Source organism: Ammospiza nelsoni, chromosome 20 (genome assembly GCF_027579445.1).
Source record: "Ammospiza nelsoni isolate bAmmNel1 chromosome 20, bAmmNel1.pri, whole genome shotgun sequence".
In the NCBI taxonomy this organism is placed as follows: Eukaryota; Metazoa; Chordata; class Aves; order Passeriformes; family Passerellidae; genus Ammospiza; species Ammospiza nelsoni.
This window is the reverse complement of record NC_080652.1, coordinates 6079793-7167349: the sequence shown is the minus strand read 5'-3', so window position 1 is coordinate 7167349 and position 1087557 is coordinate 6079793. Positions and strand designations below refer to the sequence as shown.

Sequence of the window (1087557 nt, the reverse complement as noted above, 5' to 3'; positions counted from 1 at the left end):
CTGGAGTGAGGCTGAGCTCAGCGTCTGGGGGTGACCTTGGTGGGGACATCAACGCCTCCAGCTGTAGAAGCTTTTTCCAACCCCTGGGCTCCCCAGATGAAGAGGGGTTTGTTCCCCACGTGGAGGAGTCGGGTCCATGTGGGTCCCTTTCAGCTCAGGATGTTCAGGCTGAGGGCTGGGTTTGTTCAGCCTGGTGAATACCTCAGAGCCCCTTCCTGTGCCTAAAGGGGCTCCAGGAGAGCTGGAGAGGGACTTTGGACAAGGTCATGAAGGGACAGGACAGGCAGGAATGGCTTCACACTGACTGGGGGCAGGGTTTAGATTAGTTATCAGGAAGAAATTCTTCGCTCTGAGGGTGGTGAGGCCCTCGCACAGCTTGCCCAAAGAAGCTGGAAGTGTTCAAGGCCAGGATGGATGGGGCTCTGAGCAGTCTGGTTTAGTGGAAGGTCTCCCTGCCTGGAAAGAGGGTTGGACTAAATGATCTTTAAGGTCCCTTCCAACCCAAACCCTTCTGTGATTCTACCATTCTCTCACACCAGGGCTCCACTGAGCCTTCGCTCATTCTCTGCAATGTGTACATAGAGGGATGAAGTTCAATCACTTCAAAAGCCCCACAGATTCAATCCACAGCAGGTTTGTGGTGCAGCCAGGAAACCATGCAAGTGTTAAAAGCAGCAGCACCCAGCTTTTCCCCACCTCAAACCCGTGCAGGGCTTTGTGCCTCCACAACAGCTCGGTGCCTGTGTGCACTCATTAGCTGTGCTGATGCACACGATAAATACACTTTTCTTCCTGCCTGTGTTGCAATGAGGGCCCTGCTGGAGCTGCCTGAGCATGCCTGGACTCCCGTGGCAGCAGCCAAAGAGATCTGTGCCTGGATACAGCGAAACCTGTCCGTGGGGCTGTGGAGAGCCCAACACAACACACACGGGCTGTTTGCAGAGGACACAGAGGAGCACAGCTGACACAGCACTGCTCTTTGCACCTTTATTGTTTTTAACCAGCCAAACGTTGCCTGACACTCACTTCTCCAGGGATACATTCCCCAAGTGGATGTTTCTAAAATGCCTCATCCTCCATTACCCAGCCTCACACAAACGAGCTCATTAAGGCAGAAGAGGACAAAAACACCATCACCATGTCCCAGCAGCAGCACAGCCTGGGGATGAGTTGGAGGGATGGCACTGAGCACAGGGGACTGGCAGCACGTGGCAGCCAGAGCTCTGTGAGGTTCTGTTTCCCCTCCAGCATCCCTCCCAGTTGCTCCCAGCATTTGCATAGCTTTTAGGCACAAAGGCCTGCCTACAACTCCAACAGGCCTCAGCAGATTGCTGCAAAACCATCCTGTGCAGCCCCTTCTTTGCTGCCCATCAGCGAAACTGCAGTTTTTGCAGTATTTCTCTTCAGCTGTGCTCCCTGGGCTGTAACCACATCGCAGCAGGGGTGTCCTTTGTGTGCAGAGCATGACCTGTCAGTGCCCAGCTGGGGCTCCAGCGAGGTCCCAAACCTTCCCTGCACAGCACAGGCTCTGCTGCTGCAAAACTGATGTTGAAAGGATTTAATTCTATTTTAAAAACTCTACCCTGCCTCCATCACACAAAACACTGAGAGCTCAAATCACACAGATGAGAGGAGAAAAGTAATCGGAAACTATGCAAGCCAGTCACTTTCACTTCCCAATTATTAGCTTTAACCCTATTACTGTTTAAATAACAACCCTAGTGACATTTTCCAGAATGAAGTGACATTTCTGAAGGCAGAAAAACACAGCCCAAGCCTGGAAAAACTCCTGGGGCCGACAGGATTGAAATCTGAACAGCGGCTGGGACACAAAACAATTGTGCCCAGCTGAGTGTGGTCAGTGTGCCCAGGAAGGAGCTGGGTTGTTTGCTCAGAGGAAAATCCACCACAGGCCAGTCCTTGAGAGGAGTTTTGCTTTATAAATCCCCCTGGCTTTCTCTTCCAAGACAGACCTCAGGCTTTGCTCACATCTCCCACCACCAGCAGCTGCAGGACAAGCTCAGAGGCAGCCCTGACCCGGGCTGGCTTTTTGATTAAGCAGTGTGTGCTTGCAGGGCTTCCGCTGTCTGATCCTCACTGCAGCCATGGAAATGAGCATTCCCTGGGCAATGTTTGCTGTTACTGCCGTGGTCAGAGTGGGTTCCTGCTCCAAGGGAAGCTTTACCCCTCCTGCCATGCCAGCAGGCTGGGATGGATCCGATGCTGCACGCTCTGACTGTAAAAGCTGGGAGCTGTGTGGGCTGCACAGCCCAGTGTGTGTCTGCAGAAAGCTTTTCCTTGCTTGGGTATCTGCTTGAAAGTGTTTAATAAAACCCCGGAGTTCTTTTTGCCCAGGACACAGCAAGTCTGTCAGGCTCAGCCACGCAGCAGTTTGTTCCACGTGGGCTCACCAGGCTGCGCACATTTAATCAGCATCCTCAGACGCCATCACGGGGGTTCTCCCCAGCTCATCCTTCCTGATTTAATTGCCAGGATTGCAGCTGCCTCGTGGGAATAGCACTGCATGCAAGCAGCGAGGTGCAGACTGTCCCGATCTCGTGTGCTCACTCTGTGCTTCATCACAGATGGTCTTTTCTTTCCCCCTTCATCCTCCTCACTGATGTGCTCAGACCTAAAAAATCATTGGTGTCACACAGCCCGAGCAAAGCACCCACTGAACCCCACCTTGGCACGGCTGGAGCTGTTTGTGGGGTGGGAAGCTGGGGATGAGGTGGCACCCAGCATGTCATGTTTGCACTCTTGGACGTGCTTTGGCGCAGGAGCTGCCCCAGGAAAGGGAGAAGAGAGGCAGGGGATGGACCCCGGTTAGCCCATCCCATCCCCTTCCTCGCTCCTCCCCTTCCCAGGGCTGGACGAGGCGCCTCGCAGGGTCCGCTCAAGCTTCTCCAAAGCGCTTTTTCCTTCTGCATCACGAAACCCACACACCCACCCACCCATCCATCACAGCTGTCTGTGTGGCCAGTGTCACCCCCAGCCCTGGCAGCTTGTGAACATCCCCCTTCCACATCCACCCACCCAAAAACAGATCGAGAAGATGCTCCCAAACACAACAGACCACATGAGCGAGGAATCTGTGACTGGAGACACCAGCCTGGCAGTGAACTCACGGAGCAGAGCACACACAGCCTGTAGTTTGTGCTTTTTTTGTGGAAAAGCCAAGTTTTGCTCAGAGTTTTCTTGTGCCAAAGCAGGAGTGGGTCAGCAGGGGAGTGGTGAAGCATCAGAGCCTGGAATAGGGAAGGAACATACACACAGAGGAGATTAATTATATCAACTACAAAAATAGTTGCTATTTTAAGGTTAATGCTTGAGTGATCTGACTCAGTCAGAAAAAGAGCCAAAGGAATTATTGGCATCAGTGCTGGCTGCTCCCCCAGACAAGCCATGGTCACCGCTGGCACAGAGAGCCACCAAAATAGCTGCTTTTCCAGAGGGTTTGAACACAAAAATGCCATTAGAGTGAGTTCAACATCCTGGTGCAACAACCACGAGCACAGGAATGCATCGGCTCCTGCTGGGGACACCCTCGGCTTCCCAGGCATCACCCGCATCTCGGGTTACAACCATTTCACATCCGGATGATCTCAAGGCTGTGAGCAGCGTTCCACGGGACTCCACAGCTTCCAGCTCACCAACCAGGGTGTTCCTGAAGCTGTTTTGTGCTTGACAAGATGCGACTGAGCTGCTCTTGCTTCGCCCCTGGTACCACTGCAGGTCACAGCAAGCACCCAGTGCTGGCATTTACCAGCTGCTTTGATAGCTGAGCTATATATGACTAAATAAGAAAGCCCTCAAAAATCAAGATTTATAACCCAAAACACTCCAAGATTCAGGCTACAGCATCTAATGGCTATTACAGCCATAAATTAATTTCTACGGCACAGCATTTTAATGCCAATACTTCACATGGCTGCAGAGAAACGCGACAGACACAAAACACTCCAGGTTTTTGGGGAAAGTGGCAGCAGGAATGGTGCCCTGCAGGCTCTTGCCCCAGGAAATGGAAGTGTAGATGTTGAAATGATGGCCAAATGCAGCGGAAGGTCTGGAAATCAAACTGTGCCAGGGCTGCACGTACAGCTGTCGCTCGAGACTGACACGCAGCCGGCACGCTCAGCGTTACAATTTGCTACGCTATTAATTTCTATGTTAAATTCTAGTTTATTTTTTAAAGCCTGTATTCTCTTCACAGCCTCTGGGGCTGTAATTGTTATGGTAATGTAGGAACCCGGGAAGGGTGGCTGTGGTGAACTCATCAGCTGTTCGTGCAGTTCGAAGCCCTGGGCTGAGACAAAGCCAAGCAGGAGGAGGTTTTGTGGATCTTCCTTCGTGGCACATCACAAATCCCGGCTGGCAAATGGGAAATCACCCTTGTTCTGCTCCTGCCGTCCTCGTCCTGCAGAGCTCAGCCCAGCCACCTTGAGCCAAGGCTTGCTTCCAGACAGACTGAAAATAAAAAAGGCTCCTTGTAAGGACAAGCGAGGAGTGCTGTGCACTTTGTCTGGGGGAGATAAGATCACAGTCACAGAGGCAGCAGTAGCATTTTGCAGCAAAGACTCCACTGGCACCCTCAGGGCTGGAAAAGGGGCTGGAGGAGCTGTTCTCCACATTGCTCTCCACCCACTGCAGGTGACTTGAGCACTGCTCACCAGCTCTGCTGCCAAGCTTCAGCAGGGGGCTTCAAAAACAAACCCCACATCTGTGACAGAAGCGTCCTTAAATCTGAAAGAGGTTTGGAGCAGAACAGAGCTTTTAGAAAATATACATATTTATAAGAACCTTCAAAATAAAGGGAAGTCACGTGGCTTCCAGCTCTTCTGTGATCCTGCCCAGATGTTTGCTCCAAAGGCAGCTCCGTGTCTGTTCCATGCTGAGCTCTGAGCCTGCAGAGGGCACAGGGAATGGTGTGGTGGTGGCTTCACCACCACAAACCAGACAGAAATCAGCCTCTTGAGTACTCATGAATCCTACACTGGCTCATCTGCCCCTCAGTGCCCAGGATCTGTCTGCTGGGGCAGCCGATGCTGACCTGCTCTGGTTTCAACACAAGACACAAGTCTCTTGAGCAAGCTTTGTAAGCAAACTGTGAAGTCAGCAGTGATGTCTGCCCACCCAAATCCTACCCTGCAATCGTTAAAACCAAACCAAACCAAACCAAACCACAACAATCCCCAAAAACGTTCAAACATACAAAAAAAAAAAAATCAATCTGATCAACTTGTACCTATTCTTCAAATTTTGTTGCTGTTTAAGAGTTTGAATTGTTGCCTCCCATAAGGCTGCTCTGATTCATGGAAACACTCAGGCATTGTGTGCTTGGTAAATCCCAGCAGATCTCTCCACTCAAGATTTTGCAGCAACAGTTAAAACCCTGACTGCCTCAGAATACAGATCAGGGCACACACCAACCAGCTTCATTTCAATGTGTTCCTCCTATGGAGCAGCCAGGCTCACTCAAGGCATCTGTGAGGTTTAACAGTAAAACTAAAATGACCCCCCAAACCAGGAATTATGCATGCAATATATTTCCCACTGAGATAAGCAAATGGAAATTGGCTGAGCCAGGCATTTCATCCAGCTCACAGCTGACAAGGGGTCATTCCCTGCAGTGTATTTAGCAATGATTTGTCCAGCCTAGTGTTGATTATCTAAAACAACACAGAACTGCCTCCATTTCTCCAGGGAGATTGTTTGCAGCCAAACTCACTGGCAAAAGGCTTCTCCTAACATCTTGTTTTCCTCCACAGCCCAGCCTTCAGCCACACTAATTCCAAACCCATTTCTGTGGGTTATCCCCATGCAGCCATTTTGTACTGAGCTACATCTTCTTGGCTTTCTTTAATCATCACTTAGTCAGGCTTACAGCTTTAATTCTTGTCATCTTCTGCCATTGCCCAATTCCTTCCTCTCAGTCACTGCAGCTGTTCTTTGTAGCCCCTCCAATTTGGCTACTGCCTCCTGGTACGAGATCTAGCCCAGCATGAACAAGTTTGGCTTCTCCCAGGAGAGGCAGATCAATACCTTCACAGCTGGGCTGGGTGGAGGATTCCTTCCAGCTCCACAGAGCTCCTGCAGAAAAAAGATCTGAGCAGTTCAGGGAAGCAGCAGCTGGAGCAATGACAGGGACTCTTCCACACCTGCAGGTAAGCAGTGGGTGCAATCTCAGGGAGGAGCTGGTGATGGGATATTGGGGGATATTGTGACACCTTACCCAAAAGACTCAGCATTGAAGGTATACAGATCTGCACCCCAGAGCAACGTCCTCAGGGACTAAACACCCCAAATTTATTGCTACACTTACAGGTGATCCATGTTTTAACTGCTCCTCTCATCAAGGATGCTCTTGCCAAGCTCAGCACAATCATCCCAAGAGGGAGCAGTAAAAGGAATTTCACACTGCCTCTTCCATTTCAATCCTCACCTATTCCACCTGCCACCCTGTAACAACCTCACCTCACATGCCTGTTTATTTTTTTTTTTCAGGAATACAAGAGCCATCTCAGGTATTGTGCCTCAGCCTCCCCACAGAAAATATCCCACAGTGGAGAAGAGCCACAACAAAGCAGTGTCACCCCCAATTACCATTTTCCAGGGATGAGAGGAGACAAAAGGAATGGATGATTTGCACTTTTTACTCCTTAAGACAGAAGAAAGCCTTTGTCTCCTTACCAAGGGCCCCAATATCAGTATCAGCTGTGCCAATAACAAGCTGTGTTATTACCTCTGCTGTACAAAGCAATTTGGTTTTTATTGACCACTCACTATACAGGGCACTACAACACTCTCCCCTCATTAGAGCCTGTCAGTCAGAAGGCAAAGGAAGGCAAAAGCAGATTTAAGGAGAAGGCAGCTCTTTGCAGTCATGAAGATAACCTTGCTTGAGCAAAAGCATTGGCAGCAGGCAGCCAGGAGTGCAATGAGGAGCTGCAAATGATCAGACAGCTGGGAATGTCAGACACTGCAAGAAAAACCTCAGTGCAGGTAGAACAATTTACCTCCCCTGGGCAGGAAAACACCTACAAAATTACATCCAAACACACAACACTGAGGAAAGTTTTGTTAGCTGTGGTTTTGTTTCTTCTGCTCCCTGTTAAGTCTGCCAGATGACCTTTGCTTGCAATAGACTTCAAATACTGGGAGCTCTTCTTTGTGTCTCCTTGGAGAAAATGGTCAGGAATCAATTTTTCCACTGATAATTTCATTTGGTCTCCTTCTCAAGTGAGTGTTCCCACAGTTCAGCCCCACCTTACCCACTCCACCCTTAACATTTCACCTTTCCTTATGGCTGAGTGCAGGCAGCTCTGGGGATGAGTCTCAGCTGCTGTCAGGGAATGCCAAGGGGGAATGGGAATGTTTTAAGGCCAAATACACAACAGACAGAATATGCAGCTGGAGAATTTGGAGAAACCTGCATTAAAGAGGTTTAGGCCACTCCAGTGCAACAACAGCTACCACCTGCATCAGGAGTATTTGTTCTAACCTACAGTGAGGCATTAAGAAATCCAAATTCTAAGCACTTTTTATATTTTGCTCTCTGGTAAAACACTCACCCAGAGGCTTGAGGCAGTGTAGAAGTGGCTGCTTGGGAGGTGCAGGGTAGAGAAGAGAGGCTGCTTCAGGCATTACCCCTCGGTGGAAGGATGAGAACCACAGGCTGAACTGGAAAAAACATCTTGAAGACTGGAATTTGGTGCTGAAGGATGTATGCCTTTGAGGGATGGGGGATTATCAGGAAGAACACTTCACAGCAATGCTGTGCCCTCCTCATCCCTGCCAACCCAACCAGTCTGCAGAATTGAATGCAAGGTTAGATCCCAACACCTCAGGATGAGCACAACTACAGAGTCCCAAATCTCCATCAGTCTAACTTAAAGAAGATCAAGGACTTGCTCCTCTGAGATAGTGTGGCCAGATCCACCAGAGACATGACTTTAAAAGTAACCCTCTATCCTTAATTTGTATCTGGACACCAAGGTTGAGAGCATCAGCTCCATCTGCCCTCACCTGGCAGCTGACAGCAGAGAACACACAGACCACAGGGCTGGGGAGCAGCAACAAGCCCAGATGCTCCTGAATTCCTGCCTGCCCCAGACTGCAGGAGACACAGGGCTGGGAGAAACACTTGTTCAAGAGTCAGTCCACAAACACTGCCTAAGTTCAGCTTGCAAAAGTAAAAGAGCAGCTGAGCACACACAAACACAGCTCCAGTACCTGGAGCTCAAGAAAAGGCACCTCAGTGAACCTCACTGGGTCACTGACAGGAAAACTTTCCCTTCAACAGAAGTTTTTCCACATAAGTTTTGTGATTTGGCCCTGAATCCATGATGCAGATGTTGATGGCTGGAAACAGAAGTTGAGCAGAGGGAAATGCAGACTTTGGGAACAATGGGTCAGCTTGGCTGCTGGCAGTTCAGAAGGAGAAAATGAGATGCATTAAAAACTTCTTTCTGGTCAATCTTTATTTTACACATTTGCATCACAGCAGGGAAACCAAGTTACACAGACTGTCCTGACTTGTCTCTACCTTGCTTCTCTTCAAATACTGTTTGCTGTTCTTTTAATAAAGTTTAAAAAAATACTGAAAAAAAGCCATTTTTACATCTGAACAGGAACTGAAGAATAGGATATTTACAGGTCACCAAAACCCCAAGAACTGGACCTTGCTGTACACAGAAAAGTCTTTTTTAGTTCTTCTGGAGGTCATTTACTGAATGAATTCAAAGCTACATTGTACAGGGTGCCCTAAAGCTGCTTAATGACACAAGATGATCTAGAATTAATTATTAATAGTTCCTAAAGGGCAAGGGAGGCTATTTAGACCCATACCCTGTTGTAAGAGAGCAGGTACCAGCTCCACTGGCTGCAGGATGAAGTGCTTCTGATGATGTGGAGGTCAGACTCTACTTCAGTACACAGAGAGCAGAACATTGAGTGAAATCCCACAGGGAAATATTTATTTAGAATTGTCCTTTCTAGAGGATTGCTGCAGTGAAAACATAAATGGGTTCTTGAGCCAGTCAGCCTAAAAGGAGTGACTCTTTTCTCAGCCACTTTCTTCCTACACCACTCAACACCTGAGTATTGATGTTTTCCTACATCCTGTTCCAGCCACTTGGGAGCACAGATCATGTGCAGCTCTCACTGGATCACTGCTATATCCAGGCAAGACACAACAAAGGGAAAATGCACAGCTTCCCAGTATTGCTAAGGAAAAGTGATTTATCAGCCCAAAAGTATTGTATCCAGCAGCTACAAAAAAGAAGCCAAATTAATTCAATTTAAAACAACGTTCTACAGCACATCAGCCCCAGGGAACACAAAGAAACATTGGTCAAGTGTCTCTGGGCAGCACCACCTCAGCTTTCATGAAACATTGAGGCTACTGGCACTACACACAGGGTCACAGTTTCAGTGTGAGTCCCACTATGTTCAAACCTCACTGCACCTCCCACTGCTGCACACCAGAGCTGCTCTCTTTGTACACAGGTGAAAAATGGGGATGTGCTCTAGGAGTGAAGCAGAAATCATCACACAGGAGCTGTAAAACATCTTCTTTAAAGTGACAGCAATCTGTTAGCTAGCCTGACAGGTCAAATTGAAGGAGACAAATCAAGTAAGCTAAAGGTTTCCTTCCCTCTCCTTAGTAGCTAAAGAACTCCAGTTCTCAGAGCTCAACAGAACCTACAGTACCCAGTATTTGCTTCAAATTGGGCAGTTTTCAAACAAACAACAAAATCCCCTCCCTTCTCATCAATTTGATTGTCAGTGGCTCAACTGCTTTTCTCTAAGAGGAACACACAGTAAGGAAAACAGACTTAACACAAAAAAATCTTCTACAGGACTTGCACCAGATGTGCACACTGGAGTGATCAGGACATGGCCTTTCAGGGCCAGAAGGAATGCTACAGTGCTCAAGGACACATGGTGGATGCACACTCGTGCCAGAGAGAGTCCACTCAGCTCAGAAAAAATACATCTTCCACACTATGAGCTCCAGACAAAATGCTGCAATGCAGCAAATTTTTACAACATGCTCTCCCAGGGCATGCCAGCATGGAAATCCAGGAACAGGGCACTGAGCTGGGGGGAAACACTGAACAATGCAATGCACACATCACAACAGACAACATGAAAGAGCATCTTATTAGGACAGCATGTGGCTTCTTCAACTCCAACTGCTCCACTCCAGCAGGCAGCAGCTCTGTTCCACATGACCCCATTATGTCTTGCTTTCTTTTAGTATGTCTCTTGATGAACTATCAAGGAAAACATTTTCCAGCCCGAAGAATGCAAGAGGCTGGCAGTGGCACTGCAAGGAGGCTTCCTCTGGAAGACAGCCTGCTGAGCAGGAAGGAGGAGAGCAGCAGTGCCATGTGCATGTCAGCATCCACGGGGATTTACTGGGGTATAACCTGCATTGCAAGTGAAGACTGAACCAATCTCATTTTTGTCTGCAGAGGGGACTGAGTGCTGGGCTGGGAAAGCTTTCACACCATTTATTCCCATTGCAGCAGAGCTGCTGTTCCAGGACTCCTGTCACTCTCTGCTGGGTACTGCTGGTGATTGCTCCAGCTCCTCACTTCAGTAAAAGCAGCGACAGGGAAGTAAAGCTGCACATTCCTAAACGATCTGTAATCCACAACAGCTCCTCTCTTCCCTCCCTGAGAGAGGCAGAGCTTCCTGGCAGATGAGCAGCCCTCAGCAAGTGAAAGGCAAGCACTGATTATCCTGCCTGGGGAGCTCTGAGCTGCTGCACTCCCCTGGCCCTGGAGCCATGCAATGCCAGCCATGCAGCTCTGGGTTTGCCTGGGAAGGGGAGGGAATAGTCCTGCCTTTGGTGCTTTGCAGTGCAGCACTTGCTGTGCTGGAGAGAAGCACAACTGCAGCCATCTCCTCCAATCTCCAACTTCCCATCCATCAAGACACACTTTCCGTCCTGATCTAAGGAATTGCACCAGAAAAAATGCATTTTGGAAATGGCCACAATAAGAATCTTTTGTGTTTTTGACTTGTCCATGACTGATTTTCCTTCCTAATGCTCAGGTCTGACCGTTTCCTGCTGCTTGGTATCCTGTGTAAAACACCAGCAGAAGGTGGTTGTGGAGCTGACTGCTGAAGCTCAGGGCTGAACTTGGAAAAAGCTCTTGTAAAAAAATGTAATTTCAGAATACTGCTGTGGCCTTTCCTGCCAAGACAAAAAGAAATGACCCATTTTTCTGGCCTTTGACTGGTGAGCCAGAGACTTGGCAGATAAACCTACACCATATGCAACTTTAGTAAAAAAAAGTGCATATTAAAAAAACAAAAGAAACCTGAGACTAAGGTAACAGCACTTGCCAAATTGTCAGCTCCCCTGATGCTGAGGTATGGAACAGGCAGCTGTCTGGAAGCAGCTCAGCATTCCCTGGGATCACAGCACAGCCCTCGTGGTTCTGGGTGAAATGGCACACCTCTGACAATTGCACATCTCGTTCACAAAAGGATTAACAGGCTCTAGAATGGCCTTGTCCAGATGCACTTTGTTCCTGACAGCACATCCTCATCCCTTACATACCTCAGTGCCAACACACTTCAAGTCTTCAGAGCTTCTCTGAACAAGCTTTACAGCCTGTTTGAGCAGTCCTTTGGATGCAGGACAAGGGACAGAGGAACTGCAGAGGATGAGTTTTCCAGATATTGCATTTAAATGTAAGGAGCTGGCACTGCCTGTGTTTGTTGATGGTCCAATTTCTCACACTTCAGGCTAAATATGTAGATTTCTTCCTCCAGAAGGCCTAAAGGCCTATAGGTCACCAAACAGCCTTTCCTTGGTACAGGATCTCTTCTCACTAAAACTCTCACTGCAAGGCAATGACAGCAAAGTGGAACCATCACTGCTGTGATTACTGTGAAGTTACAGCTGAGAAGGAAATCAGAGGAGGATTCTGCAGCCAGAGACAAATGCTCTTCTTCTTGTGCTTTATCTGAAGAGAAAGCAGCTCCAGGTATCAAAGCAGGTAGATTTGTTTCTACCACCTCCATGGTGCATGGAACCAACACCTGGGAAAAGAAGTGGCAGTGGGGGAAAGGGATGCTGCTCCTCAACCAGCAAGGCTTGCTACAGACAGCTCATCAAGAGCTCCACAATCCCTGCTCAGGAGTGAGGAAGTGGTTCAAGATTCTGGAGGAAATCCTCCTCAGCTTGAAGAATAAAATAAACTTTAGGCTAACAGTCCTCTCATCAGGTGTGCCCAGAAATGTAGTCCCTCCACAAAACCAAATTCCTGAATGAGTCTGTAAGCAATGCTGGCACATCCAGAGCTCTGCTGATGCCTCTCCTGACACCCTGGCAGAAGCTCTTGGCTCCACAGCACCACATGGCAAAATGTCCCTGCATGAATATTAAGGCTTCAGTGGGTCAGTGACTTAGAGCTGATTTATTTTTGTTAAAGCTAATCCTTATTCCACCAATGAGCCACTTCCATCCTCTCCCAAATGAGCACCCATTTTCACTACTACAGCTCTGGACACCAACTGCCCCACTGACAACCCCAGGGACTACAGAAAAAACACATGAGGCATTTTGGAATGTGTCTGTAAAGACTCCACGCCAAGTCTGCAGCTAACAGTCAAGGATTCCATATTCCTCTGCATCAAGGTTCTGGTCATAATCTTTTCCTCTCCTGCCAAAAAAAAAAAAAAAATAGGACTAGGAGTTACTGGTTTTGGTGGCAATACTACTTTGACCAGTTCAGCTCACCCAAAACAGCAGTGTTATTAATCCTACACAGCCAGAGAGGTACAAGTAGCCATCCAGAGAGGCCCAGTAACTCAGGGTAACTGTGAACCAGAGATTTATGTTGCAGTAAAATGGCTAGACAGATTTCCACTGGAGAGTCTGACACTGTTTATACTGTGCCAGAAAGGAGTGACTTTTGAAATACCTTGAAAATATTTTATGAAGCTCTGGGTCACAGCTTGAAAGTAAACATTTAGGCAGACCTCTAAAAAGCAACGATCAATCTTACACCTCTTGTGTACTTCTTGTCAGGTGGGGGTGAGTCAAGAGCAACTCCATGGACAGTGGACAATGTACATAAACACTTATTGCACTATGGGCTTAGTGCTTTAATGGAGAACAGTCACTCATTTCCTGTATAGCAACACATCTGAAAACCTGACACATTCAGGTGGACACCTGCAGGGATAAGACAAGAAGACACTTATCACCTTCCACACTTGCATGAGCAGTGGCAGAAGTCATCTGATCCAATACCCTTCAATCTCTCAAATAACTGCAGTTGTTCCCATCCATTTGTTTTGCAATGTTCCATCCAAGCCAAAAGGAGAGTTTATAAAAAGAAAAAAAAATACTTACATGTCTTTATCTTCTTTTCCCACCTTCTGACAGGCTTTGCAAGTCCCAGCATTCATGTTACAAAGCAAGTGTGTGTGTGTGTGCATATATATGAGCATTATATAAAATATATTCTTTACATACACACTGAAGATCCCTCTTCACATTAGTATTACACATTCTGAGGAACACAACAATTCAGAATAAAGAACCGATCCAGAAAGGGGGAAAAAAAGCTACCCAAAATCCCTAGGAAAGCTTCAGGCTCCTTGCAGGTACCAGGAGATCTCATTTTCTTATGATCAAAGGAATAGTTATATTTCTGCACTGCTTTGCTCTCCCTAGACACACCCCACTCTGCAGTTTCAGTGGTGGGGAGTGCAAGTTGCTCCCTTTCCACTGAGAGTAATATTAATAAATTAAAAAAGTTTCTCTGAAAGTGCTGCCTTAGTCCAGTCCATCATGCTGTGCTCTCCCATTCGCCCTGAGGCTCTGCTGAACCATTCACCACTTTCTTGACTTTCTTCATGCCCTCCATTACTCCTGAAGTTGTCACCCTAAAAGAGAAGGGAGAAGCATCAGACATCAGACCTTGAACTGTAAAATCCATTTCAGCAACAGCTCACACCCATCAGACAACACTTCTCACATCTCTTTACCCACACTGAGCAGTTCCCATGTTTGATCTCTTGTACCACCCTGACACAGCACAGCCACTGCCCTTGAGCACCTCAAGGCCCTTCCCATCTAACACTAAACTAAAGCAGCAAGTAATACTGTCTCATACTTCAAAAAAGGTAACAGGGGTGGTAAAACAGTTAAACCAGGTGTTTATTTGCTAAATTTGAGCAGTTCACTTAAAAACCCCATTTACTATGCAGCTGACCACCCTTACTTCTGTGACTTTCTTCTGCATTTTAATAGGTACAACATATGACACAAACACACAGTGGATAGTGCCCCAGATGAACCTTGTTAGCTTAATGCACACCAGCTCCTCTTAATAGCAAAATGAGCAGCCACAAAACAGAAAGGAGAAGTTATCCCTTTATACCACCATCCAAGCCTGGATTTGTCATGGCAATGTGACCATTGAACTACAAAGCCTCACAATACACTCAATATGAGGCAGGCTGAGCTGTTTATGCAGGCAGAGCAGCACCATTCCTCTTGGAACTGCCCTGGCTCTCCAACAGCTCTTCAGCTTTTCTCTGCTGCTCCACCAAACAGGCAATTTGGATGCACAACGCATTTCCTTTATTCTTTTGCACAGTGTGATTCTCATTCCATACAGGTATTTTTTTCCCCCACAAACGTGCTACAAAGGTTATTTTGGATGCTGAAGGTAAGAGTGCCAATAGCTCAATGCATTCCCAAGGGATGCCTGGAAGGACACACAGACCTGTCCTGTTCAAAGCTGCCCCTGTTGGTCTGTGAGCACTTTCACCTGCTGTTTACCCTGTCACAGTGCTTTATTTGATCAGAGCTGCTAACAACATCTCCACAGCATCTCCAAGAGGAGAAGTCATCTTCAGATAACACTCCTCTTCCCTTAGCTCCATGTTGGATCCCAGCTTCTGTTCATGTACTGTAAAAATAATTCACTCAGCCTGCTGTGTTCAGGGACATTCCAGCAGTGGCCATACTGGGATCATCACTGGTTCTCACTTTAGAGTGGGCCTAGATGAGCTTGGACTTAATAGGAAAGGGTCACAAGAGTACAGATCAAATAACTTTTATCCCTACTAAAGTAAAAAAAGGCAAGTACAGAGAAAAGTAAGCAGGTTGCTTAAAGAAGAAAGATGGAATTACTACACAATAAACATTTCCTAGAAGAGATCAAACTAATCATTACAGAGGCATGCAGATCTTTTAAGTTCTCCTTGTTGCCAAAGGTTTCCTTCCCACAGTCAGATAGGAAAAAATCTGGAGAAACATAAGCTAGACAAAACCAAAGTAGATGGATAACTAATTGGAAAAATATGCATTGAGATTTACTTAATGGTTTCCTGTCAAAAATGTAAGAACATTGAGTGTGGTTCCAGAGAGGCCTGTCCTGGGTTCACTTCTACTCAGTATTTTCAGTAATTGCCTGGGTAATGGAATAGAGAACTTGCTTATTAAATCTGCACAAGACACTAAGAGTTACATACTGGAGAACAAGACTAGAATGCAGAAATATTCTGGCAAATCAAAGTAATAGTCTGAAAAGCACAGAAGGATGCAGCAAGACAGCTACCAAATTTACTCTTCAGAAATAATCAACTTCATAATTACAGAATGAGGAGCTAAGTATCCATTCCTCAGGGAGGAGCTGAAGATTGCCATGAACTACAAAGCAGAAATGAGCTCCTCACACAGCAATGCAGCAGCAGAGACACTGGGATATACAAAGAGGTGTTTCACACATGCATGGCCCCAAAGCAGTCCCAACACTCGACTCCCAGCTGGGAAGATCCCACCTGGCACACAGCCCAGATTCCAGCACTGCACTCCAATGCCATCAGAGAGCCCCTGCACACCAAGGTGGTGACAGAAGTAATGCAAGGTTACAGCCAGGAGGGAACGATCCACTTCCCATGTTTATGGGACAGGTACACACTGAAGGTGCAGGCAGATCAAATCACATCCTTTGCTACCAGAGAGGCCATTTACTGCATCCCCCCTCAGTAACAGCAAATAGCTGGGAGAGATTTCTGTGTGGATTCTCCAAGACTGAAGGTTAAATCCCATCTGAAGAGCTGAAGAGACTGTTCTGGTCTCATGCCAAGTGCATGAAGAAGTAGCTCTCAAGTCCCTCCTTTTCTCAGACTGTTCAGGCACAACAGGCAATTCCTCTCACTCTCAAAATCAGCCCAGTCATCACCTTTTAGTGCCCAATAAAATAAGGGTAGCAGCACTAAGACCAAGCACACTGAAATCCTCATTGTCCTCAGCACTTCAGCTCTGACCTGCAATACAGCAGGGAAATGTTCCTCACCTGCAGTCTGCTGAACTGCATTTCCAGCCCACAAATCAGCAGCAGTTAAAATGCAACAAATCCTTCTCAGTGAAGCATCCCTCTCCAGAGAGCATTTCTGTGCCTGCCAGAGGGATATCTGTCACAAATGAGGCAGAGAAGGAGTTCCCCAAGCACTCCATCACACAGTGCTATGTGCTGCAGAGATTTCAGGGTTTATTTTTCTCCTGCATTGTATCCAAGGTATCAGGGAATGGCTAAACATTCAGAACATCTCCATCTCTCCACAGTGGTGGATTTCAACTGTCTTTTCTCCTGTTTATTGGTTTTATAGTCCAACAAGAAACACTGCAATACTGGCAGCAGCCAGCCCTTACAAGCTATTGCAAACTGGGGTGAAAACTGATCAGCCATAGAACAAAAAAGCTGATCTCTGCAAGGAAAAGATGTGTTAGGTGAGGAAAATCACTGCAAATGGAGAGCACCCTGCCATGAAGCACAACCTGAGAGAAAGCAGAGAAAAACAACCAAGCAGGTCATCAAATCTCAGCACAAGCTGCCTCATGACACACAGAGAAACTCCAGATCCCAAGGCATAAGCAAAGATCGGTGTTACCACAACAGTTCCCTGTGTTGAGGCTGTTTTGGGTGTTAAGGAGAAGCAAAGTCTCCACACACTGAGTAAGATAGATTTACCAACTTGAGAACAAAACCATTAATGGTTTCTTCTCCTGCAATTCCTCCTCCAGTGGAAATATCTTAACCTCCCCTGCATGCATGAACATCATTCTCAACCAAGACCTGTTAAAGAGCATTTTGATATCCAGCAGCTAAAGTCAGCTGAGTTAATGACATTTTTAAAAAAAAGAAAAGCAAACCAAAAAATTCTTCCTTTCCTCTTCCTCACCCCACCTCATCCACTGTACTGTTCATATTTTTGTGTTCATGCCCCAGAAATGGCATTAGGACTGGAAGCCTGACAGCTCCTTCTGCCAAGTGTGGCTGCACCTTTTCAAGCAGGGAACTTGAATGTAACAAACTGTCAGCAATGAGCCCACGTACTGACAGAGCTCAGGAGGCTGCCCAGCACAGAATACACAGAAAGCCACTTTGCTGATGATGAATGGCTATTGAACCTGCTTGAAAAAGGACAGACAGCTCCTTAGCTCAGCTTTAGTCACACTCTCCTCCCTGTCAGGGCAACTTCTGTGGAGCCTGGAACAACTGAAGAGATTCCAGCAAAGTCAGTGGATCCTTTCCCCAAGCCAGAGTTATCTTTGCTATTCTTGATTTGTATTCTATTCCTGAGAGTTACAAGGACTTTCAAAGAGAGGATTTGTGCCTTGTGTTGCTTCTGTGCAGACACTTAATTTGCAGATTTTTCTTGAAACTTTCCAGATTTCCAACATCCTTAACAATATTTGCATTTACTTCCAGACTGAGATTTGTATCATTTGCAATGCATGGAAACAGACCCAAACTAGAGAGCTGCACTTAAAATGTCTTAATGTTTTTCATGGAAGACAAGCAAGCCTGGAAAAGAGGTTTCATAACCTCACAGCTTTCCCCTCTGTTGGTTCATAGAAATGTTGAGTCTAAAGGAACTGAATGCTTCTGTTTTAGAGAACCTGATTTTAAACAAAAACCCTCTGGAAAAGGAAAATAACAATATAACTGACATAGCAGAACACCATGAAGTTTGCAGGGGTTTAGTTTCTGCCATAGCCTGTAAAGACAAGTAGGTATTTATCACATGAAAGACAAAACACTCATGCAGTGGTTAGTCAGGACACTGACAGATACTTAGTCACCTGCTTAAATAAATCCAAGTATCTTTTCCCCCCCACAGAAAAAACATTTAATATTTATGAACACAAAAATAGGACCAGCAAGACCAAATCAATGAGAAATTCCATACACATCCATTGCAGTGCTTCACCTGTCTCAGAATGTGTATAAACTCTGTTTTTCAAATATCTACAAATGTAACCTTCCTGATGGAGCTGGGGAGGGGAGAACCAGGCACAGATTATACCCTGCCAAGTGCCCAAATGGAAAAAAACTTCTGGTGAATCAGATCAGAAAATTTAAGCAAGGCTAAGGGGAACAACCCACGAGGCACAACAATGGAAACTCCCAAAGCAAAGAGCAAAATGCCTTACTAGGAAAAGACTCACAAGGAATTCTAACTCTGATGAGATGTAAATCACTGAATTACTTCATTAAACTTCCTCCAGCTCATTTTTGGCAGATTCTCCTAAATTTAGCAACTTCTCAATTGACTAAAATAACTGTATTTGACAGGTGTCCTATTATTAGTCCTAGCAAAACCCCCACAAGCAAAAATTCATTAAGCACGTAATACAAAGTTGAAATTCGCTCTAACAGGCAAAAAGGGAAAAAGCTTGTTTTGGTACAATCACAAATCCTGCCAGTTCACACAGTGACTTCCTGATGTGAATGCTTTTTTACCAAACAGCTTCCAAACTGAGACCAGTTTCTTACATAAACCATTGAAACACATGTAAGTGATAGTGATTTTAAGGTCACTACCCACTAGCTGGATTCCACTTGCAAAAATGACAGATTTTCTAGACCCAAAGCAAAAATAGCTAAGCATTTAAAAAGATCTTTGTTACTAGCCATATTTCTGAGAAGTTAAACTCCTTACATGACATTTCAGTCTGGATTCTATGATTCAAACCTCTTTGTAGCAATTTTCAAATACGATTAATTTCTTTTTCAGCTAACTATGACAGCAAACACATTTGGACTTCTTTTGCCTCTGTAATAGAAACAGTGTTGATTTATTTCACCCAGGTAAAGGAGATTTACCAAACTGGAAAAACTCTTAGAAAAAGGCTTCTGAGCCTGTACATGAATTGCAATTATGCATCAAACCTATAACTACCAAAGGATTAGGTTAGCTCTGCTCCTATTAAGGCAGCAGACTCCAGGGTATGTAAAACTGTATCCAACACTCCTGGCAGGCAGAATTTCTTAGGGCATTTTTAATTACACATTCAAAAATGCCACTCAATTTTTTAAGTCCTTAGAAAACCACTGCAATGAAAATGACAGGGACTTAGCCTGAGCCCTGCTGTATAATTTTTCCAGGCTAGCTCAGGTCCTGAAGCATTTCTGGTGCCTCATGGTTTCACAGCAGGGAATAAACCAGGGAAGATATTGATAAAAATCCATCTCCTTGGCTCAGTGTTGCTTAAAATAAATTTCTGCAAAGCTATATGATGAACACCAAGGCAGAAAGGACTTTACACCCTGTTTATCTATTTTTATTATATTATTTTTATATATTTATTATTATTTATGTTCTGCAGATTGGTGGTGTTCACTTGGGTTTTTTTTAAATATAAAGCATTAATGATGAACTGCAAAACTCATTCATGCTCTATATCTAAATTAAAATTAAAAGCTTTCTTACTTCACATTTTCATGGGCACCTTTTTGTCCCATGAAAAGCTTTACCAGCTTTTTCCACACTACTGCAATATCCAGGTCAGAGGCTCCTGTGCACACCACAAATCTCTTTGCACACAACAATATAAACATCTCCTCTTTAAACATGGGCAGATCCTCATCTTTGCCACAGAAGGATTTAGAGAGATTCAAGTAAACTGGTTTTAAATACTACTTTTCTCAAATCAAATGAAGGGGAGAGGGGTTCTTACACAGCTTCCATCTCCAAGTCATCCTCATCATCCTGAGAGAGCTGTAGGTAAGGGTTGTCTGATGCAGGACGGAACTTGTACCCAGTGAGGACAAAGAACACCAGAGTGGCCATTTCATCCAGCAGCTGCAAGGGAAAACATGAGATTCAGATAGAGGTTCAGTCCTGCAATGCTCTGTGGTCATGAAACATTGCTCCTCATTCATAAGGTTCAAGGTTTAATGGCCAAGAGGCCTGGGCCACAGCAGAAATAAAATAATTCCTGTCTGGTTGTCATTAATCCCAGGCTAAAGGCTGTCAAATCCTTTGTTCTTTCAGTTTTCCCTGTCACTTTAAATAGAGTTACAGTTCTATCCAGGTCTCCAGAGCTTTAAAAGAACTATGGCAAGACTTGGCTTTTTAAATGGTGGGGGAAGGAATCATCCCTACGTTGCTTAGTTTTTTCAACACTTAATGTATTCCAAGGACTCCCTGCACAGTCACTTGGATTATGAGTTAAGAAACCAAGTACTTAGAAGTCCATAGGCAAAAGAAGCCTGAAGATGGAAGAGCAAAAGTCCATTTCCCTGGCTCCCTCAGGCTTCAATTATATAGAGCAAACCTGACTAATTTTTTCTCCTTTGTATGTTCTTGATTAATTTCCTTCAGACATTTTTAAATTGAAAGACTGAAAATCAATAATGCAATTACTTTCAGACATCTCATGTATAATCCAGCAGCCTTGCTGGACAAACATAAAACCAAGAATATATTCTTTCACCTTTAGCACATCAGTGATAAAATCAAGAGGAGGCAGGGTACTGCCCTGTGCTTTGAGATGTTTTAGTACAACATGAGGAACATTTTATGGAATTTTGTTGCACAGTTATATTTAAAGAAAAATAGAGAAAAACATCAAGAAATGGATGTATTTTCCTTTGCTGGCAAATACCTGGTACAGCCATTTCCACTGGAATGGAACAGCAATCTTTATGAGAATTGCAATGATCCGTGTGAAGTAAATGTAACACACAATCTGGGAAGGAAAAGGAGAAAGCATGAGAACAATAGCACCATCCTTACAGAACCTTCTTACCCCAGAGAAACAGCTCAAGCAATTCCCAGACAGCTCATTATGTCAGACCAGCATTATTATTCCCCTCAATAAACATGGAAGATACAGGCTGAGGGTTCTACTGCTTGAACATCCAATAACTCAAACTATTGGTAACATACTCAAGTTACAGCACGAAATTCTTTAAGTATTACAATTTCATAGAATTTCAAGAATCACAACTGTAATTTATTACTCTTGCCACTTAGGAGAGCCTGAAATGAGGCCGTTGGAAATCATTAAGAAGCCTGTGTTCTCCTGGGACACGTACTCATGGCTCCCACTGACTTAATCAGGAACTGCACACATGCATCTCCAGGCACCATTTGGTCCCAAGTTTAATTTTTAGCAAGTTTACAGTATGTTATTCAAGCCCATCAATTCAACTGGCAGCTCAAGCTGTCTCCAGAGGAAATCAGGAAGCATTACAAATAGCTGGAATTTAAAGAGAGACAGAAGGATACAACCATTAGGAGAAAACAGGAAGCTGCTTTTAGGATTGTAAGCCAGTTGACCAAAATGCCAAAGCACAACAGTGCCAAGAGCCTCTACCACATGCACCAGCTGCAGTAGTTTCCAATAAGAATTCCATCAAAAGCTTTGAACAGCTTCCAAGTTCCCCGCAGGCATGTGTGCAGGTGTTTCACTTACCATGACATAGTAATGTCTGAAGAGCTTCAGCTTTGCTAGGTTAATGGCAGCTATCAAGAGAACACAAAAGTCCATCAGAAAATTGTGAACATGAGACAATTTCTTTTGATGCCTGTCTGCAGGGTAGGCAAGTGGCCAAAAGCAGGACTCAGGTAATCCCAGGCTAGAAGGATTTTACTGAGGAGTGCCAGCCTGGCATGTCCACATACAGGATAACTCCCAGGCTGGGGTGAATTCACTCTTAAAAAGGGAACTGAGGTTGCTTTTGCACTAAATTTTATATGCACACACTCTGCATTAGAGAACCCTCCTCTACCTCTGTACAGCCAACTACATATTGTCACTCCCTCCTGCCAAAAGGGCCATTCCACTTGACACTGCTCCCTGAAAATTCCTGTCTTTTCTAGAGCCCTCCCTGACCTGCTCCATGCCTATAGCTGAGCTGAGCAACTTGCAGGCAATCACAGCTCTGGGAACCACTGCACCTTGCTGAACAGCAGCCCAAGCACCTGAAAACCTAACCAAGCTCCTCTATCATGGCTCAGGCACAACTCACAAGCTCAGGAAATCATCCTGAGCAGTTCCCCAAATGTGCCAGCCCAGGCCTCAGGGTGAACCTGCATTATTGCACACATCACATCAGCTGGAGAGCACAGAGAGCATGTGAACCAGCTGAGGTCAACAACAGATGGAGCAGCTGTCAGCTCTGCTCTGAGAGTCAGCTTTTAGATGTGCAGCAGGATTACAAACACAGGCCACTGATGCTTTTGTGACAACATGAGAGGCAAAGAGTCCAAGATCTGTTGACAGCATCCAGAGATGCAGTTCAGAGCCAATGAACATGAGCTGCCAGTTAAAAAATACTGCCCCATATTTACTGGTATTCCCTCCAAGCCCTCACAATGTATTTATCAGGTGTGGAAGTGCAATACATGGAGCTGAAGTTCACCTGCACCCCCTCACAGAACTCACCCACTGCAATGATTTATAAAAGGCTGCATATATTTGCATGTAAGGTCTTCCAGGTTCACAAGACAGCAAAATACAGTACTTCAAATGAGAGAGAGGAGAGCTAATAGTTCCCTAAGAAATGCTTCACCTCCTCTGATGAAAACAAAGCAGCTTTTCTTATGCAAAGGAAGTGTCAAATGCACCACTGCAAATAAATTCCTGTAGGTTCCCACTACAAAAACTACAGTGAAGACAGCCAGCATTCTGTTAAAAAACTCCTTTTATAATCTAAAGATCAAGAGTCCCTTTCCAGTTCACCTGTAGTGTTCCTGGGGTACCACTGAATGCTACAGACACCTCAAGCCAGATACAAACCCTCCTCCAGCAGACACACTCTAAGAGCAGCAACCTGACCAACACAAGGCATGAAATGACTGATGATCTGAAGTTAAAAGCTTTTCCTAATAGACTTGGTGAAAGATGAAAGCATGTAAATATGATAAGTGCACTGAATTGTGAAACAGGAAAGCAATATTGTCCTATTTAAAGAAGAGCTGCATTAAGTGTGACCATGAAGATCTTGTGATTTCCCACACACTGGTTTGCACACAGAAGGATCTATTTTGATCCCAACATGTCCAACTTCAAGAACTGCCACCAGTTGGTGCATTGACAGGCCAGGAGAATTACCAGGCTTTGTAGATGAAGGAACACCAACTCAACAGCTGTGATTCAAACTGCCAGGCTATCAGTGCTTTACAGTCAACACCAGTGAGCTGGGGAGTCATTTCTGCTGGATTCATGCACTGCATAGGAGGAAAGGACAGCAAAGCAAAGATCTGACTGCCAGATGAAGTGTCAGAATTCCACCTCTCCCAGACAGAGATGGAGCTCAGCTCAACAGCTATTCATCATGAAAATCAATAGCAGAGTCATAAATTGGTATATTCACATATCCAGAATGTCTGAGCATGGGAAGGAAGGGCAAGGAGAGGAAAAAAAAGACAGCTACCATCAAGGAGAAAGGCTAAGGAGGCACCTGTGGAAGCTGACTTGCTCTCCTGAACTGCAGCAATATTTCTCTCCACTATCAGATACGTAAGTCAGCATTAATGCATGTCTACAAAACTCTGCCAGTTTTTTTTTAAAACAACTCAAAGTTACAGGACACACTGTTCTGGAGAAAAATCTAAAATCATCATTGCTTGGCATCAGCAGCTTGTGAATTGCTTCTTTACAGGCTGAATGTGCTCCAAGCAGTATTATTTGAGTCTTGCTATCATGGACACTCCAAGATTTCTGTTCACCTCAGCCTGGCAGCCCAGACAGCAACAGCAGCATTTACAAGGAGCAAGGCTCAGCCAGCAGCTGTCACTTACAACTTGAATCACTTGCAACCCAAACCTGTAAGGCTGTGATAACACAGCAGCAATCTCAGCATGCAGTAAAAGTTGGGTAAATTTATATTTTGAGTAGGATAACCATTCTGCAAAGGACTGTACTTAACTGCAGAGAGGGAGAAAAAAATTTAAAGAGACCTTCCACCAAAGGTTTTAGAAATGAATTCATGCTTTTTCAAACAGTAATTAGAAAGATAAAAGCCATATTCCACAGAAGATTTATAGCATCTATACCTTGCTTCACTCAGTTTTCCCTCTCTATCACCATCTACTTTAACAGCTTGTGCCTGCAATAGCCTGATCTGCATCAATCAAAACAGAGCACACCCAGTGTTTTGATAAGCAGTCTCTTTTTGAGATTGTCCCCATGCTAATTTCCAATGTTGAGACTGTCTAGAAGACAGAAAAAGAAGCTGGACCATCCACTTGCACATCACACAATAGCTTTTTGATGAACAAATCCAACCTTTTCAGGATATGTATGTAATAACAATCACAGGACTGCAGCTGAGGGTGCAGGGAGCTTGAGCCCAGACAATACAATCCATAAAGAAAAACCATAATGCAGCCTGTGAACGTGCTCAAGGTACAGCTGAGAGTATTTCTTCAATGCTTTGCTTGCCCTACTCACGCTGATGCATTTGAGATGTGATTTGTGCCATTATCAAACTGTAAATGGAAGCTTTCTGTTCTCCCCCAATGATGCAGCACATGTAGATCTAACCCTTGAAAAATCAGCTCTGAGATGACAGCCTGAGCTCTCTGCTTAAAAGCATTCCTGTACTAGAAAGAAGAGGTCAGACAGATACAGCAAGGCTCAGTGTCACACAGAAGGTGGCACAGACTTGTTAATCTTGAATGTCCTGAACCACATCAGCCATTTGGCACAAAACTGCTCCACCAGGGTCAGATGAAAGTCCAAAGCACAGGATAAGCACAGAGCTGCCACATCAACCCTGGACAGCTCTCTGGGGCACCTGGAAGTGGTGCTGAGCCCAGGCAAGCACAGGCTGCTCTGCACCACACAGGACCAGGCTCTTTGTTCACAGCATTTTCATGGCACAGCAGCAGGAAAACACTGAATACTGCAAATGGTTTTTCCTGACATGGGGGCAAGCACAAAAGCATTAATCATCATTTGCCCACTGCACAGAGCACAGGGAATGAATGATGCCTGGGAGCAACAGGCTGCCATGTATTTCCCTAATTCTGCTGCCAACTCTAACTGCAGTGCTCCAGGAAAACAGCAACCCATGATCCAAGTGTGCTGTGTCACATCTCTCATCACAAACACACAGGTAAGAGCACAATAAACTGCTTTCCAACCCCATTCCTCCCTCAAACAACACAGGATGTGATCACAAGAGTGTGCTATGAGACCTTTTGGTCCAGTGACCAAAAACTGGGAGTTTCAAACAAAAATGATGTATAAATTATATATATACTCCCTCTCTTTTCTCAAGATGCCTGTAAACAAGGTGGTGGCAGTTGAGCAGCTTTGCAGGCTGAGCAATTCTAGGTCAGTTTGCAAGGCTGACTTCCTTAAATCTGCAAGACATTTGCAATGCAGATCTACAAATGGACAGAGAGCAAAGGCTCCCACCTGAAGGAAGATATAGTGACAGATCAAAGGTGTAGCTAAGCACTTGCTTAAGTCTGAAGGTGGCGATTTCAAAAGGGGAGGAAAAGAGATTCTAAAAATGGGATGTTTACGCCCACTGCTGTGCAAGATAAGAAGCCTGTGTAGGTCAGATATACTGCTTTAAAGATTACCTTCAAGGGAAAAAAGCAAACAACCAGGCAGCTCAAACTCAGCCATAGCACTGTGCCCTGCCTACTCTTCACTAGCAATCCACAGCATCTGGGTATGTAAGGTCTCCCTGGATAATTATGGCTTTAGACTCATTTCTCCAGCTTTCCCACTTTGTTTTTCTTTTAAAATATCTAATCTAGTTTAAATTACTATTAGCTAGTGACTCCAAATCAGTGCCACTTATAACAAGCTTTTTTATTAATTGTATGTTGCTAAAACAAAGGCCTATGACAAGCCCAGACTAAAAGTCTGGTAAATCCAAATCTGCTTCATTCCTAATCCAGTCACACTCCAGTCATGGCTGCCACTTGACCCACGGCACTGCTACTTAATAAATAGGTGGAGAAGCAGCTGGGAGAGAGCAGGACAAACAGTCAGGCAACACCACCAGGATACTGAGCCATGAAGTCCTGGAGTTGTTAGTCCTAACAGATGCAAGGAAGAAAAAATAATTTTCCTTAGGTTCTTTGTCACCGGTAAGGATATCACCGGAAGACTCGGGAAAAACAGGAATTGAAACAGGAAAAACAGCCAGGAAAAACAGCAATTGAATGTGTAGCATGTAATTCCCCAATTCCTATAAGTTAATGAAGTCTGTGTGAGAGAAGAGGGAGAGCAGCCCTTGACTAGGCAATAAATCCCAGCAGGCAGAGGCAGCCCAGCTAGCAGTGTCTGCACACAACCCAGTCAACTCTAACCATGGGACACTTAAATTGCATCATGAGAAAATCCAGTAACTTTTACTACTTCAGGAAAAAACTGCCTTTAACTGCAGGGGGAAAAAATGCTTGTAATTTAATAGTAAGCATTGATTCTATTTTTTATTCCCATGAGAAGCTGAGACATCAAGCAGCCCCTCTGAAGAACAGGGCCTCCAAAGGAAGCTTACAGAGCATGCGCTTCTAGTGAAGAGAATTCATTGATAAGCCTAACATGAATGATTTCACTTTTTTACAGTGCAACCAAATCACTTTTGGTTTTCTCAACCAGCCACACTAGCAGCATGACAGCACTAGATAACATTCTGCTGCTGGCATCACTTTGCCGTTCACTTGCTCCCCGTGGAGCCCCTAAATAGTCCAACCAGATTGTGCTTCACAAGTGAGTCCCAGCACTGCAGCCACAATCTGCTCTCAGCCTGAGCAATGTTTGCCCTGAAAATCTATTCCTTAGCTGTTCTTTTATTATCAGTGTAGCATAACAGAGTTGCTAAGTCCCCCAGTATAAGCAGTTACTGAACTTGCAGGCTCTGCACAACCAGAGGGCAACACCAGTATGTAAAGCTGGGAACAGCAGAGGTGAGATTCAGGATAAAGAGCATCATCACCCATGGAGAACAACACAAAACACAGGACTAACCCAGACCTTAAGTGTTACTGTGCATAGCACTGACTGGCTGTAAAGACACAGCCAGTTCCTCTCCAATTAATTAATTAAATTTTTTTCCTTCCACATTTTTTACACACCACAGTGCATCCTATAGAACTGCCTGGATTTACTCAGATCTGGATTTCACCTGGTATGAGGTGGATAGGCTGTGCCTACACACTGAACATCCCTGCTATGGCCACCTCACTTCTCTCCTTCTCAGCATGTCTGAAGTTTATCAAACTCCACAGCACCACCTTGTGATAACAACCATGGTAGGTACAGGGCATCACATGGGGCCACACAGACCTGAAGGGTTTCTGTCTTAATTACAAGCATTAATTCCTGTGTGCTCACCACCAGGACACAGATCCATGGTCACTCAGCTAAGAACCAGGCCTGACATGTGTGAAGTCCTTGGTTCAGCAGACAGGCTGCTTCAAGGAAATCTGAACTTATCAAAGGTAAGAGCATAAATACTCCAGAACATATGCTCAGTGGGCAAGGTAAAACAAATCCACCAGTAAATCACTGAATCCAAGTGAGTGCACTGATAAGAAAGCTACCAATAACATTTATATTATTTTGATAACTGACCTTTTTAACATTTCTTTCTATTAGAAATTAGCAATTTTCCACCATTAGGTTTGGGGTAGGTAACTTGTAGGGCTGTTGTTTTTTAACAGCTTGGAACATCAAGAAAGCATGCTAGGGTGATCAAAAGTATTGTTTCAATTTAACAGATGGCAGAAAATGAACTAATCTGTAAGTTCAGTACCCAGCCTTACATTTCACCTACAATCAGTGAAGTGCAGAAGTGTCTGTGAAAGCCAAGGAAAAGGCTGGAAGAGTATCCAGACCTGGCTACAGAATTCCAGAAAGGAGAGCCAAGAGCTGAAGGATGGGACTGAAGTTAAAAGGCTGTTGCCAACAAATGACTTTCTACATATGAAACTTTGGAGAGTAAACCACAGAATGACAGAAGATGGAAAAGGCTGCCTGCTTCCAAGGAAGCCAGTGCTGTGCTCCACAGCTTGTATCCAAGGACCTAATCCAGAAGAAATGAGCAGATAAGGCAGGAAAAGTACATTCCACTGCAGCCATGTTTGGCCTTTCCATCCATCAGCTCCTTTTCAGTGCTACAATAAACATAACTCCACTTTCCCCAGGCAGCCCTTGGAGCTGCTGCACAAACATGGCCAAGTCAGGGACTGTGCTATATTGAATGCCAAGTTATGTTTTGTTTCATAATGAAGTTTATTTCCCTCTATTCTGTAAGGAATACATTTCTGCAGAAATTGAAATAAGTGGGTCTATTTGGGCTAATAGTCAGCAATTCTGGAATTCATTTCTAGTTCTGTTTCTGAACACTCAAGTGAGGAAAAAATGGCAAATCTGTCAAGGTGATTTGCTCTAGATGTCATGTCTAGCTTGAGCACTGAGGGCTGTGCAAGGAGCAGAGAATGGGTTATACATTGTAGTTCTGATAATTAATGCAATACAGGAAAAAGATAATTTTCCAAAAGTTATTCCCCTGAGCCCACTGAGGCAAAGCAGAGGGGCACTAATACAGTGTAGATGTACAGCCTTAGCTTGGTTTTTACATCAGCATCAAGTGTTTGAAATTCTGGCATTATAACATGTAGCATAAAAGAGGAGAAAGAATACAGATTACTTGCCTTTCCCATCTGTTGCTGAAGCCTCTTGCAAATGTCTTATTGACCTAAAAATAAAGAATAGATGAATGATAAGTTTTACACTCCCTCTTCACAGCAGTTCTCTAGATCACTGATAAGTTTTGTTAGCTCTTTATGGCTGGAGTATGATCTTAATTAACTGTGCTTAGCACTGCACACCCCTCATGCCCCCAGCTCAGGCAGTCAGCTCAAGTACCTCCATTTCCTTGGGATTAAGAAAGCAGATTGCTAAAACCTACTTCAGCCTACAGAAGGCTTTGTGGGAGGGAGGGAGCAGAGTGAGAAACTGGGGCATTTTCCAGCATAATGCTTTCCACTTGTACAATTAAGCTGAGCTACTCTTCAAAGTACTGCCAAGCATTTGGCATCTTACTGCTCTTTTAAGGTCTTTTCATTTAAATAGTTGATTACAGCTTACATATCTACATAGGCAACTTATGTAACAGAAACTACCCTGCAGGAATGTAAATTCAGGGGCCAAGTCTTAGTCACCTTGCTCACATGAGTCATCCCACCAGCTGCAGTGACACTATCCAGAGGAAAAAGGAGCAGGATTTTATGTCAGGGGCTTCACTGCCAGCTTATGTTGGCACCATGGCAATGCAGGAACACTGGTTGCACACCATAAACAGTCACAAGACAGCTCACATTTATTTTTCAGATACAATTCCTTTATGGAAATAAGTTTTGTACCAACACCTCACTAGGTTAGGCATACAGATCCCAGCATTAGGTAACAAGAACTGTGACTGCAGAAGTCACCTTTATCACAGGAGATTGAGTCTCTCAGCTTTTATTTACCACTGCCAAATGCTCCTCAACCTCAGAGCTGAAACATTTTGACTGGAGCAAGGGGAAGGACACGTGGGTAGAGCAAATTTCCTGGAAGAGATCCCCCAGCCTTGGCAGAAGGCCACCAGGAGTGTGCAGGGGAAGAGAAGGGCTGAAACCCACCTTCACAAGCAAAGCTGGAGTTTATTTCCATCTACTGAGCCACACCTCTGAAAAACTCAAAAGTTACACTCTAGAGTGATGCCATGCTATCAGACATTTATATAATCTGCATTTCAGAAAAAAATAATGGAGACACTGGAGAAAAAGAGGAATATTCTGTGCTTACTAACCAAGGAGCCAGAAGCTCCTTGACATCCTCCTTTAAACCCAGCTGTTTATCCAATTAAGACAAAATGCATTTAGAAGATAAATGTTCTCGCTAACTGGCAAGCAGCAACAATAGTGTTTATCTGAATTATCTGTGTTTTGGTTGAGTTTTATATAACCAACATTATTCCCTGCCAAGTAGAGTGGAAGGAAGGGCGGGGAGATGCTCCCTGTGGGATTATTTCTTATAAACAGTCAAATAAACATGCAGCTTCTGCTTGAAGGCAGCCCTGATCTTAGACAGCCCTTCTGTTTTGAAATTTAGCAGTCAAGTATCTAATCTCAGTCAATGAAGTCAAATCCCATTTTTTTCAATTTAGAGAGTCAACACTTCTGCAAAATTCCAAGTCTCAAAAGCACCTACAGCCTGCACAGTGTTGGCCACATTTAAACTGTCACCCACCTTCCCTTATCCCCACTCCAACATCCCCAAAAGGAGCATCTTCCACAGCACTAGACTGAAATGTTAAGGCTGATATAAAAGTTAACAGAATGCCTGACTCCACAGGACCACAGAGCTCTCTTGCTTTGGAAGAGCTGTCAATGGTCTTTAGTTCACATGTTTCCCACATCCAGCAACTCACCATACCACTGGGAACAGGATGGCTCCACAGCACAGCAAGTCCACCAAGAAAAGGATTTCTTTCCACAGTCCATACTCAGTTGTCCCCTCCTCTGTTGACTCTATGATAATGTAGGCCACGTTTGCCAGCACCTACACAACAAGACAAGGTTCTGGTTTAGAAACTGCCCAAGGAGCCACTACAGGTGGCAGGCAATTCAGCAAAAGCCCAGCCAGTACCATCAGTAATTTTTCTGCAGCTTTACATCTAAAAGTCACATGTTCAGCAGCATCTTCATAAATTTTACAGAAATGAAACTGATGAGAACTTATTCCTGCTGACATTCAGAAATGTTCTTTTGTTACATACTGTGCCTTATCTACTGCGTCAGTTGAGATAAGAAGGAGCAAAATTTACTTTTGATACACAGATATAGGACTGTGTGGCACACACAGCCAATAGTGAAAATACATAATGCTAAATCAAGCCAGTAATTCAGACTGGTCATTGACCATCTTTTGTACTCCCCACCTGAGCTCTGTAAGAGCCTCAATCACTAATTATATACACTTCTGCTAAGGGCTTGCATCTGGAAAGGCAGAAAATCTCTTCTACATAAAACAACAAACAAAAGTGCTGTTCTCCTATGTACTTCAGTTCCTTAAGTAGGAGACCAGCACTGAGCACTCTGAACAATGGCCATGTTTCCCTCAGACCCATCAGACCTACAAGTCTTGTTTTTCCCAATTTTTATTTCATTAAGACATTCAGCAAACATTTCAGCAGTGACAACTATAATTCATTTCCTCTATTTATTCAGCACTGTTTTCCAGCCCAGGTTTTGTCCCACTCCTTAGAGCCAGTTTTCATTTGCTGAAACTCTTTGATCACTATTATCTCATGCTCAATATGGGAGAAAAATTGGGAGAAATACAGTAACTTCTGGACTAGGAAATAGCCAATAGGCTCATACAAGCAAGAACTACATGGTACTGTGTGAAGCTTTCACAGCCTTTTCCAGTTTGCACAAGCAGCTGTCCCACAAGACAGGAAGTATGAGTACAGCTCAGTCCTCACCTGAAGTGGGATGACAATCATGAAAATTTTTTTGTCTTTATCTGACAGGATGTGTTTAATGAAAGCCCAGCCTGTGCCAATGAGGGCAATAGTGATGAACAGAAGAGCTCCCTTCAGTCTGGAAGAGAAACAGACACTGCAGTGAGAGACTATTTTATTTTATCATACCTCCTCTTCTGCCCAGGTTTCTCCCACTGCCAATAAAGCCACAAACCCAAACAAATGCTTCCCTATCCATAATTTTGGCATGCACTTATCCATCCCACAATCTGGAAGCAGATGTACTTGCTACAACTCTGTATCACAGAGCAATATTAGACTTCATTCACAATATATGCAATCTTTTCCTGGGGGAGTCATCCATTCACCATTGTGAGCAGCAGCAAATACTGACAGCTGTATCCACTTACCATTCACACCAGGAGCAAATGAGATACTTGAATATTAGTGTGAACAAAGAAAAGTAAAGCATTTGTTATCCTTTTATCCTGTACTCCTCCACCCACAGAAGTGCCAATTCTCTGCAGCTGCCCTCTGTAAGTGGAGCTTTCCCCTTCACACAGGGCTGATTGCTGAGCCTTTGGTACTGTGGTCTGCATGAGAACAAAGATTTCCCACTTTCTACAGGAGGGAGAAGCCCCAGTAGCAATTTGAATCTATCACATCAATCTTGTGACATACTTACAGGTGAGTGATGTAATAAACAACAGCCCAGCCCTCGATGGGGAATCCCTGAGAAGAGATGTAGTGATAGTCGATCTGGAAACAGAAAACACAGCACTGTACAAGCTGCTTTTGACACCCCACTCTCTAAAAACAGGTCTGCTCCACATCCACTGCCACTCTCACTTTCCAGTCAGCGTGTACAGACCCAGCTCTGTCACACTCAGAGAGCACTTCCTCCCAACACATTCTACTTTTGTTTAGCAACAATGAGATCATTTCCATTTGCTCTATTTCCCAAGTGCCAGTGGATGTATCTTGTACAATCTACATCCTTCCCACACAACTCCCCTGCTTAACTACAGTGAAACAACTGTAGTTGAAACCTATTTTTTCATTCATTTTTTCAGGTTCAGTTGCTTTAGGTGACTAAAGGCTTGCTAGTTTCATTTTCACTGGAAGCCAGATTCACTTCATTAGACTCCAAAAATATTTGTAGCAGGTATAACACCGTGGGCATGAACATGGCTGGCACAAACACTGAAGGATTAAATGCTTGCCATTACTTTGTTCATGAGATATATTTCCAGTAGAAAGTCAATACAATTCAACAGAGACATTATCTATGGAAAGTCTTAGAGCTGATAAGGTGAGGTCTGTTGTCATACACCATAATACTTCCTTGCCTTTGAATTTTACAAACAGGGTTTTCATTTATTAATATTTACTGCAAGCCCTGGAGCTGAAGCAGCAGCACAGCCCAAGCTCTCAGACCCACTGCAGATGGCCAAAACATTAAAATTTGTGAAATTCACTCAAACCCCCAACCCTTGCTTCTTCAACACTTCAGGCCATGATCTCAATTGCATTTAAAGTTATAATTTGCTGATAAAAACAACACTTCCACTAAAGAGCTGCTGCAGTTCAGCTGTAATGCTTCAGTATTAAGACCAGTTGTTCCTCCCACTGTGCTCTCTCCAAAGCAGATTTCCCTAACAGCATGTCCTGGATTCCATGTTTCTCCTTCCTAGCTGAACAAATTCAGGCAGAGATGCTGCACGCACCGCGTGGAAGACCAAGGACAATGATTTGGTGAAAGGAAGGGCTGCCATGAGCCAGTGGATCTTAAAGACATCATTTCTAGGAAGGAAAGAAAAAGAAGGAAGAGCATTACTTAAGAGCCAGCAGTAAACATTTCATATTTTTTTAAAACCTGTAAGTGTCAAGCAGTTGCTTCCAGGCTGAGCTGACCATCAGTGCAAAAAAATTCCCCTTAATGTTGCAGTCCAAGTTTCTGCCACATCCTGAGCAATATTTCAACCTCATGTTCTAAACCCCTGATTTTTACTGCTTGGGATAACTGAAATTATTAACTAATAAGAATATACCACATATATAAATATAATATCCCACATATATATAAATATATATCTCTTAACTGTTAGAAAATTTGCTAAACATAATTCAAACCACAATGAAGATATTTATGGCTCTCTACTGCCATAATTTACCATTTCCCAAATGAAGTAAAGTGATGAAATTTTTCTCACTATTTATTTTCAAAGTCTTCTCCTTTTAACATCAGCTACAGCAATTTCCTGTCTATTTTTGCCACAATATGTACACTACCTGAAGAACTTTCAACATAAGATTTGGGAATTTTAGAATGACAGTCTGCAACAACAGTACTGACTGAAACAGTTTTCAAATATAAACTATTTGTATTAAGCATACAAACCTGAGCCAGATTTGGAGTTTGAGGTGATCAAATCTGACTGTGAATTGGGCATTACAAGAAGAGGAATGAAAAATAAAAACCACACAAGGTTGGCCCCTACTTGTCAGAGACCCCGAACCTACCTGCGTTTCCGAAGTATGTGGATCCATACAGTCCCAGACAGGAAAAAGAAGAGAGCCATGGAAATGTAAAGTTTTGGCAGTGGGATTTCACCTGCTGAGAGGTAGCTTTCAGGATTCTTTTCCGTAACATCTATCTGAATATTAAAGGTGCGTTACGTGTGCAGTTGGAAAAAAATATCATTTTGTTAAAGCATTGAGTTAACAATTACATTCTGCAATCAAATTCACTCATTTAACATGAGCTTTTCTGAAGGGCTTTCTTATGAGTCTCAGAGAAAAAAAACCTATTCTTCATCATTAAGAATCTCAAAACATTTTGCAAAACTATTCCCACCAGAATAATCTCCTTGGAAAATAATGCTTTGGTTATGAAACATAATTCAGAAAGGTAATTTTACCAAAGAATAAGTTGTTCTCTCTAGCAAACGTCACAAATTGTCCACCTTTGACTCAGAAACAATATCTACAATGGGCTGCCACCCTATTTTCCTGTGACTGAGAAAACAGAAGTACTATTTAGCATTCTATTTATACCCCTGAGTGGCTTAGTCATATGTACTAGGACTTCAATAAAATCATGCATTGAGTCTGGTCTGAAGCACTGAAGCTCTCCTGCATTTCTAAGTACACCCCAGCAGACCAATCATCCACATTTTGTTCTCTTTCCAATTTCCTCAGTGGGTCAAAGTGACCCACACAGCAATTTATGAAAGCTGGTCTTCTAAACCTGTAACTTCTGAAGCAGCTCTGAAGTAGTCTGAGTCAAATTAGGGCTGCTAAGTTTTATCACGTCCATGTTCCCTTGCAATAGCATTGACACAAACACATAAAAAGCAGTTCAGGGATTGATGTGGCTGAGGTACCTCAGTCAGTGAGAGGATTCACATCAGACCAGCTCATTACACACCAGCATGAGCACAGCAAAGGGAAAAAAGAGAAAGCTCTGATAGCAACCAAAACCACATAGGAACAAACCCCTGTACATCAAAAGAGATGAGGCATTTGCTAGAACATATTGCCTTTAGGATGTGTATCTAACACCATAAAAACACATCTTTAATTAGGCCAGAAAAAGCAAAAACACTGAATTCAAATACCAACAATTTACATTGCAGCAACAGCCTTAATATCTGCAATCATGTAAAGAGAAAAGTGACTTTTGAGTGCAGCAAAACACAAGCAGCTGATGCAGCTCCCATCTCATTACAGCATCAGGTCACAACTCTGTAGACTGAACCCAGCCCACATTCAGCCTTCAGATTTTCAGGCATTTCTGCAAAAACAGTATTTTAATTATTTTTACAGTAGTCACTTCTTTCAGAAATGCCACTGCAGAGACTGGCACACAATTCTGAATCACTTCCCACCCCATATGTGCACTCATGTGCAGCGTGTGCTTGGTTACAAGCTGGAGCTGGATGTTGTAGTCTAAGCTAACAAGTTAATTATCCTTTAGAAGCCATACTCACATCAAGACTAAACAGCTGCTGATCATTAGCTGGCCCTTTCTCACGAACACACTTATGGAAATACAGGCTGTAGAGACCTTCTTGTTTGTCCGAGCTGATGTTAAAATAGAACTGAAAATAAGGAATAGAGAAGTCAGCATTCTTCTCATTCACAACAGGGTTGCCCTGGTAGGAAGTCATCTCTACTGAAGCATGAAAAGTCAGTCATTTGAGGTCAGCTGGTTCCCTTGAGCATACAGACTGTTCTGAGGATAGCAGCACATCTGGAAGTTGCAACAGAACTCCAGATGCAAAATCATTGCACCTGTCTAGGACTATGCACTCTGGTAATCCAAGCCTGTTAAAGTGTCAGTGCTTAACTCAGTTCAGCACAGAGAAAGGATATCCACAAATATAATATATTTGACATGGCAAAGCATAAATTTTTTATTATACCCACCCTGCAGCTTTTCTGTTCCTCCCCCAGCTATGCAAATTGTGATAGCTCTGGAAATGAGATCTGTGTCAGATAACAGAATTTCAAATGTGTTTGTAGTAACCAACCATCACAAGTGAACCAGGGTGCTCAAACAAAGCATTAATCTGGCTTCATACACAGGATCTTCCCTTGAGTCATCAGTCAGGTCACAGCTATTTGTTATCAGCAATCTGCACTACTATCACAGTAAACTTTCATATGCTGAGCCTCATAGACTATGATATTTAGAACAGCATCACAACAAAGCCAATTTAAAAGCAGCTCCCACAACTTATAAAGAAAGATTTCCATCACTGATGCTTAGCTCAGTAAATTTTCAGGCAAACTCCTGCTATCAGAGAGACATCTATATCCTAGACTTCCACTTTTCCAAAGCAGGACAGTGAAGGAACTGAGTTTAGACACTGGCAGACACCCTACCTGAAATGAAAAAATTCCTTGGACATGGCGTACAGGATGTTGTTGTTCTATCATGTCCTGGGAAAAGGGAAAGAGACCTTTAGATTTTCTTAAGCAGGTAACTAAAACATTTGGCTACATCAAGCAGACAATAAAATTTGCATTCTGTATATTTACAGTGGAGGCTGAGAGCAATAGCAAATACTCTCCACCTTTCTGCTATGATTCTACTGGAATATCCCCCCAGGGTCTTTGTGAAAGAGAACTCCAGATAGTTTCTTACCTTGGAGGATGTTGTACTTCGTTTGGACTCCTTATCTAGAGATAAAAGTATTAATGGTACATTCAGTGTTTGCATTTAGACACCCTCAGAAACCACCACGTTGTCAATACCTCGCTCACACCTTCCCACACTTGTCTGCGTGGCAGTTTCCCAGCTAATTAATCATTGACAGAAATGCTGCCCCAGTCTCTCCTTACTCTCAGAGGACTCTTCCCACAGCCAGCATTCATTCTGAATGCATCCTCACATGCCAGGATATGATTCCCTATTCTTACACCTTCTACAAAAATCTACCCCAGAAATCTTTCCAACCTCTTTAGGTGACCAGAGGCAGGTGACCTAAAGCCACAAGCCACAGCTCTGACTTTTTATGTTATGACTGAGTACTGTTCACCTCACTGACAAATCTCAATCTGAGCATTAATACATGGCCTGACAAACATATGGAAATCCTAATTTCCATATGAGGAAGGAATAAATTCACAGCTTTCCACTAAGCTCCCAGTAAAAACACAAACAAAAACCCCACAAAAGCATAGGTGACCTGCTGGGTCAGCATTTCCCCTGAACTTGAGCTGACAGGAGCCTTCAGTAGAGCAGCATGTCAAGTTCACAGTTTGACCCTACTCCTACAAGAAGCTTTTCAAACATTAGGTCATCCCTTCCTACCAGGAAGCAAAAGTTCAAGACTTGAGCTTTGCTTTTGGCTCCCACACCTCAGTGCACTGTCCACACTTTTTACACCAGAGAAAGCAAAACTTTAGCTGTCAGATCCATTCTCTCAGTGCCATCCACCCTTGGTTCTTGACTTGTTACAACAGCTGTCCAAGCTTTTGAATGGTATCAAAGCTGGGGAATGTGAGGCCAAGACAGACAGACTACTCCAGATCAGACTGCTCAGCAATCTAAACTCTGCCAGGAAGGGATAACATGAGCTAATCCCATTAGAGCTGAGATTATAAAATTATTTTGTCTGCTGGTCTGGAAGCCAGACAAAGGCTTGTGCCTCCTAGAAAGATTAGTGGGACAATTACTCCTCCCTCCCCATAGTTTCTAAGTGATAGGAGTTCAACTCTTTAGACAGACACAGACTCATAGAAATGTTGGCTGGAAAGGACTCCTGAAGACAAATCCAGCTTTTGACTCAAAGCACACCTGGTGTCAGCTGCATCATGTTGGCCCTGGTTTTCCTTTGTCAAGCATTTAAAACCACAAAATATGGAGATTGGATTGCACAAATGATCTGCTACAATACTCGAATACCTATTTAGGAAAGAAATCTTATTTATTTTACTTATTTTCTGTCTTAAGATCCCATCTGAGACATCCAAGACTTAATAAAGAGAAACTGACATCATGTGCCACTACTAAAAATTGCTTGAAATTTTCCTCCTAATCTTTCTTCAGCTTTAGTTGGTGGCCATAAAATTCCCCCTTTAGCCTTCTTTTTACCAGACAAAAGCCAAGCAAGTTGTGAACCCCTCCTCAGAGGCACTGAAGGTCTCCAACACTCATTGTCTCTGATGGATCAACAGGAGTGGTGAACACAAATCACTGAGCAGGAGACTCCAGCCCCACAGGCAGCTCTGTGCACAGGTTACACAGGATGTACATGAAGTTCTTGCCCCAGGGGACCCCAGAATGTGACCACAACTCAGTGCTGGATGCACAGCAGTGAGAGCATGCACAGGTCAGGTTTAGATGGCTTACCTTCATTACCTGTATTTTCACTGGTCTTTTGAGGACTTCTATCAGAATCACTGCTCAGTTCAGAAGTTTTTAGCAGCTTGGTATTTAAGGCAGTACCATTTTCCTCAGATACAAATACAATTTTAGGTAACAAAGAAGCAGCTTTTGAAGAGAACTGTACTTTCACACTAAAGAAACAAAGAGATTTTATTACAAAATTAAAGTAAACCAATGTTTTTAAAGAGGTTGTCACAGCCATATACCCAAGAACCAGATCATGACTCACAGCAGAACTGATCAGTGTGGGAAAAGTCACACTCTACCTCTACATGAAATACAAGAGCAGATGAAGAAAATTAAGTTTCTTCAGCTTTGGTAAGCAGAGTCTCACTAGAAATTATGTTACCACACATGAGCTCTTGCAAAGGGAAGCAATACAGACTTGAAGGTACTTCCATAATAGAAGATAATTCAAGACAAACAAAATTTCACATTGAGTGCAAAAGTGACTCAAGAAATCAAAGCTCATTAAGCTCATTCAGGACAATTAAGGTAGGCTGTTTTTGCCTGCTGTCCTTTTACCCCTCCAATATACAGGAAGAATTCTTGGACCATTTTATACTGCAGATGTTTTACTTTTACACTCACCTCCTCTCAACTGTCATGTAACCCCTTAAAAAAAAAACAACCTACATGCACAGATTCTTTCCAAGCCCCTAAAAAAAATCTCAAGTGTGACATTATCCTCAACTGAAGAAGTAACTTTAAAATGTCTTTTACATTCTTTACTCACACTTCATGTTGGATGTCCAGAAGTAAAATTACAACAGAGACATCTGGCTCTGGAGTCTTGTTCAAGATACAATAATCCACTTCTTCATCCTGATAAGATGAACACAACAACACCTCTGGACATGTTCTCCTCCAGGTAGAGATTATCATTCCTAGTCCAGCAAATTGTAAATCCATCCTGCCCATGTCTAAAGCCCACCCCCCCCCAATTCTTTTTTTAATTTTTATTTCTTCCAGCCATCCCCAGAGTCTGGTAGATATGAGATCTTAGAAAAGCAAGCTCACTTCCCTTCTTCTTACCAGGTAAGTGGAGAAACCATCATTCCTTGTTCGGTCCAAGCTGAACCCCACCTAGGAGACAAGTGAGAAGAATCTGTCAAATGGAAGCCAAACCACTACTGAAAGAGTCATAAATATTGCTTTCTAAACAAGTTAATCTACATTTAAGGTGGAATTCAAGTATTTTCTCATCACCAATACATTCAAATGTAACAAACTCATCCATATCCACCAAGAACAAATAAACCATGATTCAAACCCAAACTAAATCTGGAGTATATTCTGTCTCTGAACATTTTAACTTATTTCAGTATTATTCCCCACATTTTTGCTTGACAAAAAGATTTAATACTTTTATAATGAAGAAGTGAAACTGTGCAGCAGAGGAAGAACTCAGGTATGTCATCCAATCTCTTTTAAAACCCCTAATATAATGTGCTGTATAACATGTAATATTAGAGTTCTGTTAAAAATAAGACTGTCACTGTTCTGGAACCTACTGAAACAATGACCACAAGCTGAATTGCAATGCAACATGATACAGTGTGAAAAAACTCATCAGAAGACTGTTAGGAAATTGATGTTCAATGTAAGTTATGGATGTGTGCATTGAGTTCAGCAGACATCCAACAAGTTAAAGGTTCATCCTTACAGCAGAAAGGAGAGTGCTCAGGGATAAATCTCAATACACAGATCCTCATCATTGGCTCATGCTGGGAAGCAAAGCCAACAGCATCAAGAGTTTGGATTTGACAGCTCAGACAAGTGGAGGGCAATTTCACAGGAGGAACTCACTAATAAACTGTCCTTCTCATCAGGGCCTGGTTCTGGATTCAGGGAAAGGTTGCTGACATTCACACTCATGAAACCATCCTTGAAGAAACCAAAGGTATTCAGGTGCACTTTCTGCCTCACATCATCCTGTTAGAAAGGAAAGCAAGTTTACAAACACATGCAGAGTCATCTGCTGCAGCAAAGGGGAAGCAGGGGGAGTGCTTGACACTTGAATATTCATGCAAAATATCTAATTATGTAAACAGCACATTTCTTTAAGATACCTTCAGATGTAATCAACTATTTCACTGGAACGGACCAACTTTTAAAATAACCTGAACAGCAAGAACTTTTAACAGACATATTTCTGCTTACTGACTTGCTATGCTACTAGGAAATATTCAAGTAAAATTCTGGCATCACTGATTAAACAGCACACAGCAAAATCCCCCAGTGTGACTGCAGACACATCAAGTCAGCTATTGTTTAAATTGTGGCTGCTGTCATTGCCACAGACTGAAGAGGAAATAGACTTTGGGGATCTTGCCTAACCAAGAGCTGGGGTTTGGCCAAGTGTTTAGCAAGTGCATTGTCACCACCTCAGATCATCTGTGTTGGGCAGGGTCAGTGTTTGGACAGGCAAACATTAATACACTGGAAAACTATGTGTGAAAATTAAGTTTTATATATAGTCCCACCCCTCCAAATGATTTTTGGCATAAAATAAATAAAAAGAGAATAAATACCAAACCCAGAATATTTGGGTAGGTTTCTCTAGCAGGAAAAATTGAATCCCTTCCTCTGCTCCCAGTTTAGCTGCAGAATAATTTCCTCCCTCTCAGTCTGACAAGGAAACCATAGCAATTGATCTCTTCTCATGCCCTGCTCAGCTTATAAAGCTTCAAGTACAGTGAGCTTTAATTTTGTTTTTTACATAAGGAGGCCACGAAGGACCTCAGATGAAAAGCAGCTGACGTCACACACAGCTGCCACATCAGATGACAAAAGGTCACATCCAACGTCCACAGCTGGTCCCTCAAACCTACTGGGTCATTTAGTGGAAGAAAAGCAGAAACAAGGCAACAGAAATAAAAAAAAAATTTAAAATGGAATCTAAAACATTTGAAATCAAAAAGCAAATTTAAAATGGAATCTAAAACATTTGCAATCAAAAATTTAAAATGGAATCTAAAACACTTGACAAGTTGGCAATAAAAAACAATTAAAATATGTTTCTTCCTCCTGTTTCTTCTAGGAAAAGATAATCAGATTGCAGAATTGTGTAAAAAGAGAAGTCAGCTGCTGAAGGCACACTGTTCTGGAGACAGGCCTGGAAGCCTGAGCTCTGAACTGTACAAGTACAAGAAGTTCTTTCTCTCTCTGCCCCAGTATTGATTTTGACGCCTCTGCACAAAACGTTCCTGCCTGGTAAACATCCCTCGGTGGAACAGCAGGACACATCCTGCCACAGCTAACCTGGAATCCAGCTCTAATCAGATCACCCTAATAGAATCAAGTTCACCTGGCAAATAACCAGATGGTTCCCTTGATGCTCAGAAGAGGAAAGCAAAGTTAAGTGCCCCAGGGCTTGCAGCAGATTTTGTGTTTAACAGAGTTTGGAGCTCTGTTGTCTGAGCGTTCTGGGCCATGGAAGGTGCTGGAAACAGGAGCCCCCCTGGTTCCTCTAACACTGCACTCCATGAACCTCCCAGCCAGGACAGAAAATTCATCCTGGCTCTTCACAGGGCACATCAGATGTATTTAACCCCAAATGGACAGAGGAGAATTCGGGTGACTCTGAGGGGGACACGGTTTTGTACCTTGAAATGTGCCCAGAGGCAGCTGCTCAACCCAGAGCACTTGCAAGAGCTCCTCAGCTCAGCTGAAGTGATTTACTCTGTAATTTACTGATATGCTCCCCACCACCAGCAGATCATTAATGTACAACACACAGCACTTTCCTCCCTGGCTTTATCTCAGCTTTGAGTGCTTAGAGTTTACAGATTTAGTTCACAAATCCTTCAGCTTTACATGATCCCACACACACACTCTGTCACCAGTTGCCACCAAGCAACAGCAAGAGCATCAATTGCTCCACATATTGACAGCCTAAAGACTTTGGCTCACTAATGGGGTTGGAAGAACCCAGCTTTTATTTATAATAACTCAACTACTCACTTTAGAAATATTTAAGTTTACAACAAAGGTGTGAAGCCATACAAGTGAATACTTCAGCATCCAAGTTGTTAATATACACATTAATTTAATTGACATAGGATGCATCTAAAATGAGAAGAGATGATCTGGGACTCATCACTAACAGTTTACAGTCAAACCAATACCCAAAGTTCTCAAGCTTGTTTCCATAAAAATCTCCCCAGTTCTTTCACTCCTGTAGGATAAAAAGTAATGCTGCAATATCTGAATAAGGTTACAGGGAAGTGGAATCCACGATTCTGTAGCTCAGAATGTGCAGAAAAATATTTTCCACCATTTTACCCTAAACCTAATTGAGATTACATTGTCAGTGCAGTGAAAGTTCCACCAGAGACTGGTGAGCCTTACCTGGAAAGAATCTTATTATTGCTGTGAGACTAACAGGAAAGCTTGTAATTTGTGTAAGACTGAGTGAATTATTGTGAAAGGTATTTTCAGCCTGAGCTATTGAAGTCTGAAACTTATCAACATTGAAAGGCCACAGGTATTTACAAGCAACCATTGAAAACCAGCATCTTCTCTATAATTCCATGTCTGGAAAAGGCTTTGCTTTTGGCCAAGAGAAACATTTCAACTGCAGCTACTTATGGAATCTTCTGAAAATTGTTTCTGTTGGTCTTCTATAACTTCCAATTTTTGTAGGTTTTATTTTGTTTTTTTTTTTTGTTTTTTTTTTTTTTGTTTTTTTTTTTTTTTTGTAGGAGGTAGGTTTTGTTACTTGAGGTGTTTTGGGTTTTTTAACATATCTCATTAAACTAATGAAGCTGATAACAATTGCTGCTAAGGAGCTTCTCCGGCAAGGTCAGTCTAACAGCAAAATCCAAGCAAATAATTTCTCTACTGCAAAAAAAACCCTATTTTGTACACTTTTATAAAGATAAAATGTTATTTTTAGAACTGGAAACTGCTCAGATTGTGGCTTGTTTTCTGACAACAAGAAAGCTTCACATAGGCACAGTAATTACAAAGATCCAAGAATGAAGCTATTCTGAATTAAGGAATAACAGCTTGTTTGAGGAAATTTAATATCAAACACTCCCACAGAACCGTGGCCTTTAGCTTGGCTCAGTGTCAATGCACACTTGCAAGCAAAGCAGGAGCCACCGGCAAGAACAGCAGACAGGAGATTTCATTGTGAAAGGACTCAGTTGTTGGAGCTGGTGTTTGCACAGAGGCTGTAAAGCCGGGGATGAAGGAGGAAGGGAGAGACCGCCCTGACAATAAAGCTCAACTGCTATGACAATTAAGCTGTTTGTAAAGCAGGTGGGCAGGGGCATTAACTCACTGCTGCTTCTCACAGCAAGTTTGTGCTGCAACTTGCACAGAACACCTGCAAACCAAACCCATTCCCCACTCTGAGAGGAAAAAAACCCAACAGGATTCAGTAATTGATCCAGGCAGTCCCCAATAGGGACTAAAGGCCATGAGAACACTTGCTTGAGGCAAGTTGGGAAGTTTTCTACTAAAAGTTAGAGAATCCTCCCAGGAGAAATCCTTCAGTGCTCAACTGTTTGTCACAAATCCCTCAAAACAATAACAAAACCAGCACAAGCCTCCTCACTGACTGCTGCAGGAGCAAGTTTACTTCTCCTGCAGTACAACAATATTCATGTGGCTGCACCTTAAACAACTACACAGGCTGGAGAATTCCCCACAAGTAAGACATGAACACCTCCAACAATCATTGTATCCCAAAGGCTGCAAAGTCCTGGATTCTCCCTGAACTCCAAAAGCAAAGCAGGACCCGTCATTTACCACTTTATGATCCCTTCCAATGTTTCTACTGGCAGAATACTGCATGCTGTTGACAACCAAAACAAAATTGAAATGCTGAGGATTGAGAGAGCTTTCCATGAGCTCTACAGAAGCGTTAAGGGGCATCACTGCAGTGCAGAACCCATCTGTCCCACAGCCCATCTGTCCCACAGCCGGGCAGGGGCTCAGGCGCAGCACAGCAGGCAGAGCACACCTTCACCCTGACCTCCAGCACTCCTCATCAACCCTGAGCAACCAATTCTTCTCAATCATAGGCACAGCCGAACACATCACGCTTCACAGCACTCCCCGCAGTCCATGGAAACAAAACGCAAAGCTGCCAACACCAATTTCCTCAGCCTCTACCAATGGCTCGCTTAGGGCACAGCAGCTGTAGCCAAACGCCCTTCGCAGCGACCAAGGCACTGCAGGAAAGGAAACTCAACCAAAATCCACCTTCAGAAAGCTCTCCCTCAGCCCACGTTGGGCTCTCTCTTATCACACGGGTTTTAACAAAAGGGGAAGCAGCTGCACCCTCACACTGCTGCGGCTCTGGCCCCTCACGCTTTACCCGCGACCCAAACAGGCGGCCAGAAACAGCGGGACGGGACTTGGGGGACGCGGGAGGAAAACGGCAAAAGCAGAGCACGGCGGGGCCCGGGCAGGCTGAGGCGCAGGGGGAGAGCTCAGAGAGAAGCGAAGAGAAAGAAGGTTCGGGGCACGCAGCAGAACGGAGAGAGAGACGTGGGGAGAGCAATCCCGGCCTGCGGGAGATGCGCGGGGCCGGGCCGGCCTCACCGCTCCCCTCAGGGCACCCGGGGGCCGAGCCAGCGGGGCCGGGGGCGGCGCAGACCTTACTTTGAGGGTGAGGTGGTGGACGCGGGCGCGGGCCGGGCCCGCGCGGAGCAGCAGCAGCAGCAGCAGCCCCAGCACGGCCCCAGCGCCGCGGGCCGCCATCTTTGTTCCAGCGTCAGCGTCCCCCGCGCGCCACTTCCGGGTCAGGCGAGTCACGTGTCGGGCGGGGCGCGTCACGTGACCGCGGTGGGCGGGGCCGGCTCCTGTCAGGGAGTCATGGAGGGGTTGGGGCTGGGGGGCGCTGAGGGCTCGGGCAGTGCCACCCTGTGCCCGGGCAGGGACACCTCCCGCTGCTCCAGGGGGCCCCAAAAACCCCCCAAACCCGGCCCGGAACGCTTCCCGGGGAGCAGCCTCGCCTTCCCTGAGCGATCTGAGCTAAAGCCTCACCGCCCTCCCAGGGAGGAATTTCCTCCCGATATTCAGCCTGAATTTTCCCTCTTTTCGGTTTGAACCCATTTTCCCTTGCCTTGTCACTATAATTCCTACCGAAGAATCCCTCTCCGGCTTCTGTAGCCCCTTCAAATCCTGCCAGGCGCTGTGAGGTCTCCCCACAGCCTTCCCCAGGCTGAGCACCCCCATCTCCCTCAGCCTTTCCCCACGGGGACGGCGCTTCCCGCCCTTTTCTCTCCCCCTGAGGCTCTGCTGGGTTTTCCCTGCCCACAGGCTGCTCCCCACGGTGCCCCCCAGGCCGGACCAGCCCCTCAACGAGGGCCACGGCAGCCCCCAGGCCCTGGGCTGGTCCCTCCCCAGCCCTGGCACCCCCTTGGCACAGGGGTCCCCCCTGGGTGTGGGGTCCCCCCACGGCCGTGGGGCTCAGAGGGGCACAGTGGCCAAAAAGAACCCCCTGAGCCTCCCTCAGATCAGCCTCTGTGGGGTGACAGCAAAATAAAAAACCCCAAAAAAGAGTGAAGCTCTCCCTACCTCAGCCCTGCAGCATCGTCCACAGGGAGCTGTGGGATGGTTGTTTACAGGGAGGGGTGAAGTGCTTGTTTCCAGCTCAGCCGTGGATCTACCAGCAAGTTCCAGCTTCTTCCTGGGAGCTATGGCAACAGCAGACGTCTGAACATCAGGTAGTCCAAACAACAGGAAAATTGCTTTTCTATTTAAAGCCAGGGTTAAAGTATTGATTTTGAATATAGCCAGAAAAATATGTGACAAACAAAGGGATTTTTGCTGCTTTACAGGATTAGTTTTGCACCTATTTCAAATATTTTGCACCTATTTAAACTAGTGGCTGTAGTCACATTTACAAATAAAATAAAATGTATATTGGGCCTGGTTTCCATGACTTGTTGCTCAAAACCAAAATAACAGAAGAAGCAAAGTGAACATGAATAGGGGCAATTAAAATGGCTTTTTGGTTGGCACATTGGTAAAGAAAAAAAAAATTGGAAGACTATGGAATGGGAATCCATCAATGTCAATAAATCTAATTTTTCAGTGAGGAGCCTTGTGCTTTCAGCTCCTAAAACTCAGATATTCTGATTTTCCCTTTCAGTGTGTGGAGTAACAGCTGTACAAGTTCTGATAAATAACTGGACTGGACCAGGCAAGTGAGGGTGAAAAGGGAGAGAAAAATCAATGGCTTTAACCTTTATTTTATCAAGATTTTATAGTATATCCCATCTTTATTTAGAGAGATGATTCAGATATTCCTGTACATTTTTTTCCTCACAATTTCACTTCCTCCATGTATATTCTTAGGTGAAAAAACAAACAGAGAAATCTCACCGAGAGCCAAAGAAACCTGGACTGGTACCAGGAAATATCTGGAAGCATGAAAAAAAAATAAAAAAAATCTGTTTTTCTAGTAATGTTCTTTCTCTGGGCAGTACTTTTGTGTGCCACTAGATGTCCTGGCAGCATCAGCCCTTGCACTGCAACACAGCTTGAAAAAAACCCACGGACCTGCAAACATCGCATCATTTATTCTAGGAAACTCCGGTTAGAGATTTTCTTGGAATTTGGCCGGGGGTGGGGAAGCTGCGGGGGTTTTTTTTTCGGTTTTTTGATTTATTTTTTTTTTTAAGATTGTAAATTTTATAATCCCTGTGCACAGACCACCTCGGAAAACTGGGGAGTTTTGACTCCTGAGAAACAGCTGCTTGCAACCACAGCTGCAGCTGATAACAAATATCAGGAGCATTTTGTGCCGATAACAAATATCAGGAGCACTTTGACTGCTTGAGTGGTCAAAAATTCCCCAATAATTCTGAGATTTGGTTCACCTGCAGAGCCTTTTTTAGTCTGAGAATGCTTCCTTTAGGAGCTCCCTTCAGAACCAGAATCATCCTTAGCCTGATGATGATTCCTAGCAATCAGGGATTTTTATGCAACAGAATGGAAATTTTCTGAAGATTTTTTTTTTCAATATTTCTTTGCCAGCTGTTAGAATATTGTGGTACCTGTAAGTTCCCCAATTACCTATACAAAAAGAACAAAAAATAGAATTTATAACATGTTTATTTTCTTTGGCTATACATTTTTTCTAAGAACTTGTATGTTAAAAGATGTCTGTATTTAAATTTATATCTCCATCAAAATACAAAGCAGCTTCTGACTGTCATTAATAAGCTGTAACAATAATTTTCATTGTGGTGTTGATTTGTTTCATTGTAGCTTTCACCCAAGATCACTTTGCTGTAAGTCTGCTTTCCTCAGTACATGCACTTATTATTAGCCTGGATATCTTTTTCTTTACTCCTTAATTCTAATTAAGCATATAATTTGAACTCATCACAGAATGTTTGGGGTTTTTTTAAGGGTATCATGGAGAATTGATGACGTTGGATGGAAGGTATCAGCAGTGTCAGAAAATCACGATGGAGGAGCAGCCTGCAGGCACAGCTCAGCACAGAATGAGCCAGATTGCCATTTCATGGCAAATTTCTGTTTTGTGAGCCAAGGTACAGGTGTGGAGAGGGGAGGTGAGCAAGATAACCCAGAGCAGGGCAGGAACCACTCGGGATCTTTCCCTGGGAAAAGAGAGAAGAGCAGGCTCGGGGCTCAGGGCTGGAGGCAGCCAAAATGCAGGGGAGCTGCTGGGTTCACAGCAACGACACAGGGACAAGGCTGAGCTGGGGAGTCCATCTGCACTTTGGGTGATGGGCACCAAGGTCACTCATGGCCTCATGATGGCTGGACAGGTCCACAGGACAAGGCAGTGTAAGGTGAGGTCAGATGTGAGCCAGGCTCCATAGCAACAGGATCTACAGCCAGGCACAGCCTGGGCTGCGACTGACACCCCCTAGAACACCGGGCAAAACAACTGGGCTTTCAGGCCAGAGCTTAAATGCAGTGCTGAGGGTGTTGGCAGAGGCCCCAGGTGAGGCTGGCCAGGGCCATCAGGGTTTATCAGGTGTTTATCAAGTTTTGATAAGGCCCCTCTGGGCTCTGATGGGGCATTAATAAGGAAATATTTCACAGAAAGAGTGGTCAGATAGTGGAATCATTTACCCAGTGAGGTGGTGGAGTCATCATCCCTTGAAGAATTCAAAAAAGACTGGATGTGGCACTTGCTGCCATGATCTAGTTGAACAGTTAGAACATCGACTGGACTTGATGATCTTATAGGTCTCTTCCAGTCTTGAACTTCTGTGATTCTGTGATTAAAGAGCACCGCGGTCCCCTGTTGTGTCTGAGTGGTCTGAGCAGTGTTGTAACAGCGGAGAGGAAACAGCTGTGATGATGATGATGGCCTCTAGGAAAGGAGTGTCCCCTTCCTTTCCTGGTGCTGTTTCGGTCCCAGTGTATGAGAGGTTACAAGCGACACCCACGTTCCTTATCTCGGACATGAATAATTCGGGTAGAATTGTAAAATCAAAGGGAAGCAGCTGTAAGGGTGGTAACTCTGGGGGGAAAGGTACATCCTTTTCCCGCTGTGTCCTGGAAGCTGGAAGTGCTTGTCCACAGCTCTGAGAGTTGTGATTTTTCTTGCTTTGCATAAGTAAACAAACACAGAGTAAAGAGGTTTCGGTTGAACTGCACTTTAGGGATTTATTGTATCTACTTTACATGGTTTCTCAATCGTTTAGCAGCCAATCTGGCTGTTTTCAAGGGGGATTGGGGCTTCCTAAACAAAGTCCTGGCTTTCTAAAAATGGAATTGCTTCTAGCTGGGTTTTGGAGCTGAATCTGGGAGTGTTCTGAATCATAACAACAGGGGAGATAAACAGAGAATTTACAGGAATAGCCCATATCTGGATAGCAGATCTGCATGGTCTTGTTCTCAGCTTGGTTGAGGGAAAATTCCTCCCCAGCTTCTGTTGCTCAGATATGGATTGTGCAAACTCAGTGGAGAAGTGCTACATAATCTAACTTCTAAGTGTCATTTGGAGTTATTTTTTGGGACTGGAACCCACTGGGCTTTCCAGCATCGACTTTGGCATAAAGGGCTCTTAATGCTCCTGTCACTGCTAATTACATTATTAATTAGGGACCAGCCAAGCTGCAGGCCCTCTTGTTTTGGGTACTGCACAACTGAAAGTAATAATTTAAGTGGCAATCTCTGCCTTGGAGAGTCTCAGGCTAAACAACAAAAGCAGTCAAAAATAGGGGAAAAACCTGTTCTTGAAACATCTAGAGCTCATTTTTTAAACTTTTTAAAGTTTTTGTCTTGAGTCTCTGTCCACAGAAATTTTGAGAACTTGTAGTAGTTTTTGGCGTGGTTTATTCTAATGTACCATCAAAATACAAAACTCGTATTTCTGGCCTTTATCTCCCTGGAACTGGTGGAGCATTTCTATCTCTCAGTGTGGACAGGTTTCCCTGCCCATGCTGGTGTAACAGGTTTGCCCTGTTCCCCTCCCAGCTCTTTGTGCAAAAGGAAATTCCACACAAACTTAGCTCAGATGATACCAGTGCTGCTTTCTGTTTCTGTACCTTCCTTTTCTGCAAGTATTTCTATGTTAAGCTCTCAAAAAGTGGTGATGGAGGAGTGCTGTCTGGTTTTGCAATGTGTCCTGGGTGGATGTAGGGCTAAAGATGGTGTCTGGGAGCCTGTGGAAGCACAGCCCTTGGAAGGCTGTGGTTGTGCTTCAGGCAGCAGGGCAGGCTTGGATATTCAAATATGTTGGCAGTAGAAGGAAGAACTATTCTAAAATGAGCTGAACAGGGTGTCTCTTGGTTGTTGTGAAGCCAGCCCTTTAAAGTAATAACTTTTAATGATGAACAAAAGCACTGCCTGTTGTGTCTCTTCAAAGGCAGCTGTGTGAGGAGCTGCACTCTCATGTTCAAATCAATGGAACTCGGACAAAAATAAATGCAATTCTGTTATTAACATTTGTCTTCATTGTTGTTCAAAATGTTGGAATTGCTTAATGTGTTTTTCTTCCTCGTGTAGGGGACAGCCAAGCATCAGTGGAAGAAGTGCATTAATGTAGGGGAGATAATGCTTCTTGTAGCAGCTGGTCAATTTTTATCTTCTCACATCAAAAGCATCCCCACCCTTTATGAGCAGAAGCCTTTTACCTCAGGTGAATTAATATGCTTCCCTTTTTCATCCCCCCATGAAAATCTCTCATGAATAGATACAGCAATAAATAGATTGGCCTAAAGCTCTTTTTACATTTGTTGTAGCTGAAAAGCAGAAATGCAAAATGAGATTAAGTAACACAGCTCAAATAATTGACAGAGGAACACAAAATAAATATTTTTCTGGCAAGGAAATGAGCCATTTTCTGCAAGACCTGTGTAATTGCTACAATAACCCACATTTATGCAAAGGCAGATAATTTGGTTATTTTCCTGCTTGCTTGCTGAGCATTTTGGTGACAGATGGTGGATTTAATATTCTTGGATTTGGGTTATTTTGGGGGTGAGGGGTGTATATACTGCTTAGCTGAGTTAGAAGTCAGCCCTTGCAGTGAGTTCCCAGAATTAATTCAGTTGGAAAAGACCTGTGAGGTCATGGAGTCCAACCTGTGACCAATCCCCACCCTGTCAGCCAGACCATGGCATTGAGTGCCACACCCAGTTTTTTCTTGAACACCTCCAGGGATGGTGACTCCACCACCTGCCTGGGCAGCCCATGACAATATTTAATCACCCTTTCTATGAAGAAATTCCTCCTGATGTCCACACATGACACAGCTTCAAGGGTTCTGGGTTCTAAGGCTGTGGGTTTTCTTCCTTTCTAGGGCCCTCTCCTCATTTACAAATGACCAAAACTGGAACATTTGCTTCAAAACCAGCCTCACTTGCCTTGGGTAAGAGGCAGAGAAGGGCACCTGAGGGTGGGTGGGGCTGGAATCACCACCTGTGCACTTGGCACAGGTGAGGCACTGGAAATATTGCATTCAGTTTTGGGTCCCTCACTTGAAAAAGGACACTGAGGTCCTGGACAATATCCAGCAAAAGGACTTCTAAAACTTGTGTAAGTTTTAGAAAGCACAGAATGTTACCATAGTTAGGGTTGGAAGGAATATCTAAGGGCCATCCAGTCCAACCCCCTGCAGTAAGAAGGAACCTCTTCAACCATACCAAATTGCTCACAGCCTGTCCGACCTGGCCTTGAACATTTCCAGGGATGGAGCATCCACCACTTCTCTGAGCAACCTGTGCCAGTGCTGGCGATTCTGTGAGCAGGGCGGGGAGAGCCTCAACTCCCTGCGTGTGACACCCATTCCTTAGTGACCCCCTCTTTCAACTGACCCTGCTCCTCCATTGATAGAGATTCCCCATTGACCCCACTCCTCCACTGATGCCAATTTCCCAGTGACCCCCGTTCCTCCATTGATGCCCATTCCCCAGAGACCCGCGTTCCTCATTGATCCACTGCCCATTGACGCCTGTTCCCCATTAAGCCCCGCTCCTCCATTGAGCCCCGTTCCCCAGCCACCACTGATCTCCAGCGATCCCCTCTCCCGCATTGCTGTCATTCCCCAGTGATCCCCGTTCCCCATTGACCCCCTTTTCCCCCACTGGTCCCCGGTTCCCTGTGGATCCCCTTTCCTTACGGCCCCGTTCCCCACTGATCCTCCTCTTTCTCATGGTCCCGGTCCCCGCCGATCCCCCTTTTCGCCATTGTTCCCTTTTTCCCCTCCGATCCCCTTTCCCCGTTGATCCCCACAGATCCCCTTTTCCCCTCCGATCTCCTTTTCCCCACAGATCCCCGTTTTCCCCTCCGATCCCCCTTTCCCCATTGATACCCATTTTCCCCACAGATCCCCCCTATTCCCCTCCAATCCCCTTTCTCCGTTGATCCCCATTGATCCCCCTTTTCCCCACAGATCCCCGTTTTCCCCTCCGATCCCCTTTCCCCACATCTCCGCTCCCCTCGAGCCCGGGCTGCGCATGCGCTCTGCCGGCAGGGCCGTCCCCCCCCGTGCCAGCAGCGGCGACGGCTCCGCGCCTGCGCAGCCCGGAGCTGTCAGTCGCCCCCCCCGCCCCGCGCCGCCCGGGCCATTTTGCGGCGCGATGAGGCGGGAGCGGCGGTGAGCAGCGCCCGTCCCGCCCGCTCCGCTCGCACCGCCGGGCACGGCCCTTCCCGGGGCGAGCAGGCACAGCCAGGGCATAGTGACACCGGAGCGCCCCCCGCCCGCCCCTCAGCGCCGGCGGAGCCATGAGCTGGGGCACGGAGCTGTGGGTGAGTGCGGGCGCGGGGGGAGCGGGGCTGCGGGAGCCGCACCGGGGCATAACGGTCCGTGCCCGGGGCCGGTGAGCGGAGCCGGGTGCGCTCCGCGCCGCCGCCTCGGCGCAGCTCAGCCCGGGGGTCCTCCCCGCTCCGGAAAGTTTCATGTACAGCTTCTGCAGGGAAATCCCAGCGGAGGTTCAGGAGTTTGATTTAATTTCGCTGAAGGAATTATTTTTTTTAAAAAGCTCCATAGCACGAGAGCAGCGGCGGCGGCTGGGGAGCGGAGCTGGGCTCGCAGCGGAGCGTGGGGTGGGTTTTGTGTGTGGCTGCTGCGGGAGGCTCCGAGGTGGATCTATGGACAGGGGGTCCGGTTTCAGGAGAGGGAGCTGCAGGGAAGAAAAGCCAGATGATAAAATTTCCTGTCGCTGCTGTTAAGGGGCTTCACTCCACGCTGGAGCTGAAGGACGGAGATTTTTACGAGAAGAGTTTTGTGTTGTGTGTAAATAAAGCAGGTTTTAATGGTGCAGAGGGTTTCAATGTTCAAAGCTCCTTGATGCTTTTGAGGAGAGCCTGGAAAGTATAAATGCATTTGGTTGACGGTGGAACGTTAATGAAAAATATCGGACTGTTAAAAGGAAAGAGAAGTGGGCAATAGCGATGTGAAAGGGTCCCTTGCTAATGAGAAGAAATAAGGGAAGGGAGATGAAAGAGGTCTGGGAAGGCAGAAGAGCTGTTCCACATATTCAATCACAAAGAGGACACGGTGCAGCCATGTTTGATGGTGGAGCATGGAGCAAACCTGCTGGCTCTGGCAGGGCTGGTACCCGCGGACAGGAGGAGCGGCTCCTCCCCGAGCGGTGGGACAAGGAACATCTTGGGACAGATCCGTGCCCGGGAGGAGGGGGATGGAAAGGGTGTTTTGAATGAAGAAGTCAAGAATAAGTGGCAGAGGGTCATCTGGATTGTAAAGCACTGCAGGATTCCCTCCTGTAGTCATGTGTTTGTGGCGCGAGTTGAGATGCAGACACATCTGAGCTTTTGAGCTGCCTCTTGTAGAAATGGTTATTTTAGATGTGCTAATTGCTGCCCTTTCTGGGTGCATTCCTGGCCCGCTCTGGCAGGCAGCTCAGCATCCCCTTTTGCTGTGACATCGGAGTGATGTTTTAGCCAGACCTGGTTGGACTTATGCAGTAAATTAGGGAGCAATTGCTGACTGGGAGAGGTTGTTTTGGTGTGGTTTTATATGGCATAGAAAGAAAGGTGATAAATGCTGGTGAAATAGTGTAGTGATGCTATATTGATTCATCAGTGTATGAACAGCTCTGCTGCATGGGAATGTTTCTGGGAGAACCTGCGGTTGCCTCCTTTTTCTGCATCTTGGATGCTTTGGGAGGAGACTGAAGAGTTAGCATGGAATTAAAGTAAAAGGCAGCATGATGTGACAATTTTTATACTGGAAATAAGCTCTGAATTCCCAAAAAATGAACTTTTTTTTTTTTTTTAACTCCTAAGACTGCAAGCAATACTGAGGTTCCTGAACCAGGATGGTAGTAGAGAGTAGTGCCTATAAATAGTTCTTCTTTTATGTAATATTTGTAGGGGTGTGTGCAGCCATTTACGTCTTCTGCAACAGTTACAAATTGCTTTTGTAACAACTTTTAATCCGATAATTTTGTTTCTGAAATTGTCTTCAGCAGCAGCAAAGTATCATTTTCTCATGTCCTCAGTGTAGCACTGTGAGAAATGTAGTAGGTTACTGAGGAAAGGGGTTGGATCAAGAGAATGAATGATTCTGGATAGAAATTTGGCAGGAGTTGTTCCCTTTTAATTTGGGCAGAGCTCTGAAATCACGTCGGTTTCCAGTGCTCTGGGTATTTAGGCCAAAACTGATTTCTTACTCTGTGTTCTCTCTTTCACTGGGAAGGAAACCACACAGGCAACCTGTATTTAATATATGCCACTTTCTTTTGTTGATCATGGCATTTCTTTTTTAAACAAAATTAAATTTCCATTTACTTTAGAACTCAGTTGTCTTTTTTTTTTTTTAATGGTTTTTCAGGAGCAGGTGTGGTAAGCAGCAAATGCCTGTTCTACATGTGACTCATATGTGGTTTGAAGGCCTGAAAGTTGAGGCAAAAGCAAATGTTTTTAACTGTACTTCAGAAATTTGCTAGAAAAATCAGCAATGTTTGATCAGGCTTGACTTGCACCCTGTATTACTGATCTACCAGGCTGAACGCATGTTCATGATTCACCCTTTAAATTTAGCAAAGAAGTAAAATCAGCTTGCTTTTTAGAGCTCATAGAATGGTAATGTGATTGGAGTTATGTAGAATTTCTGTTCATTCCTTGGGGGAGAAAAAGCCTGGTTGCAGAAAGCCTCATACTTCAGAAGCACTAAAATCCCTTTGGCAAGGTGTGAGTTATTCCCAAACCAGGCTTTAGCCTCGTGCTCTGATGTGAGTGCCTCCTGTGCCTTTGGCTTGCAAATCCTATTGTTGAGTTCCTTCTGCTATTTCACTTGATTCTGGACTTTGGGTAACATCTCAACATTGTCCCTGTGAGTGTAAAAGAATCCATAACAAGTGAATTATCAGATGTCGTAATGCAGCGTTTCTGTCCTGTATAGGGTGGGGTTCTGGGGATAATGAGCTCGTTTGGGGCCTCCCAGCAATTCTGTGGTGCAGAACAAAACCTGGAGGTCTCTTGTAACCCTGCCTGCAGCTTCTGCCCACCCAAGCCCTGCAGAATCCTTCCTGTTGTACTCCAACCATTCATGGGCTGAGGAGGGGGCAGTGGGTTAAGGGCAAAGTGCAGGCACTGCACCAAAACATTTTTGTTTTTCACCTCAGTTCAAGGGTGCATTGAGGGCTGACAGGTAGGGGTGTAGCACATATTTATTTCATGTCTGATTCTTGAAACTGGCAGTGTTTTCTAAATACTTGAGTGGAAGTGATAAGTAAAGGTTATGTAGGGGTGCACACACCCACCTTGTTGTACCTTCAGTGCTGTGCTTTGGGGACAACAGGCTGGAAAAGCACACTGGGATCTCCTTCACCTTTTCCCTCTCTTGGCTAATGGGAAAGAACATGGAGCATGGCACCCACAGCTCCTCTGAAGGGCACTTTGGTGGGCAAAATCATAAGTGTGTGTCACACTTCCCACCAGTGTCCTTCTGTGTGGTATGAAGCCCTTGAAACAAGTGGGATTACATTGCAGACTGAGCTGAAACCGACCTCAGCACTTTGGTGCTTGTCTTCAGGTTAGAAAAGGCTCTGGCTGGTGTATTGAATGGAATGAACTTTCTTGAGTATGACATTTGGTACAGGATGTAGTTTGGGGGAGTTTTGTGTAAATTTGTGGTTAGGTAGCCCAGGAAAATTCTGCCTTTTCAGAACACTGTCACAGCACATCAGGTTCAGGTTGCCAAGTGATTGAATGTGGAAAGTTTTATCTTTTTGTTATGAATGTTTCAGAAGTGCAGATACTGTGGGTTTGTCGCTGTGGGGATTTTTTCCACATTCAGTGTAAAATTAAAAAAAAAAAAAGCCTGGGGAGGGAGGTGATTTAATCAAGTTTTTCCTTGACCTTTGTGAAAGCTGGGTGGCTGCTAACAGCTGTCACTGTCCTTTCAGCCCGGGAGAAGGTGGATATTCAGTATTTGCACGCCTCTTAATTTGCTGCTGGAATGCAAGGGGCTCTCTTGGCCAACTCCTGAGGAAGTGATACTTTGGGGACCACACCTTTTGTTTATTGGGTGTTCCAGGATGCTTTACTATGAAAACACATGGTTTGTGCATATGGGGGTTTGTTTTGTCTTTTAGAGTTCATTCCACATAGGTGCAACTCAGAGAACTCGAAGGCCCCCTTGCTATTTGTAACTGCTAAATCGTTTCCTCTTAGTTATGCCTCTGTTTCAGCAGCAGAATTTGTGTTTAAACAGCTGTAATCTTGCATTTCTGCAATTTGCTTGAATGCAGCATTGTTCTTCAATAGTGTTTGCAATGGATGGGTGTTGCACGGCGGGGTGACTCACATTTGGGAACCATCTGGGTACCTGGGTGATTTTGACCTTGGTGGCATTGCAAGGGCCTGTAATGGGCTCAGTATTCACACGTGATCTCCAATGAAAACTCTGTTTTCTCCTGCTTGTAAGAGCATCTGCAGGGCTGGATCTGGGTTTGATTATTGCTCTTTGAGCCAATCCAGTTTTATTGTATGCAGCCCTGTAGCTGATTGCAGACAATAGGAATTGCGTGTCATCCCACCCATCCCATTCTCACACCTCCTACCGCCCTCACCCCCCAAGCTCTTTGGGGTTGGGTGTTAAGTGTTGTTTTCCAAGACTTAAAAGAAAAGGAGAAGGTGTCTGATGGGAAAAGGACACAAGTAATTAGTCTTTCATGATAAGTCATGGGTTAACGCTGATTAGCTGAGAGTTTCCATTATGGGCCAAACCTTCACAGGTGGGTGGGTGAATGTTTGCTGCTTAGACAATCCTCCCCTGTGGCGATGGCAAATGCCCTTCTGAAACGTCTATTTTATTCTAAATTTGCTGTGAAACTTACTTGTTGACATTCAACAAGTCAACTCCCAGAGGCAGAGCTGGGTATCCCTGACCCTTTTTTGTGTCAGTTTCATAGAAACTTGGTTCCTGAGCAGTAACATGTTAGCTTTTGTATATTTCAATGAGTCTGGAATTTCACTCACAAAAATAGACGATAAAAGCACCCTAAGAGCAAATACTGTGAAAGGCTGAGGTCACTAATGAATGCATCATATTTATAATTTTTGCTTGATTATTCTAAAGCTCTTAGTAAAAGTTGTACACAGAGTGCTGGAGATGGGCACTTCAAAGCAAAACGCGCTTTTTATTAGTTAAGTAGTATTAGTTTAGTATTCTGCATAGTTATTTGGACAGTTTTGAGGTAGCAAAATTGTCTGACATAAAACAGCGAGTGAAATACGGGATATTAAAGTGGTCAGCCTGTGTATGCAGATTAGTGAGTGAGAAATAGTTTATAGGAGCTGAGTCATTACAGAATATCTGCATTCTGCAGCTCTCACCTTCCTTCGTGTGCGTGCCCAGCTCAGGGGGGGATTCGGGGCTGCTGCAGCCTCTGTGCTCGTTTATTGTAAAGTTGGTGCCATCAAAGTCCTTTCCATGAGCTTAAAAAGAGACTTTAGGGTGATGTTTTGCTCGCAGGGTGGGAGGTTTTTGGGGCTGTGTGAGAAGTCCCTGCTGCACCCTTGGCACCTGCAGGAGTGCAAAGATTCCCTGTGGGTACCTGGAGAGCTGCTGGGACTCTCATGTGTGAATGTCTGAGTAATTTAGTTTACAATTCTGACTTGCTTTAAGAAAGAGGATTTTTATAATATTGTCAAACCACCTATTCTCGTATTTCCTACCTATTCATTAACGGGTGGGAGATTTACGGTCTTTCAGCGTGAGTCAAGACTTGCAGAATTCAGTGTTTTCCCTTGCAGCCTTATTGTGGCTGCTCGAGATCCCCCGCTTCCTTGAGCCATATGGGGAAGGCAGTCAAACACGAGCCGGTGTTTTTCTGGTCTCTTTGCAGCTCATTAGTGTTACTCATGTTGTGAAACATTCTTTTACGGCAGATTTTCAAAAGCTGTAAAACACTCTTTTAAAGCTGAATTTCAAAAGCTGAGTTCCACATAAAGAGTAGGAGCCATTGTTGCATGGTGATACCTTAACTTAATAACCTGCTTTACATTATTGCCTTTGATTGCTGGACAGGTAACCTGCTAATGAATTTTTGGAAATTCACTTTCATCCTGTTTGAAATACTGCTGCTGAGGTTGGTTATACATTGAATCCAGTCCAGCTGTCAAAATCCAATGGTTTGTTGAGTTTCCTTAGTGTTCATGTAAATATTTTTAAATAACTTCCCCCTTCAGTACGATTGTACACTTTAGATGAAACTTCTTCCTTTCACACCTAGAAACTCTGCTTTTATATTTTTTTTTTCCTGAAAACTGTAACCTGGTTAAATTGGTAAAACACTGTTGTCTCTTGGTGTATTGCAGTCTTTGCCATTCTCTTCAGTCAACGACTTTGGCTCTAAAATAATGAAAAAGTGGTGTATATCTATCTATATATATAGTATGTATGTAGAGGATATGATACTTTTACTCTTTCTTCTCAAGCAGGTGTGGTGGGGTGGTTTGGATCCCTTTGGAATTTAACATGACCACTCTTTGGAGACAAACTCATTAACCTGGTCAATAATTTCTTTTGGCTCAGTTTATTAAGAATGGCTTGTTGGCATAATTAAATAATATATTTCTTCTTGCATCTAAAAATAGAAAAAATTGCAGAAGGGCTTCTAGATGAACTCTTCTGTAAGTAAAGTTCAAGAATGAAATACTGTTTGCCTGGTGTCCATTGCTGATCACTGAAGCAGATCATGTTGTAAACCATGGAAAGAAGCAGTTGTGTTGAATGTTGTCCTTAATTTATATGAGGAAGAGTCAGCCTAATTGGCAAAACAATCAAAAGAACAACAGCAATCTCCCAGCTGCCCTCAGAAACCTTGTAAAGCAATAAAACTTGAAAAGGAGTCACTTGGGAATTAATGTCTGGTTTAGAGGGATGGCCCCCAATGTGCTACCAAATCACTCAGATAGTTCTTAATCCTGAGGCAATCCCAGAGTGGATTTTTCTTCTTGTGTAGCTGAAATAATATAGATTTCTTCCATTAAATGTGTCACTTGGCCATCTCTTGTTCAGTGTTTTTCAAAGTGCTTCTGTTTGGTACCTGAAGTGTTTTTATAAATTCAAACCTTCAGTTCTGCCCCTGCAGTGGGGCTGCTGTAAGTGCTGCTGGTGCCATCCATTCCCTGAAGGGGAAGGGTAGTTTGTAGTGTTTAGATTTACTCCTCTGGGAATAGCAGGTACAATTTCTCTCATAAATTATTCATTTTATAGTTCAAAAATTAATTTCAATGCTCTGAGTCTGTGGATGTGCAGATAAAGGAGTGCTACCCATGTGACAGGAGAAGGATTCTGGGCATATTCCTTATTCCCAGCTGCATTCCTGGAGATTTTTCTCCAATTAACACCAAGAATTTGCTTATTTGGTGCCTTGGACAGTTTTCTCTGCCTCAGACTCTATTCTAGACTGAGCTGGCAGCCCTTCTTATTAGGAATATATTTAACATTTTTTGTTAAAATAATCTATTTTCTGCTGCTTAAATTTTTTCCCTGTTAGGGTGCTCAGGCTCTTTCTGTGCCTGCCTCTTGCTTTTTGGTTTCAGAGCAGTTGGGATCATTGGGTTGTTCCCAAGGCCAGTGTATTGCACATGCTGAGCACGACACCTCTCTGGTTTTTAGAAAGCTGTAACATTCCCATTCATTGGAGCAAGGTTTGAGATTTGGCAGACAGAAGCTGTTGAACAGGGATATTCCTGCTGCTGTTGTTGAGAAAATATTCCTCAATCAGACAAACCTGTAAGTCCTTGGAAAAACACCACATTGCCTGTACTCAGTGCAGATGTTACTGACCAGATTTTCCTGGGTGCTGGCTTCGTTTTGGCCTTGGAGGGATTTTTGTGGGGCAAGATGAGGTCACCCAGAGAATAATTGAAGAAGGCTCAGTCTCCTTGCAGGAGAGCAGCCAGACTTGCCCTGCCATGGCTGCTGAAGGGCGGGGTGGAGCTGGGCAGCTCCTTGGTTGGCACCCAGAGGGAGAAGGTGGCAGAACAGATCTGATGGTAGAGCAGGGAGAGGGGGATGGAAAGCATGGCTGCACCAAGTCAGGGTAAAGATCCCTCTGACCACTCTGATTGATTCTTTGTTAATAGCAGCAAACCGGTTCCTCTGTCCTCGTGGACTGGTTCTTGTTACACTCACTGAGGGTGGGTGAGGTGTGTGGGCACAGGAAAGCACCTGGTTCAGGAGGCTGAGTGTGGAGAGGGACTGGAGATCATGGCAGGATCTGGTTACAGACAGTTGGGTCTGCTCGTCTAGGAACTGTTCCTGTGATGGAAGTGCCAGGGATGATGGATGGAGAGGGTCATTTGAGGAGAGATAATTCAAATTGGCAGTTCTGACAGTGAGGAAGGGAGGACTGGTAGAATGAAGGAAGCAGCAGAAATGAGCTCAGGAGAAGCAAATGAATTTAAACAAAGAAAACAAGGAACCAGTCAGTAACAAGGAACCAGCTTGGATAAAAGCACATGGAGAGAGCAGGGCTGGGCTCTGGGCAGGGTGGGTGGGATTGTGCCTTGCTCTCAGGATGTGCAATGGGATTAGTGCATTAGCAATGGCAAGTCAAGAGTTTGATGGGATCAGGAGAAAGTACAGTGGGTGCACAAGGGGAAGGAATAAGCAAGGAGCAAAGGATGAAGATTAGATAAGAAGTAAAACAGAAGAGTAGTGCAGAGACCTAGCAGTCCTCTTCTGGCTTTGTAGCATTGCTATTTTATGTGGCTTTATCCATGTTGTGTTTAAGTGGAGTTGATGTACTGGTTAGAATGTATACATTGATTTCTGTGGTTGCATCTTTACTCCCTGTGGAAGAGTATTTGACAACATCCCCAAATAAAAGCTTTATCCAGATTTGTGTGCACTGCTGTTTTTCACTCACTCATTCTGTGCAGAAAGCCTGAAGGAATTTTTTGGCAAATAAGTTCAAAATTTGTTTAGATAATGTTTTTCACTTTGTGTTATACTCTCTGAGGCAGAGAGAAATGCTTTAGCACTTTCATCTTGTATTTACAAAAAGGAAAAAAATGACTGGCATGGAGCAGGGAGTGAATGAAAGTGTGTTTTCTCAAACAAAAGGTAAATGGGGAAGAGAAATATTTTTGCTCTCTTGAGAGCTGTTGATCTGTCAAATGTGGGTCTTACAGGAGTGGCAGTCATTAAGAGTGTGTAACTCAGGTTTTGCTGTAGTAAAAGAAAAACTGGCAGTGGATGAACAGGGAGAGCTGTGATAGAGCACTACAGAAATATTTTTTCACCCATCCTGGCTGTCTCTCCCAAGTATAACAGTCTGAGATCTTTTTGCTCATGTGTAGTCACTGGAAAAGCCTAAAAATAAAGGGTGAGAGGAAAGGGTTCTGTGCTGGTCAAGAGCCTTTATTTCCTTACAAGTCTTTGGAGCTGTGAAACATCTGGGTTTCACACAGGATGCTTTTGGCATGTGTAACTTAACATTCAAAAGCTGAAAAACTGCACAGCTCTACCTCAGGTTTTGGTGTGCAAAACAACTCCTAAGCAAATGTTTCAGTGATAGAAATATTGGTTAGGGGTTCCTTTTCTCAAGGATACCACCATGAGCTGATCTCAGAGGTTCCATCCTCCCAAGGCACTGCCAGCCCCAGGCTCAGGGCACCCATCACAGATTGTGGCTGCCTGCTTTACCTGAAACCCAGAATTGCCCCAGCCAAGCCTTTAGGTAGTGAGAATGCATCTCACATGACATGTGTGACTGTGCCTGTCTAAATCAGTGCCCTGGGGATTTACAGCCTTATTTTTGGCAGGGGGGCTAGCTGGGTTCCAGCTCTATTTAAAGATAAAATCAAGTGTCTCTGGCTGTGTGGATGCATGTGTCACTCTGGGATGCATTGGAGCAGCCCAGGAGACCACCCTGAAGGGGGAGTAGGATTTTGCATCCATTCCTGATATGGGTGAGCATCTCCCCACCTTCTCCTCCCCTGGATAACTGTTGGGCTGGTTTTATTTCTGCATTGTGGTTCCTATTCTGATTCTTGTCTGCATCATCCTTAGTCCTGTATTAAGAATAAAATTGCTGAAAGCTCCTTTTCCAGAGGTTCAGTGTGATTGACACGAAACAATCTTGAAATGGGAAAGCTGTAATTGTTGGCAAACTACAATTTCAGCTAGAAAATGTGCTGGTTTGAAACACATGCACCTAATTTAGGCGTCCTTGGAGACTGGGTCTGCATAGTTGTCACTCTTGGAAAATACTTAGTCTTGGACAGAAAGGTATCACAGTGCCAACATTTAATGGTCCAGAGAGCGTGTTGAATTGTTCCACTAACAAAAACCTTTGCTGAGCTAAACAACACAAATATAAATATTTCACTTGGCTATTAGCAGTATTGAAGTACTGGATGGTTGGGAACAGCATGACAGAATGGTGTGCTCCATTCACACAGAGGTCAGAAGACATTCTACATGATATTTATGGGTTTCATGTACACACTTAGGGACATTTGGATTGACTTGAATCTGCTGGTGGCTTGGTGTAGCCTTCAGTGGTTTGCTTGTGGGTTAATCTCTGGGAACAGAAATAAATTGAATAGTGACAGAGGAATCAAAAGTCGGAATCCACACTAGGAGAGTTGAACAAATGAAAAATGTCAAAATAATGGAATTTCAGACCCCCCTTTTTAGAGTTAGAATGCAAGAATGAAGTGTTTGGGGGTTTTATTCATTGTACATTGACACGTGGTGTTTGGGAGGTGCTGGTCAGTGGAGCACCATTGGTTTCCCTCTGGGGACAAGGCATCCATCCAACCTTCCTGGCAGGGGGTGGGATTGATTCTTTAATCAGAACAGCAACAATCCATCCTGAAGCTTCCTCAAGGTATTAGGGCTGAATTAAACAGTCTGGGACTGGTGGGTAAGCCCTAATGCACTTCAAGAAGCTTTTGTGGACAGGAGAATTTTGAAAATAATCAGAAGATGAACCCAAAAGTAACAGAAAAAAGCTACAGGCACAAACCACCCTTCAAAAGGGGACCATAATACATTTTCTTTGCGTGGTACAATTCTTAATGCTCAGATTCTCTTATGGAAGAAAAGATGCATGAACTATAGAGCTCTATTCATGGCACTGCATTTAGAACTTGTTTTCTCTCCTTTGTGTATGTGTTCCATAGCTGTTCCAAAAATAGATATGGTTACAAATACCAAATTAGTAGAATTAGGCATCTTAAAGCCAGGAAATACACCATTTTTGAAACAATAATCACTACAGAGGAAATGTGGGATCTTATGCATATTGTGTTATGCCTTTATTTGACAAAGTGTTAACATTGTTTCCTTGTGCGCATTTACAGAGTCCATAATCTGTGTGAATTTTGTAAGGATTAAAATGTCGTGGTTGCATTCAGCTTAATTTGGAATTTTACTTTTCTTTAACTTGGAGGAGCAATGAAACATGGTCCCTGAGCTTTAGTTGGTGTAGTAAGTGCTCACAAACAAGAACTAACTACAAAGTGCCATAGCCTTGTTAGATGTGCTCACTGATCATTTTGGATGTCATTTATGTACAAAAGCACTCAAAAAATAAAAGTGAGGAGCCCACATGACAACTGTTCTGTCTTGGTCCATCTCACTCTGCAGACCAAGCCAGGTAAGCAGTAATTTTGTTTTTCCAGAATGTTGGAATCCTTTTCAAGTATATCCATAAGGCCTGAGGACTTGATGAATTGGAGTGTTTTAGGGTGGCTCTTTGTTAGAGAATTTGTCTGAATTCTGGATGTCCTCGATGGGAACTGGCAGGTGCTGTCATTTTGAGCCCCTGGCTTCAGAGATGCTCTGCCCATGTCTCTCTCATAACATAAACTTCCCTGGTCCTGGTGGTTCTTGCCCCACCAGTTTGGGCCATGAATTAGCAGCCAAAAATTTGGAGAGGTGAATTTGAACTTCAGGCTTTGTGAAAAACAAACCCTTTATTTTCCCTTCCTTGTCTGGAAGCAGTTTTGACTCAACTTTGGGCCAGAGTTGTAGCTTCCAAAATCTATTTTAAGTGGAAGGTATTGTCATTGGAACAGCTGTAGAGCACTGAGTGACCTCGTTGTCCTCACTGTGGGAGGGGATGTTCTTGTCAATTTGTGAGAAATTTTCTTTCTTTCCCTGCCTTCTTTGTAGGTAGGTAAACACATTTGTTTTCCTCTTCCTCTCTAAATCAGTCTGGTTCAGAGGCCAAACTTGCTTTCCCTGCTTGGCAGATAAAGCATCTCTTAGATTCAAGTCAGTATCCTCTTTCATATTTTTTAGATGATTCAACTGCTCATCAAGCAACTGCTCTATCCCTGTGTTATAAAATGGTTGGGGAGTCATGGGACGTTCAGGGAACTGAGCCCAGGAGCTGCAGTTGCTGTGTGAAGATCAGTAGCTCAGGCCCATGGAAGTCAAAGGTTGGACAGGAGGTTCCTGTTTGTTCTTTTAACAAAAGCATTTCTTGTGTGTTGGAGCTCTTTAATCCAACAGGCAGAGCTGCAGCCTTATAATGGATGAGATCTGAAAAAAACAAAGGGTAGATATGAGGAAGAGGGAAAGGAGAAGAAGAGGAAGGCTGAGATGTTGTGCAGATGCCTCACACCTCAGTCTTGACCTCTGCTAAAGAGAAACTTTACTTTCCTAATGTTGTGCAGCAGGGCAGGTTCTTTTGTTTTAATATCCCATGATTTTCCCATGTCCCCCCCATGCATCTTCCCATGAGTAGATTATTTATTCTCCAAACCAGTTTGTTTTGCCTTTCTTGCATTACTCATAAGATTTATCTTATCATCTTGTACTTTAGAATTTGCAACATTTGTTTCCAAAGTTGCTGCCTAAAGAGCAGTGTGATAACCTCTCACAGACTTGAGTGTCACAAGTGTCACATTTAGCCAGGGTCCTGTAGGTCAGCTGAATACACCAAGCAGAAAATAACTTATTTTGGGAGACCCAGAGCACTGGAGAGAGACTTGGTGATGGTGACTTAGCAAGATAATAAAATAGCAAGATATTTGCAAATTTTAAAAAAGTATTTTGAGGCGATGAGCTTTCATTTGCTCTGATGAGCTGTAATAGCCAAAGCTAGGTGTTTCTTCCACAAAAATAAGGACTTGTCCTTTAATATATTCTGCTTTTGAGTAAATGGCTAGTACTGTCTCATTTCAGTAATAAATTATTTGCAAATCCATCCAGCAAGACTTTTGAGGAATGCCTCAGTGTCATTTTTAAAATGTCAATCCTTGTAATGCTTGGGTTCTGCTTTTATTTAGTAAGTGCAGTGATTAAAGTACTGTATTGTTCCAGACCCCCCTTGTTTTGTTTTGTTGTTTTTTTCATTTAAATATTTGTTTGTTTCATGAACTTGGATTTGTTGGAAATATTTTTTGCTGAAGTTCCCACCCCCTTGTGCTGGGTAAGCATTGTGCAATCCAGGCACTGACAGTCCCAGTCTTGCAAATTATATGACATGAAGTAAAGACAAGAAAGATTGGAAGGATGGAGCACAAGACACTCAAGGACATGGAAATCCTCAGGCTCTCCCATCTCATGGCTCCTCTTGTCTGGGGTAAAATACGGCAAATTCTCTTGTGCTCATGTTTGTTATGGAAGTTCTTCTGTATTGTCAAATTGTAATTATTGAACAGTTACTGTAGTCTGGGACAAACAATAAAATAGATATCCTCTATTTATTTTAGGTATCTTTTGATATTGAAAATCAATATAGCAAGCTGATAGTACAATATATTTTAGGTATTGCAGTGTTCCCTGGATGTTATAAGTGTGTGTGTCTGACAGCCACATTTCAAAGAGTTTTTTCAATGTACTAATTAATTCTCTTCAAATAAATAGTCATGCAAAAAATGAAATACAACATCAATATTTAATGGCATCTGCTTAAAACCCTCCCAATCTAGACTTTTGAAGTTGTGTGGGGGTGATATTCACATATCCCTGATAAAGGGAGGATGGAATGTGTGTGTTTTCTTTTCATTTGAGGAATGAATTACTCCTTAAAAATGTGATTGTGAGGTGCCCTACATGGCCCTGTGCAAAAATAATGTAGGAATCAGCTTCATGTGGAGTCTGTGGAGACTGTTGCACTGGGAATCCTGTGGCTGTTACCAGAAAGGGAGATTCTGTTTCCTGGAGGAGTGACCTGGTCTCCACCTTGCAGGCCTGTCCAGTTGCAGCAAGTTTGCAGAAGTTGCACTGAAAATGAGCTGCAGTTCTTCTCTTGCTGCAGGAAACAGTGAGCCCAAGTGCCCAACATCTTACTGTGCACATCACATTGTTTCATGTTCCTCTGCTGAGCAGCACAGCAATGAGCTGACCTAAATTCATGGTTCTCTGGTGAGATGTCAGTCTGCTCTTAAGCTGTTTGCAGCACTTTTATCTGGGAGCTGGCTGTGTTTGATGTTAGTGCTGTGTTATCAGCTGCTGATGTTAAATGGAGAATCATTCTTCTTGTGAAGAAGTGAATTTGTGACAGATTTGTGAGCAATTTGTGGGCACTGTTTATGCCAGAGTTGGGGAATCCATTATTTGTGGAAATGACGAGCATTTGTTGGACTTCCTCCCACAATAATTTCAGAAAAGAGCAGCACTGTGCTTGCCATCCTCTTTTAATGCTTCATGGTTTGTTACTGCTGTGATAGGAAAACACAAGGAGCAGGTTGTAATGTAAGCATTCCTTGTGTTTATTTGTTGGTGGTGCTGTGATAGCCTTCCACTTGATCTTCCGGGAATGGGAGAAGAGTGGAAATCAGGGTGACATATCTGTAGTTTTACTCACAAAGTTCCACCCCATTTGCTCTGTGAGCAGCATATTTTGCCATTACAGAGTCCTAATACACCAATTAAGAAATATTCCTGTAACACACACTGTGCTGTCACACTGACCCAAACTTAACCAGCAGCTCTCCACGACAAAGATTTTAATAACATTTAACCATGGTTTGTGTTAGTCCTTTGACTAAGCACATCATGATGGATGTGGTGTGGTGGTCTTGGTTTTGTTTGCCCTCAAGACACAAGAATGCTTTTTATTGCTGTCCCAGTAACCAGTGCAAAGTCCAGCAAGCAGCTTTACACTGGAAGAACTGTAGCACCCTTTCAGGAAATATCTGCGGTGCCTCAGATTTTTTCAGCCTGCTCACACATTCAGAACCCCGGACAAGCAGCTTAAGATCTGAATGAGATTGTTCACCAAACGAGTTGGTGCAGCATATTAATTTGCTGCTGCTTCTAAATGCCTGCAGTGTTACAAGAGCTTGCAATGGCACTAAAATACCAGGAGCTTTGTTGGCTCTAAACTCCTTAGAAGAGAGTTTTAAATTCTTGTCTGCTTGCCGTAGCCTTACCAGCTTTATAAAGAATTTGGAGATCTGTACTTCAGAATGGTTCTGCATCCTGGCCTTGGGAAAGTTAGTAAGAGCTTTTCCTGGTAGTATTAATTGTCTTGGAGCTTCATTGTGCTCTAGGTTTTACTCTATAGCTGATTATATGAGCCTTCTATTAGTGCCTTTATCCAGATGCTATTGGATATGTTTATTGCATGGTTTTATGCATAGGATTTATGGTGCAAAAATATTTGCCTTTGCAGTTAGGTAAATGTCCTGGGGTGACTTTATGGTGCTTGTAACATAATGTGGTTTTAATGAGGCTGGAGGCAGCCTCAACCTCATTTTATGTGTATTTTAAGTTACTATTTAAATGCCAGAGTAGAACTGATATGACATTAAACTTTTTTTTTTTTTTTTTGTCTTTGGTGAGACAACACACTCCTCCTCAAAACCAATATTCTGCCTGGCAGCTGGAACTGTTGTCAACAACTGCTACAATTTAAAACTTTAGAAGTCAATTTTCAAGGTCTTGAAGTAGATTATTTTATTTAGAGGCTGAACCAAATACTTTAGTGAAAGCTAAAAAATCCAGTGTTCCACGCTGTCCCTTGTTCCTCTGTTCCTGGATTTAGGCAAACATGTACTTCTAGAAGATGGGGTGAGCAGAGGCAAGTGGTCAGACTGGTGTGACCCAAGTGTGGTTTTTAATCTTGGCTCCAACAGGCACTGCTCTAAATTGGGTAGTGATTTTCTTCACAACTTTGTCTGAAAACTGTATTAATAGGAGGCTATTTACTTATGGTATTGTAAATATATTTATTTCTTCAAGTGCAGTGAAAGCTTGAAATCTGTATCATGGTGTCATCATTGTTACAGCATGAGTTATAAAATATTCACATGTGGTTTTGGAACCTAAGGAAATGAGATTGTTGTCACAAGAAAACTGGATTACCCCTTTTGCTCAGCCAGACTGGCCTGTCCAGCTTAGTGCAGAATCTCCTTGCTGAGGGAAGCAGTCCTTACTTAAAGGATCAAAGGATCTTGCTCTTCTAGCTCAGGATGGCAAAATGTCATTTATTCCTAATGCTTAGGTTTCCAAGCCATATTGGTCAAAAGAAACTGTAATTGTTGATTTATTATCATAAAATATTCTGTTTTTCTTTGAGAGGCCGGAGGCTGTGTAGGGAGCCAGACCAAAAGGTTTGGACAGTGTGTAGCTGCCCTACTTTCTAGAAACTGTAATTTCAGGTTGTCTTGGCTGGCACAGCATGGTCAGCAGAGTGAACTTGAGCTTTGTGTGCTGGGGCTGGGAGTGTGGCTGTGCTGCAGCATCCCTGTGGCACAGGCAGCAAACCACACTGTGCTGCGGCTCCCCACGGGGCTCTGATTTCTGAGAGCTGGGCCCAGCTCTGGAGCTCTTGGGGTGAAGGCAGCACTCAGCACAACGAGGCTGCTGTTAGACAGGGGAATCTTTGCTGCTGCTGCAGCTTGCTTTGAATGCTTTCTGCTCAGGTGCTGAAAATGGATGGGTGATAGAGACAATTGTGCTACGAACTCTGGTTCTGCACGTTTCATCAGTGTCATTTATGGGGCAGGGAACTCTTGATTTCTTGCATTTTACAAGGCTGGGTGACACGTGGTCTCTTTATTCTTGTGTGAATGTTTATTTAGTGTGATGGAGTTAAATTTACCTCTTTCTCTTTAGATTCTTGCAATTGTCATATGTACTGTGGAGAATGTCAAGCATCCCTGAGTGAGCAGCCAGAATGACTCTGTCACAATCCTGGCTGCATTGTGCTGCTCTATTGACTCTGCAAACCTGAAATGTGTGTGGGAGAACTTTCTCTTGTAGTCTAGCATGTAATTTAATTGATGTTTGTTTGGTAATTTGCCTCAGATTAAATTATTCATTGTCACCGCTGAACAAATGCTTTGTATGCTTCTGGTGGGTCAGCATTTTGCACAATGTTTCTCCCTTCTTATTCCACCTACTTTGATGCATTCATTTCGTTTTGCTGCAGTCTTAGAACTGAGAGCAACTTCTGTTGGGAGAAGGGGGAGACCCAGTGGACTTTGAGAGGCTTTGTGCAGTGATTATTTGGTTAAGGGAAATGCGATTACTTTTCCTCAGATTTAAACTTTGATGTAACACAAACTCACACTGCAGTTAATGGGAGCTGTTACCTGAGGAGAAGCTTCATAGAAATGTCACAGAAGTGAGCATGTGAGAATAGGAAGATATGCTCTCTTCCTCCAAAGGATAAGAGACTGAAGTAATTGAAGAATTATTATTAATAGCAATTCATGCTTTGATGCACAGGTGGATGTTTCTGATCTTAGCAAGATGTGTCAGTGGTAGAGTTGCCACATTAGTTTTGGTCTGACCATATTTTAGCTCGGTAATTCTGTGGCTGTACAGGTGCTGTTGTCTTTTGTAGAGGAGGAGTAGCATGGCAAGGATCAACATAAAGTCTGAATATTTTATGCAACTGGGATAAGACTGAAACAATGTTTTTGTCAAAATTGAGACAAATGGCCTGACTCTAGGACATTGCAGAGTGCAGATGCAGCTGGGGTTAAGCTCCTACCTGAATGTTTATCAGTGAAAAACTGAGAGGAGAAAGGTATTGGGTAAAAGAAAAATATGTGACAGGATGTTAGAGGTCTGTCTTGGTTTCCATTTTAACAGCTACATGAAGGGCCAGGTTTTATTGTAATAAAACTTTGTGAGAAACCCCAATAGATGGATTTAAGGCACAGAATCTCTACAGCTTTCTTTTGGCTCTTTGCTTATATTTCTGGCCTAGTTCCAGAATTTATCCATTTTTTGCCAGTGTAGCTTGACTCCATTCCACAGAGTGGAGTGTATGAATAGATAATTCTGAATTATGAGTGCACTTTGAACCGAATATATTTGTTAGCATATTTTGTAGTGACCAACTTTGTTGTTTGCAGACATTTTAAATGTTATACACTCTGACATTGTTGTTCTATCCATTGCATTAGATTTCTGAGTTGCATATATCTCTGATAATCTTCCTGTTCTGGAAACTTCACTATTTCTTGGATCAAAGTGGAAGCACCTAATCTAATTTCTGGGTTAAAAATGGAATGCAATGGCAGATAGAAATACTTCAGGCACAGCAGTAATCTTATTTGGTCTTGAGTGTGAAGTGGTTCTTGAAAAATCTGGGATTGTATTTGTCATGTCATGTCATGGTATTTAAGGTATTAAATGCTTTCTGAACCCCATCTACAAAGAAGTTTTTCAGCAGTTTGTTCCATTTAATTTGGAAATGAGAGGAGGGAACAGTCAGTTCACATCTTCACTTTTCTTTTGAACTTTAGGGAATGGTTTGGAACACCATGAAGTGGGAGAGGTTATTTTTTTAACCCTGGTTATTGCCATTGCTCCAGTGATTCTGGGACTCAGCCTCAAGCTAAGCTGAATTAGTGATTTTTACAGCATTTTTCTTTTATGAGTGTCTGCATAAACATCCTGGAAGCACACGGTGCCTGCACTGGGGTTTGGTCAGTTCTGGCTTCACAGCCAGGGGAGGAGGTGGCAAGGAGTAAAGGCTGTTGTGTTTAGTGAATAAATACATCTTTGCATTAACCTGTGCAGCAAAGAGCTTTGCTCACGTGCTCAGTTCTACACCCACAGAGGATTTATTTAGTGGAGATTAGAAGTTTTGCTGTTGAGAATACCAGGCATACCTGACAAGACCTTTGCTAGTTTTTTTAACTGTTGTCTTTGGAGCTAATTTTGATAGAGGGAGAACAAGGACTCTTATTTGCAAGGTGTAACAATGTCACTGGTTGTTTTTAATTGGTGATATTAAAAAAAATCAAATTAATCCCCCAAAATCCCTTTCCTAAACTCCAACTGTGTGCTCAGAGCTGAATCATATTCAAAAAGGTTTGATACTAATTAATAAATTTAGACTTTGAGGATGCATAAAACAACTTGGGTATCCTACATGATGAAACCAGTATGGCATTGGTTTGTGGTGAAGTTGGGCAAAAAGCTAATTTACAAAAAAACATTCCCACAAACTGCTACAGTTTGAAGTATTGTTCTTGTGGATAAGATTCTGCTGCTGTGATGCAGTATGGTTTTGGGTAAGAGGGCAGAATTGTCTTTTTTGTGTGTGTTCTTTTAAATGGATCAGCAGGCCTGTTTGGCTTTCTATTGTAGTTACCCACACCATGCAATAAGCAGGAACACTTTATGGCTCATTTTTAATAATCAGTACACAGCTGCCCAAAGGGGAAACCATGGGCAAGAGCTCTTGTTGATCTTTGTTTTAACAGCTGGTATTATTAAGGGAGAGCTTCACAGACTGGGAGAAAAAAAAAAGAGGATGAAAATCAGTCAACAGTTAATCCAAGATGTGGCCAGACAGAAAAAGATTTACTGGGAATTAGCTCTAAAATTGCATTTGTTCAAATAATTCCAGAAGAAACGAATGGGTGTGTATTAAATGGGGGAAGTGGGATGGTGCTGGGGAACAGTGAAAAGTTGCAACATTTGTCAACTGAAAACCCTTCCTGGAACAACAGCAGCAGTATATTTAGCATTGTTACCATGCTGCAACTCCTGGGGGAGGCAGCTCGGATCTGGAGCTCTGCTGCAGCTCATGATTTATCCCCTCCTAGCAGCAGAGCCCCACAAACCAGGAGGATCTGCTCATTTTCAAAGTTCTTGTTTATAATGCACGGAACAGCGAATCCCTGTGGGTCCTTGCAGCTTTCAGGCTGCAGCTCTGGATTCTGTCAGCAAAAACCAAATCTTTATCCCATTCCTGTTCCCCCAGGATGAGCAAAAGGAGGAGGCTAGCATTGCTTTGTTTTGTTTCCTTGTTTTTAGTTTCTATTTTTTTTCTTTAATGAGATTTGTGGGTTTAATTAATTCTAATGGTAGAGATGCATCATCTCTGTGGTCCCAGTAGATTTTAGCAGTTATGAGCCTTTGCTTAGCTAATGAGTCTGGATTTTGCTGTTTATCCTCATACCTAGTACAAATAAGTTCACTTAAATCAGCTGAATTGAACAAATAAGTTCACTTAAATCACTTGAATTGCATTAGAATCACCAAAAGAAGTAGCATGTGCATGTTTGTCTCCAATTTAAATAACTGAACAAGTGCATGAAAAGGTTGAAATGCACTCAGTCCTTCAATAAAAATTGTCCAACCTAACATCTGGCACTAGTTGAAGTTTCTCTCTTATTATCTTGCTCTTTAAGAGCTTTCTTACATCCTGGGTTGTAATTTGCACATTATAATGTATTTTGAAACAAAACTGTGTCTTGTTCTGGGGTTTCTTGAGTGTGTTTTATAAGCAGAATTGTAGGTTTGAGAAGTGTTCCTTTCTGAATGGGTGGCTCGTGACAGATGGTTCTCATTGTGGCAAAGTCATGCAGTGCCTCAAACCTCAAAGTGTATAAATTTATTTGAAGGAAATGAATTGCTGCTGCATCATGGCCATCTATGAAAAGTGTCCTTGGTCATTGAAATGGTGTTTTTTGAGCTTTGCCTTATTCAAAGAGAGCTATAAAATTCATTTTCAAGAGCACAAGAGCATGAAACTGTGACACCTCTAAGAAGCACATTTCCTTTTTCAAGAGATGTGACATTATCTTTAGAAGGATCTCCCACTGATAACAGCACGTGATGCCTCAGTATGGCCTTTTCAGGTACCTGTTTGAATAAAACCAAAATAGCACCTACTGCTCCATGATGGATGTACATCTGTCCAAGCAGTCTAGGACATGTAACCTACATAATTTGTTATCAAAAACTCCTTTGTTCCAAGAAAATGAAGGGTACTCTTATTTGTCCCTCACTAACCACTATTTGGCTCAGTTGCTGTTTCTCTTCATCACCTGTTGCTCATCACCTCTGTCCTGCTGCAACTGAACTGATCACATCCTCCTGCCTTCTCCCTCCCCAGAATTAATCACTCCTCTCTGTTATCTTACCTCTTGCAGCATCTTTGAGCTGCTGCAGTAGCAGCAACCACATCCTCTCTCAGATGGTGGATCCCCTCTCACCTTCCTTCCTGCCTGCTGTGTTAGCACAGTTACTTGCCCTGTTGCTATGGAGGAACTGCAAGTTCTGCTTTACCACATCCTCTACAGGATACCAAGGCGTAGGGGGAGGAGGAGGAGGCTTGCTTTGGCCCCAGGATGGGGAGGATGATGGAGGGTTTGGGGCAGAGTAAGAAGGGGTAAGAGCAGCCCTTGGGGGCAAGACCAGGAGGTTTCTTGTAGGATCACCCGCTCCTGGAGCTCCACTGCTTCTGTGGTCTGTGACTCAGAACCTTCTGGCTGCTGCAAAAGGAGCAGTTTCACTTCACAGTTGAAGCTGTCAGCAGAGAGAAGGAGACACTGAGAGTGTGTGTCTGTGTGTGAATGCCTTGGCAGTGGATGACACTGGTTGTACTCACCCCGGGAGCTTCTCCCCGCGAGCCACGTGCTGGGTTTTGCAGGGCTTCCATGAGAGGTGTTTGTTAAAGTGGGTCACCATGGCTGTACTCCCAGTGACCTCTCCAGCAGGCAGAGCTGGCCTCTTGCTGACCTGCTGCTGCTCACAGAGCCACTCTCCCTCCCAGCCCTGCTTGGGGAGCTTGGTGTTGGCTTTGCTGCTTTCACTGTGGGCTCTGTGACCCAGTGCTGTGTGTTGGGCACCTTCTCTACAGGCAGGCTGAACCTTCACCAGCACCAAGCTCACCCCTTTCATTAGTGGGGATGTTCCTGTGCAGCTCTGCTGTAGGTGGATCTTTTAGGGAGATGTTGCAATCAAACTGGTTCCCTGTCAGCCCTGATGATCTGGTTGTGCTCCCAGGACTGGCCATGCCTCAGAGCAGCTGGAATATTCATGGTGCTCTCCAGGTGCTGGTCTTTGTGCCAGCTGCTCATGGTTTTTCTCAGAAGTGTTTCTTATTTGAATTAAGTCAGGTTTTTATCCAGGTAGGGTTAAGGTATGGCCAAAACCTGCCTGTGGGACAGCTCCCTGGATTAATTAGCAGGAGGGGTCACTCTTGAGTTTGTGGAAGGTGGTTTTTGGGGTGGGGATGAGTGTGGTTGGTCTCAGAAGCAATTACAAGGCTGTGCAAAGGGCCTTGCTATTATACTGGGACAATGTTATTTTCTACCCAAATTAAACCTGCCATAAGTATTAGAACTTATTTTGCTTTCCAGCTTCAGCAAAATGCTGAAGGAGGTTAAGCATTGCAAGACTGAAATATGGCCCAGAAACTTCTTTATTCATAATATCTATTGAAACAGGCAACACAGTAGAGGTGAGTTTATCTAGCAACATAAAATGTATTTCAACATAAAACATAGTTTGTTTCCACTCTTGCTTTCTGTCAATTCCCCTTCACACAGGTTTGAAATACATTCAGTTTCCTAATGATGCCGCAAAGAATCTTACGTTTCTTTTTGTGTTCTCCTAGCTAGATAAAGTTACCAGGTGAATGGAAGTGATAGCATGGTTAACCTTGAGGGCTTTATGGAAAAATGTGTTTAGGGGGTGGCAATGAAGGGAAGATGGAGATGGGCAAGTAAGATGGCTTTTTTCTCTGGTCTATTTATTATTCAGCTCAAGCAGAACTCCTGGTGAAAAGGTTGGGAGGAATTTATTTAATACTTGAAGGATAAAATAAAATTAGGCATGTGTGGCTGAAGAGGTGATCTGCATGACAAATGCACATGCTCATAAATAGCTTTGTTAGCAAGAACCGGATGTGTGGGGGAATGGAAGGCTCAGAAAAGAACCAGTGAAGCCTCAGCACCGTGTGAGTGTGAGCCTGGCAGAGATGGTGTCCCTGCCCCATCCCTCTCTGCTCCACAGTGCTGTGACTGTTCCCTGTCTCTGCTGCAGGAAGGGAAAGGTTGGTGTCCTGTGTTCCATATATAATCAGGATATTTGTTTAGTGTCATTAACTGAGGGTTTCACTGACTTGCTGACAAGTTTTGTGTGGGAAGTTGATTCTCATCAGTAGTGGCTGAGTCAACAGATGCTGAATTGCTTTGGTATTTTCTACTCATCTCTGTTTTCTGGAAGGCTCTTGCAGTGCTAGCCTGTATTTTATGCATTTTCTTTCATTATTAATTTGCCTGGAGACTGTTAACATTTGCATATAGCTTTATTGTAGGTCTCTGAGGATCTGTGATCTGAATTCCCCTGCATTCTGCCAGCACTGGAGTGCCATATGGGACTCAGCCGAGCCTGTGAAGGGCTCATCCTCTCGTTAATTATTTTTATAATTTGAAGTTGTTAAACCATGGAATCCAAAAAAGTAATTTAAAAATTGAACACTGTAATGTATTCTTGATCTCCACTTTAATTCCTTTTTGCCTATGAAAGTGAATGAGAGTGTTTAAAAAAAAAGATATGGGAGGAGAAGGTATGATCAGAGGTAAAAATTAGCTATTAATTCCCCTATTACTATTTTTGTTATTAATGAAAGTAAACAAATAATCTTGTGAGGAAACAGAATCAAACTCACTGGGGAATGAGATAGTAGAAAGTCTTTAAATATTCTGAATATTCAAGAATCCTGAGTCTTTTATTGCATTGCTGCATGAGAATTACAGGAGGCATATGCTAAAAATAAAGGCCTTTCATTTGCTATTAGAATCTGACTTTTCATCATAGTCTTTCTTCATTATTTGTCTCCATGTTAGCATTCTTAATTTCACAGTTCTGCACTGTCACCCCTGACAGCAGCAGAAAGGGTGACAGTGACAGTTTAGCCTGATACTGGTACAGGAAATGCTGCCAGCTCAATCTACTCTGGGCAGGTTTGACAGGAAGATTTAAATTGCAGAATTAATTGGTAAATTCTCCTAGAATCTAATGTTTTGTTCACACTTGAAACCGAGTAGAGACCCCAGTCCTTCTGGCCTGGCTGTGTGTTGGAGCTGGGCAGGGTGAGTCTGTCTGGCTGCAGCTCAAGAGGAAAGTGAGGGCTTCCCCTTTATTTCAGTGTTAAGGCTGGAGAAGCCCCTTGGTGGAGTGAAGGTCCATCCTTGAATCTGAATGCCATGTGTTGAACTATTTTGCAATAGATGGAAACCTTCTAGAAAGAGGAAGGAATATCTCACTGAGCTGATCTTCAAAGACCTCATGAACAACACTTTATTGCTCAATAATTGGTTGTACTCCATGTTATATGGCCAAGAAATGGGAAGAAGGTTTTTCTTTTGCCTTTTTTTTTTTCCCTTAATGGTCAACTTTCCTCTTCCCAAAATACTTCACATAGCTGGGGAATGTGACTTCAGGAGGGCAGTTGAGAAGTGAAGGGGATTTGACAGCCTAAAGTAACCATTCAAATGAAGCAAAGCAAATGGGCAGCACTATTTCCATTTTAAGCATTGTCAGGGTAACAAGCACGCAACTGAATTTCAGAAAGAATGCATGCATGGGAGGTTATTTGGGCAGTGGTAAAAGCACCAGGAGAGAATTAATGGGAACAGAAATGAAGTTAGAAAATGAATTTAGAAAACACACTTTGCCTTGGGGTTAAAATAGTCAAAGGATTCTGGGTACTTGGATGTCAAATTCCTGTTCAAGTTAATAACTAAAGTTCTACTTCCCTCTTTGAGCTTCAGTTTTTGTGGGCATGCTCAAGAATATGTTAAGCTCTGAACAGTTTTTTTAAAGCATCAGGAGCTCTGCTTTCCCACCTGAGTCAGGTGGATCAGCTCCTCTGTTCCAGCTCCTCCATCACCTGGGGAAGTTTTTAGTGGCACATGTTGCTGGCTTTGGGAAGCAGGTGGAATCTGATGAAGGGGGTAAGTTACAGTTCCACAAGATGTTTAATTACATGCATATTGTGATGGGCAATTAGAAGTTTATTCTTTTTTTAGTAAGCTGATACCACAATAAGCACAGGCACTTGAATCTGGGAGAATGTGAGATTTGGCAGGTTGGAAGGACATAGTAACACGAAGGCTGTGGTGGGAGCCTACTGTGACAGACAGCTGACTGTCAGTGCAGGATTTCTGCTCACAAAATGTTCTTAGGTGTGAACCAGTCTCTGAGGCAGAGGAAAGTAGTGAATTCTTCCAGAAAATGTTTTGGTGGTTCTTTTTCTGAGAAAACAGGTGTGGTGTGACCTTTTGTTTCTCCCTCACTGTGGCCATGTGGGAGCATTCTTACTGAACATTGCATCATATTTCTTGCCTTGTTTTCTTGAATGCTAAAGCCCTGTGGAGTTTATTGTTTCCTAATGTTCTCCCTGACTGGAAGGGTGAGGATGCTGCAAAAATGAACAGAGGAGAGTCTGTGTATTGAAACTGAGAGCTGAAACAGCAGCTCCTGGGGCACCTGAGCCCTCCTGCAGCTGATGACTGACCCTGCAGAGTGGCACAGCTCACCTGCTAAACCATCTCTGCCAGGTGAAATCTTTGTGCTGAAAATCATGTGTTGTTCTCATTAGACTCCAGAATAATTGATGGGGGTTTTTAACTCTAGTTCCCTATTGATAATGCATTTTTGTAATGAACTTTAAGGAAAGCAAATCAATTTCCAAAAAGTGTTTTCAATATTGATTATTTGAAGGCATGATGTTGTTAACTGCTCTCAAAAATCTCTTCTTCAGAAGTTCCTATTTTGCATTGTTTACATGTGTCCCTGGACTTTGGGATTCCATGAATTGAAGGGTATGCTGGACACGTTTTCTGTTCCCTGTCATCCCTTGATTCATTAACTCAGAGCCTTTGCCTACCTTCAGTGTCCTTCCAGATGCAGGGAGCAAGGAGGACAATCTGTGTGGTGTCCCTCTGGCTGCACTGCCCTTCCTTTGCAATCCCATGCTCAGCCAGTGATGGTGTTGCCAATTTTACTGACTTTTTTTCATCCTCAAGGCACTCAGCAAAGGGAAGGGACAATGGAATGCGTGACCCCAGTGTAACACGGTGCTGTGGGGCGTTGGCTGCTGAGTGAAATGGCACTTGGGCCAGCACTGTTCCATGCCCAGAAAAGAACAGAAACTCTTCTCTTTAGCAAATTTGCAGAGTTAAACTTCCCCTTGTCTCACTCTTGATAGTAGAGGTCAGTGCTTTACTTTTGAGGGGGTTCTGCCTGGAGCTTGGCACAGGGCAAGTGCCTCATCTCACTTTATAAATAGAAATTCAGCATCTTCCCCTGGTTGATCTGTCTGACAGCTGCACCACCGTGTGCTCCTCTTACACTGCTCCTCAGGGAGTTTTATTTCCAATATTATTTATTTCCAGCTTGGCCTAGTGAGGCCTTAGGAGCAGTCCAGCAGGTCTCTCTGTGGGATGCCAGCCCATTTCTGGGTTTTATTCCAACTCTGATCTAGATGATGCTCTGAGAATTGATGCAGGGTGGGAGTTTTGGGTAAGCCACCACCAGGGTTGCCTTTTCAGGGTGAACCTGCTCTGTCTTGAAATCTGGATTACCTTGAAGGGCAGGATCCCCTTGAAAGGCATTCTTTCCTCTGGGAAACCTTGACCTTTCCTCTTTGGATGGGGTCACAATAGGATAATAAGTTAGTTTATCAGATCAGATTTGTACCAAGAAAGGTGGTTAAATTTGCTTACAGGGATTACAGGGTGAATTTCCCTGCCTGAGATTTCCCTTCTCTAAATCAGGAGTGTGTGAATCCACGTAAACTTGTGACTAATGGACTTCCCCATGGGGTATTTATTTTATATGCATGTGTTTATGTTAAATAATGTAAATTGTGGAAGAGCAGGGTGTGGGAGAGCTAGAGGACCTCTTTATCAGAAACCTTAAAAAGGCTATGTTTGCATTACTCTCCTGATTCCTGCATAATCCCAGAGGTGGAGTGGCTGTATATTTGAAGCAGAGCAGGAGGTGCTTCTCTGTGCTGGCATCAGACTCCAGGCTGAGCTGAGCCCCCTGGCAGGAGGAGGATCATTGTTATCCCTGATTTTGCCTTCTCTCCTGCTCTGAAACTGCCTGAAATTGAGATTTGTATATAGGCAAACATGTACATTTTCAGTCTGTGTATTCCCTTTCTGCAGAATGCACACATCCTCTTGCTGAGTGACTGATGCTACACTGGTTCAAGGGTGATTTATATGGCTGGAAGTAAGGATTTTATTTTGTGTAGTTTGATTTTTTTTTTTTAACTCCAGTTGTTCTTACACACTTTCTTGTAGTTTCTGGAACACAGTCCTGAAGCACTTAAGGTTCTTTACTGGTTTTGTAACTTTGTACTATTACTTTTGCTGTTCTGCCTCCAGTGCCTCTTTAATTGACTAAAACTGACATAACTTAAATTGAAACCTAGTCTGGTTTGGCTGACTTGGTTTGAAATAGTGCCTGATGCTAAAGCAGAGCAAGAACACAATGCACAAGCCCTGTGTGTCCCATTCCATGAGTTTTACCTGCTGATTTAACTCCCTTCTTCATGGTGTTTTGCAGATTTTGTCTTCTTAACATGGTTCCTATTTCTCCCCTTCATACTACAGTTAAGCAGCTTTATTAGCAGGTTTATTTTCTTTATCAGCTCCTGTGTCCATGACTGTTCAAGGCTGGCAGAGTCCCTCCTGCCACCAGTGTAACTCTGTCACAGCCTGATGTGCTACAGAGCAGAAAGTGGTGTTTGATAAAAGCAACATATTCACAAACCAGGCTTTGTTGTAGCTTTCAGTGATTTTTCTGCTCTGTGTCTAAATGGAGTGGGCTTGTCTGGCTTTTGTATCTCAGTGATAACTCTGCACACTGAGCCACAGTGCCAAATATTTTCATTTAGAGAAGCATCACTTGTGTCAGAACCTTTGGTAGTGGCAGCTTAGCATCCCACCCAAATCTAGTGCTGTGGGTTGTTTTTTGGAAAACATGGTCAATCTAATTTGTAGCTTGTACAAACTTACTCTCTATTGTCCTTATAAACCATAATGGAACCTGATGCCAAATAAATTAGGCTGATATTAAAGCCCTTGTTTATTTTCCAGTGTATGTCTGTCAGAATAAGTATTCAATGTATTACAGTTTAAAAGTTATATTTCAAGTATTGTAGAAACAATTTCTGCAAAGCTGTGTGGAATGGATTGTGGAATTTGAGTGCTGTTGAAATAACCAAATTTTGAAAAATAAGGTGATTAAAATTGAAATCTGCAGATAGCAATAAACTGGCTTGGATAATAAATTTGGATTTAGAGTTGCTTAATTTCTCTTGGCATTTGCAAATCCCAGACTAACTTGTGGAATGTTCTTGATTTCATTGAAAACATGTGTGACTGTTTTTGAGGGCAACGATATCTGAAGAACAAAGCAGTATCTGTATCTAAATGGAGGTGGACAAGAAAACTTTCAGAAAACATAGTTTGTCATTTTAGGGGGCATTGTGTTGTCTGTTTTAGAGCAAACAGTCTACAAAGGAATTGAGGTCTGCTCTGTAAAAAGATTAACTGTTCTGAATAACATTTTAAATTCATAGCACTGGCAAAGCTGGAGTTTAAATCTACAATTTTCATATGAAAATCAGAATTACCAATCAGGAGCAGATCCCAAATTCATGGAACTTTTATTAGTCCTTCTGAGTAAAACAAAATACTGTCATGAGTATCTATTTCTTATCCTACATTTAAGTATTTCTATTAGAAGAGGGTATTTAATAGAATTGCTAGTATTTCTGGAATGAAACTGATTCAGAAATGAGTAATGAAGAGTGTTGCTGAATTGGGCTCGTGGTAAAATACAGATTTCTGTTGTTAAAAACCTGTCTCACTATAAAAGTATCTAAGTGGTAATGGAAAATATTAACAACTCTTTCTGTGTGGTGATACTCCCTTTGTAAATTAATTTTAAGTTGTCTCTGTGTTCAATGAGACTAAACTATTTTTTTTTTATTCATTGCAGGACCAGTTTGACAACTTAGAAAAACACACTCAGTGGGGTATTGATGTTCTGGAAAAGTACATCAAGTTTGTAAAAGAAAGAACAGAGATTGAACTCAGCTATGCAAAGCAGCTTAGGTAAGTTGATATGTAAAATTCTGGACTTTGAGTTGCATCTCTTCAGAGCCTGTAATCAACTCTAAGTTTGCTGTGTCAGTGGTGATTTTGTTTATAATAATGGTTTTAGAAAATAGCTTTAATTTAGAGGTTGGAAAGTAAAAGTTAATTTAAGATCCTGTTGTATTATATCTGCTAGTAATCAGATGTTTTGCAAAAAGAGAGGGTATTGAGGTGGCTGAGCAGCACACTAGGGCTTACTCACAGTTTGTGCATGATTAATGGCTCAGGCTCTGAGCACAGCACTGTCATGTTTTCCATGAAATTGGGGCTGCTGTGCAAAAATGCTGAAGGGTTTGAGAATTCAATGGAATAATGATCATTTGTTAGGAGAAGTTTAGGTTTCCTTTTACTAAAACAGGCCTTTTTTTTGAATGTGCATGGGGAGGAATTACAGGTCAAAGTCAGGCCCAGCCCTTGGTAATTTTTTCTATGTAGTTAAGAAGGTTACAGCCTGAGATTTGAATTATAGTTTTATGATCTTTTGAGGTGTCTCCTGATATCTGTCTCTCAGAGCTGAGATTTTTGTGAATTAATCTCAAATAATCACTGCTGGGTACTTTCTACATGTCCATGTCTGGTTTGATTGTAGTCAGAGATAAGAATGTGTGAACCAGACACAGAAAAATCTTCCTTGAGGTCAGGTCCCAGGGAAGAGGTGCTAAGAACCCTCCCACAGGAGTGGATATCACCTTGCTTTTCCCAGTGAGGTAGAAAAAACTGAGAATTGATCAGGGGTGAGAAGGGAGCAAAGCACACAGGGGGTCCTGCTGAACAACATTTTTGGCAGCCACTTGTGCCCAGTGCTAAACTGGAGGTGCTGGTGTTAACTGGGAGGGGGAGAGCAGGAATAATTATTCCTAATTCCCCCAGTAAACTCACCTTTTATTTGCATGGTGATAATAAATCTTGAGAACTCTTTCCATTATTACTGGCTTTTAAGAGAACTCTTTCCATTATTACTGGCTTTTAAAGAGATGGGATCTGAGGTTTCAGTTTATCTGTGTATTTAACATAGTATCAATTAAAAAAAAAAAATCACCCAGAATTTGCTTATGTTTGAGTGGGCTGGAGATGCACAGTGGCCTGTGATTCATGAGGAGCTGGTTGTAGATAAATCCCTGCCCTGATGGTTGTGTGCTCTCCCAGGGGAATGCCAGGAGGCTTCCCCAGGGTTTCTGCCTCAGACAAGCAGGAAATAGAAAATGACTCGTGCAGGAACAAATTGCTCACATCCTATGGAGAGGAGCAGAGGGTGAATTACAGAGGCAAAATGAGCTGGAACAAAGAGAGTGTGACTGGGCTGGGAAAGCCCAGCAGAGTATCTGGGTGAGCTGGCCTGTCCTAGGAACAGTCCTGCACTAGACTCACTGGGGTATTCAGGATGACAAATTCCAGGTATAAAGAGCTTAATTAATCACATAAACACCCAAACAACATATAAATGAAAGTGAAATATTGTTTTACTTGTGACCATGTAGGAACTATGAATTGCTGAGCTTTATTTCTTATTCTGGTCTAGACTTCCCAAAAAACATGGTCTATTTTTTTCCTGCCTCTCTGTATTTTTATGGTTTGAGGACAACTACATCTGTCCCCAAGGAGCTCTTAAACACAGGGTTGCTTGCAGACATCTAAGAAGTTAAAAGTACAAAAGAAAAAAAACCAAAAAATGTAGACCTGTCAAGTGTTGAGGTAAAGCAGTGCTGTACATTAAAAAAGAGAAATAAATCATGCATCTGCTTTTATTTAATAAGTGTCCTTAAGCCTGGTGCAAACCTTTTTTGTACCACATCAATTTGGTGTAAAAGGGCTGCATCACATCACTGCATGTCATAACATGCAGAAAATGTTATTAAAAAGAGACAGGTTAACTCCAGGTACTCCTGTGGATGTAACTCAGTTTTGTTTGTAGTGTAAGTAAAGCTGCTGAAATTTATTTCCTTCTGCACAACTTGTATTTTCTGTTCCATCCTTGGGTTACCTAACTAGCGATTTCTCCTCTCTAACTATCTACATCTCAGCCTGGTCATCTATTGAAGTTAAATTTTCTTCTATTTAAAAACATTTCTTCTTCTTTATAATTCTGCAGATGTGTATTTAATATTTTAGGTTAGGCTTACATATCATTTACAATTAGCCTGGTTTGGGAGTCCAGATCTGACTTGGTTATTTTCTTTGTTTCACATTGTATTTATTGAATCATTAAGCTAGGCTGGAATGTAGGAACTATGGTAGAATCTTATTTTAGGTATTTTAACTTCCATGGGACCCTGATGCGCTGGATGCTGTGCTCCCAGTGCTGAGATGCTGTGTCCTTGTCATTCCCTTACAGCACATGCACTCAGAGCATCACAAAGGGTGTCAAAACCCTTGCCTAATGTGGTGATGGATAGATGGCCTCAAGGAAAATGTGTTGGAAAAAATGCTTCAGGTGTCAGGATAATCTGAGAATCAGAACCCCTGATGTCTGACATCTTTCTCTCACATTTGTCACCCAAGTTCAAATATGGGAGCAGAGAAACAAGCTGGAAAGGCAGAAAAAATGATGCAGAGTGAAAAGCAAATAGAAACACTCGTGGAGATAGGTGCTCAGAGTGGCAGAGAATCTTTCCAGAGATGGTTTTATTATGTGTTAGCTCCCTCTGTAATCATTGTTGGCACTGAAGGTGTCACTGTCACTGCACCAGGACATGCTGAGCTCCAGCAGTACTTCTGCATTCACTGGCACTTGTGGGGATTTTGTGTACCTGGTTAAACCTACATCTGATTTAGAAAACAGCAAAAAATAATTAGAGAACTTCAATAAATAGACTCAATTTGTGTGTTGTGTAAATTGCACAGAAGATAATGAAGTGTTTAACCCAGATGCTAATCCTTGGTAAGTGGTTTTTGTCTGTGAAAGCAGACTGTGGGTTTTTTTCCCCCCTCAGCTCTGTAGCATTTCTGCACCTTTAAAGATTCACAGGAAGCCAGTTGCTGTGTGTGTCAGAATTAATTGGGCAGCGTGACAGTGCAGGGAGATGGAGTTTTGACTGTGTGAAAATGCCTTATTACTGTAGCCTTCTGTGCTTTTTTCTTGTGGTTTTTCCTTTTCCCTTCAAGCTGGTACATGGAAGGAGGCATTCCCATGGCATCTAAAGGGTGCTGTAAAATTTATTTTCATCATGCAGAACAGTTTGCAGAACCCTTCCCATTCTGGTGTTTGATGGAAGCCGCAGAACTAGACAAGTTAATTTTTTCAGAGCATATTCTTGTAGAGAAGGCACAGACTGAGAGGGAGATACTCATTTGGATCCCTTCCAGTCAGGATAGTTAAATTTTGAGGAACACATGTTTGCCTGTGCAAATCTGCCAGCGTTCTGGCTACTCCTCTGTTGGGGCAGATGCTCCTTAATTCCTCAAGGAGAACAAAAGGAATAAGAAATGTGAGATGGGAGGCCCTGCTGTCCCCAAGTCAGCAGTAAAACCAGCATCAGCAGGGAATGGGTTACACCTCTGAAAAAGCAGTTTCATTACAACTTGCATTCTGGGATTTCTCCAAAGCGTTTGGCATGGATAAGTTGATAAAACTCAGTCCTCCTTTGGACAGTGCTTCCATCAATACTCCCTGTGTGCTGCTCTTCATCACTGAAACAACCTTGTAAAACTAAACCAAATGGCTTCCCTTCCACAGCAGGGTGAGAGGCTGCCAGAGAGAACAGAGTCATGGGGCTCAGTTCAGGACACAGGAGCACTGAAAAGCCCTTAAAACTGCTCAGCTCTGTGCTGTGCTGCAGTGCAGTGTGCATCCTGGTGCTGATAGGGCCAGGTGGCAGCACACCTTCCCAAATTCCCTGGATTTGCTGCTGATGAGAGGCTTGTGGGACAATAAAAAGCATACAATGTCAGATGTGCTCACAGCAAGCTTCAGGTTTCTTATTTAAGATACAATCACTCCAAGAGCATATTGGTGTTTTAAAATTAAATCAGTAGTTGGCTGGGGGATAATGAGATGCAATCATCTGTGCTAATTAGGATAATCAAATGTCACACTTCCACCAGCATTAGTTGATAATCACAAAATGAACCCCCTCTTGCTATCTCAGTGCAGCTTCCCACAGCTTTGTGAAGGGTTTTTTTTTGCCTTCTAATCATCCTGCTAAATGCAGGCAAACCTGCCTGGCCAAGAGTGTCATCTGCTGCTTCAGATCTGCCTTACCTGAGGTGACTTTTACTCTAAAAGAACCTCTCCTCTAAATCAGGTGAAGGAGATCTGTGCATCAGCAGAACCAGAACCCACGTGTATCAGCTTCATGACCTTAACTTAGCAACTTCTTGGGTTCAGAATCTGCTGCTTTGCTGTAGTTAGAGACTGGAGCAGAGTGCAGCCCATTCTTAGCGTGTTAGTACAGCACAATCAAAGCCTGATTATAGTCATGCTCCAGGAGAGGTGTCTGCTCACTGCAGATAAAAACTGCAGCCTCACAGAATGTGTGTGCAGCTCCATCAGTAAGCTTCAAAGGATATTTTAAAATTTTATTTTATGTCTCTATATTTTCAATTTTAGGAATCTTTCAAAGAAATACCAACCCAAGAAGAACTCCAAAGAGGAGGAGGAATACAGGTATGTTCACCATTCCCTGCTGGGTGAGCACACATTGATGGAGGAATGGGAAAGTTTGGGTCATCACCTAGGATTTGGCTTGTAAACCCAAGGTTTTAATGTCAAGTGTAAGAATATAGACATCACAGATGCACAAACAGGCTTGTGGGGTAGATAGTAAGGAGTGGATTTGCCCTGTAACTACTCAGTTCCCTATGTTGCAGTTTCTGGATGCCTGGGTTGGGGTTTTGGTTTCATTTGTTTTTTTAATGTGCCTTAAAACCTTCAAGCCAGACTGATCCTGCTTCTCTGAAGTGAACAACCAAATTCATATCTGCTTTCAGCAGGAGCAGAAGCAGTTGTTAATTTTAGCATGAAACTCAAGCACTCTGTGTAAGTATTAAATGACTCAAACAGGCTGACAACACAGATTAGTAACTTACAAAAGGAGTAATGTTCTAACAGCACAGTGGCTCCTGCAGAGCAGGGTGGAGGATCAGGGTTGTACTCCCAGTGTCCTGGGGCTGGCTGCTGTTGAAGGATGGGCACAGCCTCACCTGTCTGGTTGTGACTCCCCTGCTCAGACCTGTCCCCATGGCAGGGGATTGATGCTGTGCTCACAGGCAGAGCAACAAGGTCCGGGAGATGAGACCCCACCGGTCCCTAAGGACCCTCCTGCCCTTAAGGAGAATGAAGATATGTTTTAAGGAGAATTTTCTAGAAGATGAGCTTCCCACCAGGCTCTAAATCAGAGAACCTTTCCCCTTAGAGCACTGTGAGCCCGGAGTTTCTCAACATCAGGGTTTTGTAATGCAGCTCTGAAGGAAGGCATGGCAGGGGCTGACCCTCAGCCTGGTGCTCCACGAGGCTGCTCTGCCTCTGGAGAGCCCAGCAGCAGCCTCAAACCCCTGACCTTGAAATTTGACATGTTTCAAAAGAGTTTGGATATGGCTCCAATTGGATGATTATATTAATACAGATTTTTTGGGTCAGCCCCCCAAGCTGCTCTACACAGCTACTCCAGTGGTTTGTGTAAGAGAGATAACAGGCTCTTTGCTTGCTTTTAAATTTATTTTTAGGAACATTGTTTGGGAATCAGTTATTTATGCCATTGTTTCCCGAGATATTGATATTTACACAAGGAAGATTATGTTACCAGCACAGTGGCTGTTCTTGTCTCTACACAAGATTAGGAATAAATCTGCCTTTGGATAGCTCCACCATAAATGGGTATTTTGAGTTTACTACAATGGGTTTTGGCACATCCTTCATTGCTGAAAAAGGATATTGGAGTTGAATGATTCTATGTGATGTGGCACAGAAGATCCTGAGCATCCTTTGCCCTTTATAAATACAGTGTTCACCTCAGTGTGGTTACTTCATGTCTCAAAACAATATCTGGGGATTTGCCATGTGACCTTTGGGTGCCTCAGATGGTGCTTGGAGACAACCTGGCTGAAAATCAGCTTTTTCAAGCTCGTTGTCAGTCTCTAGTTCTGTGCCTTTTAGATCTTGGGATATTTTTGCAACTGGGATTTCTCTCATTTCACATCTTGACTGTGAATGTTTCTGCTTGTAATGTTTTTTAGTCCCTTTATAGTTTCTCCTGTTTTTATTTTCATATGATGTCTTTTTCATCCCTACTTGTACTGCTCTATTCTATTTCCCCTAAATATCTCCATCTTTGCTTTGATTTTTCACCTTTAGGTGATGTTACCAGCACAGGCCACTACTATTTTAGAATTAGAATAAAAAATAACAACAACAATAGTTTTTCTAGTATGTAGTAGTGTCTTGCTGCTGGCTTCCAGCTGCCCACACAGCCAGCTGGGGTATTTAAATGCAGCTCTGTTGGCACTGGGTTGAATATACCAGTGACATAATCTGCTGCTTCAAAATTTGTGTGCACAGATGTTTCTTCCTTTCAATAATACATGGAATGCTGTATGGGAGGTTATTTGATATGAAAAAATAAACCTTGTGATGGAAGGTACTAAAAAATATGGGTTGACAATGAACAGCTGGTTAGTAAACTCTATTTATTTGAAAACTTTATAAACTATAGCTGATTTAAATCAAATTTACACTATGAAAAACTTTCTTTTCTAGGCTATGCTGGCCAAAATTTTGCTTGCTTAGACAGGATTTTTCCAGGTAGGATATACTGATGACTCTGTGCACTGAATTGTAGGAATTGAGACAGTACAACTAGAAATGTTTGGTGAGTAGAGATTAGAAAACTGAAGCCCCAGAGCTGTGCTGATAAAGAACCTGGCACTCTAAAGTGGTGATATTTTAAGAGCCAGTGTCAAACTGTCTAAATTGAGATAGACTTATCAGAGAACTGTCAGTGTGCGGGACAGGCTTCCTTTGGAGCAATTCCTTCAGTGAATCTGTGCTAATTCACTGCAATGCTAAGTGCTTAAGGAGGATCCCAGCTCCCTTTGCAGTGTGTCTGTCAGAAAATAAAGAGCCTAAAAATGCATTTCTGTCCTTTGCAGGTACACATCAACCAGAGCCTTCCTAGCCACTTTAAATGAGATGAATGACTATGCTGGGCAGCATGAGGTGATCTCAGAGAACATGACCTCTCTGATCACTGCCGAGTTAACGCGCTACGTGCAGGAGCTGAAACAGGAGAGGAAATCGGTAACCCATCCTTCTTTATTTATTATTCACTAGGAATTGCTATTTAAGACAGCTAATTAGTGGTAGTGGAGCTCAATGTTAAGTGAGATTTATTTGTAGTTAATAAACATGAGCTGTGCTAATGAACCAAGCATTAAAGAATTGGGTTATGTGCCCTGGCCAAGTCGCTGAACCGTTTGAATCAAATGTTATAAAATCAGACAGGAATGCCTGCAGGAGAATCCCTCCTAAATAAGGTCAGAGACCCATCTGTGCTTAAGGCTCTGCTAGCCAAAAGCTTGCTTGGGGCAGAGTCCAGCAGCACTGTGTAAAGCCTGAAATAAACAGAAGAACTGCAGTGCTGAGATGATTGAGAGAATTATTTGGATTTTGATTCATATTTTTTGTGCTTCTCAGCCAGATCTGGCAAAGGAGACTCTTTAAAAAAAATTTTAATATTAAATAGGGGGTTTGTCTTGTTTGGTGAAGATAAGGAATGTGGTTTTCAACCTGTTGTCCTTCAAGACTGGTGGAATTAATAGATTTATGTTAGTGCTCTATTGCAGCTGGTACTTTAGGGACCTGTGTGCCTGCTGCAGTGAATGTTCAAAGCTGATTAATTTGCACATCACCAGCTCTGTAAAATGCAGAGTTGAGATGTGATTTCCTTCCTTGCTTTGAATCCTTTTATGTCCTGGATGTGTGAGCATAGAAGAAGGATTCTAAGCACTACAAATACTCACAGAACAGGTATAAAATGACTAAGCAAAGTGCAAAGGGAGCATCAGAGCATTATATTTCATTTCCAAGCTGTTGGTCTATTTTGGAAAGTGCAAAAATACTCCTGCAGAACTTATGCATTTATAAATAGTCCCACTAAACACTAAGCATGTGCTGAGGTGCTGTGTGGGAGCAGAGCCCTGGAAATCACCACCTTTTTCTAAGTATAGCATTAGAATGATAATTCTGTCAGCAGAGGAAAAGAATATATAGACATAGCTTTAATCTGCAAAATGGTGTGTAATCTTCAGTGTGGAAGGATGTTTTACATATAACTGATGGGAATGTTTTCTCAGCCCCTCTTATATGTGACCTTATATCCAGCATGGATCTGTGCAGAAGGAGGAAAAAAGGGGAAAAAAGCAGCATTCTAGTGTGGCATTTTTCTGTCAGCTCTTGTTTTTTGCCTGGTTTCTCAATTACATGGGTATGAATTGATTGGAATATCTAGATGTTCTAGGTACTATGGAAGTGGGCTTGCAATATTTCTTGTAAAGAATTTGAGTAGTAACTATTGGCTTTTTGTTTTGTTTGTAAACTTTTCTAGTAATTATGGCTCATATAAGTAAGGGGTGAATGACAGGAAAATTAGTGTAATATTGGCCTAGTGATAAGAACAGGGGAACAGCAAAAAGCAAGTGAGTGTATTTACCTGCTGTTGCTGATAATTACTGGCCTTTAACAGAAAACAGTTGTCAGAGTTGTTTTGTTCTTGCAACATAAATCAAGCTTATAGGAATTAGGAATCCTTGTCTAGTTCCTGTAGATTTCTCATTCAGGAGAAAACTGTGTTGAAAAGGAAACTGTTCCCACCCTCAGGCATTTTTCATGCACAGCCTCTCACTTCATCCTGTAACAGCATTGATCCTGCTGAGATCTGCAGGAGGGGAGGGTGGATGTTGTGTAAATATTACAGAGAGCTGCAGCTTAGGCAAAACCTTTTATGATATCAATTAATGAATGACTTGGTATTTCCAGAAATTTTGTTGGCAGGGTTCTCGTGCTCACTGTTTGTTCTTCCATCAACTGCTGTGCTCCAGGTCCAAAGAATCATTTGGATGAGCCACTCCTGGGGCTGGGTCCATGTGTAGGAGTTGGGAGACCCACATTCTTCTCCACTGAGTCTTGAATTAAGTCATTCAGGTGTCCAAATACACCTGAATGTAAAATGGTAAAATTTCCAGTGATTTCAGCATGGCTGTGGTAGATAAGCACCTTTACTCTTTTGGTCTTACTTTTCTACTTGGAAGATGGAAATTATACACAGAGGTGTCGTAAGTAAATGTGTGAAAGATGAGCTCAAGTCCAGCAGAAAGGGGTCAGGCAATAGGAATGGGGTTGGAAGGGACCTGAGAGCTCATCCCATTCTCCCCTGCCATGGGCAGGGATAACTGGTCCAGCCTGCACCAAACCCTGACCTTGAACACTTGCAGGGGTGGGGCAGCCCCAGCTTCTCTGGGGCCTCAGCACCCTCACAGGGCAGAATTTTTTCAAATATCTCTAAATACAGCTTCTGTTTCCAAAGGAAACCCCTTTGATACCCAGGAGTGTTTGCTGGAGCTGTGAGCAGTGAGTGTGGCTGATGATCTTTGAACACATGGGGGCTTGTGCCTGCCTGCCTGCTCTGCTTTCATGCTCATTTAGCTCTATTGATTCCAGTGGAATTACACCAGCAGATGATTGGGGTCACACAGTAATAAATAATTTCTTGGGTTTTGCTTGGCCTGGAAGTGGTGCAGAACTGATACTGTGTCATGCCTTACATGGGTTTTACGCTGGGTAAAATTCATCTGGCATGCAAATTGTACATATGTTGGGTTTGTTTGGCTCTCTGAAAGGTGTGCTTGATGGCTGCCTATGTAATGTTTTTTCTATAAAAGATGCTTGCTAGTGGTAAAATAAGGAAAGAAGCAACTGATCAAAACCAGGCAGGACAATTGTGCAGGTTGGACAGGTGGGATGATGTGCAAGGTGCAGTTGTTCAAAAGAGAGATACCTCCTTCTTCCTGTGATCTGATTTAGAACTTGGGAGAGTTCTGGGTTACCTTTACACTTTTTCAGATCCTGTGCTTTGTTGCATGATGGCTTTTGAACTTTAGAAAGTGGTTACAAAAATCAGGCCAAGGCTCCTGTGTGAAACTTAAATATCTTTAGGAGTTAAGGTGAATCAATGACTTTATAATTTTACGCTTTATCATTTCACACATTCCTCTTCCATAAGATTGCTCTCAGTGCTGTCACGGTACCAAATGAGTTGTTTTGCCCTCACAGTCACTAAGTCAGGTACACACCCTGCCTGATTTTCACACTGTGAGAGGGAGAACTCCTTGTGTTGTTTCAGTTCTTCCCAGCTGCCCAGTGAAGTGAAACTCTTTATAGTGCAGTTCCTCACTTGAACTTCTTCTTGTACTCTCTTGATCTTACTGTGTCCATGCTCTCTCAGGAGACATTCTCTTCCTCAGAGTCCTTGTTAGCTGGTTACAAGCTCAAATTTCAGTTCTGTGTTGTGTGAAGGGCATGTCCCATCCATAGTCCCCTTGAGGCTGTTGAGGTTAGATGCCTGTGACTGAATTGCTGTTGGAAGATGTCATCAAGTCACACAAATGAGGTGGGAATCACCTCTGAGTATTTCAGGGAAAGAACTTGCTTCTGCAGTCATGCTTCATGTCACCCCAATGTCACCAAGGCCTGACTTTGGGGTGGCTCTCAAAAGTGTCAAGTTTGACCTCGATGATCTCGAAGGTCTCATCCAACCTTGTGATTCTGTGACCTGCAGTATTACAAAATTGGCTCTTAATCTTGTCCATCTTTGACAAAAGAGAAGGTGGTGATCCTGTCATGTCAAGATGAGTGTTTGGACTTCACAAGCACTGACATGTAATACACTTCTAGGCTGGAAATGTACTGATCCAACCATTGAGAATTTCTGTTTGTTGGCTTATTTTTTTCCCTTAACACTTCACAGGACATAGTTGATTTATACATCCAACTATGGCTGAGGAATCCGTCCAATTCTGTAATCTGGATAGAAATTCAAGAATTATTTCCTGAGCCCATTCTGATTTAGATCTCTGGTCACAAACTAGGTCTGACTCTCAGCCTCCTCTGGCAGCAGCTGCTCTGTGTGGCCACTGCTCATGGCAGCTTTGCTAAAAATGTATTTGGGAGTCATGAACCATCTCTCTGATTACTGCTGCTGCTCTCACCTCTGCCTCCACCTCCCCCTGGGGCTGCTCTGGCTCCATACAATCAAGCATGAAAGTCAGATAGAAGCCAAGGGCTTTGCTGCAGTCTGAACTGGTGCAGCACTGGGATTCTGTGGTTGGGAGAGAATTTACCTGATGTCAATACATTCCATTTTGTGTGGGGATAGAAGGGGAACAGGGAATGAATGAATCCTTATGGGTACCATGGGGGCAAAACAGGTCTGGTCCTTTCTGGTGGACCCTCCTTGTGTGCATTCATCCAGGGGGTGCCTCTCAGAGGACTTTCTGTTTCTTGTAGGTTCTCAGGTGTTGATGAAAAGTAAATAATTGGAGGAATTCTGTCACGTTCACTCATTCTGAATAGTACCCTGTTCTGCAAAGAGTCCTGTGGTTTTTCCAGAGGATTCCTCCAGTGTGGAGCAGCATGAGGCAGGGTGGCAGCACACAGCCCTGTCAGGGGCACAATGGATTTTCCCATGTTGCATTTGGGATGTGCCTCAAGCTCTGTGTGTGTTTGGAGCACAGCTGTGCTTTGTGCTGCAGGGGCACAGAGAGACTTTGCTGCCTTCCAGAAGTCACAAACCAACGGCCAAGTGAGGGGTGGGGAAAGGAAAAGAGTGACAGTGAAAGGAAGTGATTTGCCAAACTTCAGATTGATGTAATTCAAACCAAGCTTTCCCCAACTCTTGTCTTGCAACCAACTCACTTCCAGCTCATTGCCCTGTGAATGAAGGTCTTAATTTTAATCTAAAGTTATTTATGGGAATTTGCTGTGCTTGATAAATACACTGCACAACAGTCCTACTCTAAATATTCATCCTCTTTCTTGTGAGGTATTTCTGCTGTATTTGGTTAAGTTAAATTGTACCAGTACAGTGTTACGTGGTAATTATTAAAGAGAAAATTAAGAATGCAGAAATATATTTAGGAAAGATCACAATAAATTCTGTGTTCTGATGGACTGTTTGGTTTTCACCAAATTATGGATAGTAAATACAATGAAGCTGTGTTGGCTATTGCTGTGTTGTCATGGAATGGTGCTGTGAAGGGGAAAAGCAAGTGCTTATTATGGAAATTTAAATAGCATTTTTGTGTGGGAAACTAATACCAATATCCCATGCAACTGAAAGGTATAACGTGACCTTTGGATTTAGCAGGATTCAAAGTTGAGACCACTGAACTTCATATGCTGCTCTTCCCAGTTTTGAATGGGTACACTGAACTATGAAATGATAGCCCAAATAAATAAATTGGCTTCTGTTTACCACATGAAAGAATCAGATTGGGAAAACAAAATCTGTTTACTAACAAATGTAGTTCCATTTTCTGTGAATTGGCCTGAATGCTGCTCTGCACAGCAAGAGCCTTTAGAGGGACAAGATGAGAGATGCCTCCTATGAGCAGTAACATTTCCTGCTCAGTGCATGACTGAGAGATGCCTGAGGCTGAGGGGGTTGAGCACTGGCCATGGATGCATTTTCCCCTTTGTGTTCTGCCTGTACAGCCACAGAGATTGGCCTGAAAAGAAAGAGCAACAATAAAGCCAGATGAGTAGTGCATATGTTAATTGTGGAGAGTGGGGTTCATCCAAGCCTGTGGTACATGTGGGCATGTTCAGCTGGCATTTTTGCTGACATTTAATATTTTATATTTCTGATGCAGGTCTTGGTACTTCAGTGTAGGTGAATGTGTGCATGAAGGGTCTATGAAAACAGCTAAAAGTATTTCCTTGCATATTAAGGCATTAGCTTGTACATCTTCTAGTTTTTGTTGACAGGAATGTCACAGACCATTTGAAATGACACCTTTTAACTGTGGATCAGTGGAAGGAGAGCTTGGTGACAATGCTGGGAATGAGAAAAGATGGAAGCTAGAGCAGCTTGTTCCTCTAATTTCATTGAAGGATATAAAAGCACAAACAACTTTTCACACCATAGTTTTAGTAGTAGTGATGAATCTCCATTTGAAAAGCCCTAGGTTTGCTTTTGAGGAGCACTTGGGCTCTGGTGAGCTTTTAAAGACAAGATTAGTCCCTAGGGCTGGGTTGGAGGAGGGTACATGATCTCCAAACAGCCTGTGCTCACTGGTTCCAGGGCCTGCTGGCCTTGCTGCCCTGAGGGCAGATGGTTGAGCAGGACCTCTCCAGGAGCTGGCCAGAGCAGCAGAGATCCTGAGAATCCTTAGCTCTGCTGCCATGGAGCTGCACTGGCAGCTGCAGCACTGTCTCTGTGCCTGAGAAGAAGTTCTGAGCTACAATTCCCAATGTAAGGACTTTATCTGTCACATGTAGTATGAAAATGACAAGTTACCATAAATATTACTGCCACAGTGTCTCTTAGGTTTGTGCCAATCACCAGGGAGTCACAGAATGGTTTGGTTTGGAAGGAACCTTAAAGATTATTTCATTCCAACTCCCTGCCCAGGGCAGGGACACCTTCCACTGGTCCAGGTTGCTCCAAACCCCATCCATAATTCTGTTGTTACAGCTCAGTGACAACAGGGGCAGCTACTTCAGGTTGTCAGGTGCAGCTGATCTGGAATTTGAAGCTTTGCTCCATAGTGCTTGTCAAATGGAATTTCTTTGGAATACAGCACTCCAGGAGCAGATACTTGCATCAAATTAAGTACAGATATTTCTATAACTTGTCCCAGACTCAACCAAGTTGATAAATACATGTTAAAAATAATGTCCCTGCGGATATTGCAAAGGAGAACAGTGTTATGCCCCAATATTAAGTAGCTGATGAATGTATTAAAATGGTCATGAATTTCATGTCAACATTCACAGAACTCTCTTATGCTCCTCTTTCTACAACTGAGAGAGATAAGACCTCAAGAACATATTGCTATTTTTGGAAACAAAGATTTCTTTGGAGGAGACTGTTTCCTGTCTTTGCAGCCAGAAAAAGAAAAACATTTGACAAGGATTTTTGCAAATATTGCTGAAAAAATTGAGGAAAAAATAGTGTTGTCTTATTTCCGTCTCTGGTGTGCGTTAATCACCAGCCATTATTTTAGAAATCACTTGTAACAAAAATGGAGATAAGAGTTTGAATTGGAGGATGGAGTACTGTATTTTTATTTATTATCAGTGTGAGCTGGGAGTACTTGTTACAAAAGCCAAAGGTAACTATTTTGTTAGTCTGTTTTATTATCTCACATGTACATAGAAGAGAATAAAGCACCCTTGCCTTAGATATATTTTTAGACAATTCTTGTAAAGGATGTTGTCAAATGAACCATATGCTATGCATATAAATTAAGACTGTTTTTATGATTATTTCTAATACAAACATCCTATAGATGTACAAGTCTTTAGTTTAACCATATAATCAACTCCTGTTTGCTTAAGAAAAACAAGGCTGTGTTATTACAGCCTTTTGTAAAAGGTTTCACAGGATCAGTTTAGACAGAGCCTAAGCAGCCCTGTTGTCATGCTGGGAATTTACATGTTTCAGGCAATTATTTAATTGAAAATTGCCCAGGAACTCCTCAGCAAAAGCACTGGAATGTGTTGTCCTTCATTAGATGCTTTTAGCAACATCTTTTCTCCTGCTTCTCTCAAAAGGTCAGGGGGAAAAAAAAAAAGATAAGATGCATCTTCTAACAAGCTGTTGTTGTCTGCTGGGTGAGCTCTGGGGCTGTGTAAACCCTCGTGCATACCAAGGAAGTTTTGCAAAAATATCCTGCTGCTCCTAATTGTGGCAGTGCTGGCAGGAACAGGCTCTGCATTGTGGGACCCTCGCTCGCTGCTCCCGGCGTTTTGATCAACACGGGTGAAATCTGAGCCCAACAAAAGTCAATGAGAGGTTTGTCTTTGATTGCACAGCAGCCAGGGTTGCTCCCCAGCTGTTCCAGACACAGGCAGCATCCTAATGAGGAGAGCACACCGATCCCTGTGGCTGCATTTGCAAAGGGAAAAGCTCTTTCCTCGAGCTGTGAGCTTTTTGAATATAACAAAAGCTTTTAAAACGTTGAGTTAATTCACAGTCCTCACATGAGCGAGTTAATACTCTGGCAAAAGTATCTCAAGTCTTAACAACTGAATTTTAGAATTCCAGGAAGAATTTCTTAATGGAAAGGGTTGGATTGGGCTGTCCAGGGAGGTGGTGGAGTCACCATCCTTGGAAATGTTCAAGGAAATTCTGCATGTGGCACTTGGGTGTCGTTAAAATTATGATGGTTGGTCATGAGTTGAGGTCAAACTTGGAGATCTTTTCTGAACTCATCTGTGAACTCTCCTGAGATCACCTAAACCCTTCATTGTTGTATTAATCCTGTGAGCTGGAATGGATGGAGTTCTCCAGTGAAAACGTGGCCATTGTGGATTGTTCAGGGCACCCTGGGGCACAATGGGCTTTAACACAGGGAAAAAGGACAGTTGTGGTCATGGATGGTTTGAGTTTGGGCAGTGCTGCTGTGCTTTAAGCCATTTAGTTGGTTTAATAGTTCAATAAAATATTGCTTAGGGAAATCTTAAAGTTGACACAGTGTTTGCTAGCCAAAGAGTGCAAAGTATAGGCTTCAAGGTGATTTAGGGGGGTTGACTTAATGAACACTAATAACCCCAAACTTTTCACTTTACTGTGTTTCTAATGTGTTTTTAGAATTCTGTGGATATGGGTGAAAAGTCTGGAGTAAATCATGGCATGTGAGCCACCTACACTGCTGCTAATGTCTCACTGACACACTTGAGGTGTGATTTATTAATTGAATATCTCACTCATATTCTGATTTTTTTTTAACAGCCTGATTGGGGCCATCAATTTGGACATCCAGTTTGGGAGGGGAAAAAAGAAATACTGTATCAATTACTCCAAATTTCTCATTCTGTGCTGCTGAAATGCCTGTGAGTGGTAGTATGCCACAGGATTTTCTAAATAGTTTTTCATGTTTCCATTTGCTAAATGTTAGGTGTAGAACAACCAATTATTTAATTTGTTCAAAGAAATTTATTTAAATTAGAACTTGTACTTGAAACCTTATCAAGGAACAGTTGAGCTTGGAGTTATTTTTGCTGGGGTTTTGGAGGGGAGGAGGTGAAGGTAGAGGACATTTGCTGTTTAAGAGGATTGTAAAGGAAATGAGTTTGCAGAAGTTGAAGATAGTGCATGGTTTGAGGAAACTGGAGGCTTCCTGTATGACTTTAGGCAGATCACTTGACCGTGGTGCCTTGACTTTTCTAACCCATAAAATTGGGCCAGTGAAGAAATATAGATAGTTGGAAGGTCCCACTTAGGTGCTGTATTTAAAAATGAATTTTTGGAAGGCAGGAATTACCATTGGAAGGCAAAGATTTGCAAAACCAGAAGTGCCTTAGCTCACAACAAGGGACAGCACAGCAAGAATTAGGGGTTATATAAGTATATTTAGAAATTGATTGAACTAAAAAAAAGCAGTATTTCCTGAACTCTTCAAGATGTAATGCACCTGTATTTATCACCATTTAATATTTCACTATTTAATCATCTTCAACAATGCTCATTTTACATTTCAGCATTCCAATTGTGCAGCAGAGTTTTTATAAAAAAAATAAAGTATCAAAATGCAGCAAAATCTGAACTGGATGCAGTCTCACTGCTTCTTGCATGTACTTCCAGAAGCTTGTGCAGCTTATTTTACAGAGATGACAAATTTGGAAGTAACAGGGATGGCTTGTTAAAATGACATTATTCAACTACAATGGTTTAAAAATACACATCCTGTTATCTGATGGGCTTTTGTTTCCAAGTTCATCCTTCAGCTCCTCTCTGCAATTGTTTCCTGTTAAACAAACCTGGCATGTTGTTTTCCTGAGGTTTATGGGTCATTGACAGTATTGGGTTTCACACAGTCCAGCTGCTCCCAAATCAGGTCCATCCTACCCCAGCAAAGTGGGGAGCACAGAAATGGGGGCTGGTGGAAGCAATGAATCCATCAGAGTCATTTTATTCCCAGCTTCACTGTTAAGGCTTCCATGAATTTCATGCTCATTAGCAAAACGTTGAAAAATGTAGTGATAAATTACAGTTGTTCCTTGGGACTGTTTTTGTTGCTCCTTGGGACTGTTTTCCTAAACTCTGATGACAAAAGGAGGAGCCCCTGGCAGGGAAGAGGCAGCATCTGTCACACATGGAGTTGAAAGGACTTGGGGATCTACAAAGGGAACTGAAATCAGCTTGGAGCCTTTCCCTGCCACCCAGCAGTTCCACAGTGATGTCAGGGGTTTTTAATGTCACAGTGTGGTGAGGCAGTGTTTGGAGAAGGTCTCTGCTGTCCCAGCAGTGCCAGGCTGTCACTGCTCCCCTTCCATGGCCCAGTGGCCACACGTGCTCCCTGCTCAGAGGGCAGGAGCAGAGCTGGAGCTGAGCATGGCACGGGCCAGGATGGAAAACATTTCTGCCACTGGGCCTCTCTTGTCTGCTTTAAGAATTTTCCTGTGGAGATAAGCACCATGCAGACATATCCAGCTGTAGAATGTCCCTGTGCTCAGTTCCAGGTGGGCATCCCTCCTCAGCACACAGTGTTTGGGACTGCCAGGGCAGCCCTGGTGCTGTTCTGTTCTTGCAGACATCTTGAACATTACTGTGATTTTTAAAGCTAAATGAGCCTATTTGACATGGCATGATAGAGAATTGCAGTTTTGGGGCTTTTTGCTGTCATGTCTGATGGAGGCAGAATGGCAGCTCTGAAATGTCCCTCATTCCCCTAACACAGGAAAATACCAATTGTGGTAGTGGAAGATGCAGGAGACCAAGGAGCTGCCAATTGTAAAGTGCTTGCAGGCAGATTTTTCTAACTGTGGCATTTTCTAGCAGGTTAATGATCTGGAGTGTGAGCTTTTTTTAACCCAACAAACCATAGGTATCACATTCCTTAAGATTTATGTAAAATCTGATTGCACTTGGGCGTGAGAGCACATAAATTCTAGTGGCATTATCTGGCAATATCTGACCTTTATTTTTCAAGTTTACTTTGTGACACCATTCCTGTATTTGACTAAAACTAATTACCAGTAAATAATACAAAAGAAAGGCCTCTCTCTTCCTGTTTCACTTTGCTTCATTATTTATTTTCCAGGGTGGTGTATGGAGGGGAATAACCTGTTGTAGCAGTCAGCTGGGTCTGCATTCACATTCCTGCCCAGAGCTGGGTCACTCATTTATAGAATGATCTGGAATGAATTGCTTATCTTGAGGGAAAGCCAGGCATATATATGGAGGAACAGCTTGCCCAGAAAAGCTGTGGCTGCCCCATCCCTGGAAGTGCCCAAGGCCAGGTTGGACAGGGCTTGGAGCAGCCTGGGACCGTGCAAGGTGTCCCTGCCATGGCAAGGGGTTGGAACAAAGTGTTCTTTGAGGTCCCTCCCCACCCAAACCATTTTGTGATTCTGCAGAGGGATAAACTAATACAGATTAGATTCTTTGATAAAGAACATTGTGTAAAGAACTGTTACTTAAACCAACTGCAATTTAGATCCACAAAGCACATCAGGAGAGGAGTTCCTTGTTCAGCTGACATCTCCATTTAAAACTTGAGTTACACCTCACTCTGAGCACACACTCACCCCCAGTGTGTGGGAGAGGAGGGATTCTGGAGGGACCAAAAACCTCTTGAGAGGCAGGAGCAGCTGGCTCTGACACACAGTTAGTAACTAGGAAGAAGAGAGGTTTTTTTGTTGAGTCTGAATGAAAATCAGGACAAACATCAGTTGTTAGAATGTGCCAATCAAGTGCATCTTGGTAAATTCATGTAGAGAGAAATTTTAATTTAGAGCCAGTGTTCAGTCTGTCACCAAAGAAATACTCATCAGATAAAAGTGCTTCAGATCCCATGATATGGGAAACCAATAATTATGAGATACAGTGAACAATACAAGGTAGAATTGCTAAAGGGATTAATTAGCTTTAGTCGAACTAACCACTATAATTGATGCAAATATCCATCTGCAGCCTGCTGAGACATTAGATAGTCATCACACACCTGCTCAATTCACCAGCCTTGCAGAACACAGCTGTCAGAATGATTTCTGGTTGGGCTTTTTCTTGAGCATACTTGACTGTTTGTTCTTTTGTTGTTCAAAATGTTTTCTTTTCTTTTTCTAAACAGCACTTCCATGATGGCAGAAAGGCACAACAACACATTGAAACTTGCTGGAAACAACTTGAAGCAGTAAGTGGCAAATTCCTCAGATGTGACATTCAAGTAATTTATATATTGTTTTCAAAAAGATGGTTCCAAATGTTTTATTTGGAAAACAAAAGGTATATGGGTAAAAGTTGTAGAAATGGGATTTTTAAAACTCTGCTGCCTTAAATACACTCACAGTCCTCAAAAAATCTGTTTTAACAGAACATTTGGCTTCTGTGGGTTCTTTGTCTATCACGAGCAGCATTTCATTTGATATGACTTGAAAAGTGTGCTAAGCATTGCTGAAACTGCTGAGTCCCTAAGGGTCCTGCTCAGATATTCCACTGCCAGTTGAACAGCTTCATAATGTGTGAATAAATTGAACAGGAGCATCTCTTGGGTCAGGTGCTGCTTCCCAAAAGTAAATATACATTGGAATTGTCATTCATGTGACGAATGAAAAGTGAGGCTGAAGTACAGGAGAGGATAGAAAAGGGGTTATCAATTACCAAAAATCCTAGTGGCAAATTTGTAAATCTTAGTTACTCCCCATGCATTTACAAAAATGAAAGGGTTAAGTGTTGGAAGAGAGTTATTCCATTTACTAGAGTGGAAGTGATGCTAAAAAGGAAAAATACTGAAATATGAACAGCCTGAATAATGGAACCAAAAATGTGCCTCTGGTAACTCCCTTTTGTGAAGTTCATAAATATGGAAATGTATTCCAGTGTAAACAAGAGAGCCCTAAAATCCTGCAGTTGCTACAACAGATTGTTTTAGTGGCAGGCATGAATTTCAGGCAGATTTTGGGATCTTTTTCTTCCCATAACGAAGGTTTCTGGTTTTTCTTGTCAGAGTAAAAGGAGATTTGAACGTGACTGCAAAGAAGCTGACCGAGCACAGCAGTATTTTGAGAAAATGGATGCTGACATCAATGTGACAAAAGCAGATGTTGAAAAGGTGAGCTGGAGGGTGGAGTCTGTTTGTAAACATGGATGTGATAGGTTTATTGCCTCAATCCTCCTGCTAGGATAAACCCTGTGAGGCTTAATGCCTTACTTGAGTCAGTCTGCTGGTTAATTAAAACCTGGGAGATCTCTGCAGACACCTTTATTTATATAAAAACTCTAAACAGACAGAGTCAGGTTTTTTTAGTGGGTGGTATCTCAGTTTAACAGAGCTGATGTGGCTCTAAAGGAGTTTATGCAAGCTCAGTTTTGACTAACACCCCAGGTTCTGTGACAGCCAGGCTTGTGAGGGCTCCCTGAGGGCTGATTGCAGTTTCCACACATTTTCATTCCCTCTGTGATCCAGGTAGAACCAAATTTCCTCCCCTTGCAGCAGCACTTCAAAGATTTCCCAATGTCATTGGGTGCAATGAGGTATTACCAGACTTGTTTTTCATAGTTGTAGGTTTAGACAGGACAGCTTTCCATGTGATGCAGGATCCTGGAATCCATGCTTGTCACAGATGGCACAAGGCTTTTATTTTCATTTCTCAGTTGCTGGCTGGTTGCAGAATTATTTGTGGCTTTTTTACAGTGATCCCCACTCAGTGAAGCTTTTGAACTAATGCTTAATTTTAAACATCCAGTCCTGTTTCAGCACATCTGTCTGGAAATACTTTCTCTCTTTAGTTGGATTCAAAATTGGATGTGTGAAAGGATGCTTAAAGTTTAAATTTTACAGGTCCAAGTCCAATACCTCTAACTTAAGGAAGCAATGAAGAGGAAGAAAATGTTTTAAATAGCTTCTGTTTTTGGAGTTACAAATTTGCTCAGAAGATGCACTAATGTAGATCAGAAACACCACATTACAATGTGTAAGGACAGTTTTGTCCTCCTTGAGTTTGAGTCAGACAGGCACAAAATAGCCAGAACATTTGAAAATGTTTATTTTTCAAAGGAAAAAAATAAAAAGAAAAGGCAACCAAAAGAGAAAGGGAAAAGTAAAAGCTGAAGCTTAAAATATGCCAAATGTTTTGTTGCAGGGACAGGAAAGGAAAGTGAATTATAGGTAAGAAATCTTTCTAGTCTGAGGTCTCCTTGTAAAATGTAGGTTTTGCTTCTCAAGAGGTCTGCTTCTTTCTATTTGAAGTTACTGCAGTCCTGTGAAGATATGAAATATAAATTTCCCTTTACATCTGTGGGATCTCATGTTTCTGCTGTGCTGAGCATCAGGACACTGTGTGGCACAGAGCACCAAGGATGCTCTTGGAAATGAGGACAGTAAATCATAAACAAGCCCAGAAAATTTCCCCCAAGTGCTATTGCATATCAAAGGACAAAATACCTCTGTGGTCTTGTAATTTGCTTGGCTCTTAGTTGCAAATTCACCATGTAGATTTGATCCTTTGTTGCCTCCTGGATTTGCCAAGGCACTTGACAGATGAATGCATGTACAGATTGTTAAAGATGTAGCACCACATGTGGGTTTTTCTAACAGAGAGGGATCATCTCTGCTTTATCTCTATAAAGTGATTTTAGAATACTTCTTTCATAGATAAAATTAGGGCTTGCCCTAGATTTTTTTTTTCCAAAGCTGAGGTCATGTCAAAGGGATACAAAGACATGACTTACTGTTTGAAATAGAGGACTGAAACTCCTTATTTCTACATCCCTTTCCAAGGCTGCCCTTTTCTGGTCAGAGTAAAAGGTGGCATATTGGTGATTTATCAATCTGAGAGTGTTGGGTAAATTCTGGGAAGCAATTTCCTACCCTGGTGCTCTTTGCCTGTCAAGTGAAGCAGAGAGGCTTCCCTTTTAAATTCCTCCAGATTTTTATTGTGTGAATTTGTAAATTATTTATTGCAAAATGTGGCTCAGTGGTATCTTGAAAGAAAAATCTGTTAGTTATGCATGTTGGCAGCTCTCAGGAGAAGGCATTACTCCACTTTCCAGGCAGTCAACAGAGTAGATGGGAGAAGGAAAAGGTTATCAAAATGAGTGGAATGTGAAATAATATTACTGAACAGAGAGAACAGTGTTTTCCAAGTGCATGTGTTAAACTGGGTTCATCCATGTCAGGCTGTGAATAATGCCCTTTCTTTGCTCCCCCCTGCCCGTGTGACTGGGAGGCTCTTGCATAACTCCCAGTGCAGAATGGGATATTGTTCCACAGCCCTGCTGCTCTCCCTGCCTCTCTCCAGGGGATGCAGGAGCTGCTCAGCTCCAAATGAAGCAATAGGATGACTTCAGCCTCCTCCTACTGCAGCACTTCTGTTTTCTCTTGCTCCTTACGGCTTGGCTGCTGCACTCCTACCCCCAAAAGCTCCCAGAAATCCACCTGGCCAGGAGAATGGGCAGTCTGGCTGTGTCAGAGCTCTTCTCCTTGGCAGAACAAGGTGCTCCTTAGGCACTGGGGCTGCTTGCCCTCATTTCTTTGGCTTGAGATTGACACCTTGGCTGCCTCAGCTTGTACCTGCCAACGTGGAGCTATTTTTTGCATCACACACGATAGAGTGGATGGCATTAATGAAATTAAAATTCTACAGTGATCACAATGACACATACAGTCAGAAGAGAATACAGCTGCAATTTCCTAATGCTAAGCTGTATGAGGTTCTGAAATGCTCACGTCTCTTCATCTTTCAAGTCTTTGTAGCCTTTGACAACTGCAGCAGGAAATTCTGTGCCAGAGCTGCCATCTACCAGCACTTTGCCCAAAGCATTACAAATTGGAAGCATTAAGGAACCAGCACTTTCCTCCTTATTTCTCCAACACTGCTGGCAAAGAGCCTAAAAGCAGGGCTGTATGTGGAGCTTGGGCATCATGTATCAAGGTCCACATTCCCTCTGTAGGACCAGGTATGTGGAGGGCACAGCCCTTCTCTGCCCCTTCTATGGCCAGCATGGGCTCCATCATTGCCAGGCAGCAGCGTGGTAGCTGGTTTTGGTGGGAGGAGTGTTTGGCTTTGTTTCCTCTCAGCTCCTTTTTTGGCAGTAGGAACATGGAGCAGAAGCTGTGCTCAGTCTCTGCCATGATCACAGTGTGCAGGAATAGAGGGAGAGTGGAGCAGGGCACCTGAGCTCCCTTCCCTGTTTGCACTGAGCCTCTAAACCCCCAGCACCCAAAACACCCAGAGATGTTTGTTTGTGTCAACACAAAATGCAGAGTAGCCAAGTCAGGGCAGGAAGCTCACAGTCTGTGAAAATATCCTTATAAACTAAATAAATGCTGCAACATGCTGATGCTGCTTCCAGGAAGCCTTGTAGGTATCACTGAAAGCTTTATTTCACTTGGATCACAGTGGGTTGTGTGCTTTAAAGCACTTCTCTTTCAAAAACCACAGAGGAGCTGCTTCAATTTTTTGCCCATTTGGGGAAATGGTCTCTGTCGCCAGCACGGAGCCACTGTACATATAAGGCAGAGCTCTATTGTTTCTGCCTTCTCCTCAGAGCTGCAATCACTAAAAAGCTGACATCTTTATGGGATAATGTGGTACCCAGTGGTGCCTTTGTAGACTTCTTGTAATAAAATTAAAAAATCAGCCTTTTTTTCTAAGGGTTTATTTTCCAGGTAGGCATTTCAGAGTCTGATTTTAAAGAGGAAGTAGCTGAGAGCAGCCATGGGAAGGATTTGCCTCTTGATTTGCTCAGCAGTTGTGGTGAGGAGAGTGGTTTGAAGTACTTGGTGTCAGGCAGGATCTGTCCCTTGGCTAAAGATAAACACAGTCAAGTGTTGACCTTAGGCAATAATCTGAGATACTGAGGAATTTTAGGTGTATTTTCCTTTGGTTTTGAAGTGGAGGAACTGAGGGAAATGGGAGTGATCTCCAGTTTACTGAAATCTCTCAGATTTCCCCTATGTTCTGCAACTTTCAGATTATGTCTTCAATATCCAAGATGCTTTGGAGACCCAGAATAGCTTTACATTTGCATAAAGCCTTAAAATAGAATATCACCATGATAGTAGCTTTCTAGTCTGTAAATATAACTGTGGGGAGATACTGAGAATTCATGTTTGAGGTTTCATTTTCTCTTTTCTCATACCACATTACCTGAGTGCTGAATTTCTGCACAAAGCACAGAGTCTGTCCCCCTCCTTACCCACAGGAGACACACTTAGCATGGCTTGGAGTAGCTGAACCATGAGCAAAGTCTGACAGAACTTAGGTGTAGAAAGCCTGCTAATTGGGACCTGGGATTAGCTGATATTCCTTGTGCTCAGCAGTGCTCTCAGGTGGGAACTGCAGCTCCAGCCATGCTCTGGGACACAGACCCCTGCACTGGGAGCTTACACATCCTTGCAATGAGGGGTGTAGGAAGTTATTCTGGGCTCTGGAGGTATCTCAGGTGGATGTTTCAGCAGTCAGGTCACAGTGAAGGCAGATGCAGTCACTGACACCCCCCAGACTAACCTGGAGGAACCCCAGCTCGGGGCTCTGCTGTTGCCACATCCCCCTGAGGTTTGGTCAGCAAAGTCTGTCAGGAGTGAACTTCATCCTAACCCAGGTTGTGGGTGTCTGCCTTCTGCAGATACTGTAGCTATTTAACTAGGCCTGAATTTCCAGGAGATGCAAACTCGTCTGCTCTGTGATGGTGGGACTTGGATCCCTTCCCTCTCCTGTCTGTATCAAGGCACTCCATGAGTGCACCAGCACTGTAGGAAATGCAGTGCCATGCAAAGGTGGTGCTGCAAGGTGGAGAGGACTGACAGTGCTTGTGTTATTAATATTGCACTGAATGGTCCCAGAGGCTTTGCTTTTCCCATTCTCTGCTGTGAATTTGAAGAGATACAGCAGCAGCAGCAAGGTGAAATATGCAGGTGAGGTGAGCCAGGCTCAGTCCTGAGCATGGTGCAGGCCTTCCTGTGCAATTCTTGTTGGAGAGTTTGACACTGCAGAAGATTTTCCCTGTGTGGTGGTGAGTTTTTTGTGTGTTGAGTAGGCAGCCGCTTCTTTTTTGCTCCACAAATAGAACTGGCTAAATTTCTGTGTCTTTGCTCGTGATGTGTGTCAGATTTCTCATCAATTCAAATGCTGGGTAATGTGATTTAATGTTATTTCTCTTGGTTATGCAGACCCCAGTCTCCTTCCTGAACTGCTTCCTTCCTAAAGGATGATGCAGTTTGTGAACTCAGGGAGTCCCTCAGGAGAGCAATTTGCATTTCTGGAAGAGTAAGCCTTGTTTACAACCTGCCATCCCAGCCTCTCCATGCAGAGCAGCTGTTTCACTTTTGGAATCATGACTAATTTAAGAGGGTCGATTTCTACTCAATAGAGAGTTAATGACTCCAGCAGGAGTGTCTGGGGAACTTCATAAATCTCTGTATGTACCCTATACATCCCCTGTGCTTGGTGATAAGAGATCAAAGAGCAGATCATGAGCCACTTTTAGTGTAAGGCAAGGAAATCCAACTGAACTTAAATTTCCTTTTAGCAGTGCTCTTACGTGGCAATTTGAGTGAGTTTTGTCACAATACAACTCTTTTGGGAGGTGATTGCTGAAGAGAGGGAGAAGGAGTGTGAAGGGGAGGTTTAAGAATATCTTCTGAATTGAACAACTGCAGTTTGAATCACCAGTGCAATAGAACTGGTGTTCTAAGCTAATGCAAAGCAATTATTTCATGCTGTACAGTTGGAAAGCTTCTTTATAGTCATTCTTTTTTTCTGTCAAAACATTGGAATAAATCTTTTCACCTGCGTGAGAAGGCCTCAGAATTTAGCTAATTTCGTTTGTAAGCTGTTCAGTTTCAGTGAATCATAGAATACCAGGTTGGAAGGGAATTGAAGGATTGTCTGGCCCAGTGTTCCTTGGCAAAAGCACAGTCTAGACAAGATGGCCCCAAACCCTTTTCAGCTGAATTGTGCCCCGTGTTGGGGATTCCACCATTTCCTTGGGGAGATGATTCCAATGGCTCATTGTTCTCACTGTGAACAATTGTCCCTGGTGTCCATTTGGGGTCTCCCCAGGGGTGACTTGTTCCCATTGCCCTTTGTCTTTTCCCTGTGACTCCCTGTACAGTCTCCATGCTCCCTGTATGACCCTTCAGACCCTGGCACACAGGGACAGGTACCCTAAGCCTTCCTTCTCCAGACTGACCTAACCCAGATCTCTCAGCCTTTCCTCACAGGACAGCTTCCCTGTGCTGGATCCTCTCTGTGGCCTTTCTGGACCTTCTCCAGTCTGTCCAGGTGTTCTTTTTGTATAGTGGAACCTCTGGACACAATATTCCAGCTGTGCCCTGACAAATGCTGAGAGGAGGGGGACAAGGGCTTTATCTCTGCTGGGAAAGCTCTTGTTGCTGCAGCTCAGCATCACCCTGGTCACTCACACTAATTCACCTCCCTGAGAGACAAAGCTGTGTGTTTTACCCATAAAGTTGATCTTCAAGGCTAAGAATTTGTCCTGGTAACTTTTTCAACCCTGTCTGTCCCTTCTGTGTTGGCTGTGTTTGTAAATTCTTTCTTGGAGAGAGAGGAGTAGAACCGTGCCCAGTATTCCAAGTATGAGCTAAGCAATCTATTACCCAGGCCTGAAATTTCCATTATTTATATTCAAGAAATAATTTCCATTATTTATATTCAATACCCAGATTTATACATGGCAGAGTTTAATTGCTTATGTAGTACAACTAAACAGACCTCCAGAAATCATTTAAACATTGTGGGCCAGTGCTCCAAATACATCTTTTCTTGTTACCTCCTCCATCAAACCCACATAACCTTCCATCCACAGAGATTATCCTTCTTTTATAATGAATTAGACTTGCTGGGTGTTTGCAGGGATTCACAGTTCAGTCATCCAGAGAGTTTGGTTATTTAGTATTCATGACATGAGAATGGCAGTGCAAGGAGAGAAACTTTTGGGTCTGAGGCACAGTTATTCCCCAGGGCCTTGGAGCAGTGTGCTGAGAGGGGCTGCTGTGCTGTTCTTCTTAATTAATTTAATCCATCTCTGTTGTTAAAACTTTAACAGGACTGGGTTGTTTGGGGATATCTTTTGTTAGTGTGAGTTCCTGAATTCTGGCAGAATTGTGTGCACTGAGACTGCTCTAGATAACAATTCCTGAGATGTGGTGAGGAAGATTTTCCATCCTCTGTCAGTGGTTTGCTCATTTGTATATTATATTCAGCCAAAGGATTTCAGGGACCCACAGAGTCTCAGATTTTTCCTCCACCTCTTCAAATGCTAAAAGAAAGGATTTTTCTTTTTGTTTCTTTCCCTGCTGTTATTTTGCACCCCCCATTCTGCCTTTTTTTTTTTTCTTTCGGGAAATCAAATTCCAAATCCTTTCTCTTCTTGCCAGTTTAGAGAGACCCAACTGGTTATTGCAAAATAGTGAAGAGTGGAGCTTGATTTGGAGGCTCTGTAAATCCAAGCCTGGAGCCTTGGCCCTGTTTTGGAGTCTGTGGCAGGATGCCCCCTGTCAATAATGACCCTGCCCACACTGCCAGTGCTGCTCTTGGTGCCCAGGTCACAGGAGGGAGGGCCAGAGCCTGGAGCTGAAAATCTGGGAGCAATAGAAAGCATTCCAGAAATTGGGGAAGTGTTTCTGAGTCTGCCTTTATCATTAAGGGATTTTAAAGGGATTGGGTAGTTGAGGGGAGGGGGCAGGGTGGTTTTTTTTTGTGTGTTTGCAATTTAGTCTGATCTTGGATTTGCCAAAGCCAGATCTGTTTTGGCAGGCAGTGGCCTGGCAGTGACGCATCTCACATGCTGTCTGAGTTTGAAAGAAAAGAGGGGGTGCAGAATGGGAGAAAAGAAAGAAGAAACAAAGTGACACCAAAGTTTTGACTGGAAACTCTGCCATTCTGGACAAGAGCAACTGCTGAGGAGTTGAGCTGTTCCACTTAGTGTGGACCAGCTGAATAACAGCCAAAGTTTTTTTCTGCCCTTTTCAGTTATTCGTATCACTCCCACCATAACAGCCCTGAGGAGCTGCATTTTTTGTCTGTGTAAACCCAGAAAGAAGACAGTGTGTCTATTGACCCTTCTGCTGTTTCTGGAATGTGTCTCAGAAAATTGTTCTCAGCAAAATATCCTCATTCTTTTCTGTATTGGAGGCCAAAATGGCAGAAAATATACTTGGTTTTTAAAAATTTCTCCTACACTTCATCAGAAGTTGCATTTCCTATCAAAGGAGGTTTGGGGAAGAAGGTAAATGGAACAATATAAATGAAATATTTAATTCTATAAGAGCCTTCCTGTAAAGTGTAGCAGTTTGCAAAAGTCTTTTTACACTTTCAGTGTTAACAGTGCCCATCATAAAGTGTCCATATTGCCTTTCTCTGTTCAATTTTCCTGTTCAAAGGCATAAAATATTAGGACTGATTTAATTCACACCAATATACAAAGCTTTAGTAGTGCTGCATGTTTGCAAGTATTATGGATAAATTCCCTCATCCGTCATTCTTTGATCTCATTCTGCTGTGCACTGATTGCTGAAGTTGCATCTTATTGATGAACTCATGGGTTTCAAGTAGGTGATAAGAAGACTCACACTAAATATATCTCTCTAACATGAGTTATTTCAAAGGTTTGCAGGGTTAACTTTCTTCTAATTTCTTATTTTAAAAGGCAAAAAAATACCCCCATAAATAAAGTCAGATTTCAGTGCATCAGTGTCCTACCCTGGCGTCTCCTTTCTGGCATCTGAGCTCCTGGTAGAGTCATTTATCTGAACTGAACTAACTCATTGTTATTTTGGGAGTCTGGTTTCTGCAACTCAGTTGTTTAGAAGGAAATCTGCGGGAAATGGAGTTAAAATCATCTTGAGAGAACAATGTTTGTGCTCTTCCACTATCTTAAGAAATAGATGCCACAGTGTGTGGTGACAGCTCATATGGCCTTTGAATTTAGTGTTTTTCTCCTAAGGTGGGTGTGCTGCTAAGGCCTGATTTTTTTAAAGAATATTTTTAAAATACTGAAGACAGCCACAGAAATCAGCGCTTTGCAAGTTAATACTGCTTGCAGTTAGCTACTGTGCTGCATTCTTACCCATCAAGCAGCAAGGCTGTCTAAAGAAAGGGAAAAAGATTGTGTTTGATTCTATTTAATGGCATCTCTGCATAGATTCTGAGAGAGAAGCTCACCTGTAATAAACCTCCCCTGCTGCAGGTGAGCTGTTACTGCTTCAGTCTGTCAGAGCTGTTCTCCTTTCCCTGGAGTGTTCTCTCAGGGCTGCAGCAACACTCCCTGCTCTGGCTGCTCAGCTCTGGCTGCAGGTGCAGGAAAACCCAAAGTTTACCTGTCTGCTCCCTGCAAGGCTGCAGGTGCTGTTGTGCATTTTGGGGAGCACTTTTCTGGATGAGACCAGCACTGACATTTGTGACCTTTTGCTTTTGGTGCTGCCATATGAGCTCAGACAAGAGCTGCCTTAACAAACCCAGACTTTGGGGGAGGAACAATGCCTGTATGCACTGTGCAGCTTTATTTTGGGGCAAAAAACTGTTACAAATCTATGTTTGGGTAGGAGAGGTCTGAAATCTGTGCATCTTTTGCAGTGCCAGACATTTGGAAGCAGAGCACTGCTGTTCTCCCCACAAGCCTCTCAGGTGTACATACCCCTTTTGCTTTTCTGCAGTGCTGAAAGGTGACCTCATTCTTTTTCCCTTTGAAGAGGGGAGTTTTTGCTGCATTCAGAGCCCCTGGCTCTGACATCCCTTACAACTGAGCAATCTGTCAGCCTGGAGAGGTGGATTGTGTTTCACATATGGGACTGGAAAGTAGCTCTTGTTCACTCATCCCTGCCCAGTTAAAGGAGAGAATGTGAGGACTGAAAGCTGCATCCCAGTATTGTTCTGTATCTGAAGTCACTGTCTGGTTTTCCAGACCCCAATTATTCCAAAGCCTTTCCTCCTGGAAATACTGTTCAGAGCAAATCTTTTAGCATTAACTCTAAGAAGCCCCAAAAAAGCTTTCTCTGAAGCTGTTTGTATGCTCAAGTGAGCAGCAAAGAAGCAAAACTTCATTTTCTGTAAAGCCCAGCTATAAATTACTCCTGAAATAGCTCCCGTGACTCTCTGCAGTTCTGGGCTACTGCATCCATTACTCTGAATGTGAAACTTAACATCATTGACTTGTTTTTATCTTTCTGTGCTTCAACAGAGTGCAGGAGTCTCACTAGAAGGTACAATTCTGTTAATGCTGGAAGTGATGATGTTAGAGGAAGTGACATACTGAAATGAAGTAATAAAAAATTCAAATTTAAAAAAAATCGATTATTTTCAGATCCAAATACCTCATTGGAAAGATATTTAAACAGTTTGAAGCTTGCCAAATGCATTAAATGGCCAAGAGAAACAAAGCATCACTAGGGCTCTCATACAAAAAGTTCTGGTTTTGGAATGCACCCAATTTTATTTACTCATCTGCTGCCCCCTCTTATTTGGGGCCAGTTAAGATAATTTTGGAAACTGAGTGTCTACTCTTGTATACATTTAGCTCAGAGTTACTTTTTCATATCCAGCCAATGAGTTTGAAAATGAACTCTGATGGCTTTAATGCTTGCTGGGTCTGCCTGGAAATGTGTAATAATGGATTTCTTGTTTTTCTGCTTCAACAATAGAGTCAAGGGACAAATTCCTGAGCTGCATTATTTAAAATTATTTTTAAAAAAAGAAAGGGAGAGACAGCTGTATGAGTGGGAGTGGGGCTGGTGTAAAGTCAGCTCAGACAATGGGCTCCTCTTAGGTAGATGAGGAGAATGGGCCTCACAAATGGATATTGATCTGCAGCAGCTGGGATGTGAGGAAGGGGTTGGGAGATGAGTGTGAACCACTCTTACAGCTGCTGCCTTTCCATGGCTGACTTTGTTTTCCTGGTAAATTTGTATTTGTGGCACAAGGACATATTGTTTTCCACTTGTATTTAATGTAGCTGCATGTGAGCATGTGGATGGTAAAGTTTAATAAACTTTATAGCACTTGGGCAGGGAAATGATTGATGTGGCTTTGTGGAATTTGATTGCAGGATGTGAATTTTCTGGAATTAGGCACTCATCCTTTGGACAGTTAAAACTCCTGGGAACAGGCAAAGTTGAATATATGTCTTTTATTGGATTCACTTATTTGGTTATAGTCACATTCTTCTCCATTTGATGCTGCTGTTTCATCTCCTGTGATGCACTTAGTGCCCAGTATCTCCTCATCCTGCTTGAATTATTTCTGGAGAAAGAATGTGAAGGGGATCTGAGAAATTCCTACTACTGACTGCAGAAGTAATATCTGAATTGATGTGAAATAAATTATTAGGTGAGATGTACAAACCTGACAAATGTGGAGGAAGGCTACTTCTTTACAAACTGAGATTTGAAACCTCCTGGCAGAATTTGTTGATTACAAAAACGTTCCATGATTTGGAATTCCATGGATTTCTTGTCAGGAAACTATTGTCTGCTTGGAACAGTTCAAGGAATAACCCTGTTCTGAACTGGTTTTAATGGGAGCCCACTTAAAATATGCTAAAATTCATTGTTGTGTTGTGTCCCCATAAATGTGTTTTTTAAAGCAGCACTTCTCTGCCTTGTCTGAAGGAATTATTCAGAAATTCAGCAGCAGAGCTCCAGCAGGGAAGGGGAGCTTCAGTATGGGGAAGACATAGGGAATTTTGGAAGAGAAGAGAAGGAAGAGCTGCTGTGTGAAGGCCAAAGGCAGGGAAGGAAAAGGCATCTAAAGCAAACAGATGGGAGAGGCAGTAAGGGAAGAATATTGGGCAGTGAAACAGATAACAGAAGGCCTTGGGAACAGAACTGTAAGGGGAGGAATCTGAAAACATAGAAGGGTCATTTGGGGACAGATTATTCTAGGGAAAGAAGTGAGATTAATTGCCCAGTGCTCTGCTGTGTTGGGTAGCAAAGCAAATCATCTGTGTGGGTAAAAATAGGAAGGGAGGCATCTCAGCTGCTGCTCAGGCTCCTCTTTCCTTGTGTGCTTCATGCCAGGGCTGTGTGAGGAGTGGAGAAAGGGCTCTGCAGGGCACACAGTTAAGAGGTTTTGTCATTATTATGTTGGCTGAAATGAGACAAAACTCTTGGGTTTTTTCCCAGTTCCCTTTCCCCAGAAAACCCTGCTCACCAACAGGGAAGCAGCTCATTAGAGGGAAGCATCAGGTGCCACCCAGCAGGGCACAAGAGGAGCAAGAAATGAGTCCATGAATGTGCTGGGAAGGTGCCTGTCCTGTGGGCAGGTGGAGGGACCAACTTCTGTTTGGTGTTTGATGTGCAGTTCAACCAGAGGTTGTTCATGGAAAGGAAAATGGTGCTTGAAGTAGCACATTGGAACCCCAGAAAGGAGCAGCAGCACTGTCCACAGTGCAGCTTGAATGTTTCACACAAGAGGAGCCAACCAAAAGCTGCTGTTCTCATAATGTTCCTGGATAGTAAGATGAGGAGTACCAGCATGCAATTGCTTTCCATGTAGCCTAAATTATAAATTTCTTTTGGTATTTCCTCAGGCAAGACAGCAAGCCCAGCTAAGACATCAGATGGCAGAAGACAGCAAAGCTGAATATTCTTCCACCCTACAGAAGTTCAACAGTGAGCAGCATGAACATTACTACACACACATACCAAACATCTTCCAGGTAAAGAAGGGCACTGGCAGGGCTCTAGAGTAGCCCATAATCCTGTGACAAGAATATATTGCTCATCACCTCAATTCTATGACCCTGACTTTTAATTTTTGGTGATTTTTTTTGGTCATTCTTAGCAAATTTTACATACAATCTGCCACCCTGAGAGATGGTAGGATAAATTATCCCTTTTTCTCAAATTAGATATGAAGGAATCAATAGCACACAAGGAAGGTGACGTTGAGGTGTCGTGACAGATGAGGACAGCCTTTGGAATCCTCACAATCTGGCTCTGTTCAGCTCCTGTGTCTGTGCAGCTGGGGATGAGGGAGAGCATCACTGGCATTGTTGGGGCAGGAGGCAGCTGGGCATTGTTGCATCTGTGAAGTCCAGCAGCCCTTTAAAACCTGTGTTCAAACCAGGCTGCACAGATGGTTAAATGTGAACCACAAGAATTCTGCAGCAGTGAGTTCAAAGGGTTTTAAGGAAGCCACTGATTGTGTCTTAGGGTGCCTAAGGACAGGCTGCAGAGGAAGAATAAAAAAGCCATCAGATTCATTCTGAGTGAAGTTCTGAGTTTGTGCTTGAATGAGTGAATTGAGGTTAATGTAGTAGAACAGAACTTCTAAATGACTGTTCCCTTGTAATGGGTCATGAGCATCAGAAGTGGAAAATGCAACCTTTTCAAGGGAGGACATGTCACATGCTTGTCACCAGATGAGCAGGAGCTGATATTTGCGTGGCAAACACGCACTTCCCACCCACTGCTGAAACTTGTGGGCTAAATGGCCACCTCCTCTTCTGCCTCATGGTATTTCAAACCAATGCCTTGAGATAAGCTGTTCCTGGAATTCAGCAAAGGCTGGAGCTGAGGAGGAGCACTCTGATCTCAAGTCCTGCAGATGTGCCCTCTTCCCTGCAGTGCACAGTGAGCTGCAGGGTTTGCTTTAAATATTGAAATAAGTTATTTTGTAAAGAATTGGTGTTGCTTGTGGGTCAGTCAAGGCAAAGGGGATTTTTGGCTGCTCCTGCAGCCCAGTGAAACAGGCTGCTGCTGTTTATGTCCTTCTGTATCCTGCTAATGGAATTATGCCACGTTCAGTTTCCCTCCCTGGTAAAGGAGAGGCCCCTGGAAGAGATGCTGGAGATCCTGAACTGAATCCAGTGAGCAGTCAGGAGCTGTGCTGTGAACAACACAGGATGTTTTTATTGTGCATTAATACATCAATACATGATGTACTGTGAACAAAACGTGATGTACAGCACTCCCTAAACACCAGAAATTGCCTTCTATGGAAAAGAAGGGCAGACATCAAGATCTTTGTTTGGTTGGATTCTGCGGTGGAATGAAAATGAGATTTTCCTGAACATGCACAGAAAATGAAGAAATTTGTTGCAGAAATTCTTTTAAAAGCCTTAGGAACCATCCTTACAAAAGTCTAAAGCTGGAGTTTGACAAATCAGCATTTTTGAACATAAAAAGTTAATTGAAAAATTTTCAGTAAAAGAGACTACTTTAAGAATGACATTTTGATGTGTGAGGGAACAGGATCACTTGGTGCCTTCCTGAGAGCAGCTGTCCTAGTTTGTTCTTAAAAATATATTTAATCCTTAAGTTTTAAAGTAGTTGATGTAAGCTGGAGAGGAAAATTGGGTGAAACTCTGAAGTTAATCTTGATGTTTGACCTGAATGAAATGTACTATTTTAGAAAATACAAGAGATGGAGGAAAGAAGAATCGTGAGGATAGGGGAATCCATGAAAACCTTTGCAGAAGTTGACCGCCAAGTGATCCCCATCATTGGGAAGTGTCTGGATGAGATAACAAAGGCTGCAGAATCAGTGGATCACAAGAATGTAAGTGTTGCATTGGTGGTTTTCATGTTTAATATTGGTCTCAAATTCATGGAGACTGAAATCCTGGGCCCAGGCTCAGCACAAGAGCTTTGCAGTCACGGAATTAAACCAAAGAACAGCTTCTTGTCCCAAGCTGCTTTGTCTGAGGCAGGATGTGCTCAGATTATTCCCCAAATCTACTTAATGTCCAGAAATGCCTTTCCTGCAATACTTTTTAATTTTTTGTTTTTTATTAAGAAATAGGCTCTCATTTTATTAGGATAATTACTTTTTGAAATATTGCATTTTAAAAGCGGGCATCAGCATGTGTTGTTGGACATAATGTCAGATACTTAATCACCAATTCTTATAAAGGTGGTTTCTATGTCTCATAAACAGAAAACTGTTTCAGAAATGCCCTAATTCCAGTTAGCTTTGTAATAATGAAAGTATTTGAAGTATTGGCTACAGGAACTATCACAAAATCTTTCTCTAAAATATTTCTTTGCAGGTTTGAGGTTTGCTGGCAATCTATAAATGAGCAAATCTTGATGTCTGACTATAATTTTCCTTTGCAGGATGCAAAGAAACGTCTCTGATGGAAAAGATAAAAGATTGCAGTTGAGCTTCCTGATGTACAGTGACCACAAGGCCAAATGTGTTTTCTGTTTTGTTTGCAGAGTGATCTGCTCCCTTCCTACATGAGGCCTCTGTTCTTCCAGCCTTTCACATTAGTGCTTCAAATGCTGACAGCAAGTGTCTTTCTGCCTGTTTGAATTTCCCATACATGTTTTTCACTGGAATCTTTTCTGAGCTGTTCAGTGCCTGGAGCCATGAACTGGCAGCATAACCCTGAGGCTGAAGTTTTGAAATTAATCCTCTGCTCTCTGTTCAGCAATTGATCTCACAGAGAGCAGCATAGGAAACTCAGGGATCTGAAATTCACTCTCTGAGTGGGAAAAGGGGGAATTGGGGCAGCAATTCCTATATTAGAACAACATGCCCTGCGTGAGGTCCAGGTTTTGGTGCTGCATGGTGAAATCATGCTGGGGAGATTGATATCTCAGACTACACTCTGCCCAAGTCTTCTTAGCAAAACACACATAAAATTAAACTGGGTGTTGGAATCAGGGTGAATTTTATATTCTCTTGCTCCCAAATAAGTCCATAATGGCTCATACACAAGTATGACATGGGAAATAAAGACTTTGGGCATTAATAACTGAATTTACCAGGATCTCCTGTAAACACTGTGCTGACAAAAATGTATTTTACCACAATAGTTCTACCTGAGCAGCTGCAGAGGGTTTAGTGTGTCCTATCTGGAAACAATTATGTTCATAAAGAGTTCTTTCTCCTTAACTACCATCAAGGATTTTTTCATCTCTGGAGCAGTAGTTTCTAACTATGTTGATTACAATGAGAGTGCTGAATTGGGTATTAAACATGCAACTGTGTAAATAGGATTGCTTTATTCCCTCACTGTACTGCATAGAATTCCTGTTAATGCCAACAGAAACTGCCTGGACTTAGCAGGGAATACTGCTTTGCTGTTACTGTGTTTCTAAGTCAGTTTTAAATATTTTTTTCCATTTCCCTTTTCTAACCACTTGAACAACACAAAGGTCGTGTTGCAAGTGTGAGCTGTGGTGGCTGCCAGGTGAACCTGTGCAGAACCTGATTCAGAGGGTGCTAACAGCAGATAAAATGAATTTGTTATGGGCTTGGAGTTCCTGTTATGACATTATCTCTGTGATATATGGAGCATGCTGGTTATTTTTAGCTCCATTGTAGTGGAATGATGTTTTGAATAAATGGAAGGAAAACTGTAAAATTCAGAATGGAAGAAGGGAAAAGCTCCATGCATAGGATAAAATACCAGTGGAATATTTAATATAACATCTCTGAGAATCAGAGAATGGTTTAGGTGGGAAAAGCCCAACAAGTTCCATCCCCTTCCACACCTTCCACTCTTCCAGGCTGCTCCAAGCCTTGTCCAGCCTGGCCTGGAACACTTCCAAGGATGGGGCATCCACAGACTCCAGGCTCTTGTAGTCTCTCCATCTTTCCTGTAGGCTCCCCTTAGGTACTGGAAGGCAGCAGCTGAGTCACCACAAAGCCTCCTCTTTTCCAGGCTGAACAATCCCAATTCTCTCAGCTTTTCCCACTCTTTTCCCCTCTTCTCTAATCCTTCTTCATCTCACTTTCATGTCTACCATTAAAAATATCTTCAGGTTTAGATCTCAGGGAGTTTAAATGTCAAACAAGGAAGGGGTAATGGAAAGTGTTGTTCTACCTCCCTGAAACTCATGCAGGAATTTCATGGTGCCATCTGATAGATTGTGAGGATCTTAAATCCATGTGGATCTTCACAATCCCATGAAGACTTCTGCAAAGCTTTTCCTGTATCTGTGTTTTGCTCAATGGAGCCTGGCCTCTGGATATATTTACATCCCAGCAGATTTCTCCTGAGCAGCATTTTACCTAGAGCCATTACAGAACCTGTGAAATGCCTTCAAAGCAACAAGTTCTTTTTATGTAACAGGGCAGTGATGCTCTTCTCTAGAGAATAATCAGGTATTTGTGTGCCAAGGCACAGCATCTCTAGAGATCTTGGAATACAGCTGTTAGAGTATTACATAATCTCTCTTCCCAAGAAAACAAGTAGATAAGAAGTCTATTAGGATTTTTTTTCCTGAGTCCATTAGATTTAAATGCATTTGGCAAGCTGAGGTCTGAATTTGATCTTATGTATAATTAATTTTGTTTGTAGACTTGAGTAGGAAGAATGCTATGGATTAGTTTGGCTTTGATTTGTTTGGGTTTTTTTTTCTTTTCCCTCTGTCCAAAACAAAAGAGCAAAGCCATTATACACAATCTACAGCCAGTTTGTGGCTGACTTAGATCCCTCCTAGCAGTGCCAAAAGGGAATTTGGCTTCAGTGGCTCCCACACCAGGGCACAGGGCTGCTGGTGTGACCTTGGACTGCTCAGATGTTGGGCAAAGCTCATAAAACATTTACAGCCATTTGCTGTCACTAAATTCACAACCAACTTGTTGACTTGTGGCAGAGAGGTCACACAAGAGCTCTGCTTTATTGGAGTCTTTATTGGGATTTTCCTCTGATTTGCTAACAGCTGTATTCCCAGCAAATCTGTACATTAAATCTTTGTTGTGAGTCACTTACTGAAGTGTGATTTGCTTTTCTAGTCAGTAAAGTTCATGAGCTTTTACCCCTTTTCAGCAGAAGGTGGAGAGACTTGCATTGATCCTGGGCTCTGGAAGGGCATTGATTCCCAGCAATGAGCCTGGTCACTCCCAGGGCTGGTCCCACACACACAAACCTTCCTGTTCTGCCTTAAAGTGCCACCAATTTGATGCCAAGCCTCCCCTGAGATGTTCACACCTGTCTGTCTGTCCCATTCCAGGATTCCCAGATGGTAATAGAAGCCTTCAAATCAGGGTTTGAGCCTCCAGGAGACGTCGACTTTGAGGATTTCACACAGCCCATGAAGAGAACAGTGTCTGAATCCAGCCTTTCCAACTCCAGAGGGGATGGGAAGTCAGAACCCAAGTTTGGCAGCAAATCCAAGGGCAAGTTATGGCCATTCATCAAGAAAAATAAGGTACTGATTTGCAAGTTTGAGCTTGGTGCTAGTATGTGTTCTGTCAATAACCTGTGTCTTGTCTAGTGATCTTGGCAAGTGTAGTTTTTTTAAACAGAATTTTAGATTCAGAAAGTTAATAACTGATGTCTTAATATGGTGTTTTGTTGTAGTCTTTGGTTACTTAAGTTTCTTTATAACTTTAATTATTTTTTTCTTGTATAATTTTGTTAATTCTGTTGCAGTTTTAAAATTAATTTAACTTAAGTTGTCACGTCTCTGCCATGGTCCATTTCTGTTCCTAACTCAGAGAAGGAGTTGTAAACCACTTACCTAGTGCCATGTGTGTCAACTAACCTTGTTTCCTGTGGGAAGCTTCAGTGTGGCATTACTGTTTTGACACTCCTCAAACTCTCCTTGGCTTTCCATTTGCGTGGTCTTTCCAGTCTGTGCACTGGGGTCAGCAGGTGGGTGGCTGGGAGCAGGGAATTGCTGGGATTCACTCTGAAGCACAACTAATGGAGCAGAACTAACCGGGCAGTTGACTGTTTAAAAGACCATATTAACTTATGTACCCATTAAACCTTTTTCATCCCACTGTCATACTTTACACTGCATGGCAGCATTTATCTGGGGTTACCAGGACGTGTCAGGGGGACTGGACTCAATCAGGTTTCAGTAACACTGATGGAAGCCCAGAATAGCTTTGTATTTTAGACCCCACTCTTGCTCTGACCCTTTACCAAACCACTTAAATTTGAGTTTTAAAGGGGTTCTCAAGTTTCCTTGTAGTGCTGTTGTGGGAGAGGACTCGCTGTCTGGTGCTTACATCAGTGTAGCCAGAATGAAAACACAACCAGGACTGACTCCTGAGCAAATTCATAGAATGATCTGTACAAGTGAAGTGTGATGCACGTTGCTGAGGTATGATTTGGAAGCAGGAAGGAATGTGGTTTGTTGTTTTCCAGATAATAGAAACGCTACTGGGCACTAAGGTACCTTCCTTATCTGATCCATTTAAATTCAGGTATTTGAAAGCTCTATCCATATGCATTATTGCAGCTGTCCACAGAGCAGAACAGGGCAATTTATGGGGATAGTGCTGCATGGAAGAGTCTGCATGAGCTTCCTTCAAAATATTTTTGTGTTACTCTTCTGTTGCATCACTTACTAATACTTTCATTTATCACAACTCTTCATTTAACACGACTCTTAACTACTGCTTCCTCCCCTCTTTTAAACCATGGCCTTTAATATTTAATTATTTAATTGTTTTTTTCTCTGGATTTCAAATATTGGTTTTGATGCTTATTTTCGTTTTGTGTTTTATCTTTTTATTTTGGTTTTTATTCTGTCACTTCTCCATCTCTTATACGTAGCTTATGTCCCTTTTAACATCCCCCCATCAGCCCCCTCCTCCTCCCCCTGCCTCTGCCTCACCCTCTGCTGTTCCCAACGGCCCCCAGTCTCCCAAGCAGCAAAAGGAACCCCTCTCCCATCGCTTCAACGAGTTCATGACCTCCAAACCCAAAATCCACTGCTTCAGGAGCCTAAAGCGTGGGGTAAGTTCTCCTCTGGATACCTCTCTCTCTCTTTTTTTCTCTCTCTCTCTTTTCTTTCTTGCGCTTTTATTGCACGTTCTGTTATGTAAAAACTTTTGTTTTGTGAACGGTTCCATTGTGTTTTAGCACAACATGCAGACAAATCCAAGGGTTCCTAACATATCAAGCCATTTGTAGTCAAAACCCCCACAATGAAACCACAAAAAGTGCAGTTCCTGGTGGAAATGCCAAATCTGGGTGTCTTGGGGAGGAGGAGCTGAACATCAACTTCTTAGATGAGCATTTTTCAAAGTCCTTAGTTTTTCTCTCTGCAGGGTGCGTTCAGCTCAATGTCTGTGTTAAAAGAGTAAATTAGGAGGGATTCTAGGAGATGATAGCTGTGATTTCAGTTGGTGAAAGCTCAGTCTGGAATGATGTGACATTGTCACTGGAGCAGTGGGAACTTTGTTCCAGTCACTCATCCCGTGGTTCAGGTGCTGCAGTGTTAGTTTGTGTAGGAACTCTGAGTATTGACATAAAAACTGGTGAGAGGAGGAAGGTGAACTGATTCTGGGTGGTAACAAAGCTTTTCCATGGTCCATGTGTGCTTTAAACCAGGGCTGCCAGGTCAGGGGAGACTGGGACACAATTCCCAGCACCACAATGCACAGTTTAAACTCACATTCTGTGTGCAAAAGCTTTACTGGTGCAGCATGCAAACTCCAAATGACAGGAGAGGTTCTGAGGGAGCAGGAGTTGGGATTCCCCTGCCAGCAGCTGCAGTGCAATGTGTTTAAACTGGTTAAAACATTGTGTGGTGGAAAGATGCTGAAAGCCTCCAGGGCTGATTTGGGGGTTCACCTGGGTTTAGGTCACACTGGACCCACATTTTGTGACACATCACCACTATTCCAAGCTCAGTGTCCCTGTCTCCTTTGCTGCTGATAAACCTCAGGCCATATTTCCTTCTTTTCCAGGTCAGCTGCTGTTCCTGTTGCTGACAGCAGCTGTGGTTATATTCATAAACCAATGCTGAAGGGTTTGTGTGGAATTAAATCCTCTCATTGGTGGTCTTCATAAGCAGTAAACAAAATGTCAGGTCCCTGAGATAAAATTTGCCATTTTTCAAACAAAAATAAGACTTTATCTTCCATACATAGCACAATTTCTACTGAAAATTTGCTGGTACAGCATGGCTTTGCCTCCTAGATGAAACCCTCAGAATTATTTTCTCCTCTAAGAATTACAGGAAGGAGACAAAAGTGTTCAGTATTTTTAATGTTTTTCAGAGCAGACAGTAACAGTGAGGAAGTGACTACTTTAAAAAGCCCAAATGCTGCTCCAGGCACTCATTTAGGTCTGAGGATTGGAGCTGTATAAAAGCAGAGATGATTTCCATGGGGAACTTCAGTGGCTGGTTACAAAGAACTGAGAGCAGTGCTGTAAACAATGCACTGTCTCATCTGGTTACAGACAGAACATCACAAATAGAGATGTTTTAAACAGTTTCAGTTCTTTGCTACCAAATTGCCATTTAATGGGACACTCAGAACACAAAAAATCCCATTTCTTCCCATCCCTGTTTCACTGGGGAAGTGGGAAGTTTCTAAGCTGTCCAAAGGCAGGTTCTGAACGTTTCCCTCCTCACCTCAGTTGCAGTTTGGCTCAGAATCTTCTCTCTGTGGTTTTTCCAGGTGGAGGCAGAGTTTCAGTTCTGCTCGTGCAGCAGCAGAGCTGAGGGTGTGCTGGGTGGTGGCACCACTCCAGGAGTGGCACCTGGAGCCCTCCTTGTCCTGGGCACTGCTGGGTCACTCTGGGGTGAGGGCACTGCTGCAGGTCAGGGGGTGTGTGGCAATCTAATGCTCCACAGTGGCATTCAGAGAACAGAATGTTGAAATGAGTATTTCCTGCTTAAAAATACTGGTTTGCAGTTCCATGGGCACTTCACCAGTTTGTATTTCAAATGTATGAATCCCTACTGACTGATTGCTTGGCCATATAAGCAACTATAACTAATTGCTTATCACAGTTCCTGAAGGAAGGCCATTATTTTATATTTGAACTATCTAAGAAATCTAAGCACACCTTAAGAATTCTGCATGCCATATTGTTTTAAGCCCTTTGTGTGAAAGGCAAAGTAATGAGAACAATGACCCATAGTCTTCTCTGGAATCCCTCAAATTTCTGCTGACACATTCATTGAGAATGTGCAAGGAAGGCCTATTGCTAAATCTCCATTTAAACCTTTCACTGTGTTCTTTTGCTATTTCATTTCCTTCCCCTCTCAGCTACCAGGATGTTTGTGTGTAAATACTTTTCCTGCCTGACTCATCCTGAGGATTTGGAGTCCAGTGTTCATACCATCATCTCTCATCCCAGAGGGATGAACTCCGGCCCCTTGGATCATTTAGAGATATGGAGGAGGAGGAGAGGCTGAAAACCTCTGGCAACTTGCTCTGCCTCATTTGGACACTTGTCAAATTCACATTTTAGAGCTCCTTGGTGATTTGTATTTGACAAATGGTCAGACTAAGAGATCATCAAAGCGCCTTATGACCTTCAAAAATAAAATCATTCTGACCAGGCAAAAAGAAAATCAAGAACCACCCACAAATCCTTTAAATTTATCAGGTGAAAAAGAACATTTGATCTGTACATCAGGGAAGCAGCTTTTTGGAAGGTCATGCAGGGACCAGCAGGGCAGCACAGTGTAACAGGAGTTGGAACTCTGGATCATTTCATTTGCTATGAATTGTCTCTGCACTGCTGGGTTTGTTCCTTGGCAGAATTCCACTCCAGGCACCTTCAGTGAAGGTGCCCACAAGGCTCTTTAAGTCTTATTTTAGAGTATTCAGCCAAATTGCCAAGCAGGTGCTCCCTGGATTTCTTGCTAACCTGAGCTCTCAGATCCTACAAAGCCAGGGAAAAAAAGTTTACTTCAGAAAAAATGGGATCACACTCCTTTTTTGCACTGTCTTTGGAAGAGGAAAAGAAAAGTAACTCTTTGACATGAGCAAGTCCTGAGACCGTAGCAGGATAAATTCCAGCAGCAGGAATTGCACATTGTAATTGATCCTTGAAACACAACACAGGAATGGATTCCATGCAACTCCTCCATGAAATCTGGGAAATCACAATGTGGTCTGGAGAGGGGAGAGTGTTTTAGCAATTTCCTTTTAAAATTTTGGTTTAGCATCTTAGGTTGCATTTGGCAAAATCACTGGTGACTGTTAAAACACATTATATAATTAACTATGATATGTTCTGTGCCCAGTCTGGTTTTAATTTTGCTTCCAAACCAAACATCCAATGAATCTTGTTTTCATGGAAGGAAACAGATGCCTGAACAATTCACAACAGATGCAAGGTTAATGTGGAGGCACCAATACCAGTATCAGTGGTCACTGCCAATATGAAATCCTAGTCTGTTAAAAAAAAATTAAATATTTAGGTGCTGACTCTTGTCAGTGTCTATGGTTTTCTAATCACATTTTTGAATTTCCCTCAAAGCTTTTTTCTTCTAATGCCAGCAGCAGAAATGTCCATTATAGAGAATACCATAAAACTGTTAGAGCACTTATTGTGGATCAGAGCTAGGAGAAGGAGAAAACTGTCATACATTTTTTGTGTTTTTTCTAATAGTTGCTTTAAAAGACACCATAAAATTAGTGTAGCACTTCAAATCAACTGCATCTCTTTAGGGAAGTTAAAGCCAGAAGAGCACAAAGAAAGAGGAACCCATTACATAACTTATAATTTCATTTATGCTTGCTCTGCTTTTTCTAATTCCATTTTGAGGACAAAGGAAACTCAGTATTCTGCTGGTTGGTATTAATTTTGTGTTCTTTAATTTTATTGCTGCAGCAGCAGTAACATCAGCACCATTTTTTAAAAGAGCAATCCTCCAAACTAACAACATCCAGGGGTAGAACTTACACCTTTGAATGACTCCAAGTGCTGGACTTGGCTCCCCTCCCTCTCCGCAGGGCCTGGGAAGGGGCTGAGCAGGGAGGATGGTCTGGGAGCTGGGGCAGACATTGCTGCCAGCATCCCGGTTCCATAAAGCACACGGAGGAAATTTTGTGGTTTCCTTTCTAGTGGAAGTTGTTGACTTCATTACAATGTGATTTTATTTCCATTGCACCCGTTGCTGTGTCCCTCCCCGCCCGTCCCCTCTGACACTCTGTGCACTCCTGTCCCTCGACACCCAGCTCTGAATCTGCCCCACTGATCAGTACTTTGGTGTTCTGTGAGCATGCAGAGGCAGCCAGCAAACCACCCCTTCTGCAGCCTGCTCTGCTCCCTGCCCTGGGAACACTTGTTCCAAAGTCTCTCTCTGTGCCAGCTCGGGGACTTTGTGGCGGGTGGGGTCATTAAAGCCGTAGTTTGTTCTAGCACTGAGAGAGATGCCTTCTGACCTTGGTATTTAAACAAGCATTTAAAAATACCACATTTTCTGATCTCTCTGAGCATGCTGAACTCTTAATATCCACCTGGCTCCCCGGAGGCTCCCACTCTGCCCTTTGAGGGTGGTCAAACACCAAGCTGCCTTTTGCTGTAGAAGCAGTGAACGCAGAGGTGCCGCGCTCATCCCCGGTGTAACCAATGTGTGTTTTCTCTTGCTGACTCACCAGCAGACACAGTCTTTGTATATTCACAAAGAACTCATGAAGAGGACTTTAGGGACACCCACGTGTGCCGTTGAGGCTAGGGAATATGTTGTAAGTCTGAGTATGGTGTGATCAGCCCATACTGTTGCTACACAGTCGCTAACCCCACTTACAACGCCGGCCCCAGTGTGCTGTGGGAATGTGCTTTGGCAAAGAGCCGAGGAAAATTTGGTGGGAGGCAAGTGGCAGCTTAAAGTGTGATGTGCAGGAAAGATAATGTCTGCTAGTCCTGGAAATGCTGAAATTGGCACAATTGAAATAGCTGGACCTGTGAAATTGAAAGTGTTGCAAACAGGTTCTGCACATTTATTTTAAATTGTTTAATGAATGCAGTCTTGAGCATCACGAGCCCTGAGGGACAGGAATTCTGTGCCTTGGTTGTGAAGCATTCCCTAGAGCCTTTGGAAGCTTCTGTGAGCTGTCTATAATGATGATAGTTCATGGAATCAAGATATGTGACCTCTAAATCTGCTATTTGGACAAAGCAGAGCATGGGGAGATTGTTACAGGGCCACTAAAAAAAAAAAAAAAAGAAAATAAAATTACCTCTTGGTTGTATGTATGGAAGTCCACTGATTTATTTCAACCCTGTTTTCTGTAAGTGAGGTTAGTGGCCGTGACTGTCCAATAACACATGGACCTGCTGGCTTTCATGCTCTCATGTGTTATTGAAGCTTGTGGCTCTTAGACTCTTCATTATTTTCCCTGCAAGACTAAGCTAGGCTTGGTTTAAATTGACAGCTTGAAACACATTTGCTCATTTCAAGGAAATGTAACTTACTTGATCATTCGGGGGGAGAACGCCGTTGTTCTCCCAGGAGCTGTGAGCAAGTTTCTAGCTGTGAAAAGCCAATAGAATGGGCAAAAGTAGTTATGTAGTGTTTAATGCAGATTTATTTTCAATCTGCTTATATTTGTTTATAGAAATTGAATCACTGTCACGTAAAATTACCGATAAATTTCAGAAATGGAAAACTGAACATGACTTATTTCAGCATTTCATTGTTTCCAGCCTATGAACTGCTTTATTTATACTGGTTATAACAATCCCTGATGTACTATTTGGAAATGCTATTAATAAGTTCTCTATTTTTGTCATACTTAACAGCAAAAGAATTGGGCATACAGTGTCTATAATCCCTTTCAAATTTGCTGAATTTGCAGCAAAAGAATAGCCTTGATGCAGATGATTCTCCGCAGTATTTAGTGCCTTTAGAGTGAGTAGTGTTTAGCCACTAGAGCATGTAGCATACATTTGTGCCTTTTTACAGTGCTTCATAGGTAAATATTTATTCTGCACCATGAGTCTTGTCTGTATCTATGTACAAGAATCTCATTTTGTGCTGATCATGTCTATGCTAAAGTTCACAGGAGTGCTAAAGCAATGATGCAAACACAAGCTGCCTACGCTGAATTTCTTCAGACCATTCTTTCTCCTTCTATGATTGCTCTCTCCAATGGATTGGTTTTGTTTGCTTTATTTTTTTAATGGCCTGTTTAGCTCAGAGGGTGAATTTCTTCATGGCACTGTGATTATTATCATGTGTTTGTTCCCTAATGGACTGGACTGCAGAGGGAAGTGTCACTGCTGCCTTGTCACTGAAGGGTCAGCTCACATGCAGCATTTCAGTTATTTCAAGATCATTTATTTGCCTTGAATGGCTGGCATGTGTTGCTGTAAAAATCCTGGTAACTAATGTAAATTGTTATTTTGGGGGGAAAAAGTAAGTGTATTTTTAAAATCGGCTGCCCACAAGAGGTGTGGAGCCTTTATTTTAAATCCCATCCTAATGAACTGTGTTTTTGCTAGAAATGAAGCATCTGTTTGAGAACATATTGCCAGGAGCTGTTGGTAGTGACAGAGAACTTGAATGGAAAGAGGTTCCTAAGTCTGGCAGCACAAATCCTTGCCTGGAGAGAGGCATTTTCCAGCTTTTACCTTCCAGCTGTTGCTAACACGGAGTGTGTGCTTTTATGCACCTCAAGTTTGTTGGGTAGCTGGAGCATTTCACAACTGCCCCAAGAGCTGGCAGGCAGCTCAGTGCCCCTTGCTGGAGGAGGAGGAGGAGGCTGGGTGGAGTTTGGATTCTCTTTTCTGTCTGGCTTTAGATCCTGAGCAGCAGCTCCCTTGTGCTTGGCACAGAACTGAGCACTGTCAGCCCCTCTATCTCTTGGCAATCTCTGAGCTGCAGCTGCTCTGTCATTTTGCAATGATGGAAGAGGCTTTGGGAATTTTGGTGGTTGAGTGCCCAGGCACAGTTGTTCACCTGGGAGTTCCTGGGGCACCTGCCCAGAGCTGTGTGCAGGTGAGGCAGGGCAGGCTCTGCTCCATGGGCACACTCTGCTTTCAGTCCTGCTTCCCCAGAGTAACTAAAAGATAATATTTGGGCTCTGTCCCAGGAAATGTGGTAACATCTGAAGAATTAGATCATGTATATCATTTAAGGAGGTTGAATAATGTCTTACCATGCTGTCATAGAACCAATTTGGTGTCAGGAGAATAGATGTTTTTTTTCTTCCTCCTTGGGCCTGACCTCGTCCGACTATGGCCAGAGTACGTTTGAGTCTGAGTATTTATTTCTGAATTGTCCAAGAATGTGAAATGGCTTTCTGTGCCTGCCTGGGCAGCACTCTGCAGTCCTCAGGGACAGTCCAGGGGTGTTGTCCTTTGGCTGTAGCCAAGAACCAGGCATTCCCTGGGGGTCCATGGTGCTGGGTGCTGCTGGAGCCATTCCTCTCCTCTCCTCTCCTCTCCTCTCCTCTCCTCTCCTCTCCTCTCCTCTCCTCTCCTCTCCTCTCCTCTCCTCTCCTCTCCTCTCCTCTCCTCTCCTCTCCTCTCCTCTCCTCTCCTCTCCTCTCCTCTCCTCTCCTCTCCTCTCCTCTCCTCTCCTCTCCTCGGTTTGGCTCAGGGCTGACCCCCCCAGAGCCCTTCAATCAAGGGGCTGATGCATTTCAGCACATTTTTGATCTAAAGTGACACCCATGCATTTGCCAGCTGTGAGTTTTTCCCACCTCAGTGCTGGGATGGGAACTCCCAGTGTTGTTGGTGTAGCTGTTGTCAGTCAGTCCAGGTCTGATCTCACCTGTGCCCAGGTCCTGCACTTCCCATTTCTGGCCAGGTCATGGCAGCTGCCCAAGCCCATCTTGTGAACTTTTGCACAGATCTGTTAGTGTGACCCATTTTGCCTTCCAACAGCAAGGGGATTGTGTCATTTTATTGTAACATCAACCTCAAAAAGTTCCTCTTCTACTGATGCATTGTTGTTTTTTCTCTCTCTCCCCCCACCCTGTATCTCTCCAATTTTACATGAAGCTTTCTCTCAAGCTGGTAAGCACATTTACAGCATGCCTGTCCTGTGTTTTAATCACAATTTACTGTGTGTTTAATGTGCACTGTGCCACATGTGACATGCCACTGAAATTAACTGTTAAATTTGTTTCTTCTTTGTGTTTGCTTTTTTTGACATTTATCAGATAAATCTGAATACACAGGTCTGGAGTCTAATAGAGGTGATCAGAATTCAGTCTTCTAATGAGCTGCTAAAAAATTAACTCTAATATATAGATTAGTTTTCACTTTTATAATCTAGGGCTATGAAAATGTAGAACAACAGTACTGAACAATTCTACTACTGTATAAGTATACATTAAAACATTAAAAGAAGGGGAAAAAATTAAAATAAAGGTGTCTGTGCTTACTGGACTTTTTCCAGAGAGCCATGCATGTCTTTCTGTATAAAGTAGCTGCAAAGTTTGCTTTCCATGTCCAGTATTACTGGAAATCTGCATCATTATCACCTACATTTTACAGCCCTATGTAGTTCTTCAGAATAACCAATAATGACATTAATTAAAGTTCTGTAAACCTTAACCTTAACAAGGTTAACTCAATCTGATTTGACTTTGCAAATTGAGAGATACGAGTCTGTGTGAATCTTACATTCCATCTTGGATGCAGCTGGGAAGGTTACTTGAACTATGGTAAGATAAAGATGTCACAGAGCTGGAAAGGGAAGGGGTGAACAGAGCTGGTAAAGCACATTACTGCAGAACTCCATGCACAAGGTACTGTTGTGCTTGAGACACTCCACACCTTGCTGTGTCCCACAGCTTGGCCACATTCCTTTGGCCCTGGAGAGCCCCTCAGCAGCAGAATGTGCCTGGTTTGCTGCCTCACCTTGTGCAAACACACGAGGCAGTGATGGCATCTGAGGACCTCAGAGGCACCTAAGCTGTGTCAGCTTCCAGGTTCTCTTATTCCTCACCAGTTTGTGCCCTTGGGTGCTCTTTCCCTTCCCTGTGAGGGTGGGCAGGCCCTGGCACAGGGTGCCCAGAGCAGCTGTGGCTGCCCCTGGATCCCTGGCAGTGCCCAAGGCCAGGCTGGGCAGGGCTGGAGCAGCCTGGGATAGTGCAAGGTGTCCCTGCCCATGACAGGGAGTTGGAACAAGATGAGCCTAAAGGTCTCCTCCAACACAAATTATTCTGGGATTCTACTCTTATCTTGTGCTTGAACACATCACTGGGGGCCTCTTCTGCTCATGGCAGCTCATCCAGCTCATCATGGGCCACCAGAGCTGGGCCTGGAGCATCCCTGGCAGTTTTGGGTCCTGCTGATGCTCTGGCAGCACAGTGACTTTCTTGGGCTCCTTTAGCAAGGTTGCTTCTCTCTGAAGACCTGTGGTGGGTCTGAGGAATGATGGGGGTGCCTGGAATATGTGCAAACCTCCTTTTGGCTGTTGCCAAGCCACTGTCCTGGGAGTCCACTGCATTTATAGCAGATTTCCACTCATTTTCTTGGTCACAGTGCAAGTGTGCTGTGTAGCTGAGTTAAGCCTTTGCATGTAGGAATAAATCCTCCAAAAATGGCTGACATGGCCTTTCCCTGGGAATTGCAGAAACTGGAAAGATGTGCAGGGAGGGCTGAGATCCATTTTCCCCTCAGATGGAGAAAAGCAGCTTTTTAAAATCTCCTCTTGGATCCTCACTATGCAAGAGCCAAAACTGGGGCTGAGAAAGCTCCTGTTCTCACATGTAGCTTCAGTGCAGAAACTCTTGAAGACTCTGTTTTCACAGTCCTTCATCTTGGGACAATTTGAATCCTAACTCAATCTCTTTCTGCAAGGACACCTTGTGAGCAGCACACCAGAAATAGCACAGCTTTCCCCTCACCTCACTGCTGCAGCATTTCTAAAAACGTAGGCAATGCCCACAGCTTGAGAGGTAGCCCAGGTGTGTTTGTGCTTGAGAGCATGAAATGTGCCCAGCATGTGCAAAAACGGCTCTTGACTCTCCTTTTTGGAGCAGGGGCTCCAGGTTCTGATGGGAAATTCCTGAGCACAGCCTAAAGCTGGAGTGAGGTCACCTCCCAGCCTTGGGGGGCAGCTCCATCAACTCCTGCCTTGGTCTGAAGCATTGTGAGCCAGGCTGCTGGATTTAGTCCAGCTTAGAACTCTTCAATCAGCTTGAAGAATCAAAAATGAGATACCAAAATGATGCTTTTCCAAATTTCACTCTGTTGCATTGTACTAATGTACAGCTGGGGATATTTTCAAGCCTGTCTCTTCTGCTTAGAAATGAGGAGGATATGTCAGAATGTTATCTAGATTTTCCTGTAAGTGCTTGTTTGTTTACAAAGCTGCCTCCAGATGCTTTGCCTTAAAAAGATGTGTGTGGCTTTAGTGTGGATTATCCATAAAATAGATGGCATCACTCTCATATCTGTTGTGATGTGGGAGTTGCTGTCAAGCAAAATCTAAATGTTAAAGAATAAATTAAAATAGATCTCTCCTCTACCAGGCACATCAAGTAATGTAAGCACTGGTAGGACTCCGTGTGGGGAAAGTTTCAGAATCAGCATAACTTTCTTAGTAATTTGTCTTAAATTTGCTTTCTCATTGTCTCACAAACGGAGTTTTAAGTATTATTGCAGAGATGATCAAGGCTTCACTAGAAGCACATGCCATCTTTGGCTGACAGTCACTACAGCAGCAGTTTCCTCAGGCCTGCTCTGTGACTTTGGGATGGAGGAGAAGGTGACCTGTGTGTGGCTGTCCTCCAGCCCTCTGACACTCCACACTTTGGTTTTGAACAGCAGCTGCAGGACAAAGTCACAGAGTCCCAGCACATTCAGTACAGAGCCAAGGTCTAGTGAGCAGCTTGTGTGGCAGTGACTCCTCTAAATCCCTCTCCTCAGAGAGAAATTTGGAGTTTTAGCAGACTGATGGCCTAGCCCTGCTCACAGGCTCTCAGTGGTCCATCAGCTCTGAATTTGGTTACTCAGCTTTGTGGTTTTATCCTTCTATCTCCCATATTCCCCCTTAGAAATGGGACAGGGAATGAGCAGAAGCCAAAACGAGCAAAACCTGCCCAAATTCAGGCTCATGCACAAGAACCTCACTCCTTTATGGTGCAACTAATCAGTATTAATGTGTTCAGTATAGCCCACCCAATCTGCCTCCATTGCCTTCTGGCAAGACAAAAATAGGTGTTACTGTGAAGAAAAGAGTGTGGATGTATTTTATGTGTCATCTATCTGCTATATCAAATGGAGGCAATCAAGAGGAGACATAGCAGAAGGCAGAAAAGGGGTTTTCAAGCAGAATCACACAAAGGTAACCACTGTGGTCTTCACTTTTTTTTTTTTTTTCCCTTGGTTATAATTACAAACTGATTCCATGGCTTTGATATAACTTCTGGTTTTTATGTGAGTACAAGTGAGAGAGGAAAAACTGAGAGACTTTGGCGTGGAATGTGGACCCTGGAAAGTAAGCAGCATGTTTTTTAAATTGCAGAGTCCAGTGGGGAATGCTTCTGTTAGCTTGGTGTGTTCAGGAGAGCCCTGACATAAATGAGCTGTGTTGGACCAGCAGTCAGTCAGCAGTGCACAGGAGAAGTACAACTGTGGCATGGGAATAAAAGCCGGGAACTGTTTTTATAGGAATGCTGTTTGTAGCTGAGTGAAAGAAGGCAGGAAGGATCAGCTTTCCATGAGAAGGGAACACTGTTAAAAAAAAATTGATGATAAAATTGTAGATAAAAATAATTTCTCATCTTTGCTGTTGAATTCTGGAATTCTTCAGCTGATCTTCCATTAGCCACTGTTAGGGAAGCAGGATGTTCCTGGGATCATTTTGAGGGCATCCAGATTCCTCACCATTCAGGGACTGATAACACACTCCAAACAAGAACAATGCTTCAGGCCACTGTGATTTTGCACAGGTTTTTGTGAGCTGCTTTCAAAATGCAATCCCAAGGGATTCTTTCAGACTCTGATTATTAATTTTTTTCCTTATTCCCCCACCCTCCATTCCACTCTGTGCAGGGAGCAGGCCCAGAAGACTTCAGCAATCTCCCACCTGAGCAAAGAAGGAAGAAGCTTCAGCAGAAGGTCGATGAACTGAACAGGGACATTCAGAAAGAGATGGATTCAAGGTGAGTCAAACCCCTGCAATGAAAAGTGAAATTGCACTGAGCAGAGCCCCTGTGTGTGATGGATGTGGGTACATCCCAACAGGAGAGGCTCTTTTGACATGATGGCATCATGGCCTGATCTGTAGCTCAGATTTCAGCAGCAAGATAATGACTCCTGTGCTTCTGTGAATGCTTTTTCTACAAGGCTGCATTTATCATTCTGGCTGAGAATAAGGCTATTTTAGCTACACACTTTTAATTGACTCTGGCAGCCTGTATTTGTGCTTTGTGTTTGTTCACATTCTGTAGTTGCATTAAAGATTCAGCGTGTTTTGTTTGTGAGACACAGAACTTTTCTTCCCTGGAGGATTTCAAGACTGGTCTCTTCCTAAATACTGCTTTGCATTTGTACACATGTGCCTACATTTCGTGTCAGCTTGCTTTCAAGAACCTATTTATTTTGCCTACTAACCCAGAATTTCTCCTTTATATTTTCTGTCATGGATAAGAAAAGAAAATTGCACATGGTTATATGATTTCTTATTGCTTTGGTTTTTTCTTCTGTGGTAACTTAGGTTTTTCTTTCTGTTCTGTATTGATTCTGAGGTAACCCAACACTAAAATCAGATATGGAATTGCAGCAGAGTGAAGTTTAAATGAAGACAGTTTATGATGGAGAAAAATAGCACCAGCAGTTAAATAAGAGTTAAACAAACAGTAATAATTGTGAGTCATATGTTTGCAACATTGTCCCTTAGGGCTTCAGGCACAGAGCAGTCCCACTTCCTTGCCACCCACTCTTTTTCCCAGTTCCACACACACAAGGCAAAGGCACAGGATTCCAATTGTCAAGAGTTTGGTGGGAAACTCTAAAGCATAAAGAGTGTTAACTTGAGCCCTGGGACTCTCATTAACCTCTCTCCCACCAGCTAATGCCTAGAGAAAATCTGAATAGTTGTGCTAAAACCAGCCACAATTCCATTTTCAGCTCTGAAATGTCCATCAGCAGCTGAGAGGAGCTGCCTTGGGACTCGGCCGGACATGGGGTCACATTTTGTAGCCTCAAGTCCATCTGTCTGTCCCTGTGCTGTGGCAAACACAAACCATCTGCAGCCAGCTTCCTTTTAAGCAGTGTGAAACAAATAAATATCTTTCAGATTATTTGGGTTGCTAAAGACAAGCTGCAACAAGCAGGGTGAGAATTTCTTGTTTGCCCTCCATTTGTGTTATTGATACATCTTTGTTCCACTTTCTCAACTGGAGGTCAGCCCATGATGGATGATAATGATTCAACTGTTTGTCCATGCCCTGAAAACTGGGAAGATATTAGTCTAGGAAGTTGGAGCTGTCATAGATTGCAATGGTTGTGAGATTTATTGTTATTATTTTGCCCAGGGGAGCAAGTAGGTACTGTTGTAGTACATAAAAATCCGTGTCAGGCTAAAAATCAATATCAAATATCTTCCCATGTTGCAGGTAACTCACTGTTTTTTATCTCTGACAATGTAAATTCTCTTCTGGCAAATCATTTTACTGTTTTTTTTTCAATGGCTGGTTCTATACAGGGCAAAAACCCCATCTGGGTGTTCTCAGTTCCCTTTGTAACAGCTTAGGTTGAACCTCAGAGTGAAGAACAGACAGTTTACTAAAGGCATTTATCCCCAGCTGCACTAAATGTGTTTGGTTTTTGTTGTGCCCCTCAGAGATGCCTTAACAAAGATGAAAGACGTGTACATCAAGAACCCCCAGATGGGAGACGCAGCGAGCGTGGACCACAGATTGGCAGAGCTGGGGCAGAACATTGAAAAGCTGCGGTTAGAAGTGCAGAAATTCGAGGTATGAGAAGAAGACATTTCAGTAAAAAGCAGCTCAGCAAATGCTCAGGTCTGAGCAGGACCTTCCTGGCTTTTCCAGATGTGTTGATGCACTTTGGTGTGTGAGGGCAAGGGCTGTGTGAGCACTTGCATTAATTGGGGTCTTTGAGCTGATTTGTGTAACACAAACATGAACATCTCCTGTGGCAGTCAGCCCACGGTTAAATTTGCCACAGGAAACAAATTGTGCTAAGTGGAGGTGAAGAAAAAATGTGGTGCTCTCTGGACTGCCCAGAGGGCTTCAGATGCTTATTTAATTAATTAAATAGATTGAAGCACCATGTTACAGATGTCTGTGGAAAATCAGAGTGACATAAATGCAAAGCACCATTTAGAGACTAACAGCAAGACGGAAGCCATCAGATGAAATATGTTTTGAGGAATAGTCTGCCATCAACAGGAAGCTGCTTAGTGATATAAAATCTCCAGAACAGAAGGGGAGTGTTTGGAATATATGAAGCCCATTATAGTTACATGAGAAGGATTAGACAGCTGAGAAAAGACTTCACTTTCTACATTATGCTTTGAACATAAACAGATACAGCCCATTAATTTCAGATATGGTTTTACTATCCATTGCTTTCCTCCCCGTTTGAAATCAGTGCCTCTTTCATTCTCCCCAGCTTTTGTTCTTGTGCATTCAGCAGTTGCTGAGTTTCTGGTGTCACTCAGACTGCTCTAAGCAGCCACACATCATTTTACATGGTTGTGACTGGAGCAGCATCATCTCCTGCTGGCTGTTACCTGCTTCTCTCTCAGGGTGTTTCCAGGACCCAGTGCCAAAAAAAAAGTTACCTTTTCAATAAGTGTGTTTTTCAGCAAGACAATCCAGAATTTGAACAACATAAAGGAAAACATGAACATGCTTACAAACCAGTCTCTGCTCTGTAGCCTGGGTGTCAGGGTGAGCTCTGTCTGTCTGTCTGGCAGGGCTGGCTGGCGGAGGTGGAGGGGCGGCTGCCGGCGCGGAGCGAGCAGCCCCGGCGCCAGAGCGGGGTCTACGAGGCACAGAACGCATCGGGAGTGAACAGCTGTGCCCAGGACAGGGAGAGGTACAGTATCTGAACGGGCTGGGGCTCAGCAGAGCCTCTGCAGGCACAGCCAGGGCTCTGCAGCCTCAAATTGCTGCTTTCTATGATGAGCTGTGTGACAGCCCCCTCGCTCACTGCTGTGAGCCACTGCGTTTTTACAGCTTTTAATGGTAAAAATGAGGGTTCTCACTTATCTTAGCCAGCTCCAAGCAAGCTCTGGAGTCACTGAGCTGCTCCAGCTGGAGTTGCTCCCCTTGCCCCATGCCTGGAGACCGAGTGGCTCTCTCTGCTGTTGAGGTTGGTTGCTATAGTTGCTGTGTTTTTCCTCTCTTGAGCAGCCCCGATGGCAGTTACACAGAAGAGCAAAGCCAGGAGACTGAGATGAAAGTACCTGCAACAGACTTTGATGATGAGTTTGATGATGAAGAACCACTACCCACCATAGGAACGTGTAAAGCTCTCTATACATTTGAAGGTATCACTCAAACTTTACCCTCATTTCTCTGACTGTGGCCGTGCTCATAGGGGTCCGAGGAAGAGGGAAGAGATGAAGATCTGACTCCGTGTTTCAGAAGGCTGGATTTATTATTTTATGATATATATTAAAACTATACTAAAAGAATAGAAGAAAGGCTTTTATCAGAAGGCTGGCTAAGAATAGAAAAAGAAGGAATGATAACAAAGGCTTGTGGCTCGGACAGAGCCTGAGTCAGCTGACTGTGATTGGCCATTAATTAGAAACAACCACATGACACCAATCCCAGATGCACCTGTTGCATTCCACAGCAGCAGATAACCATTGTTTACATTTTGTTCCTGAGGCCTCCCAGCTTCTCAGGAGAAAAAATCCTAAGGAAAGGTTTCTTCAGAAAATATCATGGCTACACTCTGACTGGGCTTTTTCAAGTTTATATACCAAGGGCAAGTGGGAAACCTTCATTAAACCTTAAATAGCCAAAGGACAAGTGAGGATCAGGTGTGATTATTTAGAAAGGCACCAAGACAGGGATTTTTCTCCTGTTGCACAGGAGCTCTACAAGAGAAAAAACCAAATCTCTGCTGTCAGGGTCACATTTCTGGTTCTTTATGTACACACTGCTGCATCCTGAATCACAAGCTCCTGTTCTGGCTGCCAGTGATGCACCAAAAGCTGTGTCCACCCATGGTCTGAGTTACTGATTCCTGCTGTGCAGCACAGCCTGAAGTGCCTGTTGCTGTGTGTTTCAGGTCAGAATGAAGGAACAATCTCAGTAGCAGAAGGAGAGATGCTCTATGTCATAGAAGAAGACAAAGGGGACGGGTGGACGCGGATCCGAAGGAACGAAGATGAGGAGGGCTATGTCCCCACGTCCTATGTTGAAGTCTATTTGGACAAAAATGCCAAAGGTGCTATGACCTATATTTAATGCTATTATTATTGTTTTATTTGCTTTCACAGAGATAAACCAAGCCTGAAGCTGCTCTGTGTTGCAGATAGAGCCTTTTAAGAGTCTGTACAATGCCACCAAGTGCATTATTCCGTATGTGGACTAATTATGGCTTGTTGTACTGCAAAATGTGCTTTTCTTGCTCAGAGAGGGGTAGTGTGGGGGACTCCTGAAAGCAGAGGGGAAATGCAGCCTTGCCTGGACAGTGTTTGCTCAACTGTCACTGCCATTGCATGCCCAGCTTAGTGCAGGAAGCACAAAGCCCTTTGGGATCCTTCAGGCTCCCCTCAGATACCCAGGGGCATCTCAGACTGTTTGTCCCAAAGTCACTCGGTGGAACTTTATGGAGGGAATATTTAGACTGCTGGTTTGTGTCTGTGTGGGAGCTTTTCAGAGCCTGTTGTGTTCTGGGGACCCTTTGGTTTGAAAACTGGTGGTAATTTAGTTTAGTGTGTGTGGAAGGGGAAGGAGAGATCTTGCCAAACCCCTCCACACAGCACTCTGTGGTCCCTGATAAATGGGTAAAACATTGAGAAAGCTCCTCTGTTCTTTCCCACCTTGCTACATTTCAGATGTATTTGCTGTTGCAGATGACCAGAACTAATGGTTTAATCTTTTGCTTACTTGACATCAATGGAGACATTCAGAGTTTGGACTCTGTAAGCTGCTGTTTATTGCTTTTAATTCCTCCCAAATATTTTGTGTAAGGAAGCAGTGCTGCAGGGCAGACCTGGCTGGAGTAAATGCCACTGCTGAACACCTGGTAATGGGATACACTGAGAAATCAAAAGATTTTAGCCCTGTTTCAAATCAGGATGTGAGAATTCCATTGTGTTAAATAATTTGTGTTTATTCAGCCACCTAATCCTTCAGATTATTGTGTTTCCTAGACTTGAGAGTTCTTGATGTGAAACAAGTGGCTTCATCCAAGTCAAAAGCAAACTGAACCATTTTCTTTGGGGTTTATGGGCAGCAGGAAGAGAGGACTAGGACTGTACCTATAAACCAGCACTGAAACCTGAGCAGTTCAGAGTTGGGTTGGGTGTTAATTGGTGCAGTGCCTTGTCTGGGCCTTGTTTTATTTTGCCATAATACAGTAGTTTTATGTTCCTGTTGGCAAATACATGCTCAGTTAAGATGCAAAAGAGTGCAAAAAGTTTAGCCCCCTCTGTTGGTTTTTATTAACCTTTGAAAGATGGATCATCCATTCCCCTCTATATCCAGATCAAGGCTGAGGGATTGGAAATATGGAAACACAGACTGGTTTGGGTTGGAAGGGACCCTCTCATTCCAACCCTCTCCATCAGATTAAAAACACAAACTGTGCCAGGGTGAAGGCTGATACAGCTGCAGCCATGTCTGTAGCCACAATGGAGGTTTTTCAGATCATTTAAAGCTTTTCCATTAATTTTGCTGGATTTCAGGAACAAAATCAAACAGATCTGTGAATATCTAATGCATGGGAACAACAATGTTTACCTCTTTTATTTCTCAAGTCTCTGGTTTCAAAGAAAAGCTAAAAGAGAATGCTTCAAAGAATGCAGCATAAAGATTTGGAGGAAATGCTGCTGTGTTTAAAAGGTGAACTTTGCTGCAAGCTGCAAATTGATTTTTAAGGTATTGGTAGAAGTGACTTGATTCAGTCCGTGAAATAGAAGCGATGACATTCTTGAAGATAACATTGTAAATACTAAAGCTTTGCAAACTGTAGTAATCCTTTCCTGTTTTTGGAAGGAAGGTTGAGCAGCTGGCACCACGAAAGGCTGGTGGCAGAAGGGTGGGAGCTCAGAGCAGCCCCTGTGGCTGTCCCAGCCAGCAGAGCCATCCCAGCCCTGGCCCAGCCTTTCCTGCCTGGCCAGGCTGTGTCTGTGCCATGGGCAGCCCAGTGCCACTCTCAGTGCTGGTGAGAAGCTGCTTTTCCACTCAGCTGGAGCCTGTGTTGTCAGGGCTGTGCTGCAGAGCTGAGCAGGACAGGTAAGTTGTGTGCTGCAGGTGCCCTCCTGATCACAGTCTGAGAGGAGCCAAGCTGGGTCTGTGCCCTGCGTGTCCCTGTGTGAGGGCTCCTGGTGACATTTACAGGGATACCTCTGCTCAGAGGGTGTTGGCAAACCTGTCACAAAAAGAACAGTAATGCCTATCTTGTTTTGCCTTTTTTTTTTTTTTTTTCCAGATGTGCACAAACCACTTCAGAAAATCTCTGAGTAGGTTTGCATAGGCCTGTCCACCCTTTATTCTCCTGGTTTGCTGCTACGGTTGTTTTAAGAGCTCTGTTTGAGAAGGTTTTCTTTAGAAGAGATGAATGCACATGTCACATCTCCATCACTGAAAGACTTTGTTAGGTACCAGGCTGGCTCTGAAATGAAGGTGCTGCCCTGACTGTGTCCGTTTAGTGCAAACAGCACCGTTGTCCTTCTGAATAGAAAGGAGAGCTGCAGGCTCTGCTCCCCTGGGATTCCTGCAGGAGGCTGCTCTGTGCACACCTGGGTGTAGCATCTTGCAGGGCTTTTCTGTACCTGTCTGGTGCTGAGAACTCAAACACAGGAGCTGGTTGGGCCTTTGAGCTCGAGACTGACCCCCCCCGTGTCACTGACCATGGTACCTCATCATCTGCTTGGCAACAAAACCCTTTCACTGAGGGATCTTGTGAAATCCTGTGACACAAAAAGCCCTGCATGGAGTGCCCAGCTCTGTGCAAACCCTGCACTGTGCTGTTCCTTCCAGCCACAGCCTGGCTGTTTGTGTGGGTGACATGCAGGAGTGGAGGTTGAACTTCTTGATAAAATCTATTTTGGAGCTGTGGGCTGATGAGCATTTTGGCTCCTGTTCCCCCTCACCTCTGATGATATCAGTTTGCCCAGATTATGGGCAGCTCTGGCATTCCCAGTGCTGCAGCTCTGCTCTTTGCTGTAACCATCATGCAGAGCTTTGACTTATATAAGTAAATAGGTAAAAGTTAACCATGCTGATGCACTTTTTATCTAGGATATATCTGATTATTTAATGCTTGCCAAATTATTTAGGAATTGGTAATTATAAACTGGACTGTGGCTTTTAAAAATCCTTTTGTTAAATATGTGCCCTTAGTTCTCCCAGTATATATAAAAAATTGTATATAACATAACTTAAAGACTAAAGTTACTTGAATTTGAATTGTTTTTATCCTTTTATATGTGTATAAATATAAATGGTTTTATAGGCTGTTCTTCTGCTTAACCCAGCTGTTTTGGTAACTGCTCAGTCCCTCTGATGTTGATAAGTGTTTTTGGTTACTCAGCTGCCTGCACCTGGACTTGCACAGGAGCTGCTGTTGTGTGTTAAGGTTTGTTCAATCTGGCCAGTGTGGTTGTCTTGTTTCTATTCTTATTTTTTAAAGAATCATCATCTGTCAGGAATCTCTTTATAGCTTGATGTACCATGGTGTCTTCTTCTAATAAACATTATATTTTCTCATTCCTGTGAGGTTTTGGTTTTTGAGTTTTTTTAATGACAGTAACTAGTAGATGGCAATGATTAGTGGCAAAAAATAGTGGCTCCTAAGGAACAGCAAATAGCCCAGACCTGCTTCTCATTCTAAGCACAAATGCAATTCTTCTCAAGAAAAAATATTTTATTGTGGCTCTTTGGAAACTTCTTTGTGCTGTCATTTGGAAGGATTTGATGGAAGTGGGTGCAAAGGGGGTGAGAAGGTTCCCCCTGGTTTCTCAAATGCAGAGGAAGTTTGGACTCATCCCGTATTCCCTTGGATACAGCAGTTTGGGCCAAATCACGTCCTGGATTGTGGCTTCACTTGGCCAGAGGCAAAACTTGTCCTCAGCCCCCATTCTGTGGGAACAGGCATGGCCAGAGGAGGCTTGGGCTGCTTCACTGACCTGCATTTTCCTGGCTTCTCTTGAGAGGGAAAGGCCTCTGCAGCCTGTGGTGGAAAGAAAAGCTCTGGATCCCTCTGCAAATTCTTTAATTTAATTTCCTGTTGTTGTTCAGTGTCACTGATGGTCTCTGGAGCTGTCACTTGAACAGATGCAGTGCTGCTTTGCTGACAGAAAATGGAAAAGCTGTTTGTTTTGTCAGTGGCATGAAGCAGGTGCTGGCAGGGTCCTGCCCCTGTGCTTTCCTCCCAGAGCACAGCAGAATCCCAGGGATGCTCATCCCAGGCTGCAGGGAAGGGCTGAGGGTGCAGAGTTTCTGAGCCAGGAGCCTTCCCAAGCCCTGTAACCCAGTAGATGCTTCATTGCTTTATTCCTTTAACCTCCTGCAGGCAGAGCTGCTCTTAAAGGGACCTCATTTCCCCCAGCCTCTTTCTAATCCAGTCTCTTTCTTTTTGTCTTTCTTATGTTTTAGATTCCTAAAGGTGTTTGTGCTGGTGCAAGAACCTCGGGGCGAGCTTGTCACAGAAGGAGAAACAAAATGGTCTGTTTACCCTGCAGGCAGTAAAAACACACCCATGGAAAGCCAGACTCCCACTCTTGTCTGGAGTTCCCACTTGAAAAATTCAGGCCTAAATTCCATCCCAGTACCATTCAGATGCTTGCTCTTTCCCATGGCATGCTACTTGTGGCTCGGATTTCCTTATCAGCCTCTCCCACTCTTCTGCCAGCCTGGCACAGCCCCTCTGTCAAACATAACACACACTTCTCCCAGCCCAGTCCCTCTACTTCTGTCACAGATCTGCTGGCTGTCCTTGGACAGCCAGAGAGTCCCAAGCATGTTCTGGTCTGTCTTCTGTCCCCTTGTCCCTCAGTCCATCTGGATGTGCACACTGCTCCATCAGCATTTCACATGGTGCCTTCAGTGCCAGACCTGCAGGTTCCTCTCAGCAGAGCCTGGGAAGGAGGTGGAAACCTCCCTGGGACAGTGTCACAGCAGCTGGACTGGGCTCTCAGTCTGTCACTATTAAATCTGATCCACAATGCATCATTCAACACTCTGCCTTCCCCAGAAGGTCACTAATACTTGTCAGCCTTTATTTCTCTTTTTCCAAATCCAGGCTGATGCTCATTCCAGGTATTAAACCCCTCTGACCCTGCTGTTTCCTGAAACCCTTCAAGCTCACGTATGTACTTGTTTTCCTGCTTGTTCTGTCTGCCCCCTCCTGTGTCCCTGCTGTTCCTCACACACACACAGACACACACAGACACAGACAGTGGCATTTTGGTTGGCAGCCCTTGCTGCTGCTGCTCACAGCCCAGTTTGGCTCTGGTTTCAGCCTGCATGCTCGCCCTGTTGCCTTGCCTGCGCCCACCTTCCTCAGGGTCACGTTATTTTGTGGCTCATGGTTTAATCTCTCTGCAGTTTTCTTTTGGTTGGTTTGTTTTTCAGCATTTCAGACCTGCCTTCTCTTTTTTGCATGACCTCCTGTGCGTTCTCATCAGTTCATGTTGGAATAACAGAGTTTTTTTAGATAAATAAAAGAGGAAAGAAAAAAAAAAAAAGAAACTGCACTGTTTCCTTCTCCCATCTTGTCATGGACTGGACCTGGACCCAGCAGCCAGACAGGAATTGTGACCAGCCTGTTCTCATATGGTTTGGTTTGGAGCAGAAGTAGGATAAGTGATTCTGCACTTTATCATGTCATACAGTGGTAAGAGAGCTACAATATCTCCAAAAATCACATGATCTGGACCTCAGCTGCCTAAAAAAGGGTTAATTCCCTCTCTAAACTTCTACAGACTTCCATATTCTAACTTGGTTTCCCCTGAATTGTTACCATTGCTTGGGTTTTGCAGTCATGGACATGTTTGAGCCCTGCAAGAATCAGTTGCCACTAAATAGCTCCTGAGGGCCAAATTAATTCTTGGATCCACATCTTGTTTGGGGGAATCTTCTGGCTGCAGTCCAACTCCAGCATATTCTGTACAATCCCCACAAGTAGAGAAACATGACATGGAAGCCACTATGGACAGTGACCCCAAAATGAAACCTCTCAGGGTTTGTTTGCAGGCAGGTGAGTGTTGTTCTGCTGCCTGCTGGGCTGTCCTGCAGGGTCAGCACATCAAAACACAGCCCAGAATCTCAGAGTCTCTGTGTTGGGGATGAAGGGATTTTTGAGCTGGGTTATGTGTGGTGTTCATAGTTCTGTCCCTTTCTCTCCATTTAAGATGCCAACTTTTGTTTTTACCAAGTCCCTCGGTGCTACAGTACGTCCTGTAGCTGCTGTGTGATAGTGCTTAAGAGTTGCCAGCATGAACCAGCAGAAGGTTTGTGATTTAAACCCAACCCAAATGTGCTGAGCACAGGCAGCACCAATGCAGGGGCTGTTCTGCAGCACTGGAGGGTCACAACCCATAAATCACTGCCTTATCACTGCTGCTGCTGTGCTCACTGAGCTTTCAGATCAAGAGCAGGATGGGATCCCCTGGTTGGCACCTGTGGCTTTGTGGTCTCCACCTGCCAGGGGATCTAAAGGGTTGAACAATTAACAGGTGTGCAAAAGTATCCTTAAAATATTTTTAGCTGCAGTATTTTTATTCTCGTGTCCAATGCACTGTTGAATCAGCAGCTAAGAATTCACTTTCACCTATTGTTGTGCCATCTATGTAAAAATTAGATCAAAGTTTGCTTTTCTATATTTAATCTGGGTGGACAGTATATTATTGTCAGCCTCTGTGGAACATTGGAACAATTGCAATGTCTGTGTTTCAAAATTGTGCTGTAGAAGGAGCATTAGCTTTAGCTGATTGATTGATTCCTGAAGTTTTATTAAAAGACCATGTATGGAGTTTTTATAAACTTGGCAAGTAGTTCCCAAAAGCCTGGATCTTAAAACTTATTTAAGAAATAGTCACAGTCATATCTCATAGTCTGCACATGTTTATTCTGCTGCTGTTATTCAGGGTAATGAATAATTTTTGTAGAATTTACCTTTGGCAAACGCTGAAGAACTAAATATGTGACTGGTTTATAAAAACTCTGCTTGGATTTACTAATCTTGCCCAGCAGCGTGGACTGTACATCTTATGAAATTTCATGATGCCCAGCAAAAGTCTCTAATGCCCTTTCTTAACACCTGTAAATAGAGAAGAAACATATTTACTGATACTCAAGGTTGTGTTTAATGCTGAGTATTTTTCAGAATTTCATTTAGTTTGATGCATATTGTTCTTTGGTTGTTTTCCTGCCTGAAATGACAGAAGCCCTAAAAGAAGCCAAATTCTATTTTAACATGATGATGTTGAGCACTTTTTTATTTGTATATGTGTGTGTATGTGTGTTTGAGCACTGATCTCGAGATCTTGGTGGCATCTCAGTGTTGTGACTTCATTGCCAATGTAAAAGGTTCTGGTGTTGCCCATTCATTTCTGGAGACAGAATTCAATCAAATAAAGTGCTTCCATTTGAAAGCGAATATTGACCTTGTAGCAATGAAACAAAGTCATCTGCATATTTAAATAAACATTTAATTCCAGAAATACAGTTTCACTGGACCCTTTTGATCAGCCAGACAGGAATTAAAATGGATTTGTTGCTTTTCTTTCCCAACAGAAAGGTTGGTGCCTCTTTGCTGTGGCTCTTGGGGCTGTTGAGGTGCAGCCATTGCTCTCCAGGAGCTGCTGCTTCCCTGATGTGTCCAGTGGGGAGCAGGAATTTGAATTTGCCTGTGGCTGCTGCTTCAGCACAGAGGAATTCAGGCTAAAACTCCCCAGGGCTGCTCTCTTACTCCTCATTATTCTTCCTGACTGTGGGGTGGATTTGGGTTTTGCTTCCAGCTGTAAAATGTACATGGATCAGGTGGCTCAACACATTCCAGTGTGGTGCTGGTGTGATGTTCTCTCCTCAGAAAAGTGAGGACGCGTTTTCACTTGTGCTACCTGTTGGCTTTGGTTTTGTTTTTTTTTATTTTGTATTATTTCCTACTGGAATTTTCAGGAGTAATAATTTGGCTCTTCTGTAGTCTGTCCTACAGAGCTGGGTCCCATCAGGTCACTTTAAGGTTTGATTTTATCAAACTTTGACCTTTCCAGCTGGCATTGAAGAGAGAAGGAAGTGGTTGGGTTGTTTGTTTGTTGTTTTTTTTAACTTAGTCATGTGAGGAGAAAGGAGAATGGGCTGTTGTGGCTGGAGCTGGTGTTGGGAAGGGCAGGTGCTTTGTGCTTTTTCAGTAGGAGCCTATGAGAACTGGAAACCTGGGGGAAAGATTTCATCTAAAGAGAGAGTTGTACCATGGAATGCCTGTGGTGAATGCTCTGGTTTAGCTGGAAGCCTTGGCAGATGTTTTTGGTGCTGATTGGTTTTATTTTAAAACTCAGGCTGCTGAAACCCTGGTAGGGAATGGTTTGGGCAGGGATGTGTGGATGTGCATGTGTGTCCAACACAGCAATGCCTCCCTTCAGCAGATAATCCCAAAACCAGGCACATTTCTGGGACTCTGGCTGAGATGTACAATTCCATTCAGGTGTGCAGGGTCGTGAATAATGTGTGTGTGTCTCTAGCTGAGAGAAATGCCCCCAGCTCCTGGCCAGCTTCTCCATCACCCCTTGGTCCAGGTCACTGCAGAGAGCCCATCCAAGAGCCAAGATTTGCAGTTTTCCCACTCAGTAGGTGACACCTGGTGGTCCTTTCATCTGACAAATAATCTAGAGATTATTTTTGTTTAATACAGTCAAGCTGCTACATTTCTTCAGCAGGGTTTCAGTTGTTCTTTGCCAGCACTAATTACCATCCCTGTCAGCTCAGGACAGATCAGGGCTGCTTGTGACAGGCTCTTGGTCTTTGCTTTTGGGCAATAATGAATAGGAGGGGGTGTTCCTCTGGCTCTCACTTGGATTTATCTTTCACAGAATCAGCACTGCTGATTTAAAATAGAAAAGGCACAACCAAAGGGGTGGGGGAGAGCTGGGGGTGTAGAGCTGAGCAAAAAGGGGGAAGAAAATGAAATAAGGTTTTTGTGTGGAGTGTTTGTGTCACAGTTACAGCAGAGCAATGGCTCTGCTCCCAGGAACAGGGACACAGGAACTGAGCTGAGGGCAGGGAGCAGAAAATCTGACACTGAGGTTTGCTCCATCAGTCCCCACTGCATGAACAGTTCTTTCTGCTCCTCTTTTTTGCAATTAGCAAAGGAACCTGATAAAAAAGGGGGAAATGATTTGCAAAGTGAACTGATAAGAGATCAGCATTGGCTGTCTGAGGTGTGCTCAGAAGTGCCACAGTGGAGCTGGAGGAAAGCCAGGCTGCAGTTGGAGCTCGGGTGAAATCAGGATGCAGAACAAACCCTCCAGTCCTTGACCAGGCAGAGCAAACCCAGAGCAGCCTGGAGCTGTTCGTGCACCCTGAGGGCAGCTCTTGGTGTCTCTGGGAAGGTTTGGAGCTGTTCAGTTGCTCAGGTGAGAGATTTGTTTGGAAGATCCAAGTTTGGACAGCTGACTCCAAGCTGCTCAAGAACAAACTGCATGTTCTTATTACCCAGCTCCAGCTGAGGCTGCATCACTCACTTGGGCAGGGAATTCCTGCTGCTCCAGCCCCTGGGGCTGCTTCAGCAACTGTAAATTCCCAGTGCCAGAGCCTGGTGTTCCCTGGGAACAGCTGCTGACTGTGTTACCAAGGGAGGGGAATGGACCTGCAGGGGTATTTGGCCACAAAACAGTGACAGGAAACTCTTGGAGAATCCTGGAACAGCTCAATGAAACTTCAACTCCTTCCCTTGCAAGTTCCAGGATAATAGTATTGTCCATGAGCTGCACATCCAGGCTTTCTGAGGCACTCTCAGGTGCAATGGGGTTAATGAAAGGTGGAGGGAGGTCTGAAGGGGTACAGGATGGTTTAGTGGCCTCAGGCTCATCTTGCTGAAGGATCCGTCCCTACACAGCCTCTGCTCAGTAGGAAGTTTGGATTTTATTTCACATTTAATTTTTTTAAAATTTTTCTTCCTTCCCCACCCAGCTCCCTGAGCTGTCAGCCCCTCTCACCAGGCAAGGCAGGCCTTGTTGGATGCACATGAATTTATTGTACCACTTTGAGCACAAGGTCTAACACTGAAGCACAGGAGTGTCATTACAGTCTGTACAGCACCCTCTGAACACAGAACACAGACATGCAGCCCTGCAGGCTCTGCAGCACAGCAGGGCTGCTGCACTGGGGAATAAAGACAGCTTGGAACAATGAGAATCTCAACAGTGGCTCATTCTCTGACCTCCCCTGGGGCCTGGCTGGGTCTAAACAAGCATCCCATGAACAGAACTGTCAAATTAACATGCTGAATCAATTATAGACAGTTTTTAGAGAAGTTGTTATGCAACAAATGCTTTATCTAAAACAAAATGAAAAACAAAAAAGAAAAAAGAACCATGAAGGCCACATTTTTCTTCTCAAATTCTCCTGTCCTACCCCCTTCTATCTCTAAGTCAAGGAGCAGCCTTTCCCTCCCTCCCACGTTTCCTGAGGAGCTCAGGAGGTCCCAGCTCCACTCAGGCTCCACTCAGGCCAGGCTTGGTGCTGTGGCATCACCCCACCATGAACAGTTTGGCTCCTCAGGCCCAGCTCTGCTCCATTAAACTGCTCTCAAAGCCTTGCAAAGATTCAACTCCTGCCTTGCTGCAAAATTAACAAAAAGGATGTTAAGAATGGCCCTGCTGAGAAAAGTGAAGTTTGGCCTTTTTTGCCCTCATTTCTGTCTTTGCTGCATTGGTGGCAGCAGATTTGGGAGCAAATGGATTCAGTGAGCCACTGCACACACAAAGGACATCTGGAATGAGCTCAGCACACAGGTGGGGCTTGTTTGCACAAAGGGCTCGTTCCTAAAAAGCTGCTTCACCATTCTGGGCCCCTCCCCAGCCCCAGGTGCTCCCTCTGGAGTGAACAAAGGGGCCCCTCCTCAGCTTCACCCCCTCAGGGAGTCAGACACAGGCTCAGGGCAGGGTCAGCCTGAGGAGGCTTTGGGAAGGAGGAGCCTTCCAGCCTTGTTGTCCAAAAATGTGCTGAACATAGGAGAGCAGACACAAGGAGAAAATAAAAATCTGCAGGACCATGAAGGTGTGGGTTTGTGAGTGAAAGGAGAAGGGAAGAGCTTCTTTCCAAATTTCTTAGTTGACTGCAACTGAATTTGCAAGAATTCAATAAAGAGCAAAACTAGGAAGTTGTGACAGCACCACCAGCACAAAACCACAAGAGACTCTGTGGCTTTACTCAGACTCAAACCAGGTTTCTCTACTTGCACCACTGCCTGCTGGAAACATAAATAATGTCTCATTATCTTTACACGTTTGAATTAAAAAGAGAAGTGCCAAAAGCAAAACCTGCAAAGGAGCAGAGCTCAGTGCACTGGGGCCAAGCTGGGAGTGCTGGTTTGGTGTAAGCAGAGGGATCAGCTCAGGACAAGCCTGTGACCGTGGCTGCAGCCAGAGGGGAGGTGCAGCTCTGTGCCAGCCTCTCCCAGCACCACCCCGTGCTCAGAGCCACACGAGAGGAGGAGGAGGAGGAGGAGGAGGAGGAAGCCTGCCTGCCCCGGGAGTGCTGGGGGAGCTGCACACACCTCGAGTCCCAGCCCAGGGAGGATTTGGACCCCGCAGGACTCCCAGCCTCCATCCCCCACAGCGGTACCTGTGCCGGCCCTGCCCTCTGCCCCCTCTGCACACATCACACTGCTCGAGTCTCTGCCTCAATCTTCTGCTCCCCGTGGAGGTTCTCCAGCTCCTGCACCTGGGCCACGTTCTGTCTGATGGCGATCTCGGGCCCGCCCCCGTACAGGGTGCTTAAATAAACCCAGGTCTCCTCGGAGATCTGCCCGTAGTCAGCACCTGCAGGGGAAGCAGCAATCAGCGGGCGCACAGCAGGGAAAGGTCAGGGCCCCACCACGCCAGGATTTCCCCATGAACAGCTCCCCCCAAAGGCCCAGCCCAGGAGCAGGAGGAGACACCCGGGGTCTCTGCACACAGCCCCTGCAGTGCCCCCTCCTGCTGGAAGCACCAGGGTGTTCTCCATCAATCCATGGCCACAAGCACCACATCTCCACATCCTTTACATCCCTCCTCTTCCAAACCCTGCCTTTCCTATATAGAAATTGTTCCTAATATTCAATCTAAACCTTGCCAGGCACAACCTGAGCCTGTTTTAACTTTGGGAGCTGGACCACAGCAGATGCTGAGAGAAGACCACATCAAAAGCAACACAAGATCAAAGCTCCAGCACAAAGGGGAGTGGTGGAAGGGGCCTGGGGAGCAGCCAGGCAGGAGCTGGGGGTCTGCAGAACCAGTCAGCAGCAATCTGGGCATGCAGGAGCTGCCTGGCTCACTCAGAGAAGGGGCAGGGCAGAGTTGTCATCCTCTGCAACACCATCTTGCTCTGTGATTTCATTAAGCACAGCCAGACCCAGTGGAACAGTCTCCTTTACCTTTTAGCAGCACCTCAGGCAGCAAGCACCAGCCTTACCCTGCTTGACTTGCACGTGGCCACCTGGTTTTGTGAGGGCAATCTTGGTGTTGTCAATTGGTCCAGGGGGCTCTGTAGGAGAACAAACATGTCAAAAACCAGCTGATTTCCTTGCTGCCTCCAGATTCAGATGCTTTCCTAACTTCTCTAGGTCATTTTTGTCCTGCCCGGGAGACCTGCAGGCAGCCACAGTGGCTGGTGCCTGAACCTTGCCCAGCCAGGGGCAGTGCTCAGCCAAGACCCAGCAAATGGAGTCATTTCCATTCCCCCTGTGCCCCTGACAGACCCCCAGTGTCTGATCCTTACCATTGTCCTTGCCCTTGACAAAGGCCTCCCACTCCCGGAACCACTGCATGCTGATACAGTAGATGACACTTGGAGACTCCTCTGCCTGGAAAGCCTTGTTCAGCTGGGACAGCAGCAACAGAGAAACAGAAAGGATTCAGCCACTCCTGAGATCTTGGGGAGCCCTTCCATTATCTGTAAGGCCAGTTCTCCAGAAGAACCCCATGGAATTCCCTCCTCACCCCCTGTTCTGCTCACAGAGCAGGCACGAGACAAGGATGGTCTCACACTCTCTGTCTGCACAGCATTGCCCCTCTGCACTGGGGAAGCCCAGGCCAGGCTCCTGGCTGTGCTGCAGATCACATTCTGCAGAACAGGCATTTTCCAGGCCTGCACTCCCCAGCCCTGCCCTCTGCCTTGCTCCAGGTGCTTCCCAAGCCAACCTTGATGAAGGTGTCGATTTCGATCCTCCTGCGCTTGGCCAGGGCTTCGATCTCCACTTGGCAAATGGAGCACACGTACAGATGGTTCACAGCAGGGCCACCCCCAAACCTGGGCACAGGAGAGGCAGGGCAATGGAGAACTGCAGCAGAGTGGAAACTCTTCCCAGCCCTGCATCCTACTGACAGGGATTTTTATACCATTTTTGGTGAGGAAGGTGCATCTGCAGCTGAGGGCACAGAGCTGCCTTTACTCAGCCATATTTTCCTCTTCTGGCTTATCTCTTGTTATCTTTTTGGGACAGGCACTGATACAGCTCATCCTGGCTTAGATCAGGACACTCTACAAATACTGGGAGAGAGAATGGAATGGCCATATTCACCTGTTGTAGAGATATTCCCACACATTCTGGGGCAGAATCACAACCAGGTCATCAATGTAATGGTATTTATTAGGAGGGATCCCTGTGGAGGAAAGGCAAGAGGAAGAATTAATCAGGGATCTCATTACTGCTGTGTACAACAGACACAGATAAGAAGGCAGATTTTCCATTCTGAGAACTCTGATTCCAGAATCTGCATTCTTTGCTAATGGAAGACAGTCAGAAGTTCATTAACTGTGGAGGTTTCTCAATCCACAGCCCTAATTTCTAATCAAGTGCTTCATTTCCAATTTAGAAGAGAGATTTACACTGAGGGCTCCCCAGCATGGCTGATGAAACAGCAGCAGAGTCAGTCAGATGTGCTATCAGCTCCCTTCTCCAAACAAACCCCGAGGGGCAGCCCTGCTGACAGGGTAACACAGATAAACCCTGCCCTATCTGCTTTCTACAGGTTTGTTTTTAAACACAGAACTGAAAACTGTTGTTTCCCAGCACTAAACATCCCCCCAGGCCTCCAACCAGCAGCACAAAGGGTAATTGTCTCATCCCTCCCTGAGCAGGCTGGAGTTTCTGCCAAAGAGATTCCCACTGCAGCTTCCCCGAATCAGGATAGCAGCTGGAGCTTTTTCCTGCATTTGGAAGCACCAGAGGTGCTGCTCCCAGGCCCAGCAGCCTTACCTCCATGGGAGCACAGAAAGGTGTGGTTGGTGATGGGCCCAGGCTCAGCAAAGGTGTTGAATTTATTGAGCCACTCTCGAGAGATGTAGAACTGGAGCAAACTGTGCTCCTTCATGCTGGCCAGGGACACGACCTTCTGACGCTCTCTCACAGCCTCCTCACTGCTTTTCCTGGAGCAGGGAGGGGAGAACTCCATGTGGGAAATTCATTTGCAGGTGCTCTGTGCCCAGGAAGGGGCTGAGGGCACAGCTCACCTGTAGAACAGCACGTAGGCTTCTGCATTCTGCACCACGGTCTCGTGCACCTCGGTGACGTACTGGTCATCGAACTCGTACCACTGGCCATTGATCACGTTCTGGCAGTAGGCAATGTAGTGCCCACCTGCAACAGAGCACGGCACTGCTGGGATCTGCACTGCAGACAGAAGGCAGGCCTGGGATAATGGCAGCAGCACAAACAGGATTAGCTGCTGGCACAGAGCAGAGAGAGAGAAAAAAAGAAAAGGATAATTCCTGTTCAGGCAAGCTTTGCTGGAGCAGCAGAGCCTGGCACTGTCACCCTGATTTGCCTTCCTTGGAAGAGCCTCTCAGCAAGACTGAACAGTGGGAAAGGGTTTGAGCCAAGCCTGTGGGGAGGCTGAAAGAGCTGCAGGGGATCTGTCAGGAGCTGCTCAGTTCACTTTCCAAAGGGCAGAGGCTGAGAATGGAGGGGGTCTCAGGAGGCGCTGGCTACTCCTGACCACCCTCCTGCCCCACTCCCACCCTGCTCCTCTCCCAGACAGGGACTCACTGCCAGCCGTGCCGTGGTGACAGATGACAGACAGGAGGTCGTAGGTGGTGATTTGGGACACACACTCCTTGGCCAGGAAGGGTCTCAGGTCCAGCCCCTCCAGGGGGAAGGAGACGTGGCTGTTGATCTTGAAGGAATACATCACCTCGTGCCGGAACCGCTTCAGGTGGATGCAAAGGATCTAAAGGACCAAGGGACAGAGGACACCAAAGGGCAGTTTTGCCATGGCAGCTCTGGGAGCACAGCACATCTCTGTGTGTCTGATCCTTGCAGGAGTTCTTTGCCTGTTTCTCATGAATCCTGCTGGCTCATCAGCTTAGACTGAGAAAGCCTCTTCTGACCTAAATAGAGATTTGATATTTTTGCCACCAAAAACCCTGCTGATTTTATTCTACCTCTGGCCTCCTGACCTCCTCAGTGGCTGCTAGAAGAGAATTAGGAAACAAGGTGCCTTTACCCACCTCTGGGAGGCGCAGGACTTTGCAGTACTTTACTCCATTCCGCAGCCTGAGGGAGGAAAAGAAACGAGCTGTGAGGACTCTCTAGAGCAAAGGCATAGCTGGGTCTTGCTCCGTTTGGAATCCAAGACAAATCCTGAATTCCAGCAGAATTGTCCAGGCAGAGGACACAGCAAAATATCTGACAGCAGTACAGAGAAATAAAACTCCAGACATGGAGCACAAAACAGATAATGCCAACTTACTTCTTGCACCGTTCACAGCTGTACATGTTGTCCCCTGTAGAGAGAGAACAGCCATTATGCAGCTGCTCAGAGCACACAAGGCTGACACAGCTACCTTTCCAGACAGTGCAGAGAAAGCAGATTAAGAGCCTTTTGGGCAGGCCAGGGATGAGAAAAGATCAAAACAACTTCTGTCAATAAGTGTGGGCAAGAAAGGGATGCAGCCAATTAGCAGGAAGGATGAGAAAGTGAAGAAACTGAGGAGCCACAGCACTCAACCAACCCACAGCTCTGCCTGCTCCTCACTGAGGACACTCTCACCCAGATTTCCCACCCCTGAGCAGGTAGAAAAGTTCCCTCCTGCTCAGAGATGCTGAGCTGCAAACTTTTGGCATTGCCAGTCTCTAATGACACACAAGACAGGATTTCTAGGAGATTTAATCTGCCTTTGAAATGCTTCAGGAATGCTCCTCCATGCTGTCAGACCCCACAGAAAAAAACTCACCCTTCAACTCATCTGCTGCAAAAAAGGCAGCAAGGCAATCCTCCAGGGTCACCACGGGACCCCAAAACCAGCTAGGGATACAGGACACCACAAATCTGCAGAGGAAAGGGATTAAGAGTTATAAACAAAACAGCTGAATGCTTTGGCACACAAAACCCCAAGTGGATGATAAATTTCCTTCTAGCTGTAGGTCCTAAGCTCATCCCACATCCCAGAGGAGCAGGGAAAACACAGCTGCTCTTAGCTGATGTTCCTACTCAAACTGGAAATTATTTGGAAAACTACACCAGGAACTAATTTGCTCTGGAGGGCAGTTCTGAGGCAGCAGTGAGGGGTGATCAGCTTCACAAGAGCTCTCAAGGTGTGTGACAGATCCAGAGGAGCAGTGACAACTGCTCCCCATGAAAAGGCTCAAAGTCCTGTGAGGTGCCACACACTCCAAGGAAAGGCTCCAGGTGACATCCCAGTGTTAACAGCACTGGTTAGGGACAGCTGCTTCCAGCACTGCAGGGCAAAGCCCAGAGAACAGAGGTGCTGCAGAGGGAACACACCTGCGGATGTACTCCATGATGAAAGCAATCCAGCCCTGTGAGGCATAGCTGTCCCCACATGCTCCTGTCTTGGCTGGCACATTTTGGTAGATGGCAGAGTGCAGCTTGGCCAAGTCCTCCTTCCCTGGGATTGGGAGTGACAGGTCCTGGAACGTCTCCACTGTTGTAGAAACCTGGAAATACCCAAGAGGAACAGGTCAGGGTTTCCCATGTGCGTAATGGAGCTGGCACCTGACCTTCATCACCTTTTATCACTGCTTGGATTTAGTCTAGGCTAGAAACCTTATCTGGCAGCAGGAGCAACTCAGTGTGGCTAATTATTCTTCCCTGCTGTCAGCACTGACTTCTGTCATGGGCTTTGTAGCACTGGACTCAGTTTCCTGATGTGAATGTGATACTGCTGGGTCAACTCAATAACACAGATCAGCAAACACAGAAACACATCTCCTTGGCATGGCAGATTCTCACCCCTCCCCTGCCACCACCTATGGCCACATTAGCTGCATCCTACAGGGTTTCAAAGAGCAGCACCATTCCCCAGAGAGAGATCTACAAGCCCAAAGCCTGTGCTGGTGACTGGGAGGCCCAGGACACTCACTCTGTCACAGGTGAGGCACTGCACCAGGCTGAGGATGGAGCCGTCGAAGATGTCGGAAATCACACTGCGGTACCGGAGCTCCTTCTTCTTTTTGCCAGAGGCCTGCATCTGGGCTGGAGAACAGGGAATGGCCCTCTCAGTCTCCGCAGAGTCACACAACCATGAAAGAACACAGGACAAGCATTGTCCTCATGTTCAGATCCCATCCCAGGGACATGGTGAGGCAAAGTGTGAAGAGACATGAAGGACTCTGCTGCTGTATGTGGTACAAGCGAGAGGAAGCCAACTGAGCCAACACCAGTTGGCTCTCAGGAGGCAGAAATTGTTGTACTGGAACTCCTCTTTCCAGCCTTTTACATGTTTAGAAGCCCAGCCCTGCCACAGACAGTCCCTGGTTTTCTGAGGTCTTGTGACACCTTGCTCCAAGCTTTGCATTTCACTTCCTCTCCCCCTCTGCCTCTGCACTTTGTCCATTTTTTTCCTCTCTGACATTTACCACGTGTTCCCCAAGTGTCTCACACTGGAGAGGACTCTCCACAGCAGGGACTGGCCAAATGCAAGGTTTTGTATAACAACAAACCCCATCCCCACACACACGTGCAGGCAGACAGAGTGGTTTTCATGCAGCCAGAACATCTGCAGCTGTGCTGACCTCAGCCAAAGGGATGAATAAAGAATGTCCTCATGCAGCAGCTGGAGGGACAGTGGTACAAGCACAAGCCATTGTGTTTGCAGACTGTGCAGCACTGAGGGATTTTGATTTGCAATTTGCTCTGGGATGAAGGGACCAGTTTGATAACAACACAAGCCAGGCTCTATTCTGCAGCCTGACAGGCTCCCAGCACTGCAGGGACATCTGCAGCCCTAATTCCATTCCTGTGAGCCCAAGATGTCCAAGAGGCAGGAAGTTCTGTCAGTAACAGCATCTTACAGCTCTCTGGCCTACATGCCATGAAATTCAAGTCTGGCAAACAAATGTTTATATATTTCCACACTCCCCTAAAGGGACAGAGCCTGTGCCTGGGATTTGAGAGCCATTTTATTAATGACAAACACAGTACACAGATGCAGACATGGATCATTTCAGGCTCCACACTAGAACATCACTGTGCCCAGAGCTTGACTTTATCTGCAGGTTTACTGCAGTCTTTGCCAAACACTATTTTAGAACACCCTGACGTCCAGGGGAACCAGCACTTAGAATCCGTCATGATTCTTGATTAACAGATGTTTCTCTTCCCTCCTCTACATGCTCCCCCCTTTGCATCCCAGCAATCCCTCTTTGCCCTACCTTTCTTGAGTATGTAGGAAGGTCCAAGCCTGGCAGGACTGGAGCGGGGAGGAGAGCTGGACAGCTTGGAGTGCATCTCATGATGGACTGGGCTGCAGGGGCGCGAGGAGCAGCGTACATAGGCATCATTGTCAGGTTCTGTTTGGGAAAAGGGCACTGCTGAAAACCCCAGCTATGAAAGGCAACTCCACTGCAGTCTGTGTCAGTCTAGCTCTGTGTTCCAGCACAGAATCTTTCTCAAAGGCACAGTGCAGTGTCCATTAACTGTGCTGCTTGCACAGGCTGGCAGACACAGCTCCCTCAGCCACAGGAGAGAGTGCATACGGAGCTGTACCTAACAGCTAATAATTACATACTAAAAATCCCCAGAAAACAACCTGCCATTTTTTCACACTTATGACTAATTAGATTTTGCAGCTTGCTCCTGTAGCCCTAAACCACACAGACAGCATTGCTGCCTTCAGTGCCAGCTGGCAGAGTAAGACTCTTACATAAAGAAGCGTTGAAAGATCGGATATGTTCAGCTTGAGGTGACTCCACACTGCTGCTCTCTTCTTTTCCCTGAGACACAGAAATGCTCACACTGCCTCTCCCTTTTCTCTCCCCAAAGTCCACAGTCCAACATTAGCAAATACCTTCTGCCATGCCTTTTCCACAGTTAGTATTTCCTTAGGCCAGTGTATCAAATAAAGAGATGCACACATACCCAACCTTTTTTTCTTAAAAGGCATCAATACAGTGCAGGCTTGGCAGAGGCAACTCTCACTGCTGTGCCTTTACTCAGCTCACAGCCTAGCTAAGCACCTCTCTGGCTCACTAAGTACACTTCCTTACAGAAGCAATTGTGCACAAAGGCAGGGACTGAGGAAAACCTTGGATGCAAAATCTTTTGAAACACAGAGAAGGAACAATCACACTATGTGTTTGCCACTGCACTACACCACAGTGCCTGTGGAGGATGGTAACACATCTTCCTGGAAATATCCCAACAGAAAGAGGGGTATACCTGGTGTCCTACATGGGCTGGCAGGGCAGGGAGCTGGCAGCATCTCAGGTGAGGCTCTGCCATCCACTGGCATCATTGTAGTATCAACATCTGCATCCTCATCCACCTGCTCCGAGTTGCTGCGCCGATGGCCGCACGAGAACTTCCTGTCCTTCATCCTCTCTTTCTCTGAGATCCCTCTCCCTGCTTCATCCTGGATCAGCAGCTCTGTCTCTGCCAGGGAGCTGCTGCCCATGCTCCCTGAGGTCCGACTCTGGCCCTCTCCCTCACCCCTGTCACTGCTGGAGTCACAGGAGAGGAACTCGTCCTCTGAAGGGCTTCGGTCGCCCTCGCGCTTCTCCTCCTGCTCGCTGCTGTCCAGGTCCCTCGACTCTGCCACGATGGGTTCCTTCAGCTCCTCGTGGAGCTGATCCATCAGGCAGCGCAGGAACTCCTGTGTGTCCTGAAAACCAGGATTCCATGTCAGTACCCAGCCAGAAATGGAGCAAAAGGGGAGATGGGTCCATGCACAGCTGATTCCAAGAGTGCCCACAAAGCTGAGCCTGCTCTGCAGCACACAGACCCAGCTGAACAGGCCATGCACCAAAGGGCCTGACTGTTACAGAAATGCTTTAACTCCTACACAATTAAAGGCCTAATTTTTTATCTGAATACCTTCAGCTGAAAGACTTTGAAAAGATAGAGAGCAGCTGTAGAAGGCAAATCAGGAGCACATTTATCAGGGTTTGCCACAGATAATAGGGGAAAAGCAAGGAGAAACCTGATGAAAACAGCAGGCCCTGGAGGACAGCCTCTTTCCCACAAACACATCTTAGGAACATTGACTTCTGCTCATGGCAAGCCACCTCTTAGGGCAGATTAAAATCTTTAATAAACAGGGAGAGGAACCAGAAACTCAAAGCTGTACAGTCTAGCTGCAAGCTCCTACATTCATAATACATGGTAAAAGAGCTGATACTTTGGCTTCAAAGGAGCTGCTGGAAAGCAAGCTGGTATTTTGACAACTGCAGAAAGTTAATTATGACCTTTCAGTTGTTTTATGAAGTTTGGCTTTTAGCCTGCCCTGCCTACCTTTCAAATTTATCTCTTCAGATCAGAGTTTTCCAATCCAACGTATTTCACGTCAAAGACAAATAGAGAAGTTCTTTCATTAATCATTATTTTTATTCTTTGTTTTGATTTCTTGTCACTATCACAGTTTTGATGCACTGTCACTTCTCTAGTAAATTTTCTAATCATAGTGTGTTGTTTACATTTTGTCATAAAGAACAAACAGAAGAGCTACACTGATAAAGACTTCAAAAGAAAAAAAAGGATACTACCTTTAAATAAGACTTAGTTTTGCTGTAATTCCCCAGAAAAAGAATATAGAACATTCATATCTTTGAATTTTTAGTGCAGATTTATCCAGGTTCTTCAGCTCTGACATGAATAAATAATACCAAACTCCCATAGAGCAGATATCAGCAGATCTCAAAGCTATTTATAAAGGATTTGACCACCATCATTTCAGAGGTGAGTAAGCTGACACAAGGAAATGAACTGATTTGGTACCAACAGGCCAGAGGAAAGCCTGGAAAAGAATCCAGGTCTCCTAAATGCTCTTTAAGATCACTGATATTGACAAAGAAAGGCCATGACTCCCAAGCTCTTCCTTCTAAACACCAGCACCACCACTGCAAGAATGAAATTCTCTGGTTTTGAGATAATGACATGGGTTTTTTTCAGCCCCCACCTGCTGTGCATAGCCTCGGAACATGGGATTGACAAGCTTGATTCCATGGGAGAGACTGCTTGGAACAACATAACTCGGGCTGCTCAGACATGGAAAAAGAAAAAAGAAAGAGTCAGTTTGCATATTGGGCTTGGGGCCAGTTTGTCAAACAGGCCATAACAGAGGGTGTGGTGTGTAGTTAAAGAGGCCAAAAGATAATTATGCACCTGCAAAGCCTGAGCAGAGATTTCTGCATGATCTGGGTGACAAACACACCAAGAGACAGAAACACCTTGCAGCCATTTCAGTCTGTCTTTCCAGAGACCCTTCCCCAAAACACATTTCACTTCCAGCTCTATCACATTTTGAGTGTGGGAAGTGACTCTTTCCAGAGCAGAGTTTAGCAATTAGTGACTTTGTTTGATTTTCCAGCACCATATTTGTTTCAAAATCTGGGCAGGCTGATCACCCAGTAAATGAGATCAATTCAGTCAATGTTAGAATGACATGATATTGCTTCAAAGCCTGCAGCCTCCTCCTCTACAAAGACACAGTTCACCTTGCTCCATATCTTACTTATTCCTTGTTAATAATGAACTTGAGGCAAACATGCAATGCCATTTAAATTCCTGTTTTGCTGGGGTTTATTTATTGCACAGAGCAGACATCTTCAGATTTAAACAGAGCTACATCATTTTGCACTGTCCTTTGAACAAGTCTAGAATTTGAACCAATAGCAAACCAAAATGTCACCTGCATTTTCCACTCTATTTAGTAAAAATCTCTGAATCACTTTTTTCATCCAAATTTTTTCATCAATTTCTCTGCTAATCAAGAGCAGTGCAATTAAGTGCTGGCCACTGAAGTCCATAGCCTCAAGTATTCCCTTACTCCATCATTTTTTATTCATTGCCAACAGTGACATTATATTTTTAAAAACTCTTCCTTTTAAAAAATTGTAATATTAAGAATTAATTATTTTCACTGACATCTATGTGCCCATTTCATCACTAGCAGCAGGAGATGGGATCTCCTGGATCCTAGGAAATTCTCACATCCCCATCCACACAGGGGGTTAAATCACTGCCTCAGACAATGCCCTTGTCCCTGAGGATCAGATTTCCTCTCTGCCATGCCAGAGCTCAGAACTAACACACCTCTGAAAGCTGGCCAGGGTAGATCAGGGGTCACCACTCACCGTTTCTTGTGCCAAACCTCAGACACCAGCTTCTGGTAACTTTTGCACAGGGCAGGTTTCTTATCCGTACGGACCAGTCCACCACATTCCAGGAAAAACTGTGTCAGAGGTGGGCTACAAGAGAAGGAAAAGGAGAAAAATTCAGCTCACAGAAATTTTTACTCTGCTGCTATTTATTTATCAAAACTTCATGCAGACCTTATCAAAAGCATGCTTTAAATACTGATTTTAAACCAAGGGAAGAAGTGATTCCAGATGCAGATGTGATCCTCACTTGGATCAAATGAAAAAGGCTGATCTGAACCTGCTCTCAGTACAGAAAAGGTCCTGGAATTGAGTTTCAGCAGGATGGCTAGAGAATATTTTAGGATATAGGTTATTGGAATGATATCAGTGGGAATGATAATAAAGAGATATGACATGGTTTTCTCTGGGATAAATAATTTCTGTTGCAACAGAAATGATGAAATTTTACTTCAAGCATTCATCTAAACATGAGTCTTGTACATAGCCACAAGCTGGCTGGTTCCTCAATTTCCTACTGTAACACTTCTGTTGCCCTAAAAAAACACTATTTTTTTCTGTCCCCAGACTGGCTGATCTCTCTTTGCAAGACTCATGAAGGTTTCAGATCAGAGGTGACACTTTTGGTATTTAGTGAAGTCAGTTATGACAACACTGAAAGCCCTAATGCCTACCAGTTTGAGAGAGCCTGAAGTGCTGCATTCATGTAGCAGGAGTTCCCAAGATTTTTCATTCCAGTAAGGCCTAAAGCACAAACAAGAGAGGGATGAATCACTTTCAAGATGTGCTGCTTTCTATATTCCTCCCCAAGGAGAGGGAATCCAGCCCTTTCTAGGCAGTCTCCACATTCTGCTGCCAGGAACCCTCTCAGTGCAGTTCCTACAGACTGCAGAGCTGCCCTGCCAGCTCTTTCATCAGCTCAATGCAAAGTTACCTCTTGGTTTCAAATCATCATCCTCTGATTCAGATTCGCCTTCATCAGCCACTGCAATGGGAACAGCTTTCAGAGGGTGAGCAGGCAAAGGAGAATCCTAGATTAAAGACAGAGAAATAACTATCAGTCACAGGCCTGCTCTGAAAGATGAGCTGTGAGAGATATTATCTCACATATAAATCAAGTCAGCCTCCAAGAAAAGCAGAAGGAGAAGGAAGAACAGGCTGCACTGTCTAGCCTTCTCTCTGAGGCAGCAGGGAGTGGAAATAGTGCCATTACTGCTCCCAGTATACGTGATAAAAAACATCAGGAATGAGCAGCAGTGTCACAAGTACATGGTGTTTCTGGTCTGACAGCTGAAATTTCTATGGGCCATGCATTGGAAATGAAAATGTGACAGACAGGTTCTTCTCACATGCAGATACCCCATTGGAAATGTTAAAAATAAAGTCAGAATGGATATTCAAGTCATAGAATTATAGCATCATAAATTATTTGGGTTGGAAGGGACCATAAAGCTCATCTAGTTCCCACCCCTAAATCATGTGTCTTTTTGCTGGGACACCCTGTAATTCAGGGCTAGTGTCCCCTGGCTACAGGCAGCCACTGTCAGTGAAGGTGTCCCCACCACAGCAAAGACTGCACCATGGCAGGAACCACTTGGATAATTTTACACCAGGCAAACAAAACCTGGCCAGGCTCCCAGCCCTGCCTCTGTGCCCCAGACCCACCTGCTCAGGGAACTTGCTGGGGGGTGAGGGGGGCTGGGCCAGGCGCTGCTCCAGGAACACTTCCCTCTCACAGGCATAGCACCACACACGGAACGTGGTCAGGTTCACTGTCAGGTTGTGCTTCTTGGCCTGCAAATCAAAATGAAACAACAGATCTCCTCTGGCAGCTGGCCTGAGCTGGAGTACAGGACTACCAGGGCATGGAACAGGGAAAATTTAATTCTATTTAAATGTAGGGAACAGAGAAAAGCTCACCTGTGCATGAAGTGTGCTGTGGTCAGCAAAGGACTCCCCACAACCAACATAAGGACAGCCAATCTAGAGAGGGAAAAAAGCCAAAGCACAATGGGCACATCATGTCAGACTCTTTAGAAAACAGTCTGTAACTCCAGTCCCAGCAGCAGCAACTTCAGAATTATCTTCTTGGTTTTCTAGCCTGTTTTTTATTCAGGGCCCAAAACAAGATGGAAATTTAGAATTGATGGAAATTTAGAAGTGATTTGAGAAAGAAAACCTGGAACCAGGTTTACACCCAGGCAAAGTCTCTGTTCCAAGGCCACTGCTCCAATAGGGATCTCACCTGAGCAGCCCAAGTCTGGGCATTCCAGTGTAAAAATAAACAGTCCCTGCCTGCCCCAGTGTCCCATGGATTCCCTCCCTCCTCACTTCCAAGGTGTCACCTGCAGCCTCTCCACAGGTGCCAGCAGAGGCAACACCCAGACAACAACCAGCACTGAGGAATTTATTATCTCCTACTGGGAATAGCAAGGACAGTCCCCTAAAGGGAGTGAACAGTTACATCTTGTCAGATTGTGACAGTGTTACCCTTTCAATGTTACTGGAGAGTTTCCTCTTTGGAATCCATCAAAAACCAGTGCACAGTTCTACTGTGAGCCCCTTTTTTGCTCCCCACTATTTTTTCAGTACAAATGCTATTTGAGTGAGGCCCCACTACACCATGCACACAAACAAGCCATTGTTACCTGAAGACAAGCCCAGAGGTTTGGTCCCACAGCTCCACAGGACTGGCAAGTTCCCTGTGTATTGATGATAAAAGAAGGCTTGTTGTTTGGTTTGGTTTTTAAGTAACCAAGTCCTTAAAGAATGAGAAACTTCTCTATAAAACAGCCAACCTTCAGCTCATAGTATTTCATCCCTTTCACCACACTTCCAATCAAATACACAAATGCACCACTTTAGCTAAGTGACACATTCAAGCAGGATAAAATGATGGTGAGAAATTTGTGGGGTGATTTATGGGACATGTGGGTACATCAGTGGGGGAAGGAGAGTTTCCCTCTGGAGATAGGCAGGGTTTTCTTCAAAAGCAAACATGCAAATCCATGCACAACAGCTAAAAGGGAAAGAACTGAGAGCCACAGCCCTGTACCTTGGATTTGAGCAGCAGATCATCCGTGGTCACCTCTCCTATGGAATCCAGGTGGGGACAGATGTCCCTTGTGTCCCCCATTTTCACCAACACTCATGTGAGGAGGGTTTCCTAGGACAAAAAGGATGGCTCCTTTCACTTCAGGTCAGACTGTAAGAAGATACCTGGGCATGTTTTGCATATTAGAGTTCCATATCTATCTTTAAGGTTCAGAGATTGGAACAAATCTGGCACAGTCTGGCCCCACTGCTGAGTGGCTGCACTGTGTTATTGTAGGGAAGGAGCAAAGCCATGGGGAGGAGAGAGAAACAAGTAAAGCTAATAATCCATATCATGGAATGTGCCTTCAGAAATGCTGGGAGGTGCTCAGCACACAGGCACAGCTTCAGCTGCAAAGATACAAATCTAATTAGCTCATTTGCATGAAACCCTGATGAAAAGTGAAAGGTGCTGCAGCCCATGACCAGCCCTCAGCCTGTGGTGTCTGGGAGCTTCATGCACCCAACTGTGCTGATCTGAATCTAACATTTCCTTGTTACACTTCTTCATCAAACATTAAAAATATGATTAGTTCTAAATGAAGCTGGGCAAGAGGGAAATAGACTTAAATGAACTGTAACACCGATAAGCAGGCTCCAGTCTCTGAGGAATTTACCATTTCATGGGCAGATTTTTAACAGTATGAGCCACAGAACTCAAAGTCTGTACAAAACATAACAAAACACTGTTCCACCCAGCTCATACATCCAAGCACCACAAGAACAGATGATTTCATAGCTTATGAACACAATAAACACTTTTATGGTGGTCCATGGATATATAAAAGATTTCAAATATGTCTCAGTAATATGCAGCTATAAAAAAATGAAGAGAGTTTGTGCTTTTTAAGCATAGTTTAAATAACCTTGCTCATGGCTGTTAAAAAAGTAGAAAAGAAGATAAGTGATATTAATAGCACAGACAAGGATCCAAAATATTACAGTTGGCTGGAAATGAAGCAGATGTGAAGAGCCCACATCATTGCAACAAAGAAGTGGAAAAATCTGATGAACTCAATGTTAATGACTCCAGCAGCCACATGGCTGCTACACTCTGCTTTTTTTCACATTTTGAGGATATTTGAAACAATTCCCAGTGTTATCTGGTCTGAATCACTGACAGGAGGGAGAAAAGAAAAGAAAGATTATAAATGAGTAGGCCATATCAGTAACACGTATCTTGGGAGTGGAAAGCTTGCCTAGCACCTTGTCTTGGCAGAAGATAAACCTCAAGGCTAATTTTACTCTGTTTTCTCAGCACTCTTTAGAACTCAGTAAACTGATGGGAGGAGCAAAGGGAGGAGAAATCATATGTGTATGGTGGAAAACACCACAGGGGTGCTGACCTGGATCTCAGTAACTCCTGAAGAAAAGCTTAACAAACAACAGAGCAATTTCATGCAGTTTCACAGAGAAGGAAGGTAGCACCGTGTAACAGATATTGATTGAAAATACAAATAACAAGAGCACAGCAGCTTTGACTAACACATAAAACTGGGACATTTCAGGCTCTGAGTTCCTTCACCAGAACAGACCCCTTTCCCCAAATGCATCAGCTAGTCCAATTAAAAAAGAAAAATCAATGCTACATTTGCTATTTCAGCATCCTTGATTTCTTATCTCTCTCCCAGGTGTTCCCCAGAAAATTTAATGAACAAAATACTGTTTTAAAATTAATTCCAGGCCTCATCTTCACCAGCTTAAACTAACTGGGAACTGGTTTTGAAGCACTATGTTAAGCACAGTCTTTTGGATTTGGATGGTTTCAGTGCATTCTGTGGGACCACTCCTCTCCTCAAAATCAAAACCAGGTCTTTAGACTGGGGTGCTGATCTTCCCACACAGTGCTTCCCTGTCTGAACAATGCAGGGAAAACCTCATTTTTGCCTCTCAGCCCTGACCACACACACCAGAATAAGGTTTGTGACTGTTCAGAAGGAAATATTCAACTTCTGCCTTCCCACGACTCTGCCCTAAGAGCTACAGCTGGCACACACAGCTCTAATTCTGCTCAGGAAATCAGGAATTTCATAAAAGCACTGCCAGAGAGCTGAACCGTGCTTGTCAAAATGTTCTGTGTGTGATGGGAAAAGGAGTTACCCTACAACAAGTCCTTCAGCCTGCCTTTCTCAGGCACCGCTGAGGGAGGACAGTACACGAACATGTCAGAACAGCTCCTCCGTAACTGCAACCTACTTTCAGTCTTCAGCTGCTGCCAAACCCAGCCTCTCTGCCTGCCTTCCACAGGAACACATTTCTAGGTTTTTGTTGGTTGTTTTTTTTTTTTTCTTAAAACAACTGTGTGGTTTCGTACCAAAGCTAGAGCCAGCTGTCAAGAGTTTCACATCCGTGCAGGCTGACATTCTTCGGAGCAACTGCACAAATAAAAGAAATCTTTGCATTGTTCAGCTACAAAACAACTACCAGGTCTGGTCTTGCATAACCTACCAAGGAAAGAAGTATCTGCAGTTGTGCTCCGAGACATTTTCTACTTGAGATACTGAAGAAAGAAATATTTACCGAACTGCCCTAGTGACAAGGCAGGAGCAGAAAGCAGGTGCTGCTGGCTCACAGCTGCATCAGCTATGGGAAAACCAGGAGGTTTCTGTGCACCACGCAAAGGAGAGCAGGTCCGAACACTGATTTATTGTGGGAGGTCACAACATGACTCACCTAGAGATTTAGCTCTCAGACAAAAACCACCTGCAGGAAATCCCCCCTTGCCCGCTATGTCACTCCTCAAACACAGCGGACCCCCACAATCCAAGTCCCCTCCTGACAGACGCTACAGCTGCCGGACACGAGCGAGGCTGACCAGAAACAGCCCAAAGCAGCACGGTCCCGCTCCCGGGGCCGGCAGCCGCCCCTGGGGGTGCAGGGCCGCCCCCAGGCCGGGGCACGGCAGGATCGGGGCCGGAGCCCCCGCGGTCGCTGCTGCTGCATCATCCCCGGCGCGGCCCGGCCGCCCTCCCCCCGCACGGCCCCGCCGCCCCGGCCGCGGCCCTCGCTCACCTGCGGGATGCCCGGGGCGTTGCCACCCCCGCCCCAGGCCGGGCCGCCGGGAAGGGCCGCGGGCCCCGAGCGGAGCGGGAAAGCGGCGGAGGAGCGGCGGGCGCCGCGCAGGCCGGGGGAGGAGCGGGGGCCGGGCCCGGCGGGGCGGGGCGGGGAGGGACCGAGCGGGGGAGGCGGTGGCGGCGCCGACCCCGCGGGGTCCCAGGGTCGGGCCCAAGGCCGAGGGCTCCCCAAGGAGTCGGGGCTCTGCCCCAGAGCCGCTGCTAGAGGGGCGAGCCCCGGCTCGTTCGGCCGGGGACCCAACAGTGCGGCTCAGTGCCTGGGCCAGCGGGGAGCAGCCGGGTGATGGAGCCGCGTCCCGCCCCGAGGGCTGGGCTGCAAACCCGGGTGTGGGACCCACGCTCCCCACGGCGCCTTCTCCTCACGGCGGCCCGGACAGGCACCGGCCACCGGCGGCGGCTGCGCTGCCGGGACTGCGAGAAACGGAACGAGCCTCGTGACTTACACGAGGTGTTCCCAGAAATGACCCTGCGTGGCCCGGGGTGAGGGGGGTGGTACGAGGGCTCCCGGCCCGGTCCGGGCGGGCTCGGAGCGCTCTGGGCCCCGCTGGCGGCTCCTGCCCGGCCGAGGTGCGGGCACAGGGGCGGTGCCGCCCGGCCTCGTCGCGGGGCTGTGGCGTCATCGCGGCGCGGCAGCGGCGGGGACGCGGCCGTGTGGGGACTGTGGCGCGGCAGCCGCAGCGATGCCGGGCCAGAAATCCTTCCGGCGGCGCAGGGAGGACGAGGACGAGGAGGAGGAGGACGAGCAGCTCGCCGAGGAGGTCAGGTGGGTCGGGCGCCGGCGGGGAACCGGGCCGGGCCCAGCGGAAACCGCAACTGCGCCCGGCCCTGCGGCGGTCGAGGGGCAGGACGGGACCCAGGTCTGCTGTAGCCCAGCAATGCGGTGTCCGGGTGTCACGACATCGTGTCATGACATATCGTCAGCTACGGCTGTGCTGGGGGCGGTGACGTCGCGTCATAGTGCTATGTTGAACCGCTGTGTTGTGGCGTGACGTCACAGCGTGCGTCACAGCCTTACGTGACCCCAGGAGTTACGGATTCCTCTCAGTTTAGGGAGAAACTCTTGAGATTTCAATTCGCCGTCAACCTTCTTCATTGTCACTCATGTTTGGATGTGTTTTGGCTCGTCCTTCCGAAACTGGCTTCTTCTTCAAGCCTTTCTGTGTTTGGTGCTGCCTTTCTAAGGCATCAGAAAGGAACAAATCCACCAAGTGTCTTGTTTTTCGATTTTTTTCTGGCTGCATGGGATTGCTTAAATAAATAGAAAATACCTATTTAACTTGAAACCCAAAAAGTGGATGCTGATGTGCAGAGGTTTAGGGCAAAGTTCAATAGAAAATTCTATGTTAACTACAGAAAATAAAATTAATTAATTAAAACCAAAGCATCAAGTACTAAGTCAAATGTGTTTTTTCCTTTAGGTTAAAACTTGAGGAAGCCAAAGAAGTTCAGAGCCTCAGAAAGCGGCCCAATGGGGTGAGGTAAGGGATGGCACTGGGGAGGGGAAGTTGTGTTTTGTGCGGGTGTGATGTGACAGCCAATTTCTCTCTTGCCATCTGCCTCCTTCCAGTACAAACCATTATGTCAGACACTGCCAAAATTATGTTCCTGACAGAGAAGTTTCTCTGTTAAAGCCTGAGGATGGAAAAGACAGGGAGACCTAGAGAGGGATAAAGCAATGCAGTATTGTGTTTCCTTCTGCTGAATTTTATATTCTTTCTTTATCTGCCTGACCAGTGCTGTGGCTCTGCTGGTGGGAGAGAAGCTGCAAGAAGAAGCCACACTTGTGGTAAGTGCTGGACAGCTCCATCCCCTCGGGGCTCAGATGTGATGGTGTGAGAACAGTGTCAGTCCAGCCTGGGGCAGGACTGGTGTCACAGCTCAGTCCCTGAATGTTTCCTGTGGTTTTATCCAGATTTTGAAGACTAGCATTCAACTAGAGGGAAGCTTCAGGGGTTTTTGTTATTCCTTGTTTTACAGGATGACCCATTTAAGATAAAATCTGGGGGAATGGTGGACATGAAGAAGCTGAAAGAAAGAGGCAAGGACAGGTAAGTGCATGTGAGCTCTGAAAATCTCTCCCAGGACTAGTATTTAATGACAACTGGTAATTAATTAACCAGAGCTTGTGTCACTTTGAAGTTTCATATTATGCAGTCTGACCACTTACTTTTTCTCTAACTTGTTAAATTACTTTTAAAAAACCCACCACACACACTACTGCCAAAAAAACCAAACAGCCAACAAAAAAATCCACCAAAACCTGTTAACATTGTGGTTTCCACTTAGGATTAATGAAGAGGAAGATCTGAACTTGGGAACTTCCTTCTCAGCAGAAACCAACAGGCGGGATGAAGATGCTGACATGTGAGTCGTGCTGTGTTGTGTCTCTGCTGCTGAATCAGGCTGGGTGGCCCCTCACCATTTATTTTTTTATGTTGTGGGTTCTGAGTAGTCCCAGGACATCTTCCCAGTTCTCACTGAAAGTTTCCCTTGCCCTTTCACTTCCCACCTCCTGGAGTTGAGAAGGCTTTTCCATGGGCAGAGCTAGGAGGTGCCAACCAGCCAGCTTGGCACTAAATCCCATGGGAGCCCTCTCTGCTGGCTGTTAAAGACCTTGGAGGATCTGGTTATTTCTTGGACAGTTCTTGCTGCTAATATTAACTGAGTGCTTTTGGAGAGATGATTCTTTCCTCTCTCCCAGCTGTCAGGACAGGGATGCAGCAGTGCTGGAGCGGAGTACAGGAACAGAATTAAATGCCCTGTCCCCTGTGTGCTGCTGTTCAGGATGAAGTACATTGAGACTGAGCTGAAGAAGAGAAAGGGGATTGTGGAGAACGAGGAGCAGAAGGTGAAGCTGAAGAATGCTGAGGACTCCCTGTATGAGCTGCCAGAGAACATCCGTGTCTCCTCTGCCAAGAAGACTGAGGAGATGTTGTCCAACCAGATGCTGAGTGGCATTCCTGAAGTGGACCTGGGGATTGAGTAAGTGTGCTTACACATCTGTGGCTGCTGGCAGGGCTGCCAGGATCAGCAGCTGTTGGCTGGCAGAGCAGCACTGTGCCTGGATTGCACATCCCCAGTTTGGGGTGGGTGGGATTGAGCCTTGTTCTGGTTTGGTCCTGCACAGCCCCAGGGCTTGGTGCAGCTCCATCCTGGGACTTCTGGGAAAAGGCTCTTCTGTGACCTGACCCCAGCAGCTTTCTGCAGGACCCCTTTGTGTCCTGCACTGAAATGATGCACAAGATAGAAGCTTCCATTTTGCCTTTGAAACAAAGTGTTTCTATGGCACCTCCTCTCTCAAAAACTGCATCAGATGCCAACAGCAGTGCTATTGCTGTCCTCAAATTCCGTGCACATAGCACTTCTGGGCCTGCTACCCTTTCTAACTATGAGTTTGTTGGGTTTTTTCCTTCTAGTGCAAAAATAAAAAACATCATCTCAACTGAAGAGGCCAAGGCCAAGCTCCTGGCAGAGCAGCAGAACAAAAAAAAAGACAGCGAAACTTCCTTTGTTCCCACCAACATGGCTGTTAATTATGTCCAGCACAACAGATGTAAGTCTTGAGTGTCCTTCCTGACCCAGTTGTGACAGAGAAATTATGTATCAGTGTGTCAGGATTGCTTTTCCTGGGATGCTCAGATAGGTCCTGTCTGGCCTGTTTTTTTTCCTTCTGCCCATCAGCAAGGAGAGGGATGTATTTCTCATGGCTGGGCTTTCTGAACTCCCAGCTGACACTGCCTCATAAATTTCAAGTTATTTTCTTTAAGCTGTGCTTAGTGTGCTGGAAATGATGGTGTGTGATGGAGAGACTCCAGTTTTGCAAGCTGCCAGAGCAGACAGGGTGGCCAAGCAAATACAGACCTTATTGGACAGGAGATGGGAATTAATTTCTGTGTGACGCTCTGATGCTGCAGACACCTAAAGGAAAGGCAGCTTGCTGTGTCCTTCCATGCTTACAGGGGTGATGGGAATCAGGTTGGTGTGTTCTGATGGAAGTGAAGAGTGTTTGGGCCACTTGAAAGAGTGCTATTGAAATTTGCTCTGCCCCATCTTGCCTAGTTAACCATAGAAACCAATTCCCAGAAGGGTGGTTCTGAGTTTCTGTTCTTTCTGGTAAAGATGACTTATAACACAGGCCATAGAAATGTATCCTTGTGGGTAAGAGTGCTCCAGATAATATTCCTTACCTGATGTTTCCTTTCCTGCAGTTTATCATGAGGAGCTGAATGCTCCAGTGCGAAGGAACAAGGAGGAACCAAAGCCGCGCCCGCTGAGGGTGGGGGACACAGAGAGGCCGGAGCCTGAGAGTAAGTTCCACACCTGAATAGGTGTAGGGAGACACTGAAACTCTTCAGGGGTCCTCAGAGACCCTGAGTGTGAGTTCCACACCTGAATGGTTGTAAGGAGACACTTCTTCTAGATTGTTCTCTACAGAGAACAATCTGGCTCTGCTTTCCTCTTCTTCTCTGAGTGCCCTGGGGTAGTGTGAGTAGAGCAATCCAAGTCCAGGTGCTGCTGCACCTCTAGATCACACCTGAAATCTGGATGATGTCTGTAGAGACAGACATCCATCCTCCAGCTCAGGGGTGGAGTGGTGAAGGTCACAACTGGAGTGGTACCAAAGCTACCTGACAAAAGTTTGGTGGGATAGCAAAGGGTGTAAGGCAGTAACCTCACATAGTGAGGGACTGTCTAAGGGAGGTGGCAGAGTCCCTGTGAAAGGACAGGGATATGAAATTGTCTTCTCTTTCTTTTGAAGGGTCTCCTCCAAATCGCAAACGTCCCCTCAATGAAAAAGCCACGGATGATTATCACTATGAGAAGTTCAAGAAGATGAACAGGCGATACTGATGAATGTGAAGCCTCTGGAGCTGTTCCTATTTTCCACCAATAAAGGATTTTGTGTCAGGGACCTGCGATGGATGTTGGGAAGAGTCACTACCTTCAGATGCTGATGAAGCTCTTCCTGTGTGATCTTGTAGTGAATCAGTTTGCAGGTGATTGTGAACTCTTTGATTGGTGTAACTTTGTATATAAATATGTTCTTATAAATGAAGTTTTTTTAATGGAAAATGAGCTTTTGTGGTTGGCAATTTTTAGTGAGGAAACAAAGTGGCTTTTATAGATGTTTCTTTTCACCATCTTAATACTAAAACAAAGAGAACCTTTAAAAGCAGCAATGTTGTTTGCTTTGTAAATGTGAAGCTCTTGGGAGCTTGTCTTCTTGTCCACATGACTTCCCTGAAGTGCAGTGTGGGTACTTGTAGTGAAGATTTGTAACTTGAAAATAGTAAAGGTGTTTTTTAAGTTATTGTAGCATTTTTTCTTCTGGAATTCATACTGATAGGTTTTTCCTGGTTTGTGGATTTTGGTGGTGGTGATGGCCAAATTGTCCCATCGCTCAAAAGTGACAACTCCAGGATGGGAAGGGACAACCTCAGATTTCACTTTTTCTCAGAAAAGGGGAAGAATTTCCAGGCCAGGGGCAAGTTTTCCCCTGTGCACATCAGTGGAAGATCGTTTGAACAGGTAGCTTTAAGCTGAGACAGGGAAGATTTGATTTGGATTCGATATTAGAAAAAAAATTTTTCACTGTTTGGGTAGTCAGGCTTTGGATTAGGCTACGCAGGGAGGTGGTGGAGCACCATTCCTGGAGGCGTTGGGATGTGGCACTGAGTGGTGTGGGTTTTAGTGGTTTGGGGGTTACAGTGGCAGTGCTGTATGGACAGTTGGACACGATGATGTTAAAGGTCTCTTCTAACCATGATGATTCTTGGATCCCTCTATTCTAACACCCGGCTACAGAATGTAATATTTAATAACTGCACTGCCCTCTATTCTAACACCTGGCCACAGAATGTAATATTTAATAACTGCACTGCCCTCCGGCAGCGGCGGGTGCCCCCCCCCCCAACATGGCGGCGGCACCTCAGCCCCTCAGCGCTGGCCGCGCCCGTTCCCGCCCCAACATGGCGGCCGCCCCTCAGCGCCGGCCCCGCCTCTCCCCGCACCCGCCATGGCGGCGGCGGAAGCGGCGCCGAGGGGCGGAAGCGGCTGCCGGGCGGCGGGGCCGGGCGGGCAATGAAGCTGCGGCGGGGCGCGCTGCGGGCGGCCCTGGCGCTGGTGCTGCTGCCGCTCCTCACGCCGGCCGGTGCCGTGGAGCCCATCAGCGTGGGACTCGCCATCGCGGGCGCCGCCGCCTCGGCCCTCACCGGCTTCATCTCCTACCCGCGGCTCTACTGCTACTTCAGGGAGTGCTGCCTGCAGCGGCACGAGCCGCGCGCCGCCGCCGGTGCGGGACCGGGATGGGCTGAGGGGAGGTGGCGGGGAGGGCGCCGGGGCAGCGGCGGGAGCCGGGCACAGCCCGCGGGGCCTTCCCGTGAGCCGCCGCTCCAGCCCGGCCCTTTGGCCCCTGCCCGGGGCTGGCGGCCGCCACCGCGGGCCGGGTGAGCCCGCGCCCCGCCGCTCACAGTGTGGTCTCTCCATGCAGCTCTGCAGCACAATTTGGACAAGAAGCTGTTCGGGCAGCACTTGGTGAGCAAGGTGGTTGTAAAAGCCGTCAGGGGTTTCTTGAACAATACCAACGCCAAAAAGCCTCTGGCGCTTTCCTTGCACGGGTGGACTGGAACAGGCAAAAACTTTGTCAGTAAGATCGTCGCTGAAAGCATTTATAAAAAGGGTCTGCAGAGTAAATATGTCCATCAGTTCGTGGCAACTTTACACTTTCCTCACGCTCACAGCATCAATCTCTACAAGGTAAGAATGAGCTGTGCTGCAATGAGTTATAAATGTCACAGCATGATCAGTACATCAGACCTAGATGTTATTTTATATAGTAACATGTATACTGTGCTAGTTTTGTGATCTTCTGTACAGAACTGTGTAACTAACATCCATTAGGATGCAATCTTCTGTACAGAACTGTACTAACATCCTTCAGGATTGGATTTCCTGTGAATGTGAAGTTTTTTGCATGTGTTTTGAGTCTCTCATTAGGGAAGAGTGATATGGTTTAATTTTCATTCCGCACTTTGTTTAGAGTTGGGACTGACTTAAGGATAAACGCGATTTCTAGTTAGGTTATGTGTTGGTGGGCACCGCAAAAAAACCAAATGTTCATGACTCTGGGAAACAACCCAGTGACCCCCAGGTTTGTCAGGCACCATGGCAAGCTCACACTGGCTCTCTGAGGCATCATTGTCTATGCTACTGCACACTTAGTAGATTATTTCATTTTCTATGGATCCATTTCCAAGCTGTAAAACAAAATGACAAAATACTCTGCTGTCAGAAAGGTACAGGTAAATGTACTTGGAATTGTCAGTTCTGTAGGCAGGGAGATGCATCCGAGCTACTGCTCCATGCTGTTTTATGGTTTTTTTTTTGTTCTTTGTTCACTGCACAGTTTGAATGAGTACCACTGTCTTGTAGTACTGCATGTTGATATTCAGTTCGTATTGTTAAAAATAGGAACAGGATGGTCTACAAGCCTGATTTCTAAATGGAGGAAATAGAAACTTTCTCTTTTACAACTTCTTTCCCCCCTTCTTTTAACTGAGCCATTTTGAAATACAATGATGTTTTTCTGCATTTGTCGTGAGGTGAATACACTTGGGAAATTTGCTGCCTGAGGCAGTAGGAGGAAGTGTTGCTGCTTATCCCCAATACACCTGCAGTTCAGGGACAGAGCAGAATAAATTAAAAAGTGATGAATCACTGAAAATAGTCAGAACAGTTATTTCTCATTCATCCACCAGCACATCAACCCTTTTCCCCCCAGTTAATGCATTATTGATGTAATACTCAAGGTGAAAATGCAATGCTTAAGTGAGAGACTCTTTCAATGCAATAAAGCATTGGCCTTTCTGGACAACAGTGTTTTAAGAAGGACTTGTAATTATCTTCATTTAACTTCTGATTGATTAAAACAGAGTTAAATTTTGTTTCTCATTCTGCCAGTGATGGTGAGTGCAATTTCTCACTGCTGCTGGGTAGCAAATTTAAAATTGCTTATATTAAGGTTGTTTAGACCACAGTGCTGCCAAAAGTCATCATCTGACTTGTCAGAGCTTGGCTTTGTGTGGCTGTTCCTTGGTGGGACCCATTTTTTGTTCTACTGTGCACTTTCATTTTTGCTTTTCATATGAATATCTAGGAGAATTTCTGCTTCTCCTATGCTGTTTCTTGGTCTCTTAAAATTTTTCAGAACCAGCACGAGATTTTGTTGAGGTTTCATTTACATGTAACCATGTTTTAGTCAGGAAGCCAAACCTATTAAAATGACACCACTGAAACTACTCCTTCAGGATAAGGTTCCATAAACAGAAAATGCTATTTTTTTTTTCTGTCTTTTCAACACAAACTCAGCATCTTTCACTTTTATGGCTCTCAGGACCAGCTGCAGTCATGGATTCGGGGAAATGTGAGCGTCTGTCCCCGCTCACTCTTCATTTTTGATGAAATGGACAAAATGCACGCAGGGCTCATTGACTCCATCAAGCCCTTCCTGGACTACTATGAGCTGCTGGATGGGGTGTCCTACAGACAAGCCATCTTCATCTTCCTCAGGTAAACAGTGGCTTCTCAGGGTGGCTGTTCTCCCCACTCCATGCTTTTACTTCATAACTTCAACTTTTAATACCACCCCCTACTGCAATCTCTGTTTTCTCTTTACTTAGCAATGCAGGAGCTGAAAAGATAACAGAGGTAGCACTAGATTTCTGGAGGAATGGGAGGACAAGGGAAGACATCCAGCTCACAGATATCCAAAATGCACTCTCTGTGTCTGTCTTCAACAACAAAAATAGTGAGTAAAGCTGGGATTGCTTTTGAGGTGCTGAAAGTTACACAAAAGGGGTGGGCTGCATTTAGCTGCATTTTTACAAGCTATGGTTTCTTCTTGATGTGGCCTCCAGTTTTTGGCTTGTGAGGAGCAAAAATGCAGTTTTGGGGCCTGCAGTTGGCTCCCAGGATGGGTGAAGATTCAGGAGCTCATTGTGCACCTTGGCCACCAGCCTGTTTGCTGCACATTTTGGGGGAAGTGCTTCACAGGTTTCCTCACACAGAACTTCTGGTGAAAAAAGGTTTTAACATAATTATGCTCTGAAATTAGCATTGGAAGCAAACTCACTGTACTTCTTCAAAAGTTTAGATACAAGCTCCAAAAAAAGGAATAAGAAATCTGGTGTGGGAGAGCTGATAAGAGAGAGAAAATCTGTCCTTCTGTAGGTGAGAGAGGGAGAGGTATGAGACCAGCACCTGGAGAGCAAGGCTGAAGCACAAAAATTCATTCATTCAACCTAAAGGAGCACATTTATGTGTCTGTCCAAAATTTTATGCACAGAGTAACATGAGAGGGGGCCTGTGTATTATAGTACCTAAAATCCTGGGAGAATTCTTAGCTGTGATCTGCCCCTTGCTCCCACTGAACCCATGGTAGTGTTTAACTGGAGAAATACTAACAAACCTCTTTCCCTTCCCAGGTGGATTTTGGCACAGCACCTTGATTGACAGAAATCTCATTGACTACTTCATTCCTTTCCTGCCTCTGGAGTACAAACATGTGAAAATGTGTGTCAGGGTTGAGATTGAGTCTCGTGGCTACGCTGTGGATGAAGACATTGTGAGCAGGATAGCTGAAGAAATGACCTACTTCCCCAGAGAGGAGAGAATCTATTCAGATAAAGGATGTAAAACTGTGGATGCAAAGCTGGATTATTATTATGACTTCTGATGCTTTATTGCTACAACCTGCAAAGAAGCAAATTTAACTTAATCACAAAGTGGGGGACCTGAGACATTTCGTTTTTAAGTACTTTTTAAAGAAAGGAACACTATTTTTTAACTGGTGTGTAAATAAGCAGCAGTGCCTCTGCATTTTTGTCACCATCACAGCTCCTGAGTGCTTCAGCCCTGTGCTGTGAAGGTAAGAAGGAACTGCTTTGGGAATTCCTGGATCTGCCAGGGCTCAAGACACTTGAATCATGTGGTGATCATCAGAGCCATCAGCAGATTCCTGACAGGTATAGAAGGACTGAGACTATAATCTAATTTTAATTTGATTTTGCTCTGATGTGGATGATCTCTAGACAATATGGAGAATTTTAATCAAAGTTCCTGTGTCTCTGAAAGCCTTCATTGGTCCTGTGTGGGAATATGCATTAAAAATAGAACATGTGTCTTTCTGCCTTCAACAGCTTGGGCCCAGTAAAGATTAGGGGGGATTCTGGAATTTAAAAATCTGGGCGTACAGTGCCATTGTCTTTTTCAAAACTGATGTGTAATTTAGTCTCCTGTGTGTCAAACCAAGAATATAAATTTGCTGTGAATAGTGCTCAGAGAGTAGATTTAATATCACAAGGAAGTGAGTTAAAGTCCATAAATACCACAGTGGTGTACTTAGTTCCTATTTTAGGTCACTCTTTATGTTGCCCACAGCAGGCTCTCCCAGGAGTGATCTCAGGAGGGAGAGCTGTGCTCTGGGAGTGGTGAGTCAGCTTCATGGAAAAGCTGCAACGTCATGGGAAATGTGTACAGATTAAATTTTACACCATGGAAATTGAAAAGGGATTTCTCTTCTTCACTTAGATGTTGAATTCAGGGGTCAGCTTGCAGGGGTTTCTCTTTTTCATCTTCTCACCATACTGTGTGCCTTTGAGGCAGGGATGGAGGCAGATCTAAAGGCATTTGAAAAAATAATAACCCATAAAATGTGTTTACTGAAGTTACTGTGAAGGGTGTCAGACTTGTTTATGAGTGTGAGCACTGCAGAGGCTTTTTACATTCCAGTTGCTGTTCAAAATAAACTTTTCTCATCAGAAATGTATTTCTTAGCTACCTTCTGGTGTTCTTTGCATTCAGTGATTTGACACTGATTTTGTACAAATGTATTCCATGTTGAGGAGGAGCACCCTGCATTCCTGGCTGTTCCAGCTGTGCTTGAGTACAGGATCTGCTTCTGCAGTTCAAAGGGCAGAGATGGGAGGTGTGACTGTGCTATCTGGTGAAACAAATCAAGCTTGGAATGGAAACTGCACTTCTGGACTGTTTATAATAATTACAGCCACGTGGCTTTTGTAGAGGCAGACTTCCTAGATGCAGGTGTGCTCAATAAGGATGAACTTGTCTTGTAGGGACCAGTTAAAACCCTGCTGCTCACCTCCTCCTCCTCCTCCCACTGTGCTACCACTGCCTGAACACTGCAGGCTCTGTTTGAAGCCACCCACATTTTCAGTGGCAGCATCTTGGAGTTTTCTCTGCAAGGGGGGAAAAAAAGGGGCCAATGAGGCTCCAGCTGTCCTTGCTCTGAAGGTGTGTGATATACAAATTATCAATCCTGCTATTTGTCAGCAAATGAGTGCTTTGAATGCAAGTATCTATTTGTTTCTTTGACTTCCTGATTATAGCAAATAACTGGCTAATGGGAAAAAGCAGATGTAATGATGATAAATTGCACTGTGGTCTGCTACCAAGAGAATCAGTACAACCAAGCTGTGTTGTGGCTAAGATAGTTCTGGAACTATCTTGGTTCTGCTTTGTGGGCCAGTGCAGCATCAATATGAGTATTTGATAGGCATTGCTAGCCAGTGTTTCTCACAGCCCTGAATTGCCCAGGGTAGATGGAAGCTTCCTCTGGAGAGCAGGAATGATGTGGAAAGGGTGGAGGCTGCCTCTGTTTCATCTCCTGTTCTGCAGACCTGGCCAGGAGCAGCTCCATTGGGTAAAAGACAGAGCTGTACCTGAAATCACTCCCAGATTTGATCCTTCTGATCCTGTTGTTATTTCTTCCCTGTATGGTTTCAGAGCTAAGGTTCTCACTCTTTCTTGCTATGGACTGGGTAACTTTGGCCATTATTCTATTTATTGGGCCATTAAATGCTCAATCAGACAAACTTAAAGGAGAGTGGCATGGGGGAGAGGTCTGCTGCCCAGAGGAACAGTCCATTGGCCAGGTTAGAGTTGCTGAGCAGGCCCAAGAGTGAATTCTGTTCTTGCCAGAGTCCAGGACAAGCAGCTGCTGCTTTAGTTCATCTTTCTGCAGGGAGCATTCTGAGATCTCACACTGCTGATAGAATCAGAGGCTGTGGTTTAAATCCACTGAACTGGGAAGTGCTGCTGGCCTGGCCCCAGAGCCTGGGGTGCCAGGGAGGACAAGCAGCAGAACTGTCCCAGGAGGGTGATGCCCAAGTGAGCAGCAGAGCCTGGGCTTCCCAGGGAGCTCCCTGCCATTCCCTGGTGCATCCTCAGAGCACAACACGAGTCACAACTGCCCCTTCAGTGAGGGCTGAGCTGCTGCCAACAGCTGCCCCACACCTACAAAGGAAATGGAACAGTGCAGCTTTCTAGTACTTTCCTATATCTGAAAATGATTAACCAAGAGAGAAGAAGTAACTTAGGATTTATTCCAACTGCAGTACAGTAGTATTTAGTGTTTTGAAATAGCACAAATATTTTCTTTTTGGAGTAAGTGAAACTGGATGCAGCATATACAAGTAGGAATAAATCAGTTAGTAGGGAAAACATCACACTGAAAAGTGACAGTCCAATGTCCCAAGGTTAATGGCTTGCTAGTGTTTGGCTCTGGAGATTGCATCACTGTGAGCAGTTTGCCAACGTTTGACAAACTCCAGTGGGGCAGTAAAAGGCAATCAACACTTTAAATTTAGAGCTTAACATGAGTGCTAAACTCTCTGTTGTAATTTGAATTAACATAATTGTAATGAGACCATAATTAGCATTACCTCTTAAAAGAAGTTTAAGAACAAGTGAGGGAATAGACGATGCAGCATAAAAACAGCCCCCTCCCTTGTACCAATTTAAAACCACAGTACAACCAGCAAAGTGAAAGGCACTTCTGTCTTGCATTACCACATTTGATACACAAGCCATGGGAGACTAAGAGTTAAAGCTTGCAACAGCGTTTAAACCCAGCCTCCCCACTGGGTGAAGGTTAAATTGATCTTTCCCAGCTTCTTAACTCATCACTCACCCTTTCACACAGGCATTCTTTTATAAAACTAACTAGTGAGGTATAGGCTTGTTGCTGTTGTTTACATTTTAGCATAAAAATACACCATTAAAATAATTTCTTCCATTCAAGTGTCTTCCAAGCAGCATTATCCACACCTTGACCAGTAGGTGCAGTGGAGAAGGACTACTACAGACCTCACAGATTTCAGGTCCAGGAGCCCACACAGATTAATCTGACAAACTGCAACAAATGAATTCCCATGATTGATTTTTCTGCTTAAGTACAAAAGACTGGCCTAGTATGTTGTAACAGATCTTTCAGATGGGTCCCTCAGTTTAGGAAGACCTGGAGTCACAAATTTACTTAGCCCCTTTAAAGAATACTTAAACAATTTATTTTTCTCCAAATAAAAGTGGGGCAAGCTCTTACTTCCTCCTCCCCTGCTCTCTCTCTATTATTTAGTAACACATTTCTAGGAGCTCAGAATGACTTCCCCTATTGCTGTACTAGGAGATGGAGGATGTGCCCAGCTGAGGCACAGGAAGATTTCTACCATGTCATCTTCTTACTGCAATGCACCAAGGAGTTCACCCCTGCAGACATGATCACAGTTCAGAACACAGCACACATCCCTCAGTTCCACTGGGAATGTGAACAGGACCATGTACATGGAACAAATTACAATTATCTGGAAAAATTCATCTGTTTTCCTTTGTTCCAATCTAGTTTTTATGGTGAAAGAGGAATTAAATACTTCATAATCCCAGCACTGGAAGAATAAAGTAGGAGAGGCTGTATCCAGTGCTGTGTGTCACACTAGAAATTCTCTAGAGACTAAAAGAAAACTAAAGGGGGCAACAGTGGGATAGCAGCCAGTTCAGAGATGAACAGGCTGGATGGGACTATGAGTGACCTGAATCATGGAAAGTGTCCCTGCCCATGGCAGAGGATGTCACTAGATGATCTATAAGTCCCAATTCCATGTAAAGCTAAAAAAAAAACCCCACAAAAAAAAAAAAAAAAAAAAAAAAAAAGCCCATACAGCTCACTCTGGTATTTTCACCATACTCCCTGCAACAGTAAAAAATGTAAGTGCAAATACACAGATTTCCAAAAGCTCCAAAAGTGCTGTGGAGACTCAGAGTGGAAATCAAGCCCTGGTGTTCGTATCTCTCATCACAAAGTCTTCATGAATATCCAGCTTGGCCTGTACAGTCTTGCAGCCTTTGTCAGAGTAGATCCTCTGCTCCTTGGGGAAATAGGTCATCTCATCTGCCACCTCCTGAACAATCTTCTCATCCACAGCATAGCCACGGGCTGCCATTTCAGCCCTCACACACATCTTCACGTGCCTTTGCTCCAGGGGCAGGAAAGGGACAAAGTAATCAATCAGGTTCCTGTCAATGATGCTGCTGTGCCACAGCCCACCTGGATAAATTGGGGGGGGAAAGAAAATCATAAGGAGTTTTTCTAAACTTGATCCTGCATATGACAGGATCCACAGGCCAGGCTGGATTCACAGAGCAGTTTGTCTCAGCCACTGAGGAATGAATTTCCATTTTTGGGGCAAAGTGACTTACTATTCTTGTTGTTGAAGACTCCTACAGAGAGCAAGGGCTCCAGGTCTTTCAGCTGAATATCTTCCCTGCGCTTTCCACTCGCCCAGAAGTCAAGAGCTGCTTTGTTAATTAAATCACCACCTGCATTGCTGATCAGAAAAGAAAAATGTAGAGATGAAAAAGAGACACAAGTAAACCAGAATTTATTTTGCAGCATGTCACATATATTGCTAATCTCCTTGATATCAAACAAATCATCAAAAAGAATCCTGTAAGCCAAAATTCAGGGAAAGTCTCCAGTTCTTTAAGTAGCCATCAGTGTGTGGTGGGTTGCCCCCAGCCAGCAGCCAAGCACTTACACAGCCACCCCTGCCTCAGTGGGATGGAAGGAGAAAATAGGAAGAACAAAAGTCTGAAGATTTGTGGGTCAAGATAAAGGTAGTTTAATAGGAGGAGAAAAAAAAAAACCCAAGGAGGACTAAGGAAATCACTTACCACCCCCATAGTCAGACAAACACCCAGGCAAATGCTGAAGAACCATCACTTTAAAGATGAAACCCCTGAGAATGGCATGCCACAGTATTAAATATCCTCCTGGGCACTTCAGGTCAGCTGTCCCAGCTGTCCCCTCCCATCCTCCTGCCCACCCCAGCCTGCTGTGGGAAAAGCCTTGAAGCTTTGCAAACATCATCCAGAAACGGGCAAAACATTGGTGTGCTATCAACACTCAAAGCCACAAATCCCAAACAGCACCAGATCAGCTGCTCTGAAGATACTGAACTCCATGCCAGCAAGGTCCAGTACTTGGTACACCCATCCCAAAATGTGAACTCTCTCATGTCCTGTGCTCTGGGCCAGCTTCATGAGCTCAGCACACTGCTGTGGCCATGCACAGCATCAGACCTGCTCCACTACAGACACAAGTTCAGACTGTTCCCCACTGCCTTTGCACAGAGAATCTTCCCTCCAGAGCATTTTTTTGCTCTTCTTTGAATGAGGTGCCCAAGAAGCATAATTACCATCATAAATAAACATTCAGTATCTCTAAATGACAGACATCACTGCCACAGACCTGAGGAAGATGAAGATGGCTTTCCTGTAAGACACCCCATCAACCTCCTCATAATAGTCTAAGAAGGGCTTGATGGAATCAATGACACCTGGATGCATTTTGTCCATCTCATCAAAAATGAAGACAGAGGAGGGACAGGCACTGACATTGCCTCGAATCCAGTTCTGCAGCTGTTCCTGGAACAAGAGGTTGAAAGCCACTGAAAAACAAGGACTTTACTGGATGTACTGCAAAGTTCTTGTATATGACAGATTCTGGGGATACACTATCAAATTTCAGTACCCCACACTCCCCTGGCTGGTGAATGAAAGAGGAAAAAAGCAAGAAAATGGTATCACCCAACACATGCAGACCAATGTCCAGCCAGAGCTAGAGCAACAACCACCTTGGAAACCAACCCTCCCCCATTTTTTCCTTCTTCAACCCCCATTTCTATGGCTGAGCATGACAGCATGTGGAATGGAATATCCTTTGGGCCAGCGAGGGTCAGCTGTCCAGGCTGTGCCCCCTCCCCATCTCTTGCCCACCTCAGCCAGCTCGATATGAGTGGGAAAGACTAGCAAGCTTTGAAGCTGTGCGAGCACTACTGTAACTGCCAAAACACCACGGTGTTCTCAACATTATCAACACTGTTTCAGACATAAATGCAAAACACGGCCCCGCGGGGGCTGTGGAGAAGGTGCCTTCCATCCCGGACAGCCAGGATAATGCAGCTGGAAGGACAAATTCTCCTGCAGCGAGCACGGGAATCAGCAGCAGATGGCATCAGTGAGAAGACAGCGCTAGGAAATGCAAACTATCTCGGGTTTGATTTCCCGGCCTTTTACTTTATGCATGAACTTCTCCTTCTATCCCTTCTAAGCATCAACTTTGAAATTCCCAGCTGCACACCTCCAGCTGTCAGGAATATGAATCAGAATATTCTGAGTTAGAAGGGACCCACAAGGATCATCGAGTCCAACTTTTAAATGAATGGCCCGTACAGGGATCGAACTGACAACCTCGGCATTATCAGCATCACGCTGAGCTCATCCCAGAGGGAACCAGCGGGAGATGTGCAGGACACCCCCGCAGGGGCTCAGGCACCCACTGCGGTAACCGGGCCACCTCCTGCCCTGCTCACCTTGTACAGCTTGACCTGGTCGTGGTGGGGGAAGTGCAGGGTGGCCAGGAAGAGATGCACGAACTTGCTGCGCAGGCCGGCGGGGTGCACCTGCTCCGCCAGGATCTGGCTCAGGTAATTCTTGCCGGTGCCGGCCCAGCCGTGCAGCGACAGCATCAGCGGCTTCTTGGGGCTGGGGTTGTTGCTGAAGCCCAGCACCGCCTTCAGCACCACGTCCTTGGCCAGGTGCTGCCCGAAGAGCCTGTTGTCCAGCTGCGCCTTCAGCGCTGCGGGGAGAGGGACAGCTCAGCACCGCCGGTCACCGCGCACGCCCCGGGCCGCGCTGCCCAGTGACCGGCCCGAGCTCGGGTAGGCAGCCCGGCCGCCCCCCGCTCCCGCCGTACCGGTGGCGTTGAGGCGCTGCTCGGCGCGGGGGCAGCACTCCACGTAGCTGCAGTAGAACCTGGGGTGCGACAGGTAGCCGGTGAGCGCCGAGGCCACGCCGATGGCCAGGCCCACGCTGAGCGGCTCCAGCGCCGCCAGCCCCGGCAGCAGCACCCACAGCAGCGGCACCGAGCGCGCCATGGCGGCCCCGAGCGCGCGCGCCGCGCCCGCCGCGCCTGCGCGCCCGCGCGGCCCCGCCCCGTGAGGGGCCGCCGCCATCTTTGTGCCGGGCAGGGATCCCGGGGCACGGCGCGTCACCCGCGGCCGGCCCCGCCGGGAAATTAAACACCAATATCGGCTCTTTGCTAGCGGGGGAGTGTTATTTAGTCTGGCTAGGCCGGCCAAATTGCAGCCCCCACACAGACACAAAGTTTTTTTACTCATTTATACTGTTTTAACAAGCAACAGAATTATTACTCACCAGTTCTAAATTACATCAATTTCTTCAATTAGTTACTATTCTACCCTCTATTGCTTATTGATTTCTCGCTTCTTTTGCTAATTACTCTATAATTTTAGTCTTTTTTGTATCTTTTTCCTCTACTAGGGACTTTACAATGAGTCTTGGCTAGTCTCCGACAAAATGTCCTTGTGGTCCATAATTTCTACATTTCAGGTGTTCACCCTCAACAATACATGTTTCTCTCTCAGGCTTTGTTCATTGAGGTATATCAGAGTTAGTTTACCAAAATGTAAAGTTTCAGTATTTTCCCAAGCTGTGTTGCCTACTTGTCAATGTGTGTCATTGGCAGCACCGGGAAGAGCCTGATCCACCTTCGTGGATATTTAGATATTTATACACATTAATGAGGTCTATCAATGGCATTTGCCACCCTGATGGTGCCATAAACCAGCACAGCCCATTTCTGCTAATATTAACCATGAAATCAGCAAGGAAAATGCTCCAGTACTGCTCAGAGAAGCAAGACACACAATTTCTCGTGGGATAAGGAATATTACGTTAGTCCGCCCTGTAGAATATAGAGATATGTTGGGTCTCTGCCTTGTAGAGCCGCTGTGGGTGGTGTCCCTTATCTTCCACAAGCCCACCAAAAGAAGCTCTCACCACCCTGTGAAGGAACACCAGCTTGCCCTCCCCACTGCCTTACCTTTGAAATTCACAGTGGCGTTCCTTTTGCAGCACTCCTGGAAGCGGCACTTGAGCCAGGAGTCGGAGGACAGGAGGTGCCAAGCCATGAGAGCGCCTCCCGCAACCACCGAAGCGCTGAGAGGATCAAAAGCCGGCGACAGAGTGGGCGCAAGAACAAAAATCACAGCAGCCTTCAGCAGCTTCATGGTGGGAGCTGCCAGCCAGCCTGGCTCAGCAGGAAAAGAAACCAAAAGAGAAACTGCAGAAAAAACTTCCTGGAGCGGGGAGCCTGGAGCTGCTGAAGGGGCTGGAAGCCAAGTCTCCTGTAAGCTGGAGGTGTTAATGAGTTAACAGACTTATCACGCTGCTCCAGGAGAACTCAAAGTGTTGTGAACAGAGCACTGCATAGGCACAGTGAGAGTTTCACCAGGACAATCCCGGCTCTGATGGGAGGAGGACTGGAACCTCTCAGCATCTTAACCAAGGTGCTAATTGGGCCGGTGATTAACGGAGAACACAGAGATGCTTGTTTTGGGCTTAATTGCGAGTGGTTGTTGCACACACAACGTTACACAGCCGGAGGATTTCCGTAGCAACGCTTAGGGCTCTGCAATTCGTAGCGCTGAACGTGTCAGAAAGGTGCTGTGTAGAACCAAGTCCTCAGAGCAGATTTCTTTTTGTCCTGACAACTTCACTATCTCCTCACCACCACAAAAAAAAAAAAAAAAAAAAAAACAAACAAAACAAAAAAAACACCCCACAAAAAGCCCCCACAACCACACACACACAAATAAAACAACCCACAAAAAAACCCACCAAAAAAAAAAAAAAAAACACACAAAAAAAGGAAAAGGGTTTTTTTTCTCAGTACTTTTTTTCCCATAAAAAAAATTGTGAAACGCGCTTTTCAGCAATTCCCATTTTGTTTTTAAAATCTCATTGGAGAAACACTGAGCAGCGCTATTTAGTATTCAAAATAACCTGCTCAGGATTTGATGACTGTCTTGACCAGGGCTCCCAGTGCTGCCGACTGCCGAGCAGCCGGGAAGCGCCGGTGATGGAGAATCCAGGCTGCCAGCTGCCATCGAGCCTTGAGGGGAGCACAGCTCACAGCCTCGGCTCCCCATTCCAAGGCTGAAATGGGGTTTCATTCCTGGGTTTGCCCAGCCGTCTGTCCTCCAAGCCCCGGGGCGTGCTGGTTTTCCAGAGCTTTCCTGCTGCTGTTTCCACTTGGACACCCAGAGAGCCCAGAGGCAATAACAGGCAGTGGGATGTGCAGGATTCCATGTCACCTGGGCTCTCTTGGAGACAAATAAGTTTTATAAAAGTGGTTTAATACCGCTGAAAATGCTGGGAGTTCTCCAGACACCGCTTTCCTCTGCATCTGTCCGTGCTGAACGCTAGATGGGGCGTCAGACACAGGGTTTGGTCCCTGCAGAGAACTGAGTCATGTTGGAGGAAAACAGAGAAGCGTGGACGCCCATCTGCAGAGCTGACGGCTTGTGTTGTGAAACGTGATTTCTTGGGATACACAGTGACCCGGCCCGCGGCTGCTGAGGGATCGCAGAGAGCCAGAGCTGCGAGAGCCATTCCAGCAAAACAGCCAAAGTCATCCTGCAAAGGAAGGTGGAGGGTTTGGATAAAGGAATCAGGCTGCTCAGCTGGGATCTGCAGATTCTCCTCTGTCCATCTGATTACAGTGGACAGGTTGCCTTTTATTTATTTTATTACAGTGGACAGGTTGCCTTTTATTTATTTTATTACAGTGTGAGCTGGTTGCCTTGCTCACCTCTCAGGCTTCAGCAGGTATTTCACCATTCCCCTGTAGAATCAGCGTGGTCCAGCAAACACAGATGTGGACCATCACCCCTGAATCCCTCTGGTATAAAGGGTAGTGTCACGTTGTCTTGCAAAGGGTGAATCAGTTTCATAGCAGACCTTTCTGACTGATGTATGAAGGGGATGAAATGTCCTGAGCAAATTTTTCACGGTGCTCTTGTGTGTTTTCCCAAGGTCTCAACAGCTCAGAGGAGACTGCATCTCCCAAAATATAGATGGGAAATACAAAGTAATATGTTAGAAACAGCACAGAGAAGGAGAATTACCTCATCTGCAAAAAGAAGGAGTAGCATGAAATATATCTATAGATCTTCTCCTTTCCATGTGGGAGGGAGGTGGCATATATTTCCTATACAACAATAGGACGTATGCTGCATAACAGGTACCAGATGGGTGTTTAAATAATCTTCAGCTGCTGCATGTCATGCTGTTATCTCATTATCCATTACAAGTTAAATGGGTTCAAGCTGGGCCTGGACATGGATGAGAAGTCTAATAGTGGTGATGAGGCTGACATTGATGGCAATTTCCTTGAACAGCAGTCTGGAAGCTCCAAGTGGAGCACAGACCCTGCACCACACAGTCCACAGTGCAGTGTTTTGTGCCTGTTGTGTTGAACACGTTGTTCCTCAACACCCTCCTGTGCCCTGGGCACAGAACTGGCATCCTGTCATGCCCTGATGTTGCCCTCCTGACCAGCACAGGGATGGGGTGGTTGGCCAGCAGTGGATCATGTTGAACCAGCTGCCACAAGCTGGAAGTACTGAAAATCTGCAGCAGAGAAGAACTTTAGGTAGGTGTTCAGTGTGCAATAGGCTTGGGGTGTCTGTGATTTGGGGTGTCTGTGATTTGGAATGTTGATCAGCAGTGAAAGTGGTGTGGTGAAAAGGAGAGGGCGTGGAAAAAGGGAGGATGTTGCAGAGAGTATAGGAAGAAGAATGGTAGGAATTTGGGGATCCTACCCAAATTACCCACTGCAAACACCAACATAGGGTGTTTGCACCCCAAATTACCCACTGCAAACACCAATATAGGGTGTTTGTAGTAGATACTTTGGGGAGCCAAAGCTGTTATGGTAGAGGAAGCAATGGAGAGGCGGTATCTATGTTGCAAAGCAAGAGATAAGGGATGCAGAGATGGGGTGCTCAAGGCCAAGGGTGAGGAGAGAGAAAAGTCTCAGATGAGATTTTTGCCTGGCCTGAGCCTGCTTCTGGTGTGGTGGAATTTCCTGCCACCTGCAATTTGATTGGTTTAAAGGCAGCATTTGCAGGACTTTGGGCTGGCTCACTTTGAGCTCTGTGGCAGAGAGCTCAGAGAATCTGGGGTCTGGCTGGTGAGCAGGGCTCTCAGGGCAGCACCACAAGGCAGCAGAACCTCCCAGCTGGCTGGTGAGCCAAGGAAAATGCCTCCAGCCAGGGGACACAGTGCTGGGAATCAGGGCTGCAGCCCCATCTTCAGTTCATGCAGTGCAAGGGTTTTCCAGGTAAGAATTTCAAGATCTATGAATCAATGCTTTTCCCAGAAAAAGTCTGTGTTTTTGTTGGAGGATGTGTAAGGTCCTCAATATTTCCAAATGCTTTGTTTGTGAAAGAGGTTTGGAAATGTGCTCTTTTACATGAGTCGCTGGGCTGGCAAGAGGTTCCTGTGGAAGGTTTCTAACTGAAGAAGGAGAGCTAGGAGACTCATTTTTCCCTATATTCATTTTTACATAATCTCTTCCTGCCTTCTGACTCTGGCTAGATGCTCTCTAACAGCCTGAGTTTTTCTGAGGGGACTTTCCTTTATTTTTATCCTTTTTCTACCACACCACACACCCCCCTACGCCCCGTATGTGTGGTTTTGCTTTGTTTTCTTTCTCTGCTTTAATTTCAGTATCATCTTCCAAGTGCTGCTTATCCTAAACACAGAGATGAGGCAGTGACAGGAAAGGGCTGCCACTCTGACGTACATTGGGATCTTTAAAGAGTGGGACTGTGGTGGGCTTTATCCAAATACAGAGCCTGGCTAAGCTCTGAGCACTACACTAATGCTGTGGAAAGGCTCTTGAGTCATGGAATATGTTCCCTGACCTTTCTGTAATGTGACAGAAGTAATAACACAAAATACCAACATCTACATTAATGTTAAGCAGACATTGTCTAATCCTAGAAACACCCAGGGAGTCAAGAGCCTGTCATCCTTCTCTTGCAGGTAGGAAAATTGAGGTTTGCAGATGATGAAAGTTTTTTTTTTTTTCAACATGGTAGTTCATAGCAAAGGGTTTAACAATTCCACTTTGTCACTGAAATATTTACTCAAGAGCTTGAGCCATGATTCAACTTGGACAGGCTTCAAAATCCTTATCTGGGGCACAAAATCACAGAGTCCTTTGAGTCAGTGTGTGGTGCTGTGCTGTGTGAAGAGGGACAGTCCAACAGAGAAAGATTTGGATGAGTTTGGCATCTGAGTGAAACAGAACATTATATACTTGTGCAGTAAATCTGCCCTTGGGAAATAATTCACCTGATCACATCTGAACACTTGTGAAATTCTGAGATTCATCTGAACACTTGTGAAATTCTGAGGTACCAGGAGGGTTGGATTTTGTCCTGGTTGCCGTCTCTGAAAAATTCCATTGAGAGGTTCTTCCCTACAACAAGAAAAAATGTTTCCTGTCTGGATGCCCAATGTCAAAGCCCTTTTCCCTGAGCCCAGGCTGCAGTCAGAGGGCAGAATCTCATCGAGCTGTCCCAGCAGGGTGAACAAGCAGAGCTGGGATGCTGGGGATGCTCAGGTGCTTCAGGCAGAGCTGTCCCTAGTCTGCACCAGCACAGCTCCTCCCCAGAGCAGCTGGGACCGAGCAGGGCTTGGCAGTGCTGCCACAGCTCTGCAGAGGGAGAAAAATGGGATTTTTAATATGTAGGTGGAGCTACACAGGTCGTGTTACCTGGTAGGGATGGGAGGGAAGGTGTTTGTGTTTCAGCTGTGCTCTATTGTAGGTGAAGGAAGCTGCTGTCTCACGTTTCTTGCCTACCGTGGGAACTTGCTGGAAGTTGAATGTTCTGTAGATAAGCACAAGGTGACAATGCTGACAGGACACTTCTCTGCTCTTTATGGAGTGAGTCCTGGTGCTGGAACCTGCTTGATCTTTCGCACATATCAGCTCCACCAAGCAGGGATGGATGGAGATGGTCTTTCTCAGAACAAGCACATGGAATTATTAAAGTGCCTGGCAGCCAAAATAGCTCTGTTCCCACAGGCCACTGTGTGTTCCAGAGGCAGGAGGGATGGAGGGAGGCAGCCATTGGGCTTTGGAACCAGAGGTTTATTATGTTCATATGAAAAGGAGTTGCCAGGAATGCTACAGGCTTTGAAGAGAAGAGTTTTTAAATCTGTACTTGAGCAATCTAAAGAAGTGTCCACTTCTCAAATGGACTTTTACATCCTGGGCACACTCCAGTCTTATATTTTGGTGCTAGGAATAAAGTTAAGGAATAGCTTGGAGAAAATTGCTATTAAGAGTTAAATTACTGGTTAACTACTCTTAACTACCAGAGCTGTGAGACACTGGGGCTCAGGTGGGTGTTTTATGGGCTGCTTTGGGTCTCTGCTGTTGCAGGACAAGAGGACCCAGCAGCTCAGGGCCTGGTTCACCCTCCCTGGAAAAGCCATGTGGATGTGGCACTTCTGGGAAGTGGTTTAGTGGTGAACACCAAGGAGGTTAGGGATTGGATTTGATGATCCTAGAGGTTTTTTCCAACCTGAATGGTCCTGTGATTCCACGATAAAGGCGCCACCCAAAGCCAGGTGCAGATAAGCAGCAGTGTCCACTGGACCATGCAAATCCACCTGGGCTGGCAGCTGAGAGAGGCACCCTCAGGGCAGGAGCTCAGGAAAGCAGAGAGGGTGTGGAGGTGCTTTACCATTAGCAGCTTTGCCTTTTCACCCCTTCTGGCCTCTGGGCTCTGATTCCGTGCAAGGTCCAGATGAATAATGTATGAAATGGTAGAGATAGACCCAGTGGATGGGCTATCAATGAGGGCAGTTAGGCTCTGTTTTGACTTGTAGAGTAAACATTCCTGGCGTAGACATCCTCTGTGGTTTAGTGATTAGATCTGGGAGCTGCATTTGGGGTCAAGTCAAGGTGCTCTCACCCAGCTCCTGCAACATTGGCTTGGCCACATCATCTGTTCCTAATGCTCTGCTTGTCTCCCCATGACACGAACAAGAGGGGAAGGAGAGCCCATAAAAAGATGATGATAATAATCATCATTATCACCATCACCATCATCTCAATTCAGATTTTGTTTCATTTTGGAACTTATTGTCCAAGGATGTGGTTTAGTTTGAATGGTGAGCACAGTGAACTTGGCATGTAAACATAGAACATTCCCATTATTTATGACAACACATCCACAAGAAAGAGAATTAAACCTCATGCTGTAGGTGCTGGTAAGATGGGGACTCTGTGAGAGTTAAACTTCACCTGCCTTGATCCTGCCTTTGGTTTTTAACCTTGCTTTTAAAATTGAGCCCAGAATTTGAAATTGGAGAGTGTTCCTGCTTGGCTTGGCTCCAGGCATTTCTGGTTTTGTTCTCCAGGCTGGCTTGGAGCAGAGTAGGTCTCGTGTGAGCCTGTTTGCCTGTGTAGCAATAGTTCTCACTGAAAGAACAAGAAATAATAGAGAAACTTTAGCCCATATTCTATCTTAAATAGAATTATGTTGTAGATAATAATTTAGGAATAAAAACGGTGTGAAAGAGATGAAACTTCAGCTGCATGGAATAAGCAAACACTAAGTTCATATGGTGTGGGAGGATTCCTCAGGAAGAGTAGGGCATGAGTAATGCTGTGCCCTCACCCCAGTCATGGGCTCTGATGTGGTGAGTGGCTTGTACCCTCACCCAAAGCACAAAGGTGGTGCTGTTATTATGCAGACAGCCCCATCCAATGGTTTTGGACCCTTAGGCGAAAGAGGATTTAAAACGTTTTGGGTTGGACCCAATTCTGGTTGGACCAGAATCAGAGGCTTTGGTTTGGGGTTTAGCACAGGTAACACCCTGCTCCTACACCCATCTCCTGAGAGGAGCCACAAACACAGGTCACTAAAATTAGTCTTGCAAGGCAGCTGCCCTGACTGGTGCCTCTGCTTTCCCTGCTCTGACTTCAGCTCATGCCCAAGATCTCTGTCTGGTTTTAATTAGCTCAATTAGCAGTTGACACTGGGGACCAAGTAGGTGCATCAGGAGAAAGTGAATAAAACAAATAGCAAAAGTGAATAAAACAAATAGCTTCCCCATTTGTTCAGCGAGGCTGGGTGTGGGCCCCTTGAAGTGCTGGGGAGGTGGTGGAGCAGGGTCTCCTGAGCAAGAAGGGGTTTGATGATTTCTGTGGAGACTAGTGAGGCTTCCTGGAAATTCCACCAGGTCTGTCCTTCCCTGTGGTTTGGGCTCAGAATGTCATTGATGACCTGTAACTTATGCCTCAAATCTTACTCTGAATGACCTGTAAAGTATCATCTCCATACAGATTCCTCAGTGTTAAATAAAGGTCAAATCTGAAACTGTTAGGTTCTTTTTCCAGGAGAAATTTTATCAAACAGGAAGAAAAATGTACTCCGCTAAAATAAAATGTTCCCTGCAGGACTCTGGTTTCCAGCTATTGTTAAAATGTGTGGTTGAGGGCTGGGAACCCTGTGGCCAACAGGGAGCTGGAATGAGTTGAAAAGAGGAGAAGGATGTGCTCTGCAAAGAACAATGTTAGGTCCACACCAACAGCACAGAAAAAAAGGAGATTGGCTGCAGGATTCAGAGAGGCCCCAAGGAACAGGGATGAGCAGCCAGATCTGATGCTGATAGCTGTGAAGTGGCCCAGGGCTGTCTTCTATACAACATTGCTGGAATTCCTACAGTTTGGGAGTAGCCCCTCTGGAGTGCTAAATAACTTGGTGTGGAGTCATCCTAGACCCCTCAGTGAGGACTTGTGGCATTTAAAAGAAAAATGAGTTTTTAGGAGGTTGAAGGATGTTTGAAGTGCAGGGGGTAAAGGAGTTGGCAGTCATGTGCTGGTCATCTGCTTGCCTCAGCATAGAGGGAAATATGAAAGTATGACTGGGATAATCAAAAGCATGGAGAAATCTCCTTTGAAGAGAGATGAAAGCAAATGGGACTGAAGTAAAGCTGAGTAAGAGGTGCTTTCACAGACATGTTTCAAAGGAGGAGAATGCTGGGCAAAGCTGAGCAAGAACTGCTATTCTTCTTAATTCCCCTACATGTCTGTCTGTGACATGAACAAGAGGGGAAGAAGATCCCATAAAAATATTATTATTAGTTTTATTATCATCATCATCTTAATTTAAATCATGTTTCATTATGGAACTTCATTGTCTCGAGTAATTCAATTTTAACAGTTTGGATGGTGACTTGATGCATGTAATTACCAACATTAACTTCATGTATGACAACAAATTTACAAGAAAGAGAATTAAACCTTGTGATTCAGAGCTTAAGTTAATCTCCGACTTCTGAAGATGGGATGAATCAGGGTGAACGGGACCAGAGAGCCTCAACCCACTGCTGTCTCTCACAGGGACAAGTCCTACCTTGAAACCCCAGTCCCAGAGCTGAAACAGCCCTGCAAGGGCCTCACTCGTGGTGAAGAGCAGCAGCTCCTTCCACCACTGAGCATTCACACAACTTCCCTGGCTGCAATTAAGGTGCAGCACAGCTCCTTGCCCCTTCCTGATGCCCACCTCTCCTTGTGGGGCAGCTCCAGCCCCACTGATGTAGCATCCCAAAGCCTCCTGTCCCTACAGCCTTCCCACAGCTGGGATCCATCTTCTCTCCTGCTGATGGGGGGAACTCCTTGTTCCTTCTTGCCCGAGTCAGTGGTGCCATTAACAGAATGTGCTGTGCTAGAGAGATGCATTCTGCTGCTTTGTAAAACACTGCAAAAAGCACATATTCCCCCATGGAGGGCTCCAGGGTTGCATCAACACAGGGTGGGGCAGATTTCTGGGAACATTGTGAGGGTGTGGGCTGTAAATCAGGAGAGCAATCAGCACGTGGGACCTGGGCTGGCTCTCAGACTCCTGCCAATGCATCATTCAGGCTGAGAAGACAACTTAGGATGGTTAGTCCAAGCATCACTGCCTGCAGAGCAGAGTGGAGAGGTTTTTCTACTTCTTTGCATCATTCAACCCAAATTCTGCTCTGGATAAAGTCAGGGTCACACAGCCTGGGTCGTGTTGTGTTGTGCCAGTGCTGCCACTGCAGCGAGCAAGAGGGCAGCTGAGACAACAGCACAATGAAAACCTTGCAGCAAGGGGGCTGTAAATAACACAGCTGAATTGCTCCCTGCTTTCCAGGCTGATTGTGGGCAGGGTGTTCTCAGCATTGCTAGTGAGGGGTGTTTATTAACAACATCAGAATTGAAACCAGGTGAAAGACCACCTTTTGGCCTAAAATCAAGCCCAAAAGACGTGTTGTTCATGACTCTGTGCAGGAAAAAGGGAAAGTTTTAGGATGTGTCTGGACCAATGACACAGACTTGACTCATAAAACCTCAAATTACTGAGCAGCTCTGAGCTCTGCCTGAGTCAGACCTTGTGGGAAGGATGTCCTGATCTGCTCTAGGAACCTCAGTTGTCCCCCAGGACGTTACAAAGTGCCACTTACAAGATTGTGATGTGTGCTAAAGAGATCTAGACAATGTGACCCACACAGGAGGGTGGGAGGAAATGCTGCTGTTTAATTTGGGGGTGATGAAGGGGACACAGAGAACTCAGGGGTTTGAAAATAAGCTCTGTGTTTTGGAAAGCTTTGTGGTGGGTGAAGCTCTATGGCAAAGGCTGAGCTGATTTCACCAGGATGGAGTAGCCACTCAGCTTGGGCCAGGGACAGGCAATGATGTGCTGACCTTTCCATTCCCTCTTGTCCTGTGAGAACTTGAAAATGCCTATCTGGTGAAAACAGGGCTTAAAAGACTTTAAAATTAACAAGCTCAGCCTGTTCTTCCTGGGTTGCAAGGCAGGGTTAACAGCCCAGGAAACAAAAGATTTGTTTTCTACCTTTCACCTTGAAGCTGCTCATTGCTGTTGAATGTCAGGTCTGGAAATAAGGCTGGAATAAGGGCCACAGTTGCTCCCTCTCCCAGCCCTGTTAGTGAGCCAGGGCTCTTGATGCTGTGATTGCCATGCCTTGATTCCCATCTCTCCATAACAGCATGTGGAGGCTGGATTATGCAGCCTCCTTTACCTTTGCTCTCGTTTCAGAGCACCCCAGCAGGGAATCTGTATCTATGCTGTAGTTTTGCAAATTCCTGAAGTCTAGGAAATGTTCCCAAATTCTGACATTTTTGGCAGTAATTTGTTCCTCTACTCTCCCAGTCTGGCAGGGAAACTCCCTGTTTTTGGGCAGTAACACAAGTGGTTTTTGCCTGTTGTTTACATCTGATGGGATCTGATTCTTGGGAAGCAAAACACATCACGAGATGCTGAGGTGTGGCTGAGTGAGAGAGAGAGAGAGGCACAGCTTGCCTACTCCCCAAGCCCTGAGCCCATCTCCCACCTTCACCTGGTCTCAGCAGTGGCAGGTGCAGCTCTGCCTAAAGCCAGCACCTAAACCAGCTGGGACAGAGGGGGAGAGCAGGAGAGAGGAGGAATAATTCCCTCAGCCCCTCTCCCAGCAGGGTTTCATCCTTGCAGGCATAGAGCAGAACAGCCAAGGAATTCTTTCCTGAGAGAAAGCCCAGGCATGAATCCATGTGAGGCTCAGAACATGAGAGAATAATCTGCTTGCACACACCCACAGCCTGATGGCCTCTCTTCAGCATCTCCGGTGTCACAGCAGCAGAGGGGACAGTGACTGCTCTGCAGCCAGGGTGGGTGTGACAGCTTAGGGGACAGGAGGGCAGCAGCCCAGGAAGGGATGGTGGATGGGGCCGGAGGAGAAGGCAGGAGGACATGTCGCTGCCTCTGACTTGGCCCTGGGCTTGTTCCCTGCCTGAGGAACAGCAGCTTCCTCTGCTCTGCCTGGAGCTCTGAGCCACCACAGCCTGCCCCTTCCCTGGGCCTCTCCTTTCTCCTGCTGCAGGCATCTGCTCTTCTGTGTGTGAAGGACAACTGGGGAGAGGCTGATCTCACATCCCTCATGCCTGAGGCCTCTCAGATAGCTGCAGCCAGTACTGTCAACTTCAAAATGCAAACCAGACAAAATCTGCCTGAGTTTGCTGAAGGCTGAAGCATCCCAGTTATTTCCTGAGATGCTGGTTTTCCTCTGCCCGGTTTTTGGTAGCTGGGGGGGGGTCACAGAGGTGGCTTCTGTGAGAAGGTGCTAGAAGCTTCCCCTGATGGGAAGGACTGCTGCTCATGAGTTTGGACCCACACTGGAGAAGTTCTCTGTGAACTGTCTCCTGTGTGGAGGACTCCACAGTCTCGCAGGGGAACAACTTCTCTCCCTGAGCAGCAGAAGAAAATCTCAGTGATGAAATGGCCAAAACTCCCATGTCCTGTCTCCCTGCACTGTCGGTTGGAAGAAGAGAGGAGTTGGGGAAGAAAAGGTCTTTTTAAGGGTTTATTTCACTTCTCGTCATCCTCCTCTGATTTTGTTAGGAATAAATTCACTTTGTACCTCTAAGCTGAACCTGTTTTGCCCTTGGAGTTTTTCTCCCAGTCTTTATTTCAGCTCATGAACTCTTTGTTAATTTTCTCGCTCCTCTGCCCAGCTGTGGCAGGGGAGGGCAAGCGAGTGACTTTCGTGGGTGCCTGGAGTTTGGCCAGTGCCAAACCACAGCAGATGATAATACTGGGGGCCAGAGGTGCTGATGGTTCCTCTGCTTACTGACTTTGCAGTGTCTTCTGTGTCCTGCTTGCTGAAACAAGCATGAGGAGCCCTGGAGTCTGGGGATAGGGAGCTGCAGGTGAAGCAAGAGGATTTCACAGCTCCACGGAAGGTGCGTCATGGTGGTGGGAGCTTTCGTGCAGACTGGGGAGGGAAGGCAGGTGGAGCACCCTTCTCACTAATAAACAGCTAAAGCACTCATGCCTTTACTTGAAAAGTCATCGTGTTTGATGAGCCAGCACAGCACAGCCTCCCTTGCCAGCTGGGTTTCCCAGGATGGGCGCAGGGGTGTGCAGGCTCCAAGGCTTTGTGCTGGGAGCAGCAGGAGGAAATGGCAGGGCAGGAGGGCACCAGTGTCCAGGGTGGCATTGGAGCAAGCTGGGAATGGAGCTCAGCTCCTGGGCTGAGCTGTGTGCTCAGAGCAAGCTAAATCCCAGCTGGGCTCTGCACATTCTCCACCAGCAGGCTGGAGAAGTGCCACCCACCTGCCCATCTCCTCCAGCCTGGAGCAGCCCCCTCAGGCTCTCTGCTGTGGGATGTAATTGCTCCTTAGGGAAAATTCTGGGGCTGTAATTGCTCAAAGTACCTCTGGGATCAGGGTGGAGCCCAGGCTGTGCCACCCCAGCGGACGTGCCAGTGCTCCACTGAACCAATCCTCTCTCTCTTTTGCTGCCACTGGAAATTCCCCAGAGGAGCAAGAGTGGAAAAATGTAGTCACAATACTCCAGTGTAATTCACTTGGTCAAATAAATAACCTGTGTAGGAATTGAGAGTAATTTTTATTTCATAATCTTGCCAAAGCAGAATCACTTTTACAGGCTTCTATTTTTAAGTACTTTTCTCGAGCATTTCCCATTAATTTTTCATTCCTTCTGCTTCCTACAGTTCAGTTCCTCCTCCAGCAAAATGCTGCATTTTTTCCCTACAGCTCTTGAGGTCAGTCTAACCTGACAACCTAATCTTTCTAAGCCTCACACTTATTTTTATTAATAATTTCTCAGAAAAAAAAAAAAAAAAAATCAGTGTTTTTGGCTAGTGGTGTTGGGTTTAGGTAGATCTTGTCCTGGGTTGAGACCTCTCATGCTCAAGTTTTTAAGGCATGACTTGCAGTTTAAAGACATACTGCTGTTAGGACCTGGCCTTGTTGAGGCAAGGGCTCTGTCCTGGCAGGATGTGATCTGTGGAGGAGGATCAGACCATGAATATTAACAGCATGGATTAATGGGATGGGTGAACACGCTTCCGGCAGCTGCCTTGCCTTGGGTCTCAAAAGCCAGGAAGGTGAAGGGTGGATGTGTTCTACCCAGCATGAGAGCCCTGAACCTGGTAACCTGAAAAGGAGCTGGGATCCCAGGAGCATTGCACCTGCCTTTGCAGGCATCTGCTGCTCCTCTTCCCCATCAATAACCCTCCTCTCTGGGGTTCCACTCTGTGTAACACTGAAAGGGGTTTGAAATCCATAGACACACAGAAAGGGGTTTGAAATCCATAGACACACAGAAAGGGGTTTGAAATCCATAAACACACAGAAAGGGGTTTGAAATCCATAGACACACAGAAAAATACCTTCTTCTAAATTAACACATCCACACCTGAGTTTGCCCTGAGGGATTATCCCTAAACAAGGTGTGCTTCCTGATCTCTCTGTTCAATGTAAATTTGTGCCAGTTGCTGGTGCAAATTGTCCAGGGCTCCCTGCCAGTGTTTGAACAATGCCAAGGAGGAGAATTCTGGCTGGCTGGCTGGCAGGAGGAGTCCTGGCTTGTCTGCAGGTGCATATTCCTGCTGCTCAGCGAGCTGCTGGCTGCCTTGGGAGGGGAAGAAGGTGCATGAAGGAAAAAGGTCCCACTGCTGAAGGCCCCGTGGACTGGATCATCAGCTGGTAAAAACTGGAGCTGCTGGATGGAGGGTGTGATGTGCTGGGGAAGGGTCTGGCTGCCTGCCCTCTCTCTCCCAGGCTCCTGGGAGAAAGGGCTGCTGGAGAATGTCTCATCCATGCTGTGGGGCTGGTCTGGCCCTGCATAACCCCAGACCTTGGGCACTGAGGTCTTCTCTGCTGTGGGTAGATCCCTATCAGCTGTGGAGAGGAGGGATGGGAGGAGCAGTTTTTAGGGATGTGGCTTTGCCACTGCCTGCTCACACTTGGCATTGTGGTGTTTATAGTGCCCTGCTGAGCTCCAGGGGTGCATGGTGGGTTTGGGTGCAGGACACTGGTGAGCACCCCAGCTCTGAGCACAGAACCTGGATCCACATGGCTGCTGCATGTCCTGGTGTCCCCACTCCCACCCCAGGGGAGCAGCCTGCCAGAGGCTGCAGAGCTCCACACTGGGCTCTGCCAGGACTTGTTCTGCAGCCTCCCCAGTGCCAGGGTGGTGGTGACCAACTGCAAGTACCTCCCTCCTAAAACCAATGCTTGTGGTTTTCAAAGGCTTCCTGCACTGCTAAAAACATAACTCTAAGGCCCCATGCCAGGTGCATCAATAATCTGTGAACTATAGGTCTGGTCACGTTCAGAAGAGCCAGCTGGGTTCAGGAATAGCACAATTTATTGAATGTCACAGATATGGTTGTTTTGGATTGCCCATGACAAATGCCTGAACTGCAGAGTGGCTTTGTAGAGCCCTAACAATACAATGGCAATCACAATCTTAATTTCCCAGGTTAACACTCTGAGGACACAAGACTTGCCAAAAGATGACCCTTGTAGGGTGGGAGAGGACAAATCTCTTAAACTATTCCTGGAATTTCAAGTAAAATTCTTGTCTGCCAGCTAGACATTTAACTGGCCAGCTTTTACATCTTATTATCCACTGTAGTGCAAAGTGCTCTGACAGTGATCAAATCTTCTGTTATTTGTGGGTTTATTGTACAGAATATTTATTGGTAGGAGGTTTTGGTTTTTCAGAACTTTTCTGGGTATTGGGTAGAAAAACTAGACCACATGGCCTGCACTTCACATTCACCCCCATGCCATGGCAACACAAATCACCGGAGCTACATCCAGTTCCTATGCTTGCACTGCAGGTCCCATTGCACATCCAGCTTTGCCTTTTCTTCAGTGCTTTGTGCTTCCATGCACACACTCAGATGTCGTGAAGCTGAGCCAGAGCATTGCATGGAGCAGTGGAGTGTCTTCGGGTTTGCAGCACCAGGGCAGAATGGCCATGAGGGACATTCAGAGGCAAATGCAGAGAATTTTCTATTTTCCTGTTTTGTTTGGGTTTTTTTTTTTCCTGTGTTAAAGAAATGAACACCAAATCCAGCCCTTCCACTCTAATAAACTTGGAGAGCTCCTGTCAGCCCCCACGCCTCTGTCTCCCTGAGGTTTGCTGCTGCTAGCACTGGGGGAGAAGGAGTTAACTTTGCATTAAATAGCAGCCCGGCTGCCTGCAGAGGCTCCAATCCCACTCTTTATTCCACAATATTTCATGGCTGATGAACAGCCAGCTCCAAATTCACGTTGCACTTTTTAAACCAAGGACAAAACTCCATCTGGCTGCCTTGGTTCAGAACGAGCTGCCTTTGGGTTGGGCGGGCAGTTTTCGCTTTGTGCAATTTCAGGGCTTTGCAGACCAGGACATTCCTGGCTGGGTTCCAGGCTGGTCATTCCAGGGGCGATCCCTCCTGGGAGGGACAGTCAGCTCTGTCCGCTGTCCATCCCTCTGTGCAGGTGGATCTGTGGGCAAGGCTTGGCTGCCTCTGCCCTGGGAGTGAGCCCAGCTCGGCAGTGCAGGGCTGCCGGCTGCTGGGGCGGGCGCTGAGCTCGTTCCCAGCTCCTCCTGCCACGGAGGGATCCGCAGAGCTCCGCTCTGGGGTGAGCAGCGCCCGCCTGGGACAGGGATGCTCCGGCGGCTGCGTCCGGGGCACCGCGGGGAGCGGGGCTGGATTGGGGACGTGGAGATGGGGATGGATTGGGGAGGTCGGAGATGGGGATGGTTCGTGCTGGGGCTGGTTTGGAGAGGTCAGAACTGGGGCTGGATTGGGGAGGTTGAGCTGGGATGGTTCGGGGAGGTTGAGCTGGGGCTGGATTGGGGAGGTTGAGCTGGGGCTGGATTGGGGAGGTCAGAACTGGGGCTGGATTGGGGAGGTGGAGATGGGGATGGTTCGTGCTGGGGCTGGTTTGGGGAGGTCGCGGCTGGGGATGGTTTGGAGAGGTGGAGCTGGGGCTGCTTTGGAAAGGTCGGAGCTGGGGATGGTTTGGAGAGGTGGAGCTGGGGCTGCTTTGGAGAGGTCGCAGCTCTGTGCCAGGTCCCTCTCCAGGGCTCTGTCTCCTGCCCGGGGAGCCCATCTGCAAGGAGCTGCTGATAGCAAGGTGTGAGCAGCAGAGAATCCTGCTCCGTGTGCTGGCTGGGGGTTCCTCGCTGTCCCGGCAGCCTGGCTGGAGGGTTTCTCTGGAAAATGAAGGATTTGTGTTGTGTTTAAACGTAGCTGTTCCTGCCTCTCCCCTGCGAGGCTCTGTCGCAGCCCAAGATCTCCCCTGGCTTTGGGTGCTGAAGCAACCCAGCAGCAAGTTCTCCTCCCAAAATGATGGAAAATAAAGTGTTCCTGTCGTTCACGTTCTACAGCACGATTCTGATTTTAAAAATGTATGTCGTTGCCATCATTACTGGCCAAGTGAGACTCAGAAAGAAGGTAAGATCCAGTTTCGTTTTCCTTCTCCTCCCTTTCTGGCTCTTTGCTTGGGTTTCTGTGTTTTACTTTCCTCTTTTATTCCTCTAAAGTTCAGCAAAATTTTCCTGAAGCAAGCTGAGTTTTCTTTGACTTCAGTTGAAAGCAAAACTTTCAACTGCAGCAGATAAATATCTCACATCTCTTTGACCCTTTCTGTTTGTTTCTACCATCTGTAGCTAGATGTTTATGATTTTGGAAACCTAATCTAAATAATAATCAGATCTAAAATGCCAAGCAGGTGAGATGCTTCTAGAAAGAGTCTGTTTACAGTTGATTTGCAGGGTCTGGAAAAAAAAGGAGAAGGGAAAAAACAAAGTTTAAGAAGAAATCATTGCAATGGTCTTTTTTCTTGTGGTGTAGCAGAAAGTTTTTGGGCTTTTGGAGGCTGACTGGTTAAGGGAATGCTCCAGGAGAGCAGCAAGTCATGGGCAATAAAATAGCTGGAGGAGATGATTCTTGGTCGGGGAGGAAAATACAGGGAGGACCAGCTGCTGTCAGGAGTTGGGGCCAACTGGACTTTTACTACCCCAGCTCCTGATAAAACCCAGCTTTCTGTAAAATCTGTTTTAAAGTACTTGAGGAGTTTCTGACTGCATCAGTGGAGAGGGAGGGAGACATTTCTGGTCTCAGATAGAACACAAATACCCTGTGCTGTGGCATCATTGTGACTGATGAATTGTCTTCTCCCCTTGTGATTCTAAATGATGCTCCAGCCCTGGGACAGTTTGGGCTTGTACTATAATTTTTAAAAGCACCAGGGCCCTTTCCAGGCTGTAAAATGAAGCTGTCAGATGTAGCCAGGCCCCTGAGGAACAGCTTCTGAACGTAGGTGAGGAGCTCATACAGATAATTTTCATTTTTAACTTTATTAGTGTAGGATCCCATTTTCCTGTGGGAAAGCCACACAGTGTCACTGCCAAAAAGCCAGCCAGGAAATGTTCTCTAATCTGCCAGTCCTGGTTATCTTTTGGAGGCTGCATTGTGTCTGCAAGCTCTCTGCCAGCAGCAATCTCACTGGCTGGAAAATCTCCTCTAAATGGATTTCATGGGAAGAAGTGGATGGGGGTGAGGTGGGAGCTCCCTTGAAACCCTCATTTGGGACCTGCTCAGCTGGCAGCACTGGGATTTTTGGACAAGAAAAACTCCTGAGGAGGTGCAGGACAGTATGCATGGAAGTGCAGTGACCTCTGTTTTTATAAAGAGCAGTAACAAATTTGGGCACGTAAAATCCCCTCAGGACTTCAAAATTAGGGGCAAATCTTCTGCCTGTGGGGTTCCTGAAGGCTGTGAGCAGGTGGGGACTGTCTCTGGCTGTCTCTTCCAGGCATTTGCAAACCCAGAGGACGCCCTGCGCAATGGGGGGCTGCAGTTCTACCGCCAGGACCCTGACGTGGAGCGGTGCCGCAGGTGAGCGGGGCCAGCGTTCCCAGTGCCTGCATTCCCCCTGGTGCCACCATTCCCTCTGGTGCCACCATTCCCCCTGGTGCCACCATTCCCCCTGGTGACAGCGTTCCCAGTGCCTGCATTCCCCCTGGTGCCACCATTCCCTCTGGTGACAGCGTTCCCAGTGCCTGCATTCCCCCTGGTGCCACCATTCCCCCTGGTGCCACCATTCCCTCTGGTGACAGCGTTCCCCCTGGTGCCACCATTCCCTCTGGTGACAGCGTTCCCAATGCCTGCATTCCCCCTGGTGCCACCATTCCCTCTGGTGCCACCATTCCCCCTGGTGCCACCATTCCCCCTGGTGACAGCGTTCCCAGTGCCTGCATTCCCCCTGGTGCCACCATTCCCCCTGGTGCCACCATTCCCCCTGGTGCCACCATTCCCTCTGGTGACAGCGTTCCCCCTGGTGCCACCATTCCCTCTGGTGACAGCGTTCCCCCTGGTGCCACCATTCCCTCTGGTGACAGCGTTCCCAGTGCCTGCATTCCCCCTGGTGCCACCATTCCCTCTGGTGCCACCATTCCCCCTGGTGCCACCATTCCCTCTGGTGACAGCGTTCCCAGTGCCTGCATTCCCCCTGGTGCCACCATTCCCTCTGGTGCCACCATTCCCCCTGGTGCCACCATTCCCTCTGGTGACAGCGTTCCCAGTGCCTGCATTCCCCCTGGTGCCACCATTCCCCCTGGTGCCACCATTCCCTCTGGTGACAGCGTTCCCCCTGGTGCCACCATTCCCTCTGGTGACAGCGTTCCCAATGCCTGCATTCCCCCTGGTGCCACCATTCCCTCTGGTGTCCGCATTCCCAGTGCCACCATTCCCTCTGCGCCAGCTGCTGGCAAACAAGAAGTGGGAGGTTAAAGGACTCACTAATTGAGTAATTTTCTAGATGGTCAGACTGCCTCAAGCTCTGCTGTGGGACCCTGCTCACGAGAGCAGTTTAATCTTTAGCATGGTGTGCACTGGAGCGAGGGCAAGAGAAGGATCTGGGTTTGCATTCAGCATCCAACTCTGATTAGCTCTTTTCTAGGTGCTCAAAGTCCCACAGATTCCCAATGTCTCACCCCATATCCACACTCAAAGGCTCTTTGTGTCCTGCCCTGACAGGACCCCAGATCCCTGCACAGCTTGGCAGCAGAGTGACTGGTCCCTGTCACTTTTTGGGGATTTGGGAAAAGGCTGAACAGGATTACAATAACTTTTGCCTCTCTGATTGGGCAAACTCTGAATGTTACCCCTCTTCTGTGAGAATCACAAAACATCCAGTGCCACCCCCACTTGCTGGGCTGCCAGGGGGAGGAGGAGGATGGAAAATGAGCTGTTTCCTTCCTAGCAAAAATAAAATAATAGCAGAAATAATAATCATAATCTTCTTTTGATTATTCAGGATAAACAAACTGCCATAAAAATAAATAACTGGAGCTGCAGCAAAAATCTGGGGCAGCCTGGGATCAGACTTGGGCAGCTGGAGCTCTCAGAGCCCATCCTTGCTGATGGATTTGCAACCCTGGAGGAGACACATTCAATCCAAGGTGTTTCCCCAGAGCAAGGGCAATGTCAGCTTCTCATCTCAGACTGTGCCTGGAGGGGAGCAGAGCCAGGGGTCTGTGCAGGGCAGGACAGTGCAGGGCAGGACGTTTACCCTGTGCCTCTGAAAGGGGCCCTGGCTGCCTCACAGCTCTCTCCTTTCTCCTCCTCCTTCTTCCATTTGTCCTCCCAGCCCTGCTGAACCCCCAGGTCCTTGTTCAGAGGATGGTGTCTGTGGAGAGGAGAGGCACAACCTCACTCATGGCCTGACCAGATCCTGTCTCATTAGCACTGTGGGTGCTGGCAGTGATGCTGTGACACCCAGGCAGGTGCTTGTTCAGCTGGAGCACAGGGCTTGGCTCCATCAGTGCTGATGTGTCACCACATGGCCACAGCATCCCCTCCAGCCCCTTGGGCCACTCCTCCCCAGTCCCCCATTCATGGAGAGAGGTGAAGCCACAGCCCCTCCATGCTATGATTTCTCCACTGCAGAAGCTGTGCTCTGGATCTCCTTTTGTTGCGTAGCGTGGCCACATCTGGGGCCATGCCGTGCTGGCACCACACCAGTTTTGAGCTCTTTGCAGCTTCCCAGGGTCTGTGTTTTGCTCTGTTTATTTGAAAGCTCCAACCCTGGAGCTGTCATCTGCTGTGCCAAAGGCGTCCCAGTCACGGAGAGAAAGTTTCAGGAGCTCAGCATCCCAAGGGAGAGACACAGGGTGTGAAATTCTCCTGTGTGTAGGGGAGAACTGACACTTCTGGGGGCTCCATCGAATGGGGGAAGAGGCCCAGCAGCACCTAGGGATGGGAAGAAGAAATGAGAGAAAACAGGGAAACAACCTCATCTTGCTTTTCAGGGCCCACCGCAACGACATGGAGAACATCTTTCCCTTCCTCTTCCTCGGAGCCATCTACTCCCTGCTGGATCCCAGTCCCACGGTGGCCAGGATCCACTTCCTCATCTTCTGTGTGGGAAGGATCGTGCACACCATTGCCTACCTGCTGCAGCTGAGGGCTCCCACCCGCTCCGTGGCCTATGGCGTGGCCCAGCTGCCCTGCTTCTCCATGGCCCTGCAGATCCTGCTGGCCACCACCCCACACTGGTAACAGCCAGGGAGGGCCAGCACCCAAACCCCCTCATCCTGACTCTGCTGGGCCCCACGGGGAGGGAGAGAGTGAGAGAGAGTGAGAGTGTGTGTGTGTGAGATGTCAGCAGGGAGGTCACCTGCACCCTGAGGATGTTCAGTGCAGCCTTGATGCCATCAGGATTTGTCAGAGGAGGCACCAGAGAGCAGGGACATGCAGGAAGGGAGGTTTCTCTCTCTCCTGCTGAGGATGAGAGGTGGAAAGCACATGGACTACTCCTTGAGGAATGGGGTCATTGAAGGGAAGGTTTTCTGAGTTTGGAACTGTGACTGTGACCTTTTCCTCCTGGTCATGGATATCCCATGAATCAGACAGGGATCCCACAAAGTCTCACAAAGGGATCCCATGAATCATGAGGGTCCCACAAAGTCTCTTAGTCAGCAGATGTGCTTGGTAGCAGAGGTTATAAAGCAGCCTCCCTTCTCCTGCCCAGCCACGTGCATCTCTGGGAATGTCAGTCCCTAAGCATTTAGTCCCTTAGGTTCCCTCTCCACCAAGGAGCACAGGAGGCTGGTGCCTTCCAGGCAGGCTGACAGGGAAGTCAGCACCCCAGGGGTGATGTTGTGAAGCCATTGGAGCATTCAGTGCTCCCAGTGCCACCTCGTGTCACACCACAGCCCACAGCTCCCTGCCAGGAGCCCCACTGCAGCAGGACCTGGAGCTCCTGGCAGCTCCCAGCCAGCACAGCTGAGGCTTTTCCATCTCAGCCTCACCACAGCAGGATGCAGAGTGACATGCCTGGAGAAGCCAGCAGGAATCCTTTACCCTGGACACACAGACTGAACACATTTGCTGGACACAAAGTTCTGGGGCTTCTGGAATGTCTGAAATGCTGGCACAGAACAGGGGCTTTGCAGACAGGGTTTTCTCCCAAAGGGCAGTCTAGTCCACATGCCACTAATACCTGAAAATGCCCCAGAGCATCAGACTGAGTTTCTCCCCCCGTTTGTAGCCTTTCTCTTGCCGTTGCTATTTTGGAAATGTGCCCTGATTGCCTTGGGGGAGTTTTCTTTCAGCTGTTTCCTGCTGTCCACTGCTGCCATTCACAGCCTGGAGCAGCTGGTGTTTGCAGAAAGCTCTGGAAATGAGCAGAGGAGCTTTGAAAGGAGCATTGCTGCTCTGCAGGGTCACCCAGAAATGTTGGGGAGGAGAGGCTGGGACCAGGTACAGGCATGGTGACAAGGGCCCATGGGCTGCTCTGCCACACAGCTGTCCCAGGTGCCAGCAGCAGCAGAAATGGAGCATCCCTCTGGAGGAGGAGGAGGAGGAGGAAACCTCTGCTGTTCAGTGCCTCCTCCCTCCTCTGAGGGCAGCACAGAGTCTGAATAGCACAGGGGAAAGCCAGAATGAGTAGAAAATAAATTCCCCTCCCACCTGTCCCATGCACTAAGGCTGAAATTCCCCTCCCACCTGTCCTGTGCACTGAATCTGTTCCCTTGACTCTGCTCTGCTCAGAGATCTCTTGCTGAGCCCTCACTGAGCACTGGGGACACACGTGCCCAGACTGGGGACACACCTGCTCACACTGATGCTCAGCCTTTGCTCAGCTCAGGTAAAGGTTTCTGTACCAGTAACTCCACCCCAGAGCAGCTGTGGCCTCAGGCTGAGCTGTGTGGTGAAGGTTGGGGTGGAATTCTTTGCTCTCCCACTGCGAGGAAGGTGGGCAGGATTGCAGATTCAGCACTTCACTCTTGGACACTTCTCCTCCCCACAGATGTCTGGGTGACACAGACCCCTCTTAACAAATCTTTTCTGCCTCACGTGGTGCACAAGGTCTTGCACTGCTGTATGTTTCTCTGCTGCTGCACATGCATCCTGGTGGCAGGAAGCAAATATTCCCAATAAAAACAAATCATTGTGCTCTGATACATCCTTCCTTGGGGAGCAGCAGATGCAGCTGGGCAGCAGCTGGGTCCAGCCCCAGCAGGATGGATCTCAGCAGGATGTTAAACCCCACTGCAGAGCCTGGAGTGTCCTGGGACTTCTAGAGACATCCCTGTCCTCTGCACTCACCTGCCCTGCAGAGGAACTTCTTTTCCAGGTGTGCATTATTTAAGCTGATCCTTTAAATCCAGCAGAGCTGGGAATTACAAGCAGCTCTGCTCATTTTTCCTTCCCTGAGTAGAAAATTGTTACAAATCTTGGTGTTCACCCAAAAATCCTAGAGGGCTGGAGAAGCTCAGGTAAGAGGTAGTTGCTCTTCCTTCTGTTCTTAGGACTCATAAAGGAGCTGCTTGTGTTTTCCAAGATAAATAGCCCCCCTTTTTTTTTGCACTAGGTTGCTGGGAAACAAATGCTTCATTTCCCTGATTTTCCCGTATTTTCTAAAGTTGGTGGTGATTGGGAGGTGCTGCCCACTGGGTTGCTGGGAAACAAATGCTTCATTTCTCTGGTTTTCCCCTATTTTTTTAAAGTTGTTGATGGTTGGGAGGTGCTGCCCTGTCAGTGTCTGTGTTAGTTTCATAAAATGGCTCCACTTGGTTGTTTTCTTACCATGTTTGTTTTCAAATGAGAAAGGCAGTGGTTTTATAAAATGGACTCTCTCCAGTACATGTTGCTGAGGTTGGAGATGTGGCTGGGATGGAGATTTTGGCACAGGAAGGAAGAAGGGAGGCTCCAGAACCCCCTTCCAACCCCAGATCTGCCAGCTGCTTTAGCCTGCTCTCAGCTGCCTGTCCAGGGCCTGAGGCTGATGCCCTGCTCAGGGAACCTGAGGTTACGTGCAAAGCTCTGCTTTCTCCTTTTTCATTAAAAAAAAAATAAACTCTGCTTACTGGCTGCAGGGAAAAGCTTGGGAATGTGAACTCTCCTGGCTCAAAAGAAAAACAAACACAAAAAGCCTGCAAGGCAAACTTAAGAGAGGCCCAAGAATTGCACTTATTTTGAAGTGTTGTGGAAGTTTGGGGGGAAGCAAAACCAAGCTGGGCTCAGTTGCTGGAGCAGCACCAGTCCCATCAGGGCTCTCCTGGGACCAGGTGGTCAGAGCCTCTGGCTCTCCCCTGGACACTGCCAATGATTGCTGCATGTGAGAGGCATCCCTGCCTTTTCCCAATTAATATCTATAGCCCAGAGCTCTCAAATTCCTGTCTGGCATCAGTGTAGGCAAAAGATGTGCCCAGTGTCCCCTGCTGCTCCAGGAGAGCAAGGACAGTGGCTGCATCCACCAGTCTCTGCGTTTTGGGGTGTGCTTTGTATGTCCAACAACTTGTTTTTTTCACACCTGGCTCAAACAGGAAACAGCAACGCTGTGAAACCCACCTGATACTGCAGAACAACAAAACTGGTGCTTAAATGGGTGCAAATTGAGAAAGGAGAAATTTCAGACATTAGGAAGAATTTTTGTACCATTAGGGTGGTGGGACACTGGTACAGGCTGCCCACGGAGGCTGTGGATGCCAGGTTGGATGAGACCTTGAGCAGCTTTGGTCTAATTCCGTCTGTGGGTTGGGAGTAGGTGATCTTTAGGGTCCATTAAGGTGATCTTTAAGGTCCTTTAAGGTGATCTTTGAGGTCCATTCCGCCCCTTTCTGTGGTTCAATGTGTGGATGTGATTCACACCCAGTACGTGTCTTCCCTCACGGTGTCTGGAGCTGCGAGAAGAGCAAGTGGAGACCCGGCACAGGCTGCTTTCCCTCCCACACTTTTCCAGGTGCTTCAAGCCCCAGGATCCGTCCCACCCCTGAGCACAGCACACACCTCTCCCGTACCTGCCTGCACCTCTCCCGGGTCTCTCTTCATCCTCACCGTTCCCTGGTGGGATCTGGACCAAGATTCCTCCTTGGGCAGACCTTTAACACAGATCACTCTTCCTTTGCTGCCCTCCCAACTTCCCCATTCCCTCTAGCAGGTGGGATTTGATACACAAACCCCCTTGTTCCTCTTGAGGAACTGAGATTCCTGCGACTTGTGGAGAGAACGAGAGGAGCCAACTCTACCAGCACGAGCACTCAGAAGTCTCCTGGAGAAGAGAGCAGCGGGGAATGGCCGTTCTCTGGCGCACGAGGATGAAGTTGGCACCGGGAAAATTTTTTCCAGAGGGCGTTTTTTAACAGGGCTTGTGGGGCTGAGCCCTGCTTGAGACGGGGGGCTCGGGACCCGACCGGGTGCGGTGCAGAGCGGGGGGCTCGGGATGCGGCCGGGGGAGGTTCGGGATGCGGTTTGGTGCGGGATCGGGATGCGGCCGGGTTTGGTGCGGAGCGGGGCAGCACGGAGGGCTCGGGATGCTGTCGGGTGCGGAGCAGCGCTGCGGGGCTCGGGATCCGGCCAGGTGCGGTGCGGAGCGGTGCAGGGAGCTCGGGATCCGGCCGAGTGGGGCTCGGGATCCGCCGGGAGCGGGGCGGGGGCTCGGGATGCAGTCGGGTTTGTTGCGGTGCGGGGCAGCGCGGGGGGCTCGGGATGATGCCGGGTTTGGTGCGGGGCAGCGCGGAGGGCTCGGGATGATGCTGGGTTTGGTGCGGTGCGGGGCTCTGGATGATGCTGGGTTTGGTGCGGTGCGGGGCTCGGGATGATGCTGGGTTTGGTGCGGTGCGGGGCTCTGGATGATGCCGGGTTTGGCGTGGTGCGGGGCTCGGGATGATGCCGGCTTTGGTGCGGTGCGGGGCTCGGGATGATGCCGGCTTTGGTGCGGTGCGGGGCTCGGGATGATGCCGGGTTTGGTGCGGTGCGGGGCTCGGGATGATGCCGGGTTTGGCGTGGTGCGGGGCTCGGGATGATGCCGGGTTTGGCGTGGTGCGGGGCTCGGGATGATGCCGGCTTTGGTGCGGTGCGGGGCTCGCCCCGGGCTCCGCGGGCCGCGCTGCGCTGCGCGGGGCTGCAGCTCCCTCGTGTGGCTGCGGGACCCTGCGGGGGACACGGGGACCCTGCCCGGGCACCGCACCCGCCGATCCTCCGCCCTGCCCTCCGTCTGCTGGGGTGCGCATGGAGGGGTTTGGGATGGATGGATGGATGGATGGATGGATGGATGGATGGATGGATGGATGGATGGATGGTGTCATTCCTTGGGGAACGGGCTGATGTCTGCTCCAGTGCACATCAGCCTCTCCAAAGCAGGCAGATGTGATGCCAGCTCCTGGGAGATCCTCCTATCACTGCACACTTGCTCTTTGGGAGTCACCTGTTTGAAAACAGTGGTTTGAGGAAGGAAACAGTTTGTAAATATCCTTGCAAACGTTCCCTGCTCCTGAAGTGGTGGTGTATGGATGCAATGCTGTGCATCTCCATGCAATAGTTCTTCCTTACACATGGTAACTTTTCCTGGGCTTTGTGACACCAGCTACCAAAGGAACCTTTGCTTCTCCCTTCTAATTATAAAGCATTACACCCCTGTGCACAGCTACCCTCCAGCTTCTCTGCTGCCTTAGGGTGCTTCCCTGTGGGGTTGGAAAGAAGCAGCAGCGAGCAAAATATCTGCTGCAGGGAGGAAATGCTCCTTCCCTATGGAATGTGGAGTTTGGGGTGAGCATCGCAGCCCCCAGGACAGGAGCACTGCTCCAAAGGGCAGGAGGGGCTCTGCTGCTGGGAGGTGACACGGTGCTGTCACAGGAACGTGTGTTCCTGCAGTTTGTGGATGGTGTCGCAACCATCCTCAGACCTTCCCGTTGCCACCAGAGGGAGAAGGGCTCAGCAGCACAAGGATGAAGGGAAAGGAGGATGCTGTAACCACGATTTGTCTGTAATTCATTCTGGATGAGCCAGGCGGGTGTCCCCGTGAGCTGGAAAATGTGAGCTCTGTTTTGTCTTGCTGCTGCAGCAGCCGATGCTGATGACAACACAAAATTGTTCTCATTAAAATATTCTAGGGGCAAACTTCAACTTTTCATCAGTCAGCAAGTCATGCACAAGTGCCAGGCTGTGGGGTCAGAAACAAGGAAAGGGGATCCAGAAAGATCCTCCCATCACCTGAGACCCAGCCTTTTGGAATCACCTGGTTGAAAACCAACTGCTTTGAGAAAGGAAACAGTTTGCAAATGTCCTTGCAACCTTCCCCCACTCCCAAAGTTGCAGTGCATGGATGGAGAGCAGCTCTCCTGACAAAATTAATCTTGGTGATAGATGTGCCCTTCCAGGAAGGAAAAATGCCCCTGTCCTGGAAGGGGAGAGGTTGCACAACACCTTGGAGCTCCTCATTGACAGCATCTCGCTCCTCCATGGAGTGCAGACCCTGCCAGGTGAGCTGCAGCTCTCTATGCTCTGTCTCCTGATTTGAGGCCCCTCAGGTGCCCATCAGCTCCTGGGAGCTGGCTGACCATGGCTTGGGACCTTCTGCTCCAGTTGCAGATGAACTGAGGCTGGGACAGTTCAGGCAGGAAATAAGTGACATATTTCCAGCAGTCAACAGTGATGAGTCACTGGAGGAATCTGCCCTGGGATCTGTAAGTTCATCACTTCCAAGGGTCTCTTGACTCAGGGCTGGATGCTTTCCAAAGGGATGCTCTGCACTGGCCATGTGCTGAGGACATGAGGATGCTGCTTGGGTGATGTTCTTTACGCAGGAGCTTGGACAATTGGCCTTAACGATCTACAAGCCACTTGCTGAATGGATAAATAAGTGGTTACAAAGCAGCAGCAGAGCAGTTTGGCAGGGATGGTCAAGTGTGGGACCATGGTGAGCCTGGGGCGATGCCCAATGTGGGGACTTGATGATGTGGGATGAGCCTTGTTCCCCTCTAGGGAAAGCTGGAATTGTTTAGGGGTCCTTCCTCCCTCAGCCTTGGATCCACGTGTCCCAATGACCACTGGTGATGGGAGGGACAACGGCTGGTGATGGGAGGGAGCTGATCCCGTGGCTCTCATGGAGCTGATCCCGTGGCTCTCATGGAGCTGATCCCGTGGCTCTCATGGAGCTGAGCCTGTGGCTCTCATGGAGCTGATCCCGTGGCTCTCATGGAGCTGATCCCGTGGCTCTCATGGAGCTGATCCCATGGCTCTCATGGAGCTGATCCTGTGGCTCCCATGGAGCTGAGCCTGTGGCTCTCATGGAGCTGAACCTGTGGCTCTCATGGAGCTGATCCCGTGGCTCTCATGGAGCTGATCCTGTGGCTCCCATGGAGCTGAGCCTGTGGCTCTCATGGAGCTGAACCTGTGGCTCTCATGGAGCTGATCCCATGGCTCTCATGGAGCTGATCCTGTGGCTCTCATGGAGCTGATCCTGTGGCTCTCATGGAGCTGATCCTGTGGCTCTCATGGAGCTGATACCGTGGCTCTCATGGAGCTGATCCTGTGGCTCTCATGGAGCTGATCCTGTGGCTCTCATGGAGCTGAGCCTGTGGCTCCCATGGAGCTGATCCCATGGCTCTCATGGAGCTGATCCTGTGGCTCTCATGGAGCTGAGCCTGTGGCTCTCATGGAGCTGAGCCTGTGGCTCTCATGGAGCTGAGCCACTCTGGGTGCAGGGGACAGGGCTGTGGTCCCCTGGCTGTGTGGGGGAATTGGGGATGGCCTGGGAGGGAGAAGGTGACAGAGACATCCTGAAAGTGACACCATGTGGGCTGGCCTGCATGGAGGCTGCTGTGGTGAAGGCAAATAAAGGAAACAAGGGGAACCCAGGTGTCCCTTCTCCTCCCAGCTCCTGAAGTCAGCAGGGCAGCAGATTTCCGCACAGGCAGTTGAGTCCCCGCCACGTTGCACCAACACACAGCCACCATTAACTTTCTCTCCCTCTCTGAACTCACCAGAGCATTGATCTCCACAGTATCTTGGGGCAATGGATTTCAGGCTTTATTTGAGCAGTGAGGACACTTTCTGCCTTGCTCTCTGATCCTTTCCTAGCAATTCCTGCCACTTGACTCGCTGCCTTTCAGTCTGAGCATGTGCTGGGCAGTTTCCCTGGGCACATCTTCACCCCTCTCCACTTTGCATTAAATCCATTAAATCTGCTGCCTGATAGCTCAGCACTGTGAGCTTCTGGAGCCCTGTTTAACTTTGGCTGCCTCAACTATTTGGTATCACCTTTGCCTGACCACAGATTCCTCTTGCTTTGGGTGCTCAGTGCCTGCTCTGCACCTGTGGGCTCCCTGGAAAGTGCTCTACAATCTGATGGTTTATTTCTACCCTTTGGTTTCGTTCAGCCCAATTTCTGTGCAGAATCTGACCCTCCTTGCTGCCTCTTAATTCAATTTCTGCCCAGACTGCTTGTCCAGGCCAGGTGGGGAAACCACAGAGGCTGGTGATGGAAGACTCAGGTCCCTATCACATGCACTGACACGTCTCTACTCAGTAAAATATTTATTCCTCCATTATTTCACAAGAGTTGTTTTTACAAAAACCTTACAAAAATTTCCAAAACACAGACATGCAGAAGAAAAAAAAAAACCAAATCCACCATGGATCTTGTTACAAGTAATTGAAATGTACAAATAGAAAGGGCGAGAGAGAGCTTAGATTACAATAATCCCTCAGTCCTGCTACCCCTCCATGGGTGCAATTTGTATCTCTTCTTGGTGAGTTCAGCATTGACTGACAAGCTGTGATAAGCTGCCAAAAGCACAGCAAAGGAGGGGCCCTAAGATTAGGAGCAAATGTTTTCAAATATATATATACATATAGATATTTAGTGAAGAAATATTTATTCCCTGCTTTTTTTAGGTTTACAGAAACAGCATCTGCAAACTATTAAATGGATTTATTTTCATTAATGTTCTCAAAGAGGCAGCGACATTTATATCCCTGTGGTTTCATCTTGTGTAAGTGAAAAAAGAGCCCTGTGCTTTCCATGGGAATGGGACCCCCCTGGCCCCCTCCTCCTGCCCCAGTGGTGTTTCTCAGGGTGGATGGTTTCATCCACAGTGGATCCCTCTTCCCCCTGGCTTGGCAGGTCCCTGTGCAGTGTGGGGAGCTGGCATGGCACATGGGAGGGATACCAGCCCTGGAAATACAGATGGGGGCAGAGGGTGGGTGTTTAGGGTGGCACTGGAGGACGTGGGCAGGGTCAGGCAGGCTGTGCCCTGTCCCTGCCTGCCAGGCTTGAGGAGGAGAATGAAGCTGTTCCCAACTGTGGAGCAGAGAAGGCAGGGGCTGGAGGCAGGATGGAGGGGCTGGTTCACCCCCAGGCACAGGAGAGGGTTCTCCCATCAGGTGACTCCCCCCATGGTGGCATTGTCTGGGGTGCAGCTGATGGCCCTGGTGTCACAGCCACTGGGTCCCACATGCAGCTGCAGTGACACCCCAGTGGGAATGGGAGAGGATGCTCCATTCTGGGGACTCAGGTGGGCACTTTGCAGCTGTGGCACTTTCAGCCTCGGTGTCACCAGCCAGAGGATGTTTACCTGGAGGAGGCACCTCAGCAATTGCTGTATTTGTGCTCAGATCCATTGCTGCAGCCCCAAACCAACCCCTTCTAGGGAAGCAGGGCTGTGTCTTCTCTGCCCAGGCCAATCCTCTGAGCTGGTGGTGTCCCCATGCTTGGCTGGTGGCTCTTTCCAGTGGCTGAGGAAAGGGTGCTGTGGTTTCCTGTGGACTTTGTCCACAGGGACACCCCACGCCTCCAGCACCCCAGCTGTGGAACGGGGAAGGTGGAGGCTGCATCTCCACAGCTCAGCCCCAAGGCTCGGGGCCAGGCTGCCCACCCCGCGTCCATCCCCTGCACGCCCCACCTTGGAACCTCATTAGGCTGCACAGCAGGGTGGGATGAGGGGGGAAACCATTTCCTCTCTGCAAAACCAAGAAAGGCTCCCCCCATGGAGCCGCCGGCCCCGGAGCCCCCAGCACATCTGCGGAGCTGCCGACGGGGAGGCTGTGCCTCCGGAAGGCGAAGCCTTCGTTGGCACGAAGCGCTGGGAGCCGCCTACTCAGCTGAAACCCAACAGCTTTTTCCAATTTTCTCATTCCCTGGGACTGTTCAATGACCTGGGGCTCCGCAGAATCGCTGGCAAATCCACCGAGGCAGGGCAGCGGTGCCTGCTTGGGGATTGGCGATGCATCCCCGGCTCACGGGAGAGCTCACAGGCTCCAGGAGGGTCTGTTGAGGTGCTGCAGCTCTGTTTGCCCCTCTAGGAAGGGGCAGAGCCCGATGCCACCAGCATAGGCAGCTCATAAATGCAGGAAGCACAGTGCAGAGGGCTGGCCATGGCATGGGCGAGCCATCAGCTTCCCAAAGCCCCAAACTTTGGGAAGTCCCAAACCCCACACTGTGGCCGGGGTTGCACAAAGAAATGAACACATGGATCGGCTTTGGCACATGCAGTTGAGCGCCACAAGTCACAGCCTGGTGGAAAGGGGGGCCCGTGATCCTCCCACAGTGTCCCTGCGGGAGGAGAAGACCCAATAACTCTTTGGCTCTCTGGGCAAGATACCCAAATTGGTCAAATCCAATAGTCCAAGATCCTTCCATGTTTGGAAGCAAATTCTTGTTCCCTTGGCAAGTCTGTTTGTCCTCGAAGAGCGTGTGGGGGGTATGTGTGTATATATAGCCGTTATTATAAGGGTGTGCGGAAAAGCAAGTTTCTAACCAAGTTCGCTCCATATGTGGCTATAATTATGTGCCACTTCGGCCTGGGACTGACTCTACCTTCAGAAGGGAAGGGAAGAGGAGAGAAGACGCTGAGACATTGGATGAGTGGCACGTGTGTTGGGCGGGATTTGTCCTGGGCCTGGCACGGGAGCTCCACGCTGTGTCCTGGAGGAGGCCACGGGATGGGCTTTGCCCTGCTCAGTTCACGGTGGGCACCTGGTTCTGGTGGAGGCTGAACTCCTTGGCCTTGAGGCGCAGGCTGGCGATGCTGTTGGCCATGTTCACCCCCTGGGCGGGCGCTGCGGTCCCGCTGGAGCTGTAGGAGGGCACAGTGCTGTGGGAGGGAGCAGGGAGCAATGAGGAATGGCCCATGGAGAAGACCCCATGCCCTCTGTGGTCCTGCTGGCTTCCCAGGCCAGGCTGGCTGCTCCCTGTTGGAGATCTCTCACAAGAACAGCCAAGGTTCAGCGTTTTTATGGACTTGGAAGGATGTGGGAACCCCTCAAACTATGCACCAGGAGGCCCTGCTTTGTGCTTTTGGATGTGATGGCTGAACATGAACAGCTGGGAACCAGAAGGGACCCATGCCACCTCCTGTGCCGAGATGTGGGAAGGGTCAGCACGAGGCCAAGCAAATCCCTTGCGAGGACCAGGGCGCCTGCTCCAGCCCCAAAATGCAAGGAGGCAGAGAAGCTGCTCAGCGTTGGGCAATGGATGCTCAGACAGCTTAAATGATCTCAAAGCCAAGTCAGACAAGCTCCTTTCGGCCTCATAAAACTCCCCAGATCCCCAGCAGTGGCACGGGGCTGCATTCCTGGGGCAGTGGGGCTGTCTCCAGGCAGCCTTGCCCTGTGGCCACCCCAGCTCCTCCAGAGCCTCCACCTACCTGTACGGGGAGGTGCTGGTCCACGAGAGATACTCAGGGGTCAGTGCAGTGGGTCGTGGTGCCATGGGCTGCTCGATGGCTGCCTCCTGGCTGTAGGATTTGAGCAGGGATGCCGATCTGTTGGCCAGCATCGCCCTCTCGTTACGGCGGAACTTGGCCCTCCGGTTCTGAAACCACACCTGTGATGGGGAAAGGTGGAAAGGTGGAAAGGTGGAAAGGTGGTCAGAGGGGACCCAGTGCACTCAGGGATGTTCCAACCATCTGTCCTGTGGGTCATGGTGATGTGCAGGATGAAACAAGGGAGGGGACAGTCCCTGCTCCTGCCTGGGGCGAGGCAGAGGTGCTGTTTTCTCCCACACAAACCTGTGCTCACCTGGACTCTGGCCTCGCTGAGGTTGACCCTTCTGGCCAGCTCCTCCCTCACGAAGGCGTCGGGGTAGTGCGTCCTCTCAAAGACCCTCTCCAGAGCCTGCAGCTGGCTGCTGTTGAAGGTGGTGCGGTTCCTCCGCTGCTTCTTCTTCCTCTTGGCTGCCCCGCAGCTTGGGCTCAGGCTCTCACCTGTGGGGAAAGAGCAGAAGCCACATGAGAGCCAGACCCAGTGAGACCCCCTGACCCAGCCAAGCCCAAGCCCTCCTGGGGATCTGCAGTGTCCTGCTCTGGGCCAGCCTTGCTCCCTCCAGGGTGGGGATATGTGCAACCCTGTGATGTCCATGATAATCAAAACATGTTTTGGGACCTGCTGGAGCTTAGGGTTAACCCCACAATTCATCAAGGCCTGTGGTGGTTTCACATCTGGCTAAACCATGATTTTGAATACCAGTCTCAGTGTATTCTGGGGCTGCACTTGATCCAATGTGGAGCTCAGCTCTCACTAAGGCTTCAAGTCAAGCTTTCATGAACGGTGATGAAAATCCAGCACCAAAACACCCCCAAGGTGTGGCTCTCAGCTCCCACCTCCAGCACCCCCAAGGCCCCAGCTGTGGCACGTCCCCAAGGTGACACAGGAGCCAAAGCATCTGCTCTTGCAGCCCTGCTCCTCAGAGCTCGGGGCGAGCGGCACCGCGTCTCGCAGGGCTCAGCCTCCGCAGTGTTTATTTCTGGCTTTGCTGCCTCATGGAAACATAAAGCTGAGGGTGTAGTCTGGTTTCTCAGTATTGATCTTGGGCTGTCAGCCAGGCTGAGATTAATCTCCTCTTTGTCACTAATATCATAAGGTTTGGGCAATTTTCGTGAAGCCTTTTTCCGAGACACCCAGTCAGCTCCTGCAAAGGCTTCGTGGGGAGCACGACTCGCTGTCGTTCTCCCTGGTGGAGGTACTGGTTAATGGCTCTTTCTGTTCATAAAGCATCTGGATCCAATCTGTACCTACTGGTGGGAAAGCATTCTGGAATTATTTGAAATGTTAATAATTTTATGACATTCTGATTCATGGCGGGGGTATGCCGGGGCTTTCTGCTCTGTATCGTTGCAGAGGCCAGGGTGGCAGAACTCACCACTCCCTGAGTACGCTCACAAATTAAATACTTGCTAATAATATTAATTGTGATACTTATTTAATAAGACCAGCATTTTCAGATAATGCTTGAGCAACAAACAAAATCTACTGGAAAGGGTATTAACTCTGCTGTTTCAAGACACCATCAAGCTGTTGAGCTGGAGGAAACTTCCAAGATCTTTAAGGCCAGAAAAACCTTCTTACACCTTAACTCTGAATAATTCAAGCCATGAAACGTCCAACAGCAAGTTTTTCATCAAGTCCCTAAGACTCCTATATTCCCAACTACACCATTCTCCCAAGGGCTCTCTGCAGCCACTGCCATTTCTCTGGGTCATTAATTGTGCTGTAGGTGCAACTTGGCCTTGGTTGACCATCAACAATCTGTGACCTTGTATTTTGGACATGGCCTTCTTGGTTGGGTGAAGACACGATGGACAGTGCCTGAAATATGTGTGGGTTTGAGACCCTTTCCCCAGCCTCGACACCATGGGCTGCCCTTCACCACCAATCGTGTCTCACAAATAAAATTCTCAGAATTCCCTCCAGCACTTCCTCCTGCAGCTTCAAATGTTCTGCCAGTCTCTGCTTTCCAGTTGCCCCTTTTAGTTAAACTCCTTTTTTGGTCCTGTTTTCCTCCAGCGAGCTAACGAGCCGCTGGATTAAAATACATGAAGTCCAGCCATGGTTGTCCCTGAGTTTTCTGGGAGCTTGGGACTGAAATGGGAACCATCAGGCTGGGAAAGAGCTGCAGGATGTAACAGGGTGAGAGGTTTCCTTGTGGGTTTATGACCATGCCACAGGGCTTCTGGGGAAATGGTACATCAGGGTTTGGTTCAAAATAGTCACAAGGGCACCCACTGCCCCTCACCAAACTGAGAGTGATTTCAACAGAACCCTGGGAAATGTATAAATAAAATTTATAAACCCCCTTTGGCTTCATCCTCAATTTAAACCCGGCTACAGGACTTTTCCGTAGTGTTGATTTCCCTTGCCCACTCTAATTTGGCTGTAAGAAAGGAGAGGAGGAGGAGGAAAGTTTTTTGAAATTAGCTCTCAATCCAGTTCTGTAGGATCTGGCCACATTTCTGGCTGGTCTTTATCCCCCAAACCCACAGAAGGAAGAGCTGAACAGCCACAGGAGACAAGTGGTGCTGAGTGCTTCCCATACGGGGCTGGCAGTAATGCTGGGGTCGAGGTTTAGGATGGAGTTGGATCAGGATGTGTCCGAGCACCAGCAGCTCCTGGGTTTTTGGAGACCTGCAAACCCTGGGCTGGTTTGGGGGCATTTTGTTCAGCCCCTATTGCTGCTTTTAATGGAGGGACCTTCCACACCTTTTGCAGGGCATCTCTCCATGGCAGAGGCAGCTCCACACATGGAGTTCCTGCCTGGATCCTCTGCTCTGCCCAGGGATGAGCCTTGGTAATGGATCAGCATCTTTTCCTCATTAGCTCAGGCATTGCAGGCCTGTGGGACCAGGCAGATCCACCCTAATTGCTGGTGGTGAGTGTCTGACAGGTTTACAGGTTTACAGGTTTAGGCTGGATCTCCTCCATCAGAGATGCTTTAATAACCCCAAATCAGCTTCCCAAAAATGAGCATGGCTCAATTCTCTGTGGCATCAGAGGAGGAATGGGAAGGGGGGTGAGTTGGATCCTCTGAAGACACCCTGTCCTCTCACTGCCATCAGGGGCACTTGGATTTAACCAGGCCTGCTGACACCTTGATGGAGGAATTGGAAACCAGTTCCCAGCCCAATGGGCTCCCAGGAATAAGAGTTTGTAATTGCACAAAGTTAAAACCAGCTTCCCACCATCACTGTTCTGTGCCAAAGCAGTGCTTGGGGAGGCTGTGGAGAAAGCCAAACCCTTGCCTTTGTCAAGCATAATTTGGGGGTTCATTTGGGCTGAAGGGACCAGTTTGGTTGGCCAGCCCTGAGGTCAGAGGGGCTCCTGAGCCTCCCCCCCAGCCCCTTCCCTATATTTATCTTCCACTGATTACAATTTCCGCTGAAAGGAAAAGAAATGCAGGGAAAGGGGGAAAACGGGGGGATAACGTTACTGAGTAACGAAAGATGACATGAGGGGGAGGATGGGGAGAGGGAGGCACAGGGGGCTTTGCACAGAGCAGGATGGGCCCAGTGTGCATCACAAATAAGCCTTAAATTGCCTCAAACTGTTAGGAAAGACAAGAGACTTTTCACCTGTGATGTGAATGAGTTTTGGGGTGCTGGATGTGGCTGGGTCACCTCCAGCCTCCTCTCTGGGCTGTCCTGCCTCAGGCAGTGCTGCCTGAGAGCTGCAGACAGCCTGGGGACAGCTCTGTGCCCCACAGACGCCATGGGGTGATGGGAGCCACCCCAAAACCCTGTGGGAGCACCAATGCTGCCAAGCCTGGACTGTGCCACAAGGAGAACTTGGGAGCAAAGGCAGCACCAGCCCTGGGTCAGAGCTGTGCTGGTTCAGCTGGACACCAACCAAGCCCCTTCTCCCTCTCTTGCCTTTGCCATCTGTGCTTCCATTAGTTTCCCACAGGAGGGACTTGGTGGGCCTCAGCCTTGGTGCTGGGCTTGCCCTCAAACTCCCACAGCACTGTAAAGAGGTGATTTTCACTGGATTTCCACCAAGGCTTTGGGTTTGACTAAGAGCTCCATTAGTGCACAGTAAATGGGCTCAGAGCAGCTGTGATCCAGATCAACCAGCACCCACAGCCCGAGCAGCTCTGCCCGACCCCAGAAACACAGGCAGGGATCCTCCTTTGGGATGTCTCTCAGGGATGGGCTGTACTGCCAGCCATGCTCAGTCTCCCCTCTGGACACCCAGTTTGGGGGATTTATTTCCAAAATACTCATCCAGAGCGAGGTGTTTGCCCAGCAGCACCCCTGCTGCCCCAGCCTGTCTCTTCCCCAGGGATGCTGCAAACTCCACTCCCCATCAGCACCACCACATCTGGGACAAGTTTTCCTGACTCCAACTCCACCACTTGGCTTTGGGGTACAAACACCCCCATTTTTCAGGTCAGAAGGCAGCAAGTTCAACCCCCTCATGCAAAAAAGCCCAGGCTACATCTCCTCCAACGTGTTTCATTTTCCACTGCACCGCAGCCCCCACAGCCCTGAAACGTTTTCTGTCATTAAATTATTTCACACGTTCCATTTATTTGGAGCAGTTTGCCAAAGACTCTTTAAGCTTTAAATTTTTCACACCCCCCCAAGCCAAAATGATCAAATCTGCTGTACCATTTACTTCCCTACTACGCCTGGAATGGCATTTTTTTCCTCCTTTTTTTCTTCTCGGGTATAATTTAAGGGTTGAAATAGCCTGGAGGGAATTAGCTGTAAATTCTTCCTAAGACAAATAAATTCAGCCCTCTAAGTTTCTACGTTTTTCAAACTGTTGAGAGACATTTTGGGTTTGTTTTACTTGAAATAATGATCGTGGCATATCTGACCCTCAGGCTGCGGCCGGCTCTAGCCAAATAAATAGCTTTTATTAATTAAGGTTTATCCTTAACAAATAAAACCCCAATTTGATCTCGGCCGGCTGAATTAGCAAAAATAAACAACGGGTTCTCTGGGCACTTGATGTGGATTTAACAAATTAACGCTGGGCCTTCATCAGGGAAGCTGCAGGGTGGTGGAGGTCTTTTACAGCCAAGAAATCCTTTGGAAAAACAATGTCTTTCGTTTCTCCCATGGTCTCTCTCGGTAAACATGTGCACTCCCTTCATCCCCTCGCACTCAGGGGAGCGAGGAGAGCTCCGGCCACGACGTCTGCCAGAGCCTCATGTGCAATTGTTTAACTTCTCCTCTAAATCATGGGGAGGGAGCGCTTCCCCTCAGGCTGCAGAGAGCTGGGGTTTGGGAACTGCCCCTCCGTGGGGTGTGCCCTCTCCAGCTCTGCTCTGCTCCACAGCATTCGCTGAGACACCCGAAGCCAAGGTGGGATTTGGGGGTGCATGGGCTGCCAGGTGTAGGGGACCCCTCTTTCCAGCAGCCAATTCCAACTCTACCCTGCCTTGGGATGCAGTTGAGAACAGCCTGGGAGCCCAGAGGGGTTTTAACGTGGCTTTTCAGGGAGGAGGGACAGCAGGAGGGATGCTCCACAGGCCAAGGGGAAGCTGAGCACTTGTCCCTGCTCATGGGCACAGGAAGGACAGGGCTTGTGGCAGTAGGGATGGTGGGAGATGCCTACACCACAACAGCTCTTTCATCTCCCCAAATCACCTGGGAAAGCTTGGGGGGCTGAGGAGCAGCCAGGAACCTGCCCCTGCACATGTGCTGAGTCACCCAGGTATGGCTCCTTTCCTGCAGCCACCCATGAGCCCAGCCTGGTGCGCAGGAGCAGCACAGCACCAGCCTGGGGGCAAAACCACATCGGTGAAACTCCCATGTTCTGCATAGTTTCACCCCATGTTCTGCATAGTTTCACCCCATGTTCTGCATAGTTTCACCCCAGTACCCAGGGGAGAAGTTTTTGGGGCCACCAACCCCTGCCCTCAGGATGCCAGCCCCAGCTTTACTTGGCACGATGCTGTGAGGTCCAAACCCATCCTGGGAACAGCCATGGATACGGGGAACAAGGGCTGTCAGCCCCTCCCCAGGCTCCCACCTCCTCATCCTCAGCCTCCCTGTCCCCCTCCAGCCCAGCCCAGCCTCACAAAGACCCCAGAAATGCTGAATTCTCTGGGGGGAGGTTGAAGCTGGGGGGGTCCAAATGTGCTGAGTCCGAAGGAAACTTCCCCGGCTCAAGTGGCGAACATGAAAAATTTAAGAGAGGGGCAAGTCCCAGCTACTGGAGAAACATTACAGCGAAATGTTTCCGAGGATGTTTCACCTCATTAATTGTGAAAAAACTGAAACGCTGACACGTTTTTACAGGCTGCCAGTTTTGCTGGGGGAAAAGTGTCTCTGCTAAAAAGGAGCAGCAAAAGCCTGGACCAAGAAAGAGGCCAAGGCTGTCCCGGGGGGGCCTTAGCCTGTGCTCACTGACAGGCAGCAGCAGCCCGTTTTATGGTTATAGAGCTGCCTCTGCACCAGCCAGAAACCACCCAGCACCACAGCTTTCCACCCCCAGCTACACAGACACACCATTTTTGGGAAGATCCTACCCAGCAGTGCTGCAGCCCCAGGGATGCTCCATGCACAGCCTGCACCCCCAGAGCTCAGGAGGTTTTCCCCTTGCACCCCTGAATGGTGTGTGGTGTCTGAGCACCCATCACAGCACATCCAGAACAAGCCAGGACGGTCCTGGCTGAGCCAGCAGCATCCCTGCATCCCAGAGGGGATGTGTCCAGCCTGGGGATGTGTCCAGCCCGTGCTGGTAACCCAGTGGTGGCACTGAATCCTTTTTCAGCTCATTATTAGTGCAGCAAAAGCATTGGGAACATGATGCTTAGAAGGATGCTGGGAAAAGAAATATTATGAAAAGGGAGATCCCCATGTCACGAGACACTGCTTCCCTCAGGGATGGCTCCAGCCCAGAATGAGGCACCAAATTCACTGCTGGGAGCTGTGAGTGGGTTCAGAGCTGGCTCTGGTGCCAGGGCAGCCAAGCTGCAAAACGCAGGTGCACATGAGGGGGAAGAGATCAGGAAGCAACAGTGAGGAAGGAGAAGGAAGATGAAAAGAAGGAATAAGGGAAGCAGATGCTGGAGACTCCAGGTGAGGAACCAACCAGCCAAGTCTTGTGCTGTGATTTAGAGAGGATGCCCTGGAAGTTGAAAGCTGCTGAAATCCACAGGGCTGCAGGCAAAGCCTGAGTGCTCAGGAGTCCCTGAACATTCCCAGCACCTCCCACCACGACAGAGGCTCCTGCACAGCCCAGCACGGGCTCACCCAGCTGAGGCCAGGCCCCAGGAATGGCGTTTTGGCACGGCCAGCTCCTGCGTCAGCGGAAGCATTTAATGAATTAATTGCAGCCACATTCCCTGAAGGAGGAGGCAGGGCTGGTGGGATGCTGTCAGGCCTCAGGAAGGGGCTGGGGAACATCTTTGGCCACAAAGCTTTGGTGGGAGTAAGAGTAGGCTGAGCAGCACAAGAAATTCCTGGACTTAGGAATAGTCCAGAATCTGGGAGAGCCGGTGCCACCACCTATCCTTTACCTGGGCTGGGAACTGCCTGTGACAGAGTTTGGGGAAGGTGACAGGGACACATCACCGGCTCGGGGTGCAGCCCAGCAGCCCACAGAGCCTGGCACCCCCAGCACCCCCTGACAGCCCCAGGAACAGCTCCAGGAACAGCCCCAAGAGCTGCGACAGCGCCGTGCCCAGCGCGGCTCCGGCTGTGCTTCCCCACCCGCCGGCTCCTGCACCCCGGGACCTGGAGCAGGGCCATTGTGGGGCCGTTTTGGGGCCGTTTTGGGGCCATTGAGGCCCGCAGGGCTCAGACTGCCTGGCTGTGCCCCGGCGGTGGCACCGGCCCAGGGCAGCCAGCCCCGAGTGCCAGCGCATCCCTGGGCTCGGGGCTCTACAAGGGAAATAAATGTTCCCTCCCAGGGCTGTGGGGACCCAGCCTGGCTCGGGGCTTTCGGGAGCTGCCAGCAGCATCCCGGGGTTCACAGGAGCCCGACACAATGGGCTGTCCCGGCTCCAGAGCCACCGCTGCCTCCATTGTGTCAGCGCTGCGAGGGGAGGGAGCTGCGGGGCAGCTGAGCTGGGGCAAAGCTGCTCCACAACGAGTGCCCAAATTCCCCTCGAGGGATGTCACAGTGAGGGGGAAAGGCTCCTGGAATGTCCACTGTCTGCATGGATTTGCTGGGTACAGTGGCTTTGAGAGGGCAGGATCTGGCAGGGTCTGGCATCTTCTCTGCTCATGGCAGGGGAAGGTGAAGCTCAAAGGGGTTCACACCCCTCTGGGGTCCCTCTTTTCTTAATTGGGGCTGGAGTCACACAGAGCCTCCAAAAACTCATCCACAGTGGTGCCAGTCTGGGTGTCCCCTGGAAATGCCAGAGAGGGAGAGGGGAGGCAGGACAGGAATCGGGATGGGCGCTCCTGCCTTCCTGCAGGGATGCTCCGAGAGGCTGTGTCAGACCAAAGGGCTCCTCAGGAGATGTTTGTGGCTGCAGGGCTGGGGGGAGCAGGAGCCAAAGCCCTCCCAGCACAGCCAAGTGGTGGGTTTGACCGATCCCAGCCAAGTTCCGAGCAGCACCGACCAACGGGGGAGCAGGAATTTCCATTTTGTTCTCCTGTGAATTTGCCAGCCCCCACGGTGGAGGCCCAGGCACCAACAAAAGGCTCTGGCTCTCCCCCAGGCAGCACCAGCCAGGAGCCTTCCCGGCAAGCAGACATTCATTGCTTTCATCTGCCAGCCAGGAGCCCTTCCTGGGGTGGGATGAGAGCAGTGCTGGGGCTCTCCTGCTCCTCACACCCCTGGGATGCTCCTGGGGACGCTCCCCTTCGGGGGTGCAGCCTCCCCACTTTGCCGTGGTGGCTCAGAAATGTGTGAATCTGTGGCTCAGGGAAACAGCCAGCCCAGAGCCTGTGGCCAAAATGATGGGATTTGGGTCAGCCCCAGGCACACAGAGAGGGGTCTGGGCAGAGGGAGCAGCCTCGGTGGCTCCCCACAGGCTCTGGAGAGAGGGACAGAGGGACAGAGCCACGGTGGCTCCCCACAGGCTCTGGAGAGAGGGATGGTGGCACAGATTCTGGACCCTGCTGCCCTTCATCAGAGCTGGGCACAGCAGATGCTGCTTCCCTTCCCATCCTGCAGACCCTCCAGGCACCATTTGGTGCATCCACCATGCAGCCACAGAGGTGCCAGCATCGCTCACATGTTAACAAGTTACCTGGTTTCCCAGCAGGGCACAGACGTGTAATTAATTAACACTAATGAGACTTGTGCAAGCACTGGCCTAGGATAGCATTGCCTTGCAAAGCACCACCAAAATCCTGGATTTAACAGCAAAGTGAGTTTTCCTGGGGGCTGGGAAGGGGATGGGGAGTGCCTCAGGCCATCACGGTGTTGAGAGCTCCCTGGGACTTTTGCTCAGTGTTTGAAAAATAAAACTAAATCAGCCGGGGCTGCATAGCAGGAACGTTGTGTGCAGGGCTGGCTCCCAGCCAGGGACCCCTGGCATGGTGATCCCAACCTTCCTCTCCTCCCCAGCCCCCCCAAAAAGGTGGTTTTTTGAAATTTAATAGGCAAAAAGCCCAAGCAAGGCAGCCCCAGTGGCATCTGGCACTGAAACCCAACACCAGCCCCACGAGGTTCAAGCAGAGACCCCCTTGCATCAGGGTCACTGCCAAGGGGGGAAGGAGGCAGGAAGGGACAGGGGGAATGATGGCAATTCCCATGCTGTCCCCTCCTGCTGCCCACTGCCACTGCCCCAATCCCTTTTCCTTTTTTGGGGCCAAAAGGGGTGTTTGTCACACCCAGGCCAGCACTGAGCACCCATTGGATCAGTGAGCAGCAGCACCTGCTGAGAGCCACCAGCTGTGGCACCAATGTGTCTGGCTGGGTGTGGGGTGGGTGTGAGCCCCCCTGGGAGCCCATCCCAGCCCCTGGGAGCCCATCCCAGCCCTGGGAGCCCATCCCAGCCCCGGGAGCCCATCCCAGCCCTGCTCCAGGGTCCCTGCACGCACAGACGTCCCTGCAGCCCCTGCCAGCAGCAGCACCGCTGTCCTCGGGTCTGGTTTGCATTTGAGGTCGGTGGCCTCTCGCCAAATTTATTGTAAAACATTCATTTTAATAAGTGGCTCGTATCTTTTGGGGGTTTTTTTTGTTTTTTTTTTTAACCCGGCCTGGTTAACTGTTTCCAGGTTACAGCAGAACCTTGCACGGTGAGGATGGCAGGGATGGCAGGGATGGGGACAGTGGGGACAGGATCACAGTCAGGACACATGGGGATGACAAGATGTAGACAGGAATCAGGATCCTGCTCCTACAAAGGTCAGCAGAGCTGGAATCCCACCCTCATCCCTCCAAGCCTTCATCCCCTCCAGCTCCCCATGGAGACCCTCCTGCCACCCTGGGCGCCCTGACACTCTCATACAGAACTAAAACTTACAGCCCAAGGGGTAACTGGGTCGTGTCAAACATGCTGAAGGCTTCCAGAAGTGAACACTGCCTGGTAGTTTAGTTTCAACATTTGTTTTAAGTTTTATAAACCTCTAATACTAATAGAAATGCTTGAGTGTCTTTTAATTTAAATGAAAACAGTTTTTTTGTAAATTTAAAAATTCCCCTGAGGTATTTACAACCCCCAAATTACAGCCATGTGGCCAGCCCAGATGAGAAAGTGAATTTGGTGAGGAAGAAGCGTGGCAGCTGCCCCAGCCCAGCCCTGGAGTGGCTTTCCCCTTGTCACCTGGGTCCCCTGCACAGACTCTGCTTCACTCCAGGGACATGGGATCCATGGGTTCACCAGCCCCACGAGCTGTCAGCCACAGCTGTCCCCAGCAGGATGGCATCTGTCTGTCTTCCCTGCCGTCCTTCTGTCCTTCCATTTTTGGCTCTGGGGACAGGAGCTGCCCATGACCATCCTGTGCCCTGCTCAGCTGTGCTGCTGCAGGACCAGGCCCTTTGCACCCCAGTGCTGTGCCTGGGGTCCCCCGTGTGCTCCCCTGCACCATCACTGCCACTGCCACCCCCAGGGCACCCTGACAGTCCTGGCAGTGTCCTGTGGGCATCCTGGGGTGCAACACAACCCCCACACTTGGCAATGCCCTGCAGGACCTGGGGTACAGCGTGATTCCCCTGAATGGCTCAGTGCCACATGCCACCCCCTGCAATGGCCTGAACAGCTTGGGGTGCTGTGGAACCCCAGCACAGACACATGTACAGTTTGGGGTGCCAACATCACCACACACCCCTGGCATTGCCCTGAACAGTTTGGGGTGCCAACATCACCACACACCCCTGGCATTTCCCTGAACAGTTTGGGGTGCAGCACAATCCCCACCCCAGCCATGCCCTGCATGACCTGGCACAATGCTGACCCCCTGCCCATCGTGGGGTGCAGAGCAGCCCCTCCAAACACCCACTGCAGTGTCCTGAGCAGCCCCAGGCTCGCACAGATCCCCCTGGATGCCCTGCCTAGCCTGGGGTGCCGTTCCCATCCCTGGGTGCCGTTCCCATCCCGGGGTTCCATTCCCATCCCAGGGTTCCATTCCCATCCCTGGGTGCCGTTCCCATCCCAGGGTTCCATTCGCATTCCTGGGTGCCATTCCCATCCTGGCGATTCCATTCCCATCCCTGGGTGCCATTCCCATCCCGGGGGTGCCATTCCCATCCCGAGGGTGCCGTTCCCTTCCTGGGGGTGCCATTCCCATCCCTGGGTGCCATTCCCATCCCTGGGTGCCATTCCCATCCCGGGGTGCCGTTCCCATCCCTGGGTGCCGTTCCCATCCTGGCGGTTCCATTCGCATTCCTGGGTGCCGTTCCCATCCCGGGCTCGCCCAGCCCCCCGGGGCCCCCGGTTCCGGTGCCAGCGCTGCCCCGGGCGGGCTGCGGAGCCCGCGGGAGCCCCGGGCGGTGCCCCCTCCCCACATGTGCCCCGCTGCCATGTGCTCCCCGCCGCTCCCCCGGCTCCCCTGCCATGTGCACTCCAGTTTCCTTGCGTGTGAAGCCTGCAGCCTCTCGGATTCAGTGGCTGGAAAGGATGGCGCCTCTCCACATCTGGTTCAATGCGCGAGCCTGGCGCCTGGCTTAGCCACAGTCTCCATTCAGAGACACACAGACTTTAATAGACTCATACAATTCTTCCTGATCTATCACTGCAGCCGCAGCTGAAAAGCTGCTTTATTATATGCGCTCAAAGGGGGATGAGGAGGGAAGGGGAGGGGGCCGGCGGCTGGCGCTGCCGCTCTCTGAAGGCTCCCAGGGACCTGAGCTGTCCCCCCAGCCCTGCCCAGCCTCCCAGGGGCTGCTTTCCCCCCAAACCCGCGGCACCGCAGCCTCATTATCCCTCCTGCTCAATTAACACCCTCCGAGCTGCCGCTCGCACCCGCACCGCGCACGGCCGGGGCTGCAGGGACGAGGTGGCAAAGAGGACCCCAATGTCCCCAGGATGTCCCCAGGATGTCCCCAGGATGGCTTCACAACCCCACAAGCTGCAGCAATTCCCCCAATTCCTGCAATATCAGCAATATCCCGCAGTTCCCCCCGTGAGGAGCTGCCCCGGGATGTCCCCGCGGGTCCCGGTACCGGGGCCGGCTCTGCCGGGACACCGAAGGCACGGAGGGGCTGCCGAGGGATGCTGAGCACGGACACGGCGTTTGTCAGCCGTGGGAAGGCTGGAAAACACCGCCCGCGGTCATGCGTCCCTCGGGCAAAGGCAAACATCGGGAATGCCTCGAGGGCGAGGGGAGGAATTTCTGTGTTAGTTCTCGGAAATTTAGAAAAACAAGCAGTTTGCTAGTTTTGGGGCAGTCCTGGTCAACAGGCATCGGAAAAACGCCTTGAAACCTCAAATCAGCCCTTTCTCCCCAAAACTTTGCTGTTCCCATCCTGCCTGACCATTCTGGGCATCACCAAGGCTGGGCAGGGGGTGCTGCCTCTGCCCACCACACTCCCACTCTGCTCCAAATTGCTTTTTCCAGCCAGGAAAAGCCTGATCTGCATTAAGCCTGGTCTAAATCCCTGCTCAGCCCAGCCATAACCCACTGCCCAGCATTTTAAAGGATGCTCTGCCCCAGCTCCCTGGCTCAGGGATTCCATCCTGGAACGACAACTCCATCCAGCTTCTGCTCGTGCTGCAGGGAGGGAATGGGATGCCAGCCCCGTGGGGACACCAACCCCGAAGCACCCAGACCCCATCCTGCTTCAAACTCATCCCCTCAGCTCAAGGATTTCTCAGCTTTGGGGAGAGAATTCCCCCAGGCTGGAGAAACCAGCCCTGGGTGAGGGGGATCAGCCCCACTGCCTGACACACAGCCTCAGAGCCCCAAATCATTTCATCAGCCTCCCAGCTACACACACACGCCCAGGCTCTCTTAAAATGCTGATTCGTTGAAATTCACCCATCTTGGCTGCACAGAGTCGAAATTTCATATTTTTCCTGTGAATCAGCCCCATTCCCTGAAATAACAGCCCAGAAGAGAGGGGAAATAGTGTTACACTGAGCTGTTGCTGCTCGAGCGAGACACAACAGCCCGGGGGGAGGACAGGCAAGGTGTCCCTGCACCCCAGCACCCTCCTGGGCTGGGCATGGCTGTGCCAGGGGTGTCTGAGCTGCTGCTGGGGACTAAAGCTCATCAGTGGGTGCTGCCAGGGCTGCCAGGGCAGTGGGGCAAAGCTTTGTGTCCCCACAGCATGCAGGACCCCTCCAGTGTCCCCACAGCATGCAGGACCCCTCCAGTGTCCCCTCTGGACACTGCCAGGCCGTGACTGTCCCCACTGGAAAGGGTTTCAGCAGGAGCATCCCCCACAGCAATGCCTGCCAAATCCCAGCTCGCTGGGGGTGCTGAGCACAGAAACATCCCAGCAATGAGGAGTCGGGGAGAAATGTGATTTTCCTGGCCCAGCCAAGGCTGCTCCAGCTCTTGGGCTCCCCCAGCCAGAGGGTTCCCATCTCCCCAGGTCCTGAGTTTGGGATTTTTCCCTTTTACCCTCTAGCACAGGACATGTGGGGAGCCCCCAGAGCCCTGCAGGGCTGCAGGAACGTGCTGGGATGTGTTTGCTGTGCCCTGGGGAGGGCTCAGCGTGGGCAGGGCAATTCCTGTGGCCCCTCTGCAGCCCAGAGCCCCCTGAGCTGGGGCAAGCCTAGAGCACAGGCGGGAGTGCTCAGCTCATCCTGGGGCAAATCTTCCCTAAATCAGAGCCCTGGTGTCAGTAAGAGCCTGAGAGCAGCCAGGGCACAGGGAAGAGCAGGATGGTGACCCAGTGTCACCATGGGAGGAGCAGGAGGGGGTGTGGATGTCACTGGGGTGGTGGGTGTGTGTCACCCTGCAGGGCTGGGGCACAGGGAAGCACAGAGGGTGGAATCAGGGTGAACCCCAGGCCAGGAGCTCTGTGAGACCTGGGGTCTCTCCCAGCTGTGCCCCCAGCCCTGCCTGTGCCTGGCAGTGAATTTTGCTGCTCTGGCTGGTTCTGCAGGGTGCTGACCCCATTCAGCCCCTTGTCCTATGCCTGTGCCATGGGAAAGCAGCACTCCCACCCCACAGCAGTTTCTGGGTAGATGAGACCTGAGGAATCCCTTTCCTCTTGTCCAGGGCAGGGACCATGTGCAGGACAAGAACCACAGTCAGGGAGGGGAAGCCTGGCTGCAGAGCAGTGCAGGGCTGTCCCCTGTCCCCTGCATCAGCCTGGGGTGTACAGCATAGATCCTTCCCCACAGCCCCTTTTCCCTGGCTGGGATACGCTGGGCTCCCTGTGAGTGGATGGAAACCTCTGGGTGAGCTGGGACCTGTCAGGGTCTCCATCCATCCACCATCCATCCCTCATCCATCCATCCCTCATCCATCCATCCATCCATCATCCATCCATCCATCCATCCATCCATCCATCCATCCATCCATCCACCCATCATCCATCCATCCATCCCTCATCCATCCATCCATCCATCCATCCATCCATCCATCATCCATCCATCCATCCATCCATCCATCCATCCATCCATCCATCATCCATCCATCCATCCATCCCTCATCCATCCATCCATCCATCCATCCATCCATCCATCCATCATCCATCCATCCATCCATCCATCCATCCATCCATCCATCCATCCAATCCATCCATCCCTCATCCATCCATCCAATCCATCCAATCCATCCATCCCTCATCCATCCATCCCTCATCCATCCATCCATCCATCCATCCATCCATCCATCCATCCAATCCATCCATCCAATCCATCCATCCCTCATCCATCCATCCAATCCATCCAATCCATCCATCCCTCATCCATCCATCCCTCATCCATCCATCATCCATCATCCATCCATCCCTCACCCATCCATCCAATCCATCCATCCATCCATCCATCATCCATCCATCCCTCATCCATCCATCCATCCATCCATCCATCCATCCATCCATCCATCCCTCATCCATCCATCCCTCATCCATCCATCCATCCATCATCCATCCATCCATCCATCCATCCATCCATCCATCCCTCATCCATCCATCCATCCATCCATCCATCCATCCATCCCTCATTCATCCATCCCTCATCCATCCATCCATCCATCCATCCATCCATCCATCCCTCATTCATCCATCCATCATCCATCCATCCATCCATCCATCCATCCATCCATCCATCCATCCATCCCTCATCCATCCATCCCTCATCCATCATCCATCATCCATCCATCCCTCATCCATCCATCCATCCATCCATCCATCCATCCATCCATCCATCATCCATCCATCCATCCATCCATCCATCCATCCATCCCTCATCCATCCATCCCTCATCCATCCATCCATCCATCCATCCATCCATCCATCCATCCCTCATCCATCCATCCCTCATCCATCCATCCATCCATCCATCCATCCATCCATCCATCCATCCATCCATCCAGTATCCCAACCCCATCCCATGTGCCATGGCCAGCACGGTGGTGCCACCCTGAGCAGCAGGGACCTCTCTTGGAGCTGAGCCACATCCATCAGACAATTCCCAAAGCCTCCTCCCCGCCACAAGGGCTGTGTTGGGGTCCCTACACACTCCTGTCCCTGGTGTGGCATTCAGAAACCAGGGAAAGCCTCCCAGCAAAGCCTCCCAGCCTGGAGGGTGCCCAGCAGTTTGGGGCTGTGGAAAGCAGGTGGGTGCTGGAGAGAGAGGTCTGGTGGGTCTGGGGTTAGGGGGGCTCAGCTGTGTCCCTGTGCCCATGGCCCAGCTCACTGAGCACAGGGGATCAGCCAGGGGTCAATGGCACTGGGTTTAGCTGTGCCTGAGCCACCTCTGTGCACAGACGTCCCAAAAGGCACATCCCAAAGGCACAGATCCCCAAAGGCACAGATCCCCAAAGGCACATCCCCAAGGGCACATTCCCAAAGGCACAGATCCCCAAAGACACATTCCCAAAGGCACAGATCCCCAAAGGCACAGATCCCCAAAGGCACATCCCCAAAGGCACAGATCCCCAAAGGCACAGATCCCCAAAGGCACATCTCCAAAGGCACAGATCCCCAAAGGCACAGATTCCCAAAGGCACATTCCCAAAGGCACAGATCCCCAAAGGCACATTCCCAAAGGCACAGATCCCCAAAGGCACAGATCCCCAAAGGCACATCTCCAAAGGCACAGATCCCCAAAGGCACGTCCCAAAGGCGCAATCCCGAAAGCACAGCCCCAAAGGCACAGATCCCCAAGGTACATCCTGGCCCTGGGGTTACAGAGCTGCCTCCTGCCAGCCCAGCCACAGAGGCCAAGGTGTCCCCAAGCTGTGCCCACGGCTGATGGGGTCAAGCAGCATTTAGGAAGGCAGAGCAGCACAGCCAAACCTCATCCTGTGAGCCAGGGCCAGCACAGTCCTGGGACTGGGACACCACAGGGACATCAGGCTCTGCCTCAAGGAAGGCGCCCAGGCCCTGGGAGGAGTTTGGGGCTACCTGGGGCAATCAGCCACCACTTTAACTCCAGCACCAAGTCCCCTTTCCCCTCTGATACCAGGTCCCTGTCCCTCCCTGCCTCTCTCTCCCTTTCCAGCTGCTCTGGTTTAAATAATTAAAGCCAATTTGTTCTAACAGCATCTTAATGCCCTCTGCCCCTTTGGGTGCTGCTTCTCCTCTCCCCTCCTGCATCCCTGTTCTGCCCAGCATCCTCACAGCCCAGAACAGGCCAGAGCGTCCCAGGGGATGAGGAAGGGGCTCCAGGCACTGTTCTGAAAATGGGATGTCCAGGGGCCACCACACCTCCCCATCCCACTGCCAGGTCCCAGGGGCTGTAGCCAAATAAATGGCCAATGCATGCCAAAAAATCCCCTTGGAGGGGCCACAGCTCATCTGTGACAGAAGTGACTCTTTCTGAGCGTTCAGCCCCAAAGCGGTGCCGGAGCCAGTGCACGACTCCCTCTCCCATCCCCAGGCGGCACCAAAAGTGAGTTCATTGTTTGAAAAGCCATCAGTCAAGGCTTGCTGGCTAAAATTACCCTCCTGCTTTATCATCTTGAGAACATTAAGGGCTGTTGTTAACAGATGTTTCGCGTTACACATTATTTGTTAGTCTAATGAAAGGAGGTGAACAAGCTTTCAAGACCTCAGAAGTTGTGCCGAAGGTTTTCCATGGGAGGCTGTTGCACCACTCCAGGGGAGAATGAAGATGAAGATGAGGGTGTGAATGAGCTCTCACCACCCCGTTGACTTTTCCTTGCTCTTGCCTGGCTTGTGGGATTTCTGATTTTTGGGTGTCACGGGAGCAATGTGTTGCACAGATATTTGTATTCACCGTCGCAGGAGGATGCTCTGGGTACACTCAGTGGCCAAGGCAGGGGCTGAGCAGCCCAGAGGGAGCTGGGCCTGGATTTGGTCCCCAAAAGCCTCCAAAGTGCCAGGGGAAGGGATGCCAGCCCTGCAAGGGGCTCCTGGAGGGGAGCTGTGCCAAGGGCCCCGGACACGGGGCTGCCTCCAGGGCTGAATCCCCTTCTGCAGAGAATAAATCCCTGCCCTGAGCTTCTCTGGGAATGGAACCCTCTCACTGCAGCTTCCCTGGGGAAGGAGAGGGGGTTTGGGGGGTCTCAGCCTGCTGGGCACAGCCTGGGGCTGCCTGAAGCATCCTTGTCCCAGCTCTGCCAGTGCAGCCCCCAGGGAGCCCTGCCTGGTGCAGGGTCCCACAGCTTCACAGCAGCTCCAGGGGTCCCACAGCCTCACAGCAGCTCCAAGGGTCCCACAGCCTTACAGCAGCTCCAGGGGTCCCACAGCTTCACAGCAGCTCCAGGGGTCCCACAGCCTCACAGCACCTTCAGGGGTCCCACAGCCTCACAGCACCTTCAGGGGTCCCACAGCTTCAGCTCCAGGGGTCCCACAGCCTCACAGCAGCTTCAGGGGTCCCACAGCCTTACAGCAGTTCCAGGGGTCCCACAGAGGGTTCAGGGCTGCTCTTCCTCCACCCCAGCAGCACAAAGCCCCCGAGGGCTCCTGGCTGGAGCTCAGAGTCACATCCTGCAGAGATGCAGGGGCACTTGTGTTCATAACAAACCCACTGCCAGCAGCTGTGGGGCTCCAAACCCGCCTCTGGCAGGAAAACCCCACGATGGTGAAGAGGAAGAGGAGAGCAAACGCCAAGGGGCTGTTTTATTTCAGGATGCCAATAGAAGATAAGGTTACCAGCAGAAGTTCCTTTGCTGTCATGGCAGATCTGGAGCAAAAGGCTGATGCTCTCAAAGGCAGGTCATCCGCCTGGCATTTCAGGTCTCTCCATCTCAATTTAGGCGATTGCATCCCAGTTAAGGCAGTGGCAGCAGGTAAGGGTCTCAAAGTTCCAGCTTTGCGTGCACACAGGGTTTTGTCTCTGTCTCCTTGTTCTCTTCTTGCCCATTGCTCTCAACTCCTGGGTATTTTTTGACATCAGAGCTGCTGCTCAGCCTTGTCAGAGCATCCCAGGTGCTGATGGTGCCTCCATCCATGCCAGCTTGCCAGAACAGGTGCTAACGGGAAATATCCCACATGGGCCAGCACTGCTGGGCTCTGCAAACCCTTTGGGGTGAAGAACAGGTTTGTGGTGACCGTGCAGCCTCTCTCTCTGTTTTTGGCATCACGCTGGGTCCACGCTGGATTCTCTGGGTGCATCAGGAGCCCAGCAGGGCAGTTGTGTCCCTGCTGCTTTGCAAACAGCCCTGTGAGACTGCTGAGGGCTGGGTTTCCCCAAGCTGTGAATATCCCATTAGTGTCCCCCTACAGCCCCACAGGCAGGAGAAACCCTCCCCACAGCCCCACAGCACTGCCGAAAGTACACACGAAACCCAAGGGAAAGGGAGGGAGGAAAATAACACTGAAAACACCAGATACCGTCCCAAAAAGCAGCGCCCAGCCCTCAGCAGTGTGATCAGAGGCAGGCTGGGGGCTCAGCGGGGCTGCTCCATGGAGGGAGGAGGTTGTGCAGGGAATGAGGGCTGGAGAAAGATGCTCCAGACCCGCACGCAGTGTAGGAGCTACGGGAGGGACACCGGGGGGATTGAAGGGACCGAGCCCCTTCAGCAGCACAGGTTCCCGATGGGCTGAGCCCTCGGCAGGGCTGTCAGCACCCAGGGCTATGGGAAACAAGCCTGGGGTAGCACAGCCCAGCCGGGACAGTTCTGGGGAGTGTCACCCGGGCTCTGGGCATGGGGGCTCTGCCTCCCCAGTGTCACCGCTGTGTCCCGAGGGACACCCGGCCTCGGGGGGCTCCGGGGGCCGTCGGCTGCCCCGGCACTGAGGCTTTGCCACAGGAATGGGGCGAACCCTGCTCACCCCGTCCCAGGAGCGGAGCGGGGATGCGCGGGAGCGGCGCGGAGGGAGAGATGCGAGCGGGATTGTCCCGTTAGAAACGCGCCTCCGGCCGGGACCCAGCGCCATGAAACGGCGGCTCTGTCCCCTCACGTCTCCCGGCTCGGTCCCGCTCTCCTGTCCCAGCCCCGGCTCTGTCCCCGCTGATGCCGGGGTCGCGCAGCTGCCGGGACGGGACCGGTCCCTGCTGTGTCCCGGTCCCCGCAGTGGCCCGGAAACCGAGACCGGGAGCCCCGGGGGACGTGGGGACCCCGCAGGCCGCGCAGCCCCGGCTCGGAGCGACTTCCCGGGAGCGCCCCGGACCCGACACCTCCGGTGCCGGCCAGGAGGCGGCCGGTGCGGGCTCCCTGTGTCCCCTGTCCCGGGTTCGGGGTCCCTCTCTCACGGTGCGGGGTCCCTGTGTCCCCTGTCCCGGGTTCGGGGTCCCTGTGCCCTTGCGGGGTCCCTGTGTCCCCTCTGCCCGGGTGCGGGTGCCTCTCCCGCAGCCCTCGGGGGGTCCCCACCTCTTCGCTTGCCTCCCACCCCTCTGGGGGGGACACCGACCCCCTTTGTCCGGGGTGCCCGGACAGGGGGACACGGCGGGGACCCCCCATCCCCAGGCTGCCCACCCCGGCCCGGCGGGACTCACCGTCCTGGGGCGCTGCCTCGCTGCCGCTGCTGCCTCCCGACGGCTCCGGGATGGCCTTGGCGCCACCGGCGGGCGGGGGACCGGCCGCGGGGGTCCCGTTCATACCGGCCGCCACCTCCTCCAGGTCCAGGAGGTGGCTCACGCTGAAGTTTTTCCGGCTCTGAGCGTTTTCGGGCGGCTCCGGGCCGCGCACGGCGCCGGGGGCGAACGGCTTGTCCATGGCAAAGGCTGGCGCCGAGTCCATGGCTCCCACCCCCAGCCCGCAGCCCAGCCCGAGGTGCCGGGCCGCTCCCCAGCCCCCTTCCCCTTCCCCACCCACCCCCCCGCCAAAAAAAAAAAAAAGGAGAAAAAAAAAAAAAAAGGAGAAAAAATTAAAATAATTATAATTTTTTTTTTTTTTTTAAATAAGGGGGGGAAAAAAATCACGGCTGCCCTGAGTCCGGCTCCCTCCCCAGCCCCTGTTCCGCCTTGTGCTGACGTCTGGGGAAAAAACCACGCTCCCAGCCCAAACTTTCTTCCCCTGCTCTTTGCTCTGGAGCTGTTCAAACAAACGCCCCTGCTCTGATGCTCTGAGCCGAGCGGGGCGGCCCCTCAACCCCCCCGGCCCTGCGAGCTGCCCCCCTGCCAGGGACCGAGCCCCGCCGGCACCGAGCGCGGAAAGGGGGCACAGAGGGGGGCACAGAGGGGGGCACAGAGGGAGCACAGAGGGGGGCACAGAGGGGGGCACAGAGGGAGCACAGAGGGGGCACAGAGGGGGGCACAGAGGGGGCACAGAGGGGGCAGAGCCGCTTCCCCCCCTCCTTCTCTCCCCCCCTTATCCCATCCGCATCACCCCCCCAGCCCTGTTTAAGTGCTTCTATCAACAAGTGTAAGTGGCTGCGCTCCGTGGGGAGGGATGGGGCGGGCTGGCAGAGGGGCTGCAGGGAGAGGTGACCCGCAGGTTAGCGGGGGACACGGCCCCCCTCCACCTCCAGCCGCCCCCCTCCTCCGGTCCCCATCAACCCCGCAGCAAGGTCACCTCCCCTGGGAAAAGCCTGGCTCTCTCGCCTTAATGAGATAATTACGTCCTGCACCACAGTTAAAAACTCATAGGCTGCTTCCCTTGGGGTTAGAAAGAAACCTCCCTAATGAAAACCAGCCACCGGGAAAAAGGAGTTTTTCCTCTTTAAAATTATATATATTTATATATATATATGTATGCATGCACTCAGATATGCAGGGCGGAGGCAGCGGGAGGGAGGGAGGAGAGGGGCAGACCCAGGGCTGGTTGTTGATGTCCGGAGAGCGCCGGGCTCGGGGCGATGAGCACAAATCGAAGAGGTTAAACTTAATGTTTTCCTTCCCCTCCATTCCAGCCGCTCTCCTGCCCCGCCGCTGCGGGGACATTTGGACGGGGCTGCGCTGGGTTCCACGCGAAACCTCCGAGCGGGATGGGGCGGCTCTGAGCTCACAAACATCCCTGCTCCAGCCCGGCCGAGGGAGGCAAACCCCTGGCTGAGTTATTTTAACATTTGTCGAAAGCTTTCCTTGCGCTCCCTTCCCCTGCAGTCGGATTTTTAAGGCGGCCGGCGCTGCCAAATCTGATTTTCCTGACGGGGCAGCGCCTCCGCAGAGCTCTCCAGCCCGCAAGGGGCGCAGCTGAAGGCAGATTTTGGCTCTCTCCGGCTCTGCAGGGGGCTCCTCCAGTGTGCAAACAAGCCAGCCCAACCTCCCTTCCCCCTTTTTGTTGTGGTCGGGTCATTTTGTTGGTTCTGTCGGTCCGGTTTGTGGCCCTAAGGGCGATCCGGGAGCCAGCCGCGGTGTCGGGTTCTGTCCCCTCCTGGGCTGTGTAAATCTCGGGCTGCTGTCACACTGTCACACTGTCACAGTGTCACACTGCCCCTGCTCCTGTTTCCCTGAGGGATGCTCCCAAGCATGGGAGTTTTGGCTCTCCGAGGTGTCCCCTGTCCCCCCGTGCCCACCGCACTTCACCGCGTGTGTATTTTAGAACACAAATAAATTGCCAGCATCCTCCTGGCTGCTCCCTGCTCTCAGGGAGGGCATGGCTGCATCACCCCTGGCACCACCACACTCTGGTGCCACCCTTCCCTCGCTCCGTCCTGCTTTTCTCCACCATGACCGCAGGCACAGACCCTCCCCAGGATGGGGATGACCCCACATGCAGGAAAATCTGCCCCAGGATCAGCCCTGGCAGTGACCCTTCAGCAGTGGGCGCTGGCTGTGCCAGGGCAGTGGGGACCCCCATCCTCGGGGTGCCCCAGTCCCCTCTCTCGGCTCCAGGGCTGGGAAATAATCACAGCTTGCTGGGATTATTTTGGGGGTGGCTGCTCCTGGCCCATGCAGGGGCAAGGGCAGGATGGGGCTGCCACAAGGAGCAGCCCCATCCCCGTTTATAACCCTCTTCCTCCTCCTCCTCCTCCTTGTTTAGGGCCAGACCTTATTCTTGAACTGTCTGGCTTTTCCAGGGCAGACAGCTTTCCCTCAGTCCGTGGCATTAAATAATTAAATGGGGGAATAATCGTCGGTGAAACCCCCTTGGGTTCGCACTTCCTCGGGCCCTGTGATTACTGATATTTTTTTGGTTGAAATATGACCTTTTTTATGATCAAAGGGGATCAGAGTTCCAAAGGAAAGTTAAAAAAAAAAAAAAAAAAAAAGAAAAAAAAAGGAGGGCAAGCATTTTCTTTTTTTCCCAGTCCTAGCGGTCTGGTAAAGTTTCTTTAGACATGCAAAGATTTACACACCTTTCTGCAGGGTGCCTTAAATTACCCTCCAACTCTTTACACATTTCCATGAGCAGAGCAAGAACAGTAAGTCATTGAGAAATTAACTGGCCTTTCAGTAATATCCCCTGTCGGCCTTTCAGAAGGAGAATGTCTAATGACTTTTTTGAAGTAGAGGTCAGGGTTTGCTTTTTTTAAATAAAACAATCTGTATTAATGCAATTTCCTTTTTAGCTGTAGGATTTGCCCTTTTTTTTTTCTCCTCAGCATCGTTTTTTTAACACCACCAGCCACACGAGGCATCCCAAGCAAGACCTGGTTGTTTGAAACACACACCCCTGGTGTTTCCTAACCTGCTTGTGCAAGCTCTTCAAATTTATTTTTTTGGTAAAAATTGTGTTTTAAAATGGAATTCGAAGCTGGCAAGGTGATTCTTGGGCAAAACGTGGGTGGTGCAGGGACAAAGCTGAGCAGGTTTGCTTTAGCTGGCACCAGCAGCTGGGTTTTGCTGAGCTGGGTGTGAGCTCTGAGTCTCCTCAGTGGTTGGTAGCCCTTGGGATGGATGAGTTTCTGTTTGCCAGTCCTTCATCTTCCTCTCAAAAGAAAAATATTTTAAATATTATATTTTTTTGGTAATCTCACTTTGTGTTTTCCTTGGGGTTTCCTGATATTTCTCTCACGCTGTGCCCACACTTTGTGCCTCCCTGGTGCTCAGCATGGCCTGGAGCTGGATGTGCTCTGCCAGCCCAGCCCCTGCTCACCCCAAATCCATGGGCTGGGGCAGTGCAGCCTCCTTGGAGCACTGCCTGGGATGGGATGGGATGGAGCTGCTCCTTGTGGCACCCAGCTGTTCCCTCCTAACATTCCCAAAATCCTGCCCTGTGGCAGAGAGGCTGGGCTGGCTCATCCACAGCTGAAGGATTTTCTGGCTGTGGAATTGCACCTCGGCTGCACTGGAGGATGCTCAGAGGGGACTGTGGGGGATGGAGGGGGCTTGGCAGTGCCTGGCCAGGACCAGAAGTGAGCTCTGGGTATGGGTGGGTGGGTGCCAGGCCCCGTGTCCTGCCCGGGCTGGGGAGCAGAGCACCCCCTGCACCCCCAGGGCATCAGGGCAGTGCCACCCTGTCACAGGGCAGACAGCCTGGGGCAGTTGCTGGAGGAGTCCCCCTGCCCAGCCCTGCCCTTCCCAGCAGGAATGGTATTTCTGGATTTACTGAGCAGCTCCTCTTTCTCCCTCCATCCCTGCCAGATCCCAAAAGTACAGCATGGCCTGTGCTGGCTCCTCTCCTCCTCCTCCTCTCCCCTGCAGCCCTCACAACTCCCCCCGCTGCCTCCCAGCTCCCTGTCTCTGTGGTGGCATTATAAAACACCCCAGCCAGCCCCTTGGTGAGGATTTTTCTCCCAGCTTTCTCATTCCCTCTCTTTCTGCCTCTCTTCTGCTCTTTCTTTCTCTCCCTCTCTTTCTTTCCCTGCCAGGAATCCCAGTCAGTCCCAGATGAACCAATACTCAGTGGCTCTGCTATTTCCCTTTTATTCCCCCCCTCCTTCAACAGCGAGATGGGAAAAGAGTGAACTAAAAAAAAAAAAAAAAAAAAAAAAAAAAAGAGAAAGAAAGAAAGAAAAAAATCAAAGCGGCACATATTGGATCCAGATGTGCTTACAGCCCTTTCCAGCAATTTAATTAAATTCCCCCAGACAGCCAGGAGGATTTCTTAATGATCAAATTTCCCTGGCTTTCCTCCTAAAATGCCCCTCTTTCTTCGGCTGGCTGTTGCTGTGTCTCCCTGATGGATGGATGGCCAACTCTGCATTCTTCTGAGCCCGCCCCGCCAGGGCCACGGGGAGGAAGGGGCAGAGCCCGGGGCTCTTACCCCAGCCAGGAATTCAAATACCCCATCCTGGTGCTGTTACCCCAGCCAGGAATTCAAATACCCCAGCCTGGTGCTGTTATTGCAGTCAGACACCCAAATACCCCATGCTGGTGCTGTTACCCCAGCCAGGCACCCCAACACCCCTCCAGCAATGACCCTGCTTGCAAAACCTCTGCTCCCAGGAAATGTGGGGCTGGGGACCCCTCCCTGGGGTCTGTGTCCTGTGCTGTGCTCATGGCAGGGGAGGAATCCCACCTGCATGGCAAGGGAAAGGCTCAGCCCGTGGCTCTCCTGGTTTGTCACCTTCCAGGGCAGGTTTGGAGCCAGGTTTGGTCCCACCAAAGCCTCCTTTCAAGCTGAGGGTGACCAGGGCAGGGGCAAAGCCTCTGAGGGGCTCCTGAAAAGGCACATAAGGGCTGGCACGGCCCTTTGGGGCAGCCCAGTGTCCCCTCTCATCCTCAGGGACAGCATGGCTGGGGTCAGAGATGGCACTGGGGTGACCCTGCCTGGGCAGCCCTCCTTTCCCAGCCAAGAGCAGGAAAGCAGCAGTGGTTTCTCCCCAGAATGGTGCCTGTGGAAGGCTGGACCTGCAGGGTCCCCAACAGTGCCACACAGACAAAGATGGGGTTTGTGTCTGCTGCTGCCACTGCAATTGTGGGGGCTCCAGGGTTTTCTTGGACTATGGAGGGTTTGGACTTCACTGGGAACACAGAGGGCCCAGGGTCTGGCTTTACCTGGGACTGGAGTGAGGGTCTCAGCTGCCCAGCCCACCCAAAGGGGGGTCCCTGCAGCCCCACTGCTCAGGTTTGAAGCCAGCTGAGCCCTCTATGCACAGGGACAAATCCCCACTGTCCCTCACTCTTCCTTGCTGCTCACCCCCTGCCCAGGGCTGGACGGGGTCATTCCCACCCCTACTCAGGCAAACACGGGGATGGCACCCCCAAACCCACACAGAGGGGTGCAGGCCAGCTGCCCATCGAGGTGCCACTGCCCAGCACCAAGTCCTGGTGGCACCAGGGCCACCAGCCACCCTGCAAAGAGCCCTGAAGGTGGGCTCGGGGTCCAGGGGCTGCAAGCACCGGGGTCCCCCATGCTGGCGCCCCAATTTGTGTGGGGAAAGGAAGGGTGGGAAACGTGGGGACCGTGACAGAATGTCACAAAAATGCCCAGCCGGCGCGGCCTCCTCGCCCCCTCTGCCCCGGGGCCACGGCTGCCTGCTGGAATCTGGAAGCGCTCCACCGGAATAAAATAAATACGTAAATAGGAAACCCAAGGCGGCTTCAGTTATTGCCGCTCTCCAGAGCTCCCCGCGCTGGCAGATCCCGCCAGAATAATAATAAAAATAATGATGATTATGATAATAGCACCAATAAATCCCGGGCTAATGTTTCCCCTGGTAGCTCTTCCAGCAGGGGAGGGTCCGGGCAGCGGCACCGGAGTCACCCCGAGCCCCGGGGAGGCGGCAGCCGCTGGGTGCCAGCTCCCGGCAAAGCCACCCGGCATGGGCGGGACGGGGGACATTGGGGAAAAGGGGGACACCCGGGGGAGGGGACACCAGGGGATGGGGGACACATGGAGGGGACACATGGTGGGAGGGGACAGTCGGGGCAGGGAGGGACACCTGGGAGGGGGGAGGACACCGGGGCAGGGGCTACTCAGGTGTGACACCCGTGAGAGAGGGGACACCCCGGGGGGACAGAGGGGGGACAGAGGGGGGGACACCGGGGGGCTTCCCCCCTCCCGCGCGCGGCCACGTGCTGCCCCCTGCTGGCCGCGCCCGCTAAGGCCACGCCCCATAGAGGCCTCGCCCATAGAGGCCACGCCCACACGCTGTGCCGCTTTATGAGGCCGTGCATTCGGTGAGACCACGCCCCGTTAGACCACGCCCCATATGGCCACACCCTCGCATCGAGACCACACCCACCGATTCGGCCACGCCTCGTTTGACCGCACCCCCATGTTGAGACCACACCCCCCCCGCGAGGCCCCGCCCCCGGCGGGTCGCGGTTCCCGTTCCGGTTCCGGTGGCAGTGCCCGGGCAGGTGAGGGGCGGCGGGGCCGGGGCTGAGCCGTGAGGGGAGGGCGGTGCCGGGGCCTCCCTGCCCTGCCCGCGCTGCTCGGGGCCGCCGGGCGGGCTTGCACTGCAGTTTGTGAGTGTTTAATTGTGAAAACGAACCGAGATTTATGGACTCGTTTGGGGTTTTTTTTTCCCCCCCGCTATAGCCTGATCTGCCGCCTCAGAGAAAGGTGTGATGAGCTTGTTTAGTGCACCTAAAAATGTATGGATGCAGCCCACTCAACCTGCCAGGAGTGGTGCATGTCGTCATTTATTTATTTATTTACACCTACATGCTCATAATAACAAAAATACTCCGACTTTAAAGCATTGTAAAACGAACAGAAAAACCAAATTAGCTTTATTTTTCATTAGCTTTTTTTTAATTGCACTGTTTAACTTAAGTAAAGAACGATAAGGAAATGAAGATGTATGTTTTGGAGATCTTTAGGCAGGGTTATTCGTTATCTCGTTATTCCTCCCGCTGGGGTCTGGGGGCTCCTCTTTCCTCCCGTGGGTGTGGGGAGATTTAGAGGGGTCTGTGGGCTCGGTGTCCCTGGGGTGGCTCCAGAAGAAGTGTCCCATAGAAGCCAGGCAGGGCTTTGCTGCTGCCAGACCCCGGGGCACTGGAGCATCTCCCCAGCCTGTGGGGGCTCCTGGCACTGCCCAGGCAGGCAGGGCACACAAAAAAGGAGGCTCCTGGCCCCGGGGCTTTGTGCCCATCCTGGCCGTGCCCAGATAACCACAGTGTGCAGCTCTGTGTGCAGGAGATAATTTGGAGACGCCAGATCGGTGTGTGGGAGGAGATCCCTGCACTGGGTTGGGCTGCCTTTATGTAAGGAGGGGGAGGCTGTGTTTTTTCCTACGTTCAGACCTGCTGAAAGCCTTGTTTGTTTTGAAAGGAGGGAGAAGCCCCTCAGGAGGACAGCGGTGCCGTGCTGCGGGCCCCCGGGAGGGGGTGCACGGGCAGAGCACGATGCCTTTCCTGCACGGCTTCCGCAGGATCGTCCTGGAGTACCAGCCCCTGGTGGATGAGCTCCTGGGGCTGCTGGCCACGCCTGACACCGAAGGGCAGAGCTCCCTGGAGAGGTAACACAGGGGGCTGAACACCCCGGGGTGTTTTGGGGGGTGGTTGGAGCTCAGGGAGGTTGGGCAGCATTGGCTTGGACAGCCCGCAGTGGGGAGCAGCTCATCCCACAGACCCTCCTTTGGCTGCTGTTCTTTGGGAATGTGGAGGTGGAGCAAGGCAAACACAGGAGCTATGGGAGCCCCCCAGGAAAGGCCTTTTCTGCCTGACCCCTGGCAACAAAGCCTGAACTGAGGCCCTGAGGGTGCTGTGTAACCCACAGCCCACGGGTCAGAGACACTGGGTACAGGACCAGAGGGAAGACCAGGGATTTTCCTTCTTCCCTGGTGCCAACTTTGACCTTTGCACACCTGAGCTATGTTCACTGAGTAACTGCTGGGTTTTTGTGTGTCTCAAGCCCTGCCTGTCTGGACAGTGACAAGAGCCAGCTCTCAGCTGTGAGAAGAGTCCTGGAGAGGGAGACCCACTCCCCATTTTATCAGGAAGGTGTGAGCTATGCCCTGCTGAAGGTCACCGAGCTGGGGCTCGTCCCAGCTGCAGAAATCCTCCTGGAATTTGGTGCTGACCTCAGCTTTGAAGGTGAGGCTGGTGGGAAGGGGAGCTGGGCCAGGAGGAACCAGCAGATGAGAAGCTGCCCTGGGAGGGGGGGATAGCTGGGGCAGAAAGAGGGGGTGCTGCCAGCTCAGACACTCCTGCTCCTTGCTGGAGCAGTGTGGATGTGCCTTGGATGGACTGAGGGACACCAGGGACTGGGGGGCTTTTGGCAGGATGGAGCCATTGGAGCAGCAGGACCAGGGTCCAGGCATCACTGTGCTCCCAGGGCCCTCCCCAGCTGTCCCCTTCCACTCTTGGCAGGCTCTGGGGCCGTTTTGTTCTCTCTGACTGTTTTTCTCCTCAGACCCAGTGACGTACTACACGCCCCTGCACATGGCGGTGCTGCGCAACCAGCCGGACGCGGTGGAGCTCCTGGTGCAGCACGGCGCCGACATCAACCGCAGGGACCGGGTACGGCCCCGCTCCCGGCTGAGCCCCAGCCTGAGCTGCTCTGCTGTGAGGGAGGGACAGCCCTCCTGCCCCCCTCCTCCCTGTGCTGCTCCCCTTGGCACATCCCTGTGCCCGCCGTCCCTGCTCTGCTGCTGAGGCAGGTCAGGTTGAGCTGAGCCCCTGCCTTGGAGCAGTGTGGGAGGAGGCTGGAGAGACTCTTACTGTAGCCAAGATAAAACTCCCTGCAGACACTCACAGTCTTCAGTATGTGCCAGTGCTTTTTAACAGTTTTTATCTGTTGTGCAGATCCATGAGAGCAGTCCCCTGGACCTGGCCAGCGAGGAGCCTGAGCGGTTGCCGTGCCTGCGGCGGCTGCTGCAGCTGGGGGCCGACGTCAACGCTGCTGACAAGAATGGTCTGTGCTCCCCACCCAGCTCCCCCAGCTGAGGGTGGGCAGGGCACAGGGCTGGGGACATTTGCTGCTGCACCTGCTCCCTGCTCTCAGTCGGGTTTGGGAGTTGGGAGGAAGCTGGCAGAACCTCTCTGCACTCGGTGTTTCCTCCTGGTGTGCTGGCTGTGTGAAAAGGGCTGAACCCAGCTCTGTGCAGTGCAGGGGAGGTGGGGTGGGGCTGTGCCTCTGTTGTCCTGTGCTGCCCACTTGCTCTAAAACTCACTCTGCCATGCCACATCTACCCACTGAGACCACCACCAGCCCTGCACGTGTGGCCTGTGACTGTGCCCACAGCTGGGCACCATCATGGGGACAGTGGAAGCCTCTGCCAGAAGAAGGGTTGTCACTCCCTGCATTTGGCTGTCTGGTGGGTGGGTTGGATTGTTTCCCTTCCTGCCTTTTGGGGTGTCACCCTGTTGTCCTATGTCTGACTGATTGCTCCATTGCAGGGAAGACAGCACTGCTCCATGCCCTGGCCAGCAGTGACAGTGGCCAGATCCACAACACCGACAGCATCCGTCTCCTGCTGGAAGGAGGTAAAGATAACCTCCTCCCCTTTCTGGGCTGGCTGATTCTTTGTGCAGCACCAGGCACTGCCCTCCTGACTCCTTTTTAGAGTCAGAGTAAAGCCCAGGGGTGCTGGAGCTGGTGCTGGCCTGGCCTCACGCTCTGCAGTGTCAGTTACCCTCTCTGTCCCCTCCTGCAGGCGCAGATGTCAGGGCTGCCACCAAGGATGGCGACACTGTCTTCACCTATGTCATCTACCTGCTGGGAGAGATGGCGTACAGCTACACCGAGGAGGAGGCCGAGGACATCGAGCGCTTCTGCTTCCGCGTCACGCAGCTGCTGCTGGCCCACGGTGCCAACCCCAGCCAGTGCCCAGCCTCAGAGTCCCTCACACACTTCTGCTTGAAAAGCTTCAACGACTACTTCCCCCTGCTGCGCTTCTTGCTGGAGTCAGGTGCTGCCTACAACTGCTCCCTGCACGGTCCCTCGTGCTGGTCCGGCTTCCACATCGCCTTTGAGCACCTCTGCTGGCACCTCAGCCGCTTCGACGATGAAACCTATTCCTCAGACCTCATGCAGAAGGGTCAGACTCTGCTGGAGCTCATGATGGCCAGTTCACAAGCCATCCAGCTGCCCAGCAATTTTGAGGTCAACACCAGCAGCTGTAGGTTCCACGGGGAGAAGGTCCAGACTCTGTTCTGCTCTCTGAAGCAGCTGGAGCGCTCGCCGCAGGCACTGAAACACCTGTGCAGGGTGTTCATCCGGCAGCGCCTCAAACCGTGGCCTGTGGGTGACAAAATCAAAGCTCTGCCTCTCCCAGACAGGCTCAAGTGGTACCTGCTCATCGACCACGCTGCTGCTGGCCACGAGGACCTGTGAGCCTGGCAGTGCCTCTGTCTGCTCCCTCCACAGCCCTGCTGTGCCTGCAGCCACCACAGCTCTGCTCTGACACAGTTTTCTCTGCAGCGAGAGGTGCTGTCCATGGAGTCCCTCTCTGTGGCATTCTGGGGGTGTTTTTCTGGGCACAACATCACACCTGGGTTTGGGAAGGTCTCGTTGCTCTGGGGCACGTCATGGGGAGGCAGGCAGAGCTTCTGGCCATGGGAGAGCTGGATACTGGGGCTGGTTTGGAGGGAGATTGAGCAAAGGCTTGGGGCTGTGACTGGACAGGCACCCTGTCCCCTCTCCCAGCCCTGCCATGCGTGGGTGATGCAGTGCCTTAGGTGTCCAGTGGAGCTGAGAGATGCCTCAGGGTGCTGGGAGAAGGAAGAGGTGTTCTGGCTTTCCTGCCTCTGGTCCTGGTGGTGGAAGCAGATCTGGGATCATCCTGTGGGTGTGGATGCCTTCCTTGCTCAGTGTGGGCTTCTGACACTGGGGATGGGAGTGAAATGGGGCTGACTGAGCTTCTGCACCCCATCCTGGCACAGAGAAACATCCATCAAGGACATCTCAGAGTTACTGGGCTGCAAAACACACAAAGGGATGTTTCCTAACATCCCTGTGCAAGGATGAGGAACAGGCAGTCAGCAGCTGAGTGCCTTGTGCCTCCCTCCCCATTCCTTGGCTCTTTCCTTTGGTGACCACTCCCAGGTTCTTACTCTCCAGTGCCTCCTTCCCAGAAGGAATTGCTGCACCTGGAGGGCTCATGTTCCAGCCCTGCCACAGCTGCCTGGCTCCCCTTTCCAGGCACCTGCTTCCTTGTGACATGCCAAAGGCTGGCCACAGAGCTGAGCCCCTCACAGTTTTGTTGGTTTGTACTGTTTTTCATGGGGGATGGATGCAGTAGATGAAGAGGAAAAATCTGTTCTGGTTAAAGACAGTTTGTATCAGGTGGATCTGGGATTCACTGGCATTTGGAACTGGAACTGGGTGTCCTGATGAACTGGTGCTTAAAAACCCCAGTAATGTGATCAAATTCTGCCCTGGTGTCTGGAATGGGAACTGAACTATTAAACGAGGCCTTCTATAATAACAACAGGGGCTTGGTTTTCCTTAGGAGAGGTGGGGGGAAGGACAGGAATGGGGGGATGGCTGGAAAGTGGAGCTGCAGCCAACTCTGCACCTGGGCTCACCCTTGGCACAATGCTGTGCCAGTGTTGGCCACCTTGGGCCAGAAGCCAGACTTGGTAAATGAAGGGAACGTGGCCAAAGAGGAGATGGGGATGTTCAAAGCTAGGTGATGGTGTGGGGTGCTGGGGGAGCACAGTGTCACAGCAATGGAGCTGGAGGTGACAAGCTGGATGGGTCTGGGAGCAGCTCACACCACCCCAGTGCACTCCCAGGGTTGCAGGGCTTTGTCTGGGATACTCCTGTCCCTGCAGGAGGATGTGGGGACTCAGGGTCACACACACCTCCCTCCCTTTTTCCTGCCCAGGTAGGAGACCTGCTCAGGGGTTTAAAGGTGAGGCCCCCTCAAAGCCCCAGAACCTGGTGTTGCCTCCCCACACCACCACAGGGACACAGCTGAGGCTTCTCCCCTTTGCCTTACCCAGCTCATTGCTGAGCAGCAGGAGAGGATCAAACACCCATGCAAGGAACGGAGCCCAGTGCATGCCAAAGGTGCCTCAAGCTCCCGTTCATGAGCAGGGGCCCTGTGCACTGCAGTCAGCAACCTGCAGCTGCCCATGGGTCACCTCACACACTGGAGACCGTCCTGCTCCTGACCAGAGCCCCCAAGGGTGGCACAGAGCCAACATGCACCCGACAGACCTCACGTGCAGAAGTGCAACAGCAGGAAAATGTATTTGGCAAACACCTCTTTTCACAAACAGCAGCAACTTGGAAGACAAAGTCGTCCTTGTCACCGGCCCCTGGAAGGGCAGTCACGACACGGGAGAGACCTCCTCCCGCTGCCCTCATCTCATGGCAAAGGTGTACACGTGGTAGATCTCATCAGGAAAGTTCTCCTGGCGCTCCTCAGCCAGGAGGTGCAGCCCAGCTCTGCGGATGATCTTATGGACCACGTCCAGGTCCCTGCAGACACTGCTGTCCACATCGTCCATGATCACACCCTCCTGGGCCATGTTGTCCTTGATGACCACGATGCCGTTGGGCCGCAGGCCGGCACGGCAGCGCTTCAGGAAGTCGGAGAGGTGGTTGTCAGTGAGATGTCCTGGAGGGGCAGCACAGGGGTTAGAGGGTGACCAAGGGGAGGAAACACAGAAGCTGCATTTGGGATCCCTCCAGAACCAAATACTTGAGACATCTGCAGGGAAAGCTTTAGTAGGGTGTCCAACTTGTGTCTCACTACTCAACTCCATCCAACCCACACCTCTGCTCTGGCCTCTGAGGGCTTGGGGGAAAAAGTACAGGGCCCCTCCATGGGCTGGGAGACAGGTGCCCACCCCAGGCCCCCACCCATCCAGGCAGACCTCAGGCTGCTCTCCCCAGTGCATAGGACACCTGTCCCCTTAAGAGAACGGGACAGGCTGGAAAGGCCCCACAAGCAGTGACTCTCACCGATGACCCACTGGATCCAGATGACATCGTAGGAGTTTGGCTCAGGGCTGAAGTCCTGGAGGCCACAGCAGAAGTAGTTGCGCACCCGCCTGCCCTCCTCGCCCAGGTAGCTCTTGGCCTTGGTGAGGAAGTCCTCTGTCACATCCACCATGTCCACTGTCTTGAAGAGGGGCAGCAGCAGCCGCTTGGTGATCCGGCCGATGCCAGCCCCGCAGTCCAGAGCTCGGGTTGTCCCTGTCCGGTTGGGGCCATCCTGCAAGAGCCACCGTGAGGGGTGAGCCCCACTGCGAGGCAGCCACCGAGGAGAAACGGGACAGCCACACAGAGGGTCCCATGGGGCAATTCAGGGGGAAGAGCCCAGCTCCACGCTGGGAGAAGGGTTTTAGGAACACGACAAACTGTGCCACCTACCCGCAGAAACCTCTGCAGGAACTTCCTGGAGCTGTTGATGTCGATGCTGGAGATGTGGCCGTAGCCCCCCAGCATGCCATCCACCGTGGCGGGCACATCCTTCCAGTACTTCTCTGCCTTGGAGTAAAACTCAAACTCGTTCTCCACCACCTCGCTGGTCATGCTGGCCGAGGGCCCACACAGGACTCACTGCTCCCCTGGCATGGGAGAACCCAAACCAGCGACGAGTGAGTCAGCTCTGCCAGCACCCCACACGTGTTTATTACCCCTTCCCCCTCCCCAGGGCTACTGCAAACTACAAAAACCTTCAGCTGAGAGCAAGAAGGAACAAAGATCTAAATCCTGGTATTTTCTGGAGATCAATAAGCCCAAAACCGCTCCCTGAGCAGATGCCTCAGCCAGAACAGGCATGGCAGAGCCCTGCTCAGCAATACATGCAATTATACAATTATATTTTAAGGCTGACCCATCCTTTTCACCTGTTCTGCCTCTCCTTTCCCTGTCTTAACATTTTACAGATTCCATGTTTATGTGGGGCGACAACCCCATCAGTCACCTCCAATTACACCTCGAGTTGCTAAAAGTTATCCTGAGCACCTACCTGAGGACTGTAAATCTGAGCCATGACCATAAGTTAGATATTTGCAATATAATAAAGTCAAGGTATAATCAGCAATACAAGCTATAAATCCCCCCCCAGGCATCTCATAATTCAAACCACTATGGATTTGATTAACTGCGCTGGGGATTAGAAACTAGATTTAAGGTGGCCAAAGGGTAAATTCAAGGACTTCAAACACCTTTACAAAATAAAGAAATATACAGAGTTCATGGCTTGAATTTGCTGGCAAATACCCCATTAGACACAAAACCTTTTGCAGCTTAGACAGGTTTGGTGGCCCCACATGGCCTCAAACAGCCTAGGGACAGGAAAGAGGGACATGGCATGCCAACTTACAGGTCACTGGTGGAAATCCAGTTTGGCTCAGTGGTGCCAGGAGCTGGTCTACGCTGTGGTCTAGGAGCAGAGAAGATGAGATTTAAGTGCCAAATCACCCCTCTAGTCCTGTGAGTGTGACCATGGCCCCAGGAAATCACAGGTAAGAGTCACCCCAGCCCCACAGACACACTCCCAGGGAGCCTGAGGGACAGGAGCTGCTGCTGCCCCTTAGCTCAGAGGCTGAGCCACGAGTGCATGGAGGGTTCTCCTTCAGTGCTCCTGTCTGAGCTCCAATTTGAGCAGTGCCCCTGTCTGATCTCACGGGCTGGGACTCAGGCTCACCCTCCCGGCAGTGACCCCATTCCTTGGCCTGGGTTTGGCTTGGTGAGTCCCCGGTGACTCATTTTTCAGGGTGTCACAGCCCACCAGGAGAGGCAGAGAGCACCCAGGCCCCCTAACCCGAACCTAAACCTGAACCCGAGCCCTGAAACGCGGCCGGGGCCCGCGGAAGCGCGGGCAGGTGGAGGCCGGGACTCGCCCCATGGACGCCGCAGCCGTGGGGGGGGGAAGGTCACACGGCGTGGAGGGGTCACCCCGAGCCCCGGGGCCGCGGGCAGGCCGGGAGCGGCAGGGCCGGGCAGGGGCCGGGGGTCCCCAGGCCGAGGGGTTGTGGCTGTCCCGCCATGGGGGTCCCGTCCCGGCTCGGGGGGTTACAGCAGCCCCGTGCGGTGCGAGGGGGCGGTTCCCCGCTGCAAGGCCCGGCCCGGCCCTTTCGCCTCCCGCCCACCGGGGCCGGGCCCCCCCCCGCGCTCCGGGCCCGCGGCGCTGCGGACCCCGCGGGCCGCCGGCTGCAGCCCTACCCCGGCTCCGGCCCGGGCAGCTCCGCCGGCCCCTCCCGGCTCCCCCCGCGGCCGCAGCCCGTGGAGAGGCGTGCCGGGGGTGCCGGGGGTGCCGGGGGTGCCGGGGGTGCCGGTGCCGCCCTCTCGCCGCTCCCTCGGGCCGCGACCCTCGGACCCCCCCGTTACCTCCGGCGGCGGCCGCGCGCTGCCCCCCCACGGCACGGCCGGCCGCGGGGACCAACCAAGCGGCGGCGTGGCGGTGACGTCACAGTGACGTAACGGACGGAACCTGCCCTGCTCTCCCGCTGCTGCCCGCGCGGAGGCGCTTCGGGCCAGGGGTGCTCAGTGGTGGGACGGACCGGGACGGACCGGGACGGACTGGGACGGTCTGGGACGGACTGGAACAGGCGGGGGAGGACTGGGGCGGACCGGGCAGCCCAAGGGGAGCCCGCTGGTACCCCGCGGTTCTTGAGGGGCAGGTTACCACGGGAGCCCGGCCGGCTGGCACTGGGGTGACGGGACCCAGGGTCACTAGAACAAGTAGCCGCGGAGGTGTCCTGGTCCGGGCTGCCCGCGTGTCCCCGTCCCGGCTCCTGCTCCTGCCCCCGTCCTGTCCCGCCGTTGTCCTTGTCCCGGTCCTTGTCCCGGTCCCGTCCCGTTCCCTCCCGCCGTGCCCCGTCCTGGCCGCCAGGGGGCGCTGTTGTCCCGCCGTTGCGCCGCGGGAACTTCGGAGCGTCCTGAGGGGGAGCGGGACCCGCTCGGGCCCCGGCGCCGAACACCGGCACCGACAGAGCCCGGCACCGACACACCCGGTACCGACTGACACCCCGGCACCGACACAGCCGGTACCGACAGAACCCAGCACTGGCAAAACCCGGTACCGACACTGCCCGGTACCGACTGACACCCCCAGCACTGGCCCCTCACGCCCCGTCCCGTACCCCTGCCCGGTTCGGGCTCTGACCCCTCCGCTCTGGTGTCCCCAGCTCCCGGTGCCCTCCCCTGCCCGCTCCTGCCGGGCCAGCACGGGGCGCTCAGGGCTGAGGGCTCAGCACAGCTGTGTCCCCCCTCAGCACAGCTCACACCTTCCCCTTTGGGGTCTCACCCCACCCCAACAGGACGGGGGTAACGGGGCCTGGGGGTGCCCAGGGAAGAGGATTGCTGTGGGGACAGTGACAGTGACAAGGCTGGGCTGGCTACAGTTGTGTCTGTGGGGAATGGAGGCTGGTGTGGATTCTCTGCTGTCTAATAGGACCTGAGTCCTTCCCTCATCTTCCCCAGAAACCGAATTTCACAAAACCTGTAGGGACAAAATCTGCTTGAAGGCACCCAAAGCTGTCAGAGGGCAGTGGCCAGAGGGGCAGAGCTGCATGGGCACAGGGGGAGCAGGGCCATTCCCTGCACCTGCCTCTCCCAAAATGTCCTATTTCCCCAAACAAGGTTTTGCTGTCCCCAAAACAGAGCTGCTCAGCCCATGGCCATCCAGAAATGCATGGCACAACCAGCATATGGCCTTAGGGATAGAGCCCCTTGCCATGAGACATATGCAGAAATAAAGTCCCCACCTTTGGGCAAGCAAACACCAGCCTGGGACGGTTTTTGGGCCCCCAGGTCCCCTGAGTCCCTGTGAAAGGACCTGAGTGTGCTGGGGACAGCAGTGACCTGAGCTGGGGCTCAGTGCTGACACCAGGAGTGTGTGTTTAGTCAACTGCAGAGCAGGGCACACAGTAGGAGCATCTCTGTGCACAAAAACACTGCTTTTTGCAGTTTGTTCTCCATGTTTTAAACAAACAAGGCTCTTCGTCACCAGGAAGGGGACACAGCACAGGGTGGTGGCACCTTGCTGACACTCATGGGAGTGAGTGTCCCCATCCACAGGCACCTGAATGACCCAAACCCAGCAGTTTTCCCCTCACCAGAGCTGCCAGCAGCCAGTTGTCACCTGTGTTCTCAAGCAGGCAATGGGCACCTGCATCCCATCCATGCCAAGTGCCTTCCATGGTGCCTGCAGGATTTGCTGCCTCTTCTTCCCCAACAAAAGGCACTTTTATCCTTTATTTCACTGAGCTGCACTGGGGCTCCTGAAGGCTCTTTCCATTAAGGCCCAGCCACCTCCTCCATCCTTCCCTATTGCCAAAACTCTTCATGATGGCAGGAAGGGAATGGTGCTCCCATCCCCTCCAGGGGCTGGGGCTCTGCTTTGGCCCCTCAGCTTGCAATGAAACCTGCAGGAGTTGCCTTAGCTCAGGGGCAGGTCTTGTTTGCAAATGTTTCCTTTGATTTTATATTATTATTGTTATTAATTTCATTGAGATAACAGAGTGTGGCTGAAAATCAAGAGGAAAACTAAACTGAGTGTCCCTAAGTTTGCCATGTTTCTGAGCCCAGCTGGGGATGAGGGTGCCAGCACTGAGTCCCACTCTCTACTGGAGACAGCTCCAAGCTTGGGGCCAGTTTGTGCAAAGCCAAATCTGCAAAAAGAGTGGCAGCAGCAGCAGCAGCAGCCCCAGCTCCAGCCCCGCCGCAGAGCCGCCCGTGCCTTCCTGGGCTCAGCTGCCTCCCCGTGGCCACTGCTGCTGGGAAATGCTTCTCCTCTGACGGGTTTCAGTCTTGTCACTCAGTGATTCCTTGTGTGAGGAGACAGAAAACACCCCCAGACCCCTCTCTCCAGCCCATTTGTTTCCCTGCACACCCTCCCTCCTGCTCCCACTCGCTCGCCACCTTCCAAGGCAATCATGGTGCTGCGATTGCTCTTCAGGAGTATTTTTTTTTCTTTTCCCCAGGTGCCTAATCACCCTTATTACCCTTTTCTGATTAATTAATTCTAATTAATTTTGCACTATCATTTTTGAGAAGAGGTGACCAGGACGGCACATGTTGTTGCAGGTGATTTGCAAGGCAGGTCCTGCAGTGCCGGCACAGCCCTTCCCTCAGCGCTGTTTAACCCGGGTCCAGGTGGGCACCTCCTGCCCCTTTTGCTGCCATTAATGGCAATTAACAGAGCACTGAAACCTCCGAGGGAGGAGGGAAGAGCCCTGAGGGACTTTCCTGGGAACCACAGGGGATGTTCCCATCTCCTGTACTCTGCCTCAGCAGCAGGGTTCAACCCTGGCCAAACATGGTTCAAGCCATGTCCACATTTGCCCAGCTCCTTCAGCCAGCTCTGTGTGCCATGGCCAAGGCTTGGGAAGTCAGAATAAATTAGGTCAGGGCTTCTCCATGCTCTGCCAAGAGCCACCAAGGCGCTCAGGAGCACAGCAGAGACACGGGTCCCTTTGTCACCTCTCATCTTCCAGCACTGATGCCAGGCCTTATCCAGGTACCAGCAGAGAATTCACCTGGCTTGTCCAAGGACCTTTGTAGCCAAAAGCTGACATGGTTTGGGAGCTTCTGTCCTTAAACACAGATGCTTTGGGGACAGAGGTCGTTGTTCCTTTAGTGTTTGTTCCAGAAGCAGCTCCTGATCTTCACCTCATCCCAAGTGCCCAGCAAAGAGAGGGGAGGGACATGGGCTGGGGGGCTGCAGCCACACTCTGCCCTTGTCAGAGATCCCCAAGTCCCTGTCACCTGCCACTGGTCACTGTCCCCAAACAGTCTGGAGCTCATCAGGCACTTCTGCTGGCCAGGTGTCCACCCAGCACAGCTCAGGGCCAGGACTGTCCATCCAACCTCACTCCCTTGGCTGCTGGCTCCTGTCAGGAGGCTGCAGCACCACCACCAACACTGCTGAATCCCCCAGCAGCCCAAAATATAAACCCCGTATTTATTATATAGTAGTGTATATATATATATATATATATATATATATATATATAACTCTATATTTATTATATAATAGTATATATTTATATAGATTATATATATAAACCCCATATTTATTATATGTAGTATAATAGATGTGATAGACTATAAACTGCAGCTAGTAGATAATGTGTATAGTGAATATATATAAATACTATGTATATAAATACCATATATATATAAATACTGTGTATATAAATACCATATATATATAGATACAATACATATCTATATATAAATACAATGTGTGCATAATATTGTGAATATAACTGTGTACATATGTGTATATATACATATATATAGTGTAAATGGACCATTTATTCCTACATATATAATATATACAGCATACCATATACATAATTCATATATACACACGGGTATTTGTATACCAGATAGGCAGATAGATATAGGTATAAACATATATATAGGTGCACAGATATATAGATGTACAGATATACATATGTACATACATAATACAAAAACCATTTCAATGTGTTTGTGTGGTGGACAGGTTTTGGTGAGGGAAAAGAGAAAGAGGGAGTGTGTATGTCCTGGTTCCCTGGCCAGTGCAGGGCAGTGAAGAGGAAGAGGAGGGAGACACAGAAGAAAGGTACAGCAGGGAGGAAAAGAGAGAGAATACAAACTGCTCCAAGTTACAAACGCTCCCCTCTTTGATTAATTGTACTTTCTGTTTGATAAATGTTACTCATGAGTATAAAATATGCAAAGCACTTAGCAAGTTCACACTGTTTAAAGAACTCAACTAACTAAATTAAAATTCGATGATGGAACAGAGCTGCTGAGGAGCAGCGTGGCAGCGCTGTCTGGGGAGCCAGCCCTGGGCCACGGCCACGCCATCCTGCCGTGCATCCCTCCCTGGAAACCCAGCCACAGCCTCATCCAGCCCCAGGGACATGGGAGAGTTGGGTGAGGCCATGGGTGGGGATGGCTTGTGTGGTCCCCAGGGCCCTGGTTGGGTCCCTGTGGGCTGGTGAGGGGCTGGGAGGATTCCAGAGCATCCTCAGCCCCAGCCCTGGCATTGGGGATGTTTGCTGGCTTGGGTGAGGCAGGGCTAAATTGCTTTAATTTTTAAGATCTAACCATTGCATCCAAGAAACATGCTCCAGTGACACAGTTGCTCTAGTCTACCACCCAAACCCCAGACCAAGGGTTTTCTGGCACTGCTGAGCCCCAGTGCAGCCCCAAATAGTCCCACCCTCACCCTGAACCACCCCCGGTGAGTGACACCTCCCTGCCCACTCTCAGTGCTGTATCCTTCCAGCCCATTGTAAAAAAACAGCTCAGCCCCTCTTGGCTTTCCCAAAATGGCAGCTGAGCCCCCTCAGGTGACAGGGAGAGCTTGGGAAGGCTGAGGGATCCAGTCCCTCTATGGCAGTCCTGCCAGGCTCTATCTCTGCTGGGGGATGCAGCGAGCACTCTGGGGGGGATGAGGTGCCCTGGGAGGATGCAGTGTGGGCACTGAGCAATGTTCCTGGCTCCTAGTGCATGGTATATTTGTACTGGCCACACTGCCCAGCTCTCTGCCTTGCCATCCTGGCTGAGCAGGGCTCACTGGAGGCAGCTGGGCTTCCAAAGCAGCAGCAGCTGTGTCAGGCAGGTAGCGGCTCCCTCCTGCCTGCAGTTGAGAGGAGAAAGAAAGAGGAAAACCTGGCCTGGATCTGGCCTGACTGAGCTCTTCCCTCTGATTCAAAAGCCCCACTGGAGAGGTTTAACTCGCTGGAAACCCACGGGACCCCAAGCCCCCATCACTCTCTCACAGCACCTCACTGGAAACCTAAAAACATCCTAAAACAGCCTTAACAGTGATGGAGCTGCTTCAAGTTCATAATTTCTGTGATGCCAACAAAACCAGACAGAATGCTGGTGCTGGTGGGAAAAACCCTTCAAGTCTTTGTGCCATGGGGTATTTCTTCACCTCCTCATTCTCCTGCCAGCCCTCCAGCCAAGCCCAGCTCTCAGGGCAAGAAGATGCAGGAGGAAATGAGCAGGACTGAGGGATTTGACCAGGGGAAAGAGAATCCTTTTCACCAAAGACTGAAGTCTTCACTAGGTGAAAGAATCCCTCTGCAAGGCATGACCCTGCACCTCCGACGGGCAGAGCCTGAAATAACCCGCACTTTGCAAAACTTGCTGGGCGATTTGGGCACGCAGGGATGAGCTGGTGTGGCACCACAAGGCGCTGCTGCGGAGCCAGCCCCGATCCCATCCCCAAACCCAGCCCCGAGCCCCGGAGCCCCCGGCACATCCCATTGCGGCACGGCCGATGCCGCTCTCGGTGCGAAGGAGCCGGCTCAGCTTATCCTTGCAGTTTGAGCAATGATTTCGCCCCCGTGAACCCACCCGGCTGTAAATCCTGGCACAGACAAGCCCCAAACATTCATTTTTGAGGCAACGCAGTTTGTGTCATCTCGGCATTAGCATTTGCACTCTTATTAATTAATACTTGTTAAACCAGGACTAAAAATAAAGCTCTCGGCTCCCCGTCTCAGCTCACGCCTCCTTGCCCTCGCCCGGCTGGGCTGCGGCGGGCTCAGCACCCAGCTGCTCCTGCTCCAGAGCCAGGGCTGGAGGAAAAGGACTGTGGTGAAGCAGGAATCCTGCTAAAGGAAAAATCACCCTTTCTGCACCACCTCGGTGGGACAAGCCAGCCTTCCCACCACGGCTGTGGGATTGGGGGAGTGACAGGGACAGCAGCACGCACAGCATTTAACTTTTTTGTTTTTCCATTCCAGCTTCTGAATTTGTTTTTCTTTTGCTGCCCTTTTTCTTCCTGGGCTGTGCCAGCTGGGTTGCATTTCCCATTCAGAGCTGATTTCATTTCCCAGGCAGGACATCCCGGGAGGGCTCGTGTTCAGGAAGGAAATGGTTCATCGTGGTGGGCACAGGTGAGCTCAATGCCTGCACACAGCCAGGTGCTGTCACTGCTGCCTTCAGAGCATCCAAAAGTTCCTTTTTCCTGCCTGGGACTGGTAGTGCCCATCAGCATCCCTCTGGATGCAAAGCAAGGGGCTGCCCATGTGGGTTAGTGCTGCTGCTGGGGCACCTGTGGAGGAAAAAAGGGCCTGAAATGGGGGTTGGAAAAGCTTTTAGGGAACCCCAGGGGTGAAACCCAGCTGGGTTTGGGCACAGGTCATGGTGCTCCCCACCACAATCCAGTCAATATTGAACCCATCAAGCTCCAGTTTCCTCTGTTCCCAATTTCCCAAGCTCTTGGGCCCCTTCAGAGCTCATCTGAGCAAAGAAAGCAAACTCAGATCAAACACCTTCCTGTATAGATTCTATAGATTGCACACGCATCTACACAGACCTGTGGAGCACTCAGAGCCAAGGCTGGATGGATGAGGCTGTGCCAAGCACAGGGAAGGCAGCCTGGCCTGCAATATTTAATAACATTAATGATAATAACAGTAATAATAGTAATAATAACAACAGTCATTTGTTAGTTAACCGTTATTAATGAAAAGCAAGCCTGCAAATTGTCACTCCAGGAAAGCCCCAGGTTACCAATCTGCTTGACTTAAATCACCAAACCCTGTAACTCTTGGCCATTCCTCTGCCTTGGGTGTTCTTCCCAAAGCCCCTTGGCTTTAATCTGCAGAGCAGAGCTGGAGTTCAGGATGCCATCCTCCTTTGCTGTGCTGTGACAGCAGCCAGGTGTGGATTTGGGGGATTCCAGGTGTGGGTGTGGGAGATTCCAGGAGTGGATGTGGGGGATTCCAGGAGTGGATGTGGGAGATTCCAGGAGTGGATGTGGGGGATTCCAGGAGTGGATGTGGGAGATTCCAGGAGTGGATGTGGGGGATTCCAGGAATGGATTTGGGGGATTCCAGGTGTGGGTGTGGGGGATTCCAGGAGTGGATTTAGGGGGATTCCAGGTGTGGATTTGGGGGATTCCAGGTGTGGGTGTGGGGGATTCCAGGTGTGGATTTGGGGGATTCCAGGTGTGGGTGTGGGGGATTCCAGGTGTGGATGTGGGGGATTCCAGGAGTGGATTTAGGGGGTGGAGGGGCTCTCCCAGGCCAGGCTGCTGGAAGGAGAAGCTGATGGCCAGGCTGGGTACCAGGGCTGGCAGCAGGAGCAGCACTTGGGGATGCAGCACAGCTCACACGCGTTGGGAGTGAATGTTAATGGTGCCGAGCTCCTGGAGAAATGATCAAATTCTTTGAATAAAGCGGGTAGGAGAGGAAGGGGAGGGGGAGGAAGGGAAAATAACTCCACAGATTAATCCTGCTGATGAAAATTAAAATTGGGCATTGCTGAGCCAACCCCAAAATGAGCAGCTTTGGAGCCACAGCTCAAGCTCAGCCTGGGCTGGGTCTGCCTGAGCCCCCAGACCCCCAATGGGTTCAGCCAGGGGCTCCCTGTGTGGCCTTGGGACAGGATCAGGTCCCAGGGCTGTGAAGGGATGTGCAAACCCTGCTGTGAGCATCCCCCTTCCAACAGTGTTCATCTTCATCCCTGGTGCCTTCACTTCACCCAGAGGGCAAGTGAGCACCCAGAATTGTGAGGTTCATTTCAATAGCAATTTTTTTTAAAATAAAATGTTGTGAGCTTTTAATTAATTTGCATTAACTACCTTGAGCCTTTAAAGACTTGGTTTTGTCCACCGTGATCTCTGGTGAGGCTGGTTCCAAAGGTTCTCCTGCACAAAAAGAAGGCAGAGACTCAGCAGTGATCACAGGACTTGGGGAGTTGCTGCTTTGAAAGAAAATAAGTTAAAAGTTTGGGAGTGGACCATGGCATGAGCTGCAGGATACAACCCTGCCAGGAGCAGCTTCCTCCTGCCCTGCTCCTCCTGGAGCTGGAAAACCTCCTGTGGAGCCCAGGAAGTCCCGTGGGAGGGAAGTGACTCCAGCACTCCCAGGGTGGCTCCGGGGGCACAAAGGGACTTTCCTTGGCTTGAATCACCACAGGCACATTGGCTGGAGCTGCAGAGGGCACAGGGCTCTGAGCTGGGGGGCACAGAGAAGCTTCAGAGCTCTGTGCTGGGGCTGGGGCTGCAGCAATGCCAGGGGGACACCCATGGGTGGGACTCCCCTCATGTCCTGCTCAGCTGCTCCCCCTTTCCCTGCTGCCTGCTCCGTGCTGCCAGCCAGCCCCTCTCCCTGGCTGTGATTTCATTTTGATCTCGGGCTGCCTCCCTCCCTCCCTCCCTCCATCCCTCCTCCCTCGCTGGCTGCTGCCAAGTCCGCAGGTTCCCGCTGTGACCTTGAGCTGCTTTCTGGAGCCGCTCGTGGCTTTCTTAAAGGAGCCAGGGGGTCTCCCACCACCTCCCTCCTGCTGGCCCAAACTCCAGCCCAGCCATGCACTGCCCCCCCTGGGCTTGGGGGGAACAGGGAGTGAGAGCAGGAGCCCCCCCAAGGACACAAAAATTGGGAGAGGGTGGGCGTAGCCAATTCTGTGGCTGCAGAGTCAGAGGTTGGCCACACTCACCACCAACTCCTGTGCATTCTCTGAGGTCAAACAGCCACTGGGAAGGGGGTTCCTGGCCACCAGTCCCAGCTCTGTGCACGGAGTGGAGGGGACAAACTCGTCCATCTCACCTTCCTCCATGAAACAGGCTCAAATAACCCACTAGGCATCCCCTGAGACTGCAACAAAATCCCCTCCACCCATACTGTACCATTAAAGACATTGTGGGTTCATAGTGATGCTTTCCCTACTCATCTCCCCAGCCCTATTCTGCCCCAACCCTTTAGGTGATCCAGCCCCCAGCTGAGTGTGGTCCCCATAGAGAGTGGTGGCACGGCAGGTGTGGGGGTGCTTGGGCTGGGGGTGCACACCTACCCATCTCTCAGAAAAGGAGGGTCTGTGGCCCTCCCTGGCTGTGCTGTGGCCCTTGAAGCCCCACAGGCTCCAGCTGTAGCAGGGAGAGCTTGAAAGTGAAGGTGCCAGCTCCTCTCCAAGCCACGGGGCAGATGGAGCTGTGGAGAGATGCTCCTGCATTCCTCACTGCCCCACGTGTGTCTGTGCCAGCACAGAGTGACCCAGGGGGAAGCTGCTGCTGCACCCAGCAGTGGGTGAGCACAGAAACCCCAAATCCCAATGAGCATCCCCCTGCCCCTGGAGCCTCAGCAGGACAGAAACCCCTCAAGATGCCTCACTCCAACTCCTAAAGCCACATCAAACCCACCCAGGGAAATAATTCTCCAGGTTAAACCCCATGTGGGATGTGGCATGGCCCATTGGGACTCTCAGCTCTTGGGATGAGCCTGAGAAGCCAAAAAGCCCCTCAAAGTGCAAACATCCCTGGTGTGGATGTGCACATGGAGACTCTCCTCATGCCACAGAGTTTTAAGCTGTGATTGAGCTAAGCTGGACAGGTTGAGATTTCAGCCTTGCTTGCCCAGTCCAGGCCATACTAAAAGCTCCATCAGCCAGAGAGGACCCCAATCAATAGGAGCCTTCAAGGCAAGTCATAAAACTTTGAAATTATGCAGGCAGCTCTTGGTGCTCCACAGCAAAGGCAGTCTTTAATTCATGGGGATGCTCCTGGGGAACCAGTGAGAGGGCTCTTAAATAAGGGGAGAGAACAGGGGGCTGCACTGCTGCCACCCTCATGGGGTGCACAAGGTTTGGATGGGCTCAGAAGATGCTGCAGTGACAAACCCACAGCTGAGCCTTCCTCCCTGCCCTGCCCAAGCACCTCACACACAACCCGCTGGAGGTGCTGCAGAAACCCAGAGGCGCCTGCAGACCCCACCTTGGAGCATCTCTGAGTCCCAGGGAGATACTGAGCATGCAGCACCCCTGACTCCACCTCACAGGGATTGTGGGGCTCCATGGTCCTGGGAACCCCAAAACCACACACTGGCAACCAGCAACACCTTCTGCCTTGGACATGGAGCTCATGGTGGCTCACAACAGCATGGGCAGGAGCAGGCAGGGATGTTTTCAGCACCCTCTGTTATAGATATAGAGGGAAACTGAGGCACTGCAGGGTTGCAGAAGCAGAAGGGATAAAGGATAGTTACAGGAGAAACTCAGTAAGGTCCTTGACCTGGAACAAACCAATCACTCAGGGAATAAAAACCCAGGGAAAAAAAAAGACCATAAAATGTAGGAGTCACATTTGGACCACAAAAAGGCACCAACAGGCCACCAAAAGTCACAACACAGCAGCCAAAGCATCCCTGGGAGCCCCTTATCCCACAAGGAGAGGAGAAATCTCACCTCTGCCACCTTCAGCCAAGCTGCCGGGGCCGGTGCTGTGCACAGGGAGCCGGGTCCAGCCCGGGGGTGGCAGGACCGAAGTGCTCCGGGCTGCTGAGGCAGCACAGGAGGCTCAGCCCTTGTCCCCAGCGTGTGGGGCCAGCTCGGGAAAGCCCAGGCTCACATCCCACCCAGCGAGGGGATGGGGACACAGCCCCAGCTCAGGCAGCGCCACAGCAGGAGGAGGGAACGGAGTGGGATCGGGAAGGAGAGAAGGGAGGAGAGGGAAAAAAAGGAGAAAAATGAGTTTTCCTGCTGCCCCAGCGGTGTGGCGATTGATCGGGTGCAGGCTGGTGTGGAGCGGTGCTGAGAGCCTCATTCCCCACCGCCGGCTCACAATTATTGGAAAAAACCCGGCGCTGCTGCTGCAGTGAAATTAGTTATTGATCTCTTGTCTGGGTGACAAGCGCGGGGCCGGGGCTGCTCTCCCACCGCCCAGCCCAGCCCAGCCCAGCCCCGGGCGGGACCGGAGCTCCCCGGGCTCCCCCGGCTCCAAAGCCGCTCCCCAAGGAGGGTTTGCCCACCCCACTGCATGCAAGGGAGGTGTCAGGGGGACAGAAAGGACAGAAAGGATGGGATCCCCAGCGCTGACAGCCCCCGGCCATGCAGAGCTTCGCCCCCGCGCCCGCCACCATCTCCTGTCCCCCCGGGATTGGGGTCAGGCTGTCCTGAGCCCTTTTCCATTTCCCGATAACCTGGCTATCGCCGAGGGAGATAAGGCAGAGGGAAATCAGGCAGCCAGAGCGCTTTTGTTGTCTGGGAAGGCTCAGCACATCTCTGGCTGCAGCTGGAGCAGGGACTGGGCTGGGGCAAACCCTGCCTGCTCTTCCCAGGGGAACTTTCAACGTTTCAATAACAAAAATCGGGCATTCATTTTCTTTTTTGTAATTCCTGGCGGGAGGCAGGAACAACAGGGGACATTTCAAACAATCCTGTTTTCTTCCAAACTTAGTCACCGGAGAAACGCTTTGCCCCGGGGCAAATCAGGAGTTTGATTTCCAGAGGATTGGTTTGGAGTCTCACCTTTGCTCGGAGTTCATCAAGGTGTTTCTTGTCACTGGCAGGGACGGGATTGAGGCTGGCTCTCGAGTCTCCTTCAGGGTTGTTTGAGTGTTCACAGGATTTTTTCCCATCAACATTTTGCCCCAAAAAGCAGCTCCCTGAAGTGATCCCTCCCTGAGGTAATTAAAGTGGCTTTTGGGATGTAAATGAAAAGCCAGGTGATGGGTTCCTGAGGGCCAGAGGTCACTGTAAAACCCACATAATCTTAACTTGGGCTTCTGTAGGGTTGCTGTGATGGGGATGCAGCCGGTGACCCTCTGCTGGAAGGTGCCACGGGTGGTGGCTCTGAGCTGGCATCTGGGGGTGCCCACAGGGACCTGGTGGCACTGGCCATGCACAGAGCCTGCAGCGTGTGCTGGTGGCAGGATGGACACAGTGGGGACAGGATGGACCAGGACCTGTCCCATGAGTAGCTCCCAGGGATGAGCAGACAGTGCCAGAGATGTGACAGGCAACGGGGACAACGGCTGGAGGCCACTAAGGGACACCAGGATGGCTCATGGGCTGTCCCCAAGCCCTGTGGCAGCGGGCACAGGCAGCTCTCACCTCCCTCCTGCCTCTCAACATCCCAAGCAGGCAAGACCCTGTCTGCATGTGTGTCCCTGGGGAGGCTGAGGGATCCTGGCCCCTTTCCCAGCCCCAGACAAAAGCCTGGGAACAAAAGCCCGCGGGATGCGGGAGGCATCTCCCGGCCGGGGGGTATTTGTTTAGCCCGGGGGGAGGTGAAGAGGGGAGAGGAAACTGCATTTCAAAGCGTTTCACCCTTTGTAAACCCTTCACAGCCCCCCCAGTGCCCTCTGCATGGCCCTGGTATCCCTGTGAGAGGACACCTCCACGTCTCTGCTGGGAAGGGAATAAGAAAGATGTGGAAAGTAAAAGAAAAAAAAAAAAAAAAAGGAAATGCAGCCAGGAGGAGGGAGCAGATCATCGCTGCGGGAGCATTTCTGTGGCTCAGCCCCTCTCGGGGTGGGGAAGTTGGAGCCCCAGCTCCAGGGACTGACTGCTGGGCTGAGAGTGAGCTTGAGAATTCATCTGCTTCTCCCCAGTTGTCTTCATTTTGACAATCACACTGTTGGGTTTTTGGGGTGGGGATTATGCTGGGGATGGATCAAAGCCTGCACCCGGCCCCTCCCCAATCTACCAAGGGAACACAGCCCCTTCCCAATCTACCAAGAGATCTGAGCCCCGGGCACACAGATCTCCTGGGAGGTTGGCAGAAGCCACCAGCTCAAGCCCATCCCTGCCCAGGCTTCTCCAAGAGGGTGCCACCAACTCAGGGAGGGCTCTGGCCACCGACAGCCATTCTCAGGCTGCTTTTGCAGGTCCCCTCTCCCTATCCATCACCCAGAGCTGGACATCCCTGCACTCACAAACCCTCAGCACCTCCAGCCCTGGCTGTGACACCAGCCTGTGCCACAGGCACACATCAGGTCTCAGGTTTCCTGGGGCTGTTTCTGTGTTTCACCACCCTAAAAACACCCATTTCCTCTGGGATGTGCAGCAGAAACAGCCTCTGGCATCTTCTCCTGAGAAGCAGCTTCCCATTTGCAGCCGGGCACTGTCCCAGTGAGTTCCTGTCACTGCACAGGAAAGGCACCGTGCGAGGCCCCAAACCTCCCAAAGCCCAGCAAAGGTGGGATGTGGATCCCAGGCACTCCTGCCACCCCCAGAGCTCAGCATTCCGTAGAGATGAAGTGGAGAGAGGTGCAGACAGCGGGGCTGACCACATCCAGGGCTCTCCGGGCTCCTCTCCCCTCGGACGCGCGGGCGGACGCCGAGCCCATGCCGGCAGCGGCGCTGGGCAGATGGAAAGACCAAATGATGGCTTTGCAGGGGGCCTGGGATTTGTTTGAGCCATCTCTGTCTCAGTGAGTGACTTCGAATAACGGATACACTTGAGAAAATCGCCATCTGCTCCCGGACAATTCGCAACCAGAGGAAAAGGTGAAATAAATTCAGCGACTGTATTATCCGCCCGTCCGCGGCTCCGACAGCAGGGTCAGGCTTTGTGCAGCGTCCTGAAAGTGATTTGGGAATGAGAGGATGGTTTGGGATGAGCAAAGAGCAGACAAGCAGAAAAGGATGGAAGTGTTGAGGCCCCAGGATGTTGTGCCCACAGCAGGGCTCTCCTGGCATCCTGGGTTTGGTGAATTTGGCAGGAAGACAAAATCTCACCAGATCTTTTTTTTTTTTTCCATCTCTGAATTTTGAGTGCCTCCTGCTTCCAGCTGGGCTGGAAATACCACAAAAACAGATGCTACAATGCAGCAGATTTTGTGTTTCAAACACTGGAAGAAATCAGACATGAAAAATAAATGCAGGGGGTTGCAGTGGCTGGGCTGGTGATGAGGCTGAGGGCACTTGGAGAGCCCTTGAACCCACAGCCCAGCCCATGCCAGCTCAACTGCTCCAAAAATCAAACCTTTCATCCTCAGCAAAGCAAACCCACTTCCAGGAGCAGATAAAAATGCCCCCTGCATCTCTGCTTGGCCATGCTGTGAGCCCAGAACCCACACAATGCTGAGACTGGTGTTTTTCATGCAATTAGGAGGGGATGAATCTTTGCCCCAAAGTCACAGCACTGTGCAGCAGATCCTGTCTGAAGGGATCCCTGGTGCTTCCAGCAGAACCTCACTGGGGGAGAAAAACACTCAGTGTTTGATCTTGCAGGGGCAGGAGGAACTGGGCAAGAACAGGGGTAGATGAGACCATTTTTGATGCCCTTTTACTCCTGGAAAGCCCAAAGTGAGGGTGCTCAACACTAACACTGCCCTGCATTGTGCCCGCACCAAAAGGAGCCTGTTGCACAGGTGATGATGGGATTTCTTCTGCCTTTTCCTCTCACTGGACTTTACCTGGGCATGAAGGTGTGTTTGGCACCTGGGGAACACCACCCAAACTGGTCCCACCAGCCACTGCCTTGGCCAGTGCAACCACCTCAACCCAGGCCAGCCCTCCCCAGTGGATTGGATGGGACAGCCTGGCTCCCCCCAGCCAGCCAGCCCCTGTTCCCAGGGAAGGGATCCTGCCCTGCACATCCCAGACACCACGCTGGGCCCGTGGGGCTGCCACAAGCCAGGGATAAACCTTCCTGAGGGGCAGGGGCTGCCAGTGCTAATGTGGGTGTGCTGGTGTGTGGGTGCAGACAGAGCCCCCCCCGATGTGTTTGCTGCCAGCACAAGAGATAAAACTCTCATTTATTTGGAGAGGCAGGAGGCGGGTGCCTCTGAGAGAGAAAAATGACTGTGACCCAGCCCAGACACCTGACTGGGTGTGACAGGGAGCCCCTGGCTGGGTGGGTCACTGGGGACCCTGTGCAAGGTCCTGGGGAGCACTGCAGCCACACAGGGTCCCATCCGCAGGCACAGCACCCCTGGTGCTCGGTGTGTGCTTCAGCTCGGGCTGGCTGCGCCTGTCACGGCCGTCGCCTCCTCACGGGGGCCACCGGGACAGGTCCCCACCGGCATCCCTAAAGGTTTCCTGCCAAGAGCCACGGGCAGCTCCTGCTCGGCACCGGGAGGGAAAGAGAGTGCCTGGGGGCAGGAGTCCAGCTGGCACCCTGAGAGGGTGAGGATGGAGAGGAAGAGGAGGATGAGGAGAGGGAGGAAGCAGAGGATGAGGATGGAAAGGAAGTGGAGGATGAGGATGAAGAGGAAGCGGAGGATGAGGAAGGAGAGGAAGTGAAGGATGAGGATGGAGAGGAAGAGGGGGATGAGGATGAAGAGGAAGCGGAGGATGAGGAAGGAGAGGAAGCAGAGGATGAGGATGAAGAGGAAGCGGAGGATGAGGAAGGAGAGGAAGTGAAGGATGAGGATGAAGAGGAAGAGGGGGATGAGGAAAGGGAGGAAGCAGAGGATGAGGAAAGGGAGGAAGCAGAGGATGAGGATAGAAAGGAAGCAGAGGATGAGGATGGAGAGGAAGCAGAAGATGAGGATGAAGAGGAAGCAGAGGATGGAAAGGAAACAGAGGATGAGGAAGAGGAGGATGAGGATGGAAAGGAAGCAGAGGGTGAGGATGAGGATGAGGATGAGGATGAGGATGAGGATGAGGATGAGGATGAGGATGAGGATGAGGATGAGGATGAGGATGAGGATGAGGACGGGGAGGCAGGCAGGGTGGCACGGCAGACCGTGTAGCCGGGCGGCAGCGAGCGGGAGCGGGCAGGCGAGGCAGCGGGACCGCGGGAGAGGGAGCAGCACTGCGCTGGCCAGGCTGCGCTCCGCTGTCAGCCGGCTCTGATTAACGGGCTGCCTTCCAGCTCCGCGCCGGCTGCGTTCCTGGCAGCAGCGCAGCCCCCCGGCTTCCTGCCGTAGGAGTGGCTCGCTGAAAGGTTACATTTGCACAATGTGCCGCTGGAAAAGCGGTGCCAGAGGTTGCAGGCGGGGGAGCCGGGCGAGCGGGCGAGCAGGCAGCTCCGCTCTGCCTGTGTAATGGAAAAAACCCTCTGGGGACGGGCAGGAAAATATCAACTTACGCTCCCCCAGCACTGCAAAGCTGGGCCCGGCCGGCCGGGGATGGGGGAAGGAGAGCAGGGGATGGGGAGATGGGGTGAGCACCCCCAGGGCATCAAAGCTGCTCCGGATCTGCCCCAAGGAGGGGCAGAACAGGGCTCTGCCCATGCCCTGGGCTGTGGGGCACAGAACCTTCCTTGGGATGCTCCCAGAAAGCCTTTGCACTTGCCACCATCAGGATCTCTGTCCCTGCTGCTTGGTGGGGAAAGCTGAGGCTGCTGAGGGGAAATGTTCGGATCTGGCAAGGAAGGATTTCCTCCGGTGGAGGCTCGGGCCGCGCTGCTGTGATTTATGGGGCTTGGCACAGCCACGGCTGCATCCACACACACACACACACATGCACATGTCTCATCCCCAGCTTTCCCAGCCCTTCTGCCTCATAACTTTTGGTCTGGGAATATTATTTTGGTGTCTGGGAAGTCCAGCTCAGATTGCTGAGCCCACCATAGCTGTGTCTGCTCTAGAGCATACCCTAAAACCTCTGCTCACCTCCTCCATCATCCCTCTTGCACCAAAACAAATTCTCCTGAGCAGCTCAGCGCCCTCCAGGGCAAAGCCCTTCATCCCTCCCTGCACAAGACTTCCTTTCACCTTCTCATTTCTTCATTGCATCTCAATTTGGCCACCTTTTTGCACCACAGAGGAGAGGTGAGAGCAACAGGGGCAGCACCCAGCCTCACCCCAGGGTGCTGCAGCCAGCTCGCTCTGCCTTGCAGGAGCCGACATTTCCCTTTCTGTCTCCCTTGTTTCCTTGGTTTCAAGCTTTTTCTTCCTCATTGAGCCCCTAATTAAAAAAAAAAAAAAAAAAAAAAACAACTCTGGAGGAATCCCAAATTCAGGGCCCTCAGAGCGGGGCTGCAGCTGCCCCTGCAGGCTCTCCCTGCCTGGGTGTGGGATCCATGGCCGTGCCCTGGCTCCTCGGGTTTTGTCCCAAAGCTTTTAAAGCCCCAAACTCCAAACCCCACCAGGTGGCCTTGCATTAACAGCATGGCCCAGCTGGGTCCCCACCATGGTGTCAGTCCTCCCCCTCTGCTGTCCCCGGCTTCCCTCTGAGTTTTCATTAGGATTTGGAGATAAGCTCCCAAATAAAGGCAGTGTTTTTAACCACTCTGCCTTATCAGCCAGCATCCAACAGCATTCCCCATCCAAGCCAGGCTTGGGAGACCCTCTAGGGGAAAAGGAACCCCAAACATGCAGGCCTCTCCTTCTCCAGCCCCACATCCAGCACTGTGCCTCTCTGGAGGGCACCAGGGGCTTTGGGAAACTATTTCTAGTGCTGGCCCCTGCTCAGGGACAGAAGTATTAATGCAACCACATGCATGAATACAACCCAAGGACCAATTCAGCACACCTGGATTTTATTCCTGGCTGTGCCACTGGCCCAGGGATGACCTTCAGTGAGTTGTTTCCCTTCCCCGTGCCCGCCTTCCCTTCCCTGTTTCTGCTTCTCTCCCTCTCTCAGACCTTCCTAAGCCCGGTATTGCTCTGCCCCAGCCCAAGGAGACTCCATACAACTTCCCCCACAGAAAGGTGAGCAAATGGCAGCAGCTCTGAGCATCCCTGGGTCCTACATCCTCCAAGGGCTCAGCAGAGACCCCCCTCACTGAGCCTCCTCCCTGCTGGGCCATCCCATTGCTCATTTTTCAGAGTGTGTGCAAAGGCCTGGATATAGGAACCAGCTGCCAGAGCTTCCAGCCCCCAGACACTGCCCTGGGGAAAATCAGAGCCTCACAGGAGCCTGGCCCTGGGGTGTCCCCTGAGATGAGGCTGAAGATGGGTCTCACTGTCTTCCTCTTAGTACTGGGGACTGCTGTGGGGGAGAAGTCCTCCAAGGAGAAGCACAGGGGAGTAACGCCAGTGATGGCAACAAACTCCCTCCCTTTTAGCACTGCTAAAGGCGGCAAACCAACCCCAACACCCCAGATAAACCCTACTGTGGTTGCCCAAAGAGCCACCACACCATAGAGGATCCCCATTAGGGCTCTGCCCCATTAGAGAGCCATTAATGGCAGCAGGAGCACTTCCACTTGGCTGGCATGGAGGAACACAAATATGGACCAATATTGGAGGAACATTCCTCCAATATGGAGGAACACCAATATGGACCCTCACTGGCAGGGTTTTGGTGCACTGGAGGCAGAGAATCCCATGGGATGTGGGCAGGAGATGCATCAGATCCTGGGCACAGCATCCTGCTCTCACCACAGCCCTGCTGGGCTCCCTCCCTGCACAGCAGAGGGTGTTGGGCTTGGGAGAGCAGCATGGGGGGCACACAGCCCTCCCATCCTGGGGAGGAGGCTGAAGGTGCAGTCTGGTGATGGCAGCACCACCTCCACAGCACATCCAGCCCTGGGAGCAGGACAGGAACCTGGGACTGAAAATGGCAGGGGAAAATAAATCCTGTAGTGAATGCCTCCAGTGCAGAGGGATCCCAGAACCCTCCCCTGCAGGCCCCGGTGCCAGAGCATGCAAAGAATCCCAAAGCCAAAGCTCTGCCAAGAGCCTGAGCTCCCTGGGGAATTGAGCCTGGCCACAGCTCTCAGCATGGTGGCTCCTGGGGACAGGGGTGTCACCCTGGCAGTGCTGAGAGCTCTCACCTCCATCCTGCACACGCTGCCTTTCACGAGTCAGAGTCATCTCCAGGATGAGGCTGTTTCCTGCCCTTTTCCCAAACAAGGTCTCCAACCATCCCAAAACCCCTTCAGTCCACAGAGCCCTCGCTTGCAGACAGCAGAGATCTGTTGGATTGCATGGGGCTGGCGTTCTTCCTCCTTTCCAGCTGTTCAATTGCATTATGGACAGTTAAAAATACATCACATACTTTCCTAATGTGACTTTTCCGTGGTAAGCAGCAGCACAGCTGGAGGTGAGGTGCTGGAGGTCACAGGGGAGCTGCTCACTTGTGTCCATGGATGGGCAAATTTAGGTCCCACAGAAGGGGATTGTGTGGCCCTGGGGCAGATTTGACCCAATTTGTTCAGTGTCTCTTGCCTCAGTTTCCCCAGTTATGGTCTGTTCTCTGCAATAAGATCTCACACAAACTAAAACTTGACAGGGTTTGTTGGGCTTTATAGAAAATGGGTCTTCTGCACAGGATCAGAGATTAATAGAAATTATCTGTTTTGAGCTGGAAATGACCTGTTAATACATTGTAACTGGAACTGACTGGAACTGACCCCATGGGATCCATGGAAATGCCAGAGGGATGTGACCTGACCAGAGCCCACAGTGGGCACAGGGCAGTGCCAGGGCAGCTGAGCTCAGCCTGAGGCACAGCATTGCTGTGAGCCCTGTGTGAGCTGGATCAACCTCCAGCAGCACAGCAAGCTCTGCTGAGGTCTGGAGTGAGTGGGAAAAACGCTTTGGCTTTCTAGAGCACTCGAAGGAAGAACCTGTGTCCCCAAGGATGGGCTCCCGTGCAGCCAGAGACACCTGTGCTGTGGGGAAAGCAAAAAGAGAGCAAAAGAAATCCCCTTGGATCCAGGTCCAGCCCCCTGTGCCCTGACCAGGCCTCATCTGACCCAGCCCAGCTCTCACAGCACCCCCTCAATGGCACAGCCCCAGAGGGGAGCCCAGCACCCCAAAACAGCAGAGACACCCTGGACCCCAGCAAGGGGCTGGGATGGGGAACAGAACCTGCGAGAGGGGGAGGAAAGAGTTAAACCCCGGCGCTGCCAGCCCTCCCTCCCGCTTCTCTGCTAACTTTGGGAGGAAGGGAATAGCATAAAGGTAAGAGTGGAGGAAGGAGAGAGGAGACAGATGAGAGAAGGAGCGAGGGAGAGGGGGAGCGGGAGAGAGGAACAGACGGCAGAGAGGGAGAGCGTGGGGGGGAAGATGCTGACGCTTCTCCTCCATCTCGGCGAGAAGCAGATAGAGGGGAACAAGGGGGGGAAAAAAAAGGAAGGCAAAGACCAAGGGAACATGGGAGAGGGAGAAGGAAGGAGCCGGAGCGAGGGAGCATGTGTGAAAGTCGCAGTGAGAGAAGGGGCCTCTTTGATTCCCCGTGCCTCATACCAGACAGTGTCTAGACTGCAGCAATTATTGTCAGCTCAGAACACCCAGGCATTGCCATTTCAGCTGAAAGGGAGCTTAACAAAGAGCGAGGGAGAAAAAAAATACCCTGCCGGCGGTTAGCTGGGCTCCCTCCAGCACAAGGGGCTCTCGGAGGCTCCTCCATCGCCCCCCGGCAGCCCCAGCCCCAGGTGCCCTCACAGCGGCGGCTCCGGAGGAGGCCAGGGCTGCAAACAACCCCTGAGCCAGCCCTGGCCTTTGGCTGCTTTGGGGAGCAGCTGTTGGGCCCAGGTCTCCCAGGGTACAGGGCTGGGGGCATGGCAGGGTGGGGAGGGTCCCCTGGGAGGGAGGTCGGGGTGTCCCATGGAGGGGAAGCTCCCCAGCATTTGGCCGTGAGTGCCCATTTGGCCGTGAGTGCCATGGAGCTGCTCCCCAGACCAACAGCTGATGGTCAGATGGACACCTCAGCTCACCCCAGAGTCCAGGGCATGCACGCACCTTCTCCAAGAAACAGGGATGTGAATCTCAGAGCTGAGCACCCCAGTGTGCGCTGCTCCTGCAGCTCCTTTGGGTCTCAGGAAATCATGGGAGGTCATTCCTGTAAATCCACAGGAATAAAAATCATCCCTCCTGTCCTCCCCTCCATCCTGCCTCCCCACCCAGTGCTAAAGGAGTTACCCTTTCCCCTCTGGAGCCCTTTGCCATCTGAGGGGTTTTTGTGCTGTCTGCAGCTCTGGGATGTGGCTGAGGCTCCCAGGAGGGAATTAACACCCAGAACTGGCTGTGAGTCAGGAATTCCTGCCTCCTGCTGGAAACACCCCCCACGAGCCCCCCCAGCCCTGTGGTGACAGCCAGCTCCAAATACCTCAGAGGGGAAGAGGTGAGAAGGAGAATGTGAGTGCCTCGTCTCAAACACTTCCATGGGTCTGGGGGTGGTGATGATCCCACTCAGCTGCCCACGGGGCTGCCCTGCAGGTGAGCCCCTTTGGAAGCATCCCCAGCTCCAGGGCTGTGCCACCCATCTCCTAAATTTGGGTGCACCCAGCAGCATGGCCAAGTGACCTTCTCCGCTGCTGGATGGCACCAGGGACTGTCCCTGCAGAGGCTCTTGGCCTGTCTGCTGGGAAAGGCAGCTGATCCCTCCAGATACTGGAGCAGCTCTGGTTTAATTAGCACTTTTAATGCTTGGGAAGGAGGCTCGAGGGAATACCCAGCAGGTTGGACATGATTTCCTCACTAGCAATCCAGCCTGGCAACAGGGAAGCTCCCCAGCTTCAGCCCGCTCAGCTGGGATGGGGTGACTTTGCCCTGGGGTCCAAACCATGGGAAATATCCTTGCTGAGCTCCACTTGGGTCCCTCAGAGCAGGGACACCTTTGTCAGAAGGCATTTTTGTAGCAAACCTCAGCATTCAGCATGCTCTGTGGGTTGTACTGTGAGCAATGCCTGACCCCAAACCAGCCCAACTCAGCTGTTTGTCCTTGTCCCTCTGCCTTTGAGGAACAATATTCATTTTCTGGCCAGGTCTGGTCATGTCTGCTAAATCAAGGACTTTTTCTCCCTTGGGTACAGGGCACTGATGTTGCTGTGTGGATAAAATCAGCCTTGTTCAGGGTCTGGCTGCTGTGGAAGAGCAGAGGAGGTGACAGCACAGGTCCCACAAAGGGCCAGGGTGGCAGAACCTGCCTGGGGAGGGACTCATCCCTTTGTTCCCTGGCTGGCCATGGGGTGTGTGTGTAGATGATGCCATTTTCCATTGCAGGGGTCCCAGGGTCAGAGGAGGGGAATGCCAGCTCTGCCCATTGCTCATGTCCCATCTCAGTGGTGTCCCCAGCTCCCTCATGGGCTTCTGCATCTCAGGATGGGGTGTCCAGCTCCTGCAAAGCTCCACAGCCAGGGCTGGTAATGCTCCAGCCATGGAGGACACTGAGATTCCAGCACATGTGGAGGCTGCAGTGAAACAAATGTGTGATATGAACAGTGGCAGGTCTTCCCCTTGTGAGCCTGGGCTTTGTTTGACCTTCACAAGGAGATTTTGGCCAGCCCACCCTGACCCAGACCTGTGACTGACTTATAGGCTTGTTTTCCCAAAGACCTGAGTGGGCACAGCCATGAAATGCACCAGGACTGCCACCAGGCTGCCACTGAGGCCTCTGTGCCCATCTCTGATGCCAGACTGAAACCAAGGAAGGGCATGCAAGAAAGGCCTTGCCTTCTCCTCCATGCCACTTGCAGCGTTCCTCCCTCGGGCAGCCTGAGCCTTTGGAGCAAAGGGAGCCCCAGCTCCCCACAGAGCCCTGCAAGGCTCAGCCCTGCAGGGTCCCACAGCAGCCCATGTGTCCCACAGCAGTCCCCTGAGTGTCCCCAGAGTGTCCCCAGCTCTCTGAAACGTGCCGTGCTGAGCTGTGCCGTGTTGTGCTGTGCTGTGCTGTGCTGAGCTGTCCTGAGCTGAGCTGTGCTGAGCTGAGCTGTGCCGTGCCGTGCTGAGCTGTGCTGTGCTGTGCCGTGCTGAGCTGAGCTGTGCTGAGCTGAGCTGTGCTGAGCTGAGCTGTGCCGTGCCGTGCCGTGCTGAGCTGTGCCGTGCTGAGCTGAGCTGTGCTGTGCTGTGCCGTGCTGAGCTGAGCTGTGCTGTGCTGAGCTGAGCTGTGCCGTGCTGAGCTGTGCTGTGCTGAGCTGTGCCGTGCTGAGCTGTGCTGTGCTGAGCTGAGCTGTGCTGTGCTGAGCTGTGCCGTGCTGAGCTGTGCTGTGCTGAGCTGTGCTGTGCTGAGCTGTGCTGTGCTGTGCTGAGCTGTGCTGTGCTGTGCTGTGCTGAGCTGTGCTGTGCTGTGCCGTGCCGTGCTGAGCTGTGCTGTGCTGTGCTGTGCCGTGCCGTGCTGAGCTGTGCTGTGCTGTGCTGTGCTGTGCTGAGCTGTGCTGTGCTGTGCCGTGCCGTGCTGAGCTGTGCTGTGCTGAGCTGTGCTGTGCTGAGCTGTGCTATGCTGGGCTGTGCTGTGCTGTGCTGTGCTGAGCTGTGCTGTGCTGTGCTGAGCTGTGCCGTGCTGAGCTGTGCTGTGCTGAGCTGTGCTGAGCTGTGCTGTGCTGTGCTGTGCTGAGCTGTGCTGTGCTGTGCCGTGCCGTGCTGAGCTGTGCTGTGCTGAGCTGTGCTGGGCTGTGCTGTGCTGTGCTGTGCTGTGCTGTGCTGAGCTGAGCTGTGCTGGGCTGTGCTGTGCTGTGCTGTGCTGTGCTGAGCTGAGCTGAGCTGAGCTGTGCTGTGCTGTGCTGTGCTGTGCTGTGCTGAGCTGTGCTGTGCTGAGCTGTGCTGTTCCATGCCGTGCTGTGCTCTGTGTGTGTGTGTGTGTGTGAGGCGATCCGGCCCCATCCTGCTCCGGGGCAGCGCCGGTGCCGGCAGAGGCCGGAGGGGAAGGCCCGGGGCAGCCGGAGCTCTCTGCCCGCAGCAGGGACAGCACCAGCCGGGCCCGGCACGGCTCTGCACCCTGTCCTGTCCTGTCCTGTCCTGAGCACCGCGCCAGGCCCGGGGCCGTGGGGATGCACACGGGCAGCCCTGGCACCCCTGTGCCACACCACGACCCTCGCTCACCTCCCCGCTCTCCATCCCTCCCCTCTGCAGAGCTGCCTGCAAATGCCAACTGCCTGTTTTCCAGTTCCTCCAGATTTACCCCCTCCTCCTCCTCCTCCTTCCCCCCCCCCCCCCCCTCCCCTTCCTTCCTTTCTTCTTCCTGGGTTAAAAATAATCAAGTTTCTGGGAAGCAGCAGCCCTGCTGCGCCTGCCTCCCTGCACTCGCGCCCCGGAGAATAGCTCGGCTCGGCTCGCTCCGGCCCCTCCTCGCTGCTCTCTCCTTCCTCCTCCCCACCCCCTACAGGGATCTGACTAATATGCTTGGGCTCTGCTTGCCAGCTCAGCTGGAAAGGAATTTAACCATTGCGTGCCCTGCAGGGGAGGAGTGGAGAGCCCGGACCCGGGAACCCCATCACCCGGGACCCCTGGTCTGGGTCCCTGCCCGGCCGTGTCCCTTGAGGGCTGCCCAGAGGATGATGGAGGGGAAGGGATGCACGGTGAGTGGTGCTCTCAGCCCCAAACTTACAGGGATGCAATAACTTACAGGGGTGCCTTCCTGTAGGCAAAATGTGGCACCATGGTCCCCGTGGCTTGGCCCGTGGGAGCTCCTGGCGCAGCCACAGGTGCTCCCTGGGCATCCACAGCCCTGCCTGCGACCTGCCAGGGGCCTCGGAGCTGGGTGAGGGTGGCAGCGATGCTCACAGCTCACAGAGGGACCGGCAGCTCCAGCCCCGCAGCTGTGAGGTCTGCAGGGATTGATGCCCGGGCTCAGGGATCCCTGCTCAGCCCTGCTGCAGTGCAGCTCTGCCAGGAGCTGGCAGCCCTTTGCCGACGGCTGGGACTCAGCTTCTCCTTCAGCTCAGGGAGCAGGGAGCAGGAGAAAAGGCAGGGTCACACCTGGGTGAAAGCCACGCAGGGGGAAAGCTCCTCCGAGGCTCAATCCCCTCCACTCTCCCCCCTTGCCAGCCAGGCTTTCCTGAAATCCAAGCAGGTTTCCCAGCACAGCTGTGGGACACAGGGCGCTGCTTTACAGCAGGGCAAGCACAGCAGAAAGCCTTGACCAAGGTTATCCCAGTGAGTTTGTGGCAGAGCTCAGAACTGACCCCCCCCTCCGCCTCCCCGAGGCTCCAGCTTGCTGGTGTATTGCAGCATCTCCCTGCTCGGCCAAAACCTCCCCTTGAAATCTCCTGGCCACTGCAGAAGGACTCCAAGGCCAGAAATCCCCAGCTCAGCAGCCCTGCGGAGCCAGGAGCAGCGGCTGGGCCGGCGCTCACCCCCCGGCCGGGCTGGCTCGGCCCCGCCGCTCCCGTGCCAGGGCACAGAGCGTCCCCCAGGAGGACACGGCCCTTCCCGGAGCCGCTCCGGGAGAGCTGGAACTGCAGCCCCGCCGCAGATGGGGCTGGGAAGGAGGACAGGGCGCTGGGCACAAGGCAGGACCCGGTGAGAGCGGGAAGGCTCTGCCGGAGCATCACCCCCGAGCTGCTGGGATGGTCCAGCGTTGCAAAAGGGATCTGAAAGAAGAAGATGTCTTCTCTCCAAATGCTCTCTTAAATGGCAGTTCTGCTGTAAAACAGGGGAGGATGGAGCTCAGTGTTTGTTTTCTCTGCAGGGCCCAAGCACGGCTCAGGCCGGGACTGTGAGCCAGGCTGGCTCAGCCCTGCAGGAGCAGGATCTGCAGCCCCAGCTCTGCTCTCCCAAACGGCCCTGCACAGCCAGAGCTCGGTGCAGGGCTCAGGGCAGGACACAGGAGGGGAATAAGCCTCCAGTTCATTTCCAACTCAGCTGCCTGCCCTGGCACTGGGGCTGGAGGCAGCAGGATGGGTGTGTGGGGCACCTGTGAGCCCTCACTCTGCACCAGGGGATGCGTGGCCAGAGCCCTTGTGGCCGCACACAGCCAACAGTCAGGGCATGAAAGACGTGATGGCAGGACACAGCCAGGAGCCAGGGCATGGCCAGGCCCTGACCATCCCATGGTGAGCAAAACCACTCCCATTCCAAATCCTCTGGTGCCTCGGGAGCTCCCTCCAGCACTGCCTGTCCCACAAGCCCTGCAGCAACCTCAGCAGCCAGGAAACGCTGGCAGGAGTGAAAGGGATTGAGAAATTGCAGGCAGCAGGATGAGACATGAGCCAGCACAAGCAGGATGTGACTCGGGGGTGACTGGGACTGCTGGGGGTGTCACCAGGAATCAGAACCTGGGGCCCATCCTGTGCCCTCCCTCCCATGCTCCTCACAGCTGAGCCCAAGCCCACCTCTGTTCCCCACACCAGGTCCCATTTGTGTTTCACCACCTAAATCCTCTGTTAACACCATGGTTATATCTTCTCCCTCTCTCCACCCCAGGTTTTGCACTCCCAGCCTGCCCAAGGCTGTTGCCCAGGGCTGTCCCTGTCCCCACAGTGCCCCAGCCCCTTCACCCCATCTGCAGGGCACCCCTGATATTTCCCGAGGTTTTTCAGCACAGCTGGATGGCAGCAGTGGCAGGTTTGGGGGGTGAAGGGGAGCTCAGACACTGGCTGGACTTTCCCCTTGTCCTGCCTCAAACCACCTGTCGTAGCACTGCAGGAAAGGAGAGACGAGATGATGAAGGAGGAGAAGCAGAGAAGAAAAAAACTACACAGGAAAAATATTTTTTCCCCTACTAAACACCCAAAGCTTTGTTTATCCACCAGCCTCTCAAGCTGAGGGTGGCTGATCCAAGGTGGCCCCTTCCATGGGTACTCTTCCCTGTAGCTCCCATCTCCTACTCCTTCACCTGCCATGGTCCCTGGTGGGCTCATCCCCACATTTCATAGCTCCAACATGGCTAAGGAAAGCCAACTTAGCTGGCATTCCTGCAAAATTACCTGTTCTTCCAGCCAAGGAGTTCAGCTCAATTCCCAACCCCTACCTGCATCCAGGCTCACCAGCCTTCCCTTCACATGGGAGATTATTTACCTTGGGTGAGGAAAAACAGAGCAAAAGGGGACAGATCCAGCTGTTAAATCCAGCAAAGCCCAAAGCTGCTTCTGCTTCAGCTGCTTCCCTGCTATGGGGGAGGACAGCAGGGAGATGTCAGCCTGCCATGGGCAGAGCAAGGACACCCAGGACATCCAAGGACACCCAGGCCCCTGGTAGATAAGGTCATCCCACATTCTTACAGAAAAACACCATGGAAAAGACCCTATGGCACCAACAGCTCCATTTTGTTTTGGACAACAAAATCTCAAGGGGTCCAAGGTGTTGCAGCTCTTCTTTTCCATCTCTCCCACAGGTAGGGCACAAGGAAATGTTCCCAGGGGAGAGAAAATTCCAAAGCTTGGGATGGAGAGATGGCACTGCAGGAGTGCAGTAAAGCCTGGAGGCCAGGATATCCTCCTGGGACACACCTCTGGACTCAGGAGGGTGCAGGACAAACCAACATCACAGCAATGCCCTGAAACTCAGTTTCTTTATGGGTAGCACAGTGTCTCTGAGGTGGGGCAAACCCTTTATCCTCCATCCATGATCCAGGAGTGTCCCCATTGTCCTTCCATGGCAGGGAGGCACCAGCTGGGAGGCTGTGATGGGGACTTGCTCTGTGCTCTACTCTGCTGGTCACTCTCATCTTTCTAGGAGCTGAGGGGGATTTTCTTTGTTTGGTTTTGAGGGAATAGTAAACTCACAAACAATTGGAAGATTCAAAAAGGCTGAATCATCCTGAAACTCAGGGTGAAATTGAAAAATTCTTTGGAATAAAAAAAAGAAATACCAGTGCCAGGCAGAGGAGATGCCTTTGAAGATGTGAACCACCTTCTTCCATCAGTCACCTGATGATCTGTTGTATTCAGAAGATTCAAGAATTTTCTTGATTTCTTCATTAAAAAAACCAATTTTTTTTCAATTCAGAAAATTGTCTCAATGTAAAAGAAGAGATCTAAGTAAATTAGGCAAATCCCAAACAAAACAGAACAAAACAAAAACATTTCAGACTAAACCAAACATTCTGGCTTTACCTAAAACAATTGCTTGCACAGGGATGGGGTATTTTGTAGTTTCTTTTCTTTTTCGTTTTACCAGAAATTGCCTACTAAATCCTTGTTTTGGCTTGGCATGGTCCAATTCCCACACCCAAAACATTCCATTTGGTCACCAAGCAACACTTTCCATTCATTTTTCCAGAACATGGTTCTCCACCAATGGACCAGACCCACTGCAGTAGCTCCCTTCTCTAAGAAAGATGAATCCTTTGGTTCTGCTTCCTCACAGACCTCAGAGCCTGCCCTGTGCACCCTTCCCAGGGCCCTCAAGGAACCCCTCTGGAGCAGGGAACAGAATCTCCTCTCAGGAGATCTTGTTTCCAACCCAGCCCAACCCGATTTAACTCAACCCAACCCTACCCTTCCCATCCTTCTCGTTGCCACCACCCATGTCCCCAGTCCTCCAACCCCACCACCCAGACTAGGTGGCATCATATCCTACTTAAACTCACCACACAGCCCCAAGAAGAGGGATTTACTACCCAAAAAAAAAAAAAAAAAACCCAAAACAACAAAACACACACACACAAAAAGGCAGTTTTCCCTAAGGATGCAGTGGAGCAGGTTGGGAGGGGGGTGTTAGGCAGAGTGCAGGGCTGCATTTCCACCCTCACACCTGGCTGCAGAGGCAAGCGGCAGCAGGGCTGCGCATTCCAACCCCAGGCAGAGAGAGGTGAAACCCCAAGAAAGTAGCAAACAAGTCGAGGCGTAAATACAGCACGAATCCACGGCACTTCAGCGTGGTTCGTTATCTCCGCTTAGACTGGAGTCGGTGGAGCCGGGTTTGAGAAGAGCAGAAATATCAGCAATTAAAGATATGTCGTGTCAAAAAACCTCTAAACTGATTAAAGTTGAAGGCTCCGTTTTCTTCTTTTCATCAGAGAACGGAATCAAAACCTGCCTGGAAAGACGCGCTCCCCCCGTTCCCAGCGCTCCGAAGGCAGCGCCTGCATCCGTCCTGCTGTGTCCCTGCATTTTAATTACCACCTTATTAATATTCATGAGGCTAGGCACTCAAGGGGGATTGCAGTCTGTCATTCTCTCTCTCTTTCTCTCTCTCTTCCCCCCCCACCTCTCTCGGCTGAGTCGGTGGGGTTTTTTTCCCTTCCCCTTCCCAACAGTTGGCGCGCTGCGGATCCGGGTGCGCGCAGCCCCGAAGGCGCCGGGCGTGGGGAGGCCCCTGTGCGGGCCGGTGGCGGGGCTGGGAACGCGGGTGGCTGCGGGATTGCCCCTGCCACAGCCCTGGCAGCCGGGGGTAAAAGTGCCCCCGCCGGGGGAGTGATGCTGGCACACGAGGGAGATGTGTCTCACACACACACACACACACACACACAGAGCTCCTGGTAGCAGCATCGCTTCTGAGGGCTGGGGTGATGCTGTAGGACCTCCAAGAGAAGAATGGGGCTGTGCAGAATGGCACCAGGTGAACACAGCTGCCCTCAGCCCCCGCAGCACCAGCTCTCCCTGGGGACTGAGCACCCTGCATCCCCAGTTCACCCTGCAGCCCAGCTCACCCTGCAGCCCAGCTCACCCTGCAGCCCAGCTCACCCTGCACCCCAGCTCACCCTATACTCCAGCTCACCCTGTACCCCAGCTTACCCAGCACCCCAGTTCACCCTGCATCCCAGCTCACTCTGTACCCCAGTTCATCCTGCACCCCAGCTCATCCTGCACCCCAGCTCATCCTGCACCCCAGTTCACCCTGCAGCCCAGCTCACCCTATACCCCAGCTCACTCTGTACCCCAGTTCACCCTGTATCCCAGCTCACCCTGCAGCCCAGTTCACCCTGCAGCCCAGATCATCCTGCACCCCAGTTCATCCTGCATCCCCAATTCACCCTGCACCCCAGCTCTCCCTGCTCCTGCAAAAGCACCCATTGCTGCAGCAGGTGAGAGCACCATGGCACAGCCATGTGTCCTTGATGGAGCCACTGCTTTGGCCATCAAGGTGAAGTGGGACCTAAGCAGTCCTGCATGCATCCAGCAAGGGGCTGCCCCCCCAGATGTGCCCCAGCTGCTGGTGCAGGTTTATGGCTGGGCAAATTGGACCCCAATTGTTTTCTCAGGTCCAAGGAGCTGAGGAGAGGGGCAGAAAGCCTGGGTTAAGGGCACACAGAGAGAATGGAGCTGGAGGTAAATCGATTTCTCATTCCTAAATTGAGCAATGTGGGGTTTGCACTCTCCTTGCTGCCATGCAGCGTTTAACCCTTTCTGCCTCCGGTACTGAAAACAGAGGCCACGTGGGCAGCAGAAAACTGTCCTGGCTTTGCAAACCCTGCTCCTCCTTATCCTCTCAGGTCACTGTCCCAGTCCCTGCCCAGGAGATGATGCAGGTGCCCCCATCACCTCACACCATTCAAAGCCATTGGCAAAGGGACACATGGGGCTGCTCCATCCCAACAGCCACCAGCTGCAGGCTGGAGCCCACCTCCCCTTTTCAGTCCCACCTTCCCCCAGTACCCTCCTCTTCCATCTAACCCTAATCTTAACCCTAAGGACACCCTTTGAGTACCTGAAGCCTCTTTGGGGATGCACCCTGTATCCCTCAGTGCTGCCTCCCCATCACCAACCACCTGCAAGCAACCTGTCGAGAGACACTCCAACTCGGCGGCTCCCCAACGCCCCACTTGCTCAGCTCCACAAATATTTGAATTAAGGTCCCCTGGGGAGCCACAGTCACAGAGTAACTGATTTCTCCTCCTTCATTATATCTCTGTGTAATTTACCGAGGGACGGCGGCGTGTGCCTCTGTTCGAGCGAATTCCCAGCAGGACTCCCAAGAGCTCACAAATCAGGAAAAGGCAAGGCATTAGAATATGAAAGGTGAGGATGGTCTCCCCACCAAGACTCATCTTGCTCTTCCTCAGCTCTCTCAGCTCCACCAGCCCTGAATTGTGTTTTATTTCTGCCTGCTGCCCCTTGTACAAGAAGGGAGGTCATGGGTCCATGGTGCCATGTTGTCAGCTCTGTTCCTGACTTCTGATCCTTTCTGGGCAAGAAGAAAGGAGAAAGGGTCTCCTCTCTCATGGAAACATCTCAAGAAATGTCAGGAAAGCTGATGCAGCAAAGGTTTCCAAGTGAAATTGTGTCCCTTGGCCCTAAAATCTGATTTCCTTTCACCTGGACAAGTAGCCCATGCCTCAGTTTCCACATCTACGAAAAAAAGTAGTCACTCCCTCCACTAACTGGTTTAAGGCTCCCAGCACTCAGATGTTGAAGGTCTATAAAAGGCATGAATCCATCTGTGTTGCATCTCTAGCAAGGAGGAGCAGGGGGACAATTTTGCCAGTTCTAAAGTTACCAGAAGGAGCTTGAAGAGTCACCAAGAAAAAAGAGAAGGAGAAAAATGAGGAATTTGGACCAAGGATGCACAACTGAGCTACTTTGCTTTGTTTTCTTGTGAAACACAACATGTGAGGAGGTTGGTCTTGGTTGGACCCACCTCAGTGTGAAGACAACCCAGGTGATCCATGTCCAGCCCCCAGGTCTCAGTCCCGTGCCGAGGTGCCAGGGCAGGAGCAGCTCACCCTGAGAGTGGGAGGATGTCACTCCTGGTGGCTCAGGGAGGGTGGTGGGACCTTTTGGAGGTCTTTGCACCATCTGTGGGCTGGGTGGGAGTTGTGTCTCTCCAAATCCCCTGATCAGTGCCAGGGATGTGACACTGGAGTAAAGCGCTGGACTGGCTCGGACGCAGCGAGTTCTCTGTTCCAGCAATGCTGCAAACAGCGGAGGGCAACATTTTGCTTCCTGCAAACCCAGAGAAAGAAGAATTTTTTTGTGAAGAGCTGCAGCTCAGAGGCAACCTGTAATGGAGATTTCAGAAAACTGGGTGTTCCCCCTTCCACCTCCTCTGCAAAGACAAAGACTTGGCAGATGGTGGTGGTGCTCACAGGGCTTGTGCTGGGCTTTTTTTGGGAGCTGGGTATTCAAACCCTCACTCTCATTCTTCACTTTAGAGGTGTGAGTGATATAAAATCTGCCCATCCCAAAATCAGCCCGTCCCTGGGCTATCTCAACTTCTCAGAGCTCTTCCCACAAGCTGAGTTAAAGACCTGGGGCTGCTCAGCCTGTAACAAAGAGCTCTTTTCTCCCCAGCCTTCACCAGTTGTTGGAGTTAAATAGGCTGCGCTGAAACCAAACCAAACAAAGCCCCTGCAAAGCAGCTCCAAATCCCCGTCCCCTGGCCAGCACTCAGGATTTCCCCCGGAGCGCAGGCACAGCACTCCTCGGTGTGCCACGGCTCCCTCCCCACTCCAGAAGGTGGGCTGAAGCAGCAAGGCTTTCCCCCTCCTGTGCCTCTTGCTGCTGGACACCCACGGGAGGTGATCAGGGGGTCTCAGAGTGGAAAACATGCCATGGAGCTGCTGCAGCCTCTGCTGCCATCCCCCTGCTCCAGGGAATTGGCTCCAGACTCTGGTTACGCTGCTGCCAGCGCTGTGACCCCCCCAAAGCAGCACAGGAGGAGCCTCATGGGCACCACATGCTGTGGGCAGCCCGATGGGACCTTTCCAAACACGCTGCCTCACCCACCCCCTCACAGCCCCTATGGGGCAACTTCGCCCCTTCCCATTTTGTGGGGCCAGGTCCCTGTCCTTGGGCACCCCCTCCCATTTTGTGGGGCCAGGTCCCTGTGCTTGGGCACCCCCAGCGCTGCAGCGCCCAATCCACGGGGCCGCTGCCTTCCCTGAGCGGGGATGCGATGGCAGACGGGGCTCCCCATCGAGGCAGGGGGAGGTTTTGGCCACGGCAGCCGCTGGAGGGGCTGCTGGCGCCTGCGTCCCGGGGGTGCAGGGTGCGGGGGTTCGGGGCGCTCTGCGCAGGCAGCTCCGTGATCAAAGCGCGGCCCGGGGCCGGGGGGAGGCGGGCGGCGAGAGATGAAACGGAGCAAAGTTGCCCGGGTTCGGACGCGGGAGTTGGAAAGGATTCGACGGCAGCTTGGAAAAGGAGGAGAAGAGGGCCGGGAGCAGCAGCGTTCAGCAGAAAGGAATGTCCTGATGGGACGGCAGCCTGAACGCCGGCCAGGAACCCCCCCCTTCCCAAGGCTGTTTAAAAGCCCCGGACCTCTCCGAGCCCTTTAATTGGAGCTTTAAAAAACTTCCTTGTTCCTTGACGCGGCGAGGTTTGCGTTTCATGCCCAAAATGACTCAATTCCCCCTCTCCCCTCCATGAAAAAAAAAAAAAAAAAATCTCTTTTGAAACGTTTGCTCGAAGCCAGCTCCATCCCCTCCCCGAAAGCCTCGGTAGCCCCCAGCCCTCACCCCACCAGCCTCTTGTGTGTATTCTTGTTCTCCCCTAATAATCCACATCCCAGCTGCCTCACTCTGCCTTCGCCCTCCTCCTCCCTGCCTCTCTCGCTCCCTCTTTCTCTCTCCTCCCCCCTTCCTCCCCCTTTCCATAACTCAAAAGCTTGTCAGGCTGGTTCCAGACTGCTGGCGCCAGGCTTCACTCCAGGAAAAAAATAAAGCAAAAGAGAAAGGCATGCAAGGCAAAACAGCCCCGCCACATGAACACACATCAAACCAGCCCTTTATCTCCCCGGAATGCTCTCCCCGCTGCAGAGCTCCCTACCCCGGCCCAACAGCCGCGCTCCCCAGCCCCGTAACCCTCCTGCAGCAGCGCCAGGCTGCGAGCGCACACGCCCTGCCAGAGACAGCCAAGGAGCAAATACAAGATCTATTATTTATCAGTCTTATCAATTATTTAGAGCCTCGGTGCAGGGAAGGGGTGGGGAGAGGAAGCCATGGAAGAGGCAGTTCTTACCCTGGTAGTTCAGGTGAGGGGGTTCTGCATGGTCCCACCTCCCCACTGGTGCTGGGATGTCCCCAGGACAATCCCTGGCATCCCACCCCACTGACATGGGGTGGTTTTTATCTCTGACCCATCCTGCCTTCAGCAGAGCTTCCCCTCACAGCAAGCCCTGATATCCAGCTCCAGGAGCATCCCAGTTCCAGAGCCACTGGTGCCTGAGTGGCCACCCAGAGGGTGAGGGTTCACACATAGGGACCTTGGACCCGACTCCTTATCCAAAGCTCCCAAAAATGCAAATTTTAGCACCAATGCACATTTTCTCAGGCACTTCCAACAGCACTCTCCTGGTTTGCCAGTGCATGTCTCCTCTCCTGCAGTCTGGAGGATGCACCACTGCTCATCACCACTCCCAGACTGCAGAGGTGGCTGGTGCAGGGCTCTGGAGCCTCAAGTCATCCTCACATCCAGCCAACCCTGCTGGAGCTGGTTTGGCTCAGGGCAGGAAAGGAATGTGTCCAGGGCTCTCCTCCTCACATGGAGGTCTCAGGTCAGTCTTGACCCCAAAAGGTCACAACCAACATTCCAAACCCCAAACCCAGCCCTTGCTGCAGACGGAAAATCCCACCAGTCTACACAGCCCCTCCAGCTCTGTTTTCACTCGGATTTCGAAGCAAGCTCCAGCCCACCGTCTTTGTGAGGATGTTTGTGAAGGGTCCCAGCCACCAGGCAGGTGACAGGGGTGGCACTGTGCCCATGGGCACGGGTTCATCCATGGGCCACTGCCGCGAGGCAGATGGCTACCGCAGCCTCCCCGCGAGGTAGCCGCCTTCCCACGGCAGATCTCACCAAAGTAGCTACAGTGGGAACGTGTGATGAGGTGGGTGTGCTAAGAAGATTTTTTTTGGCAGACTTCAGGATGACTTTATTGCTCACAAGTTCTCGAGTCATGGCTGAGTAACACGCTCATCGCATGTCTGAAATGAAAAAAAACAAAAAACCCTTACCCCAGCACAAAATAAATAGCCTGGACAAAGCGCGTTTGCTTTGCTGCCCTTCCCTGCTCCAGGGGTTCCAAGGCTCCCTCATGGGAGAAGCTGCTCTCTGCGAGCCCAATATTTCCCTCTGAGTTTGGGAAAAGAGGCTCCTATGGACACAAGCATCAGTCTTGAGAGCTCCTCATCAGGTCCCCCTCCAAGTGATGGGTTGTGTATTCAAGGCAGAGGAGCAGCATCCACTCTGGCAGGATCTCTGTGACATGATTTTAATTTGGGTGGCTGAATTAGCCCAGACTTTTTCATTGGAAGGTGTGACCTCAGCCTGTTTTGGTCTCAAGTGTTTTTTTCTAAAGCCCAAGAGTTGTTCCCTGTCACCCAAGCCATGTGAAGGCTCCTGGGTTGGGTGAGGAGAGACCAGAGACCCTCAGATCACCAGGGAGGATAAATTTCTGCAATGCGGATGCTGCTTTGGATGTTCCTGGGTGCCAAGAGGGTGCAGAGAGCTGTGTTGTCTAAGGATAGAAGCATCCCCACCTCCAGTGCCTTCAGCTCTGAGAAACCAGTAGCTACTTTTGAAAAGCAGCCAATGTACTTCCAGCCTGGAAGGAAAACTACTGTCCTCTGCTTCAACCGAGTCAATGGGGGCTGATCAAATTCCTGTGGCAACTCAGTGATCAAAAGGTATCAGATGCCTGCCTAAGCCCACAGGTGCAAAGAAAGTGCTCTCCTCTTCTTGAGGTAGGGAAATTAATGTGAAGAGTGATGAAGTGACTTCCCCAAGGTCACCTGGGAAATGCTGCTGGAGAGCCCAGAACAGAACTTGGGTTTCTGCTGTCCATCTCTTAAGTCCTCACATCCACCCTGACCATTCCTGGGACAATCCCAGCCTTCCCACAGCCCCACAGACCCCCAAAGCCTTCTGTTCATCCCTCCACTGGAGGGAAAAGAAGGTCAGAAGCATGAACCCCTCCAGATGTTGGCTTTTGGGGGCCCTCCAGCCCCAAAGGAAGAGTTCAAGTGGGATGGAAAAATCTTCCCCTTGAGTAAAGAAAGAGTAGGGTTCTGCTTTCTGCCATTTATTATCCCAGTTCTCCCACCCTAAAGACTAAGAACAGATGAGAACTAGTTGGAAGAAGGGGGAAAAAACAAAATTAATTTCATTCCATTGTAACAGGTTCAAAAGGGATGTTTAAAAAAATTTCTACTATTTTGGAAAAAAAAACCAGAAAAAACAGAAAAAAAACAGAACAGTCTTTATAATTGCTGTGCCTCCTCCTGAAAAAGCATATCGAGGAGAAAAATGAGGGCTTAGGGAAAGGAGAAATTTCACTGAAGATTGAGGGGAGAAGAGCAGAAGGACAGGAGGAACCCTTCATTTAGAAATGTCACAGTCAGTTTCACGAAGAAGAAAAAAAAATTCCATTATGTTGAGTATTTTTCACAAAAAAAAAAAAAAAAAAAAAACAACCAACAACTTTGTGTGTGTTTGTTTTTTAAAGGCTGGGGGTTTTTTCCAGCTAAAAATAAAACTCCACATATTAAAAAAAAAAGAAAAAAAAAAAAGAAAAGTCATCCGACCCTGGACAAACCCGAGAGCGCTGGAAGGGGACAGCAGCTACCCTGGGACGGTTTGTGCCACTTCTCGACAGGCGGTGACACCTCTGGCACCTCCGGCTGCCGCTCCGGGAAGGTTGGCAGGACCGGACCGGCCCCACCGGCCCTGAGCGCACCCAGCGAGCCGGGCGGGTCCGCAGCGAGCCGGGGCTGGTGGTCACCAGAGCAGGGCTGTGTCCTGCTGCCAGCTCCTGACACTGGGGATGTGGAGCCCAGGAGCATCCCTGGCTGCCGGTGGCCGCGCTCCGGAGCTGCCCCAATGGGTGCATTTGAGGCAATTCCCGGTGGATGCTTCCAAGACCCCCGGTGTGCTGGGAGCCAGACCTGACCCAGCCCATGGCCCCAGCCCATCCTGGGGGAAAGCCGGCAAGGGGACACTGCTGGGGCAGAGCACACGGCTGTCACGGCTGGGCCCAGCTGTATCCTTTTCCCATTTCCCTTCCATGCGTGCGGCCGCGCTCCCCTCCCTGCTGAGGTCAGCTCCGGCTATTCTCTCCTCTGCTTCCCCTGCTCTTGCCATGCACTTCCCGTCTCCCTTTGAAATTTCACCTTCGCTGCGTCATTCCCCTGGGCCGTTTTGGGGCTCGGGTTCACGTGGATGTGCTGCTCCCCGCTGCTGTTAGAGGGGCTGAGCCTCGTTCTTTGGGACCCCTTGTGCTGGGGAGCACACAAAGGAACCCAGCTCGCACAGAGCCGTGTTCAGCTGAACAAGCACGAGCCCAAATGCTGAGCTTGCACCAACAGCCTCGAGCAGCACAAGAGTCAGAAGGGAAAACGCCATGAAAAATAACGAGGAGCTGGGAGGAAACAAAGGCTGGGCAAAACAGGGAGTGTTTCCAGCAGATGGAGATGGCCAAATCCGGCGGTCTGCTAGCTGTGCTCAGCTTAAAGCTGAGCAGGGCCTGGCCCTGACCCAGGACAGGCAGAGGAGCTGTCTCATGTCACAGCCACCCACTGCCCCAATGCCACCGAATCGAGGGAAGATGCAGGCAGATCTCTCCCGGGCGTTACAGATGGGACACCCGAGCACCCACGGGGAGCAGCGTTCTGCCACTACATGAGAGAAACCTCCAGCATGGTTTGGGAGCGAGCAGCTTCCTCGTGCTCCCACAAAGCCCCAGGGAATTCAATGCCAAAGAGAGAGAGAGAGCAGCTGGGCTCGTCCCCAGGCGGAGCGGCTGCCGTGCTCGCACGCGCCCCATTTTGGCCAACCGTCCTTTCCATGGAGGAGCCACAAATGTTGAACAAAAGCTGTCCCTGCCGGCCCCCAGCACTGCCTGCCGCGCTCCCCGCGTGGCACTGGGCCAAACCCCTGAACAAAGGAGGGCTGGGAGCAGAGCACACATTAACTCCGTGCTGGATTTCCCTTGACAGACCCCAGCGAGGAGCATCGCCCACCCCGCTGTGGCTGGCAGCGCTGGCAGCACGTGGCACTCGCCCATCAGGGCAGCTGCACTGACGGGGTCACTCGGAGCTGCCTGCCCCCCTGGCATCCCCAGGACACCGCTCCAGCTATTTTCCAGCAACAGCCGACGTCTGCCGGCGACCTCCTGGCCACGGGCTGCAGCCAAGCCGTGTCAGCGAGACGAGACACAGCACAGAGGGGCTGCTCCCTGCAGTTGGAGGGAGGAGGTGGAGAGAATCTCATGACATGAGAGCCTGGAAGAAAGGCCTGACCCCAGGTTATAGATTTTTGCCTCCTTCCGTGGCAATCACTGATAAATGCTCACAAGTACATTTCTTTGGAGGAGCACACACTCACTGAGAGAGCTGAGGGAAGGGCTGCACGCCTTCCCCTCTGTGCTCCCCTTTCCTGCTCCTGCCAGCCCAGGTCACATCCCACCCCACTTCAGGGATTCTCTGCAGGCAGGGAACACATCCTGCTCTGCAGGTGCTTCCCCGTGAAGAGCAGTGCTGCAGGGCTATGGGTGAAACTGCAAACGCTTTCTTTGCCAAATGGCTTTAAAGCTTCCCCATCCCCTTGGATTGCATCACCTCTGTCACTAGAATGTTCCCCAGCTCTCCCCTCTTATGTCCTTTCCGTGCAGGAAGCTCTCATACAGTCATGGATGTGCTCCAAATTGTCATAGACAGTGCTGATTACTTGAAGCCTTAATTGGATATCATCCATAAAGGGAAAAACCCTCCACTCTTTACTCTTCTTCCAGCTCATGGATGCTCAGGATAAGGTTGATGCTTTCAGAGGGTTACACAACCATCTCTAGCTGGGATCTTGGCAGTCCTTCAGGAGATAGGAGAGGTTTGAGGCAAAAAATCTGTAGAAGAAAATGTGAACCTGGCAGCCTTGTAACCCAAACCATGTCCTGGATGGTTATGATCTCCTGGCCCAGTGCAAGGAGCAGCAAGAAACAGGCACCATTTTGTGTTTTCAAGCTCAGAAATAGTGTTTGAGTGAGTCACAGGGAGTTTTGGCCCTCTCCTGGAGGCTTCAGATTCATTCACTCTTCCTTTCTTTTGTTATTTTCAATAATCTGAAATATTAGTGAGCTGGGCCGAATCTGCAGGCTTTACTCACCACCTCCAAAGGACTGAAACACAGCAAAACACCATGGCAAACCCCAAACATTTAGAGCTCCTGAAGATTTTCAGACACTAGAAAAATCAGAGAAGAACCTTTAAAATAATGAGATTTGCAAGGGAAAAAAAAAAAAAAAAGTAGAGAAGAAGAAAAAAGGAAAAAAGAAAGAAGGCCAGTTGCCTTGCTTTTATTTCCCTGTTGGCTTTCAAGCCTGTAGGCCACTCTGACATCACTCTGCTAAGCTCCACTCTTACATGAGGTAAGAAGCCCTGAAACCAGCACCCCCCTGCCCGTGCTCTGCAATCACACAGATCCACAAACATGGAGGAGAGAAGGAAATGCTGGCATCCAAGGGAAATCCCAAGAGGTTTGGAGGACCATTGATGGGACCAAGAGGAGCATCAGTGGATGAGGCAGAGTGAGAGGTGTCCTTGAAAGCCCCTCTGCACCCCCAGGGTGATGGAGAGCTGGGGACAGGGTTTGGGGCAGGGCAGGGAACGTCGCTGGCTCACATGGCTGGCTCACTCCTGGCAGTAAGGACAGTCCCAGGAAAGGGAAAAGACTTCCAGCACATCTCAGCAATTTCTCTCCACTCCCAAAGGAAGCGTGTTTATTGGAAGCCATTTTCTGCATAAATAGCCCTTTCCTGCTGTTTCCCACAAAGTCAGACTAAAATAATTTCCTAGGCTTGAGGACGCCAGCCCACAGCTTTCTAGATGGATGCACAGAGCTCAACCTTGAGTAAGACACCAAAGACATTTCCAAAATCCTGCCCAGAGTCCACAGCAGAGGTTTTACATCCCCTCCCCAGCAGCACTTGCACCAAATTCCAGCTGCCCCCCACATCACCCCACTTTCCTTTGGGTATCTCAAAGCCCCTGCAGCCTCCAGCCCACTCACGCTCCACGCACATCCCAGATGGAAGCAAGACCCCAAATCACTGCTCAGCACACAAAGAGCAAGGAGCAGCTTGCCCAAATAGCCAGGGAGTGCACACTGGGAAATAAACTGGTCTTCAGCCCCTGAGGGACTGGTGTGCAGAGGGAATAGCAGGGATAGAGACAGTCCAGTGTCAAGGCTCTCTCACCCCACACAATTTAGAGCTGATGTTTTCTCCAGGGCAGGGAGCTGGTGACTGGAACAGATTCACACACAGGGGTCCCCTAAAGGGCCCATGCAGCAGCACTCTGGGGGCTGTGGGGGAGAGCTGAGGTGCTGCAGTGCCCAGGGCAGGGACTGGGGTGGGGTCCCCTCCATCCTCCGTGGTCCTGCAGCACAGCACAGGATCCCACAGACAGCTGCAGGGCTCTGTGCCTGTGCTGCCACTGGCTCTGCCACCAACCCTCCCTGGCCCCACTGCCCAGGCTGGGCTTGGCTGGGACAGGCTGAGCCAGCCCTGCAGGGCCCCCAGCAAAACACCAAACGCCCCTGGGAGATCCTGACCACAGCGATGGAAACCACCGTGAGCATGGCCCGAGCGTTGCTCTGCACTCCAAGGCCAAGCAGCCCATGGATGCTGCGTGCCAGGCTGCTGCCCTCAAGTTTGGGCAGGGAGGAAGGAAGGGACATTTGGAAAGGCTCTGTCTGAAGCTGCTTGGGGACTGAAGGCAGAGGAACTGGAATTGGGCAGGACACAGTTAACGCCTGGTTCCTCATGAAGGATCAGGAGGAACTTGGCTTCATATTTCATGTGTGGGATGTTGCAAGAGGACAAGGAGCCCTGAACCCCAGCGGCATGCGTTCCCCGGGAGGAACCCACGACGTGCCCCTCTCCATGGCCGTTCCACCGAGGGCAGGACCCTCCCTCTCGGCCAGGGACGGTGCCACCATGCCAGGAGACACCAAGGCTGTACCGACCCCACGGTGGCCATCGAGATGCCGGCAAAGAACGTGGGGTGGCCGAGCTCGGTCGGGGCTGCGCTGGAAGGGCCCCACGCGTGGCGTGGAGCGGGGCTCGCAGCTCCGGGCACATACAAAGGCTGGGCTCCCCCAGCCCGGCTGATGCTCGACCTCTCCGTTGTCCTCGCTGCACGCCTGTCCCAGTTCCAGCAGCCGGTTGCTACAGCAACTGAGCTCTGACTAATCATTTGCGCAATGACCTTTTTTCCCCCCAGAGAGAGGGAGGGAGGGAGATGGAGAGGAGGGAGGGAGGGGAGGAGAGGCAAAGCGAGCGGAGGTTAGCAAGAAAAAGCAGCCAGAGAGAATGTGGGGTTTTTTTAGATGATGCAAGATTTTTTTTGGGGGGGGGGAATTAGGGGGAGAAGGGCGGCAGGAAGGGGAGAGGAAAGCAGGTGTTGAATGGATCCCCCATTCCCGGCTCTGTGCTCCAGAAAGGGTGGATGGATGGGGGCAAAGTCGGCTGCCAGCGGGCAAAGAACCTCACTGGCATCTCTTCCCTGGGCGCGGGGGTGGGGGGACTCCAGCCGGGGCTGACATTGCAGCCCTCCTCCTCCTCCTCCTCCTCCTCCTCCTCCTCCTCCCCACCCCACACCGGCCCTGGCCTCTGCTGAAGGGCCAGAAGTCAAGAATTTGGCTCTGCCTCACCAGCGAGTGCCTGCAAAGGGCTGGCTGGCCCCAGGTCAGCTGGGATGGAGCACCCCAAGCGCAGAGCCTGAATGGTGGGTGGTGGTTGGGGAACCAGGGCTGAACGGAGCTAAAAACTCCCGTGTCAGCGTTACACCAGCAGGGAACAGGGCTGGACTCTGCTGAGCCAGGAGAACCAGCCAGGGAGGAAACCTGAGCCCAGCTCCAGGGGCTCTGAGGGTGTTACTGGGAGGGCTTCACTCCCACCTCTATTGCCTTGAGCTGAACAAGCCCAGAGTCAGGTCTGGCTCCAGCTCCAAAAGAGAGTAAATAATGCAAAAGCTCTTTCTGCAGAGCTCCAAGAAGAACATGTGAGGTCACATCTTCCTGAGCTGGTAGGAGAAAACAGTTTGGAGGTTGTGCATTGTTCCTCACACCAGAGGAGAAGAGAATAGAAGCTGGTGAAACCAAAAAAGCAGTGGCAAGGTCCTCCTCACCAAGGGGTGGATGGTTGTGCCCCAAGTTTTCACAGCAAAAGGATTTGGTCTGTATCCCAGTGGGATCAGAAACAGTCACATCTGACTTTGACCAGCTGCAAAGTGCTAAGCCAGAGGAGATGAACAACAGTGACCAAGAGCAGTGTCACAGGAAAATGGGTTGGCAATTGGAAAGAATGGGAAGTTTGAAGAAAAATTAGTTTTGTGGACAGAAATTCCACAACACATCCTGACAAACTGCAGTTCTGTTGTGAGAACTGGAGAAGGAGGACGTGGTATGAATAATGAGCAAACCAAAGAATGAGTTATATCCTGAATGGTGCTGGGAACACACTCTGCACACACAACTCCTGCTGGCACAGGACAGGGAGCTCTCATTAGGAAAGACAAAATCTCAAAGTGGTTCTATGGTTCTACATCTGTGCCCTGTAAAGTTGGACCCTTTCCTTAAAGCAGATCAGATGAAATCCTAGCTCCAAACCTCCAAAAGGTCCTGGAGCCAATCCTCCTCTCTCAGCTTATGCTTCCCTCTGCCCATCAAAACAATGCAATGGACAAGACAGGCATTCCCAGACAGTTTGTACACCTAAAAATGTAAAGCAAGATTCACAAAATCACCTGTGGCTTAAGGCCAGGTTGTGAGGAACACTCTACACTCAGTGAGCACCCAACATATTTCCCTTATCAGCATGACTTGGCACGTACAGAAATTCCCACTGTGGCATCTGATCCCAAACTTGGAGAAACCAACAGGAGGGTTGATACTGAGCCCATTGCAGTGCTTGCACAACATGGGGCACTGCAGGCAGCCCAGCTTGGGGCTAAGAAGACCAAAGCCATGTCAAGCTCAGTGTAAAAAATGCTCCTGAATAGCAAGAGATATCAACTCAGGCTTGGCCACGGTCACAGGGCTTGCAGATCCAGCCTGAGCCCACGCCGGGTCCAATCCCCCTTGTAGGTGAACCTGGGGCTGCACTGAGCCTCAAACAACACGTGTAGAAATAAAACTCCTTTCCACCTCTTTTCAGTTAAATCACTCTGCAGTTTGCAGAGCTCCACCAAGGACAATTATTTCCAGCATGTGCCGTGCATGAATGCTGTGAGCAAGGCAGAGCTGGAGTTTCATCATAACCCAGCTTTGTGTGCAGAGCAAAGAAGGAGGGGAAAAAATAGAGGGGGAAAAAAACCAACATCGACAAAAAAGGAACTTGGAACTGGAGGCCCCCCCGGCCTCACCCTGATCCCGAGGAGGCTCTGCTCTGCTCTTGCTCAACCCAGCTCCGAGAATGAGGAAGCGGAGGAGACGGGCGGGGGAGGCGGTCAAGCTGCAGACAAACAGCCCCAGAGCCGGGCAGCCTGAAAGCTCCGGGAGCAAGAGGGCACTGGAGCCAAGGGCAGGCTGTGCCCCGAGCCCTGTGCCCCTCCAGGCTGTGCCCCGAGCCCTGTGCCCCTCCAGGCTGGGCCCTTTGTGCCCTGTGCCCCTCCAGGCTGGGCCCTTTGTGCCCTCTCTCCAGGGGATGCTCGGGATGTTTCTGAGCCCAGGTCTAAAAGGAGATGTTGTCCAGCACGGAGCTGTGCCAAGCCCTGCTGTGCTGCCAGCCCTGATCTTGCACACCCCAGCTGTGGCTGGTGACAGCCGAGCCCCCACTGGCCACACTGCCCTGCCCAGGGGCTCTGCGTGCCCGGGGATGGCAGAGCCGAGCTGTGCTGTGCCATGCTGTGCCATGCTGTGCCATGCTGTGCTGTGCCATGCTGTGCTGTGCCGTGCTGTGCCATGCTGTGCCATGCTGTGCCGTGCTGTGCCATGCTGTGCCATGCTGTGCCGTGCTGTGCCGTGCCATGCTGTGCCATGCTGTGCCATGCTGTGCCGTGCTGTGCCATGCTGTGCCGTGCTGTGCCGTGCTGTGCCGTGCTGTGCTGTGCTGTGCCATGCTGTGCCATGCTGTGCCCTGCTGTGCCATGCTGTGCCGTGCTGTGCTGTGCTGTGCTGTGCCATGCTGTGCCATGCTGTGCCGTGCTGTGCTGTGCTGTGCTGTGCCATGCTGTGCCATGCTGTGCCATGCTGTGCTGAGCTGTGCCGTGCTGTGCCATGCTGTGCCGTGCTGTGCTGTGCCATGCTGTGCCGTGCTGTGCCATGCTGTGCCATGCCGTGCTGTGCCATGCTGGGCCGTGCTGTGCCATGCTGTGCCATGCCGTGCTGTGCCATGCTGGGCCGTGCTGTGCCATGCTGTGCCATGCTGTGCTGTGCCATGCTGTGCCGTGCTGTGCCATGCTGTGCCGTGCTGTGCCATGCTGGTCACAGCCACCCTCCCTCCCCTGCCCAGCCAGAGGCAGCTCTCAGCCCAGCATTCGCCTCCGCTCTCTGCGGTACCAGAACCGCAGCACCGCGCTCGCTGCAAACAGGATTCTGCATCAAAAACTAAACCCCAGCCAAGTGTGAGATGTTCCAGACAGCTCCACATGCCTGGGGCTGGTTCACAACATCCCAGTACCCTGCACCTCTGCTCCTGGAACTTAGCTCCCCTCTCTCCCTCTGCCAATGGCCGCTCTCACCTGCCCTGTGCTGGTCTCTCTTTCTCCTTGTGCCCAGCTGGAGGGAGCCCATGGTCTGCACAGCCCCACTGGTGGCAGACCAAGACCCCAACATGATGTTGTCCTGCTGATCTGCCCTTCTCCCCCAGGAGGCTGGAAAGGAGCTTTTTGATCTCACCCATCTCACAGCAAAGCACAATGTGGCAGAGACACAAAGGGATGGGTCCAAAGCCAAGGAGGACACAGCAACAGGCAGAGGAGCTGGTGAGGTTCACCTGTTTAAATTTTTTTTTATGACAAGCAGTATTATCTGTACCCCAGAAGTGCTGTAATTGATCAGGATGACCCCACACTTCCCAAATCTCTCTGGATCCACCAGCAAATGAGAACCAAAACACCAAGAGTCACTACCTCGTTTGGCCAGTTCCTGGCTGCCCACAGGGATGGAGCTATTTTGGGGTCATCACATCCCCCTGAACATGTATTATTCCAGTGTCCACATTCCCAGCATCCTGAGGTGAGAGGAGGCTGTGGCAGGAGGGAAATGAGGTACCTTTCTCAAGGTAAGAAGAGACATTTCTGGGGTTCATGGAACCCATCCCAAAGGATTTGTTGTTTCCCGGAACAAATGTCAAATTCTACTGGATCTCAGATGGAACAGCCCTTTAGGAGTGTCAGAGAAGTACCAAAACCTAGAGATGGACAGACAGACAGGAGAGGGGAAATCCAGCAAACTCTGGGAAAAACTGAGGTGGTTTTCCCTTCTACAAGGCTATTATATGTTGAGACCTGGGGTCAGGAAATCTTTACCCCCTTCCCATGCCAGGCAGCACCAGAGCCTGCCAGAGATGCTGTGGGAAGAAGGACAAGGGCCAGGCCCCACACAATAGTGAGTGAAAATTCTGTAAGTTTACTGCAGCTTGCATTAGGTCACCCACCACTGAGTCACCTGTGGGGCCCAGCTGGGAGTGAGCCCCTCAGAGCAGCAGCACTGGGTTTAAAGAAATAAATACAATTCTGCTGAAAGGGGAGAAGAAAAAAGAAAACAAGAGGAATAAAGGATGTGCCTCTCCAGCGCCTCCTCCCCTCCCATAAACCTGTGTGCTATGCAAATATATGCAAATGAGACATGGAAGCAGGGATGAAATTGGCTCTCTAAACCAGCATGGTTTTTGACTGGGGAGTGTTGGAGGCAGCTTCCTGGGAAGTTGAGGCAGAAATAGCTGCACCATGAGAGGGACAAGTAATGACAACTGGAGGGGATGTGTCCCCAAATGCCTTTGGCCATGGGATCAGCTGCCACAGAACCAGCAAAATGCAGCACCAAACACCCCCCTTCAACAGCTGGGCTGGGGAGGGAAATGAGAAGTTGCTTTTCCCCTGTTTGTGATTCCACTCATGATTCCTGCGAAGGGATGGCAAAAAGCACTGCAGTGCATGGAAGCCCAAGCAGCTCAGTCCAGACCAGGGGACAGCCACCACAGGCAGCCCAGGGTGATGCTCCCCGGGGTGGGCACTTCCTCCAGAGACTGCTTAAGGAGTGACATCTTTCTTACATGAAGAATGGGATCGTACAAATTCCAGCTCGTTTGTTCCAGGCAATTTATCCACCCAAGTATTGCCTTGTTCAGTAACATTTTCTCAAGGGGTTTCTGCAGAGAAGCAGGTAAAATCCAGAAAGTCTGAAGGCTTCGGGGTGTAAACAGCATTTGCCTGAGCAATGCTGCTCACATTGATAGTCAATGCCTGAGTGTTTTTTTGCTGAGAAACAGGAGGGATTTTTGTGTTAAACATTCTCTGCTTAAGAACAGACCTGGCTGCAGCAGGAGCCCCTTTCCTGCCTCCTGACCCAGCACAAGATTTTTACAGAAATAGCCCAGATGCTCTGAGCTCAATGGAAAGTTTAGGGTGGACTGCCAACCTCCCAGACAGCCCTGGACCACAGCAGCCCTGCTGCAGGGAGCCAGCAATCTCCACCAGCATCACTGGGACATGGCTGAAAAGCTTTCCTGCAACTGCAGGGCTTCCCAAACCCACTCCAGCCATGGAGATGGGGGAAGGACAGGGGAGCTGAGACACCATTATTAGTGCACTATGAGACCAAAGGTGCAACACAAGGGTCTGTTTTATATCTCACAGTGGGTTCTGGAGAAGTAGGGTGCCTGCAAAAGGCACTGGGAAGGATTCAAGGGCTCTGCTTTGAGCCCATCCAAGATGACCTTCCCCTGCAATTGCCTCTCCAGTGCCTCCACCATCATTTGCAACCCCAGCTTCCCCCCAGGAAAGTCACAGCGCTGCATTCAAGACAGCTCCCACAGCTCTGCATCTTAATTTGCTTTTCATTTTGCTTTATCTGTCTCATTAAAGGCAATTCCAGCAACTCCAGCGCCAGGCTCTGGCATGGGGGGCGCTTCTGTTCCCACTGCTGGCTCGAGCACCTGTCAGCAGTGACAGCCCAGGGGTGCCACCCTGTCATTGAGTGGCACTGAGCGTGGAGCAGAGGCACCTTCCATCCATCCCCTCACTGCTCTGCTCTCACTGTGGGTGTTGAGGGGTGTTCCTGCACCCCAGAACTACCCCCTGACAGATATTATGGCTTCAGCATCACACATTCTCTGGGCAGGGCTCATTACCTGTGTGCCTGGGGACCTTGCATCACACACCAGCCACTTATGGACATTGTCCATAAACCTGGTAGCCCTTCCTGTGTTGCTTTACCTGACCTGGTCTATGACACAGTGACAAGCTTGAGCATCTTTCTTGTTGGTGAGGAAATAACAATGCATTTCAGCTCTTCCTTGTGTTTTTCTATCCTTCCATCTGCCCTTTTTACCAGTTTTCCCTGAGCTGCCCTGGCACTGGGGCTCCAGAACTGTCAGTGCACACAGTCTCTCTGACCACAGTGGTGTTACACAAACCCTCAGAGTACACAAGAGTCCCTGAGGATGGTGTTCTGTGACTCTATCAGAAATACAGCCTTAACCCACCTCCCTGAAGAGAGTTTCCATGAAAGCACCATGGGGTGGCAAGTCCTGGAGATACCTGGCAAGGGGAAAAAGCTGCTGCTCACCCACCTCTTCCCAGTCCCTTTCCCAACTCCTGCTTCCATGTAAGGGCTGCAAATTTCTCCCCATGCTCACCCTGCAAAAAACACTGTGAACCTGAAGAATAAAAAGGTGCAGACTAGCTGGGATTTCAAATTCTGTGATTAAGGATGGAGGCAATTTCTCCCTCCCTGGGCTGATAGAGCAGGCAGCAGATGAAGACAGCTTTTGAGCGTGCTGCCAGCAGCTGCGATAGGCGCCTGTGCCGTCACCAGGCACAGAGATTATTCTCTGGATCTCCGGGGCTGTTTATCAGGAACACTTGCTGCTGCAGCCGCTAAACCAGCTTAAATACCAAAATTAAATAATAATTAAAAATAAACCCAAAATCTTTTCTGTAACCTCACAAAGAGAGGGATTGGGGAAGGGGAAGTAAAAGCCAGGGTCTTGATAAAATAGCCATAGGCATAGGCAAAACAGGCACTGCAGCTGGCACAGTGGGGATGGCCAACCCTGGCTGGAGGGATAGAGCAGCAAAAGTCGCTGTCAGGAGAGCCCAGAACCTGCCTGGAGCAGGCAGCTGCCAGCCTCAGCCAGAGGGCACATCACTGGGAAGCCAGGGTGAAGCTGTCAGTGCCAATGCCAGCACATTTCCCTGGCTCTGCCTTGAGTTCCATGGGATGGGGAGCACACAAGGAGCAGCAGCTTCACACCATGGCCAGGGCAGGCAGCTCTGGTACCCAAGGAAGGGTGTGCTCCCTCCCCATGCTCAGCCAGGGAGGGAGTGGCACGTGTCAGGGATAATAAATTGCATGAGAGTCTGGATCCGGGAACTGCATGGAAAGAAAAGGCATGAGGTCTGATTTCCTTGGGCATTCAGAGCCTTTGAAGATCAGAAAGCAGCTAAGTGCAAGGCAGGCTTTCAAGCTGCCAGTGTGGGTTAGTGGTGGGCCTGGGACTCCCCAGGGAGCAGGAGCTGTAGAATCCCAGCTGCCAGGTCAGATCCTGCCTCCCAGCCACAGGAAGGTAAATGGCAACAGCTCTATTGACACCACAGGAACATTCTCCTCACTGGCAGATGGGTGTGAGCTGGGGAGCACCAAGCTGCTTGCCCAGGGCTGGCTGGGTGCTCACTGGATTTGGATCATCCCAGCACATCCACCTGCTGCAATCCCTTTCCCTGACTCCTGTTTAGACAGCCCACTGTGCTGGGGATGGTCCCATCCCTGGTACCAGAAGATGCCCAGGAGAGACCTCCAGGGCCAGAGGGGTCTCTACCCCACTTTGGAGACAGAGTTGGATCATCCAAACCTACCACTCCCCTGGAATTCAGGAAAAGCAAGACCCCTCATGGAATTTCTGGCAGTCAGGGAGTGTCCCAGCCACGTGCATGAAAGGTTAAGACCACTTTCCAATTAGAGAGGCAGGAGCCATTGCAATAAAGCTCTTCTGAGGGGATATTAATCAGGGCATCTTCCTCTTGTGGAAATGCAAATCAGCAGAATGGAAACGGGAGTGATTAGAGCCAGAGAAGAACACAGACACATCGATCCCAGCTCCATGAGCAGCAGGGCCAGGAGGGCACAGGAGAGCTCCCCCAGGCTCCCACATCAGAACTCAGGTGGAGGAAGGGGGGACCCAGGGGCTCCACCTGGGAATATTCAGCATCAGGGAATATTCAGCATCAGGGAATATTCAGCATCAGGTTTTCAGGTCACCACTGGTGCCAAGGCCACAGGAATGGCACCAGTCATAATAAACCATCCCCCAGCTGGCTGCAGGGTCCATCCTCATGCACCCACCCAGGAGTGAGGATGGAGTGGGCACTCAGCTGGGACCTGGCAGGAGAGATGGAGAAGACACCAGCAAACGCAGCAGCATCAGCTAAAGGATGTAGAAGGGAAAAAGAGATGATGAAGAGCAAAAGGTGATGCAGAAAGGGGCCAAAGCGTGGGCCAAGGTGGAGGGGGGCACACAGGAGCTCCCAGCCCCTGGCCAGGGCCGCTGTGCTCCGAGTCCGGAGATGGCTCCGCTCCTCACGGCAGGAGGCATTAGATCCAGCTGAGCTGCTCCAACGCAGCCTGCATGCAAATCAGCTGGACAGGCAGAGAGGAGAAAAACAAGGGGATGAGATAAGAGGATAGAGAGAGAAGCAAGGGGAGGAGGAGGAGGAAGGAGAAAAGGGGAGGAAAGAGAGGAGCAGGTGTGGAGAGAAAGAGAAGCAAAGAGAGGGGAAAGGGAGAAAGGGAGAGGGAGGAGGAGGAGGAGGGGAAGCAGAGAGCAGGAGGAGGGCAGGGGGCTGGGTGGGGGGCTGTTGGTAACTGGTCACACATTCAGGGACAGCCACAAGCAGGGGAGCACAGGATGAACAGGCTGGAGGTGCCACAACGTGACCCAGTCTGGACCAGGACAGCCCCAGACTCGGGCACCCTTCTCCTGTCCCTTGGCTTCCAAACCCTGCAGCAGGTCTGGGACCCTGCTGGGGTCTGGGATAAAGCAGCACCACACTGAAATTTTCCAGCCATGAGGGAGGTGCCTACACAAGTGGCTGGCTGGCATCCTCTAGTCCCTCACCTGCAAGCACAATGCCTTCAAATCAGCTGTACATTTATGATTGAAGAGTTGGTGGGTATCAATCCACAGGTGACTGCATCTGGGGGATGAAATGACACGGACATGTCACTCCTTTAAGTCAGCAAGGTCTTGCAAAGCACAGTGAGGGATCCCTGATAAATAATACCTGGCCCTGCCTCTTTCAGACAGGAAACTCAAAGGCTAAATATTATTACAGAACCCTCAGGCTTTGGATCAGCAGCCTCTGAGTTCTCGTGACTGGGCAGGACACAAGGATCCCCTGACATCAACATGCACTAAGCAACCAGAGCTGATGCAAATACCATCTGCTACAATCATGACATCACTTTAATTACACAATGGATGAGGATGTCGCCACATACGGACTCCTGACATCACCAGCAGAGCTGGAAAAAGATCTGGTGCAGGATGATTAAAACAAAAAAAAAATTAGTGCAAAGGAGGAAGATCTCAGCCTGGAAAAGCAGCAGCCAGAGAGGCACACTTGTGGCCTCAAGAGGGTGAACCAAGATTGATTGCTTGCTGCGTCTCCCAATAAAAGAATTAGGAGATATCCAATAACATTAAGAGGCAGCAGGTTCAAAAGAAACGAGAGGAGACGGTTCCCTACACGGTGCATGGTTAAGCAGTGAAGTCCTTGCCACAGCTCTCTGGGGATGATTAAAACTTACGTGTTTACAAAAATCAACTAGACAAATTCATGGGAAATCCATTGAGGGGTATTAGAGATGAAATGCCACTTCAGCCTGGGGAGTCCCTGAGCTGCCACGTGCTCAGGGCTGGAGATGCTCAAGAGATTCATAGGTCCTGGTCATTGTGGGGACAGCAGGAGCAGGGACAGCCCTGCACAGCTCCTTATGCTGCAGATGGCAGGTGACATCTCCAAGGCAGCACGCTGCTGTCCACAGGCTCTGTGTCACACTCTGGGCGATGTCCAGGTCCCATCAGCTGGGTGCATTTACAGCCCAGTCTTGGGGATTCTGAACAAAGTCCCTAAGAGCGGGACCACGCAGTGCCACTATTGCTGCCACTGGTTTAACACACTTGGAGCCACCCTTAACCTCACCCAGCCAGCGCTGGGCTGCACTCACATCTCTTCACTAAACATCATTTCCCAGGTTCCATCCCCCCGGGAGCCCGGCTGGAGGCAAGGGCCATCCCTTGGGAGTGGGGCTGGAGGCAAGGGCCCGGCTGGAGCAAGGGCCATCCCTTGGGACCCGGCTGGAGCAGGGGCCATCCCTCGGGAGCCCGGCTGGATTCAGGGGCCATCCCTCGGGACCCGGCTGGAGCAGGGGCCATCCCTTGGGACCCGGCTGGAGCAGGGGCCATCCCTTGGGACCCGGCTGGAGCAGGGGCCATCCCTTGGGACCCGGCTGGATTCAGGGGCCATCCCTCGGGAGCCCGGCTGGATTCAGGGGCCATCCCTCGGGAGCCTGGCCGCGCACCTCCCTGCGCTCAGCATCCCTTCCCCGCACGCCAAATGCGGGCACGTAGCGATCCCAATTAAACCCAACTGCCTCGCACAGGGGCCTGGCAGCGCTGTATTTATCAGCCTGCCTGGAAGGGGCTTGTGCAAGCTGTCCCCCCGGCTGACGGATTAGACGGCAGACAATTAGGTTTCAGACACACACACACACACACGCACGCACGCAAGCAGAGCACACGCAGGCACACAAATCCTTTCTCCCCATCCATCTGCAAGGCCGAGGCGGCCGAGCCCAGCTGCGCTGCCGGCCGGTGCTGCTGGAGCTGCGTGCAGCTGAATAAGAACGAGCCCCCGTGCCTCGGCTTTCAGCGCCCGCTCGCGAAATGAGCGAGAGGTCCCCGAAGAGATGACACAATTGCAATGGAAATTATTAACCCTTGGCGGGGCGGTCTCGCCGCCTCCTCAGAGCCGCAGCCAGCCCGGCGGCAAACTCCCACTCTGGGTTTCAAGGACAAAGCCGGAGCGAGTTGGTGGTCAGCTGACACCGCAGGGGACCAGCAGCCTCCTGCGTTTGTGCTCCGAGGCGAGCTGGGCTTTTCTGGATTATTTCACATGCATCCCTTTGCTGCTGGGAAAATCCCAGCTCCTGGAAGTGGGGATGATGCCTCAACACGAGCATCACTTCTGCAAACATCCCACCAAAACATCCCCTCTTTACCAGGAACTATGGCTGATATGTGCAGATTCAAGGTGCAGCACAAGGCAGTGGTGCTCCTCAGATTGTTCTTTCCAAGGGCTACTGAGAGCAATAATTCAGTGTTTCAAAATTAATTGAAACGTGAAATGGCTAAGATAGAAATGGCACAAGCCCGGCTGGCTTCTAAAGGCAAAGCCTGCACGTCCTCTCTGGGAGAGGATTTCTGATGGAATCAACAAAACTATGGATAAAGGGAAATCACTAGATATAATTTATTTGGATTGTCCTAAAGCCTTTGAAAAAAATCCCACATGAGACACTATTAAGGAAACCAAGCATTACTGGGGAAGATGTAAAATATTGCTGGGGAGCAGGAAGCAGTAAAGTGGCACAAACCCGTGCAGGAGGGGATGCTCGTGCCATGCCAGGATGGAGGAAGATGGAGCATGGCTGTGCTCTGAGCCCAGCTCCTGCCAGCATCAGGAGCCAGGAACCAACAGCTCCAGGAAAGGAGCGCTGTGGATGCTCAGGGGACACCAAAACCCTCACAGGGCAGCCCACAAAGCCTCTCACTCCTCACAGTCTGTCCCAGGCTGTTTGTCCTCCCATGGGGCAGGGGTATGGGAACATGAGCAGCCTCACCCTCCATTCTCCCCCACACCTGCTTGAGGGACAGTAGGTGGAACAGGACACCAAAAAGGACCACATCAGCCCCTGGCCTCACTCCTCACACTCACAGCCCTTCACCTCCCCAGGTCTTTTCAGGATGTCTTTCAACCATCCATGTGGAGAGGAGAAAGTGCCAGGAGAGCAAACTCCCATCCCTGCTAGGAGTGGGACATGCTGGGAGAGGGAGGATCCTCTTGGAACACCACACTCAGCTGTGCAAAGAGCTTTCTAGAAACACCACTGTATTTTATTTTTTCCTGTAGTTACTTTTTGAAGAAAGGGAGATTGAATGAGAAGAGCCCTTTTTGGTCCTTGGTACCCATCTCACCCTGGTAGAGGATGCAGCCATCTCCAAGACAACTGATGCTGAGGTAGAAACATTACAAAGGTAACTCAGCACATCCCTCAAACCAATTCCAGCAATTTTTTAGGTATGTTTTCACAAGATACAGACATAAGCCCCCAGTGTTACAAGATGCATCATCCACTAAAGTTAGGAGAAGCTCTCCAGATGCACTGGGGAATGTCTAGATGTTTGCCAAGGAAGATTACTGCTCTCCCTGAGCTCTGGTTATTATTGGCAGCATAACAGTGGAGACATGAGGATGGACCTGACCTCACAGAGCAGATCATAGAGGAATTTAGGACAGCCTGGAGGCTGCCACGTTTGTCACCTGTGAGCAGCTGGGTCACAAAACTGGCTCTGCCCCACACGTGAGCTGCTCCATCTCCAGACCCAGCAGCTTTTTCACCCGCTCCAGCAGGGCTGGCCCAGAGCCTCATCCCCTCCTTCACCAGAAACCAGTTCCTCACCTTCAGCCTTAACTTACTTGTGGGCATTTTCTAGTCATTTGGTCATGAGCCAACAATACCTGTCAGTGAAACAGCTCCTCTCCTGCCCTGGTGCTCCGTGGCCTCTCATCTGCTGGATTTGCAAAGTTGAGTGTGCAGAGTCTCAGGAGATGGGCCATTCACCACTTCTCCTTGGGGATTTTGCCATCATTTCAAGTATCAATCCATAAATCATCCCTCCAGGTTTATCAAGGACCTACATGTTTCCCTCTGCAGCACTAAGAGGGACCTGAGGAGAATTTTCTGACAACTGCACTGCATTTTCCTTTCCTCTGTTCATCCCATTACCCATAGTTATATCCCTTAGACCACTCTAAATAATTACTCAGCTGTGTGTTTATGACCTTCAGATATTTGTCCATCTCTGGTTTAAGTGAACTTTTAGTCAAGCTATGCTTAATATTTAGACTGCACAGAGAAGTGCTCATGTTCAAAACACATCCAGGGTGTGGTGGGGAACTCAACAGAAAGGGTTGATGATGCACTATCAATGGCCACAGTTCTGGGGCCATTTCCCAGTTCCTGGCAGCTTTCTGCTTCTTCAGTGTGATGTATTCCCACTAAAACCCCAACACCTGGAAACCTCTCCATGCATGCTTTCTGCCCCTGTGCTTAGGGAAAGGGAGTGCAGGGACAGTTTAGAGGGGGTGGCTCACACAGAGATCTCCAGATAAAGCTGCTCACACACCTCCTCTGGGAGGAAGAGCTGGGGTGTCTGCAGAACAACCCTGGGAGTTACAGGGAAGGGAGGAACAAACCTTGCAAGAGCAGCCAGCCTCCAAAATAACAGCTGATGAGGCCAGGAGGATCCAACACTTCCCTCTGTGCCAGGAACATCACTGACACCAGCAGGAATTCCTGCTCCCCTCTGGCCTCCCAGGGATGAGAGCCTGAGTGAGGTGAGGGTCAGGGCCACAGAGAGTGACAGCAAAACTGGCCTCAGTAATGGAGATTTACTGCTCCAGCCCCATTAGCTGGGCCATCTGCATCCCAAGCACCAGCACAAGTTATTAGAGACCCCAGAGTGATGTGGCACAGGCACAAAAGCAGGGAGAAGTATAAGAAACTGCAATGGCTTCTCCCCATGTGGGAAGAAGGTGGGAGCTCCAGGAAGGTTTCTGCTGGAGCAGAACCCCAGCAAGGGGAGGGAGAAAGGGAAAGGCAAACTAAGCTCAGGGATAGCCACACAAACACACCAGTGGTGCACAGAGTGCATCCGCACCCACAGCTCTGCGCGGGTGCTCGCACCCAGGCACAGCCCTGCAGCTGCTGCAGGGGCAAGAAAAGAGAGAGGTGGAGGGAGGAGGAGGAAGAAGCAGGATGAGCTCCTCATCTGCAGCACTGCCAGCTTCAGGCATCCATCATTGCCAAGCCCCAAACAAAATTATGAGGAGGGTCTATAGGAGTTTGTGTCCAAAGAGTGCTCAGCTGGCTGGTTATGGTGTATCTTCTGCTTTTTGATGCTTTATAAGGTCATATTTATCTTTATTGCTTTTTGCTGTGGCCCCAGGAGGTGGAAACATTTCTATTTTACTGAAAAGTAAGATGTCCTCATGGCCACCAGAATGTGTAACCTTAACTTTAAAGTCAGTATTTGTGATAAAGCAAAGAGCCTGGGTTGGTGTCTCCGTTTTGTGGGGCAAATCCCCCAGGGCTTGGCACAACAACACTTTCTTTTCTTCTACCCAGTCTGGGTTTCTGTTCCTTTTCAGTGAGCCAGGTTCAATGGTTAGACCCAATATACACCATGCAAGAGGCCCCAGGCTGACTCAGAGAGGGGAAATGACTCGCTGTGGTTATGAAGCATCACTTTCCCAGAGAGGAAAACAATCCAGCACATGAAACAAAACCTCTGTCCACCCTTAAAACTGGGCATCACCTGTCACACAACAGACAACCCAAGATCTGAGAAACAAAACTTGGCTTGCATGGGCAAAGTGTATTTCCCTTAGACCTGTGTGAGTCCCTGGGCTCTCCAGGTACCATCCCAGACCTCCACCAACAGCCTGGCCCTAACCCTGCAACCATTTTGGTGCTCTGTGTGTGACCCAGCTGCCTCCAAAGCCCCAACTTTGGACCCATTTTGGTGCTCTGTGTGTGACCCAGCTGCCTTCCAACCCTAACCCTGCACCCATTTTGGTGTTGTGTGTGACCCAGCTGCCTTCCAACCCTAACCCTGCACCCATTTTGGTGCTGTGTGTGACCTGGTTGCCCCCAAAGCCCCAAACCTGCACCCATTTTGGTGCTCTGTGTGTGACCCAGCTGCCTCCAAAACCCTAACTTTGGATCCATTTTGGTGCTCTGTGTGTGACCTGGTTGCCCCCAAAGCCCCAACCCTGGACCCATTTTGGTGCTCTGTGTGTGACCTGGCTGCCTCCAACCTTCTGCCCCAAAGGGAATAGACCTGACCACACTCAGCCCTACAGAAGAGGACCCTTCACACCTTCCCTGCAGCCCCCACCCCAGCACTGCAGAGAAAGAACCCCCCCAGTCCCCCCCGATGGCTCTTCGGAGAGGGGCTGGGGCAGATCAGTGTGAGGGGAGGGAAGCAAAAAGGGAAAGGAAGGAGGACAGAAATAGGGCCGGGGATGGAGGAGGCTGCCGGGCCGGGCTCCCGCAGGTCTCAGCCCGGCTCGGGCTATTTTCTGCCTTTTCCTTTTCCTCACCGCCGCGTCGCCATGGCAACCCCATCAGCTGAGCGGCTCCGCTCCCGACTCCGCTTCCCGCTCCGTGGGGATTTTTGGGTTGGGTTTTTTTTTCCCTCCCCTTCTCCTCATCTTGATTTCCTGCTCGAGCCCCAGCCAAGGGGGACTCTCAGCCAGTGGTGACCAGAGACTTCCAAGGGGTTTGCTCATAAGGTGTCCCCTGTACCGGCAGGACCGGGCTGTGCCGCCCCTCCCAGCCCCAGGCAGGGTCGGGTGCCCACCAGTGAGGCACAGGACAGGCTTTGGGAGCAGAGCCCTGTGCCAAGGGGGGTCCCCCACACCTCTCACTTCTGCTATCCTGCCCTGGGAAACATTTTCCCCTTCAGCAGCTCCAGCCCCAGTGCCCTCAGACATCTCCCATTGCAAGGAGCGGGTGTTGATGTTTTTGGCAGCCATCCCATAGGAATGGGACGTCCCAGTGCTGCCCTGGGACATGGACATCACCCAGGGAAACCTGGAAGAAGCCCTGTGGTGGACTCACTGCTGGGGAAAAGTTAAACACTGTCTGGTATAACTCCTGCCACCAGGACACTTCAGTCCCCCAGAGGTCACTTCCAGCCCTGTTTTCTGGGCCTCAAAATGGCCAAATGTCTCATTAAAAGAGCAGCAGAGCCAGAACTTTGGGTAAATCCTCGGGTTTAGAATTAAACAGAGGAAGAGAAATGTAGCAAAGCCAAAATTGGTGACAGAGGATGCAGAGAGGTCGGAAGAGGAGGGAATAGGAGGAAGGAATAAAAAGGCTTTCCTGCCCTCCATTCAGACAGCGTGTCCAGGTGTGACAGCAGCCCTTGACAAGGAAGAGGGGTTTTCAGAACATCCCCTGACATCAGATACCTTCTTGTAGTTACCAGCACTGCTCCCCTTCTGTCTTTGAAATCCCCAGCCTTAAATACAAAGGCAAATCTCTGCCTCCCTGAAAGCCTGAGTTTGAGGAGACCAGATTCATCTCCAAAGCATGCTCTCCTCTTTCTTGCCTAGCACTGGGCTGGCACATCCCCAGAGCCCCATGAGCTCATCCTGCCTGGCCAGCTCCCCTTCAGCACAGAGGAGTCCCTTTGGGGTGTTTTGCATTGGTTTTGGTGCCTTCAGAATAGCTGTGGTTGGAAATCAGAGGCTGGGTTAATCTGACCCTGTCATACATATCAGATGTGCAGCAGAAACAGCCCTCCAGTGAGCATTATCATGACATTTGGGGAGGGTGGGGATTTTTCCCCCCTTCTTCTCTGTTTTATAGCAGACATCTGCAGCAGGAGAAGAGGGATAGAGGAGAGAGGGATGAGAAGAAACAGCAATTCCTCTAACAGCCAAATCCCCATGACTCAAAGCCCCCCATCGCCCCCAAATCCCAACTTGCTCTGAGTGAGGCCAAAACCCCTCTGGAGAGGAGCAGCCCAGTGGGGCTCTGGAGAGCTCAGCACAGCCCCTGGCACCAATATCCCTGCACACATCCCTGCCAGACTCTGGGTCTCTTTAAATGCAGAATCTCACTGACTTCACTGAAGGTGCAATTTTGCAGCCACTTGCTGGGGAAGCAGAGTTTCTTTCCATGTGGTTTAAGTCAATTAGGAGCAGGTTGAAGCTGAAGTGAATTAAGGCATTCAGCTCCAAACAGGAGCGTGTGCCTGGAGGAAAAGGGAGGGGAAGGCAGCTCTGCACCACTTTTAGCTAATCCAGTGCAACTCAACCAGTATAAATCCAAGGACAAGGCAGCATCCTTCACTCCTCCTCCTCCTCCCTGTTCTCACTTTTTCTCCCCGCTCCTTGTTTTCCTCATCCTTCCCCCATCCCCTCACTTAAGAATTCTCCTCCTGCTGTTCATCTCTTCCCCACTTTCTCAGCTCCTCCCGGTGCCCACATGCAGGGGGGGCAGGGAAGGAGATCAAACTCCTGGCAGCACCGAGGCACCGGCCACGCCGAGAGCCCCAGACAGCCCCGGAGCAGGGAGGAGTGGGATGGGGAAAAGCTGGGCGGGTTTGGGGATAAGCAGAGGAACTGCCTGCAGCCTGGGAAGCTCAGGATATCAGGCAGCAGGGAAGAGTCTGGTTTACAGCACCATGAGCACCTGGAGTCACACACAGAGCTGTCTGTATCCAGCCCCTTCCAAGACACAGGGCAGGGAGAGCTGTGTGCCCAAGGGACTGCTCTGATAGCCAGGGAATGAGGGAGCAGCTCAGCTGGTCAAGGAAAGTGCCCCATGGCAGCCATCACCCTTTGAGTCTTTGTTGGCATCCTCAAGGACATCAGCCAACAGTTTAGAGACCAACTCTTGGGGTGTTTGGAATTGTGTAAGGACACTATTAATGCATGAAGGTGCATTAACATGGGTGCCATAGGATGTTTTTAAAGTTTAAAAGCTCCTAAAGTACTAACTTCCTCTATCCTCATCACCACTCCCCCCTCCTTAATCTCCCAGCTTAACATCCGGAAATAAAACCAGCAATGTTTGAATTCCTTTAGACCTCATCCAGCTACTCAGGTGTCACAGCCCCTGGAAGAAGGCAGAGAGGAAGGCACTCCTGGCCCCACATTGCAATGACAGAGGACAGTAACCCTGTGCACACCAGGAAACAGCTCCAGCTGCTGTTACAGCTTCCCTCAGCAAGAGGAAGAGCCCAGAGAGGGTGAAGCAGCTCCAAACCTGAGCTGCTGTACTGGGCTTTCAGTGATGTTGAGTATCTGCCTCTGTCCCCTGCAGCATCAGTGGGGCTCCCCAGGAGCCTGGGGGAGAGAAGGAGAAGTTGACAACCCAACCTCACAGAGCTGCTCAGGGGCTGTTTTGGAGATGCCAAAGCTCTGGCTGCTCCCAAGGACACACACAGCACAAACAGGCTGCACAAAGGAAATGCCACTGGAGCAAAGCCCCACGCACCCTGCTCTGCACCACAGAGCTGCAAAATCCTCATCCCTGGGTGCTCCCTGCAAAGGGCAAAGGCAGCAGATATTTCCAGCACTCCCTGCTGCAGGTCGAGCTGGCAGCACTGTGCAGTTTGTCTCTGTGGCTCTCGGTATTGGCTGCTGGCAGCCAGGGAGAGAGGAACTGGGGGGAGAGCAGAGGAATCACAGTGAGGGACAGTTAATTAGAAAAGCTGCCAAACAAACAAACAAACTTTGGGATGTCCCTGCACACCTTATCAATGCAAATGAAGCAGGCGGAGCCAGGGGGATATCGGAGGCTCCCCATTGGATCTGTCCCCAGATAAGCAGGCGACAAGGCTGGCCCCCGGTGCTCCTGGAGCCCTCTGATCCCTCACTGCAGCCTTGCAGCCTCCACCAGCCCCGGCTGGCACAAAGATGCGGGAGCTGCTCAATGCTGAACCTGCTGCACTTGCAAACAATGCAGCTACAGGAGGAAATGTGGTGAGGGCAGGCTGGTGTGAAGGAGCTGTGACCCATCACAAACATCTGTCCCCTCTCTGCTTCCCTGCAGCCCCCTCAGCACCCATGCACACCGAGCTCCTGGGGACACACAGCCTGGAGCGCTGCTGTGATCTCCTCAGGCATTAAAAGCCTTAAAAACACCAAATCACTAGTTACTACCTAAATACAGATTTTCCTCAACAATCTCTAGTTAAGCACCCTAAAGAAGCCCTTCCCAAGAAGGAGAAGCAGGAGGAATCCCTACATAGGATCTGTTCTCTCTTCCAGGAGACATCAGGGTTGGCATGGACATCCCAAGTCCTGGGTGCAGGAAGCTCCAGGCAGGAAGATGTGAGGCAGGCATGTGCTAAGGGATAGAGAGAAAGGCTGGACACGTGGGACAGGAAGCCAGATCCCATTCCCATTCTATCCACAACTTCCCCCATGACCTTGGACAAATTCCAGGGGCACCAGATTTTCAGACAAGTTCTGTTCCCTTCAAACCCACACTTATGTGGGCAGAGCCTGGCATGGCAGGTCACTGAGAGGGCTGGAAAGCCAAAATCCATTCAGCACTGTGGCTCCTCACCCTTCCAAAGGGCATCACCAATGCTGCCTTTTCTGCCACCCCACTTCCAGCTGATTTTTCACATGTACTGGGGGGGCAAAAATATACTTCAAATTTGTGCAGCTCTCCAGGAGTTAGAAAATGTCCTGGGGGTGGGGGGAAAGGTGTCCAGAAAGAGAAGAAGCAATAAAGAAAACCCTCCTTAAAGAAACCAAACCAAAGTGTTAGGAGCTTGTATGGGGCCAGGATGGGGGGTGAATCCATGGGTCTTGTTCTCTTGGGGGAGATCAGACACACTGTTTAAGCACAGTACAAACCTTCTGTGTTGAAGCAAGTCCCTCACAAGAGGCTTTGATTTCTCCCCAATGCTCTGGGGTGCCAGAAGCCCAAAGCAGCCCCAACAGGAGCAACATTTGTGCTGTTTGGAAAAGGGAAATTGGAAAAAGCAGCAGCAGACAGAGCACTAGCTCTGCCAAACCCCAGCATGCTGGACAGGGCTGGCCTTTGCTCTGTGCTTTGCTGTCCCCAGGAGTCATGTAGCTGTCACCCAGCACAGCTTTTTGGGGACCCTTTGGGGCAGGGCAGCAGGGGCGAGGCAGAACCGGATCCTGCAGGATCAGCTCTGGCCACTCCAGCTCTGACAGCAGCAGCAAGGAGGAATGGAAAAATACAGAAAGGAGTTGAATAGAGCTGCCTTGTAAAGGGGCTCAAACCACGCTTTGGACCCTATTCCCCACCCTTGGTCCCTTGTCCTGACAGCTGCACAGTGTCTCCGTGGGGAGAGAGCAGATTCAAGCTCCAAACTTTAAAAAAAAAAAAGGAAAAATAAAAAAAAAAGAGAGAGAGGGAGCGAGCAAGCGAGAGAGTGTCTGACTACAGCCCTAAGGGCTGTCACAACAGATAAAACCTCAGCCAGGATTCGCAGTTTGAGCTCCTGCACGCTAATGCACAGCAGAGCTAAAAATACCGACGTGTGGAAAAGCAGAGGCTGCTGTTGCTGCCTCCCGAGCTGATGGCAGGCTCCAGCTTCCCAGGCAGCCCAGAGCAGCCAGATGCACGGCCTCAGAGGGGGAATGCAGCCCCAGAGAGGGGCAGGGGCACCCGGGGGGCTCCCCCAGCACCCGGCTGCAGGGCGGGCTCTGCCCATGCAGTGCCCGGCCGAGCCATCGCGGAGAAAGATCTGGGTTAGGTTTGTGCTGATGTGAAGTAAAATATCTGGGCCACGAGCTCTGTGCTCTGCAGGCAGAGGGATGGCAGTGCAGGGATGGAGCAGCCTTGGGGAGAGCAGCTGACGCCAGAGAGAGGGAAGGATGGAGCCTGTGATGAGGAGGAGGATGCAGAGAGGCTTCAGGAGATGACAAAGAGGCGGGACAGCTCCAGAGCCCCAGCTCTGGGGCTGCAAAATAAGCAGCCCAGTGCTAATCTCCAGAGTCGGCCTCGTGTGAGATGGGAACGAGCTCGTGGCTCTGTTGTCACACTCTGTCCCAATTTTTGCAGCCATCTTTGCCCTGTCGGAGGCCCAGGAATGGGAACATGCTTCACCATGCACTTAAATTCAAGCACGCACCAAAAGTGGAGCTGAAGGATGAGCTCAAGGGTTCTCACCTCATCAGCTGCCCTCACCAAGGTCAGTTCTCTGAACTGGGGCTGGCTCAGAGCCCCCACCCAAACCTGGGGAAGGCACCTGGCTGTCCCCAAGCTGTCACATCTCCTCCTGTAAATGCAAAGCCCACTGCTCCTGGGACAGCCATCCTCCAAAGTGCTGATGAACACCAGGTATGGAGCAGACACCACTCTCCCTGCATCAGCTCTGTGTGGTCCCCATCCCATCCAGTGGAGCAGCTGCCTGCCCAAAGGCCCTGGCACTGCTGCCCAGGGAGGGCGTGGTGTAATTTTGGAAACCATCAGGACAGTGGGGACTCAGATAGTCTCCCTGAGCTCCAGGGCAGAATTCTTCTCTCATGTTCTGTGCATGCCCTGCTCGGTCCCATGAGTGGGACAGACATGACCATCTCAGGGTCACTTCACCCCAAGACCTGGAGCCCAAACTTGACCTCAGAGCACCAGAGAGAGTCTCCAGAGCCCTGGCTAACACAGCCTGCACTGACTTCCTTGTAGGAATCAAATCCTCCCCAAAATCAGGGGGGAGCATTGATCAGCACCTGCTCCAGCCCTCCTGCACTGCTGGCACACCTGCAGAGTTCACAGCCCAATCACCCTACACATCACCCAGTTCCTTTTCTACTCACAGCCACATTCAGGACACCAGTGCAAAGTCTCTGTGGATCTGTCTCAAGCTGCATTATCAGCACATTTAGTATTTTCATCGTGCTTAGGACATGGTCCCCTACAAAAGGCCAATTTATTTTGAAAGCAAACCCTGCCTTGGGGATTGCTCTTTCCAGCAGGCAGAGAGTCCTGCTAAACCCAACAGCACCAACCATGCCCTGTACTGGGGCACACACCCAGAGAAGGAACTGCCCCATCTCCAAAAACCCAAATTTCTCATTGTCTGGATGGGTTATTTTCACCACACCAGTGCAAGCCATGATAGCAAATTGGTTGTTGAATAATAACTATTATTTAGATTAATTAATTGATGTTTCCACAGTGTGTTGAGGAATTAAAAAGAGGGGGAGGCAAAGGAGGGAGCAAATCAACAAGAAAAAAGAGTTACCTAAGGCCAGGGAATGAGCGCCATGCAGGAAGAGAGCAGCAGGTTGTTACAGTAATTATAATGTCAGTATTTATGGATGAGGCCAAGAGGGTCCCCCCAAGCACTGACTGCAGCTGGGTCTGTCTGTATCCAGCCCCACTCGCACAGGATGGGGCAGGAACACTCCCTCCCTGATCCCAGCACAACCCATCCAGGCTCAGCATCAGCCACTCCTCTCTAAGTCGTTTTGCAGCGTGAGAAACTCCTAAAACAAAATAATCTGGCTTTGCCCCCACCCCCCATCCAGCTTCCAAATCAAGTAGACACTTGCCAAGCAGCCAGCCCAGCCCCACACTTCTAGTGTTTCAAGGGTGCTTCCAGCCCTCTTTTTTTGCTGCACACAAGCACATTCTTATTATCTCTACAGTGGATATATAAACCTTACACATCACCATCCAGCTATAACCCAGTGCTGGCAAATATCACAGCACCATCACAAGGTGTTGCACAACCTTTTGACTTCCAGAAAGCCCCTGCTCCCAGAGCCATGAAGTTATAGAAGAAAAATTTAAAGAAGAAAAAACCAAACCTCTTCTTTCATTAAACAGGAAAATCCTCAGCCCTCATGGTTAGAGGCAAAGACTTGAAAATATGAGTTCTGAAAATACAGCTCCTAACCACACAGGGAAGGGAAAACACATAGAAATCAGAATTTTTCACACAAGTTTTATAGCAGATTTCTGATCTGGGGGCAACAACTGGCATTACAATCACGCTCCTTATGTGCTTACATTTGAGCACACAAAGAGGAGAGTTCCCAACAGAGCAGCACTGACAACCAGGAGCACTTCTCCAAAAAGAGTCAGCTCCAGCAAAAATCCAGATGTCCATGGAGATATCCATGACCCAGACACAATCCTTCTAACAAGGAGCCCCATGGCCAAGGGATGTCAGACATGCAGACCCCCTAACAAAGACTGCAGCCCCACCTATGACTCTCAAAAATCCCCAGTTCCTCATCCCTTTGGCCCAGAAGGTCAGTGGTACCCACCAACCCTCCTGCTGACCCATCAGGCAGCTTCATCATCAAGCTGTTCACTGAAAACCCTCCAGAGGCAGCTGCACCAGCTGGGGTCTCTTGAGATGGTCTCACAATTTTAGCCCTTTTGAGGAACCATTTTGCAAAACAGAGGTAAAGAAGTGTTGAAATTCCACCTGGAGACACAGAGCTGCCCAGCCCAGGGCCTGGCAGCAGGTGCTCCATATCCAACATCCTGCCTGAGGTGTGGAAATCCCAGAGCCATTTCAGAGGGGGCTGCTGCCCCTGGGGTGAAGAACCAGGCATTCCCACAATTCAGAAACCCCAAACTCCTAAAGATGCTCCCCTTGAACACCCCTGTCCCGAATCCATCAGGCCTCTTTGCCAGCTCTGGCCTCTTGAAATTCTGCACACTAATAAAATCCTAACTAATTTACATCCAAGATGGGGAGTGAGTGGCAGCTGTTGCTATAGAAACCCTCTCCCGAGCCCTGGCTCCTGCTTGCTGCTCCAAGCTGAGAGCCTGGAAGCCAGCTTGGAGCCCAGTCCTGGTGCCACTGGGGCATCCAATGGAAGCCAGGTTGGAGCCCAGTCCTGGTGCTACTGGTGCCTCCCATGGGAGCCAGCTTGGAGCCCAGTCCTGCTGCCACTGGGGCATCCCATCGGAGCCAGCTTGGAGCCCAGTCCTGCTGCCACTGGTGCATCCCATGGAAGCCTGGAACCCAGTCCTGGTGCATCCCATAGTGTCCAGGCAGCCCCACTGCTGCTGTCCCAGGTCCCACAGCAGCAGGGAGGACACGGTGCCCACCACAGCCACCAGCCAGCCCCTGGTGTCCTGTCATCCCCCAGGCTCTGCATTTCCCACCCTCCAGCACTGAAGGGTCTTCTGTGCCTGCCACCCTTCCTGAAAGCCCTTAACCAGCAGCTCTTGGAGCCAAGGGCTTTGTGACAAACCCTGCTCTCACTTGGGGAAAGGAAGATAAAGATGAAAACAAAGCAGAATTGCTCCCTGAGCTGCCAGACTTTGGGAAAATGCTGGAAAATCCAAGTTGAGGATCCCAGCAACAGAAGGAAAACTTGTTATGTGTTTAACACTTAATGTAGATCTGTTTTTTCTTATGTTGGACTGATAATTATTCAGTGCATGACCTCTGGAGGGGTAAATGCTTTGGGTAGATAACAGCACCTTACACAAAACCCTCCCTCAGCTCTGAGCAGGCTGTGCCTCAGGTCTTTGCTTTACAGAAGGAGCTCAGCTTACAGCATGAAACCTGCACTGATCACCAGGGGAGCACCAACAGCTTTGCTGACCACATCTCCATGGTGAAGCCTCCAGGACTGAGCATCTTCAGCAGAAAAGCAGAGGACATCATCTCCCTGAGGAAGGGAAGGAGGCAGCTCCCCTTTCAGAAGAGAGGATCCAGAGTGACTGTCCCAGCTCCCTCACACCAGAGGCAGGCAGGCACAGCACCATGGGTGCTGCACACTGAGCTCTGCTCACAGCCCCTGCATGCAGAGCAGCACTGGGGACACTCAGTGTGTGCTCCATGGGCTGATCCTGCTCTCAGCCACCCCCTGCACAGCTGCACAGAATCCTGCACTGACACACCAGGGAGGGTGGAGGAGTGGTGAGCTCTCACATCATGGACACCTGCTGTGGGGTGAAGGAGCCTCCTCCCCTTGGATGGGTTCCTCAGGGGTTCCTGGGGCCAGGATCCAGCCCACAGCACAGATGCTCCTGGGCCAGCCCCTTTTCTCCCTTGGTTGAGATGTCAAGGATGAATGAAGGTTGCTCTGAGGAGACATCTCCCTTGTCCCCTGGGTTTGTGCTGTGACACATGGACACTGTGACCAGGATTGGGGTGGTGGAAGCTCCCGGCCCAGCACCCTGTCCCAGGGACAGCCATCCCTGGCATACCTCAGGAGTTATTTATTCCTCCCTCCAGCCCTCAGCTGCCTGCTCTGTCACACAGGGAAAAACTGACTCAGACCTTCCCAAGATAAGGGACCACATCTGCAGCCCAGCTCCCCAGGAATGCAATCAAAATAGCGACCGGCAGCCTGGCGGGGGAACGAGGGGGGGCAGCATTTTTGCTGTCGACTCCGACCCCCTGATGGACTGTTGCCATGGAAAGCCGGCAGCCAGCAGCCCCAGCTGGGGTCTGCTGAAGGATTTTTCCTGCTTGGCCTGAGGCTAGGGCAAGGGGAAGAGGGGAAGAGCTTGCATCTGGCTGTGACAGCCCTGCCCTGCTAGCAGGTGTGGAGCTCACCTCCCTCTTGGCTGGAGCATCCCAAGATGGTTTGTGATCTAGCATGGCTCAGATGCTGCTGGGCAGTGTTTGAATCCTGGTGCAGGAGCACAGATAACAAACCCAATAAATCCAGCTCAGCATTCATGACAGAGGGACCAGGGAAGGGATAGAGAGATGGTAACCTCAGACAGGACTGCCATCCTCTGGGTTGGTGAGGTCACTGGGGCACCCATCCAGCTCCTCTCCCCTTCAGCCTGTTTCCAATCCCTCATTTTTGCATGAAGAATTAGGACAGTAATTTCTCTCCTGCAGAGAGAAACAATACAGGAGCTGAAGCCGACCCCTTGCAGGCTGCCTGAGCAGGCTGACGTTTGGGGAAGATTTGTACAACTTTCTTACTGTGAAAAAACCCCCACAGCTGGAGGTTGCACAGAGCTGGGCTTTGCATGGTGGTTCCTTGTCCCGGTGCACTGAGATGAGGTGGAAAAGGCCACAGCCTGAAGCTGCTTATTTACACCAGAGCCTGGATCAGGCACTGCAGAATCTGCTGCCAGCAGCAAGCACCCAGAGGAGCTGCCACCCCTCCCTCCCGCTGCCTCGCCGGGAGCTGGCAGGAGGGGACGGACAGCTGCTTCTCCATAATCATCTCTCCACCACTGACAACATGCTGGAGCTCATTTTCAGAAGACACCTTGGGAAGAAGAATGCATTTACAACAGCAGAAGCACCAGGAAGAGCATCTCCTTCCAGAAAGCCAAAGATGCAGCAAAATAAAATGTCGCTTCTTGTTAACCCTCGCCTGTACCTGAGCGAGCAGGACAAAAGTTGCTGGTCAAATCCTACCCACATTCACAGCCCTGGAGCTGAGTGCATTGGCTCAGTGGCTCTTTGGATACCTTGGTGACTGAAAATCCTGAAGGAGGGACCATGCCCGGGTTTGAAGCCAAGATTTGCTTTCCCAGATACCTGCTGAGATCATGGTCCCAGCAATCACCATTCCTGGCACCTCTCAGCTGTCCAGCACATGTGTGGCATGAACGGCATCCAGGATGGGGGATGAGGTGCAAAAACCAACAGCTAGCAATCCCAGCCCAGCTCTAGTTTTAAAAAGCTTCCCTGGCCCGGGAGGGGAAAGGAGAGCTGGGGAAGGTGAATGGAAAGGGAGGTGGAACGCCACCTGCGTATCGATCTGACGATATGAAATGGGTTTTTCTTCTGGTTCCTGAGCTGGAGACAGGAACCTATTGAATGCAAACCTCAGCTCTCCCGCTGCCCTGGTTTCAGCCACTCCAGGCTGCTGTTTAATTAGATGAGCATTAGCAGAAAGGCAGCTGGGCAGCTGGGAGGGGCCGGCTTTCCACACCCCACGGTCACCCACCCGATGTGAGCGTGCTGCTGTCAAAGGCACCACTCACTTCTACCTGCCCAGGCTCCCCCAGCAGCCAGGCTGAGCCAGCCAGGAGCCTGCCCCAGACACACCAGGGAGCAGACCTGGCTGATCCCAGAGCCATTGGGACCCCAGCTGCCCCCAAACAACGCAGTCATTAACCCTTTCCCCCTAAATTTCCAGCAGTCCTGCACAAAGCCCAGCAATGGGACAGGGTTTCCTCTTGCATCAGCCGCACGTTCAGCTCAGTAATGACCTGGGAGCCAAGGAGGCTGGAGTGTGGAGCAGGCTGTATCCTATCTGGGAGAAATTACAACAAAGTCGTGAAGGATTTGCAGCTATTTTCACACTCCTTTTCCCAGATTAACACATGGATCCACTTTCTGTTCAGCAGTCTGAGAGCGTATTGTTTTGTCTCTGTCGCAACCTCACACTCCCACATCCCAGAGCTTCCCAGCGCCCCACTGATGGCTATGGGATATCAACAGCAATGGAGGAGCTCACTTTAATTAGTGTGCACTTCTTAATTGGGCTTCAAGCTCCTCAGCAAGTCGGATTGTATTTTATCTTCATTGTACAGACCTGGGAGCAAGGAGACAGCAGGAAGACCAAGGAATATGACCAAGGGTAGTCAGCAGGATGGGCAGCAGAGCACTGGAGAGATGCTGAGTTCCCCCACCCCCATTATCTGCATTGAACCCAGCAGTGACAGTGCCTGGTGACAGCTCACCAAAGCCCTCTGTTTGCAAGGAATAACAGGAAGATCCCATACCCAACTGCATTAATCAGTCTCTCTCCCTTGCTATCGGTGGAGCAATGCAGATTCAAGAAAACTGGGTTAGATCCACATTTATATTAGGATTCAGCACTCACAGGTTAAGAGAAGTTTCCCCTACTATCTGACTGATGCCAAATCCCACCAGGGAAAAGACCCTGATCAGATGGGGCTTTATGTCAAGGTTTTACCAGGGACATGGGACAAGCTCTTATTGCCTGTTGTAAAATAAACTGTGCCATAGTGCCAGGATGCAGCTGTTTCAGCTGCTTTCAGCAGAAGACATTATCAGTGGTACAGATAAACCCAGTTCTGCCTTACCTGCAGCCCCTCCACAGCAGTGTCAGCACTCAGCTCACTGCTATCAGCACATCTGTAACACATCCATGCTGGAGCAGCCTCATGCCTGCTGCTTTGGAGAGAGAAAGCCAAAGTTTTGCATTGTCCTTCTCCAGTGGAGCTCTGGTCTGGCTGGTCAGAACTGGCTGTGGTGGGAGCAGGAGCTCTCAGCTTTGCTTTCTCACCCTGCTTTTCTGTCCCCATCTCTTTCTGTGCACACTCATTCCCAGACCAGCAAGGAAACACAAGGAGAATTAAATGGCTCTGAGCTCCCAGGTCAAAAGTGGCACAACATGGGGCAAGAACCCCATGGTTAATGCATGTCCCCCTTGCTCTCTTACTGTTCCTCATCACCCTCGAGACAATGATTTCATGCTGCATCTGCCCAGTGAGAGATGTTGGATGGAGATGCACAACCCACCACAGGAAGATGCTGTGTCCCAGCTCTAGCCCAGCAAGCTTCAACCAGTCATGTGTTGTTCACCCCTAGGTCTGAAATCCCTTCATCTAGCTCAGGAAATGCATTGACCAAAACCTGTGGAAAACAAGGGGAAATTGGGAGTAAGGAGCTTAAAAGTCAGTGGAAATTGGCAATGCTGAACCTATCAGTTCTGGGATGTGCTAGAATGTCTGGTGCTGGCTCTGGGATTGATATCCCACCATACTGATGGAAACGCGAGCTCAGGTCCTCCCTTAGGACAAATCCAAAGGAAAAATTTTCCCTGCTGTGTCACAAGACTCAAGGCAACAGCCCCCATGCTTCGACTGCTGAACCCCACCGGTGCACATACGAGCACTGGGAACCTCTCACAAGAAAAGCAGCGAGCACATCCCACTGAGCAGAGATGGAGCTCCAGCAGGAGCTGCAGGCAGGCTGTGCCAACACCTCCATGCAACCAGGCAACAGTCCACAAGCAGAGAGAAGAAGGAGAGCTTCAGCACCGCGTCCCCCTCCGGCTCCCAGCGTGACTCACACCGGTTGCCATGAAGAAGTCAACATTTGCATGCAGCCACCCCACGGTGGAATGAGAAGCTCCCTCAGCTATTTGCTGGCTCTCTGGGGGAGGGCAGCAAGCATGGAACCTCAGGGGCCAGCGTGGTACCAGATGGCAAACTCTGGCATTTCCACAGGCATCTCCAGGCTGCTACCAACACGGTCCGTATGTGCAGCACAGCCCAGACGATGCTCCGTGCAAATGAGATGTTCAAAACAGAGAAGTGAGTTGGGCACCCGGTTCCTATCAGATTTAGTTCTCCTTCAGCTTCTCTAAACTCGCAGCCCCAGAGCTCCCCACCCTCACTAAGCTCTGCATGGAATTAGCTCGGCACAGAGCGGTGGATTCCGGCTCCCGAGCTGTTCACACCCACTCGACACACCCTGCTCGGCTCAGAGCCGGCCCAGCCCCAAGCTCTGGCAGCCCCAAAACCCAACACATCCACAGGCACCTTCTCCCAGCATGGATGCACCCACGGATGTGCTCTGCAGAGCGGGGTGGCTGCTCCTGCAGGCGTGTGAAAAGGCCCAGCCTGCGAGAGAGGGGGTAATTATATGCCAGAGGAGCAGCTGATTCAAACCCTTCCTGACCCCAGGCTGAAGAGTTCTCCTGATCGATCAAGAAGATGCTCTTTCATTTTCCTCAAGCGTTTCGCTGATGGATGGAAAAATCAATGCCCCATAGAGGAGTCTGGAGGGGGGTGGAGCAAGGGGAAGAAAGGGAGAGAAAGGGAATGAGGAATGGAAAGGAGGAGAGGGGAGAGAGGAGAGCGCTGTGGGAAGCAGGGGCTGCTGGAAGGGGTGGTGGGAAGGCAGATGGGCTGGCAGCACCTATGGCTATCACCTGCACCTGAGGTTTGGGATCTCCTCCCCACATGGAGGACCATGGGCATTGCAAAGCTTCCCCCAGCTGCACACCATGGAGCCAGGGCACTGCCAAGAGCCTCCGTCAGACTGGTGCCTCTCCACGCCATCACTGCTCCTGCAGCACTGATGAAGGGCCCAAATCTGAGCCATGGGGTCCCCCCTGCAGCAACATTGCTGGTTTCCATGGAAACACCTCCCAGATACCCATATGGAGACAGCCCTGGTACCCACAGTCAGAAGAAACCCTCAAAGTCCACAAGCCTTTTTCCCAAAATTCCCCATTACTTTGTTTTTCCTTGAAATTGCCGGCTGAGATCCAGTAGCTCTGACTCACCATGTGGGTGCAGTTCAAGCACCATCTTTGGGTCCCATCCTGCCCACACAGCTCTGCAGGGTGCCCCAGGCTGGGACAGGATCCCTAGAGCCTCTGTGCCACCAGATCCTGCAATTCCACCAGAGATGCTGCCAAAAAGGACTTTATCCCTTGGGGGCAAATCTTTGCTAAAGATCAAGCTAAGATCTGCTCAGCTCCTCAGTTTAGGAGTGCTGTGGTTTTCAGAGAGGGGGTCAAGCCCCTTCGTTCATACTTGCCAACACCAGTCACTGGAAAAGACACCCACAAATCTCCCCTTGGATCAGGAGAAAGCCAGGCCACACCACTGGACACAGATGAGGTAGCAGCTTGCCTTAAACAGTTGGGGTTTTCCAGTGTTTTCTTCCCCATATCCTATTAATAATTAACACAACTGCAATGAGACCAGCTTTTAAGAGGCTTCACTGCCATGGGCTGTGTTACAGTCCCTCTTTCAGGAGCAAAGGTTTGTCTGTTACCACTGGAAACAAGGAAGGCTCCAGTCTCAGCCAGGGATGCTGTCCTCACGGGAACCTGATTCCGTGTCCCCAGTGGGCTGAGCGGATCCATCACGCTGCCAGAGCCAAGGCAGCCCATCCTCTGCTCCTTCCCAAAATTCCACCCTGTGTCAGAGACACCTCACTTTTGAGACCATTTTGAGCTTTCCACATTCTTTTCAAGGCTGACCTGGTGTGTGCTCAGGAGGAGAAGCTAATACTCTCCCTCCAGATGGGATATGGAGGTCAAAGGACAGAGTTTGGGGGCTGTGGGTGGTCTCTGCCTGCTGATGAAGAACCCCACCCCGTGGCACCTCCAAAACAGCAGGTGAGCAAAGCCAGAGCAGCACAATTTAGGCCACTCTGGGGGTGCATTCCAGGATCTCCCTTTCTGAAGAGTTCTCGGCTGCCCAGATGACCATGCTGTGACAGGCTAGGGACAAAACCCCAGCCTATCCAGGAAGGAAGGACAAGCTTTCAAGCAGTCCCCAACACCCAGGATTTGGTTCCAGTGATCCCCATGCCTCCTGCTTGGGAGAGAAACAAACAGAAAAGAAGGGATGTGATAAAAGCAGCCGCCCTGGGCCCAGGCAGCCCTGTCTCCAGCAGTGTCCCACCCCCAGCCCAGGCTGGGCCCCACTGGCCCCACGCAGAGCAGAGCAGAGCAGAGCAGAGCAGAGCAGAGCAGAGCAGAGCGGCCACACCAGCCCAGCTGGTTGGGGGAGGCAGAGCAGGGCCTGCAGCAGCCCTGGCAATAAACAGCTTCCACATGCTCCTGCTGAGCTGAGCCCTCAGCCCCGACATACCAGCACACTTATTCATCCCTGTGGAGGGGCTGAGGCAGCACCATGGGCTGCAGCCCCTCCTGGGATGGGGATCCTGTGACCCCCCTCTGGTTCCTGGGGGTGTGGGTAGTCCGAGGTGCCCATCCCACAGCTGTGCCACAGCTCCAGGGGTGCTGCAGAACCCCCAGGCCAGCAAATGCCCAGTGTAAGTGTTGGCTCCAGTGCTGGCAAACCCCCTCCAATCTCACTTTAATTGGATCCCCAGTTTTCCTCATCCCTCACTGTCTGCACTTCTCCAGACCATCATGCCATGCTTCTCCTTCACTGAGGACCAGTTCAAACCCATGCCAGCCACAGCAACACAGTCCTGACCCTCCCTTGTCCTCAGTCCTCTCAAATTAGGGGTTGGGAAAGTGTTTCACCCCTATCCATGAGGCAGAGGGGGATCAGTGCTCTGCAGAGCCTGGGGATGTGAGGATGTTTGGGACACAGCACCCAGCAAGATCCCAGTGAGGATGTTTGGGACACAGCACCCAACAAGATCCCAGTGCTGTTCCATCAGGCTGGGGCTGTCCCATCCCACAGCCTCTGGGGATGATAAACCCCTTTAGAGGCAGAGAGCAGGCAGGGCTCCAGCTCGCTGGCACCCCGGTGGGTTTATGAGGAGATTTTTAGCAGCACCAGGAACAGTCCCCGGATTAGAGCTCCAGGCTTCAAAAGGAGCTGCCGAGCGCGAGAGCCGAGGGCTGGAGTCGCTGCGGCTGAAAAGGGAATGCTGCACATTATAAATAGCTGCTCACTGGCAGCACATCTGTTTCAGACAGCGGCTCGGGAAGGCTGTGCGTGTTCTGGTTTGGCTATTTTGGGGGAAAGAGATTTGAAACTCACTCATTATTATTGTTCACCCAAGAGATGCCTGTTTCTCCTTTGCCTTTTCAAAGTGGAAAGCAAAATGAGGTGAGTTTCAAAGCACACAGTGGCTGAGGTTCTCTGGGAACTGCAGCTGGGAGATGGTACAAGCACCCCAGTGACACTCAATGGGTAGTGCCACAAAACAAGACTGACCATGGGACAAGGAGAGCACAGCTCTTGTCACTGCTAAGCCACCTTTCAGCCTTGGGAGCTGCAGGGTGGGAAGGAGACAGGAAGCAATGGGGCCAAGGGTGGGTGTTGAGGTGAGGCTGTGAGTGACACTCCCCAAAACAGTGTGGGCTCACCTGCACCCACCAAAATGGGACTGCCTCGTGGCCCTGTTGATGCCACCATGTGCCCCCACAGCTCTGGTCCATCTCTGCACCAGAATTGATGCCGGACCTGCTTTAGGATCAACAACAGTGCAGAGGAGCAAGGTCCCGTGTCAGGATGAAGGCCACGACCCCAAGATTGGCCTGGAACCATCAGGGCAGGGGACAAAGCGATATCCCAAGCCCGGCTGCCCCATCCCTCAGAGGCTGACACCCCACAGGAGCCCACAGCAGAGATGTGGGGCGCTGCTGAAGCCGGCACGCCTGGGGGCGAGCAGGGGAGGACGAGAAGCGTCCGAAGGGCGGCGGGGTTGGAGCAGCCCCGCGGTGCCCAGCCCGGCCCGGGCGCTCCCGTGGAGCCCAGCAACGGCTCATTAATCACTCGGCACCGCGGCGGGATGGAGGCCCTGCCTGCCGCCGCCAATCCCCGCGCCGTTACCACAGAAACAACCCTCACCCTGCACAGGCTTCAAAGGGTTTTGTGCGTGTGCCTGTGTGCGCTGCTCCGGCTCCCCCCTCCCCTTGTTGTTTTTTGTGTGCGTGTACGCAAGAAAGAGTTGGGTTTTTTTCCTCTTTCCCGGGAAGGGTTTGGCACCAGGGCTCAGATCATGTGAAAAGCAAGGGCAGGATAGACAGACAGACAGACAGACAGACAGATGAAGCAGGAGGACCAGCCATGATAGCCCAAAGGCTGGGGGGGGGGGGGGGGGTCTTCTGAAAGGAGAAGGGTTGGGGGGCATGGAGGCAGCTGTGGTGCTAACGAGTCAAAAATAAATATTTATATGGATAGAGTTTTAAAACCCTATTTTGCATCGTTATAATAAATTATTCATCTGCCTGTTTCTCCCTGCCCGCCTCTCATGGTAGGGAGCTGTGAAAGGGGATGGAGGATGCTGCAGGGTGAGTGAAGGGGGTCAGGGCTGACCAGGACCCTGGACCCCTCCAGCACCCCAGGGAGAGGAGGCTGGGAGGCTTGGGGAGGGAAGCAGGGACAGCACAGATGTGGCTGGACCCCAACACAATCATGGCAATGCCAGATGGGGAAGGGTGAGGAGAGGTGGGTGTCGGGAGCAGGCAGCTGAAGGTGCCCAGGGGACTGCACAACCTCCCAGCCAGCAGCGTCAGGAACAACGTGGCTGCTCATGTGCTTGCTTCGGATGGAGCCCTCTGTGAGTTTTGGGCTCCCTAATTTTTACTTTGGCAAAGAGAGCAATTTGGCTGGTGCCCTGCAGTGTCCTGCTGAGGAGGTGGGGATGGGGAGCTGTGCAAGGAGTCCTGCTTCCCTGACTCCCCCAAATCCCCTGCTTCCTGCATGTCCTGGTGTCCCACTGAGGGTGGGCACACACCTGCTGGCAGTGCTGCAGCTCCCACCCCTCGTGTCCCCCCTCTCACAGTCAGCCCAAGAGCTGAGCCAAAGGGAGCCCCACACCAGCAGCTGAGACAGCGCTTCCAGAGCCATCAGTGCCCTCCCATCTCCACCCAAGCACTGGCAGTGCCAAACACATCCCTCTGCAGAGCTGGCACCAGCTTCCCCCCATGGAGGGCCTTGAGCAGCACCTCTGAGCTGCCCCCTTGACCCTTCTGGCTGTACCCAATTGTTTATTTTGTTCACTTTTGCACATCCCAGTGCTCTGATGGCAGCTGCCATTGCCTCCACCAGTGTATGGGGTTTGAAAGAGCCACCAAGCACCAAGGAAAGGTTTGGGGAGGAGAACCTTGCCCTGACTATTTCCAGGCTTGCTGCAATTGCATTTGCCAGAACTGCTTCAACAGAGACTAAAAGCAAGGATAGAGAAAGGCATGAGCCTGGTTGAGCAAGCCATGAAAAGCCCATTGCCTAGCTGGAGGCTTCTAGCACATGGAAGGGAAGGTAAGAGGGCTGAAGAGGATGAAAAATTATCTTCTCCTTCACCCCACTATCCCTTAACTCCCAGTCTCTCCTGACACCTACTCATCTCACCTGCCCTTCCAATGACTCCCCAGCAGCCTCCTCTGGTGCTACACCCCCAGGATATCTGAACATGAAACCTAAATCTCTCTTGTACTACAGTTTAAGCCCATAATTTCTTGTCCTAGCCACCGTAGGACATGGAGAATCGTTTATTCCTGTCCTGTTTGCAGCAGCCACTGACATATTTTTGAAGGCTGTTATCACATTTCACCTTCAGTCTTAGACCTTTTCATGAAAGATGGAACAGAAACACGAGTTTGTGACGGGGAGGAAGGACAGAATAACAAAGAGGTTTTTCTGGATCACACATAGAAACCAGGAAAGGCAGGGAGCCAAGGAATGAGCAAGGAGAAGCCTGTAACACCCTGAAGGATCTTCAGTGCCACCAGCCAAGCCCAGAACACAAAGGAAGACGCTGGAGACAGCAGGGAGGAAAAGTGAGGGGATACCTGGACAAATACCTGGACAAAATGGGCCTGGGATTCCCATCCAGGGCATTGTGGCAGTGCCCAAAAACGGTGTTGGACTTGGGCTGCAAGCAGGAGAGGAGCCAGCTTGATTTATTTCTGATGGTACCAGTATGAATGGCAGGTAATGTGCCAGCTTGGCCCTAAGATGCAAGGAGGAAAAGAGACATGAACAACAGACACACAACAGTGTGTTCCAATATGCTTATCGTGCCTTTGCACGGCTGCACGTGTCAAAAGTACTTACGAGAAGGAGATAATCTAATTTGATAAGGGAGAGGGTAGAGGAATGACACTGTGGGCACAGATATCAGGAGCAGGAAACAAAGGAGAGACTTCAGCAGGCAGCTGCTACAGACCCCCAGGACTGGAGGAGAGAAAGAAAGAACAAAAAGATTCCTGAACCAACTATCAAAGAGCTCACAAACACAGGATATTTGTACTCAGGGGGCACTTTAACCACCCAGACATCTGTTGGGCGACACACACATCAAAACATAGTCAGAATGGTTCCTTCGTTATGTAGAGGACAATTTACAGATGAAGGAAGTAGAAAGGCTCCACGAATCTACTCGCCAATAAAAAGGCACTGTTCAAAAAGCAACCTTAATAAGTTTGGAGCCTGTGATGACAAGCACAAACCCACCAGAGTGAGGGCACAGCAGCACAAGACACTTCACAGCAGCCATGCTGAACTGAGGGACAGGCAGGAGCATGGGCAGGAGCTGTGCTTGTGCCCTACAAGAGCATGGCTGTTGATAAGGGACAGGACAAACTTCCCAAATGTGATGGGAAGAAAAGAAGCAGAAAGAGCAGCCCTTTGTGTCAGAGACAGCCCTGAATGCAGGCTGTGGACCCAGTGAGCAGGGGAGGCTGTGATCCCACCTGGGCTGGCTGTTCCCAGATTCTCAGGGAGGTAAAGGCAGGAGCAGGCAGCTTGTGCAGCTCGTCTCTAAACAGCAAGAATTGCCATTCCTTGTTGCATGAAGAAAACCCATTCCTGCCCACCACCACAGGAGCTGAGCACCTCCAAACACCAGGATGCCTCTTGAACATTGTCCCTTGGTCCCTCTAACCGTGACAAAAGCAAAGACAAGATCTGAGTCCCACGAGCCACAGCTCCAGCACAAGGTCAGTGTGCTGCTGTGGTTCCCCCACAGAGGGACTTTTCCGTGCTACTGCATGGAAAGGAGTTTCACAACATCGAGCTCAACAGACACAGAACACTCTTACACAACTTGGAGATGCAAAAGTCCACAGATCTGACAAGTCCCATGGCAGCATGAGGGGGCTTCCCAGCACGCAAGGCACTTTGGCTTCTAGAAACAAAAGTAACTTTGTCTATGAACTCCTGGAAGAGGTTGAAAAAGATCTGGCTTCAGCCTAATTATCCATGCTCCATGGAGAGAGCCGGGCTTGTGGAGGGCACAGGCAGCAGGAGACTGCCCAGGGTCCCCCTGCCCTGGGGTAATGGCCCCCAGCTCTGGGCAGCCTTCCTGCTCTGTATCCCCAAGCAGACATGGCAGCTTGGAAAGGCTTTGGCACTCCATAGTGTGCTTCAAAACTAACCAGGTTTTAAAGGTATTTTGTGTCTAAAGATTAAAACAGTGAAGGACTTGAAGTGCCTAAAATACACCTGAAAATCTGGCTCTTTGACCCAACTTAAAGTTTCACCGCAGGGGTTGGGAAGCTGCGTGAGCCTCCATTTCCCCTCCAGAGTCATCTGGGAAATGAAGGGATGTTTCAGACCCTGCTTCCCACACCAAGAGCAAGGACCTCCTCAGCCTTCACAGTTACCTCCAAGCAGATGCAAAACTGGAGATCTGCAACTTCAAATGGCCTAATTATAAAAAAAAAATTATTATCAATGGGGACAGGAAAAGCTCCCCACTTCTTTCCATGTTTCCAAAGTTGCTTTCCACATTTTGGCCTTAGTTGGAGTGCAGTGTCCTGTTTCACTTATAAAAATGTAGCTCCTGGTATACAAGTGTCCAGGGTTCACAGGTGCTGGTTTTGAAATGCTTTGGAAAAATACCGCTATTAAAATAGGAAGGAAAACAAAGTAGCAGCAGCCATATACTACTGCTCTTGTAGGGAACTACCCTGGACATCTTGTTTCTTATTTATTAAAATAAAAAAAATAAGCAACCCAACATTGCTTTCCAGGCCTGAAACACTGATTCAGTTATGACATGTGTCTATTTATCAGGAGAAAAGCTGAATATTTCCACTATCACAAGATTATTGCCAGTGCTTAGATTTTTTTCCCTAACCTCCAGCTAAAATCCTTTGAAAATGGAATGGCATACAAAATACGCTGCCTGACTCTCAGAGTTGGAGCCCACCCCCCCTTTCTCCCAATAAACAATTTTGCATATATTTAAACCTCCTTTCTCTGATTTCCCAACTCCTCCACCCTCCCCAGCAAAGAAATTACAAAAATCCGTCATTTCTCTCTTTTCCCCTTGCACCTCCATCTATCAGCGTTTCAAAGGCAGTCTCCTCGAATGCCGAGCAGAGCAGGAGATGGGCAGCAGTAATGGGAATGTGCTCCTGACTGTGCAAACCCACACAGAGAGTGAGGACAGGAGAGACTGCATTTGCATACATATTAAACGAGAGCAGTAAAAAATGCAGACGTGCAAACCATTTGGACATGGCTCGGCTCGGCGATGCGCCCTGCAAGGGAATCAATCTTGTGCGTTCTTAAAGGGAAAAACCTGTTACGGAGAGAAAAGCAAAGCCCAGAGACGTCCGCCCGCAAACACTTGTCAAGGTTTCAGGACAACCTGACCTTCACAGCCGTGCAAAGGCTGTTGTGAAGGAGGGTGAGGTCCCAGAGATGTCCAGCTGCTGCCCCTGCCATGGTTCCAGCCAGGCAGCCTGGTGCCTTTGGTCCTCTTCCCAGCATCGCCAATGGGAGGAGAGCTGGTGAGACCCCCAATGCCAGCCGTGCTTGCACTTGAGCTGAAGCAAGATGTTCTGACAGGAATCAAGCTCTCAGGTGAGGGCAGCACAGAAACATCCCTGAAACAGCCTGAATTGGCTCCATGGAAGAAGTAAGTGATGCCTGAATTTGCTGAAGTCCAACCTCTGCATCCCAGTACCTTTCTTGACTGAACAATGAAATCCCTCTTTAGATCTGGACGATCCTAGATATGGGGAGCTCCAGAAAGCAAGGCCAAGCTCCAGGCCAAGGCCAACCTGGAGGGCATGACTCCCCAAAATGGCTCTGGTAAAAAGTTTTGAGTATCTCTTTGCTGGATCCATGGATTTTCATCTGCTGCTGGACTGACCCACAGGAGTCGCAACACAGCACGGCACACATGAGCTTCTCCCGTGGTCAGGTTCTACCTTGCCCTGGAATGACCCAACCCAACCTCACCTTCACTTGTCCCAATGCCCTGGTTAAGGATGTTCCCAAGATAGGATGTTACACCCAAGACAACAAGTAAGTACAGTGGAGCTTACGCAGTAGATCATTCTAAAGTGTCTGCAAGGATACGGATCTAACGAGGCAAATCACGCAGGCAAACCTACTGATTTCAAAGTCTGCAGGTTCAGATGCATAAAAAGTGCAAAATCAGTAACTTTTATATTGCCACTCAAGGAACCACAAAGATAAAAGCAATATTCTGGGAGTGAAGATGCCATGAATATTTCTCATCTGCACTTATAAGGGATATTTGGGACCAACGGCTTGATTCTGCGTTAGCCTTGTTCAAATGAGATAATTTACATTCCCAGCCAGCTGAAAACAGGCTGTCAAGGTATTTACTTGTGTCAGGTTTCACTTCCCAGCCACAGCACTAAAACCCACTAGGTACACATGAGGAGCAGAGGTCCAGGACCAGGAATGGCAAGGGGGGTCCAGTGGGGACACCCTGACATGGTGCAAGCTCACAAAGTGTGAATGTTCTGCAGGGAATCATGCCACGGTGTGTCAGCAGCTGCTGCTTTGCATCACATTCTCTCAACTTCTCCCTGCAAGGGTCCCTCCTGGAAAACCAGGAACTTGCAAAGTTCAGCTGTCCATCCCTGAAGATCCCGAGACTGCAGACAGACAACTGGACATACCTGCCCACCACTGTCCTGCAGGGTTTGGCCCCTCTGCTCCTGTGGGAAAGGCTGTCTGGAGCCTGCCTTCTCCTCCCTTGTCCAGCTATCCCCAGCTATGGCCAGATCTAATCTAACCACCTGCTTCTTTGTGGCTGACTCACCCTCATCTGCCTTTGCACCTACAGCCCAAAGGACACGCAGGGGAACACGCTGCCAGATCTTCCTCGTGAACCTCCAGAAACATCCCTTTTGCCAGGTCCAGCAAACCCAGGATAGCAAAGCAGTGCTCAGCTTATCTTCTGCTCCCTACCACCCTCCAGCTCCTCTAAACCAGGCACTTTTGGGGTGGGAAGGCAAACAAAACAAGCTTCCCAGTAGCCTCTCCAGTGTGGATTCTCTGGTGTCTCATAAGGGTTGAGTTCCCATGCAGCTACCGAGCGCTCAGCTCTCTCTTTACCCACCCACCCATTTTCACAAGGCTTGTGGGAGCCACACAAGAGCTCTTTCCTTCAGCCAAATGTAATTGGAACTCGTCGCTGGGTAAAAAACAGGGGGAGGCGGGAACAAATGGAGAGAGAGAGAAAAGGAGAGACACGTATGCACACATGCACAGGCTGGATCACAGAGGGCCTATTCCCTTAAAGAAAGGGGAAAAAAAGAAAGAGGAAAAAAAAATAAAACAAAACAAAGTAAGACTACAATGGCAATGTGCACCAGCTGAGCTGTTGACTTGCTTGTGTGCTGCACAGTCCCACCCCTCCGCCTCAGCTGCTGGGGATTTACAGGCACAAACAATCTGGGAAGGGCTGGTTCATCTGTACATGGGGGTTTCTACAGCTCCCTGCACAACACCAGCTCCCCCCTCAACAGCAAGGCACAATTTGGAAACATTTTGGGCTGTTAACTATATTTGGATTGAATTTCTTTTTTTTTTTTTTTTCAATAGAAATGGCCCTGTGAAAGGGCAGTGGGTGAGAATCTCACAGAGGGAACTTGGGGATTTCCACCCAGAAACTGTCCCCCTGCCTTGCCAGAGAAACATGAAGGCAAAAGAAAGTGGTGTTTGACAAAACAACAGAAAAACAACTTATTGAATAGCTGTCACTAGACAAGTATAAATATATTAGTGATTGTGTCAATATTAAGCTGATATCAAAGGTGATTAATTTGATAATTGCCTGTGCAGAGGAAAAAATAAACCACAATCAAGTATATTGCCACTGGCATCTGAAACACCTCCTTTGGTTAAATCAATTTCCTTTTTAACTTAATTTGAGTTAATAGGAAAGTTATGGTGTAACCATAACCCAGAATCACACTCCCCCTTTTATTCCTTTTTTGACTGACCTTATTTTCACGTTGGCCCGAGAGCCTGGAGGAACCAAGGGCTTTATTTGTCAGTTTGGAAAAGTTAAGAGATAGTAGAGAAATGAAAATTGTTTTGCTGAAAAACTTGTCCACAAAACCTCCCCAGTGACACTGAGTGCCACCTCCCACGTGTGCCAGGTCCTCCCGCAGGACACGCATCCCAGCAGTAGTCAGTGATGTCAAACTCACCCCGCAAATGGCCCCAAATGACATTTTTAGAGAGGCTCTGTTATCTGAGACTACAAAATTAGCACCATATAACAGCCTTGGTCTGCAGGACTGTTCCTGCCAATGTCAATGGCGGTGCTGTAGAAGATCAAAGGCAAAGCACAGTTCTTCAGCAACAGAAACACTTTGGCTGGTGGGAGAACATGGGAGGAGCACGGCAAAGCCAGCAGCAATCCCTTCCCTGGGCAGAAGAAGCCCCAGTGAATCCCAGAAAGCAAAAAATCATTTTTGCCATTTGCTTAAATCAGGCAACTCATGCACAATTCTTCAGGAATATTCAAGAGATTTATCTAGAAAATCAGCACTGAAAGCATTGACCTTCTGCCAAAGAGTTAACAGCCCTGAGAGCGAAGCGGAGGCCTCACTCTTGCTGCGAGATTTCTCCCAGTGACACCACGTTCCCACTTGGAGACAAGTTTCTTTGTTTGCTTTTCCCCAGTTATATAAGGGACATAAATTTTTCTTGCAGAGAGAACTCCAGGCAATCTGCATCTCCCTCAAAGTCTGCATCTCCCTCCAAGGCTTCTCACTATGTTTCGGCTTGAACACCGCTGCTGTTGCTGCAGTTTTCCAGCTCCTGCCTGTGTCTGCACTAAACCCTCTCCCCTGCCCCAGGAAGCAAGAGCCTGCGGGAAACTCAGCTCCCCATCAGGTGTAATCCCACAGCATCAGCCAAAGCACCTTGCCACCCTCCCATTCCCTGCCTGTGGCATCGTAAAGGTGAAAACATGAGCACAGGCAAGCTACGAAACCTTGGGCCAGCATAAAGACATGTCCAGGGACAAGAGAGTCTCCGTGGAGCCCAGACTGCTGCCTTGCAGCTCGACTCCTTTCCAACTGGAATGCTCCAGCCCCTGGCTTTGCTCTCCCAGCAGGTCCCTCATCCCCAGCCCCATCACTCAGCGCTGCAGCAGCGAGCCAGGGGAGGCTGTGCCGGGAATTTCGCAGCGCCGGGGCGAGGGCTGGGTGCTCGGGGCCGGCCAGCGCCGCATTGCACACATACCAGCAAACCTCAGCCCGGCAGCCCCGGAAGGGCAACAGGCAGCCAGCAGCAGCTCCCAGGCCAGCGAGGAAGCCTTAACCCCTTCCCTGCTGTGGCCGAGAGGCTTCTCAAGAGTCCAGAGGCAGTGGAGAGAGGAATCCACTCTGAGATCAAGCAGCACCACTCCCTTCCTAAAAAAACACTCTAAAAAATCCCTGGGAATGCAGCCTTCCTCTTCCCCTTCCCGTGGCCTGATGGAGGGGCAGGGGACCATCCTGAGCCCTGGCCAAAAGCCGTCAGAGCTCCCAGCAGCCAGCACAGCCCCAGGCACCGCACAGCCAGATGTCCCCTGCCATTCACAGCCCCATGTCCTGGATGATGGAGGGTCCTGTGGGGGACCCAGGGACAGCCACAGCCTGGCAAGGCTTACTGTGCACCCCAGAGAAGGGGAATGTTGAGTCCTTCCATCCACACCATTTAAAATCATGGTGCTGAGGAGAGTTTCTCATCAATACCACCAGGGGAGAATCTCTCGGGGTGAGGTTTGGCGCCAAGGTCTGTCAGTGTGAATTCCCCATGATCCAGAGGCAGGATTTGGCACATGGCTGCTGGCACCCATCAAGAGCCAGAGACAACCTTGAGTGCCCAGAGGAAGCCCAGTGGTTGTGCCTCTCCCCAGCCCCTTTCTCAGCCTGGTTCCTCTTGATCTCCTGATCTCTTGGTCCCCCAGAGAGATCTGGTCTCTGCCCTCCCACACAAGCGGGTCCCTGAGAGCCAGGGCAGGAGAAGGTGGCACAGCAGCTCCAGAGCTGGTACCAGCACATCTCACCTCTGAAAAAACTGCAACCAGGTGTTACATCAACCCATGTGAATGGGCTAAAAAATGCCTGTGCCACCCCACTTGGAAATCAGCTTGGTCTGAGCAGTCTCCAGACAACTGCAACAGCTTAAAAGTCCCATTTATGGATCCAACACAACAGCAAATGCTTTTCCTTTTTTTTTTTTTTTTTTTTTCTTTTTTGGAGTAAGTAGAAAAACCAGACAAAGCCCTTTCCAGCACAGGTAGGATCTCTGAAACCCGGGGCTGAGCCCGTGGCTTTAGCAGGCAGAGAGAACAGAGGCTCAGGGGCAGGGGGTGTCAGCCAGCCCCAGCCCAGGCTGCCTTCCCAGAGGAGATCGGATCTCCCACACCGATACTCAGCCCTGCTCGGCTCCCTCCAGCTCCAGCCCCATCAGATCAGGCCCAACAGGATTAACCACATATCACAGAGCCAACAAAAGGCAGATTTACCTTCTAAAAAGAAACACACACACACACACACCAAAGTCCATGTTAAAGGAATTGCCTTGGTTCAAAAGCTGCTTCCAAATTTAGGTTTCCTAAAATTAAAATTTCATATTTTTAATAGAATAGAATTAGAGTCTTCATGATACATTAATAATCAAAGGCCCACAGAAATGTTTCCATAAACGAAGTTTTCCAATTCCAAAGGAAACCATTTGTTTAAAAGAAGCAAGTGTTCCCCTGCAGAGCTGGAACTTCAGTAATTGCAGCATGATGATAGAAAATGGGGCTGGATAGCAAAAATAACTTAAAACTATTCTAAACAACCATGACGCTGAGTCATCTGTTTCAAAGTCCAAATGAAGCTACCCCAGTGACAGGGCCCACAGAAAATGCTAAGGTGCATAGTTAAAAGGGGAGGGGAGAAACAAAAACAAACAGTAAAAATAGTACAAATTCCTTCAGATACTACTTGTGACAAAAGATGAAAGCTGGGATTTTCACCCTCTTTTGAGCATCTCAATTGCACTGAAGCTCAGGGTTTCATCACACCAGGCATCCTCAACACAACAGTACCATGGATGTACAACCAACACCAAATACTGAAGCTCAGTGTTCCTCTACACCAACTTAAGGAAAAATAAAAGCACTCTCTCCTCAGCTGGTGTCAGCCAGTGTAACCCCATGAAGAACAGGGGAAGGAAAGACCAAACCCTGATCTCTCAATCTTTTGTACTCCAGCCTCACTTGTATACACTGCTATCACATTACACAGTGTGTAAGTTGCTGTATGAATGGCAAGGTGCCACTGGCATAAACACATTCATATCTGGAGAAAGGATCAGTTTGCATGTCAGGATATTCATTAAAAATGAGTTTGTAAGCACTTCCCCTCATTCTTTTGATTCATTTCCACAAAAACAAAAATGTATCATTGCGTCAAAGCTGCAAGGACGCCCAACACAAGGCTGGACCAAGCACTTGGTGCTTCAGACCAAGTCAGCTGTGCTTCCACAGCACTCCAGCTTTCCCAGGCTCATCCAGGTGTGGGTTTACATCACTGGTATTTGATCCTGGTAACCAGCTTGATCTAATGATGTGTAGAGCATGTGCTCACTCCAAGAGAGACAGAGCTTGGCAGATCTGGTCTTATCCAACACACCAAGTCCTTTATGCCCTGCTACCAAGACTAATTTAAAGCTATTTTCAGGTAGATATGGGCACACCAGACCACAGGGTTTGCCCACACCAAGTTTGCAACATGGCATTCAGCTGGAATTCACCTCAAAGCAGCACGCTGTGCAAGGTGGTGCTTCCAGAGCTGCATCATGAGCAGTGCATCCCTCTGTGTGTGAGCAGCCACAGGCAAAGCAGAGCAGAGCAGGAGCCTCCTCCAGTGTCCCCCCATGCCCTGGGGCACTTGTCTTGTGGCTGAGACTCCAAGGACAATTCAATCCCCTCAGGATTTCACAAACAATCGACAAAAGCAGGAACCCAGGAAGGAGGTGACAAAACGATGGTAAAGCCTGTGGGAACAGAGGGACAAGTGACAGGGACAAACCTTTCCCCATGCACGCTCAACAAAGGCCTGCAGGAAAGCTGGTGGTCATCCCCACTGTCAGCACCTCCCTCTCCAACTGTTTCAGGCTTCCCTTCTCCTCCTGCAAAAGATCCAACTGCCTTAAATTCTGCCTTGTGCTGCTGAAAAGAGGGAGGGCTCTTGCTTGCTGCTTACTGATGAGGAACCAACATCAAAATAAAAAGAGCATGGATCGAAGGCAGTCTGAGAGAAGGAGAGGGGAGACGCCATAGCTTTTATCAGGCCAGCTGACAGAGCCAGAAAAACAACAGCCTGGATTTTGGGCACAACTGGCTTTCTTTAAGGTCTCTCTATGTTGTAGGCAGGAGAAGCCTGTAGTTTAAACAGGGTGTTCCAGTTTTTTCTTTTTTTTTCCTTGGCTGCACCCTGAGTTAAAAACACCACTGGCTGAAGGGCTGGAAAAAAGCAAGGAGTTCAAACAGAAAGGCATCGAGGAGGGGGATTTCCGAAAAGGTGGGGAAGAAACCATCAAAGCAAGATTTCCAAGGAGGTTGGCATTCTTTGGGAAGGGAAAGTTTTCCAAGATCTGACTCCAGGACCACTTCAAGACAATGATATTCTCTGTGTGTGAAGCTGCCTCGGTCTCCACTCCTCAAACACGGATCCAGGGAGGCAGGAGACAGATGGATTACAGAACTAAGCACAATGGGAGATCTGATCCCCATGTCCCTTTTACACCACACTCTCATTGTGAAGAAGTCATAAAGCAAATCATCTCCTGAGCTAATATATGACTATTTTAACTCTTATCTTTTCTCAGCAAGAAAGGGACTCAACACGTGGAGAGGCAAACTTTGCACCTTGATCACCACAATTTGATTCTCCACCTCCCAACAGGCAGGCAGGAAGACTGTGGGCTTCATCCCAGGTCATTGATGGAGCATGGAAGAACCTTCCACATCTGATGTTGCAGCATCCTCCAGGCTTTGTGCAGTCTCCAGCAGGGCTGCCTTTGGGGTCTAATGTCTGGCTGGGGAGATGAAGATCTCTTCTTTTGATGAAAGAGCAAAAGAGGATGAGTTGTTCCCTAATGATAAGTAGGGTGTAGATTTGCCCAGACTGTGCTCCCTCTCGTGCCTAAAGTACATCCTAGGATGTCTCCAATTCTCAGGTCTGGCAGTCTCCAAGGTGCTTGTCCTCTGGCTGCCCCATGAAATGAGGCAGCACTTATCTGTCTTTTGCAGATGGGTCACTAGAGGCAGAGAGACAAAGCCCCAGCTCCCCTCTACATAAACTCCTCAAGGCACCAGGTTTGAGGATTTCATGGTGTTCAGGCACCTGAACCTGGGCCCAGTGTCACAGAGAGCAAAGAACCAACTACAAAATCCCAGAATCAGGGTCAGAAGCCCTGACTACTGTCCACCTTTGCCACATGCTGGCCAGCTGCAATTGCTCTCCTAGGTTTCATCCCAGCCTTCATGCTCTGGACTGCCTCAGAGAAGCCTCTGTGCTGCTGACAGAACAAAATTCAGCCTTTGATGCCATTGGCACTTCCTCCATTAGTTGCTTTGAAGATTAGGGCCAGAGCCTTAAACTGGATTCTGAAGCTGATGGGGAGCCAGTGGGGCAGCTTGAGCTCCTGGTGGCCCAGCCCTTTGGGGAGGTGAGTGGTGATGCCCTGCACCACCTGGTCCCACCATGCTGATTCTGCTTTCAGCTTCTGCTGCGCTGCACAGCTTGAGCCAAGCCATGGCTTCAACACAGCAGACAAGATTGTCCCCATGCTGGAGGGAAGAAGGCAGGGATTTTGGAAACAAGCATTGCCTGGCCAGCATGGCTAGCAAAGAGGCTGGAAAAATTGGGATTCTCCAAACCACACCCACGGTTCATGGCAGCATAGTGACAACAGAAAGCAAAATGTCACTGCAGACTTCAGAGCCTCATGTTTTCCAGCCTGCTCGCCCTCCATCCTCAGCTGAACTAAGCTGCTCATACCTGCATCCCACAGCAGCAGCAACTCTAGTGATTGTGCCAGTTGGGCATAAGAAATGTGCCCATGGCATCTCCATCTCCCCTCCTGGTGGGGAGTCCCTCTCTTCCCATCACACAGAGCTGCCTGACCAGTGGATGATGGGCAACAGCAAGAGGGGAAGCAGGCAATGAGTAAACCAAGAGCATCAGGAACATCAACAGGAGCCCAGAGTGGGAGCACACAGTTTTGTTTAGGCATGATTTTGTTCCTCTGTGTTTTTCACTGGAACAGTTCTTATGCACAAAGGAACCATCTTTGCTGTAATCTGTTCAATTTCAGCACTAAATAGTGCCTGCAGAGTTCTGCACACAGAGCTCAAGCTCTAGACACTCAGCAAAACATCCATCCCCAACCACATCCCCTCCTTGGCCCTCCATGGAGCAGCACACCTGGATTTCACCCACACCCACCACCCAACAGCATCCCCCAGGATGGGGGGGGTCCCTTTGCCCAAATTCCTTCAATATCTGTGGAGACTGGCAACTCAAATGGTGCAAAGAAAGGAGGAATAAGGATCATAAAAAGCCACAGCTCCTCTCCCCAGTCAAGTTGAATCCCCAAGTGAGGAAGGAGATCCACACACACTGAACTTGCTTCCAAAGCATCTCCCTCCTCCAGGAGCCAGGGCACAGGGGCAGCAAGACACTGAGTGCCGTGAAGTGACACACATCGAAGGAACATGTGGCTCAGTCACAGCAACTCTATTAATTTAAGTTAATTTCCTGCAGTTCTGTCTTAGTTTTCCAGCAGATTCAGGACTTAAAGGTTAAAGCATAACCTTGTCTCAGTAGCTTGCTATTCGCTCCATGCAAATGTCTACCTACAGCCTGGTAATTACATGCATTTCCACAGAGCCAATCCGCCGTCAGCCTGACAGATACTGATCTTCCCGTTTTATTTTTAGCTCTGTGCTTCCCCCTCTAGATGCAAAAAAAAATTCTGTTTGTTCCATCTTTTGCTGCAGCCTCTTTTTTCCCTGGCTCACCAGCCAGCTCCCGGCTCAGCCAGGCTAGAGCAGGGAGCAGCACGGGGCTGCAGGCTGGGCAGGCACTGGGCTCCTGCTGGGTGTCCTGCACAGGTCCCCACCACGGTGACAGTGGGCGGCCACCCCCTTTGGGGTCAACCTGGGAATTCGTCACCTGCAGCAGCAAGGGCTGTTTGAAAGGAAACTGAAGTGAGACATAAGCAGGGGACCTGGACACTTTTTCCTGGGGACATCTCCAGGCCTCACACATCCAACCGAGAGAAAAGGGGTCAAATCTGGCAAAATTCAGCCCACGTGCCTGTGGCTCTGCAAGTACAGGATTTATCACCTTGCAGAGGTGGGTGGCTTCCCCCATTAGCCACCCCATTGGGGCCACCCAGAAGGAGGAGGCAATGCCAGGAGGGCAGACACTTGAGGCAGGTCACCCACACAAAGACAAAGCTCAGTGGACATTTCCTACCCCTAAAACGGGCACACATGAGACTAAATGTATCTGGTGCCACTGAGGCCAGTGTGCTGCTCTCCTTCATGAGTGGGTCTGTGACTCTGGGGAGGAGGCAAGGTGTGCAAACCATTAAAATCAGTGTCCTCTGGAATTTTAACTCTATGAGGCAGCCCCCCACCAAAGGCTGATTGTAAACCATGAGACTTGGAAGAAAAGGGCATCATGTGGTTCTTTTTTGCCTTTTCTTTTGGAAGGAGTCTGGGAATGGGGGTGGATTGGGCTTTCAGGGTGAGGTCTGCATGCGTCTCTCCCACCCTCTCTCTCTCTCAAATACATAATATAGATTTAAACCAGAACAGATTTGCACAAACTTTAGTCATGTGAAGGGTGGGGAAAGGCACTGAGCATCAGAAGTGAGAGGAGGAGGGCACTGGCATTGGTACTCCAGCACACAGGGCAAACCCACCATGGCCAGCCTGACTCTGGGCCTCAGGATGCAGCTCAGGGACATTAGGGGGTGAAAAGGGTCTGCACAGAGAAGAGAAAGAAAACCTGCATGCAGGGAAGCCACATTAAAAATGTATTAGGAGTCTTTCTAGATTAAATAGCTGAAGTGAAGGAGAAAAGAGGAGCAGGAATGGGATAAAGTAGAAGGAAGGGCCAACCTGTATGAGCTTCCAGTAAAAGGCAGCACAGCTGGAGCTGACGCATCTCCCCAACACTATGGACATTTGTCCAGTGCTCATCCCTGCATTGGCTACCTCAGCCACATGGGAATCAGAATTATGACTCCTACCTGCAGAGAAAGGATTGCTTGTCTTGTTATTCTTCCAAGGATCCTCCTTGTCCCAACGTCATTAAAAATAATAATCAAGAAATTATCCCTACATGGTTTTACATTTCCAAGGGAATCTCTTCAAACCTCATCAGCAGTTCCCCTCTTTTGAATTTGGTAACAAATGAAGCCCACAACGCTGGGAAGCTGTTTATTCAACATTTTTCAGACATTTTCAACAGGAGTTTTGGGGCAGTTAGAGGGAGCGGGGCTTTTATAGATATTTGGGCAACACTGTCCCATCTTTCCCCTCCCACAGCTCCAAACATGAAGGTCAATCTAACACAACCAGGGCATCAGGAGCCATCCCAGCAAAGCAGGGAGTGGGGAGGGAAAGGTCCTTCACCCATTACAGAACGATAGCCAAGGAACAGAGATTTTGTTATTCAGCCCACAAGCTAGGAATCAAACTCAGATTCCAAAATCCTATCTTTCTGCACCAAAATAAACAAATAAACCAACTAGCCAACCTGCCTCCCATCGAGGAGGAGCTGGGGAACTCCAAGGGAGCTTTCCCACCCTCTGCACAGCTGCAAGCCCTGGCTGAGCTCTGCAAGAACCAATTCCTCTAAAAACAACAAGTTTAGCCAAAGGAATTCAGGGCAAGCAAAGAGAAAGAGGCTGAAGCAAACCTATCCCTTTACCATATTCCTGCAAAACACCTTTAAATCTGTGATCTTTGCATAACTGTATTTAAAACAACTCAAACCTGGCACTGCCAGCCTGTTGTTGGAGAGTCACTCTTGCTGCTGGCTCCTTCACTGGGATTTGTAGCTGTTATTCAGTCTCCATTTTCCTTTGTGTCATTCAGTCCTACTGCTCCCACCTCCAGTTGAAATTTGAAAGGCTGGGTACCTCCAAATCACTTTCTTTGCATTTACACGTTTCTTTTCTAGACAACAGTGACAGTCTCTGTCATACATCTTTTCACCAAGGACTGCACCCAGGGCTGCAGTTGATCTCTTGCATCTTGGACATCCCTGCAAAGCAGCCAGCAGAATCCAAGGCTTTAACTCCTATAACCTTTCCTCCTGCACTTACCCATCAGGCTCCATGTCATCGCAGTACTTTACTCCAAATCCCTTCCCACTGGGTTTGCGCTCAACTGTCATTGCAGTGCCCAGACTTGAGCACTGGAAAAGTGCTGTGAGCACAAGCAAGAGAGCAGGAACCAGGGTAGTGTCTCCAGGGCTGTCTGACACGTGGCCTCAGCATCTGTTGCCCCAAAAATATCAAATGGCAGATCTTGCCCTTACACAAGATGCACACAACAGAAGGTTTCAGCCTTTCTGTGACCACAACTGGCTTAAGAGATGAGTCCCCAACAACACCATTTACACCAGTGCTCTCCATTCCTCTGGTGACACTTATTCCAAGTCTTGCAGTTCTTCAGCTGCTCTGCAAGAAGCTCTTTTCCTCTCGGTCTCTGTTGCAATTACATCCACTTGGCATTTTCCTTGTGGCATGGCTATTTCTGCCCTCTTACAGCAAATCTTCCCAGGCTTTCTCTGTAGTTCTTTCCTCTTTGACTTCACTGACTTTGTGCATCTAATGAAAATGTGGGGGAGGGATGTGAACAGTGACATTGACCATCCTGAAAAAAAGCCCATGATGGAGAATGGGACCCTTGGATGGGTGCTGGGTGCTCCCACCATTCAGCCTACCCCTGTTCACCCACATTTCATTTACAGGAACTCATGGCAGCTTTCATTCCATGGCCATTCCAGTGAGGCACCCAGAGGCACTGGGCAGAACTGGAATATTGTGTATATAAGTTCCCTTGGGCTGCTCTGACCCCCAGCAAGCACTTACATGTGCCCTGCCATGCTTCACACAGTCCTGCCACCTCCAACAGCTCAGACAACACAGGACCAAATTTTTAACTTCAGGAGCATTGTTAAGAGTGTGAAAACAGCACTTCTGCCTCCATGCCAGCCCTGCTCTTCCCACCATGTGCACAGATGGAAATTGCCCAGCTCAGCCTATTTTCCTACCTCACCCCCCTTTGCCCCAGGCTCTCCCATCCCACCCCACCCCATCCTACATCTCTGCTGTGTCCCAGGTGAGACACAAGCCCCCATCCCACAGCAGGGACATCTCTGACCTGCTGGCACAACATCCCAGTGACAGCTACCTGGAGTCATTGCAGCCTTTCCTCTGATTTCAACAGCTGCTGGCATCATTCCACTATTCCTCATGGTCTCTCTATTTCCTCATGGGCTACTCTTCTATTTGGGAGCCCATGATTGTATCTGACAAGGTCTCCTAATTGTCTCCACTGATTTTACCAGAGACTGATTTTAAAAGCAGCTCAGTAACTTAGTCACTTCAATATCATTGCTGGATTCAGCTCCCTCATTTATTAATGGGCCTACTTTTGCTCTTTTTCCCCTGATATTGTTGCAAAATCCCTTTTTATTTCTCTTAACCCCTTTGGCTAACATTAACAAGCAACAACTCAGTAATATTTGATATTATATGTGTATAAATAAAAGCAGGAAAATATCTTATTCACTGCTGTTATAGCTACTAAAGCAGGCCTAGGGCTCTGGAATAGCAACTTTACTGCATACGTTAAATATCTCCATTACTCTATTAATGCCCAGTGTTGCAATTTTATTGGTTGGTTTGGGTTATTTACCTTATAAAGTAACATGGGCATCACAAACCATGAAAAGAGGGTAGTTAGCACCTTCTTATTAAGTCTGCATCTCCACAAGCCAAGTGAACACAAGACCACAAAAACAAAACCCCGTGTGCTACATGTTCTTCCTTCCATGAGAGGGGGAGAAGGGAGACCAGCAGTTATCCAGGCACCAACTCCATTGCATGGTGTTCCTCAGGAGGAAGTTGGACAGACAACTTGCAAACAGCAATCCCATTCTGCTTTTCTGGGCACGGTGACACAGCCAGCAAGCGTGAGGCACTCTTCATCCAGCTCAAAAGAGGTTTTGGGGTACCCCATCTTCACAGCCCAAATGCACAGGTGACAGGAAAGAAAGGGAATAAAAAACCAAACAATACCAAAAAGCAAAAAAACAATTTCCAAGTGGGAATTTTAATGTTTTGTATTTTCACTGATTTCTCAAACACAATTAAAATAATGCCTTAAACTGTCTATAAAATTGTAATAACCAGAACCACTTAGAAAAGTGCCCAAAACCTCCACTTCCTAAAGTCTTTGAAAGAATTAAAATAATCTAGATAAGTTCTAGATAAGTCAACTCAGCCCTGATGGGATGCCACCTTCCCTTTGCAGGCTGCACTTTTATTTCCCTGCCTTTAAATTGCTGCTTCAAATTCTCCACAACTTGAACGCTCAGAGACTGGCTCCAGTTCCCTGCAGAGAGATGACCACTGGAACACAAGAGATGTCCCAAAATCTCAGTGTTGAAGTGAAGGAGGAAACACCAAGAGCCAAAACCAGGCACATGTGGTTTAACATCTGCCTCGGTTTCCCCTTACTCCAGCCAGCTCATCCCCAAGGAGAGAAAGGAACAAGCAGGTGGCTGGTGTGAAATGTCTTTCCCCAGACAAAACCCTTCCTGGGGGCTGAGAATGTGGCAATGTGAGGGGAAAGGATGCTCAGATCCCTGCCAGGCAGGGAAGGATCCAGGTGACACAGCCACAGGATGAAATCCTGCCCAGCTCCACAGCATTGGGTGACTGGAGGTAAGCTGAGGTCACTCCCAGCAGGGCTGAGGTGATGGGTGACAATGACACCCCTAACTTCACCCCTGCAAACCCTTCCCACCCACTTTTTGCACAAAACAAGGAGAGTCCAGAGTTTCCCATCATCCTCTGCCTCTCTTCTTTAAGAGCAAAAATTCCCAGCGGCACCTCTATTTAAACACAGCCCAGCCCAAGCAGGATGCCCCGGGTGGGATTTCTGTGGGGGGCTGTGGTTTGGGGAGCAGCAGGGAGGCAGCAGCACCTGCTGCCAGCCAGCCCCGAGCCTGCCCGCAGAGCACAGCGGAGCAGAGGGAGGGAGGGAGGGCAGGCTCCCCTTGCAAAGTCTGTCCTGTGCTGTCTAATAACACAAGGTGTCATTGTATACCCAAATCAGTGCCTGGAGCTTTATTTATAACAACTGAAACACAAAACCCAGCAGGCCAGAAACGGCAAAGGGAGCGAGAGACCAAGGAGGGCAGGGACGCAGCCGGGCGAAATCTCCCTATTTAGCAGGATTTGCCTTGAGATTTTCAAGTCGGATTGAGGCTGGGGGGGGACTCGGGAGGAGGAAAAAGATGAAAGGGAGGGAAGAGGGAGCTGGCAGAGCGGCGATGCCTCCCTGGTTGCGGGGCTGTCTCCCTGCACCGAGCGATGGGAGTGCTTTGCTCGCAGCCCCCCGGAGCCAGCAAAGGGAGGTGGGGGGAGGCTCCAGCTCCCCTGGGACTCTCTGGCTTCCACAGCAACTCTTTTTAAAGGTTATTTGTGGCTCTTTAGCCACTTCTCATCCCAGGAAGAGCTTTGCAGCTCAACGGCTGGCCCCGGTGAACTCGCTCCTGCACTGGAATAGGCTGTACCTGGGAATTTGGCAGGAGCCATCCCAAAGGGACTCGCCCAGCCCGGCAGGCAGCAGTCCCGGCGCGCTCCCTCAGGTGTGGCTCCTGTCAGACCCAATGCCAGCGGCTCGCACGGCCCCGCAGCTGCGAGGGGCTGCGCACCCCGAACTCTTGCTGAACTCAGTGGGAGCTGGGGCAGCTCAGCAGCGAAAGGTCCCAGCCCGGCACTTACAGCATCGGGAGATGCGCTCTCCTCGGGTGGGTCCAGATGTTATCACCACCGCTGCCACCCCCGGCAGCTCGTTCATCTGCTCCCTTGTGCCGGAGGCTCCCGCTGCCGGCGCAGCGCCGCTCGAGCAGCTCTCGCACTCTCCTGCGAGGCTCCTGGGCAAAGGCTGGCAGCGCTGCCTAAAACCCCTTTCCCCAGCAGCTGGAAGGGAGCCGCTGCCAGACTTTGTGCTGGGGTGGGAGCATTCATGTCCCATTCTTCTGACACACCGTGGAGGTGGTAAGCAGCAGCAGAAGGGAAATAATAAACAGCTGGAGGGGATGAAGGGGGAGGTAACGTCTTAAGGAGCTGCAGCTAGGGATGCCGTTTGGTGCTCACCTCCCCTGCAGACAGATATTTAAATCTCCAGGTGCAAAAGCCACTGAAAGTTCAGCCTGAGTCAGAGCTCCAAAATTTGACCCACTAACAAGCAACAGAATGGGCCCCTTAGAGCCAAATTCTGAGTCTGTCTTGCACTGAGGCCACTTCGGTCCAGCTTTGCTGAAGATAGTGGGAGCCAAATCATGTTCCCTGCAAACAAACTAGAGCCAAGCTAGGAAAGCAAATTCATAATCCGTAAAGGAAACTGCTCCCATTATCTTGACCAGGACTTTAAAATCTCCCCTTCCTCCCACTCTGTCCCAGTATTGGTCTCAGATGTTTTCCAACTCTTCATTTGAAGAGGGAAAACAAAACAACAGCAAACCCACAAGGCACAGGGGGAAGAGGGTTTCATGTTCCTTTGCTAGCGAGCGCTCGCCCAGCTGCACCCGCCGCCCTCAGCCCCCAAAGCCTACCTGCAGAATTACATTTGCAAAACTGTTGCCCAGGAAATGTGCAACTAAAATCTGTGAAATAAGCATGCCTGGAATCAGACGTTCCCAGTGTAGTTAAACGACCGTGCCTTGAAATCTGCCTCCGCGTTTAGCCACGCTGCCATGTACAGAGCTACAAAACAAAACGCCTGGCTTGTTTCACATCCCAGCCTCACCACTGGGACTCTTGTTCCCTGCAAATAGGGAGCCCAAACTCCTTCCCCCATGGGTTTTAGGAGAGTGGCAGCAGGACAAACTGTGAGATTGGGGCCCTACCCTCATGTACAAAATCAGTGCAAAGGCTCGAGCGCAGGGCATTGCCTGTGCAATGAACTGTAGGTGCTCAGGAAATAAAAGCCCAGCAGAGGAAATAGAGAACCAAGGCACTGGGGTTCCCCGTCCCTTCTACCACACATGTCCCTTCACAGGGCAGAGCTGGTGGGAACACAACTCCACATGCCTTGTTACAGCACAATGAAAACAAGAGCTTTAGTGGGGAGCAGCAAGGGAATGTCCAGCCAGCTCTGTCCTGGGGAGGATGGAGCCTTCAGGGCAAAGAAACCATGCCAGTCCCCCATGGAGCATCAAGGAAGAGAAACCCAGGTCCCCCCAGCCCACACAAGGACTACAGACACTGTCACTCGTTATTCCAGAGGATGGCTCAGAAAACTTGAGCCCTGCTGGAAATTTCTGACAGGTTATTTCACAAGGGTTTGTCCTATGCAGTAGGAGGGCAGGATTTTATTTTTTCAAGATTTTCATAGATGGGAAAACATCTCTCCTTCCCCTCTCTGGGCTCACCATTCCAGTCTCACATCCCAACAGAGAACACAAACATTCTGCTTGCTTCTTTTCCCAGCAGCAAATAAATTTTCAGACCATTTTTCTTTCCTAGGGAGACTGAGCTGCATAGGCAGGTGGGCAGCAGAAAGGCAGGTCTCCACACAAAACCATGGCTCCACTGCAGTTCCCAACCCCTCACTTGGAGTCCTCAGCACTGGGGGAAGAACTCAGGGTCAGGAGACCCGTCTGAGCTCAGCTGCTTGCCAGGTTTCACACAGTACCTACACCTGAGAGGAGACACCACGTGATCAGAGGGTGTTGGCTCCCCAAGACAATTAGGTTATGTTCGAACCACGACCTCGAGGAATCAGATTAATTACAGTGATGTCGAGCATGACTTTGTCTACAGGGACAAGTCATGTTTGACATTGCTGCCAGCTGGTTACAGGTCTGGAGGATGAGCAAAACTGGAACAGTCCCTCCCTGGGCTGGTTCATTGGCACACGTTCAGTGACAGGGCAGGTTTTGGGGAGAACAGCCTGTGTGAAAACCTCAGCAAGCAAAAGTCCTCACCAAAGCATTCCCACATGGGCTGAGAGGTCACACAGCACTGTAATACTGACACACACCATGGGAAGGGTAGGCCTGGTAGTAACCTGGGATCTTCCAGCAAGCAATGGCCACCAATGGCCAAAATCTATGGTTATATGGAGCATCTAAACAGAAAATTACTTAAATTGTTGTTTTAACACACAGAACAGTTCTCCTGGTGGAAAGGCAACTGGCCTTGCCCACGAAACAGCACTTCAGCATTCTTCAGCCTGATCCATGGCTTAGCTGATGTTGTTTCTCACCTGATGATGTGTCCTGGCCAAGGGACACATCACATTTCACAGTCAGGCCAGAGTCACAGGTGGGCCTAAAGACTGGAACACGGTCTCCCCAAAGGGTCAGCATCTCCCCAGCCACCCTGCCTCTACCACCCTCACTCTGGGCTGCCCGCAGTCAAGGCTCTGCCTCAAGAACTCTAAAATAGTACAAAAAAACCCCAAACCCAGGCTGATCTTTAAGGCTAAAAAAGGTTAAAGCAAAAGGGAACAGGGGGAGGTGGGGAAGGAATCTGAGGTTGCATCATCTGGAAATACCCGAGTGCTTTGGAGATGTATGTACATGTTCAGCTTCCTACCATTTCTCTAGGAACCTACTTGGGAACAGCAAAGTGACACCAAAAGGATCACAATGACATTTGCCTGAAGCAGATAAAAACAGCCTTGAATTTAACCCAAATGAGCCCATGTGCAAAATACTGTATTGGAACTGGGCACTTTGAGGTTTGAAATTCCAGGCAGACAAGTGGGGCGAGAGAGGTTTGAAATATAAATCAATCAAGAACTTTTGCCCTTTGCCTGGGCTGAAAACCAATACAGAGACATTCTCCGTTGTATTTCAAACATTTCTCAGAACCTGGAACCAAAACTGAGTTTCATTTCCTTCAACAGAATTCACCATGGCTCCTTCATGACACGGAAAGGAGATTGGAGGGAAATTCTTACTTTCAGTAAAGCTTTTGTTCTTTCAGAATACCAGGCTACTTTCTAAGCAGCTTTCCTGAAGATGGATAGCTTGCGCCCAGTTCCAAGAGATTGTTCCAAAGCCACCCAGGGAGGTGCACTGAAACCCAAGGAAAGCGCATGGACAGCACTGCAGGTGTGATCCCATTCAGAGAGCATGATGCCCTCCAGGGAGTCCAGTTTCAACATCAAGCCAAGACACACCTCCAACAGGGACCTAGTCTGGGTCCAGCTCAGCTGAGGAGACACAAACCATCCAATGTTCTGGGCTAGGAGTGAATCTTACCTATCCCCTGACAGGAACGAGTCTGGGTGCAGCTCAGCTGAGGAGACACAAACCATCCAACCTGCTGGGCTAGGAGTGAACCTTACCTATCTCACCCAAAACACCCTGCTCACTGCCCAGCTCTGCCTTCCATCCCCTGCTCCCACATGGACCTGGTTCTCCAGGGGCTCCCTCCTGCAAGGAGCAAGGCAGGAGGAGGGAAAATATGAAAACTATGGGCCTGGTGTTCCATTTCCAGAGGCCACCGTGAGCCACCGATCCAGACTGGGAGTGGCCCGGCTCGACGCCTGCAGCCACAGGAAGAGGATCCTCAGCGGGGCCGTTCCCTCTCCCCGGAGCATCCCCCGGCCCCTCTCCCACGCATTCCCTGGCGAGCTGCCCGGCCCCGCTCCTGCCTGCCTGCACAGAGTGGTTAACGCAGCAGGAGGGCCAGGTGGCTCAGGTGTGCGTGCCAAGCAGCTCCCGGCTCACCTGCAGAGACTTGTCGAGGGGGAGACGCATCTGCCCTTTCTTGTCTGGCTTCAGTCTGCCTGGGGAAAAGGGAGAAAAGGGACTGGGGAAGGGTAAACACGGCTTAAGCAGCTGCAAGTCCCAGCAACCAAAGGGCTCAGCAGGTGATTCAGAGAACTGGGGGCCTGCAGACACCCTGTTCTCTGTCTCTCACCGATATCTCTGGTGGTGGCAGCAGCCTGGGAATTGCTGGCAGGAATGTGCTGGCTGCCAGGGCTGCAGAGTCCATCCAGCAAAGTCAGGACAGGGAGGCCGAGCTACAGGGTCTGGGGTAAATTGCTGCTTCTTGCTCTGCTTCACCACCTCCCAAAGGACCCAAGAGAAGCAAGAGAGCACGGGCAGGTCCTATAGCAGAGTATCCAGTACTGCTGCAGACACTATGATGAACCCTTGGGAACACCTATGGAGTTGTCCCTGTGGAAACACCCAAGTCAGAGCTGACCCCTTCGGCATCCAGCCCAGGCTTTGCACAGGCTCAGACAGAAAGGCTCAGGATATTGGGTATTGTTCCTCATCCAGAGAAGAAGGAGCCTTTTCACCTACAACCACCTCACTGAGGAAACATCCCCAACCTTGCCTGGGACCCAGGAATCTGCCCTATCAGTCCAGAATATTCTGCCTGGGTAAATCATTGTCAGCCCAGCAAGGAGCCCCAGTGTAGGTCAGGAACGTGAGTGGTGATGTGGGCACGTGGAGGAGGTGAGGGGAAAGGGCTGGACAGTTTTGAGGGCAGTGGCTCCCTTGAAACTAGGCCACAGCTCAGAAGAAGTCATGTAACATCTCCCCAGGCACTGCTGCCTCTCCCCTTTGCAAGGAGCTGGACTGGCCCTGTATGAGGAGGAGACTTGCCACCCCTGCAGTCTGAAGAGCCACTGGCCCTACTCACAAGGTGGGCAAGGCCAGACAGTGTGTTCTGCGGACAGCAGAAATCCCCAGTGCAAATCCAGGAGAGCCATTCAACTCATATTCCATCCTTTCTCCACCCACAAGACACCCTGGTGCACAAGGCAGGGTGCAGTTGCCTGGCATTACAGGCATCTTTTTTCAGCTTGCCAGACTTGGAAACAGCCAGAACTCTGCAAATCCTTCCCCTGCCTGCCTCCCCTCTCCTCTCTGACTCAGGGACAGCCATAACCCATTGCAACCCCTTCCCTGAGAGAGCAGCAGTGCTGGGAGCTGCCCCGGGGAGATGGGAGAGCCAGTCTGACTGGCTCAGGGCTCACCGAGAGCTCCCTGGGCGAGCAGCCTTCCTCCTCTGGGAAACACAGGGAGACCTGTGCTCCCAGTTACCTCACAAGCAGGTCAGGGCGAGAGCCCTTCATTGCCCAAGCCTTTGGTTTAATTATTTTCATTCCTGTCCCCACACCCTGCCCATAAGAGCAGGGATGGAGATGCCTATTAGAGCACGCGTGTTTCGGAGGCGCTGCCCTGTCTGACGGCTGTTCCGAGCAGGCAAAGTGGCCAAGCCAGAAAGAAAAGGTTTTGCAAGTGCAGCCTGTGAGGCTGAACCCAATTTGGTGGGCCCAATGAGTATTTGGGGCAGGCTAGATGAAATGATGGGGCAAGGGCAGGACCTGATTGCTGATGTAAACACACAACCAGGTTTGCAGCCTTGCACACCAGTGCTCACATCCATCAGCAGGACACCAGGGTGGCCACAGCAGCAAGGCTGCCAAAAAACTCCCAATTATTCCCAAGTGCCATCAACACCACATGTGGTGAGGGCTAAACATGCCTTGAACTTTTAGCCTAACCAACAGAAGAGGAATATATAGACACAGGGAGGAAACTTGTGTGTGTAGGAAGGAAAATATCAAGATAAAAAACCCTTAAAGAATTAAATAAGATGAAAGAAGGGCTGGGAGAAAACAAATATGGGTAGAATAGTCGGGCTCTGGCAGCAGTTAAAACTTCCATGTGTTTAGATTCCCGAATCGATGGTTAGAGATGCTACAACAAATGTCACCTTCATGCGAGCACCAGAACTGCAATTTTCTCATCATCCTTTTTATTTTTTTCCCTCCCCCTCTCTGTGTTGGAGCCTGTTTGGAGGACAGCCTGTTGGGGGCAACCCCTATACCCAGCAGGCACAGGGTTTTTTCCTGGGCTCCCTCTCCCCTCCTCTTTGTCGCTCCTGCACGCTCCCTGTCAAGTTTCTGGCTGATCCAGAGGGAGACGTCGGTCCTGCCAGCTCCAGCATCCAACTGCTCTTCCCGGGCCCGGGAGCTGCAGTAACCATAGAAACTGCATCCAACGCGCAGGCTCCGCTGGGGGGGCCGATAGGATGCTCAGACACATGCACAGACAGGTAGGGACCAGCCAAGGCTTCACCAAACCACCTCCAAACGATGCCCAGGTCAGGGAGAGGGGCGAGGCGGAGGGAGGATGAGGTTTTTCTCCCTGAAGCCCCGCCGGGGGGCTCGGAGCAGGGTCGGGAGGGGTTTGGTCCCCGGGCTGAGGCGGCTGCAGAGCTGACGGTGCATTTTACGGCGCGCGGGGAGATCGGTGAGGTAATTGGGAGGATTCTGTTGCAAAGCTTTGTCTTGCTCTGCCCTGCATTTTATCTGCAGACTGGATGGGTACCCAGGGCTCCCGCTGGCCCGAGAAGTAATCAGTCATTAATCCTTCGGTCCTTTTTGCACCGTGAATATAAACAGGCCAAATCCTATCCCCGGCTGTGCTGCAGAGAGGCTTTATGTTGATGGCTCTGGCAGCAACACACATGCCTCCAAGGGCAAGATTTGGACCAGCACAGTTAGTTAATGAGCTGATCCAAACATTGCATTAATTTTACACCCTTCCCGACGCAGATATAACCCCTGCTTTTAGCAGCACAACTCAAAGTGGGCTCGAGCCACAAGCACCCCTTCAGCCACCTCACGTGGAGTCCTTAAATCCATGCACGGCTCCAAAGAGGCGCGATTTTCGGAGTCACTGGGCACAGCAGATGCTCAGTGTCTATCAGAGCCAGACAGAATCCATTTCAGTCTCACGAAAGCAGATCCGAGGGGGTCTGGTGAAGGAGGATGGGGAAGCAATGTCTGCAGACACCCATGTGCACCCTGTGGGACAGAAGGTGGCTGTGGCAGCCTGGGACTATCAACCTGGGACTATCAACCAGGATGGCAGATGGAGATGGCAACCATAAAATGGGGACAGGGCAGTGGCTTCACCAGATGTTGACATCTCATCCCTCTCACTGACTACAATCTATGGCTTTTGGGAGCACCACAACCTCACCATGAGGCTTTTCTTCTCTCTGCCCCTTGGCTCCATATCCCAGCCATCATGGCAGTCATGACCATCTTGCTCTTGCACCAGGACAGAAGTGCCTGGCTTGCAAGAAAGCATAAGCACCTACGGGAAGATGTGGGGTGGGGACAAAAATACCGTCAGTCCTGCCTTTTTAACACCAAAAAACAAATAAAAATAAGGTCACACAACTGCCAGGCTCCCTCCTTCCTTCCCCCTCTCCCAGCCATAAATACTCCACAAAATCCCCACATGCAAACAAGCTGTGGCCTCCAGACAAAGAGGCCCAGCCTCTGAATGGCCACCAGGTGCCTATTTTGGGCTGTAGCTCGGCTGGAGAGGAACAAGCGGGCTCAGCTGTCCTCCCTGTCCGCAGCCCACAGCCGGGCCAGCCAGGCCTCACCCCCAGCTCCAGCCCCTCAATGGCCCCATTGTTCAGGGCTGGGAGCTCAGCTGCGATGGCCAGGGCAGCCTGTCTGGCTCCCTGACATCCGGCAGGGGACAGGGCCCGTGATGGGCCAGGGCCCTCCAACACGGCCAGGGGGGATGTCAGCCCCTGCCTGAGGAGCCCCACAGCCCCCCCCAAAGGGGAGGGAGAAGGGGTTGTGTCCTGGCAAGGCACAGATGAGTTGGGGTCCCTTCCCTCACAAGGGCTCTCAGGGTGAGACACGTCTCCCATTTCCTTGCATAGCTTTTGGAGGCTTTTTTGGGAGAAGAAGAGGGAATTGTGATATAATGAGACACATAGAAATCAAGCTTTCCTCTCCCACCCCAGAGGCATGGCTTGAATCTCCCCACTTTTCTGGCCAGTTCCCCTCATCCTACTCCCCCGTGCCAAACTGGGGGTGAAAATCCCACAGGCAGCTCTCATCTCCAAAACAGGCCAAGGGATCACAGGGCAGGCACACACACACACAAACCATTGGAGCAGGGGCTGGCGTCAGGGCAGACACACTTGAGCAGATCCCAGATCTGCAGGAGATAGCGGTGCTCACGGAGCCTCCCCGCAGCTCGGCACCCTGCCAGCCTGGCTCTGCCCAAAATCAGAGCCCTCAGGCTACAGTGTGGAGTGGCTCCAGCACCCTCCGCCCAACCCTTCGAGGACTCCGCTTGACAAACAGACACCTCCACCAGGAGCTGAAATTTTCCAAAAGGAAGGATTGTGTCGACGTTTCTTTTAAAACTCCCAGCAGTTTCCTCCTGAAAGATGCAAGCAAAGGGCTGAAATAAAACCGTGAAGGCAGCATCCTCAGCAAGCTCCAAACGCCACACAAGGAAAAATGCTAGAGACAACAGAAGCCCAAAAAGCAGCCCAAGGCATTTCTACACCCATGTTCTTTCTGGGCCAGAAGGGGTGAAAATGCCTTGGGAGCAGCAGTGGGACATTGCTTTTAACACCCACATGCCACACAAGGGACTGTGTCCTCCACTGTGTCACATCACAGTGTGTCACTCTGTCCCTGTTGCAGAATCCCACCCAGGGCCAGCCATACAATTTAACCACAGGAGCCAGGAGGATCCTTTATCAATACCTGCACAGCCCAAAGGGTCACCCACATCCAAGACATCCCCATGAACCTCCTGAGGCAGCTCCATGGAGCAGCACCATCACGTACTGGTTGAACTGGCAGGCGATGCCTATCGATACACGACGTGCCTTCTCTCTGCACAGCTCATTTCTCTCTCCTGAATGAGAAAAGCTTTCCTGGCAGCACCGGTAGCCCACGCTCAAGAACAGCTTGCTGCCTGTGCTTGGAGCAGTGAAGTCGCAGAGCAGCCCAGCACAGGCCAGCCCAGCATTGCTGACTGCTTCAGACAGCACTCCTGGTGTTTAAAGAGCTCTGTCCTGGTGCAAGGCTGGGCAGATCTGAGCAGGGACAGTAAAGCAAAGGGTGGTTGGGATTCTCCCTCAAAAACATCCCCTCATGGGGGTAGGGAGATCCAGTCTGTGCTGATTTATTGCAGGAGATACAATTTAAACCAAATCCCTCTCACAGTAATTCTACAGCTTTTCAAATGAAGTATCTGCAACTCTCATGCTGTCCACATGGACTGTCTCAAAGGATCCCAGAGGAAGAATGTAGGCAAACAGTGCCCAAGATCAGCTACAGCTGACACCTGGCTCCCCAAAACAAGAGAGAAAGGCAGTAGGTGACTCTTCTTCACAGCATGTCCCCAGACCAGACTTGGAGAAGACAACCCATCTCCATGGCACCATGAAGGCTGCACAGTCCTCTCCCTCCCACCATGCTCTTCGTGCAACATCAGACGTCTTTTCACATCCAAACTCCCCTTTGTAAGAGTCACAGTGAGGGATTAAAAGAAAAAGCAAAGCAAAAAATCTAACTGGACCATGTATTTCACAGGCTTTCCTTGTACAATTTCTCTCACATTGGCCTGATACCGCCTTGTGCCACACAGGCCCTTCAGCATCTTTCATGAAGGTCATTTAGCAATTGTTTTTTTCCCCTGTATTGATCTCTCTGCCAGTAACCCACCTCTCAGCTCCCAAAAGAAGATCTAGCAAAACAGCCAGAAGCTGCTGAAGACCTGGAAGAGCCCTTCAATGGGTCTTGCAAATTCCTGAGATGCTTCTGTTAAAGAAGTGTTGTAGGCTGTGTTTCCCCAAGCCCTGCTGGAGACAAAGGCAGCAGAGCACACTCCTGCCAAAACTCCTCTGCTTGCCCCTTTCCCTGTAAATGCCCTCTCAGGCCATCCCAGAAGGGTTTCACTTGCTGTTGCTGTATCCAAGCATTCAGGAAACAGAGCTTTAGTGGCAGAGAGCAGGATGATGCTATTTATGTATCTTCTTCAAGTAGGATTGCCCAAATAGCCTGGAAGCAGCATCACCTCCAGCAGCCAGTTGGACCCAGCGATAACCCCATGCCAGATCTCTGCTCTGACAGCTCCAGAAGATGATTCACCAAAGAGATATTCAAGCTGGGATCTCCCCATCCGGAGGGAATACCCAGTGATCTGATCTCTCACACACTATATTTTACTCAGCATTTAACATTGGCAAAACACTTGATAGGACCCAGAGGGATTTCTGCATCTGCTGATCCGCTGCCTCTTCTCTGCGTTCCTCTCCAAGTTTTCATTGTTGCCTTGAATTTGACTTCAAGTCTGTTTCTTTTATGGTGTGACGCTGATACAATCACAACATATCTTCTCAGAACTTTTAAACCTACTGACCCACTTCCAGCCAAGTCTGTCAGGGCAGGTGCAGACCTCAGAGATAACATTCCTGCAGCCACAGAGAGCAGTCGTGGGATGGGCTGGGGCTCAAACTCAGCTTAGACATCACATAACACACACACAGAGTGGGACACTACAGGGTTTTTTCCCCCAAACACAGGGAAACAAAACAGGCTTCAGAATTAGACCTTGTGATTTTCAGGCTTCAGAATCAGACCTTGTGATTTAAAACCTAACTGCTAGACAAAGCCAGAGGGATTTAAAACCTAACTGCCATCCAAAGACTTTCATCCACAAGGCCAGAAGTGAGGTGAGACCCCAGGATTCAGGTGACAGTGGAGGGGCTGTTTCTGAGCTGGCCACATTGCAGCAGCCACCCCTCTCCCAGCAGAGCAGCTGTGCACAGGTGGCAGAGATGATGCTGCAATCACTGTAGACACATACCCCACACCCAGAGTACCTCACCCCTGTCCTGTTCCCCACCACACACCTCCCCAGGACCCACCAAATGAAAAACAACCAAGAACCCCAGTAAAGGAGCCACAGGTGCAGCACAGGAGAGATCAGGGATGTTGCAAACATCTCATGTTCCTGCAAGAGCAGGGCACAATTCCCTGAGCATCCTGGGAAAGGATCATAGCCCCTGCTACAGAGCAGGTTTCCTGCCAGCATAGGCAGATTCAGCATGAAAAAGCTCAAGTCTCAGGACAACCACCCCACAAATTGGCATCCTGGAGATTTAACATCCCTGAGGAGCACTGTATTGGGTTGGCATGGTGAGGGGTGGCTTCCCTGAGAAGCTGCTGGAAGCTTCACCTTCCTCCAACAAAGCCTGTGCCAGACAGCTCCTAGACATGCCCACAAAGCAGCACCTCTGGGATAACACAGCAAAAATGGGGGGGAAAATCCAGCAAAACACCCTGAGCAACTGCTGCCAAAGAGAAGAATGAGAATATGTGAGAAAAACAGCTTTGCAGACCCCAAGGTCAGTGAAGAAGCAGGAGGAGATGCTCCAGACACCAGAGCTGAGATTCCCCTGAATCCTGTGGTACAGACCATGGTGAGGCAGCTGTGCCTCTGCAACTCATGAAGGTCCATGGGGGTTCAGAGATGCACCTGCAGCCCATAGGGAGCCCCATGCCAGAGCAGGGGGATGCCTGAAGGAGGCTGTGAGCCCATGGGAAGTCCATACTAGAGCAGGCTCCTGGCAGGATTTGCTGCTCCATAGAGAGAGGAGCCCATGTGGGAACAGATTTGATAGCAGGACTTGTGACCCCAAGGAAGGGACCCACAATGCAGGGGGAAGACTTGTCCCAGGGGGAAGACTTGCATTGGAGGAGTTCATGGAGAGCTCTCCTCACACCTGAGCAGGGGAAGAGTGTAAGGAGTCTTCCCTGTGAGGAGGAAACAGGCAGAGACAGCTTGTGATGCACTGACTGCAGTTCCCTTTTCCTGTCCCCTTATACTGCTGGGGGAAAGAGGTAAATTATTTGGGAGTGAAGTTAAGCCCAGGGAAAAGGGAGGGGTAGGGGCAAAGGGTTTTAAGATTTAGTTTTTATTTCTCATTATCCTACTCTGATTTGATTGGTGATAAATTAAACTAATTTCCCTAAGTCAAGTCTGTTTTACCCATGACAGTAAATGGTGAGTGATGTCTCCCTGCCCTTATTTCACCCCATGAGCCCAAAGTTGTATTTTCTCCACCCTGCCCAACTGAGGATGGCAGTGAGAGTGGCTTTGGTGCACACCTGGCAGCCAGTCAGGGTCAACCCACCACAATCAGCATCCTGTTACATCCTGCCTCTTCCTGTGCCCAATCTCATCACTTACAGCAGAAAAGGTTCCATGTGCATGCTTGATACACCAAGGACTGTGTAAATAAATCCTTTCTTGCAGGAAGCATGCAGAAGCCTGGAAATGTGGGCTTAACAATGCAAGATCACCCCAAATTTCTCTCCCTCTTTATCTTCTGCAGCCATTATCCTGCATGCCAGCCCTGCATTAACTCCCACACAGCCCCGTGCTGGATCTCTGGAGGGACGATGCCTGACCCATATCCCACCCCAGGTACCGTCTTTGCCACCAGTCCCTTACTGGACACCCTGTTCATTAGGGATGGGCTATGAGGCCACAGCTCACAGCCTTGTCCAGCTGGCTGCCCAATTTACTCTGCCTGCCCCAACTCAGGGACAGAATCTATGTCAGACGATCTGAAGTTATTATCTGATTAGCCTGTTTGATATTGCAGTGCCTGATTCAATCCCCATTGAAATCAAAGGCCCCTTGATCTCAACAGGCACTAAATCAAGCCCTGGCTCCCTCCAGCAGAACACAACCATCCTGTCTTCCCTGGTTACTCCAGAAGCCCAGGCCACTGCTGCATAATTAGAGGGCACGATGCTGGGTTTAACCCAGTGCACCAACATGGCTTTTCTTATCAGCTGTGAATTTCCCCTTGCTTTGGACTTCGTTCCAGAGGAGTTAAGTGCTATTAAAAGCTTCTGTAACCATAGAATCATAGAATCATCTAGGTTGGAAAAGACCTGTAAGATCATCAAGTCCAACCATTAACCACTCACATCTGAGGATCTCCAAGCACTGCAGAGACACCAGCCAGTTATGTTAGCAGCTCTCCTAGGAGAGTTTGAGCAGCTTTTAATACAAGGCAGAAATGGAAGCACTGGGAGATTAAATTGGTTCTATCCCTGAATGTCCCTGGGCTCAGTTACCATCTTACTTTCAGAGCAGAAGCAAGTCAGAAGGAACTACCCCAAGTCACAGGGCTCTAAAGAGAGCAGGAACCTGGCCCATTGCACACAAGCTGCAATTTGAGATGCTATTTATTTTTCTTTTGCTCATTCAGTAGCAGAGCTGCCCGTGTTAGCAGCCACGTCAGTTCTTGGCTCCACAGGGCCCAGTTAAAAGACAAAGCAGCAAAGGGAAGAGGAAAGTGGAAAGTGCTCCATACTGTAAACAAGCCAGGGATCATTTCTGGGGAGCTGGCACGTGTCCCTGATATATTCTGGAGCAAAAGGGGACACAAGGTCCCAGCCTTGCCACCCTCTGGAGACATGTTCCTCAGTTCAGCCTTTTGCAAAACAAATGTGAGGCAGCAGGAAGACATACACCTGTATCTGGCTCCATGTCAATGAGCCTTGGAGTCTGTCTGATCCCAGAAACCCCAAAAGGTGGCAAAAGAGTAGGAAAAGGAGACTCAGAGCTCATCTCCAACAACATTATCTTGTCCCCATCTTCTAACATGTCCTAGAACAGGGGCTGTAACAGCTCAGGAATGAATGCTCCCGCCTCCAGCACAAGAGATTCACCATGTGCTGCTCCAGCAACAGCCAAGACAGTAAAAAATGTTACACGAACAAGGAGAGAGGGATGGGGCTGAGCAGCAAGCAGGATACACCCTTCCTCACTAGAACAATCACTTCCTGTTCCACTCTGCCAAGAGCAGGAAAATCCCTTCCATAAATAAAACAAACAAACAAATAAAATAAAATCCTGAGTTTGGGGAAAAGGAGAAAAATCCAGTGCTAAACCAAAACAGCACGTTTCTGGCCCTGCCAGTTGGCAGCAGGGCTAAGCAGCAGGAGCAGCAAGCAGTGGAGTTCACAGCAATGAGCACTGGGAGCTGTGGGGAGGGTGGTTTATAGGCCAAAAAGTGGCTTTATAAAAATGGATCTTTAAATATTTGGTCTGACATTTCTTGAGTCCCATCTGCTGTGGTGGTTAAAGGCTCACAGCCCTCACATGTGTCCAGATCCTGCAGCAATTTGGGGAGAGGGACAGCACTAATTCCCAGCCCAGATCTCCAAGCACAACGCTGACATTTCCATGCAAACCCAGCCCCTTCCTACCTGAGCTGTAGAAGAAACAGATGTGGAAAACAATAACTCCTTTCCCACCTCTCAAAGGGAAATGATAACACCAAGTTGGCCAAAATCCTCAGATCTGCTCATTTTGGTGATGATGGAAACATCACTTTCTAAACCAGCTAGTCCAGAATAAAGAGTCGGGGGTGGCAAATTGAGCAGGCACCATCATAAGAGGCAACTCTGCTGTCTGTCCTAGGGGTCTGCAGCCTGGACACAGACTCTCCAGACCATCTCTGGCCACTCCTGGCCCTGGACCAGCCTGAACACCAAAGAGCAGCAGGGAAAAGTGGTTCTCACATAGCAGATCTGGCACAACCAGCATCTCAACCAACTTTCTATATGGCTAAAAAAAAAACATGACTCCTTAGCAAAGGCTTTTGGCTGGGTTTTCAACCCCCATTCTTCATCCCTTTCTGTGTTCATGAACTCTGCTCCTCCCAGTCCAGAGACCTTCCCAGTGCTTTTAGAAAAGCAGCAGCTGCCAGCATTAGAGAGTCCTAGGATGTCTTTTCTCACTCCTGCATGGAATTTTGGGGTGACCAAAGGCATTCTTTCACAGTGCCCCACAGCTCTTCCCGTCCAAGGACGGCATTCAGGGCTGGGAGCAGGTGCCTGATCAAGCCCTTGTGGGGTTTCAGCCTGGACAGAAGTGTTGCTTCAATGCCTGGAGCAGGCAGGCAGTGCAGGCAGGACATCACAGTGACCTCCCAGGAACAGCTCAGCACCACTCAGGGAGCAAAGGAATGTGATTCAGGCAAAATTTCTTGCTCAGAATTGGCCTGAGCCTGCCCACGTCCAGCTTCTTTTGTAAGCTGAAATCACAGGGTTCCTGGAGCTCCTTCACTCTAGGAGAGCAAGCAGCTGCAGCAAGCTGGATTCCTGACCACACTGCTGTAGGACCTTCATTTCCCAACAACTGCCTGTGTCAGGCTGAGAAATGCTGGATGAGCTTCCCCGCACAGCCCCCAGCCCCACCTGCACTGACCTGCAGTGCCCACCCCAGCACCAAACACACTCCTTCACTTATGAAGAGCCTGAAGGTGCACCCACAGCAGCATTCAGGCTGCTTCATTTTCTGTTCTCCTCCTCCCCTGGCTCTTTGCTGAGGCACGAGAGCCTTTTCTGCACCCCGCGCTGCTGAGCAGCCTCCACCTCCCCAGCTCCACGAGCCTTTCCTCTCCCTGCCTTTGCACTGCATCTGCTGAGCAGCTCAGAAGCAGCCTGCATGAAAGGTACTGACAAAATAAAGTTGGATTGTACTGCATTATTGAAAAAGTGACCTCCAGTGGTCAATAAAGCCTTTGCCCACCGTTTCCAGGCAGCGGTGCCTGTTGTCAGGCTCTGCCGCGGTTCAGCAGGACGGCGGCTCCTCTCTCCCGGTCCCGGCTCCCACGGGTGCCTCGTTAAAACTCCGACTCTGCACTTTGGTAACGAGGAGCTCAAAGCACTTTAATGCACGGATGCAATCATGAATGCAAACAGGCTGCAGGCAAGAGAGCAGTGTAAGAGCAGGCTGTTCCCCAGCCCTGCAGCGAGTGGCTTTAGGCGAACGCACAGGGGCTGATAAGGGAAGTTGGCAGAAGGCACAGTTCTAGGATGAGGCATTTCTCGGTTTTGCTGCAAACCCTCAGCCACACTCTGTGGGGAGAGGGTTTCAAGGGACTCAATTCCCTGTGTCTCAGCAGTGCTGAGCTCAGCACCTGAAGCAGGAGGAGGCTGATGGACCTCATGCAGGTGGCACACAGGTTCCCCTCCAAGATGCCCTCTGCTGTGCTGCAGCATTCCCACTCCTTTCACATTTGATTTTTATGAACAACTGCACAAACAGCTTCCTCCCTCCCTCCCCTACCCCAGCTACAGAAGGCAGCAGGGTCCTGGCACATTTATTTTAACCTTTTGGTGGAATGGTTACCTCCCTCCTCACTGTGTGGTTCACAGACCCAGAATTGAGAGAAGGGAATTGCTGTTCCCCTTAGAAGCACCCTAGCTCTCTCCTCTGGCTCTGCTCACATGGTTCTTGCAGCCAGCAACTGGTACATGGCATCCCTTCCATGAGGGCAGGAGCAAGCAGCTCCAGCTGAAATAGTGATTTCAGTGCTCTCTCCAGACTTTGGCATCTGGCATGGCTGTGGAGCCAAGGGCAAGACACCTTCAGGCACAGCCAGGCAGTTGTTCTGTTGTGAGCACATTGCAAATCCCTTGAGGAGAAGTGGACCATGACATTTGGTGGGCTAAAAATGTTAGTCTGCAACAAGAGGGGATGGGCCAGGAAGAAGGGAAGAAGATGGGACCCAAGCCTTTGGAATGGCAGTACAGCCAAGCCCCTCTCCTCTGGCCGTGGATGTGTGGGCTCACCTCATCAAGTAGAGACCTCATACAAAGCTTGGCATGGTCCTGACACCATTGTCACAGGCAATGCCCCTGCTATTTGCCCTCCTGAGGCATAGAATACATCAGCAGCTCCTTGCAGGAGCTGAAAGTATTACAAATGAAATGTCTCTGAGCTTAACCATATGGGGCAGTCACAGAAAGGGTGGCTGTTCTGAGCTGCTGTGAGCTCCCACTGGGACATGTCACACCAACTGGTCACAAACCCCCTCTGCCACTTGCTGTTGGCATGGGGTCATCCCTGGTGAAAGCAGCTCTGGCACCCCTCCCACCCCACAGGAAGAGGTAAAGGTGTTGGGAACTGGAATTTCACTTGTCTTTTTACACAGTGCTGAAGTACAAGCTGAAGTACCAACTCTCACTTTACACAGGTGCAGGCATTGCTCAGGGCTCCAGTGAGGTCCAGCAGATCCTCCAGGACCCATATGGTCACACTCAGGCTCACAAAACATTCATTTCTCTCCAGAGAGATGAGCACACACCATGTGAGTCAAGCCTGGGTTTTGGGATGCCAAAGGCAGCCACATTCAACCTCCTAAAGCTTTGACTTCAAACCAAAAGCTGAGGCATACAGCTGGGTGGAGATGCAGGATGGGGTGGGATCCTGATGCTGCTTTTGCAGGTCTCATTTGGAGCTGCACCAGCACAACCTTCCATAAATGGCATCATACCCAACCTTTGTCCACAGCTCCATCCCTGGCAGATCAAGTCTATCAGGTGAATCTCTGCCCAAGTCACAGCTTTGCAGCTTCAGGCTTTAGAAGTTTTAAATAATAATAAGTCGTAGCCTTGCATCTCAGATCAAGCTCCCTTTTGGATCATCCAAGCCCCAGCTGGGAGTGTTAAACCAGACAGGCAGGACCAGAAAACATTCCCATCCTACCTCTGCAAAGAGGAGCCTCCACTCCACACCCTTCCAGTCTGCCCCTGGGGTATCTGTCTGACAGGTGGAGCAAGGCCTTTGTTGTTTAAGGCAGCCTAATCCTGCAGCCCTTCCATCAGTGGGGCCAGATCCCAGCTCTCTTGATTCCCCCAAAGCTGGACAGACCCTTCTTGATTCCTCCAAGCTTGGGATGCAGCTGGGAAGGGAGGGTGGCTGCAAGGGCCAAGAGAGGGGACACAGGTCAGGGCCATCACACACTGCCAGGATGCAATAGCTCTTTCCTTCCTTCTGCTTCCCTCCTGCCTCTGCAAACCTCTCTCGGCATCACAGGGAGAGCGAGGCTCAACCCAACACAGGGCTGCAGCAGGGCTGTACCTGCACATGCTGGTGAGTCAGAGCTGGCCAGATAGACATGCACCAAGCCCTCCCCCACAGCCCCTTCAGCTCCAGCCTCCTTGACATGCCCTCACCAGCAGTTTAAAGAGGGTTTCCCCCCTCCACCCCCTTTTTCTTTTCTGCTCTTTTTTGTCTTCAGTTCTCCTGGTGGGTGGGGAAAATCCCGGGTGTCAAACTTCAAAAGGGAAGCCTGAGTTCACATTGCATTCAGGTCCAATGCGCTGCCTCACCACAGGCTGCTGCCCGCGCCCACACCCGGGGCTGGCACAGGATGGACCACGCTGCTGCCTCCCCTCCCGAGCAGAGGGGATGTCTGTTTGCTGTCCATGGCTGCTGCACCAGCTGAGGCAGAGGGGAGAGGAGGGTTTGGATGTGGAGCACTGCTTGGGGGGGTCACAGGGCTGGGACTCAGCCCCCTGCCAACAAGCCCACCCTAAAAAGCAGCGTTCTTGGAATTCATCTCTGTAGGAAGGACACCTTACCTTCTCCCTGCTCAGCACCACACCCCTGACAGCAGCTTTGTGGCCCATGAGATATCTTGGTGGCACAGAACAGCCCTAGGACTCCTCACAGCAAATATTTTGCTTGAATTTCACTCTTGGTCCAGTTGATTTTTGCCAAAGGCCGTGCCCACTGACAGACTAGCCAGACCAAAGAAGAAACAGATCACAGACCAGCAGCACAGGGGCAGAAGATGTGCTCCATGTTGCACAGGAGGCACAAGGAGGCAGCCTGTGCTCTGCAAGGGCTTGGGCAGGGATGAAGGCTGGACAAAGCCTCCCACTCCAAACCTGCTGTGCTGTGCAGAGCTCAGGTGCTCTTTGCACCCTGCACATCCAACTTGGGGCAACAGAGCCACCAGCCTCAGCCTTGTGTTGGTCCCACACACAGCAGCCCTGGTCCACACAAGCCAGCACCTCTGCATCTCCTGCTTTCCAGATTGCCAGAGCAGGGCAGTTTGGACCTGGTGCTTTCATAACAAACCTATTTTCTTTCCTTCAGTCACCTGCAACAAAGGAAACCAGGCACACAGACAGTCAAAGGAGATGTAGCATCTCTTTGATTTTCTATTGTATTCCTGAATAGTAAGTTAAAGCCTATTCACAGTTGATTTGGTTCTGTTTTCGGTAGCATGAGGCCTCAGCTCATGGGGAGATGAGCTCTCCCACAGAAGAGCTGCCAGGAGCCAGTCTTGCAGAGTTAGGAGCCAGGCTCTCAGGTCCTGAGAAGTGAGTCAGAAACCCAACACACAGCAGAAAAGGAGGATGCTCAGTGCACAAGAGCCCAGACCTGTCTGCTTACACCACGAGCCCCAGTCAGGGATTGGAAACAGCTTCACTCCCTGCCAGGAGCAGAGAGAAACGTCAGAGCAGCATTTTATTGGAAGGGGATGAGCAGGAGCGTGGGAGGCTGTGTGGATGCTCCCTCCCCAGAGAAAAGGACACAGTTTTCAGTGAGAAAAAGCTGTGCCATTGAGGATGGGAAGCACTGGACAGGGAGTGCTGCAGCCTCTGCTGGTGCCCAGGATACATCAGGGCAGCTCTGACACCCAGGTTGACCAGCAGAATCCCTGGCAGCCCAGCTCTGCCAGCCACCACCTCACAAGTGCACACACCATGGTTTCAGTCCCAGTCTCCTCAGCATTGTTTGGATGCAGTGTCCTCAGCCATGGCACCAGCACTGCCTGGGGAGGGCTCTTACCCCACCTCCTCTCTGGGCACACAAGCTCCCAAGCACCTGTATGGCGCACAGGACCAAATCCTGGAGTAAACAGGACACCAGCCTACTAAAAGCCTTGAATAATGATTTCTGTACACAGTGCCAGCAATGCAGTTGGGGACACACATCCACTGTGGATACCTACTCTCAAAACACCTCCTGCAGGCTCAGTTCCACCAAGATGTTCACCTCCAGCAAGGTGCTCATCTCCACCAGCCTACAGAGACAGCTGGGCACAGAGAAACAAGCAGCCTCACTTTCCCACACAGCCCAGGCTGCCCAGAAAACATTCAACCTGTGTCTAACATGTGAAAAACATTTATTTGAGTGCATTTTTTCTCCATCCCCCTCCAGGTAAGCAGGGACCTCTGAAAATCCCCCCCATGCAGATGTGGAGAGGATGCTTTGAGCAGTACCCTGTTGCAGTGGAACAAAGCCCTGCTGGGACAAACCTTGATTTTAAGAAAGTGCTGAAGTTGGACAGGGCATAAGAGAAGGAACAGCCTTGCAAGTGAGGCCTTCCCAAGGAGACAGAGGGCAGGAGGTCCCCAGCATCTCCCCAGGGCTGACCCCACAAACCCTTCAGCCCCCACAGTGCCCTTCTGAAGGGGCTTTCCCTGCAGGACACTGGCAGGAGGCCAGGAGCTGAGGGAAGGGGGATGCTGTTCCTCCAGCCTGTGAGCCAAGAGGGATGCACGTGATGAGGTGTTGGCTTGGATTTCCAAGCCCTGAGAGAGCACCAGCTGCTCCTGCCCATCCCTTTCCTCCCAAAGAAGCCCACAGATCAGGTTTCTGGGCTGCCACATCCAGGTGAGTCCCCATAGACCTGGCCAATGCCCCCTTCTCTCAGCCATTCCACAGAGATGCCAGATGAGCCCTTCAGCAGGGGACTACTGGAGCATCCCTGCCAGCTCCAGCTGACACGTGGGCAAGGGAAGACTGCTCCTCACCTCCCACCAGCCTGGAGGATGCAAGAGGTGTGCTGGGCAGGGACTCACCCCAGCAGAAACCAGATCTGGGCCGCTCCAGAACCAAAAATAACCTGCCAGCTGCCCAGGAAGAGAGGAGAGCCAAGCGCACACAGATCACGCACATGTCAGCAGGGGAGTCATCTGCAGCCATCTTCAGGGATAACAGAGGGGAGCATGGGGTTGGTGCAATTCAATGCAGAACAGCAGCCCTGAACAGCCCCCAGGCTTTTCTGGGGCAGCAAAGCAAGCAGACAGCCAATACCCCCAGGGTCCTGTCCTCCATCTGGGGAAGAGCTGCCATGCCTGGGTCCTAGGAGCTGCAGAGAGCCCCAGTGCAGCTGTGCCAAGGAGGGGAGACCCCTGCTCAGCCCCTCCTGTCCTCCCCAAGAGGCAGCAGCAGCAGCCAGAGCAGCTGGGAGCCCAGAGAACTTGCAAACTCGTCCTGGCTAGGAGGGTGTTCTCCCACCTCCCATCACTCCAGCAGCAGTCATCCAGAAAGGCTCTCCCACCTGAGCGGGGGTGAGCAGTGCTTGGAGAGGGCTGGAGAAGCTGGAAAGAGAATCTGAATGTGCAAAACAGAGCAAGGAGGAGCATCCCATGCCAGTCTCCTGCCAGAGGCCCTTGGTACAGACACACCTTCTGTTTTTGAGGAGCAGCCAGAGCTCTGATCCTCACAGCTATTAGGGAAGAGGGGAAGATAGAGCCTTTTGTCCCTTGGCTTAGCTGAGATGGGACAGAGAATCCAGAGGTGCCTTTGAGATGAAGGAAGGCAGTCAGACTTCATAAACAACAGCCCTCTGAGCAGACCCAGTTTTTTGGGTCTGTTTTTGCTATTCCCATTATTACACACAAATCACCATTTGCTATTTTACATGTTTTTCCTACTCCCATTATTACACACCAATCACTACCAGAGCTGAGGAACAGGGTTAGGCTGAAGTAGAAAAGCAGCAGATAACTTTTCTCCATCAACCCATACTTCAAGGAGTAGTTTTTCCCCTGGTCATTTCCAAATCTTCTATTTTTCTTACTTCTTCCTGCCCCCAAGGCACTCACAACTTGATGTTTCTGAACCTGTCACCTCAGAGTGATTCAACACCTACCTCCAAAGCCCAGCAAGGAGCAGAAGGAACAGAAATTCCCAGTGCAAATCACCTAACACCTCAACTTGCTCAGCCTCCTGAAGGCACCAGCACTGCTCATCTCCAAGCACTGTTGCCAAAGCCCAGGGGAGGGCATTCCCAGGGCACACCTCATGGAAAAGCTCTATAAAATGGGGCCAAGCCCTCAGCAGGTACAAGTTGACCTCATGGGGAATGCAGGAATGTTTCCAAGCAGATTTGGGAGGGAAGCTGGCATGAATAACACAAAGGTGCAGTGCTGCAGGATGCCAGTGTTTGCATTCATGCCACCTCCCAGGGCTGTGCACGGGATCAAGGCTGCTCCCACTTTTTCCGAGCCAGCCCCTCTGGGCAGGAGGAGACAAGCATGAGCTCCAAGCTCCTGGAGCTGCAGTCTTCCCTTCTCCAGTGGTGGGAGAAGAAAACAACATCAAACAAGTTTTGGGCTGTCACTCCCTGGCACCTTGGCAGTGCTGCCCATGCCAGCACAGCCCTCTCCCACCTCCTTCCCATCACTGTGGCTGGAGAGGGAGAACAAGTGGCTCTGATTCCCAGCCTGGGGGTAACAGTGGCTGGGGAAGGATGAAGCCAGTTCCTCTCCATTTCCCAGCTCTGGGGCACTGCACCAGCCAGCAGGGAACATCTCCTTCCTGCTCTCCCAGCTCCTTGTGCAACAAGGACTGGGGTGAAACCCCTGCACAGGGCTGCCACTTCCACGGGAAAAGCTCATCTGGGCAGGGTGGAAGAGGAAGCCCTGGCACCTCACAGCTTCATTGTCACCTCCCTGGAATTGTTTGTGCAGAGCTGCTCTGTCCAGATCTTCCTGCCTCTTGCTTGAAGGAGGAAGGCACCAGCCCATCTCCCATACCCAGACTTTGTTGGCTCTGCTTCATCAAGAGAACTTCCATCTCTCTGGTAGCCATCACTAAGTCTTCTAGACCAGAGGGTTTAGCACCCAGCACTGCCCACTCTGCCCTACCAATCTTCCTGCTCTGGAGAAAACCCTTTAACTCTTCTTTCCAGTCTGGGTGGCCAAAACACTAACCAGGGTGTTTTAAGATCTCCCTGTCCTTACCCTCAGCATGCCAAAGTGCTAACTCAGACACACAAAGAAAGCAGGAGCTCCACACTGGTGATCTGCACCATCTAAAAGCCTTTTATTTCATTTTGCTTGCTCTCTCATTTTAAGCTAGCCGCCAATACCTTGGGAAACACAGGCTAGAGAGACTTAGGATTTATTTTTGAGAGCTTAACATCCATTATGCTCTTAAAAAATTTATGCCCTTAAGCATCTCCACAGTGGCTGCTGAACACCCATTAAAAAAATTTCATCCATTGCTTAAGCCTGACAAGTCTCACCTTCAAGAGATACCCGTAAAGACCTGACAAGACAACTCGGCTTGAGCCCTGGGCTCTTAAGACCTGACCATACCACAAACAGCCCTGGGAAAGACATTATCCCCCAAGAGAGCAAGGCACCAGAGGTGAGGTTTATATCCCAGAGCAACCACGATGCGCTGACTTTGCCGCAGACGACCGTGGCAGGACAGCTTGATGTGTCAGTTGGAAATGCAATTAACTTCGATGTGCAAAGGGATAAGGGAAGAACTGAGGTTCCTATGGATGCAGTTGCTTGGTTTTTAATTCCTCTAGCAACGCCAGCCCAGCGATGTTATCCACGTTTCGTTCCTACCCTTGCCAGAGTCAAAGTTCCCTTCAGCCTTGGGGATGCCTGTGCACATGGGAAAGTGTCACAGTGTAAAAAGTGCCACTGCACCCAGGAGCTGTTTGCAAACAGCTTCACCTCCAAGACCCCCAGTCCACGGTTCTTGCTGCCTCCTCCAGCAGCTGCATTTCACCCTTTGGGGCATCTGCTCCAACGTCAGACAGGAAGGGTCCAGGCTCAGCCTTAGTCTGAGCATGACTGTGTCAGAAGCAATCAGGTCAGGGGGTGTGGAGGGGTGCACACCTCAGCAGCCTCAGAGCAGGGCTCCTTACAGGCACCTGCTGCAAAACAACCATCACAATGTGTTAGGCAGCTGTAAGGCTGCTGGTATGAGGCTCCCACATGGCAGGCAAGGGAGGAAAAGCAAAAAAGAATAAGCAACAAAGCTAAGACAGGCCTGTAGGAGAGCTTTCCTGTGCCCTTCTCCACCAGAGATCCTCAGCAGGTCTCTGTGGAGCCCATAATTTCCCCCAAATGCTGTATCAGGGTTCACACAGCCCTGGAGGCAGGTTCCCTGCTGGGCCAGGCACAGCACACACATGTACAGGAGGTGTTTGGCGGCACTGCAGCACCAAGGAGGACAGGGAGTGAGGGACTGGACCAGGTTCAGCCCAGTATAGAGCACCCAGCACCTCACCCAGCCCCTGAACAGACTCTGGAGAGCAGCCAGGCACAGCATGAGGTGTTAGACTGAGCCCCTACCGTTCTCCCTGCATCCCATAGGATCCTCATTGTTCACAGTTCACTATAAAGCTTGCACTGGTGCTTCCATAGACTGCTGTGAACTGGCACCACCAGCAAGGGCAGAACCCTTTATGGCTCCTTGTCTCAGCATCCCTGAGGCAACAGGCTGGCTGCATCCACAGCACAGCAGCACCATGGGCTCCCTGCATCCCAGGCTCCTTGAGGGATGCAGCAGCCAGCAGCTCACCACAGGCAGCCTCTCCCACTCCACTGTTTCCTTTTGCACAGAAAAGGATGTGATACAGACTGCTGCAGCCCAGAAGGTCTTTCTGCTGCCCTCAGTGTGTCCAAGAGGTCACAGCTGCATGGGTTGTGCTCCAGCACCCAACCACATGAGTCTCTGCACACAGGTCAGCCAGGGCCAGGCACAGCAGAGCTCTCCAGATAGAAGCTCTGATAGGCTTCTGCCCTTCTGCTCCCATCATGTCACTCATGCACCAGGAGCTATCTGCACCTCAGGGAAGAGTTCCTCTGCTCTGGGTATGAATTTCACCCAGACAACTGCAAAACCAAACAAGACCAGCAGCTCTGCCCACTGCCAGCCATGCCAGACCAGGCACCAGGCTGGAAGCATTTTGGACACTATCCTGAACTCATAGCACACACCAGTTAGAGCCCAGTTCCAGGCAGCAGCAGTGTTCCCAATGCTCTTTCCAACACCCACACTCATGAAGGAAGAAGGATCAAGTACAGCCCCTGAGCAGGCAAACGCCCAGGCTGTGAGGAGGCTGAGCTGCACCCAGAAGCCCAGGAGCAAAAGGCTCAGCCAAGAACCCTGGGATCATCTCTGCCACCCAAGCCCTCTCCTTGCCTTCATGCTGGTGACAACCCACGTGTGAACCCCAGTGTGTGACCTGGGAAGCAAAGGCAGGCCCAGAGCATCACCAGGCCCCAACCAGCTCAGCTGGCAGCTCCCTGCAGCACCACAGCCCCCCCACACCAGCTGCCTTTGGGTGGTTATTCCTGCTTTTCCAGTCAGCAAGGCTCCCGTGCTGTGCTCCACCGGCCTCTCTCAGCACGTTCACCTCGAGAGAGGTTTCATCCCCCTCTGCCGAGGCTCAGGGGGGCACGGAGGCAATGAGCACCGGCACAGGGAAGCAGGGACAAAGCAGCTGAAAGCAGCCAGTGCCAAGCTGCGTCTGCCCAGCTTCACTGGGGCAGATGTTTCACAGGAATCCCCACCACCATCCCAGGACGGGGTCACCCACCCAGCTGTGGCTCCCAGCACACACCCCAGCAGCCCCGGCTGCCCCCCAGCAGGCGGGAGCTGCTTGGGGCTGGATGCTCCGCAGCCATCTCCCTCCAGGTTTGCACAAGCTGTCTAGAGGTAGCTGCTGGCGAGGGGCCAGGCGAGCCGCGGTGGCTTTGATGTGGGTGTCTGCTGGGCACATGCCAGGGCCAGGCCAGGGCGTTTAGCTGGAGGCACCGGGTGCTAGACTGAATTATGCCGGAGGGAGGAAGAAATCTCCAGGTCACGGCTGTGCCACAGCGGCATGAGAAATCTGCCGCGCTGCCCACGTTGTCGCTACTCCACTCTTCCCTCCAGAGCTCTTTATCTGCGGCGACCATGAGCGGGGATGTCTCCCCTGCAAGGAAACAGATTTTCCGTGCCATGAAGAGCGCTGGGGGGTTCGGCACTCTCACCCCGGCAGCTCCGGACTCCCGGACGGAGGGTGCCGGGAGGAGGATGCTGCGGCGGGGATGCAGGAGCAGAGCGGTGCAGCGCAGCAGCCCCACGGCGGGCGGGCCCGGCTGGCGATGCCCAGCGCCGAAGGAGTTACTGAGAGCGGGAGATGTCGTTAATAAGGGAGGCCACGCGAGTGATTTTTATCTTTAAAAAGCCCACAGCCCGGGTTGCGCGGCTCCGCTAGGGAGCTCGCTCGGGCACAGCCACTGCTCCTTTAAGGTATATAACAACAAAGTGGGTGAACACGCTGGCTCCTCCCCGAGCCGGCACATTCCCTCCGGGTCCCCCCGCCCCAGCCACGAGTGGCAGCGGGGACCCCCACGCCAGGCCCCGGACTACCAGTCCCGGCACGCCCCGGGGGTTTGCTCCCTGCCGGGGATTGTAGTTCTGCCGCCGTCTGTCCGTCCGTCCGCGGGGCACCGTGAGGCCGGAGGGGCTCCGCTCGGGAGAGGCTGGAGCTTCCATGACAGACGAGCAGCCATTAACCCTTTCGGAGCCCCCACTCCTGGAGTCGATTTCAGCGGGGAAGGGGATCCCCATTGGGACCCCACCACGCTTGTGGCCAAAGTGCCATTGAGCACCCCAGCGTTCATTCCCCAGGTGAGCCACAGCTCCAACTTTACTGCAGTTTTTACCCCAGCAGATTTGGCAGATTTTACCCTCCCTACAGATTCGGCTCGGTTTGGTTGCCCTCAATGCCGAGCCCCGGGCCGGTGGTGTCACTGGAGATGAGCAGTGCCCAGCACAGCAGTCACCCAAGGGTCCCCTGCACCAGACACTGCGGTAAGGCAGGCCCTGCCCTACTCTGATGAGTATCTAGAAACCACGGGGCAGGGGAGATGGGAGGGGAAACGGGCAGGATTAGCCCCAGATCTCAGGTGCCCATCTCCACCCTCCCAGAACCTGCAGCAGGTGATGCCCAGGCTCCTCCGAGCTGCTGCTCCCATCGCCAGCAGGGAGCACGATTACAAATCCCACTCGGTGCCCAGCAAGTCCCGTCCTGCTCCACCCAGGACAGACGGGAACAGGATTTGCAGGTAAGAGCCCTCATTCATGCTGGTGTTGGAGACAGACTTCCCAGTCTGGGTGAGGACTGTGCTCCAGCACAGCCTCATTTACAGCTGCAGCTCGGGGTCAGACCAAGTCCAGGGATCAACTCTTGGCTGCACAACAATAAAGGCTGCAGGATATCTGACCTGGCAATTAAAACAAGGTCTCTATCAGATACCACAGCCCAGCAAACAGCACTGGTTGCCCAGGGCGCCTCATGGCTCCAAGGAGTGATGCTTTGGGGCAGCAGCAGCAGAACCCCAAGCAGCTTCAGAGGGAATCCCCTGTGTGGCTTTCTCTCCCACAGAGTCAGAGGAGCTCTTAGGATTCCACATGACCCAGGAGAAGGGTGAGCACCCCCTCTATCAGGGAGATTTAATGAGCTCCTTGGCTGGCAGGACTCAAGGGAGCACCCAGTCCAAGGTGTGAAATGCTCACAGGAAGGAGTAGACCCCAACTTCATCCCCTCTTCCCAAAAGGGCAGCTCCTGAGCTTGCCACATACCATTATCTTGCAGCTTTAGCATCCTGCAATGGTTTTGCAGGAAATCAATGGCCTCCAAATGCCAGAAACAAGGAGACAAGGCACCAACAGCAACCAGCACAGCTGGACAGGTCTGTTAGAGACATGGGGAAGTGCCTGTGCCAGGAGCTTTACAATGCTGCCCCTGGAGAGCATCACACAAGCAGCTCTGGGCATGTGTGAGCCACACAAATCACACCAAGACCAACCAGGACACTGCAGCCTCTCCATGAACACCCACAGCTCTGCTTACACCATCAGCAGCTCATTCCCCTCCTCAGCTCTAGCAAGGAACAGATCTGCTGCTACAGTTTGACCTGTGGGCACAGCAAGCCATCAGTGGGCTAAAATACATCAGCACAGACAGAAACCCCCTTCTCCTTTGTGTCACATCACACAGCCAGCATTTTCCCCCTTGCAGCAGGGTAAGCAGAGCCCATTCAGAAGAGGATGAGCAGTAGGATCCTGGCAGCAACAACCTCCTCAATTCCACCCTTCCAGGATAAGTCAAAAGAAGAATTATACAATTCCCATCCAAGAGACCTCCCAACGCTCCAGTAGGCACCAGGAGAGTTTGTAAGCACCACGTGGGACACAGGTGCTTGGTCACACAGCAGCAAAAGGCCATGAAGCAATGGCAGGGAAGCTTGCAGAAGCACCCATACCCTGCACAGTGGTTCCCAGGAACACAAGAAATGAGCTGGTGAATTTAGGTAGGAGTAGACCAAATCAAAATACTGAGCATGTCATCATGCCCAGTGCCACGGTGGTGCTTGGGAGGCATTATACAGCTCCCCACCTAAAAGCATGGAGAAAAGATAATTAAATGGATGCTTTTTCAGTATGGTTTCAATCCCCTTTTCTCCAGGATTTTATACAAAGTATTTGACTGTGATACCAAAGCTGAGAGAAAGAGCTAACAGCTACAACAGCGAGGTGACAGCCCTACCCACAGCCTGCTCAATCAATACAGATGGATGCACCTCTCCAAGGGCTGCTGGCTTTGGGGGCTGACATGCCCCATTCCCCACAGGCTGCAGCAGAACCTGTGGGTCTGCCCTACAAGTCCCCCCAAGATGGGGAGCAGCCTGGGGAGCCAGGCAACCTTAAGCTTGCCCAGCACAGAGGAGAAAGTGGCAGAAGCCAGCCCTGCTCCAAGAGCTCAGCCTGAAAACCTTGTTCTGGCTTGTTTTCCCACTAGCTTTGGGTGCCTGACTTGTAATAAGTAAGCCTGAAAAGCAGGCTCCTTTTCAGACATGCCAGGCACTTGCAGCTCCAGCTCATAGACGCATCTCCAGGGAGTCAAGTTCCAGGTGCACCCAAAAAAAGTCATGTTTCAGCCAATACCCAAAGGCCTCTGTTTCCTTGTCTGAGAAAAGCTGGGCAGTGCCCAGGCCCAGGACTCCGAGGCTCAAGGGGAAATTGCTTTATAGAAGCCAGTCTAATTGCACTGAAATTATGAGATCAAGCAGTAAATTCACGTCTGTGTTCGTTGCTCTGGGTGGCAAAGCTGCACTGGCAAGTGCCTGATCTCCAATCGCTGCAAATTCACGTTTCATTGGAAAGGGAAGGAGGGGGTTAATGAAGGAGAGCATTGCCAGTTGGAAGTGCTACCTAAAAAGGGTTTCTCCTACTAGCTGAAGCAAAATGGTTTCTCTTGCCAGCTTGTTTACTCTGCAGCTGAGAGCAGCGGACCGCCAGGTTTTGCTGCTGGATCCTGCTGCAGGATCGACGGCTGTGAAACCAGCCCTGGCACCAGGACATCAGCCAGGCTGGCCCAGGTGTGCTGCAGCTGCACCATCCCCAGCCCAGAGCAGCCCCACAGAGCCCACATCACAGGCACTCCCCAGGACCAGCATCATCCACACCAGAAAATGTGCAGCTCGGTGCTTCAGAGAGCAAATCCTGGGCCCATCCTTTTCTCCTTTGGGGCAATAATGGTCCTCACCATGTAAAGGCCAGGTAAAAGCTGGAAATACATTTAATGGTTATACATGAACTGTCCATTGCATCAGTAGGGTCCTTAGGGGCCTTGCCCATGGAAAGGGCACCCAAACCCCAACACCAGGGAATAGGGATGCTGGACAGGACACACAGGTTTTCCCGAGAAAGGCAAGCACCAAACCCATCCTGCCCCACCTTGCTGCTTCAGAGCCGGAAAATGGACAGGACTCGTTATCCTCTTTAGAAAAGCAGAGCTTGCAATCGTGTGCCAAGACAGGTATCAGCCAGATTCCTGTCTCTGGGAGATTTTGGAGTCCACAGGCCAAACTGAAGCAGCGTGGCTCTTGCAGTGCGCAGCCCGTCCCAGCTCCAGGATTAAAGCCACCATGTCTGCAAACAAAACATTGGCACCTGCCAGGAGAGCCAGCTGGGGAGGAGAGCCAGCCTGCAGCTGCTGCTGCCCTGCCGGCCACAGCACGGTGCCCAGCAGCCAGCGCCAGGATCAGGCCCACGTTTTACAGCCTTTATATTAATTACTCAGAGTCTAAATAAGATTAAAGTTTTAATTCCGTCTTCATCTCCTAGAGGCTCCTGCTGTGTGCTCTCGGGTTTTCCTGGTGCCACGAAGCTTCTCAGGCAGTTACAGCAGAGGGCACTTCTCTGACAGCCAGAGACAGCAGCAGCTCCTGCATCCAGGGCTGCCCCGCGGTGCCCGGCCAGCCCTGGGGATGCACAACCCTCTGCACCTCCAAAAACCCAGCACTGCTGCAAGCAGGGCTCTATAAAACCTCACTCTTCACTGAAATCCACAACTCGAGGCCACTCTGTGATTAAAAAGCAGAGGGACAGCGCTGGGCAGTGTCCTGAGGGCACACTAAGTCGTAGGTGGGAAGGTGAGCAGGAGCTGGAGGCAGAGGGTATCTGCCAGGGCAGTGCTTGTGCCTGGCCCCATCTGCACTGCCCAAGCCACCCCATCACAGTTGGCCAATGGGCAATTCAAGCTCTTAGCCTGGACCACCTAGGCTGGAGTTTTACAGCTGGAGATGGGCCAGAGAGCAGCAAATGCCATCTGAGCAGGAGAGGAAATCACTGCCTGCGCTGGCTGGGTGGAGGATATGGCACAGGTTGGCAGCAGTAGCGCTTGCTGCCCTGGTTCCCCAGTGCCCATGAGGACAGAGAAAATGCTGCAGAGCTGCAGCTGCGGCTCAGTCCACAAGCACCAACCCCAACAGCCCACGATGGCAGAGCCTTTGATCACCCTGAGCAGCAGCAAGACCTGGCCCAAGCCACCAAAGCACCCAAAGCTCAGCACTGACCTGTGCAATGTGTCCAAACCTAATCCTGCTGCACTCTGTACTATCTGCACAGACCAGCTCCAGTTATCACCCCCTGAACCTCCAGCTGCTGTGCTGCCACAGCCCTGGAAAAGCCAACTTGCAGCCAGGGAGAATTGCAAGGAAGAGAGCCTGGTGGAGGAGAGCATGGACACAGCAAACCCTCCATCTCCAACACTGCCTGTACCTACTGCCTTGAGCTGCAGCCACCCCCTTGGACAGGTTGTGATCACTTTTTATGCTGTCAACAAGGAACAAGAGCATCTTACGAGCTTAAGAATGCACAGAGTATCATTCACCCCAGTTTGCCTGGCTGAAGGCACATTGTGGAGAAGGGTGCTCTATGAGCATGCAGGACTTAGCCAGCTGCTCCTGAGGGAGCAGTGAGCTGCCCTAGCTCAGCTGCTGCCCCAACAACCCTTCCACAGGAACAAAATCCTCTGTGGTGCTGGGTCTGCTCCCATTCCCTTCAGTGGAGGACATGGTCAAGCTGAGCCAGCAGAATACAGCCAGGCCAGGAAACAAGAAAAGCCCTCCAAGCATCCCTCTCAAAGCCCCCCATGGAGCCCAGGTTTTGCACAGTGAGCTGATGACCCCGGTGATCACCTTGTGTCACTGCCCCTGTGGTTTGGAGTTTGGGCTGCACTACAGGAACAAGGGCTTCAGAGGTTTTCTTTCCAATGGGCTCCCCACCACACGCAGACACGAGGCTGCCCATAGCCACTGCTAAGATATGTATGCCAGGGTGACCCCAAGACAGGCATCCAGCCTGGAGGACCTCTGCAGCCAGTGGAGAAACCCCCCCATCTCTCCCTTGCCTTCTGCTCTCTACAGAAGATGCCGTTTCAGTCGCAGCTTGCGTTCCCCCGGCGCTGCAGTCCCTTCCTGGCTATCCCATCTCAGAGCCCTTTCTCCCACCCAGACACTGCAGATTCCTGCCTTGAGCCCCCAGCTCTTACCTGGAGGACAAGGGCTGCTGCTCTAGGCTGTCTCCAGCTGCGGTGGGTGCTGCTGCTCCCCGGGCGCGCTGGTTGGGTCTCTCGGTCACTGGGGCTTTTAAACAACAAACGTGGGGACACCCCTGAGTGTCTGCATGCCCTAAACCCACCGTGAGCCCCTGCAGTCTCCAACCCCCGGGGACCAGCCCGGACCCCTCCCCTCACACCCCTCTGTGAGGAAGGGCAGGGGCCGCGCTGCCCTGCAGAGCCAGCGCTGCCGTGCACCCCGGGGCGGGACGGAAAGCCTTAATTAGCCCGTAGTTAACCCGAGCGCTCTCACTTTGGGGGAAAACCAGGTGTGATTGGGGCACTTGGTGAGGAGTGACTGATGCACGGTCCTGCCCCCACGGCGGGGCAAAGCCCTGACTCCCCTCCACAGGCGGGGTGATGCCGGGAGCTCCGCAGGCACAAGAGCCGTCCCCGCCGGGGGCTGTCGGGGCGCAGGGGTGTCCGGCAGCCCTGGGGTGCGGCCAGCACCTGAACCGGCAATTCTGGGCTTAGGACAGCCCAGAGCGGAGCGGGGCATCCCACCGCACCCGCGGGGATGGATTCCCAGTCGGTGTCGGTACCACCGAGGGTCCTGCTGAGGATACGCGGTGCCTCAGGGCTGTCACAGGGCGGGACGGGGCGGGGCGTACTGCGCCCCCGCCCCCGCGGCCGCTCGGGACCGCCCACCGGGGCGGGCACCGCCCCCCGCTCACCTGTGCGAGGGGAGCGGCGCGGGGAGGCCCCGCCCTGGCTCCGCCGCCGCTCGGGCGGGACTCCCGGTGGCCTCAGCGTCCTTCACGGTCTCGGCCGAGCCCCCGCCGCCCTCACGGGCCGCGCCGCGCCTTACACCATTTGAACGGCGCGAGGCGCCCGCCTCGCTCCTATTGGCCGCGATGCCCGCCCGTCAAGCCGCCCTCCGCTTTTCCATTGGTAGCGCCGGCCGCGTGGGGCGGGGCGCGGGGGCCGGCGCAGCGGTATAAAAGGCGGGGGCCGGGCGGGCGGGCGTTCAGTGTCTCTGCGCGACAGGTACGGGAGGGCGCGGGGGGGGCCGCGTGCGGGTGGGCGGGGCGGGCGGGAGCGCGCGGAGGGGCGGGCGGGGGGCGGTGCCGCGCGGGAGGGCGGGGCGGGGGCGCGCGCGGCGCTGGTGGCGCTGCCCGCCCGCGCCGTCCGTGCTCGGAGCGCGGCGGCGGCGGCAGCAGCGGGAGCCCCCGGCGATGCCCGCGCTGCTCCCGCCGCTGGCCGCCCCCTGAAGACACCCCTCTCTATTTGCCCCCCTTCTCCAGCGACCTCAGGCTCTTTCCCCCCTTTTCCCCTTCCCCCCCTCCCCTTTATTCCCTCCCCCCCGCCTCTTTATCCTCCTTCCTTGCGACCCTCCGCACCCGCCCGGCTGCCGTGTGGATGCGGGCCGGGGTGCCTGGCTGCGCGGGCGGCGAGAGCCGATGCTGAGGGGCCGGAGGAGGATGGAGTGCACCCTCGATGCGCAGAGTTTGATCAGTATTTCCCTGCGGAAGATCCACAGCTCCCGCACGCAGCGAGGCGGCATCAAGCTCCACAAGAACCTGCTCGTCTCCTATGTGCTCCGCAACGCCCGGCAGCTCTACCTGAGCGAGCGCTACGCCGAGCTCTACCGCCGCCAGCAGCACTACCCCGACGGCGCCCCGCTCCTCGCCATGCCCGCCTGCCCGCCGCCCGCCGCCGCCGCCCCGCCGGAGCTGGCGGCGCTCCCGCTGCCCGCCGACACGCAGGACCGCGAGGCGCGGAGCTGCGGGGCTGCGCGGGGCGGCGCGGAGCTGCTGGAGGTGCCGGTGTGCGCCGTGCCCCCGGAGATGCAGCGAGCGCCCTGCAGAGACTCGTCCCCGGGCTTCTACCGGGCCGCCGGCAGCGCCGGTCCCGGCGGCGGGGGCAGCAGCGCGGCCCCGGGGCTGCTCTACGCCGCCGGCTGTGACTTCGGGAGCGGCGGGGCCCCGCACTGTAGCAGCCGCACCACGGTGCTGGATTTGGACACTCACGTCGTGACCACGGTGGAGAACGGGTACTTGCACCAGGACTGCTGCTCGCAGTGCCCCTGCTGCTGCCAGCCGGCACCGGGGCTCGCCTCCCCGCCGCCCGCGCCCGGCACCAAGCGCAAGTATTACCCGGGGCAGGAGGAGGAAGAGGAGGGGGTGGAGGAAGGGGAGCCGGGGGGAGGCGGGGTGGCGGGCGGCCCCCCCTTCGCCCCGTGCACCAAACGCGCCCGCTTCGAGGAGTACAGCGCCGAGCACCCCCAGGACTCTTCCAACATCTCCAACTTGATCTCCATCTTCGGCTCCGGTTTCACGGGGCTGGTGAGCCGGCAGCAGGCGGACTCGGAGCAGCCCCTCAACGGGCAGCTGTGCAGCAAGCAGGCGCTGGCGAGCCTGGGAGCCTGGACTCGGGCCATCGTCGCGTTTTAGAGAGAAGTGGGGGAGCAGAAGGGGTGCGGGGGGGGCTGTTGACAAAACGGGGGTGCGATCCGAGGGACGGCGGCTCCGGAGGGGGGACCCTGAAACAAAGGCAGGGAGGGGGGTTGGGGCGAGGGGAGGGGGGTGCCGAGGGGTGCGCAGGGGAGGCGGGGGGGGCAGAGCCGCGCTAGTGTTTTATAAATTGTACAATAAAGAAAAAAAAAATCTAAGATCTTGGGACTTTATTTTTGCAGAGATGAGAGAGAAAAAAAAAACAACAACAAAAACAAGCAAACAAACGAAAACAAAACAAACAAACAACAAAAAAAAACAACAACGAGGCACCTATTTAAATAATCCTCTTTGTGTCCGCTCGGGCTCTCTTCGCGGCGGGCTTCCTGGGGCCGGTGCTGGCGGCCGGTAGCGCCACGTGAGAGCCGGGACCGGCCCCGGGACCCCGCGGCGGGAGCGCCCCCGGCCCCGCTCCCCGCCCCGGGCCGCCCCGCGGGTCCCGCCGCCCCCGGCTCGCTGCGCTTCAGGGTGCGGACAGGGGGAAAGCCGCCGCTGCTGCTGCCCCGTCGCTTTTGTGCGTTTCTTTATGTATTTAAAAGAACAAAAAAAAAAAAAGAAAGGCAGAAATGAAAACATTTCAACTTTCCTCCCAGAAGAAACGTGTGCGATGTGACTTCTTCCCACCGCTTGTGCCAGGGGAGCGCTGGAGGGTTCTGAGAGCTGAATGTGGGAAGGGTGGGAAGGGGAAAAGCAGGAGCCGGGGGTCCCTCCGGGCTGCGCCCCGCCACACCGGGGAGGGGGAGCCACCCCCGGCAGCCCGGAGCCTCCGCCTGGGTGTGCGCTTGTGATGCCGCAGGTACCCGTGTAACACGACTCACGTCTCCAATGTGTGTGCCGGGTCTGACCCCTTTTTTATTTTTTTTCTTTTCTCCCCTCTCTTTTTTTTTTTTTTTTTTTTTTTTTTTTTTGTTCCTTAAGTTTAACTATTCTGGTTTCAGCCTTCCCAATCATAAAACCAGCAGTGTTTGGTCTTGTGAAGAGATTGTCTCCTGTAGAGTCTCTTGATTTTTTTTTTTTTACATTATTTTTTTAAAGAAAAACCTTTTGTTGTAAAAAGGTGGGTTTTCTGGTCGTCGTCCCCTCCTCTTTCTTTTGCCCACTCCCAACTTCACGGTATCAGCACTGTGTGTAACTGAGGATGCTTTGCAAAACGGTCTGTTGGGGTCTTCTTTTTTTTTTTCCTGCTCCTTTTTCTTTGTTTGTAAGCCTGTATTTTTGTGCATATGGAATTGTATATCACCGGGTAAAACTGTTCAGATTTGTTTAAATTTATAATCTTAATAAAAAGTCGATTATAAAGTTGCTGTTGCCTTGCTTTCCTTCACCCCGCAGCCCGCTGAAGCCCCTCTCTCCTGAGCCACTGCTTCCCCTCTGCACCGGGGAGCCTTTACGGGAACTCCGACTCCCCTCACCGTGTACCCCCCCCGGAAAAACCCCTTTGTCTCCTCCCCAGATTCACCCTCTCCCCACACACACACACCCGCAGCCCCCCCGGCTGCCAGGATGCAACAAAAGCCCCCCTTGGGTCAGGCTGTGCCGCGCAGAGCGGGTCCCAGGTGGGGACGGGGCCGGAGCTGGGGTCCCATCCCCGGGACCCCCCGAGCCGCACCTGGGCAGCGCCGCCGCCTCCGCGCCCCCCGACGCGCTCGGGAAGTTTTTTTGAGTTGGAGTTTGTTATCCCCGCGCGGGGCCGCTGGGTGGTGCGGGAGGGTTTTCCTTTTTTTCCCCCTTTTTGTGCATGTGTTTTTCTCCTCCCCTCCTTTACCCCACAGGAACGAGCCGGGGCCGCTCCGCACCCCTCCAACACCCCCCGGCCACCTCAGGAGGGGAGAATTATCATTTTTTAACCTGTGCACAACGCGCAGTTTCTGGCGTGCAGCTCAAACCCAGCAGATAGAACCATCCCTCTGCCCCTTCACCCCAACATCCCCAGGTTGGATTTGGAGCCCCGCAAATCAACACATGGACAAAATCCCCCTTTACAGCCCCGCGCATCACCGCGGGAGCGCAACCTTCCCTTCTCCGGGGCCGGGAGACAGAAACCATGGGGTTGCGGGGCGCGGAGGGGTTGCGGGGATTGCGGACTGAAACCATGGGGTTGCGGGGGTCGCGGCCGCAGAGGATCCGGAGCGCGGAGCCCGCAGAACGCGGAGCCCTCAGAACGCGGAGCCCCCCGAACGCGGAGCCCCCGGCCCGGCTGCGCCCCCGCTCCGCGCCCGCAGCGCCCCCTGGCGCCCGCCGCGGGACCTGCAGCGCCGCGCGGGGCCGGGGGAGCGCGGAGGGAGGGGAAGGAGGAGGGGGCGGCCCCGACCCCCCCCGAGCCGAGAGGAAGGGGCAGGAGCGGCCGCGTTGTCCCCAAACGCCGGGGCTGCTGCCCCCGGACAGCCCTGTCCCGCTCAGGACACCGCAGGGCTGAGCGCCGCTCCCCTGCCCGGCTCATCCTCCAGCGTCCCCTCAAAAAAAATCACAATTGAAAATGTAAGCCCCGTAACCCCCTACCCAGGCGCAGAGGCACTGCGGGAGCACTGCTGAACGCACCAGCGCTCGCTCTGGGAAACCAGAGCTGGATGCTTTGACAAGAGAAAATTCACCCACGGGGCCATGGAGAAAAGTCCCCTTCCTGCTCCGGACCCTGGGGGCCTCCCCCGGCCCCTTCCCGCTTCCTTGCCCCCGGAGTGGAGGCTCCCCGGCAGTGGGATCCGGAGAAGCAGCAGCTCCTGCACCCATAGCTGCTGCACGCAGTATTTGGGGGAAGTTTTAAAACCCAGGTGCTGCTGCGGATGCCCGCAGGTAACTTTAACCCAAATCCCTTTCCTAGAGCCCCTGCAGCCCGGCCAGCCAGGGTCAGAGCTCGCTTTAGTCCAGCAGCCTCATGCACACACACATCACCCTCCCAAACCGCTCCCCATCTCCCAGACCTCGGGGTTTCAGTGATAAAGGGACCACCAGCAGGACGAGCACCCGTTCCTGCAGGGTCCACCACCCCAGGCGCGCCCATCCCTCCAAATCCCCCCTCTCCCGGGGGGAGCCAGCTCTCGCCCGCCTTCACAGTGGAAGTTTCTGGGGCTTCAGTCAAGGTTCCAAAGGCTGGAATTGGCAAAGACGCCTCCGCACCGGCGGTACACACACGGGGAGGGGGAGTCGGGGTGCATATGCCACAGGGACACTCAAAAATCCCTGTTACTGAGGAGCGAGGAGATCCCACAGCTCCGCGGAGCCGCGAAGACTCACACGCTCTCGGTGGCGCAGTTATTTATTTATTTTAAACGCTGGTACATGACATTTTTCTTCTTACGAAGGCGGCAGCAGCAGAAAGCCCATCACAGCCTCTCCTGAAAGCAGAGCCTGGAAACCAGAGTCTCATCTGCATATTCATAAGTACCTGATAAATTAATCATGATGGCAGAAGCATTCAGGCTAGAAGGGAGGTGACAGGGGAAGGTTGCACCCCCCAGCACAAGCCCATCCTCACTCTCGCACACGCTCCTCGTCTTCCAGGCACAAAATGTTTTGATCCCTTCACAAGTCGGCTGAACCCCCTGGGTGCTGCGGGAAGGGGCTGCGCCCCCCAACACGCGGTGGGCACCCACCACAAAGCCCCCGGCCCCGGTGAGAGATGCAGAACACACGGGCTGGAGCAGGGCGGAGCACCCAAAATCTGAGGGAGCTCAGCTGCCACCGCTGCAGCCCCAGCCCAGAGCTCTGCCTCGTGTCACCGCCTGTCCCCAGCGTGCCCAGCACTGCCTGACCTGAGCTGATGCTCAAGGGTTTGACCCTAAAGATCCTCCCATGTCCTCTGTCCCCTCAGCGCTCTCCCGGCTGGCAGCCCCGGGGCGGGAATGGGGCACAGAGGGGTCCCCTGGAAGGGACGGGAGGGGTGAGGCTGGCACGGAACCGCAGCAGTGGGAGATGGGCAGAGCCAGGGGAGCCCTGCCCCGTGCCAAGGCGGCGGGAGCCGGCTCCGTGCGCTCACCGCTCCCTCTGCCAGCTGCGAGACGCGGGTGGCTCTCCCTTCCCAGCGCAAAATGCTCTCCACAAGCAGCAGACCCTCTGCTGGTGTCCTCGGTGTCACCAGGCTGAACCCCCTTGTCTGGGGAAGTGTCACCCGCGCCCTGCCCGGGGCAGGGACGCTGCCTCGGTAACAGAGGCAGAAATTCAACCCGGGGCTGGAGCAGAGCCCGAGCCCAGCCCGCTTTTCCCGCGGGCAGGAAGGGCAGGAAGCACCGGGAGCTGCTGTGGAACCCAGCGGGGTCCAGATCTCCCTCATTTCCCTGACAGAAGTGGCTGCGGGGCTGGGCTGGGCTCACCAAGAGCAGGGGGTCAGCACAAACCCAGCACCCGCCGGTCTCGGGGCTCTGCCCGCACCCCCAACACCCCCCTGGAGCTTGGGGGGCTCAGATCTGGCATTAGGGAGTCACAGATCCAGCCCAGTGCCAAAGCCAGCGGCTCAGCCCAGATGTCACTGCACATCCAGCAGCTCTGTCCAGGGATGGACACAGTGACGCAGAACTGACCCTCCCCTCTCCCCGCCCAGCTCACCCCCAGCTCCCAGGGGGACATTTGGCACCACCTGAGGAAAGCCCACCCTCACACCATGAGCCAAGCAGCAATTCCCAGGTGCTGCCCCACAGCTGGAGCAGCTCCGTGTCCTCCTACACCAAGAACAAGCCCACATCCAGCCCATCCTCAGGAGAGCAACCTTGTGCTCTGCAGAACCCAGGCAGGATCTATCTGTCCTTCCTTCCATCTGTTGATTTTGAGTCAGATCCCTCCCATCTTATCTCCCCAGCTCAAACACAAATGAGCAGAAGAATATTTTGGGTTCTGCACATGTTAGCAGATGTTTGCAGGAGTCCCCTGCAGAGAGAGCAGCAGGAGAGCAATGGGGACCCAGCAACGTGGTCGAGAGGCCGCTGCCTGTTTAATGTGGTGGGTTTGGTCTGGGCCTGGGTAATTAGCACCTGAGCAGTAATTATTCACACTCGGCCTTTCTATATCCTGCTTATAGATTCGATGATTAATGTTGCTCCTTGAGTTAAGCCTGTCCTGGATTTACCAGCACGCAGTGGGAAAGTTAGGAGGAGGCTGTTGTGTGGCAGAAGCTGCTGTCCCTCACACAGAACAGCAAAAACAGCACAATAGAAAAATTAGAGTAAAAAGCACTTTTCACATGAGCAGCAGCCACTAAGCACAGAGCAGCCATCTCAGCAACACTCTGCCACCACCATCGACGCACGAGGAGCTCGGTTGTGCAGCAGGAGAAGCAAAAAACCTCCCTCAGCATTCAAAAGACACTGATGCCAAATGATTCAGGGGGTTACTGGCACCCCAGAGACACAAGCTGGCGAGATCTGCAGCAAAGTTGGGGTGCCCAGACCCCCTCAGCCACCTTTCCATCAGAGAAACACAATGAGGGGTCTGCAGAGCAGGACCTGCTGCCCCCACAAGCTGGGAAGGGGAAAAACCAGCTGCTAACTTCACCCTGGGACTCGCACAGCTCAGCCAAGCAAAATCCATAACCCACAAGGTGGGCTCACCTGCTCTCCTGAGCACTGGCTGCCCTGGGGTCACTGCTGGTCCTGGCTGAGGGGGCTGTGGGGCCAGTGGCAGCTCTGGTCACCTGCAGAGGGACCCGGGGCTGCTCTGCAGCGCTGCTGACCCCGACCCTTGGGGGCTGAGGGCTCCTCCAGCTGCTCCTCAGGGCAAAGACATCTCCAGCAGAGTTACTCTGGGATTTCCATGCCAGGCAGGCAGGAGCTCCATCCAAGATCTCAGCCGATGCCAAGCAGAACACGGAGGTTGGCATGGAGAGAAGGAGAGGGCAGAGCCCAGGCAGAGCTGCCCTGGCTCCTTCTCCTCAGGGAAAACACTCCATGTCTTACAGATAAAGGAGCAGAGAGGAGAAGCCCCCAGCAAAGCCTGCTGTTATCCTCACTCCCCACTCCATGATGGGTCCAGCTGAGCAGAATCACCTGTCCCACACCTGCAAGGAATGAGAGCATTAACCCCATCTGTGCTTCTGTCCAGAGGAGCGGAAAGGGTTTTCCCAGGGAAACCTTCACATCCATGGTGTTGCTGTGGCCCATTCCTGCTCCCTGCAATCCTCCTCCTTTTCCTGGGACTGAAGCTGACCTGGCTGGTAGGTTCCCCCATCAGGCTGGATCCATGTGTTTTCCCCCCACACCTGCTGTCCCAAGCTCATGAGGGTTCCTGTGTGCCAGAGCACAGCCTCTGCACCATGCCCTGCTCCCACCTTTCCCACATGGGAACCTCCAGCAGCCACTTCATGGCCCCACTGGGCTCTGCCCCGCACACAGGAGCAGCTTTGGGGCCACCCCACCTGCCTCAGGTCCCTGATTATTCCCACATTTCCATTCTGGCAGCTCGATTTCTCATAAAGAACCCCCAAAGCAGTGCTTTCTCCCTCTTTTCCTCACCAAAATGAGACTTTTGCATTGAAATGTGCGAAGCTGCATTTTTTTTTCCCTCCCTTTTTCCCCAGGTTTTGCAACATGAAAGTGGATGTTGATGTGAATGGAATTTAGAAATTGGAGAGACTGGAAAGTTCTGTGCTGGGAGATGACTGTTTGCTCACAAAATCTCCCTTTTTCCAAGCCCCCCGATGAAATCCTGCACGATTATTTTTGTCTCCTCCTCGCCCAGCCCGCCCGGTGCCCCGCGCTGCTCCTGCTTTTGTTTCTCCTCTTCTCCCTGGTGAGGATGAACAAAACACCAACCATTGCCCATGCCCACTCCTCCTCCTCCTCCTCCTCCTCCTCTGGCGGTGCTGCCCGCCTGGCAGGGAGTGCTCAGGATCGGGAGATTTTCCTGTGAGCAGAGAGCCGGGGCTGCTCTGCACAGCTCAGGGCTTGCCAGCAACTCACCCTTGTTTGCTTTGGTGCTGGAGAGCAAACACAGCCCAGAATACGTGTGAAGGAACAGGCTGCACCTCAGCAGTGAGGGTGTGAGGCAAGGGAGAGCTCTGCAGGCAGCTTCCAGCTGGGCTGGGCTGGGATGGGGGGATGACCCTGCACAGGGATAAAGCAGTACCCTGGGTGTCTGGGGAACGGTCAGGACCACAGGAAAACCCTCATATCCAGGCTCTGGACTGGGTTAGGATGGGGGATGACCCTGCACAGGGTAGAGCATCACTCAGGGTGTGCTCAGAGCCAGGGGAGAACCCCCATACCCAGGCTCTGGACTCAGATTGGGATGGGGGATGACCCTACACAAGGGTAGAGCAGCACCCAGAGTGTCTGGGGAACGCTAAGAACCACAGGAAAACCCTGATATCCAGGCTCTGGACTCAGATTGGGATGGGGGATGACCCTACACAAGGGTAGAGCAGCACCCAGAGTGTCTGGGGAACGCTAAGAACCACAGGAAAACCCTGATATCCAGGCTCTGGACTCAGATTGGGATGGGGGATGACCCTACACAAGGGTAGAGCAGCACCCACAGTGTCTGGGGAACGCTCAGAACCACAGGAAAACCCTCATATCCAGGCTCTGGACTGGGCTGGGATGGGGGATGACCCTGCACAGGGATAGAGCAGCACCCAGGGTGTCTGGGGAACGGTCAGGACCACAGGAGAACCCTCATATCCAGGCTCTGGACTCAGATTGGGATGGGGGATGACCCTGCACAGGGATAGAGCAGCACCCAGGGTGTGCTCAGAGCCAGGGGAGAACCCCCCTTTCCAGGCTCTGTGGCTGCTCTCTTCCATCTCCCATCTCCCCCCAGTGTGTCCCCACAGCACCAGGAGCATCCTGGCTGTCCCACTCCCACTCCCAAGGCAAGGACAAGGCTGAAAAGGCCCAGGAGCCAGGACATGGAAGCCCAGGCTCTGTGGTGCTGTGCCCTTGGCTCAGTCACACGAGAGATGAGGGGCAGGACTGAGCCTCCAGTCTGTTTTCCCCCCTGGAGTTACCACTGGATTAACTCAGCCTGAGGTTGTTCTAGGAGCACTCACATCCAGAGCTCCTTCAACTCAGCCCACTGGTACCTGCAGGGTCAGGCAGCACCTCTGGCTTATTGTGGGCTCAGGATCTGTTGACTTGGGAAAATCCTCAGGTTTTGGAGCACATCTATTAAAACAAGCAGTGCTGTGGCCATCCAGGCTCTTCCTGTCCTGCCCACAGATCATGGAGACCTTGTGCTTCAAGCCAGCAGGAGGAGAAGGGGAGGAAAGTGCCAGCCAGGGAGGATCAGCAATTCCTGTCCTGATCCTGTGTGATCTCCTGTCTCTGTCCCATGCTCCTCACCACAACAGGCAGCAACCAGAGCACCCAGATGTGTTTGGAATAGGCAGGATAAGAGGTGCAACCAAACACTGACAGATAGAAACCCTGCAAGAGGGAGGAAATCTGGTCCTTCTGACCCCAGTTTCAAATTTTCCTTGTTTTTGGTACCTCAGGTTGCAGTAAATAGGACAGCACCACCAGGCTGGGTGGAGAGGACACACAATGAGCTGCTGCAAGCCAAGTCATGGTCAGCTCCCTGGATTTCATCTTGCTGATGTATTTATGTCACCCCATGCCCAGATGCACTGGGTTTGTACAGCAGGGTGGTACAGGATGGTACAGCAGTGTCCTCAGGTAAGGTTGCAGGGGGCTCCAGGCAGAGCAGGCAACTGAACACAGATCCTGAATCCATCCCAACCAGTGACAGCTCTCTCATGTATATGAAATTTATGTTTGACTCTCTCCCCAGGGATTCATCCCCCATCTTTCCCCTTTAATTATAAAAATTAGTAGGTTTGAGGTATATTTTGAGGGTTTTTCTTTTCCTGTGTTGACAAAGTGCAATACTTGATGACTCTAACCCCAAATTCTCTGTGACACAGATACCCTACCAATTATAAAATACTTCCAAGCTCGCTCCATAAACCCCTTTGCTGTTGCTATTAGTATGCATTAACATTTTATTGGTGTTACAGGATGAAACATCCAGTCTTGCAGCTCCAGTGGGCTTGGGGATTTCCAGCATCCTGCAATATGTATCCGTGCAGAGGAAATTAAAATGTGGATGGATCAGCAAGATACAGTCAAATCCTCTACAGTAATTTGGAGAAGACTAAACTCTGGTGCTAGTGGAGCATATTCCAAGCTATCTAATAGAGAGTTGATGATCTCTGTAACAGCCTTTTTGTAAGTTTTATTCTTGCCTACAAGGGAATTTTTTTCAAAGGGAGTATGTAATACCTAAACTAATATTTTTAAAGGTATATGCTGTAAACATGGAAAAGTAAGGCCCTTTGCAGAGCAGTCACTTCCAGTGATCAGCAAGTACTTGATAAAAGAATTTACTCTCATATCTTACAATCTAGCTGGAATTTCTACCCACACCAGTCATTTCTCTATAGTTTGTATCAACATAGGACACATAAACTTTTAGGAATATTGTCAAGCTTTGCTCTTTTAGCCATAATACAATACAGATATCCTTTAGCAGCATCAGCACTTGAAACCTGCAGTGTTATGTCTACCCAACAGCTGCTGGAGCGTGGTGCTGGTGTCCAGCATCCCATACTTCACCATCTCAAAGAAAAGCCCAATTTTCACACATAAAACTGGGAGTAATTCACGTCCAAGTGGAAAATCTGGGTAGTTGACGTGTGCAGTGCAGTCAGCTTGGGTTTATCTCTCCCAGGTGCCTTCAAACACAGGAGAAGCAATAAAGATCCTCTGCCTTCTCTCCTTCCTCCATTCATAGGGTCAGGAAAACCTTAATCTGCTTTCTAAAAGGAAGGGAAATGTGCTCAGGAGGATTTAACCCCACACCTCGGTGCCCATGGGTCAGGATGCTGCAGTGCCACTCCTACAGGACCCCCTCCTGGGGATTCTTTGTTTCCATGGGTGTGCCTGTATCCAGCATTAAGGAGCCCAAATTCTAATGAGGGATTTTGATGTTATTTATTATCCATGTTACAATTGCAACTGGGAACATGGGGGGGGGACTCGTTCCAATTTTAGTGACAACTGCATTAATGCCCTGCACAGAGCCGGCCCATGTAGACATTCCCAAGCCCAGGCTTTTTATAGCAAGCAGAAGCAACCACTCCACCCCCTGAAAGGCCTTTTCCAACCTCCAAAACCTGCTTACAGCCTTGTGCTCCTCACAACAAGCCTATCTCCAAGCTGATGATGCCCGTCACGGTTCAGCCCTCGCTGAATCTGATGTGGAGACAGCCCCTTTTTCAATTTGGCTCGTCCTAGTTTGAAGTTTGGCACAATTTCACAAGGCCCTGTGTGTCCCCAGGATGTTCAAGGAGTTTTCTCCAATGTCAATGGCAAGAGTGCTCATCCACCGAAGGGGAAGCAAAGTTAAACGATGAAGATGTCTCCTCTTGGATGTTAGAGCATGAAATGACCTCCAAAAGCCCTGTTAAATTCTACCTCTGAGCCAGGGGAGTCCTTGTTGAAGCAGCAAGAAGATTCTTTGAGCTTCTCAACTGTACAAGCTTTCCACCAGCACGATGGCAGCAGCAGAGTTCAGGTAACTTTAGCAGTTATCATTAACAATCATTTTCACCTTCTCCAACCCATTTCTGCCTCCTTCCCTCTCTCAGGAAGCCAGTGCAGCCACAGGGACACTTGTGTGGTTCAGCACCAGGTCCTTGGGGTACAAAATGCATCTTCATCTTGGCAAGGGCCCACTCAGATTCTGCAGGTCCTGCTGTGGAGGCTGCTTTGTTTATCCACTCACAGGATCCCAGCACGGCACAGTGGAACTGAGCCACGCACCAGTGACAAGTTAATACAGCAGCAATGACATCAACAACTTCTATTTTTCATTCTGTTACTTCTAATTTTTATTCTGTTATTTCTATCTCCACATAAGGCTGCTTCTCTCAACTCTTACTTCACCACTGGCTGCCATAAGAGATCGCTTCTAAAGGAGGGCTGTGAAGGAAGAGACAGGGCAAGGCTGGCGGCGATTCACGAAACGCACCCCGTGCAAGGCAACAGCTGCTAAACAGCAACACGAACTGGCCTACGTTTGGCAACCCCAAAGATCCAGCTCTGAAAACTGAATTTAAAAAAAAATGGCTTGGTCAGTGGGCTGAGGGGGAAGATGGCCAGAAACCCACGCTATGTCTGCTTCCCCTTCCCTGCGCGTCATGTTCACCGAGGGACGCGCTCAAGACGAATTCAAGAGCCTTCAAAGACAACATTTGTGATCCAAGATGACATTTCTGCTCACCAGCCACCCCTCCACACTGCTGCCACTTTTAGCTCACACAGTTGGCCTGTGTTGATGGAGAAGATGTAACCCAGAGACAAGGAAAGGAGCATTTGCTAAGCACAGCTACGCTACCTTCCACCGCTTGTGAGAAAGTCTAGGTTTAATTTAATCCAGGTCTATTATAAGTCCAACAAAGCTGCTGAACTACACTGATGCTGGAAGTCCTGAGTCAGCTCCTACAACAGGACAGGAAAAACATCTGAAGGAAAAGGTTCCAGCTCTCACCCTGCCTTAGCAACAAGGCTCAAACATCCTTTGGTTTTAAGAGTCTCTGATCTTCAAGAGATTTGCTGGCCTGGGATCAGGCTTTGCACATCACCTACCTGCCAAACTTCAGATGGGATGGGGGTGGACACAGCAAAAAAGTTAATAAATAAACCACACAATACAACAGAAAGACACCTTGGAAGGACACAAAGACAGACCAGGTGCACTTGATCATGCAGTTAAATAAAGAATCAATTTTAGTGCAAGCACGAGGTCAACCACCGACACAGCAAGTGCCTCCACAGGGCCTCTTCCCTGTGCTGAAGGCTCCAGCCATTGGCTTCACTGGCTCTGCTCCCAAAGCAGGAGCAAACCCAGCCTGAGAGAGACCAACACAGTCACCAGTGCAAAACACAGAAACTTTAATTAAACCTACAACACAGGGGGAGGTGGGAAGTGCTGCTTTGGACACGGAGCAGCCCTGGTGCTGCCACGTGCGTGGGCAGAGGAGCTGAGCCCATGGGGGATGTCACTGGAGCAGCAGGGAGGCAAAGCAAGTGGCTGCCACGTGACAGGGGCACATCCCAAGCGGGCTGAGAGGACTCAAACGAGAATTAGCTGCTTGACATCCCAAAACCCCCAGCAGGACAGATGTGCAGACTCGGGCAAGCAACAAACACAAAGCCGTGCGTGAGCCTCCTCCCACCGCCTCCGCGGGTCCCCAGCCCAGGGACACTGTCCCAGGGAGCAATGCTGCAGCTGCAGGGGAAGGAAGCACCTCTCCACCCTTTTTTGGTGCTGTATTCCACATCCTGGAGTGCCTCCCATGTATCCATATCAAAATTTCCACCCATCCTTTTGCATGAGAGCCGCATTTCCACAAGACAACCTAGAGAGATGTTTTCCTGACCCTCAGGCAGAGAAAACCAGGGGCTTTTTGCCCTGCCATGGCTGGCCAGATGCTGCACAGTTATTCAAAGTATGGGGACACCTGCCAAAAGACACAGCAATGTGAGGGGACACAGGTGGAGACACCATGAGTCTCTGCTCCACTGAAGATGGACTCATCAAGTCCCAGCAAGCACACAGATCTCCAGCAACATTCCAGGAGTGGATCCATTTGAAAAGCAAAGATAAAACACATCCCATTTAGGAGTAAAACAAGACTTAACCCCAGTCTTCCATTTTCATTTAAAATAGAAGTTTATAGTTGTTTCAGGCAGGTCAAAAGCTCCTTGTCCCCCACCCCCTGCCCAGGGCCAAGCCAGGAGCAGACAGGACAGCAACAGTGCCAGAAAGCTCTGCTTCAGCTCTGTGGACATTTCACCACCTCTTAACTTAAGACTCTTTTTTACTCTCCTTCCCCTGAGTGCCTGCAAGAACCTTTACAAGAGGGAGTGAGTAGGTCTGTTAAAAATAATGAAAAAATAATAATAAAAAAGAAAAAGATCACAACCACGTTTCCTCGTCCCAGCCCAGCAGTAAAGCAGTGCAGCAGCAAAAGCTGAGCAGCCTGGCTGGGGGCAGCCCCTTCATGGTCTGCAGGAATGCCAGAGGAAGGATTCCTGCTGCTCCTGATCCCCAGCAAACCCAACCCAGACCTCTGTCCCTGCCACACCCAGCCTGGAGCCCCAAGAAGAAACAACCCCACTGCAGCTGCAAAGCTGTGCACCAGCTTGGTCACGACCTGTGGACAGACAGCTCATCTCAAAAACAGCACCAGCCCTTTCTGCCCTCCAGTGATGCTGCTGGTGGGATCCACACCACCTGTCTTACACACACTGCTGCTGGTGGCACTGCAAGTGTGGCTCCCCTGCCTGAGGTCCAGCACAGCAACACCAGCAGGGAAGGACAAAGGGAAAGAGCTTTTTCCAGGTATAACCTGCTGTCCTGGGCTATTTATGCTTTTGTTTCCAGCATGAGTATGTGAATGCATGAGAAGCTGCATGCTGTCCCCTCATGCTGCCTGTGCTCCAGGGATGTCCCCCTCAAAGAGCTGCTTCATGGGGAAATCCCTTTGCCACGGGGGTGCCACTACAATTTATCACCAAGCAGGAGCAACCACGGTCACCTTGTGCCACTGAGGCCAGCCCAGCCCCAGAGCAGCAAAGCAGGGGATTGTAGAGGGCAGGTTGGACCCAGTTATGGATGTGTGTGAATGTGTCAGGGTTTGTGCCAGTTCAGAGGGGGCCTGAGCAGTGTCTTTGCATAGCTGTTCCCACAGAGCTGGGTCCCTCCAGGACCTTGTCTCCAGCTCCAGAGCCAGCTCAGATGCCCACAGCCAGGAGGTTCCCAGCTTCACCCAAGAGAAGAGGTGCTAGTGAGAAAGGAAGGCCTCTTGCAGAAGAGGTGGAGGGAGGGCGCTCTCCTTACCCAGAAAAAGGGAGAGATGGTATCCTGGGCTTCCACAACCCACAGACACTCCCTATAACTCCCTTTTCCCACTTCAGACCTCCAGTGCAGGCAGAGCTGGCTGATACAGACACGCACAGGCTCACACCTCACCCCACGCAGCTGTTTCCCAAAGTAAACAGCAACAGGAAACTCCAATGAAATTCAAAAGGGAAATTGCAGTTACCACTGCCCAACACATACACACATGCCTTCCTCCCCTCCACACCCCTTTCTCTTGGGAAGCCAAGCAGAGGCCTTTTCTGCAGGGCAGCCCCTGCTCAAGCCCATCCCCATTCCCGGCAGGGACACAGCGGAGCAGCGCGGCCCCGGCTCGGCCGCTGGCGAGATGTCCCCAGGGTGAGGACGTGCAGGAGGAGCTGCTCCAGGTCCCATCCCTGTGCTTTGGATCTGTGGTTGCCGATGAGGATGTGCAGGAATGGATGGGCTGGGTGGTGAGGAGGGGTGAGGGGAGGAGGAAGAGCGCCGTGCTGTGCCTCCGCTGCCTCGGCTCCTCCTGCGGTCTCCTTAAGATGTCACAGGCTGGATGGGGAGCAGGCTGCCAAACTTAAAGTGCTGGATCACAGGAAACTTCTCCAGGCACTGCAGCAGGAGAGATAAAGAGAGGTGAATTCACGAGACGTTTCCACCTTACACACATAGCCTGAGCCACATCCTGCCCGCAGGGTCAGGGCTCGGGGCCACTCAGCTCAGACAAAGGCAGAGGATCAGCCCCATGTTTTCCCCCACACATTCCAGTCAGGCTTCTCAGGCCAGTAGCACTTCATAATCCCATCCCCTTCCCTTCAGCAGGAGTAATTTTCTTACTGAAATTCAGTATGGGGAGGCCTGGAGCATGAGCAGAAGCAGCACGTCTATGTCAGCAGCTTTCTCCCTCAGCATTCTCCTTGCCCGAACTGATGTCTTTAAAGAGTTTCACCCTACAAACACTGAGAACTGCAGAATCCCCTGGGGCAGAGAGACCCTCCCCTCCAGGCCAGTGCCAACACTCTGGGTTTGAGGCACCATTCTGCAGCTGCAAGGCACTGCCCAAACTGCATTCCAGACTTTCAGGTCTTTGATGGACAAGCACCAGTGATTTTGCAGCCATAGTTTAAGATATGATCCTATTTCTAACAACCCCTCACCCCTGAAATTCCCACCTCCCATTGAAGAGTAATGGATCACAGGTCAGTCACACAGACCCACTACAAAGCAGATCAGCTCAGAGCTGCTTCCTGCAGCTACACCAGGGCCCTGCACAGGGTGAGCAGGGCTGCAAGGGCACAGCCCCTTCCACTCAGCAGCCAACAGCAGGAAGGTCATGGATTGTGGTCAATAACGTCAGAGTTTGCCAGCACTTGTCTGGCAGAGCCACTCAGAGCTCTTGTTTTTGAGTCACTGCAGACTCAGACTGCCCAAACCTCATGGAGGGCTCAGAGCAGGCTCCACTCCATCACACAGAGCTCAGCAGAGTGTGTTCAGCCATGATGTGGGTACAACTCTCCATCGGAAGGAATCTTGTGCTCTCCACGGGGCCAAACTGGACTTGCTGCAGTTCTCTGGGGCTGGAGAGGAAACTGTGCTGCAGACAGCTCTCACCCCAAGGCAGGACTCAGGCACAGGCACCCTGCCCTCGTGCTGTCATCATGAGCAAGCAGGAGGATCAGTGCCCAGAAGCCCAGGCCTACAGCAACCCCTTTGGAGCCAGAGGTCAGGCAAATGGTTCCAAGCACCAGCACAGTGGAGCCAAACAAGTTTGGAGGTGGTGAAAGTACAGCATGGCTGCATCCATCCAGGGGAATAAGAGCCAGGCAGAAAACCACAACTCTCCGTGGCAAGGAGAAGAAAGTCCTGTGAGCATCAGGCCATGTCACCTTCAAAGCTTCCTAATGCTCAGAGCTGCTGCTGTCTCTCCACACAACCACTTAGAGAAACTCTCAGAGGAAGCAGGGCTGGGTAACACGGGCATGAGGGAAGAGTAGAGAGAAATGAACACTGGAGATGCTGACAGCTCCAAATGTCAGCCCAATTAGCTCCAAGGAGTCCCATGGAAGACCAGACTGGTTTGGGCTCCAGATGAAGAGACTTTACCACCAGTGGGAAGAAGGGGTGTCCATTCCATGTAACACATCACCAGTACAAGAAGAGACAAGCAAGAAATTTCTCCTCCTCTTTTCAGGACTAGCACAAGTTTACTGAATTATCAGCTGTACAGGGCCTTCCTTGCATCAGCTGTGGATGAAACTGTACCAAATTCAACTGTACCCTGCTCAATTTCAGGCTTATTTCTTCTTGCCACCATCTTGAGCCCACTGAAGGTCTGCTTGGGACTCAACTGGGGAGTAGATTCATGCACCAAGTCCAACCTTTAAAGATGGAACTGGGACTAGATTAGTTACAATGGAAAGTATTTCCTGACTGACTGCAGAGGAGGAAAGGTCAGGAGACTCAAAAGCAGGCTCAGGGGAAAAACATCAAGGCTGCTGCTTTAACCACACTCTATTCTGTCAACTTCTTCACTTGCCTTTGATGGAGAGAATAAGAAAAGCCCATGGACTTTCAAGCAAACACCTTCACCCATTATATTATAAATAGACACATTTGGGATTTCATAAACACACAGAGTTGAAGACACATTGTCTTCAGTCTACTGCTCATCTGCCCTGGGGTGCCTGGATCCAGACCACAGCTCCTGGACACACAGACACACCTGAGCTCTGTGGCAGCTGTTTAAAGCCATCCCACAGAGGAGACAGAGAAGAGATAAAGCCTTTGGAGTGTTTTTTAGATGAGCTAGGTCTGGGGGCTGCCCCACTCCCACCAAGTGGGGTTTCTCCTGGTCTGTTTCCAGCAAGTGACCCCCTCCTCTGCTGCTGCCCCCACTCAGTCCCAGTCCTGGCCAGCACCATCCAGCACCCAGCACTTCTCAGGCACCCCAGGTGTGTTACAGAGCTGGAGCCTCCAGCTGAGTGTCTGATTTCACCTGATCCAATTGCAATGGGTGATCAGAGGGGCAGGGAGAAGGGAGGGGAAAACAAATAAAACCTGAAATCTTGCTCTCATTTTGCCAGTTAGACAAAGCAGCACCACAACCCCAAACCTTCCCTCTCTTTGCCATCACATGCCCCAGGCTCTGCCACAGAAGCTGCCTGCCTTGAGCTGGACAAAGACCCATGTCAGTACTTGAGGGGTGCTGCTGACTTCTCTTCTGCTAATGCTGGCAGTGGCTAACTGCAGAGAGACTGCACTGGTGGAGGCTGCACAGAGAGCAGAAATACACCAGGAGCCAGCAGAAAAGAGACAAGGTCTCCAGCAGTGACTTTGTGCCTGGCCTGAGACACCCAGATGGATTCAGTTTGCAAAGGATGAAGGTTAAGTGACTCCCAACCTTGTGTCACTCCCAGAAAATCAGTCTAAGAGATGCTCCAGTTGCAAATGTTGGTGTAACCTTCAGGGCCAGGCACACCACCACTGAAAGCTCTGTCCAGCCATGCTGCCATGTCCACATCCACACCCCTGTCATCCCCCAAGCCAGGGAGGAACTGACTGAGCCAACAGCAGGGTAGATAACACCCCAGAACAGATTACATCTAAAGATATATCTATTGATATACCTATTATAGATATAGATAGAACCCTAAGGACCCCTGAGCAGGAGTGTCCCCTCTCCTCTGCCTATCCAGGTGAACACAACTTCCATGCCATGGCAAGAGAGGACAACATTGCACAAGGATCATGTTTTTAGGATTAGTCCTTTAAGGCCTACAAACATTATCTGAGGAAAAAAAACTAAATTTAAAGCTCTTTAGTTGACTCAACATTTTTTACACTTTAGCCTAAATTAGTACCATTACCCTTCCTAGCAGCTTTTGCATTTTCCCCTTGACACAGCTACATTTCAGATATTTCCTGAAACCTACCAGTACTGGATCCAGCATTTTCACACAGAAAGTCACCTGCTAATCAAAACAGACTAAGGCCTTGAGAAAAGACCATGTCTTGGGTGAACAAAGAAGAATCTCCCAGTCCTCTCTCCAGCCAGGGGACAGGTAGATCTGCCAGCACATGTTGGCTCCAAGACATCAGTGAATGTGTGCACTGCACAGTGAGTTCCTCCAGCCACATACAGGTGGGAGCAACCACGGCACAGGGCATGTGGGGCACCAGGCAGGAGCACATGAACATCCCAGGCAATGTGGGATGCCAGGGGAGCATCCAGCTTGTGAAAGAACTGATTCAAAGGAAAGGAAGGACCACAGCAAGGCTGTTGAGGCAGCAGCAGACCACACTGAAGCTCTAAGTCTTAGGACACTCCTGTTTCACTTTAAAGGCATTCACAGTGCTGTGGTCTCCCCTTCAGCTCTCACAGCTTAGGCTCCAGCTCAGGGTTTTCCAGCAGGCAGTGTCTCTGGCCCCTGTGTTGGAGCTGCAGCCCAGGGACAGCCCCCTCTCTGAGCAGCCAGGCAGGGCTCGGCCCCAGCCCCACTTCTCCTCTTTGGAGGCTGGGAGGAAAACTGAGCTGGGGGCGGAAGGAGCCAGCGGGGCTGGGAGTGACACCTCACAGATTAGAGAGGTATGTGGCCTGGAACCTAAACACAGGATGTGCAGCAGAGGAAGGGCTGGGGGAGGGAGCAGCCTCAGGCACAGTTAACCCCTTGGTGCGCTGGGCCTGAGCACAGCTCTGTGTCCCAGCTCCCAACAGGAGCATGGCTGACACCAGCAGCACTGCAGGGTGTGGGATTAATTCCTGCAGGCACCACCAGTCCCCGCCCACCCGGTGCCACCAGGGAGTTCCACCATCCCTGCTCTTCCAGTGCTTTAGTGCAGCCAGTGAGTCCTGCAGAGCCAACACATTCCCTCTGGAGGTTCCTGTCCTGCTTCCTCCAGCCCAGGGTTAGCTTGAGCAGGAAGGAAGATAAGGGAGAGCCAAAACTGCCCAGTTCTGCAGGTCAGGGTTCACCAGGAAAGCCTGGGGCAATGCCAGCAGAGCTGGTGGGCGGAGGGTGGCCAAACCAGAGAGGTGGCTGTGGTCTCACTGGGCTGGCACATGGCATGGATGAGGCTTGTAGAAAGGGTAAATCAGTAGGAAGCATTCAGCCTGCTCTGGGGCTCCTGAAACATGGGATGGCAATTTAAAATAAGTGTCTTCTAGCTGGTAAAATGGTGGACCAGAAGAACAAGCAGGTCAAGATGTTAGCCCTTATTTGGAAATCTGCACTTGCACTATGGTCAGACAAGACAAGGCAAAAGTCATGTTTGCAAGGAATGGCCACTTTGGGATTGGTTTTGGGGCAAACACGAGGCAGGAGCTTCCTTCAAGCCAGCAGCACCTGAACAGCCAAGGGCTCCCAAGCCACAGTCAGCAAGGAGTAGCAAATGGCTGTGATGGGGTCCCCACACCTGGAGCAGCACAGGAGCTGACCCAGGGTGCTGTGGGAGAGCAGGTGTGTGGCTCAGCAGCCTCCCCCTGCCCACAGCACTCACCTCTGCCTTGTACATGCGGATGAGGCCCTGGTTGACCTTGGACCAGGAGGGCACGGCGCTGATGTTCCAGAGCTGGTTGGAGTGCTCGGCAAAGGGGCCTGTCTTCATCTGAAAGAGACCCAAGCACAGGGCTGAGGGAGCTGGGCCAGCCAGGAAGCTCGAGCACCACAGTGACTCATGCTCACACTCTCTCCAAGCAAACATTCCCACCAAGCCCAGTGACCCACGCGGCAGCCACCTCACTGCGTCCTCCCTCCCTCCCTCCCGCTGTGGCCACATCACATGGAGCCCTGGCAATCCAGCTCCCCTCCTTCCCTGATAAAATTAAACCTTTTCCTGCCACGCTTTCCTAATCAGACCTCCTTCTGCACACCTCCCTTTCAATGACTGTATTAAAAAAGCCCCACATAAGTCCCGTTCTTCCCCCTAGCAGAGCTTGGCTCAACGCTGTTCCTATTCTACCCAGAAACCTCCCAGTGCAGCACTGCTGGGCTTTCCAAGAAAATGACTCATTCCCCATTCAGATCAACAACAAGCAGCAGCGACAGCCATCGCTGCCTTCCCTGAATACAGAGGGCAGTGCAGGTTGGCAGCAGCTCTGTGTCCACAGCCCACTCCACACCTGCCTCTAGCTGAGGAGGGCTCTAGGGGAAGCAGGAGCAGAGGGGACATGCTCTCCAAACTAGCTCCAGAGCTGTGAGCTGCTGGCTTGCAGCAGATGCTTTACATTTTTTTTTCTTTTTTTTTATACTCCGCTGTTTCTCCTCCCAGGGCGAGGGGTTTGGAGGAGGGAGGGCAGGAGGGAAGCTGCAATCAGGGGCAGTTGCATGTAGATTCCCTGGGTGGTTGCCTCTCCTTCTCCTCCATGAACAAAAACAGACCCTCAGGGAGAGAAAGAAACACAACACGGCCACTCTGACTGAGGGAAGTTCCCATGACATCAGAAACCACAAGGCCGAAGCTCACGCTAGAGAGGAGCGTGGGGAGAGAGGAATCTCTTGGACTCTCATTCCCGACTTGGGGCTCGAACAGCTAACCCCTTCCCGCTGTGCACGCACAGGCCTGGACAGAGGGTGGGAAAAGCGCCTCCAAAACAACCTCTCTGCTCACTGAAAAAGCAAGCAGGGCCAATCAATGTGCTTTGGGAAAATGCTGCTGCCTTTCTGCAATGCCTGTGTGACACCAGCCTGCAGCAGAGGAAGAAAGAAAGAAAGAGAGGGAGAGAGTGGGAGGACCCTGAACCTCCCTGTTTGGAGGGTGATGTGCTTCAAACCCGCTGGCCTTGGGGATGGAGCAGCAGGGGGAGCGGGTCTGCAGCTCTGCCTGGTGCTGGGAGAGCAGGGGTGCATCTCCACTTCCCCTCAGAGGTTCCTGTGAGCTGGGGGATGACAGCTGAGCCACTCCCTGTCCCCTCAGCCACACGCTTCCCTCGTGGGCACGAGATGAAACGTGCACACACACAAAGCACAGCGTTACCCAGGGCCAGGATTCTGCACCCAAAGCAGCGGCTGCCAGGGAGCTCTGAGCCATCAGAGCCTCCCCTCCCCACACAGGAGCTTTGGCTGCCTGGGTTTTGACTCCAAACCTTCCTTCCCCTGGTGTCACTGCCCTTCACAGGGGCACAGCTGGCATCAGCCACCACCACTGTGCTCTTCTCCCCTTCCCAAGGCAGGGAGAGAAGGAGGCAGGCACAGCTGGCCAGTCCCAGCTCATGCCCACTGTGGCCCTCCTCACCCAGACACCCAGCAAGGTGGCTTGGCCATGGTTTCAAGCTGGGGCGGGAAAAATAAGAGGGATGAGAAGGGGAACAACAAAAAAAATCTTCTCCTTCCAGCCACAAAGGGCGAAGAGGGAGAGCTGGGGGGAGAGCGAGAGGCGGCGAGCGCTGCAGTCCCGCAGTGACCCCAGGGGAACAGAGTGAGTCAGAGCAGCCATATTGAGCAGGAAATTACTCACAGACGTGGCGTTCCTGCCTCTCGGTTCCCAAGAGAATCGGCCTTTTGTAAATGGTTCCTCTGTCAGTGCAGGGGGGAGGGGGACGGCTGAGGCCGTGCTTTCCTGTCAGCTCCTTCCCTTCCAGCAGAAACCTGAGCCCTCCCTTCCCAAATTTAGAAGCCAGATTGAAGCTGAAATTCCTGCTGCCTGCCCTGAGCTCTCAGAGGAGCATCTGGGCAAGTGCACTGATCCCCTACAACAGCTGGGGTGTGCCCAGCTCCCCTCCCTGCACACCCACAGGCAGCCCTACATCACTGTCCTCTACAGCCCCTGTGTGGCGGGCACCACAGGGATGCTCCCAAACCCTCCTCATCCTCACGCTTTCAGGTACCACACACACCCACCCCTTTGGCAGGCAAAGGCAGCAGCAGGGGAACAAGTCAAGTCCCAGCCAGCTCTGCAAACCTCACCCTGTTCCAGAACCATGTGTTAAGGTCCAAACCCACCCTGCAGATTTCCCAACATCAGGTCAGCTCATGCAAAATTCAGTGCCGTGCCTGGGCACTCCTCTAAGAAGGATGCCGTGGTGGGTTCAGCCTGGACATCATCTTGCTGCTGCTTTAAAAGCCTGAGGTTTAAAAACACACCTGACAAACACCACAACAGCATATATTCATATTCCTGAAACATCACCTGGGGGCTGAGAACAGTACCTGCTCAAGAGAATATTCTCTCAGTTGACAGAAAACAACCTTCCTCAGTTGTAGTCTGAAACAAAACCTGCTCTCATGTCGGCAAGACCCACTATGGGAACTGCTGTGGTGTTTGTTACATGTTTAACACCTTTAAAGGAGAACTGTTTCCAGCTTACAAGCTCAGAAGAAAATAATATTATTCATTTATTGAAGTCTTTAATCCCTTCTATCTTTTTCCCCTGCTATTTTGTTTTGTTGTTGATTTTGGAGAGAAAACATTTGGAGGGCACTGAGGCTGCCTCGCCCCCCCTAGTGGCAGTCACGGCCTTCCCGGGAGCTTGGGAGGCAAAAAACCCAAGATTTAAAAGGAAAATCTTCATAAAAATGAAGCAGTAACCCGCACGGAGATGCACTGAATATTCCATGGATTTGGTGATGCAGGTTGCTGCTGTCCCTTTTAGCCCGCGGCAGGAGGGCCAAGAGGGCTCCCTGCCACCAGGTGGCACTGGGGATCTCGGAAAAAACACTGAATTCCATGATTCACAACAAATGTGCAGAAAAGGAGCTCAATTCCCTTATTTGAAAAGCCTACTAAAAAGCTGACTTTCTGCAGGCAGAAGCAGAGTGACCTGAAGCAGCAGGACTGTGCTGGGTATTTTAAACATCACCTGTCAGCTGGGCACTGCAGAATCTTCTACACACGTTTCAAGAGATGGATGTTTTTTAACAGGTCAGTGCATTGCCTGGATATCACAGAGGCCTAAACTAAAATAAATCTTTGACCATCTTGGCTCCTGGTTTCCTGTCCTCATCTTGATCTCTTCCACCAGCACCTCTTTATTACCCATGGTATGATTTATCTTGGCATTAAGGGTTAAACCCTGTGAGGTGCTGAGTACCAACAAACCCTACCAGATTTAGCAGGACTTGACACAACACCTCCTGGGGTTTGGGCCAAAGGCTCTTATAAAGATTTCCTACATGAAAGGCTAAGTTCATATTCTGTAACCTCCTTTCCCATCTAATCACTAAATTAGAGAGGCAGAGAAGGGGGAAAGTGAACAGAACAAAAGGGAAGAACTGCACTCTGTCCTTCAAAATTAATCCCATCAACTTCCTCCTGCCAGAGACAAGAAATCCCTCACCACAACAGAGAGGGTAGCTCCTGCTCTCCCTGTCCAGACTGTGCAGTGAGGGAACTGGGAGAAACACAGCCAAATCCTGCACTGATGCTGCAGGCAGCAAGCCATGAGCTCCCTCACTGAGAAACAGCCCAGGGCTGCCAACGAGCAGAGCATCACCCACCCCTCTCCAAAGGGCCCTGCAGTGCCTGAGCAGAAACAGCCCTGAGAGTGCTGCCAGCTGGGGAATCTCTGCACCACCTCTGCTCTAGGTCAGCTGCAAATAAGGGGAATTTCATGGGCAACTCTTTTAGCAGAATCTGGAGGAGACAGAGCAGCACAGAGGTTTGGGAGCCTGCCCTAAGGCTGCCAGGCAGCACGCAAGGGCTGAAGGGAAGGGAGGTTATCTTGGCAAGCCCAGACATTTTGCAGCTTCCCCTTCATCTTCCTAGTGTATCTACAGGAATCAGTCTTCTCCATATAAGCTCCCACTGACTGATCCAAGTGATGATCCAAAGTTATTTGTTTGCACTTGCTACAGCTCCCTTCAACTACAATCCACAGCCCATCCAGCTTAATTACACTTTCTTCTCAACATCCCTGTCTCAGCTCATTCAAGGAGAACACCTCTGCCATGCAACAATGGTTCATCTGCACAGTTCCATGAGAGCAAACAAACAGGCAAAGGAGGAAGAACAAAACACTGCCAGAGCCAAGTATCTAATGTCAAGAGAATGTCCCTGTGGGACAAACCTTCCATTCCTCACCTCTGTAATGAAGAGGATGCACTCCAGGAACATGAAGTCCTTATGGTTTTCATTTACCACTTTCTCATCAACAAAGTGCCGAGGCTCCAGGCTGGGATGGTCTAAAAAAAGAGACAACAGGAAGTAACCTGCATGGTAATCCCCCGAGACCAAGTTCAACCTGGTGGTGTGCTGCCCCTCACCCAGAAGCACAACCCTTTCTTTAAAAGGCAGCACAGAGTTGCTCCCTTCTATCTCATCTCCCACTCCAGTGCCTCTGCAGGGACAAAACTCCACAGAGCAGAAACTGCATTTTTTAGCACCAAAACCAAGATTCTCCTTTTAAAAAGCTTCATTGCAGTCATTGCAATAAAGACAGAAGTACTACACAAGGAAGCTTTCCATCTCCCAACCAGCTTTAATTGGATAGCTGAGGTAAAAAAAAAAAAAAATCCAAGCCCGAAACTCTCCTGCTGTATTATACACAAGTCTGACATATTTGAATTTAAAAGTCAGCCCCAAGTCCCATCATCTTTACAACCTAGACAAATTGGGCAGAGGGTAACCCAGGACACAAGAAGATTTTCATTAGTACCTATCAGCTGGGAACTGCCCCATATGAAAGGCAGGAACTGGAAGTCATCCAAGCCCCACACACCCTGGCTGCCAGCAGGTTCCATCCTGTAGGTTTTCTGCAGTTTTCGCATCACTTCCAGGTACCTGAGACCAAAGAGAACAGGAAGGGTTAAGGCAGGGCCTTTGAGTTTTGTGAGGACAAGAAAAACCAGTTGAGGAAAGGACACAATTTATCACTTGTAAGCAGGACCCCCACACACAGCACAGTTCACAATATATATTCAGCTTTTGCCATAGAATGCAGCTTGATGGTACCTAACACCAAATGCACAGAGAAATCCAGTGGCAGGGGTTTGTTTTATCTGCAAAGTCTTATGATTGTGCAGATCCTTCCTCATCCCCACTGTTATTTGAAAACATTGACACTTCACATCCCTTCACCAACTTCCGAAAGAGCACAGAGTTTTCTACCTTACAGCAATCACTACTTCCACTTTTCAGGTGGAAAATTAAAGTTGGAAATACTATAGAAGGAAATTGTTTCCATGCCACCAAACAGTGATACAGCTGGGATTAGATCTCTGGACTCCAAACACCCATTCCACCAGTTTCATCACTACCAACTCTACTTCCTGAGCTGGAAACACATCTAGAGGAGCAGTGGAGGCCTGCCAGTTGCATAGATTTTTTATTTTTGATGCCTAAAGAGATGTTAGATCCTCTGATCAGATATTCCTGTCTATCACAAAGCACAGCCTCACCCACAGAGTTCAGTAACTTGTGCTCCACTGAAGTAACTTTCCAGAAGGACACTCTGCCTCTGAAGACAAGGGGCCATCACCTCTTTTTGAGACAGTTATAATGGGTCAGTGTACAGTCCATTAAAATGTACATCTGCTCCTAATTTTGTCTAAAATTGTCTTCAGCTTTCCCATTCTACCCTTCCCCCCAAACAGCCCAATACTCCAGCCCAGCTCCTCCCATTACCTCACCTGTTAAACACTTTGAAGACAATGGCCATCTGGTCATCCACTCTGAGCACACCGATTTTGCAGAGGCAGCACAGAAAGGCTGCAAATGCAGCTTCGTGCCCTGGAGTTAAAAGACAAGAAGAGACATGACACAGGTGTCTCTGGCCTCCAGGACAACCTTTCTGTGGGCACCACAACAGCTCTGCACCAATCACAGCAGTCACAGTCCCCTCTCAACCCTGTTGTCACTGTTAATGCCATGAGCTGACAATATTTCATCTCCCTGCAGCACCCACCCAAATTATACCTTCCAGACATTCATAAGGTGATCATTAACTTAGAGAAAAGAAGTTCTTAAGGGAAAACAGCTCCAACTGGGCATGCTGGGAGCAAGGCAGGGACTTTCCCAGGAGCTTGGCACAGCAAGGGAAGTGGAGCACTGCAGAGTCATCTGCTTGGAGGATGCAACAGAACCTCACATCTGCAAGCAAACAGATTTCCTCCTGCTACAAAAATATCTCAGTGTTGGAAGGATGCAGATCCCACAACACTGCCAGGAACAGTCTGTCCCAGAAGGAACTGGGATCTCAGGCTAAGCCTCTGCAGCTTGGCCCTCCAGCTAACAGCAAGGAAAAGAAACAACCAGCAAACCCAGAAATGCCTTTTAGTGGGAAGGGCCATGGAAGAAGGGAGAGTACAAGATGAGCAGTTCCACACTATGGACAGGTGCAGTTCCCAGTGTAGGAACAAAATGCACCCATGGTCTGGACACTGTGAGCTGGGACACGGGCCCCTGGCTTGGGACACACGGCTTTGGAGGAGAGGCTGAATTTCCTTCTCTGAGCTGACCAAACCCCATCCAGCCTTTCCAAGGACAACATCTCCCCCTGGTGCCAGTGAGCCGCAGCCAGCACTGCACAGCCTCCAATCCTTCAGCCTTTACCCACAGCCTCCTCTTCTTCTCCCTGCCCAAGTCCAAAGCCACGTTTCCTTGCACTCATCCTGCTCTCCTGCCCTTTGGTGAGCACACAGCTATCCTCCAGAGAGGAGCAGAGCATGCAGACAATTCTGTATTTAGTTCTCACTGAAGCCTGTGTGGTTACTTCACCAGCAATTCAGTATCTCCTCATCTGCTTCTAACTTCAGATTTCAAAGTCCCTCTGTAAGCAGTGATTCCCTTCTAGGGACCATCAGACCATTAAGATGTCCCTCTAGGGACACCTCCTACTGAACATGAACATGGTTCTCACTCTAGTTCCAATTCAAGCTAGTATATTTTATCCCTTCAAACTGTCTGCTGCAGGACTGCTGCATGCAGTGAAGCATGTCCTACAGCTCATCCCAGAACAGCCTGGTTCCCATCTCCTTGGATGAGATGTGAAAGGGTGGCACAGCTCCAGCTCTCAGTCACAGCCCACACGGGGCAGAGGGGTGAGGAGGCCCTAAAAAGAAGGTGTTCATTTCAAGCTGGCCCTAAAAATAGTGGCAATAATGTATTTAAATAAATACAACACCCAATTCCAAAGGTCCCTTCCTGACAATCCCAGCCCTGGCCAGGGTGCAAGCCCAGGTACCTGTGCCATAGTCAATGCGGGTGGAGTTCCCCACGGATTCCTTCAGGTACACGGCCACTTCTGGGGCAGCATCAGCCAAATGCTTGGGAATCACTGCTGACACCAACTTTTCTGCCTCCTGAAAGACACAAAAGACTCCCCTGGATGAGCACAGATCTGTCACAGCTCCCAGGAACAAGGCACCCTGTGCTCAGATGCTGTCACAGCATGAGAGCTGCAATGGTGCTCTGCAATGCCTGGAGGTAGCATGAGGGAGGAACAAATTCTCCTGTTGGAGGAGTCATCTCCAGAGATGGAACAAGTCAGGGAGAGCTTGTCCTGAGACCTATTCAGGCCACACACATTCTGTAGGACAGAAAAGCCTCATCACCCAAGCACATTGAACCAGTTACCCAGTGAGCCATCTCCAGGACAAAAGCACCACTAGAGCAGCAGAGCAGCTGCAAGGCCACTGCTGTTGGGACTGGGGCTGTGCCGCCTCCAGAGCTTGGTGCAGGGCAAGTGCTCTGAGCTGAAGGAATTCAAGCAGTTTTCCTTGATCTTTCTCTCATTTTATGACACAGTGGGCAATTACAAAGCAAAGGAATTCCTTGGGTTTGGACAGCCCTTGTGACTCACCCAGAACTTGGAGACCCAGCCAAGAGCATTTACATGGCCCATATGCTCTCACAGGAGGAAAAAACAGCACCAAGTCTATGGTAAGTGATGTGTATCAAGGGGTGGATCCTTCAAGGCTTATCTGAGCAATCCCTCTGTGAGCTGCTTGGCTGCCACACAGTGATAGAGCCATCCTCCCACCCTGCTGGGCACACTGCCCTCTCTGGGAGCTGCAGGTAACACCACACAGCACAGACGTGCTCACCTGGTCCAGTTTGGCGTACCAGGTCCTGAAGGCTTTGTTCCCAAAGCGAGAAGGTTGATCAACGGGCGGGGTTTCATCGATCCATCTGTCGAGGGTGTTCAGCAGAGCCACCAGCTTTTCAATGGGCTACAGAGAGCAAGAGGGTGAGGGGTCACAGGGACATAAAACAGAGCAGCCCCATAGTCTGTGACATCTCTCCCCTTGATGGGAGTCATTAAAGCCCACACCAAGGTACCCAAGAGAGGAACGTGGAAATGGGCTGCACCAATCCTCCTCAAAATGCAGAGGGGACAGAAAAACCATTTTTCCCTGCAGGGGAGCAGTCCAGTACAAAACCCAGCCTGAGGCTGACTCCTCATTCACCCACACAGTCTTCCATGAGCTGTAACAGCACTGTGCTGCAAAATCTCTTGGAGAAGAGCTGCAGAACAAGACTCAGAGGCAGGGAAGGGACCTTCAGCACAGTAACTCAGGCTCAACATCTGAAGAGTCCTGCATTCCCCATAGGATAAAGAACAGCACATATACAGTGCCATGCATCCTCACCACTGGCTGATGATATGATTTAAAGGCCCTTCTCAAGGCTCTAATAATTGTCCTGAAGTCTCTTAGGAGCCAGGATTAGCAGCTGATGTTGTTAAACCACGACACATTTGTACAGCAAGTCAACCTTGTCAGCACGAATCCTGTTGCCTCAAATTCCTACCACCAGGCAGCTCCAGCCCAGGGACACCCACTGCATGTGGCAAATACAACCTACCCAGGGGAGGAGGCAGCCTGGTTAGCCCACCAGTGCTCCCATCAGAAAAGGAATGAGAAGCTCTCAGAGAAATGTCTCAATTCAAACACAAAGCTGAAGGGAAGACAGCAACAACAGCAAGACCACAGCCATGTTTCTCACAACCAGTGCTGGAAGTGAGGGACCCATGTGGAAGGAAAAGAGGTGCAGCAGATGGCACAGCACAATGCCTCCAGCTGTGCTGTCAGACCAGAGCTGGCCAATGCACACCATCTCCCTGCCTGGCCCAAATGGCTGGAGAACAGCTACACTCCCCATACCAAGAGGCAACACCACAGGCAGCACTTTTAACAGCTCCAGACAGTTTCAGCAGGCTCTGCTGACAACTGGTCAAGCCTGCCAGAGGCTCTGGGATTCTCCCTGCCTGACTCCAAGCAGCTGGAGAGCCATCAGCCGCCACAGCAGCTGGCCAGGCCCCGGGCAATGTAGGCTCCTCTGTCTCGAGAGGGGATTCCTCCTTCAAGGGGACAAAGAGGACAGCAGGAGCGCGGCTGCTTTGACTTTGCTGGAGGCATCGACCGTGTGAAGCTGCCTGGTCTCCTGGGTTGTGGTTCAATTCTTCACGCTGCTGTCGGGAGGACAAGGAAACAGCAGAGCCCAGCAAGTTTGCAGCCCTTGAAGTGCCACTCAGAGGGGGTGGGCAGAGCCAGGCATGGCAGAGCTGTGCTGCCACTGAACCAGCTGCAGGTCACTCCTGGGGGGAAGGGTCTTGTGGCAGACACAGCCCTCCACAGACAGTGACTCCTGAGGTGCCACCCCAAGGACATGGTGGGATCCTCCCACCCCAGGACTTCAATATTTGGCCACTGAGCCAGACCAGAGACTGGGACAAGACCTGAGCACACTGAGAACACGAAAAAGGGACAAGACAGCCTAAAGCTCTGGGTGCCCCTGAAGGCACTAACAGACCAGTGCCCCACATTCATGTGGACCAAAGCCCCCTCTGCATCAGCTCCCTGCTCCCAAAACACTGTAGGAATCAAACACATTCCCCCTGCACTGGGCCATGTTTGGACTCAGCCCTACTCCTTCCTGGCTATTGCATTCCCCTCCAATTAAGCAGCAGCATCCCCAGCACTGGGTTGCATTAAATAATTAAATCGTGCTGGTGATTTATCCGCCGGCACCAGCAGCTCATTATGAGCAGCCACCGTATTTCAAACCCCTCCACGAGCACTCGGTGCTGCCTGGATAAATGGCTGCCATGGACCAGCTCCCTCCCTGGGGAGCAGAGAGCCCAACCTCCCCTTCCCCACTCGCTGCCTTTAAAGGGATTAAAAGCCCAGCCCCACTGAACACGGGAGAGCAGGACCCAGCTGCTGGCTCAGCCACATCAATAAATAATTAAAGAGCTGTGGCTCATTTTGGGCTCAAGGCCCTTTGAAAAGGGGGTAACTAAAAGAAGCAGCTTCCCATTGTCCAGCAGAGGAAGCCTGTACATCCAGGGCTGACCCCTGTGGGGAGAAAGGAGCTTATGGGAACACAGCCATCAGCACCACTGCAGCCTGTTTTACCTGGCTGGGTTTTTAAGCTCTATTTTTGCTTTACCTTTTCAGTGATCAAAGCAAGGGCAGCCTCCCCCCTGCTCTCCTTGCTCTTCTCGTTGTGCTGATTTTGCATCTCCTTGACCCTGAGTCTGCCACCGGTCCCAAAGGCAAACCACAGGGCTTCCTACAGAGCATAGACCTGTCAGCAGCTCTCAAGAGCAGGGGCCAGGCAGACAGAGGTGCTGAGGAGGCATCACGGCAGCCAAAGCTGCCTGTGGCGACCAACTCTCCCCCTCTGGGCTCCTCAGGCCCTGTCAGAATGGGGAGCTGATAAAATCAGAGCCTTTGCTGTTCCCCCACTTCCTTCCTGGAAGCAGAGCAAGCCACAAGACCGACCAGTTTCCCCAAGTGCATTGGGCTGTTTGACAGGAAGATCTGCTCCTTGCATGGCAAAAATTAACCTCGTCCTCCTCACTGCACTGCACCTCTGATCCAAGGCTGCAGCCCCAGCAAGCTGCTGATGGATCCCCACATGGAAAGCACTCCCTCCAGGAGGGGAAGGCAGGTCACAGCCTATCACTCACACAACCTTGTGCCAGACACAGTGTCTGTGCCAGAGCCTGCTATCAGCGCCTGTCAGATGCCTGCAGCAAACCCTGGACAGCTCCACACAATGTGTCAGTAGGAGCAGAGCAAGCTCAGCAAGTCTCCAAGGGGCCTCAGCCCCCACAGGATCCAGCAGAAAGGTTGGTATCAACACACACTCTTTGGAAACCACTAAGCTGCCTCTTTCAAAGCAGAGCACACCATACTTCCGTTTTTTATTCCATGGCAAAGCAGTAGCAGTAAGTCACAGAGTGGATATGCATTCAGCAGGAAGGATTTCAGGAGGTCATTTGCCAAAGGAAGGTGTCCCTGGCATTTGATCAGGGAGGAAGATGGGATGGCACAAAAGCACATTGGTAGCAGGTACAGCAAAAGAGAAGAAAGCTGAGCAGAGATGCAAGAAGAGGCCACGAGGGGCTGAGCCTTTAAAAGCACAGATAAGCAGTTTGATCTACAAAGGAGCCTGTGTGAACAAGCAACCTCATCAACAAGACAACCCTGGGAATGCTCCACCTGTGCCTCAAGTCTCAGGCTCCTGCTCTCCTCAGTGTGCAGGGAATGAGATTTGCTCCCTGCCACTTCCCAAGCAGCTGGGATTGTGTCTCTTGTTTGTTACTTGGACTGGGACCATGGATGGAAAACATTCACTCCAAGAGGGCTCTTCTGCAGACACAGCCCTGGGACAGCTTTTCCTGACAGCTCAAAGGGCTTGTGAAGAGGGTTGGGTTTTCCCCCCCTCTCTTTGTTTTGTTCATTTTTAATGCTTTGTTTCCCTAGAAGTGCTCTGTGAATGGTCGGGAACAAGCTAGATCATGACAAAGACAAAACTCAAAGGTGAAATGCAAACAGCAGAAAGCAAGAGCAGCATTTGACAGCAGTTTCTACTTAATTGAAGGAATAAAAGAGGGGCACAAAGCCTGTTAGGGAGAGACTCATTATCCCTGATCCCCTCCATGAACTACAGGGGAGTTTCTCATTCACACTGGCTTCTGGAAGGGAAGGCTGGACTCAACACAGTACTTCAAACATGCAGACTGGATTAAACACCACCATCAGCTGCCTTCCCACACCAGAAAGAAGCTATAAACACAGGGCCCAGTCTGCTCCCATTTTGCTTAGATCTCTATGCATCGCTCTCAGCTTTCTTGCACAGCCCTGATCAATAAAAATGTCTCCAAGAATCTCCTCATTGCAGCACAGACCAAGGGAGGGGATTCAGTGTGCAGCAAGGAAGCAAAGCTGGTGGCCAATGTGTGCTCTGGGGATTGGCAGCACCCAGAGAGCCCTCAGGGCAGCAGTGACACCATTGAGGGTGCCTGCCCTTTCCCTGTGGCCCTGAGAAGGTGAACAGCCATTAAAATTGGCTCTGGCAGCAGGCAGGGACAAGTGACAGCCACTTTCATGCAAAGGGAAACCAGGTGCTTTCTGCTTAACACCTTGGAAGGGGAGATCCTGCCCCACAGGTTAAACCTCCCAGCCCAGCCCAGCAGCCCTGAGAGCTCTGCAGACCCCAGGACCTTTAGCAGGACCCTGGGCAAGGCAGGTGACACACCTTGAGGTCACAGCTGTCCAACCAGAGCTTGCACAACTCAGCTACAGCCTGGGCTGAGGACATGGGTGCAATTAACACAGTCTGAGCAGGGACAGGGAGATAAGTGGTTTGAGAAGAAGTTTTTGCCCATGGGTTTTTGTACAGAAAAACCACTTGGGGGGCAGGAATGGCACAGACATCCCAGCCTTTTGCCTGCACCCAGGAGAGACTATCACATCTTCAAAGCATCACCTCTGCTTCTGCCCACTTGCTCAATTTCCCATCCACCAAGCACATCCAGAGTCTCTGCATCCTGAGGGGAGGATGGCACCCTGATATTTGCATCCCCAACCACAGCCCAACCATATTCAATCTCCATTGGCTCCCAGATAAGTTACTAATTCATTCCTCATCCAGGAAACACTCACTGTAAAGCCAAAAAAAAAAAAAAAAGTGAAAAAAGGCAGGAAAAAAGTAACAAGGGGATCCAAACTCTTGTCCTACCTCTGAAATTTTGTATTCACAGGTCAGCTTCTTGCCCCTGACACCTTCATTCAGAGTGAGGATGAAGCCCATGTAGTCTGCATATGCCTGTGAAAACAGCAAGAGGGCAGAGCTTTAGGGAGAGCCCAAGGTCTGTCAGAGCACAAAGCACAGCACAGGAGCATCCTGCACCCCAAGGGAACCTCTCCCAACACACAGCACTGCCTCCTTGGAGACACCCGGGGGTGCAGGGCTTGCTGTGAAATTGCTGCTCTTTTTGGCAGCCCCAGAAGCAGTAGGCAGGTGGTGACTGCAACACTGCAAAAATTACAGGAAGGAGAATCCTAAAAATTCTCACACTGACCCCAAAATCATTCCCTCAGTTCTCATCAGGTCAAATTCAAACTCCTCAGTTCTGCAGAGTCTCAGCTGTGCCCAGGCATTGTGTTCTGCTCCTCCCAGACCTGTGCTTTACCTTCCCTTTGCCCCTAAACTCTTGCTCTGTGCTCACTAAAGGGAATTGGGAGACAGCCCAGGCTCCTCATTCCCTCTCTCTTTAGATTTGCTGCTTTGGAAGCACCATCTCCAGTGCAGCTCAGCAGCACTGCCACTTCTCCCTCCCTGCCTCAGAATCCTGTCCAGGACCAAGTCCTTAAACCCAGGAGACTGAAACTGGAAGCTGCACCCAGAGGTTTGTCTGACACCTGGCCATAACCTCAGTTTCCCTCAAGACATCTCTCATCAGTCATCAAGCAAGAATTTGCCCCTAAGAGGTGGGACAAGTCTGGGCCAACACCTCAATCCCTCAAAGGCAGAGAGGGCAGAACCTGCTTGTTCCACCAGCTCCACACAGGCTGTAAACAAAAATTATCCAGGAAATTGAAGGGCTCAGCTCCAGAGTCCTTTCCAGAGCAGCACAGTGGGAAGGAACCAACCCAGGCTGGTGCTACCAGGGCCAGGCAGCAGAGCCATGTTTAAGGTGAGCTCAAACAGGGCTGGGTAAATCCAGTTTGGTTATAAAGCACAGGCCAGGAAGGATGAAAGTCACCAGCTTCTCATCCAGCTTGCTGGGAGGAAGCAGTAATCACTACTGCCAAGTAATTTTCCTACAAACAAGCACCAACTCTTCTTTAAAACACAAATTCAATTATTGCCCATTCCCTGCCCAAGCCTCCTTTACTTCCAGACCAAACCTGGCTGCCACCAAAAGATCAGCAGCATTTTCCAGCACTCCCTGTCCCCAGAGCCATACCTGAGATCGTTTCCACTTGGCCATGTCAGAAACCACATTTATCTCCTTTTTGGGGACCATGAAGCATTGCTGGACAGGAGGAGCCACCTCCTCAGAGGTGCCTGGGAGATACAAAAAAAGACATAAAACAGAGGCACTGGGGAAGGAGAAATCCTCTATTTTTCTTACTTAGAAATGAGCTTTATTTCTCAGGAGATATAAAGCACACAAATCCGTCCCAGCTGGGCTGTAATCTCTCCAAGTCCTCCTCACCAACATCCTCCTAAGGACACTGCAAGCCTTCAGACAGAAGCATTATGTCTGTTTTCATTGTTAAAGATGCATTTCCCATTCACAGAGAGACTAGTGCAGGAGATAAAAGCAACATCCAGCCAGTTTAATTATTTCTGTCTAGTGCAGCCAAGCCTCAGGTCATGCTGAAGCACTGAGCTCTCCTACAAACTAACTCTGCCTTGTTTCTAAGTGTTAAGCCTGACCTTCATTCCTCTAAAAGGATAATTCCTGCATGGACAAGCTGGAGCACTGCAATAAATGCAGCCCAGAGCCACAGCTCTGGTCCAGGCAGCACCAGGACTTGGGGGATGATGGGCACAGCCTCTTCCAGGTGGAATCTGTGAAGATTGCTTCATTTCAAAGCCTAGGATGTAATATTTAATGCAAATAGGAGTTGCTAATGAATTAGAGGGGATCTTTTCCCCAGTATCCAAGCCCAGGGCCCATCCTGCAGAACCAGAAAAGTTCCCAGAGATTTAAAGTAATTTGTAGTATGCTTCTGTAAGTGCAACTTTTAATAGGAAGAGGCAGTGCAGAGAGCACTGTCAAAGAACCCGGGCACTAATGTCAATTTATGAATTCTGTCAGAGTCACTCAGATCACCTTTTTAAACCCAGAAAATCTGCAGGCATTTATGCAGCACCAGCTGTCCTGACACACTCCTGCAACTGCTGTCCCCAACCCAGCCAGTTCAGGCACTGTCTCCCTAACAAACCACCAAACTCCAACTCCTTAAAATATCATCAGCTGCATTTACATAGAAAACACCACCCAGAACCATCAGCAGCCTTTTCCACAATGCTCTCTAGCAGGCAGATCTGATTAAAAGGGATCCAAAGTCCCAGGAAGCACACAGAGTCCACTGTAGATTTGTCATACAACCTTTGACAGTCATTGGACTTCTCTGTCTTTCATATTCCCCATGCACAGAACAAATTCAGCCTCATCTCCTGCCCTGAATGTTGCAATGTTTGGTTCATTCCTGCAGAAGTTACAGCAAAACTTCCAGGTAGGAGGACGAGAGGAACAACATGTGATGAATTTAAATTAAAGACACGTGTGTCTCTCTTCTGAAAATTCAGCACACAACTCACAGCGACTGGCACCACAGCAATGGAGCTCTGCTTTTAAGAGTTTATAACATGAAAACAATGAAAACCTCCCAAGCAGTGAAGTGAAAAGGCAAACATTGATGTGCCCATCAGCACAGGTGACACATAAATCCCAGGCCAGTGTTCTGATCTGGATGTTTGCCACTAACAGAACTGCTTTCATCTCTTTGTGTTTGTTTCTCGGCCATCACTGCTTCTGACCCACACTTTGTGCAATTCCTCTTGGTGAGGAGACCAGGAATACTCAAGAAAGGAAACAGTGAGGCTGCAGGGATTACAGTATTCTGGGATGAATACATAGGAGTCTAAGCCTCCTGGTATGATGGAGCACAGCTTTATGACGAGCAGCAGGCTGGGCAGACGAGGCACTGCCAGGCTCGTGTCGCGGTGTGAGGAGCGGGAGTCAAAGAGAACCAGCCACAAATCCGGGCTGGGGTCACAGGGATCCCCGATCCAGAGCCTCAGTGCCGACCACCAATCTCGCCCTGGGGTGGTGCCAAGACTCGGGGCCCCAGGTCCTTCACAACCTCAGTAAATTGCCCCCTTCCTCCCCCTCCCCGGGCCGGGCGCTGCTGCCGCCGCCCCCCGCAACCCGGGCCCGGCGCCCTCGGCCCGGCACCCCCGGAGCGTGGGCCCTGTACCGGCGCTCCGCGGCTCCGAGCACGGCCCTGAGAGGCACCGAGCGCAGCCCACAGTCCGCAGGTCCCCAGAACCCCCCGGCCGCCGCTCACCTGCCCGCCGCTCGCTCTCTGCCATCTTCCCGCAGCCCGGCCCCGCCGCCCCTCACCTCCCACCTCCGCGCACGCCGAAGCCGCCGGCGGCCATCTTTGAGCAGGGCACGCCGCCCGGCCCTGCCGTTCCCGGGGCTGTCACACCGTGGAGCGGCCGCTACCGGCCACCGTCGTGCTCACGCCGCCATGTTTGTGTAGGGCGCGGCCCTCTCTGCCCATACCGGGGAGGGACGGGTGTGCGCCGAGGGCAGCGGAGGGGCGAGAGGCAGGACCCTCCTCACCATCTCCCGGAGAAGGCAGCGGAGAGAGGGTCCGCAGCACGGCTCCACCGCCGGCCGCGGCGCTCCTTCTGCTCAGAGCATCACTCTGCCTTTCCCAAAGATGGCACCGCGGGATTCGCCCCACTCCAAGATGGCGGCGGGGCGGCCCCGCCCCGGGGCGGTGGAGCGGCGGCGGCGGCCGGGGTGTCCTTGCGGCGGGCCCGGGGCCAGGGGCGCGGGGCCATGCTCGCCTTGGTGGCCAAGGCTGCGGTAAGAGCGACACCGGGAGGGGCGGCTCCGCCAGGACCGGCCGGAGACGGGGCGCGAGGTGGCGGTCAAGGGTCGGGCAGAGTGGGCGGGCGGCCAGCCCGGGGCCGTGCGGGGCCTTTAGCCGGGGCAGCGCCGACGGTCGCTCCCGGCGGTGCCGCTGTCGGGTCCGGCCCCACGCCGGCCCGGAGCACAAGCCCGGGTCCCGGTCAGGGCCGTCCTCGTGTGCGCTCGGTGCCACCTCCCCTGGGAGCGGGGCAGGGACCCTGCCGGTGTCAGTCCCCCAGGCCCGCCGGTTTCTTCCCGCTGGTTTCTTCCTGTCCGGGACGGAGATGACAGTGCCAGAATTGTCAGGGCTGGAAGGGATGGATCTCTGGAGATCACCCTCTCCCACCCCCCACCAACGCACGGTCACCTGGGGCCGGTGACACAAGAACGTGTCCAGGTGTGTCTCCAGAGAGGGAGACTCCACACCGTCCCTGGGCAGGCACTAGGGCGCAGTGCTCTGCCATCCTCAATGTAAAAAAGTTATTCCTCGTGTTGAGGGCAGACTTCTTGTGTTTTAGTTTATGGCCATTGCTTCCTCTCCTGTCACTGTGCACCACTGAAGGGAGTCTGGCACCACCCACTTGACGCCCACCTTGATGATATTTATATGGATTGTTGAGATTCCCTGTCAGCCTCCTCTTCTTCAGATTAAACAGGATGAACTCACAGTCTGGCACTCTCCTCATACGAGAGATACTCAAGTTCCTTAATTATCTTTATGTCCTCCTCTGGTCGCTTCCCACCAGTGCCTTGCCTTGTACTGGGGTGTCCACTTGGGGCTGGCAGCAGGAAGGTGGCTGCTGGACAGGGACGGGCCAGGGAAGCCCCGGCAGATGGCATTGGTGGCTCCCAGCGTGCCCATCCTGCTGCACACAGGGCAGAGCTGTCAGACCCCTGCCAGGCTTGGGAGCTGCTCTTTGCAGTCCCTTTTGGGTCCTGACAGGAGGAGACAGAGCAGAACAGCTACAGTGTGGATCCACTCACAGTTACTGAGGGACCTGGCGGGGCACCCAGTTGTCTCTGAGCTTAAGGGGCACTCCAGATTATGATTTAAAAATAAAAGACAAACCTCAGACATCCTGGTACTCAATTCTGTGGCTGTGCTAAGAATCAGCTATGAAGTTGCTTCTGCCCCCCAGCAGGTGGATTTCCTTTCCCACCAGCTTTGCAGGCTCTGGAAAAGGTTCTTTGCTGTGTTGGAAGGTGGCTCAGCAGCGATACCAGCCCACAGAATGGCCCTGTCTGCACACCCTGCTCCACTGGTGTTCGTTTTCCTGCTGCTTGTGGTCAGGATTGGGCTGTTCCCTCTGTTTGCTGCCAGCTGCCCCCTCAGCTCTGATCATTGTTCCTTCTTCTACCAAATTCTTGAGTTTAACCCCAAACCAAACAAGCAGGGGACAGAAAAGAGGGAAGATAACAAATGCATTTCCACATTTTAACATACAGTGGCTTCCATGGGTTTGTTTTGGGATTTTCATTGTTACCCCATGGAAAATCTGCAGCTGTTTGTTTGGGATCATCATGTTCTATTCAAGCCATGCAGACTGTGCTTTCTGCCCCTCAGGTCATTAGAGACACGAAGGAGGGGCTGATATTCCTTGTGACTGCATGGCAATTTCATTGCCCTGCTATGGAGATACTTTTCGGTTGTTTTTTGGTTTTTTTAAGAGTTGACAACCCAGAACTCCCCAAATCTCTGCTTGCAATAATGACCATACATGCATAGGGAGTGAGGGCAGTCAGGGTACTGCTCATGGTGCCACCTCCAGGACATAAACTGGGGTCTCCCCTGCCTGGTGCCACCTCCAGGACATAAACTGGGGTCTCTCCAATAGCCACAGTAGTTTCTTGGTCCAGGCAAAGGCTGAAGGAACAACACCCCCACTCCTGCCCTAGCTGGAGCCCAGAGTTTGGTCAGAGAGAGGCTCTAGCCAGCAGGTATTGATCAGTGCCAGGAGGGGCACCTTCAGGGCAGTTGTCGCAATCCGGTGATCCGATAATTGCTGTCCCCTGCCGGGGCTGTGCCAGCCCCGGAGCCCTCTGGTCGCAGCAGTCATGTGGCAGTTGGCTAATGAGGTGACGCCCTGCACGGGCAGCACATTGTCAGGTGGAAGAGGAGACCCACACAGGCCCAGGGAGAGCTTTGCGGTCTGTTCTGTCCCACTGGCCATGGATAGGAAGCAGAAGCAAGCAGAGAAGGTACAGTATGCCCAAGCTGCTGTGATCAATACCTTTCATTTCCTCCCGATCCCACTCTTCTTTCATGCTTCAGTTTCATCCTCCTGTTGTTTTTCTCATTCCTCCTGCAAACCTCAGTCTCACAGCTCTTCTCAGGTCCCTCAAAGACCCAGCTGCCCAAAAGCAGGGCAGTTTCTGGGGGGCTTTGTCACCTTGTAGATTAGCTCTTTCTTGTCTGTGCTTAACTGCTGGGAGGAGGTGTGGGGACAGCTATTTTCTTACTGTTTTGGAAGTCAAAGGGAGTGTTCTCAGTGGCTTTGCATTCTCAGTACACTGACAATGCAAAGTCCAGAGTCCTGCAGGAGTGTCTGATTCAGTAGATCCATGGGAGAGGGAGGTGCAGAGGGAACTGGAAACCTTGAGAATACTATTGAAACATCTTCAAGCTGAAGAATGTGCAACACTGCTCATCCAGAAGGATGTTGTTACTCTTTTTGGGGAAAACTGGTGAGTTGATTTCCTGGGGAGCACTTGGGTTTGCTGTGTTATAATTTTCCAGCCAGGGAAGTAGTTGATGCTTTTTTTCCCACATGACCCAGTTGGATCACAGGAGTCTTTTGGCATCACCCACAGTTTCCTGAATAGACAGAGAAGAAGCATTTTAATCCTACCCCAAACTTAGCTAAATTCTGCCTCCTCAAAGCCAAGAGGGTAGTTTGGTTTGGCACAAGGGTTCTGCGTTTTTAGCCTCATGCTTTTGTAAGAAATAATGAAAGTTTCTGATAGTGTATAAGATGATTATTTTTTTCACAACTTTCTTCCCACTTACCATGGGATGGAAGGGTTTAACTTTGTCATCACATGGAGACTCTCAGCTGGAAGGTGTCCACAGAGTGGGGAGATGTGTCATTATCCCAGCAGCATTTTCTCTGAGGAGCTGAGAATAGGTATCTTGGAGATGAAGTTTCTCTTTCACAGCTTTCCTGGATGTCCTGCACCCTTCTCCAGCACACAGCCATGCTCTGCTCCCAGGCTGGGACACCCACGTGCCCACAGAGAGGCTGGGATGGAGACTCCTACATCCAGGTTCTTTGCTCCCTCGGGGAAAGTTCTGTCTCGACATTTGCTCTGTGCTTTGCAGGCCAGGCCCTGTGGCCTGCTGAAGCAGACAGCTCTAAACAAGATCGTGGGCAGATTCCAGCTGCACCAGGAGGCGCTGCCCCCCCTGCCCGTGCCCCCCCTGCAGCAGACCCTGGACCGGTACCTGCTGGCCCTGCAGCCCATCATCAGCCCCGAGGAGCTGAGCCACACGCAGCAGCTCGTGGCCGAGTTCCGCAAGCCGGGAGGCGTCGGCGAGAGGCTGCAGAAAGGCCTGGAGAGGAGAGCCAAGAAAACAGAGAACTGGGTAGGTCAGGGCTCTGGGCCCAGCTCTGGTTATGGAGGGTGGAGGGCTGATGTGCATCTCTTCCCTATCCTGGCTGCATCCCCTGGTACCTGTGTTTTAATGGCATCACCTTCCTGACCAGTGTGCTGCTGGTCTCCTCAAGCTGTGCAAACTCCTTACCAGGGCTTGGGTGAGCAGAGAGATTATGGCAGGACAGGGAGTCACTGGCCCTGCCTCTGGCTGCTGAAGGCTTGAACCTGTCAGCATCACACAGCTGCCTCAGGAAGTTGAAGGAGACCCTGTGCTCAAGCCCTGCACCAAAAGCCACCCATGCCTTGCTCAAATCCTCCTTTCCCCTTCCACCTGCATAGTACAAACCCCTTTGTTTGCAAAGTGTGGGACAGAACTGGGGGCAAGATGCTGAGACCCATCAGCCAGAATTGGGTTGGACAGCAGCAGCAGCAGCTCTCTGCATGTTTTCTTTTTCCATCCCAGCTCTCAGACTGGTGGCTGAAGACAGCTTACCTGGAATATCGCTTGCCAGTCGTGGTCCACTCCAGCCCAGGTGTGGTTTTACCTAAGCAGGATTTTCTGGATCGACAAGGTCAGCTCAGGTAAAATCCTTTTCTACCTTCCCTTAGGTTATTGCTGGCATGAGCTTTCTGTGCTCAACAGGGATGAGGGTATTAAGGCAGATTGGGAATGAGTAATGTGGTCCCCAGGACTGAGCTGTCTTTGCTGTAAGGACAAGGCTGCCAGGCTGTAAGCAAACTCCTGGTTGCACCAGTCTAAATATTTCATCAGGGGAGAAAACCAAAGAGTCTAGTGGTTCAGGTATTAAACAGGGACTAAGAAATTACATTTAGGTCTTTGCTCAAGCACAGATCTTCACTGCAAAATGGTCCCATCACTGGCTGAAGACATTGTGAGGATGTACTGGAGGCACTGTGATTGTGTGTGCAGTTAAAGGAGGCACAAAAAATAGCCCAGGCATGTAAGGGAGATCACCCAGAAATGCCTGTGGAGTTTGCTAGTTTATAGGGATGGAGGAGCCTCACAGGGACTGTCCTCTGTTGTGATTCATAGTTTGGGAAACCACAGTGACCAGCCTTCCCACTCCAAGCTTTTCCTTGCAATCAGACCGTGCCATGCCCTCTTTTTCTCATGGGCTCCCTTTAATTTTTAACCACCACTAGCAGTGTGTTTTGAATCCATCTGCAAAAACAAAACTTCAGCACTGACCTTTACACAGGTACCTTTGCCACAGTTACCAGTCAGCACTGCCCTGGCAGATCAAAAGTACCAGCCAGGGGATCAGTGAGGCTGGGAACAAATCCTCCCTCCCACCCCTCGATACACCTGAGCACAGGATTAGCCTCACAACAGTGCAAGAGTACACAAATGTCTTGAAAGCTCTCTGTCATATTATTCACTCAAGTTTTCCAAATAATCTGGAGAGCTGCAAGTGCCCAGCCAGTGGAATTCAGCAGCTGCATAAGAAGGTGGGCTCCTGTGTAAAATACAGTTTAAATGTGTGTTTGGGTAGTTTGTGGCTGCACAAAGAAGTTTGAAAGTGCAGCTTGAAACTAAAGCTTCCAAAAGCAAAAGGCAAATTTGGGAAGTGGTGATTTTTTTACTCCTTAACCTGGCAAAACTGCTGGCTGAAAACAAGTCAACCAACTTCTCCCATCTCCTCGAGCCCAAACTCTGCTTCCAGGCTGTTAATTCTCTGGAAAGGAACACAGACTCTAACTTGTGTTTCCCTCATGTTTTGCAGTAAGGCTGAGGAATTTTAATTGAAAACTACTTTGCAGAATGCCTAATTTCACAGAACCCTTAGGTTCTTGGAGTTGTGTCCTTTGATCTTTCCTTTCCTCAGAATGGGCAGGCTGAGCCAATCTAAAGGATACTGCCTGCAAATGCCAAATGTTGGCACCACATCACTCAGCCAACAACACGACCCCCTGTCCCAGTGACCTCGTGCCTCCTTCCTGCAGGGACAGGTGGGAGCTCCCATGTCAGAGAAGGCCAATCTGGCCAAGAGAAGGTCACTTCTAGCTAAGCAGCTTGATGTGGCATGCAACAGCCCTGCTGGGAGCTGGCATTGGCACTGTTTACATTGATCCTGGTAAACACAACCCCTCAGTGTCCTCATGCAGCACATCTGCTTTGTTTCCAAGCCCTCAGTGCCAGAGGAAGGTTCTCCAGAGTTATGTTAGCAGCAGGATGTTCACTGGGGTAGGAACTCAGTCAGTGTTGTCTTAGATGCAGGGACAAACAGCTGCATCTTGGCTTGACACTCCAAGGTGGCCCCTAGCCAGGGAAGGGCACAAATCCTTGGTGCTGTTTTAATGCTGAGAATCAAAACTCAGATATGATAAAACTGTAACACATCAGTAGCAAACACTGCTGTTAGAGGGTCATTAATGCATGACTGAATCCTTCTTTCTTGAAAGCTGTCCAGAGTTCCTTGGCTGTGTAGTAAGACACATAAAAAAAGAAAGTCCCACACAGTAGGACTATCCAGCAATCTCAAACCACAGCCCAGAGTGGCTGTGTCAGTGAACCAGAGATGGGCACAACAGGGGCTTGGCAGAAAGGCTGAGCTTCCTGAGGAGCAGAGAACAGCTCTGCTAATCCTCCTCAGCTCATCCCTCAGCCCCAGACACATCTGTGCCTGATCTCAGCTTGTTACATTTGGTATTTTTCCAGGTTTGCTGCCAAGCTGATCGAGGGTATCCTGGATTTCAAGGTCATGATTGACAAGTGAGTAACTGACCCTCCTGAGAGCTCACACCTTCTTTAATGTCATGGAGAGGCTGAGCCTCGTCCATAAATCTCCCACACAGAAAGGCAGGAGATGACAGCACAGATTTGGAAAGAGATACTGTAATCCCCAGTCCCCTCCAATGGAAAAAAGCAAACTTACTCTTCTGTCTTCAGGTTCTTTGTTTACCTCAGTGCTTTCATTGGCATGGGAACATGCTTGGAGGGAGCGAGCACGACTGACAGTCCTACAGAGCTTTGCACTTCTGTTTGCTCACAGGACAAGCTACAGCTCAGGCAGCAGGAATTTGAGTCTCTAACACTGGGTTCCTGGTGCCTCTCACGTCCCAAATAGATGGAATGAGCTATAGAGAAATTTGTTCCTCCCTTACCCTTTTTCTTTTGGTCACCAGCAAATCTCTGCTGGACACACCTTATTTAAAGTCCAAAAATATGTTTACCAACACCAACAGTCAGACAAAGTTCAGGATGGTTGGAATATGACTGCAGAAATGAGTGATTGAGCCCCTGCCTAGTCCATGAATCACATCAGATACTCGTCACACAGAGGTACAGCCATGGAGTAGGTCCAGAGACCTGATTCTCTGGTGTCACAGAAAGGACACAGTTTTTTCCCCTTCCCAAATGAAAGGACAGCAAACAGACATTTTTTGTAGCCTGTACTAAGAAAGCTGCTGGGAATGGGGAAGGACAGCCCCTTTTTTATGCCACCAATACCTTTAGGTGTTGTCAGAGGTAGGGAGGGAGTGCAGCTGCAAGGGAGAGCCTGTGACCTGTGTAGGGAGCACAGGCCTGCTCACACTGATCTGTTCCCTCTCTCCTTCCTCCTTACCTTGCTGTGTGTCCAGTGAGACCCTCCCAGTGGAGTACATGGGTGGGAAGCCCCTCTGTATGAACCAGTACTACCAGATCCTCTCATCCTGCCGCATTCCCGGGCCCAAGCGGGATTCCATTGTCAACTATGCCAAAGGCAAAAAGCAGTCCAGACACATCACAGTCGTTCACAACTTCCAGGTAAGGCAACTGCTGGGCTCTCAAGGTTTGTTGAGCTGCAGGTGTCCCTTTTGCTAGCTGTTATACAGAGGAAAGGGAATAACAAAGTCTCTGCCCACAAGGTTTTTCTCACCAGGGATTTGTTCCTGCTCCCTTTATCCCCTTTGGCCAGCAGCAGAATTGGCACGTGTAAGCAGCAGACTAGAGGCAGAAAAATACTGTCTTCCTCTGTTTCTTTTCCCTGTAATTCCTGTCTCTCAAAGCCCAGAGACCATGTCTGCAACTGGAAACTGAAAGTGAAAATTGGATAACAAATCCTCCCACTGCAGCTTAGTCTCAGAAACAGGAATTCCTCCTTGGTCCTTGTAACCACGGCTTCATAAAACCAGGACTGTATTTATGCCCTGCAAAGGAAGCTGGACTTGGGTCTCTCGATTCTGAGCATCCTTCAAAAGTCTTGCAAGCTGAGTTCTTCAGCTAGGCCTTACCTTCTCAAAGTAGCTGTTGCCAGTTTCTAGGGCTGGACAATTATCTTCTCTCACTGTCTGTATCTGTCCTTGTCCACTCTTCTCACCTTCAGTTCTTTGAGCTGGATGTTTACCACAGTGATGGATCTCCCCTTACTGCTGATCAGCTTTTCATTCAGCTGGAGAAGATTTGGAACACCTCCCTCCAAACAAACAAAGAACCTATTGGGATCCTCACCACCAACCACCGAAACAGCTGGGCAAAAGCCTACAACAACCTCCTGAAAGGTCTGTAGAGCCCCTAACACACATGTGCTAAAAAACACTGCAAATCCTTGAACAACAAACCTCCCCACTGTGCATTGTTCAGTTCTTTCTTTTGGAAGCTTGTTTTGGACAGATAACATGAGCTCTCCACCTTAAAGAAGCAATTGTTGCAATCTGTTGTAATTTTTGGGTTGGGAGGTACAGATTCAAAGTTTAGTGAAATCCCAGAGTTTGTGACCTTGCAAATGGGTAGGATGTAAGAAAAGTGAAAAAAGGAGGGCGAATGCAGCATGTTCGCACCTGCAACAATGCCGCTGGCTGCAATTTTAATAGCTGTGTACACCCCCACTGAGGTACGGCGGGAACCCAACACCGTGTCCTTCAAACCCATCCTTTCAAATGTCTCTCCCTCCAATGACACAGCTCCCACTTACTCGCAGTCATTTCTCTCCCAGATAAGACCAACAAGGAGTCCGTGCGTGCGATTGAGAAGAGCATCTGCACCGTGTGCCTGGACGCCCCCATGCCCCGGGTGTCCGAGGACATCTACAAGAGCCGCGTGGCCGCGCAGATGCTGCACGGCGGCGGCAGCCGCTTGAACAGCGGCAACCGATGGTTCGACAAAACCCTGCAGGTAGGAACTGATGCTCTAAAGGCACTGAAGAGGTGGCTCTGGAGGTGTTTCCTGAGACTATAAAAGTCTAAAAAATCCAAGGAACTTTTTGCAGCAAAGGTCCTCATGTCAAGAGAGTAGGAGAACAAGGGAGATGAGGAGTGGTGGCTGACGGTGTGAGATGCTGTGGTTCCCCCTGCAGTCACCAGCATTTGTTGCTGCCTCAGGGACTTGTTTCTTTTCTGCCTCTGCCCACGTTTATTCAGTGCAGCAGGTCTTTGTGTTCCTTATAAATCAATTTTCTGCCTGCGGTCAACAATGCCTCATCTGCTCAGAGGCAGCCCAAACGATGGGAGGTCTGTTCCTTGGATCTCCTCCAGGCTTGTCACTTTTCCTGGTTCTGCCAGGAGCTGCCCAATGGCATTTTGTTTAGTTTCTTGAAACATGCACTGCCATCTCACAGCATCCCTCTGATCTCTTCTCCATTCAGTCTTGTCAAGATCCTTCAACAGCAGCTGCTGTTGGAGCTTTTCCTTCATTAGTTGGTATATCCTGGCTTGCAGATTGTAGCAATGATGCTTTAGAGGACTCCTCTCATACCTGCTGAACTCTTCAGTGTTTTCAGCTGTTTTGTTCTTATTTGGAACTCTTCACTAAGGGGATAAAGTTTAGATGTTCCAGCTGATTGAAAAGTAAGGGTAAGCCAGCATGTGGCAATGTTATTCCTGTCCTGTGGGTGCATCTCAGCAAACCAGAGCCACTGAACCTTTCTGTATGGCCAAAGCACTGAGCACACCATTATGTCAAGCACACCCTTATCCAGGGAATTTTGCAGAACTGTAACAGTGCTCCCAGATCTTCTGCACCTGCTGAAAGAATTCCACTGCTGTGCTGCTAAACGAGACCTCTCAGTGTGCAAGGACAGGCTCTGATACAGACAGGGAGACACCGAGATCTCTCAGGGTATCTTCTGCCTCACACATTGCCTGTCTTCAACACTGTCCTCTCATGCTTCTGTCCCAGTTCATCGTTGCTGAAGATGGCTCCTGTGGTCTCGTATATGAGCACGCTCCCTCCGAAGGCCCACCCATCGTTGCTCTTCTGGACCACATCGTGGAGTTCACGTGAGTCCTGGCCCTGCTTCTCCTCAGCATTGGAGATCCCTTATTGGCACTGTGAGGGGTCTGTCAGGCTGTGACCAGTGTCACAAGGTGTCAGTAGGGTAGGCCTCCTGTGCATTTCTATCCAGGCTGTGGTCTCATGCTAAAGCTCTGGTCAAACAGAACCATTTCTCTGTGCAGGAAGAAACCTGAGACGGGCAAATCTCCTACAGTTCATCTGCCAATGCCCAAAAAGCTGCGGTTTAACATCACCCCAGAAATCAAGAATGACATTGAGAATGCAAAGCAAAACCTCAACATGTGAGTATGGAGAAGTGGGTGGGTGACTGAGGGAGTAATTCTTGTCCCCATTTGGAGCCTGTCAGTGGTTTAAATGAGGCTTTGCCCACTGCAGCCAGGTAGTTTTCCCAGGGACTTCTGGGCTCAACAGCATTCAGCTGAGCTGAAAAGCACTGCCAGGAATAAGGTCAGAGGTGCTAGAAAAGGGTTATTTCTGATTCATCCCATTTGCTAAGAAAGAGCAAGGCTTTACTGGATCCAGTCAAGAATACTGGAGTATAAAAACACACATGGCCATCTAACCTGATGGAGATTTTCTGCAGTGGCCAAAAATTCTTACCTCTGTGGTGCTGCCCAAAGAGATCTATGTGTGCTGGAGCTCTCTGTCCCTGCACAGGTGAGATCCAGATGGCCTGTTCCCTTTGAGCCTTGAGAAAGCAAATCCATTCCACAACAATGGACAGTTCCTCTTTCTTTCCTTGTAGAATGGTAGAAGATCTGGATATCAAAGTCATGGTCTTTCATCAATTTGGGAAAGGATTTCCCAAGTCAGAGAAGATAAGCCCTGATGCTTTTATCCAGCTGGCCTTGCAGCTGGCATACTACAGGTAAGACCACCCAGAGGTCATTCCTCAAACCTCCTTACTGACAGACTCAAACTTGTGAGCTTGCTAAAGCTGTCACAGACCAGGCTCTGCCAGGGCAGACTCACTGCTGTGCCTTTCTCCTCGCTGTCCCAGGATGTACGGCCGCGCCTGTGCCACGTACGAGAGCGCGTCGCTGCGGATGTTCCGCCTGGGCCGCACCGACACCATCCGCTCCGCCTCCGTGGACTCCCTCAAGTTTGTGCAGTCCATGGACAGCCCTGACAAATCGGTGAGGATCTCAGAGAAGTGGAGTTAGAGGAATCCAGAAAAGAGAAAAGCTGTTTATTTGGCTAACCCTATGTCAGCTGGTTTCAGCTAAGAAGGGCTGCACCCTTCTTAGGGTTTGAGCCAAACCATAGCTTGCAGTATCTTTACACATCAGGGGTTTGATTTGACTTCTCTATCATATGTACTGAAAGTCTGGGAAACATCATGTGGTCATTTCTGAACCCACCAAAAAGTCCTTTGTAAGGCTGTTCAGCTACTCAAACTAAGTTCTGCTACCGATGGATGAACTCTATTCAGAATGAAGTAACGCTGCCAAACAAAATGATGCAAAAATTAAATCTAGCAAATATAAATGAGTTTCATACAGACACACAAAGCAGAAATGTCCTCCATCCTAGAGAACAGCCAAAATAAGGTTCTCCATTCTGCAGAAAAACTTAAACAGATTTGTGTGTTCTCAGGACCAGGAGAAAGCAGACCTGCTGAGGAAAGCCACACAGGCCCACAGGGAATACACAGACATGGTGAGTGTCCTCTATACAGACAGGCTTGGGCTTTACCCAGCAAATGAGAGCTCTGAGGAAAGACAAGACCTGAACATCTTTTGCTCCTGACACAGCAGTGTGGCCATCAGGGTTGCAAAGGTCTGATGTGACATTGCTCTAAAGCCACAGACTAAATCCTCTCTAGCTGGTGTGTTAAGTGTCCCTTGTGACTGGCCTAAAGGAGAGAATTAGATATTACAATAGCTTTATTTCTTACCATCATTGTTGCTGATAAACACTGAAGTTGCACAAGGAGTCCTTAAACCAGAGAGAGTCCATGGGCAGGAACTGTAAGGTTGTTTGCACTGGTGTGTTCAATTTCACAGTCCTTACAAACAAGATTATTTGTCTTAAATGCAACATCTAGTTTCCTTCTAACTTTAGAGACTTTTTAGAAGTGTTCTTTTCTTTAACCCAAAGAAATAGTTTTGCTCAGGCCTGGCTTTCATGTGTCCATCCTTGCTTCCCCCCAGGCCATACGGGGCAATGCCATAGACCGGCACCTCCTGGGGCTGAAGCTCCAGGCAATCGAGGACCTGGTGAGCATTCCTGAGCTCTTCATGGACACAGCCTATGCTGTTGCAATGCACTTCAACCTCTCAACCAGCCAGGTACAACTCATCTGAGCCAAAAGTTCTCTCTGTTCCTTTTCATGCCTTCCTTCTCTGTGTTTCTCTTCAGTTCCTTTTTGTTAGAAACTCATCTACATTGGGTGAGAAATTTCTAAGCTGGCTGTCGATCCCACAAAGCTACAGATCTGATCTTACACTTTCCACAGTCCCTCACAGACATGTAAAACACTAACATAACCAAAGCCAAGACCACTAAGAGTGGTTGGTGTCTAAATCCAAGTGATCAGTGAAGTCAGCAGCCAGAGCAGCTTTGTGTTAAGTGCTGTGCTCTGATTTTTACTGAATAATTCTACTTGTGACTTACTGTAAACTTACCCTGGGGAGAAGCACTCTTGTGTAAATGCAGAAGAAAACACTTTGCTGCTAAATAGTGGGATCCAGCACATGTGGTGGGAGGTGAGGGTGACCAAAGGCCCTTCTAGAGCAGTTTAATGAGATGAGTTTCCTCTGTTGACAGAGCTGTTTCCATTTGATGGTTTCATTTTTCTCTGACTGGTCAGAAGGTTTTAATCACATTGTCTCCACAGGTCCCAGCCAAGACAGATTGTGTGATGTGTTTTGGTCCCGTGGTTCCAGATGGCTATGGAGTGTGTTACAACCCCATGGAGGAACACATCAACTTTGCAATTTCAGCCTTCAATAGCTGTGCTGACACAAACGCCGCCCGCATGGCACACTACCTTGAGAAAGCACTGCTGGACATGAGGATCTTGCTCCAGGCTGCTCCCAAATCCAAACTGTAAGAGGGAAACCCCCAGTTAAATGGGCTATCCCTGATGCACTGAAGCTCCCAGTTCCTCAGAAAACAATTCAGAAAACAGCAAAGATATCTACCATTTGTTTTCAGCAAGATGTTACAGAATAGTCACCCACAGATGTCACTCTGTAGTGAGAGGAAACACTGCCTCAAACCAAAGTAGAACTGAGAGGCTTCTCCCATCAATGCAAAGTGCACCTTCCTGTCCTCAAAGAGGACACAAATATGATTTTTATGAAAACTACTGTAAGGGAGTACAGAAAGCACAGTCCTTGCCAGTGTCTAAATCCATTTGGTGAGGAAGATAGTTCTTGTCCATGAGAAGCAGGGAATGATTATTGTATGATAGAACTACTGTAAGACCAAGTCTTTTTCCTGGTTTCATCTTCTGAAGAGCATCTTCCAGTCTTGACTGAAGATTTTTCTACTGCTCCAGCAAAGCCTCATAATTGAACTTCAGCAAGGGGAGAAGGAAGTTCAGCCAGAGCAGATCCAGTCTCATTACAGTACACTGCACTACTTATCCCAGGCACTCCAACCAGTACAGGCTCTACAGGAATGTTCCCTTCCCCTTGTTCAGGACACTGGGATCTCCTTCGTCTTACACTGACCCTCTTAACAACAGGACATGACTTGATACAAACTAAGGTGATTTTTACTGTTTCAGGTTATTTTTGTTGTTGTTCTTGCTCTGGGCTTTTTGTTAAACTTCCTGCCATGGTCCTACCATTGATCATCCAGCTCAGCCTTAAGCTTTTTCCCCATAAAGCTTCTACAAAACTCTCCTCATGTAAGTTTTGCCAGCTTTGGCTTTAGGTACCTTCACATCTGCAGAGATGAGAAGGAATTTCCTAGACATTTAGCTTGACACTTGCTCCATTGTACCTTTCTTTGGAGCTGAGGAAAAGAAAAAGATGCTGACTCTTTATGAACAAGCCACATGCCTGATGTCCCTCAGGACACACACATTAACCCAATGTGGTTTTACACCCTGCTTTCAGAAACAGCCTTTTTGTGCACAATGTTATGCCTGAGCTGTGGACAAATAAGGATGTTTCTGATCAGGAACTCCAACACATATTTCCATTCCTGGCCCACAGAGGTGAAATCTGTTAAAGGGCAAAGGAAAAACAGCTGCAGAAACCCTTCTTTCAGTAACAAGGCAGAAAATCTTGAAATACAGGAAGAAAGCTGTAGGTTTTTTTCTGCACTGTTCCTGCACAGCACCTTTTCTGCCACTCTGGGGAGTTATTTCTTACTGAAATACTACTCCAATTTGTGTCAGCTTTATTCTGTGAGAATGATCTCATGTGATACTGTTTTTATGTTCAGTTGACAAACTTGAGACAGTAGAAGATTATACATAAACATTAACATACAATGGTAGCATAGGAACTACTTCCAACCCATCTGTCAGAACCCAAGCTCCTGACTACACTTTTATTTAGTAAAACCATATGGTAATAAAGAATTCTAGTGCTCTTTCTGCAGTAGGAATTCTGTATTTAAATTGCACACCCTTCAAGATGTGTCTGCTGGGATGTCACCATAAATAAGAAGCATTAGGAGTGTGATGGCCTGTTTTGTTAACAGGGAAATAATTGCAAGGGACATGATCCAAGTGCCTTGATGAACATATATGAACAAATTTGCACTAAACCTTTTTAAAGTAAAAGAAGAAAAAATTATTCTAATTTGTTTCTCAAAATATACATGCCAATGCTCTTGGCATTTTTTTTCCTGAAAGGATGTTATTCAAAGCTTCTGTCTTATACCTAATAACATACCTTAAAAGAGGAAAATTTAATTGAAACTCACCTGCACAGCCAGTGATTGTATTGAACTTGATTGAACTGCCACTTTCACATCATCTACATGGATTTAGTTGATCTTTTAGAAGAATCTTGAATGGAGTGAGACAGCCTGAAAGCATGAATAGGAGCACTACAGGCCTGCAAGCAGAAATCCCTGCTCTGGTGACTCCTCTGTATCAATCAGACTGAAAACTGCAAGAGTATAACTCAGTATTTTCAAACTCTAAGTGATTGTGTAAATACTACAGACAAGAACAAACCTTACTGGAATAACATCTGGATTCATGGAGCCTTTTACATGGAAAAAAAATATTCATTTTGCCAAAGTAATCCTCCCCCCATACTGAATCAGCCTCTGTTACCAGGGGAAGAATTATTTTTCCATGTCTGCAATGCCTTCAAGCACAAGTAGCACCACTGAAGTATTTGGGACTGGCCTTTTTCCACTTCTGTCTCAAAGGGGAAGGCTCTCAAAGCAAAGTGCCTATTAAAGACTAAGCATAAGCATGTGCTGCTGAAGATTGTACCTCAGAAGATTGGATTGATCTATTCTGGAACTAAATCTGGACATCCCACTAGCTTCAGCAGAGTACAGCTGCAGGGAGCAGACAAAGAGATAAAAGATTCATAAACCACCTAATGCATCCTTACTAAAACACAGAGCTGAAACTCAGATGAATGAGGTTGATTTTTAAAGTGCTTGAAAGGACACTAAAATCACGACAAGGTTTTTCCTTTAAAAAGTCTTTTCTTATTGTACAAGTTCTAAAATGTGATGTCCTTCTGGTTTGTATCTTCAAGATTTTTTCATTGTTGACTTACTGAATACTCTTCTCCCTGTTTCTGATTGTTTTATCAAGAGATGCCCATTGTCTTAAAGGCACATTAAGTAGAAGAAACTAAAGCTCCAGAAAATTGATTGATTTGGAACAAATTATTTCAGAAACTCATAAACTGAAAATATTCAGATAACTCTTGGGGTGAGTGCAATTTTTGACACAGCCTGGTAGTGTTGCATGTTTTGCTGGTTAGCTGTGTTAAATACTGTTGGGTAGTGGGATCCATGTCTTGCAAAGTTTGGAAATGTTTGTTGAATAAACTGGGACACAATAAACAGATAAATGCTACAAAAAGGCTTAAATCTCCTTAAACACTGCAGAAGTTACATAACTGCCCTTAATGGGACAATGATTGTGTGGGGACAGCAAGAACAGTGAACCACAGCATTCTGTCACCTTCCTTTTATTGTCATATCTCCATCCAGCCCCCTTGAGTACAGGGGAGGAAGAGAAAGCATCTGCTTGCAAAGCCACATATTCCAAAGAAAACATTCAATTTCAGAAAACTAGTGGCAGGAGATTTCATACAAGTGTAGGATAATAAGGCAGAGCTCAAATCTTTTTCCTACACAGCACCATTTAGTTAAGAAAATCCATGGAATCACTAAGGAATTTCTACCATATATCAAGTATTGCAAAGATTTCTGAAAAGGTACAGCAAAAGTAGGCAGAAGATGCAATTACAAACAACTTAGAGAGAACAGAGGAGAGTTTATTACAGTGTCTTACAAGAGCTCTTCTTCCTCTCCCTCACTCCTAAGAATTACTGTAGGAAGCTTGGGTTTGAAGGCAACATGAAGTGGAACAGCTTTTTACACTGCACTGCTCTCCATGAGGAGATGAACCCTCTTCCCTATGCTCAATAGGTGTTTCCATTTATTTATTTTTTCCAGCAGTCTGTTGTAACAGCTCGAGAGGCTGGGGAAGTGCTAAGCCACTCCTGAAACAATCCACTCCTTCAGCAACCTTGGAAGAGAGGTGTGATCTCTGTTCTGGCTTTGTCAGTGCACTTACAAAAGATATAAAGAGAAAACTAATGGTTTTGCAAGACATAAGTACCAGTTTTCAAACTGAAACATATGGTACCACCATGTCATGGGACCTGCCTGATGTCCTGTCTCATGCCAACAGAGCTGGTCTAAGGCAGATCAAATGTCCTTGTGAAAGCTGCAAGATGCCTCTTGATTATGATGCACCTTCAAAGCACATCCAGTGCTTCAGATGTTACAGGATTGCTTATGTTATGCTAAACAGTTCTTAAAAAAATTTTATATATATATATATATACTTGCTGTACCAACTGAAAACAGTTAATTTACTACCCGTAGCTATTTAAACACAGAAATTTAAACAGCCTTCATTCCTGATCTCCTGAATCAGGATCACTTTCTACAGTTTACACTCTGAGTGTCCAACAGCAGCTCCACACAAACACACAAACTCCTATAGCAACAGGCACAGATGAAAACTGAAAAAAAAAAAAAAATAACCAGGATGAACAGAAAAAAAAAATCTGACTTCAAGCAGCTTCATAATGCAGGAGTCTGATTAAAGTGGAGATAGTAAAACAAGCAGCAAGACTGAGATGTGACAGTCATTTTACCTCTGCTCATGACTGCATCGAAGGCACACCGATGACCTTTGAGCCAGTTCAGAAGCTGTCCTTTATCTGTGAAAGTTCAAGTCAATTGTGCTTTGAATAAATACTTCTCTGTAGTTACACTTGAACTGCTGCATTATATACTAGAAATACAGAAAGTGTCCATGCACAGCCCTGAAGCACTGTGAGAATAGCCCTTGGCAGGTCACTGATGGCTCACAGGGGTCGTAGGCATCACCAGCACACAGAGATGGCAGGCACACTCCCACAGAGACACAGCACCCAGAGCGCCACAACCGCCATGGAAGAAGGATGGAGAGCAAAACTTGCTGGTAGGAGTTCAGCATTCAAGGTTACAGCTGCAGAACCCCAACCAAGCCACTGTGATGGAGCCTCTGCTAGGATAAATTCCCTACTTGGAGTTCATGGATGGAGTCTAATAGGGCTCTTCAAGGAATAATTCAGAGAGCAGCTGAGCTAGTTATTAGTCATTTGCCTTGTTCTTTTGTGGTTGTCACTATGTTCATTCATAAAAATCCCTCCCTTAAGCTTTAACAGAAAAAAAATCCAGTGCTTAAGACAGAGACCAGCAACTGAATTTTGTAAGGCTTTGGGCTGACTCTCACTGGAGCACAGCACTGCTTATAACCAATGGGCTTCCCAGTGCCCTCGGCACACTCAGTACAACAAAAGCTGTACAGATCACAGCAACCCTGAGATAATAAAAGTATAAAGGAAGAGATGGATTAATGTGAGATAGGTATGATAATCTTGCCACCTGGAAGAGATTCTGAAAAGGACACTCTTGCTAATTACACAACAGGAGCAGCAGTGGAAAAAAAATAAGAGTCAGTATATTTGTGTTTTTCCTTTGTTTTACACACACACTCCCCTTAACTGGTATCCGTGCAGGACTCCCTGCAGAACTGTCACTAGTGTTAAAAATCAGATCTTTATAGTCTGTCTTTTTGTCTGTACAAAGTACAGTTGGAATTGATTTTGATCTCCCAAACTGACTGCAGAAAGGAAAGTCTTCCTCTTCCTTCTGTCTCGGTCACCCCTTCTAGATCCCCTCCCTCCTAAGAACCATGTAAGAATGAGAAGCCCTAATTAAACATGACCAACTTGAGATTATAGTTTTGTCATCTTCTTCCAAAAAAAAAAGTAAAAAAAAAAGCAAAACACACAATCAACGCCTCACCCACCCCATAAACAATAGTTCCATTTAAAAAAATAAATAAATAGTGTGTATATTTCATGCTGAAAAAAAAAGTCACAGAAAGGATTCATTTTTGGTTTTCCCTCCCCCGAACACGACACCAGGCATTTTCTCCCCCCTCCCCTGACGTAGACACGATGGTACATCCAACCATGTGCATCTGTGTTCAAAATGAGTTTCTACTCCTGCACGGTCCCACATGCATCAGGGAGCATCCAGCTTAGCTGCTAAAGCAGAGCAAAGGCTTTCAGGTTTTGGGTATGGTCCCTGCCTGTTCCTTTGGTCCGTCTGTAAAAAGGCTCCTTGCTGCTCCCAGGTCTCTGCTCTTGTCTGTCCATTACAGCGCCCTGGTCCCGGTCACTGCAGCTTCGTACCCAGCTTGCGCTGTCTGTTCCTGCAAGGCAGCACAGGCACAGTGACACAGCTGTCACAGACATATTTTATGAAAAATCCTTTCATTAGGATCTTTTCTCCTGAGAAGCTTCGGCTTCATGTTTTGCTGCTTTGGAATGTGATCTGGAGAATTGTTTACCCAGCATGTGAAATTGTTTTACTTGATGACCAATGACAGCCACCTGTGTCGAGGCTGTGAGCAGTCACAAGATTTTATTATCATTCCTTTCAATCCTCGTGAAATCCTTTCTTCTATTCTTTTAGTATAGTTTTAGCATATAATTTTCTTTTAATGTAATATATATAAAAAAAAATAAATCAGCCTTCTGAAACATGGAGTCAAGATTCCCATCTCTTCCCTCATTCTGGTACCCCTGTGAACACCACCACACCCAGCCCATCCCAGGGGGCTGCAACAAGCCAGAGGCAAACACAGGAGGATTAAAGTATGCCTCTGCTTAGCTCCACACAAAACTGAAGTGCCCCTGCCTTACCCACCAAGCTGATCATTCCTTCCCACTCTCCACACTCCCAGAACACCCACCCATCTTCAGTGTAAACAAGATCACATGGGGATGCAAGATTATAAACAACTGCTTGCAAAAACCTTAAGCCAGGGAGCTGAAATGCTGCTTAAATGAGATTAAATTCTTGAATCACACCCTCTCCAGACTCACCTTTCAGATGCAGTCGTTAACCCACAACTTGGTATTTCCTTACTTTGAGCTATTCCACCCACAGCAGCCCAAAATTATCAGCTACATATCGGAAATTTAATTAATAACTGCATCGGAAAGGTCAGAGCAGCAACAGCTCCTCCACTCCCACCAGAACTTACCTTGCTTCTGCTCTTGTGACTGTGTATTCAAACCACAGGATGTTAGGAATGAGGCTGGTATCTCGGATTAAAAAGAACTCTGAAATTGGCCTGAAAAAGGACAATGTGGTAGAAAGGGGGAAATAATTAGACTTTCTTCACTGGAATTTTGATTTTAAAAAAAAAACACAAAAAAAACCCCCAAAACCTGCTCTACTTAACAGTACTATTCTATCACTTCAGGCTTTGTTACATGTTAAAAAAAACATTTTTTTCTTTCCTTATGCAATATTCCCAGACTATATTACATGTAAATAACTCTGCAATTTGACTGGGTCATTAGACATTCATTAAGAAAGGTCTGCTGTTCATCTTGCAAAGCTCCTCCAGCATGCTGCCACACCTCACAGCTTTAGTAGGGATTTACAAAATGTAGCAATTGATTAAATTCCCTCTTCCCCACCCTTACCAAGGACATATGATCCTTTGTATAGATGCATGCACAAGAAAACATGGAGGAACAAAGTAGGTTACACAACAGCCAGTATGCAAAACTGGGACAGAGCCCAGGAATTCTCATTTCTAACATCCACAACAAACCTCCACAGAATAAAGAGCCTTACCATGCAGCTATCCTCGGGAAGAGGGGAGTTAGGATCTCCTGTGTAAAGGCAAACCAGGCTATGGCCATGATGCTTCCTGCCACACCTCCATATAGGACTTGGCTCCAGGTGTGGTAAAGCAAATAAACCCTGCAGTGGAAGAAAAGAGTCACCAGACAGGCTTTAAAACAAAAGGAGCCCAAAATCACGAGTTGAGGTGTCACTGGACCAACAGACATGGGTGCAAGTTATCCTCCAGATGTTAAAAGTGGGTGTCTTTTTTCAGTAAAAAGCTGGCAAAAATAGTAGAGGGAAAAACTGGGGAAAATTCTTCCCTGCTACAGCAGTTTCAGCTTGGAGCACTTCTAGTTTGAGCTTAGCTCAGTAACCCTCCACACTTTTCTTCATCCATCTTGCATCAGCTGAAGAACTAATACTGTTAGTTCCAAAAGAGACTTTTCCAAAGGCAGTAACAGGACAAGTCTCCTCCAGGCCACCAAAGCTGGGGCTTAAAGGCTTTTAAGAACATGGACAGCATTTTTTTTGTGATTTTGGTTCTCTCCAATGTGACACAGAGGCTGCATGACCAATGTGCTCACTGTGACTGCAGCCACTCAGAGCTGCACTGTTGGCCTATTATATGTGTGCACAAGCTACATTCAAAATTCTTTTTGCTCACATATCATTATGATCATCTTATCTGACCTTCTGTCTAGCATAGGTCACTTGATTTCCTCTAATTTTATTTTAATTAGACCATATACCTCTGACAAATTTGTCCTGTCAGGCTTTTAAAATAATTAGTAATAAGTAATCAGCTGTAGCATACAGTCAACTGTGCCAACAGGTAATTACTTTCCTGTGGAAAATGTGACCCTATTTCTAGCTTGAATTTGTTTTTCCAATTACTGGAGCTCACTTTACATTTAATCCACTAAAGAGAAAAAAAAAATCATTATCACAGTTCCATTTTCTTTATCCATCTTAACTAAATCTTGCAAGCTAATAGCTATAAATGTTTTGATTAAGTAATGATCAAGCAAAACAGTGGGATTGATCATCTGTAGTGATCCACATGGTGTGCCCAGATGGGGCAATGCCTCCACACTCAGTGCTGGAAAGAGGGCAAGGCAGTGAGGCTGGATGGAGCATGGCACTGGAGCCCATGAGGAATTGGCACAAACTCAGCTGATTTGGGGTTTTGTAAACACTTGTGAAGCACCACACACGTAGCACTTTTGTTTATTGGGTCTCATGGCAACACTTGTACAAAGCTGCAGTGCAGAATGAGGTGGGAAAGGCAGGATGAGGAATGCCAGGGCTGCTGTGTGAGAGCAGAAGAGAAACAGCTGCTCCATACCTACTATATGAGACTAGCAAAGCCACTGTGACGAGGCAGATGGACAGCACGTGTCGCCAGAGCAAATCCAGAAACCTCGCGTTGTTTGTTTGGTGCATTCTGAAAGAGAAGGAGAGCCATGAGCACAGGGCAGGGAGCTCAGCACTCCTCCCTCCCCCTGAAACCCTAGGAAAGCTTCACTCCACTGGGGTCATGGGCAGCTCAATCCCATCCCAGCAGCAATCTGTGCCGCTGGCAGCAGTTAAAGAGCAGCCAAGAAGCCACAGGTGCTTCTCTCCAGCTGTGAGCAGGGATTGCTGTGATGGAGGGCAGGATGCTCACACTGATGTGAGAGGCACATGCAACAGGGAGCCAAGAGAGTCCCTCCATCACCCACAGAGCCAGGAGGAACTGTGAGCTTTGTCCTCCTCCATCCAGAGCCATGCCCCAGCAAGAATTCCATTGAACCACAGGCAAATCCAGTACTTGGTAAGGGAAGTCAACTAAAAAGTCAGGCAGCTGGTATTATCCAAAAGATTATAGATAACCTCACTGAAACTGAGACAAACTGAGAAAGCAGCTCTTCATTTCTCCTCCTTTTCCCCCACCTCCTCCCTCACACTGAGGCACCATCACAGCTTAGAGAAAGAAACTCCAGCCCTACATGCAGATTGAGTCATTCAAGCTCCAATCCCACCCGAGCCACAATAAATTGTGCAGGTCCTCAGATTTAATTCCATTATCCCACTCAAGTGGCACCCAGCAAGGGAGCCACCCATTTCAGGTTTTGTAACATTAACAGCCAGAACCTGACCCGGAATTTTTACCTTAAATAAAGGAACAGAAAAGAATAGACAGAGAAAAACCACATGAATTGGGAGTGGCTGGACGGCATCCCATATTTTGTGGTCACTGTAGAATGGGCTTCTGGGAAGAGAAAGAAAAAAAGATGGTCAAGGTATGGTCAGCAGCTGGAACACTCCAGATGTGAAGCCAGCCCATGCTGCTGGAGCATGCACAAAGTTCATAGGATATGTCCCTGCTCAGGAGGCTCTGTCAGCTTTTTACAGCCAAACACCCACAGCCAACGTGAGGCAAAGGGGGAAAACCCCTGTAACTCCCCCCAGTGAGCATTCCACCCCAAACTCCCCTGACACACCACACTCCTGGTGCACACCCTACCTTCGCACGGCCGAGGCTCCCGGATTACATTTTTTATTAACCAGTTCACTGCCTCGTTGAACACCAGCCCTCCCAAGAAAGAGATCTGTGAAGGCAAGACAGCTGTGTCATCCCCTCCAAGAGATCCTTCTACTTACCAGGCTCTCTCTGTTGACAAAACCCCAAACATTATGCTTCTAATTTTCTTTTTTGACTACTAGAGTTAAAACCAATGGCTTCCAAATTCTACACCTGAGAAGAAAAGCATTTATTTTCATCTCACTTTCCATTTGGCAACATATTGTGTACATGCAGCTTTTCAGCAGCTGATACACAGAAAGACAAAAATGGCACAGCAGGGCACTTCTGCCAGCACCAGTGAGTGCAGAAAGTGACCTTTTTAATAGGGCAGGTTTTGGGAACTTTGGCTTTTCCCAATGACCAACAGGGGGAGTGCAGACACTGTTATTTCGGTAAATAGTTTAAAACAAAGGTGACTTTTTAGGCTTTCTGGCTTTTCCTTCTATGAATACTTTCATCTTGAAGCTGCTGTCTTCAGTCCAAGATGAAGTCACATTCTGAGCTAAGCCAGACCTGGTAGCATTTATTTTTGCTCTTCAACTTCACAGTTCATACACCTCCACTAAATTAGTCCTGCTGCTGTGATCAAATTCCCAGCTGGTGATGACACTGCCTCCTTAGCACTCAGTTCCATTCCACATGATGAAGCAATTTTTCACTCCTCATCCTGAGCCACAGATCAGGCTGCTGCAAGCAGCCAGTGTCCCTCTCTAGCCCAGTGGTGACTTCGCACATGAAGAATTGACAATCAACCTCAACACCAAGCAAATCCCTTTATTGAGAAACCTATAAATCTGTGCAATAGTTACTCTGGCTTCTTTTCTCTTTTGGGCCAACACAAAACCTTTGAGTTGTCAAAACTGTGCAGCTGCCTTCCCTAGTTAAGAGTTCCCTATTCCCAAGTCCCTTGGGCCACTGGTTCCCATGACACTGCGGCCCTACATTCAAAATCCTTTCAGTGGCCCCTGTTTTAGATGTTTACTGAGGACAAATGCTACAAGAGGTTTGTATGTCCTAGAGGGAGTTTATCCATTCCCAACTACCTGGCAGAGCAGATAAAAAGTATTTTAAGAATTTTCTGCCCCTGGTATTCAACTCACATTTGAAAAACAGCCCTTAAAGACAGATCCACTCCCTTGGAAAGCTTTAGGTTTTATTTTTATCCCCTTTTCTGCCTCAGTAGTTCAAAGCAAGTGCATCCCCCTGAGTTACACACACCATTTCCTGCATATGCTGCCCAGTGCTATGATCCTACTGGATTTTGGGAGTGTTCCCACTCTGCAACAGCATTCTGTACTTCCTCAGACATCTCCCTCGATGGTTCTGGACAGATAATGTCCAAAACACACCCGAGTAACAGAGAAGTCAGAAAAGGCTGAGCAGCCTTTTAACCTGCCACGGGTGCTAAGTGTCTCCTGCTGTTCCCTGACAGGAAGATGGCTTTCCTCAGCTTGCTCCTTTTAGAGAGAAAAAGAAGTGTGAATACAGGAGCCCCAGGTGACAAAGGAAAAGACTTTTGTCATAAGGAGAGGCTGGGAAGGGAAAGAAGGACTCACCGTGTGAAGCTCTCTCTTGAATATGATGAGTGTTACAAAGCCAACAATAATGAATATTGGACCAAGACTCAAATAAGCTAAAAGCTGGCCAGAGAAATCACCTGGGGAAACAAACAAGAGAAACCAATCAGTGTGAATTTCACAGGTACCCACCTGCCACCACAACATGGGTCAGTCATGCCCTGCATCACAGAGCAGAGGGGCAGACTCAGCAGTGCAGCCAGTCCCTGTGTTCCAGAATGACAGGGAGACAGCAGTGCTTCCATGCAGGTTCAAAATCAAGGGTGAAAGGAGCCTGGAATCATTCAGCAGAGATTTACACCCAGTTTACAACAACAACCATGGGTGTGGGCCCAGAGCCACTTTAATCCAACATGAGCACAGGCTGCTGCATCTTTCCCTTCCCCTCATTCCTATTTCTTCTCTGAGCCAGAAAAAGTCCCCAAACAAATCCTTTCCCACTCCCTCACTAAAATGGGTTAGTTTTCAACTGGATCAGCTTCCTAATCTGTCTCACCATGTGTCTGCATGAACACCAGCATTAGCAAAATGGGAAGGAAATAAACAGCTAAACATAGCAGGAGATGTCAGGGAAATAAAGGAGACTCTGCCTTTTTAACCAGTACCCCACTGGTACCACACAGAGGGGGATTTGGGCCTACAACCCAAATAATTAAAAGTCTAGTTATCCCCCAGGGAGAGTCAGGGAGCTGCAATGGGACCTCACAGACGTCATAAGGTCCCTCAAAACCTTTATTCTGAGTTACAAAAGCCACAGAAGTGGGCAGCAGCAGTAAGGAGCAGCTGTGCTTTTGGATCCCAGTTTCTCCTGCCTCTCTTCCCCAAAAAGGGACACACAGAGAAGTATTTGGAGAAAAGATGTCAGCACAAATTCCGAGGACACAAGAAATTATCAGAGCAATTTTGCTCCAAATCAGCAATTTGTATAAGCAGAGTGAGAACTGTCTGCCAGAGAATCTTTAAATACAGAAGTCACCACAAACTTGGTGTATGAACCCAGAGAGCAGCAGAGGAGATGGGTACTTTGAGTATTGCTTCTCACAGACCAGATCCTCTCCATCCCATCACAAAAGGCTCAGCCCCCACAGAAATTTGTCCTTCTTCCCTCCTCTCAAAAGGAAACAGGATGCCTCTGCAAGTCTGAGCATTGGACTCATTCCTAGATCAATTCCACTGCAAGGCTCCCCAGCCCACACAGCCACATTTCAAAGCAGCACTTGGTGAAAAGGACTTTAACCTCAGCCTCTGAGTGCTGGAACTGATAAAAAAAGAAGTTATTGCCCCTCCACAACAAAGTTCATGCTGCTGATGTTATTGCCACATAGTTGTGGTTACATCAGGTACAGTGCATGGAAGCCTCTGGAATTCCAGCTCTGGGGTAAATTTGGGCACCAGCAACATCATCAGCAAGGATTCCTAGCAGGAGTTAGGTGAAAGGAGGAGGATTTGGAGGACAAAACCCTCAGGCATGCTGGGTTTCCACTGAAGTGAGGTTCTGCTTTAGTTTTAACCTGAAAAGCGTTGGGAGACGCTGAATTTGAAACTTTTCTTGCTCCATATGGCAGGTTTGTCTTGCATCAGGTGCATTCCAAATGCTCCCAAAGCAATGGATTATGGTAACACAAAGGGGATGTAAGTGACATTACCAGTTACTTGGCAATAAACAATCAAGCCCCTTATGGTTTTACATAAATCACAAACTCTCAACAAAATGAGTTCTGTCATCAATGATGAGGGAATTCATGAGAGAAGCCACCTTGTCAAGAGACAATTAAACTACCCTGAAAACCTTAGGAATACTTTCCAAAAGTCTCAATTCCAGCATTGCCAAATAAAGAGAACTCATCATCAAGAGATCTCCATGTTTCAGATCACTCACTCTGTTAATCCACAATACATAAAGGCTTAACACCTCCACATTAAAAGCCATAATTTTGTCAATAGAAATAAAACCAGATTATTTATCTTCTCAGAGGGTTCTATTTCTTGTGCAGATGGTGGAAAGGTACTTAAACAAGTAGTCTTTTAATTTAAATAGGATCAGTAGCAGCGAACTCAAAATCCTCTGTTATGTTACATGATAACATTCCCAATAAATCAAATCACCCAGACCTCACAGGCACAAAAACCTCACCTGAGAGGGGAACCAGACACCACCACTCCCAGATGTGCCTACAGGCACCAAGTCCTTCACTCCATCTGAACACAAAACCTCCTCAAATATTTCAGCAGTCCATTTAGAGCAGATAACACTAATAGCACTTCATGTTCTTGTGCCTAATGGCAATTAAACACAGCCACATTCTGAAGCCACTTTTTGTAGAGGAAGCAAATAAACAGCTGGGCACTGAAGGCAGAAACAGAGTCACATTCTGAAGCCACTTTTTGTAAAGGAGGCAAACAAACAGCTGGGCACTGAAGGCAGAAACACAGCCACATTCTGAAGCCACTTTTTGTAAAGGAGGCAAACAGACAGCTGGGCACTGAAGGCAGCACTGGAGCTGCCCCAGGAACACACGAATGCCATCACAAACGGCCCCACAGGATCAGCAGCTCCAGGCAGAGCTTCAGAGAGTAACCCAGCTCGGAAAGGACTGGAAATCCCCAGTGGAGGAGGCAAAGTGAGCTCTGAGAGAAAGGCCAGCGCTGCTCGGCGCTCCGGGGGCCTTGGAGCGTGATTGCTTCTGTCACTCCTGTCTCCTCTCACGCTCCAGCGCGCTCCCAGACTTATTCCCAGCGAAAGGAGACGTGCAGGAGAGCCACAGTTTGAAGTCCAGTCAGATCTAGCAAGCAGCACCCCTGTCATTTTATATAAAAAAATAATTTTCCTTTAATTTTATAAACTTGGGAATTTTAAAGCAGTTCCTCCAAGGAGAAGGAACAGAGACAAAATCTCTGCAGAAATGCAAAAGGAGAATCTACTTAATACAGATCTCGGGTTTCATTTAGTTTTAAATTCTGCTTTTTTACAGTCCAGCTTTCCCTGGACATTATTTGGAGCTCAAAAGGCAAAAATAAAGGATGCAACTACCCCATTTTTGGGCAGCCAAGAGATAAGGACGTGCAGCACTATACATAGCTCAGACACACGCTATTTTTTCAGCCTTCATTCAGCATCTACTTCTGCTCCAATTCAACATTTTACCCAGCATCCTGTCAGTAGAAATAGCTGAGCTTCACCACATCTACTTAACCTGTATAGGATGTAAAAATGTGAATCAACAGCCCCCAACCACATCCTACCACAAGAACTGAGCTTTGCCACCACCACTTCCTATTGAAGGATCTATTTGTGGCACTGCCACTGGTTGTGTGTTCTTGCCTAAGAGCATATGTGCAAGTTGCACAGACAACATGCAGTGTGTGTGTCTCACTAAATCACTAAATATTCATGATATAAAAGAGTAATTTCCTCTGCTTGTGCATATCCCCATAACACGAGCTGGGGGACAGCAATATCTACAGGAGGCTTTAAATTATGGCATAAAATCAGACATAACTTCTGCAGGGAGATTAAACATAAACCCTGCATTCAAGCAGCCAAACAAGAGTGGGATCTGCTTCTTCCAGGAGATAGTGCTCAGCTCTGGAATGAGCCCTGACTTGTGAGCCTGCACAGAAGCATAGGAGGGTTATCAGAACAAACATTCCTATAGGAGCTGCATGTGCTGATACTGAACAGCAACAAGAACTGCTGAGCCAAAGCAGACACAGCACCTTTGAACCTCTTTACCCACTGCATACCTGCCTCTCCAACTCTGCCTGGCTGTAGGAAACATCCTGGAGAGAATGGGAAAATTCTGTCATTCTGCAGAGAAAAGGTTTGGCACATCAGGTTTCTCTCCTTAAAGAATTTGTCCAGTGTGAGAAGGTCCAGAAAGTCCCAGAGCTCTAAGAATCCCAGCTGCACTGAAGAGAGGAAGTTTTCTTTCTTTTCTCCAAATAATAATAAAAAAACCCCAAACAAACCAGGAACTCAATGTTTCTCCAGTGAAACTCACCCTACAGGCAGGAAGTCCCTGAAGATGAGTTTTAAGTCTGCAGCACAAAGTCATCCCATGCAAAGCAATGCATACGGGAAAAAACAACCCTAATTATACCCATGACATGACAGGATTGAGTTCAGTTGTTATCAAACAAAAACCCTCAAACTCAGAGTGTGCCAATACCTTCAGAGTAGCACCCAGTGCTCTGCAGCAGTCAAAAAGGCAAGGAGAACATTTTTAAGAGCACGACAGAAGTTACTGTTACAGCACTACAAAAATTTATTATGCAATTGTGGTGTCACCAGCTGAAAAGGGAGAGTACACACAGAAAAGGCAAATAGAATGGGGACAAAGATAAGCATGCAACAGCAGCCACTCAGAAAGCATCAAATAAATCAGATTTTCAGCTGAAAAAGGAAAACAGATGATACAACAGTTCTATAAAGTCATGAATTATGTGGAGAAATTGACAGCAAACAATCACTGCCTCTCACTGCACATGAGAGAGTGTTTGATGAAATTACTGAGAAGTGGACTTAACAGAAAAGAAACAACAACCACATTAAGCTACAAAGCTCAGTGCCAAAGATATAGTGAGATCCAAAGCAGAAATGGATTCAAAGAACAATTAGAGATACAGCTTTTATCCATCCATCAAAGGGCTTCACAGCCCTGATGCAATCACCAGCTCATTACTGGAAGGACACAGGGAAGAAGGATTATTCCTGCCTACCTGCCAGCAACCTGACACTATGCCAGATCATCCCTTGGTCTCACCAAAACAGAGCTGGTAATATGAAAAGCTCCAGGATAAAAGAAATTCTGCAAGCAGGATGATATTTTTACAGGCTGTCCTCTGCAGCAGCATGCTCTAGCACACGCAGGCAGCACTGCCATGGCTGATTTTTTTCTCCCTATGTTTAATCCTAACATTCCCTATGGGTAGTATTTCAGTCAGGTCTCCAAGACTGCATTCCTGAGACCAGTCTGCAGTTGATTACCACAGCATTCATTTGCTGTTTCTCATTTGTTTTGCTCAAAGTGGACATCACAGAAAGCCCTGGAGAGCTGTGCAGCCACACAAGCAACTCAGGATGGGTTTGATGTATCACTACTGATAAGGAAACATTAGATCAGAACAGGGAGCACCTTTCTGGAGACACCTCTCCCCTTCACAATTAGAAGCAGGAGCCCAAATGCAGGCTTCATCTGCCAGGCAGAAATCAGCAGTGACAGCTTTTTACCCAGGGAGCAGGACCATCACCCAGGCAGATGAAAGCTGGGGCTCTGCACTGGGAATCTTTAAAGATGTGAGATTTTCAGAGGCAGTTGCCACAGCAGCTCAGCAGCCTCTGGGATCAGCCAAGAGCCAAAGCTGTTTGCCACAGAGCAGTGCATGACATGCCAAGACAGCTTAATAATTGATGTTGGTAAAAGCAGGATCCATTTCTCGTTCCGACCCTCTCAGCAGCACGAGGCTGCATTAACTCCACTGTGCTGAGCCTGCTGCCAACACCACTCCTTTATAAATATACATTAGCCAGGCACTTCATGGACCTGCTGTTCAGATGTGCCCAGGCTGAATGTAAACAGCTTTCTAAAGAAAGTTAGGAGCACTTTCCCCAAATCCAGGTAAAAGCTTCAGATCTATGCTTTACTGCAAGTCATTATTTTAGACCAAAATGTTGTTTGCCTTGCCTTAGTAAAGCCTTTGACACAGCTTTCCACAGCATTCTCCTGGAGAACATCCACAGCTTGGACAGGTGCTCTGTTTTGCAGGTAAAAAACCTGTCCAGGCCCAGACTGGTGGGGAAATGGAGCTAAATGCAGCTGGGGCTGGGCTCAGTTCTGAGGCAGGTTCTGTTTCATATGTTTATTCATGAACTGGCCAAGGAGACCAGGTGCCCACTGATGACACCAAATCTCCCTGTGCTGAACCCTGCTAAGGCCCTGCCTCAAATCCTGGGGGCAGCTTTGTGCCCCCCACAACAAGAAAGGCACTGAGGGGCTGAAGCATGTCCAGAGGGGAAAATGGAGCTGGGGAGGGATCTGGAGCACCAGGAGCAGCTGAGGGAGATGGGGAGGCTCAGCCTGGGGGGACCTTCTGGCTCTGCACAACTCCCTGACAGCTGAGGGACAGGCATCAGGCTCTGCTCCCAGGGAACAGGAGAAGAGGAAACAGCCAGAGCTGCACCAGGGAAGGTCTAACTTGGATTTCAGGAACAGCTTCTTCACAGAAAGTGTTGTCCAGCCCTGGCAGAGCTGCCCAGGAAATGGTGGGCTCCTCATGCCTGCAGGGATTTCAGAGCTGTGTAAATGTGGCACTTGAGGATGGGGTTTAGTGGTGGCCTTGGCAGTGCTGGAGGACAGCTGGACTCGGTGATCTCAGGGGCTTCTCCAACTTAAATGATTCTATGAAAATAGATTAACAAACTTTTATACCCCCAGCTGTTTTATTGTTTCAGTCCTTTGTCTCCACTTTATAGGCTTTCATAAACACACTTTATCCAAGATAAACACAGTGCCCATCCCCTCCAAACACAACCCTAAGCTAGGTGATGATTTACCCCTCCACACAATCATCTCCTCCCTCTGCCTGTCTAAGAGCTCTCAACACAGAGAGAAAATATTCAGGTTATGTCACATTGTTCAAGATCTGACAGATAACCCTTGTGCAGGGATTTCCACCACCTTCATTTCCCAAACCAATCCAACAAATGGAGCACAGGACGCTCTGTGTATACTGCCAGGTTCAGATAAGGAGATAAGATTCAAAGATGAACATATCAGTACTACTGGCAAGATTATTTCCCATCTCTCCCAAACTGACACATTAATATATTTGAAAAGGGGGATGGCAGAGGAGCTGACAGTGTGGAGGAAAATGCAAGACCAAAAAGGAAATGCCAGTATTTCACATAAAGCATCACAGAAAACCATCAAACAGCCATAAGAGGGAGGGCCAAGAAATAATGTATCTCCAGCGCCAGATATTTTTTCAGTGTTGTCACATTTCAAGTCTCCTAGCTAAATGGGCACTTTCAACCCAGAAGATCCCTAAGCACTTTAAAAGCTTTAGGAATTGCACTGCTGAGAGGAGCTTTCATCAGGAACTAAAATCCAGCTACTGAAACAGGACATACAGCAACACTCCATGGCAAGTTGGGAACTGGAAATATTGAGAACAACGTTTAAACAAGATTTGGATTCTGAGCAAATGATTAATGCTGTAACTCTGACAGTTCATTTTTCTATTATCTCTGATTATAACAAGCACCCAAACCCAAACAAGCAAAGCACAAAGCACCCACAGGAGCTCCAAAGGCCCACAGCTACTGATGGGACACGGTTCAGGCATTTGCCAGCTGAACACAGACCCGTTTGCTCTCGCACATCAGAACTCATTCCAGCTGGTGTGAGAGGCTTTGTGGGTCACACCTGTCCCAGCTGGAACAGCCCACCCTGCACTCAGGAACCCACTGTTCCTCAACCAGGACACAAACCCACCTTGGCCAGAGCTGAGACACAAAACCTCCTGTGCCCAGAGCGCTCGGGGCATTTCCCTCAGCGCTGACTGACCAAAGTGCCCCCAGGAAAAGCCCCAGATCCACGGGGACAGGGACACGCTGTCACCCTCACGCTGCCCCGGCAGCCGAGCCCACCCAGGGCACACGGCCCCCGTGGGACATCCCCGCTCCCTGAGGGGGCACCAGGGCCCCCAGAGCCCCCTGGCACGGTGACACACCGAGCCAGACCCGCAGCGCCCGGAGCACGGAGGTGACACCGACACCGGCAGCTGCTGAGGCGGCACCGAGAGCAGCACACCGTGGGTGGGACCCTCGCCTCGAAGCCAGGGGTACCGCACATGGCCAGAGGGCTGCAGAGGCGGCGAGGCGGCGGTGTGGAGCGGGCAGGGCGGCAGTGGACGGCCAGGCGGCTCCGGGATCCCCGGGACGGAGCCGCCCCCCCCGAGCCCACTCCCGGTCCCCTTCCCCGTCCCCCCCTCCCGCAGCCCCCCAGCCCGGAGCCCCCACCGCGCATGCGCATCGCCGCTCCCGCCGTGGCTCCCAATCTGGCAGAGCGCCTCGCCGCCCCCAACGCGCACGCGCGCCCTGCCGCCTCAGCGCTGCTACTCAATGGCTCACTATTTGGCAGCCGCCAGCGCGGCCCGCGGCGGCGCCGCGGGGCGGCGGGAAGGGGCCCGCCGCGCCCGGAGGTGCGGTGGGGAGGCCCGGCGGCGGCGAAACGGAGCGTTACCTGCGGGATACTCGACGTGAGTGAGGGAGACCGGCCGCCACGGCGCGGGCAGCGAGCACTCCCCGACTGCGGCCATCTTACCCGGATACCGGGCCGGGCCGCTACGGCCAATCGGGACGCTCTTGAGGGGCGGTGCGACCAATGGGCGGGGGCGCGGGGAGCGGCGGGCCAATGGCGGCGCGCGGCAGGTGAGGCGCCGGGCAGCCTAGCACCGCCCAATTAAACATCCAGCCCGGGGAGCGCCTCGGCCAATCGGCTGGCGGCACCGCGGCCCGGCAGTGGGCGGGCACAGGGAGCGGCGCAGCCAGTCGGAGGAAAGGCGGGCTGCATGGCGTTTCGTCATTGGCCAGCGCTGCCGTGCGGATGGGCCAATCAGCAGCTCGCCCTGGCGCTAGTTCTCAGCCAATCAGCGTTGGCGGTGGCGCCGCGGGCGCGGGGCGCTGAGGCGGGGGCTCGGCGGGAAAATGGCCGGGCTGGGCCCCCTCAGAGCCTGGAGAGAACGGCCCGGGCTGCCCTCACATCCCTGCGACCCTTCCCAGGCTCCCCCTCACACCTCGGCGGGAACAACCCGGGCTCCCCTCACATCCCTGCGCCCGGCGCCACCCGCCTCAGGCTCCCCTCACACCTCGGCGGGTACAGTCGGGCTCCCCTCACACCCCGCGGGTTCCCGCTCTGGTGCCGCCCGGGCTGCCCTCACAGCCCTCTGCAGCCCCCACAGTTGCAGTTAAAAAAAAAAAAAAAAAAAAAAACAAACCAAGAAACAAACAAACAAAAAAAAAAAAAAAAATCTACTGAAAATGGAAAAAAAAATTAAATGAAAATGGTTAATTTCAGAAGGGTATTACTACATTCAGCTCTACATCACAGCATCTACATCACTGCCCTACCCCGGGCACATTTCTATTTGCCCCACACAGAAGTGATTGGTAATGTCCAAGCGCCGTTGAAAGAGAATATTTGGATTTTTTTATATAACACCTAGGAAAGGAACCACAGGTGTAAAGAACAACCCCCTCCTATGTGGGTGTGCACACGTGAAAATAAAACCCTGAAGTAATGTCATTGAATCTCAGAATGGTTTGTTTGATAAGGCACCTTAAGGCCCATCTCATTTCACCCCTTCCACTAGCCCAGGTGGCTCCAAGCCCTGTCCAACCTGGCTTTACTCACAGGGAACAATTTCTTCCTAAGTCCTGGCAGAAAATCCTTTAAAGATTCTGCAAAGGCCAGGCAAACACCTGGTCCAGGTGATACTTTCATTTTCCCCCCCAAATACCTTAACTACTGAAATCACTTTGAAGACCAAGCCAAAAGAAGTGTTCCCATATGTGACCCCAGAAATAAGACTTACCTGGGGAGCCTCAGGAAAAGCAGAACATGGAGCAGCATTGGACAGAAAAGCTTTCAGAAGGCAAATCCACCTTCAGACCAAATAGCCAAGTTAATTCAATATAAAAAAAATTATATATATAGAAAAATAAATATGCAAGAGGCCCAAAAGAAGTGATCCACAAAGGCATGGGGTTGCCTTTAATTTGTGTCAGGGAAGCACATGGACCAGGATTTCTAGCCCGTTAATTAAGATTTTTAAAAGGGTAGAAAACTCCTTTTCCTGCAGTTGTAATATACCCTCTTCAATTATGATTATGTCCCATTAATTTCAACAAGCTCTTCATAGCTGACATTCTCCCTGGCATTTCAAGAAGCAAAATAGTATTAAAGTCTTATTATTTGGCAAGAAAGAGAAAATATTTACTGCAGGAGCTCAGTTCATTGCAGAAGACTGCTATGAGGGAGCATGAGTGATTTACTCCTTTCATTATTCAAGTTAAATAAATCTCCTCCTTTCCAAGCTATTGAATGTAGAGTTATGCTGGCAGAGTGGATTACATTTGATCTATGTACCATGACAAGTACTGAAAATTGTGGGCTTCATTGCTATATTCACCCACTCCTTCCTGAACAGGAGAAAAAAGTGTCAATACACGGAGCAGCCTTTGCTCTGTGCCTCACACAAGAAAGCACAAAGCTGCTCTGGAGCTGTAATGAGTGTGGAGTCTGACTCCATGGAAACTGAGATAAACTCCTTTTAACTCTCTCAACTAATGATCAGGGTGTGGCGTGAGACAAAAATTTTCCTATCCATGAACATTTTATTTGCATATATCCGAGTTCATGACAGGCTTGCATTCATGCTAATAGAGACACGTTTTTACTTTTTTATTTTTAAGCGTAGGGATGAAATTTTAATCACTGTGGAAGAATCAGTCAATCTGATTCAGTCTGGTTTCTTTATCGTTTGAAAATGAAAGTATTTAAATCCACTGTAGTTGTTTCAGGAGAGCAAGAAGATGATTTTCTTGCCTTGCTCAGCAGATAAGCAGCTCTGATACCAACCCACAGGCTGTAGTCTGGGTTTCACAGAGTTTGGGAAGCTGGCAAATGCTGCAGGAACTTGGACAATGTTTAAGAGGTTCGGCTCCTCATTGGGATTTCTGTTATCTCTTCATCACAGCCTACTCACACCACACCCCAACACAGCCAAACCACCACAGAAAAATCTGAAAAATGAAACCCCACAGTTTTCCAACCACAGCTCAAAGTACAAGGAGTTTTGTTTATTTTATAGCCCTCTTCATCTGTGGACTTTTCAGCAGAGCCAGGAAGATTCCCCATGCAATCAAACCCTTTAACTTGACACTTAAACCTTTCAAGTTCCTCATTTTAGCCCTAGGAACAGCAAGATGTTTGATACCATCACTAGCAGCAGAGGTGCCACCACAACTGTCACCTAAATAAGAAACCAAAGACTGAGTTTCTAGCATGTTTCTCCAGGAAATTTAGGAACAAAAACCACAATCATGAAGGAAAGTTTTATTTTACTTGTAATGCCCACATCCTAAGATTAAAGATATTTTTAAAAAATTAGCTGCAAAGAAAAAGATAAAAGCAAAACAAGATCAGATTTTTACACCTTTAGGAAATCAAGAAAAAAATAGGCACAAGTTTACATTCATTAGTTTCAGATATGGCAAAGGAATGTTCTACTAAAGAGGGATAAATAAAATCCTGCCTTCCCACTTCCCTGTATGAGACAACACAAGTCATGCTCTTCAAAGCCACACTGATCTTGTAGATACAAGGCAGATTTTTCCTCATAATTTTTTTATTAATGTGCTTTAAAGACCATAAAGACCCTCCTAGAGCCATCTGGCATAGTCTCTACATACACACTAAAGTACCAAGGATGTACTTTAACCTCTGGTGAAGCTTGTTACAACCTCCACATAAAAAATGAAAGTCATGCATATTTTAAATTCTGTTTAAGCATCAGACACTATTGAGGGATTTTATTTCATTGCTGCTAAGCCACTTTAAATCCCCATCAGTGTTAAAATCTTGCAAGTGTCAGCCCAGGATGATTTAACCCCTTGAGAATAAGAGTTCATCATGAAAAAAGGTGAACATCTTATCTCAAGGGGTTCTACCCCAATACAGAGCTGCTGCTAATACTGAAGAATTTCTGTTGCTAAACACAATTTGCTGGGGAAGGGTTTTCTAGGGATCTCAGGAAGACAGAGGGCAGGCAGGTGTTCCATCACACCCTTTAACTCTACCCTGCAATACAGGTGAATAGGAGAGTCAGCTTTTGGGCTGGGCCCTGCTCTGGGTGGGATCAGTGGAAGGACTTGAACACAGCAGTGACACCACTGCTCAGGCCAGGGAAAGCTTCTTCCACAGGGACAGCTCCTGTCAACCTCCTGATCCCTGAAGTTCCCTCCAGAGGCTGCAGACCCCTTTCTGCTTTTCCTCTTGAGCTACACTGGGACTGGGGATGGACAAAAAGCAGCGATGAAGTGAGGGGGAGGTGTAGAGAAGTTTAACATCCATCCCAGTAAAGATAAAACCAGTTTGTCTCAGCAAACATCCTTGGCTGCTGCAGGATCAAGTCACTGCTGGTGGGAGAAGGCGGAGAACTCGACCTTCAAGAAGCTGAGGATGTTCCTGAGGCAGATTCCTCTTTACTTCACTGGGAGGGATGTGTAACCTACTTGCAATAAGGGCTAAGGAAAAGCATCAAGCTGTAATAAAACAGTCTTTCTTCATTTGATTGATAAGGAATTTACAATTTCTCAGCTTAAAAAGCCAGAATGCAAGTTAGTGTTTGCTTCAGGGGGACCCTGTTTCAGTATCCTCTCCCACCAGGATGCAAAAGCCCAAAGTCAGCAGCCAGTGTTTTTGTGTGTACACAAAACAGGCAGGCTGCCCAAGAACTGAGGACAAAGACACTCAAAATAGTAAATAAATACACATAAAACAACTCTAAAAACAAAACAAAATTTAACAGCACTGATTGTTTAGAATTACAGTCCATCTCATTATATTAATCTTCACATTTTAGCATCTTTTTAACCACTATACAAAAGCTGCTGAAATGACTTTCTTCTAAACCAGCCATACAGGAGCACAAAGCACTATCAACATTATTTTTTTGGCAAAGTAACTTGCTTTCAGAATATATCACACTTTTGAATCACAGCTTACATGTAGCAGGTGTGTCATGCTAATACAACATTCTCCATTTCTTTTCTTCCTGCACACTACCAGGAGCAAGACACCTCAGAGACCCTTCCTAGTTTCAACTGCTGTCTCTTAAAGCCTTCTTATAACAGCTTATTCCACGCAGCCTCACTTGGGGCAGCTGCTCCTAATTTCTGCCTCAGCATTGTCCTGTTTATTGCATTAATCTGGTTTCCAGGACAAGCCACATCAGTCTGATGTGCTTACAGAGCACCAGATGTTACTGTGCTCTACACGCACCCCCTGCAAACAACTCAGGAGCATTTCAAGGAATCACAGAACTACAGAAGGGTCAGGTTGGAAGGAACCACAGTGGGTCATCTGGTCCCACCTCCCTGCTCAGGGAGGGTGTACCTAAAACACATGGCACAGCACATTTATCTGCTCCTTTTACATCCTCCTGTTTACTTTTTTTCTCTGTTTATTCCCTTCCTGCTTTTACCAGCAGAATCCACATTAGATATCTGAAGAGGAAGAAAAGCATTTGTATTCTCCAAGCCCACACACTGACTTTCCACTCATATGGAAATTCCAGATTCTTACATATTTTTTCCACTTGCAAAAATACATCCGGGTAAGCCCAGTGTCTTTTACCCAGAACAGGCACAAGGGGCAACTAATCAGTCTGGAACAAAAACAGTGATGCTCATGTTTTTGTGCAAGTCCTGAAGACCTCCTCATTCCCAGGGTTGGATTTGGACCTGTATGTGGACTAAAATAGAAGAAGGCACAGGCTGGATCTCTACTTTTATCTGTGGCATTGTACTCACAGAGGACTCAGCAAATCATTGCAAATCTCAGTCCTGCAAGCCTCAAGTCAACAGCGTGAAGCTGAGTCAGGAGAGGTTTAGGTTGGGTATCAGGAAAAGGTTTTCTACCCAGAGGGTGGATGGGCACTGAACAGGCTCCCCAGGGAAGCAGTCACAGCACCAAGCCTGACAGAGTTCCAGAAGTCTGGGCAGCTCCTTCAGCCCATGGTGGGAATGTACAGAGACAGAAGTTGGGCTCAATCCTGATGTGTCCCTTCCAACTCAGCATATTCTATTATTCTGTGATTTTAATGATTCACTAAGTCCAGCACGCTCCACTGCTGCTGTCCTACACCAGTATTCAGCTCAGCTCACATCCCAAAGCAGCCACATTCCAGGAGCTGGCTGGGCAGTCAGGATCACAGCATTTTAGAAGCACTACCTTACACACATACATCTGATCATCACCCAAAACTACGCTGTATTTCTTAGAACTGACAGACTGTAGAGTCATTTCCTCTCTAGAAGCTTGATCCCAGCTCTCCAACTATCCACACACATAACCTCACATCCAGCATCTACACCTCTCACTACCCTGTGCACAACAGCAATAGGCACCACTTTATTACCCCTTCCCCCTGCTTGTACACACCCCACACCTCCTACCCAGCAAAAGCTGCTGCTGGCTCATTCTGAAATCCAGCAAGGCACTTTGATGGGTGTCAAAGACTTTGTGCAAGCACAGGCAAGATGCAAATCCTCCCCCCTCCTCACACTAACCTGCCTTAGGGGCAAACATAAACCTCAGCAACCTCCTAAGCAAGGATGACCAGGACAGAGCTCGTCATCTGGTCTCCAAAGAGCAGCAGTACCAAGGGAACAGACCAGTTTCCCCAGAGCTTCAGACTCCTTACAAAAGTCTGCATTTTACTTCAGTGCTTTACAGAACTATTTCTTCCTCCCCAGGAAAGAAATCTTTGCTAGTCACATTGCATATGTTATCACACTTATGGTACAAATCAGCAGTAATTAGTGTCTGTAGGAACACAGCAAAGAACAGTGATAAAAATCCCAAAGCAAGCAAAGCCTCCTTGAGAAGCTAATGGTCAAGTGGAGAATTTACCAACAATATTCCTGTTCCCACACACAATCGTAAACGCCAGGGATTCACCTCCCAGAAAACACAAAGGCAAAACAGGTACATCCATTGCCCTATTCAGGAGAACTGGGCAAAAATCTGGGCTCGGGCAGTTCAGGACACAATGTATATATGAAACATTGAAAGTAATAATAATGACAGGAAGGTGGAACAAAGAAGAAACTCAAACCATAACTTGGCAAGTGGTCCTGGATCCATCCCAGCAAACACTACTGGCTACAGAAAGCAGAAGGTTCCACCAGATTGCTGTGTGCTCACATAGTCTTGCTGCCACCGCTGCACTTTGCAGGTAGTTTTATCCATGTCTGGGAGGAAAAGGTCCTTGTACAAAAGTGTTTTCCTGCAGTGACATCAAATGAGCTCGTCCTTGAGCGGCTCGGATTCCGTGGGGAGCACGCCGTTCATCTCCGGGGCGCTCTCGGTGCCCAGATATCCCAGGAGGATCTCGCTGCGCCGCCGCGACAGCTGCAGGATGTCCTCTGCCAGCAGCTGCACCGTGGTGTACCTCACGTTGTCAAAGTCAAACATGTCCTTCAGGTACTGCACGATCTGGTGCTGCAAGAAAAGGAAGGTTACGGTCAGGCCTCCTTCACCTGCCACCAAGAGCACACAGCAGCAGCTTTTGCTGGGTAGGAGGTGTGGGGGTGTCTCCTGCTTGAAGCCAGCAGACAGGAGTCCCACACAGATGAGGCACACAAAAAACACCTCACCTTGAAGAAACTGCAGACTTCAGATAGCTGCTGCTTGGGCCCCAGAAAACCAAAGGCTAGAACAGGACTGACATGCTCCGATACGGAGTAGAAATGAGAGATAAAGCCATCTGGTACCTGTCACAGGGAAGGACAGAATTAGTTGGTCTTCATTCTCAGACAGAATTAGCAGCTTCTTCCATATCAGCCACCAACTTCCCTGCCAGAAAGCTTCAGTATCTGAAGTTAAGAGCTATTTGGAACATCTCTTCCTGCAAAACTACATTTATCTTTCAGATCCCTTGAAGGATGCCTAGAGCTTTTTATCTTCATGTTTCTAAATTGCTATTTCAAGAGGAAAATGAACAGAAGAAAATTAAAAGCAATCACCAGCCAGCCTTTATAGCCTCTATTTATAATTTGCTGACCAGGCCAGGAAAGGACATGCAAATATCCAAGGCAGAGCTACTGCATGACAGCACCAGTAGAGCTTCCAATTCTCTAATTTCTTTCTGTGCCATCTCAGGAGCCAAACCCTGTCACACCAGCTGGCTGTGGGATTGAGCTGAAAAATTGCCAGAGGCCACAGACCCTGTGGCAAAACCAGGGTTGTGAAGTTGTGGCTTCCTGTTCCCCTGCTCCATAAACTCATCTACTGTGATACTTTAGGAAGTCACAGACTTAAGTGAAACTCATCAAGTAATGGCTAATTAGCATCAGCACTGGGAAGTGGAGCAGTGCAGGAGTGGAACCTTCCTTTTGCTGCCAGCAAGGAAAGCACAATTCAGGCGCAGTCCCTTGTTGCTTGGGGTCTGTGGCCATTCCTACAGTATTGTGAGCAGGGAGAGGGAATTCCAGACAGGCAACACTGTTGTTTGAATCCTCACATTAAGAAAAAGGGAGAATACACTCAGACTGATTCAATAAGATACTGGCATAGCACTGGAGCAGTGACTGCAGGACCCCAGGGCTCTACAGCACCACAAAGAACCTGACTCTGTTCAGTCTTCTACCACCTAAGATTTCACACTTTGTCAAGATCTATGTGTTCTCTTTTCAGCCCCAAATACATTAGATTCTTTCCCTTTTCATTAAATTTGCTTACCATCAGAAGCCTCCTTTTTGCTTTCAGAACTGACCAGCAAGCAGTTGCTAGAGCCTACAATTAACAGAGAGAGCCCATTAGTTACTCGGGTTATTTAAAAAAACCCAAAGTTTACCAACACATTGTCATCAAAACATCAAAGCAGTCACTCTTTTGTGTCAAAACCTTTTAAAATGAGAAAATTAAAGCAAACTGGAAGCAGATTTAGCCACTTCAGATCCATTCCAGAGAAGCCTAAGGGTTTTTGAAGATTGTTAATATGATCTGACATAGTTGCCCAACAGCTCACAATCCTCTGTAAGCAGACAGCTGTTACAAAGTGCCATTTTACTCTCAATCTATCAAACTAATCAGTCTTAAAATACAGCTGGGGGGCAGAACTAAAGGAAAGCTTTGCAATTTGAGCTTCAGTGTATGCTGAGGTATTGCCAGAATGAATGGCCACATGCTAAAACCCATATATTTTCCCCTACATTGTGCCCCTTTTATTCTCATTCATAAAAATAGGTGCTGTCATCTTTTAACATCTCCATGGCATCACTGATAAAAATCCCCTAGAGCCATAAGTCTGGTTGCCAGCCAGATGCTCTCAAAATAAGGGAAGCTTTCTTGTAAACAATTTCTATGCACAAGAAGGCTGTTGTTTAGAACTTTAGGAAAGCGTGGCAATTATAAAGAGAGAATTCAGCTCAGCTGGGAAAGATGAGGTTGTGCTCTTTCCTGCCCTTGGCACTGGTCTCACACTCAGAGCAGCCCTCCCTGCCTCACTCACCGTCTCCTTGAAGCTGTCGGACAGCCAGCGGTTGCGCAGCACAGCCAGCACCGAGGAGGGAGGGTTCTCCAGATCCTCAAAAGCATCCATGAGGATGAAGTCCAGCACAATGTCAAAGAAGCTCATGCACACCACCTGTCAGGGAGCAGAACAGTCTATAAGGGGAACAGGTTTTAAAAAGAGAGATGGGATCTTTTGGTTTCGAGCAAGAAGATGTAAAAAGCTGAAGTCAATGTAATCATATTTTAACAGCAGGTCTTTCACACCTGGGCCATTCCTACATATGCACTGTAATATAATCACAGTGGTTTGGCTTGTAAGGGACTTAAAAACCATCCAGTTCAACCCCCTGCCATGGGCAGAGACATCTTTCACTAAACCAGGTTCCTCAAGCCCCATCCAGCTTGCCCTTGAGCACTTTCAGGGATGAGAATTCCACAATCTGTCTGGGCAAGGATTATCTTCTATCTCCTCTACAGCTCTGTAAAGACAATGTTTTTACCAACCCCTCTTCCCTCCAGCTCCTGCTGAGTGGTTGGCCAGGTCTCCTGCTTCAAGGCATAACGCAGCATCTCCTCGTAGCTTTCCAGGAAAGCTTTGGGATTCTGGAAGAGCAGCAAAACAAACCAGTTTAACTATTTGGACCTGAGCTGACATCAACATCACAGTAATCATCAGCATGCAGATGAAGTTCTCTTCTTCAACACACTGGAAAAGCTCTGGGTTGGGATGGGAGAACAAGTATCCCAGTGCTCAAGACACAGTTTAGTGTTACACAAACTTCCTACCTTTTCAGCTTTTGTCATCAGTCCTATCATCATCTGCTTCCCAACCTCCCCAAAAAACAGCTGATTGCTTTCATCCTCCAGCAGCTCCTGCAAAGGGAACACAGATGTCTCTTGTGAGCACCTACAAACCCTCAAATTGTAAGCTGAGAAAAAAAAAAACCCAAAGGGCAAGACATGAAGCAGTGCAATGCTGCACACAGCAGTGTTGTTAACCTTTAACAAGCTGAAACTTAGGAAACAAAACTGCACAGCCATGTGCCATGGAAACCTGGGAGCCATTCTCACCTGGAATGCCTGCCTGACACAATGCAGCTTTGCCAGGAAATCCTGGTCACTGTAGCAGCCAAGGAGCTCCGTCCTAGAGGGAAAGGGGAAGAATTGTGTGAATTCCAGTTCTGATGTTGGTGTTCCTACAACTATGGTCCCCTACAAACAAAAAACTAAATTCCCAGTCTGTGCACAGGAGGAAGGAACAGTCACATTCCCTTTATCCAGCTCCCTGGAGGAACAGAGCAGCTCTGCCAGGCTGGCACAGGACTATGCCAGCCTCCCAGAACAGTCACACCTCCTATCACTGATTTCCTGGGACAATTACTCTTTCTTAACTTGTGAATCCCTAAAATCTGGGGTTAATTCCCTGGGAAGGCTGAACCAGCAGGAAGGATGCTGTGATTTTATGATCCCAATGAGGTATCCTGGTTATGGGGCTGCTCAAAGGCAGATGATGTGTTCACAGAGCCCCAGGGGACACCAGGTCCCACAGCTCCAGCTGGCTCTTCACCTCAGCGTCCGGCACACCACCTTCCCTTCTTTCACCAACTGCAGAGCCTCTTCATATGCTGCCACTGGCTTGGAGAGGTGGAATGGCATTTGCTCAAAGGGGAGAGAGTCAAAGAGCTGTAGAGGTAACAAGAGATATGGGAAGAACAAAATGAGCTCATTAAATATTTGCAAACACGCAAGCGAGTGCACACAAGCAAGGTGGGCCTTCTTCAGAGAATCTTCAGCTAGCAGAGTTTGTCAGTGACAACAGTTTCATGCAAAGATATTTCACTTTTCACTAAAAGTTAGCTCTGACACTGCTCAATATTCCATAAAATTTACACCACCAAGCCATCTTACATGGACAACAGCACTTTCCTAGCTGTTACTGCATGTTTTCTGTAGCAGATAAGAAGACAACATGGAAGTGCTGGTTGGAAAAGCCTGCCTAATCCCCCTCATTAAAACCTTTTCCTAACATCCATCATGAACCTCCCACCCTGAGGCATTGTTGCTCTGTGTTTGATCATCTCTCCCAAGACATGTCTGGCTGTGCTGCCTTTGTGCCTTCCCTCCAAGCCACCGGGCTGTGACACACAGGTGACACTTCAGTCACCTCTGCTGCAGAGAAGAAGGAATCCTCTGAAGTGGAGCTGTCCTCATCATCCGACCGCAGCCGCAAGGACCCATCCGCCAGTGGAAGCATCAAAGTCTTCTCTGGAGGAGAGAAAGAAACCACATGGAGTTCATGGACCAACATCCCTCTTAGCTCCTGTGCTCTCTTCCACTCCCACTTTGTCACTTTTCTGGCTTATAGAAAAGACATAAAACCAGGCAGGACATTGGCATTTTACTGCAGCCCTACCCAGATCCAGCAGCACGCTGTCTGACGGAAGAGAGGAGCCAAACTCCTCCTGGAGGTGGTAGGCTCGGTGCAAGAGGGACTCCAGCTTCTCAGCAAACTCCCTTTTCTGGGACTCCTCCTGGAACACACAGAAATGCCACCCTTAGTTAGCCAGCTGGGCACAGACAGACTGCACAGCACAAATACGGGAGGAAATTTTCAATAAAAATGGGATTTGCAGTCTGCAGATTAAATGATTAAAAATAAAAAGAGAGAGGAGTCATTAATCCTACAATGCAGCTAATAATGCATGGGGAGGGAAGCTTCTACACAGCCTACTCAAACCCTCTGGCTTTTGAGCTTCATAATTTTGTTTTCCTGTTAAAAAGGGAAGAAAGAACTAAAAACCTTTAACCTGCCACCCCAAAAAACAGGTATTTTATTAAGTTGGACACCATTTAAATCTCCTGCCTTTTGACTTTAGCCTAACTTCCAGGAGAAATCACTTCAGGAAACCTGTGTTGAATATAACAGGATATCCAGAACTGGATAACAGAATATTCAGATTAAGGTGCTGGGCATAAGCAAAGTTTGCTATAAACAACAGGAAGATGAAAAAAAAAAAAAAGGTGTGGGGAAAATAAGACTTAAATATCATCTTGCCTTCATGCCCCTATGTTTGCATGAGTATCTCACCCAGAAGACAGGAGCATTAGCAAGAAGCACAGAATCTATTTTCATAATGAATCAACTGGTTTTAAGGCAGTTTTAGAAACACTACAGGGCCATTCAAGGAGAGCCAACAACAACAGAATCCAGATTTGCCTTGGATAAATATGATCCAGCACAAAAGACAAATGTCCCACATACTTACTACACCAGACTCTGTTTACAAAAGGCTGGGAACACTTTTTTTTTTTCCAGTGAGAACTCCTGGAGAGTTCAGAGTTCAGCCTCTTTCACAGTCCTGAGTTACAGCAGGTTTTTTTTAGCTTTGTGGCTGTCACTGAGCCATTCTAGTTTAGATCTCCTTTAACACAGGTCTTCCATGTGCAGTTCACAAGTCCCAGACAGCAAGGGGTGTCCTAAAATCCTGATTTCTCCAGCTGCAGAGGCTGAGTGAGGTACACATCTCCAAATTCCCACTGCTTTCCTCATCCACACACACAGAGCTGGGCTCTGCTCTCCACCCAGCTCCCACAAGTGGCAGTGACCATCAAGATCTGCATTTTAAATGCATTAAAAAGTTACAGAGACAACACTGCCAGCCAGAGCAGAGCTGCATTCATCACAGCCTTTTCTCAGCACAGGCTGTGCCACGGGAGGACACGTGTGACAGTGAGTGACACAAGGCTGGAAGGTGGATGGAAGCGCTGGGGAATGAGGGGGCGAGACGTATTAAAAAGAGAAAGAAATTAAAAACACCCACTCCCATTGCATAAGGAAGCTGCAGATACAGACAGCTCTTAAACAGAGTCTGGCCTGACTCTGCCCTTAATTTGCTCTCCTTTTAACCTCCCACTGTTTACTGCTTCCAGCACCCATTCAGCATGTGGGGACCTACCTCTGAAATGTTCTCAGACATGCTCTCCTGCTGTTTGCTGCTGTCCCAGGGCACAGGGGTGCTGCTACAAGCACTGTCCCTCTGCCTGATGCTCAGTGCCTGTTCCCATTTCTGCAGGGCCTCCTCAAACAGCTCCATGCCTGGAAACCCAACCAAACACTGGCTGTGAGAGTCCTGGGGCACTCAGGAACAAAGAGATACAGGATGAGTCTTTGCTCACTTGGACAACACAGCAAAGATGGAAATCCCAAAATAAAGAATAAACATATTCTATTTATTTCCTGTTTAAATGTGGTTTACTTTGGATTAGGAGGAGAACATCCCCAAACTGGTCAAAGCATCATCCATGTTACTGCCAAAATGTTGTTCTCTGCACAAGATGAGCCTGTTGCTCAAGAACAGTATTTTGGAAGCAAATTATTCACTGACAAAAATGTTTTGTTTTTTGTAAGAGAAGATGGGATTTTTATTTGAGCTTAAGCTGAGAATGGAAGGGATCTTTCTGTTAGATCTCTACATTGAGCTGCTGATGTTCTGTGTCAATTCTCACCCCCTTCTTGCTCTCACAGTGATTCACAACCCCCCCAGAGCAATGTTACCCTTGTGCCTGCTTACCTTGAACATAGAGGCTTTCTGCACTGGAGTCACCAATGGCCCCAGCATCTCCCATGGCCTGGGCCTCCCACATCCCTGGGGGAACTGGACTTGAGGAGTTGACTGCTACCATCTGCAGGAGGGGAACAGAGAGCAGCAAATGCCTTCTGAATTCTCTTAAGGTTAGAGATGCCAAGATCAAATCAACACCACCAGCTTCGTAAAAAGGCATTTTATTCCCCCTTGTGCTCCCCTCTATTGATGAGCACTGAAAGGAGAGATCTGATGGAGGAAACAGCCCAGGAAAGTTCCAGAGCAATGGCTACAAAGCCTCAGGATTTTGACGAAAAGCTCACATCAGCTCCAGCTGCCTGTACAAAAAACACTGGAGGTGGCAAGGAAGCAAGCACAGTCCAAGCAAAAGAAAGAGTTTCCCAGAAAAAATACAGCTGAGGATTCCCCAGAGGGCAAAGGGAATCCTCACTCTCCTCTTTGTAACCAGACCCTCTCCTGGGAGGGCTGAGCTTACAACCCACACAGCAGTGTCAGTTCAGCTTTGTCCAATTTCCCACAAGGCATCAATGTCTTCTAAAGTCTGACCCAATAAAGTGCTGAATTCATCACTATCAGTGACCAGGGTTTTCCTGTGGTTTACAAAAGGATGTCCAAACATGAGCCTGGTACTCAAAAAAAGCTACAATAATCAGCTGACAGCTGAATTCCTGTCCTGCCTCCATTGATCAATCCCTGTGGAGTGTTAATAAATCACCTTGAGATCCTGAACTGCAAATCATCAGTTCACTGCTGCCAATTTACTTACTGGATGGCAAAGAGAAGCAAATGAGAGCTCAGGCAAAACCTGCAGCTGTGCAAAGGATGAGCTGTTTTTTTTCCACCAAGTAATATAAAAACTGTAAGTACAGGGTCAGCTCATCTGTACAGAAACAGATGCCTCTCTGTGGGGATACCCCCACCCAGGCACCAGCAGTGGAAAAAGGCATTTAATTATGGATTGCTTTTTATTTAAAGAACTTCAGTGATACAAAACCTGGGCAGCATCTGTGTGAATTGAGAAGCCACGGGGGAATCGCATGGATGTGAGTGCCTGTGGAGTGAGGGGAAAGAGCTGGACAGAGCCTGGTGCTCACGGGCACATCCCATCACATTCCATCTCCCCAGGGAACGCTGTGCCCGCCCAGCGCCGAGCCGGCACTGCCGCCTGCTGGAGACACACTGCGGCCAGCACGGATTCTGCCAGCCCCTGCTGCTCCAGCTCTACCAAAAACAGCAACAGCAGCATGTGCTGAGGAGTGCTGGCGCCCAACAGCTCCTTCCAAAGGGGTGATTTTTCCCCTCTCCCTGCCCCAGCATTGCCAAGCAGCCTCTGAGCCAGGATGATGACAAAGGAGGGCTTTGCAGAAACTCACAGAAGTTCATCTGTGTCCCCCCTGCTCCAACAGAACGTTAGCTCTGAGCAATGGGATGTGGAACAGGTCTTGAAGACACAGTCTCACAAAAGGTGGATATAAGCACTGGTGGCTTCTCCTGCCTGGTTAAGCCTGAATTACCTGTACTCATAGGCTGCTCCTTTGGCTTTGGAGGAGGCAGAATGACTGGGCTGTGTTCTCACCCTGTGCTGTTTCCTGAACAGAGCGATCAGATTTTGGTGGCTAATTTGGTTTTTAGAAGAAAGCAAGCTGTGAGCAGCCCCAGCACAGGAGGAAGGGGCTGCTGGGCCACCCAAAGCCCCACCACAGAGGGAAGCAAACGAGTTCCCCATTGCTGTGAGACCCAGAAACAACCCAGCCCAACTCCCTGAGAGGGTCACACAGAGCTCCAAGGGTTCATGGCCATGTCCCACAGGGAAAATCCCTTCTGAGACTCCTCCTTGGCCAAAGAACTGGCCAAGGAACCCTGGAGCTCCTGGCCACAAAAACTCCAGACACTCAGTGCAAGGTTAACACCAGAACCTGCCCTACAATTATCTGGAGCAATCTGTTCTCCCCAAAGGGCCAGCACAAGCCCAAGCACTTGGTGATCTCCAGACAAGTCTGTGCACTGCCATGTCCCAGCCCTGCTGAGCAGGTCCTTACCGAGGCCAGGCTGTGGGAGGAACTGGAATGTTTGCTGGGCTCGATGGAGGAAATCCCGCTGAGCGTGTCGTTGCTCTTGCTGCCAGGGCTCTGCACTCTCCTGCTGGAGTATCCTGCAGTTGGGAAGGTCACACAGAAACAGGGTTTTAGGCCCAGGTGACTGCAGAAGGGAATAGGGAGGGGAACATCACCTTGTCCAGTATAACTGTGAATGGCAAGGCAGTATCCAATACCTAGAATAAGCCACAGATCTCCTTTTGGCTTTGCTTTGCTCTGAGACTGGAGTCAGTGGGGATCTGAGGCTGAGGAATGTATTCACTGCTTATGGACAGCAAGGGGCAAGTGGAAACAATCAAGCAAAAACTCCTCCAGCTTCCCTCAGGACAGGCAGAACATGCACACTGCTCCCTTGATGTTCACGTTTCACCAAACAAATCCCTAAATCCCTAAAGTGCTTTGTGAGGGCCTGGGTCAGTCTTACCCCTAAAATCAGTACAAGTGGTGAGGTGGTGCCCAAGGTCTGGGAGTCACCACAGAGCTGGATGGACACTCCCAACTGCCCAGCCTGGCTCAGGCCACCCTGCCCTCCCCTCAGCTGAGCATTGACACCACGAGATCAATGCAGAACCAGGTCACTGCGTGCCCAGGTCGTTATTATTGGGGCAGCCTGGTAATGGAAAGGGGATGGGAACTACAAACCTCAGGGAAAACATCAGGACACCTTTTGTTCCCAAGACTGTGAGCTCAGTCTCTCCTATTGCTCCCCAAACCCCGAGCTCATGGCACTGCTTTTCAGAATTCCCACTTCATTCCACAATGGAGCACTACACAAATGGTTTTGCTGTGCCCTCCCCACACCTCCCCATCGCTCCCTGTACCACTTCTCTGGAGATTTCCCCTTTTTGTGAGGCCAACCTTTCTTCACAGAGGAGACCCTCCTGGTTGGCAGGATGGGCACTGTGATCCCTCCTGGTTTAAAGCCACACTTGTCCGGAGCAATTTGCTTCTTTCGGCGGCGGCGCCGCTTGAGCTGATGAGCTGCCAGGGCCAAGGCCACGGTGCCCAGGGCTGTGGCAAACAGGACCTTGCGCAGGCCTGGAGAGAGCCGCAGCTGGGAGAACACAGACTTTAAACACAAAAGAAATGGAAGAGCAACGATGAAAAGTCAATTCACTGCCCTTTTTAAAAAAAAATAAATTTAAAACAGTGTTAAACATTAAAAACTTTGGCTTTACCCGCTCACACATAAAACACGCCCTCTGCTACACAACTAAGACACAGCAGCAGAGAGACTGTGGAGCATCATTTTGACAGGAGCTGGAGAACTTGGTTTTGATCCTCATTGCCCAAACACCCTGCAAAATCTGCACACAGCCTGGGACAGATGCAATCCAGGTTACCCAAATTCAGTTCTGAAAGCCTGGTGTGAAGCTGAGCTTCACTGCTCTGCGTGCTGCATCACTACAAGCGGGGAACATATTACCCTTCTTTAAAAGACAAGTCTTTTTTTAGAGCCTTTGATGAAGAGAAAGATTGAACCTGGTTGTTCTCCCAGGGAGGGATGTGGGAAGTGCTTTTCTCTCCTCTCCAAACCCACTCAGAACTCTCTTCCACCACCCCAAACTCCCCCTGCAATTCCTCTAATCCCACAAACTGCCCAGGTCCCACTGTGCCTCCATCTCACCCAGATGTGTGAGAGCCAGCCCAAGGAATGTGACAGGAAAACCCTTCCTGCTCCTCATACCTGCCCAAAGGTCGTGTAAACGAACACGGGGATCTCAGCCACGGTCATTGCCAAGGCCTGCATGATGGACATTCCCTCTGTCCTTCTGAATGCCATGGCTGCACCAGGATCTGGGCACCTTCGGGAGTCACAATGGAAAAGGGCACTTGTGGATGCTGTGTGAGCTGCTCACAAAAGAATCCAACTTTTCTCTGACATCTGGCTCAGAGTCCTGGGGCTGGCCTTCATCCAACAATCCTCCTCCTGCGGGAAGAGGGGGAAAATCAGGTGAGTGAGGGGAGCACCCGCCCTGTTCCTTCCTGCACTTTACAAAACACATTCCAAGTCACTTGGAGCAGCTAATCCAAAATACCTTCTCATCATCAGCAGCAATTCCTTTGTTTGTCCTACCAGACACAGGGACAGATTCCCAAACTGCTCTACAGCAGCAGCACCCTGGGATTTGACAGCTCCCGGAGATTTCTACACACACCAGACCTGGCTGCACATGGTTGGAGGGATTTTGTTTGCAGTCCCCATATGACAAAAGCCCCAATTATCCCGAACAACCCTACACACATTTTCGTTGCCAAAACTCTGCTTTCACACACATTCCTGTGCATCACAGAGAGCCACCAACCAAAGGGGGTTTGCCCAGGAGGTTTCACCGCTGCCAGCGGGGCTGGGCAGGAAGGATGTGCTCGGGTCAAGGACAGAGCGACAGAAGGCGCTGATGTGTGACCCCAGAGGCGGTGACAGAGCCCAGAGCCCTGCCCTGCTGACACCGTGCCGGTGACAGAGCCCAAAGCCCTGCCCTGCTGACACCGTCCCAGTGACGGAGCCCAAAGCCCTGCCCTGCTGACACCGTCCCAGTGACGGAGCCCAAAGCCCTGCCCTGCTGACACCGTCCCGGTGACGGAGCCCAAAGCCCTGCCCTGCTGACACCGTCCCAGTGACAGAGCCCAGAGCCCTGCCCTGCTGACACCCTGCCCGCAGCCACGGCCCCGAGCACCCTACGGAATGTTCTCCGGGCAGCGGGAGCCCGCAGGGAGCGGACACCGGACACGGGCTCTGCCCACAAGGTTAAACACAACGTCCCGGCCACAGCAGGGATGGGAAGAGCAAAGTGCGAGGGATTTTGGGCACAGAAAGCAGCCTGGGGTTCCCATACCGGCACAGGGAGCGCAGGCAGCGCGGTCCCAAGGCAGCCCCTCTGTCCGGGCATCTCCGCCCAGCCCTGCCCGCCGTGGGCACGGGGCGCTGGGGGTTCAACCCTCCGGCCCGGCGGGAGCGTCCCACGGGAGCCCCGCACCTGCACTGCAGCACGCTGGGCCCTGCAGAAAGGGCTCCCGCACCCCCGCAGCATCCCCCGCATCCCCGAGCATCCCACCCGCGCCCTCGGGTGCCTCGCACCGCTGCTGCATCCTCGGCCCCCCGCATTCATTCACCCCGGGGGCATCTCCGCCTCCCCCGCACCCAGAGAGCCCGCACCGTCCGCGCTTCCCACCCCCATGACCGGCTTCACCCGGGGGTCCCCAGCTCGGCGCTTCCCTCTGTTTCCCCCCCCACTACCGATGGTGCGGCCCGGCGGGCCCGGTCCCCGCGAGCGGGCGCGGGCGGCACCACTCACCGTGGCGGGGGGGGCGCGCGGCCCCGCTCGGCGCCCTCTCCCCGCGCCGCGCGCCATGGCCGCGGAAGGGCAGCGTCTCCTTCCCCCGCGCCGCAGCCCACCCCGCGCAGGGCGGGGCCAAGCGGAGGTACCGCCCCCGCGTCATTTCAGCCAATCAGAGCGGAGAGCCGCCTGCCGCCCCGCCAATCGGAACGCGCCCGGCTCGGGGATGCGGCGACGATCGCGGCGGAGCGGGAAGGGAAGGGGCGGGGAGCGCGGCGCGAGTTCCTATTGGCCGACACTGACAGCTCCCTCCGTCGCCGCTGCTGCGCTTAAAGGGGCCACGCCCACGCCCCCGCCCGCCAAGGCGCTGCCGGGGCTCACGGACCCTGTAAGAAGCCATAGCCCTTTTAAGAGGCGCGGAGCGGGCGTCACCCGATTCTATAAAAGGCGGCGGCGCGGCGGGCGCGGTGACAGCGGGGGCGCGGCGCGGCCGGGGCGGCTTTGGGGCCGCCATGGAGTTCAACGTGAAGAAGCTGGCGTCGGACGCGGGAGTCTTCTTCTCCCGCGCCATGCAGGTGAGGCGGGGCGGGGCGGCACCGCCCGGAGGCCGCGGGCCAGGGGAGCCGCGGGTCTAGGCCCTGGCGGTGGCAGGGGGGCTTTGCTCGGGCCCGGGGAGGCTGGAGAGGAAGATCGGAGCTGGGCGGGCCCGTCTGTGTGAGCCGGAGCACCGCCTTCAGGGGCATCCCCTCAGGAGCATCGCCCCGGCCGTGGCTCGAGGGTGCCGGGGAAGGTCCGGGGGAGAGCCCCGGGGATGGCCCTCGGAATGGGGAGGGGATGCGGGGCACAGTCGTGCCTGGCGTTATTGGCCTTAAGGGAACAAAGCTGTGTGGTCCGGCCTGACGCTGCTTTGTCCGAGCCCAGACCCGCCGGGAAGGGGTGCGGGGATCTGGAAGAGCTGCCCAGGGGGGACGTGGAGTCTCCCACTCTGGAGACGTTCCAAAGCCACCTGGACGCGCTCCTGTGTCAGGTGATGCTGCCCTGGCAGGGGGCTCGGATGGGATGTTCTCCAGGGGTCCCTTCCAACGCCAGTCATTGTGGGATCCTGTGGGACGGTTCCTGTCGCTGCAGGTGCCTGCACCTGGTCTGTGCTTCAGCCCCTGGGGAGGAGCAGGAGGTGCCAGCCCTGGGAAAACACTGGGACCATGAAGGGATGGGAAGGAACTGCTGGGAGCCAGCGGGTCGGGCCTCACGGGGCTGGTGAGGCACCGGGACCATGCAAGGAAATGGCAGGAGCTAAGTCGGGGGTTAGGTTGGAATTAGGAAAAGGTTCTTCCCCAGAGGGTGCTGGGGCACTGAACAGGCTCCCTGGGGAAGGGTCACAGTGTCAGGGCCTGTAGAGCTCCAGGAGCCCTTGGACAACACTCTCAGGCACAGCCGGGGTTCTTGGGGCTACTTCTGTGCTGGGCCAGGATCCCTGTGGGATCCCTTCAGTGGTCCCTGTGGGTTCTTCCAACGCAAAATATTCTGGTATTCACAAACTTGAGATTAGGAGTTTCTGGGGATGCAGTAACCCTCCTCAGAGCTGTGAAGAAATTTGGGTATACATGAGCAGCAGACATGCAGCAGGTGGTGAAATTGAGCTCCTGAGTGTATTCATTTCTTGGGCATAATGGGTGAAAAACTGCTCTTGTTTGGCCAGGAGAGGGGAGAGGCAGGTCAGAACTGGTTGGGATCCTGTTTGGAAGGTGAGGTCCAGCTGGTGGCTCTGGGACTGGGCTTCTTGCTCTGCCCATTGTGTGGGGGTGGTAAACAAAGAGAGCAGAACTGCCTCACTCCAGACCTTCTGTGCAGTGGAGTAATTCTGGCTCTGTCCAGGACTGGTCTCCTGTAAGCAGATATCACCTCCTGCAGCCATGCCAGTGAGTCATATGTTATGAAGAAGGGAGATATTAACTACAGGTGCAAAATAAGGAGCAGATGGAAAACCTAAAGATGCTGTTCTCATGCAAATGACCTTGGATGCAGAAGAAATGCTGGAGAGAAATCTTGTTTAGAAGCCTTATTGTAAGTCTCTGATAAGTGTTTTTTAGCTCCAAGGCGTAGGAAGGAGACAGGCCTGGGAACAGTGTCTGCACACAGTGATTCCAGAGCAAGGAGGCGTTCAGAAATCGTGGCTGCTGCCTGCTACACCTACTCCACTGTCTTGTACATGAATATTCATATGCCTAATTACAGTAGTAATTTCTTGAAACCAAATGAGCGCTGGCACTTGTGGACAGCGAGCAGGTGTGTATGGAGGGGGAGCTGGAAGGAAGGAGATCTCTGAGGCTGAAAGCCACCTCATGAGGGGTCACTGCTGGGGCAATTCAGCCTTTTTGGGTGCCCACGGAGCCCTGGTGTGGGTGAGCCCTGCCCCATCTCTCCCAGAGCCAGCACTGACAGCTGAGCTCTGCTGTGGGCAGTAAGGGCTGGCTTTGTAGCCCTCTTTAGCACTGCAGATCTTCTAGGATGGGGATAAACTGCCTAGAAAAAGCTGTTTTCTGTAGTGTTTGGAGATGCTTTCTGCAGCTCCAGGCATTTAACAAAGTGATGTTTTACTGGAACTGCAGCAGCTGGGAGATAAATGGACTGGCCATTATGTGCTGTTCCACTCAGACAGCATTTGCTCCTGCTGTCTGGCAGAGCTGTCTGACCAACACAGGAGCTTCACTTGGACTGGAATTAGGGCTCAGCCAGGGGGAAAGGAGACAGGGCATGGTCAGCACAACACCTCTGGGCTGGCTCAGGGCAGGAGCTGGTTTGAAATCTGTCAAATACATCCCAATGTACATGCTGGAAGAATGATCTTGGACTAGGCTCCTCATGACAAAACCCAATCAAAACAGCTCAAACCCACTGCTTCCTTTACCTGGCTCTTCTTGTTCATGCTCCAGTCACAGGGCTCCTCCAGAAAAGCAAAGCAGACAGGAAAATTGGGGTAGGAAAGCAGTGGACAGCTCTGCTACCCTGGGAGTGGGGAATGAGCTTCTAGGCTGGGGCTGCAAGGGTACAGAGCTTGTGTAGGGTTCAGCATTCAGCTGGGGATGGCCTCTGTTACCACTTGCACCAGTTGCAGCCAGATCTGCACTCTCTGAGGGGATGCAGCACCTGCAGACAGACTCCTAACAGGTCACTCTTCACTTGAAGAAGGGCCTCTGCCTTTGCTCAGCTGCACCTTCCAGTTATCATAAGTGGGTCTAATCCCAAACCTTGGCCAGTGGAAGCTGTGTGGCCACACATTGGATTTCTCTGTTCTAGATAGGCTGCAAGCCAGGCTCTTTCAGGGAGCTCTGGAAATAACTGTGGGGATCTGTCTTTTGTCAGTTCTGATGTGAGCAGGCTCTGGGTGAAATGCCCAAGGGTGAATGCAGCTTTTGGGTGCTTATCCTGCCCTAATGTCATTACTGAAACAGCTGGAGGCTGACTTACTCATCTTGAAGCCCCTGCAGACAGACAGACAGACTCCCCCAGCTCCCTGAACTCTGGTGATAAAATAGACTTTTATAATTTGTAGATGAAATAAACCCTCTGCTTGCCAACCTTATTGGTGCTCACACTTTAGAATTGGAGAGAGCAGAAGGTGACCCAAGGAAAGGACAAAGTCTTGGTGGGGACACAGCCAGGACAGCTGACCCAGGCTGCCCAAAGGGATATTCCACACCATGGGACACTGCTCAGCAGTACAGCCTGAGAGAGAGGAGGAGGTGGGACATGATTACAGAGCACATTTGTCCTTTGGAGTAACCTGGACATGGACTGAGGCCCAGCTTCCCAGGCAGTGCTCACACATCACTTCAGATGGGAAGAAGACAAGAACATCTTTTGGTTTCCTTTGCTTCCACACACAACTTTTTCTTCATTATCTGCCTTAATCTCGAACTCTGAGGTTTTTCCATTTTATTTTCAACTCCCCTGTTGTGCTGAGGAGGGAGATGATAGAGAGGCTTGGTGGCACCTCACGTCCAGCCAAGGTCACCCACCACCGCAGTGTTTTTCCTCTCCTGACTGCCTGCTCATGAGTTAACCAAGCTGTGCCTGTTAATGGCTTCCTTCTGTCCTCTAGCACAGTTTCACTTGGCTCCCAGCCTGGCTTTCCTGCCTCCTGGTGACCAAACACTTGGAGCAGACTCTCTATCTGGTCCAGAGTTGCTGAAAATTAAGTAGTTCTAAGATTCTGAGTGGCTGTAGCTTCTTTCCTACTGCAACCCTGTGCAAAGAGGGAGCCAGATTTGCTGAGCTGACTGTGTTGTGCTTTTAATCACCAAAAGAGTAAATTTTTCTGTGTTTTGGGCATTTTGAGCTATTTGGAGGCTTTGAAAAACCCAACAATCTAAATCTACTGGCAGCTACAGGAAACTATGCCTGGTTTAAGTCTCTTGGCCCTGGTTTGATCTTTGTAATTTAAAGTAGAAAGTCATAGGTAACATCCAGCTGGATAAAATGGGGACCCTGCAAGTGGTACAAGGGCCTGAGCTCTGCCCCCAGATCCTCTGCAAGGGGGCTGCAGCCACCCTGTCAGAGATACAGCATGGGTTTTTATTATACTGGGATTTTATTCCTCTTTTAAGGAAATGAAGGTGCTGGTGCTTTCAGCATGGGCTATTTGAAAGCCACCTCTGTCCTTTAGACAGACCCAGCCTGTCTGATCTGTACCTGCAGTGCAGAGGGGCCCCTCCAGCTCAGCACTACTTGCTGACCCTCCTGACACCCCAGACTTGTGTCTGCCAACTCTTTTGGGGAAGGGGCTTTTCCCAAGCTGCGAATGCTTAGGGCAGCTGCCCTTACTGCAGTGCAGCACATCCATGCTCCTGTTGGGCCTGTGCCCCAAGTGCTGCTTTCCTGCTGGGTCACCCTGTTTGTCCACCTGATAAAGCATCTCTTGTTCCTGCTGGCCAGCCAAGCCTCCCAGAGGAAACCCAACCTTTGGCTGAATTATTGATGTCCTGGAATGCAGCACAGCTCTGCTCTTCCTGGAGAGTGAGAGTGGCACTGACAAAAGGCTGCCCTGCATTATTAAGCAGCTGCTCTGGGTCAGCTGCAGGGATGTTTCCTGCAGGGGAGCAGCCTCAGCACGGCCACCTGGCTCATGATCCCAGGATGCAGAGCTGGGAATTGGTTCAGGGTGTTGACCCAGTCCTCAGGTTCTAGAAAACAAATGGGAGTAGTTCTGCCACGGCAGGATGGAGGAGCTGGAGGTTCTTCTCAGCACCGCAATTGCCTGTGCTCTGCCAGCCCTGCCCCTCTCCCCAGGGATCTGTAACAGGCCAAGCCTGTAAATCAACTTGATAAAACCCAGTATCACTGCCATTTTTGGCAATCTGTTGTAAAAGACAGCAGTGCATCTAGTCTGGGAGCAGCAAGATATAAAATACTCAAAGTCTGTCTTTTTCCAGTCAGGAGGCTTGAGAGTATGATCAGTTCATTTCTCCTGCATCTCTTGGTGTCACAGTGAAATATTTTTAATCAAATTTCTGTGTTATGAAAACAGATTCTCAAGAATAGAAATCCTTTACAGGGGAGTTCTGCCTGAAGTGCTTGAGTAGCCAAATTTCATAAACTGCTGTTCTTCTACCCTCCTTTTCACTGGGCAGCCAGGTAAGAAGGGAGCAGCAGCTGAGATCTGTTGCACCCAAAATCTCAGATTTCCACTTGCAGCAGACAAAAACACAAACCAGCTCCTAGGTCAGTGTAATTTACCTGTAATCTCCTGAGCTGGCTGTGCCTCCAGAAGCTTCATCTGATCCCATGGCAGGCTGCTCCTGCAGCAGGTGGTCCTGCTCTCCCTGCACCTCATGGCACATCCCCACCACTGCTGTGAAGTCAGGTGGGTTCTCTGATAGGTCTAAAAAGTCACATTAGAGATCAAACTGAGCTGGATCAGGGACTCTGTGCACAGGGGGGAGGAGGAGGAGGTAGCACTGGGCAGGGACAGCACCCTGGGGTCACTGCAGTGAGGCACCACCCCCCCAAGGCTGTGCCTGGGCTGGGTTCAGCACATCCAGCTCCTGGATCAGGGGGACACTGAGGGAGTGTCAGTGGAGCCACAGCCTCCTGTGCCTTGCACCCACTCCATGCCCTCCTTTCCAACCCTGAAAGAAGCCTCAATAAGAGATTTTGTGGCCTGACCTTTTGGAACCAGGGGCTGTGGCTGAGATTCCTGCCCACCCTCCCCTTCTGGCATTGCCAGGCATCCCCAGCCTTGCTGCCCTCAGCCTTGTTGCAAGACAAACAGCTTCAGTGCCTGACTTGAGATAAGAGTTGAGTTTCTGATTTCTGGCAAATGCTGAGCTGTGACCCCTGCACTGGGTTACACAAAACAGCCCCAGAGGACAGTGATGCCAAGATGTCACTTGCTAATAGAGCACAGGACCCCAGAGCTGGAGTGTTCAGGACAGGGGCAGCAGCACTGTGGAGATGCTGGAGTGATCTGGCACTGCAGCAATGCTGTAAGAAGCTGACTCAATTCAGCTGAATAGAAATTGGGTTTAGGTTTGACAGCTCCAGGGCAGATGCTGGTGCAGGATAAGCCCAAACTGTAGGAAAAAGAGCTGGACTTGAAAGTGAGATGAGGTCTCAAAATGCTGTCTGGGAAAGGGGGGGTGGGGTGGGAGAGACTTACCTTTGCATCAAAGAGTCTTGTTTAGGAAAGATCTTTAACAGATGACTCAAGAATTGGTGCCAGATACCTGGGAAGTCCCAGTTTGCTGCATGGCAGTGACTCAGCCCAGCCTGGCAGAGTCTGAAAACAGCCCTGGGCTCCCAGACAGAGGAAAGCAGCCTTAGCCACTGAGAGCCATGTGTGACCCCCAAAGGAATCACAGACCAAACAACACAAACACCCTCTCACACCGAATCTGCTTTTACCCAGGGGACCATGGCAAGACCTAGGTGAAATTACATGGCAGTAACCAGGGGCTGCTGGTGCAGAGAGCAGGGACAGGATCCCTGTCCCTGCAGCTGAGGACCTGTCCCTGCAGCTGGGGCTCTGTCACCTCCCACATCTGACAGAGCTCTCCAGTGGCTGGTGCCAAACAGGTCGCTGTGTAAACATACCTGGAGGCTTTGTATATCTCAGCCATCTGGTAACAGGACTCCAAGGGCTGTTTGCCCCTGCTCTGGGCTCTCCTTATCTCACTTGGTTCCCAGCATTGGGCTGGGTGAGGAAGGAAAGAGCTGGCCAGGAAGCCTTTCAGAAGGGCAGCAACCCCAGGTCAAGACCCCATGGAAGGGACATCTCAGCCCACCTAGAGCTGAGCTGTGGAGGAGGGAAGCAGAGAGGAGAGGGTATCAGTGGTAGATGAGACAGGAGCTGCATTTCATCCCAGAGCTTTAGCCAGGCTGTGATCTTTGGCATCTGCCTGGGCCAATATTGCACAGCACCATGTCCTGGTGACTCAGCAATGGCATCAGAGAGCAGTAACAAGGGTTAAGGGACAGCTGGAGCCTCTGTTGGACCCCAACTGGCACAGCTGTCCAAAGGGTCTTTTGGCGTGATCCAACAAGATGCTGGTTCTGTCAAGAGCAGGGATTTGTGCTTCAAAATACACTGAAATTGGCCAACTTCACTGAAAAGGGCAAGTGGGAAATGGGATGGGATGAGAGGGAATGGGCTCTTCTCTCAGAAATCCCTCAAGGAAACAATGGAGGATGTCCAGGCCATCTGAGGCTGCATCTGACAAACCTGGTCAGGTGCCACTGCCCAGTATGAAAACACTGGAGACTTTCACCACCTAACTCTCCCTACTGCTAATTTTAGACTTAAAAGGAATTGCAGAGTGAGGGATTGTCCATTGCCAGTATGAATCTGAGTGCTGAGAAGAGCTGGACAGTGTTGTATTTCAATTCCCTGCTCCAGACTGTGTCCCAGAAGAAGAGGCACTTGCAGAAAGTGGTTTTACCTAAATCCTGAGTTTGAGTCTCCTGATTTCAGATGGTGGTGGCATTCCTGATCCCTTGGGTTTGCAGGACACAGAGCTGGTCAGTAGGAGATGAAGGGATTTAGCACCTTCCCTCATGTGAAGGATGTCTGTTGCTCTCCTGCATGAAGCAGTGGAAGCCATGTGCATATTTAAACAGATCCCTCACAACTGGAGTATTTCTGTACTAGATCTTATTAAAAGTTACTTATTCTGGAATACCTCTCAGACCTGGAGTCTATTTTTAGCCCAATGCTTGTTCTACTCTTGGGCAAAAATTTGCCCTCTTCCCCTGAAAGATGCCTGGGAGAAAAGAATGATACCTTGAAGGGTTTTTAGCTCTATTCTAAGGTAAATACACAAGACAAAAGCAGCTTCAATGTCCCTATTAGCTCTCCAACACACTGTAAATCTGCTTTGGAAGAACAGACCTAATGACTGCCTTCTTCCTGCAGTTTACTGAAGAAAAGCTGGGCCAGGCTGAGAAGACTGAGCTTGATGCCCACTTTGAAAACCTCCTGGCCAGGGCAGACTGCACAAAGAACTGGACAGAGAAGATCTTGCGTCAGACTGAAGTTCTGCTGCAGCCAAACCCCAGTAAGTCCAGCTTCTCCTAAGGCTTGAGGGACAAATGTCACTGAAAGACATGGCCTCTGGCAGGGTTTGTGGGGTTTGGGAGAAATGTGTCCTTGCAGGGCCTGTCCTTCTTCCCTGAGCAGCTGAGAGCACCTCACAGCCTGGCAGGGACCCCTGCTCCTGGCACTGCTGTCCAGTGCATCCCCGAGGACTGCATGGGCTGGGCTATCATCATTGCCAGTTCAGGGACCCTCTTTCAGCCTCCCTGCTGTCCCCACTCCAGGTGCCAGAGTGGAAGAGTTCCTGTATGAGAAGCTGGACAGGAAGGTGCCTTCCCGGGTCACCAACGGGGAGCTGCTGGCACAGTACATGACAGAGGCAGCCAATGACTTTGGGCCAGGGACACCTTATGGTAAGTCAGCCTGGCTAATGGAGAAGTCCTGGGAATCCATCCCTGTTTTGCATTGAGATGTTTGCAGCAGGCCCTTCCTGACCCCACAGAGCATCTTCCTGCTCTTAAATCCTCACAGCACACAGCCTTCACTTCCAGCTGTCCTTGCCCCTGCCATGAGCTTTGTTCCTGCTCTCCAAATCAATAGCTGTTCAATAGTGAGTCCTGTTACAGCCAGAGCAGCTGTGGGTGCATCTATAGCAAACACTGCCTAATCAACTCATGTTTTCTGCTCTGGTGCTTTTTAATTTGCTGCTCTGTTCCTGTGCCTCTGTTTTACGAGGCAGAGAAGGATCGGTCTGCGCAAGCAGGTAGGGCAGTAAAATCCATCAGTGGCATGAGTGCCTCAGGTAGATAAGGTCAGAGCTGCCCTGGGAGCAGTGAAAAGATGCCTCAGGCCAGCAGCAGAGTGGGTAGGGCTGGAGCTGGGCTGGGACAGGCACGGTCAGCTTGCCCAGGCCAGGTACAGCTGTGCCTGTGTCCCCCAGCACGGCAGTGTGGAAGCTCTGGGTGAGCTGGCTGAAGCCAACACGTGTTAATTGGTTTCTCTGGAGCTGAAGGTTCCTGTTGTTGCAGGAAAGACTTTGATTAAAGTTGGAGAGACTCAGAGGCGCTTGGGTGCAGCAGAACGGGAATTCATCCGCTCTGCCTCCATCAGCTTCCTGACCCCGCTGCGCAACTTCCTGGAGGGGGACTGGAGAACCATCTCTGTGAGTGTGCCACCAGGGCAGGGCAAGCTTGGCACAGCCCTGGAGACAGGGAGGGCAGGGGGAGAGGGAAACAGTGCTAAGAGAACCCCTTTTCTTTCCCTGATAAAGGATGACTCCATAGCTCTCCCCTTAAACAATGCTAGGATGAGGAAGTACCAGCCCTAGATCTGCTCAGGTTCCCCCTCTGACAGGGAAGGGTTGCCAGCTGATGTGCATGAAAAAGTAACTCATTTCCCCACTCCTGCAGCTTGTGGGCACCACCCATCACAGGCTGCCCTGCTTGCAGGAGGTTATCCTGTATCCCTGGCAACCAGCCCCAAAACTCTTGCTAAGGAGATGAGCATAGCAACTGGTGCTTTCTCCTTGGCATGTTTTAATAAAGAAATAGATTTGATTCCTAGGTGATAGCACACCCCCTCCTCAATCCTGCTTCTGAGCCATCTCCTGTCCCTTGCAGAAAGAGAGGAGGATCCTGCAGAACCGACGCCTGGACCTGGATGCCTGCAAAGCCAGGTTGAAGAAGGCCAAAGCTGCCGAGGCAAAAGCAGCGGTAACTCCTCCCCTCATTTCCCTCCCCGCAGTGTAACTCCTCCCCTCATTTCCCTCCCCGTCCTTCTGGCCCCAGGGCTTGGCTCACATGGTCAAAAATTAGGTTACTCTCCTGTGTCCTGTCTCTGGCAGGCATGGGTGGGGGAATTAATTCCTCATGTGGGGTGGAAGGGAGCTGGAGCAGGAGCCATGTGTCTGTTTGAGACAGTTCTGAGCTTCTGGAGTCTGGAAACTTGCACTTGACCCAGGCTCCTGCCTCCTGACTGATCAGGGTTGCTGGATGAGTTGTGCTAGTAACTGAAAGGCTGCATCTTCTGAGGACTTGCTGATTTTCACAGGGGATGTTGAACCAAGGCAAGAGAGAGCTGAGCTGGGAGGTGCACAAGGGAAAGGCTGCTGGAGCTCTGCAGCAGTGCCAGCCGGTCAGACCAGTCAGGATTCTGCCAGCTCCCAGGCAGGAGTGCTGTGGGAGCCTGTAAGGGGTGGCCAGGGTCAGACTGGCTGCAAGGTCTGTCCCTGAGCCTCTCTACTCACTCTGTTCATGGTGCTCTAGTTACAACTTGTCTTGCCCTCTGGCTTTGGGGAATTCATCCCACTGGGCACTGATGGGTTCCCTGGAGGGCCTGGTTGGAGCATCCTGTAGAGCTCTGGCTGCTGGCACAAGGACCTGCCAAGTTCTGCTCTTGCCTTGGGACCAGGAGCTCAATTGGCAAAGGTGTGCAAGTCAGAATCAGGCTGTCCTTGTCAGTCAGACCTGGGATGCACTGGGATACCAGCCCTGCTATGAGCCTGTTTCTAACCATCTCTCAGCTGGGCCTCTCTCCCTGGGTAGCAGTTCCCAGGTGTTTTCCCTTTCCTCCAGCTCCAGTTACATCCATGGCAGATGGGGAAGCTGTGCTAAGCTCAGCAGCCCTGACAGAGTGCTCAGACCTACACAGGACAGCTGTGAACAGAAGTAGTAGCTGCCCTTGTAAAAAAGCCTCCTCTAATCAGTCAGGTCTCCCAGATCCTCTGAAAGTAACTCCAGGAATCCCCCATTCCCCTTCTGGAGGGGACAGTGCCCCCAGTCTCAGGGGAAACTGGTGGCCATTGCTTTATCTTTATGGTCAGAGCAGGAATTCAGATGCCTCCTGTGCTTCCTCCCTTTCCACCCTCCTTACCTTGCTCCCTACAGCAGATGATCCCAAGGCCTCTCACCTGCACACACTCTCCTGCTTTAGGGACTCCCCTGTAGCTGGAAAAGAAAAACTTTGTTTCCCACTGGAGCTTTTGGGGTGTCCCAGGCAGGTGCAGAGCCAGTCCAGGCTTTCAGGGTGTCCTCCCCAAGGTGAAACACTGAGCACAGCAGCAGAGCACATCCAGCTGCTGCTCTGGGGACCCATCTGTCACCCTAAAGGGGAAGTCCCTGGGCTCTGGGTGCCTCCCTGACTGCTGGATGTCAAGTTGGAAGTTCCCAGCAGTGGGGAGAGCTGCTCCCTGTGCTCTAAACACCTCACCTGGATCACAGCATTCCCTGTAACCTGCCTGGAGTCCTGTGTCACAGCTCCCCATGCAAGCTGAAGTATCCCAGCTCTCCCAGCTCACCTCTCTCTTGCTGCTCTTTCCCCTCTGTAGTGCAAATTCGTGTTCCCACAGCTTCTGTCTCCTGATGCCCCTGGAGCTGCTGCCCAGACCTGTGAGCTGATGTGGAGCACCTGGGCTTGTGCATTTCCCACAGACTCTGTGCTTTGTCCTCCTGTTGATGCTGTTTTGTTTACTAACCTTTTTGTTTTGTTTCTTTGTGATTTGCTCAGTGTGAGGGAGATGTGAGTATTGACTGTGCTAACAGTGCTGTGATTTTTTTTTTCCTTTAACACCTCTCATTGTCTCTTTCCCATTTTTAAAAAGAAAATTCATCTCTCCTTGGTCCCTTTGGGACTGGCCCTGGAGCATGTTCTGAGCGTGATCAGGGCTGTGGCTGCCTGGGGAAGGTGCTCCAGAAGGGTGGGAGTGTCAGAGACTGCCTGCAGCCCCTCTGGAGCATCCCTTGGGTCCATCCACGTTGCTGCAAGCAGTGCTCAAGAGAGGCAGGGGCTCCCCAGAAAACCCCCTGGGGTTGGGTGGCCAGTCCCTCTCTGGAAGGGCAGCCCAGAGACAATGACAGGCAGGATGATCTGGTTGTGCTGCTGTTCTGCCCCTTTTCCCCATTACCAGAGTGGAAGGGGGAGGGAGGTGGGTCCCTTTTGATCACTGCTTGCAAATTCAACTTCTCCATGCACAGAAGTACAAGAGAAGCTTGCCTCCTTCATCCCATGTGCTGTGACTAGTTTTGGGACTCCCTGGAGACCAGGGAATGGGAGGAGAGGTTTCTTCAGTTGCTCTTGATCTTCAAAAACCAAAAAGCATAAGCAGCTATTTCTCTGAACCATCCTTTCTCCCCACAGGGAGGAGTCCAGCCTGCTTGCTATGCTGGCCTCAAACCTCACTGGTGCATTTTTCTGCCTGTATTCAGGTTTAACTTGCAATAGGAATTGCTCCTCCTTATTCCTTCCTCCAGCCATCCCTAAAACTCCTAAATGGTATGAAAAAGAAATATGGTTGGGACTGCCTGACTGCTCTTCCACACACTGGTCACTCATTCCAGCTGGCTGCTTGGGCCCAGCAAAGTGGGTCAGTGTGTATAAGTGGATCTGGGTGAGAGCAGAGAGATTAACCTGGGAGAGGGCCTGAGGGGATTAACAGCAGAGCTGGGATGCAGCAGGACTGTGCCAGCCCTGCACAGCAGCCTGTGTGCGGTAGGGCTGGCCAGGAGGATTCCTGGTGGTGTTGGTTTGTCTCTTTAGGTAGTGCTGCCATCCCAGGAGCAGGCCTGGTCTCACCTGAATAAAAGCACCACGTTCTGTGGTGGGTAGTGAGCCCAGAACTGGGGGGATGGACTGGATCCATTGCACTTCCAGGGAGGAAACCTCCAGAGTGCTCAAGTCTTGGTGCCCCAGGGCAGAAGTTCAGCTATGGAGAAGGGGGTTGGGTTTGGAGGTTTCCTGACCCCTGGGATGAAAACTCCTGCACTGCCTTTGGCTTGGCTAAGCCATGTGCCTTCCTGGAACCTGCAGATCTGGCTCTGTTAGGAGGAAACGTGGCTTGGAGAGAGTGAGAGCAGTGGAAGGCACTGTGGCAGGGATGCTCCAGTGCTGGCAAACTTTCCTGCTTTAAGGGCAAGGCCCTGTACAGTGGCTGTGGACAGGAAACAAGGGGAAGGGAGGTCGTGCCCACAGGACTGAGTTAATGCAACAATTCCCTGCTGGCTGCAAGGGGATGGGAATGCCTTTGGGATGGTGCTGTATGAGCTGACAGCTGTAAATACAGAGTTCCCAACAGCAGGAGTGTCTGCTGTCCAAGCACCAGCTGTGGCTGCACAAGCCAGGAGACCTCCTCTCACCAGAGTCTGAGCAAAGCTCCCAGCACAGGCAGGAAAAAAGCCACAGGTCTCTTGTTCCAGCCATCACCCAGTGACTGCTGTTGGCTCCTTGGTGCCTTGTACATGACCCTCTATTCCCCCCCAGGCTGTGCCTGACTTTCAGGAAACCAGACCTCGTAATTACGTGCTCTCCGCCAGCGCATCAGCGGTAAGATCACTGGGTACTGCTCCTCCTGGATCCTGCCTCTCCAGCCTCCTCCTGCCCCTCTCTCTACCTGACTTAGGCCTAGTGCTCTGCTGTTTTCAACATTTTAATGTGACATGGGCTGCCCAGGCTCTGACTCGGCCTCCAGGATTCACATCACCCCTCTGGGGGTGCCTGCTCAGGGTCTGGCCCTTTGCAGCTGGGTTTGCTTTCCAAACCAGCTCCCCTGCCAGCCCTCCTCCACATTTCCAGTGGGGATCTTCTGATGGTTGTTATTGCTAGGGGAGCAATTGAGAGGAACAACCCCCAAGAGTGGCCTTTCTGGATGGTTCCAGCTGTACACTGGCAGTATCACACAAGTGACTGCCTGACCTGCACTGTGGTGTCAGAGTCAGAGGCTTTGAAGCTGGTCAAGAGAAGCAAAGGTGGAGGAATCTCTCTGCCACCAATGTCAATAACAGTGCAGGTTTGTCTGTTCTGCAAACAGAGGTCATTTTTTACAGTTTCAGTGTGTTGGCAGCTGTTGCACAGCCAGATGTGCCTGGGGTGGGTGAGCAGCCCACTGTGTCTCCACTCTTACACTGAGTGGATGTTGGCCAAGCAATTGACTTCCCATGCTGTGTTCATGGCTCCCCATTGCACAATGTCACATTTCTCGTTAAAATGTTGAAAACTGATCATCTTGCTTCCTAACCAGCATTCAGAACAACACTGATGCCTGCTAACAGAATAATCTGGGAGTGGGATCTGCTGATATGAAAAAGGACAGCCCAGCCTTCTCAGAAACAAAAAGCACAATGGAAACAAGCTGGATTTGGTTAATGGGAAACCCATCCCACTTGGAGCCAGAGGTGTGACTGAGCTGACAGCATCAGTGTTAGTTCCTAGGGGGATCTGTCCTGACCTTCTTGGAGAGCGATGCTGGGATCAGAAACAGCTTTGCACAACACTAGAAAACAATTCCATCAGTCCAGGCTCAGTGAGGAGAGTCCTGCAGAAGAAGCTGAAGCTGGTGGTGCTGCAGTTCTCCTGTCTCCTCGTGCAGCTCAGAGCCAGCCTGTGGCTCTGCCTCTTCCATTGGGAAGTCTGTTCCAAGGGACTGCAGGGAAGCTCTGGGACACCCAGAGGAGAGAAGCTGGGCTTTCCCTGCCTCTGAGCAGAGCAGGGCTAAAGCACAGCTGAAGACAAGCATTTGTACAGTGTGCATTGGCATCTCATGGAGTCCAGCCCTCACCAGAAATTACCTTGGTCTGTTCCTGCTCTATTGCAGAGCTGCTCTGGGGAGCAGGTGCCACATACAGGAACTTTACAGAACAGATTTTGTGAGGTTTTCTAGGTAACAAGTGTCTACCGTGGGACATCTGTGCCTAGCTCAGTGCTGCCTCATCAGGCTGTGCTGGTGCTGGTGGCACTGGGCAGTGAGAGCAGGGCTCTGGGAGAGCAGCCAGCACTGACCCAAGGGGTTTCATTGCACAGCAGGGCCTCCTACCAGGAGTGCCTGTGGGAAATGTGCTGGCCTGACCAGAGTCAGGCCTTGTGGCTTCCAAAAGTCTTCCAGAGGCTGCAGTTGGTGGGTGAAGGGCCATCTGAAGTCCAGCTGCACTGGCAGGGGTGACATGAATTACACTTTGCATCTCTAATTAGCAGCACACAGGCTGAGCCCAGGCTGCTCCCTGGCTCTGTACAGGCAGGGCTGCTTGGCTGCAAGCTCTCAAATCCCAGCATTCATCCCAAAGGGTCAGGCACTGCAGCAAGGTAGGAGCTCTTCATCCTGTTGCTCTGCTTTTCTTCCAGGCCAGAGTCCTTGTGCTACTTCTTAGTGTGCACTGAGAGTGCAGAGCAGTGGCTGCTGCTCACCTGCTCCTTTCTGGAGGGAGGGGTTGGTTGTGCCCAAGGGAACAGCTTTGTCTTACAGGTGAGCAAACAGGTCAGCTCTCTCCTGGACCCCACATGCCCTCAGCTGGGCTCTGATTTGGATTCTAAATTTACTTTGTTGGTTTTTGGAGAGGTGGATAACGTGGTGCTTTGATTTTTTTTCCCCCTTCCACGACAGGAGGGCTCAGATGGAATGAAATCCAAGAAAAAAAAAAGCACCTCCCTTGTTTTGTATGAGTTGGAGGCTGAGGAGCCATTTCTCCTCTCTCCCACACTGACCTTTTGTTTTTGTGTAAGAAGGTGTACATGAGCTGTGTAAGCCTGAATATCCCTTTCTCTCAGCCCCTGCCATGTGCTGTACTCCTAGGAATGACTCCAAGAAAAACAAATTGAGTGCCTTAAAGAGGGTTCCTCTGGCTTGAGCTGAGGTGCAGGAAGACAACAGCAGATCATGGCCTTTTCTGCCCTCTGAGCTGCCCAAAGAGGAGCCACAGTGAGTCTTAGCCCAGGGGTAGATCTGGGCAAAGCTGGGCTGTCCCAGAGCACCACAGGGTTGGATCTGGATGTGGCACAGCAAAGGCAACAGAGGAGAAACAAATCTGGCCACAAATTCACCTGAGGGCTGATGGTGAGCAAAGCTCAGCTGGGAGAGCCCGGGCCAAGCAGAGCCTGCTCTCCCTCTGAGCCCCCAGAGCAAATCCAGCTGTGCCTGGTGCCCTTCCCAGGCCTGCAGAGCTGACACTGGGGGGTGAAGCTGAGCTCCACAGGGCTCATTCCCCTGGCCCTGCTGGTGTGGGTGCTGCAGGCTGCTGTGCTCCTGCATCCAGGGGAATTTCACATTGCCAGGACTGTTGGCTGATGAGGAAAGGCCAAGCCAAGGACCTCTGGGAAGGATCAATGTGTTTTTCTGTTTTTCTGGCTCCTCTCTCTCCCTTTGCCATTGCTGTGTGTGATTTCTGTTCATTGTTTCGTGTCCTGAAGCCAGATCCCACCAGCAGCTGGAGGTGTGCAGTGTTCTGCTCCTCAGGTGGGCCCCTGAGGATGAGGAGAGCAGGGAGGAGCTGTGTGATGTTTTGCCTGGCTCAGAGGCAGCTGAAGGAGCTGTGTGATGTTTTGCCTGGCTCAGAGGCAGCATCCAGCCCCTGCTTCCTCCTTGCTGTGCCTGAGCAGGCTGTTGGCACTGCAGGCTGGATGGGTTTATCCCATTTCTCTGCACTGTGGGTGAGGAACATTTGCCTCTATGTGGCCTGGGCTCAGAAAGCTCACTTGCCTCTCCACAACCCTAAAAAAGGGCTGTCCCCCAACAGCAGCCTCTGCAGCTCCAGCACGGTGAGCCTGCTGTGCAGAGGACTCTGCTGTCAATCCCTTTTCCCTTGGAGCCCAGGGGATGCAGTGGCTGTAGCAGCCCTGGCAGGGACTTGCCCTCCCATTGTGGAACTGAGCTCCAGGGTGCAGGGATGAGGGGAAGGGGCATGGATCTGGCAGCTGCTGTGGGTGAAGGGCTGGCTTGTCCTGGAGCTGGCCTGCTGTGCCCATGGAGGGTCCCTGCTGTTGGTGTCAGTGCCCAGTGCCTCACGACGTCTCCAACACTGATCTCCTCTCCTGTTGCTCTGTGGCCCCCACAGCTCTGGAGCGACGAGGTGGAAAAGGTGAGTACCCAGCTGGGATTGTGCTCAAACCTTCTGGGGGTGTTCTGAGGACAGGGCTAATGTGGAACCCTGCCTGTTCCCTGGCAGGGAGGGTCGGGGGCTGCTGCTGCTGTTGTGTGCCCCAGCCCTGATCCCTCTGGGTGGTTCAGTGCAATGACAGCAGCTGGGGATGAGCCATGGGCCCCTTGGCTGTCCCTGGTGGGAGACACTTCCCTGTGTGGTGAAAGGAGGCTCAGAGCCCTGCACTGTGTGACAGGAGCGGAGGTGGTGGCTGAGGTGTGACCAGCTCTGCTCCTGTGGCCAAGGCTCTGATCCTCCATGTGCCTCTGGCCTGACCCACCCAGCTGGCTCCTCACAGAGCTGCAGCAAGGACAGAGCACATCCACAGCTGCTGCAGGGAGCAGCTTGGTCAGGGCAGAGGTTTGAAGCCTCATGGAGTTGATTCTCTGTGGATGAGCTGCACTTACCTTCTGATCCATGGAGGCTCTGGAAGGGAAGTGTGACTTGTCCATGAGGATGGATGGAGGGTAAGACCAAGATGAACTCTGTGTGGAGCCCCAGCACAACCTGGAGCTTCCAGAGACACCTGGGCTCCTGTTCTTTCCCACCTCAAACACCCCCAGCAGGCATTGCTGTGAAGCTGAAGTGCAGGATGGCAGAGGTTCTGTGTGCTGTGCATGACAGCAGCTTGTTGCTGTTACTCCAAAGGCATCTGCAGAATGGACTGGCTGTTCCTGACCCAGCTCTTCCTCTTCTTTAAATCCTTCAGTCCCTCAACCAAACAAGCTGGCTACAGCCAGCTATGAGCATGCAAGGATCTCTTCCTCTGTCCTCTCTTTGGGTTATTCTGCTTGGATAGACTGAAGTGTGTAAGTAAATGTTGCAGTTCTCCTTTATTGGAGAAGCACAAGACTGGAAGAGGCCTCCCAGGTCACCATCCAGCTCTGGTTTTATAGGAAACTACATCCAGCAACTGCTCAGAGCTGGCAGGGAGAGGCAGATCCCAGGCAGCACCAAATGGAGCTGGGTCTGCCTGGCACAAGTTTAAATAGCTCTGAATGCTGGAGCCTCAGCTCACAGGAGCAAGAATCACTTGGTGTTTTGAAGGCATTGCACTGTTGTTTTCTGTTGCATTCCCCCTTCTCCTTTAAATAATCCCTTTCATACAGAGGATGCAAGAAAATAGATCAGTTGAGTTGTAGCTTAAAATAGACAAATCTGATTATACGACAGTCAAAGCATTTCTTTGTTGTAGCCTGGCCCTACACTGGTAGTGCTGCTACCCCCAGCAGCACCTCCAGCTTGTCCTGCTGGGAATGCTGTGTCTCCTCTGGGGTCACCAGGGATGTGGCCTCTGCTCTGAGACTGTCAGCCTGGCTGGATCAGCCCTCTGGGCTCAGTTCCAGACGTGCCAGTCCTGTGCCACAATGGTCAGGGCATTCCCAAAGCAGCAAAAGGAGCCCCTGCACCAAGGCAGCTCTGATGGCTGCACATTCCTGGAGGGGGGAAAGGATTCTCTTCCCTGTGAGCTGGAGCTGAGTGGGTGTCACTCTTCTGTGACAGCCCTGCACAGCAGCCTGTGTGACAGTCCCAGCTCATCCCAAGAGCACACCACAGCCCTGGTGTTAAGGAATAACACCAGAGAACATGTGGGGATGCTTGTCACCCCTTTCATCAGCAGGAGGGGAGAGCCAGCACCAGAGCACTTGGCTGCTCCAGCACTTCTGAATCTCCTTGCCAGGATCCACCTGGGTGTTCTGGTACTGCAGAACTGCCCCAGTGTGAATGCTCTGTTTGGTGGGGAGAGATGGGTCTCCATGTCAGTCTGTCTCTGAATCCCCAGAGCTGCTGTGGAGCTGCCTGCTATTCACCAGTGTTTAATTCCTCCTAGCTCAGAATCAGTAACTAGCCCCAAAGGAGACCCTTGGGTAGAAGTTGGATGGGGATGTTCATCTCCATTGCAGATTTAATTAGCAGCAGCAGTTTGGTAATGCTGCCTGGCCTCAGTCTTTGTTTTGTGGTGATAAAAACAAAACCACTGCACTTCCAGAGAGAACCCTGGGGAGGCTGTGACATTCCTGTGCCTGCAGGTGCAGAAACAGGGGATTAAAGGGACCAGAGCTGGCATGGAACTGACTTCCCACATAGCTCAGGATTAACAAAGCCTCCCCTTCTTCATGTTCTAGTCTTGTGGGAGTAGGAGCTTCCTTGCTTGATGCATCAGTTTTGAGCTGCCATTCCATCACCTGCAGTGGTCCAGTGCAGGGTTAAGAAGGAACCAGGCTGAGATGCAGCCAGAGGTCTCTGGGATCCCAACCCAGGCTCTCCTGTGCCTGCTGCTCAGTGTCACAGGGGGATCCTGCTGCCAGGGGGTGTGGAGGGGCTGCAGAGGCAGCTCAGGGCTCTGCCTTGTGCTGCCTCACCCTGTGCTGTTTGCAGGCGGAGCACGAGCTCAGGCTCACCCAGACCGAGTTCGACCGGCAGGCGGAGGTGACCCGGCTGCTGCTGGAGGGCATCAGCAGCACCCACGTGAGTCCTCCTGGGCTGCCAGGGACCACAGGGGCTCTGGGCTCCTGGATGTGCAATAGAGGTGGTGAATTGGGGGTACCTCAGGGGAGCAGTAGCTGCAGCAGAGGGTTTCTGTGCCTGGCAGCCAAACTCAGCCAAGCTGATGGTTCCTTTTCCCTGCAGGTGAATCATCTTCGCTGTCTCCATGAGTTTGTGGAGTCTCAGACCAACTACTATGCTCAGTGTTACCAGTTCATGCTGGATCTACAGAAGCAGCTGGGCAGGTAAGACAAGAGACTGCTTTTACTTCTCTGAGGGTTATTGATCTCCTTACCCCCAGCTCAGGGCTCTTTCTCCCTCTCATCATAATGTTGGGCAGAAGTTATGAAGTGCCATCACAGCTCTGACAGAGTTTCTGAGTTTACAGTGGTGGCGGTGGAGCATTTGGAACAAGCTTTTCCACTGGATTTTTACTTTCCTCCCAAAGCATGATGGCCATGGGAGTTTGAACATTTTTCCTCTAAATTAGTTAAATCACACAGGACTCAAATTCTTGTTGCCAAGCAATGAGCCTGAGCATGCTCTGCTGCAGCAGTAACAAACCCCAGATTCCACATTCAGTGCTGCTGGCTGCACATCCCGTGGGGTGGGCTGGGATGTTCTGTCTGGTCCTGTCACACCAGCACAGGCCTGACCCAGGAGGGGATGTGTTCTCTACGTGCTCACTCACACTCCTGTTCCATTCTTTTTCCATGCCTGCAGCTCCAAAGGAGAAATGTAAGTATGATACTGGCCAGGATGAGCTCTGAGGGCTCTCCTCCCCTCAGTGACTCTGGAATCTCTGTGTGAGCACTGCCAAGGCCAGAGCTGTACCCTCTTAGATAATTGAGCCTGAGCTCCATCACTGTGTCAGTCTAGAGAGCCTGCAAAGCCTGGGAGCCTCCAGCTGTGTTATCCAGTTCAACAGCATCAGTGCCCATCCCTTTCCAGAAGAATTAGCAGGCAGAACAGGTAACAGACTGTGTGAGAGCAGGGCAAGGACACAGCACAATGGACCCAGTCAATCAGAGGCCAGAGCAGCACCTGCCCAGCCCCATCTGCAGAGCCACACATCAGTCTGGAACTCTGCAAGTGCTGAAACAGAGCACTGGAGTCACAATGGGCAGACAAATGTCACCTGCTGCAGCCTCAGCACCTGAGAACTGAGGGTGTTTCCCCATGTGAAGGGCAGTGTGAGTGTGTTACAGCTGCCTCTGTAGGCTGCAACTCTTGAGCATCATCTCTGCAGAGCAGCTGCTGAAAGGAAGAGCTGATTGTGTTTCCTCAGGCTGGAGCCTCTCTGAACTGGGCTCTTTTCTCCCCTGTCAGATTTTCAGGTACGTTCGTGGGCAACGCAGAATCCGCATCTCCTGCAGCTGCTGCCTCTCCTCCTGTTGCTGCTGCCACCCTCCCTGCTGTGCCTACAATCCCAGTGGTGCCCACAATTGTTGGGGTGCCCAACACCGTGGCAGAGGGTGTGCTGAACCCCAATGAAGTCAAACCTCCTGCCAGTGGGACACGCAGGGCCAGAGTCCTCTACGACTACGAAGCAGCCGACAGCACCGAGCTGGCACTTCTTGCAGATGAGGTTGGTGCCTTTCCTGAGTGTTGGGTTTGGCTACAGCTACCCAGCAGCCCATGGTGTGCCCAACAAGGACTTTGGTTCCTTTTCCTGCCCCTAAAACCTGCTTTATTAAGTCTTTTCCTGGATAGCAGTATCTGCTGAGTTGCAGTGAGCTTGTGCTCACAACCATTTACTATTTAACATCACCCAAATAAGCCCCCCTGTTAAAACCCAACTGTACCCAAAATAAAATACTCCAATACTTAATATCTTCACTGTGACCCTCAAATAAAGCTGCCTTATCCAGAGCCATGGGATAAGCTGTTGGCTGGAGGCCTGCTCTAATCATGTTGAGAAAAAAAGAAAAATCAGCAAGTTGGAAACTCTTCTGTTCTGTAAACTGAACTTCCATATTCAGAAGGGATGACATAGCAACATGTAAAGTACCTTGAGTCACTTTGGAGAATGAAAAAGCAACAGGGACATCACTGGGCAGTTTTCCATAGATCTTGTGTTAAAGCTGCAGATAGCTCCAGGGAAAGGGCACAGATGGCTGCTAAATGAACTTCAGGAATTATTGTTCTTTCAGTCCTCATCTGACTGAACTTCTTGGCTCTGTCTGCAGAGTAAGGTCCTGTCTAATGTGCTGTCTTCTATCCCCAGATGATCACTGTGTACAGCCTGCCAGGCATGGATCCAGACTGGCTCATAGGGGAGAGAGGGAATCAGAAAGGGAAAGTTCCTGTCACTTACTTGGAACTGTTAAGTTAAATGTTAAGGAAGAAGAATGTACAAGCAGAATGCACCCCTCATCTGGCACTTCCAACGTGGATTTCCTCATCCGAGACCATTGCTCTCTTCAGGGTCGACACTCCATTGCTCATACAGGAATTGGGGGAAAGAAGTGGGAACACTGTTCTGGTGAGGTTTTGGGAAAGGGCTGATGGCACCCAAGACTGAATTGGTTACTACCAGTGCAGCCTGCTTTGAGGTTAGTCCTGATGGCACAAGATTCCTTGATTTCGTTTTCCCTTCCCTGCCCTAGTCCTGTTCCTCCCTGTGTCAGGTGTGGTTGGTGCCTCTCTGCCCTTCCTCCCTTCTCCAGTAGAATTCCCCAAGTCCAGCCATTGAGCATTCCAGCAGGGAAGTGTCCCACACACCCCCCCCGACCCGTCCTGGCACACCAGGCAAGGAGGCTGCAGTGAAATTTAGGAGCCTGTTAAGCCCACCCACCCTGCTCTCCCCTGGGAGCCCAGCAACGCACAGCTGGCCAGAGCCACAGTCACTGTCCTGGGGCTGGAGGCTCCCACCTGCCCCTGTCCCCTGAAGCTGGAAGATTTCTTTATGAAGATCAACCTGCTACTGTAGGGCCTAACCCCAAACCTCTGTGCAAGGGACCATGCATCTTGCTTGCATTTCCTCTGGGAAATTGCTCTTGGACTGCAAAGTTTACAAGCCTTTTTACAAGCTTTGCTCCCTGTGTTATTGTCCAGGCTTTTCTTTCAGTGTGTCTGTCCAGGCATGTTTTAGCCTGACTTTATTTCCACCCTGAATCACTGATTTAATGAATGTTTCCCCTCCCATGTCAGCAGTGAACGGACTTGGTGCATCCTAGTGCAGAAAGGGACAGTCCCAGCTGCTGTGACCCCCAACAAGGAGCAGTTTTTGGCCACACACACTCCAGATCCCAGCTTAGCTCAGGTGTGTGTGTGCCTGCTCACTCTGGAATGAACTCCTAGCTAGAGCTCACCTAAAGGACTTCCACTTGATGTGTCACAAGTTTTCCACTCAAGCTGGATGGAAGAGAAACTCACCTGCACCAAACTCTGTTCACACCCTTCCCCAGGTATGTCAGAACTAACTTTGCTTGTTTATTGATCTTTTGCACTTTCCCCAAAGGTTTTGTGACCATTCTAATGTAACAGGGCACTGAGCACCTGTGTTTGTGGGGCTCATGGGTTTCAGCACTTATTTGCCAATAAACAAAACTGCCTGACCTCCTGCCTCAGCATCTTCTGTTGGCTCAGGGCTGCCCTTGCTCCTGTAAGCAGGGACACAAAGGAGCAGCTCAGGTGAAAGCAGAGCCCTCCTGCTGCCCCAGGCTTGGAAGTTGGGGCTAAAAGCAAAACAAAGCTGCTTCCTGTCCCACCTGACACTCCCAACACTCTGTCACAGCCTTGTGGTTCCTCTCCCAGCTGTCACATCTCAGTTGTACTACAGCTTCAGGGGCTCTGAGAAACAACAGCTCCTCCTGCACTTGAAGCAAAAATAGAGCAGCAGGATGACTTCAGCTGCTGAGAGACCCAAGTGCTATTCTAGATCTAACAGACTTTTTGAGTTGTTATGGAAACTAGATCTGCTGCTAATCTAAAATCCTAAAGTCTTGTCCCCAACACCCAGCTTGGAAGGAACTCCTGGGAAAAGCAGCTGTTGAAGTGCAGCAACAAAGCTTGGCTGTTCTAGTTAAAGAGAACAGGGGAAATCAAACGATGTTGCTGTTCTAGTTAGTTTTAAAACTGCCAGGACTACCAATCTCATACTCCTGATCTATTAGAGATCTACTCCTGCCTATTTCCCTTCCAGCATGTATATTTTCCCTCAGGCCAGTGACATCCCTGTTCCTCTGTTATTCCTGTCCTTGCTACATTAAAGCAGCAGCAGCTTAATGAAGCAGAAAATGGTCTCTTCCCTCAGAGCAGCCAGAGGGAATTCTCTTCCTGGCACCAGCACTCTGTTCCCTCTGCAGTAGGAAGAAAAGCACATGGAACATCTATTGCTGCTCCTGACTCTGCACAAGTAGGAAGAAAAGCACATGGAACATCTATTGCTGCTCCTGACTCTGCACAAGTAGGAAGAAAAGCACATGGAACATCTATTGCTGCTCCTGACTCTGCACAGGCAGGTGACAATTGTGACAATTGTGCTGCTTCCCTGCAGATGTCAGGGGACATCCTTGGCTGGATCCCTGTGGGCCTGAGGGACAGTGGCAGCTAAGACTGAAATGCTGCTGCAGCTCTCAAACACACACAACCAACAGCACCCACTGCTTCTGCTGTCTGGCACCAAGGGCTCCTGCCAAGCACCACCAACTCACTCTGGTGCTTGAATAAACATCTAGAAGAATCCATTCTTTTTGAACACCAATACAGTGATGAGCACACTGTAACTTCCAAAACCAAAAGGAAGGAAGGAATGAATGAATGAAAAAGGAAAGATCCTGACCACAGCTGTCAAGTAACAGCCTCTGCTCTAACTGAACTTGCTTAGATGGACCAGATTTCAGCTTTGCTCCCCCTCCCCTTGGCAGCCCTCATCCATTCTGTCTCTGCAGAGCTGTTCACCTTCAGCTCTCCCTGGTCACACCCAGCTCCCATGGCACAAAGTGTTCCTGGTTACAGGCTGCCCCATCAAAACACCACTGGGTTTGGGACTGTCACACCACCCCACAAGCCCCTCTCCCTTCTACTTTAAGACTTTACTTCCAGCCAGTTCAAATCTCTCCAAAGCCCTCAGGGCATGCAACACCAGATCAAAGAAATGTGCCAGGATATTGCCAGCACTTAAGCTTATAAGGTAAAAAAGCCCAAACAACCTCAAAGCAAGATAATCCCATTTTTTAGCTCTAGTCTCTTTAAAACTATTGAAATTAAAAAAGTTCTGGCTGGTAAAGCAATCAAGTGTCTATTTAGGAAAGAACTGGTAGGTTATTAGCTCACAGCTACACTGAAATTTGATTTCTTAGCTTAGATAAGTCTGTCTAGATTTCAGGCTGTATTTTAAGCACTAATCACTGATTTTCTCTTACTGTCATTACTACACACTGAGCTCAGAACCTCAAAGAGTTTGTTGATCTAGAGCTACACCACATGCTGCACCTTCAGTGTGCAGGGGAATCATCCCTGAGGAGTATTTCATAGTGCTGCTCCTTTCAAACCTCCCACGAGCTCCCCAACAGGAGAGTAAGAGAAAGGGAGTGGGTGTGGGGAACCCAGGGAATCAGTCTCTAATTACAATCATTTCAGACAGCCTCTGGCTTGCCACTTAGAAGTCACAACACTAGCTGGGATTTCAAAGAATTACCACTGCAGAATACAGACACTGCAGAACTGGTGCTGCTGTGTCCAACACAAACCCATGAACACAACTGCTGTCTATAAAGGTTTTAATATCAGTATAAATAGGGCACAGTTACAAAAAACTGCAAGACTGGAGCAATGGAATTTTGACGTAAAAACCTTAAGTGAGGCCTTGCTCTTCAGAAACACACACAACACACAGACTGCAGGGTGCAGGGAAGGCGTGAGCACACATACACCATCGTGCCTGGAACCATTCAGTACAAAAATAGCAGTAGAAAGATGGTCTCTGAATTGCTGGCTGATCCCTTGGGTGTGCCTTAGCTGGACTCCACACAGGAGATGCAGGCTGCACCTTGTGTTAGGAGCAGAGTTAATGCCCAGCAGAAAGCATCTCCTCTCTCCACCCAGCCACAGCTTCCCCAGCTGAGGTACAAGCTATAAAAATAAAGGTTTTGACTGTTCAGTGCTTGTACCCAGCCAGGATGCTCTGGCAGACCGGGTGAGCAGAATGTGCACGTGGGCTGGTCATGGGGAGCCAGCTGGGCTCTCCTTACATTCACTCTGCTCCTGGGTGGCAAGAGTTCCATGGGATCTCTCTGCTCAGGTGACACCACTGCCCACACCTGGCCTCCCTCCCTTCCCAGTCCTCATTACGGCTCTGCCAAAGGTGACGCCTTCTGTGGTGGATGGGAATTGTTCCGCTGCAGGTCCTGACAAGGGAGGCAGGGCCAGGACGGGATCTATCTCTGCACGTGCCGGACAAAGGCCTGCACCAGCTGGAACAAGGGCTCCTGCCCCTCTGGACCCAGCTTGGAGGCAGACTTTCCCTGGGGAGAGGGAAGGACCCCGCTGGCAGGGGAAGAGGGACCTCCCCTGCGGAAGTACCGGGACAGGCTGGAGAGCAGCGTACTCTGCAAGCAAAGAGAGCAGCAAGTCAGCTCCTTCCACCGCAGCCCCACAGCAATGTGGCACCATGAGCAGCCCGAGGCTGTTCAGTGCTGCTGGGGAATGGCAGCACAGACCCACTGAGCAGGGAGGGGACAGCACAAGGCGCTCACCAGCTCCGAGCTGAGCTCCTGCTTCATGCGCTGCTTGTCCCGCGGGTGCACGGCCGGGTCCCGCAGGTACCGCACGGCCTGCGAGATCAGCAGGTAGAAACAGTTCTCCATTGTAAACATCAGCAGAGACCTGAGCACAGAAACACACATCAGCAGCAGCCAAAAGGGTCAGCACACTCTGGTTTCCAGGTCAAATAGTTAAGGGATGTACAAAGATACACAAATGCTTCTAAACTTCAGTTCTGATCTGAGGAGCTGGGACTGCTGCTTGGCTGTAACTACACCAAGTGACCGGAAACTTACTTGAGGGTTTTGGTTCCCTCTTGCATATTCAGCCCTGCAGCCTGAGGGAAAGGTTCTTTCTTCTTATCCATCTTTAAGGGAAAAAAAGACAGGTATTAGAGACAGGAGATAGGAAAGAACTGCTCATGCTCTTCAGAGTCTCAGCTGAAGGAGCACTCTGGGATCACTGCAGCTGCTGTGCTCCCAGACACAGGAAGGGCCAGTACCTCTCCCAGCATGTTCAGGGCCACGTTGACTGTGGCAAGGAGAGTCCCAAAGGAAGGTGCAACGTCCGAGTCAAAGGCCGGTGTGGTGAAACTCAAGACAAAGAGCACACTGTACTCAGCAAGGTCCAGAGACTGTGGAGAAACAGAGAAGTGAGACCCAGGAGGCCATGAGGATGGTGTTGCCATAGGAACAGGAATACCTAGTCCCTTCTCACACTTTTTATATGGAAAAATAGAAGCACTGTGATAATTTCCCAAGTCTCAGGTGTGCAGCTGGAGCAATAAAGTGTCCTGCACAGCACTGCACAATCAGACTCCACAGCTCTCCTCTCACAGCTGCCATCACTGGCACACCAAAGTACTGGCTGCTCCCAGGGGCCCAGGAGGACATTCCCTACCCAACACTTAGCAGGACACTGCCAGAATCAAGGATTAAACCTTCCCTTTCTGAACCTGGAGAACAGGCACTGGATCACACCACCATGGGAGGGTGACAAGAGGATTTTTCCTGTAGAATGATATACTGAAGGTACAACCCAACTGGGTTATTGTCTGCTCCAGTAAGGTCACACACACAGCCTTGTGCAGATCACACAAAAGCTCAGCCAAGTCTTCCCACTGTGCAGTGCCTGATTCCCAAAGCAAATTCCTTCTCTCCTGCCTTCCTGCTCCGTGCAGAGCAGCAGACAGGTGGGGTCACTGCATCAAGCAAGGCACACACATCCAGAATATCCCTGGAAATGCTGGGAACTCCCCTTTGGAGCACCCACCTGGTCAAGGAGGATCTGGCAGACATCAGGGGTGAAGTGGCGCAGGGCAGCCAGGGATTTGCTGAGGATTTTGAGGAGGCTGTACTGCACTGTGAGCAGGGCCTTCTGCTCTGCTGCCTCTGACTCGGGGCTGGGGGGCTTGGAGGAGGCCTGGGGGTTGCGCTGCACGCGGGGAGTGACGCTGGATGGGAGGGAGTCGCCGTTTTTTGTCTGCGGAGAAAGCAAAGAGAAAGCCTTGGATACAGATGGGATTATTTCGCACTAAGATAAATGTTTGGAGAAAAAAAAAATGCTGTGAACAAAGAGAATGAGGAAATAAGGCACCCAAAGTCTGTCACTTGCTGGGAATGTTCAGTTGGTGTGGGCTGGGGAGACACTGCATTGCAGGGAGGCAGCTGCAGAGGCTGTTTGGATTCCACACTCAGGAAAAAGAATGATCAACACACCAAGCCTGAGCCATGCTGAAGGAACTCTGCAGCAGCAATGCATCATCTCCACCTCGTGCATCTGAAGATGTCCCAAGAACAAGAACTATCTCCCTTTAACAAATTAAATCAAATTAAGGACACCAGGTCAACAGTGGCTTAACTAATGGGACTCCAGAGTCCTACAGCAATGCAGTCTCTTTGTAACAGCAGGCTACTCAGCACAGGCTGCTGGTTATCTAGGACTGGCTTTACACAGTCCAAAGGTTTTCAGAGTCCAGACTAATCTCAGCACTTTTTTTTTTTTTTGGCTGTGAAAAATGCAAATTCTAACTACAGATGGGTGTCAATAACCACCATGAAGTATATCAATAATCCATTCAACATCCAAGACTCTTTATAATGATTAATGTCCCCTTCTAACAGGGAGCATGGTGAAGTTTGGTGTAGGATCCTCACCTGCAGGTAGTGCTGGAGCATTTTACGGCTGTGCAGGAGGGAGGTACAGGCCTGGCACAGGTAACACAGATTCACCTGAAAGAAATAAAGTCAGGGAGAAATCTCAAACCCTGTCTATTCACTGCCACTGCTGGAAGCTAGAAAATCCAAACATAGCACTGTGATCATAAAGGATCCACACAGTTTCTTAATTTCCCAGTATTTTCTTGAAATCACCTGGCACTAAGAACTGAAATTAAGTCATCGAATTCCCCAATTTACTTTACCAAGCTACCACTTCTTTCTTTCCCAACAGTTATATTTCCTTACTTGAGACCAGGTACTGACAAAATGGGCAGTTAAATAACCTCAGCTGTAATTCCCATTAAAGGAGTGGTAATAACAAAGTGATATTGTGCCATTCAGACAACCAAATCCCTGCACTCCAAGACAATGTATTATCCTGATTCCTACCTGCATGTCTCTCATAAGCTGTGGCAGGTGGAAATGCCACTCCTTTGTGAAATTTGAGAGCTGAAGAATGAAGCCAACAGTGTGATCAGCCTCTTCCAGACAGGCCAAGCTCTGCACAGTCCGTACTGCATTCAGGCACTGGGAAGGAGAGAGAAGTAAATCAGGGCCACGGCAGATAAGGGGCAGATGGGGTAACATCCCATCCTCCTCTCACAGACATTCCACTGTAACCCTGCCCAAGGCAGCAGTGACTTTTCAGTGCATTTGCCCTTTCTGACTCATCTCCACTGCTGTTGGAACAGAGGAGCCAAGTGAAGCACAGGGGCAGTTTGTGACACACCTGAAGGATCCTCTCCTGATGGACACCCACAAAGTCCAGAGCTTCTGTCAGGAAGTTGTATCTGAGTGTTTTGAGCAGACGTTCCATGAGGGACATGGAGAGCCGATAGACCCCGGGCCAGGAGGGGGCATCCAGGGACTTCCGGGATGAGGCAGAAGTCTGAACAAATCACACACAAAAACAAGTGACTACTTCCCCTCCACACCATTCTGGCAGCCTCCAGCCACAGCCTGAGAGGGCATGGGAAGCTCTCTGGGTGCATCCCCAGCTGGAGTGAAGGAGGCAGCACCCACCTGGATGGCTCCATTGGTGCTGAGCTGGTACACGCTCAGGAGGGGCAGGCAGACGCTCTGGGTGACACCAGCTCCAGCCATTGCTGCTGCTCCCTGCAAGAACAGACTGCAGTTGGAATCTGTGCCTCTGCTCTCTGAGACTGAAGAGACTTGTGCTGCAGCAGATATTTCAGTTCTTTGCACTGTCACCACCCTTTTACAGAACTTTCATCTGCACACACCTCTGTGTTGTTAAAAGTTCAACATCAAGAAAAGGGAAATCAAACCTGCATAACTGTACTCAAAATTCCATTTATCACCTGCTCTGGTATGTACATAATCCTTGCAAAGGGGCTTGGAACAATCTTATTTTCACTTAAAGCCCCATATAAGTTGAATTTGAAATAGATAAGTAACACTTTATTAAAACTAATGAAGAAGCAGGTTCCAACACTCAATGCTGGTTTAATGAGGAGTATTTGCATTGCAGAATCCATTCAGTGAAAGTGCTTGCTCTAAATGACAGGTCTGGCTGGCTCAGCTTTTCCCAGACATCCCACTATGGATGCAAGGCACACTAAGCAGGTGTACATACAGGACCTGCTGCTTGCCAATCTCCAAAAAATATCCCTTTATCTACAGCTCATCATTCAGCTGCATCACAGACAGGATAATGAGATAAAAAATGAGACAGACTTTTCCTATTTAAAGTGTACAGCCATGCACTCTCACTTCTCTGCATCTCTCACCTGCTGAGTCCTTGCTAAGGTCAGCAGCAGATGTAACGAGGCCTCTGTGAAGTGAAGGTTTTGTTTAACTCTCAGGCTGATCTCCAGTGCAGCAAAGATGGTGGGAAGCACAGGGACTTTCCTAGTAATCTGCAACCAGTAATCTCCATCTTCATCCACCTCACAAAGCTCCTTAGCCAGATGCAAACCCAGAACACACACCTGCAGTGACAAGGAAAGGTAGGTAGGTACAGGGCTGTACCAAGAAAAATCTCAAAAGCATTTACTACCACCACCTAAAGTTCAATCATTCTCAGAATCACAGATGAAGGCTCCTGGTATCCCTCACATTATACTCTGTACACCTCTTGGCTGTATCAGCACTCATGACAATGTTTTTAGTGCACACCTGAAGAAGAGGCAGCAACAGCCAACTTCCCAGACTGATGTGAGCCAAGAAAATTCTGATATAGAAACTGCTGAAACTTCCTCTGAAGGCAGCAGGCTACAAAGGAAAGCTGTTCCAAGTACCATGAAAGGCTTGTCTAGAGAGAAGAGACAAGCCTGCAGAGCAGATGAGCAGCCCTTTACCCCATCTCGCTGGTCCTTGTGCTTCACGCGGGACGCGTCGTCGGTCTCCATGCTGTCCTTGTCGTCCGCGGCATCGCCCACGCTCAGGCTGTGCCGGGTCTGGTCCAAGAGAGCAATGACCTCATCCTGGAGAGTCTCACACACACTCAGCACCAGCTGGGGGTACTGGGGGATGTCATTCACTGTGACACACACAACACACACCAGTTAACAGACAGGCCTTGTACTCGGCTTTCCAGTTTAACTGGTAACATCACTGAGCCACATTTCCTGGAATTAGCATTGATTCTGTTCTCATTTCAAAACCTACAAAACAATGAGAGCAGCTGTGACTGAGTTAGATGTCTACATCTAGGAGGACATATTAAGGGATTATATTCATCTCAGTAACAAAACCATGTAGATTTTGTCATACAAAGTCATATAAACTCATGACATGTCAAAACACAAATCAAGCACTACTATGGACAGATTATTCCACCACAGCAATTCCCACCCACTGCTCCAGACTGCAATCAGCCTATGCAGACTGGGTGCAGTCCATGGTCTCTGAATCCATATAAATACTACATTCTTATCAAAACCACTATAATAAATTGCCCCACCTTTTACCACCATGATTAGAAACTCAAATTCAACAGCAAAGAAAACAATTAAAATTGTTTTCTTTAAACCAATCCTCCACTTACTACTTATTTTTCAAAAAGTAGTTTGCAGAGCCAAAGCAATGGGACAAGGAACACAGACAAGTAACCTGACACACTTTTAATCACAGCTGCCTTTGTATGTGTTGCACAGAGAAATACTGCCCAGATTTCACTGAGGGTCTTCAAGTGCCACTGCACTGCCAGAGGCCCCACAAGCGACAATGACCAGACTGGTTTCTGTGGTTTGTAACAAACCACAAAAATGTACTCTTTCTTGTGTTTGGGTCTTTTGTTATCTCTAACTAGGAATCCATGGCAGAATCTAAGCTCTACAGTCACCCTGAGAGAGCCTGACTTACACATCCACTGAGCTATCTCCAAAAACACACAGGAACTAAACTGATCAAACAGAGGTTATTGTCAGGGAAAGAAAAGAGAAGGGAAGACATGGACAGAGTGAATGAATGATAAACCTCACCTCTTTCCAAAACTAGCTAAAGAAGGGAAGAAAAGAGGAGAGAAGTCCCCCAGGCTGGTGACTACATTCAGCACCCTGCACTATTACCAGCACCACGTGTTTATCTTGCACATGCTGGGGGTAAGGAGTGTTCAGCCCTGGCACCTCAACACCTGCACATGCACCACCTCACCTTTCATCTCCTTCATTTGCAGAACAGTGATAAGAGCTGAGAACACTTTGGCTTTGGTTTTCTCCATCATCTGCTGATCTGCCTGTAGTACTCCCTCCAGAATCTGCGTCAAGGAGTTTATGATTTTATCCACAGAACTCAACTCGCTGACAACAAAAAGGGAGAGCTCTTCAGATTAGACAAGATCCCTCAATAAATATACTGGCTTGAATGAGCTGTGTGGATCATAAGTTATATGACCCCTAAAAACATAAGCAGTTCTTGAAAGTAAAGTTTAAGTCACCATCTGGATCTCACTAAAGACATTCCACAGAATGAGAGAATGTTTTTTCCCTTCATTGTGAGAATGAGAGTGAGAAAGCAGGACTAACTATCACAAAAGCTCTTTTGCTACTTCTCACCAGCAAGCAGGAAACCAAATTAATTGTATTGCTACCACAGATTTCTCACAATTTCAGCAACAACCAAGAGACATTTGACATGCCAAAAGAGAATTCCATGATAAGGCTTCAGTTTTCTCCCCAGATCACTAAGGGATTCTCACTAGAGCAAAACACTTCAACATAATCCCCCAAATTTTTATTTAAACATGACCTCCAAAGTTTTTATTTCTAGCAGTGACTAAAAAATACCCAAACAAAATACCTACCTTTTCCACTGCTTGAGCAGGATCAGAAGAAGGGTACACAGCATAGACCCCAGCTGCAGACAGGGCACTGACATGGGAACCTGGAGCTAAGGAGAAGTACAGGAAGAGTTACAGCTCGAACAGTCACAGATAGAAAGAAACACTTCAGAAATGCTCAGCCCAAGCACCAGCACCAAATGACCAGGTTTGTTCTTCAGCAGAACTGAGGGGACCAGAGCCAGGACCCTCACAGAGTCATTTAGTAATGACAAGAATGACACATACAAAATAAAGATTTAAGCAGCTCATCAGTTCATAGAGAGAGAGACTCTGTTTCAGCCCATTTTCACAGGATCTAAAAAACCTAAGATTACAAGCATCTGTAGGAATAGTGCAAAGAAGATAAGCAATTAGGAAATGAAAGAACCAATAGGAAATGACACCTACCAAAACCCTGGTGCCATTTAGCACATCCAGAAACAACTCCTGATGAACTGCAGGATCAGTCAGATGCATGATATCAGCCTAAATCAACAAAGATAAAGATCAATCAGCACAACAAAAGGTGCTAAAATCAGTCTACTGTTTTGTTACTTTAAGAATCCATCAATATTATAACTGCTGAGTTTTACAGAAATCACTTCAGTCCTACATTACCATTGACAAGAAGCTGGTAATGACTAATTGCTTAATGGTGCATCCCTGCTGCACTCGACACAGGAAAAGCTTGTCAAGGTTGCAAAATTACTTAGAAACCCTCTAAAAATTATTTACTACCTCCTTCCTTGAGAGGGCAATATGCTCATTATGATCAAACAGCAAAACACCACCCACTCTAACCTCTTGCACCATGCTCACACCAACCTGTACTGTGCTCACACACACAACAAAACTGAAAGAAAAAACAGTGAATTCTGCTCAGCTGGCTCTAGGAAGCTGCTGACATTGTACTGCTCAAAATATTCATTTCAGCCTCTCATGCAGGGTAGGAGGCAGCCCTTACATGGCTTGTGGAGATGATGAGCAGCATCCTCCAGGCTGAGATGAGCATTTGGTACTCGGTGACGGAGGCACAGCTGCTGCCCTCGGTCTCTGCCACGTGCTGGGCCAGGGACCTCACGTACTGGGACCAGTAGGCAAAGCGCTTCTTGCTGGAGAAATTCTTCAGAGTGTCTTTCAGGGACTGGTCCAGTGAGCCCCTGGCCAAACCAAGAGGAGAAGTTATCCTCAGTTATTCTTGGGTCAGAAAATATACTTCTGAGATTCAGGAAAGTCAAGGACACAGCTTGCAAGTGAATGTTATTCCACATATTTGACCTGTGCAGGGAATCTCACTTTTTGCATCAAATATGAAGGATAAACATGATCCTTGAAGAAAATCTATCATTTTTTTAAAACAAATTTTAGTTAATCCTGACTTTTCAATATATGAAACAGATGTTACTTTCAGGAAAGAAAATCAAGTGGGAGAAAACTACTAAATGTGATTCAACCACTACAGGTTTATTCAGTTTAGTTGACAATTAGTTTTAATAAATACTGTATATTCTTATTTCAGGATACAAGGAAAATACTGATACATTCCCACCTAAAGGCTGCAGAAGAATTGTAATGTCTTTCTGCAATTAGTGATTGCAAGAATCTCCAATGTTTGTCATGTGCTCATGAATCACCCCCAGATTTTCACAGGATTACAAATGCTTTGCCCACATAGGGCCACATGGTGTATCAAGAGTTAACACACACAGTTTATGTGACTAACAAGCACAGGGATCAAGGAGAGACTACCAAAGACTCACTTGACAACATAATAGATCTCCAAGCAGATGATTTTCATTATTAAGGCACAGGTATCCAAGACACTGAGCTATGAAGAAAAAAAAAAGGAAAAAAAAAATCAAAATCTGAGTTCTACAGGGTAACTGAAATTATCCCTACCCATCCACTTGGGATTGGCTGATACTCCAGTTCTGCAGGAGACTTATTTCTCCCACAATAGCAATACTTATGCCATTTTAACCACAGACTGGTGACAATAGGGACAGAATACTGTGCTCAGAGTTTGAACTCTTCAGTGAGAGCACAGGGCTTTCAGAATGAAGGAAATAACTCGCACAGAAAGGAAGAACAAGAACCTAATCAATTCCTCCATGATACCAGTCAGCCTGAGCGCAAATTATGGATAGACTTCAGACACACACCTTCTACAGTGAGTGTCACCACAGCTGCCACACAGCTATTTTTGTTTCATATGTGAATAAATAGCAGAGAATTTCAAAAGGCAGCTCATGGCTGCCCAGTCTCTGAAAAGCCAGACAGCATTCACTTCATCTTCTGCCTGTATTTAACCCACTTGGTCACAGCTCCCTTTAGGAAGCTGGAAGCAGAGGGAATGGCCACACACATCACTTAGAACCTCTTCTGAGGAGTACATAAATCCATTTTGTTTAGATGTAACTCACCTCTGATGATTCAGAAGGCGGAGGAAGGGTCCCAAAGAGAGGATTAGTTAAATTTTCCCAGAACTTTGGCCTAAAAGACATAAACAAAAGTATTATCAGTTATCTCCCTCATGCCACGTGCCTAGCAGCATTTTGAGTGTACCAAACTTTGCAGAAAATATGCTTTGATAAATACAAGTTTATTTAGCTTTGTATAAAAGAAGCAGAAATATATTTGATTCTGACACACTGGGGCTTCTCATCTTCCACACTCAAAGCCCACACAATGCGTACCCTCACCACACCCTAAGATGCAAATGTCCCTGAAAAGTCTGATAAACCACAGAAACAGTGTTCTGGAAAAGAGGAAGGGAAATGCCTTGACAACTCACTTTGTCCTCAGCACGAGCATGGCGCTGTCACGACGGTCCTGCCACAGCGCGTGCAGGAAGGCGATGGCGGCGCGGTGCAGGAGGGGAGGGCACCAGTACCTCTCCTGCTGCTTGGAGTCAATCAGCTCCAACACCACTTGGAGGCAGCTCCACTCCCCCAAGCTGAATTCCTAAAGCAAAAGGAAACAAGAGGCTATAATGCTGGAGAACTATATTGTCCACTGTACACAAATCTTTATCTTTCTCACTGCCAGAGTGTCATGAAAGTTTTAAGGTTGCTTAAAGAACAGCACATGCAGTGAAGAGAGCAGCTCACAGGCACCCTTGGTCTTTGTTGATGCTCTGTTGCTAACTCAGTATCCGCCTTGAAATACTGGGGAAAGTTTCTCTTTGGTTTATAGGAAAAAGCAAAACTGGGATAACACCACACGCATTAAACACAAGCACAACCTGCATTTATCTTTACATTAAGCACATCGGGTTACAAAAAAAATGCCAGTGAGTCCTTGGGCAAGTATCTGCTATTGTACCTTTGACCCATCACTGCCATCCTTCACTTCCAAGTTGAGGAACAGCTCAATGAGGCCAGGCTGTGTCTCCACTGCCACTGTGAGGAACTCCAAGATCATGACCTTGATGCGCATGTCCTCGATCTTGCTCTGCAGGTGGGTGAGGAAGGCGTCGCGGATGGCAGCGGCGTCACTGCCCAGGCAGGCATACACAGACATGGGAGCAACCTGCCCATGGGAACAAGCACCAGAGGGAAAAATAAACATGCTGAACACAATGCTTAATGCTTAAAAGGTGATTGTATTTAAACTCAAAAATACTTAATATTGGATCTATGAATCTATCAAAGTAAGTTGTCATTAGGCAGGAAGAAATGTGACAAGTGATCCAAACTTTCCTCTTGAGCAATTCTACTCTATCCTCACCTATTTCTCAAAGGTTACAAAAGAAATAAAAAAGATAAAGAAAAAAACTGTTTTGGGATTGTATTTCTTGAAATAAATGAGCCAATATTTGGATTTATATGCTTTCAGAAAGCTACAAATATTCTCATGTTTAGCAGACAAAAAGATTAAGTGTAGAAGGCTTCATAAGTCTAAAGTCTATTTTTACCAAGTCCAGAAGTCTAAAAGTTGAAAGGTCCCAATAAAAACTTAAATAGGATGCTCTTCTCAGTAAGATGGTACAATTCCAGGTAGGAAGGTCTAGGAATTGTGTTTAAGAGTGTGACTAGAGAAAGTTGCTCAAAAATTAGGAAGAGAACAACTGGAGGTGCAAATACTTTGCAGAAAAAACCCCACTAATGGGATGCCTCCCAGTGAGTGCTGAGTGACTCCTGAAACAGCAGATCACATTAAAAAACTAAAGGATCTTTTAGATGATTTTTCATGTGCATTAACTTACAGATGTCAGTCCACCCTGCTTCAACTGACTTGCACTAAGCTCCCTGATACAAAAAAAGCCTGAGGAGATTATTTGAAAAAATTTCAGTGGTGGAATCAGTCACAAGGGGAGAAGCAAAGGAGCACTGATGTGTCTTATCTTACTGTAGCCAGTCGTTTGAGCAGCTGGATGGCCAGGCGTGGAAGTGCAGGGTCGTGCTTGTGGTAGATATATTTGGCCAAGACAGCAATAAGGTTGTTCCCATGAGCACCTGGAGAGAACACAAATAAAATGAAAGAGAAGAAACAACAAGATGTAACTATTTACCAAATGATTTCCACAGCAGAAGATGAGAACTAAGTTGGTCTCCCAAAAGAACATGGCATGGGTCTAGCCAGAGGCATTAACAGCAACTGATTTAGTATATTCTGTAATTACAATAACCTCATTACAAAGCAGCAAACAATAAGCCATGTTTGAATAATCCTTTAAAAGCTGTCCCAGAGGGGAAGAATGCCTTAGAGGAGGGAGAAGAGGCATCCTTGCATGGGTAGGAACCACTTTATGTAACCTGGAAACCTTAACCAGTGTTTGTGATGAGACACACAGTGCCATTTGCAGATGCCCCAGGCAGCACCCACCATGCTGAGTGAGTGCCTGCTCCAGGGGTGACACCACGCTGGACGGGGGCTTCAGCCGGATGACGTTGTTGGTAACGGAGAATGCCAACTTCACTGTCTGGATCAGCAGCTGCCCTTGGCCTTGGGACTCATCACTATGTCCAAAGAGAAACCAAAGTAAGGAACTGCGCTCACAACCAACATTTATTATTTTATAACATTCACAGAGGAAACTCCATCAGAGTTACAAGACATTTTCACTCAGAACCAGCACACAGAAAGCTGCCCAAACAGGCACACCCCACTCACCTGCTGGACTGGGAGGCCATGACCATGTCAATGGTGTCCACACCAATGCCCATGATGTTAATGACAGCTTGCCCTGCCTCTGTGTTGGCCAGGCTGAAGATGCACAAGGACTGCAGGCTGGGGGCATTGCTGTGACACAAACACAGGACAGTGTCAGCAGGAGCACTTGAGGCATTTTGCCACATTGCATTTAGAAAACTACCACAAAGTAACCTCATTTCTACACCCCCACTGACCCTTCCTTTACTCTCCCTTCTACTTTCACCAGAGTACACCAAACAGGAAAGTGGATGACACTCTGTCCCAAGAAATCTATGCCCTCGTTTCTTTTTTCTACCAGAAGTTCTAGAAACCAACATGATTTGCTCTGTCCCTAATCTTTTGCTACCCTTCCTGTACTCAGAAATGCAGCAAAGAGCTGAAACTAGAACTACACAGCTATGCCAGCTCCCTCCTAGTCATTTGAATTCAAAAACTGAAACAAGATGACAGTGATTCCTGCACTGTAAACCAGGCTAGTGCAGGTGTGAGACCTCTCACCTGTCTTACCTGCTGCGAGGATCCATTTCAGGACATAAGTTCAGAATAGCATGGATCAGCTGCAGAATTAGGCACCCTAAAACAGAGATGAAATGGACTACTCAAGTTTTTGAAAACATTTGCCTCATTCCTTGTATTTTCCAACAAATCACAGCACCTAACAATATCAGGAGTTGTACAATGCAAATCCCAAATAGCTGCTAGAAAAAGAAGGCAGGTGATCCCTTTTATTCCTTTCCCCTTCTCCCCCGCTTTTAATATCTTTACCAATTTTCTCTCTCACTCCATGAGAGTTGTATCTCCATTTGTGGTAATTTGGTAACATTTCCTTCAGAACAAACACAATGCAGGGCACCAGGCCTTGGCTCTGGGTGCTACCAAGTTGTCCCTAGGAGAAACAGAAATGTTATTTAACCAGGAGGGGAACGAGGACACTTATGGAGGAAGATATTTCTTATTGTCTTTGAAGTGTGAGAAAACCATGGAACATAGATTTACAAGCAATTTCTAGTCTTTTGTAGTCATTTGAGACAAGTCAAAATGGTTTTTTTTCTAAAAATCACATCACAGAAAGCACAAACAGCAGTGCAGAAGGGAGAGTTAAGCAAATATTACTTAGAAAGCCCTGCTGCAAAGAGACTGATCTCAGACATGGCTGAGATCACTTTCACTTCTCAATCATAACAGCCCAGAGCACTCGAGCAGGACTCACCCGGACAAGAGTTGTTACCAGGTTCAGGAAGGAGATGGTAACACTGTACTCGCCTTGGGGCTGCTCCATGCTCATCAAAAGGTTTCCATAGCCCCCAGCATTCATTCCCTCTGCACTGTGAAATGAGCAAGAGAGGTCATCACATGAAGAGCAGGATTCTGACATGAGTGAGAGATGTCAGGTGCAGAGATTGCACACTGGCAAAAAGTTCTTATTGCATGTTATGAATTGGATAGGCAAAAAAAAAAATGGAGTGGGGAACAGGAATACCTGATCATGTGATTCATACTGGACAATGGGTTGGCAACAAATGGCAAAAACCCTGTGTGGTGAAGGTCAGTCCAAACCTGCAAGAGAAAAGGCACAGATACTCCCTCTGATTTACATATAAATGTACTAGTTCTCACCAGCAGGTCCTTTCCTCACCTTGGCTGGCATCCGAGAAGCCAGGACTGTCAAGCAATTGACACAAGAAGCAATAACATCCACAGGGGGAGAGATTACAGTTGTTAGCCTGCAAAAGAGAAACAGCATGCATGAAAAAAAGCACTGCCACCTGTGGTCTAGTCTGTTTTTTAATCAAAAAGCTTCTTTCTCTCTCACTGAAGTACACATATATAAAATTTAAGTAGATAAATACAGACACCAGAGTCAGCACTTTCAGTCTAGACTTGCCACCTCCCCCTCACACCTGAGTCAGATCAATTTACTGCCAGAGCAAGGCTGGCAAGACAGCAGGTTGTCACAGCAAACAATAATTATACAGCTGAACATCAATTCCCAGGCAGTTAACTCTGTGAGGAGCTAATAATTACAACTGTTTTAAAACCTGTGAGTTACTGCTCTAATGCTATGTTTTATCCCTGTTTCATGTAAATATAGCTACTAATCAAAATTACCTTTAAAGGGATAAAATTGCACACCTTTCAGGAAAGAAGTAGAAGAGGGGGCATTTCTGCTGTATCAAAACATTAACCTATGTGTAACCAGAACAGTTTTGAGAGCTGAACACCAGTCTTGGGGAATTCAAGCACTGACACACATCCTGTAAAGCTCTTGGCAAAATAAGTAATCAGCTATCATTCAGGTCACTCTGTCTGCTTAGGAACCTCTGCTGTCAGGGACTCACCTCTGAAGGAGCATGTAGATTCGTGATGTGATTGGCAGAAGACAATCTGCTATTGATACATCAGTGCTGATGACTTTATGAACCAGATCGATTATGGGCTTGACCCTCTGGCAATGCTGAATCACATCTGGATAAAGAAAACCAAACATTAGAATACAAAATTGTACTTCAGCAGTAATCAAGCCTGGAACAATGCACATATCTCTTACCACATATCTGCATTATTCAAAACCATCCCTCTCTCATATTAAAAAAGATTTGTTTATCTATCTCAACTTTTCCCTCATCTAAAGTGTATCTCATTACACTACATGCTCTTGGCTTTTTGCAGTGAATTTTACAGAATAATCATCATCAGGTTTCTGAATAATATTCCATGCTCCTCCAAATGCACTCAGAGCTGTTCAGTCCTACTACTAACCTCAAATTTCACCAATTAATAATTATTTATTCTCTTTCACACTCCCAGTCTGTCTCACCTGCTGTTGACACAACATGGAGCAGCATCTCAATCTCACAGGTGAACAGAGTCCAGCTGCTGTAGGAATACTCCCAGCGTACCAAATAAGCCCGATCATCCAGCATCACTTGGCCCACTGTTCCCTGAGGTATCCGTAGATTTGTCTGACCTAGTCCTAAAGATTGAAGAAGCAGGTGAAACAAAGTCACAAATTGACCCATGAGTTAGAAGCCAGGTAAAGAAAGAGCTGAGTTCCCCAAAGGATTTCAGTAAGAAAAGGTGAGTGCAGTTTCCTTACCAAGAGGATAGAGGAGCTTTGGAGCCTGTCTCCGCCACAGTGTGCCATCCTCATGGGAGATCACATCTGGAGGTTTGTGCTTGTACAGCTCAATATAGAAGGACATTTTATCCAGGAAACTGTATACCTGCATCAGAGAGAGCTTCAACAACACAGCCAAAGAGCCAGAGCTCCTTAAAAATTTATCAACCAGGTCATTTCCAGTATCAAGCAAGTTTATTTGAGGTGTACAACAATATCCTTCTAATACATCAACCCTACCAAAAAATTATTACACAACCCTCATGTTCAGACAAGTCTCATCTAATCAATCAGATAAGTAACACCCAAAAATTAGCATCTTAATCTTCAGCCATTAAAGCTGAAAAGATTTCTAAAAGCCAGAAAACAGCATCCTGCAACAGCACACAACTCTGAAGGAGCCATGTCCACTGTTCTTAGACAAAAGCCTATGTCTGTTATCTAAGACTGCAACTGAGATAAGCACATGTAATGGAAAGAAAGAATCACAGAGTATGTCATCCCTGACTCAAAATAAATCATCTCCCAAACACCAAGAGAGATCCTGTACCTTTTTTGCAGTAGATTTATCGGACACAAGGGCTTGGAGCAGCTGAAGGAGAGGAGTGAGAAGATGGGGGAACATCCCACAAACACTGTCCAGGATAATACCCAGACCTGCAGTAGGTTCCTGGTGGTGGAAACAGAGAACAAATGTCTTATTACTAAAAAGAAAAGCTAAAAGGGTCTCAGTATAGCACAAGGTTACAGTTCTATTTTAAGCTGTACATATAACATTAATCATGCACAAAAGTATCACTCCAGTGACTGGAGATCACACTTGCACAGACTAAAGCATGAGGCAGTCTGCAAGAAGTAAGACTGTAAGGCATTACATATCATCCTAATTCTGACAACAAAAAATAAGCACAATGCTTTTGCCAGCAGTTAGTTCAATCCTTGCAGCCCCAGCCCTGCTATCAACTATCACCTATATTAAAACTTGTTCCAGTATCCTTTTCAAGTGTAAAGCCAAGGCTGTACCTAAAAAGCAGGAAAGGGCAAAAGTAAATCAAAGATAGATGCAAATGAACATTTGCTCCTCAGGCCCTCCTAGAAACCAACTCACCAAATACAACCAGCCTGTTCCTTTCCTAAAAGGGAACCTTTTATCAGGTCATAGTTATAAACAAGGTAGGTCAAACAAGCAGCAAACACACTCACTGTCTTCCAGAAGAGCTGAGGAATGCTGGAAGCTGCCAGAACTTCACATGCAGCATCAATTATATCCTACAAAGGAAGACAGGATGGAAAAAATCAAAGCTACTTCACACAGGAGGATTTTGTTCCAACCAGGTTCTGCCACATTTTTGGAATTTAAATTTCCACCAAGATGTAATTACTTCCAGGATCCAAAACACACCCAAGACTCCCACCCCAGACCGCAACCTAAAGCCATGCTCCTCATAATGAATGAACTGGCCACAGCAAACACATCCACAATATCTGCAGAGGGCTGTAAAATGTCCAGTCTAACTCAGAATGGAGTTTGTATTATTTCCATTGTTTTGGGAATAACAGATCACCAATTAGCTTCACATCCATAGGACTTCAAATGCATGATGTGCACTTTCATTACTAATCTGCCAGTCTGTAGAGGTGTTTACCACATTTGTATGGTGTAAATGCAGAAGGAAAACCAGCAAATCACTCATTTGGGTCTCCCTAAGCCACATAAAGCTTTCAAATTTGCTTAAAGCAAATTTGCATAACAGATTTGCATAAAGTATGCATTTTTGCATAAAGCTATTCAAATTTGCAGTCTGAAATGCAGGATTACAATTTAATAGGCAATTAGCATCAGTTATGACAGGTAATTCTAAATTATGTAACAACTGCAAAGGCTCTTGGATGCTTACTTGCTGATTGCCCAACGTATGCAATTCCAGTGATGTCAGGACAAAGGAAAGAAGCCCATAAATACACATACAGGCTGTGCTGGCAGTACACTGCAACGACAGAATAAACATGGCTGTTATGGGAAAAATATGAATTACAAACATGGTGTAACTCTGCTTTACACACCAAGTAACTGACTTTTTATGTATCCTTGCAAAACAGGGAGCAGTCATTAGTTAAGCTCCATATTAACACAAAATATTTCACTGACAGTAGAAGTCTTGCCATTACCATTATCACTAGAAATGCCTTGCAGGCATCAAAATAAAAAAAAAATGAAAAAGGCACTCAACACTTCTAGGAATCAAAAGGATTTGCTTTCACAGGCTTCTATCTACAAAGCAGTTTATCCTACTACACCATGTTTTCTACTGAAGTCCTATACATAGAATAGTGCAGAGTTAAATCATCCAATACTCAAGATCCACAATGGTAAATACACATATAAAGGCAAATCAAGAACTTTGATTAACTGGAGTCTATTCTGCTCAAGCGAGATGTAGTTCCTTGCTTAACAAAGCTTTACTTAGTTCTCTGGACATAACAATCTGTTTTGTTCCAACTCAATTTCTGATCCTCACTGAAAGAAGACTAAGATGATAGAACATGCTTTACTGCACGTTTGAAAAGAACTCTGGTTCAGTCTCTGCTTCCCATCACAGCTGTACATCAGGAGCAGTCAGACCCTCAAAAGCTTATATGCACAATTGAAGAAACTCACATTCTTGCCCCCACTGCTGAGGGATCTCAGCAGCTTTGTCAGATACTGGAAGACATTCAGCTGGATAGCAGTGCTGCCCATCTTCCTGATGATGTTTGTGGACTCATCTGGGTTTATGGTGTGACGGAGCAGAGCCCAGGCCAAAAGCACTGGAGCATGATGTGAGACATCCCCTAACTGCAGCAGCTGATTGTCCATCTCCTGCACAGAGACAAAGCAAAAGCAAAATAACTGAGATCTGAAAATAATTCATACTCAACAAGCACATAGCTTACTGCGGCCTTCTCATGGTATGTGGATGCCAGTTTCTACACTTGGCCAACAAGCACAAGGACCAGAAGTTTACAGACACAGTCTAGATAATCACAATAAGTTCTGTATTGTTAGGCTTGAGGAGGGGTTGGTTACTCTGCCAGTGTTTTACCTGGTGGATGTGCTGATTGTTGGCCAACTTGTGCTCCTCTGTCCTGTCATCCAAAGCACGCTCATGGAGGGAGTCAATTTCCATGCCTTCCACCAGAATAAGAGCACTAAAGTAGCTACAAGCAGCAGCAGAATAAAAACAAATAGGTCAGTAACTTCATTTGAGCATTTAGGTGAGGTTTTATTTTAAACTATAAGAGGTCAAAAAGCTTTAGTTTGCTTTGTTCATCTTTCTTCGAAGCAATAAGAAATTACAATAAATGAATGGCACATAATCCAAATTTTGTCTTGAAATGCTGGTACAGGAAAAAATACAATCTTCAGAACTACCTTTTCTGGTTGAACAGACAAAAAAGGGTCACTGAAATTTGAAGACAGCTTTTCCACCTTTAAAACTCTCTGCCATCAGGAGGTATGGCAGGATTCTCATTCCCCCTTCTGAGTCATGGCCCACACAGAACAACAGACATTAATTATAAATGCATTTTTTTCCTGAGAAAAACAATTGTTTTGCTCTGTACCCACATCACAAATACACACAGCACTTACCCAATACGATCCACGAGGTGATCCATACTCTCATCTACTAAATGTCTGTTGGTTTGTCTTGTGCCAAATCCCTGCTCCTTGAACATCTTTGCAAAGGCCAGGAGCTCCTCAGGTGCCATTTCAAAGTATGCATAGTAGAGGAAGATGACTTCCAGGAGCATGGACTGCTCCCGAAGGCACTGCACGAACCACCGGGAAACCTGACGTTCTGTCTGCATGAAGGAAAGTTCCACCATCACATGTCAAACTCACAGAGCAGCCAAAGCAGTCAGAAACTGAGAAGTGTGGAGGCATTTCAACAGCTGGTGCAGCCAGCAACACTGTCAATGGCAATGAAAGCCACTCTAGGTCCAGAGAGATCATGAACAACTACACATAAATGGCTCTGCTGGCTCTCCACAGATTTATTACAAGGAACAGTAAGTTTAATGAAACTGTTTCTGAGCATAAGTATGTTCTGTTACAAAGAAAACAAATTTTATGTTTCTTGGACCAGAAGAAATGTCCTGATGAACTGCATTTGTACAGATATATTTTCCAATACACTACATATAAGAAACAACTTTATAAGCTTGAGAAATGATAGTAAGAAACAAAATACCATCAGATTTCCATGTGTTTCCCAGGTAGGAGCCTCTGCTTTGTAGAGTGCTTCAAACTGCTTGCGGTAATTGGGAACGAGCTCCTTGTCCAACTTTTCAACGCACTGGAAGTACTGTGCCTAAAAGAAACAAGTCCATCAACTTCTCACATGCATGTGGGGCTTTTTGCACAAGCAAGGAATTACCCCACAGCTCCCATATTTAGCCTGTTTCAATGGCATCACGTCCTGCACTCACTGTGTAAGGGTGTCTCTCGTCCTGGAAGTAGATGAGCAGGTGGAGGACGCAGCGCAGGATGCAGATCCTCTCCTCATAGTAGTAATCAGCGAGCTGTGAATGTAAAGTGCCACCAATACCAACCTGGCACAGTGCCCAAGTCCCTGCCACCTCCCTCTCCCAACCACTGCCAAGGCCTTCACCACAGGAATACAGAGTTATTACAGATGGAATTTCAACCGAGCAGTTCTGAATTTGGGGAAAATAACCAAGACTTAAAAAACGTTACAGAACTCAATCAAGCATTGCCATAACGACAGGTCTATAATTACACTGTTAAATGAGCAAACTTGGAAATTTTTACCCCTATTACCCTCTGTCAGAAATGATCATCAATCTTGTCATGACACACAAATCTGCAAGCTTTGGAAAATATGGCAGTGTACATCTACCCAGCTCAATTCCCTAATATCAAGCCTAAAACTGCATTTCTGTAGCAATTACTAACCCTCTTCAAGTCTACATGCACATCCCTCAATTCAGAAGCACCTTCTAAATAAAAGTCATCCTTTATTTAAGGAATACTTAAATTACTTCAAGATTTTCCACAAAAAAAGTAGGTTTGCTGCCAACAGATTTTTTCCCCAGAAAATACAAATGGAAATTACTAACCTTCAGCATCAGAGCCTGACTCTGCCTTTCATCCTGAAGAACTGTCTGTAAAAAAAATATGACAAAAAAATAGCTACTGGAGAAATACCTACTGACAAAATATATGTTCACAAAATTACAAAAACAAATTAAAGACAAATTTTCTTTCATTTGGAAAGACAGATTCCAAAAGCACAAAGCCAAAACACTCATTTTTAACTATGTATTTATTTTTCAGCTCCACTCTCATTCACAAATCTGTAGCTTTCCTATATTTCTGTGACAGAGAGAGGAGCTGAGTTCCTGCAGAGATCCAAGAAGAGATAAGCCTGGATGCAGCTCCAGGAGAAGAAAAGCTACAAAGCCATTTCCCAATCAAAACTAGGATTCACATGTGACCATTTGCATCAAAAAACAACTGTTATTAAGGAAAGATGTGGAGTCAATAGAACATAAATGGGAGCTATGGACCTTCAAGGAGTCTCTTGTTCCTCTGTAATCCTCTTGAAGATAAGATTGTAACAACTGCACACTCTGCTCTTCATCCAGACCCTGAACAAAAGAAAGATAAATGATCTGAAATTAATAAAAGGCAGCTGAATTCATTAAAGATTAAGATTCTCTCCAAATACTCAGGCAGCTCTTATCTTCAAAACAAATAATATACCAAAAGAATATTTTTGCACCAGGCAGATGCTTTAATCAGCACTTCTTTTAAATCCAAATACCAGCTTTAATGTCACTGAACTGCAGTTTAACTTCAGCTAAAGGAGCATCAGCCATTTAAATAAAGGTACCACCAGCCACCAAACTTTAAACTTCTGACTTAAAGAAACAGAACCTTGCAGGTAAATTGAGAGGATTGCCAAATAAGGCAACTGATGTAAGGGACATCAGTTTTTTAGCTGAGCAGTTTTCCTGGAAGAATCCAGCTCAGACCCACAGCAGGTGGCTGCTGCTGAAAAGGACCAAGAAAACCACAGCATCTCAAAGTCACTCATCACTTTGGAAGCTTGACCTAGAGCCTCAACATGGACTTCAACATCCTTTAGGTTACTTTGAACTGAAAGGACCTTAAGTTTCTCTCTGCTCAACATCACAAAGGTTACTTCAGTGTCAGAATCCTGTAACAATGCATTCCAGGGATAAAAAATAATCCAAGAGCAGCTTCACTCACCAAAAACTTGCTGACTCTCAGACCCAACTCTTTTAGTGGAGCAGCAACATCTTTATCAGCTTTAATTTTTTCTGCTGAAGTTGTACTAAAGTGAAAAGAAATTTTAGTCATTAAAAAGGCAGCAATCTCAAGGAAAAAAATTAAATAGGCACAATTTCAAAGTTCTCCACTCTATCAGTTTAAACTGAACATTTGCTTTTTCCCCAGTGACCTTTCAATATTTCATACAAAATTCTGTAACCTTTCTTTACTTGCCAGGAAACTCCACATTAGAGATTCATGTCTAAAATCAGGCACTGACTGTACCTTGGTGGTTTGTAGTATGACAGTCCCTCTAACAGCCTCTGCCAGTGCTTGTTCAACTCTGCAGCAATCTGGGCCTAAAACAGAACCAAACATCACTGAACAGACTCCTCAAAGTGCAGTACCACATATTAGAGCTGTTAAACTTCAACAAAGCAAAGAAATTCCAGCAGCACAAAGAGGCAGGAACAACACAAGGCAGGTGTCTGTGGGTCAGAATAATTCCAGATGCAGAACTGAACAGGGCACTGCCCATTCCTAGGGAGGTGGGGAAAAGGGAGGCAATGGACTGGGTTTAGAAACATTTGGATTCCCAAATTCTGGGCAAATTCTTGAAAGCACAGGCTCCAGCCCTCAAAATAAGGCAGCAGTTGTACCACACATGAACACCCCAGGGCAATCCAGGCAGCAGCACTTGTGCCCACTCCAGAAAAGGAAGCACCTTTTCCATACACCCTTCCAGGCACTTCATGCAGCAGCTGCAAACAAGCAGTGGAAGAATAAACAAGTAGCAGAGGTATGGGAACAAAAATCACACTGAGAAAGAAGGAAGAGCAGCAGAAAATATTTTCACTAATATTCAAAGAGATGAACAAAGGATGTGTTTGGCCATGGAGCCCAGGAAGCGATGGTCAAAGCTGCTCTGCAGGGAATGAACTTACTGGTTCTCTTAAAGCTGATCTGCCCAGCAGAATTGTCCATAATTCTCTGCTGCTCCTGCAAACACAAGGAAAAGGTGGAGAGTATTTTAATGATTAATGTTATTCCAGCCTTCCATTTAGCTTACACTTTTCAAACCTGCAATTAACTTGCAGCAAATGACACTGCAGTGTGAGAAAAGTGATTTAAGGAAGATTAGCTTTTAGCTAATGAGCTTCAGATGTCCTAGAAAAACCAAGGGAAAACCCAGAGAGGGTGACAACTGACACAGCAAGACCTGTGAATTCACATCAAAGTTTCACATTGATATCAGGTTACCAGCTCAATTTGATTTTGCTATCTGAACATTTCAGGCTCCTAAGAAAATGAAAGCATAAAGCAATATTCTATTGTTACATTCAATGCTCTCCTTCAAACAAAGTTTTCCATCAGTTTCATCCTCCACTCTAAGCAGAGCATAAAATTGTATGAAGTGAAAAGCTGCACCATCTTTACACAGGCACCAGAATATTTACACTCAGCTTCTCATTTCTTCATGAGAACTCTGCAGAAAAGCCAACCTGCACTACAAAAATTTACAGATCACACCCTGACCCTGGCATATGCATTCAAAAAGTCTCCCTACAACAGCCCAGAGAAAAGATATTTGCCAAAAAGAGTATTTAATTTAGAAAAACTATGATTTGCTAGCAACACATGACAAATGAGGATTTAAACACCCCAACTCCCCACACAAAGACTGTCTACACAAGAACACTCATTGCCTTATTTTTAGAATAACATTATTAAAATAACTCACTGTGGCAGTGAAAGTCATCTGTGACTTCTGCCATGTGGTGACACTTAATGACAACACCTGTTATTTGCAGCACACCCATCAGTATAATTTCTCCCTGCTCATTCCTGACTGGTTGTGTGCATTTCTCTGCCATGAACCTCTCCAGCCACACAGAGCACCCAAAGGCCCAGAATTTTACCAAGAATTGAACAGCAATGTGAAAGAAGCTATTGAATCAATCCCAGGTTCGGTGATCATGTCAGATCAGTGCCTTTATTTGTCGTGCACAGTTTCTTTCACTTATTGTCAAATCCCTAGCAACGCCAGCCCACCTACTTCTCACTCCTTCACAACCCCCTCTGGGAATAAAACAGACCGTGGTTTGTTGTCCCCTCATCAATAAGGCTCCAAGACAGCTAAGGAAGGAAAGCTCTCTGTACAGGACGACGAGTAACAGTGGTGTCACTAATTTAATAAAAATTAGACACTAGGGAAACTCCAGAACATAAAGCGTTGTAATAAATGACAAAAAACGTGCTCTGGAGATACGAAACCACCGAACTAAGATGATCACTGAACACGGGATTCATTAAAGCCCTTCCGTTACACATTTCCACGTGTGGATTTGACTCGCACGTCCCAGGAGCCGCGCGGGAGGCGCAGCCGGCCCTGGCGCGCCCCTCGCCTCAGGGAAGGGCCGAGCGCCCGTCGGGCACCCCCGCGAAGGGAGCGCGGACCGATCCCCGGCCCCGCCAAAGCAACGGCTCCAGGGAGCGCTGCCAGCCCTGATCCCGCACGGCAGAACTGAAGAACCACAAAATGCCGGCAGTCTCTCCCCGCTGCGCTCCTTGAGCCGGGGCTCCCTGAGGCTTCCACAGAGACCCTGAGGCTCCCCCAGCCCGGGGGGCGGGGCCTCACCGCGCGCGCGAGGCGGGGGCGGGGCCAGCCCGGCGCGCGCCTAGCCGCAGTTAAAACCTCCCGGCCCCGCGCTGCGCCCCCTCCCCGCCGGCCCCTCTCGGCTCCCGGTCCCGCGGAGCTGGGTCCGCCCGCAGCGAGAGCCGGGGGCTCCCCCACGCTGCCCCCGCGTTCCCTCCGCCCCAGTGGCCCCGGCCCCGCACCTCGCGCTCAGCCCGCCCGCCGCCATCTTCGCTCCGTTGTCACGTGACCCAGGGGCTGCCTCCTTCCACCACGCCGGTGTCACGTGGTGCCGTCGAAGCCACGCCCCCGATACGCCCTCACATCTTGGTCATGTGACAGGCGGCGCGGCAAGATGGCGGCGTCCTGCGAGGTGGGTGCGCGTTGGGCTCCGGGGCGGGGCCGCAGCTTCGCGCCGGAACCGGGAATCGCCCGGGAGCGCCTCCGGCACCGCCCGCGGCAGATGGCGTTCCCAGTAGCGGAGGCTGCGCTATGGGTGTCGCGGCTGAGGGGGACAGGAGGCGGCGGCGAGCAGCGTAGAAGGACAGGGCGCGGGCAGCCCGCGGGTTGAGGGGCGTCCACAGCGCTGCGAGGGCTTGGGGAGGAGAGGGAGCAGGCAGGGGCTCTAGCGAGGCCAGGGCTGCCGGATGTTTGGCAGCACGTCAGTGGGAAGCTTCCCTGCCCTGAGCAGCCGGGATGCGGAGCCCGAGCCGGGCAGCAAACGCTCGGTGCGGGTCCCGTTCGCTGCTGAGAGCGGCGGGGCCGAGGAGCCCCACATTACCCGAAAGGAGGTGCGGAGGAGGGGATTGCGGCAGGCACAAGATAACGTAATAACTCAGCAGTGAAATACATCGCGTTGCAGATTGTCAGGTGTAAACACTCCTGCAGCACCGCCTCAGGCAGGGTGAAATTCTGCCAGCCTGGCAGGGAAGTGGCCGTGCCACTGATAGCGGAGCTGCGGGGCAATCCTAAGGTGGCCAGACTGAGTAGGAGAACTCGGTCCCTGCTTGGCAGGCGGCATTTACTCTGCTTTTTCTCAAATAAGCCTTAGGCTTCCCCCTCGCCAGTTCTCAGAAACAGCAGGGAGTTGGAGGCAGATATTGCCCAGACCAGTTCTGTTTATTGACTGTATGATTAATTCTTCTTCTGTTTAAAAATTAATTGCAATGACAAAAGATTACATTTGGCCTGAAGGAGCTGTGTAGCAACAGTGCATGTAATGAAGTTGTTTGGCAATCAAGTATTTCAGGCTATATGAATAAGGATGCCAAAAGGCAATCTATCAATAATTAAGTTTTCAGTAGAAAGTCATAAATATCTAAACACTGCAGACACACTGTCTAAGGATGTTTGACAGTAAAAACTGTAATAGTTCCTCAGTAATATTGCTGTTACTTTGTCAGCTTTATAATCTGGTGTCAACATTCAACTGGCTGAAAACCCAAAAGAGAACCTTAAATAAACTTCTGGCCTTCCATGAGGGAGCTGGATTGGCAATGAGACTCGAGGAGCAGAATTTAGTAAGACTTTGCTGCTAATCAGCTTAAGGGTGGGCCAGAAAAGATTAAGTCCCTGTTTCACAGCTGGATCAACCATAATATTTCCAACAGAAATAAAGAACCCGAGACCTTCAAAAACCCCAGAAGAGGTGCCAGTGTAATGGCAGAGGTTTACATATGGCTGATTATGAAATTCTGTATCCATAGAGAAATGAAGGTTACCAGAAAGCAATAAATGCTGGTGGGAATTGCACAATGTTGTCAATGCCCACAATTCTGTGAAGAAGATGAGATTTAACCTAACGAAGTAAATGTGCGTGTTGCTGATTATCTCAACCGCTTATCTTCCAGTCCAAAAGTTTAAAGGAAAGTTTGGTTTGCAGGGCAGCTGTCAGTGAGCTGTGAGCCATCACTCAGAGAAGGTGAAGTGCATGATCCACTCACCTAAGTTTTGGTTTTTTTTAATCATCTACGTTTTGACATTAGCAATTGGCACACAACTATCAGTTTAAATTGACTTTAAGAACCAAACAGCTGTGTGTGGTGGTGTTTGCAGGGGTCCCAGGATGAAGGCAGAGACAAGAATCTTGACTCCATATTTCAGAAGGCTGATTTATTATTTTATGATACATATTATATACTAAAACTCTACTAAAAGAATAGAAGGAAGGATTTCATCAGAAAGCAAGCAAGGGATAAAAAGGAAAGGAATGATAATAAAATCTTCTGAGTGACCAGAGTGTCCAAGACAGCTGGACTGTGATTAAAAACAACCACGAGACCAATCAAACATGCACCTGTTGCATTCCACAGCAGCAGATAATTATTATATAATATATAATAACATATTATAATATCATCAAATAATTATAATAGATATTATAACATATAATTATATCATCATTATATATAGATTATATTAAAATTATATAAATGTAATTGTAATATTATATATAGTATATAATATGTTATAGAATATCTATTATTAAATATAATTATATAATTATGATATAAATTGTATAAAATATATAAATTATGACAATGTCATATACTATATATAATATAGTATTATATTATATTATATATTTATTATTATATTTATATTATACATTTATATAATAATATAATTATTATATATAATGATTATATATTATATAATAATATATAATTTCGTTTCTGAGGCCTCTCAGCTTCTCAGGACAAAAAGGATCCTAGCAAAAGGATTTTTCATAAAATATGTCTGTGACAGCTGTGCAAACACTTCAGGTGTCCAAGTAGTTGCTTTAATTACTTATTTTGTTGGTTTTTTTTCATAGCAATTGCAGTAGCACAGAAGGGGATTCTTTCTAAGGAATTCTTCCTAATGGACAACTGAGCTCATCGGGCCTGCTGAGATTCTGCAAGCTGAGGCAGGCTGGGCTGGCACCATGCAGGACAAGGCCGTGCTGGTGGAGTCCCTGCTGGTGTTCGGGGCGGTGCTGTCGGTGCACGCCGTGGTCTGGGACCGCTTCTCGTGGTGCGCCCTGGCCCTGGCCCTGCAGGCCTTCTATGCCCAGTTCAAGTGGGACCGGCTGCTGCAGCAGGGGGGGGCCGTGTTCCAGTTCCGAGGGGCGGCCAACAGCGGCCTCCTGCCCGCCAGCATGGTCATCCCCCTGCTGGGGGTGGTGATGAAGGAGAGGTGCAGGGCCGCCGGCATCGTGTACTTCGAGCGCTTCGGCGTCGTGGTGGCCTCCACGGGAATGCTGCTGGCGCTCTTCCTGTCCGTCCTGGCGGTGGGCATCACCAAACCCGTGCCAACCAACACCTGCATCCTGACTGGTGTTGCTGGCAGCGTCATTATCTACACCATGAAACATTCCTTGACTGTCTCAGAGGTGATAGAGGTTCTGGAAGTGCTGCTCATTTTTGTCTACCTCAGTATGATCTTGCTGTACTTGTTGCCTCGGTGTTTCACTCCCGGGGAAGCGCTGCTGGTTCTTGGAGGTGTGAGTTTTGTTCTCAATCAGCTCATTAAACGCTCACTAAATGTAGTTGAGGGTAGAGGGGATCCCATTGACTTCTTCCTCCTGGTAGCAGTTGTTGGAGTTGTTCTTCTGGGTCTTTTTTTCACTGTGCTCTTCACCTTCATGGATTCGGGCACGTGGATCTCCTCCATGTTTTTCCACATGATGACAGCAGTGTTAGGCTTGGGGGTCATCATGCCTTGGCTGTACCGACTGATCCAGAGGAACCCTTTGTTCTGGCTGCTCCAGTTTCTGTTTCAGACACAGACAAGACTTTACCTCCTTGTGTATTGGACTTGCTTGGCTGCCTCAGCATGTGGGGTGGTTTTCTACCAGAACGCCAAGAGATCATCTGAATCTAAAAAACACCAGGCCTCAACCATAACCAGGAAATATTTCCACTTCATTGTTGTAGCCACTTATGTTCCTGGCCTCATTTATGACCGCCAGCTCCTCTACGTTGCTGCAGTGCTGTGTCTGGCGGTGTTTGTCTTCTTAGAGTACGTGCGCTACTTCAGGATCAAACCTTTTGGACAAACCCTGAGGCATTTGCTCTCTCTCTTCTTGGATGAAAGAGACAGTGGACCTCTAATCTTGACTCATATTTATCTCCTCCTTGGCATGTCCCTCCCAGTGTGGTTGTTTCCCAGATCTTGTGCTCCTAAAGGCACCTTGCCTGGGGCAGGAGCGCTGGTCCCCTACTCTGGGGTGTTGGCAGTGGGGGTAGGAGACACCATTGCCTCTGTTTTTGGCAGTACAATGGGGGAAATCAAATGGCCAGGAACAAAGAAGACCTTTGAAGGGACAATGACAGCTATTTTTGCCCAGATCATTGCTGTGGCTCTCATTCTGATCTTTGACAGCAGTGTGAATCTCAACTCCAGCTATGCCTGGATTCTGGCATCTGTGAGTTTGGTTTCTCTTTTGGAAGCTTACACTACTCAGATTGATAATCTGCTGTTGCCTCTCTACCTCCAGATCATGCTCATGGCATAGAAGCACTTCCAGGCACAGTTTTCTCCCTTCCTAGAGAAAGGTACTAGAAAATGCACTTTAATGGAAGCTCAAAGATGATGTTTTGGTACAGCAGAGAAAATTGCTGACAACAGAAATGAAAAAGACTTATTTAAAATAAAGGTTTTGATTTAGTCTTGTTTTTACCCATGGAAAATAGACAGATTATGTTCTAACAGCCACAAACATGACTGATAAAAACAGCACTTGTGTTTAATAATCCAGTTTAAGTTTCTTCTGGGTACCCAAGGGAAGCAGAGGAAGAAGAGGTAAGTCAATTAGAGAGGACAAAATAAACAAGCAGGTCTCTCTGATGTTACTACCTCTGTACTGTACCTTGTTTTCTGTACTGAGTCCTGTGTCTTGTATTTGATGTGTGAACTCTCATTTCTGTATAAGCACAATGTAAAGCATGTTTGATAACAAGGGGGGGCACAGGAATCAGGTACAAGTGTCCAGTTATATCCAGTCCTCATCAGCAAGAGCCAAAACCACACCATGATGCACAAAGACAACTCCAAAACCAGCACCTGCCACAGCTGAGTTATCCAGGTTGAAGGTTTGGGGATGTCAGACACTGCTCATTCCAGACCACACTAATAAGAACAGTGAATCTTTAGCCCTGAAGTTTGCTTCAGCAAGAAAAATGTTTTATCTTTCTCAAGATTTAATCTCCAAATTAATTAGGAATTGATATGGGGGGAGGGGGGAAATTAAGCAAAGTCACAGCTACAACTAATTACACCTTAATCCTGAAAGCAGAAAATCTGTTGAAGTCAATAAAATTTTCTACTATTACACTTTTCTACTTTTCCATTTTTTCTGCCAGATGTTTAATCAAATAATGTATAAAATACTTCTATCAACAAATTGACTAAAGCTACTGAATTTCATCCATTTAATTAGAATCATAGCTACTATTTTGTGGCCAAAAAACACCCCACTTCATTTCTATGTATGAAATCTTTCTGTATCAACATTCTCTTCTCACTGGTTTGCCCTGTGTATATAGAACAAAACCCAAGTGTCCTTCCTGTCTCCAGGGATGTGTCCAAGCAGGAGTTTGTCATCCCAGGCTTCTAGTTTGCATCATGAAGTTCACTTCTGACCCTTTTTTAATTCACTTTTGGGAACAGTCTGGGGGAAGTCCAAGGTACCTTTCATAACATTGTCCTGCAGGCCTGTAGCTCTCTGAGATGTTGGGAGGGAGCATAAGACATGGGGAGGAGTGAAACCAGTGCCTGAGTCAGCAGAATTGGCTCCAGAATCCAACATTCTGTGTCCCTGCAACAAGCCAGGACTGGAATAGCTGAGAAGCAGCTTTGCCCAATTCATCCTCCTGCCTGGGAAGGGCTCCTGGGATTTGGTGCTGCTTTTCCTGAGGGTGCCAGAGCTGGTTACTAACACAGTAAATTGTCAGATACTCTGTAGGAAACTCAACTCAGTAACTGCTGGGGCTGTTTCCTTCACATTTAACAGGAAATCCTGCCAATCAATCCAGATTTTATTTTATTTATGCTTTTGAAGTAGATGGTTTTGCAGACTGCAGGTAGTGGTGCAAGTCAGGACAAATTATCCCTCCTCAGCAGAATTCTAAATTATTAACTCCTCTCATGGAAAGACACAAACAAAACTTGAGTTGCTTCTGTCACAAGCCACAGTCTTCACCACTGATGTCATAAATTGCACCAGAGGTAGAGAAATTTACTTTCCTCCACCCTGCTTCCAACTTTCAAACAAACTGTAGGAAAGGTAGTTCTGAATGCAGAAACTTTGCATTCAGTGTTCCTGCTGTTGCCATGACCCAGCTCCCCAATTTCCTTTTGAAAGGGATGAGTCAATAAGAATTGGGTCCACTCTACCCTCAGCAGCCTTAGGGTTTCTCTGGTATAATTCCTGCACTGGTGACACTGGGCTCCTGGCTCAGGGTTGCCACTGCACCAGTGCTGGTGAAATCACACCTACACAGCTTCTGTTCAGTTCAGGTACAGACTGGGATGTAGCTTGCATGTCCAAACATTCCTTGCTATAAGTTGGTTTGGGTTTGGTGAGGTTTTGGGGATAGAGATTATTTTTGTGCATATTGAGAGTTCAGCTGCTCACCAGACAATTTAGCACTGTCCCCGTCTCTTGGAAGAAGGAGACACTGCATCTTTCTCAAAGAAAAGATGATGGAGATGAAAAGAAGAATTTCTATCTTTTTATTTAAGTGTAAAGAGTTTGATTGAGGTTCTTTGTTTCCATCATTTCAACATGAATCTTTAAAAATTGTTGTATTTTTAATCACACTCAGAGATAAAACACTTAGCTACTCTCTGCCAGGATAATTTAGAAGACTGACTATAAAAAGCAGACCTCTTGCTTCATTTCACCCACAACAAAATTGTTTTAAATCATTGCTATTCCAACAATAAGACATAACTAGGGCTGAAAATCAAACTTCTCCCCACAACATGTTCACCTGCATTGCTGGAGTCAACCAGCCAAGAAATGCACTTAAGCTCTTAAACACAAGAAAACACTGAGTATCTGCAAGGAGAAATACTTGGTAAGTGGTCCCAGTCAAGGTGCAATGGTCTTAACTGGTTTGTTCTCAAGACTGAAGGTATTTCCTTACCAAAAGAACTGGGTGACCACTCTCACACTGGCAGGGCTCCTGCTGCAGTAGAAGCTTCTGTCTGTGCAGTTTTGGGATGTGATAATGGTCCTGGTTTTGAGGAGGAGGATAAATTTACATTGAGAGCTGATCTAGTGAAGGTTGTTTTTACAGAGACCGTGAATGAACAATCAGGAATATTGAATCAGCTATTGACTCCACAAGCCAGTCACTAACTTCAAGTGTAGAGAGATGGAAAAGGCAGTTCAGGAGTTGGCTGGAGCCTAGGGAGCAAAGAAGAGGAAAAAGCACAACTTCAGAGGCTATTCCAGTTCTGCAGGTACGAAATCAACACCAGCTGAGGCACAAACTGTACAGGCAAGACCCCCAACAGTTATCCAACTATTGCACTGGAAAGGCTTCAGTTTCCTCAGCCACTGGTGAGGATCACAACCTTACCAGTTCTCCTTGCTCCAGGTGGTGCCCTTGGCTTCCATCACGTGGAAGGTGAACACGTGGCGAGAGGACTCCGAGCTGTTGAGTTCACTCTTATGGACAACCTCCCCATGGATGAGGATGAGCCCACCTGTGGGGAACAATCACCTGGACTGCTGTTTTCCAAAAGATGAGCTCTGGCTTGCCAGTGGGAGGGAATATGATTCAAATATGATTTCAGCTCCCCTGTGTTTTGTTGAGCTGTGAATTTGGGGCTGTTTGTACCTTTCCTTATGGGCAGAGGTAGGAACTGTTTGTCATCATAGGCTGGCTCTGAGCCTACAAACTCCACACACGTTGAGGCACCTGAAGCTGCACGGACCATCCTCCTGCTAATCCCATCTGCAAATCCACAGAAAAGGCAAACACACAAAAATGAAACACCTGGCTACATTCTGCACAACAAAGGAACAATATCAGTGATTTCTCTTGGCAATGATAGGAACTTTTTTATTACTATAGTCACACTTTCCTTAGTAATTTGGGTGGGGTCTTTTTCATTAATTAGAGATTTAGGATTTTTTTTTTTGTGGCAGAAACAGAGAAAACAACTGCCTTTTATTTGCCTTTTTGGCCCCTTCTGTGCATTGCAACAGACCCTTAGGAACACAAATAGTCACACACTTATGCAAAACCAACCTTTGGTCCATTTGTGCTTTCTATAGGATCATAAACCATGGTATGAGTACAGCTGACCCCAGGATTTGAGGAATTAATACCTTAAAATCTGAAGAGCATTATGATTACACTCACTGAGTGAATGTTTGGGTGAGCAGAAGTTTAAAGCTGCCCTGTGTGCTCTAAAAGAGGGGAAAAGCAGAACTGTGCTGGTGACCAGCAGTGGTCAGGCACATGCTCTTACTGGTGTGAGAGCCAGGGATGAACCACAAGCAGCCATTCTCCTGTGTGGCATCTTCCAGGGCAATCCAGAACCCCAGGATCCTGCCCAGGGGCTCAGTGTGCAGGAAGGTGGCATCCTGGTGTGGTGTCACTGCAAAAAGAGACTGTCATTGGGGTCTTTAATGGGATTCAGTTCCTCTAGAAGGACTTCAGGGTTGCATCTTCTGACTCAGAGCCCTCCCCTGCCCACCCATCTATCACACACATTAAATCTTACATAAAAATCCCACCTTTTAGACTGCTGCAAATGTAAAAACAGCTCTTTGTTCAAGCTGCATATGATGTAGAAACTTTTCAGAAAAAAATGTGGATTTCAAAGATTATTTTAAGAAGGGTTAGATTGCCAAACTCAGGTTTAAGTTTGATCCTGAGCCTTTTACCTGATAATATTCCTTTCCTAAAGGAGCATTATCTGCAGTGTGATATAGAGATAACACAAATCTCACCTTCACCACCAATGCCAGGTTGCTGCAAAGAAAAAAAAAAAAAAGTGATGTGTGAAGAATTTCACAGCTTCCCACTTAACAGGGTCTTATTTCTTGAGCGACAAGACAACTTGAATTACTGTACCTTGAAGATATACATGCTCTGCACAACTACTGGTCTCTCAAGGCCTAGTTTTCTTCCCAGTTCCTGCAAGAAAATTTTCCAAGATTTATGTTCTCTGCGCACTATTTAGCATTATTCTTTGGAGATATTTAAATTTCCTTTCACTGACAAAATTACTCCCCCTGGGAGTGTAGAAAACAAAAAATTAACTACTCTGCAATTTATTTTTTTTTTTCCTCAAGGCATTCTAGGAAGCAATAACAGCTCACCTGCACCTTGGGGGAGTGGGTGATTTGCTTGAAGACAGGATCATAAGCATGTAAAGCTAAGGGGAAAGAAAAAGCTCAGACAAGAATTCAGAAAGAGAAGGGAACAGCTCTCAGTGAGGAGCTGCAGACACCACAGCCAAGGAGGATAAATTGCAGCCAGAAACTTTGATCCCTCCCAAGATGAATAAATGTGATTTATCACACCTAAGGTGATAGGACACTTACAGGTCATACAATCATCATTACAGAACATAAATATAATCATTCCCTGGCCACAAACTGCACACACATAAAAGCCAGTGTACAACACAGTGAACAAAATGGAATATTATGTGATTCAATATAATATTACACAAGTGACAACCATTACACACGACCCTGAGGCATATGAATGAATTCATCCTTTAAAAACACACCTCTTAAGACCTACCAGAAAAGCGAAGTACTGCAAAAAGGAGCTAGAGCTCATCTTTGCTGCCCTTCAGAGAGCCCAAGCCTGCAGGGCAGAGTGTTTGCTGCAGACTCTTGCTGCAACCCAGCTCTGACAAATCCACAAAGCAAAGACTCAGAGTTGTGCCTCCAGCTCATCCTGATCAGATTTGCCATGAGGACACATGCTCAGGTCCAGCAGGAGCTGCTCTCAGGCAAGGGATGAGACTTGACCAAAATGAGTAATTACAGGAAATAATACTACAGTAGGTTTTTGAATTGTGAAGTTGCTGGGTCAGCAGGAACCTACAGTTGTTTTCACTTCCCCTGAGGAAAAGCTGAAGTGAGACTGAATGGCAGCAAGCCTGGGAAGAGGAGAGGGTTTTTTCTGAGAAAACCAAAGAAAAAGAACTCTTAGCACTGAATTTCCAACTGTAGTGAAGCTTAGTCTGAGCAAAGTTCATGTTTGCAGGCACAGGGAATCATGCTCTCATTTTCCATGTATTGCTGGAAAACAAAAGGGATCAAAATGCTAATCCAGAAACTGGGAGAGAATAAATAGGTCAAACAGACCAGTAAGGGTAAAGAAAAGGTGTTGGTGACACCACAGGAGGGAAGGCAGCTTCAATATCAGCAACCCAGCATGGCACAGGTCATAGGAGAGAGTTTGGTCTGTACTGAATGTCACCAGTCTCAGGTGGTAAATTTTTAGAACAAATCTGTTACATAAATGAGCCAAGGGCTGAAGTCCAAACTTTCTCATGTCAGTGACTCTGAGCTATTCATCACTGAAAAACCTCTGAGAAGGGGTTTTTGAAAAGGACTGGAACAGAAGATCCAGTCCTCTGAGATCAGAGAGCAAGGGGCAGCATGGAGAGAACTGCAGAGACAGTTTTGTACAGTGAGTAGGTCTGGAGAAATCCTCATTTCTGAAAACCACATCTCTTCAGTCCATCCCTCTCCAAACTCATCCTTTAAACATACCATGGCCAATCTTGCTGACAGACTTCTCCTTTGGAATTAGAAAGTTACCTACAAAACAAAACCATAATTTAACGTTGTCTAAAAATCAGGAATCATTCCTTGACCTGGAAACTGGCCCCTGATCCCTCACTCAGCCTTTTCCCATCCCCTCTGTGTAGCTAACTCATTGCAGGGCTTACCTTTCTCATCCAAAACACCTTTCTCAAAGAAGAATCTAATCTTGTCTCCACTGGTTAGGAAATAATCTGAGCTGCCCTGCAGGGATAAGAGCCCAGTAAAGACAGCACCCTTGTAAAAACATAAATGAACTTTCAATCAAAGCATTAACACTCACCTGCATCTTTTTCCCACCAAGGTGCAGCATAAAAAAAACACAGTGAAAAATCACTCAGAAAAAGGCTTTCCACAAAACTGCATGTCTTTGAGAGGCTAACCCCACTTTTCTTTTGCTAGCTGCCCGGACAATACCCAGTTTTCTGTCTGCAGAACATGTACAAAGTGATCTGTGAGAGCTGCTTGTGGCTACCGGGGGTTGAAAGCACAGCAGAGCCACACATTGATAAGACTCTTGATAAGACCCCTGCAAACATTTGCAGAAAGCTGGAGAGCAAATTCCTCTCCCGGTGTTGTGTTCAGTTAGAAGGAAGAGTCATGTTCCCCCAGAGAGAGCCCTGCTGAGCATTTTGCCTTTTCCCAGCCCGTGTCGGTACCTGCTCCCGGAGCTGCTCCTCCTCCCGGGTGGAGAAGGCGGTGCGGCAGTGAGGGGGCACCTCCATCTCCTCCACGAGTCCCTGGATCTGCCTCCTCATGCTGTCACACTCCTCTGCGCTGAAAAACTGCTCCAGGACAAGGAAACCATCCTTGTGGAACTGGAAGAGAAGGGGTGACTGCTCTTCCCCAGAGTCCTCGGGGGAAGCAGCACAAAGCAAGGGAAAGCAGTTCTGGCCCTTTAGAGGGTGAAAAGCATCCCAGCTCCAGCTCTGCTGCAAGGCAGCATGTTCTTAATTTTTAATTTCAGTAGGGGTTTCTCTTGCAAACGATTAATTAAGAGGCTGGAATTCCAAACAGTTAAGAACAATCTATTTCAATCTCTCAGTCTACACAAAACAGAGATCTCATCACTAGAGGAGCCTTTTGTGGCTCAAGGATATCTTATCTAATGCCTGTAACCAGCAGCTGTTAAACTATCAGGCCCACTAACACAAACAGGGCAGTCATGCCTGTGTGCCAAATCAGAATGAGATTCCTTTACAAGCTGGAAAGCTTTGTTCTCTCTAAGGAAAAAAAAAAAAAATCCCTGGGTGATTTCTCACAGTTCACTACACAATACAAAATGAACTCTGCTGGCAGAGAACTCTGTTTCTTTATATAGAATACCCTGGAGATTATCCTTTGCCAGGAAGATTTCGAGTTCAGGGATGAGAGCTGAGCAACACAGACAGAAGGGGCACAGGAGAAATCCTTCCAAGAGCTCTGTGGGACAAGCTGCCCCCAGAAGAATCTGTAGCCACGACACTCACGCACTAAAATTAATGTAATAGAAGCTGAGGAGAATATAAAGTGTTTGCAAAGCAGATTTTGGCTAGACCTGCTGCCAGGTTAGCCAGCAGTGACTGTCTCACACACTGCCTGCACTCTGGGCACGCTCCCTGTGGGATCTCAGCACCTCAGGATGGAGGTGCAGAGAGGCCAAGACCACCCTTGGGGGGCTCGGGAGTCCTGGAATGTTACCAGAAGTGTCTGGTGGCTGGACTTTGATCCGACACAGGAGACGACGCCTGTATGAGGACTGGGAAGGTTTCACTGGGTGAATTGTGAAGGGATAAGCTAGTTAAAGTGTAAAACACAGGGTTTAGGATTTTGGTACAGGGGGGTCTAAAGAAGTAAGATGGAGGAATTGGGGTGTGTCCTGTTCTTCTTCTTCTTCTTCTTGGCCTCCATCTTCTGTGGTGATGGTGGCACTTGGGGATTGGTTATTACTAGAAGTGCACCGGTTAATAAGGGTAGAAGGTATTGGAGAAAAATGATAAATATTGTACACGTAACTTTGGGTATAAAGATAAGTGACCGCCCGGGGGCTTGGGGAGTGTGCCCATGGCTGACTTGCTGTGCAGACCTCTGTCGGGCTGAAAGAAAATCTTTTAGATAAACAATTAATAAACACCAAGACCGAGACAAGATCAGAAGTCTCTCCTCATCCTTTGAAGCGCCGGGCTCTTCAAGGCCATCCCTGGGCCTTTCCAGGCCACCTAAACAGCTCACAGAAAACTTACAAGCCTAAACAGCCGAGAAACCGAGCAAGTAGCATCCCTGAGCTATCACCAGGACATAAATCAGCAAAGAGAAGAGAAACACAGAAAACTAACAGCTCCCTCCCTGCAGAGCAGCTCCTTACCTGCTGGATCTGCTGCTGGCTCACGGATGCCATGGGGCAGGAGCTCCCAGATCCAGCACCACGGTGCCACCCGGGCTCTGCAGCGCTGACTCCCCGCCTCTCCACGTGATCCTTGTCCAGCATGTGATAAAAGCCAGCACTGGGCAGTTGGACTCTTGCACAGCTCAAGGATTTTTGTCCCTGTTGCCAGTTCTTTGCTCCTGGCAGGGATATTCAGGAGTTCACAGTGTTGCTTTGGCTCTTGGTGATAACAAAGCACAAAAAATTTTTCTATTCAAGTGTAATCACAGACTTGATGAATATCTGAGCTCCAAGGAGGAATCACTTTTAATTAATAACCCAGATTTAAAAATAGGGCAGTTAAACTGGTAATCACAGGAGTAAGTAAGATAAGGGGGTTTAAATAAGATTCAAGTGTGAAGAAAAGATCAAGATGTCTTAGAACAAATTTAAAGGACGGATTCAAGGTCTTACAGAACCCTTTTTGCTTAGTCAGTGAGTCCTGCCAGCACTTCAGCATATCCCCTGAAAGGGCTCCACAGCCCAGGAGGTGACAAACAGACTAAAATGTGGTAAAGAGCTTTCACTGAGGGTTTGGTAAAACCCATAGAAAGTACTTCTATTTTCATTCACGGCTGCTTTTGGTAATTTACACACTCACTTGCTCTGTTCACGGTCCTGCAGCTCCAGAAGTCCATGTAATATTTACAACTAAGTAAAGCCAAATCCTCCCAAAGTTCAAACCAGAGAGCAAAAATGCAAAAAGTGGGTCTGAAAGGCAAAGAGGGAGGAACAGCTGCCAGCCCAGCGGTGGCGCTCCCAGCCAACACATCCCTGCCACCGGGAATCCCTGGGGAAGGTTTTTGTCTCTAGAAGAAAACGTGTTTGGCTCCTACAGGAAACCCCGAAAACACCCTCGGAGCAGCACTTCACAAAAATAACACCGTGGGGGCGTGTTCTTGCATCACACAGCCAGCCAAAGGAAAACCCAGCAAAAGGAAGGAATGCAAAATGCTCACAGCAAAGTGTTTACATCCTAGCAGCTGAAAATCCATTTAAAGAGAAGTTGCTTAAAAAAAGGTTTTCTGTTCTGTAAGGGAATTGCGGATAAAATCCCTCCGTACCTTACTAAAACTCTCTCTTTTTTTTTTTAATAAAGAGGAAATTAGGGGTTTAACTTTTTTTTCAGGCTTTTCCTTGTACACAGGAGCATATGAATTCAGGAAGATTTCGAGTTCAGGGATGAGAGTTGAGCAACATAGACAGAAGGGGCACAAGAGAAATCCCTCCAAGAGGGAGGGATTTTAGTTTAAAAAGCTTTTAGTTAAAAAAGCTAAATTCTACCAAAGACTTTAATCATTGGACTACAAACCTGGAGAGAGGGGAAAAAAAAAAGAAAAAAAGTCAGTCTCCAGTGCTGCAAAGCTCAAGAAAATATTCCAGTATTTCCTCTTAACTCTCTCACCAAGAGATGGAGTGGAAAAGTTGTTAAAGAAGATGCCTGATCAGTGGGGAAAAAAAACAGCTGTAGGCTGTTGCCTGCAAGGTGATTGTGTGACCCACCTCACCCCTCCCCAGGAGGCAGCAATCCTGCAGGAACACTCCTGGAAACACTCCCAGGCCACTCCCCAGTCCCTCTCCTCCGTCACTGTGGTGTCACGTCCTCCTCATTCCCACACAGGGTGGTTTTCACCAGCAGCTCATCACGTCACCCTCTCCACTCCCCTCCTTACACACACACCAGGACTCCAGAGGCTGTTTTGGTTCATGCCACAGCAGCAAACCACAGTTTTCCTGTTCCATGGAGTGTTTTGAGCAATATAAACAGCAGATCACAGCAAACACTGCAGCAGCTACCAGGAGATAAAACCCATCCTGGTTCCAGGAGCTCTCAATATCTGTCCTTAAGAGTCCTCCTGTTCCAGCCATGCCCCTATTTTGAGGCTCAGAAAGACCTTTCTAGCAAGAGAAAAACCACTCTGGCCACACAATGCCCAAAAAAAGTCAAAGAGAAGGATGCCACCATTGTAAAGCCTTCTCTCCCCATAATTTTACACAGAAAGGTTGACAGTACTCAGACAAAACTGGGAAATGGCTCCTTTTCCTTCCCTTCCTCCCCCTACAAGAGCTCTTTTTGCAGACTCAACACTTTCTCCTGCCAGCTCTGCAAAAATTCTGGCAAGCTCCATTGGAGGCTGCCAAAGCCCAGCCCATGTCTGTAGGAAAGGTGCAGATCAAGTGTTTCAGATGCCTTTTGGACTGGCACAATTATTACCCCAATAAGGGCTCCTGTTGAAGCCAAGCCAGCTCAAGCAGCTCAGCACTCACACCAAAACTGCTGCTGTGGAGCTGTCAGGGTTTTCAAGGAGGAAAATTTTCCACTGGACCACCTCACCTCTCCTGAAGTCTCTGATCAGCAACAAGTGAGAGAATATTTAATGAGAAACAAGGAGCAAAGGAAGCATGATTTCCTCAGCCCCTCAAAGACCAGGTAAGTCCTCCAAAAGGTAAACCAGCCAAAAGGAGCTGAGGTCCAGGTAAGCCTTAGATAACAAGGGACACTTTGTCCTCTCCTTTCTTGGGGTTCAGTCTTGCATTTCATTAAAACTCATCAATAAGCAGCATTAGGAACTCCCACTTACCTGTTTCAAAGCCTGCTTATGTTCTCTGTGAAGTGGGGCCAATGTCACTGTGGTCAAGTAGTCACAGACAAAGGAAGTGAGGGAAGGCAAAACTCAAGAGAAACACCTTTCTACACAATAAAAGAGCTGCACAGACACTCAAATTTTCTTTGCAAGTCACAGGCTGATTCTCTGTAACACTTCATGAATTGGGAAAGACATCTATCAGCATTTCCCGTTAAGGAGCCCATGGGGAAGGCAGGAACTGAAATAATTTACCAGTCTGAAGACAATTCCTATGGCAACAGCCTTAAATTCAGAAACTGTTCTGGACACTTGTAAAGTGATAGTGAAATCTGTGACACAGCCCCAGCTTGGCACGGAGCAATACCTCTTTTTTATACAACTACTTAATTCATAGAGGATTGTCATAATCCACTAGGACTTTTGTAATGAGCCAAAGAACCCAATAATCCTACACAATAGCTGCAATTATTAACATCTGTCTTTTGAAAAGTGACATCATGGAAGGCTGAATGCCTTCATAGACAGGAAACACCAAAGAACAGAGACATAGAAAGAAAATGCAAATTAAAACTTTTATTCTGGTGAAGTGTCCAGTTGTACAAGTCTTTGAGAGCTAGCAAGAGCAGCCTTCAGTGCTCACGGGGAAGGTGCTGTTGTTCAGCTGCCCAAACAATCCCACATACAAAGTGAATGTCATGATTCTGAAATGTTACACCAAGTTTCGGGTCCCAGATGCCAAACCACAGCCCTGCTTGTGCATTTACACAATGGGAGTGAACCATGTTTAAGCCATGAGTAGTGACTTATTGAAATGGACACATGTGTCAGCTGTAAAGATGACTCAGGCTCAGTAGCCCCCTTCTCATTAAACCTCCTCCAGAAAAACTCTTCCATTGTCAAATAAAATTCCTTTAAAGGAAATGGAGGAAGGGATGGAAAATTCCAGGGATCCTAAATTAAGCCTTTATGTGAACTCACACAAAGCTGACCTTTGCCTTTGGGGTCCAGCAATTCAAGTGCTGCTACTTTGGAAACTGGATTTAGGATATGAGATTTCTGGAGAATTTCATACTCCCAAAGCAGTTTAATATTAACCCATAGCTGGAGGGAAAAGGGTCCAAATTAAACTTTAATAATCCTGCCCCATTCCAGTTGTGCTTTGTACACTGTTAGAATGAGGTAGGACAGAAAATTCATTCACTTTTGGCACATGCTTGGGAAAATTACATTATCCACTGTGGCCAATCAGTAGGGTTAAGATGGCAGAAAAACATTAAAAGTGAAGTTTAAGCAATAATTTCCTAGTCAGCATCCCCATAGCCTTACCTTAGGTGACCTTCAGAGCAGATGACTCTGCTTACAGTATGACAGAATTGTCTGGCAGTGAGAAATCACCCCACAAGTTAGGAAATCCCTCCAGGGTTGAAAGAAAAAGAATCCAAGGGATGAGTTGGCTTCAGGCAGGCACTGCTACAAACACACTCCAGGGAGAGCAAGTGCCTCTGGGGAGATGTTCCATTCACAGATCTATAGAGAAGGCACAGCTATTGATGAGGGGGAAAAAAGTTACTCCTCCCCTGGAGGAGGACTGAAAAAACATTTAAAAATCCAAGGAACTCAAACCATGCGAGTTCCATTCTAAAGCAGGAAAAGAGGTAAGGAAAGGAAACAATGTCACAGCCTAAGAATCAATAAAATTTGAAACTTTTTTTCCAGACAACTCATCCTCTGTAAAGGATGTTATTGTTCTCAAAATTCCTGGAATCAATTGTTTAAAAGGAAAAAAAAAAAAAAGAAGAGGACTTCATGTGGATCAGCAACAGAAAGCCACTTAATACTATTTGCAGTAATGAACACCAAGAACTTTAATTAAAATGGAGTGAGCTAAATAGAGTGTATAAATGGTAATAAGAAAAAATAAAAAATGAGGTAGGCTATTAAAAAGAAGTGACAATTAATATGAAAGAACAGCACATCATGAAAGATACCTGTAACAGCTATTTAACCACTCAGACTGACAGAGTAAAATACTTCCAGCTGCTAAATTAACTGGGGATCAAATAACAAAATCAGAAAGCAATCTGAAACACAGAACAGCTTCAGCTAACATTCCAGTGCACAGTGTCAGGGTACAGCACAATTTTACACATTTAATAGGTTTTGTATTCCTTGCCTTTCAGCTGGTTCAAAATAATGAATTGCAACTTATCACTTTTTGGGTATTTAGCAGGAAAGGTAAAGTGCATGTCACTGACCTTCAATCCTAAAATGGGATGAGCATCCTTGGGATCTCCAACAACTTGTTCAGCTCAGAAGTGCTATTAAGGAAACAGGTGGGTTTAATTCAAGTTGCTGTCTGGCTTAGCAGCTAATAAATAATCTGGTTTGCAACTGTTTTGAACAGCTTGTCAGGAGAACAAGACACTGACCAGGGCAGTGACTGTTTGCTTAAACTCAATGCTTTTTGTGAATGCACTGATCTGTCTCAGAAATAAACCCCCTAAGCTTCAGTCTGATGGAAACTTGAAGGAAAATACAGAATATTCATGGATTGAATACTTGGAAGCGAGGATGGATTGTTGATGTAAGGACATCCCTCACAGAATGAGCAATCCAGAAAAGTTTGGGAAGTGACTCGCTCTGCTGTGGGTTGAGTTTTGCAGCAGTCCTCAGTGATAAACATGTACAGGACTCATGGTTTAGATCCTATCCTTGGAAGTTTTAAAGCTTTTTCCATCTCACCATACAAGACATACTCTGGAAGACCAAGCAGCACATATCAGACATTGAATAATGCATATTGCTGTCTTTCAGAGTGACAATGTATTTGTGTCACTCTGTGTGTCCAGTACAAAACATTATCAGACTGCTCATCCCCATTCTGCCACACAGGGAGCTCTCAAGCCCTAACAGCCATAACCAGAGTTAAGCTTGGACTATTGCAAAAGCAGCACAAAGCTGGCATTTTCATGCATGATCAATTACCAGCTTGTCTTACAATTGCTTTGCACACCTCAGGCCCAGGGCAGTCTCTGTTCAGGAAGCAGCAGGAGCACAGCACTGGAGCTGGAGGCAGTCCCTCCCTTCTGGCAGAACAGCCTGTTGTTCACCCATCCTGCTGGGACTCAGAGCTGTTCAGGAGCATTGCAAGCTTCTAGAAGCACTGCAGCATACTGTCAGGAGCTGTTTATAGAAACTCTAATCCAGCTGTGCAAAGTTGAGGTTGTATAACTTAAACCACACCTGGAATCAAAAGTCAAAGCACTCATCTCCAGTCTAGGCATCCTGGAGAAATCTCACTGCTCCTGTGAGCCAGGTGAAACTCCCAGGGGTGCTTTGCCCTTTCAGCCCTTCCTGCTCTAAAACACATGAGTAATAAAACAGTCACCCAGTGGCCTTGAATAGCAAACAGAGTCCATATCTCCATTCAGGGGCTGTTATTCTCTAGTGCTATCTTTTAGCACAGACTAAGGAAAAAAGCACCCACCATTCCTAGCATCCAAACAGCCCCCACATCCACCACAGGGAACTGACTGGAAAACAGCATTTCTGTAGCTAAGCCTGAAGCCATTCCTGCTTTACTCAGGAAACAAAGCAAACCTAACAATTTCTGTCCTTTCTGTGATCCAGAATGCTTGGACAAATACAAATACAATCCAATCAACATCAGTCCTTCCCCATCCTTTCAGCTGTGGCCCCAGCTCTAACACAATTTCAAGACACTAACCCTATTAGAAGCCAGAAAAGCTTTTACAGTACCTTGCCTCCCAGATGGAGATTTAATTATATTATCCCCTGGACTGTTTAGATGTTTCATAATGAATGCACTAAGGGAAGCAAGATTTACATTTTTCTTAAAAGCAGTTTTATAAACCGATCTCCTGATTTTAATGTAGCTTTATTTAAGCATCTGAACATCAATAAATCCAGAGTCCAGTTAACATTGTTCATGGTTTCAGCATATTTAGTATATATTTCATATCTTACATCTGATGAAGAGAGCCACACTGTGCCTTATTGCCCCAGCATCCACGGGATCACCATAAGCCAGGTGATAAGCCAGGGCACTCCTGGCAGATTGTCAGATTGGAGCTGGATGGAGCTTCCCCCTCTGTACACATGGGAGGCCTCCAAACTTCTCATCCCCCAGCTTGCAGCACTGCACCTTGGAGCCAACCTGATGCAGAATGTTACAAGCAGGACCTGTAGGTCCAGGTGCCTCCTCTTCCTTCTGATGGAAAAATGAAAACCTTTGTGTCCTGGAGGCATCTTAACCACCCCACCTTAAGGACAAGATAATCAGTAACTGTTACACATTATCTACCTCTGCCAGCCCAGAAGGTTGAGGGGTTTTTTTTGACAAATACCACCAAACAGGTTGAACTTGTTTCAGTAAAGGCTGCTCTGTTTCAGGAAGTCAGAAGAGCTCAGTCCACAGAGGATTCTCATTTTCCTCAACACTGAGGGAATGAAAAGGGAAGGAACAAACAAGAGGACAAGATTTCTTTCCCAGCACCAGGTTCAATCAGCATTAGCCTCCTATTTAGGTCAAGAGGTGTAACAGGAACTGACAGCTGTTAAAGTGAGGGGAACAACAGAAGAGAACAATCACGAAGCTCTCTAGACTGCATCCATGAAAAACACTGGCAGAGCACTCAACAACTTAATTTAACAACTTAATTTTGGGGGAAGGCAGAATGGGGGACAAGAGGTGCAGAGGAAGCCCAAATTTCCTCTCCAGCCCCATGAGAGCCCCTGACACACTGGCCAGTTGTACATTTCTACTTGATATGCAACAAAATAAAAGCAATTAAAAAGTAACTTGGAACTAAAAAGCCAGAAGCAATTCAATGCTTCAGAGAGTAGATTAGACAGTCCAACTGCTTTTTATCCAGATCTCTCACCTGCACTATAACCATCCATTTCAGAACAGGCTAAAGCTCTGGAACTGTGTCAGTGCCTCCAGGACATCAGCTGGAGAAGGACCCTGTGATCTACTCACCCAAGAAAGTGACTTGAAACCATTACAGTAGTGCAATCTTAAAGGTTTGGTTCCTTCTCCAGGGGCAGAGGAGAAGGTGGGGAGTGTGCAAAGGGGAAAGAAAATTAGTAAAAAAAAAAAAATTCTGCCTTCAAGCAGCTGCGAGATGTTTATCTCCCAAATCCTAATGCCAGCATCTAGATAAAATCAGCTGTCTGTGTCCTATCCCACCCCAGTCTGGGGGCTCACTGACTGAATCTGAGTCCAGCTGTCACAGAGATGGAGGTTCAAGAGGTTTCCTTGTCTCTTGATCTTTGCTTGCAGGACACTCGACTCCCTCAGCCCCTGACACATACAAGCCCTATTAGGAGCAATGCAGCAATCCCCATATTCATTTTCTCCTCCATTCAAAGGTCATTTCTTCTCTCCAGCACCATCCACCTCACCCCAATTCCTGTTCAGAAGAACAGCAACACCTCTAATTCCCCCTGGGCCCTGCTCAGAGGCCAATTAATCTGTCTTGATCCTCATCCTGATCCCAAGCCTCCCCCATCCTGCATCTGAGGCAAGAAGCTGACTCATTCAGAGTCATGTTTGTCAAGTACTCCTTGGCCAGTTTGATAGTGATTGGAGTGGAGAAAGGGGAGCATCTGGGTCAAAGGGGACTGAAATGGCCTTTTGCTTCCTTCTAGTTGATCAGAGGCTTTCCCCTTTTCTCAGGGGCTCAAGCTTGCTCTTTGTCTGCCCTCCAGAGGCGCTCTTTGACTTCCAAGGGCAGGGTGTTGAACAGGTCCTCCTCCACCACGAGCCCACTGCGTTTGAGCAGCGGGCACTCCCCCAGCTCCACGGGCAAGCACTCCAGGCGGTTCCCGCGCAGCTCGATCTGCGACAGGTTGGTCAGCTCTCCCACGCGCGACGGCAGCGACTGCAGCACGTTGTTGCCCAGGTTCAAGGTTCTCAGCTTCCTGCACTGGAACAGCTCTGGTGGGAGACTCTCAATCTGAAACAAAAGAAACCAATCATAGGCAAAGTCACCAACGGATACAGGTGACCAACAAGCCAACACGAAGCTCCAAGATTTACAAAGTCATTTTCAATCATCCACTCCTCCCTTGAGTGAGTTCTTGCTTTCTGAGCTTCCTGCTTTGGGTGCTCCCAGTGCTATGATTGTACGGATTCCTCTTTCAGACACTGCACTAGTTACAAGAGATCACCAATGATGGTGGCTAAAGCAGATGTTGTCTCCAGGATTAGAGGACCAGAAACTTGCTCACAGCTGGGCTACACTGTGAATGCTTTCATCTGTACTGGCTTCTTTCCATCCCAAATCCTTAATTCTGTCACTGGATCTTCGTTCCTTTGCTTTAAGACGCCGTTCTACATTGACATTACACTGAACAAAGACTGGATTTAATCAGGACTACTAGTTGTGCCTGTGTAATATCTGTCACTTTACAGCCCAACCTCCTGGCCCTGAGAACCAGGAATCTTCTTCCATCATTTCCATAGGGCTACAAAATGTTGCAAAGACTTTCTAGGCTCCAAGTCGCAGGGATTTTTTACAGTGCCAAAAATAAAACAACAACTAAGTCAGCAGCTGTTAGCTTTCCCAGCACCACCTTCAGGTAACCACAAATCACTAATTTAGTAAGCCTTATTTCTAGCAAATCCTTGTGATAGTCCTGTCTTCCCAAAGAATTTCTTTCTATGGCTAAGGTTTAGCAAACACTAGGCTAGAAACTAAATGCAGCAACTCAGGATCCTCCCCTTAATACAAAGTCTCAGCTTGGAGGCTATAGTTTGCCTTTAAAAGCAAACATGACTCCTCTAAACTCAAATTATGTAGCATATCATTTGTGCTAAATTAGCCTGTAATCCATTCTGAACGAGGAGCAACCTAAGAAAAAGCCAAGATGAAATGAGACCAATTAGAGACAATTCAATGCAGTCATTGTTACTGGTACTGGAGTGTTTTGCAAACAGCAACATATGATCACAGACTCTTGAAAATAATAGAGTTATTTGAGGGACAAGTATTGGTTTAGGAAGGAAGCAATGTGTTAGAACAGCCTGCTTTCCAGGACAGGACAGCAGTGCCAGCCAACTCCAGAAGTCTCTATTTACTAACACTGCTGAACTAGGAGAGGAAAGTGCCAGTCTACCAATCCTTGTGTTTCTTGCTGTCATCATTTACTGGGAGTAACCAGGCTGTCAGTAATTCTGGCTTCCCCAGGTACCTAGCACAGGTTGGCTGTTCCATGGGGTCCTCACCACCTTTTGTTTCTGAACCCACTGGAGCAAAGGCTGCTCCAGCTTTCCTGTTTCATGTTTTTTTGGGGTTTTTTTCCAGAGAGAAATGGGCGGTGCCACACTGTGCTGCAGGAAATGGAACTGCCTCTAACTCCACTCATCCAAGAAATGCTCCACCCCAAAACTGCAGAGGACACTGCAGATTAACCCTTGGGAAGCTGTGCTAGGAAGGCTGCCAGAAGGCAAATGGTGCAGAAGTATCTGAGTTCTAAACAGTAACGTACCACAAAGTTTACCACAGCTTCAGCCACCCACATAAACAGATGCATAATCCTCCAGTGCCAGGAAACCCCAGTGAGCAGATGTTCAGCTGGAGCTGCTGAATGACTGCTCCTTGTCTGCCCTTTGCAGAGGCACAAACTTTCAGACACTAACCTCAACTTATGGCTGGAGTTTTAGGAACCCTCTCTAATATTGAAATACACTAGAAATTAAATCCTTGATTTGAGAGCACTTCTGTGAAAAGCCAAAGCTGTTCTGTGTCTCTCACAAGCAATCTGGCAGTGTTCAGCCAGCAACAGATCTTGCCAATAGTGGGAAGGATCTTGATACATGACAGTGAAAACTAGGACTGCTCCAGACAATCCTGCTTGGTCCCAGAAGAAACCAGAAGCAATTAATTATCTGTCTATTTGTACTTGTGTTAGAGGCTCTTTCAACTTAAGATGATAATAAACTCAAAGGGAAAAAGTCTCCCAGGAATTTGCAGACAGAATGAATGAAAGCTTCAGCTTTGTCACATATGGTAAATGAAGTCTCCTTAGTCTTAAAAAAAGAAACAAAGAACTAGATATGGGTATAGTTTGCTTTAAGCAAATAAATACCCTCCAACAAAAGCCAAGAAACATCTTATGGTAATCAGGCAGCAGAGCACACTTGGCCATCCTCTCTTATCTGCTCTGCACTTAGACTGAAACAAAAAGAACATGTTTACAAGACCAAACTACAGAGCACTCTCTGCAAATGCAAACTACTCTAAGGAAAGCTGTAGGCCAGATGTGCATTCCCTACATGGCTGCTCCCACAGTGTATGTACATGTCTGAAGTAGGCAGGTTTAAACACATAGTTTTAGATTAAGACTACAGTTCCTCAGATGTCCATTTTAAGCCCAAAATCAATGTCAATCTAGAGACTACATGCTTCCAACTGCAGAGAAACAACTGACCTCCAGGGTTTCTAAACAGCCTCTAACTGGCACTTGGAAGCAGCCTCACTGTTGAGAGAAGAAATGCAACAGGACAAGGACTCTTGGAAGACAGGCTTGCCCTGGAGCTATCTGCAATGTTTGGCCTTAGATAAACCCCTCAGAGAGCTACAAAAGCAGTGCCAGTTGTATCCACAGACCATTGTAGCATGTTTAATCACACAGATAACAGAAGTGCCAGCACTATTTCCTCACACAGCAGCTTAGCTCTTTGCTCACTTACCCTGTTGGCTGTCACAGCCAGATTCTGCAGGTTTTGAAGAAGTCCAACATCTGGTGGTATGAAAGTTAAGTTGTTGTGGCTGAGATCCAAGTACCGAAGCTTTCGGCAATAGAAGAGCTGGGTAGGGATCTTTTCTATCTTGTTACGGTTCAGGTAAAGGCGTTCCAGGTTGGTCAGGTTGCCTATCTGCATGGGGATGTAGGCAATGTGGTTATACCACAGTTTAAGGCAAGTGAGACGATGCAAGTGCTGGAAGCTGATGATTTCCTCAATAGTCTTTAGGTTGTTGTCCTTCAGGTCTATTTCCTGCAGATTGTGGAGGCTAAAGATAGAGTGAGGAATGCGCTCCAAGTCACACCGGATCAGCTCGAGCTCTGTCAGGTTGACCATCTTCTTAAGGCTGTTGAGGACAATGAGCTTGGTGCCCTCATTGTTGATGGAAAGCTTCTGAAGATGGACACCAACATCTGTCACCACCTGTGGCAGTTTGGTGAGGTTACTCTTCATTCTCAACACCTTCAGCCTCTTCAGCTCCCTCAGTCCATCTATGACAATGTACCGGTTGTTTTCAGCGCTCAAATTCCCTGTCAGGTGAAGCTCCTCTAGTGTCTTCAGGCTATAAATCCAAAGAGGAATCTCCTTAATGTCTGTGAACTTGATGTGGAGAGATTTCAAATTTTCCCTCAAGAAGGCAAGGGCTGGGGCCTCAATTTTGGCAGCTGTGTGGTAGAGCCACAGTTCCTTAAGGCTGGTGAGCTGAGCAATGCTGGGGGGAATAGTGACATCAGGGATAAGCTCCAGCTTCAAGACCTCCAACTCGATGAGGTCAAAGACTGTGTCAGGAATGCCACTCAACATGAAAAGATGCAATTCCAGCTTATCCTGAGAGTTTTTGGTGATCCTCTGGCGTAGTTTCTCCAAAGTCCACTCATTGTTGAGGTTCAGCTGCCGCAATTTGTTCTCACTCACCTCTGACAGAAAGACAGCAAAGCGCTTGGAGTAGAGGGGGTCGTACTGATCGATCAGATGGAGCATAAAAGCAAAGTCATTTTTCACATCAGGAATGTCACTGTAACTGCTCTCCTCCCGGATGGACTCAAAGGAGTATTTCTTGAGTGACCGCCTCAACATCCACCACAGTGTGTACATGCAGATCAAACCATAGAAAATCACCAGACTGATGTAGAAAGAAGCCAAGATCTTGAAGAGAGTGGCCAAAGGATGAGCACAGCGGTACATCCTGTAGCCAGTCAAGCTCTCAATGTCCACTTTACAGTCTACATCAAACGTTATGTTGTTGACATAGTACACTGTATAGCAAATTATCAGAATGAACTTGATTACTTTTATTATGGTCTGTCTCATGTACAGGCGATAAACTATGTCTCCCTCTTCCACATGAGTACGGAACTTTTTCACTTTCTCAAAGAGTGCTTTGGCTTGCTCACCTTCCTTTTTGTCCAAGACACCAGTCTCAGACCTGTCCACAATCCCTTGCTCAATTCGAGACTTTGTTCTCTGCAGCATGGGAACAGTGGCTTCCACATCCTCACTGACCGTGGAGGATTTCTTGTCCATGGAGCCATTCATTTTTCCAAATGCTGGTTTGGTATCACTCTCTTCCACCACTGTCTCAGACAATGCTCTCGTTGTCCATGGAGAGTCAAAACACTTAAGCAAAATAGACACAAAATGCTCCAGCTTGGAGCTGGTCCTTGGGAACTTGAACCAGAAGTTGCTACAAGCCAGAAAGATGAGGGTATGTAGCAGCACCAGATAAGGAAAATACTTGGCAAACCAGTGCAGACGGTTCTCATAACACACCGCATCCACATAGTTGTACTGGTGCCGGTCCAGATCGTATCGGATCCCTGTAGGCCCCGAATCAGCAGAGGAAACAAGACTGGTGTTGTAGTAGGGACGCTCCGGGGCTGCCACTGTCCATCCCCTGACAGAGTCATTGCAAGAGTCTTTGGTAACCCATTTACAGGGCAAACAGATCATTTTGTCCTGGGTGACCTGCAGCGTCCCTCCGAACACGGCGATCATCAGCATCACGATGGAGATGTAGTCCGTGAACACGTCCCACCACGGCTTCAGGATGCGATAGGCTGGCTGGGTGTCAGCGAAGTAGCGCAGCTCGGTGACTGGAATCATGATTCACCTGGAAGCAAACCAGAAACAGCTTAGAGAGTTTTGTCTTGCTCTTCAAGAGGGCATGAGAAAACACACGTTAAGTGCTGGCATAGCAAAACTGGGATTAGCTGAGATGCAATTTCAAGTAACTGTGAGACAAATGAATGAGGCTGCCTGTGAGTCATTTGCTATAGCCCAGGCGGTGACATTTGTTCAGCCTTCCCTGACAGACAAATTGTCACAAAACCTCAGAACTGGTATTTATTGTTAGCAGTCTGTGGGGTAAGACACTCAAAGAAAGCTCACAGGGCAGACTTAACTCCCTTGACCAGACCAGTACTTGGAAATTTACTGTTTTATCCAGGGATTTTATTTCAGGGACGAAGGAATTTGCCAGCACTGTTAGAAGTGATAAAATCTACACACAGACCATATTTATAATTGGTTTGTTACTGCTCTACATAAAATTCTGCATATGGCAGAAGGGACAAGGAAAAATATCTACATACAACACAGTTATGTTTCCTAGAACCACTTCATTGATGCAACTCCTTATGACATTCATAAAACAAGCTGGAAAAGAGAAAAAACATTGCTCAAAATCATGACTTTTCCAATTAAGTAATTTTGGCTTCCTTCCTTTATGTTAATTCTCCAAGGAAAGATTAGCTACTTGCCTTCTGAGAAATTCAGTACTGAAATGCTGTAGCAGCTGGGTTTTTGCCTTCCTTCAGAAACAGAGGAAGGGGGAAAAATACTTCGAAGAATTTGCTTCTCTGATCAACCTAGAGTTCATCCCAGCAGGGATTTAAGTGTCACAAAGGAAATCAAAAGGTTCTGGGAAGCACAGGCCTGATGGCAGTGCTTATTCTGTCCTTCAGACTTGCAGATGAAACTTTGAGCAGGCTCTTCAACAAGCCCCAAAGCCTGACTGATCCATGGATAATGGAGCTCACAAAATTCCCCTATTTGACAGGTAACTCAGAAGGACATAGAGCCACTGTAACTCATTCTAATGACAGTGGAAAAGCAGTAACACCACAGCATCCTTCTAGCAGAGTTCAGGAGCAAGAAGACAAGCATTAGTCTTTCAGTCATTTTCAAACTCACACAATTCAAGTATAAAGGAGAAAAAAAATTTCAAGCACGCTATCCCAAGCCATAAGATTTCATTTGTACAGACAGTCCAACGAGTCCTGGAGGGCCAAAAGCTCAATATCACTGACTGGGACAAAGCCTCCTGTGACAAGGCAGGGGTGCCCACACTGCTTGCTTTGGTAGAACTCGAGTTTTTATTTAAAATTAACTTCCATCACTGAACTGTAAAGAAAGCCATTCCTAATGTGAACTCAGAAAGCACCACATTCCCTAGAGACACTAAATACAGAACTCTATTATTTGGTTTGCTGTTTACAACAATAAGTGGTCAAATGACAGCTTTGGCTCAGCGCTGCTTGGGAAAGTTTCAAGCAATTACAGGTGGTAGACTGATAGATGAAAACTGTTCCTGAAGTAAAATTTTTCCTTCTGCCCATCCAGGTCCAACACTACATTAGTCCATCACAAAAGCCATACTGGGGAAATTCCACTTCCTTTTGGGGGTAATTTTGAGAGGAAAAAGTGGTATTACCTGTTCTACAAATTCAGTAAAACAAGGAACAGCAAATCTATTAATGATCAACCAGCAAAATCACAAACAAGGGATGAAAACAGTGATGTAGAGCACTGTCAGAGGAAAAAAATGTCCTGTAGAACCCCAGAGAAGTGGCTGACACACCTCTGCAGAAGGAACTGCACTAAACAGGGCAGGGGAATTGTGCATCCACAGGGGAGGGAGCAGCCAAAGCTGAACCTCTTCTGGACAGCACCTGAGCAGCCAGAGGAGACTGACAAGGCCTTGAAAGCCTCCCTCCCAGCCCTGTGACTGCCTTGCTGCAAGCCCTAGGCAAAGCATTTCAGCTTCCTCCTTGGAATACATCTGCCCCAGGGAGAGGAGAGCCCACGTGCAAGGTACGTTTAGGAAAAGCTGTCTGTGAGTACTACAGAAATAATAACTGCAGGATAAAGCAGAAACTCTCTCTACACACCAGAACACCTGAAATGAATCCAGCAGTTAAACAGCTATTCATGAAAGAACCTACTCCTTCTACTCCATATCAAGGGGAAAAATATGTTTATCTCTTTCCTCTTGCCTTGATACTACTTGTCCTCAAAGGTCCTTCCTGCTTCCTCCCTCTTGGTAGACAAACTTGTAGGAAATATCAGACCCTCCACAGAAGGATTATGTAACTGGGATGATCTCTTCTGGAACTGGGGTCTCATGATATTCGCAAACATGTGGGTTTACTCAATTTGTTCAATCCAGAAAATGCCTAATTCTTTCCAACAAGAAATGAACCTTTTACTCACTTTGATTTGTAGCTCAGGATATGTAGGAAGGAAACCAAAAAGAAATTAGCACAGCTGGCTCCCTAGTTCTGCTTACCAGTCACATGGGGTAGGAAATCCCCCTTTACACCGTGCACTTACAAGACACCTAAAAAAAATCATGAGCATCCCTTGAAACCTATTACAGTTCAGTGTCAGCAATTAACAGGGTGGAGCAGGAAATCTCCTGCCTTCCAGGAACAATGACAGGGGCACTAGGGGAAGAAAAGAACATTGACAGAAAATTCCCACTTCTGGCAGCAGTGGAGACCCCATTCATTCCAGTCCCAAAGAGGAACAATAAAACTAGGGGCCACCTTTGCAGGAGCTGGAATTTACTGTCTCATCTAACCTTATTCCCAGTATCTGCAATGAAAGGGAAAACTCCCCAGCAAAAACGTGAAAAAGTAGGTGGGGAAAGTCACATCCCTCCTCACCAGATTCCCTGTGCATGCAATTCAATTCTAACTCCTGATGGTTCTACATCAGGAGATCATCTTGTCATCAAATGTCATCTTTACTTTGTGAACTCCATCCTGTAATGATTTTAGAGCACGATTCTTGCTGCAATATTCTCCATGCTGGGTTAGAGCAGTTTTGCTGCTGGGGTGGATGACAACAGCAGACTAAAGGTCAAATTCTCAGGGCTCATCTCTGTCACTCGAGTCTCCCATGCACAGAAGGATTCTTCCCACAAGGACTGGGATTTCCACCACTGTACAGGGAGAAAACACACAGGTAGCTGGAACACCAACTCCCCCAACATGGGCAGTAGAACAGAGGGATTTACATGGAGGGCATTACTCTGGCATAGGACTGGGAACAATTCTTGCATGAAGAGAGCTGGCCAGAAATAAAGTTACCTCCCTTGTGACCAAGAGCAAACAAAGATCTCCAGGACCAGAACACAGGAGATTTCAAGCTTCTGCTCTTTTTAAGAGTTGGATTCCAGGATGGTACCTCAGCAGCAAAATATTCACTGTGAAGAAGCTTTATTTGCCAAGTCACTTCCAGCACATAGCCTCACCAAGGGCTGAGCACAGAACACCTGAACTGAGTGAATGAGTTCATGGACAAAAACAGCTACAGAAAAGGAAGTTCAGTGTCAGGGCAGTGTTGGTGAAGAAGGGTCCAAGCTCTTTCACATATACTTCAAATGGCAGAACCTCCGCTTGGAGCTCAGGAACAGGCAAATGTGCAAGTTTCCTCTGCCACAGGAAGTCATCAATACTGAGATTCTGAGAGAGTGCTTAAGGATAAGTTGATTTTACTAAACTTGCATAAGCTGATACATGAAAACTTCTGTCCAAACTCCTCTCAACTTACCAGCCACATCTACCACATAGTCCCTGAGCAGTCCCCCCACCCCTGCCCCCTCAGAAATGACTTTACATTGGAGGGTTTCAGCTACATCAAGCAACACTACTTTGAGCTTCTCCATATCCAATAAAGAACCACTTCAGGTCATTTGAGAGCAGCAACATCTGAGATTGTTCAGTAAAAGATCTGTATGTTAAAGCCCCATTGTTATATAACAGGCTCAATACAGCCAAGATAAATATGCTCCTGGAAATAGTTACACATTCCATGTTTGGCTACTACAAACCTCTTCAGGGCCTGCAAATTCACCTGGATCCAGATTTGCATCCCAGCAGGGACCATCCCTGCCTCAGCCTGCTGGGCACAAACCTACAGCCTCCCCACTAATGCTGAACAGGCTGTCCCAAGTGAAGGAACAGCAGCTCCAGACTTACATAACCAGCCTGCCAAACCTACCCAGCCTCCAGCCAACCATAAGCATCACCAAGTACTAATCCTATGTTTTACCAAACACACCTGGAGGAGAAAGATAATCACTCATGTTGGAATAACAGGGACATTCTGAACAAACCACACCTACACAGTAAAACCAGTCAGAAACAAGATTAAATGCATCTAGCTGACAGACATCATAAAAGCAGCAAGTACCTTCTTAAAGGCTGACAGAGCTGAGAGCATGAATGCTTCCCACAAACCACATGAATTAACAGAGTAACTATTCTCTGATTTTGATAATTCCTCTATCCAAAAACATTTAATTCCAAAAACTGAAGATTGACCTATTGTCAACAGACACCTAGCTGAACAGTACTTCAAATTCCTGCCTGCAGCTGCTGGCCAGCACATCCAGCTCAGGACAGAGGGAACAGAAACAACATCACTGTTCTGTTTCACTGGCCAGTTTGTCAGCTTGACTCATCATCGCTGAATACTTGATCCAGCCTCCTCTTTCCTCCTTTCTGTTACTAACAAAGCTATTGGCCAGAAAACACTTATATGCACAACCTCAAGACACATAGAAGACTGCACAAACAGCCCTGATTTTAAGAAAATCCTCACATTTAGTCTCACAACACAGTTCTGGGTAAGTAGATGTGGATGAATTTTTATGTTGAATCTGGCAACCCTTTGGTTTCGTCTTACACATATTTTAATTATCAGTTGATTTCATTTTAAATTGTGGACTGCAAAGCACAAGTCAAACCCTGCTGACAGAATTTCTTACCTCTCAGAAGCCCAGAGAAAGAGGGAATTGTTCAGGTGCTGACAGCATCAGAGGTAGATAGAGGAAATAAAAACCGTGATGCTTTCAAGACTACAGGCCTGATTATTAACGCGCTACAACACGTTACAGTAAGTTTTCAACAGAGCAGAGCTTCCCTCCTCAGCAAGCTGCCACCTGAAATCCTAAAGAAGGGCATGACACAGAGCTCTTTGTTCAAAAACCAGGAAATGCAAGAGCTTACTGTGTAGAAATGGGACTGGGAATTTATGTTTCTCCTCCCCCATGTTTACTAGGTGCAGAATTAAGAAGGGGGGAAAAAAGGGACGCTGAAAACAGAGCTGCTTTCAGGCACCCCTCAGAAAACCTTCCAAGCTCAAGAACAGACACATGATCAACTGGAAAAGCCCAAGACAAGAGATGGAACAACTGCAGTTGTTTTGTCCTTTGCTGCTTAGAACAAAACAGCAGTGAAGCCAGACACCAAAGCCCAGATAACCATTATTCCTGTATCAGGCCCCTTCTGCTTTAAAAAGACAAAACCCTCCTGTGGGACAAAACATCTTCTGAGGCAGAGAAATGAACATGATCACCAGATGATCTTTGGGGTCCTTTCCAACCCAAACCACTCTATGACTCCATGTCAAGTTAAAAGGGTCATTTATCATTTTGACAGGGTGGAACAGGCAATGAACCCAACACTGCAAGCAGGCTAAGGTGGTTTTCACAACGTTCAGCCCCACCCAAGCCACATGACATAGCACAATGAAGTGAATCCACTGCATCACATTGTCTTTATTGAAGTTAAAAAGAATAATCCACCTACATTTGGAGTAGTATTTTATCACCTTCACACCTAGCCATTAATTGACTCTGTCAGATGCAAGACTGTCAGTCTCAAGCTTAGTGCAACAGCTCCTGTTTACCATCACACAGCCACACGTGTCCTGACAAGCACAGGGAAGAACAGCTGCACCACCAGAACAATCCATGCTAGATTCAGCTTGGCCTGCCACATTTTCTGCCTCCTGACAGTGTTTTCCCCCAGCTGCACAGAACTGAGCACAGTCTGTAGTTCCCAGCATCACTGACACTTGGGGCAGGGACTGTGTGCTGGTGTTGTAAATTTAAGTCCATCAGATGACTTGCAACACTGATGTAAACCAGAGCAAAATGGCTGTGTCAGCTTATAAATTATGAATGTACATGGCCACAGGCTTCCTATCCAAAATTAATTTTCTCTTTGCCATAACAAAAATGCTTCAAGGACAGGGCATTGAACCTGTCTTGGAAAAGCACAACTGGCTGCCTCCAACAGGACACAATGAAGCAGTCCCTTGTGCTGCCTGATAAAGTGATTGAATTAATTCTGCTAGTAACTACTCAAGGAAACCAGACCAGCTCCAAGCAGCTCACCAGATGCAGGAGGGGCTCTTCAGCACTGAACTCCAGCACTGAGAGCTCGAGGAACCAGCTGCTCTCAGTTCTCTGTGGGAAGGGTAGACAGAGCAGAGCTTTGGCATAACTAACAGCAGATAAGAAGTCAACAATAAATTCCAAGTGAGTAAAAGCAAGGATAACTTAATTCATTGATGACAGACTGTCACAAGATGCACAAATCCATGGGTGTTACCACAGCTATTTTCAAGCTCCAAGAGATGAGCCAGTCAGGATGAAAGACAATACAGACCAGAGCAATGCAAGACAATTAAGACATCAACTATCAGCACACCAATATGTTGTCCCAGTCTGAGCAAAGAGGAGCAAGTACCTCTTCATACATTCCCTACAGGGCTTGCCCTCAGGACTACCAGCTCCAAAACTGTGACTTCCAGCTCAGAACATTTTCTGACTGTATTAGTTAATAAAAAACAGACCACCTCACCCTGCATCATCAAGGCCTGATAAAACCAAAACTCTAAAAGAGAATCTGTTAACTAGACCAGCACACATCTTTACTGTGCACAGAAGTAGGCTGAAGCTACAGGAGCAGCAGTCATTAGAGGAGCTTTGTGAATTGCCAAGGTAATTTTATAGCACATGTTAACAATGTTTGATACACAAGGTGAGGGCAGCACTGTTACTTCAGCAAGGGGGTCAGGACTGAATTCACCTTTCAGTTTCAAAAGCAGTTTCACAGCAGTAGGAAGGGCAGAGATAACCCAGCTATAGGAACTGGATTTCAAGCTGCAATACAAGACATGCACCACATCAACAGTTTAAGAAAAAAGCTGCTTGGAAGCATTCAAGAGACATTCTCCAAAGCATGTAGACTGCTGAATGTCTCTTCAGTATTAATGTGCAAAGCCTAAACTGAGGCTGGGTTTGAAAACACTTGTAAAAATTCATAAAGGGAGACTCACCACATGGCAACTGAAGACTGAATTTTAACTGTCACCAAAACAATAGATGTGCACAGCCCCCCTCACTTTAATGAGCCCCACACAGAAATCCTAACAAACCCTTCTCCAGCACCACTCACCAGACAGTGCCCCTCTATTTTCTCAGATACCAGTTAAGCTCAGTTAAATACAAAAACACTTGCTTCTGAAGTACTCTACTGAACAAAAACCTTCTTTACCATTTGGAAAAAGCACATGAAGGCTTCTAAAAAGCCTGCTCTAATCAAACAGCAATAATTTGATACATGTGACCTCCACTGCTTGTTTATTTTTTTTTTAATAGCACAAGGGACCCCCAAACCACAGACCATCTCTCCTGACTGCCTGCAGCAGCTACTATAATGTAACCAGCTTCAGAAAGTCATCACTGGAAGGCTTCAGGCACTCACATCTCAAGCATGGCAACATTAGCTTTTAACACATGGCTTCTGGCATGCTTTAAGGAAATATTTATGCATGTTGTCTGACCTACAAGAATTAAAAGAGTTTTCAAATACCATGACAAAGTTAAAAAAAGAAAAGGGTCAGTGAACTGCCAGAACACCAGATGAGCCTGAGGGGTTTCTTCTGTTCTGAAATGAACACAGTGCACATCCCTGCTCAGAACACAGCCAAGCTGGACAGAATTCCCCATCCTGAAGATGGGCACAGAACTCTGCAATGCCTTTAATCACTGTCCCAGTGCAGAACCAAGGAGGCTGGGAGATTCCTGCACCTGGTTTCTGTCATTGCCCAACTGACACCCACACAGGTGACAGGTGAGTGCGCTGGGAAAAGCTGCCTGGAGACGCCTCTACAGGAGGACAAACATCAGCCCACGGGAAATGGAAGGGCACCCACCAAACCAACAGCTCCTCCTACTTCTCAGCTGCATTCCTTCCAGGCAGCAGTCACCAAAACATTTACCGGGCAGCCTCTGTATTTATTATTAAGTGCAGTAACAAGTCAGGGTTTATGTGGCCAGGATTTAGTTTTATGGGTGACTATATAATGTTATATTCTACTTTTTACAAGGCTCGGTTCCTTTGTCATCTCCAAGCTAAGGGCACCCAGAATTTAATTAACACCACCACAATTAAATACCACCACTCCACCTTCCCTCAATATCAATTATCTCATGCACTGTGCTTTGCATCTATGTTTAAGCAAGGTCTTTTTTTTTTTTTTTTGGCTTGACCACTCAGAGTTGGCCCAGAGCCCTCACCTTGCAGCAGGGTTCTGCTATCTGCACGTCAGTTCTCTGTGCTGGAAGTGGCTGATATTCCTACTTGCTGGATCCCGAGCGAGTGCTGAACCGCTGCACTCCCCACAAGCCATGGGAACAGTTTCCCTGAAATGAAACACAGATTATCAGCAAAAAAGAGGGGGATCGAGATCACAGAGGGACATGTAAAAGCTCGCAAACAGTATCTAAGAAGCAACAATCAACTCAGAGGGTCACTGGGAGCCAGAAAGGGACATGCTGATACCTGGAAATATGGCAAGAACACTAGGAGCCAAGTAAAACTCAGCAGGAAGGAATTTCCAGCATCTGTGATTCTAACAGAAGTTACCAAAAAGCAGGTGTTGCAGACCAAGCCAAAAGAGATGCTGAATGCTATTATCACAACTAAGGCTACACAAGTAGAGGCAGAATAACAAATCATTGTCAGATGGGGAAAGAGATGACTTTACTGCCTAATTTCTAGTCTGAAAAGCCTGATCCACTTTAAATGTAACTATCAGGTATCAGAAAACACAGACCACACTCCTAACCACTCCAGATCCAAGCAACTGCCCCTTTCACTCACAACACGGCTCTTCTTGAAGTGGAAGCAGTTTAGCACCATCAACAAAAATTACAACAGGGATGGGGTTTTTTTCCGTGCTTCCTGCATGTCAGCACGGGGCATGGGAAAACAGGCAAGGGAGCAGATCCTTAGAGGGATCTCTCCAGCATCCAGCCTCCCAGCCATGTAGGAGAGGGCTGCAGAACATCGGAGAGCGTTGTGTTAACAGGGAGAAAGGAGAAACAACAGACATCAGTGGGAGAAAGTCCAGCCGCATAATACTGAAGATATCCTAGGGTTCATTCCTCTTGATCCCCAAGTTACCATTCGGACTGACAGATTTTGAAGCAACACCCTGCAAACCAAAGCTATTGCATTTTAGCCGTACCACAGTGCCGCAAAGGCAGCACCGGGAGGACTCTCTGACCTTCTCCCCGCTCCAGGCAATGGGTACCAGCCTCAACCCCGCACACCTCGGCACCAGCCCCCGCCACTCCACCGCGGCTTTCCGGACACATAAAAACACATATTCTGGGAGATATAAATAAACCCCACCGCCCTTCCGTCCGCAGGTAACGAACAGCGGCGTCCTCCCCTCGCTGGGGGGACACTGCGCACAGCCCGGCCCTGCCTCACCCCACAGACGGGGCGAGGACCCCCCTGCCCCGGGCGCTGTGAGAGCAGGGACGGCGGCACACGGAGGCTCCGAACCGCTGCCCAATTACTCAGCAAATCCTTCCTGCTCGCCGCTTCCGAGCCCACTCAGCCGCGCCCCCCCCGACCCGGCGTCTCACCCCATCCCCTCCGGGACATCACCCCACAGGGGGACGCGTCCCCACAGCTCGCCCGTGGCGTGAGGGGAGCGCGGCACACCCACCTGCCCGCCGCGGCCGTGCCGGGAACGCACCGCACCCACCTGCCCGCGGCGCCCACCCTCCCTTACGCCGCTCCGGCGCCTTTTGTCCGCCCTGCCCGCAGCGGCCCCGCCCCGGATCTGACCTCACCCGGCCGGCGCTGCCACCATCGCCTCGTCCCGCCGCCATCTTGGGGGTGGGCATGGCGACAGGGGTGCGGCGCCATCTTTGTGCAGGGCGCGCCCCACAGGGGAGTGAGGGCGGGAAGAGCGGGGGGGAGTGAGGGCGGCGGCGCCATCTTGGTGCCGGGCAGCGCTTAAAATGGAGCCAGTCTTAAAGGAACAGAAAGGATTCAGCTGCTGAAAAGTTTGTGGTGCCTGAAAAAAGTGATTCACTGGTAGTTATTTTTTACTTGTCTGACGTAATGGAGAACACTGTGCAGCACAATTTCTTTTTAAATGAATAAAGGACGGTTCAAAGGCATTAGTTGTAATTTTATTGGTGTACAGCAGGCAGTTCTGAGTGGTTAAGTGCAGCCAATTTTAACTTGTCTACACCAGTGATGTGTGGAACAATAAAGTGCATCTGTGGCTTTCTAGGAATATTATAAGTCTTAGCAACTTCCTGTACCCACAGGCACAAGACCTATACCAGAGGAGCTGGGATCCCAGTGCCAGCACATAGGGCATTAAACTCTTATCAGCCCAGTGCAATAGCTAATTTTTTTTTTAACTCAACGCTAGTTAAGAATTGTTCATGTCCCAATGCATTTGTTAAATTAAAATTACCTGAAGAAAACTAAGGTCTTAACTTTCTTTGAGTTTCATAGTAAAAAGTACAAGGTCAGATGTGTCCTTTACATCACTCACCTCATCCTGAAATTTCTGCTGAATTTCAAGAGGGCATTAAGGTGAAGTTTCATTATACTGTTTGACCAATATAATGTCGGAATCCTGATAGAGAAGTTGGGGGTTTCTGTCGATCCCTTTTCCTCCCTACTCCTCCCTGCTCACATCGTTTTCCTTGCAGGACCTTCTGTCATCATATCCACCCTGAATCAGTTCAACTCATGGACCTGACAGAAAACTGGCCACTTTTCTGCCAAATTGGCTTTTTTCTAATATGTCTAATCAAACTAGTTCAGTTCAAGGGTAAACAACAATCAGGGAAGGTACAAGGCTAGTGGAGGACAGGGCAAAGAAAGCACAGGAAAAAATGCCACTGAGCCATTCGAAAGCTCCAGGTCTGATGTGAACATTCTACAGAAACAAATTTTCCTTCTATCTGTTTGTTTCAGTGTTTGATTTAAACAGAAATCTAGACAGCTGAGTTTTCCTCTCCCTGCAGACATTCCCTCCTGCTTAATCACCTCAGGGATGCCTGAGGGGTGTCGCGTTGGGATTGGGAACCTTTGGCACAGCGGATGCAGCCGCTTCCTTTCCCCATGGCTCATTTTTTCCTGCTGTGAAACGGCGACAGAAAGTATTCAGGAGACTTACACGACCTGACTCACGGGTGCAGGTCAAGCCTTGTCACTAAAGGAAGAGGGAAGAGAAGGCAGTTTTTCTCAACACCTCACTGCAGCAGCTATCAGCCCTCAAGCACTGAGGGAGAGCTCGGCTACCACCCACAGCCCAGGCCCGGGCAGTGCTGCAGGATCGTGGCAGGAGGACCTTACACTTATCCTTTCCCTTCTCGAATAATATTAAGCCTGCAGGACGAAGTTTTTGAGAGGATTTTGACTTAGAAATTCATTTTCCAAAATGACAAAAGGCTTCACCCAAAGGGAAATTCCCAGCCATTGCCACGCTGAAGTATTTACATACCACAAAAAAATATGCCACTATGGTTATCCCAGCATGAGCTTCCTGCTGAACACAAGCTGGGATATTTCCCCAGGGAGCCGAACCCCTCAGAGCGCAGAGCCCTCAGAACGCTTTTCCCCGCCAGGCCTGCAGCTCCACTCCCGCCTTCCTGCGGCCTCAGCGGCTCCTCCCAGGAAGTCCCAGCGGCAGATGAAGCCTTAGGAGCAGAGGAGAAGGCAGAATGTGTGCCAGGGCAGCCTCGGCGGCTGTGCCAGCCTTTGCCGCCTAAAGCAGTGCGGCCCAGCTCGATGTAAGTTGTTTTTTGTCCCCGCTGTCCCTCTGGCAGCTGCTTTGTCCCTCAGTGTCAGCTCCTGCTGGCGCTGCTGCGGCTGCTGCTCTAGCCCTGCACTCGCCTTGGTGCTGTGCTCCTCCTGGGGCACATCCAGGGTCAGCCGTGTCCCCAAAGCCTCCCGGGTGCTCCCCTGAGCTGCCAAGGGGGGGATCGAGGAGCACCGGGATGGAGGAGGCGGCTGGGACCCGCGGGCTGGAGGTGGTGAGTGACCAGTCCCCGAGGTGACCTTCCCGGCTGTCACCTCCCGAATCCTCTGCTCAGCCCAGTGCACCCTCCCAGAGTCAGCGGTGGTGACCCGGGTGCTGCCCTCAGTCCAGCGCACAGCTCTTACACAGCTCTGTGTTTGCTGCTATCTGATAAAGCCTTTTTTACAGCCGCACTTTGATTCTGTCCCCTGAAGGGTAGGTCTCCTCATTCCAGGACTCCTTTGCTTTGCACCCCAAAGCAGTGTCCCCCCACATCTCAGTGTCATGCAAGCACAAGGTGGAGATTTTACAGTCATAAGCAATATGATGCTCTGGCTTCCAATTTTTCCATAAACTGTGCTATTTTTTTCCCACTTGGCAAACAGACGTGAAACCCCACTGGTCTCAGCTGGCATCTGCTTCACACTTTTTTTTAGAAATAACAAAAAATGCAGACACTGGGGACTCACATCCTGCATGTAAGGATGGAAAGTGCCCGTATTGAGAGCTTACCTGTAGGCTGGTCAGCTTAAAATCTGTTTTAATTAATTTTTTGGCAGATGAGTAAATTAATTCATGGCTGATCATAATAAAGGTGCATACATCCTCCAGCCTCATTGCTTTTATCTCAAGTACCTAACAAAACATTCACTTATTTTAGCTTAAATATTGCATATTTAAGTAATGCTGTAGGATAGTCGAAGAAACCTGAGGTGAAGGAACAGGCTGCATTTTACACACAGAAATCAATTTGTTTGGGGCCTTGAAGGAAAGATATTCACCAAAATCACTTTAGAGATAGAAGGTGTTTTTTTCCTGTTAATTAGAATAAAACTTGTGACTAAACCAGAGCTGCAGCAGCTGCGAGGCCAGAGATACTCTGATGGGTCAGGAAGGTGAAAGTGTTGCAAGGGAGGAAGGGCAGAGGCGAGAGTTACCTGGGCTCAGTGACACTGGATGGGAGGATGCCCTCTCACTGTGTCCCTACCACTCCCATTGGTGCAGAGGAGAACAGGGGAAGCCTGGACTGGAAGAGAGGAGGCAGAAGTCATGGTTGCCCTTGTGATCCTGATCCTGTGTGTCACAGGCACAAAGTACAGCCCCAGCACTGGGGACATTGCAGTGATGACACAAAGCAGCTCGCTTTGCCTTTTCCTCTCTGTGGCAGAACAACCTCTGCTTTGGGTCTGGGCCTGTCTGATCCCAGGCACAGGTGTGCTTTAACCCTGTGCAGCAATTGTCTCAGCCCTGTCCTTTGTCTGGGAATTGCAGGTGTGTGCCTGCAGGAGTGAGAGAGCCAGAGCTGTGGCATGCTCAGGAGAGCGGGACCGTCCCTGCGCCACTTCTTGCTGGAGAGGAACATCAGTGCTGGACACAGCTCGTGCTCCAGAGAGGTATGGAATGCCCAGTGGCATGTTCCTGCCTGGCAGCCTGCCCAGGGCAGCTCAGAGCAGACAGAGCACATTGGGAAAAGCCACTCTGGTGCAATTTCCTCTGTATCTGCTTATTTCCAGGGAGCATTTAAAGGATCCTCATAAGTAAGGGGATATCCTTCATAGAGGAGTTCTGGGGTTGCTTCTTCTGATGGTCTCTACCTCAGAGAGCCTCTTGGCTTGCAAAGTACTTGGAAAATATCAGCATCCCACTCAGAGATCTCAACATGCAGAGCAAGGCAGTCACACACAGCAGAGAGTCAGTGGTGGAAGATCATGGATGCCAAGTCTTCTGCACTGGCACCCAGCTCTCCTGTGTGGCTGCCAGGCAAACTGCCCCTTCTGTCTGGGGACAGAACAGGCTGAAACAGATTTAAGGGCTGCATGGTCCTGAGCCTGTGTTGCTCTCTGTGGCAGCATCACACACAGGCTGGGATAGGATGGGATGGAGGGGATATCAGGAAAAAAGCATTTGTTATTTCTGGTCCTAAAGCAAACAAGGCCTTTCCTCAGAACTGGGAATTTCAAGGCTTAAGGCACCTTCTTCCCTCTGATCCCCATCACACTTGGCCATCTTTTAAGTTCTCTGACCTGTGGCCTTCAGCAGCCCCACTTTGCAAGAACAGCATTGGAGCTGTTAATATTTTACCTCTAGCTATCTTTTACTTCCCAAGCCATAAATTCTTCTGCTCCCACCCAAATCAATCTCAGGCACCAGTTCTTGTGACTGTAACAGCCACGAGCTTGTGCAGAAGGAGCAGAGCTGAGGGAGAGGAGAGGAGAGGAGAGGAGAGGAGAGGAGAGGAGAGGAGAGGAGAGGAGAGGAGAGGAGAGGAGAGGAGAGGAGAGGAGAGGAGAGGAGAGGAGAGGAGAGGAGAGGAGAGGAGAGGAGAGGAGATGCCATGGATTCAATGACTTCTTGTCATTGGCTGCCTGCCTGGTACCAGGGTGGAGCAGAGTCCACCTGGTGCCCTCTGAAACACAGAGCTCCTCAGCTGGGTGTTTGCAAAGATCTCCAGTAAGGGCTGAAGCTGTATAAAAATCCAAGGACCTCAGCACAAAATATCCTTGGGGCACAGCCCAAATTCTGGAGCAGTGCTGGAAACAGCAGAGGGGAGCAGGTAAGTCCTGTGCAGCTGAGTGTTGGGAGGAGGCTAACCCAGTGTCCCCCTCACTGTCCTGGCATGGCAGAGCACAAACCCCTGCACATCCCCTCACCTCAGCTGCTTTCACATGCCTTCCTTGTGCCAGTCCAAATGTATTTTATTTGCTGTGGTGACAATGGCTTTCTGGACTCATTGCTTCAGGGCTGCCCTCCTCCTGCCCCCACACTGGCTCTTTCTGGTGCACTGAGCATCATTTGTCTCCAGTTTCCAGCCCCTTCCTTGTCTGGTGCCTTTTCCCTGCACTGCTGAGTTACTAAATTCTGTCTCTGCTGCTTTTCATCATCCTCATGATGAATTCCCCATAAAGCACATCTAACTTTCTCCCAGTGTGCTTATCCATCTGGAAGGAGGGTTTTGCTTTCAGTGCTTCCTGCTGTCTTTCTTTCCACTCCCCTGAGCCATGATGTACATGGAAATTTCAAACCAGCCACAGCTTGGTACCTCAGTGTGTCTGTACCTCACTGACCTCTGTGCTCTGCTCTCTCTTGCCTGTACCTAGTTACTGCTTGGGTTTGACATGAACTTTAAATAGAAAACTACACATTTTGTAGGATTTAGAGCAAGCCCCCTCACCAAGCACTTCATCAGGACAGAAGAGTATCTACTTCTGCTATTTCACAGAGCAGCGTGGAATAAAATAGTTTGTTCTTCTAGGAAAAGGGGATATTTCATGGCTTGTAGAGTAAGGAGGTCCTTCCATGAAGATGGAGAGGTTGTGGAAGGTAAAAGCCTGAGGTCTGGGGTCCTTGGCCTGGCTGTTGCAGCCTGGATGAGCTTGACCCCATGACTAATCCAAACAGGGAATGAGGTTTAAGGCATTGCCACCTCCCCAGTGAGTGTACAAAAGCTTCTCTTGTTCATCTATTTTCCCAATTCTTGTTGAAACTTGTAAGTGAAAGCAGAAACCACTGCAACAGTTATTACTGCTCCAAGATCAGTCAGGAGCAGCCCATGAAGCAATACTAAGGGCACACCTTCTGGTGGGAAAAAACTTCCCTGGAGAGGCCACAGCCCCTTTGTGGCCTCATTTAAAAGCTTCAAACTCACTTTATTTTTCACTCTCTGCAGGCAAAAATGTCAAGGCCAGTGCAAGCTCGGAGGCTGGAGGGAATAGATAAAAATATCTGGTGAGTTAAAAGAATATCTGGTTTACCCAGGTGGTAGATGTGGTTTTAAGCATCCTAAAACCATATTGAAACCACAGCAGCCACCCAGCACAGAGCAGAAGTTTCCCTCAGCTGCTTTGCACGTGTTCAGGAAGCACATGAGAGCAAGTTTGTCCCAGAAGACTTTACCATGAGTCAGTGCTGTACCTGCAGCTCTCACTTCAGCATGTATCAGGTTTTTTGCACCACTGGGCAGGCAGAAGCACTGCCCTCCCTCTGACCCATCCACCCAAACCTGAGCCAAGTGTTTGCTGCACACTGGCTGCAGCCTGGCACCTGCTCCAAGCTCACCCTGGGGCACCACAAGCAGAGAGGCAGGGCAAGGGCTGCTGAAAATGCCATTCCCATCCTGCCAGGCACAATGTGGCATTGGGAAAGTTGTGTGCTGGAAGAAGAGATTCAAATGGTCCTTCCCCAAGGCCCTGCTGTGTCTGGGCTCGAGCTACAAACTGCCAGTGAGCTGGCTCTTGTTTGGTTTGAGATGAGCAGCGAGTTCAGCCCACCTTGCCCTCTGCAGAGGCCTTCACAATGTCTAGGTGCTAAATATTGCAGAGCTGGTATGAGCTTGAAAATCTCCAAATCCCCTCCTGGTCAGTCCAGTGTGATCTGAAACACCACAGGCTTTCAGCTGTGACCACACACTGACCCCAGGAGCTGTTTGCTGGGAGAATGAATTAAAACAGTTCCCCCAGTGCAACAGTTCATCATCCTTGGTTTAATTGCAGCAGGTCTGAAGTGACCTGTGCTGGGTCCTGCCTGCCTGTGAGCAGCAGGATGGCTCTGCAGGAGGGACACCAACCCCACTCCTTCCTAAGGGATGCTGTGAGCAGACCCAGTGCCAGCACACTGCTCCCACCCTCTGAAAGTGCTTTTGTTTCCCTTCTCTCCAGGGTGGAGTTTGTAAAACTGGCTACCACCTACTCCAAGGTGAACCTGGGCCAAGGCTTCCCTGACTTCCCTGCACCAGAATTTCTGAGAGAGGCATTGATGAGAGCCCTCAGCGGGGGGAACCACATGCTGCACCAGTACACCCGTGCCTTTGTGAGTGACACATCTCCCTGCCAGCACCACCCCCTCAGTCCCCACCAGCCCTGGCTGCTTCAGAGCTCACCAGGCAGCAATAAAGACAAAAAACACGAGGCAAAACACACATCCAGCCTTGATCCATACCCACCGTTCCCAGTAGCTCCCTGCTTTACTGGGATGTTTGAAGCAGCCAGGCTGGAAGATCTCACAGGGCTCTTGGCTTCCCAGTCCCCTTCCAAGGGTTCATCCTTGGTTTAGGAATCTTCTGCAACCCAATTCCCACCCTCCTCTCACCCTACAGGGCCACCCACCTCTGGTGAAGGTCCTGGCCCAGTTTTTCGAGAAGCTGCTTGGACGAGAGCTGGATCCTATGACCAATGTGATGGTGACTGTGGGGGCATACCAGGCCCTGTTCTGCTGCTTCCAGGCTTTAGTGGATGAAGGTGATGAGGTAACCCAAGATAAGGGCTTGTAGCACTGGCAGCCTTCCCCCAGGCTGGTTTTCATTGTCCTTTTCCAAAGCAAAACCAGTTTTATTATCCCCATTCTGCCATACTTGAGCTTCCAAAGGAAGAAATTACTTGCTACAGGGCACTGTCTCATTTCTGCATAAAGCAAAATAACCCTTTTTGTCCTGAGTGGTGGTGTCCTTCCTGACACTCCCCAGAGGCAATGCAGGTTCTCCATTACAGTAGCAATTAGGGATTAAAATATCCTGTCCCTCCCATTGCTCTCTGCACTCCTCAGGGAAGGTCTGAGCAGGACCAGGAGGATGCTGACATGTCCCTTTCTTCCAGGTGATAATCATTGAACCATTCTTTGACTGCTATGAGCCAATGGTGAAAATGGCTGGTGGGACACCTGTGTTTGTGCCTCTGAGACCGGTGAGTGGCTGGAGAAGGGAAGAGTCACAGCAGTCAGCAAAGAGGTGAGTGGTAAACAAGGTGCAGAGGTAGCAAAGCAAACCACGATTGCCATGTTCTCTCTAGAATCCTCCAAAAGATGGAAAATTGATGTCTAGTGCAGACTGGCAGCTGGACCCAGCTGAACTGGCTTCTAAATTCAGTGAACGGACAAAAGCCATCGTCCTGAACTCGCCCAACAACCCTCTGGGCAAGGTAACACTGCTGCCCCTGCTGGGCCCTGGAGGCTGCTGGGGTGCCTCAGCCTGCCCTGCACACAGGGGATGTGGGTGCTGTGGGAGCACCACATGCTGTGCTCAGTCTCCTGGTGGTTTAAAGCCTTGTCTTAAGGCTTAAAGACAACTGTTAGATCACTGCAGCAGCTCCTGCCCCTCCCTGGCATGGGAGATGGGGCCAGGAGGACACTCAACAACCTGCAGGGACAGGCAGGAGCTTCTGCTGTGCCTCTGCTGCAGGTGTTCAGCCGCGGGGAGCTGGGGCTGATTGCAGAGCTGTGTGTGAAGCACGACGTGCTGTGCATCAGCGACGAGGTGTACGAGTGGCTGGTCTACGACGGGAAGCAGCACATCCGCATCGGTACGGGGCAGGGCCGGGCTGGGCAGGGCCGGGCTGGGCTGGGCGGGGCCGCAGGGCCAGGAATGGGCACTGCACTCGGCCCCTGGAAATCCCAGGAGCTGCCTGCATGCACAGCTCTACTAGGCATGAATCTCCCACTGGAAGGATTTTGCTGCACTTCAGTCTCCAAACCAGGCCCTAAACAGAAGCTCTGACTTCAGAGCCAGAGGGGAGATCTAGAACAAAAAGCTGCTTGGCTCCAGTGAAACTGATTTTTTCCCATGCTTTGTAAAGCCACAGTTTTCTGAATGTCTCTAGTTCCCAGGAAATCCATTTCAACACAGTTTCAGCCTGTTCTTCCAGTTGGAGTAACATGCCATCACCTCGATGCAGGGTGATGGTGCTTGGCATCTCTGAGAGCCCCTGGGGCTGGGTACATGCCTGTGAAAATGCTTAATTAAAAGGAGTTGCTCTTGAGAAACCTGGCTGCCTGTTTGGGATGTGCTTTGAGGCTCATCCAGGTGAAAGAGGTGCAGTGAACACTAAAGATCACCGTGGATTATGGTGACAGAGGGCTCAGCCCAGAGGAGCATGCTGAGCTCTGCCATTCTCTCCTTCCATTGCCAGCCAGCCTGCAGGGGATGTGGGAGCGCACGGTGATCATCGGCAGTGCTGGGAAGACCTTCAGTGCCACAGGATGGAAGGTGAATATCCCATGTGGCACCTCCTTGTGTCCCCATCCCTGTCCCTTTGCCACAGCACAGCACTGGGGACACTGCCCACGCTCAGCTTTGAGCCTCAGGGTCAAAGTACCAGAGGCGCTCCATGAAATTTCTGTCTGTAACATACAATGAAACCAGCACAGGCACAGAAAGGGGAGCCTGAGCAGGCAGCCAGACTCACCATCTGCCTCCTCCTCTCCTGGCTGCAGGTGGGCTGGGTTGTGGGCCCTGACAGGCTGCTGCAGCACCTCCGTACTGTGCACCAGAACTCCGTGTACCACTGTGCCACCATTGCCCAGGTAAGGCAGCTCCCTGAGCCTGGCCCTGCAATGCCCAAGCCCTCGGAGCAGGGGTAAGAGATGGTCTCTTGCCCACAGCTGACCTGAAAGGCACACACAAGTGATTTGTGGTGCTCTAGAGAGGCTCCTTCCTTTCTCCCTAATGTTGTTCAGTGTCTGGGAGAAAGGGGAGAGTCCAGCCTGCCTGGGTTATATTCCTTATCTTGCATTGACAAATCTAAGCGGCAGTTCAGAGGGGCTGGAGGCAGAGAGCTCCCTAATCACCTGTGAATTGCAGGAACTTCAGTTCCCAAGGAAGCCCTGACCATCTTCCATTGGGCACTGGCTCCTCTCTCCTTACAGGAGGCCGTGGCTCAGGGTTTCCAGAGGGAACTCACGCTCTATGGAAAACCAGAGAGCTACTTTGTCCAGCTGCCCAAGGAGCTGCAGCAGAAGAGAGACTGGCTGGTTCAGAGCCTGGATGGGGTGGGCATGAAACCCATCATCCCAGAGGGCACCTACTACCTGGTGGCAGACATCTCCCCGTTCAGTGAGTCACCTGCAGTCCTGCCCAGGTGGGCTGGGTGTGGGGCATGGTGCTGCTGGCAGGGACAGGAACCTGCATAAACCATCATCAAAGCAGGGTTGGGCTGCACGTTCCTCATCCCAGCTGCAAGGACGTGGGCTTGGGGATCAGCTGAGGCACCTGGCAGCTGCCCCAGCCTCTGTCCTGCTGTGCTTCTCCTGCAGAATCTGATGTCCCCGATGTCCCCAACTCAGATGAGCCCTACGACTCCAGATTTGCAAAGTGGATGGTCAAGAACAAGGTAAAAGGGTCTGGCCCTTCCTGCTGCCTTTACCCTGGGTGGGCTTGTGCCCCCCCAAGCTCAGGGCTGGGGCACAGCCCCAGAGCAGCACCCTCAGCTCTGTGTGCTCCCTCTGCCCAGGGCCTTGCTGCCATCCCGCTCTCCGCTTTCTACAGCGAGGCCCACAAGAACAACTACAGCAATTTCATCCGGTTCTGCTTTGCAAAGGTGAGATGTGGACAGCACTGAGGAAGGCAAGGTTGGGAGCAATAATCAGGGCTGGTTTAATGAGAGAAATGCCAAGAGGAAATGCAGGATGGCTCGGGCATTGGAGCCCCACCATGACATCCCAGCTGGAGCAACCTCTCCTGCAGACACATGAGCTGAGCTGGGGGCAGCAGATGTGCCAGGGCCATCCTAAACTTGGTCCTATCAGCATCCTACATTTCTTGGCCAAGGAAGGGACTCTCTAGGTGCTCCTTTAGCTGTGCCTGTCTCATACTGAACCTGCAATGCTCCAGAATGAGAACAGGATTTTTGTATCAACAATGGCTGCAGTGAGGGGGAATAGGATTTGGCTGGGAGCCACTGACCAAAGCTGTGGTATTTTTTAGGAGGAAGCTACACTGAAGGCAGCAAGTGACATATTGCAAAAATGGAAACAGGAGAAAACCAGCTCCTGAATACACTGAGAGAGCCAGGCTCTCCTTGGTCCTCATCTGCCCCTACTGCTGTTCTTCTTCACTTGTCTACAAACTTTGGTATGTTCTTACTTCAGTGCTTTCAACAACATTTTCTGACAGACAAATGGTTAAGTTTTTCCAGGCCCAGGGCCTGGGGGACATTTTCAGTCACTGTGAAATGATTTCAAGAAGTGAGACTTTGTGTGCACTGACAGCATTTGACATTTCTTACATGTGGAAACTTTGCTAATCAGTTCTGGGATGCATCCAGCAACACACAGGGTGGGGATAGCTCCTGGGCTCTGTCTCATCATCAAATTCTGAAAAAGTGTTTCAGGACTTACCTTTAAGGCTGTGCTGGAGGGTTAGTGTGGCTTGTCTTGCTTCACATCCCCACTCAGGGCAGCATTTCCACCAGCACCCATGTTCCCACAGGATTAGACAGCATTACCAGCCAGCAGTAGAGTGACTCCTATGATCCTGATGATTACAAACCCAGTGAAATGACATTTCCCATCATAAACTATTTTCCCACTATTTTTTTCTTTGCATCTCTGGGGAAAATGACCACACAATGGTTTCTCTCAGGAAACAGGCTTTCACCAGTAGCCTGGCTATTGTCAAACCTTCCAAATTACTCCTGGCACTTTCTCAGGGCTGGGCAGCATCGTCCAGGCTGCAGAGCAAAACCTTTTCTGGCCTTTGACAAGTGCACACAGGGGAGGATGAGCCCAATGGCCTTGGCTGCTCCTACTGCTGGTGGCCACCACAACCTCCCACCCAGTGAGCTGGTCGGGTACCATGAGCAATTCTGGAGGGGAAATTCTTGCACCAGTGTCGATTTCAGCCTGGGTAAGAGTGTAAAACATCATCATCAACCACCTGGGAGTTGTGTGCAGCAGACTGTGCAATGAGTGTTTGTAGCAGTTAAATTATTAAAGTGGAATTACTGCAGTCATGGAAGAGTGTCTCTGTAATGACTGCAGGGCTCTCCTTGAGAGCTGCCTCATCTGTGCTGGCTCCTGTGATGGTGGCTGCTTGTCCCCCTCACGCTGGTGGGGAGAGCTCTGCAGGATTTCTGTATTGGGCTGCAGCTGGTGATGCCAATCCCCTTGGAGCAGAGCTGCACGGAACAGCAGGAGGGAGGGAGAGAGGGAAGGAGGCAAAGAGCCACCTGCCCTTCCTGGTGTCCCCTCTCACCTGTGTGTGTGAGGGTGCTGCTGATGCACCCATGTAAGTACCAAACATGGGGAGAGTCACAGTCGCTGAAACAGAGAAAGAACCGTGCAATTAGATTGTTGATGTGAAGATTAATTACAACACCTCCACATGCCTGGGCTCTTACCTAGGCCATGACACAACCTGCAAAGGGCAGGGTGCATCCACATATGGTCTAGAACACACGCAGGGCTCGTGCAGAGACTCGCAGACGCGAGCACACAGATTTTACGCACACTCCCACGTGGGAATTGTGATATTCCTCAGCGCCCGGGGCTGTGCCTGGGGTCACCCATCCTCCCGCGGAACGCGCCCGACCCTGCTTAGCTCCGCCGCCGCGCGGGCCGCTCAAACACCAACCACGTGGTTTCTGGCTCCTCCCCTCCATGGGCGGAGCCTGCGTCCTCTGGCCAATCAGCAGCGCGGGGCGTGGCCGGCAGCGCGGGGAAGATGGCGGACACGGAGAGCGGCGTGGGGAAGCGGCCCCGGGGCGCGCAGGTGGGCGCTGAGGGGGGCCCGGGTCCAGCCCGCACCCTGAGGGGAGCCCGGGGCGTTCCCCGGGTCCGTCTCTGAGGGGAGCCCGGCGGTAACGCCTGCTGTCCCCCGTAGGTTGAGGACAGGAAGGTGGACTGGCGGCGCTGGAAGCAGGAGAGTAAGGAAGGCCGGGTATCGCGGGGGCTGGGGCCGCTCGGAGCGGTCACGGCGCGGTGTTTAACGCCAGGCGCTGTTCTCCGTCCCAGGGAAAGCAGAGACGAAGAAATGGAAGGAGATTAAACTATTGAAGAAACTGGACAAACAGCGGATGCGAGAGCTGGCAGAACAAGAAGCCCAGGCGCAGGAGGAGCAGAAGGAAGACAGAGGTGGTGCTGCTGTGACCCAATGGGGAGACCTGGGTGGAAGGTGCTAGAAAACCTGGCTGTTAAAAGGCAGTCGGTGTTAGCTATCGATAGGAAGGGTGTTACTTCACAGATCCCATGTGGATCAGTCCACATGCCCAAACAGGCACAAACACTGTGCAGCAACCACTGCAGCAGAGATCCTTCTGAAGAGAAAACCAGTGATTAATCTAAGGAACAGAAGCTGCTTTTCCCCCAGCCCAGCCAAAGCAGCAGATACGATGCTCTCTCATGTCTCTGCTCCGCAGGGCGGCCGCACACGCTGAGCGTGGCCCTGCCCGGCTCCATCCTGAACAACGCGCAGTCCCCGGCGCTGCGCTCGTACCTGGCCGGGCAGATCGCCCGCGCCTGCGCCATCTTCTGCGTGGACGAGATCGTGGTGTTTGACGAGCACGGAGAGGACGTCAAGTAAGGCACACACTGAAGGAGAGCATGTTAGATTAGGTTTCAGGATAGAGTTCCTCCCTGTGAGGGTGGTGAGGGCCTGGCACAGCTGTCCCAGAGAAGCTGTGGTTGCACTGTCCCTGGAGGTGTCCAAGGCCAGCTTGGATGGGGCTTGGAGCAAACTGGGATAATTGAAGGTATCCCTGCTCATAAAGGATCATCTTGTTCTACCTCCTGTCAAGTTCCCTTCCAACCCAGGCCATTCTGTGATTCTCTGAAGGAGGAGCCATCTTGCTCTGCATGATGTTCCTTCACTCTTCTCTTAAGCTGAGGCCTGGAAGGAACTGCATCTACCTCTCCCCAGTGGCAGGATTACAGGGACCACTATACCCCAGGGGAAAAGATATTGACTGACCTGCCCTACCACATCAGATCATTTATCCCAACATGTGGTTGACAAAGCAACAGGAGGCCGAGTTCTCCTGTACCCTTAAACCTTGCTGTGGAGGGACAGGACATCTGTCAATACATCTTCCTGATATCCTGCCACATCACATTTATACATAAAGATCAAAATACAAAACTGGAAAAGGTACTTGGCTTGGAGAGAGCTCCAAGGATGATTTGTTAAAAGATTGTCTCTGGAGCAGCCCTATTACAAGGGTTAGAGGGGAGGGATGTGCTCCTGTTGTCAGGTTAAGCAGCAAGGCTTGGTCTTCTGGAGACCTGACCAATCTCATGCTGAGTTAACAAGCTGCTTGCTTTCACTTTCAGGAGCGTGGAGGGGGATTTTGAAGGAATTGGGAAGAAAGGCAAGGCTTGTGTCCAGCTGGCTCGGATCCTGCAGTACTTGGAGTGCCCTCAGTAAGTTTGCTTTTCTCTTTTCTCTTGCTTTGAGTCAGAACAGGGCCAGAATTGAGATCCAGATGCCATAAACATACCTTTTCACATTTCACCTTTCTCTGGCGACAGGTACTTGAGGAAATCCTTCTTTCCAAAACACGAGGACCTGCAGTTTGCAGGTAAATGCAGTTGTGTCTCTCCTTCCTGAGCTCTGGCTCCTTGTGTGTGGGACAGCCAGGACTTTTCCCCATTCAGCACTGGACCTGAGAGGGAAGGAGCAGGGCAGCACCTGCCCCTACAGCTGTGTTTCCCCCAGCACCTCTTTGCTCTGTGCTGTTCCAGGGCTGCTCAACCCCCTGGACAGCCCCCACCACATGCGGATGGACGAGGACTCGGAGTACCGGGAGGGCGTCGTGCTGGACCGGCCCACCAAGCCAGGCAGAGGCTCCTTTGTGAACTGTGGCATGAGGAAGGTGTGTCTATTACCCAGAGATACAAAACAGCTTCCCTTGTCTCTCTGGCAGGTTTGCAGCAGGCAGGGTGGGCGCTGCTGGGTTTCTGAAGGCTGCAGTTGGCTGGGGGGGGGTTTAGGGCTGTTGGTGTCTTGTTCCTTCTGACTTGATAATGTTTGTGGCTTCCCAAGCCCCAGCAGGCCCCAGGTATTCCAGCAGATCATTGCTTTACTGCTGCAGCTGAACCTTTGAGTAGCAAAATAAACTTCAGACTGATGAGAAAGGCCCTGAGCCACACACAGAGCTCCTCATCTCAGCTCCATGCCAGAATAGACACCCGCTTCCTCAAAGGATTCCCTTCCTTCCTTCCCCACCTTCCCCAGTCCTTCCAGAATGTCTGGTGCTGATGGTGGCTGTCACTGCAGGAGGTGCAGATTGACAAACAGCTGAACCCTGGTCTGCGAGTCACCGTGCGCCTGAAGGAGCCCCAGAATCCAGGTAATCCATGGCTCCAGGAGCAGCTGTAAACTTCAGTCCTGCAGGAGCTGGTCCTTCTGTATGACAGGTTTGAAGGTACCCAACAATTCTGCATGTTCCCTTCACTCCATACACAAATTTAATAACACCCTTACCATGCCTGCCTCAATAACTGGAAAGAACTGTCAGCTCTTCTTCTCAGCAGTAAACAGCCCAAACACACTCACAGGCTTTCCAGAGCTCACCAAATTTCCAGAATACTTTTTCACATCGTGGAAAAAGAGAGGATGATGGCTGTGGCTGATCAAATCTCACCAGATCAGAGGCTGTTAAACCTCTTTGCTTTCTTTCAGAGGCCAAAGTGAGGAAAGGCACCGTGGTGTCCTCACAGCACCCCCGGGCAGTTTCAGGCTTGTACTGGGGCTACAGCGTCCGCCTGGCCTCCTGCCTGAGTGAGTATCCGGAGATTCCCTGCCTGGGCTTCCACACCAGTCCCAGGCCTACTGGCTGCACACATCTTTCCTAGAAATCTTGTCCAAAGGAGACTTGCACGTTACATGTGCAGCCAGCAGCAATGTGGCAGTCAGATTTTAGGGCTGAAACAAGACATGAACCACCCAGTCACCCTCCAGGACTGTGCCCTGTAACTTCCACTCACCATTGCTCCAATGACAAGAGATGAGTTGATGCCCCTCTCTATTTCCATGATAACTACATCCCACTCATTCACATCAGAGCCAGCAATCAAATTTCAGTTCAAGAGCCCTGGAAAATTATTTTTGTATCTTCTGGTTGATGGGACCTTGTAGGAAGACTGTAAGCTGTTAGGGGGTGGTTCCTGGCACCTGTCTGGAGCTTTGAGTGTGAAAAGGATGTGGGAGACTCTTGCAGCAAGGGAATTATGTGAGAAAGAGGAGTCATTCTGTCTCCAGCTGCACTTTAGGCACTGAAAGCAACTCTTGCTGCCACCACTCAACCATGGAGTGTTCTAGCCTGTCCAGAAGGCACATGGGTGAGGACATGGCAGCAGTAATCCCAAACTCTGTTTTCCAGGTGCTGTCTTTTCCGAGTGCCCATTCAAGGAAGGTTATGATCTCTCCATTGGCACCTCAGAGCGGGGCAGCTCCGTGGACCAGGTCACTCTGCCCTCCTTCAGGTTTGTCCTGCCTGCTTGGACCCACTCAGAACTCCCAGTGAGGCTGGTGAAGGCAGCAGAGCAGGGGAAATACCTCAGAACAAGGCCAATTCTTTTCCTCTTTCTCTGCAGTTGGTAGCAGGGACTGTCACATTGGCCAGATGCTGTGTGGCTCTGGTGGGGAGGCAGCTGCAGTGGGTACCATCAGCAACAGCCACAGCTCCCTGCTTCAGCAGCACACAGGAGCCTGGATGCAGACTTGGACAGTCTGTCCTCTCACCCTGTCCTTGTGCTCTCCCCAGGCATGCCCTTGTTGTGTTTGGGGGCCTTGAGGGCTTGGAAGCTGGGGTTGATGTGGACCCAAACCTGGAGGTCACCGACCCAAGTGTCTTGTTTGACTTCTACCTGAACACGTGTCCCAGCCAAGGCAGCAGAACCATCCGGACTGAGGTAGGGCTGGGGGTGCTGGGTGTGCCCAGGGCAGTGCCACATGGCCCAGCTGTGCTCTGACTGCCCTGGCTCTGCTGTAGGAGGCACTGCTGATCTCTCTGTCTGCGCTGAGACCACACATTGAGGAGGCTGTGAAGACACCCAAAGGCACCTGAGGGAAGGGAAACCGCTGACCTTGCCCTTGGGGAGGCAGCTCTTCAAATGTGGGGTGCTGGGCTGGTCACTCCAGGAGCCTGGAGGGACCGAGGCACAGTGTGACTGGAGCTGGCAGTGCTGCCCAGCTGTGCAGACCCAGGGCTGGTCCAGCATTGGAGCTGTAACACCTCAGCCCTGGAAGGGCAAAGGTGACCAAGATCAAAGAGAGACTCCTTTGAATACAGTGGTCTTATGGGTGAGACAATGGTCTCACCCATAAGCTTTTGCAGGCTCATGTTAAAGCCACAGGTTTTATATATATATATATATATATATATATATATATATATATATATATATATATATATATATATATATATATATATATCACCCAGTCCACCAGTCCAACTGCCCTTTTTTCTTTAGATGGACTCCCTCTAGAAGTTCTCCTGTCTCCTATTGGTGCTGGTTTATTGCAGTGCCCTGCCCCTGTTGCCTCATTGGTTCCCCAGTTGGCTGCCCCTCCTCTACACCATTTATACTCAGTTCCCATTGGCCCTTGACCCACGATCCATCCCTTTCCCCCCTTATAAACCCCCGTGTCCTCAGCCCCCTTTGCTTTCTGTCCCTGGACTCTCAACATTGCAATAAACTGTGTTTGCAGCTCTGTCTCTCACCTTGTTCATCAGCAGTTTAAGCAAGCTCTGGGCTGTGAGAGTGCGGGTGGCTCACAGAGCCTGGTTCTGGACACACCACAGCACCCAGCCAGGCATTCACTGCTCTGGGAGCCCAGGTCTGTGCCCTGCTGCCTGTGTGGTCCAGCCAAGGGCTGGCTGCTGTTTCCCAGCAGCTGGCACAAGCCTGGCAGCAGACTTGGTCTCAGCAACTCTGACACCAGGGTGGGAATAAAGCTGTATGGAACATCAGTTGCTGTGAAATCCAGGTGTGTGCCTGGATTCCAGGCAGTGCCTCTGCAGTGATGTGGCCTTCAGACTGAAACAAAGTCAGAACTTATGCCAAGAAGCTGTTCCTGCCTCAGCCTGATTTCCCCCAGCCCCCCTTCAAGGCTTCATCTTTCCCAAGAGCAGGAAGGGCTGCAGCTTCAATTGAGCCTCAGCACTAAAACACATCATCTCATTACAGTCTGCCTCTGTCTGTGATGCCTTAAGCTCTCCCTACAGTGAGCTCAGACAGGAAAGCAGCTGGAAAAGTTGGCTCCATCCTCCCCTCCTCCTGCTGAGATATTCAGAGCTTTGGTGAGAGCAGATAAGAAACAATATCATGGGTGTTCAAAACTTTACTGCTAAAACCATCTTCTGAAAGAAAACAATTGTACAGTTCTTTGGCCTCAGGAAGGCAGGAACTCCTGCTCTCCTCCCTTGGCACTCACCTTGCTTCTCTGCTAAACAGTAACAGCTGACTTCCCTTTCTGCCTGAGTGAGCCTCACACAACTCCAAGGCAGCAGTGGATTAGGAACAAATCCTAGAGAGCAACTTTAGTGTCAGGTGCCCCTGCAGGACCACTCTGGAGCCCTGCTGTGTGTCTGTGTTTCAGTCAGACACAAGGGGAACAGTGGAGAGAAGCACAGGTTTGAATCTGAATTCCCACATTTACAACTGCATAAGGAATTCTGCAGGTGATTGCCAGTCCCTTGCCAGGGGTTACCTGTATCTGTTCTAGTCAGGGGTCACTGCTTTCCAGCTGTGATGGCTTTCAAGTTACTTGTTCTCCTGAGGATGTTTGGGACAAAGAGAAGCCCTGAGGCTCTCTCAATGCTCTCGATGGGAACCAGGAACCGTTCCAGGGGGATTTTATCATCCACAGGGCTGTTGGGCATCACGTAGGAGCGCAACTCAATCTCCCCACTCTCCTTTTCCAAGATGAGCACCTTGAAGAAATGGGTGGGGACAGCCACGTTGTTCTTCCCGATCACCTGGTACTTCACGTACATCTTCCCATCAGCCTCCATCCTGCACCAACAGCAACATCCCAGGTTAGCTCTGGTTTGGTGTCACTCCATCCCCTCAATCCTCCAACATCCCTGAGTAAAACCCCACCCACAGCAGGCAGCAGCTCTGCCTCTGCCACAGGGCTGTAAAACAGGGCTGGGGCAGAGGCCATGTGACATGGTGAGGGTGAGCTGAGCATTGGGGCCGCTCCCAAATCCCCTCCCTGCTGGTTTTAACAGACTTTCCAAGCTACTTCCTGCTGCTGAAGAGATCTCAACATGAGACAGCTGCTCTTTGGTGCTACGTGGAGATCTCTGAAAATAAAGTTAAGTGGAGAAGCAGCCCATGACATTGAACCTGAAAGCTTTATTCTGCAGGGATGGGGTCTGCAGTTTAATCTGGTAATCAGCTAATCTACTAAATTGTTAAGGACTGCAAAAACTAGCTGGTTATACTGCAGCTCAGCAATCCCACTTGACTCATGAAATAATCATCTGGATGGGAAATACATAAACTAATCCTAAGAAGGTACCTTTCTATAGAACCTCTGTGCACAGGTGGTCTAACCTACTGAGGGCCCTTAGTAGATCCCTCCTGGTCCCGCAGCCTGTTTTCCTTTGCCAGCACAATACATCTTTTTGGTGCCAGTCCAGCTCAGCTTGTGTTTACCTGGGCAGGAAGAGGGGTCCTGTGCAGACGTAGACATTCCTGTTGTTTTTTGCCAAGCTCCTGCAGTACTTCTCAAGGTTATTCCAGGCATTCTGGTTTAAATGAGGATTCTAGAAACACAACCAGTAGTCAGTTACTGTTTAGAGTAACACATCTCACAGAGCCCCCAAGCACCAGATCTCGGCTATCACCTCTGCTTTGGGAGCAGTGATGGCCTGGTTTGCACACCCAGGACAGGCCCATTGCCGAAGGCTGCAAGTTTTAGCAAGCGTGCATCTAATTGTTTAATTCTGCTCCTGAGAGGAGCTGCACTGAACGGGCTTGAGAGGCACACACAGGCAGGTACATTTGCAGGATCCCCGCTGTTAAATCTATCAGTAAATCGGCACCTCCGAGTGCCTCTGGCCCCTCTCTGCCTGAACTGCAGCAGGCACGAACGCAGCGGCTCTCCCGGGGCTTCCCGCAGGGAGCAGCGCCTGCCCTGAGCGCGGGCCGTACCTGCGGGGCGATGTTGCTCAGGTAGAACGTGTCCCTCATGGCCTTCTGGCTCCACCGGTGGTTGGCGGCGGCCGCCAGGTGCCCGCGGTCGAAGCCGCTGCCGCGGTAGTCGGCGTTGGTGGCGCGGTGATATTCGTGCACCGAGTCGTCCTCCTGGAAGTCGCAGGCGGCGCGGTCGGAAGCGCCGCTGAGCGTGTCCCGGTTGAGCTGCTCGATGACCCAGAGCGCGCTGCGGCTCCGCGGGTCGTAGCACAGCACGTAGGACTCGCGGCTCCGCAGCTGCGCCAGCCCGGGCAGCCCGTACTTGCTCAGCTCGGTGCGCACCGAGCCCGGCGGCGCGGGCAGGCTGGCCGCCGCCACGGCGGGCAGCACGGGCAGGCGGGCCAGCAGCCCCTCGGCCGCATCGCCCCGCTCCCGGTGCTCCCGGCGCTCCCAGCGGGCGAGGGCCGCCCCCAGCCCCGCGCCCACCGCCAGCGGCAGCACCCACCGGGCCCGCAGCATGGCCGCTACCCCGCGCGGCCGGCCCCGCCTTAAACGGGCCGCGGCCCAGCCCAGGGCGGCCGCGCTGTGCCGGCGGCATCGCCGCTTTAAGGGGGAGCGCGCACCGCGATCCCGGGGCCGCTGTCCTGAGGAACGGCCCCGGACCCGCAGAGCGGCCGGGGACACCGGGGACACGGACACAACGATACCGCGGACACCGGCACACGGACACCGGGGACACCGCGGACATGGGCACACGGACACCGGGGACAAGGACCCAGAGCGCTCGCAGGAGCGGTGGCACCCGTGCCGCGTTTTCCTGGGGAAGGCAAAGCAAACCCACGGCGGAAAGGAGAAGGCGCAGGAGGAGCCGGGCTGGCCCCCCAGGGCTCTCTGTCACACCTGCGGCCCCAGTCCGAGTCACACCGACAGGAGAGGTTTGCACAGACATCCGTTTAGTTAAAGGAAACCTTACAAAAATAGTGTTTGAAAAAAAGAAGCGTAAAAGAAGGAGTTTTAGAGTGATGAAATGTTCACTACACCATTCTCTGGCAGTTCTTCAAAATAAAGTGGAAAAACATAAGTGTTATCTGTTCCTTTCTTTGGGGAAAGGGCATTTTAGAAGATTGCTACAAACAGCTAAAACAAAGTCACTGACATTCCCTAAGGAAAATCAGCCTCTGATTCCCAAACACCCCAGACTCCCCCAAAACAACTTCTGGCCTCCATTCTGTTCAATGCCAAAGTGTGAATAATTTAGGTGGAGTCACAAAATTCAAACTCAGAATCAGTCTCCGGAGTGACCACCACCAGCAGCCTGATCTACCTCAATGGCAAAGCCACCAAGTTCCACAAAGCTTCAACTCCAGTGAGGTGCAGGTAGAACAGACCTCTCCTTCCCAGGGAAAACTCATCTCTTCCACATCCAGGAGTGTCCTGGTTTCCCTCCCAGCTGAAGGTGATCTCCTTTTCCCCTGTCTGGCAGTAGTCCTGCCTGTGAGGAACACATGGTAGGATCTATTTAAACATTCTCTGTTCAAGTCCCTGTGAGATAATGGGTCCCCAAGGCACCCCAGACTAACACCTCCCACCCCAAAGATCAGCTCTTTCAGCAGGTCAGGACTGTAAGAAACCAGAAGCAGAAACATCTCAAGGCTGGAACAGGTGTTACTTGACCACACAAGTAAGGAAACACCAGTTAAGTATTGTCTCACTTCAAAAACAACAAAAATAAATCACCAAAAACCTCTGAGGAATGAAGCCAAGGGCAACGTGAGGAGATTTAAAAGCTGCTAAAAGGTTAAGACTTTCTTTTGTCCCCTCAGAAAATCTGCTTTTGCTCTTAAAGAAAGGAGAAAGTCTTGGAATAAAGAAATAGATGTCCCAAGACAATGAAAAGTACCACTCCTTTCAACAGCAGGACAGAAGTTCTACCACACAGGAAGGAAATAAGCAGAATATAAAACAGCTTTTTATGTATGGAACAGCCTGTCTGGACGTTTCAAAGTTGTTGCAAGCTCTCCCCACAGAACTCAATAGGTTTGGCAGCCATAGTTTGGATAAGGCTACAGAATTTATCCCAGAGATCCTTTCCAGCAGCCAAATCTCCCATTGCATCCCTTTAAACCACTGCAAACTCCTTCCAAAAGCCCTCACTGTCACTCTCTGAAGCAAGGTGACAGAACAGAGCCCTTGGACACTGAGGAAGGGAGAAAGCAGCACCACACCTGTGCTGCCACCCCCCCCCCGTGCCCTCCCCAGTGGGATGTCACCCCCAGGGCCCAAAACGATGCTGAAAACATGCACAAGTTAATTTCCAAGTCATACTTTCATCCTGATTTGCCTGCTGCCTCCTCAGGGTACTTTAAGGAGACTTCCAGCTGCTCAGAGCAGGAACACTCATGGATGGTCCCTGGTGCCAGTAAGAAATTCCAGCATAAGGAAACCCTGCAGGTCTCAGGGGAACCCAGAAAGAACAGCCCAGCAAAGGATTCAGGGAGATGAGAGCAGAGTTTGTGCATGGAATGGGAAAGCTGCAGTATTTACAGCAGTTCTGAGGCAGAAGTGTTTGGAGCAGGTACAACTCTGCCTCCTAAGAGTGGGGCCCTGTGGTTTTACATTTGTACAGAACCTCCCAGGTGGCTCTTTGACCACACCAGGTCTGGTCAAAAGCTTCCCTAGGGTAGGTACCCAAGAGCTGTAAGACCACCTGGAACAGCTCAGAACATCCATCCAGTGGCCAGAGCAGCCAGGATGCTTCACCACACTGCTGTCCTGGTCTATCTGTCCCATTATAACTGGAGGAAAACCATACCCTCAAGAAAAGATTGCAGCACAGAGGGATACTGTTGCCACAGGTATTAATTACAGATTGCCTTAAACCTTAAATTGCTCTCGCACCACAGCAGCAACACATGGCTGCACAAGTGGTACTTGAGCATCTTCTCAAGAGGCAGAGAGTGCTTGAGATTGCCAATAAGAACATGGGAACGTGCACCAACCTGTCCTCCCATCTCCCCACACACCTTGGTGAGAATGACAGCAGCCTGTGAAGGCTTTCAGTGAAGGAAATAACACCAGGAAAAAAAGCTGAAGGCTGCCAGCATCCCTCCTGCTAGGGCAAGTCTAGGCCAGCAGCAGCTTAACCAGATCTTACAAAGACTGACTGACCTTTAACAAATCAACACCCATAAATACCAAAGACTGCAGTGTCCAACAGCAGAGGTGAGCCAGCACAGCACAGAAAGAAAGGGAAAAGCACGTTGGATTAGTGTTCACTCAAGAGCTTCTGCACCACACAAGCACCTGGGTGCTGGCAGCTTCTCTCTCTGAGGATCAGGTTTCTGCTCAGCTCAGCACTGTGCAGGGCAGCAGTTCTCCCTGTGGTTTGTCTCAGTCCCTGTTCATCTGAGCCACTGGAACATATCTGAAGTGCAGCAGTTTCCCTCTCAGGAGGAACAAGTGTCCAGCTCAGGGCTGTGACTCCAGCAGGACCAGCACAGAACAGTGGATCAGCCCCAGCAGCCAGCTCATGACAGATGTCTCTGTGCCTGCTGGATTGTGCTAGAGAAGGACTCTTACTGCAGATCAGAACTGTCTCTTCCTGGCAAGGAGTACTGTGAGACAGTAGCAAGGTTACTGTGACCAGACCTTAAAGGGAGTAGTATTATTTAAGCCACTGAGGCAGAAAACTCCAGTTGTGTGCCTGTATAAATCCCTAAATAAGCTGTCTTCATTGCACATGATTAGGTGTCCATTTCTTGTGTTTCAGAATCCTGATTGTAGCTGGATATGCTCCAGTTCAGAGCAGCATGAGGCCTCCCTGCTCTAAGGCTGTGTGTAGTAAGGCTTGACTTGGAACTACACTTCAGAGGGGGGTTAAAACCACCACAATGTTGCTTTCAAGGACACCTCGTTGATAAGGCAGTTCTGGATTCAGGCAGTTTGAGTGCACAAAGCCACCAGCTGTCACTGTGTCCTCCCACCTCAGCTTCCCAAGTCTCTTTCCCAGTCAAAGGAGTGCAAACTGCCAGGTGACCTTCACCAAAGTGATGCAATCTTCTTCTTCTTCACACGCCTCAGCGATGGCCAAGTGCAGACACGAGAGAGGAGAATCCAGAATCCACTTGAATGGCAGAATGTGTGACTTCACTGGAATACATTCTATTCACAGGAGGAAGATCCTTCTATCCTCACCCACCAAAATTCACTGGACTTAAGTCTGTCCTTTCCCCATCAGAAGTTACTCCATGTGTTACTTCCACAATACAGGAGTCCATCCCTTCAGGGATATGCAGACAGAAGGTTTCTTTCTCCCCAAACTCAAAGTCATTAAAAAAAGATACAAAGAACTGCTTTTGGCAGCAAAGAGGCATTTGACATGTGGAAAAATCTGGAGTGCAGGACCCAAGTAGATAGGGAAGTAATCAGTCCTTGACCTAATAAATAGAGTAGAAGTCTTCAAGGTGGCCAGTAGTTCTAACAAAACCTGAAGTCTTGCAGAGACCAGTAGGAGCTTTAGTGCACCACACTGCAAGGGGCCATCTCCCAGGATCCACTGCCACACAGTTCTCTGACACCTTTTGTTAGGCCCATGGACTATTTGGAATCTTGAAGTTCCTTTGCCTTCTTCAAAATCAGATGAACATCAGAGATGGGATAATCCTATGACAAAGGAGCAAAAGTATTTCAGTGACTTCCCAGCATTCTTGATGCAGATTGTTTTATTTAAGCAAGGCAAACCTTGACAACAAAGTTCTTGGCCTATTATAACATACAGCCATGTTCAGTTACTCCTTTAACAGCTACAGTTTCCTGTTTTGTAACTGATCAAACTTCAACACCCTTCCAGAAGGTTTGTTGTTGTTTTTTTTCACTTTGTCCTCCAAGGGCACAGTAACCTGGCCTGACACAGGGCTCTGTCTCATGCCAGAGAGCCTTATCAAAGCCAGTATCTGGCACAGCCCAAAGCAGGAACTGGCAGAACATGAGATATCCAACTGTGCAGTGCAGGCATTTCCAACCTAAGGCTTTCAGAGATCTCAGAACTGAACAAAACCCTCTGGCCAAAAAATTTAGCAATGTTACATAAGATTTCACATCTTTGCTTGAAATTATTAATTTTTTTTTTTTTTTTTTTGCAAACCAAAGGAACATTAGAAACCTCCAATCTATGATAACTTCACTGTAGGGTAGAAAGGGTGCATATGCTAAAGACTCCCACTGATCCCTGCAGATTTTCCTGCAAGCAAACATCACAAATGTGGTTCTTGTCTTGAACCAGGCATACTCTCCCACCCTCTCACATACTGTCACCATCTCTCACAGCACTATTTTAAGACTTTTCCAATTGCTCTCTGCACCCACTCTAGTTCATTCTTACCTGTAGCAGCCTCATGTTCAGAGTGAAGTCTCCTTCCAGCAGCTGATCCCGGATGAGTCTGAAAGACGGAAATTATTCCAGCTAGTTCTGACTCTTTACAAAAAAACTTTAAACCCGACAACCTCTTCACCAGCTGCCCTAAGACATGCCTAGAGAGGACTCCTGGATCCATGGAAGAGAAGAGGAGGAAGGCAGTGTGTGTGTACTTACGTCAGCATGGCACAGCAGACGAGCAGCAGGAAGTCGAAGCGCTTGTCGTCAGCGAAGAGCGAGTCCCAGATGCGGATGACATCTGGCAGCAGGAACTCTTGGGACAAGAGCAACGTCAGCCAGCGGAAGGCAAAGAACTGGGGTTTGATGTTCTGTTCTTGCTGTCAGACAGGCACCAGGCAAACAATGAGTACGTGCTCCCGGTCAGCTCCCTACAGGCAAGAGATCACCCCATGTTTCCAGCCCTGTCTCCTCCCCAGTGCTGCTCTAAGCTCCCAGCTCATCCTGCAGCAGCAGGAAAACCTCTGCATCCTTTGGAGACTCCCCCATTCAACCGTGACTGGGAGATTTTCAGTGCAGCCACACTCCACACCTCCAGCCAAGCCAGAAAATGCTCCTCTATCCACAACATGGAGTAAAGGAAGCTTTTCTCCCTAAAGGCTCTATTTGTGTTCTGTTAAACCTGCCAAGTAATTTTAAAGTTCCCATTTCAACAGTATTTTATCTGCAAAGCTGCAGCCCTCCCCCGCTAGCACAGGCACTGTTTGTCAGGATTTCCTCTCCTTTCCAGAACCCTTGTATTTATGAAAAGGTTTACTATTCACAAAGATAAACAAAAATGGAACAGAGTTCACACTGATGGTCAGTAAAATATGCTGTAAGCACCTTTAGCCTGAAGTTTTCCTGTTTTCTGATGTTAAATCCAACATAGCCTAAGTTTAACCAAGGTCAAACAAGCTCAGGATTCTGCTGATATTCTTAAGGACCAGCTGCTGCATGGCCAAGACCATTTCCTGCCAGCCAAACATTAAGTAGTTTTTCTCCCCACTGGAACTGCTACCAGCCAACACTGTGGGCTGTGTCACAGTGCTGACAAACCATCTTCTGGATTATAGAAGAAACTTTTCTAGATGGAAAAAAACCTCGTTGTAATTTGGTCAAGGTTGCAGTAACAAGAATAGCTTTCCCTTCCAAAGTCTCCTTACACTTTCACACCAAATGGACTATAAGACTGGAGATGTTTGTAATGAAAGCTGCCTTCTATGTGTTCTACAAAACTCACACAAACTCAAAGGAGCTGGGAACAGTATAATTTAGCCAGTGGGATCATCCAGCTCACTGGAATTCACTTCTCCTTTGGAATGCGCTTCATGGAGTTTAAGTCAGTGCTGTCAGGGCAGCACTGGAAATAGAAGTGTGTGTGTGCAGCGTGGGGGATGTTTTTTGTTTTGTTCTTAAAAGCAGAAACAATTTCTGTAGCCTGGAATGCTGAAGAGCTCTACAGCAAAACTCATGTTTTGATGTCTACAAGAGAGTAAAAACTCCAGCTCCAGCTATGCAGGTGACCAAGGATCATGGCCAAGTCCCTTCAGACTCCCAGCTGGCAGCTGTGCAACAACCACAGTTTGCTTTCAGAGGCAGGCAGGGGAGGAAGCCTTGCTGTGTCAGCTCACTCCAAGAGGCTATTTCAGCTCTCAGGTAAGAGTCTCTCTGCCCTACAGCAAAGCCCTTCCTGCACTCTGTGTTCCACTCAAGCAGTTTAACAAAACTGACATTCATGTGCACTGTTAATCCACTCCTCACATCCCACCCAAGACCCAGAGAAACACCTGGCTCCTCACCAGTTTCAAATACAGCTCCACATCTTTTTCTTTCAGGGTGGAGTACACCTTCTCCATTTTGTAGGTAATACCACACTGAGAATCATCCAGGCTCTTAATGAAGTTGTCCCGAATTTCAGCCATTAGATTGGTAAAGCAGAAAAATGTGTCTGCTTCAGCATGTTCTGGGAAAAGAAAAGAACAACATGGGAGAATAGAGGAAGCCTCACTGAGAGAGGTACAGAGCTATAAAATTGTCCTTGTTCCATATCTGGTTGCTGTATTGAATCTGAGGTGTAGATCCCACCAGATCTTGGCTTGCTTGGTCTGGGTCAAAACTAGACAACCTTTTTTTAGGTTTTTTTCTAAACTAGAAACAGCTACAGAGGCACTGCAGATACTAACCCTGTGTCCAACACAAGGTCTTTGTGACATGAGGTCACAAAACAGTTATCTATACACAAGAACATAATCTGCCACCAGCACACACCCTCAGAGCTCCTGTGAAGCAGAAGCAACAGGCAAAGTCCTCCCTTTCCTTAGTTTTCCTTACCATCTATATACAGTACAAGGAAACAAGAGCTTCAAAGGGGATTTTGAGTTTAATAAACAAACAAAAATTGCTCAAAAATGCTTACTTCCCATGTCCTTGCTACTCCCAGCCCATTCAGCTCCCACCAATTCCCCAAAACTCCTCATGCCATGCAGAGAAGTCACAGTACCACAGCCACTGCTGAGCAGTCAAAAGGCTTCCTCACCTTTCCATTCACTGTTAGGGTCTGTAGCAAAGGTGTAGTAAAGAGGCCCCACGATTTCATTCATGCCCTGGACATAGGCTATCCCAGGGTTCAGCTTGGCATAGATGAACAGGATCCTCTCCACCACTTCCCAGTGAGCTTCGCAGCCATTGGGCAGAACCTCGTACTCGCTCAGAGAGCTGGGGGTGCTTTTCAGAGGGGAGCTCACCTGGAAAACAAGGCTCAGTCAGGACAACCAAGTGGCACAGATTCCTTAGCACATGTGCCAAGCTTGGCTTTTAACACACATAGGCCCCCCAAAAGATCTGGGCTGTTTATACCACATAAACCGAGCAGCCCTGGGAGCACACACGCAGAGAAGTCCTAGTGCTGGCTGTCCCTGAAGAACAAAGTCTGTACAGCAAGGTACAGTTCCTTCTGAATCATTGCACCACATGATCTCACACAGTAAAAACCACAGCAGTTCCACTTCTTTGTCAGTAGTATGAGGGAACGGTATTGAGAGTTGTGGGAGAAACCACCTTCCCAACAGCACATGTACTGTAACACTCATGAAAGGGGAAAGAGACTACACATTTTAACAGCTACTCTGCTCCTCTCCTAATTCCAGGTCTGAGATCCAGTTCTGGAGGACTATGGAAATTTGTAATAAATTCATAGTAAATTAACCCTTTAGTGTTTGTTGCCATACAGGAATGCATGTCAGGCATAAAATAACTTGTGACTCCAAATTCTACCAGAAGTCAGGTAAAAATAACCTTTAAAATAAATACACCTATAATTCCCTACAGTCTATCAAGCACTTCAACTGATTCCACCATGTCCAGCCCCCAGAATGCTCAGTATCTGCTGGGGTGTTTCCTTAATTCCACTGCACGAGCAGAAAGAGAAACAGAGAACAGCCCAAGCATCGCCCTTCCCCTTCCCAACCTTGCCCTGTGACAAGGACTGCCCCCACCCAGAGCTCACATTTGTCACCCCACTGCGGTTCCGTGCCACCGTCTGCGACTTGAGCGTGGTTTGCTCCACGCGCCGGCGCAGCGTCTCAAACTCGTTCTGGGGGTCCAGGATCAGCAGGCAGGGATAGTCCGTGGGGCGCTGGAAAAACGCCATGTCAGGGTACAGCCTCCTAGGAGGGACACAGCAGGAAATCAGGGACAAGAAGGAAGTTTGTGCCCCATGTTGAGTGGGAGGTTGGTTTAATATTAAACTTCCTTTTCAAAGTACAATTTGTTGGTCAAACCGCCCGGGTTCAGAACCGGAGTGGTTGTGCCTCACACACCTGACATCTTTGTCTATCTGGAGCAGCACTTCATTATCCTTGAAGTAGGTGTTCCATCGACTGTCTGGGCTTGGGTTGAGAGGCTGAAGAGAGAAACAACAGAAACAGAATAAGCATGTTTCACACATATCAATATCCTCAGTAAACATACAGTGATTTAACACTTCTGCTGTCACTATGCCATCAGCACAATTTGAGCACATCAGGGTCATTTTTTCTCTCACATTTTGGATCCTTTTCACTCATCTCTTCAAGAATTTGTTCCAAATCAGTTCTTTTTTTCCCCTCTGTTAACAAGATTCCTGACTGCAGCTCCAAACCTGTACCATGGAGATGGTATTTAGACTTGGGGTAAGAGTTATCCACCCACCCAGCACTTGGATGTTGTGGTTCTCTCCACACCAAGATCCACACAAAGTTAACAACTAACCAAGGAAAAAAACAACAAGCTACATTCCAAGGGATTCAGAGATCACTGTGACCTGGCTGTGTGGTTTTACAGACATGCCAGTTTTACACCACCAAGGCTCCAGAGATCACAGTGGGGCAGGTGACTGCAGGGGAATGAACCCTCAGAATGGTCATGGGAGCAGCTGTATCATTTTACAGTCTCTTCTGATCAGTTACTTCACTCACTCCTCCCACACACACACTCCTAACAGCACTTTCAGAGAAGGAGAAAGCCAAGGCATGCAGGAAACAGTCTGTTAAAAAAAAACCAACCCAGCAGCATTATCAGAAATAATCAACTCTCCTGCCTTCCACACCACAGCCCAGCCTGACTCTCCTGCTTCTTTCCTATCCTCTGCTCTGAATTCATTCATGGACCCAAATTCCCAGGGGAGCATCTCGTGGCTCCAGGAACCTCTTGTGAGCCTCTCCCTTTCCCTAGGAGACCCATGGCCTGGGCAGGAGGAGAGGAGTGCACGGCTGGAAACAGCTCTCCACAGAGCTACAGCTGCTTTGCCAGTAACTCACACTCAAGACAAGCACAACAAAAGTGCCAGGCTGGCACCTGGGAACCCACAAAAGTGCCAGGCTGGCACCTGGGAACCATCTCTCCCCCTGGCAGGGCAGAAAAGTTGGGAACAGAGCCAGGAGCAGCTCAGGGGGGCCAGAAACTCCCCAAGGAATTTTCTGCAGCACAAAGGCTTAACAACACTTACATGATCCTCTAAGGTCACATCTTCCCTGGAAACACCCAGGTTGGCCTTGGCAATCCCAGGCTGGATAATCATTTCTTTCAGGAACTGGGAATACAGATCCCTTAAAGAAGAAAAGAGGAATTTGCAATGAGGAAGATAAGGTCAAGGTGAGCACACAGAGTTCAAACAGATGTTTCTGCCCCACCCTGCTCAGCCAGAAGGCATCTGATTTTCTCTGCAGTGTAACTGAAGGGGTCAGTCCACCAGGCAGCAGAAAGAACAGCACATTACACTCAAGAACAATTTGTTTTATGAAAGTACTTAATTATTTAAAGCCTATTCTTCTTCTCTGCAGATATCTTTGAAAATAAAGGGACAAGTACCAACAGCCTCACCTCTGTTTCTTCAGCAAAGAGCTCCATAAGGCTTTCTCTAAAGGGAGGTAGTTCAGGAGTATCTGCACAGGAAACAGGTGAACAGGAATTAGTATTCAATGAGCTGTTACACCTGCAAAATGAGCAAAGCAAACCCAGGGGCTCAAACTGGCTCTTGGAAAATACTGGGATTTCTCTCCAGAAAGCCAAGTAGTTTGCTAGGCAACAGTCAGGAATATTTAGGGACTGGCTTTCCACACAGAACTATTTGTAGGACTGATCAATAGCTAACCTGACCGAAATGCAGTGCTTGCTTATAACTGAGGTTGCTCACATGCAAAGTGCTGATCTCCACAAATTACTGCTGACTTCTAGTGGTTTTTAAACTCTGGATTTATTGTTTGTTTACAACTTCAACCGCCAAAAAAGCAGTATGTGTACTTAATCAACCCAAAGCATCGCTCTCAAGAAAGAAAAGCACCCCAAGTAAAACCCACCTTCCAGCACAGGCAGCGCAGCCCACCATCAAAGGGAATTCCTGTGGAACACCAGGCAGAGAAACAACCACGTTAGCCCATCTCTCACCGCGGGATGCTGATGTCACCTCACAACCAGGCCTGGCAACACTTTTCCTTCCCGAGGGGCACGAAGCTCCCCCAGGGACGCTGCTGGGGCTGTGCACGGGGTGATCTCCCAGGGGACAGCCCGGAACAGGCGGCACCAGCCCGGGGCAAGGAGCCCCCTCCCCAGCCCGGGGCAGGGCCGTGCCCGGAGCCCCCTCCCCAGCCCAGGGCACCACCGTGTCCGGAGCCCCCTCCCCAGCCCGGGCCGGTCCCCGCGGCACTCACCGCTGAAGCACAGCTCGCGGAGCTTGCTCAGAGCCACCGTGGGTTCGCCGAGCACCTCCTGGAAGTCCGCGATCCTGAGGGGAGCGAAGCCGCGGGCGTCATCAGGGTTAATACAGGCAACCCGCGACCTCCCAGAGCCCCCAACCCCTCAGAGCCGCCGATTCTCGAGAGCCCCTTGCCCGCGCAGCGCAGGCCCGGCAGGGTGGGGAGGGGAAGAACCCCCGTCCCCACACAGAGCCCGACACCGACCTGCTCTGGTGCAGCCGCGACATGGCGGCCCCAGCGCCCCTTCCCCGCGCGCCGCATAAACGCTCCGGCTGGAAACGCTGCCCGGGGAGGGGGATGCGGGACGGGCCCCGCCCTGCGGGGGCGTGGCGGAGCCGCCCGCTCCACACGGACCCTTCCCTGCGCTAAGCCCCGCCCCGCGCGCCCCAGGGCGCCTTTCCTGAGCGCCTGGCCCCGCCCCCTCCGCGCAAAGCTCCGCCCCGCTCCGCCCATAGCGCCCAGTCCCGCCCCCGCTCCGTTGCGTTCACCGTCCGGTAAGCTCCGCCCCTGTCCGGTAAGCGCCGCCCCCTGCACGACTCGGGGCGTTCTCGGAGCCCCGCGGGCCGGTCCCTGCTCTGTCCCGGCTCCCCGCGGTCCCCCGGCCTGCTCGACACGGTGTGGGTCCCTCCCCAGGCACCAAGAGCCAGGAGAGCCCCCGCGGGCTGGAGCAGCCGCTCCCCCAAGCGCTGAGGACACTCGCGGGGTGGTCGCGCTCTCCCGGGCACGTTGCGGCCCACGCCAATGGCAACCGTGTGCGGGGCTCGCGGGAATGGCCCCGCTCAGTGAGGAGGCGCGGCGGGACCCTGGCTCTGCGGCGGCGGCAGGCGCGGCCCCTGAGCGAGGGAGAACCCGAGCTGCGCCGGCCCGTCCCGGGGAGGCCCTGCCGGGACGCCGCGGCCGAGCTCTGCCCTGCGCGGTGACGTCAGCGCCTCCGCCGCGTGGCGTCACGGCACTGTGACGTCACTGAACGTCCCCGTCCCCGCCGGGTCCCCGCTGACCGAGCGTTCCGGCGGGGCCGGTGTTTCCGGGGAAGGACTCGCTGGCGCTTCCGGCGCGGGCGGAGGAAGTGACGGCGGGTTTGTTGACAGCGGAGGCTGCGGCGGGGGGAGCGGGCCCGAGCAGGACGCGGACCCCGGCCCGCCCCGGGGAGCCGGGACCAGCCGGGACCAGTCCCCCATGGCGCCAGGTGAGTACCGGTGCCCCCCTCCCCAGCCCGACCCGGGCAACAGGCCTGCCCGCCCGGGCGGGGGGAGGAACCGCCGCCCCCGGCAGTGCCGGACGGTGCCCCCGGCGCAGCCCCCATCCCCTCCCCGGGGCTGCCGGGAGCAGCCGGGCCCCGCCGGGCAGCGCTCCGGCCCGCGGCAGCAGCTCCGGCGCTGCACGCCGGGGTGACCTCTGAGTGCCTCGGGGACGAGGGAGGGCTCGGGGTCGGGGCCAGCGCTGCCCGCGGGGTTCACAGAGACCATCGCGGGCTGATGGAGCCCCAGCGCCCAGAGAGCCATGACAGGCACTCCGGGTAGGATTCTTGGGCAGGTGACATATGGAATGAAAATCCGTGATGTAATTTAATTCAGTGAGCTGAAGGAACATCTTTACTGCAGGCAGGTAAAGATCAACGCATTCCCCGGCAAGTGAGAGCCGTCTCATTTAGGATGTCAGCCTTGCTGCCTGACAAGTTTGGGAGTTGCAGGCTTTGCTGGGACAGAGGAGAGTTCCATCTTCTCCTCCTTCACTTTCCCTAGTGTCAGAAGGGATGGCGTTTCCCCACAGAGGCAGCAATGACCCATCAATTAATGAATCACAGTGATTTACAGCTGCAGGATGCCAGCTAAAGTGACAGTGCAGTTTCCCTTCAGAGCATAACCTGTGCCAAACTCTGCATTTACATTACATTTGTAATTCTGAAGTCGCTGTAATCAGCTCATGTCAGTGCATATTGTTTGCCCTCTCCTTGGATGAGTCCCTGATGCTGGAACAGTCAGCTTTGCCAATCATTTTTGTAGCAACAGCGTAAACGTTGTGTGGTTGGCGTGGAGCCACGGTGAGTCAGGCTTGGCTTGGCTCCGGGCACTGCCTGGAGAGAGGCTGCGAGAGATGATGGGTCTGAAGTCCAAGGGAGAGGAAATTGGCACTGGCAGCCCCAGGAGAGTCCCCAGCCTCACATACCAGTGCAGCAGGGAATGCTGTGACAGTGCAGATGCAGCCTGGAAAGAAGCAATATTTGCCAAGAGCCTGGGGGGTGCTGGATGCTGAGGAGGGGGTGAGTAGAGCTGCCTGTACTGCTCCTGGTTTTGGGTCCGTGGATGGCAGGAGGGTGCTGTTACTGCACAGACAGGGCTGTGTGCCATGGGAAGGGCTTTTGTGTGCCTGCTCCCAAGGCTCTGAGGAGCCTTGGTGCACTAAGATGGAAGCAAACCTGTCAAAGAAATAAATTGGAAAAAATTGGAAAAAATACTGGCAACTGAAGTTCCAGTCACTTTTCAGTTCTTGCTCTTGAATTTTCAGCGTCTTTCACGCACCTTTCTTTAACTCTACCAAAACCCACGTGGCACCAGGGAGCTCATTGCTGGAAAAGCACTGGTGGCAGTCACTAGGCAGCTTCATCCTGTGTGAAGCTTCCCGAGGAGAACAGTTAGACAAATGTTAATATTTTCCAGCCTCTCCAGTTCTTTTCTTTTTGTCACACATGGAGGTTATGACTAGAGACAGTATTGATCAGGGCAGCTATTGGCACTTTTATTTCCCTCTCTGCTGCTGAGGTGTCATGTCTTCAGTCTAAGGAGGGAGAGGCCAGCTTGTGTTGCTTCCTCGAGAAAAGGTCACAGCAGCTGCTCAGATATCTGTAATAAATCAGGAGGATGAAAGATTTTCTTTGGTCTTATTTCAGTGAGACAGCTGAGCCATTCTTGATATTAAACTTCTGCATGGGATTGTGTTGGTGGGTCACGGGGAGCTCAGAAGTTAAAGGGCAGCTGATTTCTTCAGGGCTGAGATCAACCAGCTGCATTGTGCTGGCCTCAGCAGAGGGGGAACAGAGGCTTGTCAGAGCCACAGGAAGGCAGTCCTTGCCCTCTGGTGCTCTGAGCTGCTTGGCCAAGTCCCAAGCACTGGCCTTTTCCAGCTGCACGTGACAATAGGTTGTCAATGGGAATTTGTTTTCGAGTTCTCTGGCCGTCGGTAGTAAACAGTGGAAGAACACTGGCTGCAGGGACCTCCTGTCTGGTGGCACAGGGGAACTGGTAGGGACAGCAGAACACGCTTCCCAGCTGCTTCAGATCTTCCTGTTGATCTTGCCTTTCTGGAAATATTCTCTCCAGCAAGCTTCAGGCAAAGTCTGCGAGAGGGACTTGTTCTGTTCTGGAGGTGAGGCTGATTCATCTCCACAGCAGACACAGGACAGCTTCCTCCCACCTGCATTCCCTTTGCCAGGACCTCCCAGCCAGGGAGACAGTACTGTGCACTCTGTGGCACATTTCAGCCTTGACTTCTCACCTTAGTTAACTCCAAAGTTAAGAACTGTGGATTGTGGAGCTCCTCCTTTATCAAAGTTAAAAACTCTCAATTTTTGTTGATTGGACCTCCTGCACCTCAATGGAGCTATTGTGGCACTATTGAAAAGTCTCAGTTTTACGTTCTTGTGACCCCCTGTCAGCACTCAGTGACCAAAGGAGCAACTTCCACCCTTAACATCATGATTGGAGAGATTTTAAAGTATAATTTTTACAATTGTTGAAGTTTTGGGGGTTTTTGCCTCAGCACTACCTTTTAGAGTGATTAATCTGAGGAATGGGAGTTAAACTCTTCTGTCTTGTACTGATACCACAGGAATGAAGGAAAGGGAGCAGGAGAGGCTTTAGAGAAGCAGAGAGCTGGTGACACACAAGTGTCCTGCTATGTGCAGCTGCAGGATAAAGATCAGAAACAGAATATGGTTCAGGACATTTTGCAACAACTTCTCCAGCAATGGCTGCTCAGCTGTGGTGCAGAGAATAACAACTACCTCCACAGCATCAGTGTTTTCAGGGCCAGGAGGGACAGACTTTTGATAAGATATAGGTTTTATATCAAAATTAACATTTCATTGCAATTTTTTGTGTCTGTGGAAATATTTATAAAAGTTTAGGTTTGCTTGTAATGTGATTTGACCCTTTGAAAGTGAAATGTCACTGCTGGTCTTCAAGCTAGCTTCTCTGACAGGTCCCTTGGGGCCCCACTGAGCAAGTCTTGATACCAGAGCAGCCAGGTCATTTCAAATCTGAAAACAGAAATAGCTTCCTCCAGTTGTCTGCCTCACCCATCCTTTATCCTGTTCTAAAAATGAAGAAGGGCAAAAGCACTTTGCCTTTTTCCAGTTTAGTCACTCTTTGTGACATTTTTGGGGTGGTGAGGGTGAGCTGGATGTACAGTTGTCCAGCACAGTCACAATCCTTGCCTTTGCACTCAGGGGGATCCCAGACCAGTCTGTGTTTCCCTCTGGCTTCTGATCCACCTCACCCTCTAGTTCAAGGACTTGCATGAAGCTTCTGGCTTGGCACTACAGAGAAACACTGAACTTGAAAATGAAACTTGACTTGGAATGTTGGCAAAGAGAATGACAGGCAGGAGATACAGGGCCACAGATCCCACCAGTGCCTTACAAAGGATTATGCTGACAGTAAATGTTCCGCTGGTTTATCCAACCCACCCTGAAGGAAACCAAGCAATGTGGCTTCTACCACTTCCCTTTCTGAGGGCCTTTGTCAGCCAGATAACCCTGCAATGAGGAAACATTTTGCTGTGTAGCCTCATTTCCAAACATATCACACTAACTCATTCCCACAGTATCCCCCTGGAGTGGGAATATCAAGGAATTAAGGGCACACTGCCAGAGGGGCCAAACTGCTGCAGGCCCTTTTGAGGTCAGAGAGTGATGAGCTGTAAATACAACATCCTTCTGCTGTGACAGCTTTGTGGGACACTTGCAGTTGTGCCTTTCTCAATGCATCTTTTTTCCCTTCTCTGCTTACAGCTATCCTGATGGCCCCATGAATTCATCCCAGGACTTCATTTGAGGGAAGGATCTCCTGCATCAAACACTTCCTTGTGCTCTTCCCCTTCCCATCATTTCCCTCAAGATGGCATCTGACAGTCCTGAGTCTCTGATGACCTTGTGCACTGATTACTGCCTTCGCAACCTGGAGGGGACTCTCTGCTACCTCCTGGACAACGAAACGCTGCGGCTCCACCCCGACATCTTCCTGCCCAGCGAGATCTGTGACAAGCTTGTCAATGAGTACGTGCCAGGCCTGGTTTGGGAGGAGCTGGGAGCTCAGAGAAGGGGGGTTTAGTTCTCCAGTTGATCATATGGGCAAATAAGGGTTTGCACGAACTTCAGAAGGAAGTGTTCCCTTTTGTACTGCTATCATTCTGATTTCTGTGGTAGTCACCCTTTCCAAGTTAGTCAGAGCTCAACGTGATGCTGTAAAAAGGGAAATGAAAAGAGTAAACCCAGAGTGAAACAGTCACTGCTTCTTCCTAGACTGTCAGTGAGCAACAAAGAAGGCTTCCCATTTCCTATCACTGGAGCATTACAACACTCTGTCCAAGCAGAGATATAAGAGTGCAAAGTGCTAACAGATGTTAAATTTTAAGGCTGCTGCTCCCATAGTTTTATAAAGCAACTTGTTTCCAGGGATTTATGTAATTTGGCTGTCACAGTCTCTCTTGGCTGAACTTGTGCTCACAAAGTCTGGCAGAGAATTCTGGCCAGCTAATTTTCTGAAAAATGGGGGGGAAAATCAAATTACTAAGTTTAAACAGCTAGGGAAAAAATTCCTGGAGTCTGTGCTTGGCAGAATCCAGTTTGCTCACACACGCTGAGTCCTGCACAAATCTTTGCCCAAGATTTTCCTAGGGGTCATTGGTTCTGTGCCAGAAGAAGTGGGTGAGCTGCTTTGCCCCAAAGGCTGATCTGGGTGATACTGGGAGGGGGTGGGTTGGTGTGTGTGCTCACAACTCTGTCACACTTCCTTGTCACCAGTGCAGGTGCCAGAGCTGTGGCTGAGCCTGTGCTGTGCTAACACCATTGCCCCACACAGGTACGTGGAGCTGGTGAAGACAGACAGCATCTTTGAACCCCATGAAAGCTTCTTCACCCTCTTCTCAGACCCACGGAGCACCAGGCTGGCTCGGATCCACCTGCGGGAGCACATTGTGCAGGACCAGGACCTGGAGGCCATCAGGAAGCAGGTGGGGCTGCACAGCTGTCACATCACATAGCAGCATTGCTGCACAGGCATCAGCTGGAATCCCAGACAGTCAGGGATTCCCAAGGCTCCATCCTTTGCTGTCCAAGCCTTCTTTGGACTAACCTCAGCTTCTCCCAGAGCCCCTGTTGGGAATGGCATAGGACACTGGTCAAGTTGGGTGATACATGGTTTCAGGCTGTCTCAGTGGGGCAAACAGGGTGGGCACTTTACCTGTGAAATATCTCTAACCTTGATTTCCCTTTTTTCAGGATCTTATTGAGCTCTACCTGACTAACTGTGAGAAGCTGACAGCCAAGAGCCTGCAAACCTTGGTGAGCTTCAGCCACACACTGATCTCCCTGAGCCTCTTTGGCTGCAGCAATATATTCTACGAGGAGGAGAACCCCGGGGGCTGTGAGGACGACTGCCTGGTGAACCCCACTCGCCAGGTCTTGGTCAAGGACTTCACTTTTGAGGGCTTCAGCCGCCTGCGCATCCTGAACCTGGGCCGGCTGATCGAGGGCGTGAACGTGGAGACGCTGCTGCGGCCCCTGGCCTCCCTCGCGGCGCTCGACCTCTCTGGGATCCAGCTCAATGATGTGGCATTCCTCACCCAGTGGAAGGACAGTCTGGTTTCCTTAGTGCTTTACAACATGGACCTTTCAGAGGAGCATATCCAAGTGATTGCACAGCTTCGCAAGCTCAGGTCAGCAGATCTGTTCTTCCTTCTTTATCCTTCTCCAGCTGATAGGAAAAGGTCTTTCAGGAATGGTCTTCTTGCAGATCTGTTCTTCCTTCTTTATCCTTCTCCAGCTGATAGGAAAAGGTCTTTCAGGAATGGTCTTCTTGCAGATCTGTTCTTCCTTCTTTATCCTTCTCCAGCTGATAGGAAAAGGTCTTTCAGGAATGGTCTTCTTGCCTGCTGTCAGAGAGGCACTCACTGCTGGGTTCAGCTTATAAACCTTCCTGTGAACAGGCTCCCTGATTGTACTCGTCACTGTACATACCTGACATGTCTAAAGCCAGCCTGAATTTTGCTTATTAGAAGACACCACTTAGCAGAAACTTCCCATTGGAAAAACAAAACCCAACATATATATGACCCCCTCACCGTGACCCCATCACCCCCACTTGGTGTGCAACAGGTAGAAGACACTTTTGTGAGTGGGATGTTTGCTCCAGTTTTTGGTACGAGCCAGCAAAGTCTCTCTGTCCTGTAAGGAACCCCTCCTGCACACAATGCTGGTCAGTTTGTCCCACCACTCCCTTAACAGCAAGAATTCCTCAAAGCTTAAGCATTTAAATACCTGAAAGAAATCAGGATAATGTAATAGCCTGGGGGGGAAAAAATATAAGATGGGGGAAGCAGACAAAAACCTGCGCAACTTAATTTGTGGGATGATGCAAGATACGTTTCTGGGGGTGCAAAGATCTTCTGGTGCATCTAAATCTCCAGGTAGAAATGCTCAGGTGGCTGCTGTGATGGAGGTTGGAAAAGGCAGTTTCTGAGCCTGGAGCAATTTCCTTTGTGATGTGTGGCTAGATGACTCACTGTGGTCCATTCCAAGTATTCCTCTACCAAATACCTGTGTGCTTTGGTTAGACACAGGGCCAGCTGCTGCTGCCAGAACCTACAGAACCACATTCCTGTATCTTGGGAAGGAAATAATGATAAATAATAATCACACTTGGCTCTGGCAGGGAGGCAGAAGCCCCAGTTAATGCCTTCCAGGCTGTGAGATGCTCTCTATCACTTGCAGGCACCTGGATATCTCTCGAGACCACCTGTCCAGTTACTACAAGTTCAAGCTGACCCGGCGGGTTCTAAACTTGTTTGTGGAGAACCTGGTGAACCTCACTTCACTCGACATCTCAGGGCACACCATGCTGGAGAACTGCACTATCCCCAGCATGGAGGAGAAGATGGGCCAGACAAGGTAAGGGAACAGCAGTTCCTGAGGTTTGCTTGGATGAATAGATCAGTCAAAGATGAATTAAGAACAATTCTCTCTTCTGAGTTTTCAAATTCTGTAGGTCTAATCAGTACTAAAAAGTAGGATACAACTCTTGCCAGGTTCCCCTGACAGTAGAGACTGGTGTGAGAATCAGCTGTGATTGCTGTATGCAACACATGTAAGGACTTGTAAGAGTAATAAAGAATTCATCCCATCTGCCTGCCATGCATATCTGAAGTATTTCAGTTCTTTTCCCCACACACACATTTTCCCAGGGATCTTCTGCTGGATTTTTTTCCTGAAAGGACTCCAAAGCCTTAACACATTTCCTACACAGAATCCTCTTACTCTTGTGGAAATCCAGGCTTTTCTGACAGAACATTTATACACTGAGTCAATACATCAGCACTCATAGGAGGGCTGTGTGTTTTAGGACCTTGGAATCTAAAGGCCTGTTTCAGATTTGACCTGAATACTGGGCAGATCAACCCTTGGAAACTCTGGTGCCCCTCAGCAGAGGCAGACCTAGAGGTCTGGTTTTCCACATCAGCCAAGAGCTCTGCCCTCCTATTAAGCCCTTGATGAACAGAATCAAAAAAGTGAGACAGTACTGGCTCCTTTTCACCAGAGCTGGTGAAAATGCACTGGCTCTTGGTCAGTAAGGAATATAGCAGGCAAAACAGTGTTCTTGCATGTTAACAGAAGCAGACTTAGCATGTTTATCACATTACAAATACATTGGATGAGTGAAATCCACACCCCTTTAAGAGGAAATTTTCACCCCAACTAGTGAATTTCCAGGACAGATTTTACCTGGGAAAGCTGCATCCTGTCTGCAGTAATTTTTTTCTGCTGGTCCCATTCAGCATGTTCACCTTTCACTCAGGATCACCTGGGATGAGTATTTAGAGTTATGTTATGTTCATAAGCAGCTGCCTGGTATAAAATGAAGTGTAGCTTTGAAGCAGTACAGTCAGAGTGAATGGAGGGCTGGCAGCCATCTCTGTGGCAGGAGACACCTGAAGAAACATGGTACCAACATGAGCAATCTCTTGTGTTTTCACCCCAGCATTGAGCCAGCAAAGAGCAGCATTGCTCCCTTCCGGGGCCTGAAACGACCACTGCAGTTCTTGGGCCTCTTTGAAACATCCCTCTGCCGCCTGACCCATATTCCAGCCTACAAGGTAAGGAAGCTGCAGGAATATTGGCAGTAGGAACTTGTTGGAAGTTTAAAGAACATGAGAACCCTGGCTGCCAGTAGAGTGGAGTTCTTTGGGTCTTGGGTGTGACAGCTGAGCTCTGACCTTTCAATAACTACTTCATCATGCAAGAAAACTGCCAGAAAGCAAGACCTGTACCCCACAAAGTTTTTATATAGATTGAAAAGCATTGGAGAAAAGCATGGAGAAATCATCCTTCCTGGAGGATGTCTGTGACTACAGAGAAGGATTTAAGACAGTAGGAGTCCAACTTTTGAATAGCATCCTCCTGCCCCAAAGGTGCCCTTTCTCATCCCTCTGGACTGAAAAGTGACTCAACCTTTTTCTGATCCTGGGCTGAATCTACTCTCAGGGCAGAGGGAAGGTATACCCTTTGACCTTCCAAAGTTTCCTTCTCAGGTTGCTTTTCCTCCTTCATAATTTCTCCCCTGACTCTTTTTGCTCTTCCATGCAGGTGAGTGGAGACAAGAACGAAGAGCAAGTCCTGAATGCCATTGAGGCTTACACCGAGCACCGGCCGGAAATCACCTCCCGGGCCATCAACCTGCTTTTCGACATTGCCCGCATCGAGCGCTGCAGCCAGCTGCTGAGAGCCCTCCAGGTAAGCCTTGGCCTCACCCTGGGAAGGGGAATTTTGCACTCCCAGTCTTGTTTTCCACCCAGGCCATTCCAGAGGAAGTTCCAGTAGCGCAGTGGAACTGGGTGTCTTCATTTCCTAAGCACATTCCTGCAATGCCTGGGCCACGCTTTCCTTGAGGGCTTCTAACATCACTCCAAGAATGAGCAGCAAGTCTGTGGCACTGAAGCTCTCTGTTGCTTCTCTGCAGCTGGTGATCACAGCCCTCAAGTGCCACAAGGATGACAAGAACATCCAGGTGACGGGCAGCGCCGCGCTGTTCTACCTGACCAACTCTGAGTACCGCATGGAGCAGAGCGTGAAGCTGCGGCGCCAGGTCATCCAGGTGGTGCTCAATGGCATGGAGTCCTACCAGGAGGTCACAGTAAGAGCAGCCCAGGCACCTTTGGTTCCCATAGTCCTCTTTCCCTGTATCAATTCTTTAGCCTGGTGACAGCATTTGGGTTTCCTCTGCCTGCAGGGAGTTAAACAAGGCAGAGAAGTTACTGCCTGCCCAGGACTGCTCCTGGTCTCCTTTTTATCCATGAACAGTGGTCACAGTGTGTGTGTGACACTCAGATATCTGGTACTGACTGCAGGGTGAAAGTGTTGTGGGTAAAGGGCACACTGAGTCAACAGAAAGAAACATCTCAAATCTCTGTACTGGAAGTCAGCTGTGTAGAGAGCTAATAAGGCAGTGAGGAACTGGCTTGGAAAGCAACAGGCCCTGGATAATTGGGTGGCCCTCTGAGACTGGAGTGACAGTCATGGAGCATGGCTAAAGCACAGCACGGGATTAGAGGGTAAGAGAAATCTCAGCAGTTGTAGTCAGGCAAGAAGATGCTTTGAGTACCAAGCACCAAGGAAACACAAGATGGTGGGGTCTGTGCTTTTGTAGCCACTTGGCCCAGTGTTTGCTTCCTTTTGGCCCAGGTGCAGCGGAACTGCTGCCTGACACTGTGTAACTTCAGCATTCCTGAGGAGCTGGAGTTCCAGTACCGCCGAGTGAACGAGCTGCTGCTCAACATCCTCAACCAGAGCCGGCAGGACGAGTCCATCCAGCGCATCGCTGTGCACCTCTGCAACGCCCTGGTCTGCCAGGTGGACAACGACCACAAAGAAGCTGTGGGCAAGATGGGGTTTGTCATGGTTGGTATGGTCCCAAGGTGTCTACTTATCCCTAACCCAGGCCAGGACAATTCCCTTACAGCTGCCCATCGAATGCCTCCAGCCATGATCCATCCTTGCAATATCACAGAAGGGAACCAGTGCCCCAGCAATGCTGAGCTCTCCTGCAACCCACCCTTCACTTGCTTAGCAGCACTGGAGGTTGTGATCTCAGAGAGGCTGGTGTGAGGGCAGGAAGGCACTCTAACCTAACACCTGACCTCACCACATCAGGTTATTTCTGGATCTAGTACCACCTTGTGACTGTTTCCTTCTGCTTCCCCCCAAGTTTGCATCAATTTCCCAAATCAACCAATATCCCTCACCTTTTCCAAGAACTGCAAGGGCTGTTGCTTTCGTGCAGTTATGGTGCATCCCAGACCTTGTCATACAGCTCAAAACTGACTCAACTGCAAACTCAACAGCTCAGGGACTGTGTAATATTTCAGCTCTGTGAATACTTACAGCTTGGAACAGGACCCAGTCCCACTGGGTTGGAGAAAGATACATCACGTAGGTTCTCTGCAAAAGATCAAAATTGGCCATAACTGCTGTGATACTGCAGGGCTGGTTAAGTTTTAGGTCCATGATTTTTGAACTGTTTCTCATTCTTCCTCTTTCTTTGCCCACAGACAATGCTAAAGTTGATTCAGAAGAAGTTGGCTGATAAAACGGTGAGTGTTTCTCAAAGAAAAACATATACATAGAGTATTTTCTCTTCAGTCTGTCTTAGGCATGGAAATCAGCCCAGAGTGCCAGCTCAGCTTCTCTAACAAACACAAGACATCTCAGCTGATGCTGCAGAATTTCTTGTTCCAGGGCGAGGGCAGGGGAATGTGACAGAGAGGCAAAAATATTAAACAAAAAACTCACTTACTGTCAAGTTGAAAGTGAACAACAAGGTTTTCTTACCTCTGAAGTCATCTGGGGTGATGCCAGAGAGGAAGAAGGTGATTGGTTTGCACCAGGCTCCTGCATTAGCAAAGCTCTGATTCTGTCCTTTTCCCTATAGTGTGATCAGGTGATGGAGTTCTCCTGGAGTGCCCTCTGGAACATCACTGATGAGACCCCAGATAACTGTGAGATGTTCCTTAACTACAGTGGCATGAAACTGTTCTTGGAGTGCTTGAAAGTAAGTGTCTGATTGTCTCTGGAGAGATGCTGACAGGAGCAGTGGAGATGCAGGTGCCTGGGCAGGATCCCTGGCTCTGCTCCTCTCCAAGCATTACTTCCTACACTTCACAAACAAGAAAGAAAAAGCTTGTCTAAGTTCTTCTTTCTCACATCATTCCACCCAGCCAGTAGAACAGAGAATCTTACAGTGAACACATCTTCCCCTTTGCCCATCTTTGCTCAGCCCCCTCAAGCAGAGCAGCAGTGAACAGTGGGCCTGGTTTTGATTCTCCCTTTTCACACATACCTTCAGCACCATTTGGCACCTGCCAAAGGACCATTACCCAAAAATACTGAGCTTTTCTAGATGTGCTGTACAGCCTTTTCCCAGGGTTGCTTGTTCTCAGCATCACCAGAGTCCTACCTGTGTATAATCCTGTTCCTTGCCTGGCCAGGAGTTCCCAGAGAAGCAGGAGCTGCACCGTAACATGCTGGGCCTCCTGGGCAATGTGGCAGAGGTGAAGGAGCTCCGCCCACAGCTCATGACCTCCCAGTTCATCAGTGTGTTCAGGTGAGTGCCTGGCTGGTCACCAGCTGGGCTCTGATCTCCTCCTGAACCACCTGGAGACTTGTGAATCTTTACTGCATCAGCAGCTCTAAGTGATCTCTTCTCTCTTTGCAGCAACCTGCTGGAGAGCAAAGCTGATGGGATTGAGGTGTCATATAATGCCTGTGGAGTGCTCTCCCATATCATGTTTGATGGTTTAGAGGCCTGGGGAATCTGTGAGCCTCACAGAGAAGAAGTTGTGAAGAGGATGTGGGCAGCCATCCAGAGCTGGGATATCAACTCCAGGAGAAATATCAATTACAGGTGAGCAGTGGAAGAGATTGGCCCACTCACATGGGAGCCAGGATTGTCATAAGAAGGAAACACCAACAGAGAGAAAGGAAGAGAGAGAGCCTAGCATGGAGGCTTATTCAGAGTGAAGGAGAAACATCTTTCTTTAGTGAGGGTTTTCCATCTTACTTTGAAACATGTTACATAAGATGCTGAAATTAGACACCTTACATCACAATTCCTATGGGAGAAGTTTGGCAGGCCAGCAGAATTTCTCCTGCAAGTTTTTGCTGAAATTGAGTAGTTCAGGAAAACCATGGTCTGCCTGGGACTGCCTAAGCATTTTCCTCTGATACTGATGTCCTTTGTAATCTGTCCTTTAAAGTCTGTTTGCTTCCCAGAGCCACATGCTTTCACTCTTCTCTGGGGCACAGGTACCAGAAATCCCTTCAAAGGTTAATACAACTGCTGGAATCCTCTAAACCCCTTCCTTTAAGAGGCTGTCAGGTACTCAGAATTCCCTTAGTGCTTGGCATGGATCCAGAACTGGCATTCCAGTGCTTGTTTACAGTATAGACAGTAAAGCATAGTTGTCAGAAGAAACACAGGAACCCTTGCACGTGTGCAGCCAGCTTTGCCTGGGTATAGTTTGGCTTTGTCCCTCCTCAAACTGATCAGTGCTGATGGATTTCAGCTCTTGTGAGGAAATGCCTAATGGAGGATGGAAATCAATTCCTGTGTTCAGTTGCCTTCACTGCAGCTATTTCTCTGAGCAGTGTGTCTGTGCTGAAGTGGTGGGGGCTGTAATCCTGCCAGCACTGCGCTGGGACACTGACTTAGCCTTGGTGCCAGAATCTTTGAAATGCCAATGAATTTTCTGCTCTGGTATCTATGAGCAGATCCCTTGCTGTATTGCTGTGAGTGGCAAAAGTGTTGAAAGAAGAAGCTCTTGGATTTTTAACAACTTTTATAATATATCTGTGCAGGTCATTTGAACCAATCCTTCGACTTCTTCCACAAGGGATCTCCCCAGTCAGCCAGCACTGGGCCACCTGGGCACTCTATAACCTGGTCTCTGTCTACCGTAAGTTCTCTTTTTGGAATCATATTCCCTGCACTGTAGAAGTTGAGGGGGTGAACCTGAGGCTGTCAGCAGAAAACGTCTTGCAAGATAAACTATGTAGGTAGAGAAAACCTTTGAATCATGCAGGGATGCATTCACAGCCAAATAAAGCTAATTTGACCTGGTGTGTAGGAGATTCCTTCACTGTTTTGATCCTTCTCCTTCCCCTCCTGCCACTCTTTGTGCACTGATGTGACGGTTCACAAGGACCTGGTTTATTCTTTTCTCTGCAGCTGACAAGTACTGCCCACTGCTGATCAAAGAAGGTGGGATCCCTCTCCTGAAGGACATGATTAAAATGGCCTCAGCACGACAAGAGACCAAGGAAATGGCCCGGTAGGACACCAGTGCACATCACCAACTCCCAGTTTAGCCTTAGTTTAGTTTTTAATTCTTCCACTAAAGTGAGGCTACCAAAGCAAGGCCTGTAGTGATCTGTACAAGAGGTATGAATTGATAGAGGAGAAGCAGAGGAAAAGAGGATGAAAACAGAATACTAGAGATGTTTATAGGTGGGCAGTACACACAGATCATTACCAAGCAACTGGGTTGTAGATTGGCTTTTTGAGCAAGCGAGAGACGTGGCTAATTGCAGTTCTTAGGCCAGTAGTCTCCAGTTATCACTTTTCCCTGTACTTGGGTGGGCTGCCTGTCTTCAGAATCATACTGGCCTGTCACTGAACTGCCAACTGCACAGTTAAAAAGAGAGCATTCTTCAGAAGATAGAGTCCATCACCCTTGCAATGACACCCTTCTTTGGAGTCATCCTTTCAGAGTTACAAAAGCCAGCTGCAGTTTCTGATCATTGGCAAAGTGAGAGCTGTAATTTCATACCTGCAGGATGAATAGAAGAAAGGGGTAGAGATCTGGGAATACATACCTGGGCAGCAGGTGTTCCCATAGCTGAGGGTTCCTAAATTCTGGACGGCACTGGAGCCTGCAGAAGACAGTCAGAGTTACACACAGTGTGTGGGATGGGACAGGTGACAGCACAGTGAAGGACAAACATTGTATTAATGTATTTCCTGGTGGGATTTAAAGGCATCTGAGATTTTGGGTGTGGGGGTAATGAATGAATGGTCACAGCTGGTCCTGCATATGCACTACCATAATTTGACATTCCAAATTGGAAGTTGCTTTTGTGGAGTTTGCTGGTTTTGACACAGTTTGTGTCTCAGAGACAAACAAGACACTGTTAACACAGAAATCAACTCTGGGACAGTTCTTACCTTACTGTCCCACAGCTCAGGTGCAATAAGCTTTAAACTAAACCCTCTCTCCTTGTCCTTGTTTTATCCATAGGAAAGTTATAGAGCACTGCAGTAACTTTAAGGAGGAGAACATGGACACTTCCAGATAGAGGCAATCACCCACTGCCTCTTGCCAGCACTGTATCCAGCTTCTCTCTAACTCACTGTACATAGGGAGGACTCTTTCTTACCAACTCGCCCGTTGGAAGGAAACTTTATGTGTGTGTGTGAGACCCTCAGTAGATGAAGGTGAATAGGGGAGGGGGGAGGGACTTTTTGCACAACAAAATGCTTTCCTTAACTTAGTGGACTTTTTTGTTATGAAGTTTCAGGTTGAAGTTCTGTGTGTATGATTTCTGTATAAAAAGAAAACAAAAAACAAAGGCAATTACATTATGTATCTTTTAACCATTTATTTTAGACCACACAGAGAGCCTCAAATGACCATGAGCTTGAACACCTAGTTGTGTGATCACTAGTGTGACGTTTATTTCCCACTTTTTAGAAAATTCCCTTTTGCTGTACTGCATGAGGTCCTGTGATGTCTGCAAGAACACCAGTCCTGAATCAGCATTGGCTGCTCAGTGGGGCAGTGATGAGTTATTTATTTGGTTAGAGAGGTTGGGGGAGAGATACCAGAGAGATAAACCAAAAGAACTTTTTAAAAAAGAAGTTTTAGTGAGACTTAGAAATGGAGAAACTAGGGAAGGCTTTTCAAGCTAATTCACTCCCTTAAGGGCTTTTTAATAGAAGACTCACGTTAATGGAAGCATTTCTAATTCTGTGTGGGTCATTTGGAACTAAGACTTCCCCAATAAAGTCAAGAGGTCTGTTTTGTCCCTATTGGCAGTACAGTGGGATCTGCCAGCCCAGCCAGCCTCAGAAGGTCAGGGATGATCAGCAGAACCAGTTATACCTTCATGGCTCGAAGGGAGCCTGTGCAACAAGGCACAAGGTTTGTTCACAAAGGGCTACACATCTTCATTCTAGTCCTTCCCCACCTTTTTTAGTAGTGTTCTGTTTTGTAGGGAGGGGCTACAAAGCCAGAGTATTTTCCTCTGCATACTATACCCTGCTAGGCCCTGGTCCTGAGCAGCTGTACCCCCTTGGGCAAGTCCCAGGAGGGGACTGGAACCCTTCCTCAGTCTGTGTCATCACAAGCTGTGCTCAGTAGCATCATAATCTCCCTTCCCAGGAAGCTCACTGCAGCACAACTGCTGGAATTGGAGGTGGGGAGTCTCCAGACACCCTTTGAAGGGCAGTCCCAGGAAATAGCACCTTTTGTTCCACCCCAACATCTTCCCCCTATCCTCAGAAACAGAAGGCTGTATTGCTATTGACTCCCAGAAGCACTTACCAGTGCAGTCCCAGTCCCAGTCTGTGTGACACAGGTGAGAGGAGAGTCCCACTGAGCTGGTCTTCCCCTGTGACACTCCAGACCTATAATGGTTCAAAAGAAGCTGAAGGCCAAGCTTTGCCTCACAGCCAGGCACTCAGCAGCACAGTTGTCCATATCACAGCCCACTGCTCAACACAGTTCTTTGACAAATCTTGCCTTAGAAGGGACTCAGAAAAGATGTGCCTGGTAGAAGGAAGATGAGCCCATGGCCATGCAGGCTGGCACATTTCAGGCCTCAGAGCACAGTAACTCGCTGCTCTCTTCCCTTGTACACTTTGCTCTCAGATTTGAGTCGCTGCTATGAGGCTCTGCTAATGCTCAGAGTTCATGTTGTCCTTGTGAGCACGTTAGAGATGGATCCTTGATCCACAAACTGACACTTTAACTGACAGAACACAACTGCCTGGAGAGGTTTACTTTTACTGCCAATACGGTGTTACTCAATGTCTTTTTTTTTCTTTTTAACCATACGTCAATTTGTTTTGGTATTGTGAGATCTGTACTTTTTTCTTTTAAGTATTTTTCAAACTTATATATATTTTTGTGTCACTTTTAAATTGTTTTCATAAGATTGCAAAACTTGACAAATTATACTTTTTTTGCAGTCATTTGAAATGTATTTTTTGCTTATTCCTGTTTCCCAAGAATTTGTGTCCCTATGAGCTTATATCAAGATCTGTTTGCTGTGTAACATTTGCTAATCCTTCCTTCTAGATGCAAAACTAAGGGGGGCTGCAAATACAGCCTTGGTTGTTAGGGGAGTCAGGCTTTGCTCTTTAACTGCCCTTTTAGTGCTGCTGTCCTTGGGAAGTTGTTTCACGTGGCAGTACCACCCACCACATCTGCTTCCTTTCCAAAGCCCATGTAGTGAAAGTTCCTGTCACTAAAATCTTGAACCAGCTGACAAAAAGCACTCAAGATTCTGGCCATGTTGGCAGGGTGGGAGTAGAGCAGAAGGGGACAGATGACAGATGGGAGGTATCAGAAAGCCTTGTCCCCAGAAAGCAGCTGCCACACTGGGGAACTCCATCTCAGCTGGAGCAGATCCCAGCCTCTCACTGCAATCCAAGCCCAGCAGTTCAGCTCTACTCTGAGACTTTGGCACAACTACATCAAGGCTAATGACAACCAATGGCTTGGTTTTATCTGCCTTGAGACCCCAAAGGTTTGGGTTTTCCAAACCAGTGCTTCCACAAGTTGAGCAGTTACTGGAGTCTCACCTGCTACATCCCAAACTAACAAGATCCACACTGCATCAAAGCTGTTTCACACTGCAGAGGTAACCTCTGTTCTCACTGCTCACAGACCCTCAGCAAGCTGTACCTCCCAAACCAGGATAAAAAGATTTCAATTTCCCAGCAATAAGGAGATGAATGGAAGCAGGCCAGGCTGACAGAAAAGCTCAGCTTGCTGAAATCTGTCACCATTCCAAGGTGAAAGAGGGAACTCTTAACTGGGCAAGTGCAGAAAGCCTCACATAGGATTTTGAGTCAGGCCACCAACAAGGTAAATGCCTCAGGCAGCACATGAAAAGGAATAACACCCATGTTAGAGTAACATGAGCTTTGCCTACAAACTTCAGTGTCTTCAAGATTTTGTGAGCTGAAAAATAACATTTTCCCTTCAGTAAGCATCAAAGACTAAAAAGTATCCTTTGAGCACCAGAGCACAATCCAACAGTTCCTGAAACCAGTTTGGGTCTCAGTTTCCCTAACTGAAACAAAAGGAATAATGCATGACCTGAAAACGGTTTTTGGTGGCAAAGATTCAACTGTTGCCACAGATCCAGAGCTGAGGACAGAACAGGAGAGTTGCCTGTAGACATCACATCAATGTTCTGCAAAGGAAAGGAGGGCAAAGTGGCAGATTTTTGATGAAGGTTTAATGTAAAAGGGGAAGTTGGATACCCTGAAATGCTTGACTGCTCCAAGGATGCCTCTCAGGCCTTCCAGCTTTGCTGGATCAAAGGAACAAGCCAGGAAACTTCAGCTCCACACAAAATCATACAGCCAGTGACCAACCCTGCTCGGGAAACCAGAATGGGGTTCTATTTTTCAAATGAAAATCCAGTAGAGAAGTTCATAGCATGTAAGGATATTGCAGAGGGGCTCCTTGTGCTCAGTAGCTGTTGGCCCACTCAGACTCTTCATGTTTTCACTGCTGCATTTCCTTTAATATTCCAAAGCTTGGCAAGCAGAGCACGAACACGACTCAGTAGCTCCCTGCAGAGACTGTGCCAACAAAGGAACCCTCTACCTGAACTGTGTGTGGTTTCCTTCCTGGCCCTTGTCAGTGACCCAGCAGTGCCAGGTGTCCATGTTCTCTGGAGCAGATAAGAGCAAATTGGTGAGCAACTTCCCACCAGTGCTTCCATTTTACAAAATCTGTGGGAGGAATTGCTCATAAGGATTGGCATCTACTTGGATGATGCTTAACACCCAGAAGCACTTTCTCTTCTAGACCAAGCCAAGAAAGTTTAGCACTGATATTTGTGGCAATCAGAACATTGCAGATAATTTATCTGCACCATGGCTGCTGTTTCCCTGCATCTTCCTACTGAAAATACCCTCTTCAGCACTGAATCCTACCCAGCTTGTCACCTTGGCTGGGCTTCTGCTGCTGTCACTCTGGTCTCTGCAAAAGATGAGTGGGAAGAAAAGTCTTGGAGCTGTGAGTCAATTCCCTCTCATTACCTGGAGAAGGCAATTAATTACCAGCAGGGCAAGAGCTAGAGGGCACTGCAGTCAGGCACTACCCATAGAAAAGACATTTCCTTGAGACTGTTTAGGGAGGAGTCTGCCACAGCTCAGGTGTTGGAGGACAGCTTGTGCTGGAAAAAGAGAATTAAAAGTGGGGAAACAGCTGGTCTCCACGACAACCATGTATGTGGATGAAGCACAGAGGGCAATAGTCATCAGGAATAGATGAAAAGCAACATGAGGGTTGAAGGAGAAGAGAGCACTTAAGGAATGAGGGAGATACTCTGCTGAACTGAAACACTTCTGCTTTAGCAGACTGTTTTGATTTCATGTAATTGTCACTGATCCTCTCTGTAACTCTTTCCTTGTTTTAAAAAAAAGTTTTTAAGCTAATTAAATATGTATTTCCTTGTTTTGCAATGAAAATACCCTCAGTTATAATGAGCAAGCGTCTCCTTTTACTCTGTCCATGGACCTGCCTGATGCTGAGGCCTGGTTCAAATGTTTGTACCTGGTGAAACTGAGCAAAAAAATCAAAATGCACAACTGTTGCTTCCTTACAATTCTGAATGAATTAACTTTTCTGTTGTATCCATTGGATACCCGCTGTGTATTAAACCTAGTGCTCAAGAGTGTCTTCTTCCTTTGTTCTATGAATGTGGTTTATTTAGGTACATTATTGGTCCATTGGCTGTCATATATTTAATTAAAAATGAAAGGAACTGCCACGTGTTGATGATGCTGTTCAGTGCCTTTGCCTTTCATCACTCCTAAAGACACAATACTGCTTGTCAACAGAAGAAAGCAGTGGAGAACGAGAGCATTGTTAGGAAATTGTGTGAGAGGAGAAAAAAATCAGGACAATATTTGAGTGTCCAGATTGCTCTGAACTCTGTGATGTATTCTGCAGTTCACACTCCTGGGCTTTGGAAGGGGCAGGATCTGAGCACTTAGGAAAAGCCAATCTGCTTTAAGGCCAGCCTGACTTCCTTTGTAAGACCCTGGTCCTGGAAGGGCTCAGTGCCAGTTAATTCAATGGTCACTGTAAAGGAGCAAGGTGAAAGGATGGGAGGAGCATTGTATGAAACTGAACTGCCTCTGAAAACATGCTGTGCTGTAAAGTCCAGAGAGATACCTTAGCCTGCCAACAGCATGGCATTCTGAGCTGGGATGCCATAGGAACCAAGATTCTCCTCAGAAATGTACTAGTAGAAACTTCCTGTAACTGAGCCTAATTTCAGCCAGTCACTGAGGCTAAAACCCTTGAGACAAGAGATAAGCCCTGATCTCTGCAAGACAGGTTTCAAAGCTGAAGGAGAAGATAAAAGAATAACATGCACCAAATTATTTTAATCTAAAAGAGAGAATATATTCCTTAGGACAGAATATTCTAGAACATCAAAATGTTTCTACTTTCATGTGGATAATATTAGTACTACTCAAATTGCTTTCATTAAGCTTTAAAATTTACACTTCTCTGTGAAGAAGGAAAGACACTACCCACCTTTTTCTGGGCACCAGTATAGCCTGAGGTGTCTGAGGGAAGAGAGCCATAGGCTTTGCATTTACCTAGAATTAAAAAAAAAAAAAAAAAAAAAAAAAAAAAAAAAAAAAAAAAAAAAAAAAAGTTTAAAGAATTTGAATGATTGCTGGAAATTTAGTTTACAATTTTTATTAATATTTCAACTCAGCTGTCTCAGATAAACCATTTAAGTGACCCACACAACCAGGTGCTTTCCTGGCATCAGCACATGGCCACTGACTCATATGAAGAGACTAAAATATTCAATCTGTGGGCAAACAATACCAAGGAATCCACTACCAGGTGCTGGAGAGTAATTTTATAAAGAACATGATATTTCTTTCCAAATTTTTATTGGAAAAGAAGGTAACAAAAGCAGCAAGGTTAAAACTTAAAGGAGTTAAGCAGCAAGGTTAAAACCTAAAGAGAAAGCAGATCTGTGATAATACTCATCTCCCTTAGACACTCACAGTGTAAGTATATATGTGCTATAGTCACCTTGGTTTTTTTTTTTTTTTTTTTTAATTGTTAGCAAGAGACAAAAATCAAAGGTGCAATTGAAGGTGCATCTCAGGTGCAATTCAATTGCTTTTAGGTGTCTGTTCCAGCTGAGTCTATACACACCTGCTTCCCTCGGCAGCCCTCGGGAGGGTTCAGTGACCTCACCCCGCCAGGAGCCTCTTGACTGCAGCCATCTCAACCAGACCAAATCCCTCCTCGAGTTATGTCAGACATTCTCCAGGATCTGTTTGGTTAATGGGGCCGTGCAGCTGTTTCCAGCCAGGCACAGCCTCTCCGCGCTTCTTCCCTGGGGCTGGAAACCAACACATGGAATAACCACATTAGTAAGGGTAGGATTAGCGCAGAGCAGCACCTCGGGAACCAGCTCGAGGAGCCTTTGAACGGCACCTGGAGCCCGACCCATCAGTGCCCGAGCCTTCCCCAGCTCCGTACACCCAGCAGCCCCGGTGTAACGGAGGTTCTGAACAGTTTGCCCAGCCCTGCGCCCCAGAGCCCGGGCTGAGGGCGGGAGGACACGCAGGAAGAGCTCAGGGAATACACATTCCTCAAGGAAAGGCCCCGCAGGGCACAACAACGTGTGGGGACAAAAGGATCCCGGGATCGGCTCACGGGGTTCGCCGAGTCCCAGCCAGCAGCACCCGGGCCCGCTCTGGCAGCGGAACAGCCCAACAGCCCAGCAGAGCCTCCCCCGCAGGGCCGGGCCGCCCTGGCCCCGCCTCGGGGCGCTGCCCGTGTCCCGTCCGGCCCTGCCCGCGCTGCCCGAAGGCCTTCCGGGCCGGCGGAGCCCCGGAGCCGGTGCAGCCGGGGGGCCATGGGCCCCGGCGGGCGCTGGGTGCGGGCGGCACACACGGCCCTCAGCGCGGCCCTGGCGCTCGGGCTCCTCCTGCACCGCACGGGTGAGGCGGGGCCCGGCCGGGCTGCGGGGAGGGGGCGGCCGGGGCCGGGCCGGGCCGGGGCCGCTCCGCCCCCGGGGCCAGGCGGAGGACGGGGATGGCGGCCGGGCAGTGCGGCCCCCGCGGGACACGGGCGATCTGCACCCGGCCGCGGCCCGGGGGTGCCCCGAGAGCGAGGGCGGGCTGGGGAGTCCCTTCTCAGCCTCTCCCCTGGTCTCTCCCCATTCCCTCTTCTTAGATTCGGGACCCCTTTGTTGAGGCCAGAGAGAAAAATCCAGGAGGTTTCACAAGGAGCTGCTGCTCTCTGTCTTTTCTGGGTACCTTTCAGATCTGCAAAAGCAAGAGGAGCGCGGGGAGCTGCTTCAGCCGCTGATCTTCGTTTTGCTGGTTTTATGCTCAATCCTGCTGTACTTCAAGGTGTCTCTCATGGATCCGGGTTTTGTTAAGCCTGAAGATGAAGTGAAGGTAGATCCCTTCATGAATAGATCAAAGTGGAGTAGCTGTAAAATCTATAGGCTTTTCTACTTTTTCCACTCTGGTAGATAAGAACAATGTGAAACAGTTGCTGTTGTGTTGGCATGAAGGACACATGCACAGACCGCTGGAGATGAGGACAGGCTGTCTCACACTGGTATTTGGTAACAGCAGTAGGGTTTACAGGCTTTAAATGTGCCTTTCACACCACACTTCCCTTGTATGTAACTGTGCCATTTGAGCTCAAGTCCTCTCCTAGAGCAGAGGCTGCAGTGCCCTGTGGAATGTGTATATGACCTATTTTACAATAACCACTGCTAAGTGGTACAAGTGCAAAAAAAGCCCCAAATTAAAGGGCAGGCTTGGCAGACAGTGCTCTCTGCAGCTCTATTTATTGAACTCTTTATGGATTTGTTGCCCTCTCAGAGGACACATCCACAAACAAGTTACAGTGAAATAAATGGAGATGCAAAGTTTCAGTAACTGCTAGTCTGCTCAAGGTTCACTGCCTTATAGACTGTAGGACAAAAGCATTATCAATCTTAGTCATCCATCATTAATGTCAGTGTTGGCTGTGTATGACTAATTAGCACTGCTCATACAAAAAAGATGTTATTGTGTTTAGAAGTGAAGCCTAACCTTGTTTTTGTCCCAGACTATATCTTGTCCACAGTTATTTCTGCCTCTCTGCAAACATTCTTTGGAGGGTTACAGTAATCTGTTTTCTCTCACTGTACCATAACTGTCTGCAGATGCTCTAGGTATTCTAATGAATTATTTTGTTCCTAATGATAGAGATAACAAGCACTGTGTAACTGTTAAGTAAAAGTATGCAGCAAGACAGCTCAGTCATGCTTAGACAGGAGCCCAAGAACTCTCAGTCCATTCCTTTCTCTTTTTTGTAGGAAGGTGAAGATAAAGGACAAGGTGTGGTGATCCCTCAGCTTCCAGGTGACACTAAGCTGCGGCGCTGCGGTTACTGCCTGGTGAAGGTGGGCATCCAGAACATGCTGGAAGAGGAAGGGATGAGTGATTTGAAAGCTTATATTGTTCTTCAGCTGCTGTTAGTGGTCTGTAATTGCTGCTCAGAGGAGGCTGGGCAGACTGTGTAGCTAGACAAGTACTAGTGGAGTTTTCCAAGGCTGAAACAAGTCCCTGCTGGCTTATAGAAACAATAATGGTTTTTTTGCCATGAGAAAATTGTATTCCACATTCTTACTGCCATGTCAGACAGACCTTGCAGTACTGTCAAAGAAGTTATTTTGAAAATACCTTGATAGTCAGAAAAGCAGCTGAGTGTAACTTGTGGGAACTGCTCATTGTTGTGGATTTGTTCAGGGCCTTAAAACAACAAAACATTGGCCTGAATGGTAAAAGACAGCATGAAGGAGAAATTACAGCAATTAAATTAGCTCTTAAAACAGTTTGCCTAAGCCTAGAAAGGCTTGTTTTCAGAGTGATCCTTATCAGCTCCCATAAATTCCCAAAGAGTATCAGCCACGAGGAATGAGCTTATTGCAAGAAGAAAAGCTGGCAAAGCATTTATACACTGCAGGGGACAAATCCTGGGAAGGCCTACTTTTCTCAGCCAGGTCTTTCACCTTCTCTGTGCCTGATAATTGAGCTGTTTTCTGTGCAAGTGTTTTGTACTCACATGGAGGCACTTCTCTGTACATCCCCAAAAAGCATCACATCCCTGCCCACTCTGATAGTAGTGGTTCTAGTTTTTCACCTCAATACTCTGACTCGTGCTTTCCTGACTACAGTGATTTGCTTTGTCTCCCTCCTTGGCACACTGGACTTCCTGTATTAGGTGGATAATAAAGAAAATGTGTAGATAGGAGTGTGGGAGAATCACTTAATTTCAATGCCACCCATTTGGGTCTTGACCAGGAGAATCAAAATCCCTTTGATTTGTCTTAGCAATGTTATGTGCTGCTGTCTCACGAGTATTTTAGGGACAATGTTGTGGGGAAAGACAGATTTGCATGATGTTCTCTTCTACTAAATGGGAGTGGGACAGCCATGAACTATAGCCAGTGAAGTTTTTTCTTTTCCTGGTTGTGTTTTGCAGCAACCCATGCGAGCCAAGCACTGCCAGCAGTGCCAGCACTGTGTGCGGCGCTACGACCATCACTGCCCCTGGCTTGAGAACTGTGTAGGAGAAAGGAATCACCCTCTGTTCATAGTTTACCTGAGTGTGCAGCTTGTGGTTCTGCTGTGGGGAGGCCATGTTGCTTGGTAAGGCTGGGAGATGGCTTTTGGACCTCTGAAATTGCTGTAGTTGTAGTGCTCCTTGGGCTGGCATAGAACATAGACTGGCTCTGGATCTTCACCCTCTTTTGCATCCTGGAGCTCCCCAGTCTTGAGCAGTCTCTGGTAATTTAAGTTTCATTGTTCATTTTGCTTCAGTCCCTGTAACACAATCTTTGTTTACACATTCAAGTGCTGGAAACTCCAACAGGGTTCCAGCTGTTCAGGAGAGGAGTGAACCCAGGGTGATTGTGTCTCACAGCTGTCAGGGAAACAAAATCTTCTAAATTTAGCTTCCAATCCCTGTGGTGCAGTCTCTCAGGACTTCATAGTATATTAACTCTCTGTAGTCAAGGATTATTAGCAGCTCATTAGTTATGAATCAAACTTAAATGTGTCATCAGGTTTGCTTACTTTGTGAAACTAGTTCTGCTTCTTTAACTACAGATTTATTTCTGTTTGAATTGAAAGGTCAGGCCTTTACTTTGAACAATCCCGGGAGTGGCTGCAGCACAACATTTTCCTCCTTGTGTCCTTCCTCCTGATACTCATATTCACCATTGTGGTCCTGCTGCTGCTTGTTTCCCACCTGTACCTGATCTCATGCAACACCACGACCTGGGAGTTCATGTCCCACCACCGCATCTCCTACCTGCGGCACTCCGAGCTGGAGAACCCCTTTGACCAAGGGATAATCCTCAATCTCTGGAGATTCTTCTGCTCACGCCACCTCACTGCATGGGAGAACATCTATTTTCACAAGAACACTGAGCCTGTCTAGTCCCAGTGTGCCAGCACACCTGGCAGGCTGCTGGGTAAAACTTTGCTGCTGTTTTCCTTGCACTGAACTTTAACACATCGTGGACTATGCAACCTGCTCCACAACCTGTTCATCTGCAAATTACATGTAAGGGATAGTCAGGGTTATTTTTGATATATAAACAACACTCTTAAAGGCAAGAATACAGTTCTGGGAAGGGAAAAGCCAGCAGAGCTGATTTCCAGACTGACCAAGGTATCTCTAAATTTATTTCCTTTTGTTAAGTGCATCCACTATCCTATCTCTCAAGAAGAAATGGAAGATTAGTGTGACTATTCATGTTCACTTCTCTTCTCCAAGGTCTCCCTTGCCTTTTGCTGCTAGGGAACAGCAGCAATTACAGATAAAACCAGCCAGGATCAGTGTAATTCCTGTGGCCTTTTTTCAGCCAAGTTCTGACTGTGAGAACTGCAGTGCCTTTTGGCAGTAGCATCAGGCATGTAAGAGAAATATTTGAGTAAATATTTAGAGAGCCAAAAACAAATTTTATTTTGTCCACAGGCCTCAACTTAATGCTTTCCATGAAGACTTAAGGCTTAATACTGCTAATGTGCATAAGAAAGAGCTGTAAGACATCCAAATAATCTTATGAGATAATTAACCTGTATTTTGTGATGCCCTGAGCAGCTTCCTCACAGCTTTTTAAGTTGATGATGCTGCTAAAAATTCACTGTTTTGATTTAAGTCAGTGAAGAATTATACCATCACTTTCCTTTGGACAGAAAAGTAATCCTTGGCTACTGAGTTATTTCTGCAGATAACTGTGCTCAGGCCTTTGCTCTAGGGAGAGAAGCAGGAGCAGAGGTTGGTACCTCATGCCTAAAGTAACACTGCTGGTAAAACTACTACTACCTCAACTCACTAGTGACATTTTAATAAAATAATACAATTTCAATGGAAGAGAAAAGCTGCCAGGTCCTGAGATGAGAGATGCTGACAGCTTTCAGGCCAGCAGCAAGAGGATCTGTTTTCCATTGAAATAAAAAGTCATACTTCAGATTTCCATGGGGAACTGAAAGGAAGTTTGGGATGACTGATCTTAGCTTTAAAACAAAAAAGGCTGTGGTGTGAATTTTAGTCCTGACCCTTTTCTGTTAAAACAAAAACAAACAAAACAAGAAAAAACCACCACAACAAAATGTTAGCTAAAATTGTCTTGTGCCTTAATTGTCTTGGCTCAGGAATTAACACCATCTCAGAAGCACTCAGGGTTTAAAGTTGATGAACACTCATGAAAAAATAGTGTAGTTACTAATACAGCACGACAGTCCAAAAGCAATTTAAATGCAGCAAAAGATCCCTTTTTTGATCAGCTCCAGAGTTTGTAATCTCTGCAGAGTCTGCCCTGTTCAGGGTAGAAGATTTATCAGAGGGATATCAGAATGCTAAGGATTGTTTTTGTAAAGAAGTGTACACCATTCAGAAGTATTCTGAGGTTGCTTGTGTTGCTGTGGTACCTGCTGAAGTGTGGATCATCTGTCACAATGCAATTCCTGATTCTTCAGGTATCAGTCAAGTGAAACTTTATCAGCAGGTACAACAGCTCAAAGCACTTTTGCTCTGTCTGGTATTTCTTTAAAATATACCTGGGTGTTAATTTACCTTTTTTTTTTTTTTTTTTTACTCAACCATAAACTATAAAATAAAATATTAAATATGCATTTTTAAATTGTGTATGACTCTTTCTTTGAACTCAAGTTCTAGGCTTCACCTGTGCTAACAATCCAATGTGCTGCCTCCCACTGCACAGTGGCCTTGAACTAAAGCCACAAAACACACCACAGAGGCCAAACAGCAACTGCCACTCCAACAAGAGTGAGGAAAATGTGTATCCTGCTCTAAGCAGGCCAGTGCACTGCCAGGGTGAGCAGGAGGTTGAAAGGATCTTTGTACATGGGAATTTTCAGAAGCAGCTATACTTGGCTCTGAAAATAGGAAATCTGGCTTGAGTGTGAAATAGGCCTGGTTTGCACAGAGCTCTTACCTCACTGAATCCTGAAGCTCTGGGACCTGCCTTGGCTTAACAATTCCCTAGATCCTTGTCTCCAGCTACAGCACAGCTGCCTTAGGCCCACTCCTGTCTCCATCTGGTGAAAAACTGAAAGAGCAACGATTGTGTCCTTGTTTGCATCAGATGCCTTATCTCTAAAAACCCTTCCCTTTTTGCCCAATGAGCTAACATTATGAATTTAAGACATGAAAATGTATCTTATCAAGTATAATTACAAGACAGATTATGAGGCAATGAAATCACCTTTAACTCCCTGATTTTCCAGTACTGACTGTCATTACTTAGCTGTCCCCAAAAATGATACAGGATGTACAAACTGATAAAATCTGTGGAGACATAAACTGACTGCACTCATTGGTATCTCTCAGTTGATGACACCATGCAACATGTACAGATAACCTGAGTGAGAAGGAAGAAAGAAAGAAAATATTACTACTGGCATTTATGGAGAAAACAAAAGTCCTGCCTGTTGAGCATTTTAGTTAGTCCTGATCTGAAACATTTAGCTAACACAAAGGAGATGAAAAGCTGAGTATTTACTATATAGAAAGGTATCTTTATTTTCAAAAAAGAAAAAAAAATGTGCAAAGCTGTGGAGTTTGATATCATTATAAACAACAGTTAAGAGTTGGCATCCTTAAATAGAAAGATTCATCTTCCTTCCAATAAATCACTTGGATCATTATCCAACATCATTGTCTTGGTAGTGTTAAAATCCATTCCTTGGCTGGTATACACATTTTTATGAGTGGGAAATGGCATACAATCATTACCAGGAGGAAATGCTGCATCTCTAGAAAATCACTAAGAAGTGGCCATTCCCCTACCATGCTACAACTTTAAAAATCACACTACTTACTTAGGCTTTTTGCAAAGAGTAACCTAGGTTGCAGAGATGATTTGATTTCAAGTCCAGCTTAAATTCCAAATTTCATCTACGTTCAATGACAGAAGAAGATACACCCTGTCAAATGTTAATTATTCCTTAAAAGTAACTGACATCCTTCTTACATATGAGGTTGGAAAACCACAGCTGAATGTGGCTGGAAAGCCACATTCAGCTTTCAGGGCACCTCATGCTGGGGCCATCAGCACTACCTGTACTACAAACCCTGTTGGCTTTTCCACTGGCCCTGCAAAGTCTCCTCTATGCTCTCTCAAGGTGGTAACAATCTCTTCATGTTTTTGTAGCCCAGGAATCACACATCTAAAAGATGTCTGGAAACAAAGTCAAAGTCCTTGAAGACGGTCTGCTCCTTCTTGGTTAGGACAGAAACCTCCTCAGGAGGAGTAAGGATTGGCTTTTGGGAGGTGAACTCTTCATCAAAGTTGCTGATGTCTGTTGGATCTCTCAGTGTAGGCACAAAGGGGGGCTTCAGCCTCCTGGCAAACAAGGCATTCCAATCAATTCCCTGTAAGAAAAGGAAGGCAGAGATTCCATGCAGTGTATTTCACAGCTACAACTGTATTTAGGAAGGACAAAACTACAGCTGAGCCATGGCCAGGTGGATCTGTGGATCCCAGCAATTTCTGGTGACATCCAAGTTCTTTTCTTGCTCCAGTGCAAAGCCAGACAAGGGTTATAAGGCTAAAAACTTTTGGACAGATGAGTAATAATGAGGAGAGATGGCAACACCTTTGTCTGGAACAAACACATACCCCTGACACAAAGCAATTTAACCTCCATTTCTTTTAAGAGTCGTGTATCCTGCAAATGCAGGTGATGAAACAGACTGACTGACAATCACTGTGATCACTAGATAACATCTTTGATGCTGCAGTTTAATTTTAAAAGGAATATTTGTTCATGTCTCTAAAGTTAAGTATATTTGTACATAGAAGCAGCACAATCAGAAATAAACTGACTCTGAAAGCTCCCAGAAAACAGACTTGGGGGTGTCATTTCAAGCAAGACTTGAAACACATATTCCTGAATGAAGTAATGAGGTGCAACAGAAACTATCACTAAGATCTCCCTGATAACAAAGGGAAATAAGCCTCAACACCAACAGAGAGCAAATCACTCTCTGCTCAAACACAAGAAACACGGGAGAGGTTTAAACCAAGTTCCTACCTTAAAAAAGGGCTGAATTTTAATCTCTGCTGCATCTTTTTCCCCTGCTCCCAGTCTACGCTCTGGACATTTCCGAAGCAGCTGCAGAGATATCAGTTCAAATTTAAACAATGGGAACCAGAATGAACAGAAATGATGTTCCAGAGAGAAAAACAAAAGAAAAGGAGGTGGACTGATCCCTCGGTGTTTCCTCATTCTCACTTTGCACCAAGGTCATCATCTGCCAGGAATAACTCAGACCTAGTTTCTTGTAAACAATTTGCCAACAGCAATAAGATAACTGCCATAAACTGCATGGAGCATCTCAGCTTAATTGTGCACCTGTGACTATGGGGTCACATTCAAAAACTGAATCCAGTCATCTCCACTGAATGGCTCTGACATTCTTGCCCTTGAATCAACACTTCTCAGTGCCAGACTTAGCAGGAACAGTAAGCAGCCTGCTTAGTCATCCTTACACGGAAGAACTGCATTTACGTAAAGAGAAGGGAGGGGAAATACGTGCAAATTTTAAATATTTCCTTAGCCTATGTAGGCAGCTCCACATTACACACACAAATGCTGTACAATCCTAATCAAGTCCCTCTGGATCCACTTACACAGTAAATGCAAATTCCTCAGGCTCCCAGAGACCCAGCAGCCCTTTACCTTACGGATTATGGCAAGTGCTTCAGTTGAAAGGAATCGCGGATACCGAACTTCATCATTGACAATGCTGTCAAAGACTTCCTCCTCATCATCTCCAGGGAATGGTGACTGCAATTGGGACATGCTATTATTCAATCCACATAGCACCCATTCCTCACTATTAAATAAGCATAAGACTAGCAGGGAGTTGTATGGATTAATTAATTACTGTTTGGCAAGCTCTATGAATGAGAAAAATGTAACTGAGGTATTAATAAATAGTTGGCTACATTTAGCAATATTTTACCTGGGGTGGTCAGGTCCCCAGGCCTGGTTAGTGAGATGCCCTGAGGGAAGCTGGCCTTACCTCACCAACAAGCATCTCATAAATGAGCACACCCAGGCCCCACCAGTCCACTGCCCGCGTGTACGAGATGTCTGTCAGCACTTCTGGGGCCAGGAACTCAGGGGTGCCACAGAAGGTGTTTGTCCGGTCTCCAAAACCTATTCCTGTAGGAAAAGGACACTTTGCTAAAATCCAGCACAAGTTACTGAATGGATCTGATGCAGCCTCACCTCCTGAAAGCTGTAGTTTGTCTCCTTATGTTGTTACCTGGGCATGGAGAATTGCCAGTGAGAAGTGTGAAACCTGAGGCCCTCAACCACTTCAAATAACAAATATACAGACAATGCTTAAATAAAGAGCAAACCCAAGGAAACTTCCTGCATGTTTCATTGCTCATTTACTCATCTACATGTTTTACATGATCCTATATTCTGGCTCCTTTGAGCAAACAAGCACATTTTAAATGCTTTCATAAGTCTCCTGAAGATTACACAACAAGGTGCTCTTCCCAAATTCATCATGGCCAGACAGGTGAGGAGTTTTTTGTTGTTTGGCTTTTTTGATGTCAATTTTTTAAATGGGGATTAATACAAGTTACACACCTACTAAACCCCAGATCCTAAACTGATCCTGATGGCTCAATTTAAGCTTCTCCAGTTGCTCACCTTCCTTACACAGTCCAAAATCTGCAATCTTCACAAATCCTTCAGCATCTAAAAGGAGATTATCCAATTTCAGGTCCCTGCAAGCAAAGGAGATGAAAGAAAACAGTGGATGAAGACTGAGGATTGTCACCCAACATGGCTTTTTTGCAAGAGGCAGAAGGTAGGTGTTAATAAAGAGAATAAAATCTAGATTGAGTAAAGTCTACATTTGGTTTAATCATGCATTGTTTGGAAGATTCCCATTAATTTATTGATATTTTCCCCTAAACGAAAGGCTCAAAAAGCATCATGGAGCTGGGTGGGGATTATTCATCTGGAAAAGAGCTCCCACAACAACATGACAAATGACTTTTTCCAGTGAAAATAAAGCAGTGACTTACAGGTGCCCCCCAGAATGTATTGACATGTCACAGAGGATTAATCACCTGCAACATGCCAGATGAATAGCTTCTAGGTGACTTTCTCTACTGTGAGCACGATGAACATGCTGATAGTGACAGGGAAAATAAAGACAGGCAGAAAGATTAGAAACCCCAGCAAGAAAGTGAGCTTCAGACACAGTTACAGAAAAAAATCAACCTTCAAGTTGCTGAATTGTCTTGAGTCTCTGCTGCATTACCTATAAACAATTTTCTTCTCATGCAAGAACTGGAGCCCCAAGACTACACAGGCTGTATAAAACCTAAAAGACAGAAATAGTTATCAGGCAATATATGAGATTCGAGTTAAAAATTTATAGTGCCTGGAGACAAGAGCAACTCTAACTCACTGTGCCATATGCTCTGGAAAGACATCTTCGTGTATGCGCATCATCAGATCCCCTCCTGGAGTGTATTCCATCACAAAACAGGCATGGTGAGGGGTCTGGAAACAGGCAAACATGTTCACAAGGAATGGATGATCAGAAGAATTGACCACCTCAAATATTCGCTTCTCACAGTTCAAGCTGCCAGGATTCAAAGAATGAAAACATCAGTGCTAAACAGACTCAGCAGGAAAGACTGTTTTAAGAAAGAGAGGATGAAGAAAATGTTTATATCAGAAGTTAGAGAAATAAAAAGTGAGGGGTAATATAATATTTATCTCGTATATTTCCAAACCTTGAGTTTTAGAGTATTCTTCAGGTATCATTCTTACAAAAGTTAGACACCATTCTAAGTTTCCTTATTTCTGATTTTAGTTATCCAAGTCTTAAGGTCACATTTAACCTTGAGAGTACCACAGCCAGTACCATACCTTTAACATTTGATTACAGTTGTGGTAATGTAGCCTCTGGCAATAGCACCATCTCTAAACAAAGCTCACCTATCAATTTCATCTCTCCTAATAATGTCTTTTTTCTTCAAGGCTTTGATTGCATACAGCTTCCCAGTTGCCTTGTATTGGGCTAGCAGTACCTGAAAGACAACAGAAAAGCTGTACTTTAAGCAATTTTGTATTTCCTTATCAGATTACTTTAATTCAAATTGATGCTAACTATTTCCATCCAGTCCAGACAGTCATCCTCAAAACCAAACTCAAGGAACTCGAAAAACACAGCACTTCTGTTTTGCAGCAGTCCAGAAGGATGACAGTGTAAATTATGTCCTTCTCCCATACAGCACTATCACAGCTGGCCCAGTGCTTCAGGAGCACCTCAGAGCTCTCACAGAGGAAGCCATGCAAAGTTTTGGGAATGGAGCTCTTCCACTAGTGATCCTCATGAAAGAAATGTTAATGGTGTGCCTTGATTTAGCACTCTCAGGACAGAAGGAGAAAACCTTTCTCCAGGCCTTGAAGTCACAAATCCTCAAGAATTTTGACTGTTAACAACAGTTACCAGCTGCTTATGTGGCTGGGCTGGGTTTGCTGTTCCATATCTGCACTGTAACAGATCTCTCCTGTCCTGCAATGTTTCTACTCAGACCTCCAGGCAGAGCCCCACTGTCACAACCACTGCCCTCCTCCACAGTGGACTTCTCTACTACCTTCCCAAAGTGGCCACGGCCCAACATGGCAATGCAGTGAAAATCCTCCAGCTGAACTGTCCTTTTCCTGCAGAAAAACAGAGAAGAGATAATACCCAAGAGATGCACGAGCAGATATCAGTGTGTGTTTGTGTTAAGAAAAGAAGCTCTGTATAGCAAAAAGAAAAGCAAACAACTGTGCCAACCACCCCTCACCTAATCCTGACAACTAAAGCTTGTGCTGGTGTTCTGCCACTTAAGAAAGAAGAAGGTAACCCTGATGAAAGGAAATTGTCTTTTTTAAACAATAGTTAATTGTTTTTTTACTTGTCTGGGTATATTTACTGCTGTGTATCCCTGTTTTAAACAAAATGTGTCTGTAGAAGTGCCACAGACTATAATCAACCTCCTGTTTTATGCCTCCCATCATAATAAGAGACAATGTACTGCAAATCAATAGAAAGAGAAGAGTGTGAGGGATGCCAAAAGTAGTTCTGGAATGAATTACTTAGCACACAGACACATCTAAATATACTACACTTACACTGCAGTACACAGTGTAAGAGGTGATTTAGTAGAAGACAGACTCAGTATTTGGGTTAATGAACAGATAAGACACAGCAGACATTCAGACAAGTGAAGTTCAGAGCAGATTTTTCATTGTATTGTCCACACTCAGCATTAAAAATTTGTTGCTGAGAAACCAAAGCACATGTTGAGCAGAATTTTAGACTTCATGCTCAAAACTTTGAGCCCAGTGACTCTTTAATCTGTGACCTGAGACAGCCCATGCTATCCACAGTTACCTTGGAGACGCTGGGATTGGAAATCCTGTTACAGGAGAGCTGCAAGGCTTCTCCTCAACATGTAGCCTCTTCAAGCACTAGGAGGAGAATAAAAAATACAGTGGGTCATTCTCTGAAATCACCAAGTCTAACCGGAACACCCACATCCAACTTTTCTCCTCTGTCTGGATCCAGCATGACCACAGACATGTTCTTGCAGATGGTCATTGCCTCTGCTCGGACATAAATAGCATAAAAACAGATTATCTATGAGCACACAAAACTATCCCCGTGTACAATAATTTTAATAGGGTCAAATCTTTTAAAATAAACACTTTTAAAAGTCTAGGATAGAACATTTACTTCCTAGATGTCAAGAGTCACAATGATCAAAGAATGCAGTTTCCTCTATCACAAAAGCCAAATGAGAAAGGGTACAAACAGGTGGCAGAACAGGTCATTTTACTGCTCAAAGAAATTTCCTGCTCATTCCTGACAGAAAAGTAGAGCTGCTCTTGGTTTTGCCCAGTTTCTTTAATGACAAAGAACCTCATTTGCTTCTGAAAGCCTGCTGAACCTCCTTCCCTGCTTTCTCTGTGCAGTCTGTTCTGTACTCTTGCCCTGAACTCCCAATGCTGACCTACCTCCTATTTTGCTTCCCCAAGAAAAGCAAGTTATCATTTTTTTAAAAGAGGGGGAAAAAACCCATACAACTCTTTTTGAAGACTCCATGCCAAAATGGTTCCCTGGATTCTGAATTCCTGGAGATCAGCCAGCTAATGAGGCACCTGCCCAAAGTATAGCAAATTTCTTCAGTAATAAAGTAGAAGAACAGGGTTTAAAAGAACAGCAACCAGCAAAGACAACATTCCCAATTAGCCCAGATGGTTACCGGAGAATCTGCAGGGGATGGAGCTGATTCCTTGGAGTTGGCCACCAGAAAAAGCCGTGGAGGTTTGGGTGGTGCTTCATCAACAAATGCAAGCTTAGCCACAGGGAAATCACTGCATTTGTGAGACAGAATTGAAGGAGATTTTGCCTTAGGGCAGAGCATTGTACACAGACACCTTTGCATCACCTCTGCTGTGTTAGTTCAGTCCAAATCACTGCACAACAGGACACCCTGGCTCACACTGTGAAGTACCAACAAGAAATATTCTCTCCTAAATTAATTAAAAGTTGGTTAGACTCACACTCTAACACTGGCTCTCTGATGCTATAAAATTAATGAAACACACGTATGTAGAAATAAGTCTTTAAAGAAATCTTGATTTTAATAGCAAGACAGTAACTGAGTAATTTTTTTTCCTTTCCTAAGTCCTATGCATCAGTGGGAATAATCTCTTTAGAGAATAACTGATTCAATTTAAAAAATATTTTGGGGAAAACTTTCTTCTATAGCACATTCAAAATCTCAACTATGTCCCTTCTGAGTGCTACATTACTCATGAAAGCAGAGTGCATTTTTTATCACAACAATCACATGGTGACCTTGCATAGCTCAGTTACTGTACTGGGGAAGTAATTAAATGGGAATTCCATTTAATGAATGGAATTTTCTTTCCTTTAGAACACAGAAACTGTACATCTTTTTTTTCTAGAAAAAATTAGTGTTTTCCTCCACCTTGGTAAGGTGCAACAGAATTTTAAGATCTACCCTACACCCATTCCAACACTCAGGACATCACTTACCTACTCAATTTGGACCCTGAATCCCCATGACTTTGTGGGGAAACTGGAGGAAAGTCTGTGTGATTGGGATCATGAAGTGGGGGACTCAGAGTGCTGATGGAACTACAGGGAGGGAGGAAACTCATCATCAGGCGACCCCAAGCTGCAACATTCATGTTCATTTGGGGAGCTCGGAGAAATTCCTTCCCTGGAGGAGCCAGAGTCAAACATCAGTAAGATTACAACACATAAATTACAGTCTCACATAGTGTTAAACTCTAGTTTTCAACTAAACACCTGGAGGTTACCCCAAAAGGGCAGCTCACCCTTGGGAGAATGGGCTTTTCTTCAGGGAATAAAGATTAATGATGATGATGATGAAACAGATCTGCTATTTCAGCTAAGTTCAGCTCCATATAATATCATAACAATCTTCAAGTTGAAATTGAATAGAACATTAATTGATTTTACTTCAAGTCAGGTTTTCTTCTCTTTCAACACTACATTTTAATTATGCAGCCTGCTAACACATTCTGAAAATGTGTTAAAAAGAGTAAATATTTGGGATATTTTCATTATTTTTACTACTTCCTGAAGAGTATAAATATAAAATCTCATTTATCCTCACTGCCACAAAAGCTCGGTATGTAAAGTTTCACCTTATTCAGCTTCACAAGGGAGAATTTGCAGAGAAATAAGAAAGTATGCAAGCTATTCCAGTCCATAAATCTCAAACCTGAGCCAGCTCAGCATTTTATGATGACAGCTCTAGAGACTTGATAGTCAGTAGCCTGTTCATGCTACAGTGTTCTGTCATTCAGAGTTTCCAGAAAAGCTCCCAATATCTGTTCATCAGTAACAGCATGGCTGGTTAAATTAGTACAGTTTGAGTCCTGGATCTTCTCATAGAATCATGGGTTGGTTTGGCTTGGAAGGGACCTCAATGACCATCTAATCCAAACCCCATGCCATGGGCAGGGACACCTTCCACTATCCCAGGTTGTTCCAAGCCCCATCCAGCCTGGCCTTGGGCACCTCCAGATATGGCACAGGCACAGTTTCTCTGGGCAACCTGTGCCTCACCACCCTCACAAGGAACAATTTTTTCCCAATATCCCATCTAATCCTGCCCTGTCAGTGGGAAGCCATTCTTCCTTTGTCCTGTCACTCCAGACCCTTGTCCAAAGTCCCTCTCCAGCTTTCTTGGAGCCTCTTTAAGGCACTGGGAGGGGCTCCAAGATCTCTTGAGAGCCTTCCGGAGCTGAACAGCCCCAATTCTCTCAGCCTGTGTCCAGAGCAGAGAGGCTCCAGCCCTCTGAGCATCTTGGTGGCCCTCCTTGCTGCATGAGGTCCACATCTTTCTTATGCTGGATGCCCCAGAGCTAAGTGATCTGTTAAATAACTAGCAATTAAATCCTCTTAGCAATGTTAATTGTGAGTAGCAGCACCATGACAATATTACATTACACATGAAGCTGCAGCCAGACTGCCTGCACTTCATGTGACTGAACAAACTTTCACATACATTGTAATTAGAAAGAGTTTTAACATCTCTCAGATTGAGTAGGACAGCAGAACCTCCTTGTGTAAAACCCCTGCTCTCATCCTGCTCAGTCACTTCTCCAGCAGCTCACCTTTCTGTTTGGGGAAAATGCGCTTCTGTCGCTGCAGTTTTGGTTTCCTCTCAATGACAGGATTACAGAACATCACCTGTCAGAGAAGCAAAAGAGATTTTTCAGGATTCTTCATTTAAATTGTAAATCCAAATTTTCACAGATGCCTTTTTTCTTATCAAAATCTCCATTTCTATCTGTTTGGTAAATTTTGAGTCAATCCCAGACTCCAAACTTGGTTATTCCAGATTCATCCTCTAATCAGCTGCTACTTCAGTTATGGGTTTAGAGACTGGAATTATCTGCTACCTGAAATTGAGAAAACCCCCAGAATTAAGACCAATTTATATTTCCCAAAAATTTTATCTAATTTGAATGAAAATAAATTAAATGAAGCCATGCATAAAGAACACGCCCATTTGTAAGATAACAAACACAGCAGTTCATGGCACAGAAGTAAAAACAAAAAAAAACCAAAACCAAATGCCACAAAGCAACCACAAAAAAGAAGAAGGCAGGGAGAGAAGGCAAAATTTGGTACATGAGGTTTAGATCCTACTTTGGAATGATAACTACAGGAACTCTCATCACAACACAAAGGAGAAAATGCTGTGGCCTTTAAGGGATTATCGAGATTATCTCTACATTGATGGTACTTCAAACTATTATTAGGCTCAGAAAGATGATAAAATAAGCATAGCCAGAGGGAGTTTGGATCTCTGATTCTACAGTCTCTGTGATTCAATTCTGACCATTAAGCCATATGTTTAATTAAAGTGCCACCAATGACTCATAATGAAAGCAAATAAAAATGAGCGGATTTCACAGCACACACACACAGGGTTAGAGTGGAGCAGCTGAAGAGTCACTCCAGGCTATGGATGTGCACATCTATTCTATGCTGTTGTTCCTTACTCTTCTATGGGCTATGATGCAAGAGAGTTTCAGGTATCACTCTGCACTTCTAGATTATTGCTCCTTCCATTCCTTGTACTCTGGGTTGAACAACTGCTTTCAGGGCAGATACCCTAAAGAGACAGAATTCTCTGAGAAAGAAACAAAGCTTACATTTATACCTCTGCAAAAAGGATTCCTTGGGGCTCCAGCGAGAGGCACATCCCATGACGTTCATTATCAAGAAAATCATCCAAACGTAAAAACTTCACTGCACAGAGCTCTCTCCAATCTCTCCAATAAATTGCAATTTCTAGTTCACGAGACTGGTGGGATGGGTGAATGGTGGGGGAGAAAACAAAGGCAGAATAATTACATATTGCTCCATACTCTAGAAATGGCACATGTATTTGTGAAAAAATAATAAATAAAATAAAATCTAAACTAAAGAGTATGCATAAAATACTTCTTTAGTGCTTCTGTTCCCTGCTTTTGATGTTTTTAAATCTTCTTAGCTACAGACCCTCTTGAAGTCCCCATTTAGAAATCCCTAAGAGCCACTTTGCTGATAAGATGAAATAAAACTGCTCAGATAAGGAGAGAAGGACAGCAGATGCTGCTCAAGCTGAATCTCTGGCAGTGATGCTCTGCCTCCAGGGGAAGGCCAAGCTAACTGGCAAATCAAAGGCCATGGGGACAGCAGCAATACAGGGTTGAGCTGAGTGGAATGACAGCTAAACAAACAAATCAGGTAAGGTTAAATGGAAAAATAAACACCACATGAATCTGAGGCACACTTACCCGGTCCAGCTCAATGGCAAAGCTCTGGTCCCACGCCTGGTTATTAACTGGTCCCCAGTTTGTTTGGCCAACCACTTTATTGTCCACTTTGAGCACAGCAAGGACCTCATCTGGACAAAGGCAGAAATGTGGATTATAACATTTAATCTCTCATGCTGAAGGTGCACATCCCAACCAATTTCCAGGAGAGTCCTAGGAGGACCAGGCATAATGCAATTCATTTTCTCTCTTAGTTTTGCAGAAATTTGGTTTCTTTTAACATCACTTGTACCAGGCTGGGCCAGTGAGAAGCCCCCTTGCTCTGATATGCCTCCAGCAGGTCCACAGGGAACCCTGTACTCACTGCTTGGCTCCTCATTCCGGTATTTTCCTGCAACACCACGGCCATGGATGCCCAGGCCAACTCGTGTCCGGGAAAGGGACCTCAAATCACTGGGGCTGCCACAGATGGGAGAAGAACTTGTCATTCGGGAACGTCCTGGAACATTTTCCAGTAGATCCTGACACCCCATCAGCCTCACTTCCAGCGTTCCTGAGGAATTTCAGGAGAATAAGAAATATCATTATATAAAAGATAAAGTGATTCCAGTCAGTCTGATTTCAAAGAGATCACAGAATTTCTCAGATTCACAATTTCTCGCTTAATAGTTTAAATTGAGCAAATCTATATGCTCAGAAAGCTCTGCCTGACCTAGAAGACAGAAGTCCAGCTGCTAGAAAATCCAATGTCAATATGACAACAATGAGAAAAAATAGAATTCATTTTTCTCTCTGTCCTCCTCACAACAACATGTGCTGCAGGATCCCTTTACCTGTAAGGGCTGTAGGTTTGATGACTGAAGTGGGTTGCATGCTGCCATGCCGGGCTCCCAGGGAGGAAGTGTTCACCAGCTCCTGTTTGATGAGGGCTCTTTTTGGGTGATCAGGAGAAAGCTCACTGAGCTGACGTTCCAGGGAGAAGCGCAGCAGATCAATCTTCTGAGAGGACTCTTGCAAACGACCCTGAGCCTACCAGTGTGAAGGAGAACAGAAAGCAGGAAGAAATTTTCCATGTAGAGCCATGTAGACCAGGTATTATTAACTGGAGTAAGCTTAAAAAAAACCCAACAAGACAACATCTTGCTAATACAGGATACAGATAAATTAAAGACAAAATATTTTCCCACAGAGCTTGAACTCCCACCAGTGTCACTTCTGGTGTTCTTGAGAAATTTCACCAAAGCAAGGAATGCTATCCCTAGAAGGGGAAGTCCAGTCTGCCTCAACAGAGAGACAGGAAATTCCTAAATTAGTAACATGGTTAACCCTGCTCATTCATGCTAAATCATTAATGTGGAGGCATGATACCACCCTCTCAAGAAGGCCTGAGCAATATCTGCTTACCTCAGCCAAAAACTTGCGATCCTGTACCCGACTGCCCCCCAGGATCTTCAGCACATTTTTTGCCCCCTCTGCTACAGCAGCTTCAATGCGCAGGTGATGCCTCAGCTCCTCAATCCGCAGCTCCAAAGCACTGATGGTGGTCCCCATCTTCACTGGCATTTGGGAGGTAAAACATGGCAAGGATGAAAATCAAGCTAGTACTGTGGATCTTAGGGCTCTGTCTGCATCTGTTGTGGGCTGTATCAGTTACTTAAAGCACGTTACCTGCTGGATCCACTGTATCTTCCATCCCTCCTGCTGACTGAGATACTTTCACAATGTGCATGCGGATTATTTCAATCTTTGTCTTGCTGTCCTGAAGCATCTGCTGAGCTGTAGCCAACAGCTTCCTCTCCTGCCAAAAGGAATCAGATGCAGAGAGAGAACCATGATCACTAAAAATGGCTGATGATGATGATGTGCTCACATATGAGGGTGAGGTGGTACTTGCACGAAGGGTCACAACTGACTCTGAAATGGAATACACAAGTGGTTATGTAAAGGAGGCACCACTGGGGATCAAGGACTCTGAGATCACCATCTCCATTTGCACAGGGAAAGGACAGGTCAAGGACGTGCCCAGTTAATACCAAATCCTGCAGTCACTGAGACTCCTTGTTCCCTGGTTAACTGCACTTACAGTGTTCTGTAAGCAGAGCAGAGGTTTTGAACACATAAAAATATCACAGCCCTCTTACACTGCTGGTCTTATTGAATTAAGCTTCATAATAAGCTTGTATTTGAAATGTTTTAAATTATCTTTTGACTTTTAAATGCGATTATGCCAAACTCAAAAAACTAGATGAATACAAATCCACTAAACCTCTGAAAATTTTTCTCACATAAAGAGATACCACATGCTGTGTTTTATCCTAAACAACTCACTGATATCAAAACATCACACCAACTAACTCAGTTACAACACCAATGCTTTCTTAGCTTTCTTTCTTCATCAGTAACTTAATGCACCTCTTATACCACCCTTATGTGCTGTCATTATGCTGAGACTCAAAGTACACAGCTAGGATTCAGGCAAGCAATCTTTGCAAATTAATTTCTGTCCCAAATTAATTATAAGAGAGAGATTTGTGTATATACTTAAAATACAAATTTTGATCCAGTAATCCATGCTCCCAAATGGCTCCTTATTCCTGCTTACCTTGGATGCTGAATACATTTGGATCATGTTCTCAGCTCCTTGTTTCACTTTCATTTCAACATGCAGCTGCTTTTTCAAAGCTTCAACCTTCCTTGCCATGGGGTCTGGGTTTCTTTCCCAGAGACAGGGATCTGGAGATACAGATCCATCTGCACAAACAACACAATCAATACCATTAGTCATCTTGTCTCGTTTCATTTCACCAGGTTACAGGTGGGTGACTCTGCAAAGGAAAGTTAGGCTATAAAATAAGGTACAAAAAGGTCTTGTCTACAAAACAGATTGGGAAACACTTTCAAATAAAACTCAAGCTCATATCTGTAAATATTTCTTAATTTATCAATGAACCTGTCATAACAAGCACTCTTCCAATTTTATACTCATTATCCTATGAAATACTTGGATGTTGAACTGCCCAGAAACCCTATTCAAATCTCTTCAATTCCACCTACAGCCTATTCCTGAATATAGCCCATGCCTACCACTCTCAGCTGGTTTTCTCCCTATACTCCCTTTCACCTTTATAGCACCATTCTGAACTCTTTATACCCCAGATAATTTCATCAGATAAAAACCAAAACATTCCCAACACTGATGAGCCCTCAACATAAGACTATACCAATTCAATATCTCTAGAGATTGAAGCACTCCAAGAGAATGTTGCAGCCAATCATGACCCAAGAACTACCTGTCGTACTCTTCTCTTTGTCTGGTATCAAAATCCTTGCATTGAGCTCCTGAAGTTCCCAGTGCAGCTGCTCCAGTTTTCTGTTGGAAGATTTCAGCACGTGCTCGATGTGGACAAGGTTCTTTCTGTCAGTTGTGGCTTTGCGCAGGTTTTCTGCTCCCTCTTTAATCTTCAGTTCCTTCTGTATGGCCCGGCGGAGCAGCTCCTTCTCACCCTCCAGCTTCTGCTGGAAGCTTGGATCCATTAAATTCACATCATTGCCCAGCTGCAAGAGAGAGCTGCCCTGCAGCCCAAGAGCATTGAGCAAGAGGATTTCAGAGAGTTCAAATCCAACCATTTTTATGACACTGCAGCAATACCTTCATTAGATTCCACTCCTTAATTTCTTTCAGAAATTCCCAAGTCAATCTTTTCACCAATTTTTCAAGAAGACAAACCTACATTTCAATTCCAGAGGACATAACACAACTTTGATTTTAAGATGCTTTAATTTGATTTTAAATCATAATGGAGAAAAACCTTCATTTTATTTGTCCCCTTGTTATTTAGTGTCTACACACATCTTATTCTTTAAGAATCAAAGTTCAGCCAATATTTGCTCTTGTTCTAATCAACATTACCTTTTACCAGTTTGATGTTTTAGATACATATTTTTATCTGATTATGCCTTGATGCTGACTGCTCAAAGACATGTCTCAGCTAATCTGTTAGAGCTTTCAGGAATGCCACAAGCATGTGTTAACCCTCAGCTGTTGTCCCTGAAGAAGAAAAACCAAGCCCTACAGCTGTTTTTACAAATGAACAAGCAAAAGAATAAGTTTGACTGTGTGCTGTGTCTGAAAAGGTGAGCAGACTAATGTCTCAATCTCTGTTCTCTAAAGGCCACGCTAAACACTGATTATTTTGAGTAGCATTAGTGGCATTCACTCTTGTCCTGGGCTTTGTTTTACATCATTTCAAACACCACTTGTTCTAGTGAGATATGGCTCAGGAACAGCTCTGGACAGAGCTGCTCTGTCACAGACTCGGGACATACCCAGTTTGGGCAGAGCAGAGTTTATCTCACTGCCCAAATAAACACTGGATTCACACAGGAGCTGCAAAGCATCCCTAAGGGTGCTGCCCAACACCACAACACATCCAAGCAAGAGCTTGTGCTTCTCCCTTCAACAGGAAGAGCAGCTTTAAGGCATCCAAAGCTGTGAATGCATTCATAACCTCCCATAATGACTCACACCCATGGCTTAAATGCAAAAGAAGTGGTCAAGCACTGCCACAGTAACTGGCTTAACATCACAGAGCACATCAGTGCCTAAAGACAGGGCTCAGGAATCCCGACTTGTTTTCACACTCTGTCACTGGCTGACCACATTTCCAACAACAAACCACACTGGCTTTGTGTTACTCATGTACATTAATACACTTCCAGAGTGTGCTGTGCATCCAAAGCCTCCTCCAGAAACAATTACTTAATCAAAGACTCAACCAAACATCCTTGATTAGTTTTTGCTACAATTTCAGTCCAATAGCACAAAGAAAAAAGGAAAAAAAAATCCATTTGAAAAGTTGGCCTAAATCCAAGCTTTGGCTGTAATGGCCAAAATAGGAGTTGTTCAGATTGGTAGCAAAACAAAAAGGTTCAGACCAACATCCTGATTTCAGGAAGTTCTCGCCCAATTAGTAAAGCCAGGAACTAAGCCAGAGCTTTGAAAGACATCCAAAGTTTTGTGAGGAAGAATTTGAATCATGGAGTTCCTGAGTCACAGGCAACCTTTACCAGCCCTAAGTTGGAAAATCAAAAGCTCTTTATCCAGTCTGTAGCAAGTTATTAAAAGGAGTATGGTGGTCACAATTCCTATTTAAATAACTAATAAAAGCACATAGATTCATCTTCTATCCAAATTATGCAAATGGGTGTAAGAATTTCCCCCTCTGGATCCACTCAGAGTAAAGGAATGAGCAAGTGGTACAACAGTAGTACCAATAAAAGGTGCTGAATATGAAGCTCTGGGTATTGATTCAGAGAACAGGTACAGCCTCAGCAGTTCTCAGGTCAATTTTCCCTACATCAGTCTCTGCCAAAAACTAATCTGAATATCAGTTAATGCATCAGGCTAAATTTCTCTATTTAGAATGTAACATGTTTCACTTCCCCATCTTGCCCTCTGCGGATCAGAGGGTGCCATAGCATGAACATTGTTTGCACCAGGAGATAGAACACTCCACTTCTGAGAAGCACGGGAAAGACAAATTTGCATTTGGGTTGAGCCATTTTGCCTTCTGGCTCAGGAATTTCGGTGGGGTGTCCTGACACTGCCACAGCCTGTGCTGCAGCTGTTCTTAGGTTCCCTGGAAAGGTCAGTCTCCAACACAATCCTGCAACACATTTACAGCTTGCAGAGAAATACCCAAAGTAGCTGAAATTGGCTTGCTTTTGGCACTTGTAGTGGGGATGCTGGAGCTCACCCAGAATTTCTGCCAGGCTCGTGTCATACCCAAGTGTCCAGACTGCTTTCTAACCAGCACAAATTTCAGCAGTATGAGTTACACTTAATCCTTTGGATTGCAGCCAGGGAGATCCCATCCCATCAATTATGCCCAGCTTGGAAATTAGTTTCACCTGCACAAAGCCCAGAGCAGTCCTGCCCTTTACACTGACACAGAAATTGATTTATAATTTGACTTAATAAGCCAGTGGTGAGGCTGCCATCCTCCCTGCAGCCCAAACATTCCCAGGACATCTTAAATCCCATCTTTCACAGCAACTTCATACCGTAGGGATGAGATGCACGTTGGGGAGCCTCATACCAGCTACATTCATGTCTTACAAGAAAAAGTCACGGCTAATTTAGGAAAAAGACTCTTTGTGGTCCTGCCTGGACCATTCCCAACTCCAAGGCTGAGGGCTGAAAGCAGCGAGCCACCGGGATGGGAAGAACCCGGCAGCCAGCGCTCTTTGTGTCGGTCCCTCTGTCCCTTCTTTCCCAGATTAGGCTTGAAACTTTCGTCTCAAGGGAAGAGGGCAGAACATCTTCCCCTCTCCGGGGAGCTTGTTCCAGACACGAATGTTTTCCCAGCCCGGAGCCTGGCTGCCCTCCCGGCCCCGCGCCAGCCGCCTCGCCCCCAACACCTCCTCGACGCCGAGAGATCTCCTCAGCAGGCACCAACTTGGCCCGAACCCCATTTCCCTGAGGCGAAGAGGGACATTTTTAGGGGATCCCATCAGCTTCCCACACCCTCTCCCACCTCCTTGGGGCGCGGCCATGCAGGCGGAGGGGGAGCGGCGTGAAGCCCCTCAGCACAGCCGCCTCTGCGGGGGCTCCCGGCGGGGGATGGATGGAGGAACCCCCACAGGACACAGGGACTCGCAGAGGGCGCAGGGGCGCAGGGCTTTCCCGCTGGGGACATGGATGGAGGGACCTCAGAAGGGCGGAGCGGGGTGCGGTGCTTTCCCGGCGGGGCAAGGATGGAGGGACCCCCAAAGTGTCCAGGGATCCCCAAAGGGCACACGGAACCCCAAAAGGCGCGGGAACCGCCTTCCCTCCAGGCGCTGCTCGGCCCGCTGCCACCCCCGAGCCCTCAGCGCTCACCTGCGGGGTCGCCATTGCCGCCATTGCTCCGCCCGGACCGGCACTTTTCAAACTCGGCGGTCCCGGAGCCGCCGCCAGCGCCCTCTCGCGGGGGCGGCCCGGGGGAGCCGCCGGCGGGCAGACCTCGGGAGCCGGAGCGGGACGAGGAGCGGGAGCCGCCCTTCCCCACACGGCCCCGGGGCAGCCGCCGCTCCGGCCCCCGGCTGAGGAGGCGCCCCCGTCTCCGCCCGCCCCGGGGGAAAACGCGCGGTCGGGGTCCCGTGAGGCGGCGGAAAGGAGCGGGGACGCCGCGGACGCGGAGGTACCGGACCTCGCCCGCCGGGGACGGAGAGGCTGAGAGAGCTGGAGGGGTCAGTGCCCGCGGTGGTACAGAGCTGCGGGTCCGTGCCGAAGGGAGGGGACGGCAAGCACGGTGGCGGATCCCCGCTCCGTCCCTCTGGAAGCCCGGAGCAGAAAGCCCCGCGGTGGCCCCAGCCGGGCCCTTTGTGCCGGGGCCACCGGGTGGTTCCCAGTTTCAGTTCCCCACACGGGCTCGTGACCGGCGCTTGCTCGAAGGGGAAGCAGCGAAGTGCATCTCTGCTTGCGACGGGATCCTGCATCCCATCCCTGGGACGGGGCGATGCTGGGCTCTGGGGAAGTTTTACCCTGCAGAACTTCACACGCAGTTTCTGCTGAATATTTGAGTGAAAAAACGTCCTACATGCATTGGCGAGGCTGGCAGCAATCCCCTGGCTACCGCAGTGAAAAAACACCGTGCTGCAGTAGTGCCACAGCATCACACAGAACAGACTGTGTGTCACAACGCCAGTGCTTTAAACAAAATAATAATATACTTCTTGTTTTCAGGTGCTTAAAGACGCTCCTCAGCAGTATTACATAATGTTACTATCCTACTAATACGCTTTGCAGTAATGGAGAAGTGCACAACTGTGAATCAGAAGGCATTTGGAGGTGATAGCATTCCCACATACAAATTTAGAAACATACTAATAAACAGAAGTGTGTTCCTTTTACTTAATTAGAAGTTTTTCTAGCCTAAACATTTTGTGATTTGCAACTGAGTAATTAATAAAAGGAACTCATGATAAAATTAAAAATTTGAACCTAGCTTAACTGATTTGAATTAATAAAGCCTTAAATTAATACAAAGCTTTTGAATATGCCCCTGTTGTTAATAAAGCAAGTGCATTTGATTAATATAAATCCTTCAGAAACCTGATGCTATTTAGAGCATGGTCCAGGCTGTTTAGTGTTTAAGCAATTATTTTGACTGTTCCTTCAGTGGAAATACTGGAAAGAGGAAAATCAAACTAGCAAATGTAGACTGAGTTCAGAGGAGCAGGGGTGTTTCCACACCTCCAGCAGATCGGATCAAGGCTGTGTTTGGCAGTCACTGGGGACGAGCTTGGGGGGGCTCTGGGCCGGGGTCCTTTGCCCACCGCGAACTCGGGGTTCCTACAGCGGCTTCCCCCTTTCCTTCAGCTCTCAGACCCGCCAGGGGAGGCAGAGGAAGGGCAGGGGGCAGTTCAGGGATGCTGGGGAGCTGGAGTTCCCCAGCCTGGAGGGAAAGCGCTGGCTCTCAGCTCCCGGGTGACCCCAAGGCAGTATCCCTGGCTACCCCATATCCCAGCCCCGGGCATGGCTCAGCTGTGTCCCACAAATCCTGCAGAGAGAGGGGCCCGGTACGTGGCACCAGCAGTTCCTGCCCATTCGGCAGCCCCTGTCCCGCGGGAAGGTAAGTGTCAGAGCTGGGAGCAGGATGTGCCCCTCCAGCCCCGGGGGATGATCCCGGCGCAGGTCCTGCCCAGGAGCCGGCAAGGGGCGGCGGCACCGGCCCGGGAGCTGCGCGGACTCTTTGGGGGCTCCCGGAGCAGGGCGGGGGCTAAAGGCGCGTCCCGACCTTGAACCGGCAGTCCCTGTCCTCCATTATACCCCAGAGAGCACGCGGAAAAGGTGATAATCAAGAAAAAGCCTTAAAAGTTGCAATTTTTAATCCAGGAGAGAGAGGAAGGACATAAGCATAAATCTGTTTCCCGCAGGAATCAAATGCTATGTACCAGGCATCTGCGACCTCCCCTCACTCTTCTCCATAAAGGAAAAGCAAGCACTGTTCACATCACCCGTGAAAGATGGTGTTTGGGACTAAAGATTTGCGTTTGGCACTAAAAAACTTGATTATTTTGAAAAAGACTCTTAGAAATGGTAACATCAAGTAACAGTTAAATGTATTTTAATTCCTTCAAACAGAAGGATAGCTTGAAGGTACAGCAGAGAAATTATTTCATTGATTTCATTCTCTTTAAAAAAACAAAAAACAAACCAAAACAAAAAACAACATGGCTTCAAAATTCAGGAACAGTATCCAATAAACAAAGAACTATCCTTATGCACCTGGTTTAGTGTGGTACAAAGAGCTTACAGATTTAAATGAATATCATAAATTACTGAGAAATCGATTCAGATAATGCTTGTTTACAGGGACAGAAACTATGTTGACAAGTATGAATAAGTACACAGATAATCTCTTTAAAAACCCCAAACCTTCCTGGCTGTATTTACACACTCAGCTGTATTTGTTTCCTTTGGCACGAGAAATTACAGACAAAAGATTCCATTTTATAGCAATTAAATTTAAAAATAATCTTTGAGATAGTTAGGCCATATAGCCCCAGCACAGCAGCTTTATTAAATTGCTGCCAACCCTTATGTTCTAGCCCTGGAAATTCAAACCAAAAAACCTGAAGTCATTTACCACCTGTGACAAATTTCACATGGTGGGATTAACTGTATGTGAGGAACTCAAGCAGTGGGGAATTAATGATATTTAACAAGAACGAATCTCCCATTATTATCCAATGTAGATGTCTTTTAAAAAGCTCTTTATACACATATAAAATAAATCCAGTAAAAAATGGACACCCATTACATATATTCAGCCAAATTAGACATTAAGTGAACAGTCAGAGCACACGATGGCCAGCTGTAATATTTCTTGAGCATTGCAGAGAAATGTGTTAATCCCTAATCATTTCCATGCTAGGAAAAAAAAAATTAAATTAACACTTAACTAATATGGTTTATTCTTTTACCAGTTTACTCTTTAGCCATTTCCAGGAGTAAACCCTCAAGTTTCACAGCAAATTCAGTATTATCAGTACAGTAGCAAGAGTATTTTGGCACCCTGTAAAATCCTAAAGAATGCGCAAGAAAAAAATCTCTTAAGTAGCATTTAATTATCCAGACTTCTCATTTCTTGTTCCTGCTATTTGACTTTACAGAGCCTGAAGCTTTGATTACTTTCAAACCAGTTTTTATAAGTTTTCTGCTAGTAACCAACAGGGATGGAACAATGGCACAATATTTTTCCTAAAGCATTCAAGACTAGCAAAAGGTAATTTTCCTTGAGGAACTACAATTAGGACTACATAAAAATTAAGTAATGAGGCATCATGGCAAGAAACAGCACATCGACCCTCTACCACAACAGGAAGCTAATTTCAAACTTACAACAAAAAGGAATCAAATTAAAAAACACTAAAATTTATAGGACTTCATGGGTTTTGTTCCTTCTCTCTCTAGATGGTAAGAAACCATTACTGATCAACATTGTACTTGGCTCTGCAAAGCAGGATGAGGGCAGAAGCTTTTGTTGAGATGGAATAAAGTACATGGTTGTCTTATTTTTGCATTGATCACATGAGACTGGACGTTGCATTGTCTCTGATAACTGGATTGAATCCAAGCTGGACCACACACTTACAGAATGTTTTCCCTCACACGTTATTTGTGCACGTCTCAACCAGACATTGATCTTGTTCTGCCAAGTGTATTCTTAAGCATCAAAAAAAGCTGAATTTGACTACAGCAAATTCTGTGAGGAAAAGGAATCAGAGAATGTAACAAGTCTTCCCAGAAGACAGTCTTTTTCTACACATCCAAAGAGCCGTTTGAATTTCAGATGAGCTGATAGAACATTTTTTTCTTAAATATTTCAAAAGCAAAGCATGTTAAAACAAATTCCATTACATTTTGTGGAATACCAGTTCCAACACCCTCTTATGTGAAATTGTTACAAGTTTCTCACATGCAGTCTCTTAAAATGAGAGTACAGTGTATCTAAAGCACATATACATGCTGCTACCAAGGAAAAAAAAGCAGTGAAGTAGCAACTTTTTATACATGAACTTTACTAAGAATCTTGCTCTTTGAAATAGCCCCCAAATTAGCTTGCAATTAAGATTTGTTTTCAACTGAAAAGACTTACAAAACCACCCAAATATTTTAAAACCAACCCTTGGTCTTTTTATTCTGAGCTTGCATGGTATTTTCATGCAAACTGATGTACTGGAGATACAGTACTGCAATTACTACAAATTCTACAAATCGAGTGACTTTCCTTTTTGCAAAACATGAACATATACCTGTGTCTTCACACACAGCACATGACCCTACAGGAACTCAAGAGTCAGTGTGCAGTAGGAACTACCACAGGAAACACTTTACAGGTACTGAAATAGTGGGAACTACATGAACTGGTTCAGTCCACACAACCACAAGGCTGCACTGCACTACAGAAATACTGACAAAATGCCCCCAAAAAATGCCAAGAAACTACAGCAAGTTCTAAATAGGATATAAAAGCTGTTTCTTTCAGTGAAGACCAACCAGTCCCTTTGTGTACACATTTAGTTTTATTGTAACAAAGCAACTTGTACACTTTAACGTTTAAAACTGAGCATCTTTCTTTCCTTTCCAGTGAAAACAAAACAAAAAAAAAAAAAAACCAAAAAGAAAAAAAGGAAAAAAAAACCAAAAAAAAAAAAAAAACAAAACAAAAAAAATTAAAAATAAACAAGAACAAAATTACAATAGAGAATGTCAATTCCAAATAAGATCCTACAGGTTCTGCTGATTCTCCATCAAGTGGCAGGGCTCAAAGTCATCATTAGGAGAAGATTTTATTTTAAAAGTGTCATCTTAAACTGCAAGGATGTTTGTTAAACATCACAATTAAACATGCCAAAGGAGAAGAAGCCATGTTGTCAAAATGCCCACTTAACCCGCCCAAACTTCTGAAACCCACCCCGGCTGACCTTCTATAACCCCATTTTTATTTTTATTTTTTTGTCATTTTTTCTTTTTTTTTAAACAAGAGAAAGTAGACAGATACATGTTGGTAAATGCTAACTGTCCATATTCACATAGAGACACAGTGTAATCTCTGAGCCCAATATACAGAGAAAGAAGGAAAAAAGCTAGATTCTATGCACTACTACACAGGGGCCTAGCACTCTTCAGCTTCCAGCAGAGTGAAGGGAGCAGAAGGTTTTCTTTTTTCCCACAGAACATGGTGTGTTGAATTCATAAAGTTTTTGTTTTGAGACAGAAAGGGATAAAAATGAACTTGAAACAGAAACTGGTAGATTCTTTTCCACTGTATTCTGCTCAAGATATTTCCCCAAAAGAAATCGTGAACCATGGTGTAGAGGAGAAAAAGAGACCTCAAGAGAACAAGGCGACTGAGCACAAGAAAAAAAAGACAGCAACTTGCTCCCAGGGACTGGAGAAAAATTAAAAAGGTAAAAAGGGGGTTTGGAATCCATCAGTGTTCAATTAGTCATCTTCTCCTTCATCCTCCTGTTGAAAGATAAGCAAGAAATAAATAAATCTAATCACTAAACTTCAGATAGCAAATGCAGTGACCAGAACTTTTTACAGTGCTACTCATGGTGCTCTGTGATCATCTCTTCCCTCACTATAGGATGGTAACACTTGCCCTGGGTGCCCAGCTACTGAGCACAGAGAAATCACTCAGTCCCTGGGTGTCCCAGGAAAACACATCAGAGGTTTGAGAAATTGTGACTTAGAATCACTACAAGCACTGACAAGTTTAGCATGCAGAAAATGAAGGGGTCATCTTTTCTCCCTCACTAAAACTCATAAAAATCAAAATGCTGCACCTTTCACATGCCAAATTCTAGGTTATACAACACAGCCCAGCACAGCCCTCCTCTCACTGCACGGGGTTTGTGCTGCTGGAAGTCAGACACACCACGCCCAGTTTCAAGAAACAAAGACATTCTAAACTAATTCCCAACATCCTGGATGCTGAATCTGAAATCCCACTTACTACTAAAGCAAAGTTTTAATTCCTGAACCCAACAGAAAGCGTTAGCTAGGCTGGCCATAAGCAGAAATGAACCAAGTGGGAAGGATGGCTGGATGTAACAACAAAAGCCTTTTATATGTAAAGCATTGCTAGAATGCTCAGTAATGAAGAAGGAATTTTGTCACATTCACATCCTAGTTCTCCTAGAGCACTTCCCTTACAAATTTACTGAAACTATCCACTTCCACTGTCTCTCATATACACAAACATAGTTATTGCTACCTGAAACCACTCAAGTTAATGCAGTCACAGTTCTCACACCTTGGGGTGCAGAAAAGAGCCAGTTCACCTTTGCCACAATTGGTATTCTTACAAGATCCCTCTCAAACACCACACAAATGGCATGAAGGGCAAGATTACTCACCTCTCCTTCCTCTCCCTCATCATCATCTTCATCCTCCTCCCCCTCATCTTCATCTCCTTCTTCATCAATATCCTCTAATCCTTCCTCCTCTTCATCATCATCGTCATCCTCCTCTCCCTCCCCTTCTTCATCATCCATATCAGGAACCTTAAAGACACATTTGCAACATCAATTCAGTGATGAAATTCACTTTTTCCCAGAGCTGCTGTGGGTGCAATGCCCTGCTCAGGGCTGTACCTACCAAGTAGTACTGTAGAGGGTTTGGCCAGATGTCATCCTTGATGACTTCTCCTAGCTCATCAGCCCCTGCATCAGAGTGGTCAGTGAACCAGGTGAAGAAGCTTTCTGGTTCTTCATGCTGCCTCTTCCTACTGGCTTTGTTCTGTGTCTGGCTTGAACGTTTTGTCAGGTCCTGAAAAGAAAGTTAGGAAGTTCCCTAAAGCTGTCTTTTTATGGCTTGTTTTTCCTATAAGCACCATGTAAAAAATGCACTTGTCTAAACAACCCCAAGAAGTCACTTTCCCCTCCCTCTTCAAGGGTAAGTCTGAAGCCCAAACAACTGACAGAAGATACTGCATTTCTCATAAACATGAGAGAACAGTAAACCCACTGGTTTCTTTCAGTGGCCTCCACTGGAACACTGAAACTCATATAATCTCACATTTCATTTACATTTCCCTATCTCAGGGAAACACAAGAATGACAAGTATTTAATGACACACTGAACTTACAAGGTCTCACAATGACTGAATGCCACTCAGAGTAGTTGTAATTGCAGCAACTACTACACAAAGCCAATTTAAGGAAGTCTCCACACCTCTAAGCTCTTTCAGCATTTGGATATAAAGACCTGCCTAGGCCTTTTTCCCACTCTGAAATCTTCAGGCCACTCTCTGAAGTAAGTGCAAAAAAACCCCACACAAACTGCTAAAGCACATGGTCACAAGAATCCATATAAGGTTTGTATCTATCACTTTACCCTAGAAAAGACGTAGTAAGTTTGTAGTAAGTTTGCAACAATCTTTTTGTAAAGTCTGAAATTAAATAAATTATTTCTTTGACCATATGGTTACACCACACTTCCAGTGTTTCTTCTCCTGATAGAATGACAACATTTACAGGTCTGGACTGTTTAAGAACAAAGCAGAATTCACACTGATTTTGTGCTGTATTGCAAAGATCACATGACTGGTCTGTACAGGAATGCAATTTCTGATACAAGAGGAAATGTTCTAGTTCTCAATATGAAAAACATGAATTTTTTTCCTTGGTCTGAGAGTGACAAAACAAGCTGCAATTCAACTGCAAGCCTCAGCTCTACTTTTAAAACCTCAGTTCAAAATCTTCAGGATAACACTGAAGAATTTCTACAGAAATAAACTGCAGTAAATTAATGATTCTTGAACATCGCCTGGGTGACAGGTATGCCCACATTAGTATGGCTGTAAATTCTACAAAAGATGTGGCATCTGGAAATGAAGTCAAAGAAATAGATGAAAATATAAAACAAGATCACACACTGCTACCTGATCCCCCTAAACCTGTTGTCCTTGGAATTCTTCATTTAATAGTTATTGTAAGTAAACAATAAAACACAGTCTAGAGATCCTGGCCAAGGAAGAGATAAGCTAATGCACTTGGTAATGTTTTTACTTGGTCACACTTGTGAGAGCACACTTGTGCTCTCCCAGATGCAATCCTTACCTTTCCAGATTTCCATTTGATCTCAGTCGATTTTGAAGATGGGTCTCCACTTTCATTGAGGTGAAACTCTTTGGAGAGAACTTTATTTTCAAAGTAGGGATTCTCATCAAAATACTGCAGAGTGGAAAGCAAAGAGTTAGAACTCACAGAATGCAAACACACGCAAGTCAAACCTGGCACTATATATGTAACTGTGGAGATTTAAGTTATAAACTACAACCCAACATGCAATTATATTTAAAAAAAACAGCAAAATCACAAGTGAATGAACCATTTAAAGTACTTACAAAATCTATTCTGTAACCTGATTTGATGTCTTCAAATTCTGTCACCTCAACTCTGGTCAAGTAATGCAGTGCTTCCTCATCTTCTTCTCCCAGCAGTGCAGATACTGAGAGAGAAAGAGGAATCCCACATTAACAAAGTCATGAAACAGGCAGGCAAAGCACAGCAAACTGACAGCCAGGAAGATCTAAAAAGCAACACATCTGTCCAAACCAACTCCTCATGGCTCCTCCTTTTCAAGTTACCAGCCAACAGCCTACCCACACATACCCACCCTTCCCTCTCAAACAGCTTTTCATACATGTAGTTTGCCCAATCTAAGCAGTCTACAAACTTGTTTTGTAGAAAGTTTACTGTCAGGAGTCCCAAGGAGCTCACTTCCCAGTAAAAAACACCCAAACAATCTGAGACAATTTTTGTTTGTTTGCTTGTTTTGCTTTAAGTTTCCAATGAACTGAATAAAGTGGGAAACTTGCCATTTAAAATGCAGAAAGAAATTTTAGGGTTGAAGTATTTAGTAAACAAGATGTTCCTTTGGCCAACCAGTGCAAGAAAGAAAAAGCTTAAAAAATTAAACCTAGGACAGAGGAAAAGTGTTGTATGGTTAGTAACAACCCCACAAGACCATCAGAGCTTTAAGGCACTCACATAACAATCAAGCAAACACTGAATTTACAGGGGAAAAAAAGAGGGCTGTTCAGAATGTACCTTGTGGGTGGTTGACAAATGTTGTTACCCAGAAATTTGGGATTTTGGCGATCAATTCTGACCTCTTCTGGAAGAATGGTTGGCGGAGTTTGTTGTATTTCTGTTCTACTTTCAAAATTTCCTCACTGGCTTGTTCATTCAGTCTGTAGGAGAAAGAGCCATGTTAACCACAGGAGAGAACTGGGATTTAAGGACACATCAGAGCAGTTAACTAAAAGTTTGATAAGACCAGTCTGCCATATTCTGCAAATGAAGTGTCCCAAAAACCCCAGAAGCTCAGAGCTGTAACAACTGTTAAAAAACACTCTGCCAGAAGCAATCTCACTGGTCTGAATGGAACCTTCTAAACACAAAGCAGTGTTTTATCTTCAACATTTTGCCTGCATAAACTTGCATATGGGTAACACAGCCCTATCACCTGCCCCCTAAAACTTTTAGGCAGGCAAGGAAGCCACAGCAAAGAAATTCTGCACCCTGTGCAAGTAAAATTTGAAGATTTAAAACTGAGCTGCTGTAAAATGGCAAAGCCCTCACACTGCAACAGCTTCACACATTCACAGCCCCAACAGCCACCTGCAGTCCCTGTAGGACACCAGGCATGGAGAGAACATGCAGGCAGGGACTGACACAGAACCCACAGCCCCAAGAGTTTTGGCATATAAAATTAACACCTCAGAGACATTTTCTGCATAAGCACATGAATATTATAATAAAAATGTATAATAAAAGCTGACTTTTTCAGCCAAGTGTTTCGTTCTGCTTGCTAACAGGGAAATACTTTAGCCAAACAGCTTACACATTAACTTGAGAAGCCAGGGTGAAATACACTTCTATTATCAAAAATACCACAATTAATTAAAATTTTTAAACTCAAGTTCTACCTCTTTAATTATACACAATTAGGCAAGAAACCAGGACACTTCTTTGTTATTTTAATGTCTCTAATCAAGTCAGAACACAGGTATATCTTGGCAGAGTTCAAAGACAGTGAGCACTACTGAGTGCTCACTTTATACTAAACACTTTCACTTTTGTCAGCTACATTTCAATTTCTGCTAAAACATTTTAAAAGCTAGATAACGTTTACCTGTCTATTTCATTCTGTACTTCATCAATGTGTTCAATTGCTTCCTGTTGCTCTTTTTCTGAAAAACAGATGAAAATGTGTCAATAATCCCTTCATTCACAAGCCTGACAAGTCACCTGGGGTTTCTCTTTGAGAAACTCTCCAGTGACCTACTGTAGAAGTTCTCGGGTATTTCTATTAAATGTCACAAGAGATACAAGGCCTGAAAGCACCAGCTTTACAGGGTGTGCTGCAGCTGAAGTGCAGCAAAGTTTGATAAAACAGCCCTTAAACTGAGTTCACCCTTAGAAACCACAGCTCACATCCCGCTACACTGTTTTACAAGCCAACTTAAATTACAAGCCAATAAAATTTTAATTAAAAAGTTGTAAGCCACAGTTGCTACGACCAACACATCTGAAGAAACGCGAAGTAATTTACAGAGCACTGGAATATCAATAGAAATAGCCTATCTGGCTACACATCACCTTCCAAAAACCGAAAAGAACGTTCAAAAATCCGGTTACAAATAAAGCGACGCGAAAGCCGCCGTTGGCAGGAATTTTCTAAAGGGCACTTCCCCCGGACCAAGTTTGGCCGAGGCCGGGCTTACGGAGCGCTGTTTACCCACCGCGCGGGAGATGAATGAGCGGCAGCGGGAAGCGGCCGGAGCGGAGCAGCGCCCGGTGCGCGTCCCGCCCGGCCCGGCCCGCGCTCGGGGACAGCTCAGCCTCTCCCGGCGCGGGGGACGCACGTGGGGAACGCGCCGGGGCCGGGGGCAGCCCCGACCTTTAAAAGCCGAGATCGCACGTGGGGCCGGCGCGGGCGGCCCCGGCACCGCGTGTCTCCGCCGCTCCATCCCCGCGCGGCCCGGCAGCACCACGCGGCCGCGGCCGGCGCGGGAGGCGGCGGCGCATCATGGCGGCGGCGGCGGAGCACAATGAGGCTCCGCGGATGCTGCTCCGGGAGGGGCGGCGGGGGGGTCCCGCTGCTCCGCCGAGCCGCAGCGCCCCCCGCCCGGCCCCGCGGGGAGGGAAGCCGGGCCGGCAGCGCAGACAAAAGGGCGCTAACATGGCCTCCTCCCGCCGCCGCCGGGCCTGCACATCCGCCCGGCCGGGCCCGCGCTCCGCCCGCCCCCGGCGCGGCCGCGGCCCGTGCGGCGGGGGAAAATGGCGGTCGGCGCGAGGCGGAGGCCGCGCCGGCTGCCGCCATTCCCGTCCCGCCCCCGGCGCGGCCTCACCTGAGGTCTCGTCGGCCCCATCGTGGTTGGAGTTCAGCTCCTTCTTACTGACTTTGGCCGCCGGCGCCGACATGTTGGTGGCTGCGGAGCGCGGAGGGCGGGAGGGAGGGGGGGGGGCTGCAACGGGGCTGCGCGGGGGGGGGGGGGGGCCGGGCACTGACTCCTCCTGCTGGTGCTGCTGCTGCTGCTGCCGCCGCCACTCAGGTCCCTCCGCCGCCGGGGCGCTCCCGCCTCCTCCGCGCGGTCCTGCCGGATACCGGGGCGGCAACGGCGCCTCTCACTCCCCTCGCGCTCCCTCGCCCAGAGCCGCCACCGCCACCTCCTCCTCTGCTGCTGGCGAGGGGCGGGCACGCGGCGCGCATGCGCGGCCCCCCCCTCCGCCCGGCCGGGCCACGGCGGCCGCACCGCGCGTGCGCACCGAGCCCCCCGCCCCGGGCGCGCTGTGCCGCGGGCGGTACGATGCGCAGGCGCACTGCTCGCCGCACACACACACACGCCGGGGAGGTCCCGCGTGCGCAGCCGTGGAGAGGCCGCGCCCCCCGACCGCCCCGAGCTGGGCGCTCATTGGTCGGAGAGCGTTGGGGGGCGGGGCCGCGGCGCGGAGACACAGAGGATGGCGCGCGCGGGAGGGCGGGGGTGCGCGCGGTGTGTGTAGGAGAATTGGCGGCGCATGCGCGCGCTGCACGTGCCCGCGAGCCCTCGCTATGGCGGGGGGCGCGAGGCCCCGTGAGGTCCGCCCCGTCCCCTCACGGCCCGCGCGGGCACCGAGCCCTTGGTGCGGCCGGGATGGGGCCCGGTCCCTCCCTCAACCGGGGGACATCGCGGGGCAGGAATGGATTTCGGGACCCCCGACCCCCAAAGGGTGCTTAGAATGCTGCCGTCCCGCTCCGTGTGGTGTTCCCTTGGTTGTGGGCTCAGCGCTTCCCTCTGGCAGTGAGGTCGCTTTTCCAACCTGCCGCGCTCTGGGGATGTGGCATCCCCGTCTCCCTGTGCTGCCTGCCTTACCTGGAACATGGGCACAAGCATGGAATCACCAAGGTTGGAATAGACCTTCCAGAACATCATGTCTAATGTTCACCCATTACAACCACTGTAACCCCCAAACCCCTAAAGCACATCACCCAGAACCAGATCCACACACCTGAATACCTCCAGGGATGGTGACTCTACCTATCCCAAAGCATGACCACCCTGGCAGGGAAAAATCTCTCTCAAATACCTCATCAGAATCTCCCATCTCCCCTCAAGGCCTCTTACTGCAAGCAAGGCAGAATTGACCGGCCCCCATCCCTCCTTTCAGGTGGTTGTGAGAGCAATGAGGTGCCCCCGAGCCTCCTTGAGACTAAACAAACCCATATAAATAACTTGGGACATTCTGTGTTGAAGGCACAGAGCCTTGTCAGTCACATCCAGCTCAGTTACTGGGGAGCTCAACTCCAGAAGGTCACAGAGCTGCCTGCCAGCACACCTGCCACTGCACCGAGAGCAGGCAGACTTTAAATAACCCTTTTTGTCCATTTCCTGTCCACCTGTCGTGGAAGGGCTCAGTGCAGCTCCACAGCTACAGCTCACCCGTGTTTGCTCTTAAAGGAATAACCAAGTCACTCTTTTCTATCAAAAGCAGCAGCATATCATTCACAGATGAGTGTCAGGATACAGGCCGGGTTAAGAAACAAGTACAGTTGTGATGAAGTAGGAATTTTCTGTCTGTATTTGCTTCCCCAGCTATACAACATTAGCACAGTCTTCCTGCTCGTTTCCTGTTTTGCCTCTTCATGTTGTTCTTTCACTGGACCTACTCAATGTGGCCAAATTAGTTCCTGCCTCCTCAGAAGTCCTGACTATACTTTTCTGAATCCTGCTCCCACCTGTTGCTTCCAAATCCCCATTGTTTTCTTCTTTTGTATTCCCAGCTGTCACTTCCCACCAGCTATGTCCTCGCTTCCACTGCCACCCACAAGGGCTGTGGCATCCGCAGGGTTTGTGTTGTGCTTCCCCGTGCAAACAGCAGGAGAGAGGAGCTGCCATCCCTTACTTCTCTGGTTTCACATTCAGCAATTGTATCCACTGGACATAAAAGGTGGGCAAAGCATCACAACTTTATAAATGCAAGATTATGAAGTCCTCCCCAAGGGGAGGATGTCTCAAGGCCTTCCTGAAGCCCATCACAGCAAGATGACTCTTTCTTTATTCTGTCTGCATCTCCCAAGATTGATTAATATGGATATCTTCCAATTCAGACAAGGTAAACTCATGTGTGCAGCTTGATTTTCTTTCTTCTGTTTAGTTTCGGTCTCTTGACTATGCAGTTGTATCTGCTGTAGTTTTTTTCCTCTTTTTTCATCTGTAATTTACTATATTGTTTTTCTCTAGATTAGTCTTTGAAGGTGTATAATTTGAAATACAGGTGGCAAGTTTGAAAGCTAATTCCAAGCAGGAACAAGTGGCACCTGTCAGTTCCCTACTAGAACCCCTTGTTTAGTCTATAAATTACCAGGTATTCCTGAAGTACACAATTGTAGTAATACTCTGATGTATCTAAAACCAAGTAATCATGAATTTCAACTGCTGTACTGTTAAAAAACATTTCCAAGATCTGTTTTTACTACCTTAAAATTAGCTATTATCAACAAAAAAGGGTATATTGATTATATATAAAAAGAATATGAATACATGTAAGTATTAAAAGAATGTTAATTTAATATCCCTGAAACAGTAACAAAATAACCCCCAAAAATGTAGAGGGTTTATTGATAAATACTCAGTTAACTTCCTTCAAATCTTTCTAATATTTTCATGACCTGTAGCTAACCTCTAATGCAGTTTAAGTCCTTGAATAACTGTTAAGGGTTTAAATGTACAGTGATAATTGCACATTTTCCTCAAAAATTGACTAAACAGACTCAGTTTCCTTTCTTTGTAAAGGAAATTTCGTATTTGCTCTCTAAAGTTCAGATCTCCAGTATTTCTCTCATTGGTTAGATATGTTAATACAAGACAGAGACATAATTGATAATCAGGTGTACTTTCTGGTCTGTCAAGTCGGCTGTAAATTGTAAACTTGAACCCCAGTTTAGCAAATGAAATCAGAATAATGTGCTAAAATCCTCTCCAATATAATGCAGTGCTGTGTGAAAAAAGAAGAGTGAATCTCCCCCTAAGTATTTCTGCAAGGCAAAATGGGCATATATACGATCATGCAAGTAAGTCAATGTAATTAATAGCAACTCATGGTTTCACAGCCTTCCATCCCAAAGAATTGGAAATTACTGTAGAGAAATACAAAACAAGGATCATTTTACCATCGCTGAGACTGTTTAACAACTGTCCCTCTATGCTGGGAGCCTGGTTTTCCACTGAGAGTTTGCAGGCTCGGGCTCTGTATTAAGAACAAAGATTTCCCCTTGGAGTGCAAGACAAGTTTTTAGAGCATATGAAAGCTTGCAAGTTACTGAGTACACCTGTGAGTTGAAGGCACATTTCAGGAACACACAAGCTTGTACTTGATAGCAAAGCCTGACTGGCACTTGAGGGCTTGCTGGGAGCCACAGGGCTGCTTTGCTGTGTGTGATCAGTCTGACAGCCCCCAGGAGCTGCTGGGCCCCCCCAGCTCTGCACACACAGCTTGGCACACACAAATACCAGCTCCAACTGTTTGTTCATCTCCACTAGTCACAGACCTTCCCAGTCAAGAATTCATGTTAGAACTGAAGGGTGAGATAATGACAGAGGAATCTTCCACATGTCCTCACAGTTGTTGCAGTTTAAACCTTTGGATGAAAATATTTTGGGGCTGATAATTGCCTTGAAGCAGGACAGCAGTTCAGTAACACAGACAACAGGCAGTGACTAATAATATGTCACTGAATAAATCAAGTTATCATATTTGTATTAGTTTTTATTTTTATGAAATATCCATTAGACATTGCTAAACCTGACTTTTATTTTTTCTACACCACATCTCTAACTTACCAGAGCACCTGCTTGTACTCCATGAAGAGATGTATAGTTACATAACACCTGTGCTTGTTCCCAGACACTAGAGGCAAAGAGGCAGTCAAAATACTCTTTAAAATATTAAATTGAAAGTCAATGGAGCCTTAGACGTTTCTGAACATGAGGCATAAGCTTTTCAGACATGTTGAGGACGAGATAAAACTGTACCTTGTGCTTCTGCAAGGAGATATAAAGAAGATTCTCTCCATCTTCTCCACTCATAGGGAAATTAAAAGGGAGACAACATTTCTACAGAGTCAATGTATAAATTTTTGCTTTCCAGGATTTTAACTCTGGCAAATTCTTAAAACTCTTATTTACCATCTCCTCAGTCCTACAGCAGGAAAATTCATGCTGAATCCTAGGCTAAGTTGACTATCAATTCTAGATTTGGTCCCCTGGGAATAGCACTAGAGGCAAAAATTTTACACTCAGTGTGTTTCATCCATTGTCTTGTTACCAAGTGGCAGCAGTTTTTGTGGGAATCATTAAAAACTCCCCTTGTTATGTAGAGCACTATTGATATTTGAACTCTCAGGGGGCGTAACCTCTGTCTCTGTCTCTATCCAAAAAGTATCAGATAAAAATAAACACACACAACATTGCTCAGCAAAGAACAAGTGCATTAATTACAATTCATTAGCCTGAGTTACTCAAACATTTACGGTGTGTATTGAGTCCCGTGTAGGAGTATGGTGACAGGAAAGGTGAGACAAAAGACAGGAGAAATGTAGGAATCTGTCATATACAGTTTTTGTTATAATAATACATTGTGCACATTATTCTTTTCATCTGAGAATGTCAAAGCTCATTTTAAAAATTTGGTTAAATGCAAAAAGCTCTGTGAGGAAAGTAATTCTTTTACTGGTAGGTGAACTGAATGCCAGAGTCATTCAGAGTTATTGCTCATTAGAGCCAGAGATGGAACTCAGGAACAGAACTGGTGTCCAACTTCAGCTACATAAAATGCTGCATGAGTTGCCAACTATGATCTGTGAGTGGAATTTGGTTAATTGTGTCAGTCTGTAGGAACAGTTATTATTTTTTGGTATTACAATAGCTCTGAGAGTCCTGCAACTGTAATCCCTGCATGTGAGGTTCTACCTGCACACACAGGGGTTCTGGCTTGGAAGAAAGTAAAGTCTTTCAGGACATGGTTTGACAAATGAATTTTTGGTAGAAGCTCCTACTTAGGCATTTGCCACCACACATTCCTCCCCTCTTCCCCTTTACATTGTTCCTGCATTGTGCCAGTGATTTTCTTTTTGTGTGTGTTTAATTGAATCTGAATCTGATTTCAATTAGAAATAGTCCCCACAACCCTTTTTTTTTAAACTCAGACTAGTACTCTGATCTGGTTCCCTGGTGCAGATGCAGGAACAATGTTACAAGAGAGTCTCTTGAAGACAGGAATGAAAGAGTGAGGAACACACAGCACAAATTCAACTTAGCAGAGGTGTTTGTCAAACTGTGCCCTTAACTGAGCCCAACCATAACAAGGTTCTAACTGCAACTGGTGTGAAAAAACAGCAAATTAGGTTTGTAAGTTTTTTTTTAAATTAACATAAGTAGAATTTATCAGTAAACAAAAGAGCAGCTCTGCCACCTCAGGTGATACTGCAAAAACTTTCAGAGTGGAAATTGAGGTCATTGACAAAACATCTTCCTTTCCCCTTTGGAGTCAAAACTAATGTCTCTCAGAAACACACAAAGGAAATAACCTTTAAACTCCATGTTTGTTTTTGCAGTGGTATGACTGGAAAATAATTTCATCTGCCTTTGTAAAGGGGGGGTGGGGTGGTATAAAACGAAGTGGAGACCATTTCCCTCCCACCACAGCCGTACATCTATTATCTGACTCACCACTTCTGGGACTCCTTCTGGCAGCTCTGGTTTTATTGCACTGAAAACTCAAGCCTATGAAAATATTCCCTATTTTCAGGTTTACTTTGCTCACTGCTTTGTTCAGGTCAGTATTCCTTCCTTTAGGGGTCTGGAACTCGACATTCAGCAAGGGTTGGATGTTGCTGTTTTTAAGCTTTGTGAGAAGGACCAGCTCACTGGAAGGAAGGGGGGAGGGAAAGGAAGGGGGAGGAGAGTCCATATCTGAAGAGAGACTCCAGACTGGAGAAATTTTACTGACATCCATTCAGTTTCCAGCGGGGTCTCCTTCAAGGGCTTTTACTGAGCTCCGAAAGCCCCTGCAATTCACAGCAGCATTTACATGCAACGTTTCCCTCTGGGAGCTAAGGTATAACTGTACTCCTGGATAATAATCACAAAGAATACCACCAGACTCCCATTGAAATGTCAACCAGCCACTACCGTTGTAGAGAGTAACAAAGAGATGCTAATATAATTAATTATGAAGCCTCAGTACCCTCATTAACACATCTTTAGTGCCTAGATCTTTCAAAATCAGCTGTATAAAGTGACTGTCAGAGTTAATTCCTTATAAATTGCCTCCTGTCACATGCCAGCACTGCAGCAAGATCTCTCAGGCCTTGATGCTAAGAAATCTGTGTTTTTTTAAAAGTTCTGATGCAGTTTTATTGGTGTTATTAAAGGTGTAAGCTGTTGCATAAGCAGTTTGTCAGGCTAGAGTAGAGAAAAATAAAAATGCCTTTAGTCAGCCCAGCTTACACAGTTGGTGGCATAAATAGGAAAAGTTTCAGTCAATTAAATGGAAAATTAAGGACAAAAGAAAAGAACAGGAATGAAAGGTGTCACATAATTTGGCATTTAAATGTTTCCGGACCTTTTTTTTTAAATTTGAGGACTGCAGCCAGTTTATAGCTCTCCCTCCTACTGCTGCCTTTATGACAGCATTCCAGCTCCAGGCCTCATTCCAGAGCATCCTCCTTCCCCTCCTCTCCCGCTCACAAATATATATTTCAATAGGCTTAGGCTACATGGAGTTCCAAAACCAGCATGTAATTGGTGCAATTGTCTTTTACACTTCTCCAGAGAGAGCCACATTCATGCTGCTTAAGCCCTGTTTTGTCATGTTTTCCCTTTTTCTTTTTTGGTTTTTTTTTTTTTTTTTTTTCCAAGCTGGACTGGGATCAGTACTTGTGTTGGGAACCCTACATATATACTGAAAAAAGAAGTTAGAGAAACAAGCTGTATGGGTGGTTCATTCTGTTATTTCTCAGAACCAGACTGTCACTCTGCTACAAGATAAAGGGAGACAATAAAAAGAAAGTGATCATTACAAATCACTTGGCATTTTCTGTGAGCAGTTAAAACACTTGCACTGACATATCCAGTTGGTCTATACAAGATACTCTGCCTCCCTTCATCTTCCATGTGCTTTTGAGAAGGTGATAATTCTGCAGTGCATAACTTTGTTAAGTTATCTCTCTGTGCTTGTATAATACGTTCCAGGATTCTTTGTAATCTCTGTTATACTTGGGATAAAAAAAAAAAAAAATCAAATGAGATATTTTTATTTGCCATTTAAGAAGTGGCTTTCACACTAAGTGCTTTTGCTGGTCTTGCTAATCTGGCAATATGCAAACTCTCTAAATGGAGGTGAAATTTATATCAGTAAAAGGAGTCCTTGCAAATCTGTCTTTCCTGCTGCATTAGCTAACATGGTAGGAACATTATTTCATTCTCCACTCTTAAATTACATATCCATACCCCAGTAAAACTAAGATGTATTACTGAACATTTGGTGTTCATAGAAATAATATCTCAGAAATTACAGTGGCATGCTTGAAATTAAATAAATAGAGATTTCTGAAGAGCCACCCAGAACTACCATGCAAATTCTGCTGGTACCAAGTGGAATGTAACAACTTATTCTGAATGTCCTGTTTTGAAACCACACTTTTGCCAAGGAGAGCCAGTTCTGTTTAGAGGATTAATATCTGTCCACATTACTTTCTAATATAGCCACTGGCTTCAAACATAGCAGTTAAAATCCCAACAACTGTTTGAGATACTACAGATGCAATATGAGTTGATTAAGTGATGTACAGAACAGATAACTAATTTTTAGTCATGCATGGTTACTGAATATGGGATTAATTTAAGAGATCTCTGTTTTCTTTCATGCTGTCAGCACTGCAAAGGGTCAGGTACCTTTGAGGAGTGGCACAGCAGATTGTACCTTCATTTCTGTGAGGAGATGCTGGACATGCTGCTACGAACCCAGCAGGAACTAGAGGCTGCTGAGACCAAAAGGAGAGAGCCACTGCCAGTCACCTTGTTGACAGCAGCAATCCCCTGCCCAAGGCAGAGACTCACAGCTGCCACTGAGCTCAGAGCACCATGGCAGCCAGGACTGAGGATCCTGAGCCTTTCACAGATGCCTCTTTGGACAATCCATGGCACTCGGCCCCGTGCCAGCTCTGCTTGCCATTCCAGCCCTGCTGGCAGTGCCTTTGTGCCCCTGTGGCTGTAACTTGCTGCCACCTGCCACAGAGCTTCCCCCCGCTCCTTCCTGGGCTGCTTACACTTGACTAAAATCTTTGTCTTGTTATTAATCATGAAGGAATGAATAGGGGATAAACAATACATGTACAGGGCAAGAAACCACAGCCATATTTATAAGGAACCCCCAACTAATTCTGCAAAGCACAGTAGGTCATGATTTTAATGGAGATGGATTCTTTTGGTAATGTATCATGTCTTTTGGTATAACAGGACTTCAGAAGCAAGCTGATGTTTTCTGCTAACAAGGAAAAATAGGTTTTCAATGCAAAAAGGGCACAGCATTTGCAGGGACATTTAGGAGAGGGGACAGGGAAAAGGAGGTCACAAATTAGAGAAAATGCATGAGCCTGTTACAAATGGCACTGGAGAAGAAATAACTGGGGGATTCACACAGCTTGAGGTAACACAGAGTCCACACAAGGACCTGAACCCTCCTCAAGCTACTGAGCAGCTAGTGGGGTACATGGACATGGGTTCAACACTGACAGTTGTGGGGACCTCACTTCCCTCAAGATTTGGTGAATTTTAAAATCATCAATTTCTAACAAAAAAGAAACATGGGAGTAACTGATTAGATATTATCCATACTCAAATAACAAGCAAAAAATGTCAGCAAAAAGCCACTTCAAACTCCAGGTTACATCCTTTGGTTAATGCAAAGGCAATAGCTCAGTACCCAGGCCTCAGGCAGACCACATCTGTCCCCTCGGGCTGTTCAGCAGTGCAGGGGTAGGATGGGAACTGTCAGGGAACAGCACTAGGTCTTGCTGGTTATGGAAGCTGGAGAAACAAGTGGGTTCTGGAGTGAAAATTCTTTGAAACAAACCCTTGCTGTAGGTTGAAGAGTTTTGTTTGTTGGCTGTTTGCTATGAATAAACGAGAATACTGAATAAACAAGAATACTTATGAAGTTCTGTTCCCCTGAACAGTCATCAAGCACCAAAGGCTTCGATCCCGTGTCAAGCCACTCCCTGCCAGAACAAGTCCAAGAACTCCCTCATGGCCGAATTTATCTGTGCTTGTTGTTTTATTTGTCTTCAGTGCATCTGTTTGGGGTGGAAGGAATGGAGGGGAAGGTGTAAAAGGAAAAGGCTCAGTTACGACTCTCCATTTTCGGGTACAATCTCCTGTTTCGCCTGTCTGGAGCCTCAACAGAACTGAATAGTTGCATTTATCACAAATCGAGGGCAGCGACTGCACCCACTAGTGGGGGAATTTTTACCGAGACGCAGCTCCGAGTATTTCTTTTGCTCAGGTCACAGCGATCACACGCTAGCGTGCAGCTTTTTTCTGATTTTTCTCCCCCTCGCTTTCGTTTTTGTTTTCGCTTTACCTCAATCTTCTCTTGTTTTTTTTGATGCTGATTTGCTCCATTATGTAAAAGTGAAAACTTCCTACACTTTGTCTCATGAAACTGGGAGGAAAAAGCACAGATCAGCCCAGTAAAAGCAGCCACTTAAAAGAGACTGGGTAGCCTCAGGCAAGTAACAGCCCTCCCCCACTCATCCCCGATTTTGCCTTGTTTCTGATGATGTGAAGACAAAAACATCCATATATCTGATACTGCCAGGCCAGGGGAAAAAAGCAACGTACGATTTCTTGAAATACCTTTGATATATTGAAACCCCAGAGAAATTGGAATAAAGGATAAAAGTGCAGTTACTTACAACAGTCCTTGTCTGGAGCTGTTTGCTCCTTTCTCATCCTCAGGGAAGAAAAAGCCCGGACATGCACCACGATACAGGGAACATGTTCTACATTTGCAGTAACTTTGCATACTACTGGCTAAAAAATGGATTTATTTCTGTTTCACATACCTAAATTCCAGTTTTCTTATCTCTTTGCCATCTCAAAAACTCGCAAACTTTTCTCCTTAAGTCCCCTCTGACAAGTTATTTAAAGTTTTTAAATTGCAGTCTGTGCTTAGCATTTTGACGATGATGCAGCCTGTATATTAATTCACACTCATAATATTTACTCCTCTACTAAAGAGTAATATGCCTTGGCAGTTCTAATCATAGCAATTAAAGATAATTTATTGATGACTGAAGATGATCTATTTATAGAGGATAAGTATTAAGACCCTCTTAAGAAAACTATTCTGCTATTGGGTTCAAATATTTAGTATCAGATGAAAAGCTGCCCCATGCAATGACCCAAAGCCAGGAGCCTGCCTGCAGAAGTGAGCTGGGAAAGTGCTCAGTTACATCCAAGATGGTCTCTGCCTGCCATTGCTCGTGCTTCCACACGAACCAGTTGCTGTTGGAGATACCAAGCTTGAACTTTGGAAATTCAGATTAACTCCTGTGCTGATGAGACAGACATGACAGGGCTAAAAGGGCTATCACTCCAGCCCAAGAGTGTTTATGCTTTTATGTTCTTGTCTCTTCTCTGGGGTATCGTGATGGTCCACTCCAGCCAGGATTTGAAATTCTAGAGATTCAGTTCCATTGAGACTTTTTGCTTTTGAAGGAGGTGCCACTGAACCTCCTTCTGCTCCAATTTCACTGTCTGTAAATTGACTGTAAGAGTTCTTTACCATTCGTTTTAGGGACTCTTACTTCACTGTTAATTGTGTAGTACTTTAAATTCCTCAGCAGAATCATTGCACTCAGCTGTGATACAAATGGACTCACACGTGCTCAAGAGGTGAAAGCACTACAATCGTTCTGCTGAGCTCCTGCTCTGTATCCTGCAGCCTTGATTCCTCCACACAGGCCAGACTCCTTCCCAGCAACAGCCGGAATAACTCCACTGAAGTTGGTGCATCTGTGCCCGCTTATGCCAGCACTAAATTTAGCCTGTGCATTCATCATCAAGTTGTTCCAATGAGTTAGTTAGAAAAAATCTCCAAGCAGAGTCACTCCTGTTAGGAATAACCACTTAAATAAGCTCCAGCACCAGTCCGTGTCCCTGCGGACAGGAGCAGCACGGGTTATCCGGGTGCAGGGGCCGGTGCCCGGGTACCGGAGCAGCCCCGCGGGCGCGCAGCCAGCCCGGCCACACAGCAACTCAGCCTGGGCACCAACTACCCTCACTCCCCCATCAAAACCAACCACGGCAGCGAGCAGAGCAACGAGCCAGAGCACACCCCGGGCACTAAGTGTGCCTTGAGCCGGCCCCATTCCCGGGCCACCACACAGTGACAGCCAGTGGAGCTTCCCTCTCAAGCGGGCCCAGTCCCCGCTCTCCACCTCGCTCGGCTTTGTCGCCCCCTCCCCGCCGCCATCTTAACTCCTGGCACCCCGCGGCCTTCGCCTGCGCTGCCACCCGTGCCCGCGGCGGGACCAGCGGGGCCCCAGCGCAGCTACGGCGGGAGCGACCGAAGGGGAAGAAGCAGCCTCAGCCAAACCCAAGGATCTAACAGAGGTGCCGGGATAGGCCGCACCGCTCTCCCGCACGGAGCCACCGCCCGCCCAGCCCCGCCGCCCCGCACCCTTCCCCAACATGGCCCCGCCCGGCTCACTTTACCGCTCGCAGGCCGGCGGGCTCGGCGCTCGGGTGACGTCACCGCGCGCCCGTTTCCATGGGAACCGGAGGCGCGGGCGGCGGGAGCGCCACGGGCCGGGACTGCCGGGACTGACCCCCGATCCCCCAGGGACCTCTCCGGCCCCGGCATGTTCACGGACAGGACGGCACCCGGTGCCGACGTGCAGTCGCTGTGGAGGAGCGCCCGGAGCGCGCGCTGCGAGGCGGTGAGAGACCCCCGGGGCGGCGCCGCTCCCGCCCTTGTACCGCCGGGCCGGGCAGGGGGCGGCTGTCAAGGCTGCGCCTTCCCCGGACCTTCAGTGATCGTGCCCCGACTCGCCCCATCCCTGTTCGTCCGCACCCCCCCCGCAGGTCCCGGGGCTCCAGCGCGGCCCGGGACCGAGCGCTCCCGCTCCGGTAGTTGTTGGCACCGGGCGGGGCCGGGGCGCCGGGGCCTGTGCCCGCCCGCCGGCTCTGTCCCCACAGCGTTGTGCTGATTTAGCCCCGGTGTGCGGGGCCGAGCGGCTGCCGCCCCGCAGTTTGAGAGCTGACAATGCTGCGCTGTCACCGTGTGCGCTGCTCGCTCCGCGCTCTGGAGCTCGCTGCCTTTTCGCCTTCTCCCGTCCTTCCCATTCCATGCTTTAGAGCAGTGCCCGGGTCTGGCATTCGGGCATCTCTGCCCCCGATCAGATTATGGGAAGGTCACAAACACATCACCGACACCTGGGCAGGTACGGAGGTACCTTGTGTACCAAAGGGGCTGGAATGTCTCTGTGAAACGGCAGGAAGGGGAAGGTGCTTTGAATGCCTTGTGCAACACTTGTTTTTCTGCTTAGACTATAGACTGTCTGTCTTCTTTCACTAGAAAACTTGCCAGACTGGGAAAATTTCAACAGCAGAAGCTGCAGCACAGTCTCATACAGCCCGAGATGCTGCAGTGCAGACAGAACAGAGCAAAGATGCTGTCCAAGACTTTCAGCAAGAAGTCCAAGTAGATTATATTGGGCTTCTGTCATTCCTTCAGAGAGTGGAGGATGCTGTTATCAAAGAACTAAATAAAAACTGGAAAAGTCATGCCTTTGATGGCTTTGAAGTGAACTGGACAGATCAGGATGAAACAGTAAGTGACAGACTTCAGGTCATTGTCCAAGCAGAGTTCAGTTACTCTTAAGTTGTTAGTCCTTATTGCTGTGATTGTTCTTACCAGGTTCTAATAATTAAACATTACCAGTTGGGCTGCCTTGGGGTTTTTACAGCTTTCTCCTTGCTTGTTAAAACTGTTCTTCCTGCTGGTGACTGAGCTGTTGCAGCAGTGAGAGGAGGAAGCCTGCAGTTGGTGTAGGCTTTTCTTCAGCCCCTTCAGAGCACTGCAGCCTAGCAGGGATCTAGGAACAGTTGCAGTCAGTGAGTTGGCAGCTCTGCCTGCTTAGGTTTGTTTAGTGCATGGTGCTCAGGAATGGAAGCAATTTGTATCAGTACATGTTGGGACTGGCATTTTCAAACTGTTACTTGTGAAGCTCAGTGAGTGCCAAACTCACACCTGTAAATTCTTAGGCACAGCCTTCCAGAGCTGTGCACTCTCTGAGAGGTTGTTTGAGTGACAGTTTGTTGTGGGTTTGTTTCTCAACAGGAATTCAACAACCTTTTCACATAAATACTTGGACTGAGGAAAACCCACCCTGTGACCCCACAATCACACCAGGGTGGGCACAGATCTCATTTCTCTCTGTTCAGAGATTGTTGCCTCAGTGTTTGGATTTGATCTCTTCCAGGTGTTGTGTTTGCATACATTGTCATACCCAGAGGCTCAGGATCAGAACCTGCAGGTCACTGGTGTGTCATGGAATGCCACAGGATCTGTCATTGCATGTTCCTACGGTCGGTGAGTGTGAGGGATTTGGGAGTGCAGCTGAGGCTCATGTGGTGGCTCAGGCTGACCTGAGGTCTAGATATGTTTGCTTTCTCTGTAGTAATAAACTGACATATATATATCTATATCCACTCCTTATGCAAGTTAAATTATTAATTTTCAAAGTAACAAAATCTCAGGCAAGTCCTGAATTAATCTTTTATTTCTTCTGCCTTCCCCCCACCCTGAAAATGGATACATGATCTTACTGATTTGTTTCTAGGTAGGTTCTGTTTGAAAGATGTAAAGAGCAGATGCATTTGCAAATATCTGTAGGTGAGGTTTGGGAGAATGCACTTTATCTTCACTGTGATCATGATGTTTAATGTGGTCTCTGAGCACCCTGGATGAACCTGGCACCTGTTCATGCATGTGCTTGGTGCCATGGACATGTTATAACATGTTGAAGGATTTCTGAAATAAGGGTCTCACAAATTATTTATCTAATCCATTGATGTCTGTAGTAGCTCCCTCTTCCTTGGACCTGCTTCTACCCTGATTTTTTTTTTTTTTTTATGCTGCCCACTCCTTACATTAAAAGCCCCAGCAAAAAGGGTTTCCATGAGAGAATGCATAGGGAAGAGTAAAACAGGGCAAACCTGTATGTTAGTTGCTCCTTCTGTTCTCTCAGTCTACAACGGTTTGCAGATGAGGATGTGGTTTTTGTGTCTGTGGGTACCCTCAGCAGAATTCCTTCCATGAACTTTCCATATGCACCCTTTTGATTGTTCCCATTATTTGAATGGTGAGTAGGTCTTGGAATAGGGAAATTGTACCCAAAATTTACTGGCTGCACTTTGAGGTAAGCACAGACATGTTCCCTGTCACATCCTGGATAAACCAGCCCCCAGAGAAGTTCCATCCCCTCAGGATTCCTTCATGATGGGACCCAAAGCAGCACATTGAGGTGTCCATGGGGAATCTCAGAGCTCTGCTGGACTGGAATCCTCTGGAACACACAAAGCAAGATGCAGCTTTTTTGTTTTTCAGGTTGGACGATGGGGACTGGAGCACAGAGAAATCCTATGTTTGTACCTGGAATCTGGACAGAAGAGGGTTGAATCCACAGCACCCTGACCTGGTGGTGGATGTTCCCAGTTCTGTCATGTGCCTGGCTTTCCATCCCTCCCAGCCATCACTGATAGCTGGTGGGTTGTTCTTACCTCAGACCATGCTTAAACATACCCTTTCCTCCTGCAACCTGGATCCTTTGGTTTTTCTCTCTGAGTCCAGCCTCAGATCTCCTGTAAAGGAGCAGCATTGCAGCTCCTCAAACTGAGGAACTAATGCCCACCAACACAGATAAGTGCACTGTAACATCTGAACTGGGACTTGCTGCTTCTTCAGTGACACCTGCCTTTATATCCCCTCCTCAGAGAGAGGTGACAGAAGGAAATCCAGCTCTGCCTGTAAGGGAATAAACTTATTTCAGCAGAGCAATATTCTCTTACACCAGAACTGGCTGTGCCCTGCACAGAACTGGCCAACCTTTAAAGCTGGTGGGTCTGTTTCCACCATTGCTCCATTTGTACATTTGTTCTGAGCTGTCAGACCTCGGATGTTTTGTATTTGTCCTTTCAGGTGGCCTGTTCAGTGGGGAGTTGGTGGTGTGGGACACCAGCAGGACAGAAGACCCTGTGATCTGGAGGACAGGGATGACAGATGACACCCACACTGACCCAGTCTATCAGGTAACAGAGAGCACTGACAGCACACAGGGCTGGGGCAGGTGAGAGTTGCACTGTTTTGTGTCATCCCTTTGGTTCCCATCAACAGCCAGGCAGTTCACAGACATTTCAGCAGTTATATTCTTTTTTGGTTGGCTATTTTCCCCCAAATCTAGTTCCGGAACAGACAGCCTGTATAAAATAACTTCACTGTCCAGGATAAATGAAAAGCAGGATGATTCCCAAACTATAATTGTTTATTAAGGGAGATGCAACCAGTGATACTTGGAGTGGTTTAAAAACACAAATGGGAAAGTGTCCATGATCCTTGGAAGCTTAAAGCCACATGCTTTAAGGGAATTTACAAGCATGTCATCCAGTCTGGCTTCCTAAGGGTTTTGCCCTTCTGGGGCCTTGTGACTCTGGACATCCTGTGTATTTTTCTCATCTGCTGCTTAGGAAAATACTGTTGTTTAGAGCTGGGTGAAAGTGCCATAAATGCCTATGCCAAAAGTGAGGGCAGGTGAACCATAGAAACTGCAATGGAGATTCAGCCCTGAACACTGGATGTGTTTCAGTCTGTGCCAGCTCCCAGCAGAAGCTCGTTTGGTACCAGGCTGGTGCCTGGCTGTGCTCTTGTGCCACCACAGGCTGCATGGGCTGGGCAGTTGTGACAGTCCCCGTTGTCCTGAGCTCTTGGCATTTGGAACAGGTTCACTGGTTACCTGACACCAGGCACAGAAACCACGCCCGGCTGATGAGTGTGGGGACAGATGGGAAGATCCTCGTGTGGAGGGAGGAGCGGGACGGGCGGCTGGCCTTGGCTGAAGGATTTGCCATCGTGGCTCAGCAGATCCCTCGCAGCACTCGGCTGAAGAAGGTGAGTTCAGCAGCTCAAAGAGTGCCCTTTGCATAAAAACACTCAGTCCTGGAGCCCAAGTGTCAGAGGAAAAGCCCCTTCTGAACAAGCACACCCTTGATCCACAGCTCCTTTGCCATACAGAAATCTTTCTTAGAAGACTGACAACAGCTGAGGCTTTGCCATGCTCTAAAGAGAAGTTACCAGGATGGAGAACTTGCTTGTAATGTTAATTCATGTGAACCCATTTGTAGGAAGGATTCAGTACTACAAACACGGAGCTGTCACAAGCTGTGCTGTGAACAGCCCGCTGGGCCCCCAGCAGGCCCTGCCCGCCTGTGCCTCTCTGGGGAGCTCCAGCTCACACCAGCTCTGTCTCTCTCTGCCCAGGTGGCCTGGGGACAGGCAGCCGTGGGGGTGACCTCGCTGTCCTTCTCACCCTTCCATGCCGGTGTGTTCGTTGTGGGTGTGGAGGGCGGGTACTGCCTGCGGTGCTCCACCTCGGCGCAGGGCCCGGCCCTCCCGCGGCCGCGCGGCTCCGTTCCCCTCAGGGCGCCGGCAGAGCTCGCCTTCTCCCCTCACGCTGGGCCCGTGTACTCCGTGAGCTGCTCGCCCTTCCACAGGCAAGTGCTGCATGTGGGACACGATCACTGCCTGGCTCTAAACACAAAATAGCCCCTGGGGTGTGTTAGAAGTTCCAAAAAAGGGTCACCTAGTAGAGAAAAAACATCCCTTGGCTCTGGTGAAGCTGCCTACTGGACTGTCCTCCATGTGGGTGCATGAGCAACACTAGCACCTTCCTTAGATCATCCTCTCTGTTACAATTAATACTCAATCTAAAGCCAAGGAGATGAAAAAGTCCTTCACTTGGGCAGATCACTAATTATCTTACTGAAGATTTTTCTGCCATCAGTAGCTGCCAGAATTTAAATGAGAAGCTCCCATCTCTGCCAGCAATTCACCCACCATCCGTGGAGGCCCCAAGCCTGTTTGTGTGAAAGATGCTGACAGCCCAGGTTTGCATTTGATTTGCATGAGACAAGCCCAGCTCGAACAATGCCCAGCTCTAGATCAGCAGTTCTCAGGCAGCCCTGGGCCACAACCCATCGACGGTCAATACAAGCCCTCATTAAGCTTAATTGAGGGCAGTAACAAACAGCCCACAGCACAGGCTGGCAATTGCTGCTTTAGGAGACACGGACCTTTACAAAGCAGGAATATTGTCCGAGGTCATGCTCCTTGACTGATTTCTGTTCTTTGTCGTTAGCAATAAAACAAAACGAGCTGTTTCTTGCTTCCTCTCTCCCCCAGGAACCTCTTTCTGAGCTGTGGGACCGACGGACAAGTTCACTTGCACTCAATGTTGCAGACACAGCCCCTCTTTGCTCTACAGTTATCAAAGAAATACCTGTTCTGTGTATGCTGGTCTCCAGTTCGACCACTGGTTTTTGCAGCTGCATCTGGGGAAGGCAAGTAACTACAGGTGCCTTCTCTTGAACATAAAATTAAGAGTGTTCTGGGTATTAGTTAGTCAGGTCGATTGTACTGATTAGCAGATCCCACAAGCACAGAGCAGTGGCCACTCTTTTCACTGTGTAATTAGTACAAAGGAGTGATTTCTAACTTTAACAAGGTGAACCAGCAGTTACTTTTCACTTCTGATGGTACCTTTAAATCTGTTGCCACAGTCATTCACAGGAATACAGCACAGCAAGATCACTGAGGCTAAATCTATCTCCAGTTTGTTTTTGACATCTACTTCCAGAACTAATGGCTTAAAATGAAAACTTTTTCCTTAGAAAATTGCCCAAACATATTTGAGTTAAAGAATGGAGATTTCACAGAATTTGGCAAGCTGGTTTCAGGTTTCTGACAGTAGAACAAATCCATGCTGCCTTGCAGTAATGTCAGCTGTCTATCACAGCCTAGACACCCATCAGCAGGGGAAACGGGTTAAAAATAACTCTGAGTGCCAGACTAAGCAGATACTCACCTGCTGTTAGATAAGATGTCTGTTGCCATGAAGCTGCAATGAATGTCTGTGTCTGCAGGAGAGGTGCACCTGTTTGACCTGGGGAGGAGCACGCAGAAGCCCACCGTGTCCCTGAAGCAGTCTGTGAGTGACTGCCCCGTGTATTGTTTGGAATTCAACACCAAGCACACGCGGCTCCTGGCAGCAGGGGATGCTGCTGGGACAGTCAAAGTCTGGCAGCTGAGCTCTGACTTCACTGAGCAGGGACCAAGGGAAATGAGTCACCTGGAGCAGCTGGCAAATGAGATCATGGACTGAGGGAGCAGCACAACAGCTGTGTGAAGCTTGTAACTGCCCTGACTCCAGGGACAATTCTCCACTCACCTGTTCCAGTGTTGGCCTGGAAAACACAGGTAAACCAACAGCTGGAGTTGCCTCCACATAAGAGTTAAATTTGCATTTAACCATTAAACACAAAAGTATGTGGTTCGACCAGTAACTTTTATTGAAGCACACTGCAACATGTTTCTTTTCCCTAAGAGTTTTAAGCTAAGCACTTTAAGGTTACATCATAAAGTAACATTGATTATTGTAGAGCACAAAGAGAGAGAGACACATGCAGAGCTACAGTCAGCAAACGTGAGCATGTCCTTTGCATCTTTTGGTGCTAGTGTTTCAGATCAATTCACAAAGAGTGAACGTGTAAATTCTATGTAGTCGTAGGCAGCAGGCAGTTCCCTGCCCTTGCCATCCATGTAGGGTTTCATGTGGGAGATGCAATAATCGGCCTGTTCCCGGGTCAGGTTCTGAAAGAGAGACAGTGTGGGGGTGAGAGGGCTCTGGGGCTGCCCAGGGCCATTGACAGGCAGCCCTCCCATTCCCCAGGGCAGAAACCAGAGCAGCACCACTACACCCAGCATGGAAATGCTCTGGCTGTTGGCACTACTTGGTTAAGGGTTGGAAGGCCTGACCAGAGTCTTCCCACCGAACAGAAGACAGAGCAGGTAACTGGGACAAGGAAGAACTGCAAACTCTTTATTTCCCTGCCAGCTGGTGGTATTCAGACAGGAAAAACTTGCTGTTTTGGCAGGGCAGTGAGAGGGAGGAGATGTTCATACTGTCTAAACTTAGGCTCAAGCTCTTCCTTTGAATTGCTGTCTGGAGAAACATCCCCCATCTAATTTCCCAGATGAGGGAAAGGAAGTTCTGAAGACAGTGCGCTCCCTTCCAGGCCTTTAAGTAGCTCTTGTTTTTTTCAACCTGAGCAGTTCTTTGGTACCTAAAGCTTTTCCTCTTCCTCTATAGAGCCAAGAAAGCAACTGAGTATGACTGTCACACAATTTCTCTGTTTGCTGCAGGGGATCCCCTGGCAGGGTCAGAACTGACTCAGCCCCAGTGACATGAGCCTCCAAGCCACTAGTGCTGGGCTTTATCTGTGAACAAAAGTCTTGTGTTCCTCCCTGGGTCAACAACCAGCACTTACCTGGTAGAGCTCCTCCTTGGTCACGTAGGGCTTCCCCTCGGAGCTGAGGGCGCGGAAAGCACTCTCGATCTCCTCGCTGGATTTCACGTTCTCCGTTTCCCGGCTGATCATGAAGGCCATGTACTCCTGCAGCGAGACGTGTCCATCCCTGCCAGAGAAACACTGTGAGCACCCAGAGCACAGCACTGCCAGGCCCTCCAGAGAGGGGCTGGACTGTTCTGGGAGGAGTGAAAGTCTTAACTCAGGAGACTCAACACCAGATCATTCTCTCAAAGTGAATTTCTTCTTTACAAATGTCAGTCTTGCCTTTCTTAAGGCTTTCACATGAGTGACTGTAAAAACAGCCTGTGAAGGACCTTCCAGCCAACTCCCCAGCTAATACCTCCATGTATTTTGCAGTACAGAAAGGTCCAACTCACATACCTGTTGGGATCTACAGTGTCAAGAATAGACTCAAACTCAGGGTCTGGCTCTCCTTCCTCAACCATGGGCAGATCGTAGCCGAGAGAGCGCAAGCAAGACTTAAACTCCTGGTGGTTGAGTCGTCCAGATTTGTCCTTGTCAAAGTGCCTAAAAACATAAAACCAGAACCCACGTGTGTCAGTTATTGAGTCCCATGAGCTGTAAAGTGAACTGAAAACTAGATCAAGGTTATAACCAGCCCCTGTTCTGTACAAATGAGTTTATATCAATAAATAGCTCTGTCTAGCATACATGAAAAATATGCACAAATTCTTAACTTTGCTTAAAAATCACCTCTTCCCCACCAAAAAAACCCAACTGTATTCTCAGCTGGAATGCACTGGCACTGCCAGCAGCAGGGGCTGCAGGCTGTTGCCCTCTGGCAAAGAATGGAGCAGCTCAGCACAAAGTGGGGCAGACAACAAAGGAGCCACAAATGGATCTTGCAAATAAGAGCCATCCATGTGCCAGAAATATCTCTCAAGCCTTCCTCTGGCCTGTGTTCCTCGCAACTCACTTGAACATCATGCTGAACTCCTTCAGGGCTTCCTCGGTGACTCCAGTGGTGTTCCTGAAAAGGAAGCAGCAAAGTTGAGTAGCAGTTCCTGAGCTGGGCTACTCTGAGTCCAGCACCTGCACCACACAGTGAGGACAAAGGAGCAGACAACCATTCCATGTGGGAACACTTGTACACACTAACTCCACAGAACAAAACCGTTTCACTAAGATCCCACCCTTGCTCATGGCCAACAGAGCTATTCTAAAACTGCTCACTTCATCCCTCTGAAGGGAACTGGGAGGTGATGGGGATGTACAAGCTCACTGCATCCACTGCTCTGAGCAGGAGACCCTTTAGCACAGACCATGCAAGGCTGGCTGCAGGCATGGGCAGCTCCTGGCTTTCCCCCCACCCGCAGTGAGACACTTCAAACCAGGCCAGGCAGTACCGGGCTTGGATCTGCTGCTCCAGGTTGTGTTGCATCCTCATCCCCAGCTGGTCCAGCTGGTCCCACTGCTGTGCCAGCCCCACAGTGCTGTGTTCTGTGTATTTATTGTCCAGGATAAGTGCCTCTTCCATGGCTGCTCCAAGGTCCTCAATTTTCTTTAGCTGGCTCCTCATAGCTCGGATCTCTTGGTGCTTGCGCTGTGAGAAGGGAGCAAAGAGGAAGGAGAAATCATGGAGCACCAGAAAACCCCAAAACTTAAAAAAGTTAGAACAGAGGCTGGCAGGGGAGGAAGGGTTATACTCTTCTTTTTCTCCTAGGACTTTATGTCCATATACTGTGATTTGTAAAATAAGATTCAGAGCAATGTCCATCTGCATGCTCGCTATTGGAAACTAGAGCTTGCAAACCAGTTCTGGAGACTAAAAAACTTCTTATTAGGAAATGTGCTAAAAATACTGTATCCTCTCTGCCCTACTCCACCTCCTTTAGGAAAAAGGGAAAAAAATGGAAAACTATATCAGTGTTGTTCATTGGCCTGCGATGAAGTAGACATCAGATATGTAAACAGATAATCCCAGAGGCCTCTTAAATATTCCAAATGTCTGAAATCAATTAAGATTTTCCCACACAATTCCATGCATTTCCCTTCCTGCTCTGTGTTCCCAAGCCAGCTGGAAATGCTGTTTTAGCCATAGGTGCACATCACTTACTTTAGTAGCTTCCAGCTGTGACTCCAGTGTTCCTGATTCTTCCACCATACAGGACCTAAACACAGAACAACAGTGAGAGAAGGCACTTATCTCATAAAAAAATGGCATGTGGGGCTTGAAATTAACAGTCCTTCCTTGAAATGAAAAATCCTTTCATATATTTAAACACTGGTTTTGTGTTTTGTTTATTCTGACTCATCCTATTTCAGACTGACACTGTACATTTTGTCTGATTCTTATTTCTGTATATAGTTAATTTCTAGCCCCATTTGAAAGGCAACATGATCAGCAGCCACACTTCATGCCAGACTCAAAGCACCCGCTTTACTGGACCTCATGGAATTAGAATTTAGTGCAGTCCCACCCCCTGCCCCGTGCCCAGCACACACCACACACACCAACTGCAGGTGAGTCACTGGGGATGGGCTGTATTTGCAGTCAGGTACAGGAGCTCTACGAAGGTGTGTTACAAAGGGGAAAATGAGGGTAAAAAAAGATGGTGAGAACTACTGGTTTGGTTGAAAAGTAATCTTAATGTGGCATAATCTTTGCAGAGAGCTACAGACCTCTGCTGCTCAGCAGTGCCTGGTGGAAAGGTGCCTTTCCCACCCCACCTCTCCATGCTGCACCAAGAGCAGCTGAGGTTCAGCCACTCTGCCCAGTGATTTCCACCCTGAGCTTTACATGCAGGTCCCCACAGTGGCCAGGGGCTCTGAGATCTCCTTCATACAGACTAGCTATGGACAGTCTCTGGATGCTGCTTTTCCCCCACCCCAAGATCCCAAGCAATCTCTACGCAGCCGTGTTTGGGAATCTCTGTCCTTCCAACACGTACGGTGAGAGCTCGCACTGGATGACCCACACGTGGACAGTGAGTCTGGGTGCTGTGCAGATGGGGTGTCCTCTGACTCTGGGGTATTAAAGTTCCTAAAACCTGAATCTCTGGTATTCCAGTCACTAAAACCAGGTTTTCATCCCCGCTGGACTCTGTCTTCCCACATGTTTTTGAGCTTCTTGAGAATGGGGATTTCAAGTGCTGAATCACTCTGTAGCAATGCAAATGCACCAAACATCTGGGTGTTTCTCACCACAGGGTTAAGGCTCGGACTCAACGCCCGCCTAGAGATGAAGCGCACGCCCAGAGCCTTGAGCAGGAAGCTGGGAACCAACCGTGGAAAGAACCAACAGGGAAACAAAACCTCCAAGCATCTCTAAGCCGTGAAAGTTAGTTGGAAGGAAAGCGAGCCTTGGAATTAACGAGTGCATTTGAAAACCAAAGTGAGGTAAGAAAATAAGAGGAAAAAACCTTCCAGATAGATCATCCCCAACTTCATACTGATAGACACGAATGACACGACGATATGCTATGCTAGTCAAAGGAAAGAAACCAAGTAAATTCCAAAAAGGAAGAAAGAAAGAACAGAGGAAAGAACACACCAAAACACGGCCACTGCAGTGGAGCCACACTCCAAGCCAGCACTGCCTTGCAGCAAACACAAGCAAGTACTTAATGAGAGAAAATTATTTAAATGCTGGTTGCACATACACAAAAATAAACTGTTATTATTTTCAGGTAAGTCACAAAAAAATGAGTCTCAGTAAGAGACAAACTGAAGTTTTGCAGTTATCTCATCTACAGATTGTTTAAAAGCATCTTTTCCTTCAACTCCAAATTGTTCTTCCTCCCTTCCCCAAAGAACACCCATCCCAGGCAGTGCTGGGCACACACAAGCTGCAAAGCAAGGGGTGTGCATGGCAGCTCTCTTCCTGACACTTCCCTGAAGCTCTGCCTTCCCTCTCACCAAGCCAGGCTAAGCACAGCCAGTGTCTCTTGGAACTACATCCACGTTTTTAATCTATTCACAGAGAATTAGGGACAAATTCTGCCTGGCATATCAGCAGCCCTCTGGTAATTTGTTCAACAAAAGAGCCTGGCATGAGGATCTCTAACTCTGACCCTATGTCTTTCAGTGAATGGCTCCTTTCTGTTCACTGGCTCTTGGATACCAGAACTAATCTACATCACTATCTGACAAAGGAGCAGGGAATTCAGCATCCATTCCAGGAAAATCTGCTCCCTTCCATTAAACTGTACAACAAAGCCAGGGCAAACTATTTTTATCTGGCAGAACACAAAAGACTGTGATCATTACAGAGCAACTAAGCAGCAGAATTATCGGTGAAGATTCCATCCTTCTAATAGGAAAAGATTTCTGTTTAGGAGCAAGGCCCTGGCCTCCTCCAGCCCTGTGCACAGGCTCACACACAGCCCCTGCCCTGGCCCACAGACTGCTGGCATTTGACATCAAATCTTATCACAAAGCTTCCACTGTGCTGAGACTCGTCCTGCTGAAGGAATTTAACTGGGCAGACACATTTGCAGAGGCTTTGGCAGTCTGAAAACATTTAAAGATCTTATTATTCCCTTTCCACTTCCAGACAAATGGCCAGCACACATCCTCATCAGGAACCATTGCTGTGCACACAGAGTGGGCTTAAAACTGCTGGCAAATTCCAACAGCTTCCTGAATTCATGTTGGAAGGTTGGTTTTCTCCTGTCAAGGCTAAAATTTGTGTGGGCCATGGTTCTGCAGCAGATTAAGAGTGGGCAGTTCATATTTGCAAACTACGGGGTTTTAAGATATGTAATATCAGCAAAATGTTTAAGAATCTTCTCCTTATCAAAACTTTGGAGAGTTCATTGTTCTCAGAACAGTTATGGTCAAACATTTTATTCCACTAAGCAAGTCTCTTAAGCCGAAAAACTAGAAATGTCAGAATAGCCTGCCTTTGGAAAGGAGCTACACTCTCACACATCTTCTCAACTTAAGGGCCATTTCCTGTGCAAGCCCTCAGAGAAAGCGGGAGCAAAAATCAGGAATTTCACGGTGTGCCAGTGGCTGCCTGTTGTAATTTGGCTTTTGACTAGGAGATTCTTATGTTTCTACTGCTTTATAGCTAACTACTCCAAAGTCTTGTTTCCTGTGTCTGTGCACCTCAGCAAAAGGTTGCTCTTTTTAAATAAGAGGGGTTTGAGAACAGCTTTCACAAGCAATGTAACAACAGGAGAAAACACACAGAGCAGAACACGTCACCAAAATTTGAAAGATACAAAATTCAATACTAACCCATCTAGCAGGTAAGTCCTGTAGAATGTGAAGATCCAAACATCAGGCAGCAGGACAGAGACAAGACAGTAAGAGAGGGATAGAGATTTGGGTGGGAAGCAAACATCAAAAAGTTAAAAATCATATTTATATTTCATTATTTCATGAAGACACATACAGAACTATTTGTAAACACAGAGACAGAGAATCACAGGGTTACAGAGAACAGAACTCACCTCCTCTGACCCCCAACAAGAACCTGTCAGAGCTGCTGACAGCACTGAATGCAGGCACCTGCAATGCTCAACCTTGAGACTTTTTATTCCTAACACAGTTGTTTTACCTTTACTTCCTCTACTTAGAGAAAGTTATTATTAGACAGTGGCCCAGGGAAATGATTACAAACTTTTAAGTTCTTTTCACATCTTCTTTCTCTATCTGAACTGCAGTAAGATTCTCAATACACTGTTCAATACAAAAGGGGAATTAACAGAAATGCCACTTTGCTTGGAGCTTTTTGTGCTCCACCTCCCCAGCTGTGCTACAGCCTAGTTCAGGAATAACTGGAGAAAAATGAAGTCCTGGATAACTGGAATTATTGCAGGAAAATGAATTCAGAAATAGGAACATTTTTAAAGTTCCAGGGCTTTCCTTTCCCCTGTAGCTAATGGGTTTCCCTCAAATCCCAACTGCAGGGAATGGACAAGTCCTGATGTGCTGTTTTTCAGTAGGAGACAATTACAACTTTGACAGTCCAAAGAGATGGAGGATGCACAAAAGTACTACCTAAGGGATTCTCTAAGGGCAGGTCCTGGAAAGACAAACTATACCTGGTCTCCTGAATCCACTGATGGAAGGCATTGGCATGCTGAGCAAATTCCTGCCGCAGTTTGTCATTTTCTTCCTGCCTTCGCTGTTCCTTCTGCAGCTCCAGTTCACGCTCCTGAGAAATGAACAACAGTAATTTCAGAGAAATAAAGGGATTGGTCTCATCCTGTAACAGAAAGCAAAAAACTAAAAACACAGTTCTGAGCCTCAAAACAACATTGAGTGCTTGGTGTCCTGGATACCTAGAGAAAAGCATCTCGGGTGGTAATTCAGAACTGAAATCCTGAGAACTGCAACTGAACCAGCTGCTGTTTCACTGCATAGCAGAGAAGTTAAATTTCTATCACAATTAGGAAGTAAGACACATGCTTTGCCTTTGGAAAACCATGAGAACAACTAAAAATTGCACAAGTTTACAGATAACAGCAATTTTTCTTTGCTCACAAATTTTGAGATATTTTGCTGTATTATGGTGACAAACTCTTGTACCCATTATCTCAGAACAACTTCCTGAGATGACTGAAAGGTCATAAAATATGAAGATACTCTCCCTCACTGACTTGCCTTGATAATTTTCTGCAGATTCCTCCAGGTTTCTTCAAGAGCCTCCATAGTGAACCAAGTGTAGGGGTTGGAGGCCACACGGAAGCTCTTGATCTGGCGATCCAGCTCTGCCAGCTGGTTGAAATCAGCTTGGGCAGAACTGAGGGAGGAACGGAAAGCGTCGTGAGCTTCTCTCAGGGCTTTGATTTCCTCCAGGGAGTTGCAGCGCACAGGATCTGTCAGATCCTCCTCAGCATTCTCAAACCAACTGTTGAAGGCAGAGGCCTTCTTTGCAAAGGTCAGGAAAAGATCCTCAACCTTGAAAAGAGAAAAAAATCCAGTTGTTCAATAATGGAAATATTCTGTATGAGCTCATCTGAAATTAACATGCAAGAGTTTGCCTTGCAGAAATTCTTATGTTAATTCTCCAGGATCTCTAAACTGGTTAGTTGCAAGTGTGTATTTTTTAGTGCACAATTAGATTTTTGTAGCCCCATGGTTGGTCACTCACCTTTCTGAAGTGCTCCTGAGCCTCCAAGAGTTTCTTTTTCCTGGCAGCAGAATTAGCCAGTAGCTGATTCCAGCGTTTCATCAAGGAAGCGTGCCGGGCCTCGATGGCCTTGGACTGGATGTGCTTGGCTGCGAGCAGCTGATCTTTCAGAGCAGTGATGTTTGCAATTCCCTCCTGCTGGAAAGCCTGAAGTCCAGCATCAAATGTTTCCTGAAGCATTAAAAGAACAAAAAGTATTTGAGATTGTATTTTTCTTTAGCTTTTTAAATACCCTGCATATATTTCAAACATGGATTCTTGTGTGTTCACAAGAGTTCAGCTGGTCCCTCCCTCACGTGGTGGCAGCAGCATCAGCACTGACCTGTTTGGTGAGCAAGGTTTGCACTGAAGAGAGGTCCCGTCCATAATCATCTGTTTTCAGACTGTTTTCCTTCTCTCCTGGAAAATGAAACAAATTTTTCAAAAATGTCATTTCTCCATCTCAAACATTCCCTCTGTTCCAGATCAGGTTACTCCAAAGGCATGAAGCAGGGACAGCACTGCTGATTACTCTGGGCTTAGGTCTGCCTCTTACAACAGCACATAAGGAGCTACTGGAGACCTTTGGAAATGAAGGAGTTTAAGGTTTGCTTGTGACTAAATATTGTACAGAACATACCTATCCATGACTCCACCACATCTGCTTTCCAGTTGAACTGGAGGAAGGCTGAGTTCTCATCCAATTTGGCTTTCCTCTGAGCTGCTGCTTTCTCCAGATCTGACACCTTGCCTCTGAGCCCCTTCATCTTGGCTGTGATATTTGCCTCGTGGTGATTGTTCTATGTGACAGGGAGGAAAAAAAAAATATAGCCATCCTGTATGATGTTAAAGTCATCTGAGGCATTCAGGACATTGGTGACAGAGCAAGGACTTCAGCTGAAAGACATGGTCTCAGAAACAGCTTTGAAAGCAGAACACCAACAGCTTATTCAAACACAAAAAATGAGTAAGAGCTCTTTTCAAAGACATGACAGAGAAGAGAAAGTCTGCTGTAACATGAAGATGTCCTGGGGAACCTTTGAAGGTTTCTCTTTACTAGTTCATGCTCACCTTTTTAATGAGATCCTCTCCATTAGCACAGACATCATTCACTCTGTCCTTGTGGACAGTAAAATCAGTCTCAAATGCCTCATGCTTCTTCAGCAAGCCCTGCAAATACAAGACACAGGCACTTCTAAAAATAATTTCTCACAATTTATTAAAAAGTAATTAATTTTATATATCAGTTAGCATAAACTTCTGTCAAAAATTAATCTTAGCTGATTAGCACAACTTACTGTTTTCCTGTGGACAAAAAGAAACTGAGACTCACTTCCAATCAGAGGTTAAGAGATGCAAAGCTACATCAAACTAAAAGTAATTTCCACAGGAAATAACATTATTTGGATGCTTTTATAAAGTGAACTTACATTTTTTATAGTGTAGTACTTCAAAAAGAACAAACAACCTCTAAATTGTAAAGACAGTTAAAAAAAAGGTTTGTTATGCTCTAACCAACAGGAATGCAACAAAAAAGTGCTGAAGACATCCTCCATACCTGGATAGCAGCAAGTGTGTCCCCATAATCCTCACTGGCTACCAGTGTCATTTTCTCATTGATCCAGGCTTCTTCTTCCTCAACATTTGCTACAAACTGCTGATACTCCAGAGACTCCTCCAGACGCTGGCCCCTGTGTGGGGAAGGTAAAACTGATGAGTTTTATGGCATTGAGATGTAGGATATAAAAACAATGTGCAGAGCCTGAACCTTATCATTCACACTTCACTCCTCCAGCAGCAGCCATGGTTGGAGCTCTAGGAATTCCTTGGACTACAAAGCCTGCAGCTGCCAAAGGACTGAAGCAAACTCTCTCCCAACAGTTTCTAATCAGGAAAAATTTCCTGGTAATGGATTAAAGCCAGTTGATTGTAAGCCTGTGGTTTCCAAGTGGTGCAAGAAAAGGCTAAACAACATACATCTCAAAAAGAGGCCTATGTTTCTACTGAGGAACATTGTGAGTAGTCTTGTAGAATCTGTGATCAGTGATAGAGACTATTACATCATATTCCTAAGAACCCATACCTGAAATTCTGTAAATCTGATGATTATGAGTCCATGTAACTTTCAATTAATACTGAATTCTATAGAAATTCATACCTAGCAGCTGCCAGCTGTTTTAACTCTTTCCAGTGATCCACAAACTGAGCCAGTCTCTGCTGTATCTCCTCCTTTCCAATTGTGTTGTCATCTGAAAGCTTCTTACCCGTGTCCAGGACACCCTAAAGAGAAACAGTTATTGGAACATCACCTGCCTTCCTCATGTGCATTGTTTGGGGTACAGCACAACTACTGCTGGCTTTCATCTCTTCCACAGTCAAGAAAGGTGCTGCTTATAGAGAAATCTGTCATGGGGAGAGGCTTTTACCTGGATAGCAGGTTCGTGGGCAGCTAATTCTGCTTCCAAGCGCTTGTGTTTCTTCCTCAGGTTCTGCACACCAGTCAGGTCTCTGCCATAGTCCTCTGAGCTGACCAACAGTTTCTTCTCTCTAAATTCAACAGAGGAGAGAGAAAGATAAAATGTGAAAATTACTTCTAAAGGTCCAACCTGACAAAGAAAACAAAAAACCCCTCAGATTGCACAAAGATCTTGGATGCAAATTCCTGTGTGAGGAAAAGAAAGTGACAGAGGGCCCATCATTTATCTTTGAAGGACAGAATTCCTCTGTCCTTCAGTTTTCTTTTTATAAATATAGATGTCTTTTGTAAAGTTGCCCAAATTTTTTTAGTTTTAAAAGCATGACAAAAGAAGTGCTCTAATTTGAATGATTTCTATCAGCCTCATATTTTTCTCTCCTCCTGAGGTACTAACACCAATGTTGAAAGACCATTTGATTAATGACAACTGGTACAATCAAGAAAGTATTTGAAACTGAAAATGGTTTGAATTTTTGGTAGGGGCATTCCCAAAAACACTGGAATGAAATGTCTGAGTTTTCTGCTTACTGGGATTTGACCAAAGAAAACAGCAGATAAGAAACCACACCCAAAGCAGTTTTTCTGGACTCCTATAAACACACAGTTGTTGGAAGGCAGCTCTAAAGCCACACTAAAGGATTTGAGTGTTGTTGGCAAGCCCAGAACTTCCCAGACACCCACTTGATCCAGGACTCCTCGTCATCCATGTCACGGAAGAACTGGTGCAGGCGGTGGCTCTCGTTGAGCTTGGCGCGGCGGGCGCTGGCCATGCCCTTGATGCGCTGGAAGCGCCCGTTGATGGTCTCACGTTTATCCTTCACCTGGGACGTGTCAAAGGCGCTGCTGGTCATCAGACTGTCAGCCTGGCTGTTCAGGTCCTTCAGGCGGTCCTGGACACGATGGGAGAGAGCAGGGATTGCTCAGAGCTCGTTTCTGTGCTCATTATGTCAGGATGAAAATCAGAATCCGACTCGCAGTCACAAGGTGTTGTTAAAAACCACATTTTGACAAGTCTGTGACTGCAGCAGGTATCAGGAGCTGTACCACAGAATTTGCTCATGACTAGGATTTATCTTCCAAAACTAAAAGGGAAAGCAATACCTCATGAGCAGATATGTCAGCTTCCAGTAACTGGTGTTTTTTCAGAAGGTTGTTAACAGATGCCAAGTCCTTCCCATAGTCTTCAGATGCCAACAAAGCCTCCACCTGGGGATGGAGAAGGAAACATGTAATGAAGAACAAATTGTGTTTCGTGAACTCCTTGAAACTATAACGCTTTAAAATCATGCAAATTACTTCTCAATTTTTTACTAAACCTTTACCTTGTCACCTGTTTAATACCTAAAAGCTTCCCTGCAAATTTGCTTCTTCTCACCTTATTGTTCATAACTAATAACACATACATAAGAATTTTACTAGTAATAAGTTTTTTAAAAACAAACCTAGACTTGATCAAAGGTGAAAGGTACTCCACAAAATCTAACATCAACAAAGGTAATAAAAACTGAAAAAAAGATGCTTTGCAAGTAATTAACTCCTATCTTATTACCTCTGAAAGCCAAAAGTCAAAGTCCTTGATGCCAGTATTGAAATTCTGTTGCTTATTAGCTTCTTTCAGTTTCTGACTCTTCTCTGCTGATTTCTGTACCAGGAATTGCCACTGGTCAGCCAGGGCAGCCAGGCGTGCCTGTCAGAAAGTGAGAAAGATAAGTAAATGTCACAAATGAAACATGAAAAAAGTTCTGATCCATGCAAAACCAGAACATGGTGGAAGTTTGGCTGTTGATTCCAGGTATGCAAGTTAAAGTCAGTATTTTGAGCTGCCCAGTTATAATTTACACCTCAATCAGAGGATCCTTATCCTTGTGACTGAAGCTGAATGATTCACCTGATCTGCACCGTGTAGTGGAAATACCAAAGCTTCTATAAAGAAAGATTTGTTCTAGAGGGACATTGTCCTGCCTCAGTTACCAAAACACTGCTCAGAGCAAAGCCAAGCAGGACTGGAAGGTGCCCACCTTGACGGCGTCCTCGCTGCCGGCGCACGCGCCCCTCTCGATGAGGGAGTTGCCCATGTCGATGACGCCGCGGATGCGGTCGGCGTTGGCGTGGAGCTCGGCCTCAAAGGCCTGGTGCTTCTGGTGCTTGCTCTGCAAGGACAAACCAACACCATCAGGCTCTGCACAAAGGGCTCCTCCATTGTTCTCATGGGCTGGGTGCTCAGCTTTGTGCACAGGCTGAGCTGAAGTTCTCTCTGGGTAAGGAATTTACTGCTCACTCCAGTGGTTACTCTCATTACTTGAGAAACCACCAAGTTTTGACCTGGCAAAACTGTGGCTGAGCTGATACACAGAGCTCTGGCAGCATGCTCTGCATTTCACAGGTGCCAAGGCAAAATTCCCTGCACTGAGCTGAGCTGTTATTGCAGTAAAGATTCCTAGATTTCAATGCAGCCCTTTGAAAAGCAGCAGTTACATATACCCTGAGTAGAGTAGATCATCCTTTCTACTCCAACAGTAACTGCACAAATTCCTACTTCCCTTCCTAATCTATAGGTAATTAAAGAAATCACTGCTCCAGCTTATCTGCTTTCTGCACAGTTGTGATATTAGACATACACAGCCTCATTGTATGTATAGATAAATACTGAATTAACAGTCAAAAATTTCTACAAAAATGTAACTGAATTATTTGGTAAGAATTTTTCACTGCCAAGTTGAGAGCACCATGAGAACAACAGGAGCCTTGGTGTGGGAAGGAGAGTGCAGCTCTCATGTATCCACAATCCATCCACCCACCAGGAATATGACAACAGCACAAAAGTGACAAGACAGAATTTGCAAGTATAAACTGGAAATGCTAGTGACATTGGACATGGGTAGAGAGTGTCCTAGAGAATGGGATGAAAGGAAATGTTAGATCAAAAATAAAAAAGGAAAAATACTATAGCGCTGGTATGAGAAATTCTGCATGAACTGCTTCATTTTGGGAACTGTAACCCCCAAATCCTGAGATTATGAAAGCATATCCTTCAAAGCTAGCTCTAACAACTTGGAAAATTCAATTTAAAAGCTGCCAATTGCATATCTCCATATAATTACCATGACAACAAATTGCAGACAAGCCTTTCTAGTTTAATATAATTTTTTTTTCCAGCTAAAAAAATAGTAATTTAATGTACCACACTCTGAAGTGACAAATTATTCCTTCATTTCTTACTCGCTGGCTTCCCCTTTCTTTGTTCTATCTTCTCCCTGCACATATCCTCATTTTACTCCCCTTCTTGGATTCTTACAAGTGCTGTCAGCTTTCCATCTGGTACATCTCTTTTTCTGGAATGTGCTTTCTGCTTTATTCCCTTCTATGCTATTGCAAGAACTAAGCCAATCAAGATCTAACATTTACTGAATCCTCCATCTTCAGCATTTGATTCTACAAACAAAAGCTCATGAATTTGACATTATGCCCTGTGTTAAATCATCACAAGTGATGATCAAACAGCCAAATTTCTGGAAAAGGGGGACAGAACCCCATTCTCCTATGGGCTAACCCCTAAAAAAGCCTACACTGCATCATTAACGCAGCGTAAATTAAACAGATCATGCAGAACACCTGCAGAACAAATACATAAATAAATGATGCTGAATAGGAATGAACAAAAAAGCCACACCCATAGGATGAGGATCAACAGCTGTACCTGGATGGAGGTCAAGAACTAACAGAAAAAAACAAGAGATTACATGAACTGATGAATGGAGCAGCAACCAGAGTTTGGGCTTACACAGAAGCTTATACAGAGAAGATAAATTCACATACCAGGCTAGTCCAAACTACTTACCAGCAGTTTGGAAAGCTATAAAACAGATTGAGAGAAGTAGTTCAGTGCATTCATACTACTTCATAAGCCAGAATTAAAACATAAGAGATAACTTTATTCCTTAATATTGAAAAATAAATGAGATTTCACACTCTAGTTGAGACCCAAGAATTCCATTTCCTTATTGTCTAGATGCTGGGAGAGACACAGAACAGCCACTTGGGTTTCTTTAGGAAACTTTCTGCTGCAGATACCACATATCTTATTAATTATATGCATGAATAATTAATTATAGACATGAATAATTACTAACCAAGTTCTATTTTGGGTCTCCTTTCATGCATAATGTAACTTCCATTTTCTCCTTGATGAAAGGAGAACATGTCCAACATGATGCACTATTCTGTCATCTCTGAACAAGAATTCCTGAGCATGGATTTTCAAACCAGAGCAGGCCTTGCAAAGTTAACAATGATATTCTGATTTTTAAGCCAAGAACCACATTCACCTGGATATTTGTGGGATCCTTATAGGACTCATCACTTGCAGTCTGAAGCTTTTCACTGATCCAGGCTTCTATTTCATCCACATCACGACTGAACTGCTGGAGGGTCTGAGACTCTCCCAGCTTCGATCTCTTCTCAATCATTTGGGCTTTCAGACGAAGCCACCTGTGGTAATTTGACACATAAAATGAACAAAACGCTAGAGCCACATGAGGCATCACCTTCATCAGCTACAGAACATCCCTAAAGAGGATTTCCAGGATTGCCTTCTCCTCCCAGGCAGCACTGACCTGTCCAGGACCTCGTTGCGCCTGTTGGCGATGACGCCCTTGGCGTAATGATCTGCAGCAATCAGCTGGTCAGCAAAGGACTGCAGGACAGCAATTTTCTCTTCCTGTTCAAACCAGAAACCACGAATTAGAACTGTGGTTCCCTAAAGTCAAATGATGAGCAGTGTCTTGAACAGAACAAGCCTTTTCATCTTCTTTAAATTTACATTACTGGGGCCCTATGAAGGAAGTCTCTCTGCTGCAGGACTGCAGAGTTCAACTCAGAACACTTTTCACCTGTGGCTTTTAGGAAAAAAAAGGTCTTTTGGGCTAAAAACTTCAGCAGTATGATATCTCAATAAATCTAGGCAGCTTTCTGCTACAAGAAATTGGAAATATACTCTTTTCTGCCAAAGGTAAAAAGTAATTTCAAATCAGTAGATTTACACAAATACTTGCCACTATTTCTACACTGTTTGTAAGCAATGAAATACATTCTGATCTGCCAAGCTGCTTTTAAACTTCTGCAGCAAATTTCACATGGCTGAATATTCAGAACTGAACTTTAGAAACCACACATAGCAGAACTCCTTTTGCTAATGATTCACATGAGAAAAAGGAAACTATTTTCCCCTTACTTCAGCTACACTCCTCACCTGGACATTGATTGCTTTATCAAAATCTTCATGTTTCTTGATGAGTGCCTCCACACTGTCCAAGGAGTCTCCTTTATCCTCTGTATTTAAGAAAGCCTCCCGGGCAGCCATCCAGTTTTCAGCTTGTTCACAGTCCCGATGAAACAGCTGGAGAGAAAAAAATCCAAAGCATGAGCAAGACAGCTCAAGAGCACTGTTATCACCATGAAATTGTAAACTTTTTAATGAAAAGAGGAATTATTTTTCTTATCCAAACAGCAGCAGAGTACCTGTAGTTCCAGGCACTGGTCCAGCATCATTCTGCGCTGGACCCAGGCCTTCTCCAGGTCTGTCCGTTCTTGGTCCAGAATATCCAGTTTCTCCTTGATCTCAGGGCTGGCATAGTGTCCATGGGCAAGAAGCTGTTGTCCAAACTGTTCAAATGCCTGGAAAGTGCCAGCTCTTGCATCTATTTCCGTGCGGTGCTCCTGCAAGGGGCAGAGATGTGCTGCTCAACAACCAGAGCTAGAACTGATCTATTTTGGAACTCTAATTGGAAAGTTTCAGAAAAGAGAAACATTTGTTGATGTTTATGATACACTTATCTTTGACATACCTGGTGTCTTTCCAATAAAGCTTCAGCTCCAGTCACATCCTTTGCAAGTTCATCTGAGGACACCAGGCCCCGGATGCCATTGATCCAAGACATGAGGTCCCTGTGAACACACAGTAATAGGGCATTTTTCCCTTTCTCCACTGAAATAAGTCACAACAGGGAGAACAGTCCTTTTCTGAACCCTTCACAGAAATACTCTGTGGAACAATAAGCCATGTATACTTCACTAATAATGAACAAATTGAGGGGGGATCACATCACTACCTGAAGTCACTGAGGAAACGCTGCAGGTCATGAGAATCTCCCAGCTTCTCCTTGCGCTGGTCAGCTCGTTTCCCCAGACTATTCCAAGCCTGGTTCAGCTCAGTGCATTTTTCTTGGAGATCTTCAGCAGATTCTGGATGTGACTGGATTAGACGCTGGGCAGTTTCACCAAGAGAATTCACCTAGGATTGGAGCAAGGGAAATGAACACAGTGAAGACAGAGAGAAATGCTATAGTTTAATCATTTCTGGTAGATAAAAAGGAAGCTTTTGGGTTTTCTTCCTCAGAACCCCACCTTGTCTCCCAGAGCTGCCAAGTCTCTCTCAAAGCCTTCATGTTTGCGCTGCAGAGCCTGAACACTGGCCAGGTCATGCCCATAGTTGTCTGTGTTTAATGCTTGATTCTTCTCCTCTATCCATTCTTTGGTTTCATCAGCATCTCTGATTTGAAGGAAGGAAAGGCAAAAAGAGAATTAAAAGACCTCCCTCCACTGAACAAGTTGGATTGAATATGATTTGTTCAGAACAGGTCCTGCTATATTTCAGAATTCTTTTCACACAAAGCATTTGAGTGAAGACCAAACAAACCCCTCACCTGTGGAACCTCTGGACCTCGTGGGCACTGCCCAACAACTGGCTCCTCTCCTCTGCCAGCTGCTGCAGGGATCTCCAGCGCTCATTCAGCTCCTGGATGAGAGACATGAAAAGTCAAGACTGGCCTTTCACTACAGGTAAAGGTTACTAAATTCTGCTTCATTCCAGAAGAATGAGCAAATTCAGATAGCTTAGTTAAATAAAATAATTTGAGGGGTTTCTCCTGAGCTGTAAAACCAAATAATTTTATGTGTATAAGACAGTGATGTAACTTGAGAAGCAAATGCTGTATATACTAATGCTTCTTTCAATAAATTGATTCAAAAGAGTTTATAAAGCTTAATGCAAGATAAAGACTATGGAAAAGTAGGGTAAAAAATATTCGCAAGTTATAAATCAGGTCAGAGAAAGTTGTGGAATTACCTTGATTGAGTTGAAGGTTGCCACAGTGTGTACCATCAAACGTGCAGACTGTGTGAAAAGGTAGAAATAAAAAATGTAACATTGAAGTAAACTCTAACCAAAAGCACAACCAGACCAAAAAAAAAAGTCCTTAAAAAACCAAACAGAAACCACTAAGAAAGACAATGTAAGAAAGTTACAAAAGCAATTAAGAATAATTGGTTGTAATTCTCAAAGTCTTATAGAGCAGAGTAAGAATAGTCAGAATTCACAAGTAAGCACTGCCATGTTAGTGTAAACTGAAGCAAACAAATCTTAATGAGGACAAAGAGGAGGAATTTTAAAGGCAACATTCAATACATTAATTAAAAACCCCCAAATCTCAGTTTGCTAAATTACTATATGACTCTTAGAATTCAATGTACATGTATGTAATTTGCAAAAAAATTCTTTAAAAGTCACCAGTTCCTGGTGACATGGCTGCATTTTCTGTCAAAATATTGCATACTAACCTGGTTTCCCCACATTCACACAGCTTAAAAGTTGTACAAGCAGCTTTAAGTCTAACAGGGTGGATGCAAGACACAAAACATGGGAATGAAATGCTAGGGATAATTTAAAAAATATTTAAGATATTTTTGTGCTTTAGCAGGTGACAGGTCTTCCATTGTAAGCCTCTAATGAATGGAGAAAGGCTTCTTCTAACTATTGTAGTAAATAAGCTGGAGATGACTAATGGGATACAGCATATTCTTTACTAAAGAAGTATTGACATAAATGGTCTTGATTTTCAGGAATAAAAACATTTTTGTTGTAGCAAGCAGAAAGCAAAGAACTCATGCAGAGTGAACAAGGGATTATTCAACATCTAGTGCCCAGAAACTGGAAATCACCCTCATACTACAAGCTCAAAACTAAACAGAGTTTTGTAGCAGAGTAAAAAACTAGGCTGTTGGGAACTTCTATGGCACAGGAGAAGCAAATGGTCTAAAAAAGATGATGTGCTGTAGATTTTGTTTTATTTTCTTGTTATGTGCTACTAAGCAATGACACCTACCTTCCAAGGAGAGGCTGTCTTAGAATCAGTTTCATCCTGTTTGAAAATGTGAAGAAACAGCTTTAAATACGAAGCAGAATCTAAAACTATCAGAATACAGTAAAAAAATCTTGAAAATATCTCTGTGTTCAATCCTTAACAGACTAAGTACATTTTTTCATGCAAGTATTTTTATCAGTTTGGCTTATGCTGCTTGCTTAGATCTGTGATGTGGGGCAGACACTCAGGAAATCAAGGGATCATATATAAGAAAATCTTTCAATGTCCATTCAAAGTCATTAGTGAGTTCCATCATGGAAATGAACTACAATTATGGCAGAACTTCTCCTTGTACATCCCAAACCTGTTACAATTGCCACTCCATCCACCTCAGAAATCAACACTTACCCTGGGCATCATCCCATAGACTTCCTGCAAAGTAGACAGGACAAACAATTTGTTATTTTCTAAGAGAAAGAATGATTTTCCAACATGCTTCACACTTAGTTGGCACAGGATAAAATTACTTACAGCACAAGTACGTAAAAAGCTGCCAAAAAAACCCCAAACCAAACCAGAAAACCCACAAACTCCCTCCACTCTGTATTTCACTTTATTTTTCTTTTCCCTTAGCATTCCTCACCCATTTTCCTGCATATAAATAAATGCTAAATTTCAAATTTATATGAAGCAAAGTTAATGCATGGATTCTCCATGACTTTTAATATTATTGTAAAGACTTTCCATTCCTAAGAAAAGAAAAAGCTCTAGATGCTGCTGCAATTTGCTCTAGCATTATTACAGAATATAATTCTAAAGGTCTTGAAAATAGCCTGAATCTTGAAATGCCAGACAAAGACAACAGATAAAAGAAAGAAGGAAAATATTTTGCTTCTTAGATTAGAATAAGGCAGAGAAAAGGAGCACCTGTTGCTGTACTGCTTGTACTTCATCTGCCATCAGCCCTTCTGACTCCAGGTCCTTGGCAACCTTGTTTATATCCTTCAGGCGTGACTCGTTGGCTTTGAGATCCTACAGAGAACAGGAAATATCCCAGCATTAAAATTCAACAAGCAGAACATGTGGAACAAGGTGGCTCCCCAGGAGAGCCCAGTGTGTGAACAGCAGGAATTGAGCACAGTGACCCTGAATTCCCATCCTGTGCCAGGGAATCCCAGCTGCCAGATTTTTTTTTTCCCTCCATATTTCAGGGAAATAACTCTACAGATGGAAACCAAATGCATCTTCCCTTTCAATAGGAATAACTTAGCTGAAGGTTATGCTTTACACAAACTGAAATTCCTCCAAAGCTTGGCAGACTCTACTGCAAAGTGTTGAAAGAGAGTTTCAGCTCTCTAGGAGCTGGGAAGCATGGAACAACCTGGAGAATGTAATCAAACTGAAGACACTTTAATATGGGATTCTCTATCCTCACAAAATTAAATTTAAAAATTAATTTATGCCTTCTATGGACCTTTTATGTCCAATCAAAGCCATATTTCCTTCTCAGCTATGAAGAATTGTCATGGATACATGATCAGAAAACCTGAAGGGAAAGGCCAAAATTAACATACACATTATGCAGCATCCCAACATACCTTCTGGAAATCATCAAATTTCTTCTGCAGAACCTCCACCTGCTCCAGATCAGCACCCACTTCCTCACTGGTGAGTGCTGCTTCCTTCTCATTGATCCACTGCTGCAGCTCGTTGGCTTCACGGAAAAGCATGAACTTCTTGCAGCTTTTTTCCAACATGCCTTTACGTTTTTCTCCCAGTTCCAGGAGAGAGTGATACCTGGGACAATCAGGAAAGGAAAGCAGGGAACAATCAGATGGAATTGAGTCCAATCACAGGAATTTTCTAAGTACTAGGGTCCCCAAAAATGGGAATCCCTGAACTATGTCCAGTTCTGCTACAGGATGAGCTACTCATGTGCAGTTGGGAATGAAGACTGTCCATGTCTCTCCTCCACATGGATTGCACACCAAAATGAGACTTCTCACATGCAACACCTCACTGGGCAAATGCAAACCCAAATCACAGCCTAGACTGGGGAAGGCTCTTAAACCACAGGATCACTGCAGGGCAGGAATGACTCCATAGGTTCTTGCTTGCCAAGGGATATTTTACTAGAGTACATCAAGTTTGCCATCAGGTTATGAAAATCCACCAGCCTCAGGACATAAACACCCTCACTAGCCATTTTCCCGTGCAAAATCTGCTGAATGTTTAAGCAAGGTGTGAATCTTTGATAACACACCTATATTCAACTGGGAAATCCATTAAACTCATTTAGTGTACGCTTTTTGTATCTGTGGAATTCTCAACATCAGTAATATTAGTCCTGCTTTACTTTTGGAAGAGACACAATATGAAACCTCAAGCATGTTTAAATTGATCTGCACAGGCAAATAAACCTATTAAGACCAGCCAGTTATTTAAACTACCTTGTAATCAACTAGACACAGATGATCCTACAAGACTTTTTCAAGCTAGTGCTGAAAAAAGCCAAGAGCAGTTTTGCACTTATACTGAATTACAAATCTCTCTAGCAATGCATAATGCCTGTTTTTTAAAATCCTGCATTCAGAAAAAAACACACTTAATACTCATTCTTACTTTATTTTAACTCTTCCAGAAGATAAGACATTTTAGCTGCATCTGGAAGGGTTTTTTATGTCCTGAATCAGTTTGGACATTGGTCTACCACAGTGATCAACAGCAGCAATAGATTCTCATTATTAAGGACATTCCTTCTGATGTTATTAAATCAAATAATACCAGACACTGCTGAGGTACCTGCAGGGCCTCAAATGGGGGTGTTTTCATTTCCCACCCCAAAGCACAAGGCCACAGACTGAGCAGTTACAACCTCCCAGCCTGAGGAGTTCAATCCTACAGCATTTTCCTAACCAACAGCTCAGAGATGACAAAGTCTCTTCCAAAAAATCCTCAGTATCCTGAGCTGTAATATCTATATACCAAACTGATAAATCAGCTCTCCTTCCATGGAAGCAGGGACTTTGTAGCTTCCTGTTTACTGTAGTTTAAGAGTGGGCAGTTTAGGAATCTTTCATATTAGATTTAAATAGAAACTTTCTAGCCTGACTTGAAGCCTGCCCTAACTGCAGCTGTTTGCCTCAGCAAACAATATTAGGTATTAAGTACTTGTAAAGCTCATAGAGGATCTGGGGCAAAACTCTTTCAGAAGTAAGCCTAACCTCAGAGCTGCTTTGCAACACTTGAGAGATTTACATAAAAGTGTCACTTTTAATTTTCAAGAAATACATTTGGTATGAAAAGCCAGGCACAGCCAATGAACACTGTGGATTTGGATTTCCCAGCAACTGCCACCAGTATAATGCAAACTTGATATCTTTTCCAGGAGACACAAACACAGATTTCAAAATTTAGTTAATGTTAAAATGAAGGAATATTCACTCTATATAAATAATGGTTTTTTGAGCACCCAGCATGAATGTTACTTTGTATGATAAACCATGACAGCCCCACCCTTCCTATACTCTTAGGACATTCAGATGTGATGCAATACTTGGTAGATGTATTTTATATATATTTATACAAACAAGGTAATATTTCCATCTGCACCTCAGAAAAAGCAGGAGATGCTTTTTAAGAAAAACAGTCCAGATATCCCTAAAGCCTCTTTGGTAAGCAAAACCAGAGTGATGGAATAAACATGAACCAATCCAGCAGCACAGAGGTGCCCAGCAAGATAAGCAGCTGCTTGTGAGGAACAGAGGAAACACAGACCACCACATTCATCTAAATTAATCCTCCTTGCAGAAATGGCCTCCTTCACGGCTCTTTGGAGCAGCATTCCCAAAGAAAGAAACAAAGGAAGGATGAGCAGTGACAGTGTGGAGACAGCATGGTTTAGGAAAGGGCTAATCCTACTCACAGTTCTTCGACCTGTTTCATACGCAGAGAGACACTGCCGACCTCCTTAGTAATGAGAGTCCTGCACAGACAGGGAGCACAGCAAACGCATGCGAAAAATTAGTCAGATTAACAAAAATAATGAAAGCAGCAGCTCCATCCATGGCTGGTCTGTGGTAGGAGATGGGTAAGAGTTCACATTTAAATGGAGAAAATTAGGTGTTGTTCAGAAGCAAAGCAAATCAGATCAGGAGTACAATTCATGTAAGGAAACCTCAGCAGTACAGTCGAGCTCTCTCTATAAGGTCTCCTCGTTTCCTCATGACTGTGCCATGGGATTGGAAACTAAAAGGTGGTCCCCTCTCCTTGGCTCTAAAATAAGGCACCTTGTTCTAGTCACTAAAATCCATATGCAAACCCATGGAGGGATATTGATATTGATAGGGATTGGAGGGATATTTAATAATGATATTATTAACATCCTGACCAATGTGCCACAATTCTCCAGCATTTTTTCTTCATGCTGGTAAAATGGTTTTTTGTTACAGGTTGGTGGGGTTTTTTGTGCTATTTTATTTTTTTAATTCTAGAGCTAAGGCTAGTAATTATTGCATGGCACTGTAATAACTGATGACTCAACACAACTGAGTGGGAAGGAATTCTGACACAGAACGACAGCATAGCTGCACAAACAGATGGGAGTACACAGAAAACTTTCAGCTTCAGCTTTCAAGTGGCTTGATAAGATGGGCTAGCACTCACAGCTATCACCCACAGCCCTTGCTTGAATTAATCTCCAGCCACCATGTGCTTTAAGAAGGTCATTACCAAGCAGCCTTGCAGTTTTCTGTTTGAAACGATATGCTGCTCTTTTAAAAAATATGATAAAAGTTGAAAAAAAAAGAAGGGGGGAGACACCTTTTAGCTCCTATAATGGCAACAAATATTGGCACCACATTTCAGAAAAAAAAGTGATGAGCTAGCAGCAAAGTAGCCCCAGCTCATAAGGAGGGCACCTTCAGAGGCAGCCCTGTATAGGGAGAGCACTGTACTTAATGGAATCAAATTTAAGAAAGCTTTTCAAAACAGATCACATGTTAAGAAGTGACAACTACATATACAAGAGTTGCTTAGGACATATATAATTCACAAACAAGTTAAGTAGTTAGGTACAAAAACAAAAGGAACACAAAATACTCAAGTCAGACAGTAAGTTGAGCTCTAGTGTCATGAGTTTAACAGTTAAAAATGGGAAAAGCAACAAGAAAATCTAGAGTAGGAATAAAGCAACTGAATCCGGTGCCTCTGGCAAAGGAGCCCCTTGTTTTGCTCCAATTAATTACTCCCTAGTGTAAGCAGCATTAACCTAAGCTGGTGGCAATCTGTGAAGCACAGGCCAAGCCAGCTGATGCTGGCAGTGTCACATCTCATCAGTCAGAGCTTACTGGTTGTCGATCTGCTCCTGGCGCAGCGCGATGCTGCCCTGCTCCTCCAGGAGGTTCTCTCGCGATGCAGACTGGGCAGGATCCAGTTTCTTCACATAGGCAGCAGGGACAAATCCCTGGCGGTCATTGACTTCCACCTTCCACCAGTCCTGGAAGCAAAAAAACCACAAAGGTCTGTGAGGACATCATCAGGCATAAAGAATGCTGGGCAAGTGAATGCTGCAAATCAGAGACTTGTATTAACACAAGGAAACCAGTGATGCTCTCAACAGTTTGTTCTTGTTATGGAGATCATTTCAAACAGTCTTTTGAAGATGGAGATCTTAATCCCATGTCTGCTTTTCTATTTGACCAAAAGTTCCTCCACATCAGGGATTTAAAGTTCTCACAGACATGTGTCCTGTCCTGGAAAAGTTGGCAGCTGTAGAGGAGTGATGGAAATGAAGAGGTTCAGCTGAAGTGCTGAATGGGGACATGGGCGAAATGTGCCAAAACCAAACAAAGCACACAGCACTGAGGGAGCCAAGCAGGGCAGCAAAGCAGGAGGCCAGAACCCACCTTGTTGGTACTGTTGAGTAAGGTGAGGATATCTCCCTTCTTCATTGTCACCTCCCGGGGACTCTTCTCCTGGTAATCATAGAGTGCCAGAACCAGCTCTTTTCCAGTTTCATCATCTGTGGGAGCAACTTGTTGCTAAGAAAAAAAAAAGGCACAAGAAAAAATTAGCTTCTACATGTTTATTACAATCAATGCTGTTGTCCTAGAATAGACTTCAGCCTTAGTTAAAGCTGCTGTAGAGTCAGTTTAGGTGCTGTCTGGGCTCAAACCCTGAAAACCACCACATTAAATTGTTTTACTTCAAAACAATACAGATGTCTTATGATTATAAAAACAGACAGCTAATTTTTTTGAAAAAATCAAGCAGAGTCTGCAATAACCTCTCAAAACCAACCACTGTTATCAAGCTTTGTTTTTACCTTTTGCTGACCCATGAATTTTAGGTACATGATTGGCATCTTTCCTTACCCTGCATGCCTGGGCCTGTTCCCTCAATGCCTGGATGCTGCTGCCATAAGCGGAGAGATCAGACATCAAAGCTTCATGTTTCTTCAGAAGAGCCTGAAAGTGGATGATAACAACATACACACCTTGCCATTTTACAAATATGCCTCTGCTTCAAATATATACTTTGACTCCATACAAAGGGAATGTGGGTTTTTCAGAGCTGCCAGCCTTGTGACTCTCATGGGAATAATCACTTCTATTTATTCACAGGCTAGATAGTGGGCCTAATGCTTCTAGTGCTTTGCCTCTACCTTATCTCAGCAACATTCTTTTGTTCTGACCAGAAATAACTATTTCCAGAGTGATACGGGTAAGTTTTAAGTGTGCCTTTAAACTGCACTTCATGTTTAACAAAATGTCAGTCAGCACTGCCTGGGATGTGGTGTTTGACTGGAGGATGATATCAATAAAACAAATCCAGACCAAAAAAATTACTTCCAGGCTAATGAACTGCTGAAAACCAGACTCCTACTGAAATGCTCATCTCACAAGGAATTTGCTGATATTATTTTCATTATACTTAAAAAAACAAAACCTTGTAAAAGAGTGCATACAGAGGTAAAGCTTCCTCACAGTTGGTTTAATATACTGAGCAGCAGAATTTCACATAGTTGCAATAGCAACTAAGACACAGGAAAATATGTCATCTTTTGACTAAGAGCCAAAATCTTGCTTGATGCAAGAATCCGCCCTCAAGAATCCTGAAATTATCACAGCTCATTTTTTACCATTGGACAAATCCTCACTGTACTTATGCAAAATAGATTTAAACAAGAATCTCAAATACCTCAGCAGAGTCTTCATCTTTCCCATAGTCTGTACTGCCTACAATGGGCTCCTTTTCCCTCATCCAGGATTCAGCCTCATTAGCATCAGCAAAGTACTGCTGAGCCTGCAGGGAATCCTCCAGGTCCTGCCGCCGCTGAGACGCTTTGGCTTTCAGAGAGTCCCACTTCTGGTTCAGCTCGTTCAGTTTGATTTTCACATCCTCAGCTGCAAAGTGTCCTGTGGAACAGAAGCAGAGGGAACTGAAGGACTTCAGCAGACAAAAGCAATAGACATTAAAAGATTACTTATAATTCTTCAAGGTCAAAAAGTCAGACCAATTTAAAGCCTATTTAGACTAGAATTATAAAAACGTAACTCAGCTGTCCTTTTGCCTCAGACTGGAAAACACAACCTGCAAATCAAGCTGTACCAGCATATCTTAATCAACAGGAATAAAATGAGACACATCTTAACATTTCTCAATGATGAAACAGAAAAGGTCATCTCTTTCCAGAGTTCTAGCAGCAGACAAATATTATTTCAGACCTGCAGGATATTTTTTCAAATTTTCATGTTAAAAACACCCAGTCAGAAATAAAGATGCTTATGTATTTAAAAGCAAGAATTACTGTCTTTGTAGATAATTTTCTCTCACATCAGGATTATGTATCTCAGAGAGAGTCCTTTAACAGATTTAATTATAGGGACTAAATACAATAGGCACAAAATTACTATATAAGTGTTCATCAAGAGTAGACAGAGATCTGTCAACATTCAGACAGGTTCCCATCTAGGAACCTATTTTTATTTTCAAGTGAAAGGATGACCAGGAATTCATCCTGCTAGCAGGTACCTGCCTATTATCAGGATAAAATCTGGAAGTAATTCTAAACTGTGCTGGGACAGAGAACTAAAGACTGCCAGAGTTAAAAGATATTGAGACATACCTTCTTCCACCATAGCATTTCCCTTCTGTGTGACTGCTTTAATGCGAGGCTCATGGCCTGCAATTTCTGCCTGCAAAGCTTGGTGCTTCTTTAACAGATTCTGGACACCAATTAAGTCCTTGCCTGAAAGATACAAAATAATTAAATCAGCTGAATCAGAGTCACTAAATCAAACAAAAATTTCAAGGCAGCTGCAGCCAGCAATACAGAAACTTGCACAGGGAGAACTCTAACAATGAGGACAGAGTACTATGGAAACCTACATTACCACTGCAATTACATAAGCAAAATAACAGAGACTTAGTGCAATGGCAAATTGTAACTCTGGGCAATGTTAATTACACCAAAAAGCTCTGAAATTTTCAGAGCATGTTCTATCAAGATACAATTTATAACAGAGCAATTCTGACATCCGAATCCTAGAGATCCCAGGATGGACCAACCTCGGTTTGTTGAAGCTGCAATAGGTTCTTTTTCCCTAATCCAGGTCTCCTCATCCTCGATGTCACGGAAAAGCTGCTGCAGGCGAAGAGAATCTGCGAGTTTCTGCTTGCGAGCCACCATGGGGTCCTTCAGAGCTTCGTAACGAGCCACTAAAGCTTCTTGTTTCTTCTTGATATTGTCAGCATCAAAGTGCCCAGCCTCCTGGAACTGGCGTGCCTGGATGGTAATGCCATCTATCCGATCCTAAAATTGATCAGCGACACCATTAGGTCAGAACTTCAGTGAGGTGGCTGCAGTGACTGAGAAGCTCATTTCTATGAAAGTTATAAGATATTATTTTAGAGACATACAAGTTATGTTTTAGTTCAAAATTATTTCTGAGAAGCAAACTATAAAACTCAAAGCTAAAAAAATTATAAACACCAGACCTGCTAAGGTCTCTGAGCATATCTGAAAATGCCATCTTTTGAGTGAGCAGATCTGAAAAGGCAGGAATAAAAATTATTTCCTTACCTGATGGGCAGCAACATCTGCCTCCAGCAGTGCATGTTTCTTCTGAAGATTCTGAACATTAGTAAGATCTTTTCCATAATCATCAGAAGCCAAGTGTCCTTCTACTTCATAGAGCCAGAGCTCAATGTCCTCCACATTGCGATTAAACTGCTGCTGCTGATTGGCTTCTCGCAGTTTTATACCTGAGAGAGACAGGCAAGAGGAGAACAGGACAGGTAAGTCAAGTGGAAACTGAAGTTAATTCATTTCCTAGAAAACTTCCTCTAGAAATTTGCCCATGTTCTCTTGAGCAAGTCATACCTTTGAGCTCAGTGGCCTCCAGAAGTTTCTTCCACAAGCTGATGACTTCATTCATGCGAGCTGCCACCTCATCGGACGCGTAGTGCTTGACATCAATGAGCTTCTGGCCAGCTTTCTCCAGGGCATCGATCCGGCTCTGGTTGGCAGACAGCTCTGCTTCAAAAGCCTGGTGCTTCTGAACTTTACCTTGCAAGTTTGATGGATCCTACAGATGAAGAAAGAAATAGAACATTTCAATGCTAAACCAGTACTCAAAGATCTCTGAAGAAGTTTTGAAATTGGACTACGTTCGTAGACATGCTATAATGTAACCAGAGGATCTGGTGCCAAAAATATGCCTTAAATCAGAATTCTTAAGCTATTGGACAGGCACAATTACTGCATGATGGGAAAATGCCTCTTGGGGTCATGAAGAAATTACACAATTCCTCCTGTTGCCATTAATACCACTGACTATCAGCAACATTTTCTTCGTGTCATTAGACTGATTAAGCCTGGTACTGCCTTAAAAGCATTCTACCATTCATCTTTGTGTTTACCTTGTAGGCCTCATCAGTTGCAGTTTTCATCTTTTCATTAACCCAGCTCTTGAGCTCATCAGAATCTCGGAAAAACTGCTGCAGATGGAAAGAATCCGCCAGCTGAGCGCGGCGGCGCATAGCTCTTTCATGAAGGGCATTTCGGCGGCTCAGCAGCTGAAAAAAGAAGAAAGGAAAAGGTTTTTAAATTCCTGAAGCTTCTAAGAACCATCACTGCATCCCTCTTGGGACAACTCCACTGATTTATCCTATATTGAAGTCAAGCCATGTAAAATAATAGAGCAGAACAAGATTTAACGCCTACAGTCCAAATGTATTTTGGATACTTACAGCATCTCTGCGTGTAGCAACATCATCCATGGCATAGTGGTTATTCTGAATCAACTTAGTAGCAAACTCATCTAATGCCTAGAGGGAAAACATGTTTCCATTTATTTGGTGTAATAGAAATTGCTTGTGCAAATTTGCTTAGTATATCAATTCCCCAAAGTTTATCACAGTAAAACTGACAGAAAGCCATTAGCAGATTTATCCTTACACCCTTTTCTCTCTGTATTCTCATCCTCTCCATGTGGAAGAGTGCAGTTTTTTGAGAAATATTCATCCACCTGTGTGCTGGTATGATAAGGATGCACCAGGTTACCTGGCTCTGTGACAGAAACCAACCCTATCCCATACTTTTCCCACTCTTTTCCATTTTAGAGACCATACCTGTTATTTAGAGCTAATACATCACACATAACAGAAGATCATTCTGCAAAGTCAACCCCATCCTTTACCACCAGTGTCTCCTCCCCAGTGAATAAATGCCCTTGTTTCACTTCTCATCCATTTAGTGATGGCCTAATGTCAATGTCTTACTGTGATTTTCTCCTCTTGGGCACTTAGGGATTTCTCAAAGTCTTCATGCTTCTTCAGAAGAGCCTCCACACTGTCCAGAGAATCACCAAGGTCTTCATTCAGCAGAAAAGCCTAAAGTAAGGACACAAACACATTTTTATGTTTCCATACTCAGCTGCTCTAAGTGAGCTCAAGCACAGCCAGGGATATTTTCTGCCATATGTTATTACTGAAAGGTGAAGATAGCATGGTTTTTGCTTTATGCTTTTAACAACCAATAATTCTTTTTAGCTTCTTATTCAACCAGCATTTTACAAGAGTTAACACACACAAAAGCCACATCAAGCCCACTTGTCACAGCTCATAGTTTCAGCATTTGATGGAAACAGCCATTGCACCATTTCAGGCAGTCAGATAAATAACTCTGCACAGCACCCACTCACTCGTGGGTGTTCATGGCACTGCCAGCAGGCAATACCAATTGCTTGAGCTTACAAAAGACAACCCAGAAATTAAAGTTCACCATATCTGGAGAATTCAAAGATATGCACTCACTTCTTGTTTGCTCATCCAGTTGTCAACTTGTTCAGTGTCTCTGTAGAAAAGCTGCAGATCCATGCACTGCTCATACTGCTGCCTGCGGAGCTCCCACAGTTCCAGCAAGGCAGACCTTTCATCTGAGAGGATGGTCAGCTAATTGATGGGGAAAGAAAATATAATAGTTTTATTTAACACTCTAGAGTTCACTTCCATCTCAATGTAAAATCAAATTGTCATCTAAAAAATGGTTAGCACTGAATTGAAAATGACCTCCTCTGTAAACAATGAAATCTCCAGTTCCTGATGTGATCATCCTTTTAAATTAAGGGACACAGAAGAAAGAGAAAATTCTTCTAGGAGCTCTTGCTCTCAGCTTACCTTTTCTTTAACTTCATCAGAAGCATAGTGCCCAGCAGAGAGCAAAGCCTGGCCTGACTCATCAGCAGATTTGAAGCTGTCTTCATGGGCATCAATTTCTCCCTATGGAAGGACATGTGAAAAAGCTGTTACAAAAATTTATCTTAGCACAGAGCGTCAGAATTACCTTACAATGCATGTAAGGTAGGTATAAATTTCTACATTAAAATGAAACTAAAAGTTCATTTGAGCTGAATTCTTTCTGCCTAATTATAGGAATTCCTCATGATGGAGAACAAAAACAGTCATTAGTCCAACTGGCTGCTATCAGGCCTACTTTTTATAAAATATTATCATAAGCATTCTTAAATACTTAGTATATATCTACCATCTAGAAACAATTTAAGAATATTAAATCAAGACAGCAATCTAGTACTCTGTCTGTTGCATGATCAAAGCATTCCCGTGCTACAGCACTGACTCAGACTGTGTTAGACACACAAATCAGAGGGCTGCTGACTGGATTTTCTGTATAACCACTCTACCTTATGTTCCTGATGTCTGTCTAGAAGGGCTTCAGCCCCAGCCACATCATTGGCAAGTTCATCAGCATTTATCAGAGCCTTCATCTCAGTCACCCAGCTGGTGAGGTCCCGGAAGTCTGCGAGAAAGCGCTGCAGTCTTGGGTAAGCAAAGCAAAAAAATTATTAGGAATAATTAATTTGCAGAGTTTCTCTCCCTTTCCCCAAAGAAAGGGTTACAAACATAAAAGCTGTTCTTTAGATACAAATAAAACAACACGAAAATCTGCTCAGAATATTAAATAACTAAATATGCTTTCAATCAAAAAAGAAGTCTTTCGAAGTTATGAAAATGTTGGGTTTTAAATCAATGTCTCATATATTTTGTATATAACTTATATTGTAAGCAAAATTAATATTGCTAACTACACACTGAGGACAACAGAAATCAAAATATAGTTCTCAAGATAATTCACAGGGCTGCTTTTGTCATAACAGTGTGTGGGGGAGTGAACTGACAGAAAATTTCAACTGCACATGCCTCAGCCCTAAAACAAGCAAACAAATCCTCAAATTCCTTCCAGAAAGCCTTTAGTTGTTGCCTTTGGCATATGCTTAACACTTATCAGCAAATGTGATCAGTTTCTGGTTCCCTTTTATATTTGCTGTTAATTGCTCTGAAGAGACTATGGCAGGGAAGGTAAAGAAAAAGATTAGTTGTGTGGGTCTCCACTGCCAAAAATCCCACATTGTGGGAAGGAACAAAGGGCAGAAAAACAAAACCAGAAAGGATGTAAACTAACCACCATATTGGGATTAGTTTGTTTTTAGAATGGCTTCTCAACAGTAATCTAACAGGTTATGTTTCAGAGACCAGGTTAGCATAGACAAGACTGGATGAACAAATTCCCCAGCAAAAAAAAAACAAACTACCATAGAAACAGGGAATTAATTTGGTCTCAGACAATATATCAAACAATATAGCATACTTCAGTCTTCATAGAGACTCTTAAAGACTAGTGAACAGATTTGTAATAAAAGTATTAAAACAACTTTTTTTTCCAGCAAAACTGAAACATTTTCAAACAATGTACTTCCAATGCATGTCTCAACCTAGATGGAGAAAACAGCAAATGTCCTAAAACATCACTGTGTCTATTTTGATAGTTGATCCACATTTAGAGAATAACAAAAAGCTGCAATAATTTTTCAATCACATAAATATTTCTTTTTTTCAATCACATAAATATTTATTTTACAAGAAGTTAGCGCAAAATAGAATTCGGTGAACAAGACTGCTCTTAAAATACCAGAATCATCCCAAAATTTTGGAAATGGCACACTTTTGTTCTCCTTCCAAGAGGCCTGTGTCAGATGTGCCCCAGGAGGGAAGCAGCCCTGTCCTGCTGCAGTGACCCACCTGTAGGAGTCGTTGAGGCGAGCGTGCCTCTCTGCGGCCAGCGTGCGGATCTGCTCCCAGTTGGCGATGAGCTCCTCCCGTTTCACTTGGATTTGGGAAGCATTTATTGGGTGAGACTGCTGCAAACGGTCAGCTTCTGCACACAGGGCCTTCACCTAAACCCAGGCACAAACAGAGTGAGCTTCCAGCCTTTTCCAAGCTGGTTACCTCATTTAAATACATCTCACGGGTACCTTATCCTCCAGAGCTGCCAGGTCTCTTTCCAGGCCTTCGTGCTTGCGCAGTAATGCTTGCACGCTGGCTAAATCTCTGCCAAAATCATCTGAGGCCATCAACTGCCCTTTCTCCTTAATCCAGCTGATTGTTTCATCCACATCCCTTCAAAACAAAGCACAAATTGAAAGCAGATTGTCTTGTATGGAAAAAGGAAGGAAGCAGGATGTGTTCCCATACGTGTGCCAGACATACCAGCATACAAACCCATATATATAAACACCGCAGCCAACTACAAACATCCTTTAGAAAACAAGTAAGTAGACTTTCTTTGCATCTCAAGAAACTTTGAAGCATATTAACAGGCCACTGTCCCCCAGGAATTACAGGACCACCGATCACTGTCAAGGAGTGGATCTATTTCCCACTCTGGACCCTTCCCCAACTTAATTACAGCAAATCTCAAAATGCTGTAGACGGAGATGAGAATAGAAAGACATTGCTCAGAGCCTCCAGAACAACTGGGCTGACATCCAGCAAAAAAAGCACACCCCACTTAAGGTTCATCTAGGACAGAACTTGGGGAAAAAGCCCTCAGAGGAAAGGAGTGCAAAACTGCCAAATTCTGAAAAGCTCCATCTAAAGTAATTGTAGAGCAACGAGGTCTTCATTCAGCAAGTCATGCAGAAGAGCAAAGCAAAAGGAGACAGTAGCTCCTCTCATGCTACTGTGTGCAGCTGAATGCATCATTAAACACCCACACAAGGGTTACATCATTCAGCAGATCCAGCCAAGTTCATACCTGTTGAAACGCTGAACTTCAGCTGCCCCAAAGAGTTTTCCCTGCCTCTGAAGGGCAAGTCCCTTCAGACGCTGCCAGCTTGCATTTACTTCATCTTGTTTGGACTTTATCAGTTCCTCTTCAGGATGTGTTTCCTGGCAATCAAAGGACAAATCTATTTTCATATGTTCTTGGCTTTTACATCCATTGACAAAACACTGTTGGTCTTCAAGAGATCAATTTATAATTACTGTCCTTTCCAGATGATCACCCAATTCAATAGTTTCCCTGAAATTTCACTGTGCAAACATTCAATACTCATGTAGTGTTTTCCCTATATACTGATTAGGCCATGGCAAGAGGGCTATAAACAGTATCTTCTTTTTCCCTGGAATGCCCTGCCTCCATCCTTAATCAGGCCCCAGATATCAATCCAGAAGAGATATTAAACCTCCCTGTCCAAGGGAAATAAATTTAACCCCAATATGACAGTTTCTCTTACTAATCACAGCTCTCCACATTTTCAGGAGCATTCCTAGATGGGGCAGTTATTCAGGCTGTTCAGCAGAACCACCAGTGAATCAAATGGTGACCATTTTAGGTGAAGAAAGCCAAGCACCAAAGCTTTGCTCCAAAGCATGTGGAGCAAAGCTTAAAGATCTGCCCCAAACCAGGGGGGAAAGAGGGGAAGTTACAAATGCTTGCTGTGGTAACTGACTTGCTAAGAGAGATTTTCAACACCAATAAATGCTTACCTGGATAAGTTTGCCAGCAAACTGGTTCACTTCATTTACTCTTTCTTCATGAGCTGCAAGATCTGTCTGGAACTCTTCAAACTTCTTTTGCAAAACTTCAACATGCTCTAAGTCCTGTCCAAGTTCTTCTGATGTCACTATTGCTTCCTAGTACATTGAAAAAAAAAAGTTAATTTCAGTATATCCTATGGGAAATCACTATTAAAACTAGGAAGCACACTGTCCTAATTTTCAATAGGTCAAAGACAATCACAGTGTTCAAGGTCAGACTTAAAATGATGAAGTTTATTATTATTATTATTATTAAACTCCATTCCCTGCCCCAACATCTACCTATTATTGCAGAAAATATGCCAGATCAGTAAGGTGATTATTTTTTCATCTTCCTTAGTCACAATAATTTTTCAAGTACAAATTCCTACCACACAGAGTGATTAGAATTTGTTCCTTTTTACATTGTTTGTGGGCATTTGCTGTAGGATTCTGATGCAAGATTCCTGCACAAGAAGTGCAGTGTTGTATTCAGTAACAGTTATACACGGTTTACAGTTTGAACCCACAATGATACAAAATAGCAAACCATCATTTAAGGAAACCAGTGTGATTATTTTGTGGCTTTTTTTTCTTTTGATAGTGTGGTTTGTGGTTTGCTTCCTTAGAGTTCAAAGAATCAAGAGCCAACAGTCCTCCTGCAGTTCATGTCCTTACAATATCTAAAGATATTCCAATCATTTAGTAACTATCTACACACTGCTTGTTGCTTGGGCTGGCTCCTTTCTGAAACAAATAATTTAGAATATTTATTTTAAAATATTTGCTTTACATGTTGAAGATTTCCCTTAGAGGAAACTTGAATTTTATTTGTCTTCTCAAAGCAAAGGATGAATTGATTATGCTAAAAGTACTCTCCAACAAACAGGCTTCTTCTTAAACTAATAACTTTTATTGCTGCAACAAAACAGTAGTACTTTGCACACACACTGCTGATGCAATGTGAATAGCTAAATAAAACATACAGGTGCCTTTACAAGCTTTCTGAGACTACCTGACCTCCAGCAACTCTTTGCTGACAGACATTTTTCACACAAACACATCAGATTTCCATCAAGGACACAATAAAGGGAGGTAATTATACACCTTGTCATTGATCCAGTCCAAGACATCTTCACATTCCCGTAAATATTGCACCAACTTCTGTGCTTGCAATAATTTCACTCCCTTCTCTCTCATCTTTTCCATCAGTAATTCCCATAGTCGGTGCAGCTCCTGCAGGCGAGTCTGAAACAAAAGGATGTTGTTATTAAAATCCCCTGTCAAAGAAGATGAGATTTATTCCCTTCCTGTCCTTAACAGTAGATTTATTTGTTGTTCTGAAGTTGTACATCCTAAATCTTACTTTAGACAAAGGGCAAGGGACAAACCTCATGATTTTATCTCTAGTGAATAGTTTTCAAATTATGTAAAGTGTTGTAACACAAAACTAGAAATTACAGAACTGAATATTTAGACAGGGGTGATTAATTAATGAAGCTATCAAATAGTTATCTTTAAGTAACTATGAGCTAAACATCGTGAGATAAAATTTGATTTAAATTCTATGCTAATATGAAGTCATGCCAAAAACTTGCTGGCTCTCCCCTTCAAATGTTCAGTCTTTTATATGAAAGTCAACTCCCAATAAGTGTGTAGCATCTTCCTTTGGGAATTTATTCTTATGTAAGACAACACATTTGCTTTAAGTCAAACTTATGCAATTTCACTGTATTTTAACCACTTCTCCTAACACTAAACACTTAACCCTAACATATTTTGCTAACTTTGTGAAGTGACATGATATGGACATACTAGGAGCAATTACTAGTTTTATTACTCAGTTTCTCTGGCTGCAGTTGGCCTCTCAATACTATTGGGAGTAACTAGAAACTTTATAGACAACAAAAAGTAAAACCACACTCCCACACATGCACACAACTTGCAAAACAGGAAAGTAACTGCTCCACCCATTGTCTATTACACTTTGCTCATCAAGACCTGAAACTTGAAAGTCATTCAAGAGAAGCTTTTGAACATCATGGGTGGATACCACTTGATCCACTCAGAAAGTTCAATTAAAGAGGTTTCAAGGGAGGAAAGAGCTCTGAGCACTGCCCAGAAGGATGGTGCAAACTGTCAGCTAAGGAAGGAAGGAGACATTGCAAAAACAAGTTGCACTGCAGAGCCACAAGCTTCACCTACTCGTATGTGGGACCCCACTTGGGTGGCCGTGACTATCGGGCGCTGGGCAGTCCGGTACGGCGTGAAGGACTGAACCAGTAAAGGCAAGTTAGAATGAAATGCTGAACTTATTAATTAATAATTTGATAATCACTACAAAAACATCTCATCTTCAAACAGTTCTCCTCAGAACTGGATCCAAAAGAAGGTATGAGCTGGGTGCTCGTGAAAGAGAAAAACACCTCTGAGATTTACAAATATAAATTTTCTCATGATTTCACTAATCAAATACCTGTAGAATTTTAAAGAGAGGTTTTGAATATAGAGCTATCTGTGCAATCTGAACAAAGTGCTTAAGGAAAGGCCTGTAAGAGGCAGGGAGGGAAAAAAGCCTTAAAACTCACTCTTATGGTTTCAGATGCAAAATGGCCTTCATTGATCATCTGATTTCCAGTCTCATCCAGTTTAATGATGGCTCCTGAATTGGCCTGCACCTCAGCTTCAAAGGCTTGGTGCTTCTGCAGCTTCCCCTGAAAGGAAAACATCAAAGAATGCAACTGAGATTTGGTGCAGGGACTCTTCCACATTCCCCAGCAGCAAGATTTTAAGTGTATTTTATGCATATTCAGGACCGACAAACAAATACTAAAACTGCACAGTTGAAATCAGTTGTATCATGTGGTGGATCAACAGGTGGATTCAAACATCTCAGTTTCAGTTTGTTATTTCTTGTCTTTGCTCTTGCACATGACAGTGTTCAAATCCCTAAGAACCTGCCAGCTACTTCTTCCACAGAAGCTTACTTCCTACAAATATATATGGGGTTTTCTGTGGAAACAATAAGTGATAATTCACATTTATTCACAGAGTTAAAGCATCCAACAAATTCTAGGACTAAGCAAAGTTGCTTTTACGCTACATTACACTGCAACTTTTTCTATGCTGATGTAGCATCTAATCCATATTAGAACTATTACATCAGCAAAAAAGCCAGGCTTTTGAAGAGCACTTTGCAAGGTCATGGGTATTTGCATCCATCTTTCTACACTCTCAGATCAAGTTTCATTTCTGTGTTTGTTCTATCCCAGCTGACCTGTAACACCCTAAAATCAATAGTACAGGAAATAGAACGTGGCAGGAGGACTTGCCTGCAAATTGCTTGGGTCTTTGTAATTTTCATCAGATGCAATCTGCAGTTTCTCTTGGATCCATTTTTCAAGCTCATCTGCATCACGCTGGAAGAACTGGAACCGATAGGAATCCTCAAGCTTTTGGCGCCTCAGAGAAGAGAGTTCCTTGAACCTGTGGTAACGATCCAAAACTTGCTGGCGCCTTTCTTGGATGTCTTCTGCTGTTTCCAGCACTTTTACACCACTTGGGTCCATTTTCTGAAAGCAAAAATAAAACCCCATTATGTTTGTCTTACAAAACATTGGTAGATCAGGAAGAGATTCATGCAGAAAAAAGTGGTTTTTTAAGATCACAAGTGGTTTACTTACAGTCTTACTCTGTGTGTGCAGGTATGTGTATAAAACCTTACATATAAATAAAACCACACTTGTAGCAGAAAGTGGTAAAGGAAAATTTACAAAGACATTTAACACCTATTTGGACAAATATGGCTGCAGCCATATGAAGTCTGTGTCATCTCAAACTGTAGCATGCAAGTGTCCAACACAACAGCTAAAAATGTGGGTTTGTGCACAAATGTGTGTGGATACAGATATGACATATTTCTTGTGCAACACAAAATACCTCTAAATATTTTATTTAAAATATTTAATACTAAAGAATCTTTGAACAACAGTTAAGTGGCCCACATGTATCTATATACACTTACATACATATATAGACCCACACTCTCTGTCCGATGCATCTCTTCTTTATTCTCCCAATTTAAAAAAGTTACAAACCCATCCAGCCACTCTCTACATAACCTTTTAGAAGCCAGTGAGAGGCTTCACAGATGTGACCTTAGTCAAGTAAGGCAAGGAGCATTTTGCTTAACCAACGACCTTGCTCTGACTGAAAACCCTTTCACATTGCTTTATGTACTAAAACTTAATATTGTTACCACAGGCAGCAAAGACCTGAATACTGATCTGTTTTTTCTTTTTTATTAAAATTGGAACAACCTTTAATTTTCAGTTTCTCAACTTTTCCAAAAGCAACTTGATTTTCAGTAAAAATCTGGGCACTAGAATAGAACTCTAACACAAATTTTAAAAGTGGAACTATTATTATCATTGAAGTTTGAATACTTAACCACTTATTTAACAACTAACTGCATATCAAGAGGTTGCTGCAACAAACACTCTGTGCCTGAACAATTTTGCAATTAATGTCTTGGTGTACAAGTGATTACACCAGTCACTCACTTAATGCTTTTCTACCAATTCTGCACTCTCCAAATTAAAGGTACTTCTCAATCCTATCGGACAGGGAAGAAACCCAGACTAGAATTGCAGACCAGAAGGCATGGACAATCAGTTAAAACCCATCATTAAATATTAAATTGTTATTTAGTCATTAGTTAACTGCATGCTTTAATTAGACAGGTATCTCGCATAATTGTGTGGAAAACTCCACAGGCTGGAAAGTGATCTACAGGGCCACGTTTTCCAAGCACTTGTAAAAGGACAATGTGACAGAAAGGAACATATGGGGCTGAACCCACACATTCCTGAGCTACCCTTCCAAGGTCCCCACCCTGCAGAGGACAGCCGTGCCAGCAGCACTCCTGGCTCCCATGGACTCGGCCCCAGCTGCACTGCAGCACTTGCAGGAAGGAAAGAAAATTCTGCTTTGGTTTTCCTTCCACTCATTACTGTCAAAAGAGGGCAAGGAAAAAAAATCACCCCAGTGTGTGCAGACTGTGTTACATAAATGAAACCCAGGTTTTGCCTGGCAGTGCTACCAAAATCTCCACTTGATTAGTGTCTCTGAGTATTAAAAGCTCAAACCCCTGAACATAACTCGAGCTCAGGCACAGATATGGTTCCCTGAGAAAGCAGCTGTTTGTTCCAGCACTCTTTCAAACAGCCTTTTTCCACCAGGAAAGGAAGTTATTGCTAAGAACTTCCTTTCCTGCTCTGTCATGCTGTGTTGTAATGCCAAAACCACTTATTTTAAACTGCTTTGTGTTCAGGAATAACCCAGGGGCAGCTGGTCTAATGTACTGCATGGCTGGAGCCCCTCTGCTGATTCTGGGTTTGGGCAATGCTGGGAGAAAATTAAATCCTGGTCAGTCTCTGGAACACTGTACACTCATTCATTGTACAATACAACTCAACTTGTATTTCAATATTAAAAAATAACCTCCACAAAGTGATTTGAAAACATTTAAAATTATTCAATTATTTACAATATTAATTTAGGGAAATATTTAAATTATCATTTCAAACATTGTTACAATATTGAAAGTCAAATGGGAGACGTTCTGTAATTTACCCTGAGAGCTGGTTTTTCTCTCACCACACAAGGCAGGCAATCTGGCTCCTCTTTTTGCTGGAATTGGTTAAAAGAAAGGCTCCTTTTGTAACTACAGTGGAGCGAGTCAATTGTAAAAGAAGTGCTTTAGTGGAGCAATAATGGACTGTTCTTCCTGCAGCCCCAGCCGACGTCAGCAGTGTCTGTGCTGCCAGAGCCACCAGGGAGCTCAGAACTCCAAAGTCCTGGATGCTGCAGAACAATGCAGTCTCCCTGCCTCCCATGGTGTCACCTCAACTGCAGCACTGCCTGGAATACCAAACACCCCTCCCAAAACTTCTTGGTTCAACTACACCCTTTGAGGACACCTAGGAGACACCTCTGCACTTCCTGCACGAATCCCACCAAGTAAAAGTTGTGCTTTGTGTTTTTAAGGTGAGCAGCAGTGGGATGTGCCTGTGCCAGGCTGTCCCCAGATAACCGGAGTCACGCCCGGCACAGCCGGTGCAGGGAGATAAGGACAGGACGGGGCTCAGGGAACTTTCCAGGCCCCAGACAGCAGGTCTGGACTGTCCTGGTGACATTTCATTCCTCCTTTCGTGCTATAAGACTAACATTAGGTCAGCTTATGTCTTAACTTGAAAAAAATCAGAAATGCTTCTTCACACTGCACCGTTGTGGTGATGTTATTTAGAAAGGAAAAGAAACATCCAACAAAAAGTAGGAAAATTAAGGGAAAAAACCCGAAACAACAAAACAAACTTACTACTCTCATTCTTCCATCTCTGCCTCCCCTAGTCAAATCAAATGGTCCATAATAGCACATTAAATATACAACTGCAGGTATTTACAGACACCGCAGTGCAACAACGATGATGTCAGCAACACCATTCACGTTCGGGAGCAGCGGCATCGGGCTGGCTTCAACAGGAATTACAGCGGTGCCACAGCAGAGCTGTCAGCACTTCCCTTACCAAAACATGTTTTCAGGGATTTAAAAGCACCAATGTGAAATACATTCAGTGCTAGGCAGAAGGTTTTAGTGTATTTTTAAAAGCAATTACACAAAGCTTCAAAAAAAATTTAACTCCTTTGCCTGAAAAACAATCAGATATCAGTACATAAAGATCTTCAGAAGTAGTAAAATAATTTTCTCTTAAGGCAAGTGCTCATGTGTTACACATATGCATCATACATGACCTCAGCAGTAGCCTGTAACAGGAATATTTTCCCTACCAAGACATTCCTGCTTCCCAAGTATGCACATATGAACAGCTCAATGCATTTTTTTAATGTTCATCAACATCACACATCGTCAATCTTGTCTAAGGAAGATTTAACTGATATCAGCTACTCCCTCCTGGGAAATGGGAACAGATTGCTGATCTTTCTTCTTTAAGTAAAAAAAAAACTGATGTGAAAATAACCTTCAAAAGGACAGAGGAAAAAATAACACACATTTTCCCCAGCTTCCATTTTGCCGATCCACAGCTCCCTAAAACACCAGGGAAGAAACAAACCACCATGACTGCCTGGCTCAGGGAAGTCCATAAGCACTTGCACTGCTGGAAAATCAAAGAGAATCCTTCTGCCAACATGCACAGCTCCTGCAAAGGGAGCCTGAGCATGGTGTGTTACAGAGAAGGAGCTAAAGGATGCCCTATCCTATCCTAGAGATTGGGACACGACTGGGACAAAATTAATGCCCGGCCTTTTGGTTTGTTGAATTTAACTTTTACAAAATAAAGACATTTTAAGGTTAGACAATGTGCAGCAGAACATTGTGTCCAAATATGCTATTAAGGAAGGTCACTGACAGCCCCAAACCTCCACAAATTCCAAGCCAGAAAAATCAGACAAGCACTGCAATACCAAAAAAAAACCCCAAAAACAAGATGTGCTAAAGTTGTTGTAGATGCTGTAGAACGAACCACAGTGCAGGTAAAATTCAAACCAGCCCCAAAATTTGGGCAGGTATTGCAGGGACACAGAAAACGTCACATTAGAAGGAAAAAAAAGTAAATTGTTTAAACCAAAGTGGTTGCAAAGCTAGTGATTTAGGCTGACAAGAGGGTTTGAGCACAGTCTCAACTATGCACTTCTGAAATATGAAGACAGATAAAGACCTGCTCATTTTTAGGCATTTAATCACAAAATCTCAATTCCGCTATTTAAACAACTGCGTTGAATTTCTCATCTGAATTTGGTGTCTTCACACAGAAGGGGGCTCTTTTGGATTTGCTTTTGCTTTAACATCACAGACCTTTGATAGAACTGTCCAGGGCTGGCAAGGACTGCACTCTGCTGAGACTCCTGAGAAAGCAAATTACCTTGACTGCATTGCAGAAATGCAGAGTTTACAGGTAATGCAAGATTATATAATTAACCCCAGCACTTCTCATCCCCATTTGTTATCTTTTCATTATCCTTCTAATTGCAGTATAAACATTTACATCACTACCATTTCCAAATAAAATCTAGTTGCTTGTGTTCTCCAGCTGGAGTCTGATCCATACATCCTATTTATTTTATCACCACTGAAACAGAAGCATCACTGTGTAGAAACAGTTACAGCACAACAACTCAAGGATTATAAATTTGTGCAAGTGGATGAATAGGAACCAAACCAACTTTGAATGCACAATGTAAATCTCCTCACAGTTGATTTGCAGAAGCTATAAAGAAAAAGATTCCACTCAAGTACATGTTAAAATAAAAACCTCTTGGAAAATTAATCAGTATCAAAACCTGATTATATTGAACTATAACTCCTATAAAATGTTCACACGTCATGCATCACAGATAGAAATTAAGCAACTCAAAGTATTAAAGGAAAGGCAGATCAGAATCACACTAAGTGCACATAAAGCACCTGCTGTATAGAATAAATTCAAACCAGTGGCTTTTGTTACAAACAGGTCACTGCAATAAAGGCAGGCAAGTGTGGCAAGGACACTTCATGCATTATGGAAAAATACCTGGACTTTGACTTTACGAAACGATGACAACATGATGGAAGAATGTAGAGTCTAAAAGGGAGGGGGAAATCAAGATAACGTTCAACTAACAACCAGCATAAGGATATGGCTGAAATCTTTCTGTCACAGTACCTGTTAATCACTTTCCTTTTGCTTCCTTGTCACATAAAACAATTTGGTGTTAGTGTTACCCAAGCTATTGAAAATGACAAGACCCCCTCATGCAAAAAGAAGGTTACAATATCAACAGGAAAACGAAGTTAATTCAGTATGTACTAACGTTTCCAGTTAGTTCAAAACAAACCAAAAAACTACCATAACCAGAAGGTCAAAACAGAAAGTAAAGCAAGTTATCTGGACTTGGCAAATGATGGTTCTGGGTACAGTATAATCAAGTGTGACAGCTTAATGTGAAGACAAATTCAATCAGAAGGTTTGGAATGCAAATCTCTACAAAAATGTTGACTTTCAATCGCCACAACAAAAAATAGACAAGTAGCAGTTGCGACAGAAGGTATTTTTTGAGATGTAGCTGTTAAGGGTGCCCAATCCACTGAATTTTTAGCTGAAAATTTCCTTTCCCAGCCCCATGGACATGCTGCAATCCCTCCATGGAGAACTGCAGCAGTGTGTGTGTGCCCTTGTGCCTGCTGGAGCTGGGAGGTCTCTGTGGCGTTTGACACACCTGGGTCAGCTGCAGCAGAGCCGGGACCTTCCCCTCTGCTGGATCCAGCACAGATCCAACGCCTCTGCTGGATCCAGGGCAGCCCAGCACAGATCCAACACCTCTGCTGGATCCAGCACAGATCCAACGCCTCTGCTGGATCCAGGGCAGCCCAGCACAGATCCAACACCTCTGCTGGATCCAGCACAGATCCAACACCTCTGCTGGATCCAGGGCAGCCCAGCACATTCCCCTGCTGGATCCAGCGCAGCCCGGGCCGGGCTCCATCCCCGGCATCTGCAGTCTGCTCCACCCCATTCTTCTGCTGCCTACACTCACTCCAGGGACAAATGGAAAAAACAAACTCCCACACTACACTAACAAGCTGAGAAGAAAAGGGAGGAATTTATATTATTTCCTCCCATAAAGGGGAAGTGATCAGTTGTCTCCAAAAAGCAATGTATTTATGATTGAAACAGTTACAATCCCATAAATACATTACATGGGCCAAAAAAGGGCAGAAGACACCAAGCTATTTGTGTTAAATTACTAAGGTTAGTTGTAAATGTCATAGCTGAGAAACACCAATTTCTCACCAAGAGGTACCACCCTCCACCAAGAGAATTAAGGCCTCTCTTATCCTGCTGCTGTGCAGGAGAAAAATGTGCAAAAAATGCTTAAAATGTGTAACTGCAACCACCATTAGTGTTGCTACCTTTGTTATTAAAAAAATAACCAGAATTGTGTTTAACTTCCTGAACTACAGATCTCATATAAGCATTACATATAAATCCATTTCTTTAAATAAAATTTTTATTTCAGTCTGACCAATATGGCTATTGTGGCTTTTTATTTCAATAAGACTGGAAATAAATGTCTTATTGTGAACAATGTAACCTGTTATCTTATTGCAAGTATTTTCCACAGCTTAACAATTCCATTATTACAGTTACAGATCCTGCACACAATACAGCAGAAAGCAACCCATTTTCAACCTTTTGTCCATTATTTTCTCAGCACAATGCATAAATAAGGACAAATGAAAATTTCAAGGAAGAACTCTTTGCTAGCTATATATAAATGTGGGAAAATCCCACAGTGGGATTTAAAATTTCTGTTGAACAAATCTGAATCCCTGACTAAGGCCTTTTGGTGAACATAGTCATTGGAATCTTCTGGCACTTTGCTGAAAGCAAAAATGCCAAAAGAAAATGGATTATTTGTTTTCTAGAAAGATACAGAACCATTTCAGGCTGAGTTAGCTTTTTTTGGGTTGTTTTTTCTTTTTTTTTTTCCCCTTGATATGCTCATTCGCCATCTCCAGACAACTGCTCTTCACAATCTATTTAAATATGCATGAAAGACTGCTCAGGAGTCACGTACATTTTCGACAGGAACACGAACCTGGTTTATGATAAAACAGCTACAAAAAAATCCTGAACAGCCAACATGAACCTGCTGAAAAAATATACAATGATAATTGCTTGGTTTTCCTTCAATACCAGGGAAAATGGTTGCCCTATTGGCACATATTTATGACCCAGCAATGCAGATTTATATTGTTTTAACCGGGTAAGGTGTATGGGGGCAACAAATTGAGAAACACTTGATGTGGATTTATTTTAAATTAGGGGGAAAAAAAGCTATTTTTTTAACAACCAGGGCAGGGACAAATCCCGATTCTTTTACAAAGGAAGCAGTAGACCTTGCCCTACGTACAAAATAACACGCATGAAAGGAACAGAGGTCGGGAGATTCTGCTGAAATTCCTCCCTGCTCGGCAGCTCCGTGAGCCGCCCCCACGCCCGTCCCTGCCCGGAGCCCCCCGGGCCCTGCGGCACCGGCTCTGCCGCGGCCCCTCCATCGCTCCTTCGTCCTCCTCCCGCATCTCCTGACCTTGGACAGGGCTGGGCAGCCGCGGGAGCCATTGCTGTGCAATGATTCCCGGCGCCCCGGCTCCATCCCCCGGGAATTCTCCCCGGGAAATGCTGCCTGGCAGCCCTGAAGGGCCGGGCGGGCACGGCGGGGGCTGTTCCCCGCCGGGGATGTTATTTATGTCATTTTCCGCCTGTTTGTCCCTGCCCGGGGCGCTGAATGGGATTCCAGCCGCGGGTCGCGCTGCTCAGGACGGCGGCGGCCGCTCCCTGCCCGCCCGCCCTTCATTCGCGCCGCGCCCCCGCCCTTCGCTCCGCTCCGCTCGACCGAGGCCCGCGGGGAGCCCCCGGGCCCGGCTCTGCGGCGCCCCGCGATAAGGAACCGCCCGGCGGAGCCGCGGAGGGCGAGACCGAGAGGCGGCAGGGACGCCCGCGGAGGCAGGGCCGGCCTCAGCCTCCCCCGGCTCAGCCGCACACCTGTGCCCGGCTGTGCGTGCGGGGCTGGGTGAGTCCGAGCGGGGCGCGGTGAAGGCCGCGCGGCGCCCCCCGCCCGCCCCTCGCCCCATCCCCTCACCGGGTCTGTGGGTGCGCAGGTACCTCCCGCCCGCTCCGCGCCCTCCGCCACGGACCGCGCGCGCCGCCCGCACCCGCCGTTTTATAGCCCGGCCGGAGGTGACGTCAGCGCCGCAGAGCGGCCCTGCCCGGTCGGCGGAAAGAGACGAAGATCTTCGGAAAGAATCGGGAAAGGAGCGCGGGGAGGCCACGCCCACCCGAGCTCCGCCCGTGAACGATGGGAATCCGGAGAGAGCCGAGTGAATCCGGAAAGAGACGAACAGTTCCGGAAAAACCGAGGGAGAGGGTCCGGAAAAGAACGAGAGGTTTCGGAAGGAACGAGCGGTTCCGGAAAGAGCCGAGGGGAGGAGCAGGGTGCGGAGGGCGTTTGTGCCCTGCAGGGACCGGCTCGGGCACCACAAAATCACTTTATTAAAGGGGCAATCGGGTAAAATGCCCGCGCAGGGGGTCGGCAGAGGGCTCTGTGCCCCCTTCTCCGGGGTCAGGGCCAGTTTGGGTCTCAGAGAGTCGAGGTTCTGCAGCCCAGTGATGGGGACAAGTGACCGGTGCAGCATTCAGTCAAAGCAGCAGCTTCATTAGTTTTACATTATATAAATATGTATTTATATATACATGTATAATGCACACACATATATATAAAAATAAAATTTATATCCAGATCTATAGGTAAGAAGGGCTGCTTGAAGCACCGTGCAGTGTCACCCAGAGCCTGGCAAGGACACAGCATCAAAAGGCTGCAAGCGCCTGTCAAGGGAAAGCTATTTCTGAAAAGCTGATGCATAAATTCAAAGGAAAAAGAGCCTTCAATATTAAATCAATGTTTAAAACAGACACATTCTACTCTAAAAAAATTGAAATAATTAGAGATTAGAGGGCTGGAAGGCAGCAAGAACGTTACTGGCTCACAGTGGTGAGTGGGTTTGATGGCTGTGTGAATTAATGACATTTTATTTGAGTGAAGTACTTAATTGGAAGCACAGGCACTTATGGTGACACTGCATGCCTGGGACTGCCTGGAACTCCTGTCTCCAAGCAGGAGTCTGACTCACACCAGCTTTGATGCATCTCATGCTGAAGGCACAATATTTCCACAGCTGCAATGCTCTCCTTGGTCATATTTGATATAAATGTACATACAAAACCACCAGGGATATATGCATATGACCTTATTTGCATTGCATCTTAACAGCACCAACTGGCTAATATCCAAACCTGCTAAAATGACAAAAACAAGTAAAACACTCAGCTCAAGAAGCAGATAAAACCTCAAGCTACATCTAAAAACAAGCATTGATTCTTATGAAGCACACACATTATTCATTTAGTATTCATATGAGTATTTTTTAAATAGTAGGTATGTGGATTCTCTTTACTGAGGCAGAAAAGGATATCTTGAATTTTTATAAAAATATATACTTTTATTTACCCCAAAAATGTTAGAAACCCCAAGTACCTGTCAGCAAAAAAAAAAAGAAAAATAGTATTGTATTTCACAAGTACATCATCAAATTCTTCCTTGGGTTTGGCACAGGCAGACAATTGTTTCTAACAGACAGGACCAATCACTGTCTTGGCAAACTGAAATTGTCTCCCCCATAATTATGAAATATGCAATATATAATTAAGACATCTCCACTCAGTATCAAAAAAACTTTGTACATCTTCAAGTATACTAATAAAAGTTGCATTGCTTCAGAGTTACCTGGCAGAAAGGACACCAGGAGGCCATTTCCAATTTCCCAGAACAATCACAAGGTAACAGTAGTCTAAAGTATTCCAGAGTCAGTTTACAAAATCCATAAACCCAATACAAATTTAAGTTAGGCACTAGACCATTTAAAATACAATGTTAAGGGTTTTACAGGCCTGAATTCCAAAGCACATGTTACAACCTCTTCTAAGCAATCTCAAGAACTATATGGAAAAATCAAATTATTATTCTCATATGAGAATATGAATTGTTCTACAGCTTCAAACCGTGATGCCTCTAGGAAAAACAAACCCCAGGCTGCTAAAAATAACATTTTCAGCTTGCAACAGTATATTGGCAGAATAATTAACCACCTTGTAGAACTCAAAAGTAATTTTTTTCATCTTAAGAGGCCACCAAAACAGTTCAAGGGCAGCTCACTGTAAATCCAACAGATTTCCCATCTCCCCTATTCATCAAGGAACCGTGGATTTTCTTGACTGCCTCTTCAGCAGAAAAAACCCATAGAATTTTGATGGTTACAGGAGCTCCTCTGGAGCCCCCACAAACCTTTTGGAGCAGTGAGTCCACCTCCCCTCAACCCAGAGCCCTTCCTGCCTTTTGGAGTGAAGTTACATCCAAGGGAGACCAGAGTCAGCACTGCCCAACCTTCCCCAGCCTCACCACACACTTCAGATGATGTTGAGACAAACAAGTCCATCAGCATAATTACAGTTGATTCACAAAAGATGTAAGAAATACAAAAATAAATCTGTAGCAGTAATTTGGAGATTGGTTATGCTGGTAAGAGTTCATAAAGCCGTGAGGTATTTTCACTTCCATGAGCCAAACAGCACTGTGGAATTTTTCAGTCCAATTTTTCAGTCCTTAACTCCAGAGCCAGCACAATGGATTTAAAGCATCTTCCACATGCTTAAACATATGAAGGAAAAGTCTTGAAGTTTCAGTAATTTATTATACAAAAACATATAAAGATCTAATGCAAAGATTAGCTTTGAGTCTAACAGATAAATCTTCTTGAATTAAACATCAAGGGGAAAGGAAATACAGGTTGATTTATGTTCTCCAAAAGGAAGGTGTCAGAATGCCCTTTGGTAATGGAATTTCCTCTGCACGTAGACATTTCTAATGGAGAGAAAGACAAATAATAAAGATAAATAGAGATAAATATTTTAATTTGCTATTTCTTCTCAGGAATTCTGTATACTTACTATACATTCAAAGCATTGCTGATAAAATATACCAGTTTAATTATTAAATGAAAGTACAACTTCAAAGCTGTCATGTTTTAATATCATAATCTAAGTCAATATTCACAGAACAATTTAAACAATCAAGGATTTACAGCTTTGCAAGCTTTATTTAAAAAATATGCAGAATGCAATGCTAAACAAACACTACAGAAAGCAGTTCAAATTGCCACTTCCCCATATATTTAAGCAGGACAAGTGCTAGAAACAAGCAACTACTGATAAGAAATAGCCCTGACAGAAATGACTCAGCAGAATCCTCCTCAACCTGTACATCTCCTCTCACTGATCTTCCTTTATAACCAAAATACATTTTCATTGATAAAAATGAGAAGTGAGGTAAGAAAGCAGCGAGATGTTTGATATCATAACTATCATTAAGATAATTCAGTAATTGAAAAGTTACAAAAGAGGGTTAGATCATAGAGAGAGGTCTTGTGGGTGGCAAGCAGTGCCAACCTCATTATCCAAATTATGAATATATTCAGTGATGGGAAAAAACAAAACCCAAACCAAAACATCTGGAAATTAAATGAAGAAAAAAATCCCCAAAACTGCTTTACCTGCACAAAATTCTTCAAACGTGACAAACAGCCCATCTGGCCAGAGCTGGTCACAGCTTCAATCCTGCAGAAATAACAGCACGTTTCAAAATCTATTTAGAAACTTGGGTTTGATTCACAAGGGGTGTGGGGGTGGATGGCAGGGATTGGAAAACATGGATGAGTCATTTCAGAGAGAACACCAACACTCCTAACCCCAGATATCATACCTTGGGATATAGGATTTCTGGATAAAGAACATTGTTTTCCAGAACTGAATCCCATACTGCTTCATCAGAGCATTGCCACACACCTGTGATACAGAAAGGCACAAAGTGCAGGTTACAGAATTCAGTTTCAGACTTGCATGACAGCTGCAATGAACCTGCTCCATACCAACCACTAAACGCTTTATTCAGGCATTTAAAGAAATACACCTACACTAAAACAAGCAAATCCTCCCAATGCTATTACTGCTACCACAATCACCCTCTTTCCTGTTATATGAATCTTGACATCCTTCATTTCACCCCAGCCTCCCTCCAAAAATAGTTCTCTTTGCTAACACCATGTGCTGGGGCACACTGTGGTCATTTCCCCACTGTGATTACTGCTGTGTGCAGTGATTCATCAGCTTTCTCCACACACTTTACAGGACAAATGCTCCTCTGACTTCACCACCCCTAACAGAATCCCCCATGGGGTATTTCTCTTTCCACTTTCTCATCTTTACTTTTACAGCTCTTTAGAAGCATTTGAAGAGCAGAGAAGCTGCTTGTGTTCAAGTGTTTGTGTTCCCTGACTTTAACTTTGGCTCTTATTTAGCACAGACCTATTATCTTAGGCTATAGAATTAATATCCATCAGGCTCTGATCTTTTCAACCTGAAAAATCTATCCTGTTTTATGAACTAATTTGGCTGGAGCAGCCACAGGACCTCCTTGCACAGTATGAACTGCCAAGTACTTAGAACAGATCTTATATAAGATCACACAGCTATTTTTAAAATGCCAGAAACCTTGAACAGAATCAAATACAACAAGAGAATCTGTGTTTATAGAAACTTCAGTTTTGAAATCATTCAGCTCCAAAGCTGTATTTGCAAGAATGTGGAAATACTCATGTTCCTTTCTGAAGGAATAAGAACAAGTTAAAAAAAAACTGCTGTGAATCTCACCTCAGCAATCCCTTCAGAACCCAAAAGGGATGTAAATTGGTGACATTTAACTACTAACAGTTATCCACACCACTTACTTCCAGGAAATCCAAGAGCAGCATAGCTGTCACATCTGCCAGAGGCTCCAGATTCAACATCTGTGCAAGCCAGCGCCATCCATAGCTCAGACCATGAGGATGAGCCTACAAAGCAACAAAGAAGCTGCTCAGCACTTGCTTTATGACTTGTTAAATACAATTATCCAAACAATTTTCTGATTGACTTTCTTCTTTATAAAACTTGATCACTGTGAAAACATAAAGGAAGTAGAAGTTCACACCATTAATTACTTGGCACCGCTTTGTTCATCATGGTTATGATAATTTTCCTTCAAATATATCCTGAGCTAGCTTAAATTCAGCACACCTCAATTACAAAACAAGCTTTCAATACATTTAATGGACTCCTGGGATAGTAACAAGGTTCTAAGTATAATGCCCCACACATACCCCTTGCCTGTTTCCATAAGGCCAGCGGAGCTGAATGATGGCAGCATAGAGACGAATCATTCCTGACATCCTTTTAAGAAAATGATCTTGTTCTTCCACTTTAGAATCATGAACTTCATATCCAAGCATCCTTAGAGGGACAAAACATTCTAGTTTTAGGGCAGCAAAACACATTCACTCAAGTCTCTGCAGCTCTCAGCTTACTTGAAGTCAATCCTATTGAGAACAGGGATTCTCCAAAAATATGCAAGAATTATTGAAAGGCTGATATCACCCTCTGGATCATATGTTCCACCATTTGGTGAGGTATGGGAAGAGGTCACAGAGAAGCTGTGACTGCCCCATCCAAGAAAATGCTCAAGGACTGGTTGGATGGGGCTCTAAACAACCTGGTCTAGGGGAAGGTGTCCCTGCCATGGCAGGGGGCTGGAACAAGATGGGTTTTTTGTGAGTGAACCTCCAGAGTCAATGCCAGTGTGCTCAGGGATGGGGGAAAGTGGAGCTCACTCAGAACAGTCCTCACCCTTGCAGGGTTCATGCAGGAAAAGCCCAGCAGTGAATTTACCTCTGATACTCTTCCATAGAAGTCCCTTCTTTCCGAGCAGGGTAAAATGGCACAGCATAGGGGCACTTTTTGTGCAGATGAGCCAAAAAGATGTCTCCAACTCGAGGGTGTAATTCCCAGATTCCTGAGAGCACCACAGCAATTGGGAAAGCTGAATCATGGTGAAAAGATACTTCTCCTTCCCCATGTTTCTGGAGGGTAGAAAAGGAAAGTCAGCCACCACTCCTTCAAGTAATTTCTCAAAGGAAAAAAAGCCCTCTTCATTTTTGTAGTTAGCCTTTCCTAAAGAATCTGAACGTTTCCATGGCTATGAACCAAGGATAGAAAAGCTGATGAAGCCACATATCCTCAGCACCCACAGAGGATGACAATAAACTCTGGCTCAGGATGGAAAAATGGGATTAGCAAACACAGGCTGCACAAGATATTCTCAACCCAAAGAATCACTTTCAAATATTTACAAATTAGTCACAGTTTTACTCCATGGGCTGATTTTTGCATGCATTTGTTCCTGCAAGGAGAAAAGTTTCAAACAGCCCAAATTTTACAAATAAAGACAAGAGAAAAATACTGCCAACTCCAAAAAAAACAAGTTTAACTTTATTTCTTGAGAGGTGCTAACAAGAAAGCAGGGACTGAAGTTTACCTCCTGAGCATGAAGGCTGGGGCTTTTTGTCCCCCAGATTCTGACAAAATATAAGGTTTGAGCCTATATACAGTTTTGTAATATACCATAAATTAACTGGTTTTGTGATATAACATAAATTAAGTATCAAACTATTTTCCACAACACTGTACCTATCTGTACCTAGTTCAAAATATGTAAGATGTAAGCCTAAAATTTAAAAGAGTTTTTCCTCCCAAAAGAAATAAAATAAGGGTTGGAAGTGAAAGAGAAACAAAGTTTTTTTCACTGCATTCATACAGGCAAACTGAACACCCAACGATTTTTGTTCTTCATAGCTGAAGAGACAGTTCAGTGTCCAAAAGCATCTCCTAGAGCACTGGCTACCTGTGCTACCCCAAAAAAGAGATTTCCTCACCACAAACTTCTCTGCAAGTTTGTAGCAGACAAACTCCAACCCCTGTGGATGCTGAGTCACAGACACTGCTTGTCCTTCAGTCTGAACAGGCTTCCCAGACAGCAGATTATTGATCTTGTCAAACACCTCTCTCAGCTTAGAGCCTGCAAATACATAGGGAATGCATGGAGACAGAAAATAAGGGAACAGCAGACAAGTCTTACCCAGAACACATCAAGCTCACCAACACCAGACCCACACCCCAAAGGGCACCTTTGCACCATCTGATTAACCAAACTTAATCCTGATGAAGAAAGATGCTTCTGAGGGAACCAAGAGGCCTTACAAGCAAACCCTCCTGCACAGATAGGCTGTGTGCAGGTCAGCTTTCTGCTACAGGAACACTTTATATGCTTGTGCCCTCATGAAATCTTTAAAGCAAAAGGAATTTCAGTGGGATTGAGCTCTTGGTGTTTTCCTGACCTGATATGCTAGAGATCTGGCTCACAGGGATTGTAGCAGCTTTCTGCAAGTTTGTTTTTATCTTCTTCACCTGGAGAACAAACAAACAAACAAACAAACAACTTTAAAATCCTTTCTAAACAAGTATATATCTGTAACAGTTTGGATGAGCAGAGTGGTAACAGAGGCTGCTACAACAGTTTTTAATTTTTTAAAATGAAAACTATCCTGTTTACCCTAGAAATTAAAATAATCTCTCTTCAATTGTATTAATAATTTGTTCAAACCTCAGTGTTGCTTTTGCAGTTTGCAATTTCACTGAAAGCAGCAACACATTGCTCAGCTGCATCCTGAAGCTGCTGGTACCACTGCATGATACTTTCTTCTGTTTTAACCTGAAGTCCTGTTATTAAAAAAAAAAAAAAAAAAAAAAAAAAAAAAAAAAAAAAAAAAAGATAGTAACTCAGAAAGACTAAATCTCTAGTGAGAAAATGAATTTTAAAAAATGCAAGTCAAAGGAATAAAAAAGATTTTTAAAGAAGCCTAACCTTCCTTCTGCTGCTTTTCTCCTGCTTGTTGTGCAGGGGCAGGAGTCTGACTCTTCATCTGCTCTTTCTTCTCTAACTCTTTCTGCTTTTGTTTCTTTTCCTCTTCATCTTTCCTCTTCTTTTCCTCTAGTGCTGCAGTGATTTCCTGCTGCATGCTGGATATCAACCCTCTCATCTCCTGCAGGGCTCGTTCAGTGCTGGCCACATCTGCTTGAGTTGGGAACCCTCTCTGCCAAGAAACATGAGAGGTGACACAGCATTAACCTTTGGTTCCAGGGTAAGAGGGCCATCAACAAGCACAAGGAGCCTTTGAAGCATTTCCCTTCAGATAATCTGGAAGCTAACTATGTATTTTACCCCCATCTCCTTTATTTGTACATAACATTGGTCATAATATTTGTAAATATTGCAAGTCCATGACTAAATTTCTAAGATCTTGGACAACAAAAATTAAGAATACACTTGGACAAGTGCAAGTGAACTCCAGTGCAAAGCCTTGACAGCTCCCTCTGCTGAAAGCCAGCTGTGACAAGCTGGAACACAGGATTAGCCTTATTAGTGCTTTATCTTTCAAGATTTGTATCCTATCCTAGAAAGAAAAAAATGTCAAGGAAAGCCAGCTACTGCAGAAAAGCTCATTAAGAGAGGAGAATCTTAAAATGTTCAGTATTTAACAATTCATGAACCAGTCCACTGTCACAGAGGGAACTTTACAGCACCAAGAGTTTACAGCAATTTAATTTGAATCTTTCTCCTGTAGAAGTTCTCATGCATTTTGATAAGCCATTTTCAAGAGAACAGCTGAAGTGCCAGAGGAAAGAATTCCCCTTTGAAATTGGGTGCTTTATAGGATGAATAATTGCTGTGCCATCTCATTTAAGGGCCTCATGACAAGCTGCTTGAAGAGAACTAGAGAGAGCTTTAGGAAGGGATGACAGCCCAAGTTAACACCTGCAGAGCCTTTACCTCGCTCGTGCTGCGGATGAGCCCTGACACCAGTCCACAGATCTGGTTGCCACGGTTGCTGTAGGCAGACAGATCAATTCTGGGCAAGTCTTTGTGCCTGTAGTTGGGATCAATCTGCTGGTTCAGCTGCAGCAGCTCCTCCTGGATGGAATAGAGGCGCCGCAGCCTCTCCTGGCCCTCCTCCTTGCGCAGACGCTCCAGCTCCTCCTGCCGCTGCCTCTGCTGCTCTGCCTCACGCAACTTCAGGTTCAGTATCTGGGGAGACAAAGACACAAGAGTCACAAAATACCTCAATAATTCCAGATGTACAGCTCCTTCTCAGTCTGATGGCTCCAGCTTTACAGGGCCTTTCTGCTCCTAGGACACAAGTGCCTTTACTGCATTTCCACACTACAGCACGTACCCAGGATAGCACCAGAAAATCCATCCTCCCTTCAGAGTGTCATGAAAATACAAATAAATCAATTGGTCTTTCCAGTTCCCACCCAGCAGTCATGGTCTTTTATGAAAGACAATTCTTAAGAGTCTCAGACCTTTGCTCTATGTCGGTGTTCTTCCTTCAACTTCTCTTGCTGTCCCTGAGCCTCCTTCGAGCTACAACATACATAAAGACAGAAAAACTGTATTCAAGACATTCAGGAGACAAAACACAAACCAACACACAGGAAGCTATTCTTAAAACAAGCTAAAGGAACTTTAGCTATCACAAATGTTGCCTTTTTCTAACCATTGAAACCTCAACAATAGCCAGACATCTACTCTGACAGCCAAACTCTAATAGTTAATGTAAGACAAACAGAAGGTGAAATTTCCAACCACAAGTGACTAGCACAGAATTGTCAGAACAGGAATTAATCTGCACTTGAACTAAATGCTACAAAATTCTAGTGATACCAGAGGTAATCTCACCTCTTCTCCATTACTTCTTGCAACTCCTGGAATTCCTGATGCCGCTTCAGCTCCCTCAGTTCATCGAAGCGCTTCAGCTGCTCGCTGGCCTGGGCATAGGCTGCCCTCACCATCTGCTCCTGCTCCTCCAGCCGCTGCCTCAGCCTCTCCTGCATTACAGAGGGGCACCAAAGGTACTCATTGAACAACGTGCACAGAAGAAAACACAAACTAAACTGGCCAACATTTATAACTTGCTGTCCTTGCACTGTTACCTCTGACTGTGGAGCTCTCCTGGGATTCACAGATACCCTCTCAATAATTTTTTTCTTACCTTTGCTTTCAGCCTGTGCATCTCTTCATACAACCGAATGCAGCCTTCAACTTTTGCAACTTTAGATGACAGAACTGCTGCTGGAACAACTTCTTGCTTTGTTTCCAGGAGACTAAGATTATCATTTTCCTGCATGGTAAGCATAAATGTAAAATCAGCGTCTAAGCACAGGATCAGCAATTCATGGAGGAAAACAGAAAAAGCAGGTCTCCTAAACTATTATTTGCCCAGCTTCCTACCCTCTGCCTTGTAAAATAGAGTCAGAATACATGTAAGTCACTCAAAGACTCCAGAGAACCCAGTGTGGTTACTCGTGGAGTTTTACAACAGCCCTGACCCTCCTCTGTGACCTTATGGAAGAATCCTGTGCTGCTGTTCCATAACACAACAGAGCTCCAACTATTTTCCTTCGTTATGGTGAAAAATGGAGTTTGCTTTGGGTCCACTGTGAAACATTTTTCTATTAAAATCTTATTAATACTAACTTTATCATCACCTGTTCATACTACAAAAAAATTAAAAGTAAGGATGTTTTCCCAACAAATTAACAGAGCACAAACCAGCCTTGATCTGACAATTGATGACAGCAAGTTAGGACTTTTTTTTTCCCCACATCTGCTCCATAAACATATGGATTATAATCAGAGAGCTACCTTGGTCTCACTGGGCTCTGCAGATGAAGGGGGTGACGAGCTGCGGTGGCTGCCAGGAGGGATCTTCTCCGCAGATGCCCGTTTTGGGAGTGGGGTGGATTGTTTGGGCGTTGAAGTCTCGGAGGGTGTGATTTCCTCTGCCAACTGCCCACTAAGGCTGTCCAGCACCCAGCCGCAGTAAGGGGAGAGCTCAACGGGAGCCACACATCCTTCCAAGGCAGCCTTGAGAGAAAACATGCTCCGTGAACGGGGCACAGCCTTAATTTCAATAAAACTTTAACACACCATGAGCACACCTGCACAGTTAGTAGCTGCTTTATCATCGCAGCTCAGTATCCCACTTAACCCTTTTCTCTGCTGTCTTTCCAACACTTTTTCCGGACTATCCAACTTTCGCAGGACATTTGAACCCCCTCGGGCCAGCCCCGCTCCCTGACCCGGCGCTCCCGAGCCTGGACCCGCTCTGGGGGTTTTTCAAGCCCTCGGTGTCACCGGGATGAGCGGTCGGTGTTTCCCTGTTCCCACTCTGGGGGTATTTCAAGCCCTCAGTGTCACCGGCATGAGCGGTCGCTGTTTCCCAGCGGGCGGGGCCGGCTCCCGGGGCGCGCCCTCACCTCATCCTCCTGCCAGTGGCTGCAGTAGCTCAGCTGGCCCTTGCTGGAGAGGCGCAGGGCCTCCAGAGTGTCGAAGCGGAGCTGCCACGACTCCATGACGATCGTGCACTGGCCCAGGGGCTCCCTCACGGCCCCCAAGGTCCCTCACGGCCGGGCCGGCCCCATCCCGCCCCTTCCGGGCCGCGCTGGCCGCATCCGCCGCGTGCGGGCGGGACGGGCGGTGCCGCCCCCTGGCGGAGAGGCGGGGCCCGGCCCGAGGCCGCTGGTTCGAGTCCCTCCCCGGGGCCGCGGGTTCGAGTCCCGCCCCCGGCAGCGCTGCGCTAAGGAGCGGGCCGGGAAACAGCCGCGGCTTCACCGATTTCCCATTTATTCTGTGTGTTTTTGCCCAGAGCTGCCTTGTGCTGCAGAAGCAGAGGGAAAGCTCCATCCGTGAACCACAGAAATAGTTTGGAATTCAGCTGCCTGCACCAACAGCTCTGGGATGTGTTTGCTTTTCCAGCTTCACAGCACCTAAAGATGAAATCCCCACCATAACCAATTAAAATGTAGTTTATCGGTTTCTCCCACAGCACTTCTGGGATTTTTAAATTGTTAAACACGCACAATTACAGATCTTTCGAAAACCTGATTAGTTTAGAAAACTTTCATGGCAAATACTGCCAGTGACCATATCACACAGCATATAAATAGGATACCAAAAGAGAGAAAAATAAAAACAAGGTTTATTTTTGTCCCCCTAAGAGCCATTTAGTAGAAAAATGGAGAGTACACGGACTTCAGAGACTTGAAACACAAAAGACCCGATTTTCCAGAAGATGCAGGAGAATTTGATGAAGTTGAGTATCTCCAGCTGCTCCTTAGTTGGCTTAAGGCAAAGTCAGGATTTCACACACCCCCAGAACTCACATGGCATTTGCACCAAGATCCCAAATGAAATGACACTGATTTCCTTCAAATTTAATTGTTTTGGCTCAGTCCTGGGTGGGTATAGTCAGGATCAGAAAATCAGGGTAAGAGGAGTAAAGCAACATTAGCATCACTCTCACAAATAAAGGTAAGGATCAGGGATTATATAAGAATCAAGTATAAAAAACCAAGCCAAACTCATAATTTCTGGTATAAAATTGTTACAAACACTGTGGTTATGCAGGAGACTATCTCTTGTGAGTGTAGAGCCCAGGCACCTCAGTTATTTTCAGCATCACACTGACAGTATAAAAAAAATATTTTAAAAAACCCCCATATGATCTCCCCAACAGTGCAACTGAATGAGAAGTGAGGCACGAAGAGAGCTCTTACAAGAATTAACACACTCAACAATCCTCTGACAGGTTTTAAGAGCTGAAACCATCATGACCTAACAGGAGAAAAAGGATCTTTTCCATTATATGTAAAACCACCTGGTTTTGGGGCTCAGTTTATGGTGTAACACCAACCTCCAGCACCAAACCAGTAATGCTGATATTGTCTGATACCCCACATTTTGATCAGATGCCAACACAATTTTATTTTGTCACTCTGCAATAAAAACATCTCCCCGCAGTGACCCTAAAATGCCATTTAGTTTTCTAAATCAATATGGCTTTTGAAACAAAGCTTCTGTGTGCTTAAAAAAGGTGCAAGGAAAGCATTGCTCTCAGAGAAGAGAGCGAGTGGGGCTGAGGGAGGAGCCCAGTAAAGGACATTCCCTAAAAACGTTGTCGTAGGAAGACTTGAGGAACTGGACGTAGTTCTGCATGCTGCGGTTGGTGCTCTCCGACTGCTCCAGCCGATCCCGCAGGTCCTGGAGGCGGCTCTCGTATCGGCGCTCTGCCTGCACAGGGGAGCAAAAATCCGGCTGAAAGGCAGCAACACTCACCCTGTTCCTGTTAAACTCTTCCCCCAAAGTGCTGAGGAGAGCCAGAATTAGCACAGCTCGAGATGACATTACCATAGATGGTGCTGTGATATTTATAATTTCTGCTCGTTCTCAACTCCATTCAGCAATCAGCTGATAAAAGCAGGAGATAATGTGGCTTATCAGTTGGGCTTTTAAAACGTGTTAGCTGTAGTTACCAGGAATGAAACACACCCTTTTCTGAAAAGGAACTTGACCTGATCCATCAGCTAACACAATTCCAAGTAAAACTAAAGCAAGGAAGCAAGGTAAATAGGACAGGACAAAAGATTGCCAGTCCTCTAGAAGAAATCCTTTCATCTAAAAGGGGGACTGCACTCTCTCTGATACAGGTGAAATGAAATTGAAATCTGTCCACAATACCTGGTGCAAATCTACTTTGAACACAAGGAAAGTCTGATTCTTTTCTTACACACACATAACTTTACACCAGTTCACTCACATCCTCGTACTCCAACCTGCCTATCACTTACTACGCAATCCTGAACTAGTGACAAGTCCTATGTCACACATCCATGGACACACACAACAGCACATCACATTCAGGCACAGCTCTGCATGCCTTCAGCAGCACATCCACAGGATGATTTATGGAATCCAATTGTTGCCAGGGCACCACCAGTACAGCAGGACTATCCCCCACAAGCCACTCACATCGTCTTTGCTCCGATGCAACTGGTTCAGCTCTGTTTTATTCCTGCTCAGCTGGGTCTCCAAATCCAACACCTTGGACTGGGCTGCCCTCTCTCTGGAGACTGCTCGTTCTCGAGCTTGTTCCACCTACACAGAACAACAACTTTGTTAGAGGAATGTCTATGGAAGAATGTTTTTTCCCTACCCATTGCCCACAACCCCTTTAAAGTTTAACTGACACACTCTCATACATAAACAGCAGCTCAGTCTTGTGCTTTTCTCTGTTGTAAACCAAGTTCAGTTCTTCAACAGTGCTGACAAATAGCAGCAGCACATTATTTGTATTTCACTGAACATGATGATTTTACTGGGTTTGATCATAAGCTGAGAAGATATTTTCAGCATTCTCACTGTTCCCCTTTCACAGCCTGGGTAGCTTTGGGTGAATTCACAACCATGAAAAATGACTCACTTGTCTTTTGGCATCCTCAATGGCCATCTCCAGCTGGCGTGCCAGGGAGCTGCACTCACGGCTCTTCTCCTCCAGCCGCAGCTGACACTGGTGGATCGACTCCTCGCGTTTTGCTATGACCTGAAGGAATTCTATGTTCTGGGCACTCGTGGATTCTAGTTTTCTAGTTTAAGACAATAAGGGAAGGAAACCTATTCATTTTAAATGGAGTGTGTTTCATTCTGCCTCTTGTCAGGTCCTGACTCCTCTGGTAATAGATTCTATTCCCGCTTGAAAGGTGAGAGACCCAGGAAATGTTCTCCAGTCCTCAAATCAAAATTTCCAATATTGAAGGACCAACAGAGTACCCATATACCTGCATTTTCTGAGACATTGGCACTAAAAGAAATGCATGAACATAGGTAAAAATACTGTAGTATCTAGTAACCTCAGAATTGCCAGGCTAGATTGGACAATGAGCTCATTTCTTTGCTCTCTAAGCCATCATCCTGTCTAACAACATTCACAACAAGTGCTGCTGCAAAAGCATATAACTCTCAGTGGATAGCTACAGATTAGAGAACCTTGTGGGATAGGCAAATGCACAGAATCCTGGAGGCATGTGGGGAACTGGAACAAGACTGAAGCTGTTTCAATCCCCTGTAAAAACAATGGAAATGGAAGGTTAAAAAAGCAAGAGAGCCTACTATTTCTAACCTTTCCAGCTCCTCCACCTTCAAGGTGAGTTGCTTTTTCTCCTCTTGGGCAGACTGATATCTCTCTCTTGTCATCTCCATTTTGTCCCCCTGGAGGTCAATCTAAAATTATAGGAATTAATTACTTCACAGAGCAGTCACTACACACACACATGTCCAGCCATCTAAAACATATGCAGCTCTCAGAAGGAAATATGCTCCATTCATAACTTCTGGAGAGCTTCAGAAAGGGAACCATGGATAGAACTAAAGATCCATTTTGCTGATGCTTCCAGTTACAGTCTGGGAAGGTGTAGGAAAACTCATCTGTACTGCAAAAGAAAAAACAGGCCTGTAAATTCCTGCATGTAGAGCAGCAGCTACAAACCAAGCACACACACAAGGACAGCAGCCACAAACATGCCAGCAGCCCACAACAGCATCAGAGCCTGAAACACCAGGGAGGGTTATAATTCCAAACCAAGCAGACTAAAGTGGTCAGACAGAGATCATGTGCTGTTGTGAGGCACAGCTGTAGATGTCATCCCTGTTTGAAATTGTCCTGCAATACTTACACACAGTCTTTCTGGGAACAAAAAACAGAAACTGGGAAAAGCACCTGAAATGAGAGTGAGAAAATAGTTGGGCCAGCACCATCACCAGAAAACTACAGGAGGGGAAGTTGACAAGAGGATGAGATAACAGAAACAAGGGCTGGCATTAGCAAGTGCTGCCATGGCTGCTAACAAGTCCCATCTGCCCCAAGGGATGAGAAACCTTTCAAATGTCAAGGAATGCTACCAGCAAAGCCGCTAATTTCTTGCACAAAGACATGGCACACACCTTTATTTTGCAGTGCACGTTTAATCTTTTCAAAAAGAGACGAGAACAGAGCCGAAGTTTGAACCTTGCCGTGATTAGAACTCAATCTGATTTCGCAGAGCTCTGCACTGGTACGGGTACTTTCTGCCAGTCCCTTACCAGCTGACGGAGATCTGAAATCATGTCACACAGGTCCCCGTTCTTCTTCTCGTAACACATCAGCTGCTGATGGCACTCGGCCAGCTGTGTCTCAGTGTACTTCAGGATCTCAGGCAGCTTCTCCAGTTCAGCAAGCTGGCTCTGGAACTTCTGACGAGTCTGTAATTAAGGAAGAGAAGGTGAGGAACTTTCAAATGTTCATAGGATCAAGACTAAAAAAATTCTCAACTTCAATTAAGCTTTGTTAGTCCACAACCATGATGACACTGTGTGGATATTTGGCCAGTGCTGGAGTTCAAAGCCTAAGGTCTTTTCCTGCTCCAAAAAGCTTTCACTTAGGATCTGAAATTCCCCATGGATTGTGTAAGAAGGAGTATTTTGGATTGTGGGCTTCAATTTTACTGGAAATACAAGCTCTGCTTCTGAGGTCAGCTGTTCCACATTAGATAATGGTGTAACCTATCTAATCCACTGTTCAAAACCACTATTTCTGCAGCAAAGGACACACTAAATAATTTATACACCTCTGAACAATGCCATATAGTCAGAAAGAAGCTGCTAAATGTTCATTCTGCAAAACCCATTGAACAAGTCCTGAGAAAAAGGCAAGATAAGCCTTTTATTTTCTATTCCCAGCTGTTTTTCACTAGACTCAGAACACTAAGACCCCTGAATGTCTACAACATGTCTTTAGAGGGATAGTTACCTCTTCAATCTCCCTGTTCATTTCATCCCTTAAGGTCTCGTTCTCTTTTTCACACTTCTCCAGTCTTGCTGCCAGCTCATCTGCCTCCTTTCTGGCCATCTGTGCCTGGACATTCAAAAAAAGACCCCAGACTTCATCTGTTATAAATAGTTTTCAACACATGTTTGCAATGCCTTGGAGTAATTGAAACTGCTCCAGCTGGCAATAGCTAAGGCATTACAGAATAAGCCACAGAGGAAGGAGAAAACACCTTTGTGCAAGGGCTGAAGGTTCTGAGACCTACCTGTGCCGTGTAGGTTTCAATCAACCCTTCGTAGCTCCTGACAGAGTTCTGGAGATGTTGCAATTCCATCTGTGCCTGGTTCAGTTTGTCCTCCATTGAAATCAGAGCAGCCTGAGAAAAAGAAAGCATCTTCCATTGAGTGCTTGGAAGTACCTGACATGTGAGCTATCTAATGATGCCTAGACTAAGAAAATACAGTTTTGTCCATGCAAGTTGCCAAAACTTTCCACACTTCAATAGACTGCCAAATTTACATCAGCAGAGCACAGAGGTTTGGGATGGAAAAAAGATGTAGGTCACCCACAAGATCACTCATGGTAAAGGACAACAGAATAAATATGCCAGTCATTTTTTTTTGTTGTTGTTCTGGAGATTACCATTCTCTCTGTATAAGCTACAACAGCTGTTTGTTCTCCGGTCAGCAGCATGAAGGTGTAAGGACAAGATTCAAGATCCCAGCTAGATGAAACAGTAGTTGGAGATACTTGTAGCCAAAACATGGAAGGAACACAGCTCCCTCAGTATGTACACTCTCTGTGTCTGCTCCCAGCACACTGGCCCTGTCCCAGTCAGGTTATATGAACTGGTTTAAACTGTACAGGAACAATGGGTGAAATTTGACTCTGTCCTAAGTGGCCAAGCAAGTTGTTATAATTCCACCTTCTTTTCCTCCTAGCATTTCATCTTCAAACCCTTAGAGTCACTGACCTTCAGTTTTTCATTGTCTTTCTTCAAAGCACTGTTCTCTCCAGTCAGTTGCTGTAGTTTATCCACCAAAGCTTCGTTTTCGTCCCGTGTCTGTTCCTGGATCCTTGCCAGTTGTTCCGTCAGGTCTGCAACACGGCTGCCACACAGAAAGAAAATTAATCCTTAAGTGACAAGAAGAGTAAGGCTCCTAACCTTTGAAAACCAGCTTCAGGAACATAGCTTTTCCCTATCCTTTCATCTTCCTTCTCCAGTCATGTATGCACACCTCTCTGTTAACACTATTTGACTATTTCAATCTTTTTATACCTCCTGGAAATTCACTGGAATTGTCCCCCTGGAGTGCAAATGAATTGTCTCAAAGATGAACAGGATAAAGATTTGTCTCTCTCACCTCATACCTACCTAATTTTCCCTGCAGCAACACCTGTACTGCAGTGATACCAACATATTTATTTACCTTCACAACAAAACTGGCATCAACTATACTACTTAGGTCTTTTCATATCTTCCATTACAGTTATTCAAAAAGATCTCAAAACAAAAATAATCTTAATTCAAAGCATTACAAAATGGCAAAAGAACAGTTTTAAGAGTCAGCAAAGCTTAAAGAGTCTGCCTTTGCTGTGGCAAGGCAGCAGCAGAAGCCACATATCTCTCTCCACCTCTTCAAACTCTGCTCTAGCCCTTGGCCAGTGCTGATTTTGCTTGGTTATTTACAAGCAATCCAATTAAAATATTCATTTCAATGCTATTTTTCAATTAAATTACCCTTGAACTTTGAACTCATCCCCACTCAGGCTTCTTTCTCTGCACAGATTTTACTCTAACCTGTTCAGTGTAACAACTTCCAGTTCAAGGTCATCCTTCTCCTTCATGGCTTTGCTGCAGCGATTCCTCCAGGCCTCGAGATTGCACTGGGCCTCAGCAATAGCACTTTCCTGTCAGACAGGGGAAATACAAGAGAGAAAAAAGTAAGGCAAAATCATCACTGGTGTGAGATATGCAGACAATATACAGAAATGCCCTTAACTTAGGACATGCAGTGAAAACAGCGACAGCTGAGCAAACTGGATTTGTTCTAAACTTGGCATAAATGGGCCATGGCATCAAGACAGAAATAAATTTCATTAGTTGAGAGAAAAGACTCTCCCCAGGGCTGCTACTAGAAGTCAAGAATTTAAAATCATGACCTCAAACTAGGCTCCTCCTGTTCCAGCAGGTACCTTTTCTGCTAGCTGGGCAGTCAGTTTCTGCACATAATCCTCACTCCGCTCCGCCCGCTCTTTCTGTGCACGGACTGCTTTCTTCAGGGCCTCTTTATCACTCTCTGCTTTGCACCTCAGGTCTTGCAGCTGCTCCAGAAGACAGTCCATCTCTCCCTTAGTGTGATTTTCACTGATCTCCATATTCTGCAAGGGAACAAAACCACAATATGGATTAATGCACATATTACACCTGCAAACCCAAAGCAGCAAATAATTTCCTAGAAATGGTGATGAGAACCAGGCACAAATCCCCAGTGTTCAGTCTGGAGGTATTTGCAGTCAGGTTTCATCTACACAACCCTGTCTAAATGCTGAAAGAGATGGCAGCATGACATCTTCCTTTTCTTCCAGGAGTCTTCTTCTTTCATAAACTGCTTCCTAAAATACTGATTTCTCTCCTGACCAATATAAATACTGTAACAGTCTTTTGATCTACCTGAGAAAATTCTTTTTATTCATGAAATGTATGCATATTATAATGTTGCTTTATGCACCTCTTACTAGAACAGATTAAAGCTCCTTTAAACTATTACCACGTTTATGTTCCTTGTAACATCATCCCAACATATGCTAAATATAAAAGTCTAATCAAAATACACCAGAGGAACTTTCTCCTCCTCATTTATACTGGAGAACAGATTAATGAGGGTGATCAAACTGGCACAGCATTTTTCCAAAAAATCAAATTAAATAGTTTCAGTTTGTCTTGATGCTTGACTAAACCAAAGCCATCTTTTCAATAATTATGGAGCAACTAACTTAAAAAAAAGAAAATCTAATTAATGCACATAGACCTTAAGGCTAAGATCTTGCCTCAGGCCTCAAAAGTTAAAAGATTTCTCTTTTCTTATTTAATTTGAAAATCACACTGTGTGTTTATGCAATAAACATCACCAGCCAATATTTCAGTCAACCAGACTCTGTAAGAAGCTTTTGCTCCTCCCCTTGTGAGTGAATTCAGTCCATGGGAGCAAAGGAAGAGACAATCCCCAGGGAGCAGGGCAGCCATACCTGCAGCTGTGCAACCAGACGGTCATTCTCAGCTTCTCTGCTCCTCAGCTGGGCTTGTAAATGGGCCTTCACAGACTCCAGGGATCTGGCAAGTTCAAAGGCTTTCTTTGCCTGTTCCTAGATAAGCAAGAACAAGACAAATGTGATTTACTCAACAAGCTAATAGAAGGAACACTTTGTAATATGCAGTAGTAAGCTCAGATTTCTTCACTGAATGATCTCCAGCCACCTCCAGGTGGACTCTCACAGCTTTTCAGTCCAACAACAAGGGAACAAATGAGCAGCCATTTATTTTACAACACATGTGAAGGACTGGCATGAAAGGTATATTCTAGAGCAAAATATCCTTCATAGCTGATCTCTTCCACTGCATTCCCCCTTTACTTTCTAAACTAAGGAACAGATTGGAATTTGCCATTGGGAACAAACAGGACCTTAAACAGAATGGCAATTCAGTGTCCAAGCAAAGAGAATTCTACCTATCCATCCCTGTCAGAGGTGTCTTATTAACAGAATATGGAACCCACAATAGTGTGAGTATTGGTATCTGCCTAGTTTTACAAGCAAGCTGGTCATCTGATCTCAAAACAGCAGTCTGCAAACAACCTCATCTTTTGGACTGCCTGGGGTTTTACAGAACTGAAAAGTAGAAAACTGAGGGAAAAACAGAAAAACAAAATTACCTTTTCTGCCACTATTTGAAGTGTGAGGGTTTCCACTTCTTTTTCTTTTCCCTGAAGCCTGATTTGAAGTTGCTGGAAAAAAACAAACAAACATGCAGATATCAGGAACAAACACATTTAGGATGGCAGGTAGAAGGCAAAAGGTGTAACTGCCTCCCTGTCAAGACCACCTGATCTGTGGCATGGCCTGTTGTCCACAACAACAGCATCCTCTTCCCCACAAAAACAGGATGCATTCTACTCAAGCAGGAAGCAAAAGGGATACACGTACATTTGTGCAACGGGGCACAGGATATCCAGTCAGGACCATATACACTCCACAGACTAAAAAGGGCATTTACCTATGTCTCACAGCAAGTTTTGTAGCTTCTGCAAATGCAAGAACTCTTGTCTCAGTTTGCAGAGAAGGAAATTAACAAAAAACTGGCACTCATTCAGGTAACTCATTCAGTGACAGAGCCCAATACACAGAATTATTCCCATTCTAAGTCCCCATATTTCGAAGGCAGTGAAACTCTACCCATATTTAAATGCAGGTTGTTAACCAGAGGAGCAATGTAGTAACTCTGATTGCCACAAAAGCTCAAATAATTATTTTATTGACCTAAAAGGCACTAGAGTAAGATTTGACAGTGTAATATAAGACAAAGAAGGGCTTGTCATTTTAGATCTCTCTGCTGTAGCATTAAAGAAATGAGAGATTGTGGTTTGCTTACCATATTCTCTGCATCCATGTCAGCCAGCCTTTTCAGCAGCATTGCTTGTCGATCCATAACCTTCTGGGCATCTTTCTACAAAATAAATGCATGAGAAAAATTGTTAACTAAAAAGTCAATTTTATACAGGTTCTTTAAATGGAACTGGGAAAATCAACTACTTCTTCCCAGCTGCAGCAGCAATTCTTAGAAGATACACAGAAACATCACACTCACAAAATATTTCACGTATCAGTATCCAGCTCAGAAAGCTCTTCCACTTCCCAGCCAAAGATTAAAATAAAAAGCATGATGGCAATATAAGATCATTCTGAACTCTCCCACTACTCTGGGAAAGTCATGTGGAAGAATTCAGACCTTTTATCCAATCTCACTGATGGCTGAGGTAACTGTTACCACCAGCCTGCTTTTGCTGAAATGGAATATCAACTACAGAAAAACCAGAAATTTCATTTTTCTACTGGTCTTATTAACAGTAGAGAATGGTTCTGTACGTGCAGCATAGAATTGCTTCTGTTGCCCTCAGAGCCCACAAAATGAAAGTTCTGAATATCCATAGGCTCCCATTAGTTGAGGCCATATCAAGTCCTCAGACTCCAGCAACAGCAGCGTTTGAGACCAGCAGGATCAGCAGATACAGCCATATCCAGAGGAGACAGCTGGCAACACAACAGGGCCTGAACTTTTTAATGCAGTCAAAGACTTAGAGGCTCAACCATCCTCAGAGCAGAAAAGCTAGTTTTACTCTATGAATTAGGCAGAGATAAAGAATTGAAAGATTACAAACTCAAAATTCCCTTCCAGCCCATGAGACAACACAGCCTCCTGTAATCAGCCAGGTTCCACACCCAGCAGTTCTCACCTCCCGAGACTGATGCTCTGCAAGAAGTTCTCGGAGTGTGCGGTTAGTTTCCTCAAAGGTGCTCAACTTCTGAAGCAGCAGCTCTTTTTGCCTCGTTAGAGCATTTATATCTGTGCTGCTCATGTGCTTCTCCTGAAGGAAAAACATTAAACAAACAAATGAAGAAACAAAAATAAAGAAAGGAATGAGAAAAACAAAACACAGAAACTCGAAACCCACAAAACATAAACAAAATGATGTAATTGTTCACTTCTCTGCAGAAGGTAAATGGAAGTAAATACCCCACTTTAAAACCGAACCTTAAGGGTGGTTAAATTCCTCCACTTTTCCTTAGATTTTACTGGATTGGCAACTATAACATTACTTTTTTAAGACATCCATATAGCAGGACAAAAGGCACGAACAAAAAGGGATGCCTACAATGTTGAGTCTCCCAATGGTATTTCTCAGGGCATGGATCTGTCTGGCAGCTGCAGCTCCATCCCTTTCTGCTTCACTCAGCTTGCTCATCAAACATTCCTTCTCCTGCTGCAAGCATTCTTTCTGTAGCCTGCAAGGAGAATTCAGCCATCAGAGGAACAAGAAGCTTTGGCAGCTTTACCAGCCACTGTTGATATAGAGTTGATTGAGTTAAAATTAATAAAAAGCTCAAATCAGCGGATAAAAGCTCTAAACAAAAACTGCTTAAGATCTACCCTCTATCAGTGTGGAAGCTGCTTTGAGAAAAGGCAGTAAGCAGGCACCAGGAGCTTGCTAAGATCACAGCTATGACATTTAGAGGGGACAAATCAGGCTTATACAAAAGTGAGCACACTGCTAAACCCAAAACACAATGCTGTGCTTTTCCTGGGCACTTATGCCACACCAGAAATAGGACTCCAAATGGCCAAACAAAAAAACAGAAGAGCACACCAAGATATGCAGCTCAACGTTTTTAGCCAGCACTTGTAATCTTAGAAACATTCCTAGAGTTTTCTGAGAAAGGAACGGAAAGTATTAACTTCCAAGTGATATATCTTAAGGAAAATTAAAACTAACTCTCCTAAAACACTAATGTCCCCCTGGAGACACAAACTTCACTAATTCTTTAGATATAAAGTAGATGCAAAAATGTCAGACTTGCAGATCTTCAGGATTACTAAGAAAAAAAGCCTATGGTTCAGTCCTCTCAGAGGCTGTCACTCCTGGCTCCGTATGATTTTTAGAAAGGTAAAAAATTCTCTTTTAGTTTTCAGCTCCATGTGTATTCATTTATTGTTCTACCAATATCATCACAATTCAAGCAGAATCCCTTAATCTTCAAAATACTAATGGCAGGGCTAGGCTGACCCTCCACACAAGCCAACTGCTCTCAGGTCTCTCTCAAAGTAGGGATATTTTCCCATTCCAAAAATCATGCTAGAGCCCTTCCCTGCAGCTATTGCCACCTGGAACCCCCTTCTAAAAGGTGACAAAAAATCCAAGTGCATCAGTTCTTCAGCAGCAGCTACAACCTCATATCATGTCAGCAGTAAAGAAGGGAGGTGCCTGTGGATACCACAAGTTCAGAACAGTGAGAAGTGAAGCTTTCTTACACAGTCAGGTCCTTCTCCTCCTTTATACGCTCAATGTTGCGCCGGAGCCGCGAGTTCTCATTCTCTGTTTCTACCAGCTCCTGTGTCATCTCATTCAGTTCTTCCTTCTGTTCCTCCAGGAGACGCTTTGTGATTTCCTCCTGTTCCTCCATTTGCTGCATCTTGACCTGAAGATATTGGAATAAAACTTAAACCAGGGGCTTTGGAAGCGTTACACAGAATCCACATCCCAAATCAGTGAACCACTCATAGTCAATTAACTTATTGAAACTATAAAAAAAAATTAAGTATCTATCTCCTCCCAGGTGACAAGTGACAGGACATGAGGAAACGGCCTCAAGCTGTGTCAGGGGATATTCTTCACAGGAAGGGCTGTCAGGTATTGGAAAGGGCTGCCCAAGGAGGTGGTGGAGTCACCATCCCTGGATAAGTTTTAAAAAAGCCTGGACATGGCACTCAGTGCCATGCTTTAGTTGATGAGGAGGTGTTAAGGTCATAGGTTGGACTTGATGATCTCAGAGGTCTTTCCAACCTAGTTCATTCTGTGATTCTTAATGATTCTGTGGTTCTAAAGTTGATTTTTGTTTTATAATCATGCAAGTAATTCCATTAAATTTCATAGCATAAATAAAATGGAAAATGCTTGATGTAAGAATTCCTATCCTCAAATCCTATTCTTGTTCACTGATTTGATGCCCATGTAGCTTTGAGTAAAATAATAATACAGAATTTGCCACTCTGAGTGTTAACTCAATCTTAAGAATGCAGTTTACGCCCATCATGATGCATCTTATGAGAGTTGGGAACATCTCCCACGTATTTTTAAGTGGTGTCAAGTACATAAGAGCCTATTTATCTGGAAAACACAACATCACTGGGCTGCACATTTTTAAAACTGAATCAGAAGAAACAATCTCATTGAATAAAGGAATTTTTTTTACAATAAAACATCAATGCATTCTGTTATTCAATTTCACTGAAGAAACAATTTCATTGAATAAGGGGATTTTTTTGACAATAAAACATCAATGCATTGTATTCTTCACTTTCTGTAGTCATCAGTTTTCAGATTTTGGGCTTGGGCAGGAGAGATTACTTGGAACCTAAAGCACACCAATATCTTATTAATTTTATAATATTTTTAAATGTTTCATAATGTGGCTTAGTGAATTCTCACTAGGATAGTTCAGCTATTCTAAACAATTCAATTTATTTTCAAGCAAGCTACCAACAGCCTGGGCAGCCTTCCATTGCACCAAGACCTGCCTCCAGCCTCCTCTTGTCAAAGGATCAGTTACAAAGCCCGAGTCAGCAGGTCTTTCCACTGTCTCCTCACCTCTTTTTTCAGTGTTCCCACCATATTCATTAGGCTGTCTATCTTCTTTTCATATTTGTTAATTTTGCAGCAGGCGGGATCATCGTCGTCTGTGGAGAGGTCACTGAGGCGCATTACGGACTGCATCCTGTCACACTCAGTGGTAGGCAGAGCTCCTAGATGACCACCTGATTCTTTCTAGGGAATAAAGGGGATAATTTTTTTTAGTATAACATTATAAATAGTATTCTGACACTGCCAAAAAACAGAGACTGGGTCACATCACTGCAGCAAGGCTAGGAAAGAAAAAAAATATTGTTTACAAACAGCTCTTCTCTTTCCATCTGGGAAAGGTCAAGAATGCAGAAAGAGTACAATGAAAAAGAAGAAAATCTAATCAAAGCTCAAATCCTCATCTAGGAAATGCCAGGAATACAACAGGCAAAACTATCAACCCATGAGAAAGAAAAAATGATGCAATGCTACACAAACACTCTGTGCTTTGGAAGACACTGAGACCAGCAGTCCCTCACTGAGCCTCCAGATGAGATCTTGAAGTGCACCAGTAAAATCACAAAAAATAATTGTGTCTGGCTTCTAGAGACAGAAAGGCATGGCCACAGGCTGTTTATGAATTCTCAGTTTTTCTACATTAAAAAAGATTGGAAAAGATTTACATTGAAAAAGATTTCCAGAAGACACTTCAAATAGATGGTAGGGGACAGTAGCCTTCTCTCAGATCTGCCCAACTCTCTCACTACACAACTGCTCTCTTCAACCTTGGTTAAACCTCAAAGTTTGTTTTAAAGAGCAAAACCAGGTGTACCTCCCACTTCAAGATGGTATCACGAGTGCTTGTTTTGCCTGGGGGTATCCAAGGGGCTTTAGTTTTCACCCGAACGGCTCGCACCCCGTCCCCTTTAGATTTCTGTTTGTGCTTTTGCTAAAGGAAGAGAAAGTAAAACAAATTACAGAGCCTTAAAGAACCATTTGCAATTTTTAGTGCTGCAAAACCAAACAAAAGATCATTAATACAGAACTATCAGTAGTGCTTCACATGATGCATCAGGTGAGATGAGGTAGCAGCCACCAAAGGAAGCTGACACCAGCCAGAAGGAAAGATTAATGCACATTCAGCTGGCAGGATGGCTGGATGTAGGACCTGACAGATCCCTGGGAGATCCCTCTCCATCCCAGATTCATCTCACAAAAAAGCAGCTATATCATTTGACACCATGATTGATTTTGGAAAGCCCTGGAAGTGTTTTCCCTACTGTAGTCAACTAGAAGATGCACATTTATTTGTATTGAACTTGAGCTGCTCTATCTGAAGGAGAGTTAAAGCGTTTTTGCATAATTCTAACCTTAGTGAAAAATCAGATGCTGTAGACATTCCCTACTGGCAATTAATTCATAAGACTTGTTATTTTCACTGTCATTCCATCCCATTATGAAATTTGCCATTAGCAACAAACACAGAATTAATACAAGACTTAGAACAGGATGTCTGCAGATAAGGAAGAATGAGATAGCGACTTCCATCAACTTTTTAGAACAACTTTCCATAAATATCCAGCAACAAAAGAGGATATGGGATAGCTAGAACATCAGCTTCAGTTTTGCCTTGTGCCTCCTGTGGATAAGGCTGGGAAGAGTTCTTCTTGGCTGCAGAACTCAGTGGACAGAGAATGTCCTTAATGCCAGAAGACGGTCTGAATGAAGATTCTTTTTCTAAGTACATTTATTTTAATGCAATCAAGATGCTACTTGAAATGCCTAAGTACTACCTCTCCTCAAAGCTTTCCTCCTAAAAACAGATATGAAGCCAAACAGAAAACATTATCAGCACACACATCCAAGAAATAAAATGATATCACATTGGAAGCAACATTTCTCACATGAACATGAAAAGCAATTCTGTATCACACCAAAATCATCTTTCAACAAATCAACATAGCAAATGTGTCACTGCAAATTCACCACTGAATATGAAATGAAGTCTCATAGCTCTAGCACAACAGTAGAACAGACCTGGCAGATTTTGTGATGCTTCTAGGGCCATTCACCTTCTCTGCAGCCCTTACAACCAACCAGGTACACACTCCTACCTGGCATTTTGCAGGTGTGGTTTTCTGCCCCTTTTTAATATGGACATGGACAGGGGTGTTTTCATCCACATGGACGTGCAAAGGGGGAGATGAGCAACGGTTCTTCATGGCTCTTCTCCCACAAATGGAAAAGGGAAATGCAATGAAGGGAAACCTGTGAATACGGAAACTGGAAACAACAACATTTCCTTCAGTGTTCAGAGAGAAACAGTGGCCAGCCTTGGTTAACATTTGAGCTTTTTATCAGGAGCATCTGCCATTTTGAACTTCACTCTATTCTTCTGTAAAGCCAGGATTAACACAAACAATTCCTCTGCTTCCAGTATTTTCTGCTTTTAACCTGGTTACTGAAGATCAAACACAGCTGGATCAATAGCAGGTGTCCGTAAGAACCATTGAAGTTCAAAGTCTTAAAGCAAGTGAGCAAATCAAGGGTTCCCATAACCAACAAGATCTGATTACAAAGAGAAATTTGAAGCAGGGAGGAGAATTAATTGAAAAGTTAAGAAAAACCATCACGAAATCATCATACCAATCCATCCTAGAACCCTGAACCTGCATGCTCCTTCATATGTGCTTAACTTTGAGCATCTTTTTTAAGCATAAATCCTTTAAAGCCATTGCATCACAGCATTTCTTTAATCTCCAGAGAAACATATAACCATAACCTGACACAACACAGAAAAGCCTAGAGACACAAGGTTCAGATCATCATCTTGGAGCCTCAGTTGATGTAAAGGCATAATGTAATTGCAAATCTTACACAAAGCCACCAGCAGCACTAACCTGATTCTGGCAGAAAGGATATTGTCAGCCTAAGTAAAGTTACTTACAGCTTTTTTCAAGCCCTTGGCTTTCCTGCGCACAGCCTTGGGTGTAGAGGAACTATCTTCGGTGTCAGGCGAGAAACACCTGTTACAGAAATAATAAAATTATTTAGAGGAAAAGGTGCCAATTTCTTAACATCCTCTTCCTTTTGATTTAAGAGAATACCAAGTACATGAACTCAAAAAACAAAAGTTAGTGTGCCCTAGTTTACTCTGTAAAGCACTGGATGAGGAAAGACCAGACTATAATTCCTAACATACTGGCAATGGAAATTGCTTTAAACAGTGGAAATGTTTTGTACAATTACATGATGGCATTATTCACTTACAAACTTTCATATCCTAGCCCCAATTTTGAAAGAACACAGCAGCACTTCCTTCACTTCAGGAACAGGGCAGGGACTGACAGAGCCTTTGAATCACCACGAGTGACAACCAAACGTCCAAACGTCACTGTGCCCGCCTTAGCAACAAGGCTCACACGTAACCATTCATTCCTCCCGCAATCTCCGCAGGTTTTCCATGGAATCTGCGGTCACCCCAGGCTGGCAGAGCCGCGGTCCGGGGGCCGTGAGCTGCCCGCAGCCCCGAGCAGGGCAGGCCTTCACTGGCCGGGCCCGGCAGCTCCCAACGCCCGCCCGCGCCGTTATCCGGGGCCGACGGCTGCCGCTGGCCTGCCAGCAGGAAGGAGCCCGAAAGGCAGGGAAGAAGGAATAATTCCCGGGGCGCGGACACTCACACAGTGAGGGGATACACAAATGCTGAGGAGACACCCACCGAGGCAAGGGAACGCCCACACGTTGAGGGGACGCTCCACAGGGCGAGGCCCCCCGCTCCGCCCTGCCCTCCGCGGGCTCGGCGCTCTCACCAGGCAGCTGGGCGCGGGGTCCGCAGCCACTTCAGTTCCCCATCAGTGCGGTGAGAGGTGCAGGGGCGGCTGTGGACTGAGTTGTGGGCACCTCGCAGGCACCAGGCACAGGAGGAGCGGCCGCAGGGTCCCGGCCGCCGTCGCCGGCGTCCCCCCCGCGGCTCCACCATTGGGCGATTCGAACGGCCCTGAGCGGTGGTAACCGCCCCCGGTAACCGCCCGCAGCGCCATGCGGCCGGCACGAGCGGCCTCGGGCGGCCCGGCCCCACCGGCCGCAGCTCCCTCACGGCTGCGGCACCCTCAGTAGGGGCTGCTCGTCCCCACAGAAATGGGCAGGGCTGAAAAGAGCATGAAATAAGTGGATTCATAAGTCAGTTTTCTTGGCGTTGCCTTTGAGATGAGTTTTACAGTCTTAAAGGTGACGCCAGAATTGTGTACACAGCCACTTTTCCTGTTAAGCAGAACTTTGTGCAGTTCTGGCCGTCCCCAATACAAGGACATGGAAATGTTGGAGGAGACCACGAAGTTGATAAGGGGATTAGAGCACCCTCCCTATAAAGACAGGCTGAGAGAGTTGGGGCTGCTCAGCCTGGAAAACAGAAAGGTCGTGTGGAAACCTCAGAGCACCTTGCAGGATCTGAAGGGGGCTACAAGAAAGCCAGAGAGGGACTCATCAGGAACTGTAGTAATAGGACAAGGAGAAAATTGAAAGAGGGGAAATTTAAGCTAGATATTAGGGAGAAATTCTTCCCTGTGAGGGTGGTGAGAACTGGCACAAGTTGCTCAGGGAGGTTGTGGATGCCCCAACCCTGGCAGTGCTCAAATCCAGACTGGATAAGGCCTTGAGAACCTGGTCTAGTGGGAGGTGTCCCTGCCCATGGCAGGGGAGGTTGGGAGTAGATGATCTTTAAGGTCCATTCCAATCCCTTAACATTCTAAGACTCCATAAAAGGTGATAAAAAATCCTGAAACAATCTTTATTTAATGTAATATTATTGGCATGTTAGTGTTACGGATATTTATCTTGAGAGGACTGATTCATGTACCACAGCAAGGAGAAGTGGAATCACTGAGCCCTTGGTGCTTCAGATCCACATTTAACATGAAAATCTCTTCCTCCCTCTCAGGTTGAGGTGGATGCTGAAATTATCATCAAGAGTTTCTTCAACCTCCTGTTTATGCATGCTCAATAAAATTCTTTAAAAGAACATTGCCTGTTGAAACTATGGACACAAGTTTCAGTATAGAGCAGTTTAAAGAAATACAAGTCACAGCAGCCACACAGCCATTTGTACTGTAAACATTTTCCTTCTCCCTTCAATGTCAGATCATAACTGAATTTGGAACTAGTCCTCCATTCAGAAAAAACCCAAACCTCTATCACCACCATTGTTATAACCAATTAAGGTACTCTTCCCTGAACACACACTGGACAAGCAGTTGTATTTACAGACCAACTTCAGCTGCACCTGAAATATCACAACAAATCAGATTCCCTGAAACCTGCCTGTTCTTTAGGGAAACAGAACTTGATCAAGGTGATAATTAAGGATACTTGGGCTGTTTAGAGGATCACTCACATTTGAACCTGCCTTGTCTATGACAAGTACGGTTTCTGCAGTTAGAGAGGGACTTTGACAAGGGGTAGTGGCTTCCCACTAACAGAGAGCAGGGTTACCTAGGATGTTACAAAAAACATCCCTCCTGTGAGGATGGGGAACACTGGCACAGCTTGCCCAGAGAAGCTGTGGCTGCCCCATTCCTAGAAGTATTCAAGGTCAGGTTGGACAGGGCTTGGAGCAACCTGGTCTAATGGAAGGTGTCCCTGCCCATGGCAGGGGTTGGAACAAGATGGTTTTTAAGGTCCCTTCCAACCCGCACCATTCTATGACTCTACCTAGCACAGCTCAGATAACTTAGCTGCAGGTACAGCTCCTAATCTGCCACATCAGCAAATCCTTTGTTACTCTTGCATGACAGAAACATCTAGAGATCTCCTGGCCATGCAGATGGCTCTTAATCCTTCTTTTCCTAAAACAAGAACAAACTGATCTTCAGGGATATTCCAGAGAAACCTCATGCAAGACAAGCCTTTCCAATAACTGCTCTGCATTTGTGATTTCAGTGTAGGCCATGCTCTTTGGGTGTAAAGGGTACGGTAAGAACTCAGATCTCACAAAGAGGACAGAATAAAGCCAGCCTTTATCCTTGCAGACCGTACAGAATCAAATCCTGAGAGAACCGTTTACATGGAAGAGTGAAAGCAGATGCCTTGCTGAGTGCAGCCTTGCTGCTGTCAGAGGAAGGGTGCCTTCTCCAGCACTGCAGATTCCTCCAGTTCCCTTAACACTAGGTTTACAAGATGCTATTGCAGGAAATATTGTCACTTAAAAACCAGTATCCAGTGTCTTAGTTAGGAAAACACTTTAGGTGACATGGATGAGTAGCAGAAGATAGCCTGAGGAAAAAGCTGGTCAGGCCTACCACATCTGACACAGCCATAACACCAGCCAAGAGCATCTTGCTTTTACAGTAACCTGCTCTGAGGGTGTCTCTTATCTGAAAGAAGCCTTTTCATTGCATTCTTCAGTTCAAAGCGTCTCCTTTCCAGCAGCATCCAAAATCTCTTTCTTTTACCTGTCCCCATCCTTCTACAAACACCCAGCTGGACCCTTCTCTCACAGCAACTTGATGTTCTGAACGGGGTGGTCTCTGTGCCCACATGTCAATCCATTAGGTGTGATCAGTCAACTCTAAAAATAAAAGCCATTTCTTCTGAAGTTTTCACCATGCAAGTACTTCAGGGAGGCAGCTGCAGCTGGCATCAGATTGCAACTCCAGTTTTTTCAATTACTTCTTCCATGCGCTGGTACCAAGGCTGAATATTGGTGTGAGCCATCATGTCATCAAAGGCTTCCAGCCCTTCCATGACCCGGAGTACCCCGTACACTGCCTGTGAGAGCAGAGAGGTCAGAACAACACTGAGAAAGCAGTGGAGAATAGCTTAGGGTACAACTGTCTCAATAGCCTAGCCAGTATGGCTCTTCCCCTGTCCTGCCATCTGATCCATTCTTCTGATTAGCAAGGAGGAGTGAATGGCAGACAGGTAATTAAGAATATGCATGTTTTTCCATGAGGAAATAGTAAGGATCAGGATCTATGTGCACTTATGGGGAAGTCCCCACCACATGGGAACTGTATTACTGCACAAAGGACAGTATCTCACGTAGCTCAACTTCCCTGCCTGTATTATATTAACCATTAACCATCTCTGTATTAACAGAGATGAGCAGCAGGATAATTTGTGATCCACCTGACAATAACCACAGGGATGAAGCCCTTACCAGGTCAGCGAGGTTTGGCTGGTTCCCACCCATGAACAGTCGATTTTTGCCAACAGCTTTCACCCACTCGTTAACTGCTTGATACAAATCTTCTCGGACATCATCTCGAAGCTGGTGTCTGCATAAAGAGAAGAACCAGTTTGAACACAAAAGTTTTTCTTTCTTTAACCTTCTATCACCTCTCACCTTATGGGCTGGTCTTGGTTTGCAAGTAAGGGCAGTATTTCAGAGTGAAGGGGCAGTCAGTAATTAAATAGTGGATGAGTAGAGGGGTGCAGTACCTCCAGTTACAGAAGTACAGTTGTTACTCATACAAGATTAAATGGTTCAGTTTAAAACTCTAGAGGTTCTGCCCTTTGACAGCTGGGGTTCACAGCTAAGGAGAAGCTATTTCTCCTCTTGTGTACCTTGTGCTTAGTGATACCAACCTTTTCTTCAGCCTCTTGCTAACGAAGAACATGGCAACAGCCCCCACGTATTTGGCAAAGAGACCTTCCAAGGTGCCAAACTTCCCCTCACGGACAATGTAATCAAAAGATGCCAAGGCCTCTTTGGGGGTGCGGTAAACATTGGGGGAGATGAGGTGAACAAGCCAATCATCTGCCCACTTTCTCCATTTCATTTCTTCCCTGCAAGGAATCAAAATAATGTTTTCAGTGAACGAGGTACATATAGAAGGGCTACAGGAGGCAGGATCACATTTGCCTTAGCCAGAGATCCTTCCAAGGTCAAACACTCGTACCCAGGTACTCTGATGGCCTCTCTAAAATGCACTCAGCAGCGTTATTTTTGGCAAGGCTCCTCCAATCTCCAACTGAATGTAAGACTAAGCTAGAGCATTAGGTTCTCTGCCCAATATGAGAAATAAGCAGGAATGGAAATTTTCCCTCAATAGCATTCCTCTGTGGCACAAAGGAAAGGCCAAGAAGGAAACTGGAGGCAGCTGAAGGCCTGTGTGACCATGGTGGTGGTAACCAGGCTGTCTAACAGCTTTGTTTTGAATTATCTAACAAACACAGCAAACCAACCAATGAGGCTTGAAATACTAACAGGAGTGTGACAAGACTAGTCAGCCCTAGCGGGATTTTACATCTACATCAACCCTGAGTACATATGGAGGAGGCTGTAACCCTAGTTGGAGAGCCCAGAAACTGAAGAGCACTTACACTCTCACTTCTTTGACAGGATAGACTCTTTTGGTCTCCTTCTCATCCAGCATGAGCCAGTATTTATTCTCATACTCAACCACCTCCTTGCCTTTTTCAGTCACTGTTTTAACAGGCGGATAAAAGGACACGATTTCTTCTAAGCTATTCCTCCTGTGAACAGAAACACAGTTAGCACTGATCTGGCTCCTGCAAAAAAGGAGCAAGAGCAAAGGCCAGATTCAAAGACACACGCTATAAAATGTATTACTCTAAAAGTAAGTGCACCATGTTCCAGATTCTATTTGAAAAAAAAAAAAAAAGAGAGAGACTGGAACAGCTACTTGCAAATAACTATTATTAGTGCACATACCTTTGTCTGTGGTGGAGCAGAAATTTCTGCAGGCATAAAACTTCCTACCATTCTCAAGTAGTCCTAAAGGACAGGCCATAGGCACAACAATGCCATTTCATTCTAGATGTTATAACTGGCTAACTGTAAGCTCAGTTTCAGGATTAACACTAGTCCATGTTTAAGTAGGTTTTGTGCAAACAGAATCTCACAGATGAGAAAGTACTTCTGAAAGGTACAAGCTTTGCTTTACATCACAAACACATCACAACATATATAGGCATCACCCATAATATCACAACCAGGCTCAGGTCACCCAGAGCTTCAAAGCCTGAGGTCAGCAAGAGACTTACAGCACTCTTCTAAAACTCTACTTAACCTGGGCTTTCCACATTCAACACTTCTCTCATCACCCTGTTTTCTTACCTGGAAACAAGATAGGTCTTTATTGCACTGATTATCACCGAGGAGTCGTTCAATTGCTGAAAAACAGGATTAAAGCAACCATTTAAAAGAAACTGGTTAAATTGAAAAAGAAATTCTTCAAAATCTTTTCCCCAAGGCTCCAAGTCAGGGAGACTTACCAGAGGGCTCCCAGCATTGGCTAGCAGGATGGGCACCTTTCTGTAGGAAGAGAATTTGATCTCTTTCCTCATGATTGGGTTCACTTCCACAATTTCATAGGGCAGTCCATGATAATCAAGAAAAGCTCGGACTTTGCTGCAGAAAGGACACGTTTTATACTGGTAGAGAGTGAGCTGCAGGCTCCCTGCAGGCAGCTGGAGCAGAAAGAGAACAGAAGATTCCATTTTCTAATAAAAACATAAACACTACCGTCCTTCCACCCTTATTTCTGTCCTAAATGTTCTGACATTCAGTGTCAACATCTGATCATGAGCATATCTTGGCTATCAGATGCTTTCTTTAAATGGCGTTAAATATTAAAATATTCACCATCCATTGGGACCAATAACCTGTTTCTCTACAAGTCTATTTAATGTGCTGGAAATTCCTACTCACAGCCAGGAAAAAAAAAAGAAAAAGTTAAATCCAGACAGTTTACCCCTTTATGGTTTCTATTCTGTAAAACAGAATTTTATAGAAAAACACAACCATTTGCAGTAATATTCAAATAAACAAAAATAAAGCCTTTACAAGACAATCCTTCCCCCACAACAGCCTCTGTTGAGGCCACAAGATGGGGAGAGCAGAGTTTGCATTTGATTTTAGGCACGTGTCTGCCCAAATTCACATTCCTAGGATTAACCAACCTGGGCACAGCTGGGACAAGGCAGGGAAAGCCCAGGGCCACCGTGACATCAGCTACGGGATGTTTGGCAAAGCTGCTGCACCTCAGCAGCCCGACAGGCCGTGCCAATCATTCCGCACACATTAAAGAACAAATGCAGCCACCCCGCTTTGTTTCTCATTTACAATTTACTGGGTTACACAACCCTGCGCGGGTGCTGCGAAAAAGCAACAACAGAAAAGGCTCCACACCCCCAAGGAAGCCCTCACTGACAGCCTTTCCTTACGGCTACTCAAGGAATGCCCTGCCAGGGGCCTGCCAGACCGTTCTCAGCTCTTCCCTCACTCAGAGCGGGGCAGAAGGAGTCGCTCGGCCCGCAGGGAGCCGCTGTCCCCGGGAGCTCGCTGCCGCCGCAGCAGGGTCCCCGCAGGCCTCGGGGAGGGCACGGCGGGGATCAGGGGGAGCCGGCGTTACCTCAGCGGCCGAGTGCTCCCGCAGGCGCTGCCGCGCCGCCAGGCACAGCCCGGCGGTGCCGCCCAGAGCGAACGCAGCGCCCAGCACCAGGCGGCCGCCGCTGCTGCCTCCCCGTCCCGCCGCGGCGCCGAAAGCTCGTCCCGGGGCCCGCAGCCGCCAGGCTGGCGGCAACAGCAGCGCTCCGAGCCGCCAGACGCGGCCGGCACCCGCCATCTTCGGCTGAGGGCGGGCGGAGAGCGGCCGCTCCGCCCCGGGCACGGCGGCACCGCCCCGGCACGGCCGCGGCTCGGGGCTCGGGGTTCGGGCATGGCAGCACCGCACCCCGCTGAGGGCGCCCCCCGCACGGGACACCCAACAAGGGGCGGACCAGGTGCCCTTTAATTATCAAATTTGAGAACACACCAGAGCCTAAACTGAGAGTAAAAGAATCAGTTAAAAGGGTGAGGGAACTGGGCATGTTCAGCCGCGAGAAAAGGCAGCTGAGGGGATTTCATCGATGTATATCAATATCTGCAGAGAGGGGGCATAGAATGGACCAGGCCGTGGTGCCGAGCAATAGAACAAGAGAAGTGGGCAGGAAGGGATGGACAGAAAGTTCCACCTGAGCATGAGGAAAAACTTCTTTCCTGAACAGTGACCGAGCCCTGAACAGGTTGCCCAGAGAGGGTGTGGAGTCTTCCTCACTGGGGATATTCCAGAACTGTCTGGACACAATCCTGTGCAGTGTGTGCTGGGGTGACCCTGCTTGAGCAGGAAGGTAAAACCAGATGATCCACTGTGATCCCTTCCAGCCTGACCCCTTCTGGGATTCTGTGGTTTTCTGCCCTGTGGGGCTGTGGAGTCTGACCAGCACATATTCACAATGCAAGTGCACATCTCCACACTGAAAGTCTTCATCTGTTTTATTAACATGGGGTTATATCCATTCATTACACTTATATTCAATTTCCCTATTTGAGGTGCAACACGAACCTGACTTTGCAGTGCAGCAGGGTTATTACTCACAGAATGGAGGGGTGGCTGCAGTGATAAATGGTGACATGACATTTTCTTTTGTCTTTGTCCCAAATACGCAGTTAATAACAGAATCCCTGATCTCAGGAGCACTGCTTGAACCAATGCTCTAATTGTGGGTTATTTTCATCCCAGTGTCTTCTCCCCCAGGGATGAAAACACCACAGAGTGATGAGATCTGCTCAAGGTGCCTGAGGTGTGGCTGATACCAGGCCAAAGACAGGGAAGGGCAAAGTGAATCGTGCTTGTTGGTTTAGGGAAGCAGTATGAAGGTGACCTGAGGCTGGTTCAAGCCGCTTAGTGGATGAAGCAGAGCTGGAGACAGGGCTGGAGCTGGGAGTTGAGCAGCAAAGCCCTAGCCGGGACGGGATGGTCCGCACGGACAGAATGAAGATTTATCCATATGGAACATCACTTGTGTTGGGAATGAAGCACCTAGTGCTGATGACGGCCCCTAAGCGGGGAAGTCTGTGAGGACCTGAGAACACTTGGGGAGGGCAAGGACACAGCCTAGCGCTGGGCACGCGTTTGGGAACAATCCCCGAGAAACAGGGAACGTGGCGCTGACCCCCGGGGCCGCCCCTACCCGGCGCTGCTCGCCGCGCCCGCCCGCGCGCCTGCGCCCCGCGCCCTCCGCGCTAACCACAGAGATCACCGCAGCGCCGGCCCGCGTGACGCTCAAGGCGCCCTGCCCTCCCATTGGCTGGAGGCCCCGCGCGTGCACGGGCGCGCCGTGCGGGCGGCGCCGAGGCGCGGGCGGGCGCGGCGGGATGTCGGGGCCCAACGGAGACCCGCACGTGTTGGGCGGCGGCACCGGCGACGAGGGCGACGAGGGCGGGGACACCTTCGAAGAGGAAGGTGCGTGGGGAGAGCGGGGCCGCCATCTCGGAGGGGAACCCGTGGCGCAGGATGGCCTGGCCCGGTGCCCTGGGCTGCGGGTGGCAGAGCGCAGGTGTGCCCGGATGTGCTCAGGTGTGCCCAGATGTTCTGCCGGAGCGGTGCCCAGTGCCAGCGATGCACCCGCTACAGGGCAGTGGGGCTGGGAGACTGCAGGGTTTGATTCCCACCCAGCCATGGGGCACCGAGCTCCTACGTGTTGCCCGGGGATGGATATTTTCTTCTGTGAAAAAATTATTTTGTGCTTTTGTTGGTGTACGGGGAAAGAGGATGTTCAGGTTCGGAAACCACGGGGCAGATCATGTGGGCAGATGTGGAGAAGTAGTCATGCACAGAGAAAGGGAATTTAATGCAGCTTGGCAACTTCCACTTCGGGGCATTTCCGCAGTGCCTGGGTTTGCCCTTGGGTATGCCGGTCCTGATACTGCCCTGTCCGGTTAGAACCAGCCCGTGGAGAAAGTGAGACGACAGCAGAGCAGTAATGTGGACGTAGAGGTCACTCAAAACTGGAATTCTTTCAGAGTAAGCACTTCGCTACTCTTTTGTTGAAAATGGTGGAGCTGGGTTCTGCTGTTTCCCAAAACATTCTGCTCCCAGATGTGACCCACCCAGGTGATTTGTGCTGGGATGTAGCTGCAGTGACAGGACAATCACACCCCAAGTGTGTTCACTGCTTTGCATCATGACAGTGATTTGTATTTCATATTTTTGAAGAGCTAAGAGACACATTGGATGTGATGGAGAAAGTCACTAAATTGGATCTACATCATAATTAACTGGGCTTTGTGTGCTGGTCTTAAAGAGCTGCTGCTATTTCCTGGTCTAGTGGGGCTGAGGCTGTGGATCTCTCCCTTCACCTCAAGTAGGAAACCTGATTTTTGTCAACTATGCTTGTAAGAATGTAGAGGAGTTAATACAATTGCCATGCTCCAGCTCAGTGGTTCCAACAGGGATATGGTTATATTTCCACAAAAATCCACCAAGATTGCAACTAACAGAAAACAATTAAAGGTTTTTACAACTTATTTTTAAATGGGTAATTTTTTTTTTATTTCCCAAAGCTGAAGAAATTATATAATCTTCATTTCAGTTTTAGGCATGGAGAAAATTAAGGAGAAAATTAAGCTTCCGTTGTGATTACAAACTTCTTGTCTAACTGATGAATGTCCCTTCACTGGAATATGGTGCACCAAATTGAAAAGCTGTAATTCACATACCTTGAAAAATGCTGATAGTTTGAAAAATATTGGTACCTGCCACCTTTTTGGAAAGCATGTGTTTGTAGGATTGATTTTTAAATGCAAGAACATCATCAGTGCTATTGCTCATAGTGCCACCTCTATGCATACCTACAAGGCCAAACTTTTATTAATGAGCTCAAATGCAACATTACACAATTCTCCAAAGAATTAAAGGCTGCAACACTCTGAACAGCTCCAAAGTTATAAGGTTATAAGAAAAGGAGGATAATTATTTTTTTATAATGAAACTTCTTAGCTATTAATAATGCAAATGACTTCAATGTTTAAATATTCACAGTTCTTTTAAAGCTGCTGGAAATGGCAGTGCCTGGACCTGGCAAAGGGGCAGCTGAGAAGGGCAGAGCTGGTCTAGGGGATTTCAGCACAGCCTGACCCTCCTAGGGTGCCCAGAGCACATCCTCATCCTCCCTCCTCTCCCCACGTTGTTCAGCTCAGCCCAGCGTTCCAGGCACTGTATCACACTGGGCTCAGAGGAGTGGAGAGGAGCCAGCCCCAGCCCATGAGGTTGGGCTTGTCCCACCCACACAGGCATCCTTCCCTGTCCTGCAGCCCCTGATCCTCACAAACATCAGCCCACAGGTCACAGCTCCACCTCTGCCTCCCTGCACTCACCCAGCTGTGTGCCTTCAGAAAGGAACGTGGCACTGGCTCCATCTGGGGGAGGTCCCTGCAGCCCCCCCAGGGGTCCTGAATAACCTCTGCAGTTTATTTTGTCTGTTTTTTCAGTTTGGGTTTTTGTTGTTCTTCAGGACTGTGTGAATATTGCTTGGAGCAATCCAAAAGCAAGAGTTGCAGAAGCACAGCACTCTTCAGCTGGGTAACAGAGCTAAAACACACCACTGTGAAATGCCATTGTATTGAGGCACACTGCTGCACTTGAAACAATGCTGTGTATAAGAAACTGTACCTAGAGAACCAACTGCCAGGATTGTCTGCAGTGAGTCTAGGTTTAATCTGAAGTACCCAAAGCCTTAATAGAGCATGGAAATCCTGTGGCTGAACTCAGTGCCCAACACTTACCTTCCTGTGGAAATAATGGTGCCACTATCAGCACCTTTGGGGCTTATCCCCTGCTCCTGCCACAGCCACGATGGCTGCACTGCTGTGCCAGCCTGACTCCAGCCAGGCCTGAGTGAAGCACATCCCAGCTTGGAAACCTTACACAGTTCACAGAAAACAAACCCTACAACATGCTGACAAAGTGCCTGTACTAGCAGGAAAGGTGATTCCAAAGGCAGCTAAAAAGGCTGACTTGTCTTTGGGGTTTACCTGGTACTGTTGCAGTCAGCACTCAGCCTGTGGCTGGCTGTTTGTGTGTGAGATCTGAGATGTGCCCACAATGGCTTTGGACTGCCCAGGTACCTTGCCTTAGATCATGTTACCAGTGTTTCAACTTCCCATTGGCCTAGTTTGATCAGAGAACAGAGCACATGCAGGATTCAGTTGCATTTTAGTTCACCCAGCCAGGGGCAAATAAGGCACAGCCAGAATGCTGTGGGCATGTTCTGCCAGAGCCCTCGCTGCCTGCTGTGACTGCAGTGACTTTGTACTTACATTGTTCAGTCTCTCATTTCCCTTGCTTTTAGAATATGCAGCAATAAACTCCATGCTGGACCAGATCAACTCCTGCTTGGATCACCTGGAGGAGAAGAACGATCACCTCCACATCTGCTTGAAGGAACTGCTGGAGTCCAACCGCCAGACCCGGCTGGAGTTCCAGCAGCAGAGCAAGCAGCTGAACACAGGAGCTGATGTGCAGGGCTCCCAGCCTCCTGCCTAGAGTCTGACCAGCTGACACACTGACACACTCTCAGCTGCTGTTGCTAAGGGACAGTTACTGGTCACCAATTTAATGTAAAACTTGAATAGCAGAGGTGCCTCATTTCTGTTACTTGTTCCTTTCTGTGTTTGTATCCTGCCATTCATCTCCATGTTCTGTTTTCCTTTAGCTGTGAGACAGGTGCAGAAGCACAAGGGTGGCTGTAGGAGAGCTGGTTCTTTCTGCTCCCCAACATAAGCCTGGCACTCACACTTGGTTAAAGCTGGTTGTAGGAAACCTGAGCCCATGCAGGTAGTTTGCAGGCAGGCCCTCTTCACAAAGTGGAAAAATTATCTCTGCTCTCTTTTCCTTAAATCCAACAAGGAGTATTATGGCTTTACCCCCTTTGGCAGGGGCTGTTCTGACTCCAGGCTTGTCCCTAAGTAACTCTGGTGACAGCCCTGGAGAAAGAGGGCCTAGGCCAGCTGCTGCCTTGAAGCTTCTTCTCCCTTAGTCACATTAACTGTGATATATGAAATACTGGCACATGGTTCCAGATCACTGGACACTTCCACTCCATTCCAAGCAGATAAGACAAGCTACCAGAGTGATGCTTCTGACCATTGTAACTGGGAGCTGCCCCACTCCTTCAGCTGCCATTAAGGACCAAGGTGTGGGGAGAGGCAGAGCAGCCTGGTGAGCCCCCACCACAGCATCAGCAACAGAGAGTAGAACCCTCCCTGCACATTCTGACAAGGCACGAGAGGTCTGCTCTGTACTTTGTGATCCTGTCAGTATGTCCTAGAGCCAGCACTTTTGAAGCAAGTCTTACTGTTCTACTTATGTAGTGTTAAAGGAGTTTTTTGGAAAGTTAAAAGAGGTTATTTAAAAGAAATCTGCTTTATTAAAATCAGTTTGAAACAAACTTTGTTCCTGAGAGTCTCCACTATGAGAACAGATTGGATTAAGCCTTGTGGTATTAACAAAGGACCAAGGTGCATGTTTTTGCCTAGCTTAGGACTTGTCCAAGACTGCTTGTCCAACAGTGTGTATCTTAGAAAGGAAAGTGTTCTGAGAAGCAGAATTCAGCAGAGTCTCTCAAGAGATAAACATTTTCTCTGGAAAGGAAATGAGAGGAACTACAAAGAATTCTTAAATCTGCATCCATCACTCTGTGAAGTTTGTCCCCTATGGAAATCCCATTACCATCTTCTTTCAGGTTCAACAATCCAAGCCTCAGTCTTTCCACATAACTGCTGTATCCCAACTGTACAAGTAATAAGCAACACTATCCTGTATTAGACACGCTAAAGCCAGGCTTATTTATTCTTAAAATAAAAACAGCAGTAAAGTTGAAGGTTTTGCTCTATTAAAAGACTCAGAAAATAAACATTTCCAGCAAATATCATATTGTAAAGGGCTCTCCTTTAAGGCCACTCTATCTGGGTTTGCGCCTGGAAGAGCGTCTGCACCCAGCAGAGGTGAGACCGCCTGTCTCACCTTTGGCAAGGGAGGAAGGCTCTGCTGCTGCCTCCTGGCCTGCATCTGCTGCCTCCTTCTGTCCTAAGCCTCCTCCACTCCCTGGATCCTGGTGGTCGTCTGTGCCTGCCCTCTGCCTGGCTGTGTTGGCTTCTTCCTCACGTCCCAGGGGCTCCCCTATGGTGTGGCTCTCCTCAGAGAACAGGCAGTCGGCACTAGTGGCAGTGGACTTGTCCTGTAGACTTTCTTCTTCTACAACCATGATACCACACACATCATCAGTCACACTGGCCAGGCTCTTGCCCTCTGGCCTAGAGGTGGCCAGCTCACCCTTACCCTCCAGAGACCTTGAAGTTTGTTCTTGCAGGGCTGACAGCTCTGTGCCCTCCTTATCTATCCCATGATCATCATTCATCTTCTTGCTGGTATGTGCTGTTGTAGCAAGAGGCTGTTTTGGATCATCCAGCAATTGGGAGCTGGAGCCCTGGGAATGCAAAGGAGCCTCGGGGTAGGCAGTTGTGGCACGATGCCTTGCTGCCTTGTATCTCTGCAAATACAAACAAACCAACGTGAGAGAGAAGCCCAGCTCAGCTCCTGTCACTGCAGCAAAGCAGCAGCTGGTCCAGGAACACCTGTACAAAAACAGTGGTGAGTGGCAGGGGCACAAGTGATCTCAGCAGCTCCTGGCCTGGCTGCTGAGGCTCTCAACAGAGAAGGGTCAGCTCCTGTGAGGAAAAGTTTATTAAAAACTGAAGTCCCTCTCGCATTACTTAATGCTGAGCGAGTGCATGGCAGACCTGTGGTTCCCGAGACAGAAATCACAATCTGGCAACTGTTAATGTCAGTCAGACTCAGGACTCTGTAGATGTAACAGTGCAAGTGACAGCTCCTGCTTCAGCTACTGCCAGGACACACACCCTGGATATGTGAGGCTCTGCACAGCCCTCAGCTACTGCTGTGATTTAATGTTTATCAGCCAAAGCAAGGCTTAAGCTGAAAGCTTTGTATTTCTTCACTCTGTTGATATAATCTGCACAGTCAGTGGAACTGTTGACAGGAAGGCTACGATATCATATCCATTATATCTCATTACAAGTCACTGGGGTTTTCCACAGAGTAAAGGTAAGCATATCATCAATAAAAGGACTCATTTGCACTCACTATCATGATGAACCAGTAGAGGTCTGTAAAGAGATTAAAATGTCTACTATGCATGTTCTAGACGGGATTTCAGGAAAACAACTCACTGTAGCTAGCTAACACATAGCAGGAACCCAGTCTTCAATGCCCAGAGAGACGTGACCTAAAGGAACAAACTGAAGTTCACTCTTTCCCACAGCAGTTCCCTTCATAATCAATTCCCTTTCAGCTGCCTGCTAAAGGGTTCCTTGAACTGGCACTAGCATTATACCTGACAATTTAAGGAAACAATTTCGAGCACAATGCCTTTCACCAGTCTGCAATGTGGAATTTCAGCACATCTGACAGGCAGCTTTACATTGTAATTCAGTTTATCACTGCAGGCTTGTTCCTCCTCTGTCCTCACAGAGGGATATGAAGAATATCATATCACACTGGAATTGGATCAGTTGAGCCATACTGTACCCAAACCTAAGCAGGTCCAGGCATGCAAACTGGTGTCCAGATTGATGCTGTAAATTGTCTCAACAGCACACAATTCTCTGCTTTGAAAACCTCTGCTGAGAATACCCCAGCAACTGGCAGTGATTTAACTCAGACTGTGACAACCCCAAGGCACCCAGGCAGCCAAGAATAATAGTTATCTGCCTGCAGACATGTAAGTCTGGACTCTTCTCATGAACTCCCCAGGTCATTCTGGCATGCATTTGAAGAGCATCTGATTTCAGCTCTAAGTGGGCCAAAAGAGTGACATAAGTGGTTGCTGCTGCAGTTTCACTCTATCCTGATCTAAAACAAGCCCAGAAAACAGCAAGTCCAATTCCTTCATTCCTGAGATGACTAGCTGCAGGAGTGGGAGAGGATGAGCAACCATGAAGGAACAGCTGTGGTCTCCTCCCATTCCAAATCCACTGCTCTGAGTCTGGCAGAATTCTAAAGCACGCCACCCCTTCCTGGAGGCAGTGATGGCTGACTGGGAATAGTTTCTTCTGGCTGAAGACTAGAAGAAAACCATGAAGTTTTGGGGGTTAGGGGTGTATGTATGTGTGTTTGGGTTTTTTTTTTTTTAACCACTATTTAAAAGGTAGTAGGGAAGCACAGCAGTTTTTGTGGGTGCAGGCAGAGGACCAAGTCGATGTGGGAGCCTCCCTCCTTGCCAAGGACAGGGAATTGAGCTCTCCCATACAGGAGGGCTCAGGCAGTGGTCATGGGACAGGGCAGAAACAGTGCAAGTCTTGTGTACCCTCTAAAAGTACTAATCCAGGCCCCTTACCCCCTGGCAAGTCAACAAGGACAGAACAATGGAGGCAGATTCCAGGCCAGCCCAGTAGGAAAAGCTTTAGATACAAAAGCAGCGAGGGGCAATATGGCTTCTTTAGGTGGAGCCAGAAAAGCAAAGGAACAGCATCAGTTTGCAGAGCTTTGTGCTAAGGAGTTTCTAGGAAAGGGCAGCAGACAGAGAGAGACAGACAGACAGACTTCCTCTTGCAGGCTGACCCTGGGGACAAATGGACTCTCACCAGCTTGCAGATTCTATCACATAGAGTCTGTAATGTTAAATTTTCAGATTTCTAAGGTATCTGATTTTACCAGGCCTCTTCCTGGATGAATCACACCCACGCTTTTGGCTAAAGGAGCTGTTCTTGCAGTATCACACCTGGAGATGCATATGCACCAGCTTTCTTTACAAGGAACAGCCTCTCTCTCCTGCTCAATCCCACCTTGACCAACCTGTAATCTAACAGAGAAGAGGCCTAGGCTAAATGACAGACTCCACAGGTTCAGCAAACAGAGCGGACACTCTGAGGAAGATTCCCAGCCAGAAACAGGCAAAAAGATGACAGCAGCAGTAGCTGGGAAGCAGGACTTAACTGGTTTTAGATCTACAAGGGCCAAGGGAGACAAAGACAGAGCACACCAGGAGAAAGCTACAGCATAATGGACACCAAGGATGATGGAAATGAGCTGGAGACAAGACAGCTAACGTGGTGGATTCACTGGAGAGACACGCACGGGGGAAACAAATGCCAGGCCATGCAATCGCCAAAGGGTCTAACCTGAAAGTTCTCAAAATGCATCAGGGACTTGCAGTGTGCGAGCCGGGCAGCGGAGTCGCTATGGTAGAATTTGTGACACAGCCTGCAGAGGTAACCTGCGACGGGGACCAGAAAATCCAGGCCTGCGAAACGGGAGGGGAAGTGAAATCACAGATCACATTGAATGGAACTCAAATAATGAAAGCATGTTAAAAGAGAAGGGGGATGGGAGTAAAGGAGGAGAGGTGGAAAGCTTTGCTTCTGTTAATCAGGGATTTGCAAGATGACTTGCTGAATATCTCGTCTTACCATGGAATGGCTGTGGTTGATATTCAGAGAGAAATCTGGCTGCCAGAGCAAAGAAACTACACAGAGCGTTAAGGGGAGAAAAAGGGAGAAAAGAATACAATGGAAAACTACAGAGAACATGTGATCTAATGTAATGGGATCAAACCAAGCAGAAGACAGCAGGCGCGCAAGAGGAACACGCAGAGAACATTCACAGCATGAATCATTATTCCATCTGCCACACGATAGTGGAAGGTTACAGTGATATGGAAGATCCGTGTAAACAGAGCTCTCCTTGGGCACAAAACAGCCTCTGCAGAGCTGCCCTCCTCAAACACCAGTGGCCCTTAGGGGGTTTGAAGTCAGTTGCTTACAGGGTGGGGACCAGACAGGGCCATCTGGAGGAGCCACTGCCCACCAGGCCAGCAGCACGGCTGAGGAACTGCTCGGAACTGCTCGGTACAGCGTGGGGGTTCTGAAGCGGAGGAAACATGCACAGTTTGGGTCTAGCAGAGAGTTTGATACTGTCAGTGATACTCAGTATCTCTCTGCAAGCTGCATTTGTGTTGGAAAGCATTCCAATCAATATGCTTTCCGACTCCATCTTTCCAGAGCATCCCTCATTTGCTACCTACTTTCTTCAGTACTCCTGCCCTGCCGTGTCCTACCTTAGAAATGTATCTGGCTCTCATCCTTCTTCAAAGCAAAAGGCAGTTGACAAACATCAATCACATCCTCATGTTTTATCACACAGTAATAAAGAAACATCCTGCTTTCAGGAGAGGTTCTTCTCCAGGCAGCAGTGACCTGCACCAGTCCAATGCAGATGCTGGAGCACCATGGCCCAAGAAGTCATTATAACAGTAGGTAGAGACCATCCTCTCCTACAAATACAGCATGTGGCCAGAGAAGGCTCTGTGGCCCTTTGTGCTTAACTCTGCTTGCTTACCATAGGCTGTGTCTGGACAATACTTCTCACTTCCTTCGTAATCCTCCAAAGACACTTCCTTCAGCCCAGTCTGGAAACCGAAAGAACATTAGTGCCTACTGTATCTATGGCAATTGCCAGGCTCTTGCATTTTTCTGGTAAGCTTGGGAGCAAAACAGAAAATTTATATACCAGTGACAGAGTTACAGCCTTCGATCAGGGGCAGATGCAAACCCCAATGTCAGCAGACCACTTCATGACAAGGGCTAAAATCACTCCTTGCACTTCAAGCTTGAAGGAGCTTAGCCATGTACCTCCTTCTTGGTAACTGCTCTCTATTGGGAATGTCAAGATAAACCTCTACACATTTGCTATCAGACCCAGCTACTGCTGGGCTGTTCAAAGAGACTATGTCAATACTGCTTTGTGCTCCTCAGCAAGGTTAATATCTGAAGACAGCAGAAGCTGTACAGCCCAGCAGAAACACCTGAATGTATCCCACACATGGTGCCTGATTCTCTTCCACATCCCTGTGCCCTTGAAGAACGCTCCAGTCCCACCCTCCTGCTGTGCAAGACTGAGCAGACTCTTGAAAGCCTGAGCTCAACCAGCTTAAGTCATAGGATCCCACAGCAGATTCTCAGATAGGTCATTCCTTCTCCTGTTGCATAGCATACCTGTTTGGCAGCAGAATCCTCATTCTCCATCAGCACTACATCATGGTCTTCCTCCTCACCAGCTCCTCCCTCCTCCTCCTCCTCTTCCTCATCATCATCTTCAAAACAGCCAACAGCATCCACAGTGATCAACTCCTCTGAATCTTCTGGGCTCCCCAGTTCCTTCTCTCCTAGCCTAACCTGTAAGGGACAGAAAAGAAAGATCAGATCAACTTTGCACTCACCATTTAACCAAGGAAGAGCTCAGACTCAGGACAGATTGTATGTGATGAGCAGAAGGGACTGAAAGAGGGACATAAAGATCTATTACTTCTAGACACATCCAACACCTCCCTTTTTCACACAACAACTAACAACTGAAGTTCAGCAAAAGATGAAAATTAAAACAGGGTTGGAAGAAGTGCATATCTTCCTTTCAGCCCCCCAGTAGTCAGGAAAGCAGAAAGTTATTCTGCTCTACAGTGTAGCTGCCTCCAGACCTGCACAGCTCTCCATGCAGGCAGTATTACCTCTTTGGCTTTCTGTTTGTGCTCAGGGGACTTCATATGCTCCACAAACTTGCGGGGGGTCTTGAAGTGGCGGCTGCAGACAGTGCAGAAAGGACGAAGCGAGCGTTTGGCCAGCTAAGGAAAGAGGGACAATTCTGTAAGAGGGACAATTTCATTTCACAAAAGGCACTGCTTTGGAGGAATGCAGATGAATCTTGAAACAAAGTCAGCCCTGCATCCTGGGAGACCACACAGAAAAATATTTTTTTCAGCAGAAAGGGCTCCCTAACTCTTATCTGCCAAAAAGATGAAAAACATGCAGACCAAAATAAGCATGTCTTAAAATATGTGTTCTGTCCCTTCTTCCCTAAAAGTCAACAAATATGCTGGCCTGCCTGAAGTTTAGCTTAAAGAGGCTGCCCACCAACTCCTCCATTCAATTGATTAGGTGAGTATGCTAAGCCATATTCCTTAATAAAAGTCAACCATACTGACACATCATGACAACTGGAAGCTCCAACAATGCCAGAGGCAGGGGGTAGCACTGCAGTGCCCTTGTGGAGAGAGTTACTGGCAGAACTTACTGTGCACCCCTCCACTTCAGTCACTTCTCCTTTGCTGCTTGGGGAGCAGGAGGTGCTACACACTTCCATTTAATCCCCAGACAAAAGGTCAGTGCAGAATGAAGTCCATGCTATGGCTGTTACCTTGTGTTCCTGGGTCCTGCGATGTTTGATGAGGTCCCCTGTGAAATGCACCTGGCAGGTGTTACACCACCGCTGCTGGGTCTCTCTGAAGTGACAACAGATAGAGCTGGAAGTCACACCTTTTTCATTCTCCATGGAATACTGAAGGTAGCAATCAGTCCCTGGCATTGTTTTCTTCACAATTCCTATCTTTACAGGCTCGAATTAATCTTCTCTACTTCTCACCGACTTACAGGTTGCTTTAGCTTGTGCTGACAGAAATGCACCAGATAAAACAGGTCTCCTACTTAATCTACTGTATTAAGAACTACACAGGTCAAAGTCAGCTCTGGTATCCTTCAGCAAGATAGAAAGTTGCCTGAAGGAGATTAAGGCCCTTGAAACCAGAGGGGATTTGTACCTTACCTTAAACTGAGAGGCACCCTGATGCAGTGAAAAATTTTAGAACCCATGTAGCGCCACACTCAGATCCAATTTTCTACTGCAGACCAACACTTACCCATCTTTTCCTGCTAGCACCTTCTGTTGTTTCACCATAGGCAGTAGGGAAACAAAACAAACATTGCTCATGTGCTGAATCTCCCCAAGTCGCTGCTGGTGCTGAATTCCAGCCATGTGGGATTGGAAATTCTGAAAGAGAGGTTAGGAGAAAAATCCTTTTAAATGTATTCCAAACACAGAAAATAATAGGTATGAGCTATGCTTTCCTTTCTCTTGACTGCTGTTTAACAATGAAATATAAAAGCTTAAGAGCATGGCTGCCTGTGGATCCGCCCACATTCCCTCTCTAGCAGCTTGCTTGCCAGCTCTCAGGAGAAGTTTATTTTATCTGCATACTTGTCATCATTTCTTATGTTCCTTGCTCCTAAAACATGAGCCCTTGCTAACAAGAGATCAGCCCTCTAATTCCCATCTCTTGACCACCCTGTCAGACCTGTGCATTTTTACCTGCTGACTGCAGCAATTGGTCTTGCAGATGTAACAGTAGAATTTAAGGACGGATTCTGGGTTGGGATCAGCTGTGCCCACGTCGCAGGCCCAGTGCCCTGGTTTCAGAGCTGTTGTACTGATAGCTCTGCTCTCACTGCTCTGCTGAATAGTCACTTTCAGTGAACCTCCAGAGCTCAACACCTGTCAAAAGAAGGAGTCAACATTAAGTTCAATTCCTCAGTAGAATAAAAATTATACCTGCTTTTTGTATGTCACCCAAGCTCTTTACCCTTTAGGAAAATGCACATAAGCTTGAGCCCACAGGAGGCTGATCAGGACTCTCATACACACTCCTCCCAAAGCTGCTAAATCAGCAATCCCTGTGCCTTAGCACCAGCCCTATTAGCACAGATGGTTGTTTCTGCAACCTCTGCAGCCACTGTATGATCCAGTCTCTGGGGACTGGAGCCACAAACAATTGTTGCTAAGGGACACAATCAGCTCTTTTTTCTCCACAGCAAAACTAAAGCCTACTCAGCACAACACCTGATAGAGTCAGGAACTCAGACATGGGCAGGATGATACATTTGATCACATCAATAAATGTCTCCAATTATGGAAGACTGTCAAGTCTGATTCACACCTGAGGTTAAATCTTTGTCTGCTCACAGCTTTACACAGTCTGAGGTCCTGATTTAACATCTAGCATGGGGGCCACATATTTCATGCAAAAGACTCTCAGGTTGAATCTTTTAACACCACCTGAATCTTTTTACACTTGCTCTTTAGCAATATGAAAGATGTATTTAGCTATGGCCCTCCACACATAGAGTTTAAGTAACTCTTTCAATTCACCTTTCCATCTTTCCAGCTGAATACAAAAATCTTAATGAATGCCCCATCCACAGGCAGCAGTAGGTGAGGAACAGGCCAGCAGAGGTACAAAAGCAGCAAGTCAGAGCAGACTGTGCACTAATTGCAGACATATTATGCCTTATTGCCAGGGACAACAGCTTACAGCAGGAGACAGAGCTCCAGACGTGGGTGCCAGCTGGTTCCCAGTGGCAACGGGCTTCTCCAGGATGGAGGGGGAGGTTGTATGTTCTGCACCACCCCTGCATGGAGCGGTGTCTGCTCACCTCAGGAGCCTTCGGTTCCTCTGAGAATTTCCTCTCTCTGGAGAGATCTTCAGCTGGGTACTCCTTTGCATTGTCTGTACCTAAGAAGGGAGAGTCCTTTTACCTTTTAGCAGTCTTAAATCAAAACAGCAATGACAGGAAAAACAGAGCAGCAGGTGAGTGAAGTCAGGGAGCTTTTCTCACAGCACTGTTGGCCATAAGCCAGTTCACAAACCTTTCTCCTTAATAATTAAGACAGAAACATCCAATCATTTGCCTTTGGCAGGTAACAGATATTAGGGGACATAGTTTGTATTTGGTTCCTAGATTTTATCCTGCTTTCCCCATCCTGTACAACTGGGGGAAGAACATTTCTGTAGATCCATGGGACCTACAGGTGTTGTTCCACCAAGGAGAGCCCTAAAAGTTCAAATCACAGGGTTCAGCAACTCACCATCAGCTTGGACATGGGTGCATGAGACTCCTGCTTTCTTGCTGTCTGTGGCATCCTCTAATGCAGACTCGCCAGTCCCACTTCAAGGATATCAAGAAAAGTACCTTAATTGCCATGTTACAGACACGAGTTTCAAAAGGCACACCAAGGCACAGGCTGGGGTCTAACCTACCACACTCTCCACTAAACACAAATCAATAAGCTACTGGAAGTGGTATTTCAGGCAAGAATTTGGCAGAAATAAATAAAATAATGTAGAGTGGGTGTTCTAGAACGGATTCAGAAACAGCAATAATCTGGACAAGAAAGCTACAACTGATTTTTTGGTTAGCTGCCCTCTCCTGCAAGAAGCCTGAAGGGAATTAAGTTCATACAAGAAATATTCTCAGTAAGAGCTCTGAGAGCTCTCTCCTGTCATGACTGGTGACCTGTAGGGAAATTGCAACACCTGGACAGTGCTCCTGGCTGCTCTGTACATGAGAGAAGAGACCTATTAGCACTGAAGGAGTTCTCCATGGTTCCTTTACAGGGATTTCACCACAGCTGCCTGTTCTATTCATACCAGTCGTGTTTCATTTCAGAGTCCCTACAGCTCTACTTGTGGGGGAGGTGAAACTCTACAAAATGCAAATCAAAAGGGCCTTGCTTTTGGTGATCTGCTAAGGAGAAAAGCACTCCTGAGGGGACTACTGAGAATAAATGTCTGACTTCCAGAGGGCACACAGTGTTCTCTGCAGTCTCTTTCTCCATCCCCCATTTTTCTGTCAGGACTAACTTGCCACCATGACTTGACTGTCTGCTCTGAGGGCGGCTCAAATTCCCACCTGCTGGTGTCCTTGTGCCAAGAGGGAGCAGCACCTTCTGCACAAGCAGGACAGAGGATAGCGCAGGTAGCGCGTCCCGTTAGCCGCGCACGCACACCGCATAATTTATCAGATTGATAAGTGATAAGGGAACTGGGTTACACACCTATAAATATGCAGCAGAGTTTGGGCACTGCAAACACGAATTAAACAAGAGTGACTGGCATTAACATTATTTGTCAGGTGCTGCCAGCAGGCTCAACGCTGACGATACCACACACAGATGGTGCCAGCACTCAGGGCGAGGGTTTGCAGCCTGAACTGCAAACCTAAGGAGCGATCTAAGGGAGCAAAAGCCACCACGAGCATGATTTAAAGAGAAAATGGTATTCTACAGATACTTGTCATGCCATGCTAGAAGTGGGTGTTCAAGGAGGATTTGAAGATCATGAGTGCTTTCTGCACTGGAATGAGGATGTTGTTCCAGGTGTACAGATGGTACATAGGAGCAAAGGCAGAAGTGGGAAAAACCTGAAATGAAGAAGGAGGCTGGTATTTCTGGCTAAAGGGAAATGGAACAATGAAGCATGAAACACAATTTTATGACATAGATGGGGGAATGGCCTTCTCATTTGTGAAAGGCAGTCTGAGAACAGAATTATTTTTTTTTACAGATCCTTCATCTGTTCATTGGAAGATACTAGAAACATTAAAAAAAAAAAAAAAAAAGCTAAGGAATAATCTATTCTAGGTAAATACCAGCCATAATATATGCATCAAATCTGGCAGTCCCTAACTGCAGCTTAGGAAAGAATTTTCCTAATAGCTGGCTTGCTGCAGTGAGAGCTGTCATTCCTCAGACTTGATTCTTGTTTTCAGTGCATGTAACAGGACTTTGATTAATACCCTGCTAAATATTAATGTAATTAAAATTAAATTAGCTTTGGCAAACAGATTAACAAAGCATGCACTCAAATGTATTCGACCTAGCTTTAATTGAATTTATTCACTTTCTTGCTAATCAGAGTCCATAACTCACGACAGTCCCTGAGCACACAATATTTACCACTCTCTAATGTTTTACTTTGATGTTTGGATATTACCTTGATAATGTAATCCTGGAATATTCCCCCTAAAGCTATCCATTCATCTGTAATCTACAGATGGGAAACAGCGAGGTGAGGAAACTTGTCCAAAAGCAGGCGGCGAACGCCTGTCAGGGAAGGTAAGAGGGCCCAGGAGTCCTGACTCATCGTCGTTAACATATGCTGGAGAATTCTCAAGTCAGTGCCTACAGAAATCTGTATTCACTCCTTCCTCTTCTCCCTCCACACCAGCCAAGGGTGACAGCTCTGGGAGAGGAGCAGCCCGGTGCAGATGGCAGCGGGAACTCCGCGAGGTGCCTTCCCACTAGATGGCAATGCAGCCCTGCCTGTCCCTGCCGCACCCTCGGAGGCCGGGATGGGCCTGCCAAGGCCAGCCTGCCGCGCATCCCTGGGGGATAATAGGATTGCCTTTGTCTATTTTTACCCAACAGACAGAGATACTGGCAAGGCAACCTTTGCAGAAAGGATGCAGAACTCAACGCTCATGGATACAGGCTTGGATACTATTGATTCCCTTCCCTTTATCATTTCTCAAAATAAACTACCCTCCTGTACACCTACTGTAACCTAATATATTCCAAGGCTTTCTTTCCCTTTCTGCTCATTTCTTTTTTGACATTTAGGGAAGAAACTGAAGAGAAATACACCAGAATAGAAAATAACCTCTATGCTTCTTACAGGGATCCTAGCAGAAGAACACAAGAGCAAATTCAGCTTTGTTGCACATCTAGAGGAGGAGCATCTCTCATTTTTCATTCTCTCCCTAGCAGAGACCCCACAACACCCAGTATCTCAGCAAGCATCACAAGATTTTCTGAAGCAAGCTGTTCACAAGCATCTGAAACACCTCTTACATGCTAGACAACAGGCCAATAGAGTATACAGCCCTAATTATCAGAAAAGAAAATTAGACAATTCTAAACTCAGTAACTATATCAATATCCCATTCAATAAATACCTCTTCAGTCTTTTTGCTGCAGGCTCAGTGTTCAACACAGACTCTGCTGGAGTTCTTGGCTCTGCAGGAACACAGAAGGAGACTTCCTTAGCAAAAGAGACCATGCCACCTTGGGTGTGTTCCATATCTGAATGGCAAATGCCAATGAGGCTCTGTTAGAGCAAACAATACTAAATACTTGCTTATTCTGAATTTATGAGCTGCTCTGACAAGGTTAGATAACGACCTCAAATATCTGAGCTTTATTGCAATGTCACTGTATGAGGTGTTGATCATAAAAAGAAATATGTGTTTGTATCTAGTAAATGGGTCTCAGTCCTGTACCTAAGTGACAAGAGCCATGATCATGGGAACATTAATATAAGCCAAGGTGGCACATCTACTGACAGCAACCAGTTAATAAGACAGTTTTCACTGCTGCAGATTTCCTGGTCACAACCTCATCAAAGCCTGCAGTTTTAAATCGTGCACTCCTCAGTCAGAAATGACATTCCCACATCTGTGTTGTATGTGACATCAAGATACTCAGTGCCAGCAGTTTCTATTTTGACAAGTGGAGTTTCTATTTTGACAAGTGGGGCACCAGGACTTTCAACTCATCTTTTTCTTAGCTGATTGTTACTGGTTCTGCTTGATGTGTTTGGCTGCATGAGATGTTGACTTCAGCATGGGTAAGGCAATGTGAAAGCTTTAATTTCAGACTGGTTTTCTTCCCCTCCCCATCTTAAACAGAGCTCAGTGTCATAAGGGACTTCTGAGAGGCATCCATGCAAGAGAAATGGAGGAGGCTCATAAAAAAAAAAATCAGGTAAAAGTGGTACATGAAGCATATAGCAGAGGGCTATCACAAGCAGTTTAAGTATTTACAATTAGAGAGAAACATAGCTGATTAAGCCTAAAATCATCTCCAGTTTTTGCTGCACGACTAGTCAAGAGATGTTTATCATATTTGCAAGCAGTTGTTTCACTACAGGCTCCCCCTTACCTGTGGATGGTGAGGAATTGTTCTGCTCTGCCCCTGCTTGCATTCCCTCTGGAATTTCCATTTTGTCATCACCTTGTGTCTGAGATGAAGAACCAGGATCCAGTTCCCGCTTCCTGTCAGGAACCCTCTGGAAGTCCTGCAATGGGCAGAGAGTCACTGCCTTCTCTTAGTCCTTAACACACACTGCCTAAAGCACCAGAGTTTTACTGTGGGGCAGGAACAGAATTCCAGTGATAAAGGAAAGAAATAGATGGCTCACAACGGACTGCCCCACCTAAGGCAAGCTTACATGGTCAAAGAGAGCGAGGTATTTCAGTTCCACAGGCAGCCAGGACATGTCCCCAGAGCTTAAGCAGCAGCTGTAGGAAATTCAGCTGCTTGCAGAGGGTAGGATCATGCTAGAGGAACTCTGGCAAGAGGTGCATGGGCAGGGAAAAGGATAGTCCAAAATAATTCCCCTTCTTTTGACTCTGGAGGACAGTCCAAGAGTGCGAGTTTACCTTATCCACCACATCTTTTTGACAGAATGGGATGAAATATGCCAAAGCTAATCTAAGAGGAGGCAAGTAGCAGTCAACCCAAGAACCATTTCCAGGATACAAAAGAGGTCTTAATTATGGAAAGTGAGACAGGTTTTCACAAAACAAGAACTGTAGATTTTACAAAATCCACAAGGAAAAATATGAGTCTGATCTTAAAAAGTGGGAAACAGCCCAAAGAGGCAGAGTGTCCATAGTAGGAGCAACTTGTCTGGGAATAACAAACTGCTATGGAACACCAAAGCACTTAGCCAGGATTTCTTCTGTTGTAATTACTTTTAAGGTGATACCTCCAAAGGCTCCTTTTATATCCTAGGTTTAAACAGTTCTATCATGGGGAATTCTCTCTCTTGGGCAAGTAATGACAAGAAACCTTTGCATTGTAAGTGTAAATATGGACCACAAAAGCCTTTGGGATGGAATGATTTCTGCATTTCTGTGTCAGCAGCATGGTGCAAAACATTATTTTCTTTGTAAGGCTCTCTCCCTTCTCTTTTGCACTCCGCCTACTACACACAACAACTGCAAGTGTAACAGGAGCACAAAGCTCCCCAGCAGCTGGAACGCACAGCCCCACCTTGCGGAAGGTCCGGTTCTGCCGCTGGAATGGGAGGCTGGGGAAGCCCAGCCGAGTCGGCTTCAAGGAGACCCCAACAGGTGGCGGTCCCAGGAGGGAATGTCTTGTAGCCTGAGGGAAGAACTGCTGCAGTGCTGGCGCTGTCATGTTAAATCCACGCAGGTTTCCTATAAATGCAAACACAGTGTTTCACCACCCTGTGCTGTGCAAAGAGAGAGAAAATCTTCCACCTGAACAAGCAGCAGGTGGGGAAGGGGAGGGGAAGGGCTCCTCTCCACATGACCCTGTCCTTTACTGGGCACTGCAGAGGTGCTCTGTGCTCTACCCTCCTCAGCACACAGAATGATTTGATGTGATAGCAACCATTACTATGGATCAGGCTATTTAATTATAATTGCCACTCCAGGCAAAGATCATTAGAGCAATTATTTGATCTGAGCACATTAGCACTCGTGTTTGCAACAAACAAGGTCTTGTTTTACAAAAATTCTCTGTAAAAAAGGAAAATTCACCCCACATTTGTGCAGCTGACTGCCCACACCATAGCTTGAAGCTCTTTAAAACAAGCCAGTAAAAGCATTTCATTTAAAACAACACCAAACTTAAAAAAAAAAAATCCCACAGTCCTCTCTGCCACCTGGTTGTCATGCAAGCTCAACATGTCAACCTCAACTCTGACACTTGAGACTCTGCCATTTCCAATTATAATGCTCTGCTTTCTGAACAGTTCAGCATCCACAGACTATTAACCAAGTGTCAAAAATTTCTTCTGAAGACAGTCCTTGTCACTCCCATTTCAGGTGTGAGGGAATGGAGGGGCCTGGATGCCTCAGCTGTACCCTCAGAAACCATCCATCATTCAGGGAACCTGGACTTAAATTGCCATTTTTTCTCTCTCACTTGAATTAGTGCACACTCCAGCCTTTTAGCAGCTGTCAAAACAGGGCAGCAAAGTTTGGAAACAGGCACCCAACACCTGAAAACCCAAGCTACACTCCTAAAAGCCAGCAACACAATAGGAAGTACTCCCTATGTTTGTCTTCAAAAGCAATCTAATCTATTATTACTTCCCATATATAATCCCTTACTGTAAAAGGGCATAGCTATATTAAAAAAAAAATAAAATCTAACAGAAGAAATCATCTTCTGCTCTCAGTTTGACAACATTAAAGAACCACACATCTGTTTCAATTTGAAGTATTTATCTTTTCCTATTCCCACTGCTGAAGCCACACACAGCCAATGAATTATTTATGCTGATGCTTCCCAGGGACAGAAATGGCACAGCATCAGATATTCTTACATGTAACCCAAACCTGAATGGCCAAAAAATTCATATCCCTAAAAAGGGCCACATGGACACTGGCAATCATATTCCTTGTTACCTGTGGCTACCTGAGGTAGGTGACTAACAGAAGTCACAACTCCATGGAGAGGTAAAGAGGAGCAACACTAAGATAAAGTGCATGTAAAGTGCTCATTAACATATCTTATCCTGCTCTATCTAATTAGCCCCAAGGGCTTGGCACACTATTTAAATACAACTCCTCAATAAAAGATTCAGGGAAAAACGTCAGCTGCAAACATATCTAGAAGGAGCATGACTGACTGAAGGCTGGAGTCACAATTTTTCCTGATACATGTACACCAATCATCAGAGCATGGCTGGTCCTCTCTCACTGTCACTTTCCCTTCAACCTGAGAGAGATCTGTGGAGAGCCACTGGAGTCACTAGAGAGCCCTCTCATTAAATGGGCAAGAGAGAACAAAAGGAGAGTTAACGACACGCAGAATAAATCTTTTGTCTTCACATCTGGACATGATTCACAGGCAAGGTAGAAATTGCAGGCATTAATCTAGACTAGGCACTTGAAAACTATCTCAGGTACTGATTTTCTGTGTTGAAAAGAACTGTCAGGTTAAGACATGAGCAAAAAATAAAAACATATCTTTATTCCTATTATCTTTACATTAGTAATTCTATTATTAAAGCAGCTTCATAATTTGTTTTGAAAATACAAAAAAAAAAAAAAAAAAGGAAAATCCACTTGTGGAAACACAATAATGGAAAGACAGATATTGCCCACCATAGAAATTATAGTCATTTCAGGGAAACAAAAATTCACAATACAATTGACACCCAAACCATCTTCTACCTTAATATACTGTATTTGTTTGTACTGCACCAACTTTGGACAAAGAAAATAATCTACTGCAAACAAGGTTAGTGTGTACATAACAGATAATTAAATAAATGGTCTTAACCTTGTAACCAAGAAAGACAAACAATCAAAATCTCAGTATCTGATCTAAATATATTGATGAAAAAATACTTGCTCCATCACGCCTAAAAGGGAAGGAATGTATTCAGTATCTAACCTGATACCTCCTAGTGCTATTCCCAGTTGTGAACAGCTGGGCACACGTGATTTTCAACAACTGAAGAGCCTCTGTTCTGAGGACTAGGGACTAATTTAAAGAGAAGATGGAAGAAAAAAAAAAAAAGAAGACAACAAACAGAACTGCCAAGCACAAGAACTGCACTGGTTCAGCAGGAAATAGCCATGGTATGGTTTCAGTCCAAGAGGATGATTAAATAACTCCAGTAAGTAAGCGTTTCCCATAACGACAGTACCTTGCATCTGCTGCATGAGTAAGGCCCGCTGAAGCATAGGATTGGCACTGAGCAGCGATGGCTGATTTGTTGCCCGTAAGCTCAGCATCTGTTGCTGCTGCGGCGGCGGCAAACCCCTGGAAAAGAAGGCATCAATCATGAGAACCCAATAAAAACTGTACCCTTCCATTCCAGGCATAAAACAGAGGGGCAAACAGCTGAAAGGCTGATATACACGCATGAAAAGACACCATGCACTGGCACTGTATCCTCTTTCCTCCACTCTCCTGGAATTTCCAAAGCTGACAGATTGTCTATCAAAGAATTTGAGGTCAGAGACAACTCCTTAGCACCAAGCCCACATAGAGCCTCCCAAGCAGCATAAAAAAAGCCCAGGAGCTGACTGCGGTTCTACAGAATTATGCAGCACCCATCAGGAGAAATGAGTGATCTAGATCAGCAGCTACATTTAACACGACAACAAAAAAGTTCTAAAAAACAGGGAGTTTTTGCAGTAGCTTAGAGCTCGTTTTCCCAAAATCAACACCTCCCACACGGAGCCAGACAGGTCAGAACTGTCAATGGTGCCCCCTAACTGCAAGAACCAGATGGAAAAATAAAGCACGGCCTTCATATTTAAAACACGAGGAGGAAGAAGCAGCGGAGAAGAACTCTCCAGTTCTAAGGAGGGTGGAGCAGACGTGAGAGAAAAGTCTGAGGAAACTGGCAGGCACTTCTTGAGGCGATTGCAAGGTCAGGCCCACCTCTATGCACGCTGCTGACACAGCTGAATCTGACAGAGCTGAAGAGAGGTACAAACAGGATCGAAATATCCACCCTGACAGAAAAAACCCAACCCCTTTAACAGAATTCACAGCAGCTCATCTTCACATTTGCTGCTCTAGATTGTTCCAGTCTCTGAGCAGAGATATTTATACTGCAAAAATCATACTTTTAAAGGTGTAAGATGCAGCCGTGCTATCTAGCAGTCAGCCCCTTACTGGCATTTTAAGTGCAGCTTTTTTTTATAGCATAAAATATATAAAAATGGTAAAAAGATTTGCAGGTTCATATTTCGAGTAAAACAGAAAATTTCCCACGCTTACCTCAGAGACAAATGCCTTATAAGGATAAAGTAATATAATAATTCCTTAAATAACAAATTAAATTTCTTCCTAAATTCAAATCCCATTGCTTTGAATTTGCAAAGAATAAGTCTTTAAAGATAACAGTAACTGCAAATAAATGCATTATTTCGGAGAATTTGTGCTGGTTCTACAGATCTCAGTTCATCGGGGACAACTGCTCCTATTTAAGTTGTTTCACATCCTGCATTTTTTACAAAAACCGTGGTTATTTTCTGGCAAATGTTCTTTCTCCTTTCACAAACAAAACACAATTTTCTCCATTCCATCCCTGTCCCACCGTGCTCAGCCTTAGAGGTGGGGCCATTGCAGAAATAAGTTCAATCATCGCACCCACAGCAGCAGACCCAGCCAGAGAAAGCAAATAAATAAACACTTTAAGTTCAACAATAAAACAATAAAGTGCTCGTGTCTGCTGAGGGTGGCTCTGCTGAGTGCGGCGTTTCTGCAGGAAAAGGCGTTTTCCCCGAGCCCCGGCTGCCCTGCCCGCCCTGAGGGGCTCGGAGCATCCACCCACCCAGCGCTCCCACACGGACTGCCCGGGTCATCCCCGGGCTCTCGGGGACTCCAGCCCCGGAGGGCGGACAGGGATCCCCGGAGCGCTGAGCGGACACGGCAAGACCCCACAGGGGCCGCCGCCCTTCCTCCCACACCCCCGGCCCCCTCGGTGCCACCGGGCTCGGCCCCGATCGCGGCCCGCGCCCCCCAACCCCCGCCCGGCTCCCTTTGTCGCCTTCCCCGCCAGGCGAGGGCAGCCCCGCACCGGCCCCGCCGCGGCGAGCACGGACGGAGCGCGGGGAGGCGGAGGAGAGCGGTCCCCCGGGACAGGCCCCGGATCCCCGGCCTCGCGTAGCGGCGCTTACCGGCCTCCCTGCTGCGCCGGAGGGTGGTGATGGTGCTGTTGCTGCTGCTGGAGGAGGTGCTGGAGCTGCAGCAGCTGCTGCTGGAACTGCTGCTGGTTGAACATGTCTGGGGAGCCCCGAACGAGGCGAGCCTGAGACAAAATACGGGAGGGCGAGGGAGGCACCGGCTGCGGGGCTGGCGCGTATCAGCCCAGCAGCCATTGAGCAGAGGAGCCACCGCCGCTGCCGCCCATTCATTCACCGAGCCGATCCCCCCCTGCCGCCTCCTCCTTCCCCCCGGGGTCATCGCAAGCGGCAGCCTGTGGAAGAGGTTTCCAAACCCCACCTCCCAAAACCCGTTCCCACCCTCCCCTGCCCGCGGCGGGGCCTCGCCGGGACCCACAGCCGCTTCCCGTCCCTTCGCCTCCTCGCCCCGCCGACACTCACGGCGCAGCCCGCGGCGATCACCGCTCCCCGCCCGCCGCCTCCATCTTCCCGCCGGGGACAACAAGCACCTGCCCGGCCCCGCTGCCCGGCCCAGCCCAGGCGGGAGGCAGCTCCTTGGGCAGGGCTGCGGGACAAGGCCGCCCCCGCGGGGCTGGGGATCACCCCCGGAGCCTCCTCTCAGGTCTCCCCAGCCCGCAGCACCTCCATCTCTCATTCCCCGCGCAGAGGCGGCATTGAGGTTCCCTGTCCCTCGAGAGGGCTGGGAGGGAATGGACACCATCTGCCCAGGGCTGGGCAGGGAATGGAATAAACTGCTGCACAGGAGCAGCAGATGGCATCCAACAGCGTGGGTTTTCTGCTCTTTGTTGTTTTTTGGGTTTTTTTTAAATAGTCCAGGGGAATCTTTGGTAACCATCTCACCGAGAAGATGGAAAAAACCCAAAGCAGCCTCTGGCCATTTGCTGTGGTCACATCTTGGCAAGCCTATTATGAAAACCTGGAAAAAAACAAACAGGGACTTTTGTAATATTGCTTTATACTGTAGACTGAGATGACTTCTCTAGCAGGTCCGTCCCCCCCCCCCTTTTTTTTTTTTTTGGTTTGTTTGTTTGCTTGGTTTGGGTTTTTTTGGCAGGGGGTGGGTTTGCAGCAAAACCTTTCGTGCACAGCTTGTTTTCCATAGCAAAATTAATTTTAAGCACTTTCAGTACACACAGGCTCTCTATAAAAATATACTGTGACTATCATTTCTTCTTATGCTAAACCTCAGAAGGATCAAGATGCATTTCTGATCCTTGCTATTCCAGAGAATCCACCCTGAAATAATTTACTTTATAGTCTTTTTATTCATGCCAGTAAAGACTACTTGATTCATAAAGTCCTTGGAATTGATTTTTACCTGAAAGCATTGTAGGCTGAACACAGACAGTAACTGGTGATATACAGTTATAATTAATAATTTTAAATGCAGCAGCATATGTTGATTTTTCCTTTGGTTCTTTTTATACCATCCTGATTTTACAATCATCGATTTGGAGATGACTATCCATACTAATCAATGTTCATGTCCAGAGCCCTTTAAGGCTGTCTGCACACAGAGAAAATGCTTTCCTGCTAAGCATGGAAACTTAAATGTCATCCTAGGGAACACACACACAGAACAAAAAACATGCATGGAGTCTTTTAAAAATCATTTTGCATAGCTCATCCTCTGCTCCTGTAATGGTGCTGTTAGAGCAGCCACTGGCCTGGCTGGTTTGCAGCAGAGGGGGTGAGGGTTAATCCTACAATCCCAGTACAGAAATCAGCCAGGCCTGGGAAAGCCAGAATTCAGGTTGTATAGATAAATGTAAACCTGAAATTGATGTCCTCTGTTCTTAAATCTACAACTAAAGCTCTTGTAAGTATTCTTTGTATGTTCCCTTTGGAAATTTACAAACCGCCTTACTAATGAAACATACAAGTAACTAAGTTTCTTCACTGTCAGATTTTATGTTCTGACATAGTCTATGGGCTCCCCTCATAGACTGGGCTTTTCTCTCTGAGGCCCTACATACAAATCATTAAATAAACAACATTTTTGAATTTATAAATAGTCCATAGGTCTACTGCCTTGAACACAAATCTGGACATGGATTTAGTCCTGTGCCTGCACAACACAAGACAGGACTATGGCTACAGGAAGCAAAGAAAGATGTGCTGCTCCATCAACCTACAGCCCAAACTGATTTCAGATATGCCTTTATGTCCAAATGCCTACCTCACACCTACCAGAGAGGGTTTAATTGAATGCAGAAGAGAAAGCTCCAGATTCAGGTAATCAAAACATTTAGTTTGAAAGTCATACAGAGATATAAGGGAACTGCAGAAAATTGGGTTAGGATCCTTTCCTTCACTACAAGAACAAAACAGTGTGTCAGGCTGACAGCTGAAAGGTGCTGTCAGTGCCTAGTGGTCATTGGAACACAGACCTTGACCTCCCATCCACTGACAGCTGTTTTTTCCTGCAAAGAACATCTCCCTTTCAATAATTAAGCAACTCACTACTCAGTGTGCAGTGGCAAATAAAGCTCTTAATGGGAGAATACACAGAACCTTAATAAGAGCCACAATGCAGACTACAGCATTATCACTCAAAAACAACCCATGTATCCCCTAGGCTTGGGAGTGCCTCATTGGCAATGGGAGTGAATAAAACAGAGTAAGATGTAGAAGTTCAAGGTAAGAGAACAACCCAGAAAGCCTCCTGCAATGCAGAGACTGTAGCCAGTGGAGTTGTTGGATCATGACTATAAGGCAACCTGCACTATACCTCTGTATGATTAGATCAGGGTTATGAAATCTGTTGGCAGATAAGCGGACAGAGCATATGAATGCTTTTTATTCAGGAGCTGGATTGTATTAGACAGCCAAGTTTTTGCTGGGCTATATGAATTTTTTCCAGGGACTGGATCAGGCATGCAGATAACCAGAGATTTCTAATTTCCAGCATATGACTGCACTGTGCAGTTTTATGTTTTAATTTAGGCTTTGAAAAAGACTTGGTATGCAACCCTTGGTGAAGCCACATCACTTTTGAAAACCCAAGTTTTCTCAGTGCCTATGACAGCACCAACATACTGTGGTGCCCACAATTTCCTCTGCAATCTGCAAGGATGGTGTGATTACTCATCCATTTCACCAGGATATAACTAGTTCTCACCATAATGTGTTCAAGCCTCACAAACTTCTCGGAGAAAAAGCATATGGAGCTTGAAAGTACTTTCTTCTCCTGGTTTGGGGGCCTATCTATTGAAAGAATGGGTCAAGTTTCACCAGACATGCTCTTAACAGCTGACATTAGTTACTGGAATTACACTGTTTTCCATGTCTGTTTTATCTGGAGGATGACTGGATTCACACAACATTTCAAACCAAAATGATCTGTGAATTAAAGGATGTTTTCCCTCATTCTTTGTAATATAGTTCTAGAAACCTATTCTTGATATTTCTTGATGGGCAGGACAGGCCCACAAGAGGTAAAGATAGTTTTTATATCCATTTTACCACATGGTCAATCAGCTCCTATTAGTGATTTTCAGTCTCACAAGGTAAAATATATACCAGAAGCCATTTTATGACATCTCACTAGATGCATAAAGCACAGAGAACTCAGCTTTGTTGCTCTTAAAATATTAATTTAAATTCACATCCTTGTGCAGATCCCATTCTTATTGGAGTATAACATTCAGCTTCTTTCTTTCCTTATGTATACTCTGGCTTCTGGAGAGTCACACTCACAATAACACTATCCTAGTGTCTTATGCACCAGATTTATCTTCTTTTACCTCTTTTTGGGGGATCTGCACATCAATTCAGTTTAAGTACAGAAGATGAAGAAGCATTTCACTATGTTATTCTACAAATAAAATACAATATATTTGAAAACTCAAAAATTAAAGGCTCTTTTTCTTTCAAATAGCTTTTGCAATTAATAGGAGCATTAAAAATCAATTTTTTTTCCCTGAGGAACTGATACCACGAGAGATCAATGATGTTACTATGGTACCATTACTACTATAGTAGCACTTAAGTACCTATAAAATAGATACTTAAGCATTTTCTCTCTCTATAGGCACCTTTAGATAGTTATGGAAATTTATGAAGCTAATTTTAGTTAATATTTTAACTATTGATCAGCTGTATTATGTAGTATTAGTATGGACAATGACAATCATAGGCCAGTTTCTTTTTGGAACTTTTAACCTCTGCTTTTAAACATTCAATTTAAATTCTTACCCATGTTTATAACTATTTTTAGGAACCCAAAAGGCCAGAATTGTCCACTTCAAGACCCACAGTGAAATATTCTAAACATTCACACTACCTGGAGTCAGCAGAAACAGTCTGCAAGTAACTTAGAGACTCATAAGCTAATTGCATTCCACATTTTGCCTCTTTTTTCCTCTGAGAACTAGATATGTTATTTTTGCAAGGGCAAGGAATGAAGGACAGAATCCAGCTCTCAAATGTCTATTTCTAATTATGCTAACTAAACTGGGAGTCCTATTTGCATGAGGTGACAAAATCAGCATACACAACTGTGGTAATGTTGATAGCCATACATAGAAACACACATATGCTTGGCCACATGCATTTTTAGGGATTCATGTTAAAGTACATTCAGGAATATTTATAACACTGGTGTGTGGGGGGGAATCTTTAATTCCTCTTGTTTTTCTTTGTTCACATCTTCAGTTTTTCTACTGAGATAAAAAAAAAAAAAAAAAAAAAAAAAAAAAAAGATTTTTCCTATTAATTCCAGTTACTGAAATACCTTTTGTTTTTCTTGCTCTGTCTGCTACATGCTGCTGAGTAAGTCACAGGTAGGAGGTATTACAGAATCAAAAGGTTTGTTTGCTGAGAACATCCTTGCAACTCAGTTTGTGGCAGGAGAGAAAATGGAAGGCTCTAGGAGCGATTCCGAGTGCCTGCAGTTCACTTTTTCATCAGCGGGAGGTGTAGGTTTGTAACGCTTCAGAAAATCCAAGCCTGGCTGCCCGGGATGCTCGAGGTCAGTCTCTCCGGCCTGAGCGGCTGCAGAAGCGTTCAGACTTCACACGGTAAATGAGTGGTTTGGGGTGACAATGCAGGCAGACACTGGAGCTCGTTTTGCTTACAAATATCTCTGCAGGACAAAGAAGCTGGAGCAGATTCTGTGCATCTCTCAGTTTTACAGTAATATTGATCCATGTAAAGGTCGCCAATATTCTGCATGTTTTACCAATGCCATCATTCCTTTTGTTCCTTTCTTGTGCACCTGGAGAGCACACTATTAGCTCCCCTCATCCCTCCTGTCCAGTTTTGCCCTTTAAGACTTCAATTAGGCCAAAACCCCCCATATATCCCCCAAAGAACCACATTTCTTAAGCACTAAGTAGGAGTTTGACAGAGAAATAAAACTAGGCAGCATAGGAAAGAACACCTGCAAAGAAGTCATGCATAAGCCTTTGTACTCTATGAGCTCCCTAATTGGCAACATAAATCCTACTTTTCCCCTCAGTCTTCAACATCAGCTGTTGATATACTGTATTTTCAATAGTCTGTCACAAACATTTCTCAAAGCAAATGGATTAATTTCATTTTAGCTTTGCCAGAAAAATGGTATAACCTGAATGATTATTTCTAGAACCAACTCACCCAGAACAAAATACTTATTCAGAGTCCATGGGGACGAAACTAAGGAGTCAACCCGTGAGTGAAACCCAGACCCAGAGACCCCATATGCTGCAACTGAACCAGAAACAAACACTTCTCATGAGTCAGCAGGGACTGATGGCCCTCCCAGGTCCACAGATGTGGGGGGAATGTGTCCAGATGTGTCCACCAGGTCATGGCCACTGAGAGTTTTTTAGTACAGCTGGTAAATTGTGTGAGGTGATTGAACTGATGCAACTGGGCAACCTTTCTCTGTATTGCACTTGGTGAACTTCAAGTTATAGCGAGCTCTGGGACAAAGATGGTTTTCTTCTTATGGTTCCTCCAATAAAGCTTCAAAGACCCTCATGGTCTAAAGTTCCCTGAGCTTCAGCTCTGATCCAGGGAGGAAGGTGACATAATTTTTTGAGCCTTTGATACTCTTCACTGTGTTTTTGTGGTGACCTCTTACAAAGAGCAGCTATCCATAGCAGTTTTTTTCCAGAATCCTTCAACATAAATTATCAGAATGGCTGCAAGGATGCTCAAAGGCTTTTGTCCACAGTCTACATTGAATTTCTTAAGCTTATTTCTTGAGATTTTCTGGGTAATTTGCTGAGAGGAAAAAATAGCATTGACAGCCTCCAAAACTGCCCACGTATGCCCTACAATGGTGTTACCCATACAGATGGAGCAGCTCCCTTCCCTCCCTTCAGTGCTCTTACCTGCACACTGGTGATCTGTTAGAGCATGGGGCAAATTCATCCCTCACCATGGCTGCCTCAGTTTCTCTGTGTCTCCACATAGGTATTTTTGCATGGATTAAATTTGATGGACATCTGTGAAATATTCATTATAATTATTATGACTAAAAAGCTCCTGGTTAAAACAAAACAGACAGCTCAAAATCTGTTGCAGTTTTTTGTATTTCATTTCCCCCTCCACCCCCATCTCTCTCTGAGCTGTGAATAGGAGTCTTGGGTAGCACGAACTGAGAGGTGTTTGAAATGCAACATTCTCCATCCTTCTGAGTCATTGCTAGCCATCAGATGCTTTTTTGAACACTTGTTTTCATTGCTATACTTTGAAATCAAATATGGCCTCATGTTATATTCTTATTAAAAACCCATCCCTTTTAAAAACCTAAAACCAAGTTGTTCCCTCTTTATTGCAGACAAGTAATTTTAAAAACAAAATCTGGGTACATAAAATGAAGCACCTGTTTCCATTTCTCTAAAACAAGCCTGGCAACACATCCACTGTTTTACAGCTATAAACAGAAATTGATGCATTTTTCATTTGTGTTTGAATGAAGCAGCAGAATCATAAAATGGGTTGGAATGGACCTTAAAAGACATCTTATTCTAACCTCTAGCATAGAATGGATTGGAAGGGACCTTAAAAAATATCTTATTCTAGTCTCTGCCATCTTATTCTAGCTAGGTGCTCAGAGAGTGGTAGCGTTTTTGCAAACCTCCAGTTTAATCTCAAGTGTTTCCTGTATTTTGGTGATTTCATGAGTGCTGCCACACACAAAACCCTCCTGTACGGGTGCCAGGCCGTCCCAAGTACTGTGACCAAACCATGGTGCACTGACCAAAGGATGTGGCTGTGAGGATCAATTAGTGCAGGTGTAGTAACCAAGCCATGAGAGTCCTTTGATCACATTTTACCTGTTCTCTGGCAGCGCTGCACAGCTGGAGGCAGGGAATGCCTCAGGGACCGTGGCACCGTGCTGGCGGCTCGGCCTCACGGACAGGTACACCGGCACTGTGCATCCACAGCGGCTGGGCCACACAGGTGTGCCAACCTGCCGCACACAGACCGGCCCCAGGGCAACCTGAACTGCTCTGGTTTGGGGAGCGAGCCCCGTTCCCAGGTCTCGGGGCACAGACACCCGTGACGTGCCATCCCAGCCCCCTCAGCCCCTCGCAGCCACCGGACTACATCTCCCAGGATGCAGCGCGGCACCGGTACCTTTAACGCCCCCTGGCGGCAGCACGGGGCTCTCCACAGGCGCGGCGGGCGGGCTGAGGCGAGCGGAGCCCGGGCGGCGTCGAGCGGGGCGAGGGGCGCGGGCTGGAGCCGCTGCCCACCGGCCCCAGAGCCGGGGAGGGCTGCGGGAAGGGTTAGTGCGAGCTCGCCTGTGCGAGGAGCCGCGCCGCAACCATGGGGAACCGCGGGATGGAAGATCTCATCCCGCTGGTCAACCGGCTGCAGGACGCCTTCGCCGCCATCGGGCAGAACGCCAACCTCGACCTGCCGCAGATCGCCGTGGTGGGGGGGCAGAGCGCCGGCAAGAGCTCCGTGCTGGAGAATTTCGTCGGGAGGTGAGCAGGGGGTGTCCCCGGGGGCGCGGGCAGAGCTGCCGCATGGCCAGCGCGGTGCGGGAGCAGCGGCTCCTCACGGGCAGCGCGGTGCGGGAACGGGCGCAGGGACAGCGCGGGCACAGCGCGGTGCGGGCACTGTGAACGCGGTGCGGGCACAGCGCGGAGCGGGGACAGCGCTCCGTTCGCTGCTCCTCCGCTCCGCTCGGCGCGTGTGTGTGCGCGGGCAGCGCTGCAGGACGCCCGGGCGCTGCGGTGCAGGGGTACGGGCAGGGAGGGAAGGAGGGAGGGCTCTCCGCCCGGGGACGTTCCGCAGCGGGGTCCCCGCCACTGCCGCACCTTGGCGGCCGGTGGGAGCCCCCCCTTGTCCTGGCTGTTACATAACGGAGGGGCTGAAGGGGCTGTGGGGGCCGGCCCCATCCGTGCCCTGCTCGGTGCGGGGCTCAGGATGGATGTTGTCGCTGCGGGGGGGTGATGCGGAGGGTGTTTAAGTTTAATCTGCTCCGTCCCCCTCCCCCAGCCCAGGCTCGCTGTCCTCCATAGCGGATGCCATGTCAGGAGCTGCGGGGAGGCTATAGGAAGGACCGGGTTATAGCTCTCCTATATGCTCAAATCCCCGGGTGCTACCATTTTGTGACAGGCAATATACTGATGCCTTCCCTTCATGTGACCTTCGCATTCATCATCTGCAACTTGAGTAAATTGCAGATCGCGCTGCTTGGGTATCTGCTCCAGTGCAGACACACAACACCTGGGGGGGGGGGGGCTGTTCCTCACATTTTTCCTTGCTAATTAATTGTATTAAGTTATATACAGGTTTTAGTTATCAAGGTGTTTTTTTATGCGATAAGGGGCATGCAGGTTTCTGGTGACTTGCCTTAAAGCAGTGACTGCTGATACCTGGTCAGATGCTTACGTGGGTTTTTCTCTTTCAGCAAACTGCATTTGTGACAACATCTATTGGATCTCATTTCCCTACCCCCACTTTTTCTTTTAAGCTGTTTGCTGTTGGATGGCTTATAGAGCTTTTCCACTGTCAGAAGGGTCTGTGCTGTGGATTAACTGCTTGTTTAGCTGCAAGTAGCCTCAAATTCTGGACCTGTTCAAGGGTATCTTTGAGCAGTGAGTGCTGGGTGTACTGGGTGTACTAGGAGGAAGGCACAGAGGTTGCATCTGGTACAAAGAAAGCATGATCAAAATAAAAATTCTTCTCTGCCATAGATCAAAGAGTTTTGAAAAAATAAGAATATAAAATTTAAAGAGTTTGGCATCTCTTCTGGCTAACTTCCAAAGGTCCATGCAGTGTATCCCCCAGAGATGCTGGGATCATGCCAAGGGCAGGACATTGCAGAAACACATTCTTCTGAACCTCAGGTCATAGTCCAGGATCTACTTGTTTGTGCATAGTGACAGAAAAAAAAAATCCTACTACCCAAGTGAAAAACTTGTTGGGCCGTAGCTTTCGAAGAAGGGGAAAATGGATCTTCTGCAATCTTTGAGCAAAATGGGTTCACCTGTTGGCTCTGCTGTTTTCATGCTTTCTAAGTACTGGCAGTCAAACCTCATAAATCCTTTTTAGAGGATCTGTGCAGGCAGTGCTGCAGTGGTGTCATAGATAATGTAGGGCTGCTGGGCCAGAGGGGGATTTGTTGGAGGAAGGACAGTCGGTGTGTTGGGGTAAACTGCTCCTCTCCTTTAGACCAACCACACAAGAGGATTTACTAATCCTTGGTGCATCTTCACTGGCACCAATTTAGGACCAGAGGTTTTATCTGCTTGGTGGAAAATATATGAATTCAATTATCTTCTGTCTCTTTATGATGACTCCTGTTACAAGAGAACTTATGACCTCACCGTGTCCCATCAGCTGTCTCTCTAGCAGCAAGTTATAGTGCTGTGGCTTTTAGAAAATGAAATAATTAAGGGTCCCCAGAGCAGGAGCTGAGAGCTGTCTGTAGAAAAGCATTTAGAGGAAATAATTGGAGGGGAAATGGAAAATGTCAGTGTGAAGAGGTCTTTCTCCATTTGATACCCGAGTGCTGGCTAGTTTAGACTGGTAACTTGAGACCTCTTACCACAGAATGTATGTGTATATGCTACAAATCCCAATCCTGTTAAAATTGTGTTGGGGCCCTGCTGTAATGTATAGTCTCTTTTCTTCTCTGTGGGTATTGGAAACCACGATAAGGAGCTATGGAAATAGTATCCAGAATGAGCATGGTTCTTCAGTGTAATTGTGACAAGGGCTGTTTTCTTGTCTGAACAGTCGTAAGGAGAAATTGTGTGTAGACCTACTGTGTACAAATACAATTATTGCTGTGGTGTGGACATGACATATGTCACTGCTCCTGCTTGATACCAGGATGGTGGTGCAGCTATTGCTCAGCAGCTGCTCTCTGCACAGGGAATGTGAGTGCTGATGAGTTTCTCTCTGAGTGGATGGAAATCTGTGCAAGAACAAATGCTGATGTGGTTGGTACTGCCTGATGGGCATGATGCAGACACTTCAGCACAGGGGCTGGAGGCCCCAACAGGGCTGGTTCCCCTGCTCAGGACCTGTGGGGCTCCTTTCAAATTGTCATCAAATCACGTTTCCCTACCAGGACAGCACATTGCCCCCTGCCAGATCTGTGCTGTGGCTGTGCAGGGCTCCAGTCCTGGGCTGCTGCAGGCACCTTGCAGTAGCACTGATCCCACACTCAGTGGAAACCTACAAGAGGAGTGATCCTGCCTGCAATCAGTGTTTAGTTACATGTCTGACCAAACAAATATTTTTCCCCTCCTAAATTCAGTGGTTTAGTAGTTGCTGCTAATTGTGTTTTCAGTGACACTTACTCTGCTGTTAACAGATTATCCAACAGTGCAGAGCTTGTATTTGTAATACCAGATGTCAGTGTGGCTGCTATGTGTGCTTTTGCTGCTGGAGAATCAGCGTGGTGGCTCGGATACTGGCTGGTGGTGATAAAATTGCTGAAGAAACAAGAAGCCATGTAGAAGCCACACAGGTGACACATCTGTCCACAGACTGGTTTGTCCTGGGCCCCAGAACTGGAAGGAAGGTTAATTGGGTGAGCTCCAGGCATTTCCTGTCGGCGTGGTTATAAGGTTGAAGGATAACTCAGGTTGGAAGGGACATCAGTGATCATTTAGTCTGTTCTTAAGGTGTTGTTACTTCCCTGCAGCCTCCTTTTCTAAATAAATAGGTCTTGGAGCAGGCAACTGTACCAGCAAAATTGGTATGATAAAAAGAACAAAGCATGTGGTATATGCTAATTTGACTTAAGAGCCCAAATGACTGAGGAGGTTGTACGAGACAGCCCACAAGGCTGTTTGTATCATCATCCCTGTTCATGCCACTCTTACTTTACCATGTGAAAATAACAAATATGCTTTCTTTAAATCCTGTGATCTCAGAGCACTGTTACACAAATCTCTGGGTTTCTGGGAGTATTACTGTTACCTGTGCTTTACAAACAGGAGAGCTGGAAGCCCCGGGCTGTGTTCAGCTGGTTGCTGGGATGGCTGTGCCTCTGATCCAAGGCAGGGTGCTGCTCAGCCCTGCTGGGACAGCTGCATTGCTCTTCATGGGGAAAACAAGGCACCTCTGACTTCTCCAGAACAGATGGTTGCAGGGGGCTGTCGAGGAGGCAGTGACTAAGGGCTGGGAACAGTGGGTGGAAGGACTTGAATGGAGATGAAACCATCTTGTTTATGATCAAGGGACCTGAGCAGTGTCTTGTGCAAAGTGACTTGTGCAAAGTGAATCACTGTTTACTTGACCCCAGACCCGAGCTGGAATCTGGTACCCCACAAGCATCTTCTCTTGGAAGCTGTGCACCCCAAACAGGGGTATTTAGCAGCCTGTCACCAGGCTCTGATGGTATATGCTGAATTCCCTGATATTTTTGTGTTGCCTGGAAGGAATCAGGAGACAGGTGTGGGCCTAAACTCAACCATGTTGGGCTAACCTTGCCTCTCCTAACACACTGAAATTTCCACATGGGTAAAAAAGCAGTGAAAATGCAGTACTGCAATGCCTGTGGCAGTCCAAAGGCTAAATGCTCATTAGGCATAGCTGCAGTACTTGCTGTGACAAAATCAAGCATGGGTTTGGCAGCAAGTGTCTCTTTGCCTTTCTGTGTCCCATACTGGTGATGCAAAGCTAGATCCTGAAGCCACAGGCTTTAGTTTGGCTGCAGGTATAACTCTGAGGAGCAGCTTAATGCCTTCCACAGCCATTTAGAGATAATTATACCCCCAAGATATGATGAGGGAATGCCTGCCTTGATAACAAATACTTTGCTTTGTTATGGAAAGCTTCCCCAGCAAAATACCTTCAGAGACCAACAGTAGTGTTTAGCAACCATGTAGAAGTGAAGGATCCTAAAGGGATGCATAAAGAGATCCAGATACTTGGCCTATTCCTGCAGGAAAACTGTTTTGTTGATGATTTTTGTACTTTTAAGTTGCTCAGGCTTCTGCTGCAGTATGTGGTTCATGAGCTTGAGTGTTGAGGACTGAGATTTCAAATCTTGCAAAATGGCTACATTATGTATAGATTGGGGATATCTATTGTACTGGGCAATGCTGAGCATCACTGCAGTACTTCAGGAGCAGATTTAAATTTAAACAAGAAGATACATTCATGACACATGCTTTGGCCACTCTTAAGGGTGATTCTTCTAAATTTTTGAGGGTTCTGATTTGAGATGTGTGCTGGCAGAGAGATGATTAATTGCTAGTCACGGACCTTTAACTGTTGTATGATAAGTACATCAGTAAGCCAGTCAAATCCTGTTGTCTATTTGCAGCTTAAAAACACAGGCACTGCTTGTGAACTGACTTATTTAGGGTTGCAGTGATGGTGCAAGAGCCAGGAGTAGGATTGTGCTGCTTAGAGAAATAAACTGTGGTCAGGTAAGTCCTTCAAATGGCAGCCAGTCTTTGGTCTCCAGTGAAGAAAATACCTATTTTCATCTTGGATTAATTGGGGAAGGAAGAAAATATGGAGCACTGGGGGAAATGGGTAAGGTGTTACAGCAGACCCCAAGATAAAATAATTTAACTTAAGAGAAATCTGTAGAGCTCTGAGCAAACACTTGTGGGAGGAGGAATGCTAGAAGAAGATACATAATTAAGTTAAAGCATAACATAACATGGATATCTGTGAGGGAAAACCCCATGAATCTCAGTGTTCATAGATGCAGCAGCAGTGTCTGCCTGTGTTTGTTGTCAGCTTGTTTTAGTCCTGTTGGGGTTGGCTCAAATAAGTACAAGTCTAATATTTTTCTACTTCCTGCAGCAGTTAAATGTTCCCTGCAGATCTTTCTAGCTGTAGCAGATCTTTCATCTTAACTCTTTAGTGATGATCTCCTGCTTCTGGTAACTGCCCACTGGCCTTATCTTCTCTAGAAGAAGGGATCTTTATGGCATGTCTCAGATCATATCAGAGTTTACCTAGGGAAGAGAAACCAGCTGCAATCCAGTGGGGAATGTGATGCTCAGTGTGGTGCAAGTTGGTGTTTGGACCTACTGGTGTGTGAAAATGACAGGTTGCCTTGTCATTGCTGGAATTCATCACCTGATAGCTGACAGATCAGGGACGCTGCATTTCCTTGTGGACTCTTCCTTGTTAGCATGATAATCCTCACGTTGAGAGTCTTAGAACATTTTGAGGTTTTTTTATTAATTCTTACTGTACTTTGTGATAAATACGTGTGGAAATTTTGTGTGTTTCCTCAATAAACAGGATGCAGTGACACAGGGTTGTAAAGAGGGAACAGAACCAGTGGGAAAAGGAGTCTGAGGTTCCCAAAACTGTTAGCTGCTCCTGTTTTTTCATACTTGGTGTGCTTATCACACAGTGAAAAAACCTTAATAAAACCAGGCAAAGTAAAGATGACCTACTGTTTTTAAAGGGTACTGATTGTTTTCAGAAGCCATTCAATACCTATCTGGGAATACCAAGCCAAGTCCTTGACCCTGACTCTTCCAGATGCTCAGAGCAGGCAGAACCCTGCTAGACTTAACTAGAAGGAGTGGGAGTCTGTCTGCAACACCTCCTATCTGAGACAGTTTCTGAAAATGTTATTCTAAGGCAGGAAGTTAATCCCCTTCCTGATCTGGTGAATTCCTGAATGTCCCTACTTTGTACTCCAGGTTTGAGTCTGTCTGTACTAGCATGAGTAAAAATTCTGTATAAGTTTTTTTTTAAGATTAATCTTTTTGAGGAGAAATGGAAGCAACTTACAACTTAGCATAAGTTAATTAAGAAAACAGTTTTTGCTGTGTTCTAGCTGCTGGGGTGAAACTTATTATGATGCCTTGAGCAGTGAATTTATTGGACAAGAATAAATCCATGTGTGCTCCACCCATGTGAGCCAGTACTTAGTTTTTTGTTTCAGGCAGTGCATGAGTAGCAAAACCAGAAGAGTTAGTGAAGGGGTGGCAGGCAGTCATCTAGAAGCATATGGTGTGTTCAGCCTGTGCCCAGTGCAAAATTGGTTTTGAGGTGGTGTCTGTGAAAGGAGATTTACTGATAATGTGCCGGGTAAACCTACTTCCTTGGTGTGCCACTAAAAAAATACACCCCAAAAACTTTGGGTGTAATTCTTTCCTCCTTCTTGGACTCACAGATCTGCAACCATGAGTCAGAGTACTGCTAGTTGGGAGGAGAGACAAAATTAAATCTGGTCCAAAAAAAAACCAAACCCCAAACCCAGAAGTCTAGTCATGCATGGTGGGAAAAATAGCTTACTAGTGGGACAGTTTCTCATTCTACTTGAAGTTTCCTTTTCCTGGCCTCTGACCTGGTTTTGCACCTTCTGATAGAGAGTGGAATCCCATGGTTAAGGAATATTGTCTCTTATTACAAATGGGCATGTTCAGCCTTGAGGTAGAATTCTGTTTTATGTTCTGAAGCTAAATTCTTAGTGATTAATTTTTATACATTTTTCTCCATCCTTAGAGGCTTTTGGTGTCTCCCATGACATGTAGGTGTACATCATTAATGGACACTTGAACTAACACTGGACAACATTAAGCATGAAGTGATAAACTGCTTTTCTTAACAATAAATGAAAACTCTGTAAAGATGGCACTGCAGTGTCTGTGAGCCCTTGCAGAGGCTTGCCTTCTCTCTAGAAGTGTTGTGCCAAGAACTTTAATTCTTTGTTTGCAGGTCTGTGTCTTCGTTTCTAGGTCTGCTCTGCAGAGGTTGGGTCTGGTGCAGCCACCTTTGGCTGCTGGCATAGATCAGGTGCAGGATTTGAGGGGTGAGGGTGTTCTTAGAAAGCACTGGAGATGACAGGCTGTCCTAGATGGCCTGCTAGCACTTGAATTTTTGAGCCTGGTCTTTCAGGGCAGGGATGGGGGTAGCACAGCTCTACAGAGGAGTGAGCCCTGGTTTTTGTACCTAGGGACTTTCAGTACTTGCATGTTCTGGTCAGGTTTGGAGGTGGTCAGCCTGCAATCAGATACTGATTCTGGAAAAACTGCAAAAAGTTATTTCTCTTCATTTACATTCATCTCTGATCCATCTAAAGCACACATCATGCCTGTTTTGGGGTGACTTGATGGAGTTCAGTAATGCAAACTGGATGTGTTGCTCAGAACTAACTGCTATAGCTACAAAGAGAGGGCTGAGAACATTTCAGTGTTTACTGATGAGCAGGCAAGACTGCATCAAAACACTGATGGGCAACTGAGGGCACAATTTGAAGTTAGATATTTAAACAATTATTCCAGGTGACTCATTGGTACTGTGTAGTTAGGTCCAGCTTTGTTTTCAAAGTCCATTAGTGAATATTTTAATAACAGTTGAATATAAAGTGGCTCCATGGTTTTCTTAAGCTGTTTTATGTCAGTGGGCAGACGCACAATTAAGTTGCTGGCGTTTGCTTCCTTTGTGACCTTCAGGTTTGTCACAGCTCTGAGCCTGCTGCTGACTGTAGTAGATAACTGCTTTGCTTTCCTTCAAGACACAGTACAGGAATAATGAGCCCTGAGTCTGAACTCTAACAGTGTCTCTGTTTTCTCCAGAGCATCTGACATGGAAAGTTTTGGCAGACCCAGCCATGACCAAATGGAAGTGAGATGGTCCCTGGTTAGTGGCTTCTTGCAATTCAGCATAACATGCTTTTGGGAGCGTCTTGGAAGCAGACGTTATGCAAGCTCCTCAAGCTGTGTCTTGCTGACTGGAAGCAAACTTGCCAGCTTCTGCCATTTTTCTGCAAGTCTTGTGACTTGTGTGGCTTTTCTTAGAGCCCTGGCCACAGCAATTGAGCGAACAGAAGAGCAGTGTAGCTTTTGTATTGAAAACAGCAATTTCTAACATGGAGGTTTGAGGGTATTTTTTTTCCTCTAAAAGATGCTGTTTCCCTAAATGCTTCTGGAGACAAGTATAAAGGCTCTCAAAGCTTCTAAGACCTGCATTGTCATCTCTTCCCTTCCTAAAAATCAGGGCTTAGTCTCAAACTATAAGCTCTGCTAAAATACTCGTGTTGCAGTCGCAATGAACAATAAATGAGGTTTGGAATAAACCCAGTACCTCACTTGTGACGGAAATGGGAATTGAACTGGAGTCTCTGGGGCTGAAAATACTATTTTAATAATGTATTGCCTCAACAGTCTCCTTTAACTCTCCCTTTCCTGTTTCTTATGGCTTCAGGCTGCATTGTTGCAGCCGTGTGGAAGGGTGAAGAGTTAATACAACCATAACAGACATGGGAAGTGCTGGGCTCCTGTCTGGCTGCTCAGACTGTCATTTTGGGACTGGGAAACACTCTTGCTGCAAGAGGGGCCAGTCTAGTGTATGTGATGCCTAAGAGAGGACATGGCCAGAGTTAAACTGATACTGCTGTGGATTTTGGCTGCAAAGCCAGGCAGTGTTGCTGTAATGCTGGATAAAAGAAGATCATAAATTGCAGCTGTATTTCAGAGTAGTTTTTCAGCTGCATTCAGACCCTTTCTCATATCAATAGGCAGAAGTCTACAGAGATGCTGAGCATCTCTGTAGTTCTCAACATCTGCAGATGTTTTCACAGCACAGCTAACTCACCCTGGAGAGCACTAGGAGAAACTACAGTGTTTCCCTTTATTTTAAATTTGAGAATGGAGATCCAGTGATGAGGGAGGCGATGCTGAATTTTTTAGAACAAGGAAAGAGGTACCTAAAGGCAAAAATCTTGAAGTCTTTGTTCAGTTCCTCCTCTTTGTCTTCCTGCCACTCTTACATGTGTAAAGACAGAGTAAGTTACATAGGATCTGGCTCAGGGCTTTGACAAATTACCAGACTGTTTCAGCCCTGAGAGCTCTTCCTCATCCATGTAGTTACAAACCTCTAAAAATGAGGCTTATAATGACTGTCCATTTGCCACCTGCCTTCCAGCACAGGAACAATTCCCTGTCAGCAGGGGAATATGTCTGGTGGCCTCTTAGTTCAGAATTAAACCAATAAACAACAGAGCTCTAACCCTCACAGGTTTTATGCTGATATTTAGCCTCACTGACTTGTTTATGATTTACTCTGAGCTTCCACTGCTCTGGGTCATGATGGAACCCCTTGATTCTAATACATGTTAGGTTTTCTCTCTTTCTGGCTGCTGTGATCTCTTGTGTAATCTCTGGCTATTTCTTAAGCTGATTGTGCTTTTACTTTTAATAGAAGCTCCTCTATGAATAGCTGGGAGTTGCCTGAGCGTGGTGGTGGCCTTGAGAGGAGATGTGTCGCAGTGGGGTTAAAGCTACGGGTGAGGAGGAGGTTGGTACATTCCAAAATGCAGAATAGCCTCAGGGATTGGTACATGACATGTGTCACACTGCAGAGCTGATGCTGCATCTCCAGCACTGAAACTCAGGTCACCTCTTGTACATCATGCAGCTCTCAGCAGAGATCCCAGCAATAAACTTCTTTCCTCTGGGCTGTGCTACTTTGATTTGTTCCTGTTCCTAAGAATTACTCTGCTTATGCCTATTCGTGCAAGATGTGTTTGTTATGTCAGGCCTGCAAACCAAGCATCCCAAACTAATTTTGGAGAAAGAGATCCATTTCCTGAATGAATTTGTATAGACTATTGAAGGAATGATATTTAAGGAATGTTTACTGCAAAAGAATAAGTGAGTTACTGCACTGGCACTTGATACTTTGCCAACTTCTGTTTGGACAAAGTTGAACTCCCATTGGACACCTGGAGGGGCAAAAGCAGATGTCTTAGAAATCACTGTATTGGTGGAATGGAGATACAAGAGAGAGATATTTAGTTAAACCCTTTACTTGTGCAAGATAAGGAAAGGAATGGAAGGCTGTGTAAGACTGTGGTCTGTCCAAGTCACTATGCCACAATTTTGCTATCAGAATGCTCTGATAAGGCAACACCTGCTTTGATCTTCCTTTTGTTGCTGTTGTTGAATTTAAGTCCAGCCTTTTTGTCACCTCCCATGGTCACTGCCCATATTTGACTAGAGCAAAATGTGCCTTTTGTGCACATGAGAAGTGCTGTTCCACTGGACATTGGAACCAGACAGGAGGTCTGAAGCTCATCTCTTCTGGGACTATTGATCTGATTTTTGTTCTGGTATAGTGGGAAATGGAGATGTTTGTGTGGTTTTAAGTAGAGTTTAATGCTTCTGACTTTGCTCTGCACTGAAGGTGTTTGCAATAAGACTGCTGGGTCTTCTTCAAGGGCTTTAAGTGGCAGTGCCTCTGCACTGTGTTCCCAGCTTGGGTTGATCCTAATTATATCTGGAGCTGCAGAGGTGCAGTGCATAGCAAGGAGCCTGGCACTGTTCCTGCATACTTCTCCAGGCTGAGCAGAGATGTAAATTAGCATCTTAAATTCCCTCTGCAGGGCAGCTGTGCACTGTGGGCAGTTTGGTCAGGATGCCTGAGTGCAGCATAACTCTGTTAGCCCATGGAATTCTGTCCTTCCTGCCTGGCCTGTTGGAAAGGAAGCAGGCTGCCTCCCATTCCACACCACTCTCTGCCTCTTACCACTGACCCAAGATAAGCTTTGTGGTTCATGCATTCAGCTTTATAAACTCACCACCAATGTGTGGCAACTAACAGCACATCATGGCTTGTTGAGGTACCATCCTTCCTCATGCAGCTTCTGTTTGGTTTGTGTCTGTGGGCTCATCAAAGTGACTTTGCCTTTGCCAATGAAGTCTTTCAGTTGTCTGTACCCTTTAAGGGATTCAGGCTCTGGGCAGCCTGTCTCCTTTGCTAGCACACATTGCTGTCTGGGAGTGGAGTAAGTGTCATGCTGCAGTGATGAACTGTGCCTCCAGCTACATTTGTTCTTCTCTTGGGTCTTGCAGCAAATATCAGGACTCCAGAGGTGGAGTTTTGACAAGAAATCTAAGATTATACTTAGCACAAATATTTTATATCTTTGAATTTACCGTTGTGCCTGGTTTCCTTCTCTGAAGGAGAGAAGGACAAAAAGGGGGATAACCCCCTTTTTTATCCAGAGCCTCCATACTATGAGTAGGGTGAGTATTATTTACTGCTGCACAGTATGATGGTGTCTCTGAGCACAGGAGAGCCTCTCCTGCTGGGCAGCCTTTAGACTGCCTCTGCTGCTGGGCAGTCTGGACTCAGCTGCAGCCTGGCTGCAGAGATTAAGGCACTGCTGGTGGGAAATAGCCAGGTCAGCCTGCTGCTCGTCAGTCTTAGCATCCATTAATCCCAGGGTGTTATTGTGGCTGTGCTTTCCCATCAGCCATTCCTGTCGCAGAGTTTTAGTGTACAGCTTGTCCTTTTGTTTTCTCACAGCTCAAGTTGCAGGTGCTGAACAGGTCACGTTTTTCGAGGCTGCAGCCTTCTGTTACAGCAGAGCCAGGGGTTGTTGGTAGCTTTGTTTGTGCCAAGGCAGAGCAGTGTTGCTGCAGTGTTATGACAGATCAGTGCAGCTTGAAAAAGAGGCAAAGATGCTGGGTCATGGGTTTACCTTTCTGGCCTTAAAAAAAACCTGTTTATTCTCCACTGTCATAGGGACTGAACTAATTGGATGCTCTGTGGTGTTGCTGCTGCCTGGTATTGTCTTCTTGGGGACTGTCTGGAAATTGCAGGGAGAGTTTTGCCAGGGTATATATGCTTTTGAAGTAGCAAAAGGAAAATTTGCTTTTGTGCTTTTGTGATGGTGAAAATTAAGCAAGACAGACATAAAGGTCTGGTTTACAGTTTTTGGGGTGGAGAATGCATCATGCAGTGCAATGTTGCTGGTGTTACTTTTTTGTTTTTCTCACATGAGTAAAACCAGCCTTGTTTCCTTTCTCCTGGGATTGCAATTCTTGAAATCAAAACTGCATTTTCCACAAATGTGTAATCCTTACTGCCACATCCATTCAGGATACACCAGGCTGCTTATTCTCTCGAGTTCCTGATATTGTCATACAGAATAAGTACTGTATTATTTTTTACCGTGAATATCCCAAGGCAGCAAACAAAATCCAGGATTTCATTTTCTATTACTCAGAAAATCCTAGAGGAAGCTGCAGAGGAGCAGTGCTGCAGTTTTGTGCTGTCTCCAGCCTGTGCTTCCCCAGCTCTGCAGCCTGGAGTCAATGCGGCATTTGCTATAACGGGCAGTGACTTTTTGAGATCAGGCACTGCACTGTAGGCTGTACCACTCTAAATAATTCTCCACAGTAAAATGCAGAGCTCCAAACAAGAAAATGCCTTTACAGTTTTTTACCTGCAGAAACACAGGGTAAATTGGCTCACAAGTGCACGTGAGGTGCTGGAGTATTCTGTTTTGATTTCCCATCTGTGTTCTACGTCCTCACGTATTCTGGACTAACCCATCTGCAGGAAGATAGCAGGGAGGGAGCTGGCAGATAACTCAACCCTCAAAATGGAGGAGGAGAAGAATATTCCTGATTAATTCTCTCACAGCTGAGATGAACTGAAGCAAATGACATTTTGGATGAGATGGTCAGGTTTGGAGGCTGGGAGTGCCTCTTGTTTCTCCTCCAAACTCTTGCCCTATAACTGTAGACCCTTGCTTAAAACCTCAGCAGCTTGGGGCTGATGCCCACCAGTGAGGGATGCAGGAGCTGTGTGGACATCAAACTGATTTGTTTCTATGGAAACAGTAGATCTCACCATGTTTTAGGGAAGTAGGAGGGGAATTATACCCCTGGGCCTGGTTCTGGCTCTCAGATTGGATTGGTTGCTGCACAGCAATTGCAGAGCAGCAGCCCATGAAGGGATTATCTACCAGCCAGTGATCACAATTAGGGAGGGAAGCACGTGGCTCCAATCTGTCCCTGTTGTGGGATTCCCAGGGTCACAGCCCTCCATGGCACTTAAAAGCCAAGAGTTTAACCTTGGTTACTCATAGCCCCAAAGGAGGGCTGCACTGCAGTGCAGGCAGTGCACCCAGACTCCTCAGCTGGGATGGCTGAGGGAATGAGCTCTGCTTGTACCTCACAAGAGCTGAAAACTGTTTGTGGTGTCTGCAAGGTCTGGGGGAAGCTGAGATCTTTTAGACAAACTTCAAATGATGCTTGGTGATGAAATTATTTTAAGTCCAGTTTGTTGTACTGATCTCAGAAAGTCTCAGCACTTGAAGTGCTGTGACTAGGGGTGATGATTTTGAGACCTTTTTTATGAAAATGAAAGGTAACCTCATGTAACCACAGAAGGAATCAAAGCATGAATATGAACCTTGAACAGATTGAAATAAGAAGGGTTTTTACTGAACTCCGTATATTCTTAGTGATCTGTAGAACTAAGTCTCTTCAAACTGGCCTGGTGCAAGATCCCAGTGCTGGTCCTTCTGAAGGAGTTAACCAACACCTCTGTATTTCAGACTCTCAGGTCCTAAAGGCACTTACCTATCCAGGCTGTAGCACTGACGGAGAGGGAGAGCTTGTATTTCTAGATAGAAAGAAGGCAGACCATGGAAAACTGACAGAAAGGGTAATGCCTGTGTGTGTTTGAGCCTTTTCCCAAGGTACTCCTTGTTTCCTACAAATGTAGGACAGGAGCTGTGTAACTCTCTGTAATGGGGAGAAATTCTCTTTGCTCAGCTTCTGTCTCCCCTTACTGTATAGGGACTTCCTGTATTCCATGTTATGTAAACTGAGTTAGGGATGAAGGGCAGCTTCCAGCAGAAATTCTTTCTTTATGCTTTGTAATATAGCCAGTGAGTCAATTGGATGGGATAATCCTGGTTATGGATTTGCAGGGCTGCATCAGAAGAATGCAGCAATATCTCTGCTTTACTTTCATGTCATCTAAAAATATATATATATTTAGACCTTGAAAGTCAGGCCAGATCCTGCTGTAAGGTTTGCCAAGCACAGAGCTGGGGTGTGCTGGAATTACTGTAGACATCCAGCAGCAGAAATGCCTGGGGCAGACTCATGGCTATGCCAGTTTGGTCTGCATGCTGGCAGGCCCTCAGGCCATTGACTGGAAGTGTAAGATTGCCTGTGACTTTCTTGGAAGTCCCTTGCCCTGTGGAAGCAGGGCAGCCATGGGGACTCTGTGGTTGTTGTGCATTTGATGAACTGGTGCACAGCAGCTCCAGCACAGCCATGACTTGGCATGATGCACACAGCTGTCTTCCAGATTGTGATGTATCCTGAAGCTAGTGGAGTGTGAAACAGAAAAATCAGCCCAAAGGATTCAAATTAAAATAAACAATAGCAAAACTTATCTTATCCTACTGCTGCCAGCAACCTGCATAGAAGCATGTACAGGAGAGGGGCTGAGATGCAGAGAAAGGAGGTGTGGAAAGAGTGGATTAAAGAGGCCCCAACTGCTATGGATGGCTCCTGGGTACCAGTCTGTGCAGTGAGATAAGGCAGAAAAGCAGAATTTAGTGTGCTTGGGGAGGGGTGGGGGAGAGAGCTGTTTCCAAGTGAGCATTCATGTAAAAATTGCTGTGTGCTTTCCTTCTGGCTTTGGCAGTGTTAAGGAAGGTGCTGCAGGCAGGAGACTGAGCACAGCCACTGCAGTTGAAGTATCAGTTATGTGAGAGAACATTGCCCCAGGGTGTTCCTCTCTCATTGTCTGAGCCCCCTCAGCCCACACTTGGCTCAACAAACACATTCTGAGTGGGAAAAACATGTTTTTGATTAACACTTGTGATGTTCAAGGCATGTAGGTCCTCCCAGAGGCATGAGAGCACATGAATATGACAATGCCTTCCAGCAACAAAAATCCAGTAACAAAAATCCTTCTCCTGTTTTATAAGAAAGATCTGGGCCCTACAAAGTACTGGACACTGTCATCTCTGTATATGTAAATCAGTGGCCAGTAATTGTGTTCTGTCCCAGGGTGAGGAGACAAGCTGATGATAAAATGGCTAAGATGGAAACTTGAAATTCAATCTATCCCTCTGTGGCACATCATTTACCCCAAATGTCAGTGAAACAAACCTCACCATTATGTCTGTCCACGAGGAACTGGATTTGATTTGCCAAACTCATTGTGTAGGCTTTCAAACAGCCAGGCATGCAGCTTTCTATGGAGGTGGATTCTCTTGGAGGGGGCAGTCTCCTGAAAGGTTTCTTGTCTTTTCAGCAGAGACTGGTGTGGGGTCATTGTGATTCTTGAAATGTTGTGTTTTGCAATAGATGTAGGTTTCTGATGTGGCTTTATTGAGTTTATATGTTAACTCTATAAATACACTGTATTTTTCTTATTTTGAATGAAGTGAGAGCACAGTGTGGGAAGAAGATACAGGAGAACTCCAGAACATGGCATGTCCTGGTCATTGGTAAAAGAGGTGCAGGAACCACAGCAAAGGTGATTCTTGTGGTGAGAATCATGGCAGTTCTGGAGCAGGATGTGGTGTGAACATGTAATACAACTATTGCTACACTTATTACACTGAATTAGCCTGGCTGCTGTCCTTTCATGTTTGGAAATCTCAATGCCTCAGTCTGCACAAAACCTTGGGCAGAACCTCTTGCTGGCCCTGTGCTGGTATCAGGTGCAATTCTGCACAAGGGAATAGAACAACTCCAGGCAGACTGGGAGAAGGTGCCAACTCCAGAAGTTACTTTCTACTTCATTCTCTACCCTCTCTGACTGCTGTTTGTAAATTATGCAGTATTATGTTACAAATGTGTCCAGCTTGTACTGGCATTTGTGTTTTGCCCTGCTTGGGCAGCACCTGGGAATTTTCTGGGCAGCCCCTGGGAACTCACCTTAAACACAGCAAACTTCCACACTTGAGAAGCTGTTTGGCCCTTTGGTTACTGACTTGGGGAACTGTACTTGGGAGGAGTGGCCAGGTGCTGGAGAGGCTGTTTGAGGGTCAGAATTATTTAACAAAACAATTGTAAGTGTTCCAAGCCAGCACAATGGTGTTAACCTCCCTCTGCACTATTGTAAATAGGAACTCAAGGTACAAGGCAGTGGGAAGCCTTCTCTTTATTTTTTTTTGTTTCTCCTAACATGTATATTATGGTGACACTCATGAACTATTGCCTGTCTTTATTTTTCACAATTGTTTTCTTGAATAATGAATCATTGTGCACAATAATATTGCCAGTATACTGGAAAATGGTGTACTTACAATAGATCTTTATTTCTATATGTATCCATTGTGTGGCCAGTACCAATTGCATCCTAAGAATTTACATTATGCCAAGTGCTTATGGAATTGCTCTTGTTCACTGTGGGTCAGTGCTAGGCATACTTGTGCTGTGGGGTTTGGTTGAAAAATAATGTGCATCCTCTGGCTTAAAGTTATCTAAAAGTGCTAACCTTAATGGAAAAAACCATGGCTTAACTAGGAACAAGATTTAGATTATGATTGAGTCTCTGTGACTGGTGTCCAAGTTGATGTGAAGCAGTATGAAAGGAATATGAAAGCTTAGGGCAGAGGAAAACAGAATGGCAGCTTGATGGATGTTTTTGTTCATAATGCACCTGTTTTTAATGCTTGTTGTTCCTCTTGGCCTGTCTGGCTTTTTTTTTTAGTTGAGAAGTGCTTTGGCTCAGGCAAGAGAAGAGCTCACAGAGGCACCAAGTTAGCAGGAAACTCTGAATCTGCAATGCAGCCCTCTTGGCAACCTGCTGGCTGGCAGAGGAAAGAACAAACTTGTCCTTGTTCTTGTCCCACACCTGAATTGTGGAATTGCTTACAAATGTAGTTGCATGTTGCTTGAAGGATCAGACTAGGAAGGTGCTCCAAGGGCAGTTCTGCAAATTTCTTCCTTGTATAGAGCTTCATGATGTCTACTGTGAAGGAGCACTAGGAGTCAGTGACCAAAAAGTACAAAGCTCCTGCTGTTTGAGGTGTTTGTTTTAGGAGTCAATATGATTAATATAAATATTTTCAGTGTGTGGTTAAAGTGCCCCATAGGTGTCAGCCTGTGTGTTAAGGATTCATTTTGATGTGCTGAAGTAAGCACATGTTTGAAAATACAGGTGCTGTGAGATGAAATGCTGTTCAGAGAAATGTGTAAGCTGTCCACAGAATGCAGCTTGTGTGAAAATGTCACTGTTGCTGATGGGCACAGTGATCAGAAGAATCATGTGTCAAAGGTATCAATACCCCAGGATTGGCTTGGGATTCTTGTAAAGCCCTGTGCCATCGTGAGCTGAGGAGGAACTCTTGATCTGGGTGTGTGAGAATGATGAATGATCAATTGTAAGCCTTGACAGATGAAAATGGTTTGAAGCTTAGGCAGGAGCAGGTCTGAACTGTGTAACCAGACAGTAAAATCCATAGGGACAGAACTGTATTTCTTGTGGTATATTGGCATACTGCTTTGTGCAGTGCATTTCTGATTGAATTGCTGTCCCCAGGCACCATCAGAACACAGGAAGTTACAAATACTCAAATTAAAATACAAACAGCCTTATGAAATTATGGAGGCTGTGTGAATTTTAATTTTCTGAAACTAATATAATCCAAACTGGGGATTAATCACATCCCTTAATACCCTGTTTTTCTATAGATGCTTAATAAGAAATCAAATAGAAATTAAATGATCAGATGCTGGTGTTCCCTTCTGTTCTTTGCAACTACTTTTATGTCTTCATAAACTGCTGTTTTGGCTCTTCAATTGAGGCTTTACCTTCTCTAGTGCATTCTGATAAAAAATCTCAAAGGTCTGGCAAACAATTGACTGCAGCTATGCTGTTGGTTTGTCTAGACTAGGCCTAGATTTGTATTTCAGAGCCCTCTATAAACAGCTTTCTGAGCTTCTCTGGAGACAGGGAAAGCAAGGTCTGAGTTCATGTGGAACAAGAGATGGTGCCTGGGACTCTGTTCTGGTTCGTTCTGCTGCAGCTTCAGTGAAGACAATAATCATGCATGAAAAAGCTTTGACTCAAAATCCTTTCAAAAATACAGATTACCAGTGGATGGAGAAGGTGCAAAACTTGAATTTGCTGGAAGGAGGGAATAAATGATGCTCATATTTGCAGTGGAAGAGAATCTATAGAGAAGCACTTGCAGCCTGAGCTGATGTGTGGGGATGCCATTCTTGCTGTTCCCTGTTAGGAAGTTGTGGTTATCACTTCTGATATCATGGCTACAGGGTCAAAAAGAGATTTGCAAACACCAGATTGCTGGAATGAAACAGCACTGTAAATGTTACAGGAATCTCTAAGCCTTAGAGCACAAACCTAAAGCAGTGAGCTGACACTTCTGGCAAAGCACGAAGGGACAGACTGGCTCAGGCAATCACTTCTCTTGTACTTATCAGGATTTGAGAGCATTTATTCCAGCAAAGCTGGTGGAGCAGGCACAACATGCCCCTAACAGTCACTGAGATGCTCAAAGAATTGCTTGTCCTCCAGTGTCTCATTTCACAGGAAAACAACAAATCCAAGTGTTTGACCAAAGGAGTAAAGAAGTATTCTTTGGTCTGAGCAGACTCTATGTGTGTGGACACAAATGTGCCCCTACTGCAGCAAACTAACTCATCTAAATATCTTTTAATATACAGTCACATTTTCTTCATTGTAGCACAGTGAATAAACACAAGCAACATGTCTGAAAGTCTCAGTGTGTGCCTCTTCAGGTAATCCCAAGCTTTCCGTATGGGTATGTGTCCTACGTTTTTTGATTGCATCTCTCTTTGCTTCCCTTTCCATACAATATATGTTGATTTATACAAGCAGTTTGTCAATTTCCTTTGTTTTATGAATAGTTTGGGCAAAGTGTCTTTGGTTGATGCTACTTTTAACTTCTAATCCTTTGTATTGTGCAAGTCATTAAATGAATTCTGAAACTTGTTTATAGAGCAGAGGTGTTTTTTTTTTGGTCACTAATAGCCACTATTAACCTTTCTGTTCTCTAGGATTCTAAGTTTCCTAATGCATGAAGGTTTTTCATAGATAGTGTCTGGCTTTAGTTAAAAGTCTCAAACAAACAAACAAGAAAACAATTAAGGAAAGCCCAATTCCCAATGCTCTGATTATAAATGGATTGTTGCATGACATCAAGATTGCCTTAATGTGTTTTCAAGGTGTTTGGATTTTATTTTGGTGTTGCTCTATAGTAGCTACTTTCCCTTCAATATTTTTTTACTGCATTAAGAATGCAGCTTTCAGCCCAAATCTACACTCTCATGCAGTTCTGCATATGAAAATAGTAATGAGACTGGAGGGGATGCTGTGATTGTGCTTGCCCTGAGGTGGCTAGTCAAGAACATGTGTAAGCACTTCAGAACTGAGCAATGCAAAATACAACAATAAATACCTTTTCAGGTCATTTCCCTGCCTGAACTCTTCCAGCCTGAGACCTGTTAAGATTTGCATCCTTGGTTCTTTGTGTTGCCTTGGTCTAGAAGAGGAGATCTGTCTCTGGCCAAGAATTTACCTAGCTCAGTATTCTCTTTGCCTGTTGTTAATAAAAAAGACTGTGAAATACATAGAAATAAGTCTTCCAATAAGTGATGATTTGGGAAATGTAATTATCTGAGCCTAGTTTTCCAACCTTGATAAAATGCTTGGAATTGCATTGCTAGAACCGATACCTCAATATCTTGATTCAGAATTTTGAGTCAATAGCTAAGAAAGCTACAAGCAGATTAAGTATTTATATTCCCTGCATACAGCTCTGTCTGTTTTAGCTGCTACTTTGTGTATTTTCTAGATGAAGCCTAGCCTGGAGGAGTGGCACAGTGTTGTATTCCTGCTTTAAAGCACAGGAAACCAAATGTTGTCGTGCACTTCTGTGTGTTACAAACAAAGAAACAGAAAAAGGATTTCCCAATTCTTAAGATAAAGAGTGAAAGTGGAAAACAAGGGGGTTGGTGCCCTCAACCTGAGTAACATAATTCAGGCAGTCACGTATAGTGATGTATGTAATGAGGCTCTGCTGTCATCCTACAGGCTGCCTTGTCTCAGCACTCAAAGCCTTTACAACATTTTATCTCTGAAGACTTATTCCATCTTTTTCCTCCCTCTGCCATATATGTCCCCTGCTGGAAGTGAATAAGCCATTTTAACCCCTCTGCTCTTGCCTGCCTGAGTCACCTGGCAGTGTTGTGGTTTTTACCTGGTGTGTTGTATTCCTGATTCCAGCTTGGTGTCATCACTTTGGGCTGCCCTTTTGGAGCAATAACTGTGTTTGTAGCTCTTCCTTCAGGCTCTGAGGTGAGCTCAGCCTGTACTGGGCATGCTGTCTGTGCCACAGGTGCTCTGTGGTTGTATTTACTTGCAGCAGCAGTTTGTGCACCCTGCAAGAGGGCAGGCAGGGCTCTCCACTCCTGCTGCTCCTCAGCACTCAGCCAGCTCCCCACAGAATTTACTAATCCCTACTTTTTGCTTTCTATCATTTGAAAGGCTTAGCTGGAGCTGGAGGAGGAAGGGGTTTTTCCAGCAGACTGTAGAGAGACATTAAATGAAGAATAGGAAATAACATGGATAGTGTGGGATGATACTGCTCCAATTGTAGGCTTTTTGTAATAAAGCTTTTTGGCTGTGACTCCTAATAGGAGTCAAGTGTAGAGAAAATTTGAAAGTTGAACTGCATGTACCTCCCAATAGTTTGTGGGTAGGAACATTCATTTTCTGATATTAGGGGTCAGATTTGCATGTATTTTCACTCAGAACTAGAGCAGCACTAAAGATTGTTGGTTTAGGTGACAAAATCTTCCATATTGATTTGTTGTCTTGTCCTCTAGAGGACGTAGGGGTTTTTCCTTGGGATAGCCTGGGAGCTACTTGAGTTAACAAATAAATTGGATCTTTTAAAAATAATGCTGGAACCCAATGTCATAGGCTTTCTATCTCTCTTTGTCTTGAGATTTTTTTTTCTTAGTAGCTGTGATAAGGACAGCAGAGAAATTGGGATTTTAACCAAAGCAGAAAGTTGCAGGAACACATGGTGCAGCATGAATAGGATCTTGCTTCCTATTGATTTCATGCTTATAAATGCAAGTGGTCCTTTTTCTACAGTAAAGCAAGATTTGATACTACAGGTTGGAAACCAATAACTAGAGGACTGTCTTGGTGTGCTGGAAAGGGAATCTGTAGTAATATGATTCCTTTTTCTCAGGTATAAGTTCAAAATAATTTAGTGGCACTCAAATGGATTTGTTATTATGCTAACAACTGATACAAGGATAGGATTTTTCCACATATTGACCACAGACATCTATAGGAATGGAGCTGAGACAGCAGAAAACTGTTAGAATGATGCAGTGTCTCAGAGATTCCAGGGTTAATCCCACTGGAATGGAAAAACTAGAGCTGTGTTATTTGAAAATAAAATGAAAGGCAATCCCCAGTTAACTCTTTATACTTCTGGAAAGTCTAAAATAATGAGAATGAGTTTCAGTCTAATTTTAACTGAAGTTCCATTACTCCTGACTTTAGTAATTAACAGGTGATATTTTTATTTGAGGTGTTAGAGGATATACAGTGCCTTCTTACACTCATTGCATTTGAACCTAGTCTTCAGTTTTTGATATTACCAAGTTATTCTGACATTCCCACAGATGGGGAATTACTTTTATAGGTGAGAAAATGGAAATACAGAGAAGCAGAATAACTTGCATAGGGTTACACAGGACATGATTGGCCAGACCAGGAGCTGAGACAGGGCTGCTCAAGGCCTTGTCTGAAACAAACTCACCTCTCATCTTCGTGGACTTTGTCAGTCTTAAGTTCATGCAGGAGTAAGAGGAATACCTCAAAGTGGAGAGCCCTGCATTTCTCATTCAGCAGAGTCAGTAGTTACTCCTGAATCAGCAAAATTATTCCTTACCACAGTTCTGAAGGGAAGGAGGATTGTCTGCCAGAACCCTGCCAGTGTAGGCAGGGCTTCTTTTAACAGAGAATTTTATGTTCATGCTGCAGGAAACATATTTTGAAGTGATGCTTCCCTCAGTAGGCGAGGAAGCAATTGATTATATTTTCAGAACTGCTCAGTGATTCTTGAAGAGCCTCATGAACAGCCAAGTAGTAGAAAACCACAAACTAGCAAGGTCATCAGCAGATGCAGTGAGCATGCCTAGCTTTGGATTGGAGAAAAAGGAAAAGCAAAGGAGAACTGGTGGCCTCTGGCTGCTAAGTCAGCATTTGGAGAGTATTAGTACAAGGCTGCTTTCCCTTGAAATACTTGGAAATACACAAAAATTCAGGATTCTTTAAAGTACAGAGAGAAACTGCTACTTTTGCCTTGGCAATAGTGATACCTTAATAGCTATATCCAGGAGGGACCCTGTGTGGAGACAAGCCTTTGGCTGCTGGTTATTTTCTCAGTTGTATCACGTGGTGTTGGCACACTGGGACAGTGTGGTGTCTTCTCAAGCCTCAAGTGCAGGGTGTGAGTGAATTTGTGTAATTGTTTTTGCCAAAAGGAGGCATGCTAGTTCTTTGGCTCCGTGTCAGCTTCTCTTTTCTTTCTGAAAGATGAAAGTGTATTTTTTTCCAAAGTACAGACAGCTGTATTAAATGGGCTTGTTAGCTAACTTGGAACTTCAGCTGGAGGAGCTGTACTGCCACAGACACGATTAGAGGGACAGTACTGTGAGTATAAACTACTTCAGAACAAGGTCTTGCCCTTCTCAAGGAGAGGCACTTTGTTTTAGTCACTTAAACTTCTTTGTACTCATAGCTGGGGCTCCACCTTAGAGTCCATGTATACTTCTAGAAGCAGAAAAGCTGTAAAAAGGGAAGGAAACAATCACACACTCATCCAAAACTTCCTGTTTCATTGCAGGGACTTTCTGCCACGTGGATCTGGCATCGTAACCAGGCGCCCACTGGTCCTTCAGCTGGTCAATGCCAGCACAGGTATGTGAGCTCCCTTCCCTGTGTGTCCAGCTGGATTGCTGTCCTAGTCAGGAAGGTCTTATTTGATCATTGGAGAAAATAAATAAGGATTTTCCTAAGGAAAAATGACCTGCAGCCTTTTTGTCTGTTTAACGCCTAATGCATTAAGTGTTGAGAAGCAAAATGCTTCTTAATGGTTTTTTTTGTTTTATTTTATTATTCAAGGCTTCATGCACGCACATCATAATTTTCCTTTGCCTATGCAGCTGTGCCTCTCATGAGTAAGACCTAAAAGCCAGAGGACCCTGCTGAAAATGAAGTGAATTATGGGGGTGAAGATGTTGGGCTCAATTGAATTATCTCAGGTTTTGACCACATCAGTGTGACTGCAATAACTACTGTTCAACCTGCAAACTCTGTTGGGAAAGGCCCTTGCCAGACTTCAACCCTTTAATTGTGTTTTGTTGTGTGATTCTTTCATCACACTTCTGAGTGTTTCTCTGATTTTGGTGACTATTTTTGACTCTGCTTCTGTTTACATAGAATATGGCGAGTTCCTACACTGCAAAGGAAAGAAATTCACCGATTTTGAGGAGGTCCGTTTGGAGATTGAGGCCGAAACAGATCGTGTTACTGGCTCCAACAAGGGGATTTCCCCTGTGCCCATCAATCTCCGGGTCTACTCTCCCCATGGTGAGTCCTAGTGCAGAGGGACCAGCTCTTCTAGAAGGCTCTGCACCCCATTGTGAACTGAAAACAAAGTACTGTCATTCCTTCCTGTTCAGTGTAGCATGTGTGGAAGGACTTTGAGGGCACAATTTTCCTATCAGTGTGAAAACACCAGATTTAAAGGGGAGGGTGATGAGATCATTGACAATCACTGTAGAAACAACCTGCAACTGGTTCTTACTGACAAGAAGGAAATGGAAAGCTTTGTGTGCTTTTGTGTGCACATCTCTTATCCCTTATTGGAGTCACTCTAACTACAGGTGGTACTTAAGACCAGCACATTGCTACATTAACCATCTCTTGTGCTAAATCCTGTGTCTAGTCCTGAACCTGACCTTGGTGGATCTGCCAGGGATGACAAAAGTCCCTGTAGGGGATCAGCCCCCTGACATCGAGTTCCAGATCCGAGACATGCTCATGCAGTTTGTCACCAAAGAGAACTGCCTCATCCTAGCAGTATCCCCAGCCAACTCTGATCTGGCCAATTCTGATGCCCTGAAGATTGCAAAGGAGGTGGATCCTCAAGGTAAATGTCTCCTGATTTATCCTGGCATTACTAGACAGTGGCCTGATCTTCATTTGGTTGTGATTAGCCCAGTAGCTGTGGCTCATGTCTGTTGTCTTGGGATGTATTTTCACCAACATTTTCTGAGAGGTATTAGTGAGTGTTAACAGTTACTGTAGTAGAAATTTTGTTACTCCCCTTTTCTTCATTTGTCTAAGCTCCATTTCTAAAGAGTTGAAGGATTTTCTTTCTTTTAATCATTTGCATTTGGCCTAGAAAGAGCTAGGAAAATATACACTAAAATCCTTTTCTGCTGTGGCTTAGCTTGTGCATTCAGCAGGATACAACTGAAAACTGATCTTGATTTTTGTCTGTTTTGCTCTTGTGGCCTCTTGTGCAGGAGTCCTTGAGTAGCTGAGTTGGGCAATCTGTAAGCTCTGTGAACAGACAAAATAATACATGAGTCATTTGATCAAGTGTGTTTGTAATTTTTTCCATAGGCCAACGCACCATTGGGGTCATCACCAAGCTGGATCTTATGGATGAAGGAACTGATGCACGAGATGTGTTAGAAAACAAATTGCTTCCCCTCCGTAGGGGTAGGTTTCCTCCATGGGCTTTGCCCATGATCTCTTTCCTCTGTTTTCCCTCTGTGAGGTGTCCTGGCCTCATCCTCTTCCTTCCTTCCCTTCTTATAACATTTCTTACAACTCGTGGTTAAACCATCTCTGTTCCAACCTAGAAGTGAGAAAAGTTGGGGAACAGGGCTCAGTCATGCTGTTAACAGGAACTTTTAAGGATTTATACCTTGATATGTTGTCCTAGCAGAAACACACTTATGCTCTTATTTTTACTTTTTCTTTCCTCTTTTCATTAAGGCAAACTGTGAAAGATGTCTAAAACACTCCCCTTGCTGCCTAGTGTAGAGATTAAATAATTCTGAGCTGTGATACTTGCTGTGGCCATGGCAAAAGTACCTGTGCTAAGGACTCATAAAAGGAGAGTCTGAAATAAATGAGACTGGAGTGTGCTTTGTGTTAGGGGAACAGTAACAAATAAACTAATTCTCTGTTCCATACTCATTTTTGTCCTGCATACCAAAATACCAGAAGGCCATTCAAGGAAAGTTTAATTTTAAACTCTTCCAGTTGCCCCTAATAATGTGTTACCACTAGAATCCCCCTTTTGTAATGCTGCTGATTGAGTATCTTCCTTCTCAAGTCTGAGTTTTATTTACATCCTTGCAGCCATCTGATCTCTTACCCCACTCTCACAGGTTACATTGGTGTGGTCAACAGAAGTCAGAAGGACATAGATGGCAAGAAGGACATTCAGGCAGCTCTGGCTGCAGAGAGGAAGTTTTTTCTCTCCCACCCAGCCTACAGACACATGGCTGATCGCATGGGAACCCCCTTCCTGCAGAAAGTTCTGAACCAGGTACTGTCCACAGTCAGGAACTGCTGCCCATGGTGTCACTGGCTCTGAAACACTGAGGCCAATAATGGAGCTTGCACCCCAAAGGCAGAGCACCGATTTATCCTTTCAGTAGCTGGTTTGTGGTATAATACACTATCAAAATGCAAGGTCTTTCTGGCTGAGTTAAAAGATATCTTCTAAATTCTAGTGATCTCTGTACCTAGCAGTATTTATGTGTTACTGATAGTTATTTCCCATCTATTGAGGCTATCTATTTTTCATACAGCAGCAATTTACTGTTGCTTTCCTTCTCTGCTCCCTTGAAATACTCTCTGAAGTGAAGAGAGTCTCTTTCCTATTTCTCCTTATTCAAATATTCATCTTCAAACTGGAGTTTCCCACAAAGCTGTGCATTGTGGAAACCTCTTATTAGAGCCTCATGAATGGTTTTGGCTCCTTCCACCTTGCCTTTTCACCCATTTTTTTTTTTTAAAAAAAAGCTGTACCACCACATTGGGTGTCACTGGTGTGCTAATCTGAAGGCAGAGTAGCTTCTACCCTCATGTAAAAAGCAAATGCTAATACTTTATTGTGAAGTTTATTCCTGGGTTTGGTTTGTGTGGATGGGAGTTTTGCACCATACTAGAAGGTAAACTGAAGGTCAAGAGTAGAGGGGGGAATAGGCAGGAGCTGGGGGGGGGGAATACCTTCAGCTCATAACTGGCATTTGTCCTGGGATAGACATTTTGTTAGGACCACACAGAAGAATTGAACACAGAGAGGAACTTCCATCTTTTTTGTAGTGTGGAGGCAGCAAACTCTTCCTAGTAACTACCTAGAGATTTATTGTCATCTTAAACCTTCTTCTTGTGCAGCAACTGACCAACCACATCCGTGACACGCTGCCAGGGCTGCGGAACAAGCTCCAGAGCCAGCTGCTGTCCATTGAGAAGGAGGTGGAGGAGTACAAGAACTTTCGTCCCGATGACCCTGCGCGCAAGACCAAAGCTCTGCTTCAGTGAGTGGCCTCAGTGTCCCTCCCTGGAAAGGCCTGCTCAGCAATGAGTGCTGCTTCATGCTCTTGGTTTTCTTTCAGGATGGTCCAGCAGTTTGCTGTGGACTTTGAGAAACGCATTGAAGGCTCTGGAGACCAAATTGACACCTATGAGCTGTCGGGAGGAGCTCGGATCAACCGCATCTTCCACGAGCGTTTCCCCTTTGAGCTGGTGAAGGTACTGCTTCCCCTTGCTGCTGACATACACTTTTTGTTTCCTGTTGTGTGTTACTACTTCTGTCTGTCTCCTTACTCCTCTTGCTATATTTCATCAACAGACTTTCTCTTCAGCTACTTTGTTTCATGGTTTTCCCTTTTATCAACTTTTTTCACTTGTGTGTCTCCTTTATTGGGATCTTCCCATAGTGCTGACTTTCCCTCTGTCCCTGTTTTTGTGACAGAACTTAACTTCCTCTGAGCTAAATGATAGTGTTTTTTGGACTTGATTCCTAGATGCTAAATTGAGTGTGAAAAATCACTTTAACAGAACCCATGGTAAATCAATGACTGAATGCCCTCACAGATATGTCAAATCTACTATGACTGAATTTCATGTGAAAGGAATGATGCTGAAACTCATAGTTCTTGATCCTGAGCATCAGACTAGATCTAAAGTTGGACTCATAGATACCTAAGAAGCAGGAAAAAGAATTGTAGGTGTACTTGGGGTTACTTCTGTCTGGCCCCTATCAATGGCCTAGAGGTGGGAATGATACAGAAATTGTACTCACCACTTAACAGTGGAAGAGGATTCTTATGGACAGACAGTTTTCTTGGATGGTGAATTACACTAACCTGATCAGGAGGGGTACTGAAAATCTTTTTATAATGTCAATTGGAACAAACTTAAAAGCCAGATCTTTCTGCTTCAACATTTTTTTTTTGCACTGCCTTTCTTTTTTTCACATTTGAATAGGATGAGGCCTTTCTAGTGAAATAAATAGCCTTCTTCACTGAAAAAGCTGCTGCCAAGATCTCATGCTAAATGTTGTGAGGCAAACCAGTTTTCTTTAGAAAGCCATCTAACTCTTCAGTCCCAGTGCTTTACCTCAAAGAACCTCCTTAAGAGCAGCTGAGGCATCTGTAAATGGAGGCCCTTAGCTGTTTGTGTGTGTCCAGGGTGTCCTCCTTTGGCCACAGCAGTTTTGTGGCTGGACTCTGTATCCAACACTTGGGCTAAATCTCGTGTGTCACATGGTAGTGCTGGCATGGGACCTCTTCTCTTCAAAGTCTGCTGCTGTGTAAATCAGTTTCAGAAAATTTCTGATGGAATTGTGTCCTGGTGCAGATGGAGTTTGATGAGAAGGAGCTGCGGCGGGAGATCAGCTACGCCATCAAGAACATCCACGGTATCAGGCACGTATCACACACAGGCAGAGCTCTGGCTGAAAAGCCTTGTAAATTCTTCTAGACCTTCCAAATGGAGTTGAAGACTTCAGAGGTACGGTAGGTCAGCCAAAGGGAGGGATAAGCTCTGGCTTAAATCTGGGAATAGGGACAATCATTGAAGAGTTTGCTTTCTTTTCCCATGTGGGAGTCACAGAAGCCTACAAGGTAAAAACCTGGGTGTCTTCACATCTTCTCCATCCTTTTTGGGCCTTTACATAGGAAAGTGTAGGAAGAGGGATGCAACCCCATACTAGTCCTTTGTTTAGTTAAAACTAAAACATTGATTTTCACACTAACCAGCATTTAGTTGTTCAAACAAGTGTTGGTGCACAGCCCCTCCTCCCCCAGAGATTTGAGGGAACACTGCTGTGCCCATCACCAGGGTCCAACTGGCCCCACACAGTTAGCAAATAGATCTGTATTCCCTTCAGTGTGAAGGTGAGTTGTCAGAAAATTCAGCCCTGAGGCCCTGAATTGTGCTACTCTTGGGAAGGTGCCTGTTGGAGCACACAGGGATGTGAACAAACACTGACCTAGATTTATTTTCATTCCTTTCTCTTGGTCAGCTACCAGCTGAACTTGATAAAGGGTATCAGATGTCAGTGTCCTAGCCTTTAGGAAAATCTTCCAGGGAAGGTCTCATCTCCTCCACAGCTCTGAGGTCAAATACACTGTGGAGGGGTCAGCCCCTGCCACCCTTAGGCTGAGGTGAAATGGTGACCTGGCTATTGCTGTCCAGCTAAGATCGATTTTGCCCTCAGCACCTCCTTCCTTGCGAGTGCCAAGCATCCCTCATTTGTAATGAACTTCAGTCAGGGCTTTTCCAGGGGATGTGACCCTTCCCAGCCCACATGTCCCGGGTTTTGGTGATGGTGGTGCCTGCTCCAAGATGTGTGTGTAACTCTGTGACATTCTCCTTGCCCCTTCTCCCCTTCCTGCCTTGTCTTGTCCCCACCCTGGGTGTTTAGAACCGGTCTCTTCACACCTGACATGGCCTTTGAGACCATTGTGAAAAAGCAGGTGAAGAAGATTAAAGAACCTTGCCTGAAATGCGTGGACATGGTCATTTCGGAGTTAATCAATACTGTTAGACAGTGCACCAAGAAGGTAACAGAGGCAGCATGGAGTTGGCACTTCCACCTGCTCGCTGGCTGCGGCGCAGCATCGTGACCTGGGCAGGGACTTGCCTGCAGCCACACTTGGTGTTTTCACCACCTCCTCAGCATGACTAGACCTGAGCAGAGCCAGCCTGGAGCGATCCAGCCAACAAGCCAAACAGAAAGGAAGCCCTGTGGAATGTGTTTTATGGCCCTGCTGCCTGAATCTTTTAGAGCTGAGGCATTCTGGAGATGTCCTGGCCACCCCTTTGTCTGTAGCATGATTCCTGGTTCCTTTGAAAACCAAGGGTATTTCTCTATGGCTACATTTTTCTTGAAATTTAATATGTAGGTTTATTTTCCAAGCCAGAGACTGGGATTTAAATTTTGTGCCCTCTGTTCTTCTAGAAGTGAGAGGATTAATCCCAGAGTTGCCCTTGGGGGATGTATGGGGCTGAAATTTAGAGCTACAGCACTTACAGTTGTGGGTTGTATCTCAAGGAAACGTTCCTGTGGTGTTTGGCTTGGTTTCTGGCTGGTTTGGTCCATATCCTGATCTGGAATAGCAGCACATGGCTGAGAAGAAGCAAGTTAGAAATGTTCATCAGCCTCTGGGCTCCATCTGTGCTCTCTCTCAAGGGAGAGGACATCAGGCTTTGCCCTTTGGAATCCATACTGGTATTTTTGGGGTCAAGGGTGGGAGCCTTGATTCTGCCCTTTGGATGTGGCAGCTTTTGTTTTTGAGGTTGGGGTTGAAAGAGAGCAAGATAAGATGACTTGTGCCATTCTTCTCAGCCATGACTTGCTGCTTCAGGCAGGGCTGGGTGCAGGCACCTCAGTTAGGACTAGGTGGGCACTGGAGACTGGAATCGCCACTGGCTTTTCAGGTGCAGGTAAATGGGCACTGCAGGAGGTTTCCACAGAGTCTGACCCCCCTCTCAGCAAGGGTGGGGACAGGTGCCCAAGTGGTGACACTTGCCATCCTTGCACAAGTGCCTGGTCCTTAGGGCCAAGAGCCTCTGCAGAAGGGCTCAGGCGTGCAGACACGTGCTTTGCCCCCCAGGACAGACTGGGAGAGCAAAGTGGATGCAGTGAGAGGTTGCTCAGGTTTCTAGAGTGCTGGAGGAGCTTCCTTTTTCTGTCCTGCTGTCCTCTCTTGGGGTGTGTGACTGTGGGAAGCACCCAGAAAATTGCCATTAGAGCCTGTTGACAGGTAAGCACAGGCCCTCGGGCTGCCAAGTATCCAGAGTCACCTGCTAACTGGATCAGAAGGGCCCTCCTTTTTCATGCCCTCTGAAGCTTCTTTTGATTTGTTCTCCATCCATCAGTTGCTATTCAAAACTGCCCATTGATTCTTTCTCATTGCATCCTTTTTTTCTTCACTTCCAGTTTCTTATTTCATTGTTTCTTTTTCATTCCTCTTTTTACTGATAATTTTAGAATAAATCATCTGTTTTGAAGGCAGCAGTTCCTCAAGTGATCAGGTGGTGGATACAACAGGGTGGGAAATATGGGAGGAGAAGAGACCAGATGGATGGAGGGGAAATATCACAGATTCAGGAATAAAGGATTCCATTTCAGCTTGGATCCTACTGCTAAGGTGTTCATGGTTGACTTCAGTTCTGGTTGCTCTGTGTGTGCTCTAGTAGCCATGGTTACAGTTTTGTTTATGAAGAAACGAAATATTGTCATTCAGGTGATACTCAGGTATTGCAAGGGACTAACTAAAAGAAAAAAATCAGACTTCCCCTGAAGTGTGGTGAGGTAAACAGCATAACTTGAGCTTAGCTGGGCAACTGGATTAGTAGGAAACCTCTGCTGGGTCAGAGGATGTGAACTGAACTCTGGAAATGCTTTGCTCAAAAGAGGCATTGGTGGCACCTGTAGAAGGACCCTTAGGTGAATCCAAATCCTCTAACTTATTCCAGCTCTTTGCTGCTTAAAAGGCAGAGTGGTTGTACATCCCCTAATACGTGTTGAAGAGTGTTTTAATTCTGGTGTTGCTTGGGGACTTGCATTTGTTATCCACAGAGATGTGAAAGATGAGGTGAAGGAGTAAATACCTGATTTACATGAAGGGGTGGTTATTTATAGCCCTCCCAGGATTTGTTGGTAGCTGCAGGCACCCCAGGTGTGGTTATAAACTGCAGCTTTAGAAAAGCAATATCCCATTCCCATGCCAAGGGGATGTTATTCCCTGAAAGCACTGGCAAAGTAATGGCCCATGGTAAGACAAGTAACTCAGGCTGTGTAACAAAGAGCAGCCAGTAGAAGCTCTGAAGTATTAAAAGAAATGCTGAAAAACTTTTTTGGTGCAGTAGTCTTGAATTGGATTGATCTTGGCTATATTTTAGTAACTTTAGTTTCTGTGAACTTTCTGTTCTTTTTGAGTAGAGCCATTGAGAACACAGACCACAAAATATCAGTGGAAATTGATAGTTCCTTAGAAATCACAGCAGGCTTATGGTGGGTCTGATGCTGCAGGTATAATGGATGCTTTGTATAGCTGTGGATGTCCTGTAGCACTTTTGCATTTTCCTAAATACTGGGTGCATCTGTTCTTACTGAGGAAGCTGATGTTGCAGGGAAGGTGGGTGAGATGAAATAATGTTCTGTAAGTGGAGTGGTTTGCTCAAATCCCTGAAACTGAGAGACATCAGCTCAGTTTTGCCAAAACAAGGTGCAAGTGACAGACCTCTGAGGTCTTAGCCTGGCTCCTGTTCAGGCTTCCTGCAGCTGGAATAAGGAAAACTTGGAAGGGGAGATAACTATGGTGGGAAGGAAAGGGAAATGAGATAAAGAGAAATGATAAATGGTGAACCTCTAGGAAAAGGGACAGTGGCTCACTGACAAGAAGTTGTGTCTTGAAATCCAAAGAAGCTTTCCTTCAGGAGGTGATCACTTGATCCCTGGGGGCTCCATCCATTCATCTTGCTCCTGACAGCTCACCATTTCACTGGCCCAGCTGCTCCTACCTCATTCCCCCTTGGACACTTCCATTTGCCTGTAGACTCTCCTGATACTTGGCAGTGCACAGGCCCCATAGCAATGCTCACCTGGTTCAGTAAACTAATGGAATGAACCAAAATCTCACTTCTCATTTTGCCTTGTGTTTTCTCTCTTCTCCCTCTTCCTTCCTTCTTTCTTCCTCCTTCCTGCTCTTTCTCTGCTTTGCTTTCTTCTTCCTCGTTGCTTCCTCCCACCCTTCCCCTGCCATGCAGAACGGGTCTCTTCACGCCTGACCTCGCTTTTGAAGCCATAGTGAAAAAGCAGGTGCAGAAGTTGAAGGAGCCAAGTCTGAAGTGTGTGGATATGGTAGTGAGTGAGCTCACATCCACCATCAGAAAGTGTAGCGAAAAGGTAAAGAAACAAAAAATCGAAGAAAGGTCAATGCCCATCCCCTTCCCACACACTTCCATGCTGTTTCTCCACACACACACACACACCAGGAACTCCAGCAAATCTAGAGAGAGAAAATTGATATAACAATGCATCTAGAGGAGAGCAGCAACCTGCAGGTACAGGAGCAGTTTAAAGGCAGGCCAAGGGGAGTGGGTGACAACTCTTTAGCTGAGCAGTGAGCTGGGACCCAGTGGGTTACTCTGACATAATCTTTTCCTCTGTTTGGCTCAGTGTGGATCAAACCCTTTGCAAGACCAATTTGCTGTATCATTACCTGCAAATTTGGAACTTCTTAGTTGTTATTTTTAGGACCTCCTTAAATCCAGGTACCCTAGAAAAAGATAAAAAGGTAGAAAAAGACCTCCCACCCTCACAGCATGAGTAGTCTGCAATGCATATTGAACCATGGCATCTACAGAACAGCAGCTGATTAAAAGTTTGAGGTGCAAGATGTTCTGCAAGAGACATTCAAACTCCTGAGACGAGCTTTTCCAGGCATTACACCCTCTGCATCATTCTCCTGCTGATTTCTCACTCCATGGACTATGCTCAGGGCGAAGTAGTGTGATGCTTTTCCTTGCTTGCTGTGAACCACAGGAGGTGGAGCCTGAGGCAGCAGCAGGTGGAGAGTGACAGGGAAGGTGTTAAATCCTTCTTGGAGGCTGGGGCAGGAGTGGCCGTGGTTCCCGGGCTGGTTCCTTCCAGGAGAGGGCACCACATGCCTCCTTTAAAAAAAAGGCAGATGTGGCAATTGGTGTTTAATTTACCAGCGAGGGGCCAGAAACATCTGGCACAACAGAAGTGTGTTCTGGAAACTGAGTTGGAAAGGAATGTTCCATGGGCTATTTTAGGATGTGGAAATTATGGTTTCCTTCTTCCAGGGTTACAGCCAGGCTCACCAGCATTTTGGTGAGCCCTAAATTGGGAAGAAGGGGAAGATAAGAATTTATGTGAGTTCAGAGTAAGGCAAAAGATGAGTTAATAAGGTCTGGCCCACTTAGAAATGCAGAGCTCATTTCCACCTCTGTAAGAACTCATCTTTGTGCCTCAAGCTCTGCCCAGTCTATTTCTTGAGGAGTCCTGCTGTTGCCATATTGTGGGGTCTGATCTGAGGCAGAGCAACTCCTTCTCAGCCTATTTCTAATGTGGATTTTTATTTTGATGGTGTGATTGCTTTCACTGTGTTCTGTATCCAGCTGGTGATGTCTGCTCTGGGTGGGGAGAGAGAAAGATGATGATAAAAACCCTAGGGGTGTTGATTCTAGTTTCTCTGTTGGACCATGTCATTGGAGTGGCTGCATACCCACTTGCTCTGTGGATTTTTAATGCATGATGTGATGGATGACCCTGTGAGGATATTCCAAGGTGATGCAACCTGGGTGATCCTGTAAGGAAGGTGATAGTGACACTGTAGGAGACTATTGATGTGGTTAAAGCCAGAGAGGCCAGGGAGGCAGATGTTAGATGTAAAATAACTGCCTCAGTGAAAACACATAGCAGTAGTACTGGAAGAAAAAAAGGAAGACTTTAGGAATGTTTTAAGTCAAATGTCTGCATGTAGTGAGAAGGTTAATCTTGCCTGTACCTCCCTCTGAAAGAGTAGAAAGAAAGAAAAGGCCACTTAAGGATTACAGCTGGACTGAGATGGGTTCTGATGCCATAAGGTAGTAACAGCACAGGGACATTAGTTAATTTGCAATATTTATTTTGCATGTTATAGCTCTAACTGCTTGACATGGACAAGAGCATGTGCTATTAGGGGAAGCATCTGGAAAAGGCTACTTTAGGACTGATGCTAATTGTAAGGTAATACCCAGCCTGCCATGTGGACTGATGCTGCATCTAAAAAGATGACAAAAACCTTTAAATTCACCAGAAGTCCTGCAAGGCTTCTGGAAAGAAAGGCTGCTTGGGCTAACACCTCTTGAATTAGCTTAACAGTCCTGTAGCCTTGGTTTGTTGCTGTCCTAAACTGTTGTGTGTTATTGTTTATGTTCTCTCACAATTATTTCATTTCACCTCAGATGGTGAAGAAATCATTGTATGTACAATTGATAAAGCTGTATAGATTGAATATTTTGAGACTATCAAAGAACACAGAAGGTGACAAACCCATCTGTGTTCACAGTACAGTTTTCCTGTATGAAAAGTTGACTGTTAGAGAAAGCTGAGGGCTGAAGAAGACAGCTATTAACAGCTGTCCTGTGACTGGCTTGATTCTGAGCTTCTTCCTGTTGGAGGGTAGCTCCAAAAGCAGCAGAAAGCTGGTATAAGCATGCTCCCTTACATTTAGGAAGATAATGTTCTAGCTAGTGTTTTTCCAAAAGCAGGAACCTTCTGTGCCAGACTGCACTGCAGTGTCTCACAAGTGCAGCAAAGTCTTGCAAGTCAGCAGCCCTTCAGCTGAAGGTTGATCTCTGGTGTGCTGACAAGGACTCGTAGAATCTGCAGAGAGGGGAACTAAGGAGCATTGGGACAAATTGGTTTTCAAAGAGGGCTGTAAGCTTGTATTTTGATTAAACAGGAAAATGATGCTAAAGCAGGATGGAAACCCCACTGAGCTGGGACACGATCCCAGGCTGACAGAATTTACCCCTCGAAGGGTCGCCTGCTCTCCTGTCTTTCAGAGTCATGGCATTTCTGGGTGCTGTTTGTCCTGCTGGTGATAACTCCTTGCCCCTCTACACCCTGTTGCATGTTCCTTGGTGGTGTGACATCCTGTGGCTTGTTTATCCTTTTTCCTTGCCCACTCTTGCTGCTCCTGTGCATGCTTGGGGTCAGAAGCTCCTGCATGGGGACCAATGCTGCCAATTTATTTTTGCACATGGATGTTGCTGGATGAGCTGGGTTCTGAATAAACCACTACTTGTTTTGCACTTTGTGTGCATTTGAACTGGTTGGGACTGGGATGGTGGGGGGAGGTTTCATGTGGTTTTTGTTTGACTGTGTTTGTTTGTTGATTTTATTTTTTTTTAAATTTGAAGCAAAGAAGCTGAGACTTGCTTGAAGGTTTTCCAACTTCCTGTTTTTTCTGTTTGACATAACTTGCCCATCTATCCTTTGCCAACCCCCCAAAGGAAACAGGAAGCTTTCCCTGTCTGTCTCTGAAGCAACCAGCTGCCTGAACCAAAAGATCATGGAGAACACCCAGTTTTTGCTTTTAAGATGAAGTGGTACTGGGGAACACAAATTCCACTTTTTTCCTGCCTCTGTGGCCTTCAAAAACAAACTACACATTTAAAAATAGTGTCAGATCTAGTCCAAATTCCAGTTCTAAGCTATTGCAACTTGTTTGACTGCAAGGGAGCTCAAAGAGTTTGAAACTATTTGTTGGCAGATGTTAGGAATATTGGTGGTGGTTAGTGTGGGATCTGGCTTCCAGAAGTGATGCTGCACATTTTGAGACTTCTTTGTAGCATGCTATAATTATGTATACCAAAAAAAAAAGGGTAAACCAGTTTAAGAAGAAGCTTTCATAAACTGGAGGACCAAAACAAATGCAGTACATGTCTTGGGCAAATGAAATACTGTTTGACATCATAGTCAAATTAGAGATAATATTTTAAAAAAACAGGGAAAATAGTTTCACAGGGGATAGGTGAAATAGGGAAGAAAGGGCTGAATTCTGGATCTGGAAGTTTAATTTCATTTGGCTGTACTGGGCTTGACCTGAGATGCAACAGTTGTTGCTGTAGGAATCACTAGAGGTTTATGACTCTAGGCAAGAAGGCAGGAGCTGTGTGAAACCCAGAGGGCTTTAAAGGTGCTGATTCTAGAAGTGTAACTCAGGTATTATCTCTGTAGATAATCTTCCCTTGAATCACAGCTACCAGAGTCCTCCTGCTGCTCAGTGTGGGCAGGAAAGGATTCACTCCTCAGTAATGTGGCAAAAAATGTGCTGTAGATGCAATGTGAGCACAGATCTCAGTTATGTAATCCTGCCCCAGCACAGGTAGAAGCAGCTGGATGCTCAGAGCTCGGCGTTTCTTGGAGACCTGAAGCCTTGAGCTGCTCAGATCCTGTGTCTCTGCTTGCAGATGTGGGAGAGAGACAGATGCTTTTGCTTAGTCCCTCAGCAAACAGGGACTGAAATCCACTTCACTTCCTAGAGGGCTTAACAGGTTGTAAGAACAGGCCATTCACCTGCTTAGCTGCTACAGTGAGATGCTGAACATCTAGAGAAACAACTCATTTAAATGGGAAAAACCCACCAGCAAGAAGCAGTGCACTTATATCTGGGATTTGCCAAAAGCCTCATGACAGGAAGAATGGGGTGAGTTTGGAGCAGGTCTCTGGTGAGACAGAAAGGTTGCTGCAACACTGAAAAGGGCTTTTCTCTAAAGCCCAGAGCAAGCAGAAATTAACTTTGTCTGCAACAGACCTCCAGGAACTTGGAAAAATCTGTCTGCAAGTCCAGCTTTCTAGAACTTCCCTTGAGAATTTCTGGTAGCAAGGTGTATGTGTGCATGTGTACATGTGGGGGGCTGCAGCCCCCTTTTTACCTCCCTTTCCCATGTGCACGTGTTTCCTCTCTCCTGCAGCTCAGCCAGTACCCTCACCTGCGGGAGGAGATGGAGAGGATTGTCACCACCCACATCAGGGAGAGAGAGGGCAGGACCAAGGACCAGGTGGGGATCAGGAGTGTGCTTCAGGGGGGAAACTGGCTGGGGGACACCTTTTGATGATATCTAAGTTGGGCCTGAGCCAAGGGGTGTGTGGCTGCAGAGGGGATTGGATGAACAATGTGCAGGGCTCTGTGTTAGCAGTGTCAGTCACTCACCTCCTGTCTGTGCCTCTCTTTGGCAGGTCATGCTTCTAATAGACATTGAGCTGGCTTACATGAACACAAACCACGAGGATTTCATTGGCTTTGCCAAGTAAGCACCCACCTCCTCTTCCCTCCTCTTCTCCATGAGTGTTTCCTGTGGCTCTGTCCTGTACTGCTCCAGTAAAGGGGGTGCAGAGGCCCTGGTGCAGATGCTGTTGTCCCAAGAATAGTGCAGCAGCTCTCAGTATTGCTTGTTTTTCAGTGGCTCTGGACTGCAAGGCTGGGGTGAGAGTAGAGATGCCTGGAAGGGGATGTTACAGTATTAGATTTGTGTCAGAACAAAAAAACCCAGCAGCTATGGAGGGTTAGTGACCCAAATGAGGTTCATGTGGGAGTGAGAAGATGAATAGTCCAGGCTGAGAGAGCAGATGGCACAAGTTTGGGCTATTAAGGCTTGGAAGCCAGTGCTGGGGGGCCCCAACTCACTGTAGCAGCTATCCAGAGGGAGGGGAATTCAGGTGATCAAGAAGAGCCTTAGAAGTTTTGCATGTCTCTGCTGTTGTTTTCAGTGCTCAGCAGAGGAGCAGCCAGATGAGCAAGAAGAAGGCAGCTGGTAACCAGGTAGGCCAAGTTCCATCTCCTTCACTGCTGCAAGGAGGACGTGTTTGCTACCTGGGAGCTACCAGGTGGACAAGTGCTGGGCTGGATGCAGCACTGCTCCAAGTTGTTTTGTTGTGTTGCCTTTTTTTGTTTGATTTTAACACATCAAGCTGTTTATAAATGGAGGATAGTGGTTTAGGGTACCTGCAGTCAGGAAGAACTGAACATCTGGCAGCAATGGAGGGCAATGACAGCTTGATAATCAAGATCTGGTCTTGCTTTTCTGGTAGAAATCCCTATTAATTAAGGTTCTGTAAATTCCTGTTTGTTCAGCCCCTTCACTAACTGTGCCAACTCTCCTGCCAAGGTGAGAGGTACAGAACACCAGGTCTGAACTATTACAGAATTGTCCTTTCTAGTTGTCTTTCCCATGAGTGGTATCTACTTTCTGAAAAGAGATTTCAAGAGAGTTCATGGGCTCTTTTTCTGAAAAACTTCACTGGAAGTGTATAAATCTCTGTTCAGGGGGATAGAGGGTGATGACAGCCCTGGTTGCAGTGGGTATGTATCAGAACACACCATGGGAGAAGACAGCAGTGGAGGGGAGGACTTCCCTTAATCCTCCAGGAGCTGTAAGGAGTGTACACAGAATTAAAAAGAGAATAATGACACTTTGTCCCAGATTTGCTGGGAACATGGCAAGGCTATCTTGGCTAGAAGATCCTGGAAACAAAGCCTTACAAGCAGCTTCATAGAGAATGGAAGCAAATGCTTTTGCTTAGTCTTTTAAAAAGACATTCACTCCTGACATCCATCTTCATAACAGAATATTGGCCACCTCTCCCTGGACATGACATTGCGGAGTGTTTCAGATTGTTGGCAGGCAGGTGTCCTCAGCAGGTTGGGCTGGCCAGCCAGCCATTTTGGAGCAGCTGTAGGGAATCCCATCCTCTGCAGTCCCTTCCAGTAGAGCTGAGGGTAGAAGAGTGCAAAGGGCAGACTCCGGATCTACCTCTAAAGTGCTTTTGCTTTCCCATTAGCAGATTTATTTTGGGATGGGGGTTGCTTGTGTTAACACCTGGGGTAAAAGATTTGGTACCAGCCTCCAATCTATTTTATTTTATTTTTGAGCCTCTCTTCTCCTGCTCCAGCTTTCCTGGTAATAATCTCTCCTCTCTTTGCTCCTCTCCTGCTCTCTGCTCTGCTGCTGTTGCTATGGTTCCCCTTTGCAGGATGAGATCCTGGTGAGTAGAAGGCCACTCAGCAGGGTGTGCTAATGAACATTAATGTTGCATCTGGAAAGGCAAAACCAGGGCATAAACACATTATTTTCTCTGCTGCTGAATGGGGAGAGGAGGGCAGCTGGCATTAGACACAGATGTAGCAGAAACGAGGTGGAAAGGTAGTATGGTGAGGAGCTGCGGGTACATCTTTCGAGTGGGTGGAGATAAAAAGCAGCAATCCAAGGATGTGTAGTTCTGTTCCACTGCCCCCTCCTGTCCACACGGAGAGTAGGACTAGCTCGAGCTTAGAAGGCAGGAGCTGAGCACCCGAGGCTCCTGCATTTGCCTTTACAATGTAAATTGCCAGTTAAATGAACCTGTACCTCCAGGGCAGGTAACCAGGTAGGCCACCTGGGTAGGTTGCTCACACAATGCAATCAGCAGAGACACAGTGCAGTCTCATGGTTTTTCCATGCCAGGAAGCTTTCAGCAAGCATATTCATACAGCACAGTACAAATAAAGCATGCAGATGTTTCTGGGTGTGAATAGTGCAGTAACAGTAAAAGCTAAGGTCTTTAAGCTGATGCATGCCTGCATTTGATTATGGCACGTGTGGCGTTCTGAACTAGCATTTGGTGAATAGGAGTCCCCTAGAGAGTAATGCCTGGCTTCTTTACAGACTAAACTTCTAGGAACTTGTCTTGCCCAAGATTAATATGACTGCCCAAATACCTGGGTATGCTCAAGTCCAGGGTACTAATTCCAGATGCACCATTTTGTTCTGTTATCCTTAGTGACTTCTTTCACTAAACTAAATTCTTTCTGGGGTGCTTGGTTGTGTCCTGAGCTAGTTCCCCCTACCCTGAGTTGAGTGAAGCACTCCACACTTGCAGAAAGGTGTGCTGGTGTCCTGGTTTCCTCTGGGTGTGGCCTTTTCTGGGTGTTTTGCTGTGATTTGGTGCTTGTAGTTTGCGCCAGTGTCCAAGGCACTCCTGATGTAGTTCTTTCTGTATCTCTTTCCTCTTGGCAGAGGGTATAATGCACAGCACTGACAGGTTCCTTCCTGCCTCCTTTTTATGCTATTCCTGGCCCTTTTGGGGCAATGACCTCCACTGCCAGTTAATGGAGGGCTCTTCTGGCAGCAGCAGAGAGCACCATGTTCCTTGTCTTTCCATTCTGCTCTGCATGCAGGGATACCCTTGGATCCTTCCTCTGTCACCTGAGGCCAGGAATGATTGTCCTTGTTAATGCTCACTGCTTCCACCCCTCAGGTGATCCGGAAAGGCTGGCTCACCATCAACAACATCGGGATCATGAAGGGTGGCTCCAAGGAGTATTGGTTTGTCCTGACAGCAGAGAACCTCTCCTGGTACAAGGATGATGAGGTGAGTAGCTCAACTCTGCTGCTTGGGTCTCAGGCATCTGATGAGGACTTCAGATCACTGGGTATTACAGATGAAACTTCTCAGTGCTGTCTGCAGCTTGTGACAAGCTGAAACTAGCCTTGGGCCAGGCTCCCCATGGCCTCAGTTCTGCTGAGCATTTCAGAATTGATGTGAATGTGGCTTGTTTGACGCACAAGCAGTAATATTTATGCTTGAAGTTCTGGCTTAGTGGGAAGTTGACAGGCATTTGGAATGAATTTGACCTTTATTCATTTTGCTGTGGCAGCTGTGATCATCAAGGGTGTGATGGGTTAGTTCCAAGATTTGGACTTTTAGGCATTTGTGGGGCAGCAGTGAGTTTTCTGAAGGCACGTGGCAGTGATTTCATGCATCTCCTGGTTCCAAGAAAAAAGCTTTCTCAGAGCAAAGCAACAGGAGCTGTGGACCTGAAGCTCTAGCTCAGGTACTGGCTCCTTCTGACTTCTAGTAAATTATTTAATCTCACCCAGTTCCAGCTCTTAACATGCAAAATAGGAATGTCTTTTTACTGATTCTATATTGAGCATGCCAATATAAAAATAACATATTTAAAATGTTGTATTTAAAATTGAATTGTAAATGGTCAGAGTTCTGATCAGAAGTACAGTGATGTGTGGAATACCACTGATAGGAACATGGACCTACTCTGTAGAGTTGCTTGATAATCTTGAATATTAGCAATTCTGGCAACATGCTGTGATGTGTTTCTGCTTCAGTGGGAATTGTTATAAGCAGACAGAATCGTTCCAGCTGAAATCACTGTCAACAGCATCTTGTTTCCAATGCAAGACAAAGGTAGATAATTGTCCCTTTTGATTACTTTGAAAATAGAAATAATAGCTGGATGGTTCTGGTAAGGATGTGATTGAAAGGTTTAGTCCCCTCAATGTGCTGGGAGATGAAAAATGTCTGGTATCATGTAGTGGTAAGCTCTGAGTTGATTAGGGCTTCTGATTGCAAATGAAGAAACTTCTCTGCCTTTTATTGTGGTTTGTGTCCCTCAGGTGTTCTGAGGCACTCACTATTGTGTCTGGGAGCTGCAGCCAGGACTGGATTCTTGTCTAGTTGCTATCAGTGGGCCTGTTTTCTTCTCAGCAGGTAGAAATGATGACAAATACAGTGATGAATCAGCCTCTAAATATTGCTTTCTGTATGGAGATGACTGCTGTGCTGCTATGGATGAGCAGGCAGCAATTTCCTAATTAAAGAACCAGGCATTGAAATGGCTTTCTCTAAATCAGTGTGTCTCTGCTGTAAGACCCCTGCCCTTTGTGTTCAGAGTTGCTTGGGGAGGCTTCCCTCTCCTCTGGGCTTCATATGCAGGTCGAGTGGTTATAAACATCAAGTAGTTTAATCAAAGCCAGCTGCTACATCTGTATTACAGAGATGATCAGAATTCCCTGTTCTTCCCCCAGGGAGTGGGAGGGAGGGCGGTCTGCAGTGGGGATGTATAAACTGTTGATAGATTCCAGTTGCCTGGGATGGGGATTGGACCTCCCTCCCCTCCTGAGGGAGGGCAGCCTTGGGGATTGATAACAACTGGAGGTCTGCACCATTTCCCTTCTGCAGAGCTGCCTAATGAAAACAGTTCCCTGCCAGCCCCTGTCCCTTAAACACAGAGAACCAGCACCAATGAGGTCTGATCTGCCTCTGAGAAAGGAGCCTTTGTTTTCAACTGAGTGGGAGCAGGGGGGAAAGGGAAGTGTGTGTTTTATTTGCTTCCTCCCCAAGTTCAACTCCTTGATCACTGGCTGTTGTGAGGGAGAAAGGAAGCAACGTCTGCCTGGACTCAAATATTGAATCAGGCTAAAAGTTGGTGCATTTGATGGGCAGCTGGGAAAGCCTTGAGCGTGGGGATTCCCATCGCAAACCTCAGCCCTGCATGGAGTTGACTCAACACTCAAGAGCTGCTCACAGTGCATGGTCCTCTGTCAGACAGGGGATTTTTACATGTCTGTTACAGAGCTCTCCTTCACCAGTTCAGGAGAACTCATGTCCTCTTCATCTCCTGAAACAATCTCATGTGTATTTACTGTGGTTGTACACCATGATCTTTCTGTGCTTCAGCTGGAAGGAAGGGGGAGGCTGTCTGCCCCACCCTGCAGTCTTGTGAGCTCTCTTGTCTTAGTTCCCCTGTGCTCTGGCTGCTTTCCAGAGGGAACAAGGAGAAAGCTGAATCTGCCTTTTGTGGATGGAAGAGCTGGTAGCAGAGCTGTGGGTGCTGATGGGGGAAGGAGCAGGGTGAGGTGGTGTGTGCTGGGCTGAGGGTGAAGGCTGGGGCAGCACCTCTGGGGCCAGCAGGGCTGGGGACACTGCCTCTCCCTGCCCTGTCCCACAAGGCAGGACCCAGTCTCTGTGGAATGAAGACATCTGGACCCCATTAGTGAAATACCAGTCTTTCTGCAGCGCTGGCTTGTTTTTTTCTCTGCCTCTGAAGAAAGGAACTGAAGCTTAAAATGTCTTAAAGGGCCCAGCATTACATGTTAGCAGGGATATATGGCTGTGGATGCTCTGGAGGGGGCCTGAAGGAGTGTGCTGGGGAATGGGAGGGGAAGGAAAGAGTGGGCCAAGCGGGGGTGGAAAGTTGGCTCCCCACTCTGCCTTGCTGCCAAGAGCATGTGTGTGTGCTCCTGGGCTCTCTGTTTTTCTTCCTGTCTCCTTTCAATAAGTCAAACACTGGCCCCATGGAGAGTGGCCCCACAGAAAGCTTGGCCTCCCAGGACCTGGCGACCCTCCTGAGGTACCTGCATGTCCTGAACCCTGTGGGATCATGCTGCAGGCCAGCAGTGGGAAGGAGAGGTGGGGAGGAGCCTGCTCTGGCTGCTGGCAGTTCAGAGTGAGATTTCCTTGCTCAGGGAGGCCATAGTATCCCAGTGGAGCAGCAGCACAGCAGCAGAGCACACTGGCTGCTCAGCAAGCACCACAGTGGACATGATACAAGAATTTGATTTGAATCCTCCTCCTGCCCAGATTCCTTATGAAATACACAGTGCCTGTGACTCTACAGGGCTTTCCTGGCTGCTGGAAAAGATGGTCTGTGAGCTTGGAGAGAGCTGCTGGTGACAAGGACCTTGTAGGCAGGGTGGAATGAGCACTGTGCTCTGTGGTTCCTGCCAGTGAAGCTCACACCCTGCTCTGCAGGGTAACTGTTCCTTCTGGAGTGCCTGTGTGCCACTGTGTGCTGGAGTGTTTGCACAGCTGGGTGGATGGATATATCTGCTCCTTCCTTGGGAATTTGTGTGAGTGTGCAATACAGATGGAACCTTTTGTCCTTACTCAGGTAAATCATGTACTAGAAATTTGGGTCCTGTGTGAATGAGTGGCTACATTAGAAGAATGACCTAATTGGCTTGGGGGTGTTCACATGTTGCATGCAATGTCTCTGCATTTCAGACCTGTGTGTACAAGGAGGGATGGCTGCAGAGTCTTCGATACTTTAGGTGAATACAGATGCTTCATATTCCTTACAGATTGTGTTGATTCCTGATGCAGTTGAGCTTCTTCTCCGTCTTCATGCCTTCTCTTTTGCTTGAAACATATTCCTGTCCTGGGGAAGTGACAGGCACTAAATAGCTGTGTATTCTGTACCTGTCAGTGTCCCTTACCCAATTCTAGTTTACAAATAAACACATGGATCAGTAGAGACTGTCCCCCCACTGTACACATGCACTTCCCTCCTCTCTGGCCCCTTCCACTCCCCAGTCCATGTCCTTGAGGCCCAGATCAGATGGTAGAAATCCTTTTTCTTTACTCAAATGGCCCCAGTCATCAGAAACTTGCTGTGATGAGTTGGCTGCAGTCGAGTTTTTGCATCCAGTTTGGTTTAAAGAGCATAAGAGCAGGTCTGCTCTGAGGTGGTTCCTCTCCTGCTTTCATGCTGCTCTCAGATGCTCTCTGAGAAATGTTCATTTTCTTTAGATTCTCTGTGGAGCCTTTCCACTCATGCACTTATCTTTTATCACAAGTGTATGTTTTGTCATAATCTTACCAGTTTTTATCAGTCCTCATTTATATTTTCACTCATTTTCTCTTCTTTCTCTGGCAGACAAACATCAAAGCAAACACAATATCCAGAGCATCCAAACCTCCAATTTTGAGTCTCTCTTGGGTTTTTCTTTGTATTATGACCAATATTCTTTACAGTATGAACTCCCCTTCCTCCAGTCACCTTTCTGTGCTTTAACCTGCCTTCTCAGGTAGCAAAGCACACCACAGTTGTGACTCTGACAGGCCTGTGTGTTTATTTCTGCATTTTATGGCAAAGCTTAGCACGTGAAACACAAGGCATCCTGATCAGAGCTACCCTGAGACAAGCACGTGAAACTGAAAGAAATAAGAATGGAATGAGAGAGAGCAGAAATAAGAGGGTTGTGAGTAAGCTGGTGAACAGGCAGGTAAAAGTGATGATCAGGCATGGCTCCAGAGGATTAGTTAGACCCTCCCAGGCTGAGAGATGAGTGACCTCTGCATGCAGCCATCCCCAGAGCCCACCCTCTCCAAGCATCCCCTCTGCCGTGCAGGTGTTGCCGTCCCCGTGCAGCACTGGCAGTGTGTGGTGTATCCCAGCACAGCCTAACCAATGTGCAGACTACTGTACAATCTCGTAGTCCTGAACAGGTAGTCTGAACACTGGGCAGACGGAGTGGAGCCTCTGCGATCTGCTCTCTGCTCTCCGGCAATCAGCAGCTCCTTAGTCCTCTCCCCTCCCTGCGTTGGGGATGGGGTTGTGCGGGGCAGAGATGGGGTGAACGAAAGTCCAAGTCCTGATTGGAAAAACATCCTCCTCTGGCAGCTGGGGGAGAAGAAATGTTGCTCCCTGAATGTTTCCAATTTGGAGCAAGTCTCCAAGCGCCTTCCTCTTCCAGTGCTGGTGTCAGGCTGGTACCTGGATTCCACCTGGGAGATGCTGCACCTTTTTAGAAAGAGAAAAAGAAAAAAATCGATTACTGCACTTTGAGGAGGAAGTCTTGGCTGCCACCCAGGTGTGCAGAACTTGTTGCTTCATTCAAATCCTTCTCTTCCCCATGGAGTTGTGTGGGAGGATCCTCAGGCCCCATGCACCCTCATCTCCTGTTCTGAAGACCAGTGGGTCCAGAGCAAAGCTCAAACAGAACCAGTCTTTGCTTCCAAGCCCTCCAGAAGGTCCTTGGACAGGGTTGCAGAAGGCAACCTTGGCCAGCTGCCCTTGCAGCTCACCTCTGGCTGCTGCAGGAGCAATCCACATCCCTTCTTTCTCTCCCCCCACTACGCCCTGGCATTGCTGAGCCTCCCTCCCTCTTCTGGTTTTTGCTCCCTCCCTTCTTGCTTCCCTTCTGTCCTTCTGCCTCACTTGACGTGGCAGTGGAAAGCTAACTAGACTCGAGGGAGGAGCTTGCTGGCTGCTGGGAAGGCAGAGTTTGGCAGGAAGTGAGCGGCTGACGGATGGGGTTGCGCGGGGGAAAGGAAGGTTCCCTACCCTGCATGGAAACTTGAGGAATGCTGTCGCTTTCTGTGACGCCTGGCTCTCGTCTAGTGATTCCAGATGTTACTCCCTGCCCACAGGATTTGCTCCCTCTCCCTGTGCTGCAGGGAGAAAGGGGACTTCATTCCTCTTCCCTTTCAGGATTCCTTCTCCTGGTGTGGATGGTTAAGATTTGTGACCAAAAATGTGAACACTTGGAAGTCCCATCTTGGCACTGATGGTGCACTGGGGAGGTGTAACCTACCCTCTCTGAGATGTGAAACACTTCGTGTGTGTCTGTGTGTGTTGTGCTTTCCTTTAGCAAAGCAAGTCGGATACTCTGGGATGGTTCATCCCTGCCCTGGCACAAGGGGACTGGGGAGAAGGGCCTGGTTGTCCTTTGTGAAGGCTGGTGGGCATTGCTGTGGCATTTAAGGGGTTGTGACAGTCGAGTTTTGGGCACTAAAGTCTCTCTCAGGCAACTCAGGCTTTGCCTCTGCTTCTTCATAAACCCCCTGATGGCTTCCTAGGGTTGCACTTGGCTGCAGGTTTAAATCTATTCATTCTTCTAGCTCATGTGAATAAAAATCTTTACTGCAGGTGAGTTAATTACCATTGCTGTGCTTACTAAGCCAACAGTAATGGTTGTGATCAATCATATAAGTCCAGGTCTAGTGTCTAGAGAGCTTTTGAAATAAATCAGCTTAAAATCTTAGGATGTGTTGTTTAAGTTAAACTTAAACCAAGGCAGCTTTCTGATGTAAACAAGCTATTACAGCTGCTCTGCAGCTTGGGGGAGGAATCATTCCCATAAATTATGCTCTGAGGGCAAAAGTGACACAGGTGGGCTGTGTCTGGGAAATGTGGTCTCAAGATGTGTGTATGTAGTGGGATGACCAGGGCTTCCTGGAGGAGTCACATCTCACAAATTCATCTCTTCTTCTTGCTAAGACAAGAAGCAGAAAGCAATTGGTAACATCTTGTTTGGGGGAGTGGAGTGGTTGGTTCAGCTTGAAAAGCTCAGCTCACTTGCTTTCAAATATTCCGAACTGTTTTTCAGAGGCTTTTTCCTAATAATCTTTTAGTGTGCATGTATTTGTGCAGTGTGTTTATTATAAATTATGATGTTATTGCTTCTCCATTGGAGTAGAGTTTTATTACTGGAGTTCCCAAAATGCTGTGCATGTGTTTAACAGAAACAATTTTGCTGAAACTCCAGGCATCTCTGGGGCAGGTTTGTTTACCTTTACATCTTGCAGGAGGGAAAGGAGATTAAGAGGCTTAGGCAAGATGAATTTCTCCTAATTTCACACGACCCCCAATTAAAACAATGGCAGTGTCTTCTCCCATATCCACAGACCTTTGTCTCTGTGCAGAAGAAGGTGTTTGTCATAACAGCTACAGGGAAACCTTTAATTAGTTTATTTATGCTCCAAATGCAAACTGAGATCTGATAATTCTGCCAATTACTTTCTTGTGCTGTGAGTGCCAATTTCCAACCTTAGGGAGCCCACACATGCATCTGTCAGCTTCATTTTGCATGTATCCAAGAGCAGGAAAATTTACTTTGCTGCTTAGGCAGTCCAGGTGACTGGAGGGAATGCTTGGAGTCAGGCTGGCTTGCTGCCTGCTGAATTCTGTGAACTTTTTGAAGCTTATTACCTACAGTTTAGCAACAAGTAATTCAGGTGATAGTGCAGATTATTGCTGTATCTGGCCAAAACCCATTTCTAGGATTTAGCCACCATAAGAAGATGTGTAGCAACAATAAAGGACTTTGGAACATCAGGCTGCAACTACAGCATCACTTTTTTCCTGCAGTTATTGTGCTTGCCACCCCACAACTGGAGTGGCTCATGGATCCTGGTTGGTTTCCTGGCCATGTGTATTTTCTTTCCCTGTAGATGCAGAGTACAGAGCCATATGGCTGCATTCTGCACTGTGCTGGGGGCGGGGGAATAATCCTCTGGCACTTTTCCTGCCTCTGCAAGGAGCTTGCAGTCATCTCTTTCTGCAGCTCTCCCTGCAGGCTGAGGCTCCTGGGGGGAGCAGCAGCCCTGATGAGGGGTGGTTACCCTGTGCCTGCAATATTCTCAACCAACACTGAGCACCATCTTCTGTTTTGTACAGTCTGGGGGTCTCTGCCACTGGAACAGCTTCCCTTGGCCTCGTGGCTCTACAGATGAACTCACAGCCGAGGAGCACATTTTATATAACACATACTCTGCTGCTGAGGGACAGTTCTGCCTGATTTTTTTTCCTTCTTATTGATGAAGGGCTATATGAGTAACATAAGCCTCTTGGGATCAGACTGAGGACTTTGAATATAAGATTTCACAAACTACTTTCCCATTTCTATGTGTGCTGGCTCTTCCTTCTCTTCCCTCCTGACTCCAAGTCTGAAAAGCCAGAGAGAGAGAGAGAAGCCCTTTTCCCCTCTTGGCCAGGATACTGCTCAGCCATAGCACACCCTGCCAGATTGCTAACGTATGGGCAGAGTGCTCAGCCAAAGTTTGGAGAGGCTCAGCCCTTGGCAGCTCATTCCACACTTTCCTGTCTCTACATTCAGGAAATGAAGTCAGATTGTTGATATAAAACAGGCTGGGTTGAAAGCTGAGAAGCTGCAAAGGCTGAAGTGGGGGACTGGAAGGGGGAGGTGTAGGGAGATGGGGAGCAGCAGGGGCTCACTGCAGCTTGCCTGCCTTGGGGGTTCCCTGTTTTGTGCCCATGTTCTCCACCTGATTGCTCTTGCTACCTCCACCTTGAGGACTGATAAGTTGTGCTGGCACACAGATATTTTGTCTTCTGTTGTCTGTGGCAAGATCAGCATGTGGAGATAGTGCTGTCCTGATCACATGGCAGCATTTATGTGAGAGCTTGGAAAGGGTGAAAGTTGAAACTCTGGCAAAGAGCATGTTGTTTCCATATCAGGGTCACGGAATTCCCTTACTTTTGGACATTTTTTCCTGAAGAATGACACCATTGCAGCACTTGTATGGAATTATGTGGGCCTAATGCAGAAGGTTTTCCTCAGACATCTTTAACATCAGCAGTTTTGGTTGTATTTTGTTGAGTGGTTTTTTTGTGGGGTTTTTTTTTGGTGGTTTGGGGGGTTTTTTGTTTGTTTGTTTGCAAGGGTTTTTTTGTGTTGGTTTTTTTGTTTGTTTGTGGGGTTTTTTTGTTATTTGTTTTGGATTATTGATTTGGGCTTTTTGTTGGGTTTTTAGGGGGGATGTGTGGGCGGTGATTGGTGTTTTTTTTTTTTTACTAGCCCAGGGACTGTGGAGTGGATTTAGGGAGTTCCAGTTAAGCAAGGCTGCAGTGGGGATGGTCTGACTTGGCCAAGGACTCAGCAGTTGGTGTTGTTCTCTTCTAGGTCACCAGTTCAGCCTCAGTCACCATAATGATAACCCAGAGTAATAGAAAACTTGCAAGTTCTTTGTGACTCACAGAATCTGAAGTAGTCTGAGTAGCTCTGAGAGCAGCATGTGGCTGACATATACCCCATTAGAAAAGTGCCTGCCCACATCTAATTAAAGCTGATCAGCAGTATTAGAAAGTCCAGGGAAATTTGCTTGGAAGAATTCTTGTGTTTTCATGGTCTGGCATCTTTGAAAGGGAGTCTGGCAACAATCCAAGAGATCTCTTCTGTTTTCTAAATGCTGTGTTTTGGGATATTCCTGTTGCATATGATTTGTAGTGAACTGGTACAGTTTTGTCTTTGGGATATCTCAGTACTGTGAGGTGCTGGTGTCCTTAGCAAACTCAAGTCAATTTAGGTGAAGCTTAAGAGGACATTAGGCTGGATTTGCAATTGTCTGGGTGTTAGAGCTCAGCAGCTTTCTCACTTTTACCTGCTCCTCTGCCCTGCCCTTCCTTCCTGGTCAGCTCTTCAGGATCTCTCCTCACTGCCCATCTTTGTTTTCCTTCCTGTTTCCTCCAAGAGTGATCATGTTGTTTTCAGCCAAGAAAAGTCTACAAACAAGATCTCACAAGGGGACAGTCTCACATGCTTGCTTTGCACATAGGAGGATGCTCTGGGTTTGGCTTAGTCTTGGAGAGCTGCATTCTGCCTTTTGGAGACCAGTGTGAGGGCTCCCTCTCCTGTTGTGCTGGGGTATAATTCCCAGCTGGAAAAGGATGCTCCAAATGAGGGCCTTAAACCACATCCAGTTCTATTAATTTGCTGTAGATCCAGATTTGAGACTAAGCAGGGGTTATAATTTCTGACTTAGTTTCTGAGTGCAAATGTAAAAGTTGATATGAAGTTTTAATATTTTTTTTAATGAAGGTGAAGGGTTCACAGTAACTAATTGAGTGTAGGACTAGGACAGTGATAGGATGAAGTAACAAAATCAGCAAGTCAAGTTTTCTGAAGAGGTAAATTCGAGATAGATATACATATGCATATAGATATATACATATATGAGATCTTTAACATAATATTTAACATTAAGGTTTATTGACACTTAACTTCTGTATCAAACCAGCTTTTCTATTACATCTCTGGCTTTTCCTGAACGTGGATTGCCCCCTTTGCTAAGAAGAGTGGGACCACGGTGTTGAGCACAGTCTGGGGAGGTTGGACATTGCTGTGCTGGTGCCTGGCCCTGGAGGAGTTGATGGGACAGGGTTGTTGGGCCACATCACAAAAGCAGTTGGGAAGGACAAACTTTTGTTTCCAGCTTTCCCCTTCTCTCACAGACTGAAGGAAACAAAGGACCTGGATCTGAGAATGCCTCTGTTGCTGTGGGGCCCTGATGCTGATACTCCCTGCTGGTAGAGCAGAGGTGGCCCTGGAGCAGGGAGTGACTTGTTCCTCATTCCCTTTTCAGGAGAAGGAGAAGAAGTACATGTTACCAGTGGATAACCTGAAACTGCGGGATGTGGAGAAGGGCTTCATGTCCAGCAAGCACATCTTTGCTCTCTTCAACACTGAACAGAGGTATGCTCCATCTCAGCACAGCAAGCTGCTGGAGCCAGGGACAGGATGGGGATGAGTGTGTGAGGATAGCTGGCCAGGACAGATGTGAGTGTCCTTTCAGAACAGCTGCTTTTGAAGGAGATGGGAGGACTTTACTTCATTCCTTCTGATCTTACAGATAGGTATAATTTTCCTTTTGTTTGCCAGTGTATGGCTTGTGGTGTGAACTTAACCCTTCAGCCTTTTGGTGTGGTTACCTCAGTCTGCCTGTGGCTGGGATATATGTTTATAATCACAATGTTCTTGGTGAGTGACTAGGGAAATCCATAGGACCTGGGATGTGTGGAGGAGTCCAGCAGCAAACAGAACTGAAAAGAGAATCTTTTTTAGGCCTTGCTGAAACATAAATCTGATTTGAGAGCAATCAGACTTGATTTTTAAAAAACCTTTGCTTTTGCAGAGTCATCATGAGGTGCCTAGCAAGGGACCAAGTGTCTGTCTTAAAATGACAGGAGGATTCCCTAGTCATTGATATCTTTGTCAAATATGGGCAGATCTCTGAGTTGAGAGAGAGAATAATAAAATATGTGTCTTCCTGTCAGGAATGTTTACAAGGACTACCGGCAGCTGGAGCTGGCCTGTGAGACCCAGGAGGAGGTGGACAGCTGGAAGGCTTCATTCCTCAGGGCAGGAGTGTACCCAGAGCGTGTTGGGGTAAGTGACAGCCACAATAATGGGATAAGCAGGAGCACAGCATGTGTCTTGAGAAGGATAGCTCCATCTTCTTGTGTTAAAATTAAGTCTATAAAGGTTTTGTCTTTCCAGAGCTGAGAATCTTTCTGTTGCTTCCATTAGGGAAGCTTGAGATAAAATAGCTGGCAGCTTCAAAGGGAAGATAAAGTAGGAAAAGACTGCCTTGATAAATCCCTCTAGCTGTCTTGTTTTGTGGACATTAAATTCACAATATAAGGGTGACATTTAACTACTGTGACTACTAACTGGTATGGTATCCACTGAGCAAAGGCACCATTCCTTTTTGGGAACTCTGTACAGCCTTATTAGGGACTTCCTGATTTAGCAGTTCTCCAACTTTCCTTCCTCCAACTAATTAGGGAGGGATGTTCTTTGAATTTTGCTTTGTGGATACTCTAATATGCTCCTTTAGCAAGAACTCTTATCTCTTCCCTTTCCCTTGCCCCACAGCACTTATTGTCAGCATTATTTTGTGCTTTAAAAGTATCTTCTAGACAATTGGGGTATTTGTTTCTGTTCAAAGCCTTTCCTGTTCCTCTGTGAGAGGAAGCTACTATAAATAGTTTTCCCATTAGAAAAGTGATAATTGCTTTTCTATTTGTATTTGTTGCTTCTAATAGATTTCTTGCATTCATCTATCCTGTTACACTTGAATATTGCTGGTTTTGCCTTAAAGCATTTCCTAACAAACTGATAAGAGATTTTAAAAAGAGAGTTAGGCACTGGGCTTTAACAGTGACATGACTTCAGATTAGCTTTGAACCAGACTGGTTCTCTTAACCACAGTGGCCATTGGCACCTGTTGCTGTGCAAGTGGAGGGGTGTGACATGGGAACCCTGGTCCCTGTCTCAAAGCCCCTGTGAGGAATGGCAGTGGCCCCTGCAGGTAAGAAAGTTATCCTTTGTTGCTAACAACATGGTTTCCTTTGCAGAGCATCCCACTTTTCTGTTTAGCTGAACAGTTCACTTGTTCCCCTTCTAGGGTAATAGAGGTACTGATGTATTTTTAGTGGGATTGGTCTTTTGCTTGTCAGTGCTATTTTGGGACCTTCTCCAAATTCTAAGACCAACTAAAAGTAATTTTTTATTTTTTGTCCCTTTTTGTTTTAATTTTTTCCACGTATGCTCAAACTGGCCTGCCAGGACAAGGACAAAGTAAGTCTGACCCCCTCTGCCTGTCTTGCCTCCTGGGGCTCTCACCAGATATCGCTCTCATTTTTTTTTCTCCTTTTGTCACAATTTCCTGAGAGGCATTTGCTTCTTCTCCCTCTTTGTACCCTCTGTTGGATTCCTGCTGTCTGTTTCTGTTCTTGGTTTGAGTTTTCTTTTTCTTTTTATTCCTTCCTTTTTGTATGACTTCTGAATCTTGGTGCAAGCTTCTTTTTGGGTTTTTTTTTTTTACCCTCACTTTTTTAAGTTGTCCTGTTTGACATCCACTTCCTTTACTTTGTTTCACACTGAGACCTTGCATTCCTTCATTATGTAAGATCTTCTCAGCAAAAGCTCAAATGAACAAAAGAATTTGCCCTCTCTCATATATTTTGTTCCCCAAAACAAAAGAGAAGCCATTTCCTACATGGTAGATTGTTCAGACTAGGGCTGTTTAAAACAAAGATGTTTCATTATACAATCATGGGGCTTTTTTTTAAAATAAACATTGAGGAAGGCAGCAGTTCTTTCATGCTTCAATACTTTGAAATTGATCCCAAATGGAGGGGCCTTGGAGATTGCTTGCTGTCAAACAGCACAGTCCAGGTTTTACCTTACAGAATAAACAATGTATTTCAGGCCAAGAGGAGGAGATTCATCTGCTTGGTGTGAAAGAAAAGATAATTATAACTTATGATGCAGGAGTTGCAGTTGAAGTGATAGTAAAGTTTTCTATTTTATTCCATCTACTTGTGGTCAGCCTGAGAGGAGCATTGTTTCACTGCTCTGTATCTGTTTTCTCATTTGTATAATGAGGACAAAGATGCAGCATGGCAGAGAGCCTGTGAGACTTAATTTATAGTGAATGGTTCTTGGTTTTAACTGACTGGTCGTGGAAAACCCAGATCAAATGAAGAACCTTTCAAGAAGCTGTAAATATTAAAAAGTAATAATACAGCTTTGAGATGCACCTGAACATGTGTCAGGAATCCCTGTTGCCTTTCACCTTTTCTTAATAACTTTCTACTGAGAGAGCAGCTTTATTGCTAAAATTTCTCAGATCTGAGCTGGAGAAGTCTGTACAAACTGAGTTGTGCATTGACAATCACAGCTCAAAATGTAAGTTTAAATAAATTTAATTTATTTCATGAGCTTCCTGCCTGTTCCCTTCTACTCTTCTCTTAGCTCTCATGGAAAGCCAATTTAATGTTATATTTGAAGAACCAATATGTTTCTCCTTTTTTTCTGCAGGCCAGTGAAGCAGAGGAGAATGGAGGAGACAGTTTCATGCACTCCATGGATCCTCAGCTGGAGAGACAAGTGGAAACGATCAGGAACCTGGTGGATTCCTACATGGCAATTGTCAACAAAACCATCAGAGACCTCATGCCGAAGACAATCATGCACCTCATGATAAACAATGTACTTATCTCACTGTGGTCAAGGGAGGTGGGAGAGGCAGAAAGGAGAAAAACAGGGAGGGAGGAAAAAATGAAGAAAAACAGAAGGCAGCTTGCAAGGAAGAGGTGGGGACAGAATAGAGTGTTTTTGGGGAGAGATGGTGAAAACTGATTCCCTCTCTCTGCTCACTTACAGACCAAGGACTTCATCCATTCAGAGCTGCTGGCAAACCTGTACTCCTGCGGGGACCAGAACACGCTGATGGAGGAGTCGGCGGAGCAGGCGCAGCGGCGCGACGAGATGCTGCGCATGTACCACGCGCTGAAGGAGGCCCTCAACATCATCGGGGACATCAACACCAGCACCATCAGCACCCCCATGCCCCCACCGGTGGACGACTCCTGGCTGCAGGTGCAGAGCGTACCGTCCGGACGCAGGTACCAGAGGCTCAGGGGGAGAGCCCCCAGAGCTGCCTGACGCCTCTTCGGAGCCTTGCTGGGGCCTCCCGCTGACACAGGGAGTCCTCTTCTTCCTGTGGATGAAGAGTCCTGGGTGTTTCTGCTGGCAGGCTCCTAGGATATCATTACAGAGATGTTCTGCTTGGGTTGGATGGGGTTGATGTAGCTTTGGAAGCAGCCTGGTGTGGTACTTGAAAGCCAAAGGGTGGTGTGTAAAGTGATGTGAAGCTAGAGAGAAACACTGAAGGCAGAGTGGTGCCTGTGGGGACATCCCAGAGCTGTTGCTGCAGTTGAATGCCTTTGTTTGTTTGGCAGGTCCCCCACATCCAGCCCCACGCCGCAGAGGAGAGCTCCTGCAGTGCCCCCCGCCAGACCTGGGTCTCGCGGACCGGCTCCTGGGCCACCTCCTGCTGGTGGCTCCACGCTGGGTGGTGCCCCCCCTGTGCCCTCCAGGCCAGGTGCCTCTCCTGATCCCTTCGGGCCCCCACCTCAGGTTCCTTCTCGGCCTAACCGTGCTCCTCCTGGTGTTCCCAGGTAAGTGCTGAGACACAGCTCCTTGCAGATGGAGGATGTTCTGGTTTTGGGTTGGAGCCTTGGCAGCACTTGGCCTGCCTGGGTCATAGGAGGAGAATGGAGTGCATGGTGTGGGTAGAGCCTTTGGATATTTGGATTGGATTCAGAGGCAGGAGCATCATTGTCCTCTGAGATTCCATTGTATGGATGAGGCAATGCCAAGGCAGCTCTCAAACAGAGGGGCAGCTGTTTCTCTCTAAAAGCCTCTATGAAGAATGTGGGAGAAAACCCTGATCCCAAGGTTTACAGCAATTGTAACAATGCCTATAGTCATCAGCTAAATCACAGGACTGGGATGAGATTCCTCTCTGTGTAGGGCTCCCCAAAGTCTGAAGTTGCTCCTTTTCTCTTGGCCCAGAGTTCTTCAAGGTGAGTTGGAAGACCTTCAGAGCTGCTCAGCTGCTTTCTGGCTAGGAGAGTATCACAGGATCACTGGCAGGGAAATGAATTCTTAGGCAATTCTGTTGCTTGTGTAATCAACTTCAGCATTTTCCAGTCTAGAGGGTTCAAATCACACAGCTTTGCTTTCCCATTAGGAAACTCATTTCCTTTCCTGTTCATTCACTTCAGACACACTTCAACACAGTAATAAGGGATTATCCCAGTGCAGCTGAGTACGTGTTCCTGAGCAGGACTTGGGAAGCAGTCTGGAACCAGGAATGCTTTTATGTTGGGTACTTAGTTTCCCTTGAGGAGGAGGAGGTAATTGCAGTGTAAAGAACAAACACAACCAGAAACTCTCCAGTGACATGACAGAGGGAACACTTCCCTTGTGGAAAACACCTCTCCAGTGGGTGCTGGTGGCACAGGTCTGAAACTTTGCCGTTTTCTGTGGAAACACCAAGCCTGTCAATGGTTGGGGATGGTGTATGGCAGAGTGGGTTCAATATTCCTTCTGCAATAGTGCCCAGCTCATGTTTGGTACTGCCTGTTTGGAGGGAAATGTTCTCTGCCAGGCTGCAGCCAGCCCAGAGGTGGATGAGTCCAGACAGCTTTACAGACCAGTTTGTGACTCTAGTGTTTGCAAATGGTTTTACTTTCTTGGTGCCTTTGCCCCAGTCCTTCCTATGCACCTTGATGCAGCTCTCACAGTAACTTGTCCTCACATACCTCAGTGTTGCCCTGGAGACTGTGGAGGCACCTATGGATGTCAGCATGCTTCTACTGTGTATTTTGGCTCCTGCTTCTTGTGACCCTGCCTTTCCATATACTGTCACTTTGTGGTTTTGTTTTCAGTATACTTATGCTTCTTTATGTCTCCATTTTCCTCCTTTCACTCAGTTTCATTTCTTCACTCATGAAAAATATTCTATATACCTGGCTGTCATGATAGGATTCCCCAAATGGGCTGAAATGAATTGGCCTTTTTTTAAAGAAATCTGTCATAGCTTATCTTAATGGCTTTTCTGCCTTTTGCATGAGTACAAGGGCTTAGGGAAAGGTAGGAAAACAGCACTGGAGCAGAGGAGGAAAGAGTTTCATGCTTGACTGAGCAACCCCTTGGTTTAGGAGAGATGGTAGGTTGGATTGCATGCTACTGACTGCCCTGATCTGGAGTTGAGAATGTAATTCCAGAAGCTGTGAAGTGTGATGCTCATTCTCTGATCCCCCTCTCTGATTCTTCCAGTTGTTCATAGACTCCTCCGGATCCTGATACCAGCTTGTCATTTGAGTTCACTGATGAATGGAGAATTTCCAATGACAAGGGACTCTTTCTCTTCCTCTCCTGTATATAGAATAAGAATGTTCCCTGCTAGCACTTGGACTCGGGTCCTTCTGCCATGGGTGAACGAATGCCATCTCCATTGTTGCTTTTTTAATACCCATCTTTCCCCTGCTAACTGGGCTGTGCAGTGTGTGTGAGAGAGGAACAAAGCTCTTGTGTTCAGCACAGGTGGGCTTTGGTGGAGGAGTTGGTGGTGTGGAGTGAGCTCAGATGGGTGGTGGTGGCTGGGTGTACTTTGTGTGCTCATTGATGCCTGGGTAGAAGTTTGATAGTTTTGTGCCTCTGGTTTGAGCATCTGATTTTATGAATGAGGAACTTACACAAGTGTCATGCTACTCCTTTTTCATAAACATAAGTGTATAAACACATTTTCACGTGTAATCACCACATGGTACATTTTTTTTGCACAGAAAGATTTTCCTGCATATAATGAAGGACACTTAAGACTTACCATCCTGTTTCTGTGCTTAGCATTTATTCAGTTTACTGTGGAAATCCATATAGACAAATATAGCTCCAATTTTGGGAGCTGAAAGTTACAAACCATCCAAGATCCTCTCAGTGTGCAGTGGACTGCATTTAGGATTTGATCTAGGGAAGAAATCTATGAAGGTATTCCCTCACATGTTTATTCTCTAGTTTAAAATAGTTTGATAGAGCCTATAGGTAGAAGAGCTTGACGGAGAGCTAAGAAAATTTCAGTGTGAATGACTCAACCATCAGAAAAATGATTGAGGTTGAAGGTATAAATGTGTTCTCCATTCTTTGGTATCACAAGGCCATGGGTCTGGGGTTACCTCCTGGCAGGTATGATTCTCACTGGCTGCTGTGCTGGTCAGTACCATGGGGGCACATCACTGGAACTCCCAAAGGGTTTCTGGACACACATTTTCAAGGCACACATTATCTCCTTAGTGATTTAGTGGCCAATGTCTGTGCCCATGGCCAGGGGTTGGAACTAGATCATCTTTAAGGTCCCTTCCAACCCAAACCATTCTATGATAAGGTCTCACAGCTCTGATCTGAATTATTCAGGAGGTCAGAGTAGCTGATTTAATGATTTATGACCTTCAGAAAAGCCTTCGCCTGCTTTGTGCCATTTGAGGTAGTGCTCAGGACTGCACGTTATCTCCCTCTTTCCCAAGCTCTTTGTTAAACGTTTAATTTGGTCAGAAGATAGGAGTCCTCAGTGGGACAAGCCCAGCTACTGTGCTGAAACCTGGCTATGACACTGGTGAATGTGTGAGGAGCTTGGGTGAGTGAGCAGCAGCCAGTAGGTGTGTGGACAGATGGATGGGGTTTGGTGCACCCCTGTGCACAACAGGGTCTGGATGTGGGTGGAGATGAGGCCGTGAGTGTTTGCTGTGTGTTTGCAGTCCCCCTGCTCATGCTGTGTTTGAGGGGGATGTGTGACTGTGTCTGTGCCAGCGCCTGTGTATCTGTTCCACCTTCCTGACAGTCTGTGTGGCCTCTGCCTTGAACTGTCTGAACTGCCATGTTGATTTCGTGTTGTCTTTCAGAATCACTATCAGTGACCCCTGAGGACTGGCAGCCACGGTAGGTTCTGCACTCTCTCTGCAATGCATGAGTCACTGTGTCCCCATCCTCCAGCTCTGCTCTGCAGCTCTCCTCTGCTGCCCAGTTCTTGTGTTAGTAACAGAGTCCCTTGTCTGATGAACCACCTCTGCCAGGATCTCATAAAGGGAGGAGTCTTGAACAGAAAAACTGGCTGATGAGAGCCAGAGCAGCTGCTTGAGCTGCAGGAGCTGGGAAAGCTTCAGTACCTGATTTAAGGTCTGGAGGATCCTTTCTCTGCTTCTAAATAGAGGAGGTGGGATGGGGGAATGAGCTCTCACAGCAAGGTCTAAACTCTGTGTCTTTCATTTGGCTTTTATCCACACTGACTGTAAGATCAGCTGAATAAACTCTGCTTTGATTTGGTCTGTCAGCTCTGTTAGGATCAACACAGAGACTTGGGGAGCTGATAGTTCAGACTCCTCTTCTTATATTCTAATGTCTGGCTGGAGAAGTGCTCCCATCCTCACTGTATCCCTGGTGCTCATGGAAGTCAAGAGGAGTTTGGGTCATTAATATCAGGACTTCCATGTCTGAGTGCAGGGTAACTCTGACATTGAATGTTCCCTTTTACCCTTGTGTCCCATCATCAGATAGATGTGAACTCCCTTTGTTTGTTCTCCCCTTGACCCTTTACTTTCTAGGTACTCTTCTGCCTTCTCTGCAAGAGGAAGGCTGTAGTAATCTGTGATCCTCAAACCCTGCCCTGAGCTCCTGTCCTCTCAGCCCATTTCCCTGTCCTCTCTCTCCCTGCATTTTGCAGCATTGTAGTGGTTCAGTGATGTAGCAGGGTGTGGGTTTGTGCTGTGTGCTGCTCATCCTCTTAATGTCAGTGGGGGTGTGAAGAGAGACATTAGCAAATTCTCCTGAGCCTTTTTCTTGTGAGCCTCCAGCCCTTATTGACAAAGAGGTACAGAGAGCAAAACAGGGCAGGTGTGGATTTTCTGGGCCCCTTCTCCCTTTCTCTGTGGATGTTGTTTCATGACGGAGGAGTGGAGAAGCAGCAGCTCCTGCAGATTTCCTTGCTGCTGATTGTGGCAGAGAGATCTGGGGGCGAGGAGCACGTGCTGAAATCCTATTTTAATAGCAATAGCAGAAGTTCAAGCCCCTGTTCTGGGGCAGGGGGTCTCAGCCAGCCCCCATCTTGCAGTAGATGGTGTCTGTTACTGCTGCACAGAACTGCAGGTAGAGCTGAGAGGTGCCACATTGCAGTGATTGCTCATGATTGACATCTTTGAGGACGTCATCACCAACCCTCCTCATTGCTGGCACACTGCAGAGGTGTTGGAGCAATCAGCAGTTTCCTCCCATATTCTGCCTACTGCAGACATCCCTGGCAGCCCTGGAAACATGCATCCTGGGTGAACAACCTTGGGAAGGAGCCTCACTGTTGTCTGTACCCCATTCTGGGACTCGCTGTTATGGGGCGTTCTGGTTCTAATCTGGCATAAAGAGCACCAAGGAAATAAAAATTAAAAACAAAAAAAACCTCACTAAATTATCAAAAAAATTATACCCAAAACCTTTTGCAGTCCAAGGGAATAAATATAATATTTCCCACCTCTGTTTAGATCTCTATCAACAGAACTCCCTATTTCAATAGAAATAGTTCAATAGAACTCCCTATTAGCCCAGTGGTTCTTAGATAGGATTAGCTCAGTGTTCTCTCTGGGTATGGCCTGAAAGACTGACTTCAAAGGATGTGACAGTCCCTGGAACTCATCTCCCTGTGCTCCTGCCAGGGCTCAGGTCTTCTTTCTTATGTACTGGAGACAGCCACAGGCTTCCCTGTGAGCAAAACTTTGTTCCTTGTCCTGACAGGAAAAAGTGACTTTTCAGTGATATAAAAAGGCTTGATTAGCAGTGTAGTCTGACTGAAGCAGAATTTTGGGAGTAAATGTTGCCTGAGAGACTTCTCTGCCCCTTTTAGTGCTGGTAAAGAGTTTTCAGCCTTTTCTAACCTTACCAGGCAGAATCTGCAAGCATCTCCAGAAAACCTCAACAGAAATAGCCTACAAGTTTAAAAAGTGGCCCTATTCAAAATGCTTTGAATGCTGAGAGAAATGAGTGCAAAAATCAATCTAGTACATTACAAAAAGCAGCCCATCTACCTGTGAATTACCTGTGCTCCCTTCAGCCCTGTTTATCCTGCTAGGGTCAAGTGGCCACTCCTGGCAGAACACTTTGCGTATTCTGGTGGCTTCAAGCACCTTTTTCATGTGAACCCTCAGAGGCTTTTAGCACAACCTGTGCAAACTCCTGAAATGCAAACAGTCCTTTCGCCTTCTCAAAAAATGCCTTCTAACATCATGATGCAGCAGCATCTCTCTAAATGTTGAGCTGAAGTTCTGTGGGGTTTAAATTCAGGTGCTGTTGCTGTTCCAGTGACAGCAGAAGCCACCAAAGGGTTGGTGTGGCTGCATTTACACCGTGAGCACCCTTAGAGATCATGACATGTGGGATCTGTGCATTTAGCTCTGAGGCTTAATAAATCTGGAGCAGTAAGTTCTGCTGAGGTTTAATAAACAGGACTGGAGAGTTGCTCTGGTTTATTTGCTAAATGAGGGAACTTGCCCTGATTTATAGGAGTGTAGCTCCTGTAGTGCCAGTGTGATTATAGACTACTGGTACAAATATCCTCATTTCTAGCAGTGACGTGATTCTCTGTAATCTAAATCTTGTCAGTGTGGAATTATTGAGGTATTAATTATGTGACACCTGGTGATCAGTGTATGATCAGTGCAAGGGCTTCCCCTCCATTTGCTCTATATGCTGTTGGCTTTGCTCTTTGCATTTCAGGCAGTTTGGACCTTAAAATTACCCTGGCTTGGTACTGAACAATTCATTTATCTTAATGAAACATCAGCAAAATGCAGTTGAGGTCGCAGACACTGAAGGGAACATACTTTAAAGGAAAAACACAGATTGGACTCAGTTTTACAGAACACATTTTTATTTATAGCTTTCTTACAGCCTGTAGTCTGAGACTGAAGTGGTATTTCAGTTAATAATCTGAGAGCCATGTCAGGGGTGTTGTCTTGTATGTTTTTATTGTGGCTTTTTTTTCCCCCCAGTCCCTTACAGGAAGGAGATTCTAGAACACTTAATCCATGCAGAGGGCAAACACTTAAGTGCTGCCCATTTATGTAGCTAAAGTATCAGCAAAAGACTTGGAACAGAATGGAGAAGAAGTAGCCAAAGCTCCTTTTATTGAAGCAGAAGCTGCATTTACTCTGTGCCAAACTGGAAGACTGAAAGCTGTCAGCTTGCCCCTGACATCTAAGATCAGTTTCACGTCAGAATAGGGAATCTCAGCCTTGCAGGGGTAGAAGGTGCTCCTCCAAAGCAGCCAAGAGCCTCTGGCAGCAGCGCGTCTCAGAGGACCCATCCATGCTGTGTGACTGTCATGTGCTTGATAGAGGAGCTCACTGTTGTCCGTGCTTCTCCACTCATCCCAGAGCCAGGGCACTTACTGGCACTAAATGTCTGCACTTCCAAATTTCAGAGGGAACCAAAACTGGCAGTCCAGGGGATTGCTCTGCTGGTGATCTGTGCTGTGCAGAAAGGCCAGTGCGAGGCTGAGTAGAAGCCTGTGACTCTCCTTTGTGGAGCTGCACTCTGGGGGTTTGTGCCTCAGCTTGGATTCTTTTGCTGGCTCAGGCAAAGTGGAGAAGCATGTGTGGTTGTGACTGCAATTGCTGTGCTAACCACAGTGTGTGTTCTCTTGTTTTTGTTTCCTGCTTTTTCACAGCAGAAGGGGCCCCGCCTCACCTACTCGACCTACCATAATCCGACCGGCTGAACCGTCCCTCTTAGATTTATAACTTGAGGCTGTTGACAGCTGGCGACGAGTGCCGTGCTGGTGGCTTCCCCATTCCACCCTCCCTTCCACAGCCACAGTCACTCCTCTCATCCATCCCACACCCCTGCCTCCCACCACCCTCCCTGGTGTGTGTAAAACTCTAGCCTAGTGATTGAGCTCTTCGTCTTGGCTCGTGCGTCCTGTATTGCTTTGTGAGCATAGAGTAGCCTTCATTCAGTGGCATGGATCCCTGAAGTACACAGGCTCCTTGGAGAGATCAGCCACAGGGACATCCTTAGGTCCAAGTGGTGGCTGTCCATCCATCTGCCTAGTCTAGCCTGGATAAGTGTCCTGCCTGCACCAGTTAGCTGTAGCACCCAGGACTGAGCTGTAGCTGTTTTCTTTCCTTGTAGTTTTAAGACAAAAGTGTGGCTTAGCAAAAATATGCTGTCAAAACACATGACACCCGTTAGGAACAGATTCAATGTCCTGTGTATTAGCTTGACTTCTAAGGTGCACAAATTTCATGTTGGGAACAGTGCAATCAACTTCATATCAAAGTGAGGCAGGGAGATGAGTGAAGGGGGGAATGAATGGATCAGCCCAGTCCTGCCTGAGTGAAGTCTGAGATAGAGCACACACCTCAGCGTGCAGGGAGCTCACAGACCTGCTCACCCTGGCTCCTGGAGCCGGGCCATTCCTGCTGGGGGCACGCTGGCTCCTGCCAGCCCTTGTCTTGCATCACCATTTTTGGCTGACTTTCCTGAACCCAGCAGGGCGAGGGGAATCGACACGCTGCTCCCCCCTTGCAAACGGACAGCCAAATGTTTCAGGGAGTTTGCTGTGTGGTGTTTTGTTGAAAATATTTCTGCTTTGAACTAAGCACATCTTTAAGTGTTTTTGGGGTACTGTGGTGACTTCTTCCGTAGCCTTTTCTTGCATGTGGATGGTACGTGTTTGGGGAAACTTGTAACCATTGTTGATCACATCTCATCTTAAGGTTTGGTTTTTACTTTTCATGCTACATGTATTAAAAAAAAAAAAAAAAAAAGACTTGAGAATTAAAAAATATATCAACCCTGTACATCTCAGATGTCATGTCTCTACCAGAGCTAAATGAACCACCTGTGTTGCAGGCTGTCCTCCAGGCCTGATTGCTGTTGAAGTTCTCTTGTTTCAGTGCTATTACTCTAAAATTTCTCTTGTGGATCCTCTATTGTTCTGATGCCAGTTCCTTTCTGTATTTTAACTATTGTTTTACTACTTCTCCCCCTTCTCCTTCCCTTTTCCTTTTTCTTTGTTTCTCTTGTCTCTAACCTCCAGCCGGCCGGGTAAGGCCAGTCCCGCCCGCCCGGAGAGCCCAAAACCACCATTTGACATGTAGGCCTGCTCCCTCTGAGACTCTTTGCCTGCTCTTAGCTGTTCTGTCCTGGAATGGTCTGACTCCAATCTCACACATGGCTTGTTTTGTTTGTAATTTGTGACACACACATATCAGATGTGATTGTAGTGAAACTGTTTTTGGGGTTTTTTTTGTTTTTTTTTTTTTTGTTTGGGTTTTATTTTTTTTCCTTCCCAGCTGCTTAAAGGAGTTAAACAAGTATATTGTAGTAATGAGAAACATATCTTTACTGTTATAAATATCTATAAATATATATATAAGATGAAAAATCTATATATGTCCAGGTGTTAAAAGCCATTTGTGCTTCCATGTGAATTTTAGGAAATACTTAAGTAGGAAAAGAATATCTATATACATATATATATATATACACACACATCCAAAAAGTTAACCAAATCCCAATGTTGAGTTTTTGAGCTGATTGTTAAATTCTCTGCTGTGTGCAGTTGGGTTATTGTATTACCCCAGACTTGTGGGTGAACTGTCTCAGTGCTGGTAGTAGCTGTGATGCAGTTTGTGATCTACCTGTCACTCTTGTTTATTGGATGAAATAAACTCTCATTTCTGTATAATGAAGGTCTCCATGACTAGAATAAAACCATCTCTCTTTCTCTTGCTTTTTCTCTGAGTGGTTTTCAAGCTGTGTTTGATTGTAACCTGATCTTTTCATCCCACAGAGTTAACAAGCTGTACATGCAATCAGGGCCTGTCACTGATAGGAAAGGTGGAGCAGATCTGCATCAGCACTGGGTGTCCAGGAGCTGCAGTAGAGTGAAACAGCTTGTCAGGTGCAAAAAGGTAAATTCCTGTGCAGAAGGAATTGTGTGGAGGTGCTTCAGAGGTGGGGCACACAGAAGGTGGGAGTTTGCACACAAATTGCTTCTTAAAAGGGATTTTTGCCTGTAGTGCTTGTGGAGCATAGCAAGTGGACCTTGAGTAAAGGTGAGGTCCAGGAATCACTCCTGGACCAGGGTAAAAAACAAATCTGAAGGCAGAAATTATATGAGATGCTAGCCAAGAGCCACCTCTCAGGCTTGTCAGCAGTCTGTACAGGAAACATTCATGAAAGCTCAGTGAAAACAGCATCACTGCCAGGGCAGGTGCTTTCAATAAAGAATTCATTCTTCTTTTTCTGGCCAAATTTCAAGGTGGTCTATGCAAAAGAAATACCTCTAGTCAGTGCCCCTCTGAATAAGTTTATTCAGAAAGCAAATTTGTAACAGGGTTAAGTCACCTCTGCAACAGACCACAGACCTTCACTAGTCTTGTGTCCTTCACAGTTCTAGAGTAAACACCAAATAACTATTTATTCCTTCTACAGTAATACTCTGTCTTAAATCACAGCCCTTCCCCTTTTAGTTATGATACAGATTTATGAATAGCCTGAGCATCTGTAAACACTGAACAGGCTTAGTCTCTCTGCAAGGAATATACACCAATTTACACAGATACAGAATGTACACACCCCATCTCTGGGGAGCCCAGTCACTTGTGCTGAGGAGAGACTGACAGCACTTGTGCCATTTAAATGAAAGTTCAAAAAGCAGCTTCCCCTGGGAGTTCACAGTAAAGCACTGATGGTTCACCCAGCACAATCCCTGCTGTTGAACAAACACAAATCTGTGTGTCTGTGTTCCTCTGCTTCCATCTCAGCAGGTAACAGGGTGGCAGCTGATGCTGCTTCAGGCAGCAGCCCAAAGTCCTGTCTTTAATTACACAGCTCCAATGATCAGGTCTCTTTAACCTCCCCTGTGGTTTCCCTCCAAACTCCACTCTTGACCTCACCCATCCTAAGAACAGGCAGTTCTTGCCTGAAGGCAGAGTCAGTTGCAGGATATCCACATCCAGTTCAAATGGCATAAACTTCCACACCCAGATTTGTTTTGTTGCTGTTTCAGGGAGCCCTCTCCTCTCTCCCTGTTCTATTTTCTCCCTAAAATCAGGGCTATGGCTTCAAGGCAGGGCCAGGACTACCACACTTGCTGCTGTATGTCCCAGGACCTTAAACATGTACCATGGGATCTTGGTTTCCACTCATCTCCTGCCATCCTTACCAAAATGGGAGAAGAGGAAAGTTCCGGGATGGAGAACTAGAACCCCTAAAGTCCAGAAATTCAAAACAAAGCATGTTTATTAAGTGGTTTCCTTTTACTTAATTTCTCCCATTTCTTAAAATAAATAAAACCTTCAGACACATACAAGTGAAACACATCATCCTTCAAAGTGCAGTTACATTTCCACCCCACTCCCAAGAATCACATAAAGCTTTGTCAAGTAACCAAAAACCCCTCAAGGCTCCCTTGGGTCCCTTCCCCTGGCAATGAGAACAGGCAGGGCTGTGCTGCCCAGGAGCTGCTTGCTGGGGGCCTGTTCAGAAATACAGGTGCAAGAGGCAGGGCTGCAGCAGCAAGGGGGAGTTCAGGATACGTAGTATGAAAACAAACCCAACCTGCTGAGAGGCCAGAGAGTCCATTAGCAGAACAGTTAGTTGCTCTGGGAGCCCTGGAAGGAACTGGGCTGATGACAGGCATGAGTGATGGATCAGAACCGTGGGGAGCTCCTGTGGCAGCAGAGTCTGGGACAAGGGTTAAGTCATTTTGCCAAAAGTCATGGACTCCCTTTGCCCCCAGTCTGAGCCTGGCCTAGGTGATGTGGCAGCACCAGCTGCCTCCCAGGATGAGTTAAGAGTCTGCCTGTCCTCCAAGCACACCGAGTAACAGAGGAAAGAGAAGATGAGGTCTGATGCTCAAGTTCCATCTGATACAATCTCTCTTTACTGATATCTTTAGGAACCTGTTCTCACCAAGGGCACTGAGCACAGGTATGGGCACGTACAAGTCCATCAAGTCCTTTCAGGCCCACAGAAAGTTGCTGTCAGTAAGATGTAGCACCTCTTAAACTACCATGATCTTGACCTCATCATTCTCATCAGCACGGTAGAAGAAGGGAATGCATGGGTTTTCCAGGAGGGAGCCCAGCCTCTCCTGAGGGTTCTGGATTTCTCTGAGAAGCTGCATTATTTGCTTTGCTGTGGGGTCCTCTTGGTTTGGCTGAGCAGCTTTGCTGTCAGCAGGGGGGAAACCGGATTGATGAACAGCAGCCTCTTGTTCTGCTTCATCTGACAGATTCACCTCTCGTAACCCTGCAAGGAGCACACAGAGGGCAGGCAGGTAACTCCTCCCATCCACACTCAGGGCTGAGAGCAGGGGCTGCTCCCCTGCACAGTTTGTCCTGCTTGCAGCTCACCTGCTCCATCGGTGGCGTTGAGCTCCATGCGCCTCTCTGCCGGGAGCCCACCCTCAGTCTGGCCTGCCAGCAGCTCTGGGTTCTGAGCAGCTGTTACATACTTGCTGTACCATTCATTTCTTTCCCTCACCAGGCGCATCACTAAGTCCTGCAGTTCCAGTAGTTTCATCTGTACCAAAGTAAAGGAAAGCCCATGAAACATGCAAACAAACACACCTCTGCAGTCTGCAGTCCTACTCCAGTCACAGAATTATGAACACACAAAAGTTTGCACTCCCCAGGCCCTACCACAGAAAAGTCCTTGCCTTCATCTCTTCCTTATCCTGAGCCAACCTGCTGATGTACTCCTCCTTCTCCTGGTGCCGCTGTTTGAGGATAGCCCTTTGACTCTGGTACAGTGCAATGTACTCCCCTGCAACACAAGAGAAGCCTCAGGAGTGTCTGCAAGATTGGGGTACAAGCCCCATAGTGAGGTGTGAGGCATAAGAACCCAGAAAATCAGCCCTGGAGTGGAGACCTAGCCCAGTTAGGCAGCAGCAGGAGACAGGGAAAGCTTGGTAGTTTGAGGGCCCCAGCTCCTAAAGCTGTTTGGGGACCTGTTCCCCACATAAATGAGGCACTGAGCAAGCTCTGCCTGTGCTGGTGCTGCCCAAACATACCAATGGTATCAGTCTCTCCAGACAGCTGGATGCAGCGGTGCTCCAGCTCCTCCAGCCGCTCCTTCAGGTCAGCCTTCTCGTGCATCAGCTCTGTGAAACGCAACTGCACACACAGAGGGATCAGTCCCCTAGGCTGCTCACACAAAAACAACATCTGTGCTAAAGGTAACACCCCCTGACACTGGTCTGAGCCTGGGGAACAAATCCTGCTCCTTTGTGAGCAAGCTTTTTAGGATGGAGCATCCTTTTATGGAACATCTGCTGCTTGTTCCCCTACAATCTGTGTCATGTTTGTCTGACACTGGATCCTGGTCTGGCTGAGCAGTGCAATAGGGCTGAAACAACAGGAGATGCTTTGCTTACCTGTAGCTTGTCCATGGCAGTTTTCAAAGCTTCATGAACCTCCACTGGAACAGTTTCCATAATGGAGCCTGGAAGGGATGTGTGCAATTTAGTTTCTCCTGGGGCAGGATGCACTCACAGACCCAAGGGTCTGTCTCAGAGCAGCTGCTGGCCCAGCAGCTCATGGTCACACTGTCCCCAAACTGTACAGAGACTTTACCTCCATCCAGTGTGACGTGATGTTGCTGCTCCTGCCTAAGAGCTGTGATTTGCTGCAGGAGGGTTCTGCACTGCTGCTTCTGAGCAGCCAGCTGCTTCCTCAGACCTTCTCGCTCCTGCTCCACCTGGGACATGGCAGAGGTCACGAAAAGGACCTAAGAAGAATTTCAGAGTGTGGACATTAGTGCTTCCCCTGTGTTCAGCAGGATCCATGGTGCATCTCAGGACAGAGTAATAGTTTAGCCCATTTTATTTATGGGTGTGAAACCAAAGAACTGTGTGACTGCCCTGGAACTAAGCCAGGCAGCAGCTACTGCCTCTTCTCATTCCCAATTAGTGCAGGTTAAAAACTGGATCCCTTGAGAGCTATTTGACTGCAGTATTATGACTGTACTTGCAGATAAATCTTGTAGATATTTGACACCATTTCCAAATTGCCTTCCAAACTAAAAAGAACATCATCATCAAAGCCCCATTAAAGAGCTGCTCTGCCAGCTGAGTTGTCATCATAAGGAAACCACTGCCAGACTTCCAGCCTGTTTTGCAAGGATGCTGCAGAAGTCTTGGCTTTGCTGCTATCCACAAGGTGTTGCATTTCCCTCATGACTACACTCAGCTTGAAGGATAACAGCTGATAAACCTCTCTGTAATTTAACTGGATTCCTTTTCTAGATATTTGTTTAGAACTAAAATCAAAGGTTTTTGTACCCACTAAGACTCACCATTTCTTCATGGCTTTCAAACTTCTCTGGGATCTCAAGAGAAGGTTTTTGGATTTCTTCAGTCATTGCTTCATTGCCTTCTGTAAAAGAAGGAAGGTGAACAAGGAGGCAATGCTACAGAGAACCCAGCTCGGCCTCCTCCCTGATGCAGCCACTCACCCTCCAGTTGGTGCAAAATCCTGCCATCCATTTCTGCTGCCAGCTGACTGATCTGGGCCTGCAGCTCTTTGTTTTCCTTGGCTACAGCTTCCAGACTTTCCTGCAACAGAGAAGCAGAGGATCACAAAAACCTGCATAAGCCAGACTGCAAACAGTCACTCCATCTTCAGGCAGTAGCACCACACACACAAACACACAAGCAGTACTTTGCTCCAGACAGGTACAACTCATCTGTATGGCACAGGGTGCAATCACAGCAGTATTATGACTGTACTTGCAGATTAATCTTGTAGATATTTGACACCATTTCCAAATTGCCTTCCAAACTAAAAAGAACAGCCCAGGAAGGGACCCACCAAATCTCTTACTTACTGATTACCTCCCATCTTTCCACTTGTCCCTTTTTACTGTTACCTTTGTCTGCTGCAGCTCTTTCAGGTGCATTTCCACTGTCACCTTGCCCTGGACCTCCTCGTGCTGCAGGCGGTCCATGAGCTGTGTCTGAAGCAGGAATTGCTTGTGCAGCTCCTCCTTCTCAGCAGCAAGCTGCTGGAAGGCCAGGGTGTACTGCTGCAGGTGGCTGTAGCACTGGTCCCTCTGCTCCTGCAGGCCACGGGCCTCTTGTGTCTTCAGCTCCAGCTGAGAGAACAAGGTCAAACCACCACATCAAACCCTTTCTGCCAGGAAAGCTGCTCCCTGTGACATGATCCAAACTGTCAACACTGCCCCAAAGCCACCAACCAGGCAGACAGCCACCATCTGCCCCCACATGCTGGTCCCCCACATCAGCAGCAGATGATAGGGGCAGGCTCCCAGCTGGATCTTTGCAATACCCATTTCCATCCTTCCATCAGTGTCTGGGAAGTTGCCAGCAATTTGCACAATCCAGCTCTGCCATCCCAGTGCTGGTGCTCACCGTCTCTTTGAGCTCTGCCAGGTTCTCCTGCAGCTGCCCAAGCTTCTTGGCCAGCTCCTTCTTGACGTGTTGCTCTGACTGCAGGGCACTTGTAACCTCCATGTTTTCATTTGTCTGCAAGACAATCACAGCTGTGTAAGGAAAGTGCCCCAGCCACCATGAAACAGGCTCTCAATAAACCACGTTAGTTCCCAGTACAACAGGCGGCCATCCCTTGTGTTTTTCTGGACTGAGGGCCATAAATTGACTGTTTAGGGCAGTAAACAGCTTAAAGAAAGGTGCAGAAGATGGGAGAACAAGGAAAGAGACAGGGGAATTGGTGCTGGGACAGTGCCAAGAAGAGGCCTGGCACATCATGCAGCCTGTCAGCTCCAAAGCAGATGGGTGGTATGAATATCCCAAAGAGAGTCACAGACATTCAAAACCAAGGAGTTCAAAAAGGACTAAAGAAAAAACCCAGCAGCTAGACCATGTGTCAGTCTGCTAGGACCCCAGAGGGGAAGTGTCACATTGAAAGAAGCAAAGCAAGAGTAAGGATTCAGCTCTAGGATGGGTAAGAATGACACCAGCAGAAGAGAATACTGTTGAGAACTTTCTCATGGGCAAATATAAGGGAACAGAAAATGGGTTCTTCAGGTAAAAGGGCAAGAGGAATACCCAGGGACAGAAACAGCCAGGGGATAAGAAAGAAAAGGAAATAGTTCTGGACAAAGATAATGGTTCATCTGCTAGAGCACCTGAGGGAGTAAGGAACTGGAGGGAACCTCCTGGAATGGCACTATGTATCAAAGGATGGAGCAGCCAGAGAGGATAAGAGTCTCAGAGGGTAAGAGAGGAATAATGCTGCTGCCAGTTTTTCCCATCTGCACTACAAAAGGATTGCACCAGTGAGGGAAGCAGTGAGAAAAGATGCCCAGAAGAGACCTACCAGTTTAACAAAGCCATTCTGCAGCTCAGCCAGCTGCTCCTTCAGGTCCCGGTTCTGGCTCAGTGCCCTGCTGATGGTGGCCTTGTCACTCTGCATGTCCTCCAGGATCTGCTGCCTGTCCACGGCCTCCTCGCTGTAGCGCTGCACGCTCCTCTCCAGCTCCAGCAGCCGCTCCTCCTGCTCCCGGTTCAGGTGGCTCAGCTGCTCATTGTCCCTGACCTGGGCCTGGTACTGCCCCTGCAGCTCCTCCTTCTCCTGCTGCAGCCGCTGGATCTCCTCCTGCAGGCTGAGCTCGGCTGCTGTGGGCCCTGGTGGTGAGGCAGGCTCGATATCCATGGGCTTCACTGCTGAGGAAATGCAATCAGAGGGGCTCAGTGCCAGGGAAGTGGCTGGGTGAGACACATCCCTGCTGGGTACACAAAGCACTCCCAGCCCATGGGGCTCTGAGACCCAGAAGGGCTCAGCAGCCGCAGCATCCAATCCTCAGTGCACAACATTGAGAGGAACAAAGAGCAAACCTACCCCAAAGCCAAGCACAGCATCCTGCTGTCTGCTGCTGACTGTCCCAGCCCCAGAGCAGGAGCATCCTGCCTTCCCTAACTCCTGGGCCAGACAGGCTGACAGTACAGTCAGGCCAATACTACAGACATAACCAGGCTGCTGGTCCATTCATTGCAGGAGTTCACTTGTTATTTCCCAGGAGAAAAGGGTTCTTAGGGTCACCTGGTCTCCATCTGCCTTCCCAGCATCAGACCCACTTGCACCTCCTGTGCAGAAGCACCTGCACAGCAGGACAGAGTCATCCAGCTCCACTCTGCAGTGGGAAGCCCCACTTTGGAAGCCCTACCTGATGTGTTCAACAGCTCTGTAACATTGTTCTCCAGCTCCTGAATTTTGGCCATGTGCTTCTCCTTCTCCTCTGCCATTGTATGGACCTGCAAGGCCACACAAATGAAAATTACAACGATGTTCATGGGGCATTTCCTGCTGCCTGGGTTTGTCCAGAGCTGGGATGCTGCCCCTGGGTTACCTGCTCAGAGAGCTGCTGCACCCTCTGCTGCCAAATGCCGCCCTCCTCCCTCAGTTTCTCCACATACTGATCTCTTTCTGCCTGCAGCTGCTGGAGTGACTCAGAGAGCTGTTCAAAACAAAATCAAACAACATCATATCGGCGAAATAAATCTGGTTTAAGAGATAAAACTTGAAGAAATCAGTGTTAGTGCAAAGCTCAGACTACATTTTTCTGCCCCACAAGTTTCCTTACAGACATCAAGATCATATTTCATACAACCTCTTACCTGAGCTACCTGGGTTTCCATGCTTGCCTTCTCCTCCAGAGCCATCTGCAGCTGCTGGTTTGCATCCAGACTCCCTCCCTGGCTTGAGAACTGTTTTAAAAAATCAGAAAGTTGAAACAAAATGTTAACACTAAATTCCTGCACAGCCTTTCCCCCTGAGAGTAACCTGCCACATGATCCATGTTGTAACCTTCTATAATTCTTTAAAGTGCTCCAACTCATTGTGAAGTTCAGTGTGAAAAAAAATAGGGGGATTAACAACAAAAAGCTGAGATTTTAGTCCTATAAAACAAGCTAAACTGGGCAGTTCCTCCCTACCAATTTTGCATATACTCTTTTTTTAATTAAGAAAATAGGCTTCAATCAAACTTTGGCTCAGAAATTCTGTTCATTTCTAGCATCTGCATTACTCAGCCATATCAGATGGTATAAAAGGCTGTGACCTTAAAAGTTGTCAGACATGTCAGGAATTTAAAGCCAGTGTCTGGAGCATGTCAGTGGACTGGGCACCAAGGCTGGCTCAGCTGAGGCACAGGACTTTTCCCAGAAGAGCAGCAGTTGGCTTAATTTCAAGGGTAACTTAAGACACAGTCTAGGAATTTGAAAAAGAGCATTTTCTTCCCTCCCAGGCTCAGGGTTACACCAGGCTTGCTCTCTGACCTGCTAACAGCTGGCTCCATGCATTCCTTCCCCAGCTGACTTCAAGCTGCCTCTGTCCAATTCACCACCTTCCACTGGTGGGTACAAACACCACCCCTACTCAGCTGCTTACTCAGTGCAGAACTAAATAACCAAAATCCTGAACAGATACAATCAGAAAAGTCACTGTATGTCCACATTTCACCCTCTCTCACTGTACAACAGCTTTAGCAGACTAATGTGACACTGCTTTTCAATGTGTGCTTTTCAATCAATTTACAGCTCCAACACCTTAGAGAATACAAACTTTTCTGTTCCCCTGAGGCCTTGCTGAAAGGTATTTCCTAGGAGGATGTCTTGATGAGATTTCATGCCTTCCTCTAAAGCCAGGAGTTAAGTCTTGCCCCCTTTCTCTGAAGGAAGTGTGGCAGTGTCATCACTGTCCTCTGCCCTCACCTGTTGAATCATCAGTTCAGCCATTTCCAATTTCTTCTGCAAATCTTCCACATCCAACTTCATAGCTGAGTTCTGGGACACCAGGGAGTGAACTTTCTCTGACAGCTCTGAATTCTGCTGTTTTATTTCCTCACTACTTTTGCTAAAACAAACAAAAAATTAAAATGGCTCTGGGTCTGCTGATGTCCAGGTCAAAGATCTACAAACCAATGCTTCCTGGCAGCTAGAATCACAGAAACATCTCATCTAGTGACTACTTTTTTTTTTTTTTAGTTGAATATCCAGCCTCCCAAGTCACCACCTGTGGTCTTTCTTTGCCACTTGTTTTGGGGCTCTTCTGCAGAAATGAGCAGAAGGGACTTACCTTCGTTTGTACAGTTCCAGTTTCAGGTTGTCTCGCTCCTTCACTAACTCTTTATTATGCTGGAGAAAAAGGAAATTATTGATTCATCTATAGACTCAGCCAAACAAATAAGGTATTAAAAAATACTTCATTTCACCTTTAACACATCAGCTAAAACAGAAAAGGTCATAACTTTGGCAAAAGCTTCAGGACAGGTTTGCTTAGAACCTCCTGAATTTTCCAGGAATAAGTCTGCTCAGTCTTTTCAAATGTGATGCTGCAAGTATTTCTGGATTAAAGACAACACTGAAGTGTGTGCTTGGTGGAGATTTCTGGGACAAGGTGTCTCTTGTGTGGAGCTGCCAGACTAATGAAGTGAGGTGCCAGGTCTGAGGACACCAACTGAACCATGTGATTAGTCACAGAAACTTGAATGAAGTTTCCCTTGATCATGGGGAACACAGGGCTTTGAAAGGTTAATTAACAATTAACAAGGTTCATTTCTGCCTCTTCTGCAAGCAGGGACTGCAGACTTTGCAGCAGTGTAGTAATAAGCAAACAGCCAAAGAAGAGCTGCTGGTTAAGCATAAACAGAGGTGACTCTCACCTTCTCTGACTGCTTCTGCTGCATGGAGATGGAGGACAAGGTGCGCTCCAGCTCCGACACTCGCTGGCGGGACGAATGCAGACGGGCAGCGAGGCTCTCGGCTTCTCCTGCACGGGTCAGAGCACAGGCAGCTGAGGCTACACACAAACAGCATTTTGGAACTGGCTGAACAGCACTTTCTACTTTGTCAACAGGCTCTTCAGGCAGCACAGTGAATCAGCAGAGCTGCTCTGCTTCTGGCTCTACAGGTGATTCACTAACAGCCCTGGGAGCACAGCTCTTTCTAAATATCTGCCTCACTTTTAGAGGGAGATGATGAAACTTCCTCTGCAGAACAATAGACAGTATGTTGTTTGGGTTTTTTTTTTTCCTAAAGCTCAGCTAAGACCTAGATTAACATGACAGCTGTGTGGGAGGCAGGGCAGAAAAGGGAAACCAAGTTTTAAAAGAATTAGAAAGGAACGGTCTGGGGTAGTCACCAGGCCCGACAGAGCTGACAGGGCTTTAGTGATGCACAAAAGAACCTCAACTGCCATGAGACCAACATGCTCCCATCTGGGGGCAGCCACGATGACAGCAGCAGTGGCAGTGCCAAAGGCTGCTCACAGAGGGGTCAGGGAGTGCTGTGAGCTGCCTGCCAACAACTGTCATGCTTGTGACTTGACATGCACAGTTCAGCCACCAGCCTGAGCTGCAGAGACTGTCACGTACCTGATTTCTGCCGTGCAGCTTGCTGAGTGTGGCCAAGGGCTGTCTGCAACTCAGACTTCTCAGAAACAAGAATTCCAATAGTCTGGATATGAACCTTTGGGAAAGGAAAATCAGCTCAGCACAAAACTTCTTTTCTTGCCACTGCAGCATCACTGTTGTCACAAAAGGACAATCCAGTAAAGAGCTCTTGCAGTTAAGTACAGTCTGGCTGACACTCAGTTTTGCTAAAGGAATGGACTTCTGCCTTTCAGGATAAGGACTATGAGTGCTCAATAATCCACAAAACAGCAGAAGTCAGGTGATATTACTGTAAGGGAGGCTCTGCCTTACCTGTAACTGTTCCCTCAGTGCTGCTTGCTCTTTAGAAAATTTCTGTTCAAACTCCTTCTTTTCCTGTAAAAACAAATAATGCTTGGTCAGCACAAGCATGCAGACAGTTAACCCTTGTTTCACATCAAACTAAAATGCAGGAATTAATTGGTACTATTTCTAGCATCTAAATGATGCCAGTATTTTTAAAGACACAATTAATCTTCCATTATTTGAACTACTGAATCATTTTTCCATCCCAGACCAGCAGCAACAGCACAGTGCAACCATTGCAGCACACACGTGGCAGTGTTGGAATGGAAGCTCCTGGCAAGGACCTAAACTGTAACCTCCTGTCCCCACTGCACTCCTGCAACTTGAGCTAATATTGAACTTTATTTCAATATTAGCTTTGGTCAAAATAAGAATGCTGTCTGTCAGGCCTAACTCATGAAGTCAAAATGTTAAACCTCATGCTACAAATAAAATTGAATCTAACACATGACAAGATCATGCACTCTTGTGCCACATCCACTGTGTTTTCTACTCCTCACAGAAACAGATACCTATTTCTGTATCTATCCAAAAATAGGACACACTTTACCTTTTCCAGCTGATTCACTGCTTCTTGGTTCTGCTGTTTCTATGGAAGAAAATTGATGCACCAATATTAAGAGAAAATATTCTCATACTGAAACACATTTTCACTTTGATGAAGTAGGATATATGCCAAGTTAATGCAAGGAGAATTTCCATTTCTGTAGAAGACTAGGAAGTTCATCTTAGCTATTAAGAGACTGGGGGCTTCCTTCTCCTCCAATACCTCTGCTGAAACCTTTCTATGTTCCTTTCTGAGCATCCAGCAACTTCAGTTGAAACTTGCAATATCCCACATCTATGCAATTAATCACAGTCACACTGGTGTGTTAGGAAAATCAGCAAAAATGCTTTTAATGGAAGACAAATACCTAAATCCCAAAGCAAAAGTCCTTTCCTTGAAGTGATTCCTTGGACCTCTATCCCAGTTAACACATGGCCAAGTCGTGCAGAGCTGCACGTACGTTGGCAGGCTCCCACCAAGGTGGTGTGAGACAGAGCTGAAGCCAGATCCAAGGAAAGGGATAATTCTGTCCCAGCCAATTTCAGTCTTAGGAGTGAAACACTGGAGATCTGTGACTGCACAAAGTGCATCTCTAGGTGTGAAGGGGGCAAAGGGTGCCCAGGCTGCCACCAAACCCTGTTTGCCCTTTGCTGCTCTTGTCCCCCTGGTAGTTTCCTCTTAAGTAACTACATTATTAGTATTTTTTTCTCTTCCCAAATGATGAATATTAACAAGGTGTCTCTTTATTACTGCTACTACCTCAGTGAATTTTGAAACATGACTGCAGATGGAAAGGTGATGAGGTTTTGATTTTAGCAATGCCAGCACACAACCAGGAAAAGCAAAGGCAAGAGCACAAATGCAGCAAAGGCCCTACAGAGTTCCAGACAAACAGAAAAGCTGGCAAACAATGAGAATCCTGGGTGGGCAATGCACTGTACCTCTGCAGCCCAACTAAAACACAAAAAGAAAAAGAACAGAACAAAAATAACCCAAAACCAAAAATGAAACAAAAAGAGGGTTCATGGGGTACACTGGGAAATGCTGAACTTTGGGAAAAGTGTGGTTTTAGAGAGAAACAAAATGGGGGAAAGTATTTTACACAAGAAAGGCTCTTTTCAGTCTGGAACAGATCCACTTAGTTGCATTTTTTGCAGTGTTAAGGCTGAAGGCTGAAAAGCAGCAGCAGGAATCCATGCAGGCCACAGGATAAAGCAGTTCATTCATTGTGCCAAGAGAAGCTGAGGATATGATCAGAAAACAGCCCCAGGCTCTCTTGGACCTATTGCTCCCACTCTGCTGATATATTTAGAACAGCATCACCACCTGCAGAAACAGGTTTGCACACTGCTGCCAGCACCAGAATTCTGTGTTTCAAGGATTCAGACCAGGACTAGAAATAGCTGTTTTATGAGGATGCTTATCATCCAGGGACAGTGAGGAGATCAACAGAGCACTTAAATGGAAACAACAAAACTCTGTTTCTGCTTCCTCACATGAGCCACCACACTCACAAGAGGCCTCAGGCTTTGATCCTCTCGCAGGTTTTCCACCCAGCCCATTTTGTTCCATACAAAGTGCTGTGTAAGCAGCCTTCCTTGTGGCACTATGAGGAACCTGGAACCTTGCAGACACCCAGAGAGCAGGAGGAGCAGCAAAGACAATGCCAGACTGGTTGGTTGGATTGTTTCTTACCAATTCCTCTATCTTTGTAACGAGCTGTTTGTTAGTTAGATTGCTGGAATCCAGGGCTACTGCCAGCTCCTGGTAACGTGTCTGACGGGCACATGCATATAGGAGAAAAAGGAAGGAGCAGAAGAGGAGGAGGGAAGGAAAAAAGCAATAATTAAAAAGGACAGAAAAATAAATCATTATCACAATTTGATATAATAAGATTCTCCAAACAAAACAAAATCTGTGGTTTGAACAAAAGCAGCTGGGATGTCAACCTATTTTATCTGTTTCTGCTGAGGCCTCATTTTGACATAAAAGTGAATCAGGAATAAGAACTGCAGTTGCATGGAAGCCAGATTATCCCCAGTCCCCAAACTGGGAACATCTCTAATAACTGCCTCTGACTGTTGTGATCACAGCTACCCAATTACAGCCCCAGGTGACACTACACAGTGATTTTTGTGACCTGTGCATTCAGTTAGGCCTCACTAACACTGCTGTAAGCACAGAATCCAAATAAGTGATCAACAGCAGCAAATAAGAAAAATAAAAAACATGACAGACTGAGAACAACTTACTTCCATTTCCTTAATATTTGTGGAAGAAACAGCACTTTCTCCATTCACATACGATGTAGACTAGAAGTAAATCAAGTAAGTCAGTTTTAGTCCTCAAAGCAAATCACTCTTAGCTAAGATCCCATTATAAGTGTAACACTCCTTATAGCACCTGTCACTTCAAACAACCACACACAGGCACAGAAAACACTCTTCTGGCTCAGGATAGATGCTGGCTGCCCCTATGAATAGCTGATGTGAATTATTCAGACTGACTTCATATTCTTTTCCAGTAAATCAAGAGTACATCTTTCCATGAATATGTACAATTCATTCATCCCACTCTGCTTTTCTTCCTACTGCTGAAATGTTAAAATTCCTAAACCAGCATTTTTTGCTCCTCAATGTTTAAGTACCACATTGGTTAGTAGGATGGCTGCAGACATCTCTGAGATTGAAGAGTGTTTCCTTGAGCTGTCTGCCTAAAGTTCCACATCAAACACCAAGAGAATTAATGGGACAAATGGAGAAAAGGAGTACCTGGGAAACCAGGCCGTTGAGTTGCTCAGACAACTGACGGAGACCCTCTGTTGATGAGAAAGACCTGGGAACAAAAACCTGGCAATGAAAATCTCTCCCAGAGAGCTGCCCAAATCAGCACAGCACTGGGGCAGGAATAAAACCTTAATCTGTTGGGATCCTGTTGCAAAGCCAACACAGACACTCACCTGTTCTCATCCAAAGCATTTTTATGATCCTCAGCTTCATTCATCTGTGGATTAAAACATAAAAACTTGTAAGCCTGTAAAAGATGGGAGTCACACTTATGAATGTGTCACTAAGACTTGATTACACCTGGGCTCAAGTTTCACAGCTCCTGTAATTACTGCTTCCCAAAGGAAGATGAGCTTAAAACCACCAACTCAGCCCTGGCTTACACATAATTTCTGAATGGTGTGAGTCTGCAACAGAGAAATTCAAGTGTATCAGGCTTTATGTCTGCTGTTCCTGTTTATCAGGATAATCATCACTTTGCTGAAAAAAGCTACAACCGAATCTTTAATTAGTAAAAGGAAATCCAGACTGATTGAAATAGGAGAGAAGGGGAAGGAAGACAGCTTTGGAAGCTGCAGGGCCACGTGTGTGCTAGTACTCCCTCTGCTCTCAGACAGATGATGACTGCATGGAGAGTGGAGAATGTAGTATTTTTAACAGGAGAAATGCAGTATTTTTAACAGGAGAAAACCTGAACTGGTCATGTCATATTTATGAAGGTCCCCTTTCTCCACACTGATGTGGCATCACTAACCAATCCTCAATGGTTCAATGGCAGTATTGATGATAAGTCACAAACCTGTGTCAGCTGCATGCTCTCAGGAGCAGGCAGAACAGAACCACAACTAGGGAGGCTGTTGCTGTTAGATAGCACAGGGACATCAGGAGCAAGCTGTTCAGCACTACGAGTGGCAACATCACTGTCAAAGTATGCCTGTCACAAAACACAGCACAGGATTACAGCCTTCATGCAGAATGAACAAACACACACAAAAACACATCACCTTGTGGCCTGCCTGTGAAAACCAGACAGATGTGAACAATCATTAGGAAACACATGGAAGGGAACCTGTGTTCTCCCCAGAGCAAAGAGGTGAATGCATCAACCACAAACACTGTCCCAGAGTGTCCTTCCATAAAGAACCAGTGGCCCACAATCCAACTCCCTTTTTAAACACAGGGCAATAACATCACCCAAACTCTTAAGTTCACACATGAGATTCACCGCAAAAGATCCACCAAAAATCAAGTAAGGGCAAAGCCAAATGTCACTGTGCTTGGAAAAGCACCACCTTCAAGGTGTTCCTGGGGAAAACACAGATCACTGTATGCAAATGAAGATGGAAAAGAACAGAGGAATGACTAGTTGAAAAATGGGTTAGTCAGACTCAAGTGCTCTATCTAAAACTCGCTGAAATTTGTGGCATGCCATGACCCACCAGTTTAGAAACAGGACATTTATCAACTGGCCAGAGGGAGGGTGGCTGGGAGCAGGTGCCTGTGGCCCTGCTGCAGCCATGGATCCCATGACTAGAAGAATCTAAATAGAAAAGAGAAGAGCCAAAAAACTATTTCTGGACAGCAAGTTCCTATCCAGCCTCTGTGGGAGGGTGGATGACATCTGCAGCCCCCTCTACAAAGCCACACTGCACTGACCCACTGCATCTCCTTGCAGAGCACTGGAGCCATAAAGATCCAGTAGTGCTCTTGTGTTATACAGCAATTTGATTGATTTCATCATCCAGCTCTAGTAAATCATCACTTAAAAACACAACAAAACAAAGGAGATAATCTCAGCATTCAGCCCCACCAATATACTGCAGCTCTCTGCAACTCCACCTGGAAGAGTTCCCTCTTACTTCAGTTACTTCCTCCTTGGCACTTCATAGGAACCAAGAAATCTCTCTTGGCATTCCCTGTTTACCTCTCAGCACTTCACTCACTAATCCAGCAGCAAGGTTAAAACAGCAACAGTGGAGACATTTAATGAAGGCAGTAAGTTAGAAGACTACAAAGAGAAAACAAGAATTTCCTGAATTTCTTTTTAGCAGGACAGGTACTGATGCTCTGAAGGAGCAATAGATGTTAGGTGCTTATTAGGAAGGTCAGGAACTCCCTCACTTCTCCCAGCTAAGGGTTACTTCACCTTTAGCAATCACACACTCATCAATATAAACATCAGAGGGACAGGAGGAATTGATTCCCCAGTGCATCTCAAAATGATAATTTCTTCTGATCTGAACATTCTTTCTGCCTAATACTTCCAAGATGCAGAAACCAGTAATGTTCCTCAACCACAAGAACTCCTTCCTTCTTTCTTCACAAGGAGCAGTTTTGTAATAACTGTCAAAAAGCCCAAAACTCTTTGAACAATAGAATTTGTTGGAAACAGAAAGCGTTAAAAGCAAAACGTTTAAAATTATGCTGTGGGACATCGCTATAAAGTAGAATAAAAAGTCAGTAATTCTGCTCAGCTTAGCATGTAGTAGGATCCATTTGCTTTCACACAAAGGCTTTGACTTTGCTGGTTTTCCTCTGTTTCAGAGCCAAGAAAGCTGAAGTGAGAGACAAGGGAGGGCTCAGCCTCACATGAGACATCAATGGCAGCAGCAGCTCAGCTGCCAATGATCAGCTTTTCTGCCCTATTAGCATCAAGTTTCTAAACAGCATTTTCCTGACTCAGGATTTTTACAAGACAGCAGCTGGAATGAGAAATTGTTCTTTCATTACATATTGCAGGTAAAGTTTAGTTTTCAAATAATTCCGAAAACCCCAGGCACAACAATCCAAAAATTCCGTAACAGTCAATCAGATCAAACTGTATCTCTGAAGAAAAAAGAGAAAAAAGGGGAAACAAGAATGAATAGAGCAATAAATTCTCCCTTTTAAGAACATGACTAAAGCTGTAGACACAGGTAGGCCTTCACTGCAAGGCTAAGCACTGGACCACCTATCTTCATCTCACCCTCCAATGGGAAACAAATCTCTTTTTCCAATATTTAACTTGCTCTGAGCTTAAAAGTATTAACTGAAAACAGTCCCCAGGACAACAGTGACACTTCAGTCACAACACAAGTTTTCTGAGGCACACTCAGCACCCCAAACTGGCAGTGTGTCCTCACATCACTCAAATTCTGCTGGTACAGAACCTACACACACAGTCCAGCTGGTGGAACTCTGTGTGTCACATACTATCACACAAAAGAAAAAAAAGGATACAAAGGCAATTCAGAGGGAATTCCATTCCACCCTGCAGGTTTCACTTCATCTGTCAGGTACCCCATATGATTACTGTAGTTATATTTATTGCTGGACACCCATGGATATGCACTGAATATAACAATGAGCTACTTTATGACAACTACATTGAAACAATGGTAAGGAAATAAGCTACCAAAACGATGCAAGCGAAAATGAAAAGCAGAGCTTTGGTACAACAGAACTGGAAGAACATTCTCAGCGACAAAATCTGACTTCTCTGAGTTCCTATCACAGTTTGGGCCTTATTTTAAATAAACTAACTGTTTGAAAATAAGTGTTTTTAAAAGGCTGTTTGTTCATGTATGCTCCTGAACACCTTTCTCTTGCTTCTTGGCATACTTCCTGCCCTTTCCTCTTTGGGATCTTGGGAATGTGAAGACATTAAAGCCTGTACATGCCCGGCTTTGAAGTATCTGACTTCCTGCCTAAGCATATTTACACCCCTGCTCCTTGCCAGACTGTACATCACCTGTGCCAGCTTCATGCCTGTCATAAAATGGGTGGCTGGAATAACCAGCCAGTGCAGCTGTTTGCCTGGAGATGGGCAGAAACATGCCCTTCAGAAACCAAGCTCCAGGAAACAAAGCAATGACACTAAGAGCAGGAGAAATACAGAATAAGGAATCACTATATCTTCCTAGTGCAGTTTTCCTCAGCTGTTATAAATGAGTTTATTGCCTCACCCCAAATTCCTGTTTTTCTCCAAGCTCAACTGTCTCAAGAAAGACTTTCTGACGTGTTAACTTTGACACAAACCAGAAGGAAACGAGCAATGGTAACAAAGAGCTCCATGTTAATAAAAACAGCAACAAAACTGAAGCAACTGACAATGGATATGTGAGGACAGGGCTCCATGCCAGAGATGGAGCTCAGAGTGAGCAGAACCCGAAGCATGCAGGAGGGAGAGCGAGTCACACGAGCACTGCCTCACCTTCCTCTTGTCCAATGAGGGTATGGCTACCCCATTGGAGCGGTTAAGGTCTGACACCAGCACCTTCAGAATGTTCTGAATCTACAGGAGGCGAAAGAAAAGGGGAAAGAGAAATGGCTCAGAGAAGGACAGAGAGAAAACGTCAATCCAAGGCAGCCAAGGAACCAGTCTTGTGCAGCTGCTGAGGACCACACTCTGCCTCAGCACAGCAGCTCTGGGCACACCCAGGGCACCACCAGACAGACTCCGGTGCCAGCTGCATCCTCCAGAAAAGGCAGCTGCCAACTGCTGCAGCAAACTTCATTAAACAGCACCTACACCACTCAGCTCTTACCCCAGCACTACCAGCTCTGGTTAGATTGCCAGAAAAAACAAAGAAGAGGGAGGTGGCAAACTATTTGAGAGAAAGACTGAGACACTCACATTCTCTGGAGGCTGCTGGTCATCGGTGGTGGGAGTTGCAGGTCTGCTGCCTTCTTTAGTTTTGCGTTTTTTCTTAGTTCCTGCAGTGGCTCCAGGGCTGTTCTTCTGCTGATATTCCTTCAGCTGTGAACAGAAGAAGACGAATCTGAAGTCCAAACGGAATATGCCTTCTATAACCCAAAAAAACCCTCAAAATCTAACTTCACTGGTAAAAATACAGATCAAGGTGTAAGGACAAGAGAATGAATTAATGAATTCATCAGTCTGGGGGAAAAACAGGAATCAAAATAAGCCCAAGAAGGCTAAAGTTAAGAGCAAAGAGATGGGTTTATGACAAGTGTTGTAAACATTCAACTTTTGTTTACAGCCAATGCTGTTCCTGGGAAATTGATACTCCACAGTGCAACTTCAAGGAGATCGAAAGCACTGGTTTGGGGGATTTGCAGGCTTATATGTAAGAGCAATAAGGCAAAATTAATAAAGGGCAATTAATCCTGCAAGCAAAGTGAGGAAGCACTGCCTGATAGTAAAATCTTCCACTCCATGAAAGATTTTATGAAGGACAGGTGCAATCCCCACAATCCCCAACAACTGCGAACTAAGGGGAGAAACAATCTACAAATGATTTTTTAATCGCATCATCCACTTCGCCCAGGAAGTGCCGGTCTGATAAGATGTAACTCGGATCCCGCCAGGTCTGCCGGCATTTCAGTGCAATTCCTGCGCTGCCGAGCCCCAGAGCGGCCGGTCCCAGCAGTTGTTTATTCAAATAACGGCACCCCCGGTCCGCACAGCCCGGGCAGGGCACGGCGGGGCAGCGGGGGATGGAGAAGAACGAAGGAGGATCCCATTATTGGTAGGATTTCAAAATGGAAGCCTGAACTGCTCCAGGACACTTTCCCGTTCCTGTGACTTTGACACAGAAGCGCATCCCGCCAGGACGCAAGCAGACGGGCCGCCCCGAGGGAAAAAATATGGGGAATAAACAGGGAAAAAAAGGAAGGCGGAGGGGAGGAGGGAGGAAAGAAGGCGGGGGGGACACGACAGCCGCACACCAGCCCGGGCAACCCTCACAGCACCGCAGCCACCCAGGCCCGGCCTCGCCCCGGCCGCCCGCCGAGAAGGCCGGGCCGCGGCCCCGGACACCCGCAGGCTGCCGGGCCCCACCGCGGCCGGGCCCGGAGCGAGGGGGCGGCGGCGGCCCGGCCCGCGCCCCTCGGGGGAGGCCGCGCTCGGCCCGGCCCGGGGTCCGGCCCGCACGGGGCTCGCAGCCGCCCCCAGCTCCATCCTGTTGTGTCCCGTCCTGCCCGGACCCCCGGCCCCTCACCTTCTTCTTGGCCGCGGCCAACCGGCTCTGCCTGCTGCCGTCCGCCATGTCCGCCCCGCGCCCGGGCCACGTCAGCCCGCCAGGAGCGGCGGGGGCGGCGGCGGCTCCGCCCCCGGCCGGCCCCGCTCCGCCCCGGGACACCCCGGGGTGACACAGCGGGACAGCCCGGCCCCGCCGGGACACTCCCGCCCCGGGACACCCCGGTCCCCGTGTGACACCCGCTGCTGTAGTGACCCGACAGCCCAGCCGGGAGGGGCCCGCCCGGCTCCCCTCGCCTTTGCGGGGCGCGTCCCTCACAGACCCGCCTCGCGTTCCGCCCTGTGCTGTCCGAGCGCGGATCCCGCGCCCAGCGCAGGCGGTGGGGTCGCTGTGTGCGATCCCAAATCCTTTGACCTTCCCAGCGCGGCAGCGCCCGAGGCTCGGGCAGCCCCGGCTCTGACACACGGCGCTCACCGGGACACGGCTCCCTGCGCCGGGCGGGCCCGAGCGCGGCGGGACGGGGCCCCCAGCGCTGTCCGAGCCTCTGTGCGGGACTGGGGGGCCGGGCCGCTGTGGCCCGGCGGGACACAGGGTCAAGCGGGGGCGTGGACAGTGCTCACCTTGCGAAAACAACATTGCAGGGGGGCTTAAGGATAAAGACTGCACATGGCACCCAGTGCCGTGGTCTGGTTAGTATGGTGGTGTTCGATCCCAGGGGTGATTTTTCGAACCACATTGATTCAGTGTCTGTGTGTGAGTGACTCCGAGACCCCCTGAGCCCCCGTCCCAGCTGAGCCATGGTGCTGAGGTGTCTCAGAAGCACCAAATGTAACTACCTCGGCTGCTGCCATTAGGGGACAATTTTGTCCTGCCACACCCAATGTCACCTGCAGCCCCACCGCCGTCGGGCCTGGGAGGGGACTACAACTCCCGGCGTGCCCCTCGGCGGCACGACTACAACTCCTAGCGTGCTCTATGGGGAGAACTACAACTCCCGGCGTGCTCTGTGGTGGGAGGACTGCAGCGCTCCGGTGTGGCGGGAGCCCCGAGCCTCCCTGAGCCCTCAGCCCTGGCCGAGCGGGCCCTGCCGGGCGCGGGCCGCAGCCCGCCCCGCCACCCGCCGCCGCGGGCCCTGCCCCGGAGGTAGGAGCCGCTTCCCCCTCCCGTCCCCTCCCGGGCCGTGTCCCCGCCGAGGCGGCGGTACCGGCCCCTGACGTGGTGCCCTTTGCTTTAGCAGGGTCTCTGTTGGCGGCCGGCGGAGCGGCGGGGCCGCGTTCAGGGCACCGGTGAGTGCTGCGGGGCTCAGCCCGGCCCGGGGGGAGGATTTGTCCTTGAGGGTTCCCCGGTGAGCGCCGGCACCGCAGTTTGCTCTGTGTCGTGCTGGGAGTTTCTCCTAAAAGGCACATTGTGGGTTTTAATTATTTATTTTTACTTTACACTGTAGCTCTCGAAAGCGCAGTTAGATGTGGTATCGAGCAGCCTAGGGTTATGTACGATGATCCCCTGCCCTGAGAATATTATTTTCCTTTTCTCCTGTTTTATCCAGTGACATATACACTATTTTCCCATTAGTGCTCCAGCATTGCAGCACCTTACCCAGAGCTGAGCTCCTGCTGTGTCTCTGTGTTTTACAGATCCCATCTCCCAAGTCCCAGCCTAATGGAGCCAGTGAAGAAGCCCTGCGGTGTGAAATCAAAGAGCTGAAACAGAAAGACCTTGCTCTAGACCAGGAAATTGCACAGTTATTGTCAGAGTACGTCCTTGGCAAGCTCAGTGTTTACTGGATGCCTTAATTATTTTTGTTTTTGAAATAAAATGTGATCCAGGAATTGGAGCTGAGAGCTGACCTTCTATGATGCCATTGTTGGCGTGGTGCAATGCTGGTTACAGTGTTGTAAGTGATGAGACTTAGAGACAAGAGGGAATTCTTTCCACTTCATGTGGTAAAGCAAAACAAGTTTTACTAGAAGCTTGCATAAGAAGATTTTTGTTTTAGCCTGGGTGTTCCTGAGGTAATTATGTGTTTGCTGGGAACAGATAATTTTAGCCATTTGTTATTTGTTGTGAAAGATATTTTCTAAGGTAAGATGGAAATGGTAGAACAACAAAGGCTGTTCCAGAACCCCTTTTAATTTATCCTCAAGGATAAACAAACCTTTCAGCAACAGAACAAGAGGAAATGGCCTCAGGCTATGCCAGGGGAACTTCATGCTGGACATCAGGAGGAATTTCTTTGCTGAAAGGGTGATTAAACATTGGACTGGGCTGGCCAGGGAGGTGATGGAGTCATGGTCCCTGGAGGTGTTCAGGAGATGACTGGATATGGCACTCAGTGCTCTGGTTTAGTTCATATGGTGGTGCTTAGCCAAAGGTTGGACTTGATGCTCTTGGAGGTCTTTTCCATCCTAAATTATTCTACGATTCTTAAATTTTTCCCTAAATACAGATTAAAGATACAGATCAATAGAATTCACCACAGCCTACTCTTGATTCTGAGAACTTGGGTGCATTGGCTTTCTTGAGCTTGTTTAGATCTTTCATGTTTAGGGCTTGCAGGAATTGCACTTTGCTGCGTTCACTCTCTGCTTTTGAGGTGCTGGGCTTTGGTATCTCCCACAGCAGCAGGAAGCCCAGTCCCTCTGTGTCATTTGTGACCTTCCTGGTGTTATTTTACAGGGGCTACAGCCTGGAGGAACTGGACAAGCACATCTCTCTGCTCCATGAGTACAATGAAATCAAAGATGCTGGGCAGATGCTCCTGGGCAAGCTAGGTAAGGAAGGGACAGCTGTTCAAGGCTGCAAAATCTTGGTTTTCTTGGTATGGGATGTGCTATGGGATAATTAGGGGGAAAAAACACCACATTTCTGACTCACCTGATCTTTGTTTAATGACAGCAATGCTGTTTCTTTATTTCCTAGCTGTTATCCGAGGGGTCACTACAAAACAGCTCTATCCTGAGTATGACCTGGAGCTCAGTGACTAGAGCTCAACCTGGAGAGTGCCATGTCCTGCAGAAGTGGCTGTCACTGGGCCATTACACAGTGGTTCATCCTGGTTTAGCAGAGACAGAAGGTGCAAAAGGAACTTTTGGAAAAGAGATGTAGGATTTTAGATAATTTCATTTACTACCTGATCAACAGGATTTTTTTTTTTTTTTGAAAGGTTGAAGTTCAGGTTGATGTTGAGGCTCTTCCATGGAGCCTTTGATTCCCTGCAGTATCCAGGGGCTGTTTGGTTACTGAATGGATAGAGGAAGTGAGGACATACACATGTGCAATGTAATAGCTGCTTTGAAAGGAAAACCCTCAGAAGAAAGGAGGGAAGAAGGCAGAAATTGTGGTGGTTTGGGGGTTTATTTTGTTTTATCAACAAATCCAGACAAGTCTGGGTTTTCTGCATTTTTGTACTTACCTGCTCTGGTATCTGGAGGTTTTGTATAATTTCTGTAGTAAATGGCAAAATGTAAAGTTGTGTTGAACTGTTCGCTCTGAATAAAGCAGCCTTTACATCTGGCAGTAAATCATTTTAGGAGCCTATAAAACACTGCATGAACCTGGGAACAAATTATACTGAGACAACATGAACTATTTAAATGTTTTCTCCAGGAATGTGCAGGTGCAGAATCACTTTTCTCTGCTCTAAGTGCAGAGTCATGGTGGCAGTGAGTGCTGTCCTGGACAGTGGATGGTGTTGGGAGCACGAGTGTTTCAATGTCAGTGTGAGGGCTGAGGGTGACTGTACAGACTAAATTTGGCTGCTTGGGCAGTTGGAAGTGATGCTCTGCTGACTACAGATTTATTGTCCCTTTTTCACTCACACTTGATGTCCTTCTGCCCATTTCTACTTTCCAAGACCTTCTAGCCAGTAAGTTTCCCCTGTGCTCTCCAGCTAGGCCCATCCAGCAGTCTGCTTACATCCAAATTTGAATCAAATTAATCTGTCTTCATTGTGGTGGGAAGCCACAAACCAGTCACAAGGCTATGCTGAGAACAGATAATTGGTTTTGCACTCCTGGCTCTGGATGAGGCACAGAAATGTCAGTAATAGTGTCTTGTTTTGCCTTAAAAACTGGGGAGTGGTCTCAAGCAGGGGGACAGAAAGAGCCTGTGTATTCCATGATTCATCCAGCTCTCTCTTGATGTGCAGCTATGCAGAATATTTCCCGTGGCCACACCAGAGTGGACTCTCAGGGGAAACATTCTCACACTCCTCCCCAACACATACCCCTCTGCCAAGTGCTGAACACTCATGTGTTTTGGAGTAGTTTTTAGGGGAGGGAAAAAGGCACAAGGTGGCAAGAACTGGGAAATGCCAACTTGGTTACTCAAGTTGCTGATTTGGCTGGTATTTTCTGTGTAGGACTGGTTCATCCTGGAGTGTTCCACCCAAAATGTTCCTCTGTCAGTGACACACACCACTGGGAATTGTTTTTGCAATAGAATGCATGGAAATTCTCCAGTTGTGTGAGGTGTGAGCTGAGGGGATAAAGTAGAATCATTACCAGAGTTACTGAAGGTTGTTCAAGGAGTGAGAAGTCCATGTTTTCTTCCCCACTATGTAGGAGCACTGGGGTTAAAACTTGCAGCTGTAGCTGTGCAAGTGTTCTGCTTGTGGCTGCAGGGATGGGTTTATGCTTCAGGCAGCACTGGGCAGGTGTCCAGGGAAGGTCCCTGATCCCAATCCCTTGCCCATGGAGGGTGGGAACACCCACAGAACCAAGGACAGGGCACGGTGTCCTTGGGGAATCCCTGCTGCTGGCTCTGCCAGGTGGTGGCAGCTGCGTTCCACGGCTGTTGTGGCTGCTCTGTGCAGCCCAGAGGAACCAGAACTGAAATATTCCAGGCTTTAAGAACTCCTGGGATGCTTCAGGACAGGACTGCACATTGCCACTGAGACACTTCATCATGGCCCCCATGACTGCCCCTCCCAGAGTCACTCTTGTACCTCTATGGCTGTCACCTGGAGGATGAAATATGCTGGCCCTTGTCCAAGTCCAGGAGAGGAACAGAACAAATCTTCTGCTTTCCATAAATAGATCTCCAAACTCACTAAGTATATAACTGGAAAACCATTGAGTGCAATAATGGTAAGTGTTATTCCAGACTTTGAACTTCAATTTAGAAAGTGTGTTTCTGCAAAGTCAGACCCAGCTATAATGAGCTAACAGAGACCAAATGGTATCACAGTGTTTACAGTATCACCAAAGGGCGGGACCTGCTGTCTGCAAGGAGCTGCTGCAGAGCACACCAGAGACCACTGAAAACCCTTGGCTCCTCAGGAAAAAAAGGGTAAAATAAAGTAGCACTTGCAGGGTTTTTATGGGCTGATGTACATGGATGAGTACTGAGCCAAGAACCAACCTCTTCCCCGTTAGGTCATTTTCCATTTTATTTTTTGTGTGTCCTGTGCATTAGTCCCCATTATAAGCCACTTTTCATCACATGCCTACTCTGGATAAAACCATTTCCTTGCATTGCTTTGGGTAAGCTGTGTTTTCTCCTTTACATCCCTCATTTAGCCTGATTTTGAGCTCTCATGTGTTTAAGAGCAGGGCTAATGGAAAGAAAATACTCCAGAAGAACACAGGGAAAATAAAATCCATACAGCAGATAAATTATGCTGCCAGTTGCAAGGAACAAATATGTGCAGTCAAGGGAATACAGCTTTCTAAGACACTACTTCCTGCTGCTAAACAATACGGGAATGGGTTTTTACATCCCTTAGCAACCTAATGTTCTCAAAATCAACAGGAATTTTGGCACAGCTACCTCCTGTTAATGAACTGTTTGTGATGCTTAAAAAAAAAAATGATACAGTCTGTCACTGAAGAAAAAACAGCCTCTGATAAAAGTCATCTCAAGGAAAGGGTGGAAGTGAACTGCAATTAACCTCTTTCCTTCTGCTGTCCATCACCTCGCTGGCACGTCTCTGCCGTATTGTGCTGCTCACGGAGGCTCCTGCAGAGCATGCTCAGCTGTGTCCCATCCAGCTGATGGAGAGGACTGTTCTCCTCATGTGCTGCCAGGGTTTTCTCCAGCTCTGTTTGCACTTTGAGCTGACAGTTCCTAATTGCCTCCCGGATGCTCTGCAGGTTCCACTGAGTTCTCGGGAGAGCGTCGTCCACCGTGAAAACGCCGTCGCGCGTCCTCCGCACTTGTGTGCACACAGCAGATGATTTCAGCTCCAGGCCAATCTCGTGAACCACCTTCCTCAGGTACTGCTGAGTCTCATGCAAGCAATGGATTTCTAGGAGGACAGAGATATTCCTTCAGAAGCAAAGCTTTGACACAAGCTCTGACATTGTAAATCCAGACATCGCAGTTATGCTGAAAGAATTGATTTGGCAGAAGACACTAAGAGCATGCTATGATTTTCTGGAATACTGCAAGGTGTTCCACACCCTTTACAAATACTTTATATATATAAATTTATTATTTATTATTATATATTTATATAGAAATACTTTAGAAAACAAACCTATAGATATAGAAGAGTAATGTAGAAATTTAGGTATTTCAAAGGGGATGAAAAGGCACCTATTTTAATAAGACAAGTAATTTGTGAGGGAAACGGGACTGGCTACAGGAAAAAAAATGACACCAAAAAAAAAAAAAAAAAGCCCAAAACCCAGCACTGAAATGCATTACACAGAAACATTGAGCTAAGAAGAATTTCCCCCATAAGTATTCATGATGCAAATATTCCATCCTTGGGCTTAGATCTGAACTGGCAAGGAAAAAGGTACGAGCTGGCTGGATTTACCAGAGAAGTTGTAAGCTGATAATGAATTCCCACCAACTCATTTTGCATTAAATAATGAGTAAGAAAATTAAGTTTACCAGCTTATTTGCCATAATACATACTCAGAGCTCCCCAGTACATTCTGTGCCAGTCCTACCTAGCTGGAATTCTGGAAGTGCAAACTGGAGGCATCGGATTGCTGTGATTATTGGGGGGCTTTTTCCCATGGGGCGAATCAAGCCTTTGACAGCCAGCTCATATGCCTCTTGTGTTTTCATATCAATGTTAGAATACCTAGGAAAAAAAAGAGAGCAGCAGAGACATTTAGAAATTTCTTCAAAGAGATTCAAAATATGTCCATCCCCAATAAAACAGAAATGCAATTTTTTTTCTTAAAACCATCCAGTGAGTTTCTGCATATATTTTTGTGGTATATGTACTATCAGTAGTGTAGCACAGTTTAGGATGGAGGTACTTGGTCATGTCTACAAGTTATTTTTGTCAGCCCTAATATAGCAGATTGGAGATTTTGGGATACAAGAAGAACATTTAACTGCAACCTCTCACGAGAGTACAGAGCACTCAGAGTAACTCCTTTCTACTCATTGCTAGCACTCCAACCTTTACAGACTTTGATTATGAGAAACAGAATCCTCTCATTTGTTTTGAAGACCAGCACATGGCAGTGGGATCAGATCAGCTCATTGCTCTGGTGGATACGCACATCAGCAGGGCCTTTTGATTTGTCCCTTGAATGACAGCAAGAATCCTCTCCAGCTTCTCCCTTGTGATATGATCTGCAAACATTAAGGCAAAAACAAAGTCTCAATTATCCATCCAGAAACTGGAAAGTCTGAAAAGTGCCACTGAGGTATTGCTGGCCCTTGGGCAGGCAGTCACATCAAAGGGGGCTGATGAGAGCTGAGGGGTGGCCTTTGCAAAGTCACTTCCCCTGGCTCTACATGGAGCAGCACAGAGCTGGACTGCAAAGGGAAGAGTTATTTTGCTTAAATGATTCCAAAACATTGATGCTCCAGTTTTCTTATTGTATGTTTTCATTCAATGAAATCTCCTAACTGCTACCTCCAAGTGTGATTCACAGATCTGGGTCCTGACCAACTCAGTAGGAACCGCTGTGACCACCATTCACACTGGCTTTGGCTATATCATGGTTAGATTTAGAACAGGGGAGCTACAACATCAACAAAGGCTAGAAGACATGCAAGATGTGGCTTTTGTCATTGTGCAATTCACCTGATTAAATGTTTTAATCTGTAGTTTGGTGGTCTGTTAAAAAAAAACACAAAACAAAAATGCATCAAATCAGTTTCTTACCAAATGTTGTCTTCTCTATTAAATTTCCTGTGTCTGAGAAGTCATCAGTGGCTTTACCAAAAAGCCCACCAACAGTATAAACCTGGAAGAAGGACAAAGAGTGCAATTTATCAAGAAAATGCTCCAAGCAATTGAACAGCAGTAGTGCACCGTGCAGCTGCCAGAATTGCAGGCTATGAGAGTTTTATACAAAAAGCAGCATTCTGTGCTCAAAAGGCCACGAGTGGATACTCATGTGAAGAATGAAACTCTAGACCCTGAAAAGCTCTCAAAAGCATTGGTAGGTTTGAGACTTAAGTGCAGAATCAACATCACAAGGCTGCTCTGGGGCACTGAGGCAGGATCAAGTGTGCAATGGCACTCTGAGGCTGAGAGCCAGCACCTACCTTGGTCAGGTGGCAGTTGTACAGGTCAGTGAGCAGCTTGTTCCCATGGCCGATGCCAAGCACTGAAACAAAGAAAATGGGGAACCTGTTACTCAGCCTCACAAAGTCACTGATGTGCATTTACACAGCACTGAACACTCACAGCACTCTTGCCCTGTGGACAGGGCTGTATCTCCTTAGAAGTCACATCTGAGCAGTGCAGTTAGACCCTCAGATTATTGTCTGGCATGAAAACCATAGAGTTCTTGAATTTCCCTAGAACTTTCCACCTGGGCACTCAGGGCAAATGCTCAGCAGTGCCAGCCCCAGTGAAGCCAGCTGAGCTGGTGGAGCAGACATGGGGATTGGTGTCCCCCAGAAGAACCCACTGTGCCTGTGTCTCTCCATCTAGCTTTGCCAGCAGCTTGCTGGGCCATTTCTTCTGTGTTTTACCCCTCAACTCCCAGCCCCTGGATCCCTGTGAGATCCAGGGGCTGCTGCAGTGCAATGGAATCCACCCTTCTTCCCTGCATGGAAACCCATCACCTCGCAGGCAGCAGGACACGGTGCTGCCCCGGAACGAGACCCACCGAAAACTCCCGAAGCCTTCACATCCAGCCGGTGACCTGCTCCGATCTTCAGCTTCCTGAACCGCGGGCCTCGGACTGCAACGGAGACAGTGATGGAGCGGGTCCGCAGCGCCAGCCCGGGGCTGCCAGCGGCCCCCGGTGTGCCCCGGGCCAGGCCCCGCCGTGTCCTTACCGAGGGGGTGGTCGGCCAGCACCGGCACTCTGGCAGCCACCAGCTCCACGGCCCCGCCGCCCTCCGGGGCCGGGCTCGGGAGGAAGCGGACTTGCTGCCGGGGGGCGCGTTGCGGAGCCGCGTTCAGCTCTGAAAGAGAACCGGGGGAGAGCGGGGAGTCAGGGCCGGCCGGCGAACCCGGGGACGGGACGGGACGGGACCGGCCGGGCCCCACCGGTAGCCTCGGGGGATGGGACGGGACGGGCCCCACCGGTAGCCCCTGGGGATGGGATGGGACCGGACGGGTCCCACCGGTAGCCTCTGGGGACGGGACGGGCCCCACCGGTAGCCCCTGGGGATGGGATGGTGTAGGGGGTCCCGCCGCCCGCGCTCACCGCGCAGCAGCCGCGTCTCCAGCGCCTCCCGGACGCGGCCCCAGGCCACCCCCGCCGGTTTGTACACGGCGAACAGCCCGGCCAGCCCGGGCGCCGCCATGGCCGCCGCCCCGCCCCGCTCCGGGCGCTTCCGGGGCAGCGGCGGGGCCGGGCCGGGATGCGGCAGCTGCTGGTGAGGGCGGCGCGGGCCGGGGTCCCGCTGCTGCTGCGGGGGGGTCCCGCTCACCCAGGCAAGTGCAGCCCCCGGAGCGGCCGGGCCAGCCCCGCGGCCGGGCCCTCCCTTACCCGCTGCTCCCCGCAGGCAGAGCCCGGCCGAGCCACAGCGAGCCGCGGGGCCGGGATGGACGCGGCCAGGAGGAGGAGGAGGAGATGGGAGGGTGGCAGCAGCTGTACCCCGGGCACATCCCCACCAGCCCGCTGCAGAAGGCGCTGCTGGCCGCCGGCTCCGCGGTCATGGCGCTCTATGACCCCTACAGACACGGTAAGGCCGGCGAGGGCAGCGCCTGCCGCCCGCGTCCAAACCCCGCTCCCTGCAGCCTGGAGGCTTCACAGGAGAGCCTGGAGCCAGCGCAGGACTGAGAACTGACCTGGTGCTGGAGGCTGTGAAAGAGAGGGAGTGAGGAAACCCGAACACGCTCCAGTGTGACCCCTTGTGATGCCACCCATACCGGTCTGTTCCTCCAGAGTCCCCCAGGCCTCATGACTGCTCCTCCATCCCATTGACAGGAAGGGTCATGTGGGTGGCACCAGGGCACAGTAGCCCTGAAGCTGAAGATCTGTGGTTTATGGGATCCCCACTTTGCCACGGGCTTCCTGCCTGCTCCTGGTCGATGGTTCATTGCCCTGTTTCCTCACCTGCCGACCAAGGGTAGCTGGGTTTGCGAAAGCAGCTCTTGGGTCACTCTCTGGTCTCTCTTTCAGACATGGTGGCAGTCCTTGGGGAGACCACAGGCTGCCTGGCCCTGCCAAACCTGCGGGACAAGATGAAAAACCACCCAGAAGGTTACCGCATCCTCCAGTGCGTCCCTCCCCATCCCTCCCTCGCTGCCTGGTTTGTGGTGGGGTGGCAGAGGAGGCCAGGCAGGTTCCTTGGCCCTGTGCAGGGAGAGCTTGGAAGCAGCACAAGTGTTTTGTAGCTCTAACCCTCCAGGCTAGCTTTATTTTTAACGTTCACAGGAGCCCTGTGACACATCTAAGGGCAGGCACCACTTGCCTGTCTGTTCTGCTTCACTGCTGGAACTGGCAGCTGCCAACACCACGAGATGCAGCAGCAGGCACAGGGGAGAAATCCGTGGATGTGGATGCTGAGCAGTGATTAGAACACATGGATGTTCTAACTACATCCATGGGTTTCTTCCCTGTGCCTCTTGCTGCATTTTCTTGCATTGGAGGCTCTGTCTCTGCTGCTCTCCTCCTCCTTAGACACTTCCATATTTTTTTCCTGGCTCAAGCTGAAATGAAGCCAGTTCTCTTGTTTTCTTTTTTAAGACTCCATCATTTCTGCTTTCATATCTGCAAGGACTCGTTGAGTGCAGCAAGGCTGAGGACCAGGAGGGTTTTCTCTTACTAACCAAGCTCTCACTGTATACCTGCTTGCCTTCTCCCTACTCCCTGTCATGTGTCACACCTGCTGCTTGTGTCACATAGGAGCTTGAGAAAAGTTGCCTTTTGCCATATGCTTCTGCAGACCAGCCTCATCCTGGCTCGAGAAGTTGACTTGGTAAAACATCCAGAGCAGTGGAATGGGGCTGGATCCCAGCAGAACTGCCCAGGGAAAGGGTTGGGAAGGGACATACCCACCTGTTCTTGCCCTGTGGTGTTGCAGGGATTTGCAGGGGTCTGAATTGGGCACACAGGTCTTTTTGTTTTTATCCCCCAAGCTGCTGAGGTCCCTTTGACAACAAGTACACAAGGAGATATCTGCAGCCAGTGTGAAACTGGTGCCTGTGATGCTTATCTCCCTGGCACCTGCACTCTAGGAGCTGAGCAGCTCCTGGATCTTTTATCATGGGAAGAGTTTACTCTGTGAATGGAGATAAAAGGGCTTTTGTTTACTTACAAGGCTGTGAGGCACCTGTTTGCCAACAACCTGTAGAGGAGACTGTGGCTGCCGTGTGGCTGGTGGTGAAAGTGTGAGCAGGATTGAAATTAAACCTGTGCTTAGAACAAATTCCTTCTCTTCTTTGGGGTTGCTCCTTTGAAGCTCTGGCTGCTGTGCACAAGCATTAAATTTCTCTGCTGTGCAGGGCTGGGGGCTGTGCCTGGCTGGCAGCCCACACAGCAGCAGCTTTTCAGTGCAGGGCACACCAGTGTTTTTTCCACTAGAGTTGTTACAAGCACATAAGATAAATGCCCTTTTATTGCCAAGGCTTCAGGTAGATAGATCCTTTAAGCAATTTGTGTCCCAGCCTCTGCAACAGACGTGCAGACAGTGCTGTCCATACAGAGGGAAAATAGCACGGATGGGCAGAGGCAGGGGTGGGGGTTTCCAAGGGCTCCTTTTTTGCAGGACCTGCTGCTGTGGATTTCTCTGGGAGTCTCACTGAGCTGTGTTTGGCTTCCAGGGAACGGCCGCGCATCCGTCTGTCCACCCTGGACATGGCCAGGCTGCAGGGGCTGCCGGAGGGCTCGCTGGGCCGGCAGTACGTCCGGTTCCTGGAGGACAACGTGAGTGTGGGCTTTCATGGGGGGCACATTTCTGTGGCTGATCCCTGTGCTGGCAGCACAGGTGAGATTGGAGCCACAGAGCTGAGCTGGGCCTCTCTGGACTTGCAGAAAGTTTCTCCAGACACGCGGATGCCGCCCAAGTTTGTGGATGATGAGGAGCTGGCGTACGTGATCCAGCGGTACCGGGAAGTGCACGACCTGATGCACACCCTCCTGGGCATGCCAACCAACATGCTGGGTGAGCAGCAGTGGGCTTAGAGAGCTGCACTGCCAAACCCACTGATTGTGCTCAGCTGCCTCCCAGAAATGGAGCAGGCTGGGCCAGCTGGACTCCCTGATCCTCAGCCTGGAGGGGAGGATTTTGCATCATCACTGTCTTACATCACTGGCTCTATGGTGACTGAGAGGCCATGAGATGTCACCTTTTCCCTTCTGGGAGATGCTCTGCCCAAGCCCTGGGCACAGGCAAGCACTGGCAGGGTGATTTCTGCCTGGCAGGGAGGGTGGCATAGAGGGAGGGATGTTTTGCAAGTTCTGTGTGAAGGCAGAAGGGAATTCCTGGTTGCTCCTTATCTGCACATCTCTGTGTCCTTTGCCCTCATTTTGTGGCTGACTCAATAGCAGGTCACCGGTGCAGCCTTGCTGGTACTTGTGGGGACCAGCATGACAGGGCTCTTCAGGCTTTGCCTGAGCCCAGGCAGTTTTGTAACAGGCCTGTGCTGGCAGAGCCACGCAGAGCATCAGGCCTTGGCACTGCATTGCCGAGGTCTGCAGGGAGCTGGACTGCCTGGGATGTGTTCCCCAAGCTCCCAGGGCTTGTGGGGTGCCATCCCTCTGGGGTGGATGGTGGTGTGTGACACGGCCCATCCTGGCTCAGGCTGAGGCCATGGCCAGGCTGAGGAAGCATTCCCATCCTCGGGAAGGGCAATGTACAGCCTGTGCTGAGGATCCACACAGCCCTGGCTGCCCTTGGTGCAGGTGCTCTGTGTGCTCACAGCCTCCCTGCTCCCCCAGGTGAGGTGGTGGTGAAGTGGTTTGAAGCCATCCAGACGGGGCTGCCCATGTGTGTCCTGGGAGCAGCGTTCGGCCCTGCCCGCCTCAGCTCACGGTACGTGCCCGGTCCCTGCCCTGTGTGCTGCTTTCCTGTGCCCACTGGGGACAAAGAGGGCACACTGCTGGTTTGCAGTGAGGACTCAGTCACAGATCCCTCCATGCTGTCCCCACAGCCCAAGGAAGTGGTGACAGCTTTGCCTTGTCGCTGAAGCAGAACCTGATGCTTAATCTGCGTTCAACACCAGCCCCCTGTGCCAGGCAGGAGCAATTTCCAGGCCTTGGATGGCCAGTGGGACCCTCACCACACTGGGATCTGTTCCCTGCACATTTTTTTTATTGCCCAGCAGTTTCAGAACCTGAGTTCTGGCCTTGGGTTGGTGTTGACTATAACCTTCCTGCCACACCATCCTCTTCTGTGCCTCAGTTTCCCCTGTGAGTTAAGCAGAGGGGATGCCAGGAAGTTAAAGGGATACATGGGACACATGGGCTTGGCATCAGCCTACCATGGAGAAAGAAAATAACAAAATGTGCATATCAGAACTGCCACCACCTGTGTCGTTTGTTCCAGAAAGCTGCAGGTCCTGGCTACCGAGCTGGTTCCCTGGGCGATTCGGAGCGGGCTCAACTCCAGCTGTGTCCTGAACGTGTACTACGAGCAGCGCTGGGAGCAGCCGGTGGAGTCCCTGCGGGCGGAGCTCGGCATCCTCCCTCCCCCGGCCGTCCGGGTGTGAGAGCTCCTGTGGGACGGCCCAGGGGATCCCTGCTGTCAGCTCCAAACCCTCCTGCCCTGCCCGCAGCACAGCGTGGTGGCTGCAGCTCTTCCACCAGAGACCCGAGGGCTGTGTTTCCTCCTGCCAAGAGCTGGCTCCAGCCTGTTGGTATGGGCCAGCTGGCATCTCCCTGGGCTGTGGCAAAAACTCAACCTGTTTGTGATTTTGGTTGAGGGATGTCAAGGTCAGATGTGCCTTTGCCAGCTGGTCTGGCTGCTCAGCTCTCCCAGCAGCAGCGTTCCAGTACTGTGCTGCCAAGTGCTGGGATGGGGAGGGAGCACACTGCAGCAAATGGATGCCTTGGCCTTCTGCAGCCCCAGGGCTGCGCAGGTGAATCCTTCCTCCCACCCTTCCCATCCTGGGAAGATTGAGCCTTCAAATCTTGGGGCTGCCCTGGACGGGAGGTACACCCATGATTTTCCAGAGGAGCACAGGGGCAGGTTTGGTGTGTGCAGTGGTGAAATCCCATTCTGTACTGGTGCCTGACTGGTCTCCTGTTGGGTCACACTGAATGCACCTCACTTCCTGCCTCAAGGACCAGGCAGTGTGTGATTGTACCCACAGGGCAGGCACGGAAATACCTTTGGATATTTTCTCTCCTGGATTGGCTGTTTTGAGAGCTGATCCCAGTCTGCTGTGTGTCTCCCTGTAGTCCTCCCCATCAAAAATGATGAAATCCACATGATTGTGCTGGCTGTTCAGTAGGAATCAGCCCTTCTTTGGGCAACACAATGACACAGTTGGGATGATGGGATTGAACCCAGTGAGTGCAGAAACAGCGGCTGCTGGTGCTGTGTCTGGGAGCTGGTTGCTGTCTGGGTTAATTAAACTGTGCTCCAGACTGCAGCAGCCAGGGAGCAGAGTTGCTGGATGTGATGGCAAAGAGCCACGAGGCCAGGGGCTCTTTGTTCATGTGTGTTTGCTGTTGGAATTCCTTCTTGTTTAATAAATCCACACTGGGGCTTGTAGTTCATTACCCCTGTGCTTTTGCCCCATCTCCCCTCCTGAGCTGGAGATCTGATGTGAAACCTCACCCTTTTTACCTTCAGCAGGTTTTCTTCCTGCCCCCCAGACTTCCTTTTTTAACTTCTCCCTGCATCAGCCACCCCACGAGCCAGACTTTGGGTTTTTCTCCAAATCCTCCCTTGGCCCCCAGAGTTATTTCAAACAGATACAAACAGTCAGTATATAAATACATCCTTTAGCTGCCAGTAAAACACACAGTGTGGGGGTTATCCTAGTGCAGTGGTCGACATGAAAGAAACATTTGCCTGTAAAATGACCCAGAAGTGTCAGAACCTTGGGGTGAATAAACCAAAGGGCAGCAAAGATTTGCTTCCAGGAACTGTCAAGGGAACGTGGGAAATGACGGCCGTGAGAGAGGTTTTTGCTGCATTTTGGGTTATTTAATGAGGCCTTGAAAGGTCCGGGCTGTCAGTGCTGGTGGTGCCGCCTTCGTGCAGCCACGTGTGGCTCAGTGGGCTGGTGCCAGCGCTACAGAAATGGCACATCATGTAATTTTAAACGGCATCTGCTCAGCCGGATCAAGTAACAGTGTCTGTGGCTCCTGCTCCTGCAGCCATCGCTTGAGGAGCCTGCGGAAAGCAGGCGGCAGAGGGAGCAGAGGGTGATTTGGGCAGAGCCACATGAAACTGCTTTTTTTGGAGAGGATGTATTCGCTGTGGGCAAGTGGCAGCTCCACCATGCCCGTACTGCGGGAACGCGGTGACAATTAACTCCTGAACTGCTGGGATGGATGCTGGGCACGCTCCCCGGTGGGGCCGGGTTTTTTGCGGTGCCCGGGCCGCCCTTGATCCCGCTCCCAAAACGGATCTGCCGCTCCGCGCTCTCCGGCAGACGGGCGGACCCTGCGCGGGGGCAGCGCCCGGGGGCGGGCGCGGCTCCCCCCGGCCCGGTGCGGCCGCGGAGCCCCGGGAACGACTGCCGCGCCCCGGCGGCAAAATGCGACTCTGGTGGGACTCGAACCCACAACCTTTGAATGACTCCCGTCACACGCTAGAAGTCCAATGCGCTATCCATTGCGCCACAGAGCCCTCGCTCTGCCGCCCCACCCTCACCGCCTCTTCCCCGCGTCCCGCCCGCCCCGCCCGCGCCACCGCTCCTCGGCGCTGCGTCCGTCACCGCGGGGCCGGGCCGGTGCACCGGGCGGGACTACAGCTCCCGGCGGCCCGCGCTGCCCGCCCCTCCCCGTCCCTGCCGCAGAGCCGGGCGGGCCCCGCTCCCGGTGCAGGTGGCCGGGCCTCAGCGGATGCCCCGGAGTCCGGTAAGAGCGTGGCACCATCCTCCCCATCCCGCTCCGTCAGCTCCCGGCGCCGCCGCGGCGGCCGCGCTCCCTCCTCGCGGGCGGCCCCGCGGGCTCCCCATCAGGCGCCGCGGCCCTGCGGGCGGCACCAGGGTCCCTCCCCTCCGCCGGTGTCCGTATGAGGTACCGGGGCTCCTCGTGGGGCACCGTGGCAAGCGCGGGGACCCCTCCGTCCCCCGGTCTCCCCACGAGCGCGCCGCGGGCCCTGGCCCCGCCGAGAGCGGCCGTGCCCGGGCGCTTCCGGGGCCTGGCGGGTTGGGTGGCGGGGCCTGGCTGCGTCCCGGTGCGGGGCCCTCCCGGCCCTTCTGCCTCGTGTGATGGGGCTGGGCAGCGCTGCTCGACCTCCCTGCTGGGTCCCCAGGGGGGTTACACGGGGGTCCCTGCCCTGGGCAGGTGGGGGACAGGTGCCAGACAGGTGCCATTGGCGCTGGGGCTTCTCACAGCCCGGCCACCTGCCCCTTGTCCCCCCGGCACCCGCTCCTCGGGCTCGGTGCTCCCCGGGTGGGTCCCCGCGCTTTGCCTCGGTGCCTGCTGGCTGTGAGCTACAGGCATGGCTTCGTTTCCTCTGGGCTGATGCAGCTGGACAAGACCTGAATCTGTAACGCAGGGCTGGAGGTCTCTGGCAGCCACACACCGGGTATCTGTCAGGAATCTCTCCCCGGGTATCTCCGTAGGAGGCACCGGGATGCCGGAGTGAGGTGGAGATAGGAGCAGAGGATAACAGGGGCTTGCCTGAGCCTGCCTTGCCTTCGAGCGGGAGATTAAGCCCTTTGCTGCCCACACAGAGTGGGGCTCCCCCATTGCTGCCTCTCCACCTCTGGCGGGTGTGAGGCTGTAACCGAGGGCCCAGGCGTGTGTGAGGCACAGTAGTTTGATGGGGATCTAAAAGCTGCCCTGTTTAAATGCAGAGAGAGGCTCCCAGGCAAAAACACAGTGAGTCCTGTCCTGCTAAAAGGCAGTGTTGTGGGACATCACATCTGGGAGTAGGTGTTTGGTGAGGACTGTTCAGAGGTCACTGGCACAAAGGGGAATCTCAGGGTAAAGGCTATGGGTGGGAAAATGTCTCCAGGTGTCCCCCTGGGAGGGGTGTCTTGTGCTCTGATGCATCCCAGCCTGCTGCTGGTGGCACAGCTCAGAGGTGGGACAGCCAAGGAACAAGATGTGACCATGTGGCACTGCCTTGGCTCCCACCCTGCCAGCGTCCGGTATCAAATCCACAGAAGCTCCTTGGATCTGAGGGACACTGCACAGAGCAGAGGGAAAGGCACAAGTGGCTCCCAGCCCCACCAGCTGAATGTACTAGAGCCCATTCAGGGCTTCCAGCTTCAGAGCAGCAAATCAATCTTCAAGAGGGAAATGATGCAAATGTTTCCTTCCTTTTTGGCCTGTGTCCATGCCAGGAAGGGCCAGTTTTATCTAGGAGCTGTGAGGGTCACATCTCTGTCATTTTCCTCCTCCCAGTGCTATTGCCTAAAGACAAGACAGACTCAGACTGTCTCTGAGTCTCAGAGCTACTTCTGGGGTTTGTCTGGGATGGGGACAGGGATGCTGTTTTGGAGGGACGAGTACTAGAGACAGTCACTGTCCCCAGGGAATGGGACAGGGGCCTGGGCACTCCTGGCAGCAGTGACAGCCCTTGTTCTGCCCACTCCAGCCTGGCCTCATCTCTGACCTGCTCTGGCAGTATTTCCAGCCTATTTAGGCCAGGAAACTGCCTGCTAACATGAGGGTTTGCAAACACAAGCAGAGCTCAAAGAACTGAGTTTCCTGTCCCTGATCCTGTGTGAGCTGTGTTGTGGAGCACGTGAAGCTGTGCTCTTCCAACAGCTGTGGTGGCTGTCCTGGAGCCAGGCATGCAGGAGAGCTCATGCTCGGGGCCTGGGAGACTCTGGATTTTAAGGACAGAGGGATTCTGGGGTAGAGTGGAGGCTTCCAGTCATCTGTACACAGCGTCCTGCCATGACTTTGCTCACACATCCATGGAAGTGACTTTATCCTGCATCTCATCTTGCTGGGGCGTGGCCAGACCCCTGGCTGGTGTGCAGGATGTGGCTCCCCAGGTGGGAATGGCCCGGCTCTAGTGCTGATGGCTCAGTTGGAGGCCACCTCCAGGGTCAGATAAAGTTACATCTCTGGGAGCTCTGGGCTGCTGGGTTACATCCTCACTGCCAGCAGGGCTGATGACTCAGGGACCTCATCCAGGAAACTGGGGGCTGCTCAGGCATCCCACGCCCATGGGGTTGTTATCACCAGGTCCGTGGTGCGTGGGTTGATGGCTGTGGTTTCTCTCTCCATGCAGGCCACAATGCTGCGTTTGGCTGCCTTTGCAGCTGTGCTGCTGTTCCTCAGGGTCACTCTGGAACTGTCCTGGATCCAGGCCATCCCTGCTCTCTTCATCTTCTACCTGGCATCTGGTGGATGGGAATTCTTCCTTATATTCCTCAAGACATTACCTAGGGATGTGAGGTAGGTATGCTGGCTGGGATGGTCCAGCCATCCACCCCTGGCCCTCTGCTCTGCCATGGTGTATGTGTATGTGTGAGCACAGTCCCTGACTCTTTGCACAGCCTGGGTTTCTGCTGGCACCTGGCCTGGCTGGAAGGAAATCTCCCTCTGTCTTGTCTGGGTGACCCCAAACTCTCGGGCAAAGTTTTCCCAAGAAGGATAGATTTCAGCTGAGCTCAAAGTCTATTGACTGTCCTTGTACTTCACCCTGTCCCTAAAGCTGCTGGCGTAGCACCAGGTCCCTGTGCAGGGTTTGTTCTGAATTGGTATCAGGTTGTGCCAGCTCCTGGCAAGGATATGGCGGGGAGGGAGTGGTGGTACCTCTTGGAGTGCACTCGAGGCTCAGAAATGCCCCTTTGATCGGGGACATCCCTGTCTGCAGACTTCCAAACACATCAGTCCCTGGCTATGAGCCTCTCTGCAGATGTGTTCTGCCCATGTGCCCACTGCTCAGGGGAGCACGCAGAGCTGCTGCTGACCTCAGGTGGGGTCTGGTGTAAGCGCTGGGCTCTTGCAGCTCCTCAGAAGATCCTTGTGCTGTGCTGGCTTTGCTGAGGAAGTGATTCTGCAGGGGTCACTGAGTAGCTGCCCTCTTGCTCCCCCTCTTTTGGCAGCACGGGGCTGGTCCTGCTGCGGGTGAAGTGGCAGGTATGGAGGCACGTGAAGGAGAAGAACACCATCGCCAAGATCTTCCAGAAGACCGCAAGGAAATATCCAGAGAAGACAGCGCTGATCTTCCAAGGCACAGGAGAGAGCTGGACCTTCCGTCAGCTGGATGAGTACTCCAACCAGGTGGCCAATTTCTTCCACGGCCAAGGCTTCCGCTCGGGGGACGTGGTGGCGCTTTTCATGGAGTCCCGCAACCAGTACGTGGGGCTGTGGCTGGGGCTGGCCAAGATCGGCGTGGAGACGGCCCTGGTGAATTCCCACCTGCGCCTGGACGCCCTGCTGCACTGCATCACCATCTCCAGCTCCAAGGCTGTGGTTTTTGGTGTGGAGATGATGGAAGGTGAGGCGCCGGCAGATGTTTTGGGAGCGCTTTGGAGTGGAGGGAGGTGTGTCTAGCTGGTGGGTTCAGTGTTCCTTTCCTGCCCACCACAGAACAGATCTGGAAGAGAATGGACAGTTGAATCATCCAGGAATTAGATTTGTGCTTGGGTTTTTTTGTTTGTTTTTCATTCCTTTGGACACTGGGCAGGATCTGGAGTGCAGTGCTGTCTGCCTCCCAGGCAGGTCAGCCTGGGTATGAGGATCCTTCCTTGTGTCTCTCCAGTCCATTCCCAGCATGGAGACCTGGGTTGGACTGGGCCTGCCCCACTGCACAGGACGAACCTCCCCTTGCTCTCCATGGCTGTTGCTACATCCTTGCAGCACCTTGGCTCCAGTTCCTTGTGTGTTTCAGTCCACACCTCTGAGGTTGAAGATGTCAACAAACCTCTTGGCAAAGAGGTTTTGGATGGGGGAAGGTGGAAAACAGGATCTTCTGGTCCCTGAAGAGGTCTGGGCTGTGGCCCCAGCATCTGTTAATCATGAGAACAACATCTGCCTGGGATGGCTGTGAGCCCTTTGGGCAGTCTGCCAAGCACAGTGGGGGTACTGCTACCTGGGGCAGGCTGTCCCTCAGGCTGTCTGGGAGGACAGGGGGTCTCTGTGCTGTAGCCACCCTGCTGCTTTTCTCCAGCTCTCCTCTTTATTTCCTCAGCAATGCAGGAAGTGCAGCCCTCCCTGGATAAATCCATTCATCTCTTCTGGTCTGGGGATGAAAATCCTAAATCTGTTCTCCCTGGTGCAAAACACCTGGACCCCCTCCTGCAGATGGCCCAGCGACACCAGCCTGCTCCCCCTGCTAAGGGCTTTCTTGGTATGTGCTCAGCTCTTGGGGCTAGACATGAAGTGGTGATTTTGAGGGTTGCAACTCTGGCAAGACTGCTGGGGATGCTGATGGCAAGGGGAGTTTGGGATGGGTCTTACTCCAGTGTTGGAAGCCCAGGCCTGTGTGGAGCAGTGTCCTGTCATACCCTCCGTGTGTCCAACAAACCTGGGGTGATCCTAGGATGTTCTTGGAGCTGTTACATGAGAGCCTTGGCTCAGCTGGCAAGAGTAGAGTGTTTAAATTTTGTTTGTCCCCCTCTCCTGGTTCAACCTGGTTCCTGGTCACATTCCCAATTCCTAGATTGGGAATGTGACCCTGTCTCCTCATTGCTCCCCAGATAAACTCTTCTACATCTACACCTCTGGCACGACGGGGCTGCCCAAGGCTGCCATTGTGGTGAACTGCCGGTAAGGCCGTGGACAGGGGCTCAGGGAGGATGGGGCTGAGCTCTGCCCTCTCCTGGCACAGCAGCCCTGGCCCTGCTCCTGACATTCCTTCTCACCCTGCCCTCAGGTACTTCCGCATGTCCAGCTTGGTTTTTTACGGTTTTCGGATGAGGTCTGATGATGTGATCTACGACTGCCTCCCTCTCTACCATGCTGCAGGTAACGTGTGCCATACAGAGCATCCTGGCACTGGCTCTTCCCTCAGCCAAGCCCTAGAGGCTGGTGTGGCTGTGATCTCCATGTTAAGGAGGTTGAGACTGCTGCTTGCAGTGTGTGACTGAGGCTTTTCTGCTTTTCCCCTGGAAGCCAAGAATCGATCTGGCTGACCTTTGGAGCAGGGAATGTGTGGGGAGGGCATTATCCTACCCTGCTTTTGGAATACCTGTTCTTTATCGCTGCTCCCTGTGGAAAGTAAGGGGGGAAAGTCTAGAGGAAGTGCTGCCTGCCTGGCTGAGATATGCTGGAGTATTTAGGTGCAAAGTGCTGCCCTACATGATACTGCCACGTGTCTCCTCCCTTGTGCAATGGCCCTGGGGGCTTTGGCTGGGCAAACCCCCACTGCTGTGAGCCAGCCATGGCCTCTGCCTTGCCCTGCCAGTTCTTTCCCTGGGTGGGCTGGGCTGGAGGTGTTTGGGGACTGAGGGTTTTCCTGGCTGCTTCTCTGCAGGGAACATCGTGGGCATTGGGCAGTGCCTGCTGCAGGGCGTGACGGTTGTCATCCGCAAGAAGTTCTCAGCCTCACACTTTTGGGAGGACTGTGTGAAATACGACTGTACGGTGAGGCTGTGAGGCAAGGGGCCAGCAGGGAGTGGGCAGTGAAGCCTGGGGGTCTGTGCCAGGGAGAGAGCTCTCTATGGGGAGAGCCCAGCTGCTGGAAGTGGGAGAGGCCTAGATCAGTTCTGTCTGTCCAAACCACCTGTCACAGTGGTGGGGCTGTGTCCTTCTCACCTGGGCTGGTAGCTTCACGTGTCCTCCTCACGTTCCAGCATTAACCAGGAGATAGTGGATGGGTTTCACAGCCTGGAGAGGTGGGTTAACCAGGGAAGGACAGGCTGGATGACTTAGCAGAACTTCTCTTTTTCACTGCGGCCTCTTAGCAAACTTTGAGTGTGTTGTGCCATTCAGTCCTGCCCTGAAGCAGCCTCAGAGAACCCAGGGCTTGGCAGAGGGATCCTAGTGAGTCTTTCCTCTCTGTTGCTCCCAGATCGTGCAGTACATCGGGGAGATCTGCCGCTACCTGCTGAACCAGCCGTACCAGGACGCGGAGCGGCAGCACCGCGTGCGCATGGCCGTGGGCAATGGGCTGCGCGCCTCCATCTGGAGGGAGTTCATGGCGCGCTTCGGCATCCCCCAGGTGGCCGAGTTCTATGGGGCCACCGAGTGCAACTGCAGCCTGGGAAACTTTGATGGCAATGTAAGGGCCCACCATCCTCTCTCGTGTCCCAAAGGGTGACAGATCTGCTGGCCGGGGCAGGGTTGGAAACCCCAATGGGCTGTTTGCTCCACCCACCCAGAGGGGTTTCGGCTATTGTGTGGTGCCACCTCTGTGGTGTTCTGAAGCGTGTAAGCAGTGGGTTCAGATGGGATAAATGTCCTTGCTGCCCACAGCTCTGAGCTCTTTCTGTTCTAGGTTGGGTCATGTGGCTTCAACAGCAGGATCCTACCGAATGTGCACCCCATTGGTTTGGTGAAGGTGGATGAAGACACTATGGAGCTGATCCGGGGACCGGATGGTGTCTGTATCAGCTGCAAACCAGGTGAGGACAACCACAGGGATAAAATCCCCTCAGCCCAATGGGAGTGTGACTATTTCATAATACCTCAGGATAATTATCCTGGATTTGTCTCTGCTCAGTTAAACCACACCAACCCTTTTTGCTTGGGGGGCTGGGTGTGGTGGTGTTCCCCCACTTCATCCCCTGTTCTCACTGCAGGGGAGCCAGGGCAGCTGGTGGGTCGCATTGTCAGGAGCAATCCCCTGCAGCACTTCGATGGCTACCTGAATCAGTCAGCCACCAACAAGAAAATTGCCAGGGACGTGTTTACAAAAGGGGACGCTGCCTATCTCACAGGTGAGGCCAGCAGGACCCCTGTATCTGCTGGGAATGAAGGACAAAGGCACTATGTGGGAATGGAAACTCTGAGATGCTCCAAGGTTGCTCCTAGTCAACACCTCATGGTTTTGCCTGTTCATTGCTCTCCAATAGGGGATGTCCTGGTGATGGACAAATATGGCTACATGTACTTCCGAGACCGCACCGGGGACACCTTCCGATGGAAAGGGGAGAACGTCTCCACCACGGAGGTGGAGGGAACGCTGAGCCGCATCCTCAACCTGACGGACGTGGTGGTGTATGGCGTGGAGGTCCCAGGTAGCTGAGAGGGAAGTGGACAGTCAGGAGAGGCAAGCAGGCCTCCAACACTTGGGTGTGAACATGTCCTGCATGTCCAGATTGATGAGGGTAGGCTGAGGCTCCCTGTGGGCAAGCTGGGAAGAGGCCAAAGGGGTGTGGCTAGCAGGAATGAGAGGGTTTCTCATTCTCTCAAGCTTTGGTCTGATTCTGGTTGGTTTGTAAGGACCCTGTGTGCTCTCTGGCCATGACTGTGACTGCAGGGTGTCACTGGTAGCCCTGGCCACAGGGTGATGACACAGCAGTGACACAGCTGGATGTGCCAGTGCTTCAGTACAAAGCAGAGTCTTGCTGGGGCAGGGCAGAGGGGAGATGATGCTACAGGGACAGTGTGTCTGAGTGCTCTTCATTCTCTGCCTCTTAGGGGTTGAAGGGAGGGCAGGAATGGCAGCCATCGCTGACCCAGAGAACTCCTGTGACCTAGAAGACTTTTCCAGCAAGCTGAAAAAGGCCCTGCCACTGTATGCACGCCCCGTCTTCCTGCGGTTCCTGCACGAAGTCTCCAAGACAAGTGAGCCATGGCATGCACAGTCACGCTGGACATGGAGCTGGGGGAGCCTGGGAGGGGAAAACCTGGTTACAGAGATCACTCTAGTGTGGGGATGGAGCCTCTCTGCCCCACAGAGTGGCCAGTTCCTCAGGTCGTTTTGAGGCATGGGAACACAAGGCTGGGTCTGGGGCTGTACAGGTGTGGTGGGGATGGAAGTGTGTGTGGCTAGTGAGCCCTTAGTCCTTCTTCTGTCCCCATTTCAGGCACTTACAAGTTCCAGAAGATGGAGCTGCGGAAGCAGGGCTTTGACCCCACACTGGTGAAGGACAGGTTGTATTTTCTGGACTCCAGGCAAGGCTGTTACCTGCCACTGGACCAGGCAGCGTTCAGCAGAATCCAGTCCGGAGACCAGAAGCTGTAACTGGTGGGGCTCAAGCCAGGCACCTCCCAAATCCTGCTGGGGAGAGGGGGCAAGGCAGGCACTGGGGAAGGAAAGGTTCACAGAGTGATATAAAAGGCACGCTAGAGATTTTATTTGACAAGTTTTACAGATAAGGGTTTGGGAGGAGCACACGGGGGATTGAGGGGAGGGGGATGGTCTCATACCAAAGCATTGACTCATTATGGCTTTATTTTCTGCTTGATACAGTTGTGGTGGTCCCATGCCATGGGAGGGGCAGGGCCCTGGCCAGTTGAGGAGGGGTGGGGTGCCCCTGCCATTCCCCTTTGCTTTTCCTGTCTTTCCCTACCTTTTCCTGCCTGCAGCCACCCTTCCTTGTGAAGGCCATGAAGGGCCCAGTGCTGGGCTCTTCCCCACTTCTCTACCAAGCAGCCAGCTTCTCCTTGGCACAGGGACCCAGTTGGCAGAGGGAAGGTGGGTGCCAGGCGCAGCCCCTTCCCTCTGCTTGGCCTTGCTGGTGTTGTGTGTCTGCTGTGAATCAGGGGAGCAGGGTAGTGTTGGGCTCAGGAGGGGGGCAGAGGTGTGTTTCTGCCATGCCATCTCTCTCCTGGGGATGACATTTCTGTTTTTCACAAGTACACGCACATTATATTATATTATATCTATATATATATGTGTGTGTGTGTATATACATATATATATAATACACGCTGACTTTTTTTTTTTTCAATCTTAATTTATTGTCCGTACTTTTGAATGTGTCTCGGGTTTGTGCAGTAGGTGGAGGGATAGCCCAGGCCTGTCCTCTCTTGGAGAATGCTTTTCTCTCACAGGGAGGTGGGATGCTCATCTGGGACTGATTCACCTCTTCCAGCGTGGGTGCAACTGTAAATGTCCTTGTGGCCTTGCTCCATGGTGGAGGACATGAGCAAATCCCACTATCTTGTGGACACTTCTCTGGGTCTTTTACTTCCATCTTTTGTGGATGCAGCATTGTTTTGTGGACCTTCTTCCTTGCTGAAAGCAAGTGGGAGAGTGGGAAGAAGGGCCAAGTTTGCCTTTGCTTAGATGTACTCAGGAGGTAACTTGTCAGGGGAGAGAACATCCTCTGGAGGGTGGCCTCTGTGAGAGCCTGACTTCCTGTGCTTTGCATCCCTTCCCAAAAGAGCCCTCCCTGTCTCCAGCACCAGAGCAGGGCCCTGAACTGAAATGTCTGTGTGAAACACCTGACTTGTGCTATGTGAATTCCCCGTGTTGTGTCTGATATGAAACAGCCTCAGCTGCGATGTTCAATTCCAGTTCTCAGAAAACAAGCAGAAATTTCTCTTCCAGAGAAAACTCTGGGTTGGGTTGTTTTAGGTTTTTGTTTTGTTTTGTTTTGTTTTGTTTTATTCTTGGTTTGTTGGTTTTTTTTTTTTTTTTTAATAATTTGTTTTTATGCTTTTAGTAGGGTTACTCCTTAAAACGACATCTGTCTTTTGTGAGGGCAGGGTGTGTCTGTTCTTCTAGCTGTGCTTCCACACCAACGTACCTGCCTGCCTCAGTCCGTCCTGGTCTCACAATTAAACACAAGTATGGGTCTATGCTGCTGTTTCCTACCTCTTCCTTGTACAGTCCTGCTTCGTGAGGGAAGGTGGGGGACTTTGCTGGTTTGGGAACTGCCACTCCAGAGGATCACCTCCCTGTGTGCATTTTGGCTCATCTTAGAGCAGGGGGAACAAGCCCCTTGCTGCTGGGTTTAATGACTGTGTGAACACAACATGTTGATCAGACCCTCCCCAGTTTCCTCCACTAACTCTCCACACCCCGTTTTTCCTTGTTCTGTCCTCAGCATTGCCATCCCAGTTTGTTCTGGCCTAGTTCTCCCTGTTTACCCTTGGACATGTGGTTCTCCCACCCCTCTCCTGTTCTCTATTTCCTCTTCCTGCTGCTTCTCTCTGTGTTTGTCCATGCTGAACTTCCCAGCTCATTTCTGCCCTTCCAGACAAGTTTTTTGGTAGCCATTCCACTTCCCCTGCTGCCAGAACCATCTTTTACACCTTCTGCATCCAACCCTGATGATAGGAGAACCTGGCTCCTTCTTGGTATGGGGCTGCCAGGGACAAATGTCTTCCATGAGCCTGAGTGAAATGTGTTGCCTGGTGAGCCACACCATAAGAAGAGTGTTGGAAATTTGCATCCTTTATATATCAACTTCACCTTTGGTCATGTTCAAATGGGTGTCCTCTCCAGCATCTCTAAGCTGAATGCTTTAATTTTAGTTTTTCAGTCCCCTGGGTGCTCACAAGCCTCTGTCCCAAAGCAACCAGTGGAAAACAGACATTATCCCCACAGCCCTGCAGCATCAGGGGACTCAGCCCTCAAACAGCAGCTTTGCCACGAAATTTACCAAGGAAATTTTGCATTTAGGGATCATATTTAGGGGCCGGGGCGCCGGTGCAGGGAGTGCAGCACTCTGCAGGTGCTCTGCTCCCACCTGCGGGCTCTGTTCCACCCGCAGCCGCCAGAGGAGGGCAGGCTGGGCTCGGCAAACGCGCCCCTCGGGGGGACACGCTCCGGGGCTGTGACAGTCCTCGTGTGCTGCTCAGAGCCCTGCAAGAGCGGGATGTTGGAGTGGGAGGGTACCACGCAGGATGGGGGCCTGAGGTGAATTTTGGATACAGATGATGGTGCTGGGTGTGAGGCTGGTGGCAGTTCCAGGCACTGGTGTGCACTGTGCCCAGGCTCCTGGCTGGAGACTGTGCCTGATGGAGACCCAGACACTGGAGACTGTGCCTGATGGAGACTTGGGCAGCAGCAAGGTCACCAAGCTGTGCCAGGTGACCTTGCTGGTCACCTTGCTGCTGCCCAGGAGTGGTGGGCAGTGACCAGAACCACTGGGACTCATCCAACTTTCTGCTAAAGGCAGTGAGGAAAAGCTTGGCCTCCCTGAAATCAGATCCGGGGTTGGTTATCTTGAGATGCGTGGTTTAGAGTGGTAGAGGGGGATATAGGGGGACCCTGCAGGAGATGGCTGTGCTGAAGAATGAGGGGTTGCAGGGCAAAACTCAGCACTGTGTTTCTGTGTGTCTGAGAGCAGGGTAGGTTAAAAAAGCCTACCAAAGGAAATTATGCATTCAGGGCACTGCCTGTTAAATGCAGATGTGAATAGCTCTGGAAGCTTATGGAAATATGGCTGTTACTTGTTTGCTGGTGAGCCCATACAAATGGAGACTGGCTTGAGTTGCTGGATTTTGGAAATTGATGGGAATTACAGGCCTGTGAGAGGATCAGGACGTAGCCCTTGCTGGTGCCAACACAAGTCAGGAGCTGGGCCTGGCTGGAGCATAGCCAGGAGCTCACCCCAAGCCCTGCATTTTGAGCTGGCTGTGAGGAGGGGGAGCTGCAAGATTCAATTCAGGCAAGAGGAGCAGGATGAGACCCCTCCCCAAGGTGAGAGCTCCTGCTCTGGGCAGATGGGAGGTGCTGAGTCACTGGGAAAGAGCTCAGCAGACATCACAGAGGGCTCTGGTACTCAGCCCATCAATAGCAGAGACCTGCAGGGCTGTGCCAGGGGGCTGGGGCATGCACATCCCACACTCACCTCTGTGCCAGAGCATTCCCCAGGGAGAGGGGAGCCCAGGGAGGTGTGTTCAAACCCTGAGCTGTGCTCAAAGGAGCCCCCCTGTACAGCAAGGCTGGTGTGGGGGGGTTGGTCCCCTCTGGAGATCTGGTGCCTGGGGACCATTCATCATTGGCACTGTTTGTCCTGACTGAGGAGGGTTGTGTGCACTTGGCAGTGCTTCAGGATTCCCTGAAACACCCAGCTACACCAATCAGAGCTTTTCCACTGGCTGTCAGCTTTGGCTTGAAATCCTGGGGCCTTTCTAAAGTCCCAGCTCCTCTGGAAAAATTAAGTTTATGTGCCAGTGTCCCTGCAGCTCTTGGCCCAGAAATACAAGTGCAGGTGTGGTGCTGAGCCTGGGATCAGTGCTGAGACACAACACTTCCAGCAGAGAGGTATTTGGAATGAAGTAGCCAGTGTTTAATCATCTGATTTTTAAAAATATCTTCTTATTTGTGCAGTTTTAAGGAGGAGGCTAATTGAATCCTCTATGAATAGAGACACCTTGTGAGACATCCCACCCCTTTGATCAATGCAGTAGTCTGGCTCAACAGCTGCCTGTAGATAAAAGTCCTATACATAAAGTATGAAGTATTGTTCTGTTTTAATTAAAACACTTAAAATTCTGTTTGCATGAGGTTAAGAAAACATTAAAATCCTTTCCAGGGTTATTATCAAACTGCTAATTTAAGCAAAGCCAAAGAGCTTTACAAACCAAATGTACTGTTCCCCATGGAGATGACTGCTTCTCCCAGACCCTGTGTCCTGGACAGTGACGATATATCAAGACAAAAAATGTGGCAACTTTTCTTCTGGTCTGCTCTAGGTCCAGCCCAGCCAGGCCATGCTTAGTGTGGAAAGCTGGAGTGTATTTGAGCCTTAATGCAGATGGGGGCTTTTCAAGTTGCTCAGAATCTTTCTGGGTGAAATTAATTTCTGCTGCTGAGAAAGTCTGTGACAATCTTTAACACTGCATCTCTCCAGCCTCCTCCTGCCACTCTTGGTGTGCCAGAGCCTTCCCAAACAATGACAGCTGCCTGCTCCTCTGCACTATGGGGAGCTGGCTTTGCCTTTAAGCAGTGACAGGGAAATATTCTGGACTAAAGAAGAGACTGTCCTTCGGTGCACTCTTTAGAAATGGAAATACTTGATTCCCCTGAGTGGTTCCAGTGTAACCAGGAGCAGAGCCAGGAGTGGCTTCTCCCTCTCCAGTTTGAAGGGACTGTTTGGCCAGGGATTCCACCAAAAAGATGGTGTGTGAATGTCTCATCATGCTGTATCAGAGGGGAGGGACAGCAGCTTTCCTTCCCAAAGCAGAGAGGCTTCAGGAGGGAAGAGAATGTCCTTAGGGCTGTTTGCTGCTGAGCTGCTGGACAGCACAGGATGGCTGGACTGTGCAGCTGAGCGAGCCTCGGGGAGCAGGGATGGGTCCTGCTTTGCTTTTTTTGAACCTGGCCCATTTCAGTGGCAAATCCCACTTTCCAAAGTAACCTTGGTTTTGATCTGCTTTTCTCTTGGTTCATTAAAAGTCCACACATAGGCACAAAATCATGGCAGGCCAGGCTCTGGGGGAGCTTTGGGCAATGGAGATCGTGCAGGACAGGCTGGCAACCCCAGGAATTGCAGGCGATGGTGATGCTGTCCAAGTCCAGGAGGTATTCCTGCTCAGGATGTGGGTCACTGCCAGATCTTCCCTGATCCCTGACAGATGATCCCAGGCTTGTGAAGCGGGAAATGACCCCTCCTGTTACAGCCCTGCCTTCCTCCATTCCCATCCCTGAGGGTGCCGAGCAGCATCCCGGGCAGGATTTGTGCCCTGATCCTGCCCTGGAGGTGACACCTCCCACGACCCGCCCGGGGCTGTGCCAGGGGGCCCGAGGAAGTGAGGGCAGCCAGAGCCCCGCTCCTGCCCCCGGCCATGCGAGTGGCTCGGCAGGCCGCAGGAAGAGGCTAACAGCGGCGGGCGAGCCACCCCCTCAGCTTTGAGTATCACTTTCAGCTATTCTGAAGGTTAAACGCCTGTTTAGAGCTCCCTATTGAAGGTAGAGCCGGGGGTGCGGCATTGTTGGGACGCCCTCCCGCTTTGTCTGGCCGCTTTGAGGGATGCCCTGAATGGGAAGCGGCCCCCCCAGCCCAGCACCCCGGCAGAAGGGCTCCCGGGGGAGAGCCGCTTCCTCCCGCCCTAATGACATTCAGCCCTCCATCGGTTCAGCTCCCGCTTTCTTTCTGCTGCAGTTTAACCCGGGCACAGAGGCCGGGCTCCATCTTACTGATCTCTGCTTGACACCCAATTACCACATGAATGGCAGAGAAAGGCTGCAAAAGGCTTTAACTCCCACTGACCCTCCTTCCCCTCTGCCTGCTTCCCTCTCTCCCCGTCCTACCCCCTCGCCTTTCTCCGCCGGAGGGAGTTCAAAACTGAGACGGGGAAATCAAACAAAGCCCCGAGTAAGGAAACCCATTGTCACCGCCTCCGCGATGGCTCCCCTTTCGCCGGCCATTGTTCCCCCTGAAGTTTGACTTGCTGTGTGGAAGGATGCGAGCAGCTGTTTGCGCATTCCCCTGATGTTTTATTGAAAAATAATTGAATCGTCAGTTCGGGGCTCTCTGATAAAATGTCTCCTCGTAAGGCCAGGCCCTGCTGTATTTATAAACTACGTGTCCCTCTAGAATGTGATGGCGACCTAAGGCTAAACCCTCAGTGGGGGAATGGAGGTGTGTTCCTTCTGCACTCAGGGAGAGGGAGAAAGCGGGCAAATGGTAGGGAAAAGGCAGAAGATGGGAATGAGACAAAAGAAATTAACCCTCTCTTCATTGCCAGGCTCAATTTCCAACCTGTTCCCTTTGCAGTTGGCTCTGTGGGAGGGGAATGGGAGCAGCCTCCGGCCCCAGTAACCCGGGTTTATGTGTTTTGTGTACCTGTTTATCAAACACCGTCTGTGTTTACAGCACTTCAACAACGGCAGCATTACCTTTTCTTGAGGAGATTGTGTGCTTAGTTTCCTCATCCCAAACATATCCCAGAGAACTGGTGGTGCGCTGATTTCAGTGTGCAGCATGGAGACAGGACTCATTCCTCTCCCAAGCACAAAATGTCCATAAAAACGTCCCCCTGTATCTCATGTGGTCACTTTTTGTCCAGGACAATTGTTAACAGTAACCAGCTTTGAATGCCTGAATGAGCCAAATTGGTATTTATGATCACTGTTCCCTTTCCTGTAATTTATTTTTGCTTTTCCAGGGAGGTGCTAGCACTAAATCTGTACCATTTTCTTGTGTGAGTCAAGAATCAAGATTCTTTTAGGAGCTAGTTCTGCTTTTATTTGGCCTCATAAATGATTTCTGGGAGCAAGAATAGCTCATATAAAACCATAACTGCAAACACTGATCTGGAATCAAGATTACCAGATCCTCTGAACACAGAATGCTTCACTCATTTCTGAAATCAAGATTTTTGTTGAAGGCTTCTTTCCTCGGCCGCTTTTCCATACATTTCCATCCTGGGCCATATATCTGAGATACTCAAAAGAGCTAGGATTTGAGATATATAAAATCCAGCTGGAATTTTTGGATGAAGACCACGGTCAACAGCCTCACGGCTCTGCCATCACGTAACCCCGGCAGCGACGGCAGCATTCATCTGCTGAGGGACCAGCCTTTCCTGGGGCCCAGCCCAGAGAATGATCTCCTCCGAGAACAAAAGGCCATTACAAACACCACCACCTTCTGCTCCCGGGGTTAGGCGTACTCTGACCCCCGTTAGCATAAACCAAGAGCAATCTGTCTGTGTAAATTTATGCCCCTTACACATAATGCATCATGTATATGCATAGCTATTACATTTCTATCTGCATGTGTGCACATGTACATGTATTTTTTTTTTTATTAATCCCAAACCCTCCTGAGTGGAGGGAGGGTTAAGAGGCTGCAGTTTTTCTACCGGTGCTGCCCCTGTGCAGCTCCACGTTGTGGGGGAGAAGCAGAGCCCAGCTGTCACCGCCATGGCAGCGTTCTGCCTGTGTACACGGCCCTTCTCTGGGGACAGGAGGGGAAAACAAACAGGCGACAGATGTGAGCCGCGTTGTTTAACGCTGTGCTGGGGGAGCCTGGCGCCGTGGGGATGTGATGTGCTGCCTGCCAGGGGCTGCCCGAGCTCGAGGGGAGGCTCAGCAGCCACCCCCGATCAGAGCTGCATCTCCCCGGTGCTGACAGGAGCTGTCCGTGGCATCACCCAGCTGTTCCTGCTCCCCCACAGCAATCCCCAGGAGCAGCAGGGTGGCATCACAGAATCACAGAACTGCTGTGAACAGAATTCACAGAATCACAGAACTGATGTGAACAGAATTCACAGAATCACAGAACTGCTGTGAACAGAATGCACAGAATCACAGAACTGATGTGAACAGAATGCACAGAATCACAGAACTGCTGTGAACAGAATGCACAGAATCACAGAACTTCAGGGCTGGGAGGGGATTCAGTCTGACCCCCCTGCAAAGGCAGGGTCACCTGGAGCAGGTGACACAGGAACACATCCAGGTGGGCTTGGAATGTCTCCAGAGAAGGAGAATCCCCGCCGTCCTTGGACACCTGTTCCAGTGCTCTGCCATCCTCAATGCACACAGTTCTTCCTCATGCTGAGGTAGAACTTCGTGTGTTGTAGCAGCTTTGACGCTGCAAAACCCGTCTGCAGCTGCTGCCTTTGGACAGCCCAGTGCTCTGAGCGAGCAGGGCCGTGCGTGTGGCTCTGAGCCCGTGAGGGGAGCGCTCTGCGCGGCCAAGCCTCAACTCGGTGCAGAAATCGCTATTTTAAAATAACACCACCGGGTCACGGGCCGGGCCCCGGCACTGCGGGAGCTGCTCCGGGGGAGGAAGAGACCCGAGAGGAAGGGGAGCGGGGACGAAGAGCCCCGGGATGAAGAGCCCCGGGCGGGCCGCGGGCAGAGCCCCGGAGCGCCCCCGGCGCGGCCCGGCGGGACCGGAAATCCTCCGCGGCACTTCCGGCGCGGCCGCGCGCGCCCGCCCCTCCCTCCCGCCCGCCGCCGCCAAGATGGCGGCGCCCGTGTCGCTGCAGGTGGAGTTCGGGTGAGCGCGGGCGGCGGGGCCGGGCGGAGGGCAGGGCAGGGCAGGGCCGGGATGGGCCGCGATGGTCCGGACCCTCGGTGAGGCGGCCGCGGCGGTGCGATGGGGCGGTTGCTGCCTGCGACCTGGGGGTCGCTACGGGCGCGGCTAGGCCCGGGCGCAGCCGCTGTCACGGGGCTGCGGGCCGCGGTAACGGGAGCGGCCGCCGCCGGGGAACCGGGGAACCAGACATCGGCGGGAGGGACCGGACACGCCGGAGGGTGTCCGCAGAGTGCGGCCGGGCCCTCTGCCCGTCTGTCCTGGGGCCTCGCTCCCGTCTCTCTGTGAACGTCCTGTGCCAGGTCTTTCTTTTTCTTTCACCTCTTTCAATCCCTTTGAGTTGTTTAGTTTTTTGGGTTTTTTTTTTTGTTTTTGTTTTTGTTTTTGTTTTTTGTTTTAATTTTAATTATTAAAATGATTTATGAAAACCTCCCCCTCGTTTCTCGGCTTTTTTTTTCTGAGCACTGTCTGTGTGTTTGTGTGTGGACACGTGCCCTCACTGTGCTTTGTGCTGGAGCCCTGTCAGGTCTGTAAAGCTGCCAGGTTCTCACTCTGTAGCATTTCAGTTTCCAGGCCTTTGCTGCTGTAGGATCAGCATTGCTCATGCTCTGGCCCTGGGGTCTTAAAGCATTTGCAGTGGAAGCTGTGCATATTTGTGGAAATACTTGTGTTATTTCTTAAAGCCTCCTTTTAGCAGTAGCTAAAAGGCTGCTATTTATTCGCTTTTTCCCACCCTTTCACGAACACAGAAATGCCATAACCCTTTAAATACCCTTCTCCTTAAGAATCCTTGCCTCTATCTTTCCCGCTTCCAGCTGCAGCAACTCTCCTAATTTTCCCAGAAGAGTGAGATGCATTTTTGCTTCCCTTGGAAATGCATAAATGAGCTCTCTATGTAGGAACCACAGCTGAGTTCCCCACAGCTCTCGCCTTACAGAAGGACCTTATCTTGCAATCTACATTTCCCGCTGTAACAAAGCGTGACCTTGTTTTCCTTACATGAAAAAATGTTTTTCATATCATTGTTATGACTTCTTCCCTCGCATGAATCTCGGCTCATGTTCATAATCACTGCTTCAATTTTGAGAGAACTATTTGTTGTGAGCTGGTGGAAGAACACCAACAGAGTGCTCTTTAGGAGAGTTGCTGCATATAAGTAACGCTGCTGAAGGCATAACAAGGGTTCTGTTGTGCTCTGCCATTGCAGAGCCAAGGAAACCCACTGTGGCATTTTTAGATATTGAATTTAAAGGAACTTAATAACATCTGGAAGTATCTTTGTTGATACTTAGGTGGGGATTGCTTGTTTTAAATATTTCTCTTTATTATGTTGGTTTCCAAGGGAGGAGAGGCACCAGTGAGTTCCCAGATAGTAACTTCATAGGAAGAATTTTCCAAAATAATTGGCATTTAGGTTGGAAGAACATTTTGTCACAATTTTATGCCCTTTAAAAATGTGTTGGTCATTTTTCTACCTCAGTTTAATATTAAGTGAACTGAGTTTTTTAAGAGTTCTCTATTGTTAAAGCTTTGGCCAGTATAGAGTTCAGTGTCAAAAGCTCACACTTTCTGCTGCTGTGTCCTGTAACTTAAAGTAGATTTTGTGTTTGTTATCTATGTCCCTACTCACATGGTAAAAGTTTTATAATCTGAGTTTGGCCTCACAACATCATGGAAAATGATTGATGTTGGTAAAACTCAAGATTTTCACAATTGTACTTTTTCCAGAACAGGAGTAGAGGCGAGGAGCTTGCTGAGGCTTCTGAGCTGTAGTTACAAAAATTAATTACTCTTTTGAAGAGCCTAAGGTTGGGTACCTGGACCCAGTTCAAATCCCATTGTTTTCCAGTGTGTTTGCAGCTCCTTTACCTGCCAGCCTCTGCATGTCCTGCTCACACCTGATCCCCTGTGCTTGCAGAGGCCATCAGTTGTTATCTGAGGGTATCCCCTAATGAATTCAGAGTGTCAGAAGAGGGAGAACATCAGGAGGAAGATTGTGTGTTTATTTATTTCTGTTTTACCCTGTCATCCTCACCACTTGCTTCTCCCAGTCAAGTCTCCCTCTCTGGGACACTTTGTTGTGAGCAGATCAAGAAGAATTGCCAGGACTCTCAGGCTGCTGGCTCTGACTGCTCTGTAACTTTGTGTGAGTCATTTCCCTTCCTGTGTGTTCACACTTGGGAACTGGGGGAATATTTATTCCAGAAGGATGCTCAATTTTGAGATTTCTGGCCAGCAGGTGTTGGGGATGAGCTGTGCTCGGTGGAGTGTGGTGGCTGTGGTGTTGTTTGAGTGGAAGCAGCTCTGCACAGGGGTTTGGGAGCACATGGAGATGGGAACCATCCTCCCATCCCACTGGGTGATGCCTGGCACCGTGGGGTTCTGGCTGCAGCAGAGCCTCCTCTCTGTGCTGGCAAAGGGAACTGGCAGCTTCCCCTGTGCACTTCTGGTTTGTGACAGGAAAAAAAAGACAAAGGGAATCCTGTGCTAAATATAGTCTGTGTCATTTGTTTTCTCTGTTGTGGCATCCGTGTAAATTGCCTCTTTTGTGCTGCTTTCTTTTGACAATAAAGCAAAATCTCAGTGGTTCATTGTTTTTATTTCAGAGGTGGTGCAGAGCTCTTATTCGATGGTGTCAAAAAGCATCAGGTGACTTTGCCCTGTCAACCAGAGCCTTGTGAGTATCAGAACCTGTTGGATAACTTCACAGACGAACAACAAATGAAACAAGGCTGGTTTGTACAGCACTTAGAGTTGCCAGCAAGGATCAAAGTATTTTAGAAGCTCTTTCAGACATGCCGTGGATCAGGCAGCTTGGCAAACAGGGCTTCGTTCTCAAAGTCTGAGGTCTTTCCTGTCCTCTAAGCACTTGTGAATCAAGTCCTTCCTTAAGACTTTTGCCTCCCTCCTGCTGGACAGACAACAGCCTCTGGATGTTTCCATCAAGTCTACATTTGTCTTTCTTGGTACTTGAAACCACCAATAACATCCTCCCTCCTTTTCTTTTTCCTGCCTGTTCTGAGGTTTCCAAGAGGCACATATATATATGTGTGTGTATGTGTTTATGTGATGTATAGATACGTGCAGGGGTGTGTAGCAATGTAACATAAATGTTGTTTTTCTACTCATTTGACCTTTCAAGTAATTGTGATTATTTTAATAGGAACTCTGCAGTTGAAAACAGTAAACCTAATGCTCAAATAGGATGCTGGACATTCTGGCCATGGCCTTCACTGCAGTAAAAACCAGGACTTGAGTGTTCAGAGGATAAGCAGTCATAATTCCTGGTTTGCAATTTGGAATATCAATACTGAGAAGTGCTGCACTCACTAACTCACTCACTTGTGTGCATACTTCAGTTGTAGTGTAGTTTTGCCACAGCTATGTTCTGAATTTTTCTAGCTAGATAGCACTGCTTTATACTATTGGGGTGGGATTATAAACCAAAACCAATAACACAAATCCATGAGGGAATGTTAGCAACCAATATCTCAAAATGGCTGATACCATAATCTAGGTGCTGGGAACTTCCAGGCCTGAAATCTTTTTGCTGTGCCTGGAAGTAATTAGAGATTGTTAGAAGTGCTTTTGATGCTTGGACATAAGTATGTGTAATTCAGATATAATAGGAATACTGCAATATTGTGTTATCTTGTGGTTAAGGACAGGGACTGAGGCTCCAGAAACATGACCTGGTGCTGATTTGCTTTGTGAGTTTAGTCATGTTGCTTTACTTTCCCCTGTTGCTAATGATATTTTCATGTATCACAAGAGAATTCAGCATTAAATTCCAGCACTGCTGAAGCACTTAAGATCCTTAAATGAAAGGTAGCAAAGAAATACTAAAACACTCATTTAGCTGGTATATAAACTTGGGGACTAGAGCATAATTTTCTTCAGTGCTCTGCAAATTTAAAGTACCCAGTAGCACCCACTGTTTTGGTGGTGCTCAAAGCAGATGCTGAAGAAAAGGGGGATATTACAGGAGATGTTTATTCCTGCCAGGGGAGGGGAGGCTGTTAATATCAAAGAGGGATTCCTGCAGCCCCCTGGCTGTCAGCAGTGCAGTTCCATGTCACCTGATCCATTCCCACTTGAAGATCTTCTGCAGCCTTAGCAGGATCTGCATTTATCCTAAGGGATAAATCTCTCCCTGCAGGTCTGTCTCAGCCTCAGGGCTCAAACTCCTGATCTCCAGTGATTCATTCCAGATCCAGCAAACACATTATTGCTCCCAGCTTTTCCCTCTTGTTTTCCAGACACTGCTGTCCCTGTGCCAGGGGTGGCAGAAGTGGCAGTACCCCCTTGTCAGCTGCCCTGGTTTGCTGCTCTCTTGTGCCTTGGCTGTCAGGGAGGTTTCATTTTGGGGCTGGTGGTGGATTGCAGCATCTGAGGAGCATAAACTGAGCTGTGAGGCACACCCAGCCCAGGGATGGGGCAGGCAGAGGTGGCCTCAATGTCTGACAGTCAGGGATTACTGGAAACACCCCTGATGATACTTCCAGTGGTGAGAAATCAATGGAATCATACCAGAAATTATGAATAATTTTCTTGAAATTTTATGTTGTTCCTAATGCTGTGTATTTCCCTTGTTCACACTAAGAAGTTTTAACTCTCCTATCTCTGGGTAAATAAAGATATGCATAGCCAGATCCCTGCTGCCCTCATGCAGCCAGAATTGCAATGATTAGAGAAATAAAAGAGCTCAGTTCTACTGGCACATCCTGTTGCTCACCTTACCCTGGATGTCCATCACTGAATTCTCCAGGGAAAGACCTGTAGTATGAACACTACTTGAAGACCTGCACTTCTAACCCCATTTTAAGTGATTTCATTAGCTGCCAAGTTTATTTTTGGCCATTTTGGCCTCTCTTACCTACTCTTCCTTTTTTCTAGGTTATTTTTGTCTTTGTCCTCCTTTTTGCAGAACAGTTGCTTCTCTCTAGGTTATGGGGCCCACCTATATTTTAATTGTTTAGGCAATTTTATATATATCCCAGAAGGAGAGGGAGGTGGAAAATGATATGAAGAAATACCTACAAATATTTACATGAATAAAACAAGCTGTGCTCCATAGTTGGCAGGGGCAGTCAGTGTTCTCTAAATGATAATATTGCTTGAGCAAACTCTTTATGTGGTCATTTATTTTATTTCTTTTTTTCTGATAACAGGCACTAGATGGAAAGTAGGTGGGTTCCAGATCCAGTTAACTTTTTCAAGAAGATTTGATTCTCTGTCCTTTTCTGATGCTTGGAGTTGGACTCCTGGAGGGATTGGGAAAGGCAGGAGGAAGGAAGCTGCAAATGGGACAAGAGCAAGCCACAAGGGAGACAGCCACATGGCAGGACCTATTTTTATTATTTGAGGGGCATTTTGTATCCTGATGTCAGTTCTTTAGCAGTTCCTTATTTCCAAAGTGGAACTGTCTCAGCCTGCATTTTGAAGTTGCTGCCAAAATGGGATCTTAGAGAGATGTGGTGTGTGTGCATAGGCAGCAGATTTACCTAAGCCACACTTTGTGCAGGACCCTGTAATCTTGTAGAGCTGTTGCAGAAGGAAGACCTCAAGTTAAACAAGAATGTTGTCTCAAATTTCTGGCTATCCTGATGATTTCACTGATAATGCTGTTTGAGGATCTGAAGGCATTATGCCCTGTTGGCTTCTTCTGCATAAAAACAGTGTGTGTGGGAGAAAGCAGCTGGGGGAACAACGATATTTGTCACATGGAGAGAGGATTAAATTGGCAGGGAAATCAACTTTATTTTCAAGCATCTAAGAGGCTATTAGAGACAATGGAGCATAAAAGAGAGAAACCCTAGATTAAAAACTGAAAATGTATTTGGCAGCCTCCTCCTGAAACAAGCCACAGCAATTTAACCAAGTGCTTCAGTAATCAAATAGATCATTGTATGACAGCTCTGCAAGTGATGCTGGAGCTCCTTCCTCCATCTCACTGGGACTCACAGTGGTGGATTTGTCTTGGCCATGTGAGTTGCATGGATGCTGTTGGAAGGGTAGGGTTGTTTAACCCTTGTAGTTGTTTCAAGTTTAGCTCAGCTGCATCATCTGATGAAGAGTGTTTACAAAACCTCTCTGCTGTGCTGTTTTCTGGATGTTGTACCCAGAGGTTGGGGTTGTGTGTGAAGTCTCTGGCACTTGTGCTGCAGGTGGCTCAGCTGCAGTCACAGACCTTTGAATTCCAACTTCTCATGTGGCTTCTGTGGTGGAACTCATGATTTTGGAGCAGCAGCTTCACTGGGACCTTCTGGGCTAATCAAGAATTCACATCTATTTTGGCACTTTGCAAGTCTGGAAGGTTAAATTATTAATCAGCTTGTTTTAGTAATTGTTTGTGGTTTCCCTTTACCAAAACTCTAGGGAAAAAAAGCCCACTGCCAATCAGATTTTTTTAAAGAGGGAAAATTAAAATAATCTGCCAAATACTGCTTCTGTTGAATCCCTGTAGAGAAGAGCATGGTGTGCTCCTCGAGAGCTTTGCTTTCCAGGGGCCTCATTCTGCTCAGCATGGAGGACTGCTGGGGACTGGGGAGCATTCATCTTCTGGGAAAAGAGCCTGGGGATCCTGAGAGATCAGACCTCTGTTACAGGCAGGATGGCTTACAAAACAGAGCATGGCATGTGTTCAGCATTGACTGGGGTGCTGGACCAAAAGAACCTGTAAAATCCAGAGTAGCAGTTGGTGTTGGCTCTTGGTAAGTGCCTGGTGCTGGGTAGTACATCCTAGTTGAGTCATTAATATTCTGGCATGCTTTTATTGCTCTGTTTATTATCCCTAACATTTTAAAACTTACTCCAAAGAAAGAATAAAAATATATTTGCTAATGTAGAGGCTTATTAGAAGAACAGTAAAAAAACCCCCATAGATCTGTGGAACTTCATGCAGTCAAATCTTTTTAACCACAGTGTGTGGTACTTGCAGCTCTCAAAGGACTTGGGTTATTCCCCTGCTCGTGCATCCCACTCGTGCATCTCTCTTAGGCAGGGAATTACAGATTTGGGGGCAAGGGAAGGGGGCTCGGGGGTGATGCAGGGTGGGTGCTCAGCAGCCAGGGTGGGTGAGCAGTGTTTGCAGTGTCAGAGCTGTCCCGGGGGGTGCTCAGCAGCCAGGGTGGGTGAGCAGTGTTTGCAGAGCTGTCCCATGGGATGGAGCATTCCCTCAGCTCCAGGTCCCTGTCCCAGCGAGGCTGCGGCTCCCTTTGGAAGGAACAGGGAAATAAACGCTGGTCCTCACAGTCCCATCACCCTCCTGGGAGGCCGTGGAGCCGCTTTACCGGATCAGCTCATCCCAACTCATTGTGGAAGGAGCTTCCCAGGCACTGGGAAACCAGCTCTTGTGTGTGACCAAATCCCTGGGATAACAAAGCCTGGCTCTTACACCCTCCTTCCCAGCCGCTGTATTGCAGTGCGGACACCTAGCAGGATAACCCCTGTGTCCCACCCCCCTCTCTGGCTCTTTTCTCGGTGGGATTTGCTGTGCTGACAGCGCTGTTCAGAGGGTGGCAGCGGAGCAGGGCTGGGGAGGAGGATCCGGGCCCTTTAAACCGCTTAGCATGCGGTTCACACGGCTCCGGGCCAGCTGTTCCTTTCTCCTCCTGCCCTCACTCGCAGGAGTTGTTTGCTGAGCTCAGAGCTCCTGTGCAAAATTGCTTTTCAAAAGAGCCACTTTCTGCTTAATTAAACAATGAGCCGCCGTCCCTCTGCACATCTGTAAAGCTCCCTCCGCAGCCCCTTTATCCCACAAACTGCTCCATTCTTACCTCCATTCACTTGTAAATCTTACCCCCCCCTCTCCTCCACCCTGATCATCTCACTGGCCCTTTCTTTTTCCCTTTCAAGTAAGACTGAGGAGCTTGGAGTATCTGTGGGGGTGGCTGGGTTGGGTGGACAGGAATCGGTTTAATGGTGCTTGGCCCTGAGTGAAAGCCTAATAATAGCAAAGCAGATCTGAGCCCAAAAGTGAGAGGCGATTTCTGTATTTAGACGAATAAAATCATGGCAGTTTCCTGAGCTGAGCTGAGACACTGACTCATCCAGCAGCCAGAGGGGACACGGCCACCAGCCAGGCTGGGAGGGGGGCAAGGATTTGACTTGAAGGCATTTTCTGATCCAGCTGGCAGTGCCAGGGAAAGCCCAGCCCAGGGGATTCCCTCGGCCAGGCTGGCTGTGTGCAGAGCAGTGCCAGCCTGCCAGGGAATCCCTCTGCACTCTGGCAGGAGCAGCACCTTCCTCCGTGGTTCAGGGCTGCACATCAGCTCTGTGTTGTCTCTTTAACAGCAATAAGGTTTTCATTTTCAGCTCTCAGTGCACACACCCAAAACTCAGAAACCAGGAAAATAGGAGAGAGGGGAAATTTCAGTTCGCTGGGTTTTGGCAAAGCTTTACACTGGTGGTTAGTAATGCATTCTCTGAATTGTCTTGCTGAGAGCTTAAAAAAAAAATTAACCAGTAACATTCAAGGTTAAACAGGATAAATGAATGGAAAAGCGATGAGGTGGGATATCTCCTTTATCATTGAGAAGGACAGATTATAGCCAGCATGATGCAATATCATCTAGTATAGATTGATAGGGAGGAATGAAGAAATGGGAGTTTAGTGCATTAGCAGAAGATTCCTGACTGCAAAAACTATTAGACCATGGCACAGTCTCCTTGGGGTTTGGTACCAGGTCTGCAGCGCTGAGGCCTCTTAAAATCAGAGCAGACAAGGCTCAGGACAGTCTTTTTGTTGAGAATAATTCTGTGCTGGCAGAGGGATAAAATCACAGGACCTGTTAAGGAGATGCTTTTTTTAATGTCTGCCATCCCCAGGCTGGTACTTGGCTGCTGGGGCAATCGTCTTTGAGGCTCTCTCAGCTCCTTCCTTTGACAATTTTGAACGAGAGGCAAGACCCTGGGCCAGCACTAGTGATCTGTGATCCTAATTAAAAGAGACAGTTTGGTGCACTGGCATTTATTGGGGAGCCTGAAGTGACAATAGCGTTGGGTGTTACGGGATTAGATGCTCTGACTTTGGAAATGAGTAGGGATTAGGTTTACCCTGAGAATCAGCTCGAAGCTGCTTTTTTTGTCATGGGAGCTGATGGATCTGGAGGCTTGCTGCTGGCTAGCAGTGGGATTGGAGATCCCTTGAACTTGTATTTCCCTACCAACAATCTGTGGGGAGTGGAAGATCCCAAGCAGCTCCTCTCCAGTTCATAAGCATTGTGATTAAAACCTCAGGGCTGAGAGTTGCTGGGTGATAGCTGCGATCTGAGTCCTCACTGCTGACGGGAAAGCTCTGAAAGACCTCTGTGATCCTTTCCCATTTTGTGGACACAAGAAAATTAAGAAGAGCATTGCTCTTCTAGATGAGAAGCAACAAAAAGACGTCTTAAAGCAATTAAAAATTACAGAAGGCAAGACCTTGGTGTTCATTTGTAGCAGACAAGAACAGATGAGAGCAACAATCGCAATTTTGTTATGCCTGTTACCCCCTAATTAGTTACCCCCCAATTAGTTACCCCCTAATTTCTTCCCTAGTACTTAAATCACTGCCCATTTCAGTGTGTGGCAGGATTGGCTTGTGCACTTGTCAGAGAAAATGGATTTTACTCTTGCTGCAAAATTTGCCTGGCTGCTCACTCTGCGTAATACCAAATCCATTTGCCTGTGACTCCATTTATATCAGCCATTCCAGGTCTTCTTCTGCAGTTTATGGCACACCATGGACTGCTTCAGAGAGTGATTTACATATCAGATGGGAGGCTGGAGGAGTTGGAAGGATCCCTTAGATCTGGTTTTGAGCTCTTTTAGAGAGCAGATCCCTGGAGGGTCTGCTCAGATCCGAAAGGAAAGAGCAGCCACGCACCTGGAGGAGCAGCAGGTATTGGGAGCTGGTTTGTCTGTTTTAAAACAAGCTGCTTAAGCAGGGAAAGGGACATACAAATTGTTTTTCCATACATTTCCATGCAGGCAGGGGGAATAATGGCAGAGGAGCGGCAGGGAAGGGGCTTTGTCATGGTTACAGGCCGGTGGCTGAGAATGTGGGTGGAGCAGCGCTCGTCCAGAGTTAGTGACCTCAGCAAATTGGAGCTCAGCCATGGTCAGTATGATGAATGATCTTATTCTGGGTCAAAGAAATGGTTCCCCACAGGGAGGTGTCCGCAGGGCGGCCCGGGAAAGCGCCGTGCTCCTGCAGCACTGACCCCTTAGTGACCAGTGCCACATATATCTTATTTACTGCAGACCAGCAGGGAATTTTCCATGGTTCACCCTTTATAGGGATCCCCTATTTTCCTGAAATGATCTCCCAGTTCTGCAACCAAGGCAAGAAAATGGGTGTAATCACACCTTCTGGGTGCCCTTCGGGGCTCTGTGCAAGTTTGGATGTGGATTTTAACACAAAGATGTCTGGTCCTTGTGTGTGAGTGTGAATCTGTGAGCAACCTGTGCAGCTCTCTGGGAGCCAAGGGCTGTCTGTGTGTCTGTGTCAAATCGTATCAGGGTTGCACAAAATCCCTCCATGTTTCTGCACCTTTGTCAGTTCATTGTGAGATCCTTCTAGTGCAACACCCAGCTTGGTGTTTCACATTTGAAGCACCTGGTTTCTCTCTGCACACAGTGAGTACCCTCATTTCTGACTTGTCACTGATGGATCTGTCAGGTCCAGGAGGTTTTATTGAGCTAGGAAAGATCTATGGATATCAGCCCAGCTTTTGAGGGTGCAGATGAACCCAGGCAGTGCTAAAATGGACTGTTAGACAGGAAGCTGAGCAGATTCTTCATGGAGGAGCAGTTGGGGCAATGCAGGTGGTCAGGCCTTGGAGGATTCACAGGAGGGCAGAGCAGACTGTGCAGTTGTCTCTGCCACAACCAGGAGTGTTTGTGGTGCAGCTGGGCTGAACAGAGCCGAGGCTATTGGGGCTTGTGTGCTCTCACTGCAGTTCCTGCATCCTCTTGCGTGACAGGCAATGACTTTGTGTCACTCCCAGCACACATCTCGTTTTCCTGAGCTGTGTTTTGCTGGGTGATGGCTTTTCTGCATTCATTGTGGGCTTGAGCTCCCATCTGTGCACTTGAACTAAGCAGTTTTCTCAAACGATTGTCGGTTTTTCTTTTTTTTAATTAACTTTAGATTATTTTTTTTCCTAAGAATTTGGAGAGGGTTGATGTAGTGCTAGCACAAGCAGCAGAAGCTGTCTCTGTGTGGAAATAAGACAGGGATTTCCTACCATGTGCTTCAGTCCCTCCTTTGCAGTTTGAGAATATTTCCACTTCCTTGGCTGGTTCAGTCTTGCTTCTCCTCTGCTGCTGTTAATGGGGAGAACAGTTAATGAGAATTAAGAGTGCATTTTTTGATGTGATATTTGTTTGCTGTGAGAGAAATGGAGTAGGCTACCAAACAGATTTCAATTCGACCATACAGCAGTGATAAAAATACATCATTACTGGGGTGAGCTGGATTCGAGTTGGTGATGCTGGAGCAAAATGCTGTATTGTCTGAGCTCTCACCTGAACCTCCCTCTGGAGCCAAAATGCACGGTGGGTTTTGCAGCCAAATCCCAGCACCTGTAGTACAGCTGTGCTCCTGCCAAAGCAGATGCCTCTGTTCTGTGATGGGGGCCAGCTTCAAACCAACACGAGTGTGAAATCACAGCATTGTAATGATGGTTTAACTTCTCAGCAGATGTGGTGCCTGACCAGGCTGAGATTTTTTCCTTCTTTATATGGCATCTGTAGAGAACCTGCTGTTTGCATAGAAAATCCTTGGCCCAGGCAGCTGGAAACCTGTTAGACCTGTAGCATAGTATCAGAAAGAAAATGTCCTAGGAACACTACATGTGTCAGCTGTAAGAGATAAGCAGTTGTGCTGTAATTTACCTCTTATTATTTCCATCATGAGAACACAGAGTCCTGAGCTGTTGATCAGGACTGCTGTTTGAGGCACTGAGCTGCAAGATGGCTCCTCCACAGACCACTTGCAATGGAAGTAATCTTGTTCCTTTTCAATATCTTACTTGTGGGAGATTGTTTTGGTGTGGCTGTGGTCATCTGTCATCCTTTATAATTGATTTGTTCTAGTAATATTGGTGTGTAGCACATAGAGAAATGAAGGTGGGTGAAAAAATTCAGTGCTGATAAAGCAGATGAAAGTATTGTCTTAAAGTTGGCTGTGGAGAAAGGGTCTTAAATTTTGTACCTTTTGGAGTAGAGATGCATAGGGATGTGTGGGGTTTTTTCCTACTATTTAAATTCTTCAGTCTGTGTGTACGTGACTTCTGGGTAGGAGTAAATGAATGTTGGCTCAGGTGGGACTGAAAATAACATTTGTTATGGGAGGAGATGGCTGAGGGAGTCTTCCAGCTCAGCCTGGAATAAATCAGTCCCCTCGTCCCTCCGTCCAGGCTGCTTCTAGGTGGCTGCCTTTTATCCAGCCAGTGCAGGGTGTTTCTGTTTAAATGATCTCTCCTGAAAGGTCCCAGAGGAAAGGGCTGCTTATTCCATGCAAGGAGAATGGTGTATGGCACAGCTCATTGTTGTGTGCCCTGCTGCAAGTGCATAAATATGAAACAGCTCGCGGGCGATGCTGCGGTGGGGCCGGTGTCCCCTTCACACCCCCCTCCCTCTCCTGAAGGCTCCTCTCCATCTTCCTTCCTGTACAGCTTTCATTTCTTGGTGATGGAGAGCGGGAGCCATTTGGGTGTGAGATCCTGAGGGCTTGACTGCAGCAGTGTTTTTCAGGGCAAGGTGAATTAATGTGGTTAACTCTTGTTCTGATGGCTGACTGGCTGTGGTGCACGTGTGTGTATGTACATATATATATATATTATATATATCTATATGTATGTATGGATATGTATGTACATACACACACCTTCTTAGTGGTGCTCCCTGTCCCCAGTGCATGTTGCTAGGAAGGAGGCAGAAAATGGCCTATTTTGTTCTTTTAACTACAAATCATTACAAGGCAGTTGTGGGTGATCCAGCTCACCAGGCAGTTTGGAGGCACAGAGCAGCTCCTCTTGCCCAGATCAGAGTGGTCCAGTGCTTGCAGTACCTGTTGTGCTCTGGGCAGCCCTGTGGTGAGATCAGGGTTTTGGGCCAGAGTGCTGCTTTGGAGGCAGCAATGCCCTGGGAAGGCAGGGGGAACAGAGGGAATCTCAGAGCATCCCCCTCCCCCTTTCCTCGGGAGAAGAGGCCCCCATCTGCTGCAGATGGACATCTCCCCATTGCCTGGTTGATGTGCACCTGTCTACACCAGGGCTGTTCATCCTGGGTGTGACATAAGCAATGAGGGTGACTTTATTTGGAACAACCCCAGTTTGGCTCTGGGTAACATCCATGATCCCATAAATCCTGGAGTAAGGCCTGGGCAGAGTCAAGCCACTACAAATGCACATATTATTGCTGGTCGTGAAGCAAACACATGGGGAATAATACACAGAGTGAATTTAACTGAGAGAAGCACGTGTGGAAAGATACCTCATGACTACAGTGAGCTTACCTCACACAAGAAACCCATCCTGCCATCCCTGCTCCTCCTGGAGCAGGGCTGCAGCCCTCACTGCTGGATTTGTGCCTTCAGAAAGCTTCCTCGCTTCTTGAAAACAAACAAAACTCTTTTGGGGCTTTCAAAGGGCTGTTTAAAGGAGCCCCAGGAGAATAACTGATTGTGGATTCGGAATGATGAAGTGGTTTGTGGAACAGTGAAATATAGAGGCAAATGCAGGAGAACTCCACTTTGCAATTTGTCAGCTTCTCCAAACCCTGTAACGGATTGTTCCCCCCCTCTGTCTCTTCTCACCTCTCCAATAGGAAATTAACTGATGCTATCACTAAAGAAATTGTTTTTGCCTCACAAAGTAAAATTGATACTATAAAAACCCGCCAGCAGTGTCTCCTCCTCCTTTTACATGAAGACAAATCCTTCCTGTCACCTACTGAAATGGAAAGATAAAGGCTGAGCTTTAATAAAGAAGCTCTAAGCATAAAGTGTAGAAGGAGGGAGCAGGCACAGCATGGGGAACACTCCACAGCAGCAGGTGTGATGCTGAGGGATTCTCTAAGTGCCCAAAATGCAATGATGGGCCAGGCCCTCCTGTCTGTTTAATGCACGGCCATGGACAGGTTTGGGCCCCAGAGCTCCCAATGTCTCCCAGAGTTTGTGCTGGTTTTGGTGCAAAAGTGTCTGTGTTTGCTCCATTCAGGTTCTTAGGCTTGCTTGTTTGGACTTTTTAAATCTAATTAAATGCACAAAAGAATTAGACATGATTTGTTGGGTGTTAAGGTAATGCACAGGATATGGGATGTGTCAGAGACCTGAACATCAGGAATCTGCTGGCAGATTGGTGCTTCAGCAGGAACTGCATTCATTCTTGGTGGGATCAGTTTTCTGTGGGAAACCTCTTCTGTCAAACCACGGGGACAGGACTGACTGTGAGTTTCTTTGCAGCTATCCCCATCCATCCTGCATGTTCCTCATCTGCTCTTTTGTGGATAAACAATCACTTTGCTCTGGCATCACCGGGAGCCATCAGCTTGTTTGTAAACCCTGTCCTTCCTCCTTCCAGGGGATATCAGAAACCTGCTCAAGTGGATCAAACAGAATATGCTGAAAGAGCGACCAGAGTTATTCTTGCAAGGGGAATCTGTGTAAGTACAACTGTTAGGAATCCTCCTTGTGTTTCTCTCTTGATCCCCACAGTTTGGGGGATTTTTCCTCTGGGGCAGATTTCCTATTGAGTAAGTCAATGACCATGAAAACACACGATTTGCTTAAGTGATAGTGGGAGGTATCCCACCCACACCTTGCACAGAGAGCATCTTTTGCAGCCCTCACCCCAAATCTTTAAACCTTAAACATGAAGCAGGGCCATTTGTGTTTTCTCTTCATTGTCACTTGGAACAGAGCAGCACCTGTATCCTCAATTCCAGGAGTTTTAGCAGGTCTGTCTGTTCCCTGCTGACATCACTGGACTGAAGCAGTCATTCTGAGAAATGCCAACAAATACTTCTTCTGGGAAATGTATTTTTATTATCAAAATGGGGCCAGTCTCGTGGAGGGGGGGCAGATAAAAAAAAAAGGAAGGCAAGAGAAATGGAGCAGAGTGAGCTGTGCAAGCCATCCCTGACTGCAGGGTGGCGCTGGGGGTGTTTAACATTCGTCACGGATCTTTGGGAGCTGAAGCGTGTGCCAGGTCCCCTGGTAACAGGAGAGACAATTGCAGGACACTGAAGATCAAAGAGGGGGAATCCCTTTGCTCAGAACCAGGGGCTTGGAGTGGATCCCAGGTGTTTAGTGCCTCTGCTAGGGGCACTGGAATGGCTTTTGCTGCCTTCACACTGAGCTCTGTGCGCTCGCCCGGCGTGCGTGGGTTTTAATTACCTGGCTTTTGTGCGCGGTGCGGAAATGCAGTCATCCTGGAGCGTCCTCACCACGGAGCCTTCTCGTTCAAATGAGCTTTGGGATTGCTCCTGCGTCCCCTTTATTTGATCTACAAAGGGCACAGGCTGTACCTGTTTCCACCTCCATGCCAGGATCCCTTTTTTGGTGTTATAGGCAGTCAGCCTGTGATCTGTGCTGTGACATCCCTTGTTCTTAACTATTTGTGGAGCTTTTTAGCAGCCCTGTATCCTAATTATTTCTCTCTATTCTGCAGGAGGCCAGGAATTTTGGTGCTCATCAACGAGGCAGACTGGGAACTAATGGTCTGTACTCCTTCAGTTTGACTTTCTTTGTTGAAAATACTGCTCTCTCTTTTCTGTGGTTGCTCTCACAGCAGCTATTTCTGATTCTTGCCCCAAGCAAAGCATCTCATATTTGAGGGGGAAGGGGCAGGCTGGAATTTATCTCCTGTACAGTGGCTGTTCAAAAGCCTGGAGCCTCTCTCTAACCTGCTGAGTCTCATCAGCCAGGCAGGGTCTGAAGAGAGATCACCCTATTTTCCCTGGTCTCTGGCACTGGGTTTTGCACCTCTGGCTGCTGGCAGGTCCCCCCACATGTGGGGTGACAGTGTGGGGGGCACCTGGGACCTTCAGGCCCCACACAGAACCACCTTCCCTGAAGTCAGGTGGTGCCTGGCAGGTAAAGGCCACAGGGAGATTTCAACTCAAACAGGCACCTGGTAAATGTCTTCCCTTTTCAGCCCACTGTTGAGCTCAAACAAACATCCCCTTGCCACTTCTCTGCCTCAGGCAACCACCTGTTCTGTCAAAACCCTGGTCCAGAAAGGGATGTGGGGTGATGAGCATCAGCACTGTGGCTGATCTCTCACCTTCACTTCTGTTAGGATGAAAACATCAGTCTGTCCCCTTCTGCTCTCCCTAATACTCACCATCTTTTTATGAGCTGTTTTCTCTTTGCAGCTTGTATTTGGAAATGGCATTTAAACAATTTTTCATTTTTTTTCTTGGCCTGCAGGGTGAGCTGGATTATAAACTCCAGGACCAGGATAATGTGCTTTTCATCTCAACACTGCACGGCGGGTGAACTCCTGAAAAAACAAGAGGATGTAAATCAAAATCCCTGGGAAAAAAAAAAACCAAACAAAAACCTTAACCCACCTAAACCTCTCTTGAACTGCCTGTGTCCAGTCTCTGCATCTCCCCACTGCGTTCACTTGTTCTAGACATCCAAATAAAGCCCCGCCAGCCTGCGGCCTTCTGTCCACCACAGCTTCCATCTTTTGGTCCTCATTTCACCTCTCCTGACTGCACCTCCAGGTACCCTAACGAGCAGAGAGCACCTCAGCATGTGGGACTTTGTTTTTCTCTGGCAGGAGGAAGAAGGGTGCTGAACCCTGAGTAGGATAACATGTCTTAACATGCAGTGAGGTGTTCTGGTGCTGGGAACCAGGATTCTTTTAACACAATGTTTAATGTTGGTGCAGTCTCTGCACCAACCATGGGAAGGGTGAGAAAGTGCAAGGAAATAAAAGGGGACTTGACTAGCTTTTCCATGGGGTAGCAAACATGGCAGCTCCAGAGCCCTCAGAAGTGACTTTCACCTTGTCATGATATTTATTTATGGGAAGCAGGAGAGAAATAGGCCTTTTGGGTTTGGTATTTCTGATCCCTCATGCTGCTTTCATACCAGAGCTGAGGCAGAGTGAAGTACTGGCCCATGAATGATGTCAATTTATAATGATTTGGTTGGAGGGGAAACAAACCCTCACCCGGCCTGAGACAGCCCAGAGTGATCAGGGCAGCAAATGATCTTTCTGTCACCGTGACAGACAGAATTGATCAGGCTGCACTGCATTCTGTGCAGGTGGGAACTGCAGTCTGGCTGGGGCTGGAGATGCACAGTTTAAGTGCCAAGAGCTGAGAAAGTCAGTGGCTTTTAACCCTTTGTGTAAGTGGGAGGGAGAAGGTTCTTGCTGCATGCTCTGAGGAATTCCTGTCTGGGGTTCTGCTAGGGCACGGCTGTTGTTGGCTTTCCAGAAGTTTCTTCAGAAAGACAGACTGGCCCCTGCGAGCCAGGAGGCTACAGCAGGAGCAGAGGGATGGGCTCAGAGAAGACAGCACTGGCACCAACAGGTCTGAAACATGCAGCATGAGCTGCCAGGAGTGCCTGACCAGGCCTGTGCTTTATCTCCCCCCTGCCCCGCTCACCTGTTCCACGGCTCCAGCACACGCGGGGTCCCCGCAGCAGCTCCTGCCTGAGCCACGGCTGTGGTGGAGCTCAGTGGGTGCCTCTAGAGCTGATCTGCACCAGGAATGCTCTAACAGCCCTGGATGCTCAGGAGCTGCTGACGAGCTGGGGAGCACCAGCCCTGCTCGGGCAGCCTGGCCCAGCACCGAGCGCGGCGCACAGGGAGCCTTTCCCGCGCTGCGCCTGGCAGGAATTCCTCTGATGCACAGAGTGATTCCCTCAGCTGACTTCTCCACTGACTCCTCTCTGTCTGCCCCTCCACAACCTGCCTCAAAAAGCACCCACAGCCTACGATGCTTGTGCACCTGAGGAGCCCCAACTTCAACCCACTGCTGGTGCCAAACCGATATTCAGCCTTTTCCACATCCAGCCACAGCAACTTGAGTCCAGCTCACACCATTTGTAAGTGACACAGACAGGCCAAAGGCTCTTCTCTGCCCTGAGTTCCTGGCCCTTAGCTTAGCTGGGCCAGGACAGTGGAACGGGATTCCAGGAGGTGGTAGAAGCTGGCTGAAAAACAAGGAACCTGTGTGGTGTGCAGCTTGAAACAGACTGAAGCACAATGGGAAAAAGCAGGTTCATCTTCAGCACTGCTGCCTGCCCTTCCTCTACCCTGCCTCTGCCTTAGGCTGGGCTTGTCTCTTCTCATCCCCCCCAGCTGTTTGCTCAGATAAGATGGGTTCCTTCCCCAGGAGCTGTTATTCCCCTCGATAGTGCAGGTAGACCCAGGTGGCTTAGATCCCGCTGTAGTAAAAGCTGTCAATCACTGCTAAAAAAAGCTAGAAATGGGAAGATGAAGGAAGCCTGGGGGGATGGAGAAGAGGGGTACAGCAAAATCCTGTAACAACAAGAGCAACAAAAAGTTTCTGAAATAAAAGCCTTTTAAAACATTTTCCCCTCCAGCTTTGTCCTAGATAGGCTCTTGGTGAAATTCTGCTCGGATCTTGTAATGCTTCCCTCCTCCTCCTGGGTTTCCTTGGCAGCCCCGGCCGAGCCGTTTGGCTGGTGGATTCATAAAGCCTCTCTGTTAGCAGGAGCCTTCCTCCGGCCGCCGTTCCGCGGGGGCTGCTCCGCTCCGAGGGGCGATGAGAGCCGTGCCCGCCGCCCGGAGCCGCTCCCGGCCAAACCCGCCCGGTGCCCGAGCGGCGGCGGGGCCGATCCTCGGCCCAGCGGAGACCGGAGCGGCCTCCGTGTGCCCGGGGCCAGCCGGGGCTGCGGCAGCAGGACCGGGAGAGCGTCCCGGTGCAGCGACACGGGGGGCACGCCAAGCACGTTAAATGAAATAAAGCCGCAATGTTAAAATAGATAAATAAATAAAGATAAGAAGGATAAACCGGCACGGAGCCGCAGGGCCGAGGTGCCCGCCCGCCGCCGGTCTGCGGCCCCACCGCCCCGGCCCAGCGCCGGTGCCCGAGGCTCGGCCCCTCCGTCGCTGCTGCCCGCTCGGGGTGCCCGTCCCGGGGCCGATCCGCCCGGGTTTGACGCAGTAACACCGAGCACCCTCGGCCGCGCCGAGCACGGCGGAGCCGCCGCCGGTGTTTCCTTAGTTTGCCTGAAATGCTGGCCCCGGGAGCGGTTACCTGCCGTGCCCCGGGCCCGGGGAAGGTCCGTCCTCCGTGCTGTGCCCCGAGAACCGTCCTGGAGCCCCGCCGGAGGAGGCGAAACCTCTGCTACAGATGTCCAGACACAATTCTTGGTTCGTACGGCTCCATCGCACAAGAATTGCGTTTGGACAATCAGGAGCGGAGATTCCCATCCCGGGGCTCGCGGGATCTTCCAGGGGGAATCCGGCTGGAGCCTGGAAAAGAAGGACACACCGGGCCCTGAGCCGGCTCCCGCCGCCCCCCGCTCCCGCTTCCCGGCCCCGCCGAGCCGCTGCTCCAGCCCCGACAAGTTTCGAGCGCAGCCGCGGCGTTTCGCATCCCGGGTTCCATTTAATGGCACCGCGAGGAGTTTAATTTTATCTACTTATTTCTTGCCCCTAAAAAAAAAAACCAAAAATTTGAAAAAAATAAAAATTTTAAAAGCAGCCTTATTAATAAAAAAGAAGAAAAAAAAAAAAAAGGAAAAAAAAAGAGAGAGAAAAAAATCCAACATAAAAAAAATTTAAAAGAAAAAAGAAAAAAAAAGGAACAAGAAAAAAAAAATAGAAAACGAAAAGCGACGATCCATCGCTGCCGGAGCAGCGCCGGTGGAGCGGGGGCTCGGTGCGCCGGGGCTGGCGGCCGCGGCGGGGCTCGGTGCCTCCGGCAGCCGCGGGGGTGATGCTGCGGGCACCGACTCCGGCCCCGCGCTGCAGCCGCGCCGCTCCTGCCTTGGAGAATCCACCAATTCCAAGCGGATCGCCTTCAAAATTCGTGCACTTTGAACAAATCTCCGAAATTTATAAATGACCGCTGGAGGGGAAATATTAATAATAATAATAATAAAAATAAAGGAAAAAGATGAAAAATCCAGGCTTCTTCCCCAGCCCCTCCTCACCGACCGGCGCCCACGAAGTTGGGAACAAATCCCCCCTCTCCAGGCGGGGAAAATCCCGGCCCGCTGCCGGCGCTTCCCCCGCCGATGCCGGTGCCGGTGGCTGCGGCCGCTCCGCGGCGGGGCCGGGCAGGTCGCCCCGAGAGCAGGCGGGGGCTGCGGGCGAGCGGCGGACCCCCGGCTGCCCGAGCCGCCCTCGGCCCCGGCGGCCCACGGGGCTCCGAGTTTCCACGGGGCGCGGAAAGTGCGTCCCGCGGGGGCGGAGCGGCGGCCCCCGCGGCTCGGCGGGGCACAGCGGCGGGGCTCCCGCGGCACCTGCTGCCGGCCCCGAGCCCGGCCGAGCTGTCGCGGCTCCGCCGCTTCCTCCACGCCGTATCCACCCGGGAGGGTCCCAAATCCGCCCGGGAGGGATGCGCACACCGGGGCTCTGCGGGCTGCGCCGGGGCCGGGCAGGGCTTTTAGTTGAACGGCACAACAATAAATGTGTTGCAGAGCCGGCGAGAAAAGAATGGGGATGACCTTCAATTGGTACTGGATTTGAATAACACCACGGGGTGATAAATGCCCATTGTGTTTTAGGAGTAATGAATCTCCACTGTCTCTATAGCACAGAAACAGCAGCTGCAACCTGGAGCCAGCCATCTCTTAAAGACACAGCTCCCCAAGCCCGGCTCCGGCCGGGCCCGCAGCCGCCGCTCCGCCGGGCCCGGGGCGCGGGGTGCGCTCTGCCCCGGGGGCTCGGCGCCCAGCCCCGGGCACGGCTGCGCTCGGCCCCACTCGGGGTTGCGGGGATCCCCCCGAGCCGCCGGGCAGAGCTGGGCCTGGGGTCCCCTCCCAGCCGCTCGGCCCCCCTTGGAGACCCCCTCCGTTCTGCTGCCGCGGGAGCGACCCTGCCCGGGTACCCCCCGGGCTGCGGGGTCACCTGCACCCCAACTCGGCCCCCCAGCGGCAGGGAAAGTGCTGGGGATAAATAATGCTCATTGTTTTGCCCTAATGAATATTACCGAAGTGCCAGGCCGGCAGCTGCGGGCTCGGCCGGAGGAGCGGGGACATCGCCGGGGACCCCCAGCCCCAGCCTGCCCGAGGTCCCCGCAGCCAAAGGGAAGAGCCTGGAGGTGTCCGGCGCCTTCTCCACGGCTGCCTGTCCCCGCCCGGGGTGTCACAGGGGTCCCTGGGCAGGGCTGGACGGGAGCCTGGAAGTGTTCGCCATGGAGATCCCGCTTGTCCTCGCCTTCCCTCTGTCCTCACACCGGGGCTGGGCACACGGGGACAGGGATTGGTGAGCGCTGGGACAGAAACTCCCGCAGCCCCAGGGATGCAGGGTGACCCCAGCCTCTGTCCCCAGCCCTCAGCAGTGTCCCCTGCCTTAGGCCTCACCCCTGGAGCCCAGGGGCAGCGTCAGAGACCGTCAGGCCCAAACCCTGAGCAGGGCCCAACAGGGCAGCGATCTGCGGGTGGACATTGCTTCCCACAGAGTCTCGATCCCTCCCTGGGAGGTTTTGCCCACCCTGAAGAGGCGTGAAGGTGTCCCAGGGCTTGGGAACAGCCCCGTCCTCACAGCCCCTTCCCCGTGGGCCAGGGCCAGGGGGATGCCCAGCTCCTGCCACAGCCATGCATCTCCCTTGGAAAGGCTCCTCTGCATCCCAGCACATCCCTGCCAGCGCTAGTAGCAATAAACCCACTTCCTACGAGTGTGAAAACCAAAAGAAAGCCAGCATTTAATAAAAAGAAAAAAGAGCAGCAGCAGCTGAAGGGCCCTGAGCTGGGTTGCAGCCATTGCCTGGGACTGGCCACTCTTTGGGAAGCAGGAGCCATGCGAGGGAAGCCCCTGTCGCTGCTGCTCCGGGTGTTCTGGCATTGTTTTAGCCCCGGACCTTTTAACTTGTTTTAATTCCTAACGCTTCCCACCACCCTTTTTTTTTTTTTTTTTTTTTTTTTAAGTCTCTTTCCCAAATCTCAGCCGAGTTAATGAAGTTATGTGATCCTATAAATGTTAATTGTCTAAACTTCTCTTCTCTCCCCAGTTTTTTTTTAGGTTTTTTTTTCTTTTTTTTTAATCTCTCTCCTCCTTGCTGCTTTCTGCTCCACTTGTAATAAAGAAAATATCTTGGCTGGTCTTAGCCAGTTGCTTGGCAACCTCAATAGAAAAAAAGAGAACAGAATGTAACCAATCCCGAGACAACCGAAAGATTTTGGTGACATGTGACCTCTCGGAAAAGGGCAGCCTTAAACTGTCCCTTCTGTCCTTTGCTCTGACCATTAGGGTCTCTTGCCCTCCTTCCCCCCCGGTTCCTTACACCAATAAATATGGATTAGTGAAATACTTTTTCCCACACTGATGAAAAGCCGGGATTGATCTTTCCACCTCCTTTATCTACCAACCTGACAAGTTTCTAAACAAAATTAAGAGGGAAGAGGCGAAAGGAGCCCTCGCAGGTTGCGCGGCCGGGGATGGATCCTGCCCCGCCGTGGGTTGGGGGGTCCCCGCGGGGCGCTGGCGCCGGGGCCGCTCTGCTCAGCTGCTCCCGCTCTCCGTGCGCTGGGGAGAGCCCCTCGCACGGCTCCAGCCAGTTAACAAATTAAAATGTAGCTCTTTTGACCCAAAATGGGGGGAAAAATAAGGCCCTGGGCAAGCCCTGCTCTCCCTCGATGGGCGCCAGGGTGTCCTGGGCAGAGCCGTCCTGCTCCTCGCCGCGGAGCCCCAGCTCGGGGGAAGTTGTCTGCAAATTTCATCCTGGAAAAAAAAAAAAAAAAAAAAAAGCAACAAACCCACAACATGATGTCATTGATGTCATTGGCTTTCTGGTGGAGCCCGCGGCGCCCCTCCACCTGCCGCGGGCGCTGCTTGGCCGGGAGCCTCGGCAGGAGCGGAGCCTCGGAGCGATGGTCCCAGCCCGGCACAGCCTGAGCGCTCGGGCATCGCTGCCGCCCTCCCGGCTCCCCCAGGCTCCGGGGCGGTCAATGCCTCTTTCACCAGCACTTCCCCACTTCCCCTAAAAGCATCACCTTGCCAGCTCCCTTCCTCCCACCAGCTGCCAGGAAAAAAAAATTAGGGCAAGGACAGGGAGAGAGAGCAAAACCAATGAACTTGTTTCCAGCTTTTCCTTCGGATCAGCCGTCCAGCACCGGGAGAAAAACATTTCTCCTGTAAAAACCTCCCCTCTCCGTGCAGGCTCCCATCCCGCCGTCCCGGGGACACGCTGGACACTCGGTCTCAGCTCGGCAGCAGAAGACACCGTAAGTCGCCTACTTAAACAGTTTCCTGATTTTTGTTTTTGTTGGTTTTTTTTTGTGGGGCGGTTGTGCCACGGTTTAGGGGCTGAGACCCACGGGGATGGAGGAGGAGGGTGGGACAGGGGGCAGCTGCAAACAGGGGGGTTTGTGGGGGGCGCAGGCTGCGAGGTGCGGGCAGGGCGGGCACGGGGCAGGGCGGGCAGGGCGGGCACGGGGCAGGGCGGGCACGGGGCAGGGCGGGCAGGATGGGCACCGGTGGTGTCCGTGCCGGCGGTGCTGGGTGCCGGCAGCCCCGGGGTGCACAAAGCCCCTTTGAGCTCCTCACAGAGGAGCTGCTGATCCCCGGCCGGCCCTCGGAACCGGAATGGGCACTGCAGGGGAGGATGGAGCCCTGGGCACCCGGCCGGGCTGGCGGGGAGGAGAGCTCAGGGCTCTGGGTCTGGGACAGCTGCCCGTGGGGGCCTGGTCCCATCTGACCCCAAAACATGGGCTGGTGCCCGGGGAATGGGGAGCTGTGGGGAGCAGGGGGTGCCCCAGCCATCCCACGTGGGGATGGGGACTCTCCCTCCCTCCCAGCACGGGGCACGGTGACACCCGCGAAGCCACCGGGCTGCGCTCTCCGGGGTGGCCGCGGGAAGGCTGCGGTACGGACTGGAGGGGCAGGTGGGACCAAATGGGACCCAGTGGCACCTGCTGGCACCCGGTGGGACCCGGTGGGACCCGGTGGGACACAGAGGGACCCGGTAGGCCCTGGCAGCCCTGCTGCCGAGGCCGGCTGGCCAGGCACAATACCCCGGCCCCTCTCCTGAGCCGCCGCCGAAGCCCCTTTCCCAGCGCCGAGCGCCTTTGTCTCGCCTTTGTGATGGAAAGAGCCCCCCCTCCTAAATCACTGCCCTGACACCCCCATTGTCTCCTTCCCGGGGAGGTTTGAAGCTCCCCCCCCCTCGAGGTCAGGAATGTGGCCGGTTTCTATTGGGACGGAGGAGCGGGGCTGGGTGGGGGGCTGCGGGGTCACGCCGGCTCGGCGGGTCAGCCCGAAAACAAAACCTTTTGAAATACCTACTCTCCATCACTGCCAACATTGTCCCCTGCCAGCGGGGGCCTGGCACGGCCCCTCGACGCCTCCAGCCCGGCCGCTGCCCACCCCAGCGGTCAGCAGCTGGGGGGGACAGAAGGGTATTGTGCCGGAGGGGACAGCTTTGTTTGCGGTCACAGCTGCCCCGGGCTGGGACGGGACCGACCGTCAGCCCCACCGGGGTGAGAGGAGGGAGGGACAGAGGGGACGGTCAGTGCATTGCGGGGGGACCCGGTCCTGGGGTACCCCTCTGTCGCTGTCCCTCTGAGCTGTGGCACTGGGGGGACACGGGGCAGCTCCCTGTTGTCCCTCAGGATGTGCAGCCTCTCCTAGCGTTGGTTTCCTGCCTCAGTTTCCCCTTGCTGTGGGAGGTGTCCCTGTGCCCGCTGACAGGTGCCTGGGGTCCCTTTGATACCCAGGGCACTGCTGGCCCTGATGGCAGAAGATGTGGTGCAGACTGGGGAGCAAAGGGCCCATTCTGAGGCTGTGCCAGCTGTGCCACCCAGGAGGGGCAGGACTGGGCCACTGCAGGGCTTGGATGTGGCTCCAAGGGTGGCAGTGCCTTGCAGGTGGAGCAGAGCACGGATTCCTGCTCCCAGCAGGACATGAAGGACCCCCAGGAAGCCTTCACACCCCCAGGATTTCACAGGAAATCCCACCAGGAATACCCCAGTGGGTCTCCCAGTGGGTTGGGGTTTGGGGGACGCTGGCAGTGTGTCCCTGCCCCGTTTAGAGTGGCACAAATCTCCCTTTCCCCACAGCCAGGATGAGAATGCTGCTCCCATCAGCTCCCCCGGCTCCTCTGGCACAGCCTCTCTTGGGTGGGCCAGAATCCCCCCGGGTGGCCAAAATCCCTCCCAGGATGGCCCAAATCCCCCCACGATGGCGGAAATTCCCTTGCATTTTTCTGTGTGGGAAGATCTGTGGGTTTTGCTCGCTGCAGAAGCAGCCTGGGAGGAGGAAAGTGGAGCAGGGCCCGTGGATGTGATGGGTTTAGCAGAGACCTGGAAGGAAAACGCATCTGAGAGGGGAGCGCTGGCCTCCTGAGCTACCCAACAGCTGGGAGGTGGGGAAAACATCTGGAACAGCTGGAGTGGTGCAGGATGAGGGGTTTGCATTGCAGAGGGTGTGGTGGATTCACAGGCGCTCCCTTGGTTCCAGAGTTCCCCCTGGGCAGGGAGGGCTCTGTGCCTCAGTTTCCCCAGCAGGAAACAGGGCTGATGTTTTGAGGCTGGGTAAGCCAGGGGAGGTCTGGAGAAAGCATGTCTGGAGGGGAGAGCATCATTTGGGCAATGTCACAGCCTGGGAATGGGGAATCTTGGGAGTACCATGGACTTTGGGCAGCTAGTTGGGTGCCCAGGATGTTTTTTCTTGTGAAAAAAGATTAATAAAAATGTTTTATTGACCAAGGGACTTGTAGTGGCCTTGGCCATGAACACACAGTGAATTTCTGCATTTATAGATACATATATAAATACATACATATCTTTATATATTTGCCTTTTGCAGCCAAGGTTGAGCCTTTTAAAGCAGAAAAATAGGAAGTTTGAGGGAACTGGAGCTTTTCAAAGCTTTGCTGAAAATCCTAGAAAATTTCAAGGAAGGGGTGGAGAGAGGTGGGAGGTAACCAAAATCCTCATCCCTGGGTCCAAGAGCAACTTTTTCCTGTAAAAAATAGAAAACATACTCCTGTAAACGTTGTGCAGGGCTGCTCCTGCCTGGAGCCTTGGGGATGAAGGTGTTTTCCAGGCAGGATGCTTGCAGGCTGATACTGGCTCTGTACTGCAGGTATCACCATGAGTGCACGGAGCTGTGAGATGTCCTGAGCCCCCTGGGGACACCCTGGGCCCTGTGGGGACCTGCCAGCTGCCCTTCAGTCCCGCTCCTGGGGCACAGGAGCTGTCACAGCCCAGTCGTGGTGCACATGGAGATGCTGAGCCACAGCACGGAGCTGGGTGGGCTGTCACCCTGAGGGGCACACAGCAGGAGCCCTGACAGGAATCTCTCTGTCCCCTTTAGCTCACCCAGGGTTGTTTTTGCCCCAAACTGCCCATAAGGTGCCTCTTGGCCATCAGTGGCCTCTGAGGGTCCTTTGTGAGCAGCCAGGATGTGAGGGGAAGGCAGATTGCAAAGGCAGGGATAGTTCTGACCCCAGCTGAGCTTGGGAGGGCAGGCACAGGATGCTCTGTCCCTCTGCCACTCCCAGCCTGTGTGTGTGCAGCACATTTCACGGGCCCCTGCCTCAGTTTCCCTGTGTCACAGGGGCAGCCCCCCTTCCTCTGCCTGCTTTGGGGGTGAAGGGGCTGTGGGAAGGGCAGGGCCCCCCTCTCTTTGCTCTGGAACCCACGGCTGGGGAGTGTTGTGAGGGCTGTACAGGGCAGTGGGGCCGTGGCTGTGCTTGGCTGGCTGAGCTGTGTGGGGTGCCAGGGGAAGGGCAGGTCCAGCTGGCACCCTGAGGGACAACGCAGGGATGGAGGGATGAAGAGATGAAAAAGAAAAGGGATGCAGGGATGAAGAAGAGCAGGGATGAAAGAACGGAGGGGTGAAGGGCTGGAGGGGTGTGGGGATCGGGGATATAGGGATGATGGAATGCAGGGATGAAGAAAGGCAGGGAGAGAAGGTTATAGGGACGTGGGGATCGGATGCAGCTCGGGCCGAGCGCGGGCTCCCCGCCGAGGGCCGGGAGGGGGCAGCAGCGGCCGCTGCTGCGGGGGCGGTGCCGGGGGTGTCCCCGAGGGCCGGGGGGTGGCCCGGGGCATTCCCGCTGCTCTGCAGCCCTCGCTCCGTCCCGGGCTGCGGGGCTGCCCCTCGTTCAGCCTCACGGGTGGGTCCCGACACGGACACGGGTGGGTCCGGCCCTGCTGGGCTCTGCTGGGCTCTCGGGCTCCTGCTCCTTCCCGCAGCTCCTCCATGGCTGGGAATTCCCGGCTGCGCTGGCGCCGAGCCCTTCCCGAAATACTTGTCCGAGCCGGGCTGTAAACAGCATTTTTCTCTCCTTGCAGTCGCTGCCGGGTCCTGTGAGTCCCCCGCTCTCTCTGCTGATTCTTTCAGGTGTTCCGGGTTGTTCACTTCCCGACCCCTCTGCTGCACCCCAGTGGAGCCCCGGGGGGACACGGAGCCGGCGACAGCAGCTGCCCGGGCACCCTGACCCTGGCACGGGTGGACACAGTTCGGCCTCGTGTGGCACCCACCCGTGCCTCAGCAGGGCTCGGTGCCAGCGCAGTGAGAGGGGCCGGCATCGCTGTGGGGAGCAGCAATGTCTCCTCGCGGAGTCACTGCCCGCCCTGCAGGACACGAGCACCCCAGGCCTGCGCTGCTCCCGGAGCTGACGGATGTATTTATGGATTGGGTGGAAAACCAGAAGGGTTGGTCGAACATCCCACAGGCCCCGGGCCTGCCCCTGCCCGCGGCTCGGACACGTCGCAGACACGCCTGAGGGCCTGGGAATGGCCAGCCATGGGGACAGCCATGGGGACAGCCATGGGGACAGCCTGGGGGGACACGGCTCACAGGGGTGGGCTGCCCTGGTGAGGACGGCAGCCAGAACCCCCACTCGCCATGCAAGCCCCCCTCAGCCACAAACCTCTCTGGCCATGATCCCTTGTCCATGAGCCCCCTGGCGATGCTGCCCCCGGCAACCCTTGGCCATATTGCCGCAAACCATAACCCCCTCTCCCATCCCATTGCCCACCCACCCAGGGCACCGTGGGGACCCGCCCGTGTGCCGTGGGGATGCCCTGGAGCATCCTCGGGAGGGGGTCCCAGGGTGTCCCCGCTCTCTCGCCCCCCAGCCATGGGCTCTGCGCGGCTCTGCACCGATTTCGGGTCTATTTAAGGCAGCCCGACCCAGCCCGGCCCCCGGGGCTCGCTGCGGCGGCGGGGCCGGGCCGGGGCCGGGGCGGGGGGTGCGCTGAGCACGGCGGGTCCCAGCCCGCCCCTTCCCCGCCCGCCGCCTCCGCCATGGGCGCCGCGGGGCCGCTCTGCGCCCTCCTCCTGCTGCTGGCCACCGGCACCGGCACCGGCACCGGGCCGGCCCCACCGCGCCTGGTGCTCGCCCTCCTGGCCCGGAACGCGCAGCACTCGCTGCCGCACTGCCTGGGAGCCCTGGAGCGCCTGGACTATCCCGCGGGCAGCATCGCCCTGTGGTGAGGCTGCGGGACCCCGGGGGAGCGGGCAGAGAGTGGCGCGGGTCCTGGGGGAGAACAGGGCTGTGGGGAATGGGCATCGCGGGGGAGCCGGGATGCTGCAGCCACAGGGACCGCGGGGATAGCGGGGAGCCCCGGGGAACGGGGATGGGGGGGGGAAGGAGGGTCCGGGGATTAGCGGAGGCTGTGAGGGGAATGGAGAGCCGAGGATAGCAGGGACCCGGAGGAAAACGCGGGAGAGTGGGGGAACTGGGGGCTCTTGGGTGCACAGAACAGATTCGAAGGAATGGGAAACTGCGGGGGAATGGGGATCTTTAGGGGAAAGGGACCTTCGGGAGGAACAGGGTGGCAGCGTCCCCAGCCCCACAATGCGAGGGGTGGCTCTGCCCCGTGTGTGGGACCCCGCAGGGCAGCGGGAGGGGCTCGGGCTGCCCCGCGGTGCAGGGCTGGACCCCAGCCTTTCCCCTGAGGGAGCCGTGGGGCCGATGAGAGCGGGCACCCCCGGGCACAAGGGGATTATGCATCACTGGGACAGGCTCTGCCGTGCCCCTCCCCGCCGGGCTCACTCTCGGGCTCCCTTTCCCAAATTCACCCCCAAGCCCCTTTACCGTGCCGGGGATTGGCTGGAAGAGGAGTCTCCTGTCTCCTCGCCGCGCCACTGCCGTCTGTCGCCTGAGCTTGTCGGAAACTTTTCTGCAGCTGCTTTGGCGGGGGAGCTGAGGCGGGGGATCCTGGCGGGGCTGAGGCGGGGGTCGGCTGCCGGCAGGGGAAGGGGAAGGGGAAGGAGAAGGAGAAGGGGAAGGGGAAGGGGAAGGGGAAGGGGAAGGGGGGTCCTCACCTTTACCCACTGCACCCCCGGGAATCCCTGGCCACAGGATCCTGCAGGGAGTTTCAAGAGCAGCCCGTGGAGCTGGGGGGATACAGATCTTGCTTTCTTCCCTCAAATCCCCATGACACCAGTGCCTGGGGGATGTGCCGGGCTCTTTGACAGGTTCGAGGAGTGTGGGAACTTGGGGTTTGGCCCAGTGCAAGGTGGGCTCAGCTCTGTCTGTGCTGCATTGTTCTGAGGACGGGTGGGAGAGTTGGGAATGCTGATGGTGCCCAGCAAGGGAATATTCAGGAAGGGAGGTTTTTTGCTGTTGATTTTTTGCTGTTGAGTCCTTTCCTCTCACTGCTGGAACAGTGGGACGCACAGGAGTACTGTGGGGTGCAGGGACAGGGGGACAAAGCAGCTGTGCTGCTGTGCTCATGGTGGGCAGTCACAAGGCTGGGGTGAGGAGAACACGTCCAGGGCTGCCACTGGGATGCAGGGTGGCAGTGGCACCGAGGAAGAAATTAGCAGTTAGTGTTTCCCCTCCTGCCTGCACAGCCTTGGTTCCTTCAAATTACACGTTACATTCCCAGCAAGTCTGTCACTGGCTCAGTCTTTTGGTCCCATGAGCATTTCTAGTGCAGGGTGAGGTCCTGATTGTCCCTTGAGGAGGACCCGCAGAGGCTGATGTCCCCTCACCCCAGGTGTGCAACAGACCACAACTCGGACAACACGACAGCAATGCTGCAGGAGTGGCTGGGGGCCGTGGGGCAGGACTATCACTCGGTGGCCTTGAAGGTGCAAGAGGAGCCCAGGTGAGGCTGGATGGAGGCAGGTGTGGGCTGGGGGGCTCCTGGAGCAGCATCAACCCTCCCTGGCTGGGGACCAGGAGGAGCTCAGCGGAGTGGGGCTGACTCAGCCTGCCGGCAGGAACAGCCTGCACCGAGTTTGTGCATTCCCAGCGAGTGAGGTTAACCCCTGCCTCCCCCTGCCCAGCTCCTACCCTGATGAGCTTGGTCCCAAGCACTGGAGTGACAAACGCTATGAAAACGTGATGAAGTTGAAGCAGGAAGCTCTCACCTACGCCCGGGAGCAGCAGGCAGACTACATCCTGGTAAGGGACTTGGGGCACTGGTGGGGTGGAGGCTGAGGTGGGCTTCTCCATGTCTCCAGAACCTGTGCTGTCTCTGCAGTTCATGGACACTGACAGCATCCTGACCAACAACCAGACCCTCAAGTTCCTCATGGCGCAGAACAAGTCAGTAGTGGCCCCCATGCTGGACTCGCAGACCTTCTACTCCAATTTCTGGTGTGGCATCACACCCCAGGTGGGTCCCCAGAAATCCCTGGAGAATGAGACAGCCCCGTGGTGGAGGAGCTCTCTGCCATGGAGCACTGTGGGGTGTGATACTGCAGGGCTTCTATCGCCGCACACCCGACTACTTCCCCACCAAGAACCGGCAGCGCCGGGGCTGCTTCCGCGTGCCCATGGTCTACGCCACCTTCCTGATCGACCTGCGCAAGGAGGAGACCTCACACCTGGCCTTCTACCCACCCCACCCCAACTACACCTGGGCCTTCGATGACATCATTGTCTTTGCCTACTCCTGCCAGGAGGCTGGTGAGGGTGATGGGGGTTTTGGGGGTGCAGGGGCTGGGGGGGCTGTGCTGCTCACCTGTCTCGTCCGGCAGGTGTGGAGGTCCACGTGTGCAACCAGCAACACTTTGGTTACATCAATGTTCCTGTGAAGGCCCACCAGACGCTGGAGGATGATCATGCCAACTTTGTGCATCTCACGCTGGAGGCCATGGGTGAGTGCCCATGGGTGGAGAGGTCCTGGAGGCCTCCAGGTTCTGACAGGGCTGTCAGCCCCAGCTCCCAGCCAGGGGAATCTGGGCTCCACTGTCTCCTCTCTCCACAGTGGATGGTCCCCCCATGCAGCGCTCCAGGCACATTTCTCTCCTGCCCAGGCCGCTCACAAAAATGGGCTTTGATGAAGTAAGTGCTCAGTGGAGCTGCTCGTGTTCCCCTGTCCATCCCTCTGGTTGTGTCCGTCTCTCTGACTGCATCTATCCATGACAAAGGCTGAGCCTCTATCCCCATCCTGCAGTAGCCTCTGTGTGTCCCCCATGACAACATGTCCCATCGTTGGGGCTCTCCTCTTCCCAGATCTTCTTAATCAACCTGGTGCGGAGGCCAGACCGGCGGCAGCGAATGCTGGCATCCCTGCAGGAGCTGGAGATCATTCCACGGGTGGTGGATGCTGTGGATGGCAGGTGACCATGGGGGGACCACTCAGCCAGTCCCCTGGTGTCACCGTGGGGAGAGGACAGGGAGTGTCTGGTGGCACACCTCACTGATGCAGCCCCTTGCCTTGCAGCACCCTCAACAGCAGTGACATCAAGGTGCTGGGTGTGGACTTGCTGCCCGGGTACTACGATCCCTTCTCCGGCCGCACGCTCACCAAGGGCGAGGTCGGCTGCTTCCTCAGCCACTACAATATCTGGAAGGAGGTATGGGGCCACAGCGGCCACGGGGTCCCTAAGGGCCACCAGCAGTGGGCAGGGACCCTGTGAGCATCTCAGATGTCTGGAGGACCTGGGGAGAAGGGGTGTCCTGCAGGGTCAGTAGCCCCAGAGCAGTGCTGGGATGGGCTGGCACCTCTGTCCCCTCTCCCAGATCGTGTCCCGGGGGTTGGAGCGGTCGGTGGTGTTCGAGGATGACGTGCGCTTTGAGGCTGCCTTCCCAGCACGGCTGCAGCGGCTGATGGACGAGCTGGAGCGGGCACAGCAGGACTGGGACCTCATGTAGGTGCTGGGGCCAGGGGGATGTGGGGTGGGGGGCCCCAAGGCTGGCTCTCATGGCTCCCTGGCCACCCCACAGCTACCTGGGGAGGAAGCAGGTGAACGACGAGGATGAGGCGCCTGTGGAAGGCGTGCGGAACCTGGTGGTGGCCGGGTACTCGTACTGGACGCTGGCCTACGCCATCTCCCACCACGGGGCACAGAAGCTGCTGGCCACCAAACCCCTCTCCAAAATGCTGCCCGTGGACGAGTATTTGCCCATCATGTATGACAAGCACCCCAAGTAAGGAGCAGATTGTGCAGGAGGGTGCTGGCCTGGCCATGCCAATGTGGGACAATGTGTTTCTTCTCTGCCGTCACCACCTCACCCAGTTCCCCCCTTGCAGGCGTTACTCATGCTGGAGGAAAACATCTGTAGCATGAGCTCATTCTCAGCTCGCCGCTGCCTGGCCTCTGGCTGCTGGAAAATGGCCCTCTGCCAGCATGGGGTGGGGGAATGGGAATGGAGCTGGGGCTTGGTGTGGGCCCTGCACAGGGTCTTGGCCCCATGGCAAGGGGCAGGGAGCAGCCTGCTGTACCCTAGTGCTGGCGGGCTGTGCGGTTTCCTGCCCCTGGTTGAGGGACTCAGCCCCGATTTGGAGCCCTTTCATGCCCCTCTCTGGGGTGGGGGTCAGTGGAAAGGCTTTGTCTGGGCAGGGGGAGGCAATTTAGAGGGTGAGTGAGCACCAGTGGGTGGATGGGTGTCCTGGGAGAGAAGGGATTGGGAAACCCAATGAGCAGGATGGAGAAAAACATGGATCGGGCATGTAAAAGGCAGGCTGGAGGTGGACGGAAGAACAGATTAGGGCTCTGCACATGCACCAGCAGCAGCTGGAAGCCCCCTGCTTGCAGGCATAACAGCACCAGACAGCTCTGTCTCAGGGCCAGCTGGATGCTGTGCCAGAGACCCACTCTGTGCCAAGAGCCGGCCCCAGCTGGTGGGGAGCCACAGGTCCTGTCCTCTCTGTAATCCCTCCACAGTCCCTGCCCAGCGTTCCCCGGCTCCATGCCTGCTACCCCACATCCCTCTCTATTCCCTGCCCTACATGGAGCCTTCCCTGGGTGGTTGATTTGATTTTCCCAGTGCTTTTTCTCCTCTGTCTGCTCCTCTGTAAGCCAGTTTTTTCTCTTGGGTCTGCTCCCCTTTCCCCAGTGAGGATTACAAGCGGCACTTCTCCCCACGGGACTTGCTGGTGTTTTCAGCTCACCCCCTCCTGGTTTATCCCACTCACTACGCTGGGGACAGCAACTGGCTGAGTGACACCGAGACCTCCACCATCTGGGATGATGATGCCAAGAAGACTGACTGGGCTGGCTCGCAGAAGACACTGAGAGACTCACGGGGCAGCGCTGGCCACCTCCGCTCCACGGCCCGTGACGAGCTCTGATGGTGAGCAAGGCTGTGAGACCCAGGCACAGGGGACAGAGCAGCTGGGGAGTGTCTCCCTGCACGTGCCATGTTCAGATGTGTCCCACATGCCTAGCTTTTGTCATGGGCCAGCAGCTCTCCCTGTCAGACTCAAAGCATTGGGAAACAGGGACCAGACTGTCTCTTCCAGGTGGGGAAAGGGGTGGGGACACAGATGTCCCATGTGAGGCTGCACTGGGCTGGAGGGGATTTGGGGACAGGGCCCTCCATCCCCCTGAGTCCATGCTGCTCCCCAGCCCCTCAGATGAGGAAGGGAGAACGCTCCTTTTCCTGCTGCAAAAGTGTGGAAAGAGCTGTGGCATCTCCCAGGGGAACGTTTCAGCCCAGCACTGCTTGCTCCTCTCAGAAGTGTGTCTCCCTGGGGCTGTGGCCATGCAGGCAGGCAGGTGACCCACACTGGCTCAGCCCCAGGGCAGCATGGACACAGTTAATGCTGGGTCAGACTTTCCCTGCCTGAGGTTGCTTGTCCTGGCAGCAGAAGTGCCCTGGGAGCTGCCAGACCGGGGGAGGCTGGAACACAGCCCTCCCACTGCCTCGCTGCAGGCGTGAACACGCTGGGGCTGCTCCTGCCGTGACCACTGATGTCCGTGTCCGTGCCTCCTAGGGACGAGGGACTGTGATCCAGCTGGGAGCACCAGGGGCAAGGACCTTTTACTGCCCACTCCCACTCAGGAGATGCAGCTGCCCTGGACAGAGCCCCACAGGGTTCTTCGAATCTGCATGTGACAAATCCACCCAAGGCAGGATTTGCCCCAGGAAAGCCTTTCCCTGCCAAGTGGAGAGACCAGAGGAGCGCTGTGCTCCATCTCTGCTGAGGACACATCTCCAGGACAGTCCCAATCAATGCCAACTCTGCCATCTCCACCAGCCTGGACTTTGGGGAGTGGACTTTGGGCTGGCACACGTGGTGGCCTCCTGCCACTGACTGGGCTTGTCCCTCGTGCCGTGCCTGGGTGGAAGCCCAGGGAGGATTAAAGCAGACTGACTGAGCTGGTGTGCTGGGTGCTGACATTGCCCCAAGATCCCAGGTGTCACCCCAGTGCTGCAGATGAGAGGGTCTGGCAGTTCCCCCAGCTGGGAACTTTGGGAATAAAATCTGTAAGGGGGGAAGAGAGGGAAGGAGAGAGGTGGGGGGAGGGAAATTGAAGCTCACCCTTGGGGTTCGGGTGGGAAAGGTGGGTGGCATCTTCACAGAGCTCAGCTCTCCCCTGGGAGTGTAGGTGATGGAGCAACAGGTGGAGGCCTTGCTAGCAGACACCCAGAGAGATGTCTGAGACTACCAAGGGATTCGGGAAATCATCATTTGGGGCAGGTTGAACAGCTACAGCAGGGACCTTTGGAAGGAAAACAACCAGCTGCAGATCACACGGGACCTGAAGAGCCGAGTGGATCTCCTGGAGAACAGGGAGGAGTGCCTGTTCTGTAAGTGCAGGGTCCCAGCCAGTGTAGACATGGGTGAGGAATGGATGACAGGTTGGGCACACTTTTGCTTCCCAGCTTTTCCCCTTGCCCAGGCAGCTTCAGTGCTCCAGGAGCTGGGGATGGAGCAGAAGAATGTCTGGTGCCAGCTGGAGCAGAGCATGGAAGCGACAGAAACGCTGTGGTATACGTCAGCCAGCAAGTGTCCCGTGCTTGTTCCATCCTGCTGGGATGCAGGAGAGGAGCTGCCTTTGCTGGGTGTCTCAGTGTTCCTGGGTAGAACATGGCCAGCTGGGCAGGCCATGCTGGCACACCCAGCACTCTGGGACACAGCAGTGGTGAGGACACACTGCCTCAGTCTGTGCTCTCCACGAGACCTGCAACGGCTCTGTGGGAAGCCAGAACTCCTGCAGCTGTTGGAAACTCCACAGTTTCAGCCAAAACCACTGAACTCAAAAACACTGTGAGGCCAGCCCTGAAACTGCTGCAGCTCAGTCAGAGCAGCACGCTATGGGATTCCAGGCTCTCTGTGCTTGCCAGTTTCTCAGCAAGACTGAAGTGCCTTTGGACTCTACAGAGGTAGCTCCTATTGCTCCCCATTTCTCACTAGAAGCCTCCCTCCGAGGCTGTGCTGGTCAAACAGGGATGGGAACACGGATTTGAGCTGCAGTGCCAAGGACAACCCAAGCTTGGCAAGCGGCGCATGGAAGAGAGGCAGGAGCAGGCCAGAGTCAGGGTGAGGGTTTATTTCATTTCTGTGCCAAACTGAGGCGTGGAGCCTCTGCAGGGATTCAAGTGGGACACGAGCTGCCTGGATTGGTGTGGGCATGGAAGGAGGCTGCCCCAGCTCCCAGCCAGGCTGGGCCGGCTCTGCTCCAGCTCCCTGGTCACTCCAGAGTGCCTGCAGCACCCTGTCCATCAGCCACAAGGGTCCTGGGGGTTTGTGTCAGCCCCTGTCCCCTGGCTCTGCAGGTACTTGGCTCTGGATGTGCTCCAGCAGGCAGGTCACTGCCTGGGCCAGGATCTGCTCCAGCTTCTCCCTCTCCCCAGCACTGAACGGAGACAGGACATAGTTGGGCACTGTCACGTCACCCTCTGGCCGCCCGATGCCGATCCTGAGCCGGGTCATCTCCTGGGGAGGAAGGGAGAGAGCTGGGGGAGCTTCCCCTCAAGTGTGCAGGCAGAGTTAGGCACAGTGACAGTGCTGAGAGTGGGGCTGGGCAGTAAGGGAACAGCTCCTCATGTTTTCCAGGTGGTTTTGAGTGCTTGCTCCAAGAAACATAATTTTGGAAGAGGCTTTAGCTGGGCTGTGCTGAGATCCCAGGCTCCTGCCAGGGCTGGCAGAGGCACTCCAGCTAATTGTTTCCATGTCCTCCATGGCGGCCAAACAGACAACAGCCCTCCAGGATGACGGGGAAGGAGAAAAGGGGGAGAAGGGAGCAGGGGCTTGTCTAAGAGGAATCAGAAAACTGGGAGTGGGGGAACAAGCCATGCATTGAGGAGGGCACAGGATTGATCCCCTTCACCTGACACCCACTCACGTTGGACTGCAGAGCACTGATGCAGGATTGGACCCCATTGTGTCCCCTTGAGAGAGAAAGAGAAAACCCACACTTAGTTTGTAAGAGACACCCTCCCCATATAGCCCTGGGTCTCCTGCTGCATGAATGTGGGAACGTGGTCCCAGCCAAGGGCTGCAGTCCCCATGTCCTGGTTCTGCAGGAACATCCAGCCCTGGGGGCTCAGAGCAGTTGGCTGGGGGATTTAGGGAAGCAGGGCTAGGACAGCACATTCTGTTTGTGTCAGCTCTTGTCACAGCTGGTGCACGTGTGACTGAGCACTGGGACCCAACACCGTACCTGCCCCATCCCGCAGTGGAAGCTTTCCTAGGTTAAATGTTTGGTGCTGGGCAGGCACAGTAGAGGCAGAGTGCTATAAAAAACCCATGTGGGCTGAATCCAGCCCATAGCTGCTTCCAGGAGGCTCCCTGCCCTCCCTGCCAGGGCAGGAACTGGGAGGCTGCCCAAACAGCCAGCTGTTGCCTCTGCAATAGATCGAGTCCAGGACAAGAGCTAAAACATTGCAAGGCTGGAGCCAAGAACAGCCCATGAACGTGTAGGGGCATGTTAAAGCCTCAAACCAGCTCACACCATCAGGGAGCTGGGGCTACCCCATACCTTGCGCTGCCTCCCAGCTTGATTGCCACCTTGCCCAGGGCCTTGTCCAGGTCGTCGTGAACCAGGTAAATGTCTCCGGGGCCAAGGCTGTAGATCTCAGCTTTGGAAACAGAAATACAACCTAAGAAATGAGGGGAGACAGACTCACCAGGCCCTGACTCTGCAGAGTGGGGCTGTAGTGAGCCATGGAGGGCAAGGAGACAGCAGGGCTGTCACAGGGGGCTGGTGCCACTAGAGGCTTTGGGGCTGACCCAGTTGCTCACCAGCACTGGCAACGCTGAGCCCATTGAGGTTCATGAACCTCCGTGGCTTGAGCAGCACCAGCTCCAGGCCGTGGGCTGTGGCCAGGGCCACATCAGCACAGCACCGCTTGTCCACTCGCCAGCCCTCGGCCACCGCCAGCTGCCGGGCCAGCCGGTCCAGCACCTCCATGCCCACGCTGTGCCGTGTGCCTCGCATCCCGTAGTTGCCCAGGCCGGCCACCTGCATGACAGGTGTCAGCAGGGCTCTGACGGGCCACCATGAGGCCCTTGTCCCTGCACGGGCCTGATCCCCTCCAGCATGGCTCACACCTGCTCCCTCCATGCTCCCCGCAGCTGGCCGGGTCCTCACAGCCTCAATCCCCACAGCATTCCCTTCACTCTTCCTTCGGTGCCTCCCTCACAGCCCTGATCGTGCTGCCGGTGCTCGCCCATGACCTGATCCTCGCCGGCACTGCCCTCACAGCCCCGCTCCGTCTGCTCGGTTCACAGTCCTGATCCACCCTGTTCTCCTCACAGTCCCGTTCCCCCGTTCCTCTCACAGTCCATCTCCATTCGCTCCCCTCACAGCCCCGTTCCCCGTATTCCCCTCACAGTCCATCTCCATTCGCTCCCCTCACAGCCCCGTTCCCCCGTTCCTCTCACAGTCCATCTCCATTCGCTCCCCTCACAGCCCCGTTCCCCGTATTCCCCTCACAGTCCAGCTCCATGCGCTCCCCTCACAGCCCCGTTCCCCGTATTCCCCTCACAGTCCAGCTCCATTCGCTCCCCTCACAGCCCTGTTCCCCGTATTCCCCTCACAGTCCAGCTCCATGCGCTCCCCTCACAGCCCCGTTCCCCGTATTCCCCTCACAGTCCAGCTCCATTCGCTCCCCTCACAGCCCCGTTCCCCTGACAGTCCAGCTCCCCCCGCCCTCACCATGGCGCGCGGCCCCGCCCGCCCCACGAGCGCTCGCGCGCTCCCCGCCACCTCCGCCGCCAGCATCGCCCTCCTTGCCCGCGTGACGTCACTGCCCCGCGCCGCTCAGCGCCCCGCCCACATCGCCATCTTGGTTACGGGCAGCGCCGCCATCTTTCTAGCGGGCGGCGGGGCGGTGTCACGGGCGGTGTCGCGATGTCGGGGCGGTGTCGTGGGTGCTTTCGCGGTGTCGGGGGCGGTGTCGCCGCTGTGATAATGCCCCGCGGGCCGGCTGGTTGTGGTGGGGACGGTGAGGTGCGTTAAAGGGCGCCGCGGCCTGGGAACCACCCCCTCTCATCGAGAGCGGCTCTGCAGTGTCCCCGGGGGACTCGCGGGAGCAGCGAATGCCCAGCACTGGGCCCCGCGGTTTGTGTGTCGGTGCCCGTTCCGTCTCCACTCACCCGGCCAGCAGGGCACAGCTTTGTTCCAGGGCACCGGGACAGTTCCCCAGCCCAGCAGCACATCGCTGTGCTGGAAATTGGAAATCTTCCAAGTTCTTCCACACTACCCGCAGTCAGGAATCCATGTAAACACTTAAACTGTTTCATTTTTATAAGATTTATTTTAAAATTAAAAATTCGTATTTTTGCAAGAGGCATAATTTTTTGCCTCTGTCTTTGGGCCAGCTCTTGGGTGGTGTCTAAAATCCCCAAAGCTCAGGCCTGGAGCTGGCATGGTCCCCAAGCACTGGCAGCTCATTTCCATACAGGGAACAAGCAGAGCTTTGGAAGATTTGCAAAGTGCCCTTACACCCATCCCTCTGGTTCCCCTGACCTCTTATTCCATAACAGCATAGAGGACATTAAAATCAGGGCAAAAGCCAGGCTGTGCATCCCCTGCTTGGCAGTCTGGAGCACTCATCTCCTCTAACTTGTCCCCAGGTCCCCACTGTGACACTCCCCAGAAGCTGAATGGCTGCTGGCCCAGCCAAAGCCTGCAAGGTCTGACCAGCACAAGGATGTACAAGGAGCTCCACAGCTCATAGCACCAACTCTGCTGGAGAAACCATCAGTGAATAAAAGGAATTTTCAAAACCGTTAGCAGCACTGTGGGCTCCCCTGGAGGTAGGATGAGATTCTTCACGGCTGGTAAAACAAGCAAGAAGTCTTTTGTTGTTGTTTTCCTGGTTTGCTACAGGGAAATCCTTTGGCCCTTAGGGGAAACATGGATGAAGGGGTGGTAGGGGAGCCTGGCTCATGGCAGATCAGGTGTTCCCCTCTCCCACATTACCCCTCTCATTGGTGTTGAAGCTACCAAGCACCTATTCACAGTGAAAGGAAACTGGAATGTGGGTGGCTCTAAAACTTCCTTGAAAAGAAACCTTGGTTGCCATGTTGAGGTGTTCACAGGAGTCAGCACCAGTAGGTTGTGCCAGGGAGCTGAGGCACAGCTATGCTTAAAAAGGTTTAAAAAAACCTGTTAAAATGCTGTAAGGAAGAAATATTCTTATATGGGCTCAGAATCTTAACCTATTGGGTATCAACAGCTGCCAGAAGTGGGGAGAGCTCTGGAGGGGTGCTGCTGACAGGGTGAGGACCTCCCTGACACTGCAGACCCTCTCAGCATCTTCCCCATGTCATCACACATGTCTCAGGTGGTGGATCCACCTTTACCTGGCCAAGAGTCAATCAGTAAAGTGCTTTAAATTACATAATTTGCACCTGGTCCTGCAGCTGCATCCTGCAGCGGGCTCCTTGGAGCTGGAGAGAGCTCAGCAGGAGAGCACTTGTGCTGTGGGGAGTGACACACACACCATTCCCACTGCACATCCCACCAGCCCTGGCTGCTTTCCAGCTCCACGTGGATCTCAGAGAGGCCCTTGCCAGTGACTAGAAGAAAAAACTGATGCGAGAGGCCACAGTTTTGCAGCCTGTTGATGAGAATAATTTCTCCTCTTCTGGGAAGTAGGGGATGCTGTCAGCCACCTCCTGGACGACATCTGGCCGTACCTCGAGGCCTTGCTGGACGAGCTCACTGACAACACACTGCTTCACGTGGTGGTGCTTCAGTGGGAGGAAAGGCACAACAAAATCAATGAGATGCTCATTAATGATCCCAGAATTCCAGAAGCCACCTGCACAAGGAAAGGGAGAGAAGGTTTTACCTTCAGAGAGGCTCTGCAGTCCCTGCAATTCAAAGAGCTGCTTTGTGTGAAGTCAAAGTACTCTGCTGAGGAGAGATCTTGCTGGTTTTGAACCCATCAGTTGTCACCTCGTCCCCCAAACAGAGTTTCTTCCCCCAGAAATGGGGGGATTTAGCTTGTCTAGTGAGAATTTAAGCTCTGCTCCCTGTGCTAGGGGCAAGGCAAGCAGATGCAGGCAGGCCACTGCCTGATCAATATAGCTCAGTGCTGTTCTGGCAGGTGTGCTGTGCTGTCTGCCAGCCCCCAGCTGCAAACACACCTTGTCTCCCAAGAACTTTGCTAAATATGGCAACAGGTCTGCTGGCTCAGAAGGAAGGAAACCTCAAGGGGATCACAGTTCCAAGTTCCTCAAAACCCCCTTGTCCCTTTCTGGTTGCCTGGGAGGTAGCAGGTGGTGTGGGTGGCTTCCTAGAACAGGCCTGGCTGCCTGTGCTGGGCTGTGGGGCTACAGGAGGAGCTCAGCTCCATGGACTCACTCTCAGGGTTTTCAAACACGGCCTTGGAGATGGCTGGCTCCAGGTCCTGCAGGCTGATCTCCTCCCGGTCCTTGCGGGCACGCCACAGAGCCAACGTCACGTTGTTGATTTGCTCCCCTCCTGCATTGCTGCACAAGAATGAGAGCCTTATCCACTGTGCAGCCAGGAAAATGGTGTCTCAGGTGGCATCTGACACCCACCAGCCTGCAGAGTGCAAGCCAGCAGCTCCCAGCTGCCTGGCCCAAAATAACTCCTCTAGAGGCAGCCAAATAACAAGCAAAGGAGGCTTTTTCACACTCTCCAGATCTGTCTGTTCACTGTGAGATTGCATCTCTTGGCATTTGGAGAGGGTCAAGGCTTGGAGAAGGAAAGGCAAAACAAGCCTGTGCCCTGAGGTAGGTGCAACCTTTGCCCAAATGGGCAGCAGTGAGCTGGAAGGGCCCATGGAGAGGCCTCTCTCACCTGATGAAGATGAAGATGGCTTTGCGGTAGTTGGTGCCGTACACAACCCACGAGGGCCCCAGGAACGGGATGATCACATCAATCAGGCCTGGGTGCATCTTGTCCATCTCATCAAAGAGGAACGCTGAGCGTCCACAGCTGGTCAGGTTCCCCTGGATCCAGCGCCTCAGGCTTTCCTAGGAAAAACCCCACAAGTGTGAGGCAGTGAGAGGGCCAGGAAGGCTCAAACACCCCAGAAAAGGCTGAGCAGGAGCTCAACACAGCCAGAGGTGCTGAGAGCAGCGTGTCCCTGCACAGCACCACACACTTGGAGCTGAAACACCCAGTGCTGGGGAGGCCCCTTTATTCTGGATTTCACACAGTGGTGTTTACCAGCTTTTTAAAACCACTGTAGATCTTTTTACACAGATTTAAAGGAGGAGGCAGCACACTAAAGCTGGATATTCAGACTCCTACAGCTCCCCACGTTCTTCTCTTTCCCTGTTGTATCCACAGTTCCCAGCTTCTTGCCAGCTCCTGTTCTAATGTAGAAACATGTGCCTGCACTGACCCAGAACAGCTCTTTATCATGGCTGAAGGTACCTCCCAGCCCACACAAAACCACTCACATTGCCTGGGGGCATGTGAAACTCCTCACTGAAGCACTTCAGCCAGGAAGGGATTTACTTTTCCAAAAGCATTTCCTCTAAGGACACAATACAACAAATAACTTCTCCAAACGCCCAGAAACTAAAGGTCCAGGTATGCTGAATTCCCACTCTGCTGAAAATCTGGCATTTTGATTTCTCTCTTTTCTCAGCTCTAAGAGACAGAATGGCACCATGGAGATTCTGGAGCTGCTGTGAGGGAGCTGTGTGCTCTGTGAGAGGGGATTACAAGTCTAGTGATATGCAGGTTTTTACAGCCATCAGGCTGTTTTGGAAAGCAATGGGAAAATTTTAGTGCCTTTCATCTAAGCCAAGCACTTTTGTTTGTGTGTTCAAAGAGCTGTGTAAATATTTAAGAATGAGAACACGATCGGGGCAGGGACTGCTGTGGAGAGGACGAAAGTAATAACTGAGTATATTGCAGTTACTAGTGCATCCTTCAGCCAGTGTATGGAGCCACTCTCTCAGCTATGTTTGTCTGAGAGGTTAAAACAAAGAGCTTTTATTCCTGCTGCACTTCAGGAAACAGCTTGAATGCATATGTACAGAGGATCAACCCAGACACAGCCAAACGCCCCCAGTGAAGTGGCACTGCTGAGCAGTGTCCCTTACCTTGTACTGCTCTATGTGCTCAGCGTGGGGGAAATGCACGATGGGGGAGAAGTGGTGAACATAGGGGCTCTGCAGCCCCCCCTGGAAGAGGTAGCGGATGAGCATGGAGCTCACGTAGGTTTTGCCTGTTCCGGTGGAGCCGTGGAAGGACATCACGAGTGGTTTCACCGGGTTCGGGTTCTCCAGGAACCCCCTCAGCCCCTTCATCACTTGCTGCCTCACCAGGGGCTGCCCCACCAGGTTCGTGGCCAAGTCGAACTCCAGCCCTGAAACGAAGTGAAACCAGAACTTGGAGAACGCGGCTTGTCACCGCTGCCTGTCCCGTCCCTGGGGCCGCCCCGCTGGGCCCCTCATCCCCGGCTGAGGGACCCCGCTCCAAGGGAGCCCCCGGCAGGCTCCCCGGAGACCCTCGCTGCCTCCTGGGACCCCCTCGGGCAGGCTCTCCTGGAGACCCTCGCTGCCTCCCGGGACTCCCTCCCCTGCTGCCCCCCGCCCCTGAGGGTCCCCCTGCCCCCAGACCCCGTTCCCGCCCGGCCGCTCCCGCTGACCGCGCAGGTCGGGCCCGAAGCCGCACTCGCAGTCCGCTGAGAAGCCGCAGCGCAGCGCCCACAGGTCCCAGGCGGCGGCGGGGCGGGCGGCGGCCGCCAGCAGCACCAGCACCACCCGGACCGGGGCCGGGGCCGCTCCGGGGGCCATGGCGGCCGCGGCTTCCGCACCGCCCGCACTACAACTCCCAGCGTGCCCCGCGCGGAGGCGGGGCCAGAAAGACCCGCCATGGCAAAGAGGCGTGGTTATACACTAAGGAGGCGTGGCCTGTCCCACACCGCCCCGCCCCCCACCTGGGCAGGGTCCCTGTCCCCTCTGTCCCCTCGTGCCCTGGGGACCCGCGACCGTCTCGCAGAGGACAACGTCCTGAAATTCAACAAACGCAGGGTCCTGCACCTGGGGAGGAACAGCCCCGAACACCGGTACCCCCTGGGGGCTGACACAGAAAGCAGCTCTGCAGAAAGGACTGGGGGTCCTGCTGGACAAGAAGAGTCTGTGAGCCAGCAGTGTGCCCTGAGGGACAACAAGGCTAGTGGGATCCAGGGGTGGATTAGAGAGAGTATTGCCAGCTGGCCAGGGAGGTGATGATCCTGCATCTCTGCTCATATATATATATATATATGTATTTATATGCCTGAGGCGGGGGGGTGCCAAGATGAACCAGGCTCTGCTCAGTGGTGCTGCAGACAAGAGGCAATGGGTAGAAACTGATGCCCAGGAAGTTCCATCTGAATACAAGTAAAAACTTCTTTACTGTGCAGTGACCATGCACCAGAAGGTTGTCCAGAGGTTGTGGAGTCCACAGGGAGGTGGGACCAGATGACCCACTGTGGTCCCTTCCCGCCTGAACCATTCTGTGACAGCACACAGCACCCCTCAGAAGGGCTGTCACTGGGGCACCACGGGGTCTGGGGCCAGGCTCAGCATGGTGATTCCCCCCATCAGCCCTTCCCATGCTCTGCTCCCCCGGGGGGGCTCCTTTAAAGGACACCCACAGGACAGGGGGTCCCCTTGAGGAACAGGATAAAAGTTTATTGTATGTGAGAACCAAACCCATGAGATATGTACATGTATTTACATGACAAAATGAATAAGCCTAATTATTTACAACAAGGACTGTCCTTCACAAGTCTGTACATCAAGAAGTCATCATGAAAATATATTTACACACAGGATCCAGCAGCTGTGGGCAAGATGGAGATGGAAAAAAACAAAACCAAAGGGTGACGTGAGGGGCACCATGTAGACCTCGGCAGGGCTGGGTGTGGAGGCCAGTGCTGGCTGGCCCAGACACTGTCCCCACTCTTCAGAGTAGCACTGTGGACCCCTGGCTTGTTGTGTCCTGAAGAGGTGGGTGGTACATTTGAGGTGGCCGCTTTTCCTCCTCTTTGTCTCAAAATTGCTGACCCACGCCTGTGCCTTTCTGGGCCATCTCTCCTCCTCCTGGCGCTGGGTGCCTGGTCCATTCCCTGCCCCAGAGCCACTGGTGGGCTGCAGGCTGGGAGCTGGGGGGGGTCACAGCTCGCTGAAGCGCACTGCTGGCTCCAGCTTGTGGGACAGGGCAGTGAGCACCTTGTCGAACTTCTCGTAGCGCTCAGCCTGGCTGCTCTCAGCCCCACGGCTGCCCCACAGCAGCCGCAGCTGGAACTCGGTGCTGAACACTTCCAGCAGCTCCGCTTTGCCCTGGAAACCTGCGAGAGGGAGGGAGAGTCAGTTCCCTGGGTCAGTTCCCTGGGTCAGTTCCCTGGGATGGCACCCCCTGCACCCGTGGGATGATGCTCCATCCTGGTGCTGGGATGTGGCAGAGGGAAAGGGGCTGTGCTGTCCCTGCTGCTTACCCTGCAGCTTCACCTCGGCGTTGGTGTGGTAGAGGCCACCGTGGTGGGCCACCATCCGTGCTGCCTCCAGGTGGGCCATGACCACCTCCACGCCGCTGTCAGTGGCCTCCCAGGGCTCGGGGCTTTCCGTGAGGGCCTCGTCCCGCTCCAGCAGGGTCACGAGGGGTATGATGTGGGGAAAGGTGGTGTTGGTCAGCGGTGGTCCTTCTGGGGAGAGAGGCACTCTTAGAATCCAGCACGGCCCCATGACCTGCATCCCCCTCCCCATCTCCCTGTGGAGTGCTCGTGTGACAAACGCTGCCGTGACACCAGGCTGCCACCATGCTCCCAGGAGAGGCTCCAAGGCTCAGCTGGACACAGCAGCTGCTGTTTGTGCCTGGGGCCATTGCTTGTCCAACACCAGCCCCTCCCAGCCGGGGTTTCTGGGAAGGGAAAGCCGATGGCCATGCTCAGGCTGCATTTCCCAGGGCTGCAATGAGGAGCAGGTTTGCAGACCACAGAGAACCAGGCATTAAAGACACATGGCTTTTCATCTTTCCAACTGGCTGCCCTGTCCCTTGGTTTGGCACTCACTGCCATGCGAGCACAAGGGTTTGGCTCAGCTGCTGGTTTTATTTAGTTATGAAATGCTTCCTTGGGAAGGAAGGGGCAAACAAGGCCAGACGGGCTCTGCTGAGTGCTGGCGTGGCTCAGCAGCCAGAGGGTGTCTGGCACTGGCTGGGACAGGGGCAGAGCTCTCAAACAGTGACGCTGTGCCTGGACAAATGTGGGAAGAAGAAAGCAAGTGAGACAAGGGGAACTGCTCCTGTTACCTTTCCCTTCATTCAGGCTCTTCAGGAATGGCTTGAGCTTCTTCTCATAGAGGATTGCACCCTCGGTGTGCCGCTGCCTCAGCACCATCCAGGTCTGCTCCAGCCGGGCAATCTGAAAGGAGATGGGGAAGGTAGAGGGTGCTGGGGCAGCACAGCTTCCAGGCACCAGGGAGAACAGCCTGACCCTGGAGCCACAGTCCCCAGCCTTGCACACAACAGTGCCCGATGCTCCCAAAACCAGCTTCCTTCTCCCAAAACCGGCCTCCTTCAGCAGTGCTCATGGCCAGACACAGCACAGCTCTGGCACTGAGGCTGGGCTTAGGATTTCTTCCCCTGCCCGTGCCCCAGGACAGCAACCTCCCTGCGTTGCAGCGGCCTTGAAGATGAGATGCAGGGAGGGGGCAGCCATTCCACCTCCTTTGTGCAAGCAGGAAGCAAGACTTCCCAGCTGGGCTCGATTTAAAATTGAATTTTAATCTCCTTTCATCTTCCAAAGGGAGCAGTGTGGCCCGGAGACGCTGCTGCCACAGCCTTGAGACTGATTTGTATTGTACCGGAGGGCAGATTCATTTCCTCCCAGGAACACAGCCCAGCACAAAACAAAGAGCCCAACCACCGAAAAACAATTGGATCCTGGCGGGACAAGGCTGTCTGCTCCGTGGAGGGATGGCTCTTCCCCTTCCCTGCCTGCATCCCAGCGGATGTGGCCCCATGCCTCCCACCCGGGGCATTTTCCCCTTTCACCCATCCCAGTGACTCCTGGAGCCTGCAGGATACAGGAATTCATTTTGAGCAGGAGCTGAGCCCAGGACATGAGCACTAAAGGAGTGTCCCCATACCTGTGTCATTTCCAGGGCACTCATTACAGCTGCAAAGCTGAACATGTTCCCCATGGTGCTCTTCAGCTCGGCAGCCAGCTGGATGGTTTTGTGGAGCAGGGCTGCCCGCTCCTCCGTGCTGCCTGTGCAGCCCAGGATGTCCACAGCAATCATGATGGACATGGTGTGAAACCTGCCAGGGGCAAGACACAGAGCGGGGTCAGCACAGGGACAGGGGATGCTCTGGGGGCTCAGACAGGGTTGCTCCTGTCCCCTGGCCTGTGCCAGGCTGGGAGCAGCCAGGGGAGCTGAGCAGGCCGTGCAGGGCAGCACAGAGGGCTCACTCTGGCCAGGCTGTGCCGTGCCGTACCGTTCCAGCAGGTCCAGGCGGAGCTGGTGCCCGTGCGGAAGGGTGAGCAGCTCCATGCCAGAGCTCACCCCCATGAGCCGCTGCATCTCCACTGTCACACCCAATATCCGGGCCACCTGGCAAGGAAGGTGAAAGTTAATTAGAGCTTTGTTAATTGAGGAGAGGCTGAATTGTCCTCAGCAGCCTCTTGCCCCAGCCCAGCCCCTGCCTGCCCTGCCTGATCCATGAGGCAGAGCCCAGCAGGGATGCTCCAATGCTCAGGGATGCACTGATCTCTGCCAGCCCAGATCCATCAGATGGCAGCAGCACCCATCCCTCCCTCCAGGCCCTGGCCATACCAGGCAATCCACTTTGGTGATGTGTTTGGCCAGTGTCTTCACGTCCACCTCTGCCAGCAGCTCTTTGACCTTCTTTAGCACAGTCATCTCCAGAGGTTTGTTATCTAGGGGGATGAGCAGGGACTGGAAGGCAGCAGGGTTGAAGGAGGAGGCTGTTTCCATGGTGGGGGGCACAAAGCACTTGAAGTCCAGCTCTGCTTTCAGCCTCTGCCCTGCCTCTGCTTCCCCAGAGCTGTTGTCCACAGTCCCTCTCTGTCCTTCCTCCACCTTTAGCCTCTCCACGTAGCTCTTTGCTGGCGGCTGCCTGGTGTCGTGGGCCGGCCTGTCCCTGCTGAGGGGCGAGCTGGGGTGCAGCTGGCAGTAGTGCCCCGTGTCCGGGTCGCTGTAGCTGCTCACCGAGGGAGAGGGGGAGGCTCGGGCGTACCCGTGGCAGGGAGTGGAGTGGGAGCTGTGGGCAGGGTCTGTGAGAGGTTTGCTGCTGTTCCCATGGCACAGCTGGGGCTCGCTGGACCTTCTTATGACCGGGGAGGCTGGGGTGATTCCAGATGCTTGGCAGGCATGTGGCTTTAGCCGTGTGACTGTAGGGAGCAGAGGGGACACTGATCAAAGTCTGAAGATGCACACACACACAGGGACTGCAGATAGAACAGCCCAGGGACACAGGGCTCAGGGAAAACCCCTCTCCCCAAAAAGAACCACCTCATCCCAGGACAGCTGCACAACGATGCTGAGGTCCTGTCCCTAAAGTCCCTCCCCTCAGGTCCCTGCATCAAAGCAGTGCCAAGTCCAGGCTGATCCACAGCCCCACTGTCCCCAGAGGGATGGAGGGGCAATGCCTACCTGTGCTGTAGGCAGGTGATGCTGGGTTCTCAGAGATGGGGGACATGGGGGAGTGCAGGTCTTGGATCTGGTCCACGCTGACAGCACAGTTGCGGATGATGTCTCTGTGGTGGGGCAGGGACACGCTGGGGAGGGGACAGAGGGCACAGGTCAGTCCCTTAAAGCAGGGCCCAGGCAAGCACAAAGGGGCTGGGATGAGGGTTTGCTGCTCCAACACCTCCCCTGGATCATCACCTCCTTCCACAACTACCCATAACAGGCTCAGCAGAAGCAGAGAGCAGGTAGTCCCTGCAGCAGCTGGGAGCAGAGGGGGTCACCGCCCACTGACCCCATAAACCAGAGACACCCCTGCCTGCAGGGACCCTGGTCCTACAGAGGAGAGCAGAGAAATGCAACTATATGCCATGCCATGCCAAGCCAAGCTGCTTGGGATGGGATGAATTTGGTCCACTCCAGGGTGCTGTGGGGAAGTGAATCTAGCAAAGAAGTCATGGACAGTTGTTTCCTAGGGTTCTGCTGTAAAGTGGTATCTAACACTGTCTTACTCTATTTCTACCTGGGAGCTGTGTTGGGCTAGTTAGGTGTTGCTCTGACCCAGAGTTTAGGAGAGCTGGAAAGTGCCTGGAAATGAGACTTGGGAAGTTACATAACAAGCAATGAGGTCTTGGGTTGGTGGGGCAGCAAGTGGTGGCCTGATGGAAACACTGTGTGTCAATGGTGCTGCAAAGCCTGCTGAGTGCAGGGAGGTTATGGCAGGTAATTCACTGCCCTCCCTGCCGTGGGTGAGGGCTAGGCTGCTGAGATGTGTTTGGTCTTGAGTACTGTGCCTCAGCAGTGGGAGGAGAATGGGACAGCAGTGGTAGTGATAAGGGATTTGGGGAAAATGTGAGTGATGAGGAAAGACTGATGGATCTGGGCTCTTCTGGAAGTCTGAGTGTTTTCCTTTTCCCAGCCATAACAGTTGGTCGCCTGTTTTCTGCTGGTGCATTCTCACCCTGCCCTTGGGCTCAGAAGGTCAGGGTGGTGAGAAAGCAGCTTGGCTCAACAACAGGCTGTGTCCTGCTGGAGGCAGGGGTACATGGGTCTGCCCTTGGCTGCCGCTTCATGTGAGCATATGTGTGTGGCCCTGCCTTCCCTGCAGGGCTCTGGGCAGCCTGGGAGTGCCAAAAGTGAGCCATACAAAGGAAGTCTCCTCCTCCACCTCTGGAGAAGCCCAGCTGGCCAAGGTTAATGTGAACAGCTCAGCTTTGTGAAGGCTGTGATCCAGGGTCTGTGCAGACTCCATCAGCACAGACCCATCAGTCTCCTCCTGCCATCAGGCTTTCAGCCCTGCTTGGTAACTCCCTGCAAATGCCGAATGGATAGGGCTCTGAAACTAAAAGGGCCATTCAAAACCAAACAACAAATGCTGTCTTGGTGTCTGGGAGTGACTCTCCTCTCATGTTTGCCTGGGAAAGCTCAGCTCCATGGCTCTAACAAGCCCTGACATGCTGGTAATCCTGGACTGGGTGATTGTAAAACACTCTCTGGCTTCTGGCCTGAGATGCTAAAGTCATGTCTGCTCGCTGGGCGTCTGCTGTGGTAGCTCAGCATGGCTGGCAGCCAGCCTGGGAGAAAAACCCAGTTCCAGCTGAGTACTGGTTCTTCCCCCCATGCCTCTGCTGGTCTTTCTCTTCCATCCCTGATCCCCAACCTGTGCTCTGCACCCAGACAGCAATGACCGAGCACACCCTCCCTCACTCCCGAGGCCGATCCTCTGCTCAGCTGAGCTGGGACAACACCACACACACTCACCTGGTTGGGCAGCCCTCAGCCCTGGTGATCTTGTCTGCGGTCAGCCCGTCTGTCATGGTGATGCTCCTCCTCTTGATGTGCCCTTTCTGGCTGGAGGGGCTGTGGGCTCCGCCGTGCTTGCCGTTGGTCAGCCCATAGCTGGCCTCCAGGTAGCGCAGGGGGAAGGTGCGGTTGATGGGGCAGTAGATGATGGCCCCGCTCTGCTCCGAGATGGCCTTGCGGTTCCCCACGTAGAAGCGCACCAGGGCAGGCACGTGGTCGAAGCTCTCCTGCTCAAAGAGGTACTGGACGTGGCTGTGGCCATCGCTGGACTTGACCGTCACCTTGTTGATCTTGAAGTGCAGCGCCTCGTTGCGCCAGCGGCACGTCAGCACGTAGTCACCCAGGCTGGTGAGCGAGTCGCGGATCAGGAAGTCACCGTTCCTCTGCACAAGGCTCTCGGACACCTGCCAGGGGCACAGGGCACAGCTCAGCCACAGCCAGGCTGGATGGACCACAGGGCAGGAGGGGATGCTCTGCTGGGGTGTTATCTGGGGCGCTGGTTGTTCCCCTTGCCCCCAGCTCTGAGCCACAAGAGGGCATTTGCTGTGGCAAAATCAGGCAACTCAGAGCTAATGAAGCCCTGGACCAGATGTTTCCCAGGAGGAGAGGCTGGTGGTTCTGTGTGGCCTCAGAGTGCTCTCCCACAACATTCCAAGTGAAGGGTGCCCAGAGCCTCCCCCCTTCCCCATCTCACCTCCCGGGGGATGCGGCCGTGGTACCAAGCATGGCTGCGCAGGTCAGTGCTGCTCAGCTTCAGCTCCTCTTCCAGCTCCTTGTGAAGCTTTTCTGGAGATGAGTCAAGGATGTATTTCTCCTTGGAGAACTGTACAGGAGAAGAGAGAGTGTCAGGCAGTGCAGCAGTGCAGGGATTGGGGAGGGAAGGGCTGGCAGGATCCCCATGTGGGGACTGTGGCACCTGCCAGGAGCACAGCTGTCCCCAAAGGCCAGGTAACTCAGCTCTGTGTGAGGATTACAGCTTGTAGCAAAGGATGTGGCAATGTGCCTGTTGATGGCCAGGTCCTGTCACCAGGAGCACTTGGAGGGGCACATCCCTGTCATGCCTGGCCACCCTGTGCCTGGCGTGCTGCCCGTGGTTGGGCAGGAGAAAACCCCTTAAACATCTCTCCCTGAGATGGGAACTGCTGTGAGAAGCACTCTTGCAGGAGGAAACCTGCATTATTGCTCCTCCTTTAAATATCTACCACAATTTTTCTTTCAAAGGGTTAACTCACAGTGTTTAGCCTGATGGCAGCATAAACAGTAATGACAAATGTAAAGGGAACCTTCTGCATTGAAATTAGCTTTTAGAAATTAGCTTTCACCAGCACTGGTGCACCTGAGCCTGGAGGATGCAATCTGCCCCCTCCTTTCCCCTGGAGAGATAAGGGATGATGGCTTCATGTGTCTGTTGGCTGGAGCCTGCCTGCCTCCCTCCTTGCCTGCTGCTGGGCCAGTGCTCCCAGAGTGCAGCTGCTGGCATGGTGGAGCATGTTTTGGGGATGTGAGCATGTTTTGGGGCTCCTGTGTGCTTCACAAGGCCAGTTCTGTTTGACACAGTGGCTTTGAGGTGATCCTGCTGTGGCACCAACACAGCTGCGTGATGGAGCAGGGCTGGGAGCCAAGGCCCCTGGGTTCCCTCCATTTCCCAGATGTGCGGTGTCCTGAGAGGGGGACACGTGTGCCACTACCATGGGCTAAAAGCTTGGATGGGGCTGCCAGGAGCGAGGGTGGCTGGTGGCCTGGCTCCCCTCTGGTGGCAGTGCCAGCTCTAAGGAGGCAGTGAGGGCTGGCCCAGCTCCCAGTGCCTGCTGGGGCAGGATTCTGGTATTGTCTCCCAGGACAGGCATGGGCTTGAAGCCCTGCTGACACTGCTCTGGCACTGCCAGAGGAGCAGGCTGGCACTCACAGCTGACCCTGTGTGGTTCCCAGAGCACAGGGGGCTGCAGCCCCACGCCAGCACCTCAGGGACTTGCCTTGGAGCTGACCTCTTTGCCCAGTGCCTCATGCTCTGTGCCTTGTATTGATTCCCTCTGCTCCTCTACTGGTTGTGAGCAAGGGAAAGTGCAGAGAACTGAGCTGCTCTCCTGCCTTTACCCACTGCTCTCGTGGCACTCTTGGGACACCCCAGCAGGACCCTGACCCCAGGCCTCTCCTTCCCCAGAGATGTTCCATCCCTCCTGGTAGCTGCATTCATTCACCAAACCAGGCAGAGATGCTGTCCTGGGGACCCTGCTCCAGCCTAGGGACATGGAATGAGGCAGTGGCAAAGGGCCTGTGCCCTTGGACTGTGCTCTCCAGGGCTTGCCCTCACCAGCCTGGACCTGCCTTTATTCCTCCCTTCCCAACTCCTGTCAAGTCAAAGGTGGTGGCAGAGTGGAAGCAGCCTATGAAAACAGTGTGGATTGAACTCTTTGCTCATCCTACCATGTTTATTCTCCCTGTGAGAGGGTCCTGCTGACTGGAGCTGCGGGGATTTTTGCTTTGTCCCCCCTGGCCAAGGGCAGCAGGGAGCTCAGCACTGGCTGCTGCTCTGGGCCCTCCTGCAGACAAAGGCACCGGGTGCTGCTGAGCCCGATTAAAAATAAATGGTGGCTGTTGGATGCTGCAGGGGTCCAGCTGCCTCCTGGGGGGCCCAGGCCGAGCAGATGCTGTTTCCATGGAGACAAATCCATTGCCACGGAGCAGACCTGGCCTGGCCGAGGGCTGCTGGGGGACCCCAGCCTGCAGCACCCTCTCTGTGACACGGCTCCCCCCAAACTCTGGGGCATCAAGGGACCCCCATGAACCTCTGCTGTTTGTGCAGGTGAAAGCCATCAGAGCTGAGCTGGGAGCAGTTTGGATTACAGCTCTCCCCCCACCACCCCTGGAGCAGGGATTAGTGCCTGTTCTGCTCAGCATTGTACATCTGGGTTTTCCTCCAAATCCTCCCCATGCAAATGTGCAGGGTAACAAAAACACAAGCCCAGCTGAGCAGTGCCCGGCGTCTCCAAGCCCAGATTTGGGCAGCAGCTGGCTGGCATCCATGCCAGGAGCCATGAGTTAAGCTAGCAGGAGAGAACAGGAGGTTTGGGAGAGGCAAGGAAGGTTTTGCATCTGGCAGATGGGGGAGGGAGCCAAGCTGTGAGCAGAGGGTGTCAGGAGCCACCTTCTCCAGCCTTGTGGAGGGCTTGTCCCTTCAGCTCCTTGTCTGAGCAGCTGATTTGCATGGCCACCAAGAATCCACTGCTTGGAGTGATTGTCAGGCTATAATGGCTGGGGAGGCAGCATGAGGCTGATCAGGGGGAGCCCTTTTGCTTGGCATGATGTAACTGAGCCCAGTCCTTATTGTGAGTCTCTCATGCTACTCCAACATGCTGCCAAAATCACCTGTGTGCTCCCCTCCTGTGTGGGAGCTGGGCTCCCCATGAGCTGTGCTGTGCAGGGCCGTGTTCCCTCCAGAGCCTTCCAGCAGCGGTCGAGCTTCCCCTGCTCCATTGGGAGCATCTCAGAGGAGCTGGGCTCTCAGCTGCCAGCTGGACAGGTGCCGAGGCGCTGGCACAGCCTGGCATGGCACAGTATGGCCTGGCACGGCACGGCAGGGTGTGAGCGGATGTCTGAGCGCCGCTGAAATCCATCTCTTGGCGCTCCTGGCTGTGCCAAGGGAATGTCTCACCATGCACAGCCCCAGCCCCATGTGAGGTCTTGCACACTGTGGGTTGGGTGTGGGGAAAAGCCTGGACTCCCATTAGCACCCCATCTTATGCTGGGCTCTAGCATGAAGAACCCCAAGGCATCTTGCAGCCAAGCAGGAGAAAATGGGGATTGGAGCAGTTGTCCAAACCAGCCACACCAGATGAACCAGCTCAAAATGTGCCAGAGATGATGCCAAGCTTTGCTTGAGGAATCCCAACCAGCAGCCAAGCTGGCTTGGCTGGAGAAAGGAGAGTGCCCCCATGGGCTGGGGAATCCTCTGGAGCAGCCATGAGGAGACAATTCCTGAGGCTCTCCATCCCTGCCTGCTTCCCTGACTCTCTGAGCTTCCAGCTGAGTGGCAAGGACTGGAGCTGGTAGTGGAAGGGCAAGAGCTGCAGGGATGGAGGGTGCTGATGCCTGTGGTGTGTATAAAACCAGCAGCTGTCACTCTGCCTGCTCTAAGGAGAGCTTCAAAGGCTGGCATTCGGCTTTCTGTCCTTGCAGAGGTAATCTTATGAAACTGGAGCGATTTCCATGCTGCTTTCCTGCTCTTCCCTCCCAACCTGGAGGAGTTGCAGATGAGGATGAAGTCAGCTTGGAGAGCAAGGTGTACTCACACCCCACCCTGCTGATAACATCTGACTAACCCCAAGGCACCAAGCACATCTGTTCTCCCTCCTGCTCATGCTGCCTGCCCTGTGCTGGGAGCATGGCTAGGGAAATCCCAGCTCCTTCTGCAGTTCTCCACCCCTGCTCTGGCTGCTGGAGCAGCTCTGGGGCCTGGGAAGCAGAACTGTGAGGAAATGGAGTTACAAGCCATGGGGAATAGGTGCCTGGTGAAAGCCACAGCCTTGCATGAGGGGTCTTCTCTGCCTCCTCCACACCTGGCAATGGGCTACTTCAGTGATGTGTTTTGGAGCAAACATCCTTGCATCATCATGGCGAACCCAAGAACCATCCTGCCTGACTGATGCAGGACTGCTGCACTTACCAGTCCAGGCACCACCCAAAAATGATTACTCCACCCTGTCTGACCATAAGAAAATCCCACCATAAACAATGCCCAGGTTGTTATGGGCTTGCTCTCAGTTTGCATGTCCTGCTGTGAGCCAGTCTGTCCTGCTGATCTTGATATCCATATGGAAAAGAAAACCCTTGTTCCTCTGTTCTCTCTTGCAATGAGGCTAGGAACCTAAATGGCTTCTGAGAAGGCATCAGCCCATCTGCCCACCTCACAGGTGACTGAAGGCATCTCTTGGTTATGTCACATCTCCATCATACCCCACTGAAGGCAGACCTTGGCACAAGATCTTTGTTCTGGAGTTCAAAACCCTTCCTAGGACTAGTCCTGGCTACCCTCATGGTCTCCTCTCCCCTTGCCTGTGCTCCTTTGTGGCAGCTCTGGAGCAATTCTATCTGGCTGGCAGGGGTGGGGTGCAGCTGGGGTTGATGGCCAGAAACATCTGGGTGCTCTAAGGTGGGACAAACACCCCAGGTTGCGTGGCAAGGCGGTGGAATATGCTGCTGCTGCTACCCCGGGGGAGCAGGTCTCCAATGCAGTGATGGTGTGTGTGTGTATACACACATTTCCATCCATCTATATTTTACTTATCTCACTCCAAGACGGCGGCAGCGGCTGCTGCTGCATCCCTTTTCGGAGCTGCTATTGGCCAGAGATGATGTCAGTGCTTCCCAGGCTGGGTGCACCGCCATTGGCGGTGAGCAGGGATGCGGCTGTCAGCTGGAAGTGCTCCAGTCATTCATGGGGACTTCAGTGTGTGTTTGCTGGGCACGCTTGGACACAAATAGATGGTGAAAGATCTGGCAGAGCCAGGTGAGCACTTAGGGCTTCACTTTTAACTCTTTCCGGGGTTGGGATGGAGTGCCCTTCATCCCTTCTCACATCCCCGCACGAGAGCCAGATGCTGACCTGTCCCTCCCTTGTTGTGGCAGCAGCTGGCTGAAAGCAGCCGCTCACCCCCTGCAATGTGCAGCCCAAGGGCATGTCCCCGTGTTGCTCAGTGGCCTTTGGACAAGTGGAAAAAGCTCTGCTGCTTTTCCCTGTTCACCCCCACCAGCAATCAAAATCCCTGGCTTTGCGCTGAGATCAGCCGCAATCATGACAAGACTTGAAATGCTGCTCCTGGGCTCCGTCTTACCCAGAATAATCTCTAAAGCTCAGCACCCACCTCGCTCAGCAGGAGTACTGTATAACACTGCCAGCTCTCTTGGCTGCCGGCTCCCTTCTAACTTGCAGCATACTAAAGCTCGTGCTTCAGACCAGAGCCTGCTTGGCTCTTGCAGTCCTAAACACCTTTGCTCTCAAACTCAGTAAATGAAGGAACCAATTCCTACCACCGTGTCCCCCTTGTGCAAATGCCAGAGTCCAAAAATAGGACACCTAGACTTGTGCCCAGACAGTGGCAGTGCTGGAACCACCACAGGACAGGTGACAGATGGATCCCAGCCTTCTCCCACCAGTCAGACCTGTGCAGTGCAGTGCAGCACAGAGATGAAGACCCGGGCCAAAAAGCTGAGTGTTCATCTGGGCTCGATCTCCCTCCTGCGCTCAGTGATGCTCCGGGCACATGCCACCTTTTGGGGGATGCTAAATGCTCCCCCTCACGAGGTCTGCTGCAGGTGAGGGCTGCCTGCAGAGACTTTTCTGCCTGTCAAAGCGCTGGTCTGGCTCTGCTGGTGGCTTTGGCTGTGCGGTCCTGGCAGCAGGGAGACCGAGCTGTGCCCCCCGACCCGGCGCTCCGCTCACCCCGCGCTCGCTGCCCGCAGCAGCTCCGTGTGAGCGGGGGCACCGCAGGGCTCCCCGGGGAGGCTCCCCCGCTCTCCAAGCAGCCCCCGGCGGGTGCGTGGCCGGGGGTGCCCCGCACGCTTCCCCTCCCCGTGCCCCCGCCGCCTTCCCCACGCGTGCGGCTCCCGGCGGGGGCTCCGCGCCGGGCTCAGGGCAGCAGCCGGTGCGCTCCCCCCGGTGCGCTCCCTCCGCCGCCCCCGCTCACCTGCACCTGCATGAAGGAGCCGCGGTAGAAGCAGCAGGCGGCCGCGGACAGGGCGCTCCACAGGCTGCACCGCTCCGTCATGGCGCGGCGCGCCCGGCGGGGGCTGCCCCGGCCCGGGCTGCACCGCCGCTGCCTCCGCCGCCGCCGCCGGGCTTCAATTTCAGCCGCTTCCCCGATTACCTCATCCCTTGTCGGCTGCGAGGGGCGGGCGCGGCGAGGCGGCTCCGCCCCGGCCCGCCCCTGGGGGCCGCCCCGGCTCCGGGGAACCGAGAAGCGGCACCTCGGGGGGCAGCGGGACCCCGGCTGTCCGCGCCCTGCGGGGAACCGGGAACCGGCTCCTCCCAGGGGAAACCACGCTGCCATGGCACACGGGGAGCCGCCCTCCCTGAGGGGATCGGGTACTCCGGCTGCCTGTGCTGTGAGGGGAACGGGAACCGGCTCCTCCGAGGGGAACCCAGCTGCCATGGCACACGGGGAGCCGCCATCCCTGAGGGGATCGGATACTCCGGCTGCCTGTGCTCTGAGGGGAACGGGAACCGGCTCCTCCGAGGGGAACCGGCACTCCCATGTGGCAAGGGGAACAGCATCCCTGAGGGGATCAGGCACCCCCGAAGGGAAGCGGCAATCCTGTGGTGCAAAGGGAAGCAGCATCGCTCAGGGCATCGGGCACCCCGGCTGCCTGGGCCTTGAAGGGAACCGGCACCTCTGAGGGCATCGGGCATCCCCGAAGGGAAGCGGCACCCCGGTTACCGTGTCCTGAGTGGGGCTGGTTCCTCTGAGGTGACTCAGCTCCTCCGAGGGGAACAGACACCCCTGAGGGGAACCAGCATCTCTGGCTGCTGGTGCTCTGAGAGAAATTGGCTCCTCTGAGGGGATCAGACACTCAAAGGGGACACAGCACCCCTTTTTTCCCCATCCCAAACCTGCCTGCTCTCCCTAGCGATGTCTGTGGGTCAGGGGCAGCCCTGTCCCGTATTGCCCGTCCTGTCTTCCTTCACCCCCACATGGTGACACCTTTCTGGGAGATACACCAGTGCCCACCTCGCATGGCAGGGAGCCAGCAGCCTGTTTCCTGTGTAGGCTGTCTCTGACTTGTGTTTAATTAAGGCTCTGCTTCGGTTTAATTAAGGCCACAGTATCACGTATGGGATGTGCAAGGCAGCACTGATGACTCAAAGCACTGCTCCAGCCTTGACTTTTGAATAAATCCCCCAAACCCTGCCTGAACCCGCTGTGGCTCCCTCAGCCCTGGCAGTGACAGGGACCTACACCTTCTGCTCTCCCTCCACATCTGTCCTGCACTGCACGGCCTGGATTTGGCTGTGCTTCAGTGACTGGGGGCTTCACCTTCCCATCTGCAAAGCGTGTCCTGGCCCAAGGAGGAGCCCCACGCCTCCCAGGCAACACTGTGACTTTGGAGAGGTATTCCTGCTGCCACCGAGCACAGAACCCTGCAGCCTCCCTGCTAATTAATTCAAACGAGCCCCTCACATCACTAGGCAAGGAGACAGCATCTGAGGCTGATGAGACACAGGTCCCTGCTTGAGCAAGCAGCCCTTCTGCGCAGAACAAAGAGCTCAGAGGCGCTGGCCGGGCTCTCACTCTGCCCTGGATTTGCAGGGGAGAGAGCAGACAGGAGAGCAGCACGGCTGAACAGCAGGACAGGGCTGAGGCATGGGAGGACTGGTGGCAGCACACAGCCTGGGGGCAGGGAACATGGGGCAGCAGGTCCCACGGGTCCCACGGGTGCCTGCAGCCCCACCAGCATGGGCAGGGACTCTCCTCCTCATCTCCTGCCTGGGGACAGAGCAGATGGCACTGTGCAGGGACATGCTGCTCCAAAAAGATGCAATGGTGAATCATCCTCCTGCCTGGGCTTCTCCCCTGTGATGGAGCTTCTCCCCATGGTTTCCTACCGAGGTTTTCACCAACAAGTGAGCGAGAGCCTCATGGGTGCTGCAGGGTGAAGTCCTCCAGCTGTGACTGTGCTGCCCCTCCTCACAGGGAAGCTGAAAACCCCTAACTGAGCTCTCACAGGACGTGTGACAGCTTTACTGCTCGCTGCTCTCCTGAAGGGTAACACCTTTCTGCAGCTCCTTCACCTGCACAAAGGGCAAAGCTGGGGTGGCTGGGATGTTGAAATGGAGAGCTGGGTGTGCAGATCCCCAGGCAGCTTGGAAATAACAGCCCTTAGGCTATTATTAAAGCACATTAATTACCAAGTGCTTATTGATCCTGGTTTTCCAACCCTCTCTAACTCCCGGTTGCACATCCAATCAGGCCAGGCTTGGTGATGGGAGCACCAGCCCTGGCTGTTTTACAGCTGAAGCTCAAGGGCTGATGTTTGACAGATCCTTAGTGCACACCTGGACACAGACCTGGCTGTCAGCCTTTGCTCATGAGGGCTTTGCAACACATCCTCTCCCTCTTCCTGACCTTCTCCTTCACCAGCTCTTTTCTTCCTGTCTTTCTTTGCTCACCCCTCACCAGTGTTTCCCTCTGCTTGTTTCCCTCCCAGCTACACCAACCAGCAGCAGATCCCAGCCCCATCCTCTCTAGCGCCAAAGGCAGGCACAGCAGCCTCCTTCCCACCCCAAATCCTGCAGGATCTATCTGGGGCTGGACACTGCTGGGCGCTGAGCACCCTGCAGCTGCACGGGCTGCCAGCCAGGCACAGCGCTGCAATCAGCTGGAGTGTCCCTGTCATCCCGGTCACTCACACTCTGGATAATTACTGATCTGACTAAAATAGCTGCTGTCACTGCTGCCATCAGTTGCTTCTCTGACCAAAGGGAAGTAGTGTATAAATCACAGCCCCTGGGCTGTTTCTGGACACCACGGGGATGGATGAGAAATAAAGGCCAGATAGCTCCAGTCTGGGATCTGACTGGATAGTAGGCAATTCTCCTGGCTCACCAAAATGTATTTGATCCCAAAGGCAGAGCCACATCCATTGCTCCCCACCTGTATTGTTTCAGTCTATTAAATCATGAGCCATAAAATGTGTCCATCTCTGGATGCATACACTGACAGTGCCACGGAAAACACCCCCAATTATTCTGTTCTTCCCCTCACCCCCTCCTTGCCCTCACAGGACTTGCCTGTGTGAGCAGGAGCTTCTCTGCATATCCTGAGGTCCCCATACCAGGGCCCTGCCCTGCAGAGGCCAGTGTATTGGTTTTGCAGGGGAAAATGAACTAAATGAACTACATCACAGCCAGACCCAATGCGCCCAGTCAGAGCTTTGTTGTGCTGGCACAGGTCCCATTCCAGCCCTGTGAGCTCCATTCTGCCAGTCCCACATGGCTTTAGGGCACAGAGAGGAGAGCATCCCACCCGCAGGGTCACTCTGCTGCACAACAAAAACCTCATCTGACCCCACTGCCCACAGGCTGCCAGTGCCAGACTCCACATGTGGGGTCCTCATTAGCCCCAGGGATGGATATGACCCCTGTTGGAGGCAGCAGATGAGCTCAGGGTCCAGCCAGCTCTCTCCCAAGCCTGCCAGCTGGTGCTGCCACAGGGGCTTCCCACATTTCCATGTCTGGCTACAGCCACCACCAGGAGCCCCAAGTCCAAAAAATGAAGGTGCAGGGCTCTGTGCTAATTAGACCACCCAATCTGGGCACCTCAAGTCACTTCTCAAGAACCCCATGTGCCCAGTGGCAGACCAGATTAGATCCCCACTGGGCAACTGGACTCAGGGACCTCCAATTCTCCTTAAACAAGCTCCCCAAAGGCCATGCCATGGCAGTGACCACTTCAGTGGGTTTCACTGCTTTGTGCCCAAACTTCACAGCAGCCCTGCCACCGCTGCTCTGTGCCTGCCCAGTGCCAGCAGCCTCCTGCAAAAGGGCCGCTCTCCTCCAGAGCCAGGCGCCTCACTAATGAATTTCTGGCCAGACATGAAGAGTCCTCAGGAATGTTAATAGTTTGCTGGAGGATAAGCAAAAGATTTGGAGAGATTTACACCAACTTTCATGTGACAGCCACGAAAGTGGCTCAAACCCTTCCGTTTCTTGACGTGGGGGCGGAGGGAGGAGGCTGCATCTGTGGGCGTTCACAAGGAGCTGGGAACATGAAACGCAAGCAGCTCCTGTGGGAACAGCACTGGGGCGACCACGTAGGGTCTGTGTCTCCTCTGTCCTCCCTGGCCTTGCCAGAAATATCTTCCAGGGGCAAAGAGAGAGACGAGGAGGGGTGCAGAACTGAGCAGCTTGCTGGTGTAAGACCTGGGCAGTTCCAGGGCCACCACCCCCTCTCCACCCCTGGCACCCAGCGGGGACAGGATGTGATCACACTTTGTGTCCTACCTTCACGTATTCACTGCCAGACTCCAGGCCATCGTGGTGGCTAAAAGGAAGAGGAACAATAAAAATACATAAGTAAAGGGCAGTAAGTTGTGACATTCAGGACAAAGGCAGTGGTGGCACAGCTGGGGGAGTGGGGTCTGTGCCCCTTGTCTTGCCATGGTGCCAAGAGCATGGCCATGGCTTTGGGAAAGGTTCCCAGGGCCCCAGCACTGCTCCTGCCTGCTCTGTGCCCACTCTCAGCACAGGGCTTATCCTCCCTAATGCGATCAGGGCAGAATGAAGCCTTTTTAGAGGATCTCGCCCCAAATCGGCTTGGGACCGTGTGAGCTGAACCAGGGAGACCCAGCAGCCAGGCTGGGGTCCCTGCAGGTCACAGTGCTGGGGGATCCATGGCCAGGTGGGGGGCCCTGTGTCCTGTTCCCTGGCAGAGCTGCATTCCCAGTAGGTAGATGTTGGTACACACCACCCAGACAAGCATTTTTGACTTTATGGCTTTGTACAAAATTCAAACTCCCACCAAAGCTAGGCCTGAACTGTGATGTCCTGACTGGGACTGCTTTTCACGCTCTTATAGGTCCAGATAAGTGTCCATATGGAAGAGTCCCAGAGAAACAAAGAGTTCAAAAGGAGACAGGCTTTAACAGCCTGAGCTGGGATAGGCTACCTTGAGGTCTCACCTTTCAGAATAAAATACAAAAATGCAGATGTCTTTAACCAGAATACAGAACCTGTTGCCTCCCCAGTGGCAAGCTTGAGTATGGGCATCCTGCTGTTTGCCAAGGTTGCCAGCCTGAGCACAAGGCAGCAGCAGGGGCCTGGGGATGGCAGGCTGCCACACCAGGACAGGCAGCTGCAACTAAGGAATAACCAAATCCAAGGTCATCATAGACCTGGGATGTCCCTTCCCTGCCAGGAAGGGACACATACGTCAGACGGAAACTGCTGAGGGTCCTGCACACAACTTCTCCCTGAGACCCACACTGGGAGCAGCCCTGGGGAGCCAAATTCCTCCTCTGAGGGCTCTCTCCAGGTGGAAGGTTGTGCCTGGTGGCCTCCCCAAAGGGAAGCAGGGACAGCAGAGGCAACCACTGCCTGACATTTTTCCACTGGACATTCCCCACAGCATTACAGTGGGCTGTGACAGAGTCTGCATCAGCCCCTCGTAGCGTCCAACCATCCAGAAGACAATTCCCACTTCTGAAACCCTTGGAAATCTTTAAAAAACATGTGGATGGGCACCTCGTGCCTCAGTTTCCCCTTCTGTAGAGCTGCCTCCAGGGAGGTTTTGGCTGCCAGAGGGGTCTGCAGGGAGTGTCAGGTAGTGCCTGTGGGAGCTGCATTTCCAGTGCCTCACGCACGGCATTTAAGGACACGCTTTAGTGGTGAACACAGCAGGGCCGGGTTGACTTTTGGCCTCAATCTCAGCGCTATTTTCCAACCTTAGCAATTCTGTGATTCCCCAAGCCCACACTGCAGACCACATCCCCTGGTGTCCAGCTTGGGAGGGGGGAAAAAGGGGCTGGAAATTAGGCCCATACTTTTTTGGAGGTGAAGAAAATAGCAGAGCATGTGAGAGCGGGATGGATGCAGACTCCCCCGGGCAGCTGCGGGCTGCCTCTCCAGCCTGTTTGCCCTTCACACGCTGCAGAGCCGCCTGGTGCTGCGAGAGCCGTGAGAAAAACCCGCAGGAGGACGGGGGGCCTCTGGGCAGGAAGTCGGGAGCATGGGAGCAGCTGGGAGACGCTGGAGAGCCCGGGCAGGAGAGGCCCCTGCGCCGGGGAACGGCAGCAGCTGGGACCGCAGCCCCCCTGCTTCTGCACATTCCTGGAGGAAACGGCATTTTTGGGGGCAGACGAGAGCCTGGGAGAAATTCCAGGGCTGCCTTTGGAGCGTGGCCGTGGCTGAGCTGCTGAGACCCAGAGCTGCAGCGATGGAATTGGGGCCTGGGGGCTCGGTGGGGTGGGCTCGGGAAGGCATCACCACGACTCACAGATGTGCCAAGCTCCGGGCTGGCTGCTGGGAACAGGCCAGGAGGATCCTGTGAGTGCAGCCCTGGTTTGTAGCCGAGGCTCTGCTTTCCTTAGGACGCTGGTGCAGGCTGAACCCCAGGGGAACCGAATTTGGGCACCGTGCCTCAGTTTCCCCCTCTGTGGAGCTGCCTCCAGGGAGGTTTTGGCTGGCAGTGCAGGGAGTTTCAGGCAGTGCCTGCGGGAAGCGGCGTTTCCCCTGCCCTGTGCACGGCCACGCACGGGGAAACCGAGTCACGTCCGCCCTGGGAGCTGCCAGCGGCCACCTCCCGTTAGTCAGCGTGTCCCTGCCGGAGCCACGGCCACCGCTTCGCCCCGAGCAGCTCCACAGGCCGCCTGCCACTCCCTGTCCCACACAGCACAGTTCCCCCCTCACAGGGGAACTTCTGGGAAAGTCCTCTGCGCAGGAGCATCCTCACCCACCCTCTCCTGGGGACTGTCCTCACCAGAAATACTCCAGGTGGAAATGTGCCCCAGGGCCAGATTTGTTTCCCTCCCACAGGGAACATGCTGCTGGCATGGCCTGGCAGGAACAGGCTGTCCCCAAGCCCAGGGATGTGCCTGCACGGGAGGAAGGGCTGGGGCGCAGCTTTATCCCGGTCCCATTTCCTCCCGCCCGCCCCACAGCAGGGCCTGGCCTTGGGATGGCTCCGGCACAGGGCAGCTCCCTGAGCCAGGGGCTGTGGCAGGGGCTCCTGGTTAGAGTGTGGAGCAGCAGAAATAACCCTGATGCCACGACCTGCTCTGGTCACCCTCGTGCCTCAGTTTCCCTGGCAAGCAGCAAGGCTACACCCATCATCAGGGAAACCCCACAGGATGCAAAAATTCATTTGGCCCCCAATTTTTGGGAACCCATTATCCAGATTCAAAACACCCACGTGACCCACCCATGTCCCACTGCTGCTTGGCTCCCAGCCACACTGGCTTGGGATCCAAGGAATTGGGTGAGCCCTCTGCAGCCTCCTTGGGGACTCTCTGCCGCTCTGTGCTCGCTGAAGGATGCGGCAGTGCCACGAGCGCCCCAAACCCCCGGTCACAGCCCCTGGTGCGGTTCCAGCAGCTCTTTCCCTGAGGAAAACACCACCCCGGGCCGGGGGCCTCGGCACCGAGCAGGGCTCAGCTCCGGCATCTGCCTCCAAGTTTGTGCCCGCCCCAAGCAAAGCCCCTTGGCAGCCTCTCCCTCCCCATCCCCTCCGCTGTGCCGGGGTGCTCGGGGCGGCCGGGGGCCCAGGACCCCTTACCTGCCCTGTCCCAGGGTGGGAAACCTCCTGCCCAGCGCTGTCATGGGCCCGGGGGATGCAGCGAGCGCCGTGCCCGGGGATGGGAGCGGCTCTCCCGCGCTCTCCCGCCTCGCACTGAGCGCCGCGACTTCGGGGCGCGCAAGGCGGTGGCGGACCCTCCTCCTTCCCGTGCCGGCCCTCCTCCGGCCCACCCTTCGGGCCAGCAGCAACGTGTGCTCCGCTCCCACCGCCGGATTTCTCCTCCTCGCCCCGCTGCCGGGACCACCCGGAGCTCCGGAACGCTCAGCGTCAGGAAAAGGAGCCCCCGGCCCCGGGGCGGTGCAGGGGAAACAAGGACATCGGGAGTGCACAGAGTAGAGACAGGCCAGGGAAAGGGGGAGAAATGTTCTCGGGAGAAATTTGGAGTCGCCTTTGCCTGTGTCCCCCGCACACCCTCCTGGGCTGGGGTCGCGTTTGGCCCCTTATGCCCAGATGCCACGGGGCTGGGGGATAAAAATCCCTCTGGCTGATTCTGCGGTCAAAACCCTCCAAAAAATCCATCCGTCCGTCATCTCAGAGGGCTGAACCTCCAAATTCCCCCGGAGGGGGAGATTGTGCCTGGAGTGGGGGATTTGTGCCCAGAGTGGGGGTTTACTGATGAAATGGGGACGGAGTGTTTGGTTTCAGGATTTGCCCCTGTGCCTTGCGAGAGGCTCGGCAGAGGGGGAGAGGACAGAGGTGGTGGAAAAGAGGAGAGTGAGAGGAGGAGGAGGAGGCTGTAACAGGCTGGTGTGAGCTCTCCGCAGCAGCACATCCCGGTGCTGGAACGCGGCCGCTGCAGGACAAAGAGATGCCGGGGCAGAGCGGGGCTGCGAGATGTTTCCAGCCCGTCCGGAAACAGGAGGGAGCAGAAATCCCACAGGAAACCTCGTTCCCATGGAGCCGCTGACCTGAGCCCGCTCCAGCTGTGCTGTCCCACCGGCCAGGTGCATCCCGCTGGCACTGCGGGCACGGGGGGACATTGCAGTGACCCTGGTTTGTCCCAGACCCCTCCTCTTGCCCTGGAGGGGCAAAAGGGGGGTCTGAGCAGAAGGCAGAGCAAACCCCAAGGGCTATACCTGTCCGGGGAGATCTTGCCAGGATGCTCTTGTCCCTTTTCCAGCAGATCCCCATCAGTGGTGTCTGCTCCAGCTGCTGTGTCAGGGCTTGTGGTTTGGCTGGGGTTTGGAGCCAGGCTAGAGCTCGGTGCCTCTGTCCCAGGGCAGGAGACATTTCCTGCAGGCTCCTGGTCTGTGCTGGCCATTGCTGCTTCCCCAGGTTCAGCTTTTTCCTCCTCCTGCTCTGCTTCTCCAGCAGCCAAGGGTGAGTCTGTGCCAGGGTCAGGGGTGCTGGACACGTCAGGGCACTTGAGGCTTGAGGGGACCAGGGCTGTCTGGGGGGTTTTGTTGTTGGGAGTCCCTTTGTCCCAGCAGTTCTGGCTGCTCTTGTCTTTGCCCAGGCTCTTCCCTGCCTTGCCCAGGTTGACCCTGGGCATGGTGCCCATGTGGGAGTACATGTTGGATGACTGGGCATAGGAGCCAGGGCTCTTGGGCACGGTGTTGAGATCATCCTGGGTGCTGTCAAAGGGCTCTCCCAGGAAGCCATGGGAAGGGGGGAGATGTGAGCTGAGACGCTCGGGGTCCACAGAGGTGCGCCGGAAGGTGAAGGAGCGGGGGATGCTGCTCAGGCTCCCAAAGCCTTTGAACTTGAAAAACTCTGGCAAGGAGAAAGGAATGATGAGTGTAGGGTTACTGCTGTGATGATGGGGGGTCCCAGAGCCCCTGGTCCTGGGTTGGGGTGGGCATGGGGCTCTATGCAGCCTTGTGTTACACCCACATCTGCAGGCCCAGCTTGGCATGGCATCCCTCTGCTCTGAGGTGTATATGATGCCACTTGAGGCATCTCTATTGGAGCCAGGCTGGAGCTCGGTGCCTTTGTCCTAGGGCAACAGACATTTCCCACAGGCTCCTGGTCTGTCCTGGCCATTGCTGCCTCCAGGGTGTCCCCAGGTTCAGCTTTTTCCTCCTGTGTTTCACCCACATCTGCAGGCCCAGCTTGGCATGGCATCCCTCTGCTCTGAGGTGTATATGATGCTGCTTGAGGCATCTCTATTGGGTACCAGGTAACTCTGCCCTGGTCCCTCAGGGAGCAGAAGTCTCCTGGCAAATCTTGCAGCTGCATCTCCCCACCACAGCTGAGGAAACACCCAACCCCGTGAGCAGGCAGCTCTAGAAATGATTTCTGCCTGCCTACTTCCTCCAGGGGACTCTGGGCAGGGCTGTGCTCATCCCCACAGCCTCAGGGCAGCCCTGCAGGATGCAAGAACGGGACACCCGGCATCTCCCCAGGGAATGGGGGTCCTGCAGGCCCTGACCTGCCCCCCCTGTGCGTGTCTCGCCAGCACGGTGGAGCAGGAACCAGCCACGGGTGCTGCTGCAGGCAGGAGATAACCTCCCCACTTCCTCACCCAGCCCCTCGCCTGCTCCAGCTGCCACCTGCAAGTGCTGAGCACGAACATGTTCGCCAGAGAAGTATTTATAACTCTGGAGGGCGGCTTTGCATTTCACACCTCAGCCCCAGCTCAGCCCTGAGCACCCCTGGATGGTGCCGGTGTCAGCGCTCGGGCTGAGCCAGCCTGTGGCTGCAGTGCTGCTGAGCAGTGCTTCTCTGGGTGCCTCCGGGGCTTTTGCAATGTTGGTGTTGCCCTGGGGCTCTGTGGAGCTCGGCGGATTTGCTGGGGCAGGAAGCGACACATTGCAGAGGTGCTGAGCAAGGACTGGGGTGTCCCAGGCTGCTCAGCCCTTGGATTCCCACATTGCAGAGGTGCTGAGCAAGGACTGGGGTGTCCCAGGCTGCTCAGCCCTTGGATTCCCACATTGCAGAGGTGCTGAGCAAGGACTGGGGTGTCCCAGGCTGCTCAGCCCTTGGATTCCCACCTCCACTTGCCACCCATGGGCTCTGCAGGGCATCCCTGCAGCTGGAGGGCCTGCATCCACAAAGCCCCTCTGCGAGGCACAAACCTCATGGCCTGAGTGCAAAACTGCTTTGTGCTAAACATCCATCTCCTTGGGATCCAAGCATCTTCTGCTACCTGCTGCTCCTGGGGCTGCTGCAAGGTGGGAAAGGCAGCGCTGGGGATTTTCCCCAGCACAAAGGGAAATCCCAGCTGGGATGGGGGTTGTGTTTGGCCAGTGCAGGGGTCCCGGGGGAGGGACTGGCCCCCTCTGGCGCCAGCCCCGCGGCAGGAATGCAAGAGAGCACAGGCAGCGCTGGGAATGGGGTGAAGGCCACTGCAGCTCCCCCTGGGGCTCTGGGGGAAGCTGAGGTCTGTGAGAAAGTGCAGAGCTTGCTCCCGGTGGGTATCGAGCACTTCCTCTCTGAAGAGCCAGTGGGAATCCATTCCCAGGCTCCCTCCCCGGCTCCTCTGTGTTACCCCCATCCCTGTGCTGCAGGAGCACCCTGGGCTGAGGGTCCCAGCCACCCCTGGCCCCCAGCATCAGCTTTTACCCAAGCCATGCACGCTGAAAGGTGTGATTTAAGGAGTGAAGACCCCCAAACCCTGCTGTGCATCCCTCTGGTCACATCCCAGCATCCAGCACAGGGCTGGGCTGCAGCACAGTGATCCCAGTCCCAGCACCCAGCCCTGGGGATGTAAACCTCCAAAGCCCCTCACCCCAATGAGTTTCCTAACCAGAGCAGAGCCTGTCACAGCTCCAAACATCCCTGGAGGGGATGATTCCATCCCTGGATGGGATGACCCAGGGAGCCTGTGAGCACACACTCAACACCAACTCTCACACATCCTCCTACCCACCGAGATGTCCAGGTGAGCACCCCATTGCCCACCCTCCCTGTCCCGTGGTCACTTACTGAATTTCTTGAAGCCCCGTCGTTTCTGGCCCTCGGCCATGGCCGTGCTGCTCGGAGGCCGCGGGGACCGAGAGGGACAAGTCTGAAACTGTGAAGCCGTTCCCTGCCCGCTCCTCCCTTCCTGCCCCCCCTGCAGTCACTCATCGCTCGCTCGGCGTTTCCTCCCCAGTGCTCTCCCCTGCTCCCTGCCCTGTTCCTCCCCAGTGCTCTCCTCACCACTGTCCCTGCCTGCCCTCACGCTGTCCCCACAGCTCCTGCACTCCCCGTGGCTGCTCACACCTGCCCGGCTGCTCAAGAGCCACCTCTGCACCCCGGTTTGGGGATGTCTGCCAGATGTGCACAACCAAAAACCTCTGAGTGCTGGCTCTAGAGGAAGGTGGCAGCCCTAAAAGAGGGTGGCAGCCTCATGGAAGCAGGTGGCAGCCCCAGAGGAGTGTGACAGCCCTATTGGCAGCCCTATGGATGAGGCTCCAGCCCTGCAGACAGGATTCTGCCATGCACACCTGGTGCTCAGCCCCTGTGGGGTGGGAGCTGGATGGCATCGCTGCCAGCAGGAGCATTGCCCACCAGCCATTCTCTTGTTCTGGGGACATTGATGTGCTTCATGACAGTGTCACCATGGAGGACAATGTGGCCTGGACCCAGCAGGGGTCTGGTGTCTGTGTTTCCCAGGGAGCTAGTGGTTCCCATGACCAGGATGCTGGCAGTCACCTATGCCACAGCTCGGTCCTTGGCTGCTGTCCACCCTGGGGACCAGGTTCGAACAGGCTGAGATCGAGCTCTTTGTGCTGCACCTGAACACAGCCATGGCCGGGGGAGGAACTCAGGCTCCCCTGAACCAGACCCTGGAGTCCTCCTGCCTGGCCATGGCCTCCCTACATCACAGCCACAGCCGCAGGAGCAGAAGCTTTGTTTAACTCCTGACGTGTTTAAGCACACACGGGGCACACAGCAACGCGCTTTAGAGCCACCGGCAGCGGGGACCGCTCGGTGCTCCCGGGCCACGAGGAGGGACAACATGGCGATGTCCCCAAGGACTGCAACACCCACAAGGCCCCGCGCGGTGACCGGGTCACGTGGCTGTGTCGCCGGGTCACGTGGCGGAACGGGCGGGACGCGGTGCTGTGGCAACGGCGCGGCCGCCATGGCCAAGCAGTACGACATGGTCGAGTGTCCCTTCTGCGACGAGGTTTCCAAGTACGAGAAGCTCGCCAAGATCGGCCAGGGCACCTTCGGGTGAGTGCTCGCCAGCCCCGGCCCTCCCTGGCCCGGCCCGGCCCCGGCCCTCCCCGGCTCAGGCCTGCAGCCGGGCCCGGCCCCGCGGCCCATCCGTGCCTGCCTCCGGTGCTCCGTGCTCGCGTGTCCTTCCCCCGGTCACCCCTCTGGCTGCAGAGAACCAGTCTGGCTCCTGGAGCTTCTTTTCCCCAGGCTGAGACCCCGCTCTGTCCCAGCTCTGGCGGAGCAGAGTTAACTTTGAAAACAGTTAGGGTGGGGACCTGTAACTTGGCTCCAAATGTGCAGCTTGGCTCCAAATGTGCAATTTTTTGCTCAAAAATGTGCTACATTACTGAAAATCCTTATAAAGCTGCAAGAGCTCTGGGCTCTCTGTTGGTTCAGTGAGTGCTGAGGGCCTTTGGCCCAGGGGGAATGTGGCTGTATTGGCTCAGCACAGAGATCTTTGTAAAATGCTTTAGTGTATCTTTGTTTGGGCTTTTTCCTGTCAGGGGCACTTTTCTCCTTGTGCTGCTCACGGATTTTTTTCTGTTTTTTTTACAGGGAAGTTTTCAAAGCCAAACATCGCCAGACAGGCAAGAAAGTAGCACTGAAGAAGGTGCTGATGGAAAATGAGAAGGAAGGGGTAAGTGTGGGGCACATCTGGGTTGGGCCTGTTGTCACCTGGGCTGCAAAGGCACATGGCAGCAGAGAGGGGACTGGGCTGCACGGGATGGCTGCTGGGAAGTGACACTTCCTGTGTGCTTCTTCTCCTCTGGGACCCCAGCACAGGGCTCCACACTGGCTGTGTGTGTGGAGGAGCTGGGTGATGTGTGAAGCACATGCTCAGGGGTTGGGGACAGAGTTGACAGCTTGAACAGCAAAGGCAGCAGGCAGAGAGGCTGTTCTGCAGCCCAGGCTGGGCTGTGCCATGTCCTGGTGTGATGGAGAAGGTAAGGGGAGGAGGGCAGGACCTGCCAAGCTGCCTGGTCACACCTCTCCTGTTCTCTGGCAGAGGTGGCCTGGCCTCCTGCACCTCCGGCCTCCATTCTCTCTTTCTCTTTTCCAGTTCCCCATCACAGCCTTGCGAGAGATTAAAATCCTGCAGCTGCTCAAACATGAGAACGTGGTGAACCTCATAGAAATCTGCAGGACCAAAGGTACTTTGCAGGCTCTCCTTTGTGTTAATGGTGGCTTTTCTGAGCCCTGCTGAGCAGGCTGGTGTCTTGTGCTGGGAGTGGGGTGGTCTGGCTGAGCATGGGCCTCTGTTCCTGCCTGGGACATGGGGTGACAGGTCACTTAAAAGAGTTTCTAAATGAGTCAGGATGTTGCTGAAGCTCAGATGGAAAAAGCTGTGATAGTCCTGCCAGGAAGTGCCTGTGCTGGGAAACTCCTTTCTGAGAGGCTTTAAATGAACCAGCACTGGGCAGACTTTGGAGCAGAGGCTCCTCAGCCTCTCTTGGTTGGCTTGTGATGGTTTTTGGCAGCTCTGAGCTGATGACACAGCTTCAGCTGAGGTTCATTCAGCATCTCTTTCTGTGGGTGATGTAACTGCTTGTGCTGGGAGGGCTGGGACTCCACAGGGGCAGTTCTGAGCTGCTCTTCCTCCTCCTCCCTCCCACCTGATCCCAGGTGCCCCCACTGCTTCACAGGCTCAGCAACCTGGCCTGGCTCTGTTTACAGTGAAACTGCTGTTTAACATCTGCTGGAGTTTATATATCATTCTCTCACATGGATTTGTGCTGGAAAAATACTTTGGAAAGTGACAGTTGATGTTACAGCCTGCCCTTCCCTAGCCAGTCATGTCAGTGAAATAAAAACAAAACTGACTCGTATCTGGTGTTTTTTTAAAAAGTCCAGTCACTGAACAGGCACTGATGGGAAATTCAAGATACTCCAGTACTCAGCTGTGTGTATATTGCTGTCTGAATAGGTATGAGTAAAAACACCAGTGACAAGTTAATTTTTAATTCACTCTGTGATTAAAAGAGCTGTGATGATTGGGTGTCTGGAGTACCAAAAGTAAATATTTTTGTAGACATGTCATTTGTTCCCTTTTTATGTTTTGTTTGTATTCCAGTTTTCATCCAAATCTACCTTGACCTCAGTTTGCAGTAAAGTAGAAATGTTTCATTTACTGTTCTCAAACGTGAGGCTTTTCTGTTTTTACTTTGAAAGGTGTGTTTGGGGCAGTGTCTGTGTGAGGAATGCAAACCCAGGGTAGCAGGCACTCTCCTGGCTGGGGAGTACAGCAGTGTGCTTCTCTGGGGGCTAAACTTTTCCACTTGGAGATGCTGATCAGCAGGTTTTGCTGATGACAACTGATAAAAATCAGCTTTTCTTTTTAATAACGTTTTGTGTGGGTGCTCTAGGAACAAGATTGAAATTGATTCCTTCACTTAAAGTCTGCTGTCATTGGCTTCAAACTGCACTTGGAGTTTTGTATCACTTTGATCAAGATCTGTCTTTTTTTGCAGATCCTGTTTGAGGTTGCAGGAAATCTCACTTTTTAATGTGAGATTAGACAGATTGTCTGTTTCTGCATTTCTCCTGGGGCTGTCTGTAGGTGCCTCCTCTATCTCTGATGCTTGGCTGGCAGCCACAGCTTGCAGGGAGGAAACCCCACAGTCCTTATGTGCCCAGAGCAGCACGAAGTGAAGCTTTCAAAGGTTGCCATGCCCTTTCCTTGCCTGTCTGATGACATTTGCTGCACCAATCCTCATCTCCTGCTCTCATGTTGCTAGTTTTTGCTCTGTTCTTCTTTAAAAAGGACCTTGAGGCCTGCAGGCTGTCTGGTTCTCTGTGTTCCTGTGCCCTGAGGTTCTGTGTGGGGGGTGTTGTATGAGCTGCAGGGTGGTGGGAGGCAGGAGGAGCTGTGATGCAGTGAAGGGTCCCTCACTGGCAGCCTCTGTGCCTCTCCTGCAGCCTCTCCGTACAACCGGTGCAAGGGCAGCATCTACCTTGTGTTTGACTTCTGTGAGCACGACCTGGCCGGCCTTCTCAGCAACGCCCATGTCAAGTTCACGCTGTCAGAGATCAAGAAAGTTATGCAGATGCTGCTGAATGGACTTTACTACATCCACAGGAACAAGGTAATGGCACAGACTCCTGCTGTGCTCACAGGGTGTGACCGTGTTCACAGGGGTCCGAGGATGAGGGAAGAGATGAGGATCTGACTCCATGTTTCAGAAGGCTTGATTTATTATTTTATGATATGTATTGTATTAAAACTATACTAAAGGAATAGAAGAAAGGATTTCATCTGAAGGCTAGCTAAGAATAGAAAAAGAAAGAATGAATAACAAAAAGCTTGTGGCTCGGACAGAGTCCAAGCCAGCTGACTGTGATTGGCCATTAATAGAAACAATTGCATGAGACTAATCATAGATCTACCTGTTGCATTCCACAGCAGCAGATAATCAATGTTTACGTTTTGTTCTTGAGGGTTCTCAGCTTCTCAGGAGGAAAAATCCTAAAGAAAAGATTTTTCAGAAAATATCATGGCTACAAGAAGGTGGCTTTCCAAGGAGCAGGCAGACGCCTGCTCCTTGTTCTTAGCACAGGCTGGAGGGAAATCCTTGTTTCCCACCTCTGCAGCCTGAGCATGTGCTGGTGCAAGGCACCCAAGGAGGGCACTTTATTCACTCACCTCTTCAATGTGTGTCCTTGTACAGATCTTGCACCGAGACATGAAAGCAGCGAACGTGCTGATCACGCGGGATGGGGTCCTGAAGCTGGCGGACTTTGGGTTGGCTCGAGCTTTCAGCCTGGCCAAGAACAGCCAGCCCAACCGCTACACCAACCGCGTGGTGACCCTGTGGTACCGGCCCCCAGAGCTGCTCCTAGGTAGGAGGAGCCCTGGCTGGGCTCTGCCGGCCTCGTGGCCCTTCCCGGCCCTCTGTCAGGCTAACTGGGCATCTCCGTTTAGGGGAGCGCGACTACGGCCCCCCCATTGATCTCTGGGGTGCAGGCTGCATCATGGCAGAGATGTGGACACGCAGCCCCATCATGCAGGGGAACACGGAGCAGCACCAGCTCACCCTCATCAGCCAGCTCTGTGGCTCCATCACGCCAGAGGTGAGGATGAGAGCAGGGATGGGCTGTGCAGAGCACGAGTGTGGGCACAGTCTGGGCACTGGGCTTCTTCCCTGCCCTGTGTGCAGTGGAGTGTGCCTGCTGCTGGCAGGGAGGCTGGAGAATCTCTAGCCTGCCTTTTGAGATTGTCTGTGAGACAAACACTCTCAATTTCTGCTTAAAGAAGGGTGAGGGTTTTTGTTCTCAGGTGTTTTGTGCTGGTCACCTTGAAAAGCCTCTAGAATTCTGTCTTGTGATTTATGGCATCAACCGGCTGTGGTGTGAGCACCCGGCCCCTCCTCAGCTCCTCCTTCATCTGCAGCTCGTCCTGCCCTCTTGTGGGGAGCAGCTGAGGGATCTCAGCCCAGCCTGGGATCTGCAGGATGTGGTGCTGGCAGCTGCCGTCCTCAGTCCTCATCCTGCTGTCACAGTCATTATGTAAATACTCTGAAGGCGCTTTCTTTGGCAAGTAGCTACCTGCTGTGGTTCTCCCAGACCGAGATAAGTGCTGGTGATTGCAGCAGCCTTTGTTTTCTAAGGATAAAAGGTGCCACATCCAGGTGATTATTTAGCAATCAGTTTTGTCAGTTCATCTTTCTGATGTGGTAGCTGGCCTGAACCATGCTCTCTAGTAGTTCTTTCATGGGGGAACCAAAAGCCTTGAGCATCATTTCCACACCAGGAAGACTGGCCTGAGTTATCCACGTGTCTCCAGGCCTTTTGTTCCTCTTTGTTGCTGTGAGAACAATGTCTGTCAGCTTGGAGGCTATAAAATAGAATTGTTATTTTGGTTTGCCTGAGGGTGTTTGAACCAAAAATGGCTTGTCCTTTCCATAGCTTCTTGCTAACTCCACTTCCAGCAGTGCCAGAAATCCCAAATAAACCCCATCCTACCTCATGTTCCCTTTCCCACCCCTGCCTGGGTTATCCTAAGGAATAATCTCATAGGATTTTTTTTTTCTGATGGACAGATGATTTTTAATTCCCTTTCCAAAGCCATAGGAAATCCTTTCAGGGCATCAAGTTTTCAGGGTATTCTCCAAGCGGGGTAAAACCACTTGGAGAATTTAACAGAAAAAAAAAATCAATAATTCCATAAATGAAAATAAAGTTTAGGAATAAATTGGGTTTTCCTTGACTAAAGCAAACCCTTGGAGCTATAAGAGATGCCTGCCAGTAATTGTCATTATTTTTCCCTAATTAAAAGACATTCCTAAAAGGAGTCATTCAAGATCCATCAGCTACAAGAAGCAGCTAAAAGAAAAAAACATGTTTTTTCCCAAAATAATCAAATTATACCCCATGGATGTTCCTCCTGGAAATGCCTCTTATAGCAAAAAAGCTGGAAATCCTTTTAATTATTCTTTGGGATAATGTTGGAGCTGGATGCAGATGAGACATGATCCAGGGAAAGCAAAGGCCCTGGATAACATTTCTGAGGATTCAGGTGGTGACATTTATGAGGATTAGGGTGGTGGTAGGAGGTTGTAGTTGGGTGGCTCATGGTAGTGGGAGGAGTAGGGTAATTTCTAAGTTGAGCAGGAGGAAGAGAATGGCTACTAGGAAGAAGTGGATTGAGAAGGGGAGTGGAGCAGATCCCAGGGATATGAATCCACATTTGTATGGGGATAGTTTTTATGAGTCAGGGGTTATTTGGGCGAGTCAAAAGTTTCGTGCAGTTAGGAGGATGCTTAGAGTCAGTGATAGTTCCCACTGCTGGAACTTCCATAATTTCTTGCCAACCCCTTTTCCTGCCCTTGCCAGGTGTGGCCGAACGTTGACAAGTACGAGCTGTACGAGAAGCTGGACCTGCCCAAGGGGCAGAAGCGGAAGGTGAAGGATCGCCTCAAGGCCTACGTCAAGGACCCCTACGCGCTCGACCTCATCGACAAACTGCTGGTGCTGGACCCCGCCCAGCGCATCGACAGCGACGATGCCCTCAACCACGACTTCTTCTGGTCTGACCCCATGCCCTCAGACCTCAAGAACATGCTGTCCACCCACAACCAGTCCATGTTCGAGTACCTGGCCCCGCCGCGCAGGAGGGGCGGGCACATGCCCCAGCAGCCGGCGAACCAGGGCAGGAACCCGGCGGCCACCAACCAGACTGAGTTCGACAGAGTCTTTTGACATCCGGCAGGGTCCTGCCTGGGCTTCCCCACCTTGAGTGGAGATGTCCTGGCAAGGTCTTTTTGTCTAGGAAAGGACTTTTTTCAAGGTGAATTGACTGATGGTGTTGTCAGAGCTTGGCCATCTCCTCGGCCGCCGCAGAGCTGCGTGGCTTGGGGAGGTGAAACCTGTGAGCTCGACGTTGTTTCCCTCCAGTTTCCTGTCTCAGAACTTGTTTTTGCTCCCCCAAAAGTCTGTATTGGTTACATTAAACTTGCAGATCAATTGTTATGGATCTGGTGATGGAAAAAGTGTCTCCATCCATGCTGGGGCTCTTCGCAAATGGTACCAGGACTGGGAGTAGCTGCCCTGGGACCAAACTGGGCCCTGCTTGCAGATGTCTCGGCACTCTTGGTCTGTCACAGCTCCTGCATGGAGTATGCTCTGAGCACTGAAGCATTGGTGAAGGATGAGGCAGGTGCTTCTGAGTCATCAGATGTGTCTTGGGGTAGGCAGAATCACCCTAGACAGCGTGACTAGCTCTCCCTGGAGACTGGGATCTAGCCTAAAAAAGGGCTTATTGGGCAAACTAGAGAGGTGGCTGGCAGAGCTGGATGCTCCATGTAGCCAGGAGACCAGGATAGCTGGTTTCTGTGACAGCACATGGCGTCCACGCTTTCTTAATTGCAAGCCATAACTGGGAGTTTCATTGGATACACCCAACCTGCTGCAGCCAAGCACTGCCCTGTGCCTCAGGTGAGACCTGCCCTCCTGCTGTCTGCAGGGATTTCAGGATGGTGTGGCAGGGCTGGTCACACTCTGCTGGGAGCAGGGGGACACTTGTGTGTCCCTTGCTCTCTCCTGGAGCTCTTTGCATGAGAAACTAGAACAAGACCCCTGCCTCCTTTGGGTACAGTGACTAGCCTGACCCACTGGGATCACCTGTGCACACTTTATGTCAGAACTCATCAGGATCAGTTCGCAGAGAGCAAGTGCTCCTCCACAGCTGCACGTGGCTATTGGCTCTAGCCAGCCATCTTCTCCCTGAGCCCCATGAATGGCAGGAGCCCAGGATTCGAGGTGTGCAGCTGGTGATAGCATTTGGCACTTGGTAACTTGTCTGTTAACAATTACAACTGACAAAAGCCATTGGTAGTGTAAAGTCTCATGAGGAAGTGGTGCTGAGTGGGGCCGTTCTCAGGCTTGATGAAAGGCATGTACAAGGTAACTCTGTCTTGGTTTGGGGCTCCGAAACAGTGTCTGGTTTGGAGGGGGGCTTTGTTTCTTTGGAAAAATAGTCGATTATGAGTAATAAGCCAGTTGACTTGTGCCACTGTGTATAACACGGTCCTGTCCCAGGCAGCTGCTGTGTCCCTCCTGTCGCTGTGCTGCCTAAACGGCGACAGTACTGGGAGCCTCAGGACAGCACCGGCCCTTCCCGAGGGCAGTGCGGGTCCGGGCAGCCCGAGACCCCCGTCCTGTTCCTGGGGAGCTGGGGGGGGGCTCAGCGCCATCAGCGCTGCCGTCCATTAACACACCGGCACCGCTGCTGTGGGCAGCCCCGCTGACACCGGGCCGGGGCGGTGCTGCCGGCCGGGGGCTGCGGAGCTCCGGGGGGCTCTGTGCCCCAGCTCGGGCGGTGGGGGCTGTAGGGCCATGTGCCTGTGCTGACATGACAGACGGGCTGTGCCTGATGCTACTTCCCGAGCGGAGCGGCCGGCCGGGACCCCGGTGTCCGTGCGGAGGGGTCCGGCTGGCCACGGGGGCGGGGGCCTGGCTGCCCCTCGCAAAGATGGCGCTGCCCCCTCCCTCATGCGACGTGGCGCGCGCTGCCAGCTTCAATGATGGCGGCGGCGGCGTCAGGGGGGAGCCGGGACGGCCCCGCCCCCTGGGCTGGGCGGCGCGCGCGGTGCGCGGGCGCGGTGGCGCGCACGCGGCGGGGATGGTGGCGCGGGGGCTGCGCGCGCTGCGCGGGGCGCTGCGGGCCGGGCGGCGCCGCTTCAGCACGCGCCCCGCGCGCGCCCCCGCCACCGACTACCAGGTACCGCGCGGGACCGCGCGCCGGGCGGGCACGGGGCCGCGCCAGCGCTGGGGCTGCGGGGCCGCGCGGGGCGGCGACAACGCACCCCGTCCCCTCGTCCCCTCCTGACCCCCTCCGCCGCCCCCCGCGGCCCCCCCGCCTCACTGCCCTGCTGCTCGCCACCAGTCCCCGCTTTCTGCTCCGGTCATCCCGCAAAGCGCCGAGCCCCGTGGCAGCGGCGGGCGAGCCCGGCCTGCAGCGGTGATCGCGGCGTGTCCCGGCCGCACGCGGCTGCGCCGGATGCCGTGGGGATGGCGGCGGTGCCCGGCGGGGAGCGGTCCCGCTCGGCAGAGCTCAGCGCTCCCGGTGTCAGTGCCGCTGTCTGGGTGCAGTGTCCCCGCACTGGGGACACGGGTTGGTTTGGTGTCCCAACTGCTGGGTCCCCCCTGCAGCTCACGTCCCCTCGGCGCGGCTTTGGGGGGCTCGGTGACAATGGTACCCTCTCAGGTGTGCCGTGCCGTGCCGTGCAGGGCCAGCGTTGCTGCTTCATTAGCGCCGCTCATTAAACCCCAGCCCTGGAGCGCTGCCCGCTCCGGCCGGCGGCGACCTTGTCCCCGTGGGCAGCGCTGGGTGCCGGCCTGGCCCGTGCCGTGTCCCAGCGCGGGGCCAAGGGGCGCCTGGCGAGGGGCGGGTAACCCCTGCCCATAAGTAGCCCGGCCCCGTGACGGGATCTGGGGATCACATCCCGCGGCACCATGGCAGAGATGCTGCCCGCCTGGGTGACCAATGGCACCGCCGAGGGGACTGAGCCCGAAGGGGTGGGTCAGGGGGCAGCGGGCTCTGGGCAGAGCGGCCACAGGGCTGGTGTGTTGGGCACTATCCCGACTGTCCTGGGCGTCTTTCCAGGATGCAATCCGGATGCTCAACACCCTGCAGACCAATGCCAGCTACCTGGAGCAGGTGAAGCGGGAGCGTGGTGACCCCCAGGCCCAGCTGGAAGCCATGCAGGGCTTCTTGGAGAGGAGCGGGCTGAAGGTGAAGGGCTGATCCCCATCCTGTTCCCCCTGTCCTGGTGGCAGTGCCGCCATGCTTGGATGCCATGGGGGTCTCACAGGGTTGTTGAACTCTTACAGGTCAAGGACCTGGATCGATTGAACATCATCCACGTCACGGGGACGAAGGGCAAGGTGAGGCGGGCGGTGCTGTGGGGGGCTCAGGGCACTGCTGCTGTCTGTGGCTCTGTTTGCCCTGCTCTGGAACAGGGCTTTAACACAGCTCTCTCCTCAGGGCTCAGCATGCGCTTTCACTGAACGCATCCTCCGCAACTACGGGCTGAAGACAGGCTTTTACAGGTGGGCAGGGGGTCAGGAGGGTTTTGAAGGGCCAGTGGGGCTGTGCCTGACTCTGCCCCCTGCTCTGTACCCCCAGCTCCCCTCACCTGGTGCAGGTGCGCGAGCGGATCCGCATCAATGGGCAGCCCATCAGCAAGGACCTCTTCAACAAGTACTTCTGGCTGGTCTACAACCGCCTGGAGGAGACCAAGGTGGGGCAGCAGGGGCTGTGGGGTGCTCCCTCCCTTGGGTCCCCCACTCCCCTGCTCACCCTGCTCACCCTGCTCTGCCTGGCAGGACCCAGCACACGCCAGCATGCCGGCCTATTTCCGCTTCCTCACCATCATGGCCTTCCACGTCTTCCTGGAGGAGAAGGTCAGTGGTGGTGGCCTCCAGCTTGTGACAGAAATGTCAGGTTGGTGGGAACTTCAGGGAGGGGGGATTTGGGTCAGAATTTGTGTGGATCAGGCTGTCATGGCTGTAAATGGGTGCCAGATAGATGATGCCCCCACAAATAGGGATGTGCTCAGGTGTGGGTTTGGAAGGGCTGGTGGCAGGGACTTGTCTCCACCCACATCCCTGAAGCCATGGGGGCATTTCCTGCTGATGGCTCTGATGGCTCTGATGTCCCCGTGTCCCCAGGTGGACCTGGCAGTGGTGGAAGTTGGCATTGGTGGCACCTATGACTGCACCAACATCATCAGGTAGGAGCTGGCAGGGCCGAGCCTGTCCCCAGGGCTGCCAGGGCCTGATGTCCCCACAGTGCAGGGGGGAACAGCTGGGACACTGCCATGCTGCATTCCCAGGACACCAGTGGTGTGTGGGGTCTCCTCTCTGGGCATCGACCACACCAGCATCCTGGGGGACACCATGGAGAAGATCGCCTGGCAGAAGGGGGGCATTTTCAAGGTAGGGAGATCTGGTCTTCTGTCTCCTCTTGTGTTTTGGGGGTGTGTTCCCCCATGTCCCTGAGCACCCCCATATCCCTGAGCACCCCCATGTCCTCCCCAGCCCGGTGTCCCAGCATTCACCGTGGCGCAGCCGGAGCGGCCGCTGGAGGTGCTGAGGGAGCGAGCCCAGGAGCGCAAGGTGAGCTGCTGCTGGGGTGTGGATTGGGGGGTTCCCCATCCCATGGTGGGGGGCTCAGCCTGCTCTCCTCTCTTCAGTGTCCCCTGTACCTCTGCCCAGAGCTGGATGACTTTGAGGAGGGCTGCCAGGCGCTGGAGCTGGGGCTGGCGGGTGCCCACCAGCGCTCCAACGCCGCCCTGGCCCTACAGCTGGCACGGACGTGGCTGCAGCGCCGCGGCTGCCAGGGTAAGGCACGGGGATGGGGATGGGGATGGGGATGGGGCCAGACCCCACCAGGGCTCCTCAGGGATGCCTGTCCTGCCTAGGTCTGGGGGAGCTGAAGGAGGTGCCACCAAGCACAGAGCTGCTGGGGGGGCCAGTGCCACTGGCTCCTGCCTTCCGACTGACCGATGCCATGATCCAAGGTGCAGTATGGCCATGCCAGGACCCCCCCTCACTGTGTCACAGGGCATAGCGGGGCCATGCTGGACCCCATGCTGGAGGGCACAGCCCCACACTGGACCCCCACGGTGCTGGGGGTGGCATGGGGGTCCCAGCCATGCCCTGTGCTCCCCAGGCCTGCGGGACACAGAGTGGCTGGGCCGGACCCAGGTGCTGTCCCACGGCCCCGTGACCTGGTACCTGGATGGAGCTCACACCACCAGCAGCATCCAGGCCTGCGTGCGCTGGTTCCGCCAGGCCGCCCTCAGCCAGGACAAGCCCCATGAGTAAGGAGGGGGTGCAGAGGGGGGCACACCTTGCAGGGGGGTGGTGGTGCTGCTGCTGTAGTCCCCTGGGGGCACGGGCCACCTGCCCTTTCTCCCTGCAGTGGTTCTGAGGTGCGTGTGCTGCTCTTCAATGCCACAGGTGACCGGGACACGGCGGCGCTGCTCAAGCTGCTGGTGGTGAGGTTTTAGGGGGCACCGGGGGGGTCACTGTGCCCGGGTGCCTGGCTTCTCTACCGGTTCGGGGACCTGCTTTTTGCTGTGGGTGCAGGGAGCCACGAGGTGGAGCTGGCACCCTGTCTGTCTGTCTGTCCAGCCATCCTGCTGTCCCGAGGTGTATCCCACCTCAACCTGCAGGGGTCTTACAGTGCTGTGTGTGGGGAGGGACTTGGATCATCCCCTGTAACCCCACTGGTGTGGGACTGCCCCATTGGAAATCCTGTGGGTGGGTCCTGAGGGTTCCCACGGTGCTGATCCCTGCTGTCTCTGCAGCCCTGTCACTTTGACTACGCTGTCTTCTGCCCCAACTTCACAGAGGTGTCGGTGGCCAACAATGCAGGTGCGTGCTGAGGAGACAGGATCTCCCCCATCTTCCCCTTCTGCTCCCTCCCATCTCCCCCTGCAATCCCTGACTGTTCTCTCCATCCCTCCCAGACCAGCAGAACTTCAACGTGACGCTGGAGAACGCGCTGACGCGCTGCCTGGAGAACCAGCGGACGTGGACGAGGCTCCTGGAGGAGAAAGTGGGGCAGGACCCCTGGCTGCCCTCCCCACTGCGGGTGGGGGGGCTGCTGCAGCCGGCCCCCGCCCGGGGCTCCCTGCTGCTGGTGCCCCCAGCGCCACGACCCCTCAACTCCCCGGCGCTGGTGTTCCCGTGCCTGGCGCAGGCGCTGCGGTGGGTGGCGCAGGGCCGGGACCCCCAGCTGGCCGCCCCCACGGCCTCGGGGGCTCACCCGCACCCCGCGGCCAGCAGCGGGGCCGTGCTGCTGCGGGAGGCGGCGGCCGTGCGCGTCCTGGTCACCGGCAGCCTGCACCTGGTGGGGGGAGCGCTGCGGCTGCTGGAGCCCGCCCTGTCGCAGTGACGGGCGCCTCTGTTTACATGAAGCACCAGTGTAGCCCCCGGTGATGCTCAGAGGCGTCTGGAGGGGGATGTGGGGCTCCCCCACCCCATCCTGGCTTGGCTGTTTTCACCCCAGTGCCTTCTGCCTGTGCCCTTCCCGGGACACTGTCCGTGGGGGGATGCTCCTGGTCTCCATCCCCGCCCTAGTCAGACTGACTGGGGGGACCCCCAGGCTTTGGGGGGCTGCCCCAGGCTGTCATGAGCTCCAGTGCCTGGTAGGTGGGAGCCTCACGCTCAAGTGGCAAGGCTCAGCGTCAGGGCGCAATTAATTTAACATAGGGAAGGTTTTTATTATTATTGATAAGAGTTTGTAACTTGGACGGGGAGCTGGGGGGAGTGGTGGGTTCTGCCCATCGTCCTGTGGGAGGGCAGCAGCCTTGCACCATCCTCCACAAATAAACCTCTTGCTGCTCCCACTGGTGCCTGCTGCCTTCCTGGGGGGAGGCAGGAGGGGCACGGGGGTCACCCCAAGTGCTGGGGCATGTCCAGGGGGCACCCACTTCTCCTTCCCCCCCCATTTGATGGGGAGCCTTGTGGGAGCTTTTGGCAATAGCTGCTCTTTCTGCCTCCCCACTGCAGCGGGGGAGCCCAGGGGGGTTGCAGGGTGCCCCCCCCCGGGTGTGGGCTGCCCTCAGGGGGCCAAAGCATTCACTGAATGAGTAATGGAGGCCCCCTCTGGGCTCGGCCTGAGATTTGGGGCGAAAAATCAGCTTAATGGCACCGGGCTGGCTCCCCAAGTCCGTTGGCCGGGGGCTGTGCGGGCTCGGGGGGGCCCGGGGGCGTCAGGCCATGCTGCTGGTGGAGCAGGGGGTGCTCTGGGTGCTGCCAATGCTGTGGTTGGTGCTGCTGCTCTCCGAGGCTGGCGCCGTGCTGGAAACCGGCTGCAGTTTGGAGATGGGACCTGGCTCACACCGCCCGCCACGGGAACACCAAGGGGAAACCACACTCAGGACCAACAGCGGTGGCCTTGGCTGAGCCCCAGGGACCCTCCAGCCCTCGTGGGTCACTCCCCAGCTGAGCCCTGAGCCCCTGGGATGGAGATGAGCATGAGACACCAGGCAGGAGGGAGGGCAGATGGCACAGGGGACCCTGAGGAGCTGTAGGCACATGGAGCAGGGTTATTCCTCTCTAGCACTGTACACACGAGGGCAATGGAGCAGCCTGATCTCTGACTCAGCTAGGGGACTTTGGCCAGGAGGAAAAAATGGGCAACCCAGCAAGAGACACGCAGGGGGCCCCCCCATCCCACCACGGGGGTCCCCAGGGTGCTGGATACTCACGGGTGTGCGAGTAGATGTACCAGAGCACGGCAGTGAGGAGCGCCCCGATGAGGAAGGCGCCGAAGGTGATGCCCAGGACAGCGCCCAGCCCCAGCCCACGGTCTGTGGGAGGACGAGGCTGTCAGCACTGGCAGAGTCCCTCTCCCCCTCCATTCCCATCCTGACCACCTTCCTGCCCTGAACTCACAGTTGAGCGGCCGCCAGGCATCCTTCACTCTCACCTCCAGCACCTTCTCGAAGATGGTGTCATTCTGTGGAGTGGAGGTTGGGGTGAGAGGGGGGAGATGTGCACCCCCAGGCTCTGCAGGCCAGGGAATGCTGCTCCATCATGGATGTGCTCCATCACCCAAACAGCGCGGGACAAACCCATCAGGCTGCAATGGGGACCAGCCTGGTGGCATCCCATGGTGGCAAGGGGGTCACACTGACCTGCAGGCCGGCCTTGCACCGCAGGAATGCGGAGAAGGGGATGTGGCCGCCCTCAGGAACGCTGTAGGTGAAGCGGAAGCGCCAGACCTTCCTGCCGTGGCTGCTGGGGGGCCCGTCCAGCACAGCCACCCCTGCTCCCCGCGCCTGCCCGCCCTGCACCAGCAGCACCGGCTCCCGCTCCGAGGCCACCAGCCAGCACTCCTTCAGCTGCAGGTCGGCCGGGTGATCCATCCACCGCATGGACGCCTGCAGGGGTGGGAACGGGGCACATTGTCAGGGTCGGTGCCCCAGGCAGGGCTGAGTGCCCCAGCCGGGCTCTGGATGGTGGCAGTACCTGCACAAAGGCCTCCTTGTTGATCTCCAGCTCCGTCTGCGGCGCCTTGAAGTCGGCGGTGGGGAAAAGGCGCAGGAAGAGCTCCCGTGGGATCTCGCACTGGAAACCCACCTGCAAGAGGGGAGCAGCACTCAGGGGGCAGCCAGCACCTGTGAGAACACAGGGCATTCCTCTGGCTGCCCTGGATGGCTCCAGACCCTTGCAGGGGGCTCAGAGACTTTGGCACAAAGACACCTGTGCCTTCGGTTTTAACCCATGGAAACAATCACCAACTTTGTTTGAGGAGTTACAAGCCACAAGAGTTTGAGTAGAATGATAGTTAACTTGTCACAGGGTGAAAAAGTAGAATTTTGGGGGTTTTAGAATGGGGATTCAAGAGGCAAGATGGAAGAATCTGGGTGTGCGCTGTCTTTCTTCTTGTTGGCCTCCATCTTCTGCTGTGGTGGTGGCACTTTTGGATTGGTTTAGAGTAGAGACAGACTGTCTAACATAGGTGATAGGTATTGGAAAATTATTGTAAATAAAGCACACGTAGTTTCTAGTATAAAACCCTAACACCACCCCAAGGGCAGGGACTGTGCCTGGACAGATCTCAGCAGGTCAGAGAAAGAATGTGATAGATAAGAGAAAATAAACCTTGAAAACCAACTTCTTTGGTCTCGGGGCTGGTAAAAAAGACTTTAACACCTCAGGAGCCATTCCAGCAACACAAAACCCGAGAAGCACCCAGCTGGCAGTGCCATCTGCACCTTCTCCCACCCCTGGACATGCTGGGAAAGCCGGGCCTTACCCGCACGCTCCGGAGCACGGCGTCCTTGGCCAGGCTGAGGATGAGCTGTGAGAAGGGAGAGGGCTGGGTCAGTCAGGTGGTACCCAGGGATGGGATAATGGGATGGGATAATGGGATGGGATAATGGGATGGGATAATGGGATGGTCCCACCCACACACTCCCCCTCCATCTCAGCCCTGCTGCACTATGATGTTTCCAGCCATGCAAAGCAAGGAGGTCCTGGTGGAGACGCCCCTGCCCCTTCATGGGCCATCAGTGGGGCTGGAGGCAACACCCCCAGCTGGCCCCCCTCTCACCTCATTGTTGGCATAGCCCCTGCCCTCCAGCGAGGTGCCACAGTGGCTGAGGGGGCTCTTCAGCATGAAGTGGGTGGCATTTTTCTCTGCCTGGCAGCGGATGTCCCTCAGGGTGATGTTCACCACGTCCTTGATGGGCTGGGAGGGAAGCACACTGTGGTCACGCACTGACAGGGGACAGCCCTGTGCCAGCCACCCCAAGCACCCAGAGGAAAATGAAACTTCTGAGTGATTTTGGAGGACATTGGCACCCCTCTCCACCCCCTCACCTCCAGATAGGACCTGATGATGACAATCTCCATGGTTTCATCTGTGCACTTCCAGGGCTTGAGCGTGCGCAGCACCTGGTGGGGCAGGTCTGGGGGCTGTGTGATGACCATGGGGGTGGTGCTCACGGGCGTCTCGACCATCCCTGCAGGACAGGGACATGGGGGGGGGCTGAGTGGGAGTGCTGGAACCCCCATCCCACCCAGCCCTGGGCTGCTGGGGCCTCACCGTGCTCGTGAATCTGCAGGCTGATGTGGGTGCTGGCAGGGATGGCAGAGTAGGAGGCAATGACACTGTAGTTCTTCTCAAAGGCCTCAGCAATGAGGCCCTGCTCTGTGTCAGGCAGGGAGTTCCCAGGGATCAACATGGAGAAAAGGGGCATCTTGTAACTCCCAGAGACCTGCAGTGAGGGGGAAAGGGGGGAACACAGAGGGGCTGAGTGGAGACAGGGACAGCTGGGGGTGCACAAGGCAGGGTCCATCCCATAATCAGGGCTTGCAGCAAGGGGGCTGCACCTTGCCCATGTCTAATGTCTGCAGGTGCCCTCCTGCCACCTTTCCATGGCACCAGCATCTCCTGGGCACCTGGCAGAGCCCTCGGTGGGGGTGGTGGGAAACACAAGCTCCTCTCAGCCTACCAGTAACTGGATGTTGCACTCTGCGGAGAGGAACCAGGTGAAGTTGGCCTTGCTCTGCAGGATGAGGATCTGGTTGCCAGCAGAGTTCGGAGAACAGCTCAGAGACAGGTTCACCCTTGTGATGGAGGAGCTGCAAAAGCACAAGACCCCCATTCTCAGCATTCCCTACCAACCCATCCCACATCCAGCTCAGGATGTGGGGCTCTGCCTTGGGGAAGCCCAGCACCTTCCCAAGCATCTTCAGGCAAATCCCCCTGCCTGTCCCACTGCTGGCACTGTGGTACCTGGGCTCTGACTGCAGATGGATGATGTGGGCAGCCCTGGTGCTCTGGGCGTCACTGCGTGAGCAGCTCTTCACCCCGTGGAAGAAGACCTCAGCCTCAAGGTGCGGAATGGCATTGAAGTTCTCCTGGGGAACGCACTCTGGGGGGCTGTGGGCATCTGTGTGGGTGGCAGGGTGATCAACACTGGGCTCAGTGTGGGGACATGCCCAGGGCCAGGGGCATCAGTCCCCGTGGCACCTCCCAGGGAAGGTGCCCCAGGAGGTTCTCACCCCTCTGGAACAGGGAGACTGTTCCTGCCCATCCAGCCCCCCAGTGCTATTCCCCAGTCCCACACACCTTCCCCCAGGTGCAGCTGGAGCCTGCGGGGGTCCTGCAGCTCACTGTAGGACGTGATGCCCCCATAGGCAGCCAGAGCCCAGGCCAGCAGCTGCTCCTCGCTGGAGACGATGGGTGGCTCAAGGTTTGGTGCTCTGATGGTGCTCTCTGGGATGAGGTGGGCGTCCTGTGAGGCAAGTGACAGCCTGAGCCGGGGTGAGGAGCAAGGTGCATCCCTCCCTTACACAGGCTGGCATGGGGAAAGCAAGGAAAACCTTAAACCTTTCCCCTCCATGAACCTAAACCAGGTGAGTGTTCTGGAGCCTGGGCTGGGGGTCACCCTGGATGAGTGGGGGTTTTTGGGGCCGTGAGCTGGGAGCAGCGAGAGCGGCTGGAGGCACAGGGAGGGCTCAGCCCACTTTATTATTAGCCACAAACAAAGCAGGAGGTTTATTTTGCTAACAAAGCGCCCGACCCCGGCTCAGCTCGCTGGAGCCAAACCCCATCCCTGACCTTCCTCCCGCCGGCCGGAGGAAATGGGAGCTTTTTCCAGCCCTGTGCGTCATTCCCTGCCTGGCCAGCGCAGCGCTCAGCGAGCCAGCAATGCCGGGAGCGTGCCCTCCTCCCTGGGGCACCACAGGCACCATGGATGGTGATCAGAGGGACCACCAGTGACCCCTTAAATATCCCCATGGGGGGCCCGGGCCCTGCTGCCCCCCCTGGGTTGTTCCTTTCGTGGGGCTGTGGCACTCACGGTGCGGAGGATCAGGTTGGAGCACGGGGAGGTGATCCTGGCAGGGCAGCGGCTGCAGAGGAGGATCAGCACTGCTGGGCGGCTGCAGGCACCGGCTCCTGGGGTCACTGTCACCGTCAGAGGGACAGGAGAGGCCTGGGGGGGAGGAGGAGAGCGTCACCGCTGCGGCCACCAAGCCCCAGCTGCTGTCACCTCCCTGGCTGTCCCTGGAGCCAGAGGGAGCAGGGAGAGCCCTGAGATGAGCCGTGGCTGGGTTTAGGGGCCGGGATACCGTGTGTACCTACACCAGCAGGGCAAACACGCCCTGGCTCCCCCAAGCAAGGGACCAGCGGGATGCCCACCTGGAAGATGGTGTCATCCCCACACTGTGTCCAGGACACCCCACATAGTGAGGTCTGGGCACCCCATTCTCAGGGACCGGGGCATCCTTGAACTAGAGACTAAGCAATCTCTGCACTGGGTGTGAGAATCACCCCACTGTGGGCTGGGGTATCCCCACACTGAGGACTGGAGCATCCCCACCCCGAGCACCAGAGCATCCTCACTGTAGGTACTGGGGTGTCTCCCACTGAAGGCTGGAGAATCCCCACCCTGGGCCCTGGGACATCCCCCGGGCAGGTTTCCCAGCCCCATCCCAGCGCTGTGCAGCCGCTGCAGGCTCAGGTGTGTCCGTGCTGCAGTGCAGGGGTGCCTGGGCACAGGGGTGGCACACAGCACTCCTCGTGGCCAGCACTGCCTGCTGGCCTCTAGCCGGAAATCCGGATGGGGAAGTCAAAACTCCAGGCGCTAAGTTTGGCAACTGCTGCCTGGAAAACGGCTCGCAAAGCTCCGAGCAGAGAGAGAGGAGAGGGAAAACCAGCCGGGGACGGGCGGGGGGAGGCTGCTGCACAGGGCTAGCGGGATGATGCCGTGGGCATCCCGGCCTCCTGGCCGTGGCCCCGTGGTCAGCGTGGGTGGCCAGGGACCCCGGGTGGCCCCGAGTGTCGGGGAGGAGCTGGCGGCTGTTTTTCCTGCCGCGTGTTTTGTGGCGCTCCATTGTTTGGCTGCGCGAGTGGCGGGAGCCTCGGCGCTCCCCGCCGCCGCCTTTCGGGTTATTTTTTTTTTCTTTTTCTTCTCCTTTTTTTTTTTTTTTTTCTTTTTTTTTTTTTTTTTTTTCCATCGTGGGGATCTGCTTATAGAAAGCGGCTTCCAGTAATTCTTCTATAAGTGGAGCCGCGTCCCTGCCCAGCTTCCCCCGTGCGCCGCGGGGCTCAGCGCCGCAGCCGTGACATCAGTGCGTGTCCCCTGCCGCCGCTGGTGACAACCCTGGGGCACCCCGGCCCTGGCGCTCCTCCAGGATGCCAAGGGCAGGTTACACCGGGCTGGGCCAGAGGGTCCTTGCAGAACCGACCCTCCCCAGCGCCTCGTGGTCTGGCTCCCCCTCCGCTCCAAAAGCAGAACTGGGAGAGCTGGGAGGTGGCAGCGAGGGGGGAGTGTGGCGCCAGGGCTGGGCCAAAATCGGGTGCTGGGCCCCAGCCAGCGTGAGGGAAGCCTGTCTGTCCTGCAGAGCTGCCATGCAAACCCGTGAGCTGGTGCAAACCCACCCAGCAGTGCCAGCCAGTGCCAGCGCCGGCCCTGGCACCACCCTTGCCCCAAAGCACCCTCAGTGTGGTTATCACCCCAGCTTTGGCAGACAGGTTTCTGCTTGCTTGAACACCTTAAAATTATGTGCCTCCTTCATCCCTCCACTCTTTCCTCCATCCCTCCCTTCATTCCTCTTTTCATGTTCTCCTCCATCTCTTCCTCCATTCTATCTTCCATCCCTCCCTGCCTTCCACTTTCCATCCATCCATCCATCCATCCATCCATCCATCCATCCATCCATCCATCCCTCTCTCTGCCCAGCTTCCGAGCCAGAGCCAGAGCCAGGCCACCTTCCCAGGGAAATGGAGGGTCCTCAGGTGTTCAGCACAGCAATATCTGCCTTGGCATCATGGGCTATTAGAGAATTTGCCTCTAAAGTCTTTAAATTCCCATCAGGGGCAGAGATGCCCAAGGCTGTGCTTGGAGGAGAAGCTGGGACAAGGTGCCATGGAGGAATTTAATCCACTGCTCCTTAATTAGAGGAAGGTTTTCACAGCTGGGACACCCTGTGCTGAGGGTGGTGACAGGATGGCAGTGCTGTGGTGACAGTGTGAAGCACAGTGTAAGAAATTCTGCGGGGATGCTCTGGGACCCCTCATGCTCACCTTGGACCACTTGACGCTGAGCACATGGACCTCATGGTCGGTGCCCACGGAGCTGTTGCTGACACAGCCCCGGGGCACCGTGCCGGTGGCATAGGAGAGGGTGATGGGTGGCTCTGCTGTCACGGGCTGCAGGTCACAGCCCTCGGCTCTCCCGGGATCTGGGTGGAAAACAAGAGACCGTCAGTCCCGGCCGCACGGATGCGGGGTGACACAGCGCGGGGGGACGCGGTGCAGGAGGGGCTGAATCCCTGCCAGCACCGGCACTGCCCCCTCACCGTCAGCCCCAGCCCGGCGTCAGCACAGCCCCCCCGGGACCATCGGCTACGTGTCCGCCCCCGCCAGCCCCTCCGCAACCCCGCTAATGACCCTGGGATCCGGGCTGGAAAAATCCGCTGTCCCCGCTCGGCACTGCCCGTGCCAGAACTCGCACCCAGCCGCCCCCAGGGCCGGGCGGCGGCGGAAGCCCCCCCGCATTCCCCGGGCGCAGGAAAGGGGGGAGCGCAGGTATGGCAATGGCTGTGAAGCTCATCCATCCTCCCGGCGTGAGCTCTGCCCAGCCCACAGCCCCCGGCGGCGTGCGGCGAGCGGGGCCGGCCGGCGGCTGCCAAGGGAAATCCTGAGCGCAAACAGCCATTTGAAGGCCCGATCCTGTAAATCCCCACGTGCCTCGACAGTTTCCTCTCTGCCTCAGGCAGCCCTGCTGCTGTGGCCGGGCTGTCCTTAACTTGGCCCCGAGGAGCGGTCTGCATCCATGGGGGCTCTGTTCCAGGGGGCTGGGAAGGACAGACCCCCATGGTCACAGCTGGGCTTTCTATGGGGACACAGTGCCCGGGATGCTGTGTTTCCTTTGGAGATATTCACTGAGTTGAATCCCTTCCCACTCCAACATTTCCCATCCCTGGTGCCTCCAGCCAATGCACCAAGAGGTGACTGGACCAAACTCACCAGCCACCCCTATCAGGAGTGGGGCTAGACGGTTATGTCAATTATGTCACAGACATCTTTCATGAAAAATCCTTTCCTTAAGATTTTTCCTCCTGAGAAGCTGAGAAGCCTCAGGAACAACATGTAAATAATGATTATCTGCTGCTGGGGAATGCAACAGGTAAATCTTTGATTGGCCCATGTTAGTTGTTTTTAATTAATGGCCAGTCACAGTCAGCTGACTCAGACTCTGTCCGAGCTACAAGCCTTTGTTATCATTCCTTCTTTTTCTATTCTTAGCCAGCCTTCTGATTAAATAATTTCTTCTATTCTTTTAGTATAGTTTTAATTTATTCTATATCATAAAATAATAAATCAAGCCTTCTGAAACATGGAGTCGGATCCTCGTCTCTTCCCCCATCCTCAGACCCTGTGAGCAGAGTCACAGTGTGATGCTCCAGCTCATCCAGTTTTTGGGATGCAGCAACAGGCATCAACAATTCTGTCCCATCACGGTGTCCCTGACCCGCGTCTCCCCGCTGGGGCGGCCCGGTGGCGGCGGCGGGGTCACGGCTCAGACCCCCGGTGACGCCGCCGTGGGCTCGCCAATTGTCCGGTGCTTCCTCCCCCCCGCGCGGCCGCAGCATCGGGAGGAAGATAAACAGCGGCTTATCTGGGCGCCGCAGGCCGCGTCCCTCTTCCCTTCCACTCCTGCCCCGACGGCACCGGGCACGGGCAGGGCACGGGCAGGGCAGGGGCAGCCGTGGCTCCCGGGGCAGCATCGTCCCGCCGGGAGCGCAGGCAGGGCCGGGGGCCGCGGCCGGGATCGCCCCCGGCAGGGCAGGGATGCCAGCCGAGGGGATGGTGCCAGGCGGGCACTGTCTGTCTGTCCCTGGGGAAGGCTCCAGCATTATGTCAGGATCAGATAAGGGGGCTCAGCTGGGCCGCCGGGGCGATCAGATAAGGGCACTGTTATTTTTGTACTCCAGGAAAGGGAAAAAAAATTAAAAGGAAGAAAGAAAGAAAATCTACTTTATGTTTTTCCAACCCGCATTCTCCCTTGCTTTGGTGCTGCTGAGATCAAGGAGCAGGGGTGGTCCCACTGTGGCTCCCCCATGGGTCAGGGGCTGGGGGGCAAATTCCTGGGGTTTGGGAGCAGAGAGCAAAGCTGGGGTGTGGGGTGCAGGGCAAGGGTGGCTCTGGCAGTGCAGGATGCCCATGGGATGGGCAGCACCACTTTGGCATCCTTGCATCTGGCAGTGTTGCCTTGGTACTTGTGTAATGATCCAGGACAGGAATGGGGATGGATCCTGCACTGAGAGGGGATTGGCATCCTCTGAGCCACCACTGGCTCTTGGACCATGCTGAGGTGGCACTGGGGGGTGGATGATGGGGTGGATGGGTCCAGGCTTCGGACCTGACACAAACCACATCATTCCTGCCCCTCTCTGAGTCAGACAGGTGCCAAGAAGCCTCTCCCCAGAGATGGGAGGGGTGGCCCAGCCCCATGCTCACCCCATGGGGAGCAGTCCTGGCCCCTGTCAAGGGGGGCACAAAGTCCCCCCACCTCTGGATTCTGGATGTGTCTGTGAGACACCCTGACACTGCACCCACCAAGAGCACCCCAGAACAACATCACTGTCCCCACCATGGACATCCCAGTCCCACATCACTGTGCCCACCATGGACATCCCAGTCCCACAGCACTGTGCCCACGGCTATGGGACACTCAGTTCCACGGCACTATGGGCTCCCAGCCCCAGAGGATCCTGTGAGGAAGAAGCAGCCACTGGTGAGGATGAGGTGAGTAGCACAGGTAGACAGGGTGGGGACCGTGTGTCACAGGTACCCAGGACATGGAGCATGTAGCACAGACACTCAGGATGGCACAACTGCACAGGACAGCGACAATATGGCCCAGTCATACAGGATGGGGTCCATACACCACAGCTGCATCCCTTAGGGGTGGTATGGTCAGAGGAGATGGTCTGTAGTATGGCAGAGTGACACAGGGACCATACAGACACATCCAATAGGGACTGTATGGCTCCATTGCAGAGCACAGGGACTGTGTGCCACAGCTACATTGGATGGAAATCATACAGCACAGATAAACAGGACAGGGACCACAGAAACACACACTCAGGGTGGGGACCATATGGCACAGCTGTGTAGGACTCAGGCCTTACAGCACAGACCTGTTAGGGCATGTATGGCACAGCCATATAGGGTGGAGACTGTTGGGGGTGAATATAAAGGTCATGGGCACATGGCACTGCTACATAGGACACAGGGGACATTGCACAGCTGTGTGGGATGAGGACCAGATGGCACAGCTGTGTGGTATAGCGACTGTACAGCACAGACAGGGAGGATAAGGCCTCTGTGGCACAACAACAGAGGAGGAGGAGCATGTGGTTATAGGATGGGGACTGTACAAGAAAGTGGCAGAGGACACAAACCTTACTGTGCATCTACATAGGACAGGGGCACCGTGGCACTGCCCTAGGGCAGGGACAGTGGCACAGCTATAGGATGGGCACCCAGCCTCACAATTACACAGGACACAGGAGTTACAGTACATCTACAAGGATGGAAACTGTATGGCACAACTACAGGGGACATGGCACAGCCTCACTGCACAGAGACTGTCTGGCACAGCCACCAGACAGGGCTGTGATATAAGAGAGTGGGCACCAAGCCTGGCAGCGGGGCCACCCCAGCACCACCCATGAGCAGTGACCCCCAGGGTGACCAGGAGGGACCAACCCAGCTGGGACACTCAGTGCTGCTGGCCCCAGCCTCTCTGGCCTGCTGCTGCCTCCCCAGCTCCCTTCCCCTTGCCACAGGCAATGTCCCTGGGTCCCCCAGCTCTCTGTCCCCCAACTCCATCAGCACTGGGGTCCCTCCCTGAAATCCCCCTGTGGCTTTGCAGGGATCTCGGGGTGGCTCTGACTGCTCCGGAGGTGTCTAAGCCGCCAGCTCCCATTTGAGGTTTTAAGGGCTTTTCCCATTTCTCATCCCCGTCTCCTGCTCAACCCCTCCGTACTCCGGGGTGATGGGGACCAAAGCCCCCCCAGAGCCCCCGTGTGCCACCGTCTGGGTCAGGACTCAGCCGCGGCGCCTTCAACACGTCCCACGCCCAGTGATGCAGCCGGGATTTGGGGGTCCCAGGGAGCGGCAGGGCTGTGCTGTGTTCCGGGAATCGGGGTGGGTTCGTCCCGTCCCACACGGACCCAAAACCTCCTCTCCCGGGGGTTCCCGGGGGTGACAATCTGTGCCTGTGCGGGCACCGCCGGGACCCCTTTGGCCCGATCCGGAGTCCCCGCTGTCCCGTCCCGCTGTCCCGTCCCGCTCTCCCGTTCCCGGTGTCCCGTCCCGCGGCTCTCATCCCCGGGCTGCGGCTCCCCGGTGCCCCCGTCCCCACTCACCCGGGCGGCCGAGCAGCGCCAGCAGCAGCGGCAGGAGCGGGACGGAGCGGGGGCCCATGTCCGCTGCGGCCGCTCCCCGGGAGCCAGCGCCGAGTGCGGGCGGCGGCAGCGGCAGGAAACCGACTCCCTTCGGAGGAGGGTCCGCGGCGGAGGAAATGCCGCTGGCGGCGCTGGGGCCGGGCCGGCGGGGCCGGGGGGGCGGAGAGGATGGACCCCCCCTCCCCCGGAGGCGCCGTGCCTCAGTTTCCCTGCAGGCTGCGCCTCCGGAGGGGCAGGGGGAGGGCACCGGTACCCGGGCCAGGTGCCCCCAGGGCTGGCATTAATGAGTGGAGGGTTGGACACAGGGGTTCTGGTGGGGTGCACCCACACAAATTATTCCCGAGCTGCCCCACCCAGGCCATGGGGAAGGGGCTGTCCCCGATATTCAGCCCCCCCTGGCCCAGCCAGCGCCCTGGCACGGCCACAGGGCTCAGGCTGGGGGCTGCCCCATGGATGCCCAGGCTGGTGGGCAGCTGGAAGCCCCCGAGCACTGCTGCCTGCCCTGCTTGTACCCCTGGCCAGGGCACAGCTGAGGCTGCCCTGACACCCCCACATGGCAGGGGGGCTGGGGGTCAGGAGATCCCGTGGGACAAGGGGGCAGGGGGAGGGAGTCACGGGCAAGGGGGTCACAGCTGGGCACGGCCGAAGGGGCACCAGGGACCCCCTTGTGCACTCCTGCCCCATTCCTCCCCACACCTGTGCTGGCCCAGGTGGGAACCCTCACACAGCGATCAGTGGGGCTGGGACCCTCACGCCGGGGGTGGGCGCGGGTCCCCGGGGTGGGGTCGCTTCATGGTTCAGGGGCATGGGGACAGAATGGAAACGTGCCAGGGAAGTCAGCGACGGCTGTCCCCAGCAGCCAGGATGTCCCCGGAGGTGCCTGAGACCGGGGTGAGCAGCAGCCACGTCCCATGACAGAGCACTGCCATCTCCTGGGGACCGCGGGGACCGTGCTCACCCGGGCATGGGGACGGGGATGGGGACCGGGACGGGGATGGCACGGGATCCTCTAGGTCCCTCGCACCCCTCTCCCCGCGGTGACACCACAGGACAACGACCAAGAGACCCTCGGTGATGGATCCGGGGATGGTGGCAGCCACAGTGTGACAGAAGGAGGGTGGCCGTGGCTGTGGGTTGGCCACATGTGCAGCCCCCTGCATCCCATTTGGCCCAGCATGTTCCCCCCCTCACAGCATATGGGATGGCTTTGAGATTTCAAACCAGAGGAAAAGCATCTAAACACAACACCAAGCACTCAGGGCCGGGCCGGGGAGCAGGGCATGGCTCCTGTCCCACTCCCTGCCCACCTGGGGAAACTGAGGCACACTCACAGCACACCCAATTTTAGGCCGTGCTGTCCCAAACCACAGGACCCCTCTGCCCCCTTGTCCCCCCACACGAGGCAGGCCCTGGCGGGCCCCAGCGCTGGCTGGCTGTGCTGGCAGTGTCCCAGCCCGGCCGGATGGCTGCATCCTTCCTGCCCGCCTGCCTCCCCCGTGCCCCGCCTCTGCCCGCGGCCCCGGAGCACGGGCCTGCCGTCGGCCCGACTGGTGAGTTTGGGTTTTCGTCTTGGGGAGTTTTGTTTTTTCCCTGCTGGTTTCCTTTCTCCGCTCTGACTCCTTGGCCCCGTGGCCTTGGCTGACCCCAGCGCTGCCGCCCCTCCTGCCCTCCCAGCCCCCTGGCCCCGTGCCCAGCTCCCAGCGGCCCAAAAGTGAAGTGGTGGGGGCCCTGTTGGGGCTGCAGCTCTGCTGCCCTCACTGTGGCTGGGTAAACCCTGTCCCCAAGCTCCACCGCAGCCCCTCTGCTATGGTGTTGTGCCTGTGTGGCTCTGTGGGTGCTGGGGAGCCCCTGCAGCCCCTGTACCCCACACCAGCACCCCCAAACGCCTGTCTGTTGGGGTCCTGTGATTCACCACCCAGCCTGGAGGACACCCAGCCTGGTGGTTGGGCTCATCTGGGTGTCCCCAGTGCATTCCCTATCCCCTGGGGTAAGAGCAGTGAGTGTCCAGGCCCAGCAGGACAGGGAACACCCCACTCCAGGGCATTGTGCCACTACAAACCACCACAGCACAGCCACCGCATACCCCAAAACCCCCGACAGCCAACAGAAACAAGGAAATGCCAAGGCATGAAAGCGCTGGAAATCCCCATCCCAAATCCGGCGGCCTCCAGCCCCTGGCAGGCAGTGGGAGCGCTGGGACATGTGCAGGACACACACCCAGACACCAGGGGGTTCAGCAATCGGGACACAGCGAGGGAGCCGGGACTGGCGGAGGATGCAGGCGCAGGCTCCCTGCAGGCACGGATTGGGAAGCCGGGGCGAGCGGCCGGGATGCTCCCTCCCTTCCTCTGAGCGCAGCATCGCGCTGCCCCGGCGGGATAAACACCCGCTTCCTGCCCTTAATCAGCTCCAGAGGGGCTGGGGGGGACAGAGAGGCAGAGAAAAAAAAAAATAAAAAAAACCTCTGGAAAGAAAAACTCATTTCCTGCGACAGAAGAAAAAGATAAAGTCTGGATTCATTAAAGTGAACTTTACTGGGGAGAGACGGGAAAGAGCCAAACACAATGTCCTTGAAATTTCCTCCGCACGGCTCCGTCCACGAAAACAGGATAAAGCCGCTTCCGCTGTCTCTGCTGGAGTGCACCGGGGGAGCTGGGGCCGGGGGCTGCTCACAGGCAGTCGAGGTGGGTGCAGACCTGCTGGAAAACCTCCTCCACAGAGCCCTCGGCGTTGAGCTGGGTACAGAGGGGACAGCAGGGGGACTTGCCCGAGGGCTCTCACCCGAGAGCAGCTGGAACTCTCCCAAGGATGCATTTTGGCCATGGGTGAAGAGATCAGGGCTTGTTTAGGGCAAAGGGGTGCAGGCCATCCTTGGAGGGGGTCGTGTTGGGAATGAGAGGGGTCAGGGCCACCCCAAACTAGGCAGGATTGAGTTTTCCTGTTTCCCTCATCATCCCCATCCACCACTTCCCCTCCCATGGGACACAAGCCCCAAGCTGGCATCGGTCTCATTCCCGCTTACCTGGCGGACAATGCCTCTGCTCTTGTAGAAGGCAATGACAGGCTCAGTGGCCTTGTAGTAGGTCTCCAAACGCTTCTTGATGGTCTCCTCATTGTCATCCACCCTCCCACTGGTCTCTCCTCTCTTCAGCAGGCGTTTCACCATCGTGTCCTTCCCCGCATCCACGTAGAGCAGCAGCGTGGGGGGCGCGATCTGTGCACAGAGGGGACGTGGCTGTCACCACACTGAGCTGCTGTGGCTCTGGTTTGGCTTGGGGGGTGGTGGTGGTCAGCATGAGGGTCACAGATGTCCCCACACAACCCTCTGCCTCCATTCACATGGGTCTGGGGGCCGCCAGGACACACAGATGTCACCACACCATCTCCTGCCTCCCACCACTTTGGTCTGGGAGCCACCAGGACACTCTTCCATGTAGAGGAAGGCAAAGGCACACTGCAGCCAAGCCCTGGCTCTCTGCCATCACCATCATGTCAGCACTGCTGTCACGCTCTGTCAGCCTGAGGACACCCTGGTCCCTCCCCCTGTGCTCTGGGCACAGGCTGTCCCCAGGCAGGGGGACCTGCTGCCCAGTTTAGACCCTTCTGGGATGTGATCTCTGCTGGGATGGGGAGCCCAGGCTGCTGCTGCATTGAGTCCCTGTGCTAAGCTGGCGTGTGGCACGGCCCAGCACAGCACAGCACGGCCCAGCACAGCACCAGTCCTCACCTTCTTCTCAAACTCCTCTCCCTGCTTCACCTCGCGGGGGTATCCGTCGATCAGGAAGCCCTTGGACACGTCTGCTTTGGCCACCATGGCATCCCTCAGCATGTCCAGCACCGTGTCCTGGAGGGGGAGAACAGAGCTGCTACAGCTGATATGGGACAACAGGACTCCCACCCAGCATCCCTGGGTCCCTGCAGCATCGCTGCTGCAAACCCCACCCTGGGATGGCAGGGCCAGAGATGCCTGAGCTGTGTGGGGTGTATGCACCCCTGCTCACCCTACCATGTGGCAGCTGGTAGGGACTCACCAGGGGCACCAGCTCTCCCTTCTCCATGATGGCCTGCAGCTTCTTGCCCCGCTCCGAGCCCGAGCTGACCTCTGCCCGCAGCAGGTCCCCCGTGGACAGGTGGGTGTAGCCGTACTTCTGCACGATCTTCTCACACTGCGTCCCCTTGCCCGAGCCAGGGCCACCTGCAAGGCACACGTGTGCCCCAGCCACGGGTAAGGAGAGGGAGGGTACATGGGAGCAGCAGCACAGACACACACGAGCCCTCAGAGCTCAGTGACACGGCAGCTGGTGTCCCCAAGCCCAGCACCAAGGGGATGGACAAGCTCCTCATGGTTGCCCAAGTGCTTGGGGGTGACATGGGCTGCTGGGAATTGGCATGTGGGCACCACACCCTGATGGATGGCACCCAGGGCATCACCACCCAGGGTTTTGTCACATTACCTCCCAGGGATTTGTTGTCACATCAACCCCCAATGATTTACTGTCACATCACCCCAGATGCTGCCACCCCATGCCTGGCCAGAGATGCCCTCCTGGTCCCACCATACCCCATGTGGACTCAAGGAGCCAAGCTGGAGCCACAGCCATCCCACAGTGCCTGGGAACAGCCCACCCTCAGCCTCCAGCCCTGTTTCCCCAGCCTAGCGGTACAGGGAAAAGGCCTGGGCTGACCCCACCAGTGACAGGATCCAGACACAGACTTACCCACCACAAAGATGATTTTGTGCTGCTTGAGCTTTTCTGGAAAAGAAAAAGGAAAAAAAAAATAATTATCAAAAGCCAAAAGGTCCATCAGGGAGTGAGGTGTCCCCAGGGGGTGCCAGATCCAGGGCAGGCGTCCCTGGGGATAGAGGGGACCGATCCAGGAGAGTCCTGGGGGAAGATGGAGAGGGAAGCAGACGTGTGTCCTGGTCACCTGGGCAGGCTGGGATGTGTGGCCACGTCTGAGCACAAAGACCCCACGGCACCTCGGCCATGGGGTGGAATTCCAGTGCCACGTGGTGTCCCAGAGGTGCTCACTGTCCTCGGCTCCACTGCAGGCAGGGACTGGCCTCATCCATCCCTGTGGCCGGCTCCTCACCCCGCTGGGCTAACTGGGGCCGCGGCAGCCTCGGGTGGCATCGAGCGCCTGGCACAACCCCGGCAGGACCCCAGGGCAGCTCCCTGGACTTGGTGGCCGCTGTGCAAGTGGCACTGAGCGCCCCATCCCCTGCCCAGCACCTGGCACAGGGCTCTCAGCACCTGTGGGCTCTGTGCACCAGCCGTGGTGTGGGGCGATGCCGGGGTGTGATGCCGAAGGGGGAAGCAGAGTTAAAAATAAAGTTGAGCTGCTCTGGGGCCACTTTCCCATCTCCTGATTACAGCTGGATGAAATTTCAACTCCTTGGCACCCAGCACTCCCCAGAGCTGGGGATGGAGCCAAGAGTCTGGCAGGGACCAATGGGATGTGGGGCATGTGGGGGGGCTGGAGGGACATGGGGGATGGACAGAAGGGAGGGAGGCAAGGACACAGGGGCACGTGGAGGGGGGAAGGCAAAGAGGACCAGGACTGCACGTAATGGGGACAAATGCAGGGGACAGAGGCAGGGAGGGAAGGGGAATGCAGAGGGGATGGATGGGGGGGACCAAGGGGACGGATAAAACGGGGACAGGGGCATGCAGAGGGGATGGGTGCAGGAGGAACAAAGGGGATTAATTCCATGGGGGAGGGATTGATGCAGGGGGCAACCAAGGAAAAGGACACAAGGGAGACAGGGAGATGCAGAGGGAATGGATGCAGGGGACACTGAGGGGACAGAAGCATGCAGGGAGATGGTTCACTCACCTGTCGCCATGCTGCTGGTTCAGGCACAGAAGCACTTAAGGCTGCCAGGAAAGAGAAGGATAAACAACTCAGCACATCAGGTCACCAACAGTCTGGGGAGAAAAAGGGTCTCCCTTTTTGGTCATGATGGTGCCCAGCTTCAAGCCCAGACTGGGGGGATGAGAGAGAAGACACAACTCCTGGCTCGGCCTGGAATAGGGAGCTGAGGGATCTCTGCTTCTGTGGCCATCACTCACCTGGCTCCCAGCAGTCACCCTCCGCATCCGGCTGCGGTAAGGGCATCCCCATGCCGGGTGACGCGTGGTGACGTTGCCGGCTTCCTCTCCTGCCCTGCCCACATCCCAATGCCTGAGGTGCTGCCCGGCAGCAGGAAACCCGCCTGGGATGCCCGGTGCCACCGCAGCACCGCTGGATGGAGGCAGCACCCCGGCTCCCCACGGGCTGGGTTTAGGGGGTGTCCCAAGGAGGGGGTGCAGCACCGCATGGCACCCCCAGGAGCTCGAGGGCTGTTTGGCCACCCCACCTGCCCACACCCAGCCCCGCAGCACCCGAGCTGCTTGGGCACGGTGCGTCACCCCGAACCGGCCGGACGGGGTGCAGGGAGGGGGCACCCGCAGCCGCTGGCAGGTCGTGTTACAGCCTCCAAAGGGCAGGGGCTAAGAATGGCCGCGCTGAAACCGGCACCGGGTCACAGCCCACCGGCGCCGCGGGGACAAAGTGCTGACATGTCCCCCAGGGGGTTTGGGCAGCGCGGGACCCCCGGGTCCCTGACTGTGGGGGTGCTGAGCCCCAGGAGAGCGGGCAGCAGTGCTGGTGGGTGACAGGGGCTGCGGCCCTCAGGGCGAGCTGGGTGCTGATCCAGCGCGGTGCCAGGGGTGCCGGTGAGGGCGGTGTGCAGGTGACCGGCCCAGAAGGGATGGGGGGCGCTGACCCGCTGGGGCCGGGGCTGGGGAGGGGGCTCAGGGTGCCCTTGTGCCCCCCCAGCCTTGCGGGCTGCACCCGGGGGTGCCCCAGCGATCTCAGCTCCATCCACCCCTCCCATCCCACCGAACGGAAGGGGAACGCGCGCCGCAGCCCCTCCCGGGGACCCGGCCCCGCACCGGGCGGCTCCAGCGCCGCTGAGGTGCCCCCGCCACCCTCCCAAGCGCCAAGCCGAGCCCCCCGCGCTGCCCCGGGCCCGCCCCTGGCTCGGTGCCCGCACCGACCGGGCCCCGGGGGTCCCGCACCGCCCTGGCCGGGGGGTCCCGCACCGACTGGGTCCCGCACCGCCCTGGCCCGGGGCTCCCGCACTGACCTGGCCTGGGGGTCTCGCACTGCCCTGGCCCCGCTGCCGCCGCCCGGGCCCGCCGGTACCGCTATTTATAGAGCACGGCGGCGCGCGGGGCACGCCGGGAGCGCGCGGCACCGGCGGCGCGAGCGAGCGGCGCGGGGGCACCGGGAGGGACGCGCGGGGGCACGGCGGGGGTGGGGGCGGCACGGCCGGGGCGGAGGGCGCGGTTAAACCCTCCCGGCTCGGGGCGCGGGGCCGCCCGCGAGGGGAGGGAGCCCCGCCCGGCCCGGGGGCTCCGCGGCGCCTCCGCCCCCAGCTCCGCGGACGGGAACGCTTTTCGTGTCACTGGCCTCTTATCGCCTCCCCGCTTCTGCCCCCGCTTCTGCCCCCATGTTCTCATGTCCCCATCCCTGTCCCTAGTGCACATTCCTGCCCCTACTGTCCCCATCCTTGTCCCTAATACCCTCATGCCCCCATCCCTATACTCGTCCCTAATGTCCCCAACCAATCCCCATGACCCCATTCCCATCCCATCACTACTGTCCCCATCCTTGTCCCTAATACCCTCATGCTCCCATCCCATCCCTATGTCCATCTACTAATGTCCCCATCCAATCTCCATGTCCCCATTCCCATCCTTAGTGTCACCGTCCTTGTCCCCAGTGTCCTTATGTCCCCATTCCCATCCTTAGTGTCACCACCTTTGTCCCTAATGTCCTTATGTCCCCATCTCTATGTCCCCATGCCCCCACCCCAGCTCACACACCCCTCTCCCTCAACTCCAGGGGTGTGAAACCCCACCGATGTTGTGCTCTTGTTGACATCTGCTCACTGAGAGATGCTGGATACCAAAGCCAATAGTACAGATTTTATTTAACAATAAAATGTGAGGTAGAGAAAGAAATAGAAAAGAGGGATTGTGCATCTGGGGGAGAGAGATCGGCCAAGCAGAAGATTGTCACCACCCGTGGGTCCCTCAGCATCCCCTTGGTCCTTCCCCACCCTGGTGTTTGTGATGTGGGGGTCCCGAGGTTGTTGAAAACTTCTCACATTTATACATTTTCTCACATTTATACATTTTATACAATGAAGGCATTAATGCTCATTGGCTACACAGCTCCTTCATTCCATTGGTTAAATGATTCCCTCTCTTCTAATGCTAATTAATGCCATGTCAGTCTCTCTTCCAGTCGGGTCCCCGTTATCTCCCCCTGCCAGAATTACCTTCTACCAGCTGGAGCTGATCCCACCCACCAGTTACCTGGCTGGCTTTGCTTGTGGAGTCTTTGTGTCTGTTATCAGTGACACATTCTTCTCGCCCAGTTTTATTTACCACCCCTAATCTGAGGTAATGCTCGGACGGTAGCACCACCTTTATCTTATCTCAAATTCCTCTGGGGAATTCAGCAGGGGGAAGAGGAGCTTCCGTGGTTGCAGGTGCTGTTTATCCCATAATTTGGGGTGATCTGTTTGATCAGTGATCTGTGTGTGAGCAGCTGCCCCTCCACAGCTTGCCAGGATGTGCCAGACCAGGCTGAGTGCCATGGTTCTGCTCCTTTCTGTGCCCATCTCTTGGCAAAGCCCTTCTGTGCCACCAAACCTTAGCCAGGCGCTGGTGATCTCCCAGTCCTGGCACTCACCTGCCCTTCCTCCTCCTCTGTGGCTGCAGAGACCCCTTTCCAAGACCCTGTGACCCCAGGGCACCTGGCTGGGGGTGACACAAGCTGGAGGGGTCTCAGGTGTCACCTGTCACTGTCAGAGCTGGAGTCAGTGAGGGACTGGACATGGATCCCACCTGGACATGCTGGTCACCTGAGTGCCCAGTGGGGACAGTATTGCTGGGGTCACTGCCATCATCCCCAAAAACCCGTCCAGAGCCAGGCTCAAGGTACCAGACTGCAGCAATATTTATTCCTGTACAAACAATTACAAAACATGGATGCCCCACTGCTTCCCCCAGCACTGAGCCCCCCAAAACCCCAGCCACAGGGAAACTGAGGAATGGATTCCTGCCAAGGCTCAGCACCCAAACATGCCATATTTAGGTGCTTTCCCCAGATCAGCTTCTCTGCTGCTGAGAAATTAATAACAAAGTCCTGTCCCAGTCACAGGGTGCCAAGAGGCACCACTGCCCCCCACTACCTGCCCACTTCTAAATTGTTTATAAGCAGCTGCTGGCGCTTTGTTTCCACTAATGAACAGCCCCTGCTCACTCCTTCATCCAGGAAACCTCAGTAGAAACCCCAGGATTAGAAGTGGGGAGAAAAAAAGCCAAAACCTCCAAAAAGCTCCCAAAAATCCCATCTTTCAGTTAGAAAAGGTTTTGGCAGTGTGGGGCACAGCGGTGCTGGGAGGGGCTGGTGTTTTTGGGGTGCTGGGACAGGGAGGGTGGTAATGTCACCCCTGTGGGGTCCCAGCAAAAACTGTGGGGTTCTGCTGTGGGAAGGATGACTCAGGACGGGAATGAGGGGCTGGGCTGAGCTCCAAGAGGGGTCTCCTCACCCAGACAGTTGGGGGAAAGTCTCTGTGGTGACCCCAGAAGCTTTGCAAACCAAAACTGAGCTGAGGGGACCTCGAACCCCCTTAGAGCCTCACAGGGGCTGCAGTGTGCATGGACCAGGATGGGGCAGGATATCACCCCCAAGTATCCTGCACATGGAGGGGGGACACCCCAAGTTTTACATTCACCACCTGATCCCCAAAACCCAGCTCAAAACCCAACACATCCCAGGTGCCAGGAGCCACCACGCACAACAGCAGCGGGTCCTGTGGCGCCTGATCCCACCACTGCCAGGGGGATGCAGGGGACCCCCCATCCATCCCAGCTGCCCAGCAGGCGTGGGGCAGCCCCTAGGTCCAGGAGGGGTGGGAGAAGGTGATGTTGTAGAGGCCGGCCCAGCTGGCAAAGACCCTTTTCTCGGTGATGAAGCGGTGGTGGTTGCCGCGGCGGCTCCGCTCGTTGTGGATGTAGGTCGTGCACTCGTCGGGGCCCTTGGGCTCGTAGTAGTGGTAGGGCAGGCGGCGGGGTGGGGGGGTGGCGGCTGCAGGGGGCACAGAAACGTGGGGTGAGCCCCGTGGTGGGGTCAGGGGGCTGGGGTGGGGGCATGGGGGTCTCCTCACCCGCAGTAGCTGGGTGGCACCATGCCATAGACGTGGATGGCATCACACAGCTCCACTGCAATCACCATGGTGAACCAGCCAGTGCTGAGCCACGAGCGAGACTTCTCCCTGGGGAGGAAAAACAACAGTGAGGTGATGTGGATAATGGAACCCCTCAGTGTCCCCAGTGTGCCTCAGGGACCCCCCAGCTCAATGCTGCAGCTCTGAGAGTCAGCTCTGTCTTGGGAACCTGCAGAAAAGGGGGCACAGCACAAGAGGTGGCTCTGAGGTACCTGTCCTTCCCTGTCTCTCCCCGAAACAGTTCATCAAACTGCTTCATGCGGCCGGGGGAGACAACGTAGGGCTGTCATGTTGGGGAAGGAGGCGCAGACACGCTGGGATGATCTTCAGGAGGCTCTTCTGCATCTTGGTGGGCGGCCCCCAGAAGATGAACATGGTCTCCGGGGTCTTGTTGACGAACTCCTGGGGCCGCTTGAGGACACGGTAGAGGCTGGAGTGGGCCACCACACGGAAGCTGGTCTTGTTACCCACATCAGCACTGTAGGCCCGTGGTGGGAGCGTCGTTCATTGCGGATGGTGCACTCAGCCCCGTCGATGGCCGTGCCCAGGTGGGTGCCCAGCAGGTGGCTGGAGCTGGTGACAATGACGCATTGGTGGCAGCGGGCTGTCAGGGTCTGGTGATGATAAATGCTGTCAGCAGGTGACTTTTGGTGTCACCGTGGGCAGGGCACTGTTCCCTGCGGAGCCGCTGTCCTCGGGAGGGGACAGCTGGGCAGGATGCCAGCAGAGGGACAGCCCCTGTGTCACCGCTCAGCCCCGGCCCCGCTGCCCAGGCCCGTACCTTGTTTCCCGCACACAGGCAGGTACCCGCTTTTCACCCCCCACTTCTTGAGGTCGGGGGGCCGGCGGGCTCTGCCCCGCAGGCGGCTGTAGGGGAACACCTCGCTCCCGTTGCCGGAGCTGTAGATGATCAGCAACATGATCAGGGCAAAGAGGACCCCCCAGGGCGGCGGCGCGCTGGCCTCTGCGGGCGGGGGGACAGCGTCAGCCGCTGCCCCCACCCGCGGGGGTGCATCCACCCCTCTCCCAAGGCACCTCCAGCAGGGTGCCTGCTGTCCACAGGAGGGCCCTGAGGGGATTCTCTGGCACTCACCGTGCTGCCACTCTCATGTCTCTGTGCCAGCCTCAGCACACAGCGATCGCCGGCGACCCGCGAGCACCTGCAAGGCGTGTGGTCATTCCAGCCTGGCCCTGCAAGGCGTGTGGTCGCCCCCAGTCTGGCCCATCATCCCCATGCCAGGCTGGTGGGGGTACAGGTACACAGGACAAGTCTCCAGGTCCCCCTCTGAAGAGGAGAACAATCCCCATTTACGAGGGATTGTACGAGAATTTACGAGGGGGAAAGAAATGCTGTTGACAGGGGTTGGGCAGACTCCGGGGTGTGGAAGAGGCCAAACCCAGCCTGGGGAATCCCCACGTTAAGCTCTGTCCAGGGAGGATTATCCTCCCCTCGTGCGGATGAAACCGCTCAAACCGCAGGGTTAGGGAGGGTCAACCTGCTGCTCGTGCAGTGAAATTCCATTAAAACCACCGCCACAGGAGCCTTGGATCAGGAGGGAATGGAAGGAACCCACTCACCCCACTCAGTGCATGCATGGGATTGCATCCAGCAGACATGCAGGTACTCTGCATCCCCAGAACCAACTCTAACTTCCACTCCAAGTGGACTGACCCAGTTTAGTTCTGGGAGCCCTGTTAGTGAGCCCCAGCCATTCCTGGAACGCTCCAAGCAAATGGAAATTAAAACCCACTGAAGCCTCCTCTTTACTAATTGTCACACGGAAAATTATGCAACAGCTTGAGATCAACCCCTGGGGGGAGCTGACACCTCGGAACGCTCTCAGGGCCGGTGGCGGTGCCAGCAGGTACCCAGCCTGCCCGGGGCGCCCAGGCCAGGCCGGTGCGGTGATGCTGAGGGGCTTCGTTGTGCAAAGGTTGGGACACTGTGAGACCCCCACTGCCGGACCCCACTTCGCTCCTGCAGCTCTCGGGCCATGTGGAGCACCCCCGGAGGGTCCCCGCGGCCTTACCTCGCCTGCCGGGGGCTCTCATGGGGAGTCCGTCACCTCCTGCGCCCCGCGGGCGGCGGGCGCTGCCCGGGCCCTCCGGCGGGCTCGGCCATGCCGGCACCGGGGCTCACATCGTCGCTCTGCGGGAAAAGGCTGCTCCAGAGCCGGGCCCTCCTCCGCCGGGGTCCCCCAGCCCCGGATGCGAACCCTCCGGGAAGGGAAAACCCGCCCGGCCCGGGGCGCGAACCTCCCGCCGCTCCTACGGGCGAGTCTTCCCCCGCCCCGGGGAGCATCCCCCGCCCCCGGCCGTACGGGAGGGAGCCGGACCCTTCCCACCCTCCATTCCCGCACCTTCCTGCCCCTCCATTCCCGGGCCCTTCCTGCCCCTCCATCCCCCGTGTACCGGCCCCGGGGGCAGGGGCCGCTTCCCCCCCGCGTTCCGCCCCTGCACCGGCTGAACGGGCCCGGCGGGGACGCGCGAGCTCCACCGGCCGCTCCGGCCCGCAGAGCGCTCCGGTACCGCTGCCGATACCGATATCGCTGCCGATATTGATAGCGCTGCCGATGCCGGTACCGTTACCGCGCCCGTTACTGATATCGCTGCCGTTGCTGATAGCGCTGCCGATACCGAGCGCGCCGCCGCCGCCCAGGCCGGGTCCTAGTGCCGCCCTCCCGAGATGGAGAGAGCCGCCGGGTCCTAGTGCCGCCCTCCCGGGATCGGGAGCACCGCCGGGTCCTAGTGCCACCCTCCGGGATGGGCGAGCACCGCCGGGTCCTAGTGCCGCCCTCCCGATCCCGGGGAGATCTAGTGCTGCCCTCCCGGGATCGGGAGAGCCGCCGGGAAAGACCGGGACTGATCCCCCGAGGGCACCGGTGCGGGCAGCGGGGATGGGCAGCGGCAGCGCTGCCCGTGCCAGGAGCAGCCCGCCGTGCCTGCCCGCATTGCTGGCATGCCGAGGTCTCCCCCGCATAGCTCAGGGCCCCGCTCGGGGAGGTTTCGTGGCGCACGGGGAGAGCTCCACCGCTGGCAGGGACCTGCATCCCTGACCCGTGTCCAGAGCGATTCTGGCCCCGCTGTGCCGGAGATGCCTTGCTCTGTGCAGGGCTGTGGAAGCTGAGGTGGCAGGTGTGAGCTCCTGTGCTGCACTGCCCTGCAGGAAGCAGCCCTGGCAGCACCCCCAGTTCTGCACCACTTGCTCCTCACTGCACCCCTAATCTCTACTCCTCCTGTCACCCCTGGTCCCCCAGACAGCACCTCAAACATGTGGCATCTGTTTACGTGTTCAAAGGGCTGCTGTGGGCTCAGGGCCATGCACCACCATGGCCTGTCCCATCTCCCCAGGGACATGGGAGCTGCCAGTGCCCTGTGACAGCCCAGCAGCACTGAGCTCTGTGGGACTGAGGATCCCCAGACCCAGCACCCATCCTGAGAGATGCAGCTGCTGGTTTCCAAATAACCTCAACTGCTTTCAGCACCCTTTTCCAAGTTTAGGCTCAGCTCTACCCCCTTGTCACCTCCCCCTCTTATTTATAGCCTGGCAGCCTGTGAGGAGGTGTTGAGTGTCCCCCCTCCCTCACTCCCTGTCCTGTCCTGCAGCCACAAGGGGCACAGCAAGGGGCACCACTGAATTAAAAACAATTTTAATGGCCATGTTTGCTTTGGTCTGAATCCAAGGACACTTGTGACAAGGCAATTCATAGCCCCTAGGGCACAGGTGGCTCCGGGGTTTCCAGCTGAGGGGCTGCAGGCACCAAGCAGCAGAAGGCAGAGCCTGGATCCAGGTGCCTGCACCCCACACCCAGCACTGTCCAGAGGGTACAGGTGGGGCAAGGAACACAGTAGAGCTTCGTCCCTGTGAGAGGCACAGGTCTGTGGCCCTGGCAGGGCTGAGCATTTCTGCCCCATGTCCTGCTGGAGTCCAGCACCACGTCTAATCCTGCATTAAATATTCCTCCTAGTAGAGAGAGCAGAAAACCAGATCTCCCTGGCTCCATCCAGGCAGACATTTGGAGTTGGTGGGGCTGCATGGGTCCAGCTCATGCCCATCATGTACCAAGAGGGGGTTCCCAGCCCATCCACCAGCTGGGAAACAGGCACTGCTGTGCAGAGAAGGAGACTCTCTGCTCCAGGGCTTGGCAGGAGGTAACCAGCCGTGCCACCGGCAGAGCTGGGACGTGTTGCTGCAGGAGGAGAGCTGCCTTGCCGCCGAGGTTCCTGCTGCCTCACGCCGTGGCAGTGCCCTACCTGCCTGCCCAGGATGGGTGGTTGAAGACAATGTTCCTCCTCTTGGCCCAGCGGGAGAAGATGGCTTTCTCGGTGATGAAGCGGTGCCCGGCGCGCCGAGCCTGCTCGTGCGTCAGGTACATCCTGCACTCGTCCAGCCTGCCCTTCTCAAAGTAGTGGTACGGCACGCTGGAGTGGTTCTTTTCCCTGGCAGGAGGGCACAGGGTGAGTGTGGGGACTTGGGGGGACACTAGAACACCCCACACCTGTCCCTGCCACCCCTCCACACCTGCAGTAGCTGTCGCTGACCATGCCAAAGACACAGATCTGCTCGCACAGCTCCATGGCCAGGATCATGGTGAACCAGCCCGTGCTCAGGAAGGAGCCGGATTTCATCCTGCAAGGCATTGTGGTCACACTGGAGTGGGTGGCACCCCCTCGGGTGGCAGTGCCACCACTACGGGCGCTTGATGGGGGACAGGTACATGAGGGGGACCCAATGAGACCTCCTGACCTCAGGAGCCAGCAGTACCTGTTCTTCCCTGTCTCATTCTGGAAGACATCGTCACAGTATGTCATCTTCTCCTCAGTCAGGGTGTAGATCTGCAGCTGGGGGTACCTCTCCATCACCTTGACCAGAGCCTGGTAGGTTGAGCCCATCTTCTCCCTGTTCATCTTTTTTGCTGGCCCCCAGATGAAGTAAAGGGTCTCTTGAGACTGCTGGAAGAAGTAGGGCTGGTTGCGCAGCAGCAGCGGGACGCTGGTGTGTGAGACCACCCGGATGGTGCTGCGGGCCCCCACGTCCTGCTCGTAGCCGGTGGTGGGGCATGGTTCATGCGCAGGACGCACTCCTGCCCGTCGATGGCCTGGCCCAGCTGCGAGCCCAGCATCTGCCCCGAGCTGGAGACGATGGCGCACTGGCGGCACCGCGCTCGCTCCAGCGGCTGTGGGGAGAGGCACCGTCAGTTCCTCCTTCCCTCCAGGATACACCACAGCCCCTGCCCGCCCTTCCCAAATGTCAGGGAAACTGAGGCACAGGTGGGGCGAGCTGCCCCAGCGCTGCCCCATCCGCACGCACCTTCCCGTCGGGAACGCGGCTGTAGCCCGGGAAGCTGCGGACGCTGTCAGCCCTGGCCGTGGCGGGGCTGTCCCGGAGCGCCGGGGCCGAGCAGCAGCGCTGCACGGGGTTGCGGGAGCCGAGCAGGATGTACAGCACCGCCGCCACCGCCGCGCACACCAGCGTGAGGAAGAGCCGGACCTGGGAGCAGAGCGGGGGGAGCTCTCCGGACCGGCCCACGAGCACCGGCCCCGTGCCGGTACCGCGGTACCCCGCGGCCACGGGGGAGCTGCCCCTCGGAGGGTGTTGAGGTGTGCGGGGTGCCGGGCCCGGCTCACTCCGTGCCCTACGGGCTCCGTGCCGCCCGCGGCACCGGCAGCAGCCGGGCTCAGCCCCCCGGCCCCTCGCCCCTGCCCAGCGGGTACTCACCAGCGTCTTCATGCTCGGGGGGCTGGCGGATCCCCGGGCGGGCGCCGGGGGTCACCGGCAGGGCGGGGGCTCGCACCCTGCAAGCGGAGCGGGCTCAGCGGCGGCACCCGGGATCCGGGATCTGGCTGCCGACATCGCCCCGGTCCCCAGCGCCCGGGGTTCTCTTCCACGCCTCGTGCCGGGACCCCCCCGAGGCTATTACCGGGATCCCTCCCCGCATCCCATTCGCATTCCCCGGCGTGCCCCACGTGTGCCGTTCCGCCCTCCGAGTGCCGTTCACCCCGTGCCCCGCGGGTGCCGCCCCGCCGGGAAGGGCTCGGGCCCGGGGGGTCTCCCCGGCACGGCATCCCCGGTTCGCGGTGCCGGCCCCACTCACCGAGCCGGGCTCCACCGGCCGCTCCCGCATCCCGCCCGGAGCGGGGCTGCCGGGCCGCGGGGGGCGGAGCCGAGCGGGCACTGCCGGAACCGGCACCGGGACCGCCCCCGCCCCGCCCCGCGACCCCGCTCCTCGGGGGCGCGCCCGCCGTGCCCGTGCTCGGCGCGCCCAGCTCGTGTGTCCCGGTGCCGATCCCCGCCGCTCGCCCCGCCGTGTGCCTCGGCAGCCCAGAGCCCACGGCTCCTTCCCCTCTCGCTCGGGTTCCCGCAGCCTCCCCGTGCCCTGGGCTCTCTCACCTCCTGCACCGCGGCTCCCGCTGAGCCCGGGGACACCACGAGGACCCGGGATGGGCTCAGGAGTGGGAGCAGGGCGGGTGAGGCAGCCCAGAGCCCACCCAATGGCCCCAGGGGCTGCCCATCACCTGCAGCCCCTCCTGACCGGGTCAGGCCGCAGAGCACCCATGGGAAGTGTCCCCAGAGCGAGCTGCCTGCTGGCCTGGGGGGGGCATCGGATTTCTCCCACTGGAGATAAAGAAACGTGAGATGAAACCAGCCCCCAATGTCCTCAACAGGCCTGGGAGCACAGAGGAAGTGACAGGGACAGCACTGGGCTCCTGCACAGGAAGCGAGGCTGGAGGGAGAGGTCACACCAACAGCTGCTCAGTCACCAGGGAATTCTTCCACTCTTTGCTTCCTTCTGCCCAGCCCAAAACCAGCCCTGAGGGATGGGCTGAGCCTGCAGGTGAGCAGCAGGAAGGGCAGCAAGGGGCTCGACAGCTCAGCACGGCCTGGCAGCCTCTGCAAGAGCTGGAAACAAACCCCAGGCAGAGCCTCACCACTGGCCCCGCTGCTGGCTCCTGCAGCCAGGCTCAGCTGTGGCCCTCGGGGTGTCCCAAGCCACCAGCACCAGCCCAGGCAGGATGGGATGTCCCCACTGTGGGACGTGCTGCTGGCAGGAAGCTCACAGTACATACAAGAAGGGTTAGAGTGCCCCAGATCTGCCCTCCCCAGGCAGGGTGCAGCAGCCCCAGGCAGGGCAGAACCAGCGTTTTTGGCCAGGTTGTCTCTGGTGCTTGCCTGCCTGACCTCCCCAGCAGGACTTTTCAGCAGGATAATGCCATGAACTGCCAGGGCCATGCAGCTGAGCCCACCCTGGCAGGCTTGTGGCACCCCTTGGCACGGCAGAGGACAGGGAGTGAGACCTTGCAGACCTTTATTGAGGGTGGTCCTGCTTGCCATGGCCCAGGAGAGGAAAACCCCTGGGGAAGGACACTGCCACCACACTGCCTGCTCAGCCCCAGCCTGGCTGGCACATGGAGAAACCCAGGGCAGGAACCCAGCCAGGACTGAGAGCTGTGGTGGGAACCACACCCAGCACCTCCCCGTGGTCCAGGACATCTCCTCCCCACCCCTCAGCTGGGTGGGACACACAGGGCAGCACTGTCTCTGCACCCCCTGCACACCCAGCCTCACAGGAGACCCTCTTCAGAAGGGCATGAGCCCCCAGCACCGTGATCAGCCCTTCCAGAATCAAATGGAGAAGGCAAACCTGTCCTTTCCAAACCCAAAGTGTCATTTCTCTCCTTTCAGACTTGAATAAAAAAAAACCCCACAAACTGTAGGTAAACTTTTAAATAAAATTCCCAGAAGGAACAAACTACTGGGCTGAGCCAGAGCTGAAGGGAAGGAGTGCCCAGAGTGGGCAGGGCAGCCCCAGCTGGGCAGCAGCTCCCTCAGCCCAGGCTCTGGTCCCTCACTTGATGAGCCTTGGATGAATCCTGCTTGTCTTTGGTCAGTGAATTGTAAACTACAGGTTTAGTCTCTGCAGGAGGGAACGTGGGAGCAGCTCAGTGCTGGGCACCTTGGAGATGTCTGCCTGGAGCTGCAGGAAAATTCTTTTCCTGGCTGTGATGCTGCAGCGTGGGCACCTCCCCATCTCCTCAGCTGGGCCTTCAGTCTGATTTCTTGGTGTGTTTCCTGCTCTTCCACATGACAAACATTATAAAAACACCTGCCAAGACAGAGAGAACCAATTCAGCTAGGAAACTTTTAATTCCACAACACCTGGCAATGAGAAACAGAATCTCAGCAGAGAGAGCAAGAAAATTCTGCTCTCCAGAGGTTCAAACAGCCAAAAATCACACACAAACACAGCCCCCGTGCCAGGCTAAGCTGCAACAGTAACCACAGAGAGTGCTGTGAGTGTCACACATTAACTAAACCCCAGCAACCTTCTTCTCTCTTCCTAATTTAGAAGTTTCTAATTAGAAGCACAGAAACAACTCTCACCTATAAATAGCAGCAGCAGCAGCCCGGCTGCCACGGGGATGATAACTGCGTATTCCCGAGGCAGGAAGAACTGGTGGATCCCATGGTCGCTGTCCATGAAGGGCTGCAGGGACACACAGGGGGTCAGCAGGTGCCCACAACACCTCCAGGGCAGCCTCGAGGGTTTGGGACAAACATGGGAATGTCTGGGGTGAGATGGCTGAAAAAGGTGCCCAGACCTGCAGGAGGCTCGGCCACAGAGATAAGAGTGGGTGGGCAGTGAAGGTTTGGGGTTCAGGGGACAAGGAGAGGGGGCTCTGGGGCTGGCACTGAGTCCCACAGCCCCAGGGGTTTGGGGTGGGCAGAGCTGCTGGTGCAGAGCAGCAAATCCCTGTCCCTCTGCAGGAGGGAGCAGCTGGCACCAGCTCTGCTCCAGGTTATCCCAGCAGGATCCCCGTGCTGAGGCCGTGGAAGGCTCTGGACACCAGGGAGCACTGTGAGGATGGGAATAATCCTGCAGATCTGGGAATGCTGTGAGGATGGGAATAATCCTACAGATCTGGGAGCACTGTGAGGATGGGAATAATCCTACAGATCTGGGAGCACTGTGAGGATGGGAATAATCCTGCAGCTCTGGGAGCACTGTGAGGATGGGAATAATCCTGCAGCTCTGGGAGCACTGTGAGGATGGGAATAATCCTGCAGCTCTGGGAGCACTGTGAGGATGGGAATGCTCCTGCAGATCTGGGAAAGCCAGGAGCACAGACAAAGACTGGGAGCACAGACATGGACTGGGCAGCACAGTGAGCAATGCAAGAGGGGAATTCAAACCCCCTGGAGTTGGAGGGGAAGCTGGTGGGAGTTCAGACATTAGTCCAAGGCTGAACCTGGCCTCTCACACCTGGAAAGCTCGTGGGGAGAAGTTTCTTTCCAGGGAGAAAATCACCAGTGAGCTCAGCTGATGTGTCCCCAGAAATGGGCAGCCTCATTTTCCCAGAGCCCTGCATTCCCCAAACTCGTGTCCTCCCTACCAGATTTGTTAAGATTTGTCTCTTTCTATGTTTCCCTCTGTCATCTCCCACCAGAACCAGGAATCTGGAGGATGTGGCCATTGATGACTACACCTCCATCAGGGCCAGGCTTCAGCTCTTCCCAGTGGCTCATGCAGCCCTGGCTGGGTCAGCCTGGCTTAGAAGAGCAGCTGGGCACCACAATCAATGTTTGGTCCTGCCCAGGCAAGGCCAGGAACACCCAGATGGGACAAGGACAGTGCCAGCACACAGAGGAAGATCTGCCCTGACATTTTTACCCCAGAAGTCGAGTCCTTTGGGCACACAGCCACATCATCACCTGAACAAAGGGCGGGGAAACACCTGAGAATGGAATGACTGGGATTATATTGGCCAGAGGAGCCACGTACCAGAACGATGATCCAGAGGGTGTAGTAAACAAAGAGGACGAGGCTGAAGGCGACCAAGCCAAACCCAACCAGCTGGTCCGTCGCTGTGGCCTGCAAGGGAGACACAGAGCGGGATCACCACGCTGGGGCCGGAGCAGATCAGGGCTCTGCGGCTGGGAGTGTGACCGGGGACAGGGGCACGGCCAGGGGTGATGCACCAAGAGCAGCCAGGCCCTGTCACAGACACATTTTATGAAAAATCCTTTCCTTAGGGTTTTTTCTCCTGAGGAGCTGAGAGGCCTCAAGAACAAAATGTAAACAATGATTATCTGCTGCTGTGGAATGCAACAGGTGCATCTGGGATTGGTCTCATGTGGTTGTTTCTAATTAATGGCCAATCACAGCCCAGCTGTCCGGACTGTCTCAGTCAGTCACAAACCTTTGTTATCATCCTTTCCTTTTCTATTCTTAGCCAGCCTTCTGATGAAATCCTTTCTTCTATTCTTTTAGTATAGTTTTAATATAATATATATATCATAAAATAATAAATCAGCCTTCTGAAACACGGAGTCAGATCTTCATTTCTTCCCTCATCCTAAGACCCCTGTGAACACGGTCACAGCTCCCGGAGCCGGCTCACACAGCGCATCCCGGGGGCCACTCCCGGGCGGCGGCCGGGCCCAGTCCCTCCAGTCAGGGAGCCTGGCCAGGGCTCCGGGCCGCGATCCGGCCCAAGCCCCCCGTGCCGAGCAGGGGCCGAGCAGGGAGCGGACCGATCCTCCCCGCCCTCCCCGCCGCGGGGTCCCGCTCGCTCCGGGCCGGGCCCGCACTCACCATGGCGCCCCGGCCTCCTCCCCGCCGGTCCCGCCTTTCCGGCGCGGCCGCCAATCAGTGAGCGGTGCGCTAACCCCGCCCCGTCAGCGGCCAATCAGAGGCGGTGGTGGGCGGGGCGCGCACCAGGCCCCGCCCCGAGCTCCGTCACCTCCCGGAGCCGCGAAAGGGCCGGGAACGGAACGGGAACGGGACAGAGAGAGCGGCGGGAACGGAACGGGAACGGGACAGAGAGAGCGGCGGGAACGGAACGGAAACGAGACAGAGAGAGCGGGAACGGAACGGAAACGGGACAGAGAGAGCGGGAACGGAACGGAAACGGGACAGAGAGAGCGGCGGGAACCGAACGGGAACGGGACAGAGAGAGCGGGAACGGAACGGGAACGGGACAGAGAGAGCGGGAACGGAACGGAAACGGGACAGAGAGAGCGGGAACGGAACGGGAACGGGACAGAGAGAGCGGCGGGAACGGAACGGGAACGGGACAGAGAGAGCGGCGGGAACGGAACGGAAACGGGACAGAGAGAGCGGGAACGGAACGGGAACGGGACAGAGAGAGCGGCGGAAACGGAACGGAAACGGGACAGAGAGAGCGGCGGGAACCGAACGGGAACGGGACAGAGAGGATGGTCCGGGTGCGGGGCTGGCCCGGGGAACGCGGGAGAGCAGCGCTCAGCACCCCGTTAACGGAGGGCTCCTTGTCACCGCTCCGCGCTCCTGCTGCTCCCGGTGCCGTTGCCTTCACCCGCGGACCCGGCCCTCTGGTTGCATCCAGCACCCGTGCCCGGACCTGGGCTGGTGATCCTGACACCAGCCCCAGCCATCCCGACATCCCAAAACCAAACCATTTAGGTCAAGCATGCCCCTCTCACCCCACAGCATTTAAAAACAAGAAACAGAGCAAAAAGAATCAGTGCGAAGTACCAAAAAAACCTTTATTTTTTCCCCAAACCATAACAACATTTGACATTATACTGATTTCCTCATATATTTGTTATTTCTCTACATTAGGAACCAAATACAGAAAATACAAACACGATCTGTTGAATCAAAGACGGCACAGCATTCCGTTAGAAAAAGAAACAAAAAAACTAGAGGAGCAAGATAGAAATGGTGAAAAATAGTCATTCCCTCCAGCCCAAACTTTCCAAGAATCATCATCAAAATAGAGCAGTGGAAGTAGCTTCTCTTTCTAAACGCACTTCTGCTTTAAGACAAAAGTTAGATTTATCTTTAGATTTTTCAAAGTAAAAAAATGTTAAACTATCTTTCAAGCAATTTTGGAAGTTTGCATAGACCCATTCCCTTTCCAAAAATATCAGCCATCTCTCTATAGAATCTGATACAAATCGAGTGCGCCTCAGCCGAAGGTCACCAAGCTCAATTCACTTTCAAGAAAATAAAACATGATCTCCCCTTCCCCTCCCTCCCCCCACAAAAATACGGGCTCTACCATTATTCCACGTGTTTGAGGCAAGTTCCCAGGCTCATCCCTCGCTCAGAGCTTCATCCCAAAATTCCTTTTCATTTCCCAGGTTTCCACTCCTGCTGCTCTGCGGGCAGCGGGATGGGGGGCGCAGGGAGAGGGCTGATGGACACAGCTCTCAGCAGGGAAATGGGGGGAATTCTGCACTCATCAATCCCTGCCCACAGCCAGGGAAAGCGGCTTTTCAAGGACAAACACCTGCAACCAGGCAGAGTTTGTAGGAACTTGTCCCTGGGGACTGGCCTTGTCCAAAGGGCGCGGTCACCAGAGCAAGAGCTCAGCTAGAGACCAGGTGGGGCAGCAGGGAGGGGCAGGAGGGGTCCAGGGGGGGCTGCACCCCCAGGTAAGGCAGCCAGGAGGGCAGGGGAGCCCCTCACCAGGAGGGGTTTCACTGTGGTGCTCTAGCGTACCTGGAGTGAGGTTTTCCCAGAGGTTCCCGGCAGCAGCGCAGAGACCAGCTGCACTGCCACCCGCTTAAAAAGAAACAGCAACGACAAAATAAATAAAAAAGTCAACCCCTCCTATTCAGATGAGAATGAAATACTATTTCTTCAGGCCTCCACCTGGTTTGGAACCCTCTAAAAACTGAAGCAAGCGTTTAAAAGGGCTTGTTAACCTTTCTGCAGGGGGCAAAGTGATGTGGCAATGAGGGGGGGAGAAATCACACGCCTGCTGCCCATCACTCCAAGGGTCAGAACAGCACGAGGCCCCCATTTAAAGTGCTGACCATGCAAAAGATGATGATGAGGGAGCAACATCCTTCTCCTCCCTTTTCCCATCACAATTTCCAACTGAAATCCATCTCCTTCACCAAGTAATGACTAAACCTATTCTTCTGGACACTCAGTTTTATATTGGTTTTAAAAAAAGAAAAGAAGTTAGTAAAAAAGCTACACTGAATTTCCTAACGCTTTGCAATGTGCTTCCACCAACTAAAGGTCTGGAAACCAGGAGCAGAGCTCACATGTTCTGCCTGATCCCAAGACTGAAGCAGAGAGCCAGCTCTGCTCTCCAGGGCCAGCCAGGCATGAGCAGCTCTGCTCGTCAGCATCAGAGCCCCAGGGGATGCAGAGTCTTGCCAATAAGATTCTTTTACTTGTTTAAGCCACCTCTGAATCCCCTGAGAAGGGGAACAATGTGGGGAAGAACATTCCCCCCCTAAGCCCCCCCTGAAATAAAATATCAATGAAACAATAATGCAGTCAAAAAAAAAAAAAAAAAACAAAAACACCAGCCTGCTGGGTTTGTATAAAAAAAAAAAAATCCATAAACTTCACAACAAAAAAGAAAAACCCAAAGGAAACTAGCCAGCGGTTTGGGTCTGGAAACTGATTCACTTCTTAAATGTTCAAAGTCCAACAAGGAGCAGGCAGCAGGGATGCCATAAGGAAAAAAGTGCTCATGAGTGCAGCTTCCTGAGGCAGCAGTGAGTGTGTGGGACCAGGATCCCACAGCCACCAGCTCAGGTGCTGCCCAGGGACTGCTGGGCACTGCTTGTGCTGGAGCTCTGCACGGGATCTACAAACAGGAACAGACTGCTCCTCCCTCCCTCCCTGCACGCCTGCTCCAGCTCCCCCAGCCGTGCTGCACAAGGCTGGATGACCAGGACTACTTACTGAAAACCAGGGGCAGGGGAGCTAAAAAGCCACACAAAGATCAGAATCTGTGGAGGGACTAACGTGGAGACAAGGAGGAAACGCCCTATGGGACACAGTTATCAGAAATGCAAGCAGTGATGTGCCAAGCCACTGGAGAGAAGCCAAAGCCATGCCCAGCTTGGCCACAGTGATGTGATGGAGCAGGTTATGCCTCTGCCAGCTGGGAAGAAGAGACCAGTGCTCTCAAAAGCTCAACTGCTTCTCCTGCTTTGCTGGAAGATATTCCTCCTCTGTCCCAGTGATTTCTTGACATGCCAAGCTGCCAGTGCCTCGGAGCAGCCCAGTCTGGAATGCTCTGGGATCCCAACTGCTCTGACAGTGACTGCCATTGTTCCTCATGGGAACAGAAGCAAAGCAGCAAAATGAGCTGGGTTTTAGCCTCTTTCCTGGCTTATGCTTGCTCCTTTCAAGTCCTGGTTGGATCTGATTTCCTGAGGGGCTTTGTTGGCCCCTGGGGAGCAGCCAGAGTTGCTCTCAGCCCTGCAGGGCCATGCACAGAGAGGCAGAGCAGCCACAGAGAGGCAGAGCCTCCTCCTGCCCTCACCCTGACCTGAGCACACGGTCAGGCCAGGCCTGGCTCTCTGGCACTGCCCCAGGGAGACAGAAAGACAAACAGTTCTGTCCTTCCTGCAGCCACGTGGCACCCCAGGAACAGGGCAGGATGCTCAGCAGCCTGCGAGTGCCAAACCTACCCAGGCTGAATGAAGAAGAGATCACCATTAAAAAAAAAACCTAGCAAGTGTGAAAGAGCTTTTGTTCTAGACAGTCTCAAAAAGATCCAACACTTTTCCCCTATGTTAAACCAAACCAAGGTGTTGTCTGTATTCCCTTTTTACCCTAATTCAAAGGGAATTATCCCTTTGAGGGAAAGGGTGGAAAAGATGCATATCCTATATGTGGTCTGTCCAAACACAGAAAGAAGCCTCTTGACTCCAAGAGAGAAACCATCAAAACAGAGTAAGCAACTGTATAGTTCTACCACACTGCTGAGCACCCTCCCCATGCAGCATCCTTAGCTAGAAGGGTAAAAAAAAAAAAAGCTAAATCAAGGCCCTTTCATTCCTTGTTTCTCATTCTGCCAGATTCCCTTTTCCAGCAGCTCATCTGCATGCATTCTGGCCAAAGAGACCACAGTTAATGCTTTTTTTTTTTCCTCCTTTAAAAGAGGCTTTACAATAACTCAGAATTTGAACAACGTGATCAGTTACAAGCCTTTCCTTGCTGAGCAGTGAGTGTGTGCCTGGACACACAGCCACAAGTGCCAGAAGGGAGCCAGGTCCTGCAGAGGGCATGGCTGCCACAGAACACTGGCAAAAGAGGAATGGGCAGCACACAGAAATAGCTTATCAGCTGAGGGGCTCTGTAAGGGAGGGCTGCAAGCACAGCCTGCCCACATCCTCGCTGGAAATTCAGCTGCCAGGAGAGATCTCCAAGTGGGAGCTGAAAGGGATGCACATCTCTGCCACACACTGCAGGGAAAAGTGTCAAACGACTGCAGAAACCAAACCCAAAGAAGAGCAATTGAAAGATAACCAGAGAACAGTTTTGAAGCCTTGTCACAAGAGTTCACTCACCACAGAGCAGGTCAGAACAGCTGCTGTGGTTAATGCAGCAGCAAACACCCCTTCTACCCTTGAAGGCAGAGACAGTGGCTTCTCCCCAGCCCCAAAAGGAACCAGCACAGGCACAGATCTCTGCTGACAAGATAAGAAAGGCCAAGCAACACCAAATCCCTTACTGGCCCAGGCCAAGAGAGGCAATTGACATCACCACCTCACAATAGAAACCACTGCAGTCAACTGCATCCAGCTCTGGCCCAGGGAAGGGCTGTCAGACAAGATTCTTTTCACAGTCCAAGAAGGGCAGTTCCCTTCCTGAGCCAATGAAACAAGGAAAAAAAAACAAAAAGAAGAAAGAGGCTTTGTATTCCAAGCTCCAACAGGACTATTTGCTGAATCAGTCCAGCAAACACAGATTAAACTCCTGGAATAGTGAGTAGAAGCCTCCTCCAGGTAAAATCTATAAGCTCTAAAGTGCTCCTGCTAATGCTAGTTGATGAACACCCCCTTCCATGCCCAGCAGTGGAAGGGCTGCTGCAGTCAGTGGTGTGATGAGCACTCACATTGAACCGTTCACCAACTCCCAGCTGGATTGCAGTAGAGTTTTCTGAAATGCACTTTTGGCAAGTATTTCCTATGAGAAGATGTTGTTTGGGGATGTGAGGATAGGAAGGTGAAGTGTACACCACAGCATACCTTGTTCAGTAAAACCATTGCCTTGGGAGGTGATGTTCCCTTGCAGAGTCAATGGAATAAAGCATCCTGCAAGTGGCCATGTCACCATGTCCCCAACAAGCAGCTCTGGGTTTGGTTAGAATGGTTTCCCCCACCCCCAGTGGTCTGAAGAGTTCACAGTGGTATAACCCAAAGTTTTGGGGAGACAGAAACTGAGATGTCCCCTGCTGCAAGTGAATGGGTGGAACGAGGGATGCAGATGAGCAACATCCTCTGGGACTAGCCCAAGGATAAATCCCACAGACACCTCGTGTCTGAGCAGGAGCAGGGAAAGGCATGCACTGGGAGGACCAGGAAGCAGAGAAGGACAATGCCAATGCAGGGAAAGTGCATGTTCTGGAGTGGTCTCGGAGTAGCTCTGCAGTGCAAACGTACAGGGAGGGGTGTGGAGAAATCCCTTCTGGAATGCTGCATGAAGAGAGGTAAAGGTTGGCATCCAGGTGGCAGCAGACTGGGTAGGGGGCCTGTGTCCAGCAGCTCTACCCTGTTCTTCACATTTAGTGGGTTTCAATCACCACTGGCTCGTAAACTCCAGATGAGACCCTGGGGAGCAGAGGGGGAGAGGGGCTGGTTATTTTCCAGTCATTTCAGCAACCAAGCTGTGATTCAGAGCTCTCCACTCTCAAACATCATCTAAGCCCACTCAGAACACTGCCAGTAACGAGTCAGCCTTGTGGGAAGTCAATCCTTGGAATACAGAGGGGATAAAGAGGTGGCAAATCAGCAACAGAGCCCTGGAGAGGGCTGGGTGTGACACACAAACCCTTCTGTACAGACACAGCAAAGGGGGAGTATCCCACCCCGAACAAAGCCAGCCTGGCTTTGCTGCGCTCCCAGCTTTGTTTCCAGCTTGATACATCTTTGCATTACCATTACTGCTCTTTTTAATTCAATGGAAAGATGCAACAAAGCCTCAAACACAACTGGCCAAGAGCTGTATTAAGTGCTGTAGTGGCAAGAAAAAGTTTTATTGCTTCAGAAGGCTTTAATGAGAGAACAAGCCCTCGATGGTTATGGAAGAGGCAGAGAGAAGGGACAATAAGGGGCAGAGAGAAGGGACAATAAGGGGCAGAGAGAAGGGACAATAAACGCTGCTCTGCTGCAGTTTTGCTGCGGGCCAGCAGGAGGCAAAGCTCCTCCTTCAGGAACAAACGGGAACCAGCCTCTACCATTTTGTCCTTTCACTCCTCACTTCTGTTCCTGGGTCTAGCAACCAGGATCCCATTATCCCTCTGAGCTCCTGCTGAGACCTGCACTCATACTCGAGTGCAACTGCAGCCTGCCACCAAAGGGATCCCAAGGCTGTTAATGTGGAATAAAGTCACCACGTAGCACACGATGTTTAGAAATCTCTCCTGCAGCAAAAAGTGTAAGTTTCCTAGGTACAGAGCCCACAAATCTCTCTGGAGCCTCTCTGGCTGCCAGCTTTTTGGGAAACCTACCTGTTTCCCAGCTGAATACCACTCAGTGTAGTTGTTCCATCTCTGCTCACAAACAACCTCAGGTTACTGTCTGCAGACAGAAAAGGAAATCAAAAGAGAAATCAGACATCAAAATCCAGAACTGCTGAGGCTGCCAGGAACTCCCCTCCCAGACACACAATCAGCACAGAACAATTGTGTCTCAGCAGATGCACATCCACACTTTCTGGTGGTGCTCCCACAGTCATGGAGCCCCTGGGAACCCTTTCCTTGCTCCAAAGGGAAACCTCCACAACACGCAGCTTTGGAAGAATAGAGGCAGAGATATTAATTCAGTCATTGCTTCTTTTAAGGCAATTCCATTGATGCAAGTTCTTGGTCAGCTTATACACATCTGAACAAATTAGATGTGGGGCCTCACACTGCTTTGGTAGAGTCACTGGAGGAGAAACTCAGCCTGTTCTGCTGGGGAGAGGCAGCTGCATTCAGTCTGGTTCTAACCCACACTGAGTGAGGTATAATTCCCCACATGATAAGAGTGCTGCCATGTGCAGCAATTTAAGGTGACTAATGGTAAATTAATGAAGCACAGATAACAAGCTAGGCTCAGTCTAAAACTTAACAGAAAACCTCAGATAAAAAAAATCAGATTAGAGGTCAATTTCTATGCTTAAGTAGAAAATGAAACTGAAAACAAAAGCAGTTACATTATTAGTTCTCTCCTAACAGATGCTGTGACTGCAATGGAGAAAACTCCTTCTTAAGCTTTTCAACAGACCTGATCACCAGCACATGGTAAACCATGTTTCTGTAGAGATGTGCTGCTTCCCTCCAGTTGTGCTCTCCTCTTTTGCTAAATACCCTTGGCATGACCCTGGACAAAGGCCACTGGAGCTGTGCAGACAGCTGATGCAATTCATCTCCACTGTGCTAAGAATCAGTGTTTTTCCTCTCTCTCCCTGCATGTCTGAGCTACTATTCAATCTCTGCTTCATGTGTGGAACAACAGCAAGTGCTATCTGCAAATACATGTGCAGCTCTCAAACCCACATGGTTTATCTACCACAGAAACACCCAGCAAGCACTGAAGGCAAACAGCTGTCAAAGGAGAAGGGAGCCCATGGCAGATCAGATCTGACTGTAAACACTTGGCAGCCCTGCAAAAGGAACAACCCAGACATCCCCTCTGAGGCTTCTCCTCTCACCTTCAGTATTGCTGACATCTGTGAAGTCCTGACTCTGCATTATTTTCTCCACTATGTCATCAGCATCGATCCTGGTGTCATCCACTCGCGTTGGGTGACTCTCCATTGAATCCTTTTTCCTCCTGGCAAGAGGAAATCCAGGACAAACCTACTCAGCTTTTCAAGACACAGACTTCTGCATACTGCCCTGCTTTGCTTGCCACAGTGGCCACAATTCCACTGCTGCCTGGAGACAAAGGAGCAGGTTCTGTCTCCTTCCCAGAGCAAAAAGTCTTTGCTGCACTGTCACTCACCGGGAGGGTCTGTCCAGCAGCAGGGGTGGTCTGGGGGGCCGAGGTGGCTTCTCCAGTTTGTGCTCCCTCTCTCCCCCCTCAGGGTACTCCACAGTCATGCTGAGCCCCCCCGAGGCGCTGCTGCTGGTGGATGTGTTGCGGCGGTGGGTCAGGTCGGACATGCTGGAGGAGCGGGAGTGCTCCGTGCTGTAACCTGCCAACACAGGGGCACAGAGCTCAGCTGCTGCTGCTCCCACTCCTGGCAGCACAGGAGACAGGCAGGGAGCTCCACAGCAGCACTTCTGCCCCTGCACACAGAGGTTCAGACATCTGTGAGCTCATCAGCAGAGACTGAGCAGGAGGCTGGTATTATGAGTATTACAGAGAGAGATGGCTGCAAATCTCTCTCACAGGGGCTTGCTGCAGGAAGGAAAAGGGGAAAAGGGATGGCAGAAGCTGTGTGGATCAGTGGTTACCAGAGATCTTGGACTGCTGGCTGGCATAGCTCGAGTTCCGCGAGTGCCCTGAGTGGAAAACTTCCTCCGGGCTGGACAGGTTCTGATCTGACTCCTCTGGGACACCTGCCAAGGAAAAGAGGACACTGCTTACACCACAGCCACTGATCACTGGGAGGGAAGACTGATCTTGGGATGACAGATCAAGGAAAGGGCAGTCTACTGGCCAGAGTCCTGCTGTAAAGGCCAGCACAGGGCTTAGAAATACCCAGGGAATAGGAAAGACCACAGTGAGCTCTGTCAAGTTTATCACTGTTTCTATCCAACACGTGAATTTACAAACATCTCTGGGGGATTGTAGCATCTAGAAGGACAAGTAGTGTCTGAAACTATCCATAGTTAAAATCATCAAGCTAAGTAAGCATCACATGGCCACTGGCAGTAAAATATTTCAACCTCTGGGTGCTTCTGTTAGCACCTTTCTCTTTCTATTACTTCTGAGAGAGCCTGCACCATTTAAATAATCTCTGAATTTGCTACAGACACTTCAGCATGAACCCTGCTCCTTTGCCCTGCTTGTCTCTCCTGCAGGAAGCTTATCCAGAAGTGCACAAATGTAACACATTAGCCAGCTTTTTAAGAACAACACTTGCACCACGTGCTCTGTCAACTGAGGGGATGAGACTCCAGTGCTATTTTGGTGCAGCGTATCTGCCTGCACATTTGGAATGTGCTGGGAAGGAAAAAAACTGATGTGAAAATGCAGTGCCCTTGAAAACAGGCTCATACAGAAGGCAAAGAACTGCATCAGCATCTGGAACAAGGCCACTAGACCTTAAACCAACCTCTAAAACCTTCAGAGGAACTTTTCTAGAAGATAAGTGAGCAACAGAATAGCTGAGGGCAGAACAATGGTAAGTATCACTGAACACAGTGGAAAGCAGGGATGAGTGCAGTGCATGAATTATTAAATCCCCAGCAAAAAGAACAAATTGCTTCATCTCCACTAACAGAAATATGCACGTGGCAAATATTCAACCTTCCTCAGTTACACTTAGACGGCTTTGTTATTCTCAATATTCTGAATGAGCAATGAGGGTTGAGGATGGGTGTGGGAAAACATGAAAAATTAAAGAGTTTCTGTGGTTGCAACTGCTGGGAAAAACCAAGGAATGTCCAGGCAGAGCCAGGCATGGCCTGGCTGCAGGGTGGGCATTCAGACCTGAGCTGAGGATGGCAGTTCTTGGCTTGGCCTGGCGCAGGGAGCCAATGGTGGAGGAGCTGCTGCTGCTGCTGGTGGTCCCCTCGCCCTTGCAGGTCAGCTGCAGAGTGGAGTCCTGCCCTGGGATGGTGATGGACTTGGCAGTGGAAGGAGGCCTGGAATAGAAGGGAAGGAGGTTACAGACAGCCAGGCAGGGAGCAGGCATCATTCTGTCCATCCCACCCTTGTCAGCAGGGGGAAGCTGGCAGCCCTCTGACCAGCAGCTCCAATGGGATCTTGGGTTTTGTTTGCCCACATGCAAGACTGGTGTGGTCCCTACCTTGGACTGTAATACAAGAAAAAACAAATTTTTGAGGTAAATTAAGGCAAAAAGGGGCCATTTATTCATTTATATAGGACAGCAGGTTTAGAACTTGCACTGTGCTCCAGGACACATCCAGAGCTGCCCTTCACCCCCAGCATGTGTCCATGCCCAGCTGGCTCCACAAACAGGAACCAGTTTGTCCCACTCTCAAGTCCAGCTTCCTTTCTCTTACACCTTTTTGGCCAAAATGAAACCTTTTATCCCAGCAACCCTGTCCCCCTTATGAGAGCACTTTTACAACAATCAAATAACCTTTCCCTTTTTAAACTGGCTATTAAACTCCTTTTCAGTGAAACTAAAGTGTTTTTCCAGCTGTCAGAATTATTTTTCTGGTTATTCTGTGAGCCTGCAACATCCCTTTGTAAATGCTGACTGCAGGGCAGATCTGTGAGTGCCTGGAGCCCCCTCCCTTCCTCCAGAAGTGCTTTTGGGTGGAAGCCACAGCATGTGCAGCGTGGCAAAGTGAATATTCCTGTTGGAGCCCTAACCTCTCTCTGCAGCCTCAAGTCTGAACTGGAACTAAAGAATCATTTTATGGTTTTTAAGTGAGGAGTGAGAAATAAAACCTTTTGTCTCCCTCAGAGCTCTGAGGGAAGATGTTACATGAGAGGGGATCTCTGCAGTATTTTGGAAGGCAGAATATTTAATGTGGGCAGCTGAATGGCAATAAAGCTTTCAGGAAACTCACAGCATGCCTTCACCAGGAAAAAAAAACCTTCCTTAATCACCTTATCAGTGATTTGCATGCGCCCAGGTGCTTTGGGGACTTGGCTGCACAGGTTTTTAAGGCTTTTACAACCTTAAGCAAGCAAACTGTTCCTGCAGCAACTGTGGGAGCAGCCCCTTGCTCTGTCAGCTCAGCTGCTCTGCCCCTTTCAACAGGCCCAGCAGGAGAAGGTTCATGGAGTGCTGCAAAAAATCAGTGCTTGGAAGTGATTTCCCAGCACAGTTTAATTCCTGCCTAACCCTCTAATGAGTGTCATTTACCAGAAGCTCCACTGATCAAGGACTATTCCACATGCAAAGTTTCTATTTTTAGACATTTGCACATCATCAACATAAAAGGGAAAAGTGGGAATGACTGCAAAAATCCTTCAAGAAAATTAGGTTTGACTTTCAGACTGAACCTACTTACATTAAATGGATATTCATATCCTATTCTGTGTAATTTCAGGCATTCTTAGAGTGGGACTTGCTTCCATTGCAAAGGAGCAACAGGTATTTTTGTAAGACATCATTGCCAGACATCCCAGCACCCTAGATTTAGAACATCTGTTACTGCTATAAAGTTATGGTTTAAGATACTCAAAACTTCTATATTTACACTTTGTTCTGAAGCAGAAATTCTTCAGAATCAGATGACACTGATGTTGGGTTCAGAAGTGTCAGAAAATACTGCAGCACTATGAAAAGCCACTTAAAAAACAAATCTACCAAAAATCATGCAGCATTTTTAACATGAATTTGAGCTAATTTATGCACTCCAAGCTAGCTCCTAAAATTAGATCTACAGGAGTTGGCCTCAAGTGAAAGCTTTCTTCTCTTATTGTGCTGGGAGGCAACATGAAATATTCCTTTGGGCACATGGCAGCCCTGCTGTGCAGTCACACACCTTCAGCACACCCAGCAGGGCTGGGACTGGGATGCTGCACTGTGCTGGGAGATCAGGATATTTGTTGATTCACCAACAATTCTGTAAACAGCCAAACTGCTCCCCAGCCTAACAGTACTTATCCTTTCCTATCACTATGCATTAAAAAAACCCACATTACTGCAATTTCTCTGCTAATTAATACAAGTTGTGAGCCCTGTAGGAAAAAAAAAAGTTAAAGTGATTCAGCCTTGAAGTATTTTTGTTGCTGTTTCAATCTGAGATCTTTATCCCCTATGGTATGTGCTGAAGCGTGTCCACTTCCAAGACTGTTTTCTTTATTGACCTTTCTCCTCTTGGAGGTCAATGAAACCAAGCCCAGAGCCATGAGAAATTCCATCCTTCATGCAAAACATGAAGTCTGTAATCAAAATCTACTGGTTTCTAAAACCTGAGTTGCACCAGCAGGGAAAATACATTGCACAGCCATAATGAGAGCTGGGAAAGCCAGAGCAGAGAGCAAAACCAATTAACAGCACAGGCTGGCTGTGCTTTTCTGGTTGATTCAACCAGTTTTACTGTACTTCCCAATATCAAGGGCATCTTTTCTCCTCCCTTCATCAGTTTTAGTATCTGCCCAGGATGGGGTACAGGCAGGAACTCACGTTTTGAAGCAGGGGTCCCCAGAGAGCAGGGACATTCCGATGGTGACCTGGAGAGGGGACACAAGGCACATCATCAGCCATGCTGCACCGAGCTCCTCACTTCCCAGCAGCCAGGAGCTCAAGGGCTAGGTGTAAAGATCACCCAGATGTAGCTCCTTTCCCAGGGAAATCAGCTTCAGGGATTTAGCAAAGTATCTCCCTCCCTGCCCCAAATCCCTGCATCAATAACCCCAAGTGGCAGTGGCTCAGCAGGACACCAGCTGGGTCATGCTGACAGTGCCTTGTAACATTTCCCTCCCTCCTGCTCCTGGATTTTTTGTCAAGGGTCACTGCTTGGCCAAATCAATGCCAAATTATCAAAGGGCAACTCTGATAATGGGAAGCTTCCCAAGTCAGTCTAGCAGCACAAAAGCAAAATCCTGTCTCTGTACATAACAGGACGTTCTCCCAGGCCTGGCACTGTGCTGTGATCTCCCCAAAGTAGGATTTCTGCTCTGTAAGTTCTGGCTGTTGTACCTTCAGGATGGAGTTGTCCTGTCGGGTGTTCTTGGTATCATATCCTTCCAGCAAGCAGCAACGGACAGTGGATCCAGAGCCTGCAAATTCTGCCAGATTGAGATCAGCAAAGCCCAGCTGCAGCCAAGGAAACAATGGAGGGGAAGGTGAGAAAACAGACACTACTCCATAAAGGCATACACAGTGTCACACAGACCAAAGGCAGAGAGCAGAGCCAGGACACAGAGTGGGGGCTGTGAGGATTCCCTGCTCCTGAGGATGGACAGGGTCACATTCCTAACCCCGAGCTAGATGGACACTTGGAGGCCTTCAGGAAGCCAAGTCCACATGGAGGAAGGGTGTACAGTGGTGCTGGTGGCCAGGACAGCGTTAACCAGCCTGCAGCCATTGCATAACCAAGGACATGGAAGGCACCAGGTCAACAATGTGGAAAAAACAGAATCACACATACACAAACATAATAAGGCACTCTTTGTATCGGGCCATCCCAGAATGCAGTGGAGCATGTGAACCAGGAGATGAAGGGATATTGTTACAGGGGAAAGTGACACCATCCTGACAAAAACAACAGGCTATGGGCACGGGGAGCTGGAGGCCCAGGGCCATGTGGCACTCACTGCCTGTGCCTCACCCCTCAGAGGCAGCTGCTGGGCTGGGCAGCTCCTCCTCAACCCTGCTCAGGTTTAACCAGCAAGGGGTTGGTTTGGCACGCAGAAGGAAGAGAAATATTTGGAGAGATTTAGTTGTGAGCTCTCTAAACCTTCTCTAACAAACAGGGAAGGTGACAAAGCTGGAGATCACACGCATTTTTTAAAAGGGCACCGATCCCTCCAGAGTAAATACACACACAACGAAGAGCACCTTTGTTTTCCTGCCCTAATCCCTGGTGTATTAACACAGTGTTTCAAAGAAAAAGTTACAGCTTGTTTTATGCAGAGCTCTAGGAACAGAAGGCAGTTGTGTCCCATCTCATGTAATCAGCAGGACATGCTGTACTCTGTATGTGGCCAAAGCATCCAGGCGTGGAGCATCTGCATCACAGCAGGGCAGGGCAGCTCCCAGGGGAGCAGGGAGCACAGGTGGAGCAGCAGCAGGTCCTTCTGGGCTCTGCACACATCCCTTCTGCCCTGCTGCTGACAGCTGGATGACAACTGAACAGAAAGCCCCAGCAGTAGCACCATCCTATGGAATTGTGGTGCTGAGGAAGCTGATGGAGAGTCCCAGCATGAAACAGTCACTGCCAGAGGAACCCTGGCTCCCACTGCTCCAAGTCAAGAATCAGAGTCTGATCAAGATACATGATTGAGGGGGAAACAGCAAGATTAATGTCACTGCTTCCTTCATCCCATCCTCAAAGGGCAACTTCTGATGGCAAATGTAAAAAAAATGGGATAGAGAGGGAACCTTTTATCAGGAAAAAACCCCAAACCTTTCTTCCTCTCTTCTCGTTTCTTAAGAATTCCTTTAATGCAAGTGTTTCTTCAGCCCTTGTTGCAGAAATTTCTCTGTCTCTTCTAGCCAAGGGCTATGCCATTTGCTAATTATTCACCAATAAGGAAAAAAAAAATTATCTCTTAGAGATAAACAGGACAGAGGAAAGCCACAGAGGGAGCTGCAATCCATCACTGTGACAAAGACACAGCACCACCACACCAGGATAACAGCATGGCACAGGGGGGGCCCAAACCCAGATCCCTCTTCCTCCACCACAGCACTAAATTCTGAGATGAGACCAACACTGGAGCAGAGTGTGGGAGAACCCTCCAGCAGCTCACATGATGTGCTGAGGTCAGAAACTCTTTCAGGAAGCAGACTCCCAGTATATAGAGGAAAGATCCCTTAACAAAAGGATGTTTTCAGATATAACCTTCCAGAATAGTTTCCTCAGTTTTCCAGCCAGCTGATGGTGTTTCTCCCAGCTCAGGGAAAGAGTTTCTGCTTTATCAGTCCTTCCTGTCGCCTTCCGCCCTGTCACGCCTGACACTGAGGTGACATTCACGTCAAACCCCAAGGTGGGCAAGGCACTGGAAACTGCTGGGAGCACAAACAGCCCCAACACCCTCAGTCCCTGCTCATGGGGATGAGGTATGCCAAGTGCAGAGGGCATTCACAAGTTTCATCTTCCTCTACATCTGCTGCTGTGACTGGAGGAATTCTCAGCTGAATTTTTGGAGAGTTTAAAAAGGTGGGGACTCGTGATGTAAAATAAGAAAACAGCTGCATGGACATGCACCACAGACTTCTGCGAGAAACATCAGGAAGCCCAAACCAGTTCTGTCATGAGAACCTGCACAGAACAAGCCTGGTTCACTGGGCAAGACTGCAATCTGGTGTGACATCTCTCATTTCTGAGCTGCTTCAGATCATCTTCTCAGAGAACACATCTGTCTTTTTCATGAAGACCAAGCAAGATACCAGCCCAAGAGACAACAGGTACTTGAGATTTGGTCTCCAGTTCTGGGCTGGAGGAAGTCAGTCTCTGTTAAATGCTACTAAACACAACTCAAGACTGAGCAAAAAGGAAGTAGGTTAGAACATGACCTGAATGAGGTCTCCAGGTTAACTCCACCACAGAAATGTGCCTTCAGGCTTCCTTTAATTCTGCCTTCCCAAACCCTGCAGAAAGCTTGAGGATGGACATTGCAGGAGGCAAAGGCTGATGCATTTGCTATGTCCCTTCCTCCCCAGCTATGCTGCTCTCCCTGGACATGCAGCCCTGCAGGGTGAATAACCTGCCCACAGTGTGAATTTAGTGAGACTGATGGCCCTAGAGACCATGTCCTAATTACAACAAAAAGGAACAAAGCCACACTGCCTTCTCCCACCCAGCACAGCAGAACACAGGAGTTAGTGCAGTGGACCTTTCACAGCCAGTTGCCTCCATGGCCTCAAAGGATTTTGATGAGAAGGGATTCTTACATGGCTGTGTGTGACCATCTGTTTGTTAGAAGCCAGCAGCAGTGACTCATTTTCAAGCAAACATCATTTTGGGCACTGTGTGAGCTCAGCTTCTAAGCCAACATTGTCTCTTGATCCAGCACAAGGAGGAGAAGGGGGTGGCCCATTGTCTGTCCCACAGCACAGGCAAGAAAATGTGAGGAAGAGAAACCAAGACTAAGATCCCTGCTGATCCACTTGGCTTTTGCCTTGGTGTCTCCTGTGCTCTGGCAGGCAGTGATTTCTGCTGAGGGCTCCTGCCTGCTCTCCTGAGGCACTGAGGTGCCTGCCCCAGCTGGCTGCTGTGCTCTGCAGAACAGAATTGGAGCCTGTTGCTTTATTAGAGAATGCTGCCAGAAGCCAGAGAGTTCACATCTGACTCAGAACTTCCCCAAAGTTTGAGGACATGCAGATCATGTCTCCAACCCCCATCTCAAATCCATATCCAGTGCAATCTGGATCCTGTCCCAGTTTTTAGGGAAATCTCTAAACTCAGACTCAAACTAAGAGCTAATGAACATCTCTCCAGACTGGTCTACTCAGCAGCCACTGGTTTCTAATGGGTGTAAGGCACTAGCAGGAGACAAGACCATCTTCACTCTGTTGTATTTGCCCTTGCTATGCTCTTACCTTTGAGTAGGTTTTTCCGCCCTTCAGCTCCTATATTGGGAAACAAAACAAAACAGGAAAAGCAGCTATTATATGTGCTGGGGCAACAGGGGGAAGTCATTACTCAGTCCTGGAATCTGCTCTCAGGATTCACAAGCCTCTCTCTCAAGGGTTACCACCACCTTGGTTGCTTCCCATACCCTCCATCAAGGACTTTTCTTGGAGAGAGAGGCTCCATTCCAGCATATCCTGTCCCAAACCATCTTTCCTTCCCACCACAGCCCACACAATTTTTCTTGCTGCCAAAGAGTAGTCAGTAAGCAGCCACCAGCACAGCACTGGTGTGGTGGAACCTGGCAGCAGCAAAGCTGGTGCTCACCTTGCGCACTGACACTCGGCAGACGCAGGGGTCCAGGAGCCCCGTGGCAGGGTTGGCACTCATCTTACACACAAAGGTGAATTTCTTCTTCCAGCGGACACAGTTCTCCTGAACTTCCTCTCTGTGAGAATGAGAAGGAAAAAAAAATCAAATAAATGTATAAAGCCAAATCAAGACAAGCTGCTAAATATCTTTTTTAAATGACTGGAATCCTAGCCCATAAAGATGCTCTGCAGCAGCTTGGTTCACCTGAAACTGAACCACACGAAGGTGTTAAGTTAGCATCAAGTTTTCACTCGTCAATACAGGTAAAATCCACCCAGGTTACAGAAATACAATCATCTCATCAACAGAATTTGCCTTTAAAACTCTCGCAAGCTCTGACATTTCCTGCTCAGCCGGTTTAGCTCATTCTCTGTCCAGCCTGCACAGAGCAAATCTCCACACCTGAACTGGGCTGAAGGCTCACAAGCTTCTCTCCCCCCAGCATGTCTGTCTGTACAGCCTCTGCACAGCAAAGTGCTCTGTGTCCTGGATGGCCTGTCCTTCCCTGCTCCTCAGGCTGGCACTCAGCCAGTGAGGATGGCCAGCTTGAAGGAGGACACAAACACATGTGGAAATGCTCCTGGGGCAAACAGACAGGGTCACACCAAGCAAACATTGCTCAAACCCTGCAGGGGCTCAGCCAGGGCAGAGGTGGTTTTGCTTGCATGGCTTCTGAGCAGACCATCCTGACCTCCAGGCTGAGTGGAGAACACATGGATCTGGCATGGCCTGAGCCTGCAGGAGGAAGAGAAGAAACCTTCCTGAGTGCAGGAATCACTTCAGCTACAGCTCTGCCTTCCACACAGCCCTCAGGGGAAGCTGGGTGTTACAATTCCAAGGAAGCTGATTCAAAGGAACCTGGAAACAAGGTGTGTGGGTCCTTCCACAGGGCTCTAGTTTCCTACTGAGCCTCTACATGCTCAGAGCTTGGCCCTCAGCCAGTCCAGTCCTCAAAGTGATGAGGCCAGGGGAGGAAGGGAAGGCACTGACAGCTGTGAGCAAGCAAGTTTGACTCTTATCTCTCGCCCTAGCACAGGACAAAGGTGCAAGGGCAGCTGATGAACTGTTTGCTTTAGCAGGGAAAGGGAGGCTTCCCACCATCTGACCCAGGCCAAAGGGATGGTGGCAAAGGGGAGAGTGATCAGCCTTGGTTGTGTCTCCTCTTCCTGGGAAGGAAGGGGAAGAAGCTGTGGCTCACATTCCATTAGGGCAACCTCGAGGTGAGCCCAAGGGGACAGATCCAGGGACTCAAACCTGAGCCAGGAGGTCCCTGCTGGTCCTCCAAGACATTCTGTGGGACCAAATGTGCCAGCCAAGGGCGACACAGAGAACAGAAAAGGAGTAGCTGACAAAAACCTGAAACCTGTAATCCTCTGTAATGCAGATAAAGGCTGATCATCCCCGTTTAAAACAAGAGAAAACAGAAGGCAACAATTCCTTCAAGGTAGAGAACTTAAATCCCTTCCAGACAGAACTCAGGCTCACTATTAAGTCAGTAAAAAGTGAGACACCTAAGTGCCAAAAATACCTTTGAATCTGGGATTATTAATTCAAGATGAGATCTGGTTCTCATTACTTCACTCAACTCACCCCAGCTCTCTCAGACAGGAGGAAGAAACACATCCAGAGGGATTAAAAAGGTTTTGTCTGTAATAAAATATTCACCATGCCAGCCAAATTAGGCATGTTACATTTCAAATATGGGTGCCTTAAACCTGCCTCAATAATAAGCATCTTAAATGGCCTGAAGGAAGGAAAAACTCAAGATACAAATGAGAAAAGGTATGCAACAGAATGGAAAACCACCTGTGAACACAAGGCAGGTACAGGGGGATGCAGGAAACACTGAATATTTTAGGAGCATTAGTCACCTTTGGAAAGGAACTGCTATTTTCTAGAAAGCAAGGCTGATGCTAAAGCCGCCACTGACACCAGAGCTACAAGTGAGAGCTGCTCAGTCAGCCAGCAGCACACCTGGTTCCCAGCCCTGCTCAGAGCTCTAACCCTGCCAGACAAGAGCATTCATGGGATGCTCCCTCCAGCTCCCACAGCTGCAGGATCCTCAGTGGGATCAAGAGCTGCTCCAGCACTGACAGTTGAGTTTCCTTACTCAGGAATTCTTGCTCCTTCTACAATGCAGCCATGATTAAGCATCTGCTGGATGCTGCTAAGTCCAATGAAGGCTAATTACTTCCAAACGTGGTAAAAACTCCTGATTAGCAATCCAGAGCTCCAGAGCTAATTTGCCTTTAGCCTAAGCTCCTCTAACAGACATTCTGCTTCTTATTAAGGATGTACATTGGCTTTCCAGAACTGCTGCAGATACCACACAGTGCAGGGGATTAGGAAAAGGATTTGGGGGTGTTATGTTACCCACAGCACTGTGATCATGAACCTCAGCTGCAGGTGCACACACAGCTTAGGGGTTTTGTGCCTTTGGAAATGCCTGCACATGGCAAGGAGGAGTTTAGAAGACAAAATCCACAGCTGCTTTCCAGTCACAAGTTTCACAATCATTCAATAATGAATTTCAACCTTTTTTGGTTTTTTATTTTAAAGGGTGGGGGCTGGGTCTGTGTCATTAGACAAACAAGCAACAGCTCTATTGTTTCAAACTGAACTCTAAAAAATTAGTTCCACATTTCCAAAAGATGGCATGTGGAGAAGAAATGGGCTTTGGCTACCCAGCTCCCTTCAAGTTAGGCTGGTAATTAGAGAACACCAAAAAAGGGACAAAAAAAAAAGGAGAACTCAGGTGATGAGCAGTTTTGTATTTAGCCCTGGAATATTCTCTGATGTACAATTATGAACCACCATACAGAAACAGAAAAAACACCCAAGCAGCATGGTGAGGGCTGCACTGAGAGAAGTTGTCTTTCATCCTCATCACAAGGCAACTAAAAGTAAAGCAGAAATGAACAGCTTAAAACCAGAAGTGTCTAATTTTAAGTTTCACTCTGTATTTGGAGAACCAGAAATAGTTCACACCAATGCCAGGTCTAGGTGCCAATTCAACGGGTCCTCAGAAGTTTTATTTTAAAAAAGCTGTCTGTATCATTTTGCAAAAAGACTCCCAGAAGGTTGAATCCCTGCCAAACTAAGCTTTGCCCTCTTCTGACTTCAGACTTATTCAAAGCTGTGTAATTACTCTTTCCAGACCTAAATATACCTCCTCAGAATAAACCAGTGCAATCCTGTGGCAGCTTTTGTGAAAAGCAGAGTTCTGGAAAGAGCTCTGTGAGGTTTTCTAATCCTGGAGCTGCTCATCTACCTCCAGCTCCAGGAAGAGCTTTTTGCATCCCTCATTCTGCCTCTCAAGAGAAGATTCACCAGGAAAAGAGCAGCTGGGAGATGCTTCACCACAGCATGGTGAGGATTCAGGTGATGGGAACGATGCCCAGCAGGGACCCACTGCTCTGCCTGATTTTGGATGGGCAGCAGTGAACTCAGGGAAGCCTCCAAGGCCACTCTGGGTTGAGATCTCACACACAGCTCTGGAGACAGGCAGAAAAACACACAACAAACAGACCTTAAAGAAGAGATGTTTCCAGCTGTGCTGAAAGTGCCATGGACAGACCAGCACTCTGAATGGCTCACTCTGAATTCAAGTTGGTAAAGCAAACACTTCTAGAAAAAGGCCACATATCCAACCCATGCTATCTTGGGCTACACTGTGAACCTCTCTCCCACATGAAAACCCAGCTAATGAAACACTAGAGCAGAGATTAAAACTTCTATTTACGGACTCAGAGCTGAGCTGTGGGTATCAACCTTCCAACACCACCCCCTGAAACACTTTGGCCTTGCTGAAGCATTTGGAAAAGCAGATGTTTCACTCCTGCTTTATAGCAGTTGTCACACATCAGACAGTGTCATAAAAATGCCACAGCCTTACTGAAAGGGCTGCAGCAACAAAAAAAAAGCTTTTCATGTCAAACATTTCACTAGAGCAATGTGTCTCAGTCTGATGTTTCATGCATGGGGCAAATGTGGGAAAACCTCAGGCTAAATGGGACAGTAGAGATAAGCATACACAAAGAGCTTCTTATTCAGATTTACTCCTCCTCAGAGGGGAAGGGTAAGCTTTCCTGTTTCTGATGCTCAGTCCACATGCTCACTGTCCCCTTTCTGAGATGTGGATCTGTGTCAGAGCCTTCAAGCAGAACTAATCCCCCTCTCAGCAGAGCCAGTCCTCTGCACCCTCCTCCCCTGCTTCACCACTGCAGCAGCATCTTATCTGATAAGGCACAGGAGAGATAATACCATTTTAAAGAGGCTGCCAAGCCAACTCCCAGCTCAGATTCTTTTAAGTGCAGTGAAAAACAGCCCTTCAAGTGGCCCTGACACACACCAGCAGGGTCTCTTCTGGGGAGTAAGGAACACAATCCCTGCAATGCAGGTACAATCCCCTCAATAAGAGAGACAAAATATCACATTATTTCAGCAGATTGCACCTCAAAGGCATCTTCTATGCCATTTCTTTACAGAGCTCTGCTTTCATCTGCAGAGACACAGTAAAACAGCCCCATCTAATCCCCAGCCCTTCCAAAGGCTGAATTAGAGCAGAATCACTGACACTCCCATAGCTTGGAAAAGCCTGGAACAAACCTGCATTTTGCTCCAGAGGAGACATTACTATTTTAACTAGGTTATCTAGTGCAAAGCTGTAGGAGAGACCTTTGGTAAATGCAAGGAAAAATCCCTGAAAAGCCTGTTTTGAAACTGACTTTCTAGGATGTTCAGGAACCAGAACACCCCGTTGTTCACAGCACACCAAAATACATCCCATCCTACAAACACAGCAGGTCTGCCACAAACAATGCCTAATCACTGCCTATAAAATACAGGAATTGCAAAAGTGGGTGAACATACATGTGTAACACAAAGCAAGCCCTCATTTAGCCATTAGCTGGTTTAGAGTTACAATCCAGAACCTGCAGGTTTCTCCAAATAAAGGGCTTAGGACAGGGCACTTCACAGCAGTTATTAAAGAAAAATGCAGCTCTGAGGCTTTGCCATCCTGATGCCTGGCAAGGAAAAGGAGGGGAATGCACAGTGAGGAGAATGCACTGTGGGCAGACACCAGGAACAGGTCACATCAGTGGAGCTCAGGGCTGCCAGCATCTGCTCAGTTTTGTTGTGAAGCTCAGGTAGAGAAGCAGAAGCAAACACAATGCAGCAATAAGTGCTGGGAAGCTCAGTGGGAACACATCCCAGGAAAATTGAGAAGTGACACACCATATCCCCTGGGGAACATCATTAAACCAGCTGGATACACAATGTAAGCAATCCTAGTCTAACCTGGAGGCTGACATGTGCCTTACAAGTTTACACAGAGGGGTTTTGCCTTCCCTGAGCAGAAGCAGGGCAAGGGCTGCAGGGAACTCCCAACAATAAAGTCACTCTGCTGGGCTGAGCTTACATCACTGGCCAGAACCACTGCCAGCCCAAGGAGCTGACATCTCCCCCTCTGCAAACAGCCCTGCATTCTCCAGCTGACAAGTGCTGGTTGTTGTTCAGCAGACATGAGCAGTTATGATGGAAAAATGGCTCAGAGAGATGATGCAGACTGTGTCACTGAGAGAACTGAGCAAGCCTTTGTCATCTGAAACAAGTCTTATTTGGATGTTTCACTGCAAGTGTTTTAAACAAGGGTTCTGCAGTAAGGTCACTGCAGCTACAAGCTACTCACAAAATTAACTTTTGAACTCCCAGCAAACCCATTCCAATGGCCCATGGTGAAGAACACCTACCCTCAATCTCCCTTATGGCATCAGCTTACATTTATTCAGTTTTTTGTTTGCACCAGAGAAGTGATTTGTAAAGGCTCCCTAAATGCTAAACATGTACACCAATGCTTTTAGATTGAGCCAATCACACAACCCAGCATTTCTGAGGGAGAACAAGGCAAGCTCAAAGCTTCTGCAGGGCTTCACCTGCCGTCTCCCAGCAGGATTGACATACATCCACTCCTGCTGCTCACTGGCAGCTGGGGAGCAGTGAACAGGGAAGGAAGAGTAGGGGAAAGTCAGCTCAAAACCAGATTCCACTGATGCAGTTAAGAGCACAGGCTGCCTAATCCCTGCTTGACTGGACATGAGACAAATACAGGAAAAAGGATTAATGGCAAATGTACAGGAGAACAAAAAAAAAAAAAAAAAAAGCTAATGGAAGAAACTCCACCACAACTGAGAAACCAAACTAAGGAACAGGCAAGGCAGCTTCACTGGGGGACAGGGGATGATGATGACAGCACTGAGTACGTGAAAGGCAGCTGAGGAAAGAGCTGGAGCAAAAACAATAAGGCAAGCATGAAATAAACACAGTATTCAAAGAATGATTTAGATATCGTCCTTAGGAGTAAGCTGGTATCTTTTTGATGGCTTTAACTTTATTTCCAGAAAAAGCCTATTTCTGAAAAGTACATTTTTGGAACTGTGTGTTACAGTTCCCTCCAAGGCAGTGATCAATCCTGATGAAGGTCCAAGCACAAGCCAGGGAGTGAGAATTCCTCCTGGAGAATGGGAGTGGCAGTCAGTCACCAGAACAAAACCCTCCAGCATCAGCACCCCTGGTTGCGTATTAACAGCTTCCTTGAAAGTCATTCAGTTCTGTCTGCACTCCAGCCACACGAACCCAGCCATGTGTCTTTGGAAGTGCCAGACATGAAATGCTGCACCTCATGCACTATGTCCCACAGGCAGGAGCTTTCCAGGGCAGTGCATCCCAGGTACTCCAGATCACTGCTCTAGGCAGCCAGGATCTCCAGTACACTCAAGGCATCTCAAACCACTGGGAGTTATCCTAGAAGAAATATTTCCAACCACTCCTTGTATCTAAATCTTAAAACTATTAAGCTCCTTGTAACATAAATTATGCTAAAAATACTCTAAGAAATGAAACAATGGAGGTTATTAAAAAAATCACATGCAGCTGGTGACCAAGTGCTACAGGAAAAGCTGCATAAGGAAACAAAAATTGTGCCAAATGGAGAAAGTAAGTCAGAGAAAAATGACCCTTTAGAACTTAAGTTATAGAACAAGGCAGAAAAGTTTTGGAAGGGTAAGCAAGGGTGGAGCAGGGAGAAGGCATGGAGAAATAATTCTAACAGACTTGGCTGCAAGCAGCAAGGGATGGGTACACTACACTTTAAAGATGGGACATGCCCAGCAGAGCCACTCTGCTTTGAGGTATTTGTAATTTACATTCTGTCATCTGGAAGCAAAGAAGAAAAGCTGGACATCAGGAAAACAAACCCAAGAAGGGAGTGTAACAGCAAAAGCTGTGCAATCTATTGTTACACACTGTGCTAAGGCAGACCAACCCAAAGCAACAAATATCCAAGGACTTCTTGCCACATCCACAGAGCACGAGCTCTTCCTGGTCTGAGGCCAGGGATGTGTGCCAGGAGCAAAAACATCACACAAGCAAAGAACTACCAAAGTCCTAAGTGTAAAGAAGGGAATAACTGGCCAGATGAGTCAGTTACTAAAGCACCGGTCTGTAATAACGTGCGTATTGAACACTGAAAGACGCATTTGCTTTTTTTGAACTCTCATCATGCACTGAGTCACCCCACAACTCCTACTTCCATTGTTCTGATAGACTCTGTTGGAGCTGGGTTAGCCAAGAATGAGCCATGTGCCAGGCTGCCAAGCCCACCACCAGTGCTTTCCTCCCACAAGGATTTAACTTCCAGAGGAAACCAGAGCAGGTCTGCCCAGGTCAGCCACCAGCCCCACACTCAGGGTTTTGTGTGCCACTGCTCCCAGCCTGGCTCACACGTGCTGTTCCTCTTGCTTTGTGCCACCTTGCACCTCACACCCACCACACTCTGAAGAACTTGTCTAACTCTGGCCCTAAATACCTCTTAGTTCTCATATTCCACAACTACAACCACTGAACAATCAAATGTGCACAAAACAGGCATGAGGGCAACTCGACCAAGTTACCTCTTATGAACTCTAATCCACACCTCCTGTCCATAAAGCTAGACTCACAGGGGCATGAAAAACACCAAGCTGAGAGAATTCCCTGTTACTGGGGGGTGGAGGGCACAGAAGGAAGAGTGCTCAGGCTCATTACCAACAACTGTATAGTAAACCCTACAAAATTTAAAATAGGGTGAAGAAAATCCCAACTCTTCCAGGGCCTGTTGGCCCTTTGGACAAATCACAATTCAAATTTCTCCTTTGGTTCTAACAGACTGAGGACCTAAATTTTCAGAAAAACTTCAGAAAAACTCTGAATTTTGTTCTGTACAGATACTTACAAGATTAAGGTAGAATACAGTAAATTTCTGAGCCAATATGTGTTTCTGTATCACAGCGTGGCTTTTCTCGAAAGCCTTTTCACTTTTGGCAGAGCACAGATGTAAAATGAAGATTTGCTGATTATCCATTGCTGGTGTATATTTATAAACTTTCTTCATCCCCTAAGTGTTAGCTGTCATTCTGAGAGATTCCCAATTTGGATTTTGCTGACTAAATTTAAACTCCCAGTGAAGAAAGACAGCAATGTAAACTGCACCAAGGAGAACTCTGATAATGTGCCCACCTCACAGGGCACAAGACACGGCTACAAGGCTGTATTGCAAGAAAGCTAACTTAGAACACAAGATGCTCTTATGAAGAAAAAGCTACTTATAAAGAAAAAAGCTACCTTTCAAAACCAAAAAAATTCAACACTTTCCCCCAAATATGAGAAAAATCCAGACATGGGTCAGTTCAATAGGCCAAGGCTTTGCTGGGATAGTAAAGCTGGCAAGTGAAAACTCAGAGGGAATCAACACAGGACTAGGAACAACATCACTAACACAAGTGATGTGCAGACACAAATGTTTTTGCCTCTAAGGCAGGTTTAGGGCATAAGAAGACAATCATGCCAGAACAGTTAAGTGACTTTTTTTTGCCAATATCAACCCTGCTTCAGCTGGGAGAGTCTGCCAACGTAGCTGTACCAGAGAGGTCTTTATAGTGCCAATTAACCTGCACATGAGGCCAAGTTCATTTCTGGAATAATTTCATTAATACAGAATGATGTAACATCACTGCAATTTGGCTCGAACATGCTGAAGAGACTTTCAGTAAATAAGCTGCCTCAAGTCAACCCTGTGCTAAAAGTAGGTTTAGTTACCCAAGAGGTAACACCCAGCCATGCTCAGACATGTTTCCCTGTGAGTCATTTCTATAGAGTACACATTTACCCAAAACAAATACAACAGCCCAGGAGAAGGGCTTTCTATATTAACAGCAACTTTTTCATTCCAGGATCAACACAGGTGTTTTGGGATGGCTCCTTTACAGAGGCACCATCCAGCAGGACAAACCAGGTGACTGGTTGGTTTTATGGACAAGGTTCAAACATGTTTCCCCCTGAACCTCTGAACCCTCCATCAATATCTATCACTGCTGGTGTTTATCAGCAAAAAGGCCACTCAGCAGGAGAGGTTTGCAGATGAGAAGAGGCTGCTGAGCAAAGCTTGTTGACCCCTGACTCAACACTGGTACTGGGGATGGGCTGGGACTCCTAACTCAGCCTCTCCCAACTCTCCCCTCCCTTCTGCCCCAGTTTCAGTGTCAGAGCCAGCAAGAGGGGAGATAAAAGGGTCTGAGACACAGCAGTTAGAGCTGATTTTTATCCTCTGGAGTCAGAGCTGCAGACAAACAGTTCTCTAAGAATGACCAATATCTCATGGTGCCACTTGTCCTAATGAGAGAAAGGTAGTTTCATAAATTACATCTTGTTTAAAAGCAGAATCTGGCAGAGCTCTGCATTTAGTGCCAGCAGCAAGTGCTGGTTAAGGCCTTGGGAGATGTGAGCACAGGATCCACTGCAGGAGCAGGTTTCTGAGGATCAGCAAGGCTTTACCTCCTGTGGCTGTCACCACAAGCTGTATTCAGACATGCTCCCTTGATTCTCCCCTGCTGAGAGCACATGACATTGGACATGTAGTGCATCACTTCTGGAGGGAACACAACAGGTTTGTTTTGAGTGAACAGATGTAGCTGCACTTACAGCAGGAAAAGGCATCACTACAAACCTACATCAGAAATGGACCTTAAAGAGAGCTACTCCCTGTCCAGCACAAAAAGGGTGTTCAGCAAAGCACAGCAACAGTTGTAGGAAATTCACTCCTCCACAGCACAGTTTCCCTTGCAGCAAAGAGCACTGCAGGCTACTGAAGCACAGACCAACAGCACAGTGCCTGAAAGAATTTGACATTTATACAGATGCAATATCCTGGTGTTACCAGAACACGCCACTGACAGAAGCCAGGGAAAGCTTTCCTGCAGAGGGGTTACTGCATAATTAATCTGTAACACAGGCAAGCAGACTACCTCTGCTCAGCCTTGCTGCTTAGAGTGGAAGCAGGAGGCTGCACTAGCTGGGGCTGACTGGTTACAGCAAGGCTGACTAAGTGCAAATGGGATTGCTTCATCTCAGAGCAATGGAGCATTAACAGCTCTGGAAAAACTGCTGAATTATAAATATCCTCCAGGCCTCCCTCACATGCAGGCATAGCCTAAGCAAGGATGGGAAGAATGGGAGCTAGCAGGAGAAATAGGCATGATGGAAACACAACTAAACTGGAAACCCTCTCCTCAGCCTACACAGATGCAAACAAAAACCCACTGAACACCATGATGCCACATCCACCTCACCTTTGCTGTCTCAAGCATAGATAAAGCCTCAAAGTCTGACACAACACCAGGTAAAAAAAAAAAAATCCCTATGCCAGGTTTTTTTTCCAGAGAAGTGCTTCCTTCCTCCTCTCCTGGCCATCTGCATTTTTATTTTGATGAACAATATTATCCCTAAAGACTGGAAACAGAAGTGACCAGAGAGAGAACAAGAGAACCCAACCACATGACCTCTGTAGGTCTCTAAAGCTGCATTGCTAATTAGTGCTGCAGCTTTCTAGTCCTTCCAGGACAGTAAATGCACAAATTCTTTTCCTTCCTCCCATGTAAGCACTGACAGTGCTTTCAGGCTGAACAGACAGAATTAATTTCTTATTTAAAGTACAGCATACAGCAGTAAAAGTATTTTTAGCTTCATCCTATCTCCTACTACAACATGGGACCTCCTTCAAGGCCTCCTCCCAGCAATGAGGTAGGATAAACCCAGCCAAAGGAAAGGCATAATCCTGCTCTCCTGCCAGCTCAGCTACTCGCTATCCGCACGGAGTGTGGCCTCTCTATACCATACTGCTTATGTAGAACATCCTGTCTCTCCCACACCTGCCTCCTCCCAATCCTTCAGTCTCCATGTGCTTCCTCTTCATTGTCTTCCTCATCCCCATAACTCCACCCCAGCACTGAGCCACAGGGGTGACCCATGTGAAGCACGTGACAATGACACCCACGACAATCAGCGATTTCGAATCGCGCACAACAATTCCCTTTCTCGCTCATCAGATTAAAAATACACCAAACAAGAAGGCTGTTCATGCAGGGAACACTGGCACAACTGTTTGTCTAGTGGGAAGTGCCTTTCCAACCCAGGCACTAAGATGAGATGCTGAGTCCCACTGTATGGTACCAGAGGGATGGTGATGCCAAGCCCGCAGTTACAACAGCGACGTGCATCGTGTCTCCCAGCAAGTGCACTTGGCACAACCTGAATAAACAGCAAGAGGAAAAAAATAAAGTCTCTCACCCTGCAGGGCAAGCAGCTGGTACTGGGGTGGGCTGACACATCCTGAAATAACACCTGAAATGGTCACCTTTACAGCATGGATTACTGACACTCATTCACAGGACGCTAGAGAAAAAATGAGCAGATCCAAATGTTGGTCCAGGGAATTTCTAAAGGCTTCTGGTTATTAAACGATAACCCAGCTATGAAATAATTTCTGATCCATTTCAGAGTAGCTGCAAGCAAGTGAAGAGCTGGAGCCCACAGAGGATGCAGAACACATCCTGTTTGAAGAAGGGAGGTCACACACAGAGCCACATCCGCCTGTCCTCGCACGGATGAGGCCTCACAGAGCCCCACACACAGGTGGATGCTGCAGAGTTCACCATCCCACCCTGCCAGGCCTGAAGGGAGGGAGGTTTCTGATTTGAGAAGACATTGGCCTCTTTCCTGAAACACTACCAGATGTAGTTTCCTGCAATAAAATAAGAAATAAATCTGTACCTGCCTCATTTATCTAAAAGCTGGTAACAGAACAACTTGCCACTGGCAACTTATGGCCTATTAAAATACCAACTGCTGTGCCTTGGGCAGCCTGTGGTCTCTCTGCACACATGAATTCCTCAGAAATTCAGCTACAAAGCTAGAGTCAACACTAATGGCAGCTCAAGAGCACAAAGAATAAAGAGACTGGAAGCCCTTTAGGTCTTTCCCTGTATTTCAGGAAAAAAATACATGTCTTAAAGGAACAGGGCCACTCTCACCTACCTACCCTGATTCTCAGCCAGAACTGATGGTACTGTCACCCTGCAAATTAAGTGGGCCACAGAGCCCTGGTTTCCCAGTAGAACATTAATTTTCAGTGAGTAATTTCTCTGAGCCAAGGGCTGTTTAAGTCACACAGATAAGGCTGTTGCTAAGAGTCAGCTGTCAAAGCAATGCCAGCTCAGAGTCGGCGCTGAGGGGGAAGTTTGAAAGCCGCCTGTATGTGACCGTATTTACTGATGCTGCACACACAGCGTATCGCTTACAGCGCTCACATCACAGCTTCTGGTCAGCACAGCAGCCTCTGCCTCAGCCACGGCAGCCAGGACAGAGCCAGGCCATGAACAGACACTGTTTTTCACCCAGCAGGATACAGCCCCCATGGCAGGAAGGTTTAAAGTAATTCTGCCAGTCTTGTGACAGGCTTCAATGTGGTGACCGGTGACAGGAAGAGGCAAGTACAGCACAAAGCAAATCAGCCTGCTCCAAAGCATCTGTCACACCCTGCAGGTGTAGCAAACAGAGGCCAGGAAAGGCTGCTACCAAGGCTGCTGCTAAAAGTGCTTTGCAAATTCAAAGCACAACTTGAGATGGTTTGTGCCGGGGACTTTGCGGTGCTCCATCACTTCTGCAATTTTATCAACACGCTCAACTTGTGAGAGGTTTAACCTCATTCGCTGCTTCTGCTCTCACAACTTGCACCTACATTTAGCTGCACTCCTGGAATGAAGCCCCTTTTTGTGCTCTCTGTATTTGGCACTGCAGGTACTATGCTTGAATATTATCTTGAACTAGGTCACGTTTATTGCAAATCACTCCTAGAGGCTGTATTCAAATCACTTCTACATTAACACCCCCAGCCTATTCCTGAGGCTCTGCCAGGAAGGATGTTATGTGAAGCTGCTCTGGAACATGAAAACTAAATCTATTGATCTGGATAATAGGAGTATTTGTACACGTAGGGAAGGTCTGCATTTCCAGACACATTTGCAACAAAAGCACTTTTAAAATACCTTAACATACCACACGCTCTAGCAGAGGATAGAGCCAAGCACATACTCTCCTAAAATATGGAAGTGGGAGAATGGTTTGAAGTCACAATCAAGTTCCTTGCTCTACTAAACTGTGACAATCCCACTGCAATCAAAAGGCAGCACTCAGCAAGTGATCCCTTTTTCATTACAGCCAGTTTTCTTCCCTCTTGGGGACTCTAGAAGAAACTATTTAGTTACCTAACCTTTGCTTTTTAAGGCTGAGAGTAGTCAAGATTCAGATCTCAACCAGGCTGAACCAGTCTTTCAGTCTCTGATTAAACAAACTGCTAACGATTTTCCGGTCTGAAAAAGCTAAACATGGTCAGCCTAATTACCTGAAGTGTCAGGCACAATGACTATTTATGTAAAGACAGTGAAGTAGTTGATTTCTAACTCCCACCACCAAGAGCTGCACTCTGGAGGTGGCACAACTTGCACCTCCCTTCACAAATTGTTTTGAATCACCAGCCCTGTATTAGCAGGGCAATGTTTTACTCCTTTATTTATGTCCTACAGTAGTGAATAAGTTCTGTTTATCACTAAGGCATTATAATGCTTTTTATCCCACCAGCTGCCAAAGGCAAGCAGCTTCAGCTCATTTGTGCCTACACGATGATGACAGAGCCACACTTACACAAAAGCTGACCTCAGTGCACAGGGAGCTGTCAGTGTGAGCTGCCTTCCCAAATATCAGTGTTCCTCTGGTACTCTGGATGAAGCTTTACACCCCCAAAAAATAAATCAAGTATGCAGCGCAGGAAGTGGCCTTTCATAGTGACTCAATTAAAAACTGCAAGGCTAAGGACACTGTGGGTTCAGGCTCAGCACTGACACACTTGGAGGTCAGACCACCCCAACAGGGTCAGGTCTTCCCAGATCCAGCCCACATGCAAACAGGGCAGGGCTACAGGACACAAGCTACATCCATTGTTTCAAACTGCTGCAATGAGTGCCAGGATCAGAGCACCAAGCTGAAATGCTGCAGATGCTTGGAAAAGCATGGTCTCAAAAAAATACAGTGTAAGGTGCCTTCAGAAGGCAATGAGGAAGGAGGGAAATGCCCTCGAAGCTGCTCAACTCATGCAAAACAGTCTTTCCTCTAGAGTCAGACAGGGGCTTTCAGAGTACTATCCCTTCCTTCAAATCCAGAAATACCAGAGTGGAACTGCTGGCAGGCTAACAGAACAATGTAGGATGAGGTGTCAGGAGTCTGTGGATAACACCAGGCTTTCCACTTCCTTCACACTGTGTGCCAGCAACACTGGCTGCCAACACAGAGCCAGAAATCACTCAGCACCAAGCAAAGAGCATCTGGCTGTCACTCAACATGATCTGGAAGCACAGAGGGGGAATTTAATTGAGTCTTCCTCTTCTGGGATATCCAAAGATGTACATGAACTTACTACATCAGCCTGTAGCTTTAGGCACTCCTTTGGACACCCAGGCTCCTGCCTGTGCTGATCCATGGATGGGATACTGCCTGATGAATTTATTGTCTCATCTCTCTAGGAACAAAGCTGCACCACCCCCCCCAGAAAGCTTCAGACTGGTACAAAATGCAGCCGCCCACCTGCTCCACAAAAACGGTTGCCATGAATACATCCCTACTTCTCTGTGCCTGCTATTTTTAAACATACTTGGGAGGCAACTGAATTCACAATGGTTGTGCTATTTAAGTATCTGGATTAAAAATATTCAAGGAATATATTGGTACTTCTAAGTATATTGGGAAATACAGCATCTGCCTGGCCTACACCTGGCTCAGATGCCTTTTCAGATGCCCAACTTCTGTAATCCAACTGCAAGGTGATAAAAGTGTCTATTGTGTCTGTGGGTTTAACACAGAGCACTGTAAAGTGAAACCTGTGAGTTTTATCCCTCAGAGGCCCTAGAACAGCCTAAGGAAACTTCACAAAGGGAGAGGAAAGGACAAACCAAAAGATTTACAGCTGAAGCTTTAGTCATTAAAATACTATAGTTTAATGCAAGGCCTGAGCACAGGAACACTGGAAATAAGAGTACCTGCCTGCAAGAAAATATCAATTTTAAAAAATCCAAACAAACCAGAAAACCCAGGAGAGGCAGATCCCCAAAGCTGAATGTGCTGACAGGACCTGAACCTTTTCCAGACATCCTTAAATTCCTAAGAGCATTTAGTCTTAACTAAATGGCTCCCCTCCAGGCAGGAGGGTGAGCAGTCTGGGAAGGGGGTCCCAGCCCAGTGTGTGTCCCACCAGAGCCAGAGCACCAGGCTGAGCTGGACTTGGGGCCAGAACAGGCTGATGGGTGCCAGCAGTGCAGGCTGCTCCTTCTGCCTTGTCCCCAGGCCAGAATGATCCCAGTGTCACCTGGAATTCATTGGGAATTTCATATTCCCACCTCCTGCCACAGACATGCATGAGGTGTCAGGTAAGCTTATTGTAAATAACCTGAAAAATCTGTCTCTGGAGGTTCCTGTACAACACTCCTCTTTCCACAGACAACTACAAAAACTGATTTAATGTTTCCTGTGAAGAGTTCCTATACCTACTTCTAGCCTCAGTTTACAGACTCCAGGTGACATGGGACACATTATTCAGATCAGTTCTCTGAAAACTCATGGTCATGAAGAGCTACAGCTCCATCACAGCCACAGACCTCCAAATAGCCCAGATCACAGAAGCCCAAATCGATTGCAGAGCAAACACCAGATTTTGGAACAAGCAGCTCACAAGAGATTACCTGCCAGACATTACAGCCTCAAATCCAATCAGTTTTGGAAGTGGTTGATTTCAGAGAAACAATCATAGATTCTAAACAACTTACAGGTTTCTAACAGAACATGTATACAGTATCTCCTTTATTTTAACCTTTCCCAGTGAGTATCAAGAAGGTGACAGAAATGAAGAGAGGAGCACAGAGCAAAGCCAAGGCATGACCTGGGAGCCTCTCCACACAGTAACTCTTCTGGAAATTCATCCTCCCTGAAGTTTCTCTAACTGCAACAGGGAAAAATATTTGGAAAAGGTCAAATGACTCAATACCACTGAGACCCATAACTTTTCAAGCAGGAACAGGTTTCCATGTGCTTTCAGTTAGAGCACAGACAGGTTGGGAAGGCGGGAAACCCCCCAGCCCTCCTTGCCTTTGCTCGTTTCAGAGCTATGTGTGTGTTTGGTTTTGAATTACAGTTATTTTGCTGCTGGCCCACATCTGCAAGGCTGAGCGAACTCCTGAACCCCAGCCAGCTCAGCAAGCAACCCACACGGCTGGCAGCACCAGCACACCCCAGGGATGGCTCCCAGGAGCTGCTTTCAGGGACAAGGAGAGGGAGATGGACATTTCCCTGCACAGCTTTTCCTGAGACACCCTCCAGTGCCACTTACTGCAGGAAGTGGAAGGGTTAATTTCTTCCCAAGTTCACATACTGTTTGAATTCCTTAGATAAACTGCTTCCACCAAACCCAAGGATCTAGCCCCAGGGGAGAACACTAAGGAAAAGCTCTTTTGATAGATTTTCTTCAAAAGAGAAATTAACTCAAAGTCCATTTCTGAAGGTGTTCCACACCCTCAGCTTCTATGGGCTTCAGATGAGGTTGCATTGTGCCTCTGGAAAAACAAAACCCAAGCTTTGAGCACTGCCCTAACACTTCTGTTTGCAAGACAGAAATGTTTCATGCGTGCCCAATAAAATCTTCTCTCCTGAAATGAGAAATGTAGTGCTTTGCTCCCATACAAAGAGGAAAACCAGACCCAACCAGGCTTTAGCCCTGGGATAAAGCAGTTAACAGCTAGCACAAACTAATCCTGTGCCTTTAAAACTGAGCAGTCACTCAGGAAAGTAAAAAAAAACAAGTTTTGAAAGCCACTGAAGGTTTCCTTCATATTTTGAAGCAGAAAGCAGGTCTGGGCTGTTATGGAATTTGTGTTTGCATACTGTTCGTGATAATCTGTGTGCATAGTTGGAAACAAAGCAAGTTTTTATTAGCAATTAGTAACAAGAGTGGGGACAGACCTGCCTGAAGGAGGCAGAGAAATGCCAATAGAGGAACCTTATAATGTGTGTAGCAGAAGGATTCCAACACAACATAGAAAACACTGCTGCTCTGAAGTGGGAAATGCAATGGCATCAGTTCAAGGAGATAAACTGGGTCTTTAACACTGACAACTCTGACTGCAGGCAGCAGTTTTCCCTTGCACAGCAATTTACAATGCAAAACAAACTACTTCCACCCTTACCAAGAGGAGAAATTCAGTATCAAAGGGGAGAGCAAAGTTGGGAAGGGTTGATTTGCTTAGACATAGTTTCCTACAGAGCTGAGTTTCAAGTAAGGCATGAAGGCAACACAGAACAGGGTTTGAAACCGTGTGTGAGAACTTGGGCAAGGAGGAGGGGGAGAGAGAAGAGAGGATTTAATCCCCTTGCAGAGGAGTGACCTCCCACTCCCTCCCCTCTGAAAAATTCAAACCAGCTCGAATCAGCCAACACCACCCAGGTTCAGAGCTCTCAGCTATGCACTTCCCCTGCTCTGGAGAATGATAGGGCATGTGGGGCCCTACAACAGAACTATTAAAGTCCCATCAAGGGGTAAGCAAGTGGTTGCCATATGCTAAACCACTCAAGGGAAGAATAACCAGGGAAAGAAGCACAGCCAGGCAGCAAGCCTGCAGACAGAGTCTTACCTGCTAGATAAACTAGCAAAGTCTCCTCCATCTAGCAGCCTGATCTTGCAGAACAGAACCCCATTGACAAAGGGGACAGCAGTCAGCTCTTCCAGAGTAAAACTTGTCTGAAACTTGAATTTCTTCTTCTTCATCAAGAAAGCCATGGGCAAATTCAGCGTGGAGAGCTCAGGAATTCCAAACAAGATCAGGGAGAAGTGGCTCACAGCACAAACAGACGAGCAGAGGAAGGGCAGTCCTTGTGGGAGCACAAGCAGGGGTGAATTCCAGTTCAGTTACAACGAGGGCCCAGCCTCAAACTCACGATTCTCTTCTCTTTGGTGGTCGGATCTGGCTGTGGGATCATCGCCACGGCAGGCTTCAGGTGAGCAGGGAGAGGTCAGATTAAATCTCTGCAACATCTCCAAGGGAAAAGGGAGGGAGGGAAGCTGGGTCTCAGCTCCAGACCAGCAGGAGCTGTCCCAGTTAGAGGCTACAGTGCTCTGTCTTCAGCACAGCCCCTCCTGAAAGCATCTCTTGTGAGAAGTCATCTCAAGTCCCAGGAGAGGCCTTAAGTCTTCGGGCAGCACATTCAAAGAGCTTCCAGTCTCTATCTCTTGTGCAACTCTTTGATACAGGTCTTTGGGTCAGCCTTTGGGAGGGAAATGAGTAAATTAGTTCCAGCCAGTCTCGGACTCCTCCTCCTGCTCTAAAACCTGTTTGGATAGGTAATATTCAGTCCAGACTCATTCCAGTCTGAGGAGGTATGGACCCAATTAGCCCAGCCCCAACATCCTCTTTCCCCTTTTTGCCTAGGGCAAGCTTCACTGTTGTCATCCCCCTTGTAATTTCTGTTTTGCAAAGCAGCTAATAAAAATTTGCTCTATTTTCAGTCATCATATTTAGAAACAGTTTACAGCACAAGATCATTATAATGTGCAGACTAACAAGAGGAAGGAAAAGCCGTCTCAAGAAATGCAAAATATGTTTCTTTCCTGCATTTCCAACCAGCCCTAAGTGTTAGCACCTGTATCTTATAAATGGAGAAAGCAGCAGAGAGGGAGAAAAAAAACAAGCAGGCTGCTCCAGATTACACAGCATAACAACCGAATCAGGTCATCTGGCTGTGCAATGGCCAGGCCCACCGGGAATGCTGCCTTCACCGGCTCTGCACAGTTCAGATCTGGGGCTGCAGACAGCGATTTCGTTACACATTTACAAAACACCTAAACCAGGGAGGCAGGAGCTGATTAACATCTCAAAGGGACAAGGTTATGAACACCGGGCAGTAAACAATCCTCACTGGCTCTGGGAGCTGCCTGCGTGGCTGGGTAGGTGGGTGGTTAAAGACCCTCTCCTGCCCGGTGGCTCTGCCAGGGCCCGGGCACCTCCACGGGGGCTCCGCAGACACCTCGGAGCAGAGAGGGGAGACCGGTCAATGCTCCACACCACGAGCAGTGCCTGTGCCAAGCTGCTGCCAGGTCTCAGCTCTGGCTACTGTGAGGTCACAGCCCGTCCCCTGGCACTCCGGGGGCACGCACTGAATGGTATTCAGGGGCCAGCTCCCTGTCCAAGCCGGGCACTGAGCTATGCCCCGGTCCCAGTTTTCTGTCCAAGCCGTGCCCAGGTCCAAGCTCTCTGTCTGAGCCGTGCACTGAGCCGTGCCCAGGTCCAAGCTCTCTGTCTGAGCCGGGCACTGAGCCGTGCCCCGGTCCCAGTTTTCTGTCCGAGCCGGGCACTGAGCTGTGCTCCGGTACCAGCCGGGCACTGAGCCGTGCCCAGGTCCAAGCTCTCTGTCTGAGCCGGGCACTGAGCCGTGCCCAGGTCCAAGCTCTCTGTCTGAGCCGGGCATTGAGCCGTGCCCCGGTCCCAGCTCTCTGAGCCGGGTACCGAGCTGTGCCCAGATCTTAGCCCACCTCTCCACCCTCCGAACCCCCGACTGCCCCGCAGCCCGGCCCCAGGGGCCAAGCACCGAGCCATACCCGGGCTGCAGCCCCGCTCCGGTCCCACAGCCCGAGCACCGAGCCGCAGCCCGGGCTCAGCACCCTCCCAGTCCGTGCACTGAGCTGCAGCCCGATCTCACCCCTCTCCCGGCCCCCCATCACCAGCTGCCTTACGGAAGGTCGCAGCCCGCTTCCCAGCGCCCTCCACTGACCTGCGGCGCGGTCCCGGCCCGGTGCCCGCCCGGCCCTGCCCGCTCCTCGCACGGCGGCCGCCGCTCCCCGACACGGCCGCTACGCCGATAGCGCAGGCGGTGCGCGGGGAAAGCGCGGCGAGAGTGGCGCCGCCGCGCTTCGGGAATACCGACGGCACGTAACACCCGCCCTCCCCCGAGACGAGAAAACGCGAGCGGCGCCGCCCGATTGGACAGCAGCAAGGAGGCGGGCTGAGCACTGCGAGGCAGTGATTGGTTGTTCTGGCACGGGGCGGGGAAAAGAGCGCGAGGATTGGAGGAGAGAGCTGCCGGTTTGGGCAAGCCCCGCCCCCTGCCTGAGGGGGTGGGCGGGAAGCGGGGTCCTCGGTGTCCCCTCAGCGGGAGTTGGGGCTCTGGGCTTCCCGCCCCACACGATGTTTTGGAGCCCCTCTGCTGGCACAAACCTGCGGTTGGGGTATTCCTGCCTCGGCCGAGATGAGGCAGAGTCACCTCTGGTATGAGACATAAGGAGCTCCTGGGAGTGGGTCCAGCGGAGGGCAGTGAGGATGACGGGGAATTGGAGCATCTCTGCTATGACGAAAGGCTGAGGGAGGTGGGCCTGTTTAGCCTCGAGAAGAGATAACTGAGAGGGGACTCATTAATGTGTATAATTACCTAAAGTGGAGTGCCCAGAGGATGAAGCTTGGCTCAGCTTAGTGGTGCCAACCACAAGGAAAACAGGCAATAGGCAGAAAGCGATGCCCAGGAAGTTTTACCTGAACATAAGGAAGAACTTCTTTTCTATGCAGTGATTTCTCACTGGCTCAGTGAGGTTGTGGAGTCTCCCTCACTGGAGATATTCCAGAAATGTCTGGACACGGTCCTGAAGTGGAAGAGATGAGAATTTTGACTCTATGTTTCAGAAGGCTGATTTATTATTTTATGATATATATTACATTAAAAGAAAATTATATACTAAAACTATACTAAAAGAATAGAAGAAAGGATTTCATCAGAAGGCTTGAAAGGAATGGTAATAAAATCTTGTGACTGCTCACAGCCTTGACACAGGTGGCTGTCATTGTTCATCAAGTAAAAACAATTTCACCTGCTGGGTAAAGAATTCTCCAAATCCCATTTCCAACCAGCAAAACATGGAGAAGCGAAAGCTTCCCAGCTTCTCAGGAGAAAAGATCTTGGCAAAAGGATTTTTCATAAAATATGTCTGTGACAACCCTGCTTGAGCAGGAAGATGGGCCCAGATCACCCACTGTGGACCCATTCTGTGGTTTGGTGACTGACATCGTATCTGCATTCTCCTGACAGCCAGGAGCTCTTCCCTGGCTGGTCCCAGTGCCCGAGCAGCTCCAGGTGCCCTCTCCTCAGCGCGTCCCACGGGCTGCAGGCACTCGGCTCCTCAGGCCACCCAGCGCTGTGGCCGTGCTGTCCCCTCAGGGCTCCACGGCGTGGCTGTGGCTCAGGCCAGCAGTGCTGGGCTGGCTGTGAGCTGGAGGGAGCCCCAGGTACCACAGAGCCCTGGGGAGCAGCACCAGGCAGGGCCCAGAGCTGGAATCTCACCCTCCCCAAGTGAGATGTGGCAAGCTGGGCACATCCCTTCATCAAAATGGCTCCCTGTTATTATGTGCTGCTGCTGCTGCATCCAGTGCTGTGGCTGGGATCCCTGGTTAGGCTGGATTCCATCCTTTAAGGGCAAGCAGAACAAAATGTCTCTCCTTGTCCTGAAGGAGGCTGCAATCATCAATGTGATTTGCCTAGATTTAAAATTTAGGTGTTTGCCCGAGAGCCTCTGTGGCTGAGAAGTCGAGGCTCATGTGGGAGGGACTGTTCCCAAGGCTGATATGCAAAGCTTGGATGAAAGCCTGGGAGTCCTTTCTCTCTGCCAGGCTTTGATGCCCAGACTCCTTGCCTGTAATCTGCCATCTATGCAGACAATATCAGAGCTATCAAATAATTCCACCACAATGTGAACCTTGGGAAAAAAAAAAAAAAAAAAAAAAGAAAAAAGAAAGAGTCTGCTAGGAAAAGTACACAGAAATGTCCTTGGATAAAAGTGAAAAATTGGATCAAGTCAAATGCATTATGAATTTTGCTTACCGAGTTATGCTTACACAGACTTTGGACTGGGAAAACATTTTGTATTGCTACAGTGAAACCATCACAGCACATACCAGAGTTACCAGGAAACAGCAGGGCTTACAGGCTGCTGTTACAGGTGAGCCTTGAATCCTTCCATCAATTCCTATCTGGTGTTTTCAAGGCTTTGAGGCACTGCTGGTAATTTTTTTTTTATTTCTGTTTCCAGCCTATTAGGAAAGAGCCTGCTAAATATTTGATATTTACAAGCTGTGCTGCTGAAATGCCAGAGGCATCTGAAGAATCCAGCCCAGTTCTCACACCTCTCCTGCCCCAGCACATGCTGACAGACGTGTGGATGCTCTGCTCCCATCCCTAGGTAAAGGACAAACGATCCCTGTGTGTGGTGTGGGAGGAGACTCTGCTATCTGCTATGATTCACTCTGGTAAATAACCTTCTCGAGGGCTTCTCTTGTTTATAGCAACAGCCTCAAATGCTAAAGTTTACAGACACTTTAATCCTTGCTGTTCTCACGCATATTTACTTTGCAGTTTTATCAGAAACATCTCTTGAAAACCTTAGTGTTTTTATAATTAATTGAATAATGTGACTGATGTTAAAAATAAATGGGTTTGGAAGCATGCCCAGCGAGCTGCTGAGCAGTGTGTAGTGTAGCAACCAGAGCTGCAGTCTCAGGGATGTGTGTATTTTCCTAACAAACCCAGTCTCATGACTGAGAGATTAAATCTTTATTAGTTCAAAATTCACCCTGTTGATTTTGCTGTGTTTATGCTGCATAATTGTTTCTGGAGAAATTCACATGGTTTAAAGGGACAGAGCTCCTGTTTACAGAGGGGATGGGTTAGTCTGAGCCTCCCACAGAGGGAATGTGGGTGTAGAGTATCTTCATCCTTCCACCATCCCTCTGGCTTTGTATTGTTTTCTGCTCCAGGTGCAATCCATGGGGCCATGTGTGTGTGACCAAGGTGCTTTGGTTCTGCTGATCCCAGTCTCACATCTCATGGATTTCCCTATGGCTGTGCCCACCTCACCTCTGCTCCAGGAGCCCAGGCACATCCCTGCCCTGTGCTCTTCCTGCCCCGAGCCTTTCCTGAGGCCACTCCCCAGTGCTGCCACCACTTCCTCAACTTTTGCTGGCTCAGGGCACTGTCTTATCAGTCTGGGATATTTTTATCAGTCTGTGCTGTGCAGTTAAGTGTGGGCCTCACCTCTGCTCTCCTGGAGAGGTGTGCCCAGCTGGCCAGGGCTGGGAGTGCTGTGCTCTGAGGGTGAGCACCATCAGACACACCTTGTCTTGCCTCCTCTCTTCTCTGAGGACAGAGATAAAGCAGCAGTGGAGAAACAAGGTGAGATAAATGCAGGAGGGACAAAACCCAGTGAGGTGAAGTGAGGTAGATCCTGTAATGCATTTGGTAAGCCTTCAAATCCTATCTCTTATCCCAAGGGAATCCCAGATGCACAAGCCCTGCAAAATACATCATCAGCATCTTCCTCTGGAAAGCATCATCACGCTAATTCATTTGTCCTGGCAGCCAGATGATTAAAGTTTTAAAACTAAATTACACACGTTGCTGTAAGAGCATAAACACAGTAATGGTTCTCTGTTACACCTGTCGCCTCTGCTGTAATGGCCTTAATGAGCTTTCAGCCTCATCATCAAAAAAAAAAAAAAAAAAAAAGAAGAGATTATCACAGTCAGTTTAAGCTGTAAATGCATTCTTGGAGCTGTGGGTGGGAGCTGCGGTGGGTGGGTGCCTTCCCCAAAACTGGGGCAGGTCCAGGCTGGGGAGCTCCCAAAATGGGCAGGGGGTGCAGACACCACAGCAGTGCCTGCTGCCAGTTCCCCTGTCGGGGAATGGGTACCTGTCCCCATTGCACAGGAGATCCCATGGTGTGGAGTTATTCCAAACTTGCATCTTCTCAGTTTAATAACAGGCTGTGAGCTGCACTTTGACCTGCTTGTGTTTTTCACTTGTTCCATATTTGACTGAACTCATCATCATAAAGGCCAGGAACTGTTTCACTTTCTGTGCCAGGCTGGGTTTCCTGTTGGATGTGCAAAGGACACACCTGCACGGTGGATTTCTGGCCTGCCAGCACTGGGAATCCTGTTGGTGAAAAAAGGAGTCCAGGAATCTGGAGTCAGTGGATTCCTTTCCTCAAAAATGTGGTTAGACCTGAAAATCCAGCTGCCTGGCTTTTTGTGTTTACTGGTTTCCATGTCTGCTTCAGCGTGTCCTGGGAATGTGCAGCAGAACTCTCTGCTTCGTTCTGTGAGGTCTGTGGGTGGAACTGGATCTTGTTTACCCCTTCCAAAATCTGCAGACTTGGAAGCTGCTTTGCCTCAAGGCTTGTTGTGTTTATCAAGCCTTATCCTGTGTCTGTAGCCCAGCTTCCATCCCTTCAGTGTTGTGCTGGACAAGAGACTCGCTGGTTGTGGCCTGGTCTGCCCCACTGCCTGCTAATGCTGCTGTTACCCCAAATACATCAGAAACAACAGAAGGTCTGTGGTTTTCTGTGACACAGCAACCTCTCATTTGGGATCCCAGGTGACAGAGGAAAGAAACTGTCCCTGCTGGCGCTGGGATTCTGCCTCGGGTTAATCACCTGCACATCTGGGACCCGTTTGCAGGTGATTCTGACTTCATTCCCCCACTCAAACATGGGCTGGAAGCTGGGCTCCTCCGTCTCACGAAGCTTCTTATCAGGTGCTTTCAAGCGAGACAGAGAATATTAAATATGTCAATTTTCACACTGACCTGATCACTCTTCTGCTGACAATACTTGCTGGCAACAACCTCTCATGTGAAAACCGGAAAAAACCCCACAAACCATCCCCAGAAGGATGCTTTGCCAAAACAGGCTGGAAAACTTCAAAATCCTGCTGGAGGAAGTAGAGGTTATTTGAGTGAGTGTGTGGGGCAAATCATTCTGTCCCTTGGAGGGGATCTGCTCCCAGAACTGTGATGCGGTGATGGCAGTGGTGGGAAACTGACACATGTTAAAAAAAACATAAAAAACCCCTTAAAACTTGTTTAAAAAACCTTAAAACCTGTCCCTTTGCTTACAATGAAGGACTTGATGTGTTTTTTAAATCCTGTGTTTGCCCATTCGGTTCTGCAGTGAGCTCATCCCAAAGGCAGACATCCCAGTGTCCTGTGCTGTGTCTTTGGGAAGCAGAGGGACCTGCTCCGAGTCCCCAAGCATCATGACTTTTCCAGGGATATCTCATTGCTGCGCTCTGCCCTTTGAATTTCCTCCTCTCCAGGCTCTCAGCCCTGAAAATTTTGCCAGTGGAGGGTGCAAGCAGGATCCCCACAAGGTCTGGAGGACAGGGGTGGCTCCTGGGACAGTGCAGTGCCACAGCTCGGGATCCCGGCGCGCAGTGCCACCTCCTGGAAAGCCGGGCTGCAGCTTTGCTCCGGAGGGAGCAGCGGTGGCTTGGAAAAATATTTTCTTCTCACCATTGAGTCCCCTGCTAAACTTCCCCTTCCCCAGCAGGCACGAAGATGCTGCTCAGCCCCATGTCCAAGGCACCCTGTGGCAGAACAGCTCTGCATGGCTCCTTCCCAGTCTGGATGTTGAATACAAATCTCTAGGTACAAAAAGAACACTAGAGGAGAACAAATAAACATCTATAAATATTCCTCCTTAGCTTTTGTTCTGCTTGGGCATCAGCTGGTTGTTCAGTTGAATGTCCTGTGTTCTTGTTTGCCCTCTCAGTGTCCTGTTCACCTATTCATCCTGGTTTTAACATTAAGGGACACTTTTCTCTGTCCCCCCCAAGTTTGGTGACTGCTTCATGAGCAACAACCAAGCCCCTCATTGCACAGTTCACCCTGTATTTAAAATGTTGCCACATCTTTTTAATGAGAAAAAAATCTGTTACACAGAACACATGCTTGGATGCTGCTGGCTTGACTCAGCTCTGCATTTATCCTGAAGAGACAGGAAAAATGTGTGGTTCCAATGGCAACACGTTTAGTCCTCTAGAAAAGCAACACAGCTGAAGTGCTTAGTCACTGAAAAAATGCACACTGCAATTTAAAGCCAAAGGCTGGTATTTCTTCCATTATTTTAGGCTATTGTGGATTCTTCTGAGCAGCTGGGAGATTACTGTATTACTGTATTTCAGTATTCCACCAGACACTGTGAAATAACTCATGCTCCAAGGTAAGCCTGGAAAAGCTATGATTTGAAAAAGACTGTAATTATGTAAATACAAGGCCACAAGATTCACAAACAAGAGGAAAAGCTCCTGTGACTTGTGATTGTTCACAGCTCTCCTTGGTCCCTTCACAGTGAGGATTCTGTGTTGCAAAGTTGCTGTCATGGGCTCATTTTCACTTCTGCACACACCAATGAACTGAAACAGCCTGTTTACCAAAATGTATTTTTTATTAAAATTCATATTTGTAAAGGAGAGATCATTACACAAATGAGGTAAACCAACACATATGACATAGTTCTCACTCTAAAAATAAATTTCAGTTCAGCAATTGATTTGATTCCACAAAGTCTAAGAGGAAGAGTCAGGCAAGTGCTACTCATGTGGTGAGATGCCAGACAAAGGCAGGACCCACCCTGACTCAGCTTGGAGGTGTCAGTCCCAAGGGCTTGGGAGTCTTCCAGGGACCAAACCCTTCTCACTGTGGTGTCCTTTTCTCCCCCATCAGATGTGTAGAAAGGAGGAGATGAGTAAAGGCCAGGGACTGCAGCAGTGACCTTGTCACCTACTGCTCTAACAGGGGTCCCCCATCAGCATCTCCCCATTAAAGGCTGTGTAAAGGTTTCATTTGATTGTGCAAATTCACTCCCTCCTCAGCCCTAAAGGAGACTTAACAGCAAGTAAATACCAGCTCTGGAAAAGTTCCGTTTCAAAAGTAATAACCTGGCAAGCAACAAGCCTGTAAAATGTAAGCCACTTTGCAAGGCAGAAGGAGAAGACTTCCACTTCCTTGTTTTCTTTCCCTAAGTTTTCTTCCATGCAGGTACCAGTGGACCTTTAGTCTAAAAGTTTATGAAGTTACTGCAAGTCTGTGAGAATCATGTTGACCAACCTGTGCAATGAGGCTTTCTCATCAAGGACCAAGATCCAGAGACTGCCTCAGAAGTGGCTGTGATGTTGTTTCACCCTGTATAACGGTATAGGATAGTGAGGAGAAGCTCAGCTCTGTTTGTCAGGATGAGGCCAGCCAGCAGACAAACACAGAATGGCTGCACTGGCTTCCAGCTCCCAAACAGTACAAAACAAACACCACCAGCAGCAGAACCAAGTAATGCCCCAAAATTCACTCAAATCAGTGGCTGACAAACTCCTCGACACTGGGAATTCCTGTGTGGCTGCAGCTTAGTCCAGGACCTTAGTCCAGGTCCTCTTTGATGGATCAAGGTATTCTGGATGTGACAAACAATGCAGATGAAGCAAAGATGGAGTCTCACCATTCCATCCACCCCAGGGAAACTCATCCAGGCCCTTGGGTGGCTGTGACAAATAAAGACATTGTGCCAAGATGCATCCCAGGAGAGCTTCTGGTACCCAAGACATGAAACTTTCAGCATATCTCCCAAGCTGATCGAGAAATTTCATGACGGCACACAGATGAAACACGAGGTGAATGCACTGTTTCAATCCCACTGGGATCCTCAGGGGAGTGAGAATGCACAGAGACTGGGTGCTGGTCTGCATGGGCAGGATGTGATGCTGCAGGAGCAGGATCCAGGGCGCTCAGTGCAGAGGGAAGGTTCTACCACATCCAGTACCACGTTTCCAGTAAATGCTTGCAGCAAGAGGCAGAAATGCATTCACTGTGTGCACTGTGGGTTCACCATCACTGTACCTTGGCAGCTGCAGCACTGATGTCCTGACAGAACTCTCTGCGTTAGAAGTCAGTTTTAAATCCTATAGATCGAGAGAAAGAGAAAAGAGAGGTGTCATAATTAGGACAGATCAAACAGAAATTAAAAAATAACTTAAAAAAAATAAATCTATTGTTTGAGGAACTAAAGCAATCCATGTTAAGTTGCTGGTTTATTCCACATCCTGCTATGGCTCTGTATGAGAGTCTGAAAGGGCAGATTAGCACAAGATTGGCAGAGAAACCTGTTTAGACTCAGCCAAACTCCAAGGGAGCCATTCACACTGAGAAGATGCAGTACCCCATGCTCCCAAGTTTCCTCTGCCAGCATAGGTAGGTTTTTAGCATGGCGGATGTCCCATAGAATCACAGAATTGTTTAGGTTGGGAAAGACTTTTCAACCATTTCCCCAGCACAGCCACATCCACCACTAACCCATGTCCCCAAGTGCCATATCTACACATCTTTTAAATCTCTCCAGGAGTGGTGACTCCACCACTGCCCTGGGCAGCCTGTGCCAGGGCTTGGCAACCCTTTGAGGGAGGAAATTTTTCCTAATTCAATCAATCTAAAGCTCCCCTCCCATCACTGTTTCTTCCACTGGATCATACCATCTTGCTGCCCTGTCTGGCCAGGCTCAGTGGTGACCGATGGGCTGGGTGTATTGCTCTGCAAAAATCGACGGAAGTCCTTAATCATGGGGCGGAGGACCTGGATGAGGGCGCTCAGAGCCGCCTGCGTGCCCTCCATGGCCTGCGCCTGCCGCTCCTGGGCGCACGCCTGCACCTCCTGCGAGCGGCGAATCATCTGCAGCAAATCGTTCTGCTGCTCCAGGTGCTGGGCAATCTCCTTCACGTGCAGGTTGGTCACTCGCTGCTCCTGCAGGAGCTTGGCTGAGTTGAGGGCAATGCGGCTTTTCAGCTCCTGGGGCTTGGCAGACACCTCGTGCTGGTGGGCCATCATCTCCAGGGGCGCCTCGGCCGTCACCGTGGCCGGGGCCTCTGTGGTGCAGTACTCCACAACGCCGTCCTCCAGGCTGTGGTAGGCTGTCTCTGCAGGAACTGAGAACAAAGGGCAGAAAGGGAGTCAGGGGTAGCTGGGATACAGGATTTTTATCTGCAGGACTATTCAGTGAATATCACAGGAATACGGCCTGCTCAGTGAGATAACGTACAATGGCCAGCAATGCACAAAATGACCTATTTAAGTCTACTCCACCCTCAGTCGAGCTTCCTTCTGGGCTGCACAATCCAAAGGAATAGGGAATGCCTTATCTGTCTAGACAATATCATTTCTCAATCTCCAGTTTAGAACAATCTTTCCAAGCAGCATTGACTGACTGATATAACAGCAAAGACCCCGAATGGCCCCTGTCAGTAGCAGAGCTGCTCTTTGGGGCACTGCACACTGGAAAATCATCCCTGAAGATGTTTTTCCCCAGAGAGGGACTGAAGAACCTCCCAAGGTGCAAAGGATCCTTGATTCCCCTCCTCTTTAAGACTGAGTCCAGCTGTCGAAGCCGACTTTCAGTACCTGCTTTCTTGCGGCCACTCCCCTACACCACAAGGGCAGACTGGGAGGAGCATTTCATTACAGAGAGGTGGGGATTTCTTTTTGTTGGGGTTTCTCTCTGCCCAAAGAACTTGTGGGCAGCTTGTTCCTGGAAATGTTCAAGGCCAGGCCAGGATGCATCAACCTGTTCTAGTAGGAGGTGTCTCTGCCCATGGCAGGGGGTTGGAACCGGGTGCTCTTTAAGGTCCCTTCCAACAGAAACCATTCTGTGGTTCTGTCCCCACACAAGGCTCGGGGTCCCTTCGCAGGGGGGTGCCAGGGGCTCTGTGTGACCCTCCAGGCCAGCCCAGAGCGTTGGGGCGGGCGCAGCACTCACTCTGGGTCAGGGTGACCGTGGTGGCCGACGCGGTGATGGGGATGTCGCTCCCGTCACCCGCGCCGCACTCGCCGCTCGGCAGGCTGATGATGGTGGCCTCTCCCAGCAGGTTGCAGATGCGCTGCTGCATGGGGGTGAGGATCACCGGGGCGGCCGCGGCGCCCGCCGGCTCCTCGCCCTCGGGCCCGTTGCCGCCGCCGTTCTGGCTGTCGCCTCCCCCTTCCATGGCAGCCCGCACTTGGGCCACTTTGCGCCGCACCTCGGTCTTGAGGTCGGACCACTTCTTCTTGACCTCGGGCAGCTCGCGGTGGCAGGTGGCGACGGCGTTGACGCGGCGCAGGATGTCGTGCCAGGCGGCGGCCTTGGCGGCCAGAGGCACGCCCGCGTTGAAGTGGTTGACGAGGAGGTGCTTTCCCCGCTCCAGCTCCTCCACGATGATCTCCACCTCCCGCTCCGAGAAGTTCATCTTCCGCTTCTTGGCCGGGGGCGCCGGCGGCGACGCCATGGCCATGGGGGGCACCGGGGACGGGGCACGGGGTCACACCTGGGGGGCCTGGGGGACGCTGGGCAGGGCCGAGGGGCGGCAGGGCCCCCCCACCCCCGGGGCCGGGGACAACAGGGGGGCCCCGAGGCCCCTCAGGGCCCCGAGGGGTCGGTCCCCCCCGCTCCCCCTTTGGCACCGCCAACGATACGCAAATTGCGTACGGCGCTCGCCCGGCAGCCCCGCACAACGGCCCCCGCCCTGCGGCACTGGCGTAATGGCTTCCAGAATCGGCCCCTCTTCCTGCCACGCTTGATTGGCTCGCCCGCCTGCCCGTCAAATGACTTGCCCGCCTCCCGCCTGGAATATCGCATTATTATTGGTTAACAGCCCTGTCCATCAGGCAGACAACAGGCGGCCTCGCCCCGTCGCTGGTCTCAGGGCACTGGGCCTGCGTGGGGCCGCTGAGGGGTTGGGCCCACCCCTGGATTTCCTTGCTGTAATCTCATTGGGTGCTTCTCCTGTCCATCATTTCAGAGCGCGCACTCCTTTCCGACCTACCGGATGCTCGCGACGTCCGTCAATCTCAAACTGCCTGCCGGCTCCCGCTCTGATTGGAGGAGCTCTCCTTATCACCGCCCCCCCAGGCGGCTCAGCCAATCGCGGCTTGTCCCGCGCGCCTGCACCGCCCCCTGCACCGCACACCGAAACACCGCGGCGCTTCCTCCCGATTGGTGCAGGCGGGGGCGTCCCCCGTGACGTCACGACCCGCCTCTCCGGTGGGCGCCGGGGGCGTGTCCAGGGCGTGTCGCCAGCTCTGATTGGCCGGCGCAGGGCGTCACGTGGCGACGACGGCGCGTGGCGCGAAGGCGGAAGCGGCGCCATTTGCCGGTGCCGCGGGCGTGAGGGGTGCTCGGTGCCGGCGCGGCCATGCCGGGGGCGCGGCGCTCTCTCGCCTCCCCGGTGGTGAGCGGCGTTCTCTGCCCGTGCGGTTCCCCACACGGATCTGCGGTGGAAAGCGGCAGCAGTAGCGGTGGCAGCGGCGGGGGGAACGCGGGGTCCTGCGGGCGGTCGCTGTGCGAGGCCTCCGAGCAGGACCGGCGTCTCCGCACCCTGTTCCAGAAGCTCGACGTGAACCGCGACGGCGCGCTCTGCATCCACGACCTGGCCGTGGGGCTGGGCCGCCTCGGGCTGCACCGCTCCGAGCTGGATCTGCTGGTGAGCGGCGGCGGGCGGTGGGGTCTGGCCCGGCGGGGCTGAGCGCGCCCGGGATCCGGGGCTCAGGGAGGGTTCGGCCGCTCCCCGCGTCCCGTGTCCGCTCCGGGGCCCTCTCTGTGTTTGTCTCGGGAGCAGGACGTGGACTCTGGAGGCTTTCCAGCTGTGTCCCGCCGGGGCAGCGGTAGCACTATGACAATACCCGGGTCCTTTAGCGTCCCGTTCCCCGAGCGAGAGCGGGGCTGGGATCCGACACGGCCGCTCCGCTCCCCTCCCCAGGCTCCTTGCCTCAGAGCCACCCTGCTGGCTTCCACGCTAGACCCGGAGGAATCGGCTTGCTTGCTGCCTGTAGGCATGTACTGTATTAACTATCCGTAGTTAATAAGATTAAAACCTTGCTGTTTGGGCAGGGTAAACCATAAAGGAAATCGTGTTTGTGCAGGACTCGGGACAGGGCAACTTGCCTGCTGGCTTACACTAGTGGAAGGTCCCTTGGGAGCGATTCCTGCAGTTAGAGTAATTGTGCAGGTTTCATTCCATCACTGTGTTCCTCATATGAGTCTGGCAGCGTGTTGCTTCTCATGTTTGCCCAGGATGGCTCATGACCCGTTTATTTTATGGGTTTGGAAATATCTTAGAACGTAGGGAGGCTGCTGTACTGTACAGTTTGCACATATAAAACATGCAGCCCAGGGAGCTTTTTGTACTCACCACTCCGTGTGATGCTGTACGCTGAGGGCTCCAAGGTTCAACATGATGCTGCTCTATTAACTGTGACTAGTGTGATTTACATGTCCATGTGGCTTGTCCTCAGTGCTGCACAGTTTCCCCTGCCCAGTCACTTGTATTTTATGTGCAGGGCCATAAAAAAACTCGGTATCATGTGAAGATAGGAGATAAACACATGGGTGCAGCCAGGGATGTGGCACTACAGAGTGCCTGAGTTGTACAGGAAGGAAGAAGAGTTTAAGAATAACTTCTGAGTCACTGAAAAGATACTTAATTCAAGTGACAGCTCCTATTCTCTCCCTGTTCTGGGAGTGGTGCCCCACTTTGAGTGCTTTAATTACACAGTCCTTTCCAGAGTTTCTAGTCCCTTTCTAACTTTGATTCTCCAGCATCTTAACTTCTGACATTTCTTTTTGGTTGGCATCTTCCTAGCTGCTGTAAAATACGAGAATTCCTTGGCAGTGTGATCTTGTGAGTAGTTCAGTTGTGCTGTTTCTAGAAAAAACATGAGTTCTGCTGGGTGCATTTGGCTATGTCGATCTGCTTGTACCACAAGTCACTGTGCATGCCCTGTGACACTGACCTGCTGCCACCTCTGGGGCCAATCCTTGACCTCTGGTAAAAGTCCCCCATGACCCAGAATGTTCTGTGCTTACACCTGCACTCCTGCCTCTGTTTGCATTCCCTTCTCTTTGCATGCAGTTCACTCCAGCCTAGCATTCTGCAGCCCAGGAGGAAGCACCTTCACACAAAGTGCATTTTTACTTCCCAGCAGAGAGTTTCTGTGCTTGGTGGGAGCGGCACGGAGGAACCGTTCTGCGGGGACCGGAGCTCGCTGCCGAGGGAAGCCCTGCCTGGATGCTGCTTAGCAATCCTGTCTTTCTGCTGAAGCCCCTGTCTGTCAGTATTGTTCCTCTGCCTTTTCCTTCCTCTGGCTCCTCTTCCACAGTGTGAGGGGGGTGAAAGGTGGCTCAGGGTGCACAGAGAAGCTGATGCTGCCCCATCCCTGCAAGGGTTCAAGGCCAGGCTGGAATGAGCAACTTGATTTAGTAGCAAGGGGTTGGAACTGGGTGCTCCTTTCCCAACTCAAAACATTCTAGACTTTGCAAAGCATTGTTAGTATGGTAGAGCATCCCCTCTAGCAGGGTAAAAACCATTGAGAATGAAAGCATTGAGAGTGAGGACGCAGAGTTCAAAACTTTCAAGTTCCAGTTAAAAATGTGGGAACAGCCCTCAGCTGGCTAGCAAACTTCTGTGTCGAGCAGTTTTTAGGGAAATCAGATAAACTTCCTGTTTGCAAGGCAGTTCTATTAATAAGTCAGTCCTTTTTCTGCTCCATCCTTAGCTAATTATGGCATCTCAATGCCTAACTAATGTGAGGTCACGCTCAGGGAAAGTGCTCAAGTGTCAAGATAGAAAACCCTTCTGATTTATCGAGCACGGTATTTGGAGACCAATTTGGGCATAAATCACATGGATTGCTTGTGATTAGTAAATTACTTGGTGCCTGTGGTGCACTTTATTTTTCCTTCCATGCAGCAGTACATTTGATATGGGAGTTGCCTTCTAATGTTTGGGAGCAGATGGAGAAAACATTGGGCTTGTAAAGTGAAGTTATCTCCCATCTTAGCTGTGAGCTGCTCATCTCCCTGCCTCAGTGGGCTAAAAGTCCTCGTGGTAACAATAACTTTTGGGCTGAACTTGAAAAGAAAATGAGCAATATTTTGGCTCCTTCAATGCTTGAGAGTTCTTGCTGAGATAAAACCCTTTGTGGCATTCCTGGAAAATTGCTGCTTTCTCTTTCAGAGGTGGCCTTCTGTGGTGGGGGAGAGAAGGGCTTGCACTCAGATGTCCTTTGAGGTGGAATTTGCTTATGTAAACGATGTTTTCTTATTTTTTTGTTTTAAGCCATGCTGTTATCTTTAAACCAATTGACAAATACCAGTGTGCCAAACCAGTGAGCCTTGTAATGAAATGCTTGTTTGCACTGGTCAGCATGAAGCAATCCACACAGTTCACTCTGTTTGGGCAGTAAAATGATAACCATGTGAAGAATTTTTTAAAAGCCTTTTTTGTTCTACTGTGTGAAGGGATAGTATTTTACTGCTAAATTTCATCTACCTCTGGGATGGTAAATGTCCTGTTACTGTTGCTTTCTGACTTTATATAGACCTATGGAGCTTGAAATATGCACTCAATGGAAATATGCTGAAACAGAATTGTTTCCTACTTTGTATCTGTAGATGTCCTATTGCTGAAGGAATGTGTGATGGTAATATTTGTGTGTTTGCTAATATAACTGTTTTCCTACTGATCCTGATTAACTGCAGGGCTGGAATGCCATTCCAAAACTTCATCTCTGCTGCTGAAGTTCCAGACAGTCTGAACTGGTGGAATTAATCCCAGCTGCCTAGAGACAGACTGAAGTGGTGAACTTTGTCTGCAGCTGCCTCTTCTGTAGTGCTCAGCATCTTCTGCTGGACTAGTTCACTTTAAGAAACAGAGAAAACATAACCCTTGTCTCTTTTCAGTCCCAGATGTCCTCTTTGCCTCTACCCTAACAGTGATGTCCTCCTTGGTCTTGTGATACTCTCCCCTCCTCTAAGTTCATGTTTTCAGCTGCTTGGAATCAGCTTCCCTGGGGAAAACTGTATCAGCTCCCAGGCTGCTGAAATCTGCTTTCATCACTTCTTCCTTAGCCTCATATCTCCACTCTGATATTCAGGTCCTGGCTGTCCAGACTTCCCCCAAGGTCTGTTTTTTACTTTTCCCATGTCCTGAAGAAGCAAAGCTGTGCTGCTGCAGCTGGAGCCTGCAGTGTTCTGTTTGCATCAGGCTTTTCTCCTGAACAGCTTTGCATTTTAAGTGTGTCCCTGGACTCTTCCAGCTGTGCCTGTGCCATTCTGGGACAATAAATCAGTTTGCTCTTTGGCAAGTGGCTCCATGGATGGATTGAGAAACTTTCTACTGTAGCAGTTGCAATCGTAAAAAAATTTAATCTTGTTTCTGATCAATGCTTTATCTTCTGTCATGACGTCATTTAATTCTTCCTCCCAGGCTCTGTTTCTGTAACTGTTTTTTTGTTCTTCAGCACTTTGGAATACTCTGTTTTATACTGTGCACAGTGTACTGCAATTCTGAGCAACTGTAAGGGGCAGAAGGAGCAGGGACTTTTTCCACTGTGATGCTTTCACCTGTTTTCCATTCACAGCCATCTGGAATTGGAGGACCTGAGTTGTGATTGTGTTACAGAAGTCAGTTTATGATAAAAAGAGCAAAATTCTAGCACTGTTCTGTAACTTGGACTGGAATATCTCTCCTGCTCTCATTTAGATCTCATGATACATCTCCAAACCCACATACATTTATGCATTATCACATTTTCATGGTTTGTGTGCCCTGAATCCTGCTGGGGCACTTGTGGAGCTTTTAGCTGGGCTTTTGTAATTGACCTTGAAGGGTTGAGCAACACAAGGTTGTATCAGACAAATCCTGTTACAGTTTGATATTCCAGCTGATAGCCTTCCCTCTGCTGCCAACAACTTCTCATCCACCCATCTTCTTACCAATCCCAAAGAATTACCTTTTATGAATATCCCAAACCAGTTTAATGCAAGGTGAAACCATTTTCAATAACATGTTAATTAAACTCACACATTCATGAGTAATGTTTATTAAAATAATAAACAGAATGGATCATATCTGCTGGATCTGCAGGGAGTGGAGGCCTGTTCTTGCTCTTTGTAATTATGAAATGTGTGGTTTGATGGAGACCCTGTTCTCATGCACTTGAGCAAGAGCAGAACTGTAGGTCAGTGATTTAATTGTAGATAAAACTTTCCAATCTGTGGTGAGTGGTTAGTTGGTATGAATTTGGGGTTGTTGCCTTCTCTGATTCAGGCTGAGGACGCAAATGAACTCAAATCCATCACATGAGTTCTTGACAGCTGCAGAACAGACTTGGAGAAGACAGGCCTTGGCTTTGGCACAAGGAAACTTCTAGTGCTGGTTATTAATAGCCTTGGCCAGCAGCCCTGCAGTGAGAGCTTTGGGACAGGGGATGCCAGGGAGACCGGCTGTGACCCTGCCAGGGACAGCAGGAGGAGAGGGGAGCTGGGGCAGGAGCCTCAGCCTGTCCTGGGGAAAGGCTTTACCCACACCTGCTGCCTGCTCAGCCCTGCCTTGGTGTGATTAATGCCTGACATGGGCAGTGTGTCCCCTCAGTGTTCTGAGGGGAGGCTGGTTTTAAATGCAAATATTGCACAGGAGAAACTTGCTCCTGCATGTTTTCCTTACATATAAACAAACAATTGCAGATGAGACAAGTGTTGCTTTATGTACATACATATAGGACCAGGTATATAACTCTTGAGGGATGTTTGTTCTTCCAGGATTGTTTTTGTCCTATCTTGCAGAAAATTGGAGAAGCCTGCTGGTTCTCTGGTTTATTTAGCAGAGACCTTTGTCCTATTTGCACAGTGCTGATGACCAAGGGCTGCTGGCTGACCTTTGAGAGGTGTAGGTGCAACTTGGACTAGAGCATAGAAAATTTAAATGTCAGCATTGTGTGAGTAGAAGGGCATCCTGAATATCACTGATGTGGCCCCACAGTGTTGCTTCCTGCAGGATGGGATCTGTTCTGAACTGTGTAGGGGAGTGAATGCCTGTGGGAACCCCTCAGCCTGAGTGGAAAGAAACAACAGAACTCATCCAAAGCAGCTGATTGTGCCTGTGTAGAATATGCAGCAGGGCTTTGGTCTTTCAGTGTGTTCTGTGGGACATTTTTTAGTGACCAGCACTCAATACCTTGGTAAGTAGTGGACACATCTCCTTGTCCTCATCTGCATGGATTATTAGAATAGTTGATGTTGGAAAAGACCTCCAGGATAGAGTCCAACCTTTGACTCAACACCACTGTATAAACTAAACTGTAGCACCAAGTTGTTTTGAGAACACCTACCAGAATGGTGACCTCACTGGACAGCCTGTGCCAATGCCTTACAATCCTTTCAGTGAAAAATGCTTCCTGATGGCCAACCTGAACCTCCCCTGGTGTTGCTTGAGGCCATTTCCTCTTGTGCAGTTGCTGGCTGATTTGGAAAAGAGGTTAACTTCCTAAAACCTCCTTTCAGGGAGGTGTCAGATTACTGAGATAACAGCAGGTAAAAAAACTCCAGACTTCAGCACACTTACTGTTTCTTTTAAATTTTATTTTTAAAATCTAGCTGAATATTGAACAGAACCTTTAAGTGGTTGGTGAGTATTAATAAAAGACATCAAAGCCACAATAAGGACTTGGTGTTTTGTTTGAGAGCCCTACAAGATGGTGATGCTGCAGCCCTGGGCCCTTGGTTGCACACAGTATAACATGGTACAGTGCTGGGAGGAGGAGAAGGGGGAGGGAGCTTTTTCCTACAGCCCTACTTGTAGCAAATGGGAAATGAGTCTTTGTTCTTGTTCATGTCCTACTGCTATATTTGTCCCTGTGAATGTGGGACATGAGCACAGTTTAATGATGGCCCAGCCTTTGTCTTGGGTGAAGAAGAATAGCTGTGATAACTCATGGGAAGGCAGCTGGGATGGCTGAGTTTTTCCAACTCCCAAGTCATGAGCTGCGGGGAGGTTTCTGGCAGCTAAACTGGTTTGCAGTGAAGAATTCTACTCTTAGAGAAATACTTGAAATTTTTAGATCATGAGTTGCCTGGAAAGACAGAGCTGCTTGGTATGTGAACCTACATAGTTTAGCCTGAGGAGAGCTGTGTGGGGGCAGGCCTGGGCCAGGGCTATCCTTCCTCACCACCTGCTTTCTTCTTAACTGTCTGGTGCAGCAAGAAGTTGATTCTCTAATTTCTGAGTATTAAGGATGCTCTGTCTCTTGGTTAATCCCTCTCTTCATATAACATGATATGACCTTGGTGGAACTCTCAGTCCTGGGCAGTGGCTCTGTGCTCCCTGTCCCTGGCCAGCTCTCTCTGTATTTTTGCATTTGGCACTGGCTGTGGATGCCTGAATAGATCAGCCTGGGTAGCTCATTCCTTGTGCCAGGGTTTCTGTAACAAGGAGACCTGGGTTGCTGTGTAGTGTTCCCTGAACTATGCTGTGTCACCTTAATATATGAAAGTACTTGAATGTCACCAGACAGTTTAATTATTTAAGCAGCGCTGGCCAAGCATTGAGATTTTATGTCATGGTATGAGCAGCACCGTGCAGGGTTAACTTCAACTCTTTAAAAAGTGTGAAGTAGTGACGTACTTAACGTTTTCCTCTTTCAGAAGTTAAATTTGAAAAGATAAGAGGTGATTGGCAGTGTGGTGGTGGCCCTTCCCAGCTGGGGGCTGGGTGCACACCCATGTGGGCAGCAGGGCTCCTTGGGGTGCTTCCAGGAGGCTCCCAAGGAGATGAGTCACTGCTCATTCCTGCAGGGTCACTCAAGGTACCAGAGATGCCAGCAGCTCTTCCTGTGCTGGAGGAGGAGAGGGGTCACTGCCTCCCCCTTCTTTTTGCCCTCCCTCTCAGTTTTTACATGTTTGCCAGTTGTGGGTGATGAGGCTCACAAATTCACGCTGTGCATTTACTCAAAAGTCTTCTAGAAACCATCTTAAAGCAAAAGTTAATTTCTGCCAGTGTACCAGCCTGGAAAAGGCAAGTGTCTGTCTGAAAAGTGGAGTTTTAGACTCAGCAAGTATTGTGATGTGGCTGAAAAGGGTACCAGGATACCTGAATTTATGGCTTATGCAGAGCCTCCCTCTGCCAGCTTGCAGTACTGAGGAAAATAATTGAGCAAAACATGTCAGTCTCCTGCTTTTTTCTCTCTCTTTTGTCTCCATTTGGATAGATTACAGCTCTTTATTGTCAGCTTCTGCCCAGGCTATCTAATGCCTCCCCATTTTGGTGTGCAGGGCTCTGAGGCCAGCTGCCACAGGCGCCTGCTGTCCCCATGGCCGGTGTGCTGGCCAGGAGCCAGCGTTCAGATCAGCCCTCCTGCTTTTTCTGCCTTAAACCCCACGTCTCGGTCATGCCAGCAGCTGGAATTGCAGAATAGCTGTCTCCTGATGGAGCTGAGGTTGGGAAAGCTGTTTCACTGTGGTCTAGGTGTTCATTCATGATTTCTAGAAAAAGTGAATTCTTGTTCCTTGTGTTCCTTTGTGTCACCTTTCGTGCTGGACTCACAGGATTTATTTCATCTTATTTGTGTCAATGATTTGCTTCCTGGTGGTGTTGGTAGAGTAATATTTCCTTACAGATTCCCTGTAGGAGTGCAGTTGTCTTGCTTCTAGCTATAATCATCTTGCTGTTACTAGGTTTATAATTCTGGCCTAATAAAATTCCTCACTTGGTAAAAGAAATGCTTTTTAATATTTTTTTTCTTAAATATGATTAGAAACTTCTGTCTGTTCTCAAGGCAGAATTAGTGTGCTGGCAGAATTCCTCTGAGGTTTCCTTCAGTGAGGACAGAGGCCAAAGAAGCATTGCTAAGTTTCTGCTTTAATTACACCCCAGGCATGTAATTTCTTGCAGAAATTATTATTTTCTTATGAAATCTCTGCATGAACAAAGGAAGATGAGGGGGTCCCTGATGTGCACACACCACTAATATTAATACTAATTCAGGAGAACAATTGTAACAGCGTCAGGTAACATCAGCTGTTAAATGGAGCCTTGCGAGTATTGAGTGACCACAGAGGACAAATCTCAAGTTCTGCTTTGGGTGCTTTGCCTTCTCTCTGGTGACTTGTAGCTGTGTGAGTGGCAGGGCAGCCTGCCTGTTGCTGCAGGCAGCTCAGATGCCCTTTCCATGCTTTTCTGGACCCCATCCATGAGCAGCCTCAGCTGGTTACCTCAGCAGGAAAGCTCTGCAGGGTTTTGGCTGGGTTCATGAGGTTTCAGAAGAGCATGGGGGCAAGGTAAGAGCAGGGCTTAAGTGGATGTGTGAGATGACTTGTAGTGGCAGTAAGCTTCAGATTAGTTCACAGCTGCTTGTGAAACCACAGCCTTAGGCTAATAGAAGCTGATTTTGAAGAACTGTGCCCAGTTCAGAAAATCTGCTTTGTTCCTTTGGCTTGAGAGCATTAAAAACTTCCAAATGTCATCTTAAAGGATCTGATTCACTATGTGTTAGAAAGTAGTTTAACTTTTGTGCTTGTAGCTGGGATGACTGACAGCAGCTCAGGGTAATGGAGGCATGACAAGAATTCCTCAGGCTTTTCTGCCTGTGCCTGAGCTGCTGACTGCATCCCAAGGAGAACCAGGCTGTGCCATTCCTCACAGAGGGACTGGGCTTTCCCACACCCTCACCCCAGTGGTACTGCCCCATAATTTTTAAGTTTTGTGTGTGGTTACTTGTTGGTATGTGTCAAATTTCAAGATAAAAAACTTTGTTGCATACTGCACATGGACCTTGTGATTAAAAAGCATTTTTTTCTTGTTAAGTAATTCTGGTGTATGTACAGAAGAATTTTTTTAATGCGGCGTCTTCTATGTGCTTGTCTCTCACTTTTTCCATTACTTAGGTTCATTATAGGAATTCAATGACAGCAAGTTCCCAAAAGTGATGTTCATCTCAAAATTTATGTGCAGTTTGGCTGCTTAAGGCTCTCAGACCTTTTAGATTTTGGATTGTATTTCACATCTAATATTTGTATACGGGAAGTGTCCTGCAGTCTGTCACTCTCTAAAGTTAAAAGCTGCAAACTGAGGTCCTTGGTAGCTCTTGCTGTGCTGTGTTGGGTAGCCCCAGGTGATGGAAGCTGTGGGTTTGTACTCATTTTTTCTGCCAAAACTTAGGGAAGAGTTGCAGTACTTTGGAAGTGAGGCATGCAGTGCCCTCTGTGGACACAAAGAATCTGGGAATATGAAGTAAGTTGATGAACTGTAAAATGGAAAATGCAGGGTGGGCTCTGGTGGGAGGCCGATACAGCTCACTAATCAATGAACAAATGCTGCTGTGGCATTCCTTGTGGAAATCCAAGCAATATCATGTGTCCCTGTGCTTATATACATCAATATCCTACCTCGGCCTAGGTTCCTCCAGCAGAGCTCGGCCAGCCGGCCAAGCAGCGATGCTTTGAGCCCAGCTCTCTCTCACTCTGCTGAATGGCCGTGGGCGCTGTGCTGGCAGCACAATGCAGCACCGAGAGCTATTGTAGGCACGGATGAGACCATAATAGACCGGGGAGAGAGAGAGAGAGAGAGACAGAGTGCGCTTAGAGGTTAATGCGGCCACGGCTGGGCAAAGCCGGCTTCTCTCTGCACAACCATCTGCCGCCCTAACAAAGAGCCGCAGCCGGGGAGCCACACGCACGCCTCGGCCGCTGCCCATCGCTCCGGGGCAGCCAGTGCCGGTGCCCGGGGCAGTGCCGGTTCCCGGTGCCCGGGGCAGTGCCGGTGCCCGGGGCCGCGGGCGCGCTCCTCTGCGGGCGGCCTCCCGCGCCCGGGGCGCGCTCCCGGGCGGCTGCGCGCGCGGCCGCGCTCCGGAGCAGCGCAGTGTCGGGAGCGAGGATTGGCTGGGCACTGCTGCAGTGGGGACGCAGCCCCGGTGCTCAGCATCGCCGGGAGCCGGGACGCGCAGCTCGCTTGGCGGCTCTGAGAGGCTCCTGTCGGAGAGGTTCATCGTTAGCTCGGGCGTCTCGGCTTCTCTGCGCGAGCAGTCTCGGCTTCTCCGTGCCACGGGGCTTGTGCTTTGTCTGTTGCCATCAGATTTCTGAGGCTCTGGTACAATGAGCTGCTTGTCAGGCCAGGCACGACTGCAGTAGCAGCAATTTCAAAAGGCAGGAAGCGTCCGCAGGAGCGGTCTGTAAAGAATCGGAGCCGGTGGAGTCGCTGGGTGGAAGCTCCCGCTGGCTGCCGTGCCGGTTCCCGTCTCGGGGGTGCTTGGTAGTGCAGTCACATCATCCTTGGCAGCGGGCAGCTCCTGAGCGCTCAGGGTTTCCCTGCCTGGGATGCTCGCTGGAGCAGCAATGCTGCAGACCCTGTGGCATTTTCTGTCTAGCTTCCTTCCCAGGGCCATATGCCAAGGTCCTGCAGATGAAAAAGAGGATGAGGCCAGAAACACCACCCCACTTCCAGGCCCCGGGGAGAAAGGGCCAAAGGTGTTGGGGAAGACACAGGACAGAGGGACTGATCCCACTGAAAGGAGACCAACTATCCTACTGGTGGTTGGACCCGCAGAGCATTTTCCAAAGGTAATGGGATATCCAGGGGCCTGAGGAGGGGTTGGTGCACATGACAGTGAGTGTGTGGTCTGCTGGGAGAAGGGGTGTTGCAGGTGGAGTGTGTGAGTAGCTGTGTGTGTGTGTGAATCTGGGGAGGGGGGAGAGGAACAGGAAAAGGGAGCAGGGTCTAACGCGTGTGCTTGCTAGAAAGGAAGGGGGCGGGGGGCAGGGGAGTGACTGAAGAGAGGAGGTGATCTAACCCTCCAAACACGATGTTCAAAGTGTGGGAGAAAAACGCTGTTTAGGGGCAAGGGGGAATATGGGGGCCTCCAGGACTCCTGGAGCAACTTGTAAAAAGCATGACTGAGAGGACAGGGAATGATAACGCAGGTTAGTGGCGAGTCCCACCCCTGCACCCCAGACCGGCAAAGAATCAAATGCATCCTAAAATGTTCTGGAGTCAGTCTCTGGTAATTTGGCAAGCCTTTGGTAAAACTTGCATATTTTGAGCAAATGAATAACTGGCTGAATTATTTGAATGGCAGAGCCCGGAAGAGAGTAAAGACTGTCCCTGGGAGCGGGTGGCATAAGGGAGAGACTGAAATCTGCGCGAGGATGGGAAGTTCCCAGGGGATGGGAGAGTGGGGAGGTGGTGGGGGCGCTCAGTTGGCAGAGAATAAATGGTGAGGCTTTGTTTGGGGGGAGGTGAACAAAAGCTGCTTAGTTTAGTGCTGGAGCTCCCAGCACAGTGCTGGCCGACTGCAGTTCTGGCTTATTTAATGGAGGGAGTGCTGTCTGTGTCCCCTGAGGATGGTGCAGTCAGCTCTGACTACATGTGGTTTAAAACCAAGGGTGTGAGCTGGGATTAGGGGGGAAGGAGTTGGGCATAAGGCCTCTGAAGGGTGGGGATGATACTGAAGGGCTGCAGCAAGGATAGGGGTGTGTGACTTTCAGGATCCAGTTTATTTCACAGGGAATTTGGCATGATTGTTGCTGTGAGCTTTCTCTTTAAATTGAGGGATGAACAGGTTTAAATTGTAGAGAGGATTAATTTCTGTTCTGCTGCTGTTTTGAATGGAAACAAGCAGGGCGGCGTTTCACATTCTGGGGAGCAGAAGCCACTCCCTGCTTGAATCAGGCTGAAAAATCTGCAGGGACTTTTGCCTTCATCTCTATCCTTAGCAGTTAGCACTGTGCATCCCCTTCCAAAAAAGGAGCATGCGCATTTTCAGGAGGACTTTGGTGCACAGAGGTTGAAGAAGGACAGAGGCTCAGAACTGAAGGAAGTAGTGACGAAAACCTTGGAATTACAGGGCTGAAAATCTCTGGTGTCTTCCAGAGAACAATGGTCTCTCTGTCAGGGAGAGTCCATCTGCTCACACCTGGAAATAAAGCTTTCTCTGAAAGCTGATACCAATCTCCTCTTTCCTGTGTGACCCTGGGAAGTTCTGCTGCATAGGAACCGTAGGATTGGCTGATGGAGAAATACCTAGAGGATAAAGATGTGGTAAAATGGAGTTATTGCATCTTAGCAAGTAACTGCCCATCTGCCAGGAGGTTGTGACTGTGTAATTTTAGCTTGCCCTGATTGTAAAGTGAAATGCACTGTAAAGCTCTTCTGTTGAGGATTATGCAGATATGTTTCACCTTGCAATTCAGGCTGGTTTAGGCTTCATCCAGCCCATGGCTCAGCTGATGGACAGTAAGTAACTTGTTAAGATGCAATGACTTGTTTGTGCTTGATCAGATATCAGTGTTCCAATTACCTGGCTGAAGAAGAAGAGACTTTGGGAAAAGTCTCATACAGCCTTAGGGATAGATAATAAACCACAGTGAGCAAAGAGTGTTATTTAGTGCTAATAGAAAATGGGGGCTTTTGTTCTCTGCCACTGGCTGGCTGTAACCTTGGGAGCAGTCTCTTGATTGATAGGCCACTTCATTTTGTAAAAACACCTGTTACTACTTCTCTTTTAAAACCACACAAAATACCACACCTGGTACTGGGGTTTCTGTAAAGAATTGATGTGTATCCATAAACTTCACTGGAGGGGCTTCCTGCCTTGGTTCTTCAATCTTGTTAGTGCTGTGTTCCTTCTCAGATGTTTACCTGTTCCAACATGAAGCTGTTATTGCAAATATGGGGAGAAAACACTGATTGCAAATGTGTTATGCTGGCCCTGGATCTGTGTACACAGGAAGCAGGCATGATCTACCCCTGATGTCACCATCTGGACTTGTAACTTTGGATCCGTGTGTTGTTGGTGGAACAGGTGACCTTCCCTGGTTACCTTTATGTCAAATATCACATAGTGCTCTCTGCTGTGCCTGCTCTCTTATCCCTCCCCTGGCAAAGCTGGGCTGGTTGCAGCTCTTTACTCTGCTGGGGTCTCTTAAATCATTAACTCCCCTCCTTCATACACTGTACACTCTCTGTGCTTTGTGAGGACTTTCTGTACTGTCCAATTAATTATAAGCTAGTTTCCAGAAATTGAAAAAGACCAAGTCAGCAGAACCCAGTGAAACCTTCTAGCAATAGGGTTGGAGCCCAGAGAGCTGTTTTGCCTCTGAAGGAGGATGTTACGTGACTGTGACGCTTGCTGGTACTTGGTATTTTTAGAGCCTTTTTTTTTAGTAAAGTAAATTCAAAATTAAACAGCATACTTTCCTGCTCCTTGTATGGCTGCATCTTTCCATCCCTTGGGAGGTACATTCTGGAGGTGATGTAGTAAACCAGTGATGAAGCAGATGCCCAGAAGTGTACAAATTACTTGGAAAGGTTAGCACGGATGGCAGGGTATGGAAACTGGTACTTCATGCAGCATTTAAAAGAACCAAATCCTATAAATAAAATGAAAATGAGTTTGCTAAAGGGACAAAGAGCTATGTTTGCCTTCCTTCATGGCTCACTTTTCTTGTCATCAGGGAAACTGCAGAGGGTATTAGCCAGGCTGGCTCCACATGGCCCAGCAATGTGTCGGTTCAGTGTCAGAATCGGTGGATGGAAATATCAGGGAGGAGTGACTTCATTTGAGCTCTGTGCCCTGTCCTTGCTTTGGTCAGGAATAGACAGTGCTAATGAGGGATGTACTGTCCATAGCTGGTGCCTGGAGCCCTGGGCTGTGTGTGCTGCTGCCTGCAGGTGCTGGGGCAGTGGGACTGGCTCTGTGTGTGCTGAGATGTGGCCAGTGACCCCACGCCAGTGTCCCAGCAGCACTGATCCCTGCAGCTTTGGAGAGCTGCCTGGCTCCTGAGTATTTCCAGCTTTACCAGGAGTTTTAAAGCTGAAATACAAAAACTTCTTAATACTTAAGTTCCCTTTGTCATTATAACCTGAATTGCTGGTATAAACTTCATTTGTAATCTGTCTCTCCTTCTTAGCTCACTGTTCTGTAATTAATACCCTGCTTAAAATCAGCTTTAACTTCATTAGCTTTCTCCTTTCCTCTGACGTAGGTAGAAGGGCTTTTTTTCCTAAAATGTGCCGATTTTGCCTTTTGTCTCTAGCTGCCAAGTCCAAACAGAGTTTCTTAGGAAAATCTGCATCATGTTGGCATAGCAACTGAGCTGCCAAGCAGCTATAATAGTGATGCTTGGCAACTCGTGGGAAGGACTACGGAGGATCTTAAGGCTTTGTGAAGCAAATCTGAGTTAGATTTGTTCACTTACTGCCTGTTGCTGGGGGTACCCACTCTGCTCCCCTCAGTTTGGTGCTGGACAGTGGGGTGTAGGTGTTGTTAGGGTGCTGCTTGCAGTGGGACTGGCCTTGGTGGGAAGGCTGGGCTGTGCTGTGGGCATGCATGCAGTGAGCTGCTGCAGCAGCTGATCTTTAAGAGGATCTGGAGTCCCTGAGAAGATCCTGTTTTCATGCAGAGAGACGTCAGCAGGGAGTAGGTTAAGCCTAGTTAGGTAACCTGGCCGTGGTGCCATGGTAGGTGAGGTGCCCCAGGAAGGGCAGAGGACACCATTGTAGGTCACGAATCCCAAGGGTACTGAGTTGCTGTGGGTCGTGATCCATTAAGCTTTAAAAAAAAAAAATCCTTGAAATGAAGCCAGAGATTAAATATTCCCAGTTGGTGTGATTGACATGCAGCTCATTACAGACCTTGGCTTTGCTGTAGAGAACAAAACACCACGGCAAAGACGTGCAGGCACCCTGGGCATGAGGGCCTGAGGAGGGGAGTGCTGCTTGGACTTTGCTCGGGCAGGCAGGCTGTTCAAACACAACAGCACTCGAAAATGTTGCTGTGTCCGCAGCACTGGGCACGGCTGTTATCCTGGCTGGCTTGAACCAGTTCAGCAAACACACTTTGTTACTTCTGCTGCAGATAGGATTTTAGTGTTTGGGTTATGGGCTGTGGCTTTTTGCATCTTCCCTGTGTGATAACTTCTCTTTGATTAATTCCAAGACTATAGCTTTATTTAAAAATGATGTCAGCAGTCAGTGATTCTGTCCTGAACAGCATTGTTACCTCCTGCACATTGGTACTCTCTCTGGAGAGCGAGGTGTTATCTGTACCTCAAACTCCACCAAATGCTCAGGAAGCTGTAATTATACCTGCACTAAATGGTGCTTGTGCCACACTCCCTCCAGCCTGGCTTGCACCTAATGAGAGCTCAGGAACTGCTTACAAAGCAGTTAAACTGTCAAGGGTACAAACTGGAAAATTGTTCTGCCCAGGACACTTCTTGTAGCACACAAATGATTGCAATGTTTAATTGGAGTCAGAAGAGGATGAAAAAAATTAAGCTGGTGTAACTGCTGTGTGGATGCTTAGCTAGGAGGCTTAGGAGCAGCTGGAGCTGTTTTGAAGGCTGCCCTTGATTTGGGTGATTTTCTCTGTATTTGGCTCAATGACAAACCTCCACAGGCTTTATTGCTGCTGTGTTGGTACTGGAGTGCTGCAGAGGGGAGAGATCTTTGTGTGCAGGGGTTGTCTGCTTGCTCTTAGCTGGCACAAGTGGTTTCAGGAGAACTTGCAAACAAAGCCAGTCAACTCTGGCATAATAAAATAACCTCGTAAAAGTGGAAAACTTTTGCTTAAGCTGGCTATGCTAAAACAGTAAGTGGCTGGCATCCTGTTCCTACTGCACTTTTGAAAAATAATTTTGGGAAGGCAGCGATAGTCCTCCTGATGGGACTGTGATGGGAGAGGTTGTGATCAAGACTGCTACCTGTATAAATCCCCACAGAGGTGAGAACAGGATCAGGAAAGGACTGATCAGCTGTAAGGCACAGCAAGAGTGTGCTGGCCCTTGGCCAGGGGCCGTGGGTTAAGAGGTCCGCAGTGAGAGTTCAGCGCAGGGCTGTGATGTAAGGTGTGATGGGAGCCGGGTGTTGGGCAATGGCAGCGCTCACGTGTGTCCCGGCACCGGCGGGGCGGGACCGGCGGCCCCGCTTCCCTTTTAAGCAGAAGGGCCGGGCTTGTGCAGCCAATCCCGCCGGAGCCGGGCTCGCTCATAGCCGTGTGTCATGCGACTCGCTGGCATTTCCTTTCCGCTCGCTGCTGAAATTAGCTCAGGGGAATCGCTCGCTTGGACTTCCCTTCCTCGCCGGTCGCAGTGAGCAGGGCAGCGAGTGCTGGGCTCGGAAGATGCTCTGCCTCTGTCTGTACGTGCCGGTGTTCGGGGAGAGGCAGACGGAGTTTGAGTACTTTGAGTCGAAGGGGCTGCCGGCCGAACTCAAATCCATCTTCCGACTCAGCCTCCTCATTCCTTCCCAGGAATTCTCCACCTACCGCCAGTGGAAGCAGGTATGGCCTTAAGAGAGGAATAGAAGGGAAGGAGGTGGCGTTTAATGCATTTAGGGGCTTGCTTGAGAGGGGGAGAAGATTGTGATGGCTCTGTTGTAACAACTGAGTGAAGCGTGGAAATGCTTCTCGTGCCCCTTGGCAGGGATCGCTGAACCAGTGTGGAGCGATTCTTTTGTTTTCTTTTTGATTCTTTTGAGTTGGATGAGGTCTCAGTGCCTATAAGACTGTTTAAACCAGCTGGTGTGAGTTAAATAGAAAAAAGGGGTTTTCCAAACTATGGAGTCTTCTGCTTCTATGGGTCTGTTCAGATACAGCATTTCACATCCTCTTCCTCCTCCTTACATCCTTCCATATGCCTCCTCCTGACAGCAGGGCTGGAATGTGGAGTCAGCTGAAGCTGGGGAAGGTGAGCAGGTTTGTGCTGGGAGGAGGAGAGCAGCTCAGCGAGTGACTCAGCCAGGGTGGGTGGGCTGAGCTGGGGAAGGTTATGCAAGACCCTTTTGCTTTGCTGTGGAAGGGACATGCATTAAATCAGTGGAGTTTCCCATCCTGATGTGTCACAGCTCTTGCTTTCATCTTGCTGCTACCTTTTTTTTTTTTTTCATGCTCAGGCTGTCAAGAGCCCAGAGAGCTGATTATTGATCAGCCAAGCAGGGGAGGCTTTTTACACCTCTGAAAGGACATGGACAGCAGGCTGGAAGGTGACCACAGGAACTTTTGCAGCCAAAATAGCTGTTAATGGCCAGATTTCATGTTGAAAGTGAAGAGGTGCAGGCAGATACTTGTTCACACCTGCGGAGGAGATGCTGGGAGCTTGGCTTTCTCACCCCTCACACGTGTGCTGAGGGTTACTGTCGGGCAGGCAGCGTGTCTGTGCTCTGGCTGTGGGGGAGGAAGGGCAACGCTTTGATTGCCTGCAGTCTCTGATCTCTCAGGCTGCATTTCTGCAGCTGAGAGAGAGGGAGCAGTTGCAGAGTCACATCTCTGTTACAGTGCCTCCGAATTATGAATGCCTGTCAACTGGTTGGGGGTTGCCAGTGAGAGGGAAGCCCTGATTCAGCTGTTCAAGCCATGTGCTGACAGCAGAGGGGTGTTGGTCTATATTTAGCCCACCAGTTGAATGTGAGGTCGTATCTGAACTTCACAACGGTCATATGATAAATGGCAGGGTAGGAATACTGGGCATGCCTTGGAGGTCAGGGCAGCTGGGACAGCACTTTCTTATTTAAGGTGCATAAAGTGATTAGGAATAATCCTCATAGCATTAGGGCTAAAGAGGCAGGACTTGCTGGGTGAGGGAGAGCGTTTCAATAACGAATTATTTAGTACTGGAGTAATTTAAAATGACATTGAAACAAAGACTTAGGGCTTATGAAGGGGACCAGTGGTCATAGACTGAGCACATATCACAGTGAGTTTAGGCTTGCCTAATACTTTGAATGCTAAATATTGAACAAGATATTGGTGAACAGAGGGTTAACCCATTTCATCTCAGCTCAGAGCTTCCTTAACAACCCATCTGCTATTAACATAAATGTTACAAGAATGAAAACAAAACTTTGGGTGATACACTAGACTGAATCACACCTAATTGAGTGTTGCTCACTGATGTTGGAAAAGACTTAAAGGCTGTCAAAGGCAAGTGACTGAATCAGAAGGGGAATAGGAACTCCCTGAGCCACATTCTTGAAGTCTGGAGATCACCTCACCTGTCAGCATGTAGCCATGTGCCCTCAGAGAGGACAGTCCATGGGCTCTTGCCTCACTGAGTTGCAGTTAGTTAATTAGTCATTTACCTTGTCCTAGATGTCTGGCACAGTTTGATCTTGATTTTAGCTTTGTCCTACTAAGAACCTATTCTTGCTCTATATGCATCTCATGGAAACTTGTGTAATTAAAGCACATAGCTTCAGGGTGCCTAAACCAGTTCACAAAAGGTTTTTATCTTCGGCTGTGTTCACTAGAGCTGGGCAGGATTGTGCTGGCTGGAGTTAGTTACTGCCAGAGGGAGCTTACTTCTCTAAGGATTGTAGTAGGCATGGAATTCCTTCTCCTGTTCAGTTTATTTTTATAAGTTCAAGTTTTGTGATTCACTTTTTATGCAGATCTGTTGACTCATACTTAATTCTAGAACCTCAACCTCCACAAGGACTTTGCAATATGTTAATCAAGGTACAGTCCTGAGATTGGACACATGACACTAGTATTATAATATCCCTCATGAAAACATGAGGCATTTCATCTGTGTAATGGACTTTGGGAAACAGTTGGAATCAGGTGACTTTTCTATGCTGTGGCATTTCTCAACTGTCTTAGAAGAATTACAATTCTGTCAGCTACTTTTTGGAGAAAAAGTCAAAGTTGTGTGGGAAATGTTTTAAAGATGGTAGAAGGGGAGATAGATCTGTCTGAGTGAACAAAGGAACTGACAGTTCTTTGTTGTTTTCTGAACAGAAAATTGTGAAGGCTGGAGACAAAGACCTGGATGGACAGCTGGATTTTGAGGAATTTGTTCACTATCTCCAGGACCATGAAAAGAAGCTGAGACTGGTTTTCAAGAGTCTGGATAAAAAGAATGATGGTAAGGACCTTTCTCATGCTCAGGGTGGACTGGTGCAGGTGTCAGCCTGTGATGTGTATCCTTGAGCTCACTGGATTATCTTCCCAGGCCGCATCGATGCCCAGGAGATTGTCCAGTCCCTGCGGGACCTGGGGGTCAAGATCTCTGAACAGCAGGCTGAGAAAATACTGAAGAGGTGAAGATTCCTCTGTTTTTTCTCTTTTATGTCAAGGGAACTAGAAAGAAATATAGGGACATGGAACCCTCCCTTTTCCCCCTGTATGCACTTTCCAGAAACTTTGGTTCCTCCCTTTTTTCCTGTTACTTTCTATTTTGATTTCTCCTGTGAATTGGCATACAAATATAAAATCATAATGCTTTATTGAGACTTACTGTCAGAACCTCTCCCTGACCTGTTGAGGGGAAGTGCTTGCACCTAAGCTGATTTGCATCCCTGTCTGACTGTCCTGCTGCCCTGAGCTTGCTGCTGTGGAGAGGGACTGTGCAGTTGCTCTTTGGAAATGCTAAGTGCTTTATGCATGTGGCACTAACATGTTAACAACCACTTATTTGTGCTGTTTTTTTCCTCTTTTTTTTCCTCTGCTACCTTCCCTCTGTCTGTTTGCCTGTGTGTCAGAATAAGGACGGGACACTTCTGGGGTCCTGTCACCTAGTAAGTATTATTTTCCCTTCAGTGTCAGTTACGTCCCTGAATTTGGTAGAAGGGTTGCAAATATTGTTGTGGGCTGGTTAGAAGGGAGAGAGAGGGGAGGAAAGAGAGAGCCCACTTCTACCTCAGCATTGTTTGGTGAACAGAAGGTTTCCTGGCTTTGTCTTGTGTCTCTTTAGAAGTCTTTTAGTGGTTGCTTTGCAAAGCTCTATTTGGTGTAGGCTTGCATAATCAAAGGGAAGGGGAGGAGGAATTTGTCACCCAGTGGGAGTCTGTACTCACCTGATGATCAATCTTTTTAGCATGGATAAAAATGGGACAATGACAATTGATTGGAATGAGTGGAGAGACTATCACCTGCTGCACCCCGTGGAGAACATTCCTGAAATCATCCTGTACTGGAAGCACTCCACGGTAAGAAAAATAGGTCTCAGTCTTTGCCCAGCTTCTCGGTCCAAGTCCTGGCCCCCAGGAGCTGCTATCAGCAGTTCTTATCTTTCTCTTCATGGTTCACAGCTTCCCTGTAGCCCTTGAAGCTCAATTGCTTCCTGTCCTCTGCTGTAATCTTGCCACATATCACTGTCACAGCTGCTGGCACAGGTGATGATGACTGCAGTACTGCAGGGAGCTGAGGGTGTTCTCTTGGTGTGCACCTCCAGGGGCTCCTGCCAGGGGCCAGCCCCAACTGGTTCAGGACCTGTTAAAACTAGAACCTGATTCCAGAGGCAGCCATCCTTCCTGGAGTTATCTGTTTGTGAATAGTACTTAATGAGATTTAACAGGCTGCCAGCTTGGAAGGTTCTGGAGAGGTCCAGCTTTTCTGCCATGCAGCTGCCTGCAGTGGGTCAGTTTGTTCCTAAATACCTGCAGTATTTTGATGTAGACAAATGTTCAGCAGTTGCCAGGATCTTGGAGAGAAATCCCGAAATCAGAACTCAGTTTCCCCAGTGACACATCCTTGCAGTGGCAGCTCCTGTGGCCAGGCACAGCAGTTAGTGGCTGTAGATAAGCTGCTGGCCTGGAATAAGCAGATCCTGTACTTGAGCACCTGCTGCTAGGAAAGAGCAGTAAAACTTCAGCAAGATCACTGGCTGATGAAGCATTTCTCAATACCTTCTTCTTTTGCAGATCTTCGATGTGGGAGAGAATCTGACTGTCCCTGATGAGTTCACAGTGGAAGAGAGGCAGACAGGGATGTGGTGGAGACATCTGGTTGCAGGTGGAGGTGCAGGTGCCGTGTCCAGAACCTGCACAGCTCCCTTGGACCGTTTGAAAGTGCTCATGCAGGTATGATGGAGCAGTTCCAGTTTGTTTAAATACCTGAGCAGATTCCTTTAACAGTTATGGTTATAATGTTCATCAACACAGTGCAGCACTCTGGCCAACGTTAATCTTGTCATTCTTTTATTACTGTTTTTAAAAGCATTTTGAATTATTTAAGTGATCAAAGTAATATTAAAAGGTTATTATTCATTGACTAGAAAAAGTACAGAGAATTTTTTTTAAGGTAGACATGTCAAAATTGCTGGTAATAATATGGAAAACTTGGGTTTTGGTGACACAGATTAAAATCCTGTGTTCCTTTGAGAGACCCTGAGGCCATGAGAGTTGAAATGAATGTGGCGGTCAGTTGGCAGAGCTTGTATTCAGTATTATCAGCATTAGGAAGGAGTTGGAAAATTTTGATTTTAGCCTGCTTTGTCACTGCTCTAGAACCAGCTGAGAAGTTGATGGGTAGTTGATCCTGTGCTAAGTATGGGAAAAAGCCAAGACAGTTGCCTGTTTAACCTTTCCTCCCATTCCAGAGGGAGATATTGATTAGATTGGTTAGTTAACACTAGACTTGGCAAAAAAGAAAAGAAGCTTGCTTTCCCCATTGTCAAAGTTATCTGGAAGGGATTAAAACCTTGGCAGCTCTCTGGGTAAACAAAAAAGCGCCCTTTTGTCCCTGGATTACAGCAAAACGTTGCACTGTCGTAACGGGACTGGAACTGATGCGGGTTTGTGGCTTGTCCCTGTCCCAGGTGCACGCCTCGCGCAGTAACAACATGTGCATCGTCGGCGGCTTCACGCAGATGATCCGCGAGGGCGGCCCCCGGTCCCTGTGGAGGGGCAATGGCATCAACGTGCTGAAGATTGCCCCCGAGTCAGCCATCAAGTTCATGGCCTATGAGCAGGTGAGGGCACAGCTGTGAGTGCAGAACAAGCTGGAAAGAAAGCGATGGCTGAGATCAGTCTGTCTCACTGTCTGTCTGTCTGTTGTGGCTTCTGCAGATCAAGCGGTTCATTGGCACCGACCAGGAAATGCTGAGGATCCACGAGCGGCTCCTGGCTGGTTCTCTGGCTGGGGCCATTGCACAGAGCAGCATCTACCCCATGGAGGTGAGGCAGGAGGCTGAGTCCAGCCCAGGAGGCTTGTGGGTGGGAAAATTATCACACCATCACTGTGATAATTAATTACTCAGAGGTGGTACCAAGCAGTACTGCTTGCAGGACTTGCCGTGGTCCTGACAGTTCTGCTCCTAGGAATGACTTTGTACATTGTTCTCCTGCTGATTCTCCTGTAAGCCTTCATGCTATTTATTCTTGTCCTCTAGGTTCTGAAAACACGAATGGCTCTGAGGAAGACAGGACAATATTCAGGCATGTTGGATTGTGCCAAAAACATCCTTGCAAAGGAAGGAATGGCTGCCTTCTACAAAGGCTACATCCCCAACATGCTGGGAATCATTCCATATGCTGGTATTGACCTGGCAGTCTATGAGGTATGAAGCCTTTAACCTATTGTTAGGTTAAGCTTAACAATTCCTGTATTATGTTTTGTGTTATTATTAACCTATTGTAGGGCTGTGCTGCTTGTATGGTCTTATCACTGTCAGACTTATCAGTCATGGCAGGAGTTCAAGTAATTTATCAGCATTTTCTTGAACAGCGTTACAAAGCACAAATGTATTTTTTTTAACCCAAAAATGGCTTAAGAGATAATCCAATATGATTCTAGTTCATAAACCATAGCAACATCATGCATGGCCCCTTGTTTCTTTTCTTCATGAAAAAATTGCAGCAGAAAATTAAAGGAGGGATTTTCCTCAGCCATGACAGCAACAGCAGCTGAAAAAGATTTGAGAAGCCCTGTGCTTTTGGCTGAACTTGCCTGGAACTTTCTGGGCCTTTACTCTAGATCATTCATGAAATGTGATACTCCTTTACTTGCCTCTTCCCTGCTGACCTTGGCCTTGTTCCTTCCAGACACTAAAAAATACCTGGTTGCAACGCTACGCTGTCAACAGCGCTGACCCCGGGGTCTTTGTCCTGCTGGCCTGTGGCACCATCTCCAGCACCTGTGGGCAGCTGGCCAGTTACCCACTGGCCCTTGTGAGGACACGCATGCAGGCCCAAGGTGAGAGTTCTGGAACAGTGGGAACTCCTGTGGTGGTGTTTGCAGGGGTCCCAGGACCCCCAGGGAAGAGATGAGAATGTTGTCTCCATGTTTCAGAAGGCTGGTTTATTATTTTATAAGATATATATTTTAAAATTATACTATCTTAATATATTTTTATGTTATTATATAATTATTTTTATTATACATAATTATATATTTTATATATAATTATATAATAGAAATACATTAATATTATTTTAAAACTATACTCTAAGAATAGAAGATTTCATTAGATTAGATTTCATAGATTTCATCAGAAGGCTAGCAGGGAATAGAACAAGAATGGAATGAATAACAAAAGCTTATGTCTGACTGAGAGTGTGAGACAGCTGGACTGTGATTTGTCATTAATTAGAAACAACCCCATGAGACCAATCAAAGATGCACCTGTTGCATTCCACAGCAGCAGATAATTATTGCTTACATTTTGTTCCTGAGGCCTCTCAGCTTCTCAGGAGAAAAATCCTAGCAAAGGGATTTTTTCAGAAAATATCATGGCTACAAACTCCTGCCTTTGTTTTTGAGCAAGGGTAAAAGTTCTTTAGTGTCAGCATTGCAGCAACAGTCTCAGCTGGCCCCCACAGCTGAGCCAAGGGCTGGCTGTTTGTGATGCTGCAAGGGCACACTGGACTTTGTGCTGCCCTTCTGACCTCTGAGCTCAAGGACCTCCAGGACAGAGGTTCTGTTTTGCTCAGATCAGCAGTTGTGGGCTGAGGGCATCTGCAGAGAAGTTTGAGAAAATACGTGCAGTGTGCAGCACAGAATGGGCAGCTGAGAAATTATTGCTGTCCCCCACCAAGCACCTTTGCTCTGGGAACATCTGAAAGCACATGGATCAGTACTGCTCTTGGAAACAAAAGTGTTTTCACCACATAGGCTGCATTATTTATTGTGGCTTTCCCTGTTGCAGCTTCAGTGGAAGGTGCTCCTGAAGTGACCATGAGGGGACTGTTCAAACACATTCTGAAGACAGAGGGAGCGTTTGGGCTTTACCGGGGCCTGGCACCCAACTTCATGAAGGTGATCCCAGCTGTGAGCATCAGCTACGTGGTCTATGAGAACTTGAAGATGACTCTGGGCGTGGACTCACGGTGACCAGGAGATGCTGAGGACTTGGAACTCTGAAATCTTGGGATGCAATCCCAAGACATATAAGCCATCTCTCATTCTGTGAATGTGTCGACACTAAGCTGACTAAGCAAAGCTGTGAAATCTCAGATTGTGAGTCAGTAAGGAACGGGGAGGGGAGGATCTGGTGTCCTTTGCCATCTTGCTACTCAGAGCTCCACATAAACCATCACGGGTCCTTTTTGTTGGGCCTTTTGGGAGACCAGGAGCTGAACTCCTGGGAGATCTTAAGGTGGGAGTTGCTGAGGTCAGTTCCCAGCAGTATGACAGAGTAGCAAAGATTTGGGTTACAGGTCTGCTCTCAGCGTGTTGCCTGTACAGAGCTGTTTGCCTACAGATGAGCACCTTCTGACTTGCTGAAAGAGCTTCTTTTTCCATTCAGAGAGCTGCTTTTTCCATTCAGTTGTTTAACTTCCTGCCCGTTGTTTAAATTTGTACAAACCTTGTGTAGGAGCTGCTGCCACACCAGGCTTGTTATGTTTACAAATATTCCTTCGGGTGGGAGACATTCATGTTCTGCTTCCAAGAATTGACATGAAATGTAACTTTGATCTATACTGGTTTGGAGGGCTGGTGGGCAGTGGTTTATCCAGCCAGGCTGAAGGTTACTTAAGCCAGCCTGATGAAGAATTAGGATTATTTATTTTTTCTAGGTTTAAGTGTGTCTCATAAACCCACTAACAAGATGCACTTACTAACAGAAGCAGCAGACTAGAGCCTGCATGCCTGTATCCTTTGCATGCCGGGTTTGGCTTGTCTTATTCTCTGCAGGGGCTTGGAAAGGGGCAGGAGGAGAGCCCTGGGCTGCCCGGCACTGTGATGCATGGCTTTGGTGAACAAAGACAAAACAAGCACAGCTCCTGTGCAGCTGTGCTCCCAGCACGACAGGAGAGCCCCTGCACAGCACTGCATGGACCATCCCAGCCTGCCTGGTGCCAAGGAGAGCTCGTGAACCTTTTCCAAACCCCGTGCCTATGCTGCTATCTTATCTCTTTAGACCTCTTGGTAGATCCACGTTCAGGTTTCCATTGGTGCCGTGCAGGCCCCAAGTCAGGAATGTCTGCTGTGGGAAGGGGTGTTAGGGAGAGGGGCTCTCACTGGGAGAGGGGAGATTTCAGTCCTGAGGACATGCTTGCTTGCCTTTCAAAGGGTGCTTTTCATAAGGCTAAGGGAAAGAGATGGCTTTAAAATTTCTCTGATAGCATTATGGGCTGCTTTAGTTAATAGGATCCAGCTGCTGAGGCCTGGGAGATCCTCACCCAACTTTTCATTTTGGGTAAAACGGACCAGCGTTGCATTCCACTGTTTTACTGCTTAAAGCATATTTATTTTGTATTTATTTGAACAGAGTTATTTCAGACTATTTTTATAGGTTTGTTTAAATATTGTTACTGTGCTTGTATTTCTCCTGTTTTAAAAAGTTCTCTATTAGTTCTTTTGCATCACACAGCTGAGTCGTGGGGAGGGACGCTGAAATCACTCATGTACTTTCCCTCTGGGGCTGGAACTGCCTTTCCCACGTCTGGGTTTGTTGCTGGAGGACCTCAGCCCAGAGAAATTGTGTAGCAAGAAGCTATAGGAGAGAAGGGAGCAGATGAGGAAAGCAGAAGCTTGGGGAGAGGGTGCACTGTGAGGCTTGCCTTAGCTTGGAATGGCCTCTGTGCACACAGAAAGGCTTGGGGGGATGGCTGAAGGTGGGAAGTGGAAGGTCTGTGGATGTTGGGTGTCACAACAGTCAATTAAGAGAGCTTGGGGGAGTTTTGAGGTAAAGGGGGAAGAGAGAAATCTCAGGGACTAAAGACAATACACATTTCCAGAGGGATGGAAGGAAACTTGCACTTGGACACGAGCTGCTACAGTTGTGCTTCAAGGCTGAATCAGCAGCCCCTGCTCTGAGCCAGTGCTCATCACGTGCAGGAGGACAC

The 1087557-nt window shown here is 49.2% G+C and overlaps 56 protein-coding genes and 1 non-coding gene across 123 annotated transcripts in view; 24 read left to right on the top strand and 33 right to left on the bottom strand.

Moving 5' to 3' along the window:
- Window positions 1-8462: 8462 nt before the first annotated feature.
- GPR107 (G protein-coupled receptor 107) lies at window positions 8463-46255 on the bottom strand. Of its 4 annotated transcripts, none has more exons than XM_059486184.1 (18): window positions 46213-46255; window positions 40486-40611; window positions 39712-39762; window positions 39413-39501; window positions 38641-38807; window positions 36931-36965; window positions 36669-36725; window positions 35771-35881; window positions 34302-34435; window positions 33506-33581; window positions 32464-32537; window positions 31779-31896; window positions 30723-30853; window positions 28960-29003; window positions 21749-21798; window positions 20936-21019; window positions 20006-20130; window positions 8463-13914 (listed from the first exon to the last, which is right to left on the bottom strand). In XM_059486184.1, the coding sequence occupies exons 2-18, from the start codon at window positions 40552-40554 to the stop codon at window positions 13818-13820; spliced, it is 1512 nt and encodes a 503-aa protein (XP_059342167.1). In that variant the 5' UTR covers window positions 40555-40611; window positions 46213-46255; the 3' UTR covers window positions 8463-13817. The 4 variants fall into 4 exon arrangements, with proteins under 4 accessions (XP_059342167.1, XP_059342165.1, XP_059342166.1 ...); XM_059486182.1 differs by lacking the exon at window positions 46213-46255 and adding an exon at window positions 45295-45411; XM_059486183.1 differs by lacking the exon at window positions 46213-46255 and adding an exon at window positions 45295-45411 and having other exon boundaries at window positions 38650-38807.
- Window positions 46256-52675: 6420 nt separating this feature from the next.
- On the top strand, window positions 52676-145569 carry FNBP1 (formin binding protein 1). 18 transcript variants are annotated; one of them, XM_059486406.1, is made up of 19 exons: window positions 52676-52875; window positions 81794-81909; window positions 86498-86554; window positions 89035-89182; window positions 101236-101298; window positions 102112-102216; window positions 114654-114782; window positions 116480-116626; window positions 120034-120231; window positions 121179-121205; window positions 121620-121772; window positions 126386-126472; window positions 129735-129749; window positions 133743-133852; window positions 135535-135667; window positions 136636-136757; window positions 137072-137211; window positions 137964-138122; window positions 140334-141613. In XM_059486406.1, the coding sequence occupies exons 1-19, from the start codon at window positions 52852-52854 to the stop codon at window positions 140366-140368; spliced, it is 1968 nt and encodes a 655-aa protein (XP_059342389.1). In that variant the 5' UTR covers window positions 52676-52851; the 3' UTR covers window positions 140369-141613. The 18 variants fall into 18 exon arrangements, with proteins under 18 accessions (XP_059342389.1, XP_059342391.1, XP_059342394.1 ...); XM_059486408.1 differs by lacking the exons at window positions 121179-121205; window positions 140334-141613 and adding an exon at window positions 142502-145569 and having other exon boundaries at window positions 121590-121772; XM_059486411.1 differs by lacking the exon at window positions 121179-121205 and having other exon boundaries at window positions 121677-121772.
- A 2508-nt stretch (window positions 145570-148077) lies between these two features.
- Window positions 148078-167143, bottom strand: USP20 (ubiquitin specific peptidase 20). Its single transcript, XM_059486689.1, has 24 exons — window positions 166770-167143; window positions 163720-163830; window positions 163313-163366; window positions 162585-162647; window positions 162330-162458; window positions 161599-161695; window positions 161339-161408; window positions 160641-160754; window positions 159464-159542; window positions 157729-158170; window positions 156723-156860; window positions 155432-155544; window positions 154834-155006; window positions 154283-154377; window positions 153799-153832; window positions 153557-153602; window positions 153096-153276; window positions 152561-152687; window positions 152307-152476; window positions 151629-151710; window positions 151249-151357; window positions 150827-150929; window positions 150521-150592; window positions 148078-149889 (listed from the first exon to the last, which is right to left on the bottom strand). Exons 2-24 carry the CDS (start codon window positions 163798-163800, stop codon window positions 149729-149731), a joined length of 2733 nt encoding a protein of 910 aa, XP_059342672.1. The 5' UTR covers window positions 163801-163830; window positions 166770-167143; the 3' UTR covers window positions 148078-149728.
- Window positions 167144-167332: 189 nt separating this feature from the next.
- C20H9orf78 (chromosome 20 C9orf78 homolog) lies at window positions 167333-173553 on the top strand. Of its 2 annotated transcripts, XR_009419799.1 has the most exons (10): window positions 167333-167594; window positions 168250-168309; window positions 168566-168617; window positions 168809-168879; window positions 169118-169195; window positions 169616-169813; window positions 170248-170384; window positions 171040-171138; window positions 171591-171828; window positions 173322-173553. XR_009419799.1 is itself a non-coding variant. In XM_059486691.1 (9 exons), exons 1-9 carry the CDS (start codon window positions 167512-167514, stop codon window positions 171680-171682), a joined length of 870 nt encoding a protein of 289 aa, XP_059342674.1. In that variant the 5' UTR covers window positions 167333-167511; the 3' UTR covers window positions 171683-172142. The 2 variants fall into 2 exon arrangements, 1 of the variants encoding a protein (XP_059342674.1); XM_059486691.1 differs by lacking the exon at window positions 173322-173553 and having other exon boundaries at window positions 171591-172142.
- LOC132082431 (torsin-1A-like) lies at window positions 172566-177005 on the top strand. The gene is made up of 5 exons (XM_059486690.1): window positions 172566-173123; window positions 173322-173587; window positions 175224-175399; window positions 175510-175637; window positions 176314-177005. Exons 1-5 carry the CDS (start codon window positions 172595-172597, stop codon window positions 176562-176564), a joined length of 1350 nt encoding a protein of 449 aa, XP_059342673.1. The 5' UTR covers window positions 172566-172594; the 3' UTR covers window positions 176565-177005.
- A 2206-nt stretch (window positions 177006-179211) lies between these two features.
- On the bottom strand, window positions 179212-185656 carry TOR1B (torsin family 1 member B). Of its 3 annotated transcripts, XM_059486506.1 has the most exons (6): window positions 185219-185656; window positions 183939-184075; window positions 183556-183821; window positions 182433-182608; window positions 181382-181509; window positions 179212-181229 (listed from the first exon to the last, which is right to left on the bottom strand). In XM_059486506.1, the coding sequence occupies exons 1-6, from the start codon at window positions 185272-185274 to the stop codon at window positions 180952-180954; spliced, it is 1041 nt and encodes a 346-aa protein (XP_059342489.1). In that variant the 5' UTR covers window positions 185275-185656; the 3' UTR covers window positions 179212-180951. The 3 variants fall into 3 exon arrangements, with proteins under 3 accessions (XP_059342489.1, XP_059342487.1, XP_059342488.1); XM_059486504.1 differs by lacking the exon at window positions 183939-184075 and having other exon boundaries at window positions 185088-185655; XM_059486505.1 differs by lacking the exon at window positions 185219-185656 and having other exon boundaries at window positions 183939-184119.
- Window positions 185657-200438: 14782 nt separating this feature from the next.
- Window positions 200439-208271, top strand: PTGES (prostaglandin E synthase). 3 transcript variants are annotated; one of them, XM_059486561.1, is made up of 4 exons: window positions 200439-200540; window positions 201155-201358; window positions 202722-202804; window positions 205219-208271. In XM_059486561.1, exons 2-4 carry the CDS (start codon window positions 201251-201253, stop codon window positions 205466-205468), a joined length of 441 nt encoding a protein of 146 aa, XP_059342544.1. In that variant the 5' UTR covers window positions 200439-200540; window positions 201155-201250; the 3' UTR covers window positions 205469-208271. The 3 variants fall into 3 exon arrangements, with proteins under 3 accessions (XP_059342544.1, XP_059342543.1, XP_059342542.1); XM_059486560.1 differs by lacking the exon at window positions 200439-200540 and adding an exon at window positions 200871-201038; XM_059486559.1 differs by lacking the exon at window positions 200439-200540 and having other exon boundaries at window positions 200922-201358.
- Window positions 208272-213715: 5444 nt separating this feature from the next.
- Window positions 213716-237585, bottom strand: PRRX2 (paired related homeobox 2). Its single transcript, XM_059486438.1, has 4 exons — window positions 237342-237585; window positions 217214-217398; window positions 216841-217019; window positions 213716-216288 (listed from the first exon to the last, which is right to left on the bottom strand). The coding sequence occupies exons 1-4, from the start codon at window positions 237583-237585 to the stop codon at window positions 216153-216155; spliced, it is 744 nt and encodes a 247-aa protein (XP_059342421.1). The 3' UTR covers window positions 213716-216152.
- A 6350-nt stretch (window positions 237586-243935) lies between these two features.
- Window positions 243936-248995, top strand: ASB6 (ankyrin repeat and SOCS box containing 6). Of its 2 annotated transcripts, none has more exons than XM_059486623.1 (7): window positions 243936-243977; window positions 244894-245080; window positions 245476-245657; window positions 245977-246083; window positions 246369-246477; window positions 246963-247049; window positions 247220-248995. In XM_059486623.1, the coding sequence occupies exons 2-7, from the start codon at window positions 244968-244970 to the stop codon at window positions 247897-247899; spliced, it is 1278 nt and encodes a 425-aa protein (XP_059342606.1). In that variant the 5' UTR covers window positions 243936-243977; window positions 244894-244967; the 3' UTR covers window positions 247900-248995. The 2 variants fall into 2 exon arrangements, with proteins under 2 accessions (XP_059342606.1, XP_059342605.1); XM_059486622.1 differs by lacking the exon at window positions 243936-243977 and adding an exon at window positions 244011-244182.
- A 748-nt stretch (window positions 248996-249743) lies between these two features.
- On the bottom strand, window positions 249744-252918 carry NTMT1 (N-terminal Xaa-Pro-Lys N-methyltransferase 1). Of its 2 annotated transcripts, none has more exons than XM_059486371.1 (5): window positions 252856-252918; window positions 251849-251908; window positions 250891-251087; window positions 250480-250732; window positions 249744-250132 (listed from the first exon to the last, which is right to left on the bottom strand). In XM_059486371.1, exons 3-5 carry the CDS (start codon window positions 251050-251052, stop codon window positions 249876-249878), a joined length of 672 nt encoding a protein of 223 aa, XP_059342354.1. In that variant the 5' UTR covers window positions 251053-251087; window positions 251849-251908; window positions 252856-252918; the 3' UTR covers window positions 249744-249875. The 2 variants fall into 2 exon arrangements, with proteins under 2 accessions (XP_059342354.1, XP_059342355.1); XM_059486372.1 differs by having other exon boundaries at window positions 252691-252869.
- A 127340-nt stretch (window positions 252919-380258) lies between these two features.
- IER5L (immediate early response 5 like) lies at window positions 380259-381589 on the top strand. Its single transcript, XM_059486628.1, has one exon. The coding sequence runs from the start codon at window positions 380548-380550 to the stop codon at window positions 381538-381540; it is 993 nt and encodes a 330-aa protein (XP_059342611.1). The 5' UTR covers window positions 380259-380547; the 3' UTR covers window positions 381541-381589.
- Window positions 381590-392383: 10794 nt separating this feature from the next.
- Window positions 392384-417987, bottom strand: PTPA (protein phosphatase 2 phosphatase activator). Of its 2 annotated transcripts, none has more exons than XM_059486246.1 (10): window positions 417968-417987; window positions 415571-415671; window positions 414340-414426; window positions 409413-409538; window positions 408551-408668; window positions 406998-407097; window positions 406025-406149; window positions 405451-405551; window positions 400933-401040; window positions 392384-396048 (listed from the first exon to the last, which is right to left on the bottom strand). In XM_059486246.1, the coding sequence occupies exons 2-10, from the start codon at window positions 415628-415630 to the stop codon at window positions 395974-395976; spliced, it is 900 nt and encodes a 299-aa protein (XP_059342229.1). In that variant the 5' UTR covers window positions 415631-415671; window positions 417968-417987; the 3' UTR covers window positions 392384-395973. The 2 variants fall into 2 exon arrangements, with proteins under 2 accessions (XP_059342229.1, XP_059342228.1); XM_059486245.1 differs by lacking the exon at window positions 417968-417987 and adding an exon at window positions 417687-417787.
- Window positions 417988-418067: 80 nt separating this feature from the next.
- On the top strand, window positions 418068-434106 carry CRAT (carnitine O-acetyltransferase). Of its 4 annotated transcripts, XM_059486243.1 has the most exons (15): window positions 418068-418216; window positions 420358-420460; window positions 421581-421844; window positions 422319-422437; window positions 424536-424589; window positions 425459-425624; window positions 426184-426358; window positions 426793-426971; window positions 427974-428074; window positions 428252-428371; window positions 428836-428958; window positions 429091-429226; window positions 429687-429749; window positions 430244-430381; window positions 430930-434106. In XM_059486243.1, the coding sequence occupies exons 1-15, from the start codon at window positions 418068-418070 to the stop codon at window positions 431143-431145; spliced, it is 2106 nt and encodes a 701-aa protein (XP_059342226.1). In that variant the 3' UTR covers window positions 431146-434106. The 4 variants fall into 4 exon arrangements, with proteins under 4 accessions (XP_059342226.1, XP_059342225.1, XP_059342223.1 ...); XM_059486242.1 differs by lacking the exon at window positions 420358-420460 and having other exon boundaries at window positions 418117-418216; XM_059486240.1 differs by lacking the exon at window positions 418068-418216 and having other exon boundaries at window positions 419281-420460.
- Window positions 434107-436246: 2140 nt separating this feature from the next.
- DOLPP1 (dolichyldiphosphatase 1) lies at window positions 436247-450943 on the bottom strand. Its single transcript, XM_059486649.1, has 8 exons — window positions 450845-450943; window positions 442581-442681; window positions 440965-441049; window positions 440610-440709; window positions 439804-439902; window positions 438465-438593; window positions 437863-437952; window positions 436247-437025 (listed from the first exon to the last, which is right to left on the bottom strand). Exons 1-8 carry the CDS (start codon window positions 450918-450920, stop codon window positions 436989-436991), a joined length of 717 nt encoding a protein of 238 aa, XP_059342632.1. The 5' UTR covers window positions 450921-450943; the 3' UTR covers window positions 436247-436988.
- Window positions 450944-453703: 2760 nt separating this feature from the next.
- MIGA2 (mitoguardin 2) lies at window positions 453704-469996 on the bottom strand. The gene is made up of 16 exons (XM_059486651.1): window positions 469898-469996; window positions 468289-468531; window positions 467460-467670; window positions 466545-466657; window positions 464473-464584; window positions 463858-463997; window positions 462315-462432; window positions 462066-462166; window positions 461469-461584; window positions 460973-461045; window positions 460688-460774; window positions 460406-460504; window positions 459900-460034; window positions 459128-459181; window positions 458044-458160; window positions 453704-457888 (listed from the first exon to the last, which is right to left on the bottom strand). Exons 2-16 carry the CDS (start codon window positions 468382-468384, stop codon window positions 457685-457687), a joined length of 1776 nt encoding a protein of 591 aa, XP_059342634.1. The 5' UTR covers window positions 468385-468531; window positions 469898-469996; the 3' UTR covers window positions 453704-457684.
- A 371-nt stretch (window positions 469997-470367) lies between these two features.
- SH3GLB2 (SH3 domain containing GRB2 like, endophilin B2) lies at window positions 470368-493354 on the top strand. 4 transcript variants are annotated; one of them, XM_059486652.1, is made up of 12 exons: window positions 470368-470454; window positions 478290-478431; window positions 478694-478822; window positions 479438-479571; window positions 480029-480121; window positions 483663-483725; window positions 487223-487246; window positions 489686-489775; window positions 489938-490038; window positions 490517-490531; window positions 491123-491381; window positions 492021-493354. In XM_059486652.1, exons 1-12 carry the CDS (start codon window positions 470392-470394, stop codon window positions 492126-492128), a joined length of 1221 nt encoding a protein of 406 aa, XP_059342635.1. In that variant the 5' UTR covers window positions 470368-470391; the 3' UTR covers window positions 492129-493354. The 4 variants fall into 4 exon arrangements, with proteins under 4 accessions (XP_059342635.1, XP_059342637.1, XP_059342636.1 ...); XM_059486654.1 differs by lacking the exon at window positions 483663-483725 and having other exon boundaries at window positions 470369-470454; XM_059486653.1 differs by lacking the exon at window positions 490517-490531 and having other exon boundaries at window positions 470369-470454.
- Window positions 493355-495521: 2167 nt separating this feature from the next.
- Window positions 495522-520453, bottom strand: NUP188 (nucleoporin 188). The gene is made up of 44 exons (XM_059486604.1): window positions 520417-520453; window positions 518523-518577; window positions 517864-517937; window positions 517558-517642; window positions 516852-516932; window positions 516402-516446; window positions 515751-515843; window positions 515513-515632; window positions 514912-515123; window positions 514364-514478; window positions 513940-514140; window positions 513179-513268; window positions 512484-512549; window positions 511831-511950; window positions 511260-511386; window positions 510981-511136; window positions 510502-510628; window positions 509799-509886; window positions 509643-509719; window positions 509373-509487; window positions 508928-509048; window positions 508670-508736; window positions 508121-508249; window positions 507833-507966; window positions 507356-507462; window positions 506330-506536; window positions 505800-505969; window positions 505429-505498; window positions 504766-504833; window positions 503970-504165; window positions 503414-503491; window positions 502988-503073; window positions 502339-502484; window positions 501042-501223; window positions 500472-500672; window positions 499744-499836; window positions 499451-499609; window positions 499111-499248; window positions 498658-498732; window positions 497774-497983; window positions 497004-497135; window positions 496798-496868; window positions 496495-496624; window positions 495522-496347 (listed from the first exon to the last, which is right to left on the bottom strand). Exons 1-44 carry the CDS (start codon window positions 520440-520442, stop codon window positions 496177-496179), a joined length of 5214 nt encoding a protein of 1737 aa, XP_059342587.1. The 5' UTR covers window positions 520443-520453; the 3' UTR covers window positions 495522-496176.
- Window positions 520454-520832: 379 nt separating this feature from the next.
- Window positions 520833-525527, top strand: DOLK (dolichol kinase). The gene is made up of 2 exons (XM_059486650.1): window positions 520833-521004; window positions 523029-525527. The coding sequence occupies exon 2, from the start codon at window positions 523140-523142 to the stop codon at window positions 524709-524711; it is 1572 nt and encodes a 523-aa protein (XP_059342633.1). The 5' UTR covers window positions 520833-521004; window positions 523029-523139; the 3' UTR covers window positions 524712-525527.
- A 1387-nt stretch (window positions 525528-526914) lies between these two features.
- On the bottom strand, window positions 526915-537455 carry PHYHD1 (phytanoyl-CoA dioxygenase domain containing 1). Its single transcript, XM_059486641.1, has 12 exons — window positions 537321-537455; window positions 533347-533586; window positions 531662-531820; window positions 531131-531206; window positions 530952-530999; window positions 529539-529594; window positions 529291-529353; window positions 529167-529188; window positions 528683-528811; window positions 528046-528162; window positions 527785-527911; window positions 526915-527609 (listed from the first exon to the last, which is right to left on the bottom strand). The coding sequence occupies exons 2-12, from the start codon at window positions 533467-533469 to the stop codon at window positions 527564-527566; spliced, it is 966 nt and encodes a 321-aa protein (XP_059342624.1). The 5' UTR covers window positions 533470-533586; window positions 537321-537455; the 3' UTR covers window positions 526915-527563.
- On the bottom strand, window positions 536553-556920 carry LRRC8A (leucine rich repeat containing 8 VRAC subunit A). Of its 2 annotated transcripts, none has more exons than XM_059486640.1 (4): window positions 556906-556920; window positions 555425-555550; window positions 544714-546877; window positions 536553-541975 (listed from the first exon to the last, which is right to left on the bottom strand). In XM_059486640.1, the coding sequence occupies exons 3-4, from the start codon at window positions 546868-546870 to the stop codon at window positions 541700-541702; spliced, it is 2433 nt and encodes an 810-aa protein (XP_059342623.1). In that variant the 5' UTR covers window positions 546871-546877; window positions 555425-555550; window positions 556906-556920; the 3' UTR covers window positions 536553-541699. The 2 variants fall into 2 exon arrangements, with proteins under 2 accessions (XP_059342623.1, XP_059342621.1); XM_059486638.1 differs by having other exon boundaries at window positions 556867-556906.
- A 1919-nt stretch (window positions 556921-558839) lies between these two features.
- Window positions 558840-568897, top strand: KYAT1 (kynurenine aminotransferase 1). 2 transcript variants are annotated; one of them, XM_059486468.1, is made up of 14 exons: window positions 558840-558958; window positions 560458-560579; window positions 562853-562911; window positions 563841-563991; window positions 564278-564427; window positions 564774-564860; window positions 564966-565094; window positions 565355-565475; window positions 566082-566158; window positions 566386-566475; window positions 566818-567004; window positions 567205-567281; window positions 567402-567488; window positions 567875-568897. In XM_059486468.1, the coding sequence occupies exons 2-14, from the start codon at window positions 560496-560498 to the stop codon at window positions 567941-567943; spliced, it is 1368 nt and encodes a 455-aa protein (XP_059342451.1). In that variant the 5' UTR covers window positions 558840-558958; window positions 560458-560495; the 3' UTR covers window positions 567944-568897. The 2 variants fall into 2 exon arrangements, 1 of the variants encoding a protein (XP_059342451.1); XR_009419782.1 differs by lacking the exon at window positions 567875-568897 and having other exon boundaries at window positions 566818-567029; window positions 567402-567444.
- Window positions 568898-569606: 709 nt separating this feature from the next.
- SPOUT1 (SPOUT domain containing methyltransferase 1) lies at window positions 569607-574604 on the top strand. Its single transcript, XM_059486470.1, has 12 exons — window positions 569607-569659; window positions 569771-569813; window positions 569902-570021; window positions 570306-570465; window positions 571216-571305; window positions 571414-571463; window positions 571627-571757; window positions 572162-572234; window positions 572567-572665; window positions 573267-573369; window positions 573651-573798; window positions 573879-574604. Exons 1-12 carry the CDS (start codon window positions 569612-569614, stop codon window positions 573951-573953), a joined length of 1140 nt encoding a protein of 379 aa, XP_059342453.1. The 5' UTR covers window positions 569607-569611; the 3' UTR covers window positions 573954-574604.
- Window positions 574605-575212: 608 nt separating this feature from the next.
- ENDOG (endonuclease G) lies at window positions 575213-581597 on the bottom strand. Its single transcript, XM_059486228.1, has 4 exons — window positions 577789-581597; window positions 577051-577748; window positions 576553-576662; window positions 575213-575904 (listed from the first exon to the last, which is right to left on the bottom strand). Exons 1-4 carry the CDS (start codon window positions 577979-577981, stop codon window positions 575622-575624), a joined length of 1284 nt encoding a protein of 427 aa, XP_059342211.1. The 5' UTR covers window positions 577982-581597; the 3' UTR covers window positions 575213-575621.
- On the bottom strand, window positions 580278-588974 carry TBC1D13 (TBC1 domain family member 13). The gene is made up of 12 exons (XM_059486227.1): window positions 588880-588974; window positions 588631-588704; window positions 588280-588320; window positions 587804-587865; window positions 587430-587529; window positions 586264-586346; window positions 585951-586110; window positions 584982-585189; window positions 584245-584408; window positions 582623-582783; window positions 582413-582470; window positions 580278-581694 (listed from the first exon to the last, which is right to left on the bottom strand). The coding sequence occupies exons 1-12, from the start codon at window positions 588900-588902 to the stop codon at window positions 581629-581631; spliced, it is 1200 nt and encodes a 399-aa protein (XP_059342210.1). The 5' UTR covers window positions 588903-588974; the 3' UTR covers window positions 580278-581628.
- A 655-nt stretch (window positions 588975-589629) lies between these two features.
- Window positions 589630-609030, top strand: ZER1 (zyg-11 related cell cycle regulator). Its single transcript, XM_059486219.1, has 16 exons — window positions 589630-589861; window positions 593684-593947; window positions 594753-594903; window positions 595172-595608; window positions 596663-596839; window positions 597927-598041; window positions 598532-598678; window positions 598905-599078; window positions 599627-599842; window positions 600493-600534; window positions 600873-600992; window positions 601429-601544; window positions 601656-601844; window positions 602798-602895; window positions 603168-603270; window positions 604237-609030. Exons 2-16 carry the CDS (start codon window positions 593790-593792, stop codon window positions 604292-604294), a joined length of 2301 nt encoding a protein of 766 aa, XP_059342202.1. The 5' UTR covers window positions 589630-589861; window positions 593684-593789; the 3' UTR covers window positions 604295-609030.
- A 2079-nt stretch (window positions 609031-611109) lies between these two features.
- ZDHHC12 (zinc finger DHHC-type palmitoyltransferase 12) lies at window positions 611110-616435 on the top strand. Its single transcript, XM_059486635.1, has 5 exons — window positions 611110-611222; window positions 611548-611684; window positions 612599-612685; window positions 613768-613934; window positions 614418-616435. Exons 1-5 carry the CDS (start codon window positions 611138-611140, stop codon window positions 614725-614727), a joined length of 786 nt encoding a protein of 261 aa, XP_059342618.1. The 5' UTR covers window positions 611110-611137; the 3' UTR covers window positions 614728-616435.
- Window positions 616436-617312: 877 nt separating this feature from the next.
- Window positions 617313-635269, bottom strand: PKN3 (protein kinase N3). The gene is made up of 22 exons (XM_059486262.1): window positions 635059-635269; window positions 631469-631751; window positions 630781-630929; window positions 629847-629976; window positions 629583-629734; window positions 629012-629207; window positions 628543-628731; window positions 628200-628309; window positions 627581-627724; window positions 626526-626601; window positions 624913-625099; window positions 624113-624224; window positions 623242-623318; window positions 622457-622523; window positions 621795-621886; window positions 621259-621435; window positions 621109-621171; window positions 620490-620566; window positions 619846-619988; window positions 619500-619607; window positions 618852-618932; window positions 617313-618189 (listed from the first exon to the last, which is right to left on the bottom strand). Exons 1-22 carry the CDS (start codon window positions 635080-635082, stop codon window positions 617977-617979), a joined length of 2850 nt encoding a protein of 949 aa, XP_059342245.1. The 5' UTR covers window positions 635083-635269; the 3' UTR covers window positions 617313-617976.
- Window positions 635270-637271: 2002 nt separating this feature from the next.
- Window positions 637272-646930, bottom strand: SET (SET nuclear proto-oncogene). The gene is made up of 8 exons (XM_059486294.1): window positions 646595-646930; window positions 645376-645433; window positions 644289-644431; window positions 643583-643686; window positions 643296-643409; window positions 641833-642003; window positions 641592-641738; window positions 637272-640695 (listed from the first exon to the last, which is right to left on the bottom strand). Exons 1-8 carry the CDS (start codon window positions 646665-646667, stop codon window positions 640672-640674), a joined length of 834 nt encoding a protein of 277 aa, XP_059342277.1. The 5' UTR covers window positions 646668-646930; the 3' UTR covers window positions 637272-640671.
- Window positions 646931-647264: 334 nt separating this feature from the next.
- DYNC2I2 (dynein 2 intermediate chain 2) lies at window positions 647265-665400 on the top strand. Its single transcript, XM_059486673.1, is given in 12 exon segments — window positions 647265-647320; window positions 651962-652010; window positions 658415-658628; window positions 658631-658728; window positions 659367-659621; window positions 660274-660383; window positions 661401-661558; window positions 661992-662101; window positions 662790-662957; window positions 663327-663559; window positions 664248-664405; window positions 664988-665400. Coding segments are annotated over 12 exon segments (1848 nt in total). The 3' UTR covers window positions 665227-665400.
- SPTAN1 (spectrin alpha, non-erythrocytic 1) lies at window positions 665391-711271 on the bottom strand. 4 transcript variants are annotated; one of them, XM_059486433.1, is made up of 57 exons: window positions 708104-708151; window positions 702845-703084; window positions 702101-702226; window positions 700620-700760; window positions 699483-699629; window positions 698749-698882; window positions 697967-698111; window positions 697734-697888; window positions 696338-696473; window positions 695814-695915; window positions 695451-695588; window positions 694917-695027; window positions 694386-694463; window positions 694056-694211; window positions 693517-693721; window positions 693217-693398; window positions 692703-692946; window positions 692260-692382; window positions 691332-691549; window positions 690506-690598; window positions 690038-690172; window positions 689480-689628; window positions 688057-688116; window positions 685730-685928; window positions 685059-685163; window positions 684540-684563; window positions 684153-684188; window positions 683117-683164; window positions 682695-682786; window positions 682396-682540; window positions 682101-682282; window positions 681837-681936; window positions 681511-681708; window positions 681242-681388; window positions 680607-680710; window positions 680319-680481; window positions 678012-678143; window positions 677543-677680; window positions 677095-677199; window positions 676675-676883; window positions 675944-676064; window positions 675676-675797; window positions 675076-675208; window positions 674589-674687; window positions 674158-674317; window positions 673861-673937; window positions 673500-673709; window positions 673010-673306; window positions 672448-672560; window positions 671639-671656; window positions 669817-669879; window positions 668511-668565; window positions 667801-667997; window positions 667371-667424; window positions 666815-666961; window positions 666392-666539; window positions 665391-665714 (listed from the first exon to the last, which is right to left on the bottom strand). In XM_059486433.1, the coding sequence occupies exons 1-57, from the start codon at window positions 708134-708136 to the stop codon at window positions 665589-665591; spliced, it is 7518 nt and encodes a 2505-aa protein (XP_059342416.1). In that variant the 5' UTR covers window positions 708137-708151; the 3' UTR covers window positions 665391-665588. The 4 variants fall into 4 exon arrangements, with proteins under 4 accessions (XP_059342416.1, XP_059342414.1, XP_059342413.1 ...); XM_059486431.1 differs by lacking the exons at window positions 669817-669879; window positions 708104-708151 and adding an exon at window positions 711216-711271; XM_059486430.1 differs by lacking the exon at window positions 669817-669879.
- Window positions 711272-712611: 1340 nt separating this feature from the next.
- GLE1 (GLE1 RNA export mediator) lies at window positions 712612-722586 on the bottom strand. Its single transcript, XM_059486280.1, has 16 exons — window positions 722435-722586; window positions 721821-722042; window positions 721168-721296; window positions 720855-721003; window positions 720479-720539; window positions 719946-720200; window positions 718980-719208; window positions 718719-718834; window positions 718453-718522; window positions 717991-718133; window positions 716948-717138; window positions 716383-716512; window positions 715972-716076; window positions 714948-715030; window positions 714739-714802; window positions 712612-714050 (listed from the first exon to the last, which is right to left on the bottom strand). Exons 1-16 carry the CDS (start codon window positions 722528-722530, stop codon window positions 713982-713984), a joined length of 2112 nt encoding a protein of 703 aa, XP_059342263.1. The 5' UTR covers window positions 722531-722586; the 3' UTR covers window positions 712612-713981.
- Window positions 722587-723121: 535 nt separating this feature from the next.
- On the bottom strand, window positions 723122-740084 carry ODF2 (outer dense fiber of sperm tails 2). Of its 4 annotated transcripts, none has more exons than XM_059486259.1 (21): window positions 739927-740084; window positions 739156-739234; window positions 738323-738491; window positions 737041-737157; window positions 736236-736412; window positions 734900-735066; window positions 733746-733875; window positions 733326-733457; window positions 732464-732538; window positions 731748-731819; window positions 731065-731181; window positions 730012-730197; window positions 729617-729726; window positions 728789-728924; window positions 728081-728191; window positions 727798-727902; window positions 727092-727250; window positions 726133-726233; window positions 725437-725599; window positions 724986-725111; window positions 723122-724247 (listed from the first exon to the last, which is right to left on the bottom strand). In XM_059486259.1, exons 3-21 carry the CDS (start codon window positions 738428-738430, stop codon window positions 724071-724073), a joined length of 2469 nt encoding a protein of 822 aa, XP_059342242.1. In that variant the 5' UTR covers window positions 738431-738491; window positions 739156-739234; window positions 739927-740084; the 3' UTR covers window positions 723122-724070. The 4 variants fall into 4 exon arrangements, with proteins under 4 accessions (XP_059342242.1, XP_059342241.1, XP_059342243.1 ...); XM_059486258.1 differs by lacking the exon at window positions 739927-740084 and adding an exon at window positions 739479-739702; XM_059486260.1 differs by lacking the exons at window positions 738323-738491; window positions 739927-740084 and adding an exon at window positions 739638-739746.
- Window positions 740085-742201: 2117 nt separating this feature from the next.
- Window positions 742202-746810, bottom strand: PTGES2 (prostaglandin E synthase 2). Its single transcript, XM_059486473.1, has 7 exons — window positions 746582-746810; window positions 745443-745637; window positions 745285-745340; window positions 744528-744680; window positions 743790-743990; window positions 743362-743479; window positions 742202-742970 (listed from the first exon to the last, which is right to left on the bottom strand). Exons 1-7 carry the CDS (start codon window positions 746792-746794, stop codon window positions 742842-742844), a joined length of 1065 nt encoding a protein of 354 aa, XP_059342456.1. The 5' UTR covers window positions 746795-746810; the 3' UTR covers window positions 742202-742841.
- Window positions 746811-748325: 1515 nt separating this feature from the next.
- BBLN (bublin coiled coil protein) lies at window positions 748326-752921 on the top strand. Its single transcript, XM_059486255.1, has 2 exons — window positions 748326-748453; window positions 751341-752921. Exons 1-2 carry the CDS (start codon window positions 748366-748368, stop codon window positions 751532-751534), a joined length of 282 nt encoding a protein of 93 aa, XP_059342238.1. The 5' UTR covers window positions 748326-748365; the 3' UTR covers window positions 751535-752921.
- On the bottom strand, window positions 752911-771813 carry CIZ1 (CDKN1A interacting zinc finger protein 1). 4 transcript variants are annotated; one of them, XM_059486253.1, is made up of 17 exons: window positions 771775-771813; window positions 771349-771479; window positions 769362-769477; window positions 766727-766893; window positions 765611-765746; window positions 764626-764686; window positions 761759-761838; window positions 761326-761405; window positions 760205-760387; window positions 759756-759886; window positions 759257-759341; window positions 758571-758684; window positions 758062-758241; window positions 757406-757475; window positions 756190-756311; window positions 753329-753539; window positions 752911-753244 (listed from the first exon to the last, which is right to left on the bottom strand). In XM_059486253.1, exons 2-17 carry the CDS (start codon window positions 771450-771452, stop codon window positions 752952-752954), a joined length of 2133 nt encoding a protein of 710 aa, XP_059342236.1. In that variant the 5' UTR covers window positions 771453-771479; window positions 771775-771813; the 3' UTR covers window positions 752911-752951. The 4 variants fall into 4 exon arrangements, with proteins under 4 accessions (XP_059342236.1, XP_059342234.1, XP_059342235.1 ...); XM_059486254.1 differs by having other exon boundaries at window positions 752984-753244; window positions 753340-753539; XM_059486251.1 differs by having other exon boundaries at window positions 752911-753539.
- A 7171-nt stretch (window positions 771814-778984) lies between these two features.
- Window positions 778985-843915, top strand: DNM1 (dynamin 1). Of its 7 annotated transcripts, XM_059486334.1 has the most exons (23): window positions 778985-779279; window positions 802424-802497; window positions 803020-803169; window positions 803528-803731; window positions 804211-804309; window positions 804987-805147; window positions 806002-806144; window positions 806223-806358; window positions 807469-807536; window positions 811888-812026; window positions 816610-816696; window positions 816875-816945; window positions 817406-817457; window positions 818669-818680; window positions 819932-820045; window positions 830360-830469; window positions 831051-831162; window positions 832345-832356; window positions 833602-833772; window positions 833947-834188; window positions 834525-834743; window positions 838029-838065; window positions 841838-843915. In XM_059486334.1, the coding sequence occupies exons 1-22, from the start codon at window positions 779119-779121 to the stop codon at window positions 838048-838050; spliced, it is 2559 nt and encodes an 852-aa protein (XP_059342317.1). In that variant the 5' UTR covers window positions 778985-779118; the 3' UTR covers window positions 838051-838065; window positions 841838-843915. The 7 variants fall into 7 exon arrangements, with proteins under 7 accessions (XP_059342317.1, XP_059342314.1, XP_059342313.1 ...); XM_059486331.1 differs by lacking the exon at window positions 838029-838065 and having other exon boundaries at window positions 843209-843915; XM_059486330.1 differs by lacking the exons at window positions 811888-812026; window positions 838029-838065 and adding an exon at window positions 808538-808676 and having other exon boundaries at window positions 843209-843915.
- A 1485-nt stretch (window positions 843916-845400) lies between these two features.
- GOLGA2 (golgin A2) lies at window positions 845401-864366 on the bottom strand. Of its 7 annotated transcripts, none has more exons than XM_059486319.1 (28): window positions 864171-864366; window positions 862844-862966; window positions 862421-862501; window positions 859028-859162; window positions 858402-858445; window positions 858214-858277; window positions 857695-857754; window positions 857138-857218; window positions 855446-855484; window positions 854863-854925; window positions 854533-854626; window positions 853822-853928; window positions 853236-853294; window positions 852872-853013; window positions 851777-851866; window positions 851509-851616; window positions 851326-851413; window positions 850479-850825; window positions 849551-849664; window positions 849049-849273; window positions 848635-848734; window positions 848476-848555; window positions 847755-847908; window positions 847556-847623; window positions 847193-847295; window positions 846839-846945; window positions 846534-846702; window positions 845401-846429 (listed from the first exon to the last, which is right to left on the bottom strand). In XM_059486319.1, the coding sequence occupies exons 1-28, from the start codon at window positions 864216-864218 to the stop codon at window positions 846182-846184; spliced, it is 3141 nt and encodes a 1046-aa protein (XP_059342302.1). In that variant the 5' UTR covers window positions 864219-864366; the 3' UTR covers window positions 845401-846181. The 7 variants fall into 7 exon arrangements, with proteins under 7 accessions (XP_059342302.1, XP_059342303.1, XP_059342305.1 ...); XM_059486320.1 differs by having other exon boundaries at window positions 850479-850822; XM_059486322.1 differs by lacking the exon at window positions 857138-857218.
- SWI5 (SWI5 homologous recombination repair protein) lies at window positions 864217-867660 on the top strand. The gene is made up of 7 exons (XM_059486671.1): window positions 864217-864240; window positions 864572-864838; window positions 865117-865292; window positions 865387-865435; window positions 865784-865902; window positions 866826-866920; window positions 867069-867660. The coding sequence occupies exons 1-7, from the start codon at window positions 864217-864219 to the stop codon at window positions 867131-867133; spliced, it is 795 nt and encodes a 264-aa protein (XP_059342654.1). The 3' UTR covers window positions 867134-867660.
- A 1868-nt stretch (window positions 867661-869528) lies between these two features.
- TRUB2 (TruB pseudouridine synthase family member 2) lies at window positions 869529-873832 on the bottom strand. Its single transcript, XM_059486316.1, has 8 exons — window positions 873728-873832; window positions 873354-873482; window positions 873182-873256; window positions 872613-872674; window positions 872227-872308; window positions 871616-871688; window positions 871049-871185; window positions 869529-870396 (listed from the first exon to the last, which is right to left on the bottom strand). Exons 1-8 carry the CDS (start codon window positions 873825-873827, stop codon window positions 870035-870037), a joined length of 1020 nt encoding a protein of 339 aa, XP_059342299.1. The 5' UTR covers window positions 873828-873832; the 3' UTR covers window positions 869529-870034.
- A 40-nt stretch (window positions 873833-873872) lies between these two features.
- COQ4 (coenzyme Q4) lies at window positions 873873-879548 on the top strand. 2 transcript variants are annotated; one of them, XM_059486326.1, is made up of 7 exons: window positions 873873-873961; window positions 874033-874208; window positions 874649-874745; window positions 876292-876394; window positions 876503-876632; window positions 877409-877502; window positions 878016-879548. In XM_059486326.1, the coding sequence occupies exons 1-7, from the start codon at window positions 873885-873887 to the stop codon at window positions 878176-878178; spliced, it is 840 nt and encodes a 279-aa protein (XP_059342309.1). In that variant the 5' UTR covers window positions 873873-873884; the 3' UTR covers window positions 878179-879548. The 2 variants fall into 2 exon arrangements, with proteins under 2 accessions (XP_059342309.1, XP_059342310.1); XM_059486327.1 differs by lacking the exon at window positions 878016-879548 and adding an exon at window positions 877621-877921.
- Window positions 879549-880182: 634 nt separating this feature from the next.
- TRNAR-UCU (transfer RNA arginine (anticodon UCU)) lies at window positions 880183-880271 on the bottom strand. Its single transcript is given in 2 exon segments — window positions 880183-880218; window positions 880235-880271. It is a non-coding gene; the product is annotated as a tRNA-Arg (tRNA).
- A 155-nt stretch (window positions 880272-880426) lies between these two features.
- SLC27A4 (solute carrier family 27 member 4) lies at window positions 880427-890279 on the top strand. Its single transcript, XM_059486600.1, has 13 exons — window positions 880427-880501; window positions 882840-883006; window positions 883660-884054; window positions 884748-884906; window positions 885256-885325; window positions 885432-885523; window positions 886032-886141; window positions 886569-886778; window positions 886995-887121; window positions 887299-887436; window positions 887572-887736; window positions 888140-888286; window positions 888529-890279. Exons 1-13 carry the CDS (start codon window positions 880487-880489, stop codon window positions 888684-888686), a joined length of 1953 nt encoding a protein of 650 aa, XP_059342583.1. The 5' UTR covers window positions 880427-880486; the 3' UTR covers window positions 888687-890279.
- A 6970-nt stretch (window positions 890280-897249) lies between these two features.
- URM1 (ubiquitin related modifier 1) lies at window positions 897250-914064 on the top strand. The gene is made up of 5 exons (XM_059486624.1): window positions 897250-897354; window positions 899997-900067; window positions 911961-912042; window positions 913050-913098; window positions 913811-914064. The coding sequence occupies exons 1-5, from the start codon at window positions 897320-897322 to the stop codon at window positions 913877-913879; spliced, it is 306 nt and encodes a 101-aa protein (XP_059342607.1). The 5' UTR covers window positions 897250-897319; the 3' UTR covers window positions 913880-914064.
- An 11719-nt stretch (window positions 914065-925783) lies between these two features.
- CERCAM (cerebral endothelial cell adhesion molecule) lies at window positions 925784-932048 on the top strand. Its single transcript, XM_059486439.1, has 13 exons — window positions 925784-925975; window positions 927491-927601; window positions 927783-927900; window positions 927980-928114; window positions 928203-928407; window positions 928479-928598; window positions 928709-928785; window positions 928957-929063; window positions 929168-929300; window positions 929467-929594; window positions 929671-929874; window positions 930784-931020; window positions 931664-932048. The coding sequence occupies exons 1-12, from the start codon at window positions 925791-925793 to the stop codon at window positions 931016-931018; spliced, it is 1758 nt and encodes a 585-aa protein (XP_059342422.1). The 5' UTR covers window positions 925784-925790; the 3' UTR covers window positions 931019-931020; window positions 931664-932048.
- A 1161-nt stretch (window positions 932049-933209) lies between these two features.
- Window positions 933210-935467, bottom strand: PTRH1 (peptidyl-tRNA hydrolase 1 homolog). 2 transcript variants are annotated; one of them, XM_059486515.1, is made up of 5 exons: window positions 935228-935467; window positions 934919-935138; window positions 934656-934755; window positions 934020-934065; window positions 933210-933610 (listed from the first exon to the last, which is right to left on the bottom strand). In XM_059486515.1, the coding sequence occupies exons 2-5, from the start codon at window positions 935112-935114 to the stop codon at window positions 933425-933427; spliced, it is 528 nt and encodes a 175-aa protein (XP_059342498.1). In that variant the 5' UTR covers window positions 935115-935138; window positions 935228-935467; the 3' UTR covers window positions 933210-933424. The 2 variants fall into 2 exon arrangements, with proteins under 2 accessions (XP_059342498.1, XP_059342497.1); XM_059486514.1 differs by having other exon boundaries at window positions 934919-935439.
- Window positions 935468-936415: 948 nt separating this feature from the next.
- TOR2A (torsin family 2 member A) lies at window positions 936416-940618 on the bottom strand. The gene is made up of 4 exons (XM_059486353.1): window positions 940214-940618; window positions 938955-939130; window positions 938493-938620; window positions 936416-937947 (listed from the first exon to the last, which is right to left on the bottom strand). Exons 1-4 carry the CDS (start codon window positions 940418-940420, stop codon window positions 937703-937705), a joined length of 756 nt encoding a protein of 251 aa, XP_059342336.1. The 5' UTR covers window positions 940421-940618; the 3' UTR covers window positions 936416-937702.
- A 1147-nt stretch (window positions 940619-941765) lies between these two features.
- Window positions 941766-961969, bottom strand: SH2D3C (SH2 domain containing 3C). 2 transcript variants are annotated; one of them, XM_059486269.1, is made up of 11 exons: window positions 961876-961969; window positions 958608-958647; window positions 948306-948434; window positions 947570-948015; window positions 945776-945900; window positions 944936-945513; window positions 944598-944713; window positions 944249-944420; window positions 943410-943521; window positions 942598-942804; window positions 941766-942450 (listed from the first exon to the last, which is right to left on the bottom strand). In XM_059486269.1, the coding sequence occupies exons 1-11, from the start codon at window positions 961917-961919 to the stop codon at window positions 942275-942277; spliced, it is 2145 nt and encodes a 714-aa protein (XP_059342252.1). In that variant the 5' UTR covers window positions 961920-961969; the 3' UTR covers window positions 941766-942274. The 2 variants fall into 2 exon arrangements, with proteins under 2 accessions (XP_059342252.1, XP_059342254.1); XM_059486271.1 differs by lacking the exons at window positions 958608-958647; window positions 961876-961969 and adding an exon at window positions 954295-954421.
- Window positions 961970-966882: 4913 nt separating this feature from the next.
- Window positions 966883-973453, top strand: CDK9 (cyclin dependent kinase 9). Its single transcript, XM_059486461.1, has 7 exons — window positions 966883-966999; window positions 967540-967621; window positions 968045-968135; window positions 969901-970067; window positions 970650-970821; window positions 970904-971052; window positions 972814-973453. Exons 1-7 carry the CDS (start codon window positions 966908-966910, stop codon window positions 973177-973179), a joined length of 1119 nt encoding a protein of 372 aa, XP_059342444.1. The 5' UTR covers window positions 966883-966907; the 3' UTR covers window positions 973180-973453.
- A 1649-nt stretch (window positions 973454-975102) lies between these two features.
- FPGS (folylpolyglutamate synthase) lies at window positions 975103-979838 on the top strand. Of its 2 annotated transcripts, none has more exons than XM_059486545.1 (15): window positions 975103-975199; window positions 976085-976213; window positions 976312-976365; window positions 976466-976530; window positions 976607-976721; window positions 976807-976884; window positions 977152-977213; window positions 977316-977418; window positions 977521-977598; window positions 977676-977823; window positions 977904-978002; window positions 978155-978305; window positions 978407-978482; window positions 978795-978861; window positions 978957-979838. In XM_059486545.1, exons 2-15 carry the CDS (start codon window positions 976097-976099, stop codon window positions 979382-979384), a joined length of 1641 nt encoding a protein of 546 aa, XP_059342528.1. In that variant the 5' UTR covers window positions 975103-975199; window positions 976085-976096; the 3' UTR covers window positions 979385-979838. The 2 variants fall into 2 exon arrangements, with proteins under 2 accessions (XP_059342528.1, XP_059342527.1); XM_059486544.1 differs by lacking the exon at window positions 975103-975199 and adding an exon at window positions 975926-975996.
- ENG (endoglin) lies at window positions 979692-991502 on the bottom strand. 2 transcript variants are annotated; one of them, XM_059486540.1, is made up of 15 exons: window positions 991393-991502; window positions 987038-987195; window positions 984810-984944; window positions 984077-984242; window positions 983741-983897; window positions 983457-983586; window positions 983048-983219; window positions 982822-982964; window positions 982553-982690; window positions 982256-982300; window positions 981466-981576; window positions 981132-981377; window positions 980890-980953; window positions 980703-980804; window positions 979692-980323 (listed from the first exon to the last, which is right to left on the bottom strand). In XM_059486540.1, exons 1-15 carry the CDS (start codon window positions 991448-991450, stop codon window positions 980205-980207), a joined length of 1944 nt encoding a protein of 647 aa, XP_059342523.1. In that variant the 5' UTR covers window positions 991451-991502; the 3' UTR covers window positions 979692-980204. The 2 variants fall into 2 exon arrangements, with proteins under 2 accessions (XP_059342523.1, XP_059342526.1); XM_059486543.1 differs by having other exon boundaries at window positions 980251-980451.
- Window positions 991503-993946: 2444 nt separating this feature from the next.
- AK1 (adenylate kinase 1) lies at window positions 993947-998744 on the bottom strand. Its single transcript, XM_059486435.1, has 7 exons — window positions 998564-998744; window positions 997270-997310; window positions 996150-996185; window positions 995463-995626; window positions 995159-995275; window positions 994454-994645; window positions 993947-994166 (listed from the first exon to the last, which is right to left on the bottom strand). Exons 2-7 carry the CDS (start codon window positions 997277-997279, stop codon window positions 994101-994103), a joined length of 585 nt encoding a protein of 194 aa, XP_059342418.1. The 5' UTR covers window positions 997280-997310; window positions 998564-998744; the 3' UTR covers window positions 993947-994100.
- Window positions 998745-1001389: 2645 nt separating this feature from the next.
- ST6GALNAC6 (ST6 N-acetylgalactosaminide alpha-2,6-sialyltransferase 6) lies at window positions 1001390-1004769 on the bottom strand. The gene is given in 10 exon segments (XM_059486670.1): window positions 1001390-1001579; window positions 1001660-1001767; window positions 1001932-1001999; window positions 1002001-1002036; window positions 1002038-1002202; window positions 1002204-1002227; window positions 1002229-1002338; window positions 1002507-1002619; window positions 1003755-1003832; window positions 1004321-1004769. Coding segments are annotated over 10 exon segments (1341 nt in total).
- A 584-nt stretch (window positions 1004770-1005353) lies between these two features.
- ST6GALNAC4 (ST6 N-acetylgalactosaminide alpha-2,6-sialyltransferase 4) lies at window positions 1005354-1007627 on the bottom strand. The gene is given in 6 exon segments (XM_059486347.1): window positions 1005354-1006159; window positions 1006242-1006349; window positions 1006485-1006779; window positions 1006782-1006896; window positions 1007031-1007210; window positions 1007439-1007627. Coding segments are annotated over 6 exon segments (900 nt in total). The 5' UTR covers window positions 1007451-1007627; the 3' UTR covers window positions 1005354-1005969.
- Window positions 1007628-1009365: 1738 nt separating this feature from the next.
- Window positions 1009366-1012343, bottom strand: DPM2 (dolichyl-phosphate mannosyltransferase subunit 2, regulatory). The gene is made up of 4 exons (XM_059486477.1): window positions 1012315-1012343; window positions 1011502-1011591; window positions 1010103-1010205; window positions 1009366-1009824 (listed from the first exon to the last, which is right to left on the bottom strand). Exons 1-4 carry the CDS (start codon window positions 1012315-1012317, stop codon window positions 1009766-1009768), a joined length of 255 nt encoding a protein of 84 aa, XP_059342460.1. The 5' UTR covers window positions 1012318-1012343; the 3' UTR covers window positions 1009366-1009765.
- Window positions 1012344-1013221: 878 nt separating this feature from the next.
- On the bottom strand, window positions 1013222-1049713 carry EEIG1 (estrogen-induced osteoclastogenesis regulator 1). Of its 2 annotated transcripts, none has more exons than XM_059486494.1 (12): window positions 1049666-1049713; window positions 1047532-1048226; window positions 1029386-1029506; window positions 1029028-1029057; window positions 1025461-1025577; window positions 1024945-1024991; window positions 1022325-1022479; window positions 1021124-1021228; window positions 1020669-1020861; window positions 1020376-1020497; window positions 1019192-1019261; window positions 1013222-1018292 (listed from the first exon to the last, which is right to left on the bottom strand). In XM_059486494.1, exons 2-12 carry the CDS (start codon window positions 1047675-1047677, stop codon window positions 1018247-1018249), a joined length of 1152 nt encoding a protein of 383 aa, XP_059342477.1. In that variant the 5' UTR covers window positions 1047678-1048226; window positions 1049666-1049713; the 3' UTR covers window positions 1013222-1018246. The 2 variants fall into 2 exon arrangements, with proteins under 2 accessions (XP_059342477.1, XP_059342478.1); XM_059486495.1 differs by having other exon boundaries at window positions 1047532-1048162.
- A 6426-nt stretch (window positions 1049714-1056139) lies between these two features.
- NAIF1 (nuclear apoptosis inducing factor 1) lies at window positions 1056140-1060242 on the bottom strand. The gene is made up of 3 exons (XM_059486648.1): window positions 1059507-1060242; window positions 1058230-1058679; window positions 1056140-1057662 (listed from the first exon to the last, which is right to left on the bottom strand). Exons 1-3 carry the CDS (start codon window positions 1060015-1060017, stop codon window positions 1057643-1057645), a joined length of 981 nt encoding a protein of 326 aa, XP_059342631.1. The 5' UTR covers window positions 1060018-1060242; the 3' UTR covers window positions 1056140-1057642.
- An 11576-nt stretch (window positions 1060243-1071818) lies between these two features.
- Window positions 1071819-1087557, top strand: part of SLC25A25 (solute carrier family 25 member 25) — a 16119-nt gene continuing 380 nt past the window's right edge. The window contains exons 1-11 of one of the 4 annotated variants that reach the window (XM_059486247.1): window positions 1071819-1072112; window positions 1080287-1080413; window positions 1080501-1080588; window positions 1081030-1081065; window positions 1081365-1081476; window positions 1082191-1082349; window positions 1083087-1083239; window positions 1083337-1083444; window positions 1083660-1083827; window positions 1084312-1084462; window positions 1085415-1087557. The exon at window positions 1085415-1087557 is cut by the window's right edge and continues 380 nt beyond it. In XM_059486247.1, coding sequence (XP_059342230.1) covers window positions 1071870-1072112; window positions 1080287-1080413; window positions 1080501-1080588; window positions 1081030-1081065; window positions 1081365-1081476; window positions 1082191-1082349; window positions 1083087-1083239; window positions 1083337-1083444; window positions 1083660-1083827; window positions 1084312-1084462; window positions 1085415-1085599 — 1530 coding nt within the window. In that variant the 5' untranslated portion in view covers window positions 1071819-1071869 and the 3' untranslated portion in view covers window positions 1085600-1087557. Of the gene's footprint in view, window positions 1072113-1077530; window positions 1077833-1080286; window positions 1080414-1080500; window positions 1080589-1081029; window positions 1081066-1081364; window positions 1081477-1082190; window positions 1082350-1083086; window positions 1083240-1083336; window positions 1083445-1083659; window positions 1083828-1084311; window positions 1084463-1085414 lie in introns of those variants that run through there. The other 3 variants (XM_059486249.1, XM_059486248.1, XM_059486250.1) reach the window with 3 other exon arrangements.

What these genes read in the sequence shown, in the direction of transcription:
- GPR107 (XM_059486182.1), bottom strand. Translation starts at nt 45,393, where the DNA reads ATGGCGGCCCGCGGCGCTGGGGCCGTGCTGGGGCTGCTGCTGCTGCTG. An exon ending in GAAGTACAACATCCTCCAAG is followed by an intron (nt 36,726 to 36,930) that starts GTAAGAAACTAT and finishes CCCTTTTCCCAG; the next exon opens with GACATGATAGAACAACAACA. An exon ending in TGTCCTTGGTCTTCCACGCG is followed by an intron (nt 32,538 to 33,505) that starts GTGCGTGCAGCA and finishes TTCTGTTTCCAG; the next exon opens with ATCGACTATCACTACATCTC.
- FNBP1 (XM_059486405.1), top strand. Translation starts at nt 52,852, where the DNA reads ATGAGCTGGGGCACGGAGCTGTGG. An exon ending in GCTGGGGCACGGAGCTGTGG is followed by an intron (nt 52,876 to 81,793) that starts GTGAGTGCGGGC and finishes TATTCATTGCAG; the next exon opens with GACCAGTTTGACAACTTAGA. An exon ending in AATCAGTGGATCACAAGAAT is followed by an intron (nt 116,627 to 120,033) that starts GTAAGTGTTGCA and finishes GTCCCATTCCAG; the next exon opens with GATTCCCAGATGGTAATAGA.
- USP20 (XM_059486689.1), bottom strand. Translation starts at nt 163,800, where the DNA reads ATGGGGGACACAAGGGACATCTGTCCCCACCTGGATTCCATAGGAGAG. An exon ending in AGCTGTGAACGGTGCAAGAA is followed by an intron (nt 153,603 to 153,798) that starts GTAAGTTGGCAT and finishes TTCCTCCCTCAG; the next exon opens with GCTGCGGAATGGAGTAAAGT. An exon ending in CTTTCTGTGCTCCCATGGAG is followed by an intron (nt 151,711 to 152,306) that starts GTAAGGCTGCTG and finishes TTTCCTCCACAG; the next exon opens with GGATCCCTCCTAATAAATAC.
- C20H9orf78 (XM_059486691.1), top strand. Translation starts at nt 167,512, where the DNA reads ATGCCGGGCCAGAAATCCTTCCGGCGGCGCAGGGAGGACGAGGACGAG. An exon ending in AAGCGGCCCAATGGGGTGAG is followed by an intron (nt 168,310 to 168,565) that starts GTAAGGGATGGC and finishes CTGCCTGACCAG; the next exon opens with TGCTGTGGCTCTGCTGGTGG. An exon ending in AGAGAGGCCGGAGCCTGAGA is followed by an intron (nt 171,139 to 171,590) that starts GTAAGTTCCACA and finishes TTTCTTTTGAAG; the next exon opens with GGTCTCCTCCAAATCGCAAA.
- LOC132082431 (XM_059486690.1), top strand. Translation starts at nt 172,595, where the DNA reads ATGATGATTCTTGGATCCCTCTATTCTAACACCCGGCTACAGAATGTA. An exon ending in ACAGCATCAATCTCTACAAG is followed by an intron (nt 173,588 to 175,223) that starts GTAAGAATGAGC and finishes TATGGCTCTCAG; the next exon opens with GACCAGCTGCAGTCATGGAT. An exon ending in TGTCTTCAACAACAAAAATA is followed by an intron (nt 175,638 to 176,313) that starts GTGAGTAAAGCT and finishes TTCCCTTCCCAG; the next exon opens with GTGGATTTTGGCACAGCACC.
- TOR1B (XM_059486506.1), bottom strand. Translation starts at nt 185,274, where the DNA reads ATGAAGCTGCTGAAGGCTGCTGTGATTTTTGTTCTTGCGCCCACTCTG. An exon ending in GCAGCGCCTCAACGCCACCG is followed by an intron (nt 183,822 to 183,938) that starts GTACGGCGGGAG and finishes CTCTCCCCGCAG; the next exon opens with CGCTGAAGGCGCAGCTGGAC. An exon ending in AGTCTTCAACAACAAGAATA is followed by an intron (nt 181,230 to 181,381) that starts GTAAGTCACTTT and finishes CAATTTATCCAG; the next exon opens with GTGGGCTGTGGCACAGCAGC.
- PTGES (XM_059486561.1), top strand. Translation starts at nt 201,251, where the DNA reads ATGATGGAAAATAAAGTGTTCCTGTCGTTCACGTTCTACAGCACGATT. An exon ending in AAGTGAGACTCAGAAAGAAG is followed by an intron (nt 201,359 to 202,721) that starts GTAAGATCCAGT and finishes TGTCTCTTCCAG; the next exon opens with GCATTTGCAAACCCAGAGGA. An exon ending in GACGTGGAGCGGTGCCGCAG is followed by an intron (nt 202,805 to 205,218) that starts GTGAGCGGGGCC and finishes CTTGCTTTTCAG; the next exon opens with GGCCCACCGCAACGACATGG.
- PRRX2 (XM_059486438.1), bottom strand. Translation starts at nt 237,585, where the DNA reads ATGGACTCGGCGCCAGCCTTTGCCATGGACAAGCCGTTCGCCCCCGGC. An exon ending in CGAGGCAGCGCCCCAGGACG is followed by an intron (nt 217,399 to 237,341) that starts GTGAGTCCCGCC and finishes CTTTCCCCACAG; the next exon opens with GTGAGAGCCTGAGCCCAAGC. An exon ending in ACCAGCACCTCCCCGTACAG is followed by an intron (nt 216,289 to 216,840) that starts GTAGGTGGAGGC and finishes TCCCTCCCACAG; the next exon opens with CACTGTGCCCTCCTACAGCT.
- ASB6 (XM_059486623.1), top strand. Translation starts at nt 244,968, where the DNA reads ATGCCTTTCCTGCACGGCTTCCGCAGGATCGTCCTGGAGTACCAGCCC. An exon ending in TGCTGACCTCAGCTTTGAAG is followed by an intron (nt 245,658 to 245,976) that starts GTGAGGCTGGTG and finishes TTTTCTCCTCAG; the next exon opens with ACCCAGTGACGTACTACACG. An exon ending in ACATCAACCGCAGGGACCGG is followed by an intron (nt 246,084 to 246,368) that starts GTACGGCCCCGC and finishes TCTGTTGTGCAG; the next exon opens with ATCCATGAGAGCAGTCCCCT.
- NTMT1 (XM_059486371.1), bottom strand. Translation starts at nt 251,052, where the DNA reads ATGACCAGCGAGGTGGTGGAGAACGAGTTTGAGTTTTACTCCAAGGCA. An exon ending in TCCTGCAGAGGTTTCTGCGG is followed by an intron (nt 250,733 to 250,890) that starts GTAGGTGGCACA and finishes TGGCTCTTGCAG; the next exon opens with GATGGCCCCAACCGGACAGG. An exon ending in CTGGATCCAGTGGGTCATCG is followed by an intron (nt 250,133 to 250,479) that starts GTGAGAGTCACT and finishes CTGCCCCTCCAG; the next exon opens with GACATCTCACTGACAACCAC.
- IER5L (XM_059486628.1), top strand. Translation starts at nt 380,548, where the DNA reads ATGCTGAGGGGCCGGAGGAGGATGGAGTGCACCCTCGATGCGCAGAGT.
- PTPA (XM_059486245.1), bottom strand. Translation starts at nt 417,711, where the DNA reads ATGGCAGAGAGCGAGCGGCGGGCAG. An exon ending in CCGCATTGACTATGGCACAG is followed by an intron (nt 407,098 to 408,550) that starts GTACCTGGGCTT and finishes TTTTAACTCCAG; the next exon opens with GGCACGAAGCTGCATTTGCA. An exon ending in GTCTTCAAAGTGTTTAACAG is followed by an intron (nt 406,150 to 406,997) that starts GTGAGGTAATGG and finishes CTTTGGTCTCAG; the next exon opens with GTACCTGGAAGTGATGCGAA.
- CRAT (XM_059486243.1), top strand. Translation starts at nt 418,068, where the DNA reads ATGGCACCGCGGGATTCGCCCCACTCCAAGATGGCGGCGGGGCGGCCC. An exon ending in GATCGACAAGGTCAGCTCAG is followed by an intron (nt 422,438 to 424,535) that starts GTAAAATCCTTT and finishes GTATTTTTCCAG; the next exon opens with GTTTGCTGCCAAGCTGATCG. An exon ending in TGGACAGCCCTGACAAATCG is followed by an intron (nt 429,227 to 429,686) that starts GTGAGGATCTCA and finishes GTGTGTTCTCAG; the next exon opens with GACCAGGAGAAAGCAGACCT.
- DOLPP1 (XM_059486649.1), bottom strand. Translation starts at nt 450,920, where the DNA reads ATGGCCGCAGTCGGGGAGTGCTCGCTGCCCGCGCCGTGGCGGCCGGTC. An exon ending in TCACGTCGAGTATCCCGCAG is followed by an intron (nt 442,682 to 450,844) that starts GTAACGCTCCGT and finishes TTGTTTCCCCAG; the next exon opens with GTGATTTCTCTGGCCAGCTT. An exon ending in TTTCTGTTCCTTTATTTAAG is followed by an intron (nt 439,903 to 440,609) that starts GTAAAAATTCCG and finishes CTTCTCTTTCAG; the next exon opens with AATGCACCAAACAAACAACG.
- MIGA2 (XM_059486651.1), bottom strand. Translation starts at nt 468,384, where the DNA reads ATGGCATTCAGAAGGACAGAGGGAATGTCCATCATGCAGGCCTTGGCA. An exon ending in TGTCTGAGAACATTTCAGAG is followed by an intron (nt 462,433 to 463,857) that starts GTAGGTCCCCAC and finishes TGTGTGTTCCAG; the next exon opens with GAGGAGTCCCAGAAAAGGGA. An exon ending in GTGGTGTGCCGGACGCTGAG is followed by an intron (nt 461,046 to 461,468) that starts GTGAAGAGCCAG and finishes CTTTCCCTCTAG; the next exon opens with GACGGAGCTCCTTGGCTGCT.
- SH3GLB2 (XM_059486652.1), top strand. Translation starts at nt 470,392, where the DNA reads ATGGAGTTCAACGTGAAGAAGCTGGCGTCGGACGCGGGAGTCTTCTTC. An exon ending in TGGGCCAGGGACACCTTATG is followed by an intron (nt 478,823 to 479,437) that starts GTAAGTCAGCCT and finishes CTGTTGTTGCAG; the next exon opens with GAAAGACTTTGATTAAAGTT. An exon ending in TCTCCGCCAGCGCATCAGCG is followed by an intron (nt 483,726 to 487,222) that starts GTAAGATCACTG and finishes TGGCCCCCACAG; the next exon opens with CTCTGGAGCGACGAGGTGGA.
- NUP188 (XM_059486604.1), bottom strand. Translation starts at nt 520,442, where the DNA reads ATGGCGGCGGGCGGGCTGAGCGCGAG. An exon ending in GATCAGCTTTAAGAGAACCA is followed by an intron (nt 517,938 to 518,522) that starts GTAAGTTCATTC and finishes GTTCTGTTTTAG; the next exon opens with GCCCAGATTGCTGCAGAGTT. An exon ending in TGCTCAAACGACTGGCTACA is followed by an intron (nt 506,537 to 507,355) that starts GTAAGATAAGAC and finishes TCCCATGGGCAG; the next exon opens with GTTGCTCCCATGTCTGTGTA.
- DOLK (XM_059486650.1), top strand. Translation starts at nt 523,140, where the DNA reads ATGCAGGACAAGGCCGTGCTGGTGGAGTCCCTGCTGGTGTTCGGGGCG.
- PHYHD1 (XM_059486641.1), bottom strand. Translation starts at nt 533,469, where the DNA reads ATGCTGGACAAGGATCACGTGGAGAGGCGGGGAGTCAGCGCTGCAGAG. An exon ending in ACCTGGCATTGGTGGTGAAG is followed by an intron (nt 528,812 to 529,166) that starts GTGAGATTTGTG and finishes CTCTTTTTGCAG; the next exon opens with TGACACCACACCAGGATGCC. An exon ending in ACCTGGAGCAAGGAGAACTG is followed by an intron (nt 527,610 to 527,784) that starts GTAAGGTTGTGA and finishes TTTGCTCCCTAG; the next exon opens with GCTCCAGCCAACTCCTGAAC.
- LRRC8A (XM_059486640.1), bottom strand. Translation starts at nt 546,870, where the DNA reads ATGATTCCAGTCACCGAGCTGCGCTACTTCGCTGACACCCAGCCAGCC. An exon ending in TGGCTGTGACAGCCAACAGG is followed by an intron (nt 541,976 to 544,713) that starts GTAAGTGAGCAA and finishes CTTTTGTTTCAG; the next exon opens with ATTGAGAGTCTCCCACCAGA.
- KYAT1 (XM_059486468.1), top strand. Translation starts at nt 560,496, where the DNA reads ATGCTCAGGAGAGCGGGACCGTCCCTGCGCCACTTCTTGCTGGAGAGG. An exon ending in ACCAGTACACCCGTGCCTTT is followed by an intron (nt 563,992 to 564,277) that starts GTGAGTGACACA and finishes CTCACCCTACAG; the next exon opens with GGCCACCCACCTCTGGTGAA. An exon ending in AGTGGATGGTCAAGAACAAG is followed by an intron (nt 567,282 to 567,401) that starts GTAAAAGGGTCT and finishes CCCTCTGCCCAG; the next exon opens with GGCCTTGCTGCCATCCCGCT.
- SPOUT1 (XM_059486470.1), top strand. Translation starts at nt 569,612, where the DNA reads ATGGCGGACACGGAGAGCGGCGTGGGGAAGCGGCCCCGGGGCGCGCAG. An exon ending in GCGGCGCTGGAAGCAGGAGA is followed by an intron (nt 569,814 to 569,901) that starts GTAAGGAAGGCC and finishes TCTCCGTCCCAG; the next exon opens with GGAAAGCAGAGACGAAGAAA. An exon ending in CGAGGACCTGCAGTTTGCAG is followed by an intron (nt 571,464 to 571,626) that starts GTAAATGCAGTT and finishes GTGCTGTTCCAG; the next exon opens with GGCTGCTCAACCCCCTGGAC.
- ENDOG (XM_059486228.1), bottom strand. Translation starts at nt 577,981, where the DNA reads ATGTCTGTGCAAACCTCTCCTGTCGGTGTGACTCGGACTGGGGCCGCA. An exon ending in TGAGCAACATCGCCCCGCAG is followed by an intron (nt 576,663 to 577,050) that starts GTACGGCCCGCG and finishes TTGTGTTTCTAG; the next exon opens with AATCCTCATTTAAACCAGAA. An exon ending in GGACCCCTCTTCCTGCCCAG is followed by an intron (nt 575,905 to 576,552) that starts GTAAACACAAGC and finishes CTGTTGGTGCAG; the next exon opens with GATGGAGGCTGATGGGAAGA.
- TBC1D13 (XM_059486227.1), bottom strand. Translation starts at nt 588,902, where the DNA reads ATGTCGCGGCTGCACCAGAGCAG. An exon ending in TGCGCTGCCTGTGCTGGAAG is followed by an intron (nt 587,866 to 588,279) that starts GTGGGTTTTACT and finishes TTTCCTGTGCAG; the next exon opens with ATACTCCTGAACTACCTCCC. An exon ending in TGAACATGAGGCTGCTACAG is followed by an intron (nt 581,695 to 582,412) that starts GTAAGAATGAAC and finishes CCTTTGTCATAG; the next exon opens with GATTATCCCATCTCTGATGT.
- ZER1 (XM_059486219.1), top strand. Translation starts at nt 593,790, where the DNA reads ATGGCATCTGACAGTCCTGAGTCTCTGATGACCTTGTGCACTGATTAC. An exon ending in AGTCCTACCAGGAGGTCACA is followed by an intron (nt 599,079 to 599,626) that starts GTAAGAGCAGCC and finishes CTTTTGGCCCAG; the next exon opens with GTGCAGCGGAACTGCTGCCT. An exon ending in AGGAGAAATATCAATTACAG is followed by an intron (nt 601,845 to 602,797) that starts GTGAGCAGTGGA and finishes ATATCTGTGCAG; the next exon opens with GTCATTTGAACCAATCCTTC.
- ZDHHC12 (XM_059486635.1), top strand. Translation starts at nt 611,138, where the DNA reads ATGGGCCCCGGCGGGCGCTGGGTGCGGGCGGCACACACGGCCCTCAGC. An exon ending in AGCCTGAAGATGAAGTGAAG is followed by an intron (nt 611,685 to 612,598) that starts GTAGATCCCTTC and finishes TCTTTTTTGTAG; the next exon opens with GAAGGTGAAGATAAAGGACA. An exon ending in GCGGTTACTGCCTGGTGAAG is followed by an intron (nt 612,686 to 613,767) that starts GTGGGCATCCAG and finishes TGTGTTTTGCAG; the next exon opens with CAACCCATGCGAGCCAAGCA.
- PKN3 (XM_059486262.1), bottom strand. Translation starts at nt 635,082, where the DNA reads ATGGCGGCAATGGCGACCCCGCAG. An exon ending in CCAATCCCAGCGTCTCCAAG is followed by an intron (nt 622,524 to 623,241) that starts GTAACTGTGGAT and finishes GTTTTTCTGCAG; the next exon opens with GAAAAGGACAGTTCAGCTGG. An exon ending in ATGAGATGCTTGTTGGTGAG is followed by an intron (nt 619,608 to 619,845) that starts GTAAGGCCAGCT and finishes TCCCAATTGCAG; the next exon opens with TCACCATTCCCTGGAGATGA.
- SET (XM_059486294.1), bottom strand. Translation starts at nt 646,667, where the DNA reads ATGTCGGCGCCGGCGGCCAAAGTCAGTAAGAAGGAGCTGAACTCCAAC. An exon ending in TCAAATGGAAATCTGGAAAG is followed by an intron (nt 642,004 to 643,295) that starts GTAAGGATTGCA and finishes CTTTCTTTTCAG; the next exon opens with GACCTGACAAAACGTTCAAG. An exon ending in ATGAGGGAGAGGAAGGAGAG is followed by an intron (nt 640,696 to 641,591) that starts GTGAGTAATCTT and finishes ATCTTTCAACAG; the next exon opens with GAGGATGAAGGAGAAGATGA.
- SPTAN1 (XM_059486433.1), bottom strand. Translation starts at nt 708,136, where the DNA reads ATGTTGTCATCGTTTCGTAAAGTCAAAGTCCAG. An exon ending in CCCAAGAGGAGAAAATCACA is followed by an intron (nt 694,464 to 694,916) that starts GTAAGACATTGA and finishes TTTTCCCTCTAG; the next exon opens with GCATTAGATGAGTTTGCTAC. An exon ending in ATCTGCAGAAAATTATCAAG is followed by an intron (nt 672,561 to 673,009) that starts GCAAGTCAGTGA and finishes TTCATTTCTCAG; the next exon opens with GAGCGTGAACTGGAGCTGCA.
- GLE1 (XM_059486280.1), bottom strand. Translation starts at nt 722,530, where the DNA reads ATGGAGTCGTGGCAGCTCCGCTTCGACACTCTGGAGGCCCTGCGCCTC. An exon ending in AGAAAAGCAGCAGAAGGAAG is followed by an intron (nt 718,835 to 718,979) that starts GTTAGGCTTCTT and finishes TTTTAATAACAG; the next exon opens with GACTTCAGGTTAAAACAGAA. An exon ending in TCTATGGAAGAGTATCAGAG is followed by an intron (nt 716,513 to 716,947) that starts GTAAATTCACTG and finishes TGTCCCTCTAAG; the next exon opens with GATGCTTGGATATGAAGTTC.
- ODF2 (XM_059486259.1), bottom strand. Translation starts at nt 738,430, where the DNA reads ATGAAGAACCGTTGCTCATCTCCCCCTTTGCACGTCCATGTGGATGAA. An exon ending in CAGAGCATCAGTCTCGGGAG is followed by an intron (nt 732,539 to 733,325) that starts GTGAGAACTGCT and finishes TTTATTTTGTAG; the next exon opens with AAAGATGCCCAGAAGGTTAT. An exon ending in TTCAAATAGTGGCAGAAAAG is followed by an intron (nt 731,182 to 731,747) that starts GTAATTTTGTTT and finishes TTGCTTATCTAG; the next exon opens with GAACAGGCAAAGAAAGCCTT.
- PTGES2 (XM_059486473.1), bottom strand. Translation starts at nt 746,794, where the DNA reads ATGGCGGGTGCCGGCCGCGTCTGGCGGCTCGGAGCGCTGCTGTTGCCG. An exon ending in CCAATGCTGGGAGCCCTCTG is followed by an intron (nt 745,341 to 745,442) that starts GTAAGTCTCCCT and finishes CCTGTTTTTCAG; the next exon opens with CAATTGAACGACTCCTCGGT. An exon ending in AGCCAAACCTCGCTGACCTG is followed by an intron (nt 742,971 to 743,361) that starts GTAAGGGCTTCA and finishes CTGCTCTCACAG; the next exon opens with GCAGTGTACGGGGTACTCCG.
- BBLN (XM_059486255.1), top strand. Translation starts at nt 748,366, where the DNA reads ATGTCGGGGCCCAACGGAGACCCGCACGTGTTGGGCGGCGGCACCGGC. An exon ending in GGACACCTTCGAAGAGGAAG is followed by an intron (nt 748,454 to 751,340) that starts GTGCGTGGGGAG and finishes CCTTGCTTTTAG; the next exon opens with AATATGCAGCAATAAACTCC.
- CIZ1 (XM_059486251.1), bottom strand. Translation starts at nt 771,452, where the DNA reads ATGTTCAACCAGCAGCAGTTCCAGCAGCAGCTGCTGCAGCTCCAGCAC. An exon ending in CCAATTGCTGCAGTCAGCAG is followed by an intron (nt 759,887 to 760,204) that starts GTAAAAATGCAC and finishes CCTCTCTTTCAG; the next exon opens with AATTTCCAATCCCACATGGC. An exon ending in TTGTCCAGACACAGCCTATG is followed by an intron (nt 756,312 to 757,405) that starts GTAAGCAAGCAG and finishes CCCGTTTCGCAG; the next exon opens with GCCTGGATTTTCTGGTCCCC.
- DNM1 (XM_059486328.1), top strand. Translation starts at nt 779,119, where the DNA reads ATGGGGAACCGCGGGATGGAAGATCTCATCCCGCTGGTCAACCGGCTG. An exon ending in GCTGGTCAATGCCAGCACAG is followed by an intron (nt 802,498 to 803,019) that starts GTATGTGAGCTC and finishes CTGTTTACATAG; the next exon opens with AATATGGCGAGTTCCTACAC. An exon ending in CTCTTCAACACTGAACAGAG is followed by an intron (nt 830,470 to 831,050) that starts GTATGCTCCATC and finishes TCTTCCTGTCAG; the next exon opens with GAATGTTTACAAGGACTACC.
- SWI5 (XM_059486671.1), top strand. Translation starts at nt 864,217, where the DNA reads ATGTCCGCCCCGCGCCCGGGCCAC. An exon ending in GCACCCAGTGCCGTGGTCTG is followed by an intron (nt 864,839 to 865,116) that starts GTTAGTATGGTG and finishes TACAACTCCTAG; the next exon opens with CGTGCTCTATGGGGAGAACT. An exon ending in GATGCTCCTGGGCAAGCTAG is followed by an intron (nt 866,921 to 867,068) that starts GTAAGGAAGGGA and finishes TTTATTTCCTAG; the next exon opens with CTGTTATCCGAGGGGTCACT.
- GOLGA2 (XM_059486319.1), bottom strand. Translation starts at nt 864,218, where the DNA reads ATGGCGGACGGCAGCAGGCAGAGCCGGTTGGCCGCGGCCAAGAAGAAG. An exon ending in AGCTGCACGGCAGAAATCAG is followed by an intron (nt 853,929 to 854,532) that starts GTACGTGACAGT and finishes TGACCCGTGCAG; the next exon opens with GAGAAGCCGAGAGCCTCGCT. An exon ending in TGGAAACCCAGGTAGCTCAG is followed by an intron (nt 851,617 to 851,776) that starts GTAAGAGGTTGT and finishes TGTTTTGAACAG; the next exon opens with CTCTCTGAGTCACTCCAGCA.
- TRUB2 (XM_059486316.1), bottom strand. Translation starts at nt 873,827, where the DNA reads ATGGCGGCGCCCGGGCTGGCCGGGCTGTTCGCCGTGTACAAACCGGCG. An exon ending in GGAGACGCGGCTGCTGCGCG is followed by an intron (nt 873,483 to 873,727) that starts GTGAGCGCGGGC and finishes GTTCTCTTTCAG; the next exon opens with AGCTGAACGCGGCTCCGCAA. An exon ending in ACAACTGCCACCTGACCAAG is followed by an intron (nt 872,309 to 872,612) that starts GTAGGTGCTGGC and finishes TCCTTCTTCCAG; the next exon opens with GTTTATACTGTTGGTGGGCT.
- COQ4 (XM_059486326.1), top strand. Translation starts at nt 873,885, where the DNA reads ATGCGGCAGCTGCTGGTGAGGGCGGCGCGGGCCGGGGTCCCGCTGCTG. An exon ending in TCCGGTTCCTGGAGGACAAC is followed by an intron (nt 876,395 to 876,502) that starts GTGAGTGTGGGC and finishes CTGGACTTGCAG; the next exon opens with AAAGTTTCTCCAGACACGCG. An exon ending in CCTGCCCGCCTCAGCTCACG is followed by an intron (nt 877,503 to 878,015) that starts GTACGTGCCCGG and finishes CGTTTGTTCCAG; the next exon opens with AAAGCTGCAGGTCCTGGCTA.
- SLC27A4 (XM_059486600.1), top strand. An exon ending in ACATTACCTAGGGATGTGAG is followed by an intron (nt 883,007 to 883,659) that starts GTAGGTATGCTG and finishes CTCTTTTGGCAG; the next exon opens with CACGGGGCTGGTCCTGCTGC. An exon ending in GCCATTGTGGTGAACTGCCG is followed by an intron (nt 885,326 to 885,431) that starts GTAAGGCCGTGG and finishes CCCTGCCCTCAG; the next exon opens with GTACTTCCGCATGTCCAGCT.
- URM1 (XM_059486624.1), top strand. Translation starts at nt 897,320, where the DNA reads ATGGCGGCGCCCGTGTCGCTGCAGGTGGAGTTCGG. An exon ending in GCCCTGTCAACCAGAGCCTT is followed by an intron (nt 900,068 to 911,960) that starts GTGAGTATCAGA and finishes TCCTCCTTCCAG; the next exon opens with GGGATATCAGAAACCTGCTC. An exon ending in AGGCAGACTGGGAACTAATG is followed by an intron (nt 913,099 to 913,810) that starts GTCTGTACTCCT and finishes CTTGGCCTGCAG; the next exon opens with GGTGAGCTGGATTATAAACT.
- CERCAM (XM_059486439.1), top strand. Translation starts at nt 925,791, where the DNA reads ATGGGCGCCGCGGGGCCGCTCTGCGCCCTCCTCCTGCTGCTGGCCACC. An exon ending in AGCAGGCAGACTACATCCTG is followed by an intron (nt 927,901 to 927,979) that starts GTAAGGGACTTG and finishes CTGTCTCTGCAG; the next exon opens with TTCATGGACACTGACAGCAT. An exon ending in CAAAAATGGGCTTTGATGAA is followed by an intron (nt 928,786 to 928,956) that starts GTAAGTGCTCAG and finishes TCCTCTTCCCAG; the next exon opens with ATCTTCTTAATCAACCTGGT.
- PTRH1 (XM_059486514.1), bottom strand. Translation starts at nt 935,240, where the DNA reads ATGGAGGGAGCAGGTGTGAGCCATGCTGGAGGGGATCAGGCCCGTGCA. An exon ending in AAGCTGGGAGGCAGCGCAAG is followed by an intron (nt 934,066 to 934,655) that starts GTATGGGGTAGC and finishes TTCTCTCTCAAG; the next exon opens with GGGACACAATGGGGTCCAAT. An exon ending in TCAGTGCTCTGCAGTCCAAC is followed by an intron (nt 933,611 to 934,019) that starts GTGAGTGGGTGT and finishes CTTCCTCCCCAG; the next exon opens with GAGATGACCCGGCTCAGGAT.
- TOR2A (XM_059486353.1), bottom strand. Translation starts at nt 940,420, where the DNA reads ATGAAGGGGCTGAGGGGGTTCCTGGAGAACCCGAACCCGGTGAAACCA. An exon ending in GCCATCTTCATCTTCATCAG is followed by an intron (nt 938,621 to 938,954) that starts GTGAGAGAGGCC and finishes ATTCTTGTGCAG; the next exon opens with CAATGCAGGAGGGGAGCAAA. An exon ending in CGTGTTTGAAAACCCTGAGA is followed by an intron (nt 937,948 to 938,492) that starts GTGAGTCCATGG and finishes TTCCTTGTGCAG; the next exon opens with GTGGCTTCTGGAATTCTGGG.
- SH2D3C (XM_059486269.1), bottom strand. Translation starts at nt 961,919, where the DNA reads ATGACAGCGCTGGGCAGGAGGTTTCCCACCCTGGGACAGGGCAG. An exon ending in GCTGAGGGCTGCCCAACCAG is followed by an intron (nt 945,901 to 947,569) that starts GTGAGTGTGTGT and finishes TCCCCTCCCCAG; the next exon opens with CGTGTCCCTGCCCCACCACA. An exon ending in TCACCAAAGTGGATTGCCTG is followed by an intron (nt 944,714 to 944,935) that starts GTATGGCCAGGG and finishes CTTCCTTGCCAG; the next exon opens with GTGGCCCGGATATTGGGTGT.
- CDK9 (XM_059486461.1), top strand. Translation starts at nt 966,908, where the DNA reads ATGGCCAAGCAGTACGACATGGTCGAGTGTCCCTTCTGCGACGAGGTT. An exon ending in TGGAAAATGAGAAGGAAGGG is followed by an intron (nt 967,622 to 968,044) that starts GTAAGTGTGGGG and finishes TCTCTTTTCCAG; the next exon opens with TTCCCCATCACAGCCTTGCG. An exon ending in GCCCCCAGAGCTGCTCCTAG is followed by an intron (nt 970,822 to 970,903) that starts GTAGGAGGAGCC and finishes ATCTCCGTTTAG; the next exon opens with GGGAGCGCGACTACGGCCCC.
- FPGS (XM_059486544.1), top strand. Translation starts at nt 975,934, where the DNA reads ATGGCAGAGATGCTGCCCGCCTGGGTGACCAATGGCACCGCCGAGGGG. An exon ending in CTGAAGACAGGCTTTTACAG is followed by an intron (nt 976,531 to 976,606) that starts GTGGGCAGGGGG and finishes CTGTACCCCCAG; the next exon opens with CTCCCCTCACCTGGTGCAGG. An exon ending in AGCCAGGACAAGCCCCATGA is followed by an intron (nt 978,306 to 978,406) that starts GTAAGGAGGGGG and finishes TTCTCCCTGCAG; the next exon opens with TGGTTCTGAGGTGCGTGTGC.
- ENG (XM_059486540.1), bottom strand. Translation starts at nt 991,450, where the DNA reads ATGGGCCCCCGCTCCGTCCCGCTCCTGCCGCTGCTGCTGGCGCTGCTC. An exon ending in GGGGCTATGCCAACAATGAG is followed by an intron (nt 982,301 to 982,552) that starts GTGAGAGGGGGG and finishes CCCTTCTCACAG; the next exon opens with CTCATCCTCAGCCTGGCCAA. An exon ending in ACAAGGAGGCCTTTGTGCAG is followed by an intron (nt 981,378 to 981,465) that starts GTACTGCCACCA and finishes CCACCCCTGCAG; the next exon opens with GCGTCCATGCGGTGGATGGA.
- AK1 (XM_059486435.1), bottom strand. An exon ending in CAAAATCATCTTTGTGGTGG is followed by an intron (nt 995,627 to 996,149) that starts GTAAGTCTGTGT and finishes TGTGCCTTGCAG; the next exon opens with GTGGCCCTGGCTCGGGCAAG. An exon ending in AGGGAGAGCTGGTGCCCCTG is followed by an intron (nt 995,276 to 995,462) that starts GTGAGTCCCTAC and finishes CTCCCCCTCCAG; the next exon opens with GACACGGTGCTGGACATGCT.
- DPM2 (XM_059486477.1), bottom strand. An exon ending in CCCTCTGGATCATCGTTCTG is followed by an intron (nt 1,010,206 to 1,011,501) that starts GTACGTGGCTCC and finishes GTGTCCCTGCAG; the next exon opens with CCCTTCATGGACAGCGACCA. An exon ending in GCTGCTGCTGCTATTTATAG is followed by an intron (nt 1,009,825 to 1,010,102) that starts GTGAGAGTTGTT and finishes CTGTCTTGGCAG; the next exon opens with GTGTTTTTATAATGTTTGTC.
- EEIG1 (XM_059486494.1), bottom strand. Translation starts at nt 1,047,677, where the DNA reads ATGGCTTTCTTGATGAAGAAGAAGAAATTCAAGTTTCAGACAAGTTTT. An exon ending in TTTGCTAGTTTATCTAGCAG is followed by an intron (nt 1,029,507 to 1,047,531) that starts GTAAGACTCTGT and finishes TCATTCTCACAG; the next exon opens with AGAGGAAGTTCAGGAGAACT. An exon ending in CCAGCAGTCCAAGATCTCTG is followed by an intron (nt 1,020,862 to 1,021,123) that starts GTAACCACTGAT and finishes CTGTGTTGGCAG; the next exon opens with GTTACAGCACGGAGCACTCC.
- NAIF1 (XM_059486648.1), bottom strand. Translation starts at nt 1,060,017, where the DNA reads ATGGCCATGGCGTCGCCGCCGGCGCCCCCGGCCAAGAAGCGGAAGATG. An exon ending in CACGGTCACCCTGACCCAGA is followed by an intron (nt 1,058,680 to 1,059,506) that starts GTGAGTGCTGCG and finishes CTTTGTTCTCAG; the next exon opens with TTCCTGCAGAGACAGCCTAC. An exon ending in CCAGACAGGGCAGCAAGATG is followed by an intron (nt 1,057,663 to 1,058,229) that starts GTATGATCCAGT and finishes CTCGATCTATAG; the next exon opens with GATTTAAAACTGACTTCTAA.